Source organism: Equus asinus, chromosome 2, assembly GCF_041296235.1.
Source record: "Equus asinus isolate D_3611 breed Donkey chromosome 2, EquAss-T2T_v2, whole genome shotgun sequence".
NCBI classification, from domain to species: Eukaryota; Metazoa; Chordata; class Mammalia; order Perissodactyla; family Equidae; genus Equus; species Equus asinus.
This window is the reverse complement of record NC_091791.1, coordinates 181,086,377-182,239,809: the sequence shown is the minus strand read 5'-3', so window position 1 is coordinate 182,239,809 and position 1,153,433 is coordinate 181,086,377. Positions and strand designations below refer to the sequence as shown.

The 1,153,433-nt window shown below is 38.9% G+C and overlaps 5 protein-coding genes and 3 long non-coding RNA genes across 27 annotated transcripts; 3 read left to right on the top strand and 5 right to left on the bottom strand.

Moving 5' to 3' along the window:
• Nucleotides 1-95,952: 95,952 nt before the first annotated feature.
• Nucleotides 95,953-279,369, bottom strand: TTC6 (tetratricopeptide repeat domain 6). The gene is made up of 33 exons (XM_070520038.1): nucleotides 278,436-279,369; nucleotides 278,090-278,105; nucleotides 277,872-277,976; nucleotides 277,207-277,356; nucleotides 223,567-223,779; nucleotides 218,184-218,317; nucleotides 213,792-213,986; nucleotides 200,793-200,934; nucleotides 190,103-190,207; nucleotides 182,495-182,587; nucleotides 179,777-179,851; nucleotides 174,312-174,685; nucleotides 168,037-168,499; nucleotides 167,596-167,725; nucleotides 166,536-166,708; nucleotides 164,754-164,890; nucleotides 142,117-142,286; nucleotides 139,504-139,624; nucleotides 137,944-138,094; nucleotides 134,944-135,026; nucleotides 133,927-134,003; nucleotides 133,338-133,498; nucleotides 130,291-130,425; nucleotides 128,659-128,808; nucleotides 127,684-127,824; nucleotides 126,292-126,405; nucleotides 123,115-123,234; nucleotides 117,728-117,801; nucleotides 110,041-110,251; nucleotides 107,042-107,194; nucleotides 106,016-106,186; nucleotides 96,955-97,180; nucleotides 95,953-96,509 (listed from the first exon to the last, which is right to left on the bottom strand). Exons 1-33 carry the CDS (start codon nucleotides 279,362-279,364, stop codon nucleotides 96,373-96,375), a joined length of 5,829 nt encoding a protein of 1,942 aa, XP_070376139.1. The 5' UTR covers nucleotides 279,365-279,369; the 3' UTR covers nucleotides 95,953-96,372.
• A 25,119-nt stretch (nucleotides 279,370-304,488) lies between these two features.
• FOXA1 (forkhead box A1) lies at nucleotides 304,489-309,899 on the top strand. Its single transcript, XM_044765517.2, has 2 exons — nucleotides 304,489-304,796; nucleotides 307,128-309,899. Exons 1-2 carry the CDS (start codon nucleotides 304,725-304,727, stop codon nucleotides 308,457-308,459), a joined length of 1,404 nt encoding a protein of 467 aa, XP_044621452.1. The 5' UTR covers nucleotides 304,489-304,724; the 3' UTR covers nucleotides 308,460-309,899.
• Nucleotides 309,900-317,959: 8,060 nt separating this feature from the next.
• Nucleotides 317,960-333,443, bottom strand: LOC106833073 (uncharacterized). Its single transcript, XR_006523598.2, has 3 exons — nucleotides 333,259-333,443; nucleotides 320,981-321,175; nucleotides 317,960-319,959 (listed from the first exon to the last, which is right to left on the bottom strand). It is a non-coding gene; the product is annotated as an uncharacterized lncRNA (long non-coding RNA).
• LOC139044557 (uncharacterized) lies at nucleotides 330,431-381,658 on the top strand. Its single transcript, XR_011501569.1, has 3 exons — nucleotides 330,431-330,615; nucleotides 353,405-353,494; nucleotides 381,518-381,658. It is a non-coding gene; the product is annotated as an uncharacterized lncRNA (long non-coding RNA).
• On the bottom strand, nucleotides 347,092-650,624 carry MIPOL1 (mirror-image polydactyly 1). Of its 13 annotated transcripts, none has more exons than XM_070504273.1 (16): nucleotides 650,348-650,619; nucleotides 647,766-647,867; nucleotides 604,027-604,332; nucleotides 596,818-596,944; nucleotides 595,006-595,143; nucleotides 594,331-594,424; nucleotides 575,849-576,080; nucleotides 574,296-574,431; nucleotides 572,920-573,025; nucleotides 556,798-556,927; nucleotides 545,288-545,321; nucleotides 544,858-545,028; nucleotides 502,872-502,979; nucleotides 446,315-446,409; nucleotides 390,083-390,313; nucleotides 348,655-349,834 (listed from the first exon to the last, which is right to left on the bottom strand). In XM_070504273.1, the coding sequence occupies exons 6-16, from the start codon at nucleotides 594,362-594,364 to the stop codon at nucleotides 349,768-349,770; spliced, it is 1,344 nt and encodes a 447-aa protein (XP_070360374.1). In that variant the 5' UTR covers nucleotides 594,365-594,424; nucleotides 595,006-595,143; nucleotides 596,818-596,944; nucleotides 604,027-604,332; nucleotides 647,766-647,867; nucleotides 650,348-650,619; the 3' UTR covers nucleotides 348,655-349,767. The 13 variants fall into 13 exon arrangements, with proteins under 13 accessions (XP_044621460.1, XP_070360374.1, XP_070360377.1 ...); XM_070504276.1 differs by having other exon boundaries at nucleotides 604,027-604,336; nucleotides 650,348-650,554; XM_070504270.1 differs by lacking the exon at nucleotides 348,655-349,834 and adding an exon at nucleotides 378,108-379,699 and having other exon boundaries at nucleotides 604,027-604,336; nucleotides 650,348-650,552.
• A 16,903-nt stretch (nucleotides 650,625-667,527) lies between these two features.
• On the top strand, nucleotides 667,528-1,106,670 carry SLC25A21 (solute carrier family 25 member 21). Of its 6 annotated transcripts, none has more exons than XM_070504262.1 (12): nucleotides 667,782-667,921; nucleotides 871,716-871,780; nucleotides 890,526-891,348; nucleotides 927,626-927,674; nucleotides 983,777-983,860; nucleotides 1,057,337-1,057,403; nucleotides 1,064,440-1,064,499; nucleotides 1,067,768-1,067,875; nucleotides 1,080,535-1,080,699; nucleotides 1,102,135-1,102,316; nucleotides 1,103,461-1,103,513; nucleotides 1,106,533-1,106,670. In XM_070504262.1, the coding sequence occupies exons 4-12, from the start codon at nucleotides 927,646-927,648 to the stop codon at nucleotides 1,106,592-1,106,594; spliced, it is 810 nt and encodes a 269-aa protein (XP_070360363.1). In that variant the 5' UTR covers nucleotides 667,782-667,921; nucleotides 871,716-871,780; nucleotides 890,526-891,348; nucleotides 927,626-927,645; the 3' UTR covers nucleotides 1,106,595-1,106,670. The 6 variants fall into 6 exon arrangements, with proteins under 6 accessions (XP_070360367.1, XP_014708575.1, XP_070360365.1 ...); XM_070504263.1 differs by lacking the exon at nucleotides 871,716-871,780 and adding an exon at nucleotides 884,542-884,646 and having other exon boundaries at nucleotides 667,801-667,921; XM_070504264.1 differs by lacking the exons at nucleotides 871,716-871,780; nucleotides 890,526-891,348 and adding an exon at nucleotides 717,091-717,154 and having other exon boundaries at nucleotides 667,561-667,921.
• On the bottom strand, nucleotides 989,569-992,292 carry LOC139046371 (uncharacterized). Its single transcript, XR_011506347.1, has 3 exons — nucleotides 992,226-992,292; nucleotides 991,442-991,563; nucleotides 989,569-990,251 (listed from the first exon to the last, which is right to left on the bottom strand). It is a non-coding gene; the product is annotated as an uncharacterized lncRNA (long non-coding RNA).
• PAX9 (paired box 9) lies at nucleotides 1,074,547-1,128,954 on the bottom strand. Of its 3 annotated transcripts, none has more exons than XM_070504261.1 (5): nucleotides 1,128,595-1,128,954; nucleotides 1,124,391-1,124,783; nucleotides 1,123,022-1,123,648; nucleotides 1,119,967-1,120,109; nucleotides 1,074,547-1,079,096 (listed from the first exon to the last, which is right to left on the bottom strand). In XM_070504261.1, exons 2-5 carry the CDS (start codon nucleotides 1,124,392-1,124,394, stop codon nucleotides 1,079,040-1,079,042), a joined length of 831 nt encoding a protein of 276 aa, XP_070360362.1. In that variant the 5' UTR covers nucleotides 1,124,395-1,124,783; nucleotides 1,128,595-1,128,954; the 3' UTR covers nucleotides 1,074,547-1,079,039. The 3 variants fall into 3 exon arrangements, with proteins under 3 accessions (XP_070360362.1, XP_070360361.1, XP_014708574.1); XM_070504260.1 differs by lacking the exon at nucleotides 1,074,547-1,079,096 and adding an exon at nucleotides 1,110,773-1,111,034 and having other exon boundaries at nucleotides 1,128,595-1,128,950; XM_014853088.3 differs by lacking the exon at nucleotides 1,074,547-1,079,096 and adding an exon at nucleotides 1,110,773-1,111,034 and having other exon boundaries at nucleotides 1,119,967-1,120,106; nucleotides 1,128,595-1,128,950.
• Nucleotides 1,128,955-1,153,433: the final 24,479 nt, after the last annotated feature.

Genomic DNA, 1,153,433 nt, shown 5'->3' with positions numbered 1-1,153,433 from the left:
CCTTGGTTCAAAATCAATTTTAGGGAAAATTCTGTTTCAGTGAAGATAGCTCCATTCCCTTGGGATGTTCCGCTAACACAAAATCCGATATCAAAAGACGCACTTAGTTAACCATAGTAAGTAGTGCTCTTGTAAAGTATGGTTCTTAGGAAAAGGATTTTATTTATTTTGATTTATTTATGGTAGTAATAATCTATTTCTAATTTTATACTAATTGCTAAAGTAAAAGATATATACTTGAAAGGAGGGATTTTTAATTTAATAATAACAATCTTAGCCTCAAATTCCATATGATATTCATGAAGATGGAGAAGTTAGTATACGAAAAATTAAAGCGGAGGAGGGCATAAACATGTCTTAAATAACTATTTCATAGGCTGCTGTCAAATATAGACTGAAAAATTATTTTGAAAATCTAAAGATAGCCACTAGTAGAATGATGTATAACTTCCAAATAACTAGAGAGATTATAGTAAATAAGTCATAGTTTGTATAGAAATTTGTTTGGGAAAACTATTTGGAAATATTAAATATTGTAGAAAATATCTAGAAATAAATTTCATACCATGATCCAGCAACTTTATTTCTAGGAAACCAGCTAAGAAAAGAATTACTGATGCACAATTGTTGGAGAAGATTGGGAAAAAATTGATCCATATGATGGATTATCTTGCAGCCTTAACGTGGGGACCACGAGAATGTGCCTCAGAGACCTTCAACAACAGGAAATATAATCGTGCAGGGGCCCACCTGACTGCTGCATTTTGAAATCCATAGTCCAGCTTGCCCTCAGGCCACACTTCCCAAGGCCAGCTCCCAGCTAATGACAAAGGAGACAAGGTGTAGGGCAGACCCATTCCTGGTCAGACGTGCACAGCCATGTGATGGCTATCCCAGCCTTGTCTGACTCCCTTCCTGTTTTCTCTCCTACAGGCACTTCTAATAAAATTCTTGCAGGTTTAATCACATCTTGGCATCTGTCCCTTGGAGGACCCAGACTAAGACACATAAAAAAGGTTAATCTCAGACCCTAATTTTACATTAAATGCTCATGAAATATTACGTTTTTAAAAAGCAAGATGCAAACTCTATGCCCAAAAGTAGCTATAGATTGTGGGAAAATAAAAGAAAAAGGCATATTCACATGAAGATACGCAGCTAACAGAATGGACAGAAATAGGCTAAAGTGTTAAATGTGGATATCTTTGGGTAGTGATTTTATAGATTGTTTTAATTTTCTTTTATATATTTTTCTGAATATCATTGTTATCTAAAATGAGATTATTCTGTTTTTAAATTTAAAACGATATCAGTTTCATAATTTAACAAAATATAGATTTTATAGAAAAATAGACAAAATGCAATTTGGCTGCTTATAGACTGAATATTTGTGTCCCACCAAAATTCATATGTGGAAACCTAATCCTCAATGTGATGGTGTTTAGAGGCAGGGCCTCTGGGAGGTGATTAGGTCGAGAGGGCAGAGCCCTCATGAGTGGGATTAGTGCCCTTATAAAAGAGATCCCAGAGAGCTCCCTCATGCCGTCTGCCACATGAGCACACAGCAGGAAGACGACCACCTATGAACCAGGAAGCGGGCCCTCACCAGACAGTGAATCTGCCCGTGCCTTGATCATGGGCTTCTCACTCTTGGAACTGTGCGAAATAAATTTCTGTTGTTCAAGCCACCCAGTCGGTGGTATTTTTTGTTATAGCCGCCAGAATGGACTAAGACGTTGGCTAAGCATTAAAAATGGTTAAATTGAGACCACGATGCTTTTCTAAAATAATTTAGAGTTTTCTTGTTTGTTGGTTTATTTTAAATGGGAACTTCAAAGAGAAAGGTAGACTTCTTGATTCCTCAGTACTTTGATGAATTTGAATATATGGGTTGAAATCATTGTCTTCTTAACAATAGATAGATATAAACTATCTTTGCATGTTTATGAACAAAAGCGCCACTAGTGGGAGAATCTCAAGAAAAGACATGGAGTCCCATGCTTCCTTTTAAGAACAAGGAAACCTTGCTCATTATTTAAATTATGGCAAAATGGGACCTTCTACCAAGACTTTACCTCATCGTGAGTTGTGTGGACCACTTGTTTCTAAAAACCTGAGGAGCCAGAGGAGGGAGGGAGAGTGTGTGTACGTGACAGGGAGGGGTGCTTTGTGGTTGGTGTGGGGCAGGTATGGCAGATGCGATTTCATTCTCAAGCCAACTCTGGTAGATTGGTAGTGACTGCCTTTGTTGAAAAGGATTCTGAGGCAGCATCTGATTTACTTGGGAAGAGTGTATGATCGATGAACGATGTCCTACGTGTAGAAAGGAAGGTATTTGTCAACTCTTAGGGTAATATCACAGACAATGTACCATTAATCTAGTAGTTTTTTTGTCGATACATTATGTGACTTCTGTGAAAACTGTATTTAAGTTCTGTCAGCCTATTATCAATCAAAAGCATTATGCTCTCATGTTTTATTGAAAGTCTGTTGATTGTGAGGTTGGTTTGTAATCCAGACTAATGTAGTTGAGGGGTTGGTGATATAAAGTAAGAGATTGTTGGTTGTAGCCCAAAACTAACGTGAGAATCATGAACATTTGGATGCCAATGAGCTGTTTTGGTAATTGATCATTTTTATGGGGCAGGGGGGAGTAGTTTGTATACTAGTAAATTTTAGTAAAACATTTTTTCAGTATTTGCATGTCACACTAAAACTATTTATTGTAATGTAAATTGTCTTCTGCCATTGAACCATTTGAATTTTTAAATATAATTCATGTTTTGTTTTGTTTACTTTTAAGCTAAATGTGTTGATGTATTGTGATTTGACAAGAACACTACCCAGGGACACAGAATGAGGGTATTTTATAAATTACTCTTATTCAGAATGTGATCTAGAAGTATTAGCACGCAAGTCAAAGTTAAGATGGGATCTCCAGCATTTCAGAGTGTGGAGCACGGAACAGCTAATCAGAATCCGATGGAAAACTTCTTCATAATTCAGCTTCCTGGTCTCCACTCTCTACCTTCTCAATCAACATCACCAGGGGCTAGCTTCTAGAAGTCTACGTTTTTAACAAGCACATCTAATGATTCTTATGCATGCCAATTTGAGAACCACTGATCATTCCCGGGCACTCTCCCTACCGCTTCCCACCACCAGCACCCTCATCTAAAAACACCAGCGGCACCTAGATTATTCTCTATTCCAAACCTAATTCTCTAGGTCAACTTCTGAGAAACGAGTATACTTACTCCTAACCCTAACTATCAACAGTCCTCCCAGAAGAGGCTGGCAACACACTCCAAAAAACTTGGAAAAATGCTGCTGGCAGCTATACCTAAAATTAGGGGTTCCTCTACTCTTGTGCTCTTACCAGGATGACCTATACTCTTGGAAAGTGAGGCATCTTTCACAATAAATGTAAAAATGGCCTCCGGAGCACTTGCATTATTATGGATGTGAACTACTACAGGTACTTTTTATGACTGATTTGAAAAGCAGCAGCAGCGGGAGGAGCAGGAGCGCTGGTAGATAGCCAGTCACTGTACTGAATGCTTTCCTCTCTCAAGTCCTCTGGACCTTATACCTAACATCCTTGGACTTGCATTGTGTGTGTCTGGCTGGGTAGTTACATTTAGGCTTTCTTGAGGCTTAAACCACTTCTCTCACGTAGTGCTTTACCCCAGGCAAACGCTGTTCCTTCACATCTTGCCCCTCACTCTAACTCCCAGGCTGCAGAATATGGATTGGAAGGAAGCCTTCCTTTTTACGCAGTCTCCATTGAAATATAATGAATTTTAAATGACACCGTAATAGCAAATCCAAAGGAAAAGGATGTGTCATCCAAGATGATTTATGGCATTGATTATTCTCAGCTGAAGGAGGGGAACACATGAAACAAGAAAGGCTGACCCAGTGCAGTTGCCATAACAGCACACACACAGGATCCAGCCTGAGCCAAGACCCTTCCTCCACTGCGAACCCCGTGAATTTCCTACCAGCCACTACAGTAGGTGATGTTTGGGTCCTTTGACACAGATAAAAATTTTATTTAAAGTTTTGAACATATATTAGCTCTGGTAAAAAAAAAAAAAAAAAACAGATGGCTCCATAAAATATGCAATAAAAGCAATCTCTTGGGTCTTTTGAAAGTTAAAAAAATGTGAGAAATCATTGTGGTGCCGTTTGGCCCCTGAGGTTGTGAGTCTGTCAGTATTTCATTTCCTAAGTTCTGCTTTTTTCTTGTTCTATTTGGGCAACACCAGTGTCCCACATCATTAGAAAGTAAAGTTATGTCCTGAAAACTGCCTTTTACAAAAAATAAAAATGATTGTATTCATCTGGGGATCACAAAAAAAGTTTTGTTTTATCTCTTAAGTAAGATAAAATGCTTCTCCTAAAATCCTTTATTTATTTTTTCACCTTTAAAATTGTGTGTGTGTTTTGGAAGGGACACTGTATTTAGCATATTCATTTTAATCAGGAAAACACCTCACTAACCCCATATTTGTTTCTAGCAACTCTGGCAAACAAGTTTTTAACTCCCTTGAGAAAAAGTGTTCATTAGAGCTTACACGGAGTTTTCAGGCCAGAAGATAGAACTGGAAATGGAGTCAGGATCTGGAATGAGAACTAAGCCAGTAGTACAGGTACAGACTGGGAATCAAGAATTACGTGTTCTAGGGGCTGGCCCTGTGGCCGAGTGGTTAAGTTCACGTGCTCTGCTTCTGCTGCCCAGGGTTTCCCCGGTTTGAAACCTGGGTGCAGACACGACACTGCTCAAGAAGCCATGCTGAGGCAGCGTCCCACATGCCACAACTAGGAGGACCCACCACTAAAAATACACAACTATGTACCAGGGGGCTTTGGGGAGAAAAAGGAAAAAATGAAATCTTTAAAAAAAAAAAAGAATTATGTGTTCTGACCCTGACATTAACAAGCCATGGATCCTAGGCAAGACCATGGATCACTCCAACTAAAATCTCTCCCAGCTTTCTGGAGGCAGAATACTGCTGTGGAAACACATACCACCAAATGGCATTATCATAAAACGCTCAGTCTCGATCCTCACCAGTGTCCAGCAATGTTTAACTACCATAAAGAGTTAAATATTTAAGAGCCCAAATTAAGAGAGAAAGAAGGATATATGGGTTATAAAAGTGAATGAGGTGTCAAAGAAGGGCTTGGTCAGAGAACATGGCATTCATTACTCTGATGCATGAAGTTTACAGCCTTCTGTCATCAATCCTGAGGACTATTGCATTCCTGGTGAGAAATTTCAACTTGAGAGACTCCACAAACAGGCATCAGGTGGCTGTGCATCCCCTTAAATTCTATGGAAAATTGTTCATGTACCTTTTCTTGGGGAGGGATCACTGAATGCTTCCTTAAGATTTCCATACAGGTTCAAGACCAGAATTATTTTTATGTACTAAATAAAGAAAGGAAAGTGACACATTGTCCATACCAGCCTGGAAGACGGTCTATTCATCGCTGATTCTACAGTTCTGCGCATATGATATACCTACTATGTGATAGACACTCAAAAAGGGTTTCATGAATGAATGAGTGGATTAATGAATGAAAGAACAAATGCACAAACTCCATTTGGGAATAAGTTGCTGGGCCCTGAGAAGCACCCTGACTGTCTCAAATAACACAGCTAATCAGAGCATAGGTTCCTCAAATGAGCCATGATATCTGCTTCCCCATAGCCATTTGTGAACAATAGCCCTGTGCTTTTCTTTTGACTAGATACAGTGCTTAGTATTATTGCCCATGGCCAATTAACTTCAATGGAAAAATGAAATCCATCATAATATTCATTTTTCTAATGGAAAAGTTAGAAGCAATCATCTCTGAAATAGAGATGCATGATAAAAGACTTACTGGAATAGAGTTGAAAACGAGAGCACTATTCTTGGGCCACCATATTAGGGTTATGGGAGCTAGAACTAAGCCAGGGACACTGGTCCATCAGGCCACAAGCCAGGCCCTTGGGTCTCAAGTCTTCCCACTTATTTGAGAGCCCATTAAACTGTGACTACTTTGATTCCCGCTCATAACCAAGAATACAGGTGTCTTTTGTTTATTTACTGCACTTGTTCTCACTCTGATCCCTTTCCATCCAGGAGCTGTCTTTTCCATGCTTCTATTACTGATGCTCTGAACCCTGTCTGTTCCAGGCAGGCTCCACTGATAGAGCTCTCAGAGCTGCTTGGATATATTTCTGCCTCTCCATGTTCTCCAAAGAGTCTTGATGCTTATTATGCACAGGAAAGCCAAGCTGCTGCCTCCGTCTTCCTACCCCCAACCCAAGACCACTGTTGGAGTCCCATCCAGGAACAGGAAGGCTCATGCTCCTTCTGTGAGGATGCCATGAAACTTGTGCTGCAGGATGGCTGTGGAGAATCTACAAAGCACTTAGACTTCTCTTCCGTGACTTCTTCTCTGTATACGCTGTCTTTAAAATTTTAAAGTTCTGTCTTCCAGGGTAGTTGTGCCTAAAAGATGAGCCCTGGGCAGGAGTGTTCCCTCACTCCAACGACCTGAGACAGGCCCGAAGGTATATAGCTGTTTGAGGACCCACTCATGGTCAAGAATCAGAGGTTCTAGCCATAGGACTCACACCAGACTTTCACGGCTCTGATGAAGAGGATCTTTTACTCCCTATGACTTTCAAGGATACTCACCTCACATAGGCTAATACATTTGGGCGGGGTGTCTATCTACTGACCTCAGCTCAGCTTAGTCCACCATCAAGTACCTATTTTATGCCTATATTATGTTAGGCATTAGGAATAAAAGTCCAAGAACTTTACAGTTTAACAAGACAGTGAGGTTGCTATGGTTAAAAAAAAAAAAGTCTATTGCAAGAAAATGTGTTCTATTAGTTAATATTGTTCTAAAAAAGATTGGCCATTTTCATTAGGCAAGAGAAATAAATGAGGCAAAAAATAGAAAGGAAAGGCAAAATTATCATTATTTGAAAATGATATGGTTATATAACCATAAACTCAAGAGAGACGACTAAAAAACTATTAGACACGAAGAGATAATTCAGTAAAATATCTGGTGACAAAATTAACTTCCCCAAATCAATTGCTTTCCTCTATATACAAATAACTGCTAAGACAATATAATGAAAAGATACAATAGCTAAAACAAATGCAAGAAGTGTGTTGAATCTATGTGAAAAAAACTTTTTAAAATTCTAGTAAGGGATAAAATGCAAGATGAATAATAAAAAGACATCTGTTCTTAGGCAAAATAAATATTATAAAGGCATCAGTTATTCTTAAAATAATCTATATAATTAAAGCATTACTATTTTTAAAATACCATGTTTCTTAGTAACTTGCCAAGCTTCGAAAATAAGAAAAAATTGGTACTGGCACAGGAGTAAACTGACAGATCAATGAAACTGTGGGGGACTGGTATTGGCCACCCCAAGATATGCCTCTTTGGCGTGAGGATTATTTGGGGCTGGTTACTTTTAAAAACTGCAGAGAGGAAAGAAACTCTGAAAAGTAGAATTTACTTACCCTTTGTTAAGATACATTTACATTTGTAAAGGAAATCTCCATCTGTAAAGGTGTCTCCCTCTCTGTACCAGGAAGAAGAGGGGATGACCTTATCTCTAGAAACTCTCATCAATATGGAAGGCAAGGACTCAAGTCTGCATAATAACCTTATTCTTGTTTACTGTACTTGTGTGGTCATCTCCCGTAACTGACTCCCTGACCCCCAACATCTTCCTTTGTCTTTAGCTGAAGATCATATTTAAGGTGGGGGCTTCCGCCATTTTGGTGAGTTGCTCAGTTTGCCTGAGCCTCTCCCATGTAAACATGTCATAAAGCTTTGTTTAATTTTCTCCTGTTATTCTGTCTCATGTGAATTTAATTTGTTGTTCAGCCAGCAGAACCCAGAGCGGGTAGAGGAAATGTCTTCCTCCCCTACAAAACAAATTTGAGAGTTCAGAAATAGATCAAATATATCCTTTAATTTAGTATACAAAAAAATATTTTATATCAGTGGGGAAAAGATAGATTTATGCAAAAAATGGCCTGGTATTTGGGCAAAAACAAAAATGGTTGGCTACCTCACTCCTTCCACCAAAATAAATTCAAGATGAATCAAAGATTTAATTAAGACAAAGCTGTAAAACTACTAGATACTAAAAACAAAGAAAGAAATTTCTCACCGAGGTCTGCCAGGGACAAGTACAGTGTGTGTACCTGGGGTGGTAGGGAGCTGAGAGTGAGGAGAGAAAGAGTGGATAAAACATGGAAAGACGTGTCAGGCCCGTTAAGAAGCAATAGATTAGAGGTTAATAAAATAAAATAAAAAGGTCATTAAAAATGTACTTACAGTATCAGTAATGACATGTAAAGAGCATGGAACTCTTCACCCCATCCTTACAACAAGAAAAAGCTGAACAAACTAAAAACCAATGATTTTTCTTGGACCCATGAAAGAACAGAGTTTGCAGGGCAAACCACCACTCCCAAATCTGAAGGAACAGGCAAATACAGAGAGTCAGGGCCCAAATCTGCCTATCTGTGGCAGAAGGCCCTGGAGCTGTAAACTGTAAGAACACTTAAATGGTAATTTTGAAGAACTGGAAAGACCCCCTTCTGTCTCTGGAAGGGAGAAGGGAAGAAGAACCCTTGTGAAATATGCCAGATTTTTCTGTGTAATAAAGGCCTACCCTCCAGAAGAAAAGACTTTACCAGAGCTTGTTGCAGAACCCTGGGACTCCAGCCCTGACTGGCCTTGCTGTCTCACTTTAAGGAGGTGGAGGAAAGAGAAGAAGCTGTTTGAAAAAAAAACGCTTGTGAAAATCTCAGGCCACAGACACAGGCCCACTAAATATCACCACACTGATGAGACTTCAGAACGATAACAGAGGTTGACAGCTGAAAGAATGTTGAGACACAGATTCTCTCTGAGGAAAAGTACTTAGGAAAACACAAAGTCAGAGAGGAGACAAAAACAAGGGCACCAGAGGAGTCGAAAGTGTCTGGCACCTTTAACAACAGCAAGTATAGCCCAACCCCACAGTAACATAAATCCTCACAGTGGAGGCCTATTTCCCTTGGTTCTTATCCTCCAATAAAACATGTACAACTTCTGATAAAAAACTCCAAGGCACACCAAAAGTCAAGAAAAAATAGTCTGAGGAGATAAAGCAAATATCAGATATGATACTGATCTAAAGAAAATAGAAGCAGAGGGACTATTTCTTAATTCATTCTATGAGGCCAGCAGTACTTTAACAGTAAAAGTAGGTCAAGTGTGACAAGAAACAAAAACTACAGACCAATATCTATCATGAAGATAGATGCAAAAATCCTCAACAAAATATTAACAAATTGAATCTGACAATATATAAAAAGAATTATACACCATGACCAAGTGGTCTTTGCTGGTTCAACACTGGAAAATCAACCAATATAATCTGTCAAATCAAGAGGCTACAGAAGGAAAATCAGATGATCATGTCAGCTGACACAGAAAAAGCATTTGACAAAATCCAACACCCATTCATGCTAAATAGAACATTCAGCAAACTAGGAGTAAAGGGGAACTTCCTCAACTGATAACATCTACAAAAACATAAGTCAACATAATATTTAACGGTGAGTTAAATAATCATAACTTGTCCCTCAAGACTGGAAACAGGCAAGGATTTGTCTCTCACTGGTCCAAGGCAGTGTTGTACTATAAGTACTAGCTAGTTAAATTAAACAAGAAAAGCAAATAAAAGGTACACAGATTGGAAAGAAAGAAGTAAAACTGCCTCTATTCACAGATAATAAGATTATCTATGTAGAAAATCTCAAAAGTCACCAAAAAACTTTCTGGAACTAACAAGCAAGTATAGCCAAGTCACGGGATACAAAGTCAATCATTAAAGTCCATCACTTTCCTACATACATGCCAGCAATAAACAATTGGAATTTTAAATTAATAAGACAATACCATTTACTATAGCATCCTCCCAAATGAAATACTTAGTTTTAAATCTAACAAAATATGTGCAGGACCTGTATATAGAAAAGCATAAAACAGTGATTAAAAAAAGAAGAAGATCTAAATAAATGGAGCAGTATTCCATGTTCGTGGATTTGAAGACTTAATATCGTTAATTAAGATGTCAGTATGTCAGTTCTTCCCAACTTGATCTAAAGACTTAATGCAATCCCAATTAAAACACCAGAAAACTGTTTTGTATATATCAACAAAATGATTCTCAATTTATATGAAAAGGCAAGAGACCTAGAACAGCCCGCACAAGACTGAAGAAGACAATGATGACAATGAGGAAAACAACATTGGAGGACTAACACTACTCCATTCCAAGACTTATTGTAAGGCTACAGTAATCAAAACAACGTGGTCTTGGCGCAATGAGGCATCGAACAATAGAACAGAATAAAGAATCCAGACTAGACCCACACAAATATAGTCAACTGAACTTTGACAAAGGAGCAAAGACTAATCAATAGAAAAAGAATAGTCTTTTCAACAAATGGTGACAGAACAACTGGATGTCCCCATTCAAAAAGATAAATAAACAGGGGCCAGCCCGGTGGCGTAGTGGTTAAGTTCATGCGCTCCACTTTGGTGGCCCGGGGTTCGCTGGTTCAGATCCCAGGTGCAGACATATACACTGCTTATCAAGCCATGCTATGGCAGGTGTCCCACATATAAAATACAGGAAGATGGGCACGGATGTTAGCTCAGGGACAATCTTCCTCAGCAAAAAGAGGAGGATTGGCAGCCGATGTTAGCCCAGGGCTAATCTTGCTAAAAAAAAAAAAAAAAAAAAATGAAAGGAATAAATAAATAAATAAACCTAGACACAGATCTTACACTTTAGACAAAAATTAACTCAAAATGTGTAGCAAACCTAAATGTAAAATGCAAACTATGAAACTTCTTGAAGAAAACATAGGGGAAACTCTGCATTACGTTACATTCAGTGGTGAATTTTTAAACATAACATCAATAGCAAGATTACAAAAGAAAAAGTTGATAAACTGGGCTTCATTAAAATTAAAAGCTTGTTCCACTGGGAAAGGCACTCTTAAGAGAAGAAAAGACAAGCCACAGAGAGAAAATATCTGCAAAACACATATTTGATTAAGGACTTGTATCCAAAAGATACAAAAAACTCTTAAAAGTCAACAACAAACAAACACCTCAATGAAAAAACGGGCAAGAGATCTGAACAGATATATCCCCAAAGAAAATACACAGATGGCAAATAAGCATATGAAAAGACTCTTAACATCATTTGTCATTAGAGAATTCCAAATTAAAACAACAGTGTGATACCACTAAACACCTATTAGGATGACTAAGACCAAAAACTGATAATACCAATACCAAGGACCGGGGAGGACATGGAGCAACAGGATCTTTCACGTCTTGTTGATGGGAATGCAAAATGGTGCAGTGACTTTGGAAGACAGTTTTGTGGTTTCTTACAAAACTAAACATAGTCTTATCATACAATTCAGCAATCGCACTTCTAGGGATTTTCCCAAATGATTTGAAAGCTTATGCCCGTGCAAAAACTGCCTGTGAACGTTAATAGTAGCTTTACTAATAATCAACAAAAACTGGAAGCAACCAAGACGCCTTCCATTAGAACAGATAAATAAAGTGCAGTGTGTGCATAAAATGGAATATTATTCAGCAACAAAAAGAACTATTGAACCACAAAGACATGGATGAATCTTAGATGCATATTGATAAGTGAAAAAAGCCAGTCTGAAAAAGCTATATATTCATGATTCCAATTATACGACAGCCTGGAGAAGGCAAAATTATAGAAACAGTAAACAGATCAGTCATCGCAAGGACTTGGGGAGGAGGGGGTTATTAAATAGGTGAAACACAGAGGATTGTTTGTTAGAACAGCAGAACTATTTTCTATGATATGTAATGGTGAATACAAGACACTGAGCATTTGACAAAACCCATAGAACTTTACAGCACAAAGAGCAAACTTCAATGCATGTAAATTTTTTTAAAAACCAATTTAGGAGGTTGTAGGATCCCCACAGAGAATGCAGGATGTGACAAGAGAATCTAAATGTGTTACAAATGTATGAAGCAACCTCACTGATGTGGGAATCTGGTGCTGACCTAAGTAACTTTGGAAACGAATGGAGTCTGTAAAACAAATGGGAATAGGAGCTGTCCATAAGCAGTGCACTCTAGTTGATAAAGGTTTTCTCCCATTGGAGTATGGGTTAACAATTCTGAAAGCACTGTACGTGTTTACCAGAATTGGACAACGAAATAAATGGATGGCTGGTGGTGGGAGTGGGACATCACAGATAAGTAAGAGGAGAAAACTAGAGTAATCCATGCGGTAATGAATTAGAGTTGGAAACCTCAGTATGGACTGTATCCTATAGATACAATTGCTTACACCTAGAAGTATCTTTAGATAAGAGTATATACATAGGTTAGAATACACATATATATCTTCTTGTTCTTTCTGCTGAGAGAGCACAGTACCAAGGAGCACATTCAGTGCCTGGATCTTGGCTTTAAAAACCATCGTTCAACAAAAGGAACCAGGGCTCCTGGAAAAAGTGATTGATTCTAGGAGTGAGCTGGGAAATATACAAGATGAGCCTGGAGCACTTGTAATATCAGAAAGTAGGAAGGTGCTTGAAAAAAACAAAAAGAACAATGACGAAGGTATGTCAAAGGGATCCAGTAGCCAACCGAAAGAGCTCCTAGTGGAACTCTGAGCAACAAAGCTGAAACAACTTGAGCAACAAAATTAATAACATAATATTGAGGTATAACTCAAAGTATAAAATAAATACGTATGAGTACTCATTAATCTATACTGATGTAAGTGATTGAATAAATAAGTTAGGAAGAATAGACAACTTTCCCCAGAAGAAGAATTCCAAATAATTTGTGCATGTACTCCACAGTCAGTGAGGTGGAGCCAACACCGACCCCTTAAGTGTAGGCTGAGCATAGTGATTTCCTTCCTTCCCTGCTTTCCACAGTATATGGAAAGTGGGGAAAGAGTAACTTTCCAGTGGAGAACTCTGCAAAACACTACATCAGTCCTATGATCAAGGTTAATATCAACAGTGATAAGTCATGTTGACAGTATGTTCTTTGGATTTGATGTGATAAAAATGGCACTTTATCTCAGTGGTCTTCCTCCAAAAATTGCATAACCTCAATCTAGGCATGAGAAAAGCATCAGGCAAAGCCCAACTGAGGGACATTATGCCAAATACCTTAGCAGTACTTCTCAAAACTGGCAAAGTTCCTGGAAGAAGGAAAATCTGAAAAACCAATACAGGCAAGAGCAGCCTAAGGAGACTAAATATAATGTGGTATGGGATCCTGGAACCAAAAAGGACATTAGGTTAAAAGGAAGGAAATTGAATAGCAATGTGTCAATATTGGTTCATTAATTTTAATAAGTGTACCATACTAATATAAGATATTTATAACAGAGGAAACTTGCTCTACTGTCGTCACAACTTTTCTGTAAATCTAAAATTGTTCTAGAATAAAAAGTCTAATTTTTAAAAAAACAAAAATAAAGCAAAAGAAGATAGTGTCATTAATCATTAGGGAAATGGAAATTAAAACCACAAGCTACGACTACACACCTATTTGAATGGCTAAAATTTAAAAGACTGACCATACCAAGAGTTAGTAAGGACGTGAGCAACGGGAACTTCACACGCTCCTGGTGAGAATGGAAAATGGCACAACCACTTTGGAAAACTGGCAGTTTTCTAAAATGTCAAATGTTATCTACCACTTGATCTAGCCAAACACTTCTAGGTATTTATCCAAGATAAAAGGAAAAATATGTCTGTGCAAAGACTTGTACACAAATGTTCATAGAAGCTTTATTTGTAACAGCTAAAAATCAGAAACAACTCAAATGTCCTTCAATGGGTGAATGATAAATAAATTGTAGTAATATCAATACCACGTAAAACTGTCCACTTATCACAAGGAATGAACCACTGATAGAAGGAATAACATGGACGAATCTCAAAATATTAATGCTGATGGAAGAAGCCAAATGAAAAAGAGTGTATACTGTATGACTATATTTATGTGAAACTTTACAAAATGCAAAACTAAGATATGGTAACAGAAAGCAGACCAGTGTTTGCCTGGGACAGAGCGGGAGTCAGGGAGGATGAGAAGGAAGAGTTTACAAAGGGGCATGAGCAAATTTCCTGGGGACGGGGCAATATATATACTCACCATCTTGATTCTGGTGATGGTTTCATGGGTATATACATATGTCAAAATTTATCAAATTGTACACTGTAAATATGTGCCAGTTATAGTAAATATATACGGACTATACCATTTACATGAATAATGAAAAGTAACTATACAGTTAAAACTAAAAGAGCTTCAAGTTTGCTAAGAGAAAAAGGAAATATCATCTACGATATGATACTTCTCAGGATCCGCAAGAAAATCTCTAAAATTCATTTTAAAAAGCTACAGCTGGCTATGACTTTTTCCAACATACCTTTTCTGGATTTTACCTTTCATGTCTTTGAAAAGTAGAAAACATCTCTGAGCTTCTAAAAATGCTTTTCTAAAGAGAGAAACAAAATATGCAAAACATAGCCACCTCTCCCACTGCCCCCACAGTCTCTTAATACCCAACCACACCCACAGAACAGTTGCAAACCCTAAAAAAATGATCAACACCATGTGTCTCTAGATTTACCGCCAAGTAGTGAACAAGAAGGACAAAATCAAATTGGTCAAGCAAGAAGTACACTAAGTAAAAATTCCTCCCTGGCTTAAAAGAAAAGAACAATTTCATTTTAATACTTTTTCTTTCCTGAAAGAAAAAAAATTAAATTAGATGTATCGGATCCCATGAGCTTCTCTGTAAAGAAAGTACATAATTTATTCAGCATGTTATAAAATGAAAATCTTAATGGATTGAAATATTCAGAATTATATATTTATCTTGGGAAACAGAAAGCCAGAATAAGTTAGCAAATGTATATCACTGGTGTGCTTTTCCTTTGTTGGATCAGTTACATGATTAGGATGAAATTTTCCATGAATTTTTATGACTTCCTATGGACAGACACACCATTTAGTGTTGAAATTGTTACCCAGGTAGAATTTTAGTTCTTTCTAGGGAATGACTCCAATTGAGCCAGCGAGAGATCCAAACATATTGGAAGGGAAGATACTAAGAGAATACTAAGGGAGGCCAAGAGGTAATTTCTCCTTCATATCCTGCTTTCAGATTCTGTTTTCAGAGCTCTAGCTCACTCCCATTTGCTGAGACCAGTGCCCTCAGACTAAAATATAAAACCTACTCTCAGAGAAGGGCAGTGTAGTAATAATAACAGTTATTTTAGCTGATATTTCTTGAACACTTAGTAGAAGCCAGGCAATACTGTAAACTTATTTAAACTGATATCAGCCTTGTGATGTAAGTATTATTGTCCCCATTTTACATCTGAAGAATGGAGAAGCAGAGAGGTTAAGTGAGTGGTCTAAGGTCGCACAGCTAGTGAGTGTGGATTTGAGCTCAGGCAACCCAGCTCCAGAACCATACTCCTGTCCCTCCAACGCATACCTGTCCAGGCATTGTGGTCAGCCAGACCCGGACCTGGCTTCTCATTCTGCCACTCTCTGTTTAACCACTCAGAACTTCTCTCCCTCTGGCTCTTCAATGAGCCCACTGCTGTCTACCCCTCAGGCTGGGATGAGAATTCAAAGAGATCAGATGAGTCCCCCACCACAGATCCAGGTCACCAGGAGGCATCTGATTATGGTTAGACAGGCACCAGAGATTGAAGATGCTTAAGACAGGAGCCCTGTCCTTGAGGAGCTCACCTTGGGGAGCAGAAGAGGACCTGCAGGATTCCTTCACTGAGGACACATGGAATTGTCTTTGAATCCTTTCCACAACTGTGTGCACCCTGGATCCATCCCTCCGAGTGACCGTTGCTTCGTTTTGTGACTTCCTCATGAGGTAGGATGCAACTCTGGATCATTGACCTCCAGGCTTATTCTTCTGCCTCCTGCCAGCTACACAGTTGGTGACAGCCTCCTAATCTGGTGAAAACATGCCATTATTGCACAGTACTTTAGAAGGCCAAAGGATATTGACCATGAAGTGAACATAAAGACAGCTGGGCTCATCAACTCCAGTTCTCAGATTTAATGGTGTTATACAGTGTTAAAAAACAAGACAACAAGGGGTCCGCCCTGTGGCCTAATGGTTAAGTTTGGCACGCTCCACTCCAGCAGCCTGGGTTCAGTTCCCGGGCACAGACCTGCATCATTTGTTGGTGGCCATCCTGTAGCAGGTGTCCCACATATAAAACAGAGGAAGATTGGCATAGATGCTAGCTCAGGGCAAATCTTCCTCAACAACAACAACAAAAACAAGACAACAGACTCAAAATGGAGTTGCTTATGCTAGGCCCCATTCAGCAAACCAAGACTTAGTTACAGTTTCTGCTCTCCCAGAAATGGAATCAAACCAGTGAATCAGGACTCACCTGGTCGGCAGGAGGTAGGCCATCTGCCTGAGAGACCTCTGCTGCCTTTTAAAGGAAAGCAACCTTGCAATTACCAAGTCATTTTTTTGCCTAGAATAACTTCCTTGTTCCCGCTCCCTTCTGCCTATAAAAGTCTTTCATCTTGTGCAGCATCTCAGAGCTCCTTTCTATCTGCCATCTGCTAGATTTGATGCTGCCTGATTCAAATCAATTTTTGTTCAAATAAACTCTCAAAATTTTTACATGCCTAGGTTTATCTTTTAACAACAAGGAAGCTCATTATGTCACACAATGAGGAATCCATTCCCAACAAGGACTCTTAGGAAGGACTTTAACATGTCCCTCCCACCACTTGAAAAACTGAACACCAACTGGGCCCGAAAGAGAGCTGGCCCCCACAGAGGTACACAAATACATACAGAACAGTCAGGACGGGAAGACCTCAACTTCATAAAAGCAAGAGCCAGTACTGTGCAGAACACATTGAAGTAAATCGAATTTTACATATACGTTAACTGTCACCACAAAGGGCAGTAATTCATCTTTGGTATCCTATAGATTGGATTTTCAGAGTGTTCACCCCCCCCCCCCCCGTTTATTAAGCCCAGTGTCTTCATACTAAAATATGAAAGGGGGCAGTGTAACAATAATCATAGTGATGGTTATTTAAGAGATATTTATTGGGTCCTTAGTAAGTGTCAGGCAATATTGTAAACTCATTTAAGCTGACAGCAGCCCTACGAGGTAAGGATTATTGTCATTCCCGTTTTACATCTTAGGAATGGAGATGCAGGGGAATCTAGTGCATCAACCACATAAACCAGAGCAGGATCTTCGGATGAGGTTTCAGGGATGTGACATGATGTTACAAGGAGGTGCAAAGAGGCTTTCAAAGCGAGTCACTCAGTGAACGATCATGTTTTCTTTTGGCTGGGTAGCATTGATCAGAAGAGCAATCTGTAATGTTAAAGGATGGATACTAGGGTTAGTTAATAAAAATACAATGGTTTTGCACAGTTGGCAAGACTTTAGGGGGAAACAAACCAATAAAAAGGGGGAGACTGCAGAGCACTTGTGGTCTTGGGCTCTTGGGCTGAAAGGAGGCTGATCTAATGGAGAGAGGATTCCAGAGGAACTGAATCCAGACAATGGCACTCTTGCTCATGCTAACGTATTAAAATTAGAAGATACAAATGTAAATGAAGTAATTAGGAATCAGGGCAGAGCCTCTAATGCCACTTTGGCAAAAGACCAGGGCATGATTTGGGATGGCTTATGCTCAACGCAAAGTCTGAGATCACAGCGGGTAGTCTAGGTGTACAAATAAACAGAACTGGGCAGTGCCAGTATATTCAGAACTTCGTAGGTAGTGCCGACCTTTGTTTCTTTTGTGAGTAGGTCAAAATCAGTGTGAGTAAACGTGAAATAATAGAAAATACATATACTGGTCTCTGCCTCCAGTTCCTGACACAGAGCTCCTAAGACCTTTGTAATTTCCTGCATGATAGGAGCATCTGACACCAAGCTCCTAAATCCTTTGGAATTTCCTTGGCGATGGGAACGTCTTTTGTTCTAGTGGCGACTCTTGCTGGACTCCTGGGTGGAGGTTGGTTACCAGAAAGAGCAAGCTATGACTAAAAGCTTGGAACTTTCAGCCTCACCCTTCTATTCTCCAGAGAGAGGCTGGAAATGGAGTTAATAATCAATCATGCCTACTTGATGAAGCCTCGGTAAAAATCCCAGTGGCACAGGATTTGGGGAGCTTCCAGGTTGGTGAACACATCTACATACCACAAGGGTATGGCACACCCCAACTCCAAAGGGATAGAGGCTCCTGTGCTTGGAACTCTTGTAGAACTTGCCTTATGCAACTCTTCATCTGGCTAATCATCTGTATCCTTTATTATATAATAAACCAGTAAATGTAAGTGTTCCCCCTGGTTCTGTGAGCTGTTCTAGCAAAGGATCAAATCTAAAGAGAGGTCATGGGAACTTCCAACTTGTGGTCAAAGTGGACAGAAGTTGTAGGTAACCTCGGGACCTACTACTTGCAACTGGCATCTGAAGTGAGAACAGTATTGTGGGACTGAGCCCTAACTTGTGGGATCTGCACTAACCAGCATTGAGTGGAATAGCAGGACACCCAGCTAGTGTCAGAGACTTGGTCAGTGTGGGGAAAAAAACCACACTTCTGGTGTCAGAAGTATTCTATGAGTAGAAGAGAAACACAGGGAGTTTTTCCAGACAATAAACTAAATGTTAGCGCATCGACTCTGCCCCTTCTGTCTCTCCGGGGGACTGGGAAGGAAACCTTAGAAGGCACAGGGTAGGTTATGAAACAATTCTCAGGATGACTGCTTTGCTCTTAGAAGACTTCAGATTCAAACAAAATAAATGTCCAACATTCAGTATTGGTTAAATAAATTATTGCAGATCCAAATAACAGAATGCTGTAGAGACTTTAAAATCATATTATAGAAAAATATTTAATCACATAGGGAAATGGTCACAATATAGTGTTAAGTAAAAAATAATTTTTGAAATATATAGCATGACACTGAGGATACAATAACGAATAAAGCTGACACAAACCTACCTATAGAGAGTTTACATTCTATGAGCACAACAAAATGTGAATATTATAGCACATGTTCTGTATTGTCTCTTTAGCATCTTTTTGGAAACCAATCCTGCTCCACTCTGATTCTAATAATTTTCTTCAGTTCTTGATACTTAACTGGGGGCCTGATCCTGTCTCTACCCTCTTCCTGTGGAGCAGGCGGCCAACACAGCTGTAATCAGTATCCAAAACAGCTGTGGCCAATCAGAGTAATCAATCCTCCAGCTAGAGCGTTCATTAGCTAAGAAGCACATGACCTAAACCAGGACAATCAGAATCTTTACTAAGACTTTTATCAGAGCCGATGTCAAGAGAACTTTCCTTCTCCTGCTGTAATTACTAAGCTTTTTACGGTGAGAATCGTAGGCTACCCATGGTCATCGTGCCAGCTACTTCAAGAGAATCCAAGTAAGAAATGGAAGGAGGAAACCATGAAAACCTCTTTTTTTTTAATACTTAAAGTCATTTGAGTGAAGTTTCCTTCCACTGCAAACTAAAGTCCTAGCAACAACACACGTATCATGGGGATCTCAGCTTGAGCCTGGAATATGGCAGCAGATCTGATTGGATTGGTGGGGCCAGCAGTTCGCACATATTGTTATGCAGAGAGAAGAATGTCCTGCTAGATAGAGAGGGGTAGAAACTGGGGGTGCAGAAACCAGCGTGGTATTGTTCCCCAGACCCCGTACATTTGTGTTTGAGCCGTAAGATATAAGCAGATGCTGATAAAGGGAGAGGTTTTTGTGAAACACTCTATTTCTATTTCTATTGGGCATGAAAGCCGAGCACCTCTGCTTGGGGGCCTAGGAAAGTAACACAGCAGACAGGACATGGAACACAGTGTGACTCTGCTACAGGGCGGAACTCAGGGCATTTGGTCTGTTTTGGTAGCTGAGAGTTTTGCAAATTAGGGAGCAACTGAAGACAATTCTCCTGGCATTTATCAAGGAAGATAAAGACATCAAGGCAGCTGAAGGGTTGTCTTCCGAGTGGTTTTGCAGGTGACCTTGGAGTGTAGAAGACCCGCTTGTTTGAGAAGCCATAGGAGTCACTCCTGGCCATGCCCAAAAGAACATAGTGTGGTACTGAAGATGGCTCGGGCTTTTCATCGGTGGGAGGGAGCACAGGCGAGTGAAGCTCATGATAATTACTGCTGCTTCACCTCACTTATCCCTTTAGAATGATGATGTCTGGAAATTTTTAAACTATATATCTGGAAGGACGGGTACCAAAATGTTAATAATGGCAGTTTCTAGATGATAGGATTATGATTGACTTATTTTTGTCTTTGACCTTTTTTTAATTCCCCCAAAAGTTCCGTAATTAAATTGTATATTGTAATATGATCAGCAAACAAACACACAATGTTATTCTTGGACCTTCAGGCAGTGCCATTCAAATGCACCCAGGAGCTGCGAAACCTCAAGAAACAATCTGGCAACTTCAAATTCAGAGCAGAATGAGGAAAATCTAAGAACTTGGAGAAGTGTTGGAGGACAATTCTTCCCAGGAAAATCCACTTTTCTTTGTTTATCACCAAAATTATCAGCCACATCAGCAAATATCTCGGAAAGTCATCTGAAGATCAAAGAAATTGGGATTCATTGTATTGAATTCATGAGTTTTTTTAAGTTTTAGATATGTGAAATATAACTTGTAGCCCATTTGACGTGCTATTGTTTGAGCGACTGTAAATATGCAGATGCAGATGGTATATATTATAATTACAGGACGTAAACGTGGGCACCAAGTAGACATAGGCTCTGGTGTGGGCATTCCAGGTGATTCTAGGCTTCCAGAATCACACTCGAGAGCCATTCCTATCTTCTCCAGTTTATACTCTTTGGTTGCTCAACTCAAACTTATCCTGTCCCAGAAGTTCTCAGAATTCTGATCATAATTGTCAGGGAGGAATTATTACAGTCCAGTCCCTAGGAAACTTTCCATTTCATTTCCTTTTATGCTTCTTATGAACTAGATTCATAATAGAACAGTGGTGAGCAGAGTTCAGGAAGATTTAAAAAAAGATATAAATTTTATTTAAAACACCAAAGATTTGCAGCCGAATAAATAGCTGAAAAAAAACTATTAAATACATTGCATATTATATTTAGCAATTTAGATAATAAATTTAAGATAACTAGTTAATTTTCCTACTTTAAAAAATCTGCAATTTAAAAATACATCAGCAAATGAGATTTAATAATAAAATTTTATTTGCAAATGAATTTTGTGGACCACACATTACATTAAAAATCACCTATTATCTCACAGTTTAATATATAATGCGTTGTTCTTGCTCTCTGCATATATTATTTATATAAGAAATAGCTATAGATTAATTCCATAACTCATAAGGAAAAGTAGTCCCAGTCAACATCAATAGTCAAAACTTTTGTACAATTCCTAAAAGATAATATATATTTATGAATTATATTACATATAAATATTTATTTATTTAAACAAAATGCCACATACACCCAAATATGCTGTTCTTCTCAAGTTCAACTGCACATCACCTGCAAAAAAAGAAACGGATTTTAGATACATGCACTCTACACAATGATGTCACTACAATCCCAGGACAAAGAAAATCCTAGGACAACTGCATGTCACAAGCCTGGGGCATCAGTTACACAGCAACCCTGGGCAAAGGCCACGTGAAAATTGTATAGAAATGGGTAGCAATTGTTTCCTAAAGGATAGAACAGAAGAAGCAGCGTAGCCTCCAGTTCAACCCCTGGAGACACTGTTTTCCCCTCTTCCCGTCGCTGGCTGCTTATTTTGTGTCTCATTATCTAATTGACCATTTTCTCTGGTCTTTAATAAGATTCCACTCTGTTTCTGGCGAATCATCTGTGCTAATAATTTCCCGCTCAAGTTCTCTCTGTAGCCTCATAGGAATGATGACTTGTTGCTTTGCTGAGAGCTTGTTTGCTGGACTGTAATTTTGGTTCATGAAGAATTCACATTTTGTAGAACAGATGGTGGATAGTAATTCGTTACACCTTGAAAGTTTCGACGCTTCTGTTTCTACTGCTGGAATGAAGGCCAGGTTCATTTGACAGGTGTTCCATTGCCAGTTGCTATTGTTTGAGGTGATAGAAAACTTCACTCTCCTACATGGCGTGAATTGTTTGCAAAATTTGTGATATCCAAAAGGCTCTGTGACTGGGGGACAGCGTGTTCTTGCAGGGCAAGCATTTCTGTGTGAATGTAAAAAAAATGCAGTCCCTGGGCACACTAACCACTTCTTTGGTTAGAGAGAGAATTACATAATTTTTGATAACTTTTTTATATATTCCTTTTGCCAATCAAATCTAAAGCTTAAAAACACATTTCTAAAGCAGCCATTCTGACTCAGCAACTAAGGACAAGACTGAAAATTTTATTTTTAAAAAGACCGACCAAATCACCTTTCCTACTCCGAAAGTTGTTTGCAAATTCAAACCCTCCCAGCAGTCACACTGCCTTGCTGTAAGCAGACTCCCGGTATGCGGAAATGTGACCTCAAGGCTACGTTTTGAAGATCTGTTCTCTGATCCATCCCAGGTACTGTGCACAGTCCACAGTGCAGACAGGGCTGGACTAAGGGTTCTCAGGCAGGGGTGCATGTGAAGAGGCAAATCCAGGAGGAGGGCTTCCTTCAGAATGATGCATAAAAAGTGGTAGGCTAGAAGCTTCCAGTGTTATCACAGAAAAAAGTATGAGAATATATACAATTTGATTTGTTTTTATCCATAATAAGTCCTTTCCATGTTGACTTTGGAAATCAAAAATGAAGATTGAGAGGTGGATCTCAGAGAAGTGAAAAGGAAACACTAACATGCAAGCCGTGCATTCCACAGACACACACAAGGACAGAATTCTTGGCGGAAATAAAGGAACATCTGTGGTGAAAAGACAGCGCTCCTCCTCCAGCTCCCTCCTCAAGGGGCGTTCTGAACACGTTCTATATTGTCCCCAAGGGCTCCCGTGACACTGTGCTCAGCTGCCCACAGCGGTGAACTGATCAGAACTCGCCCTGTATTTGCTTCCTTCCCTTCCCCATCCCACATCTTCATTCCCTTATCAGCCCTTCCCTGGATCATCTCCAAAGAACCTGCTTACACACAAATCCTTATCTCAGTGTCTGCATCTGAGGAAACCCAGCCCAAGACAATGTGTGTGCCCGCAAGTCCCTCTGAACTGCAAGAACACCCTATTTCTCCACTTTCTACTGTGATGGGCAGTATAGAATAAGCAGCAGTGTAAAATCAGTCTGAGAATAGAAAAGTACTCTAGACCTCCCGAGAAAGGGCTGTTAGTATAGATGGAGATCAACGCAATACACAGTGAGTGTTAGTTTTCGAGGGCTGCCATGACAAATAACCACAAGCTTGGTGGTTTAAAACAACAAAAATTTATTTCCTCCCAGTTCTGAAGCCTGGCTGTCCAAAATTAAGAGGTCGGCAGGGCCAGGCTCGCTCCGAAGACTCTAGGCAAGGGTCCTGTCTCGTCTCTTCCGGCTTCTGGTGGTTCCCGACAATCCTCGGCTTTCCTTGGCTTGCAGCTCATCACGCAGTCTCTGCCTCTGTCTTCACACAGTGTTCTTCCTTGTGCGTGTCTCTGCGTCTTTATGTGGCATTCTCATAAGGACACCAGTCATCGAATTTAGCACCCCCCGAATCTAGTATGACCTCATCTTAACTTTGTTACATCTGCAAAGACCCTACTTCCCAATAAGATCACATTCACAGGTAGCAGGGGTGTGGATATGAACATATCTTTTGGGGGGACACAATTTAACCCTCATGTAGCAACCTGTTAGATCTACCAGCTTGACAGAAAAATCAAGTCAAATAGCCCTCTAAATACTGTCTGATGATAGTGATGATGATGATGATGATCATTTTAAAAATCTGTTCCAGCCAGGAATATAGCTTTTAGTACAGCTAGGATAAACAGAAAACCCCTGGCCGATGCTTCCTACTTATATCTACTTCTGATTTTTCTCTCTGGGTTAGTTATAGTCCATGGTATTTTTGCTCTAAGAATTCAGTAACTGCCTTTGATCTCTATTCCTCTCTCTCCTGAGAACAGCAAGAGCAATTTTGGCATGACAGTGCCTTCCCTGGATGAGGTGAGAGCCAAAAGCAGCAGTTCATCAACCCCTCACGGTCCCTGACCTTAGCTGAATCCTGTTTCGGTCACTCTGACAAACACAGACGGCAGGAAGAAAGCAACCACATGAGATTTTCACCATCAGCCCCTGGTGTTGAGTGCATCCCTTGTTAAAGGCAATCCCTCTCTCGTCTTCACAGGCACGCTTGGTTTCCAAGCTAAATACTCTCAGGTTCTTGAGTAATTCACAAACCAGTCATGGCATTTGAGCCATATAAATGTATATTCAGCTTCTCTGATGCAGCTTCTCTTCTGATTACTAATGAGAGGCATTGAAAAGCAAAGGGAAGATTATTGAACAGCCAGAGCCAAATGTCTACCGCTAATTATCTGAAAGCTCAGAGATGCAGCATCCCGATTAGCACAGGCCTGGAAGAAGCACAGAGGGAAAAAGTGGACATTTATTCTTCAATTAGAGAGCAGAATAATTACTGTCTTCCAGATATCCCGGGGAGCAACACTTCAACTTCATCACTCCTCCAGCAGAAAAGTAATTTAAAACACAAAGAAGTGCCCATTTAGGGTCTTTGAACAGAGCATCAAAACACTCTAGTGTGGAAGGAAAACCTGACTTTTCTCAGCTTTTCTCTCTTAATCAAATTAGTCTCCTGCTGAGGTAAAAACAAAGAGTAATTCACAAAATTATATATGCAGTGCTAGCTCACCATTTAAAAATGGACACAACACTTTTAGAAGGAAAGAAAACATTTTAGAAGAAAACACAACAAATTACCGACTGCAGTAATTTTTGAGGATGCAATTATGTGTTTTATTATTTTCTTTTCAAGATTTTTGTTTCCTAGAGTGAGTATATGTTGTTGGTAGTTTATCATTAACAGTTTAATATGTGTTGGATGCTTATAATGTATATGACACTAAGCCAAGAAAATTGTGCATATTTTCTCATTTAATCCTGACCAAAGGAAGAAAAGAACCTATATAGGAAGTGTTAGCTCCCTTAGGTAATTTGCCTAATGTCACTTAGCTGACGTACGGCAGAGACAGGACTCAAACCGAAGTCTACTTCTTTTCATTCTGTCTCCCATATATTGTTTCCATGATCAGAGAAAAGGAGCTATTCTAAAAATTGTATCTGAGATAGTAAAAAATAGTGGAATCAACTTGTATGAAACAAACTTCCTAAAATGCGAATAAAAATAATACCCCTAGAGAAGATCAAACTCCGTAAAGAAGGTCAAACCTTGTGAAAATAGCATCTCTCAGGTTTACCCAGTGTCAATTACCAGCTGTTCAATGGTCTCTCGGTACGAACATGCATATCACCAGCCACACGCCTGATACAGCACCTGGAAATCAGAGGTCACGCTCTGTGAGGAGGGACAGCGCAGCCACCTGAGTGGACCTCCACCACTTACAAAGCAGTAGGACCTCAGTCAGTGTGCTTGTTCTTGCTGAGATTCCGTTTTCATGTGTTCATTCATCTACCCATTAATTCAACAACTATTTCTTGGGTGCCTAACACGCCAGGCATTACGCCAGGCCCCAGAGTGAGCGCACGGTCTCTGTACTCAGGGAGAGTCTCCATCCTCTGTCCTCAGTGCCTCACCTATAACTAAAGATAATAATACTTGTTTCCATCGGGGTTGTTTGTAGGACTGCATGAAATAAAGTAAAACACCTGACACAGCACTTGACATGGGGAAGGCGCTCAATAAATTTTACTGCTGGTAAAATCTCAGTTTTCCCAGCTATAAAATGGAATTTATCTTATCCCACTGGGCTGGTGAGAGCACTGATTTCTGTACTCCTTCCATGGTTATCTGCTCCAGTCCAGAAAACACCTTGATTTTTAAAAGACGCTTCAGATTCGGAGAACAGGGGATCAGAGCACAACATGAGAATTTTGAATTTTATTCTAGGTTTGCAATAGATTAAATTCCACTTGCTTTTCAAATTTTTTTTTTGTTTTAACTATCAAAATTCCCAATGCCATATTTAAAACCCCGAATAAAAATTGATAATTCACTAGGAAAACTCTAGGAGTATTTAAGTAGACAAATTCTTATGATCTTAGCTTTCATGATATAAGAAGTTAAGGAAAAAGTTTGATAAGAACTATGTTAAGCAAGTTCCTACTTTTTAAAAACTTTCAGATAGATAACCTGAGATCTAGGTCAAAGTAAGCTCCTTCACTAACCAGAAATGTATTTGTGCTCGTGTGTCAAATGATACATACTTCCCATAATGGATATTCAATATCTTGGGAGTACAACATTTGAGAATATACCAAGGGATTTACACAGATTTTCTCTAATACTCCCAACACTCCTTCTAGTAAAGTTAGACATCTCTTCCATCAGCAACTGAAGCTAAAAGATGTTAGGCAGTTCACCAAGTTATATTAGTGAGTGTCAAGGCCTGAATGTGAACCCCGTTGTCTGACTTCACAACTTTGTCTTTTTGATAACACCACGTCCATGCTCCACAACCAGAAATACATTACTTCCCAAAGCAGCTCATTTCTTCTGTTAAAAACTCTTAGAATTCACAGAGTTCCTTCTGCCATTGAGCTTAAGTTTACTCGCTTCTAGCAGTCACCGTTCGGTCGTTTCCCTTCAGTTAAATGAGTTAATCTAATTCCTCCTCTGCATGAAATCTCTTCAAATATTCAGAAACACCTTTCATTTCACCCCTTCTCCTTCTCTATCAAGTTCTCCTTTCTGCAAAACTAAATAGTCCCGTTTTCCCACTGCTCTTTAGATTACGTTGTTTTGAGTCCCTACCCTCTTCCTACTCAGTTCCAATAATCATAGTCTCGTCTGTTTATCTCACTTTTAAAATGTGATACATAGAACTAAAACAATACCACAGGTGTGATCTGAAGAGCACAGACTTGAATTTCATTATTGCCATCCCTGTCTTGGATATTATACTTCCATTTATGTAGCTCAATAGCAAATTAGCTATTTTATCCCACTACTTCATGCTGCTGACTCACATAGTATTTGCTGTGATTATAATAAAGCTTCTAGATCATTTTACATGTGCATCTATGAATCCACATTTTCAACATCTTATTCCTGTGCCTTCCTACATGACTTTTTCCATGGTAAGCTACACCTCTTCGATTGGGAAGGCTGAAATGATGGACCAAGGCTTTTTGATTTGTTTCTGTCATTCGTGGAGCTTCTTCACAGCTCCATTTCATCACCAACACGACCTCCCAAAATATTAAGTAAAATTACTTACCACAAGTCAAGAGAATAGGGTTTGAAATTCTGCCTCTCACCCTATAGATTTCTTTCTGGGTTGACCTGAATGCATGCATTAGCAGCTTATAGACAGGGCCAATTTATCCACTTGGGGATTCACCTAATGGTGTTGGTCTCCAGCCTATGTGTTTCTCCTGGATTCCTCCTCCAGGGTTCTAGGAAAGACCATGACGTATTCTTTGCTGATCCAGACATTCCTTGTCTATTGCATGCCCCACCCCCTCAGGATGGTAATCCGGTACTCTAAGCCATCTTCTGTTATAGGACATACAAGCCCCTTGATTTCTTTCTTTATCCCAAAGGAATCACTCTCACCAAATGCTCATCTTAATGCTGCTAAAATTCTAGACTACTGCTTTCTTGACAAGGCAGGCTTCATGGGCACACTACATGTATGCAGAGCCCCTCACTCAGATGGACCCCTACTCAGCTTAATGCTCTCCTGGCATCATCTTGAAATTCTTAATAATTTTATTTATTTATTAAATTTTTAATTTATCTAAATGTAGAATGATACAAATAGTAAGTAAAAAATACCACAACAAGTCCAGATAGAGGCCACAGAAGAAAGGAAAAAGCTGTATCTTTTAGCACGTTTAACAGTGCCATTTTCCTGAATTTTTGAACAAGGGGCTCATATTTTCATTTTGCACTGGGCCCACAAATAATATAACTAGCCCTGTTTCCAGGGTGGATATTCAAAATATTTAACCACAAGCACAGCTTGGGTCCCACCCAGCTGGACAGGTACCTAACCAATCGGAAACTGGTGCTAACCGGTAAGCAGAACTGCAGGAGACCGTTGAACATTGGCCTTGCTGCTTTCTGTTGGGTTGACATAGGATCCTGGAGAAGCAGGTTGCAGAATGGAATCCCCTGACATACGTAAAAATATGTTATTTCCGAAGGAATCTTAAAGGAATCTATTAGAAGCTTGCAAAAGTTGTGGAAATCATCAGCTGATTTCCCATTGAGACCACACCAACGTCAGACCTGCTGCATTTTCATTCCTCAACTTCATGTCTCGAAGGATTTCTGGTGCAATAACCTCCAGGCCCCGGAGGCCTTTCTAAAGACAAGGGGAAAGGGTGATAGTTATAAACTTATTCGTCTATCAGTCCTCTGATGAAGGTCACAGAGCTTTGCTTCCAAATGCACTGATTGCTATTGGTGTTCTTGCGTATGTAGATTTAGGGACATTCAACTGAAATGCAATCATAATAAGGAAATTCTCTGATTCTTTTTCTTTCTGAAGTGAGGGAAAACCATTTCTTTCAGGGCTCATCCCCAGCAGAGGGAAGTATAATTTCAGACTCGGTGCCATTTCCTCACTTACAGATAAGCACTCAGTCACACCAAAGCCCTGATTCCATCCTGGTCCTACCCAGGTGTTAGACTGTGGTCACACTGAAAAGTCTGATTACCATCACTCTTCACTTATATCCTTATCTGTGACATTTCCTCAAACTAATATCTCTCTTCCTAAAATATCCACCCCTCTTTCTTCTTCTACATGTCTCATATATCTTTAAGATTTTAGCTGAAGTTCCATTTCTCTGTGAAATTTTCCTCCTTGTTACTACAAAGTCTCCTGCATTACTGTTGTCAGTCTTTCCACTTTAAGGCCATACATCTCAATGTCTTAATAAGATCAATTTATCTGTTTCACATCTAGAGAGCACTCATGGTTCAAGGGCAGCGAAGCCTGATTAGAAAATTTCTACTCACATTTATGAAAGATTGAAATCTAATCAATGTGAAAGAAAGAACACTGGCTGGGAGTTCAAATTCTGCTTTTCTTGCTTTCTGGTATGTGATCTTTGAAAATCCCTTTACCTTTATGAACCTAGATGTTTATTTGTGAAATGATAATAAAAAGGGAAGAGGGTCATAGGTGTGAAATTCTCCTTTAATATATGACAATCAACTAGTCCAATACCTGGCACAGAGCAAGCACTTACTGAATAAAAGCTATCCGTTTAGAACGCTCTCCACCACTGCTTGCCCGATTACTCATCATTTCAAACCAAGGCAGTCCTAACAAGAGCTAGTCTTCTACCACCAATCAATCTTGCAGAAACAAAAAGAAACATATAGTTTTTGATGCCTGGGAAGGCTGTTGAAGAGAATAATATTTGTTATGGAGACAGAGAACATGTTGGTGAGAACTAAAACAAAAACGACTGCTCAGGAGATGAGAAGCGGATGTGTGGGTGTGTTAAGCAGAGTCCAATATGTGCTAGGGTATCAAGAATGCCCTCATGGTTCTTGGTCCCTGAGGCAAGAAAGATATAAAAAAATTTACATTTCCTCTGAGGATCCTTTGAGGAATATCCTGACTGCCCCATTCCCGTTGCCCGGGTGTGTTAAATCCCCACTGACCCGGAGCAGATTAAAAATCAGAGGACACAGATGAGATTTATGTGACAGCCTCATGCATCATTTTTCTCACCTCAGTGACCTTAGTCCCCGGAATGCCATTTTTTTGTAAAGTGCATCAACGCTAGAGAATTTAACAGGTTGTCTCCATTTTGCTTATTTCTCCAAAATACTGCTCTACAAACTTTTTGGCCTTTCAGCTGCAGAAATTATTTCTCAGGGATACATAAAAGTGTCAGTGTTACCAGGCGATCTGATGATGTATGGAGCAAAGGCAATGGAGAAGGTACTGCTTTGAATCAAACTCTGACACGGGGCCAAAACTCATGGCATGTAATACATCCTCCAATGGAATGGCTTACCAATGGGCCGGGAGCTGTGGTGATGCATGCATGAGATGCACACCACGCATCAGGAGCGCCAAGCCGAGCTTTAAGATGAGAACTTGACGAATCTCTCAGAATTGTTTTCGTGCTAGCTAAACTAGAATTTTGAACTAAAACACATTGCGTAAATGTTTGAGGCACTTACAGGCAGGAATAAGGGAACATGCTCCTTCTTCATTTGGCTAATTCCTATTTATCCTTCAGAGCTCAACCCAGCAATTACCTACTTCAAGGAACTTTCTGTGATCCCCACTGCATCTATCAACACCACCACCCACCACGGCCACAGCTGCCATCCCACCGCCATGGTTGTTGCCTCTGCCACAAGCAGCCACCACCACCACTACCACCACTGCAGCCCAATCTACTTAGGCAACCCTGTGCAAGTCGCTCACCAGGCAATATCCCACTATAGTTAATTGTCACTTGCTACTCTCTCACTAGACTTACTTTTTGGTGTCATGGAGTGCTATTGTTCATCTCATCTGCCTAAGAAAGAGCCTACCTATAGTAGGTACTCAACAAATGTATGGTGAATGAATGAACAAACCTAAAAACAGAATTACTGTTCAAAAGTACTTGCAATATGGGGTGTCTTCTTTTTAACAAATTATAGCCGGATTCTCACAGTGCAGAAATTATCTAGTAACTTCATTAATTCTTTCCGGTCACTAAGGAACACTAAAGAAGCAATTTACTGAATGACACTCCAGCGACCATAAAGAGGTAATGTGGCTAATTCCAAAAGTAATTTTCCACGCAGTTTACCCACAGAAAAAACAGGGCTAAATACTTCTTAAGACCATAGACTGGAGAACAGTCAATTAATTCAGCCGGCTGTGTCTTTACAGATTCTGAGAATCTGGATTCACCGATGGTGAATGGTCGGTGTCACCTGTTGGAAGCTAGTTTTAAAAATCTACTGTAAAAAAATCTCACTCATCCATTACCTTTATTGGTGACATAGATGGATTTCTATACATGGAAATTCATGCTGAACTCTACCACCGATTGTCAAATTGCTCACCAATGACCCTCGAACAGTAAGAGGGAAAACCTGAAGTTATTTTGTTCATTTCTAAAGGTGGTTCCTGTTCTTTGTGAGACTTGCACATATTTTAAAGACAATGGAAGGAACAGAAAAAAAGGGAAGAGAGGCAGAGAAAGATAGGAAGAGTGAAATGGAAAAGTTTTAACATATATATATGTATAAACCCATCACGTCAGTCATTACTCTCAAAACCAAAATAACTTTGCAGTTCATAACTTCTAGTAACATGGAACTCACTTGCTCTGTCTGGTTCTAATTCTGCCACTAATAACCTGATGTCAAGCATGTGACTTCGACCTTCTGTTCCTTTTCTATAAGTTTGGGGGGTCAGTGTTGTTTACCCAAAGGTGCCTTCATGGTCTATGATTTTATAAACTTCTACGGATAGGTACCAGTTATTCCCTGTTTTCTCGTCTCTCTGCCTCTCTCTCAATTAGAAAACCAAAGGTACATGTCAAGGAGAAGAGCAGGACAAAGGAGCCCCATCCAGGGGACTCAGAGGTTGTTGTCTGTTTTTAACTCACACAGTGAAAGAGAATTTGCTTTGTTCTGCTGCCAAGCTCAAGGAGAGTTATAGGCACAATAACTATGTTTGAATTCTAAGTCCTTTATCACTCAGACTCCCCCAGGGATTAGTGTCGATCTCATTCCGATAATTCAATACCTTACAACAGAAAGAAAGACAGGCAGACAGAGTTACATGGCTCTCCTCACGGCTGTTGTCACCTATGCCTTGAGTCAGTGTGTTCCCAGAGAAGGGATAAATATAGTCCAGGAAATAAAATATATGCAATAATAAAAAATAACCAAATGTGGGCAAGTCTCACCTATCCGTTTATTGCCATCCAGCCTTCATCGAGGAGGGAGGATCTAACCAATCTTCACTCCAGCTCTTTCCCCAAATCAGAACAAAGATACAGGAAAAAGGTGAGGGGAAAGGTGACAAAGAGGAAAGCACAGGGTGATTTCGGTTTTTCATTAAGAATTATCAACAACGTATTACCTTGGTTTTGTATTCTATTTATTTACTTCATTTTTGCTTTTCTAATTAACGTTACTAGGAAAAGTTTGGTGTTTTTTAAAGTTCCAACCTGTTTCAACTGACAGATCTTGCCCTCACTGAAGAACCAGGAGCAGCAGTGTATTCCAGAAGTCGGGAGCAGAGGGACCGTCTCAGGAAGCTGAGCCAAAGGCCTGCAGGTCTGGGATGGGAAGTGAAGTCAGCCCCTGAAACGGGGCCATGGGCACACGTGACCACGGCTCCCTTCCCACTTGGCTGTTCCCTTAATGTATTTGCCCCTTCAAAGTCGACTTTCTGAGATATATTAAATAACATGAAACTCCTAAATGTAGAATTTTTTAATGCATTCAGTTCACCAATTTAAAACTTTATCAATAGCAGAGTAAGTAATGGAATTAGAAAAATATCTACCAGAGATGTGAGATTTCATAATTTCTCCTGTTGGTACATGTACCATTCTGCATAACAACTGTTTTGTGAGGAAAAAATATAAATGCACCTCTGATAATAACGGGGCTTTAAATTTTTCATCATCTCAAAAAGGGGACGTTTTCATCCTTATTTCCCAGTATGAGCAAAGGACTCCTTGAGGATCCCACATGAAATGAACCCAGCAATAAACCAGTGGCATGCTGGTTCACCAGCTCTGCGAATAAAAAAGCCCTGATTTGTATTATTTGCCAGTTTCCATGCTGTGACTACTCCTACCACGGTCAACTTAAAGCTATCAATATTTTAACAAACAGCTTGCAAAATGTTTGATAGTTTGAACGTAGGCTCTGGGAGCCGGTGTGTGCTGATACAAGCCAGCTCCAGCACATCAGCAACACATAATTAAACAATCCAAGAATTCTTTTCAGAAAGTAAACTTCTTTATTTAAATAACTTAGTAAGTCATTCAGAGTCCACAGTTTCTTCCTTCTAGATTGTCAAATACTGGCTCCCTGAAAATGCCACCAAAATGACTGTTGAAAACTGTTGCCACAACTAGAAGGACCCACAACTAGAATATACAACTATGTACTGGGGGGATTTGGGGAGAAAAAGCAGAAAGGAAAAAAAAGGAAGATTGGCAACTGTTGTTAGCCCAGGTGCCAATCTTTAAAAAAAAAAAAAAAGCAACATTGAGTATGTTGCTTACTGCAGGAAGGGAGATCACTTCCTGGAGATTCTTAACAGCATTGCAGAGGGAGGAGAGCAAAGACAGGTTTGGGGGGTCTGGTTTAGGCAGGTTTGTAAACAAGTGGAAAGAGGGGAGCTTCCATAAGATACATCAAGTTTTTGACGTAATAGGTTAAGGTTGGTGGACACAGCAAGGCAAGCGTTTCAACGTAAATCTTGAAGAATAAATAGTCATTTGACATTATCTATCATCCTGAAAAGAGATATTTATTCTGATGAGGGTAAATTGAGTAGTCTAGTATTCGGATCAATGGGTTTGGGGAACGTTCCTGAAACAAACAATAAAGTTATTTGCAGCTTCATCTTCCTGGGCAAGAGTTTCCTGGAATCTTAAAAATCATGCTAATGAGGTCAGTCAAACAGGAAAATTATTTTAATGAGCACAGCCAAATAATAAAGCTCTGTGCGGTTGGACCAGGTCTGGATTCCCAGAACTGCAGATCCACAAACCCGGAGGCTTCTCTGCAGGCAACTGGTGATTTTTCTGTCAAGATTAGGAAGTGGCCACTGATGGTTTTTTCCCCCAAGTCATGGGGATATTCCCAGCTGATGAATATTTGATGACACCTGCAGAAGGCTGACAAGTATTCTGGAGCTCCAAAATGTAGAAAGAATAGCAAGGTACAGGAAGGGTAGGCACTTGCCAGGCTGCTATAATCGGAGCATTCACAAGTGGTCCTTCCACAGAAATGCTGCAAGAGATCTAGCACTGCCCCTTGTCGTCTTTGTCATACAGACCAGTCTCCTTTAAAATACAGATTTCTCAACAGAGTCCTATCAACACATCATCTCTAATATTTTAGTGTGAATGAATCATTATTTCATTCATTGATTCAATCTAAAAGTAAAATGCCCATTAACTTTCAGAATGTAGTAAGCATGCAGTCACCAAGATGGTCACAGTTGTTTTAAGTATATTCAACTAAAAGGGAAAAACAAGGGTGCAGAACATTACTGTCATTGGTTACAGAATCTCCACTACTCGTAAATTTCCAATTTAACATTTTTTTATATGTATAAAAGAAGCAAAAGCATGTCGACCTTGCCCGCCCTTAAACAGTAGTCTTGTACTTTTATTTCAGTAGAGGATATTGCATTATTCATTAGCCTAAGGTGTATTAGTCTAGATATGTTGTTACCGTGAGAGCATTGAAGAACATTATCAGCCCTATCATATTCTATAAGCACATGAGCAGTGAAAGTGACTTTAAAAACTCTTGTAAGAAGAGGCATAAAATTACAATAGAAATGAAAAGATGCACATATGGGTGTCTTTGTGTATGTGCACACAAACCTCGTGTAGTACAGTAGTCCCCCCCTTATTTGAGGTTTCGCTTTCTGCTGTTTCAGTTACCCTCGGTCAACCGCCATTTGAAAATATTCAATGGAAGATTTTCTACATCACAATGCCTACGTCATTCACTCCACTTCATCTCATCAGGCAGGCATTGCGTCATCTCGCATCATCATCACAAGAAGAGTGAGGACTGTACAAAGAGATATTTTGAGAGGAGAAAGCACATTCACATAACTTTTATTACAGCATATTGTTATAATTGTTCTATTTTATTATTAGTTGTTGTAAATCTCTTACTGTGCCTAATTTATAAATCAAACTTTATCATATGTGTCTGTATAGGAAACAACATAGTATCTATAGGGTTTTGTACTATCTGTGATTTCAGGCATCCACTAGGCATCTTGGAACATCTTCCCTGTGGATAAGGGAGGACTACTGTATTTTTGGTTTTTTTAGTATTTTTTATTTGGAAGTGATGAGAAAATGGAGAATATCATGCTTGAGCTTGAACAATTTATTCAACAAAAGCAAAGTTTCTGATAGAAAAGGAGCAAATCATGCAACCTGTGAAAAGTTCCTGTGAATCAACAATAAACATGAAGAGAAAAGAAAAATGACTAAGAAAATGCTATTAGTCTATAGCTTATAGAATAGCCTTCAGGCAAATGTCAAACGGAAGTTGGAACTTGTTCAATAATGAAACTGAATGACTGCAGTCAACTTATTACAGTGACTAATAGTCTCAGAATGGAGGAAAATAATATTCTCTAATGGGATACGTTATCTAACTATTGCATAAGGGTTTGATCAATGTTTTTCCTGAGAATAAGAATAATGAGAGCACTGATAAATCTCAAGGGCTTTTTCATAAAATGTACAATAAATGAAATATTTATATTAATAACATTTTACCTCTACAAACTTAACAAGGGAAGATAGAGCATGTCTCCTGATTTGACAGTTCTCTCATATAGTTCTTAAAATAGTGTCAGGCTAATTATGAAATATGAAACATACCAAACACTCCCAATTATTTCTATCATTCTTCTTTATAAGAATAAAGGTGGAATAATAAATAAGGTGAAATAATAAATCTTTTTGATTTTCCAGGACCCTCTGGTAACTCTCAAAGATAGTTTTAGGTATAAAAGACATACCAATTTTATTTTTCTAATTTAGGGTCTGAACTTAGGGAGGCTAAATCAAAAGGCTTATTAGAGGAAATTTGCCTTCTTGATTAAGATGCATCATGGATGCTGACAACTAGTAGTTGGTTATCTATTTAATCAAAGTGTCAATAAAGTATTTTAAAATAACATCAAACAATGTAATATGATTGTAAGGAATTTTATCTCTTTCACAAAAGAGGAAGCTTTGTTCTTTGTTTTGCATCTAAAAAAAGTAATTAAGGACATTAAAAAAGCCAATGCATAACAGAGAAAATTATTCTGAGAGATATGGAGTCTCCGCTATCTTAACAGATTTCACAGAAGATGCAGAATAACATTTTGCTACCCCTTATTAAGATTTCTAATACTAATTTATCATTTTAACAGAGAGAAAGCTAAATTCTAGTTTTTCATTAATATGATATTTGGCAGTAAAAGACTTACAAGCTCCTTTTTGTTCCTTAAATTATCTGGTGAATAAATTATTCAAAATCAAAGAAACTTTGCCATAATATTAATACATTTCATAGCTTCTTTTCAGACTCAGTTATTATAAAATAAAGCAAATAAAATTCACTTGCCTAAAACCTCTACAACTTGTTATACATACTCAGATTTTGTCTTTCACTGTGCTCACTTATATTCTGGATCAAACTGATGCTTTAATTTAGGATTAAATCACTTTCCCCTTTTCTTGAAAAACACAAGTACATACAGAGTTGTATTTCTCTCTCGCTGTGACTCCTACTATAGCCTCTAGCACTCACATTAATTATAACTTTGAGCTAAAACAATAACTTCTATTTTGCAGAGCAAAACTAGAACATAGAAATTTGAGAAATGTATCATACTTGAAGATTTTATTGGTCTAACAAAACTCATGAATACAGATAACAAAACTTTCTCCAGCTACAAACATTTCTTTCCACGTTCATAAAGTGGCAAAAATAAAACACTCATTAACATTAATATCCTAAAGATACAGCCACCTTAAAGTGTATTAAAATCAGATGCAAAAGTGTATGAACTTAAAATGATGCTTAGTGATCAATGTTTCAGTATCCATAGTACTTATAAATTATCTGATTATGCTTTGATTAATGTAGTTTTTTAAATTCCAAGGTTTTAAGTTGCCTTCAGATCTTAGAAATGATGTTCAAACTGACACACTACAAAAATAATTACCGCTATAAAAGTTTGTTATAATTATGAAGACAAATTCACATTTTTATAATCTTAAGCATTATTTATCTGCAATGTTAGTTTTATTTGATCAGTAGGCCAAAGTTTAGGACATTTGTGTTAAACTAGTCTCCTCATGAGAAAACATACCAAAATCATACACTGATAAATCAAAGAAAATTATTAAACCCATATAAATTGGTTCAAAGATTCACCTTAATTATGTGAACTTGGATTCTTGAGATCTTCCTAAGCTAGCACTTTCTGTAAGAGGATTATTTTTCCTCAAAAACCTAGTGCATTTAAAGCAGTAAAAGATTAGTTTATTTTCTGTGAATTCTGGGAATACTTAACTTATATAAGCACTTGTTTATCTCTAAAACTAATCAGAACGGAGTTCTTTTAATTTAATAGACGTAGTAATCTAATTTACTTGTACCCTCTAGAAGTAAGAAAATATTTCACATTCACACAAAAGAGGTAGTGGTTTTTCTGAATTACAAACACGCAGCTTTTAGCCCAGTTGTACAACTTGCTGCAGATCAAAAGGAAATCCAGAAACACAGACTCACCAACCTAGATCTCAAGAGTTGTTGCCCTTCCCAGTTGTCACAAAGCATTTTTCAATCGACTGGAGCTCACAAGTAGGAGAACAGAAAAAGATTAACAAACCAAATTCTGTCATCTCTCACCCTTCAGAGACTAGATCCCCAGCATCCATTTGACAGGAGGTCATCAATGATCAGACCCTCAAACCAAATTCCCAACCCTGGCTGCCACCAATGGGGATGAATTTATTGACCGTGCAGGAACCAGAAAAAGCAAAAACAAAAGAACAAGGGAGAAAGCGAGAGAAAGAAAAGAATCTGAAGAAACAGAGCATCAGCAAAGTTAAACTTCTATTGCTGCTTGGAATTTAGTCCAGGGGCCAAGAAAAGACGTGCTTGAGCATAAGCAGCTCCTGAGGTGACTTCTCCAGAAAAGCAGCTGGTCAAGTGGGTGCATTTCAATGGACGGTCTCCAAAAGCGTTACAAGAATCACTTTCAAAAAGGTAAAACCGTGATTCTTATGCAATATGGTACAAGCACCTGTTAATGATTGTTCTATCTCATTGAATAATGAAAAAACCAGTAAAATGTTAAAAAAAAAAAAAGAAAAGAGAGAGATTCAAAGAGGATTTGAGAAGGCAGATATATATATATATATATATATATATAGGTAAGCTAATAAAGGAATGTTAAGGTAAAATTGTTGGGTCAGATACAAAACTGCTGAACGTCTTACAGAGCCATAACTGTATCCTTTGGGCTTATCTATTCCACCAAACAGAAATTATTTTCATCTCTACCAGACAAAAATCTACAGGTTAACCTCAGCCACTACGGACTTATAAAATAGGTCAGTCAATAGAAAGGCAAGCCCAGTCCCGCACAGAAAAAGCACCCAGCAATCTTTTCTAGCTACTCCAACTTTTGGATTATTTTTTTCCAACAGAGCTCAAGAATTTTTACCAAGCACCCATTATATCTTTTTTTATGCACTTTACTGGAATCTGATGAGTCCTGTTCTTGTGTAGATTAGATCTTTTTTTCAAATCAGGGATACGTTCTGCTACTATTTAATTATTGACTTTTCAGAGAGAGTGTCTCTTTCTCCTTCTGGAACTCCTACAATTCATATAGTGGGTCCTATGGAGTGAGTCTTATCTTCTCCCTGATGATTTTCATCTCTTGATACTTTTCCACAAATTTCTATATCAAAAGTGACCTGCTTCTCCAAATCAGCCACTGAATTCATCAGCTGGAAAATGGAGATTCTTAACTACAGAGAGTCTTATTAGTGCTATACTTGAATCTCCTTAAATGGTCTGATTATTTTTTTGCTTAGGTCACCTTTGGCCTCCTCCTACAACTCTATTTTGTCAAGCACGTGTTCTATCTGTACCGACTACTCACCTTTCGGCTGCTGGGTCCTTTAGATCAGTTGTTATTTTGTTGTTGTTGTTGTTGTTATTGTTGTTGTCTGTTGGAGTCATTTTGAATTGTTTTTGTCTCTTTCTCATGTTGGAACTGCTGCAATAAAATGGGCTTGGGGCCGCCTCGCAATGGGAAGGTCCCCAGCCTGGAAAGGCTCAGGTGTGGCTGCCCTAGACGGGCGCTTCTCCAGGTCTTGGAACAAAGCCTTCTCCTCTCTGACTTCAGTATAGTCTCACAGGCTGTCTTTTCTTTCCTCTTTCACCCAGTGAGTGGGGGAATCCAGACAGGTGATTAGTGTGTGGGCCTGGGGGACGGACACCAGAGAGGGCTCTTGGCTATTTTTAGCAGTGGTTGTGGTTTTTAGCGTGTTTCTTAAGGTTTATCTCAACCACTTAGGTCTTACTGCTCTAGATTAAAAACATTTTTGTAACATATTGTGGTAGAGCTCAGCTCCCAAGGAGACTAAATTTAAGTTAAATCTCCAGCTCTTTCCAATCTGTCTGTCCCTGAATTTGTCTGTCACATATCACCTTTGTGATCTGGTGCAGAGTTGGGAGACTGATGGCTAATGATACTCTGCCTAAGATGATGGGCTTGGTTTTGTAAAGGTGGGGAATGACGCATCCTTTAGGATTACATGAGGCAGCTCTAATGGCCCGAAGAAGATTTTATGGCTTCATAGAGAACAGACAAACTTGATGCATTGTCAATATGATTAGAACCTTGAAACGGGTTCCGAGATTTTCCTGTCTTGTTCCCATTGATGTCCATAATTATTCACAGATGCAATAAGAAAACAAACCCAGCTGAATATTTGAACCGTAGATCGATTCCGCTTTTCTTCCTTTATGAATGGAAAACTTCGCTTACTTTTACTTTAACTTTCAGTGTTAATATCCTTTTGCTGTTTATAAAAACACAAAAATGAAAGGAAAAATATAAAAATCATCTATGGTCTCAATAACTAGAGGCAATTTTTGTTAGCATTTTGCTGAATTCACTTTCAGTGTTATACATACATATATCTAATGAATTCAATCACATCTATATATTCATTTTATTTGATAATTTGGACAATGTGGAGCTAGTTTTTAATGAATATAATCTATTTTTTCAAAATCATATTTGAACTTATATTTTTCTAATTAGGAAATCCAATAGTGGTAGAAATATTAGTTTAATAGTCTTTGACTTCCCAATCCTTGCCAGCACAACCCAGAATATGCACCTAAAGTACCACTGAATTGTTTTTCATTGTCTTCTCTTTAATGTTATATTCTTGTATTTCTTTTGGGTACCAATTTAAAATAATTACTTAGGCTTTGCTCTGCGTAGATGTCTGGCACCAATGCTCTCACCGTAGTCCTTCAGGACCAACCTAATTTTTCGATCCTTGCAAGTAACCTGTTTGTTTTTCTTGCTTGAATATTTTAAATTGTTTTTATACAGAAGATTCACATTTTCGTTACTATATTCCTAGAACTCCTCATTTTGCCTAGAATATTTTCCTCAATCTATAGTCTCAGGTATTTTTTTTTCAGATCCAGAAACGTTTCTTTATATATCTTTGACTACACACTAATTATAGTTTCTACTTTATTCATTTAGTCTCATTCTCAAGAGTACTAATTATTCATAGCTTCATATTCTATCCCCTAAATCTATCACTTTCTTTCTTACAATTTTTTTCCTGCATTATATAAAAGATTTGGCATTAATTATCCCCAATGCGGATTTTAATTCTGCAATGCAGTTTTAATTTCTATGGCTTCTTTTCTCAACACAGTCAGTTCTTTTCTGAGCTTTATCAACTCTGCCTTTGAATACTCTTTCATAGACATCTTTTTGCCTTTTAATAACTGAAAGCAGGTGCATTCTAAATTTTCTTCTTTTACGAGAATAATCTTTCACACATACTTTTTTAATAGTACTTTGTAGCAGTGAGTACTTTCTATGCTATATAGGGCTTTTAAAAAGATTCTGTCTGGTGTTTTTGCCCCTTATTTGTACATCTTTGAATGAGGAGAAATTTTAACCATGTCTGGTGGTGACCGAGAAGCCGCTCAGTCTTCTCTTTGTTCCCGCTGATGTTCCCAGCTCTGACGGCGTCCCCCTCTCAGGCCTTCCCCTGAATATGGATGAGCACAGTATTCCACTGTATGAATCTACTACGACTTATTTACCTCACCTTCTATGGATATACATTCGAGTTGTTTCCAGTTTAGAGCTAGAAATATGTCTTCTAGGGTACATATGCTTAGCCATAAACTATATGTATATGCAGCTTTTGCAGATCCTGTCAAATAGTTTTATAAGCAATGTATGAGTGTTTCAGTTTCTCCAAATCCTTTCTAATTTTTAGTATTGTCAACTTATTTTCTATTTTATCCATTCTTACAGGTGCATAGTGATATTTCACTATTTCATTTGCTTATTGGCCATTTAAATATCCTCTTTTGTGAAGTATCTGCTCAAGGACTTCCCTGTTTTCAATTGGATTGCTTGTCTTTTTCTCATTGATTTGTAGATGCTCTTTATATATTAAGGATACTAGTCCATTGTCAGATATATTTATTGCAAATTTTCCCACTGCAGAGCTTATTTTTTTTTTTGCTCTCTTATTGGAGATTTAAAAAATTTTTTGTATTGAAATAATTTCAGATTCAAAAAAATGGCAAAAATAGTAGAGAGCTTCTGTATACTCTTCCTCCAGCATCCCCTAATATTAACATTAATATTTAAATAGTTCAATTATTGAAACCAGAAAATTGACATTTAGACAATACTACTAACTAATCACAAACTTTTATTAAAGTTTACCAATTGTTCCACTAATGTCGTCTTCTGTTCTAGGATCCATTGCAGAAATGAACATTGTAGTTGGCTGCCATGTCTCCTTAGTCTTCCCCAATCTGAAGCAGTTCCTCAGTCTGTTTCTGTCTTTCATGACTTTGAAACTTTTGGGGAGAGTACTGCTAGTTGTTTTGTTGAACTTTCCTCAATCTGGGTTTGTCTGATGATTTCTAACAATTAGATTAAGAGTATGCATTTTTGGCAAGAATACCACAGAAATCATGTTGTGGCCTCTCCGAGAATCATATCAGGAGGTACAGAATGTTACTATCTTGTCACTGATGATGTTAACTTGATCACTCAGTTAAGGAGGTGCTTGCCAGATTATTCCTTTATAAAGTTATTACTTCCCACTCTGTAATTAACAAGTATCTTCTGGAGAGATACTTTGAAACTATACAAATATCTTGTTTTGCGTCATACTTTCACTCATTAATTTTAGCACTCATCATTATTCTTTTCTGCAACAATTATTATTGTATTGTATGCCTAATAGTGATTTTCTGTTTCTATCATTCCTTTTTCACTACTAATTGAATTTCTATAGTAGTGAAGAGCTGTCTTTTCTCCCCATTTACTTACTTATCCAATTATTTATTGATATAACTATGGTTCATTGGTATTTACTTTATTCTATGAGCTCTAATCCATTACTATCATACTATTTGCTTCTCAACGTGTCCCGGATTTGACCATTGGAAGATCCTTTTGACATGTCTTCATCTTCTTTTTAGCACTTCATTTACTTTTGGTGCCATAAGATGTTCCAAGTTCTTTTTGTATTTTTCTTGCCCTAGAACCAGAACCAACAATTTCTCCAAAAAGCCCTATCCCCTTTTTATTGAATAATGGTATTTAGAAACCAATATCTGGGTCCTAGGTATGCTCATTGCTATGGGATTGCACTGGTTCTAGGCGCTCTCTGAAGACAAAGCTAGAAAATACACATATATACACATTCACACATCTATATTTATTTCTGGATTTGTCTGAATTTATGTGTACACATATATATTAAAAATCGTTAAGTTCATATTAATACCTCAGTCCACAATCTCTTTAGCTCTCTCAGATAGGCGTGTGGCACAGCCCTCTCCCTGAGTGGTCCCCTTGAAGAGCCCTCATTAGGACTGGGTTTAGAAGATGGCAAAGTGCCCACCCATCCCAGATTAGGGCAGGAATTTATACCATTCTTACACACTACTTCAGACAAAACTTCAGTACTCTCCTTGCAAAATCTTCTCTGAGGCGTCCAGGAGATGCGGAACTCCTTCTTAGGTCCACTTCCCTTGAAAACCTGCCTCTGAAGAGGCTCCCTCTCACATTTCCTGTCAGTGTCTGGCATATTGGCACATAATCCAAACTGAGGAACATAAAGCCATGGACTAGCGGTTTATATACATGCTATAGATTTTCTCAAGGATCTGGTTGGGGACAAAGAAGTAGCTTCGGCTAAATTAGAAAGCACTTGTGGTCCAGGATGGGAGGAATCTCCTGACTCTGGTAACTGGTTAAGATGGGACATACCAACGGGCACCGGCGGTTAGCTTTCCTACAGCTTCCCAGTTGGTGATGCACAGATCAAGCTTCTTGATCCCCACACAACAGTCAGAGGCAGTTCTTCCACTGTTGGCAAATCAGAAAATCATTTCTGCATTTCCCTGACACAGCCTCTGCAATTGCATGTACTTTGACGAATATCTCAATGGAGAGGTTACGGGGTAAATTAGATGTAATGAGTTGGTCATCATCACACATTAGAAATTTCTGTATGTGTTTGGGTTTTTTTAAGATTGTTTTAGGTCATTTTTTAGAAACATCTTCAAGATGGAGGAGTATAAAGGGAGATGAAAATAATATCGGAAGCATGCATAATTAGTTAAATTTTAGTCTCTCTTGGGTAATTTCTCAATCAAAATGTATAGCTGTTCAAACTCTATAAGTGGTTTCTTGTAATTTTTAGAATAAGAATAATAGCCGGTTCACTCAATACTGCACGGGAAGTTAGTGGACAAGTCCCATTGAGCATGGGCAGTCAGTTCTTCAACGTTTGGGGCTGTCAGTAGTCATAGAATTTCTGCTTACGGGGACGGTTTACCAACCTTTGGGCTGTGACTGAATAAGCCCCTTCCCCATAAGCAATGAGACAGGGTGGCAGCTGAGGTTTCCAATAATGATGACAAAGGCCAACCGTGATGGGAACAACTGCTGTCGATGCAGCTTGATGTTCACCTTTCCCTGGCAGAGTGGGTTGCTAAAGGATGAGCTGGAACTTCTGTCTCCTTAATTTTTACCTTGATAGGCTTTCCATCTTCCCCCTAAGCATCCCATCTCTCATTCCATCATGAATATGGTGGATGAAGGAAAAACATTTCCTAAATTGAATATAGACAGAGTGCATCCATATTTCTAACTGTATACTTGCTTACACACAAGAGCATGGCTAACAAGCAGGAAGTTCTAAATAGAGATGCTGAGGCATCAATGAGCTGTTTACTTTCTCATGTCATCAATTATCGTGGCCAATAAATCAATTGTTCTGATTGGCTCCCTACAGCACTGTGTAGGACACATTTCTTCATACATTGATATACTGCCATTTATCATTACTCTTTAATTATCATCGTAGGGCCAGTTTCCAGTACCCAGTGAAATGCCAGTGCTTCCGAAGTCAACTAGAACCAAATCTTCCTGTATCCATATTTTATTAGCAATTCATTCACTTAACTAACATCACTACCATTTACTAACTTTTATTCTAAGCACCATTCTAGGTTTTGTAGTGATTATATTATAGTCCTTGCTTTCATAATAATACAGGAATAATTATTATTTGAGCTAGCATTTACAAAATACTGCACAAGAAGCACAATAAAATGGCACAGAGATACAGAAGTAGGAACAAGTGCTTCCATCTGAGAAGATGAGATTGGGAGATGAAAGAAGGTCACTCCTAGTAAATGGAATAGCATAGAAAAATACATGAATATCCAAAGAATGGCAAGTAGCACAATTTGAGTGATGGGTGGGGCATTTAACACTTAGAAGAAGATGCAATTTTGGAAATGTAAGTTTGAAATAAATCAGGGGAAGCTTTGAATACCAGCCTAAAAGGTATGAATTTTCTTTTGAAATCTCTGCAGTAAATAAACTTCGAAATTTTATTTACTTAAAAAATACTGACCAAAGATTTCTCAATTATTCTCTATGAAAGAATTTCTTATTTGCAAAAACGAAATTGTTTTCAAAATCTACAGAGTTAATTTCCTGTAATATCAATTGGGTGACTTTAAATACATTGAAATCTTTCATTGTCAGTAAGTACATTATGTGTTAGACAGCGACACCTAATGGTAGTATGCTATTTTACAGCCAATTCTATGACTTGGGAAGAACGCAGACAAAAGGTGAAGAATAGTGTTAGGAGAGGCTTCCGGGCAGGGAGCCTGCCCAGGACTGCGGAAAGCGGCGCGATGGACTTAGCCGAGGGCGGTGAGAAGAGATGGCAGGTGATGGGGAAGGGCCCAAATTTCCTGAATTACTAAGTTCCAACACAGCACCAAGTATCAGTCAGCATTTGGGGCCCTCCATATCCATGTTCCCTGCATCTGCCAGCTGACAAGTCTAAAGTATTTCTAACTAAGGATAGTATGAGTGTAAATGCACGTCTCTCTAATATTAGGTTCTTCCAGGTCCCCAGGTATGAATGCAGGCGCACCAACCCAACAAACCCCAAATGTCCAAACATTGTCCACCACCACACATAAACAATGAGAATTTATAAGAACTATTTTACATTCTACTACTGAGAAAAGAGACAATATGACAAAGCGTTATCAAATGTTTTGCCACCTCCAGTTCAAAGGCCACTGCAGTACCTGCCTACAGAGGTCGCGGCTTTGTGCTGGAGGATCTTGTCTTCTGATGACATCTTGTGACTACAGCGGGGGAGGATCCCTGCTGGGATAACCGTCCCGAGCACAGGTCGGGACAATCTCAACCTACTAGAAAGGACGAGAGTCTCTGTAGACTCACACAGTGACCAAGATAATGTTCAAAGTCCACATTCTCCTGGCCGCCCTCTGACACCGGCAAACTCAGAAAGAAACCGTGCAGTCATTCGAACGATAGGAGCTTAGTTCTCACTCCTCTCTGCCCGCGTGTAGTATGAAGACCTGCCATTCCTCCAACTGGCTGGACTCCAGGCTGCTATCCAGTGTCTCCTGGACTTGAGGAGAAAAAGTAAAAGTTCATGCAAAAAGCCTGGGTCATTTTAGGTTCTCAGTTTGTCAACAGCACAGCTTTCCACTCACATCTTCAAGTCCTACAAAAAAGCAAAAGAATTAATCCTATGTGCTTAGATGATTCTAAGTGGGTACACTTCATTTCAGCTTTGAGCTCAGGTTTTACAATTTTAGCTCACATGATGACTTTGAATTTTATTTCTATTGAGATACAAGTTTGTGGATATAATTCATTTTCCTAAATGGCATTAATTTAATGGCATATATTGAATATCTGTTATGTGCCACCACAGAGTTAGGTAAAAGGAAAAGGCTGACAAAGTCCAAGTATTCTTTGTTTCCAACACCAAGTGTTTGTTTTTCCTCTACATTTGCATCCTAGGAAAGTACTCATGTGCACATCACATTAAATCTATTAGCTTGACATGCTAGATTCACACTATAAAATGGCTAAAATATACTTCCAAATCTTTCAATTCCTATTCCTGAATATATGAAAGCAAGGGAAACATCAGAGGGAGAGAAGGACGTTCAAATATACAGGCATTATCCTAAGACATGTGGCCTGATCATTGACCGGCAATGCAAACAGAAATATTATTGTTGGATCTGGAGGGATCTGATGAGAGCAATCAGGGTATATGGGCCTCAACTGCTTTTCGCAGGCCCCAGAGGGACGGAACTAGGTAGAGGGAAAGACTTGATGTTTCCCAAGGTGGCCCTGCCTGCTAATGGCCCTGCCAGGACAAGCTCCTTGGTGGGTTGTACAGAGAATGGCAGGCGGGATCAGTGCTCCCAAGAGGATGCCTACCAGCCACCCCACCACAGGGTTCCTTCCAGCTGGTCAGAAGCCTACCTCCTCCCTGACACCACATATCCTAAAGGGACTGATTCTCCCTCCATCTCTCCTGCTCCCTGACCTCCAGCAGAATAATGTTCCCAGGGAGAGTCACAGAAAGATAGTGATACCTTTGTTCACAAGTTTGTTAATTTCCTTTAGCGTGAACCCCAAGCCCAATTTGCCTTCTTCTCTACAACCACAGCTTGACAATATCCCTTATAAAATTAGATAATAAACAGCCACATGAAGTCCATACCACATGACTATCACACATCAACAAGAACTTTTCAACCTTTCTCGGCCACTTTGTAGTGCATGAATTTCTTACGAAAGACATATAGTATGTTTCTAAACGCAATCTGTATTTTTCTGTCCTTTGACTATGAATTTAGCCCATTTGCATCTTACATGAAGGGAAATATACATACCTAGACCCTTTTGACTAGTTTTAGGCTTACTATTTATTATTCTTTATTATTGTAGATCCATCTGTCTATGGAGCCTTCCAGACACACTCACTCTAGACCAGCACCATCCAATGGAACATTCTGTGATGATGAAAATGTTCTCTATCTGTGCCTCCCGATTCAAGAGCCCCTAACCACAATGGCTATTGAGCACTTGAAATGTGGCTGGTGCAACTGAGGAACTGGAATTTTTATTTTATTTATTCTTAATTTGAATTTAAATGGTCACGCTACCACATTGGAAGAGTACCTAGAAGCTTTTGTCCAGCTGGGCTACTGGGAGAGGAGGGGCCCCACTTGAGAGGCAGAGGCCAGGAGCCTGGGGCTGCCACGACTAAGTCCAGCCTGCTTTGCGACCAGCCAGCGAGCAGAGGAGGCTCCAGGTGGCAGGGAGGAGAAGAGAGCTGCCAGTTCGAGTGGGCTCTGGGCCAGCTCTCCAAGTGTCTTTTGCCTCTTTGCAGATTCCTGGCATCAAGAGCTTTGAAATGCCTCATCTCCAAGACTCTGAAGGTTTCCACAGCACCGAGAGTCCTCTCAGGTTTCTTGGGATCCCGACTTGATGTCCTATTGCAGATCATGGGGAGCCAGCCCCCTCCCTCATGCATCCTGGGCTTCCTGCTCTGGCTCCTGGCCTTAAACTCGAGCTGTGGCTCTCAAATTTCAGGAGACAGTAGAATCAGGCCATTCATCAGAACCACACATGGCAAGTAGACAGGCGAGCTCCTTTTCAAGAGGATCCAGACGCTTCCACTGGCTGGCCCTGAAGAAGCCACAAAACCCTGTGATCTCACCCCAGGCTTCGAGGAGAGAGAGCCCTCTCCATTTCTCAGTTGCTCAGCTCTTGCCCAGCACCACGGGGGACGGCAGCCTTGGGCGCTCTTCCGAGGTTCTTCCTTTAGTTGTTAGGATGTTCCGGAGGAAGTGGGAATGGGGGCAGTCAAGCCTGTTGTATTCCAAGAACCACCTCCAGCAAATTCTCTGAGAAACTGTCGCATTGTAGCCCTAACTGCCTGCCCAGGGAATGACTCAGGGTACTAAACGAAACACTGGGCCGTTTAGCCTGGGTTCCGGTGCCTGTTCACCCAGTTGGGAAGGGACCCTTCTGAAACTTTGCTTTTCTTACATTCCACTTACGGCCATCTTCTCAGCTCTAAGGACAGAACCACAGGGGACCTTACTCTGCCCCTCTGGCAGCTCCCTTTCTGCCCTTCTTCGTTTTATCTTTTGGAATATGCCCTGTTTCTGATTAACGTTTTAGAACCACAAGGAGGAGAAAGATCTTCTAGTCCTGGGAAAAAGAATCCCAGGACGGACAAATAGAAGCCGGGCGTGCTGCCGCTCTCCCATCCCACATGGCACAGAGCACTAATCAATGAAAGAAATCTTGTCAACTGAACCTGGACGTGGCCTTAAAATCTTTCTCGACAGAATGCTTCAGGCAGCCTCTTCACATTCAATCATAAACACGGTTGGTGTCACACCTTAAGCTTGTTTGCTGATCCAACGTTAAATGATGTCAAAGTAATTTGTGGCAAAACTAAAACTGAGACCTGAACTCACGTCCCCTGTTTCTCAGGCCATTGACCTTTCCCCTACGTCACAGTGCTGTGTTTATGTTCAAATGTCATGCTTTACCTTTTCCCAACAAATATCCCATTTGGGTTAAGTTTTCCAAAAAACATCTAATCATATTTTTGTCTTCTAACCTTTTTTTTCTTGAATAATACATTTACAGGGTTTCAAAATAAAGCAATATAAAGTTATACCCTGAGAAGTCACGCTCCCACCCAGTCCCCAGCCACGCCATCCCTCCACTTTTATTAGTTTCTTGTTTATCCTTCCAGGGTTTCTTTGTGCAAATACAAGCAAATCAAATATATATTTTCATTTTCTTGTCCTGGTTCCACACAAAAGGTAGCATATTATATACAATTTTAGCACCATGCTTTTTTTTTTAATCTTAATAATATATTCTGGAAATGGATCTTCCTTACTTTTCAGCAGGTACATAACCACATTACCTTTGACATTCAGGTCACTCAAATAAGACCCACTCTGTATGACATGTTTTCTTCAACCCTGCATTTGTCCTCGAAGAGATTTGATGCCAGATTAGAAGGCTCCCATTTTTTGATGTCCTGCCCCCACAGTGAGGAGTGTACTAGTTTTTAATTCATGTTGATTCCTGTAAGCCACTGACTGTCTCCATCAAGTATTTCCCCCAGAACTTTTTCAGAAAGCAAATCTCATTTGGCTGATATTTTCTTCGTGACTCCAGGCTGCTTGATTTATTGGACAGAGATAGTAATTTATTTTGAAAATAAAGTGATAGAATGGGGAAATTTATAGAGCTAAATATCACATATTTTGTTTTTCATACAAGTTTGAAGTGCAAATCCGTGGAAATTCCATTTGTAGGACTAAACCAACAAGCCCAACATAACATTGTACAAGAACTCTTATGATGATGGTATTTTGATTAAAGTGCACTGGAAGATGGAAGAAAATGGTAGATGAAAAAAAAGATGGGCAGTTCACATCTAAGTGGCCCTTTTTGCATAAATTTAAAGATCATCATGATCCTCCTCAGAATGTAGGTGAAGTTTTTCTATTACCCAGCAGATATGGCCAACATTGTTATTTAGAAATAAATCTTATTAAAACCAGCACTCTTTTGAGAAACATTTTTTTTAAAGCACAGAAATACATAGAAAGTATCCTAATGGCCTTGAGAAAAGATTGATATTTTGCAGTTGCCAAGTACAAACCTGAAGGCTTCAGAAGCGATTTTAAGGCCGGAGCCTGGTAATTAGCAGACACACATCTGCTCCTGAAAGTGCTGTCGGTTCCACTGTTAGAACCCGAGGATGTTCTTGCCTTTAGGGGCTTGTTGGAGCCCCTTTGGATCTGCTCCTGAGTTGACCCACTGGACCTGGCTCTGATGGGATGGACCCGAAGTGCCCGCCCTTACTCTTCTATCAATTGCCGTGAGTGGGCGTGCCTGGTCCATCACAGGGAAGGGTGGAGTCTTTGGTCCAGGCAGCATCCTGGCACTTTCTGATCTTCATTCTCTTCTATACAGGTACCAAGTACTGCTGCATTTTTCAGCTCCTTTCCATTGCCCTGATAATAAACAATGCCCTTCTCTCTAAGAAAGCCAGCATCCGCATGTGAAAAGAAAGACTGCGGACATTATACAAAGCAAAGAAACAGATATATATCCTATTTCCTTCACAAGACATCTTTAGATGGCCATTTTCTTAGAAGAAAGGCTAACAAACCCCACCGAGACACAGTGTGGATGCAGAGAAAGAATAGCAAGGCCTTATAGCTTAGATTATTGATGCCAGAGAAGTGGAGACACCACAGGGAGATTATTTTTGCCTCCTTCCTGTCACTGCTCCCCAGAGAGAGACAGCTGGGCCCCTGAGAGGAAACACAGCAGGCAGTGCAGCTGTGTTTGCCCCTGCAGGGCCCCGGAAAGGGCGGAAACCAGTCAGTCACTCTAAATGCTAGCCAAGAATATTAGCCTTAACAGCACTGATCGGTCATTTATTCTTCCTCATGTACCTGAGCGCTTAGTGATCTGAACCTTGGGAGGGAGCTGAGTAACAGTTCACTGCTGGACCACCCATCTTGACTTTCGAAGTTGCTATTGTTCTTACATTACCTTCAAGTGTTGTCATTAGGTTGTGAGCAAAACCAGTTTTCTTAATCATCGCCAATCTCCCCAACCCTTCTTCACTAGAATAAGATCATCAACAGGCTGCCCAAATTGGCCATCTGAGATTTAGTTGAATTAACAACACCTCAAAGATCATTTATGGCTGCAGCAGTCAGCCTCCAATTTCATCTAATTAGAAAGCGAGATTATTTCCCTAAATCCTCACTAATATTCCGAGTTGACAAACAATGAAGCAATCCTGATAAGGAGAAGAAATGAGTCTCATAAAGCCACCACTTTTTTGCGCCCCCTTCAATAATCTGACCACTATGCCCCGCGTGCAGATTTGAGTGTCAAGAACAGAATACATAAGCATCCATCACAACAGTCATTAGCCAAGAAACTCCCCTTAATCTTCTGAAGCATCTTAACTCTGGGGCCACCATCGACCAGGAACATTGCTACGCTTTTATGCTGGAATTCTTAAACACTCAGGAACAGAGACAAATCCTGCTTGGTCGCTTACCATGAGAGTACTTAAGTGTTTATTAAAGTTAATTTCTCCCAATAAATTATAGCTGACTTCCCAAAGATGGTATTTCTCAAAGACAGCTACGAAGCATTCAAAAAGAGCAATCAATAAGATTTCACAGGGAAACGGCAATCTGACTAAGCCCGCTCTAGCTTGGTAACTGGCAACTCTTTTCATCCCTGACATCTGTAGATATGCCTATTTTGAGCACACACAAGGATATTAAAATAAACGTAAAATGGTGGACACAACGTTGTCAAGTGTGCTACACAAGAAACAGGATGGGAAAAGACATGTATAAGAAATGCACAGACCATGGGGTAAAGAATGGAGACAAAAATTGAGTGAAAAGAAGAGAGGGAAATGAATAGAAAGAAGTCAGAAACGAGGAGGAAGTTTAAAGGGGGAGAGAAACCCTGATGGGGCGGCTTCACAAATGGTGTGTGACCACTTATATACTCCACGAGGGGCCCTAGGAAGTGATTGATGGACTTTTGTCCCAAAGCTCTTACACCCAGGGACCCTGGCAAGGCCATTCTACACTTCGACTTACTTGGCAGGATTATTCTGGAAGGGAAAGGGAAAGGCCCTATTGGGGAAGCAATAAGAAAAGTGATGTCCAGTGGGATATTGGGAAGTTCTGGGCTTCCTCTCCCTCAACAGAAGAAGTGCAGGTAAGGTCCCTTAACATTTGTCCTCAGCAAAATTAAATGTGTCACCCTCTCCTGCTGTTTGCAATGAAAGGAGTACAATGGGAAGAGTTTGCAGGCTGCTTTCTGGAAACTTAAAAGTGTCTAGCAATTTATTTTAAAGTTAATTACTCACTTTGAGGTGTGCAAACATACATTTTCTAGAAATCTAGGAGAACAGCTAAACCCTTGATTCTCTCAGGACATATAGTACAACTTACTAAGGCAAATGTCAGCAAAGCACAGAGGGCCTGTCTGCTGTTTTCCCTCTCTCCAGAGTGCAAAGGGCACCCCAGCAGGGGTGTGGAGACCTGTTTATTTTTCAGCTAACACAGGTGAAGCTATCCGGGGTGGGGTCAGATCTGAGCTCCACTGTATATGATCCACTGTGGCCCACACCTGTTTCCTGTCCTCTAACCTCACGTCAGGCAGGCGTTTGTGCTCTAATTACCAAACGTGCATTTGTCAACTTTGCCAGACACCTGAGAAGAGCCCCAAGATGCTAAAGAGCAGGTCAAGGGGCCCACCTTGTGCTGGGGGGCAGCCCGCCTTGTGAGGAGCCATCCCTAACTTGCCAGAACTGAGGACCTTTTTCATAGCCGACGGTGATTAAGCACTCCACGTGCCAGGGTTCTGAACGCTGCATGTGTATCAACTCGTTTATTTCTGACAACTGCTCTGAGAAGTAGTTACCCATTTTACAGGTGACGAAATGGACCCCCAGAGAGGTTAGGTGGCCCCAGGCCTCACCACAAGTGGGTGAGGGGTGCGGTGTGTGAACCATGGCTCCAAACTGGGCTTCCCTCTGTGACACTGAGCTACCATCTGCCTGCCTCTCTCTCTCCTTTTTGAAGCCTGCTGGTATTTTTCCTTAAGGTTGTCCCCCAAGGGCTTGGTTAAAAAAATGTTTTAATATGTTTTACCATTGTCATCTTCTACTAAACTTGTAACTTTTCCAAATGTTTTTGTGTCTTTCCAGTATTTTGCTTTTTACTTAAAAAAAAGTACTCAGGTAGTAACTATATAGTCCCCCTCCTTCCTGCCTCAGCCTGTGCAATCAGACTTAATTCCAGAAAGAACCAGGGGTAAAAGTTTGGGGGGTGGGGGTGTGTCTGTGTGTACCCTTCACAGACACACACACACATCCCTTTATAACATAAAGGCGTTAAGTCCAAGATCTTGCTATTTTCAAGAAATAATACGTCTGGAAGCTCTTTCAACACCTACGCAGACGGACACGGACGTCATTCTTTTAAGTGATGCAAATAGTCAGAGCTCACCTTATCTGAGGGCGTCCCTGGCCTTCCCAGATATAACAGCACCCCCTCCAGGCTTGGCCCTAACTTTGCTCTATTTCCTTCCTTCTCAGCCTTTCTCAACCCCAGGCGTATACTTATTTGTTTATTGTATATCATCCACCACTAAAAGCTAAGCTCTAGGAGAGCAGAATTGTGTTTCTTCACGGGTATATTCCCAGCCCATAGAGCAGTGCTGGCCCTCAAGACTCCATTTTTGAATGACTGCTGTGACATTACCCTTCAAAGAGACTTTATATAATCACAACAGTATATGCGTGCCCATTGACCCACATCCTTGCTGAGGTTTTGTGTTCTAAGACTTTCACATTTTTGTTAATCCAGTAGCTCATTTTAATCAACGTTCCCTGAAAACTTCCTGAGTAAATTAGCAGTTCAAATACTTTCTCCTTTGGCAATTGGATTTGATTTCTCCTCACCTATATGAAGGAGCTCTTCATAAATGCTGGGCGTCAATCCTTGGTATCTTCTTATGTGCTGAAAACTTCTTGTCCTACTTTGTGCCTTGGCTGCCACTGGTTAGGCACGGAAGCTTTGGCTGGTCCTCAGGGAGCCCCGCTCCTGGGTGGAGACCAGAATTCTATGGACTCAACGTCACACAAACTGTCTTGTTCTGGATGACCTGGGCCTTCCCCAACCACTCACTGACCCACCCTCAATAAGGAGGACTCCCAGGACTGTGCCTCCTCCAAGGCCTTGCGAGAGCCCCATGCTGAATTAGCTGCTGGCCAGCACCAGTCAAGTCAAGAGAAAACATTGAAGGAATATTGGAGGACAGGCTGCCCAGCCGCCCTTTAAATATTCTATCCAGCCTCATTCCCCAAGAGCTGCTTTCTCCACCTCTGCTCTCTCAGAGTCGCACGAGCTGACCCGCACTTATCCACCTTGCTGGTTAACAGATGTTGCCCGTGCCCTTGGCCAATGCACCAAGAAAGCCCCTGGCCCACTGAGTGTCAGCAGCTAGCAAATCTGGGCATTTCTCTCTCCCTAGTTGTGAGCTTGCCAAGACTCAATTGCGTTTTTTTCTCAAATCTATTTATACTAGTTAATTTTGTTATTATAATTTATAATTTGGTTAAATATTATATGAAGTGATCAAAATGCGGGTGAAAAGAGATTAGCTGCTTCTGTGGAAATTTAGTTGATTGCTTTGGATACGCTCAGTAAATTAGATGCTAAAATTGCTGTCACACTAGATTTATATTAGACAACTGTAAAAAATTGGGAAATTTCCAAAAATGCAGAAATTTAGAATCATTTCTCATTCAGAAGGCATTAAAAAGAAAAGGCCCTGGCTCTACATCAAAAGATAGCTAAATGACTGCCCCTTTAGTTATAATAAAATGAATATCGCATGCATCATTTTTTAATGATTTCCTGCTTTAATGCACTTTTCTAGTAGCTGACCCTACTCAAATTATACTCTGCAGACGGCAGCCGCAGCAGCAGGGGAAGCAAGGTATCAGGCCCGCCCCAGACCTACTGACTCAGGATCTGCATTTTAACAAGCTCCTCAGGTGACTGCGTGCACATGGCACTTTGAAAAGAACCAATCTACAGTGTTTTCCTCTGTTTTGATGAGGGACATTAAATAAATCTGTGTGGTTGAGGCATTTTCTGCATATTACTCAGCCCATGTCAAAAATTTCTTTTCAACTTTGTATTAAGAAGAGCTTTGCTTTTTAAATTGACCATTCTTTTTCACCATTCACCAAAATAAACTCAAAATGGATTAAAGACCTAAAGGTGAGACCTGAAACCATAAGGCTTCTGGAAGAAAACGTAGGCAGTACACTCTTTGACATCAGCATTAAAAGGATCTTTTCGGACACCATGCCTTCTCAGAGAAGGAAAACAATAGAAAGAATAAACAAATGGGACTTCATCAGATTAAAGAGCTTCTTCAAGGCAAATGAAAACAGGATTGAAACAAAAACACAACCCACTAACTGGGAAAAAATATTTGCAAGTCATATATCTGACAAAGGCTTAATATCCTTAATATATAAAGAACTCTCGCAACTCAACAACAAAACATCAAACAACCCAATCAAAAAATGGGCTGGAGACATGAACAGACATTTCTCCAAAGAAGATATACTGATGGCCAATAGGCACATGAAAAGATGCTCATCATCGCTGATCATCAGGGAAATGCAAATCAAAACTACACTAAGATATCACCTTACACCCGTTAGAATGACAAAAATATCTAAAACTAATAGCAACAAATGTTGGAGAGCTTGCGGAGAAAAAGGAACCCTCATACACTGCTGGTGGGAATGCAAACTGGTGCAGCCACTATGGAAAACAGTATGGAGATTCCTCAAAAAACTAAAAATAGAACTACCGTAGGATCCAGCCATCCCACTACTGGGTATTTATCCAAAGAGCTTGAAGTCAGCAATCCCAAAAGTCCTGTGCACCCCAATGTTTATTGCAGCACTGTTTACAATAGCCAAGACATGGAAGCAACCTAAGTGTCCAGCAACAGACGAATGGATAAAGAAGATGTGGTACATATATACAATGGAATACTACTCAGCTGCAAAACAGAACAAAATCATTCCATTTGCAATAACATGGATGGACCTTGAGAGAATTATGTTAAGTGAAATAAGCCAGCGAGAGAAAGATAATCTGTATATGACTCCACTCATATGAGGAATTTAAAATTATGGACTAAGAACAGTTTAGTGGATACCAGGGGAAAGGTGGGGTGGGAGGTGGGCACAAAGGGTGAATTGGTGCACCTACAACATGACTGACAAACATTAATGTACAATTGAAATTTCACAAGATTGTAACCTATCAATAACTCAATAAAAAAAAAAAGAAAAGCTTTGCTTTTTAGAACTGATAGTACTAATTATCATGGACAGTAATAATTATCATAATTATCATATCAATCTTACTTTCCTTTTTGATTTGGCCACAAGGAAGCTCATAAACAGAGTTTTTACTTGGCTGGGTCATCTATCCTTGTCTTCCTATTTTAATTTGTATTTTCCCTAGAGTGATAGTAGTTTTTATTTGTTTTATTATTTCATTGTATATGTTTATGTTTCGTGAAATTTACTTACTTTGTTATTTTCCCTAACATGGAGTATGGAGAAGAGCAGGGAGATGAAGAGACAGACACTTCTCAGCCTAGCACTGAAAATTGAACTGAATGTGATCCCACCCGCCTTCCTGAGCTCAGCTCCTGCCCCCCGCCCCCATCTACAAACATCATATTCTAGCCTGACTTCCATCACCCAAACATCCTCTTCCTTTTTTCTTGAACTCTCTTTGATCTCTGAAAGTTCAGTCCAAATTAGACCTCCTTTTTTAAAGGTTTTCCCTGGTCATCCCAAAGCAAAGGTTCTCTCCCCTCTAAACTCCAGAAAGCACTGTGTTGGTGCTCCTGGAATACAAATCCACATTTAGCCAAATATTGTGTCCAGTTGCATACGTGGCTTGAAGTGTACTTTGAGGGGCGGGAACACATACCATTTGGGTACCCTGAAGTGCCTACTGAACAGTAAATGCTCTATTAATGAGTGAATAAATAAGTGGGTAATAAAATGAATTAAGTACATATGATGAGAGTTTCATTTGGCTTAAATTGTAAACAAAAACACAATTGACGCAGGTCACCAGTCTGGTCAGTAAAACAGCCCGCTATTTTTACATTTTCTGCTTTACTTATCATTCAAAGGAATTCCTAACCCAGGATTTGCTTGGGCATCTGAAAACTTTACTTTAAATCTATCAGACAACAAGCATGGATGAGGTGAACTTTCAGCCAAGCCAAGGGGGTGCTGGGATGTACGGCAGGGTGGCTCAGGTGTCTGTAGATAGCATTTGCACAGGCGATAGAAGATATCTCCATTTTTACCCAAACCACACTGCTCAGCTGGGGCTTCTGGAACCATTTCTCAAGACCCACAAGCCTTTAGCCAAGACTTTTAGGGTCAAAAGCTCCCCACAGACTGTCTCACAGGAATCTGCAGGGGGACAAGGTGACACTGACTTTGGTGGCTGAGAGATGGTGCAGCACAGAAGCAGACAGACAGCCTGGCACACAGCCAGCCAAGAAAATGGGACATCTGTGTGTGAGCCAAAACGTCCTGCTGACCTTGAGCTGGAGGGACGACCTTCTGGAAGAGACCATTAAAGGGCTCAGACTCCCTAAGCAGAGAAGGAACTTCACATCCAAGTGCAGCAGAGGGGCCCATGCCAGTCACCAGCCTGGGACGCAGCAGGAATTAACAAAGTCAACTTTGTGAATTAGGGACACCGAGGACAATAAAGTTCATCAATTCTCTTACCTCCTATTGAGATCAATACTGTCTGACAGAAATATAATGCAAGCTACAATTGTAATTTTAAATTTTCCAATAATCACATAAAAAAGTTAAAAAGAAACAGGTAAAATTAATTTTAATAATATGCTTAAAATAATAATACTAAGCAGCTATATTTAATCCAATATACCTAAACTATTAGCATTTCAATATGTAATCAATATCTTAAAAATCATTAAGATATGTTACACCCATTTGACCCACTAAGTCTTTGAAATCCACGTCTCAGTTGGACTAGCCACACTTCAAGTGCTCAGTAGGCACACCTGGCCTGGTCACCATATTGGACAGTGCAGACTTTTAATAGTGAAAATATGAAAGTGGTAAATTAAGCATCTATAAATAATAGGAATGGTGCTGGCTTTGTAGACCAGGGCATCCCACCTGTATTTCTCCTCCTTGGCTAGCTCCTCACTAGGAAAATGTTGGTAAGTAGTCTCCATCTTACAAGTGTGTTGGGATGAATGTATGCAGTTCCTAGCATGACATGGGGCCCGCAGGACACTCAATAGGCGACAACGTACTGATACCATGCCGGAGAGAGGAAGGACCCCAGTGCCAGCTGCAGTGAGAGAGACACCCGCTGAAGGGAATCAGATCCTCTCACTTTTCCTGGTTTAAAGTCACAATAATAGAAGACAAAGAAGACAGTTTCATTCTGATTTTCTCTAACCTTACATGATGTTATTCCATTAGCTTGTATTCCTTTTATGAAAATACACTGATGAGAGGAATCCATATGTCACGTTATCATCTTCAAATCAAGGAGTCCAAACATTTTGAGCGTGCACCAAATCAATATTTGGAGAAGGCGGAGGATAAATACCTTTCACTGAGGAATGTTTCGCCTCATACGCCCACGCACAAAATGATGTCATGATCAAGAAATTTAAAAGAAAGTGGCTCGTGTCAAAGAGCTGAATAGAATACTGGCAAAAGTTCAGGCTTCTTGGGGCCAGGTCGCTACTGAATTTAACATCTCGAGTCCTTAAGTGTCCTTTTCTCTTCTGTCATTGGTGGGTGTAGCTGGGTTCTTGGGAATCCAATCCACATTTTTGCTGTATTAAAAAGTAGTACTGGAAAATGAGATTAGGCATTCAGGAAGCAGGAAGTTGTTCTAGAAGCAGAGAGTTGCTTTACATAAATTTTAAAAGATTGGCAACAGATGTTAGCTCAGGTGCCAATCTTTTTTTTTTTTCAAGATTTTATTTTTCCTTTTTCTCCCCAAAGGCCCCACCCACCCGGTACATAGTTGTGTATTTTTAGTTGTGGGTCCTTCTAGTTGTGGCATGTGGGACACGACCTCAGAATGGCTTGATGAGTGGTGCCATGTCGGTGCCCAGGATTCAAACTGGAGAAACCCTGGGCCACTGAAGCAGAGTGCTCAAACTCAACCACTCGGCCATTGGGCCGGCCCTGCTTTACGTCAATTTTAATGAAAAAAAAAAAAAAAGAACAAAACCAAATTGTCAAGAGATGATTGTGAAGAGAAATTTCCTGGCCTTAAGCAAAAGGAGAATGGAATCAATTAGATCAGTGAAAGTGGGTTTTGGGAAATATAGGAATTCACTGTCCTCCAGACAAAAATCTAACTCAAAACAATTACTAGAGAGCCTGGGGAAGCATTTACATTATGAAGTAAAGACACAGGATGCAGGGGGGCAATTTCTCAAATCACTGTGCTAGAAGGAAAAGGGAATGGGTTTCAACGCACAAGCAGAGCAGGAAGGTAAGAGTATGAAACTGGAGAGGAGATACCAGAATGTCTTCCTGGAGGACAAAATTGATTAGAAGACAACAATAATCTCTCCTTTCGGAACAGCAATGTAACTTTGGGGATGCACCAATAAGAAGCTGGTGGAAGTCACCACAGTCCTCAGAGAGGTCAGATGTGAACTATGGCTAACTGCCTGCATATGGATCGAGGAAGAAGGGCTGGAGGATGCTGGAGGATGCTGGAGGCTGAAGGAACAGAATGATGCCCTCCGTGGTAGAGAGCAAAGAGGAATCTCACTTACGGAAACATTTAGGACAGGATTCTTTTTGGGTTGACCTTGTTAACTGGTAATTATTAAACATCTTTCACATTCCCTTCTCCAACTTTCCACCTTTCACCTTTTCTTTTTTCTCTCATGGTTGCCGTTGACAACAATTCAAGAAGAACCAGCTCTTGCATCCTAAGAATGAGGAAATTCTACAGACCCAACATGTCAAATGGTTAGAAGGTGTAGCTGGTGGGGGAAAAAAGACACTTTGGGAAAAATTCCTTCTATTTAGCAAAATTAAAAATAATGTTTCTGTAAGAATGATTATTTCCTACATGTTGTTTTTTCTTTAGGAATTTCTGAACTGACACGAATTTTCCAAAAGACTTGTAAAAGTTGTTAGCCAGGTTTACAACAAGTTTCACCACATGGCTCCTTGAGGTCAAAAGCAGTAAAACAGAGCTCTTACAGAGGAACTGCTCTCCCCTCATGTTGTTTGGCACAGCCACAGTTTTGTGCCTCTGCAGCCCCACAGGATAAAGCCGAGATGGACTCCCCAGACAATCTCAGTTTCCCATGGTTTATCATTTACACCTACTACAATGTCATGCATTTCAAAAATGCTCTGGATCTTGCTGGCAAGTTATCATATCGGGACATCTGGAATTAGTAGGGGAAGTCATTCCCTAAAGCAATAGCTTTTAAACCTTTTTTTAACTTCCGTCTACAATGCAAAATAGCTTTTATATTGTGACCCCGCACACACATATATAAAATACAAGAGAATCATGAAATAATACTTTATTACTTTATTACTCCAGATGCATGCTGAAATTTCAATCGCAGCTCTATTTCGTTAAAAAATGAATAAAGCAAACTTGTTGCTGCCCACGATATGGGTCACTGCCCATTAATGGGTCATAACCCCGTTTGAAAAAACACTGGCCTAAATGCTGTGATTTCACTTCCCAAGCTGCTCTCATGACATGTCTATTTGCAAGGCTTCCACCATCTCGTCTCATCTCCCTATCTTGTGTGAGTTCCCACCTCTCCTAATATAGCTTTCAAAATAATATAACAGCTTCCTTTTATTGGGCACCTACAATGCAACAGTTTCCGCACTAGAGACTACATGTATAGTATCTCTTACTAACAACCCTGTGATGAGAGTATTGATTTCCTCCCAATGGACAGATGAAGAAACCGAGGCTCTGGGCAGCTGATCCAGTGAGTAAGTGACTGAGCTAGAACTTGAACTAAAATGGGTCTGACCCTGGAGCCCTTTCTCTTTCCACTGGAACACACTGGCCTCCAAGTGGGCGTGTCTCCTTACTGCCCCTCCACTCATTCTGCCTGAAGCCCGTCCCTGTCCACACTGTTCCCCCACCTGGAAGTCTCTTCCGGCCTCTTCTCCCAACAGTTCACATCTGTCTACTTGTATCTCTGGCCCCAACTCAAACCCTGCTTTTTCCAAGAAATCACCCAGGCGATGTTGGCCCTTGTTCTCCTCGCTTTTAACTCTGGGAGGCAGTAAATCTCAGAGGTTAAGCTCGAGCACTGGAACCAGACTGCCAGTTCTGATGCCAGTTCAGCCACACAGAGTCTGGGGATGGTGTTTACCTTCTGCGCCTCCACTTCCTCTTCTGCAAATGGAGACAATAATTGCTCTCATCCCATTGGATTATTGTCAGGATAAGTGAGTTAATGGGCATAGAGTGATTACACAGAAGCTGTACATAGTAGGTGCTTAATAAATATTACTATTATTCAGTTGTACCACAATGAGACTTCCTTATACCCTGTCCTATCCCTTGATTATTTGCTCAATATGTATAGATCGTATTTCTTTAACTAGAATGTAAGCTTTTCCTGGACAGGGCTGCACCACATTTATATTACCGCTGTGCCCCAGAGTTACATAGGACCAGGCATGGCATATGCATTTAGCAAATAATCAGATTTAGGCACCACAAAACTGGCCAATGCCAGATGAAGAAGTTCTGCTTTTTGGCAAAGGAACGGCCGGTGAGGACCTGTTGGCCTTCATATTTCTGAAGGTAACCACCGGTCACCTGTGGAGATGGTTTCCCTAGGAAGACTCACCAGGTCGGTTTTAAGCTCCACGCGGCCACGTGCTCTTGGGGAACTCTGCGGTGCGGATGCTGCCCTGCGCTCTGTTCGGTGACTGAGCTGATATAAAAGTCACAGATTATGTACTGAGACTCGGATGTGCAAAAATTAACATCTCTTTGTTTTTCCAAATCCGATGTTATTTTAGCTCTTGAGCCTTCATTTCCACTTAAGTTTACTCAATCTCTTCAGATTTAAAGCTTTCGTTCTAAAGGCGATTCTCTCCGCTCACTTCCTTTCCTCTCTTTCTTCACCAGGTTCCTGCGCCCGGAGCCGGGCAAAGATGGAAAGAGAAACAGGCCGATAAACTCCGGACGCTTCTTGCAGCTCCGGGCTTTTAATGAGCCCTTGAACGTGGCTCTCAGAGGTTGGTTTGTTGTATGGGCAGAAACTAGGACGTTTTAAACTCACTCCATGTAGCCACTTTCTTTACTCCTGGCTTTCTTTTTTAGCTTCACCTGGTTTTGTTCATTCTGCAAACCCCTGCCCCCACAAGGAGCACCTTCCTGTAAAGACGTGCCGGTCCCCCGCCTGCCTGACTTCGGCCACCCATCCTAGTGGAAACACATTTTTCTTTTCTTGTACACAGACACACAAAATAGCATACACAAAAAGACACAAAGAGAAATCTCAGAGGGAGAAGCACCCAGAACATCTGAAGAAAATCACATATTTTACTGGATTTATTACCTTTTCTGAGAAGTGGAAGTGTGAGATGTCTGAGCTATCTGCCGGCAGGGGACATGTTTCTGTTCCACCAGGAATGCCCTTACTGACTTTGATGGCACCCAAATGCTGGCCTCTCTTCTAGAATTTCACCTGTTAAATGCTGAGCCTCAGAACGAGGTTCTGCTGTCTTGCTCCCGTATTTGCTAATCTGGAAGGAAAATTGGCGGGAAAGAGGAAATATGGAGAGAAATGACTGCTCCCTGGGGAGCAGCAATTTTTTATTTAGAAAGTGACTTGAACAGGCTTCAGCTGAGGGATAAATCATCCTCACACACTACCTGCCCTATTGACAGCTCACAGAAAGTTCTGGAAAAGACTGGACCCTCACTGGTTGCTAAGAATTCTTGGAATTACAACCTGTCATTGTGTGATTTCATTCCAGAATCCCTCAGTGTGTTATATGGCATGTGCTTATTTGGCACAAATAGAAATGTATGAATCAGTGGACAATCAGCCAGGTCTGAGGATTTCACAGCATCCTTGGAAATATTGGTAGCAGGCTAAAATTGCCAAATCAGACTCCTGGCTTTAGCCCAAAGCAATAGGTACTGGTGTGGTCAAGGTAGTGCTAAATACGAATGCTTTTAGGAACTACACACCCACTTTGGGTTTTGTCCTGAGACTGGTTCTCCCCGGCTTCTTGAGACATCTCTGAAGACCATATCTTACCTCCAGCCACGAACTCAAGTGGCCAATCAGTGTGGCTCATTGCAGCCGGGGCTTGGCTGTCCACAGGGCTTATGACAAAGACAGACGTTTAAGTACCACATGTCAGTGTTATTAATGTCAAATAAATAGTTACATATGTTAAGAAATCTTAAATAATGTACTTCTCTAAATTAACAACTTTTCAGTAATAACAGAATACAGAATCAAAGAAAATAAAACTTAGGTACAGAGTAAAATCTTTCTGACTCATACCAATTTTATTTGCCTCCTCTCTCTCACAGTCTCTGCAAAGTATTTTAGAAGCAAATTCCATTTCTAATAATAGATTAATATTCTTTCTTCCATTCTGCTGAAAGTTAGAGAATTACAAATGCCTGCTAGTCAATTTTCAGAGTTTCTAAATAATCCACCTGCTACTTCTAGAATAGTGTGAGTACTTCCTCCTGAAGTAAATCTCTTTTTTTTTTTTTTTAAGATTTTATTTTTTCCTTTTTCTCCCCAAAGCCCCCCAGTACATAGTTGTATATTCTTCGTTGTGGGTCCTTCTAGTTGTGGCATGTGGGACGCTGCCTCAGCGTGGTCTGATGAGCAGTGCCATGTCCGCGCCCAGGATTCGAACCAACGAAACACTGGGCCGCCTGCAGCGGAGCGCGCGAACTTAACCACTCGGCCACGGGGCCAGCCCCTGAAGTAAATCTCTTTTGAGCAAAATCATACTTTTGAGATCCTTCTTGTCAAGACAGAACTCTCCCTATGAACTTCCCTTCCCAGTAATTCTATCCATGGTTGAACCGGCACCAGTGTCTGCTTTAAGCCAAGAGAAAACTATGCTTAACCTTTATATACCAGAGGCTTCTTTTCAAAGAATAAGCATCATTTGACAGGGAGTCAGAATACCTTATGGGAAAAACTTCAGAGAGACTACATCAAATCCATTCGCTGAAGCTTTGGAGCAGGGAACTGGCTGTGGGGACAAAAGGACCTATTCCAGGGAATTGTCACAATATGGGTGGCCACAGTCTGCAGTCCTGTGCTGATGAGGGTGGTGAAGGATGAGAACTGGGTGTCTTCCCATCTCACTGGGTGCAGCAGCATGCAGTCGGTCCCAGAACCTGGGTCTGAGCAGTCGAGCTCCCGAGAGAGGTCACCACTGAGATGAGGAGAAGGAAAGAGCGAGAGAGGGATGAGGCACCCCAAGGGCTCAGAGCCAACACTCGAACCACACACATACTCCCCAAAATGCTGCCAGGCCAGGAGACTCAGGGTCAGCTTCAACCTGCACAAACAGCGTGCTGGTGAGAATGAAAAGATCGGTTCACCTCATTCCCCTGCGTTTAACTCTCCGGCGGCTCCCGTGGTTCTTATGATAAATCACCAAGACGGTCCAAGTCCTATTAAACCCACAGATTTGACCTTGACATACCTCCCAGGCCCCACTCATGGACTCTCTCTCTTCACCTTTGCGCTGCACCCACGGTCACCTGCCTGGTCCTCCCACTCAGCGCCTGCTCCTCTCTGGACCCTCTCTACCTAAAATGCTCTTCCCCCCACAATTCCCCAACTCCGATATCCTTTAAGCATCATTTCTTTGTGGAAGACAACCTGCTCTTCCATAACCCTACACGTCCTCTTTAGGCGCCCGATACAACGGTTATTAAGTCAGAGTCTGTTTAATGGCTGTCTTCCGCATTGGACAGGAAGATCAATCAAAGCAGGAGCCACATCCGCCCTGAATTCCCAGCACCTGTGCCCGGCTCATAGTGGGTGCTCAGTAAACCTTTGCTGACCGACTGCCTGAGAATGAATGAAGTCATGCAGAAAACATGGGGGACACTTCGGTTAGTGATATATTCCATTTCTAGCAAACCCCAGACTAATGTTTCCTAAGCACTCATTGTAGTTATATATAGAGATTTTCAACAAATTAGATCTTTTAAACAAAACAGATCTTTTAAAAACTTATAGAATAATTTTAGTCTATCTTTGAAGCCAAAATATGACATTTCTATTAATAATTATAGGAGGAAAAGAGAAAATATGCAGAAGGATTAAAATACTGTCACACAATTTATGTGCTCTGCCTTCCCCCCACTTAGTTTAGTGGACGAAGTTAATGTTAATTGTGAATTTTTTTAATTTGGAATTCCGTGTGTGCTACTTCCTTCTCTCTGTTATTGTAGGCAGCCGTCCTGGCACAAAGGGAGCAGCATAAAGCATCTGGGCCAGAATTCGTCATTCCCAGGTGACAGGGCTGGACAGGTATTCGAGAGATCAGAGACAATTATCAAGTGGACGAGATTGATCTGGATTCTTTCCTGACGTGTATTTGAATTTGATCTAGAGCAGCGCTTCTCCAACCTTCATGTGCCTATGAATCACTCGGGGGCCTGGTTGAATTGCAGATTCTGGTTCAGTAAATGCAGAGTGAGGCCCAAGATTCTGCACTTCTAACAACCTCCCCAGTAAAGTCTATACTGAGGCTTCAAGGATCACAGTTTAAGTGGCAAGCAAGAGCCTAGAACAAACAGGACTAGACAACACAGATTGGCACAGGTCAGAGGGCGATCATGTCTTGAAGCAAAGAATTTTTTTCACTGAGAGAGAGTGTCAAAAGTGCCAAACGTAACATATGTTAGTGGCTGGTGGGGCCAGGACCTGAAGGGTAAACAGCAAAGACCATCTGTTGCCAGCAGAGGGCAGCAGAGGGCAGGGTAAATTGCACAGGACTTCCCCCACCCCAACCCCTCCCCCCCACCACCACCACAGGTCAAACACCCTGGTGGCAATTACAATAAAGCTCAAAATAGAGTGCGGGTAAGAGGGCAGCTGGAAAAGCAGGACCCTGGAAGGAGATGTTCACACGAACTCACAGGAGGGAGCACTTTGTAGGAGAGGAAAGAACCACTCATGGAGTTAGGAGACCCAAGATCTAAAACGCTGAAACCAATGAGCAGAGCCTCTGGGCCAGCCACTCACCTGCCATCAGCCTTGATTCCTGCACCAGTAAAACCGGAAGTGCAAAGGGCGATCTCTGATGGGCCTTTCCAACCTTCGCATTCTGTGATCAGTGCTTCTTGTTCAGGCTTTGAGGAAACTGGAAGGGTCCCTGTCCTACAGGCAAAGGATGGGGAGTCTGAGAGAGGATGGAGGCCATGGAGAGGTGGCCGGTCACCAGGAGAGGCTCCGGGGCACGTGGACGGGCAGTGACTCAGTTTGGCCTGAAAGCCAGGCTCTGTGGAGGCTTTGGGTTTTTCTCCTTGTTGTTTATTTTTTATTTTTATTTATCAAAGATTACATACAACTTGCAAAGAAGACTAAGAGGCTTGCAACCGGAACAGTCCCCCTTGTCTTCCTCATCCTTTTCCCCAGAAGCAACGTCTCTCATCTCTTTTACTGTTTCTTCTCCGTATTGGCCTCCACATTTCCAAATAATATGTACATTGCAATCCTATACTCAAATCATTAGCTATTGCCTTTTTTGACTATGGTGATTAGGACATTATTGCAATTATACCATCTCTTCCTCTTCTTTATTTTCCAAATATAGCTTATTTGGGGAGTCATATCTATATTCACTATTTCCATTATTATGACTATAGAAATATCATTCAAGTAACACACTATGTCAAGCAGTGTACTGTGACTGTATTCAATCTCCTATACAACTTTTGTTTATCCTGGAATTAATAATTGTCTTGTCTTTGTATTTGCTTAGTTCACTTTGACCGTCTGACTAAATTTCCCGCACCCTCCAATACCCCTGTACAATGTCTCTTCCGAGGACAGCTTTTCACGTAGAGGAATTTGTCAGATTATTCTCAGCTTCACATTTTTTGTGTTGGATCCCATGTTTCCTGGATCCCACCCTTCCTCCTCGCTTTTTCCCTCATTTGAGTGGAGCGAGTCCTTCAGTGACGCCCACCAACCCTTCTACCGGGGCCTCTCCCATCGTTGTGGTTCGGCGGCGCGCTCTCTAGTACCGTCCTCCAGTTCTTCCCTCGGGAAGAACTCATGGGACCAATGCTTCCTAGGTTTTGGCATGATCCTGACAGCGGGTCTGAACTCTTTGTATCTGGAGGTAAGGTTGGCTAAACTGCTTAGCTTTAATTTTCTTTCCTTGTTTATCTTAATTACGTTATTCTGTTGTTTTCTGGCAATACTCATTTTTCTTGAATGGTCTGATGAAAATCGATTTCCTTTCCCTGACACATGAATTGTGATTTAGCCTGGATACCCCCCCGGGATTTTTTTTCTTTCTCTCTTTCAAGTCCAATATGCTTACTAGACTGTGTCTCAGTGTTGACCTTTTTTGGATCAGTTTTACCAAGTATTTTCCCTTTTAATCTGAAGATTGAAATCTTCTTTTATTTCAGGAAAGTTCTCCTGAATTGTAGATTTCAGCATTTGTCGTGCTCCATTTATTTGGTTTTCTTCTTTGGGGATTCCTGTCATGTGTATCTTGGATGTTCTTTGCTTATCCATGTGTCCATCCCTTTCTCTCAACTCCTGTTTCTCTCCTTCATTTCTTATTGATTTTTAAAATTTTTCCTTTTTCACTCTTGTATTTCTTTAAAGCAATATCCACTGTGTTTAATTTGCTTTTGTTTTCCTCCTGGTTTTGTCATTTCCGAAATTTTTTTGTGAATTCTGCTATTTCTCATTTAAATGCTCCTTTTCTCCAATTGTCTTATTTCTGAGTTTTCCTAATTCTGTTGTTCTCTCAAGGTATCTATAAATTTCTCTTAGCTTGTTTTGAAGTATCAGTTTACAATTGTATCTGCTTTGTGGGTACATTTTTCTGGAATCTTTCATTAAGTGGGGACATTATTCTACTTCTTAGTCGCCTTTTTTGAATAACTTTGTGTTGATCCGCTCACAATCCTTTCGTGTTGCTCATTTTTCCAACAGATGAATTTCCTGTTCTTTTAAAGAAGGAAGGATGAGTTGGCTCTTCCAGTTTCAAAGCACTAGAATCCCCTTTTCTATTATTTTTGAAGAGAGAAATATATGTCCTTGAGCTTTCTGCAATGTGCCTCCTCCGTTCCCCTCTCCTGTTTTCCAGAACTTCTCATTCCTTTGCCATTATTATTTCTACTCTCAGCAGTTTCCCCTCAAGGCAGAACTTTGCCTCTGAAGGGAGCTTTGGGTTTTTAGTTTCTAGAGTTGGTAGAACCCCGACTACCCCAGACAGTCTCCCGTTAATTGTGATCTCCAGCTCAAGTCACCGTGCAACTCAGACTCTGGTACGGGAACTCCAAACACTGTGGTCTCCGCACCGCATCTTGCCATAAGCCCGGAAAGCGTGGAGCTGGCTTCACACTAATTGTCTCACCTGCCGCTCCCAGGGTTTCTGGAGAATGTCTCACTTTCAGGGGCCAAGTCAGAAAGGATTCAGGGAGACTGACAATAGCATGATTTATAAAGCTCCTTGACTTTCCCTCCACGCAATAACTGACAGAATAACTTGAGTTTTTAAGTTTTTGCCAGTATTATTTCAATAGTTTGCCACTCGTCAGATCTGTGGTTTTGGCTTTGCTCTCCTAGCTGTTCTGTCAGAGTACCTGGGTTTGCGGTGTGTCTGTTATCTTACATAATCCACTCTTCCACCATTTGTAAATAGGGTAAAGAATAACACCACAGAGTTATCAAAATGATGAGGTGATGTGGACAGTGAAACTAATGAAATTCCTATGACTTAACTTGATATGTAAAAAATTTATAGACTGTAAAATGATATGCCATTGTTAGTTATTTCAAAATAGATTTATGAAATAGGTGAAAACCTATAATTTTATGTTTAGTGGCATTGTTTTCACCTAATATGCTATTTTTTTTCTGTCTTTTCCCACCAGGATGTAAACTTTATAAGAGCAAAGACTTCTCCCTCGCCGTACCTTCACCGCCCGTACAGTGCCTGGCTGACCGTAGGCGCTCAGTGAGCACTTGATGAATGAATGAATGATTTGTGCTAACTTTGCCTTAAAGCGTATTATGCAAAGGATAAAACAAATGTGCAAAAATTAAATTATGAGGCCATTGTTGAATTGGGCCCGTGTAACATGCCCTGCCAACCCATTTCCTCCAGCATTTCAGTTTGCTTTGCATTGATGCCTAAAAATGACATTGGCTCCCTGACGGTAGGGTAGGGAGTCGGCAGCACAGTGCCAGCAGCGGCGGCGGCAGCATTGCACTCCACGTCTCCACCCGCCAGTCCAAACTAGAAAGGGCTTGAAACAACGTGGAGAAGAGCTGGGCCGAGAACAAGGAGCCGCACTGTCCTTCTCTCGCCGGTGTTTATAGAAGCCTGGAGGTCTGTTTTTAAGTAAATAGACTTGCTTTAATGGAGCAATCTGTCAAAATAAGCCAGGCTGCTCGGAGGGGGCTGAGAAGGCACAGGAGGGCTCCCCTCTCCCGTGGGAGCTATTTATTTGAGGAGGATGACAAATGAGAGCAAGGCAGAGGCTGCGGTAATGACCCTCAAAGCGAGAAAAATAATAGCGTGTGGCTTAGGATGGGCTCATCTTCACTCAATGTCTGGATGGGTTTTGTGTGTTTAAATAGCCACCCTTTCCATTTGCATCTCAAACGCTCTCGAGAAGGAGCAGACAAATGCAGAACCCTCACCAGGTGGCTTCTCCTTAGTGGGTTTTGCAAGAGCAGGGGAGCTGCGATTAACAGATTAAAGAGCAAAAGTTTAGTCTCTACAGGTTTTCTCCCTCCTAACTAATGGAGGGGTGGCAAAAACCACCAATTTGCTTCTTCACCACACCAGTGCTTGATAAATGAGTAACGTTTTTACATGGTGAGGAAGATGGGGTGGGGCGCGGGTGTAGAGAGGCGTGGGGGAGAAATTAGCAAATACTCACAGAAGACTCATATTTTGGACTCTACTCATGATATTTGCTGCTTGTGAAACTACACAATGAAGGACCAGGTGTAGTTGGACCCTTTTAGTTGATGCCAGAACCTTGAATTCTTTGGAAAGAAGAAAAGGATTTAGCGTCAACTACAAACGCTTTAATCAAGTGGCTTTCTTCACATACCATGAAAGCATTTTGAAACAGTCAAGTAAAAAAAAAAATCCTTATTTTCTGAAAATATAACCTGTTAAACACCAAGGACGCTGCCAGACCAAGTCCCATCAAGTAACAAGGCACAATAAGAAGCTTAAAAAGGGTAAGGATTAAGTTACGTTTGTACAAATAAGCTCATTTCTGTTGTTCGGGTCTCAACCCTTAAGTGATCCTACCTCGTGCAGTGCAGGGAAGGTGTCCCCTCATTCAATTATACGTTTAAATTCTCAGTGTGGGTCCCAGTGGGACCCGGAATGTTCCCAGGGCTCACCACCCTTGGGAGACAAACAGCAATACAAAGTTTGCCCGCCCATTGTCCCCACCTGCAGGGACTCCCTCACCCCACCAGCTGCTCCTGAGCCACCCTGGACCGGCTCCCACATGCAGATGAGAAGGCTGCACCTGCTCCCTCTGCATGAGCACAGGTCCTGCCCCGCTGCTGGCGCCTTCTGAAGGATGCCATTGCCAAATGCCACTCTTGCCCCCGTGCTATCCCCAGGCTTCAAATCTGCAAAACACACCAGTGGCCAAAAGATGCACATCCCCTTCCAGCCTCAAGGTGAGAGCCATGCTAGTTCTACACCAGAAGAGGCAAGAGGGCCTCCTTCCAGCACAGGGCCCACATTGTTTCTGGAGCCTCAAAGCAGCCTGGCTTGTGCCCCACATCGCACAAAATCTCTCGTGGAAACATCTGCATCCGCTTCTGCCTTCTGCTCCTCTCTCTGCCCATCTCAGATCTAGACTGAGACCCCAGGAATGGAATAAACCCCCCTCCTCCATCACCCAAAGGGTACAGATACCCTTCTTCCAAGAAAACTTAAAGTCCCCATGCAAATGAACTCCTCTGTGTCTTCCCTCCCATTTGACAGACATGCCAAGATAGACCTGCGTCTTAACGGGAGAGTGTCTATCCTGCCTCACCCTGACTCTCACACCCAAGTCACCCAAGTGCCAGGTCCTGTACATTTTTCCTTCGTAAAACGTCACCCTGACCCTTCCTTTCCTGCATCATCTGCCACGGTCTTCATTCAAGCTTCTTATCTCTCTGATCCTGGCTTGCCTCGGAAGTTCACCAATTAGAATCATTGCTCTGCTAATTCATCCTGAAAACTGCCGCCCAAACAACGACCCTTCACTATTGCCTTGCACACATAGGCTTTTTGCTGTAGTTTCTGTCGATTGGCAGTATGAATCAGGAATATTAAGCGGAGAGAACGCTGGGCTTGGAATCGGTCGCCTTGGGTTCAAATCATAGCTCTATGCTTGAATAGCTTTTGTAACTTTAGTCAATCACTTAATTACTTTGAGCCTAGATTTCATCATCTGTAAAATGTGACATTAATATCTGCATCATAGGGCTATTATAAGGAAAAATTAAATAATGAGTATGAAGTGTTTTTTTAAATGTGAAAATACAAATATGAAGAATAAGGTTACGGAAATCCAGACACTTCCCTTGGGAACCAGCGTCCTCCCCAAGCTTTTCCGACCTTTTCTCCAGTTCCTCCCATTTCCGGCCCTCCTCCTGAGCTCATCGATCTGTTTCTTGCCCTTTAAATGTGTCTTTCACTTCCAGATAATGCTAGTTGCTGGAATAGATAAACCAAAATGTCAGTGGCTTAACGCAAGAGAAGTTTATGTCTCACTCACTTAAAATCCCAAACAGGTGTTCCTACTTGCGAGGTAGTTCTCCTCCAAGTGAGGATTCAGGGACCCAGGATCTTCCATCTGGTTGTTATGGGCCAGGCCTGGGGGTAGCACATGTCAGAGCTGAGTCACACGACAGCTCAATAGAGTCCAATAGAGTCCAGGGGAGCGTCCAGCAGAGGGTCCAGTAAGAAGAGGACACAGGTTTGGTGAACAGCCATTTACTGTGTGCCACCACCCCCAGACACACAATTAGAATCTATTTCCCAGAATTTATTCTCCAGATACATCCTCAAAGACCAGCTCAGGCCTTGCTTGGTTCATGAAGTCCTTTTGGAGCAAACTAGCTGATGATCTTCTTCTCTAAACTCAAACTCCTTGCAAATATTAATTACACTATCCTTTGACTCATTAGCCTCATTTTTGTTAAATCACAAAGACTTGTATTGGATCTCTTTGTTCTCAAACCATTTAAATCTGACAGCACCCTGTCTGATGAAATACTTCCCTCCATCGATAGCCATGATTTCGGACTTTCGCCTGCCTACCCAGCTCTATTGCTGGCAGAGGTTTTTTCCCCTGAATAACTGTGAGGGTCCCCCGGAGGAGAAGGATTCTTCTGGGGAAAGTGGCTGGGAGGCTTCAGTCAGGGCTCAAACCTCAAGGCCAGGGTGCACTGGCTGGGGAAGAAGGCAGCCTCAGCCCTGAGGTGTCCCGAGTAACTGAAGCCTCTTCAGCTGTTAATTTAGACACAAAACTTAATAGAGTTTATACTTGTTCGTGGCCAATGATCCATGGTAGGAAGTGGTAGTATTGGCTATAGAAATAGTAGTAATAATGAATAGTAGTAATAATAGCAATTAAATATTTAAAGCACTAAGGTTGGGAATAGTGGAGGATGTAAAAAATGTCTCTGTTCACTTTTTATAGTGTTCATTACTTCATGTAATCTGTTTTCTCCCTAAAAGTGGCAACATGTATAGTATTCACTCATCTGTTCTTCATTGCTGTGGGGAACAAATGAGACTCTGTGAGATGAAAATAAGAGTATAATTTGGAGATGAAAGAAAATTAAGAAACTGAATTCAGCAGTAATTGCTTACAGAATTGCTTACAGAAATTCAAAATATGAAAAAAATTTACCAGAATTCAGAAAACCCAACTGCAATTGTAAAATAGCCCCCTTTCCCTTTCCTCTCCTTTCCTCCACCCTGGAGCTTCTCAGAAGCCTGGCTGTCACAGGACAGTTTGGAAATCCCTGCTTTGAAATCTCTAGAGAAGCCCAGGGGGTCATTGCAGCCAGGTAGAGAAGCATGCCTGTGCTCCAGGCAGAGAAGCTGGCTCAGCCCATCCTTTTGAAGAGGCACCAACCTCCCTTCTCGTTCCGCTGCTGACAGCATGGAACAGTGTAAACAAGAGGCTCCTTCACACGTATTCATGCGGCTCAGCCGCTGCCGTGCTGACGTTCCTCAGCAGATGTGCAAGTGCCCGGAGACAATTAACCGATGAGTCACGCTCCACGCCTCCTGCTAAGGCAGGCTGCCTGGATGTGCGTGAAAACATATTTTAGAGGTAGCTGATCTTCCCCTTTGGTTGAGGACCAAGTCAGAAGAGGCATGGCTTTGAAGTGCTTTCTGTCTCAGTGGATTAGAGGTATCAAAAGCAGCAGCTCCACAAACCTTTTAACAAATATTTACAATGCTGCACTAAATAGCCTCCACCGTACCTTAACCTTTGCAGTCTTGTGAAATGCTTGCCAACCTCCCTGCCAAACTCAGGCACTTGCCAGCGTGGGAGAGAGGGCAGCAGCTCAAAGGAAATAAGGTACAAAACAGGCAGGCAACCACGCTCTCGGCTGGGAAGGAGAACAAGGCCTTTTCTGCTGACCCACCTGCGGCCAGGGACTCCTTCTCCAGTCCCCAGGCCACCGAGGGGCACCTGAGGGATAGTCCACTTTCTCAACTGGGGTGTTGGAAGGACGTGTTCTATATGCACCACAGTGAAGTCGTGGGACTGCACTGAAGCCAACGTTTCCAAATGTGCCCACAAGTGGCCGTGGCCAGCACGGGAAGGACACAAAACAATAGGCTAAACTGCAGAGGAGAGTGGCTTACGAGGCTGTCGGTATTTTCCTCGGAAGACTGTGACACTTGCGTGGTTTACGATAAGCCTCCCTCATTGGAATTCTTTGGTTGCTTCTAAAATGTATGTTTAATAGATGACACTGATGTATTTTTTATTTTTAAGACTTCTCACTGTGAGCACAAAGATCTCATAACACAAATAGAGAAGAAAAGGATAAATGAAAGAAGCCTGCCCAAGGGATACCATGGTGATGCAGCCCCTGGGTTCTCTCCGTCCCAACTTCTCCGGGCTGTTGCACCTCACCTGTCGAGTCAAGCCCAAAGGAGATAGAAAGGACACTCAGAGCAGGGGTCAGCTTTGGCGAGCTGCCCCTGGTGGCTTTCATCAGCAACAGAGGCCTCCAGCAGAGAAGTTACCAAAGGAACAGATGACACGGCCATTTGTTCATGAAGCCCCATGACATCGTACCTAGGGACCCCCAGAACTTACTGTGAGACTCTGAGGGGACCTAGACGGAAGCCCCCACAGCAGTGATAGAGGCAAGAGTCCAAAGGATGTGCTAGACCGTTCACGGGACCACCAGCTGTTACCTCCAGCTGCCGTGGCTCAGGATTTCAAGGCACTGGGTTAAGTACTTTGCAAAAGAAAATAAGTTCCGCATAGGTCTTGCCATTTGAAAGCTTGCACTAATCCCTCTATAAGTACACAAATATCTATACTATGGGTTAGAAATGGGTCATTACATAGTCACAGATAAAGTCTGCATTGGCTCCGGTGGTGGAGAGAGACGATCTCTGTACAGTATTGGGGGAATTAGGAAGGATTTGTGTAGGAGCTAAGGGGTAGGGTAAAATTAGTGCATGCGAAGATGGTGTGGAATGTTCTCAAGGAGAACAGTGTGAGCGCTGGTATTGAGAAGGGAAAGTTTGCACATGCTTAAAAATAAAAGCAGGCAGTTCCATTTGACTGGGCAATGGTGTATAGGAAAAGAAATAGTGTGAAACATGGAAGAGAAGCGGGATAGTCAGGAAACGGAGGGCTCAGTGTGCAGCCCGAGGAGTCTGATTCTCAGTATAAAGTAATGGGAAGTTGAAACCGAGGATGAAGCACTTGAAGATTCCCTGGGTTAGGATGAAACCATGCCTGTAGCCACAAGGTTAACGTGGGAAATAAGGTAACCAAAGTTTCTGAGCTTGCCCTGCAGAACAGCAGAGGGACCGCTGCTAAGAAAGTAGCTTGAGGACAGCCCCCGCCTGACTAAGCATCACGCAGGAGCACTGAGAAGCTAAAATGACCACCTGTAAGCTTCACGGCATAAAGATCCACCACATGCAACACGTAGACCCCCCCCCCCCCCCAGAGTTTGCGCGTGCGGCCCATGAAGACATATGAAAGACAATCACCACCGCGCAGAGGACTCAGAACTTCAGCTCCCAAGGCCACATGTTCTCCTCCCCGTCTTATTCTGATGATATGCTTTGGAAAAACGCTTAGAACTACATGTAGGCAAGCTAATCTGTAACCGGTAGAAAGAAGGACTTGTGAGCAGAAAATTTTTGTCCTCTGCCCAAACTGCTCCTTCTGTCCCAGATAAGGAAGTAACTGAGGGTTTCTTACATTCCTCAGGAATGTCTCCTTCAGCAGATCCACTACAGAGAGGCGCCCAGCGTTCTGTGGTCATCCATCTCCTGACGCTCCTGAGCCCCCTCCCCAGCCCCGTTTGCCTTATATAAGTCATTTCCAAATCAGTTCCCTTAAGGTGGGATTTTTAGGGTAACAGTGCACCATCTTCTGATTTGCTAGCTTATTGCTTATTAAAGTTCTTTCTCCAGCGCCGCCTGCTTGGCCTTTTATCTTGCAGCAAGCAGATCCAGCCCTTGCTCCGTAGCAAAGGCACTCAAGATTCCTTAGCAGAAGAGTGACTTGATAAGATGGTTCCTTCAGGAAGATTTATCTTTGTTTAATAGCCAAAAAAACTCTTGTCTACAGGGCCAGGTTCATGACCACACTTTATAGTAGCTCCTGTTACAATAATATTCAGTAGCATGAACAAGCAAGAAGATAGTTTTTAATCCCAAACTTATGTCTTCCTACTACCCAGAACACTCTCTCAAGCTACTGGCGTTTCTGTGTGCTCAGGGAGTGAAAACTAACATAAACAACAGCCTATGTCAATCACAATTAGGAAGGTGTGCCCACTGGAGGGAGGGGCAGATCAGAACACACCAATAGCTAATTGCGATATATAAAATGATTCCCACCCAGGCTTACCAACAAGGGGGACATCCTCCGGGAGGCTTTTGTGGATGCCCCACATCCTCTCCTCACCTCAGATGGATGAGGGGGCCTTCTTCCATAGTCCACAACCCCTGGGCGTATATTCTTAACTTACTCAAACAACTTACAAAGGCATCAATGCACAACCTCATTCCTGAAAATATCTTTTTCTACAGGGGCATTTTTCTTGCTAAATATATAAAAATAATAGTAATAGCACATAGACATTGTGAGTCTTATTTTAAGGCCATAAATATATGATAAACTCAATATACTTTATTTCATACATTCTAAGATAATGAAATGGAAACAATGGCCCTCATTCTGTGAAATCTAGCCAAAACCTGTTAGTTGTACTCAAAGATAATAATCTCTATTTAAAGAAAATGCTCCCATGACTCCTACGGCAGTTCATGAATATTTGTTTGTAATTTCAGACTTACTTTATAGTTTAAAAATAAAAAGGACTTAAAAGTTAAATGTAAAGTTGTTTCTCTTTTCAGAAAAATAGAAAATACACCTTTATTTTAGCAAAATTAGAAAAAATATATAAGCAAAGCAAAGAAAAATCTTTAATCCCGTAATCCCACCATTCAAAGATAATGACTATTCATACATACTGTACGAATTCTCTTAGATACATATGGAAACAATAGCATACTTGCACATTATTTTGTAGTTATATTTTGAACAATATATTGCGAACATTGTTCTATGGAAATATATTTAGCTACTATATACAGTACTTTTTATAGAGAAGTAACATTTTACTGTATAAATATAACATGATTCATTTAACCTATGTTTTTGTACGTTTAGGTTGTTTCCGGTTTTTCCACTTTCAAAGCAGAACTTTTATGTGCATGCTGTCTAAATATTTGCTTACATTTGTAATCATTTCCTTAGAACAAATTTAAAGAAGTCTAATTTCTAGGTCAAAAGATAGGTATTTTTTAAAGGGTTTTGGTGAGTATTGACGAATCTTTTAGAAATCTTAGACCAATTTAATTTTTCTTCTGCAACGACTGAAAGTGGCCATTTTCTTGAATGCTGTATATTATGATTATATTTCATTATTTGCTTATTTGAACATATTGTAATGCATACTATGCATATGATTTATTCCTATTTGTGTTATGTTCTTCGCCCATTTTAAAATTTGTATATTTAGGATTTTTCATGCTTACGTTTAACAACGCTTCATATTATTTTACCATTTTTGTGCTGTTTTTGATATAGAGTAGTTTAAATTTGTACATGGCCAAATTTATACATCATTCTCTTTTGATGATTTGTGGATTTGTTGTCAGGTTTAGAAAATCTAGCACACTCAGAATTATACAAATATTCATAAAAATTTTTTGTACTATTCTTAAAACTTTTTGACATTTAAATTTCTTTAGTCCATTTTATTTTGGCATGTGGTGGCGAAGTAGTGGTTTGTGACTATGTGTTTTGCACGTGGATAGCCAGTTGTTCCAACACTATTTGATAAAGATTCCATCCCTTTTCACCATTGCCTCCCCGTTATTTTTACCACCCATAGACTAATTACCATCCATCACCACACACGTGCCCCAATCACCCCTATCACCCTCCTCCCTCCCTGCTTCCCTTTGGTAACCATGAATCTAATCTCGTCTCTATGTGTTTGTTTGTTTGTTGTCATTTTTATCCTCCACTTATGAGTGTGTGGAATATAGTATTTGACTTTCTCCATCTGACTTATTTTGCTTAGCATAATACCCTCAAGTTCCATCCATGTTGTCACAAACAACAAGAGTTCATCTTTTTTATGGCTGAGTAGTATTCCATTGTGTGTATATACCACATCTTCCTTATCCATTCATCCCTTAATGGGCACTTTAATTACATACCAAATTTTTATAGATAAATTGGCCAGTTTGAGGATTTTCTATTTTTTCTTTTAACCAATATTCCATTCCTCAGGCAACACTATGCACTTTATTTTAGCTTTATAATTCCTTGTAATATTTAGTATGGTATGGTGAGGTCCTTGTGATTGGTTTGTTTTGTTTTGTTCAAATAGAAATTGTGCTAATCTCACCCATTTATCCTTTAACATTTTTCAGTAAGTTATGAAATTTGCAACCATTTAAAAAGGCACATAGAATAATAAAATACCCACGTACCCACCATGCCTGTTAAGGTTCTTTTGAATTTATTTATACCCTAACTATGTATGTAAATATATACACTTATGCAGCATTTTTTTAACTTTTAATAAAAATTATGCTTTGAATATCATGTTACTATTTTTTGTTGATGTTGTTCAATATTATGTTTGTGAAGCTTGTGCAACTAACACATGTAGCTCCAGTCTTTCTTTTTCATTGCTTCATAATATTCCATTGTATGAATGGAATGTATCATTTAAATTATCTATCCATTGCCTTGTAGATGAAGTTTTATGTAGTTTCTTTTGCTGTGAACGTTCTTGTCCCTGTCTCTGTATATATGCATAGGAATTTCTGAAGGAGATATACTTATGAGTAGAATTGCTGAGTTGTGGGATGTACACCTCTTCAACTTTATTCTAGGGGTTGTCCCAGTGCTCCCCAGGGTGGTTGTACATTTACTTTGCTACTATTGGTGTATAAGAGTTTCGTCACTCCACAGCCTCACCAGAGTTTAATGTTTTCAAGCTTTTAAACTTTCGCCAATCTAATCAATTTATTCTTCCAGATGAACTTTAGAATTGTGCTGTCAGTTTCAAAAAAAAAATAACTCATTGAGATTTTTAATAGAATTTGTAACTTCATATATTTATTTGGGAAAATTTGCACCTATGTATATAATATGAACCCTTCCCATCTCAGAACATGATTTTTCTTTCCAATGTTTTCTTTTGCCTCTTTCTAAAGTTTTGTGCTTTTTCATAGTTGTTAACATTGTTTAAGTTAATTCATATGCATTGCATATTTTGCCACTATTGTGAATGAACTCCTTTTTCCAAAAGTTGATCTTTTAAAAGCCAAAAATTTACTTTATTCTTTTATTGACTTTGAATTTAAGTAGATTAGTGCCCCTAAAAGATGGAAAATATGTTAAGAACAAATAGCTGAGCATATCCATAGCATTATCTAAAATGTCAAATAAAAGGTCAGCGCTGAAATTAAATTTCAATACTATTAGAAACACTGCTAGTCCCCTTCATTTGATCTGCCCCACTCTCCAGAAACCCTATTATTTTTTTAAGTCACTTTCAATGGCTCCTCCTCCTAACAGGCTGGTAACCTCAAGTGATCTAGAATTCATCACATGGAGGGGTGTGCAGAGGGTGGGCTATTCCTTTGGGAGCCTCCTCTCTGGGGCACTTTGCACCGTCTCGCAACACCTTACTGAGTTTCCCTAGCAGTTGTAAGGGCAGCTTAATCCTTAGGTTTAACCATATGCTCAAAACTCAAGGATATAAGAGAGAGTAGGAGTGAGAATGGAATCTCCTACATCAAATTTCCTCCCTTTCTCTCTGAGCATCCACCTCTTCACCAATAGGAGTTATCTAGCACTTACTATGGACCAAGGGCTTGATCCAATACTGTTGGGCTAAAGGAGAGAATATGGAAAGAGCCCAAGACATGCTTCCTATCCTCAAGGATCATGCAGTTTAGCTGGCAAGAAGACAAATGTGCATGCAGAATTAGAGAACAAGTCAGTACCTCTGAAGGGTACTCTTATTTTTTCTGTACTACTCTTAGCTGCATCCAGTTATAGATAGATAGGCAGACAGATGATAGATAGATAGATAGATACATAGATACATAGATACATAGATAAATGAGATAGAGATATATAAAATATTTGGGGTATTTTAGTTTCTGTGTCACTCTGTGAATTGGAGCAATGTAAAATATTCTTCTAATACCACAACTGGATAGAGAACCTAATTTAAGGCTGCTGTGTCTCATAGCCAGTACAAAGGACGCCATGATTCCCTTTGGGTTCTGAGTGTGTTGCTCCTGTCATCGCCACACACTGGCCCTCAGCTGTGGGCGGTTCTGGACTACAGCACATTCCTCCCCGGAGATATTATGTTGAGTCCCCAGCTCTGTTTAAGCAATCTCTGGTGTGAAACAGTAAACTAACCAGCTTTTCAGAACTTTGAAAGGAGTAGGAAAAAAAGTCCAGAACCCTGTGTACCTGGGATTAATTTTACCTCTGTTTAAAAAAAAAAAATTCTTCCCTCCAGCCCATTGCTTTAGAATGACACTTGGAGTAGCATCTAGTGAGAGAGAGATTAGCCTGTTCATTCGTCTTGCATTGTGGTGTACATCATTAAAGATCTAAATACAAAAGACATATACACAGTCTTGAAGATTAAAAGTAAATTGCAAGCGATTTTGCTTCTTCAGAGGGAGTTAATAGTATCACATTCCTTAATCTTTTGTAGAGGATTTACAAAGTAGTTTCATAAATATGATCTCCGTTAATTCCCACAACAACCCAGTCGGGTAGGCTGAGCAGGTAATATTATTCCATCAAATCCATCAATCTTAAGGCTAGAAGGGGGGGCCTTGAAGACCAATGCTGCAGATAAGAACACAAGTTCACATCAGCTGAGTTAACACAACTGGTAGAGTTGGGACTAGAAAACCTAGTGCTGACAACCAGACCCACTGACTTTCTACTCACCATGATGCCTCATCTGTCTCAAGTAGGGAAAGCTGAAAGTGGTCATTTAGTCTGCAGATGACCACAAGGGAAGGAAAGAGGGTGAGGTGCTCGAGGGTTTTAATGGTAGAACGTCTCTGTTTCATGACCACATCAACTGAGACCTCCACGTTCGAGGTACAGAACCTCTTAAACTTGCTGTGCCTCACATGCCAATGTTACAGCTGACAGAAGCGATAAGCCCCACCTTCAGCCTCTCTAGCTCCAAGGGAACATCGTCTCCCAGTCAATGCATCCTACCTGGCTTTCTCGGGGGAATCCCTAGGTCTGGAATTTCAGAATCTCTGAGAAGGAAGGTCATTTCTAAGACTGACTGTGAAGCATAGGAACCAAACTTAGTCCGAAATCTTGAAACCCCATTAAATCAAATGCCACCTAGAATGGGACCAAATTTTACAGTATTCCCCCAGAATCAAAGCCAGGGAATATCTCCACAGGAAGGATAAGTTTCCAGCCCCTGCCTCCTTGGACTAACCCTTGTGTAAGCCCATAGATGTACTAACAAGACTAGACAAGATGACAACCAAGCAGGGAAGGGGGTGAGAGACACTTTATTTTATCAAGAGACCTCTGTGTCTACCTTCACGTTAAACAGCTGACCTGAGAAACGCGAAGGTGAGAGGTTGCCCAAGGACTGTCCCACAGCCTCCCTCCCGCCATGAGGCGGGGGACTGCGTGGCTGCCTAGCTAAGCTCTTTACCTGGCAAGTCATCAGGCATCTGGGACAGACAACTGGGTCACCATGCCCCCGTGACATCAACACTGTTCAGACACCAGAGCAAGTAAGACAGGAATTTGATCCAAAGATTGGTTTTGGAGAACCATACTCAGACTGGAAGGCTGAGCCCCTGAAAAAGATCTGTCTCGCCAGCTGGCCAAAATAAATACGTGCAAAAATAAAAGAAAGGGGGAGAAAAGCAGATTATGAATAGTTTTTCCAGACATGCAATTCTAACCCTAAGTCCAGATATGCACTTTAGAAAAAAAAAAAAAAAACTACCCTAGTCATTTGAACTATTTCATCTCTGGGAACAGCTTTATTTTACTTTAAATTTGCTTTGATTCAGAAAACTGATGCAGAGTGAGATCAAGGAACTTATATGCATTTATGGTGAAGTTTATTATTCTGCACACTGAAGTACATTAATGCCAGACTGAAGGGCATGGCGTCTGATCATTACCGATAGCAAACACGCAGACAGCCTTCTGCATCCCAGCAGTTAGCGCTGACGTTTTATTGTGAATTACTGAGATCCATGCTCACATTTTAAATTCTGTTTCTTGTTTGAGAGGTCAAATATTTTTACCCAAATATTAAGTTTAGTTGTTTCAACAAACACGCATCAAATGCCTACTCTGTGCTGTACAATCCATTACCGAATCCAGGACTTCGTGGTTTTTACGTTGAGAGGAAGAAGAGGAAGAAAGTGAAATTCCCCATGTAAAAATAAAGCTTATAAGAGACTTAACTGTTTACGTGCTAATCTTCATGTAACTCAGAAAAGTGCATATCGAATTCAGAAAGGTTTTAATCCTCCCATTAAGAAGAGATGGGTATTATTTTATTTCTGTTCATAATGAACACGGCTATCTTATTGTATTTTGAAATGGTAGCATGCATTGGTTGTTTTCAATCCCACAGTCTCAAATAAAGGCAACATCAGTGAAACAAAATTATTATGAATAATGTATTATTATGTGCTAGAAGTTTAACAGAAATGGTATAACTGGTAAGTAGACCATTTAAAAGTAAAGTCTTCAACAGTAAAGAAATAATTCACCCAAATACTATAATGTTATGTAAAATGGAAAAAGATATTCTCATAATTAACTGCTCTAGTCCCTTGTTCTAATACTCCCTGGCATCAGAGAGCAGAATGTTTACAACTGATGCTACCATCTGTATCCTAAATAGCCTTTTAATGACACTGTTCTTCTTTGGTTAAATTATGTCACATAAAACCTCCCAAAGAAATGACAAAGGGCACAGTAACGAACAAGACACATTAAGTTCCCAAACTCCTTCCATAGCCTCGCTGACACCCTCCTCCATTACTGAGCACACTCTTAAAGCAGCCACTCTGACCTTTCTAATGAACATCTTTTGAGAACCATAACAGTCATGAAAGGAAAGAGATCTTATTAACCAAGAAAGTTCAGATCCCATGTAAGCCTCACACATTAAATATTGCATAATCCATTCACTAGGGAGCAAGATAGGTCAATATTCTAAGTACGGTAATCTCACATAAGCTTAAATGAATGTTTTTCTATTTGAATAATCATGACATACTTTGAACCCTAAATTATGAGTAAATACTTTAATACAAAGCACATAAATACTTTCCCTTATCTTTGACACTTTATTTAAAACTATTAACTATGCCTTTGATGCCTGACCCATTTACACATGTTCTATTATACACGAAATTGAAGAAGAGACGCCTTCACTCAGGTACCACAGAGCATAACTAATTTTCTGTATCAAAGGATATTTATTCTCCTTCTTTACAAATTGAGATAGATTGGCAAGGAACTCAGGAATATCAGTCTTTATACAACCTGCCCAGTTTAATACCAAATTTCTGTATTTAAAGAGCCAAAAATATCTTGTTTTGAAAAGTCTCAAATCAAAGAAATGTGGATTATATGGGGTGAATAATAACAAAAACTTTGAAAAACAAAGCCACTCATGTTGTATTGATGTTGCATCCATATACTTCATGTGTTTAATTATGTCTTAATACATGCTTTACACACATCAGTGATGTCTGGTTTTGTGGTAAAGCTCAGATTCATTATGTTTCTTTAATAGTGTCAAGCACAAAATGATGCTGATTTAGTAGGAGCCTTTGATGATGGTTGCAAACACACAGCAGAACTCTCAGTTACCACAAGAGCATCTTGCAAAAAAAATTTTTTTAACAAAATAAGCACCAATAACAAAGATTTCAGCGGTGACTTGTCACTATTTTTAAGAACTATTTCAGTCAGAAGGAAACTCTTCTGAGTAATGCAGTACTTCTCAAACTTGAGTGCACGGACAAAGCACCTGCAGATTCTAACTCTGGTTCTAGGGTGAGGCCCAAGATTCCATGTTTCTAACATTATACCCAGGTGAGCCAGTGCTGTGGGTCCAGGAACCACACTTGGTGTAGCCAGAGGAGAGAATTATTTCTAAGAAACCAGTAAAAAGCCTCAGCACCTTACTGGAGTGTTTCTTGGATTTTAATAAGTTTTACTCTAGAGATAGTCGTCCCAGACTCTACCTACCCTGTCAGCTAGATTAAAGAATGACCATCATTGCTGTGAAGACAGATCCTTCAAATGGAAAATACAAAGCAGTAACAGGCTAGCTCTAATTTAAGGGAATTAAATTCATCCTTCTCCCGCGGAAACATTCATTCATTAATCAGACACCTGCTGAGCATCAGTGAGGCGCCACTGTCAGACTAGACAGAATGAAAAAGGACACGAACCTGGTATTTAAAGAGTTTGCAGTATGGTAGAAAAGATGAAACATCTTCCCTCAAACACAAATAACTGTCCCTGGATGTAGAAAGGGATCCTGTCCTAGGGCGAGCGAGAAGCAGGGCTGCTGGGAGGGCAGGAGGGGAGACCCACGGTTGTGTGAATCAAGGCTTCCTCTGGAGGAAGAGCTCAGTTGTATATGCAGAAATGGAGAGGGAGGAATGGTCCACGCAGGTACAGAGAGAAATTTTGGTGTTTTGATTAACATTTTTATTTCTACAACCAAAATGTTTAACATTTAACATTTTGGGGCATGTTTTATTGAAAAGTCATTCAGGACTTCAAAGATCAGAGATTCTCAAAGCTCTAGGGTTCTCAAAGTGGGGTTTCTGAACCAGCAGCATTAGCATCACCCAGAAACTCCCTAGAAATGCAAGTTCTTGGTCCCCATCCAGGACCTACTGAATCAGAAACTGGACCAGGGCCTAGAATTCTGTTGAAACAAGCCTTCCACAAGGAAATTGGAAAATCACTAGACCAGACCTTCTCTGCTTCAGCATAGACAGGAATCTCCCTGGGAGCTAATTGAAATGCAGAGTCCTGGGCTCCACCCAAGAGAATCTGATTTAGTACAGTTAAGGTAAGGCCTGAAACATGCCTTGGTTTTTTGTTTTTTGGTTTTTTTTTTTTTTTTTTTGCTGAGGAAGATTGGCTCTGAGCTAACATCTGTTGCCAATCTTCCTCTTTTTGGTTGAGGAAAATTCACTCTGAGCTAACATCTGTGCCAATCTTTCTCTATTTTGTATGTGGGTTGCCACCACAGCATGGCCACCAACAGGTGGTGTAGGTCTGTGCCTGGGAACTGAACCTGGACTGCCAAAGGGAAGCAGGCAGAACTTAGCCACCAGGCCATGGGGCCAGACCCATGAAGCATGCATTTTTAATAAGCATCCCAGCCTATTCTGACACAGGTGGAGCACAGACCCCATTTTGAGAAACAGAGTTAGAATATAGTTTCAGGGGGGTGAAGGAAAGAAAAAAGGATGTGAAGAGAGAGTCAACCAAAACAGGAAGGAAAGGAAGAAAGAGAAAGTAAAACAGCTTTATGTGGATCACTATGAAATCAGCCAGTAAGGAAAGAGTTGGATTCTAAACGCTCTGGAAAGAAAATTAGATCCAGAAAGCTGATACGGAAATAAGTCACACATTTCATAAGTTTGATGGACAGTTCTGTGAAGGGTTTTCAATAGCAGTAAACAATTCCTCTTTCATAACAGAGGTCTCTGAGTATGACTCCTCTTGACATTACAAGTGTAGAGAAATCACTTGACTTCTCCCCCGCTTGATGCCCAAGAATTTGATAAGCCATCATCATTTCTAAAAGACTGTCACTTATGGGTTGTGGGTCACAGGAGAGACAAATGGCAGAAATTACTCTTAAAGCCTGGTCCTGTTTAGAGAGCTGGGTCAGCATTAGCCATTTCCTCTCAGAGGGTCTTTTCTCTTTCCTATAAACTTTCAGGGATAAATCTCAGAGAGACCTAGTATCCAGAAAATAAAATTCTGGCTCAGTAGAAGCTATAACTCTATAGTATAGTGAGGTTAATTGCTGGGTTTTAGGGTTGAGTTTTATCCTCTAAGCTTCCTCATTTTTAAAACAAAAGTGAATCACCGATTTTGTCTAGGTTATTCCAAACAGAAGAGAAAACGTGGAGTTCCTGAAATTCTCAAGGAACCGTATAATTCCTGGGATGCCAAGAGAGAGAGTCTCCAGGGCACAGACCTCTCTGGACCTGAAGGCTGCAGACAGCAGCTCTCCTGCAGGACGGGGCCGCGGGGTCTGTCCCCCATTAGGCAGCTTAGAATCGGGGTAAAGAGCAAAGGCCCTGCAGCCAGATGGCCCAACTCCTTAATTCATGTGTGACTTTCAGCAGACAACATAATCTCTCTCTGCTTCAGTGTTCTCATCTACAAAATGGGCATGAGGGTCATAAGTTCATGGTCTGTTTGCAATAATCAAAGAGATGATGCATATAAAGCATTTAGAAAAGGTCTTGACACTTAGTTAATGTTTTTATTGACACAGCTTAATGTTGACACTTAGCTTAAATGTTCTTATTTCACATATTTGATGCATAGAATGGATTTAAGTAGACATGAAGATGGCATTTAAAATATTAAATAAAAACACATGTATCATTGAAAGTACTTTGAGAAATGAATTATTTTATGCCTAGTTAGTCAAAATGTGTCAGATCAGAATCCAAAAGAACCTCAGAGAGAGAGGCTTCAGCCTTTTTTATCCAGCTTTGTTGATATTTCCATCCCAAAGTATTCCTGAAACAATGAGTTTCTCAGACTTCTCGGGTAGCCTGGGTTTGTAATATGGCTCCTCCATTAAATGTGGGACTTCAGTAGCCACCTACTCTCTCTGGACCCAATTTTCCACCTCTGTAAGATGGGCTCATGAGCACCTGCTGTGGACGGAGCCTCCGGAGCAATGATGCTGCGGTGGTGGAGGCCACTGCCATCTCATGGTACCCGGCCACGGAGGAGAGAGAACGCCGGCCCCTGTGGATGGTGGCACATCCCAAAGCAGCCAACCAAAAGGGAGAGAAGTGGCCAAGTCTTGCGTATTTCCATTAAGATTCCTGCGAATTTTTAAAATTTTATTCCATGACACAGCTGTCTTTTTATGTAAAAATGTTTAAATTGCTTTCCAGTTAAATTACTTAAATTTCTCCCTCCTCTGCCCCTCTAACACTCGTCAAGTAAAACTGACACTCCTTGGCTACCCACTTCTTTCCCTCGTGATAAGGACATCCCAGGTTCAGAAAGGCAAGAGGAAAGTTCTATTCAAAAATCACATCTTCACAATCAAGCTACAGTGAGAAATCCAGCGTGTTAAGCTATTTTCTGGATTGCCAAGGATTTCCATTTCTCATACATTCTTCCCTCACCTTGTCTCTTCATCACCAAAGAGCCAATATAGTAAATACAAGGCATAGGAATGGAAAGCAGGAGAAGCAATATGAGGGAAGGCAGGCTTCCGCGGAGAGGAGAATGCGCTGCAGGGCTATTACACAACTCATCCATTATTCAGGGTAAATGACACCCAGAAAAACTGTGTGGAGATGTCTCCCACACTTCAAAGGCACAGAGCTGCACTACAGAATTTGTAAATTTTCTGAATAGGACTCTAAGACTTTAATAAAGTCATTGCTCTAGAATTTTTAAGGAAAAGAGAGCTCATCTCTAGTTTTTGTGTAATAAAGCACCTTAACTTAGACACTAAAATTCTTATTTTGGTCTTCAAATTCAAAGGAGAGATTTGTTCCTACCTGATAAAGCAAACATACCTAGGTGGCTGTCTCCCAGTCTAATGAAATCAGAAGATTGTGATTTATATCAAGCTTTTTTAAAAAACTTACAATTGTCTAACAGTCATAATGCCATAAATATTAAGTTAAATTCCCAATTACTTTTTCTTTATTTAAATGTAAGTCGAGCTAAGTTGATTTATAGGCTTATGTGGGTCTCCTATAGGAAGGTTATAGAAAAAAAGAAATGTTTCATGCAACATAATTAGGGACCCATTCCTTAGGTCTTAGAACCATGTAAGTAAAAATAATAAAGTGCCAAATAACAAAATATATATATAGTAACAATAAATGGAATTTAACCTGTGAACCAATTGAGGTGAGATGAAAGAGTATTTTTCTATTTGGAATGTAAATGATGCTTTTTCCACTTAGTGATTGGTTTCTTTTAAGCGATGGTTACAAAATTGCAACCATTCTCAGCATAAACCAGTAGTCTCTTAAGATTCCTTTCTCCGTTAAAATCTGTGTCATAAAGTTGGTAGACCCGTTGAGGCCGAGTTTTCGCTGATTAACTTTGTTTCTTTTCCTCAGGCTTCGCAGAGCTTTCCTCTTCCAGAGCTGTACAGCACAGCAGAATCACCACACGAGTGCATGCAAGTGAATACCTTCTCCTTCTGCAAATCAATTAAAATTGTAGTGCTGGGAAGATAAAAGGTCTCAATTGGTTCACAGGTTTAGACAGCAAATTTTATATTTTCCTTGGAAATTTAAGCGACTATGATCGTTACTCTACGTATTTTAGAGATTTGTTTAAGGCTAAGTTTTTTCAAAGAGATGGTTGTGATGCAGACATGGACCTGGGATGCTTTGTGGGCAGGACCTGCCTGAACCAGCTGGGCCTCTGAAGGGGCCTGTTGGCCAGCTCTAGCTCAGAGTCCACTGGAGGCGCCCGGGGGAAAGGGCACCGTGCACCTTTTATGGTCTTAAATGTTGCCTCCAATAAGCTACTTAACTTAGGGGGCAGGAGACATAAGTGTATATTTTTCCTGTTATAAAACCAAGACAGGGGCCAGCCCCATGGCCAAGTGGTTAAGTTCACGTGCTCCACTTTGGTGGCCCAGGGTTTCACCGGTTCGGATCCTGGGTGCAGACATGGCCCTGCTCATTAGGCCACGCTGAGGTGGCGTCCCACATGCCACAACTAGAAGGACCCACAACTAAGAACACACAACTATGTACCGGGGGGCTTTGGGGAGAAAAAGCAGGAAAAAAAAAAGATTGGCAACAGTTTGTTAGCTCAGATGCCAATCTTTCAAAATAAAAACCAAAACATGCTCGATGATTAGAAAATAAAGAAATCAGAGACTGCAGAAATGTCAAAAGTCAAAAATCCAACTGAGGTTCTCTTAAACGTCTCACACCCTCTCTACTAACAAACTCTACGCCAGCAATCCCATCCTCCACAGGTGTTCACAGTTAAAGGCTGGTGTATAAACATCACTTAAGACTTTTTATGAAATATAATAAGTATATTCTACATATGCATAGTTTTAGCATAAAATGGAATTATACCATAAATATTGTTCTATATGTCCATATGGAAAGCCAAACTACCACTAGAAGGTGTCTTCGCTAGAATAGAGTCAGAAGGAAAAGAAGTACACAGAGTTGAATTGCCTTAATGGTTTAGCAGATTGAAGCTAAGACAATGGGATGCTCCATTTACTCTACGGGAATTTGCCAACTAATAAGAAGTCAAAAGATCAAAATGTTCTTGTCTACTCTTTAAACCACCAGTTCTGCAGACAGAGCCAGGAACGTGCATGTAAATGTTTGCATTCTGACCATTCCCTATCCCCATTCTGGGTTCAGGACACACTATGCCCCCTGGATTAGTGCAAACTTTCTTAGTAAAAGGTAGTAATTAAAAATTTGTTATAGTCTCTTATTCAGTCTACTTGATTGGGTTATAGCTTGATGATGTCATCGCATCATCCGTTTATACAAATTACAATGATTAGCTTGAGAGGTTGATGCATCACGACCGCAGACATTACCCCTCGTCACCTTGACAGAGTTGTTTTTCAGCCACCTTCTTGTTGTTTTTACAAGCAGGCTGATCTCATTCATTACATCTTGATTTTTCCTAATTTCATTTTCTAAGGTTATTCATCTTATCTTGTAGTCCTAAGGGTGCCCTGTGTGTGTGTGCCTATGTGTATGTGTGTTTGTGTGTGTGTGTGTGTGTGTGTGTTAGGCATTGTGAAATTCAAAGAGGATACTGAGGCCTCTCTACCCACAGGAAATGTTGAATAAAAACAGCACTGACAGTGCATGTTGTTATTGCTTTGACCTTAGAAGATTCTGGGCTTGCCTAGAATCTCACAGGATCCTCACTTTATCATAGAAATGAATAGTAAAACATACATCTGTAGTGTGTCTGGTCATAATGTCCGGCATTATGCATGTCCAGACCTGCATTTTGTTTAAGTAAATTCATCAAATATTTATGAAGTACCTGCTACGTGCCAGGAGCTGTTACAAGCATTAGTGATACAACGGTGAACAAGACACACCTAATCCTTGCCTTCGTTGAGTTTCTGGTCTAGTGGGGAAGACAGCGGTTAAACAAGGCTATATAGATGTAAAGGGTGTTCCAACAGAGCAGGCAGCAGTGCTGAGGAAGCGGAAAGCAGACGGATCTAGCCACCCTCCCGGTTAGGGAAGGAGTTTCTTCCCGAGAATAGATTAGCCAGGCAAAGATGGGTGAGGAGAAGAAGAGTTGGTGAACATCAGGATCTCATACTAGATGGTCATCAGTGACTGTTATTTTTGGAAATCAATGGTTCTCAGAGATTGACTAACAAAATATTTTTTATGCCATTGGAGAACTTCTGGGAGCAAGATCTTGCTACAACAGGCTATGAATGTAGACTGAGGCTCTCAAAACAAGACTGCTACTTCTGGCTCTGACGTGCCCAGCCAGGCAACAGCCAACCTCTGCTTCTTGCTCATTCGCTCTCCCTCGCCCGTCTCAACAGGTGTGACGTGATTTCCTCTCCCTCACTCTGATTGCTCTTCCAGCTGCACCCATCGAGCAACAACACCATGGAGCAAAATGTTTCCCAAAGTGTAATACGAGTAACACTGGCATAAAAAGAGATTAATTTAGGTAGAACAAGGACAAACTCTTTAACAGTTATACATTTATTTTTACAAATTCCTTCTTTTTAAATAAATTCAATTCAATTTTATTTAAACTCAAATTTAAATAAATTCACTAGTCAATTTAAAGGAACATATTGAGTAAATAAAAGTGAAACAAAGTTTGGGTAACATCATTATACTAAGGGTGCTCTAAACTGATCCTTTCACCTTGCTGTACCTCACATTTTTCTTCTGCAAAATGGGAATAGTAAGACGTGCCTCACCGACAGCGGTGAAATGAAAATACCCTTAAGCCATAGCTGCATTTCTGGTCATGGTAGATTTTTAACAAATGACAATTGCCTCTTTCTTCCCTTTTTAACTGCCTACATACTGACCTTTTTACTGTCATTCCTATCTGGCCTTTACTATTAAAGATAAAATGTAGGATATTGTACACTGACTGCACTTCAAATGAAAAGCTCAAGATAATCTACTTCTATTAAGCGTTCATCTAAGGCAAGGTTAGATACGTAGATACGTGGACATAGACATAGACATAAATTGCACATATATATGCCAGAACAAAAGAAGTGTTAAAGACTGGAAATCCTTTTTCTGCCCTAATGATCATCAGGCAGACAAAGAGCTTTAATGTCATCATGGTAAAGCTTGTTTAGTAGTCTATGAGTTTATCTTGTTTTAATTTTCTCTAGGTGAAAAGGAGCAGCAGGAGCAGAGGCTTTTAAATAGAAAGAGGGTTGATTCTCAGCCCGTTTACTAGCTGTGTGACCCTGACCATACAACTCGATCCTCTTCAGACTCAGTTTCCTCACCTAATGACCCCTACTGTTACAGGCTGTTGAGAAAGTAGAGACAATGGACGTGAAGCATGGGACACTCTGCCTTGATTAAAGTACGTGCTAAAAATCATGATTATCACAGTTCTTATTTTCAAGTTTATCTACTGCCCATGACCAAACACATAAATAGCTCATTGCAGAAAAGATGCTATTACTCTTACTCCATTCATGAGAGAAGAAAACCCCTGATTTTTTTTTTCAATGTTGGAAATACTATCATTCAGAGTTCAATTCTAGATAACAGAAGCCATGCTTGTAATTTTAAGCAGAAAGAGATTTCACGTAAAGAAAGGGGTGCTCACATCATCGTTGGGAGGTCTAGAGCAGTGGGTTCTAGATGGGGCCATCAGAACAGCAACGCAAAAATGGCCAAACCTGGGGAGACGCTGCTCTGCCATTAAAAGGAAGGTGGGAAATCAAGAAATGGGCACGGAAGCTACAGGCTCCAGGAAAATGTACAATCCATCCAGGGTCAGGAAGACAGGCCGTGACGGTCAGCTGCAGAGTGGGGTTGCTAGACGCAACAAAGGACGCCCATTTAAATTTGAATTTCAGATCAACAACAGAATTTCTGTTATAAGTGTGTTGTATACAATAGACAGGACACACTTGTTCTAAAAAAATTGTTGTTGATCTGAAATTAAAATTTAACTGGGTGCCATGTGTTTAACTAGGAGTCATGAATTACTCCTCCTTTATCTCAAATTCAAATTTAACCAGGTGTCCTGTATTTTATTTGCTAAATCTGACAGCTCTACTCTGGAGCCACCCAGCCTACCAGCAGAAGGCACACAAGGAGCCGGAAGGAACATGAGACGGGCAATCACTCTACCACGATAGCTACAGAATAACATTGATTCATCACAGTGGAAACTTGGTTGATATTTAACAAATACATCTTGAGCATCTGTTATTTGCCAGGCAGTATAGGCACTGGGGATACGGCACTGAACAAAAAAGACAAAGTCCCTGTCCTCATAGAGCTTATGATCTAGCAGAGAAAAAAATACAATTAACAAAAAGCCCTGCGCATTACGGAAACCCATAAAATTGAAAGCAAAGACCATCTATAATCCTAGCACTCTTCTTCTGTCTTGACGTGGAAAAAAAAGTCTCCCTATCCTTTCTCCCTCCAGTTTTACCTCCCAGAGATAACCATCAGTAAGCCGCGTGTGCGCCTGTACGTGTATTGTAAATAAACAAAGCCTGATCACCAAGTCCTGCAGTGTTGGAAGGATAGAGGCTCGGGCATCTGCCTAAGGGGTCCCACCGTGCAAATTAGAAAAGGACGGAATCCAGACCCCTCACTCCTCTTCCCTCAGGTCCACAGTCCCTGATTCAGCTCCCATGACCTTCCGGAAGTCACTTTCTCCCTTGATCTCCATCCTGCTGTTTCTCCCTCACCTGCCTTGGATCTTCTCAGTCAGAGAAGAAGTGACTCAATCGGAATCAGAGTGGAGCACATACAGGGCAGAGGAACCTCTCTCTGGAGAGTATTGATCAGTTTTCATACGCACAACTTTTATTTGGTGATACGAGAACACCCCAAGTCCACTGATGTGAGGATGGAGGGAGACAAAGGGAGTGAAGGGGATACGCTCCCTGCCCCACCCCTACTTTCCCTCACACACACAGTTAAGTCGTAACTCCTTATGTTGTGTTTTAACTCCTTTAGCCAGCATTAAGAATTCTCCATGTCTGACTCTGACTACGTGACCATGTTTTCCTCCCACCATTTCCTCAAGACAACTCTGCTCCAGCCACTCTCCAAACCTGCTTTTTTGTCTTCCCACTTTTGCATCTCTGTCCTGACATTGCATCTGTACGAAGGACCTTACTATTCCACGCCTCTGCCCGTGAGCACTTACCCCACAGGGATCCAGCTTCAGCCCCTCCTCTTTGGTGATGCTGTTTCAGACTCTGTTCCTCCAGAAGCAGATCTTGAGACAGGGATTTGAGTGCAAGGGCTTTATATGGGAGGAGGTCCCAGCAAGCTGGTGTCGGGGAGGAAGAAGTAAGGCAGGGAAGGGAAAAGCTAACAAACGGTGTGTATCGAGGAGGTTATATGGTGGGCAACTGGGGGGCTCAGCCGACCAGGAAAGTCAGGGACAGGTATCCCCCAAAAGTCAAGAAAGCTGAAGTGTTTGCCCTCCAGGTCCCACCTGTCACTTGCTGAAGGCTGCTCCTGTGACTGGAACTCCCCTGCAGTTCTGGCTTGGCCCACGTGTGGACTGAGAAACACCTCCGGTGGAAAACAGCAGGTGCACGCAGTAGGATGCTGTCAGTGCACACAGAACCTGGGGGTGCCCAGGACACACGGACCTGGGACACATAGCATTTGGCAAGTTAGACGTGGTTTGCTCCATTATGCTCTCACCACCCTTGGTTTGTATCGTTCCTGCCTCACGTTATAAGCATTTGTGTGTAATCAGAAAAAAATATTAAATTTCTCAGTGTCTCAGCCTAGGTTGCCCCAGAAAGCAGAGCCAGAGGCAAGTGCTTCTGTGCTAGGACTTTATCAAGAAGTGCAACCCAGGAGGGCAGGAGAGGTGACAAAAGGGAGTGAGGCAGGGAAGACAGAAGCGCCCATACAGGTTCAGGGACAGCTACGTTTTGTAGTGGGCCACCAGTAAGTGCACCCTGACGGCTTTCTCTCCCAGGACCGCCCTCCAGGATGCTGTGGGAACTGAGTGTCTAGGACACTCCACCAAGCAATGGAGGGGCGAAGAATCCATCTCCCAGTTCCTTTCTCCCATCGTCGCAGGTTCACTGGACTGGGACTTAGGTCCTGCATATCTGCGGTGCATGGGTAGGGGGTGCACTGAGGGAATCCCACGGCCCCCAGCGCCTCAGCATTAACAGAGACGCCCCAGGGTGGTGGGCAGGTGACGTGCAGCTGTGGCAGGAGGCAAGGGGCTGTCTGTGGGTGCATGAGGTTAGTCTGAATCTCATCAGCGGCTGGAGCTGGGACTAAATGGTCTGCAGACAAGTGAAGGCAAGAGGATCTGAAGTGGCTTATTAAATGTGGCTGACTCCCAGCTGAAATAACTCACTAGGGAGGACCCAGTCCTCACGTGGACCCACATAGCATGTCAAGAAAATTATGCTGAAAGAACGTGAAGCATCCTCATAGCAGCCTACAAATTACAATCAACTTCCTATTGCGAAAATCTGGTGCAGCAAACTAAAAACAAAGAAGCAGAGTGGACAGAGGTCTTCTTTCCAAAATGTCCGATCGTGGTGTAAAGAGGTCTCTGAGGAGCTGGAGATGGAAGGAAGAGCGAAAGAAAGAAGGAAAATAAACCTAGTGGAGCAAATTGTGTGAAACCTCATTGTTCTCAGTGAGATAAAGGAACGGAGTTTTGCTGTTCACCTAAGGATCCATCAGAGACATTCTGTGAAGAATTTTTAGCTGTTTTATTTTTACTTGCTAACTTCTACGAAGCACTAATTTTAAGTGTGTACAGATTTTTTATATATGTTTATGAAATTTGCATTGAAGCGGCGGAGGGAACTATCTCAAGGAAACGGGATGCTCGAAATGTTCCTGGATGCTGTCCTGGAAGGGAGGCACCACGTGAAAATGGCACGTTTATCTGATGGAAGAATACAGGCCTGTAGAGACATTGTTTAAAGGAAGAGAGAGGAAATGTACTTGACTTCGATCTTTCTATAGCCATGGGCTCCATATTTATTGTTTTTAATCTGGAGACTGTTAAATATGTTATGAGTAGGTATCGATGAAAAGGTCGATGCCACATCTTCTACAACCATGCAGTAGTATTTCAAAAGGAGTTATTTTACTTTAAAGAAAATGTTTAAAGTGTTGATATTCCTTAAGAAATACTCACTTAAATTCTGCAGCTTATGAAGAAATTCATTTTTTAGTTATTCAAAATATGCAGAAAATGATCTGAAAGTTTTATAATTTATATAGAACATAAATGTATTGTTAAAATGTATTAAAGGGTTACACAGATAACAAATATAATGAATACGACAATGAAGATAGTGTCATCTTTTAAACAACAAATGAGTCTTGATTTCTGGAAGAAGAGCTGTGTGAACCACGCCAGAAGCCAGTCTATGCAATCATATCACTGAGCCATATTCTTGCAGATCGAGCGCTCGGTTATAGTCAGCCATAGCGTCCTCGATCAGCCCGATTTTGCCACGAACTTCTGCTCTAAGATTATACACCAGAGCATCGTTAGGCTTCAAAGACAGGGCTGTAAAAGAAAAATATTTCAAGACATGTTTTATGCTGGCACTGGAAAACAGTCTCATTTTTTAAAAAATAAAATTTCGTAAGAACTTTAGTATTACTTATTTGAAAACATCTTTCTTCAAATGTGCATAATTATTTAGTCAAATTAAATACATCGAATCTAAGAAAACTAAGTTGGGGAAACACAACACAACGTCTTTCTTTGAAAGGCTGGCATTGTTTGTGGATGGTTTCCCCAATAATTTTTCATATCTCAGCTCACCCATGCTTTAAGTTATGGCATAAAGGAATTTATATTGATTACATTAAAGATATGATCTATAAAAACATTAATTCCTATGTAAGTTTATCCAGACCAATAGACCTGATCATTTTCATCTTTTGTTATCTAAAATAAGCCCCTCAAGCACTGTAATCCTACCCAAACAATTACAAAAAGCACACACCTTCAGTTAGGTCTCCCTCAGCCAGCTCGTACTGCTTTAAGCAACAGTGCAAGTGTGCTCGGTTAAAATATACTGCAGCCCAAGAGGGGCAGTTTTTAACTACATTTGCAAAATCTTCTTCTGCTTCTTTGTATTTCTTTAATATTGTATTTGCAATAGCTCGATTCATGGTAGCATATTCATTTTCTGGATCAAATTTTAAAGCCTTTGAGAAGTAGTCACTGGCCTGTAAATGTGAAGATAAGATAATTTGAATGTATTTTAATTGGCAGCTGTATAGCAATTTGAAGTACTTTTACTCTTAATTTAAAATTAAGGCCAGCGAGGTATCAAGGGGGCGGCGGAAGCATGTCATCCGGCAAATGACAACAAGGAGGCGCGTTGTCTGTAGAGAACGCAAAATATGATATTAAAACTTGCCAAGAGTTGGTCTGCTTTTCGTTATCACCGTGTGTCAGCAAATCTAGATACTGTGAGTGATAGGGCGCTCCTCCCTGCTGCGGTGACACGCTCCACTCCCCGCCCCTCCAATCCCACATCCCGCACTGCACCAGAAAAAGGTAGAATATGGATTAGAAAAGCTCCCAACAAGAAGATAAAATATGCTAGAAAATTAATTTTTTTTCATGTAAAAGCAGAGTATCTAAGTGCTAGCAAGAGAAATAAATTTTAAAAATAAGGTTCTAAACAATACCGAAAAGGGATAAAAACTCAGTTACACTATGAAAAGTTATGAAGAAGGAAGAGAGAGAAAAAAAATAGCTTGTCAAGAAGACCAAAGACTCTAGATTATTCGTTACTCATCACTGAGCTGGAAGGGACCCTTCAAAGTGTGGTCTGTAGACCAGTACTGGGGTCTTGGTTGGAGAATCATTTGCTTACAGGTCAGCCCAGAGGTAAGTACAGAAACTGAGAGTGAACTATCAGTAACTTCTACAGCATTTTGACGTGGCTGTGACATGGCAGCACATGAACATACTTCTAGTAACTCATTTTTATTGTTTTAGCAATGTATTAATCAACAACTTATCGGAAATTTTTTTTAAAAAACTGACCCTTCACCGCAAACAGCAGCAGATGCTGATTCAACATCTACTACTCAAGGCAGCAATCTCTCCTCTAACTCCACGATGGATGAAAATTTGGCTCCTACTTTAAAACTTACCTTAAAGGAAAGGTCATTTTTAATAATATGGCTTGTTCTCTCCAAGTCCCTCCCACTCGGTTTTTTCCAACACACCACAGTGTTGCTTCCACCCGCCTCCCCCTGTTCTGTGAGTTCTGCTCTTGTTAGGTCTGCAGATGTCATCAAGCCCCGTGGACATTTTCTAGTTCTTTTCTTTCATGACGTCTCTGTGGCATGGACACTCTTGATCTCTCCTTCCTTTTTAAAACTCTCTCTGTTCTTGGGACAGGGTGTCTCCCTGGCTTTTCTCCGACCTCTCTGATCATTTTCTCTCGGTCTCCTCCACTGAACTACTTTTCTCTATGTTTCCCAGGGATTTGCCTTCAATTCACTTCCATCATGGGTGAAATGAAACACAGATAGCATGGTGGCCAGGAGCCCAGACCAAGAAGCCAGATTTCCGGGTTCAAATCCTGGCTCTACCACTTAATATCTGTCTTTAGGTGAGTAACTAAAGCTCCTTTTGCCTCAGTTTTCTCATCTGTAGAATGGAGGTAACAAATAGAACTCTACTTCCAGTGTTGCTTTGAGGACAAGTGAGGTAATATGTAAAGTACTGAGAACGATATCCAGAATACAGGACTCAATCAATTATTATTGATAAGTCATTCTTTCTCAGTGTCTACAGATGAAGACACAACATAGCCCCCAGTTAACACTCCATGAACTTTGCTGCCTCTGCCTTTTGAGAGGCAATTAGATCAAGATTGTATAACCCATCTCTCCCCTGATAGAACTACTCTATGCTGCAGATAAGCGCAGTTTAAGGATCTGTTAAGACGGCAGCAGAATTGACATCCTTCTGTGAAGAGCTCAAAGAGAATTTACTCCTGAACAGAAGGCTGGACTCACAATCGTCAGAAATGAGGCAAGGGAGTAACTCCAAGCAGGGCCAAGGCTTTCTTCAAAAAGTAATTTAGGCTTCATTTTAATTCGCCAATAAATGATCGATCAATAAAGGCCACACTATTCTACATCAGAGAAGCATGACTTCAATCAGGTAGGAGCAAATGCGTGCTTCAGCTAAGAGAAGAGCACTCAGTGAAACACAATAATGTGCTTAACTCTGAACATTCACTGTCTATTATAGCTTCCAAAGCACGTGACTTAGAAGATGAACGCCTATAAATGTAACGGGATTCCTTGCAGTATAGGAGTATTAATGGTGACGCGATTAGAGGCCAGAGACACCTGCCACAATGGAGGGCCCTGATTTTTTAACACTTGATCTAATACTCTCATATCCATACTTAATTAGAAAGCAGATCCAGTTATTTTTTAAAAGTCACCTGTAGTTCAAGATGCATGCACGTAGCCCGTCCAAAGGTGGTTAAAAATCATTAAGTCACTAACTAACGCTATAAGAAGCCAGAACACATACATGTTTTCACCCTCTAGAGATTACGGGATCTGCTGAGGGACCCTAGAGCACCCTCACACAGGTGAATGACTGTTCTCGAAGTCTGCTTGTCTCTGGAGGGAGGGTGCTCTGTGAATCCTACACATCCAGGATATCAAGACAGAGGACTGGACACTTTTTAGGTAAAATATTTGCCCAGCTTATGTGTCCCCAGTTTGGAGGAAATAGAGCCATACTAAAAAAAAAAAATTAAAGATCAAACTACCTTTGGATCTAACCAAAAAGTTTTGCACACGATGCCCACAGAGTTATTAAAGACAAGTTTAGAAGGCGAGGGTCTCCCCCTCATGAGGATCTCAGACATTCATGGAAACAGAAAATTGCCCTGGGCATTGCATTTGTCTTAATCTCATTAACTAACTCTGTGATGTGGAGAAACCTTGCTAGGACCTAGCCAGAGAGTGCTCTGAGCTTGATGAAGTTGGAGGCAATAGACCCAATTGTCAGCCTGGGAAAATAGTAACCTCCCAGCTGTTCACTGAGATCTGAGCTACGACAATCTCCTTCACGCCTAACAGAATCAAACCTTTGATAACTCTCTGTCCCGCCATCTAGCTTCACCACTGAAGTCAACCAGGCTCATCACAGGGGTCAGCAAGCTGTTAGGGTTATGATCTGACTTTGGGAAGAAAAAAGCCAAGCCAAGGCAACAGCAGTAGAAACAGAATAGAGCGGACATATTTGAGAAAAAATGAAGAAGCAAAACTGATAAGATGAGATGACGGATTAGATGAAGGAGGGTGATGAAGAGAAAGTTATAGCTGACACTGATTTTTTACTCAGGTGACTTTATGGAAGATGACATCTTGAATTGGGGAAGGGTTTATACCAAGAAGAGCTGGACTAGGGGTAGAGGTTATAAAGATCAACTCAGTTTGGGCTCTAATGCACTTATAAAATATCCAATTTTAGTGACTGGTGGTATACATGAGTTACGAGCTCAGAAGAAAGGTGCAGGCTGACATGGAGTAAGCCATGGGTATAGTTGGGTGTTCTGAGTAAGGAAATGTAGGGAGAAGAAGGAAGAGCATAACTCCTGGCCCTAAAGAGCTTACAGTCTCATTGGAGTGAGGAGATAAGAGATCGACACAGAGAAACAGTTGTAGAGCGACCCAAGGCAGTACTCAACCGGTAGGGAAAGAATTATGCGCAAAGCAGCATAGAGTCAAGATCTCACTTTAAATTCCTACCCACAAACCTAAAATGAGAACTTAATGCTGTCTGGTAATCCTACGACCCTTCCCTAGTGTGTTCACCCTACCACTCTCTAAAAACATTGTTTCACATTTTCTCTTTTCTCTTCAAAACTCCTAGCCACCCTGTCCCCCTTTTCAACTGCCCACGCTCACTCTTAACTGATAACTGATACTTGTTTGCCATGGAGAAAATATGTCCATAGCAAAGCCCACCATCAAAATCTACCAATCTCCATACGATTGTGCCCCAAGTCTCTGCCTTCCCTCGTGACATAATGGACAGAGTGTCCTGCTCCCTGCAGAGGCCACCCCTGCAACTTCCACACTTCAACCTCATCAAACTCTCAGAGATCTTGATCCTAATTATCCCCGCCACTCTCTCCTACACCAACAATTTCTCTCTTTCTTCTAGATCCTTTCATTAACACAGGAGTATGAATCAATATTCCTCATATTTAAAAAAATAAAAAATAAGAACTTCTTACCTCACTCTGGCTATTACTCCCATTTCACTAATTCTCTTCACAGAAGAATTTGTTTTTTGTTTTTTGTTTTTTTTAAAGATTGGCCCTGAGCTAACAGCTGTTGCCAATCTTCCTCTTTTTTCTTTTCTTCTCCCCAAACCTCCCCAGTACATAGTTGCATATTCTAGGTCCCTCTGGTTGTGCTATGTGGGACGCCGTCTCAGCATGGCCTGATGAGCGGAGCCATGTCCTTGCCCAGGATCCGAACCAGCAAAACCCTGGGCCACTGAAGTGGAGCATGCAAATTTAACCACTCGGCCACAGGCCCGCCCCTGAAGAATTTCTTGAAACATTTGAACAGTCCAATTCTTTGCCTCACATTTTCTCCACAACCCTTTCCCTTCAAAGCTCTGCCTCCACTGCTACTCCAACGATGTTCCTGCCAGAGTCATCAACGACCTCCTCCCCACTCCTCTTCCTCGCCTTCTCAGCAGCATTTGACACAGGACACTTTTCCCCCCTTAGAGCCCTTATTTTGGAGGTGAAACCATTCTCTCCTGCTTTCCTTCCCATCATCCAGGCTATATGCTCCCTTCTCAGTCTACGTTCTGGGGCCTCCTCTCTGCTTCACTTCTGAACATCAGCCTTACCTCTGGGCTCACTCCTTAAACCCCTTCTCTCCACCTGTACCATCCCTCAGGTGATCTCACATGGTCCCACACAGATGCTAATCCTGAGATAATCGTGCTTCCATGAGACTGTATTAGACGTTTATCACTACTACTATTTTCTTGTTCATTTCCTATTTCTTCCTCCAATAAAATGTGACTCACATCAGAAAAGGAGCCTTCCTTATCTCGTTCAGCTCTGTATCCTCAGGGTCTTTGGTACTGCCTAGCACTTAGCAGGGATATCACAAACATGTAGAGATTGAAAGAAGGATGAGCTAAGACGAATCAGGAAAGGTTTGTGGAACTTTTCCAGCAAAATATGGACAAGAAACATAGCCTCTTGGCACATAAAGGTGCCCCAAAGATCATTTTATTAAGGGGTGTGGTGACATCATTGGGTGATAGAGAAGAATACAGAGGGGACAGGTCTCAGAAAACACAAGCGACAGAAACAACTTTGTAAAATGAGTACGTTGTCTTGGAGGCAAGGGCTGTGAAAAGTTCTGAGAAAGACAGAGGCTGCGGGAGAGGCCTTCCCGAAGCAGGCTAAGCTGGAGGAGATACACTGTAAAGTCCTTTGCTACAGCAACAGAGGGAGCCCAACTTGGAAGGCTACCACGGCATGTCCTCCCCGTTCCCGCAGGACTCTCTGCTATCTGTCCAGCAAAAAATTTATCTCATACAGACGTGAGTAACAGAAAAGTAATTTGCCTGCTTTCATTGTAAAAACAAGGATGAAAAATAACAGCTTAATTTCTAGAAAGATTATAAAAATTCCCCCAGGAAAAACTATTGCCACAATGTAGATTAAAAATTATTACATAACATTTCAAAATGAACTAGGAAAAAAAATGTTGGGGAAGCAATTGCATTTAAGAAAACAATAAGTCAGAATTAAAGGATCTCAGAAAAGAGATGGCCAGGAAGATACGACATGGAAATAGATAGAACTGAAAAAAAAAAAATTAAAAAGAAACCTGAATTATAAAGTCCATGAGGGGATAAAAGATATCTCAGAAAACACAGTAAAGATTTAGAAGAGACTTGAGGAAAAGGCAAAGAAAATGAAACAGAAATCAAGAGATAAAAGCATTTGAGAAAAAATATTTGGTATACAGAACTCAAAGGACATCCAATATATATAGTAATTGGTATTTATTCCCAATGAAGAAAATCAAAACAATGAAACAGAAAAGAATTTTTACACTGAATTCAACAAAAATTTTCTGAAATCTATATATTGCAAATGTACACTGTGTACTTTATAACTTTGATCCCAAATGGTCAACTCTAAGGCATACCTTAGCAAAACTTTTTGTTTAAAAAAAAAAAATCTGTGTTATCTTGACAAAAAGAAGTCACTGATAAAGGAAAAAAATCAGGTTTGCATGAGGCTTTTTGACCCCTACATACAACAGCAGAAAATAGTGAAAAAATACCTATAAGACACTCCAGGAAAGAAAAAGTGAGGCAAGGATTTTAAACCCAGCCATGCTGTTACAAGATGTAAAGGACACAGGCAAACTGCTATGAACATGAAAACATTCACAGACCATTGTTCTCATGAGCCCTTTCTCTGGACTCTACTAGGGGACTAATTTCAGACAACCAAGAAGTGACTGGCTGGGAGGGAAACTGGCAAAAAGCCTGGTGATGAGGATTGAATATACTTAACTGGAGAACTAAGACAAAAATGTGAAATAAGACTAACAAAATAGTAGGCAAATATTCAATCCTCTGGCAGTGTAGGAATCATGAAACTCACAACAAAATGGGAGAAGAGAGACAGTAGGAAGTAAGCAGACACAGTAAGCTCAAGCATATTTAAGAATAGAAATATAAACATTTTTTTAAAAGAGAATTCTATTAACTAAAATTGCGTAAGAGATGAGAGGGAGGAGCAATGGAGGAAGAGATTAAAAGGTAACTTTATTGTTGTTCATAGTAAATTAAAGAAGAAATTAAAGAAATAAGGAACTAAGGGTATAGTTATTTTTATAAAGGTAATCACTAGAGCAAAACTCTAAACTTTCCTAAATATCAGAAAAACTGAAAAAAATTAAATAAAATAGACCACAGGATAAAATATTTTAAATACATATAAACAGGAAATATGACATAAAACAACAGAACTGAGACCAAACATATTGATCATGCCAAAATGTAAATGGGCTTAACCCAGCTATTAAAAGGTGAATGTTCTTAAATCAGCATCTAAAGCAAAACCCAACTCTATGCCATATAAAAAGAAGACCTAAAACAAAGGATTCTCAACACGAAAATAAAAGGAAGAGCAAGGGAAGATCAGCACAAGCAAACCTGTGAAAGCAGAGGACTTATCAGATAAAGCAGGACCTCTGCCAAAGAACGCTGAAAGAAACCGAGAAGGGCATTTGTAAGGCTGAAGGCTACAGTTCACACTGCGTATGCAATATGTATGAATATCTATATATGAAATAATGTAGCAGCAATTTTCATAAAGCAGAAATTACAAGAGATGTAAAGAAAACAATATAGGGCCACACTAATTCTGGGATACTAGAATAAAGCTTTCCCAGACCAAGATAAACCAAGTGGATAAAAAGTATGGATATAGGCTAATTAAAAACATAATTAAGGGGTGGCCTGGTGTCATAGAGGGTAAGTTCATGAGTGCCACTTCAGTGGCTTGGGGTTCATGGGTTCAGATCCCAGGTGTGGACCTACATACTGCTCATCAAGCCAGGCTGTGGCAGCATCCCACATATAAAGTAGAGGAAGACTGGCACAGATGTTAGCTCAGGGACAATCTTCCTCGAGCAAAAAGAGGAAGATTGGCAACAGATGTTAGCTCAGGGCCAGCCTTCCTCACCAAAAAAAGAAATAATAATAAGGTAGATTTTAGACATATACTTTTAACTCTACAGCCTGATAGTAGAAACACTTCTTTGGAAAGGCCCCTAGAATATTAAAAAAAAAGTTGCCATGTATTAGATCACATTAAAATTCAATAACTCCCCAAATTAGAAAAAATAAAAGCCCTTCCATCTGGACATTTTAAATACCCTAACACTTTTTATTCTTTAGTCAAAGGGAAATAAAATTTCAGGTGCAACATTTTGGGATAGCAAACAAAAATAAAATCATTACAGACCAAAATATGTGGGATATTGCTAACAGCACCACTTGGGAAAATGCATGACTTCAACAACTTATCACCAGACATGAAAGGGAGAAATAAATGAATTAAGCTTCGTACTCAAAAAGATAGACCAAAGAAAAGCTAAATTGAAGAAAAAGAACAAAAGAGTGACCATAGATAAAAAAATGAAAATTCAACTTAAAGTTTGAATTCTGTAAATGTATTACATGTTATTGTTCAAATAAAATAAATTCAAAATATTTTTTTAAAAATCTAATAACCCCCAACTTTTATTTCAGACATTATGAATTGAGGTCCAGAGAGATTAAGAAGTCACAAAACCAGAACATCCGTATCTCCTTAGTCCCAAACAAGTGCTCACAGGACTGAAATTTAGAAAAGGGAGAAACTGAGACGAGTTAGATAATCACATCATGAAAGAGGGTCCTGAAGGAAGTCTGAGATTTGGCTAAATGGCGGCAAAGAGCAGAGGATTCCAGGCGGGGGCTGGCGAAGATGGATAAGAAGGCAATTGCTGACTTTGGGGGATGTCCCAAACAACGTTACCTGGACAAGTGTTGAATGGTTGGTGATAATGAGGAGAATAAATCCAAAGAGGTATAAACATTTTTATGAAAGGAACATTTTTTTTTGGAAAAAAAAAGAAGAACTAGGGGCTGGCCCAGTGGTGTCATGGTTAAGTTCGTGCACTCAGCTTCAGCAGCCCAGGGTTTGCAGGTTCGGGTCCCGGGTGCTGTGATACACACGGCTCATCAAGCCATGCTGTGGCCACATCCCATACACAAAATAGAGGAAGATTGGCATAGACGTTAGCTCAGGGCCAATCTTCCTCACAAAAATAAATTAATTAATTAATTTAATTAAATAAAAAGAAGAGCTAATGAATGATTAGCCTGAGATGTAAGGATTGCATTTTGAAACTATATATGACAAAGAAAGCATTTAGTGTCAAAAAGAAACTCTTAAGGGAAACTCACATTACCTGGGAAAACTGCCTGTGATGAAAGTAGATATTTCCTGCGTTAAAGTAAGCCAGCGAGTACTCAGGGTTTAGAGAAATTGCCGCTTGATAGTCTTTCATTGCGTTCTGTTGTTGACCCATAAACTGATGAATCACACCACGGTTTGTTAAGAATTCTGCCGTTGTATTGATCTGCAGTATAATAGTAGGAGTATTTAGCATCTGGGAATAGTATTTATCTCCGATTTCATGTCTGCAAAAATGAACGTTATGAAATCTACTTGTGGGAAACTAGTAATTTTATAGTGCAGGTGAAACCCCATTAGAACAAATATTTTGAGAAAGGACTTGATATGAAGTTGGTTTAGTGTCAACACTTTGTTGAGTTGGTTGCAATAAAACAAACAGGCTTAGTGCTTTACTCAGCTCCTTTCCAACGCACAGACACAGAGAGAAAAGCTTTACTGTTTAGCTCTGTTAAGCTGGAGGAGAAATTAAGTAACTAACATGTTTATCTGTCCTATGTAATAGCAGTTATCTTTCAGTTCTTTCCTTTTTCTTGTCTCAAAGATTACAATATCTACGCAAATCTACAGAAACAAAACCCAAAATCTAGGGAAAAAAAAAAAAAAAGGAAGATTTTCTATCACTGTAAACAAACCCTAAGATTTTTATTTGCCATTTCACTACAAAATAATCTTGGGATATACTTTATTCTTTTTTCAGTTCCTTCAAACACAGAATATTATGTATTGCATTCTTTTTTTATTACAAAATAATATTGATGTCCCATGAAACTACAAATGGCATTTAGTGAGAGGAATCAACATTTATCAGGAATTTATTTTTTGAATTTTAAATACATTTAGGTTATAAAATTGGCAAGCCATAACTCTACTCCAGGAACCTCCTGGAAAAAAAAAAAAATAGAAGTATTATATTCTCTACAAGTCACTTGAAAAAAGTATCAGAGAACATCTCACTTGAAGTAAGCCATTGATGGTGTTAATTTATGCTAACGACACTAGAATCTAAGTGGATGTTTACCTTTATGGCAGCATTAATATCCTGAATTGCAGCAGAATTGTCGCCCATCTGAAGACAGACCACAGCTCTCCCTTCATAGGCCAGGTGGCTCTTTGGATCAACTTCTATGGCAACGGTAAAGTGGTTCCAAGCTTTCTGGAATTTTTCTTGGGCCTAAAATAATTTTCCATTTACATGAAGCAGCAAATAGTCCGTAACATGACAAGTGTCTATAATTCTAACTTAATCAAATAAAACCTTTACTAAAGATATATAGTGCTATATCTAAGATACGCTAAACAAGGAAGTAGGCAGTTCTGCGAAGTACATTCAATTGACCTCTGAATAATTTAAGCTGAATTTTAATTAATTAAAAGAAATCTAATTGTCAGAGTCATCTCTTATACCAATCTTGGACAACATAAACTCACAGCCACCATGTGAAACACCAGTGCTTCTGACAATCATCACAAAACGTACATTGAGCTCCACACGCACAGGCAAGGATTGTATTTACTTGCTTGGCATTGAATCTCCAATTACACATAATGAATACATAATAAAACAAATATGTGTTCAATCAATAGATGAATAAACAAATGGTGTTATATCTATTTTGATAAATTATACAAGCGTCTGGAATTTTAGGATCACTATACATATTCCATGGAAAATGCATGTAAATCTACCAGGCATCCATTTATACCAACCTTAGCACCAACCAGAAAACCAGACAAAAGGTCAGAAGAGGGAGACTGTTCATCGAACGATGTCAGAGTGTTTCCTAGAGAAGACCAGTTGGTGACCAAATACCTCGTCACAGAACGGCAGCACGTTGATAAACTCAGCCCGGTCCAGGGTCCGTCCTTTACTCTCGTGGGCTCAAAATCTCAACCTGTCAGAATCTCAGAAGCTGACTCACATAAACCAAGCTGAGCCCAGTAACTTTTGCAAAAACTAATAAGCAATGTAACTAATAAGATAACTAGACACAGTTCTTTAGCCAGCAAATCTTCTCCCTCAGGGTAAATTACCTGGAACTCAACATTGTGATCACGAATTCGTTTGATAAACAAGGAACCAGGCAAATTGAGATTAGGTTGTTACACTATTAAACAGCAAACAGCCTCACAATAAGATTTCTGTCGTCTCTTCCTGACGACGTCTGTTTGGCTCACTTCTAGATCCCGAGTGCTAGACACATGGTGGGGGAATCCGTACGTATTTGTTGAACAAATCGTCACTCCTTCCCCTGAACAGGGCTTGGATGGGCCCTCTAACTCAGCTTTTCCAGGCTTTCCCTTCCTGATTCCACCCTTCCTCATACTGCTGTGCTTTTCGATCCTCCTTCAGGTTGCTATCTACCTGGTGAGATCTTCATAAAAACACAAATCCGATGTCACTGCTCTTGTGAATGATATTCACATTTTTAACTGGCCTGCAAGGCCTTCACCTCTAGTCATTGTTCAATTCTCTAGCCTTATCCCACATCACTCTCCCCCTGTGCATAGCGCTCCATCCACTTGGGCCCTCTGTCTCTTTCTCAGAAGAGTTTCTGGTGGGCTGTTCCCTCTGTCTGGAACTCTGTGTCCTAGCCCCAACTCCTGTCTCTGACCAATGACTAGTCTTTCAAACCTCAATTGGAACGTTAATTTCTCAAAAAGCCTTCCCTTACCCCTTAAACAAAGCTAGGTTTCCTTGTTACATGTTATCCTAAAACCCATCCTTTTCCTCTGTTGCACGTATCACGAGCAGTTAAATAATTATTCACATGGTTGCTTGACGTTCATCTCTCCACCAAATGAACCAAGTACATTCTGTTCACTGCTGTATCCCCAGGCCTGCGGCGGTTCCTGTCCTATATTAGGCGTTCAGTGTGCCTTCGGAATGCAATGAATGCTGAAGTTAACGCATTTTATTGGATTGCAAGCCCTGGCTGCTTTGGGAGTCATCATCCTGTCTCTTTAAATTGACTTTGCAAATTTCTACGGCATTCCAACAATGGCTAATAATTTTATGTTTAACTCTCAGAAGGCAATCTTATTTCCCTTATTAATAAGTTCTTGGGCATACCTCACTGCAACCACCAATCCCAAAAATCACCTCCAATGTTATTAGTCTCAGATGAGCCAAACTCACTTATTTTTAAATGAAAAAAAACAAAAATCAACTTTAATGGCAAATTATTAACAGGAATTTCTGCAAGTTACAAAAATTCAAACATACTTTTTGCCCATTGTTTAACATTTTGGGTATTAAAGGAAGATTTAAGATTACTCAGTTCCTTTTCATGAGTATAGCACTTTAAGCACTTTATTCCAAAAATGTCACTACATCTTTTATTAGTGTAAATTAGTGTGAATAGGTTGGTGGGTGCATGGGTCCCGTCAGAGTGTCCCAGAAATCACTCAGAGACTGACTTGGCCCTGCAGAGAGGGCCACGCTTGCATCTTGCTGGGAGGACAAATGCTGGTTGGTCTCCTGCCCTCCCAGTGTGTTCTAATTCACTGCCTTTTGGGAAGATGAGCTGAATTCAGAAGTCCCCATACAGTGCTTGTCTGACCCATCACATGGCTGGAGTCCACTTCAAAACTTTCATACATTGTTTATTCTCTCTAGCTTTTCACTAATTCGACAGGACAAAACCTAGGGAGCGCAGGTGAAGCTAGTGAAACAAAGGTTAGCCAGATTCTTGTAAGTGAAACTCATCAGGCAAATTCAACAGTTGTCTGTAAGAGTCAGGGGGAAGGAAGGAGGGGTTCAGGCATTAAGGAAACAGGTTCCAAGATCCTTATCTCACTACACAGCAGGGCCCCAGGCCTGCTCCCCAGGGAGGCTCCTGTACCCAGGAATGAGACCCCTGCTTCCCGCTGCTGCTCTGGATACTCACAGTAGGGGAAAGGTCAAGTGTTCATAACCAAAGGGATAACACTACCCCCATCGCCAGTGAGGGCCAAATCCATTCTTTCTCTTGTCCAAAAGGTGCTTTCACGGCCCAGAATCAAACTATATAATATTACCTGCAAGTTATAGCCTAAACTAATTCTGGCTTTTGTGTACGCTGGATTGAAATGCAACACTTTCAGGAAGTCCTTCTGTGCTTGTTTGGTGGCTTCATCACGGCCATACTCCATGTAAGAATTTCCCCGTCCAACGTAAGCATCCAGAAAATGTGGATTAATTTTAAGAGCCCAAGTGAAGAAATCGACAGCTTCTTCAAATTCTTTATTCCTGAAAATACATGAGAATATCGATGCTTTCGGGTGAGTTTTCTAAGTGCTTTCCTGTAGATAACTTTTTCATAAAGATTTGCATTGACCCTAATAAAAAACCTTTCCTTTTTCTTGTCCATCATAGGAAGGAAGTATGTAAGTCCATGTGACGTAAGGAAGTCTGATAGGGTCTCTGAAGATTTTAGTAAAAGGGGAGAGGAGGGTAAGAGCCGTTTTTATAGCAGAATATGCTGGGATGATAGTCTGGAGTTCTTTTTTCAGAATTACAAAAGTCTGAATGGCAATCCTGAACCAGTTTTTTACAGCTATCAGTGGCCAATGTAGAAAAACGTGCTCTTATTGACAAAATACACTACTTAAATCAGACTAAAATAAATTTATTGATGTGTATTTAATATTGCCCTATGCAATGAAAGGAGCCAAATTTTCCTTACATGGAAGTCCTTACTTCAGATTTCTGTGAAAGCAGGCCCTTTCTTTGTGGAGAGGAGGGAGAAAAAGAAGTAAGATGCATTTTATTTATTAACTTGTGAATACATCCGACTAAATGATAACTCTGCCTCTCCCCTAATGACTCTCTTGTGGTGGGGTGAGGGCTGTTGAAGAGATCAAACATTCGTCCATGGGCAGAGAGTTGCATTTCCATCTCACATGCTTATTTAACAATTATAGTTAATCTCAATTAACATGGAGAAAGTCGAGACATTTTTTAAAAAACAGAATGCAGGAGCTAACATCGAGAAACTTGCCAGGTACTGTGCTAAGTGCTACGTAAATATGCTGTTCCACTGAATCCTTCCAACGACTCTAAGCTAGCTGTAATTTTCTACATTTTATAGATTAAAAGAAAATGGCTCAGAAAAGTCTGCACCTAGTAAAGAATATAGTAAAGAGCATGCTAAGGTTGCACAGAGTAAATGTCTGGGATTCAAACTCCGGTAAACCCTCCTCCAAACGCCGTGCTTTTCCGCACGGTCGTCTCTACGGCACCTTCCTCCCTTTAACGACACCTGCAGCTGGCGCACGAGCGCTGGCATCTCAGCAGAGAGGCCGGAGGAAGGCTCGGAGTCAGACCTAATCCTGAACATGCAAGTTAATACTGAGCTTTCTAGGCTGTCACGAGGACCCAATGCGAGCATCTGAAAGACACGTAGCACAGAGACCTGCACCCAGTAAAGATGATTATCTTCCTTCCATTCCTTTCATTCCTTCTCCAGAAGATTTCAAAATCTAACAAGATGCATCACTTCTTCACCAATTTTTCTTTTACAAAACACATGGAACCCAAGATAACTGTTCTAGAAACTATCACTTCCTGGCTATTACCCAGCAGTATCTCTTGAAATACGTTTCCCAAACTTCAGCCCCTCCTTCGTGGCAGTGGCTCCACCTACAGTATCATTTACTGAACATTTTTCTTTAAGTCAAATCACTGTTTTATTTAACTAAATCTGTTTTAAGAGACAACTTAATTTCAATACCATAAATAAAAATCAGTGCCTCATGCCATAAATAGAAGGCAGTCACAAAAATAAATAAATTTTGGAGCTGGATACTGTAGTCTGCAGAACACTGAACCTGAGGGCTGCCCCATCTATCACCGTGTTGGAAAGATGTTTAAGACTAGCTCTTAGCTAAGGCTTTCTCCTTGATGTATTCAGAAGGTTTGTGAAGGAATTCAGTTTGAAACTGAAAAGCAATTAAGTTTCTCACGATGTAACTTAGTGTTTTTTAATGCTGTCAAGTGAGAGAGAGGAAGGATTAACTAACGATCATGGAACAACTGACAACTGGCATTCACAAAGAAATAAAGTTGGATTCTCACCTTACTCTTTACAAATTCCGGATGGATCCAAAAATTTATTTTTTTTTTTTTTTTTGGTGAGGAAGATTGGCCCTGAGCTAACATCTGTTACCAATCCTCCTCTTTTTTGCTTGAGGAAGATTGTTGCTGAGCTAACATTTGTGCCAATCTTCCTCAATTTTGTATGTGGGACACTGCCACAGCAAGGCTTGATGAGTGGTATGCAGGTCTATGCCCGGGATCCAAACCTCCAAACCCCAGGCCGATAAAGCCAAGTGAGTGAACTTAACCACTATGCCACTGGGCCGGCCCCGCAAAATTTTAACGTAAAAAATAAAACCATAAAAGTATCAGAAGAAAACATGCGTTTATGGGGGGAGAAGGCCTTGATTTTTACAGAGTCAAATGTATCAATATTTTCCTTTATGCCTTCTGGAGTTCATGATTAATTTGACTTAAAGCAAAAGTAAGAAATCCTGTAGGTTTAAAAAAGGAGTTACACCACAAACAAAACCAAACGCAAAGGACAACTGAGGAAGCACCACATAAGGGAGAATGACTAAGTTCCCAGCTTTGGGAAGAGGCCATGCAAATCAGTAGGAAGGAATGACAAGTGGCCCAACCAAACAGGACATTTTCCAGGAAGGAAGGAAAGGTCACATAGTCAGCAAGTACAGTAGTCCCCCCTTATCTGAGGTTTCATTTTCCATGGTTTCAGTTACCTGTGGTCATTAGCAGTCCAAAAATATTAAATGGAAAACTCCAGAAATAATTCATAAGTTTAAAATATATATATATTTTTTAATGCTTGTGCACACCATGAAAAATAATTGAGGTACTCATGATATTTGCTCCATATTTTGGCAAACACTGCTCAAAAGTGGGGCATCAAGTGCTCTCATCACACAGGAATCAACAGGAAAGCTTGGCTTCCAACGTCCCAGACAGGCGAAGGTTAACATTCACATACATGAGCCAGGTGGTAACTTCTGTGTTCTCTCTGTGGATTCTCACTAAGAAAACAGAAGCTCACTTCCCTCAAGTAGTTTACGAGACAATTGTGCTTCTCTCCTGATAACTGGCACCATTTCAGAAGTAAAAGTTCACTGAATATTGGGTCGCAATGCCTGTAGCTGCCTTCTCACTGTATTACAGAAATAATGCTAACATAGACAACAAACTCTTATCAAGAATAATTAAACAGGCCAAAGCAATGCTGGGAAAAAAGAACAAAGCTGGAGCTATCACACTCCCTGATTTCAAAATACACTACAAAGTTACAGTAACCAAAACAGCATGGGACTGACAAAAAAACGGACACATGCATTAATGGAACAGAATTGAAACCCCAGAAATAAACCCACACATCTATGGACAGCTTCCCTTTGGCAAAGGAGCCAAGAACATACAATGGAGAAAGGAAAGTCTCTTTGATAACCCTTGTTGGGAAAACTGGACAGCCACATGCAAAAGAATAAGAGTAGACCATTATCTTACACTATCCACAAAAAATTTAACTCAAAATGAATCAAAGACTTGAATGTAAGATCTGAAACCATAAAACTCCTTTAGGAAAATATACGCAGTACACTCTTCGACATCAGTCTTAGCAGGATTGTTTTGAATATCGTGTCTCCCCAGGCAAGGGAAACAAAAGAAAAAATAAACAAATGGGACTACGTCAAACTAAAAAGCTTCTGCACAGCTTTTTTGGAAAAAAAGCTGGATAGAAAAGATGGAAAGGAAGTCATCCACAAAAGAAAAAGACAAGCCATCAACTGGGGAAAAATATTTCTAAATCATATATCTGATAAGGGGTTAATATCCAAAATACATAAATATATAAAGAACTTATACAACTTAACAACATAAAAACAAACAACCTGATCAAAACATGGGCAGAGGATACAAACAGACATTTTTCCAAAGAAGATATTCAGATGGTCAACAGGCACATGAAAAGATACTCAACATCACTAATTGTTAGGAAAATGAAAATCAAAATTACAATGAGATATCACCTCACATCCATCAGAATGGCTATAATTAATAAGACAGGAAATAACAAGTGTTGCAGAGGATGTGGAGAAAAAGGAACCCTTATACCCTACTGGTGGGAATGCAAATTGGCACAGCCATTATGGAAAACAGTATGGAAATTTCTCAAAAAATTAAAAGTAGAAAAACCATATGATCCAACTATCCCACTTCTGGGTATTTATCCAAAGAACATGAAAACACTAATTCGAAAAGATATATGCATCCCTATGCTCATCGCAGCATTATACACAATAGCCAAGACTTGGAAGCAACCTAACTGCCCACAAAAGGATGAATGGATAAAGAAGATATGGTCTATATATATATATATATACAGTAGAATACTACTCAGCCATAAAAAAGATGAAATCTTGCCATCTGCAACAACATGGATGGACCTTGAGGGTATTATGCTAAGCAAAATAAGTCAGACAGAGAAAGACAATTACTGTATGACTTCACTCATACGTGGAAGATAAACAAACACACACATAGATAAGAAGGACAGATTTGTGGTTACCAGAGGGGGACAGGGTGGGGAAAGGGTGAAAGGAGTAAAAAGGCATGTGTGTATGGCTACAGATGGCAACTAGACTTTTCGTGGTGAACAGGACGCAGTCCATACAGAAGCCAAATATAATGATGCATGTCTGAAATTTGTATAATGTCATAAACCAACATCACTTCAATAAAAAGAAATAATAATTAGACTAGTAATTCTGTATAAAATGCATTTATTTGATGTTTTGTTGTGCTCAGGATTTCTATCTATGAGTAGTGAATTATTTACTTACGATGCATACCTATGGTGACCATGTAAACCTAAATTTCCATGGCAGTCCCAGTTCTCGCATTTTTCCCATAAATCATTGAAATGCTCTTAGTATACTGACATCCAAATTGCATTAGATACACTGAAACCTCTTGCCCATAGGGAAATTAAAAATCCTTTGTGAGTACATATGCCAATATACAGTTTATAAAATATAATCTCACCCTTTGTATAGACTAACCAATTTAAAAAGAAAAAAAATGAGGCAATGAATTGAAGCTATTTTTCTATACCTATCTAGTTATCAGCACTAATGTTTAATGAGCTAGTCTGTTCAGAGTAAGTGAATAATCATTAAACCTTAAATCTGGAAAGGGACCTTGAAAGCCACCTTGCAAGCTCTTCAAAGCTGATAATGACTGAAAATGAAGACGTGTGTATCACAAACTATCCTATAGGCTGAGGCTCTTGTTAATAATCACATGGTGCTTGGACAGTGGAAAAACATGGCAGAATATCTGTGTTGTATCTGGATACATGTTCACGGAGATAAATTGTTAAGCATCAACTCCACAAATATAAAAGTCTATCAAAATAGTTTTTCTAAAATAAAATGTGTTTGTATAAATCTAAAATAACGTAATCACTGACGGAAAGGGTGTGGTTCTCATTTCAGTGTCCGTTAACTCCACATCGTGTGCTGCGCCCGCAGGTGAGGCCACAGGCACAAAGGCCCACCGCATTTTCCACATTAACCACATACGCGACCAGATGTGCTCTACCGAGTTGTACAAATAAATCATAAATACCTCCCAAAACTAAAGAATGTAGCTTGCAGAGTCAAAGATTCAAAAGTATTTTATGCAAATGTAAGAACAGTAAAATAAACGTGCTGAAGTAAAAAGTGGGGTATATGTAACTGAGTCATCAGGCTCTCCTCTGTGACATATTTTAAATCTGAAGGTGGCTTTCTCAAAGATCTAAAATTTAACTCTAGCAGAACACTCTCAATGACCAAACTGGGCAACAAGCGGGATATTCAGCCTAAGGAATGTTGTCTCCTAGCAACCACAAGAGTGAGAACCAGAGATACACAAAGGCATCCTTCAAAAGTCTGCAACCCCATGAGTTCAAAGATCAAAGTCCTAAAATTTAAAGATTCCTTCTTTTAAAAGAATTTTCCAAATGGGAAAATCTTTACTTTCTCCACTCTAAGACGCCAATAGTGAATCTCAAAACTTACAGACCACGCCGCTGCGGTGTAAGCACATTACAGTTTACCTTGAAAAGCAAAAATATTTTCCTGAAATACATATAAGCAATCCCTGAACATTCCTTACTGTTAAATTCAGATTTAAACTCTACTTTTATTAAAGGACAATAGAGATTCCAGTTGGCTGATGGAAGTTGGTTATTTGGAATTGCAAAGCAGTATCAGCTTAAGGAGGCTCTGCCATATATACCCAGTGATTACATTTCATAAAAGAGACCGGAAACCGGCACACAGAGAAATTTACTGACTCTAATAGCTGCTAAACACAGGACCGAGGTTGAGAGAAATTCTGGAATCTGTTTTCAGTTTTAAGAGAATGCAATGACCTCAGACATTTTCGGTCTGCACTCACCCACCAAAACAAACACATTAGTCATCATTATTGCATCTCTTTTTAAGAATGACGGTGACATAAAGACATGGATTGTACACAGGTTGCTGGTTTAAAATGGACAGTGGTGTGACTAGGTTTTGCTGTCTGTGCAAAATTAAAGGTCCGAGGGCAGTTTAGGCCTTAAAACCCAAAGACAACTTCACAAATTCCAGTTATTATATTACTATGTTCATAAAATTAAAAAATCTAACTGTCGTAGGGAAATATAGCTGTACTATCTATGCCTTAAAACAGGGAAAAAAGAATGTCAATTTCCTAAATAATTCAAGCGATGTCCTATTGTCTAAATTGGATACTCACACAGCCTAGTCTCCCGTCCTAATTTCCTCCTCCAATTAACCACTATTGCTCCTCTCACGAAAACTAGTGCTGTAAAATATCACTTAACCAAATACATTTTATCCCACATTAAAACCATCACATGCTGGATCTCTGTGCTTTTAAAGGTAAAATGACCAGAAATTAATATTTAGATGTCAGATGTACATGCAGAAATATAAACATTACCGTTATCCAAATGAATCTCCCGTACTCTAATCTCATCTCAGAGCAACTTTTAAACTGGTCACCTTCAGTGCCCAGCCTTACGTAACTGTCCTTTCTCCCTTCTACAACTTACCTATTTTTACAGTAATCCCAAAAACAGGTAATAATGTTTTAAGTAATATGTCTTTGTAGATTTTTGTGTACTATGTAGATATTTACTGGCATTGTTTTAAATGGTTTTAGCTTTAGAATATCTTCTAAAGACAAAATTTTCTCGGAAATAAAGTATTTTTTGAGACCACCCTCTCTTCCAGGAAACAAACTTTTTAAAAGTTAGTTCCACTTTATGAACAAAATAAATTACTTGATTTTATTTGTGTATATTTCAAGCTATGTGTGATTTTATTCTGTATATTACCAAGGTCCTTTCCCAGTCAGTGGCCTTGAATCAGATGGACACCGCAGTGCCGGGATGCAGATGTTTACGAGCTGACTTGGCTAAAACAGTTTATTAGAAGATAGAAGGGTGCTGATGACACACTTGGGTGTGCCCCCACTCCTATACAGGGATTCTTTCTGTTTCTCCCCATGTTTTGTACTCTGTCACTTCCACAGCATTTTCCTCTGTTTTTCCTGTTCTTCTATGATAATTGTCAATTTGACGGTCCCGCTTGCTTTCACTTGAACATAAACTGCACTCCATACCTGTGATGGCATATGGCAGTGGCTTGACAAAGGCTCACACTAGTCTTGCTTATCAGTGCAGCTTGCTTGAAATCCTGAAACAGTTTTATAAACTTTTGTTAATTTTGCAACATTATCTTTGGTGCTTTCTTAAACTTCCTTCTAACTTTGAGTCTGCCATGAATATACTTAACACAAGCATTAAAACATACATGTTCCTAAAACTTTATTTTTTCCCTTTAGTATCACATCCAGTAAGAATGGATGGATCAGAGGAAACCCATAACTGGAAACTCACGCAGAATTGTGTGCTACTGGTCTCCACTTTTCCTGAGGTTTTGCCTGCTATGTGCAACAAGGTACTTCATTTAATTTCTTTTTATTGTTTTTTTTTTCCAATCACCACCACCGGAGACTTCCCTATCCAGATGGAAATGGAAATTCACCTGGAGAGAACCTTTGGCGTGATATGACTAGAGGACAAATAGGTACCCTGGACCCAGGGAAAGGGCATAACTGGGCCTTTCGAGTGGATTAGCTAAGGCTGCTCCAACAATTGGAATCCATGCTTCCCAGGAAAAGTCCATCATTTTGTCCAGGGATCCCAGAGACCTCCTAAGACGGAGTAATGGAAAGAAACTCTGACCCCCAGATTTAAAGTTAGGGAGGTCACCTGGGATGGACTCGAACGCCCCTGGGGAAGAGGTTACTTAAGAGTATTAAAAGTGCTAAGTCTGCAAGAGTTCTTGCCTCTGTGGCTCTGAACACTGTCCTCTGTTAGGCACCAGAGACACACAGTCCGAAGCTCATAAGCTTTTCAAAGCCCTACAAAAATATTTGGAAACCTGAAGCAAAATAAGAACATCACTAGGCTGAAATTAATACAATATTTAAATAAATATCTACATATCAAAATGTCATGTCAACTGCAATGGTTCTGCTTTTTCCCAGAAGACAGCTTCGGCAGGAATATTCAGGGGTCATTTTGGCTGTAACCTCACTTGACCAAGCTAAACAGGGGGGAGCACTGTAACCTCCTCTGCAGGGGCAAAGGAAATCCCTCCAGACGCCCTTCCTGGAGGCTGGGACATTGGCACTCTACAGCCTTAAAGGGCAAGTGGCAGAGTTCTGCTTTCTACCCAACTGGAGAGGAGCTGACCATGCGAGCCAGTCTCCCTTTCCCTCCCCCAACCTCCTCCTTCCCCTCCTTGCTCCTTCCACAGACCTTCCCAGTTCTATCAGAGGGAGGAAGCTGGCTTTTTACGGGGTAGAACGAGTTTTCTGCAAATACTAGGGGTGGCCGAAGGAATAGTGGGGTCAAACTGAGAGCTCTGGCATCCTATGGAGGAGGAAGGTGTCAGTCACAAACCGATCTGTGAACGTGGACTCCCCACTTAGATTCCTGAAGCATATATTGATACTAAATGCAACTATTTGGAAGAAAATAAGAAACTTATTGCCTAATAAATATAATCTAATCAAACATGCTACCAGATAACTCCTTTAAGAGGATTGTTTAGCTAAAATGGAAGCAAACCGACGAGTATACGTGAGATTTATGACAAACGTTCCCATTAATTTCGGGAGTTGCGAGGAGTGATCACTAACTTAAAGGCCAAGAATTCAAGCTTAGTTTTGTCATCAGATACTTACAAAAGTCAACTTGTCTCTACACACATAGTCATTACTATACCACATGGTAATTAAGCCTTAATTATCAACAATAGACATAAATGATGACGATTAGCACTACTTAGAATAAAGCTAACCATAATTTTTATGATTTTTCTCTTCTGCATTAATTTTTCTCTAATATGAGGATCATAAATAACCACACAATGTTGCTCATATACAAAGCAAATTCCCTCCGCTGTCATTTCCTCAGCTGATGAGTTTACTTGTGAGGACCTCACCCACACTGTCTGCCTTTCTGTGTCAGAGCGTGGGCCCTTGACAGCATTGCTTCCCATCCCCTCAGGAAACTCGTTCCATCATATTCCTGCTGTCTTCTGTGTCTTGTCTCACTGCCCGAACTAAGATGCCTTCCCTCAACCCTCCCTGCCTGCAAACCACACATGGCCATGTCTTTCTAGTGCCTGTCACCACCAATCTCGCGGAAAGCATGGTTAACACGCACTGTCTCCAAGTGCCCAAATTCCATCAACTTCTTATTCTTGTTTAATAAGGCCAGCTTTATTTTGTAATTTGTAAACTGCCTCTAAAGAAAATATTTCTTCTTATTATTATTAAAGTTTAACTCATATATATGGTGTATATGTTCTAATAAAACGAGAAAACTTACAGTGCTTAGAGTGATCCCTGCTCCACCTTTTCTTTCTCCCGAGTCCCACTCCCCAAACGCAATTGCTTTTACATCTTCTTGTTATTTCTTCTGCTATTTACCTTCAAATTTCTAAATAACATGAGTATTATATTATGTTTAACTTCCAACATAGGAGAGCGTTTAGCTATCTAACACCATCACTCGACACACTTCCCCTCTTCCCACCATCCCTGCATATCTATGACAATTTGTTTGTTTTAGTTTCTGTTTTACCTTCCTCAAGGACAGGATCCTTGGCTACCCATTCATATTTAAGTTTGAGGCATTAAAATCTGGAAAGGTAGTTTTGAGCACCTGAACAGCTCTTCTCCACTATCTTTGACCTTGTGGAATTACATCTTTTTTATTCCTTTACTATCTTCCGGGTAGTTTTCCAAAAGGACAAAGAGATAAACAAATGTTCTCAATCCAACGAGCTTAACCATTAACTTTGTGACCAACGCCAGTCTAAATGCTGCACTCTGCTTCCTAGTCAAGGTGTTCCTATGAAGGTCAGACAGCTGTCACTTAAGACACGAACTAAGATGTTTTCAGCTCGCAGCCTACTTGACCTCTCTGTTAATCAATCATTCCCACTAAAAAGTCTTCCGTGGGCGAGTTTGAAGACCCTGCCCTCTCTTGGTTCTTCCTTTAGCTCTCTTACTATTCAGTCTTAGATTCCTTCATTAGTTCCTCCTCAGCTTGCATCTTTTTTTGTTCAATTTTTCAAATTAATTTTTTTACTTTACATAGAGAAAATTTCATTTTTTGGCTTTTAATTAGTGTTTGTAGGGCATATGTTTTTCCAGCCTTTTACTTTTACCTCTCTACATCATTATATTTAAAGCGCATTTCTTGTAGCCAGAATATAGTTGGGGCTTTTTAAAAATCCCAATCTGACATTCTCATTATCTTAATTGGCATATTTTGACCATTTCATTAAATGTAACTACTGATATGGTTGGATTTAGGTCTACCATTTGTTTATTTATTTTCTGCTGGTCTCCTCTGTTTTCTGCAGCTTTGTTTTCCCTTCCCAGATTTATTTTGGATTATTGTAAAATTTTTTGTTCCATTTTAATTAATCCACCATCTTTTTGACTGAAGAAGGCACATTTGAGCAGGCATCTGAAATGAAAGGAGGACATGAGCCACACACAGATCAGTAGGAAGAGTGTTCTATGCATAGGGGATAGCTCGTGTGAGGACCCTGCGGCAGGAAGGAAGCCTGGCATTTCCGAGCAATAGCAAAAGGGCAGAGTGGAGTGACCTGAGAGGAGAAAAGAAGAACATTTGATGGTGAAGTCAGATCAGTGAGCAGGAGTCAGATCACGGAGGGTCGTGATTGGCCACAGTCAAGAGCTCAGATTTTATTCTAAGAGTGATGGAAAGTCACTGGAGGGTTCTGAGCAGAGGAATGACTTGATCTGCTCTGTGTTTTGGAGAGGGCTCTGGCTGCTGTGTGGAGAACAGCATGTAGAGGGACAAAAGCAGAGGCCAGCGAGGAAGCTCCTGCTGTCGTCCAGGGAAGAGGTGGTGGAGGCTTGAACTAGGAGGACAGTCGTGGCGAAAACGAGAAATGACTGAATTCAGAATGTGCTTTGAGGGTAGAGCTGACTGGACTTGCTCATGAGTTAGATGTGAGGCGTGAGCAAAGAGAGGGCTCAAGAATGATTCCCGTTAGACCATGAGCTCCTCGAGGACTGGAAATCTGGCATATTTATCTTCACATCTTCAGTGCCAGTACCTTGCCTTGTCTGAAAGAACACAGGATTTGGAATCAAGTGAGACCTGAGTTCCAATATTGCCAGTACTTTCTGGCTGAAAGACTATTTAACCTCTTTTGAATGTCAGCATCCTCTTCTATAAGTTACAATCATAAATCACTCAGCATTGTTGAGAATATGGTAGGTAGCAACTGTGCAACAAATAGAGTTAATGTTGTTGTGAAGGACTCAGGAAGTACTTACTTGGTAGATAACACAGGTCTCACATTTAGCTCTCCAGCGGCTGAGGTCCTTTGTTCCCAGTCCCGATTTCCTCCCTTTCTCCACCCCAACACCGGTGCCCAGAGTGCCATAGCTTTCTTGCCTACTCCAAACAAAGTCCTTTAGCCCCCCTAGCAGAGGAAATTCCGAATGGTGTATCTCAAAATCAAAACCTAAAGAAGTGCAACTCTTGAAATTACCTTTCAGCAGAGTGCAAACTGCCTAGAATAAAGTTTCTCAGGCACTCCTTAATAATAAGTCATTCTGTAGGGCAGAATTGCAAAAGAGGACTCCAGAAGCAGAAAATTCATACATGCCATCTTTGAAGGTGAGGAAAATAGGAAACACTCCATGACATAATGTTCTGCTGTGGCTCCTCAGAAACAACGAAGCCCAGCTACCATTATTTCACTGCAAACTTCAAAATGCTATTTAATTTTTGTCTTGTATTTCTTAACCTTAATTCCAAAGTTAACTTTAAAAAGACAATACAAATAAGATAAAATTAAATGAGAATGCAAATTTTGCTTAATTATTCTATAAAGAAATACTTTTTAAGCCACATGTTTCTTTTTGATATATTACAGATGCTGTCTTCTACCGCAATTCTGAGTGCCCGTTCCTACTAACTTAAAAATCTATTCTGAGGAGCCTATTGTGAGCAGCTATTTTCTGCCCTGTGCAAAAAAAAATACATTTATTTTGATATATTTTTAATGAGTAATGAGGAAAATTGTGAATGAGAAAGACCACCGGCCAGCTACATAAATTGATTTATTTGCCAAATAATAGAATTTTGTGTGTAAACAAGATACTCCCCTGGGGAGGTATAGTCTTGATATTTCATCAAATCAGACACATTTATTTTTTTTTTTTTTACTTATTGGCTATTTATCTGTAATCAAAACAGTAAAAATACACATTTTTTGCAAAGATTCTAGTAGTCGTTCAAAGTATTTCGATACAATTCTTGCTGAAGTTGAGTTATTGCTCATTAATATTGACATTTGATATCGAGAAAAACTTGCTCACTATTTTCAGCAGTGAACCTGCAAAATCAGGTGGGTTCATTTTTACAAGGAAACAGGAAGTATTACCTCTAACGCGAAACTGTACTGCTCGAGCTCTACGTAGATGAGTCCACGATTAATGAAGGTATTTAATGTCACCGTTTCTCCAGCATCAAGAAGCAGCACAATTCCATAATCCGTTAATGCCTAAAAATAAAATAATCACTGACAACCTAGATTCAACCCCTTATAGCCTTACTGTATTGGCCATAGACAAATGTGTTTATGCCCAAACTAGGACCTCATAGCTAGTTCTTTAATTTGACTTCTAACTTATGGCCAAAAATCATCATTTGTTACCTTTCAGGCATCCCCTTAACTAAACATTATGGATACTGCCGCGTTCTATTAAGTGGCGCGGACGGTGACTGCGCTTGCGCCTCACGTGTTATTTGTGACTCCTCCTAAGTATTTTCATTGTCTGTGGGTGGGAAGAGGGGACGTGACAACTTCCTCCACTCAGCGGTTTCACCAAATGACTGTCGACATTAACAGAGAGCACTTGTTACATTTTGAAATTTAATTTCTTTTTAGTGTTTTACTGTTTTCCTCACTGAAACCTGAGTTCTACGGCGGCAGAGCCTGCCCGTTTTGTGCTCCACGGGAGAGCCAGTCACGAGCACCGGGCCTGCGCATAACAGGCGGTCCGTAACCTTTTGTTCAGTGAATAGATCGTGAATAGATGAAAATGAATCTTAGCAAAACTAACAAATAAGCTCTTGCTTGAAAATTACTTCAAAATATTTTGATAGGTATACTTTTTTTTTAAGCCATTAGTCTAAGCTGAGAATGAATCAACGAAGAGGATCTTTCTCTATTATTCTCAGCTTTTTTCTTCCTTCAGTGAATAAACAAGTTTTTACTGGTCATCTACTCTGCACCAAGTACTAGGAGCACCCCGAATCTGAGTTGGAGCTGAATCTCTTAACTGGTTTTCCCACTGAACATTTTGTCCAAAAATGCCACATGGTTTCATCAGAAAAGGGCCAAATCTTACATGCCTATAACTCATGATAACTGAAAACGCAAATAAAGAGTATTTTACTGTACGCTCATTGGTCCTGCTCTAGTGTTTCATGATTAGGCACTCAAGTGTCTAAAAGAATTGTACAATTAAAGATCCTATAACGTACACTGTGGCCTAACTATCAATAAACATTGCCAGGGCTGCGAAAATAACTCATAATACCTGTAAAAACAGAACAAAACTAGGATTTGGGTACTTTTTCTTTCACAGAATCACAGAATGTAAAACCTCTAAGATGCTTTAAAGATCCACTAAGCAGCTGAATAGTGACACAAGAGGAAACAGAAGCCGGGAAATGAGACTCCATGAAGGTCAGCGAGCAGGATTTCTTCATGCCTCTGCTGTTATTACTAGCTTTTCAGTCTTGGGAAAGTTACTTAACACTAAGCCTCAATTTCCTCATCGGCAAAATTGGGATATTAACAACTCATCATACTGTTGTAAAGGTCCACTTAAAGATATTTAGATGGTATGTTGGTAAAACATTCAGCCCCAGTGCCTATCACACAATAGCCCTAAGTAAGTGGCAATTGTTATTGTTTTTATTAATATAGGGTGGTAAGAATCAGAATTCACCTTTTCTTAATTTTTGTGAAGCCAGATCTTGGAAGAACGCCTAGGTTCCTTTTCTGCAGAAAGTTACTTGGGTTCTCAGTCTAATGATGGCAGGAATGCTGAGAAACAGGTGGAAGTAGATAAACAGGGAGGAGGCGACGCTGTTAAATGGCATCCGGTCCCCATGCTGGATGTCGGTTGGTTTTACAAAGTCACCTACAGACTGTTAACTAGAAGCAAACCAACCTGTGAACACCAATACACTCTCTACGCCCTGTGTGAAGTGGATGCGTTTCTAACCTCTCCCTACTTCCGTTTCCTCATCTGTAAAATGAGTTGTTTGGATGAAATGCGTTGAGTACGCAGCAGCTCTGAAATAGTAATACAGAATTATTCTACTCAGGTCTCTAACTAGAGAGGTAGTTGAGGTAGTTTTTCATTTTCCTTATTCATAGAGCACTGGCTCTGTTACATATCAGAGATAACAAAAATGGGAGTTCCCTGCCCCCACCAGCCCATTGTTTGCGGCCTCCAGTTACCCAGAAAAGGCAGGAGTGGGTGTGGGGAGGGAGTGGTCAAAGACACCTGCTGAGCAGGTTACTCTGATAAACGGTCCTTTAATTAGCTCCTAGAATCTTAACAACTCCTTTGTTAAAAACTAGTTATTCATTTGTCAGCATTTCTGGAGGAAACCTGATAGTCTGGTTACTAGGAATTCTACATCCTCTTAGGCAGAAACAGTGTTTCTCAACTTCTCTTCCATAGCAAATAAATGTCTAAATCTCTGAATGTCTTAAACAGACTGAACTGTGCCAGTTTCAAGGAGACCGAGGGAGTGCGTCCACACGGAAAGCGGGGACACGGTGTGCTGTTTGAAAGGAAGGCTTCATTGACTCCACGTGGACAGAAACGAGGAGGGGAGGCAAGTGGACAGCTGAGAAAGAGAGCAGGCCAGGGCACTGGGACCACGGGGCAACTGGCCAGTGAGCAGTCTTGACTGGAAAAGGACCAAACCATCATGGGGAGGGGAGAGAGGGGCGAGATTAGCAAATAAAAAAGAGGCTTGCACAGGGAGAAGCTGGACGAGGACAAATAGAGAAAAAGGTGTGCTGCGGCCGTCCGTTAGGGCTTCGAGATGCACAGGCAATCCTGGTCCCTGGTCCTGGAGGTGGAAACCATCATTCAAACACCCTGCTGTGTCTGTGGTCTGAGCACTGTACAAAAAATACCTCAATAAACTGTTCGAGCTCATGTTGAGATTTTGCTGGGGATCACTGCTGAAAAATTCTGCAGGAGTGGGTATCAGCAGGAACGTTTACTCAAATGAGAATTATGTCATCTACTTTTATTTATATATGCCTCCAAATATTCCTATAAGCATTGCAAAATTAATTTTTCATTTGACATTGCAGGCATTGTTTAAGAAAATTTAGTGAGCACTAACAAAGAAATTAAGTATTCTTTGAAATGGTTCTTTGGTTTCTCAAGTTTTTTGTGTGTCTGTAATTCCACAGGGGTTATTTTTCAAAACTATAACAGAAATAGTAAGAAAATACTTTACACGTGCTTTACAAGTGTTTACAAATGCTTGAACGTGTTATTTACCAAAACGGTCATCTTACCATTTGAAGTTCACCTATCCTGGTGTAACATAACGCTCTGTTATAAAATGCTACATAACTGTTCTTGTCCATGTTGATGGCTGTAGTTAAATCTGTAATCGCCAGCTTGTAAGTCTACAAAGAAAAAAATAATTACGTGAGAAAGGTTAATGAGGGACTGAAATTCAAATGTAAAATAAATTCTTGATTCTCAGAGAGTTTTTGCCCACTCATTTAACCATTCTGTGTATCATCCATGAAATTAAGATAATCAAGCTAATTCTTCAGAGTTAATTAAGATCTCTTGGTAGGAATTACTATTAGAGTTTCTCTTACCTGTAAATAAAATTCAATATATAAACAGCTTTAATTTCGACGATTGTATCATTGCCAATGTTGCTGTACAGCAAGGAGAAAATTATACGTGCTATTGGTAATGGAGCAGCAAGCCACATTCACCCAGCACACATTCACCAGCGCTTACTTGCTTCTGTCACTCGTCCTGTCACATCACATAATCGTCATGTTTTCTACCCACGTTCTCCTCTGCTTCCTCTCTGATGCTCCTCTGATACCCTAGATCATCCATTTCTATAGATAGTAATTTTCATGGAATTAACATGTAATGCAAGGACTTACCTTTGCTTTAAGGTATTATTTGCAAAATATTTCATATGAAATAGCTACAAAGAAAGGTCAGAAAAGAAAAGTAGAGAGAAACAAAGTATTCCAGGAAGTATCAGATATCAATGGCGCTCCTCACACCCTTGGATCCAGTCAGTTCTGTTTAGGAATCAATCATAAACTCAAGCAATGATTTTGTTCTCAGTGTGTATAACCGTATTATTTAAAATAGTAAAGAATTTAAAAGAACTCAAATGTCCAACAATAAGGTAGTTAAAAATAAACTATGGTGAATATTATGCAGTCATTAAAACTGGTATCTTCAAATATTAAGTGTGAGAAGCAAGGCACGACAGAAATTATTTAAGTAGCATAACCCCAATTTTGGAAAATACGTATCATATATTCTTAGAAGGAAAAAAAAAGACTGAATGCAAATGCACCAAAATGCTCTCAGGAATTGTCATTTGAGGGTGGCATGTGATTTTAATCTTCTTCTTTATTCCCCTCTGTATTTTCCAGATTCCCTACAATGAATATATACTACTTTCTTAATAGAAATAAATTGTGTTATTTAAAATGTACATGTCAAAAATAAATATCACTATGTTGTGAGAAACTATGCGCTGAAATCCCTTGCAATGCGACAGTGCCAAGCAGCGTCTATAGCTCAGCCATTCACACCCTGGTGATTCCCCTCAGAGAGAAGAAAAGGAAGGGAGTCCCCACTTGGCATCTGAGCACCTGCCCACTCACAGACTTCAGGAAACAGGCAGGACGTCGCCCCACCTTGTTGTAGTATTTCAGAACTCCTCGGGAGATATAGGCACGCACGCTCTGGGGATAAATCCTGATGGCTTCGTTACAGTTCAAGATTGCTTTGGAGTATCTGCCTTTCAAACCATAGAAGGCTACTCGGCTTAAATATGCCTTTTCAGAGAGAGAGAGGAGGGAAGCAGGAAAGGATGTTTTAGTAAAAGCATCAATTCTACCAAAATACATGGTAGTCTGAACAGATCTATGCCACCCAAAGACGGTTTAAAATACAGTCTTTTTTTCCACTCTCTTTTATTAGAAAAAATTTCAAACATACAGAATAATTGAAAGAATAGTACAGTGAAGGTCCATATGCCTACCACCTGGATCTAGTCATTATTAACATTTGGCAATATTTGCTGTATCTATTTTTTTCTGAACTATTTGAAAATAAGTTGTAGACATCACTATACCTCACACCAGGTTTTCCAGTATGCATCCCCTGTGAATAAGACATTCTCCTACACAACCACACTACCACTACATAGCTAAGAGAATTAACTGTATTTCCCTAAAATCATCTAATATTTAGTCCATGTTCAACTTTCATAGACTTTTAAAATTGGGATCCAATCAAGCTTCACCCATTGAATTTTGTGTTGTCTCCACAGTCTCTTATAAGGCAGGAATAAACGTGTTAGCAAAACAAGAAATAAATAAATCAATAATGGTATATAAAATTATAATTACTAATAGGTTCATTAAAATATTAACAATATTTTAGATATATCACAATTCATAAAGCACTTTTACATATGTTAATATCCCTGCTGGAAATAATATTTTTAGTTCAAGGGGAAATACAGATATATGGATTATCATAGTTAGCTGAAAAGTAGGTATAAGTAATCAATTATCTCTAACTAATAACAGTGACATATAAAGGATGTAACAGCTGTAGCAAATTGAACTCACTCTCCAAATCACTGCAACTGTTCATTTAGATACCTGGTAATGTTTGGGATCGAGGGTAATTGCACGATTAAAATCCAGAATCGAGTTATCCTTGTGGAGTTTTACCTTACAAAGCCCACGTTGATAAAAGCATTCTGCAAAATCAGGATTTGCTTTCACAGCTTTAGTAAACGAATCTAAAGCCTAGAAGAGTATATTGTTAAAAAGTAAATCATTTAGTGAGTAGGGCATATTCATTTAAAATGTTAATAAATTACCGTACATAACTATTGTTGCAAAGTTTTCACTCATTTTTGGTCATTTAAAATACGTTTCTCCCAGTGACACTTGTAGAGCAAAGAAAAGTTATATTTATGCACAAATCAGGGTTATTATTAAAAATTTACAAGTCCTCTTACTCCCAGACTAATGTCTATATAATCCATGTTGTTAGATTACAATACTTTTGGAGGTGTAATTTTAATTGTTATTCTTCATATTGTATTTCTTCAAAGAAATCGCAACCAGGATATTTATTTTCCATGAGAGTCTAAGCACCATAGCAGGTACTATGAAATTTCAGAACAACAGAACTCGAGAATTTTTCCCAACATTGTAAAGCAAAACTGGGTTTGCTCTGTTCATCTAAAAGGGCTAAAAACATGAAAAGATTTGTAATTAATCTTATATTTATTGGAATTTCTTAATGGAACAACTAATCAAATGTAACTCTTTTTTTTCCTCTGATGAGGAAGATTGGCCCTTAGTTAACATCTTTTGCCAATCTTCTTCTTTTTGCTTGAGGAAAATTGGCCCTCAGCTAACATTTGTGCCAACCTTCCTCTAATTTGTATGTGGGACGCTGCCACAGCATGGCTTGATGAGCAATATGTGGGTCTGCAGGCAGGATCCAAACCCCATGAACCCTGGGCCACTGAAGTGGAGCATGAGAACCCAACCACTCCACCACCAGGCCAGCCCCTCTTTTTTCAAGGCTATGGAGATGCAAGTGTTGGAACCTTTCCACCTCTAGACTCTAGGACTATAAGGACTGGAATGGTGTGTGTGTGTGTGTGTGTGTGCGTGTGTGTGTGTGTAGAGATGGCACTGTGGAATACTCAACATGAGCCATTGGAAAATATCAGTTATTTTACATATTTATCATACCATCCACAATTTTGAAGTGGAGAATTGTGTAAGATAGCCTAATATTGGATAAATACATGACAATTGAATCAAGCGGTTTTCAATGGATCTGGCCATCTTAATAATTAATTTCAATCTGATTTGAATTGTTCAGTTGTCAATAGGAGAACTCAGTGTCCTAATCATTTTCCGTTTATTCTACGTTACATTGAATGACTCAGTTTAAAGTACTTACAATTTAATAAGTAAATTCATATTAATGTGATGGAATTATTTTGCTATAATAATTTCCTACAGTTAGATTTATTGTTTAGGTAGGAAATACGTATTAGTGTTTAGAATGTTGTTAACAAACAAGCATCGAATAAAATGTGTTGAATAAATAAAACAACGTAGTAGATATTGCAGTGTGCAGATTGACTGTAATAAGCCAAGCTTTGCAAGAAGCTTGGGTCTAGTCATTCACTGTATAGAAAAAGACCTGAATACAAGCAATTTCTAAAATCACAAATAACCTATGTTCTTAAATAGAAAAAATACCATTTGTAAGTTGCCTTCGTCCATGTAACAAAGACCCAAGTTATACAGACAGTCTGCTGAAGCCGCTACGGCATTTGGTCCTTTATCTGAATGAGAAAAAACTTCCAACGCCTTTTTAAGCATTCTCATGGCTTCCTATAATGGTTAAAAAAAAAGGGGGGGGAAGAGAATGTTTCTTTTTCATATTTATTTAACACGGCAGCCTTAAATGTTGAAAGGAATCCTGAGCACGCTGCCCGACTCTCATTTCTCACGAGGGCACAGGCACAGATCTTGTGAGGGCACCGGGAGACGGGGACCCGGATGTGGAGTCTGACCGCAGCGAGTCGCACAGCGGGGCCCACCCTACAAGATAGTACCTAAGCAGGCTTACACAGGTGGACCTCTGGAACTGTAATTTCTAAATTCTAAAGGCTATTTTCTTATAGTCTTAAATCAGACAAATTTATAGACTCGTTTATGACCAATTTCCTAGTAATTTCCTGAAGGGAACACTGGGCAGCTATTAGTAAAAGATCTTCAATGACAACGTCTGATGGGGTTTTAATCAACCTTTATTGTCCTGCTGTGCTCCTAATGGGATTCCACTGACACTAGAAGATAAACTAACATCAAAAGTCACCCATTTAGGGGCCGCCCGGTGGCCGAGTGGTTAAGTTCGCATGCTCCGCTTTGGCAGCCCAGGGTTTTGCCAGTTCTGATGCCGGGCGCGGACAGGGCACCGCTGGTCAGGCCACGTTGAGGCAGCGTCCCACATGCCACAACTGGAAGGACCTGCAACTAAGATATACAACTATGGGGGCGGGGGTGGGGGGGCGTTGGGGAGATAAAGCAGGGGGGGAAAGATGTCTCTTCATAAAAAAAAAAAAAAAGTCACCCATTTAGACTACTTAGTCAAAACAGTTGAAACTCATTAATAAAAAAAAATTCAATTTTCCAGATAGAAATGTCTTTTCATAATTAATCAATGTATATATCTATATGGAAATACAAATACTTGTGACTCTTTAGCCCATTTTCTTAATCATATCAAATTGCTAGAGAAAGAATGCGATTTAGCCTGGATATGTTGTGTCCTCTGTGCATTTACTCCGCATGTTTACAGCCCACCTCAGCACCCATCCTTCCATCCTCACTCTCAGCACATGACCTTGCCATAAAAAAAACCATCACCTTCTCACTTTTCCTTTTTACCTTTCAATGGGTCTCTGTCTTCCTCCATTTCCATCTTTTTCTCTCCTGTCTTTAAATGGTCCCCTTTCTTCTCCTGTTCAGAGCTAACTCCTCAAGCTCTGTCCTTCACCCCAGCTCCTTCTGCCTCCCTGAGCACAACCTGTTATTTCCTTCCTTTTTTGGCTCTCTGTCCCTGTGCTGAAGTCCATAAAGTCTTCTGTCTCATTTAAAGTAAAATGAACACATCTTCACTTCCTCCTCTAGGGGATCTCCCACCTCCCTCTCAGGAGGGTCTGGAGGGTCTTCAGGTAAGGCAGGTATACATTCTGAAAACAGTACTGTGGCTGCTGTGTAGATAAAGGCTTGGAAGAGTGCAACATTGTTCTGGACTAGGATAACGACCACAGCAACAGAGAAAGGAAGTGGATTTGAGAGACATTTAGAAAGTAGAACCAAGAGAACATCACTACTGATTGGGTGGAAGGGGACAATCAAAGGAGACCCCAAGTTTCTAGCAGAGCAACGGGGGCGCGGGGGAAGATTAAGGTAAATATAAGAGTATTCTTAGAAGGAATGCACTATCAGAAAGGTGTCAGTTCTCCCTAAAATAATCTAGGGATTCAATACAATTCAATCACAATTCCAATAGGGTTTTTAATGGATCCTGACAAGCTGAATTTAAAATGTATATGGAAGAGTAAAGGCCCAAGACGAATCAGGAATTTCCTGGAGAAGAATATGGTGCAGGGACTTGCTCTACAAGATACCAAGAACCACGATAAAGCCAGAGTAATTAAGACATGGTGCCACTGGGCCATGGATAGAAAAATTGACCAAAGGAACAGGATAGAGTGCCCACAATCAGATCCACACATACATGAAAACTTATGGTATGATAGATGTGACACTTCAAATCTTTGGGTTAAGGAGAACATTTCAATAAATGATGCTGGAACATCTGAATATCCATATGGGAAGAATTGAAATTTTATTGTCACACTCCAAAAAAACCAATTTAAAATAGAGCAAGTTCTTAAATGGAAAAAGTAAAACTTTAAAACCTTTAGAAAAAAATATGGGAGAATATCTTTATGACCTTGGCTAGGGAAGGGCTTCTTAAACAAGAATTTTTTTTAAAATTTTATGACAATAAAACAAAATGAGATATATTTGACTACATTAAAATTAAGAACCTCTGTTCATCAAAAGACACCATAAAGAACATTAAAAGACCAGCCACAAATTGCAAGAAGATACATGGCACACACATCACCCACCAAGGATTAATGTACAGAATTTATTTTTTTAATGCCTAAAATTGATAAGAAGAAAACAAATAAAAATGTGTACGGGAAATTTATAGAACAGGAAATATGAGTGGCTAACAAACATATAAAAATATGTACTCAAACTGAGACATGTGAATTAAGACCACGATGACACATCAGTTTTTACCCACCAAATTGACAAAAATAAAGTCTGACAACACCAATTATTGTAGAGGATCCAGATCAATAGGAACACTCACACACTGCAAGTGGGAGAATAAATTGGTGCAACCCAATGGAACAATGCGTCATTCTGTTGAAAATTCAAATTCACATTCTCTACATACCAGCAATTCTACTCCTAGGAATCTATCCTGGAAAACTACTCTCCATGTAAACAAAAGACATGAAAAAGAATATTTATAGCAGCCCTACTCTCAAGAAGAAAAAATAAATAAAAGGAAACAACCCAAATGTTAATTAACAGAAAAATCAATCAATAAATGTTATAATTTAGTTTTGTAAAAAAAAAATGTAAGCAGTGATTCTAACACAAAATAAAATTTCCATTAAGTGGCTTAGTAAATGTTACTCAAGACTTCTCACCTTTCTTCTCTTGGCCTTCATTTGGGTTTTTGCTAAGAGAGTGTACATGGTGATATCCGGCCTGTTCAAGATGAGCCCATCCAAGACCTGGATGGCCTTGTCGTGGTTCTCACAAAACGAATAAACGAGCGCTTGCTGTATAGGGCTCAACTTAATGAGACCTAGAAGGAAAGGAAACTCTATCAATACCTTTGCCAAGGATCTAGGATTTAGAATAGAATTATTTTAAGGAAGTCAAGGAATTCAATAATCTATATTTATAGTATGAATTAACAAAGCAATATGACACTAAAATCTATTTGCTATCAACAGATAATAAGACTTCCCAATTACAAACAAAAAAAGTCAAAATGTAAACCTGGTGTTTCTGATAATAATCCCCCTCACAAAATTCACTGTGTTATGGAGCATTTTACTAACTGATTATGTACATGTGCAACTGAAATTTTACAGTTTCAGAATCTAACTTTGAATTTCAAGTGACCCCTTAACCTCATCTGTACACAGCTATCACAACAAGTATCAAAGTTTTAAAGAGGTATTACTTTTTAAACTAAGACAATTATAATTTTGCATTAATTATATTTACCTTTGTTCATTTCTGCTACTTGATAAATAGTGAACTTGGCAAGATCATAGCATTTCATCATAAGGAGATATTGTCCTCTGGAAGAAATAATACTTTTTAATTCTAAGTAGTTAAAAGTAATTTTTCTAAAATAAAGTTTCCTATAACCAGTTACTTAAAATTTTACAATTATAGTACATTCATTCATACTTACGTATGTATGATATAAACAATGTGAAAATTATATGCATTTTATAGAGTATAAATAGACCAATTAGCATGGAGATGTGATCAGAAAACAATTTAGGAAATGTGAAGCTGAAAGGAAAATACTAAAATCTTTTTGCAATGATCTGTATTTAAAATGTTTTACTCTGTTGCTGAGAAATTATTAAAAGATAAACATAGTTCAAGGAACATAACAGGGGGAAGTATTCACCTAAATTGATAACATATGACTCAAGAGTTAAAAGACAAAGCAAGCCCTTCTCAGACAGCATTGTTCCAGTGCATTTTTCCATGTCTGTGAGTCTGTTTCTCATGTTAGAGACTAGAACGTTTTTGGGTAGTGATAACTCATAACTCGCAATGGGTTCCTTTACAGCAAGCTAGACTGCATTTGAAACACAATTCAATGTGTCATTTTTCTTTCACTGAATTAGCTGAGGTTTATGTTTGATACCTCTGTGGACACAGTCAAACAACTGTTCAAAACATGTTACCTTACTTTCATGAGCTATGTGATAGCTATATAACCAGTAGTCTAAAACAGCCACAAAGAACTGAAAAACGAATCCATTGTGTTTTGATACATGGATAGAGCAAAAGGAAAGACCTGGTTATCTTATATTATAAATTATCTTAAAGTTTAACAAAAACAATTACTACATCTAACTTGATGGTTGGGAGATGGCCATTGCTGGGAGATTAAATATAAAATGAGGAGACTGGAAAGACCAAGAGAGAACTAAAGATCCCAACAGCTAGCTCAGAGGCTGAGTTATCCAAGGAGAATTCTATCTATTTCTATGCTCATACCTGATTATGTATAATTGGATTCCATCTGGGTGAAGGTGGATCGCACGAGATAACTCTCTTACTGCCTTTTTCAGTTTATGCAGCTGTTGAGTGATAAACAGAAACTTAACTCATAATAATACTGCTTGCTTCCTTTCTGAGGTTTATCCCTTCCCATCTTTCAATACAGAAATTTTGCAGGAATATCTCCTAATACACATGCTTTTCTTAAGAATCATCAGAGCAAATGGAATTCAGAGAAGTTAAAAAAAAAAAGTTGGCGATGCAAAGTCTTTCGGTTTTTTAAAACCATTTATCTTTAATTTTGAAGAATAATTACATATACCCACATATATATTATTTTACGTAAATGTGATTATATCATACATTCTAGTTTGTTTTCCTTTTTTGTTTAGCTTTTCAGTTTTTCTCTCTCGACCATAACACCTTTTTCACCAAACTTTATCCAGGTTAATAAACTAGCAAAGGAGGGTAAAATAAAAAGGAAACAATTCCACTTAAAAATAAAGAAAGTAAAACAAGCTTGCACTTAAATTAATAAGTAAATGAATGAATAAAACAAATACAGGATTGATGAAAAAACAGATCTGTTTAAAATCAATATATAATGAAAAGTAAACATTGATTCTTTCCTTAACACTGTCACAGAAGTACAATCTGGATTTGTACAAATTTGGGAACAAAAATCTATTATCATTCGGGATAGTACAAAAGGAGGACTACTCAGATCCCAGCAAAATGAACCTGGGGCAACAAGGACTCCTCTTCGTATGCTGACATGGTGACACAAAGAGGAGAAGGCACGAAACTAATGGGTGCAAGGAAGTAGGCAGTATCTGTTGAAATGGTACAAACTGTTTAGAGAAAATAGTGGATGAAGTCAAAAGACAGAACCCAAAAGGAGAGAGTCTGAGACGTGTTTAAATAAATTTGAGAATTTCTGGGGAACTTCAGGTCTGCTCTTCTCAAACTGACCTGCTCAGGTTGGTGTAATTAACAAACCCTCTAGTCATATGTCAGCACTGCTCCACCTGTTCCAGCTATACATATCTGTGCATTGAGGAAATCTTGGTTGGGAAAGATGGAGGCTCACTCTCTGATCTTTACAAGCTGTCCTGGGGTTGGACTTCTCCAGGTGGCCTTAGATTGGGTTCACTATGAAGGCTGAACCCACACAGTAGGCATATGTATTCTTCTCTATATATACAGAGGGTTTCATTTGTAATTGTCTTATTTACATGGGATCATATTGTACACACGTTATACTCTTCTGAATCTTGCTTTTCTTACTCAACAATATCTCATGGAAATCCCTCTAAGCCAGCTGGTATAATTCTAATCACTCTTTTTATTGATTACATAATAGTCTGTGGTGTGAACACAACACAATTTATTCAACCATTATTGTGTAGAGATTTTTGCCTCTCAGAACAATGAGTCTTTGAATATATGTCCTTACATTCTGATATTATGCTGGTGCTTTGCTTCCTAAGTATGCTCAGAGGAAATTCTAACTTCCACAGGAGGCCTCAACTCCATCAACAAGGAGTTAAGCAAAAGGACCACACATCCTTCCCATCCCTTCCCCAACAGAGGTAAAGAGCAAATTTTCATTGGGGACAATACTAAACCTTCCCTGAATCTTCTACCACCATCATCAGGAAGGTAAGGATTTTGAATGGGACTCTGGTCACACTGGGTCCCGAGATGTAGACAATGGAGAACAGAGCCTCCAGCCAACTCTCGGTGGACATGCAGCGTTTGCAGGAAATAACCTCTGTTATTTTAAGATGGTGATTTTAAAGTTTTGTTTGTTGTTGTTGTTTTTCCACAGCATAACCTAGCCTATTCTGGCTGAAACCAGTGTGAGTAAAGGACGGTAGGAGAAGAGGGCAGAAAGGTGAGGAGGAGCCAGTTCACGTGGGCTCTAGGAGACCTCGGGATTTTGTAGGATTTAGCTTTTATTCTGAGCGCAAAAGGAAGCTGTTGAAAGGTTTGGGTCAAAGAAGTGAAATAATCTGACATGTTTTTAACAAGATCACTATGGCTGCTTTTTTGAAAATCCATCCAAAAGGAGTGAAAACAGAAGCAAGAAGACCAGGAGGTCACCAACATAATCCTTGTGAGAATGACAGTGTCCTGGAAGGGGTTGTTAGCGGTGGCGTCGTGGAAAGGAACAGCTCTTTTGAAAGGTGGAGACAGCAGTTAACAGTGTCTGTCTCTGGAGAGTCAGATTTGGTTGGAGTCAGGAAGACCTTTTACTATTCATTGTATTCATTTGACTTTGTTAGACTAAGGATATATTACATTTTTTTACTTAAATAAGTTGTAAAATTTGAACAAAATTTAAAGGAAAGTATGAATGAGTAGGATCCCATTCTATGCAAGGATCCCGTTTTATGAGCCCACCCACTTACACACGCACACACACATATACACAAACACAAACAAAAACCAACACAGTCCAAAACGTTAATAGTAGTTCTCTCTAGAGAATGAAATTATGGATCACTTTTAATTTATTCTTATTTGCATACATATATTACATGCAATAAGTATATATTGCTTTTGTAATAAGGAAAAAACAGGTATTACTTAAAAAAATGAAAGGGCCAGCCCCATGGCGTAGTGGTTAAGTTCACGCACTCTGCTCCAGTGGCCTGGAGTTCACAGATTGATATCCCGGGTGCAGACATACACACCACTCATCAAACCATGCTGTGGTGGCATCCTACATACAAAGTAGAGGAATATTGGCAACAGATGTTAGCTCAGGGACAATCTTCCTCACCAAAAAATAAAAAAGACAAAACTTCACACCTCATCATAGAGGCTTCATAAGCGGATAATTATAGTTAACTATATCTACTTGATATTTATTGCTTACAAATGCATTAGCCTGTGTAATTAGCTGAAAAAGAATACATTAATATATTTTAAATTGTATTGAACAAATATCTAGAAAATTAAAACCTTTAAAAAAAATCAAACTTTAAATACCTTATGATAGGTTTCTGCTCGACAAATATAGCTTTGAATATATAAAGGATCAAGTTTAATAGCCTCAGAAAAATGCCAAATGGCTTCAATGTAGTTATCCAAGTGTAGCAGATATATGAGGCCAATATTTATATAAGCCAAACTAACAGTTCTAAAAAAACAAGAAAGCAAAATCTTGTTAGACATTTTAATTATTCCACATGTTCTCCAATTACAAATGAACCTCATGAAATATATACATCAATATATATCAGGGTTTTTTTTTAATGTTTTACTAAAGCAAAGTAAAACTCTCTCTATTAAAAATGATAAACACCTTTATAAAATCCTTAGGAGGGAATCAACATTTGCAGAGTTTGTGCTAGGAAGAGAATTCCTGAAGTCTCCTAGACTCTCAGCTATACTCCTCCTTGACTTAATCTGGACTTATCCTGAATTACAAACATAGTTTCCCTTAACTCAAAAGTCTTCGCCTCAGGCTATGTTAAATTCACCATGAGTAACAGTGAGAAACAGTAATATTCTCAGGCTTGGGGTTAAAAATCCTCTCCACATAGGTATTAACCCAGTCTCTTTTCTATATCAAATAAATGCTGTTTTTCTCTCTCAAAATCAAACAATTTTCAATACAGAAATGGCCTTAGAAATTACTTTGTTCCATGCCTCTATTTCAAAATACACGTCGTACAGCCTGACTTGATCGGAGCCCAGACCCTGTGCCTCAAAGACAGCAAAGTTCCTACTACCCATTTTTTGGATTTTTTGTAACTGAAACTCTTTTTTTTCCCTTCCTAGCTCAAAAATACCCGAAAGAAAACCACTGTGGCCATTATGGAGCCATGCTCCATGACTTTCCTGAGCCATGCGCGAAGTTTACCTTAGATAAGCTTAGTAAACAGTAGGCTGCTTGGCATGGAATTGGCATGGTTTGTTATTCTTTCTGACACCTTCCGTTTTAAGGAATGCTTCATGGAAAAGAAGGGGAATTATTTAATTAAATTCCGTGTTTTACAGCTTAGCTTTCTGACTAGCGTGTGTAAATTTCAGTCAGGGTTTCTTCCTGAACCTGCGTTCTAATGTTACTGGCTTTTTTCTTTTGCTTTACTAAGCAAAATGCAGTCAGATGATCTAAATAGAAGGTTCCCTCCTCTTGAGCCATAGGCTGTGCACAGCAGTGATATATCCAAGCAGAAGAGTCTGCCATTTTAAAACTGGAAGACAGTTTTGCATAAAGTTAACTTCCAAAAGCTCTAACCTGGGCATCCCCGAGCTGCTCTTAACAACTTGCTGATTCTGTTATTCACAGACTTAACTCCTCTCAAGCCCAGTCAATGTGTAAAATTTGCAAAAGCATCTGAGGCAAACAGATGTTGAGAACAGGTCTTATTTTAGAAGCAACCTTGCTCTTAGAAGCAGTATTCCACTTCTGGGATGACGTTATAATTGTCTCATTTTTACAAGGTTATTCATAATGAGAAGGAAAAGCATTTTCCTTTCATTCTGTTTTTTTCTTAATTTTATCCAAAAGTGAAACGAGTAAGGATGAAAAGAAAAACGTACCTGTCTAGAGAAATAACAGTTTCGAAGTCACAAATTGCCAGCAACCAAAGTTTTTGATCAGCATAGAGTATGCCCCGATGCAGAAAACAACTCAGATTCTCATAGCTGTCATTTATGAGAGCTTAAAAATAGAAGGGTATCTCTTAGTCAGGTTCTGAATGAACATATCTGAGTTATGTTTTAGTAAATACCCTTCCTACTGCTTATTCTTATTTTTTTAACATTACATAAAATAAAACATCTACAATGAATGTGCTTACTTGGAAAGTGAAAAACAGTATTCACATACAAATGTATTTGTTTATAAGTAACAACGTGGCTATTGTGGTCCACAAAGTCATTAGAACTGGAAGCCATGCGGGTGGTAATCGAGGACAGTCCACTCACTTTACAGATGAAGACACTAAGGTCCGAAGTGGCTGGGTACATTGACCATGGTGGTGCTGCAAGTCAACGGAAAGATGGGCCTAGAAACTTCTGACTCACTTCCGTGAATTGCAGTCAGAAGGGCCCCAGAAAGACAGGAAGGCATTGCTGCTACTGGCCAAAGAACAGGCTCTGGTACAAGGCCAGATGGGCAGACGGCAGAGGTCAGGTTTACACAGACAAACCAGGACAGGCAGCCCAAGGAGGCCACGCCAAGACAAGCAGAACTTGGAGTTAAGGCAGGTAGCTTGACTATGCATGTTCCGACTAACAGAAGCACGGGGCAAAAAGAAGCTCCCCTCAGTACTCCAGGTGTGTAGCTCTCGTCAGCAACCAGTCTAGAATCATCTAATGTCTCCTCGCTTACCCATTCCCCCTTCGCTTTCAAGAACGTGCCAGTGGCTTAGATGGGCTTTCCACAACATTTGATCCATGCCTTCTAAGCTTCTGAAGCCCATTCTGGCTAAGAAGGGAAAGTTTTGCCAAAAATATGCATAATGCTCACAGTCTGGCACACAAATAGTCACAGCACTAGATGTGGGGAAGTTTCTCTAGTAGAAGCAATAATCATACAGATTAGGTAAATAATCACGTGAAGGCAGTCTGACTGCTCAGTTCACAGTAAACTATTAGAATTACTTAAACTCTCTGTGACTCAGTTTTCTCATCAGTAAAATGGGGATGATAATAGCACCTACTTCATAACATTATTCTGAACCTTAATTGAGACACTCCATATATAGCATTTCGAATAGTGCTTGGCAAGTAGTAAAATGCCCAATAAATGTTAGATGTTAATCTTAGCTTAGAAAAACATCAAAGGTCCTTTTTGATCGTGGAAGGTAAAACTCCTTGGGCTACCCTACGGGAAAAGATTGAAGCCAAAATCCAGCTGGTCTGCTCCGAATAATTAAATAACTGGGATTTTGTATTATTGTGATAGCCTAGAAAAGACGGGGTGAGGAGCCCAAAACGTGGAGAAGAGGGAACTAGGAGAAAGAGGCCCTTAGAGAAGACCAGGGAACAAGGCGTTCAGCCAGATGGCAGATGGACAGAGCTAACAGAGTGAGATATGCTTCCAGAAATAAGGTGTGTGACCTTCAATTTTAAATTGTCTGTGCTCACTTTACCCTTTGAACCCTAAATCGTTCAGTAATGGACAGGAGCCACAAGAAGTGAGTGGGTGAGCAAAAGTGGAGAGGCCATCAGAAAGCAAAAATTAGATGCAAAGATTGCAAGAGAACTCAACAGGAATCCTCAGCTTTCTCCTCCAAGACTCCTTGGAAATAGAAGGGAGGGCACTAGACTCTTCTGGGCACAAACGATAGGATTTGAGTGATTTTATTTGAAAATTCATGGGAAGGGGACTTCAGACGGCAAGTGGACTTAGAGATAAGTCACAGTCATCTTGGATCCCTCCCTGCGGAGCGACGCATTCTCTCTGGAGAGTCTGATTGTCCCCTAACTCTAGATATTGTCTTGTCCAGAATGAGGAAGTGCTAGTACTTTGCTCCCAGGTGAATACAGCTCTGTTGGAGCGTTGGGCTCTGGCTGGAATTTGCCAGTCCGAATGGGCTAATTTATTCAGCTGAGGACTGTTTACTGAGCACTTACTCTATGCCCACAATTGTGCTGTGCATATTCATATGCCAGGAATGCACCGATAGAAGGTCAAGCGGAAATGGCCACTTTCAGCTGTTGGCGTCCTCTATCTACTGAGGATTCTCAAAGTCTATTTTCAGTTTAAGGGTTAAAAAATTCTGAATTCGACTAATCCATGGGCTGGGCCTATGGAGTAGGACACAGCCCACCAGGACAATTTATTGCCATTTTAGCAAGCTGACTAGGAAATAGATGTGGATTTCCAGAAATATCCTCCGAACTCAATATATGGAGATTTCATTGATATTATATTCTCCCTTTGCCACAGTTACACACACATGTAAATACGCACACTCACACACACTAAAAGCATGTATTCGAAACACTTAGCTAAACCATTGTTGCTTATAAGTATATATGCATATATGTACTATATAAACAGATATTAATATATAAGAATATATATTTACTATATAATAATACACATATTACATTAGTCATCCCACGTTAATATTCCACTCCCTGGAAGTGAGGTGCTGAAACTCAGATCAAATTCCCATCTCTGTGCAGTCGAAGGGAAAGCACCTGAAACGCTGAAATCCTGGAGGGCTCTGAAAGGGTTGCACTTTCTCAATAAGCAGGCCCTGTTGTAGAAGGCTACCCAGTTGTTAGGATCCAAGTGAATGGCAACAGAAAGATCCTGAATTGCTTGCTTATATAAGCGCCGTTTAAAATACGCTCTCCCTCGGCATGTCCTAGAAAAAGAAAAAAACTCATTTTAACAGGTATTGCAAAAAACATGTATTTTCTTTTTTTGGCAAACATATACAACTAGTCTTATATTTGAATAACAATTTGTGATTATTTCTCCTTGCTTCCCAAGAGTGTTTGGTCATGATGTTAATAGCAAAAAGGATATGAACTTTTTATAAATAAATCAATTATACTTTATCATATATATAATTATATGTTTATTAGTTATATGCTTACTAATTTTATTATGTTTCTTACTTTTACCTTACAATAAAATAGAGATGAGATTTATTTTTACTTGTTGAGTACCCAAAATGTTAGACTGTAATTTATAGAAGATTGTTCTCTAGAAAAAACAGATAATCCATTTTGAAGGAAACGGGCCTCAGCGAGTAGAGTTCTTATGGGATTTTTCTCTGGCACTGAAGATCCACCCAAATAAACAGGAGGCTGCTCTATTATGGATAAAACTATTGTATCAGTTGTGTGAATTGGATTCTGTCTCCATTAACTTCTGACTTCAATTTTGAAATTATCATTGACCTATATAAATTCCTGGAAATCTCATTTTTAATCATTTAATAATGGAAAGGAAATTAGCTTTTAGAAATAAAATAAAGAAGACATTTAAGAAAAAAAACAAGAAGAATAAGCTAGTAGGTTGCCTGCTCTGAAGAAGTTAAAATAAATCCAGGAGAAGGATAAATAGAGGTTCAAGAAAGTTAGATTATGAAAGCAATGGTAATCTGGAGAAAAGCATGCAGCCAGTATGTTAGCAGACAGGTAACAGTCTTTCAAAAGCACTAAGCATCCTGAGACCCAGGATATTTTATCCTGGAGCAAAATATTTTTTACCCTATTATTTTTTTTTTTAAAGATTGGCACCTGAACTAACATCTGTCGCTAATCTTCTTTTCTTTGTTGGTTTTTTCCCCTTCTTCTTCTTCTCCCCAAAGCCCCCCAGCACATAGTTGTATATTCTAGTTGTGGGTCCTTCTGGTTATGCTATGTGAGATGCTGCCTCAACATGGCTTGATGAGCAGTGCCATGTCCATACCCAGGATCCAAACCGGCGAAACCCTAGGCCACTGAAGTGGAGCATGCGAGCTTTACGACTCTGCCATGGGGCTGGCCCCTACCCTATCTTTAAGAAATGTCTTATGTATTTTCTATTGAATACGAGAAATTTATATTTATTTTTAATTATTTCTGATTGCTAAAGAATATTACTAATTATTTTTCAGCATATATATGATTCTGAACTTAATATCTTACAGAATAAACCTTTAGTAATATTTAGTAATAACCTTTAGTAATTGACCATTAAAGTCATGGCAATTCTTCAAACACACTGACTTTTGCATCTGTTCCTTCTCTCATTTCTACTGCTTTCATACTTCCCTCTCATCAACTCACACCTGGGCTAGTAGTTTTACTCCATTCCTAGCTGTAGAGTGATCAGATTTGATCACCACATAATAAAGATCTTTTTTCTTTATTGAGTTATTGATAGGTTACAATCTTGTGAAATTTCAATTGTACATTAATGTTTGTCAGTCATGTTGTAGGTGCACCACTTCACCCTTTGTGCCCACCCCCCACCCCACCTTTCCCCTGGTATCCACTAAACTGTTCTTAGTCCATAATTTTAAATTCCTCATATGAGTGGAGTCATACACAGATTATCTCTCTCTCGCTGGCTTATTTCACTTAACATAATTCTCTCAAGGTCCATCCATGTTATTGCAAATGGAATGATTTTGTTCTGTTTTGCAGCTGAGTAGTATTCCATTGTATATATGTACCACATCTTCTTTATCCATTCGCCTGTTGATGGGCACTTAGGTTGCTTCCACGTCTTGGCTATTGTAAACAGTGCTGCAATAAACATTGGGGTGCACAGGACTTTTGGGATTGCTGACTTCAGGCTCTTTGGATAAATACCCAGTAGTGGGATGGCTGGATCGTATGGTAGTTCTATTTTTAGTTTTTTGAGGAATCTCCATACTGTTTTCCATAGTGGCTGCACCAGTTTGCATTCCCACCAGCAGTGTATGAGGGTTCCTTTTTCTCCGCAAGCTCTCCAACATTTGTTGCTATTAGTTTTAGATATTTTTGTCATTCTAACGGGTGTAAGGTGATATCTTAGTGTAGTTTTGATTTACATTTCCCTGATGATCAGCGATGATGAGCATCTTTTCATGTGCCTATTGGCCATCAGTATATCTTCTTTGGAGAAATGTCTCTTCATGTCTCCAGCCCATTTTTTGATTGGGTTGTTTGATGTTTTGTGATTGAGTTGTGAGAGTTCTTTATATATTAAGGATATTAAGCCTTTGTCAGATATATGACTTGCAAATATTTTTTCCCAGTTAGTGGGTTGTTTTTTTGTTTCAATCCTGTTTTCATTTGCCTTGAAGAAGCTCTTTAATCTGATGAAGTCCCATTTGTTTATTCTTTCTATTGTTTCCCTTCTCTGAGAAGACATGGTGTCCGAAAAGATCCTTTTAATACTGATGTCAAAGAGTGTACTGCCTACGTTTTCTTCCAGAAGACTTATGGTTTCAGGTCTCACCTTTAGGTCTTTAATCCATTTTGAGTTTATTTTGGTGAATGGTGAAAAAGAATGGTCAATTTTCATTCTTTTACACGTGGCTTTCCAGTTTTCCCAGCACCATTTGTTGAAAAGACTTTCTTTTCTCCATTGTATGCCCTCAGCTCCTTTGTCGAAGATAAGCTGTCCATAGATGTGTGGTTTTATTTCTGGGCTTTCAATTCTGTTCCATTGATCTGTGCACCTGTTTTTGTACCAGTTCCATGCTGTTTTGATTACTGTAGCTTTGTAGTATGTTTTGAAGTCAGGGATTGTGATGCCTCCCGTTTTGTTCTTTTTTCTCAGGATTGCTTTAGCAATTCGGGGTCTTTTGTTGCCCCATATGAATTTTAGGATTCTTTGTTCTAATTCTGTAAAGAATGTCATTGGGATTCTGATTGGGATGGCGTTGAATCTGTAGATTGCTTTAGGTAGAATAGACACTTTAACTATGTTTATTCTTCCAATCCATGTACATGGAATGTCTTTCCATCTCCTTATGTCGTCATCCAGTTCTCTCAGAAAGACCTTGTAATTTTCATTATATAAGTCCTTCACTTCCTTAGTTAAATTTACCCCAAGGTATTTTATTCTTTTTGTTGCGATTGTGAATGGTATTGTATTCTTGAGTTCTTTTTCTGTTGGTTCATTACTGGAGTATAGAAATGCTACTGATTTATGCAAATTGATTTTATATCCTGCAACTTTGCTGTAGTTGTTGATTACTTCTAACAGTTTTCCAATGGATTCTTTGGGGTTTTCTATATATAAGATCATGTCGTCTGCAAACAGCGAGAGTTTCACTTCTTCCTTCCCTATTTGGATTCCTTTTATTCCTTTTTCTTGCCTGATTGCTCTGGCCAGGACCTCCAGTACTATGTTAAATAAGAGTGGTGATAGAGGGCATCCTTGTCTTGTTCCTGTTTTCAGGGGGATGGGGTTCAGTTTTTGCCCATTGAGTATGATGTTGGCGATGGGTTTGTCGTATATGGCCTTTATTATGTTGAGGTAGTTTCCTTCTATGCCCATTTTGTTCAGAGTTTTTATCATAAATGGCTGTTGGATCTTGTCAAATACCTTCTCTGCATCTATTGAGATGATCATGTGGTTTTTATTCCTCAGTTTGTTGATGTGGTGTATCACATTGATTGATTTGCGGATGGTGAATAAAGATCTTTTTTCTCAAAAACTTTCAGCAGCCCCTATTGACAATGGGATAAGGTCAAATTCTTTAAAATGGCACATAAGGCCCTCCATAAGATAGCACTGTCTTATAATACCTTGAATTGACCTTTTTGCTCTTCTTCAATTAATTCGATGCCTTCCTACCTAAAGGTAATGACCCTTTAACTCAAGAAGACGTAGACAACCAGAATAGAGCAACAACTAGGAAAGAATTTTGAGCGTTTCAAAAAAGTTTGCCTTCCCTTCAAAAGGCTACAAGCTGGGATAATTTTAGAAGTAAGTTATTTTAAACTTTCAAAGAACAAAAATTATCCAATCCTAAAGGACATATTTCTAAGAAAAGAAATAAATGGAAGGGTTAATTTATCTTGAGAAAGTAGTGAAATCCTAAAATCAAAATGTGACTACAAAACTAGTGAACACTCTTACAATGAATATAGATGAAGATTCTTAAAGAAAGTAAAGACAGAGAATTCAGTATAGTTCAATAATATTCCATCTAAACATATATGATGGCCAAGAGGCATTTACCCTTCAAAATTAGAAAGCCTATAAACATGAGCATCTTATAAGTAGATCACAAGAAAAAATTAAATAAGAAAAGGATAAAAGGATACTCCCTTGAAATAATTAAAAAATGAATGGCTCCAAAATTACAACTATTATATTTTCTGGTAAAAAAACAAAAGCATTTTCATTAAATTCAAAAGATGAAGATTCCTATTATCACTAACATTATTTTTAAGTTAAAGTCAAGGCAACGATAAATTGAGTTGAGAGATTAGGGCAGAGCAAAAATGGTAGAGAACTCCAGAACTCCATCCTTCCACAAAAGCAATGAATAAGCTGGCAAAAACTGTCATAATCAACTTTTTTGGAACTCTGAAGTCTAACTAAAAACTTACAACAACCAGGGGAATGTTTAATAAAGGGGAAAGAACTGCTGAATTTTGGTAAGAGAGCTCTATAGTGTTCTAACTTACACTATTACCCTCCCCCACTTCCCAGCTCCATGGTGGCCTTGAGGATGGCAAACTGCATTCCTGGTGCAGGTTGCTAGTACAAAAGGGAGCAATACAAATCTCATTCTCAAAGAACTGTGGTTACGTGTTTTGACCTGTCTGGTGGATCACTGAAAGCCTGGTTCAATGGTTTCCCTCTGTTTTGTCTGCCTTGGAGCTTCCTTGATGATATTGATCAAAAGCATTTAAAGGTAAATGTATTGACTGCTGCCACCTGGGGCACAGGATAACAGCTGGGGCAAGCAATAGACAGACCAAAAAGCCTGGGAAGGAAGAAGCTAAAGAAGGAGATACCTGGGGGAATGAGGGTTTTGGAAAGTTTCCACATATTCCAGGGACTCTAGAAGGCCACCTGCAAGCCCAAGGCTGGAAGCATGCACAGAAAAGACCTAAGAAGAATGTAAGCTCTCACCTGAATCTGGCTGATTCAGACTCCATGAAAGCAGGAAATGAAAGCTAAGGCATTCAAGTTGTAACTGCCTGGGTAAACACTGAAGGAGTGCCCCAACACAAAGTCAATCTGCAAAGACTGAGAGAAGCATTGTTGTTGTTGTCTGGCTACAGGAGTTTAAGGAAATCTCGGTCAAATCACTAGTTGACAAGTAAGCTAATAGAACAGAGACTTCAGTGGCCACACATTGCAAAGAATATTGACTTTACAAAATCAGTTCAGAAAAGTCACTAAACAAACAACATGAATGACAAGAAGCAGTGACAACAAATCCTGGAAGGGGAGAGGGTGAATCCAATATCCCAAGTCACCACATTATAATATTCAAAGTGTCTACTTTTCAACAAAAAATTACAAGTAATGCAAAGGACCAAGAAAGTATGGCACATTCACAGGACAAAAAGAAATTAATAGAAACTGTCCCTGCGGAAGCCCAGACATTGGACGTACTAAACAAAGACTTTAAATTAACTGTCTCAAATATGCTCAAAGAGCTAAAGACAACCATAGACAAAGAACTAAAGGAAACTAAGAGAATGATATCTTAACACATAGAAAACATCAATAAAGATAGGGATAGATAGAAATTGAATGATAGATAAGCTATAAAAAAAAGGAACCAAATTGAAATTCTGGAGTTGAAAAGCACAAAAACTGAAATGAAAAATTCACTATCAAGTTTGAACAACAGATTTGAGTAGGCAAAAAAAGACTCAGTGAACTTGAAGTAGGTCAATTCAGATTGTCCAGTCAAAGAAGTAAAAAGAGTGAAAAAGTAAATAAACAAGGCCTGGGGGACCTAAGGAACACCATCAAACATACGAACACATGCATATGTTGCAAGTTGCAGAGGAAAAGGAGATAGTAAAAGGCTCAGAAATAACATTTTAAAAAGTAATGAGTGAAAACTTCCTAAATTTGATGAAACAAATAAGTCTATGCATCCAAGAAGCTCAAAGATTCCATGTAGGATAAACTCTGAAAGATTCACACAAAGATGCCTTATAATTAACTTGTCAAAAGACAAAGACAAAAAGAGAATCTTAAAGCAAGAGAAAAGCAACTCATCATGTACCCATGATCCTCAATAAGATTAACAGTTGATTTCTCATCAGAAATCTTGGAGGCCAGAAGACAGTGGGATGGCATATTCAAAGTGCTTAAAGAAAAAACTACCAACCAAGAATTCCACATCTGGCAAGCTATCCCTCAAAACTGAAGAATTTAAAACATTCCCAAATAAATAAAAACTGAGGGAGTTCATTGCTGGTAGACCTGCATTACTAGAAATGCTAAAAGGAGTCCCTAAGCCTGAAATGAAAGACATCAGGCAATAACTTGAAACCATAAGAAGAAATAAAGAACACCAGTAAAGGTAACAAAGAGGTAAATACAAAAGCCAGTATTATAATATTTTTTGTTTTTAACTCCTCCTTTTTTCCTATGTTACTTAAAAAGCAAATGCATATAGCAATGATTAGAAATCTATGTCAAGGTATATACAATGTATAAAGATGTAATTCATGACAATAACAACATGAAGCTGGTGGTGGAGCTACATATAGGACAGTAACATTTTAGTATACAATTGAAACCAAATTGCTATTAAATTCTAACTAGATTGTTATAAATTATCATTTTAATTGTAATCTCAGGGTAACCACTAAGAAAATAGCAATAATATAGAATAAATAAAAGAAGTGAGAAGGGACTCAAAATGGTACACTAGAAAAAAAATGAATTAAACACCAAAAAAGGCAGTAATAAAGAAATTGAGGAACAAAAACTATACAAAACATACAGAAAACATATAGCAAAATATGGCATATAGCAGTTAGTTTTTCCTTACCAGTAATGACATTAAATGTAAATGTATTAAACTCTCCAATTAAAAGGTAGATATCACCAGAATGGATTTTTAAAATAACATAATCAGACACAATAGGTTGAAAATGAAAGGATGGAAAAAGGTATTCCATATAAATAGTAAACAAAAGAGAGCAGGAGAGGCATTACTCTGATACCAAAGCCAGACAAAGACATCACAAGAAAAGAAACCCACAGACAAATATCTCTTGTGAATACAGATACAAAATCCTCAACAAAATACTGGTAAACTGAATGCAAAAGCATATTAAAAGGACTATATACTATGACCAAGTGGAATTTATCCTAGTAACAGAAGGGTGATTCAACCTATGTAAATAAATCAATGTAATACACTACATAAATAGAATGAAGGGGGGAAAGAACCACATGATAAAGGACATTTTTGGAAAACTCACAGTTAACATCATACTCAGTGGTGAAAGACTGAAAGATTTTTCCCTAAGATCAGGAATAAGACAAAGATATCCGCTTTCCCAACTTTTATTCAACATTGTACTGGAAGCTTTAGAAAAGAGTAATTAAGCAAGAAAAATAAATAAATAAAAGGCCCCCAAATTAGAAGATGAGAAGTGAAACTATCTCTATTCATAGATGATATAATCTTACATATAAAACTCCTAAAGAACTCACAAAAAAACTATTAAAGTTAATAAATGAATTCAGTAAAATTGCAAGATACAAGATCAACATATAAAAATCAGGTGTAATTAAATGAAACTAAGAAAACAGTTGCATTTACAATAGCATCAAAAAGAATTAAATATTTAGGAATAAATTTATCCAAAGAGGGATAGGACTTGTACACTGAAAAATGTAAAACATTGCTGAAAGAAATTAAAGGTGACATAAAAAAAGACACCTCACGTTCATGAATGGAAGACTTAATGTTGTTAAGATGGCAACGGTCCCCAAAGTGATTTATAGAGTCAAAAATGTAATTCCCATCAAAACCCCAACTGCCCTTTTTGAACAATGGAAAAACTGAGACTAAAATTCATAGCAAATTCATAGGAATTGCAAAGAATGCCAAATAGCCAAAACAATCCTGAAAGGAAACTAAGTTTAAGGACTCACACGCCCCAATTTCAAAATTTAGTACAAAACTACTAAAATCAAAACAATGTGGTACTGGCACAAGGATAGACATACAGGTCAATGGAATAGAATTGAGAGTCCAGAAATAAACCTATCCATCTATGATCAATTGATTTCCACAAAGGTGCCAAGACCATACAATGGAAAAAGAATAATCTCTTCAACAAATGCTTCTGGGACAACCATGTAGAAGAATGAAGTTGGACATTTACCTCACAACATATACAGAAATTAACTCAAAATGCACCAAGGTACTAAATGTAAAAGCTGGAACTACAAAACTCTTAGAAGAAAACTAAGGGCAAATCTTCACAACCTTAGATTTGGCAATGCTTTCTTAGATATGACACCAAAAAGCACAAGCAACAAAAGAAAAAAATAGATAAATTGGACTTCATCAAAATTTTAAGCTTTTGAGCATCAAGAAAATTAAAAGACAATCCACTGAATGGAAGAAAATATTTGCAAATGATATCTCTGATAAGAGTCTAGTGTCCAGAATATATAAAGAACTCTTACAACTTAACAGCAAAAGGCCAAACAACTCAATTCAAAAAATGGACAAAGGAATTGAATAGACATTTCTCCAAAGAAGATACACAAATGACCAATAAGCACATGAAAAAATGTTTAACATAATTATTAGGAAAATGTAAATCAAACCCACAATGAGATACCACTTTATACCCACTAGGGTGGTTATATTCAGAAAAATGGGAAATAACAAATGTTGATTAGAATGTGGAGAACTGGAACCCTCATACATTCCTGGTGATAATGTAAAACAGTGCAGCCAGACACTTTGGAAAACAACCTGGTAGTTCCTCAAAAAATTAAACATAGAATTACCATATGACCCACCATTCCACTGCTGAGTATATACCCAAGAGAATTGAAAACAGGTATTCAAATAAAAATTTGTACAGCTATGTTCATCACAGCATTATTCACAATTACCAAAAGGTGGAAACAATACAAATTTCCATCAACTAATGAATAGATAAACAAAATGTGAAATATGCATATAATGGAATATTATTCAGCCATAAAAAATGAAGTACTGATTCATGCTACAGCATGAACGAGCTTTAAAAACATCATGCTAAGTGAAAGAATTCAGACACAAAAGGTCATATATTATATGATTCCATTTATATGAAATATCCATAATAGGCAAATCCAGAAAAACTGAAAGTGAGTTAGTATTGCCAGGGGCTGGGCAGAGGGAGTTATAGGAGTGACTATTTAAATGAGTAGGAAGTCTCCTTTTGGGGAGATGAACATATCCTGTAACTAGGTGCAAGAAAAGCATTTGACAAAATCCAGTACCCACTCATGATAAAAACTCAGTAAACTAGGAGTAGAGGGGAACTTTCTCAATTTCATAGACTATCTATAAAAAACCTAGAGCTAACACATTTAACAGAGATAAATTCAAAGCTTTCCCATGAAGATCAGGTACAAGACAAGTGAGTCCCCTCACACTTTCAACATCATACTGTAGAAGTCTTTGCTAATGCAATAAGGCAGGTAAAGAAAATAAAATGTACACAGATTGGAAAGGAAGACATAAAATTGTCTTTGTTCACAGATGACATGATTATCTATGTAGAAATTCCAAAAGATTCAACAAAAAACTCCTGAAGCTAATAACTTATAGCAATGTTGCAGGATACAAGGTTAATATAGAAAAGTCAATTGCTTTCGTATGTACCAACAACAAACAAGTGGAAATTGAAATTAGAAACACCATATCATGTATATTAGCACATTATACATAGGTATAAATCTAACAAAATATGTACAAGATTATGTACAAGATCTATATGAGGAAAGCTACAAAACTCTGATGAATGAAAACAAAAAATTAAATAAATGGAGAAATATTCCATATTCATAAATAGGAAGACTCAATATCATCAAGATGTCAGTTCTTCCCAACTTGATCTATAAATTTGTCACCAGTCATGGATTCTGAACTATTTCTCTTGTCTTGTCTGACCTATTTCTCTTGTCTCACTGAAAAGTGCATGAGTTTCTTTCTCTAATGCCCTTGAGGTTGTTGGTTTCAGCTATGTTCCAGGAAGAAGATCTGAACACCAACTGCCCTGAACTGGTTCAAACTCCAAACATAAGAGTGATGCCTGTGCAGATGGGCAAAATGCACAAGAGTAGCCACGGCTTTGTGAAATTATTCCCTGTGGTCTCCTTTGGTTGCTGCATGCTGCAAATAAAATTTTACTTTGTGTGACAACTAATTCTGGTGAAGACTATGATTTCAACTCACCAAGAAGCAGACCCACTCTGGTCCTTAAACAGATTCGATGCAATCCAAATAAAAATTCAGAAGTTATTTTATGGATATTGACAGACTTATTCTAAAATTTATATGGAGAAGCAAAAGAACCAGAATAATCAACACAATATTGAATGAGAAGAACAAAGTTGGAGGACTGATTCTGCCCTACTTCAAGAATTACTATAAAGCTACAGTAATCATGACACTGTGGTACTGGTGAAAGAAAAGATCTATACAAATAGATCAATGAAACAGAACAGAGAGCCCAGAAATAGACCCACATAAACATAGTCAACTGATCTTTGACAAAGGAACAAAGACGATACAATGGAGCAAAGATAGTCTCTTCAACATATGGTGCTAGAACAAACAGACATTCATGTGCAAAAACATTTAATCTAGATAGACTTTATATTCTTCACGAAAATTAACTAAAATGGATAATAGCTCTAAATGAAAAATACAAAACTATAAAACTCCTAGAAGATAACCTCTTCTTGATGACCTTGGGCAGGGTGATGCCTTATTAGATATAACACCAAGGACACAACTCATGAAAGAAATAATTGATAAGCTGGAATTCATTAAAATTAAAAACTTCTGCTTCATGATAGACAACATCAGGAGAATTAGGAGACAAGCCACAGAATTGGAGAAAATCTTTGCAAAAAAAAATATGATGCAGGACTGTTACTGAAAACATACAAAGAACACTTAAAACTCAAGAATAAGAAAACAAACAACTAGGTTAAGAAATAGGTCAAAGACATTGACAGACACCTAACCAAAGAAGATAACAAATAGCAAATAAGCAAAGATGGCGTACATCATATGTAATCAGGGAAATGCAAATTAAAACAACAATGAGATCTCACTATATACCTATTAGGATGGCCAAAATCTAGAACTTTGACAACACCAAATGCTGGTGAGGATGTGGAGAAACAAGAACTCTCATACATTGCTGATGGGAATGCAAAATGGTACAGCCACTTTGGTGGTTTCTGACAAAACTAAACATAGTCTTACCACACAATCCAGCAATCACACTCTTTTGGTATTTACCCAAAGGAGGTGAAATTTATGTTCACACAAAAACTTGCACACAAATGTTTATAGCAGCTTTACCGATACTTGACAAAACTTGGAAGCAACCAAGACGTAGGTGAATGAATAAATAAACTGTGGTACATCCAGACAACGGATTATTCAGTGTTAAAACTAAATGAGCTATAAAGCCATGAAAAGACATGGAGGAAACTTAAATGCATATTACTAAGTAAAAGAAGCCAATATGAGAAGGCTACATACTGGATGATTCCAATTATATGACATTCTGGAAAAGCCAAAACTCTGGAAAATAAAAAGATCAGTAGTTGCCAAAGATGGCAGTGGTGGAGGAGACAGAGGAAAAAGCAGAGCACAGAGGATTTTTAGGGCAGTGAAAATACTCTGTGTGATATTATAATGATGGATATATGTCATTATACATTTGTCCTAACCCAAAGAATATACAACACCAAGAGTGAACCCTTAGGTAAACTATGGATGATGGGTGATTATGATGTATCAATGTAGGTTCATCTTTGGTAAAAAGTGTGACATTCTGTTAAATGATGTTGATAATGGGAGAGGCTACGCACATATAGAGCCAGGGGATATCTGGGAAATCTTTCTACCTTCCTCTAAATTTTGTCTTAAACCTAAAACTGCTCGAAAAAATTAAGTCTAAAGAAAGAAAGAACAAAAATATTCTGGAATGAGATACAATATGTTGTAAGTGTACCAATAGCCACTGAGTTGTACACTTTTAAATGGCAAGTTGTGAATTTTACTTCAAAATAAAAAGTTTAGAAGTATAAATTTTGAAATTTCAGAGACAAAATTAACAGTACTTGAATTTAATTGGCTTGTCTACATATAAAATCTATTAGTATCAGCAAAAAATATTTCAGCACAGATAAGGGAGTTAATTAAGGTGGTCAATTACAATTCAAGATTCAAAAAAGCATTACTCTCTTAATTAACAGAAATAAGTACTTATAAAATGCTACGAAAAACTACCTCATTCATACAAGAAAAAATATATTTAAAAAACTGGGACTGAAATTTACTCTAAAATGTACTGGACCTATATGAACAAAACCACTAAAGTTTATTGTAAATTTATAAATATTTGGTTGAAATTTTTTTAATGTTTTAAAATATTTTTAAGAAAGTGATTCTAAAGTTCACCTGGAAGGGAAAGAAATATACGTAATCCAGGAAAATATAGACAAAAAAAGAATAATGAAGGTACATTCCCTGAAACAACAATTAAAATGATATATTAATATAAGAATAGGAAGATAGATCAATGGAAAAGAAAAATATATCACCATATATGTATGCAATTAATGTGAAAAATTAGCATGTCCAATCAATAGTGAAAGGATTGTGCAACAAATAATATTGGATAATTGATTCTCTATTTGGAAAAAAGTTATCCCTACCTCACAATATATATAAAACAAAGTGTATATGGATTAAAGTTTGAAATTTTTTAAAATTAAACTTTTATATAATTAGATACAACTGTAGGTGAACTGTTATCTGATCCCAAAATAGAGAATGAATTTCTAAACATAAGAGCAAAGGAAGAAACTGATAGAAAAAGACTAATAAATTTGGCTAAACACAATTTTTAAATTCTTTATATTAAAAACAATATACAAATTTTAATGAGGCAAATGACAAACACTGTACACAGAAAAACGCACACATAAAGTGCACAATTTGATGATATCTAAATTTAAAAAATATATAGACAAGACTAATAAAGGAAAAATTATTCAAAATGTCAATAAATATATTTTTGGTTCAGCCTTACAGAAACGTAAATAGTGAAATATTATTTTAATTATCAGACTGGCTGAAACTTTAAATGATTATAAAAATAGAACACTCAGTATTGGTGAAGGTATTGGGAAATGGACCTCCTCCTTAACGATAGTGACAGTGTAGATGGGGACATTTCAGATGTCAACTTGGTAATAATTATTAAGAATATTAAAAATATCCATACCCTTTAACTCAGTAATTCTAAAGCTAAGAACTTAATCTAAAGAAGTAATCAATGACATAGATGAAAGTTTATGACCAGATGATCATCAATACATTATTTCTATCAGGAATAAATGCAAGCGATCTAAATATCTGGCAGTGATGAAATAAATTATGGTGCACCCACAAGAAAAAATCATAAATCCATTAGAATCATAGTCTGAAGCATATTTAATGCCTTGAGAAAATTCTCACAATATATGATAAGTGAAAAATTTATATTAAAATATGTGATGTGACTTTAGTTTTGCAGAAAGACAGTATGTTTTGTATGTCATGCGTATATAACTACTTAAATATTAACATTAAGAGAAAATTGTGATTTTTTTATTTCTTCTTTATATTTTCACATTTTTTTTCAAACATTCCCCATGGAAATGTGTTGTTTCTATAATAAAAAATTAACTTCTTGTTAAAAAAGAGTTAAAAGACAAATAAATTGAATCATTAAGTTTTCCCAACTCTGAGTAGAAATAATTGAGTTTATTACTGGAGCAATAGAAAATATTAAAAGTGAAGATTTCTGCTACCAATAATGAAAGACCAGGTAATTCAAACCAACTTTCCTACTGATGACAACTAGAAAAGATGTGCTAAATGTGAAAAAATACATGGTAGAAAATATTGGAGAGCTGCAAGAAAGTAAAAATTACCAGGAAAGGATGTGGAAGAGGATGGAGTGCAAAGGAGATTAGGCTGGCTTTTGAAGCTGCTTTTCCAACGAGGCTATTTGCCTGTCTTGAAGGGGGAAAATAACAGGTTGGTGGTACTGAGAGTTTCACAGGGCTACTGGCTAGGCACTGCAGTCTAGGACTCATCAAGAAGGACAGGCCTTGAGGAACCTCCACTCCTTGTAGGTTGCAGCCACAAAGAGCAACATGTAAAGTGTAAAGAGCCACTGGAAACAGACAGGTCCTTATGGAGCTGCAGCTCATCTTGGAATCCTCTCGATCCATGAAAATGGACTAAGGAGAGATGCTGGATTGCTAGCGCCCTTTGGCTCCTGTGGAAAGCAAGCGTGAATCCTCCCTAGAGGAAGATAACATCATTCTGGGCCTTTGGGGTTTTTCCAAAAAAACAATTTTTCAAATGTAATGATATATGTACAGTAAAACATAACCAGGCATACAAGGAGGAAAAAACTACAAGAATAAAATCCAGCAAAGATGAGAGAGAATACAAATGAAACTAGACCACTCTCTTACACCATACACAAAAACTAACTCAAAGTGGAATGAAGACGAATGTAACACCTGAAACCGTAAAACTCCTAGAAGAAAACATAGGCAGGAGGCTCCTTGACAAAGGTCTTGGCAATGAATTTTTGGTTCTGACTCCAAAAGCAAAGGCAACAAAAGCAAAACTAAACAAGCGGAACTACATCCGACTAAAAAGCTTCTTTCTGCACAGCTCAGGAAATCATCAGCAAAATGAAAAGACCAACCCACTGGATGGAAGAAAATATTTACAAATCATGTATCTGATAAGGAGTTAATATCCAAAGTATGTAAGGAACTCATACAACTCAATAGCAAAAAAAAAAAAAATCCAACAAAAAATGGGCAGAGGATCTGAATAGACATTTTCCCAAAGACACACAGATGCCAACAGGCACATGGAAAGATCCTCAACATCACTAATCATCAGGGAACTGCAAATCAAAACCACAGTGAGATATCACCTTGTGCCCATCAGAATGACTGTTATCAAAAAGACAAGAAATAATAAGTCTCGGTAAGATGTGGAGAAAAGGGAACCCTCATGCACTGTTGGTGAGAATGTAAATTGGTGCATCCAGTATGGAAAACAGTACGGAGTTTTCTCAAAAAATTAAACATAGGGGGCCAGCCCAGTGGCTTAGTGGTTAAGTTTGCATGCTCCACTTCAGCAGCCCAGGGCTCACAGGTTCAGGTCCCAGGTGCAGACCTACACATAGCACATCAAGTATACATAGCACAAGGATGTGGTGGCATTCCACATACAAAATAGAGGCAGACTGGCACAGACGTTAGCTCAGCAACAATCTTCCTCAAGCAAAAATAGAGGAAGATTGGCAACAGATGTTAGCTCAGGGCCAATCTTCCTCACACACACACACACACACAAATTAAAAATAGAATTACCATACGATTTAGCACTTCCACTTCTGGGTATTTATCTGAAGAAAACAAAAGCACTAATTTGAAAAGATATATGAATGCTATGTTCATTGCAGTGTTATTTACAGTAGCCAAGATCTGGAAACAACCTAAGTGTCTATCAATGGATAAATGGATAAAAAAGATGTGGTATATATACAATGGAATACTACTCAGCCATAAAAAAGGATGAAGTCTTGCCATTTGCAACAACATGGTTGGAACTTGAGGGAATTATGCTAAGGAAAATAAGTCAGACAGAGAAAGATAAATACCATATGATTTGACTTACATGTGGAATCTATAAAACAAAACAAATGAACAAACAAAACCAAAATCATAGATACAGAGAACAGAACAGTGGTTGCCAGAGGGGAAGGAGCTTGGGGACTGGGTAAAATGGGTAAAGTGGGTCAAGAGACACAAACTTTCACTTATAAAATAAACAAGTCATGGGACTATAATGTACAGCTTGGTGACTGTAGTCAATAACATTGTAGAGCATCCTTGAAGCTTGCCAATAGAGTAAATCCTGAAAGCTAACTTTGTATGATGATGGACGGTAACTAGACTATTTGAGGGATTGTTTCTCAATGTATACAGATATCAAGTCATTATGTCATACACCTGAAGCCAATATAATGTTCCATGTCAATTATTCCTCAATAAAAAATTTTTTTTAAAAAATGAGAGATAATAGAAATAAGCCTATTGGAGCCATAGATATGTAGGAGTTGCCACACACATTTTTAAATAACTGCACCTATAATGTTCAAGAACATACAAGACAAAATTGAGAATTTTGGCCAAGAACGGGAACCTTTAAAAAAGAACAAAATGAAAAACCTAGAACCGAAAAGTATGACTGGAATTAAGAAACTAATGGAGGAGCTAAATCACATATTAGACACAGCTGGAGAGAATTAGTGACCTAGAAGAGAGGTCAGAAGAAAATATCCAAAATGAATCAGAAAGAGACCAAAAAAAATGGAAGATACAGAAGGGATGGTATGAAACCAAAGGATATAGTGAGAAGGCTTGACACACATATAATTAGAATCACAGAAGAAAAGGAAAGAATGTGTCAGAAGCAATATTAGACAAGACAATGGCTGAGAATTTTTTAATACTCCTGAAGATTTTAAACCACAAATTCATGAAATTCTATGAACCATAAACACAGTAAGAAAAAAGAAAAGCACTCCTATGCACAACACAGCAAAACTGTTGAAACCCAAAGATAATGAGGAAAGTTTAGAAGCAACCAAGGAAAAAGATACACGACCTTCAAAGGCACTGATTGACCACTGATTTCTTCACTAAAAAAAATCTCGATGACACTGAATTGAAATGCATTTAAAGTGCTAAAAGAAAATAACTGCCAATCTAGGATTCCATACTGAGCAGAAAGGCAGAGACAATCTTTAAGAACAAAGGTAATAGGGGCCGGCCCCGTGGCCGAGTGGTTAAGTTTTCACACTCCGCTGCAGGCAGCCCAGGGTTTAGTCGGTTCGAATCCTGGGTGCGGACATGGCACCACTCATGGAGCCACGCTGGGGCGGTGTCCCACATGCCACAACTGGGAGGACCCACAACTGAGAATATACAACTATGAACCGGGGGGCTTTGGGGAGAAAAAGGAAAAAAATAAAATCTTTAAAAAAAAAAAAGAACAAAGGTAATAAAGATATTTTCAAACAAAAGTTCAAATAACAATAAACTAACAGAAAAAGAACTCAAGAACTCTATCCCATTCACAATCGAAACGAAAAGAATAAAATACCTTGGGATAAACTTAACCAAGGAAGTGAAGGATCTATACAATGAAAACTACAAGACTTTCTTGAAAGAAATTGACGATGACATAAAGAGATGGAAAGACATTCCTTGCACATGGATTGGAAGAATAAACATAGTTAAAATGTCCATACTACCTAAAGCAATATACAGATTCAATGCTATCCCAATCAGAATCCCAAGAACATTCTTCACAGAAATTGAACAAACAATCCTAAAATTCATATGGGGCAACAAAAGACCGCGAATTGCTAAAGCAATCCTGAGCAAGAAAAACAAAGCCGGCGGAATCACAATCCCCGATTTCAAAACATACTACAAAGCTACAGTGATCAAAACAGCATGGTACTGGTACAAAAACAGGTCCACAGATCAATGGAACAGAATTGAAAGCCCAGAGATAAAACCACACATCTATGGACAGCTAATCTTCGACAAAGGAGCAGAGGGCCTACAATGGAGAAAAGAAAGTCTCTTCAACAAATGGTGCTGGGAAAACTGGTCAGCCACATGCAAAAGATTGAAAATCGACCATTCTTTTTCACCACACACCAAAATAAACTCAAAATGGATCAAAGACCTAAAGATTAGGCCTGAGACAATAAGTCTTTTGGAAGAGAATATAGGCAGTACACTCTTTGACATCAGTTTCAAAAGAATCTTTTCGGACACTGTAACTCCTCAGTTGAGGGAAACAATAGAAAGAATAAACAAATGGGACTTCATCAGACTAAAGAGCTTCTTCAAGGCAAGGGAAAACAGAATTGAAACAAAAAAACAGCTCACTAATTGGGAAAAAATATTTACAAGCCACTTATCCGACAAAGGGTTAATCTCCATAATATACAAAGAACTCACACGGCTTAACAACAAAAAAACAAACAACCCGATCAAAAAATGGGCAGAGGACATGAACAGACATTTCTCAAAAGAAGATATGAATATGGCCAATAGACACATGAAAAGATGTTCATCATCGCTAATCATCAGGGAAATGCAAATCAAAACTACACTAAGATATCACCTTACCCCCGTTAGATTGGCAAAAACACCCAAAACCAAGAACGACAAATGTTGGAGAGGTTGTGGAGAAAGAGGAACCCTCATACACTGTTGGTGGGAATGCAAACTGGTACAGCCACTATGGAAAACAGTATGGAGATTTCTCAAAAAGTTAAAAATAGAAATACCCTATGACCCAGCCATCCCATTACTGGGTATCTATCCTAAGAACCTGATATCAGATATCTCAAGAGTCCGTTGCACCCCTATGTTCATCGCAGCATTATTTACAATAGCCAAGACGTGGAACCAGCCTACATGCCCAGAAACTGATGATTGGATAAAGAAGATGTGGTATATATACACAATGGAATACTACTCAGCCATAAGAAAAGACGAAATTGGCCCATTCACAACAACGTGGATGGACCTCGAGGGCATTATGTTAAGCGAAATAAGTCAGTCAGAGAAAGACGAACTCTATATGACTCCACTCATAGGTGGAAATTAGTATATTGAGAAGGAGATCTGATCGGTGGTTACCAGGGAAAAGGGGGGGTGGGGGGAGGGTACGGAGGGGGAAGTGGTGTACCCACAACATGACTAACAAAAATGTACAACTGAAATCTCAAAAGGTTGTAATCTATCATAACATTAATAAAAAAATAAATTAAAAAAAAAAAAAAAGAACAAAGGTAATAAAGATATTTTCAAACAAAAGTTCAAATGACTTGTTACTAGAAGATTGGCCCTAAAGTAAAGGGAAATACGGGAGGAAAATTCTTCTAGATAGAAGATGATAGATGCAGGGGAAAATACAAATGGACCAAACACGACAAACATTGTCGACCTGGTTAAAAAACAAGATTCCATTACATACCGTCTTCCAGAGACATTTTTAAAACAAAAGTAATACAAAAAGTTTAAAAATAAAAGATTGAAGAAACATATAACATGCATATATTAGCCATAATATCTGAGAGTAAAATGTTGACATCTTTCCCTTTGAGACTGGGAACAAGACAAGGATGCCTCCTATCAAATTTCTGTTCAAGAATATGATAAGGAAAGAATGGGGTGGAAGGTGTAAAAGGTATAAAGATTGGAAAATAAAACTAGTCTGTTTTACAGATGATATGTTTGCATATGGAGCAAATCCAACAGAATCTACAGATAAATTATTAGACTTCATAAGTTTAACAAGAATGCTATATATGTTACAAGGTCAATATACCTTTATCAATTGTATTTCTATATATCAGCAACAAAAAGTTACAAATAAAATTAAACTAAATTAGTACCTAAAATAACACTGAGCAATACCAAATATCCAGGAACAAATCAAGCAAAAGATGTATATAAGTCTTCTTTACAGAAACTATGAAATATTATTGAGTAAAAGGACTTAAGATCTAAAGAAATGGAAGGATGTACCACATGCATAGATGAAAAGACTCAGTATTGTTAGGATGTCAATTTTCCACTGTAGGTCTATAAATTCACTGCAACCCCAATCAAAACACAAAGGAGTTAACATGGAAGTTGACATGCTGATTCTATTGGGTTAAACCATATGAAATTGTGAAATTTGACTATTTTGATCTATAAAGAAGTCAATTTTCATATATTTCAACCCAAACCAATATATTTGGAAATGGAAAAAGTCAAGGAAATCTCTGACAATTTTCAAAGATCAAAAGAATTGTTCTACTGGACTTCAAGACGTATTATGAAACTATAGTATTTAAGACAATATAGTACTGATGCAAGGATAGACAAAAAGGCAAAAAAGTGGAAAAAGGGACTCAGAAACAGATGCGTCCATATGTGGATCCTCATTTCTTACAAAGTTAATGCTGCAAAGTAATGAGGAAGGGATAGCCTTTCTATTAAATGTTTCTGGGAAAATCAGATATGCAAATGGAAAAAATGAAATCTGGTCCCTGCTTCACAGTATATACAAAAATTGACTCCAGGTATATTGTAAATCTAATTTTAAAAACAAACAATAAACCTTCTGGAAGATCAGATAGAACATCTACATGACATAGGAGTAGGAAAAAACTTTCTTATAGAATACAAAGAGCACTAACCTTAAAGAAAAACATTGATAAATCAGACTATATTACATTTAAGAACTCTGTTGACCAAAGACAATATTTAAGGAGTGTAATAACAGAATGGGGGGGGGGGGGAAATTGCCGCAAATATAACCAACAAAGGGCCCATATCAAGAATATATAAGAATTCATGTAAATTAATAAGAAAAAAAAGACAGAAACCCAAGAGACCTGAATGACAAAAAAGGAAATCCAAATGGTTAATAAATACATGAAGAAGGCACAATCATGTTAGTAACTAGGAAAATGAAAATTCAAACAATGAGATAATACTACACTCCCACTAGCATGCTAAAATTTGAGTCATAATAATACCTAGTGCTGTGTGGAACCCACACACACTGCTGTTAGTACAATCACTTTGGAAAATTAGTTTGGCCCTACTGCTGAACACTCGCATCCCCTATGAACCAGACATTCCACTCCTAGTTGTACATCCAACAGAAACAAATATGTGTGTTTACCAAGAGATAGGTACAAGAATGTTGAAGGAAACAGTATTCATAATCACCAAAAACTAGAAACACTCAAATGTCCATCAACAGTAGCCTGGATAAGCAAATTGTAACATGTTCATGTAACTGATTATACAAAATATAAAATGAGCAAACTAGAGCCAAATGTAATAGGATGTAATATTCAGTGAAAGAAGCTAGAAGTGAAAGAATACTACCGTATGATTCTATTTACAGAAAGTTCAAAAAAACAGGCAAAACTAAACTATTAAGGTTTAGGGACACATACTTATGTGAAGAAACCACAGAGAACTACAGGGAAGTGGTTAAAATAAAAGTCAGGGGGTCGGCCCGGTGGCACAGCAGTTAAGTGCATATGTTCCGCTTCTCGGCAGCCCGGGGTTCGCTGGTTTGGATCCCGAGTAAGGACATGGCACTGCTTGGCATGCCATGGTGTGGTAGGCGTCCCACATATAAAGTGGAGGAAGATGGGCACGTATGTTAGCTCAGGGCCAGGCTTCCTCAGCAAAAAAAAGAGGAGGACTGGCAGTAGTTAACTCAGGGCTAATCTTCCTCAAAAAAAAAAAACAAAAAGAGAGAGAGAGGAAATAAATAAAATAAAATAAAAGTCAGGACAGTGGCTACCATCGGTGGGGAGGCAAAGGCACAAGGGGCTCTCCAGGGGGCTAGAAACGTTTCCTGACCTGGTGATGGTTACACGGGTATTTGCATTGTCCTAAGTCATTAATCTGTACATTTGTATTTTGTACACTTTTCTTGATGCATGCTTTATTTTACTATAAAAATTTTAACACTGAACAAAACTTGTGAGTGAAAAGAAGAGCAAGTATGAATACACATCCATTTTTAAACTTCTTCGAAACAAAACTTAGATTAAAAGAAAAGCAACAAAATAAGAGTTTTAGCATGCACAATAAGGGTGGAAGAATAAAGTTTACCATCCAAGTTACAACAAGATGTCACAGAACCCTATGTGAACAGCTCTTGGTACTCAATGAATACAAAGAATATGAAAAAGAAATTCAAGAAAAACATACAGGCCAATAGTTTAAAAATTGATAATGTAACTAATATTCAGGAAATGCAAATGAAACAACTCTAAATTGTCATTTTATGCCTATTAAATTAAATTACCCACTACTGTTAGGGTGTAGGTAAAGGTTTTCACTCACAGGTTGCACTAAAATTAATTCACTATTTTTCAAGGGCTGTCTGATGTATTTCAAGCAATATTCTTTCCTGAGAATGTATTTCAAAAAAAATAATAATTTCAAAAACTACATCTAACATAATTCTCACCTTGCTTGAGAATTTTGGGGATCTATATCTAACAAGGCTGTGAAATCCTGTGTGGCTGCAATCCAGTTTTCATTTTCATAGTAAAACATCCCACGTTTCATTAAGGCATCTGTTCTTTTGGGATCATAAAAAATACACTACATGGGGTGTGAGGGTAGAGGGGAGACACAAAAACATATCACACAATGAAAAAAAACCCATAAAGTATATAATCCCATAGCAAATTAAGTGTACTACAACCACATTTTTAACTTCAGATTACAAAAGAGCAAACTACTTTAGGATACCAAAACTTTCAGATTTGTATTTAAAGACCATGTCTTTAGAAAGTCTATTATCATCAAATTCTAGAAAGGGGAGGTTTTCTGAAAGAAAAAAACCGAACAGCATATACAAGAAGCCAAGGCTTTGCCCACTAAAATTTTTACTGATAAAACTTCATAAGCAAATTGTTCAACTAGAGTAGGGTTACGTTGGATCTATCACAGCATTTTATCCCAATTAAAGATGATACATATTAGACCACATCACAGCTGAGTCAATCAAATCAAATATGGATTAACCTAGTCCCCAAAACGTGGAAAGAAAGAATTGGTGTTGGCATGGTTCATTCATTGCACATTGACGTACAGGGCAACAGAGTGAACACGTTAAATCCCTGTTTACGCAGTTGTAAAGCTCCGTGCCTTTTGATAGCGGGGGGAAAAATTGAAGCACAAAGATTACCAAATATTTTAAAACAGGAAAAAAAAAAAGCTTGTTTGACCTCAAGTTGCTGCATTAATTTTAAACCATTAGTGCCAGATGGAGGAAATGAACAGAATAGATAATCTAAAATTTCAATATCTTCAAAAGAGATTTTTGGCCACTTTTAGACCAGAAGTTACCAAAACTTAAAATATTCTCTGGAACCAAAAGAATGTCAAGTATGTGGCTATCACAGATTAAGAAACAGGGTGGCTAGTAACATGGAAAGCTAAATTATTTAAATAACTTCTAAATTCTCAATTGTGCTAAGAATTTAGAGCTAAAAGGCAAGAGATCAAGGTTACTGTTCTGCTGCAATGAGGGGAATATTTTGCCTGACTCTAGCTTCCAAGTACAATTTAGCTATAAATTCACCTCCCCAAGGGAATTCCCTGATATCACCCAACCAAATATAAATTACCTCCCCCATCATCTTTATCTCCTTCATAGCACTCATCATAATTTGTAATTATATATTTATGTATGTATTTCTTTCTTAAATATCAGTCCTTTAAACTATAGCCTCCACGTAAGCAGGAAACATGTCTGTTTTATTCACCAAGATTTATCCACTACAGTATACAGTGTCTTAGTCAAGAAATATTTGTGAATGAATGAATGAATGAACGAGCCAGTGAGCACAGCTCTTTGAGAGCAGACAGTTCGCTGCAGAAGAGAATCAGCTATATCTCAAGAGTCAAGAAGTGGAAAATCATTTTCTCTATTGTTTGAAGGGAAGAAACAATTTTCAAAGGTTTCTTTAACCACTGTTTCATTGTTCAAGAGGAGACAGCTGAGTTGTCTTGACGCTCCCACACCCAACCCTTTGACATAAATCCATTCATCCACTAATAATAAAAAACATCATTGACATGGTGTTAATATCAATTCCAGTAAGGAATGCTGTAGGTCATAATCTATAGTAAATTAACTTTGATTATATAACCTATATGAAAGAATCAACAATTTCTGTATTAAGATGAGAATCTTATGATTTAAAATACATCGATGGTAGCTTTATGTAATACAGCTTACTTTAGAAAAGTCATCAATGGCCAACACTTTGTTTGCTATTTCATGCATCTCACCCCTCCTGAAATACATATCAGCATCCATGGGCTTACACTTAATTGCCTGGGTATAGTTTAGAATTGCCAAAGTAATGTCTTCTTTTCTCCTGAAAATTTCTGCCTTTGACAAATATGCCCCTAATAAAAATTAAAAAGGTAAAATTTAGTGTCACAGTCCTTCCATTACCTACAATAATTTTAAAAGATTAATCCCTCTCTCTCCAAAAATGTAGTCTTAGGATAATCTTTATCTATTATACTTTCTTAATCATTTAAGATTTTTTTTTTAATTTCAACGATGCAAAATTTATTCTCAAGGGCAAGATAAATACTCATTTATTGTTAGAAGCACTTTCAATTTCAATTTGAAGTGACAAAAATTACCTGTTACCTTTTCGTATGTCTGAAACATTTCATAATCTTTTAATGTTCACAATAAAAAGTAAGATTTTGATACCACAAAATTTTATGGACTTTTACAGAGATCAGCATAGATCAAAAAACATTTATTAAGTTCATGTTATATTCTAGGGGTATGTTTGGGGTGCTGGGGACAAAAAGATGACTATGACATTTTCTCATTCCCCAAAAGTTCCATGTTCAGTCGTTCAAGTCGGTGAGAGGACGGTACATCAGGGTAAATGTATAGATTTCAACCAACTGAGAAGTCTTAGGAACACTACAACTCTAATTCAGAGATTCATGGTCAGGAAAAGCTTTGTGAATCACTTCTATAACTAAAATTTTTAAGTTCGTATTCTTCTTGTAGGATGAGCAGTAAAGAACCAATTTACTGTAATGTATACCAAGTACATTAGCATTTCAAATCATGATGAATATTTTGAAAACGATATAGGATCATAGAAGTCCTAAGTTTACAATATCAAGAATACAGTTAACTTAGGAAACTCACAACCATTTTTGGAGACTTATATCTATTGATTTATGTATCTTTATAATATCACTAAATGGTCAAAGCTTAAGTAAAGATGTAAGTAATAAAACCATCTGCAAAGATAACCCACCTGCATTATTTTTATTATGTTTGTTTATATAATTCAAGTCATCCAAAGCATCATTAATTTTGTCTTGGAAAAGATAAATGAAATGTCGGTGCCAATAGGCATTGAGAAACAATGGCTCCAAGAGTATAGCCTAGAAAATATATGTATAAATTCAACTAAAGTTGATTTATTAAAGGAAGATATTCTATCAAATAAATTTTTCAAACACTATTGATCCCAAAGTCTTTGTGTGTGTATAGCATAAAATAGTAACTCCCAATCTGACAAACAAAATCTAGGGTTTCTAACATAAATTATTTGAAAATGCCAATAATTATAATTTCACAATCCCCACATGTATACTACAAGTATTTATTGTTCAAAATTCTAGTAAAAATTATCTATATAACTATAAGGAAGCATAAATTGTTAATATTGTTATTTTGATTAAATAAAACTTACTGCCTGTAGATCATTCATGGCACTCTGTAACTTTCCCAGTTTCCTGTAAATAGCTCCACGCCTACAATATGAAAATGCAGGATATTTTGTCTTATCATTTATTTCTTTAGTCAAGATCTCCACTTCGGATTCGTAATGTTTAATGACCTCTAGAGGAAGATCAGACTTCAAAGAATCGCTCAATTCTAGTTTCAGTGGTCCTTTCACTCCTTCAGCTAGCTCCTTATGAGCAGATATTTTAACAGCTTTCTCTGCGGTAGTTGTCTTCTGACGTTTATGCTGAGAGAACATCCCAAGAGCCCATGTTCGAGGGTTGCTATTTTCTGGAATTCCTCCCTTACTTTGGGCAAATTTGTCAAAACTTAAACACATAGGTAGGCTGGGACACTGATACAGACGTTCATGTACTGGGACTTTGAGCGAATGTTTCTTCTGTCCAGGAAGGACTCCATGAGACATTGATCTAGGTTTTAAGAGAGTGATTTTTAAATTACAGAAATATAATTATTTTTATAATCAATAAATCAACTCACCCACAAACAAAAGCACTATATTCCTGTTATTGAAATAAAATTACATGCTACTTTTATGCAACCCAAGTACTCCTGTTCATTTATTAAAATTGTAACACCATATGAAGAATCTCCGTAGAGTCTACGGAAGCAAAGACTGTTACTAAGGATGAATTCTCCCTAGAGTACCGAAACAAGGGATCAGAACTCCTTTCGAGGTTAATTTACACCCGCACCCCCAACCAGAGGAATTACAATGGAGAATGCAGGAGATAAAACTCAATATGAGAAAGGAAACACCATCCAAGAGGTTGGATAGGACATGAAGTTGAGGAAGCAAGAAGGAAAGATTGAACTCCACAGCAGCCTACCAAGAGAACATCCCAGCCTTCACCCTTCTTTAGCAGGCTATCAAATTAGACTACACGTAATATGCTTTCAAATGCTACATTTCTAGGATTATCCTCCTCAAATTCTCCATTTCCCACACAGATTTCATTCAGTAACATTTACCATATGACCGGTACTGTACTAGACACAGGAGATAGAATAAACACATTCTTTTGGAAGAAAACAAATGTAAACCCCATCGTTTCAATAATATTTACTGAGTGTGTATTATAAGAAAGACCTAGTGCTAAACAGTCAGAGAATAAAAGTGAGAAAAGTCAGCATCCTTCTCTTCCCTAACTTTATGACACTCTCCACTCCTCCCCACATTCTAGTGCAAGCTGCCATCTCTCTTCTGCCTAGAGTACAATAACTTCTTAATTCCCCGCTTCTGCTCCTGTTCGTCGTCTCATCCATCCTCGACACGGCAGCCGGCATGTTTTTGCTTTTAGCAACTGTAAATCAGATCATGTCACTCCCTCTAAAAATGCAAATCAAGCTTTTCTCCATGGTCTAAAAGACTCTACATGATGTGGCCACAGCATATATCTCTGGTAACACTACTCTCCTCTCCTAGTTTTCCAGCCATATCATCCAAGAGTAAGCCTCAAGGCTATTGCACCTTCCAGCTCTTGTGACTGGCTGGCTCCTTCTCATGGCTCCTTCTCAATACATATTTCTGATTAAACATCACTTTAGAAAAGGTTTTTATGCCAGATACATTTTGTTTCCACTTCCACATTCATCTCTACCCTTCTCTGCCTCGCTCTCTGCCCTGGGGCACTAATCTGTACAGACTATGTCCACAGGATTGCTCGCTCTCTGTCTTCTAAGTATGTCCAATCAGGAACCCTGAAGAGGGAAGGAGGAGAGTGATGTCAAGGTATTTATTCCTCTGGCTCCTTGCTGACGGGTTGCTTCAAACTGGCTATGATCTTTGACCAAAGACCAAGTGACCAAAGATCACTGCTTCTTGCAAGGAAACCCTTTCTACACAACTCTTTTCTTGCGGAGTCGAGTAATCACTCCCTCTTTTTGTCCTCTCAGACTTAGGGGTAGAAAATGGCTCTATTGTTTCTAGCCCCAGGATACTACATTATCATTTGTGGTTTTCCTGTGCCCTGCCATCTTCATAAATTGCCCCTTTATTATGCTTTCTTAGAATTATCCTAAATTGAGAGTACTATCTGCTTACTAACCAGACCCTGACTGATCAAGTAGTTGGTACCAGAGGTGGACCCAAGAAATACACACACAAAAGGAGCCTGGGATAAACTTCTTGCTGGGATGAAACAGGACACAAGTAATCCATGGTATGTTGTGGTATCAAAACTTCTCAAATTATCACCAGTGTTAGCAGGTGATGTTCAGGTGGAGGGCAAGGCAGCGGGAGATCAAGCAGCTACCACTTAGTCACTAGGACAACATTAATGATTATAAAAATTGTGGACTCATTTGACTTCTTTCAGACCAAAAGAGAAGGTCCAGTACCTACTAAATTCCCAAATCTCCCAAATTTTGAGCACCCAGGTAATGAAGCTACTAGGAAAGGAAGAGGAAACTGAAATAGGGGAAGCCAACATTTGAGCAGGGACGAACGAGGCTGAGAATTTTGAATCTCCAAATTCCACTCATCTTCCCTTGACAGAGGAGACTGGCTGAGATACTGTGAGCTTCCCGAGTCTGAGAAACTCAACTCTCTCCTGCATAAATATCCTTCAATGACGACACTGTGACATTGCCGCATACGCTGCATCAGATCTGATTGAAGCACTTCCCCAAATCACTCAGCTGTGACTTCCTGAACCCTCTCATGGAGCTACATCCACTAGAGTCCCTCACTCTCCCACATACCTCCTCCGTGAAGCTGGCCTTGGATCGGTGGCTGCCAGCCCTTGCCAGCGCAGCCTTGGCTAGAACTTCCCTGGCATACTCTGAGTGATTCTCAAACTTTAGCAAGCATCAGAGTCACCTGGAAGACTTGTTAAACACAGATTTCTGGTGTATCAGCTGGATATGGTAGACACAATTACCACACTAAACCACAGGGACAGAATGCTAATCAGAGAATTTTAACCCACAGGGATCTGTGGCAATAACTAAATGACTACAGGTCCTTGGACATGAGCTAGATGGGCAGCCTGCTAAGGTGTTCTTTGACTTACATAGGTGAAAAACTTCTAGGTCTGGGCGTAAGCCTAACCAGCTATAGTGGGGGTTCACAACCTCCTACTCAGCTCTCAGACCTAAGCCAGTTCACAGCCCCAAATCTCTCACTTGACAGGAAGGCCAGGCCTGGTCCCACTGAGAAAAGATCCTGCAACATGGCGTGGCGTATTCAGTGAATTTTTCCCAAAACCTTCCAAAGGTCTGGGAAGGAGGAAATGCCCAAATCTTCTGGGGGGTACTAGATACTGACTCTAAACTTATGCTGATCCACAGATAGCCACTGTGGATGCCACTGAAGTCCATCAATCAAATCAGGGAATTATGAAGGTCAAGTGAAATAAATAATTCTGACCTGAAACCATCTAAGAGTGGATCTAGTGAGACATGGACTTATCCCACAATAATTTCCCTAGTCCAAGACTGTGTGATGGGAATGAATCCACTTAACAACATAAATTATATGGTGAAGGAGAGAATGGCAGTAAGGGTCAAGTGGAAATCTCTGGCACTGCCTCCATTCCATTCGATACCACCACCCATCAAGACAGTACACCAGAAAGACCATCAGGGAAATTACAGATGAGTGGCACTAAAGAAAGGATGTAACCTCCTGCTTGGGAGAAAATAAATTCTGCCTCTCTTGGAAATGTAGTGGCAGAAAAACGGGCCAAGAAAACCAGGACTGAGACCATAGATTTGTTTTCAGGAGTTGGTTGAATTTGGAAGTTTTGATAGTGGAAGTTAGGACTAAGGTCAGTTATTCTAGAAAAGGGCCCAAGGAGACGCATTCACAGGGATGGACAGCCATTCGCAAAAGGGCTAGCCTGGATCTCAGAGCAGGCATGCTACTCAGTCCTGGAAGGCAGGATGCTTGCAGAGATCCAAGAGTCCAGCAATTCACAGAAGTCCAGGTAAGAGAGAAGGCAGTGGGTATAAGGGAGCCAAGGCGGGCCAGGAGCCACCAATAAGCACGGCTTCCTGCTGCGTCACTGAGCTGCTGAGGAAGGTCTCCAACAGTCCCTCACTGGCTGGTCCATCAGTATTGGGCTCAGAGACCAAAGCCAAGGGAAACTTCCAGAGAAACGGTGAAGCTGCAAAGTTGTTGCAGACACATGGCATCCTGCTATGACCTAGCTGAGGGGAGAGGCAGGAGGGGTAACCTATTGTAAAGGGACTGAAGGGAAGTGTATGGGTCTGAGTCTTGAACCAGCCCAAAGGGCCTGCACCGGGACTTACTTTCCACAGTCAAGATTTGACTTGATATATGAGTATGTACACCGTCTGCTCCTAACCAGGAAAGGGAGCCAGCCAGAATGAGTGTGATTAAACAAGCTTAAAGGTGGGATAGATAATGGTAAAAAGGATATTTCTGTGTGAACCAAGTTAAGATTCGTGAAAAAAGATCTCACACTGTAGGAATAAAACCATTTTTAAAGTTGCTCCATAAACTTGTTTTAAAATAGCAATTATTTCATAGCTACATTTTCGTGGTAAATTAATTTAAGTTCAGATTTTTGAAAAAAAGGAGTTAGGAATGCCGTACTAACGTGTTATCTTAGATAAATACTCCCACAGTTTGTTTTACTTTCTCCACCAGAAGTCTCATCCTAGGCCCCTGTTCCACCTGTTGGCAGTATATACAAATTTCAAATTCAGTTATCAAAAGGCAAAAGCCTCTTTAAATGGTGAAACTGCATGATCAAAATGATAAAGGGTGAGAAAGCAGTAAAAGACCCCACCAAAGTACTGTTTCATTTGCTTACATCCTTTCTAGAGATAGAAGCCACTTTAGTCATGGCCAAAAATGGTGCTCTGGGATGGTGAAGATGCATAGTACTTTGAAGTCAGAAAATGTATCGAAACTGTATAAGCAACCTTCTAGTTCTGATCTGAAACATTTGTCAACTTAGAAAAACCTACCCCAAGTCTTCTAAAGACAAGCTAACAAAAAAGGTTTTAGATATTACATTTGTTGCAGGGGAAACAAGCACAAGTAGAGCGCAGAGAATTCAGGACTTGCATGGCATCCCCACTAGGGCTGGTCTCTGTTCTACTCTGTCACTCACACTTACATAGAGTTATTCCCCAGTCTTTCAAGGGACAGTGTCACCCCACCAAAATACAATTAACCCTTTTTCAGAATCAGTAAATCTTTATAACAATAAAGAGAACAACACATTTATGATTCTCATCACCAGCAAAGTCTTTACTTTTCAAAAGGGCTTGAGTTTAATAAAATGTTTTGTCATCTGAGGATATCTAAAAAGAAATAAAGCCCAGAGCTTTTTGGAAACTGTTTTGCACCACACTTGGGTTATAAGAAATTTATGTTCTGAACACTTAAATATGAACCTTTCTGGAATTTCAGTTATTGTTATTTTAGGTACTCCACATTTTTAAACATGCTAGAAACGATTACCTCCAAGTAAGGAGAAAAACTATTTCTGTATGTTGAACCCTCAGTAAGGGCTCATAACATACAAAAAACAGTTTGTCTATCTAGATTTATTACTCAATTCAATAGTTTAAAATATGAAAACAGTTACATTCCAACAATTCATTTCAACTTTTGAATGGGTGGTATTTGTTTGGAGCAGCAGTTTGCTCTTTGGTGCCAAATCCCTTCAGAAAAATAACTTGGTAGTTTTTTTCTTTTTTCTTTTCTTTTCTTTTCTTTTCTATGGTGAGGAAGATTGGCCCTGAGCTAAAAAATCTGTTGCCAATCATCCTCTTTTTGCTTGAGGAAGATTGTCGCTCAGCTGACATCTGTACCAATCTTCCTCTACTTTGTATGTGGGATGCCACCACAGCATGGATTGATGAGTGGTGTGTAGATCCGCACCCCGGATCTGAACCCACAAACTCCAGACTGCCAAAGCGGAGCATGTGAACTTAACTGCTGTGCCCCAGGCCAGCTCCAGGTAGATTTTATTTCTTCCCATTGAAAGATTTCATTTAGCCATCAAATTAACTTAGTCTCACTTCATGTCCTTAAATCAGCCCCACTTCTAAATTATAGTTTGAATCATTCACATATTTATATTATTAAATATCTATATATCGAGATATAAGGAGTTGTCCTTTAAGAATTCGGCATATTTTCAGTGCAGAATAAAATAATAACTCAAATGGGTGAAATTATAAAGTTAAGGTGAAAACCATGACGTATTTCTTAAACTAAAACAATTACTGATGAAACGAGACCTTGTAATAGTTTTTGGAGGCTTGGACAACTCATCATACACCATCGTAAGTTTACTGAGTTTCAATCCTTTCTTCTGTTTCAACTTCTTTTTCTTGGGATAAACAATGTAAGTAATGCCAGCTTTCCTAGATGCTTCAATGAGAGAGTGAGAGAGCTCTTTCACACTGCGCTTGGTCTGCAGGTTGTCTAAGATGGTATCTATATTTTCTTTCACAGAGGTGCGTTCCTCAGTCTCACTGTGCACAGTCATCTGACGCTCCAGCTCCCTTGCTTTCTGAAACATCACCTGCTTTATATTGCTCTGCATGTCATCCTTAATCTCTAACGGGGCTATGGTCTCCTCCTTCCTCAGTTCAACTGCTGACTTTACTCTCTTATTAACGAGGATACAAAGAGGCAGAAAAAACACAAAATCAATTCAGTTGCTACATTTAAAATAATCTAGTTTTGATTACTATTAACGTAGTTTAGTCACTATTGAAAAATTTAAAATCACGTATCCCTGAAATTTTTCAAAAGTCAGCTTATAAACAATACTGGGTTAGTTAAAGCAAAGTACAATAATTTGATTGGTCATATGACATTTTGTTAGCTACATAAAAATAATAGTATAAAGTAGACATGCATTAATTGTGATTTTATATATTCTTAATTAAAAGAGAATGCTTCTTACATATCCAAATAAAGTACAGGCTCTGCTTTTACTCAATGCAAAAAAAAAATGGATAGAATGGGCAAAAATTATCAAAATGCCTTATCCTATAAAATCAATTTGTGAGTCTACTTTCAAAAGCTCTTTAACAACATTGAATTTATATATTATAGTATTCAAAGATTCTTTACAATAATTTTCAAATCAATATTTACAAGTTTAAGTAACAGAATTCCAGCCTAATATTTATTTTATCTAGTCATTAGAGAATCAACTTAATTTTAATAATGATATTAATAGTATGATACATTAGTAACTGTTAATAGTTTGCAATAATTATGCATTAGCACTTGAAACTCTAACAACACTCATTACTAATAAAAGAGAGACTAGTTCCAATCTTTTGATACAGCATATCCTGACTACAGAGCCATTATCAATAAATTAACAGCATTGAATTTTGCTAATAAATAATCTGTTATAGAGATGTTTTTCTTTATAGCGACTTCAGGTCCAAATTCCAAACATAACAACTTCATACAAGCTAGTTATATACTTTAAGATTTACTAAAGTACAATAGACATATTGACCCTTCGTGACTTACGGTCCTTTCCTCTATCTCAAGAAACTATATGTAACTCAATATGTAATTAGAATAGAGAATAGAGAGATACATAGACTACATACTATATGTATGTGTGTATGTCAAGAGATATAAACACATATTATATGTCAAAAAAACATGTGCCTGAAAGAAAGTAGAACATAAGACACTCATTCCCCACTTGCTGACTAGATATGGATTACGCAGAGAGGCTATATGCAGCTCTGTGGAATACTTGGGAAGGAATCGTTGACAAAATCTACAACTCTAAAGCAGGGCTGCCAGAATGAGTTTGGGTTTTTTCCCAGCTTTATTGAGATATTATTGACACATAACATACGTCAGTTTGAGATGTACAATGTGATGATATGACACACGTATGTATTGTGAAATGACTACCACAGTAAGGTTAGTTAACACCTCCATCCTCTCACATAATTACCATTGTTCCTGTGTGGTGATGACATTTATGATCTACTCTCTTAACAACTTTCAAGTATATTTTACAGTATTGTCAATTATAGTCACCATGCTGTACATTAGATCCCCATAATTTACCTCATAACAGGAAGTTTGTACCCTTTGACTAACATCTCCACATTCCTCCCCTCCCCCACCAGCCCTAGCAACCACTATTCTATACTCTATGTTTCTATAAGTTCAGCTTCTCTAGATTCCTCATATAAGTGAGAACAGACAGTGTTTATCTTTCTCTGTCACTTAGCATAATGCTGCAAGTTCCATCCATCTTGTCACAAAAGGCAAGACTTCCTTCTTTTTTACAGTTACTAGAAGAAAAGAAAGAAGAAAAGAAAACTACAGGCCAATATCCCTGATGAATATAGATGCAAAAATTCTCAAGACAATACTAGCAAACTGAATTCAACAGCACATTAAAAGGAGCATCCAACATGATCGTGGGGGTTTAGCCCTTGGATGCAAGGATGGTTCAACATACACAAAGCAATAAATCTGATATATCACATTAATAGAATGAAAGATAAAGATGATCTGATTACCTCAATAGATGCAGAAAAAGCATCTGACAAAATTCAATATCCTTTCATGATAAAAACTCAATAGATTTGGTATAGAAGGAATGTACCTCAACATAATAAAGGTCATGTTAACAATTACATTGAAAGGTTGAAAGCTATCCTCCTAAGATCAAGAATAAGACAAGAGTGTTTACTCTTCCACTTTTATTCAACATAATGCTGGAAGTCCTAGCCAAAGCAATTAGAAAACAAAAAGGAAGAACAGCATTCAAATCAGAAAGGAAGAAGTAAAACTGTCTCTGTTTACAGAAGATATGATCTTATAAAGAGAAAACTCTAAAGATTACACCAAAAAACTGTTAGAGCTAATCAATGAATTCAGTAAAATTTTATGATATATAAATCAACATACAAAAATCAGTTGTTTCTTTACGCTAACAATGAAGTATCTGAAAAATAAATAAAAAGTAATCCCATTTACAATAGCATCAAAAAAAGTAAAATACTTAGGAATAAACTTAATCAAGAAGGTGAAGTATTTGTACACTGAAAATTACATTGATGAAAGAAATTGAAGACATAAATAAATGGAAAGATATCTCATAGTCATGAGTTAGAAGAATTAATATTTTAAAATGTGCATTCTACCCAAAGACATCTATAGATTTGATACAATCCCTATCAAAATTCCAATGGTATTTTTCACAGAAACAGAAAAAACAATCCTAAAATTTGTAGGGAACCATGAAAGACCCCAAATAGTCAAAGCAATCCTGAGAAAGAAAAACAAAGGTGGAGGCATCACAATTCCTGATTTCAAGCTTTATTTTGAAGCTATAATAATCAAAACAGCATGGTACTGGCATAAAAACAGACACATAGACCAACAAAACAGAATCAAGAGCACAGAAATTATCCCATGCATACATGGTCAACTAATATTCGACAAGAGAGCCAAGAATATTCAATGCAGAAAGGATAGTTTCTTCAATAAATTGTGCTGGGAAAACTGAATATTCACATGCAAAAGAAGGAAATTGAGCCCCTATCTTACACTACTCACAAAACTAACTTGAAATGGATTAAATGAAAGGCCTGAAACTGTAAAACTACTAGAAGAAAACATAGAGAAAACCTCCTTGATATTTGTTTTGGTGATGAACTTCTGGATATGACACAAACAGTGCAAGCAACAAAAGCAAAAACAGACAAGTGGGACTACATCAAACTAAAAAGCTCTGCACAGCAAAATAAACAGTCAGTGAAACAAAAAGGCAACCTATGGAATGGCAGAAAACATTTGCAAACCATCTATTTGATAAAGGGTTAGTATTCAAAATATATAAGGAACTCTTACAACTCAATAGCAAAAAAACAAACAAACAATATGATTTAAAAATGGGCAGAGGACCTGAATAGAGATTTTTCCAAAGAAGAAATACAAATGGCCAACAGATTCATGAAAAATATTCAACATCACTAATCACCAGGAAAATGCAAATCAAAACCACAATGAGGTATCACCTCACATCTGTTAGAATGGCTATCACCAAAAAGACAAGAGACATCACATGTTGGCAACGCTGTGGAGAAAAGGGAACCCTTGTGCATTGTTGATGGGTATGTAAATTGGTGCAGCCATTATGGAAAACAGTATGGAGGATCCTCAAAAAAGTAAAAAATGAAAAATAGAACTACCATATGATCAATCAATCTTACATCTGAGTATATATACAGAGGAAATGAAATAAGGATCTCAAAGAGATATCTGCACCCCTATGTTCATTGCAGCATTATTCACAATAGCCAAGATATGGAAACCACCTAAGTGCCCATCAATGGATGAATGGATAAAGAAAATGTGATATATATTGACATATATATATGTCACACAATGTTACATACACACACACAATGTTACATATATAAGTTATATATATACACAATGTTATATATGTTATGTGTACACAATGTTATATATATGCTATATATGTGTGTTGTATATATACATACATACACAATGTTATACACACACACACACACACATATATAACAATGGAATATTATTCAGTCATGAAAAAGAAGGAAATCCTGCCATTTGTGACAACATGGATGGGCTTTGAGAACATTATTCTAAGTGAAATAAATAATTCAGACAGAGAAAGACAAACAGATTTGTGGTTGCTAGAGGTGGGGGGTGGGGGATGGGTGAAATTGGTGATGTGGTCAAAAGACACAAACTTCCAGTTATAAAATAAATAAGTCCTGGGGATGCAATGTGCAGCATGATGACTATAACTAAAATAGTTTATTGTATATTTGAAAGTTGCTAAAAGAATAGATCTTAGAAGTTCTCATCACAAGACACAAAATGTGTAACTATTTGTGGTGATGGATGTTAACTAGAATTATTGTGGTGATCATTTCACAATCTATACAAATATCGAATTATTATGTTGTACACCTGAAGCTAATATAATGTTATTTGTCAATTATATGTTAATAAAAAAGATCTTAAGGATAGTGTCAATGCACAGGGATACAAAACAGAGGAATCAAAAAGTCGATAAGAAAGGAGAATGTCAGAAATGAAATAGGAAGCAGGCTAAAGTTAAGCTAGTTAAAAGCAAGTTAGAAGCAAGTAATATGGAGAATCAAGGAAGTTGTCATATTTCAGAGGGAAAAACAAAACCTGGGAGCTAGAAGATAAGAACCAGCCCTTCAAGAAGGCCTATGGATTCTTGGTGCAGAGGAAAGTCCTTGCATTTGCTAGGAGGAGGTGCGGGTTTAGGTTCCAGCTCTGCCATTTATCACTTTCTGACCTTTGCTTTTTCATGTATAAAACAAGGATAATAAGATTGTGAAGCTCAAGACCAAACTGGAATAGTGTCCATGAAAATGCTTTAGAACTGCTAGCCCGATGCAAATGCAGGTCAATATCATAAGCGACTTCCTTTAAAACATACCAGGTAAAGTCAAACGATGAATAGGAGACACCTTCAAGAGCAACTGGAAATCTTAAATTGGCACCACAACCACAACTTTACAGGGTCTACCAAATACCCACTCCAACCCAAACTTTCAATCAACTCTGGATGAATCAACTGACTGCGTGATTTCAGGAAAGCCAACAAAAAAACACAGGTGGTGCTTGTTGCCAGAAATATGAACATTTCTTTTGAATAACAAAAACTGAAAATTTATCCTACCTTTAATTGTGGAGATCGTGTGTCGAAACACTTTTGGATATTTTCAAATGATGCAGATTTTGTTAGGGAAAAAAACTGAAATAATCAAATGATAAGTATCCATTGACTATAGATACTATTTGATAAACTAAAATATCACATGACAGTTGGCTAATGATAACTGTTTAGGTAAATTACTGAAATGCAGAAATACTAATTAAAGTACAGGTTCTTACTCATTTCGCTGACTTGACAGAGAGGAACAGAACTTAAAATCCATCAATTAATTTAGAAAAGTGTATAATAATCGAAACCTTTTTTTCAAAATTTGGAAACTTATAGCTTCTAAAGCTTAAATTTTTAACTTTTTTTTGGGAAGATTTGCCCTGAGCTAACATCTGTTGCCAATATTCCTCTCTTTCTTTTTTTCTCCCCAAAGCCTCCCAGTACATAGTTGCATATCTTAGTTGTGAGTCCTTCTGGTTGTGCTATGTGGGACGCTGCCTCAGCACAGCCTGATGAGCAGTGACGTATCCACATCCAGGATCTGAACCAGTGAAACCCTGGGCCGCAGAAGCGGGATGCATGAACTTAACCACTCAGCCACGGGGCCGGCCCTGAAACTCTTATTTTTAAAAATGCAGCTTGATATAACAAACACTTACCAAAGCTTTCCGGTTGGTGCAAGTGGTGTGTGTGAACATGCCGTAGATATGCTGAGCCATTACTCTCCTAGCCCTGGGGCTGCACCAGTGGGAGCAGCTCCTCTCCCCTGAATAGTCACCTCTAATCATGAGCCACCTCAACTTTTTCAATGGGACCACACCAATATTATCATATCACTTATTATGAGAGCTATTAAATTAAAAGAGTTGGGAGGTACTACTATCTACTAGATAGAGTAGAAAGTACAAAAAAAAAATGACATGTTCTATGTCCTCCACCAGTATAATGGTGGAAACAGACATAAAGAAATAACTATAATCCAAAGCAGCTGTGATGACGACTAAAGGCGACGTGAATCAGGCATAAAGGGAGCACGGAGAGGGAGAGGGCAGCTCTGAATGGGAAGGAAGCTGGACAGACAGGCTTGACAAGGCAGCATCAGGACTGGCTGAGAAGGGGTTGAGAACACCCCAGGCCGACGGAAGAGCCTAAGCAAGACCAGGGAAGTGTCCAAGTGCAGGGGATTTTAGCCCCCAGTACTCTGGTGCAGGCAAAGAACAGGGTATGTGGAGGTTGCATGGAAGCAGAGGTATAATGGGAGGTAAGATAGAAAATATAGTTGAGGCCAGGTTATGAGGCTTAGTTAAGCTCTCTGACTTTATTTGGTAGGTGGAGTTCATTTTGTTGAGCCATGAGTGCCATCATTCTCATGTTTTAAGAATACAGCAGGAGGTGGTAAGGAGGATGGATTGGAAGAAGCAGGTACTAAAAATGGGACTATCTGGGGCCGGCCCTGTGGCTGAGTGGTTAAGTTCGTGCGCTCGGCTTCAGTGGCCCAGGGTTTCCCCTGCTCAGATCCTAGATGTGGACATGGCACTGCTCGTCAGGCCATGCTGAGGTGGCATCCCACATAGCACAACCAGAGGCACTCACAACTAGAATATACAACTAGGTACTGAGGGGCTTTGGGGAGAAGAAAAAAAAGAAGACGAAGATTGACAACAGTTGTTAGCTCAGGTGTCAATCTTTAAAAAAAAAAAAGGGACTATCTGACAGGTAGGTGTAAATAGTGCTAATACAATAGTCTGGAAAGTGCGAATGGCATTCCAAAGTAGAAAGTGCCACTCGTTGGTTCAGTTATGTTTATAGGATGCTCACTGCTCTAGCTGCTATGGATAAAACGGTGAACCAGAAGGACATGACCCCAGGCTGGTAAGGAATAAAAAGATGAAACTTACATAAGGACAAACATTTAGTACGTGCTACAAGAAAAATAGAAAAGAGTGATCTAGATGAAATAGAAACATTATCCTCTCCAAAAAAGAAAAAGGTTTCACCTCACTGTATGGGGTACAAGAGAGGGGGCATGGACACATATTTAATCTAATTAACTGACTAGAACAGGGATTCAATTGTCCCAAAGCACTGAGACTCTACTGTCTGGCACTCAGCATCCCAAGACATCAAGGGAAGTAGAGGGCTGAAGGCACTAAGGGGAGAAAAATAAACTGTTGCTTGTTTGTCTCCCATAAAGTTCAGGGCCTTTAGTAAAGCACTTTTATATGAATTTCATACCTTTCTTCTTGTCTCAATCACTATCTCTTTTCTCTCTGATTGTGTTTATTGTTTAAGCAGCTTATTTGGATACACTGCAGTGATAATAAAGTCATGAGCATGAGATAATCACCATTTAGAGAATTCTGTGTTACGATGCTTCATGACCATAAACAATTTCCCTATTTGGTCAAAAGATTCATTAGCATGTTCCTTTGATCATTTAAGACCTAAGCAAGAAGTGATAAATGAGTGCAAAACCAGAAATTTTAGAAATTTCAGGAAAACTCACAGTAGATATCCTGCTACTGATTAGTAAATAACATCTTCTGAACGTCATAAAGACAAAATATTTGAAAAAAAGGATGTGTCCTCAGCAAAGACACCAGGGAGCATCTTGAGGTACTTCCCGGAATGAGGAAGCACCAAGAAATTATTTCCAGAATTACTAGAAACAGTATTTGAGCTGTAGGCAGATAAAGCAACCAACCCATAATTCAGAATAAAAATTATACATACCCTGGAACTTTTGCTATACTGATCTAAAATAATGACATTTTCCTTGTTTTCAGATGAAAATTTCTCAGTTAAAATTCTGCTTGCTTGAACACTCTGCGATAAAAAGATAACAGTTTTAAATTGTATAGTGGAATACTTTAAAAATTCTATTATCACTGTGGCTTCATAGTACAATATTATTACCAAAAGAGAACTGTATGGAAAGGTAGAACTGCAGAAAACCAGAGATGCATCAAAGTCCAGCTACAGCCTTAGTATTTGGTTAACACCCACAATTTGCCTTCAGAGTTGGCCTTTAGCCAAATGGATGCTTCCACATTATTTCTGGCATCCCGAATCTTAGGAGCAGTCAACGATCTGTGATCTCATAGGTTAGCATTGAATCTATTTAGCATATAAACATCAGGATTACAAATAAGGCATATCGTTTGGATTTATTATCAATACATGACTATTCACTACCAATTATAGGTAAGCATTCTAAATGTTAATTGGAATGTAAATCTCCTTAAGTGATTTATAATTCAAACTGTATCAGTCAATTAAGTTATATGTGTATATTTATTGTTGTAAGGGTAAACTGCTGCAATGATTAGGATTATTATTAAATGTGCTACTTCTCTATCTTGTATTCAGTGATTTGGGTATGTGGAAACAACTAGAAGATCTAAGTTTGACAGCCTGGTGGATTCATGATGTATTCAGTCATACCACTGCTTCGTTTGCTGAAATTTTCAGGTCTCAAGCAACTAATAGTTCAAATTCAAAAAATATTTATTCAATAGGAAATCAGATTCTAAAAGTATCATGTAATTATCACTGAGAATGGAACAGATACAGAGAAGCCTATGGGTAATTTAGGAATCACCAACACTGAATTTTTGTTCTTCCTCTTCTGTTGTAGTTTTATAAAGTAGCTACAGCACAATGTAAGGTAAGAGATTTACTGCTCATAGCAGAAAGACACTTGGTCACTTTCACCATTATTCTTCAGACAAACTATGTGATACACAAGAGATTTTGGAACTATTTTTTCATATGCCTACACAAAACATTCAAATATGATGGAATAGCAGCTGTTAAAAATTTAAAAGAACGCTTTTAACAACAACAAGGATAAAAACCTTAATACTGTATTTTACAGATATCAAAACAGGAGAACTTACTAACAATCAATGGTTGTTTTTTAAAAAAAGAACATGATTCATATGTTGGAACCTGCCAAGATCTTGCCCAAACTAATGTGCCTTGAAAGGGCAAGTATCGCTTACACGATATCTAAAGTAAAAATCCTCCTTCTCTTCTCCAGGGATTTTGCTGAAACTGGTATGCGTGCAATAAAAGCTGCAATGCAGATGGAACTGGAAACAGTTTTGCTACTTTAAAAGTCAATTAAATTAAAACTTCTGCTTCTAATTATGGCAGGCTAAGTAATTCTGCTGAGGACAACTAAGAAAACCACATGTGATATGAAAAACATAATCTTCAAAGCATCAAAGAGCTAACAAGACGATGAAGAGATATTGGGCCAAAATCTAAGAAAAGGCAAGAACCTGGAAAGGTAAGCCCAGTATTCAAAGATGCTTTTGTTCTCAAGATGTTTGCCAAAGCAGCTGCAAAACTGAGCTGCAGATTGGCAACTTCTTGGAGCAAGGGTGATAGAATTTGAAGCCCAGAATCTACCTGAGTTGTGTAGCCTGATTTATTTATTTACATACATAATATTGTATATGTACAAAATACAAGTATCCAAGTCTACAGGATGCTACACACTCAGGGCTGCAGCCTCAGATTAAGAGTGAACAGAAGTAAATCAACCTTTGGGTAAACTTTCAGCCTTAGATTAAGGCTGCCTCTGAGTGGTAAAGAAACCAGGTTCAGACAAAAAAATTTCTCTGGAGAAAGGAACTGTCATTCTAGGTCTCAAATGTTTGATAATAATAATGTTTTCCTAATAATGTTTTAAATACAATGATAAACATTTAAAGACAGACAGGTACGCAAAGAAATAAAACACCAGAATGTAATAGATTAGGGAGAAAAAAATAGAAATTCTAAAAAGAAAAATACAAAAGCAAATTTAAAAATACAGTGAGCAAGTTTAACAGTGTATTAGACACAACTGAAGAAAGAATTTCTGAACCTGAACTACAAGAAGAATCGAAAGAAATTGTCCTGAATCCAGTTTCAAGAGAAAAAAGAAACACATGTGATTAAAGTCCCAGAAAACAAAAGAGAGAATGGACAGAGGCAAAATTTGAAGAGATAATGACTAAAAATTTTCTATAGCTGATGAAAGACATTAAACCACAGATGCAAAACTCCCAGTGATTCCAAAGCATGATCAATTAAAAGCAACCTGCAAATAGACACATAGTGAAACTGTAGCAAAGAAAGAGAAAAATTTCAAAGTAGCCAGCTTGAAGGGAAGCAGAGAATTAACTAACTTCAAAGGATTCACACTTAAGACACACTTCTCAGCAGCAATAGTGGACACCAGAAAATAGTGGAACATCATTAGTATGCTAAAAGAAAATATTTACAATATATATTACACCCAGGTAAAATATTCCTCAAGAATGAGGTAACATAAAGATATTTGTAACAAAGAAAACCCAGGGTTTTCACAAATTACAGACCTCCTGCTTCCCTTAAAGAAAATTCTAAAGGATATACTTTAGGCAAAGGGTAAAACGATTTCAGACAAAAAGGTCTGAAATGCTAAAATAAAAAAGGAGAGGGAGAGATAAATACATGGGTACAATATAAGGAATATTTCATAAAATGGTAATAATGTTCTGGGGTTTTAAAATATAAGAATCCAAAAATATATCTAAGTAAGAACACATTAAATCAAGAAGGGGTAAATGGAATTAAAAGATTTTAAAGTCATTGCATTTTCCTAGAAGAGTATAAAAGTATTGATTATCATTGGATATTGATTAAAGATATTGATTGAAGTTAAAGGTGAATATTCTAGGGAAACCAACATAGGAATAAGAACCAACATAATAACTTCCAAAATAGAGATAATAAAACACAATTTATCCAGATAGTTGAAAAAATAAAAATAAAATCATAATATTTTCTATCCAGACCACTGAATATTTTTAAAAAGGAACAACAAAAAATATATATTTAAGAAAAGGAATAAAAAGAGAATATAAAACAAACAAAAGGCAGAGTCTATAAAAACATAAATTAAATGGCAAGATAAAACAAAAAATATCAACAATCATATATAAATAGGTTAAAATTGCTTTTAAAAAATGGGATACACAGATCTTTGTATCTAAATACCAATTCCCATTCAAAGGAACCAGGAGTCTTTGAACAAAGGTCTGATTCCAGTTCTGGTGCACGGGAAGTGTCCTGAGCCCTCTTTTTGTGCCAGAAAATCCTGTTGGATCCTTTTTCGTCTGTTCATTGGGTACTGATTTAATTTGGAACACCTTTCTAATGGGTTACTCCATCATCGCCAGTTCTAACCAATCCTTCTTATTCTTGCATTCAGACTTTTGTTCAGACAGCTCTGCCCACTCTCAATTCCCCATATTCACACTTTCCTATATACAAAGATAGAAAAATACATACCCATACTTTATAAACATATACAGTAGTTTGGAAAACATTGCACTCATACTATGGACTCCCCTACTGTGTCAGTTCAGTTAGAAGCAGATGCATAAAAAAGAGGCAGCAGTAGGCAGAGGGAGCCTTCAGACCATGATCCAGGTCTGACACCTGTGAAAGGGGAAGAGAAAGGAAGGAGTGGGTAGGAAGAGCTTCAGACTACAGAGCAGTTCTGAGAAAGAGTCAGTGAGGCAGATGGAAAGTCTCTAACCAAAGCTGCCTGTTAAAACAAACCCACATCAAGCAGGAATGGGTCACGTCTAGCAAGCCCCCTGTGCTCAGGCACTGGCTGGGAGCAGCCCAGAGGAAGAATGGCCTTGGAGTGAATGCCATGGTGGAGCTACAGGACAGCGGTTGGAGGCTAGTAGTCAAGTATGCTCCTCTCAGCATATTCTCTTGAAGGAGATGTGAGCATCACAATTTCATGGGTGCTATACTTACACAAATTAATAGTCACCAATCTTTTACATTAGGGCAATCTTTTTATATACCTTATGTTATCAACCTTCTCATTTTAGCTCATGGTATCTTTTTCTAAAAAGATAATTATTATTTTCTCAAGTAAATGAAAAATCTAGACTACACTAAAAAAAAAAAACAAATATATGCAATAATCTTCCAAGATTTAAATTACACATGTACTTTGGCCAGGAATTCCAAATAGAAAAATACACATATGTATGCAAAGATATATGTTCAAGTACATTTTAAGGGGAAAAAATCAAGATGCAGAACAACGTAGATTACATGATTCCACGTATGTAAAAACATTAATTTGCGTACACCTATATTACATAAATGAAAATGAAAATGTCTGAAAGGTTACACACAACGCATTTAACAATGGTCAACTTCAGGGAGAAGAGAACAGGGGAAGGGCAGCATTCAAGGTGGGGCGCACTCTTTATGCTATACATGTCTTTGTTGTTTGAATTTTTTCCACAAGAAAGCATTCATACACTACTTGTGCAAGTTCTTAAGCAATTTTAATAGACCTTGCCACTCTGAAAACAGCACAGACAATAATATTGCTAAAGAAAATAATGGTGGTTTAACAAAAGACAGAATAGAAAGAAAATTTTTAAAAGATAGAAACCACAAAATAAAATAATATGAGTAAGACCAAATTAACCATATGCTACTCATACGGCTTTTCTAAAACAAACAAACAAAAAACACAACAAAGAAAGGACTAAAATGAAAATATCCCTGAACACAAACAGAAAAGCACACAGGGTTGGCCATATTAGAGCAGAATTCTAGCATTAAATAGGCCAAAGTAGGTCATCTAAAATTGCTAAGAGACAGAATTCATAACAAAGACGAAACAGGACTGAATTCATAATAAAGATGAAACAGCTCCTGCTCACATAAAGAAAGAACTATCAGTAACACCAGGAAAAATGGACAAAACGTAACTGCACCGAAAAATCCCAAACGATGTTTTTTAGATCAAAGGAAAGAAATACGCCACAGAAGAATGGAATATAACGATACAACAGCTATATCTATTGTTAATTGAGCACCTACCATTCATCTGGCAAAACATTACGTCGTCTCTCATAACACCCACTCTACACAAAAAAACTGAGACTGCCAGTGCCTAGTACAAGGTTATCTGCGAAGTAAGTGGGATTCAAGTCCAAGAGTGCATAATGCAAAGCCTATGCTCTCCTTGGTGCTGCCACAATGTAAAAATGGTCACTACATATAATACCATTGAATTAATAAAGACTGTTGGGACATCCAGGACACCACAAAACAAATATCAATAAATTCCAAGAAACTGGTATTCTAAAGGAAGTATTTTCTTATGTTAATAAAGGTTAAGAATAAAATTTAAACAAAATAATTCCAACAAGTCAAAAAAGTTTTAAAAAACTTTCCCATATAAGGCGTATATGAAAAAGATAACGAAAACTACAATAGAAATTATTTAGAAATAAATGAACACACTATAAAAACGTATGAAATAAGATTAAAGGCTTACAAAGAAGAAAATTCATGAAGTACTTATATTACTTAAAAAGAACAAAGATAAAGAAATTAATTAAATTTTCAACACAAGAAATTAGAAAAATACCAAATATAAATGTCAACCTTTTATGGAATGCAGGAAGCCAGTAAACAAAAATTTTCAAAGACAAAAACAACAAAAACTCAGAGGGGCAAAAACTGAGTTAATAACTAATCTGAAAGTTTTTTGGTCAAAGACATTTTTCCATTTTTCTGGCTGACTGGCCATAATCTCAAAAGCTAGGGATCCTAACTTTGCTAAAAGTAATTAAAGGGATGGTTTTATACTGGTGTGAAAATAGTAGTTTGACAAGCAGAGACTAAAGCATTGTAATTGAAAACAAATGAGAAAAGACAAAAAAATTAAACCAATTTCTAAAAAATGTATTCCAGGGAAGGAAAAAAAATTTCAAAAATATCATTAGAAATGGGAAAGAAAATGACTTAATATTAGAAATGGAGTTTAAAACTGAAGAGAGAATATATACAAACTCTGCGTGTAACAGACATTTCAATTGAATAGATGGTTTTCTGTTAAGAATACATGTTACCAATTAACTCAAGAAAAAAATGCTAAATATGAATAACCCAAGAATTAGATAGGAAAAATTTTTAACTGTCAAACAATTACCTTTCCAAATGGCTCAGAGGTTTCCAGTGATTTCTTCCAAATTTTCAAGATTATTCCTATGCTATGTCAATTCCAGAATATTCAAAAAGATGAAATGCTACTCAATTAATTTTATGAAGCAAGAATACCCCTGAGAGCGGAGTCCAACAGAGGGATAAAAAATACTACATACATAGTTCACCATGAGTATATATTAAAAATAAAAATAAAATATTGCCTATCAGAATTCAACATGCTATTGAAGAACAATACATCATGATCAAGCAATCCAAGAAATATAAAGATTTTTCAATATTCACATTCTAAACATGTGGCATCAGTAGGTCAAATATGAATGTGATTCCATCCCTATCTTGGTTGCAGGGAAGCCAAAAGGTAAATTAATGACCCCGTTTCAAGCAACAGCATATATATGGACAGAATTTCTTCGATTTAATCTTATCTCTGAGTTTATTAGGTTATTTCCCTTGTTATGTTTTTCCCATGATTTCTTTAACTTTTTTGTTTTATCCTTTTCTGATATATGTGTTTTAGTAAGCTGCCTAAAATTCTGTGCAAATAAAATAATCCTAAATATCATTAAAAATTTATGCACAATGATGTTCATCACAGAATTATTTCAAGAAGAAAAAAATGACAAGGAAGAAGAAATGGGGGGAGGGAGAAAATAAGAGAAGGAGGAGGAAGAAGAATTTTAAGAATGAAAGAAAATGGACAAAAAAGTGGACCATAATTGTCTTGAAAGAGAAGAAGAATAGATGATTTGGGTTTTCTTCTCTTGATCTTTCTCATTTTTAAAATAATCAGTATAACATAAAATGAGAGCAAGTAAACCTTTTTAAGGGAAAAAGAAAAAAGATTAATAATTGTATTGGGTAGTGTTAAACTTTTTTAAACATTAAATTAACTAAAAGTACACTTTTAAAAGCAAATGAAAATACCGTGAAGATCTTCTAAGCAACCTAAGTAGCTTCATATCTTGGAAACTCAGTCAAATAAAATATCCTTTCAAAACTAAAACAGAATATTCTTCTTGACTGGCTAAAGTAACATGGATAAGTACAACATTTTTTAGAAATATATACAATATATAAGTACATGTACATAAGATTGGGCATATAAGTATACGTGTATATACGTACATACATATAATAGACACATATAATAATTATTTATTATATATATAATTTCTATAGTGCCATCCACTCATTCTTAATGATGGCAATAGTTGTCTGACAATTTACATAACTGTCCAGTAAAATTTAAAGTCATAATCAAATATTTAGTTATTAGCAACAACAACAGAGAAAAGTCACTCAGTATGTTACCTCATATTTTGGATACAGGGTTTCCCTCATGACAGATACCGGAACAGAGAACTTGGGTGAAGTGAGATTCCAAAACAATTTCGTAAATCCTGGGTAAGCAGACACCTTTGAAAACAACATAAAACGCTATTAGAAACTAACAAGTGGTCCCTAGGGTAAAAAACCCAAGCTCCTGTCAAAATTGTTTCTAGCTGCCCAGAAAGTGAGATGATTGGTTCCAAAGCCTCTGAAAGTCTTGGAAAGACAAATTTCATACCCATCAGATTAGCAAAAATGTAAAGTTGGCAATTCCAAGTGATGCCAAGGATGTGGGGAAATTAGTTGAACCACACTGGAGGCAACTTGGCCATTTTTAGTAAAATAGAAAATGTGCCTGCCACATGATCCATCAATTTCACTTCCTGCTGTATGGTCTAAAGAAATTCTTACACACATGCATGAAGAGATATGTACAAGGATGTTCATACAGCACATGAAATAGCAAAAAACAAAGCCCAATCTAAACGTCCATTGATAGAGAAACAGATGAAGAAAATGTAGTATATTCATATAACGAAACACTGTAAAGCCATTCAAGCACGAAAGCTACATACCATAGACGGATCTTAGAAGCACAGCCCTGACAGCAAAATGAGCAAGTTTTACAAAGGTGCATACAAAATAGTGTCATTTACATAAATGTGTCTATAGTATTTATTGTTTAAGGTGACAAATACATCTAGTAAACCATAAAATCATGGACTAGAAAGACCACGGTTTTAACAGCAACTGCCCTTGGGTAAGGAGGAAGAGAAATGGAATTAGGAAGAAGTACAAGAAGGCGTAATTAAATTACTTTTAAATTTTCTTTTACTTTAAAAAATCTGAAACAAGTATGACAAAACGTTAACACATAAATTCTTGACATTTCCTCAAGTGTTGGTTAGTTTCTCTATTTATTTGTTTCTTTAAACTTTTTCCAAATGAAAATTAATCAGGCATAAGGGAATTTTTAGGGAGATGAAACTATTCTCCCTAAATTGTGGAATTGTGGCTATATGACATTAAGCATTTGTCAAAACCTATCGAACTTTACAGCACAAAGAGTGAACCTTAATGCATGCAAATTTTTAAAAATCACTTAGGAGATCAAGAGGAATCCCAGGATGGAATGCAGAATGTAACAAAACAATCTAACTGTATTATAATTGTATGAAACAACCTCACTGAAGGGAGTGGGGGAAAAGTTGTTGACCTTAGGAACTTTGGAAATGAATGGAGTATACAAAAAGAAACTGTACACAGCACTGAACTTTAGTTACGAAAGTTGTATCCCACTGGAATATAGGCTAATAATTCTGATACTTCTATGCATGTATACCTCTATACTGGAATTGAACAATTCAGTAAATGAATGGAGGACGGTAGGAGCCAGGTTTGTCACTGGTAGAGCGGGAGTTTAAAAATAAGCAAAGGAGGAGGCTAGAATGATGCACGTGGTAATGGATTAGAGTTGAAGACATCAAAGGGAACTCATGCTTAGATTAATTTAGACCCAGATGGTTACATATAGAATATTTTTAAATATGTGTAAATGCAGGAGTTAATATACACACGTAAATTTCCTTGCTGTGTCAGCTGAGAAGACCCCAGTAGCAACTAGCACACCTAAATGCCCAGATCTTGGTTTCTAGTTACATTTTCTAGTAAAGGGAACCAGGGCTTCTTGTAGAAATGGCTGATTCTATGGACTAGGGCAGGAAATACACAAGATGAGTCTGGAACATCTTATAGTGCCAGAAATTAAGAAAGTCTTTGGAAAACTCCCACAATGATGGGGTATGTCAAAGGGACATAGGAGCCAACTGAAGGAGCTCTCAATGACCAAAGGTCAAACAGTTTTAGAAAAATAATAATAATAATAATAATAAAATACTATTGGATTACAACTCAAAGTATAACATAAATATCCATGAGTCACATTGATACAAATAAGTAATAAATAAATGGGAAGAATAGACAAATCTCCTGCACAGACGAATTCAAATTAATTTTTGTATATACTCTAGCCTCAAGGAGGTGGAGCATAACTCCACATTCCCTAAGTGTAAGCTTCACACTTAGTGACTTCCTTCCAAAGAGAGGAGTACGGAAAGGGAGGAAAAAAGAGTAACTTTGCAAAGAAGAAACCTGGCAAACACTGCCTTAGCCAGGTGATCAAGATTAACATCAACAGTGATAAGTCATATTGAGAAGATGTGCCCTTGATACATGTGATGAAAACGGTAGTCTTCCTCCCGAAACCACATCAGGTAAATCCCAATAGGGGGACATTCTACAAAATAGCTGACCAGTATTCCCCAAAACTGTCCAGGCCATCTAAAGCAAGGAAAGTCTCAGAGACTGTCACAGCCAAGAGAAGCCTAAGGAGACAACAAAATGCCATGTGATATCTAGGATGGGATCCTGGAACAGAAAATGGACGTTACACAAAAACTAAGGAAATCTGAATAAAGTACGGACCTTCGTTAATAATGATGTATAAATATGGGTTCATTGCTTTTTACAAACGTACCATACAACTGTAAGATGTATTCACTTCCTAGGGCTGCCATAACAAATTACCACTGTGTGGCCTGGAACAACAGAAATGTGTTCTTTCACAGTCCTGAAGACTAGAAGTCCAAAATCAAGCTGGAGGGGGGTCCATTCTCCCTCTGAAGGCTCTAGCTAAGAATCCTTCCTTGCCTTTGCCTAGCTTCTAGTGATTGCCAGCTATCCTTTGCCTTCCTTGGCTTGCAGCTGCATCATTCCCATCTCTGTCTCCATTGTCACATGGCCTTCTTCCTTGTGAGTCTGTGTGCTCACGTGGCATTCTCCTCTTAAAAGGACACCAGTCCTATTGGATTTAGGGCCCACCCCAAGATTCTTAATTACATCTGCAGAATGTCTGCTTCCAAATAAGGTCACATTCTCAGGTACTGTGGACTAGGATTTGAACACATCTTTTTGGGGCTACTATTCAACCTACTATTACATTAGAAACAGGGGAAACAGAGTGTGAGATATATGGAAAACCTCCACACTGTCTTTGCAATTTTTCTGTAAGTTTAAAACTATTCTAAAAAATGAACTTTATTTCAACAAAATAGTAGTAACAATAAAAAAGCAAACAATAAAAGAAAAATAATTTTTAAAAATAGTTGGAGGCAAAAGATTAATCAGGCACTCATGACAAGATCTTGAAGACAATGTAGTAAGATTTTTAAAATAATAACTGTTTGAATCCATGGTATTATTAGCAATTATATTTTCTTTAATATTTTCATTGACTTTTAATAATATTTAATTGGACTACGCATTTTCCCCCAAAAAGATTTCTTTCACCAGAAAAATGAGCTCAAATGATTTTAGAGCATTAGCTTGCAAGTATTATTCTAGCATTAACTATGAAACCTTAACAGTGACACCTCCTGGAGTGTGGGTGTTACACAGACTTTTGACAGTAAATACAAAGACCCAAACCAATAAATAAAGGTTCACTATTATAAGGTGACACTGAGTCTTGACCACTTTTATTTCTAGTCCAATATACTTCGACTATTCCATACACTTGATCATGTTTTTCCCATCTACCAGCAGGGTATTTAGAGAAAGGCAGATTTTGCAGTTGCCAGGTTAATTTGTCCAACACAGGAATTCAAAATTACGTTTCCTTCTCACTCGTCCTCTGTTTTGCTGGGCACACTGCATCCCTTTGTGCTGTAAGGACCTAGAGCCAAGAAGTCCTTGCTAAAAGATGAATAAACTCTTCCAAAATCAGCTGACAACTCTTCTTCCAAAGATCACCTGGAAATTAAGAAGATTTCAGGTATTCAAATGATATGTCACACACAACACAATAATTCCTTCCGTGTAGTAGCTAGACTTCCAGCAGCTTAAGCATCTGGAATAAAATCATTCCCCTGGAAGCAAGCAGGATACAAGCCTCCACGTGGGAAGAGAGGAAAGTCTATCACTAAACAACAGTGCTTTTCTCTCAAGGAGAAACATAGATGCACCTTTAGGAGAGAATTTATCAAATTAAACTAGTGAATAAACACTCCTCATGGTAAATTGCTTCCCCAGCAATGCTCAGAAGTTTCGAAGAGGAGACCGAGGAAAATGGTTAGAAACAGCAGGGTTGGCGCCTGCTAGAACCTGACAGGAGGGTAGAGACTCCACAGCAAAATGAATTGGTCACTATAAAGCAAACTTGGTTAATTTAGTATAATGGCACCTGCACAGTCCCTGCAGTTACTATGTGTATTACAACCCAATATAATAACTCAAGTTCAGACTGAAGACCAAGGTCAGAATATTCTGTTCACTAAAGGAGAGAGACACACAAATTAGTTTCAGGGGTAAGTTAAGCTTCATAGAAATGAAACATAAGGATGAACAATAGTTTTTAACATGTGGTCTGAGACTCTGGAGAGCCTCAAGACTTTTCAAGGGTCTTTCTGAGACCTTTCTACCCTTGAAAACTATTTCTTTAATAATGCTAAGAGGTTATTTACCGTTCTCATTGTGTTCAAATTTGCATTGATAGTGTAAAAAAAAAATATGAGGTAAAACTGATTTTGCCTCAGCATGAATCAAGGCAACGGCATTTTAAAACTGGCCACCAGGAAGCAATAAAAATTGTTAATTTTATTAAATCCCAACTTTTAAGTACACATCTTGTTAATATTCAATGTGACTAAGTGAGGAGTACACATAAAGTACTGTGGCGACAGTGAGGTAGGCTGGTGGTTCTGAGGGAAAACATGGTGCTATTGTTTGAGTTGTGAACTGAATTAGCCACCATTTTCATGTGAAAGGACAAACATCAAACTGTGGTTATTCAGACTTGGGTACATGGCAAGCATTTTCTTGAAAAATGAATGAAGCAAACTTGTCATTTCAAATAAAACACTCAAGAGCATTTGTGGCAATGAAAAGATTTAAGCTTTTAGCAAAAATTAGAATTTTGGAAATTTTGTGGCCCTCATCATCACCTAGTCAGGTTCCCAATGCTAAAACATTATTCTAATAATATTAAAAATAAGATATTTTGATATTATATATATACTGAAATGTGTCAACATTTGAAGATCTACATAACTTGATGAACAATATTTCCAAATAACCAAGGCATAATGTTACAAAATCATGAATGGGTAAAAAATCCATTCAAAGTGTAAAATAAACCAATAGATTTTAATGTATTCAGGTGTGAAAAAGTCATTGATATGGTTTCAGATTTCCACTACGACAAGCATCTTTAGCTGTACAAATCATCCTTTAAGAATTCTCTTTTAGCTATACAAATTATCATTTAACATTCTCTTTTTAACTAAGTTTAATTTCTCATTTTCTCTTTTTTTTTTATTTGGTCCAATGACCACAATTTTTCATTCAACTTTTTATTTTGAGATAATTGTAGATTCACGTGCAGTGTTAGGAAATAATACAAAGAGAGCCCATCTATCCTTTACTAGTTTACCTCAAAGGTAACATTTTGCCAAATTATAGTAAAATATCACAAACAAAATATTGATATTGATACAGTCAAGAGAACAATTCCAACACCACAAGGATCCCTCAGACTGTCCTTTTACACTCATTCCCACCCCCATCCTGAAACCCTAGAAACTACTCATCTGTTTTCCATTTCTATAATTTTGTCATTTTAAGCACGTTGTATAATGAAATCATATAGTATGTAATCTTTTAGAATTGGCTTTTTTCAGCATAATTCTCTGAAGATTCACCCTTGTAAGTGGCATGTATCAATAGTTCATTCTTTTTTTTATTGATGAGTAGTAGTCACATGTTCAGTTTAAAAAATAAATAAAAAGCAAGTAAACCTGCCAAACTGCCTTCCAGAGGGCTGAGAGGAGGTTTTTAAATTAAGAATTCAATTTCTGGGGCTGGCCTGGTGCTGTAGTGGTTAAGTTCACGCCCTCCGCTTAGGCAGCCCAGGGTTTGCATGTTTGGATCCCAGGTGTGGACCTACACACCATTCATCAAGCCATGCTGTGGCAGCATGCCACATACAAAATAGAGGAAGATTGGAACAGATGTTAGCTCAGCAACAACCTTCGTCAAGCAAAAAGAGGAAGATTGGCAACAGATATTAGCTAAGGCCAATCTTCCTCACCAAAAAAAAAAAAAAAAAGAGCTCAATTTCTTTAATAGTTATAGGGCTATTCAAATATCTATTTCATATTGAGTTAGTTGTGGTAGTCAGTGTTCTTTGAGGAACTGCTCCATTTCATCTAAGTTGTCCAGTTTGCATGTGTAAAGCTGTTCATAGGATTCCTTATTATCCTTTTGATGTCTGCAGAATCTGTGGTGACAGCTCCTGTTTCATTTCTAATATTGGTAACTCGGGTCTTTTTAAATCCTTTTCAGTCTTGCTAGAGATCAATTTTATTAATCTTTTCAAAGAACTATCTCTTTGTTTCATTGATTTTCTCTACTGTTTTTCTGTTTTCAATGTCATTGATTTCTGCTCTTTATTATTCTTTCCTTCTGCTTGCTTTGGGTTTATTTTGCTCTTCTTTTTCTAGCTTCCTGAGGTGGGGGCTCAAATTATTGATTTGATACTTTCTCTTTTCTACTATAAGAATTTAGTGCCATCAACTTCCCTCTCAGCACTGCCTTAGCTGGGTTCCACAAATTTGGATACGTTGTATTTCTATTTTAATTCCATTGTAATCCATTTTAATTCAAATGGATTTAAAATTGAAATCCATTTTCAACTCAGTTTTTAAAAATCCTTTGAGATTTCCTTTTTAACCCATGGATTACTTATAACTGTATGGTTTTGACTCCAATCATATGGAGATTTTTCTATCTTTGATATTGAACTCTAATTTGATTTCATTATGAATTTGCTCTATCTTGGCATATATCCTGTGGGAACTTGAAAAGAATGTGTATTCTCCTCTTGTTGGCTGTAGCGTTCTATAAATTGCAATTAAATTCTGTTGGTTGATGGAGTTGTTGACTTCTCCTATATCCTTGCTCATTTTCTAAGTGTTCTATCAATTACTTAGAGACAGGGGTTAAAGTCTCTGACTCTAATTGTAAAGTTGCCTATTTCTCCTTTCAGTTCTATCAGTTTTTGCTTCAGATATTTTGTAGTTCTATTGTTTGGTGCACACACTTTTTAACATTGTTATTTCTTCCTGGTGGATTGACATTTTTATCATAATTTAATGCCCCTTTCTGTCTCTGACAACTTTCTTTGCTTGGAAGTCTACTTTATCTGATATTAATATAGCCACTCCTGCTTTTCTTTGATTAATGTTTGCATAACTTTTTTTTACCCTTTTACTTTCAGCATCCCTATATCATTACATTTGGAGTCAGTTTCTTGTACACACTATATAGTTAGGTGATGTCTTTTAATCCACTCTGCAATCTCTGGTATACATAGACCATTTACATCTAAGTCAGAGATTCAGTCTGCCATTTCATTTTTTGTTTGTTGTTTATTCCCTCTGGTTTGTTCTGTTTCTCTGTTTTCTTTTTCCTGTCTTCCCGTTACCTGGACATATTTTAGAATTCCACTTTTATTTATCTATGATGTTTTTGAGTGTATCTCTTCATATAGATTTTTAGTTTTGCTCTAGGTATTACATTCTATAAACATAACTTATCAAAGTCTACTGATGTCATCATTTTACCAGTTCAAGTGACGTGTAGATATCTTACCTCCCTTTATGTCTCTCTACTCTTCTCCATTTATAATATAATTGTCTTAAACATTTCCTCAACTACATTTAACAGTATGATAATTTTTGCTTCAGTTGACAAACAAAACTTAGAAAACTCAAAAGGAGAAGGAAACGCTAATGCATTTACCCGTATTTTTGCTTTACCTGTTTTCATTCCTTCTAGATATTCCAAAATGTCTTCTTTCATCATTTTATTCCTGTTTAGAGAATCCTGTAGCCATTCTTTTAGGGTAGGTCTGCTGGAGACAAATTCACTTAGTTTCCTTTCATCTGACAATGTCTTGATTCCCCTTCATTCCTAAAGGATATTTTCTCTGGATATAGGACTCTGAGCTCACAGTTCTTTTCTTTCAGCACTTGAAAAATGTCCTGCCACTGACTTCTGGCTTCCACAGTTTCTGATGAGAAATCTACTGCCATTCAAATTGTTTTTCTCCTATAGGTAACAGATTGTTTCTCTCTTGCTGCTTTCAAGGTTTTTTCTCTGGCATTAGTTTTCAGAAGTTTGACTATTCTGTAGCTTGGTACAGATTTCTTTGGGTTTTTCCTGCGTGGGGTTTGCTCAACTTCCTGAATATGTTTAAGTCTTTTGCTTAATTGGGGACGTTTTCAGCCATTATTTCTTCCAATATTTTTTCAGTCACTCCCCTTCTTTTTCCTCTCCTTCTGGGATTGCAATACCAAAAATGTTAGACCTTTTGTTATACTCCCACACATCCTTGAGGCTCTGTTAATTTTCATTTTAGTCTTTTTGTCTTTGTTGTTCAGACTGGATAAATTCTATTGTTCTATCTTCAAGTTCACGGATTCTTTCCTGTCTCTTCCATTCTCCTTTTGAGCCCATTCATTGAGCTTTTTATTTCAGTTACTATATTTTTCAATTCTAAAATTTCTTCTCTATATCTTAAATTTCTTTAAGACTTTCTATTTCCTTTCTGAATATTTTTTTAATTTGTTTCAAGCGTGTTCCTAATTTCTCATTGAAGCATTTCTATGACGGCGGCTTTAAAGTCTTTGTCAGATAATTCTCACATCTCTGTCATCTCAACGTTGGCGTCTGTTGATTGTCCTTTTACATTCAGTTTGAGATTTTCCTAGTTCTTGATCTGATTAGTGATTTTCAATTGAAAGTTGGATATTTAGGGTATTAGTCTGTGAGACTCTGGATCTTATTTAAACTTGTTTTAGCTGACACTCCAGTAGGCCTCCTCTGGTACCACCAGAGCGGGGAGTAGCTCACTACTACCAGGTGGGAATGGAAATCCAGGATCCCCAGATGGTCTCGGCTGACACCGTGGAGGGGAAATCTCATTACCAACCTGTTAAGATGAAGACCCAGCTCCACACTCAGCCTTCTTTGCCACCACCCTGGCAGATGTGTTAGGGTGCCTTGTTACACTCTGGGAAGAGTAAAAGTCTAGATTTCCCACTCGGCCTGTACTAGTGGAGGTGAGTGGGGGCACAGTTTTTTCTGTGGTATTTGTCTAGAGCAGAGCGGTTATTGTCTAAAAGTTTTCTGTCTTACTAGGCTGCCTCTTCCCTGGTTCTTCGGCTAGAGAGAACAGGCTTTAATTGGGACTTTGATTTTTTTTTGGCTTTACCTATTTTTGTTTCTAGGTTACCAGTTTTTTCAGCTCCAAGTCTAAGTTATATGAAACAGAAAAGAAAACCGAAGGAACTAACTCACCACCCTGTCATTTCCTGGGTCCCAAAGTTCCTAGTTAGTGTGCCTCCTTCTCGCCTCCTTTCAGAGTCTTCTGATGTTTATAATGCCCAGGGGTTAGTTGTACTTAGCAGGAAGAATAGGGGAAAGTACTTCTACTCCATCTTCCCCAGAAGTGGAAGTCTGTACAGAGTTCACTGACCTCCCCACCTTCCAGGGACACTGGGATCTGGGGCCTATGTGAAAGAATGTGTCTGGGCTCGGAGCCGGAGATGGCCACTTCGACCTTGACCCCAAGGCACAAGTTACTAAGACAACGTCCTGCATCATGTTCCTTGTCTGGGCTGGCCACCTCGACGGGCACCTGACCAGACTATAGAAACATCCCATCCATGAGAACTAGAAGATAAAAACATCCCCTCTGTGGAACAAGAAGAAATACTCAAAGTATCCAATTGTCTAAAACCCCAAGTTAGAGCTTAGATAACCTCAAAGTAAAAGGAAGTCACAAGCATAGGACATTTGGGAGTCTCACTGAGGAAAGGACGCTTTGCTTCAGACCCGGACAATCAATACTCCTGCCCGCCGTACAAACTATTGGGACTTCCCGGCTGATTGTGGTGTGGATGTTGTAAGTACTGATTTGTTGTTCCCCTTTATCCTTGCTCCTCGTTCTGTTTCCCTTTCTCAATAAACTTCGATTGCTTAAACAACCAAGTAGCCTTGGCGGTCCCTGCCATTCCTTGCCCTTCACAGCTGTGGACAACAAAGTCTCCCAACTAACTTTCAAGAAACTACCACTGGTTGAGTTTTGGTATATTATCAGAGAATATCCATAATTACGTTAAAAGGCTATTAAAATAATCTTTCCTTTTCCAACTACATATTTGTGTGAGACCAGAATTTTCCTTATGTATTTCAACCAAAACAACCCACCACAAAATAGAATGCAGAAGCAGAAATAAGAATCTAGCTGCCACTAAAAAGATTTGTAAAAAAAGAGATCCTAGTTTTCACATCAAATTTTTTGTTTAAAAAAATAATTTTTTACAAAAATACATTATGTATGTTAACATATATGACTATTAATTTTAAAATTAAAAATAAATATCTCGGCATTTTCTCAGTTTTAATTTTCAAAATTGTAAATGTCAATACATATAACCCACATAAATAATTATTGAGGTCCTCAATAATTTTTAAGAGTGTAAAAAGTGTCCTGAAACCAAAAGTTTTGAGAACTTGTGAGGTAGAGAAAACTAATACAGGAAATTCTTACTTCCTCTCCCAAGAGTTGTAGGTCTGGTTTGTGAGCGCGCTGTCTAGTTCCTGGTGCCAATTCAGGTCGAACCCCTGATGCTGTTGGAAGGACAGCAACATATTCTTGATTATTTTCCATAACAGGAACTCCTTGCAGGATTCTGCAGTGTGATAAAAACAATAAATTTGTTTTTTAAGTCATTGATAAAGCAAAAGATGTTTGTTCTCATTTCATATCTCTGCCCAAATAAACATATTGACGTTTGATATCTGTACCAAACAGAGATTGTGCAGAAGTCAGATAATCCAAAATGGGAAATAATTCAAAAATAATTTATGTTTGGTTCTGAAGACATTTTAGTAGTAAGCTTTTTGATGGTTTTGGTTTTGTTTTATGATATTGGAATCATAAATTCACTCTATGGAAGCTTGATTATGAAACAGGTAAAAGTTCTCTCCCTTCTGATCACTGACCCGCCCCCGGCTCCAAGCTCACAGGAAATGGTTTCACGTCTTAGACTGAGGAAAGCGGAACTGCCTCCTCACATGAGCGTTTTCTCTCCCGGATTTGTATCTTGCCAGGGGGAGCGGAGAACTGCTACGGCCTCAGGTCTTCCCTTCTAGGCTACAAACTACATATACGCCAGGATAGACACAGAAGGTTCAAAGCTTAGCAACATAAGCTTTAATTAAACCAAGGAGATGAGGTAAATCAAAATTCGGAGGTAAAATGTGTCATTAATGACTGACTTACAGACTGTTGAAAATACATTAACTTTTGTGCTGCAGCACTTTCTATAAACGAAATATAAATGAGTATGAAGAGGGCTCACACAGACTATACAGCTGTATCAGCTTCACACGGAAGTATGTAGAGCCACTGTTCCCTCCACCTTTTTAGTATACCGTTACATAAGCAGACAATCACTTTATGAGCCACCAAATGTGGAGACTAAGCACACACAAACCCAACTGATTTCAGCTACTTAATAATATGCTGAAACCCACAGATCCCGTCATACAAGCTCTTAAAAAATCAGGCCCACCCAGAGCTCAGTTGGAGAAGGTAAGGTTGTGCCAAAGCAGAGTCATGGAAAAAAGCCCCCTATCTTATCCTGTCAAATATTTGAATTCAAGGAGAAGACAAAGCTCAACTCCCAGCTCAGTGAATATAGTGGACTGCTGCTCAAAATACTATCCATCCTCCTTCTAACGTGCTTTCCTGAACTGCTGAGGATGGAGACGTAAAACTCTCCTGCAGCCAGTGTCCTCAATGTGATTTAGGATCCAGTAAGCAGATGCACTCACAGACAATCTGGAAGGAAGAAGGTTATGATGTTTCTGTTGGCAAGCAGTCACAGCAATGTTGAGTTCTTCTGTAGCAATGTAGCTCCAGAGTCAAAAGCTGTGACAGTAGAGGCCACGTGATCCCTGAATCTCAGCTAAGGTGCTATGTTGCCAATGTTGGGTTCCAGAATTCCTGTCAGAAGCAGCAGCAACCTCGGCAGCCAGTTAAGCATGCTGCATGAGTCATCTCTATGAGCCCTCCCTGCCTAGAGCCCAATCTTCCTACTGACTTTATAAGCATTCAGTTCCCATTACTAAATTCCCATTACCTTTTTCCCTAAAATAGCCCAAAATATTTCTGTTTTCTGCAACTGAATCTTGACTGATATATCCAGGAAAAACAAAAGAACAGGGTAAAGTTTATCGGCTAGAACAAGAAGCCAGGAGAGTATATACATCAAGGTCAGTAAAGTATTTCCAAAATCAGAGAGGACAGAGGGACTTAAGAAGCTACCTTGAGGCACTGTTATATTTTTACCTGACCCTAAGCCAAAAACAAGGTAGTAACAGTCATTCACATCTTATTATCTTTTGCCCTTTCATGTTCCAAAAGCTCACTAGAGAAACAGGAATTGTGGTTGGTTGGAGGGAAAGTGAAAGGAGTCACTGGACATTTTAGAGCACATAGCTCTGATAAACATAAATGGGGGACCCCAGTGGGAAGTCTCCCCAACGGTAGCAACTGTTCCTTCATGACAAAGATGAGTCAATGACTTTGACATTTTTCTCCAGATTTTTATTTCCAGAGAAAAGAACCAAACCTTTCTAGAGTTATCCCCTTTGGAAACACCACCATCTCAGTAGTTTAGACTGAAATCTCTTCATCTCCAGCCTCTCTCTGACTCCCGACAATAATCTCTAGTCCTGTTCCTTCTGCCTCCAAAATGTCTCTCCTGTCCATTGCATTTTCTCTCATCTGAGTCCCATGATGACATCTTTGCTCATCCCTTACCTCCAGGCTCTCCCTCCTCCAATCCATCCTATATACCCCTGCCAGAGTTGTCATCAGTCACCCCCTCTCCAAATACTTTAATGTCTACACACACTGTATAAAACCCAAGCGCCTGAGCCTGGCAGTCAGGGGCCTCCACAGTCTGGGCACCATCTACATTACCACTCCTACTTCCTTCCCCTAATACCCAGTCCAACCTATATTCATTTTGCAAAAGGTGCCCTAGGTGCTGAGATTACTAAGGGGCAATAGGAGAGACAGACAAACCAAGTTACAGTACAGTGCGACTACAGAAGTGATAAAAACAGGCTTTCGGATCTCAACTCCTCCATGAGACCTTTACAAATACCCCTCTGCCCGGTCAAAATCCATCTTTGCCTCCCTAGTTTTCCTGCCGCTTTTGATCGGTTCTTTCATTATAAAATATACTATATTTTATTCTATCTTTTCCATAGTAGATCATAGGCTAGTTTAGGGAGAAAAGTGATTCTTATTCATTTTCTGTCTCCCATGGGTCCAAATGTAGTAGGTACTGACTAAGTATTGTTGAGCTTTGGCTGACAGAGAAAAGTACCACAACTAAAGCTAGTCCCAGACCCATCCTGAGGGACTGAGAACATAGGGTCAGCAAGATGTACTGCATTTGTTCTTAAAGCATGTTCCCTAACCAGCATCATCAGCACCACACAGGAACTTGCTGGAAACGCAGGTTCTTGAGCCCCATCACACCTGATGAATCAGAACCTCTGGCAGTAGAGCCCAGCTCCACCTGTGTTTTACGCAGCCCTGCAGGTGATTCAGATGCACGCTGAAGTTCCAGAATCACTGAGGTACTACAATGTTTCCTAAAACAGCCTGATCATAAGAATATCCTGGGTTGCTCGTCAAATCTACAGCTTTCCAGATCCCTCCTCTGGAGATTCTAATTCTGTAGGTTCTGAGAATTGATACACTTATCAAACACTCCAGGTGGTCCTTAGCCTCTGGGGAAGCCTGGAAATCACTGATATATGGGAAGAGCTAGTTGTTGGAATGAAGTTAAAAACCCCAGTTGGACTTTAGCCCCAGTTTGGCCAATTGGTGTGCTATGTTGGGCAGGTCACTTTTGCCTCCTAAGGCTCAGTTTCCTCATCTATAAATGGCAACAATGATTGGGTCTTTCAGGGTCTATTGCTTAGGAATAATATACGTGAAGAGCTTGAACATAGTACATGCCCAGTAAGTTGCTGATATTACAATCACTATTGTTATTATCACTGAGGGGACTGAATAAGGAAACAAGCCACCTCACTCCTAGTGACTCAAACATCCTTCCCAGTCAACATCCGTCTCCCATGGGGCCAGAGATATAAAATGTACTTCTTCTTGTAGGTTGCCATCAAAGAAGTTTGGAAAGCCTTTGCTCTAAGCTGTGAACACTCATAAAAAATCTCTGCACACATCTTCTGTGAGTTCCACAAAAGTGCCCATGAGCTCCACACTGAGAAGCGTGGAGAAGGGCTCTCCCTCCTTCGTGTGACTCTAACGGAGAACCTTCCCCCATCACATCTCCCCATCTCTTCCTTAGCAAAGCTATCTTGCTCCTTGGGGTACAAAACCTGGGTGCAGCTTCACAGGGAAATTTTAAGAGTGCTCATGTATAAAAGTTTCACCAAAGTAATACTATTCCGGACATTTTCTTTTAGATTTTTTTTTTAATTTTTCCTTTTTCTCCCCAAAGCCCCCTGGTAAATAGTTGTATATTTTTAGTTGTGGGTCCTTCTAGTCATGGCATGTGGGATGCCTCCTCAGCATGGCTTGATGAGCGGTGCCATATCCACATCCAGTATCCGAACTGGCGAAACCCTGGGCCGCTGAAGCGGAGTGCGCAAACTTAACCACTCGGCCACGGCCACGGGGCCGGCCCCCAGACATTTCTTTGAAGAGTTTGCAGCAAGCTACTAAATTGATTTCACAACCCACTTACTGGGTCACAATCCACAATTTAGAAAACAGTAACTTACAAAAACTGTTGTTTGGAAAGCGAACTCCTAAGTCTAGAAAAGACTTTAGAAGCTCATCTTCTTGAAGAAGCTAATCTACAAATAATTTTCTTTAGTATAATCTTTAAAAACCTGCAGCAGAGGTAAAGAATACTTTCAAAAATTCAGGGAACACAGTCTTAATAAAATAATAAATCTAAAGGAGAATAAGAGTATAACTATATAGAAATTTTTCTTACAAAACATGATTAGGGAGGGGGGAGTTTTATATTTAATCATTGTAACTCCACTGCTACATGCAAACAGTGACATCTGGTGGAATGACATTGCTTTGCTTTACAAAAAATATTCCAGCTTTCATATATTGGCAGTTATGAAATCAGACAAATTTCCAAATAATTCCTTTCTGGGTATTTCCATATAAAAATAAAAATGCACTAATCTAATATCTTAGCAAACGTTGCTGGTGCATACTGAAATAGTTTTTTGTCATTCCAATCTGTATTTTTTAAAATATGCTTAAGTCTTACTTAGGTATAGGGGCTACTTGCTGAAAATAGATGTAATAGAAATCTAATTGAGGGTGCTACTGATTCTAGTTCTAACTCTGCCACCAAGTGTGATTTGGGGTGCAAAGTTTTGCCTCAGTTTCCTCCTCCATAATGTGAGAGGGCTAGCCTAGGGGAAGGTTGAGGCCTCGTACAGCTCTAACCCACATGCTTCTGTCACACCTATCACCAGCCAGACCTCAAACAGGGATTAAGTCTTTGGCTCTTTGGCATAATGTCTTGGGTCATTGCCTGGATTATGCAGCAAGGAACAAGGCCAAGTAAGGGATGGGAGTGGGGCTAGGATTAGACTTGACCATGGAGGAATGGCACACAATGCAGGAGATGGGGATGGTGGAGGCAAGTCAGTCCCAGATACCCACCCTGCAAGGGAATGTAGACAAGAAGACAGAACATGATATTTCAAATGCAGGTAGTGGTGCACTGCACGTGGCATCAGAAAGGTCTAGCATGGGACAACGGCACATTCTAGTGGGGGCAACCAGTGATGGGGAATACAAAACCATGCAGTATTCAGCAAAAGCTTTCAATAGTTAAGTAATTAACACCAGGAAAGTCTTCCACAGGCCCCAGGCAAGGCCCTAGACCTGGCTGAGGACTCAGAAACAGGATTTCAATTTCTAAAAGGGAACAAGCAATATAAAATAGAACCCCCACCTTAATAGAAGTAGAAACTCTGCTTCCAAAACTGGGTCACAATGGATCAAATATGAACCACCAAGGGTGAGGAAAATGTGCTTATCTCAGATTATTCAACTAGAGCTCCTCAGCTACTTCCTAGTTTAAATCAGGATTGGTTCTGAAAATAAAATGAGAATGAGTATTCAGAATAAAGCATAAAGAGAAAAAAATGAGAGGGTCCTTTACAAGGTCACGAAACAGTGGGATATAATGGAAACCACATTAAGAATCAGAGAGAGCTGGGCTGAATCCCAGCTTTTACCAGCTGTACATATATGGACTTCTGTAAGGACTACTCACTTAATCTCTGAACTGCATATTCTTCATTTGGGGAATTGGGAAGATTTTATCTACTACATAGAGTTGTTTTTAATGCTAAATTATACAATAAATGCACCTCAATGCATTTTCTACTAGGTAATTTTCTGTTTTCCTATTCAAATATCACTATTCTATTTGGAGAATTTGGATAAAATCTTTCCAAAAAAGCACACCTTATATAGTTGATTTGCAAACTATAAGTAGTAGAGATAGTAAGTCAAAACAATTACTCATGTGCCTGTCTTCCAGTTAAAAAAAATCCTTACAGGAATGTCAACTGTCAAAACAATATCTTTAATGTCATTTTGTAAGATGTATGCATATGTAATATATGTGCATGCACAGAAGAAAAGCCTATAATAATCTTTATCATGTAGAAAACCAATAGGAAAAGATCAGCCTCTAGTACAATAGTTCTAATAATCATGGATAAAAATTGTAGAGACAAAATGTTTGGATCTTACCCCATCCCACTCCCAACACCTTTCAGGATTCTGAATAACTAAATTAGTAATATAAACCTTCATCCTCTGGTTCTCCAACTTAAGACCTAAAAGTAGTATTATAATCCCTCCAAGATGGTCAAGAAATGCCAGGTAAATCTATTTGATATTAGCTTTGGGCAGCCAGAAATGACCTATCTTCATTCAAAGATGAGTACACAGAAAAATCCAATATGAGTTCTATGAAGAGTCTGAAAAGTATAAGAAAAATATATAGCATTCAAAAAATAATATGAAGAACATCCTTCTGAAAAAGATTTATCATAGAAATAAAAAAATATTTTAGAAAGGATTTGCTTTGTTTTGTCAAGAAAATTTTTTAAATACTTTCATAAAACAGGTAACAAAAGTTCAGATAAGACAAAAGACTTACATTTTTCTTAAGAGAGTGATAGAATTGAGAAGGAATAAGAAAAATGCCACAGTAGGATTAAAATTGCAATCAGAAGGAATTTTTAAAATTTAAACCTCAGAAGAAAAAACACACTGATGTGGAACAGAGGTTTGAGAGAGAAATATAACCAAAGAGATGATAAATGTAGAGGATAGATAATGAAGATCCAACACATGGCTAATTGATATTCCTGAAGATATGCACCAATAAATAGAATGGAAACACAACTCAAAATAAAACAGAAAAAGTGATGTCAGATAAAGATACAACCAAACAAAAAAGACAGACAAATGTTGACAAATATGTCAGATTACAGGTAATAGAATAGCAAAGGAGCAAAAAAGTGAAAAAGAATACAAAATAAGATGACAAGAATAATACCAAGTACATCTGACAGGACATGAAATGACTATGGGGTGATCCACCCTGTTACGAGAAAATAAATTTCTAATAGGCTTAAAAAATATTCAAGTCTATGCAATCTACAAGGGACACAACTAAGAAAGATTAAAAATAAAAGAAACCTTTGGGACTGGCCTGGTGGCCCAGTAGTTAAGTTCGTGCACCCGGCTTCAGGGGCCTGGGGTTTGCAGGTTCGGATCCTCGTGGTGGACCTAGCACCACTCGTCAAGCCATGCTGTGGCAGCATCCCAATAAAATAAAGGAAAATTGGCACAGATGTTAGCTCAGTGACAATCTTTCCCAAGCAAAACGGGGAGGATTGGCCACGGATGTTAACTCAGGGCCAATCTTCCTCACAAAAAATAAAGAAAGAAAGAAAGAAAGAAAAGGGCAAACGTATACCATATAAATAAAGCAAAAAGTAAGACAAAGTAGAGTTTCACTTTTTATGGATTTAATATACAATCTACAATGAAAACAGACCACAGTTAACAGTTTCTTGAATTTCTTTCCACATACAAAAAAATTTGTTTGTATATAGTCACATACCTATTTATATATTTAGTTCTACCTCCTTTTACACAGAGCTCTACTCATTCTTTACCTTGATTGCAATGCATCCCGTCATTGGATGCCCCATAAAATGCCTTCCATTGATGGACACTTGTTTCTAGTTTATAGTTATTATGCAAAGTGACACAATGGACATCCTTATGCGTTTCTCTTAGTAAATGATAGTCACCAGCACATAGATGGTATTTAAAGCCATGGTCCTGGATTAGATCACCTTGAGAGTATAGGTAGGGAGCAAAGCAGTCCCAGGACAAGCCCTGGGAACTCCAATGTTTTGAAATCAAAAGATGAGAAGACACCAGTAAGGGAGACTGAGAAGGAATAGGTTGCGAGGCAGGAAGAGAACCGACAGAGTGAGGTCCCGAAACACAAGGGTAAAAGTGTTTTAAGGAAAAGCCAGTGATCGACTGAGTTAAATGCGACTGAGAAGTCAAGATGAGGACTGTGATATTGTAAAGCAAATCTGCTTATGTCCTTCGTCCTCATAAAACCCTGTCAGTGGCTTCCCAATACACTGTGAAGAGGAATCTCTCCCCCAACCTCACACGCACGCCCTCACGTACACATTGCAGGGCACCTGTGAAATCCTACATGATGTGACTCTTGCCTCCTCTCCAGCCTCAACTGTATCACTGCTCCTGCTACTCTCTTACGCTGGACTTCTTTCCAATTCTCAGATGGGGTCCAACTGTCCCCAGGAGGGAGTCTCAATCTTCAACGTGCGTACAAATCATCTGCCTTTCTAAAACATTCCCAGCTGAAGCTGACATTGCTAGTCTGTGGAACATACTTTTGAGCAGCAAGAACCTAAAAAATATTTCTTTCCCCTCCTCCTCACTATCTTCCATTCATTCTTCAGGTTTCAATTTAAAGGTGAGTGCCTTAAACCGCCCCAGATAATCAGGAACTCTTCTTACATGTTTCCACAGCACCTTGCACATCTCCATATTAATCGTCACATTCACAATAATTAATTCACCACCTTTCTTCTCTGCTAGACTCCAAGTTCCCTGAGGGTAGGGATTATGTTTCTCTTGTTTGCAGATGCTTCCTGGTGCCTAATTCTACACCTGCCACATAGTAGGTACACAAAAAATATTTGTTCATTGATTTAAGTAATTATTCAGATCTGTATTTCTTGACATGGAAAGATATTTACGACATAATGAGTTTTAAAAATAGGGTTACAAAACAATACGTACATAGCATTATCTCAGTTTCATTCTTTATGATTTATTTACATACTGAAAAGTCTGGAATAGTAAATTTAAGAGTAGAAACAATATTATCTCTGGATGGCAAGATTTTGAGTAATTGAGGGGTTTCTGGCATTTTTTTTTTGCATTTTTGCTGAAATAATGTAGTTTTACTATTATTTTGTAACAAAATAAAACATGAAGTTAAACACTGAATTCTGACACTTAAGCTTTGGTTTTCCAATTGTTGTTGTTGTAGTTGCTGCTGTTTTAATGTATAGAACTAAAAGTCTGTCCACGTTTTTTTAAAAATGTGACTAGAAATTTCCCTCGTCGTTTGAAGCCGAGTTGAGGGTTAGGTGTAAACCTATAGCTTAAGCACCGCTCACCACCAGGAAGCCAGCCATCAGGGGCATCTGACTTGAGAAGGGCAGCAAGGTTTGTAGGCTAGTATTTTTGCCAACCCTCTCTTTATAGATGGTAGATCAACAAAATACACAAGCAGTTTTACTAAGACAAATCAGGGAAATAGAATATAAGTTCATAAATAGACTCAGTAACACACTGGAATTTAAGGTATGAAAAGCTGGCATTTCAAATTAGTGATGAAAAGAGCATTTATTGAATAAATGATACTGTGCAACTGGCTAGTCATTTAGGGGAAAAAAACAGTGCTTAATCTTCTTATTAAATTAATTACAGGTGAGTCAAAGATTTGTTCTTTTAAAAGAAAGCCATAAAGTTACCAGAAGAAAATATGAGAAAATACATTTAAATTTAAATGTAGAAAAGTCCACTCTAAGAATGACACCAAGACTAGAATACACGAAGAAAATGATTGCTAGTTTTTACTACATAAAATTAAAACTTCTGTATGGCACAAAAACACCATAAACAAAACTGAAAAGCAAGCAGCAAGGTAAAAAAAAAAGTCTACAATATATATTACACATAATTAAAATCTTTAATATAAAAACATCACTTATAAATCAAAAAAAAAGATAAATGATGACACAGAATATGAATTGGTAATTCTCAAAAGGAGAAAAACAGATAGCCAAGAGATATCCAAAAATATGCTCAATCCTACTAGAAACGAATAAAAAACAATAACATAAAGATATTTTCCTCATAAGATTAGAAAAAAATCAAGAAGATTGACAATTAGTAGTTTGGCAAGGGTGAAAGGAAATGAACAGTGCCATAAATTGTTGATATGAGCATAAGTTGATATAATTTTTATGGAGATAAATCCAGGAATACGTATCAAAATTTTTAAGCCTGAAAGTTTAATAATTCCACACCTAGGAATTTTCTTACATTGCAGCTTGGTTAAGTTAGTGAATATTATGAAATGATTTAAATGTTCACACATAACCTTGACTGAAAAGTTCGGTCTATAGAACGCCACACCTCGTTCAAAGACATGTGTATACGAGAGATGTTCAGACAGCTGTTCACAACTTTCAGCATTAATCTAAGCATTTAAACACTTTCAATGATTTTTCTTATTTTAGAAACCCAAAATCTAAAATTCCATGCTAAGAATTCTGACTAAATGTCTATAAACTTCTCTTTACAACACAGGAATTTTAAAACTATGATCATATGGAATATTTGTGTAGTTCTCATCAAAACTGCCGTTTAGCAAAATAAACATAAGTTTGAGCAGTACATTGCTATTTTAAATAAACTTGAGTATGTACCCATGCTATTCTACCAAAATATCCATGGTGTTTGGCACAAATAACAATTACTATACACAGAATTAGGAAAGCATTAAACTAATAACCACAAGTATTACTATGCTTTGTAGGTAACTGTTCATTGCAGAGAAAAACCAAAAAGCTGCCAAGAAAAAGGGTATTCATTTTGTGTTTACAATTACTTTTCTTGAGAACACTTATTAGAGAAGAAAGAATTATACGTTTCTCCAAACTTGAAGGCTCAGCAGACAGATATATTTTGCAAAGGTTACGCTATGTTTAGCAAGGCAATCCTCAAGAGACGGATGCTGGGGAAGTAAATATTCAGTGCTTAAATGAACTTCTTATTTAGTACTTAAGAACAAATTGCCAAGACTTATCACCATTGAATAGAATATTTATTGACTCTCTTGGAAAAAGAAAGTGAGATCCACTTGAAGAAAAAAAAAATTTAGAATTGGAAGGAAAACCGTATTTTTTAACACTTTGCATGAATAATAGAAGCTGGGAGTCCTCAAAATGATGCGTGGCTTGCAGAGTGCTAATGGAAATGACTCAGAATAGTAGTTTCATGACTACTAGATTATGTTTGTCTTAATTTTCCACTCTCAGCTTTAGGCTTTTAAAAGACATTCCAAAGAACGTCACACGGAACTGCTATTTTCTACCAGAGATACTGCAACAGTTTTGAAATTTCTAACATTCTTCATGCATAATTTTTTTCAAAAACTTAGCAAACATTGACTTGATAAATTAAAACTAAAGTCTTAGATGTATAAAGTCTTAGACGAATAACAAACCCTAAAAAAATCCTTTTGCCTAAGTGGAAAATAAACATGAAAATGACCTTCTTTTACGGATTCAAACTGAATCTCATTGTGATTACTGAACACAGGGAAATCAGATGGTTTTTTTGTTTTTTTGGTGAGGAAGATTGGCCCTGAGCTAACATCTGTAGCCAATCTTCCTCTATTTTCTGTGTGGGATGCCGCCACAGCATGGCTGGATGAGCAGTGTGTAGATCCACACCCAGGATCCAAACCCCAGCACCCTGGGCTACTGAAGCACAGCATGGGAACTTAACCACCAGGCTACCAGGTGGGTTCCAGAAACCACATGATTTTAAACCGTGAAAGAATGCAGTCAAGTATTAGAAATTTTACTAAAAGTCAAGTTTGAGGAAATGGGCTCAAAATATGCCATGAAAAGAATGGTAATTTACTAATAATTTTTGACAGCATAAGTAAATGTGATCTTTTAAAATATTATCCTCATATATCTAGAATAGTTAAAAGAAAATACTGAAAATATTTCCATTTAAATTTAACTTAATATTTAACACTTTTAATATTCTTAAAATGCGTAGTAGATGGTTTTTCAGGATTTTCACCAGCTCTGCTGAAAGGCAGGAGACTTTAGAGTATACCTTCTCGCTGGGCGGGTGATATTACCCCCAGGGGGCTGAAAATTGGTGCCTTGGGGGCAGCAATAAAAGCTTAGACTTTTTATGTAGAAAGCACAGATACAGTGCCATAAACAGATATGCAGTATATCTGGGGTATTACAATTTAATGGGGAGGGTGATTAGGAAAAAAAAAGTCTAAAAAAGACTTCCTAAAGGGGGTGATAATGAAAAAAGTTTGAGAAAAACTAAGACAGACACATCTGGATTCCAATCACTATTCAGAGATAAGAACTTGAGCAGGTATCCTAATATTATGGAGCCTAAGTTTCTTCATGAACATAATAAATAGAAATTATGACTTCTCCCTTACAGTTGAAGATTTAAATAAGAAAGATGCAAAGCTCACTTCTACATAAATGTTAGCGCCTTCCTTTTTCTCCTCTCTTTTGAGGACACTATAAATTATATACCCTCCACAAAAGAATACTCAGATTTCAAAGGAAAGTGAGACATGAGGAGAAATGGAAGAAATTCCACAGGCACTGACTTTTGTACATGATCACTGGACCCAAGTATGCCCAATGGTGGTGAAATCTAAAAGATGGGCTCCAACTCCCAAATCTGTAATTTCCTTAGTTGTATAAGCCTGGTGAAGTTGCTTGATTTTTATGAGCCTCAATTTCCACATCTGTACTCCACAGTGCTGTTCTGAAGAACAAACGAGATAATGTATGTGACACTCTTTGGAAACCATAAACCGGCAAACTAAAGTTACCTTATGACAGGGCATTGTTCCTGTTATAATGGCAGGAAATGAAGACACTGACTTGGACTGTGTCCGTCCTGGGAAGGGGTGGAAAAGGACAAAAACCGCTCCTCTTTAGTGTCCAAGAACAGAATCAAGTCTCCAAAATCTAAACCTCAAAGGCAGAACGTCTCTCACAGTTTAAGTCAAGTTTAAAACAAAATTACCAGTGGAACTCTTACCTGTCTCTTTGCTCTTCATCTGTCGAGGGATCACCTGAGAAAGAGGTTCCAAATAGCCCCAGCAGAGGACTGTGGCCTTTCTTGCTGGCTGTATGATACACTCGAGAAGCCAGGCGCAGGTCAATGGGCAGCTCCCGGGCTGGGACAGTGGCGCACAGATCGTGAAGGGTAGGAGTGGAGTAGTCTGGTGGAATTCTGCAACAGAGAAAAGAGGGCTTCTTTTAACATTTTGGAGTCTTTAGATATAAAATACCAGTTACCATTGAGAGTTGAGTTCAGGCTCTAAAAAGGAGTAGAAATGTAGGAGAATAGATTTAAAACTGTAATAATCTTTTATAACAAATTTAATATCACAATTTCAGACCACTGGCCAGATCTTCAAAGTCATATATCCACCTGCCTGCTGAGGAGCTCAACCTACATGTCTTAGAATCAACAGGTCTAAAAGCAAACTCATTATCATTCCACCCCAAATCTCTCCTCTCCTGAGTTCTGTAACTCAGCAAGAGACACCATATCCAGCCGTCATGCATTACTGCTCTGCTACTCTGCTCACATGCTAATGTTCCTGAGGAAGGAGAACAATACGGTGCATCATCCAATAACTAGCATCAGTGGAACTCTGGATCTCTCTAAGTTAATGTGGCATCTTCCTTCCCACTGTACTAGAACTTGCCTCTCTTCTGCCTTTCCAAACTAGAGAAGAGAGCATGAAGATCTGCTTTCCTAATCCCCAGTGTCACTTGCCATCCAACCAACAAAGACTAACTGAGAACCTACTATGTACCAGACTCTGGCTAGGTGATTTATACACATTTTCTCTGACTCCCACAATAAACCTACATGAGGGGTATTCTTATCCTTATTTTGGAGAGGACTTATTTTGGATATGTTGCAAAATTAGTGAGTGGCTACTAGGATCTAAACACAACACTCCCGACTGTAAGCCAAATTGTTTTCCTATTAATGCCTATTGATGACCCCTGAGGTGGAACTGGCCCTTATCCAGCACTACTCTGCCCCCACCTCCCTACTAAAGTTACACTCTTACACCAACCTCATGATGACCTTCTCATCAAATCAAATCAAATCAACTTTAGCTCCTGTTCTCTCTGACCTCCAACCCACAGCTGACAGTATTGATGATCCTTATTGAAATCGCTCTTTCCATGAGCTTATTTAAGTCCGCACTACTCCAGTTCTCCATTAACCTCTCAAATTCCTCAGAGTTTGACTTAGTCACTGTCTTTTCCTTATCTTCCAAACTGAGTATAGCTTCCAAGGGTCGAACTTCTCTTTCCACACAGAAAAACCATCTTCAGCGTTTCAGCTAGTTCCTCTGTGCTGAGCTGCCAAATCTCATCTCAGGTATCACTATCTCACCTAGATTCTTCATCTTCAAGATACAGAACACTGGAGCCATCTTCAACTCCTCTTTCCTTCCCCTGCATGTCCAGTGGAAAACAGAGCTTCTCGCCCTCACGGAGTTGTTCAGGTGTGCTCCTTCTCCCGCCTCACTTCCAACCCACTCCAGTCAAGGTCTTCAGCACCTCAGCCTGCACTAGCAAGGGTTTGCCACTTGGGTTGACCCTGTGTGTCCTCCGTTCTTCATGACATTCCTGTAGAAATCTACCACACTGATCTTCTTTAAACACTCCTTTACCCAGCACAACGGTTCTTTGTTGCTTGCTGCATCTTCCTAACTTGCTCTCTCCTAAGTTCCTAGGCTCCTGTCATCTGGCCCTACTTCTAGCAGAGTGGTTCAGAGTGTAGAATCTGGAGTCAGACTGCCTATGTTCCAATTCTGTTTAAAATGATCACTTGGTCATCAGCAAGTCAATCTCTCCATGCCTCAGTAAGTTGGGAATAACAACATTTGTGCATCCTGGATAAAGTTGCTTTAAGAAAGAGAGGACTGAGTGAGTTTAGAACAGTTTCTTTGACATGGCAGATGTTAGGTATTATCAGTCTCCAGGAAAAATCACAGGGCCAGCAAAACCTGTCCGTTCCTTCAGTTATGGATAGAATGATGCCTATCTTTTTGTTCTTTTGTCCATGTCTAAACATCCTTCAAACAATAGCTCCAGAACAAACTTCCCTGCAAAATTTACTTCTTTTTTCTTTTTTACAAATATCTCCTTTTATACAATGTGCTATTCTTGTGCCACCCATTCTGACTCTTTATCTAAGGGGTTAATGCAAGTCTCTACTGACTGCTCCATGTGTCTGAAGAGTAGCATTACATAAAGAGTATAGACTTCGGAATTGGCTGGGCCTGGATCAGAATCTCAATTCTAACTCTTGCAAATTGTATCATGGCATCTCTGAAGGTCTTCTGTAAAATAAGAATAGAAATCCCTAACTCTTGCATTTGTAAGAATTGATCACAATAACAGTTCCTGGTCTGTAGGACTCTCAAGAAATGCTTGTTTTAATTTTATTACTGTTGTTACTAATTTGCTCTGCACAGCAGCTAACCGATTGCTAGGTATGATATGTACATTATTGAATCACTAATAGAGAACAGTTTATGTCATTTCCAAAACAAGACCAGGACATGAAATTTGTATGTGTTTGAGTGGGGAAAGAAAAGAGAAGTAAATCTAAAGAATCTGGAAATGCTTGAGACAGAGAACTAACTGGAGGAGAGAAAATGGGTGTCCAGAAAGCCAGCGAGCCCAGGCACTCTGGATTCCTAAGAAAGGACTGAAAAAAGAGGGGAGAAAAAGGTGAGCTCTGATGTCAAGCTCACCTACATCATCATTCTGTCTGGAACAGGTCCTGGCTAGTGGAATGTACTGGAGATTACATTACAGGGGTTTTTTTTCCCTTAAAAAAAGCATTACAACTGATCTGAATTCCTATGCTCCCATCATTCTCTAATAACATAGATCTGCAAGTGACTATCCCTTGGTTATTGAGCTAAATAAGACTACATTTTCAAGAGATGGCTCAATTCCCAAGAAAATAATTTAATTTGGGGGCTAGTCACTGGTGAGAAAAGTTAGGCAAAAAATTGATTAAGGAAAAAGGAGCAGTGAACAAAAGATTTCAGACACATTTTTCCAAAATTCTCTTTTACTATACAATTTTTTTAAATATCAGATTTTTATTCCTCTGTGTCTCATTCTTATTTCTCTCTAATGGAAATTTCTGACTTCAGTTTTAATGAATTAACACAGTACTATACATATCAAAAAGATCTACAGATATTTTTGGCATGCTTAGGAAAGCTGTGTGTTTTTATAGCACACTCTCCTTAAACAGAACTATCTGTCATCCTTTGAAACTCTAAGACATAAAAAAGAAAAGACTCTGACTCTGTGTGTGGCCACGCTACTTTGCTTAATGCACTGAATGCAAGGTTTTTAGAAAAAAAAAATCAAGAAGTTTCTGCTTCATTGATAATCTGACAGTAACTATTTATTGAAGGTAAAATACTTGTTGTCTGCTGTCACTATTTGTTTTAATACATAATCTTGCTAACTAAATGAGCTTAAAGCAATGCAGATAAGCAATGGCATGTACAGGGTCACTTAAATGCCAATTTGACTCTTTCATAAACTTTGGAATTCTTTTCCCATGAGTCTATTCTCAGCTACTAAATTGTGAGTAATATCCATTTACAAAGTTTAGGCTGGCCATAAAAAGGTTGTCTTCCGTGTCCAGCACACCTTTCAGTGCCCTAAGCAACAACAAAAGCTAATAATTAAAGCTTCTTTAAGGCCCCATAAAGAGTAAAATGAAGGAGAATCTAGAATAAACCAACCCATAAAAACCTAGTGGTGAAATAAGGAGAAAATCAGTTTCAACAAGGTGAATGGCAAAAGATAAACCATAAATCTAAATTGCACTTACACACCATTATTCAAAATTGTGGTTGTACCCCTGTGTAATAAGAAACCCTATTAAAAATATGGGCGGGGGATGAAACATAATACGATAGTAGAGAAAAATAAGGCCATCTAAATTACCAAATCAATTGGCCTATGGACATTTTGTGTTGAGTTGTCTTTTATTTTATTTTATCATAGCAAAATTAAGCAATATAAGAAAGAGTTAATCCAAACTAGTCATTACAATGACCAAAAATGTCAAATCTAACATGTTAACTTTTAATTTTCTTTTGTCTCACAAAGAGCTATTTTTATTCTAGGTATTGTTATATCATTAAGCTAGTACATTTCAAAGACAAGACTGGAAAGAAGTGTAGAGTATAGCATGTACATCCTACAGCACTATCTGCCACCAACTCTTCCTGTGAGATTTAACTTAGATCTCATACACAAATTTCTAAAACACTTGATTTTCCTTTAAAAATGCATTTTCAGGTATCAATGCTACTGAATAAGTTCTCTTCAGACAGTAAATTTGTAAAGTTAAGGAAGTTACTTTTGTTTAGGTAGTTTTTGATCCCTCGGGAGTTTTGAAGACTTTTTTTGTCTCTGTTGTGGAAGTCCTAATATACTTTTTCGTGTTCGCTTAACTTCTTTTCCTCTGATTTGCAACAATTCTGATGATTTCACCTTTAAAAAAATATAAAATGTGCTGTTAAGGGAAGTTGTAACAACGAGTTAGAGCTTTCTCCCATTTTTAATGGTCCGTCTTATGTTCAAACTCCTAATTTCTATATATATTTTTAAACAGAATAGAAATCCTAAAGGTGAGTTGATATTTTCCTCTAAATTCATTCCTAAACTTTTACATATACACGTTCATGGCAATAAAAATATTTGTACCATATTTACTTATAAATTTTATTTATTGCCTTAAAACTATGAAGAAGAAATATAAGATTTTGTCCTTCCATAAATCTACTCTTCTTGATTGGCATTTTTAATAGAACTTACCCTTAGTCTCTTAAAATTTGCCATGACTAGTGGTTGCAAGCACAAGCCGAAATGAACTTTAATGCTTTATGTAAGCACCCTCAGCAACGTTCATCCGTTTGTACTTCTTACGGTTGTACTGTTTTCTATTTCTACTGCTTGGGAAAGATAAATGCATTCCTGGTCTCTTAAATAATTGCCTTTCAATCATAGACTTTGGGAGTATTGTTTTCCTAGATTTCTTAGAAAATTTGCAGTATTCACGGCAATAGTTCATCCAAAGATGCTTTTCTCTGTGCATTGCTCTGCATTTTTTTGAGACTGGATTTAAGGAAGAAAGCAGAGAGGCTTTCCTTGGGGAAAGCAGAGAGATTGGTTGAATAAGTAAAAGGAGGCCAGATAAAGAGAGGTTCCTATAAATTTAGGCAGAGCGTTTGGACTAGGTGCAGTAGTAAGGAGAGGGTTACTGCGACGTCCTGGGTAAGGAAGTGACGACAAATAAGGAAAGCTCAGAGTACAGAGCATTCCATCTCAGCATCCAGTTAACGTTTGAATTTCCTCTACACTATCTCCATCAAATTGTCATCCATCCTGACATGAACAAGACCAGGAACGGAGGACTTGGATACATCCAAAGGCAGCCACTTTCTCTTTGAAACTCTTCCAGTTGTTAGAATTTTTGTTTGTTTTTTTCTTTATTATTGAACCTAACAACTTTCATCCACTAATCTCAGTTCAAACCTCAGGATCATAAAGGCACAATATGGCTCTCTCCCATTTGACAGACAAATATTTGAATATACTTGACTCCCTTGGGCCTGCTTTTCCCCCCATATAAACATCCCCAGTTCCTTCAACTCTACCTTACATGACACTGTTTTGAAGTACTGTGCTTTGTCACCTTGAATGCTCTCCTCCAAACAGTCTCCAATTTGTCAGTGCCTCTTCTGGGTTTGGACACCCACATCTGAACACAGCATTTGAGGTGTGATATGATCAGATCAAGCAGGAGAAAGATGATCCTCTCTTATGGTATTTGTCAATCAACACAAACTATGATTGCACTTGTCTTCTTATTGCAAAACTAAACTGTAGCCTAAAACCCTGAAGTCTTTTTCACATTTGCTCTAAGTCATGTCATGCCCTATCTATGCACTTAGTTTGTGGACCCAAGGGCCATGCGTACATTTATCCCAATTAAGTTTCATCTGAGGTTTGACAAACCAACCCTTACTAGTCACATTTGGATGTTATCTGCAAATCTAATCAGCAAATCTTCCATATTCTCATCCAAATTATTAGGAAATCTGCCAAACCGGGCACAGTCCTATTGCAGTCCACTAGAGACTGTCATGATTAATTGTGCATCCTTTGCATAACTAATTAAAAATCCATCTAGCTGTTACCCTGACCACAATCTTGTCTACAAAACTGTCATTGGGAGGCTTCCATAAATGGATTGCTGAAACCCAAAGGATAATAACAATACCTAAAGTTTATTGAGTTTTCTTGTATGCTGGGCTCTTCACCATGGTACTCTTGTGTTGAACTCCGTGTCTAACACTTTTCTAATGTTCAATATAGTGATTCAAAAAAAACGAACAAGGTTGGTCTTCCATGGCCTGTCCTTAGGGAACTCTGCTGGTTCCAAGTGATTTCTGCTTCCTCTTATAAAGGTTCAAACAAAATTCTTTTAACAATTCATTTAATCATTGAGGAGTTTTGTCCAAGACCAATGCATAGATTACAGAAACCATAACCCTTACCCTTAAAAGAAATAAAATTCAGATTTGCAGTTGCTAGCCTCTGGGCTTCTAGCACCTCTCCCACTGCAGCAGCTCCTCAAAGCTGCTGCTGACAGGGGCACAACCAGGCTGAAACCCATCTATCCAAGCCAATGGGATGGGGCATCTTTTACCAATCTTGGGCTTCAAGTTTCTTTTATCAATTCTTTTTTTCTTCTTTCGAAACTGAAGCTCATTCTCCTTGTCAGATTTGAGAGAAGAAAAGTATGAGTTTATCAGCTTCCTTTTCTCTTTGTCATCTTTCTATTTAAAACCTGAACATTTTTCCAAAAGTAAATTAAGGCCACTCTGTCATCTGTTGTCATCACACTCTTCATCCATAAAGACAGGGTTATCCTTTCTTTTTTCTCTCTTTGCTCCAAAACTAACCTGAAAAAAATACTTTTTTATTCTTAGCATTATTCACAGACCTCAACCCATTCTGGATGTTAACCTTCTTGGTATAATTTTTATAGCCACATGCAACTTTTATATTTATCTATGGATATGTATTTCTTCTTTCATCTTTTGTATATTTTTAAAACTCTGAATGCGATAGATCACTCATAATTGTTTTGTGAAAATTTGAGGGAATTTAGGGCACCCCACATTTCTTAAACTTCTTTCCATTTAGAATCTCAGGACACATGATATCTATATTTTTTACACACTTTTGAGCGTTAGCCCTCCTAAGATGCTCAACAATCTGCTCATGGGCTCTTGTGTCAGTCATTTCTTCATAGAGTCACCATTATCTAATTTCTCTTCTTTTTGGTCATGACTTAGACTAAAGTCCTAATAACATTTATTATACTAATGGGCTTCTAAGAGTAGAAATGGTCAGTAAAGTAAGGATTGATCAAATTCTCTACTTTTTTGCTGAATGAGACTTTCTGGCACATATCTGAGCAGTGGAAGTCCCGCATTGCTCCTTTATCACACCTCTGTGCTAGCCCTATTAGCTATGTCAAAAGCGGTCTTCTTGTCCCCCCAGTCTGGCCTGGCTTGCTGGAGTATATTGTTCCTCATTCCTGTGCCAGAGATGCTAGAGACTAACTTTATGGCCTCAAATATCCAAACACGGTAAAGTTCATGGATAATAACTGATCTTAAGATGTTAACACAATAAGTAAATACAAAATACTTGGTGAAGACTTGGTGGGATGAGTCACAGGGGACACTTCCAGTGCTGTTTTCTACGGCATTTCTGATGTGTTCCACAGCATCCCACAACAATAAACCATAAAGTCTTATTAGGCATTCTCTTCTCCACCACTAGAAACACTCTGGTTTCAGTTTAGAATTTAGAACCCTCTTAACCCATTCTCCAAGTCTCTCTCATCAAACCATCCCTCCTAGTTTTGTGAGGGACACTCCCTCCCTAGGCATTTTTTTCAGCCTATCTTTGCATATCTTCTCTATGACTCAGTTTTTTCAACTATAAAATGAGGGTGATAATAGGGTTGTTATTAGGAAAAAATAAGATTACATGCAAAACACTTAGCAAAGTGGCTGGTACATGGTAAACACTCAATATATTCTAGCTACCTTAGGAAAGGACTGCCTCTTTTTACCAAAAATAAATAATTTTGCATAACTTCTTAGTAATATTTAATAGCTGCCATACAAACCAAAAGAATTAACATTATGGGACTTTTCTAATGTGGGATTTAAGTTTCTGACAGGCCGTGGTGGTTAAACCCCTGTCCAGAAAGTCCGTTTCATTCGTTGACACATTTAGTACCCAACCATTTGTCTCTCATGCACACATTTTATTTCCATAATTCCAATGTTTATGTAGAAGAATAGATTAAAACCCTACCTGTGCCCACTAGCCTAACAATTTCTCATCAAGATGCCATAGTCTTTAAAGATGCTTTCTAAGGTGTCTACATCCATAAGGTGTCGGCTTAACACACAGGATTCACCTAGAGTAGTTAGCAATGAGAGGATTCACTTAGCCTTGACGTACTTCACTTCCCCAAGTTCATGCCTTAGAAAGACAACAGGAGTTCTGAAAAGTTGATCACCAATCACGGCATAAGTCCTTTCTCCCTGATGGCAGTGGTGGATTTTCTCTGAACAACTATGACTTGCAGATCTTCCTTTTTACCTATTATCTTCAGAAGATCAATATGCTAGTGCCATGCAAGATGAGCCTAAGAAAGTAGGGCTTGAGAAATGAAGAAAAACCAGGAGCCAACTTCACTAATACAGACATAATGTCACCAGGACCCAGACTATGATGGGGACAACTGGAAAAGAGAAGAGAAAAATTACAAGCAATAATGTTTAGGAGGAATCTAGGCCTTGGAGACTGATTATATGTAGAAGGCAAGGGAAGAGGAAGGCCACAGATAAATGCAAGCTTTCAGATTGGAGAGTTTGGGGCAAAAGTTGAAGAACTGGTAACGGCCAGTTGACCTGGGTGAAGCACAGTAGGAATATGGTCACTGGTGGGGAGAGGGGGACCCAAAAGGAGAGGGACCGACCAGGAAGGTTGTCTAGGCAAGAAGTGGTATCCATGTGAATCAGTCAGAGGCAAAGATCCCTGGTGATAATCAGGATAATATGTTGTATTTCAGGGGAAAATGGCTTTTTTAAAATCCTAATAATAATGTGCCTATTTTTAAATAAACTCATTTAAATCAAAAGGTGACTCAAATTAAAGAAAAGTACTAGGCAAATAGTAATCAGGTGATACGCAAATATGGTAAAAATTATTTAAATGATACATAAGTAAAATGAACCTGGGAAACATTCTCAGCATAGGAAAAGACCCAGGGGTTAGGATAAACCCAAATCGGGCCGAGTTCTAAAAACTACAAGGTTCACTGCGTCCTGGTCCCTGGACTGCAGTTCCCGATTCCCTCAACGCTAACGGGAAAACTCTTGGGTCAATTTCTGAAAGCACTGAGGTTCCATCCCTCTTTAAGAAGCTGTCTTCTCACCCCAGAGTTGCGAATAGGTTTGCGACTAAAAGCCCTCACAAAAAAAAAAAAGGATGTCCCCTTTTGCCAAATAAGCAATTGGCATATTAAGGTCCTTTCCAGGGTGAACCCCCACCCCCACCCCCTGCATCGGCCCTTGCCTGACCCACTTCTTCACACCTGCGCATCCTCAACTCTCATAACTCCGTTTCCAACATAAATAGTGTTTTACCTTTAAAGATACCCGTTTGGCTGCTTTTGAGTCACCTGCAGGCGCCTCATCTTCCAAAGGTTTACTTGATTCATCTGCTGGCTGGACTTCCAAAGTTTCCTGAGGTTTAAATAGCAGGCTTTCTGCTTCTGAGACTCCCCATTCAAATATATCCTCTTGTTCAATCTGCAAAACACTTGGTACACCCTCAGGAAGTTCCTCAAGCACCTTCTGCTGGAAAACGTAAAGGTACAAGAATGCTCTTGTTATTGGTCCTTCCAAAGTTTTTAAGACATACAGCATTTTCTGACAACAAAATGATTACCAAAATGCATGACTGAAATTAAGCAGAGGTAGGAAGTTTCCTCAGAAGATTGAGAAAAAGTAACTCAAACTGACTTAAGAAAAATGCAACGACTGGCAAATTATCTTCCTCAGCCCTTGTCTTGGAAAATATAGCCACCCCACAGTTATCATGCACCAACTCTGAAGAAATAACAAAACTCCAGTCTGACCCTGACTCCATTCCACATTCACAGAGCCAAGGCCGACGGAAACGGCTGACCCTGCCCCACCTGAGGTTCTTCGGTCCTGAGAAACAGACTCCTGCTGGCCAGATGCTCTTCCAGGAGCCTGCCTTCAGGTCCTCAGAGAAGAGCTGACCCAGAAGCCTCAAGAAGACTTCCCAGACAACCCCAGCTCCATCCCAAACCCAAATGAAAATTCTGACAAAATATCACTCTTACACCTGTTTCGTGTTCCTTAAAAATGTCTCACTGATTTAATCTATATCTCACCAAGTCTTAAAGAAAGTATGTTTACAGCCATATTTGGATATTATTCATTTTTAAACCAAGATTATTTGGGATTATGGAGCATGGCAGGGAGAACTTCACTGCCTCAAATTAGTGGGTGATAAAACCAGTCTGACTAATAAAACCAGCTTGACTTCCATAAAAGTCTGAATTCTAGAAAACGACTTGAAAATGCAGTTGTATCACTTTGTTCTTCGATACACTTACTTGCTAATAAGTAAAATAAAGGGTAAAGATGGCACACAGTACCAAATACTATGTTTCTTTGTTCACAACAGAGAAGGGAGGGCCAAAGCAAGAAATTTAAGTTTGTAAAACAAAACTTTAATCTGGAGCTGACGCTTTTATAAAGCTACTGGATGGTGCTGGGGAAAGAGTAAGAGCTTTGTAATCAAATAGGACTTAATTCAAATCCTGGATCTCTCAATTAATAGACGTCTGATCTTGGTCAATGTACTTAGCCCTTTTTAGCCTTATTTTCCTCATTGGTTAAAAGGGGTTAATGAAATCCTTTTCATAAAATGGCAGAATAGATCCACTGGGGTAATGTGTGTTATGAGCCCTATACTGTCCACCTATGACAAACTCATTCATTTTACATTCCATAGCTTTGGGCACTGTTAGTCCCTCTCTTTCTTCTGAATTTCTCTGCTCCCGGCTTCCTCAACACACTCTCCCAGGGTTCTGGTTTGGGAGATTCAATAGATGAAGGTACCACCCTCCAAAATAGAAAATGGAGGAAGAAAAGCTTAAGGATAGGGAAATGTAGTCCTCCAGCTGCAAATGATCCTCTTCAGGACTCTGCCCAGCCTCACCTCCTCCACAAAGCCTTCTCTGATCCTGTCACTATTCTGTGCCTGCCTCTATTTTAGCATAGATCACACTATATTACAATTGTCTAAGTAATCATTATCATAATCATAATCATTAACATATATGAGCATTATCTCATCTAATTTTAATCTTCATCACAACTCCATGAAGTAGGAACTGTTTGTAGCCCCATATTATGAATGAAGAAGCTGAAGCTTGGAGATATTAAGCAACCTGTGCGAGGTCACACTGAAAGTAGCAGAGCTGTGTTTGAACCTGCTGCCCTCCTCCTCCTCCATTCAATAGACTAGCGGTCCTCAAAGTGTAGTCCGCGAACTCTGACAGTCTTCAAGAACTTCTCAGGGGATCTGCAACATACAAAACTATTTTCCTAATAGTACTAAGGCTTATTTGCCCTTTTCACTGTGTTGACATTTGCACTGATGATGGAAAAGTAGTGCTGGGTAAAACAGTGAACTAATACTTTTCAAATGATTAATGCATGAGATTACAAAATCATGCAGGAGTAAAAGATCCATTCAAAGAACAAGGCAGATGAATGAATTTTAATGTAATAATATACAATAAATTTATTTATCTGGTTTTAGATTCCCCATCACCACCAATCTTTAAGAAACTACCAGTTGTGGACTTTTGCTGTATTAACAAAGAAGAAAAAGTATCCCTAACAATGTAAAAAGCCTACTAAAATATGAGTCTTTCTCTAATCTGTATGAGACAAGACTTCAATCAAAAGAGCACATACAATAGATTGGATGCAGAGCAGATATGAGAATCTAGCTCTCTATTAAACCAGATATTAAAGAGATTTGCAAAAAATGTAAGATAATCCTACCCTTCTCACTAAATTCTTTTGTTGTGGATACTATTTTTTCCCTAAAAAAAGTTTTATGTTAACATGTAATTGGCTTATTATTATTTTAATGAATGAATATTATATTTTTATATATTTCATATTTTTCTCAGTTTTAATTTTTAGCATGGTAAACATTGGTTGATATAATCCACACAAACAAAAGCTCCTTTGGGTCCTTAAAATATTTTTTAAGAGTTTAAAGGCATTCTGAGACCAAAAAGTTTGAGTACCTTAATACTTTAAAGTGAAAAAACAAATTGTGCCCCACCTATCTTGTATATCTCAAGCACTTAGTGCATTGTAGATGCTCTGCAATTATTTGTGAATGAATAAATAAATGAAAAGAAATCATATCAATGTTTTCTCTACTATGTAATTAGTCTCCATTAGAATATTTATTAAACAGTATTGTACTTTGTCTCTTTATATAGTGGCCTGTTCCATACAATAAGCTCCTCACGGGCAAGAACTGCCTTTTCTGTCTGTGCCAACCACATCTAAAACAATGCCTGCCACATAATAGGAAAAACAATGAATGAATTCCTTGATTTTTTTGATAAGTATGTGAGGAAATAATCCTCTGTGATATTCAAAAACTATTACATTTAAAATGGTGGGTATCCAAGAAGAAAAGTCATTCCACTAAGAATGCTCTTTTTAAAAAAGAAAATAAATTGCATCAAAGAACTAAGAGACCTCTGGCATGTGGCATTGAGATGTTCACAACTGAAGCCCCCACCATCTGTGGGTAGGGTGCCGGTGCCGCTTAGAAAGAGCCGGCCCTCTTGGAATGGGAGCATGCTGGCCAGTACCACCCAGACAAATCTCAGCCCAGGAAGCTTCTAGAAGTCTAAGGAATGGGTAGGATGGAAAGATAGAGTTCTAATCTCTGGCACAGAGTAGGCACCCAAAAACATGTGTCTGGAATGAAAGATACACGGAGGAGCCTTTCTACCACCACCACACATCAAGTTAACAGGTTCTTCACCTCTAAAAGAGCTGTAAGCTTCCTCACCAAAAGCCAGTGGCCAGAAGAGGTCCAGTGATTGCTCGCAAATGTCAAAGCTGAGGCTGTGCTTCCCACAGAATGACAAAGAAATCAATATTTTTGTTTAAATTTTTATTTTAAATAATTACGATGATATCTAAGCTAGGTACCTGATAATTGGCATTTTTCATAGTTTCCTTCAACATGGTATCTTTACTTATACTTTACATGAATATGTAGTGAATGGTATTAAGTCAAATTTATTCTATTAATGAAAATTTTTATTTATCTAAAACTAACTGATCTTGTATTTGTTTACTATACCTCTCAGAAGCTTAGAGGCCAGAGGTTTTGATATCTATCTGTAAATGGTGTCAACTAGACACAGCTACCCTAGATGTCAGCTTTAAGCCCATAGGGTATGTGGTAAGGCTTCAAAATTGATTTATCCACTACCTTTACCGAATGGCTATTAGTGCCATGCCTGCTGGGTCCTGAAGCGGGTGATAAGAATGCAAAGGGGAAAAAGACATGGCCTCAACACAGAAGCATCCAAAACTCTGGTAGTTCAAATGTTTGTAGTAACTCTAAAGGATCTGTGGCTTTTGTGAAAAGAAAAGATTCTGTATGTTTTCTAACCATAATATGTTATCCTTAAAATGAAGTATGATCTGAATTTTTACGTATGTGGCATCATATTTTCAGGAACTAAAGAAGCTTGCTATTTAATGATATCATTTTACAAGTTCTTAGTAAAGGAATTGATCATCGTGCCATCATTTGTTTTACATAAGCGTAGATTTATATACAGGCAGACACGTCCCATCCCCAGGGACAATGTTCCAGATTGCTTTGAATCCCACAAGTATTTTGCCAATGATGGATGAAAAGGAAGCTTTCTTTCTGAAACAAACTTCTGTCACCCATTGTCCATGTTTCTCTACAAAATTCTCCCCTTGTCAATGCTTTTCACAATTCTTCTAGCTAAATAAAGAATAAGGTGATGCTTTCTTATAAACTCATAACTATTAATAATTCTCCAACTACCTTCTAGATCTGAATGTCTCTGGACCAGAAGAATTGTTAAAATCTTTCCCTTCTGAAAAGAGTTTCAGACCTTAGCTCAGAAGGTCTATGATAGGCAGCAACGGTGAGCCAAAATAGCCAAGACTACCAATGTGGTAGTCAATTAGATGTGCTTACAGCCAAACACATCTCTAGAATAAATCAGAGGAGATTTTTTTTGACTCTCCAGATAAAGATTCAAGCAACAGGAGGCAGACTATTACTTCAATATAAGCAAGGAGGATTTCTGTTAAAGATTATCATTTGAGGTTCCTGAATACTTATCTGTAATCCTTGATCTGCTTGCGCTTGAGATGCTTTATGCCAGTGCATTTTTCCCGTTGAAGAAATTTCCTTGAAAGAGGAAAAGAAAAAATTAGAACCATGACAATTTAAAAAATCATTGAGGCATATTATTCAATGCAGTAAAATGTAAGTCAATATAAGGCAGTAAATGAGGAATATTTGAATGGGAAAAATAAGCTTTTCAATATTGTGCAATAAATAAGAAATACAGAAAAAATATACAATAAAAATATTTCATCTATTATTCCAATTTCATGGTTTTTTAAATTATCAATCTCTATAGATATATCATCAGATTTAATAGGACAATTAGGTAAAATTAAATCAGATGTAAAACACTGCTATTCATGATGCACAAGAAAGATAAAATCAAAACTAAAATTTAGTTTAAGAGCAAGAAGAAATATGAATATACTTAAATTTTTAATGGGTGTAACTGTTGGTGTCATTTTTATCATTGCTAATGCTAACTGCTATGATACACTCTCTTCTCAGCTGAAGTGGCAAGAAGATAGCACAATGCAATGTCTAACAACGGATAGGAATAAAGAGACTCAGGTTCTGCCCAACCTGTAAAGTCACAGACCAGGCTTCAACAGGCAAGTTATTCTGCTTCCCTTCACCTCAGTTTTATCATCCTTGAAACAGGCATTCAGCTACATGACTCTTTGGGGCTCTTTCTCCTCTAGCCTGTAAGTAATGTCTGCAGCAAGATATGAACATTCATTGTGCTTTCAAACTCTGCTTTTCTACCTTTTCTTTGCTTCATTAAAAAGATCCAACTGAGGCCACTGACTTCTACATTTGTCCTCTTGTCATAAATAATGAGAAAACTGAACAAAATATAAGAACAACTCTTTTAGGATTGGATAACAGGTAGTGCAAGGATATAATGACTAAGAGAATGGGGGGGAAAGAAAAGTTAAGAGCTAAATCTCCCCAGATTTCTGCCTCACAGAATTTCCAGACCACAACACAAAGAGGGGGAAACCACACAGAGCCCGGGAATCTCACTAGTTGAAGAGAGAGAATTCAGAGCGAGGAGAAACCAAAGATTTTGTAAGGCACACTATAGAGAAGAGAGAGCCGATTAGAGAAAGCTCCAGAAATCTGCATTGGGTTCTTGAGTCTTTGGCTGAATACCGATTGGCTCCAGCAATGATGAAACCCATGAGGCCAGACAAACAAAAACTGCCAGAGAAAAAAATTACCAAATTGTGGTAAGCCACAATTCCCAGAGCTCAGACATACTGGGAGTCATTAGATCTCCCACCAGACATGCTGAATACATTCATTATAAACCTCAAAAAGATCACACATTAGTAGTAGTGCTAAACCAGCCTTGGAGTAGAGGCTTCTCTGAACTTTAACACCACTTTAAAACAATACTTGAAAAGATCAAGCTGATCTATTAGGAAAAACTCCAAAACTTTTTAAAGAAAGACAACAAAATCAAGTACTCTACAATGTAAAATCCACATTGCTCAGCACCCAGTCAAAAGTTACTAGTCATATGAAGAAGCATGAATATGTGACACGTAACCAGGAGAAAAATCAATAGAAAAAGACCCAGAAATGACAGAGATGCTGGAATCAGCAGAGAAAGATCTTGAAACTTCTAATAGAAGTATTATAAATGTTCAAAGATGTAAACATAATCAGGAGCAAATGTAAAATATAAAAACAGAATCAAATGGGACATCTAGATAGGATATACATTATGGAGCTCCATTCATGATGGCGAGGTAGGAACATCCTGAACTCGCCTCCACCCTTGGATAAACCAAGTCTACAGCTGTGTACCAAACAATTTCCTCTGAAACAAACCTAAACAGTGGCAGAGTGACCCCTTGGCGCTGTGGGAAACCACACTGGACTAAGAAGGAAAGGCTGAGACACAATCTCGCCACAAACCCTACCCCGTGCTCAGAGGCCCAGCACTGCGAGGGCATTCAAAACCTAGGGCTTCCCCCTGAGGAGGGAAGGGTTTATACTCCACATTGGGCACCCCGACTTTTAAGACCAGCACCTAAGAGACAAGCCCCCCAAACATCTGACTTTGAGGACCAATGCAGTTCATGCCCACAAGACCGCTGGGGGCTGTTGGGCTCTTAAAGGGCTGGCACTCAGACTCACCTGCCCTTGGGCCCAGCACAGAGGCAGCCCTTTGAAAAGCGCCCGGACTTTAAGTGAAAGAAACTCATTACCTAATTTGGGCAGAGGGCAGCGGTCTGCCGGGATACTCTGTAAGGATGCAGGTGGTGGGCACCATCTTTTTTGTTTTTTAATTTCTTTTCTTTTTCTTTTTCTTCTTTTTATTTTTTCAGCCAGAGCCATCTGTGCACTCCCCCTCTGCCTCAAGCCAGCCAGTGGGTGCCATCTTCGTGCTCTCCCTCAGCCATTCTCCAGAGTGGCAGTATCTCCCAGAGGGGAGCTTCTACATGCATCTGGTGCTCTGGTTTTTCTGTCTGGTGACCCAGTTTTTGCAGCTGCCACCCAGGGGATGCCCCTAGATTGCCTGGCACTGGAGGCCAGAGGGCTCACGTTCCTGGGTCCTGTGGGACTGTCACAACAGAGAGACAGTTCTTGGCAGACTGCCACCCCCAGGGCACTGCACAGACAACAGACTGAAACACACCCCAGTCTTCCTAGGAAACAGGCCTATTTGCTTGTCCAGGAGCTTCGGCCTGAGGGGCAGGCTTCTGGTTTGGCACACTTATAGAGGTCTATGGACAGAGGCGCTCTCAGGGAGCAGAGACTTGTCGACACAGTTTTTGCTCTCTCTCTCTGCCTCACTCCAGCTGGCTGGTATTTTCCAGAAATGAACTCATACCTTTGTCTGGTGCCCAGATACCTCTACACTGCCTGGCTCTTGTGGCCAGTGGGGCTTACGCTTGTGGTCCCACAGGACTGTGTACATTTGCATTATTTAAAAGCTACTGCCCGAGGGTCTGTCTTCCAATCAGCCTGAATCTAGGTGCTGACTGAGATCCTCTCCTTTGGACAATGACTGGTCTTGGCCCACCCCCAAATACCGGGAGCTATTAAAAATAAAACAGGCTGCTTGGACAGTCACAAAAGCATGAGAGACAACCAAGAGCTGGAGGAGGGTTGAACAACAAGGTTCATCTCCTACATGAGGCCATTCCCTCAAGTTTGGGAGAGGCGGCTGTTTTACCTAATGCATAGAAACCAACAGAGAGAGTCAAGCAAAATGAAGAAACAGAGGAACATGTTCCAAACAAAAGAACAAGGTAAAACCTCAGATAAAACATACATTATCTGAGGGGCTGGCCCCATGGCTGAGTGGTTAAGTTCACGCACTCCGCTGCAGGTGGCCCAGTGTTTTGTTGGTTTGAATCCTGGGTGCGGACATGGCACTGCTCATCAAGCCACGCTGAGGCGGCGTCCCACATGCCACAACTAGAAGGACCCACAATGAAGAATATACAACTATGTACTGGGGGGTTTTGGGGAGAAAAAAGGAAAAAAAAATCTTTAAAACATCCTTTTAAAAAAAAAACATTCATTATCTGAAATAAAAATTTCACCGAGTGGGATTAATAGTAGAGAAGACACTGCAGAAGAAAATACCAGTTAACTTGAAGACATAGCAGTAGAAACCATACAAAATGAATCACAGAGAGAAATAAAAACTGAAACAAAATGAACAAATACTCAATCTATTTTTTTTTAATTTTTTTTTTTTTTAGGAAGATTAGCCCTGAGCTAACTACTGCCAATCCTCCTCTTTTTGCTGAGGAAGACTGGCCATGAGCTAACATCCATGCCCATCTTCCTCTATTTTACGCATGGGACCACAGCATGGCTTTTGCCAAGCGGTGCCATGTCCGCACCCACGATCTGAACCGGCGAACCCCAGGCCTCAGAGAAGCGAAACATGTGAACTTAACTGCTGCACCACCAAGCCGGCCCTAATATATATTTAATTAGAGTCCCAGAAAGCGGGGTATGGAGGAAGCAGAAAATATCTGTACAAAAAAATGGCCAAAAATGTTCCAAATTTCATGACAACTATAGGAACCCTGATGCAAGAAGCTCCATGAACTACAAGCAACAAAGGACAGTGTGCCAAGTACATTATAACTGAAATAATAAAAACCAGTAACAAAGGAAAAATCTTATAAGCATTCAGAGAAACATCAAGCACAAAGAAACAAAGAACTACTGGTGACTAATTACCACAAACTAATACTGCAGGCTTCTTGCCAGAACTAAGCAAGCGAGAAGACAATGAAGCAACATATTTAGTGTATCTGTGCTGAAAGAAAACAACTGTCCACAGAGAATTCTATATCCAGCAAAAATATCTTTCAAAATCAAAGGTGAAATACTGTTTCAGCAAACAAAAGGTGAAAAAAATTCATTGCTATCAAATCTGCATCACAAGAAATGTTAAAGGAAATTCTTCAAGAAGAAGGAAATGATATAAAAACATGATAATAATGAACACCAAATTCAAGATATTGGTCACATTGGAGGAGGGAGGGAATTATTGGAAAGAGGTACTAAGGAGGCCTCTACTTTAATTGTAACTTTTCATTTATTTAAACAGTCTTAAGTGAATATGACAAAATATTAAATTTTGAAAAATCTGAGTGGTGAGTACTTGTTCTATAATTGAAATATTTCATAATAAAAATACCTTAAAGAAATTTCTCAATACACTTTGTGTGGGTAAGGAAACAATGTCAAGGGTGAATAAAAATATCTCAGTAAAGAAACCTATAGTTTACCTCACTTGAACATAAATGCAAGAATCCCAATTAAAATATTTGCAAATGAAATTACTCAGCCTATTTAGAAACAATACATCTTGACCACAGAAATTTTTCCCAAAACTGCATGGATAATTCATTGCTAGTTTATGAGATTAACAGATTAAAATGGAGATTCATATGATCATGTAAATAACTGCTGAGGAAAATCATCAATAAAATTCAACACTTAGGGGGCCAGTTAAGTTCATACATTCCTCTTTGGAGGCCCAGGGTTTCGCCGGTTTGGATCCTGGGCGCAGACATGGCACCACTCATCAGGCCATGCTGAGGTGGCATCCCACATGCCACAACTAGGAGGACCCGCAACTAAAATATACAACTATGTACTGGGGGGATTTGGGGAGAAAAACCAGAAAAAATATATTGGCAACAGTTGTTAGCTCAGGGGCCAATCGTTAAAAAAAAAAATTCAACACTTATTTCTAAGTAAAAGGTAACTAGAAATAGAAGAAAATTTACTCAACCCCACAAGAGATATTTGCAGATTCCTGCACCAAATATTGTATTTCATAATAAAACATTAAACAGGTCAGACTCAATGCAACAAGAAAAAAATAATAAGTTGTAAAAGTAACATAAGAGAGAAGACAAAAATGTCAGTATTAATAGAGTACATGACCACATATTGGAGGAAGAAAGAAAACAACTGAGAGTCAGCCTGGTGGCCCAGTGGTTTTCACATTCTGCTTCGGTGGCCCGGGGTTCACTGGTTCAGATCCCAGGTGTGGACCTACACACTGCTTGTGAAGCTATGCTGTGGCAGGCATCCCACATACAAAGTAGAGGAAGATGAGCATGAATGTTAGCTCAGGGCCAGTCTTCCTCAGCAAAAACAGAAGGATTGGCAGCAGATGTTAGCTCAGGGCTAATCTTCCTCAAAAAAAAAAAAAAGAAAAGAAAAGAAAACAGCTGAAAAAGTATCAGACCAAAATAGAAGTAATAAATATATCTAACAAATTCAATAAATAAAATTTCACACCAGCAATAATCAGTTAAGATCCCATTCTTGGGGGCCAGCCCAGTGGCTGAGTCTGAGTGGTTAAGTTCACGCACTCCACTTTGGCAGCTCAGAGTTTCACCAGTTCGGATCCTGGGCACGGACCTAGCAGCACTCATCAAGCCATGCTGAGGTGGCGTCCCACATAGCAGAACTAGAAGAACCTACAGCTAGAGTATGCAACTATATGCTAGGGGGCTTTGCAGAGAAAGAGAAGGAAAAAAAAGATTGGCAACGGATGTTAGCTCAAGTGCCAATCTTTAAAAAAAAAAAGATCCCATTCTCAAAATGAAAATGAGCTGCTAATATAAGCAATGAAATGAATGAATCTCAAAAACATTATGTTGAACAGAAAAAGTCAATAAAATGGCATCAGAATAGCCAAAAACAGACCCTCTAACCCACCCAATAAGACAAGTATACAGACAAAAGTATATGAAAACTTTAAGTGTTTGTAATCTAGTAAGTCCAATGCCTAGGCTTCTTCAAGGACAGTTTCATTTAATTGCTTTTTTTCTGTGTATGGGCCAAATTTTCCTGTTTATTTTCACGTCTCATATTGTTGAAAAGTTTATAGCAAGCCAGGGAGCACTTATTCAATAAAGACTAATGGATCTCAGTAGGAAGAGTGAGTACTTTAGTGTTTTAACTTGCCCTACCCCCATGTTCTGCTGTCTAGCTAAGCAGTAGCCTTGAAAAATAAAGGTGAAAATAAAATAAATATTTTAGTGACTTTAAGGCCTGTGAATGTGTAGACTGATTGTTTTGGGTTAATCTCAGCCTACCAAGTAATACTGTCAGCCAGAAATGTCTGTGGGCATTCACCTGGGCCCATACTATTTGCGGCAAGCCCCCACAGACATTTCCCCAACCAGAGCCAGTGTTGTGGCTGGGCTAGCCCTTGTGGTTCTTATTATGATTACAAGATACACCTCAGCAACAACAATCAGGGAACTTTGAAAAGACAAAGTTTATTACTTACAAGTCCTAGAGGGTACATGGCATGCCCTGGGCCACACAGCAAGGTTGCAGGGAGACACAGAGAATGAGAGAGAGATAAAGAGCACAGACCCAGAATTCTGCTTCTATTGGGGTTGAGAAGGTGGGCCAGGTTCACTATTGGTGAATTTAAAAAATAAGAGCAGGAATTAAAGTGCAGGAAGGGAAAAGCAAGCAGTCATTCAAACAGTCAGGTATCCAGGTCAAACAAAGCTTTCCAAAAGGAGGAACTTCATGAGTGGGGCAGCCTAGATCTTTATCTAGTTTGTAGCTGGCAATGCATTTATTCAAGATGGATGTGTGCAAAGTGGATACCTCAGCAATCAAAAGCTTAATGTCAGGCACTTACATTAAAATCAAAAAAGCTAACTGTCAGGTGCTTACAATACATTGATGTGCATGCCAAAGGCTGTGGAATGCTCAGAAAAGACCTAGAAACTCTAAGTTTTCACCTCTAGCTCACCTTGAGGGTCTAGGCAGTCTAAAAGTGAGGGCTAACACAGAATGGTAAACTGCCTGCCTGAGCACTGAAGGTGTGCCCCAACACACAAAAGAACTCCTCAGCAAAAGCTGAGCGACATTGGTTGCAGGCATTCAAGGAAATCTATGTTCAGTCATTACCTGAACACTAAGCTAACCAAGTAGAGACTTCAGAGGCCACACACAACAAAGAATATAGACTTTACAAAATTGATTCTAGCAAGTCACTAAATTTTTGTAAAAGACAACAAGAACAGCAACAACAAACAGCAATAATAACAAGCCCTGGGGGAAAAGGAGCCTCTGATTTCCACAAATATCACATTATATTATTTTATATGTCCAGTTTACAACAAAAAAGTATATAAGACATGCAAAGAAACAAGAAAGTATGGTTCAACACAGGAAACAATGCAATCAATAGAAACGATCCTTGAGGAAGCCCTAACATTGGATCTACTACTTTAAATTTCCTATTTTAAATATGTCCAAAGAGGTAAAGGAAACCATGTCTAAACAACTGAAGGAAAGTATGATAATAATGCCTCTTTAAATATATAATATCAATAAAGAAATAGAAATTATAAAAACAAACCAAATAGATATTCTGGAGTTGAAAAATACATTAGCTGAAATGAAAAATTCAATAAAGGTGCTCAGTAGCAAGTTTGAACAGACTTTGAAGAAAGAATCAGTGAACTTGAAGATAGTTCAATTAAGATTATTCAGCCTGAGGAACTAAAAGAGAAAAGAATAAAGAAAATTGAACAGAGCCTTAGAGATCTATGGGACACCATCAAGCAAAATGGGAGTCCCAGGAGTGGGGAGGACAGAAAGGATATTGGAAGAAATAATGGCAGGAAACTCCCCAAAGTTTATGAAATATATTAATCTACATATCCTAGAAGCTAACTACACCATAAGCAAACTGTCAAACTATTGAAAAACAAAGAATCTTGAAAGTAGCAAGAGAAAAGGAGCTCATCACACACAAGGGATCCTCAATAAGAGTAACAACTCATTTCTCATCAGAAACCATGGAGGCCAAAAGGCAGTGGGATGACATATTCAGAATATTAAAAGAAAAAAACATCAACTAATAATTCTTAAATCCAGCAAAACTATCCTTCAAAAATGAAGGAGGAATTAAGACATTACCAGATAAACAAAACTAAAAGATTTTGTCACTAGCATAATTGCCTTACAAGAAATACTAAACGGAGTCCTTCATACCAAAATGAAAGAACACTAGACAATAACACAAATACACATGAAAAATAAAGAACATTGGTAAAAGTAACTAGATAGGTAAATATAAAATATTAATGAATTTTTGTTTATAACTCTTTTTTCTCCTATCTGATTTAAAAGACAAATGCATAAAGTAATAATTATAAATATGTCGATGGATACATAATGTATAAACATGTAATTTGTATGACAATAGAATCACAAAGAGAGGGGAAACAGAGCTACACAGGAGCAAAATTTTTGTCCATTATTGAAATTAAGTTGATATGAATCTGTACCAGATTGTTATGTTAAGATGTTAATTGTAATCCCAAAGGTAGTCACTAAGAAAATAAGTAAAAAATATATAGTAAAATAAATAAGGGAATCAAAATGGTACAAAAAGAAACCTACAGCTTTTCATGCTTTTCATTAGTTCAACATTTCTGAGAAACACGCCATGGCTGTTGAAGAAGATTCCACCACAGTGAAATTGAGATTCCATGGTGAAAGCTCGCTGGAAGCAGGGAATAAGACTCAGAGCTAGACAGGTCAACCCACCCAATAGATGGGGCTCCAGGAAACAGCACAGGGTAAAAGGTGTCCACAAACACATTCAGTTCATAAACATCTAGACTTTACAGAACATACTCAGCTCATGAATAAGGAGAAAAAGGCAACTGAAGGCCTACGAGAAAACCATTGAAAGGTAAGGAAAAGGAAACAACACCTGAAATCTCAAAGGAATTAGTTTTAAATAAATTATGTGATGTGCTCAAAAGATCCAAGAAGATATGAATTCTATCGAAACATGCAGAAATGTATGTAAAGAGAATGAGTTGAAAAAGCAGCAAGATGAAAATAAAACTTAGAATGAAATAAGAAGATTTAAAGGAAAATAAACAATAATAGTATTGAAATTTTAAATATATATTAAAAAGCAGAGTTTAACATTTTTTAATGAAGGAAATTAAATCATAAGGTAGAGGACAAATGATTAGATTTTCCAAAATGTAGAGGAAAATGACCAAAGGGGAGGGGGAATGCAATGTCAAGATAGTGACAAAATCAGAGAGAGAAAATTGAGACACACATGGGGAGAATTGATGTTCCTGAAGACAAAAGTAAATGAAATACAAGCAAAAGTCAGTAGCTTGATAGAAAAAGATTTAACTGATTCCAAAGAGTGTGGGGTGGGGGGCTGTGTAGGTAGTTAAAAAGGTTTGTATTGTCATGTTCCAGGAAAAAAATCAGTGAAAATAAAAGCACACCTAAACATATTTTGTAAAATACTAGAAATATAGTAGACGTCTGAGTGTGTAACCAAAAAAACAGTATTCTGACATATTCCAGAAGCAAATGATGACCTGCTGGGCAGAGCTCCCAAATGGCCAATTTGGGCAGGAAATACAGAGAGCGTTTCGGACAACAGTGGGAAGGTGGGCTGGATTAGGAAGACAGTGGAATCTGTCTCAGACACTGGCCCTTGGTCCTAAGATGTTGCTACAGGCAAGAGCTGAAGGAACACTTTTCACAGGTGACTCTAGGAGGCTGAGAGACACAAAGAACTCCTTGACAATGAGGCTACACCAAGTAGAGACAGGGACATCCTCCCTTCTTGGCTCAGAACTCTGCATGTCTCCTTTTCAGTGGGGATCACAGATATACTCAGCTCAGAAAACACCACACATGAACTGAACTTTTGGAAAAATTATTTGAAGATGCAGTTATAGTCAAACACTGCATAACGAGGTTTCGGTCAACATGAAACCACATATATGACAGTGGTCCCATAAGATAAGTACCATATAGCCTAGGTGTGTAGTAGGCTATACCATCTAGGTTGTGTAAGTATTGTAGGAGAGGAAGAAATTTTTCTCTACTCTTCTACGTTCTTCTGGCTGGTCTAAGAATTAAATTGACATAAAACAGATGAACAGGAGAAAAACAAACAAAAGTTTAATAACCTGTATACACAGGAGAAACCCAGGAAAACTGAGTAACTCACCAAAATGGATGAAGCCCTCACTTTAAAAGTCATCCTTAGTTAGACAAATATGACGTTTGGGGGAGGGGGGAGTTGGGCAATTCAAGAGAAGGAAGGCAATTCCTAAGTATGTGAAAAGGAGCAAATGTTTGGAAAACAGTATTTGGCCACACAGAAACAGAAGAACACAGAAAGGAGCCCAGCAAACAGGCTTTTCTAGGTTTCTCCCTGTCTACCACCTAGTTCATGTTATGCTAAGGTGATATCTTGCTTCCTGAGACAGGGTTTTTAATCCAAATTCTTTTAGACAGTTAAGGAGGAGGTAACAAAAAAGACTTTCAGAGTCTTTTGTTTCTTAAAAGTAATCATCCTAAAATAATCCTCACGTTAAAGAAACACATTTTGGGGTGGCAAATTTTGTTCCCCTTGAGTACATCTATGATGTTCACACAACAACCAAATTGCCTCATGATGCATTTCTCAAAACACATCCCCATCAATAAGCAATACATGACTGTAAGGGCTCAAAAATGGGAAGCTAAAGTATAAAAAGAGATAAGTAACAGTGGTATGCAATGAAACCATTTATTTGTTTTTGTTTCTGTTTCTGTTTTTTTTTTTTTTTTTTTAGGAAGATTAGCCCTGAGCCAACATCTGCTGCCAATCCTCCTGTTTTTGCTAAGGAAGATTGACCCTGAGCTAACATCTTTGCCCATCTTCCTCTACTTTATATGTGGGACGCCTGCCACAGCATGGCTTGATAAGTGGTGCGTGGGTCCATGCCTGAGATCTGAACTGGCGAACCCCGGGCCACCAAAGTGGAGCACGTGAACTTACCCACTGTGCCACTGGCCTGGGCCCTGTTTTTGTTTTTTATTTAAAGCTTTTCTTTTCTTTTCTTTGCTTTTCTTTTTAGTAAGATTGGCCCTGAGCTAACATCTTTTGCCAAACTCCCTCTTTTTTTTTCTTTTCTCCTCAAACCCCCAGTACATAGTTGTATAGCCTAGCTGTAGTCATTCTAGTGCATCTATGTAAGATGCTGCCACAGCATGGCCTGATTAGCAGTGCTAGATCTGTGCCCAGGATCCAAACCAGCAAACCCCAGGCTGCCAGAGCAGAACACACAAACTTAACCACTCAACCACAGCAATAGCCCCTGAGACCACTTAAATATAAGTAATAGTCTAAAAATTTTAAAATGGCTCACAAAACTGAGTATAAATGTCAGGAATTACATTTTGAAAGATATGTAGGGGCCAGCCCCATGGTCAAGTGGTTAAGTTCACACGCTCTGCTTAGGCAGCCCAGGGCTTTGCTGGTTCAGATCCTGGGCCCAGAAATGGCACCACTCATCAAACCATGCTGAGGCAGCATCCCACACAGCACAACCAGAAGGACCTACAACTGGAATATACAACTATGTACTCGGGGGCTTTGGAGAGAAGAAGAAAAGAAAAGGTCGGCAACAGAAGTTAGCCCAAGTGCCAACCTTAAAAAAAAATTTAATTAATTAAATTAAATTAAAGACATGTAAACTACTAAAACTGACCCAAGAAAAAAACAGAAAAATTGATCAGACCTATAATAAACAAATAGATTGAATCAGCAATCAAAAACATCTCAACAAAGAAAAGTCTAAGACTAGATAAATGGCTTCAAAGGTGAATTCTACCAAACATTTAAAGAGGAATTAACATTAATCTCTCTCAAACTTTTCCAAAAAATAGAAGAGAAGGGAACACTCCCTAACTCATTCTGTGAGGCCAGCATAACTCTGATAACAAAGCCAGATAAAGACATTACAAGAAAAGATAACTATAGACTATTTTCCTTATAAATATAGATGCAAAAATCCTCAAAAAATTACTAACAAACTGAACCAGCAGCAAATTATAATGATTATAGGACACAATCAAACAGGATTTATCCCAGGAATGCAAGGATGGTTTAATATACAAAAATCAATCAGTGTAATACACCCCATTAATAGAATGAAGAGGAAAAAAACAACATGATCATCTCAATAGATGCAGAAAAAGGATTTAAGAAAATCTAATACCCTTTCATGATTTAAAAACAAAAACTCAAAAAACTAGGACTAGAAGGGAACTTCCTCAACCTGATAAAGGATATTGATGGGAAACCCCGAGCAAACACTATACTCAATGTTGAAAGACTGAAAGCCTTCTCCCAAAATTAAGAATAAGACAAGGACGCCAGATTTCACCACTTCTATTCAACATAGTACTGAAAGTTGTAGTTAGAACAATTAGGCAAAAAAAATGCCATCCAAATTGGAAAAGAAGAAGTAGAATTATCTTTATTCACAGATGATATGATCTTATCTACAGAAAACCACAAAGAATACCAAAAAATTTTTTTTTCTTAAAGATCGGCACCTGAGCTAACAACTGTTGCCAATCTTGTTTTCTTTTTTTTCCTGCTTTATCTCCCCAATCCCCCCGGTACATAGTTGTATATCCTAGATGTAGGTCCTTCTAGTTGTGGCATGTGGGACCCGCCTCAACTTGGCATGACCAGCGGTGCCGTGTCCGCGCCCAGGATCTGAACCAGTGAAACCCCAGGCCGCCGTAGCAGAGCGCCAAACTTAACCACTCAGTCACCGGGCCAGCCCCCCCAAAATTTTTTTAAAACTGTCAGAGCTAATAAGCAAATCCACCAAAGTTGCAAGTACAAGATAAATATATGTTTTAAAGTACTGAATTTCTAACCACTATCAATGAACAATCTAAAAATGAAATTAAGAAGACAATTTCATTTACAATAGCATCAAGGAGAATAAAATAGTGAATTAAAAAACTTAACCAAGGAGGTACAAGACTTGTACAAAACTGTGCTGAAAGAAATTAATGAAGATGCAAATAAAAGGAAAGAAATTCCATGCTCGTAGATTAGAAGACTTAATCTTGTTGAGGTGGCAAGGCTCTCCAAAGGAATCTACAAATTTGATGCAATCCCTATCAAAATCCGAAAGGCCTTTTTTTTTTTTCAGAAATAGAAAAGCTGATCCTAAAAGTCATATGGAATTGAAAGGGAACCTGAATGGGCAAAACAATATTGACAGGGGCTGGCCCAGTGGCACAGTGGTTAAGTGCGCATGTTCCGCTTTGGCGGCCCAGGGTTCGTCAGTTCGGATCCCAGGTGCGGACATGGCACTGCTTGGCATGCCATGCTGTGGTAGCCATCCCACATATAAAGTAGAGGAAGATGAGCACGGATGTTAGCTCAGGGCCAGTCTTCCTCAGCAAAAAGAGGAGGATTGGCAGCAGTTAGCCCAGGGTTAATCTTCCTCAAAAATATAGACATATATATTGATGAAGAAAAACAAAGTTGGCAGACTCCCACCTCCCTATTTCAAAATTTACTATATTTAGCTACAGTAATCAAAACTTTGATTCTATCATAAGGATAGACATCTAAATCAATGGAACAGAATTGAAAGTCCTGAAATAAACTCACCCAACTATGGTCGATTGATTTTTTGACAAAGGTGCCAAGATCATTCCATAAAGAATAAATAAATAGTCTCTTTAAATAGTGCTTAGGACAACTGGACATGAAAATGCAAAAAATTAAATTAGCCCCCTATCTCACATGATTTACAAAAATTAATTCAAAATAGATCAAACACCTAAATATAAGAGCTATAAAACTCTTAGAAGAAAACATAAGGGTAAATCTTCATGACCTTGAATTTGTCAATAGATTTTCATAAGTGACACCATAAGTATGGGCAACAAAAGAAAAAATAGATAAGTTGTACTTCATCAAGGTTAAAAATTTTTGTGCATCAGAAAGTGAAAAGGCAACCTATAGAATGTGAGAAAATATTTGCAAATCATTTATCTGATAAGGGTTTAGCATCCAGAATACAAAAAGAACTCTTAGAACTCAACAAAAACAAACAACTCAAAAAATGAACAAAGGACTCCTGACTTTGAAGCTAATAATACTCTTCCTCAACAACACTAGTAGTTTTTAAGGTGGGAAAAGCAGGAGGAGGGGATCAAGGAAGCTGTCGTGGTTATTCAGTTTCAGACTCTCCCTCCCTCCCTCTTCCTACCCGTTGTAACTGTCTTAACCACCCCAGTCTCTCGGACCTCGACCCTGTTACCAATCATTGTTTAGTGTCAATGACTTCAGCACTTTTCAAACAAGCATGTGTTTCCTCTCAGAATCATTTGTTCATCATTAACGTCACCACGCAATGGAGAATTGTCTAGTACTCTTTCCTTCGGCACAGCTTTGACAGTAACATGCAACAAGAATATTCTGGGAGTTGCAGCACTCTCTGCTTTGGAAAACTCTGTGATTTACTTGGTGAAAGTGAGACGGGAATCACAGGGGAGAAAATAGACAATAAATTTTCATTTCTACACAGTCTGAAAAAAATGGGCAAAGGACTTGAATAGACATTTCTCCACAGAAGATATGCAAATAGCCAACAAGCACATGGAAAGATGTGCAACATCTTTAGTCCTTAGGGAAACACAAATCAAAATCACAATGAAACACCACTTCACACCCACTAGGATGGCTATAATAGAAAATTAACAGACAAAAACCAGAGTTAACAAGGATGTGGAGAAATTGGAACCCTTGTATATTGCTGATGGGAAGGTAAATGGTGCGGCGACTGGGGAAAAGTTTGGTGGTTACTCAAAAACTTAGACATAGAATTACCATATGACCCAGCATCTCCACTTTTAGGAATATGCCTAAAAAGAACTGAAAGCAGGTATTCAAACAGATATTTGTACATTGATGTTCATAGTAACACTATTCACAATAGCCAAAAGGTGGAAACAACCCAAATGTCCATCAGTTGATGAGTGGATAAACAAAATGTGGCAAACACATACAACGGAATATTATTTGGCCAAAAAGAGAGATAAAGTATTGATACATGCTACAACATGGATGAACCTCAAAAACATTATGCTAATTGAAAGAAGTCAGACACAAAATGTCATATATTGCATGATTACATTTATATGAAACATCCAGAATAGGTAAATCCATAGAGAAAGAAAGTCAACTAGTGGTTTCCAGGGGCTGGAGCAGGGGTGGTGGATGAGGAGTGACTGCTTAATGTGTATGGGGTCTCCTTTTGGGGTGAGGAAATCACTTTGGAACCAGATGGAGGTGATGGTTGGTCACCATTGCAAATGTACTAGATGCCACTGAATTGTGCACTTTAAGATGGTTAATTTTACGTTATACGAATTCTACCTCAATGTAAAAAAAGAAAGTGATTAGATGTGATGAGCACTTGGAAATATTTCCTGTTCTTTTGACATTTTCACTAAAATAGCAGTAAAATTTATACTTGATAGTTATAAGTCATTGCCCAATAACAAAAGGACTTATTTTTGTTTGTCTGTAGTCTAGAAAATTCATAGAAATAAAAATTTACATTTGACATTTAAAAAAGACATGTAATGTAAAAAATAATGATTTGTTGACAATAATTTTGTTAGCGTTGAAGCTAAATTTTAGTAACAAAGACACATAAATGGATGTGGAGGTAACAGGTAAGAGTTAAAAAAAATGCTTCATCTAACACTAGGAAATTCACTAATTTATCAGTCAAATAAAAAAACATAGACTTGGGGGCTGGCCCCGTGGCCGAGTGGTTAAGTTCTCGTGCTCTGCTGCAGGCGGCCCAGTGTTTCCTCGGTTCGAATCCTGGGCGCGGACACGGCACTGCTCATCAAACCACGCTGTGGCAGCGTCCCACATGCCACAACTAGAAGGACCCACAATGAAGAATATACAACTATGTACCGGGGGGCTTTGGGGAGAAAAAGGAAAAAATAAAATCTTTAAAAAAAAAAAACAAAAACGTAGACTCATCTCCATGGTAGTCTCAAGTGAAAGTCACAAGGAAGGCAGTGTGATAAATCTGTTGAGCGCACACTCTATAGTCGGACTGCTTGGATTCCAGTCTTGACTCAGTCACTTTAGGGCAGACTTGAACAAGCTACTTAATCTCTCTGGACCTCAGTTTTGGAAAATGGGGATAATAATAGTATATACTTCATATATTTATTGTGAGGAATAAATGAGATAATACATGAAAACAGAAAATATATATAATAATAGCTATTACTATTCACATTAAAATAAAAAGCAAAATAAGGATGCCTATTGTCACCATCATCATTTTACATTATACTGGGAAGTCTAGATATGAAACAGAAATAAAACATATAATTATAAGAAACGATTTAACCAAATGAAAGAGGCTATGATTATATGCCTGGAAAACCCAAAATAACCTATCTCAAAAGTATTAGAAATAAGTTTATTTAGACAGAAAATCAATTCACAAAAACCAAATTTAAAGGAATAAAATTACAAAAGCGACAAAAAATGTAATTTACCAAAACAGTGCCTTAAGAAATGTGAGGAAGACTAAAAGACTTTACTGAGATATAAAAATTACCTTGGATCGGAAATCTTGGATTTGAGACTAAGAAGAAAATCAAAGAGAATTTTTTTAAAGAAATACAAGTAATATTTTGCCTAACAGGTATTAATTCTATCTTGTCTCCCTAACTGAGTCAGAAACTGTAATGAGTAGAATTTCTGCACCTTTCACAGCATCTGGCACAGTGTTGAACAAATTTTTAAATACTTGAAAATGTCTAAAGCCGTGAGCAGTTCAGCTTCACAATCCTGGAGACGTTCTTCGTGTGTCCCACAGGGCAGTCTCTACCCGTAGCATCTAACGTAGAATCCAAAATGTCAGAGCTGGAAGGAACTTGAAAAATCCATAAATTCTGAAGGAAGCCCAAATTTCATAGACACTGAAACCAAAGCTTTGAGCCCCAAAGTGTGCTGTGCAGTATTCAAAACAAACAGAGTCTATGGACTTTCCCCTCAATGCCTTCAAGCAGATGGACCAGCAAGGGAAGCAGCAGGGTTCCTCTGGCCTGCTAGGCAGGCCCAGTATTTTTTCAATCATCTTTAACAGAAGAAGTTGGGAAAGCAACTTTCCCTCACTGTTCCTCACGCAATCCACGTTCTCCCCAAACGACGCTGGCTGTGAAGGTGAGACCCAAACAGGATTTCTAACACGCCTCCTGTTATGGTTTCAGTAGCACTTATTCAAGGGGCACTGCCTTTAAATAACTGACTATGAAGTTCAAGTTTCAGAAAGAAGGAAAGAAAAGACATTTTTACGGCCCTAAACAAATACTTGTCCACACAGGTTGCTTCTTGGGAAACTGCCCTGATTTGCCTTGACTTTCTCTTGCTTCCTGCAGGCAAAACCCTGCTGGCATTGGCCTGTAGAGTCCTGCCTAGAGGCACAAGAATGTGCCAGGGCTGCTTTGCATTCATTCTTAACCACATTTGACCTTTTTCTAAATTAAACATTTTATATGTTGTTCTGGATGGCTGGACCTTGTATTCAGTAAACTGTCTGTTCTAAAAACTACAATTTAAAAAAAAAGAGAACTTAAATGGCTGCCATAGAAATTTAAACATCAAAATTGCTACAGACGTTATCTATAACTAAATATGAAAGGTACCTTTTCCACAAAGTCCTAACAGAATATAGTCCATCATTTAAGCCTGTTCAAAAAAATCAAAGTATTTCCAGAATCACTGTATTTCAAGTAGATTTCCTCTTTTTATACCACTTTTCTGATAAGTGCCCTATACTGTAAAACTATGTAGTGCTTTTAGAAAAAAATGATGGAAGCATTCATGAAAAACTTGTTTAATCCAGGTCATCTAAAACAGATGCAATCAGAAAAATATTTCCAGAATATGATCAGGCCTATGGTCAGACAATGCACTACCCTTTACTCCTTGACATTTATACCAGAGAAGACAACACAAAATTTGGGCTTTTCTTTTCAGAAGCCTATGGGTAAATTTGAGTTAATATGCCTGCTTCTAGGTTATAGTATCTGCCATATCTTTACGCACATATACGAATGGATATGGCATTCCTTTGAAGTAAGCACCAACTATTTAGTGAGTTATGACCAGCTACGTGAGCACACCGTGCTACAGCACTTCAGGGCTAGGAACCCAAGAGAAATATAAGGCAAAATTCTTTTCCTCAAGAAGTTTACAATCTAGTTAGAGAGACAAAAGCAACAGACTAGAAATATTGTTTTTTCAACGCAAAGCAATGTATTCAATTAAGAATAGTTATTAGGGACAGGCTCTGAGTTCAATAGGAATTCAGTTTACATAGAGAGATGAGGATAAGAGTATAAATATCAGAAAATGCACCAGTTCCAATTATGCCATTGAAAAATAAATTTGTGTAAGAGCTGGGTTCTTGGCCTGGGGGGCAGGAGAGAGGGAAGAGAGAATGGTGGCTCTCGTTTCGTATCTTACTATAGACCACTGAACATCATTATGTGCTTGAGTCGATTCATTTAGAAAGTTCTTATATCTCTTTTGTTTATTTAGTCAACAGGAATCTATAAAACTAAAACTTTTCAGACACAAATGGAAGAAGGGTGAAAACATATTTGTTATGGTTTCTCAAATGACAATAAATCTAAAAAACTCTTTCAGGCGTTGCTGTCCATAAATCAAATAAGAAGTTCAATTAATTTTCTTAAATGTTTCCTATAGTAAAATCATTCAAAAAATTTTAGCTAAAATAAAACTCAGCATGTTAATACACAGCTAACCTATCCTAATATTCAGCAAAAATATTCGTAGTGCCATTTGCAGATCTTATACAAAAAGGCTCTGGTAGCCAATGTCCCAGATGATCCCCAGTGATTTCCACCTCCTGGTATTCATAGCCCTGAGTATGAATTCACCGAGTCCCCTCCTCAGAATAGGGCTGACCTGTGTAATCAATAAAATATAGTGGAAATCACAGTATGTGGCTATGTTATAAAACATACTGAGGCGTCTACCTTGCTCTCTCTTAGATCCCTCACTCCATGAGAAGCCACTCAACATGTCATGACTCTCAAGCAGTCCTATGGAGAGGTCCACATGGTAAGGAATTGAGGTCTCCTAGCAACAGTCTAAATTGCCAGTCTTGTGATTGAGGTATCCTGGAAGCAGATCCTCCAGTCCCAATCAAGTCTTCAAATAACAGCAGCCCCCGAGCCAGCCCTGATGGCCTAGTGGTTAAAGCTCCATGCTTTAACCCACTTCTGCAGCTGGGGTGCACTTCCTGAGCATGTAATACCACTCGTCCATCAGTAGCCATGCTGTGGCAGTGGCTCACATAGGAGAACCAGAAGAACTTACAACCATACACAACTACGTAGGTACTGAGGCTCTGTGGGAGGGAGAAGGAGGAAGACTGGCAACAGATGTCAGGTTAGGGAGAATCTTCCCCTGCAAAAAAAAATAATAATAATAATAACAGTATCCCCTGACAAGATCTTGACCACAGTCCCATGAGAGACCTCAAGCTAGAATCATACAGCTAAGCTGCTCCAGCATTCCTGACCCTCAGAAAATACGTGGAGTCATAAATGTTCACTGTTTTAAACTGCTAAGTTTTGGGGCGATTTGTCACAAAGAAATAAACAACTAAAAGAGACTCTGAAGGTAAAACTCGAGCTCTTCAGATATTTCATGGCATTTCCTAGAGAACCTATCATCTCAAAATCACATAATTATTATTTATTTAGGTAAGTATGTTCTCTTTCTTATTACCTAACAGTACATAATTTTCTTAGCCTTTTTAAAAGATATAATTGTTTAAGAAAATCAATTAAAAAGTGAAGTATTTTGTGCCAGATCTCTAAGCAAAACAAAAGTGTGTTAGCACTATATATTGAGTGATACTTAAGATACCCTTCTTTGTCTCATACAGTTATCCCATACATCATGAAATATTATCATCTCACATTTCATTACATATGTCAGCAAGCTTAAAAGACACATCCCATGCACCATTGCTACAGCTTTTGTGAAAACTACAGAATCACAAGGAATTAAAGAGCTTACTAGAAGCAGGACATGTTATAAACCCACACCCAGAACATGATTCTTTTTCCTATTATTCAAGCCAGTGAGGGAAATTCTCTAAGTCTCCTGAGTAACACAAATCTGTAAATAACAACATCTAATCTATGTTTATATTTTAGGCAATGTATACACCTTCCTTAGTTAAGATGAAGAATGATTGATTAATAGCATCCATAAAGGAGCATTAATAATCAGCTTTCAGTTGTCTCTTCTCCAGACTAAATTCTAGCTCCTCCAAACTTTTCTTTTCTGGATCTTGGAGTGGAAACGATAAATTTGCAGAAGAATCCACACGACTAGTCTTGAAGCTCCCAATCTCATACTTGATTTGTTGACATAAATAAATACTTCAATAATAAAATTCAGATCTCCAAGAGTAAGCATACTTTTATTTACATCATTCAACAAATATTTACTTATAGAGTGACTACTAAATCCAAGGACTTAAGCGGGATGATGCAAGGGATAAAAAGGCAAAAGATAAATAATCTTGCCTCCAGGTAGTTTATGGTCTGATAAGACTGATTCAGCATTCATTTGATCCATCCTACTAAAAACAGAAAGATGAGTAAGACTCAATTCTGATCACTTATGTATTCTCAGCCTACACAAACATATATATTGGTGTGTACATAAACAACAACAATACATGTCATAAGAGAGGCAGAAAGTAAACTTGTAGCACAGAGTTGGGGCAAAGAGGGGTCAGATTAAATAGATTTAGAATAGAACGCAGTATTCCTTAAAATGGGCCATAAGAGAAAGGTAGAAACTAAATGTATCTGATGGATACAAACAGGACTCCAAGTGGAGAAAGCTTCCTTGAGATTTTCAGGTCCTGTCTCTTCCCTGGGGCAGACGCACACACTCCGCTTACTACAGATAGCAGGGTGAGGATGGAAGGTATCTTCATGTTGGCTCCCTACCCCCAGGTCTATTTCCAAGGGTTCGAGATAAACGTTATGGTTGTATGTGCTTATTGGATTCTATAAAATGACTTTGCTGACAGTTAAGTTCCAATTCAAAAGAAAAATCACTTATTAATTTGGTTCATATGAAGTTGTGAGAACTTGTACCACATTATCTATGTCTTTCATTTCCCTCCTACTTTGCTGACTTCTGAAGCAAAAATGTTCATCTCTGGGCAGAAGCAAGGTGCTTATTCAAGTCATCAAGGTATTCAATCAAGGTTCTCAGCTGAGAGCATCAGAAACGGACGCTTTTCATGTAGGAGGCATTGAAAGGCTGGCAAGACACATAATCAGTGGGAGAGAGACCAAAGGGGTCACAGGATCAAGAAGCAAGAAGCATCATAATAGTGTTTTAGCAAGAACAGACTTTCCAGTCTTCCTCATGACAATGGCTCAGAATGAATCCTTACCATCCCTTTCCTAAGCAGACATGGTGTGTTCAGGAAGTGTTAAAAGTACAGTGGATGGCTGGGGTGGTAAATCACATTAATGGCCTCAATTCTTTACCCCTCATTTTATCCACACCTTTTGCTATATGACCTTTCAGTTTTCCCATCAAGAGGCAAAGCATATTTTCCTACCTCTTGCTCTTGATTCACCTATGTGACGTGTTTTGAGGCAGGAGTAATCATGTGCCAATTCCAAGCCTAGGGCTCAAGAGGTCTTGCATGTTGCTCTCTTGAGCTTCTGCTGTCACCATGAGAAAGGCATGCCTGGTCAAACCATTGGTTCCAGCATAAAAACATGCATGGATATGCCTGGTTTAGATGTTGGTCCCAGAGGTGAGACACATGGAGCAGAGCTAAAGTCTTCAGCTGATTCACTGATGCATGGAAAAGCCAACTGATCCACAGACACATGTGCAAGCCCACCGTTGAGCAGCTGACTCCAGCCAATCCACAGATGTAAGAGCTATAGTATTTTTTTAAGCCACAGGGTTTAGGGAGTTGTTTGTTACACAGCATAAGCTGATTGACACAACTGGTGAATGATATTAGATGGCAAGAGAAAAGTATGAAGCTAGTAAGTTCAAATCATGAAGGACAGTCTATGCTATCCATGCTTTGGAGTTGGACTCCCTCCTGTGGTCAGTAAGGGTCCAGACAAATTTTTAGTGAGAAAATAACATAATATACGTGTCTGGAGAATAAACTCTAGTGGGGTAAAAACTGGAAGTTGGTCCTGAAGCTGTTACAAGGATCCAGGTGGAAGTGCTGATGAGGGCCTAACTTAAGGCAGAGTCAGTGGAAATAGGACAAGGTTTAAAAGAATATTCACTATTAATTCTCACTCTCCATTCCTACTCTTATAGATCAAAGGAAAAGATTAATAAAAATAACCCTCAAGTTTTCGAAATATAGGGGGAGCCCCAAATTGAGTCTAAATGGGATTCAGATATGTGTGGGCATGTCTGGCATAGCCTGATGGGACAGACTTCTGAAAATCTCATTTGCATGAATATGGAGAGTCACTTGGAAAAAAAAAACCCAAAGAATGAAGGAGCTAGGCATGATGCGCAGAACCCCATAAGAAAGCCTTGGTCTTCTGAGAGAGGTGTCAGTTCTGTCTCTCAGATTTGTCCCAGTGGGACTCATGTCTGATACACCGTAGGCATGTGACCAGGGGGAGAGGGATGGGAACCCACAACAGAAAACACGGATGGGTGCTATAAGTAAACAATGAGAGAGTTAACACTGTCCCACTAGGAGATGAAGAGCCCCCTTCCCCCAACCCAGTCCCCCTGCCCTGAGCAGAGTTGACTGATCCAGTAGACTCAGCAGGTTCAGCACCTGGGGTCCATGATACCTTAAGGACCTACAAAAATGCTTCCATTTTAATTTCTTTTAAAATCAGAAGAAAAAAATAAATATAATAACAATGAACACGTAATAATGACTCCAGCCTGGATGACATTTATCTTTATACAAACACAGTCATAAAATATAATTTTTTAATATTTTTTATGGCAAAAGGGGCCCCAAGAGCAAAAGTGCCTAGGCCCTTGAAAGTCATAATGCAGCCCAGGTGCCACCACCGTGTACCTTTGAACCCCGAGAGCCGTGAGCTGCGGTGGACGATTCCAGCACAGGGGCTGGGTCCCAGCCTTCCCCTACACCCCTCAGAAGATAGAAGTGGTAAACTACAAGGCCTGCAGTGGGGAGGGGATTTATCAGATTGAGAACAAGCAAGTTTTGGGGGTGTCTTTCCTTCCTTCCTCTCCTCTTCCCTCCTAAGGGAGCCGCTGCCCCCTAACAAGGCATCTCAAGAGCAGTATGACAAAAGAGCCACCGCCTAACAGAAGCAAGAAGTCTCCCCAGGGGCCTGAACAGGCACTCTGCCCGCACTGCTGGAGAAAACTGCTATATGTGGTCAGGGGCACTGGAGAATTAAGAGTATTGGAAATAAACTGTAAATCAGTGGTTTTCAACTTTTTTTACTTAGGATCCTTTTTTCAAACAGATTCATACTTGGAAGCCCACCATATAAAGCAGATCAACAGAGAAAGCTGAAGTTAGGTGAGGGCTGATGGAGAGTGCTGGAAGGGCCAGGGCCCTGCCCACTCATTCCTCTACCAACCTCTGCAGGACCCGAGGACCCTCTGGGACACTGGAAACCACTGCTCTTGTTAAGTTACAGTAGAATATAGATGGGCCAATCTAAAAACAAATTTGCATTTAGAATTCATTTGATTTGTGAATTGCTTTGTAATCATACATTCATTTATCTACCATAGATCCAACTATATATGCTGGGAGTAGGGGAAGTAACCTATTTAAATTGAGGCTCCAGTGTGTGCACAAGATGACAAGCTTGACTCGGCCGCTGCCTAGGTCAGTCCCAGCTCCTGGTGTAGCCTCGGAGTATGAGCATCTCACCAAAGGAGTGTGATTCTGGCTTTAAGGAGATGTACAGCCCCAGGACATTAACAGCCAGTCATCTTGGGCTCAGCCCTGCTCCCCTGGACTTTCCAGAAGACTGCAATCCATCTCATATGGCCCCTTTTCCTTCGAGATGTTCAAGGGTAATTTTGACTGTTCTCCATTTTCAATCTAAGTGCTGACTTGGGAAGCTGACCCCTCATAAGGTAAAACTCCACGTTAAATTTTATCATGGCAATTCTCTGATTTTTCAGACAGTCAACAGTGGCACAAATGCCACTGTTTTCTCAAACCTTTATCTATGTTAATACCAGAAACATCATGTCTGAAATAACTGGCATGACTAATAAAGTAAAAAAGTTTCGATATGATAACACAAGTAAGAGAAATAAGGATTCAGATTAACACTTGAAATCAACCTATACTTATTGGTAATTAATCATCATATAATTTATATTTCAAAGAAAAATAGACTCTGTGCCACACAATGACTACAGTTTTCTGAGACCCGGATCTAAATTTTAGAGTGGAAGCATAGACATACTCTCAAAACGTCATGAGTTTCCATAATCATTTCATTTTACATACGTTTCAAAAGCGAGGGTGAAATAAAGACTTTTTCAGACATTTACTTATTCAGGGATTTTTCTAAAAACAGACTAGACAAAAATGCCCCCACCAGAGGGCCCCCCACACACCCACTTTCAAGTTAACAATGGCCAATGTCCTCACCTTCTCTCTTTTGTGCAAAAGAGGAAACCATGATTACACAGAATGACTGACAAGCTCTTTCACAACATAAGACAAATCAAGAGTTGGCAAAGGACGGCCCATTGACCAAATGGAGCCAGCCACCTGCTTCTCTTGGGCCCTTGACCTAAGAATGGCTTTTACATTTTTAAATGGTTAAAAAAAACAACAGAAGAAAAATATTTCATGACAAGTGAAAATCAGATTAATTCAAATATCAGTGTCCATTAATAATATTGCAAATTTCATCAATAAATATTTGTGGAAATTTGTTTCCTCTCATTATATAAGTATCTACATACTACCTTTGATTTTGCCTCTTGGCCCACCAAGCTAAAACGATTTATTATCTGATCCTTTACAGAAAAGTTTGGTGACCCCTGATGTAAATGACCAATAGGTAATAAGAAATCACCACACTGTAGGAAAAATGCATCTGTAAAGAGGACCAAAGGAATGAATTTTTCACTCTGGAATTTCAGACAAAACAAATACTGTTAAGAGTTGGTACATGTCAAAAAAAGAAATCACACTATCTCCTTGTGTAGAGTTACACGGGTTACAGATTTTTATCAACTCATTACATACCATATTGTCTGAAAAACAAGATAAATCAGGATCTCCCCTCAAAATTAACGTCACCCAGAGTGTGAGCCTGAGAATTAAGCAGCCACTCTACTTTTCCCTTCCCCTTTAACTTGACAAGATTTTTATTAATCAAAATAATACTTTACAAAATTCATATCTGTGAAAAAATCTACTTAATGACAATGTATTAAATAATTTTCAATTCATGAAGTATATCAATAAACTTTTTATTTTTCTTTATAGATCATTCAAACCATTCATACTGAAATACTTAGTTCCCCAGATTTACTGGGTCCTTTCTTGGCTCAGCATCCTAGCTTATGCTTGTCCCTCGGACAGAAATTCTCTTCCCAAATACCCGCCTGCAGTGGTTTCTTCCAGGTAGCATAAGTAGATAAGTAAGATATTTGAGGGGGCTTGAGGGGAGAAAAGGGGGTTTCTTTTTTTATTAGAAAGCTTCCAAACCTTTTGAAAACAATTTTTTTTATTGAAATGCCTCTCCTCTTTGAACATTCACTCAGAATTCATTGTTCTCACAACATGTTGTTTGTACTTCTATTTAGCATTTATGTCATTCTTTCCAATTAGAAGGTGATTTTTATAATCAACCACCTCTGGTTCTTTACAGCTGTCAAGAAGCTGATTGTCTTCTAGTTTTCCTTATCTCCAGAATGCACACCGAGGTGCAAATGCCAGAAAGGAGGAGCCATACTTGACATCTGTCCTCTCCCTTACCTCTCAAATCCATTTATCACCAAGTCATTAAATTGCTGCCTACGTGTCTCGGGAATGCCCACTGTAATTTCTTCACACACAACCAATCTAACTACCCCCCACCACAGCCATTCCTCCCTCACACTACGGTCAGGGTAATCCTCTCAAATCAAGCCGCATCAATATGCTCACACACTGACATCCCTGACTAGTTCATCAACCGGGGCACAGGCGATCAGCACCATGCGGATTGCAAAACTGTGTTGCAGTTTGAAGCAGTCTCTCCCCTCAGATCAGAAGGGCAGGGACTGCATCACAGCACCTGGCATACAGAAGCTGCTCAAAGATGTTTCACGATTAGATTAACGCTGGGCAACATCTCAGTCTTCTTTGATTCCTTGAGGTGGCCAACTTCTCTAAAGGAGTCCATTTTGGAAGTTCTATACATACTTCTGTAATTTTTGGAACTGCCTCCAGAGACAGTTTGCCATCCACAAAAAAAAAAAAAAAATTGTTTTTTTCTTTATTGCTACACCTGGATTTTTGACACAGAGTGGCTTTACTCCAGTCAAAGTGTTCACCCAATGCCACCAAGATATTGCTTTAAATGGTATTTGGTTGTTGCCAAAAAACCCAACACACCCCCGAAGACTACATACTTGACAAGACATGAGCAAGAGACTGTGCATGGACAATTACCAAGCGCTAACAGTGTGCCCGGCATTGCCGAACACTTTACAAACATTATTTCATCTAGTTCTCACCACACACTCATGTGGTAGTTGCTATTATCATTCCAACTTTACAGATTTTAAAAGACCAACAAGCCGAAGTCAAGAAAGGTGGTTAAGGGTCTGAAGATGTCCAGCCTTCAACTGTGGCCCCCAAGAGGAATGATTTTGTAGCAAAGTCCCTTATGAATGCCCGTGAATGAAATATTCAGTGGTGGTAGTATCAGATTAATGTTTGTCTTTGCATTTCCTGGGAAACTGTCTTATTTCATTACTTCATTATCTTTTGTTGGTCCCTGTTCAAATGCTTGGGGCCCCTTCACGGTGCTGAGTCATGCTGAACAAGCCTGGGAGGAGCTGTGAGGAAAATAAGTCTAGAACAGGAATATCACATGCCTTCATTACAGATACAGCAAAAAGTTCAAGGGAAAGGAAAGTTCCTTCCAACTGACACAAAGGTAGTTCTGGAAGGTAGTTCTCTACCAAGTCAAGATATCATGACTCATATTAGAAGCACGTAGCTAAGTAGCAATATAGAAATTGAAACATGAGGTTTTATTTTAAAACTGTTGGAAACAGCTTAAAATGCAGAAAGTTAAAGTGAAAATAGAAGAATTAATATGAAAAGCCATTTTGTACTTTGCCTTTTTTTCTCTTTTAGTCTTTGCACTTCTGGGTATCATTCAGTTTCTCTATTTAGATAAATACATTTGTCAATTTATATTTTATCATAAATATTCATCTTTACATATCAAAATTCAAGGGTGATATTTTTCCATGATTCTTGCTTTTTCCACTCTTTATGTTAAAACCTTTGGGCCTGCTACACTAGACAAGTAAGTGGTTTAAGAGCTGAGGGGACGGAGGGGAGATTCAGTGGCAGTAACTGTAACATACACCCTAAGAGGAGCCAAAACAGCTCACCCACAGCCTTCCCAAGCCCATCACAGGGTAATGAAGTCGTACACTTCGTATAAATTTGGGAATTACTTAAGGAACAATTGGTAAATGGGATAGTATAATCTCCAGATTAACATTAGTTGATTACAGTCAACTATAAAATCTAGCATCATTCCTTATGGATTAGAAAACAAAGTTTTCCAATGACTCAAGTACCTGACTTACCCATATTTCTGAGAGTACTATTATTTAAACCACCATAACTTTGGCCAGATACCAACTATATATTTTCTCTTAAATTCACGAGACTAAATAAAAAGGAGAAAAATTATTTATCCCTGAGCTGCTTTACTCTTTGAGTGACAGTTCTGTAGCTCTATTTTCTTAAAGTTGTATTTAAAATCTTCTTAAAAATAAGAGGATTTGGGCCAGCCCAGTGGCTGAGTGGCTAAAGTGGCCCAGGATTCATGGGTCGGATCAAGGGTGCAGACCTACCCCACTCATCAGCCAAGGTGTGGAGGCATCCCACATACAAAATAGAGGAGGATCGGCACAGGTGTTAGCTCAGGACTAATCTTCCTCAAACAAAAAAAAAGAGGAAGACTGGCAATGGGTGTTAGCTCAGTGAGACTCTTCCTCACCAAAAAAAAAAGAGGATTTCTAAAAAGCATCTACAGAAAGAATTGTCTTAGACAAACTTTAACTATAAGAAGACACTGCTTTCAGGCCGGCCCCGTGGTGCGGCAGTTAAGTTCACGAGTTCTGCTTTGGAGGACCAGGGTATGCTAGTTCGGATCCCAGATGAGGACCTATGCACCACTTGGCAAGCCATGCTGTGGCAGGCATCCCACATATCAAGTAGAGGAAGATGGGCACAGATGTTAGCTCAGGGCCCGTCTTCCTTAGCGAAAAAGAGGAGGATTGGTGGCAGATGTTAGTTCAGGGCTAACCGTCGTCAAAAAAAAAAAAGGCACTGCTCTAAATAAACATTCTTCTAATTGGGAACAAATATATTAAAGGCAGTTTACTTTGGACATGACTTGATAGACAGTAAGAACCTCAAAATGTGTTCTGCAAGACAGTTATTTATTCTTGTGCTTTATTACTGTAATGCATAGAGCAAGTTGCCAGTATATAAACAAATAAATAAAGGTGCACATTAAAAACAATAGACATTGATAAGCTGACAAAGACTGTCTTATAAATATTTTCCTATTATTTTATCAAAAACTCTCCATGAAATGTAACTACATTTTACAAAAATGCAAGCCCAGAAGCAGAACAAGTCACACTATAGAACCTCACAAAGATTTAGGAAATTGGGGTACCAACCTCCAAAAGTGAGGGTGCAGTGGGGCTGAAAACAGGCTCCCTCGATCCCCCTCCGTGATGTCAGATAACTCCCTCTCCCAAACCAGAGCAGAAGACAGAAAGCGCTGAAAATAAAATCTGCTGGCAGGAAGGAATACTTGAATACAAAGAAAGAAGCTAAAATTGAGTAAATTCTCCCAGAACAAAGAGGAGACAATAAGGAGGAAAATGGGAGAGAAATATACAAAAATAAGAGAACCACTCCAGGGGACCAACAGCCAAATAACAGGCATTCCAGGAAGAGAGAATTAAGAAAGCAGAGGGGAAGATATTTTGAAAGAAATAGTAAAGGGGAATTTCGCAGAACTGGAAGATGTGAGTTCTTAGGATGAAAGTGCTGCTGAGGGCCCACCACAAATGAATGAAAAAGAACCACATGGAGTCATTTCATTGTGAAATTCCAGAAAACCTGGAGCAAAAAGCTTTCAGAGAGGGAAAAGAAGGGTCACTAAAACAGAACAGAAATGAGAACATCATTGGATTTCACACCTGCAACCAGAGGTTAGAAGAAGATGGAATGAGGCTTCCAAAATTCTGACTAAAATGGTCTCCAAGCTAGTATTCTACGACCAGCCAAACTATTATTTTAAGTGAAGGTAAAATAAAAAAATTTTCAGAGGTGAAATCTTAAAAAAAAGTATGTCCCATGTATCCTTTCCTGAGTTAATAAATCAAGAAAGAGGAAAATACGGGATCCAATCAACAGATGATGAAGGCAAATGCCAGGGCCACAAAAAAGTAGTGGCCCAGAGAGCAACTGACCCTTACGGTCCCAGGAAATCAAAGAGCTCCAAGAAGTTCTCGGAAGAAGAACATGAGAGATTATCCGATGTGTCTGAACGTGTCAGGAGGACATTTACGCTTGTATCAAAGAGCTTAAGGATAAATTAATGACATCTACATAGAAAATTTAGTAATTGGGGAGAAAAATAAAACTTTGTGATCATCAATTCTAGGAAAAACCAGTTACTCAAGAAAGGAAATGTTACCTGTGATATCTCCCTAAATATAATATTGCAAACATCAAAAATTATGATTGACTATATTGAGAAGGTAGGAAAGGAAAGTGTATGTAACGTCGGTGGGGGTGAGTGGTAGTAAAAGCACTAAATGGTCACATTCCATAGTAGGAAATCAAGAGATGCTATCTAATATGGAGAAAAACCAGAAACTAGCAGCATTAAAATATGATTCAAGAATATACAGATATATATAAGATGATACAGCTAAAAGGTTGTAAAGTGGTTGTCTCTTGGGAGGAGGGGGGGCAGTTATGGAGAGGTTGACAAGGAAATGTTGTTATAAGACTAGTAGTACTATATGACTTTTTAAATTGTTGATGTATTACTTTGAGCAAAATAAAAATTAAAAATAAAACAAAAAATAAAGCAATGAAATAAACAATAATAACATTAAATCCATATTTTCTTGTATCTTCAATCTCTCTCTCTCCCCCTGTTCTTTCCCCTCTGTATATAAACACCCTTTCGAAGAAAATCCTTACATAACCTCTTACTATAGTTGTAGCCCAATTAATTTCTTTTCTTTCTATCACAGCCAATCTTACCGCAAATCATTTTTTAACCAGGTCCTGACCACCCCTCCTCAATCTGCTGCAATGGATTAAATTGAATTGAACCATATGAAATTGCTGATTTGATCATTTTTTACCTGGAAAAATATCAATTTCATACGGTTCAACCTAATGGCCTACTGTCATCACCACCGACAACTTCTGAGTCTGTCACCTGACTATCTCTTGCTGTCTGTTTCATTTGTGCCTTGCTTTCCAGCCACTCTGCCCTGCTTTAATTCACTCTTCATTTCTTTCTGGATTAAGGCTTCAGCCTCCTAACTCTTGCTGCCCACCAATCCATGTTGGCACTGCCACCAGAATGATCTTTCTAAAACATTCATTGTATCACACCATTACCCTACTTAAAATCCTTCAGTGGTAACCCTGTGCCGTCAGAATCAAACATAAATTCCTTCCTATGGCCACAAGCTGACCTCTCCAGCTTCATCTCGCTCCAGTCTCTGCGTCCACCCTAGCGTGACCCCAACCTTGCACTCTATACTTGAGTCATACTAAACAAGTCACACACGGAAATATTCCTTTTATGCTTATATATTTATATAAATATATATATATATATATATACTTAATATTTGGTGCCTTGAAGTCACTTGATAAATATTTATGAAAGGAAAATTGGGTATTTTCATAAATGACCCAAAAATGAATCATGGATGAAAAAATATATAAAGATTCAATTTCTTCTACGGGCCAAAGTGAATATTGAAAAGGCTGACTATATTAACTTAAATGTTCAAACACATACTGACAGGAAATGAAGAATTTATAAATTGTCTTGAGTAGGGGAGAGAATGCAGGAAAGAATGAGGAGGATAAAGGAAAGAGGAGCATGGAAAGGAGAGAGGAGAGGAGTCTAGAAAAAATAGCTTCACCTCAAGTTTACAAAGAAACTACTACGTGAAGAAAATCTGTAAATATGACAATTAGTCTGTGGGCAGGAAATTCTACTCTTTCCAGAAAGCGATAAAACTAAGACTTCATGGTTAGCCTTAAAGAATATACTAAGCATTAGGACTTCTATGTGTTTTCTGGTGAAGAAGTACATCTCAAGTCTTAAAAGCTGTCCAACCAGTTCTCAAACTAGCGCCCCATCCAACAAAAGTTTAATTAGGTTTGGAGTTTTGTTTAAACTGACAGCCGAGGTTCAAAAAGCCCTGAAGGTCAGCGGGATAGTTTGCATCTTAAATAATCAAATTGCCCAAAGGTAGTCTGTGGTTCTATGTTTGTTATTTTTTATTCTGATTTGCAACATACCTACTTAATAGCGCTATGCTAAGCATACGGCTTATTCAAATGCAAAATATTTCTACGGTATCTCTGAATCAATAAAAAAAGGGGAGATAAAAAGCAGTTATTTGTCATCCATTCAATGTGCAGACATCCTGCAACCTCACGGATCTAGCCAAGACAGGAAGCAGGATGTAAGCGAAAAAGGCCTTAGCGCAGGCAAAGATGTCAGCAGAGCCGGGCAGAGGGAGCTCACACGCTTTCCCATAGGAAAGCTTCTGGGCCCTCCCCCAAAGGCTATTTACTCTCACTTTACAAACAATATTACCAGGCTTATTTATCCAGTTTCGAAGCCTAGGGCAGAATAGAAATAAGATATTAGGAAGAGAGCTGTGGGAGAGGGGCTCCTTACTGCCCACTGAAACATTGACTGCACAACAGAGACAGCTGTCAGCCCAATGGGAAGGAGGAAGCAAAATTAGAAAAAGAAAACAAAAGAGCTCAGAGCACGGCTGAATCTAGGGTGTGGGGCAAGCACTTCACCACCCAATAAGACCTTGAGCATCACTATATTATACCAGGGTATGAGGAACCGACAACCAAAACGCGTCCTTTGTCCTCAAGAAAAGGATCGACTTAGCGCCTCTGCCAGGGCATATCCGAGCTAGGTATGGGAATGCAAGGAGCAACAAGTCACACCAGCTTTTACAAAGAGGAAAAAGTATAACAGATTTTAGAAAATGTTTCTACTGAAAGAGTAAACATTAAAAAGGGCACATTTGTCCTTAAAGGACTGTACCCATACTTATTAAGAAAATTCAGCATCTAAAATGATTCATTTGCTAAGAGACTCTCTTGATGGCAGTTACAATGTATTTAAAAATTGAGGTGAAATATACATTGGGTTGTAGAACCTAAACTCCGTGTGTGTTTCAAATAACTGTTAGGCAATACATAACTCAGAGAACACGAGTAGCAAGCACAGCATTTGAAGTCTGGTCTCTCTGCCCCAACCTCACTGCACGTGGCCTCGGCAAATCAGTTGCTTCTCTGAGACTCTCTCTCCTCATCTGTCAAATGAAGGGTCTGAAGAGAGAGTTTTGAAGTATCCACTGATGTTTCCCTCCAACCCACCAATATTCTCCCTTTACTCAGCTTGGCCATTCCAGGCCCATTGCCTCAGGTAAATGGTGCTAGCACAGAACATAAAGTAATAAAACAAGAGTCTTTTTCTGGTTTTCAAGTTTCAAAAATCTTGGAATCTTGTGGAACAGAAGAACATAGGACGATTTGGGAGAAAACAAGGTGAGTTTGTTTGAGTAATATTTCCTCTCTCTGCAGCTATAAAAGAATAGAATTCCTGGGCCTGAGGACATTGGTGGGGAGGTGATGAAAACATAGATGCTGCTGGGTCCCTGGGATAGGTGCTTGCTCCCAGCTCCCCAGGGCTAAGCCCAAAGAAAACAAGAGGGAGACGTGTTTGTAGATATGGAGAGCAAAACTGATCTGGGACTTCTTCCCATGGAGAATCCAAGAAGCAGCAAGATCCCAGAGAAGAAATGGCCATGTGGGAATGTTGAGGCAGATGGAGCATTATATAATCTCGCAGATTTTACCAGGCCCCAGCATGGCTTGAGAACTCCAAAATGACTTCTGTATGCCTAAGAGCTGCAAACATGATGAGAGAGCTGGGGAAACTGAAGGAGCCTGAGAGATGGGAACAAGGGGCAACTCAGCAGGGACCTGTGTGGACTGACAACGCAGGGGAGACGTGTCAAGCAAGTGGCATCTGTTGCCTACCACAAGTAGTAGAAGTCCAAACACTTCTGCCCTCTGCATCTTGGTATTGGAGTCACCAACGAAAACACAACACAGTCAAGCACTGGATGGAACAATTTTATATAAAGAAGAGAAAGATCAGAAAGAAGAGCGAGATCAGCTTCAGTAGTGGCCATCGGTCCACTGTGGCCATTGGTTCACCATGGCCAGCGGGTCCCTCCAGACAGCTGACACAGCACCATTGGCCTTCACACACCCCTCTTCTGCTGCAGAATGAAGGACCCTGTCCCCTCCCTGCAGGGGACAGATATAGTAGTGGGGTTGGCCAGGTGCCATATGACACACACGCACAAGCAGAACAAGGAAGCACACAGTGAGTCTGAAACAGGTAAAGATATTCCCACACAAGGCTACAAGCCCAGCACAAGGTGTGAGCAAGTGGGGGTCAAACACGGCATGCACGAGACTCCCTTTCCCAACAAGACCTAAGTGGACCACCAGACAGACATACGGATGTCTCAGCAGAGGTCAGCAAGGCACGTGACCTTAAGGAACTCTGTAAATATCCCAGAGATGGGGAGGGGAAACCCCAAATTGCCTAAGACTAAATTTCTGTGGTCCTGATGGAAAGGGAACTCCAAATGAAGACTAAATTGAGTTCTAGAGAAATAAACATTTTTCTTGCACATCTGTGTTTGGAGACTGAGATTCCTACCCACTACATGCTGAGATAGACTCCACAGCTATAAAATCAAAAGACTAAGCCTCAGAATAAGAAGAAATAATCTATGAATAACTTCATGCCAATAAATGCAAGGAAACTTGGATAAAAAGAATTATTGTCTAGAAATAAAATGTCACAAAATTGACCTAGGGGGAGGAAGGGAAATGAAAGCCTGAATAAATTAATAATCATTAAAGAAACTGAGATAATAAAAAAAAAAATCTCTCCTTACCCAAGACTCCAGCCTAGATAACTTTACAGGTGAAAATTACCAAACTTTCCAGGAACAAATAATCCCTCTCTTATACAAACTGTTTTTAGAGAAAAGAAAAAGATAAAAAGCATCCAACTTATGCAGCTAGTACAACCTTTATACCAAAAATAAACAAGAACAGTCTAAGAAAAAAAAATTGTACACCAATCTCACATGAACACAAATGCAAAAACCCTAACAGAAATCCACTGTGTATTAAAACTTATTGTAACATAACCAAGAACGTTTTTCCCAGAATGGAAGGATAGTTCAGAAGGACTAATACATCATGATAATAGATTAAGGAGAAAAACTATGATAATCTCCATAGAAGCAGAAAAAGTAGTCAACAAAATTCAGCACTCTTTCATGATTAAAATTCTTAGCAAACTGAGAAAGGAAGTGAATTTAATCAAGAATATCTATCAAAAAACTACTGCAAAAATCATACTTTGTGGTGAAGCTAAGAACCAAGGCTTTGCTTTAAAGTCAGGGATAAAAAGCAATGCTCACTATCACTAGTTTCATTAAACATCAATTTTATTAAACAAGAAATTCTACAGGTAAACTATTAGAACCAATAAGAGAGTTCAGAGAGGCTATGGGATACATGATCAATATATTAAAACCAATACGGTAATAAACAATTGGAAAATTTAAATAGAAAAGACATCCCATTCACCAGAGCAATAAAATCTGTAAGGTAGGTATTGTGTATGTTAAATGTTATAGTTACGACGTTACGGTTAAAGCTTACAGTCTTCGTCTTGTTTGACTTAGCAGGATTTGACGGAGCTATTGCATCCTTCTGGAAATACTTTCTTCACTTGGTTTCCAAGACACCACACACCTTCTCCTGCTTTGCCTCCTGCATCTGGCTCTCCTCAGTTTCTTTCGTTCTTTCTAACCTCTTCTCTCTGCCTCTAAACAATAACGTGCCCCCAGGCTCTTAGTTCTCAGGTTTCTTCTCCTTTCCAGCTATACTCTTCCCCTTGGTCGTCTCTTCCAGTTTAATGAATTTAGATACCATCTGATCACTGACGATTCCCAACCTTTCTAACCCTAACCTCCCCCAGAACCCTAAAATTATAACTAACTGTCTATTCACATCTCTACTTGGAAGTACATTAGGCACTTCAAACTTAGTATGTCCAAAATCAGCCCCCCACCTGGCTCACTGTTGGTCTTCACCATCTCAAAAAATTAAAACCATATTCTACCAGTTAGCTTCACCCACCAAAAATCATGGAGTCCTCCTTGACTCTTCTGTCTCCACACATTCAACCCATAAGCAACCTTCAAAATGTATGCTAAATCAGACCATTTCTCACCTCCTTTCCACCACTATCACCATAGCTGGCCCAAGCCACCATCATCTCTCATCTGGGTTACTGCAATAGGCACCTTATGGGTGTTCCTTCCTCCTCTGTTCCTCCCCCTATAATCTACTGTCCACAGAGTAGTCCCATCATCATTTTAAAACAAGGCCAAATCATGTCATACCCTGTTCAAAACTGCCCAATGCCGTCCCATGTTGCTCAGAGTGAAATCCCAAATTCTTAGCTTGGCCTACAAGACTCTGCACATCAGCGATTCTCAGCAGGGACGGTACGGCTCCCGAGGGGACGTTTATAAGTTGCATGAGAGGTGGGGACAGCATTTTTGGTTGTCACAACGGGAAAGTGCTATTGGCATGTAGTGGGCAAGGAAGGACGAGGGATATAGTAGACATCTTTCAATTCACAGGACAGTCCCACAAAACAAAGAAATGTCCCACATCCTGCATAAATATCAAATATCTGGAAGGGCTTTCATGTGGGTGAAAACATTTTATAAATTTCTAAGACCAGAATCTAACTCCATTTTATACATCTAAACACAAAATATTCCCCTCATTTAACCCACACTATATTTTCCAGGAATGCAACTACTGTGTAAATCTATGAAGGAAGATCGTACCTTGTTTTCTCAGGAACTTCAACAAAAGTTCCTTACAATTTTAGAATATCAGGTCAACTAAAGGCAGCCCTGCCTGTAGGAGTTTATTGACCAAACAACACACCTGTTTCATTCTTCATTGGCAGCAGGTGCATACAAATACGTGCAGGGGTTATATGAAGTTCACATCGTAAACTTAGAACCAAACATAATTAATTTAGCAAAGATGTGTGAAACATAGAAATAACAAATGTTTATCTAATCAAGGCAAGGTTTTAAGTACAGATATTATTGCCAATTTATATAATTTTTAAATACTTTTAGCAAAATAATAAATTTGTCATGAAAATTACACTTTGAAGTTATGTATTTGCTTTTTGAATGCCCTGTTATTTTTGTTTTACTCTCAAACTGTCCACAGAGGCTCTTTCTCCATGCTTTCTTGTATTTCTCTTTCTTTTTTCCAGTCCATCCTGTAGTCTCATCATCTATCAAAAGAGACGGCTTCTAGGGTCTTTTTAAGTTCCAGAGACTGAATGTGTCCTGACATATGTTGAGATTACAAGTTGGGAGACATGGGGCGGGGGGGTTGACACTTTGTCACTTTGTCCCATGTCACAACAGGGATTTATTCTGACACTACACTTATAAAGAGGCCTAGCACGTTTTCTCCATTTCAGAAGTCTTTAATTGGTCGTAGCAGACATCCCTACTTCGCTTAAGGTTGCTTCCCATTTTCTCTCATCCTATACGCTTCAGTCTAGTCTGCTGTTATTTATCTTAGCATGTATTCTAGCGCCCCCTGTACTGCTTTTGCATTTTCTGGTCATTCGTTTACATGATGGCTGCTCAGTCATTATCTGTAGGCAAAAGCAGCTACAACTTCATGATGTCTTCTGGTGTAGTCATTTACAATTATAATTTAACTATAAATTACTCTCACTTTTCCTTTACGTTAAAATAGGGCATTATATTAATTTTTGACATTGTATGGATAGGCAGATGATAATTATCTATTAATTTTATTTCAGGATTGTAAAAGGGGCAATGTATATGCAATAAGAAGGGAGCGCTGGGTCTGATCATATTGAGAACACCTGCCGTGCTGGTCTGGCTCTTGGCTCCCTCTCTGACTCTATCGCCTACCATACTCCCCATTCAAAGCCCCCCACCTTGCTCTTCCTCAAACACCACAGGAACATTCCTGCTTTGGAGGTTTGCAATGTTTCTTCCCTCTGCGTGGAATGATCTTCCCCCATACATGAACTGCAGGGCTTGCTCCATTCCTTCCTGCAAATCTCTGTTCAAATGCCATGCTCTCCTCCTACAATCCTTTCTGACCATCTGATTTAAATATCTCTCCACCACATCGTGCTCTCTCTCTCTTGTCCTGCGTTATTCTTCTTTAGTCACTTATTGCAACCCGAGACACTGCTGATTTGTTTTCTTTTGCCTCCTCTCTCTAGAACGTAAGCCCCAAGAAAGCAGAGACTTCATTTGTTCGTTGCTGTTTCCCAGTGTCTGGTACAGTGCCAGACACAATGGGCAACCAATAAAACTGAATGGATAGATTAATGTCTTAAAGGCCAAAGGAAGTGCTGGTAGGAGCCTGAATCCAGCAGGCAGCTTCCAGGTCCCTCATTCCCAACTCAGACAGTGCTGCCATGCTATTAAATGTTTGGGATATTGAACATTCATTGAATATTTCTTTTGAAGATAGGTTTCCACAACTGAAAAGTATTGGTGAGGATGTAGGAAAACAGATTTGCACTCACTATTCGTGAGAATGTAGGTGGTTCAGCTTTACTGGGGGGCAATGTGGAAGTATGTGCTAAGAGCCTTTAAAAAATGCGGTATATTTGACACGTGTTACTTTGCTTAAGATCATTTTACTCTCACGTAATTGTAAGGTAAATATTATTAACTCCCCTGCACAGATCAACAAAGTGAGGCACCAACAATTTTAAGGAACAAATAAATTACAAGTCAAGGACCCATATCTAGGTTGTCATATGCAATCCTAGGGCTTTCTCCACCATTTTCCATTGTCTGCTATTTCTGTGTTATGTTACCTAACTCTGTAAAGCTAAAAATTGTGTGACATACAAAATCTTTCAATTCTTAGTGCCTAGTACAATGATAAATATTGCAGGTGCTCAATAAACCTTTGCTAGAAGAGGGAATAACTCTCTGAGCCACGAAAGTCTCCATAGATGGTGCATGACCCATGGAGACAATGACAGAAACTGCCCCAGTATCTCTTCTGCCATGTTCCATAGTAATAGAAGGTGAACCTTGGCACTCAGCTGCCCAGAATAGTGACTTTCTTTTCATCCTCTTTTATAGCTAGATGCGGTCACATGACTAAATTCCAGCTCATGAAATCCAAGCAGAAGTGGTGGGCAAGTTCAGACACATGCTTTTCTTGTTTAGAGCCTTCCTGCTGGCTGGAATACAGATGTGATAGCCGGACCAGTCATACTAGACCTTGAGATGACCTTGGTAATGAGTGTCACAGTCAATGAAGCAATAAGATGGCAGGATCCTGGATTCCTAACTCTGCAAAACACCCTATCAGTCCTGCACTACTTTTTACATGACCTTTGTACAAAAGGAAAATAAACTTCCATCTCGTCTAAGTCTCAGTTATTTTGGGTTTTCTGATTATCTGCACCCATTAGCTACCCAGAACTAGTTCTATTAGGGCTGTCACTTACTCTCATTTCCTTGTTACCTGATATTTGGTTAAACCGATTTGGCATTGTACTAGTGACAGCCTATATGAATTATGCATTCCATCTGGCATTTTTAAAGATTCTTTTGTAAATGGATATTTAATAAGCTTTTTCACTTAACCCTAAAGAGCAATAGAACAGAGTCATGCATAAAAAGCCATAATTCAGTGAACTGTTTAATAATCACTTTCCAGAGTAATAACTGATTGTCAAAGACTGTACATCTAAGCAGGTCTCAACAGCATAATGAAATCAGAACAATGACAGTGTCTCAGCTGTCTCAATCTTTCATTTCTTCTGAACTCTATTTCTGATGATTAAGAGATGAAGAGCTTGAGTTGGAGATGTTCTTAAGGGGAAATCTGGCTGAAATGATGAGGTCTGGATTTATTATAATCTTCTCCTGTGTGCCTAATAAATTTTTGTAAGCCAAGCAAAGGACAGGAATTTTATTTACTGTATTATCTGTGAGATCTGAAGAGAAGACAGACTACCAATCTAAAAGGTGAGGAAGGAGAAGGAGATGCAGAGGATGTTACTTATGATCAAGACTGGTCAAACTGGATGACTAGTAGGCTGATTAACAGTTAACCACGTGATCGTGGCAATCCTGCAGACTGACTTAGATAATATCCAAAACATTGGCTCTTCCTCGTGGCTTTTGGGAATTCTTGATAAGGCCACCGACACACTATTCTCTCAAGTCAAGGATTCTCAACAGGACCCCAACCCACCATAGATAATACAATTTCAAGCATGTCAAAAGTAGCTCCTCTTCCCCAAAAGGATGGGGACTCATAACCCTTATGTGTTGGGCTAAGAAGAGAAAGTACTTGTGGGTATTTCTTCACTTTGAGAATAGCTCAAAGATTTCAGAATAAAATAAAACTAATAAGGTGAAGTAGAACTGGGTCAGTCTGTTATTCTGCCTTTATTTGACGTGAGAGATGGCAGATAATGGAGATTTTATCTTTAATTCATATTAACAGCAACCTAAGTTGGCAGAATCAGTGATACGTGGCTGAATGTAACTGGTTAGTGATCATATAACCAACTCCTAATATCATCACTACCTATAATTCGTCTCACCTGCATCCTTTCACTTTATGACACAATGTGGTATCTTAGGTGCCCAGCCCGGGTCCCATTCCACACCCACCATTTCTACCGCCACCACCGGGCTCTGTGAGCAGCAACTTCCTGTTTCTTGCTGACTTTCCCCAGGCCTAAGTGTGCCAGGCTCAGAAGTCATCATCAAGAGGTCATGGGTGGCCATTCCAGGACAGACAGTGTGATGGTCCTCCCACTATTGCAGAGTCATCACAGAGATCTGAGAGGGGAGAAGTCACAGTGAGAAATAATTCTGGATACCTTGGGTCTAGATCTTAAGACAGTGAGGGAAAAAAGGAAGGGAAGATGGGGGGAAAGAGAGAGAAAGTGCCACCAACATGACGTAATAACAAGAGAAACACTTCTCATCTGGCTTCCAGAAGAACTAAATGGGTTCTGGTCCCAACTACACTAATTAGCTGAATGGCCTCACAAGAGTCACTTTCTCTCACTAGGTCTCCGTTTTGTTATCTATAATACAAAGTTAGTTAGGTTACCTCCCAGCTCCAGAAACTATTTTAATGAAAAGTGAGGGTGAGAAAATGCTACAGGAAAATTCATCACCAGGACTCTGAAAGTTCTCTTCCGTATAATAAGAACACAAAGTAAAATATGTCAAAGAAAATTTATTAAATGAGAATTTATTATTTTTAGTTTTAATGCAATAGCCTAAGAATTTAACCTTTTTTCTACCATGCTCATAAAAACTCATAAAGATAATAAATACAGCTGATTTTGTCAAGCCATCATCCCTTGCCACCAAGGTGAGACCAAGATTCAATGCACTTTGCAGTGGACTAAGGACACCGGGTACTTGTAAAAGAATATTACCCCAAAATGAAATATATATCCAGCACAACTAGAAAATGTGCTGCACAGTCTATTAGACTGCTTTTGTTTGGATGAGAGATGCTCAAACATGATTGTGGTTGGCTTGTTCTCAAGATTTTGATTTTACTGTCAAAACTGTTTATCTATCCATCCTTAAAACCCACATGTTTACCTATTATGCTTTAAAACAAGCATTGTAAAGAATACAGCTGCCTAGCTTCGGGCTGTTTACAGCTACAGAATGAATGACTTAAACTGCAACCAAATACTGTTCTTTGCAGTAATAAAAAATAAACAGCTTCTCGTGTACAATAAGTCACCGTGTAACCTAACTGGGATATTCAGTTGGTTCAATATGCTGTCAAGGTAGCCATATTATTCTGAGCCCCAATACCAACTTTACATTTTAAGAAACTCTTTTAAATTGGATGCACTCTTTCCTCTCATTTTACACAAAATAGATGAAAATCATGGCTTGAAGATATTACAAAAATTACCCTTAACGTGGACTAAAACTCTACGATGTGAAGTTGGCAATTAGTGCTGGATTTTAAATATCCAGTTTATCAGCCAGTGCCTACCTCACTCCCAGTGAGGGAGATTCTAAGCCCTTACACTAGTCCTGAAAATTTAAAAGCATGAAAAAGGTCTACATTAGGAAATCAAAGCTGAAATTGAGTTATGTATCGAAATAACAATCCAGGGAGAGGAAATGCTTTTATTCTAAAATCCCAATAATTGTACCTGAAGTAGCCAGAAAAAGCATTTATTTTGCTAACATTTAAAAACTCTTCACTTTACCTCACATGTACTTAAAGCCCCGGTATATGTGAAAATGTATCACTTTCAAGATCCAAATGCATTTGTCCTTTACAGTCCAAATTAAGGGACTTTATTACACAAACAGGCAAAAGAAAAAAAAAATCATTGCTGGGCAGCATCTGTGCTAAGAATCAGAAAAAAAATACATCTGAATTCTATAATAAATTAGCATTTCATTTTTTAAGTATCTCTGTATTTCAATCTTGAAAAAAAAAATTCTCATGGAAAACAAATTGCACTTGTATCCAACAAAGAATGCTTATTTTGAAGGAACAATCTCTAGCTTGGTTCAAAATCATCACTACAATCAAATCAGCTAAAGGAATAGGAATTTTCCTTCAAGAACTAATACAAAAATCTTATTTTCCACCTTTTAAAAATGAATGAAACCTAAATACATAAACATTTTGTATTTGTTGAAAGCATCCAAATGTTGTCTGAGAGATTTTAAAATTTCACAGAAGGGGCTGGCCCCGTGGCCGAGTGGTTAAGTTCGCGCGCTCGGCTTTGGGGGCCCAGCGTTTCTCGGGTTCGGATCCTGGTGCAGACGTGGCACCGTTCATCAGGCCATGTTGAGGCGCCGTCTCACATGCCACAATTAGAAGGACCCACAACTAAAGAATATACAACTATGAACTGGGGGGATTTGGGGAGAAAAAGCAGGGGAAAAAAAAACTTGACAGAAAAGAAAACTAAATCCAGTAACTTCTTAACCATTACATCTTTTGTACTAGCTGAAGCACTTATGTCTATGAGGACAATAAAGTACCGTACAAAAGGAATTTGTGAGAGAAAAGTGTAATAAAGGTGTCTCTCATTTTCTCTAGAAAAGATTTGCCCAAACTAGTCCCTCCCAATTATACTGGTGTCACTCAAACGACAGAGATTGCTTGTCTTCGCCCAGATCCTGGTGGGTTCCCTGATTTAGACCTCTAATGAGCAAAACTTTGTTCCTAGGACAGAGAAAGGTGAAATTTGAAAAGCTAAAAGCCAAGGAAATGTTTAAATACTATGGAATAATATGCAGCTATTTCAAAGAATAAATTAGAAGTCATAAATATTGATACATGCCCATGGATATGTGTCAAAAAGTTGCAGAGTAATGTGTACCATATGTTCTTATTTTTGTAAAGAAAAAAACCCTATGGATGTGTGTACATATGTGTACACATTTGCACTAAAGAAATAAGATAAGTGTAGAAGGATAAACAACAACAAGTACAGATTACTGTTGGCGAGTTAAGGAGGCTTTCATTGTCGGTGCCATCAAGTGGATTCCGACTCCTAGCAACCCTGTGGACAGCAGAGTGGAACCCTGCCGGGTCTTTGTGTGCCATCCTCTCCCCTTCTGGTGCTCTGCCAGACAATGCCCACCGCTATTCATCCAAGTTATTGCAGGTATCAGCACTTCATTTCTTTTTATTGCTGAGTAAGATATCAATTTACCCTTTGAAGGACATCTGGGTTGTTTCCCGTTTTTGGTTATTAAGTAATAAAAGCTGCTATGAACATTCGTCTCAGGGTTTTGTTTGAACATAAATTTTCATTTCTCTAGGATAAATTCACTGCCTTACCTGTGTCCTATAAATTTTGACATATTGTATTTTTATTTTAATTTAGTTCAATTTTTTTATTTCCCTGAGACCTCCTCATTGACCCGTGAATTATTTAGAACTGTATTGTTTAGTTTCCAAATGTTTGGAGATTTTCCTATAATTGTTCTGTTATTAATTTCTAGTTTGATTTTATTATGATCAGAGAACACATTCTCTATGATTTTCTCTTAGATTTATTGAAGTCCTTTTTATGACACAGATATGGTCTTAGTATATATTCCATGGACAGCTGACAAGAATGTGTATTCTGTTCTGGTTCAGTGCAGTGTTCCAGAAATGTAGATTAGACCTTGACGGTTGATGGTGTTGTTGAGTTCTATATCCTGGGGGAATTTCTGTCCAGTTTTCTATCAATTATTGAAAGAAGGGTGTTGAAGTCTTCAATTTAAATTGTAGATGTGTCTATTTCTCCTTTCAGTTTTTATTTCGCATACTCTCCAGCTCTGTTGTTTGGTGCACACACATTTAGGATTGCTTTGTCTTCTTGGTGGATTGACCCTTTCATCCTGTTATAATGCCCTCTCTGTCTCTGGTAATTTTCTTTGTTCTGAAGTCCACTTTATCTGAAATTAATATAGCCACTCCTGCTTTCTTTTGATTAATGTATGCCTGCTATATTTTTTCATCCTGTACTTTCAACCTGCCCATATCATTATATTAGAAGTAACTTTCTTCCAATATATATAATATATATATAATTGGGTTACATATATATAACCCAATTGGGTTATACATTTAATCTGTTTGCCAATCTCTTTTGATTGGTATATTTAGACCACTTACATTTAATATAGTTATTGATATGTTAGCGTTTGAGGGTGTCACTTTATTTTTTGTTTTCTTTTTGTTCTCTCTTTTTTGTTTCTCTGTTTACTTTCACCTGTCTTCCTATGGGTTACATAATGCTTTTTAGAATTCTACTTTGACTCATCTGTAGTATTTTTTGAGTGAATCTCTTTGTATGCTTTCTTAGTCATCACTCCAAGTATTACATTATATACACATAACTTATCACAGTCAACCGGTATTATCATTTTTCAATTATAGTGAAGCATAGAAACCTTACCCCCTTTTATGTCTGTTTACCTTCCCCTATCTATAATTGTCTTAAATATTTCTTCCACGTACATTTAGAATAACATCAGACAGTGTCATAATTTTAGCATCAACCATCAAACACAATTTAGAAAGCTCAAGAGGAGAAAGGAAGTCTACTGTATTTAGCCATAGTTTTTGTTTATTGTGTTCTTTCTTCCTTCCCAGTGTTCCAAGAGTCCTTTTCCCAATTGTTCCTTTCTGTTTAGAGAACTTCCTTTAGCCATCCTTTTAGGGTAGGACTGTGAGTGACAGATTCTCTTAGCTTTCCTTTATCTGAGGATGTCTTGATTTCCCCTTCATTCCTGAAGAATAATTTCACTGAGTATAGAATTCTGGAAGGACAGTTCTTTTCTTTCAGCACTTGAAAACCATTGTGCCCTTCTTTCTGGCCTCTCTGCTTTCTGACAAGAAAGCCACGTCATTCAAGTTGTTCTCCCCTGTAGTCAACATATTGTTTCTCTCTCACTGTTCTCTAGATTTTTTATTTTTATTTAGTTTTCAAAAGTTTGACTATTATGTGTTTTGGTGTGGGTTTCTTTGGGTTTCCTTGGTTTGGGGTTCCCTCAGTTTCCAGGACTTCGATGACATGAAGGTTAGATCTTTTGTTATAGTCCCATAAGTCCCTGAGGCTCTATCCATTTTTTTCCCTGTCTATTGTCTCTCTGTTGTACAGATTGAGTAAGTTGCATTGTTCCATCTTCAAGTTCACTGATTCTTTCCACTGTCCTCTCCATTCAGCTGTTGAGCCATCCATTGAGATTTTTGTGTGTGTGAGGAAGATTGGCCCTGAGCTAACATCCGTGCCAATCTTCCTCCATTTTACATGGAATGCCACCACAGTGTGGCTTGATGAACAGTGCTGGGTCCACACCCAGGATCCAAAACTGCAAATCCCGGGCTGCAGAAGCAGACCATGCGAACGTAACCATTATGCACCAGGCAAGCCCCCATCCACTGAGTTTTTTTTAAGTTACTGTATTTTTCAGTTCTAAAAATTTCCATTATTTCTCTTTATATGTTTTGTTTCTTTACTGAGACTATTTCTCTGCTAAGACTTTCATTGTTTCAAGTGTGCCCATTGAAGCTTTTTTTTTTTTTTTGAGGGCCACTTTAAAATCCTTGTCAGATAATTTTAACACCTCTGTCCTCTCAATGTTGGTATCGATTGTCCTTTTTTCTTTCAAGTCTAAGTGTTCTGGTTCTTGGTATGACAATTGATTTATTATTGAAACCTGGACATTTTGGGTTGTATGTTATGAGAGCCTGGATCTCATTTAAACTTCCTGTTTTAGCTGGCTTTCTCTGATGCTGCTCCAGTAGGGGTAGTACAGGGAGGGCAGGAGCTGCCTTATTATCACCAGCTAGGGGTAGTAGTTTGAGTTCCCAACTCAGTTGCTGTTGACACCAGGGGTGGGGGCCTCTTTATTATTTCTGGGTGGGAATAGGAATTCTGGCTCCCACTAGGCCTCTACTGATGCCATCCTGGTTAGGAGGGATACGAGTGTCTCATTGCTCTTCCCCATATGGCCTCCAGTGACACCACAGAGACACCACCAAAGCTTCTTTGCTGCTGGGCAGTGTTGAAAAGTCCTGACTCTCCACTGATACCACCTCAGTGGGGAGGGGATTGGGGTACCTTGTTACAGCCTAGTGAGATTAGAAATCTAGGCTTCTCACTCAGCCTTGGCTGGTGGGGGTGGGGATAGGGCCATAGATTTTTCTTCCATGTTCGACTAGAACAGTGCAGTTATTGTCCAAAAGTTTTGTCTCGCTAGGCTGCCCCTTTCTTGATCCTTTGGCTAAAGAGAGCAGGTTTTTCTTGGGACTTTTTCTGTCTGCAACCATTGCATTCTTAGGTTTCCAGCTTCGTTAGCTCCAAGTCTGGGACATATGAGGCAAAAAGAAAACCTGAGGACTCATCACTGTGTGCATCCTTGGATTCTGAAGTCCCTAGCCAGTCTGTCTTCTTCTCTCCACCTTTTGGAATCTTCTCATCTTTGTCTTATATATAATGTCCAGGGTTTGTACTTTGTTGTAGTTAGCAGGAAGAACAGAGAAAAGTACATCTATTTCATCTTCCCTGAAGTGGAAGTAGGTATAAGTCTTATGATGTAACATTTTCTAGTGAGCTAAACATTATTTGTTTATAAGAGACCTTGGAACATGAATTTCCTCTTACCCAGGTCATGTCAAGCCATTTTTCTTTTGAGCTGTATGGCCAAAAACAACTATACATGAAAGAGTAAGGATGGGCTGGCTCCTTAATTCTCAGTTAACATCTGGAAGGTAGTCTCTGTGCTCCAGTCTCATGTAATTAGGATATATTTTGTGATGGATAATACTGAACTCCTCAGTAAAACAAACATAGGACCTTATAACATTTCTACCCTTCCTGCCATGGTGTATGCATTCTGTTTAGGCCAGTGGTTCTCAGCTGGTGGAGGGTAGTGGGTGGAGCGATTTGGCCCTTCTCCCCAGGGTCTCATTTGGAAACATCTAGAGATATTTTGATTGTCATGACTTAGGATCGGGGGGAGGTGAGAAAATCATGCTACTGACATCTAGTGGGTAGAGGCCAAGGATAATTCTAAACATCCTACGATTCACAGGACAGCTACCCACAACAAAGAATTAGCCAACCCAAAGTGTCAACAGTGCCAAGGCTGGGAAACCCTGGTTTCAATGGTTGACCTACATCTGATAGCTAAATTTAATCCTCAGATATTCTGTGCACCCATTGGCCTGTGTAATGGAACTCTAAACGGCGGGTCTGGAATGGCCTTGTCCAAGCTCTAAACAGAGGCAACACTCCCTGACGAGACTGTCTTATCCTTTGCCTTTCCCTGTAGGGACTGCTGTGTGGCTCCAGGTTAAGATGTCTAAAGTGAAGTATTTCTTGCTCATCCTGGAGAGAATGTTGTTTATATAAAAGGTTTAAAACAAACATCCTTATTCCATTCTTAAGAATTTTTAAAATCATAATTTAGACACCACTTTTACACTTGCATTTTATTGTGCTCTCTCACCTATCCAGCCACCTATCTCACCTATCCAGCTATTTAAACAAATTCTCCATTGTTCCCTAATAAAACTTCTGAAACCACTTTTCTTCAAAATAATGCAAAGCTCTGTCTTCTGGAATTTTTGGAGCAGGGGGAGGCAAAATTTAAAGAGCAAGAACAAAATCTAGGCTGCACCAAACATCAATATCACGTAAGGCAGGGATGGGACTGAAGCATTTGGTACCTGCCAAGTCTTATAACACAGGGCTAGGCCCCCTGGCTCCTGACTCAGATGCTCCAGGCCGCTCTCCTACATAAAACAATTCAGGTCACCAAAAAAGGATACACAAGAGAAATGGAATGCCAGAAAGAACAGAATTCACTGTCCCAGTGTTCATTGTCATTTGATACGCTCCCTTCTTATATCCTACTCTATTTGAACTCCTCATAATGTACTCTCCCTTCTGGGCCTTTGCTCTGAAAATGTGACTTCCCCCAAATGTATGGGACCTCAGAGTTGGTTTCTAATACAGTTGCCTCTTCATGTCAAGTACCTGACTATGTCATCGAGTTCCTTCTCACAGGGGCAGACACCGAGGCCTTTGTTCTGTTAAGGCTCTCCAACGCGCGTCCTGATTCCTTTTTGTATTAGACCCAGAGACCTAATTAGAAATACCCATTTTGAAACGGCCCGAGCAGTCACACTGATCTTGTTCAGTAACTGTGGGGAGGTGTGGGTCTTAACTGAAAACATCTGTCCTACTCCACTGACAAACGTTAGGTCAAAGGCGACACTGGGGACTCTTGTCCTTACATGTTTTTGTTTCTGTAATGGGTTTTATGATCACATTCCTTAAATCACAGCCAAGAGTGTATTCTGGGGTTGAAACTATTTTAAAGACATAATGTGGCAGCAGTATTCTGTGTAGTAACAAGAGGTTTGGCGCTGCAGCCAAGAACAGTAACAGAATCTTTTTCCCCCTGTCATTCTCATTGCCATTCTCAAAAAAGACTCTGTCACTTTTTTTCTCTTTCTCTCTCTCTCTCTTTCTGTACAGGACTCAGATTCCCTTCTTATTATTTTTGTTTTGAATGTCCCCGCCAGAGCAAAGTCTATATAATGGACAAAATATCTTAAACTATGATCCTATGCAGTTTTGCTTGCTGCCAGGGACATATCACAATCAACAGAGGGACGGTCCTGGCAAGGGTCCAGTCATCTCTGGGGTGTGAACGCCTGGGGGGAATCCCAGATCTGCCTTGCCTTCATTGTGGGACACTGAGCCAACCCCTTAACCTCAGTGAAGCTAGAGAGCCTCCTATGTCAAATGGGGCTCTTACAGGTATCCACCTGATGGGATTGTCCTTGGGACAAAAATGCACATAAACTGTGTCCATGGCTCTTGGTACATAAGCATCACTTATAATCTCTATAATTGGGAATATCTAGGAAGTAAATTTTTTAAAAATATTTTAAGAGAATGGTTTTCACTGAAAATAGAACTCTTTCAACTTCTTGATAGTAACACATTGATCTTCTTCTTAAGATATAAATTTACTGTTAATAATGCTAAGCTGTAACAGAAAAAGACAGTTTTTCATATGAAACATCTGTTATTTCGATACTAAATAATCACAAAGACTTTGAAAGGAAAGGTTACCAGTGATGTATTACTCAGGTCTGCAACTAATGTTCTTTGAACGAGTTTTTGAAATAACTTCTTGATTTCTTTCACTTTGAAAAGAGGATACAGCCCCTCGATGGAATACTCAGTAATTCAAATTCAAAAGTCAAAGGACTCGAATAACGCCCCAGTGTTTTGTCTAGCTCATCACACACCAGAGGCACGGAAATGTCTTACGCTACGTCTCCTAAAGGTGCATTTACCCAGGAGCAGTTATTACTCTCCTTCTGGTTCACCTACTTCCGTCTTAAGGTCGTAGTTGGGCCCGAGGACGCTCTGGATGAGCTCTCTGACGGTCTGGTCGGAGGCCAGCTGGGCCTCGGACTCCAGGGAGGCGATGACCTCCTCGATGGTGGTGGGCATGGCCCGCGAGGGCCGCGGGGTCCGCAGGCCGGCCTCCCGCGCCGCGCCGGACAGCGCCCTCTCGCGGAAGCCCTCGCGGACCGTTCTGCAGGTCGAGGCGGCCGAGCCCTCGCGCAGGAAGCGCCTGCGAATCCACATTCTCTGCGGCCAGCCCGCCGCCTCCACGCCGCTCTCCTCGCTGGCAATCGAGCTGCCCAGCCTCCCGGCCTCTGCGGGCGGGGCCGCCTCCTGAGTCGCGCGGTGGCCGCGGGCCGAGTCGAAAGCCGGCTTGGAGCCCGCGGGCAGGGGGCTCCGCGGGCCCGGGCGCGCCCTGGACGTGACCCTGTCCGCGTGCGGCGGCGGCGGTGGCCTCAGGACCACCGGCCTGGACGTGCCGGCCCCGGAGGCGATGGCCGGCGGCCTGTGGGGGGGACGCGGCCGCAGGAACGCTGAGCTCCGCAGGTAGAAGGCCTGGGGCCGAAAGGGCCGCGTCCTCCCGGGAGCCGCCGCCTGGCTCGGGCTCGGGGGGCGCGCCCGCTGCAGGGGGGCCGCAGCGCCTTTAGCCCGAGGGGACCCCGATGGCTTTTGGGGTCCAGCCTGAGCAGCGCCGCCCTGCGCCCCAGGCCGGGCCGGGCCGGGCGCCTGGAAGCCGCAGACGGGGCCTCCATCCACGGCCGCCTTGGAGACCAAATTCTGCTTGAATCGGAGGAAATCCTTTCTAGTCTCCTGGCGAACCTTCTCAAGCTCTTTAAAGATGTACGATTCTTCTTTGTATTTCAGTCCAAAGTGCTTCGAAATCGTGGACATCTCGACTAATTTGTCCTGTGAAATAACAGCAATATATTAATATGTATATATTTAAAACAAAACTGTTAATAAATAAAATTCCAGCTCCAAAAAAGCTTCTCAGGGTAGAATGCTCCCCGTGCTTCCTGAGGGAGGAGTGGGAGGATTAGTTTATAGAAAGCATTTTAAATCCAACCATTGGCCTTTTCTGCCAGCCCTTGTGGTCAGCGGTTAAGAGCCAGCGCTCTCACCAGGGTGCCTCGGGCTCATTTCCTGGTCAGGGACCCACACCACCTGTCTGTCAGTTGTCACACTGTGGCAAGGCTGCATGTTACTGTGATGCTGAAAGCTATGCGACGGCATTTCAAATACTAGCAGGGTCACCCATGGTGGGCAGTTTTCAGCAGAGCTTCTAGGCTAAGACAGACTAGGAAGAAGGACCTGTCCACCCTCTTCTGAAACAATTTGCCGTGAAAACCCTATGAATAGCATTCACTGATAGAGCACCAGAAGGTGAGAGGATGGTGGAAAAGACCAGTTCCACTCTGCCGTCCACAGGGTCCTAGGAGTTGAAATCCACTGATGGCACTAACAACAACTGGCCGTTTCACAGGAACCTTGGAAACCCTTTAAAGCAGTTTACAGTAGGAACTTCCAAAACTCCTACTGGCTTTATTTTAACGTTTCTTTAGACTATAATGTAGTGTCCCACTTCCAGGCAAGAGAGACCACAGAACGCACAGGCATAGAAAATCTAAAGTCACCCTGTTATGAGAGAATAGAGGTCATCAGCTGTGACCTGGATCCAGCCCACAAAGATATCTTTCAATTGCTTCGTTTTTCAAAAGTATTAATTCATACCCAACAATTTTAAATTGAGATATTTTCACATAAAAATCCAAATTTAAAGTTTCTCTGGAAAAAAATAAGTGAGGGCTCTGACAATGCAAGGGCCGAATCCCTGCTCTTATAGGAGGGTAGCAGTTTCCCCTTCCGTCTCCAGCTGGTCCTGGGCCCTCCATCCCTCACCCAGCCCACTGCCCTCAACGTGTCACCTGAGCTAGAGCAGAATGTATGAAGGGAGAGAGGTGATCAGCCACAGGGTGGGCCACAGCGAGACCATGAGGCCTTGAATGCCGTGTTTGTACTTTTTCTGTGGGCTACTGGAAAGCACTTAAAAACTTTTAACAGAAAAGTGAATTGATAAGATCTGGTGTTTGGAGGAGATTAATACTGAGTGGGAGAAAGAATAAAGGGGTGGGGGGCAAATAAGAGTCTCTGCCCTTGGTAACAAAGCAGAGTGAAAATATAGACAGAACAAGGTAAAAGTGATAGGATCTGGCCAATGATTAGGAATAAATGGGAGCAATTAATGCCCCCTCATAAAATAGGAACTTTGAATCACCCTGATGAAGTCTTGGTCATAACCAAGTGCATCACAAAGCTATTCACTGAACTGTACAGTTAAAAATGGTTAAGATGGTACATTTTATGTGTATTATCACAATTTAAAAAAAAAACAAACTCCTGCCTTTCATCAGGGCCAGCTATGATCATAAGTGGATTCTGAGATCTTGAGAGCTCTAAGGTCACTACCAAAAGCCAGGCTAACAGGAGATATAAACAGAGAAGGGCCAATGACAGATCCTTTGGCTCCTCAAGTGTGGGAGGTGGGAGAAGCAAGAACAATCAGAGTGTTCGGGAAAAGAGAACAGAGTTCCAGAGAACCCAAGAAGAGGACAGTTTCAAGAAATAAGGGTAAAACAATGAAAATAAACCAGAAAATAATAAATTAGAACAACTAATTTATTTTTTAGAAAACCCAAGGCCAAGATTCTCTGAAAATAAAATGAAATAATAAAGCAGAAACATCTCTGGAATATCATCATTATTTGCAAATATGATTATCTACCCAAAAAACATAAGCACTAAAGAACTATTTAGAATTATAATAGTGTTCTACAAGGCATTTAAGTTAAAAAAAATGTATACAAAAAAGTAACTTCCTTTACACAAACATGATCCATTGAAAAGCATAATGGTAAAATTCCAGTTATAATTTATTTAAAAGAGTATCTAGGAATAAACGTAACAAGAAATGTGCTGAAACCACAAGAATAAAATTTATTAATTTTACTGAAGGAGATAAAAAGAAGACTCAACTAAATAGAGAGACAGTTAATGTTTTTTGGTGAGAAAACCAAATATTTTAATTATATCAGGTCTTCCCAAAATATTGTATTGGTTTAATGTCATTATAATCAAAATCTAAAAATGATATTTTGGACTTTGAAAAATAATTCTGAATTCATTTGAAATAACAAACAAGGTAGATTAGCCAAAATTTTGAAAAAGGGAAACAAAGAAGCATTTGTCCTGTGAGAAAATTAAAACTTACACAGATATAAGAACTAAAACTGAACACTGCTGCTAGAATCACTGGGTAGACTGAGTGAGAGAAAGAATTAAGAATAATATGGGTTATATTACAAAGACAACATTAAATTGATGATAAAAGAATTATTCAATAAGTTGTGCTGAGGCAATTGGTGGACTATTTGGGGGGAAATCACACCTCATTTTATGCCATGCACCAAAATATGATGGATTTAAGACAAATGTGGAAAATATTTTCTTATTTTACTTTGCATTTCTTTGCTTATCACCTATTCACATTTCTTTATTGTGTTGAATTTCTTTATATCAACTCATAAAAGAGTTATTTTAACAATCACATTTCTTCATCTATCATGTAATATGAGCAATAAGAAGAAAATATCCTTTTTAGCCTGTAAATATACATAGTCACATTGCTTTTAATCTCTAAAATATCCACTGCTGGTTCTCAAACCCAAGAGCCTGCTACCTGGCAACTCTCACCTGAGAACCGATAGGCTTTCTTTCTCTCCCCAGCTCTACCAATGACTAGACCTCGGACAATTCAGTTCTATCCATAACAAGATTTCATATTAAAAAGTGAAAATAATAATCCATTGCCTCTTTTCCAGGCCAGAGTATATGAACATTAGAAATGATTTCTAAAGCCCTTAAGGAAGTTTTCCTGTTTAAAAAATGCTGTCTAATCCTCCTCCTAGTGTTGTGGCCGTTATTGTTTGCACAGGTGGTAATATGTTCTTACTGACACCGTCTGCACGTCTTCCTACAGAAGGCTGAAAGGTAGTGACTGGGACAGAGCCCGGACCAGAAACACACTGATACCTGAGGAGAACCTGACTTGATTCTCCCAACTGCCTTCCCTTTGTTGCTTAGTTCCCGCTTGGTGTTCCCTTCCCAACTTCCCCCAGACCCTTGCTTTGCTATTGCAGTTTAACAAGCGTTCGTTGTTTAACGTTTCTCAGTACATTCCTCTGAGTTCTTCACAGGAAAGTTGTTCCTTACATGTAAAAATAAACCAAAAGAAAATAGAACTTCTAAATTTCACGGGAACTTCTATTGTGTTTTTCAAAGTAGGTGGTATCCCAATGCTAAATGGGCCAGTCCATCAAAGCTTGGTGCCTTTATAGCCCCCACCCACCCCTCAACGCTACAAAATATGTAAAATGATTTTTAAATATCCAGTCTCATGGGAAAATAATATGTTCTCTTTTTCTTAGTAGCAATTTATTAAAAGAAAGAGACTAGTTCTGGCTTGGAGATACTCAAGGGAAAACAATGTAGCTGTCCTGAAAGGGGAAAGTATTAATCTACATAAGAGGTCAAGCCTGCTGCTCACAAGCTAGGTTGATTAGCTTTACCCTACACTTTAAAATAGGACAGAAGGTGCTTGAAATCTTTGCAACCCAAGCAGTAATTTCACTCTTCTCTTCTTTCCCAGTTATTGGAACTCTGCCTCTTCCTTCCTCCTCTACCAAGAGGCTCAGTGCCTGAGCAGTGAGGTAGTCCCACAGGCCAAGAGCCAGCCTTCTCTCCTCTCCCACAAGGTCTGGGCAGACCTAAGGAGGAAGCTTTGCCAAAAACGGTTAAAGCCCCAGGAGGGTTGCTTGTGTGAATTCTCTAGACTCTGGAATAGGTTGCTCTCCGCTTCATGCAGTTCTGGCTGCTCCCCCTATTGGAACAGAAGATCAGAAACTCTGCTCTAGATTCTAACTAAAGTAGAAATAAATAGAGCAGACCACCAGATGACTTAGTTCCAAGCTACATGAACACCTCACAGAGGGAAAGGAGTTCTTCATGTCAGGCCTAGCCCATCAGAGTATTACACTGGGAATGGACCCAAAGCCCCAGCTGGTTCTACGGATTACCTGGCCTTGACCTCCTCCTGTATATTGTCCCCTCAGTGGGAAGGGTGACCCATTGCGTTCTCTTGGGTCCATCGCCAAATATCACCTCAATCCACTTCCTAAATTTCACACCACATCAACTTCCAATACACAACACTAAAGTTCCAAAAGAAACACCAAAGCCCAAGGACAGTCCATCTCATCACATAAAATCTTTAGCACTGCAAGGAAAGTGAAAATATTCTGGAAAGCAATATTTGCTTCTGAAATATCAGCAGTAGAAAGGAGATCTATTGTGCACTGATTATAATTTATGAGAAAGTCTGAAAGGAAATATACAAACATTTTAACAATTTTGCTAAGAAAATGGAAGAATAGTAATTTTTTCTATTTTTCCACACTTTCTATAATACTTGTTTTTGCTGCCTTTAATCCTAGTAATATCAATAATAGTAACTAACATTTATATTGTGCTGGTTAAAAATGATATAGAAAATAGAGAAAAGCTATTTTCAAGCTCAGAAAAGACTTTTTTCTAAACTATTCAGAAGCCCATAGAAATTTCAATGACTGCAAAAACTTAACTTATTCAACTCTTTATAACCAGTACCTAGAGTATGCACATATCTCTTGTGAATATACCTACACACATACAAAAATACATACATACTTGCAAACATAATGGGTAGTGGAACAACAAAACATTTTCCCTGCCTTTTTCTTTTTCCCATGTTCTATTTTTCCTTCTTGGACTTTCTTCATCTAAGTGCTTAAACAGCCAAAATAGGAAAATGAAAGAATTTTTTTAAATTATTAACATCATGCTTTTGAGATGTTAAATGTTGCATGCTCTCAATTTCAAAAGCAATTTGTTGTATTCCACATCTTACAGATTAATCCCCCACTAATAACAATTTATAAACTCTAGATAAAACATAAAAAACAACTACCTGATGATTCTTAGAAATAAACAAAAGCAGGCAGATTGTGAAAGAGAGTCAAAATTTATGGAAACCCTATCCTGGAGGTGAGTTTCCAGGCTTATTGTGGCTTTTCCCTAAATGCCATCCATACTGCAGAACGGCATAGTGCAAGTAGCAAAAACTTTAATAGAAAGCCCTTCATCATTCCAGTCAGAGAAAAGAACGAAGGCAACTACCACCACTGAGGCATGAGAGAGAAACCCCAGAGGCGAGGGAGCAGAGAAAGTAATCCCCTAGTTCTGTGTCTAAACCCCCACACAAGTCTAGACTGACCTCTGAAGCATGAAGATGTGGAAGAAACTCAAGGCAACACAGCAAAGGCTTAAAAGAGCTGAACAGAGATTTAGCTGGACTTAACCTCCAACCACAGACAGTGAGACAGAGCTTAATGTGAGTCAAACCTGGTGAATTGCCTGCTGAATGAAAAAAATCAATATTCTTCAGAGGGATATAATAGAACCCAGAGTCTACACAGCAAATCATTCACAATGTCCAGGAAATAACCAAAATACACTTGGCATTAAAAGAGCTGGGAAATGTGACCCATTCTCAAGGGCAAAGACAATTAATAGGTGCCCGTCGAGAGATGACCTAGATGTTGAAATTATTAAACAAGGACTTTACGGCAGCTATTATAACTATGCTCAATGAAGTAAAAGAAAATAAGCTAAAGATGAATAAAAAATAGAAAATCTTAGCAGAGAAATAAAAAATAAACAGAAATTTTACATCTGAAAAAACAGTATTTTAAATAAAAATTGACTAGCAGAATGGAGATATCAGAGAAAAGAGTCAGTGAACTGGAAGATAAATCAACAAAAATTACACAATATTTAAAAGAGAGAGCAAAAATCTTTAAGAAATAAAAAGAAGCTTCAGAGTCCTGTGAGACAATATCAAAAGCTCTCACATATGGGTGATCGGAAGCACAAAAGGAGAGGGGAGAATGGAGTGGAAAAAATATTTGAACAAATGATATCTGAGAACATTCCAAATTTAGAGAAATACATAAATTTATAGATTCAAAAAGCTCAGTACATTTCAAGCAGGATAAAGTCAAAGGAAATCCCATGTAAGCTGCTGGAAACCAAAGACAAAGATAAAATACTGAAAGCAGACAGAGAAAAACAACACATTATTTATAGTATAACAATTCAAATGACCACAGACTTCCCATCAAACACCACTGAGGCCAAAAGACAGTAAAACAAGATTTGTAATGTGCTAAAGGACAAAAAACTGTCAACACAGAATTCTATATCAAGCAAGCATATTCTTTAAGAAAAGTGAAGGGAAAATGAAGACATATTCAGGGGCTGGCCCCGTGGCCGAGTGGTTAAGTTCTCGTGTTCCGCTGCAGGTGGCCCAGTGTTTCGTTGGTTCGAATCCTAGGCGCAGACATGGCACTGCTCATCAAACCACGCTGAGGCAGCGTCCCACATGCCACAACTAGAAGGACCCACAATGAAGAATATACAACTATGTACCGGGGGGCTTTGGGGAGAAAAAGGAAAAAATAAAATCTTTAAAAAAGAAAAATGAAGACATATTCAGATACAAGAAAACTAAGAGAAGGACTAAAATCAATAAATGAATTTTCCACGTTGCGAATCTAGAAAAAGAGGAGTTAAGTATACCCAGAGTAAATAGAAGGAGGTAAGTATAAGGACATGAATCAATTCATAGAAAACAGACAAACAATTGAGAAAATTAACAAAGCCAAGAGCTGGTTCTTTAAAAAAAAAATCAACAAGTTTCTAAAAAGTCCTAGCTAGACTGTTAAGAATAAAAGAGAAAGAACAAAAATCACCTCTATCAAGAATAAAAAGAGGATTTTCACGAGAGATCCTAAAGATATTAAAGGATAATAAAAGAATATGATAAATAACTTTATGCCAACAAATCCAACAATTCAGACAAACTGGGAAACTCTCTGAAAATTTCAACTTACCAAAGTTAACAGAAGAAACAGAAAATCTGAATAGTTCTATATTAAATAAACTTATTTATTACCATAAATCTTACCACAAAGAAACTTCCAGGCCCAGATGGTTCTCTCAAACACTCAAGAAAGAAATAAGATCAATCTTACAGATTGGTTTCAGACAATAGTGGAGGAAGGAACTCATTTTCTGAGACTCGCACACCCTAATACCAAACCTGAGAAAATCATTTTTTTAAAAGAGAAAATTTATGCATCAATATCTCTCATGAACATAGATGCAAAAATCTTTAATAAAATATTAGCACATCAAATCCAAAAATATATTTTTAAAAAGGATAATATATCCTGATCATATAGAGTTTATCCCAGGGTTGAAAAATTCATTTAGCATTTGAAAATTAATATAATTCACAATATAAACAGAATATAGTGGGGGAAAAAATGATCATTTCAATAGTGGACAATCATTTGACAAAATCTAATACCCATTCATGATAAAAATAAATAAATACATCTGGGCATACTATGACTCATAGAGAACATCCTCAATCTGATTAAGAGAACTTACAAAGAAACTTACAGGTAACATTATATTTTTGCTTTCCCCCTAAAAGTGACAACTAGGCAAAAATGTCTCAGCTCTTACCACATCTATTCAACATTGTACTAGAGGTCCTGGCCATTGCAATATAGCAAGGAAAAGAAATAAGAGGGATAAAGATTGAAAAGGAAAAAGTAAAACTATCCCCATTTGCAGATGACATAAATTTTAGGTTAAAAATTCCAAGGAATCTGCAAAACAATTACTAGTGCTGAGTGAATTATCAAGGTTATACAACACAAGGTTAACATACAAAATCAAGTGTATTTTTATACACTAGCATCAAACAATTGGAAAATAATGCCCCCCCCCAAAAGAACATAAAATATTTAGGAATTAATCCAACAAAAGATGTCCAAAATCTCCACACTGAAAATTACAAAATATTGCTAAGAGAAATGGAATACCACCATAAATTTATGAACCATTTTTGTAAACTCGATGACTCAATATTGTTAAAATGACAATTCTCCACAAATAGATCTATAGATTCTATACAATCCCAAACAAAATTCCAGCAAGCTTTTCTATAGAAATTACAAACTGATTCTAAAATGTATACACAAATTCGATTGACTTAAAGTAGCTAAAGTGACTTTTTTTTTTTAGGAAGATTAGCCCTGAGCTAACATCTGTTGCCAATCCTCCTCTTTTTTGCTGAGGAAGACTTGCCCTGAGCTAACATCTGTGCCCATCTTCCTCTACTTTATATGTGGGATGCCTACCACAGCATGGCGTGCCAAGCGGTGCCATGTCCGCACCTGGGATCCGAGCCAGCCAACCCTGGGCTGCCGAAGTGGAACTTGAGAACTTAACCGCTGCACCACTGCCGGCCCCTAAAGTGCCTTTTTAAAAGAAAAAAAAAAAAAAAAGCTAGAGGACTCACACTACCCTATTTCCAAACATACTATAAAGCTACAGCAATGGAGACAAAGGTCCTAGCCAAACACAATGCTGAATAAAGGAAGCCAGACACAGAAGAGTATATATTGCATGCTTCCACTTATATAAAATTCTAGAAAATACAACCTATTCTATAGTGTCACTCAACAGATCAGTAGTTGGTCCAGCGCCTGAGAAGCGGGTGGACAGCGAAGGGGGCAGAGGAATTCTCCTGATTGCAGTAACTCTTTTAAAGGTGTATACGTCTGTCAACACTCAAGTTGTACACCAGTACGTTATACAAACCGGACATTCTGTGCAGTTCATTGAATAGAAATTACATCTCTCTAACGTTGTAAATAGGAAAAAACAATTCGTTACACTTTTATATTTGCATGCTAAAAATAAGAACTCTTGAACTTTAAACTCCTGCAGTGGTAGTCCCCAGTCCTTTCATTGTGGGTCTGTGGCCTCCAAGGGCAAATACTCCTAGCCCTAAGCCTGCAGGGTCCCACTGCCCACCAAAGGGCTGTAGGGCCGCTCTCAAGAAACAGCGTCCGATTCTGAAATTAGACACACTGACGGTGCGGGGGGGGGGGGGGGGGGGGGGGGGAGGGGGGGGACACGACACACGACGATGGTGAGTGGGGGAGGGGCACCTAGTGGTGTTTAAGGTTTGCCCCAAACAACCAGCCCCTGACAAGGGAGAGCAGAAAAGGTCAGCGAGTTGGAAATTAAATTCCCTCCACCGTGACCTTTCACCCTCCCCACAACCGCCTGATTCCTCGCCCTCTTTGGCCTTCCTAACGCCTTCTCCCTTCCCCACAGCCCGGTCGTCACAGTCTACCTGTCCTTCCCTTCCACCAGCTTTTCACTCCTCCCCGCTCCGCGTCACCCGGGCTCTCCAGCCGCAATCCCAAAGCAGCCCAGCCCCTACTTCAGCCCCAATCCCTTCTCCACCCCCAGCCCTACGTTGCCCCCTGACTTTCGCGGAGATCGGAGCGGGTTAGAGAGGTGGCACGAGGCGACCACAGCTCCGCCCCAATATCGCAGCCTCTCCTTCCCACGCCTCCCAGACGAAGTCACCGCGCCCGGGCAGCATCCTCCTCTCACCCTCCTCCGGGGACGGCCCTGCTCCCATTCAGGCGGCGGGAAGGTTGGCACCGCCGCCGCCCGGCAGAGTACCCAACCGGCCTTTCGGGGGCGGAGCGGCCGGGTGGGCTCGGACCCGGTGGGTGGGAAGGAAGAACGCGCTTCGTTGCCCAGCAACAAGCCGCGCCCGCCCCCTGCTCCCGCGGATCCCTCCGCGCAGTGGGCGCCCACCCCGCGCGTGCCCACCCCGCGCGTGTCCGCGCCGCGGAAGCAGCTCCGGGGCGGCCTCGGACTGGGGGCGCAAACCCAGGGGGAGCGGGCTCCGCTCTCTCGGCGGTGACGACGCTGGTCCCAAAGAGCCTCTTGCGCTGGAGACCCCTAGATCCGCCGCTTTTGCCCAACTTGACCAATTGCTTACTTGGCATTCTTGTTCTTTCTGCATTTAAACGAATAATGCTGGACCAAGAGATTTAAAGCCTTTTTTTTGGAGGAGGAGTATGTTTTTAAACTATATGTCTGCACTACATGCCAATTAAAGGTACATTTCATAAAGAGAATCTTGAGATCAAAGGCATGAGATTCACTTCTGGAGAGTTTCTGTTAGAATCCCGGATTCGGCCATATTCAGAGTTTTTGACGTCTGAGGTAAGAAAGGTTATAAAAAGCAATAATTGGCAATATCTATTCAAGTTGAATATACACACTCTATGCCCCAGTGATTGCACTCCCAATAGAAATGCATACACACATGCACTGAGAAACATGTACCCCAATATTGATAGCTTCATAATAGCTAAAAAGTGGTAACAATCCAAATGTCCATGAAAAGTAGGATGCATAAATTAATTGTGGTATATTCATGAAATGAAATATTATACATGAAGGAAATGAGGAAACTTCATCTGTGGAGAACATAGACGAATCTCTCACAATTGTAACGTTGAGCTGAGAAACCAGACACAAAGGAGTACATGCTGTACTTTAAAACCCAAGCCAGCAAAAACTATAGTGCTTATGAGCGCATGCTCAGCTGAAGTACTACAAAGAAACACAAGAGAGTAATCACCGTAAGAGTCGGATGGTAGTCCTCTTGGGAGGGGAAGGTGATGGTGAGTGGGTGACCACTACGGAGTCTTAGGGTGCTAGCACTGTTCCATTTTTTAACCTTGGTGATGGCTGCTTGAGTTTTTCCTTTGTGATAAGCCATTGTTTTCTGTTTTGTTCATTTTCCTGTGTTATCTTTCACCGCTGTTTAAAAGGGCAAAAAAGAAAACCAATTAGACAAAATCGTGCAGATGGCAATGCTTTGCTCAGTGCCCAGTACTTAGCAGGACCTCAAACATCTAGTTTATATGCCTCTACTCTCCACCAACCTCTCTCTCTCCGAATAGTCAGGCAACTAATCAATGAGATCAGGGAAGTGGCAGATAAAACCTTCTAGAAGTCCTCCATGAGACTCCAGATGCTGGAAGGGGCAACATGCGTCCCAGAAGCTCAAGATGAAAGGATGCTCCTGTGCTGGGCCTCCAAGCAGCCCACCTGTGGAGGCGGAGGTACTCAGGCACCCTCAGGCATCTGTGAGGAAAGCCCCCACTGTAAAGGCACATAGCCAGGTAGGGACATCTAAAGTTGCCACTTGGGCAAGTGGCTTCCCTCTCTGTGTTTCTGCAACCTCACCTGTAAAGTGGAGATACTACTCTTACCTCGAAGGTTTGTTGCTTTGCTCCCTAACATAATGAATTCAAAGATGGTTGCTGAGTGCGCACAAGATGAGAAAGACCTGCCATCTCTGAGGTTTCATTGCACCCACATCACATCCCACTGCCCAGGGGGTGCTCCATGAGGGGGCTTTACTGTAAGCATGGGAGTAACCTGCTCAGACAATAAGTAAATTACTTTTCTTTGCTAATTAAAATAAGCAAATAATCAAAGTGCTTAGGAAGTGACTAATTGTTCTTGGTACCATCCTGGACACTGCACAAAGGTAACATATAGACCATGTTCCCGAAATGGAAAAATTTAAAAATTAATGTACCCTTGAAATATGTCTATAATATGGTAAGGAAACAGTTTAAATGATAAATAAATATTGTTCCCTAATACTTTTTATAATCAAAAACAGTAGCTAAGTATTCAGATATCCGTATCATAGTGTAATACAATCCACGAGCTAGATACTGTTAACTTCATTTTATAGATAAGGTACTGATGGTCAAAGAGATTAAGGATTTACTTTGGGTCTCCAAGGTGGAAATTAATACTGTGTTAGGAACTCTATTCTAGGCCTACTGGAAAGGAAGGAAGGAAAGAAGGGAGGGAGTGGGGGAAGAAGGGAGAGAGAGAGAAAGAAAGAGAGAGAGAGAGAAAGGAAGGAAGGAAGAGGGAAAGAAAGAAATAGGGATGGAGGGAAAGGAAGGAAAGAAGAAAGGAAGAAGAAGGAAGAGGAGGAGGAATAGTAGTTATTGATCTAAAGGCATTTCAAATTCATTGTTAATATTGTAATGCCTTCATATGACAATGTTAACACTTTTGGTGCCATCTTAAAGAAAAGGGAATTAGACTCAAAGAGAAGCATAAAATTACTCCAGCGATAATTGAAACACTACCACTTCATCTAGTTTTTTCACTCTCCAACCACCACCTGCCAGTCCTCTTGTCGTCTAGTTTTGGAGCCCCCTATTGGCTCACCTCACAGCAAGTAAAGGAAGACCCAAGGTAACTCTAGCTTCCATACCTCCAGAGCATCCTCACAGAACAAATTCCAACAAAATTCTCCGAAGAGAATTCAAGGCCCCTCCCAATTAGGGCCTGCCCAAAGGTCTAACTATTTGGAAAATAAATAATTAAAGTTATAGCTTCACTTCACATTATGCACCAAAATAAATTCCAGCTGCATGAAAGATTTTGTTATACAAGAGTAGCAGGTATAGATAAGACTTGTAAACATTAAACCACAAAAGGCAAAAATTATAAATAAAAATATTAATGAATTTTTTAAACCTATGCATTTAAAAATAAACAAAATTATAATGCAAATGGAAACCGGTGAAAAACTGACAATATTTATGGCAGAATAGCATCAATATTCTTTAGATGAAAAATAGATAAGCCCTCAAAAATTTTAACTGGCTAAAGAATGTGTGAACAGGCAGTTTCCAAAAGAAGAAATATTTATGGCCAATAGAAATATAAAAATATTCAACTTCAGTAGTAATCTCAGAAACGCAAATTAAAACAATGGTATACAATTGTTGCCAATTAAATTACAAGGTTGGCAATGGAATCCATGCATGGGAGTGAGGGAATAGGGCCACTCATGGATTTCTGTTGCCACTTTGCTAGATATTATGTAGCAAAATGTCCCAAAAGCCTTAAACACTTGCATGTTTTTTGACTTAGAAGTTCCACTTTTGCTAACTTTTCCTAATTATAGGGGTATGCAAAATTTAACAATAATGATATCAAAGCATTGTTTTAATAGTTGGAAGGTAAGCATCTTGGCTCAAATTTAGTGTCTTCTGTGTTTAGCACCATGCCTGGCACATAGAGAGAGCTCACTGATGTACACACAAATGATGTCACTGGTGTAGTTATCAGTCAAGGCTGAGTTGTTGCCACAACACAGGTATGGAGAGAACTGTGCTCTCGACTTAATGTTCTAGAGATGAGGAAGCCAAAGATGGTCAGGCCTTGGGGAATGCACAGGAACATCTCCCAGGAGACCCTTGGTCACTGGACAAACTTCAGTGCCTGGTTATATTAACACAATTCACCACTAACAAAAGTCTCAGTCCTTGGTTTATAGCAAATGTCAGTTTACAGGAGGTCAGAAAAAACCTCGGATACTATCACTATTTGGTTTTAACATCAATTACCTTAACAATGATATCAAATGCAAATAAGCAAATTAAAGTGGCAAACTCGGAGTTTGCTCCCGTGCTAGACCCAAAGGCAGCCTTGCCTACAGAAAACTAGCCACCTCAGAAACCCTAGAGCCTTCACAGCTGCACTCCAGGGCGGTGACAGGAAGGAGTAGAGCCTTTCGGTGAATTATAGCTTGAAGATGACACTGGAAAGAATTGAAGACACCATATTTCACTTCCATGAGTCTTCATGCCTCTCCTCATCAGTCAGGTCCCCATGGGAAACAGATGACACCACTCAAAAGGGTCTAACTGGGGGACGGGGAGGAAACCAGAGAGAATTCAAGAACTATTTACATGGGTATGGGTGGGGTTAAAGAGAACTGACATTCAAGGTCTTGCAGCAGCAGGAAGGTGTTACCATCTTTGATCTGAAGGGGAAGAGGGAAAAAAGGAGGTATTCGCAGAGCCTATTGAGAGTTGAAGCTGGGAAGAGGGGCTGCCGGACAGGAGCTGCAGGCACAGACAGGCAGGAAAGGACAAAGCCCCAGTGAGGGGAGAAAGCAGGAGGAGTGAGTCCTCCTGCCCTCCACACCTGCACCATTGCCCCTACATTGGCCAAACCTAATTGGAAGCCGAAAAGCAAGGAAAACTGGGTGATGTGGCCCATAGAGATTGGCCTCTGGGTCAGAGAACAGGGCAGAGGAGGGAGCTCAGAAACATAACAGAATAACCAGCAGAGTCCACCACCAACGTTCCCTCTACTGCTTTAATCCACAGAAACAAATGTACTGAGACAGCTTCCTCTGCCTTAAGGTCCTCCCCTGGCATTGCTTAAAGCCAGCCTGCTCACCGGACTTCCCCCGTGCTGATCTAACTAACACACGCCAGGCTTCCCTCCGGACCGTGAGGGAACGCTAATGTGATTCTAACATAGGAGCCTACGGAATTCTAGTCACCACCCGTCCCGGGGGTGCCTCAGAAGTCTGGCGCCTGGCCTGGTCTCAGGGTTTTTAAGGTAAGATAAAAATAGCAAGCACTGAGCAGAAAAAAACTCTGTGAGTAAAACTATCCGTTTGAAAAGAAAAGATACAAATAACACTAATAATCCTATCCAAAGCAGGTGTATCTGGCTGAGAATTAAGGATTTATTTTTCTTGGGGGTAGTGGCTGGTGCTTAGCATTCCAGGTACTCTGCACAATTCCAAAGAGATTTGCTTAGGTGTTCTCCGAGTATGGTAATGCACTCGAGATTTTGCTGAGTTTGAGGTCGGAACCATTCCTTTTCTGAAGGTAAGCATGTACGACGGGTGGATGTGCTTTGTAGCCTAAACATTGAGCTTAAAGAACCAATGCCCGGTTTATGCTTAGAAAAACTAACAGCTCTCCCTCAGTAAGCTGTAAAAACAGAAGCTGCATTTAGCCAGAGATCCCTCCCTGCCTGAGACTTCTGTGTACCATCCCACTTGCCGTGAATGTACCTCCCCCCGTACCGATCCAAGGAAAATGAGCAAGTTTTGATGATGTGTTGTTTTCCTATTCTCCAGTGAAGGAAATGCTTTATTTTATCCACCTGGTTCTGACTACCAAGTGAAGCAGAATTCGAAAACTTGTTAGAGCCGGGTACCCAGGACTTTCTTTGGGCATCGAAGCCCTCTCTGAAATTTGTAGGTAGTTGTTCTTGTGAACCCCAGGGATTCACCCCAAAACTCCAGCTCTTCCAAGCCTCCTCAGTAGAAGAGGTTAATTAAGTCATGAATCTTCTCCTCAGCAGATGGATCTACATTTGGGGAAACCCTTTTGTGATTTGGTGTTCTCATATACTGTATTGCTTGTCTTCATTAAGCCTTGGCACCCCATTAAGCTTTCTTGTATCTGCAAGGTAACATTTAGGGTCTTTAATACCGAAGGATCCACCATAAGCCCAGCATGCTTGCTTCATCTCAGATGGACCTAGACTCCCAGGAAGAAACACTGTTCTAGGGAATCTATATTAAATAATTCTAAAAGACAGCAACTAAAGCTTCTTTGTGGTAATATTGTCTTGGGTTTTGAGGATTTTAGAAAATCTCTTAAGTAATACTTCTCCAAATGAGCCCTAAGTGGTTTCTTCTAACTCTGTCCAGGAAAGAGGAAGCTGAGAAGGGGATCCGAGGGCGAAAGGAGAAAGTGTCTGGGGAATCAGGGGTCCAGCTTTCTCATCTGTGTTCCCCAGGTTCAGGCACTGAGCGGAGAACGACCTCCTGCAAGCTCAGACTCTCTCCTTTCACCTCTCCTACAGGGACGCTTCCTGCATCCAGGCCCCGGGGGTGGCCTGAGGTCGCCACAGCCAGGGCGATGGTGCAAGTCCGCCTAGTGCGCCTGGGCCTGATCGACTGTCTTGGGCGCCCCTGGGGAGCCACACACGGACCTCCCTTCTCTCACGGAAGGGTAAGGGATGGACAATTTGTCTTGCTGCCCTGGGCGGGTGATGCGCAGCCTGGGGGCACGAGACGTCTTATCTCTTCGCTTTTTGAGCCTCCTCCTCCCAGAAGGTCCTTAACGTGTGACTGACGCTGTTCTTCTGCCTTCTCCGACTCCCCAGAGAGCAGCCCCGCGAGTCGGGGAGATTGAGAGGATTCCAGGCAGGGTCCCGATGGACGCAGAGAGGCGGCGCAGCCAGCCTCCACGCGCACAGTCCCCACCCGGGAGCTCCCTCCCTCTCGCCTACCGCGAGGTCCAGGGTGCTGGGCTGCTGACCAACTGCAAAAGACCTGTAAAGCAGGGGGAGGGAGGGCAGGGCTCCTAGATTGTTGGGCCGGGTTACCTGCCACTACTTGTTCCAGCATCCAGCACCGCCCGGTCTTCCAGAGTTCCGCGAAGGCTGTCTTTGCTACCATTTATTGCACCTCCGCCGCACTCCACTGGTGTGAGGTAGGTACTAACGTGCCCATTTTACAGTTGAGAAACGGAAGCTCAGAGACAGCAAGTCTCTGGCAGAGTACAGATTGGAAGCCAGGTCCGATTGCAAATCCTGTGTTCTTAAAGATAAACCCTATTGTCCTCGTCAGTTGCATGAACGAGCCAGGCTGGAACTTGTATCAGGAGAGAGACTAAGGCTTAGAGCCCCTCAGCCTCAGCGGGGCCAGCGCTGCCCAGGAGAGTGTGCCGAGCGCTGAGCCGCCTGGTAGCCTGGAGGCTTTGCCTGGGCTGGGAAATTGGAAGACACGCTCTGGTTTCTCTCCTGCTGTTTGCTGTCTTTGGAGATGCTGGAAAGTGAAAAATGGCAAGTCTTTTGCCCAAAATTGACCATGAAACATATGCCACAAAACGAGAGCAAAAGGGTGGAGACTCTGCTTCGCGGTACCTATTCTCCCAGCGTCTTCGACCCCTCATGGAGAAATGCTTCGCTGCTCCCGGAGCTGAGCCGCCCCCTCACCACCATCACCATAACGCTTCCCCTCCTAGGTTCACACAGGTCCTGGTTCCCCTGGGCGGAGTCCTCAGGCCTCACTGCCGCCCCAGGCAATCCAGGCTTCGTTCCTACAACTGACGACTGCCCGGACCTGAGCATGGAGTCCAAGCTCCTCGTTTGGAAAAGGAAGAAACTGAGGCCGGAAGGCCTAAGGTTCCCCAGCAAATTCGAGGTCGGTTGGACCGCGGCCAAGCTTCTGATCATGCCCCGCATCCCCTCCAACACCCTGTCCGCGTCTTCTCACATCCTCTCTAGTCCTGCTTCCTCCCTCTCGCATCTCTTGGGACCACAGCCTGGGTTATCCCCATTCCAGCACCTGCAGGGGTTTTAGAAGCTTCTGCCCCAGTGTAAACTGACCTTCAACCCGAGCCCTGTGCTTTATTTATTGAAACCACTTCTCTTGGCGGGGTGTGAGGGGAGGGTCATGAGGAGGTCAGAGGAGACCAGAGATTCACAATGGAAGGCATTTTGGCGGGAGGAGGCCGCTGGGCTGAGGAGAGCGGGATCTACCCCGCTGCCTGCATCACCGAAAGCATTTGAAAGAAAACAAACCTCCCCCAGATCTGCTAGAACCCTTAGTCTCCAAGGCGGATCAGGCTCAACCCGAGTTCTGAGCTCCTCTCCCCGGCCTCAGGGACGGGATTCCTGGTGGGGAGCCGCCGTGGTAAGAAAGCGTGGTCTGAAAGCAGGGAGTTTGCGGCGCAGATTCCTGACGGCGTCCGAGCCACGGCCCAAGCCCCGCATCGTCCGGTGCGGGTGGGGGTTAGGGGCATGGGACGTCAAGGACACCAGATGCAGCTGCGGTATTGCGCTGCCTGGTGGCTTCCCGAGTGACAGCAGCCCAGAAGAGAAGATGGACGTGTTCCTCTCTCAAGGATTCCCACGCATGCTTTTATAACAAATGAACCTTCAGGAGGAAAAGATGACACGAGGGGTCTCCCGTTAAGACCTGGAAACAACATGGCGGGTTCTGAGAGGTTTGGTGGTCTTTCCTTTAAGAAAACCATTGCATCACACGGGGAAGGCGTGTGGAATAAAAAGCTTTGGATCCGAAAGACAGGGAGGCTATTAAAGAAAAGGTTTGATAAGTTGGAGCGCGCTGCCACCTCCATGGCTCGCCGAGAAGCCAGCCCCTGGGAGGATCGTGCCTGCGACTCTAGTTGCGCAAACCCAGCCCAGCTGGCGCCCAGAGCCCGAGGCGCCCCCCAGCGCCAGGGCGGGAACGCAGAGCGCCTCGTGCTGGAGGCCCGCGCGCGCGCGCGACCCTGGGCTAACAAGAGAGCTCGGCCCCAAGGCTTTTCCTTCTCACTGCGTGGGCTCAGCTTCATCTGTTTGCCAATTTCAACATGTTATTTAAACACGGACGTTTCCTTTACAGCTCTGAGTGAAACGTTTTGCTTGATGGAAACTTGATGGGGTTCTTTAACTTTTAATCAATAATTGCTATAAAGGCGCGGCTGCCGCCTTTTCACAGCGGGGATAAGTGTAATATTTGCCTTGGGTCACGCGTTGACGACCCTAAATGGGCAAGAGCGGCCGCTGATCCTGCCCAAGTTCAGCTACCGCTGAGGTATGGGCATTTCCGATTTGATCATGTAACCCTGATGATTTTGATGAAAATCAAGCATCGATGCCAGGGGAAGGGTCATGCCCACTGGGCCTGGAAACCCAGTGATCCCAGGGCTCTGAGACCCTGGCCATTCTGCCAGAAGCGTCCGTGTATCAGTCTGTTCACTCCACAAGCCCACCGTGCTGAGCCGCGTCCTCTTGCTGCTTGGAGACTTTGGCATTGGTCGATACGGTTTCTAGCCTCCAGCCATCCTTTCCCGCCCAACGCCAGCCTGGCCAATCTCTGGATTGGCACAGTTAATTGACTGAGTCAACAAATCCTTCTTGAAACTCTACCATGCTCTAGGCTCTGCTCTGGCAGAGGGGATCACTGTGGTCCCCACCCTCAGAGAACTTCCAATCCAGAGGGGAAGACAAAACAAATGAAAAAGATGCAAATGGAATTTGCTGTCAGGGAGTGATAGTGCCTGGCAGGAATCTAGAGCCAGGTGGACCTAGGGAGGGCAGGGCTCAGTGGATTGGGGAGGTCTACGAAGTCCTCACCACACACCCAGGGAAGGCTGCCCTGGACTTGCCACCAGAGGTAATGCCCAATGTTGGCAGCTGCATTTTCTTTGATCCATTGGTAGTAGGCAACCAGGCCGGCAGCATTCAGATGGTGGCCAAAGGTCCTGCAAATCTTGCTAGGATCCCAGTGAAAGGGAAAGCTGCCAAGGAGGCCTCTTCCTAGTGTTTCTGTTTGGAAGCAAGCTCACTGCAATGTGAGTTAAGTCCTGGTTTTGCTCTGTGGCCCACAGGACACGGAAAATCAAACAACTTCAAACAAATGCACTACTTTTAAAACAAAACCTTCCTCTGATGTTAGCTCTGGGATAGCTGCTGGAAGTCCCAGAAGCAGCCACTCAATAGTGTCCTCTAGTCAAATTTTAATTTTAAATAATGAATGCGACCTCCCTCCAGGCATACCAATAAATTAGTCTTTTTGCCAGTCCAAAGCTCAATTTCAAAATTAGGGAAATTTAGGGGGGTAAAAACAGGAAGTCAATAGAATGGAAAAAAATCTGGCTGAAAAGCACTTTTACCTTTTTTCCCCCATGTGTAGGAGATGATTTATATGATTGTTAGAAAAGCATCTGTTAAAGGGAACTATGTAAATTTGGGTAATCATATTTGAATAGCCAAAATTAAACTATCAGGGCCGCCTGAGGGGCCGTGGGAAAGCTTCTGTTTGTGTTGGGTGGGGGCGTGGGGAGGGAGGGGGTGGTTCAGGGACTGCGAAGCTAAATACTCGTCGACGTTCAGGAAGGATTTAGGTTTAAGCTGGCAGCCTCGAGGGAAGAGATGACATTCGCTGAGCTTTCTGAGGCCCTCAGTTTCCATCACTGCTCCCCATTAGCGCGAGCTTCTGCCCTGGGAGGAATGGAGGTTCTGACCCACCCTCGCACAGGCTTCCAACCTCCCAGAGCAGCAGGTGGGGGGACGCTGGGATCTCAAGGCGCCCTGCCTGGTCTGTGGCACACAGTCGGGCCTCAGCCGCTCTAGGCCCTTTCTGCTCTCAGATCTAAAGTTTGTCACGTTTCTCACTAATTTTCCAGCTCCGTGTCTGAAGCGTGCATTTCCAGTCCCTCCCCTAGGACCGCAACCCTCGTAGTTTTCAAGTAGCCAGAGGAAAGTGGGGGCACCACTGAGCAGAGACAGCGCTCCAGGGCGCGCGGGGGCGGGGAGAGACTGGCTGGCACGGGGCGCTTCGCCAAGCTGCCTGCTGACCATTGTGAACGAGGCAGTCGGTAACTGGGGAACGCAGCTGCCTGGAGACGCGCGACGGCCGCGGGGACCCAGGCGGCGACCGTGGGGGGGCGCGGGGTGGGGGCTGCCAGGTCCGCTGCCCAGGCCACGAGGGAGAGAGGCTCCTGTTCTCTGTGGGACCGACTTTTTCCTTCGTTCCAAGGCTAGTGATTTCCCAGGAGGGCCGGTCGCCCTTCCCAACCTTTCTCATTTGAATACATGAAAATGCGAGTTGATTTTGGCAAGGCGATGCTCTCGCTCACGGCCAGACGGACAGTTTCGTCGCTCGCGGGCGAGGCCGGGCGGGGAGCAGCTCCGGCTCCGACATCCGGCTGCGGGCGAGCCAGGCCTGCGCCCTGGGCAGCTCAGAAACCCGGCGGCGGCCCCAGGAGCAGTAGGGAAAGGAACAAACCCAGTGTTGAAGAATTGGGATTAAAATGTTACATTAACGTTTTTCCAGTAGAATGAAAGCCCTGGATGTGTCTCTGTGCTGGCCCACCCACGGGTGCGGCCGGGAACCTTAGACTTCTCCGCACCGAGCTGCCCCGCCAGGCCGGTTGGGTGGTCCCAGGGCCCTACCTACTGCTGCTTGTGAGTCGTGAATTAATTTAACTAATGACTTAATGACAGAAGGAATGGCGGAGGAAGGAAGGTCTGAGTTTCAGTGCTTCTCCTCTCCCGGCCCCCTGCGCCCCAGACTGGTGGGAAAGCTGGGGCCCCGAGGGCCTGGCCGCCGCCTCCCGCTGTTGAGGACCGGGGGCTGCTGCGGGAAGGCGCCGGCCCTTCCCCTGCTCGGGCACACACCTCGGCTGGCTAAGGCCAGGCACAAGCAAGTGCAGACAGTTGCTTCCAGCGTCCCAGGCCTTCCTCGGTCCTAAACCGATCTGCGTCCCAGTCCGGGTCGGCTTTGAACCGGTCTCAGTCTCCTTGCTTCTGGTTCTCCCCGCAGGCTGAGGGTTTAAGCTTCTTCTCTGGGTGGCGGGTGGGGGCCTGCGGAGGGGCTCGGACTAGCCTGCCTGGAGCGTGGCTGGGCCCGGGGCAGCCAAGACCTGGCCACAGCCCCGTCGGGGGTATGGTCAGCGGGGGCAGGGGACAGACTAGGGAGAACTAGAGACAGAGAAGTCGTCAGGAGGCTCCAGGGTCACCGGAGATGCCCGGCACCCCGGGCCCTGCTCTCTGCCCGCCCTGCGGTCCCGCTAAACGCGAAGGACTCCAGCGCCGCCTCAGGCAGCCTGCTGGGACCGAGGCATGAGCCCTTGGCCTTTCCTTCCGTCTCTTGCCGTCCTCACCCTTTGCTTCTTCTAGTCCCAGTGAAGAAGGGCTGAAGGGGCTTGCAGCCAGGTAATGCCGGGAAAGGGAAGTGGAGGTGGCCGAGATGGCCCCGTGGGCCGTGGGCCGTGGGCCGCCCGCTCCCGCGGAAAGCTTCTGGGAAGGGCGGGGACGCTTCCAAGGCCCTCTGCCCCCTGGGGTACTCGCGCACCCCACCATCCTGACCGCCCCGGCTTCCTCCAGAGGAGCCTGTCCGCCCCGCTACCTGGGCTTCCCCAGGCTCGTGCAGACCTGTCCTCCCCGGGCCAGTTTGGCACGGGACGCCCCAGAAGCTGCCACGTGGCGGCCCTCGTGGCTCCCCTGCCTCGAGTCCACCCAGCCTCCCCGAGGCTGAAGATGGGTCAGTTCCCCAGAAGGCACAGCACCACCTTCCCAAACCGTCAAGACAGGGCCAGTTTGGGAGAAGAGGTTGGAAACCGGCAGGCTGCAGCAGCCAGGCACGTCACCTGGCTGCCTGCTGGCCAGCAACCCGGGGGTAGCAGCTTTGTTTTATTTATTTGTTGTTTATTTTCAAAATCAAAGATCCTGCATGGCCCTGATGATTCGCTTTTAAACCTCGGGGAAATGACCGGCTGGCATCTGGGTACACCAGAACTTCACCTCCGAAATTTCTTAGGTGTCTTGGAACGTCATTGCCACCGAGATGGAGAGAGGCTGGGAGCTGACGGAGCTGCCACTTTTCCTTCCTCTTGGCCTCTGGCGGTCACCTCTCTGAACCCAAATCTCTGGCTGAGCGAGGCATGGGGAGTTCTAGGCTCGCCTGGCGTTGCTCGCCGGGGGCGCCTGTGGGCGGACTCAACATTCCCTCCCCACGACAGGAGGCGCTGTGCTCACAGGAACTCCTGGGGCCGCGGACCCGGGACCCCCCAAGCTGGGTCGAGGCTAAAGCTGGCAGAGTCCACTCTTCACTACCGGTCTTGGACTTTGAAGAAGCCGTGGAGAAACTTCGCTTTGGCCATTCCGCTATGAACATGGGCTTTCTTTTTTTCAAGTTGACTTTTTTTTTTTCTTAAGATGAGGCCTAGTAGGTTTGGGAAGTGGGCTAAAAGAGGAAGAATATTTGATTTTTTAATTGATCCCCTTTAAAGTGAAAGCAGGTTTTCCCCCCTTAAGGCACCGGCTTTTTGTGCACCATAAAAGCGATTTCTAAGTTGCTACTACCCATAGAAAATACCCTAGTCATGCTCGACGTTGTTGAAGAGCCAAGAGGGCGTTGGAGAATCACTGCGGGAAGGAACAAGGAAGCTCATTAGCACTGAAATTCTCCCCCACGCACCCCCCCCCACCCCCCCACTCAGGCTGAGGAAGCTAAGCATCCGTGTACTTCACAAGTGGAACTAAGGTCCTGCAGCTGATGGGAACTTTGCACAGAAGAATTAGTTTCTGACTGTCGCCCGAGAAATATGTGCAGACCTACACAGTTGCAGGTACAGTTACACAAACTGAGGGGACTAACTGGCGGTCACCGGGGCAGGCGGGGGAGGAGCGTGCCTGTGCACTGAGTTCCAGGTGGGTTTAACTTCCCCCTCATTCCTTTCCTTACAATGTGACATTCCCCAGCCCCCTTTTTGTTAAAAAAAAAAAAAAAAGGAATTGTAATCCAATGCTTTTATCTTTTTTATTTCCTTAACTGCACATCTTCACTCTCCCGTGCTCCCCTGCTGATTTGAGAGATTTGTTTGGTTCAAGGATTTAACGTGATTCTGTTGCCAGATTTCAAGGAAGAAAGATTTAAAAGAACAAAGCACAGGGAGAAAAAAAAAAGGTATCTGGAAGACAAGTTAAAACGTATTTCGTAAAATGAGATTAATAATATTTTTAAAACTTTGCCAAACAAGAACATTTTGCGATTCTTAGTCATTTTAGAAAGATATTTTATTGCTACTTAAAGAACCTCGTGGTTTCACAGGGAGGACAACACACACACGGGCGCACACACACTCAGAAACACATGGTCACACTCACGCACACACTCAGAAACACACACGCACCTTCGTGCAACCACCAACTCAGTGTCTATTACGCAGTCACTTCAGTTGGTCCTCCCCAGGACATGTGGGCAATTCACTACCCACCGCCTCATAGGAGTCGAGAGGCTTGGCTTGGGGAAGAACTTCCCACCGATGCCCAGGACCGAACAGAAACCCAGCGAGCGCCTAGGGTCCTAGCCCGGCCCCTCTAGGTCAGAGATGGGACCACGCACCGCCGGAGACCACCTCTGGCTTCGCCCTGGCACCTCTCTAGCCGAGGAAATGCATTCCCGCGCCCGCTCCAAGGCTCTCCCAGCTAACGCGCGTATTTAGGGAGATGTCCCCTCCCCCTGACCTTTCCCTATCGGAAACCAGACGGTTGCCTCTAGCTCAGTCCCCGAGGCTGCGGAAGGGGGGCAGGAGGAGGAGCCGGGCAGAGGGAGGACGGCCCGACTCGGTCCGCCTGCCCTATCACACAGACATCTGTTCTCAGTTTCTTCCTCTTTATGATCGCTACAGATGACAAGGGGAGTAGAGCGGACCGAGGCGGAAAAAAAAAAAAAGTTATGTCATAAAGATATAAAACGGTGCCGTGACTCACCTGCTCTTAGCCGCAGGTATGGGTTTCGTGGCAGCGTCTCCACTCTGCTAGCCAGGAGCCCGGATCGGCCTAACGTCACTCGGCTCGGCTGACTCAGATGGCCGAGTTTCTAGTGACGGGGCAAAAGTGGGGCTTTTTCCTTTTTCAAGCCTGAAGTCAGGAGAGGGGCGAGGCGGGGGGGGGGGGGGGGGGGAGTTATGGGGAGGATCCGTATACTCCAGTCTCCCGGGGTTGAACTTTAGGTCAGGAATCAGGAGGGTGGGGGCTGGAAGCGGCCAGAACAGAAGGAGGGGTGCGGGCCGAACCCGCAGCCCGGGCCTCGGGAGGGCGGTGGGTCCCCCTGGGGAGAGACGCTGGGGTCATTCAGCCGGCACTGCCCCGCGAGCCGGGCTCCAACACCACCGCCCCTAGCCCTTCTCCGGCTGCGCGGTTCCCATCCAGAACCCTCGCCAGCCCGCCAGGCCCCGCCTATTTTTCTTTTTTCCTCTTCCAAAGGGGGTTACACGCCCCCCACCCCATTTCCCTCTTCCCCCAACCTCCGGGCTTAAACCAATTACGCTGCTTTACAAACAGAGTGAGGGCCGGGTCTGGGGGAGGGGGCGCAGCGGGAGGGGCGCGGGGGGCGCGCGCGGCGGCGGGGCGGGAGGCGCGGCGGCGGCACTGGCGGGCGGCCGCCTCGCAGGTGCACCTCGGGCTTTGTAGGTGCGAGCGTCTTTGTGCGGCGGACAAATGGGGAGAGGACGAGGAGGTGGGCACTCGAGCGACGTAAGATCCACATCAGCTCAACTGCACTCGCCTCGCAGAGGCCGTCCGCTCACTTCCCGCGGAGGCGCTCCCGGGCGCCGCGCTCCGCGGCCGCCGCCTGCCCCCGCCCGCCGCGCCCCCGCCGCCGCCGCCGCGCACGCCGCGCCCCGCAGCGCCCGGCTTCCTCCTCGCTAGGGTGGCGTTGGGGCGGCGCGGGTGCTCGGTGACTCCGGCGGCCCGGCTCCCCTCCCCGCCCCGCGCCGCGGGCCGCCCGTCGCTCCGCACAGGGCTGGATGGTTGCATCGGGCAGGGTGGCTCCAGGATGTTAGGGACTGTGAAGATGGAAGGGCATGAGAGCAGCGACTGGAACAGCTACTACGCGGACACACAGGAGGTAAGAGGCGGGCAGCGGGCGGGACGTTCCCGGAGCCCGTGCCTGGGGAGGCCAGGCGAGGCGGGCGCCGGGCAGGGCGGGAGGCTGGCGGGCTGGGGGCGCCTCCTCGGTGCCACCGCTGCCCGCCCTCCCGCTGTGGCCCCGTCCCGGCCTTGGCCCGGCCTCGGAGCCGGATCTGCTGCCCCGGGGGGAGACTGGGTCCCGGCGCTCGCGCTCGGGCCGGCGAGAGGGTGTTAGGAAACTCTGGGCTTGCAAAGGACCGGCTCTGGGAAGCAGTCGCCTCTTGCCTGCGGAGAGCGGGAGCCGGGGCCGGGCCGGGGCCGGGTGTCGGGTTGGCGGGCGGGCGCCAGCACCAGTTGGAGGCAACTCTAAGAAAGCCACAGTTCGCCGCAGAGAGAGCGGCCCCTTCCTCCCGCGGTTGAATTTGCAGATGTCTTCTGATGAAAGCGCGCTGCAGCTAAGTTGAGCGTGTTAATAATGAAAGATTCCGAAATTTTATAAAACTTCTTCAAAAGCCATGTTTAGGGAGAAGGGTGCTCATTCTTCTCTAGAACCGCTGGGTGGCGCTGGTGCGAGCTGACTTTTCCTCCAGCACTCTGGGCGGAGAACCTGTTTCTCTTCATTGTCCCCTTGGTGGCACGTTCATGTGGTTTATTTTACAATGTGCACAAAGGGATTGCGAGGACAGCCAGGTACAGGCAGGACCACCACCTACTAAAAGTACTTCTCTAGAAACGGCTGGCGATTACCCCCCAAAAGTTTACCATTATAGACAATGCTTGTTGAAACTGCCTTGGATAATCTTGGGGAAAGAAAAAAAAAAAGTAAAAATACTTTAAGACATTAATTTAAGATATAGAAATTTAGAATCAGGAAATATTTTCATGGTAATTTATTTAGATTTGTGTATATATATCTCTCCACAAACTTACCTCGAGTTTATTTGCACACCATAGCAGAGTGTGTGCCTAGTTAAATCTTTGTTCATCTTTTATGTTTTCAAGTGAAATATTTGCTGATGAAAATAAATGTAAGGATATCATTTTTATTAAATTATCAGAGAGATAGTCTTTATATTTCTGGACTCTGCGTTTTTAACATAGCCAGTGCATTCCCAAATTGCCGTTGATAAGGCTTTTCTCTTACTGCTGATTTTAAAAGGAGCTCAGAACTCGCCCTCAGGTTTAGTTCAGATGCAGTCGTCTCTCCCCACTCGTCAGTTAAGCCCCCTATGGAAAGAGCTTCCTCACATGTTACAGCTGAGAAATAGGGAGGAGAATAGCATTAAGGGAAAGTAGGTAGACTTTGATTTTGGAATTTTAAAGTACTTGAAACTATTCATGTAGTTTCAAAAGCCAGGCTTTGAAATGATCAGTGTCTACTTATCAGTGTGGGGAAAAAATAGAGATTTTTATCTACAAATTGTGTTACCAAAATTTTCAAACGTTAGGGGGCTGGAACTAGGCAATGAAACTAGTGCAAGTTTCTGAGTGGCTTAAAGAGGTTACATGTTAGTTAACTGTATGCAGTGTGTTGATATTATAATGCGCTCTTCCCAGCCCCTTCTCCTGTGGTAGATCTGTTTTTAATTTTTTTCCAAAACATTTAACTTCTGAGTTTCTTTCCCTCTTAATATTACAGTTGCTACAAGTAGATGGAAAACACTACTTCTAAATAAAATAAACAACAAAAAATCACCATTGAGCGAAAACTGCTAAGACAGTGAAGCCAGTTGTTGGGAAATGGCTGGTCACATAGCCATGAATGCTTTGCTCTGTCAGGGAGAGGGGAACAGCCGCCCCGCACAGCCGAGGCCGCTCCGCCGTCAGCAGGGCCTAGCAGGCTTAGGCGAGATGGACTCAGAGCTGGTCCCTGTTGCCCGCCCTGGGGGGGCTGCACCAGGGAACCCACCTCACCCTTAAGGTAGAGTGAATAAGCAGAGAGTCAGAGATTAATTCTATTTTCGGAGTTTCAACTCCTTTCAACCAAAAGGGCGCTTTGCCGAGGCCCGCCTGGGGTGGAGAGCCGGGTGCCGCCTGGCATGGATGGAGGCGGCAATGGAGGGTCCCAGAAGCCGGCCCGAGCCTGGCGTGTGGGGCGATTACGCGGTCTTCCCGGGGGCATGTTTTCTGCAGCGCTCGTCTTTCCTGCCCGCCGCGCTAGCGGTTTGCGCCCGCCTGCGAGCCCTCTCTGAGCGCGCGTCCCGGGGAGGGCGCTGCCGCTTTGCCGGGCGGGGTCCTGGGTTTGCAGAGGTGCTCGCCGCCGTGGCCGGGCCGCCCGCGCCCTGCTAACCCTCCCTTCGGGGCCTCTCCCCTCGCTGTCTCGCTGCAGGCCTACTCCTCGGTCCCGGGCGGCAACATGAACTCGGGCCTGGGCGCCATGAACTCCATGAACAGCTACATGACCATGAACACCATGACCACGAGCGGCAACATGACCCCCGCCTCGTTCAACATGTCCTACGCCAACCCGGGCCTGGGCGCTGGCCTGAGCCCTGGCGCCGTGGCCGGCATGCCGGGCGGCTCGGCGGGCGCCATGAACAGCATGACGGCGGCGGGCGTGACGGCCATGGGGACGACGCTGAGCCCGGGCGGCATGGGCGGCATGGGCGCGCAGCCGGCGGCCTCCATGAACGGCCTGGGCCCCTACGCGGCCGCCATGAACCCGTGCATGAGCCCCATGGCGTACGCGCCGTCCAACCTGGGCCGCAGCCGGGCTGCGGGCGGCGGCGACGCCAAGACTTTCAAGCGCAGCTACCCGCACGCCAAACCGCCCTACTCGTACATCTCGCTCATCACCATGGCCATCCAGCAGGCGCCCAGCAAGATGCTGACGCTGAGCGAGATCTACCAGTGGATCATGGACCTCTTCCCCTACTACCGGCAGAACCAGCAGCGCTGGCAGAACTCCATCCGCCACTCGCTCTCCTTCAACGACTGCTTCGTCAAGGTGGCGCGCTCCCCGGACAAGCCGGGCAAGGGCTCCTACTGGACGCTGCACCCGGACTCCGGCAACATGTTCGAGAACGGCTGTTACTTGCGCCGCCAGAAGCGCTTCAAGTGCGAGAAGCAGCCGGGAACCGGGACCGGGGGCGGCGGCGGTGCCAAGGGCGGCCCCGAGAGCCGCAAGGACCCCTCGAGTGCGGCCACCGCCGGCGCCGACTCGCCCCTCCACCGGGGCGTGCACGGTAAGGCGGGCCAGCTAGAGGGCGCGCCGGCCCCCGGGCCCGCCGCCAGCCCCCAGACTCTGGACCACAGCGGGGCGACGGCGACAGGGGGCGCCTCGGAGTTGAAGACTCCAGCATCCTCGGCTGCACCCCCGATCAGCTCCGGGCCTGGGGCGCTGGTATCTGTGCCCCCCTCCCACCCGGCGCATGGCCTGGCGCCCCACGAGTCCCAGCTGCACTTGAAAGGGGACCCCCACTACTCCTTCAACCACCCCTTCTCCATCAACAACCTCATGTCCTCCTCGGAGCAGCAGCACAAGCTGGACTTCAAAGCCTACGAGCAGGCGCTACAGTACTCGCCCTACGGCGCCGCGTTGCCCGCCAGCCTGCCGCTCGGCAGCGCCTCGGTGGCCACTAGGAGCCCCATCGAGCCCTCAGCCCTGGAGCCGGCCTACTACCAAGGTGTGTATTCCAGACCCGTCCTAAATACTTCCTAGCTCCCGGGACTGGGGGTTTGTCTGGCATGGGCCATGCTGGTAATAGGAGAGAGAGAGAAAAAAAAAAATCAACAGCAACCAAACCACACATATCAACCTGACAAAAGCATAATAAAATCCCCAATTATTTTTATTTCTTTTTTTGTGCACAATCTTTTCCCCAGTACAAAGGACTGTTACTTTGTTATTGTTATTCATAACGCCTTGTGTATATTATTACAAAGAAAACCAACCCCAAACCGACAAAAATTTTTTTTCCTGCAAAGTTTTAATGATCCACAAGTGTGTATATAAAGTCCCCCTACTTCCTTGTCCCTGTCCCTTTCTTCCCTCTTTCCCCTCCAGACACATTCTGGTCTGTGCAGGGTTTATTTAAAGAAAAAGGAAAGTTGGTCAAGCTTGTAAAATATTCGTTTGTGCTCCCCCACCCCCCAACTCCCCTCCCACCCCTGTACCTGACCCCCAACACCCGCCACGAGTTTACAGGTCTATGGCAGTACTCTAAACCATAAGAACTGAAAGGCTGAAGAAACAAGTAGACACTAGGGGCTGTTAACAGTACGAGGGACAACACCGCTGTGATGCAGCAAAACAAACAGATTATAAACACCAGAGCCATTTGTTTTCCAGCTTACATTCCCCATACATTCAGACAGCAGATGTCTTAAAATGAAACACATATATATTATGTATGGACTTATTTATGCACATGCTCAAATATGTAGACATCCTCCATATATTTATGTGACATACAGAGGTAACAGATAAGTGACATACATCTACATTTTCGAGAGTTGCCTGACCGAGAAGTTACAAAGACACCCCCCCACCACCACCACCTTGTCCTCTCCACCCACATACAGCCCTGGGAATCAATTCCTCAAAATTGCCCTCCTCAGTAACTCTGCTCCTTGCCTTGCAGAGTGCCATGGTCATGTTATTCTGAGGTCACATAACGTGTAAAATTAGCTTCTATGTTATCTATACCATTTAAAGAATTTTTTTTCCAGAAAAAAGGGAATATTACAGTGTTGGAGGAGAGATAAGTCATAGGGAGCTGTATTTCAAAATTTGGTCCAAGATTCCAAAATCCAATTGATTTAGGCCATTTTAATTATTGCCATCGTGTGCTTGTTTCATTCAGTGTTAATGCACTTTTCACAGTTGGACATGGTGTTAGTATAGCCAGACGGGTTTCATTATTATTCCTCTTTGCTTTCTCAATGTTAATTTATTGCATGGTTTATTTTTTTTTTCTTTACAGCTGAAATTGCTTTAAATGATGGTTAAAATTACAAATTAAAATGTTAATTTTTATCAATGTGATTGTAATTAAAATATTTTGATTTAAATAACAAAAATGATAAACTTTAAGCCGTGGAATATGTTCTTGATCAATTGCAGTTAAGGACTTTAAATAAATCAAATGTTAACAAAAAAGATTTCTGTTATTTTCCTTAATTAAATCCAAAATAGATATTCTGAATGTGATATTTTTCAAAGTCCTGGCACTGAATATAAATGACAAAAAGGAAAATAATCTAAAACAGAATTGTTTTGTTTATGTTTAATATATGAACATGTAGCTAGTAAAAAGCAGTTAAAGAAATTCAATAAAAGTAGGTAGATAAATTGATTTCATATCCCAAGAATTGAGATTTTGAAGACTGTTTTTTCCCAGCAATATTTACTTCAATTTTTTGATAGGAGCTTAAGTTCTCTGTGTTTCCTTTGAATCTTCCCACAATGAAATCAAATATTAATTTAACCACCTTCCCCAATGTATCATTTTCCTTTTTCTGAGAAGTATTCGAGTGAGAATAAAGTATCAGATGTGGCTGATAAAATTAAGTTGTCTACAACAGAGAATCCTGAACCCTCTTTTCATGAAAAGGGAAACAAAATGTAACCATCACAGTAGCTTTGGAGGCGACCGGGGGAGGCAAGTTAATTCACTCCGGCAGGGGAAGTTTTGCGCCGCCAGGACATTTCAGGATAGCTGCTGTTTTATATTTTGTGAAGATATTTTTTAAAACATTGTTTCTAAAAGTATTTTTTCCTGAGAACGCAAAGCTGGCGATTTGTTTGCCTTCTAAGAAGCTTTTAAATGCAACTTCACACCCCCACGGTTGCTTGAGATCACAAAATCATTAATCTCCTTTGATAGTAGGCTCACTTTCCAGTCCACCTATTTCTTTGTAAGTCTTGTTCGGATTGACATCAACAATAAGAACACCAGCCCCAGCAAAGGCTGGCCTGCCTGAGCCCTTGGGTGTGAACTCCATCCTCGCCAGCGCTTGAACTTGGACAGCCGTTACTTTGATCGCCCCACTCCACGCCGCGGACAAGATACAAAGGGCTGTGTGAGTCCCTTAATGATCGCGTAATTGCCTCCCCAGATGAGAGAAGGGGTGCCATGCAGCCCTTGAGAGAAATCCAGAAATCCCAAACTCCCGCTCTCACTTCGGCTAGTGAAAGAGAGGGGAATGACTGGTTTGAGTAATTTCAAAACCTAATTTGGAGGCCTCGAAGGACGTTAGCGTGCCAAAGAGAGGAAAAAGCGTCCAATCCCAACAGTTATTTATATTTGTATAGCGGGTAAACAAACGTCGGCAAATTCGAATTCTGAATGTAACGTAAAGGCGTGAGCTCAGGGCCTCGGAATTTTCCCCGGCCCCACTCAACCTAAATCGTCTAACTTTCGTGTGTTTCCCTCCGTGATGTCCCCGTCCCTCTCTTTAAAAATGTTGACAGTATCGATGTCTTGCCTTCACCCATCAGGCTGAAGTTGGCCTTAGCTCTTGCTCTCTTACTTGGTGGCAGAGACTTTTTCTGGGCTTCCGGCCGCGGCCCCTTTGGAGACCTGCCTGGGCAGCTAGAATGGGGTTTGGGCGAGCCGGGCCGGCCTCGTGGGCTTCGCCCGCGATTTTCTGACAGCGCCTCTGCCACCTCTGGGCGCGCGATCTGCGCCAGGGAGGCCGGTTGCCGGGAAGGCGGGCAGAGCAAGGACCGCCAGAATCTCGAGGTGACAAGTGCAGTTAGTTCTTCATTGTTCGGGCATTTTCCCCTCCCAGCGAATAAATCTGTTGAGCCCGAGACCTAAAAGTCAACAAAGAAGGCCAGGCGCCTCGTCACCGCTCCTGCGGCCCCCAAGGCCCGCGCGGCGCGGCTGCTCCTGCTGCGTAATCCCTTCCTCGGAAACCCCGACACACAAACGCACGGGCGCCCGGGGCCGGGGCGCCGCGCCCGGGGCCAGGAGGAAAACAGCTGTAGGTCGCAGGGCTGCCGGACCCTCCTGGAGCGCGCCGCCTTCCCGAGGCGCCCCCTCCCCCCCCGCCCCCGCCCCCCTTTGCATCTCTGAGTTTCTAAATTTCTTCACCTCGGATGCTCCTGCAGACAGGGGCCGGAAAGGGGATGCTGACCGCCCAGCCGCGGTCCACCGGGCTCGCTTTATTTAGGAATTTCGCCCGAGGTGGGGGAGGGGTCTCCGGAGGGGGAGGGAGGGAGCGAGAAGGGAAAACCTTCCTACAGACCCGAGCGTGCAAAGCTCTGGAGGCCCTCCGATCCACTGACGACGCCACCGAGCAAAAATTTTACAAAAAAAGAAAAATGTGTCGGGAGTGAGTATAGCGCTGGGAAGCAGAACTTCAAATGTTACTTTTACCTTGTTCCAGGCCTGAAACATTTTTAAAACTGATAAAAAGAGAAGACAATTAAACATAGGAAAGAAGAAAAGCTCGCTAGTTCTACTCAGCAGAAACTATACAACTTAGAAGTGTTCCCAACTAGAAAGCAGCTCAGTGTTTTCCACGCGGTGGATAATATAGTATTTAAACCCAAAGATAAAATTTAATTTGCATTGTCCCTTGGCGTTCCCCTCATAGCAGAATAAATGGGTGAGAATTATTATGGGAGGAGGGATTAAACAAACAAAATCCTATTAAAGTTCTTAACTTCTGTTTCTATTTTCTGAAGGCTAGATACCCGATTGATTTCACCGAAAGTATAAAAAACATTATTTTTTTCTCAGGAGTCTGACAGATTTGAATGAACCGAAGAGGGAAAGAATTCCTGGAGTGATAAAATTTAAAAACCTCCTTGCTTTGGCAGTATAAAAAATTGATCTCAATTCCACGAAAATGCTTATTAAATTTCTTCTCAAAAAAACTTTGCAAAAAACGATCAATACAAATTCCTTTCAATGCAGACTAAAGAAGGAGACCTGTGGTCCAAATTAATTAACCTTTCGTCAAGATCAATTGGTTTTCTGTCGATTTAGCAGTAATATTGTAGAACATTTAGCTATAACGTATTTTAATGTGATACCTCAATATGTCAAGAGGAAAAACTCGATGAACAGATAAAATTGCTTACATTATTTAACAGATGTTTAATACATTTGTAAAAATATTTTACTTTCAAAGATTAAATTTTAGTTGCTTATTTGAATTGTAATGTATTTTGCAACTAAATGGAATTAAGATAATGTCTAATTACATCAAGATAAATGTGTGCAAAAAGATGATTATTTGTAAGCTACCTTGGGCTAAATAGGTAATTAAATTATGCTGAAATTTAGAAATAGGGTTTTCCCAAGCTGTGAAAGAATCATTGGCATCAATAGAAACCCATGAAAGTAAGAATGTAATAAAATGAAACAACTTGGAAGATTTTACAACCTTCCTATTTAGAAATAGAATCCATTTGGGGAGATGGAAGGTTTTTTAACAGTAGTCATTTATCAAGTTTTATTTTCTACCGATGATCCTATTTGGTGTATCCAAGCTACATTTAATTACAGGGTACTTCAAATATTGGGCTTTTTCTTTCAAACAGTTAAATTTGAGGCCATGTGGTTCCACTGGGGTTTCTCTTTTTTAGCTCTGGGTCTAGTTCTGTTCACTGAACTTTGGACAGCTCAGACTGCAGTCCTCACCTGTTTTTTTCTCCAGCCATCACTCTGGCAAGCAATATGGGGCTGGAAAATACCCATGCAGTTCAACTTTAACTTGCAAGACACATGCGTTTTCCTGCTGTAAACGTAAAGAATCTGACAAGGGGGAAATCCTCACTTGCTACCTTCCTTTTTCTATCCTACTTCTTCATTTCTCCAATTATGTTAGCTGTGGCAACACAGTGTAAGCTCAAGGTGAGTGTGAGCTCCCCTCTGCAGCCCCGGAAAGTGAGGAACATCCTTCCTTTAGATGCCACGTCCTGATATTTTCTAGTCAGTTTAGAGTATAAAAGCAGAATATTCTCCCTCAAAATCCAGGAAGGAAAGGGCTGAAATGGCACGAGTGCTAGAGGACCTGAGAACGCAGGTGCGATGCTGGTCAAGTCACATGGAGATCAAGTTGAGAACCTGGCCAGTGCCACGGCAGGCCTGACTCAGAGTTCTAATCACCAGGCTGCCTGCGGTTGACTTCCTACTTCTCTGCTCAACTCCTCTCAAGGTTACACATCAGGGGCTTTTTTTCCCCCCTAATTCCTGAAACCAAGAAAAACCACCTGGAAATACCCCCCAAAGCATTGCCTGGAAATAGGGAACAATGCATTCAACTGGAAACCTCCTTAGTTGCTTTGCCCTCTCTCCCATGAAATTTTAGCTACTCCTTTGCTTGTCTAATCATGTCCCAGGTCAGTTTTTTTTCTCTCACACCAAGGAGTTGTTATTTTAAAACACAAGCAATTTAATGAGAAGAATGTCAGGGGCTTTGTGGTGGTTTGTTTCGTTTACATAATTTTAAGGACCCATTATGTACGAGGGAGGAAGGAGGCTGCAGTCCTGGAGAGCTGATTTTCTTCGGGTGATTCAGGTGACTGGGAGCGTTTTGGGAACGTTCGCCTAGCTCTGAGTCCCACCTGGCAGCCTCTTGTTTCACTCAGCTACAAACGCCTAACCCAACAGCTGCTGAACGCCGAGCGCCAGCTCCCGCCACGTTCTCGCCGGCTCTTTCCTTGGGGGAGGCGGCTTCGCGAGCTCAGACTGCAGCGAGCCGTGCTGCAGCGCAGGGCACCGGCCAGGTTTCCTCGCCTCTCCCTGGAGTCGCACTGCCTTCTGCTGACACGCGCTTCCTTTGTGTCATGCCTGGCTAATATATTAATGGGGCGGATAACCCGGATCCTTTGAGGAGGGGTGGAGGGGTTGGAGACGGAGAAGGGAGGGAAGGGAACCAAGCAGCTCTAGCTTCTGACCCTTGGGCCAAAGAGTTCAGAGGCAGGGGGGCGGATGGGGTGGGGGTGAGGGTGGGGGCGGGGAAGCGGGGCGCGGGAGGAGAATCCAGGTGGGGAAAGTTCACATTGAGGGCGCTGAAAGCTAACTGAGATGCCTGCAACAAGTTTTTGGAACAGGTGATCGGATGCTCAAGTGCTGTCCTGGTTCAGAAGCGCGAGGCCAGGGCCAGATGCCGCGGACGCTGGAGAAACTGTCCCACTAGCCGCGCGGGCCGCGCGTCGGCTGCCCGGCCTGCCCACCCGGCCCCGGCCCCGGCCCTGCCGCCGCCCGGGGCCTGGTGGCGCTGCGCTGTGTCCTCGAGTCCGCGGTGAAAATCCTCACTGCGTGTCGTGCGGATGCCCATCCCCGAGGGGTACACCTTCGCAGACTCATCAGGCTCTAGCTAAGCCGACCACCTTGGACTCTGGGTCCCAATGGTTAAAAATAAAGGCTTCCAATCGCCCTGGCCCGCGGCTCTCCTCGAGACCCCAGCTTCCCCCACCCCCACCTCTCAAGGAGGCGGAGTGGGGGGGGGGGGCTGGCCTGTCTTTGGAGGGCCCAACAGATTAAGCACGGGGGCAGCCCTTGCGCTCCGCCACGCAGCGGGCGGGAGGACCCGCCACCCCGGGCCGCTGCCGCTGGGTGCGGGCCTTGCCTGCTGTCCGGGCCCCGGCCGAGCGCGGGCCGAGCCCTCCAGCCAGGCCTGCGGCTCCGCCCGCCAGCCGGTGCTCGGGCGCCCCGGACCCATGCTGCCCGCAGGCCGCGCGGCCCGGCGTGGCGCTCATTGCCGAGGCTGTTCTCAGCGCATCAAAAGCCCGGGCTTTCTTCGGCCGTATGGGCCGCGAGGTGAACAACAATGCCCGGGCCCCTTCACTTCAAAAGCGGCGATCAGGGGAAAGGCTCCCCCAGTGAATTTTTTTTTCCTCCGCCTTTCATTCCTGGTTTAAAAAAAAAAAAAGGCATCAGCGACTCCAGGGCCCGGGCGAGCCTAATGCCCTTTGATGGGGATTGAATTCATTATCTCCAATAACACAATTGTGCTTGGCCAACGAAAAGAGCAAAGCAGGCTCTCTCCCGCCCGAGGGGCGGGCGGGCGGGCGAGGGCGCTCCGGGACCCGATCGCGGCGCAGTCCCGGCCCGCCGGCCACGGCGGCGGCTACCCCTGGACGCGGGGGCTCGGGGCCGCCCCGGCTGCTGGACCCGGGCGCCGGCGCCGAGGCCTCCGGGGAGGGCGGGGCGGCGCGCTCGTGGGGTTTATTTTCCGTGTCTCCCTTTGCAACCATTCCCCGAGGGCACCCGCGCAGGCTGGGTGTTTACTCTCCTCCCTCCCGGGCTCCAGCTGCCACGGAGGCCGCGCCGCCCAGCCCCGCGCCCTCGGCCTGGAGCCGGCTTGACTCGCAGCCCAGCACCGATGCACGCGGCTTCCAACCGTCCCTGCCCTGGACCCCTCGGCTCAGGCTCCCCGACTCGCTTTCACGCCGGCCCTCCGCCCTGATCGCCCCACGGCGCGCGCTCCGGGAGCCTGGGCGGCACCGGCCGGGCCCCACGTCCCGCACCCAGGAACGGGCCCCTGGCGCCGGGCGTGCAGCGCCGCCCCCTTCGCTTCCCCGGCCTCGGGGACCCGGCCGGGACCGCGACCTCCACGCGAGCGCCTGCTCCCGAGTCCCACTGCCATCCCCGCCCTTTCAGCATCCTCCAGCCCCCGCTTCTTCACTCTCCCGAGTGTACGGAGGTGGAAACAGACAAACGGGCACTATCACGTGCCCTCACCTCGTGTGTATGTGTGTGAGAGAGACAGAGACAGAGAGACAGAAAAGAGAGAGAAAAATTCCCTAAGATTCACGACCAAAGAAGACTTTATAGCTTGGTGTGTAAAACAGGAGTTTAAGTCGTTTCATCACTGGGCATACTTCTTACACAACACTATTTTTCCCCTTACCCAGTGCTGAAGAAAGCATGTATTGCAGTTTTATTTCAATCATAAAAAGAGTAATCGTAAACAGAATTAAAGTACTTTTTTTGCAAGAACACTTACAGAATGCTCTATGGTAGTAACCATGGGTTAGAATTAGTCGTTCCCTACCAGTTAGTCATGACTATCCCAATCAGCAAGCTCTCCAGTCTTCCCCTTTTTCTTCAGGGAATTAGAGCCAGCACTCAGGCACTATGGGATATATGTACATATATTATATATATATCACAGATATACACCAGCGTGCACATACTTTGGGATTGTCTGTGTGTGTACACACACACAATTAGATATGCTGACTTAGAGGAGCATCCACAAGACCTTCTCATCCACAAGGCTGTCCTCAAAGCAGAAAACAATAAATTAAGTAATCTGCTGATTTAGGGTAAACCAAGTAAAGCATTTCAGATTTAAGACTTCCGGCTAGGCATTCTTCTCATCATGAGATATGGGAAGTCAGTTCGTTAATTCCCTCCAGCATTAAGTGGAGCAACCTTTACAAATTCAGCCTCTGGAGCTCTGTCCACTCCCTTCAATTCTGAGGCCTAGGCACTTGTGGGAGGGGGAGGAGACAAAATTCCATGGTGATAGGTAAGATTAAAAACAAGATTTCAGTTCTTTCTTCCTTCCTTTTTCTTTTCTTTTTCCTTTCTTTTTGTCTTATAGAACAGCATCCTGAATATAACTTTCATTAAAGCATACATTTACTTTTGTGAAGCCTTTATGGTTTTCCTTTACACCAAAAAAGATGTAAAACATTTACCTTGCAGATATCTGAGTCTCTAGTAAAGAAGCCTATGGAAATGCTATTCTTTAGATGAGTTATTAAACTCCAAATACTTATTACAAGTTATCAAAGAATGAGTGACTTCTCTTCTGGACCCTTACCCCACTTTTTATTAACTTACTAAAGAATAAGTTTGAATTATGGTGACTGGTACATTGACAGTGTGGTGTCACTTCAGTCACCTTTTACAAAACTCTTTTTGTAACATCAAGTGAAGGTGTAATCTTCATCCTCAGTTTGACTCACTGTCCCACACCTGGGGGACTGCTGGGCTTCCTTAGCCTACACATCATCATACGTTTAGAGATCCTGGGGAGAGAAAGGCATTTTTACAGGGTGAAGATGGCAGTGACTTAAATTCTACAGATTCACAATTTGAGTAAGAGTTTAACATAACCTGTATGACCCGAATAAGTGATATGTAGGTACAGCTATTTGGGAATTAATTTGGATGATATTTTGAGGATTTCAGAGGAATCAAATTCTGAACTCAGAGTAAGAATCATTCCATGAATAACAATACATTCAAAACAACTACCAAAAAAGCTTTAATTCTGATATATATCCACCAGAGCACAGAAGCTACAGGAGAGTCCTGTGGTTTATCACACAAACAATTTGCCTAGTGCCAGAGCACGCATAAAGGATATGTGACTTCATGTGAGCAGGGCACCATAGGATGGATGAATTACTAAAGAAAAGATACCCTAATGTTCACGTGGATGTGTTTGGCCATGAAACAAAATTAGGAGGGGAGAAAATGTAAAGTATTTAACTAGAAATGAAAATTCAGTGTTATCTAAAGTGCAACCCCAAAGCACACTTCAGCTGTGAGAGTCACTGAATCATGGGACCATAGACTATCGTGATGGAAGAGGCTTTATTATGTTTTCTAGTCCACTAACCTGCAAGATGACTCCCCTCAGAGTTTTCCCAAGGCAGGTCCAGAATAGATTTAAATGTCAAGAATTGGAGGACTCCCACTTCTTGAGTTTATCAGTGTAATAGAGAAATACTATATTCGCAGTGGAAAACGTTTACCAATGGAATATTTTCTCTGATATTTAGGTAAAATCAACTTACATTTTAAGTATGTCTCTTCGAGGATCCATTTTTATTAGGTCTCAAACCTGTTTCAGATAACTGAATGCCTGTCTAACTATTTATTTAGCCAACCTATACATATTTACTTTCTTTAGTTCCCACCTAAGATTGATCCAAATAAAGTGCCCCACGTGGGAAAACACCTCTAACGTGTATAAGCATTTGACTTTCCATTCTCAATACTTAGAGGGGAAAAATAAAGTTAAACCTCAACAATTCCTTTGAATTACACCAGCATTATAAACAGGAGACTTGCTCCATTTGTGAGACGTCACCTAAACACTAGATCACGCAACCTCTTCACCATTTAAGTATGACTATGGTAAGAAGTCAAAAGAATTCAGCTTCTTAAAATGTGGTAAGTTCTTAAATTATAAGAACAGGAACCTAGAAACCAACCTAGGGTTTGGTTCATTTAGAAGAAATACTGTTCCTCATACTAGAGAGAATTTAGAGTATTTGTTAACTGTGGTCCATTGATTTACATGTGGCCTATCAAGAAAATATTATGTTCGAGTTTTATATAGTAAAGAGTTCGAGGAAGTTCATTATAAAATTTCTAAAGAGAAGTTCAACTTTTAAATTTCAACTGCACAGATGCAGCAGCTAGAGCTTCAGAGCTGCATTATGGTTTGGCACCTCAGACTCAAAAAACCAGACTCTGGGCTCCCAGGGCTCCAAAGGATTCACCCACTTTCTCTGTGGTGACCACTGGGCCATGCTATGCCAAGGATTAACACTCCAGACTACACCTGTCTCTTAAGTTACAACATCTTTGCTGAGTCAGGCAATTAGAAAGGAGATGCTTATTGAGTCTGACAAATAATTCACATTGGAAGTATAATCATCGTAAGAGTAGACTATGAGTTAAGTAGGGAGAACAAACGAGAAATGAGAAATGATCTCCATTGCATTTCACTCAGCTTGTAAAATAGACTAGGTGAAAAGGAAAATTGGAATTGTAATTAAAATGAAAGGTTGTAAGGCCCCTGATGACTCAAAGGGTAGCACTAAGAAGTTGCGTAATAATATTATAGTCTATATAAATGCATTGAATACAAGATTGCAAAGATATCCTCTTTTCCCAGGTTGGCTGTAGGATTCTGAGATGAGCAGGTTCTCCCCAATTCTTGTTTCACAGGGCAGAACAAATGATACTGTTGGGTTACTATTTAATTCTCTGTATAATGAATACAACTTTAAAAATATTCAAAAAGCCCTCTTAAATGAAGTGCGGTGTGCACTTTTTCAGGACTTATTTTCAAGTCTCACATTCACTTACAGTTATTACCAGATGATACTGTTGGGAATAACCTGGGATTTTAACAATAGGCACAAATGAACTTTAACGGACTAAAACATGGCCTTTTTTGTTTTAGCCTTATCTTCGGCAACAGAAGGAGTCGTGTAGCCAGTGTTCAACCTGAAAAATAAAAATGTAAAACATAGTGAGATCCTTCTGGACTACGCTCAAGACCCCTAAAAATGGAGTTATTGTGAGGGGTAATAAACAACGATTACCAGGCTGTGACTAAAAAAAGAAAAAAAAAAATTTCTTTCGTCTTTTCAACTTAGAGGGGTAAACTTGTTTTCAAAAGAAACAAGAAAATACAGAAGGCCGAGGAGATGTGAGGGCTGAAAAGACGAGGGGAAGGGAAGAAGAGGTACCATAGCAGAAAAAGCAGAAAGCACAGTATTGGGTCTTATATATAGACTCACAGTCCAGGGGACTGAGGGAGCGAGAGATGGGACGGGGGCAGATTAATGGCTGGAGAGAGCCAGACAGCGCGCGCTGAGGAAGGGCCGGCGTGAAAAGATTTGGCGTCGTCATGGCAACGGGCTCAGCCCTGCTCCCCCTGAAGCCCATTCAGCTCTGAGCTGCCGGAACACGTTTTTAATTAAAGCGTATAAAAGTTGTTTTGTAAGGACTTCTCCTCATCCGATAGATTTCCAAATGGTTAATCAGGCTTCATCTCCTTTTGATGCTCACAAGAGCATGGGCTACTGCTGCACAGAAACCGCCGCCGCTGCTGCAGCCGAGTGAGTTATCTCTCAATCACATCTAAGAGCGGGAAGGAGCGGGGGCGTCTCGTTGTGTAGACACATATAAACAGAGAACTCAAGCAGGAGTGCGGGCTCCGTTCTTATGACTGTAAGTGCAAGCGTTCATTCTCTTTGCTCTAGATACTGTGGAATTCGTCCTTCTAGATGGCTATTGTCTCTGGTTGATGTTCTATTCAGCCTTTGAAAACAGCAAGGTTTTTTTTTTTTTTTTTCCTTTGAGAGACATAGCCCAAAAGCCAAAATAAAAGATAGACGTTATTTGTTCCAAACAGTATTTAATCTAGCCTAAGTACCCCAAGAAAAAGATTTGCACTACTCATGTAAAAAGATGGCAACCCATCCCCCCCCCTTTTTTTGAGAGAGAGTAAAAGGGATCTCACTCCTAAATCCTTGTAAATTCACTGCATACAGCAACAGTTGCATTTTCTTCTTTAATAAAATGGATAACTTAATAGAAAATGGCAGTTTTTTGTCGAGTCACTAAACAACTTCATGACAGATGACCGGAACCTTCTCCAGGCTTTTTCATCTCCTTTCTCCTAAATCTTGACAGATGATCTTCGTTTCTAACTTCACTGAAAAAGAAACCAAAAAAAAAAAAAAAAGGATTGTACCTGCTATCCATCCCTTCTTCTACTCCATATTCCAACTCCACATTTCCGTTTCTGAGCCAATACCTCCTCTCCTAGGGCCAGGAGGAGGGGTCCTGCCTCCCCCCAGGGCAAACATACCCACTGAAGTTTGAGTCCCAGATGCTCTTTTCTGGATTTCACTGCCTCACCAGCATCTTTACTGTTTTTGTTCCCAATGGCTTCTTCTCCTCAGCTTTAAACACATAATGGCCATCTCTATTTTAGGGGGAAAAATTCCTTAAACTGGTTTCACAAAATCATCTAGTTAACTTTCCCTTGCCCTCCTTTTCACCGCTAAACTTTTCAAATGCATGGTGTTCCCCCACGGGCCCTGCAGTCTGATCTGTGGCCCCTAAACCCTCTTTCTTGAAGATCATCTGTGATCCCTTGGTTCAATGATGTTTTTACTCTATTTTTTTTTTTTCCTGAGTCTTAAATAGTCCTAACAGTTCTGAATATTCTTAGCGACGTCGAACACTTTCCCACCAAGGACCCCCTGGTGCCAGCCCGTCTTCATTCTCTGCCTCTTCTTGACTGCTTCTCTGTCTCTATAACTGTCTTCCCCGTCTAGTCCAACCTCCACCATAGCTCGCCAAGGCCAAGTCCATTGGCTTGAGAGAGAAAAAAATAGCCCCTCGCCTTCAGAAACTGGCTTGACACTCCAGCGAGGCTGTGGTGTATTAGGAATTGGTCTGACACTCACAGTTAGGCCAAGGTGTTTTCCTGTCAAACACAAACAATTCTTCTGAACACTAAACAAGCCCAATCTATAACGATAGAGAAGCGACACAAATGCAGGACCACTTTGTGTGTGTGTTTTACAAATTACAGCTTTAGCTTTGTTCTGGCCTTCCCTCCTCCTAGATAAGATTTCTTAACATACCCACCTAATCACAGAATTACGCCCACATCCCGACAGCATCCAATCCAAAGTCCCACTTTCTTGAACCCTCCCCCAAATCACCTCACACAAGCCCCGATCCTATAAGTCCTTTCTAACACCCTCTTCCTGAAATGCCATACAGTTCCCTAAGATGCATGGTCTCCCTTATTTGCAACAAGCAGTAAATCCAATGTGTTCAACTACAGATATGTCCCTGATGGTCTTTGGCTAGAGGACATTGATAGGTCCTTTGTTCCTTTGTTTCATGGCCTGAGCTGTCACGTATGCTAAGCTAAAAGTCCATCCCAGTCCTCCCACAAAACTCCCATCTTATTTCTATACCTGTCTATAAGGTATTTCTGCGAATTTTCAATAAACTTAACTTACAGCAACACAGTTCTCTCAGTAACAAGGCATGACTCCTGACTTCCATATTTTTCTCATTCTTTTAGTCACTCAGGCTTGAAAAGCCATAGTTGTCATTGACTCACCCCTCTTAGTGCCCATACACCTGCAATTAATTAATGTGCCTTATCAATATCCCCATTACCCAAAGCTTTCTTTCCTTGAGATTCCAAAGGTCATAATTTTAGTCCATACTACTTTCTACCATCTGTTGAAATAGCCTCCAGAATCTTTTTAGCCAATTCTTGTCTGTACACCATTTCTAGCCTAATATTCCTGATCAATAGGTTTCAGTGAACACAAATAAGTCCTAACCTCTTGAGGCCAGAGTTTTCACAGAGGTAAAATTAGGAATTACATATGAATAAATAGTATGATTTGCCCCCCTTATAAAAGATAAATGTCATTGCTGCACACATGGAATGGGGAGAGCAAGAATGCCCCGGTCACCACAGGACTGGGTTCATGTGTTGGGATCTATTCTTTGAGAAATATAGAGAAAGTGAGGTGCATTTAGAAGATTCTGGATATAGATAAGAACTGAACATGCCTCCCGAAGGATGGTTTAGCCTGGGGGTGTTTGGCCATAGAATAAAAGATTTCTGTTACATTTGAAGGACATTACAGTTATTTCAAGCATGTGTGAGAAAGATTAGGATAATTTATGGCACGTGGTTGCAGAGGGCAGAATTAGGGCCAGAAGTAGAAACTGGAGAGGATTACAGCTCCACATAAGGCCATTTGCAGCAGTATAGACAGAGTAGGCCATCTCAGCAAAGAGTGAGCTTCCCAGCATTGAGCATTCCAGTGTAGACTAGATGACCACTTGGGTATACGTTTCCCTTGAATTTGTGCTTTATTTATTTAGCTGTGATTTTTAGACTTTCAACTACAATAGATTTGTTTCTTTCGAACAAGATAAACTATTTATTTCATGTATTTTATTTTCCCTTAAATGGTCACTATTCACTGATCTCATCTCACATATTGACCTTTTCTGGTACTCTCACTCTTTCCTCTGTGATCACATTCCATTTGCCTAATCAACTCCCCTTAGTGTAGTTCTGCTTGTGATATCTTCTCATGTTTTGCTGGGCATTTAACTCTAGGTTGTTGACTTTTTTACTTTTAGTACTTTAAAAATGCTATTTCATTTTATTCTGGTTTCTGTCTCTCTCAGAAGTCAATCGCCAGTCTTATTGTTACTATTTAGAAAGTAATATGTCTTTTTTTCTCTTTTTAAAGTCTCTGTCTGGTAATTTCAACACTTGGGTCATCTCTGGGTCTGATTCTGTTAACTATTTTGTCTTTTCATATGGGTGTTTTTTCTTTCTTTTTAATGTGTCTTGTATTTTCTTAAAAACTAAATGCCAGATATTGTGTACAAAAGAACAGTAAAGGGGCCGGCCTCATGGTGCAGTGGTTAAGTTTGCACATTCTGCTTTGGCAGCCCAGGGTTCACTGGTTCGGATCCTAGGTGTGGACTTACACATCGCTTATCAAGCCATGTTGTGGCAGGCATCCCACATATAAAGTAGAGGAAGATGGGCATGGATGTTAGCTCAGGGCCAATCTTCCTCAGCAAAAAAAGAGGAGGATTGGCATCAGATGTTAGCTCAGGGCTAATCTTCCTCCAAAAAAAAAAAAAAAAAGGAACAGTAGAAACTGAGGTAATGTCCAAAATGGGAATACCTCTGTCAGGCTGTTAGTTTGGGGATCTGAGTGAATTTAGTCAGCCTTCAAGGTGAGTTGGGTTTGTGGTTGCTGTGGTTGTCTTTAGTGGACCCACACACTTCAAATTCCTCCAGGGGTGGGCTTGACTGCCACGACCTTGTAGTTTGTGTGAGGTCTGGAGCTCTCAGTCTCTCTGCTCCACCCTCAGATTTCAGCAGGTGCTCTATGCCTGAGCGTGGAGGGAGCTATTTCCATGGTTTTGCTCCTCCTCCAGCAGTACAGGGCTGTTAGCTGTACTAGATTCAAGGCTCCCCGTGGGGCAGGGGAGGGGTTTCTCAGCTCTCCTGCTCCCGTCTGAGTCTTAGGCAGGCCCTGTGCACCTGTTCCAGTGGCAGACAGTCTCTGCCTCCTGCTCAGTGCAGGGTCTAGAGCACAGGCAGGTTCCATGTCCCTTTCTCCAAATTCTGCTTGTGTTGGTGGGTGTCTTAGATGTGAGCGAGTTTGGGAAGATCACCTTGGTCTTACGAAGCCAGTCTATTTACAATTTTTCCTTACTCCATGGCACAGCTTCCCAGGATCTGAATCAAAAGCTGAGTCTCTCCTTTTTGGTGAGACTTGCAGTACAATTTTTGTCTTCCCAGCATCACGGGACTGGCAAATTCTCTCTTAGCTTTTCGTCTTCTTGTGTTTTTTACTCAGTTTCTCTGTTTCTTGTCCTGAAGCTAATCTCTTAGAAATCAGAAAATGCCTTTAGGGAAAATTATATATAGACCATTGGTCTCAGCTATCTATAGTTTTTTTCTCTTGATCTTGGCCCCTCATATCATAGCTGCTTAATTGAGCCCTGAACTCCATTTTTTGTTTCCCCAGCCCAGTTAAACTGCCACAAGCTCAAGAATGCTGCTTTGAACGTTCTCTTGAATCAGTGAATGCCCCAAGGGAAGAACACAGCTGCGAATGCAGGACTCCCCTCCACCCATCTCCTTCTCTCCAAGATCTTGGCCCTCGAGTCCTGGTTGCACTGTTCTTCCCCAGTGCCTTCAGATTTTGTTTTGTTTTCCTTAGTATTTCGTTCAGGTTTTATAGTTATTCTCAGTGACTGAATTAATCTCCTTCTAGCACCTCTGTTACGGCCAGAAGACAACGTTGCCTTATTATAGTCTAAACCCGAGCCCCTAAGCATCAAGTCTTGGTGATTCTTATAAAATCCTCTTAATTACCTTGTGTTCAAGCCTCATATTCACTCTCTTCCCATAGTTTATGTATTGGCATATAATTGAGATCATGTTATGGTAGCATTTATTTTTCCATAAACTTTGGTTGATTTGTCAATAAAGATCATCTGGTTATATATTATAATTTATAGAAGAGTTGAATATTTTGATACTACTTAGTTCAGTATGTTTTTTTCTTTGCCTAAGAGGAGGAAAACTACAGATTAACATCATCATGAAGAGTAAACCTTCACACTTAGAAGACAGATCAGTGTACAGGATTTGTATTGGAGTTTACATAGTTTTGATTAGATAATGTCCTTAACAGAGGAATCTGATAGAGAGGCAAGTTGGATAAGTATATATTCGATTCAAATTAATATAGTAATTGAACAATACATAGAAAATAAATACCGTGATACATGAACTTAGGTTAAGCAAGTTAATCAAAAAATTCTCTTGCAAATGGATTTTAACCTGAGTTCTAGCTAGCTGGAGTGATAGTAAACTGTGCTGGTGGAAGTGAAGAGGTAAAATGTTCTAGAAGTGAAGGACATTTTTAAGCTAAAGATTGTTGATAAATAGCAAGAAGATGGAAGTTTAGGGAAGAAATGGAAATACATTAGTATTAAACAGTTTTATAATATCTACAGAAAGGGGAGAAATTTGAAAAGGAATATAATCTGAGCTCATATTGAAAGCTAACACACGTAGGACTGGTTGAAAGAAGGAAGTGACTGGAGTTGAGTGATCCTTTTAAGAAGGAAGCTGTAGTATGGCCACCATCAGACTGAGGTAGCAATGAAGGTAAAGTGGAAGGATTTGATTAATACTATAACTTGCAGCATCTTTTGGTGGAATGAATGGAGATGAAGACAGGGGAGAGTTTAAGAGAATAAATACAAGGAAGCCAGATACCATTTTTTTCTCAATGTCATTTTAAGAAAGTTAAGCTGAGGAAGTGACAAATCGTATTCTTGCAGATCGTGGCAGGAGGGAACGTCACGGCAGGGAGGATAAAAGTTTTGGGTGCTGTCTTTGTCTAATTTAATTTCAGGAGATGAATCTCCATTTGAGATTAATTTATTCATTATTGCAATCAACACATTTGTTGAACAATTCCTACGTGTAAAGCATTATAATAGATACTTACAGATGATTCTTGATCTCAAAGAATTTACAGTCTGATAGGAGTGATGAGATAAAACAATTATTTAACTCTGGGGAAAAGTAGAAAATGGCAGTTTCAGTTCCTGGCTCAAGAAAGGTTTGTTGAATGAAAGAATGAAGGGCAGAGAGCCACACATAAAATACTAAGAGTTGAGACGAGAAGTTATTTATTCATGAGAAGATCAAGAGAGGCTTTCATAAGGAATATGACAACTGAGCAAGACCATAAATGTCAGATAGGACTTAGATGTGAGACTGCAGGGAGCGGGTAATGCCAAGTGGAGGTAACAGTGTCCGGAAGTGAAAGTTAGAAAGTTCAGGGTGCATAGAAGAAAAGGTGAAGTTGAAGCGTGAAAGAGGATCCTCAGCGAGATCCAGCTGAGGAAGTAGGCTGGAACAAAAATCTGGAGGGCCCTGGATGCTCTAAGGAATGTGGAGTTTATTCAGAAAGTAATATTTAGCATTAGAAAGATAATGTATGGATAACAAAATATTTGAATCACTTGTGGATGTACAATTAGAAGTCTAAAGAGAAAGGAGGAACAGAAGAGTTGGGGCTCAAAGTCATTCATAATGCAAACGTGCAGATCCATCCCTCCTTCCAGTGCTCAGGCTCTTGTTCAAAGGATTCGTGTTACTGAGCTCATACAGGTAGAGTGCAATTCATTCACTAGCACTCAGCCAAAAAAACTCCTTACTGTCATTAGCACTTAATTATGCTATGTGATGTGAAATTCCTTATTAAATCTTTTCAGAGGCAGCAAGTAAGAAGAGTTAGGAAGCAATTTCCTAGGAAAAGTAGTTTATATTTACTGTCTCCATTTCTACATTTTTCATTCACTGCAATCTGGATTTTGTCTCTCATTATAATAGAAACTGCTCTCATTAAAGTCACCATGGACTCCTGAATCGCCAATCCCAATGGCACTTTGCTCAAATGCCGCCTCCTCTAAGAAGGTTTCCTTAATCTCATAGACAGGGAAGATGCCCTTTCACCCGTTACGCCCAAGCCCTCTGAGCCCACCTCTGTGATGGTACCTATCGAACTGTATTACAATTATTGACAGCCGTTTCATTCCCTCTGGACTGTGACTTCCATGAGGGCAGAAAGTGTGTCGTATTCAACTTTGTATTCCCAGCACCTGGTATGATGTTGTCTGAATTATTGATAAATGCAAACAATAAACTCCCCTCTATTACCCCTCTCAATTCTCTCCTCAAGATACACTTTTAGAAAAATACTGAAGACTTCCAAATATAATCAGAATAGAAACTGTCCTGAAGACTTCCCAATGTCACTAGAACAGAAACATTTCCTCTGAGAACACTACTTTCACCTTCATTTGTACTGTGAATTATCTGTCATTAAATGATTAATATAGTAATAAAGCTTAGATGATTCACAATTGAGTCTCTTGCCCTCTAACCCTCATCCACTGTTACAGTCTCTTATCCACACTTCTTGTGACTCTATCGTGTTGGGGTTTCCTTGGGTAAGGACTATTTAGATTTAGCTAAATATTTTTAAATATCTGCTGTGCTCAATGTGTTCTAGTTAGTGCTGGAGATTCAAAGATAAATAATAACTAATAAAAATAAACACCTATGAAATTTATGGTATTGTTTATTATTTCTAATTTCATCTGACATAGTTTTTTCTAGTAATAAAGCTCATGGTCAATAAACATCTCAGTATTTTATTATTCTGATTGATTGTTTTGCTACATCCCTAGATCTTTGAAATTTAGTATGCGAAGACCACTCTTGTCCACATTTTTATAAACACATACACACACACAACCTCTTTTATGCAATTTTGCAAATACTTTGGGATTTACCAACATTGATACATCTGGCAACTTGGAATTCTCTTATCTTTGGTTTTCTCTCTCTCTTTTGCTCCTTTGTTTCAGTTTTTGCTAAATTGTCTCTTCCCATCATCTACAAAGTCCACACTTTTCATTCTTTTCTTTGATTCTGGTTACTATCTCCCTTTTCAATCTTCTACTTAACTATCATCACTTCTCCCATTATCTTGTTATCTATTATGTTGATCATTTTACTCCTAGGAAAGATCTTCCTAGGGCTATCTTATGGTAGGACCATGAATGAATGATATAACTATATAGGCATCTATATATGCCATGAAAGTAGTCATCCAAAATCATCCTTGGAAAAATTTGGAAAATGTGGGGGCAGCATTTAGCAAGGGAACAGAAGTATAAGGCAGCTATCTTTTAAGAAAGTTAGTATCATATTGGTATCTAATACAGTGCAAAGTCCAAGAGAACGAAGGAATTGAGTCTGAGAGGTAAATTAAAGTTTTTCAATTGTCAACTCGTTATTGTTCCATGTGAGTTTATAATTTCCATGAAAAAATGATACATATTATGAATTAAATATCAATAACAGCATATTATCAAGTGTTAACAAGTGGTAGAGACTAAGCTTCAATGATTGTCATGTGAGGGTTGGGTGAGGTGGAACCAATAAATGTAGGCGGGGCTGAGGTGGAGAACAGTGATGCCCTGATTTGATATCCCTTGTGATAAATATCCTAGTGTCCTAAATGTATGGTGTATATAGTCCATATTTTTAAAAAACATATCTATCCAACTAATTTCAACATTACAATGTATATGAAATATACTATGTGATAAGGAAATGTGTGACCAAAGGAATCTGTAAATGTTTTGCTATGGTTTTTTTTTGTTCTGCTAAGAAATTTTCAATTTAATAATACTGAAGATATTTTATAAAAATACTGAAGTTATTTTGAGCAGAGTAGTTGAGTACACCTCTATTTAAAGATCATATTCATATTTTTTAAAATAAATGAATATCTAAGCTTGTATTCAAATTTAGTTTGTGGTTTTTCCTCAGTGTAACAAAAGTCAATTTTGGATAATTACGAGTTTGTTGGTAGATGCTATTAAAGAAATTTTAAGTGTTCATATAACCACTACTTTTTTAAATGTCAACTTAAAAAATGTTTTTGGAAATACTTTCCTCAATGCTTGTAAACACCTGGTCTGTATGACGGGGTAGGGGAGCAGCAGTGGAGTTTTGCTTTCGCTTTTAGAAAGAAACTTTGGAGCATCTGTGGATTTAGATCCATTGAAAGCATTACAAAGACTTTGAAAACAGACTGAAAGAAAGCAGAGGTCCAAAATCCGTCTTTCTAATATACCGCAACATCATTCCTGACGTAAACTTTTCTTACTTCTAATTATTCTTTACTTCTAATAAAGTATAAACTATGCATACATGACAAGGTTTGCTTGTAAGAGAATCTTAGAGCAGATTTTCAGGAAATAAAATTTTCAGGAAATGAAATATTTTTTACAATGTACTATTTGTTCAAACAACATAATGAACAATAAGATATATTGGTATAAGTTGGCTATACATTTATTTAATTTTAAAGATATCAGAATTAATATATTACATAAAACCACTCCTCCTTGAAGCAAAGCGTAACTGTTTGTCACAATTATTTTAATATACTTCTCTTCTAAGGTCTATTTTAAACTCAGGGAAGCAAGGTTTGGAATGGGAAGAGTTAAAAAGCACGAAGCAACAGTAACCCCATTTAGATAAGGGGATAGATGGGCGGAGCAAGGGAACAATACACTAAAGTGCTTTTTGCTCACAGATCTTGGTTCAAATTAAGGTTAAATTCCAAAGAAGGATGTGTTTTCCCCATGTGGACTCTTAAAGGACATGCCTTTGTTTCCAGCTTCCCAGAGAAGATATATGTTAACACAAACAAACCATTTCATAATAAATTTACCTTTTATAGAGTGACTAATGCCCTGTGGAGATAAGGTGGACTCTCAGTCACCTGTGTTTAATCCAGGCTGAAGAAATTGTGCCAAGGGCACACTGACGAAACTTTATTCCTTTGGAGAGGATGGCAGGAACTTGGTAGAGAGAGGAAAGGGTCTTGGTTTTAAAAGTCTCATTGGGATGACTCTGCCGTCCCCACTGTGAACACAGTTCAGCATTTATGTACTTTGGAAGGACAAAGAGGTGAGGTAAGACTGCCAAAATTTGACCTGTGTTTCTGGGAACCTGTTAGTAGGTCAACTGTTACAAATGGAAGAGAAATGCAAAGGAGCAGTGGGTCCTAGAAATTTGGGAGCTGGACTACAAATAGTTTTATTAAAGTCTGCATACTGTCTCTTCTAGATCTCAAGGGAGGTGACATGATATTTAAAACGCCACAGAGGATCACTATTATTCAACCAAATCAGGCTTTGGTGTGGAGTAGGGGTGGGACATGGAACAGCATAGAGAGAGATAACCCTTTTCTGCTAGAAATATTTACTTTACAGTTAACAGATAGAAAAAGATATTTTTGGAATTTTACCTGGGGTCTTTGTGAAACAACAGTTTATCAATCTCTTCCTTCTAAGACAGATTATTTCTATAAATAGTGTTTTTCTGTCCTTTCCCCTTTCTTTATCTTTATATTATTCTTTATTAACTAGAGGCCTAATTCTTAAGTTTCTATTCTTGCAAAATGTCTCTGAATCTGCGGCTGGGTAATTCACTCATTGAACATATAAATCCCTTTTCCATGTGCAAATCCTATTGACTTCAATTGAAGATGTAAAAATTAGTCGTGAGGCATGTGAAGGAATTCCTTTTTGAGAGAGGGAAATAAAACCCACTCATGTCAATTGTATCAGACATATCTAATTATACAGAATACAAGGTTTAGTTTATTTCTTATATTTATGAATTTATCCATGAGGGAAGGCTTAGGAAATCTATTTAAAATAGAAATAAAATAGAATAGCATCCTGCCCTCCTCCCCCACTCACTAAAAAAGGAGACGCTGACATAGAAGAAACTTGATTTTAAGTTGCCGTATGAGAATTTTTGAAACATCTCTAGTTTATCAATCTGCAGGTCACTAATATTGATTCTAGACAAAATGAAGTATCATGACTTATCCTGTGCTACTCATTTCTTTATAGTGCCAAATTTCCTTCTTGTGCTGTGAATTAAATAAAAAAAAAAAAATACTCCTTCCATGTTTTTATGTTAGCCAGTGACTAACAGGAGAAAACTCTCCTGACCCTAGACTGCTGGACAAGAGAGACGAGGTTTCTCTTCTCAGGCTTTGTAATAGCAAATCCAAATTTCAGAAATCCATTACCTATTCCGAGAGGAACACCACAAGGGGGCAGGTGAATCCAGGCAAGGTCCCAGGTGAGAGGGTCCCCATATTGGGATTTCTGGTCAAAGGAGGGGAGATGAAATGAAAGTAGAAACCACTCTAAGGATAATATTTCTTCATGAGCATAAGCATTAGATCTGGATCGTCCACGTGAAATCCTATTTAGAGTATATCCAAAGACATCATTAAATATACAAAGAAAATAAAGGAAAGAAACCAAATCAATGTAGTCACACACTGAAAGTGTGCGCTATATTTACAAAAGCCGATAGTATTGTTTTACCGAGAAGAGAAAGACTCCAGCTGAGCAGAAATGCAAAATTTACTACAGAGCAACTAAGGTGTGCTTTGAAAATAAATTACAACCAGATAGGCAGAGTACCAAATAATTAAAAAGACGTGTGAGAAGTCACCTGTGCTTCAAAGTGATCTCAATAACCAACAACTTCCTAACAGAAGAATAAACTTTGAATAATAGAGCTCAAACAGTTTTTTCTCCCTAACACCAAAAGTGAGAAATTTATTTCAGGCCTTGTAGGAAAGATAAAAGTTGCTGCTTAAAAAGGTAATTTGAAGAGTCTGCTTTGATTTTTACTAGAAATTAAACTTAGCCTAACAATAGGAGGCAGAAATTGATATTAAAAAATTAGTTCTTCTAAACAAATATTTTAAAATTGACACCAGGCATCCCCTGTGAGAATGTCAATGGCAGTATCTTCAATGGCCAACATACATACATACCTCCTATGCAAAGGAGCCAGGATTAATTCTCTCTGACAAAGCTGGAAATTATTGCCAGGGTCCCTTTTATATCTCACGAAGGAAACACATTTAAATATTTGATGTGAGTAGATAGTATATTATTTCATCTTTTATAGATTTATAAAATGAAATGCATATACTATTATAGCACAATATAGTATAATATATATAGTATAAAATAGTATAGTACAACAAAAATAGTATACGATATAATACAGTATAATAAAGTGTGCAAGTTTTATTTCTTTCTGGTAGCTTTTGTTTAGTTTCTAATAATAATTAGAATTTTCAAAATGAGCTTTTAAGTGGCTTCTCTTATTTATGATAAAATTAATTTCTTTTTGGGCCCCTGTAACAATTTTCTATAGCAGTGACGTAGAAGTCCCTTCTTCTATTATAAATCTATTGATTGATGAGGTCTCTCATAGACTTCAGGGCAAGCTAGGTGTTAGAAGTTGGGGTGCCAAGATGAGTAATCCTTCTGTTCCAACATGACATATTTTGGTTTCACGGTGCCACAGGAGTCAACACTAGCCAAACTATTAAGCCTATTTTTAAAACAAAGCTCTGGACTCAAATGTAAATACTCATTCTTATGTCACCTTAACAAAGTCTATTTTTCTCAAATTCACCCATTCTTCGTGTGTATATGTGTATGTAAATATACAGACACATACATAATATACACTCATACACGTAAACTTATATACACATATATACACATACTTACATACAGGATGCAATCCATCGGTGACATTTTAGGTTATTCTTTCTCCTGTTTTCAGTCTGTGAGTGAGCTTTCTCTTCCTTATCTTTCTTTATCCCAAGTAATTGCAGGGTCCTCATAAGCTTTGTCCCCTATAGGACATGGAGGCAGTTTCTGCAATGCTTGAGATAATAATGCTTTGATTTGTCAAAGTGAAAAGTTGGATGGCTTTTAAAAGCTGACCAGTCCAGGGTTATTTGCACATAGTAGACATTCAATAAATATTTGTTGATTTGATTTATTCTAGGGTAAAGAACTGGGTAACAACCTTTGTTTTTCCTTCACTGATGTGCTATGGTTGATCCTGTGTACAAATGCATTTGGGAGTAAATATTAACGGTCATGGTCATTGAAGACATTTTAGAGAAAAAAACTAGATCTACCGGCTGTTAGGAACAGTACGGACAACTACTCTAAGTAGTTATAAAATAATAGACAGCAAACACCATAAAATAGGGTCTAACTGAAGAGCATTCTGATAAATTATTCCGAAACAAAGTGCCTACCCCATAGTTTTTGAATCAATCACATGTTGAGAGCTTAAACTTTTGACTGTATATGTTGAGGCAAAGGACGTTTTCATGCAAAAAAATTAGGGATAATATTTTGGTTATAAAATTTATACATAAGCCACATAATATTTCCCTTGGTGTAGTTTCCCTTGTGATAGTCACAAAAGTGTTTATGTATGTTTTATTGACAAGTGAGAAGCTTTGACCATACAAAAAGAATTTCTCCTAAATTTCAAGTAATAGGTAACCTTGAAAGAGTTAAACTCTATGCTCTATCATTCAAAAGAGCATAATTGATTTATTTCCTTTTCTGGTCCCTAACAGTAAAAACTGTCTCTGAGCTTACAACATGTTAAATTTTGGCTCAAGGCAAATTTACAACAGCAAGGTTTATGATAAAATCTGTCAAAACATTAACCACGATGGCACAAGTTTTAGCTCTTAGCAGAAACAGACAGGGATGCAGGAGCTAAGGAATGGACACACATTTGTACTTCCAGCTCTGAAAATGCCTGCTCATGTCACATATAAAAGTTATTCAATTTCTTTGTTTTCATTTTACTCAAATGTGAAAGTTCTATAAGGTGACTATGTGTTTTAATTACCTGGTTTCAAAGAGATGGGAGAGCCTAGGCTTAAAGACATAATTCTAAGTAAAAAATTACTAGCTAAGAGATCTTCAGATGTTCAAGACAAAAGCTAAGAAACTATAGCATTTTCATTTCTTGTCTGATGACTTTCAAGAAAAATTGTCTTAACATAGGTAGTGTCTTAACCTTTTTGCTGCTTTAAGACAAAGATGATTCATTTTGGCCATGTGCCAGCATTCGAGCACTATTCGTTAAGGTGATTTTAATCTTTTAATATGGCAAACAATGTTGGTAGTTTTGGTTTACTGTTGCTTGATGAGTAAAGAAGCTATATTTCCTAGGAAATTACAAACAAAATACTATTATCGAGAGTGAATCACTCTTCTGGCAATCAGTTATAACCAAGATACTAGAAACAATTTCAGAGAAGGACATACTATCTTAAAAAACAAAATTTGATTAGACACAGGCAGGACAGATCCATGAGAAGAAACTCTTTACGGAACTGAAAAGTTTTCGATGTGTTAATGTCATGGTCATACAAGTAAAATACAGTGAATATTCTATGCCTGAGTGTTTCAAAAAGGCTTCAATATAATTGACCTATTTATTGGAAGAATCATATGCATTTTTTAAGCTTTAGGATCTTCATTCAACAAGTTACATGATGAAAATTGGTGGAGACTAAAATAGAGATAAAATTAGTACCTAAATATTAATTTTTGAAGCTGTAGCTTGGTGGGTAATGCTCACGCACAATTTGTTTTTGCACTTGAATACATTAAAATATGGCTCAGGCATTGAAAGAATAATAAATAACCAGAAAGTAAAACCTTGTGAAAGTTTATGAAAATAATCAGAATTCAGAACACTTCAGTTACTTTTAGGAAATGAGGAATCACTAAATTTGAAATCGTGATTCCAAGTAGATCACAGCAATGTCAGAAGGCATCCGGACAGACCACATGGGCTCATTCATTGCTTGCCTTCTCGCTCTTTGCCTGAATTTTGACACACTTGGTTCCAGAAAGCAATTTAGTTCTTACTGTTGTTCAATAAAGATTTAAATAGTCTATTTTGTGGTCTGGAGATTTTGTATAAACTTTCCAAGACAACGAAACCGTGTCTTCGCTTTATCATAGAATGGAATTTCAAACTTTGGACTGTCTGGGACCAAAATTTAACAGCTACACGAGAAATTCTGAGTAACAAACCAAATCTAACCATCAACTCCCCCCCCCCCCCGCCAAAAACCGAAAATCCCAAACTCTTCACTTTAAATGGATTATGGTTATAAGTCACAGTCCTCAGGTAAGCAGAATATTTCATCTGGTAATGTGCCAGGTGCTAGATTATTTGACATAATAGTATACATGTTTTAATACTGCTATTTTAAGAAAGGATACTCAAATATTAATCTTTTACTGTCATACGTTTTTCAGAAAGACAGGTCACACAAATGTTTATAAAACAAAAATATAGTTTGAAAACTTAGGTTTCATCATTGGCAAGAATGACTACTCATCAAGTATTTACCTGTGCAAAGAAATATGAACAAGACTGAGTCTCTGATCTCCAGAAGCCGCTTTCTAATGGGAGACAGTACAGGAATACTGGAACATGAGAAACTTAATAACTGCCCTAATAGAGATGAAGTAAGAGCGATAAGGCATACAGAAGAGAGATTAACTACGACTTGGCAGTGGGATGGGGGTGGGGAGCTGGGGAAGCCCCCTGTAGGGGTGGCATAGAAGTGTTCTTGAAGGATGAATTGGCTTTAAACACGTGAAGGTGGATTGGACTGAGTGGGGGGTTAAAAATGGCAAACGAATTAAACAATGAGAGTACGAGGTCGGAACTGGAATGGAGAGTCCAATTGGAGCACAGGGTCTAAGGTATTAGTGTGAATGAAAGTGACTTTTATTAATTTTCTTGCCATCCACATGAAAACAAAATAACGTGCCAGAAATTAGATGTATGATTTGGGCAAGTGGTTCTTTAGAGAAATCCAATAGGGGCCCAGAAAACTTTCGTAAAATCTAAAAAAAAAAGTACACACACACACACACACACATTTTATTCTTTGATTCTAGAAATGATAAAGCCACGGTTTGTCTTACCCCAACTTAACAGCAATAACACCTACGGTGTGTAAACTTGCAGCCCACAGTGTGGCTATCTTGCCTGCAAAGGCTGCAATTGTAAAAGCAGAAGTAAAGTGGTTATTTTGAGATGGTTGAGGCTTTAATCAAAAGGCCATTTCTGATTTCAAAAGTTTTTCCTCACTTCTAGAGGACAAACAAGGTTATAATTCACATTCCTCTATGTCACCGAAATAAAAGTATACAACTGCTCTTTATAACGTGACCATAGTTTAAGAAAATAAGATGCAAAAAGCAGATCTAATTTTGCCAAGGGACAAGACTATGATTTAAGACATTAGTAATCAGTGTACACGTTCAAGTAAGGAGTAATTCTTCAAAGCAATAACGCTGAGGAATTTTACGTCAAGTTATTCTATCAATGTTCAAACTATATTTGATTTTTCTCCTCCAGAATTATCTTGAGAACTGGTTTATGAGTTGGAAAAGAAATTCAATCTCCTCTCTTTTAGTCACCTGGTTTTTGTTTCAAAACAGTATGTTTAGAAGCAAAATGAAGCTTAGAGATTTAAAATCAAAATTTGTCTTTAGCAAGCCAATGTGTACATAATCTATATGGGTCCGAGAAGCATTCCTTGTGATGTTATCAGAAGGAGATCCCTAAGAAACAAAGGCCGATGGAATGGAAGAAAAAGGCCGTGAGACAAATTACACTTGACTGGCGCATGTGGCAGCTCTCACCTTTCCAAATATTACGTAATTTTGGTTTGTCTATTTTGGGCAAAGTTCCTAAGTTTGAAAACAGGTATGCATTTTGAAGTTTCTGCCACAGTAGCTGTGATTGTGAAATAAAAGTCACTCAGTTTAAGCTTTCTTAGGGGCGCCTTGGTATATTTTCTTATTTTCCATATGTATTATGAATGCTAATTTTCGGGGCGCAGTTGCGCTAGACAGGCAAGAGCATCTTACTTGCCTAAAGACACACAAATCATACGGTTTGGATTATAAAACCAGAAAGGTTGATTGCTGTTTTCTAAGGCTTGCTTTACGTGGAGCCAGTGTTAAAAGTTCGTTAGCTAGAGCTTAACGACACAATGACTGAAGGAATGGGGTTACCACACAAGTGTTTAAATTCCATGCTGGATCCCTAGCTACAACGGAGAAGAAAGTTCAAACAACAAAAACAGAGTTGCAAGGTCTGACCTTGTGAGTCATGGACACCTCTCACTCATTGCCAGGCAGCTCTGACTCGGGGCAACCAGGCCCTCCCAAGCAACGTGGCTAATTGAAGGAGGATTCTGAAGCTCTTGGCTGCAGATAAACCAAAGTGGCACATGGCTCATAACTCAAACATTTCATTTTAGGCAGCTGTTAGTTTTCTCGCACGGGCTAATTTGGATTATTCAATCATTTTCTTTTCTTTAATGAAAAACTGCTTGTAGTTACTGGTGGGGACAAAGAGCTGCAATTATGGATCTTGGAAGGTAAATTTATTATCTACTCATTCTAGTTATGTATACAAGTGATACCAAATTCAGAACATTTTATTAGCAGCACAATTATATAGCTCTGTGTGTATGAATTTAATAACATTCAGCCCTGACTACTGTTTCTATGAGGGACCTGGAACCTCTCTCAGTGAGTAACGAAAAATGCTGGATAGAAAATGACAAACATCTTAGATGCAGCAATATGTTGGCTAGTTGGTAAGGAGTATTCAGAGGCCAAAACCTCCGTAAAACTGGGAACCCTGAATGGTAAGGGAAGCACAGAAGGCAGTTTTTACCTTGAAAGCATTGTCTTAAGATAGGGGTGAAGTTGAGCTTTCACGGTCTTTTAGTGGAGCAGGGAACAGAGGACAAAGTCCAGGCCCCACCCAAGGAGAGAAATCTTGAACTCAGGCTATGAATGGAGGATAAAAGAAATACCTCCTGTAGGAATTTTTTTTTTTCCTTTTAGATTTCACATATGAGTGCGAACATATGGGATTTGTCTCTTTCTGTCTGACTTATTTCACTTAGCATAATGCCTTCAAAGTCCATCCATGTTGTCACAAATGGCAGGATTTCCTCATTTATTTAATTTATTTATTTGAGGAAGATTAGCCCTGAGCTAACTGCCACCAATCCTCCTCTTTTTGCTGAGGAAGGCTGGCCCTGAGCTAACATCCATGCCCATCTTCCTCTACTTTATATGTGGGGCCCCTACCACAGCATGGCGTGCCAAGTGGTGCCATGTCCACACCTGGGATCCAAACCGGTGAACCCCTGTCACCGAAGTGGAACGCGTGCACTTAACCGCTGCACCACCAGGCCGGACCCTCCTCATTTTTTTATGGCTAACAATATTCCATTGTATGTGTGCATATATATATGTTTAGGTGTATACACAGCTTCTTTATCCATTAATCCATCAATGGACGCTTGGTTGTTTCCACGCCTTGGCTATTGTAAATAATGTTGCTATGAACATGGGGGTGTAGATATCTTCTGGAGTTAGTGTTTTCATTTCCTTTGGATATATTCCTGGAAGTGGAAATGCTGGGTCATGTAGCAATTCTATTTTTAATTTTTTTGAGGATCCTTTATACTGTTTTCCACAGTGGCTGTACCAGTTTACAATCCCAGCAACAATGTACAAGGGTTCCCTTTTCTCAACATCCACACAAGCATTTGTTATCTCTTGTCCTTTTGATGATGGCCATCCTAACAGGTGAGAGGTGATATCTCATTGTGTTTTTTTTTTTTTTGTGGTTGTTCCTCTTTTTTTTTTTATTGAGTTATTGATAGGTTACAATCATGTGAAATTTCAATTGTACATTAATGTTTGTCAGTCATGTTGTAGGTGCACCACTTCACCCTTTGTGCCCACCCCCCACCCCACCTTTCCCCTGGTATCCACTAAATTGTTCTTGGTCCATAGTTTTAAATTCCTCATATGAGTGGAGTCATACACAGATTATCTTTCTCTTGCTGGCTTATTTCACTTAACATAATTCTCTCAAGGTCCATCCATGTTATTGCAAATGGAATGATTTTGTTCTGTTTTGCAGCTGAGTAGTATTCCATTGTATATATGTACCACATCTTCTTTATCCATTCGCCTGTTGATGGGCACTTAGGTTGCTTCCACGTCTTGGCTATTGTAAACAGTGCTGCAATAAACATCGGGGTGCACAGGACTTTTGGGATTGCTGACTTCAGGCTCTTTGGATAAATACCCAGTAGTGGGATGGCTGGATCGTATGGTAGTTCTATTTTTAGTTTTTTGAGGAATCTCCATACTGTTTTCCATAGTGGCTGCACCAGTTTGCATTCCCACCAGCAGTGTATGAGGGTTCCTTTTTCTCCGCAACCTCTCCAACATTTGTTGCTATTAGTTTTAGATATTTTTGTCATTCTAACGGGTGTAAGGTGATATCTTAGTGTAGTTTTGATTTGCATTTCCCTGATGACTAGTGATGTTGAGCATCTTTTCATGTACCTGTTGGCCTTTTATACATCTTCTTTGGAAAAATGCCTATTCAGATCTTTTGCCCATTTTTTTTTTTTTGAGGAAGATTAGCCCTGAACTAACTACTGCCAGTCCTCCTCTTTTTGCTGAGGAAGCCTGGCTCTGAGCTAACATCCGTGCCCATCTTCCTCTAGTTTACACGTGGGACGCCTACCACAGCATGGCTGCCAAGCAGTGCCATGTCCGCACCCGGGATCCGAACCAGCGAACCCCGGGCCGCCAAGAAGCGGAACGTGGGAACTTAACCGCTGCGCCACCGGGCCGGCCCCTCTTTTGCCCATTTTTAAATTAGATTCTTTTTTGTTATTGAGTTGTATGAGTTGTTTATATATTTTGGATATTAACCCCTTACCAGATTTATGGTTTGCAAGTATTTTTTCTCATTCCCAAGGTAGGATTCACTTTATTGACGATTTCTTTTGCTGTGCAGAGCTTTTGTTTGATATAGTCCCACTTTATTGTTTATTTTTGATTTTGCTGCCTGTAGTTCAGGTGTCATACACACAAAATCATTGCCAAGACCCAGGTCAAGGAGATTTTTTCTTGTTTTTCCTAGGAGTTTCATGGTTTCAGGTCTTATGTTTAAGTCTTTAATCCATTTCAAGTTAATTTTTGTGAGTGGTGCAAGACAGGGGTCTAGTTTCATTCTTTTACATGTGAATATCCAATTTTCCTGCACCACTTATTGAGACTGTCTTTTCTCCATTGGATATTCTTGGCTCCCTTGCCAAATATCAGTTGACTGTATATTCTTGGGTTTATTTCTTGGCTTTTGATTTAGCTCCATTGACCTATTTGTCTGTTTTCATGCCAGTGCCACACTATTTTGATTCCTATGGCTTTATAGTATAGCTTGAAATCAGGAAATGTGATGCCTCCTGCTTTGCTCTTCTTTCTCAGGATTGCTTTGGCTATTGAGTCTTTGTGGTTCCATATAAATTTTAGGATTGTTCTTTCTACTTCTGTTAAAAATGCTTTTGATAGGGATTGCGCTGAATTTATAGATGGCTTTTGGTAGTACGGACATTTTAACAATATTAGTTCTTCCAATTCATAAAAACAGGATCTGCTATGAATTTTATAACCATAGACTAGCTCTCATGTGGGTTTTAAGCCCAAACTATCATTATTTCAGTGGTCCAATAAAATTCAGATTTAGATTTTAAAGTGTTCTAAGGCCTGCCCATGTTCCCAGGTGGCTGGCAGAAGCAAATGCAAAGCCTCTACTGAGAAGCCTGCCTGCAACCCAGCCCCTGACCAGTGACACGGACGTTAATTCTAAGAAATATAAGCTCAGAGTCATGAGTCACCAAACATCTAAAGAAATAAGGCAACACAAATACACCTAGCAGGATAATAGAGAGTAAAATTGGAGCAGTAGATACTTGAGATGTCAAAATCATCAGAAATTAAATATAGAATAAGCATGTTTAAAATGTCTAAGAATATAACAAAGGATTGAAAATATGAGACAGGAACAAGAGACCATAAAAATGACCAAATGGGTTTTGGAATGAACAGAATATAATCTCCAGACATGAAAAACAGAGTAAGAGAAATTAAAAGCTCACTGGAATTCTGCTTCTAGACAGAACTGAGTAGTTTGTGGCAGATCAATGCTCCTGCCAAGAACAACTACGAAAGCTGAAGAGAACAAAGTATTTGCTTAAAAGTGTCAGAGAGGGACTGAAACAAAGACAACTAGAGGGACTAAGATTCCAGAGAAAGGAGAACAGAGAGGTAAACTGATGATCTGCAGTCGCTCTTCCCATGGAGGCATTTGCTGGTTCTGGGGGAAGGAGAGAGAATGATAATCTGGGCTTTGTCCCAGCAGAAGACTGTGCTGGGGACAGAGAAACCAGCAGTGCTTTTGACAATCTTGCAGGGCTGGCATGACAGACTTGGAGAGCCAAAGGGCCTGAAACACACTCCTAGTTGCCCCTTCAAAATACTTGGCAAAGCTGAGCTGTCCTAAGTGGGAGGTTAAAAAATCTCAGATGAGAACATCTAAAAGGGCCCCAGTGAAGATATCACTTAAGTTCTAGTGAGGTATGCTGTAGGAAGAGAAGCAAACCAGAGAAAATGGAGCCTTGCTCAAACTGCAGCCCAGCTTCCACTCAGCACAGCATCTGAATGGATTAAGGTAATTAGCTCCATCAATCTTCCCAGTAGAGGAAAAGCTCAGCCCTGTCTGAGGGAAGACAAAATCATCTGCAGGCTCAGGATGTCTTACATTAGTCAACAACTAACAGGCATGCAAGAGACAGGACCACGCATCTAGAAACCAAGAAACAAAACAGACAATAAAGACCCACAGGTGATTCAGATATTGGAGTTTGTAGACATGGATTTTTAAGTAACCATGACTACTATGTTCAAGAAAATAGAGGCAGAGAGGGAGATAATATACTCAGAAAGATGAGTATTTTTCACTAGAGAATTGGAATGTACCAAAGAAATCAAGAGGAAACTGTATAATTGAAAAATACAGAATCTGAAATTAAGAACTGAATAGACGGCTCTAGCAGCAGAAGACAGTATTCATGAAATGAAAGACAGGTGATTCTGAAAATTCAAAACTAAGGTACATAGAAGAGAAAAGGAGAAAAATACACAAGAAGGTGGAAGAGATGTGGGAACACAGTGAAAAAAATTAAAATGTGTATAATCAGAGCCTCAGAACAAGGGGAAAAACATATTGACCAAAAATTTCCTAAAATTGACAAAAGATATCAAGGTAGAAATTTAAAAAGGTCTATGAACTCAAGCAAGAAATATACAAAGAAGACTCCATCTAGGCACAAAAATAAGGCTGCCAAAAAACAAAGAAAAAAATGTAAAAAGCAATCATAAAAAGCAGAGACTTTACTTTTAGGAGAACATTGAGACTGACAGGTGATTCCTCAGCAGAGAAGAGGGAAGCTAGACATCAAGAGGATGACATTTGAAAAGAGTTATAGGAAATCTTATGCTCTAGGCCACAATACAGACCACATTTACCCTCCCACCTTAAAACAGCCAGAAAACAAAAAACCACCCACCAAAACAAAAAAATAATAACAACAGAAAACAACAGTGAAAATACGTGGATCAATGTTTTCAGACTTTGGACAGCAGGCAGCACAGGGCAGTGATCCCTGAGTGCCCAGCTTACTGTCTGGAGAGTTTACAGAGCACAGTGCAACAGTGCAGGGACGGGGAACAAAAACAGAGCCTGGCAGCCTCCCTGAGCTGAGAATACAGAGTTGAGAACTGGGGGAGGTCAAGACGGTCAGAGTACTGGAGAGGAGAGATTTGCATGGAGTGGAGAATGCCGCAGAGAAAGAGAGAGGGAGAGAGTGAACGGGCTCTGGAGGGCTACAGAGCATGCCTTGAGTCTTCCTCTGAGTGTCAACCAGCTTATGTGTGTGAGTAAAGTACCGAAGCCAGGCTAAGAATTGCCAGCAACGAGGCAGAACAACCACCAAAGCTCACACATGGTTGTGACCAGTCAGAGTAGAGAAACCTCCTAGGACCCAGGGCATTAGTTACTGGATTCAGAAGGGGATTGCCTAAATTGTGGGGAAAAATCAGCCCTGGATTAAAGGTGCTCTGTTCCTGCCTACTGAAGCTGAAAATAGCCTTATAAGGATCAAACTGTTTCCAAGTAATGTAACTGCATCCCTGAACAAAGCTCAAAAAATTTTAATGAAAAACAAAAATATCCAATACCTAACAAGATAAAATTAACAATGATGGCATCCAAGAAAAGTTACCAAGCATGCAAACCAGGAAAATACAACTTATGATAAGGGAAAAAAAAAATCAATGGGAAGAGACCTGGAAATAGAACAGATGATAGAATTAACAGACAAGGACATTAAAACAGTTCTTATAACTGTATTTTTTTATGTTACAGAAGGTAATGGAACGCATCAAAAAATAAAGGAGAGATATGAAAGAAATCAAAAAGACTCAACTTTAACCTTCAGAGATGAAAAATATGTCACAAAGAAAAAGGCCCCAGATGGGCTTAAGAGCTCATGAGACACTGCCAAAGAAAAGATTAGCAAATTTGAAGACAAAGCAACAGAACTATCCAAAATGAAACACACAGAAGAAAGAGACTGAAAAATGAACAAAGCATGAATGGCCGTAGGACAACTTCAAGTAGCCTGATATATATCAAATAGTACTTTCAAGGAAGAGGAAAAAAGAGTTATGGGACAAAAAATATTGGAAAAAATAATGGCTGCAACTTAAAAAACTTGATAAACTATAAACCCACAATTGAAGAAGTTCAACAAACCACAAGCACAGAAGCATGCAGAAGTCTACGTCATAATCAAATTGGTTAAAACAAGCAACAAAGGGAAAAATATTCAAAGCAGTCAGAGGATATATTACAGAGGAAAAAAAAAAGAATGACAGCAGGAGCAAAGCAAGCCAGAGACGACAGATCAACATCCTGAAAATACTGAAAACAAAAAAGTTAATATCCAGTGACAAACTTCTTTTCACAAAATGAAGGTCCCCTCACCCAAAAAAGGGAGACATTTTCAGATACACAAAAGCTGAAAGAATTCATCACCCATGGCCCTGAATTAGTATAAATGATAAATACCTCAGGAAGAAGGAAAACGGTAACAGGTGGAAATTGGGATCCACACAAAGAACATTGGAAATGGTAAATATAATGTTCTTATTCTTCAACTCTCCTAAGAAAACTGTTGATCGTTTAAAGCAAAAGTAATAACAATCTTATGATTTTGTACATGTGTAGGAGCAAAATGTAAGACAACAGTATCACAAAGGCATACAAATGCTGAGACAATTCTTTTACACAGTAATAGGACAGTTTAGAAATTACCAGTTTAAAAAGTCTTTGTCCCAAACATTCCTACTGCCCACCTAACCTTGGTCCTCTTTTAGCCATGTAGCTTAAGATTTAAATTCTAAGTTTGCTACAGGTGACAGTGTGTTACATAGTCTGTTTATATTTACCTTGTGTTGATCGAATAATCAAACACAACAGAGGCAGTGTTTTTACATTTCAGCTATCGGTTACAGCAAAATTCCACATACAAATCCCAAAATTAGGAGAGGTGCTTTGTAGTAGATTTCAATCAGTCTGATATTTTCTAATTAAGAGACTTTGATCTCCCTTCTTAGGTTCTTTCTAACCATATTTACCTGAAATAATGTTTCTCTTTAATATTTTATCCATATTTTATTACTGTAATTTTATTTTATACCTAAATAGTTTTGAAAGGTCCCTAAACAATTTGTTCATATCAACTTTTATCTTTATTAACCTTAAGGAAGTCACACAGTTTGACAGTGAACCTAATCTGTTCCCTTACTGCAAGACATTTTATAGGCATACCCAGTACAGTGTCTTCAGGACGGTACACTTATAAATTTGATTAAGATCAATGTCTAAGAATCGCATTGGAATGTGTAGGATTTGCAATAGGTAATTTTATGTGAACAAAAAGAAAATATATTTTAGATACTTGAGTTTGTGCATTAAATGCACACCTTTGCTAATAATCAGCTAGTCAAGAAACTGGCAGTTTCCCAATTACTATCATATTCCAAAACCATATTTAGAAAACAATAAAGTAAAGATAAACATATTAAGATTTCTGCAAAGAAGTAGCAAGGGTATACAATATTTTAACGATTCTCAAAAATACACATTTATCATTGTCCAATTCTATTTATGAAATCCTACTTAAAAAATAATAACTTCAGCCTTTAAAAACTTAAAGCACATAATAACAAGGAAAAGAAAACCTTTTCAAAAAAGGTTATTCTAGTAAAAGGATTACAAAAAGTTCGGTAACCTGAGATGCTATCCTGGAACGTATGCTACTAGTTCAAGTGTGCAAGCTCCAACTTAGCAAATGTTTAAAATATTTGAGTTTTTAAAACAGTGCCAAAATAAACCACATCTTTTTTAGAGATGACATATTTAGCTAAGCACGAGCAACATAAATCTTTCAACCATTCCACATATTTGTTTAAAAGCCTCAGAAACCATGTGCATTTCTAATAAAACATGAACAAAATGCTGAAATCACTGGAGTGGAACAGTTGGCTTCTAAGTCAATTTTTTAAAAAGGCGAACGTATCTGTGTGTGTCTGCGTGTGTTTGTGTGTGTCTGCGTGTATATATCTATATAGAGAGCAGATAGATTAGTTGTAAATAGTAGTTATCAATAACACACTAATGTCTTGTGAAAAATTTTGGCTCCATACAAATCATATGTGAGAAGAAAAAATGTGTGAGCCAACGGCTATTTCATCATTATAATGCCTCATTAATCAGGAGTATTTGAAAATAGAAATTTTAAAAATAATTATGATCTTTAAAAATGCCACATATAAAAATGCCCTCCTATGCAACTATATCCACTATCAAAACTACACATTTTTAATATTCTAACTTTTTATGAACTGAACTAATTCTACCAGTAAGTGACCCGATAAGAAGATTCTTCAGTTTATTTGAATAAGGAAATATACAAAGGATCAACTTTCTCATTGAAAAAAAGGGAAATATTTTATTAGGCAAAATATTTTAAATAATTTTAGCATAATGGCTTATTTATAAAAGTAGAATTATAAAAGTAAAGCTTCTCATAGATTAGTAACAAACTAATCATTTTGCTATAACTGCTTATACCTTGCCTATTACCAATAGCCTTGCTTATAACTGGTTTTATCCGCAGCAGTTGCTCTGGGAGGTAGAGCGAGCCTTGAAGTGCAGACTACCATTTGATAACATTGTCAGGCTTTAGCATCAGGCCAAATTACAAACAGTACAAGGCAACTCAAGGTTGTCTGTTATTAACAACGAATTGTCACAGTATTCCTAATGAGTGAAGCTAAGGCAAAGATGCTCCTAGCCTGACGCTAGAGAGGCAGTAATAATGCTGTGCCATTTATGCACGCAGTTCACGTTATTGTACTTGATCGAAAGACATGCACACAATCTCCACTGTTAGACGATCCATATGAATGTGTATGAAAGTGATGGCACAATAACAACAGAAATTGCAAGAGTTAAAATATTTAATTTTTAATTTTTTTCTTATATAGATTTGGAGACCCACTGTTGTGTGGAGTTTAGGCATAAGACCTTAGCTGTAAGTGCTAATGAGTCCTTGACAAATTCCTAGCCTCTCTGAGGCTGTTTCCTTATGTGTAAAACATAATAATAATAATAACAATAACACTAAAATTATCATTATGTGATTGACATATACGTATATAATTTATTATTATTATATAGTGTGGATAAGATCAAATAAAAAATGCAGATGTGAAAAGACTGAAAATCATCAAGAGCTACCCATGTTTGTATGATCTTTTCTGCTTTTCCTCTGAACTACTTATTTTTACAAGGAGAAGTGAATTTTCATATTACTATAGGAATTAGACAACGTTTAAAGCCAACTCAAGCAATCTGTCTGGGCAGCATGAATGTGTAGAGAACTGATCTTTGGTGACGAGGTTATTCTTTCGTATGAAAAGAATAAAGACTATTTAAAACATTGTTGGTGGACATTTTTAAGTGCAAGAAATCAATTAATGATAATATTGGTTAAAATATTTGACATTTGTAATTTTGTAGACAACTCATTTTCAAAGTGATGTGACATTTTGGGGAGATTACCAACATTGAACAGTAGCAGATGTTAGAATTATTTTGTAAATTTAAGTTTAGAATATCAAATTCTATAAAAGTTCTGGATATTGATTACAGGAACCGGTTTCTCTAATCTGATCGTTTAGGTATAGAAAGAGATGTCTGGAAACTGTAAAATGTCTTTATGCTACACTTTGTGTTTTATAAAACCTCAAGCAAAATAATTCAAAAAAAGTTTGTCTGATCTTCAGGACTAAACTGAAAATTCAAGTTACTTGTGATTTATCAGAAGAGGAGTCAGGAATGGACTATTTTGTGACAAGAACTGTTTCTCTCTACTTACCTGCATGACTAGAAAGGCGCCGTTCCCTCCCACAGGGCGCTGTTCCCTGTTTCCCTTAGAGCCGAGAGAAGACTCCATGCCTGACCAGACGACTTCAGATTTCAGTATTTCTATAGTCACCGGCCTACGAGAGGCTATCATTCTCTTTAGGACCATAGAGTAAATCCAGTTAGTTTATTTTTGACCCCTGTTGTTCCTTATTTTTAATTCTCATAGTTTCAAAACGTAATTATAAGCAGGAAACTTGAGTAAATTCTAATTTGAACTCAATGGGATTATTATAACTGCCAGTTAATCTAATGGATTTAATAAGGAAGAAATTGAGCGTGTTAGCATTATGATTCTTTTGTCACCCTATGATTAAGCACCTTATATTTTCCTGCAGAGTTAAAAAAATTCAAACGGATAATCTTCCATGGTGTATGAAAGAATGGTGCAAGAAATTATTCTGTACTTGTCCTGAAAATAGGCAATGGTAGATGATTTAGCTCAATCTTAAAGCTAAATTAAAAAAATTGTATGGACTTAGAAAAATTTTCACTTGCTTACAAAATTTTCACTAATTCAGTCTCTACTTGTCTATTTCATCCTGTCCCAGTCACAGTGGTTTTCTATTGGTCTCTCATCTATTCCATCTAAAAATAATGAAGAGATTTTTCCTATAGCCAAATACTTAGTTTTATTCGTAATTTCATACGATTACAAGTGACTGCTATGCTGTGACCATTTTAAGTTCTCTCTTAAATAAAAGAAAGAGTAGGTAACCTGAACCAAATGGTAGATTCACCTTTTTTCCAAGTCTTTAGATTTTTACATTATAACTTTACTGTGTATTATATATTGGATTCCCTTCCTCTATAACAAAAATTCAAATGATAATCTAAATAAAGATAATTGAAAAGAACACTGAAGATGTCTGATGGCCTCTCGTCTTTGAGAGTCATGCTGGCCCAGCTAATTTTCAAGCTGAACGTCTCCCAGCCTATTAGACACACTTGGCAATTTCTACAGCTTAAATAGAGTTTAGATGATTATTCATTAAAAACATTAATTAAAGACCAACGTTAAAAATATTGACAATGAGTTTATAAGTACACATTAACGACATTCTCTTTTTATTGAAAATACTCTGCATTATTTGTAGTGAAACAAAAATCATACCTTGATTAACGTAATTTTAATGTACCAAACTCTTACAAAAGCAAATTATACATTTAATTCTTAGTATGTATACTTAATATTCTTTAATTCTAACAAAGATTACACGCATTCATTGAAGGAAGACTACATATTCTTATATCTGAGCTTCTCTCATCAGTTAAGAAATAAGATCTATATTGAAAAATGCATGTATTTGAAGTTTTGACCTAACACAGTGGATTAAGGTTTAGACAATATTTACTTTGCTGCATTTTGGTTCAGAAAGGACCAAATGTGAAGATATGATCCTGACCAACTTTACTATGCTTCCATAACAGTCTCTCAGTAAAAAACCTTACATTGAACACAGTGAGATATAAAATAGTTAAAAAATAAGCTGCAACTTTATAGCCACCCATTGGTAAAAGTCTGTAGTTAATACATTCGGATAATAACTCAGGTCAGCAGCAAAGTGGTTAAACATTTGTGATTTGATTTTATCTCGGCTTGGAATGTGGCTGGAGTGTCCCACTTCTAACAACTGTTTGCTAAGTTAAGGCTTCAGTGTTTACACAGCATTGAATGAAGCAGCCTGGTCACCAGATGTGACTGCTTCCCCAGACTGTCGTTCCCTCAGTCAGATCACTGTCCTCATGGTCCCTGTTCCAACCTTCTTCCTCAGGACGTCCACCAGCCTTTCCAACCTAAGTTGGGGGCAAGGGAGTGGGAAGGGAAAAAAAATATATAAAAAGTGCAATTATTGTCAGGAATGTTTTGGCTGAAAAACGACAGTATTTGCCTACGACCAAGCAGTCCTGGCAGTCATGTTAAGGAACAAAGCATTTCTGTAAGTGAGAGACTGCTGCAGAGTGCCAAGTATCTGAGGTTAAAAAAACAGCAACACACAAACTTTAACCCAGATCTTCAGATTATGTCAGCTTTAGATGCTACATGAAAAATACAAGATGCTCATTTCAAGACATTTACCCACTTGCATCAGGTTGTGAATGAATCATTTACTATGCAATGACAAGATGGCATATTAAATGGAGAGCAGTTTCAAATTGATTTTTACCTAGGAAGTACATATTTCAACACAGAAACGCTATCAATCTTACACCTGTTAACTTAGCTAAGTAAGAGACACATTGGTATACTGTACTGTTCTTATGCATTAAATTTCTTTCTTCTTCATAGAGTCAGCTGATGAAAATAAAGCCAGGAATTAGGTGGCTAGGTGGGAAAAACTTCATGTCTCAGTGCCATGAAAATAATTTAAATATATACAAACGATCTGATGCTAATAAAACCACTTTTTGTACTACACTTAAAAAGAAGTTTCTATTCCTGAGTAATATAAACAGGCTAGCAATGACTCTACATGCTTTTTAGTCAAAGTTAAGTGATTTTTTAACTTGATTAAAAACTCACCGATTATACTGAAAAAAGAGTCAAAAGCTCAGAAGTTCATTCTGTAGTGTTCTTAGGCTACTCTCTGGGAGGGAGATCACATTCATGGGGATCAGTGAGAGTTTTACTTGACAAAAGACGTTGAAATCAGACCATTAATTGTTTTTTTCCCTTTTCTTTCCTGAAAGCATAAAACCTCAACCCAAAATCTTGCTTGACGCTACACACACAGAAATCTTCCTTATAAGTGAAAATCACACCCAGCAGTTTTCATATACACAATCTCCCCTCAAAGACTGGGGAGCAACACAGTCTAGTCTGCTCCAGCTTGCCTCATTTACATGGATCCATGCATGAGGGTCCTCTGCAAATAAACACAGCACGGGGCTAGACACTAAAGGAATGAGGGTATTCTGAGTGTCCTACACACTGGTTTAAATGGACTGATCAGCTGCATGCAACACTGAAAACTAGCTCCAGTTTACTGGATGATTCTGCAAATATCCACAGTTCTGTTAACGGAAAACAGGAATATGAAACAAAAAAAATTCAGTGCATCAAAAATCTTTGCTTTGAGATAATGTAGTAACGATCTTAGAGCAAAAAGGCAAATCTTGCCTAAGTTTGTTAATACAAATTTCTCAAAAGTAAATTATACATAAGTATTATACACCCACTAAAACAGCTTCAAACTAGCAACACAAATACCTGAACTAAGAGATTCACTGGCCAATTCACTGTATTCCCAGATCACTCTGTATTAGCTGGACCTTCCCTAGTGGTAAAAACCAGTGAATAAACTACTCTGAATATTACGATTAATAGGATTACAAAAATCCTTTAAGACAAAGTGCCACTAACTTGAATTTTGGAGGAGGGAGAAGAAAAATGTAAGTATGAAACTTTAAATGTATTGTTAAAATACAATAATAACTTGAATTAACTGTTAACAAATGGCTCCCAGTGGAAATCTTGGCAAGCCATTAATAGCATTTCTCGGCATATAGTGTAAAAAGTCAGAAAATATTACTTTCAAGTTGGTTAGGTACACCCCTCTCCCACAATATCATTTACATTACTATTAAAAAAAACTTCCTCATGATGTAAAAACGAGCTCTACTCCGCACAGTTACTCTTATCACTACGAACTCAGAATCAACGGAATCCCGCATTTCTGAGCTGAATCTGTGTTGTGCTTCTTTCGGCCTCTCTTTTACATTCAGGCTCATCTCACTGCAGTTTCCCTTCTCATACATTAGAATGTCTTTCCATTTAGGAGTCTTCTATCTTGCTAAGGTAAGAGTTTAGGAGGAAATACATAAATATCATGTTTTGCAATGTCTTTACCATATTTCAACAATTGCCAGATCAACCGCATTCTCAGTTTATCCAGGTTGAATGGTTTATGAAAATTTGATCTCAGAAATGAGAAAAATGTCAATTCCTTAGTTTTGTGAAAGCTTATTGACTTCTGAAACACAATGAAGCACCTATTCCTTCCTGTAAGGAATGGACACCACCTGCCAAACAAGGGCTGTGCCAACAGGGAGGCAGGCATGCACGTCTGTGGAAGCACCTTGCAGGATCTGCCTGCAGGCTGCTCTTTGCTGTCCAAATCAATCATATCCTTTAAAAAATGATGTCGCTTACTGAAACAGGCTCCAACTGCTTTACATGTTACTCAATGATAGCTTCCCAAGGGCTTCAAGAAATAGGAAAAGGGTTAGAGCCAGGATTAGGATTTCTCCATTTTAAATAAGAAGACACTGAAGCGCAGACAAGTAAACCCTTCTACAAGGTCCTGAGGTAACAACTGGCAAATCTGGGCCTGGCTTCCTTGTTCTTGGTTCAAATCTACTTCCACTAGGATTTCAGTTACCAGAGAGCTGCAGATTTCAGACTATAGGTTGATGGATTATTTGTCTTAATAACTTCATTAAACATTTTCATCAAGTTCTTAGTTTAGTCAAATTGGGAAAGTATTTGCTGGTGTATTTCATCTGCTATTTAGTAACACATTGTAAGAAAGTAAATTGATAACATTGCACATAATTAGGAAATAACAGTTACAATCTATTATCGGCTATAATACAATTTCTATGCAGACTTGAAAAATATATTTACAGCTATATTTTAGACAGAAATCCTATTTTTTCAATTAACATTATTTTTTTATTTTCTGTGTATTGATAGTACATATGTATTACAATGGAATACACAGTTTTCCATCAAGTGGAGAACCATAAGCTATTTACCAATTTTCCTAATTGGTTTACTTCTATTTTTCACTCTAATGAATACTGTGATATATTTTAAAAGGCAAATAATACTTTATGAATACTGACTGTGTTGGGAACTATGAGAAGTAATTTATGCACATATTTAGTTTCCATTATAACTCCATGGAGTAGATGTCATCCTCAGATGACAAAACCAAAGCATATGGAGGCTACTTTGACCAGAGCCACCCTGCTAGTGAGTTTGGGGCTGGGACATGATGCTAGGTCTAATTACCACATTTCTGATGTCTCTTACATGCTACACTGCTTCCAAAATTGCTGTGACTTTCCAGGCTTATTTCTGAGTTTCTGTGGGTTGAGTTACTCTTACTGACTAATTTTTTTTTTTTTGCAAAATGAGAGAAAGGAGTGAAAATAGAAGAAATTCCTCAACATCAGTTGAATTGTACCGAAGTAAAAATCTCACTATAAATGCCATTTTTGAGTCATTTTTGTATCTGTCAATGTGAGAGCAGAATTCTTATTGGCTTGACAATTTTCTCCCCCAAAAAGTATTCCTACTCTTTAGGCAATGAAGTTACGCCATCAAACATATTTGGCTTTTTATTGTTCTTTTTTTCCAAGGAGAAAGAACCAGGGAACCCAACAGAGATGGACAACAATCATCCTTCCAGCAGAGGAGACAGAAAAGCCAGTAGAAATGCTGCACTGAAGGTGTGCCTTAGTATCAAGACCTTGCTTCTTTCAACCATGGCAGCAGGCAGAGAAGACTTTAGATGCAGTTTTTTTTCTTTGACTATTATGGCTGTTCTTCCTCTGCTGGTCTTTTTAATGTTGATTTCTTTTATCATCTTTTCTTTATACTTTTTATACTTTCTGAAAAAGATGTTATTTGCTCCCTTGATTCCACTTAAATGCTATGACTTCCAAATACAGACCCCCATCCCAAAACCCTCTTCTGAGATTCAGACTCACATATCTGACTGCCTGCAAGACATCACCTCTTGCTTATCCCACACGCATATGATACACAGCATATCTAAAACAAAACTTATTTCACCTCCCAAGCATGTTTCAGTATTTCTTATCTTGATTAATGTTGCCATTCATTAATTCACTCAACCTTTAAGTTGAAAAAATTTAGGAAAAGATTAGGCAAGATAGGGTGGGCAAGAAGGATGACTCCCAGTGTCTGGCTTTGGTGACTAGATCAATGATGATACACGAACCAAGACAGTGGAAGGAAGAACTGCAGGTTTTTGTTGGGGAGTATGTATGTGTGTGACAGGATGGTTCAGTTTAGTCCGTACAAATTTGAGGTGTGTGTGGGACATATAAGTGGGGACGTTAAAGTAGACAGTTGGATATAAGAGTTTGTGTTAAAGAGAGAATTCTAGGTTTGTGATATAGATTTCAGTTCAGTCGATAAGCATTTGTTCGCTAATTCCTATGTACTAGATATTGTTCTAGGCACTGATTATTCAAAGAACAGGATGTGATCCCTGCTCATAAGAAGCAAGAAAGTGGGAAAGTAGGTCTTTATACGGATAATTTCAATAAGTTGTTGGTAAAATGCTGTAAAAAAAGGATAAGCACAGGTATTAAACAGAATGTGGCTTGGGCGGGCAAGGAGAGGAAGGGCCTGGAAAGGCCTCCTGGTGATGCCTGAGTTACGTACTGAAGGATAAGAAGGAAATGGTCACTTCAAGAGGGTGGGAATGGAGAGGGGAAGAAGGGCATTTGAGGCGGAAGAAACAGTATGTGTGAGGGCACAGAGGTATGGAAGGCATGACGGGCATCAAGTCTCAGCAGTAGTGTGGTTTCTCAGGATCATAAAGTAGGAGGTGGAGAACATCAGGAAATGAGGCTGGAGAGGTGGGCCATGAGGAGGTCTTGCTCTAGGTTGCAATTGAAGGCATGTGGGTGGATGGAAATGCTTAGAGAGGGAAATAAAAAAAGGAGAAGAGGAATGGAAAGAGGATAGAACCAAAATGAAAACAAATATTTAAAGTAAAGGGATTGGAGGAAAAAAAAAGAAGATTGGCAGGGGCCAGCCCCATGGCCAAGTGGTTAAGTTCGCCCGCTCCGCTTTGGCGGCCCAGGGTTTTGCAGGTTTGGATCCTGGATGCAGACATGGCACCGCTCATCAGGCCATGCTGAGGAGGCGTCCTACATGCCACAACTAGAAGGACCGACAACTAAAATATATAACTACGTACTGGGGGGCTTTGGGGAGAAGAAGAAGAAGAAAAAAAGAAGATTGGCAACAGATGTTAGCTCAGGTGCCAATCTTTAAAAAAAAAGATGCTGAAAAAAAATAAAGGGATTGGTAAAAGAATTTGAGAAAATAGTCAGGGAAGTAAAAAATGGATCAAGGGTAGGTGCTGTCACAGAATCCAGAGAAGAGAATTTCAAGGAGTGATCTACAAGGTTAAGAATTTAACAAGATCAAAGTGAAAAGTGCCCATTTGACTTGGCAATTAGGAAATGACAATCGTTTCAGTTCAGTTTTAAAGGCATGATGGAAGTAGGATGAAGCCTGAACGGAATGTGAAAAAGTGAAGACTAAGTATAGGCTGTTTTATAGGAGCTTGGCTCGAAGGAAAAGAGAATTGCAGTTATGGGGGCTGTATGGCTGAGGAAGTTTTTAAAGATGTGGACGGCAGGTGAACATGTTTATGGACTATGAGAGAGAAGACTATAGGAAGACACCAAAGTATAAGGGAGGAAAAGATATCTTCATAAGCAGAGTCTCAGAGGATGGGATCATAAGCACGACTTGAAGTATTATTAAAAATACAACTGGACAACTTTTCCTTGGAGATTAAAGGGAAAGAGGTGGGAGAACACAGTTGCGGATAATTTTGTAGGTGTGGAGGATGTTAACTGACAGAACTCATGCCTGCTAGATTCAATTTTCCCCACAGAGTAGGAGGCAAAGTTCTCTGCTGAAAGCACAAGGTAAAGAGAAAGGCTAGAGAAGGGTGAAGGTTTTATAGGACAAGAAAGGGAGGTGACCTGGGACACGTAAAAAGAATGTTAGGTGGGACAGATGACCCAGCTATAGCTAGAGACTACAAATTTGCAGGAGACATTGACCATCACAGCATTACGACCTTTTTTTTCCCTCCTCATCAGCTCTATACTTTGGGAGTAGGTATGGGGAGGGCAAACTATAGTAGTAATTGAGAGTTTATGATTTATAGAGAAAGACAAGGGTATAAGGAGATTGTGTCTTCGGGAGAAAGTGATTAAACAAAGAATTCAGACTGGGTAGAAAAAAAAGCAAGTCTATGCTGTTAGTTCAAGGAAAAAGGGAGGGAGAAAGGGACAGCATGTCTTGATTTGTGTTGAGGCTAAAAAGCAAGAGTAGCTGGAATAAGCCTATTGTTATTGTCAGGGAGGCAACTTTGATCTTGGATTTCAGATTTAGAAAAGTTCTGAGTGACGACAACATCCATTGTAGCTGAAATGAATAAGAGGTAAAACTCATCAGCATTCAGGAGACAAAAGAATACGACAGATTTTTGACGCTGATATTGAAGTTTCTTAGCATGAATGCAGAAGGTGGGGTAGAGAGGAAGACACTGAACCAGGTGCCTGAAACTCACATTAAGGAATGGCACTGATCAGGAGACCGGCAGACAGCACAGAAGAGGAGAGACAGAGAGTGATAAAGCTGGATGGCGTAAACCTCAAAGGAGGAGGGGTTTTTACAGGGATGCAAAAAGTATGAAAGTAGCAAAGAGGAACCAGAAGAACTCTCCTTCCTAGTATATAGGGTATACAAAACAGACTAGTGTCCCGGGGGCTACTAGGAAAAAGTGTCCTTGATAAATTCAAGCTTCAGGTAGAACATATGCGTGAAACATTCAGTACAGACGTTGTGGATAGATGCAAGGTAGTAACAATGGAAAGAAGGTTCCACAAGGCAGACTGAAAAGAGCTGAGATGAGAGGAATAATGGGAAAGAGGGAAAGATGGGGAAGAAGAACAGAGGTATAAGGAAGAGGATAGATAACTGATGGAGTGTACCCACCCTCCCATGCATAAATTGTAACTAATGAGTTCTTGCTCAGTTTTAGCCACAATATGTAAATGAAAGATGCAGACTAAGATACGTACAGATGCATATAAAAATGTACATATACACACATATTTATGACTATATAGAGACATGGCCATATAAATATGAACTCACACAGATATTCTCACAAAAGTGCATGTAATAAATATGGGAATATCAAATGAGAAAAAAATGAAGCTGAGAACAGAAAAGAAGAAAGACTTTATATTTGAAACAGAATGGAGAGTTTGTAAGTGAAAAGGTGAAGGTAGATACAGATGGGAGAGTGGGTTGAAAAGTCTAGAAAGCAGTAAGAATGGGGAAATGAATAATAATTGCATGGTCAAAAATTATGCCTTATTTTAACAGGAAATCTGCCTCCTTGGATCTTCCACTCATCTGCCTAGACTACCCTTTAAATCACTATCCTACTTGCTTTCCTACATGAGGTGTTGTCAAAATGTTAAGAAAGCTGTCATATCTTTACTGTTTTACTTTTTCCTAGGCTAACACTTCCAACCTTTAAATGGCTTTACACATTAAAGATAACAGATTGCTCACCAATACTCGTTGCTCTCCAGCAAGTCTAGTGTCTTTAAAAATATTGAACGTTGTATAGTAATGCAGTCTAGTCGTTATAAAGGAAAGCGGGACTGGAATCTCCCTTGATGTGGACAGTTACCTGTTTCAATGCTGCCATGTTTCCCCCCTGGCTTCCACTGAGCTTTGGGGCAAATGAGTCTACCCACTAATACTCTATAGCCTGCTTTGCCACCAAGCTAATCTAAGTCTCTCCTATTTTTGACATATACAATTAATATTGCTGTATCACTTATTTATCCCTGCATAATAAACCACCCAACGCTTAGTGCCTGGAAACTACCTACTATATTTAATCACATCAATTTTGGGTGTGGCGCAGCTGGGCAGCTCTTCTGCTGGCCTTGCCTGCAATCACTCATGCAACTGCAGTCAGCTGGGGTTGGGTGGTCATACACCTGCCAGTTGGTGCTGACTTATGGCTAGGATCCTCTCTTTGAGTTTCTCATTCTCAAGTAGGCCAGTGCAGACTTATGCACACGGTGAACACAAGTTAGCAGGAGGGTAACACTGGCAATACTCTTGAGGCCTTGTCCAGAAGTTGAACAACATTACTTGGTTTACCTTACTGGTCAAAGGGGGTCACAGGCCAGCCTGGATTCAAAGGGTGGGAGGACAGATTCTACCTTTTGACAGGAGGCTGCAAAAAATTTGTGGCCATTTTTTATTCCACAACATTGATTCTAAATGCAAGACTTTATCTTTATCTATGTCAGATTTCATCTTAGTAAATTTAGTCCATTTTTCCAGCAATTAGTATCTTGTGGCATTCCTGCATTTGTCTATCATTTCATGTACTTATTATAAGCCTACCTTTTGTTTTTAACTTAGTTACTTAAAGATGTTGAACAGAAAGAACCAAGGCTAAACTACTGAGACAAACTCTCAGAGACAATCCTACAAGGTCATAACATGTATTCCTATTCAATTAGCTCTGAATTCTCGGAACTGTGCAATCATTTCTTGATCTTGTCCACAAAGACATTTTGAGATAGTCTGTCAAATGACTGTTGAAATCAAGATATATTAGAGTCCTTCCTCCTTCCTTACCAGTTACAGAGGTTAATTCCTGAGATGCAGCTAGACCTGCAAGGCCCCAAATACGGTAACTAGTATCAGCCTGGCTGCCGGAGCATACTTAGTCCTTAGTGGGTAGATCAGTGAGTGACTGGGATGTGAACTACGGTAACTGAACTGACTGTGGGCGCCCTCTAAAAGCACCGTTGACTGTCTCAATTAGAGTACCCAAAGGGCTCAATCTGGGTGTTTACAGATCTACGAAGGTCTAATCTGAAGATCTGTGGCATGGAAACAAGAATTTCTAGGCTGTGATGATACTTGGCAAACACGGTGCATTGCTGGCTGAAGTTGATATCATGTCTAGTATGGGTCACAGAACACAGCACTCTATTTTTAAATTTAATTTTAATGGTTCGTCTGTGTTTCAACATTCAAGATTTATTTAATGAAAAACTTCACCAAGAAGTCGATGAGTTACTCTTTATCAAAATAAAATAATAAATTCCAAAATATTTTCAACCTAACAATACTATGATGGCATCATACATTTTGTCTTACCAAAAAAGACGTCTTTTTTTTTTGTTGGACAGGCTCACTATTGAATGGATAGGGACTTACAAATAGATCTTGTTTTTATAAAATTTTAAGCCTAAAACATTTCTGTAATTCTTGTTAGCAAGTTCAGTATTAATAATAAATTGTGGTTGATTCGGACATGGGCATACTTTATTTATCTAGAATTGGACATTATAACAATACTAGTTAAAATAAGATTTCAATTGGATTTTATACAAGAGAAAATGAGGAAAAAATTGATATGAGCAGGAATGTAGGAAGCCAAAGCAATTATGATGAGGCGAATTCACTGAAGGAAAAAGGGGATATATGAGTTTTTACTATATAAATTTATATATTTTGAAAAGGACACCGCAAATATTTCATTATAAGTAGATAATAAATAGGAACTATAGATGAACACCAACTTTAAGATTTTTACTATAGAACAGATTTTAAAGATATTTGTCTATTTCTTAGAAAATATTATCAATGCAAATGGCTAGGGAAATTTTTAAAAATGTTTTCCTTGACAAAAGATTATGTTAAAAATCTTAACCTAGTTAATATGTCATTGACAGCTTACGTGGATAAACTATAACAATTAGAATCAAGCATTCATCTCCCTGTTAGTCCTCATATCAAGATCTTTGAGATTAAGCAGAACCCAAAGAATACATGTAAAAGGCTCTCTTACTACCTACTTGATCCACTGTGTTCAGTTCTCGCCAATATTTTATGACTGTTATGAGAATTTCCATCAGTACTGAAATGTTGGTGCTTACAGCCCACGTAGGCTGAAGCACACTACATGCCTAAGTTTCACTTAAATACATTCAGTAAAAAGCCTACCTTCAGGAAAAGTGTTGCTTGTGTTTTTGACCTAAAAATAATAGCTTTCAAATCAATACCGTAAATTAAGTATACCAAGTTCTCACAACTCCCACCATCCCAAACACTAGATGATACTCAGGAAATAAAACTTACAAAAATCTTGAAACGATTTCAGGCCACATCTCCCCTACACCTCATATGACATGGTCCCAGTAACATATGTTTTGTTTGGGGCAGTCACGGGGCAGAACTGTGAAAGTGGAAAAGTTTGTATTTTTCAAAGAACTATGCCTAAAATAGTTTGGTAATGATAATTACTAAAAAGGAATTCCAACAGTGATAGAGATATCTAGAGAGAGAGGAAAAAACAAAAAATAAAAACTAACGCTGAGCAGAAATGTATCCAATGGCACTTCTCTCACTTCCCATCAAGAATCTAGTCCCCTCATATTCTCCTCCCACTGACTCTTAACACTAGCCTTAAAAAATAGTTATAATGCTTTTTGATAATAATGTTATGTGAATGAAAAAAAAAGCTACCAAGTAAATCTGCAATTCATTATAAAACAAAGCTTTAACCCAAATCTGTGACTCTCTGATGGAGGAATTTCAGTAGCAACTGATAGGTATCAAAAGGATATATTTTGGGAAATGCATTCTCTCTTAAATGACACCAGGGCTCTGACTATCATCTCTGTCCACAAATAAGGTTGTCCCTATTAACTGTCAGCTGGTATTTTTGGCTGGATCTACATTTATTCAAAAAAAGAAGAAAACAAAAAATTGGGTACATGCAGTCAACAATATTTAGTTTTAAAGCATCATTACTATTCATTTACTAATTAGTTTGTTGATTTCTACTATAACTTTCAAGTTAATCAAATCTAATTCAATCCTTTCCCCAAAATCATTTTGCTGTACAAAAAGATAGTTTAAGTTACTAGAATAAGGGATACAAAGAAATAATATAGATAGATTAGCTCCTCAAATATGTCATTATATAAAGTATTATCGTTCATTCATTCAGAAATTAAGCAATAAAGTTGACTTTAGCTTTGAGATTAGATAGAACATAGAACAAATTTAACACATGTATATTCAATTTTGCCTAGATTAGATATATGACATCCCTTATTCCAGGTCACTAATACTTACGGTAGACAAGGCACTGAAAAGTTGTTTATATTTTTTAGCTAACATTTAGATAACCTAAAAAATGTTAGACTAACATTTGCTAAAATGAGGCTCATCAGTCAACCACAATATCACAAGTATCAATTTAGATGACTAATAAAAATAAAAGTTAGATACATAAAAATCAAAATATGTAAAACTTTGCATTCTTTTGTTTCATTCCATTTACAAATTAGAGCATGGGGAAGGAGTAAAGCTCTACTCCCTTCTTTATAGTATCTCTAAGGTAATTTTATTTCAAGTTTTGAATTTTAAAGTAATGACCTTGGTATAATTTTACTCAGGCTTTAATTAAGACTTTGTTAGTAAATTAGACATCCAGACAGCCTGCTGGATCCAGTTAGTCTACACAGCACTAGTGCAGTGGATGATGCTATTAGGAAAGTAGTTACCGAAGGTAATGGAGTTATTTTGCTTAAGCCCCTAATTTAACATCAGAAAGTGACTGAGATACTAAGATGAATTAAGATCAAGTGACAATTTTATTGGGCTCTTTCACTTCGCCTACCAGAGGATATTCACAAATCATATGCAAGATTCCCAAAAAAACTCACCAGCAAGAAGCCCATGAGACTCCATGAGGGCAGGGACATGTGGATTTGGTTCATCACCATATACTTGATAACTAGCAGAACTGGCTCTCACAAATCAATAGGATATTGTTTGTTTGTTTATGAATAAATATCACACATACACACACTTGGAATAAGGAGTAATTTCATGTACATTCTCAATTCTACAGTAATGGACTGAATTTTTTCTTAAAGATTGGCACCTGAGCTAACATCTGTTGCCAATCTTTCTTTTATTTTCTTCTCTTATAAGCACCCCCAGTACATAGTTGTATATTCTAGTTGTTGGTCCTTCTAGTTCTGCTAAGTTGCACGGCGCCTCCGCGTGGCTTGATGAGTGGCGTTAGGTCTGCACTCAGCATCTGAACTGGTGAAACCCTGGGCTGCCAAAGTGGAGTGTGTGCACTTAACCACTCGGCCATGGGGCCGGCCCCTGGATTGAAATTTTGATGATGACCTGACGACTCCTAAAAGTAGGTTTCAAGAATAAAGAAAGAAAATTACTCCATGTGAAAATTTTTAGTCAATATTTTATTTGGTCAAGGGCCTTTGCAGAAGCGCGTTAATTAATAAAGCAGTTATCTGAAAAGAATAGGCTTTTTTTCCACTTAAATGGAGGGAATTTGAGGTCTTGGTGGGAAAGATGCTAAATGAAATTTCATCCTAAGTGAGAACTAAGCTAGGGTTGTCCATTCTGTATCAGGAGGAATTTAGTTAATGTGATAACAATGAATTACTGATTCTGAAAACCAGCATCTTCAGTTCTTCTTTTAAGTTCATAATTTATCAAGAGAAATAAATTAAGCTTACAAAGGAATGAAATTGCCATGAATGTGAATTACTTATGCATCTTCTACGGGAGAAGCATCAGAGTCAAAAATAAGCAGACACAAGACACAAAGTTGGAAAAAACAAATTGATAACAAGGTCAACCATTTTAACTATTCTATTCAAAACCTTTTGATTTCTTAAGAACCGAAATAGGTACTTTAACAAAGGATGTGGTTTAGTGGGAAAGTTCCTCTTCTTTTTCTTCTGGTTTTTGTGTGTTGCCCTGCTCCCCAGCTTGCAGGACAAGCCATGTGAACATTTGCTTAAGCGACATCTGAAGGTACACAGAAGACCTTTATTTCTTTCAGATTGAAATTGGTTTTATCATTGTCCTATTTAAAATAACACAGTTTCACTACTTTTAGAGTGTCTTTTGTTAAAAATTAAGAGTGATGAGTATTTCCTTCTTAAATGTTGTTTTGAAAACTGCTCAATTAGATTTTCCTAAAAGTTTTTTCCTGTGGAGAATTGATCCTTGGCTTTAAGATAAGGATACAGTAAATAGAAGTTTGAAGTTTAATCTCATTCATGATATTATCGGACGGTTAGGTAGTCACTGCTTCGTTCTGGCAGTTTAAAATTGTATGTTACTGGACTACTATTTTATACAGAGTCCTAAATTTTTTATATGAATAAGAGAAATTACCCTTTCTAAAATAATCAAAATTTAGCTAAGTAATATAAGCACGAAAAGGCAGATTTCTCTGAAAACTTTATGACCCATACTAGTCATAGAACATATATTATTTAATCAGAATTATAAAGGTCTATACCACATATGTAAAAGAAAGAAACAGGTTTATATTTTCATCTATCTCAAAAATAGTATGTTTTCCAAACATACACATTGCTTGTGTTTTACAGATGGGGAAATCTGGATTCACAGAAAGACGAGCATTTCTGATTTCCATTTCTTTTTGATTTCTGATTTTTACAGGCCGCTTGTAAATGTAATTTTCATTCTTTAACATCCGTTCACTCCACAGTTAATACTTCTCTAGCACCACAGAAGACTTGAAATTAAACCACACATCTTTCTCTGATGTGTTAAAGTGTTGGCATTAAGGATTAAAGGGCTTTATTCTCAGTATCTAGATTACTCATTGGTGCTAAGTTAGTGACATGGGGATATATCAACTCTTGGGAGCTGACAGGACACTATTTAGTAAATTGCATCGGGGCTGAGCTGCAATGATCTTAAATGCGAATTATACTTAGGTTCAAATTTATTTACAGTGAGTAATTTATTCATGGAGACAGATTTTTCATATGATTGCCTTTAGAGTTACAGTATTTGCACTGTTAACAATACATATAGATTTTTATATTCTAGAAAGTACCTTAAATTTGGCTGCAAAGATAATAAGGCCTCAAATATTTATAATGATTCTGATTTACAGAGTACTAGAGAGCAACTTGTAAGGCCAATGAAAATTATTCTTTTATCTTCATTGGTAGAGCAATTCCCACCTCGGTGTGAAGAGCAGAACCCCAAACCTGCCTCCTAGTAAAACTGATAAAATCTTAAAGGTCTTTCAAATATTCTATATAGCATGATACATGAAAACTGTAATTTATTATAATCTTTCCTTAGATTAGTTTAGGTTTGGGCAACATGGTAGCGTTTGCATCTTCTGGTGTGTGTTTTGTTTCTACCAAATTTCTCCCTAAATTTGGTAGAAATATTTCTTTTGAGTAAATAACCTAGATGATATTAATGAATAATTACTGTAAACCTTTGCTAATAGCCTGTCCTCATCAGATGCCTTTTAGAACAAAATAATTCTAGAAATCCTTTCTACATGCTGCTCTCAGCTGCTTATATCTGGACTTTTAAATATTCACCCACCAGCCTGGTTCAGAACATTGTTCTGCTGTTTGCAGGATGAGGAGACGAGTCCCACATTGCCTTTTGCGGAATGATATTTCAGACCACAGCCTTGACATCTGGCCTGTCTTTGAATGGCTTGAGATACAGCTCTTAAGAATAATCTTTATCATTCAGAATAACTCTGGACATTCTGACTTTTAGCACTAACCTCCACAGAAAGAGTTTACTTATGTGGAAATAGGGTTATATAATCTAAATTAACATCATTCCAAAGACACTCCCCTGGGCATTTCTATTATTCGCAGAGAAGAGGCCTTAGAAGCCCTTCCCTTCTTTTGCTCTTCAGTTTCTGGAAGTCAATTTTGATGAGTTTTGTATCTGCCATCTGACAGTACTGTTCTCAAACTCAACTTAATATTTTTTCTCATAAGTTTATAAGTTAGAGTTACACAAAAAGAAAATGAAATTAGTTCTTAGCACTGAACTAAAGACATTCTATTAATGGCACTGTGTTGTTCCTAACTCTTAAGCAGAAAATCTTAAAATATCAGCTATTTCTTTACCATTCACACCTCTTTAGTCACTAAATCATAGTTTTTTTCTATAGTGTTTCTGATATGAATTCCTTCCTCCCATTCTCACTGCCATCAGCCCACACCAGCACGCCAGTAATCTACTATTACTATACTATATAATTCTGATTGCTTCTTAGCTGGTACCCTTACCTCCAACACCAACCTGCTTCAATTAATCTTCTATGATGCTGAGTGAGTCTGATAATCCTAAAATGCTATTTCTATCAAGTAACCTCCACTGCTTTCAAAACTCCACAATGGCTTCTTATTCTCTATCACATGAACTCTACATGCCTTCGCACACTCTTAAAAGCTCTCAGTAATTCAGCCTAGCCTCAGTTATCTGATGTCATCCCACAGGAACCTCTGCTCCTGCAGGCTGACCTCTGTACCGTATCCCCACATATATTATTATATTCACTCTTTCACCTCTGCTTCATTTATGTGTTTCTCTCCTCTTCTACCCTCTCTTCTTTCCTCTCCGCTTATTCGTATCCCACTATTCTCCAGGGCCAACTTCAATTTCCTTGAGGCCTTCCTTTCTCCTGTATTACCTGCTCTGAACAATTAACAGGTTATTCAGTAGCATTCTATTCTACAAGATAATAAAAACCAGGCAAAATATATATTAATCTATGCCTAGCATTATATGCAAATACAAGATGCCTGATACTCTTTAACTCAACAATTCCCCTTCCAGGAATTTGCGCCCTCTTTAAACATTTAGCTACAAGCATGTCCACGGCAGGGGTATTTGGAAACAACTAAATGCCAACGCTCTAAACTTCTTGTGGGCAAGAGCCACACAGCATAGTTTGTATTTACTCCACTATGTTTAACGGCGTGCTAAGTACATGACACATATCTTTGTGTGAGTTATCTTTCTCTATATCTCGTAATAATAGTAAGAGAGCTAAAAATAAAATCCAAATTTTCTGCTTTTTCCCCCTACTCTGATCCATATTTCTCATTAAAACCCTTTATTTTTCCAAGAAGAGAGAAAATATTTTTAATTCCATATAGCACGTAGTCAGACTAACAAGAAACTTTTTGAGTTACTGCTTACAGTGAAACGGCTGGGACAAAAGGTATTGCCGGCTGTAAAGGAACAAGTTGAAAGAGTTCATCTTACTCATAATTACTACCTTTTTGCCAAAAGTTTCCATAGGCAGTGTGCTTCTAATGCTATGTACATACACTCAAAGTCTTAAGTCATTCATATTAACCTGCCAAAAGTGCTGGTTCACTATTGTGACATGCTTACTGAGAGCAGCGATGACTTACCATCCTCAAAGCTAGCTACTGACTCCTCCTAAACCTCGCTCCATCCGAACGACTGCAGGGCAGCTCCTCGATGGGACGCACGCTCTGCTTGCTCAGCTTCATATCACTCTGCTCTATTATGTGCCAGTGTCTTTGAAGGCCATAAAAAAGCCGTACTAACAATGTATAGAAATTCTGAATAGTAAGTTTCTCAGTTCTTGTACCATACAAAGTATATCCAAGTTAAATTCTAGCTATCACTATATGACCTTATATATACAGCTTTTACAGTTTAGGTCATTCTTATCATAAGAACTATTGATGATAATATATTTTATAATGAAAGGGCAAGATGAAATATTATCTATCCACTATATAAAACCCAGCATTATATTTCTCTCTTTTCCATATACCTGAAGAGATTTAAAATCTGCAGTTCTTCAATGGTCTCTCTATAAAAAGCCTAATTGTTTTTCTAATTAATAAAAACCTTTCCCAACAATTCTAAATACTTTTTAACTCAACAATTACACTTCCAGGAATTTGAGTCCCCTGCAATAATGCAAATATGTGCAAATATTTACCTGCAAGTATGTTCATTGCAGCAGAATTATAAAATAACTCAACAGTAACAATAAAGAATTAGGTAAATGAATTATGGTACAACCATACAATAGATTTAAAGCCATTTAAATTATTTAGTAAAAGATTCTGTATAATGACATAGGAAGTTATTCATAATATATAAGTGAATCAGGTTATAAAATTGTATATACTTTATGAAAACACAGTAAAAATGCCAAGTGGCTTAGTGATCTTTTAAAAGTTTTCTAAAATTAATGTATATCACTTTTGTAATTTGCAAAAATATATGCTGTTGTTAAAAAGTAATTTAAAAATGTCTGGTCTATCTAAACAATATTATTTAATATATCTCTTGATAAAGATAAACACACGGACGTAACTACTAGAATCACCACAGGGCATTAAAAGACAAAAATGCAACCTCTTTCTTTCTCTCCCATTCTCACTTATTTTTTGCTGAACTTTCCACAGGTTTGGGGATCCCACGAGGCTGACAGCTTAAAAGTTACATGTGGCTATAAAGTATTTATATTCAGCGTGTATATTCTGTGGGTTTTATAATTTTACTTTTTTTTTTTTTAAAGATTGGCACCTGGGCTAACAACTGTTGCCAATCTTTTTATTTTATTTTATTTATTTATTTATTTCAGGGATTGGCACCTGGGCTAACAACTGTTGCCAATCTTTTTTTTTTTTTTTTTCCTCTGCTTTATCTCCCCAAACCCCCCCGTACACAGTTGTATATCTTAGTTGCAGGTCCTTCTAGTTGTGGGATGTGGGATGCTGCCTCAACGTGGCCTGACGAGTGGTGCCATGTCCGTGCCCAGGATCCGAACCCTGGGCCGCCAATTATATAATTTTACTTCTTAATAGCTAGAAATTTCCCAGAAAAATAAATTAAGGGGACATATGGTTCACTATTTACTTCATTGTTTTTTAACATCATAAATCAAGGCCGTACAATTTTGCTAATTAAGTATTTACAATTTTCTAAAAACCATTTGAATTGAAAGAGAGACTTCCTTACAGAGCCAAGGTGATCCCAGGTACCGCATTTTCCTTTCATCTCCACACCCAGATGCAGCCAATCCAGCAGCAAGAGTTCAAACCTCTCACTGTGTTTTCATCCTGTTTGTTCTATCTTTGCAGGATATTTGCTTTGGAAGAGGAGATTTATGGCTATGACTAAGAACTATGACTAAATAGCTTATTTGCTAAAATAAACCAAACTGAATTAGCATTAAGGTATTAAAAACTATTACCTACTGGACTACTAATTAATAAAAACAACCTTTTGTTTAAAAGAAAAAAAGTACACAAAGATCAAGTTTATAAACACTTCTACTGCTTTTTCTAGGCACATAATCACAAACTAGAATAATAATAAAAAACCTCAAGCAATTCAAGAGAAGGCAAGTTGCCTTAGTTATCACAAAACACCACAATTTAACATATAAACCTGACACTGTAGAAGAAAAAAAACTTCTCTGTCAAAAAAAAAAAAACAACATAAGCAAAATTTTAAACAGGGAAAAACGTTCACAGTAAATATAATAAAAAGCTAATTTATTCACTACCTAAAGAGTTCTTACAAATCAGTGAAAATGGATTACCAGTTCAATACAAAAATGGGAAAAGGTCATGAACAGGTAGCTCACATAAAAAGAAAATTATATTGCAAATAAAAATATAAAAAATTGCTTAACTTTATTTCTATTAAAGTAAGGCATATTAAAGTGAGATAGAATTTTTCATCTTTCAGATTGGAAGGTTAAAAACTTTGATAATACTAAATAGTGGTGAAGCTTGGGAAAACAAGCATCCTCACAGATTTTAGTTGTTGATATAACTTTTTATTTATTTCCTCTTTTGTTTTTTCTGAGTAAGATTTGCCCTGAGCTAACATCCGTTGCCAATCCTCCTCTTTTTTTGTTTGAGAAAGATCAGCTTTGAGCTAACATATGTGCCAATCTTCCTCTATTTTGTATGTGGGTTGCCACCACAGCATGGCTGATGAGTGGTGTGGGTCCACACCCAGGATCTGAATCTGCGAACCCGGGCCACCGAAGTGGAGCATGCCAATCTAACCACTACACCATGGGGCTGGCCCCATTATAAAGAACAATTTGGAAATACTTAGAATTCAAAAGGCACACATTTGCTGAACCTTAAATTTTGTGTTTCTAAGCATGCATTCTATAGACCTATTAAAAGAACTAGACAAAAATGTCTTTAAGGAAGGCTGTTTACTTGTAGCATTGTTTGTAAGAGCAAATAAAAAAAAAAACCCAAAAAAGCAAATCCAAATTCTTTTCTCACAGAACATGCACTCTTGTCTACAAAAGATATATGTATAAAGTAACTTTTGAAGATTCAAATGATAATTTTACGATGTTTTGTATTGGCTAGAAATTAACAATCAGCTAATTTTTTTAGCACTATCAAGAAACACTCATTTGCTTTACCCTTCGTGGGGACATCAGTATAAATTCTTATTCATGAGTAGGCAAAATGCTTCGCTTGAAACAGGAATCATATTCACAGAACTGCGAGGAAAGGTTTTAAGAAGAAGGCCAAAACAGCTCACATTTGGGCTCCGATGAGAAATTGATGCTCTAAAATAATTTTAATTGTTTCTATAGTTTCTCCTCTCCTTTAGTGGCCCATCCCTCAACAGCTAGCTGAAGCCTGTAATAAAGGGGCATCTTACCCAGAGAAAACCACAAATCCCTCTTTAAAAAAATCTTTCATGTGTGGCTTTGACTTTTTCTTTTTACTTAACCCACCTAATAGGTGGTTATGCATCTCACTAAACGTAAAACTTAACTGACTTATGAGATTCCAGAAAAAAACTTTAACAACAATGGAATAAAGTTTGGGGAAAAATGATGAAAGATAAAAAGCTCCCACTTGTGACAAATACCTCATAATAAATTCAGCCTAGGCCATTAAGTTACCACATCACCTGGTATTATAAAGCAGCATATACACAGCTACTCTGACCAAAGGCTTGACAGAAATATTAGCTTGGAGAGGCTAAGATTTAACAAAGTTATCAGAAATTCTATTTAAAAATATCACTCTTTTGTGATTCTTCTGTCCCTAAAACATAAAGAACTTTCGATATGTCATAATCTTTCAGAGATACTATGGTAAAGAAGCCATTAGGAACATTCTCTACTATTTTCCCACTGATCCTCTCCATCAATGAGGGATAGTCAACACACCATCACAGAGGAAAGAGTGAGATCTTTCCCCTAAGTCTCAACAACGGATACAATAGGCACAAAAATAATGTCAAGTCTTCTTTGGGTATCCCTCTGTTAATTTATCAGGTCCAATTACCTTCTTATGGCAAAGGAGGCTATTTTCATAAGCCTCTAACGTACAGCTTCAAAATTTAGAAAGCTCTGAAAAACCAAAAGTATTTTTATAAGTTTGCTGCAAACTCATCTAGCAGCAAAACCTGATCTAGGGGGATCAGATTTTCATATATTTGTGCTTCTCTAGAGTAAATGAAGTTGTTATGTAATAAAGAGAATATACATCGTATTACCTTTACAAAATTTGAAAAATTCTAAATTCTGAAACACATATAGCCCAAGGGCTTTAAATGGAGGATATGGATCTGATTAGGTTCTGTGTTATTTCCTTAACAGGCGAATATTGTACATATGCTATAGAGTATTCAACATTTTAAAATCTTATGGGGGGGGGTTGAATCTGCAACTTTTAGATCATTTTTCTCCAGCATACCCTAACAGGCAATCAAAACTCTGAGCAACATAACCCACAGAGTTAATGGAACACACATGCTTTTCACAACTATGAAACCTCCGTTGACTGACCCAAGTCTGCGAGAGGCATCCTTCCTGAGAGCTCCCACAGTAGCACACACTTCTCCTATTATGGCTGCTGTTTACTTATCAATACCCCTTGTTGACTGTAAGTTCAGCGACAGCAGGTGCTGCTGTCTTTAATTTTATCTACCAGTGATTCCCAGTGGCTAATTCAATGCTTGGTGAATAGTACATACTTGATTAAAATAATCATTGAATTGGAGAGCAGAAGAAATAAGTTTCAGAGAATTTTCTAAGTACCTTAAAATAATTCAAGGTACTTAGATATGGGCAGGCACTACTCTCCTTCGACTTTCATCTTTTCATTATTTAAAGCTCTTTTTAGTCTTATTTTACCAAAATATTTAAACAGCTGTCCATTCACTGACATTTCTCTTGTGGCAATAATCACATTTATTATTATTTCAACACATGTTTTTTAATGTTTCAGATTAATTATTACAATTCTTTGTCCTTTTAAAATAAGATTCAGTGTTTAAATACTTAGATTTGATAACATATTTTTTCTTAATTTTCATTGCTACTGAATGTTTTTAAAAAAATTATGCTTATCATCATTAACAGTATCAATACAAACAACCAGCAGAATTGAAGTACCAATAAAACTGTTATACTTTAGCATAATTCAAGTAATATTGATTACCTTTCTAATTCACCACAGCCGAGCACTTTTCTCTTTCATTATTTTATTTTCTCATTTTTACTAGTAGGGCTGGCTTAAATCTTGACTCAGATTCTCTGTATTCATCTTGATTTGAAAGAGGTAAAAACAGAAGCCCTCCTTCCTTGTTTCTTAAACTAGCTAGCGGCACTTTGATTTTTAAAATTCAAATTTCTAAGTAGGAAGCTGGCCAAACTGAGAGCAATACAGCCAGAGCCTGCTAACTGCCCTGTCCACGATCTATTAGTTTCTGAATATGCATGATTCTTGCTACTTAATTTTGGCTCAGGCTTTGGTTTCTTTAGAAGTTTTGACCCTGTCATGACCTTTGGTTTCTTTAGACAGGATCTTGTAGATTTTCAGAGTATTGTGATGGTATCCTAAAGGTCAGATTGTGGTTGTGCATTTTCCCACAAGTGTCACTGCTCATGAAGCAATATGATTAACTGAAGGTCTTACAGACCACCAATTTTCAGCTACCTAAGGCCCAATAAAAGTAACAACTTTTAAAAAACTTTGTGAGAGGCAGTTTCTGACATGGCTCCCAGTGATTCCCGCCTCCTGGTACTCAGACCATTGTGTAGTCCACCCTCCAGTGGTGTGGACTGGACCTAGTGACTTGCTTCTAATGAACAGAATATGGCAAAAGTGATGGGACGTCACCTCTGTGATTAGGTGACAAAAGGCTGTGATTTCCATTCTGCTAACTTACTTTCTTGCCCTCTTGCTTGTTCATTCCAATGAAGTTACCTGCCATGTTGTGAGATGCTGTATGGAGAGGCCCACAAAGCAAAGAACCAAAGAAGGCCGTGAGGCCTTGAGTGTGAGAGGAACTGAGGCCTTAGTCTAACCGCTCGGTAGAACTGAATCCTGACAACCATCATGGGAGTCATCTGGAAAGTACATTCTTAGTCAGATCTTGAGAGAGACCCAGAACCAGAGGTCCCAGCTAAGGTGCACTGAGATTTCCTGACTGCAGAAACTGTGAAATTATTATTATTGTTTTAAGTCACTAAATTTGGGGGTAATTTGTTACACAGCAATAGATAACTAAACTAATATGAACCTCAGAAGCAAACATTTTTTTGTCTTGGAATAAAATATAACATAAAATTATGGTTTCAAATTATAGACGTGTCGAGTTAATATGCATCCATTATATCTTTTAATATGATACAAGTTCATTACTAGCAGGAAATAGATATAGCACAGAAGAGTTCTGGCACAAAATATTGACACATATGTGTGAATGACTGAGTTTTAAAACCTAAACTGATTGTTGGCAAGATGGTTCAATGAAAACTTTTAGGAAAAATGATCTAATCTATTAGAAGGAAAAATATACTAACTAAATAGTGTTCTTAGGTCATGCCTGGTACTGTAGTCATCAAACACTTCATAGGATGTTATCTGGCCTCCTCATATAGCCTAACGGTAAGGTTATTATGAAAGAGAACCGTAGGTTATCTTCTTTTCATTAGAATTTTTTACAATAAGTATAAGTAATACAAATCCCATATATTTCCTTAAAAGGATCTATGAACAATTTGAAGGATTACCTACTATAAGTGTAAGTCCTTCTTTGAGAAACTAAGATATTAATAAGGATATCTACTTGGATGTCTTGTATACTACTCAAATTAAACTTGTTAAAAATGTCTTTCCATTTCAGCTCTGTTCTTCTAGTCTTCCCAATCTCAATAAATGGTATTTCCATCTATCAGGTTGCTCAAGACAAAAATTTGGGAGTTCTCCTTGATACCCCTTATCCCACCCAGGAAGTCTGCTGCCTGGATGCCACGTAGATCTCAAGTCCCACTATTCTTCTCCATCTCCAAAGACTCTCCCCTGGTCCACGTCACAATTTCTCACCAGTGCTCCTCCTTCCTGAAGAGTCTCTTCACTTCTAGTTTTGTCTCATTCCAGTTTATCCTCCACACAGCAGTCAGAGTTAATCTTTTGAAAATGCAAATCAGAACATGTCCCCTGATTAAAATCTATCAACGACTTCCGCAGCTTGTAAGATAAAGTTAAAAAATGGAAACTAACAAACAAAAACCTTAACAAGGCTTCCAAGGTTCTTCAAGATCTGACTCTGTGTACCACTCCACCCTCCTTTCTTGTTCCAAGCTGTCCTCTGGCCGCAGGATCTTCCTTCAGTTTCTCCAGTGTGCCAAGTTCTCTGCTTTGGCTTCCCCATGGAAGGCTTTTTCCCCTGGCTGATTCCTATTTATATTTCTGGTCCCAGACTCTTCCCTTAATGCAAATCTAAATTAGATCTCCCTGTTATTTTCTCTTATAGCTCGTAGGAATTTTTTCTCACTGCATCAAACACAATTTGTGTGAATATTTGATACTTGTCTCTCCTGAAAGAACGTTTGCTTCATGAGGTCAAGGCACAGTTTGATGTTGTTCCCCAGTGCCTGACATAGTGCCTGAACAAAGACATGAATAAAATCGCTTAAGATCCTGCTTGTTGTAATTACAGTTGGGAAAATATTTAAATCATGGCTTTTCATCCATTGGGAATTATCTCTTTCATCTTTTTTATTTAGAATGAAACATATTTGCTTCTGAGATCTGAAAAAAAGTCTCATATTTATATTTGGCATGGCTATTATAACTCATCTATGTACTTCCTCAACCAACCCAACTGTAATGATTTATACTTAGTTTTTCACTTTACAACAACTAATTAGGACATCTACATCAACCAATTATAAATACAACCAACCACTTTCCACCATTCAAAAAGGTTATTTCTGAAAATGATAAAATCTATCAGGAAAACAGTTTTCACAGCTATGTTTTATCATGGAAGTACAGTCTCATTAAAGAATTAGGGAGCCAGACAGGTTAGCTATTTAAGACTTGGTCAAATGGTTTTTTTTTTTTTGAGGAAGATTAGCCCTGAGCTAACTGCTGCCAATCCTCCTCTTTTTGCTGAGAAAGACTGGCCCTGAGCTAACATCGTGCCCATCTTCTTCTTCTTTATATGTGGGACGCCTACCACAGCATGGCGTGCCAAGCGGTGCCATGTCTGCACCCGGGATCTGAACCGGCGAACCCTGGGGCTGCCGGGCTGGCCCCAGACTTGGTCAAATCTTAATAAGTAACAAAACTTTACATAAAGCAAGAATCATTTTAAAATGAGCAAGATGCCATGATCGTTAAAGTGAATTCTTTGATGCATTCAGCTTATTCCCTCCTAAACACATTTCCTTAATCAATGTAGAGTTTATTGTGTTTAAATTGTTAATAAATGTTATTTAAAAGTTTTTAATTCATCTTTGCTATCTATTATGATATAGAAAATGTATGAAACCGATATAAAATTCAATTACTAAGGATAAAGATTTTATTTATAGGCCCCAGTTTTATACCCTAAAAAAGAATATGATTTATATCTATTAATTTGCTCAAAGATATCACTACTGTGTAACTCTTCAGAATAATTACTTAAAATGTATTCCTAGGATATAAACATTTTTACTGTTTTACTATTCACTGGATTTATTATTCAAAAATTATGAGCAATATTACAACCAATTTATACCACACAATAAATGATGTATTAAATGAAAATCAAATGTTTTCAGAATCAATATAATCATAACATACTTTTTTTGGACTCGTGTGTTCACTTACAGTTTGCTTGTAACTGCTTCACAAAGATGGGAGTTTGTACATTACAAAAACGTTTTATTGATTTCCTTCTTACAGATTATAGCCAGCTATTCAGTAAACTGGTAAAGCTAGCTCTGGGGCTGGTATCACATAACAGCAAGTCGTAGAATACTTCAGAGCAAAATCGGAGTGTTAGCACAGGAAAGATAAATGGTATCAACTGGACTAGCACAGACTAATACTTAGTAAGGCCACCAACACAAACAAATCGAGTCTTCAAGAGGTACACTTTGCTCAGGATGAGAAAAATATTTATTTCGTATTTTAAAGCATACAGTCAGTTATTCTATAATAAACTATTAAATTTCCATTTTTTGGAAAAATGTTCTCTTATTTGAAGATTTGTAAAGAAACCATTAATATTTATTTAATATGCTGCAACACATACTTTTTCCAGCAAATGATTCTTTTCTTTCAATTACTTATATCCTAATTTAACCAATTCAGGCAATTTATTTGACTTTAATATGTATTTATGGGGGGAGGTTGCTAATAAACAATGAAAGCAGTTTAAAGTGTTTTCGAGGAAATAAATGCTTCCTTAAACAATATAAAAACGTGTTAAAATTGACAAAAGGAGTAAAAAGGGTGCACAAAACTATATAATGAAATTCTCTAAAGTATCTTTTTTTCATTTTGTCTTTTAGAAATTCACAGGAAATTATGTAACCAAAGGTGGTAATGTCTGTTCTGAGTTCTACTTTTGAAGTCGAAGCATAAAAGTATTACTAAATATTTTTGCCTTTAACTTATTTATTTAGCCTTTTAAAGTGGGCTAGTTTTAGAACTTCCGAATGCATATGAATGAGCTACGGTAGGTTAACTGAAGACCAGAACCTCATGTTCAAGACTCAGTCCCTTAGCTGATTTATCATTCAGCTGAACATAGCTGCTCAACACGTTTTTTAGCATAATTATTTTTCTTTCTCAGTTGTAAACTGTTTAATTTCCACCCCTAATGGACCAGTGAATACTTAGAGGAAGCAGAAAGAACACTGATGTTGAAATATAAATTAATGACAGGCATGAAAATAAATCTAAATTTACCTCGATTCTCTTCCCCAGATCTCTAAATTGCATTCATTTGATCAAACTACTCACATCGCCTATTTAGTAGCTGTTACTTAAAAAACAAAGTTCAAGAGAGAAAATTTTGGAATAACAGTAATGTTTAATTTAGCTTCACATATATTGAAGTAGGGACCAAAAACCTAATGTGCTACTGGTGGAAATATTCCAGCAAATGGAGGTTTGCTGCATAATAATAAACCTCTATTGTTTCATTTTAAAAGTAAAATGTTAAGCATTCCAAATCTCAGCTCACGAGCAGTTATTTAAGGTCATTTGCAGGTTACTAAATTTTAACCTACTTTCTTCTATGTATTTGGTCCCTAAACCACACTTAAAATACCATTATAAAACAATAAATTATGCTTTTTTATTATATAGCTGAAGTAAGTCAAACACCATGTGATGTTACATATTGTTAACATTAAAGGTTGTATTAAAATACAGTTTATAAAACAATCAATGCAAATTAACTTCTTTATCTTATACCAATGCAAAAAGGATGCTTCAAACTCTCCCTAGAGAGTCTGTTTTACTATTAAAGGGATTCAACAGTCAAGAAAGATTGGGAAACGTTGCTGTAACATTGCTGAGGTTTTTGATCATTTTAAACCCAGAAAAGTTTCAATTAATGATAGAGGAAGTGAGTCACTGATTTTTATATTGCCAAGTGAAATGCAGCAAGCTAGAATAACTGGTTAGTTTTATTAAGGTATCTTATTAAGATGGCTTATTAAGCTACTCACTATTGTTTTCATAGGGCTTTAGGCTGAGACTAAACTTTAAAATGTAGGATTCTTTCCTTCCTAACTTTCATAAAAGTCATATATAATTAGCACTGAATGAAATTTTCTAATGTCAACATTTCAAATTTTGATTAACAGGGAATACAAATCAACCTTATTCAAGTTTAATTCAAAAGACTGACAACATCCTTTGGGAGACTAGTAGAGATAATATATCAATGCACCTTCAAACTTCAGACTAAGCCAGGGGCCTACAAAGTGAAAGTAATATTCAACTTATTATGCTGGCATTGTCACAGTAATTTTCTCTATCTGGTTTATCTCTGATTCATAAAAACCACACGTTCTCAAATGGAAATCAACATTTAGGGTCTAGAATGCAATCGGAACCATGATGGTTGATCTACACAGATGAGTGAAATGAAGACAAAGCAACAGTTTATCAAAAAAGTGGTACAGGTAATGACCATGAAGAAAGACACAGACATTCAGGCAGTGGTAGACTTTCTGGACAGGAGATAATCAAAACCCTGGATGAGTCCCACAGGGCGGGAAGAGCCACAGGTGCGCAGCTCCATCACACCACTGTCATGCCCCAACGCAAAACACCATTCAGAAGAAATCATACAAGTTAGGGTAACTTATCATCATTATTATTTTTTGAATGAGGATAGAGTAGGGTGTTTTTTTCCTCTAGCGGTGTCCTTTTCATCTTTTATAGAGCATTCAGGGCTAGAACTCAGGTAAGGTAAAGAGGCACAAAATTCAGGTTTAAAGTTTAAGGGGTGTAAAAAAACCTCAGTAACCAAGATAAATAATATTTTAATGCAATAGTTTAAAAAATCAAAATTAACACAAAAATTCCATGATAAACAAAATATCAAAGTTTAACTAAGGAAAGGATTAGTACCTACTCTGATATTGATAAAGTCTCTAAGGCAAAATTTCTTTACATTGTAGTGAGCTTCTTTCAAAGATGAATTTTGATAAAAGGTTGACTGCTTTAGGTCTATCTGCTTCATTTACATAAGCACAGAATATTTGAGTAAGAAAAATTTCCAAAGTAAACTTGAATAATAAATCCCTAAATATTGTTCGAAGGCACCTGACATCCTAAATCCCCATGGGTAAGCCCTCTCTGATTTTTGAGCTCTAAACTCCTTGGTATATGCTAAGTAAGTTTCCCCAAACTAGACTGACGGATTCTACTGCCAAAGTAGCTTTTTTTAACTCGTTGGATGGCTGATGGACGGTCTGCTTGAATTAATCACACTAGGGGTCGCAAGGTGGTGATTCTCTCATTCTGTTTTCATCTATTAACTGCCATTCTTCTGTACAAGAGCTTCTTCCTTTTCATCCTCCATCTTTTTTTTAGTATCTTTACAGACAATGAGATGCAAAAATTAAATATTTGATAATCAAATATAGTTCTTTTTTTTTTTCGATGCACAAATGTCCCAATTTGGTCAGTGGGAACCTTTTCAAGCTGGCTTCTGTGTCCTTTTGACATGACCTTATTAGTCTTTGAGTATCTTCTTGCTTTCGGGCACAAAAAGATAGTCTAAACTCACTCTACTTTCCCCACTCCAGACTTGGACTTTGGTACCCTTTAATGGGAAATATATTTTCCATTAAACTAAAATCTGGGTGTCAGGTGTGTCCATTGCTTCTAAGGGCTTTTCAGTGGCTAGAGCTAAGAAAAAAAAATATTTTTAAAATCATGAGTTCATACTGATATTTTCAATTCAAATGTAATACTATAGTTTCTTTTTCCTAATGCCATTTATTTTACAGTGAAAATCCTGACTCCTAACAATATTTACTTATTTGCTCAATCCAACAATATACATAAAATACTTTCAAAATGTTAATAACCATTAGTACAACTAAGTATGAATATGCTAAGCAAAGTTGAAGATTTTTTGGATTTCTTTTCGTCCTTAGAATAAATGCCGCTAAGTATGTGCAGCCCGAGTACGATGATCAGAAGATATTTGAATTAATTATTTTCTCTCTGTATCTTATCATTTTGATAAGTTAGGTATATTTATTTCTATTTGTATTCACTTTCAGGGTTTGCTTTTTATATTTTTAAATTTGATTTTAATTTCTGAATATGTGAAACATACACTTGGTTCAAAAGTCAAAACTATACAAAAAGGCATAATTGGAAAACCTGCACTCCCATCCTATGCCTGCATCTTTTTCCCATCTACCTCCAATGGCAACCAGTTCCATTAGTTTCTGGTTTATCCTTCCTGTGCTTTTTATTCTTATTTTTCACATAAAAGGTAGCATATTATTAGTACTTGATTTTTTGTTAGCAATATGTCCTGAAATCATCCACTGTCAGTTTATAGCCATCTTCCTTACTCTTTGTCTTTTAATAGTTGCATCGTATTCCACTGTGTCAATGTACTATAGTTTATTCAACTATTCTCCTACTTGGGTCGTTTCCGTTTGCTGTTAAAAATACTACTGTAATTCTTGTGTTGTTTAATATTCACAGAGGTATAGATTCAGGACGGATTCCTAGAAGTGATTTTCCTTAGTCAGAGTTAATGCACACGTAATTTTGTTAGATATCATCAAATTCTCCTCCACAGGGCTTTTTACCATTTTGCATTCTCACCACTAACGTACTGAGAATGTAAAGAGTCCTCTTCACTTCCAGTTTCCAAGGTCTATGTGAAGAATCTCCTTCTCAAGCTTACATGGCATTTACCTTATGTCTCTGAGCTAAAATACTATTTTTCTCACTTACTATCTCTGGTTCAAAAAAGGTGATTATAACTTTTTATTTAAAATGTATATTATAAGTAGAAGACATTCTTCAGTCAATGGCTTACATTTATAGAGTATATCATACTTTTCTAAGTGCTTTTATGCACATGCATCTTATTTGATCCTCACAGCCATGTTTTGAAGTAGACAGGGCAAGTACACCAGCTCCATCTTCCAGATGAGGAAACTGAGAAGAAACACAATTTGATGATTTGTACATAGCCAGTTAGTTCACTGATATTTCTACTAGATACGAAGTTGCCTTCCCTTTATCTTTCAATTGTAGTATTTTAATTTATTATATGTTAGTGTCTCTTACTAGAGAAAAGTATTAGGAATAGACACTTATGATATTTACTTCACAAATAGTAGAAACATGAAAGCTGGTAACAAGCCATTTTGAGTTCATATGTTAAGCTTATTTTGGATAACAGAGGTTAATTTGTTTGGTGTTAGCTCAAGAATTTTACATACTATAAAGTGCTAACCAAATCTAACAATAAAATTTATTCTGGAAAGAGACATAATATTTTAACTTAAAGTAATATTTAGCTACGTAAACCTAAGTAACAAGTTACGCGCAGTGAATCACCTTTTAATATACGAACAATTATTATGAATTTCCAAAATCTCAGAAAATCAAATGCAAAGTAGCAAAAATATAATTTCAAGACTGCACTGAAGTTCAAGGGCTTCCTTTGTACTAAAAAACGTATCTTTGCATTCTCTGGAAAGGTAAGAAAAAAAGTTCTATTCCAAGTGTAAAATATTTTGGCCTAAATTTTTAATTAGATTGATTCATCCTTGAGAATCACAACATATATTTATCCTATCAAGTGAGCTTCAAGAAAATATTAAAGAATGACATTAACAAACATTATAAATTAAGAGTCCTCCAACAGAAGCAATGAAATCAATGAGAGTATATATAAACCCTGATTTTGGTCTCTTTTTCATAATGTAAACTGTTTTCCATAAATCAATCTGTACGTTAAAGATGTCATTTATTTTTGAAGTTGAAAAATAACAAAAAGACTTTAGACCCACATATAAAAGGTACTCTTTTTATCCTTTTCTGAGACAGTGACCTGTATACTCATTTAAAAATGAACACCACATCTTTATGTTATTAAATCTTTGTTTTGATCTATTAGTATTCACCAAAGTGCCATTTTATAAACCTCACACTGAACAGACGAGGCCGGAGGTGGCCATCTGCAGCTTTAGCGTCTGCGTTTGAATTGATGAAAAGAGCTTTGTGTTTTCATTGCCAAGTTTGATTCTTCCAGTCATTAGGCATTCCCCTCAGATCGCATCAATGAAGCCGTACTCTCTTACGCCCATGTGTTAAATTCTCTGCTCCTCATGGTTTCCTTTGCCAGCTCTACTCAAGAATGACTATGGGGTCTTAGCCACATTCTTCTCACAGCTGTGTTAAAAAAGAGCATCAGAAAGTCTTCCTAAAACCCATATGTGTATCTGGTCAGTCCTCTGTCAGAGGGTCACCTCACATTGTGGTGCGATTATACAGGGATTCATTCTTGTTCTTGAACTGGGCTACTCTCCCATCATTCTGGGAAGGATTAGGCCCTCCGGTCAGCAGTAGAGAACTTCTTGGAAGGATGATGTGAAATACACATAGCTCAGAAGGCAGATTAGTTTAATTTAAGGAAAATGTTTCAAGATTTTAAATGTTTACATATTATTTTTACCATTATATAGCTTGCCAAATGGCAAAATAAAGAGGAGCAACACGCCCTGAGGATACTGTTGTACGCAGCAAAGGAAAAAGTCAGGTGATGATGATGTTCCAACAACTATTAGTTTGAATGGTATAATTGCCAATGCAATTAAAAAATTAAAGTTAGTAAGTTAATAAGTTCCAAAATACTGTTTACTATGTAGTTTTTGGAGTCTGATTTTTCACGTTTACTTAATCTTTCTACAGATAACACCTAATGAAGTAATCCACAGTAGTGTTAACTATTTTTTTCTTTATATATAGGTTAAGAACTGAAGAAAAAAACCTTTCTGTTGAGTTGCTCAAGAGTATATAACAATAAAAGGAAGACAGAGGATGCACTTCAGCTGCTACTATATCCTACATTGTTATAGAATCATCTTTTCTCTTTAAAAGTAAATGATCAAGAACGAAGTTTATGTCTGGACAATGTTTATGATTTCACCATCAAACAAAGTTACACTGAAATAGGCAAAGATTCTTTCATTCTATATTTATCAAGGGCCAAATGTTCACGTGGGCAAATCCCTGAGTTTGTGGGGAGAAATAATCAAACAGGGCATCTTAGAATCCAAGTGAAATTTGTATTTCTATTTGCTCTTGGATTCAATTTAGTTTTTTTCTAATTATATTTTGGGAATAAAACCTATAATTAGTAAGGAATTGTACATCAGATTTTAGATGAGTAAACCGAGGCTCTATTAAAAGAAAACCAGGGGCCGGCTCCGTGGCCAAGCGGTTAAGTTCGCGAGCTCCGCTGCGGCGGCCCAGGGTTCGGATCCTGGGTGCGGACACGGCACTGATCGTCAGGCCACGTTGAGGCAGCGTCCCACATCCTACAACTAGAAGGACCTGCAACTAAGATATACAACTGTGTACAGGGTGGGTTTGGGGAGACAAAGCAGGGAAAAAAAAAAAAAAAAGATTGGCAACAGTTGTTAGCCCAGGTGCCAATCTTAAAAAAGAAAACCAGACCCTGATTTATATAAAAATGTCGACATTTTCTATGTGAACAGATAGACACATTAGATCCAGTCTCCTGTGTGTTTAAAAATAGAAAAAGCAAAAGAGGAAGTTCTGAGTGAGTTATCAAGTATAATAAGATTGAGCAACATCCAAGCAGGAATGGCAAAAACTTCAAAAATCTAATTTCTACAATAGCTTCCTTTTCCCCTTTACTACAACAAAAGTATTCTAAAGTACTCTAGTGGTTAGTCTTAAGTTACCTCGCCAAGGAAGCTCAAATCACTTTATATGTCTTATTTTTATCAATTCTAAACTATTCTCAGATAAGATGGGTGAGTTCTCCTATCTTCATGGAGGAACCCAGGAGCTATGTAGCGTGTAAGGGGTTAAACAGTAAGAACACTTTCAACTGGAGCCAAGAACAGAACCAAGGAAAGGACACTTACTAGACGTCTGGCCACTCTAAGGAACTTACATCCATATTTATGTGTGAAAATCACATCTGAATGTCGCTGAGGTGTAAGAACTCCTGTCGAATTTTTTTTAGCCTCTCAAGTTCTAGTTAAAATGTACATGATTATTGTTAAGTGGATCCTATAATTTCTCTAAAATACTAGGAATTCTATCTCTGACTTCTCCTTACTCTAACACTTGAGTTAAAGAAAAACAACAAAAATTCCTGCATTTTATTTAGTCTTAAACCGAAACAGTAGGGGTCTGTGTCATATTTTACTCTTTTTCTCTCCTTTCTCCCCATTGTGCTCATCTGAAACATGTTTTACCTGTCCTGGTAGGCAGCCCAGCTCTGGGCCACCTACTGGGAGAGAGGTTCTGAAGTGAAGAAGCAGATCACGTGCAAGGTGCCGTGCTGCAGTGCGATTTCTCAGTCCCTTCCCTCACGCTCTTTATGAGCTACGCCATAAAGTTAACTCTAAAAGGGAACTTATCCCCGGAAGTGCAGATTCTTAGGGTTAGAGAATTCCTTTTCTTCTTTAGCCTGGATCCTTCACTTTCCACTTCATTGGAATTTCTCAAATTTTGGGCTAGGCTCCAATTTTAATAATCCTATATCAATCTTTCCCTGGTAGAAAGGAATGATCTAGACAATGAAAACTATGTTTCTTTTTCATGTCAAAGTGAGACATTCCCTAAAGATCAAGGTGTAAGCCCAAATTCTTTGGTTTTGATAAAGAAATGAATACAATTATATATCTATCAAACATCTCTAATAAAAGTACCTCTAAAGAAACCTCTTTATGCACTCAATGGACGAGAAAGGTGATGTACCACACAAATATATAATGGATTTAAATTGTTTATAAAATACATACTTGTTTGATAGAGTGCAAGACTTGTATTTCATAAGTTAAATATGTATTTAAAAACATGTGTTATGATTTACAAATCCAGAATATTAAATTCTTAAAAAGCACATCATGTGTTCAAGCATAAAAATTAAGCATGTTTGATGCTGTACATGTTACAATCATTGCTGACTCAACCTGAGTCTGTGATCTATATTCAAGTGACAATAAAGCTATATCTAATTAGATCTAGATTTAGAAGGCGCCTTTCAAAGCTGAGTGGGGTGTTCAACCGTACACAAACTATCACAAATAAATTAACTATTTGACTTATTATTTGCTGAGATGTGTAACATATCTCACCAGAGCTTTTAGGTCTCAAACACAAAGAAACATTTCGATGAGCAATTTCCAGAAAAGTTTTAAATCCTCCCATTTATTAATAATACTAATAAATCAAAGTCAACTTTCAACATTATATTAAATATTGATTTAAACCTTGTGTTGAGTTGGGAATTTATGAAACGTCTTCTTTGACTCAATCAACAAGTATTTACAAAGTGTTCACACATGTCTAATATTGCCTTGCAACTTACAGCCCAACCAAGAATTTATAGGGAAAAATCACAGGTAAAGTTGGCAAGAAGCAGAATAATTTTAATGAAAAGACAGTGCAATTATAAGAAATTCACTAATGCCTTTCATATTAAACTATGTAAGAATATTTTAGCACAATTATTTTTCATTATGGGTAAAATCAGATTCTGGAGCCAACAACAAAACTAAAAAGTTTATTGAAGTCTTTTGATGAAAATCGCAGGCTTTTTTCTTCTTTTAAATAAGAAAAGCGGGCTTTTTCTTTTTTCTAAGTCAAGAAACTGTGGAAATGCTCTGTTCCCCTTCCCAGCACCCAGAGTCATCTACCCTCTTTCAGAATTCAACCTGCAAACAGATTAAGCAGCTGAGTTTGTGCAAAGTGTGTTTGCTTTACGCTAAGAACCCTTGTGTGACACTATGGCGACTCCCCTGACACCTCGAAGGGAACTACAGTTCTTACTCATCAGCAGGGAAACCAGGCTGAGAATTCACAATTTCTTTGTAACCTCAACTTCTTCATAGAAATCAGTATTTGACCAAGAGGCAGGAAAGGCTTTGCTGGCTTTACATGTTCTTCTATTTTTTTTTCTGTCAATACCACTCAAAAGACTCAGGATGCCCTATATTTCAAAAGGAAATGTTTTACACTGATCTTTGATATTTTAATTATGCAATTAAAAATTAGTAGGACACATGCAAATTTTAAGTAATTGATTTTTAAGAAAAGCACAGAAAAAGAAAACTCTAGTTGATTTTTTTTTGTTGAAAATATGTTTAAAAGTCTACAATTTTCTCCTGCATCTTTTTGTCTCATCTATTCATCATATAGTTATAGTTTATGAGAGAATTTGGATCACATCAGTGTAAATCTGGCCCACAGTGAAGATGTGACAAAAGTGACTTCACTGTAAAAGAGAGATCTTCTAACCTTATCAGCCTGCTTGTAAACACTTTCATTTTAAGTAACCATGTGTTGCTTAGGCATGCTAAGTATAGTAAGATATATTTTAAAAATCCTTTGGAAAACTTTTGTTCTAGGCCACAAGAAGCATATCTGTAGATGGAAAGACATATGAAAAATAAAATAAAGCATAAAGAACCATAGAATTTTAAATCTCTCATGATGATAAAAACATCCTTTAATGGATTGGTGTGTCAGTTTTATCTTTAATAAATGAGAATTAAGGATGGTCCTTGGCAAAATGATTAAGAGACACTTTTTTACAAAGTTCCTGTGCTCTTAGCCTGCTCTTTAGTTTCTTCTGCCTCCACATGACTCTAAAACCCAGTGCACCAGCAAAAGAGCGATTTAAAAGCTAAGTCACAATATGCTCTTCTTGCACAAACCTACACATTTTTCAAGAGAAGTGCAGAAGGAGAGTAATGCTTAACCCAAGGGAATGGATTTCCACTGGTGAAATTCTAGGCTTTATGACACCTGGGCCAAGCAGCTATTTTTGGGCAATGATGTCTGGCACTCATTACAATTTACCCTGTAAGTGATTATCTGCCTATAAATATTGGCAGGCTTACGGATGATAATTCTGGACAGCATTCCTTTCCAGGAATACTCCTATACATTAAAATATTTAAGAAATTAGTTTTGACTCTGAAAGAAATTAAAATATAAATTTAAAATTCAATGGTTATTAGAAATAGTACATGGTCGCTCTACACCATTACTGATTTCAGCTCTCTTAAACATAATTAAACTTGAATATAATTAAACGTAATTAAAGTTGGTGGTTGTTAGAACAAGGCTTAAAGCTGATCACTGGGAAGTAAGAGATCCCAACTCTAAGGAGAGAGAAAGGAGTGGTGGTGCCAGTGAGGGGAGGTGGGCAGGACCAGCCAGAAAGGTCATCCCTTTCTGTGAAACTGGTAAGCTCTGGGTACTGGGTGGGGATACAAATTTTTCTCTAGGGCCTAAAGCAGATCAGAGCACATCTGAAATCTTCCTGTGTATGCCTGACCCAATCTGCTTATAAACTGTCATTTTATCAAACTATTAAATTGTCCTAGTTCACTTGTTCGTAAGCACTGATGGAGCACCTACGTCACGGCAGGCAGCTGGGCGAGAGCACTGGCAGGAGATGGGGACACAGAGATGAACAGAACACTGTCCACGGCCTGGGAAAGCTCAGTGATGGGGAATTTTGCAGGAAGTGGAGTAGACATGAAACAGATCTGCAGAACAATGATAACACCTAGAGGATTAAGGCCTCTAATAAAGGTATGGACTAAGTACTATGGAAACCATAAAGAATGAAAAAATAAAGGGCTATGAAATAAAATAAATCACAGGATCAACATTTAGACTGGACTTCAAGGAGTAATAAAAATTTGGCCAGGTACTAAAAGGGAGGAATATGTTCTAAAAAGAAGAAATAGCATGCGCAGAGATATTGTGGGAGGAAATGACACCAGAAAAATCGGAGAAGGCCAGTGATGGATCTCATACGTCATGCTAAGTTCTTTATACTTTAACTTGTAGGGGATGAAGGGCCCTCAGATTTAAATAGGGAAGGACTATAAGCTGATTTACGTTTGTTTTTTTTTGGTGAGGAAGATTGGCCCTGAGCTAACATCTGTTGCCAATCCTCTTTTTCCGTGAGGACGACTGTCCCTGAGCTAACGTCTGTGTCAATCTTCCTCTAGTTTGTATGTGGGACACTGCCACAGCATGGCTTGATGAGCGGTGTGTAGGTCTGTGCCTGGGATCTGAACCAGTGAGCCCCAGGCCTCTGAAGCAGAGTGCATGAACTTAATCACTATGCCACTGGGCCAGCCCTGATTTATGTTTTAGAAAAATTAACTCTGGCGGTAGGGAGGAAGACACACTTGAGAGACCTAGAGGCAGGTAAGTCAGTTTTCTGGTTATTTCAGTAGTCTAGAGGAGGGATGATGAGGGCCTGAATTGATGTGATTAACAAGTGAGGACGGGGTGGAGGGAATCGGCAGCAGACAAAAGAGGGATCGAGGGGTAAAGCGAATGTGACCAGTAAGGAAGAGTGAGGGAACAGGACAGTGCTGAGATTGCTGAGGACATTAACTGAGACAGGAAACACAGGAGAATGGGAGGGCTTTATTTTCAGGGGAGTAATTTTAACACTATGACAACACACAGAAGAGGGTGATTTAACTTTCCAGGAAGTTGGAGAAGACTTTGTAGAGAAGGGGCAATTGACCTAGTCTTGCTAGTTTGATGAATATGATACTAATAATATAATCTATTCAATGCTTATAATAAAGTGACTGGCAGTGAACTAGGCATTTTACACGCTACCCAGTTTATTCCTTACATCGACCCTGCCTGTGAAGCCAGTATTACAGTCCGAATTTTTTAACTGAGGAACTTTTGCTTCCAGGGGTTAGGCAATTTGCCCCACACCTCATAGGTAATAAGTGGAAATGCAGGGATTCAAACACAGGTCTGTCGGACTGGAGTACAAAGCCTGCCCCATCCTCCACGCTGCACTGAACCTCATGGGATGAATAAGCGCCTCAGGGGAGAAGGGGGCAAAAGGCTCCAAGCAGGAGGACCGACATTTAGAAAGGCATTTAGTCTTGAAAAGGCAGAGCCCTTCTGAAGGATGAGACAGCACAGTGGGCAGTAAAATGACAAGAGAAGAAGGGACTATACCACATGCATTGTTCTAAAAGCATTACCTGTATCATCTCACCTAATTCTTAGAACATTATAAGGTAGGAGTATTATTGCCCATAACAGCACAGTACTTTAAAATACAATGTCCAAGTTCACCTACTTATGCATTCTGAATACAGAGTCTGAGATGTAAATCACTATGCTATATTGCTGAGGATATATGAGCATCTTTGCCTATGTTTTTTACCATGATCATGTATTAGTTTTATAATAAAAATATAATTAGGAATGGGCCATTGAATTTAATACTTAGGAAATGGCTGGTAATCTTAAGAAGAGCTAGCCATAGTGTACTGAGTAGCAGAGGAGTAAATGGGAACTGAAAAATTAGAGACAGTGAATATACATCAGTTATTCAATAAATTTGGCTGTGAAAGGAAAAGGGGAAGTTTGTACCATTTTAGTTGAAACTGTAATTATTGCCTAGAATACTGACATATTCACAAAAGCTCTTCAAAAATAATTGCTAATAAAAGTAATTTCAGATTATATGGAGAATACTAATACCATCTAACAAAGTCTTATAAGTTGGTTTCTTAGAAGGTTATCCTCTGAAACCCAATAAGATAGGATGATGTCCAAGTTAACTGCAATGAAGATACACTGCTCAATTGAGGGCAATTAAAAATGAAATATAGTGGATTGAACATGAAGAGGAAAGCCCGACAATATTTCACCTGGGTCTTATTGCTGGAAATCAGAATAAAAGATTTAACATTAAAATTAAAATTTAACATTTAACTTGCAAATGACACACTGTTGCACTCCCATGGATTGGCGCCTTTCCATTAAAAAGTTTTCAGTTGTCTGTGGTTTCATGTGAAGAATAGGTACAATACAGCGAGCTTTTCTAAAGGTTAAACTTATTCAATTTAAAGCATTATCTGAGAGGATATTATTTCTACTTCTTGGTATTCAGACTTATTTCTTTTAGAAAATGATAATGATAGTTGATGAGATCGACAAATAAAAAGTTGACAACATTTCCAAAGATTTTCTTGGAAATCTAATTGGTCTCTGGGAAACATTACGCTTAGGGAATTTTAGTCATGTATAGAAATTAAAGGAGTGCATGTAAAGAAAACTTTGAAATTTTTAATTATTTGTAGACTTGAAGCAAATGGAGCTAAATCAGATCCTGACTGTCAAAAGTGACTGATTTGTTATTTACAACGAATGAAATTTACCTATATATCTTGATATTCTTAGAATGTTAATGTACATTGTGAATAACTGGATACAGTTTCTGACTGAACAAAAACCTAAACTTTAAACCTACAAAAAACAAAATACTTACCATAAATCACAAGTTTCAAGGTACACTGATAGTAGAGATTAATATGTATAATTCTTAACCGTTTTAAAGTGATCTTGATTACAGATTTACCTGACCTCAGCCTATTAATCAAAATATAATTTTAGGGATGTTGGGGAAATGGTTGAGATGACTTATTTTCACAAAAAGGAATGAGAAGTAAGAAATCTTCAAGTTAGCCCTACTTCATACTGTGAAACTGAAAAAAAAATTAAGGAAAAAGGTGCGTCTTAGAAATTGAAGGCAATTAGGCATGTGAATGATGTGATGTAATGCTATTAACAATACATGAAGAAGGGCTCAGTTAAAACAAGTTCTATTACATTACAGCCACTGTAGGAAATTCTGCTACAATGTTCCAGTCCCATAAGTTAACAAGTAACTTCTTTGTCTGATGAGTTACTTGTTAACATTATGCTAGCTATCATAAGGACTGATTATGCAGCTTTATTTAAATTTTAATAAAAATGCAAAGATCACTGAAAACAAATATAATTATGCATTGTGAAAATGTGCATTGAATACTTCAGAAGAACAACACATGAATAGTAATTTCACTCTCCCAGCGTCTATGTGCCTAGAGGTCTCAGACTGTAAGATCAAGTATGATCTCAGTTCAGGCAGCATTATCAGGAAGCTAAATAAGTGAAGTTGGTAACTTGACTGCCTCTTCCCCTTGTTAATAACTTTACCTATTACTTATGAAGCGATTTTAATAGTATGGCCTCCTTGAACTGAGGAAGATAGTACATAAAAATGGTTTGCCCTAAATAGTAACCATAATTCCCAATTAATGACTTTTTGATCCCAAATGTGGAGATGAGAGGCAAACTAAAAAAGTTCATTTGGTTCAATCTACTTTTGTCTTAAACTATTAACAGAATAAATAATAAATAATATATTATCTAGTTGCTAAAAGAAAGTGGTTTTGTTTTGTCTAGTTTCCTGCTTTTGAAATAACCCCGGATCACTTTACTTACTTCTGAGCCCTGTCCCCGGCCGCCCGGGAGGCCTCCGTGGCACGCCGCAGCTCTAACTCCATGCTTGCTCGCTCCGTCAGAGCTCGCTGCAGTTGGGCAGCCAGTTCCTCATTTTGTTGCTGAGTGATGGAAACAACGTTCTCTCTATTTTTTAAAGCTTTTTCGTAGGTGCTAAGGGTATGCTTAAACTGATCCTTCAGATTTTCTTCTTGGGATAAGGATTTGTGCAAACTGAGAAAATACAAAAATAAATAATTTAAACATAAATATGCAGGCGGAGTGACCAATAAGCTATTTCACAAAAATCTCCAGTTGGAAATATCCATTTCTAAAAAGCAATAAAGACATACTTAAATGGGTAAATTAAAATAATTTTTATATTACAACGTTATACTTGATAATTATTCCTTTTCTCTGCTTCTAGGCTCAAAGCTACCCAGACAAATGATTATCTATGCTACCAAAACATGCAAAAAGATGCTGCAAGATGTTAATTTAATTATAGCAGTGTAAATGTCACATCCAATTCTCTTTAAAAGGAACAACAGAAAATTGGAAAATACAGTATCTCTAGGTAAATAAAAGAATATAATGAGCTGACTGCAAAGAAGTGAGAAGTAAGAGAATGGGCATCAGTTTCGTGGATCCAGAGTCTTCGGCTGACCACTTGATGAGAAGGAATGAGGTCTGTACAAAGCCTGATCAACCACACACATGGCATTTCTACTTGTCACAGTTGAGATATAAATGAAGTTCAAACCACTAGTCAGACTGCACAGAAATAATATGTATTCAGATATATTTTCTTTTTGTTAATGAATCTTATGCCAAATATCTCCACTCATTAAGTCATACAGAGAAATAGCATATAAATTAAGACTAAATGAATGCAGAAGAAAATGCAGACAAACAGAATCCTAAAATGGTAAAGGTCAAATCTTTGATATGTCATTACACCTACCACCTGAGGTTATTCTGAAATGGCACCAAGCACCTCACTCAATTAAATAAAGACATTTTGAAAATATAAATATTTAATAAGGGAAATTTAAAATCCACACAGGAGATGTTCTTTTTTTATTAAATAAAATCATTTCAGTATATGCATACAAAAGAAATGTCGATGGGAGACTCGAGGTAAAACAACCTAACTATATAATACAGATTGATAATGTGAAAGAAAGTAATATAATTCTTAAAGCTGCAAAAAGCGAGTCAGTGAACTTTAGCACTGGCCGAATATCTAGTCTGATACTTTATTTGAAACTGTTCAGACTAAAGTAATTATAACTGTCTTCTTTTTGTTTAAGTAACCCATAAGGCTCTCCAGTGTGCTCTCTTTGGAGAAGTGTCACACAGAAACAGCACGCACATGAATCAAGGACAGTTAGCATATGCATCAGCAGAAGTCATTGCAGGATCCATGTCAGCCCCCGAGAAGACAGACGGCTGCTACACTGCGGTCAGCCGATTACTACATTTGAAACAAGAGTGGTGTACAGCGCCACCCTGTAGAGAGCCAAAAAGGGTCTTTCTTCATGGTTTTCCCCTTGTTATTTACCTAACCCTTAGCTCATTTCTTCTCGGTTCTTTCCACCAATCCACACGCCTAGAGACTCCTGTCTCTGTCCCTCTTCCTACTCTTTCTGTGGCCTCTCACCCTTTCTGCATCCCTCCTGGTCCCAGGTCCAGTTTCCCTCAGTCCACCCTGTCTGTCTGCTTGAAAGATCCAAGAAAAAAAAAAATCAAAAACAAACACAAAACCTTTAAAAACTTAAGACTGTCTATGTTCTTTACATTTTAAACATTGTTACTTGCCTTTTAATTGTTACATTTTAAATTACATAAAGTGCACAAATCTAAAATATCCAGCTTGACAAAACGTAAAGCACAAAATACAAAACAAACCCAGAAGACTCGCCCCTCCTCCCAGTTGCTCCCCTCTCCCAAGGCAGTCACTATGGCCTGATTTTGACATGTTTTTCTGGCTTATTTCGCTTATCATAAGGTTTATGAGATTCACCTGGTTGCTGCATGTGGTTCACTGTTTTTTATCGCTCTGAAGTATTCCGCTACATAAATATGCCACAAGTTACTTAAGCATTCCCCTGGTGGGGTGGTGAATATTCCCATGTGTCTTTGATGGACCTAAATGCTCGTTTCTCTTTTTGTTTGTTTTTGTTTTTTCCAGCTTTATTGAGATATAACTGACATAAGTACTCATTTCGGGAGAATTGCTCCATAGGGTGTATGTATGTTTACCTTGAACCACTCTAACAGGGGAGCAGTGATATTTCACTCTCTCAATGTTCTTTTGATGAATGTAAGTTCTTAATTTTAATGACATCCAATTTATCATTTTTTTAACGACAGTGCTTCTTGTGTCCTATTTAAAAAATCTTGCCTACCCCATTCCTTTATATTTTAATCTTGTGTGTATGGTCTCATTTAAAACTCAGTTTGTCTATGATGTCTAAAACACTATTCATTATACACTAACCAACTAAACACTAAGAATCAATGATTTAATTTTTAAAATCTCATCCTTATTAAGATCATGGTATCCCAATTTAATTCCCAAATCGTTCATCACTTCCTAATCTTCTATCATTTAATCTTTGTTTGGTCAAATTTATACCTGACTTTGATTTTTCTCTCAGATGGACATGTGACTGGGACCCTTTACTATCATTCCTGATGTCTTGGAAACCTTTAAATTCCCATCAAATGTTTCTCAAACAGAAGCAATAGCTGGAGTGATCTTTTAAAAAGACAAATTAGATAATGTCACTTAAAATCTTGTAGTAGAATCTCATTGTATTCAGAATAAATCTCTAAAAATAACAACAAATTACACACATTTTTTCTTTTGGTGAGGGAGATTTTTTTGGTGAGGAAGCTGACATCTGTTGCCAATCTTCCTCTTTTTGCTTGAGGAAGATTGTTGCTAAGCTAACATCTGTGCCAGTCTTCCTCTATTTTATATGTGGGACGCTGTCCCAGCATGGCTTGATTAGCAGTGTGTAGGTCCAAGCCCAGGATCTGAACCCACAAACCGGCAGCCACTGAAGTGGAGCATGCAAACTTAACCACTATGCCACTGGGCTGGACCCGACAAACTACATATTTTAACTCACCAAACCTCACAACAACTTATGAGAGAAGTCCTATCAATATTACATTTTTACTGATGAAGAAATTGCAACAAAGAAAAGTAAATCAATTAATCTCAACACCTAGCACAGCCAGAATCTGAACCCTCCCAGTCTTTCTCCCTCGGCTGGTCCACTCCCCCTACTTGCCATGGTACAAAGCTTGCATCAGCTGGTCTCTCTACTTCCTCATCTTTCAGCCAGACACTGGGTTTCTCAAGTACATCCAGCTTCTTCCTGCTGAGGCTTTTGCTCGGAATGCCCTCCTTCCTCTGTCTGACAAAGTCCTACTCGCCCACTGGGCCTCAGCACAAAGGCTGCTTTCTCAGACAAACCTTTTATGACTCTGCAATTGAAATTTTGTTGTTCTGTCTCATGATGCTACTCTTTTCCTTCTCAGAACTTAGAATAATTTATAGGTTTTTTTCAGTTTCATCTTGTGATTTCCTTCCCAATTCCAACATATTAATACTCCATTTACATAGCGCAATTTTCTTCAGTGGGAAGAATGCATTCCTTAAGAAGATCAATAAATCAAAATCTTTGTAATTCTAAGGAGATTGTCTTACAGGAAGAAGGTGAAGCAGAGGGCCGTAATCCCAGCATTTAGGAATCTGTAAGCATTGAAGCACGTTCGGTTTTAGCACCATTCTCCCTCAGAATGCTCTTCCCTAACCTGACCACGGGGCCACGTGGTTTAGCTCTCTTCACAGAGTCATAGCACCTTCAACCTCTTTTCAAACTTACTGATATTCAAAGCATTTTCCAGCAGCATCACAATTTATTAGTGCTTAAATGACACTCTATGGGAAAATATTTTGAGTTATAGTAAGAATAAACGATAAAAACAACAGCAGAAGAGCCATTAAATCACTCTCAGAAGTCCAAAAGCATGTACCCAATAGTGTGCCCCACACGCCAGTGACACAGGGTGGTAACTATTCCTGTTTATCACAGGGTTAATGAGGTGACACCGCAAGCAAAGCTTCAATTCACTCTTCCAGTTTGGAAATTACATAATTCTTAATGAATTAAATTTTTCTAATTTAGTATAAAAAGTATCATTTAAAAATACTTTTACTTAATAATCTTTCATATTATTATAATTGTAATCCATATCAAATGAGACTGCACATTATCTCCTATGCTGCTCCCCACATTGAGTCCAACAGCAAAGAGCCAAGGTAGAAAATGCCCTTCGATGGGCGTTATACCAGCAGGTAGCATGCAGCAGGTTTCCCTTCTCTAGTGGTTTCTTAGTTTCAGTGTCTCCCGGTCTATTCCCTCATGTCTGTGGGTCTGATTAGTTTCCTGGTCCCTGACTCTCTCTACAGCCTCAGTTTAAAATATCTTGGAACTCTCGGGTTTATGACTCACTTTTATGCTTTGCTGGGAGATATTTCTGTTCTCCTCACTTGTCTGCTTACCTGCTTGTTGAACTCTCTCTCAGTTGTAACGTCACACGCGGATGCAGCTTACTCTTGCACTTGGTACTTTTCCACTAATATCAAGTTTTGATGCTACTTTTCTTGGCTTCCCCTCTTGCCTCCACAATCGGGTATATTACTTAAGTCCTTCCAGGAGATCACATTGCTCACCATCCCACAATAAGTACTTACTCTTCCGCTTACACTTCATTTATTTTCAGCAACTGCTCAATCACTCGTGTGTTCTATATACACTGTTTATTTTAATTGGATAAATATTTTCCATTAAAAATTTACAGGTGAGTTACCACAGTATAGACCAATGGTTCTTAACTATGAGTAATTTTGTCCCTCAGGAGATATTTTCAGTCTGGAGACAATTTTGGTTGTCACAAGTGGAGGGGGCGTGCCAGTGGCATTTAGTGGGCAGAAGCCAGAGATGCTGTTAAACATCCCACATTGCAGGGGACAGAATCCCACAACAAAGAATTATCCAGTCGAACATGTCAAGAATGCCAAACCTGGTACAGATGAAAATAAATGTCAGTTTGGACTTTGAAGAAGCAGATTCAAATTCAGTCTTGTCATTCACTCTGTATGACCCTGGGAAAAATACCCCTTTGAATATTAATTTTCTCAACTCTACAACATTGAGAAAAATTTCATGGAGTTCATATGAGAACAAAATGAGGTGATCTATCTACATGAAAATATCTTGCGCAATACCTGGCAAAGAAGAGGCCTTCATACATGCATAATTTTTAAAAGAATTTATTTCTAATTAACTTTGTCTAAAATCTTAGGCGATACTTTTTTTTGAGGAAGATTATATTAGCCCTGAGCTAACTACTGCCAGTCCTCCTCTTTTTTCTCAGGAAGCCTGGCCCTGAGCTAACATCTGTGCCCATCTTCCTCTAATTTATATGTGGGACGCCTACCACAGCATGGCGTGCCAAGCGGTGCCACGTCCGCACCCGGGATCCAAACTGGTGAACCAGGGGCTGCCGAGAAGTGGGAATGTGTGCACTTAACTGCTGCACCACTGGGCCGGCCCCACAATACTCAAACATTTTATAAATACTTTGATGAAAAACAATTGCCTGTTTCTACAGGTTTTTCATGAATTGGGAGAAGTAAACTAGTTTTCCTAATCTTTATCACTTACTGATAACATTCTCAAATCATTCTGGAAAAAAAAAAAAGAGGCAGGTTTGGCTTGTTTTACTGAATTAAAATAAATAAAGACAAAGTAAGAATAAAAGGCAGAAGCATGTGCTACTTGTTGTAAGTATATATTTTCTGAGAGCAAAGGTTTGTTTTTACTTCCTGATTTACTGCATCAATTAATTCCATCTGAGTTTCTGACCGACATGATTTCCCTTTTCTCTAAAGAACTTCTTTTTAACATTTCCTGCAAGGCAGGTGGACTGGTAACAAACACCCTCAGATTCTGTTTGTGTGAGAAAGACTTTATTTCTCCTTCACTTTTGGAGGATGATTTCACTGGATACAGAATTCTAGGGTGATGTCCCAAGTTCTGACACTCAAGGTGCTCCAAAAGTCTGTTCTTTTCTTTTCAGACTTCTTCCTACCTACTCTACCAAAATCTTTTATGCTAGGCAAATGGAAATACAAGCTGTTCTTTGAAAATGCCCTCACGCTTTTCACTTCAGATTACTGCTCCCACTGTCGCCTCCCCTTGGAACGCTCTTTCCCTGTCCCTCCACGGGCCCTATCACTGCCCTTCAAGATCCAGATGCGTTGCCACAACATGAGGTCACACTCCGTACCCTGCCCAAGGAGATCCTCCTTCCTCTCAGCTCCCACTCCCTCTGCATATCCCTTAGATGATATCCATCCCTTTCTACTACCCTTTATAGCTATTGTGTACTTGTTTTATCATCCCTACTGGAGTCTAATACTCTTGAAAGAGGGGACCATGTCTATTCTTCTTTGTTTCCTCCTAGGGCCTAACATGGTGCCGTCTCTATAAGAGGCACAAAAAATGTATTTATTAAACACTGTTGTTTCAATGCTCCATTTGAACAAGTGGGCTCTAGCTTTATAAAAGAATCATATCAATTTTATTCCCTTTCTTTTCTCCTTATCTTTTTTCTTTTAAAGATTGGCACCTGAGCTAACAACCGTTGCCAATCTTTTTTTCCTCTGCTTTTTCTCCCCAAATCTCCCAAGTAGATAGTTGCATATTTTAGTTGTGGGTCTTTCTAGTTGTGGCATCTCCTTATCTTAATGTGCAGCCCCATATGCTCCACCGCTTTCCCTCACCCACATTCCACTTCATTACATTTTTTGAATATTCTTAAAATAAACTTTTTGCTTTGAGATTATTGTAGATTCATATGCAGTTGCAACAAGCAATACACTGGTGTCCTTTGATCACTGGTGTCTTTACCCACTTTGCCCCAATGGTAAGGTTTTGTAAAATGATGGTAAATAGCACCAACAAGATATTGACATTGATATAGTCAAGATACAAAACAGTTACATCCCCACAAGGATTCCTCACGGTTCCCTACCATCCCATCCCCCCATTAAACCCTAACAATCAATAATTTGTTTCCCATTTCTATAATGTCAAATGTTATATAAATGAAAAGGTTACTTTTGGGATTGTCTTTTTTCACTCAGCATAATTCTCTGGGGATCCATCCAGGTTGTTGCATGTACCAATAATTAGGTTTTTCTGAGGAAATGGTCCATAACTTCTGTGTTGCCTTTTTTATGTGTGTAGAGTTGTTCATAATAATCCCTTATCCTTTTTATGTCTGCAAAGGCTACATCCTCTGTTTCCTTCCTGATACTGGTAATGTGTCTTCTCTCTGCCCTTAGGTGCTTCTTTCTGTTCTTATCTTTATTTTTTCTTCCTTATGTTTGCTTTGCATTTATTTTTCTGTTCTCCTTCTGGATTCTTGAGGTAGGAGCTTAGCTTGTTGATTTGATATATTTCTAATTTTCCTACTGTACACATTTGGTGCTATAAATTTCCCCCTCAGCACGGCTTTAGCCATGTTTCACAAATTTTGGTATGTTGTATTTTTATTTTCATTCACTTCCATGTATTTTTTAAAACTTTCCCTTGAGAGTTCTTCTCTGACTCATGGATTATTTAGAAACGTGTTGCTTAGTTTCCAAGTGTTTGGAGATTTGCCTTTAATTTTCCTGTTACTGATTTCTGTTCTGATTCTATTGTGGTCAGAGAACATAATCTGTATGATTTCAATTATTTTAAATTAACTGAGGTCTGTTTTATGACTCAGAATATGATCTGTGTTGGTATATGTTATGCAGGCATTTAAAAAGAATATGCTGTTGTTGTATGGAATGTCTAAAAATACTGATTAGATCTGGCTGGTTGATGGTCATGTTGAATTCTTCTGTATCCTTGCATTTTCTTCTGTCAAGTGAGAGAAAGGTGCTGAAATCTCCAATTTATAATTGTGGATTTGTCTATTTCTCTTTTCAACTCTATCAGTTTTCGCTTCATATATTTTCAGTTTTGTTGTTTGGTGCAAATACATTTAAGATTGGTATGTCTTCTTGGTGGATTGACTCTTTTATCATAACCTAATGCCCCTGGTAACCTTCTTTGCTCTAAAGTTTACTTATCTGATACTAGTATAGTCACTCCTGCTTTCCTTCGATTAATGTTTTCACGGTTTATCTTCTACTCTTTTACTTTAATTTGCCTGTATCATTATATTTGCCATGAGTTTCTTATAGATGGCATATATTTGGGGCATGATTTTTAATCCACTCTGTCAATATCTGTCTTTTAACTGTTATATTTAGACCACTGAGATTTAAGTTAGGGCTTATGCCAGCCACTTTATTTTTAATTTTCTGCTTGTTGTTCCTGAGGTTTTGTTGTTGTTGTTTGGTTTCTCTGTTTTCTTTTTCCTGTGTCCCTGTGGGTTATTTGAACATATTTTGGAATTCCATTTTTATATATCTACAGTGTTTTCTTAGTGTGTCTCCTTGTATAGCTTTTAAAATTGTTGCTCTAAGTATAACATTATATATACATAAGTTATTGTAGTCTGTTGATGTCATTAATTTACCAGCTCCAGTGGAATACAGAAACCTTGCCCATCTTTACAATCCTTTGCCTTCCCTTATTTATAACATAATTATTTAAAATATATCTCTACATACGTTTAGAACCAAATCAGAGTGTCATAATTTTTTCTTCAACCATGAAACATGATTTAAAAACTCAGAGGGCCTATTATAATTCTCCATATTTTGCTCAGTGTTCTTTATTCCTTCCTGACATTCCAAGGCTTGTTCTTTTATCGTTTACTTTCTCTCTAGATAAATTCCATTAGATATTCTTTTAGGATAGATCTCATGAGAAAGTCTCTTAGTTTTCCTTCATCTGAGAATATCTTGACTTCTGCCTTCATTCTTGAAGTACATTTCACTGGGTCTAGGATTCTGAATTTACAGTTCTTTTCTTTCAGCCTTTGAACAATATTGTGCCACTTGTTTCTGGCCTCTAGTTTCTGATTAGAAACCTGCTGTAATTTCAGTTGTTTTCCCACTATAGTTAAAGTGTTGTTCTCTGGGTGCATTCAAGATTTTGTCTTTGTCTTTAGTTTTCAGTTTAACTGTGATGTATCTTGGTGTGTGTTTCTTTGGGTTTCCCTCTTTGGAGTTCTCTCAGCTTCCTGTAGGTTTATGTCTCTTGCCACATTTGAAAAACTTTCAGCCATTATTTTTTTGTGTAATTTTTCAGCTCCATCCTCTTTCTTTTCTCCTTCCATGCCTCCAATGACACAAATGTTAGATATTTTATTATAGTCCTCAGGTCCCTGAGGCTCTGATCATTTTTTTTTTTCAGTCTATGTCTCTGTTCTTCAGATTGGGTCATTTTTATTGTCCTTTCTTCCAGTTCACTAATTCTCTGCTCTGCCCTCTCAATTCTGTCATGGAGCCCATCCACTGGGCTTTTCATTTCAGTTATTGTGTTTCTCAGTTCCAAAATTTCCATTTGAAAAATAAAAAAATAAAGTTTCCATTTCTTTCTTCAATACATCTTCTATTTCTCAGAAGCAGAATTCTCTCTTCCATTAAACTTGAAGGTACACTTCTTTTCATTTCATTTCTAGCCATGATTGCTATTTCATAGTTTTAGTGATGCTCCTAACATCATATTTATATATTACATGATAAAATTTAAGATAGATCTTTTTGGCCTATGTTCTATATAGTGGTACATAAATACGAATGGTTTTGTGAGCACAGCCCCCTATTACTTTGCTTCCCAGGTCACCAAATTCATGAAGCATATAATCCACTCTTGGATAATCAGGAACTGATCCTACACCAATTTCAAGTGCTATAGTACATTTGATAATTAAATATTTTTTAATGGATCTTTCAAGTTAGTAGTATGATTGTTACATTTCTTTTCTAGTCAATGAATTCAACAAATATTTGGTGACCACCAGATTGTATCATAAAATCCAGTATCCAGGAGCTTTTCAATAAATATTAATACACTGATCACTACATCCACTTTAAAACTCATGAAATTTTAAGTTCAGAATTAATTGATTTACTTTATAATAAGGAAATTATTTTGTCTCTGAAATAACTTTAACAAGTTATTTCATTAAATGAAACCAACTAAGGCAACAGACGTAGCAAATCAGTGGAATCTCTTCACTGTCTGATTTACATTAAATCTCCTCAACCGCATTCTTAACTGTACTGAATGTGTTTCCCTACAGCTGTATGTCATTCAGAATTAAGGCCTATTATACTGAGCATAAGCTGATTTCCTCAAAAACAAGCAGGAGAAGTCAACTATTATTTGCTTGAAAGAGCCTTAGCAAATTACCTGATAGCTGGAAAATCCCAAAATATGTGAGATCAAACAACACACTTCTAAATAACACGAGTCAAAGACAAAGTCTCAAGAGAGAGTGAAAAATACTTAGAACTAAATGAAAATGAAAATACAACTTCTCAAAGTTTGTGGGTTTCAGCAAAAACAGTGCTTAGAGGAAAATTTATAGCACTGAATAGATACATTAGAAAAGACCTAAAACCAATAACACAAGCTTCTACATTAGAAAACTAGACCAGGAAGAGTAAAGTAAACCTAGAGAAAGCAGAAGAAAAGAAATGAAATTTAGAGCAGAAATCAATGAAACTTAAAACAGGAAATCAATGGAGAAAATCATCAAAATGAAAAGCTGATTCTTTCAAGAGATAACGTGTGAGTTTCACAGGGCTGCCATAATAAAGTACCACAGATTGGTGGCTCTGAATGCTTCTGGCAGGTTCAGCATTCTTTCCCTGAGGCTGCATGGCTCTAATCTCTTCACAGGGCTTTCTCCTCTATGCATCTCTCTCTCAAAACTCCTTGTGCCCCCTCTTACAGGAAGACGTGATTGCATTGAGCACCTACCCTGGTAACCCAGAATAAGCTCCTCCTCTCTAGTTCCTGAACTTAATCACATCTTTTGCCAGGTAAGGTAACACTCAACGGTTCCAGTGATTTAATACAAACATCTTTTGGGGTGTCATTTTTGGCCTACCATAATCAATAAAATTGATGAACCTCTAGCCAGGCTTCCCAAGAAAAAGCAGAGAGCAGATACAAATTACTAATATCAGAAATGAAGGAGGGATCATCACTACTGATCCCAGGGACATTAAAAGGATAAGAAAGGAATGTTAGGAACAACTCTGTGTCCACAAATTTAATAGCTTACATGAAATGGACCAAATTCCTTGCAAGATACAAACAACCAAAACTCACACACAGAGAAATAGATAATCTGAATAAGCCTTCATCTATTAAAGAAACTGAATCAATAATCAATAACATTCCAAAAAAGAAAGCGCCAGGCCCAGATGGGTTCATCAAACACTTAAGGAAGAAATGAGAGCAACTCTCTACAATCTCTTCCAGACAGTAGAAACAGAGGAAACCCTTCCTAACTCAATCTGTGAGGCCAGCATTACTCTAATGCCAAAACCAGATAAAGACATTACAAGAAAGGAAAACTTACAGACTAATCTCTTTCATAAATATACAGGCAAAAAATCCTTAGCAAAATATTAGCAAGTCAAACCCGACAGAGCAGATAAAGAATCACGCACTATGACCAAGTAGGATTTATTCCTGGGATGCAAGGCTGGTTCCACATTAGAAAATCAATTGATACAACCCAGCACAAAACAGTCTAAAGAAGAAAAACCATTTGATCATATCAATAAATGAAGAAGATGGGTTTGACAAAACCCAATACCCATTCATGACATTAAAAAAGAAAAACCTCTCAGCAAACTAGGAATAGAGAAGAAATATCTCAACCTGACACAGAACATCTACAAAAAACCTGCAGCTAACACTGAGAGATTCGATGCCTGACACACAGCTACTGTTAGAATTAAGTGGGTTCACTGGATTGTTGAATATAGGGCTCAGTCAGTACATGCATGTTGGAAGCATGTGCTTTGTTTTACTTGGAATTGGGTGGCTGCATGGTGACACTTCAGGCCCTGCTTCCCTTCTTCGCATCAACAAATGACAACTGTGTGCTGGGCACTTTGTTAGGGCTAAAGATAGAATCATGACTGAACACACATTTCAAATTATTATAAACACCGTAAAGGAAGGGATGTGCCATTTGAGTTGATGTAAAGATAAGAGTAGGTGTAAAGTAGAGTAAGGGCGGAAGCAGAACTTGTGCAAAGGCCTCATCCTAGGAGGGACGACGGCTGAGGACAGCCAGGTGAAGCCCAGTTCTGCTAGTGTTAGTGGCTGGCCTTTTTGGAACATGAGAAGGATTTCGGTCTTTGTCTTCAGGCAAATGAGAAGCTACTGAGGGATTTTAAAGAGAGGGTAACAAGATTTGTCTTTTTGAAAAACTGCTCCAGCTAGCAGGTGTTTGTGTGTCTCTATTATTCAAGAGGACCACCAGCCTCTAACTGCTAAGACTCGCCTTGTTCCTTCTCTGAGTGGGATAGCTCTGGAATTTCAAGAGAACATAGAACTATACCGAGGCTCAAATCTAGGAAATACAATAGAGCTCTAGGACTCACCTTTTAGTTACCTGGGCCAGATATACTACTTCTGAAGATTTCTTGTTTGGTTTGGTTTTCTGCCAGGAATTCTGATTCACTAAGTTCTAAAAGTATTCCAGTCTGGTCTAAAAGATGGGATTTCTCTTGGACCTTGTGTGGGATCATCTCACAGCTGACCAAATTGTCTGTGCTTGCTGTCTTCACCTTCTCAACCTCTAGTCAGGGCTCTGCAATCTGCTCTGTCCACAAGTGCGCCAAGGATCTTGTTGCTAAATAGAAAAGACACTTTGACCCATCTGAAGCCAATCCTTTCTGGAAATACTTGCTTTCACTGCTTTCCATGAAAATACACTTATGGTTTTCTGCTTGGTCAAAAGTATTTCTTGATGCTTTGCAATCTCCTTTGGGGGCTTCTTTTCTTTTACTGAACTTTTAACTGTTGGTGCCTTCTCTTCTCATTTTACCCACTCTCTCTTGATTTCAACCCACTCCCATGGCTTCACTCAATCATTTATATAGCTAATGACTCCTAACTCTGAAGTATTTCTCTCCAGCTCAGATTTCTATCCTGAGTACCAGATCTGCATAATCACCTAGTAGACATCTCCACTTGGCCACCCTGCAAATATCTACAACTCACTATGTCTAAAACAGAACTCAGATCTCATTTTATACCCCTCTCTAAATCAGCCCTCACTCTTCCTTCCCTCTCAGTGAGCACCTCTCTCTCCTCAGTGTTCAAGACCAAAACCTATGCATCATCCTTGACATCCATCTCTCACCACACAATCTAATCTGTCCTTTTGGTTTAAACTTAAATCTCCCTTGCATCTTTTCTATTTCTTTCCAGCTCCATTACCATTATCTGAATTTAGAGTGCCTGCTTTTATTTTCTTGAGTGGATTACTGCAATAGTCTTTTCACTTGTTCCTGTCCCTGAGTGAGTTTTCTTAAAGCACAAATATGAAGGCATCACTCTTGGATGAAACACTGACCCTATCCTCTTCTACTTAGCTAACTCCTACTCATCCTTTAGATCTCAGCTTGGAAGCTTGGATAGGAGTTTCTCCAAGAAATCTGACCTGTTGTCCAGTTTGTTGATCCTCTCATGTGATCTCATAGTATTCTGACCTTTCAATTGGATGGATATTAAGCAATTGGGTTTTTTTTCACCACTTGATCTCTAGCGTCTAGAAAAGGACTTAGTAAATATTTGTGGAATTGATTAATTAATTACTGGTTCCTTAGGTCTGCTTCATGTGGTTCTTAATTTTTTATGTTTTAATGGCTGACTAGAATCTTTGTGACTGGTATGTGTCCTGCAGAATATAAGCTGTGGACATTTAGCACTGGTCTGTAGTTAACCAATGTGGCTGACATACTGATTGCTTTGCGAACACTAAGAGTAATAAAAAGCCTATGATTTGAAAGGAAATGAAAGAAAAAAAAGTAAGTGAAAATAACTTTGATGAGTTATTCTCTTCTGGAGGGATTTTAAACGGACTCTCCTGACTATAGCATCATTGTGGCTGTCAGCAGTTTCCTGCAGTACTACTAGAAACACGTGCTCCTGGAGGCCCCCCTGGTGGCCAAGTGAACATTTGCTTGTAGTGAAATAATCCCTGAAGGGGGCCATTCATTCAATAGACCTTTATTGAGCAACTATATGTACAGAGTGCCAGGTGTGTAGTAAATGCTTGGGGGCACAAGAGCGACCACAGCAGATAAAAATGTCTGATCCTACAGAGGTTTTGCTCACCATTTTATCTTTACTGCCTGGAAGAGCTGCTTAATAAATATTTGTGAATTAATTAATTCCTGTTTCTTAAGGCCTGCTTCTAATCTGAATCATTCTGCACTTCCTTACATCTTGACGGCCTTCCATTCTAGACGTGGTGTTGCACGGCAGACCCAGAGATAAGGAAGGAGGAGGGCTGTGATGGGATTCTGCTGAGGGTAACCTCTACATCGCTCCCATTTTCCTTTATTTCTCTATTTTACCATAATTTTGTGTAATTACCAAGAAATGTTAGCTTGTGAAATTTAAAGCAGGTCTCTTTGTAGTGAATAGAGTTACAAGAAATTATCTTTTATCATAATTTTGTCAACGATTTTGGCTATGGTAATCACAGAGAAATATTATTGACATATACCAGGACCATGCCTTAATTTTAGCAAATTACACATGTGCTCTATACACCTTATTTAAAAGGAAATCCATTTGTTTTTATTTTGTTTTACTTTTTTTAGCAGTTTCTCTGTACAATAAGTGAAAATTGAAGACTTGCATATATCAGCCCAAGGTTCTGTCTGCTGCTTTATCTACCTGTTCTAGGGATTATCAAGATAAAAGTAAGGTTATTGTTTCTTTGAGAGCTAAAGTACTCAGTCAAGCATTCATTCAGGTTTCTTCAAAGGGGAATACTTGGTTTATCGGCAGTCTGATAACACTATAACATGCCTTATATCGCATTTATAGGCATCACAATTCTTTAAAAAAATGTAGCTAATAATCAGGATGAATGTCATTTACTTTTGTTTTGGTCTCCGGGGAATGCTGTTTACTTTGCTTTAAAATTTATGTGAGTCATTTTGGTTATATGCCTTTTTTAATTAGCTTGAAGGAAGCAATCACTGAGGAGAGAGCGGAAATCAATTCTGATCCGATATTGATAGCTACTGTGCTGTAAACTGTGTGTCCTTTCTAATTAAATGTAAACACGTTCGGTTCTAAAGTCCAGCAGCAATGACAACAGTCACTAGGAAAGATTGCCCAAGCGCTGCTCAACGGCTCTGCCGGCCTCCCCTCCTTCCACAGTTGTGCTTGCGCAATCATTGTTGGGCGAATGCTGGTTGTAACTGACTTTTTTTAGGTAGTTTTCAGAGAAAAGGTTCGACAAGAATGTAGAGTGCTCGGTAATACTTAAAAGTTACTTATTAACTATGTCCCTCTGATAGCTAATCAATGGCATTGCAGAGAGTCAAATTTGTTGCCCTAAACTGCCCCCTGCCTACAGCCAAATCTTGGTAAATATTTAAAGGCAGTAAAGGTGTTTTGCTGGTTATCAAACTGATATGTTAAAGGACTCTTAAAAGCAACTTTATCTTGCCTTCTTTTCCATAAATAATTTGCCCAGCAATATAGTGTGTAGGTGTAAAAGCATTCGGATTTCATTTTATTGAGTATCTTGCTCAGAAAAAGACCACGATGAGAATTAATATTTAAAAATGTTCATTTTAATCAGTACTACCTCACCTAAACATAAAAGGGAAAAACAAACCACCACCGAACTTCTCTCCTTGGTCAAATGCCAGCGCCAAGCATGAAGCAGCCCGGCCCTGTCACCTCGCTAAACACAACAGCAGACTCGTCCAAAACCTGTTGTACAGCTGCTCTCAGAAGGAAATGCTATAAAGTTTCTGTTGCTACAGAGTTGCCAGTGCTCTGTAAAATTCAGAAGACATTTGGATTTTTGCTTTTTATTCCACACAGTAAGGCCGGGTTTTACATCTTTACCTTTTGAATTCTCTCTCGAGTTTGAGGCCCCCTGGTTTTCTCTCCCCTAACTCCTGGCTCACCGAAAAAAAGGAAAGCCTTATTTTTTAAATAAGGAAGGGATCTTCTCAGACTTAAGTTTTATTAGAACAGTTGAGAAATGCTTAGGACCTTTCTAGAAATGAGGCTGATTTCTTTACATTTTACACTTATTTCATGCTTTTAGATTTTAAAGGAAGTCAACACATTCTTTTTTATTCTGGCAAGTATTTCAGTCTAAACATTTAACATTAAATATAATACTAAATACTGACTGACTCATGAGGTATGAATTTTAATAGCCTAACAGTAGAAAGTCACCACTTACTTTCCTAAGTATGAAATCAGCGCTGGTGGCTCACAGCTCTGTATTGTGTCAATGACCCTGCAGGGTGCACCCTACATCAAAAGAGTTAAAAGTGAAAATAAGGAAACACGTGTGGGAGTAAAAAGGTTAAAGTTAAGTTTTCAGAATGGAAAATATTACAAACGTGCCAGATCTGAGGTGGAAATACTGGATTTCACAATATGGGGATGCTCTGTTTATTTTACTTTGTCGGGGTCTGAAAGGAATGTTTCGATTTTTTTGCCTGACGCGGCTGGTGTGTGGAAGACAAAGAGCCTCCCACTATCAGTGACATATGAAGTTTATTTTTAAGGTATTACTGATGGTCCAACTGCTCTGAAGGCAAAGTTTCTGAACTTTTCCTAAAATCCCGTCTAAGAGTAATTTGCTAAGATGGTGGTGTACCCTTGGCCAGAGCAAGGTACCATACTCTAAAAGGAGTTTCATTTTGTAGGTTGCCGACCTTAGTATATCAAAGTTTGGAGAGGTGGCACAGAATATGTATGTTTTTAAGTTTGTACTTCTGGTTTACGTCTCTGAAGACATGTCTATATTGATTTTGATCTCTGAAATGTTATGTGACATAATGATGATATTTCCCTACTTCTCAAATTTGGCCAGGGACCCAGGTCAGACTAGAATTGTAGTACATTGAGGCCGGCAGGTACTTGTCTGGGGTCTCAATTTAAAATGGTCAGAAAAATCTCTCTAGACTCATGTTACACAGGTAACCAATTACTCATGTAAATGGAAAAACCTAAATTGGGTTACTGCTGCTGAAATAGATAGGTACCTCAACTGGAAATTTAAAGCAATTTTTTTTTCTGGCTCTGACACACAATTTCATATTATCAGGTACAATGACAAATCACAGCAACTATACTTTACCAGCCAGCTAACTTCTGAAACCAAATAATATCTAGAGTGATACCAGGTGATTTAGTTCTAAACCATTTAATACGTTTCTTCAGAACCTGTCTGGTTTGGAAAATTGCAGAAGACAAGCAGAAGAAGCCATGGGAGTGGACAGTAGGGGTGCCAAACCCAGACTGAGTGAAGGATCTGGGGTGAGGGAGTTTCTTGGAAAACATGACGTCTAAGCTGCGTCCTGGAAAACGAGGAGAGTTGCTCAATCAAACAAGGGTAAATAAAGGGGGTTCCAGCGAGAGAAGGTAGTGTATCAGCGTGGTGGCAGGAGAAAAGCTTTGCTGAAAATATTTAACTCACTGTGGGCCTGTAACTACGGCTAGTCCTAAACAGAAACCTTCCGATCTCTGCAAAGTAGGAGAGGGAGAGGAGATTATCTTAAGAGGGCAAGAGAATGTTCTACTTCCAAATATTTTCTGAACAACTGATGCCCTGATGGCTGGGAGGCCAATGTGTGCAAACTCTTGGGTCTGGTTGAGAATATATTCATTTTCACTGTCATCACTCATTCATTTGAAAAATATTTCCAGAACACCTACTTTGTGCCAGACACTATTATAGGCACTAGGGATAGAGCAATGAATGAAAGAGACCGAGACCCCTACTCTTGTGGAACTTTGAGAATGTAGCTTACCCAGCTTTAGCAAAGACCCATTTGGCAGGTCAGATCCGTCTCTGGAGACCACACCTACAGCCCTAGTCCAAGAAGCTCTTAACTCTCACCTATTTTCCACCCTATCTTATACCAGATACCAATTCTCTAATTTTTATAACTCTTTATTTTACATTTTATATTTTCATGCTAAGTCTTCTTTTTATACTATACGTATCTCTGGAACATGTATTTCTATAGATGCATGTATTTCTGTCAACAAAATATATACTGCTGTAATATGTCCTTTTTAATAGTAAGGATATATCAGAACATTATGCAAATACCAAAAAAATATTAGGTATAATCTTTAAGAAGTATTCAATTGTAAAAACAACTCCTTTAAGGTAGCCTGTAAAGTGAGTTTTCTTGAGAATATCTAGGCTTATTTTCCAAAAGACTTGATATTCTTATGAGAAAAAACATTAGGATAAACTGAAATATTTTGATATTAAGAAAAGGTGTGAAATCACAAACACCAGATTTTGTATACTTCAACATCTCTATCTATATTCTGGTATCACTGCCTATAAGAGGCTTACTTTGGGCAGTGACAAATACAATACTAGATATCTTTGAAGCAAGTAAATCACCAAAAGAAACAAGCCAACCAATCCAACAAACTACCAGCTAAATGATAGAGCAGGGACATTTTTTTTGTCCTTATAGTCTAATATTCAGCCAGCCTTGGATTGAAATAGTGGATTAGGGCAAGATGACACTGCTGCTGAACTTACTGTAACAAAGAATGTTAAGCTCCTTCTAAAAAGCAAGATTGTATTTCCTTCATCTGAAAGACTCATAGCTGCAACATGCTTGTTTTTCATTTAATAAGTTCCTATTATGGGCATGTATAGGACTTATCCATAATACAAGTATAAACATGGCCCTAACTAGAATTTGTTCTTCACTCTGGGGTATACTGTAGACAAATATCATTTAGTTATATTTATTTAGGTTGGGGAATACATACCTGATCTTGTTTACCACTCAGGAAAATATCTGCTAATTGAAAGACAGCTTCAACTAGAAAAAAATGTAAACGAAGACTGATTTGGATGGGTAAAGGACTGAAAGTTGGTCTTCAGTTTGTTTATTTTATTGTTTGTTCCTGCTATGCATGTGATGAATCCACAAATAAAAGTCACCAATATCAATATCATGTAGAAGAAACCTACATTTTCATCTACATGACATTAATGAACAGGGCTTCTGCAATAATATTGTCAGCATATACTATTTTTTTTAATTTGTTGAAACACACTGCAAAACAGAATACATAAGAAATGATTATTTTAGTGAGAATATGACATATAAATGGAATAAATCCAACTTGGTAAACATGAATTTACCAAATTTGAGCTATTAAGGAGATCACTGACCTCACGATGAAATAAATTGTAAAGATTAAAAACATGTAGTTTTCACAAATAAGACAATTTCTAAAAGTGCATGCAATTCAAAAATATCTGAGTGTTCATAATGTACCAAACACACTGCCGGCCCTGGTGTTATAAACTGAGAAGAGCATCCCTGCGCTTAAGAAATTCATATGCAGGTGAGAAGAGTGACCATTATAATCTAAACAGAGGGGAGGGCAGTCCACCTAACTTGGCTGGTGAATGGGAGGTGAGGGTGGCGGTAGGTTATTTAGAAGAGAACAATTCCTAAAAAGAAGCAGGGGCAGCATAAGCAAAAGCATAGTGGTGAGAGAAAGAAGAGCATCAGGACAACCAGAAGCAGGATGGTGCGGGTGGGCCTCAAGTACATGACAGGGAAAAGGCAAAAGATGAAGCCGAAGGAGCAGTCTTGAGGTAGAGCAGGAAGAGCCATAAAAACTCTGACACTGTCTTGTGGAAATGGAGGACGATGCCTGGAAGGTGTTCGGAAGGGAAACAGCAGTCAGGAGTGGGGAAGGGATCTGAAGACGACACAGCAGCTGTAGCGAAATTATTTAGGAGGCTATTTCAGTAGCTCGGGTAACATATAATGAGCATCTGAATAGGGTCTTGGTCACCACAATAGAAAAGAGAAGAGAGATTCAGGAAATATTTAAGAAGTGAAATAGATGGAACATGTTGACTCAGACATTCAGAGGGAAGAGCAAGTTTTTTTGTTTTTTTTTTGTTTTTTTAAAAGATTTTATTTTTTCCTTTTTCTCCCCAAAGCCCCCCGGTACATAGTTGTGTATTCTTCGTTGTAGGTTCTTCTAGTTGTGGCATGTGGGACGCTGCCTCAGCGTGGTCTGATGAGCAGTACCATGTCCGCGCCCAGGATTCGAACTAACGAAACACTGGGCCGCCTGCAGCGGGGCGCGCGAACTTAACCACTCGGCCATGGGGCCAGCCCCGGGAAGAGCAAGTTTTTAAAGGAAGTTGCTGCCTTCAGTTTTAGACATTCTGAGTTGGGGTACCCCTGAAGTATCATGTGGAAATGTCCAGCAGATACTTTTCATCTATAAACTGAAATTAAGGAGAAAGGTCTGGGCTGCATATCTGCATTTGGGAGTTATTAGCACGTAGGCGGGGGTTAAAAATCACAGGAATAAGTGGAGGCAGTCCAGAGAAAGACTTACAGAATAATTATTATCACAATGAAAAAAATTGCTAAGAGATAGTTACAATAAAATCATAGTAAGACTTTTTCTTTTTTCTAGATGAGACATTGACTTTTTCTGCTATTCTAAAAGAAATAATCAATGAAAAATATTTATCAGCTACCTCCCATGTGCTCAGTATTGAGAGAAATAAGAGAAATGTATGACTTGTCTCCTAGTTAACACTTTGACAATACTTTATTGCTCACAGGGATTTATATATAGATGCTTCTTCCTGGCAGCTGCCACAGCACAGCACGGCACTTTAACTATATAGCTCCATTCTGTTTTCATCTTAGGACACTTTTGTTATCACTTCTCAGCAACAGGATTACAGGCGGTGATGGAGGGGTGAAAAAAGCATGGGGTTTGTGGTCAAAGGACCTGGGTCCTTCCGTTTACTTTCTGTATGACTTTGGGCAAATTACTTAACTGAATTTTAGATTCCTCAATTGTAAGACAGATAATACTGCTTACTTCACACAGCTGTTCTGAGGATCAACTTAGATTATGATTATGAAAGAACTCTGCCAAAAGTAAAGCTCCATATAAGTATTAGCTAACACTATCGCTACACCTTCTGTGGTGGACTACCTCGACAGCACGGGAAGTGACGTTGGCAGATCCACACCAAGGCTGGCAAAGAAAACTGGCCCCAGAGAAGGCCATACTTGGGGAGCACCCTGAAGCCCATAATCCAGTAGAAGTAAGGGATCTGGAGCTATGACCACAGTTCAGGTCAGAGAGCACGTGGAGTCATGAATAGAGCCAGAAGACAGAAGAGAAGGTTCCGTGGATCAGCAGATATGTGTACCGGGCAATTGTGTGACCTTGTACGGAAATGTCTTAAGTTATTTATTCTAGGTCATGGCTAACTAGACCCACTTTGCAGATTCTGATAAGCGGCTGGTGAAAAACCCCTCTTGATTATAACGCAGTTTGATAGTGTCTCTTTAAAAATAACAGGATCCTTTGAATCACACATACATGAAAAAAATTTGCAATTTTGGCCTAAATGATAGACAAGTCTTAAATTTTGGGGACAGAAAAAGAAAGTGATGATATTATTGAGTACTGTGAGTTTCCACCAACGAATAATTCTGGCTAAATAGCCTAGACAATTTCAATAATTAAGAGAGAACACTGCACATGCAAAGAACACTGGATGTGGTCAGGACACCCGGGTTCTAATTCCATCCCCCCACTAACAAGCCGTGCTACCTTGGCTGATCCTGTATGACCTCTCTGGGTCTGATCCCAAATCTGTAGGTGGTAATAAAAACAATGTCTATTGTTTTACTGAGTGCTTTCAATGTTTTAGGCACTCACTTGGGCACTTTACATTCATTATATCGAATGTGTACAAGAACCCTAAGGTAGTTATCATTTCCACTTAAAATGAGAAAATGGAGGTTAAAGAGGCTAGGTAATTTATCCAAGCACGTAAATGGATGAGTCAGGACTCCAGTCACGATATACTTTCTTCCAAAAATTATGTCATTTTTATTTTTTAAAATATGATTTTCTTGGGACTCTCTCAGCCTTAAAATTTTATAAGATCAGTGTTTGATCAAGTACAATGAATACAAGGACACATTCTAAATTCTATTATATAGTATATCAAAGATTGTTATGGGATCCTAAGAAAGCCAGTAAGGCTCTCCCTGTTTCGCAAGAAGTGGGAAATAAAAAGTTTTAGGACCTTGACACGGAAGGCACAAAGAATATTATAATCGCCCATCATATGTTTAAGCAAGCTTTTGAAATTTCTTAAAATTAACAAAAAAATCATAGTTTTAGTGCTCTCTGCATGACTTAATCACAAGGGTTATCAGATGGGAATTGAAGGAAATTTCTTCCCATGGTAAATAAAATACACAACTAATATCATTCATTTTCCAAACCATTACTGCTGCTTCTTAATACGACTGCCTGGTTTCTGAAAGGCAATTCCTTGGAAGGTCGTTTAAGCAAAAATACCTAAGGAATAAAGCTTAAGGAAGAAAGAAAGAACATCCTGCTCCTTGACATTAATCACGTTAACTCAAGAGGACCTAACAGACAGCTATGGCGTTACTCCTAACTGGAAGACAGTGAATTAAAGCACAGGGCTCTCAAGTCAACGGGAGTTACACACTGAAACACTGTATGTCAACTTGAGAATATGCCCCTAAGTTATTGTTCATGGACAGTGCCATTCCTCTGCTTAATCAAGAGTTAAAGCGTGTGCAGTAATTCCCTATTTTCACAATATTCTCTCTGACAATTAAGATAACAAACTATGAGAACAGATTTTACCTGGCTAAACCTGATGTACTGGTTTTGTTAATAAAAAATTCATGACAATTAATGAAATGGATCCACTAAGACAGTCCCCCAAAGTAGCACAGCTGCCCCACCCACAGATGAACTTCTCGTGACCTATATTATTCAGAAAGAACTGTAGTAACTTGCTCTGAAAATTGTTACATACAAAAGGCTCAGACAAAATCAAAGCATTACTCAGAAGCTGGCAAGATACCTCAAGTGAAGAATGTCTGATATGGCCACCTTTAATCAAATTTTCATTTGCTGTTCATATTCAGAAGACTATTTCTGTAATTCATGCTTTTCCACCACATTAAATTTTAATAAATGCAAATCTACATTTAAAAATCATTTTAAGATAATAATAACTAACACTTGGCTTAGTTCCAGATTTTATACTTTGTTATTCCAACTGCACTGAAAAGAAAGACTGTTGAGTAGCCATATCTTTTTCTTTTCATCTCAAGTCCTTAGTGGTCAAGTGCTAGGCAAAGAGAACAGACAAAAGAAGTTTAAGGTTCAGAATGATGTTTGATATGCTTCAACAAATAACTCAGCAGAGCATTTATTTTACACGGTTTCCCCCGTAAAAATAATCCTTTGCTTTAAGCCATGCTTGGATTTTTAAAATCAATCAGATGTCAATTCTTTTTCTACCATAAATGCACATACGTATATATATATATATTTTTTCATTAAAGAATCCTATCAAGCGACATAATTAACTCCACTTCCATAGAAAAAAATCAGAGCCTACACAGGACAGCCTATTCTTCAAGAATGACAGACCTGCACAAAAAGGCAGGTGAATGTGTTGCCAATGATGAGGATACGGAAAACTTATGATATACAATCTTTTCTAACCCAAAGAAATCCCACCATATTTAAATCTATCTTTAATTTAGGGAATAAAAATTATTTTTAAGAAATCTCAAATATACACAAGCAGAAGAAACATTGGCTTCTAAGACACTTGGGCTATCTCAGTAACAATTCACAAATGTTAGGCGAGCACCTACATTGTGTGTAAGACACTGGAGATAAGGTACAGAGATAAATAAGATACCATCAAGGAGTTTAAGTTTAGTAGGTGACACAAATGTGAATAAGGAAGAATAATTGTTTATATGTGTTGTGATAAGAGTGCAGGGCACAATGGCACTGTGTACAAAGCAGCTAATATTACTCCAGAGAAGCAGGGTCAAGAAGAGCTCCATAGAAAACGTCCATCTTGGTGACTAATACATGTGATGTAGAGTTTAAAAATAAAATTTTTTAGTGTAGTTTGAGTGGAGGAAACAAATCAGTATTTCTATCTAAAAACTGTAACCCGGAGATGATGTGGAGAAAAGGAAAACTTTGTACACTGCTGGTAGGAACGTAAGCTGGTGTAGCCACTATGAAGAACAGTAGGGAGATTCCTCAAAAAATTAAGAATAGAACCACCATGTGATCCAGCTATCACACTTTGGGGTATTTATCCAAAGAATAAAAAAACACTAATTCGAAAAGATATATGCACCCCTACGTTCATTGAAGCATTATTTCCAGTGTAGTCAAGATATGGAAACATCTGTCCATCGATGGATGAATGGACAAAGAAGACGTGATATATTCACACATACAATAGAAAACTACTCAGCCATGAAAAAGAATGAAGTCTCACCATTTGTGACAACATGAATGAAGCTTGAGGGTATTATGTTGAGTGAAATAAGTCAGATGGAGAAAGACAAATACTGTATGATTTCACTCGTGTGGAAACTAAAAAAACAAAACAACTGAACAAACAACAAAAACAAAAATAAACTCATAGATACAGAGAACAGATTGGTGGTTGCCAGAGGGGAAGGGGGCTGTGGGGTGGGAGAAATGGGTGGAGGGAGTCAACTGCACAGTGATGGATAGAAATCAGACTTTTGGTGGTGATCACTTTGTAGTGTATACAGATGTCGAACTACATTGTTGTATGCTCAAAACTTATATAATGCTATACACCAATTTTACCTCAAAAAACCCCCTGTAATCTTATCACTGAATTAACCTTATAGACACAGTTGTAAATCCATTTTGTTAAATTTTTAAATGGGTACAGATTTTTTCACATATTAGGGTATAAAGCTTCTTAACAAACTGAGGTATTGAAAAACGTTTACATTCAAATCAAATATATGTAAAATGTATTCAAATGTCTATAGAGTGGAAAAATATATGAATATGTTTTAATTTTTAAATCAGTTGGATTATGGATGATATCTACGTTTTTTTGTTGTCTTTTTCCATTATTTAAAAAGAAAAAATTTCAGGGGCTGGCCCTGTGGCTGAGTGGTTAGGTTTGCATGTTCTGTTTCGGTGGCCTGGGGTTCATGGGTTCAGATCCCAGGCGTGGACCTATGCACTGCTCATCAAGCCATGCTGTGGCAGCACCCCACATAGAAGAACTAGAATGACTTACAACTAGGATATACAACTATATACTGGGGCTTTAGGGGGAGGAAAATAAAAGAGGAAGATTGGCAACAGATGTTAGATCAGGGTCAATCTTCCTCACCAAAAAGAAAAAAAAAAGCAATAGAGTCCATCTGTACCTGTAGAAATATGTGGCTAATTTGACAGTGTAGAGAATATGAATTACCTCTCCACGTCACTAGTTTATTCCTTGGAACTAAAACATGTATATCAGAACATGTATTTACATCCCATAACTCCTGAGATCACACTGATATAAAAGCATCACAGTCTAAAAAGAAATTAACTCATAAAAGGGAAGAGAAGAGAGGTGGGAATGGAGGTGGTGATTACCCCTAACGAGAAATTTTAATATATTATGGAAGACAGAAAGTTGGTAAGTGTGTCAACAGATGAAACACGCAGAGAAAGAAGCATTCTAGAACAACCTCCCAGGAACTCAAGAGAAGGAGGTGTTATGGCTCTGGGCTAACAGGGAACTGGTATGAAGGAGGGCAGGAGTGAGTGATGGGGCCTTAAAACAGGACTGTTAATGGAAAGTCTCTAGAAGGAGACCTTTACTGTGAGCACACAGGGACGGCACCTTGATGTTTACCAACAGGCAAAGAGTCTGTCATTCTGTCTCTAAAGAAGTTCACTGAACTGTTTAGGAAAATGAATTCCCTGCAGGAAGCTAATCTGGATATGCATCCCCAAGTCAAATATTCCTCATTTTCGCACCTGTAGTATTACTTACTCACTAGATTAAAATTAAAATGAATCCCACCAGTTTATGTTCTTTATTCTACCCCATACAGTACTCTCCAGCAGAATTCCCACACGGGAGAAACAGGCCTACTTACAGACTAGCTAATGAAGTCCATACCAGACACTTGGCCTTCTTTTTTAACCCTGAAAAGACAAGATGAGAACTACAGGAAGAAAGGAAAGAACAAGGTAAATAAACAGAAAACCTGGTCCCCCAAAGAAACAGTTTAAAGAACAAAAGTAAGAAAAAATTATAACTTAGAGAGATAAGAGACGACATCATGTTGATTATACAAGATCAGGATGCCATGAAAAAAGAATAAAAAATAAGAAAGCATTTTTAGAGAAAAATACCATTGACTAAATTAAATGTTAATAGAAGGACTTGATTGCACAACAATGTGAATGTACTTAATATGCCACTGAACTCCACACTTAACAATGGTTAAAATGATAAATTTTGTTATATACATTTACCACAATTTTAAAAAATGACTGTGGGAACTTTCATGTAACTTGCAAAATGGGAAAGTATTTCCCAGAAAAGCTCCTCTTAGCCAACAGCAGTGGTAAAAATTTTTTATCTACAGACAATCTATTTTTACTCTTGAAGATGGAAAGGTACTTGAAAGCAACAATGAGGAAGCAGATGCCATATTTATATTTATACAAATAAATATTTCAAATCCATTGACCGAAAAAAAGAACTTGAAATAAAGTTGAGGAAATTTCTAAAACCATGTTAAGTTAATCAGAAGGTTAAAGATTTAGAAAATATAAATAAAAATATGAAAGAATCAGTCTAGGAGGTACAACATCTGGCAATTAGGAAACCAGGAAGAGACATCAGAAAGAAAGAAAAAAAGAGGGGAGAAAACTATCAAATAAACGTAAGGAGCATTTGTCAGAGATGAAAGACAAGAATCTTGAAATCGAAAGCATCCATAAGTACGAAGCACAATAAATGAAAGGAGAGCATTCTTAGACACCTCCTTATGTGATTTCAGAACACCAAGGTGAAAAGTACTTTTAGCATCTTCCATGAGAAAAAGTCTACTAAGGAAAACTGATTTGAATCATTCTGGAATCTGTTACTGGAAGCAAAAAAAAGAGAAGAGTAGTATCTTGAAAGTTTTGAATGGATGTAATTTACAAATTTGAACTACCATTTACCTTTTGTTTGGAAGTTAGTTGAAGAGGGAATAAAGCAAGAAAGAAGACATGGACTCCTAGAAACAGTGAAACCAACCCAGTAGGGCAGTGAAGAGAAATCCTACGACGACAGCTGTGCAGCAACCTAGAGAGCACCCAACAGGTCCGGATTACAGCAGAGGATGGCGGGCTCTGGTGAGAAAGGGAACCACATAAAACAGAAAGGAAGAGTGACAAGATGGAAAAAGCTGAAATAATAAAGCATGAGATCCAAGAAAAAGAAAGGTAATTAGAAATTTCAGACAGGATGAAACAACTGTACAAGAAAGTCATGGCTGAAGAAAGAAAGAAACACAAAATATGGTATGATTTTAAGTACTTGAGGGAGTAAAAAAAATCCTTTTGTCTTGATCCAAAGAACATTCTCCTTTGGCAGAGGGACTGACAAAAATGCAATCCAAAGGAAAGGAACTATAATTCTTGAATACCTCATGGCCAGCATAGTCAATAACGCTGCTTCCTATTTTTCAAATAGGAAAAATTGAAAATCTGAACATCAATCTGTATATGAAGCAATGAAGAATTTCACTGTTAATTCCATGTGGATTAGGACAGGTGGAGAAAAGAAGAGAAAATAAAATACAAATTCTTCACCTTCATTCAACTTGTTGAATACTTCTTAGGACAATTAGGACAATAAGAGTTCTTTACAGATCTATATATTTGCTATTTCAATGTTTTCTAGAAGTCTACATTTTGTCAGTGTTTATACTGATAAATATAATTATCTAAAAAATAATCTGTGTATGTATGCCTTATTTGAGTATTTTGACAATTGTTTTTGGATTATCTTTGCTAAAGATTTCTGCCATTTTTTACATTGATAATATCAATTGCAGAACCCATAAACAGGGAAATTAAAAGAAAATGGAATAGAGCTGTTGATTCTTAGAAATGACTTTGACATGGCAAAAATTCAGCAACCTGTCCAATCAAGTACCATGTACGGAATGTGAAAACAGTCCTCAGGTGACAGGAGGAAGAATGTGATCTTGCTGCCATTCCCTTCTTTGTCGGCATAAACCAGAAATTATTTTAAGGTGATCTTTCAGAACGTCTGTGGAGTCATATATGAGTTAAAAATTTTTGAAGAGTTATATAAAAATTAATACCTACAGAACTTAAACATGAAGACACAAAGAAACATATCTGTCATGGAATTTGTTAATATTTATGAACAAACACTGATGAATGCAAAAACTACGAGTGATCTTCACACACATGAAAGAGCCAGCAGAATACTGATTGTGAAATTTGAGATCCTGTGGTTCTTGTAGTATAATTAACAGTGTAAAGGAAGACTTTGAGTTCTCTAAGATCCCTTTAGGAAGTTTTTCTCCCCTTGCACGCTCTGGTTTAACTCCACCCCACTGATTTTAAAAGGCAACAGCACAGCAAACAATATTCACTTCCTTGTAAAGATTTTAAGACCATTTAATATGTAAGGAATAAAGTGAGCAACAGAGACTTTGAAAGCTACTAATGATTTTGCCAGTTGTTTTAACAAGTATTTACTGGAAAATCAAACAATCCTTTTAGAAAAAAAGTCAATATGGTTTAGTCAAATAAAAAGAATTTTGCTCTATATTAGAACTTACTTATAGTAACATTAAAACAAAAAATAATTTCCTGCCAGTGACACTGTGTGTTCTTTATAAATAAACTACTATAATACTAGAACTTAGAAAGACCAGTTTCAAACGAAGCAGCATATGCGGGACACCCTGACGCACATTCTCGTTTCAGAATACAGTGCTGCCTTCTGCAAGGATGCTTCCCCAGTCCTCTATCAACCCACGCTGGCTCTCACTGCTATTGCTGTAGTACAGAGACTGTCCCCCTTAAAAGGAAGATGAGCAAGTACTGAAGAGTTATAAAGGAGACTAGAACCTAACTGGGGTTTTCTCTCTGGTGGACTGATTTTGTAATATCACGAAATGCAGCTCTGAAGAGAAGCATTTTGTTTTCTGTTGGTCAGACATTTTTGTTTTGTTTTTAATTTAGGAGCATATCCAGTTTGTAGCATGTGATGAGGGAGGTACGTTTTAACACAGTCTACTTCTTTAAGGACTGCTTTAGAAAATCAGCCATCAGGAGTCCTGAACTTTGCCTCCAATCTTGCTCTTCTCTGTTGATGGTCAAGTCATCTTACCTCTTTAGTTCATCTACCAACATTAATCACTGTCTATCCACCCAGACACTGAAAAGATAGGTACCACTATCCTTTAACTTCTTTGAGCAAAATGAAGTCACATGAAATTTATATTATTAAAAAAAGAGAGCTCACTGGAATCAAACACTAGGATAAATGAATATGTCATGTTGACTCTAGCTGCCAGTGGGAGTCAAATGCAAATCAGTAGCATCAACAAATAGTACTGAATTATCCACAGGCACATATCATCATGCTGCCTCTTGGTACTCTATTTAAGTTTAATAAGCTTTTATTCTTGTAGCTTCTAATATATACAATTTCAGTGACACAAAGAAATATCTGTAAAACTATTAAGCGTTTCAGTGCCAGGTGAGTGTATCTGGAAGCTATGATTGGAAAGCTACCCAGATTGACACGGTGAAATGATGGACTAGAATCTGTCTAATTAGGTTATATCTTATTGAAGCTAAAACATAACGTTTGTATAGCCTCTAAGTGTGATGAGCATCTCTTATTGAGATGAGAGCCAGAAACCAGGAGAACTAGAGTCTAATTACTTATTCATTATACAAACAATTATTTAGCACTTACGGTCAGCCGGACAGTATACTAGGTGTTGGAATAAAAATTCAAATAAGATAAAGTCCTTGCTAAAGATAATTTTTATGAATGATGGGAGGTAAGGGTTAATGCTAATTTTTTACATATATTTATCTAGTTGTTCTATACTATTTGTTGAATAGACTTTCCTTTTCTCCATAAATTGCCTTGTCTTCATTGTTGAAAATAAATAGACCACATATATGTGGGACTCTGTATTCTATTCCAATGATCTACCCCATACTTCTATCCTTTCACCAGTACCAGTGTCTTCATGTCTGTGACTTTATAGAATATATTTTGAAATCAGTAGTATAAATCCTCCAAACGTTTCTTCCATAAAGTTGCTTTGGCAATTCTAAATCAATTGCATTTTCATATAAATTTTGGAAGTAGCTTGTCAACATCTACAATAAAGAGTGATGTAATTTTATCAGGTGGTGTTAAATCTACAGATCAATTTGGAAAGAATGACTACGCAATATTTAAGACTTAAAGAAGTCTTCCCATTTATGAACACTTTGTATTTCTCCATTTACTCAGGGCTTCCATAATTACTTTCAGTAATCTTTTGTAGTTTTCAGAGTACATTGTTAAATTCATCCTTAAATTTTTCATAATTTTGGATGTGATTATAAAAGAAACTGAATTTTTAATTTCATTTTCCAATTGTCCATTGCTAGTAGATCAAAATACAGCTGAATTTTGTATATTAACCTGAATTTGAGGATTCCTTATTTTCTCTGTATACAAGGATATTGTCTGTGAATAAAGGCAGCTTTATTTCTTTACAATTTTCAATGATTATAACTTCCTAGACAGTTGAATTGAAGTGGTGAGTAGACATCCTTGCCTCGTTCCTGATCTTTCACAGAAAGCATTGAGTCTTTATCACTAAATATGCTAGCTGTAAGTTTCTCCCTAGACGTTATTTATTAGTCAGATTGAGTAAATGAATGGGTTTTGAATTTTATCACATGCTTTTTCTGTAACCATAGAGACAACTGTTTTTTCTCCTTTATGTTGTTAACACGGTGAATTACACTGATTTTGAAATGTTAAAGCAAACTTTCATTGCCACCTGGTCATAAAGCAGTTTCCCTTTATACATTGTTGGATTTGATTTCCTAGTTTTTGGAGGATTTTCTGAGTCTATGTTCATGAGGGACAACAGCCTGTAGTTTTGTTTCTTGTGATGCCTTCACCTAGTTCTCATATCAATGTAAAATTAATGTCATCAACTAAGTTGGGAAGTATTCACTCTTCTATATTCTTTTTTTTTTCCTGAGGAAGATTAACCCTGAGCTAACATCTGCCACCAATCCTCCTCTTTTTGCTGAGGAAGACTGGCCCTGAGCTAACATCCCTGCCCATCTTCCTCTACTTTATATGTGGGGCACCTGCCACAGCATGGCTTGATAAGCGGTGCATCGGTCTGCACCTGGGATCCAAACTGGTGAACCCCAGGCTGCCCAAGTGGAAGGTGAGAACTTAACTGCTGTGCCAGTGGACAGGCCCTCCTCCTCCTCTATATTCTGAAAGAGTTTGTGTTAGAATTGTCATTGTCTTCCTTAAATGGTTGACAAAATTCACCATGAAGACACCTGGGCCTGGAGTTTCTTTGGGGAATGTTTTAAATTATGAATTCAATTTCTTTATAGATATAGGGCTATTCAGAGCTTCCATTACTTCTTATGTCAGGTATGGCTTTATTTCTAGACTCTGAATTCTATTCCATTTACCTAGATGTCTGTCCTTCTGCTAGTACCACACTGTTTTGACTAGTGTAGCTTTGTAGTAAGTCTTGAAATCAGGAAGTGTGAGTCTGCCTTCTTTCTTCTTTTTCAAGACTATTTTTGCTATTCTGGGTGCCTTGCAACTCCATGTAGAATTTGGAAAGGCTACAAAGATATCAGCTGCAATTCTGACAGGAATTATGTTAAATACATAGATCAATTTGGGAAGTCTTGCCTTGTTAACAATATAGTCTTATGATCCATGAACATGGGATGCTTTCCCATTTATTTAGATCTTCTTTAATTTCTTTTAACAATGTCTTGCAGTTTTCAAAGTGTAAGTTTTGCACTTATTTTAAAAAATTTATTCCTAAGTATGTTTCCCTTCTTGATGTTACTGTAAATGTTGTTTATTTGATTTCATTTTTGGATTGCTCGTTGTAAGTGTATAGAAATACAACCGATCTTTGCATATTGATTTTGTATCCTGCAATCTTACCAAATTTACCAGTTCTAACAGGCTTTTACTGAATTCCATAGGATTTCCTATAAACAGTCATGCATTGCTTAATGACAGGGATACATTCCGAGAAATGTGTTGTTAGGCAATTTCGTCACTGTGCAAACATCACAGAGTGTACTCACACACTAGATGGCATAGCCTACTACACACCTAGGATATATGGTATTGATCTTATGGGACCACCATCATATATATTAGTCCATTGTTGACCAAAACATTGCTATGTGGTACATGACTGTATATGATCATGTCCTCTGTGAATAGAGAGTTTTACTGTTTTCAATCCAGTAGCCTCTTATTTCATCTTCTTGCCTAACTGCCCTTGCTACAACTTCCAGTACAATGTTAAACAGAAATTCTGAGAGTGGACATCCTTGTCTTGTTTGTAATCTTAGGAGAAAACTATCCAGCCTTTCATTAAGTATGAGGTTACCTGTGAGTTTTCATAAATGCTCTTCTTCAGCTTGAGAATAGTCCCTTCTATTCCTAGTCCATTAAGGGTTTTTTCTTTTTCTTTTCTTTTTTTTTTTTTATCATGAAAGGTTGTTGGATATCACCAAATGCTTTTTCTGCATCTACTGAGTTGATCACATGGGTTTTGGTTTCCATTCATTTTCTATAATTTCATTTATATTTAGTTTTATTTTAATATTCATGTATGTGATGGTTCATTGCATGTGTCAGCTTGGCTGGGCCACAATGCTCAGATATTTGGTCAAACATCATACTGGATGTTTCTGTGAGAGTTGTTTTAGGATGAGATTAACATTTAAGTTGGTGGAGTCTGAGTAAAGCAGATTTCCCTCTATAGTGTGGGTAGACCTCACTCAATCGGTTGAAGGCCTTAAAAGAACAAAGACTGACCTCTCCTAAGCAAGAAGGAATTCTGGCAGCAGACTGCCTTTGGAACCAAATTGCAACCCTGGCTCTTCCCTGGATCTCCAGACTGCTGGTCCACCCTGACAATCTGGACTTGCCAGCCTCCATAATCACATGAGCTGATTCCTTAAACTAAATCTCTTTCTCTCTCCTATACACACCCCAATGGTTCTGTTTTTCTGGAGAACTCTAACTAATAGAGATTTTGGTACCAGGAGTGGAGAGCTGCTGTAACAAATATCTAAAACTGTGGAACTGGGTAAAGGAGAGAGGCTGGAAGAGTTTTGAGGTGCATGTTAGAAAAAGCCTATATTGCCTTAAAGAGACTGTTGGTCGAAATACAGATGTTAAAGGTGATTCTGGTGAGGTCTCAGATGGAAACCTGGAACACGTCTTTTGGAAACTGGAGGAAAGTGATTCTTGTTTTAAAGAGGCAAACGACGTGGCTGAACTGTTTTCTAGTATTTTGTGGAAAATAGAAGTTCTAAGTGATGAACTTGGATATTTAATTGAAGAGATTTCTAATAGGAAAAGTATTGAAGGTGTGGCCTCATTTCTCCTTGCTATTTATAGTAAAATGTGAGAAAAGAAAGATAAATAGAAGGAATTATTAAGCAAAAAGTAACCAGCACTTGAAGACTTGGAAGATTCTCAGCCTATCCATATTGTAAAGCCTGAGAAAAGTGCATTCTTGAGAGAACGTGAAGATGAGACAGCCACTCCATACAGAGATTATGGATGTGACCTATGTATCTAATCAGTCACCTCAGCAGCACCTAGGGACCACCATGGGGTTACACAGGAGAAACAAAGTCAGAATGGACTAAGACAGAGACAAGACAAAATGAAGGAAGGCTGTTGGAATTATGGGATTCTACAGGATGAGACAGTAGGGATATCCATCCTGCTGCACACATGCACCATCCTTTAAGAAAGAGAAGAATGACCCTGAAGGTGGTTCAGAGATCAGCACAGCTGCCACTCTCACCACAGGCCCAGCGGGTGAGGCTGTCTTCTCCTTGGCTTCAGGGTGCCAGGCTGCCATTCCAGCCTTGGGGGTAGGTCTGATGCCCAGAGATGTGAGGGCAATGCTGACACCCAGGGCCAAGAAGTGACACTACCAACATTGTGGGCCTGGAAGGTGGGGCTTCGCCCTCAATGGGCCAGGAGGACAGAGCATCAAGCCAAAGAGAATTATTCTAGAGCCTTCAAATCTAATGGCTTCTGCCCTGATAGATTTTGGACTTGACTGGGACCTGTGACCCCTTTCTTCTCTCCAATTTCTTCTTTTTGGAATAGGAATGTCTATCCTATGACTGTCCCACCACTGTATTTGAGAAGCAGATAAACTGTCTGGTTTCACAGTTTCACAGCTTGAGAGGAATGTTGTCTTGGGATGAATCATACCTCAAATTTTCCTATACTTGATTTGGATGAGATATATCTATATTAGAAGTTTAAAAAAAGGTAAGTTGAAAAGTTCATTCAATGTTAGCTACCTCATGAGAATGCAATGAGCAAAATTCTCACTGAAAACTACAGATCAAAAACCAGTTTTCAACAAATAAATTGGAAAAAAAAAGCGGAGTGGAAATATATAGATGAAAAAATATGTATGGACCAAATGCAATGTGTAGACCTTCTTTAAATCCTGATTAAAACAAATTAATAAGATATTATGACATTAATGAGACAACTGAAAGTCTGAACTCTGACCTGGATACTTAATGATATTAAGAAACTACTGTTGAAGTGACATTATCATCATGGCGGAGTGAGTTGTTTCCTTAGTCTCTCCACCTAAAGTTATAACTAAACGGACATTCATTCATTAACCAACAGAGGATTCCCTACAAAGCACAACAGGAGGTCTGCGAGATCCACACAGCCATACATTTGAAGTTGGGGGTACGAGATCCCCAGGAAGTCGTTGAAGGAGTGAGTGGATCTCTCTCCACCCCTAGTGACAGCAATCTAGGTCATGGGTCCTTAACATAGCAGCCAGAGCATGACTGTAAGAGGCGGCGGCAGGGTGGGTAGGCAGGCCTGTGCACAAATGCTTTCACTTTCAGAGTTGCAGCCTGGCCCATGGGAGTGCCTACTACACCCCAGTGGCTATGCCTGTGGGAACATGCCACACTGACTGACATGGTTCAGCTCCCATGAAGAAGCCCCCACCAAGTCCAGCAGCTCAGATGAATGGCCTGTGGGTGCAGAGTGGGTCCACATGCATGAAAGGAAGTGCCCCTCCCCTCCTGCCTAGTTTGCTAGCTCAGCCAGTCCTCGGCCAAGGCAGTGGTCCCGCACCAGAGCGCCTGTGCATGCGTGTGTGACTCATTAAACAACTGCGGCCGGCAGGCAAAGGCAGAGAAGCCCTACTGGCACAACTTCCAGCAGATGCAGCAGGTTCAGAAAACACAGTCCTACTCCACTCCCACCCCCAAGAGGTGCAGGTGGAATCTGCAACCTGATACTACTACAAATGCTTTGGCAAAGGATCAGTTCATCAAATACCATGAAAAACTACAGTAACAGTTCAAAGCAGAAAAAAATGACAAGTCTCCAGAAACCAATCCTGAAGTCACAAAAATCTACAATCTAAATGACAGAGAATTCAAAACAGTTGTCATGAAGAAACTCAACGAGTTACAAGACAACTCAGAAATACAGTTCAATGAGCTCAGGAATAAAGTTAATGAGCAGAAGGAATATTTCAAGAAAGAGATTGAAACTATATAAAAAAAAACCAAATAGAAATTCTGGAGACGAAGAACACAATGAATGAGATAAAAAACAATCTAGAATGCTTAAAAAACAGAGCTGATATTATGGAGGAAAGAATTAGTGATTTAGAGGACAGAAATATAGAAACACTTCAGATGGAGGAGGAGAGACAACTAAGTCTTAAAAGAAATGGAGAAATTCTCTGAGAAATGTGAGGCAATTAGGAAATGCAAATAAGGATTATAGGTAATCCAGAGGAAGAAGAGAGGGAGAAAGAAGCAGAGAGTTTGTTCAAAGAAATAATAGCTGAGAACTTCCCACATCTGGGGAAGTAACCAGACATACAAATACATGAAGTCAATAGAACTCCTAATTACATCAATGTAACAAGACTTTCTCCAAGGCGTATAGTTGTAAAACTGGCAAAAATCAACGACAAAGAAAAACTATTAAGGGCAGCCAGGCAGAAGAGAATAATCTACAAAGGAAACCCTATCATGCTTTCAGTGGATTTCTCAACAGACATGTTATAGGATAGGAGAGAATGGAATGATATATTCAAAATACAGAAAGTCAAAAACTTTCAGCCAAGAATACTCTATCAATGGATAAATAAAAGCTTTCTCAGATAAACAAAAGCTGAGGAGTTCATCGTTATCAGACCTCCCTTACAAGAAATGATCAAGGATGCCCTCATACCTGAAACAAAAATGTTAAATTTACAAAGCCGTGAGCAAGGAGATAGACAAAATAGAAAAATTGCAGCTCTCTATCTGAACAGGTTAGCAAACATTTAATTATAACATAAAAGATAAAGAAAAAGCAAGCGTCAAAAATAACTATAAACACTTCAATTTAGTCACTAATGTACAGCACAAAACAGAATAATTTGTGACAACAATATTATTGGGATAATAACTCAGAAGGGGAAGAGGAAAGGAATGGAACTTTCTCAGGCTAACGGAGATAAGAGGCTCCCAGAAAATGGACTATCTCAATCTATGAGATCTTTTACAAAAACCTCATTGTAACAACTAGAAAAAATCAGAGCAGAGACACAAAGCATAAATCAACAGGAAACTGAGAAAACCATCACAGAAAACCACCAAACTGAAATGGCAGTCAGAAATACAAGGGAAGAGAAAATGGAAGTATAGAACAATGAGAAAACAAGAGATAAAATGGCAGTATTAAGCCCTTATATATCAATAATCACCCTAGATGTAAATAGATTGAATATCCCAATCAAAAGACACAGAGTGGCTGGATGGATTAAGAAACAAGACCCAGGGGCTGGCCCTGTGGCCGAGTGGTTAAATTTGCACACTCTGCTTCAGTGGCAAGGAGTTTTGCCAGCTCAGATCCTGGGCGTGGATATGGCACTGCTCATCAGGCCACACTGAGGTGGTGTCCCACATCGCACAGCCAGAGGCACTCACGAGCAGAATATACAACTATGTTCTGGGGTGCTCTGGGGAGAATAAAAAGGAAAAAAAAACAAAAAAAAGATTGGCAACAGATGTTAGCTCAGGTGCAATCTTAAAAAAAAAAAAAGAAACAAGACTCAACAATATGTTAACTTCAGGAAACACATCTCAGCTCTAACGAGAAACACAGGCTCAGAGTGAGTGGATGGAAGACAATACTCCAAGCAAAAGGCAAGCAAGAGAAAGCAGGTGTTGCCATACTAATACCAGACAAAGTAGACTTCAAGATAAAAAAGGCAATGAGGTACAAAGAGGGGAAGTATATAGTGATAAAAGGCACATACTACAAAGAGGACATAACACTTATGAATATATATGCACCTAAAACAGGAGCACCAAAGTACATAAAACAACTATTAACAGACCTAAAGGGAGAAAAGAGCACCAACACAATAACAGGAGGGGACCTCAACATTCCACTTACATCAATGGATAAATCAATCAGAGAGAAAGTCAACAAGAAATAGTGGACTTAAATGAAACACTAGACCATGTGGACTTAATAGATATATATAGAACATTCCATCCCAAAACAGCAGAATACACATTCTTCTCAAGTGCACATGCAATTTTCTCAGACAGAACACATAGTGGGAAACAAAGCAAGCCTCAATAAATTCAAGGAGACTGAAATCATATCAATCATTTTTTTCTGACCACAATGCTATGAAACTAGAAATCGACTACAAGAAAAAGCTGGAAAAGTCACAAATATATGGACACTAAACAATAAGCTACTGAACAACCATTGGGTCAATGAAGAAATCAAAGGAGAAATTGAAAAAAATACCAGAGACAAATGAAAATAAAAATACAACATACCAATTCTTATCAGATGCAGCAAAAGCAGTCCGAAGAGGGAAATTCACAGAAATACAAGCCCACCTCAACAAACAAGAAAAATCTCAAGTAATCTTAAACTACACCTAATAGAACTAGAAAAGAACAAACAAGGCCCAAAATCAGCAGAAAGAGGGAAATAATAAAAATTAGAGCTGAAAATAAATGAAATAGAGACCAAAAAACCCCCAAAAAGCCCAAAAACAAAACAGTAGAAAGGAAAAATGAAACTAAGAGCTGGTTCTTTGAGAAGATAAACAAAACCGACAACCCCTTAGCCAGACTCACTGATAAAAAAAGAAAGCATGCTCAAATAAATAAAATTAGAAATGAAAGAGGAGAAATTATAACAGATACCACGGAAATACAAAGGAGTATAAGAGAATAGTATGAAAACCTTTATGTCAACAAATTGGATAACCTAGAAGAAATGGATAAATTCTTAGACTCATACAACCTCCCGAAACTGAACCAAGAATAGAGAATCTGAATAGACCAATGATAAGTAAAGAGATTGCAACAGTAACCAAAAACCTCCCAAAAAGCAACAGTCCAGGACCAGATGGCTTCTCTGGAGAATTCTACCAAACATTCAAAGATTTCATACCTATCCTTCTCAAACTATCCCCCCAAAATTGAAGATGACAGAACACTTCACAACTCATTTTATGAGGCCCACATCTCCTTGATACCAAAACCAGCCAAAGACAACACAAACAAGGAAAATTACAGGTTAATATCGCTGATGAATATAGATATAAAAATCCTCAAGAAAATATTGGCAAACCAAACACACCAATACATTAAAAGGATAATACACTATGATCAAGTGGGATTTATACCAGGGATGCATGGATGGTTCAACATCTGCAAATCAATCAATATGATACACCACATTAACAAAATGAGGTATAAAAATCACATGATCATCTCAAAAGATGCAGAGAAAGCATTTAACAAGATCCAACATCCATTAATGATAAGAACTCTCAACAAAATGGGTATAGAAGGATAGTACCTCAACATAATGAAGCCCATATATGACAAATCCACAGCCAATATCATACTTAATGGTGAAAAACTAAAACCCATCCCTCTGAGAACAGGAAGAAGACAGTGTGCCCACTCTTGCCACTCTCAACCAAAATAGTACCAGAGGTGATTTTTTTTTGAGGAAGATTAACCCTGAGCTAACATCTGCTGCCAATATTCCTCTTTTTGCTGAGGAAGATTGGCCCTGAGCTAACATCCATGCCCATCTTCCTCTATTTTATATGTGGGATGCCTGCCACAGCATGGCTCAATAAGCAGTGTGTAGGTCCATGCCTGGGATCCAAACTGGCGAACTCTGGGCTGCCGAAGCGGAACGTGTGAACTTAACCGCTAAGCCACCAGGCTGGCTCCCGGAGGCTTTGGCCACAGCAATTAGGCAAGAAAAACAAATAAAAGGTATCCAAATTGGAAAGGAAGAAGTGAAACTCTCGCTGTTTGTAGATGACATGATTCTATACATAGAAAATCCTAAAGAATACACCAAAAAACTACTAGAAATAGTCAACAACTACAGCAAAGTTGCCCGGTAACAAGTCAACTTACAAAAGTCATTTGCATTTCTATACACTAATAACGGACTAGCAGAAAGAGAAGTCAAGAAAACAATCCCATTTACAATCATAACAATAAGAATCAAATATCTAGGAATAAACTTAATCAAGGAAGTGAAAGACCTATACACTGAAAACTAGAAGATATTATTGAAAGAAATCGAAGATGACGTAAAGAAATGGAAAGATATTCCTGTTCATGGATTGGGAAAACAAACATAATTAAAATGTTGATACTACCAAAAGCAATCTATAGATTTAATGCAATCCCAATCAGAATCCCAATAACATTCTTCATGGAAATAGAACAAAGAATGCTAAAATTCATATGTAACAAGAAAAGACCTCAAATGGCCAAAGCAATCCTGAGAAAAAAGAACAAAGCTGGAGGCATCACAATCCCTGACTTCAAAACATAGTACAAACCTGTAGTAATCAATACAGCATGGTACTGGTACAAAAAGAGACACACATATTAATGAACAGAATTGAAAGCCCAGAAGTAAAACCACACACCTGTGGACAGCTAATCTTTGACACAGGAGTCAAGAACATACAATGGAGAAAGAAAGTCTCCTCAATAAATGGTGTTGGGAGAAAGAATGAAAGCAGAGCACTATCTTACACCATACACGAAAATTAACTCAAAATGGATTAAAGATTTGACTATAAGACCTGAAACCATAGAAATCCTAGAAGAAAATATAGGCAGTACACTATTTGGTCGTAGCAGCATCTTTTCAAATACCATGTCTACTCAGGCAAGGGAAACAAAAGAAAAAATAAATGGGACTACATAAGACCGAAAAGCCTCTGCAAGGCAAAGGAAACCATGAACAAAACAAAAAGACAACCCACCAACTGAGAGAAAATATTTGCAAATTATGTATCTGACATGGGGTTAATTTCCAAAATATATAAAGATCTTATAACTCAACAACAGAAAGACAAGCTGATCAAAAAAGTAGGCAGAGGATATGAACAGACATTTTTCCAAAGAACATAGACAGATGGCCAAGAGGCACAAGAAAAGATGTTTGACATCACTAATTATTAGGGAGACGCAGATCAAAACTACAATGAGATGTCACTTTACTCCTGTCAGAATGGCTATAATTACCAAGACAAAAAATAACAAATGTTGGAGAGAAGAGCACCCTCGTACACTGCTGGTGAGAATGCAAACTGGTACAGCCACTATGGAAAACAGTATGGAGATTTCTCAAAAAATTAAAAATAGAAATACCATATGATCTAGCTATCCCTCTACTGGGTATTTATCTGAAGAACTTGAAATCAACAATTTGAAGAGATTTATGCACCCCTATGTTCATTGCAGCATTATTCACAATAGCCAAGACATGAAAGCAATCCAAGTACCCATCGAATGATGAATGGATAAAGATGATGTGGTATATACATACAATGGAATACTACTCAGCCATAAAAAAAGACCAAATTGTCCCATTTGCAACAACATGGATGGACTTCGAGGGTATTATGTTAAGTGAAATAAGCCAGACAGGGGAAGAAACACTGCATGATTTCACTCATATGTGGAAGATAACACATGGATAAAGAGAACAGATTGGTGGTTGCCAGAGGGGATGACAATGAGGGAGTAAGAAGGCACATATATAAGGTGATGGACAGAAATTGGACTGTTGGTGGTGAGCATGATGGAGTCTATACAGAAACTGATAAATCTAATTTACACTTGAAATTACACAATGTTATAAACCATTATGACCAGAATAAAATAAATGAAAAAAAAAAAGAAATTCTGTTAAATTCTTTTTAAGTGTGCTAATAGAATTATGGTTATGCTAAAATAGGAGTTCTTATTTTTTAGAGATACATACCAAAACATATATACATAGATGAAATTACATGGCATATGGGATTTACTTTAAAATAATACCAGAGTGTAGGTATCTGATGAGGGAGGTGGATGGAACTGGACTGGTTTTGGGGATAAGTGATGGAAACACGTGGAGTGCATTCTGTCTACTTTTGTATATATTCAAAATTTAAAAATTCACTTAAGCCTTTAAAAGTTTTTAAATTTTATGTGAATTACAGAAAGTATATTTCTTTGACTATAACTTGTATTTTTAATGTTTTTAAGAAAAAGTTCTGGATTCCCAAGGCTCTGTATCCCTAGAGAATATAGAATCAAAACCAAATGCACGTCAGCATTCAAATTCCTGCAGCTTTCTCTCAATTCCATAATGTGACACAACATGCTCACTGAAACTTCTTCACTTCGGCTTATACTGTTCTTCCAGACTAGAATGCTCTTCTACCTTCCCCCCTCTTTCTATCAGAATCCTATTTGTTCCTATTTCAATTGCCAAGCATTCCATAAAACTGTTTACAATAATTTCTCCCTTCTGTGACTTTCTATGTCGGTGTCAAATTATTTTATTTAACAGCATAGTCTTACATGCTCATTTTGAATATATTTTTTCTTCCTACTTAATTATAATTTATTTGATGGTAGCAGTTGCATCTTATCTTTTGTTACTCCATTTTCCAGAGGTGACTGCACGGTCCTTAGTATATCGTAGGCTCTTAATAAATTCATACAGATGTGGAAGTGGCTATTTGGTTAACGATTACTTCTAAATCTGGTTAACACTGTGTTACTGATGGTGCTAGAGCACTGAAGGCAACACCATCAACACCACAACATACAAATACAAACAAATGCTCGTGTGGACAAAATTACTTTCAGTCACAGCATTTCCCTTTTGTAGTCTGACATATGATATAATGCTAGAGCTTAAAGTTTCGAAAAAAAATAATTCAGAGGTAGCCTATTTATAAATCTAGACACTGACTGCGGTTCTAATTCATATAGTTTGGTTGAACACAGACAAAGACCAGCAAACTCCAGAGCAGGTCAGATTCTTTTACTGTTTGAACATGTCTTCATCGTGGTCTCAGCGGTGTGCTTTATCTAATAAATATATTGAGCACATCCAAATCAGGAAAATAACGCTAAAGGGCCAGTTTTGCCTCAGCAGTGTTTCTGAGAGAGGCGAGGAGGTGGGGAAAAGCCCATGGATCAGACGGCTTAGGTCATGCTCCTACTTCTGGCACTGGCCCCGCCGTGACTGGGGGCAAGTTCCTTCACAGCTCTGCATCTGTTTCCTCATCTGTACAAAGGGATCAGACCTCACCAGGACGTTGAAGGGATTAAAGAAGATAAACGTGTGTCCCAATGCCAAGATACAAGATAGAAAGAATTAGAAGCACAGCTTTCAAATTGCATCTGTATTATTTTCTGGGGTAGATGTTTTAATAGAAAACTTTGGGAGAGACTGCATATTTTGAAGGTGTAGTCTACAAGAAATATATTTTTAATAAGATAGAAGGGAAAAATGAAAAAATTGTTAAATTTCTAACTCACGCTAGACTTCTGAACATTAAAATGTTCCCGTGTGAATAAATAACTCCCCAAAATAAACTGTTAACCAAAAAGGGCCAAATGTTAGTTCAAGCACATCATTCGGACTAAACATTCCTTTAAAGTCTCCTACAACAAGAGAAAAAGAAACCCTCCAATTCCAGTGAAAACTTGCTCCCAAAGAAAAATCAAACGATTCCATATTGCAGTCACAATATTGTATTTTGAGCCAAAAACGATTAGAAAAATAATTGAAATGTATTAGCAGAATCTCAAAGAAAAGCAAAAGACAACTCAATATAGACTCAGCACACGGATGATAATAAAAATGGTTTAGATGAATTAAATACCCAAGTCCACACACAGGTACTGCATAAACCACTTGACATGCATTATTTCACTTGACTTTTCTCAAAAATAATACGAGGCAGGTATTACTACAATTCCAATTTTAGAGGTCAGGAAATTAAGGCTTAGGGCGGTTAATTCCCTATCAAAGGTCACCTCAGCTAGGAAGTCAGAGTCTATACCACCTGTCTGACTGCGGCGTCAGCTCTGAATTAAAACAGTACATGGTACCAAAAGAATGAAGACAAAATAAAAATTTTACAAATAAAAAGATAAACAAAGACTCAATTAAATCAGCTATAGAAATAAACAAAATTTTCTTTATATGAATTATAAGTCTATTTATGTCACCTTTTAGTCAGATTACTAATTATAAACCAAAAAGAAATATCTACTAAAAATCAAGTCAAGACACACAAGACCACCACTTGACTCCTTCGTTTCACCTTAGGTTTCCGGTAACAGACAAGAATAACTGGATAAGCGGTTATTTTAATTCTGAACCATATACAACAAAACAAACAAACAAAACCCAAATGGAACCAAACTAAACGATCAGAAAAAGCATACAGTGCAATTATGGGCCAAAAGTGTGTCCACTGTCCTAGAACGAAGTCTCAATTCTCCTATGTTTTCATGTAATTGACGTTTTAGAAATTTTTCATTTTTTACAGTTCAGAACAGCTAACCAAGCTTGAGAGGACAACTAAACTTTCCATGGGTTAAAGTAAATTAAAATATTTATCAGATCAATAATATCTAATGAAACGAAACTAAAAACATCCTTAGGCTTTTGAATTTCTTGATTGTTTCATGTAGTAACTGAATACTGTTTATTTCTAATCTAATCAGAACCAGTTATTTGGGGAATAACTGGAACTATATTAATAGAATACTGATAGTCATAAACTCTTGAAAGCCCAAAGGGAACGAGATATACTATACAGCAACATTTAAAATTTAGCTAGACAGAATAAACCCAACTAGACAGAAATTAAACCCTAATAAACTCGAAGCTTCATAAATATCTTACGTTTGGAATAGTAAGAGGCACAATATATTTTTATGGAGACCTGAGTTTACAAAACAAATTTCTGTTTGGAATTAGGGGAAAAACATTCAATTAAGCCTATTTTGACCTTTGCAAGCTTTTGGAACATCAACTTAAACTTCAGAGACCAACTACTTCATGATTTAAAGAGTGAAAACTCTAGCTACTTCATATATAATTGAGACTGGAATATTTACACATTTAAATGCCTAACTGCAGGTAAACATTTGTCCTTTTGGGAGAGGCCCAGGAGGAAGGGCCCTGTGGCAAAATGACAACGTTAAGTCCCGGATATCTGACTGTACTGCCAGTGCCACCCAGTCTTAAAAATATCCCTAGATCATCATCATCCTCAGTCAATATTTACTAAGCTCTTTATGACAGCAGTGGCATTAGAAAGTTTATAGAAATCAAGAGTAGCTCAAACTTATCGTTTTTTGCAATTAATAAATCAGAATGTTTCTGAACAAAGGTCTTTAATTATTAGCTATTATTTTCATTTGTCAAATATTTTAAACTAGTTTAGATTCAATAAAACTTTAATGCATTTAATTACATATATGTCATATATGGAAAGGAAAGAAAAAACATTTATAATTCAAATATGCTAAACAGATCTAACTGTATAAGTCTCTTGAAATATGAAGGCATTCTCTCCTTTCATTGTCATTTCCGGCCAAACCTAGGTCTTACCATACTGAACTTTTAAAAAGGCTGCCTTTCCTCGCTACCCTGTCATGGAGCCCTGCTTCTACCAAGTGGCAGAAGAATTGTGAATGTTTATACTTCTTTTAAAGTTAGTGAATTGGTCTTAACATTTTATTTTTTAGTAAAGAGCTTGAATTTCTGCAAGGTACAGTGCTTTAAAAACAGTTTAAAATATTCGGGAAACTTAAAACATAAGTGGGGTTATCAATAACAGGTAATCTACTCCACAATGTAGGTGAATCTATTGTGGACTGTCATGCCCTTATCCATCTCGTCTTTTTGTACGGCACAACACTAATAAACTCTGTTAAAGAAAATGAACTTCATTATCACCTCTATCTATCAATACACACAAACATACACACGTATATAGGCATTACAGATCTATTTTTCACAGATGCTTATTTATTTCTAGGCATCAAATTTATTTTGTGCAGATTATTATGAATAAACCTGTCTTTAAAAATTACAAACTCATTTTTATATAAAAGTAATGCACGCACAAAAAAATTTCACACACTTTATTAAAGTATGAAAATGCAAGCTAAAAACTTCCTCTCCTCTTACTTACCACACTGACAATAAACCTAACTGCTAGACTCAGCCCCACTTCCCAGATAACCTCCTGCTAAACTTCTGCTGTATCACAATATTTAAGCATACATGCAGAACTTCAGGAAACACTTATTGATGATTACAGATGTGCCAGGCACTGATTTAGGTGTAAGATGAGGGGGTAAACAAAGAAAACCCTGTCCTTGCAGAATTTAATTTCCAGAGGACAAGCCATAAATACAGTAAAGTGTCATGTAGGCATGTCTCTGATGAAGAAAAACAACAGAGGGTAACATAGAGTGATGTGGGGTGGGGGCTTAGGCTGTTTTAGATGGTGTGGTCAGGGACATTTAAGCAGAAAGCTGAACAAAGCGAAGGAGCAGACTTATGACGTTTGGAGGGTAGATCAGTCCAGGCAGAGAAAAAAAGTCAAGGCCCTGAGATGGAAGCATTCTCAGAATGTCTGAGACAATAAGGGAGCTACCGTGGCTGGAGGGAAGCAAGGGTAGAAACGTGTTAAGAAATGAGGGTATACAGGTGGTCAGGGACTAGCGCATATGTATATGTGTACAAATACTCCTTTTACAATTAAGACATACTTTTATAATTATGTGACATACATCTAGGGTCACAAACTTAAATGCCTATATGACTGAGGCAGATAATTTTAAATGCATGAGGTAGGCAGGATGGAAAATGTGGTAAAATGGAGAGTGCATGCCCCTTTTAGAGAAAGTGGCTTCTACTTAGGCCCAGCTAACTGTCGAAATACACATGTGTGATGGTTAATTTTATGTGTCCACTTGGCAAGGCTATGGTACCCAGACATCTGGTCAGACACCAGTCCAGACGTTGCTGTAAAGGTAGTTGTTGGATGTGATTAATATTTAGATCAGTGTACTTTGAAGAAAGCCGACCACTCTCCATAACATGGGTGGGCCTCATCTAACCAATTGAAGGCTTTCAGAAAAAGACTGTGACCCTTAGGAAGAAGGGATTCTGCATCTCAGGACTCATGACTGCACCCTCAACTCTTCCTTGCTTCTCCAGCCAGCTGGCTTGCCCTGCAGCTGTTAGGCTTGCCAGCCCCCACAACTGCATGAGCTAATTCCTTAAAACAAATCTCTCTCCTTGTATAGATACAGTCTACTGGCTCTGTTCCTCTGGAGAACCACGTCATAATCCTTAAGGGTCCCATGTCGGCAGATCCTGCAGTTTATGACAATTAATATTTTTAAACAATATGTTGACTAAACAAAATATCCATGGGGAAGATTCTAATTTATTTTTTCACTATGAGAAACAATACTGCAATGAACATGGGATAATGATATTGTTTCCTAAGTTGATTGGTGGTTTTTTAATTCTAAGTTTCAAGAAAGGTAAAATCCGAACACATGTTTCTGATAATGGTTCTCAAATGTGAACACTGCTGTCCTGGAAAAAAAATAAACTTTGTTGGTAGGTGATATAGTTGCTTTATTCTTTGAAGACCTCACTTCGCCCCACGGCCCTGCAAATGGCTAACTAAGATGCTGGGCCACTCCAGGTTGTCTCCAGTCACTGCCTTCACCATGGAGCTCTTAGATGGACGACCGCTCTGCAGAAGAAACTTTCAAGCTGAGGAAACTTTCCATGTGGTGTTAGATTTTATTGTTTATTCATTTGTTTGGCAATTATTTACTGAAGGCCTGCCATATATAAAAAATAGAAGCCCTAGTAGAGGAATTAAGAGAAATATTCATATACAGAGAAGTATGAGGTGTGCAGCGTGAGAGAGCCACTGTGAAGAGCTAGAGCAGTTAATTTTAGGTAGAATGACATCACTGCTGGTTGAGAAGATCACAAAAAGATTAACGGGTTAGTATTTAACTTGTGTTCTGAAGGCTCAGTAACAATCTGAGAGGCAGAGATGGAGTATTCCAGGAGGAATATCAGAGTGGGAAATTGTGGAGAGTGCCCAGGCAGCAGTGAACAATTCATTTTGGGAGTGCAGATAATAGTCAATTCACTATAACAAATATTTGTTGAGTGTCTACTATGTGTGAGGCAGTGTGCTGGTACCAGTGACACAAATATGAATGGAACCGGAAGGCAAAAAAGATAACTGGTGAAATATTAAATCAGAAATAGAGGCAGCAGCAATATCAAGGGTTCCTGAACGTTAGGTCAAAGAGTTTGGAATTTATTGTCCAGGTAATGGGGTATCATTAAATACTGCTGATGGCTGAGTAAGAGGTTGAAAATAATGTTTCAGGAATCTCAAGAGGAGTAAGGAATGGAGACAAGCAGGTGAAGAAGTAAGAAAAGCCTGGGCATTGAATTATACACGTCTGGTCTAAGGTAGGAACTCTGCAAAATAAGACGGCAAATGCAACAGCCACTGCAAGGAAAAATCTAGCAAAATTTGGTTACGGATTAAATTTGCAAAAAGGGAAAATCAAGGATTACCCATGTGGGAGGTCATGGGCACCTGTGGAACTATAATAATGTTCTGAGAGCCATGACCAAGGAGAACACTTTACTTTTTTGTCTAACCAAATATAAAATTAAATTATTCTCAAGCTGATAGAAATATCGTTAATAGATGGCAAGCCCCAGGACCTATAACTGGCAAGCCCAGTCTAACTCTGGGCTTTCTGCTAACCATGATGATTAAACTGCAAAGCATTTTGTTAACTGCTCCTAAAAGAGGAGACGGAGTCACTTTATAGAATAACAAGGAGCAGGTGAGAGCCATACATGTTGGATTTTAGTTTTATTCTTATAACTTACTTTAGTCTTATAACTTCAGAATAAGAGAAAATAGTGAAACCTGATAATGCAAAACCTGTCCTTCTGGATACAAAGTCAGAAGATAGAAAAATTTTTTGGTAGAAAAAGACTCTTTACTAACTTAGTTTTTGTCTTGTATCTTAAGAAAGCAAAACTTTTATGGTGATTTTTATCAATAATACTATTAACATATTTCCTTTGCACAATGCTTTACAGTTTTCAGAAAACATCCAAATTTTTTGATTTTCATAGTAAGTAGGCCAGATTTTCTCTCTTCACAGGTAAAGTATCTGACATTCAGAAGTTAAGTAACTTATTAATGTGACACTCCTTAAGTTGAGAAGAGGACAGAAAGAATCTTTAATAAGTATATTGCAATTCATTGGACACACAGAAAATGCAAACTTTAAGGTTTTTTCTTTTGTTTTTTAAACCTCGTTTTAATTTTCTTTTTGTGTTGCATGCCACAGCCATCGATAAATACATATGATGACTTGAATAGTAAAGGTGAAGTCAGCTGTACATTAAAAAGGCCTTGAAAATGGGTGCCACTTAATAGCATAACAAGACGGTTCTTGATTCTCAATAGCGCTAAACAAAAATTTAATCTACCTCATATGAAAGAGTGACAAATTTCACAAAATGTTGGAACTAGAAAATGCCGTCTTATTTTGCACAGTTCCCTAGTGTCAAAGTTAAAAAAACTGAAACCTAGAAAGCTTGGAGCTTGCCTACGTTAAAAAAAACTCTGATTAATGGCAAAGATGGAAGAATTCTGGTCTTCTTTTGTTCTTTTTATTACTGCTTTATAGTATGGTACCATACTCCATGGACAGCTCATTCCTATAGAAAATATAGATGTGACAAAATTTTTAAGTCATTGGGTAGTTGAACTAGCACAACTGATTAGAACACAGAATGAATGAGGTCAGGTTGGAGTGTTACCCCTCTCAATGAGAGATTTGCATCAAGAAAAATGTAGCTTTACGGCTAGAGTTGGCATGCTATCATCGCTGCTGTCTTATCAATACACAGTTCTGACTGAGAGACCATATGGTTCAATGAAAAATGATCACCACCATAAAAAAAAAAACACACATAACAACCAGATCCTAGTGACACTAACATTTTTGATTGCTAAGGACAGCATATATACACATAAAAAGTAAAAGACATACTAAAGTTTATAAAAGGAATGTAAAACAATTAAGAATTTCACTCTCTTTTTGAGTATATTTTACATGCCCTCTATCTTTACGGCTTCTATGACTGAAATGTATATTAGGAACCCAGTAAGCAGGGTTCACGTGTGTGCAGTTTTCACTACGTCAAACACATAGGCATCCTATTTAAGTATTTAAAAAACACTAGCACAGTCATAGGAAACATACAACCTTAAAATATGGAGGATTTTATTCAATATTTTTGGTCTAAAATGTGAAATTTATTGTGTTCTGAAAGACATCCCAACTTCCTATGTGGAATCACACAAAATATAATAAAACTTTAAAACAAACTGCTGCTATTTTAAGTACATTAAACTCTAGTCTAGTGGCACTAAGCAACAGGATCTAATTCTCACCTACACACTTTATACTTTCTTTAAGCTAAAGGAAATATAAGGAAGCACTCTAAAATCAGCAAACATTGAATCTGAAGCGTTCTCTCGATTAGAAGAGTTTGTTATTATTATGCCTCCTGAACCCAGGAATGCAGCACTACAGGTTTACAACAACAGGAAAAAAATCATTGCTAAATACAAGTCTAACCCTCAAAGTTTAAGATTCTTTCCTGATGAAACTGTTTAGCTTTAGACTAAGGAAGCTGTTGCAAATGAACTCAGCCTTCAGCACAGCAATAAAGAGGCGCTAATACTTTGCTAATAGCGCTTTTGTAATAAAGGAAATTTATTTTAAATCTTCATATTGTTACTCCTCTCCTGCTCTCCCTTCTGCCTGAATGTGAACGAGCTGTCAGCTCCACGGTAAGTTTCATATCCCACCCACCTCGCTTGCCCTGTCCCTAACTCTGCCAAAGGAAACACAGACCAGGAGTTCCTCTTCTTAGTACTCAAGTCTTGTAAAACTCAAAGGAAACTGACAGAAGAGAGAAACCCAGAAAAACATATTTCCGTATTCCTTATTTCCACAGAGGGAAATGGACTGCTTACATAACAATAGCTTTGAGCGTAACCCAGCAAGAGAAAACGATTTTAGGAAAAAAAATGGAAAAGAATAAGGTCAATATCACTCACTGGTAGAATTAAAGGCAAGATAAGTGAAAGTCATCAGCATATTTTAATCTGCCCCTAAAACTAATAACCGATCATACATTCTCCTCTGCTCCAGCTGCTGGGAAGCTGAGAGCCAGACTCAGGGCTCATTCTTTTGGGGTTTCATGGTATACACGCAAGCTGTGTCCTGACTCGCTCCTGCTCTGGCTTACTGTCCTATTCCTATATTGTTCTTAATTATTGGTAGATACCTTTCTTTAATATGACAATATATGTTTGTATATGTAAGTGTAAAACTGATTCAAATAACTGAATACATTTTTTATTAAACTTTGCTAAACAAAATCGATTATCTATAAATTCTTTACACACACACACAACCACACACACACACATGAAAATTACAAAATTAGTCTTAGTTTTCTTCACAGAAAAATGGAATTTTTCCTTGTCCTCTATGACATAGCAAATTTTGAGGAAAAAAATCCTAATATTTCTATGAATTAGTTGTGTTTCATGTATGGATTTATAACCACCATCAATTCAGGTGTGTAACAAATTTTGTTTACTTTCACTTAAATCAGTTTAAGTCAGAATATGAGCTTCCAGGAAATTTAAGCTTTGTTGTTTCTGGTAATTGCCTCTCCGCTTCTAGAGTTTTATACCCCAGGGATCTTACCCCTATTCCATTTAAAATAAATTTCTGTATATCCCCACAGAATGTTCTCTGTACCTTTTAAAAAAAATGTGGCAAAATAACACAAAATGTACCATTTTAACCATTTTTAAGTGTACAATTAAGTGGCATAAGGTACAATCACAATGTTGCTCAGCCATCAGCACTATCCATTTTCAGAACTTTTTCACCACCCCAAATAGAAACTCGGTACCCATTAAACAATGACTCCCCTCTCTCTCCACACCCCAGCCCCTAGCCACTCCCCATTCCTCCCTTTCCCATGTCCCACACATTCTTCCGCACATCACACATCAAATGGGTTTCTCCTTTTGATACATCCAGCTACATGTCACTTTATTTCAACATGTAGCTTTTATCTGTCCATTTTGGGGTCATTTTCTATTATGGCACTTACAGTGAATATCCCAAAATAGGCCAATATTTTCAGAGACAATATCTAAATTGGCATTCAGTTCTTTAGTTTCCTAAGTTTTGACTTCTTCACATCTAGTGACTCTCATCTCCTCCCAATTTCAACTACCCACTCTCAGGCAAGGCCTTCAACGTTGTCATTGCTCAGAACCGAGGGCTTCACCTCTGAGATCTTAAATAGCAACGTTCTACTTTCTGACTACAGCCTGCAATCCTTTCAGCTGTTGAATTTTCTTATTCTCCCTAGATTCACCCTATGATCTCCTCCAGATTTATGGTTTCTTGATTCCTCCTTTTTCTCTCAGCACGTCCCTTCAATTTTATTTCCTGCCCTGTTTAGCGTAGACTATCAGTCATCATTTAACAACTCTTTTGCTAGTATGCCCTCAACCACTCTCCTCTCCACCATTTTAGTCCTGCAAATTCGTAATCCTGAATCATTTTGATCCTTTGCCTTCTGTGATGCTATACAAGGGCCGTGGAATGTGTTAAATTACACAACTGTACAAATTAGAGTTCATACAAATTTATGGCATCCACCCCCAGCTGAGACTTCAGGATCGCTAGACTTTGTTCTTCTCGCCCTTATGCAGCTCTCTCTCCCATCCCCTTCAGTAGAAACCCTTGGTTATTCCTTTCAAAGCCTCCTGCCCTCTCACTTCAGAAGCCCATGGCGACCTTTACTTTGCAGGAAAAAACATGGAGCCATTAATTGTGAGCTGAAATTTATTCACATTCACAGCTAATCTTATCCCCCTCACTCTGTCTCTGAGCATAGGGTGACCACTTTCCTGTTCAAGGCAAACTCTTCTGCAGACTGAATTTCACCTCTTCCTACTTTTCTAGGAATCTTTTTCCATAACAATTCTATTTGCTCCTTCCAATTAATCATAAACATGCTCAACTATCTGTCATTTTTCAAAAACAAAAGCAAAATCCTTAACCCACCTTTCCTCCTTCTCAATTATCATTAACATCTTTCTTATTCAAGACCACTGAACAAGGTCTTCAAGGACCACAGTACTGTTCAAACTGCCACGCTTCTTTGCTTCTTAATCACTCTTTAATTCACGGAAAACTGGCTTCTATTTCGAATACTCTATTAAAACTTCTCTTGTGGAGGTCACTAATGACTACCTCATTTCAAACAAAAAGAATACTTTTTGTCCTTATTTTAACTATTTAGCAACATTTGACCCTTCTTTTTGGAACTTTCCTTCCCAGTATATCGTTAGTGGTATTACAGTTTTTGATCCTGCTCCTACCTCATGGACTTCTTGCTGTAAAAAGAAATTTATCTTAACATTGGTTGAGCACTAACAACCAGCCAAATACTGTGCTAAGGACTGATATGCTTACAACACCTCTACGAGGTAGGTACTATAATTCTCATCTTACAAAGAGGAAGTGGTCTCGGAGAGGTTCATTTCTATAAGCTCACACACGGCAGGGCTGTCTAAGCCCGGCAGCTTTACTACACTACCAGCAAATTTTATTTAAAAAGTAGCAGTGAGAGGGGTACTTCTGAAGTATAGCTTTGGGCCAATAATTAACTCTTTATTTAAAGGAGATTATTTAATTCTGTTAGATTCATAGATTTAAAAAAGTCTTTGAAAAACAAATATTTTAGTTTTTCAATTTTTAAAAACCTTTCAATAATCTCCTACAATTCAGCAAAGAGAAGGAGGTCAAGAACTGGCATCAAGGTTTGTTTTTCAGGAAGTAATATCAATTCATGCGAGATTATCACACACCTCCAGGAATTCTAGGACAGTCACTATATCAACAGAGCGCGTGTAGTCCTACCTGACAAAGACGGCAGAAGGTTTCATAAAAACTCTCCCTATCAATGGGGTGAAGCTACTACGTACCACGCTGCAACATACAAGGTCTGGGCTCAAATCACACAGTACTCGGAAGTCTTAGTAAACGGTTTCATATGTGCCTCTGTATTCTACCCAGAAGAGACCCTCATTTAATGCAGCTAACTGAAGTGTGCAAGTAAGGCAGTGACTCTCAAACTTGCTGCACATGGGAATTTCTGGGAGCTTTACAACACATTGACAGGTGAGTCCTACCCCAAGAGACGCTGATGTAATGGGCCTGGGATGAGATGGGATGGGATGGGGATCAGGATTCTCAGAGGCTCCTCAGGGGCTTCTAATACACAGCCTCAGGTGAGAACAACTAGCCTAAAATACAGAGGAAAGACTGTCATATTCACTCGATACTGGAAAAAAAAGGGTAGGTGGATGGATGTCTTCATCCACCATCCGGGTTCTGCTTACTTACATGCTGGCACACAGACACTGATTCTAACTGCAAGCAAATGCTTCCCCACAGTCCATCATCAACCAAACATAGTTGGCATCTGACAACTGTATTCACTTCCTAGGGCTGCTGTAACAAAGCACCACAAACTAGGGGCTTAAGACAACACAAATGTGTTGCCACACAGTTCTGGAGGCTACACGTCCAAAATCAAGGTGTCCCTTTGACGGCTGTAAAGGAGAATCCTCCCACCCCTCTTCCAGCTCTTGGTTTGCTCCGATCCTTGGCTTTCTTGGGCTTGTAGATGCATCACTCCAGGCACAAGGTTGACTTCTCCATGTGTCTTCATAAAGTCTACCCTCTACGCATGTGTCTCTGTGTCCAAATTTCCACTTTTCATAAGCACATTGTCATATTGGGTTAGAGCCCATGCTAATGACCTCATTTTAACTTGGTTACCTCCGTAAAGACCCTATTTCCAAGAAAGTCACATCCTGAAGTACTAGGGGGTTAGGACTTGAACATACCTTTTTTGAGGGACCCAATTCAAACTATGACAATAACCAACTACTGTGTCAGTAACACTGCTCCAAAACAAGGGTTCTTAACTTGGTGATGGGAAAAAAATTCATCTTTGTTATTCACTAACTCTCATGTAAATACAGCACTTCCTGCAATTATGAACATAGGAACAAACTACAGTGGTATTATTAGTGGCCCTTGAGAGTCTGTGCCCACAGAAACCACTGGCACTTTCATGTCACATCTCACTGTTTGCACTTATCCCCAAAAATACCATTTAAAATCATCTACTTCGACTACTTTGAAGTTACAGTTGTTAGTAGATTGGCTGTTAGATCTAGTTATTTAATGTATTAATAACGACTCATGTATACAGCAATATCATGACGTGATACTTTCATAATTGCATTTCAATAAAACTGATTTTGTTATAATTGCATTTTACGCACTTAACAATATTATCCTGAGAAGAGGGGTCAAATTAAGAAAAAAAATCTTTCAATAACCTACAGCCCTCAGTTAAGTGAATTCTTACATTTCAGACTTCAGTTTTTTTAAATCTTAGTAAGTATCAAAGAATATACAGGGCCTTGTACATCATTTTCCAAACCCCCCTTTTTCTTCACCATGATCCACTGTGAGAATACATATTTTACACATAGCACAGTAAAATCTTATCTCTCTCTCACACAACACAAAACTGAAACAAAAGTATCACAAAACAATCTTTACCCTCACTGCAGGAAATGCACACTGACATTTTCTATTCTATTTCGTTCGTTAAAAAATACTAGTGTGACCTACTGAATTAATTTCACAACTACTCTTGAAGCATAAATTAAATAAGTCTTAAAAATCTTTAGTGGCATTCCTTTAGAAACATCTCATATTCTACAATAATAGGTGAAAGGCTGTTATCACTGCTATTCAGCTACTATTTTAAAAACACTTTCATCACTTTAGAGGTGGCATGTAGATGAGCAAATAGTTCAATGGCTAATCAGGCTTCATTTAGACAACTGGTGATGAGTTACGTAAATTTTGTAATTCTGATGGGAGTCTAAACTTAAACTTCACCAAATGCAGGAAAGAAAAGATGTAGAATAATGAATATTTTATGCCTGAATTATTTTAAAAGGAAAAAAATGTTTTCAGTGCATAATGTTTCATTTCATAGAGGTGTTTCTTCATCTGCCACTGTAAAATCAGGCAGAAACGTTTCCCAAACTGATGGCAATCCTTGAAGCCCGGGCGGAAAGAATCTTACCTGTAGTAAACCCGAAGTGTCTGGATTTCTTCTTCCAGTTGTTTGTACTGTTGAACTGCAGTTTCCCTGGCTTGTTGCATAGCTACCAACTTTGCCTACAAGTAATTAATATTTTAAGAAATTTAATATTAGTTTGGTACATTGAAATAGAGTACTATAGTATGAACAGGAGTTTTAAATTTCTGGTAGTTTACAACCTATCAGTATTTTTAGCAGTGTTTCGTAATTTCCCACAAAATAATCCAATTATATTAATAATAGAAACGCTCAAGACATGAACATATTAAATTCACCAACTTTGCTCAGTACTGAACTTCAACCTTATTCATCTGTATCATCAGATATACGCCCTTCTGCAATGTTTAACTTTATACACAGAATTCAGAATGTGGAACAGGGGTTCAGAGCACTATCTAGAGTAGAGATAAGCACAATGGGTATTTCACATACAAATTTAATGTGGCTCCACTGCCGATCACACTAGATTTTCCTTTAACTTTATTAATAGTAAAACTCAGAAAATTCTAAATATGTTGTTAAGCCATCTTTGATATTTAACATAAAAAAAATACACGACTACAACCCGATTCTTAGATATGATTTAACCTTTCAATTCCTTTTCTGCAAGAAAAAAAATCTCTAAAAGGAAAAGGGCAGCTATCCTGGATGTTAGAAATATTTTATTCAAGGGATGTTACTGTTCCTCTCTGCCTACAATATTCAAATTTTACAGGGCCTGCAAGTGGCTTTTCAATAGGTTCAAACTAGTAATTTAAAAAGAATTGCCACCATCCAATCATCACTCCCATTGGATTTCAGGCATAGATCAAAAGAGTTTTCAACATAACTTTTAAAAAATATGGTCCTGATAAGTCAGGTTTCAGTTTTGTTTATTTAAAGTATAATTCGCACGAATAGGTTGTCTTCCACTTAAATGGTGTCTGATAGATAATAAAGACTAAATTGCTAGCACACCTCACAAACTACACTAATGGCAATAATTAAAAAGCAATTGAAAGTCTGAAGACAGAAGTTTACTAATTTTGCTGAATTCATGATTTCACTGGAATTATTTTCTTGCATAAGAATGAAGTCACAGATCGTGAAATCTTGATCATAGGAAAATAAGTTAGTGTAATACAAGTGAACACTAGACAGTGCCACTTTTCTATTTTAACAGTGGTAAATTATAAAAACATGCAGCAGTTTGGATCTTTGTATATAAATTTAGGCACTAAATTAATTTGTTCTCTATCTGGGCTAGCAAATTCTAACAAAGAGCTACTTTTTAATTAATTTAAGATGTTTGAGTGCTTGAACATGCTATATTCTAGAATTATTGTTGAAACATTCTCAAAAATTATTAAAAAGCATTTAAAATAAAAATAGGTGGCTGGCTCTTGATGTCAATAATTAACAGCTTTGCCAATTTTCAGTATGCTATAAAATGTGGTTGAAATGGTAACTTGGAAGACGCAGATGCACACTGTGACGAATGGCAAGTCAAAAAAAATCACAAAAATAGGACATACCACTTTCAACTTACAAAACATAGGATATCCTATTGCATGTATTTAAAGAATATCAAATATTGGGCAGGTAATAGAGAATTTGCTAAACAAATATGTGACAATGCTAAATACCTTAGATGAGTATTTTGAAGTTTTTTTCCTGCAAACAAAAAAAAAACCAAAACAAAATACCCCAAAACCAAAAACCAAAACCAACAATGTCCTAGCAGGAAAATGCCATAACGAAGATTCCGCCTAAGAAATTTCTGCAGTGAAAATGAGGTCATGAAAACTTCAAATTCCTGCGCTTCAGGTAATATTGTACATTTCACTTTTCCTTCCACAGTCTGGTGGCTGGCACGAAATTTACCAACTCTAATTAATATAACTTAGTCAAACATTTGCTTATGGTTGGCTATGAAGATTTGGTGTTGCTTAACAATCCACTTCATTTATTAATTCCAAATGCCTTATCTTCTGTCGAGGCCCTGCTGACTATGTTCAGAGCCATTATAACCCTTCTGGCTCGACAACCTCCTTCCCCTACTTTATCAGATATATTCTTATCTGTCCAGCAGCTCCTTTTTGGGGAAATAGTCTTACCCTCTGTCACAGTGATCCTGTTCAGTCCTGGTGGCTAGGATGAACTTCCTTCGCCACCGCCTCAGGTATACATGACCCAGGTTGCTCAAACAGAATACTCCATCCCACTGGCCCCAGAGGAAAACCGAATCCTGATGACATCATTTGCACTCCTGGATCTCGGTATGCCAGACACATTCAGATCCATTCTTGGACTTTCTGGGTACATAAATCCTTTTTTTGTTGGCTTAGGCTGGTTTGAGTCGGATTTATATTACACGTAACGTAATAAAACTAATTTAAACGTGCGGTTTACTTCTACTGCATTTCCTAGTTTCATCATTAATATACAATTCCATCACACTGCAAGTCAAAAATAAATTTCATATCGCAAACATTAAGGAAATTAGCAAACAAGATGTTATTCCTGGTTTTTGGGAATATTAGTTCCATATTCCTGGCAATTAGTTCTATAAAAACTGGACTCATTCATTTATGTGTATGCTCACATAAAAAAATACATGCATTAAAAAATGACGAAATTCAAAGAGTGTAAGAAAACATACAACATAAAGTAAGTCTCGCTCCCACCTCCAACCTCAGTACCACAGATCCCCTCTCCTGAGATCACCAGTTACCTGTTTGTGCATCGTTCCAGAGACAATCTACACATATGGAAGCATGTGTGAACACTTGCAAATAAATACACCTATTTATGAAATTGACGGCATTCTTTACACACTGCAATAAATCTTGTTTTAAACTAAAAAAATAGTTTGCTATTTTGCTTCTTATTAAAACAAGAATCCTCCACCCCAATCTATGTGTCACACTCACTAGTCACATTTCCTTCCTTCCCTCCCACCTCCAAAGGGAAACACTTCCATGAATTTGGGCTTATTTTCAAGAATATTTTATACTTTTACTATATAGTTATGTACTTATAAATAATACTCCATGCTATTTATAGGTTATCAAACTCTATATAAATGATATTCTACATATGTCACAGACAATTGTTTTCTTGGTCAGTATTTTACTCTTGGCTCATTCATATTGATGTATGTATGTATTTTGACAATACTTACATCATACATTGTGAAGGTGTGCATTACATTGTGATTTTTTCTTTACTTTTGTTTTTTTCTCTACTTAGAGTAGATTAAATTTTCTATATTCTCCTTTTTACTGTACTGTTTAGAAACTATATATTTATATTCCACCTTGAAATTTTGCTTAAAATACTTAAAAAAAAATATTTTTGAGCAAAGCCTACAGTGAGTCAGAATTTCTATATATAATCATAATTTTAGGTAAACATTTTACACAAGTATAATACTTTTTCTACTTATAGTTATGCTTTGAGGTAAAATTAAAACATGTATGACATATCATCTAAGTATATCCATTGATGAAATTTTTAGGGTCAGGCTTATTGAGTTATAATTTACACAAAGTAAAAATTCACCCATTTTGATGCACATTTGTGTAAATTTTGACAACTTTATATAGTCGTGTAATAACCAAGATATAGAATATTTCCATCACCCCAAAATGCTCCCTTGTGTACCACTGCAGTCCATGCCCTCCCTTTTACACCCCGCCCCTGGCAACCACTTACGTGATTTTTATTCCTATAGTTTTGCCTTTTCTAGAATGTCATAAAAATGGAATCATATAGTAGACAGGCTTTTGAATTTGGCTTCTTTCACTTACTCTAACGCTTTTGGGATTCATTCATATTATTACATGTATCAGTGGTTCATTCCTTTATATCACTCAGTAGTATTCCCTTGTATGGATGTGCCAAATGCACAGCCATTCACCAGTTGAACAATTGAGTAGTTTCTAATTTTTGGCCATTATTAATAAAGCAGGTATAAACACTTGCATATAGGTCATTTTGTGGAAATATACCTTCATTTCTCTTAGGTAAATACCAAGGAGGGGTATTTTTGGGTCTTATCATAAGCGTGTATGTGTTTATACATATATATGTGTATATATATATTACAAAGTTATATATATTATGAGGAAACTGCCAAACTTGCTGCCTAAATTGATAAAACTTTAAAGCATCTGTGCTTAACTACAATAGCAACACCACTTGTGAATTCCTACTATGAGCTGCGCGTTGTACCAAGTGCTTGAAGTAAATTACTATAGTCTATCCTCGCAACCAACCTGTGAGCTAATTCCTATTATTCCTATTTTACAGGTGATAATAGTGACTGATAGGACTCAAATACAAATTCAGGCCTGTTTGGTACAAAACACCTATTTCCCTCTTACACCACACTATACAACATTCTGGGAGATTATATATATGCGTTAAATCGATCGATACTCTATCGTCAAGAACATATGCCAGACCACAAAAGTACTTATTCAGGAATTTGAAAAACAATACAAATGTATGGGCTCATAAGCGCTTGGTTAATTTGTAAAGGTCACAGCCATACTTGCAGGAGAAAGGACAAGCAGAGATGTACCAGATCCTTCTGAGCATGCCGCCTTTTACACATCACTCAAACCTTTCCACATGTAATTGTACTTTTTGTTCTTTAGTCTGACTCCTCAAAAACTTCATTCCAGTCTCCCTCCATACTCCACCCAAACTCAGCCCAAGGTAACAATGCAAGAAACTTGTTGCAGTCTTTCTGATAATTATGTGCATTATTTGTATTCAGTTCGGATCCGGAGAATGTTATTGGCACGAAGGAGCCTTGTAACTGGGAGTCGTCCGTGGATTTAGTCTCAGTAATGGGAACAACTGGGAGTCACGACTGTATTTAACCTTAGCTGCATCTTCTGCTTCTCTAAGGAACGTTCAAACTGTGTTGCTGCCTCACGTCTCCCCAACAGTCGTAGGACTTAAACATTCCGCTGCTTATTCCACCAAAATTTGCCTATAAAAACATTTGTCTTCTTGACTAAGACCTGCTCTTCTAAATCCACTAATTTTACTACTGTAACAAAAAATATTCTAAGCATCTATAGTCACAATTATATTTTCAAAACTCCCTAAACAAATTTTATAAACTTGTCACCAGATTTCACTGATGCTAAGATACTACTGATTTTAAAACACACCATAATTTTATGTAGAAAAATTGTACCAATTATACTTCTAAGACACCACCTATTTTAACAAGCATAAAGAAACCTTAAAAATGTGAAATGATTCTCAACCTAATATAGTTCCCTCCAAAACAGTAACACTCCCTTCCGAGAAATACCAAAATATCTTTTCCTGCCTGTAGCATGTGTTTTAAAATTTTTCACATCTCCTCACCCCACTCACACACAAAACCCATACCTTGTCCTTCCCTCTTGACTAGTGTTCTCTGTCAAACGAAGAGAACGGCAGCATTTGTGATGCTTTCTTTTGTTTTCTACGTAGGGAAAACCTTGAAGGATTGATTGCAATTTCCAATGGTGTACTCTCCAGTTTTTTCTCCTTCAGTTATGTGTCCTTTCATACTTACTTCCCAACCTGTAAAAAGTGTTGCTGAAAACAGCTGTAAGGAGCAGCTAAACTAGTCCCAGGTGAAACAATGGAATCAAATAATCATTTGATAACATCTATTGATAATAATAGAAGTTTACAGAATAATCAGTGCGTGTTTTACATCTTCAGTATCCTCTCACCGTACCTTAAAAAAAGTGTTTTCTTCTTGTGCTGTTATCTTTTCTTTTTGTTTCCAGTTTCATTAAGATGGAACTGACATATAACATTGTATCAGTTTTAGGTGTACAACACGATGATCTGACGTATGTATATATTGAGAAATGATTAGCACAATAATATTAGTCAATATCCATCACCTCACATAGTTACAATTTTTTTCTTGTGATATTAAGCTTTACTCTCCTAGAAACTTTCAAATATAGGGTATAGTATTTTAACTTTAGTTACTATGCTGTACATTACATCCCCAGAACTTTATTTACCTTAAGTGAATGAAAAAAAGGTTGGTTAACTAATATGAGGTTAGTCTGATAATTAAATATCTCTTGTTCTTAAACTCTCTCTTGAGCAATGCCATCTAAATAGGACAACTATTTGTACTGCTACTGTCTTAGAGATGAACTACATTGTTTCCTCAGAGTTTTATCTAGTAATTTAGAATGATGGACAATAAAGACTACACTGCTCACATCACCGAGCATTATTTGTTATGGATATTGTGGAGAAACTACTTTTATCTTATTTTAAAATCTTGTTATGTTTGGTTTGAATGTGTTTTTAATAGTAATAGTCTGATATAGTTAAGCCTTCCTTTGGCAACTCCAAGACCATTAATGGAAATCTGTTTTTATCAGAGAACAGAGGCATTTGATCTTATGCATGATATCTGCTAAATAAAGAAACATACAGTACAAATTAAATCACAGAACCAAATATGTCAGATATGAAAAGGATCTTAGAGGTAATATAGTCCCCTGTTTTTATAGGTGAGGAAATTATTCCTAATACAACTGTTTAGGGAACCATTTGGAAATTGTCCAAAGTTTCATAGCTGGTTAGAAGGAAAGTTGGAATTTGAATACAAGTATCCAGAAAACATTGCTTATTCTACTATACAGACTGCATTTTAATATGGTATAATTTAGTGTGTGTGTTAATTGTTTTAACAGAATTGTTTTACAGAGCAACCAAAAATATATAGACTGTGTTACACTATTGAACACATCTGGAAGATATTTAATTTGATATTTTCAAACAATAGGTTTAATTAGACAATTGCTCAAAGAATATGACTATAGCCATCCTAGTATTTGACTTTTAAACCTCAGAAGCAGTTTAAGAATCTAGTAAAGTTAACTAAATATCTTGCAAAAAGGTATCCAAAACAATTTAAAGCTATTATTAGGAGGATTAAAATGACCAGATTTCAATCACACCTCCCCTTCATAGGAAGATATGGATTGCTTACCACAGCATATTGCCACAGTGCACTGTTCTTTAAAGGTGATTCTTTAGAGGTTCTGTTTTGTCCTAAGGTAAAGCCTCTGAGACCAGGGATGATCAGACTCCTGACTCAGAAGCAGAAATATATGCACTGTCTACTGATCTGTGGTCTGACATGAGAGAGGGAAGAAAGCAGTTCATAATAGAAGCAGAAATCAAAGGCAGAAAATGATCCATGTACAGGGAGCAGACTCCACGAAGCAGAGAAAGGGAGAGTAGACTGAGGTTCACCAGAAAGAGGGCCGCACAGTGATGAAGAGCAAACTTGGGTTTGGCTAGCAGCCATTAGCTCCACAACCCTCAACAGGGTAGGGTGTCTGAACTTCAATTTTATTATTGGTAAATGGGGGCGATAATACCCATCTCACAGGATTATTATGCAATTATAAAATGAGATAACTAAATATATGATATAGCCATATCAAAGTGAACAAATATGTAAGCTATTTTTAATAGATTCAACTGAGCCTCTGATGTGAAGTTACTGTGGCAATAAGTGATGTCACTAAGAAGAGCACTGTACCAAGTAACACGTGAATAAGGTAGAAGGCATTGGGGTTAAAGTGCAAGTTCAAGCCATGTGGTGGTCTAGAGCAGGGTCATAGTGTCCAGATATGAAATATTTTAGACTTGTGGGCCATACGGTTTCTGTTGCAACTACTCAACTTTTCTTGCAGCATAAAGCAGCCATAGACGATATGTAAATGAACAGGGATGGCTATGTTCCAACAGAACTTTATTTACAAAAACAAGCAGCTGGTCCAGAGGCTATGGTTTGCAGACTATGGACCTGGAGGGTCAGAGACTACAGGTTTGCACAGAGCCCAGAATATCTGCCAGTCTTTATAAGTTTCTGGTTAGTTGTCAGGTACCAGAAAAAGTGAAAAAAGGGAAATGCTAACCACGTTTTCAATACACGTGTTTTGTCTAGAATGAACATGTTTCTGGGGGCAGTTTAAACACCTGAAATTCACACTGTTCCAGAACAGGTTCTTCAGGGCACATTATAATAAAAACGAAAAAAGGAGTTAATGCTTAGTTGTATGGTAACCATGTGCTTGCGTGGTAACATTGCATTGTGACAGGAAATCATCTTGCTGGGGAGGCATGATTTCATCTATTATACACAAAGCAAAACAAACAAATAAAAAAACGTTGTAGTTTTACATTGTTAACTTAGTTTTAGTTAATTTGATGTTAATATAGTTTCAACAGCATTCTCTTTATTAGTGTTTGCACGGCATATCTTTTGTATATCTTTTTAATTTCAATCTTTTTTATATGCCTAGGTTTAGATGTGATTATTATAAATAGCGTATATTATTTTTTATAGTCTAATAATCTTTGTCTTCTAACTGGAACATTTGATCCTCTTACATTTAATGTAACTACCAATAAATTTCAGCTTAAATCTATAACTTACTATGTGCTTTCCATTTGTCCCACTAGTGCCATTACTTTTTTCTTTTTAAATTACCTTTTCCTGTTATCTTTTAGATTGATTCTTTTCTTATAATACTATTTCCCCCTCTTTAATTTTGAATGTAATATATTCCTTTGTATTCTTTTAATGGTTATCCCAGAAACTACAAGATATAAGATTGACTTATCAAAAATCTAATATTAATACTTCTGGACAAAGAAAGTACCTTAAAACTGTTTAACTCTATTTACTCCTCTCTCAACTTATTTGTTACTCTTTTTTTAAATGCATTCTAATTCACTTTATTTAGGTTTAAACCTCAAAGAACATTATTAATATTATTTTGTTGAATCAATGTACACATATTTGTCACTTTCCTCTTTTGCTTTTTTCCTTCCTGACTCGGAGGCTCCCTATGGAATCATCTTCATTCTGTTTAAACAACAGCTCTTGAAAGTTTCTTTAACACAAAGCTGAAAATGAGTAACTCAATTTTTAGTTGTCTGAAAATGTTTCTATTTCATATTCATTCTCAGAGGATATTCACGCTGGGTATGTAATTCTAAACTGGCAATTATTTTCTTTCAGAACACTGAAAGCATTATTCCAATGTCTCCTGACTTCCATTACTCTGTTGAGCAGACCTTTGTAACTTTAATTGTTGCTCATTTGAAACTAATCTGTCTTTTTCCTTTGGCTGGCTACTTTTATAATTATCTCTTTGATGTCAGAATTCTTCTATTTCATTATGATGTGATTAGGTTATAAGATTCTTATCTTACTATGGATGGATATCTTTCATCAGTTTTAGAAAAATCTCAGTTGTTTTCTGTTCTGATAACGCTTTTCCTGGATTGTCTGTATTCTCTCCTTTTGGGAGTCCAATTAAATGTTTGTTGGGCTATCTTACTCTAAATCTCCTAATTTTTGTTTCCTCTATCAGTGTTGTATCATAGGCAAATTTTCAGATATATTCCAATTCATGTCTTCTGGCACACTAATTCTTTCTTCAGTTGTATATAATCTGATGTTTAAGTTCTCCTAGAGTATTTTACATCAAAATTTTGTCTTTTACTTTTTTGAACTTGCATGTGATTCTTTTTCAGATTTGCCTGGTGTTTCCCAGAAAATGCTTGTGGTTTATTCATGGATGTGATTCAAACTCTATTTATTTAAATATTGGTTAAAGCATTTCATACTTAGCTACTCTATGTTCTTTAGATGACTTTATTGTATGGGGTGTGTGTGTGTGTGTGTTTTGGGCCTGTTATATCTGTTGACTGTCATTCATGATGGTTTTCTTCCTCATGTGTTTGACTGATCTTTGTTTGTAAATTCATATTTTCCTGATAATCATCTATGGAAATCCTGCAGGACTAAATTTGGGATGCCTTCTTCTGAAGATGGTTTGTGTCTGCTTCATCAAGGAGCCAGGGGAGACGATTCCTAGATAAAGTTCGAGAAGCCTGGATTAATGTTGGAGTTTCTGGCTCGGCTCCCTAGCCTTGCTGCTGGTCTAAGGATTGGGATCCCAAATGAAGATCAAAGTACTTCTATACGTGTTTGCCTTTGGTGCAGCTGTGGACCCTCTGTTTGTTTACTATTGGGGAAGAAGGTGGCTCTGGTTCAACTCCCTCCCAATTTTTTGATGAAGTAGAATCTTTGGAAGATTTCCTCGATTTTTTGTGAGTCTAGCAATGCATGAAAATTACATTTTGTCTGGGACCTGGCAGGGTAGCAGCACAAAGGTTCCCACAGTATCTTCTTGCCACAGTGCAGGAAGGAGAAGTCTATATTGAAATTTAACACACATCACACTATCAGAAATAGACCAAACCTTTTCTAATTTAACATTTAGAATTCTTACATTTGGTATATTAATTGGGTTATTCATTTCAATAATTTTCCTGAATTGTTTTTAAATAGAAAAGATCCCCGTGAAGGTTTCAGATTGCCATTTGCAAGCCCTTCTCTGAAAACAATCCACTGTGGGGCTGTCTAGTCTAAAATGCAAATATATGAAAAAGTAAAGTAAAATTTTGGATACAGTCATCCTAATGATATTTTTCTCTTTTAACATTGTTTGATGGAACTACTGGAGATAAAAAGATTGGCTACATAAGAATTTTGATCAGATGGTGAAGAGCATCATGGGATAAATTTCCAGTATCATCACTTTTAAGCCCTGTATTAACTAGTGTGACGTTAGTGTTTCTTTTGCTTCCTGTCTTTAAACCACAATCTCTCTCGTTCTACAATAAACAATATAAATTAAGAATTAAAACTATTTAAAACAGTGTCATGGTCAGAATCACTATAGCAGCTGGCACGGTTCAGACGAATGACAAACTGTGTCCTAAGCTTGTCCTGTGTCCAAAATCCAATAACTGCTACCCATTCTCTTTTTTTTTTTTTGCTGAGGAAGACTGGCCCTGAGCTAACATCCATGCCCATCTTCTGCTACTTTATATGTGGGACACCTACCACAGCATGGCATGTCAAGTGGCGCCATGTCTGCACCTGGGTCTGAACTGGCGAACCCCGGGCCGTCAAAGCGGAACGTGCACACTTAACCACTGCGCCATTGGGCCGGCCCCCGCATATTTTAATTTAACATTAGAAGTTTTCATAGTCTCACTTTTTTATAAAAGGGAAGATATAATAAGTAATTATCTAATTGATACAATATTGAAAAGTAGAAATTGAAACATTACCCACAATTGCCTTTAACAATTGTGAATCCTTTAGGAAAAAATTCCATGAGGTGAGAGAACCACTTGTTAGGAAACGATTTAATTAAACCCTCTCAGTTTTTAAGGTTATAAGTAAAAGTTAATGTCAGGAACAGAATCTAAGCCCAGAACTCTTGACTACCAGTTTAGCAAATAATCTGAGTCTGTGCATTAACTACTTTGCCAACCTCTTCTCCAACTTTAAACATGTCAATTCATCCTATTGTGATGACTCCAGAGGTGACACTGTTTACTCTTAATTTCTAGCTCTTTTTCCATTCACTGTCATTTACTTTGAAGTCTTCTTTTTACTTTTTAGTTTTATGATATCATAAAATATTTGTATGATATTATTTTTAAGCCATAAGTAATTTAATATATTTGTTTTTGAACCATTTCCTTGTCCGTTAATTCAGACTGTGGAGGCTTTATCTTTCTGTTGAATGAACCCTATCTCAGAAGATACTACCATGATCTTACATTTGTTGCTAGGTAGATCCAGGTGATCTCTGGCCCCTGAGACTTGTGGATTATACCTCTGCAAGTCATTCCTACTGACAGGTACAAAACCACTGACCACCTCATTGGCTTCACTAATAACCTCCTCCATCACTTAATGAGATTTGCCTCTTCTAACATCTAGAAAAGTTAATCATGCAGTATTTATAGTCCTTAGAGAATATCTATTAAATTACTGAATTTCTGTCTACAACATCACTTGTTCTCAAGGTCATTTCCTCAGGAAAAAAAAAATTATGTGCAAGAAAACACTTAAATCATCAGCTGGAATGTGAGTTCCCCAAAAAGTCCATTCTCCTTTCTCATGGCATGATACATTCCTTTCCCTAAGCTTGCCTTCTCTGGAACTACCTAAGAACATGAGCACACAGAGAAAATTAAATTCTTACTTAAACTCAAGAAGCAAACATTTCCCAAAATGACAAGATTCCCCTCCTTTCCACTTGAGTCGTAAACATTTCTCTACATGCCAGTGCCCTTCTATTTAGCTAGAATTTTAGTCAGCAGTATTTTGTTTATTTGTTTAGGATCGTGTATGTTTTTTCACTACATCTATGATACTTCATCACCTGAACACCTGCTGAACCAAACTTGTCTTGCCAGCAAAAAATTTTGAAATTATGCAATCTGCAATTCAGTCCATGGCAAGCACTTGGGTAGAATTTCTTCTATACCTTTCAACATACCTAACAACAATTAAAGAACAGCCTGCATAGAAATATCACCAACTGGAAAGTTAGTGAAGCGAGTTTAATCAGGTGAACTTGACTAACATTTTAGCTAAGGGCTTTTCAGAGACTCATACTAAATAAGTACCATAATCATTTTCTATCAAATTAATCTTAACATTAATAGAAAATTTTATGAATATATTAAAAGGAAAAGCAGTATGATTATGTGATCTCAATTAATAAAAATAACTTTTTCACTTATCACAAAGTTCTCATATATATATATAGGCTATAAAGACAATGTAAAAGACTATTGAAAGGGCTACTGAACAATCAGCCATGATAACTGGAAAAATATATTCTTGAAGAAAGGAAAACAACATCTCAGTAAGTTATGTTTTACACAGAAAATTTTAAAATAGGAAACAAGTATATTTTCAAACATGTAAACACTAATATATAACTAGCAAAAATCTGTAATAAAAAATAAATATAAAGCTTTATAACCAGGCTATATGAAAGATTTTTACTGAAACAGTTCATAATTAAATATAAGTACTGAAAGAATTCAAGTAAGTGAAATGTTAAAGTATAAAACTCTCATTTGTGAAACAGTTTTACTCAGGTTTCTAAGACTAAGCCAGTTAACTTCCTATTCATCATAAAAATCAACAAGAAATAACTGAAGTTATCTGAATTAAAAGCACATCTTTAAAAAGATCAAAACACATTTTAAAGAAAAACAGACCATAAATAAATTAAATAATTTATTCATAAATAAGTTAGAAGTTTTCTCAAATACTTTAAGTTGATACATAGGTATTAAAAACAGCAACTAAAGTTTTTAAGAGATGAGTTTAGCTTTCCAGCCAAGGAAGACGGATTGTTAAACCTGACTTCATTTCTGTTAATCAACATATATAACTTAAACAACAATTCTGTGTCTGAATGTGGACATTATGTAAGAGTTGTGTCTAAGGATGTGAAAAGCATAAAAAAAGAGAATTCCCTGTTTCCTTTTGGATGCTGCAGACAACAGCAACACAGCCTAGGGCACACTGCTGCGGATTTTAACTGTTGTATGGAACTACTCAAAATGCTTTTGATCCATTTTATCTTGCAAGTTAGCAAAGAAATGTTGCAATAAGAAACACCAACAAAGATCTGAAAAAGTTAAGCTCTGGATTACCATATTGTGTTCTCCTGCCATTCAATGCTTCATACAAAGGCAGTGGTGTTCAAAGTAAGGGGGAAAAAAAGTGGAGGGAGAGAGAAAAAAGAGAAACTGGTCTCAGAAAGCGCAAAGCACAAAGTCAATAATATTCCTCTACATCCCTTCTTTTTCACAGATTGGATGTTAAAAGAGTTGCAGCAATTAGGCTTTTGTTAATTACCAGCTGTTGAAACAGATGTGTGGACTATCCTTATTAGTCAACAGCTGGGTGAGAAGAACAATTGATGCTCCCTAAAACCAACAGCCAGCTGCTCTGCAGTAATTATCTCCAATTAATAATACAGGTGATAAAGGCAAAAAGCTCCTATCCCTCTGTTTCAATAACTTGGGCAGTTTCAATAACAACGGCTTTATCATTACACAGTGATAGAGAATACATTTATGACGGCAAGTAAGGTTGTGTATCAGAGCCGCGTTAAGTCTATGGTAGTTTCCATTATGCAACTCCTGGAGAAGGAATCAGACAAGTGCTAAAAGTAGAAGCAAACATTCTGTGGGCTTTTATTTATCACATTTCAAATGTCACTGCCGACTTCCTTCTCTAGTACTGACAATAACAGCTAAGCACTTAAGTTCCTTGAAAAAGAGAAGCATAACTAAAATTTGCTCTTTTTGATTTCCAGGTGTTTTCGCTGATCACGTTTTATATGCAGTTCACTGCCTAAAGACCAGTGTCTTGTTCCCTAGCTTACATTTCCTAGGTGACGGGTAGAAGCAATTTTACCAAACCGAAAAAGAATTTATTTCATAGCAGTACACATTCTTTCATGTGTAAAGAGACATCAGCAGAACAAACAAGAAAACAAAAAATAAAACCGAATCTCATTTTGTAGACACCATCTTATGATATCACATATTCAAGTTTCTAATTATCATAACGTTAAAAAAGAAATATCACAATGGAGCATACTAATAAAATAGCAATAATTACATGTTTAAAAATTACTTTTGCTATTTTCTATTGTTAAATGTTCATATTACGATTTCACTTAAAAGAAATGTAAAACAAAGATTTAAACATGCCAGGCATCCATCTCTATCCTACAAAAGAGGTGTCCACAAGAATGTACAACCATATCTATTCACTAATTAGAGAACACTTAAAGACACTGCCTTTCTGAAAACCAGGATTAGAGCTGGATGAATACACCCCTTTCACAAACCTTCCTCACGTCTCTGTTGGGTCATCATAAGCAGCTTGTTCTTCCAGCAGTAAATAGAAAAGCCTACCGATTATCAGTTCTGGACGCCTCCGTCAGGCATCAGGACAATTAATAGGGACAGAAACTTTCAACAACATGCAAATAAATCATTTCATCAAAAGAGATTCTAATGAAAAAATGAAGAAAAACAAACTTCCTAAAGCATTATTACTTATGTTGTCACTTGGGCACTATGGCTTTCTGATATGAAAAATATTAGCCACGAAAAACTCTCACCACCTTCTATGCAGTTATGGTTCCTAAAATAGGAATTCCAACATTTATATCATTACAAACAAGAGAATTAAGCACATTACCCCCCCCAAAAGATTATCCATTTCTATGAAACTAACTTCCTGAGAGAATCTGTAGTATTTCAAATTCTATAATTTATAGGAAATCTCTTGATATATGGAAGCCAACAAAATGTGTAGATAGTGGAACAAACTGTTAGCTTTCACATTTGAAAATCTTTATCAGGCCACAGAATTTATTCTGTGATTTCTCAATTCTAAGAAAAGACTTAATTTCTCAGCATGGTAGTAGTGAGAGCAAATATCTTCTGTCCTGACACCGGAGCAGCCCTGTTTTCCCTCTGACTACCCAGGAATATTGGAAAAGTACACAAGAGATACAGCAGCTGATCACGCTTTTCTCTTCTCTGTGGAAATGAACAGGTTGTGATTACCATCTAACAAGCCCATCACGTTTTATTAACCATGAAGGGCAGCCTTGGCTACTTCTGAAGCAAGAGGGCTGTCCTCTCATTGTATCTGAGGTGATCTAAACAGAGAAGGCAGAACTGAAACCTATTTTGAAGCAACGGTTCCTAAGCTCCATGCTGTTTAAAAATAAGCCAAGGAATTTATATCCTCTCCCCTCTGCAGAAAAAGTAATGGCAATATGTAGCGAACATCTGATTGTTGTACACAATTCCTCTAAACGCTGCCTTTTTTGAAGTGTAAAAATAGCCAGGCGTAACCCAGAACAGTACTCAAGGATTCAGAGCTGCTTTCAATAGGGGGCACTGGAGAGATCTCCTTTTCACACCAATTTGGATGCATCTCAATTTAAGAATTTTTTGTATGATTTAGTTACCTGGGATAAACACCTGCATCAACTCATCTATAACGTCTGTTCTCTCTGGTAAGCGTGCCTTCCTACCTGACTCATGGCGGACTCATAAACTTCCTGCCCCTTAAGCCTTTCACAGCTCTCCCCAAAGACAGTTCTTCCTTGGCTTCACTTCAGCCTGTGTCTATATCTGTGAGAGCATTCATCTAACTACATCTGCAGTTTTTGGTACATTTATCTCCCCAATAGATGGCAAATTTCTTTTCCTTTTTGTATTCAAAGCATGTAGTATATAAGCTCTCACTTAACATTTTCAGTGAACATAGTACTAAAGAGTAACAAAGATATTTGTCTAGTAATTGTTCAAAAAGTAAATTTTTATAAATATAAATGTCCTATAAAGATACAGTTAAGCTAGGTTGACCTACCATGCACATCCCCATGAATAGGAAAATCTATCCCCTTAACTGAAATAATCAACTAGGCTTTACTGAATCTCAGATTCAAGACACTAATTCCAGTTTTATATCACCTCATAATGGATATACCTAATAAATAAAGGGAAAACTTCTAAAGCAAAAAGATGATTTTTTAAAACCTCCTCTATCCACACCTAGAGTTTACTCGTAATAGTTTAAAACTATAGTTTCATGCCATATTTTAGATTTCTCTTGTTGAATGTAACATATTTTGAGAATCTTTTCTCAACACATATTCCAATTAAAATTCTTATCATTGCTTTAAGTTTACAAATTTTAAGACATACTAGCTTCCACTGATTCTTATACATCATCCTTCCCTCTTTTGAGATGTTTTCTTTTTTTGTTTTTTTTTTCTCTAAAGATTGGAACCTGAGCTAACAACTGTTGCCAACCTTCTTCTTCTTTTTTTTTTTTCCTGCTTTCTCTCCTCAAATCACCCCAGGACACAGTTGCATATTTTTTAGTTGTGGGTCCTGCTGGCTGTGACATGTGGGATGCCGCCTCAGCATGGCCGGATGAGCTGTGACATATGCACCCAGGATCCGAACTGGTGAAACTCTGGGCCTCCCAAGCGGAGCGTGCAAACCTAACCACTTGGCCACGGGGCTGGTCCCTGTTTTACTTTTCCTTAGCTAAAATACTACTTCAAGTAATTCCCCCAGAAAGGATAAATAGGTACTTTCTGAGCCTTACTTGTTAAAAAATAAGTCTTTGTTTTGGCCTCTTGTATAAATGATATTTTGGCTAGATATAGCATTCTTAAATTGTAGTCTTTTCCTGTAAGATTTATAAGCATAGTTATACCTTCTAGTTTTGCAGGTGAAAAGTTTAATGCCAGTATGATGCTCTTTATCTTGGAAATAATTTTATACTGGAAAGGTGTACCACTTTCTCTTTATCATTAGAGCACAGATATTTTACCCAGATATGTCTATCTACTTAACATATGTATATAAATTTACATATATAAGTATGTAATTGAAGAAAATTATTCTATCCAGTTATGCACTTTCAATTTGATGACTTGAGTTTTCCTTCACTTCAAGAGTTTTCTTCTAACATTTCTTTGGATATGGTTTCTCTTAATCTACTCCTTTCACTTCTACAGTTATCCTCCTGTTTTTCACATATTAGGTTTTATTTGTTGATCATTTCACTCCATTTCTCTGTATTTTTGCTTAGTGTTCCTCCCTTTTTTCTCCCAGATAACTAATTAGACTTTTGTCCCTGATCATTCTCATATTCAAGTCACCTGTTATATCTTCTTTTAAATGTTGGTTTATTTTGATCACTCCTTCAAAATATCTCTTTGACTCTCCATAACAAGTCATTTCAATTTTTAAAATTTTCTTCTTGCAATAAAATAGCCTCAATCAGAGCCAACTTTGTGGTAGAACAGGGTCTATCTCCATGAAACAATCAAATTCCCTGAATTATACATGGACTCACAAACCTATTCATATCAGCTAGTATGGGTTCCCTAAACACATTTGAAAACTGGCACATTTGGAATAGTGATGATGAGCAAGTGCGAGTAATAAGTAGTTTCTCCATTACGCAGATTGGCAAGTTTCCATCAGGGCATAATCATTAACTGGACAGAGATGGCTTCTTTCCAAGATATGGGGACCTACTGGAGCTCAGGTAGTCAGGTGAAAAACAACCTTTATTCCATCACTTCTTTCCATATTATTCATTCAAACTTTTTAAAGTCATATTTGTTTTCCTTTTGTGTAAGTGGTGAATAGTCCTCCTTCTGGATCATACAGTTGACTCCATACAGAGTTAGTACTGGCCCTGCAAAGTGTTCACCGAACTCTGTCCTATCCTTACCAATGAACTCCAGTCCTGGTATTTTCAACTACCAACTGCACATCTACCTCAAGCACTTCATTCATGAAACACTCTAACAGCCTCCAGGTCCATCTCGTCTGCCTTCCTGTGCCTGCCTTAATTAATCCCACTGAAATCTGTGAGATTTCTTTGTCCAACTCTGATATTATCAAATCACACATGTACCACTTCTTCTGGAAAAAAATTTCAGAGCTTGCCTAATTTCCACTTAACTAAGTAAAATCTCCTCTGTTTCAGTTTCAAGAGCCCACTCTACAACTTCTGAGTTGTCCATAGGGTGACCGACTGTTCTCAAAAACCGTTTCATGGGATGTAAAAAGTCCTGGTCTTCAGTAACAGGTGCAGAAGGTTGGAGGGAAAGTACAAACTCATACGGTGGACCAAAAACCAGGGCTAAAAGCAATACTCGTTTTAGTGTCTGATGGATACAGCATAGATTATCCTGCAGTTGTTTTTTCCCCTGGCCACTAATGTTAGCAACCATGATTTGTGGTTCACAATCATGGATCTTCCATTATTGCGTCACTCCTGGTGATGCAACTTTAGTTCAACCTAAGCACTCTGTCAATGTGAGAGTTTACAGTTCATCCCTGACTTCTCTGTGCATTAAATGTTGTGCTCTGTATCAAGATAGTGCTAGTTTAATTTTTAACTTTATGAATATTATCACCATGTTTTCTAAGAGTTCAGATAATGACAATGAGAATGATGACAATACCAATGCCGGTATGACCCAGACATCACCGAAAATGAAGTGCTAAATGGAAGGACAAATAGAACTGGATTAGGGAGATAAGTAACCAAAACAGAATATGCTGCAAAATATACAGAGAAAAATTTGGGATTGGGCATGCTGGAGGAGGGGACGTAAAGCACAAATGGAAACTGAACCTCACAAGTCTGGGATGAGATAGGCAAGTATTTCTAAATCAATGAAAAATTTTTTTGTCTCCCAAAATCACACCAATGATAGCAGCTGCTGAATTAGCCTGTGCATACTATGTGGAGTATATTATTATATTGTTTCCTTGGTTGGTCTATGAAACGGAGTAAAATTTCATATAATGGATCAAAATCACATAGATCAGTGGTTCCCATAACTGGCTACATATGAGAATCACCTGGAGAACTTTAAAAAAATATAGATTCTCAAACTCCATCACAGACCCACTGACTCAGACCCTCTGAGGGAGGGCTTTGGAATCTGTATTTAAAAAAAACTCCACAGGTGATTTTGAGACACAGCTGATCCACAGACTACCATTTGGAAACGACTGTCATGACAGGAGAATATAGGACTGAGAGCAAGGCAGATGGCAGGGCCCTGAAAAGAAGGAGGGACAGCATCTCCTCTAAGACAGTAGGAAAGCAAACAAGGATGAGGTTGACAGTTCATACTTACTAGACCCATTTTCTCTGTGAAGTAAAAAACGAATCTATCTTTTCAAAGTGACAGAGGGGAGAATACTAGAATAAGAGCTCCAAAAAGAAGAATGGAGGTTAGAAACGGCTAGTGTAGAGATGCTGCTGAAAGAATTGCTAAGGAGCACTGAAGATGAAACTGAGGTTGAAAATAAAGCCAGTCTTAGCAACTGGCTCAACTGGCTAATCATATTTTACAGCAGTTTAGGATTAAGAATAGACAAGAAAGGGGCAGGCCCCATGGCACAGTGGCTAAGTTTGGCATGCTCCACTTCGGTGGCCTGGGTTCACAGGTTTGGATCCTGGGTGCAGACCTACACCACTTGTCAGCCATGCTGTGGCAGTGACCCATATATAAAGTGTAGGAAGACTGGCACAGATGTTAGCTCAGGGCTAATCTTCCTCAAACAAAAAAAAGAGGAAGATGGCAACAGATGTTAGATAGGGTTAATCTTCCTCAGCCAAAAAAAAAAAAAAAGAAAAAACCGAATAGAGAAGAAATTGTACTATATATATGCTGACATCACTTGAACAATATAGCGGTGATAAATCTGTGATGGATCTATAATTCAGACCACATCTGAACCTCCCTTATGCCTCAGTTTCCCAAACTGAGTAATAGGAAACTAGTAACAGGAGATATTAACTTGTGCTAAGGGAATGAAGCGTTCCCTGGTCATCTAAGTGTCCCTGATGTCCTTTAAATCTCTTTTAGAGATGCACAAATAACATTAGAATATTAAAGACTAAGAAATCCCACAAAGAAACTTGTTTAATTTTGCTTAACAAGTATGCAAACATTTTCAGGGAAAGACACCTATTAGCAATCTCTCACTATGATATTCCCAGTTTTGGAAACTGCAAAATATCTATTTATCACATTACTTTTGATCTATTTCATGCAAGACACTCAAGTAAAAATCCCAAGATTCTGAAAGTTTTCAAATAGTCACAAGAGAGTTACTAGGTGTAAAAACATCTATAATTAACTAAACTTATACTTTTACGTAGATTTTTGATGTATTTCTAACAATAGACTAAGCACTAGGACATCCTGCATACCTAAAAAACCATTCTTCTTAAATTACAATGCCTGGGAACAAAACCAACAGGAAACTCCCTTACGACAAAGAATTATAGTCTCAATGTCCAACTGTTACTGTATATTTTGGCATAAAGCAGGTCCATCTTAATCTACTTCCGGTGAATTTTATTAGATTTTTGTAGATAATAAACAGTTAAAGACAGGAAATGAGTGAAGAAAATGAGATTGTAGATTTTTCTTTCTGGCAACGCATCCTTGGGGGAAATAAAGGTGAATAAGGTCACTAATCTGCCTCTCTATTTTACTGGAGGGATGGGGGTGAGGCCTTAGAACGGTGAGGCCTACAGAGCTGGGAAGAAGGTTTGATATGTCTTAGGTGGTCTGGCATAAGCTTACCACGGGCAGAGCTAAGGATATATGCCTTATGTATTAAAATGAGAGGATAAAAAATAGTCTTCGATATTGTCTCTATTTTCGCACTTCATTCATTTATTCATTCAATAAACTGGGGTTTGCTTCCACCGGACTATGAAAAGTTAGGGTGAGAACACCACTCAAACTAGTTACGTGTATGAATATAAATCCCTCATACACTGTATTCTTAATGTATTTCAGATTTATCTTCCTTTAACATGATTCCCTTAAACTACCACGCCTTTTCTCTAATTACCTCCACAGCAAACTGACCTCCGTTTCTCTCTCTACTTCCTCATGACATATTCTCTCTTCAGCTTACTCAGAGTCTCTATATCCACTCCTCCACTGAAAATGATCCTACTGATGTCACCAGATAAATCTCCGCATAGTCAAATCCAAAGAAAAGTATTTCATTTCATTTCACTAGATGATTATATAGCAATTGAAAGAGTTGGCCACATCCTCTCTCTGACTTGAAACTTTCCTTGACTTCTGAGCTACTCCATTCTCCTGTTTCTTTCTACCTCTCCTTTGCTGGTTCCTCTCCTCTCTTTGACCTCAGTATCTTGGAATTACACAGGGCTTCATCCTGATCCTCTTTTCTATCCATATTCTTCCCTTAAATACTCTAATCTAGACCCATGGCCTATAAACAATATACATAGATGATTCTAAAAATGCATATCCCCTGCCTTAGTCTCATCTCTGAGAACTCCAAATTTGTGTACCTAACTGCTAGCATATGTTCACTTAGGTGTCTAATGTTAAAACTAATGTAGCCAAATGAAAAATTTGAGTTCTACCCTATCCTTCCCATCTTTCCAGTCTCAATTATAATACCACCATTTGCCCAGCCTAAAGCCAAAATATTCATTCTTGATTCTTCTCTTTCCCTTAAGTTACTCCCCCAAGCCTTCAATAAACACTGTCACCATCACTATGATATCCAAACACACAATGCAATCATACAAGGACTTTGAGCTGTTGATGAGAGATCTTGAACCCAGCTGCTTCTCTCTGTACTTTCAGCATCCTAACCTAAGCCACCATCATCTCTTATCTAAACTAATATATAGTCTCCTAATGCTTCTCCTTGTTTCTATCTCTATCCCTTTACACACTCTTTTCTACATAGTAGCCAGAGTGATCTTCTTAAGCCTTAAATTATGTCTCTCATTTGCTATTAAACATCACTGAGTTACACATATCATAGAATCCAAACTCTTTATCAATGCAAAGGGCACTCTAAAACCATAATAAAACTCCAGCTTGTCTTTTTCCTTTTCCCATTTTTTCAAATGATGGCAAAATATACATAATATAAAATTTATCATCTTAACTATTTTTAAGTGTACAGTTCAGTGGTATAAATACATTCATAATGTTGTGCAACCATCACCACCATCCATCAGCATAATTCTTTCATCCTGTAAAACTGAAAGTCTATACCCATTAAATAATAACTGCCTATTCCTCCAGTTTCTGGCCCCTGGAAACTACCATTCTATTTTGTCTCTATGATTTTGACCACTCTAAGTATCTCACATAAGTGGAATCATACAGTATTTGTCTTTTTGTGACTGGCTTACTTCACTTAGCATAGTGTCCCCAAGGTTCATCCATGTTGTAGCATGTGTCAGAATTTCCTTCCTTTTCAGGGCTGAACAATATTCAATTGTATGTATATACATTTTACCTATCCATGGACACTCGGGTTGCTTCCACATTTTAGCTATTGTGAATAACGCTGCTAAGAACAAGAGTGTAAAAATATCTCTTCGAGACCCTGCTTTCAATTCTTTGGGGTATACACCCAGAATTGGAATTGGTGGATCATATGGCAATTCTATATTGAATTTTTTGAGGAATGCATTTCCCATAGCAGCGTGCACCATTTCACATTCCTACTAACAGTGCAACATGGGTTCCAATTTCTCCATGTCATCACCAACACTTATCATTTTCCAGGTTTTTTTGGTAGTAGCCATCCTACTGGGGGTGAGGTGGTATCTCACTGAAGTTTTGACTTGCATTTCCTTAATGATTAATGATGCTGAGTATCTTTTCATATGCTTACTGGTTATTCATATATCTCCTTTAGAGAAATGTCTATTCAAGTCCTTGGCTTATTTTTGAATATAGTTGTTTCATTTTTGCATCTGAGTTTTAGGAGTTCTCTATATATTCTGGATGTTAATCCATTATTAATTTTAGATATATGATTTGCAAATATTTTCTCCCATTCTGTGGGTTGCCTTTTTACTCTGTTGGTATTGTCTTTTGATGCACAAAATTTTTCCATTTGCATGAAGTCCAACTATCTACTTTTTCTTTGGTTGTCTGTGCTTTTAGCGTCATATCCAAGAAACCATTGCCAAATCCAATGTCATGAAGCTTTTGCCCTATACTTTCTTCTAGGAGTTTTATGGTTTTAGCTGTTATATTTAGGTTTCCTGACCCATTTTGAGTTAATTTTTATATACAGTGTTAGGTAAGGGTCCAACTTCATTCTTTTGGTGTGAATATCCAGTTTTCCTAGTACCGTTTGTTGAAAAGACTGTCCTTTCCCCATTGAACAGTCTTCCCTTGTCAAAAATCATTTGACTATGCATTTCAGGGTTTATTTTTGGGCTCTCTATTCTATTCCATTGGTCTATGTGTCTGTCTTTATGCCAGAAGCACACTGTTTTGATTAGTGTAGCTCTGTAGTAAGTTTCAAAATCAGGAAGTGTGAGTCTTCCAGCTTTGTTCTTTTTCATGAATGTTTTAGCTATTCAGGGTCCCTGGAGGTTATGAATTTTAGGATGGGTTTTTCTTTCTGCAAGAAATGTTATTTGGATTTTGATAGGAATTGCATTGGATCTGTACATTGCTCTGGATAGCACTGACATCTTAACAATATTAAGTCTCAGAATTCTGCTATTTTGCTGAATTCATTTATTAATTCTAAGTTTTTTTGTGGAATCTTTAGGGTTTTCTACATATAAGATCATATTGTCTGCAGAGATCTCAGCTCACCTTTTACATGTAATTTTATACATCTATTCCCCCATCGTTCACTGTGTTCCAGCCATATTGGACTTCTTCCCATTTGCTCAAAATATCACATATATTCATGCCTCAGAGTGCTTATTTTATCTATCCCCTCTCCTTGGAATGCTCTTTCCATGGGTCCTTGTCTGCCAGGTTCATTACTGTCATTCAACTGTTCTTATTCTAGCTTCTTGAGATAGAATCTTAGCAGCAACTTTCACCCTTTTTGCTTTACTAACATAGAGTCATGTGCCACATAATGACATTTAGGTCAACGACAGACCACATATATGACAGTGGTCCCATAAGACTAGTACCATATAGCCTAGATGTGTAGTAGGCCACACCACCTAGGTTTGTACAAGTGCGTTCTATGAACGTTCACACACTGACAAAATCACCTAACGACACAGTTCTCAGAAAGTATCCCCATCATTAAGCAACACATGACCATATACATTTTAAGTATATCTTTTTCCTTCTATGGGCTACTTGAGCTGCATTCGTGTGTTAAGCCAAACTCAATTATCATTTGGATCAAAGCAGTTTTTTAATTTCCACTGTGATTTCTTCATTGACCCATGGCTTATTCAGAAGTGTACTGTGTATTTTCCAAATAGTTGGGAATTTCTATGTTACTTCTATTGTTATCAGAGAACATATTTTAAATTATTTCAGTTTTTTTTTAAGTTTACTGTGGCTTGCTTTATGGCCCAACATGTGATTTATTTTAATAAAATTCCACATGTATTTGAAAAGAATGTTGAATGCAAGGTTCCCCGTCTCTTTGCTTCTCTCTGTGTTTCCCTCTCTCTCTCTACGTGTGCGTGAATTAGGCCCTTAACTGTACTATTCAGATCTTCTATATCCTTTCTGATCTTGATTTGTTTGTTCTATCAATTACTGAGAAACATTTATTAAAATATACATGATTGTAAATTTGTCTATTTCTCCTTTCTGTTCCATCAATTTTTGCTTTATACATTCTGAAGCTACTATTGGGTGCATACAGATTCAGTATTGTTACATCTTCCTGATGTTTATCAGTGTTAGATATCCTTTATTTCTAATAATGCATCTTGACTTAAAGTCTACTTTGTTTGCTATGAGAATAAATATCTCAGCTTTCTTTTAACATCTGCATAGTGTTTCTTTTTCCATCCTTGACTTTCAACCTTTTGTGCCGTAATAATTTAAGTGCACTTCTTGTAAGCAGCATATGGTTGGGTTTTGTATTGTTATGTAGTCTCACAATTTTTGCTTTTTAGATGGAACATTTAGTTCTTCTGATTAAACACATTAACTATACCTTTACAATTAGGTTTACTATTTGAATCTTGCTTTCTATCTGACCCACGCTTTTTATGTTCTTTTTTTCTATTACTTTCTTTTGGATTATTCAAGTATCTTCTATTCTAACACTAATCCCTCTTTTAGTTCCTAAGTATACATTGTGTAACATCCTTTTCATGATTACGTTAGAGATTGTGTTTTCCTGACTTATAACTAGTATGAACAGCCACTTTTATCACTTCCATAGCAATGCTAAGAATATTTTGAGTCCATGAATCACTTCCAAGTGTTAGGGTTATTTTTGCTATGCATTTTAATTTTCATATATACATTTACATCTCAGAAGACACTATTACTATTGGTTTGAATATGCTACACTAAGCTAATATTCTACGGTCTGCCAATAGATTTATACTTCTGGTTGCTCTTCAATCCTTCCTACACGTCTGTGTTTATGTTTGGTATCATTTTCCATTTGCCTGAAGAACTCCATTTACTATTTTTTTCAATGCACATCTGCAAGCGACTAATTCTCTCAGTTTTTTTGTTTTGTTTTAATTTAAGGAAGATTAGTCCCGAGCTAACATCTGCCACCAATCCTCCTGTTTTTGCTGAGGGAGACTGGCTCTGAGCTAACATCCGTGCCCATCTTGCTTCACTTTATGTGTGGGACACCTGCCACAGCATGGCTTGATGAGTGGTGCATAGGTCCGTGCCCAGGATCCGAACTGGTGAATCCCGGGCCGCGGAAGGGGAGCACATGAGCTTAACCTCTATGCCACCGGGCCAGCCCCTAATTTTCTCAGTTTTGTTTGCCTGTAATATGTTTATATTTCACTGTTTACTTTGAACAATACTAAACCGGGCATAGAATTCTACACTGGCAATTCTTTTCCAGAGCTTTAATGATGTCATTCTACTCTCTTCTGGCCTCCATTATTCTATTGAGAATGCAGCAGTCTTACTGTTGTTCTTGGAACAACCTTTTCTCCTTATCTCTGAAGTTCATTACTTTTACTATGTTGTGTCTATGTGTGGTTTTCCTTTATCCTGCTTGGAGTTCTTAGGACTTCCTGAATTTGTGGTTTGAAAGCCCCAGCGATTTTGGAAAAATCTTAGCTGTTATCTCTTTAACTGCTGCTTCTGTCTCATTGTCTTCCTCATCTCCTACAAGGACTCCAATTACACATACATTGGACAATTTAAATTCCACCTGTTTCTTCAGCTGTGTTTTAACCCCACCAAAATTCATTTTTATTTCTGTGCTTCAATTTAAAAACTTACTGGCAACTGGTTATCTAGTTTACTACTTCTGTCTTCTGCAGTTAAACCTATCTCGTGAGTTTGTAATTTCAGATATTGTGTTCTTCAGTTCTAGAATTTCATTTGATTCTTTTATAAAGATTCCAATTTTCTGGTGAAGTGGTTAATCTGTTTATCCACTTTCTCTTTCATTTCCCCTACCTTTTTGAACATTTTAACTATAGCTATTATAAAGTCCTTGTGCATCTAACTCTAATATTTGGATCAACTTTGAGTTGGTTTATAAAATGTACATTTCTCTTGGTTTTAGTTTCGTGGTCTTATCTTTTTGCATGCCTAGTAATTTTCAACTAAACGCCTCCATTGTGTGAAAAATAATGGTAGAGATTCAGATATTATTTATTCTGGAGGATTCAGCCTTACCCAGACCACGCAGATGGTGTTGGGGCCGATCACTTTAATTTAAACAAGAACTATGCCAGTTGGTAGCCTGTGGTTCTCATAAACAGTTGGAAAGTCCAGCCTGCTTTTCAGAGACTTTTGGTTTATGTTTTTAATCTCCTAACCTATGCAGCCCCAGATGTCCTGAAGGCACTACTGGATGTGAGCTTGATGCTCCCTCCCCTCAACATCAGCACCAAAAATCTGCTGGTTTTTCTGTCTCCTAGGAGTGACCCTCCATGAAGATAAAGCTGGAATTTTCAGATTTCTGCCTGCAGATAATCAAGAAATGCCTACAGGGTAAAAGTGGCTGCAGAAATCAGGTCCCCTTTCAGGTTTTTTTGCTTCCACTGTCGTGGCCACTCTAGTTCTCATTTCCTCAATAGCTCTCCAATGCCTTTGAAAAAACGATTTTTCTTAGTTATTCTTGAAAGGAGTGCTGGAGTGTTCAGACCACTGTATCTCATCCTGAAGCAGAAGCTAAAGCCTTTTATTAAAAATTTTGTGTGTGTGAATAAAGGATTCTCAAGAATGAAAAGCAAATCAAAGCTCAGAAGACAGGACATAGAATATATATACCATAAAAATAGATGAGGGGGAAAAAAAAAAAGACTGGATCACCAGACTACTAAGGAATCCAGTTTGAAAAACACAGATATATTCCATGTAAACAATGTGATTAGCCACAATATGTACGTATGTATATATATTTACATAAATACATGAATGTAGACACACATATACATATGCAAAATTTGTTATTATCTTTCTTTCTTTAAGAGTTGCAAAGGTAAGAAATAGAAACTAAATTCAGCTTTACTACAGACCAGCATAAATATTTTTTTCATGTATTATTATAGTGGAAATCTGTTTTTAGTTTCTTTTACCATCCTTCATTCTTCCCTAGTTCTTCTAGTAAAATAAGATTTCAGATTTCTTTTGGAAAACCATTTGTATCAGTCAGGGTCCTCCAAAGAAACAGAACCAATAGGGTCTGACTAAGAAGTCCCATGATCTACCCTCTGTAAGTTGGACAGCCAAGAAACTTGATGATATAGCTCAGTCTGAGTCTAGAGGGCTGAGAACTAGGGGACTCAGTGTTCTAAGTCCTAGCCAGAGTCTGAGGGCCTAAAAACGACGAGAGCTGATAGTGCAAACATCAGTCCAAGTGGAGGAGAAGACCAATGTCCTAGCTCAAACAGCTAGGCAGAGCAGGAACAAATTCTCCCTTCCTCTGTTTTTTGTTCTGTTTAGATCCTCAATGGATGGATGATGCTCAGCCACATTGGGGAGGGCAATGTGCTCTACTGAGTTCACTGATCCATATGTTAATCTCATCTGGAAACAGTGTCACAGATACATTCAGAAATAACGTTTAGCCAAATCTCTTGGTACCCTGTGACTCAAATTGATACATAAAATTAACCATCATACCATCCTTCCTCACTCACAATCTAACTTAACTAGACTGTCCTAAGGCAGTCAGTATATTTCATTCCTCTGGTCACAGCACTTATTTCAGAGATAAGTGAATAAGTACGTGATGCCTAGTAGTCCAATCCAAGTTAACAAGACCCAATTCCGGGATTTCTATTTTTGAGAATTTGTTTTTTCCTTCTAGACTTCAGCGGGGAAGCACACAGGCTGAAGTTTCTACCTCCATATAAACTGAAAATTAAACCAATACATAGAAGAAAACAAACAAAATCCAGAGATAGAACAAAATCTCTTGTGTCCTAAGCAAGACTCTCCTGAAGTTAAAAAAGGAATAAACTACTGATATACAAAACATGGATGAATCTCAAAATTATTAGGCTGAAAGAAGCCAGACACAGAAGCATATGTTACATGATTCCATTAGTACGACATTCCAGAAAACGCAAATAAATTTAGGATGACAAAGAGCAGATCAAGGGTTACCTGTGGCCAGGGGTGGAGAGATGGATAGATTGGAAAGTAGGACTAATGGGCTGACTGAAATGCTCTATATCATTATGGTGCACCATTTACTGTCAAAATGAATTGAACTGTACACCTATGATGGATGCGATTTATCATATGTAAATTATACCTCAATCAAGTTGACTGAAATAAAATTTAACAAATGAACAAAAAGTAATCTCTGGAAGTTAGTCCTATCCTTGGTCTTTCAGTTATGTGAACAATAAGTTTTATTTTTGTTTAAGCAGTTTTGGGTGTGGTTTTCTGACCCTTGAAACAAGCAAACTCTATCTGATACAATTACATTAGGTTTACAAAATTTACTATGGTAAGCAAATCTATTAAGACATTTTTGAAAGATAGTCAATAACAGTTGAACAAAGAGGTTTACAGGTGCTTAATGACTCAGCTTTCTTTTAAACAAAAACCATGATTCTCCAATAATGCTGATTAACTCAAGTTTTATTTTTAATCCTTTCTAAAAGGAGTCCAACAAAGTTTCTTAAGCTGTTACGTGGTTTAGGAATTATTACTTAATGATTTTCCTGATTATTGATCTAGTATTTTTCTGTTCACATTTACTTCAAATTGGACATGCAATAATAAATAATTCTCTAAGTAATATTACCATACATTTGTATAGTTATAAACCACATCTTTGGCTTTCTCTCTTCTTAGTTCAATTACCTTAATTTTTATCATGTCTTATTTAATTTTTAGAATACCTTTTGGATCTTAAAGTTTTCCAATTTCCCTTTTATAATGACATAGAGAAATACTAGTTTTAGAGAAATATGAATTTTAAAACACCCAATACTTTATAAGAAATATATTCTAAGGCTGATAGTTCAAGAGACAGAAAATCTGTCGTACCTGAATGGAGAACTATGGTCTTATCACTAGGGAAGTTGGAAGTGTGCTTGAGACACATTAGATCTTTGTTAAGGAATTATAAATCTTATATAACACAATAAACTGACTACACATGAATGACACTGAAACTTAGGTCGCAGATAAAAATCTACTCTATCTAATGAGAACTGCCACCAGGACAAAACTGACACACCCAATGGAGATCCTGGATCAGGTTTCACGATTTACGTTAAGCAATCTGATAGTTTCTGGAAACAATTGTACTAACAGCATTAATAGGATCTTTTCTCCCTTTTACTTCCTCATCAGTAGTCATAAAGAATGAAAATGGAAAACTTAAAAATTTTGTTTTCTCAGTAGTTTCAGCTGACCCAAACAGTTCTTCTGATTCATGTTAAACTATATACGATATAGTATCATTATAAATCCTTGTTAAAATATTTTAGTTGTCATATAACTTATGCCACAAAATGATTTTACTGCTCTTTTCTCTGTTTAAAACACTTTTATTGTCTTTTCCTGAATGCTTTTATATTTTAAAAACTGAATTATTACAGTTATTTTCCTCAAGTTTTCATTATCTTCCAGGTGATACACACTATTATTACATATAATTCCTTTAGGGTGCTGTCTGCAGCTGAGCATTATCCACCCAGATGAATGCCTACACCAAAACAATTCAGTTTTGGAAGTGGAATATCATTTTTTTTGCAGCTTTTATGTAGTAAGACTAGTTGAACTTACTTTTTAATAATATTATGGGTCCATAGAAAAATGAGATAATTATAATTTGTACTTCAAATCCATTGAGGTGCTAGCATTAGGACACTGACACATGTATAGCCATCAGAGGATACAAAGTATACTGTTAAAATACTATTTATATTTAAAGTTGGTAAAATCAATTATTGCTTTATGTTGTTCAATGCCTAACATGGTGATCTGTACTAACTAAGCATTTAATACTCTATGTGGCTCAGTGATTCTCTGCGATATACTAGGTTAACAACTGTCTAAACAACTACCGAAAAAATGAACAACTACCTAAAGAAAATAAGACCTAGAAAAAGGATTCTTAACCGGGGGCATATGGAAGGGCTTGGGAGGGGAATAAACTCCCTGAAACTATACAAATTTCTGTGTATGTGTGTTTTTCTAGAGAGAATGTTCCAAATTTGCACTGCCTTCTCAAAAGGGTTTCAATACACGAAATGTTAAATACCAGTTATATGGAGAAATGAAGAACCAACCTGTTATCTGTAGAATAAACAGAAACTTCATTAAATTGGAGTCGGGAGGCCCCAAGGGGGAGCTCTCACCCTCTAGTCACAGCAGAGCCCAACAGGAAGAAAAGTTCCTCTTTGTGACCAGCCAGCAGCTCAGCCAACAGGAGACTCTCATGACTCAGCCAATGAGAGGCCTCTACACCTGGAACTCTCTGTTACCACAGCCCTCCCAACTTTCTCTTCCTCTCTATAAAAGTTTCGCATCCCTTGCTGTTGGGGGACTTGCATGTGGCTTGCCATGGTTCCAGACCCCAAATTGCAATTCTTTGCTGATCTCAAATAAATCTATTTTTGCTGGAGAAGGAACTGGCTGTCTATTTGTTTAAGGTCAACATCAAAAGATAGAATTATTCCTTTTATGAATCAATCAGGCTTGATATTAACTGTAATCTCACAGAAACGTCTTGCTACTATTATCAAGAACTTGAAGGTAAAAGGAACGCATCACGAGTCTACGACATCTGGCTTCTGTCTACTGTAATAAAGAACTAAGATCTGAAAACAAAAAAATACTGAAACACATACATCAGTATAAACTAAATTTCATTAAACTAAACTGTCATAGTTAAGCATATCTCAATTTTGAGAATAATAAAGTGTATATAATATGTAGGTTTCATATGAATATTATAAAATAATACGAAATGTGCAAAATAATTATTTAAAAAGCACAAATCTATAAATTGGAAACACTGACCAGCTAGCTAAGCAATGATAGTTAAGTTGACATATCGACCTATATCCAAACCACTAATGAAGACATAAATTAACCTAACGGGAAAATTACATTTGTAGATTTATAAAAATGTTTAAAAAAATCCATATAAAACAAAAAATATAAAAAGAAGGATTGACAAATTCCTACTAGGGGACAATAAATTAACCAAATAATATAATATGTTAGGCCATATTTATTTCTCTTCAAGAAGGTAACTGAATTTTCATTTTTATTTTTTCACAAACTTCTTTAAATTATGAATGAAAATACATTTGTACAATAAAATGTAACAGTTTTTCATAGTTAGTGAACAAAAAGCAAAACATAGCTATAAAAATGAATGGCTTTGTTATATTATAATCTATACATGATATAAATCATGCCTTATCTTATTCACACATGTAGTATATGAAGAGATAAAATGTATAAAAAAAAGAGAAGTAAATGCTTGCAACAGAAAACTGACGTATAAAGTTTAGCGCTTTTTCTCTATTATAGAAAACCCAGCCATCATGAAGGCCTGTGCCATTCTTGGGCCATTTTCAGGCAGATTCTGAAAAGCTGGAAAGTAAACACAGGTGTTTTAAAACTAGAGCTGCTGTCACGGACAACCACAAACACCCTTAATTCTGAAGTGGCAACGCCTCTTCCCCGCCCTCTGTTTTTTAAAGCAATGCCCGAAAAGAAAATGTCAAATGTTTCACCTTTCAACACCTCAAAATAAGTAAGAGCTTAAAGTATTGTTCCACAAATCTCTAGCAAATAGAACATCTTTTCACTACTTTTAAATGTAGCTAATTAAATATTAATTGCATAAAAATAGACTTTCTTAAAGAATTACCACCACCCCCAACCTTACACCCACTCTTCCACCATATTTTGTAGCAGCTACTAAGAGAAAAATCTTTTGTTTGACCACATTGGGAAAGTCTATTCTGTCATATAATTTTTACAGAGAGTATCTGATCTGTTCCTATAAAGTTTAACATACAAATCAGAAACAAGAACACTAAAAAAAAAAAGTAGTCAAGGACCTTTGGTTACCACGCAAGGAAAGACTTGGACTTAGAAAAATTCAAAACTTGAAAATATGTAATTCTCTTTTAGAAAACTGTGCCCTAATGGATGCCTATAGGGGTAGAAATCATCGTTCACAGAAGAAAACAGAAAGCTAAAGAACTTCCAAATTGCTACAGACACGGAACTCCTATTCATAAATGGAACCAATTCTCTAATACTGAAATATCATTTAGTTCCTATAATTATATACAACAGCCACCAGAAGCAAGGATAAAATTCATTGACAGTTGATGAGTTACTACCTAACTAATGACTATAAAAATAGTGAGTGAATTATTTACATTTTACCACAATCATCAAGAAACAGGTGTTGCTAAGAGACTGGCCAAGTCTCTATTGGTTCCCAAGCTAACCTTGGGAACTGATATTTTGGGAGGGTTACAGAATTCCTCAGAATTCCACATACACATTGCATGAAGAAGTGGTCTGTGGAATCCTACTTGTGCATTTGATTATTCATAGTGAAACACCAGTAGTTTCTAATTGTTCTAAGTTTTTTATAAAGAGTGTTATCTGCCTTTCAAAATGATAAAACAAAAATTAATCAACAGGATTAAAACTTAAGACTGAATAATATTTTATATCAATATATACATTTTTCCAAAAATTTCCTCAGATATTTTATAATTTTCTTTTGTATTACACCTTTTCTCAAAATGTAGAGACTATGAGAGCTGCATGATATTGGCTACTCAGAGGCAATCAACTGTGAATCAGAGAAAAGCAAATAAACTTTTACCATCTTTTTCAGATCCACCCATGCATTGCTTCATCTCACATGTGAAGGACATTATATAGCATTAAGGGACAAAATAATAATGCTAAGTTGTGACATAAGCCAACAAAGTAAAGAAATTTAGAATCAGGTTTGACAGATCCTAACTGAGTCCTGTTCTTTGGTATTACAACACATACATGATCCCTGCAGGCACAAAGGAGCAAGGAAAGGGCAGTGTGTCAGCCTTAGAAGTTAATTTCCTTGCTTTTGTTGGTTTATATTACCATCTAATATTACGTAAACAATCCGTTTCTAGGCAATTTATTTTTTCCTCTGCCATCATGAGCTGAGTGCATTTGGACGCGAAATATCTTTCAGCATATAAAAATCCAGTTTAACAGCAACAGCAGTAAAAGCCGGAAAGGAATGCCATTTAAAATTCAAATTTACAAAAATATAAGATATGCAACATTTCCTTAACTGGAAAGAATACTATTACTTATATTTTACAACCTCTCAAAAGGTGAAGGTAGTTAACACAACAATTAATTAAAAACAAATGGTTTTACCTCAGAATATTCAGGGCTTATTAGAAATTCTTTCTTGGTCTTTCTAAAAGTAAAGTGATTATCCGAAAACTTAGAGATCTAGATAAAAATCAACATAAGTGACTAAAACAAGTTAGATTCCAGAAACTATTGAGAAAAACAAATTAATTTTTGAAGAGGCACCTTGGAGTTAAAAAGTGATCATCATATAATGGAGCAAAAATATAGTGGACACGTGTACTTTTTGATCACTTTGATCATGACAATTTCATTATCCTCCTCTTCTAGTAAAAACAAATAGTCATTCTAGTATTTAAAATGACTAATTTATGTGATAAAATTCCACTTAAAAATTGGCACCTTTAGAAAGAAGGACAGAAATGCTCATATATCTTGGGGGTAGAAGGCACAAAAATGATTCTGGACTTGAAATACCAAGTATCAAAAGGAAGTGAAGATTTAACAGAATAACCATAAAATACATATAATACTGGAAACAAGATATTGGATTATACTGGAAACACTTCCATGGAATATATAAAACTATACTGCAAGGTTTTGTGAAATTATTAAGGAAATAGAAATGTAAGATAATATAAACGTCATTTAGATGCAGTTATGGTTGTGCAAGATTCAAAGTCAACATTTTCTAAAGAAAGGGTTACCAGTTATCAAAAGTCTCAAGGGTGCTATTCATCTGAAAATACTCAGAGTTCTTTTAAGGCTATGAAATATATTCTAAAATATATATTATTATTAATAGAGTAAAAATGTTGGTGATACGCTTTTTGTATTGAACTTTAAATACTAAGCAATAAATTATAGAATCTTTAAAAATGTGCCTATGAGTCACTAGGCAAGAGTGATTTTTTTCAAGATGGCTTTTTTGTTTCAGTTAAAATTAAAATCCATGCTGTCTAATCCTTGGAGTCAATTTGTAATTAAGGGGATTTGATGAGAGACCAGGCGCTGAATTAATGATAAAATTTAATATCTGTTTTAATGCATCAACATAACAGAAAAACTAACCAACACAATAAAGTCATTTTGGTATAGACGGCATAACATAGCTACATCAATTTGTGAATGTTAGTTTTTTTGATAATAAGTGTACTTGCTAAAGTTCTGTAGATGCACACTAAAAACTGTATGTCTGAAAAAACACTCATCGAAAATGCTACTAGAATAAGGGTTTGCTTGGTACAGAAAACTACATTGTTAAATAGTCACTTTTATTGAGAATTTTATGTAATCTCTAATGAAGGACTTAACTGCATCATCTGTCTCAAATCCGAAATATTTTTACTTAGTAGCCGAAGCAAATGAATTGTACTTGATAATCTAAAATTTGTTTTTTTAAGTACATATTTTTAGTTTAGAAAGAACATGCAATTTTTAAAAATCCATCAGATCACATTTCACAGTATTTTACATAACCACCTGAATTTTTTGCACTACACTTTTCACAGTGTTATTATCTGCAACTCACAAGAGAATTTAATATGTCACTTATTCCAATTTACTCTTAGGTACAACCTTATGTAGAATTTGGTTACTGGAAATGCTAAAAATGAAAGAGAAAAATTTTATTTGACCAGAAATCTCTAGGTAGCCTAATCCGGCTTACCCCTAAAATACCAAGAAAGCACTTTAAAAAAGACATAAAACTGATAATGCCACCAAAATACTGCCATCAGCCCAATATGGATATCAAGTAGAAAATTAAACAGAACTAAAATTAAAAAGCACAATTGGGAGAAAACAAAAGTATTATTTTCAGAAACAAAAAATCCATAGGCCTAAAAGAAGGTTGGGGAAATATTTTGTCCCTATTTTACATCCAAACACAGTCTATGTCAGCAAGCTTCCAAATTCAGTGTAGGATATTCCAATTCAGTATGCTTTGGGTCAGGCCAAGATTTGTTATTCTGAAAACACTCTCTTGATGATTCTAATACATGCCTCTATTGAGAAACAATAACTTATACTCATTACCTAACAACCAATCCAGAGGACCTTCACTGCTTTTAAAGGTACCCAGGGCATTGTTTCCAACAATGTATCATGCACATCTGCTATTTCACCTCTTCCTGGTCACTGTAAGACCAAGATCAATCCATCAGGAAAAAAAGGGAGGAGACAATGAGGTGAGAGCAGAAGGAAGGGGAAAGTAGCACCAAGGGTGCTGCTGATGTGGGCAGAGGCCAGGAGAGTTTCTGACATTCCCCATTTCTTTCAGATCAGTGCTCACTTTGTTATTAAAACAATTTCTACCAACCAAATCCCTCTCCAGTTTGCTCACAGACAAGAGGACTGTGGCCAATCTGAAGACAGGATGGGCAAAGGATGTGGGGCGATACGTAATGTAGGGCCTTTCAGTCAGAGGAATACCAGGTCCAAAGACCAGGGGGTACCAAGACTGGAGAAAGCTTCCAGGATCTAGCTAAAGCCAGCACACGTGATGAATCGGCCTGGTGTGCCAAAATTCAGTCTCCTACTGAAAGTTCACGTCTTCATTCAAGTACTTATTTTGGTTAATTTTTTTGCCTATTGCAAACTGTATAAGACAGGGAAGCATGCAATGTAATTTTATATTTTATCACATTTATAAAAATAAAATATCAAGTTCCTAAAACATTATGAAACTCAAAATTACGAAAACACTAGTAATCAATGTTAGGAGCAATTAAATGCAAGTATTCACCAGTACTACCTGTGTGGTTTGCCATTGGTAATCTCCACAGAAGTTTCCCACAGTAATTCAGTATCCTTCCGTGTAAGAGGTTAGAGTTCAAAGTTGTTTCATCCAAACCCCACCACTTTTTATTGTGTCTTGATGGACTAGATGAATTTACCGAGGCTTTAATGATTTCACTATACCTGGTGCTGTAATCCACAGAGCCACTCTTCAGTGTAATTGTTCATTTCAGAGAGCCTACAAGGAGTGCTGTTATAGAAATTCCCCGTTTGGTATGCAAAGACCATAAACCTGGTCTGGCTGAGAGTGCTTCTTGTAAAGAAAGACACTTTCTCAAGAAAAAATTTACTGTGTGGAAGATAAAGCCTGGCATGCGAACAGAATGCCATTAGGAACGAGGGCAGCATCTCTCTCCATCTCCCTTGCTCAGATTTTTGTGTTTTTTTTTTTTTTTTTGTTAACACATGGGCTCCAACTTTTCCAACTGGCTGCTTCATAACTTGAGACTCTACACGGCCCACAGCAGCCGACCTGGCCCTAAGCCTACCTCAGGATGGCCTGGCTCAGCACCCAAAGCTGACTGGCCCGTTCCCTCTCCGTTTCCCAATTCCAAATTATTAAAGGAGGTCCTGACCCACCAGTCTTTTTGTACCGGGCCACACAGGTTGTCACTAGCCAGCTTTGGCTTACACAGCTACACATCAGATTTCTTATAAAAGGAAGATGGTTGAGAAAATGTTCGCTACACTCTCGTAAATCTTCACAATGCTACCTTCCCATTACACTCTCACCATAAAAGAGCTCCTCCAAAAATAACCTACATTTTTTTCCACTTTTGAACTTTCCATTTAATGTGCAATTTACTAGATTCAAGGCTTCCACCATAACCACTGACCTGAAACTGCAATGACAAAGCCACCACTGCCTTCCTAATCGCCAAATCAAAGGGACACTTTTGATCTTGACTTTTCTGTAGGATTTGAGACTGTGAACCACCTGCTTCATGGGATTTTACTTTACTCTGAATTCTGATAACACCATCTTGTGGTCACCCTCTTATCTTTCTGACTGGTCCTTCTCAGTCTCCTTTGTGAACCATTTATTTTTGTGCACCACTCAAATGCTGGAATTCACTATTGTTCCATTTATTGTTCTCTCATTTTCTTCTAAATCTGACCTCTGAATCCTCCTATGCAGTTCAGTGATTTGAACTATAATCATTCTCTCACTTCTCAAACTAATTTCCTGCCACTATACTTTCCACCGTATGGTCATTTATGCACCAAGGCAAAGATGTACACACAAAAGTACTTATCAAAGTTTTGCTTATGATACGGAAAAGCTGGAACCAGAGTGTTGTAAAATAGGAGAGAGAGAAAATAAAATGTTATGTCTCAAACACTAGGATCTACAGAGCTAATGAATGGATGGAGCAGATCTATATTTATGGATACAGAAAGAGTTTCATGACATACTGGTAAGTTACTCTAATTTTGTTTAAAATATATTCCTAACAATATAGAGAAAAAAGCCTGGAATCATTGGCTTCAAACGGTACATGTGCCTGTTTCTGAAAAAATTGCTGTGGCCAAGGGAGTAGGACATTCTGATTTGTCAGGCCTGAGACCACAGTGGTAGCACCTCCAACCAAACCACATCTGAGGATGGAGGAAAGCTGGTTTTTTACAGGACAACCACGGTTACAAAAATCAGGTGAAAGATGAAAAAGCCAAGTGGTAAAATTACTGCTGAGCAGCACTGCTACAATAGGTAAATATAAAAGAAAGGAAAAGAAAAGAAAACAAAGTAATTACTATGGTCTGAATGTTTTTATCACCAGAAATACGTTAAAACACTGCCTGCAAAGATGATGGCATTAGGGGGTGGGGCCTCTGGGAGGTGCTTAGGTCATGAGGGTGGAGGCTTCACGAGGAGCAGGATTAGTATTATAAAAGAGACCCCACAGAGCTCCCTCACCCCTTCGACCGCGTGAGGGCACAGGGAGAAGGTCCTGGCTATGAATCAGGAAGAGGGCCCTCACCAAAACATTACCATGCTGGTGCCTTAATCTCGAATATCCCAGCCTCCAGAATTGTGAGAAATTTCTGTTGTTTATAAGCTACCCAGTCTACAGTATTTTGTTATAGAGCCTGAACAAACTATGACAGTAATGCTGATATACGTATCAAAAAATGCAGACTTAAAGGTATGAAGCTTCAAACAGTCCAAAGAGGAATATTACATAATGATGGAGTGTGTACGTACAGCCCAAGAAGACAGAATAGTCATAAACATCTACGTAACAAAGAATAGAGCAGACAAATGCATAAAGCCAGAAATTCCTAGAAATATGAGAAAATTATAAAAATGCAACTATACTGGGAAGCTTAGATATAGGGGACTGGAATAATGTGAGAATTGAGTTCAAGTGAATATATATTGAACTTCATGGTCTGTGAACAGAGACTGTAATTTGTTTATTTAGTCAACGAAACAAAGTTGATTATTTACTTGTCAAGAAAGAAAATATTAATACATTTTAAAATAAGAATTTAAATTATGTTTTCTAAATTACCCTGAATCAAACAAAAAAATCAAAATAGAAACAAACTAGGAAAAAAAAATTAACATTTGATTCTCCAAAAAACTGAGAGACACAGTTGGAAGTATAGTCAGAGTCAAACGTGTAGCCTTAGATTTTATTACTAAAAAAAACGAAAGACTGGGGTGAGCTAATTAATTTCTAAAAATTAGAATAAGAAGAGAGTATAAAGGTAAACAGAAATGGAAAATTTAACAAGTTGAAAGGATAAATAAAGCCAAAAAACGTATTGTTAAAAGAAAATATGGGGCTGGTCCCATGGCCTAGTGGTTAAGTTTGGCATGTTCCACTTTGGTGACCCGGGTTCAGTTCCCGGACATGGACCTATAGCACTCATCGATGGCCATGCTGTGTTGGTAACCCACATACAAAATAAAGGAAGACTGGCACAGATGTTAGCTCAGGGTGAATCAGCCCCAGAAAAAAAGAAAAGAAAAGAAAATAGATAAACCCCAGGGAAGACTGAATAAGAAAAAAAAAGAGAGAGAGAGAGAGAAAGCAAATATATGCCATAATACAGATGAGATGATAATATACAGAAGTAGAAGAGATTCAAAAATTAAGAGAATTATATATAACTCTATGACACCAAATCTGGTAAGTTAGAGAAAATGGAGTGCTTTCCTAGCAATATATACAAACCATCAAAATTGACTTAAGAAATGGAAAAACTAGATGGATATATTGAAACAACTGAAAAGATAGTTAAAAATTCACTGTCATAAAAAGGCATCAAGACCATATGGTTTTAAAACTGGATTTTATTTATTACTTAAGGTAAGATCATTCCAATGTAATTTAAGCTTCTCAAGACCACAGTTAAAGGTAGAAGTTTATGTCATTTGTTAAGCTAGTAACATTAACATCAAAACTGATACAGCCAAAGCAATCTTGAAAACGAAGAACAGTTATTGGACTCATAGGTCTTGACGTCACGCCCTCCACAAAGCCAGAGCAATCTGTATAGTGGGGTACCGACATTAAGGATAGACACATCAGATCAATGGAATAGAACTAAGAATCGAGAATTAAACCGTGATACTTATGGTCAACTGACTTTTGAGAAGGGTGTCAAGACAATTCAATGAGGAAATAATACTCTTTTCAACAAGCGGTGCAGACACAACTGTGAAAGAAAGCATTTGGACCCTTACATTACACAATACCCAAAAATTAACTCAAAATCTTTTCATACATCTAAATGTTAAAGCCAAAACTATAAAACTCCTAGAAGAAAGCACAGATGTAAATCTTTGGGAGTTTGAGTTAGGTAAAGCTTTCTTAAATCAGAACGAAAAGCATAAGCTACAAAAGAAAAAAATAGATAAATTGATGTTAAAATGTAAAACTTTTGTTTGCTAAAGGTGCCATCAAAAAAGCGAAAAGAACCCACAGGATGGGAAAATTATCTGCAAATCATATATCTGACAAGGGACTTGTATCCAGAATATACAAAGTAATCTTCTAACTCAGCAATGAAAAGACAAATAACCCAATTCAAAAACAGGCAAAATGCCTGAATAGAACACCCCAAAAAACATGTACAAATGTCCAATAAGCATATGAAAAGATGGTCAACATGACTAGTCATTAGGGAAACGCAAATCAAAACCACAATGCAATACCACCTCACATCCACTAGGAAGGCTATAATACAAAAGACATAGTGTTGGCGAGGATCTGCCAAATTCGGAACCCTTACACAGGGCTGGGGAGAATGTAAAGGGTGCAGCCACTCTGCAAAACAGTTTGGCAATTCTTCAAACTGCTAAACATAGCTTTATCATACAACCCAGCAATTCCACTCTTTGGTATATAGCTAAGAGAAGTGAACACATATATCCAAACAAAAAAGTATATATGAATGTTCACAGCAGCCTTACTCACTCACAATAGCCAAAAAGTAGAAACAACCTAACTGTTTATCAGCTAATGAACTGATAAACAGAATATAGCAATATCTGTATAATGAATACTATGTATCAGTAAAAAGGAATAAAGTACAGTCAGCCCTCTATATTCGTGGAAGCCATGGATATGGAGGGCTGACTAAGGCTTGAGCATCCATGGATTTTGGCATCCGCAGGGGCTCTGGAACCAATCCTCCACGGATACCTCAGGACGACTGTGCTGAGAGATCCTATAGAATGAAGGAAGCTTAGAAATATTATGCTAAGTGAAAGAAGCCAGTCACCAAGGACCACATATTCTATGATTTCCTTCATATGAAATATCCAGATTAGACAAATTAAAAGAGATAGAAAGTAGATTAGTGGTTGCCTGGGACTAGGGGAAGGGTGTTGGGGTGAGCGGGGAATGACAGTCAAAGTGTATGGGATGCTTTTGGTGGGTGATGAAAATGTGTTAAAGTTAGATTGTGATGAAGGTTGAACAACTCTGAATATACTAAAAAACACTGAAATGTATACTTTAAATAAGCAAATTTTATGGTATATGAAATATATATCAATAAGCTGTAAAATGCAAAAGAAAAAAAATACTGAGGAACAAAGGACCAAGAGAAAGCAAACAAAAACAAACAGAAAAAAATGAGGAAAAAAACATGAACAAATACATATATTTATTTATATTTACACACACACACACATCCCTTGAACATATGAAAAAAAATTCAAACTCATTCTTAAAACTAGGAACAGCTGTGTCACCTATCTCATAGGATCACTTTCAGGTTTAAATACCTTCATATATGCAAAGCACTAGGAACAGTGCCTGGCACTCAGTATATATGAGCTATACGAGGGTAGACTACCACAAATATAATTTTCAACTTTTCAGGAAAACAATGACAAATCAAATCCAACAGTTTATTCAAGGAATTGTTTAACATCAATAACTCAAATTTCTTATATCTACTGATAAAAACTTAAAAAACAATTCTAGAAAGAAACTACTTATGACAAAACAATATCAAAATCCAATAGTAGATGTAATGATTATGCCTAGGATGCAGAAAGCTGGAACAAGTATCACTCCACGTTAACAATAAGAAAAGCTGTTAAATAAGCAAAAGTCATAACGTTTTTTGAGCTCACTAGAGAGCTAAGCTCACAGGGCAACCAAAGTCTTAATTTCAAGGAGGGACCAGCTGCTAAGGAGAAATGAGATGCACGGATTAGCTCATCTGGGGCAGACCATGGGAAGAACAGTAAGCTACCAGGCAGAACCCTTGGAAATCCCTCACAAAAGGGGGTTTGCACTTCCTGGTAAGTTCTTTCCCACAGATCTTTACTAGGTGCTCATGAGAACTATCAAGGGCAGGGTAGGAGACCAGAGATTGCTTCCCTTGGTGATGCAAGCATGCAGGAGGTACGGGGGAGGGGATCTGCTGCTGCTACGGACAGGAGCAAAATCCCCCAGCCCCACTCCCTACCTCTTGCCCAGACCCTTCTGTGAATAGAGCAAAAGCATTATATAGCTGAGAGAGGGGCAGCAAAACCCTTAGGGCACAGGAAAAACCCACTGCTTGTGAATGGCAGAAGGTAAAACTCCCTCTATCCCTGGGTGAGTGGCAGGAAACAGATCTGAGTCCACGATTCTATACTACCATTAGATGCAGAGTTTGGCTTCCATGGAAAGTGATTCTGAGAAAGCCCCACCTCAAAGCCCAATCACAATGGGACTGCCTAAGATTCAAGGGGAGAACTCTCAGTGCCCCAACACCAGACTATAAAACATTTTACTGCTGGGAGAAGGGTAAGAGTATAGAGTGAGATGCCCTCTGAAGTGCAAGCATACTGGGTCAACTGAAAACCAAGGGTGGAGCATGAACACTGAGGGAAATCCTCCAGCACTGAGCTTCCATCCTGAGCATAAGGAACAGGAATCTGTTACTACAGCAGTTTGTCACCTATGATGCACTGACAGTAACCACAGCAAAGACAAAACCAAATCCAGCTCAACTCTTGAGTAGATCAACTCAGTGCTCATACTACTGGCCTGACAGAAGAACCACTGTTCTACTCACAATGTCTAGCATGCAATAAAAACTTATGAGACATATAAAAAGGAAAAGCAAAGCAAAATAAAACAAAGAGAAAACATCAAGAGACAAAGCAATCACAAAACCAGACTCAGAGATGACCCATATATTAGAACTATGCCACTGAGACTTTAAATTATGAAGGAAAATATAAAATTCCATGGTAAATATCAACCTAATTGGTGCAAATCCATTCATTCCCACTAAAATTAGGTAAAAGACAGGGATAGACACTATTGTAATTCCAAGTCAAGATTAATTTGGCAGGTCTACAAACTGTGAGAGGGGAAAGAGGATATTATTGAAGTTTTCTATGCATCTTTGCATTTTTTTCACTGGCTGTGGTGAACACGTATAATTTTTTTTTTTAGGAAGATTAGCCTTGAGCTAACTACTGTCAATCCTCCTCTTTCTGCTGAGGAAGACTGGCCCTGGGCTAACATCCATGCCCATCCTCCTCTACTCTGTGTGTGGGATGCCTACCACAGCACGGCTTTTGTGAAGCGGTGCCATGTCCACACCTGGGATCTGAACCGGCGAACCCCAGGCCACCAAGAAGCGGAATGTGCGCACTTAACCGCTGCGCCACCGGGCTGGCCCCAAACATGTATAATTTTTTAATAACTTCTTTTGAAATCATTCAAGACCTATGAGAACTTGCAAAGAGTACAGAGAGTTCCTGTGTAGCGTTCATCTAGCTTCTCCTGATGATATATCAGATATCACAGTACACTGTCAAAACCAGGAAACTGACATTGGTACAAGGCTATTAACTCAGATATAGACCTTATTTGGATTTCACCTGTTTTAACATCCTCCCTCCCTCCCTTCCTTTCTGGTACATAATTCTATGACATTTTAATACTACAAAGTCGGAATACAGAACTGTTACATCACCACAAAGAAACTCCCTGTTACCCTTTAACTGTCATACTCTGCTCCTCAATCTAACTCCAAGAAACCACTGATCTGCCCTCTGTCGCAATGATTCTGTCACTTTGGGACTGTTATATAAATGGAATCATATGCATATAACCCTTTGAGATTGGCTTTTCTCGTTCAACATACTGCCCTTGGGACCCACCCAAATTGTTGCATGTATCAATAAGTTATTCCTTTTAATTGCTGAGAAACAGTCTATTGTGCAGACGTTTACCCACTGACTCACTGAAGGATATATGGCTTCCTTCTCATTTTGGGCAACTACAAATAAAGCTGCTATGCACATTGTATGCATGATTTTGTGGACATGAATTTTCACTTTCTGGGATAAGACCCAGGAGTGCAATAGCTAGGCTGTATGGTAAGTATATGTTTAACTTTACAAGAAACTGGCAAACTGTTTCCCAGAGTGGCTGTATAATTTGACATTTCCACCAGCAGTATCTGAGAGATTCAGTTTCTCCACATCCTGTTAATACTTGGTATTGTGAGTGTTTTTTTATTTAGCCATTTCATTAGCCGTCACATGGCATCTCAATGTGGTTTTAACGAACATGTAAATTTTTAAAAAGAAATTTAATTTTAAAAAGTTTTTAAAATAATAAAATTAAAGTGCAAGATTTCTGGGTCCTGTTGTCAAATATTTGGTTTCAGTAATCCTGGAGTTGAGTCCAGGAATCTGAATTTAAATGTCTGTACTGTTATTCAAGTGCTCTGCTTCTGGAAATCTATCCTGAAGAAATAATATATAGTCTCGAAACATTTACCTCTCACGTATGTATCCTTTCTCAGGAAACTATTAGAGAATGTGCTCCATCAAAATCAAAGTAGGACAAAGTAATGCAAGTAGGACAAATGGGATCCAGGAAACCAGCGGCCCAACAAAGGAGAAACTAAAGGAATCCACGGAACGGCACTGAAGGCAGGTTCCAGGCCCGGGACGTCCTGTGGACAATCAGTTCAGATCCTCCACAGAAAAGGGTCACGTTTTTAGGTCACCTGATACACCTGAATGTATTCACAAGAGATTTATACGTCTAGTAGAGAGTACACGGATGTATTAGTGATAGATACACAGTATAAAAACAAACTAAAAATCCAGACAATAATTCTGAGGAAGACAAATATTGAAAAACACAGGAAATGTGGTTTTTCAAGAACTGTGAAGGGTCTGAGATTTGTATCCTACTTGCAAACTAACAAATTAGCCTGCCGGTTTCGTGCATGTGGCACAAGACACAAGAATTCTGGGTCACAGACAGAGAAGTCACTTACTTCAAATAAATAAGCAGCACAAACAACACAAGCTTCCTGTCTGCATTGGCTGCCCTTGCCCCCCATCTCCCACAGGGGACCAGGTGGCACACACAGTGGGACTGTGTCACGGCTGAAAAACTCTGAGCTTAGGGAAGCCAAATCTTTTATAATATGCTGCAGGCACACCTGCCGATCTTTGCTTCAGAGAGAGGCAGTGTCTGCCTTATACTGGACAGTGAGCAAATCTGCCCTCTGCTTCAGAGGGAGATGCTCTAACTTCAAGGCTGCTCACTAAACAAGTATCTTTTAAAACATAGCTCAGAAGAAAGGCCATTAGTGCCTCTGCCCAAAAGACCTGCAGAAACACGAAGAACCCATGGGAGATCTGTCTTCCAGCACGGCTAACTTAGAGGGTCACAGCCAGCATGAGTCAAACAAATTAAGCAGAAAAGAATTTAAAATGTCTGAGTGCAAATACGTCATTAGAGTATATATTATTTCCTTACATTTTGCTTTAGTTTTATATTCATATGTTTGCATATTAACTGGTCATGATATACAATGTACTTCTTCCTGGATGTCTGAAAAATACTTTATTTTACGGTCTGCTATGAATATTACAATAATGTTAATACTAAACATTGACCTAACAAAAAGATGAGAAAGCTACACCTTCAACTTCACAGTAGGAAGTCAATAATCACTAAAGATGAAAAAAATAAAAAAAATGGTATAAGCTTTTCATTGAGAAATATAGTGCAGATACAGAAGAAATTGCTAAAAGAGTTGAAAGTGATTTCTTCTGTGGAGCACAAATCAGGAGAAGTAAGATGAAGAAGCCAACCGCTATCCTTTATTACAACCCTTAAAGAACCATTCGGCTTTCAAAACTCTGTGCTTTATTAAAAATAAAAATTTGAAAACAATCAAATTTGTTTGCTAAAGGTGGTTAAATATTTACACAAAAATATTTTTCACAGCAGTGTTTGTAAGAGGGCAAAATCGCAAGAAACCTAAATATTCAACATTAAGGGAAGAGTTAAGAAAGTGATGGGCATCTGGGCATTGCCAAGTATGTGGTAATATGAAGGTGATATTTATAGAGCAGGAGTACTGGAGAACGCTTCTCAAGTGCTAAGCAGGGAAAGCAGGACACTAAATTGCATGCGTGACATTAATTCACTCAACAGATATTTATTTGATGGCTTTTATGTGTATTTGTAGGAGATAAAGCCAGAGCTGGTCTTCAGCTGGTATGCACAGGTACAGCCATACAAAATGTTAACAGCTGCCATCTGTTATGATTGGTCAGTATCTCTGACTTACTGTCAAATATTTTTATTATCACCAGTAGGTACAGAAGTATACAAAGTAAACAAAAATCCTGACCTCAGGGAGCATTCACTCCTACCAGGAAAACAGGCAATAAATATAATAAATAAGTAGAATATATAGTTTTTAGATGATGAAGTACTTTGGAGAAAAAGCAGGGAGGGTGACAGAGACAATGCTTGTAAGGGTGTGGGCTGAGATTTATAATAGGTTGGTCAGAGGAGGCCTCACTGAGAAGGTGGCATCTGAATAGACTTGAAGGAGATAATATTGTGGGCTGTGTGAATATCTGGGGACAGTGTTCCTTGGAAGTAGGAACAGGAAGTGCAAAGGCGTTGAGATGAAAGCATGCCTGGTGGGTTTGAGGACCAGCAAGAGAGGAGTGTGACTAAAGCGAAGCATGACGCCAAGGAGGAAAGTGAGGGCCAGATCAAGAGGTCTTGCAGGCTTATGCCCTGAGTAAAGTGGCAGGCCACTGAAAGGTTCCTAGCAGGGAGTAATGTCATCCAACTTATGTATATATTTTTTTTAAAGATTTTGTTTTTTTCCTTTTTCTCCCCAAAGCCCCCCGGTACATAGTTGTGTATTCTTCGTTGTGGGTTCTTCTAGTTGTGGCATGTGGGACGCTGCCTCAGCGTGGTCTGACGAGCAGTGCCATGTCCGCGCCCAGGATTCGAACCGACGAAACACTGGGCCGCCTGCAGCGGAGCGCGCGAATGTAACCACTCGGCCACGGGGCCAGCCCCCCAACTTATATTTTAGTAGGATCATTCTTGAGGCTGTGTTGAGAATAGAGGAGGGCAAGGATAGAAACATTATTTTGCAATAATCCAGGCAAGAGATGATGGAAGCTTGAAGGATAGCAGTAGCAGAGGAAGTGGTGAGAGGTGGCTTATGTGCACTTTGTGTGTGTATGTGTGTGTGCGCCCGTGTAGTTATATGCAATGTTAGCTCATGTAGATTGATGTAACCACCACCATAGTCAAGATCCAGAACTGTTCCATCACCACAAGGGTCCCTGTGACATCCTTTTATAGCTATGATCCTGTTATTTTGGTATAATTATTGATCATTTACCTTTTGCTCTCAAAAATGTCTTAAAGATAAATTATATGGTCATCCTATAGATGACCATACTAGCTTGAAACTGACTACTCTTCCCTTATTTCAGAATCTATGTGGGCCTGAATTCAGACCATCTCATAAACATATATTGTTTAATAAATGAGTAAAACTCTGATACGACACTGCAAATTCATAAAAATCACATTTTGTAGTTTACATGACTTTGAATGTTATTCAACCTCCTCAGTTTGAAGATATAAAATGATTTGACAAAGATCATATAGTTTGTTCACAGCAGAGCAAGGACAAGAAAAGAGGTATGTGACACCTACCCTAACGTTCTTTCTACTACCACACCATATGGAATATAGGCATAATGCATCATACTTTATAAAGAGATTGTCGATACATTGTAGCAATTGTAACAGTGTCTCTGCTCTCATTATCTTACAAGTCTGGGAGCCAAAACTCAGAGAAGTTAATCTACTTTCCCAATGCTATACAGCTAGTAAGTGGGAGATTCAGGATTTTTAAATTCTAAATTCTAACTAGAGTTATCCACTAGAAAACCATCCAAAGCCATATCCCACTGACTGGAGAAGGGTGGTATGATCTGGGCATATCAAAGACAGTACATTTTAATAGCTGATATAGGAAAATGACTAACAACACTTCTCAATAGACGATTTCATGATAAGAAATTATATTATTATTTACTATCAAGTGCAATGAATAGTACTTGCTTTTAAAAAAGTCTTTTAAAAGAGCTTATTCTGCAGTGAACTCTAAACAGCAAAGGGCAAAATGAACAAACAGAAACTCTTCTATCAATGTTTTTAAGCCAACAGTAAAAAAACTAGAATTCCTGATACTGTATTATTCAATCCATGAATGAAGCAACTTTAGCACAAAATAGAAATCCTTCTAGAGAGTTTTAGTTGGGCACAGTTAGTGATTATGAATCTTACACCAGCATAGTTCCATGTCCTCCATGCCTTGAACTTAGTAAATAATCAATAAACGTGTTGACTTCAACTACAATTGATTAAAACTCATTTTTGATTTAAAAAATTACTGACTGTGTAATATGAGCTCAACAACATGCTAACTTCCAAGAGAAGAGCAAAATGAAAAGACTAAGATCCCTTATGCTCAAGAAGTTTTTGCTTAAGGGAAGACGACACGTAAGCAATCAACTACCATTCGAGACAGAATTAAAATAGAGTCATAACAGAAGTAAAGAGCAGAGGAAATTAAAATACATGACACATTTAGGAAACCCTAAGTAGCGGGGGGATGGTTGGGGTTTACCAAGACTATAGGGAGAGAAATGGTTCCAAAAATTAAAAAGAAAGAAAGAAAGAAAGAAAGAAGCAGGGCAAAACTACAATGTGGAGTCCTAAATTCCACACTTACGAGGTTTGGATTATATTCCAGAGACTATTAATAGAAAAGAACTGAAGTTTTTAATTTATCTATTATTTCATTCTTGTTTATAACAGTTATTTCCTCTCTCTATATTTAAGGAATTATTCCCCTTGTTGTCTCAGTTTATTTAAGATATCGTTCCATTATTACTGTTGAGAAGTCACTGAGTCTAACTGCCATTCTTTCAGAAATGTGTCTTTTCTAAAGGTTGTTTTTTTTTTTTTTTTTTAAAGATTTTATTTTTCCTTTTTCTCCCCAAAGCCCCCCAGTACATAGTTGTATATTCTTCGTTGTGGGTCCTTCTAGTTGTGGCATGTGGGACGCTGCCTCAGCGTGGTTTGATGAGCAGTGCCATGTCTGCGCCCAGGATTCGAACCAACGAAACACTGGGCCGCCTGCAGCAGAGCGCGCAAACTTAACCACTCGGCCACGGGGCCAGCCCCTCTAAAGGTTGTTTTTAATAGCTTTTCTTTAACTTTGGTTTTCTGCAGTTTTTTCTAATTTATCGATACTTGAAATTCATTTGGTATTCCTAGATCTGAGGTTTGGGTCTTTTGACAATTCTGGAAGATTATCAGTCATTATTTCTTTGTACCTTGCCTTTTCCCTGTTACCTATGTCATCTCCTCTAGAAATCCAAATAGATTTATTTTAGGTATTTTCACTCTTTTGTGTCTTTTAATATCTCTTTTATATTTTTCATTTCTCATCTCTCTGGCTTCCATTTCCATACTTGGTTCGGATTTATCTTCCAGTTCACTAACAGTTTCTTAAACTGTGTGTAATCTGCTATTCAACCTATGTGCTGTTTAATTATTTTTTAAAAATTTCTGTAAATTCAATCTAGCTTTTTCCCAAATCCACTTGATCATTTTTAGTCACTTTCCTTGCTCTTATTTTCCAGCATCTGTTTCAGATATTACTTGAAGATCTATGTTATAGTCTGTAACTGATAATTAGAATTTCAGAACCATTTGTTGAAGTGTATGATTCTGCTGCTTATGTTTTTACTGACTTTCATGAGAAGTGCTTTTTTCTCTTATGTGTGTTTTGATAGTTCAGGGTCTTTGAAATTTTATCTATACGAAATCTTAGAGGCCTAATATGAAGGTAACTTGCTTTCGCTGTTGTCCTTGGGCCCCTCTTACTTCAGATTCGATCCTCAGCCTTTAGAACTACACAGATAATAAGAATTCAGGCATCCTGTGTGGCTCTAGACCTGCCTGAACGCTGGCTGTGGAGCATGGATTCTCAAAGATGTTTTTCCCCCTTCATAGTCAAGAAAGTCAAGTTCCTTAGCTGTTTCATTTTGTTCGAAGGGCTTGACTCCTGTTCACCTAAACACTAACGGCGCTGCCATCTAACATACCAGATTGAGGAGAGGCCCTCCCATTACCTTCTCTGGGTTACATCGGCTCTGGGCTCTCTCTCCCGCATGCCTTGCCCTTGCAGCCATTAAAATGGAAGCTTAAATTCACCAAGGTTTGACAAACGCACTGAGGCTGAAAGGCTTCAGGCACTTATTTCCCATGTTTCTTTTTTCCATTTCCACTTTGTTTCAGGCCTTTTCAGATTCCTTATCTTCCTTCTTTCTCAGAACTGTTGTTGTACAATATTCTTACAATATAAATTGTAGCCATCTTTTTCCATTTTTTTTACCAGGAGGGTTATTTGGGATATCTCTATTTTCTTACACTGCTGAAAATGCAAGACTTAGTGAAGGTTTTTCACTGAAGTGTCACCTGTGTTTTAGAATGACTACTAATGGAAGTGTGACAACTGATGAGAGAGGTGAGAAACTGAGGACAGAAAACTTAGTTAGGAGGGTACTATTATTATCTACGTCATGAATTTGACACAGGGTAGAAGTAGGATAACAAAAAAGAGAGAAAAACATAAAAGAAGTCACCATTGCAGAATTGCCAAGACCAGATGCTGAACTGTTTTGAGGTGGGTGAGAGGTTGAAAGGATATGACGATAATGTCAATTATATTAGCCTACATGTCTAGGAGTATGGTAGTACCGTTAATTGATTAATCTGTAAGTGAATAACAGAAAACTGTTAAGACGACTTAAAACACAGCACACCATTTCAGTCACCGGAAAAAGAAGTCAGGGTAAAGGTACTTAACGTTCTCAAAGCGGCTCGCTGGCTAAGGGGCTCAATGACGTCACAGGCCAGCTTCTCGCGGTGTTTTCTTCCTGGCCATAAAATGGCTGCTGCAGTTCCAGGCAGCAAGTGCGTGCTCAGGGTAGTAAGAGAGGAAGGAATGGTGCCTGCAGCATCTGTCCTATGTCAGGAAAACAAAATCTTCTCAGAGACACTCCAGTTTCTCCTCCCACCCCTGCTACAGACTTCCCCTATGTCTCATTGGCAAAAAGAAAGGCTGAGAAAGTGTTTAACTTTTCCAGCTTCTATAGTAAAGGCAAACAAAGGAGAATATAACTGAGAATAAATGGTAAGTTATACAGTCAATGGTGTTTGACTCAGGTCCTGACCTCTTCCCAGAGAGGAGAGAAGGCTGAGGGAGTCAAATTAGGGATTTGGTTTCAGACTTTCAGAGGTCAAGGAGACATTAGATATCCAAGTGGAAGGGCAGAGAAGGCACTCATTAGGACATAAATGATAGGTGATGTCATAGGAATGGATGAAATTAGAAGAGATAAGCCTACAATAAACGAAACACCAAATGCGGGCGAGGACGTGGAGCAACAGAAATGCTAATTACCGGTGGGAATGCAGAATGGTACAGACACTCTGGAAAACAGTTTGGCAGTTTCTTATAAAACTAAACATACTCTTACTACATGATCCACCAATCACAGTCCTTGGTATTTAGCCAAAGAAGTTGAAAAACTTATGTCCACACAAAAACTTGTATATGGATGTCTACAGCAGCTTTGTTCATAATTGCCAAAAATTGGAAGCAACCAAGATGTCCTTCAGTAGATGAGTGGATAAATAAACTGTGGTACCTTTGGACAACGGAATATCTTCAACACTAAAAATAAATGAGCCATACAGCCATCAGAAGATACGGAAGAACTTTAAATGCATATTACTAAGTGAAAGAAGCCAATCTGAAAAGGCTACGTTCTGTATGACTCCAACTACATGACATTCTGGAAAAGGCAAAACTATGGACACAATATAAAGATTAATGGTTGGCAGGTGCTGGGGGGAGGGAGGGATAAATAGGTGGAGCACAGAGGACTTTTAGAGTGAAGCTCTTTTATATGGGATAAATAGGTGGAACACAGAGGATTTTTAGAGTGAAGCTCTTTTATATGATACTATAATGGTAGACACATGTCATTTACATTTATCAAAACCCATAGAATGTACAACACAAAGAGTGAACCCTAATGTAAACTATGGACTTTGGCTTCTACTTATACCAACGTAGGTTCTTGCACCCTGACAAATGTACCACTCTTGCGCTGGATGCTGGGGGCTTGTGCATGTGTTGGGGCAGAGGGTATGTGGGGACTCGACTTTCTGCTCAATTTTGCTGTGAACCTAAAACTGCTCTAAAAAATAAAGTTTGGATTTTCTTTAGAAAGAATAAGAAACTAATCACATAACCCAGGAGAACATTTATACTTTAGGAATATGTGGAAAAAGAGGTACCAACCAAAGGAGAGCAATGAAAGAAAAGAAAAATGGTGAGGATATAGCATAGCAACAGAGAACCACAGTAAAGTACTTCAAGAGAGTGGGGCCAAGAAGATTGACATGATAGGAATATTGGGTAGGATAAAAGATGGTAAGTTTCACAGGTTTAACCATCAGAGGTCACATAATCTAAGAAAGAATGCCTTTCAATGGAATTATAGTGGAGAAGCCCAACTGTAGGAGGTTAAGATGTGTGATAAGGAATGTAAATAAATAAAATGCAAGAGGGAAGAAAGACAGTATACATGACATTTCTTATAAAGTCTGATGTTTGCATATTTATAGCTAATCTAAATTTATTTTAAACTCATTAAATGTCCAAAATTATGTTCTTCAAAAAACCAATTTCTTAACATAAGTGGATAAAATTTATTTTAAATGAGAAAATATGCTGTCTTTTTTTAAAGTGACTCTCAGGGTATAGATTAGTATCAGCATAAATTCAGTCTATCACCCTATATGTACCACTGTGTTTTACTCATTATTAGAGAAAACTGCAAATGTTATAAAAGTAGGGAAATAGTGTCATGCTAGCAAATTTAGCTAGTATAATTCCATGCTACTTCAAAAATAATGCTTATAGATGATCAGCAAAGTCTAATTCTATGCTCTATCATGAAACGTAATTGAGGAAGAATTTTCTGATTATGAGAATAAACAAAAGCATTATTATTTAAATAGCACTAGATTATTAAAAAGTATTTCCTTGTATGATAAGCGTGTATTTGCCATAATCATCACTTTGAAAAGTTCTATGTAATGTATGACCATTAACTTAGATTTTTCCCAAACATATCTCTAGGACTATTTCCTTTAGGAATTTCAGCCTAATACAATGAAATAAAACAAGAGTTTTTCAGCTCTCATTCTATTCAAGTTTACCTTAATTAGCGATATTAATAATAGTACTATTATGATAAAGTACTAGAAATATTATTGGCAGACTGAAAGGTCCTGGAGACAATCAATCTTTTAAAAATTCCTCCTAAAGCTCATCTAGATACTAAATATTATATCAGTTAACAAAAAAGTGACACTTGTAAATGGATTGTAAAAGATAAGCACACTGCTCACAGCGGAAACAGTTTATTCACCAGATAGCTTGGTAATAAACTGCTTATTATTCACAACTTCCAGGCGACTCGATGATACGGAGTGCAATCAAAGCACCAAACAAAGAACAAAGTCCCTGAAAAGTAAGAATTTTAGAAAAAGGATTCAGAATACAGCATGCACATTATAAATAACCTAATTTTCACAATAAATTTAAGGTTTCTCATGAGGAATTCTGGCATAAAATAGCTAAAAAATGATTCAAAGTCAGTGTTATGCAAGACGGACATTTTAAAAAGAGCTAAAATGAACACAGGGACTTTAAAAAGACTGAACTGATAAGAGAGTTTTTAAAAATTGATTCTTCCTCCCATCCTTACGCTACAAAAAGTTTAAGTTGGCTTAGTTAATGGATAAAGTTTTGAAGAACTAAAAGACAACAGAACATCTGACACTTTTGCACAAAAAGACGAGCAACTAGAAAAGATTTTAATGTAGTATATTTGTCAGGGGTAATAAGGTAGCTTTGTTTATATATTACTTTCAATTACACAGTCCACAGTTTACAGAAATTTCTATTTTATGAGGGTTTAGTTTTTGTTTTGTTTTGAACTTCCAGGTCTCTTTGGGTCTACATTTTGCCTTCTAATTTTAATAACCTCTTAGAAATGTGCATCTATTTCTCTCCATAAATACCAGCTGCCATTTAATTCAATTTAACATAAATACACAACCAAAAATGCCAGAATAAAGAGTATGCAATCATTATCTACTTATTAAGTACTAATACCTACGAACCAGAATTTCTAGTTTAGGTTCTGTTTTAATTGGAAATAGCCATCTCACAGAAAACACATGAAATCTGTCCCCTAATGCTGGTAATAAATTAGCACACATAAGGGAAGCTGTCTTTAAAACAACGTTACTTTTGATTTGCAAGGATATATTAAAAAAATTTATTATACTTAATTTTACTCTTTAAATAGTAAATTCCTTGGGGTAATTAAGAAATAACCACAGCAATCTACAATTCCTTTCTTTCCCATTTATTGTTCTGATCTACAAATTCAAGAGAAAAGGAGAGAAAGTGCATTAAACAATAACACAGTATATCCACTACTAACAGAATTTCAAAATGAAACTACATTTTGTAGAAAAATCTGACTTCAAGCAAACCTCACACTTTATGAACAGAGTAAAAATATTTTCCACATCGAAACATCACCATTTTTCTCAATACTGGTAGATGATTCTGGCTTGGTGAGTTACACTGCTAATGACATGATATTCTTTTGTAATCTGTAGCAAAAAATGAACTTAAGACAACAAAGTACGAAACAGTCCTCTTGAGAGCCTATCTTTTTTTTTTTACTGCACAATAGCAACAATGATGAATCTTTTCTGTTTCCTGTCGATACGTTTTGTTTTTACTTTTAACCATCAATGAGAATGGAAGCACCCTGAGGGCAGGGACCACTATTATGTCGCAGGCACTATGCTAGGAACTGGGGCAAAGACAAAAAGGAGAACGGAAAATATCTTAAGAAAAAAATATAATTAGTAGAATTGAAACAGTGTTCTTTCTCATGATTACTGGATCTATATTACAACACAACAGAACTTTTTGTCATGAAATGTACGTTTCACTTGTTTCAAGTTCTGGTAGAATATATCTTCTTTTTCTTTTTGTTCTAAGTAACATTTGAGTAATCTTTCAATTCCCAAACATATTCACATACCCTTGAGGGAGTGTCAGTTCGGTGTGTTACTGATATTATAAGTTATTTAAAACATTGTTGTAATAAATAGTGATGCGAAGAAAAGGCTCATGATTTACATCTTTTTTCTTTTAGTGTGGTCACTTTTTATTAACTACGAAAGGTAACAATATATTATAAAATCAAAAACAGAATGAACATCAACCGAAAGTTATTAATATACCACCACTCAAAACTCAGAAAATATGTTGTTTTCACATACACATACACGAAATAAACTAACGCGATAACAGAAGGGTGCTGTCTCCGTGTTTGAAGAAGGGGTTGTTGGCAAACACCACAGCTCACTTCTGCTGAAATGTACACAAGTGAAATGTGCAGCCCAGAAAGCTGGCACCAAGGGCTTACAACCTTAATTTGCCTGCAAGAAGGAGTGGAGATTTACCTTCAGAGCACGTTCTTGATTGTTTTCAGCAGTCAGATGTCTCATGTTGTTTGCTGAAGTCTGGTTCTGCTCTTTCAGATGATGAAGCTCCTGCTCCAGCCGTTTGCACTGCCACAGGGGAAGAATCCCATTAAGTAAAGGAGTTATAGCATTTTTTTTTCACCAAGCCACATAAATTAATGTAAATAATACCACTGTATTCTCTAAAAGACAAGGTATCTTGTGCAACAAGAATAGTAAGTTAAAAGTAATGTTGAATATGAACAAAAGAATATAGTACTCCTGCAATTCAACTGCAATTTTCAGCATGACTTTCATTAATCTAAATATTACCAGATGAATTAGAAAAATACATATTTTTTATAAAATTAAGACCAAACTAGATTTAAAATTATTTTCTTCATTAACCAAATGCTTTTCATTATATATCTGCTGGCTGAATAAAAGCGTGCTTCTAAACACCACAATAAGTTCTAAATAAACTACAATATGATATTCTGTGATAAATTTTTAACAAATAAAAATTACTATAAATATATATATATTAAGAGATTTTTCAAATTTTTAGAAATATCTAAAGAAACAGTTGTGTAGGAAAAAAAGTAACAGCCATAGAGGGGCTACAGGACTTAGAAACAACTAAGGAAACAAGTGTTTTAAATTTCTATTTTGACTAAACCTTACTTTTTAAATGAAACAAGTGAACACAAACATGTGAAATGACAATTTGACCTACTGGGACTATATGAGGATATAAGTAAAAAAGAACTTATAAATAAAAGCATAAATGGTCTAAAATAAGCATCTATGTTAAAAAAATCAGCAAAATCTTCATGTCATTTGAATAGAAGATTTTAATATAAATCTATCAAAAATTTTACACAATAATTATACAGGCTATAAGCTGATACACTGCAAATCGGGACCATGTGTAGATACATGAAGGATTTGCAAAGGAATTAAGTACTAAGTGTATCTTTCAGGAAAAAGTTACAAATCACTCCTTAATATATCTATTTTTAAATTTGGATATTTAAATAACAACTAATAAATACACATATTGACTCAAGATCTAGACAAAGTTACTTCTAGATTATTTGATAAATGGCTAGTTGTCATAATGAATTAAAAATCATTATTATGACACAATCAAGATGCAGTCATAATCCAAATGGGTGTTTCTTCCTACTCTAACATTGATTTCTTTTGCCTCTGACCATTATAATATTCTGTAGTCTATATCAGCATTTCCTAACCTTGAGTAATATACAAATCCTTTTAAAAGAAAAAGTCTTACCAGACTCCTGATATTGACTTAAATTATATTATACAGTATATTATATATATTATTATATACAAATACAAAATTAGGTACACATGCCTCATGCATATGTAATACAATCAAAGAACCAAAATACATTTATAAATTAAATTAAAAAATCACAAAATCAGGTCTTTTAAAGTTAATATTAATTTAGCAGATAAAGTTTTGTTGAAGCTGAGCTCTGCAAAGATGATATAGTCCTGACTGATACGGTGGCAGGTCCTTTCACATTGCCATGTCTATTCCAACATGTGCGTGTGACAACTTAATTCTCCTATCACATTTTTAAAAATTATGAGTGAAACCTTTGTGACATGATATCATTTGGCCTTTATTTGGAGGGGACACATGATTTACATATTAAACTCTGTATATGGCTCTTTTTAGCCTGAAACAATTAAAATATTTGATCACAAACGCAATCAAAATACAAATCTGTTGAGTGAAGAAATGAACTATGAGGCATGAAGATGAGTAAGATATAGAAGTAAGCATCACAATCTAGTAGCAATATTCTCTACTAGAACTATCCTTTACATTTTCAACAATCTTAATATAAAATTCTTACATATTAAGCACTAAAGTGGAATGAGTAAATATGACCTGTGAGGTTACAAAGGTGGGGTAGGTAATTTTGGCTATGGGGTGAAAGCACGTTTCATGGAGCAGATGACATCGAGCTGGGTTTGTTTTGAGGACATGATTTTATCAGCTGAAAGAGGAGAAAGAGGAAGAATGTAAGAGAAAAGGAGTGGACGTAGAACCATCAGGGTCTTTCTAGAGAAAGTGAGACAGCACAGTCACAGAGCTGTCTGACCACCTGCATTTGTGTTCTCAAGTAAATTAGAAACGACCCAAGGACAGAGACTTCTTCCCTATCCACATGAGTCACAAAAAGAATTCACTCACTCCTGTTCAAGAAATAACTGGTAAATTTATTTTCCTTTCTTCATGAGGTTTAAATTTAACACTGACCTTGGAATGAAACTGCGGTGAGCCAACACTAACTTTGAACTGAATAAAAACATAGATAAATGCTCTTGTTAAATACACGTTTGTGATTTATATTTAACTATATTTAAGACTTCTTTAGATTTACTCAATCCTATATTATTTCTCCATTTGATGTTATACTTGGAGACTCTAACATACTCCCAAAATTGCCTATTCAGGTATAAGTTCTTCTAGTTATTTCCTTTCTTTTCTTTACTAAACTCTAACTTTGAAATTTATTTTGAAGTAAAAAGATTTAACTGTTTTTTCATTACCAAGTGCTACACTATATTAATTATTGTCACTTTATGATTTTGTATAATATTTATAAAGTCAATAAAAATCCTGTTCTGTAATTTACATCTCAAATTTTCTTCACATTGTCACCAATTGAGTCTCTATACATGTTTATTTTTAAGTTTTGAATTGCCAGTTAAAACATACAGAAAGAGACAGGGAACAATATAACAGAAACTGTTGTACCCATCACCAATATTTACCAAATGAAAACAAATTTGCTATAATTCTTTCAAATTTTTATAAGATAAAGCATTAGAACTTTAACACATTTCTCCATTCCCCAATCTCATTGCCATCCCTTCTCCCCGATGAACCCCTATTTCAAAGTACATTTTCATTAAACCAATACAGTAATACGCCACATAATGACATTTTGGTTAACAACCACAAACCACAAATATGATGGTGGTCTCATAAGATCAGTACCATATAGCCTAGGTGTGTCGTAGGCTATGCCATCCAGGTTTGTATAAGTGCACTCTGTGATGGTCGCACAACAACGAAACCACCTAACGATGCATTTCTCAGAATGCATCCCTATCATTAAGCAACACATGACTGTCTTCACTAAGCACTTATCCTGTGCCAAGCACAGTTACAGATGGTGGGGGTTACAGCATTTGACAAAGTCCATAAAAATCCCTGCCCCCATGGAACTCACATTCTGGTTGGGAAAAGAGACAATAAAATACATAAATGAAATACACAGTATGATAGAAGGTGAAAATGTTATGGAGTAAAACAGATTAGAAATATAGGGAGTACCAAAAGAGTAGATAAGGAAATCTTTTGCAATCTTTATAGGAAAGACACAATTGAGAAAAAGATATTTGAATAAAGACTCTAAGAAGACAAAGCAGTAAATCTTCAGATCTTTGCAGGGAGTGGTTCAAGCAGAGGAACAGCAGGAGCAAAGGCCTGATGTGGAAGCTTGTCTGGCATGTCTGAGTGACCACAGGAAGAACGTGGCAGGAATGAAGGAAGCGAGGGGGAGACACTGGGAGAGTCTGGAGAGCCCTGAAGTCCTTATAGAGACCATGACTTTTAGTCTGAGTGACAGGGAAAGTTGCTGGAGGATTTTGAAGAAAGAAGGACCAGGATTTGTCTTACATTAACATGGGTTCACACTCCTGCTCTGTTAAGAATAGACTCCAGGGAAGACTCGAGGGAAGAAGCAGGAAGTCTGGTTGGGAGGTTATTGCGAGTCCAGGAGAGATGAGGTGGCTCAGGCTAGGATGGCAGCAGCGGAGCTGTAGTCAGACTCTGAATATATTTTAGAAGATACTGACAAAAAAACTTCCTTTCAGTGGTGGTCATTCTTGTCCTCTTGTTCCTGAGCTTACAAGGAATGTTTCCGCCATATAATCATTAACATGCATTTTGGTAGATTCCTTAATCACATTAAGGACATTATTTTTTATTTCCTAGTTTGCTAAAAGGTCCCACTTCCCTTCCATAAAAATTTACAGGATGTGTTTAATTTTACTGAATGCTTTTTCCATATGTGTTGTATTAATATGATTAGTTTATCTCAATTTTCTAATGCATAATAACTATTTGATCACTGATGAGCCATAACTGATCATCACATTGGTTACATTCATTTGTAGATGTATACGTGCGTAGGAAAAATAGCTACCTTAATTTGGTGTACAAATGCTTTCCATCAGATTGCTGGTATGTTCCTAAGTGAAACCGACATGTAATGTTCCTTTCTTGGACTATCGTTTTCAGTTTTGTTATCAAGGTTGGATTAGCCTCATAAAAAGGTTTGTCACTTTATTCTCTGAAACAGTGTATGTAAAATTATCTGCTCTTTCAAGAACTGCTATATAGCCCCCACCAAGCCATCTCAGCTTTGCTTCTGGGTCCAAGTTCCCATTTTCCGACGCACAGCTTTTCCGAGGTCTTTCAGTGATCCATTCTGCCTCACACTCTTTCCTGGATCTCACCGCTATGGTGAAAGCTACTCCCCGGCACTCTGAACATGCTACTCCATCGCAGCCTGGCAGCTATTGTTGCTAATGTGAAGTCACTATTAGTCTAGCAATCATTCCTGCGGAGGTTAATCTGTCTCCTCTCCAAGGCTGCTTTAACATCCTCTGCAGCGCCTTTCGAGCTGTACAGTTCTACAGCGACAAGCGGTGGATTTAACCTAGATACTTTTTGTGATTCTCCAATCTGGAATATTCACGGCTATTATCTCTTGGAGTGCTACCTAGCTTTCATTTTGAAACTCATATTAGTCTTATATAGATCTATTCTTTTTTTCTTTCATGTCTTTTAATCTCTATTTCATATTTTAAATTTCTGTCTATGGGGGTAAATCTGAGCATCTATCATTAGTGACTCTCGAGTCTATCTTCAGCTGTGTCTACTCTTCCTCTGTTCACGTGCCTTTTAATTTCAGTGACTAGATGTTTTCTTGTATTCTATTTCAATTCTGTCCATCTTTTTGTTTGTAGTTTTTTTTCTTTTTGAGAAAGATTAGCCATGAGCTAACATCTGCTGCCAATCCTCTTTTTGCTGAGGAAGACTGGCCCTGAGCTAACATCTGTACCCATCTTCCTCTGATTTATACGTGGGATGCCTGCCACAGCATGGCTTGATGGGCAGTGTGTAGGTCTGCACCCGGGATCCGAACCAGCGAACCCTGGGCCACGGAAGCAGAACGTGTGACCTTCACTGCTGTGCCACCTGGCTAGCCCCTGTAGTGCTCTTTTTTATATGTCTATTTAATGATTTCCCTGTTTAAATACACATATTTTATATTCTTTCATGTTTCCCTATTATATCAAATTGTTGATGGCCTAATTTTTTAAATTATCCTTCATGGTGGGCTTTTTTCTCATGTGGTGTGTAGAAAGGTAGAGAATCCTCCTCTGCCAGAAGTTCTGTATTAACCTGTGTGGGGAAGAACTGTTAGACTGCTTTTGCATTTGTTTCTGCTGGGTGACCCAAAGTTTTTACTCATCCAGGACAGGCTTTTATGTTAATGTCTTAGTTTGTGGGTTCTCACCATGATGGTTATGGAATTTGGTGTCCATACTCCCACATGGAGTGGGTCTAGCTGTTCAATTTCTCAGGATAATTCTTTCTCCTTTTGCTCAGTCGTGACCAGAAACAAACTTCCCTGTCGCTTTCCTGAGCCAGTGAGTTGTCTATTTTTTCTAGATTCCCTTACACTAAAGAGGTGCTCTTTCTTTGGTTCTGGGTATATGTGTAACGGTCTCCACTCAGTTCCCACTTCGGGCAGTCCTATCATCGCTCCTTGGGAGGGCAACACAATCCAACGTCCTTCTGTTGGGATCTTGATCTGCTTTTATAGCCCCAGTTAACTAGCACATTTGTAACCCCTTAGGTTTCCTTTTAATTTTTACTCCTTACAGACTTTCTCTTTCATTCTTTTTGAAAACATGAGGGGAGAAGGGTACTCCCAGGTCAATTTTTATATGAAATAAGAATAGTTTAAGAACAATAAAGCTACTTTTGTGCTGAGGGCATTATCTACCTTCTATACTTGGGCTCAGTTTTCATGGCCATGCAGTACAAGAGGCATAGAAGACAAGGCTCAGGGACCACCCAAAGTGGCGAGTGTCCTAAAGGGCTACACTTTCAGGTGTTTAATGATCCTCCCCACTTTAATGAAGGAAAAGAAACAAAAAAATGCTAGAGAAGATGTATGTCCCTAAGTCAAGGAACATATAATTTCTTCTATGATTTTAGACAGCTTCATTTTGAACTGACACAATTAAAAATAACATAGTATCTTCCCTGTTCATATTCTGCCAAATATGAATGTTCTTAAAAATTCTAATGCATGAATTAAGACCTAGTAGTTTCATTACACCTTTTTTAGTTAAAAAAATTTTTAATACTCAAATTGAACTTAAGTAAATGCTATCTGTATATGGCCACAGTGTCCTTGAGAACTAGGATTCTCACCAAAAGAGACAAAAGATACAGATGAAAGATAAAATAAGTAAAAACCCGTTAGGTCAGAATTTGAATTGGAAGTATCAGTATGAAAATATAAAGAGTTTTATCTTTAAAAAATATATTAAAAAATACGTGTGTGTTTGTGTATTTCCTAGTTCTGCCCGTTGAAAAAAGCTAGAAACAACAGGAAATCCAGTAGCACTGAGTACTCCTAGCACTTAGTCTGTGGGTTCCAAGTCCCATTTCTTACCAAATAAAGGACTCCATGGATACACAGCTGTATCTCGGTCTGGGACAAGAAATGTACAATACAACCCAGGAACACCTGTTCTTGGCAGAAGTTTTGTGTTAACTCTCAAAACTGAGGAACTAAAAAGGGACTCAAAAAGGACTCAGACGCCAACTCGAAAAGCTCCCCACTAGCTAAAGACAATTTGAACATCAATAAGGACAGCAACTGCAGAATATGAAAACATAAAATATGTTTAAATTATTGAGCTTATAATGATACTAAAAATTTTTAAAACTAATTGTCATTGTTGGCAAATACTAGTAAGCCAAGAATTCATCCACCCTTTCTTATATAAACTTTAACGCTAGGTAATCAAATGATGAAAATATGACTATAGAAATATTCAAGCTAATAAAGAAAAAGGGGAATGTAGGAATATCATGATTTTGAAATCATTAATATACTAAGAGACGTAGGCATTGAGATCTGCTAACAACACAGTTCTTTCACAGCCTGACATGTGTTTCCAGATGAAACACAAAAACCACCTGTGAAGTAGTCCTGCTAATAAAAACTCATCTGAATCTCATCAAACACAATTCTTATAGAACAGAGAAACATTAAATGACACTATAGGGATGCAATGAATAAACCGGGAAACTCTGCAAGAAAATTGACTCAGTTTGTTTAAAAAGTAAATCCCAAGGGGAAAAAGAGATAGAAAGGGAATCTATAAATTTTAAAAAGTGTTTAGAGTCAATTCAATCGTTTGCAATGTGTGATTCTTATTGAGACACAGATTCAAAACACAGAGGAAAAGTTATATTTATGAAATCACTGGAATTTGAAAACTAATCAGATGTTTCACAATATTTTCGGTGTGATAATGGTACTGTGGTTACGTTTTAAACAGTAGTCCTTATCTTTTAGAGATAAACAATAAAAGTTGTAGATAAAAAAGGATATTATGTCAGGGATTTCCTTCAAAATAGTATGAGAAGAAGTAATTGAGTGGGGGATATAGATTAAGAAGATGGATGATTGTAGCAGGGTGAAATACCACAGGGGTTCATGATCCTATGCTCTCTAAGCTCACTGATAAGAAGAAAAGGATTAAATGTGCCTCTGTAAACAAACAAAACTAACTCTACAATGTGAGTGAACTAAACATATAAAACACAAAAATCGATGGCAAATTTTTATAAAATTAATTTGGCCCCTATCTACTACAAGATCTGTTTTCACCAGTAATTTCCTTCTACTCATTATCGTGAATTCTGAAGAATTATATCAAGCAGAAATACATTGGTATGATTCTGTTTTACTTCATGTTTACTTTCTGAAAGGTTATCACGCCTTAAGTTTTTAACAAAAAGTTCTCTAAGATCGTCTAAATTTTTAACAGCTGCTGGGTCTCCTCCTGTACAATCTGCCTTCGGTCACAAATCATTCTGATTGCATTACAATCAAACATCTTCCCACTTGGATGCTATACAACCCTTTCCTTTGCAGACAAAAAATAATACCAGACTCTTCCAGTCAAAACAGAGACGGAACTTTGGTGTCAACGTGAATCATGTACTCCGAACTGCAGATGTTTGGAAGCCCTTAGCATTATATAAATAAGTTTTTATTCCTCTTCATTTAGAAGAATTTTTCAAATCACTGTATTTTAGATTTAAAAATAATAACTTGAATGCTTTTCTCACATTACAATAACGTGGAATAAAGAGATTTCAAATTCAAAAAGTTAACTTGTTTCTTCAAAGCCCTGGCAGAATATCAACAACTTGGTTTAAACGAATATTTATACAACACTCACAGGTTTAAAAATACCAAAGATTAAAAAAGAAAAACAATAATTATGTGACCGAGTCTCTGAAACCACATATGCTGCAGCTGATATACGTGTGTGTATATATATATGTTTACTGAATAATTTATGGTTTTTTATATTTTATATACTTATTATATATCTCTCTCTACATAATACATATAATATATAAATTATTCAGTAAATATTCATTGAGCATCCATCAGGCAACATGCTAGGCAATGACGTGTTTCTACATATTTAAATATATGTATCCTTCATATAAACATTTCAAAAACACCATACAAAAGTAAATAACTAACATTTTAATAACAAATACAGTAATTTACACTCATTTTAAACTATTAAACTAGTCCAAAGAGATTAAAGAAACATTTAAAATCACAAAGTAAAAGGATTAGTAATTATTTAAAAAGGTATCAACATGTATACAGGTATTTATTTAGTATGCTATGCTATTAAAATATTTTTGTAATACTGTTTAACATTAAGTTATCTGTACTCATAAAAAGCAGTTCATTTGAAAAACTGTGGTTTGCATCTCTATTTCAGAATAAAGGGTAACGCATATATTATTAATGACGGCCAATCAACTCTTAGTGAGAAATTAGTATGTGGCAGGCGCTCTTCTAAACACTTTACGTGTATTAAATCAGTAAATCTTCATGTGGACCCTATGAGTTAGATACTATTATTCCATTTTGCAGAGAAGGATAAATAACTTCAGAGGCAGAGAGTAATAAATAACTTCTTCAAAGCCATGCAACTAAAAAGAAGTAAAATTCAAATTCAGGCAGTATAACTCAGTTTATCAACAAAATTTAGTGTGCCCATATATGTACAATAACAAAAGGAATGGAAAGAACTAGAACTACAGAAAAAGTTGATGATGACATTTTAAAATGTGAACTTTGAACAACTAGAGATACAGATAATTTTTTAAGTAGTACATTGAGCTGATATAAGAAAATACTCAACGTAGATCAGAATGGAATATGGACTAGCTAGTATATAGAATTATCACCTTTTAACTCAGTTCATTCATACTGAACAAAGTCTACACAAAATTAATGAAAACCACTTAGGCAATTATTTCTTACTTTTTAATTGCAAATTCTAAGGATAACACAGTATCTAAAATCATAATGCTCTTTTTAGGAGTATAAAACAAAAAAAAAGCTATTCTTTTACCACCATTGAAAGTGTTTTCTTTCAGACTAAGTTCTTAAAAAAGCCACATATGTGTTTGCGTATTTATATATATTTTACACATATATACACTTATATACCCATATTAGTATATTAACATATATATTTATGCATGCACAAAACACACACACTTTGTATAAAATTGAAATCATCAGATGTTCACATGAGAATGTCAAAAATATCTATTTCTCCTTTGTATAAACTGCAAACTTTAAGACAGTAGAGTCCAGTGTGTCTATCCACTGCTAAAGAGTCAGCAAGGTCCCTAAAACATGGGTAGTATTAAATATCTATTATGGTTTTACTGTATTCCCTCCTTATAAATGGAATTTATTCAGTCATCCCTGCTAAACTTGAAAATTATCTTAAGCTCGCTCCCATCTTTATCCTAAAATTGGACGAAGTCCTATTCCTTCAACATGCTTTATTCTCTATCCACACTGTCATACCATTTATTCAGCTTCTAAGTTTCTCACTAACTGGCAAGAGTCATGCCTCCAGTCTCCAGCCTTTCCAAATTATCCTCTATTCTAGTAGTTCCCAAAGCTGGCTGCAAATCAAAATCAACAGGGGAGCTTAAAAAAAGAACCTGTTTATCTATGTGCACGTGTTTTCAGGCTGCATCTCAGAGCTAATAAATATTCCCAAGAGCTATTTCTAAAACACAGCTCTGACTGATCACACTAACTCCTACCTGCTCTATCTGGATAGCCTTTATTGGCTCTTGCATTGCTTACAGAATTAAAACCAAGTTTTGGAGAATGACAGTGGCTTTTCATGAACCAGACCTATTTCATATTTTCTCTTTCCTCCCCAACTGCACACTTTGTAGTTCAGACATGCTAAATTATCCACAGTTCTCAAAACATGAACATTCCTTATAACTTTCACGCTTTTGCAGAAGTGTTTACACGTGTCTGATTTATTTACACAGGACCAGACCCCATCTTTTCACTGGGAAGCCCTCGGGAGGAATACGATGGCCTCCTTGCTTCTCTGGATTCACTGCCCTTCCTGTATGTGCTCATGGCAACCGTCCACTTGGCCTTCTCCCTCACATCCACCTACGATCCCAGGGCTGAACCTAGGACCTGGCTCACTGAAGCTACCTAACGCACGTTTACTAAATAAACCATGTGAATTTCCTTTAAAGAAATCTTATTTTTTCCATACTAACTTCCTTCTAAAGTTAAAGGCATATGCCACTAAACAATATTTAGGCAATCATATGCCTATAGACATAAATACAGCTAAGAATATAAAATCTGAAAAAAGTATATGAAAACTAATTTTTAAAATATAGAAATACACAAAATAATAGTATTACTTATGTTTCCTGAAAGATCATAAATGTAAACAAGGACTATTTAATGATATGCCTTTCAATTGACTCCCAATTAAGAAGCATAAGTCTAAATCTCTAAAAGCTTGCGATAGAGCAGCAAAACAATAATGCAAGTGGGGCCATAGAAGGAAAAAAAAAAGTAGTAAGACAAAGATTCTTCCATTAATGAAACAAGAGAGGGTCTTGTTTCCAACATTCTAGCTTGTCTAGGAGCTGCCCAAGGGACTTGTTTCTGCCTTGTCTGACTTAGAGTACTGATGGGGATGACAGCATGGTTTGGATATCAGGTTGGAGGTTGCTGAAAGCTGTAGTGAACACACAGCAAGCGGGAACTACAGAACCATAGAGCCACAGGTGTCCACAGTCAAGACATTATTAGCAGAGGACTACAACAGATATCCAAGATCCTGCAAAGCAGCAAGTGTGAGACTCTAAGGGAAATGAAGACATTTAAAAACAGCCAAGCATACAGAAAAATTGGGAAAAAAGCACACACAGGCCTAGGGGAGACTTATCTCCAGAAAAGGCCCAAGAAGACCTTGAATCATCTCATCAGGCTGATTACTGAAAGTATTCTCCTGCACAGAGCCAGTCCACAAAACGGGAGGTGTGGCTATTTCTTCAAATGTCTGATTTTCAACAAAAAATCAGAAGGCATACAAAGAAATAGGGAAACATGGTCTATTTGAAAGAACAAAATAAATACCGAGAAACGAACCTTAAAGAAACACAGATCTCCAACTTAATGGACAAAAACTTTAAACCGCTGTCTTAAGTATGCTCAATGAGCTAAAGGAGAACATGAACAGAAAACTAAACAGTATCATAAAATGATATATGAACAAAAATGAGGATATCAATAACATAAGAGAATTATTTTTAAAAAAGAACCAAACAGAAATTCTGGGGCTGAAAAAACACAATACTTGAATTGAAGAATTCACGAGAGGGGTTTCAACAGCAGACTCCAACAGGCAGAAGAAAGAATCAGTGAACGTGAATAAAGGTAATAAAGATAGTTTGAAATTATTGTGTCTGAGGAGTAAAAAGAAAAAATAATTAAAAAAAAGTGAATAGAACCTAAGGGATTTAGGGTTCCATCAAGTGGACCAATATATACATTACGGGATTCAAAGAAAGTAAAGAGAGAGAAAGGGGGAGGACGGCTTATTTGAAGAAATAATGTCTGAAAACTTCCCAAATTTCAGGAAACATAGGAAATAAGAATGCAAAAAACTCAACACACTTGGATTTATTGCAAGTAGAATAAATCTAAAGAGACCCACACCAAGATACATTATAATCAGACTGTTCAAAGTCAAAGACAGAATCTTGAAAGCAGCAAGAGAAAAGCAATTCTTCATGTTCAAGGGATCCTCAATATGATTATCAGCGAATTTCTCAGGAGAAACCTGGCAGGCCAGAAAGCAGTGGGATGATATATTTAAACTGCTGAATGGGAAAACAAACAAACAAAAAACAATACCCTGTTGAATGAGAATTCTATATCTGGCAAAAATGTCCTTCAAAAATGAGGGTGGAATTAAGACATTCTCAGATAAACAAAAACTGAATGAGTTCATTAACATTAAACTTGCCCAACAAGAAAGGCTACAGGAAGTCCTTCAAGTTGAAATGAAAGAACACTAGACAGTAACTCAAAGCCATATAAAAATTTAAAGTTCTCCAGTAAAGTCAAATATAAAAATCTGTATTACTGTAATTTTGGTTTGTAACCCTACCTTACATTCTTTTACAGGATTTAAAGACAAAAGCATAAAATAATTATAAAGCTATGTGAGTACAGAATATATAAACATGTCATTTGTGACAATAACATAAAACAGGGAGGCAGAGCTGTACAGAAGTATAGTTTTTTTTATGTGATGGAAGTTATCAATTTACAATAGATTGTTATAACTTTTAGGATATTTTATGTACTCTTCATGGCAACCACAAATAAAATATCTACAGAATATACACAAAAAGAAATGAGAAGGGGATCAATGCATATCACTATAAAAAATCAACTGAAGACAAAGGAAGGCAGTAAGAGAGGAAACGAGGGACAAAGAAGCTATAAGATGAACAGAAAAAATGAACAAAATGGCAATAGAAGGTCCTTCTCTATCAGTAATTACTTTAAATGTTACCGGACTAAATTCCTCAATCAAAAGACATACATTGGCAGAATGGATTAAAAACACAGGATCCAACTATATGCTGTCTATCAGAGAGTCACTTTAGATCTAAGGACATCTATAAGTTGAAAATGAAAGAACAGAAAAAGATACTCCATGCAAACAAGACAGAGCCCAAAAGAGAGCTGGGCTGGTTATACTAATATCAGGCAAAACAGACCGTAACAAAAGACAAAACTGTTACAAAAGACAAAAAAAGGACATTACATAATGATAAAAGGGTTAATTCACCAAGATACAGCAACAGTAAGGAGGTTTTACACTCTCTGATTTCAAAACTTATCATAAAGCTACAATAATCAAAACGTGTCATGCTGGCATAAAGACAGACATGTAGACCAATGGAACAGAATAGAAAGCCCAGAAACAAACCCTTGTATATATGGTCAAATAATTTTTCACAAACGTGCCAAGACCACTCAGTGGAGGCAAGGACAGTCTTTTCAAGAAACAGTGCTGGGAAAACTGGATATTCACATGCAAAATAATGAAATTGGACCCTTAACACTGTAAACAAAAATTAACTCAAAATGGATCAGGAAACCATCTACAAACATTAACTCAAAATGGACTGAAGATAAATAAAAGTAAAAGTTAAAACTATACAGCTCTTAGAAAAAAATATAAGGGAAACACTTCATGACACTTGATTTGGAAATGACTTCTTGGATATGGCACCAAAAGCACAGGCAACAAAAGTCAAAATAGATAAACCTGACTACATCAAAATAAAAAACTTTTGTGTATCAAAGAACACAATCAACAGACTGAAAAGGCATCATGGAATGAATGAAAATATCTGTAAATCATATATATGTAAAGGGGCTAATATCTAGAATATATAAAGAACTCCTGCAACTCAAAACAGTAACAAAAAACCCTGATTAAAAAATGGGCAAAGATCTTGAATAGACATTTCCCCAAAGAAGGAATACAAATGGCCAATAAACATACAAAAGATGTTCACAGTCATCACAGAAATGCAAATCAAAGCCACAATGAGACACCTACCTCACACCCATTAGGATGGCTATTATCAAACAAACAAAAAACAGAAAATAACAAGCGTTGGTGAGGATGTGGAGAAACTGAAAGTCTTGTGCACTGTTGGTGGGAACGTAAAATGTTGCAGATGCTATGGTTAACAGTATGGCAGTTTCTCAAAACTAAAAATAGAATTACCATGATTCAGCAATTTCACTTCTGAGTATTTACACAAAAGAACTGAAAGCAGGGTCTTAAGATATATTTATGCATCCATGTTCACAGTAGCATTATTCACAATAGTCAAAAGGTAGAGGCAACCCGAGTGTGAATGAATGAATAGATAAAACACAATGTGGTAGATACTCACAACGGAAGACTATTGAGCCTCAAAAAGGAAGGAAATTCTGACACCATCTACGACATTGAGGACATTATACTTAGTAAAATAAGCCAGTCACAGAAAGACAAATATGGTAGTTCATCAAAATGTTAAAAACAGAGTTACCATATGACCTAGAAATTCCACTCATAGGTATATATCCAAGAGAAATAAAAATATACGTCCACACAAAAACTTGTAAACAAATGTTCATAGCAGCTTTACTCAAACACAAAGTAGAAACAACTCAGATGTCCATCAACTGATGATTGAATAAACAAAATGTGGTATATCCATAAAATTATTATTTGGCAATTTAAAAAGGATTAATTATAAATAAAAGTACTAATACATGCTACCATATGAACTTCAAATACATTATGCAAAGTAAAAGTCATCACAAAAGGCCACATATTATATGATTCCATTACATAAAATGTCCAGAATAGGCAAATCTGTAGACAGTAGACTGGTGGTTGCGTAGGGCTGGTGGACGGGTATTTTGAGAGGAATGAATGGGAGTGACTAACAAGGGGAACAGAGTTTCTTTTGGAGATGACAAAAATATTCTAAAATTGTGGGAATGCACAACTCTGGGAATAAAAAATACTGAACTGTACACTCAAATATGTGAAAAGCATGTGAATCGCAATAAAGCTACTAAAAATGTAAAAAAAAATTGACTATACATCAATAGATCTATTTCTAGGCTCTGTACACTGTTCCCCTGATTTGTGTACGCCCAAGGCACAGTCTTGATTATTATAAGTTTTAGAGTAAATCTTGAAATCAGGTAGCATGAGTGCCCCATTTTCACTCTTTCACAAGAATTCTTTGAGTATTCTATGTCGTTTATACTTTCATAACATCTTAAAAATTGGTTTGCCAATTTTTTTTAAGTCTCATAAGCTAGATGAAATGGGTATTTAAAATACAACCTTTCAAAACTTACACAAGAAATAGAAAATCTAAATAGTTGTGGTAAACTGTTTCTTAACAAACCTGTCCATTTCATCTAACTTATCAAATTCACTAGCATGAGGTTGTCCATATTATTGTTATCATTTAATGAACGTAGGTTTTGTACTCATATCATTTCATTCATTTCTGAATATTGGTAGTTTGTGTTTTCTTTTCTTGTTCAGTTTTATTAGGGATTGTAAATCTAATTAATCTTCATAAAGAACCCACTTTTGGCTTATTATTTTTCTCTATTGTTCCTGTTTTCTATTTCATTTATTTCTGCTCTTTATATTTTGTTGTTCTACTTATTTTGTGTTTAGTTTGCTTATCTTTTCCTTAAGACGGAAGCTTAAATCATTGATTTTTGGTGTTTCTTATTCCTAATATAAACATTTAAAACTATGTATATTTCTCTAGAAGTACCACTTTAGCTATATCTCACAAATTTTGATACGTTTTACCTCATAATCTTAAATTTGTAATATTTTTCTAATTCCCCTTTCTCTACTTACATTGACCCTTGGATTATTTAAAAGGGTACTGTTTAATTTCCAAATATTTAGGGATATTCTAGATATCTAATTCTTAACTTCTCATTTAGTTCCCTTGTGAACAAAAAATATACTCATGATTTCAATCTTTTCAAATTTACTGTGACATTTCTTCAGGTCTAGCATATAGTCTTTTTTATTGCTCCATGTGAAACTGAGGAGAATGGGTATTCTTCTCCACGTGTTTTACTCAGTTAAGTCAAAGAGAATGGGAAGTCAAGCCTTCCACAATGGTAATGATTTTGTCTAGATCTTCTACCAATTACAGAGATAACAGGTTTATATCTCAACTAGGATTGCTGGATAGTGTATTCCTCACTTCATTTTTGTCACTTCCTGTTTCCTGTATTTTGAAGACGCTATTACGTATACAAACATTTAACATTGTTATGTCTTCTTGATGAAATGTCCCTCTTTACCTCTGGTAATAATACGCTTTTAAGCCGACTTTGTTTAATGTTAATAAAGCCACAACACCTTTTTTATGCTTACAGCTCACATATTATACCTTTCCAATCCCTTTACTTTCAACTTATCTGTGTCTTATTATTTCAAGTAGATTTCTCACAATTTGTATAAAATTGAATTCTGACCTTTTACTGCCTTTAATGTGTCAAAGTATTTACCTTTAATTGGGAGTACTATTTTCTCCTAATGTAATTATTTATAGGATTGGGTTATTACTATTTTGTTATTTAATTGTTTCATCTGTTGTTGTCTCCCTCCTTTCCTACCTTCTTTGGGTTAACTGAATATACTTCTAGTATTCCATTTTAATTCTTATATTGCTTTTTCAGCCATGATAGTTTATACTTTCTTGTGATTTTTCCAAAAATTAAAACATATGTCCTCAATTTATTATAATATTCTTAGAATAATGCTTTACCACTTTATTTAAAATGTAAGAACCAACAGAAAAATTCCATTTACCCTGCTCTTTCTTGTCATATATTTTACATCTCTTCTATTTGGAACAATCTGTTGCATATCTAAGAAAGTAAGAGAATACAAAGGAACAGCTTTTATATTTACCAAACTATTTCCCACTTTCGGGGCTCTTCACTCATTCCTGTGGATTAAACTTTCTATTTGGTGTCATTTACCTCGAGTTAAAGAACTCACTTCAGCACTGTGTTTAGGTAATACACATCTACTAGAGTTCCGTTTTCTCAGCTTTCATTTATCTAAAATAGTTTTACTTCATCTTAATTTTTGAAGGACATTTTCATTATATATACAACTTTAGGTTGACAGTTGTTTCTCTTTTTCATTTTACTCCTTCAAAGATTTTGGCCACTGTCTTCTCACTTCCATTGTTTCTGATGAGAAGTCAGCCATCAATCACAGAAATGTTCCAGTATCTATCTGTCTCCATCCCATTGGCTGCTCTCAAGATTTTCTCTGTGTACCTGGTTTTCATTAGTTTGACTCTGATGAGCCTAGGTGGGATTTTCTTTGTCTTTATTCTTCCTGGTGTTCACTGACGTTCTTATCTACAAGCTTGTTTTTACCAAATTTGAAAAGCTTTCAGGCATTATTTTTTCAAATATTTATTCTGCCTCATTTTTTCTATCTTATTCAGGAACTCCAGTCGCACACTTGTTAGACTGCCTGATATTGTTCCACAGATCACTGAGGTTGTGTTCTTTTATTTTCATTTTTTTCTTCTCTTCAGGTCAAATAATTCCTATTGATCTGTCTTCAAGTTCATTTATCTTTTATTGTACAGTCTCTACATTGCTAAGTTTGTCCACTGAACTTTCCAATTCATATATCACAATTTCAGTTTTACAGTTAGGTTTTTTCTAGAGTTTTAGTTTTCTTGTTCATATTTTCCCATCAGTTCACTCATTAGGATCATCTTTCCTTGAAGTCTTTGAAGGAACTTAGCATGGCTACTTTAAAGTACATTTCTGCAGTTTCTGACATATTGAATTATGTCAAGATTTGTTTCCATGGACGACACTTTTTCTGGATTGTGGGTCACATTTTCCTGCTTATAGGATCTTCAATTATACACTAGACATTGTGGATGGCTCACTGTAAGGTGCCTAAATATGCTGTCTTTCTTCAGAGTTGGGACTTTTCCTCTAATAGACAGCTAAAGTTATTGCTGGATTCCTTTGGACCTATCAGACTTAGTTTTATAATTTATTTGAGTAGGTGTATTCCAGTTTTAAAGTTAATCCTAGGGCCTGACCCTTACTCTAGAGCTGTTCTTTCTGATATGCTAGCCACAGGAAACATGTGGCTATTAAAATTTAACTGTATATTAACTAAAATTAAAGTTTAAAATACATTATTCTTTTGCCTTAGTCACATTTCAAGTGCTCAAGAACCACATGTGTTCATGGCTACCATACTGAACAATGCAGAAAACATTTCCACTACTGTTGAATGTTCTGTTGAACAGCACTGCATCAGGACCTTGTCCTTATCTTAAGGAAGAATTAACTGAGTGCCCATGGTACTCAGCAAGGTCTCTCCACTCTGGTTAGACCAGAACTCCAGCTTCTCCATTTAACTTTTGGCACTGTGGCAGTGCTTCCAACCCACCTGCATGCAGACCCTGTGCATGAATAGCATAACTCTTGGGAAAGGACTGACGGTAAATTACCACACAGGTATCTGGTGCTCCCCCTCCAGTCCCCCTCAAACATATGCACGTAGTATCCTTATTAAATAACATCTCCTGCAAACTCCAACTGCTTCAAACACCCAGACTTAAATTTCTCCTTCTTAGTGCAGCAAGACCGCTGCTCTGCCCGGGCTCTACCTTCCTGAGGCAGCAAGAGCGTCTCCAGACATAAAGCTGGGGGAATCACTGAGCTCACCTCTGTGCTTTCCTGTGCGGCTTGTTCACACATTTTTTCCCAATTCTACAACTGTTTTTTGAGGGATAAGATAAGTAATAATTAGTCTGCCGTGGCAAGAATCCTCTCTTGTTTTTCCAGGGACCAGAAACAATTTTCCCCTATCAAGAAAAAGGTTCCTGCAGTACAGAAACTGACTGACTGGTGTGACAAGTTTTCATTTGTTTTAAACTGACTGAACACCCAATGAAAACTTTTTCCCTTCTAATTTCCTATAACTTTCAAGATGTCTTTTCTTAATATCTGTAAGGCTGGTGATTTTTCTAAAATAGTTAACAGGAAATCAAATTATGTATGTAAATTCCTATATACTTCTTTAGTAGTGAAATTTTTTCCCAGGGTTTGCAACAATATATAAATGACAATAATTACAAAATTATGTGTAAATTAGTACTGGTCTTTATTTACTTAGCATCTAATAGCTAGCAACTGCCAACCTATCAAATGTGGCTACTGAGTTTAAGAAAGTGGAGAGTTACGAAATCATCTTTTCTGGACTTTAAATAGAACACATTTAAAAATGATTCCTAACATTTGAGCTGGTAATAACATAAGAAACTAAAAGAGATTTATAACTTCAATATATCCCAGATGTCTTTATTTAGCCCTTTAAATGCATCTAACATTTCCCTGAACACAAAAGTCAGCCAAAACTAACTTACTCCTTGTCTGTTGAACCCACCTCTATGATCTCTCCTCCCTAGCATCCTAATGCTCCAGTTTTCTATTTTAACTGGCTATGTATTATGGCACCTTATTCAGGAGGCAAAAGAAGGGATGGGTAGGATGATAAATTTGAGGAAGTAATCTAAACAGGTTGCCAAAAAAATGAAGGAGGGCTGAAAATTAAAGCCACATAGTCCCTTGATTTCAGTATTATCTGCTGTTACAGAAGAGGTACCCCTTCCACCACGCCCACAGCTTTCCAAGATCTCAATCTGCTGGGACAGCCCTCAGGTCTAACAAGAGAATGGCAATCTAAACACTAATGCTATTACATATCATATATAATGTATGATTTGTTAGTTAAATTGCTAATTATTAATTACATGGATTCATAATTATACTTAAATGCATTAAAGTTGAATTAGAAATACGTTTGTATAAAATTTAAGAATATTTGGTCGGTACTTTCTAGAGGTTTAGGATGGTCACCTGAGATCTTAAACAGATTCGCGACTACAATTCTAGTAGTTTAATTAAAAGTTATAATTCATTAACAACACTTCCTCTTCAACTTCAATAATAAAAATTCCAGAACTGTTCTGAATTTTTGTTTTGATATGAGTTATATCAAACTACTGCATTTCTGTAGTTTAATATGAATAACCAGAAAGTAATTAAAATGTGTAACAACATTTTACAACTGAAGTAATTATAATAAAGATAATTATAAAACTACTACACAAAAGAGGTCTGATCTAGATTATTCATTTTCTATAATCTCTTCAGTGCTGCCAAGGCCTTTATTTCTAAGATGACGACTTTACTTCTCTGGCTAATGTCACTACTAGGATGTGGAATTTTGATCCTTTTTGTACAGCTATAACCTTGTAATGCTGAACCCTATAGTTAGCTAATGGTCAGGAAAACAAAATTCAGTAAATAACACCATTGTAATGAGTTGGTTCTTAAGTAAACTTCAATGGATTTTCTAAAATCCATAAACAAACAACAGTATAACCTAAATGTTAAGTTGGCAGTTATTGCACAAAAGGTCAGAGATGCTTCTTAGACTATTGTAAAACACAAAGCAGAGTTCAGGAAATAGTATTAGTACTCACTGGATAATAGCCACAGTTTAATAGTTTATTAAGCTCTTTTTCAGTTATTGTATTCCTGGAATCACAGATGCCCCCTCTCGGATTGCAAACTTTGCTTGCTATTATAAATGCCGTAATCTCAATAGAGCTGTCAATTACTTAAGTGCTCATACCTAATTTTCTTATTGTATAATGTGTTGCCCAAACATCATTAAATCCTAACAGAAGCCACTCTAAATTCCAAGATTACAACAGGAGAAAAACTAAAAGACTGTATGACAAATCGAAGTATCAACAAGTTGAATCTTATATAAGTCATTCTTTTTGAGAGATAAGACTGATTATCTTTGATTATGTAAATATGGTAAGCAGTGCTTTCCACAGGAAATCAGGAAATACTTGTGGGCTGATTTACTGACCACAGTAACAAAAGCTTTGGAGACTTGGGACATTTCCCAGGACGCTTCCTAGTTTTTCAATGAAGTCAATCACTTAGACATTATTTTTTCCAAATGTTCTTGAAATTGTTTTATTAATTTGTATATGTAAGGCCAGGAATATCATTGAAACCATTCAACAGGGATTAACTTAAGAGCAATCTCAGTGAAAAACAGTCTACATTACATTCAACTCCCTAAAGTCAACTAAAACTCTAATTTTCTCCTTGCTTATCTCTTTCTCTTACCTATCCTCCTTGTACTTCTGTCATCTGTAGCCTTCACAAGTACCTTTTCATGGCCAAGACAATTCGATATGTTCTTAAACTTAATCCTTTTATTTCTTCAGGTCAGTAAAAAACCCACCTTACTCCCAGTGACACTTCTCTCTGAATCCCCTAAACTAGAGCATACTCTTTTCACATACTGTTACTTCAGAGGCAGAAAAAAAGGACTTGAGTTTTCCTGGTTCCCAACTCTCATTTCCAGCCCACTAATCTTTCACTTCTGAAGTTTCTGTCATCCATTTAGAGTCTGTGGTCCAACGGCTACTACGGGTCCAAAACTGACATGGAATAAAGTTAGTACTAAATTCAAAGGAAATAATTAAACATTTTATAGAAATTTCACATAGAAATTTTATGGCAATTGAACCCAATAACAACAATAAAAAAATGTATGCTTGAATTTTTCATGTCTATAGACTTTTTCATTCATTTTCATTTTTATTCTATGTTATAGAAGTAGGGGTCCATAACACATTGGAAAAGTATTTTTGTTTTTTCCAATTTTATTTATTTTTAATTGCAGTAACATTGGGTTATAACATTATATAGCTTTTGGATGCACATCACAATATATTTTGAATTCTGTGTAGATTACATCATGTTTGCCACCCAAATACTAATTATAGTCCATCCCCTCACATGTGAGCCTAATCACCTCTTTTGCCCTTCCCCGCTTCCACCATGGTAACCACCAATCCATTCTCCGTTGCTATGCGTTTGTTTGTTGTTGCTTTTATCTTCTACTTATGAGTGAGATCATATGGTATTTGACTTTCTCCCTCTGACTTGTTTCACTCAGCATAATACCCTCAAGGTCCATCCATGTTGTCACAAATAGCCAGATTTCATCATTTCTTATGGCTGAGTAGTAACTGTGTATAATGCTGCAATGAACATAGGGGTGCAAGTATCTTTATGCCTTTGCATTTCCAAGTTCTCTGGATAAATACCTGGATAAATATCCAGGGATAGCTGGATCATATGGTAGATCTATTCTTAATTTTCTGAGGATACTCCATACGGCTTTCCATAGTGGCTGCACCAGTTTGCACTCCCACCAGCAGTGTACAAGGTTTCCCATCTCTCCACATCCTCTCCAACATTTGTTTCCTGTCTTGTTAATCACAGCCATTGTGACCGGAGTGAGGTGATACCTCATGGCAGTTTTGATTTGCATTTCCCTGATAGCTAATGATGTTGAGCATCTTTTCATATGCCTGACAACCACCCATATTTCTTTGGAGAAATCTCTGTTCAGATCTTTTGACCATTTTTTAATTGGGTTGTTGGTTTTCTTGTTATTGAGCTGTGTGGGTCCTTTTATAATTTGAATATTAACCCCTTATCTGATATATACTTTGCAAATTATCTTCTCCCAATTGTTAGGTTGTCTTTTCGTTTTGTTGATGGTTTCCTTTGCTGTGCAGAAGATTTGAGTTTGATGTAGTACCATTTGTTCATTTTTTCTTTTGTTTCCCTTGCCCGGTCAGACACGTACTTGAAAATATGCTGCTCAGACTGATATCAAAGAGCAAACTGCCTATGTTTTCTTCTAGGAGCTTCATGGTTTCGGGTCTTACATTCAAGTCTTTAATCCACTTTGAGATGATTTTTGTGCATGGTGTAAGGTAATGGTTGATTTTCATTCTTCTGCATGTGGCTGTCCAGTTTACCCAATACCATTTATTGAAGAGACTCTCCTTTCTCCATCGCATGCTCTCGGCTCCCTTGTCAAATATTAGCTGTCCATAAATGTGTGGGTTTATTTCTGGGCTCTCGATTCTGTTCCATTGATCTGTGTGTCTGTTTTTGTGCCAGTACCACGCTGTTTTGGTTACTATGTAACCAAACAGTAGTATATTTTGTAGTATATTTTGAAATCAGGGAGTGTGATACCTCCAGCTTTGTTCTTTCTTCTCAGGAATCCTTTTGCTATTCGTTGTTGTTCCATATAGATTTTAGGATTCTTTGTTCTATTTCTGTGAAAAATGTTGTTGGAACTTTGAATAGGGATTGCATTGAATCTATAGATTGCTTTAGGAAGTATGGACATTTTAATGATGTTAATTCTTCCAATCCCAGAGCATGGAATATCTTTCCATTTCTTTGTGTCTTCTTCGATTTCTTTCAATGTTTCATAGTTTTCGGTGTACAGATCTTTCACCTCTTTGGTTAAGTTTATTCCTAGGTATTTTATTCTTTTTGTTGCAATTGTAAATGGTATTGTATTCTTAATTTCTCTTTCTGTGACTTCATTGTTACTGTATAGAAATGCAACCGATTTTTGTACGTTGATTTTGTATCCCATGACTTGACTGTATTCCTTTATTGTTTCTAAAAGTTTTTTAGTGGATTCTTTATGGTTTTCCAGATATAAAATCATGTCGTCTGCAAAGAGTGACAGTTTGAGTTCTTCTTTTCCAATGTGGATACCTTTTATTTCTTTTTCTTGCCTGATTGTTCTGTCCAGGACTTCCAATACTTTGTTAAATAAGAGTGGTGACAGTGGGCACCCTTGTCTGGTTCCCGTTCTTAAAGGGATAGTTTTCAGTTCTTCTCCATTAAGAATGGTATTAGCTGTGGATTTGTCATATATGACCTCTATTATGTGGAGGTACTTTCCTTCTATACCCATTTTACTCGGCAGTTTTATCATAAATGGATGCTGTATCTTGTCAAATGCTTTCTCTGCATCTATTGAGATGATCATGTGGTTTTTATTCTTCATTTTGTTAATGTGGTGTATCACGTTGATAGATTTGCGGATGTTGAACCATCCCTGCACCCCTGGAATGAAACACTTGATCATGATGTATGATCTTTTCAATGTATTGTTGTATTCGATTTGCTTGTATTTTGTTGAGGATTTCTGCATCGATGCTCATCAGTGATATTGGCCTATAATTTTCTTTATTTGCATTGTCCTTGTCTGGTTTTGGTATCAGGATAATGTTGGCTTTGTAGAATGAGTTAGGAAGCCTCCCCTCCTTTTCAATTTTTTGGAAGAGTTTGAGAAGGACAGGTATTAAGTCTTCTTTGAATGTTTGGTAGAATTCACCAGGAAAGCCATCTGGTCCCGGACTTTTATTTTTTGGGAGGTTTTTGATTGCTGTTTCAATCTCCTTACTGGTGATGGGTCTATTCGAATTTTCTACTTCTTCTTGGTCCAGTTTTGGAAGGTGATATGTTTCTAAGAATTTATCTATTTCTTTTAGATTACCCAATCTGTTGTCGTATAGCTTTTTATAGTATTCTATTATCTTTTCTATTTCTGAGGTGTCCATTGTAATCTCTCCTCTTTCATTTCTGATTGTATTTATTTGAGTCTTCTCTCTTTTTTCTTGGTGAGTCTAGCTAAGGGTTTGTCAATTTTGTTTATCTTTTCAAAGAACCAGCTCTTGGTTTCATTAATTTTTTGTATTTTTTTTAGTCTCTGTATTGCTTATTTATGCTCTGAATTTTTTTAATTTCCTTCCTTCTGCTGATTTTGGGCTTTGTTTGTTGTTCTTTTTCCAGTACCGTTAGGTGCACTTTTAGAGTGTCTACTTGGGATTTTTTCTTCTTTGTTGAGGTAGGCCTGAATTGCTATGAACTTTCCTCTTAGAACCGCTTTTGCTGTATCCCACAGATTTTGGAATGTCGTATTTTCATGTCTCCAGGAATTTTTTGATTTCTCCTTTGATTTCTTCATTGACCCAATCGTTCAGTAGCATTTTGCTTAATCTCCACATTTTTGTGGCTTTTCTGGTTTTCTTCCTGTAGTTGATTTCTAGTTTCATTCCTTTGTTGTCAGAAAAGATGCATTGTATTATTTCAATCTTCTTAAATTTACTGAGACTTGTTTTGTGGCCTAACATGTGATCAACCCTGGAGAATGTTCCATGTGCATTTGAAAAGAACATGTATTCTGTGGTTTTTGGATAGAATGCTCTATCTATCCATTGGTGTAAGTGGAGTGTTAAAGTCCCCTACTATTATTGTGTTGCTGTCTATTTCTCCTTTTATGTCTGTTAATAATTGCTTTATATATTTGGGTGCTTCTATGTTGGGTGCATAGATATTTACAAGTGTTATATTTTCTTGTTGGATTGTTCCCTTTATCATTATATAGTGCCCATCTTTGTCTCTTGTTACAGTTTTTGTTTTAAAGTCTATTTTGTCTGATATAAGTATTGCTACCCCTGCTTTATTTTCTTTGCCATTTGCATGGAATATCTTTTTCCACCCTTTCACTTTTAGTTTGTGAGTGTCTTTCAGTCCAAAGTGTGTCTCTAGTGTGCAGCACATACACGGGTCTTGTTTTTTTATCCAATTGGCCACCCTATGGCATTTGATTGGAGCATTTAGTCCGTTGACTTTTAAAGCAGCTATTGATAGAAATGTATTTATTGCCATTTTTTTACTTTGTTTTTCTTCTGGTTGTTTTAGTAGTTCTTCTCTGTTCCTGTCTTTTTCTCTTGCTCTCTTCCCTTGTGGTTTGATGGCTATCTTTACTAATATGTTCAATGTCTTCTGTCTTACTTTCTTGCTTGCTTATTATAGGTTTCTGATTTGTGATTACCATGAGGATCCTATTTAATATACTATGCATATAACAGTCTATATTGAGTTGATAGACTCTTTAGCTTCACCTCTTTGTAAAAGCTCTACTTTTCACTCCCCTCCTCCCACATTTTGTTTTCAAATCATATATAGTCTCTTGTTTAGTGTGTGTCCATCCATTACCCTCTTATCATTGAAATAGGTGATTTTACTACATTTGTCTTTTAACTTTCATATTATCTTCACAAGTAGTTGATCTGCTACCTTTACTATATTTTTACCTTTACAAGTGATTTTATTGTGTGGTTTTTTGTTGTTGTTTTGTTTTTTTGATATTTTTTTTAATCTCTATTTGTGGTCATTGCTTTCCCACTTAAATAAGTCCCTTCAGCATGTCTTGTAGAACTGGTTTCTTCGTGATAAACTCCTTTAATTTTTGCTTGTCTGGGAAGCTCTTTCTCTCTCTTTCCAATCTGAATGACAGCCTTGATGGATAGAGTATTCTTGGCTGTAGGTTTTTTCCTTTTAGCAATTTAAACATGTCATGCCATTCTCTTCTCGCCTGTAGGGTCTCGGCTGAGAAGTCCGCTGCTAACCTTATGGGCTTTCCTTTGTATGTCACTTGTGGCCATTCTCTTGCTACTTTTAGGATTCTCTGTCTTTAATTTTGGACATTTTAATTATAATATGTCTTGGTGTAGGCCTCTTTGGGCTTATCTTGTTTGGAGCTCTCTGTGCCTCCTGAACTTGGATGTCTGCTTCCTTCCTCAGATTAGGAAAATTTTCCTCTATTATTCCTTCACATAAATTTTCTGCCCCTTTGTCTAGGACACCTGTAATCCAAATGTTAGCACGCTTGATATTGTCCCAGAGTTCCCTTAGACAGTTTTCATTCTGTTTCTTTTTTCTGTTCTGCTTGGGTCATTTCCTCCAGTCTTTCATCTAGCTCGCTGATCCGTTCTTCTGCATCCTCTACTCTGCTATTGAGTCCCTCTGGTGAATTTCTCATTTCCAGTCTTGTATTCTTCATTTCTGATTGGTTCTTTTTTACATCTTCCAATTCTTTGCTGATGTGCTCACTGTGTTCATCCATTCTTCTCCCCAGATCTGAGCATCCTCATGATATTTTGTTTGAACTCTCTGTCGAGCAGGTCGCTTGTTTCTGTTTCATTTAGTCCTTTTTCTGGGGTTTTGTCCTGTTCCCTTGCTTGGAAAGTATTCCTTTGTCTCATTATGCCTCTTTCTCTGTGCTTATTTCTATCTATTAGGTGAGTTGGCTATGTCTCCTGATCTTAGAGAAGTGGCCTTACGTATGAGATGCCTTATGAGGACCAGCAGTGTGCTTCCCTCTCATCACCAGTCCCGAAGATCCAGGAGTGACCCCTTTGTGGGCTACTTGTGTCCTTCTGCTGTGGCAGGGTTGCTCCCACTGCAGGAACCCAGGGAATCTAGTCTTTCATTCCCTGGCCAGCTGTTTGTAAATCCAGTTTGGGGAGCCTCAGCACCATTGGCTACAAAGTTTATCAGCACACTCCTATTGCAGTTTTCCTCTTCATTGGGTTGGTACCCAGTGTAGCTGGTTGCTAGGCTCAGGGGCTTACAGTTGTGATAGGCCTCAGGCCTACAAGGCTGTTGTCAGTTCTCTGAGGAGTGCAGCTGAGTGGGGCTGGCCCTAGGCATGGGAGCACTCAATTGTTTCAGGCTTTGAAAGGTGGGGCTGATTCTTTTTATAGCTATTTCTGAAGCACAGGTCTTCTGCCCAGAGAAGCCCTATCCGCCCCCAGGACCACACATGCTGTCAACACAGTCCTGGTCCCTGCACACTTCTCAACCCTCTGGAGCGTACCCCAATGCCGTACTGCAGAGGCCCCCACCTCTCCACCAATGGCCCCTACAGTTCACCTGGTCCTCGCACAGGGCCTGCCCCTCAGAAGCAGACACCATTGCCTGCCTGTAGAGGATCAAAGCACTCAGTCAATGCAGGCTGAAAAGCAGCCTGAGGGCTAGCTGTTAGGTGGGGCCAGTCCCTGGGGGGGGGGTTGCCTGCCCTGGTTGAACTGGATTAAACCTGTGCTCTAGTGGGCGTGGCAGACCCCTGGGCTAACAGGCCAAAGGATGAACCTCAATGGCACCCACTGGGGTCTGTGTCAGCACGCCTGGACCCATTCAGAACAACAGCCCCCACCAATGTCTCAGTCTCTGAAGAGGCCCCTCCTCTCACCAAGATGCTCCCAGAACCCACCAGGTGAGTTTCATTTCACCAAAGGACTGTCAGTCTCCTCTCTGGTGATTTTAGGTTGCTGCAATGAGTAAGTTTGTGTGCGCCCTTTAAGACCCAGGTCTTTTCGGCTTTCGGCCGATAGCTTTTCTGGGGTATCCTCACTGCAGTGAACAGCCAGCAAAGCCAGATAGTAAGACCCCGTCTCAGCTGGGCTGAGTCTGAAGGATGCTTATAGCAGTATCAGCCCCTTCTCCGGTCCTCACTCCTCCAGGGAGGGCTGGTACCTTAGGGTGGCTCCCGCCTGGCCAGCTGAGAAGCTCCACTGCTCCCAAAGGTGGCTTTTTTCTTCTCCAGCAGGAATTTCTGGCTCTTCCTCCTTAGTCAGGGCTGTCCCTTGTTGTGGGGGTTCTTTTTATCCAGTTTTCAGTTTTCTCTCCAGGGTAATTTTTCCAAAAATAGTTGTAACCTGGTTGTGTTCGTGGGAGGAGATGAGTTCAGTCTGCTTACGCCGCCATCTTGACGAGATCTTTAGATTCAGTCTCAATACTCTGCAACCTAGGGCAAGTTACTTAACCTCTCTAAGTTGCAGTTTCCTCATCTATAAAATTAGTAATATGAAAAAGTTTTTTTTTTTTTTTTTTTAAACTGGTCCTTCACCACAGACAGTTTGAGAAGCACTGATTTGGATGACTTGCGTCTCATCTGTGCCACGGTGATCTAACAAGAAAGGTTACTTTCTCACATTTTCAAAGACAATGTCTTGCCAATATTCTAGACAAAAGCAAGAGTTACTCATGCAACACTCTAGCCTCACAATTCTTAACTCGCTTATTCTAATAAAATTTACCTTCAAACAATACCCACAACCAGTATTTTGTTCTTAGTTCTCTGGAATCCTTAACTCTTGACACTCTACTTTTGGATCACAAACTTCTATTCTTCTACCTTCTTTATAAAACTGTTCTGTTCTTACTGGAATAAACACTGCCTCTGGATATGTATTTGCCTTCCCTGAATGCAATGCTTAGGCAAAGATAACCATCCATGGACTTACAGAATGCCTATGTACCACCATGGGGATTCCACACAGCATGTTCTGATTAAAGAACTCACTTCACAGCAAATGAAGTGTACAATGGGCCCATGCTCATGGAACTCACTGATCATACCACGTTCCCCATCATCCTGATGCGGCTGGCTTGATAAAACAGTGGGAATGGAGTTTCGAAGACTTGGCTATAGTGCCAGTTAGGTGGCAATACTTTGTGGGGACAGGGCAAGGTTCTCTATGACAAGGCATATGCTCTAAATCAAAGTTCCATATGTATGTGGTGCTTTTTCATCCATAGCCAGTACTCACGTGTCCAGGAATCAAGTGGTAGAAATGTAGCTTCATTCACTATTATCCCCTTGTGCTCCACTAGCAAAATTTTTGCTTCCCTCCTCTGCAAACTGAGGTTCTGCTAATCTACAGGTGTTCCAAAGGGAGAAAAACTTCCACTTGGAAATAAAACAAAAACTCCATTAAACTGAAAGTTGAAACTGTCACCCGGCTACATAGGCCTCCTCATGCCTCTGCATCAATATGTAAGGAAGGTTACCTTACTGGCGGCAATAACCGATCCTAAGTGCCAAGGGGAAATTGAGGGTAAGGAGGAATATATCTGGAATACAGGAGATCCCTTAGGGCATCTGTTATATCCATATTATATATATACATCTATTTCTAGTGAATATATCCCTAAAAAATGATGGTGAAATAAAGACATATTCAGATAAATGAGAGCTGAACTCAACTACAGCAGGTGTGTACTAGAAGAGAAAGAAAGAGAGGGAGGGAGAGAGAGAAAGAGAGGGAACGAGAAAGAAAAGATAGAAAGACAGGAAGAAAGACAAAGCTAAAAGATGATATTGAAGTTAAGGAAAATAACAAAGTGAAAATTCATTCCAACATGAAGAAATAAAAAGTACCTAAAGTGATAAATGTACAACCAAACATAAGAGAATATTTTTACTTATCTAACTTCTTTGAAAGACAATTTATTATTTGAATCGAAATAAATATAAAAATACATGTCAATATATCAAAAGGATGAAGGCAAATGGAACTTTACTGTTTTAAGATTTTTACAATTTAAACCATGTGGGGCATTTATTAATACTAAGAAGATTGTGAGAAATACCATAGATATTGAAAAACAAAAACTTGTTAAGCTGTCAAGCCCCCTCCACTCTAATGATTTGTAGATTCAAAAAGATCCAATCATAATCCCACCAGGCTTTATATGGAAAGTAAAAATATGATTTTAATATTTATAGGAAAATGCAAAAAACCTATAATAACTAAAACAACCTTAAAAGGAACAAAGTTGGAAGACTTTCAATGCCTAACATCAAAATTTGCAGCAATCAATACAGTGTGGTATTGGCATAGAGACAAAGAGATTATTACAATAGAACATCATGTCCATAACCAGACACATACGACCAATTAATTTTCAAAAAATGGCACCAAAGCCACTCAAAGGAGAAAAAACCTTTTCAACAAATATTGCTGGAACAAGTGAATATTAACTTGCTAAGAAAATGAACCAGAATCTGTATCTTACAGCATACACAATAGTTAACTCAAAGTACATCACAGATTAAAAGTAAAAACTAAAACAATAAAGCTTGTAGAGGAAAACACAGGACAGTATCTCTGTGATCTTGAGTTGAGGAAAGATTCTTAGACAAGGTACCTTAAAAAGTTGATATATTAGATTTCATCCAAATTTGAAACCTTTGCCCATCAAAATATAGAATTAAGAAAATGAATACGCAAGAAACAGACTGGCAGAAAATATTTTTAATACATGTGTCTGACAACAGACTTTACCTAGAATATATAAAGAACTCATACAAATCCATAATAAAAAGTTCAATCACCATCAGATCAATTTAAAAGATAAGCAAAAGACTTGAACAGATGTTCAAAAAGGAAGAGGTATGAATGGCTAAGAAGCCCATGAAAATGTGTCCAACATCATTAGTCAGACGCAAATGAAAACCACAAGGATATACCACTACACACCTGCTACAACAGCTATAATTAAAAATACTGACAGCACCAATTGTTGGTGAGTGTATGGAGCAATCGGAACTTCCATAAACCTCTGCTGAGAGTGTAAAATCACAGAACAAACAATTCGCTAATTTCTTTTAAAAATAAATATTTACCAACCTTATCACTCAGCAATTCTACTCTTAGGTATTTAACTAAGAGAATAAAAACAAATGTCCGCAAAAAACTTGCACAAGAATTCTCATAGTACTAGTCTTAATCAGACACAAAAACTGGACAAATCCAAATGTACATCAAAAGGAGAATGAATAAGAAACGTAATACTATACAACCGAATATCACTTATCAATAAAAGGAACAAACTACTGGTATAAAGAACAACACAAATGAATGTTACAAATATTGTGCTGTCACTGTATGATTCCACTTGTATGAAGTTCTAGAATAAGCAGAATAAATCTGTGGTTAAAAACATCAGAAAAGTTGTTGGGTGGGGCAGGGATGGCTGGGAGGGAAGGGAAATAAATGCGGGGACTTTCTTGGATTATAGAAATGTCCTGTATCTTTACAGGGATGTAGTCACATGGGTGTAGTTATTTGTCAAAATCCATCAAATTGTCAATTTAATATTTATGTATTTCATGTGTGCGTGTAAATTTTATCTGAAATCAAAATTGTGAACAAATAAAAAGCAAACATATCACCAGTGAAAAACTCTCAATTTTCCATGATCACTAAATCAAAATATCCCACTTACGAAAATCTATAATACACTCATGATTTATATATACACTTACTGGGAAGTTTCCAGATAATTTAAAAGCATATTTTATTACATATTTTAACATACTTACAAGATTATTACAGGGTTTTTTTTTTACAACAGGATAAGTAATATTAATGATGAATTAATATGTAACTTTGGAATTTTTTTCAAGGGATTATACTACTGAAACAAGCTACTAGTTACAATAAAAACCACCTTCCCCTGAATCTTTTCAAGGTATCGACATTAAATATTTAAATTAATTCTAGGAGGTGGTTTGGGAATCTGATCTTTTGTGATCCCAGAGCTTAGTATTACGATAGATGAGTCAAGTAGCAATTAATCAAACAAACCTGTATGCAAATGCACAAGCACAGCCACAGAGTCATTTTCAAAAGAAGAATGAAAGCCTTGATATACTATGTGGAGAATTCAAGTTTTATTTTAAAGTGTCCTGACACCTTGGACTAAACACAAATACTTTCCTGTGAATGATATTCAGACATCTTTACATTCCTCCCGCAATATTTGTGTAAGCATGGCAGATAATCTTACTAGCCATTTGGTTGGATGTACTTTTGCTTTTGAAGATAAAATTGAGCATAACTATAACCCAGTAAGATGTTAAACTGAAAGATTTCCTTATGAAATCAGAGATGTATTGAAGAAAAAAAACCATAGCAATTTGAATTTTTGTGCCCAAATGACAGTTTATCAAACCAAGTATCAAGTAGTTTTCTAAGAATGCTACTACAAAATTTAGTTCCCTGTAAAAGGTGACACGTTTAGAATAAAGAGGTTTTCATGCCAAAAAGTATAATAAGTTCCCCAATACTTAGAGACTTCTAATAATTATCAAGTGTGCTCATGAGTTCATGGCTTAAATTCACACTTTTTGCAGTCTTGCTACTGGAAGAACACTGCTTTTTCTGGGAAATCAGGATGGAGTTACTACCACACTAAATAACATATTGACAAAAATGTTTTATGTACTTAATATAGTCTATTATATTTTAAACAGTGTTAGCTGTAATGCTGGTGAAGATTAACTTTTAGGGAAATAATTTCAGTTTTTGAGATCTTAAGACAGCAAAAGCACAGGTAGAGCTCTAGAAGTGATACACTGATACTCCATCAGCATCATTCCAACCAAAGACCTACGGGAATTAGTACAAAAGAAGAATAACAGAAATCCTAGATCCTACTTCAAAAACATTTAAAAAAATTTAAGTAAAAAAAAATCAGTCCTTAAGAGATAGATAAAAGCTTAGAAAGAGACATTGCTTACCTGCACAGGAATAGAACACAAATAAATGTAATCATCTTAGAGATACTGTGATCTCAAACATGTGACTTTCTGGAAAAAGTAAAACTAATTAATGATTAAAAATATCAGATCAATGATTGCTGCTGGGGAGTGGGAACACGGATTAACCAGAAAGAGCATGAGAGAACTTTCTGGGGTGATTGTACTGTTCGACATCTTGATCGTGGTGTTAGTTACGCAGCTGTGTGCATTTGTCAAAACTTAGAGAATGCACACTTAATATTGGTACATTTTGGGATATGTAAGTTTCAAATCACAAGAGAAAAACCATAAAAATATTGAACTCTAGCTAATGATATACTTTGCTGAAGAATTTAGGTGCCAATGCACTGATGCTTGCATCTACCTGAAATCCATCAACCAGGTGAGAAGAATTAATGGATGGAAGGAAGGATGGATAAGTGCAGAGATAATATAATAAATCAAATTTAGCAATATATTAACAATAGATTCCAGGTGGTGTGTAAATAAATGTTCACTGCAAACTACTTACAACTTTGCCATATGTTGTAAATATTTCATAATAAAATGATGGAGAAAAAAAGTGGGAAATACGGATGGAAAAGAATATGACATTCAGATACTTAAGGAGACTTTAAGGCAAGAAGTATTACAAAAGAGATAAAAATGGGCTTTTCATAATAATAAAATAGTCTATTGAATAGGAAGATAAAATAATTCTAAAGATTTAAATATCTAATAACCTGGTTTCAAAATAAACAAGATAAAAGTTGACAGAATTAAAATGAGAAAAATTCATCATAACTCAGAAAATGATACAACAAGCAACAACTTATGAATAAAGAATTGAAAACATAATTAGCCCACTTGGACTAAATGACATACAGAGAATACCACTATATCCGGTAACTGCGAAATACACGATATTTTAAAGAATACATGGATCATCTAACAAATAGGGCCTGTCTCGGGTCTTAATGTAAGTATCAACAAATTTGTGTTTTCTCACCACCAGGAAATTAAATTCTAACTCAGCTACAGAAAGATACCCTCAAATCTCCTAACGTTTAAATATTAAGCAACACAGTTCTAAATGAGTCACAGGTGAAAGAGGAAATCACAATTAGAAACTAAAAATATTCTGAGTGACATGATAGTGAGACACAACATATGGAAAACTTGTGGGATGTACCAAAAGCAGTGTATAAAGGAAAATTAATTGTTTTCATGAAAAGATCAATGATTTGGAAGACTCAATATTGGTAAGATGCCGATTGTCCTTTAATTGATCTTTAGAGGCTGTGAAATTTCCATCAAAATATCAGATTTTTTAAAATGGAAAATGACAAGCTGAACAAATGACCTAGGATAGAAAAAGAAATACTGAAGAACAACAAAGCTGGATCCTTACACTATCACAAACAAAACCAAGACTTACTCTAATGCTACAGGAATTAAGACATAGTATGGTATTAGTACAGGGATAGAAAAGCACACCAACAGAACAAAACAGAGACCAGAAACAAACCCCCACATATATAGCCACCTAATTTACCACAGTTCACTGGGGATGGGAGGGAAGGACATGATTTTTCTAATACAAGACGCTAGGTCTAGTCAAGTGGGTATCCACATGAAGAAAATGACGTACCTTGACTACACAAAAATTAATTTGAAACAGATCAAGACCTAAATGTGAAAGCTAAAATAATCCAGCGTCTACAAGCATCACAGAATGTGTTCATTATTGTGGGAACAACAAGGGTTCCTTAAACAGAACACAAAATGCATTAACTAGAGGGGGAAAAATGATAATTTTGACTTCATTAAAATTAAGAACTTTTGCTATCAAAAGGCACCACTAAGAGAATAAAAATGTAAGCCACAGACTATATAAGTATCTGTATCCAAATTACATAAATCAATAAGTAAAAAATCAGACAACCAAATTGAACACCAGACAAAAGCCTTGAATAGACACTTGACATAGGAGAATATCAAAATGGCCAACAGATACACGAAAAGTTGCTCAATATTACTCGTTACTAGGGAAATACAAATTAAAGCCTCAATACAATATGACTACATATCTATCAAAATAACGGAAATTAAAATGAATAATGATACCAAGTCTGACCTCACAACGGGGCAGCTCTCTTACATCCCTGGTGTAAACTGGTATACTTTGGAAAAATGTCTCGAATTACCTACTAAAGCTAAACCTCGGACAGCTATTCTGTGTATATACCTGTATATGCACCAAAAGAAATGAATGCTTATGCCACCAAAAGATATGTACGAGAACACCCATAGTTCTTTATTCATAATAGGTCAAAACCAGAAAAACCTGTATTTCTATTACCTGTTGAATATGTAAATAAATCATGGAATAGTCATACAATGGGACATAACACTGCAATGAAAAAGATCAACTACTGATAACTGTAACAATACAGATCAACAACATGGGTGAAAAAAACCAGACACGAAAGAGCACATAGCATGATTCTTTTTATACGGAAGTTTAAGAATATGCAAAATGACCGATGATGTTAGAAGTAACAACAGTGATTACCCTTGGTAAGGAATTCTGACTGGGAAAAGACATGAAGGAGCCTTCTGGAGGGCTACAAATGTTCTCTATCTTGAACTGGGTGCTGCCTACGTGGGTACACACATACGTAAAAATTCATCAAATCTTTCCCTTAAGATCTGTGCACTTTACCATAACTTACACTTCCATTAAAAAAATACACAATCTTTGACTTCCACAGCTTTCCCATCTATTCTTCTCTCATTTCTCTCGTTTAGACTTCCATCATCTCCTGCTTAGTTATTATAACAGAGTCTCAGCTGTCTCCTCAGCCTTGGACTTACACTACCAAAGCCACTTTATGCAGTGCTGTCCAGGAATCTTCTTCAAGGACAGTACTTTCTATATTACCAGAAAACTTAAAAACCTTGGAAGCTCCACACTGCCTGAGAGTGAAGTCTAAATTCCTTAACATTTTATTCATTTGAAGCCCTTTTGAGTGAAATCCCAAATAACATTTCTGGGTACAACTTTTCTAAGAAGGCAATTTGAAAATATATACTTATTTTAAAATGTTTATATCCTTTGATTCAGTATTTCTGCTTCTAGGAATTTTCCCTAAGGAAATAAACATGAATGCCCAAAAATTTAGGTATAAAAATGTTCATTCCATCAAAACATAGAAAAAATATACAAACACCCTCCCAAATGGCAAATGAGTTCAACGCATCTTAATATATCCATGTTATAAAATTATAAGAATATCTTATATAAACTCAAACGGAAAATCAGGTTACCAAGCAATATGTATGATATAACATGCATTGAAGAAAAGACAAAGAACCTGTATATGATTATTTCAAGGAAATAAGTTTATGAGCAAATTTTCCCTTCTTCTTGTTTACCTGTACTTTCCAAAGTTACCTATAATTTCAAAAAGTTATAAAAATTTCATAATAAAAAAGAAAACTTATTAGATTAGATTAAATACCAACACTATATTTTTAGCAAGATGGACTGCGGAAAAAAACACACAGGCAAATAATTGTATGATAGACAAGAAAGCAAATTAACAAACTGACAGGGGAAAAAAATTAATAAAAATTTTACAGTCACTATAATAAAGAATGTTAAACTTGTTTCCTACTTCTAAAAAATGAAACTCTAAATGTTATGATTTATTTTCAAGTATGAGCTTTTTGTCAAGCTTCTAATAACTTATCAAATAATTATTTTGCATCTATTGTACGCTGGGCACCATGTGAGTTACAAGGGACCCAAAGTGAAGGCAACACTAACCCCAGAGAGGCTAAGAAATGAGGTTCTCTCTCCCCCTGCTGACGTGGAAGGTTAACTTTGATGGTGACGTCACTAGCCAGATGTTGGTTTGCTCTTCAAGTGGATTTGTTACCCTGTGTTACACTTCCGATCTCGATCTGTCTTTCACAGTGACTTTACTGTGGCCTACAGGACCTTACAGATTTGTCTGCTTGCCTCTCACTTCTACCTCATCACTTACCACTATCTTCCTTGTTCCTGCACTTAATCACATTTAAGCTTGGTAATTTTGCATCAGTGCCCTAAATACACCAAGCTTGTTTCCTGTCTCTGGGCGTTGTCGATCTATTCTTTTCTGATGGAATGCTCTTTCCAAAGATCTTTCCATGGCTGGATCCTCCTCCTCTTTCAAGTATTAATTCAACTATTTACCTTGGCAAATGGGCCTGCTGTGATCACCCTATTTAAAGTGACAACCCCACTACTAACTGTAGTCACTCTCTCATTCCTTTTTATTTTCATTATATTGCTACCTAAAAGTACTTTATTCATTCGTTTGTTCACTATCTGTATGTCCAAACTAAAACGTAAGTTCCGTAAGAGTAGGAACCTTTTCTATTTGGATCATTGCTGAGTTCCCAACACAAGGTCAATAATAGGTACTCAATAAAATGTGAATAAATGAATAGTATTTCACTAACTTCTTTTAGTTCAGTCTATCTTGAAATGGATGTAATGTAGTTCAGTTCATCAGTTCATTAATTCAACAAACATAGAGTAAGTGCCCATACTGTCCCAAGGACTGTGATCGACACAGCTAAAAAAGAAGAGTGCCTATCTTCAAGCTAGGAGGGAAGACAGGCATAATCAATTAACTGTAAAGCAGTGTGGAAGTACTGGAAGAGGACCCAAGGTAAGATGGAGGCACGAAGAGGAGATTTATCAATATCGCTTCATGTGAGAGACCTTCACGGAAGATCAGATATTTAAATTAGCCTTGAAGTAGCAGGCTGACAAGTGAACAAGTAGAGAGGAGGTACGTTCAGTGAGAGGCGAAACCTGCTAATAGGGAGAGTCATCCACCAACAGACCAGCTGTACTTTCTGTACAAGGCCCAGCTGTCTTCCGAGAATTTTCTGCATTATGTTACTGGATTGGATTCGGGTCTTCCTCTTATTTGGTTTACTTTTCATTGTGTTGGAGCTGGAGTTTAGTGCTTGGTATAGCTTGCAGGCTATAGAGAAGGGGGAATCTGACTAGTGACATGTTTAGCTGAATCTCTTTAATTAGCCTGATGAACCTCCTGGTCCTTCCATGCTTTTTGTATTTGTCAACACTGGGCATAAAGGGGCTCAGGAGCTATAGTTTTCACTATAGCACTTGACAAAAATGAAGTGACTAAATTGTCCAAAAAAAGGTGCTAATTATATTCTGTTTAAAGGAGGCACATAAATGTTTTAGGAATATTTTCAACAAAAACAAAAACAATAAACAGAAGTGCACAAATTGACAGGGTTGATGTTGAATTTAGATATTTGGAATGCCTCATTTCCAGAAAACAGTGGCAAGTTAAGATTCTCTGCATGGTGTTCAGGTAATAGATTTGCGAGCACGCATTCAGCCTTGATAGACCAAAAGGGGAAACTAACATCCAGAAAACAAGAGAGTAAAAGGAAACCCAGGGAGAGGCTGAAGGATGCTGGGATGTTTAACGTGGGAAAGAAAGCAGTGCTGGTTTCTGCTCCTGCCTGCCTGTGCTCTGATTCTAAAAGTGTTTACCTTGCAAGCTCCTTTTCACATTGTTCCTGAACTAATCATGATCAGGCCTGACAATACAATCAAAGCCCCATTCTTATCACTATATGGGAATGACATTAGTTCAAGAACCATAAGCATACTATCCATGATGCCTGGAGTAGATTCCAAAAACACCCATGTACATAAAGAATTGACCATTTTCTTCCTTCGTCTCTGCTGCATTCCAAGTCTTTATAACAAAGCCTTTGCTTTGGTGTTTTGAATATATTGTATTTTACCAATCCCCCTGGCCCATGTGGCTAAAGCCCATATTCCAAGTGATGGAAAGTATCTATTTATAAATAAAGTCATGTTGGTAAATATTACTAAATGTTGATTTTTTTATACCATAAAGGCAGTGGGCAAAGGAAAGAGAGGAAGAAGGAATGGGTGGCAGTCAATATTTAATTATGCTCCATGTGTTTATTTTTAGTTAACTTAAGAAAATAAATGATAAAAAAATCAAATGTTTAAGTTTATATGATAATTATTTCCAAGCGCATAAAAATAGTTTTGCCTATCTCTTCAACAATGTATCGAATGATCCAAGATTGAAAACACGTGAAAGGACACAAAATAGTACAAACAGTTGCCCAATTTAAAAGTTTATGGGCTTTTTCCCATTCTAATCTGAAGATAAATGTCAGATGTCCACATCCAGATAGGGTGGGATCATTTGTGGCAGAACAATGCTCCAGGCAAGACCAAGAAAAGTCAGATTAAAGCAAGAATCACCTGTTCAAAGGCAGCAGAGGGCTGCTGGTACGACAGGGACTGAGTGGCTACGATTCTGGAGAGGGGTCAACTGGAGAGAGGTGATTTGAAGATCTGCAGTCATTTTTTTCCCCCTGAGTTTTAAAGATTCAAGGCATGAGCGAGGGGGCTAAGAAATCACGCTGTGGCCACACAGAGGGCCCCTTTTGGAGGACAGAGAAATGATCTAAGCTTCTGGCAGTCACGCAAGGCTAACGTGACGAACGCAGGAACTTGAGACTTGTTTCCACCTCATACCATGTGCTAAATCCCAAACCCGTACAAGGCTTGAAGTTAAAAAGCTAAGACCTAAAACCTCAGGAAAGAATAGTGGAGTTTTCCACAGTCTTACAATGCTGAGGAGACAAACACCAGCACACAGGATCCGCCAGGAGTAGGGCCCTTGTGAACACTGCAGCCCTCAGTCTGGGAAGCCTCATCAAAAGGCCAGGGTGAGGCACAAGCAGACCAAGACTCACAGAACATCCACTCAGCCTCTGTGGGAGGGAGCAAAGCACTTTAGACAGTGACAGAAATGAACTAATAGGAAATATTTCATGAAGTAGGAGAGAAAAGGGATAGTTGGTTCAGTGATCACCTTAAGCAGGCGAGAAAAGATGTGAACTAGTGTAGGAATAGAGAGGCTGTCCTTAAACAGAAGCATGCAGCAGAAAAGAAACAAAGTAGAGAGGGCAGAGCATGCGGCTGCAAATGCTGGTAGGCTGGTGGATGACATGGTGGGGACAAACAGAAGTTCTTGTTTCGACCGGGGAGGAGTGGTTGGATATCTGAGGAAAAAGGAGAAGAGATAAAATAGTCTTCTAGAGGGGAGAGTGAATAGATGAACAAAAGGCAAGAAGAGTGACGGGTAAGACCAAGGGCCTACTTGAAGACAGTAGTCATGAATTTAATGTAAGTTCAGTTGGCAAATCTGTTTGATTTTCTCCTGCCATATAAAGCCGTGAAGGTGCAGAACAGGCAGAAAGTTAAGCTGATAAGGCTTAGGTTTTGGGAGGTGAGTAGGACAAAAGGAAGAGAATGCCAGGAGAAGAGAGGTTATACTATTCGCAAGTTGGTGATAATTATGGTGGGTCATGAATATAAGCTGGGTAGAGAGGGAAGTGAGGACATGAAGGGTTTAAGGGATAGGAAAAGAGGAACTGAGGTCAATAGAAATAGGTGCAAATGGAGTGGAAAAATTGCTAGTCAGAGTTCTAGACTAAGTGAGATGGAAAGACAGTAAGTGGTGGTCAGAAAGTGGGATGCTTGAAACTGACGTTGATAATGACCAAGAATAGGATATGACCATAGTGTGCATGGCAGAAGTAGTGTGGAGCACGTGATGACTGGAGGAGAGAAATTCAAAGAGATGAGAGGCCAAGATATTGAAAGGATCATCCACGCAGATATGTAAATCGAGAATTATGACAGGCACAGGCTGAAGAAAGTGACAGTGAAACAGATCCAAACATCTTTAAGAAATGAGGGAAGTGACATAGGAGTGCGTACGTGCCTGCAGCAGGACTGGGTGGTACAGTCTGAGCCATAAGCTTCAAAGCTGGAGGTGTTTGGAGAGGAAAAAAGGAACAGTGATGTACAAACACTGGTGAGGAACAAGCCTCGGAGTGCAGAGGCGTAACTGCTGTGGAGGGAATACCACCACCCGAGAGGACGGCAACGGAGGGGGGACCCTCAGGGAGGGAATAGGGTTTCCAGCAGAGCTGGCCGGTGGAAGTCACCTTCAGAAAAGAACACACTAATTATGTGATTCATTTACCAGTGTTTACTAAGAGGCGCTGAATTAGGCATGGGGAATAAAATAGTAATAAAGACACAATCGCAGCCCTCACAAAACTGCAACTCAAGTGAGAAGTCTCGTATAAAAATTATTAATTTAAAGAATATAACTAAATTCTTCTAACAAGCTAACGGTTTTATTAATAAATGAGGATGCATGTCTTTGAAGGGTCTAACTACGTGATTCTTTTAATATATCTAATCATTGCAGTATTAATTATATGCTAAAAACTAACATGAATTAAGACTATGTGGGGAGAAGTCCTTTTGTAATGATAAAGAAAGGGGAGGAAAAGGTAAGCGTACGCTTTCACAGATGCACGCAGTTACCTGAGACAAAGCAGCGTCACGCTCCTCCATCACGGCATTCATTTCTTCGGCAGTTATTCTCTTTTTACATTCCTTGGTCTTGTAGATTCTATCCACAATTACAGCTCCATTCTTCTGAATAGCTATCCCTGTGTCTGCATTGTTTATTCTGTTCAGTAATTCCTGTAATGTCTACCAACACCATTATATGTTAGTCAGACATGAAGTTTTAATATACTTTATTTAATATAGGGTTTTAATTAATAGGCACATGTGAATTGTAAATTGACTGAGTGAAGTTATTGAATTTTCATATTGCAGCAAAGATGTACATTATTAGTGTGTCAATTCTTCTTTTTCCCACATCTTAGTTCTTGAAACCCACTCAATTGAACTTAAGCCTCTAAGATATAAGACTGACATCAAGAAATCTCCTCAGAGAATGGCTTACCATGTCATTTTCTTCAGGGTTAATATTTTCTAGCCTAGAAAAAAGGGACACAGAAAGCCTGATCAGTAGCATTTCCTTAGAGCAGCAAAATGAGTTCGCTTTTTAAATCTTTAGAACCTCAAGTAATTTCATTCGACTAGTCTTTAGAGTCAACCATGACACTGAACATATTAAAGTGCCACCTGCTCGACTCCATCTTTCAATAATGCTCCATATCTTCTGCACTGACTTCAGACTGTTAAGTTATTAATGTTTACTGCTATATATGACTACGAGGATCAATTGTTCATATGTGCTTAGATGAAGAAAGTTCCCTAGCGATAGAAGCACTCATTCTCATCATTGTATTTATTCCCGGACTCTCACTTCTTACCAGAAACTGTGTTTCCTCTCTTTTTTTGGACACCATCACAAATAAAAGATGGAAAGTATTTTTATTACAAAGTTTAACTATGTTTCCTCAAAAGCAATGACAAACAATTACCACTAAATTTGACCTGAAAATCTCCTGCTGCAACCTATTTGTTAAAACAAATATACTATAAAGAAAGGGTGACCAAAATTGGACCATATTTTCAGATGTCTAATGTTATTTTCTCTTTTTCATTACATATATAGAACTATTCAATTTAAAGACAAAGAAAGTAAACTGGTTCCCCTCATAAATGCATTTTGTCTTATGGGAGCCACAGTGCTTACTGAAATGTTTGTTGATGTCGGTGAATTGAAGAAATGCCGTAAAGGTAAAGAAAGAAGTTCTAAATGACATATCTTGGAAAACGTCTATAATATTCTTTAGGAAACCATTAAATTGGATTAAGTTAACTGAAAAGCCACAAAGAGTAACAGTGAAATGATGCAGATTTTAGAAATGGTCTCAATGATGTTAAAATTTTACTAAAAAGTTTAGATATCCAAGTTCCCATTTTCTCAAGCTTTTCCCCCTCTTCTGTGCTCCTGTGATTTACCACTGACCACACACACACAGAAAAAGCGAAAGATACTAGGAAACCACAACAGAAGACACAATAAATCTGTTACAAAATTGTTCCAAACTCCACAGTTCAATGAAATTGCTATACTCATGGAAAGAAAGTATAAATTTTAGAACACTGCATTTTAACAGAAAAAAAAAACGTATATCAAAAAACTAGCTCTACACAACTTAAATAGTACACGTTAACAGGAAGGTGTAGTAATTTTGAATTATATACACTTAATGTATCTCAAACTATTAATGTCCACTTGGATTCACGTTTCAATAAGGGCAAACACTCTCATCTTTTATCTTTTTCTCTTATAATAACAGTTTTCAAATATCCTACTTCATAAAAGCTTGTTCCACAAGAATTGTTAAGATAACCACTTCTTTTTTCCGCAGTTAAAAAATACATGGAAAAGTATACAAGGACAAAATTCTTACACTTATTCAGGATCATGTAAAAGTCTCTGAAGAACTATCAGTTAACTATCAGTTACTGGTTGGCTGAACATGATTTTTAAGGAAGCCATATGTGGTGCAGAATATTTACCTTAATGTTATTCTTTTTAGATGAAATCAGACTAAGAGCGGATTATGGCAGTTTCTAAAGAAGATTCAATTTAAATTTTTATAAACTTCACAATTAATTTATTAAACGATCATTTAAAATGTGAAAAGAGACATGAAACATTTAGATTGGTGGATTACTGGGAACTTTTGCAAAAAAAATTTAGTTCTCAAGCTATAAATATCTCTTTTTTATTTCAAAGAATTACATATGATCAGGAAGAAAACAACAGTTTAGGTAGGTTCCCTAATTTATATATTCCAAATAATCAACACAACAAAAAGTGTATGGAATTCCTATGTAGTACTTAGGTTTTTCTAGGTACCGCAATATGAAGAGGTATTACTTTAAGGAGTGGCAAATAAAGAGTTTAAATGTTTTAAATTAACGTCTTTCAAGAGAGTATAGTTAAGATAATGGCATTTGGTCTAATATTAAAATTCCCCGAGAACACTAAAATTACTAAAAAATTAAAGTCAAATTTTCTTTCCAAAGGTTATACTAGATCCTTTGCATATGAATTTAGCATTCCAACTATAATTTATGTGATTGCCCTTAAAAGTACATAATATACAATGATTTATCACTTTCCTGAGGAATGAATTTTAATCATGTTTCAGTAAGTGTGCCAGATCTGACATGCAGGGCATGAGTGAGCCAAGTCAACCACTTGGCATCTGGATCTCAATTTTGCTTTATTATGATCCTAATTGATGTAAGCACATGACAAATGGTCATTAAGACAAAAATAAAACTTTAATAAAAATGAACAAATGGTTAATTTGAGATTTGAAAGTTTACATAGAAACAAGTAACTTTCAATATAAACATGAATCTGGAAAGAGAAAAAGCCAATATTTATATTTCTCTATTTGTATTTCTTTAAAAGTCTCAGGAAGCACTAGTCACAGATATCAAAGATCAACTACATCTTAATTTAGTCACAACTAGATTTTATAGAGCAGGGATCAGTAAACTTTTTCTGTAAAAGGTCAAATAGTATTTTAGGCTTTCCTATAAGTTCTCTGTTGCAGTCACTAACTTCTGCCTTTGTAGTGCAAAAATATGCATAGACAATATGTAAACAAATGGTGTGGTTGTGTTCCAATAAAACTTTATTTACAAAAACAGGTGGAAGTCTGGAATTGCACCACAGGTCCTTACTTTGTTGATCCCTGATACAGAGTATTGAAAAATGAGACCAAATCTTTGATGTTAATACACTGTAAATGCCAATTAAGTATGCTTGGCATATTTTTCTGAGCTGGATCACTGAAAATCTAGTTAAAGATTAATCATCAAAAAAGCGGTTTTCAGAAAATTAAATTCAGTCCTACAATAAGTACATCACTTCCTGTATCATTTAAGAAAACAAAAAAATTAGACAAACAACATACCTTTAGAAAAAAGAAAACAATTTGAAACAGCTATACAAGGCATTCAATTTTCCATATAAAATGACTTTTTAGGTTTAAGGTTTATTAGCAGCATATACAACATATAAAGCTTTACCAGTTTAATAAAGACTTAAAATAATAGTTGCTATATGAAATATAGCAAACTATAAATTATATATCAATATGAGATCTACAATTATGCAAAAGAATCTCAACCTTTCATAAACTCTAAATTATGCCTATAACAGCCTAGCCAGACATAACCATGACAATTAGTAAGAATTTTGCTGAAGTAAATGTCCATGGGCTCAAGTTTCAATTGATTTCCTATACCATGCAAATTCTGACTGACAACCTTGCACTCAAGTGAAAAGACTCATGCATGAAATGTCACATTTCTTGATTTATCCCTAAATCAGTCAATGTCACCTCTTCCCTTTCTGAACCTATAGTCATTCACCTTGTTCAGTGGGAAGAAGCTAAACTTTAACCTCGAATGATAAAAATCAAATCAAAAGAGATTAGCGATCGGCTAATCAGAAAACTCTGAATTGTTTGTTTTTATTCTCTAAGTCTCATTTTTACACAGTGCCACACCTAGTATGTTAAAAAATACACCAACACTAACAAAGAGACTGAAAAAAGATATCATGATCTCAAAAATTGGAATATACATACACAAACACGTCTATCTTAGTAAGTGTATATGTCATTTTAACATGAATCTTTAAATTTTTTCCTAGTTTTGGATAAAAGTGAAAAAAAAACCATGAAAGATTCAAGGGGTAAGAGAAGGCAGAGAAGTGGCAGAATAATTAGACAAAACAGATATTATAACAGAAAGATGCAAAGTAGATCAAAGTGGCAAAGAAGATGAGAGAAAAAAAGAAGGAATTTGGAAGATTATACAGGAAGCAAGAAATAGGGGTCAAAACAAAAAGAGATATGAAATAATGTATATAATTTCAACCTATACTCAATGCCTCCCAATATGCCTTTCAGTGAAGCATAGCTCAGTGATAAAGTGGTTCTACCTTAACAAGAATTTAGCATAAAATGCACTGTTGAGAGTTCAGAACTGTGGACTTCAGCTGAGTGGAAAGGAGCCTCCACAGTGCCGTTTAAAACTATGCAGACATACTATTCCTCTCTGTTGCTGTTCTAGCTTTTTATGTATGGTTGTTCCTGATCCCCCTGCAACCCTAGACTATAATACAGTAGGAACTGACTACAAACTATTCCTAGGAACAAATAATTCTTCATATCAATTACTATTATTGTAAGTATTTACATAATTATTTACTTAATGTCTATCTTCTTAACTAAACTGGGACCTAGTGCTGTGTTCTGAGCAAATAGCACTGTACCTGACACATAGTACATATTCAATAAATATTTATTGAATGGATTAATTAATTAAAAGCAAAGGCTTGCGATTGAGAGTTTTCTTTTCCTTCCTTCCCCATTTCTCCCTTAATACAAGTGCTACAAAAAACAAAATGAAAAAGGCTCTACCTCACGCAACCCTAATTTTAACATATTGTAATAAAAACTCTAACAAATATATGTATACATTAAAGTAGACAGACAATGGAGGGTTAAAAGAGTAGGGAAGAAGGACAGGCTCCATTTAATCCTTATCAATTAAAGAGAGAGAGCAGACAAAACTAAGGGACCAATTTAACAGGGTTTCTGAGGAAGAAGTTTGGTTTGGATACGTGGGGAGATGGCTGCGCCACTGATCAGGATAAGGGATTAAGGAGGATCAGGTTTTAAGAATGAATTAATAAATCCCATTTTGGATATTCTACATTTGAGCTGCCTGTGTAAGTCTGAGATAGACAAGTCCTACAATGTGTAACTGATGGACTGCGACCCTTTAGACAAGTAGTCAACCACTTAACGTCTTTTCACCTACAAAGCATGAATAGGACCTACCTCAAGGAGCCGTGACATTGCATAAAAAAACGATTTGTTATCTTTTGGGAGTGAATTTGATTTTTGAAAAGCAATAGTATCTACACAGAAGGAAATTTCATGAATAAAATTGGTGATCAATCTAGGTAACAAGATTCATGGTCATAAATTACATGTACATAAAGCACTGTGCAGTAGCTGATAAACTGAATCTAGCTGTACTTGCAAATCCCCAAACAAGAGTTTAAAAGTTATAACGCAAGCATTACCGAAATAAGAAAAACGCTATCTACTTTGAAAAGTATGTTTAAAAACCTTTGGCCCCAGGAAGCATTTTTGTAGATATAAACAAATTGATTCTACAAAGTATATGGAAAGATAATGGTACTAGAAGAGCCAAAATAATTCTATAATAAAGGAACACAGTTGGAGAGTTGACGTTATCTGAATTCAAGACTTACTGCAAAGATTCAGTAACCAAGACTGTGTGGTATTGGCAAAGGGATAGACACATAGATCAACGGAACAGAACAGAAAGTCCAGAAATTAACGCACACAAAAATAGTCAACAGGTTTTTGACAAAAGTGCAAAGGAAATTTAATGGAGAAATGATAGCCTTTTCAAGAAAAGGTGTTGTAATAAATGAATGCCCATATGCAAAAAAAACCCTCCACAAGTACCACGTACCTTACACAAAAATTAGCTCAAAATAGATCACAGTCCTAAATGCAAAACATGAAATTTATAACTTCTAGAAGAAAACACAGGAGAAAAATCTGTGTGACCTTACATATGGCAACGAGTTTTACATTCAATACCAAAAGTACAATCTATGAAAGAAAAAATCAATAAATTGGATTTTATCAAAATTTAAAACTTATGTTCTGCTAAACACACTATTAAGAGGACAGACAAACAAACCATGGACTGGAAGAAAATATTTGAAAACCACATACCTGCTAAAGGACTTATATCCAGAATATATAGGGAAATCTTAAAAGTAACAAGAAGAAAACAAACAACCCAATTTGAAAAACTGGTCAAATATCTAAACAGACACTTTATCAAAGAAGATATACAGATGGCCAATAAACACATAAAGAGATGCTTAATATCAATTGTCATTAGAGATGGCTAACAACTGAAACAAGAAAGACAATTCCAAATGCTGGTTAGGATGGAGAAGAACAGAAACTCTTATTCATTGCTGGTGGGAATGCAAAATGGTACAGGCACTTTGGAAGAGAGATTGGCAGTTTCTTCTAAAGTTACCATAGATTTAACATGTCCCAGTAATCATGCTACTAGGTTTAGCCAACTGATTTGAAAACATATGTCCACATAAAAACCTGTATGTGAATGCTTATAGCAACCTTATTCAAATTCGCCAAAAATTAGAGAAAAAGTAAACGCCAGGAGGCCAGAGGATCCTAGCACAGTATGTAGACTATGAAAAGAGGTCTGATTACATTACAAATGCATGGCATAACCTCACTTAAAAAGAGACAATCTAAGTAACTTTGGAAAGTGGTATTTTGATTGAAAACTATAAGACTAAAGGAGCTATAAATCGACAGAGTACTCTAGTTGGTAAAGCTGTTTCTCATGGCAGTATGGGTTAATGAGTCTGAAAGTGTTATGATGGATACTAGGGTAGAACAAATAAGTAAATGGATGGTGGGGGTTGGGAGCTGGGTTTCCTACTGTTGGAGAGGGAAATCATACATAAGAGAAAGGGGAAAGTTAGAATGAATTACGTGGTACTGGATTAGAATCAGGGACAGCAGTATGAATTCAGGTTTAGCTTAATAAAGATACAGATGGATAGATATCTAAATAATTACAGATATGTGTGTATACATCAGTTAGTATACACACATATATTTCCTGGCTCTTTCCATTGATTGCGCCAAGAAGTAGTCACACCCAGCAACATGGTGAGCACATGTTGCAACCAGATCTTGGTTTCTAATACCATTTTCCACTAAAAGGAACCAGGGTTCTTTGAGGAATGGTTGATTCTAGGGGTGGGGCACATCCCTACTTATCCCTATAAAATATGACCCTGGAGCATCTTGTCGTGCCAGAAAGTATTCAAAAATCCAAAGGATAGAGACATGTCGAAGGGAAATAGGAGGCAACCTGAAAGAGCTTCCAATGGCCAAAGCTGGAACACTACAAGCAATAAAATAGTAAACAACACAGTATTTGATTATAACTCAAAGTATTAAATAACTATCAATGAATCCATGCTGACATAAATAAATAACAAAATAAATAAATAGAGGGGGAAGAGACAAATCTCCTGTCCTGAAGAAATACAAATAATTTATGAAGATATTCTCCCCTGTGGGAAGCCGAGCTCAATTAACCTCCCAGCCCACACCCCCACTCCTCATCCTTGAGTATGGGCTGCACTTATGCGATTTGCTTCAAAGAGGAGCTACGAAAGGGGAATGTGGGTAAGTAAATTACAGTAGAGAAACATGGCAAGCACTACCTGGCCAGCTGAATAAGATTAAGATCACTAGTGGTAAGTCATGTTGATAACATATAACTTTGAAATGATGTGATGGGAATGGCACTTTACTCCTGTAGTCTTTGTCCCAAAAAACCAATACCTCAGCCTAATCATGAAAAAAACTTGAGAAAGATTCAAAGTGAGAGACATTCTATAAAATATATGACCAGTACTCCTGAAAACTGTGAAGGTCATCAAAAACAAGGAAAGTCTGAGAAAATGTCACAGACCAGAGTAGGCAAAGGAGACACAGTGACTAAATGTATATGGAATCCTGGATAGGATCTTGGAACATAAAAAGGACACTAGGGAAAAATTGGTAAAATCTGAATAAAGTGTGGAGTTTAGTTACTAGTTATGTAACAATGTTGCTTTCTCCCCCATGACATACGTGCCATAGTAAGGGAAGATATACACAATAAGGGAAACTGAGTGAGGGTTATACGGGAACTCTCTGTACTATCTTCACGACTTTTCTGTAAATCTAAAACTATTCTAAAATAAAAAGTTTATTTGAAAAAAAACAAAGGAAGTCCAAGTACAGATGGTGGAGTGAAACTTGAACACAGAAATCTATTTATTCCATCATATAACCACGTGAACAGAAGATAAAAATTATTTAAACAGTGAAGGAAGTAGGACATCACACAGGAATTTTTAAAAAGAGGGACAGAGTAGAGTGCAGAGACGAAGATTTTGACCAGGTTCATCTAACTTTTCCTTTTACACGTGAAATAGGTATTGAGAAAAGACAGTGAATTCACCAAATCCTAAGAATTTTTAGTAATACCACACAGTTTGGAAATAACACGAGAGATCAATGAGTTGAGTAGATAACCCAGAGAAAAGTAAAGGAAGCCCTGAGTAGAAGCCTGCATTACCCTTACGGAGGAAACACAATTCATCAGGGCTGGCCATTTTCTACGACACTGGTGGAACAAATAAAGCCTAAAAGCAATACTCCAAGAAACCAAAACACACAAGACGACCAAATAGAATGAACCCTCAGTGCAAGACACCAAACAAAATCCCCTAAGTAGAGGACAGAATCTCCAACAGAAGGGGCCTACATGCTCAGGGAGGTCTTCCCAGCCTCCATCCCCACGCCACTGCCCCTAGGCCTAGGGCTGTACAGGAAGGTGGCCAAAAAGTACCATGGGCAAGAAACTGCAGCTCACAGGTGAAGGCAAATAGGTTTCAAATAATAAGAAATGTTTATCAAGAAAATTCACTTGCATTGTGTCAAAACAAAGAAAAGTTCCTGACAATTTATGCATGAGCAAGACGAAGAGAAATGATGTCAACAAGAATACACCACAAACAGATGACAAAACATCATGCAAAAGGGGTAAAGATCATAATATAAAAGACAACATAAACCAAGCGAAAGAAGAAAATTTTCCTACCAGCATTTTTTTCTCCCATCAATAGCATTTTACAGTAACATAATAAGAACATGAATTCAATGAAACCAAGTTCAACGAGAAGATGCCAAAACAAAAGAGTGAATGAAAAGGGAAATTGAAAACTTAAGGAAACAAGTTAAGAACCATGAATAAATAAATAAACAAACAAAATGAACTAAAAAGAACATGGACGGGAATAGTGACCACTGGAATTACTAATAGAAAGGAAAGGTTTGAGATTATCACAGTGAATGCAGAGAAAAAGACAGGGATTAAAATAATTATTGAACAAATAGATAAGTACAAAAGTGCCCCAAAATAAGAATAACTGCAGTCTCTAAAATGGAAAACGTAAAAAGTAGAATAAAAAATTCACAAATTAAAATTTCTTTTAAATAAAAGAAGAATCAAACAGTTCCTAGAAAGGTGTGCTGTGCCCAAAAATGTTATTACAGAATAATCAACACAAACACCCCGATTAAGTTCTTCTACTTCAAGAATAAAGGAAGAACCCTTCAGGTATCCAGGTGTGAAAAAAGCAAAAGACCTCTAAGCGAGGGAAAAAACACCTCTGACTGACCTTAGACTTCTTTTCAGCCAAACTCAACGTCCAAAGACAAAAGAGTAACATGTTTACAGTGTTTATAACAAAATACTTGATCCAAGAACTTTATTCATAACCAATTTGAATATAAGAATAACACACAGCCAGTCTGGAGCATGTTATATCAGAGAATAAAGTATTTCTGAGCCTTTCCTCAAAAAACTGTTTGAAAATGAAATTAGGTTACCCAGGGATTCCCCACAACTAAGAACTCAAGCATAAAAATGCCACGTACGATGGAAGTTCCAGTAATGATCATTCGATCCTTTTAAATATAAAGATTACAGGGGGACACTTCGACTACAGAATCTAACACAAATTTTACAAATATTTTAAAAGTAGAATTTATAGGGGCTGGCCCCGTGGCCGAGTGGTTAAGTTCGCGCGCTCCGCTGCAGGCGGCCCAGTGTTTCGTTGGTTCGAATCCTGGGCGCGGACATGACACTGCTCATCAAACCACGCTGAGGCAGCGTCACACATGCCACAACTAGAAGGACCCACAACAAAGAATATACAACTATGTACCAGGGGGCTTTGGGGAGAAAAAGGAAAAAATAAAAAAAATCTTTAAAAAAAAAAAAAAGTAGAATTCATAAAGAAAAAGAAAAAAGGAGGAGTTTAAAACTGTTTATTTCATAGCTGAGAGTCAAACGATATTCAATGTGTTTTACTAAAACTGCATTAAAAAACTTGATGATTCCAACACTTTAATGTTTTTCATGGCCTCTTAAATTTGGAAGGGTCTTCAGGGAATTAACATATCTTATTGAGAGAAAGCATTGCATGAAGTTCAAGTTCTTCAGTTTCACTTCAATTGATTATTACTCTTAAGTTCAAGTAACACTTATATGGCACTTGCTACAAACCAGGTACTTTTCAATACTTATTAAATCCTTAAGCCCTCACAACAACTTATTAAAGCAGGCACTATTTACCCATTTTGTAGACAAGAAACTGGGTCCCAGAGACCCTGAGTAATTTGTTCATGGCTGTCCAGCCAGGAAGTGACAGAGCCAAGACTCAAAGGCAGATGCCTAGGTCTGGAATCTGTGCTCTTGACTACTACACTATAAGGCCTCTCCAATAAAACAGCATGCAGAGAACGATTTGGTTGTCATCAAATTAATTCTGTGCATGCATCCCTTCAAGCACCAACCACCCATCCTTCCAGATAAAGTGCTTAAGTATATAAGCAAAGAGAAACACTTGGAATAATGTCTCCCTATTGACAAAGATAGTTATTTGGGAGAAGTCAGTGTGGAATATAGGTACATTTTTTTGCTTATTTTTATTCTTCAATGAGTTTAATGCTTTATAGTGAGTCTCTATAAGTCTTCAAAAAAAAAAAAACAAGAAGCCATTAACCTAAACACAAAACAAATCACATTATCTAATCACAAATTCAATACTGTCATGTAATTATTTGATGTTTTTTCTCTCTAATGAGCCATGTTGTAATTAGTACTTTACTGTGATGCCCCAAAGAGCCCAGCACAACGTGGGGCAGAACAAACACACATTAAGTACACTGATCACCATAAAACATTACAATTACTACATTCTATCTGTCTTACAAGTAGCATATTTCTAGGGCCTTTTCCCCTAAAGCAAACTCCTTAGACTAGCATGACTTGTATCATCTAGGAGCTTGAAAAAAGGGAGAAGTTCAGGTTCTACTCTATTGCAGGTGTCACTCAGGTTTAAGAGCCACAGCTAAAGAAGTAAAAAGTAGTGAAGAACAAGATGAGTATCTTAAGCAGAGAGCAGTGAAAGAACCCAGAGAGCTGAAATAAATCAAGAAAGTGATCACAAGACAGGGAAGAAAAGAGGAGTGACAAAGGAAGGTGGAGTAAGGACATCAACAACAGAACCATGAAGAAGTGAAGAAAGTAACTGTACCGAGAGTGTTGTGCATTTCTTTTCCTTTTTCAGTGACTATTATCCCTGACATGAAAACTACTAGCATGCCAGATTTTTTAAAAAGACTGTGGAGATGCGGAATTACCAGTGTAACATACAAGAATCGGTAATATATTTGAATATGTAACTACCACATAATGGATGCACTTTATAAATGCTCCCAATATTATATGTAGTTTTAAATATGTACATACACTTTTAGAGACATTTCCAAATGCTTGGCTCGTGCAATTGCTTCATCTCTCTCCTCATTGGCTAATTGCAGTCGAGACATAATAGCTTCATCACGTTCCTTCTGTGCAAAATATACTTCTTCAACCAGAGCTACCAAAATACATAATCCATAATTAATTGGAGAAAATAAAGGAGAAATGCATACTTTTAGCAAAAATTATTTTATTTTATTCAACTGAATTATCAATCACCTGAGAAAAGAGTATTTTAAAAAGCTACTGCAAACTTGAGATAACACTTCACACCCAGAAAAGCAAAAATTAAAATGCCAAATAATAACAAATATTGTGAGCTTGCAAAATAAAGGAAACTCTCACATGTACTGCAGATAGGCATGTACGTTTCTAAGACCATCCGAAGAGCAATCTGGCACTGTTTATTACAGTTGAAGACGTGCCTGGCCTATTAAACTGGCCAATCTCCTCCTTAGTGTGCACTTAGAGAAATTCCTGCACATTTGCACAAGGAAACATATATAAAAATGCTTACCGCAGCATTATATAATAGCAAAAATTTAGAAATAATCCAATTGTCCAGTAACAGAAGGAGGAATAAATAACTACACATTCAAAATGGAATGCTACCCAGCATTTAAGATCAATTAACTATAGACAAAAGGACAAATCTCAAAAATAAAATTGTGGCAAAAATAGCAAGTTGCAAAGTAAAACTTCACTACATTTATGGATATACATAATAAGTAAAAATAATAAACTGAGCATGGAAATGATAAACACCAAATTCAGGAGAGCAGTTACCTCAGTAGGATGGTGGAAGGGGAGGAAAGGAAAAGGGATGAGGGGAGTACACAGGCAGCACTGTGCTGGTGTGGGAGCACCATTTAGATAGATTATAATGCAAACAGCATCATCTAGGTTTGCAGAGACTGTATAGGCAGCTTTGATGTTATCTGAAATTATCATTTCTCAAGCATGATTTCTACTTGAAATCCCATATAACTTTTAAAATATCACTGCAATGCTAGACGAAAAGGGGCTCAAATACCCAAATAACTGAACCAAATTTTATTTATACTGTCAAACCACAAAATAAGCTTAGGAAAGACGTTTGAAATGTTCTTTTAGTTCATGAAACAATGGCTTTCTGCTAAGGTTTGTGACAGATTAATACACAGATAATCAGGATAGTTATTTTTGTATTACTTAAATTATAAGGGGTAGAAAAGAAACAAGCTCTGAAAATAAATCAACTATATCGTTCCATAATAAAGCATAAAATGGAAAATGCAATGGCAAAGCAAAGGCCAAAACCACTTTCAAGAAGCTGAGCCTGAGGGAAGAGAAATATATTCATTCATTCATTCGGCAAGCTCCTGTGGCAGCCATTCATCCACCTTTAAGGAATGGGAATACAGTGGTCTAAAGAGTCCCCGCCATCCTGGAGAATACACTCCATAACAGGTGAATAGAAAACAGAGAGAAAAACAGGCCAAAAATTGGGTAGGCGGATAGACAGATCAACAGACAGACAGACTGACTGACAGACAAAGACAGTAGTAAAAGTTTTGAAGCAAAACAAGGCTGCGTGAGAGAAAAGAGTGATTTATCTGATGGGGAACAGAGCAGACTATTTTAGAAAGGATGGTCAGAAAATGCCTTTTTAAATAAGTGACATTTTAGCACAATCAACTCAAGGAAGAGAAGCCATATATATATTTGACAGCAGACTAAGCAGAAGAAAAAATAGTGCAAAGGTCCCAGAAGACTTAGGGGCGTCGCAGCAAGGGCAATGTGGCTAGGGTGCAGTGATAGAGCCTAAGGACCTGGGAGCTCACCCTAGGCCTTGTAAGCCACAGCAAGGATTTCAGACGTCATCTGAGAGTAGCCATCAGAGGCTTCTGAGCAAGGAAATGACAGCATCACGTTGATATTTGAAAAGGAATTCTGGTTTCTGGGTGAGAAATAGTCCAGAGGCGGGCAAGCATGGAAGCAGAGGCCAGTTAGGAGACTAGAGAGGTAGTCTACCCAAGAATTCACATCAATAGCCTAAATAAATGACCCATTCCTTGGAACTTTAAGCTACTGAGAAATATACACACACATATATATATATACACACACACACATCATCCTGGAGTTTGTATATTATACTAAAGGACTTCTGGGATAGGAACAACTCGATCAGATCTGTGTTTTAGAAGGAAACTCCCTCAGATTGGCATACAGAGTGTGCGCAGAAGAGGCAGGTGTCAGATGAAAGCTACAGGTTGGACTGTACATGCCCCTCAACCGAACGTGAGATAGAATACTGTCATAATCCAGGGGAGAGACAACGAAACCCTGAACCAAGGCAAGGGCAACACAAATGAAAAAGAAAATGGATTCAATTCATAACCAAAAGGGTAAAATGAGAGAACCTAAGAGTTATGCATGTACTGAATTTTAAAGAGAAAGATAGGGCAAATGACCTACTAATCACTCCCTTAACCCATCCATAGTGTGACCTTCGTAAAACTGAAGATAAACAGGTTACTCCTCTCCTCGCTGTTGCCACACAGATTCCAAAGGAAAAAAAGTCCTAACCTGGCATTCAAGGAAAACTAGAGTCTAGTTGTAGCCTACTTTCCCAGCATCATTTATCACTATATTCCCTCTAGGACAATGTTTCCCAAAATAGAGGTTGTGAGACATATTTTTTAATAGTTACGTATTTTAATGTACATTAGAAAAACCTAATTAGTACAGTTGTCCCCCGGTGTCCACGGGGGATTGTCCTAGATTTGGTATCTAGGATCCCCTTACATAAAATGGCATAGTATTTGCATATAACCTATGCCCATCCTCCCATATACTTTAAATCACCTCCAGATTACTTACAATACCTAATACAATGTAAATACCATGTAAATAGTTGTTATACTGGATTGTTTAGGGAATAATGACAGAAAAAAGGTCTGTACCTGTTCAGTACACACGCAACCATCGCAGGCCTTTCCATCAGGGGTTGGTTGAACCCGTGGTTATGGAGGGCTGACTGTACATTAGATCTAAAATTTCTCCTAGTGGCATTTAATTTAATGTCCAACTAAATTTTAAATTTCTCTAAGTTATCCAGATGTATTGTTGAGCCAGATGCCATAAAAAGATAATTTTTTATGATTTCATTTATTTAAAATTCAAAAACATAAAAAAGAATGACCTAGTTATTAAACTTAGCATAATGGTTACCTTTTGGAGGTAGTACTGGAAGGGAGGATGAGGGACACTTGGGGCATATTGGTGACATTTGGTTTCTGGATCTAGGTGCCGGTTACACAAGCGCCTTCACTTTCTGAGGTTCATGAAACTGCACAGTTATTTGTGTACTTCTTGTGTTTATATGTTAAAACTAAATAAAGAGGATTACATAAAAGTAATATGTTTATCTAGCTAAAAAGGTGAGTTGATGTAAAGAAAAATTCAGTGAATAGTAGAAAAAAGTTAGCATAAATGTTAAAATTTTTGAAGGTATATGTTGGGATTAGATTTTAAGTAACAGAGACTTGTCCTTCTGGTCAAGATGGACTAACAGGATCTGGATTTATCCTCTCATTTTTAACAATTTTTTAAAAGGGACAAAATACATGGGATGGCAGCTTTCAAGACTATAAGGAAGGAAAGAACAGTGACCTGAGACAGGAAAACAAAGAGCTGAGCATGACGATGGGCTCAGCTTAAAATACTGAGAGTTTCCAGAACAGAGCACAGAAAGTGAAGACGCAGGAGGAGCCCGGCTGATCGCACAATTTGAGGAGACAGAGAGAAGAGGGAAGGGACACCAAAGCAGCTAGATTTCACAAGACAGACCATTAGACAAAAAACAGCTGCAAAGAGAGAAAACTTCAGAGACATGCCGAGGGTCTTCCTCGAGAAGTCAACTGAGTACTGCGCACAAGCAAGTGCATCAACTAAGCCTTGCAGGGGAAAGAACGATCTGAAAGGAGTAGAGGCAACACGTCCTGAGCTCCACAAAACCAGAAATAGTGCAAGTTTCCCGCAGCCAGACTGGAAAACCTAACGATTCATGAAGTACTGGATGGTGTACACAGAAGGGTCCTGCCTCAGCAGTGGGGATTGACTAACCCTAGACTAAACACTGCTCTGGCAACATCTACATATCTTTAAAGCATGATCCAAAAGGAGCAACCTGTGTCCAAGAAACATAAGTACATCTCAGAACAAAGCTCAAGAATATTTTATAAGAATACAAAAATAGCCAGCTCCCAAAATGGTAAAATTCATCATGGCATCCACTTACCAGGGATGCAAACAATCAAAGTTAGAACCCATAATAAGAGAAAAACTAACCAACTGAAACTGACCAACATTTCTGTCAACTAATATATAACCTTGTTTTATGTTTGTTTCTGCTTGAAGACACTTTATTTAATATATACTGTTGATTTGTTAACACTGAATTCACGGCCAAAAGCACTATAACTAATGGCTGAATAAAGCTTATCTAATGCACATCTTTTCTCCATAAGGCACATCACAGCCTTCTTGAGCTTAGGGAACACCAGACTGCATTTCAGCACTATACTTGGGGATGTTTTAAACAGCGAAATCACCGATAAAAGGCACAAAAATGCAATAAATGTGAATTAAATAAGCTGCAAAGAAGCTATTTGTTTAGAATATAAGAGCTGAAATATGAAAGCAGAGTGGGACTTGAGATGATCATGTTGTTGTTCTTTTCTTGGTTTGTTATCTTGGTAATTTTGATTAATTTTTTAATGGTAAACCAACCTTACATTCCACAAAGGGAATCACAATCCCAAATGCAAAACCTAAAAATATAAATCTTCCAGAAGAAAACCTCTGTGACTTTAGGTAGGTAAAGATTTCTTAACTATAATACCAAAGCATAATTCACTTTAAAAAATTGATAAATTGGACTTCAACTTAATTCAATTAAAAATTTGCATTCTTCAAAAGACACTGATAAGAAAATGAAAAGACAAGCCACAGACTGGAAGGAAATAACTGCAAAGAATATATATGATAAAAAGACTTGCATCCAGACATAATTTTAAAAGCTCTTAAAGTTCAATAATAAGGAAACAAAAACCAAATTTAAAAATGGGCAGAAAACTCAAATAGACACTTTATCAAAGAAGATACACTGATGGTAAATAACCACAAGAAAAGGTACTCAATATCTTGAGTCACTAGAAGTGAAAGAAGCTACAAGATTACCACCACACGTCTGTTACAATGGCTAAAATGAAAGACTGATTAAAGATGCTGGCAAGGATGGAGAGCAACTGGAACTCTCATACATTGCTGGCAGGAAGGTAAGACAGTACAATTGCAGTTTGTCAGCTTCTTAAAAAAATTACACATACACCTACTGTAAGATTCAGCTATTCCACTCAGAGGTATTTATCCAAGAGAAATGAAAGCACATGCTCATACACAGACTTAAAAACAAACATTCATAGCACTTTTATTTATAATAACCCAAAGCTAGAAACAATACAAATTTCTATCAACAGAAGAATGAATAAACAAACTATATGACAAATTGAGCTGGGGCAAATGGAAACTACTTGTATAAAATGAAGTGCTTTTAATCAACAGTTAAGATAAAGTGAAGACATTCTTGCTATCAACACAGCTTTTGGAAGAACCGTACTTTTCAGCACAATTTCCAGTTTTCTTTTCAAGGCAGTATCATTGCTGCTATGTGGGTGTCTGTGCCTGTACTATTCTGCTACCATGTATAATGCATCTCGCTGTTTCGAAAGAAACTTCTGCCCATGATGCAGGACACAATAATGAGCTTTATTTTCCCCTCTAATTGTATACAATCTCCTTCCAGGAAGGATAATCGTAACAGCTTAGAGAAAGCAACACGGTGTATTAGGAAGAATATGGGCTTTGATTCAGATCCAAGGTGTTATCATACTCAAGTCAGGTCACTTGTTTTTGCAGATTTTTAAAATTATTTTACTCACAGTTTAGGTGTATAAAATGGATGTACCACAATCATTTGTGGCTGTTAGGAAAAAAGTAGAGATAATATATGAAAGCTCTAAGACAAATAAAGTGGACTCTCAATAAACATTAGTTCTGTGCCACCACTAATGTCTCCACCTTCAATCCAGACTCACAATGTGGCTTTATTTCTAGACTATTAAAAATATGATTTTAATTCGGATCATTTATATATATAAAAAAGACTATTCAAAATTCCTCACTTTTTAGCCTTTTTCGTTAGCATGAAAAAATTTATAAACAGGAACTCAAAGAAAAATTATTCAGAACCCATTCTATATTGTACACTGCATACTATAAGGATAATAGTTTGTAAAAAATATCATGATATTCTAAGATACTTTTAAATACTTATAAAACACTTCTAACTTGTAGGTCAGATAGGATGGACAAAATGATGCTAAACACTCATCTAAGTACAGATTAACAGGTATATCATACCGCCCTGAAATATTATGGCATATTGAAAGATTAAAATACTAACTACTAAACTTTAAATGCCAACAGGCTTCCTGTCACTTCTGTAGTGTGTGAGATCTTTATAAAGTGACATTTATTGTAAGCTGTGTTCCACTTTACATACACTAACACTTGATAAAAGACGTAAGGCTGGCAATATCAAGGGCTTTAATACTAAGTGTAGTTATCTCTATGCTTAAATGTAAATGCCTTACATCAAGGGCTTATTTGGTCCTGTGTGATCAAGAGAAAACATTTTTTCCTCTATAATGCTCTATCAACTCTAAAGACTTAAATAATGTGTGTACTTAAAGGAGACTGCCTTCTGAGTATTCTAAGGTTAAATTTTAAAATGCCATAAAACACACACATAAAATCTGATTATACATTTTATAAGTACTAAGAAATTCTTCAAAAATAAAGGTATTACTGAATGATAATTATTAACACCTATTAGGTTACATGCGAAATTTGATTATGAAAAATCTGATTCTCTCTAGAATTCAGTACTTTTGAAGGATCAATATGCAACTCTCAAACATTTTTAGTAAAGAAAACTTAATTGTAAACACTGAGCTTTTCCAAGGTAGATGACTATTACAAAGTTCACCAGAAAATCAATATAGCATTTTAGTTGGAATTTGCTCATTAAACACCCACAGCTCTAATGCAAATTATGATGGAATGAATAAAGCAAATACGCATGCTTCTTTCTTTTTATTAAATGTAAAATCTACTGTTAATTGCATCTCGTATGTCATACAAACTTTTCTCCTTAACTATTAAATAGAAGCTTTAACAAAAGTCATTAGAGATTCTCTTTCTTTGACTTGAATAAATTTAAATATTTGTTCAGTAAAGGTTCACAGCAGTTAAATTACATTAACAAATATTATTAGCTACTATGTAAGCCAACCAAGTAAAATACTTATATGGTAGGTAAAACAAATCATTGGGTGTTTACAATAATATTTGGATATCTCCATTTTTAAACATGGTTATCAAATATCCTATAATTCCTAGTCAAATGAGAAAGATTCAGAGAGGATCACGTCCCTCCCCAAATACTCAAATTTGTTTAGTAAGCTAATTGTTTTCTAATATGGGCAAGAGTAAATATGAAGAAGCTGAACCATACTAAGTATGAGTTTATTGAGTCAAGACAGAGTACATATTTTCTTAGTAGAACCCAAGTCTATTGACAAACCCACATTCTACACTTCTCAAACCACTTTTAAAATACAGTAGAAGTGAGACAGTATATTGGAAAACATTCTAGTTTAAACACTGGATCATGAGTCTCTAAATAATATAATTTGGAGGATAGACATTTCCCAGGAAAAATAATCCATGTGTTAACATCCTCAAGGTAGTTATGTAAACAGAAAAGGCTGAAGAGAGGGAAGAAGAAATCATTAAGATATGAATTTGAAATATATAATCACTGACTACAATTCACGTTCCAGAATTCTAAGCAACAAGTATAACATAGATAATAGTTTCCTAAGACAAGTCTTTACTATATATGAAAGAATTTCAGATTGTCTGAATATCTACTATTATTGCTTTATTTGATGTTAAAGGGATTCCTTGCAAATATGAAAATGTTTTATGAGACCACCACATATCCATTCCAGAACTATAAACATTATGTCACCTTTTAATTTCCTTAAAAATTTTAATTTCTCTTTCCTTGCATAAATTGGTTATTGAAAATTTAAACATAGGTGGTATGCGCCCTACATCAGTAGAAAATCAACCAACCTACTCCAAGGAGTTTGATGCTTCTATTTTTGGCATCAACTTATTACTTCAGAACTTCTTTTACAGATCAGACTATTATGTTTTTTCTAAAAGCAGATTTGAATATTCAACATTTTATATGATTATTTTGTAAAAAAATTTTTCTGATTAAAAATACAAGCTCAATGCAAAACATGGAGACAGAAACATTTTACATAGTTTTGTAACTTTCTGTGGTATATTTCAAATAAACAGACTATGTTCCTATATTCTTTCGTATTCTTCAAAATTATAAAATAGTGCATGGAATTTTATCATTTGGCTATGCCATATTTGATTGAACTAAGATGCTCCTAATATTAGATTTTACAATTATTCACTATATAAACAACACTGTAATGAACATCTTTGTACGCAGACGTTTATGTATATACATAACTAATTACTTAGGAAAACTCCTGGAAGTATGATTACTGCATTAAACGTCAGTTTTTTAAGCTCTTAATACACGTTTTAAAATTTTCCTCTGTAAAGGTGCTATAAATTCATACTTACCAACAGAATAGAAATTGCTAAAAATTAGAAAATCATATAAAATAGCAAGCTTAAGTAGCAAAACCTTAAAACAAAAACGTTTTTTGCAAAACTCAATTATTCTATACACGTATTTAATACAGATAACTCTGACTATATAAGAACACTTTCTAAAAATATGCTATTTACATTTAATATATCTGATATTAGAGCTACAATTTTTAATGTGAGATACATTTATCCCTGAAGTATTAAAATCAATACCAATTATTTTATGCACTTTTCTTTGTGAGGAAGATTGACCCTGAGCTAACAGCTGTGCCCGTCTTCCTCTATTTTTATATGAGATGCCACCACAGCATCACTTGGTGAGCAATACACAGGTCTGCATCAGGGATTCGAATCTGTAAACCCTGGGCCTTCAAAGCCAAGCATGTGAACCCAACTACCACGCCACTGGGCCAGCCCCTTATTCTATGCAATTTTGAAAACCCATTTTAAGAAGCATTTAACTTATTTTCTGCACAGCTATCGACCTTAAATTTTAATAAATACCAATATGAAAATTTTGTGAAATATAACTGCTACCTAAACTTTTTCCAAGATAATTTCCTTTTTAGAGTTAAACATGTGGAAAAAGTCAATCATTTTCTAAAAAGTTTTCTGTTATTTTTATGTTTTAAATACCCTAATTACATGATATGCTCTCAAATGCCTGATCATGCTAAATTCCACAGTATGCCATACCTAATAAAATATTTCCAATTGTTGGTTACTACAATGCATAACGGTTTCTCTGTTTACGCAATGTTTATTTTGTTTTTTCCAGAAAAATACAAAGTTTTCTAGGAGAGAGCTTACAAAATTGGCCATAGTCTACCCTCAAGCATTATTTGACCCGGCAGTTGTCATAGTTAATCCTGATCCAAACCCATGGGATTCTGCAGTCAAAGATAATAATATAAGCAACATTCTACCTATCAATATTTCTAACTGCTGTATTTCCCAGAGACGGGGCTTTCTGTTTTTATCTGAAATGACTGGTCATATTCTTAAAATCTCTTTTCCTTCCAAAGTAAAATACATAGATAGATAGGTATATAGATAACGCCCAATTATAATTTAATACTGTTAAGGCATTTAAGTGTTAGATTAAAGGCTATTATATTTTATTAGTGTTCATTATATATACAGAAAGATGGAATTCCAACGTGTATTATTTCTTAAAAGTAAATAGTATGTCATTTTCTATTCTTCTGATACATAGAACTCACTCACTCCTGTTCTTAATCATTAGATGGTCGACACCATCTGAGATACGATCTATGGTAACAAATAATATTTTATAAGAGAACATTGTAAATATTTTCCATTACACAACAAGTCTTCTTTTCTCATGTTAATTAGTTTGGATGTCTTAATATATTTGCTCTAATGGTAGATCACATATCTCTACTTTCCACATTTACATATTAACCTGAAGGGAAACAGGTTGTAAGCTTCAGGGATTCTATGTCCAGATGCTTTGGACAATCACAATCGAACTCCTCTCCCCTCTACCAAAACAAATTAACATTCTCTGTAATAAGAAGAGCTTGACAGTATTTTTTTATTTACAAAATAGTCTAAATTAGAGTGAACAGAAAAGAATCTATGTTTAAAGAGAAAAAGCAGATAAAATGCTCACAGAATCAGTACGGTAAGCTAAGCAAATTACGTAACCACTGAATTATATGTAAACTCAGATAGACAGATAGACAGATAGACAGACAGACAGACAGATTTATAAACACGAGACTTAAGACACTAAGGAGTTCTTTTGGCTACAACCCAATATTGGCCTTATTTCAGTTTAATTGGAAGAGGATCTCAAATTCATCTTCTCCATGAGACATCAGGAACCTGGATTTCTCTTTGTACCAAAGGTTAATAAGAAATGTGTCTGCAAAAGTCAAACAGCATTAAATACCAAAAACTGATTATTATTCTACAGGAGTTGTTCTGTCATTCATAATCTCTCCATGCTCCAACCTTCCACAGCTAATCTTTAATGGATGACATGTAAGAAGGAAAAATAACTAACATAGAAAGCAGAGACTCTAAACTGAGCGTTTAAGAAATAGAAAAATAAGACTTTTAAAGAAATATAAATATTTTAAATATCACAAAAAATAACATTAAAAAACTATTTAAATAAAGACTCTTTTCTGCAAAATTTAAACATTATCTGTACACTGCAAATGTAACAGACTAATAAAATAGGAGACTACACTAGACAACGCCCACTGAGACTGTTTAGGAAGAATGAAAGGTTTAACTGAACAAGTTATTTTTAAAAGTTATAACCACATCACTCACCTAAGAGTAAATTAATGGATGTAAATCAGGCTGTACAATACTATTTCTCACTGCCAAATTCAACTTAAGTGAAACAAATCATCAGGCGTTTGTGGTTTAATCATTTTCTTTAGATGAGAAGAGATACTTACCCAGAAGACAAAGAGAGTCAACATTTCTGCTGTCCTTCTCTAAAGTATCCCCTCATATTTGAAGGTCATATGTGCCAATAATTTTCAAATAATATTATACACATGTATAATTTAATGAGTTAAAACACAGTAAAAAGTCCTAAACAGTTACTATGAGATAAATTTTTTCCACTGTTAACACATACGTGATAAGCTGGTCATTTCAGCTTTTCCTAAATAAATAAGACCTAGTTAACATATATTTTTCCTTTCTTTTCTCTTTTGTAGAGACTAAAAAAATAATTTTCATATTTTCAAACTTTCTAAATAAGGTTAAATCTGAAAATCAAGGAAAACTAAGAACTGTGGGGATAAAATGAAATAATAAAAATACAAACTAGTTCTAAAAAAGAAATACATAACAATTCTTTGTGAAACAAAACTATATATAAATAGTGATGGGATAGTTATTTACATTAGGTACACTTTGAATATGCCTACTATTAGATCAAGAAGTCTTGAGAAAACAAGATGGTGGCATCACTCATCTTATCATCATAACTACCACTGACTGAATGTCTTCTATGGATTAAGCACTTCATAAACATTATCTCACTTACACGTCACAAAAACCTATAAAGTAGGTTTTAAGAAAAGCTTAGTGAGGCTGTCAATTACACATGATAAGTGATAAAAAGATTAGAACAAAGGTCTGAATCCAAAGTCTGAGCATTTAACCACCACCTACTACAATGGTGTCTTATGAATGAGAAGTGACTGCAGATGAAACGTTTCAAATCCCAATTTCTGTCTTATTTGCTGATGTATATTCAGTGTCTAACAGTGTCTAGTACATAATGGCCCTTCAATAAATATTTCTTGCTTGAGTTTTAAAGATGTTAGCACAGTTCCTATAAAGTGCCTAATAAAAACAGCATCAATGGTGATGATGGTGACAGTGACGTCAAAAAAGGAGGGGAAGGGAAAAGGGTCAACCATTGGAGATTTTATCATGATACAGGACACAGCTGAGTTCCAAATTCATGAGATCACGCCAAAATGACATGTTTTACATTTACATTATGTAAAAACCAACAGAGAAGCAAAGGAAACAGGCTTGAAGCTATTATGACAGTCTACATGACGGTTTATCACACGTATACATTAGATTAAAGCCCAAATCCTTTGTATCCCATTTCTTTTATTTCAGATTCACATTTAAGTAAAAGGTATTAGTGCTAATAAATATATATATGTCAACAGTAATTTTCCTCATCATCCAATACTTTGTTTCCAAACTTTTTCTTTCACTTTTCTGTTTATTTTCCTTTTAAAAATCTATTAACACTGAGCCACTAACTTTAATTAAAAGCTAAACAGAACAAAAATCTTTTCGTGACTTCTGACATTATCAAAGGTTTAAGAATTTCATAAAGATAAAAATAATCAAATATTAATAGCAGCTACAACTTACTGAGTACCAGTTATATGCTAGGTGCTTTTATACCTTATCTCTGATCCCTACAATAATCTGGTAAATTAGTTAATATTCACATCTTACATGGGAGAAAGTAAACATGGAAAGGCTAATCAGTAACTTGCCAAAGGCACAGAGTCGTAGGAAGCGTCACAGCTGCAGTCTGAACTGGGGTCAGTCTGATTCCAAGGAGTCTAGTCTTCCCGTTGCTTCAACCAGCCTCAGAGAGAACTGGGCACCTTTTGTTTCATGTGGTTTTCACAAAACCAGACTCTTATTCTTATAAATTACACAATCAGCTGGGAAGACAAGATGGACTAATATATACATAAGTTACATAATCCACATAAGACATAAAAATAAATAAGGTAGAAATCTGAAAGATAAGAACAATAGCATGGGTAAAATGGCAAGATTTGATCACAGCCGGCTCATGAATTTCATAAAACTTCAGTTTATGTGGTTTTTATATGTCAAACCTATCATAGGAAATTATTTTAAGATGAGAGAGCAAGTAACTTTTTTAAAAAAAATCACATTTTTTAAAAGTAACACTTCACTTTTTCTAATACTAAATTTAATCCATGTTCATTGCAAAAAACTTGAAAAGGGAGAAACTTTTCATTGAAACATTAACACATCTATTAATAATACTAACAAAATTTGCCTCTCTTTTTATATAATATACATGTATATATACTTTTTTTTAACAAAATTATTTCATAAATACAGTTTTCCCCCTATTTCTTTCACTTCACATTGAGTCATGAAGATGTTCTCATTATCAAGTATTCTTCAGAAATAGTTTCTAATTATTGCATGTCTCACAGCATAAATGTACCTTAAGTTATTGAACTATTCTCTTACTGCTTGACTGACTGTAATTCTCTCGCTATCATAACTAACACCAATAGGAATATCCTTATATATAAATCCTTATATTTTATATACTCAAAGGAAATGGTTCCTATTTCCTTAGTGTATCTCATATTTTAATGAAAATTTTATTTGAAAATCTATAGACATATATTTTTGTATCCTATTTGCAATTTCCAATGTTTAGTTCAGATGTTTTTGCACGTATTTCTTTAACAGTGGAATATTTTGACTTTTTAAACATTTATATTCTGCTTAAGCCCACCATAATACTTAAATATGTGTGCATATTTATAATATACTTTACCAAATACATTTTATTTTGAACATAAAAATGAGCAGTGATAGAAACAAACATCCTTGATTATGGGGATTATTTGTACTTTCATATGACAATAAATACAACATTTATCACATGTAATCATAGTCCTATAAGGTTCCTTTTTCTATTAAGGTACAAACACAGTTGTTTAGTTACTGTGTTTTGCTTTTTGACTGCACTTCCGACTGATCAAGCAGAAGATAAGCTCACTTAAGACTGCAGGTACGAGGAGAAAAGACGAGCAAGTTCAAGAGTCTATCAAGGGTCAGTGGATGAATTTCTTGCAGTTTTAAGCCAATAGATTTCTTAAGCAATTCAGGTTTTTTATTTTCATGTTACAATAATAATAATTCTAATTTTAAACCATCTTAAATCTTTTTTTAATAAGACAAAACTGAAACATCAAAAAGTAAAGATTCATTTTGAAAATTTATACTTTAAAAAAAACCATACAGGATTTTCATTTTGTGTCATTTTTGTAACTAAGTTGATTGGACATATCTCTTTCAACTAGATTGCTCTGTTTCAGAGGAACTACATGGCACTGTTATTTTCATCAATTTAGGAAGCTATAAAACCATACTAAATATCTCAGCACTTAATATTTACTAAAAATGACATTTTGTCATTAATGAGAAATATTTGATTAACAAGAATCATAAAGCAATCAAATTCTTCCCACTTCATGCATTCATGATTCATACTGTTTGGTCAAAGGGAACCCCTAAATATATACCAATAAATAAATATTTGAAGTATATGATTACTAAATTATACAAAAGTTTAAAGGGTAAATAAGATTGCACAATGAGTTTTCTCCTCCAGGAGATAATGAGCTATGTAGACATGTTAATTCATGATTTTCAATAAGTCACAATGACCTAAATCTTATTAAATTACTTCTGTAAGACACATGCAAAGTTAAATTATAATACAAACATCTTTAAACAAATGTACTTTGTGTAATACCATCCTAGCAATCAGTACACATATTTGACTATAAAAAGCCAAGAACTTCCGAGTTGTTCTAAATTTATATTTGAATTACTCATTTTTAACATACTGTTAATTTTCCTTAAATTATATTACTCTCATATTTCCCCATTAAAAAAGAAACAGAAAAAAATCACAGTAGTTTAACATTAACAGAAAAGCAACCATCTGGTATTCAGCTGGAGCATTTATTTATGGTCATTTTGGTTATATTCCCACAGTGATGTTTAGTTCTACTTTGCACAGTAGCATTTTGATGACACGCTATATCTGCTAATCATGTTTCTGACATAAAATACCAGAACTCTTTCAAATATGCAACCAAGTTAAGTGGCTTATAAAGTATGATATCAAACTGCAAACTAATCACAAAATACATTTCTTAAATCCATTCCAATTGATATACAATGTCAAAATAAGTGATCTCTAAAATGCGTCTGAATGCTAATTTCTATTATTCTGTCAAATTTCTCTTTAACACACTAAACACTGTGAGGAAGAGAGTCACAGTGACATATATATATATATATACATGTATCACAGACTACAGAGAATCATCTGATCATATCTGTAACATATCACAGATATATTTAAAAATTTTCTTCTTGCAAAGACCTGTGAATAAAGTCTAACGCCAAAACCTATTTAAGGCAGACATTCATAATCTTAAACTTTGGCAATCTTTCTAACTTTAACCTTCTCAGAGAAAACATTATCTCCACCATCATCCACGTCATGAGATGAAAATTTATTAACAGCACCAAACAGATCTTTTAATCAAATGTAGGTTTCCATTGGCAATGAATGTATGACTATCTTCATACAAAGGAGAAGTATTTCCTCTCACGAGCTAAAACAATGAGTGGTATTTGAACTGCTGGTTGAAAGGTAGAGGCACTGGTAATCATTATTTCCCCTTGTTTGTTCAGGCCCTTCCAACAAAACAAACAACCTTTTTGTGATTGGATTGACATGGTGTTAACAATGCATTTAATGCCCAAATCAGTATGAATACAGGTAAAGCTCTCACTAATACCAGTACCAGGATGTTAAAGCCACCTATTTTCTAAGCAGCCAAAAAAAAAAAAAAAAAAAAAAGCCAGAGCTTCCCCTCCTTTGGCAAATAAGCTAATGCGACTATCACCAAGCCACATCATATACTAACTTCGCTATGGTTCCTAATGCCACATAATAACACTCATCTACTATACCTGCTGTCTTTTCGGCAATCTGAGCTTCTGTTGCTTTCTCTTGAAGTTCCAGCTTGAGCTTTAGTTTTCTCTGTTCTTTATCTTCTTTAGTCAGTTTTTCTTGAAGCTAAAACACATTGAAAAAAACAGATTCTTATCTGACAAATTTCTTGCTTTCTAAACCCTTATATAATATTACATTTAATAACTCTAGGGAAAAAAAGAATATTTAAGGTTTGAAGATATTTTACAAAGTAATAATTACCAGTAATAATATAGAAATTATAAAAACATTTTAATTTATGTGTGTACTGGCAAATGAAATTAAAGATGGAATATTATTAATAAAAATAACTACTGCAGAAAACAATCTGATCTATTCTTTTGTCTTAAAGCAAAAGACTTGGAAGGAACTATCATAATAAAATAATGGACAGTACACCTTTATAGCTTCTGTTAGTAATTCCAATATTTTGAAACAAAATTAATTAAGATACTTACCTTAATATCCGATACAAATCTCTCTTTGAGAATGCTATTCTATCATGCTGTATTTAAATTGGCACTGGCACCTGGTTCATAATTGGCATGTAATAAATAACTGCTAAATGAAAGTACAGAAAATATCTCATGCTCTCATATGGATCCCTCCAAATGTTTTTTTTTTTTTTTAATTTCTACTTCAGCTTTTGTCATTTGTGTTGTTTTCCATCAGACATGATGAACATTCCTAACATCACACTTCATTTTGATTAGGTCAAACAACAAGAATATTAAAATCAGAAAGTACGTAGAGGTTGAAAAAAAAGAAGGCATAGAAAATAAACATTATTTAGTAACATTATTTAATGTTCAAAGGAATGTAACTAGAAAAAGAGTCAGAAAAGTTAAAACATGACATGACAAACTGGATTAGACAAAATGCAGCAGTACAAGATAACACCAGCTAAATTATGACATTGCCTAGCTATTTTAATGTTTAATTACAAATGTTATTGAGGTGAAATACAGGGAACAGATACTAATAAAAAAGAAAAAACATTAAGAAAGTAACATGAAACCAGTGCATTCTATTTCTCATTCTCCATAATACTGAAGTAAAGTTTTACGATAGTAAAACTTGAATGAATCTCTTTTAGGTACCTACGCAAGGAACCACAAATTTATGAAAGAGGAAGTGGTATCGCAGGGCAGCAAGGCAGGAAACCAAAGAAATTGCTTTTCATAGTCAATCTTGCAACTCAATCATACCCTGATGGCATGGCATGGCAACAACATAAAGCTACTGTTAAAGGATTAAAGTACACAATAAAACTGAATCACGATGGACGACAAGGCAAACTTAGAAGGTCAACAGCTAAAAGCACTGTACAATTACCAGACTTTCTACATTGTACCTTTTTATTGCTTGCTCTGAGAATGTCCAATTCTTTTAGAAGAAATGCTATTGCCTTCTCTTTGTTTAAGTCTGAAGTAACTTGACAAGGAATCATATGTTCATAATGCAAGTCATTGCTTCTATGTTCCATAATGCTGTAATAAAGAAAGCTATTAAACAATATACGCATACGATTTCTACTATACAGGATCTATAAATTCTACAGTTCAAATGGGGGAAACAAATCTAATTTTAACAATAAATATGTAAAGTTACTTAATTTTAAATTTCTCATTATGTACTGTTAAGAAAATACTATGGATGAAAAATTAAACATCAATTTTACAGAGGTGCTAATCTATCAACTGAGAGCTAAATCTATGGAAAGCATTTAGTAACGTCTATAGAGACTCATGGTTCAGTATACTTGAAGAATTCAGGTTTATGGGGCTGTAAATATTAACACAATTTGCACTTTTGGTCAGGATTCTAGATACATTTCTCACTTTTCTGAAAAGAGGAACGATAAACTTTTTTTTTTCAATTTGGTTGACAGATACCATATTTTCATTACTAAATTCAAAACATTAAAAATGAAAACCTATTTCTGTAACATTTAAGGATAAGGAAAAAATGTTTTTGACATTCTGTATGCTATTTGAGAACAGTATCAACTTGTTAGCAAGTAGTATAAAGGAAGAGAAGAGAAAAGAGACGGCTTTAGCCCAATCTCTACTACTGATTTTTCCCATGTGGTTATAAACGTTTATCACCGCTTCACTCATCCCTATTCCCCATCCCCCAAATGTACTCCAATCTGCACTTTCGTAAGAACATAACTGATTGCTAAGAGGTAGGAACATATTCATATATCTAGTGAATAATTTTTAAGTAAATAAAAACAGCTGTTTCTATGCAAAACTGTTAAAATAATATTCTATAAAATACGATTTTGTCTAGACAAAATATATTAGTCATTGACTTTTTTTTAATTTAGCAGTACTTTCATTGTACATGATTAATTGTCAAAGTACCTTAATCTCACAGGTAAAAGTCACAAGTGTCACAAATTCAAAGCCCTTCAGGGATGGGGAGGGAAGGCGGATGGGACAGGCCGCAGAAGGCAAATGGGAGAGTACAAGGCCCTTCTAAAAGCATTCAAACTCAGTGAAATGAAAAATAGTGCCAACCCAAACCGAAACATATCTTTTGGCTTATTTTGTCCTAGAGCTGCCAGTTTTGGGCTCTGATGTATAATATCCCATTTACATCATCTCAACAGCTATTTCCACATCCCTAACGAAAGGTCACAGAAAATAATATCCAACAAAAAGGAATTAAAAAACCTCATAGCCTTCATTCAAAGCACCTGGTGCTTTTTCACTTAGCATTCTAGATACACTGTATCAACGTAACAGAAACAGTAGAAAACTCTGGTAGATTCTCCAAATTCTAGTAAGTTAATGATATGTCAAATTTAGCCCAACCCAAAAAGAAGGGAGGGAGGACAGACGGAGGGAGGGAGAGTTCTCCCAATTTCTGCTTTCTAAGCCCAAGGCTGCCAGCACTCACTTGGGTTTTTCAGTAGTGCAGTAAGCTGTCTCATCGCCCGGACAAGGGCTGGTGGCCTGAAAATGCCTGGGTCTCTGCTCTGGCAGTTCTGTGTCCTCACGTGTAGCTTCATTAACTAATTCATTGGATTTCTGATCCATGCGTCCCTCAGAATTCACAGTCAGCTGCCCATCTGGCTGTGGACTTTTATTTCTCCCTGTAGCCTCTTGTTCAAGATAACTATGGGCTGTATCTGTATTTAAAACAAACAAAAAAAACCCACATGGTATATGAAACACCATAGCCAAATCCATCAAATTAATGTTTCTGTGTAAATAAGTGTTAGAGCTGTAAACATGCACTTACCAGTCTTACTCCTTTTGTAGTTTGATAAGCATGTGGTTTTGTAATTACTATTTCCATTCCCACAGTCAGTGGGCATTTCGGACAGTGGTTTACAACCTTGGCTGTATGTTCGTTGAGGAGTTCCTAAAAAATCCTCAACGCCAGGCCATACCTTATACAAATTAAAGTGAAATCTCTGGGAGTGAGCAGATGATTCCAGCATACAATCAAGGCTGGGAACCATTGACTTAGAGATATTATTTTCAACATTTCTTGATTCCGACTCCTAGTAACCCTGTGGACAGCAGAGTGGAACCCTGCCCGGTCTTTGCGCCATACTCTCACCTTCCAGCATTCTACCACACAATGCTCTGCTGCTATTCACAGGGTTTTCCTGGCCAATTTTTCTGAAGTGGGTGGCCAGGTCCTTCTTCCTAGTCTGTGTTAGTCTAGAAGCTCTGCTGAAACCTGTCCACCAGTGATGCCCCTGCTGGTATTTGAAATACCGGCGGCAGAGCTTTCAGCATCACAGCAACACGCAGCCGTCACAGAATGACAACCCATAGATGGGTGGTGTGGGTCCCTGACCTGGAAATGGACCTGGGCCATAGTGATGACACCGCCAAATATTAACCACTAGACCACCAGGATGTTTTCTAGATTTCAAAAAACAGGAAATAGTAAGTTGATTATAGTGAAGTGATAATGTACATACCACTCTGGCATCAAAGTGCCTGAGCTGGAATTCCAGCTTTACCAAGTTCATAACTTTGGGCAAGTTACTTTACCCATGCATGCCTCAGTTTCTTGTTTGTAAAATGGGAACATAATAGCACTGACTTGAATTGTTGCAAGGATTAATTGAATTAATGAATGCAAAGTACATGGCCTTGTGTCTGGCACATCAACAAATGTTAGCTATTATTTTTGTAATCATCATCAATATTAAAATGGATACAATATAAGGAGAATTATTTTTAACTTCTATTTTATCAGATATGTATTATACAACAGAAAGTCTATTTTGTAGTGCTTGGCTATCTCATAAAAGTTATTTTAAGCTGTAACTAGTAAACAATAGTTGTTTCAGGGGCCCGCCCGGGAGCCGAGTAGTTAAGTTCATGCACTCCGCTGCGGCAGCCCAGGGCTTCGCCAGTTCGGATCCTGGGTGCGGACCTGGAACTGCTCATCAGGCTATGTTGAGGCTGTGTCCCACATGCCACACCTAGAAGGACCCACAACTAGGTACTGGGTGGATTTCGGGAGAAAATGCAAAAAAAAAAAAAAAGATTGGCAACAGTTGTTACCTCAGGTGCCAATCTTCAAATAGTTATCTCAAAGAAACAGTGTATATTTGATGTTATAAGTAAAAGTTCTGGGAGAAAATGACACACACACATATGCACAAAATGAACTCTTTCACTGGTAAATCAGATCAACAGGCACAATACTGATTGTAACTAGTACTTTATTATTTCCAGCAGAAATAATCCTTGCACTTTAAAAAGCAGGTGTATCTCATCTGCTTGTTGACGATGCTTCTCCAACCTGGCAAACTGAAAATCCTTTTAAGTCAGAAGAGAGTAGTTTTAGAATAAAAACAAAATAGGGCACTTATAAATAAGGTACCTCTCATAAAGTATTCATTCTTTAAGGAGAAATTCTTTGCATGTACATATATTGAAATTAGGTATAGCCAGTTAGAAACTCCAAGTTCTGGACATTACCTTATTGGTGGCTGAAAGTTAGATCAGAAACCATTGGTTTTGGTAAATTACTCTGGATTTCACTTTGTTTGAAGGAACAAATTGGGAGAACATGCTATTATAATTACATACTATGACATATCTACAAAATTCCAACATTACATTCTGTTTTGATTTAAACTGTAACAATTTTAAGTATCTGAAGATTATTTACTGGTTCTTGATATTTCAAAACACTTACTTGGTTTGCATTAGATGCTCATCCTGCTACTTCTCTAGAATAGACTGGTATTAGTAGAACGGAACCCCCCAAATCTGAATGAGGGAATGTTATAAATGGACACTAACGAATACTACACTATAGTTAACAGACCATGCTTTCTAACACTAACAGATCACTTTATATGTAATTCAACTGAAAGAAAATTATAAACACTTACTGAAAACAACATCAAAATAACAAACATTGTCTCCAGGGACATATCAAAAGGGAACTATTAGGGCCTATACTAGTCTCCAGTTTATGAGGCACAAGGATTCTTCAAAAGGTAAAAGGATGAGCCATGAATTGCTGCCCGCTACAGAAAGCCCCAAGTTCCCCATGACAACACCACACCAATTGCTTCAGAATATTGTCCACTCTTTGACCTGTTTTTGAGACCAAACTTACCAATATCTGCAACTTGTCCCAGGTTTTTACCTCTGTATTTCTGGGTCTAGTTTAGCATCTTTCCCCTTTCCGTTTTTTATCCCTCAACCTCCAAGTGTCTACTTTACCCCATCCCTGATATCTATACTTGCTATGTGCTTACTATATTCATAGCTCTCTTTCTTACTTCGGCTTACCTAATGTCAAATTTCGTGATCCTTGAACTCTTGATAAATCACTGCCTTTTCACCTGGGATTGTGCTATCTTGTCCAAACTCAGAGCAGATGTGGGAGCTCCCCAATAAGAAGACTCTTTCCTGATCCCTCCTGAATCTTAGTAATTATAACCCCTTGTAGTATTATTTAAATAAACTCATCAAGTTCTAACACACTTCTGGATTTTAATTGTAAGTGTTTAATATTTTTGAACAACCTGTACTCTGTAGTTTGGCTCAGATTATTCCCACATCTTTCTAATCTTGCTCTGTAGAAAAAGCTTTTAGACTCCTAACTATAACTATTCATCAGACATTTGGAGCCTGCTCTGCAAATCAGACTATCCGTATTCTTCTATGGAGAATTTAATTTTACTTTAGAGTAAACAAGGCTGATTTATCAAATTTTCCTTCCTGTCTGCCTTCTTTTTTTTGACCAACTATTTTAGCAAATATTGCTCAAATCCTCTGAATGCTCTCAATGCTTTTCTACTCTGCCATAATGCATTATCTTATACCAGAATCCAATTATTTGTATAGAAAGTTTGATCCCCCCAATTAATTTTATTCATTAGTTTAATAATAGTTCATGGAAAAGGTACAGTGTGATACGTCCTGTGATAAGTACTGGGAAAACAAAGACAAGTAAGAAAAAGACTCTCCCTTCAAGGATTCTATAGTACAATAGGAAGGAAAACCAATCTCATAATTTGAATACATCGCTGCATAGTGACATTTCAGTCAATGACGAACCGCATATACAATGGTGGTCCCATAAGATTAGTACCATGTGGCCTAGCTGTGTAGTAGGCTATCCCATCTAGATTTGTGTAAGTGCACTCTATGATGTTTGCACAATGACAAAATCGCCTAACGATGCGTTTCTCAGACTGTATCCCTGTCTTTAAGTGACGCATGACTGTAGAATGTAATAAGGAGTATGCTAGGGCTATAGAGACCAAATACAAAATACGCTAGACATACTGAAGCTCAAGTGGAAGACTCTGAGATTTCACAAAGACATCCACTGCAAAAAGGGACAAATAGGAATACGCAAAGTAATGAACTGCCATAGGGTTTGAGTTAGGTGAAGTAAAGAAAAAACTCACAGACCATAAGAATAAGAAGAAAACAAGAAGAATAGGAATGGGTTCAGAGGAGAAACAATAGCATTAGGAAAAACACAACGATATTTTTTGTATTGAAATGACAAGATGTTACAGTCAGGGAATGAAAATTTCTAAAATGAGTAACATGTAAAGACAAAGTCCAAGATGTGGTTCATCCGAGAATGGGTTGAAGAAATAGATTAATGGCAAAGGTTCTTGGAGAGGAGGAAATCAAGGAATCAGGTACTGAAAGTGTCAGCTTTGAAGACAATGAAGTCATCCAGAGAACTGCCAAGAAATAAAGAGAAAGGAGAGCCAAATGCAAAAGGCTTCGCTGACCACATACACATGCTACAGAAGACAAAGACAGGTGAGAAAGCTGACCAGAAGTGATGGCAGATCACAGTCATTTCTTTTTACCTTTTTATTATGAAATAATTCGAGTCTTACAAAAAAGGTGTAAAAATAATACAAAGAATTCCTATATGCCCTTCAGCCAGATTCCCCAAATGCTAACCTCTTCCCATACTTGCTTCATTATTCATTCTATCTACTTAGCAATCATTTATCTATCCACATCATTTGAGAATTTCAAGCATGATATACTTTGACTTTTCAAGTCAAATTTTAAGATACTCCTCTATCATACTGCAGTTTGCCAAACTTTCTTTACCTTACTCAAAGCCCAACTTAAAGTTCAATTTCTGAGTTAGTACTTTCTCCAACTAAGAGAAGATGACAGCACTTAGGGACTCTAACTCAGTCTTCAATTATTTTTTCTAAACTCTCCAGTCCAAGAGAAAGAGCTATATGAAGTGATAATAGCATGAAGCTTTTAAAAGCTTTAGTTGAGCTGTTTATATTGCCCTGTTACTTGAAAAAGAATTGCATATAGAAATATAAACACACAAATCAATAAAATGCAACAAAAATTTATAAGTCTGTATTGCACACTATTCTATTAGAAAGATACATGTTTAAAAGAAAAACATACTTCTGACTCAAACTTTTATCGCTAGGCAGATGAAAGCTTAAAACTAAAACTATTCTGTTGATCCCTCTCTCTCTCATACGGTTTGAAATGGAAACTCTACAACCTTCTTAAGGAATTTGCTTCAGTGTTTAATCACTGTCATTGTCAACAGTTCCATCATCATGAGTAACAGAATTAAGACTATTTTAATTCATTTCTCCATATGGACTTAGAGAATAATTATCAATTTCTTCTTCATAATTTGTAAGTTTATGAAGTCTAACTTTCTTTTCTCAGAGTTAAACAACAGGAAATTTTTTTTTTTTCCTGCTTTATATCCCCAAATCCCCCCGGTACATAGTTGTATATCTTAGTTGCAGGTCCTTCTAGTTGTGGCACAACAGGAAATTTTTTATGATGACTATCAATCCATTTATTTATTTGCTCTTCTGTGGGCACACTGTATTATATGGACATAAGAATTTGGCCACTTTGAAACCAAATATATTTCCCAATTTTTGCTATTAGTATCTAACACTATCCTGCCATATAAACTTACCCTGTGACCATTTGAAAATGATGTTATGGAAGACAACTACTAGGTATTCCTCAAAGGCCACCTACTGCTATTGCTAAAGACAGTTTATTCACCTGGGCAAAATGGGTAGATTTAGGCAAGATTTTCTTTGGAATCTTAGTACTGAATATATGTGCCTAGGCCAGCTGTATTATATGCTTTGAAGACCCTGTGTCTCCTTAGTGACTTTCACATTGTTTCCAATGAGCCATTTTCATGGTCTAATGAATTCTCTCTTTACTTCTGGAAGTATCAGTATTGCCAATTATCTCAATACTAGCTTTGCTATTAAATTCTCAATTCCGTAGTCTAGAAAATTGACACTATTTTACCATTTCCTATCCTAGGAAAGAGAGCTTCAGGATGCCCTTTGAGTTCAATTCTCCAGATAATTATACATTAGCTAATGTATAATATACTTAGTTAAATTGATGCTACCCAAGAAATCATGACTCATAGCCAAAAATAACTGTTATTTCACAACTACTATACAGAAGTGAGGAGGTGGCTAGAATCAAATCGGGATTCTTAGAGGGTGGGAAATTCTGCTCTGTCTGGCTTTGTAAATAGTTTGTGACAACTGGTATCTGTGTAAACGGATTTGATGGTCCCCTGGGGGGTCAATACTGTTTACAGAGCTGTTTCTTCAGAGTGGCTGAGCTAGAATTGTCTCTAGGGATCCCACTGGGGTTACTCAGAATAGCAACATCCCAGCTACCTGAGAGCTCAGGGGCAGAAAAGAGAAAGGGGAATAGAAGTACTATAGGCAAGTACATTAAAATAAATGGATCTCTTGCTCCTTAAGATGCAGGTGCTTCTTAGGGGCATTTGTATCTAAAAGGAACCAGGAAGGAGGCAATTCCTTAATGTGCTCTCTGACACTTGCTAACACAATTGGTCGCGACTTCTTTAAATTCTTTTTTTTTTTGGAAAGGTTATTACTTCTACCATAGCATCTGATTTTATAAATATAAAAAGAACAAAACCTCATGTTTATTGCTTCTTTCTTTTGTATATTGTCTATCACCACATTATATAAGAATATCAAAATGATGTGACGTATTTTTTGCTATTAAAGTGTAAATTTGATTTCACGATGAAATTACTATAGTAGTCCCACATTTTAAACAAAAGATGTTGTCTTTTTTCAGCGGTTAAGGATTTTTCTAAAAGAACATTAGTTTCAACATAATTAGAACAACAATATCAGTTGGTGGCTTCGAATAACTTCCACTATCTCCTTAAGTAAGTAAAATGTGGGGTATCTATCGGTACATGTGTACAAATACTACTTATTTCCTTTACCAAATATTGACGACTATTTGTTTCCCTTTTTGGTGGGACAAAGGGTTCGTTTCCTACATAGATACATAGATGGGCTTCCCCCTGCCCCAAACACAATAGAAAAGACATCAGAAAGTTCTACCATATATCAGATATCATAGTGGTCCCACCTAATGTAAGTGTTCACAAGAGACAAGTTCAGACCTTCCAAGCCGAACCACAGTGCATGGGTTCTGAAGACAGACAGCAAGGTTTGAATTCTGGCTTCACCACATAGCTGTATATGACCTTTAGCAAATTACTTAACCTCTCATCAATAAAAAGTACATAATAATAGCATCTACCTCAAAAGGTTATGAGGATTAAATTATTTAAATTATATGATCTCTTGAAAAAGTGTCAAACACAGGATACACACTCAATAAATGCTAGGTATTGTTATCTGCAAAAATCTGCTTTGCTAAAAGCAAAAGATTTTATTAAAATATAATAAGAATAAAAATAAAATGTAAGAAAAATGTGCTTATTAAAATATCAGAAGACATGGAAATGGAAAATAATCCTCATTCAATGAGAAACATAACTAAGCAAAAAATACTTAAGGTTAAAACTTGCAATTAATACATAATGGTTTAATAAAGTTTATATCAGATTATAAAATTAATCAACTAGAGAAGTAATAAGGACTTCAAAATTTACAAATCCTGACATTAGAAAAAGATCTTGAAAGAAAATTCAATCCCATAGCAAGAAAATTAATAGTTTATTTCTGTAAATTCAATCCCATGGCAGGAAAGTAGATTTAAGTAGCATGTTTCTGTAACACAATTTGAGCGCTCACTTTGTTGGCACATGATATCACAGACAGTCAGGATCATAGCCAGTAGATCACAGGCACTTATCCTTCAGAGATTCTAATTTAAGAGTCACAGAAAATCAGGTAACTTTTGGATCCCTGGCTTAACAAATGCAAACTTGTGACTTGGATACTGTATACTCCCTCAGGGATTTTTAAAATTTCTTTTTGTTTTTTTTTTTTTGCTTGAACAGCCATAAGAAGAAGAAGAAGAAGAAAAAAAAGAACTATAATTTTCACTTTCATTGGTCTGTACACTCATGGCACGTATTTCAAGTGCTCAAAGTCGCAGGAGGCCAGTGGCTACCATGCTGGAAAGCCTCTGCTTTCTTACAGTCTTATGTAGTTCTAATAAGGTATATTATATCTATCAAGGGGAAATAAAAGATATATGGGGGAGGGGCTGGATGTAGCTATAAGATATTGAGGTAAGGGTTTATAAAGTTACAAAATCATGAAACCTGTCAATATCACATAATTTGTTCATTTGGACGTGAGGGTTAGAAAATCAAAGTAACTACATCCTTTACATTCCTATACATGGTTGTACATCTAGATAAAAATGTCCAAAAAAAATAGTGAGGTTATCTTTAACTAAGATAATTCAGTGAGTTAGCATATCATGTTTCAAATTATCCATTAGCTAGTCGTGGAAATTACTTCACTGGAAATTTGTTATTTATTATAAAAAAGCTATTTAAAGTTGTGGCACTATACCAAAACTTTTAAAAGCTTTGTTCGTTTCATCAAGTGTGAAACAGTCATGAACACACCAATATTATTGGGAAAAAGGTCACATTTCTGTGTAAGAACTAGGTTATATCATAATGTTTCAGTTTCTAATTTTAACAGCCTTCACCATATGCAGCCCATGGACATGGTAGAATAGTGTAATATCCTTAAGCTCAGCCTGCCTAATTAACTCATGAACATATCACATAAACTAAAGCTTTGTAAAATTTAGTATCACCCTATTTAAACCAATACAAATATTATTTAGGCTGAAACGATTGTGAAAACTATCCTAAAATTTGATTAGCTAAAATAATAGTAATCTTCATTCTTTTTTTCCCCCCAGTGATACAAACTATTTGGCTACTTACTATTTATTTCTAACCTTTTCAGCGTTCCTCAATTTTTCTTGTTATAAGACTAATCTATATAAAGTAATTAAAATTATGAATCAACTAGGTAAGTCTTACATTTCTATAACTGCTAGTAAAATAGATTTCAGAATTAAATATTTTCTAAGTATAAATACACATATCGACTGTCCACGAATTCAACAATTTCATCACTCATTCATGGAAGGTAACTTTTCCAAAAACAAGTGTGAAGAGAAAGAACAGATTTTCTTTACATGTGCCTTTCATTTTATGGAACAGCATTTTTACATTTGAAAAACAAAACAGAAGAATCACCAGTCAGATACTAAGTGGAAATCACTGAAATACAATGTTAGTTCTAATGGACGGATGATTGTGTTTGGTCTTTTGAAACTTTGAAGTATAGGTAAGTCTTGATCACACAAATTAATAAATCCTAAAGCTGGAGTTAACAATAACCATTACACCCAAATTCTGCAGCTTAGCCCAGCCAATTTTTCGAAAGGTCAGGTTGTGAACTGGAGAAGATCAGGGAGGCCCACCGCATGGCTTTGTTGCCAGGCATCTCTCGTCTGGATTGTTGCAGGCATTTATTAGTATTCGTCAGCAGACTCAACAGAGCAAACAAGAAATTCAAGCACGAATAATAAAATGAAATGCTGCTATATAACCCTTTGTCATTCAGCAAATATGGGACTTTTTAGCTACATTGTTCCTAAACCTGGGTTACTACTTTAATTTTTCTCCACAGTGCTGACTGAATGAGTATGCATGTGTGTTAAATGCAGAGCTCCCCTAACAACTGCAGGACTGCCATTTAATCTGTTGGTAGATGGACCATTTCCTGTGGGAACCCTAGCTATGATTTCCAGATCCACCAAATAAATCTCAGATTAAGATTCCAAATGAAACCTGCCTTTGGCAGATAAAAAATGTCAAGATGGATATAAACAGTAAAATTATAAATTATCTAGGTGTTGCATGACAAACCAATGCTCAATTTTTTTTGTTGACATGTGCCCAGATATCAAAACTATATGAGACATTCATCAAATGTCACACTTTCATAATATTGCAGGCATCATTAAAACTGTTTGACTAAGGACCTTAAAGTGTTTAAGCAGTAGCTCAAAAGTATATTTGTGCAAAGTAGAAGAATAAATTTACATATCAGCAGCAGCTCATAAGAGATGGGTAAATATTCTGTTTATCTCTCATTGTAATTCAGGTTACTTTAAATACAAGGTTTTAGGAAATCATTATCCTCTATATGGCATCATTACATAACTTTCTATGCAAATAATGTATATTTTATTTAAATTCACTATTTGTTTCTCCGGGGAAAAAAACAGAGGCATAAAAGGAAAAGGTAAGGACTCCCATTTCCTTACTCAACGGTGACTACTATACCAGTGACTTGTTAGTTGCATTGCAGCATCATCAGCTCCTTGTTAAAGTTGGCATTTTTGACTTAAAAAGAAAACAAAAAACATAAAATACCCGAGAGAAAAAAAGCCTGAGAAAAGTAAATTTGTTTCTTTTATAATATGTTCATTTCAAATGACTTGGGGGAGGGGCAGAGAATTTAAAAAAAGAAAAAGGTAATAAAGAACCAATACAGAACATCTTAGAGAGCAAATGGCCTATTAAAAATGCAGAGGAAGTCTCCGTGCTGGTCTCCACTGCGTTCTCAGGAGATCAAGGACTGCTTTTTTAATGAAAATTTTTGTTTTGTCTTTGCTCTTCTTACCTGGACCACTGCAGCCTTGTCCTGGTCTTAAATTCTGCACTGGTTGATTATAAAATATAGGCAATGAAGGTTTCCAAAAGGAAACAATCAGATTTGCTGAACTGAAATCATTACTTTTTTTAACTTTCAACTCTTAAAAGCAATTGAGTAAAAGGCTTCAGTGACTCCAAATTTTGCAACATTTATTTTTTTGATAAAGATTCAAAAACTATCTAATCTACATAAAATAGAAATCTTTCAAACTATAAATTCTTTACACTTATATTAATCTGTGTAAAGGACAGAGAATACTCTATACTCCATATTCCAAATGTTGGAATTTATATACAAGCCTGAATCCTTAAGGACGACATATTTGTTCTGTCTTTCCTATCATCTCTCCTCCAATACACGTTCTTGAGTCAAGAACTAATGCTAAATAAACCATACCTATGTGAATCTGTTAGGGATCTGAATATTAATGTGAAAATTCTGAATAGCAGGGGGAAAATAAGAAAAGAGGATATTAATTAAAGAAGGAAATAAGGGTCCTAGTGCTTAACTTTGATTATATTTCTATGCTAAAAATGCTCAAAAATCAATGAACATTACTATGTTTTAGAGTATATCAAATTATCTTAGGTACAGCCAGTGAAACTGTATTAAAAAGGGGGACTTAATTTTTAACTTAAAAAAATTTAATCAGCAAAAACTAACATATTTAGTGTCTATACAAGAAGTACAATTTTATCAATATGAACTGACACTTTTAACTTTTTACCCACTAGCATACCGATTTTAAGTTACCAAAGAGTTTTGATACGTGACGACTAGAATCGCTCAAAAAATAAAAACGAAAGAAAAAATAGTATTTTCTAAAATAATTACTTTTAAGCCTACATCTTGTCAGCACAATTTTACCATTTGGCAAAGGATTATCAATTTTACCCAAAAGCTACAGATTAGAATATTTTTAATTCAATCATTTAGACTATGAAATATCTAAGGCAACCAATTTCAAAATTTTGTGGCCTGATTTGTTCTAAGTTTGCTTTTTCATATTCCTCAAGAAAAAATAAAAACATAAAAGGCAAAATACAAAGAAAAACTTATCTGGAACTTCTCCCTGAAGATAATAAGGTCCTACATGATAGGTTGTTTTGATTAAAGCACACACACTAAAAGTTGGAGTACTTGGTGATTCCCACCCAAATATTTATTCAACTACCAGATTTATTTATAACCAAAAGTAGTGAGTAAATGTAGTAGATGCAGTCACATCAATCCTTCCCTACAAAGAGCCAGTCAATCTGGACCAACTGTGTAAATGGCCATAAATTCAGTCTATAAACCAATGTATATTGATTCTGATCTCCAAAATCAACAAAATGCCAGTGCACGCTCAGGACTTTATAGTAATCATACTAAAGGTAACAAATATAGCCACTATGGAGACCACAACAGTCATCTTAAATGTGATAAAGTAAAATTCTAACTTCTGGGAAATTAAAGATTTACTAATATTATATTAAGATTTGTGTTGTAAATATGTGTTCCAGGATGTGCCCCAGCATGAAAGGGCCATAACCAGAAATGAATGAGCATTTTTATCACAGAGATCAGAATCCTAAGGGTGGAGAATTTAAAACGAAGCAAAAAACTTTTGAAAAATTCAAGTAGCTTTCTATTTCAAAAAAAGTATAGTCAGATTTTCATGGCCACAAATAAAACTGAAAGATCTTGAATATTCAAAGTAGAGCTGGATTTCCTTAAATCAAAGAAATTGTCACAAGTGGTACAAAGAGAGGATCACACCAATAGTTCAGAAATGGGGGAGAAGGGGTCCTATTAAAAAAAGAAATTTACCTCTTTTCATGTTCTTCTTAGTAATTATCATTTTTATAAAATGAAGGACCAAGGATGTAGTAGGAACTCCAACATGAAGAATAAAGCCTGAACTGACTTAAAACACTCTAAATTTAGTAAAAACAAAGGAAGAAATAAAGACAGCCACCTATTATCTCATAAACTTTTCTCTTATTAAGGATTTATGGGTGGTTTCAGGGATTGCAGCAAACGTACCACTGTAGCGCGGGACGCTGATAGTGGGGGAGGCTGCGCATGCGTGGGGTTAGGGAGTAGGAGGTCTGATAGGAACTATGGACTTTCTGTGCAATTTTGCCGTGAACCGAAAAACTGCTCTACAAAATGAAGTTTATTTAAAAAAAGTGCTAAAAAATAAAAGTAAAAAATATATAATTTATATATACATAAGTATATATAATTATTCATATCACAAATGATGAATCTCAAAACACAGTTCGTAAGAAATTTTATCACCACTTAGAAAATCATGTTGCCCTGGTAATCAATTTTTTTTCACATTCTGTTTTTCTACTGGAGGCCAAGAGTAGTAAGAGAATCGTTTCTATCAAGTTTAAAAAATAAAGACACCCAGAATCCTTTTTAATAAATTTATTTAAAATAAGAGAAATTTATTTTTTTTCATAAAAGAGTAGAACCTCAATCATTTTTTCAGGAGTAGCCTTAGCATTTCCTCTGGAAAGGAATCAATCCTTGCTGGCGAGCTGCCAGTAGTCCTAAAACCACTCTCTCAAATATTCTAGATGGTCATGTGTAAGAAGCTACCAGAACTCTATTAAGTGAGGTCCTATGGAGATAAACAGTAAATTTAATCAGTCTTTTAAATCCCTCTACAGCAGATAGAAATAAAAAATGCATTCTTAAATTCACACTTGACAACAGGAAAAAGCACACTGTGTGATGCCCCTAGTCTGAAGGTTTTTATTTCAATTGGGTTTTCAATACAGACAGAATTAGATTTTATCCTAAATTAATATTATTGATGCTACATTACATTCTATCAAATATATGCTACAATACTTTGAAAAAAATCAAGTTTCTAATGATATTGGTAACATTATATTTGAAAAGAATAGAGTGCTTACAAAACTAATAATCATTTCAAACACTATTATTTATGTTTCTTAATACTTTTGAAACTTTTTTATAGACCTATGTTTCACAGCTAGATGGAATAACAATGACAACAACGACCACCATTTACTCAGGCCCTGTAAAATATGTCAATCTTTTTTTTGTTTTAGCATCTGTAAAAATCATTACCACCAGCACACTAGTGAAAATCACTACTCTGGTATGTGAAGTACATCATGGGCTCATTTCCTGTTTCAGGTACTACAGTAGGACTCTTACAAACACAGTCTCTAATCTTCACAAAAGTCCTAAATGAATTCTCTCCCTATTCCACACAAGAAAATCCAGGCTTAAAAATAATTATGAAATTTGCACGTGAGTCCAGGCAGGTGTAAGTGATAGATTAAAAAATTGAAACCCGGGTCTATCTAGCTCCAAAAACCTGTGTTCTTCCTACCAAAAAATTTTATTGAAATTATTAAATGCACTGGTTCTCCAGTGCAATTTACCTTCTGCTTTAAAAGAAACAAAACACCAAACCGCACTTCTTATTTAGGGAAAATATAACATTACTTACTAGAAAGCCAATTATTAAATACAATTCAAGTCCTGTAATTTAACACAGAATGATTAATTATCTAGCTAGTTTCAAAACCTTGAATTTCCAGAAGTGTCTGATGATAATGCTTAAGGAATCTTTTTTTTTCTACCAGCCATGTTGCTGGTAGAAATGGATGTCCATTCTATGCAACTTGCCATTTCCTTCCTCTATGCTTTAAACATAAAATAGCTTATGAAAATGATACGATATTCTACAATTATATTTTAGTCATAGTGATCAAAGACATTTTAAAAGCATCATAAATGTTTTTCTATAGTGTTTCTAATAGATGTCTACTCTTACAAAATGCTTGCAAATCATGCAGTAGTTTTACATATAATCCAATTACAGAACAACAGATGGACAAAGGTAAAAAGAATACATACTTTGTAAAAAGAGAGAAAGAGAAATGAACTAATAATGAAAGAGGTTGATGGTGGCAGACAGGTTCCAAATGCCAAGCAATAATAAATAGTATTCTGACTCAATAAGAAACCAACAACCCACCTCCGAGTTACCTTTTGCTAGGTTTCAGTCCCAAATAATTGTTTTGTTCGTAGAAAAACCATAAGAATCATGGCTACAAAAAGAGAATTGCTAGTCCAATTCTAAAATAAAGAAGACAGCTGCTTTTTACTTAAATCCAGCATGAAAAGATTTTTTATATATTTGCTAGCCTCCAAGAAATTGCACCACGTAAGGACCCCGTAACATCAGCAGTTCTAGAAGTGCTTTTTCATCTCAAGTTTCAAACCATGCTCACTTTTTACGCTTAAAAGAAAATGGTTTAAAAACGTATGATTCATATCCAAATTGAGATAATACATACAAGAAAATAACTACTCTGTGTATAAAATACATATTAATTACAATCTCCTAAAATAACAAACCTAAAAATAATACTGAAGAAACTCATGAAATTGAAAGTTTTTTGTCTAAAGCCTCTTCAAGCTCTGTAATTCTTAGCATTTCTAACCTTCAATTGGTAAGAAATATTTAAAAGATAGCAGACAATATTTAATTGGGGTAGGCACAGTAACCTTTTTTAACCTTTCTTAGGGAACACTGACCCCTAAAGGTTCTAAATTTAAGTAAGTTTCAGTATCTTCTCTATTTAACTGGCATCCAGACTTCATTTTTCCTTACATTACTGTAGGTATGTCGAGTCACGGGGGACACAGTTATTCATAAATAATACATAAACTACTTCCAGCCGACTGTTGTGCACCGTAAAACAACTAAACCCTTTCTGCTAATTTAATAAAAATCACCAAAATTTAATATAAGAAATATCCAGAAATTTACCATACTATTCCAAATAATTACTCAGGAGAGATCTCTGACCTCCATGCCTTTTTTTCTTACATAATGAAGCAAATAATAAGCAAATGCTAAAAAGGGCCGAACAACCAATAACACAACAACTCATTCTTTCCAAGGGCTGACTCAACAAATGTCCTTTGATTATGACATTTCACTTTTTTCTTAACAATCAGAAAAAAAAGAACCTTGAAAAACAGAAAGTTTTCACAAAAGGGCAAAACACCTTTTACTTCTCAAGAAGCAGAAGATGTTATCAATGCCCACTTGGCAACACGCGTTTATTCTCTCACATATTGCTTGCATCAACTTAAACATTTCATTCATTCAGGGTTGTTTTTTAACTACTTAAAGAACCCTGGACACAGTTTGTAAATGTCTTCACCCTTTCCACCTACCAACCTTAGCTTCACATGTTCCAAACTGTCTATAATGACAAAAACAAAGAAAAATGTAAATGGTTGTATCTGTTTCATTATATACGTCATCAACTCTTTGACTTCAAATATTTCAGCAGTCTTTCTACAATAAAGCCAGGAAACAAGAAGCCACATCAGCTTCTTTATGATGGAATGTTTAAGACAATGCAAAAGCCTATCTGTGTAATACAAGTTTTAATTAGCTCAATTTCTTAAATAAGTAAAATAATATTAAATAAAATAATTATTTATTAGAGCAGACTCTGAACACTAGTGCCAGAGAGAGCTTTAAAGCAAAATGTACTCTGATAAATCCCATGAACCAGGACATCCGGCAGACGGCATGTGAGATTTTACTGTTTAAACATATCACTTATCACAAAACCCAAAAGAGACTACATTTACCTGTTTAATTTTATTTCTTAATAATGTTTCATTAACAGGCCTTCTATATAAAAGAATGTCTTAGTCCTATTTCCAATGTCAAAAAAATGCCTGTAAAAATGCAAATTTTCTTAATGATGTTTCAGTCACGTCTATTGTGGTCTGTGCCTCCTGCAAACTATTTATGCATCTATGTCATTAGCCCTGAAACCTTCCTTTCCGTAAGTGTCCTAGAGCTTCAGCAGCTTCCCTTCCTTAACATCTTTCCTGGTTATTTTACATTTTTGAGAAGTATTTCCTCCACAGCCTCTAGCGCTTTGGATACTAAAAATAATTCTTTTGGCTCCTTAAAGATCCTTTTCTCTATAATTTGAATAACATGACTTTCACAGTGAATGTGACCTCTGAATAGGGAACATAAGCAACAGGGGCATCATCATTTACTTCCTCTTGTCTTATTTTGTACATAAATTGAATAAAACTGCTCTGAGATCTTCAAAAGAATGTTTGTTTGCTTATTTGCATATATGAGTTAAAAAAGCTACAAGTTAGTTCCCAGCTTCAGACCAATACCTACTTATCACAAACTTGAATATAAAGACAGTGGATCAAAGTGTCACAAAGTCCATTCACTAAAACTATTAACTTTGCATTAAAAATCTTTACTTATCTTACTCAGATATTACTTGCTACTACTTTGTACACAATTCAATCAGTTACTTGGATTCTAAACTCTTAACAAGCAGCCTAGAGTCACAAATAAGCAGAGAAAGGTTGCTAACAGTGGACAAAAACTGCAAGAAAATTTGTAACAATATGGAAATCAAAAACAAATACAGAAATCAAAAAAAAGGTATACTCAGAAAGCATAGCATTTTTTTATACCCCAAAAGAATGCATAGCTATTAACTTCTTTAGTACAATGATGATAGAACAGTCCCCCAAAATGGCCTTTAACCTTCTGAAAAATGTAACAGTGTGGTTGACATACGGCAAAAAAGGAGCCCCACTGGGGTAGAGGGAATCAAAACAGGGAGAGATGTGTGCAATGTTTTGGTAATAATCCTATTTTTAAAATTATAAAATTTAGAGGAAATAAAAACAGTGTACAAAAAGTTTAAGCCAACTAAATGCACTACTATACTCAGAATGATTCATTTCCTAAGGATTCCAGATTTGCAACATTTTACTGCAAGAGACCTCCACTTAAAACCTAACATTTTTAAACCTCTTTCCATTTGGCTCCTTCTATCTTGCTCTATGGATGGATGCGCTCTATCTAGCTCTCTATCCTCTCTCTCTCAAGGATCTATCCATCCATCCATCCATCCATGTCTCATCTCTCTCTCTCTCTCTCTCTCCCCCTTTGAGGTGGTCTTAGTCTTTCAAAGTGTTCTCTGACTTTCCCCCCCTCCACCTGTGCATATCTGTGTGTATCTTTTTCTCTTTTTCTCTCTCTCCCCCCTTGTCTCTGACTCTGTCTTCATGGCTCTCTGTCTGTCTGGGAGCATCTTTCTCTGTCTGCATCTGCACATCCCTGCATGTCTGTGCTGCTCTGACTCTCTGGTCCCCTGTGACTCCCTCTCTCTGTGGGTGTGTCTTTTGGCGTGCACGTGTCTCTACATGTATCTCTGTATCCATATGTCTCCCTCTCCGTGTGTGTGTGTGTCTCTCTCTGTATACGTGTATATCTTTCACTGTGTGTCTCTTTTCTGAGTGTGTCTGGGTGTATGCCTGTGCCTCTCTCTCTCTGTCTCTCTTTTTCCCCTGTCTCTCTCACTGTATGTCTCTCTCTCTTTCTTGCAGTGTTTTTCTTACTCTGGTATTTCTCTGAGTACTGATGTGTGTATCTTTCTGTGTATGTCTATACATGTGTGTCTTTCTCTCTATGTGTGCCTCCATATGTGTGTCTGTGTCTCCCTCTTTGAGTACAGCATCTCCCTTCCTGTGTCTGTAGCTCTCTTTCCGTTCGTGTTTCTTTCTCTGAGTGGACTGCTCTGTATGTATCTCTCTCTCATTCTCTCTATCTCCTCTCTCTACCACTTTGTGTCTATGTGTGTTTCTTTCTCTCTCCCAGTCTGTTTCCCGCTTCCTCTTTCAAGATCTCTTCCTCTGTGTGTCTTTCTTTGTGTCTCTTTGGCAGTATGGGGGCCTCTCTGTGTGTGCCTCCTTCTGTGTGTGCCTGTCCACCTCTGTCTACTATGTTGGACAGAACAAACACACTTCATTCAGTGCGTGGAACTAGCACAACACCTGGGTTTGGTATCGATACCTGAAAAGTCCTTGCCGTCTGACCGGTCCTCCATTGGTACTTCTGTTCTTGTTTGCTCTGGCAAAGTCTCTGGTTTTTCCTCCAAGATTTGAAGCTAAAATAAAGCAAACTCTAGATAAATAAACTTAAAACAATGCATCAGAACACACCTAAACCTTACCTTTGTTTAAGAGAGAATTTACAGGATAAATGGTTTTCTAAAATGTTTACAATGAGACAATTAACCACGTATTTCAACAGGTAAAATTAAATCTTTTTTTCTCAGAAAAAGCTTTTTTCCTTCACACTTATATTTTAGTAAATACAGTTTAAGTTAAGCTTTCTAGACATTTTTGCTCCTTTGGCTGGAGAACCATTTAATTTATTTAAGTCTTCTCCAACTATAACTTCAACAATTTAAGAAAAATAAAATTTTTACTCTATTTGTCATAAACTTTATATCAAAAAACTTAAAGTTTATTGATTTGAATTTATAATGTATATTTTCACATAAAACATTTTACACTTGTAAAAGTAATTTAAGAAAGCTATTCTAATTTTTTTAAACATAAAGACTAGCATTAACTTATGGAATTATTGCTATTTCTTTCTTGCATTTGTTTTCACAATAAACATGATAAAAGGTATGCAAGTTTTTTTTTGGCATGCTTTTAAGGAGAATAAAATTAGATTTACCTCACAGCTAGAACTCTGCGTTCTTTAAAAAGTCCTCAAATAAAGCTGTAGTCAGCTTCTCCTTTTCCAATTTTCTCTAAATATGTTGATCTGGAGTTGGCAATCTTTTTCTAAGTTCCTCATTTACTTTTGGATTAGCTGAAAATATAGGAAGTTATTAATATCAAAGAAATATGTTCTAGTCAATGAAGCCATTTCCCTACATATTGCCCAAAAAGGTTAATAATAATTGCAGTCTTTTAATAAGAGATTCATATAGCAAGACATGTAGAAAATACAGTCTTTAATAACCTCTGGAGTATTTTAAAACATGTCTTACAGGCCTTAATGTGCTTAGTAATATACTATTTAAAACCATAATTTTATCCCTCTGCAATATACAATCACTCTTCCTCATCATTTACCCAGCTAATGAATGCCAGCAATTAGCAAAATGTAATCCCATTGCACAATCATTTTAATGCTTTTAGCACTCAGAAAAGTAAACACCAAATTAATACGGCTCAAGCCATATCAGATCCTAGTTGGAAGCAAGCAATTATAGTTCAGCTCCTCAGGTGTAATTAAATGATTGGAATGATTTAGTTCCATAAATGCAAGTTAATTCATAAGCAAGCAACAAATATACTGGGAGTAATTACAAGAAACATTGACAGTCTAACAGGGCTAATTCTTCCACGAGCCTGACACAGTAAAATGCTGCCCTCTCCCGGGCATGTGAGTGAATATCTCAGAGGAGAAAACAACAAAAAACGCCCCCAAAACCTAACTTTTAAAAAGCCACTAGAAAAAATAACAAGAACCAATCTATCAATTTTATTTTATTCCTTATACAAAAAATTTTAATATATGGCTTACATGTGATAATTTCTACACACCCTGGTAATTAATGCTTTTTCCGATCAATATGAATATGAGTCCCAAAACCCACCATGCAATTCTCATATGGTTTAATGAAACTAAACCATTCATATATGACGCTGACAGACTGTAGGTGAAACTGAGAGTACCCCCGGAACACCAGGCCAACGCCTATATTCTCGCACAGGTAAACCCTAACTGGACTGTTACAGCAAATAACTAAACTATGCTATTCTAAGTCCTAAAAATTTGCAAGAAAAATAATCTCTGGAAAGCGTAAAACAAAATACTCAGTATTACTGTGACTATACATAATGGTCTGAAAGTAACTGTTTTTAGTGAACTTTAAAAATAAAAACTAGAGCACTGATAGAATGTCATTATAAGCACATTTTAAAACATAAAGAGTAACAGATAGTACAGAAAATAAAATGCAACCTGATTTTACTTAAGCCATTGCTAACTTCTTACTTCCTTAGGCTAAAATTCAGAACAAACTGACCTGTATCCTACTCAGATGGTTCTTAACTAAACCTTCAGAAGCTTATTTATTATACATTTAAATTGTGCTATAATCAGTAAGTCTGTGTTAACACATATGTATTTGAAGCAACTAAACCCAATCAGAATTATCCCTTTGACTTTCTTCAAAATTGAGCACAGTCTCAAATATTACCAAAAGCACAACAAATGTTTAAATCTCCAATAAATGCCAACGATACTTGCAGAGGATAATGTTTAACACTATCAACACTTTGGGGGAGTGAAGGAGCATCATCGCCCTTCTAACATGCTTTCAAATGCATTAAAATAACCATATTCTAAGTCATATCTTCTGCAAACTATAAAAATAAAATGAATCAAAATATTAAAAAGTCCTGCCACTAAGTTTAAAATGTACAGCACATTTGCTTTGCCCTTGATGTCACAGTCTTATTTTTCAATTCATACCTTGTACACTGTAAGTTAATTGCTTCTGGAAAGTACTTATTATTCATGTAAAAATTAATGTGCCAATGTGTTTAAATCCTCTTAAATGACCATTCATGCATCTTTCTTCTTTAAGTACCAATGAAATCTGTCAAAAGACATCAATGCAAAATGGTCTTAAAAAAAGTTCTAATAGAGATTTTTTTTCTGCTAACACAAGATTTTCATATTCACCAACTTTACTTAAATTCCATTAATTTTTTAAGCTACTTTTAATAAATTCACCAAGTAAAATTTTTAGGCCCCACAGTCTGTCATTTGTGTTCCAGCTGACATTATGAATATTAATAACAGTGTTATCCTGATTAAATAGGCTTCATATGAAATCCCTGTGAATCCTATAGCTCAGACATCTCATTTTTCCAACTCTTTATGAATTTGGATTCAGACATTAAACTGGAAAAATCTTAAAAAACAGATTTAATGGCACATTTGCATATTGTCAAGCAAAAATTAGATGTTCTAATGATTCAAATGATTATAACATATATCTACATATTGTAATAAGGATAGGAGATTTCAGTAAACATGCAACACATTTTACACTTCTATTCATTTTAGGACAAAGGATTAAGACCAATAAAATACTGATTCCTTTCCTTAGACTCACTTTAAAGATTTGATATCAATCAAAATTGTTTCAATCAAAAATTATATATTCAAGTTAAAACTAGTGGGATGATTTTATAGTAGACATCAGATAAAGTAGACTTCTTAATCAAAATGCTAATTTAGTACATCATAGACAAAACATAAGTTAATTGCTTTATCATTACTAATGTATACCAGGTCCAAGTAGCAAAATAAAATTGATTTCCAACTAAAGTTTGTTTATAAGTTGTGCTGGAAAGAATTACCCATGTTAAAAAAGAAAAACAAAATCTTTACTATAATGGACAGAACATACTATATTAGTATCTGTTCAATTAAATTCTTCTCCATCACCGATTCCTAAAGTCACTCCTCCCAAGTTGTTTTTAATTCTCAAAGGAAGTGAGTCTTATTATGTAGAAGAAAGGAAAAATACATAATAATTAGGAAAACGTATGCCCCCTTCTCTCTATAGTTACACGGGAATCTAAATAGATCTGCCAAAATTTCCTAACTTCACCTTATCAAAAAATGTAGATGGAAAAAATTTAAACAAACATCTCTATGTTCTCAAACCTGACTTGACTCTCCTTATTTATTCAGCACTAAAACACTTTATGAAAGAAAATTTGTTCTTTGACCAGTCTAAATTTTCTAATCTGCCTAAAAAACTATAAGTAATTCTGACATTCATCCTTTAAAATCAAACAATGGCTTTTTGATAGAGAGACATTAAAAAATGGGATTTCATATGCCAATGCAACAACATCCAAGATTTTTTAAACCTTATTTTAAATAGAAGATGCCCTTCTTACCTTGCACATTATGGCAAAGGCTTTTGGCTGACTTTGGTTAATCGCATTTTTTTCCCTAATCCCTCCTTAGTTAAATCAGAAATTTGTGTAAACTGAATCCAATAGTGTCAAACTAGAAATCATTCATAACACTGCCTCATACCCAAGTATGACTCCAAAAAACTCCAAATTTTGCATTTCCTAGACTGAGAAATGTTGATAATTTCTGCATTCAAATGGTTTCATTAAAAGGCCAAAGGAGAGCAGTATATTTCTGAGAGCCAAATACTTTATCGCATAAGTCAACATATACAATATATGCATACGTTCTACAGCTGGATTTTTATCTTATTAGACAAAAGTCTCTCAAACATTCACAGTCCCTGGCACATTCTCTCTCAAAAAGAATTCCTTTCACTCACGTTTCTCACATCACAGCCCACTCCCTACCAAGCTCCAGACAACTCCAGTTCCTCAGAGCCAGGGGAAGCGAGAAGTGGTTTAGGGAGAAAGGATAAGGGATAAGGGTGGCCCCACACCACAGCTATCAAAATTTAAAATGCATATTCCATTTGACTCCTCAGTTCCACCACTAAAAGTATTTAGAAAATTATCTAAAACATGTTTGTATGCACACGGATACTCACTGAAGCAGTACTCCTGTGTAAGAGAAGATACGCTCGAGTCATGGACTTCTTTCTGTTCCTTGGCTTCACCAAGCTTATTCCTGCCTCAGAACTTCTATCCTTACTATTCCCTCTGCCTAGAATCTTCTTCTCTAGCTCTCTAAACCATTTTTCTCATCATTAGGGCTTGCTCAAAAGTCATCTCTTCAAAAACGTTTTGCCTGGCCTTCCTATCTAAGGTAGAAACTCCTCTCTCATCACATCCTTTATATGCTGCTGCCTTCATGAAACTCATTTATTTAGGTCTCATTTCATTGTTTTTGATATATCTCAGCCAATTATGTATATACAAGTTACACGTAAGCAAGGCCCTGGATCTTCTCCTTTATCTGATCCTTAGAAGGGTGTCTGACAAACAGTAAGTACTCAGTATATTTTTGATGGGCAGACAGGTGGATGAATGGATGGATAACTAGTAGTAAAACAGACCTAACATAAACGTTCATCAATAGAAAACTAGTAAATAAAATGCAGTACAACCACAGAGCAAATCTATATGATTTGTCTCTAGAAGGACAGACAGGAAACTACTACCCGTGGTTACTCTGAAGAAAGGGCCTAAGAGTTGAGGTGGGGAGAGAGAAGGAAGGGAAAGAAGTATTTTTATTTCATTTTATATCTATCCGTATAATTTGATTTTTTAAACCATGTATATGTGCTATTAACCTAATAACTAAATATTAATTAATAATATTGAAATCGGACAGCATACTTTGAAGGAAGCCACGTTACGTCTGAGCAATCCAAAATGATTAGAAAGGAACGAACCTTGATGACTGCCTTGAGACTTTGAGAAAACTATTCTTGCCTAATTAACCTTTCATATCTATACTTTGTTATGGTTGTTTGCTTGCTTACTTAATTTAAGTAGAGTGAAAAGTGCAAATTAATATATGATAGAAATCTTTTGGAATAGCAAGGCTTAAAATGAATAAGAGTTTCCTGAGAATTAAGCAAATATTTCTTAAAATAATCAGATTTCTTTGTTCAATTAGGGACTATTTACAATAGTCTTAGTGTTCAAGATTCTAAAACTTAAAAAGTTTCTAATAAACATTAAATTGTTCTATATTACGACTACTGTATGTTTGTCACAGATAGTTCCCCTGTGTTATATGCTTTAGTGATCAAGAAATTACTATCAAAAAAGTTGAACTACTTCCCATCACTGAAGGTCACAGAAGGACATTAAATTAAGAGGAAATAAATATATGGTGTTTAAAACATATGACTGTCATGGGGCCGGCCCAGTGGCATAGTGGTTAAGTTCGTGTGCTCCACTTCGGCGGCCCAGGGTTCATGGGTTCGGATCCCAGGCGCCGATCTAGCTCCACTTGGCAAGCCACACTGTGGCAGCATCCCACATAAAATAAAAGAAGATGGCACAGATGTTAGCTCAGTGACAATCTTCTTTAAGCAAAAAGAGGAAGATGGGCAAGAGATGGTAGCTCAAGGCCAATCTTCCTCACACTCACACACACACACACACTTACATGTGTATATATGGCTTTCATGTTTTCAAAACTTGGAGGGCAAAATAATATAGCACTTGGAACACTGCAATAGTTTTCAGTGCCTGTTGCAAATGACACTTTGAGAATGGGTAAGGCATTGCATAGCCTACTGATAAAAATTTTTAAAACCAAAACTTTAAAACTAGCATTATTTTCAGAGAGTTCATCAGATACAGGATTTTCTAAAATATCCTGAAACGTTTTGCCCTAGGTCAAACTAAACTAAATCACTTAATCTAGCACAGAACAGAATATAAAAACAAAGTCAGCTTATAGAATAGTTTCTCTAGGGAACAAACAGCCTGTTTTCTTAAGATTCACGCAGGTGCCAAGTTCTGATGCAATGACACGCTCCTTCACACAAAGGCTTGAATTTCCACACAACCAATGGAAGTTCTTGGCAAATCAAAGGTAAAAAGTATTAGAGCAAGTTAAATCGATCTATAATGGAAACTAGAATGAGCAGTCACTTGAAATCAAATAAAACTACAGCTATCAGAAAATGTTGTTCTATAATAAAGTAAAAATAATAAGGTCTTAATTAATTCATCATACATCATATTGCTTACTAATAGATTTTATCAAAAAGCAATTTAATAATTCTCTATAGCTTATATAGTTTAATAATAAGTACTAACAGAGATATTAACAAATAGAGGCATATATATGAGAATCAATATACTCTAATAACAACACTTTTGCTTTGTGGACAATTAATAGCAATTCATACACTGTATAATTAATACAATGTTGATTTATGCAATTTGCTAAATTTACAGAACCTGATCATTCCCAATGGACAGTGCTGCGTGCAAACTATGCTTCTGCCTTTTAAAAGATAACTTCTAGGTTGCAAAACACAATTACTAGAAACAAAATCTTTAAAGAGGGTAAAATAAATGGTAGGCTTACAGCTCTAATTTTTTTGTTCAATTTCAAGAAAATAACAGCCATCAGCTTCACTTCCCTGAGGAACTATAAAAAGCTCATGTATTTCTTAAGAGTCATTCTTAATAAAGGTTTTCATTAATGAAAAGTATGTAATCAGAATGTAGTCCTAAAATAAATATTCCATAGTTAATGTAAAATAAAAACATAGTAGAAAAAGGAAAAAGATAAGAAGCCAAACTACATGGACATTTCCTTCAATAAACACTTTTATTCTTCTTGCATTTAAAATTATAAGATAGTTTCAACTATAAATTATATATAAGTATTGTACTAGCTCTTTTGTTCATCATACTATAAAGGCTTTCTTAGGATCTAGAATTATATGTTCACTAAAAATATGTTTCAGAAAACACATTTTTTTAAAAAATCCTCAAATGGCAAACCGACTGAATTGAAAATATTACTTATAAAATTAATAGTAATACAATTGTACAGTGTTCCAAAGTATTAAATAAATTAAGCAATGTGTGCTGTTCATTTTTTAAGACATTTTCCAAAAAACACTGATGATCTTTCATTTTAAAAGATAAGAATTTTACTTCTTCCAAGAAAATTGCATCTCTATGATGTGTTGATTTATACAATACAACCACAACTACTGCCAAATGGCTTTATGAATAACTTGACATTTTATACTAATTGTGTAAGAAAACCTTTTATAAACTGTGAAGAAAAAGAAGAGAAACCGAAAACTGAATCTTACGCTGTCATAAATATTAAAACTACTACAAAACAGCAATCACACATTCTAAGCCTCCTAGTGGGAGTACGTAACACTAATTAATATGTCATCCTGGGTGGGAGTGGTGGGTAGAGATGGCGGGGAGAGGGGAGCAGGATTCACAAAGCAGGCAGGACATTGGGGTGTAGATGAAACAAGATTAACACGAGCCATGAAGGATAAATAATTGGTGAAGCTGGGTAATGTGTACACAGGGGTTCATTATGCTGTTTCTCTACTCTTGGACGTTTGCAATTTTCCATAATAAGCAGTTTAAAATACATATTGTAAAATAAAAGAGAATATACAGCATTATTTACTTTCTAGCAAAAGTCATCAGATAATCTTTTACAGAACCAGCAAGAAGTATTCCATTTCATATTAGAATGTTATCAAAACGCCATCAATCTCATGCCTGATATATATACAAACACGATATATCATGCAACTAATACTGTGCAACATCTTTCACAAATACATAAACACACACACCTCACATGGATTCTATTCTGCATGTCATCTAGAAAAAAGCCTACAAATTTTGTCTTAGCATGCAGGAATCAAAAAGGAAATATTATCAGCTGAGGGAAATGTACTTTATTTATTGAAATGCTTTGGAATTACTCCCTGACCTTAAATTTAACAACTTCCGGAAGCTAAGACCTTATGTTACCAATGATCTAGTGCATATGGGAAACAGGGTAGGTACACTCTGTCACCTTTAGCAAACATTTTCCTCACCAAGCTGCTTAGAGGCCACCTGCTACACCCTGAAGCAACAGCCTAGTTAGTTACTGATCTGACTTGCAACGTAAGTAACCAAGTTTATCATTTGTTGGAATCATAACTACACGAACCTGAAATATTCCCTAATTTTATTTTAAAAAACATTTATATTCATTTCTGGGAACGTTTCCCATTTGTAGAACAGTTATATTTCTTTGTATACGCACAATAATATTCTTTAACTAACAAAGATGGTGACTTATGCAGAAGAATCGTAAGCAGAAATAGTGAGAACGACTATATCAGCATGTCTCAAAATTTCAACACCTTGCACCATGTACTATGTGTTAATCTACACTTGAACGAACAAATTCAGGTAAAGTTTATATTTGATTATACTGTTTAAAATAAAATTATTTCAATAGATAATAGCTTCATATCAATGAAAGAAATAAGTATGCCTATAATCTTTCACTAACGCAAAATGATAATTTGCCACAGGCCAGGTCCTGCATTCAGTTTGATTCTTTTTTGACTATTTTGAGAAACTGCAAACTCAAATCTCATTTTGCCTGAAAGAATTAAGCATTTGCTGAATTGCCTCCTGATACCTACCATTCCAAACTTTGAAATACTGACTGAAATACTTTAAAATATATTTTGTAAAACACAGATAAGCTCAAAAGGGAGGGAAACATTCAGGTGTCAAAATCAAACCATCACAGTTAGAGAGCGGGACTTGAAGCCAGGCAGTCCATGAGAATGTGGAGACCCAAGAGCCTTAAAGGTTAGAGTTCAACTACGCAGACTCTTCCTTCGTTAAATAGCAATCAGATCATCACCAACCACCTGCTCAACTTCTTAGCCAGACATAAGGTACCCAATGAATTAGGTGGAAAAGTTAACTACCCAAGACCAAAACCAAAAGCCTTTGCAACAGTGGGCAAGGAATCCAATTTTGTACTAGAGACAATCAACTAACGTAAAACTGGTTAGCAACCTCAGACCACACAGTCCAGCTAGAAATTTTAAAAGGAAAAAAAAAAGTAGGTCATGACCCACATTCCTTTTCAAGATAATTTCTTCTGAAAATAAGCTCATAGCCATAAAAAACTATAAGACATACGAAAGAATCTGATGTAAGGAAAAATATTACAGACACAAAAAAGAGAGGTAGGGATTCATACCTGAACGAGTTAAAGCAATCTTGAAAATAGGTATAATTTTTAAATTGCCGAATAAAGCAATACAACCAATCAATAAAAGCAGGCAGGGGCTGGCCCGGTGGCGCAGTGGTTAAGTTCGCACGTTCTGCTTCTTGGTGGCCCAGGGTTCGCTGGTTCGGATCCCGGGTGCAGACATGGCACTGCTTGGCACGCCATGCTGTGGTAGGCGTCCCATGTATAAAGCAGAGGAAGGTGGGCACAGATGTTAGCTCTTTTTTTTCCTCAGCAAAAAAGAGGAGGACTGGCAGTAGTTAGCTCAGGGCTAATCTTCCTCAAAAAAAAAAAAAAAGAGCAGGCAGTTATTAAGTAAGAATAGATATAAAAAATAACCAAGTAGAAACCATAAAAATCAGAAGTACGTTCACTGAAGTTGAAACTCTACAGATGAAGAAAATACTAGAGAACAACGGAAAAAAGAATTAATGACATAGACGCAGAAGGGAGGAAATTCCTCAGAATGCAGCACAGAGTAACAGGAAAATATGAAAAAGAAGTTAAGAAACACAGGAGATAAATAAAAAGCTCTAACGTATGTCTAATAACGGTTAGAGAAGGGGAGAACAGAAAAAAGAAAGGAAAAGCAAAATAATTTACTCTGGTATAGAAAATGTTTCCCTGGAAAAAAGTAACTGAATTAGAGTTACACAGTAGCGACACCACCTAATTCCTATGGAGATGCATTCCCAGCATCATTCTTGTAATGATCTCTCATTTTCTTCAAATTCCCTGAAATTATGGCACATCCACATTGTTTTGTTATCCACAAATCAGAGCGATGCGTTTGATACCCTTCATAACGTCAAGAGACATTTGACAACGCTAAGCCTGCAGGTTTTCAGCCTCTGTTTCCCCAACCTTTACATGAAGGCACAGGGAGTCACCAACATAACAGCATGTTAACATCCAGTATGCACTATTTCTTTATTTCCTATAGTCCATCACTATCACTTGCACATCTCCTGTCACAAACTTAGTCAAAACTGTTTGCCAAAAGTCAAATGGCAGAATGCAAAGCCACACTTACAGGTGGAGAGCATACAGAACAGTCTGCAGTCTTAGTTCTCACTGGCTAGGAGCATACGACAGCACTCAGAGCATAGGAAAAATACATATTAGCAATATTCTATAAAGTATTTCTTTCTTTATACAGAAACAAATATGACAAAAAAAAAAACACCTTCCCCCATCCCTACCTTCTTTCTCAGGAAGCTGGCAGAGAATGTGCTCCACTGAAAGAAGGGAGTAAACCACTAAAGAGAAGACCCTAGTTGGTAAACAGGTCTACCACAGAAGAGGTCCATCTGTGTCTGGCATGTAATAGCTATACACCAGACACAGAGGGAGATCGTTCCAAGTTGACGGCATTAAGGAAACTTCAGGAGTAATTTGTTCAAGAAAGAAGAGTTTGAGAAGAGATTCAAATAAACGACAAAGAATTTGGTGTTGATTCAATAGTAAATAAAAATTTAAGCAACAAAATAAGTAAGATAGCAAAAAGCTGAGCAGGGGAGGGGGAAGGGAAAATAATCAAAACATACTACATGTATTAGTTGTGAACAGCATCTACAGAACCAGAACAACGCAAACAGTATATATTTGTGTAAACAACGTTACCATATAACAATACTGGAAGGATGCGAAAACAGAATATGTTCGTGTGTACTGACAGCAGAGGCGTCAAAGACACCTATATCCTTGCAGCTACTTTCTCCCACCTTTCACTCTTCTTTCTATTTGGAAGAGGTGAACAGCTAAAAATCACACTTCTCAGTCTCTGGTCTGAATGTAAAAAGGGTTCTACCAAGTACATGTAGTCCAGCAAGATACAGAAGAAGAAAGCAAGGCAGAGGTCACCTGTCTGCTATCAGCATGTAAGGTCAGACAGACGCGAGTGTTTCTGGTGACAAGGACTCTGCAGTCTAATGTCTAGCACGAGCCTCCTGGACATGACAGTCACTTGTGGTGGCAGCAATAACAGCTTTCTGACCTCTAGATTGCAACAATATCACGACCCCGAATCATGGTCTAGAAATAGTCCCTGACATCTCTCCCAGCACTTGGAATAATTTTGTAAGCTGTTAATCCCCTATACAAAGGCCCTTTCTACTTGAAATACCTAGAGTTGTTGTTTTTCCTTCCTATGACATGACTGATATCCATCTTCCGCATCTTTGACAGCAGAAAGTCAACGAATTATAAAACTGGGGCGGGGGCATCAAGAAGCAGTAATATAAGCATGCTATATAGAAAGATGGAGGGACATTTCAAAAGAATTCAAAGATTTCATAACAAATCTTATAGAAATTTGACTCTTTAAGAAAAAGACAAATAAAACATTCTGGAAATGGATAGTGGTGATGGTTGTACAACAATGTGAATGTACTTAATGCCACTGAACTGTACACTCACAAGTGGTTAAAATGGTAAGTTTTACGTTATGTATATTTTTCTACAATAAAAAAACTGAAAAATACTTTTTAAGATACAAGAGTTTTATTGCTTCATGCCACTATATGATAAAGTTTTATAACATACAAATAAAAATATAAATAGATCATTTTAATAAAAAAACAAATTTCAGATAGTAATCATGATTCTTTACACTGTCACTTTCTTTTCAGCTGCTTGAATAAAGTCATGCAAACAACATAATGTGATCCAACCCATATAGTTCCACATTTCGTATTTACACTACAGTCCTGTTCATAACTTACAGTTAAAAACTGTAAGTTGCAGTAAACACTAATATGTTCGCTGGTACACTTATGATTCAACTAAACCATTTTTTATTTTCTTGACTTTTACAAACAACGATGAGATATAATTTACATCATGTAAAATGCATCCATTTTAAGCGTACATTTGATGAGTTTGTATAACAAAGACTCCGGGTAAAAAGCTGCCTCGAGCCCCTCTGCAGTAAGTCTACCCCACTCCCCAATCCCAGGCAACCGCTAAGCTCCTTTACTACATAAACTGGATTCTACTTCTAGAGTTCTCTAGAAATGGGCTCATACAATGTATACTTGAGGAGTTCAGCTCCTGGCCAAAAACCTATGTGTAATTTTTCAGACCCAAACATAGGCAATTGCCGAGGCTTTACCTGGCAGGCCTCACAGGAGGGAGCTGCCTCCCTCCCTACACTAGACTTTGTACAACCAACACACTGCAGTCTCTAGACGGAGCTGCTGTCAAGGACTCAGGCTGCCCTGGCTGGCCATGCTCTTGGGCTTATCTGCAGTCCTAGCCCTTCAGAAGTCTCTTTATCTGGAGCCCCCTCAAGAGACCTCCTTAAAGGGTGGGGGAGGGGGGCCACTTCTCCACTCTGACTCAATGACAGTCCTTTTCCATTCCTAGACATTCACTCTCTCCTCCCCCCTGCACCCCACCCCCCGAACGTGGGTCCATAAAACTGCAAGAGCTTTCCGTTCAGGGCTCCCTAAGCAGTGAGATGACCTCCATGTTTGTGCTGATCCACCCGACCCCCAACCAGGTGCATCATTCCACGGGAAGAAATGGAATAACAGTGTTTTCTCCAGTTTACCCTCTTGATTACACTATCATAGTAAGTGATTAAAGGCTTGACTGTTAATTTCATTTCTGCTACTCTGACATCTGGCCGATCAGCTCTCTCCAGCTCAGCAGAACCCCTGACAATACTCTTTTGTATCTGAAGTCTTTGATTTAGCACAAAGCTTTTGAGATTCACTCACGTTGCTGTAAAAAACAGTAGTTTGTTTCCTTCTATTGCGCAATAATATTTCATTGTATTTTATGAACACACTGCAATTTGGTCCTCCATTCATCTGTTAATGGATATTTGTGTTGTTTATAGTTGTTGGCTATTATGAATAAAACAGTAATGAATGCACTGGTACAACGCTTTCTGCAGATATATGTTTTCAATTCTGTTGGATAAATATCCAGAATGGAATTTCTGGATCATATTAACTTTATAAGAAACTGTCAAATTGTTTCCTAAAGTGGTTGCACCATTTCACACATCTGTTAGCCATGTGAGAATTCCAGATGCTCCACAGTCACACTAACACTTGCTATGGACCGTCTTTTTATACATATAAATATATAAATGTATATACATCTTTTACTATTCATTGTAGCTAATATACTACAACCTGGAACAGACAAAACAGAGAATGTATTTTTGCTTTACCAGTTTTTTTATTGAGATATAACTGACATAAAATTACATTAGTTCCAGGTGTACAATATGATTCCATATTTGTACATATTGTGAAATGAGCACCACAATAAGTCTAGTTAAGATCTGATCCATCACCACAGTTATAAAATTGTTTTTCTTGCGATGAGAACTCTTAAGAGCTCTTCTCAACTTCCAAATATACAATCCAGTGTTATTAACTATAATCACCATGCTAAACATTACATCCCCATGACATTTCATTCTTTTTAATCATTTTTTTGTATATGCAGTAGTATCTCATGATTTGAATTTGCATAACCTGTTGAATGATGATATGCATCTTGTCAAATGCTTATTGGCCATTCACAGATCTTCTTGTGTGAAGGGCTTGTTCATCTCTTTTGCCCATCTTTTTTATTAAGTTGCTTGTCCGATTACTAAGTGGTAAGAGTTCTTCATATATTCTGAAAACAAGTCCTCTGCCAGATATACGTATTGTAAATATTTTCTTCCAGTCTGGGCTTGTCTATTCATTTAGTTAATGGTATTATTTGATGAAATATTTTTATTTTAATGAAGTCTAATTTATCCTCTTTTTTTCTTTTGAGATTAGTATTCTTTGTGTTCTAAGAAACATTTATCAACCCTAAGGTCACAGTAATTTTCTTTTATGTTTCCTCCTATGTTTTATAGTTTTAGGCTTTACATTAAGGTCAATCATTCATTTCAAATTTTGTATATGATCATGAGGCAAGGGTCAAGGTTCACTTTTTCCCATTCAGATACATAGTTATTCCAGCATAATTTGTTGAAAAGACTACCTTTTCTCAGTTGAGTTACCTTGGCACCTATATTGAAAATCAGTTACTATATATGTGTGGGTCTATGTTTGGACTCTTCTTGTGTTCATGTCTATCCTTTCACTAATACCAAACTGCCTTCAATACCTGAGCTTTGCAGTAAGTCTTGATATTAGGTAGCGTAAGTCCTACAACTTTGTTATTCTTTTTAAATATTACTTGCTTAGGCCCTGAGCACTTCCATATAAATATTGGGATGGGCTTGTAAATATCTCTTAAAGAGCATGCTGGAATTTTGATGAAGATAGATGAATTAAGAAAAAATTAAAACTTTCACCATCCAGTCCATGAACATGGTACACCTCTTAATTTATCTGTCTTCTTTGATTTCTGTCAGCAATGTTTTATAGTTTGGAAGATAAAGGGCTTGCACATATTTTATAAAGTTTACCCCAAGTATTTAATGTTTTTTGATGCTGCTGTAAATGTATTACTTCATTTTTCTAATGTTCTTTGCTATATAGAGAAATACAGTTGATTTTTATATGTGGACTTTCAATCTTAAACCTCACTAAATTTACTTGTAAGTTCTGCTCATTTTGTTATATAGGCTTCAAGATTTCCTACATATAGGATTATGTTATTTGCTAATAAAGACATTTTTACTTCTTCCTTCCCAGTCCACATGCCTTTATTTCTATGAAGCCAAGTATTTGAGACAATGTGATAGTGGTGCAAAAATACAGAAAGAGACCAATGGGATAAAGAGTCCAGAAACAGACCCTGCCACACACACACACCCCCATGCATATACAAACACACACGTACACACCTGATTTATGGTAGATGATCCACTGCAGTGAGGAAAAGCTGGTCTTTTCAGTAAGTGATGCAGGGTCAACTGGATATCCATACAGAAAAAAATTACGCTCAATTCCTACTTCATATCATACTGAAAAATTAATCTGAGCTAGATCATAGATGAAAAAGCAGAATTAAAGCAATCAAGCTTTCTAAAAGGAAACAAGAGAGAATATCTTACTGACTTTGGGATGGGCAAAGATTTCTTAAAAAGGATACATAAGACACTAATTATATGAGATTGACATATTGGATTTCCTTAAAATTAAGATTGTCTGTTTATCAAAAAAGGCCATTATGAGAACGAGAAAGCAAGTAGCCTGGAAGAAGATATCGGCAACACATTTAACTGACAAAAGACTCATATTCAAAATATATTTTTAAAAGCTCCTACAAATCTATACAAGAAAGACACAGCTTCCTTTTGTTGCTGAGGAAGATTCGCCCTGAGCTAACACTTGTGTCGATCTTCCTCTCTGTCATATGTGAGTTGCTGTCACAGTACAGCCACTAATAGATGAGTCGGGCAGGTCCACACCCGGGAACCAAACCTGGGCCACTGAGGCAGAGCACAGAGAACTTAACCACTAGGCCACCGGGGCTGGCCCCTCAGACACAACTTTTTTTAACGGGCAAATAAACAGAACTTCAATTTGACAAAAGCATTAAAAAAAAAAGGCTAATAAACAAGTGACAGAGTTCCCAGAATCACTGGTCATCAGAGGAGTATAAATTAAAGCTACAATGAGGTGTCACACATCACACATCTGCCAGTGTGGCTATAACTAAAAGCTCTGACAAGGCAAACTGGTGGAGAAGATGAGAAATAACAGGAACACTTCTGCTTTCCATCTGACTCACGCCACATAAAAGTTGGCTAATGAAACTAACTAAAACTCAAGGCCTGGTGCAATCTGGGAAACTTTTGGGAATAATGTGTGCCACAAACACCAAGGACACCTTAATCTTTGAAAAATAATCTAGTATTCCTTACGACCTCTCCTCCTAGACAGACAGCCCAGACTAGTGGTACTCTTTGGGTTGTGTGTCTTCCACCTAAGGACGCTGCTAAGCCTATTAATAAAGTCAGGAGAAAGAAATCTGAATCTGATAGTGCCCTAAGCCAAAATAATCAATAAAAGATTTACAAAGGATTGTCTCCCAGGCAGTGTCTTGAGGTCTAAAGTCTAGGACATTATGACCCCAACGCTCAAATTATTTAAAAAGTGTCTTCAATGCTGACACAGGAAGGAAGACAGGAGCCTTCGGCAGAAACCAATTATTACACCTCAGTGGACTCCCAGGAGATCATTAGAGATTGGAACGGTGCCTGATGTAAGTGTTAAAGACTACAGCTAACTTGTGATTGGGTACTGGTAAAAACTGCAACTATCATCAAAGGTCATCAAATAATCCTGAGGTAAGAAAGAACCATCACATTCTAGAGGCTGTCAAAGAATCATTCAATAAAAGGCCATTCAGGAGAGCTCACTGATAAGATAGAAATGTCACTTGCAAGAAAGTACTCCAGGGCAAAGTCCAGGAGGAGCTCCCTGCATTGCTCACAGACTAATTCACCACCCTGGAAGCCACTGAAAGAAATGCTCTCTCAGGCCCTCCCAGTCTGGATTGCTGTATGACACGGACTCTCTGATTCTTAGCCACTTGTTTTACAATGGGAGTTCCCTAACTGTAGTGGAGTGCTAAAGCCGGCCTGCAAGAGCCAAATGTGTCTCTTTCCAACTCCCAGATCAGTGGTGCCATGTTTTTAGCTTGAAATCAGCTATAGTGGCAGTATTTACAGAACAAAAAACAACAAATGGGACAAAAAAGGGCTTGCTTTTTTTTTGGGCAGAAAGTCAATCCTTACCATTTACCAGCATACCGCTGACTACTTGAGAGTTGTGATCTTTCTGAAAACCAGCCATATACAGCCTGCAGACAGTAATACCATGGTAGAAGGTGGTGGAGGTAAATCTGCAAAATGGGCCTTTGGGGAAAGATCCAGATATTCACAAAACCTTAGGTCTTTCTACAGTCTGGCAAAAAGCCCTGGATGACTGGGCAAAAAACCCCACTCCCTTATGGAGGATCTAGCTATGGAAATCCCTGTGAAAATTTATCAAAAATATTAAAGTTCAGGTTTAGAGCAGGGCTGCAATGCTGAGGCAAATGTCCTCAACCTCTAGAACTAGCCTCCTGAGGTCACGAAATGAATGAGCACTGGGTCACACAATCAACACAAGGATGGACTATATGATGACATATATGCCTTGCACTGAATAAAACTGTATTAAAAATCACTAGGGGGAATGTCAGCAAAATGGTAGACTAGAAAGCTCCAAGCTCTCATTACCCTAGAGAAACATCAAAAAAGAAACAAGCAGGGACTGTCTGAACCAAGTTTGTTGGAGCTCTGGAAAACAGTGAAAAGTTAACAGCAACAAGCAAACACTCAATCAAGAAAAAGCCATCTTGAAAATGGTAGCAGAGCTTCCCTCGCTGTCCCCCGACCCCGTCCCTGGTGCAATGGTGCTCTTGTTCTTGAAGCAGCAGCAGACTGGTTCCAAGTTGCCTCCTTCTACCACAGGAAGCAGAGCAGAACTGATATGCAAATTATTGTGCATGTCTGTTCCAACCTGTTCTACACCTGAAGGACTGATGCAAGGTGCCTGCCTCTGTATCATCTCAGAACTCAGGTGGGAAAGGGGCAGGTACTGCTTGTAGAAGCTGCAAGGCAACTTCAGATCCACAAACACCCAGGGCAAGAAAAGCAGAGACATACAATAGACCCTTATCTAAGGTCACCTAAGGAAGAGAGGCTGGGGAAAACTGGGAAATTAAGACATACAAAAGCAGCTAAGTATATGGGTATTTAGAAAGCCACCTCCAAGCTCAGAAAAGACCTGACAATATCTAAGGTTTCAACTTGGGCTGATCACTAGGTTCAGAGCAAACCTGGCTAAGGGGTGAAGGAGTGCCTAAGCACAGGCGCAAGCTGCAAAGACTGGAAGAGCTCTTGGCATTCAAGGACATCTCATGTCAATACATGAGTCAAAACGTGAGCTAAAGGAACAGATACTTCAGTGATCACACTCAAGAAACAGTGTGCAAAATATGGAAAAGTCTCAGAACAAGCAGACCACTACAGTTTTCAGCAGTAAAAATAAAAATAGGAGAAAGGACTTGAATAGATATTTCATCAACGAAGATATACAAATGGCCAATAAACACGTGAAAGGATGCTCAATATCACTATCCATTAGGAAAATCCAAATCAAAACCACTTCACACCCAACAGGATGGCTATTACCAAAAACTGAAAATACCAAGTGTTGACAAGGATGTGGAGGAATTGGAATCCTTTAGCATTGCTGGGAGGAATGTGAAATGATGCAGTGGCTGTAGAAAACAGTTTGGCGGTTCCTCAAAAAGTTAAACATAGATAATTTATCTGTGGCCCAGCAATCCCATTGCTAGGTATACACCCAAAAGAACTGACAGCAGGGACTCAAACAGATACTTGTAAATGAATGTTAAAAGCAGCATTATTCACAACAGCCAAAAGGTGGAAACAACACAGCAATTCCACTGCTAGGTATACACTCAAAAGAATTGACAGCACGGACTCAAACAGATACATGTAAATGAATGTTTATAGCAGCATTATTCACAACAGCCAAAAGATGGAAACAACCCAAGCGTCTTTCAACAGATGAATGGATAAACAAAATGTGTTATATACAATGGAATGTTGGTTCCGTAGCATAGTGGTTATGATGTTCACTTCACAAAGGATTGTTATCCAACCTTAAAAAGAAGGAAATTCTGACACATGCTACATGGATGAATCTGGAAGGCATTATGCTGAAGTGAAATAAGCCAGACACAAGGGGACAAATATTGACACAAAAGTCAATATTAATGGCTTGAAGATGGCCTTAGATATGCTGTTCCCAAATTGTGTGCCAAGGTATCCCCAAACATTAGCTGCAGACACTGAGGGGTGCCACAGATAACTTCAATTTTCAAAGTAAACAGCAATACCTGTGGAATAACAGGTGAACTACCAGTTCACAGAGATTCATTGATAGAGCATCAGATCTCACTACATTCTTTCCAATGATTTCATATCTTTGCATTACTTGGCTAAAAAGTAAGGACCGTGCAGAAATCAATGTGGAACAAGAGAGGAGGGCAGCTTAGAAGCACCATGAAAATACTACTAAGACACTAAGGGCATCATGAGAAACAGTTGGGGAACTTCTGCTTTAAGAACTTAGAAAATGGGGGGCCGGTGATGTGGCCTAGTGGTTAAGTTCAGCACTCTCCACTTTGGCAGCCTGGGTTCAGTTCCTGGACGCTTGTCGGTGGCCAGGCTGTGGCAGTGACTCACATACAAAAAAGAGGGAGATTGGCAACAGATATTAGCTCAGGGCCAATCTTCCTCAGCAAGAAAAAAGAAAAAAAGAATTCAGCAAGTGAACCATATTTGAACTCCACCAGGACTGCAAGGACCTACAAATGAGTAGTGACTGCAATTGACACCTATCGTGTTGTAGCCTTTGCTTATATTTTAATAAAAGCAGCTGCCAAGAGTTCAATTAAAGGTCTAGAAGAGAGAATCACTTACCAATTTGGACCACCTAGATATGTTCTCTCTTACTGCTACCTATGTACAAAAATGGGCAAAGAAATAAAATATTACACAGACAAAGCACATTATCATCATCCACAAAGCAATGATCTCCTTAAAAACTGGAAGGGGCCATTAAACATTTGTTACTTAAAATGATGGGAGATGGGGGCCTGGCCCCGTGGCCAAGTGGTTAAGTTCGTGTGCTCCGCTGCAGGCGGCCCAGGGTTTCGTTGGTTTGGGTCTTGGGCGCGGACATGGCACTGCTTGTCGAGCCACGCTGAGGCAGCGTCCCACATGCCACAACTAGAAGGACCCACAATGAAGAATATATACAACTATGTACTGGGGAGCTTTGGGGAGAAAAAGGAAAAAAAATAAAATCTTTAAAAACAAAAATAATAATGGGAGATGAGGGCATCAAGGGCTGGCACGCTCAACTGGGCCACTGTGTTCTAAAACTAAATATGAGGGGAAGTAAGAGGGCACCCCGACAGGAAAGCTTCTGGGAACTGGAAATGGTTGTGAGGTGACGTAATTCACCATTTTATATCTTTGCCACCTCAAAGTTTTCTCTCATCTTACCAGACTCAGCAGGGCCACGGTCAGACAGCAGTGCCGGCAGAGGGAGATATTGCTGCATGAGGCACAGTATCCATAACACACAATTTGACTGTACATATTCCTAAGGGAACTTGAGAGAAGCTCCTGACTTCACCTCATGTAGCTACGTTGAAATTCACTGTAAGTGCTGCTTCATTACAAGCAAGAGACAGTCCTATCATTCTTTTACCTGTCAAATCATACAAAGTTTCCTGGGAACAAACAAAAGCAGAGGTCCTAGAAGGCTGCTGTGACTGCCTGCCGTACGGCCAAATCAGAGCACTCCACTGGGGACAAAGTACAAGTTAAAATGGGCAATAAACGGAAACAGAAATAAATAGTGTCCAATAGCAAGACAGCAGAGAAATAGCCTATGACACAAGGAAGAAGGCACTTACTCTTTTTCTATGAGAACTGCTCAGAGCAAGAAAGCAAGAACCACTGAGGCTGGGAGAAAGCAGTTGACCCATTATCTCCGGAGTATGAAAACTGAACCAACACTGACTCATGACAACTACCTGTAGTGATCTGGAGAAAAGATATCAAAGAAAATGCCCCTGATGACTCATCTAAATGGCAGTAAATTAGAGCCATGACTTGAGTGGCATTTTTGCTGGTTGTGTTTACACTGGCTCCTTTGTAGTGCGTAACAAAGATTCCAGCTCTGAATCAGGCGGGGTGAACTGTAACAGGCAGCAGACAACTGGTGTGTTCTAGTGCTGTCTATCAGGATCACTCCCTCCTGAGAAAGCTACTTGGGTGCGAGGGCGAAAATACTGCTGTAGCTGACTCACCGGGTCAAAAGCCTGCTCCTTTGTTCCTTGGCTCATAAGAGGCATGAATGCAAATGCAACACCATCACGACAGCACTCATGGGATTCCGGTGGCCTCTAAAAGAGTGAACCTGATACAACACGGTAGCTACACCTCACTCACAGATTCACCCCTGGAATTCAGAAAAGGGCTACTGTACTAAACCATGTGGCTGATGCAGACTGAACTTTACCTGAAAGTGAAATACACCTAATGGCTATTTCTTGGGACATAAAATATAATGTACACATTATATTCAAATCACACTCAGACCACAAGTGCCCAAAGCTAACAGGACTTGTGGTGGCTAAGTCAACACTGGCCCCAACAATCAAGGAGCAAGTGGGGAGCCTTAGGGATGGACTTGGCTTATTGAACTAAGCCCAAACAGAGTTTCCAGAAGCACTTCACCACCATGAATTATACTTGTTACCCCATACAGGGACACCAGAGGGTGCCCTCTTCCAGAAGACGGGTCAAGACTGGCAGTCAGTTTAGAAAGATGAAGCTACACATGAGTGGACGGGATGCCTCACTCAACTAGTACAAGTGTACCCCCTGCCACACCCTCACCCAGGAAGGACGACTGAATATGTTAATCACCGTGGAATGCTGCAGTTTTAATCTTTCTGCCGTGGTAGTAAGATGTAACAACGGAATTGTAGGTTCATTAACAGAATTAAACGAAAATCAAATATATTTGATCTCCAGGATTAAAAAATATTTTGGGAGGCTGATTTAAAGTCCTCAACTGATATGATATTTATGGAAAATGGACCCAAAAAAAGGGAATTTGGCCTTAGAAAAATTATACACGCAAGTAAATGCCTTCACCATCACATAAAAAAGTACAAGTACCTGTTGATGGAGGAAGAAAAAGAACAGTCAAAATGGTAAGAGTCTATTAAAAGATTTGTGAAAGGATGTAGCAGCAAATAACATATCTTGTAGAGGAAATTCTCATTTCCCATTGGATGGCCAAGTCCTGGGGATATCAAGATATTAGTATGTTTCTCCCTTTATATAAAACATTGCATCCTGTAAGGCAAATTACGAAAAGACGACTGAGAAATAGGTAGCAAGGAGATACTAATAACGGACAGGTGGCAGACAGTGAATGAATGCCCTTAACCAGAACGCCTTATAAACCATGATTGATGGGATTTATTGGCTGAAAGATAACTCTTTAATTGCTAAGTAACTTTTTCTTTCAACCATTTTATTTTCTAAGTATTATTTGCTTTCATGATTTATCTTTGACTATATCACTATATATTACATAACAGTACACATTAGGTACACTGTACAAGGAACACATAATTATATTTCAAATTATTACATATCCACTACTGAGTTCATTAAGAACTATATAATCAGTTAATGATATTTTAAATGCCATAGTATGACAACAACTATATACAATTATACAGATGGGGAAGAATATTTTACTGCTATTTGGGGAATATCTGGTTAGGGTTAGGGGCTGAGCTTGCAACACATTATTACTTTTCCCACTTAACACAATGGAACACAGGCTCTCCCGCTATCAGAAAATTCACTGTTTAATACATTTTCACGATGGGAATATATTTCCATAATAAAGATTCCTGTATTTATTATACCATAAGAAAAATCTCCAGGGGCCGGCCCAGTGGTGCAGTGGTTAAGTTCGCACGTTCCACTTCTCGGTGGCCCGGGTTCACCGGTTTGGATCCTGGCTGCAGACACGGCATCGCTTGGCATGCCATGCTGTGGTAGGCGTCCCACATACAAAGGAGAGGAAGATGGGCACGGACGTTAGCTCAGGGCTAGACTTCCTCAGCAAAAAAGAGGAGGACTGGCAGTAGTTAGCTCAGGGCTAACCTTCCTCAAAAAAAAAGTCTCTGTATCTCCTCCAATTTCTGGTCTATTTGCACATTTGTTTTTTCATCTATTCTATATCATATATAGTATATACATATACACAGAGAGAGATACATATAGAGATATATTCTATGTGTTTATATCTATTCCAAATGCCTTTTTAAATCTTATATTACAAAGTTTCTCAGAACTTTATAGAGCTAGAAAGGATCTCAAAAATGATGTATTAATACTCCATCTCACAGAGGAAGAAACGATGGTCTAGGAAGATAAAGCAATATCCCCCAAAGTCAGAGAAACAAAGTCAAAGGCACATGAGACATCTTGAGTTAAAGGTCAGCCCTCCTCGAACCACGTCAACTCCTGGCACACATGTAAGATTCATCTACAGCAAACCTTTTCCGTGAAGAGTCGGAGTCAGTGTTTTAGGCTTTGTGGGCCGTACGGTCTCTGCTGCAACTACATAAGAAAGTAGCCATAAATGATACATAAATAAATGGGCATGGCTGTGTTACAGTAAAATTTTATTTACAAAAACAGGCAGAGGCCAGTTTTGGCCCATGGACCATAGTTTGCCAATTCCTGATTAAAGACTTGACTCAGGCACTAAAAAGTAAGGCTCCTAGTAAAATGGCATAGTAAATTTGGAAATAAGCAAGATTGTCCATACTGTAATCCTCCTAGAAAAGTTTTAAGATCTTTGAGAAAATAAATCTGTTGACTCCTAACAATTATATTTATGAAATTATTATTATTATTTCAAAAGGTCCTTCATTTACTAATAATTTATCTAAAAATCATGAGACCTGTGATTTTAAAAAGTTATCCTAAAGGAAATATCCTAAAAGAAAAGATAAAGATTAGATTGGAAAGCTAGAAACTAGCTAAAAGTCACTCTGTAAGTAAGTGGCTAAATAAAGTTTGGTACATCCAGACCATATAGTTATAATAATATTAACAGTGCAACCATGGCCAATATTTTCTGAGTGCCTGCTAAATGTGAGGGTAATGTACTAACGTAAATCATATTTAAAAAGCAGTTCACTAAATGAGGTAGATCAATATGTACTGACACAAAAAGATAACTACAATATGGTAAAAATGAAAGAAACATCAGAAAAATATGTACAGCATGACTGCATTTATATTTTTCAAAAACTAAAAACTATGCATGTATATTGATATTTGAATGTGTGTTTGTATAAATGGATACATAGAAATAGGTCTGGGAAAATACAAAGCTACTTTTAATAGTGGTTAACACAGAAAAGAATAATGAGATTGAAAGTGGGGTAAAAACGAAAACATTTAAGATCTGACAAATCTGGGTAGCTCAATACAGACATATTATTCTCCATCCTTTTCTGGATACTTGATATATTTCGTAACACAAAATAAGACGCTATCAGCAGTGAGACATAAATGTAATGCATAATCAAAAACCGATAATTAACTGCGAAAGATGAGGTGAAAGTTTCTCAGGTGCTTAAAGTTCTCTGGCCAGAAAAATGTCTGCTGATACCTTCGCTTTACCCCCTACCCGACATGAAATCTCAGAGGCCAAGACTGGGTAAAACGGAATTAGGAGCAATATCGCTAAAGAAAGCAAAGGTTTAAAAATTACACATTATAACTGGTGGCATAACTACATGTTAGAGAGACAAGCTATTGGGTTCTTGGTTGCTTAGCAAGAAAAGGCATAATCTTGAATGAAAATATACACTTTAGAGAACTTGATGACTGACACTTGCTAAATCTGACAGGCTATCAGTTCCTGCAAACAAGAGCTTATTTAGAATGTTGTGATAGTGGGTTTTCCATTACTTTAAACATGCTAAATTTTTTCTAATTCACTACGACAATGATCCAGCTTACACCATTTTCATAGTAAAAGAGCTAAAGTAAAATATTGCTGATTCTGTTTAATAAATGGATTTCTTTTTTATTGAATAAATTTGACAAATAACACTGTGTAAATTTATGGAGTACAAAATGTTACTTTACACATTTATAGATTGTAATATGACTGCTGCTGTAGCGATGCTCATCACATAATTATTCCACAATATTGTTGTCTGTATTCATTACACTGTACATTAGATCTCTATGGCTTATTTACTACTCGTTGCAAGTTTGTACCTTAGACAACATCAATCTTACCCCTGCACTCTCCAGCCCGTGGTAACCACTATTTTACTCTCTGTTTTTTATGAGTCTGACTTTTTAGATTCCACATATATGTGATATCATACAGTATTTGCCTTTCTGTCTGACTTATCTCACTTAGAATAACGTGCTCAAGGTCCATCCATGTTGTCACAAACGGCAGGATATCCTCACTTCTCATGACTGAATAATATTCCATTGTGTATATATACCACATCTTTTTTATCCATTCATCTGTTGATGGGCATTTGGGTTGTTTGCATATCTTGGCTATAAAGCTGCAATAAACATGGGAGTATATATATCTTTTCAAAATCCTGTTTCCATTTCCTTTGGAAATACACTTAGAAGTAGAATTGCTGAATCGGATGGTGGATCTATTTTAACTTTTTGAGAAAATTACATATGGTTTTCCACAGTGGTTGGACCAATCTGCATTCCCGTCAACAGTGTATAAGGGTTCTCTTTGCACCACAGCCTCACCAGCACCTGCTGTCTCAGCTTCTTGAAGATAGTCATTCTAACAGGTGTGAGTTGATATCTCATTGTGGGTTTGATTTGCATTTCCCTGATGATTAGTGATGTTGAGCTCATGTGCCTGCTGGCCATTTTGATGTCCTCTTTGGAAAAATGTCCATTTAGTTCTTTTTTAATTGGATTATGTGTTTTTTTGTTATTAAGTTGTATGAGTGCTTTCTATATTTTGGATATTAACCCCTTAACCAATATATGGTTTGCAAAAATGTCCTCCCATTCTGTAGGTTGTCTTCTCATTTTGCTAATTGTTTCTTTGCTGTGCATTTCACTCTGCTGTAGTCCCATTTATTGATTTTTGCTTTTGTTGTTTGTGCTTTTGGCATAATGTCCAAAAGATCACTGGCAAGACCAATAACAAGGACTTTCTTCCCTGTGTTTTCTTCTAGAAGTTTTACATTATCAGGTCATATGCTTATGTCTTTGATCCAATTCAGGTTAATTTTTGTGAGTGGTGTGAGAGGGGTCACATTTCACTGTTCTGCATGTGTTTCTCCAGTTTCCCCAGGACCATTTGTTGAAGAGACTGTTCTTTCCCCGTTGGGTGATCTTGGCTCCCTTATGAAATATTAGCTAACTATATATCCTGAGATTTAATTCCAGGCTCTCTATTCTCTTCAATTGGTCTATGTGTCTATTTTTGTGCCAGTACATACTGTTTTTATTACTATGGCTTTGTAGTTTAAAATCGAAAGTGTGATACCTCTGGCCTTGTTCTTTTTTCTCAGGATTGCTTTGGCTATTTTGGGTCTTTTGTGGTTCCACACAAATTTTAGGATTGTTTCTTCTATTTCCATTTATTTTGATAGGGATTGCATCGAATCTGTAGATGGCTTTGAGTAGTATGGACATTTTATTAATATTAATTCTCCTGATCCATGAACATGGCACATCATTCCATTTGACTGTGTCTTCTTCAATTTCTTTCAGCAAAGTCTTTTAGTTTTTACTGTACAGATCTTTCACTTCTTTGGTTAAATTTATCTGTATTTTATTGTTTTTGATGCTACTGTGAATGAGACAGTTTTCTTTATTTCTTTTTCAGATGTTGCATCATTAGTGTAAAGGAATGCAACTGATTTCTGCATGTTGATTTTGTGTTGCAACTTACTGAAATTGTTGATTAGTTCCAACAGTTTTTTTGATTGACTCTTTGGGATTTTATATGTACAAAATCATATCATCAGTAAATAGCAACAATTTTACTTTTTCTTTTCTGATTTGGATGTCTTTCATTTATTTCTCTTGTCTAATTGCTCTAGCCAGGATTTAGTACTATTTTGAATAGGAGTGATAAAACTGGGCATCCTTGTCTTGTTCTGGATCTTAGACGAAAAGCTTTCAATTTTTCTCCTTTGAGTATAATGTTAGCTGTGGGTCTGTCATAGATGGGCTTTATTATGTTGAGGTGTATTCTTTCTACACCCAATCTGTTAAGAGTTTTTATCATGAAAGGATGTTCTATTTTTTCAAATGCTTTTTCTGCATCTATTGAGATCATGTGATTTTTATCTTTCATTTTACTGATCTATTACATTTATTGATTTGTGTAAGGTGAACCATCCTTGCATGCCAGAGATAAATCCCACTTGGTTAAGGTGCATAATCCTTTTAATGTGTTCTTGATCTCAGTTTGCAAATATTTTGCTGAGAATTTTTGCATCTATATTCATCAGGGGTATTGGTCTATATTTTCTTTTCTAGTGGTATCCTTATCTGGTTTTGGTATCAAGTAATGCTGGTGGCTTTGTAGAATGAGTTTGGAAGTTTTCCTTCCTCCTCGATATTTTGAAGACTTTGAGGAGAACTCATGTTAATTCTTCTTTACGTGTTTGGTAGAATTCACAGTGAAGTCATCTGGTCTTAGAGTTTTCTGTTTTGGGAGTTTTAAAATTACCGATTCAATCTCTTTACTCATTATTGGTCTGTTCAGATTTTCTCTCTCCCTTTCAGTCTTAGTAGGTTGTTTCTAGAAATGCATCCAATTCTAGGTTATTTAATTTGTTGGCATATAATTGTTCATAAGTCTCTTATGATCATATGTATTTCTATACTATCAGTTATGTCTCCTGTTTCATTTCTAATTTTATTTATTTGAGTCTTATTTTTGCCTTAGTCAAGCAAAAGCTTTGTCAATTTTGTTTATCCTTGCGGAGAACCAGTTCTTAGTTTCACTGATCCTTTCTATTGTTTTTCTCGTCTCTATTTCATTAAATTCTACTCTGATCTTTAGTATTTCCTTTCTTTCACTACTTGAAGCTTAATTTGTTCTTCTTTTGCTAGTTCCATGAGGCGAAGAGCTAGGTTGTTTACTTGAAATCTTTCTAATTTCTTAATATGCACATTTATTGCTATACATTTTCCTCTCAGAACTTCTTTTGCTGCATCCCACGAGATATGATGCACTGTATTTCCATTTTCATTTGTTTCAAAATAATTTTTTATTTCCCTTTTGATTTCTTCTTTGACCCATTTGTTGTTTAGAAGTGTGTTGTTTAGTTTCCATATATTTGTAGATCTTCTCACTTTCCTCTTGTTGATTTCTAGCTTCATACCACTATGGTCAGAAAAGGGAGCTGGTTATGATTTCAATCTTCTTAAATTTGCTAAGATTTGTTTTGTGTCCTGTCATATGATCTATCCTGGAGAACGTTCCATGTGTACTTGAGAGGAATGTGTATTCAGCTGCTGTTGGATGGAATGTTCTGTATGTGTCTGCTAAGTCCATTTGATCTAAAGTATGGCTTGATTCCAACATTTCCTTGTTGATTTTCTGTCTGGATATTCTATCCATTGCTGACAGTTGTGTATTAAATTCACCTACTAATATTGTAGTGCTGTGAATTTCTCCCTTAAGATCTGTTAGTGTTTGCTGAATATATTTCAGTGCTCAGATGTTGGGAGCAAATGTACTTATGATTGTTATGTCCTCTTGACACATTAACTGCTTTATCATTATAGAACGGCCTTCTTTGCTTCTTATTACCATTTTTGACTTGAAGTCTCTTTTGTCTGATACAAGTATGGCTATGCCCACTTTCTTCGGGTTTCTACTTGCTTGGACTATCATCTTCCATCCCTTTACCTTAAGCCTATGTATATCTTTAGAACAGACATGAGTCTCCTGTAGTCAGCATATAGTTAGGTCTTGTTTCTTTTTTTATCCATTCAGCCACTCTGTGCCTTTTGACTGTGAGTTTGATTCATTTACCTTTAGGGTGATTATTGATTTATAAAGACACTAGTGCCATTTCATCTTTTGCCTTCTGGTTATTTTGTCTCTCCACTGTTTCTTTTTCCTTCTGTTTCTATTTACTTTTTTAAGTTGGTGGTTTTCCACGGTGATTTGCTCAGTCTCCCCTTTTTCGCTGTTTTGTGTCTCTGCTCTAGATCTTTGCCTTGTGGTTACCATGAGGTTTACATAAAACATCTCATAGATAAAACAGTTCTTTTTCTGCTGATAGCAATTTATCTTCATTCACCTATAAAGGTTCCATCCTTTTATTGCTCTCCTTTTATGTTTTTGATGTCACAAATGATCTCTTTTTATGCTATGAATTAATTACCAAATTGTAGTAGCTTTATTTTCAATGCTCTTTTCCTTTAACTTTTATGCTATAATTGTTTAATATACTATTCTAAAATAGAGTTACAGTTTTCTAATTCTGACTACCTATCATCTCAATCAGTTTTGTGTGTTTTTGTCTTTTCATTCAGCTTGAAGAGCTGCTTTCAACATTTCTTGTAAGGCTTGTCTAGTGGAGGTGAACTCCCTCAGCTTTTTTTTTGTCAGGGAAAGCCTTTATTTCTCCTTCACATCCAAAGGATAACTTTGCTGGATGGAGTATTCTTAGCTGGAAATCTTTAATCTTTCAATACTTTGAATATGTCACTCTACTCTCTTCTGGTCTGTAGAGTTTCTGCTGAGAAACCTGCTGATAGTCTAATGGGGTTCCTCTGGAAGTTACTATCTTGTTCTCCTGGGTTGCCTTTAAAATTCTTTTGTCATTATTGACTTTTGACAGTCTCATTATAACGTGTCTTGGAGAAAATCTTTTTGTATTAAGATAACAATGTATTCTATTAACTTCATGGAATTGTATATCTGGTTCCTTCCCCGGGTTTGGGTAGTTCTCAGCTATTATTTCTTTAAGTAAATTGTCTGTCCCTTTCTATCTATCTTCTCCTTCTGGTTGAACCATTAATCTCATGTTGACTTTTCTAATGGAGTCTAACAATTCTTGTAGGATTTCCCCACTTTCTAAAAATCTTAGTTCCCTCTCCTCTTTCACATGAATCATTTCTAAATTCCTATCCTCCAGCTTGCCTCTTCTCTTTTCCATTTGACCTGCTCTATTTCCAATGTTTTCTAACACTTTCTTCATCTCGTTTATTGCGTTCTTCAGCTCAAAAATTTCTATTTGGCTCTTTTTTAGAACTTCAATCTCTTTGGTAAAGTAATCCTCTTCATTAATTTTATTCTTGAGTTCACTGAATTGCCTTTCTGAGTATTCTTGTAGCTTGTTGAATTTCTTCGAAACAACTATTTTTAATTCTTTATCAGATTGCAATACTCCGTGTCCTTGGGTTTAGTTGCTGGAGTGCTGTCGTTTTCTTTTTGTGATACCACATTACCACGATTTTTCATAGTGTTAGATAAAATGTGCCTCTGTCACAGCATTTGAAGTAGTGAACACCATTCTTATTTACGGAAGGCTTTGCTGACTTTGATTTTAACAGTTCAACAAGTTAGCAATTATAAGCCTTCCTTTTGTTTTCCAGAAGGTGTTGCTATAGCACAAAGTTTTGGCTTCTCTTATTGGAGCTGACCTGTGGCTAAAGCTGGGAGCACGCACATAAATAACATGCCATGAAAAGGCAGAGTCGAGTAGGGGGAAATGCATGCTTAGCACTTGGAGCTTTGGATGTGCCCACAGCCTCATAGGAGGATCCTTGAGCAATGGAGTCCCAGAGGTGTGTGGGCAGATCTCTTACCGGAATCCTGGAGCAGACAGCAGGAAATGTGTTCCTTCAGTTGTTTTTGTCTGCCGTCCACCCTTTCCTTTCCCTCCCCCTAAGTCATGGAGGTCTCTCCTCAGAAACATAGGTGTTGCTGAAGAGCAAGAGGATTCTCCAGCTGCAGCCCATGCGGCTGGGCAGACTCTCACTCACCCCTCTTGCTTTCCACTTCCTCTGCTGCTCCCAGTGTGCCTCTGCCAGTGCCACTACTGCCAGCATAACTCCCCTGGCTCCAGAGCCTCCTCCAGGGTCCAATCCACCCAATTTCAGGTACACGGATTGACCTCTTGGGTGTCCTGGTGTGCTGTGCATAGGGCACTTTGGTTTGGATACAGATGTCCAACTAGTTGTAAATCAAAGAGGAGAGAAAAAAGGAATGACTCTCGCCACCATGACATTGACATACTTGTTGAGAATTTCTTAATAATTTGTCATTTTACAAAAATTACACTATTGAGTTTCTTCCTAAATTACCATACTATTTCTCTAGATCATTTCACAAGAATCTGAGTGATCATTAAGAGAAACAAAGAAGAGGGGCTGGCCCGAGGCCGAGTGGTTAAGTTCGCACGCCCCACTTCGGGCAGCCCAGGGTTTCACTGGTTTGGATCCTGGACGCGGACGTGGCACCACTCATCAAACTGTGCTGAGGTGGCATCTCACATGCCACAACTAGAAGGACCCACAAGTAAAATATACAACTATGTACTGGGGGGGATTTGGAGAGAACAAAGCATAAAAAAAAAGATTGGCAATAGTTGTTAGCTTAGGTATCAATCTTTAAAAAACAAGAGAGAGAAACAAAGAAGAAAAAGTTTAAGTCAAAGAATTAACAGTTGGGGCCGGGACCATGGCCGAGTGGTTAAGTTCACGTGCTCCACTGTGGGGGCCCAGGGTTTCACTGGTTCAGATCCTGGGCACGGACATGGCACTGTTCATCAGGCCACAGTGAGGAGGTGTCCCACATGCCACAACCAGAAGGATCCACAACTAAAACATACAACTATGTACTGGGGGGGTTTGGGGGAAAAAAGCAGAAAGAAAAAACAAAAAAGAATTAATGGTAAAGTGGAATCTATTAAAAGAGTTCTATCTCATTTCACAATGTATATGTATATTCAGTCATCATGTTGTACACCTTAAAAAAGAAAAAACCTTCACCTTGAACAGTCTAAATATATACAATTTTTATTAGTCAATCATATATCAAAAAAGCTGGGAAAAAAATAAATGGAATTTAAAACACAATAAAGCAAAGGTGAAAAAAGTGCTATCAAGTAAAAAGTTAATATGAGTTATTCCAAATAATATGACAAATCAGGTTATTTGTACAACCCTTCCAGAAAACAATAACAACAGGAAAAATATTGGATATCAAATAAATAAAAGAGTCTATGACCTGAAAAGATAGTAATAAATTATATGGCTAATAAACAGCTAAAGCAAAACCTAGAGGGGAAGCTACAGTGGATACTGTGGTATACAATCCAGACCTCTTTTAGTACCAAGGATGTAATTCCCACAGCTGCTAGGAGTGTGACTGCTGATGGCTCTCAGCTAAGTGCTCTACCAGGAGCACCCCTCAGACAAACAGAGCCACTGAGGGAGGATCATGCCTCCTCTCTCAGAGCAGCCTGCATTTGACATGGGAGATCTACTTAGAGGTATAAAAGCCAATCCCTTATCCCAAGATGAGATATCTCTAAAGGGCTATATGGAAAGTTCAATATTGTCCAGATACCAGTTCTTCCCAACTTGATCTATAAATTCAACGGAATCCCATAAAAACCCAAGCAAGTTTTATTGCAGATCCTGATAAACTGTTTCTAAACTTTATATGGAGAAGCAAAAGACCCAGAATAGGCAACACAACATTGAAGGTAAAGAACAAAGTCAGAAGATTGACATTATCCAACTTCTAGACTTACTATAAACGTACTATAATCAAGACAGTCTCGCTTTACTAAGAAAACAGACAAATAGGTCAATGGAACAGAACAGAAACCCTAGAAATAGATCCATACAAATAGAGTTAAGTAACCTTTGACAAAGGAGCAAAGGCAATTCAATGGCAAAGGACAGTCTTTTCAATAGAAGGTGCTAGAACAACTGGACATCCATATGGGAAAAAAAAATCTAGGCACAGACTGTAAACCTTTAATAAAAATTAAAATGGATCACAGACTAAATGTAAAACACAAAGTGACAAAACTCCTAGAATATAACATAAGTAAAAACCCAGATGACCTTGAGTTTGGTAATGGTTCTTTAGATACAACATCAAAAGCACAGTCATGAAAGAAAAAACTGGGAAGTTGGATTTCATGAAAATTAAAAACTTCTGCTCTGTCAAGGACTTCTGCTGTGCTGAGAAAGAAAAGACAAGCCACAGAATGGGAGAAAATATTTGCAAAACACATCTGACAATGGACCGATACCCAAAATATGCAAAAAACTCTTAAATTTCAACAATAAGAAAGCAAACAATCAACTTAAAAATGGGCAAAAGATATGATGACACACTTCACCAAGAAGACACACAAACGGCAAATAAGTATATGAAAAGATGCTGAACACGATATGTCATTAGGTAACTGCAAACTAACAATGAGATACCACTACACACTATTACAATAGCTAAAATCCAATATCCTGAAACACCAAATGCTGACAAGGATGTGGAGAAAAAAGAATTCTCATTTACTACTGGTGTGAACATAAAATAGTATAGCCACTTTGAAAGTAAGTGTGGAAGTTTCTTACAAAACTAAACATATTCTTACATGCTATCCAGCAATCACACTCCATCATATTTACCCAGATGAGCTGAAAACATATGTCCACACAAACACCTATAGTCAATTGTTTATAGCAGCTTAATTCATAATTGCCAAAATCTGGGACATCAGCATCATGGCAGAGTGAATTGTTCCCTTAATCTCTCCCCACTAAGTTACAACAAAACAGACATTCATTAATCAACAGAGGAAACCCTACAAAGCACAAAAGGACGTCTGAGAGATCCACAAAGCCATACATCTGAAAGTAGGGGGACTGGATCACCAGGAAGCAGTGGAATGAGGTGAGTGGATCCCTTCTCCTTCCCTAGCAGCAGTGATTAAGGTCGTGGGTCCTCACACAGCAGCCAGCATGCAACTGTAAGAGCAGGTGGGAGGAAGGCAGACCTGTGGGCAAATGCTTGCACTTTTGGAGCTGAAGCCCAGCCTGAGGAAACCTCCACACCAAGTGGTGTGGCTGAAACACTGCATGGCCACCCCACCAAGTGCAGCAACCCCGGTGAACTGCCCATGAGTGTGGAGCAAGCACATGCACACGAAAGGAAGTGCTCCTGCCCTCCCGACTAGCACACCAGCTTGGCCAGTGGCCGGCCAAGGCAGCAGTTCCGCACCAGACAAACTAGGAATCCGTGTGTGACCTGTCAAGCAGCTGTGGCCAGCAGGCAAACACAGACAGCCTTCCAGCAGACGTGGTGGTGCAGAAAACACAGCTCCTGCCCCTCCCAGAGGCAGCAGTTGGAATCTGAGACCTGGTACTACTACAAATGCCTCAGCAAAGTATCAGTTCATCACACACCAGGCAAAACCACAGCAACAATTCACAGCAGAAGGAAAATGACAAATCTCCAGAAACTAACTGTAAAATCACAGAAATTTACAACCAAATCAAACAGAATTCAAAATAGTTGCCATGAAGAAACTCAATGAGTTACAAGAAAACACAGAAAAACAGTTCAATGAACTTAGGAATACAATTAATGAGGAGAAGGAATGCTTCACCAAAGAGATTGAAACTCTAAAAAAAAACACAAAACAGAAATTTCTGGAGATGATGAATACACTGAATTAGATTAAAAAACAACGTAGAAACCTTAAAAACAGAGCTGATGTTATGGAGGACAGAACTAGTGACTAAGAGGACAGAAATATAGAAATGATTCTGGTGGAGGAGGAGAGAGAACTAAGACTTAAAAAAATGAAGAAATTCTTCAATAAATACCTCACCCAAACAGGAAATGTAACATAAGGATTACAGGTACTCCAGAGGGCGACGAGAGGGAGAAAGGAACGAAGAGCTTGTTCAAAGAAATAATAGGTGAGAACTTCCCAAACCAAGGGAAGAAACTGGACTTAGAAATAGATGAAGCCAATAGAACTCCTAAATACATCAATGCAAAAAGATCTTCTCCAAGGCATATAGTAGTAAAACTGGCAAAAGCCAATGACAAAGAAAACATATTAAGAGCAGAAAGGCAGAAGAGAATAATCAACAAAGGAACCTCTATCAGGCTTTCAGCAAATTTCTCAGCAGAAACCTTAAAGGCAAGGAGAGAATGGAACAATATAGTCAAAATACAAACAGACAAAAACTTTCAGCAGCCAAGAGAACTCTATCCAGCAAAACTATACTTCAGATATGATGGATAAATAAAAGATTTCCCTGATAAAAAAGGCTGAGGGAGTTCATCACCACCAGAGTTTCCTAACAAGAAGTGATCAAGGATGTACTCACACCTGAAGCGAAAAGGCAAAGGTTTACAAAGACTTGAGCAAGGAGATAGACAGACAAAATCTGAAAATTGCAGCTATCAAAACAGGTTAGGAAGCAATTATAACATAAAAGATAAGGGAAGGAAAGCATCGAAAATAACTATAAACACTTCAAATTAGTCAAAAATTCACAAATCAAAACAGAATAATTTGTGACAACAATAACTTAGAAGAGAAAGAGGAAAGAGATTGAACCTGTTTAGGCTAATGGAGATAAGAGGCTATCAGAAAATGGACTATTTCCTCTACGAAATCTTTTATAGAAAATTCATGGTAACCACTAAACAAAAAATCAGAGCAGAGCCACAAATCATAAATAAAGAGAAAACTGAGAAAACCAACATAGAGAAACACCAAACTGAAATGCCAGTCAGAAATACAAGGGAAGAGAAACAATGGAAATAAAGAACAGCCGGAAAACAAGAGATAAAATGGCAGTAGTAACCCTCATATATGAATAATCACTCTATATGCAAATTAAATTCTCCAATCAAAAGACACAAAGTAGCTGGATGGATTAAAAAACAAGACACAATATTCTGCCTCCAGGAAACACATCTCAGCTCTAAAGACAAACACAAGCACAAAATAAAGGGATGGAAGACAATACTCCAAGCAAATGGCTAGCAAAAGAAAGCAGGTGTTGCCATACTTATATCAGACACACGAGACTTCAAGATAAAACAGGAAATGAGAGACAAAGAGGGGAAGTATAATGTGATAAAAGGGACATTCCACAAAGAAGACATAACACTTATGTATACATATGTACCTAACACAGGAGCACCAAAGTATATAAAGCAACTATGAACAGACCTAAAAGTAAAAATGAACAGCAACACAATAGGAGGGGACCTCAACATTCCACTTACATCAATGGATAGATCATCCAGACAAAGTCAACAAGGAAATAGTGGATTTAAATGAAAAACAAGACAAGATGGATTTAATAGGTACACATAGAACATTCCATCCAAAAAGAGCAGGATACACATTCTTCTCAGGTGCACATACAACATTCTCAAAGACGAACTATAGTTGGGAAATAAGCTAAGCCCTAATAAGTTTAAGAAGATTCAAATGATATCAAGCATCTTTTCTAACCACAATACTATGAAACTAGAAATAAACTACAAGAAAAAAGATGACAAAGTCACAAATATGTGGAGACTAAACAACATGCTACTGAACAACCACTGGATCAATGAAGGAATCAAAGGAAAAATCAAAAAATACCTGGAGACAAATGAAAATGAAAATACATCATACCAACTCTTATGAGATGCAGCAAAGCAGTTCTAAGAGGGAAATTCATAGCAATACAGGCCCAGCCAACAAACAGGAAAAATCTCAAACAAGTAATCTTAAACTACATGTCTCAAATAAGTAATCTTAAACTAAACCACAGAACTAGAAAAAGAAGAACAAACAAAGCCCAAAGTGAGCACAAGGAGGAAAATAATAACAATTAGAGAAGAAATAAATGAAATAGAGCCTAAAAAAACAGTAGAAGGGATCAATGAAATAGCTGGCTCTTTGCCAAGATAAACAAAATTGACAAACCCTTACCCAGACTAAGAAAAAAAGGAGAGAAGTCTCAAATGAACAAAATGAGAAATGAAAGAGGAGAGATTACAATGGATACCACAGAAATACAAAGGATTATAAGAGAATACTATGAAAAGCTGTACTCCAACAAATTGGATAACCTAGAAGAAATGGATAAATTCTTAGGCTCATACAACCTCCCCAAACTGAATCAAGAAGTAGTAGAGAATCTGAATAGACCAATCACCAGTAAGGAGATTGAAACAGTAATAAAAAGCCTGCCAAAAACTAAAAGTCCAGAATCAGACAGCTTCTCTGGTGAATTCTCCCAAACATTCAAAGAAGACTTAATACTTATCCTTCTCAAACTCTTCCAAAAAACTGAAGAGGAGGCAAAGCTCCCCAACTCATTCTATGAAGCCAGCATTACCCTGATACCAAACCAGACAAGGAAAACACAGAAAAAGAACATTACAGGTCACTATCACTAATGAACATCGATGCAAAAATCCTCAACAAAATACTGGCAAATCGAATACAACAATACATTAAAAAGATCATACACCATGATCAAGTGGGATTTATTCCAGGGATACAGGGATGGTTCGACATCTGCAAATCAACATGATACACCACATTAACAAAAAGAATAAAAATCACATGATCATCTCAATAGATGCAGAGAAAGCATTTGACAAGATACAGCATCCATTTATGATAAAACTGCCAAATAAAATGGGTATAGAAGGAAAGTACTTCAACATAATAAATGTCATATCTGACAAATCCATAGCTAATACCATTCTCAATGGAGAAAAACTGAAAACTATCCCTCTAAAAACAGGAACCTGACAAAGATGCCCACTTTCACCACTCTTATTTAACATAGTATTAGAAGTCCTAGCCAGAGCAATCAGGCAAGAAAAAGAAATAAAATGGATCCAAATTGGAAAGGAAGAAGTGAAACTGTCACTATTTGCAGATGATATGATTTTATATATAGAAAAGACTAAAGAATCCACCAAGAAACTTTTAGAAATAATAAATGAATATGGTAAAGTTGCAGGATACAAAATCAACATACAAAAATCAGTTGCATTTCTATACACTAACAATGAAGCAGCAGAAAGAGAATTTAAGAATACAATCCCATTTGTAACTGCATTTATGACAAAAAGAATAAAATACCCAGGAACAAACTTAACCAAAGAGGTGAAAGACCTGTACACTGAAAACTATAAAACATTGTTGGAAGAAATTGAGGAAGACACAAAGAAATGGAAAGCTATTCTGTGCTCTCAGATTGGAAGAATTAACATCATTAAAATGTCCACACTATAGATTCAATGCAATCTCTATCAAAGTTCCAATGACATTTTTCACAGAGATAGAACAAAGAATCCTAAAATTTATATGGAACAACAAAAGACCACGAATAGCCAAAGGATTCCTGAGAAAAAAGAATGAAGCTGGAGGTATCACACTCCCTGATTTCAAAATATACTACAAAGCCATAGTAACCAAAACAGCACGGTACTGGCACAAAAGCAGACACGCAGATCAATGGACCAGAATCCAGGGCCCAGAAATAAAACCACATATGTATGGACAACTAATTTTTGACAAGGGAGATAAGAACATACAATGGAGTAAGGAAAGTCTCTTCAATAAATGGTGCTGGGAAAACTGGACAGCCACATGCAAAAGAATGAAAGTAGACAATTATCTTACACCATACACAAAAATTCACTCAAAATGGATTAAAGACTTGAATGTAAGACCTGAAACCATGAACATCTACAAGAAAACATAGGCAGTACACTCTTCGACATCAGTCTCAGCAGCATATTTTCAAGTACCATGTCTGACCCGGGAAGAGAAACAATAGGTAAAATAAACAAATGGGACTACATCAAACTAAAAAGCTTCTGCACAGCAAAGGAAACCATCAACAAGACAAAAAGACAACCCAGCAGCTAGGAGAAGATATTTGCAAACTATATATCTGATAAGGGGTTAATATCTAAAATATATAAAGAATTCATACATCTTAACAACAAGAAAACCTAACAACCCAATTAAAAAATGGGCAAAAGATCTAAACACACATTTCTCTAAAGAACAAATACAGATAGGCAACAGACACATGAAAAGATGTCCAACATCACTAATTATCAGAGAAATGCAAATCAAAACTACAAGGAGATACCACATCACTCCCATCAGAATGGCTATAACTAACAAGACAGGAAATAACAAGTGTTGGAGAGGATGTGGAGAGAAGGGAACTCTCATAGAGTGCTGGTGAGAGTGCAAACAAGTGCAGCCACTCTGGCAAACAGTACAGAGATTCCTCAAAAAATTAAGAATAGAACTACTATACGATCCAGCTATCCCACTGCTGGGTATTTATCCAAAGAGCATGAAAACACAAATGTGTAAAGTTATATGCACCCCTATGTTCAGTGCAGCATTATCCACAATAGTCAAGAATTGTCAGGAACCAAGGTCCCCATCAAGGGATGAATGGATAAAGAAGACGTGGTATATATGCACAATGGAACACTTCTCAGCCATAAAAAAGGATAAAATCTGGCCATTGCTGACAACATGGATAGATCTTGAGGGTATTAAGCTAGGCAAAATAAGTAAGAAGGAGAAAGTCAAATACTGTATGCGCTCACTCATAAGTAGAAGATAAAAACAATGACAAACACACACAGAGACAGACTGGATTGGTGGTTACCACAGGGGAAGGGGGGAGGGAGGAGGATGAAAGGGATAATTAGGCACATGGGCGTGGTGGTGGATTGTGATTAGTCTTTGCATGGTGAACATGATGTAATCTACTCAGAAATTCAAATATAATGATGTATATCTGAAATTTATATAATTTTATAAACCAATGTTACAATAAAAATAAATAAATAAATCAAAACTTGACAGAGCACCTTCTCTAACCACAATGAGAAGTTAAAAACTGATTTAAAAAAAGGAAAATCCTATGCTCAGAAATTAAATTCCCATATTTTGAGAAATTAATAAAGTTCCCATATGTTTAGAAATTAAGAAATAAGTCAATGAAAAAAATCATAATGACAGAAAATACTTTGAACTCTACAATAACAAATTCCACAGAGCAAAACTTGTGAGATGAAGCTAAAACACTACTGAGGTAAATTTATATCCTTAAATATATATATTAGGAAAGGAGACTGAAAATTACTGAGCTAAGCATCCACCAAAAGAAATCAGAACCAAAGCAAAATAAGCCCAAAGAGATCAGCAGAAAAAAATGGAGAGCATAAACTAATTAAATAGGAAATAAATATACCACTGAGAAGATCAATAAAGCCAAAAGTTGGTTCTTTGAATAGGCTAAAAAGCCGACAAACTCTGTAAAACTAATCAAGAAGAGAAGAGAGAATACACAGATAAACAATATCAAGAATAATAAGAGATTATTAACATGTTAATGGCAATATATTTGAAAATTTAGATGCGATAGACAAATTTCAAGAGAAAAATAACTTACCAAGATTGACTCAGTAGATACAGAAAGCTTGAGTAATCCTATAACTTTCAAAGAAATTAATCAGGAATGGAAACTATTCCTGGGAAGTGGCATATTCCAAAAATTATTATTATTTCAAACTTATTTGGAATTATTCCAATCTTACTTAAAAATGTCCAAAGAGTAGAAGATAACAGCAAAATCTTTATGAGGATAGGAAAAGTTGGGATACCAAATCCACAGAAGAATAGTGTAAGAAACAAAAGAGGTGTATCTCATTAACGAACACAGATATAAAAATCATAAACAAAAATATTACCAAACAGAAATCGGCAATATAGGAAAAGTAATAATGTACCGTGTCTAAGCTGCGCTTATCCCATTATGGATTTATTCAATATTTTTAAAATATTAATACTAACTAACATTAAAGAAAAAGAAATCAAAGGATATGCAAAAATCTATAGATAAAGATGAAGTATCTGATAAAATTTAATATGTACATCTTTAAAAAAAAATTTTAAGGGCCAGCCCCATGGCATAGTGGTTACGTCTGGTGGCCAGTTCATGGGTTCAGATCCTGCGCAGGGACCTACACCACTTATCAAGCCATGCTGTGGTGGGAACCCACACACAAAATAGAGGAAGACTGGCACAGGTGTTATCTCAGGGCTAATCTTTGTGCAGCAAAAAAAAAAGAGGAAGAGTGGCAACAGATGTTAGCTAAGATTGAACCTGCCTCAACCAAATAAAAAAGTAAATAAATAAATAAAAATTCCTAGCATTCTAAAAATACAATAATCTGATAAGCAAAATCCTCTAAGAATGGTGAAACATTAAAAACTGTTCCCTTGATACTGGAACGAATCAAGAATCTTGCCTATTCACACTTCTTTCAACATGTACACTTAAGATCTTTGCCACTACAACACTGTAAAACCCCCTGGGGAGAAAATAATACAACTTTATTAAGAGACATAAAAGAAAACCTAAAGAAATGGCGATATTTACCATGGCCACGGACTGGAAAATTCAAAATTATAAAGTGTCAGTTCTGTTCAAACTGAATGCAGGCAAGTCAATCAAGATTCAGGGGCAGAGTGGGTGGGTAAAGGCATCTATGAGGGTCACTGAAACAGCAGTGGAATAAATTAGAAGGACAGGGCCAGTTAACCAAGGCTTCCATACGTTACTTTCTATTTAATTGGAAATTTTTAAACATTCCTCAAAAATATCTACTACACATGTAGTTGCACTCAGTTAAAATTCAGAAAACAATCCATGGCCTTTTTCTGATGACTTACAGTATTATCTAATTTTGAAACTCATAAATATGCTTCCCAAGAAACTCATATAGTTCAGAAGTGAAACAAAGAACTATAGAAAACTGAAAAATGTTTTGCAAAATCTTTTTCAGAAATGTTTTTTTCCTTCAACTAATGGAAAGAAAATTAGTCATTTAATGTTTCTGTATAATAATTTTAGGATCATAAAATCAGTGTCTCCCTACTCCCACTAAGAAATGCTTGACCAATGTTTACAGGTTTAGAGGGGCTGCCCACTGTCTCTATGTGAACACACCGCCATCAGAGCGCTTGTCACAGTGCGTATTAACCATTTACTTATCTGTTCCTCCCAGTTAAGCACTCTGAAGGCCGGTGGCTCATATTTCTCATTGTTGTGCTTGACTGGTAACACTCAAGAAATGTGTTTTGAATTAATAAAAGCTCATTTTATAGATAAGACTCTAAGAGAGGTTAATTTACCAGGTTATAATCTCACAACTACTAAGTAGCAAAGCTATTCATTCATTAATTTATTCAGCAAGTACTTATTGTTCTGGGTCCTAGATTTTAGGACTAAAACCTAGACCTTCTGACTCCTACTGCAGTGCTGTTTTCATAAAAGTAGAAAAAGAAATCTCACTTTTTTTCTTTTTTTTTTTTTTTAAGTAATGAAGTTGCTCTCCTAGGACTACGGTGGGGAAGGAGAAACTCCTGTTAGAGAACTCACTACTGAACCAAAACTGCCTGTCCTGCTAGTTAAACATGAAGAGACCAGAGAACCTAGGGATCAAATTCCAAATCTTTTGGCTAAAAACAATTCAGCAACAAATCAAAAAATCTGGAATAATATAAAACTCAAAATTATTACATTTACTCAAAATCAAGACTAAAAAAGCTCTGTGATTTGCTAAACTGTATATCTGGAGCCTTTGATAAAGTAGCACAGTTTCATTTTCTTCTATGTAAATACCTTTTTTATTTTATTTAGATGTTCTCTAAATAATAATCAGTTAAGCACGTAAAGCTATAGCAAGACAGTAACACTAAGAGAGAAACGAATTTTAAAACTACTAAGAACTTAAGTAAATTCTCTAACTTTAAAATGTTTCACCCAGGACATTCACCACTTTCAAATAAAATTTCTTGGAGAGTTATTTCTCAGTGATAAGAACCAAAATGTGAAACTGGCACATTTGCAATCACACCGTAAAATAAAAACATTTTTTGTACAGAACTTATGGAATTCTAAGCACTTCCTGCTCCATAAAAAAGTGCAAAATCTAGTTATTTTCACAGCTTTCTCACTCACCTAATTTGACAGTAACTTTTTTAGCAATTCACCCTGACTGAGTGATCCAAAAAATTCACCTTAGTTTTCATGGGAAAAACACTTTTTGTAATATTTCCATTAGCTTCTTTAGATTTAATTTAAATTAATTATGATCACTGATACAACTAAAATAAAGAGGTTTTGGGACAAACACAAGTGACGCTTGGTAAGTATATAAATCAACTGAACTAGGAGGTGCAGAAGCATCTACAAGGGATCAATCCACTAGCCTGAGCATTATGCATACCACAGGTATCAGTCATTCTATTTACACCAAAGGGAATGCACAACTTTAGTTATTCTGGCAAATCATTAAGTGGAAGTCATTTAAGATAATCTCAACTATATATAGAAAATCTTTTTACATTTTTGGCCATAGGGTACTGACAAAGTAGAAGGATAGACCAACAGAAACTTAGCAACCCTATGAAAGAAACCAACTATAGACATTCCTCACAGGTGACCGGGACATATTTTTATACATAAGGAATAAAATTATATTTTACATGTGGTTATATAACCAATAAGCCACTTATTTAACTGTATTAGTATCTGGGTTACTTAATTTAACTTTAGGATTATCTCACCAGACACATGCCCTGGTATGCGACGAAGCAATAACACTGGCATATAGCTCCATCTAGTGGAGAAACAGACGTTGCCAGAGCTTATGCTTCCGCCCTTTTAATTAATTTCACAGTAAACTTAACAAAACTGGTCTACATATAAATACACCTGAAAACGAAATTAACTACATTGAATAAATTCAGAGAACTGAACACATGAAGAGACTATAAAGTGTAAACTGGTCACGTCCTTGGAGAAATTCACCATCAGATTTGAATGGTGGGCACCTTCTGGCAGCATTAAAAGGCAAGAAAACAGAGCCTCCCTTAGACTGGACAGAGGAACACAGCCCTACTCACATCTCCACTTTGGTCCAGGGGGACCCATTTCAGATTTCTGACCTGCAGAACTGTAAGATCCTGAACTTGTGTGACGTCACTAAATTTGCAGTGATCAGTTACAGCGATTACAGCAGCAACAGGAGACTAAGACACACGCCTCGTGAGTTTCCAGCTCTCACACCACCTACTATGTTCAGAGACATTTTCAGCTTCTCTTATGGAACAAATTTACAATAGAAGACGGATGACAGTCATGAACCAACTGGAAAGAAACTGAAGTCTCGATGATCAGAAGCCTGACAAGAGGCCTATCTCCACTCCCGCTGGAGGGGTTATTTCTGTTTTTTTTTTTTTTTTTTGAGGAAGATCAGCCCTGAGCTAACATCTGCTGCCAATCCTCCTCTTTTTGCTGAGGAAGACTGGCCCTGAGCTAACAGCCATGCCCATCTTCCTCTACTTTAAATGTGGGATGCCTATCACAGCATGGCGTGCCAAGCTGTGCCACGTCCACACCCGGGATTTGAACTGGCAAACCCTGGACCGCCGAAGCGGACTGTGTGCAATTGACCGCTGCGCCAGCGGGCCGGCCCCTGGAGGGGTTATTTCTCATACCACCCAGAAGAGAGTCCTAACCCAGCACAGCCATGTGTTAGCTGAAATGTAAAACACCTTCTGAACAGAGCTCCCTCTCACTCAGGTACTCCCTACAACTAGTTCAGGCTGACTACTGTGGAATCATAAAGTGAATATTTGGACAAGGTGCTTCCAGTTATTAACTCTGTAGCCTCTGGCAAATCATATATCAGGGGGATATCAAGGGGTTAATGGTCACTAAAATTTCAGATTAGACAAATAAAATTTCCAAAACAAAAATCGCTGCTAGGTTTTCATTTTATACAGTAAGGACTTAAAAAAATTGAAGCAACTATCTTCTATGATCTTGAAATAAAGAACATTTTAGCAGAGCATACCTTCAAAAAGGACAAGCCTTTAAATTGAATAACTGACTCTTAAAAAGCCAGGAGGATTCCAAGAAGACTCTAGTAGAAGTAGCATAATTTTTGAATCTCCCCAAATATCTCCATACAGATAAAGCGAGTGACCAGGATAGCAAAACCAAACCCATAAACAAAACATCTACCACAAAAGTAGGTACCAAAACACAACACCAACAAGCATGAGATCCGCATGACCTCAGAAACTGCGCAAGAAGAAGGAGACGGAAACAACTGGAGCAAAGCGCTTGCTCTCTGAGCGCCAGGAGCATCCCTAAGGCAGCAGGGACGCTCCCAGGAAGCCATGAGAGCGCAGAGGTCTTGGTCAGGTCTCAGGGAAGGCGCTGGAGCATCAAAGCCTTGGAACCTTCAGAACACTTGGACCCTGAGGAGACACTGGAAACAGTCTAAATTCAGTGGGAAAGGCACAACAGGCACAGGGACGGAGTGAAAGGGAAGTCCCCGTGAGAGCTGGGAAAGGGAAGGCCCGGGAGGTGACACAGCCAGGGGATCTCAGAAAGTAACTGACAATTTTTAAAACTTCTGAAAAACAACAAGAAACATTTTTCTAAATACTTACTTTTCAATCTTTTGACAACTCATTTAGAAGATTTCAAAGGGCTTAAAAATCATATTCCTTAGAACAAAAACAATGGTTACACTCTAACTATAATCACTGGGAAAAGTCAGAGGTGACCCAATATTAAGGACAAATGATGCTGAATTCTTGATTTTGTAGAAATCACAGACAACAGACAAAAATATTAGATACAAATTCAAAGCTCTGACCAAATGACCATATCCTATAGAAAATAGTCCGGAATACACTAAAACAAAAGTAGAAAGAAGCAAAAAAGATCACCCCTCACATAACCACCAAAATATAAAATACTCTTAAAATCTTAGTGCGTTCCCTTCATCATTTCTGTTTTCCAGATTTATATGTGTGTAATCAATGTCTACACATATTTGATTTTTTCACAATATTATATCACATGCATTTTTATTCAAATCACTTCAACGGTTGTTTAATATTCCACTGGATGGCAAGATCATATGATGAACAGCACTAGAGGAAACATGTCTGGCAGCTTTTTAGAATCTCATTAACATCAAATGTGGCAATGTTGAACAGAAGTCTAAATTTTTATCCACTGATAGGCAAATAATACAATCTTTTGTTTTTCAAAGTAATTAGTAAAATTAAGAATATATTTTAGAAGAAAAACTATTCCAAAAGACTTTGTGAAGATAATAATCATTTTCTTTAATTTTTCACGTATATTTATATGTAGACCAAACATGAGCTTCCAGAACCAACCAGTTACTAATCATCTAAGGAAATATTTTAAAGGAGTTTTTAATTCTAAAATGGTAACAAACAAAAATATAGGCATTTTAAAGATGTGCAGGTAGATTTTAATTTAAACTAAGCTGAAAATTAATCACCTGCATGAAATAAAGGCAATAGGAATTAAGCCGCTGAAATCCTAACCCAAGTTTCTTACCAGTAAAGAATCACAAAGAAACTCAGTGAGTTTTTGTGTACGAACCTCCTAAGTTACAGTTCACTTACCCAAATGAATTAGAATAATCTTGCCCACTGTGCCAGCTCATGCCACTGAATAAAATGTTCTACTTTGGGACAGCATAAGCTACATCACACACTATCTGCAGCTCCCATGCTGGCAATAAGCTGTTTGACATAAATTAAGGAAATGGCTTCAATTCACATTAAATTTAAAAGATAATAAAAGTAATACAGTACTAATTAGTTTCCAGACATGCTGCTTAAAAAAGAGGTCTGTCATACTTCAGAAAACACTTTATTAAAAAGAACGAATATAAACGTTTAAATTTTCTTCAGTTTATACGTATATGGTTGAGACTTAACGCAAAATAGCATTTCAACACCCAACTGCAAACAGGATCTGTAAGAAATTACCATTCAAATTCCAAAAATTTTTCTAATTACGTGATGAATACTTATATCCTTGTACCTTAACATAAAATTACATGATCTGAGGTCATACTTGATAAGACGTTACTTCCTAAAATCAAAACATTATTTACAATAAATAAATACATAAATAACAAAATGCACATTGTAGGGAAGGAAAAACTTCATCCTCTTTGGATCCCTGGCTGGGCCTTCTGGCAGCATCCTTCCATCTTTGGAGATGAGGATGCTCCTTTCAGTAGAAGGAGGGCACCTCTCACATGAAGCTCTTAGGACCTGCTCCAGGGGAGCAGGGGGAGGTCAGAGGGTCCAGCCTGCACCTGCTGTTTCTCAAATTCCTTCAGTTTAAAATATTCATCATGCCAAGGTGCCATACTATGGGGTAGCGTGTTCTGAACCCTGTCAACACAAAATGAAAATATGCTACAAATTACCCTTTCCTAACTCTATTTTATTTTATTTATATATATTATTTATGTATTTATTTATATTGTATTTAGGATTATAGAGCACAGTGAACAAATAACGCAAATACTAATCAAAAGTAAGCAGGACTGGCTATATAATATATATACTTCATTGACTGTTGACCAGCCTTGAGTTTTGGGGTTGAAAACTGGATATGCTTTTCAATACCCTTCAAAACTGAAATCATTGTGACGCTGTGTTCTAATCAGCAGCTAATATGGCTGGTTAAGAAGACTGATGCTGATGCTGGCATATTCAATTCTTTTCTCTTTTTAAGAAGCCTATTTCTGTTTTCTCTCTCGAAACCTTTCAGGATATTTTTTCATTCTTAGTGTTGTGAAATTTCACAACCATTTGCCTACGTGTAGGCTTTTTTTCCCTTAATCTTGAGCATTCTTAGGAACAGAAACAGAATGCTGGACACGCAGTTTTTAATGGTTGGGGTTAGAGAATTTAGGATAATGTTTTGCTGTCATCTTTTTCTTTATTTATGTTGCCTGAAAGAGTTTATAACGAGCACATATCGTTTTTGTAAAAACTATGCCATTAAAAAATAACAAGAATGCCCCACAATGTACGTTAAAGTTTTCAATGTGCAAACTCAGATTCCACAATTCTACTTCTAGAAATCTGTGCTCTAGCAAAGGGTGCAAACATACACAAACAGGAATATCAATTGCAGTGCTGTTTATAGTATTTAAATTAGTAATTAAAAAATTAAACAAACTATGGTACATACACACTTTAAACACTACGCAGACATATACTGACATCAGAAGATGAATAAAATATTAAGGGACTGCCCTGGTGGGCTAGTGATTAAGCATGCCTGCTCTGCTTTGGTGGCCCAAGGTTTGCAGGTTCGGATCCTGGGCACAGACCTACACACTAGTCATCAAGCCATGCTATGGCGGCATCCCACATACAAAATAGAGGAAGACTGGCACAGATATTAGCTCAGGGACAATCTTCTTCAAGCAAAAACAGGCAGATTGGCAACGGATGTTAGCTCAGGGCCAATTTTCCTCACCAAAAGGAAAAAAAAAATTGAATTAGAAGGGGTAGTTTTAAAATTGTAAAGTATAACTTCTGTTATATTAAGAAAATTAGGGGCCAGCCCCATGGCCGAGTGGTTAAGTTCACACGTTCTGCTTTGGCAGCCCAGGGTTTTGCGGGTTTGGATCCCAGGTGCATGCTGAGGCAGCATCCCACATGGCACAACCAGAAGGACCACAACCACAACGTACAACTATGTACTGAAAGGGCTTTGAGGAGAAGAAGGAGGAAAAAAAAATTAAAAAGCAAACAAACCAAAAGGATATGTCTGGATACATATACACATGTAAGGAAATGCATAAAGAAAGGTCTGAAAGGATACATTCCAGGACGCATGCAGCCTCTACGGTAACCACTATAAGAATGGTAAAGTAGATGCAATTTCCAAAATAAAAAGTGAAATAATACAAAATAGGAATGGATGAAATGATCCAATTACCAAACACTCCAATTGAAAGACAATGATGTCCCAGTTTAAAACTCTAGTTCTATGATGCACACATTAACCAAAAGAAGACTGACACAGCTATACCGAAATCAGAAAGAGGTCACAGATTGCAGAAGACTCAGGAAACATAACTAAATACAACTTGAGACCTGGACTGGGTCCCAGAACAGAAAATGAACATTAGTGAAAAAACTAGTGATGTCTGATAAAGTGTATAGCTTAGTGAACAGTATTGCAACAACATTAATTTCTTAGTTTTGATAACTGTACTATGATCATGCGTTGTGTTAACATTAGACGTGAAGGTTTTACAGGAACTCCCTGTACTATTTTTGCAACTTTTGGGTAAGAAAAATTATTTCAAAATAGAAAGTTTAAAAAAACAGACTAGACTTTAAAACAAAAAGCATTACTAAAGATAAAAAGGGACACTTCTTAATGGGCAAAATGGTTCAATTCATAGAAAGACAGACCAACTGTAAAATTATACACTTCTAATAACATGACCTCAAAATAAATCAAAAATTGACTTCTACTAGGGAGAAACAGAATCCAGAATTACGGAGAGAGATTTAACACACAGTAAACTGTCAGTAAAGGTCAATCAAGCACACACACACGCAAATCAGTAAGGAAAGAGATTTTAATAACAGCATTAACAAACTTCACCTCATAGACACACATTGTACCCATCAACTGTAGAATTCACATTGCACACACTCACACTCACACATTTTTTTTTTAAAAAAACAACCAAATACAAAGCAAGTACTTACAGGTTTCAATGATTATTCAATTCAAAATATTTTGATGGTAGCTATATGGGTGTTAATTTTTTATCATCCATTAAACTGTTTACATATACGTTATATACTTTACGTGTGTTACATTTCACAATAAAGTTATTAAAAAGTTAACTGATCTATGTCATTTATCTACGTACTTATTTGTTTTTATAGTTTTTCAAAACTTGTTCCACAGCAGCAAAATCCTCAAAATAAAACTATGAAGATGGGAAGGTGGTATGCTTCAAGAGAAAATAAAACAAGATTCAGGATTAAGGGTTCTAGTATAATGATCCCTGTTGTATTCTAGTAGCTTCCAAAACCCATAAATCCAAGGATACGAAAGGCAATTCTCAAAATAATATTTATATATAATCAAATCACCCTAATGCAGATCTATGGATAAAAAAGAGTGGACTACCAGGCTATATACATCCCAAACAGAATAAAATCTAATTAAAAATGCCTTCAGGGGGGCTGGCCTCGTGGCTGAGTGGTTGGGTTCATGCGCTCTGCTTCGGCAGCTCAGGTTCACTGTTTCAGATCCCTGGGCGCAGACCTATGCACCACTAGTCGGTCTATGCTGTGGCAGCATCCCACATACAAGAACTAGAATGACTTACAACTATGTACTGGGGATTTGAGGAGAAAAAAAAAAAAAAAAGAGGAAGATTGACAACAGATGTTACCTCAGGGCCAATCTTCCTCACCAAAAAAAGCCTTCAATCCTTCAATACAGACAATACCTGATATCATGCCAAACTCATGCCAACTGCCAAAAGCAGTTCTAGGGTAAATTTGTTCCATTGGTCATCCATTTTAATGAAACCCAAACCAAACTCAACATCAAAGTAATCATCTCTTTATGTTGCCAGTTTTGAGAGAAAACAAATACCTAGCGATTAAGTTACAGTCAAAAGAAATACAGAATTTATAGATAAATGGTTATTTTATTTTTCAAAAAGTAAAAATAACATATTCTCAAATATATTTAAGATGATAAAAACAGAACAAAGTTATGTTCACAAAAACTACAATGGACTACTTCTTTTCTTAAAAATTTTCTGAAATTAATAAGAGCAGTTTATTAGTCATCTATTGCTGCCCAACAAGTGACCCCAAAACTTAGCAGCTTAAAACAACACATGCCTGTTATCCCAGTTTCTGAGGGTTAGGAATCAGGTGATGCTTAGCCAGGCCCTCTGGCTCAGGGGCTCCCCCGAGGTTGTAATCGAGGTGTCAGCCAGGACTACAGTTATCTCCAGGTTACCTGGGACCAGATCTTCCAACTTCACTCAGTGGTTGTTGGCAGGATTCAGATCCTAGCGGGTTAGTGGACTGTGACCTTAGTTCTTTGCAGGCTGTTGGCCAAGGGCCACCCTCAATTCCTTGACAGGTGGGTCTTTCTATAGGTCAGCTCATAACATAGCAGCTGGCTTTATCAAAGGAGCAAGCAAGAGAGGGCAGCAAAAAGGAAGCCGTAGTCTTTGGTGACTTAATCTCAGAAGCGACATCCCACCACTTCTGCCATGTGCTACCAGAAGTCAGCCTCCAGGTTTAGTCTCCCCAAAGGGGAAGGATTACACAAGAGTGTGAATCCCAGGGGTACCTTAGAGGGTTCCTATCACAAAGAGCATAACGGAAAGTCACTGGAATAAAAGTCAGGAGAACTGGATTCTAGTAACTAGCTGACTAAATACAATCTCAAATTCTCAGTTTTCACTGAAAAAACTGAGAGGGTAGCCTAAATGACCTCTAGAGTCATTTAAATTCTAAATTCTGTCCTTCTCTACTGTATCTTTTGGAAAAGATTACCAAAGATTACAGATACTTGGTCAAAATGCCTCATTTTGCAAAACAAAGTCGAGTCCCAGGAAGGTTAACACAAACAGGCAGTGAGCTGCAACCATTCTGCTCTTACGCCCAGCGCTCTTCGCACTATAGCGCACTGCCTTTGCAGTCAATGCCCTAAAACAGCCCTATCCTCTCTTTAAAGTAGTCTTAAAGTCCAACAAACTCAAAAGAAAGAGAATAATAATACAGTGCTAACAATAGCAGCAGGAGTTGATTAATGTTGTGCATTATCTCTTTTTCTCCCATCAACCCTCCAGTTATCTCTGTAGGCGGCAGGTGCTTATAAGAAAGTGAGCTAGCCTCAGCCCATCCCCAGTCCCAGGTATCTGAACATATTAGTGATAAGATCATGTGCTGGAAGTAAAGAACAAAAGCAACAGATCATAGATCACAGCAGAGAAACACAGCCACCTTAAACGAAGCAAATCAGATTAAATATAACCTCAATGAAGTATCTAAAAATACAAACTGCAACAGAAAAGACAATGTTTGTCGCCACTGGAATCCTGCAAAACAGAGTTCCAGACCTCAACAATAGCAATGTGATGCAGGCACTGTCCAGGGGAGTAGGTACTGTAGGAAGCTAATGACGACAACCGGACTGACAGATAGATCCTTATTAATACAGAAACATCAGTCAGGAGGTGGTACCATTAGACATTTGTACTACCTAGATACCCTATTGGCTACTGTATGAGATCAGGAGCCAAGGCGGGGGGGCGGGGGGGGCACCTGTCAGAGAATCCCCTCCACCAGCACATACCCTTTACCAGCCTTAATAATTTGTAATGACTCCAACTTTGATTCAAGAAGAGCAGAGAAAACACTGTATATGAGTACAATTGTTTTGTGTGGGAACTACAAAGTAGGAATGTATTTGTATTACTCAAAATATATGTATATATACACGTATATAAATGCATAACTGTATCTGAAATTTCTATATAGGAAAGACTTGGGGAGAGCAGTGGGTTGGTGGTGGAAGTTGGGCCTAGTGGTTTATCTTGCATAACAATCAAGTAAGACTGAAAAAAAAACTCAATTATCCATACCCCAAGCCTCTCATTAGCAATATATATCTAAATATATACCTAAATTCACTTCTATAAACCACCTAAAAATAAGAAAGTTTTAGCTAAAAATGTTAACATAGGCTGAAAAAATATTCAAGGAAAGTTTTTGATGGTACTGAGCAAAAGGCAGGGGGCCCAAAGTAAGAGTAAACGAACCGGAGAGCCCAATGGGGCATACAAGGAAGAGAGGACTGACATCCTGGGCACGGGTGCCACAGTTGAGGTTCATGGCCGAAGCGACAGCCCAAACTTTATTTCCAACATTAGGAGTATACTCTATCAGGTAGATATAAATTTCAATCAAGCCATCCTAAGATGGAACAGCTCAAAAGACAATATCCATTTCAAAGTATTGCAAAAAATATTTTATGCTTCTTTATACTTTTTTACTCAAAGTATCCAGAACTGTCTGGATACTCATCCCTCTTTTCTTTTCTCACTTCTTACCTCTCTCTTGTTCCTCAGCTTTAAAGGGATGGGAGAAAGCAGGAACAAGAAGGACAGTTCCGAGAAGTCTCAAACAGGTCTCCAACTAGTCTTGAGGTAAAACTGGTAAAAAGCAAAGAAAGTGGGTTTAGAGATTTGAAATTTAAACCCAAAACACTAGAGCACACTCTACTTAATACCACTATGTATTTATACTTCTCCAGATAGCCCATGTCAGTTAATGACTTCACCACCACCAATGGGCAAAAGATTGAATGGTCATTTTTGAACAGTCATTTTTCAAGATAGCAGGGGTTAGCAAACTATGAAAAAAGAACGAACAAAAGAAAGGAAGGAGAGAGGAGGAAAGAAGGAAGGAAAGAAGGAAAGGAAGGAAGAAAATACAGTCGGCCCTCTGTTATCTGTGGTTCCCTTTCGGCAGATTCAACCAACACCCAGTGGAAAGGCCTACAACAGTCGCATCTGTACTGAACACGTACAGACTTTTTTTCTCATCATTATTCCCTAAAAAACACAGTATAACAACTATTTACATAATATTTATATTGTATTAGGTATTATAAGTAATCTAGGATGATCTAAAGTATATGGGAGCATGCATGTAGGTTATATGCAATTATTATGCTATTTTACACATGGGACTTGAGCATCCGCAGATTTTGGAATCCGCAGGGGTCCTGGAACCAATGCCTGGACACTGAGGGAGGACTGCACAACAGAGACTGTACACGGCCTGCAAAGCCTAAAACGCAGACACTCTCGCCTTCACACAGCACTGTGTCAACCGAAAACCTACAACGCAAGGAATGCCTATGTTTACTATCTGGCCCTTTACAGAAAATATGGTGACCCCTGCTATAGAGTCCACCCAAATGGCTAATAAACAGATGAAGAGGTGTTAAATATCCTTAGTTATTCAGGAAATTAGGGGAAAAACTCAATGTGCTATCACCATATACCCACCAGAATGGCTAAAATGAAAAAGACAAGGGTAAGTGTTGCAAGTCTTTGGAGGAGCCAGAATTCTAAAACACTGCTAACAAGAGTGTTAAGTGACACAACTAATTTGAAAAACGTTTTGGTACTGTATACCAGAAATACCAATCTGCATATCCTATAATATAGCCATTTCACTAGCAGATATACATCCAACAGAAATGTGCACACATCTTCACCAAAATACTTACAAAAATGTTCACAGAAGCCCTATTGGTAATAGCCCAAACCAGATCATTACTATGCAGTGTGAGTACAAACTACTGCTACATAAGTCATATAAACTTCACAAACACAGTATTAAGCAAACATGAGACACACAGAACTACATACTGTCTGATTCCATTTATATAAAATCAATAATAGGTAAATTCAGATCATGTTAGAAATCGAGAAGTGGTTACCTCTGGAAAGGGAGCACAAAATGGGACTTCTGGGATGCAAATAATGCTCTTTCTTGATCTAGGGACCGGATACATGGGTATGCACATTTTGTGAAAATTCACTGAGCTGTACACTTATGATTGACAGGCTTTTCTGTATGTCTACTTTAAAAACTAACATACTAAAAGGATTTCTATAAACACTTTGCCTTTGAAGGAAAATCGTGTATATCTCCCATTCACTTTTTTAATTTGCCATCATTACCTCTCACCAATGAGCTATCTTAATTCCTATTACCTTATATAGAAAAGTCACCTTTGTTTTAATTTATATTCTTGGTATACACTTGCATAGGATACCCAAATGATCATATAACTGTCATTTTAGCTTAGTTCCACACTCGATCCCAAGGAGAAACTCCGAAAAGCCACTAACTTGTGAGAGTATGTTAAAGTTACCTGGGGAAAAAAAAAAACCCTCCTAGAACTGGAGTTTTGTTTAGGCTTAGCTTTGACTACTACCACTGTGATTTAATCTGCATAAAACGTTCAAAGGAGCTTTTCAAAAAGCCTGTTCTTGTGGAAAGTTGTCTCTTTCCACCATCCTAATAACGCTGCTATCTTGTGTTTATCCAGTTCCTTCCATCCATGGAGCTTAAAGTACTTCATAAGTACTGTCGGGGGGGTGGCAACTTCTAGTTAGAAAATCTGCGGCCCAAGACATAGTGAACCAAAAGAATTCTAAGCGTGTTTTTCTACAGCATGGCTCAGCGTGCCGCCGAAACTTACACATGTGAGAACTGAAATACAAGACGCTAAGTGACCCTCAAGGGCAGGGAGTCAATCACAGGTTGAGCCAGGACCTGAATCCTCTAACTCACCGAGACTTAAGGGAAAAACAAACAAAACCCCACACCCTTGAATAATGTCCAGCTACTGAACTCTTGCAGTAGGAAACAGGGCAAGATGCCCAAATCATGGCCAGAAAGAGGACCTGACAACCCCACGACGCTGACCTTCGACTGCGCCCCATCACTCCCGGCCGCGCGGGGCCAGTATTCCCGGGGCGCAGAGTCCGCGCGGCCCTGCACCAGCCCCTTCTCCTCCTCCCTCTCCTGGGAGGCTGCGGCCGGAAACTCCGGGCCGGGGTAAGCCCACCCCCGCTTTTCCGCGGGCGCCCGAGCCTCCCACCCACCCGTTTACCTGCGATGCGCCGGCCCCGCCCCGGGACCCGACTCTGCGCGCTTGCCCCGAGTTTCTCAGGCCCCACGCGCAGCCACCACGTCAGCCAATCGCCGCTCGCTCGGGGCCTCCGGGGCTCGGGCTCACCCCGCCAGGCGCGCGCGTCCGCCAACGAGCAGACGTGCGCAGCGGGGCGGGAGCCAGCCGCACGCGGCGCACGGGGCCCACGGGGAGCGGAGGCGGGGCGGGCGCGGCACGGGGCAGGCGGCGCGCACGGGGCATGCGCCTGCCGCGCCGCTCGGGCCGCGGGGCGGGGTCTGGGGCGCGCGAGCGAGTTGGAAGTCGTAGCAGGAGTTTGGAGAAGAAGGAAGGCGGTCCTTGACTAACCGGGCGGCTCTGGCAGGGCGGAGCGCTCATCCGAGAGGAAGGGCGCGTGCTCCGAGAGCAAAATACGGTCCGGACGAGACCCAGTCTGCTTAGAGGAGGGAAAACGCGCGGTTAGCAACGCGTCTTGTGGCTCAGGGTTAGCGTCGTCGAGTCCCCGCGGAGCTGGCGGAATGGTGGTTTCCTGTGTTGTGTGGTTTGGGGTGAGAGGCACAGGGGGGATGCGACCCGGGGGAGAGGACAGCGGGGCGTGTTGCGAAGTGATGGTTGCACGGGAGGGGCTGACGTTGCGCTCCAGCTGGATGAACAGAAAGCAATGCCTAGCTTCTGGCCCAAGAGCGAGGGTTTCAGACTGAAACTTGGAGGCGGTGACCTTTTTGACTTAAGTACTAGGAAGAGATCGGGATCTTTCCTATATGGATTCTTTAAGACACAATGTTGAACGTTCCAGAATTAAACAAAAAAAAAATTAAGTCCTCAATTCGTGCGCCTCCGTGTTGAAACAAGAAAGGACTGGCATAGTTAACTGTGATGTCCTTGTTCCACAGATCAGCATTGCTTTTATAAGTGTCACGTTAACTCCTTCAGACACCAAATATTTATTGAGCACATGCTATGTGCCAGGTACTGTTCTGGGTGTTGGATAATAAGCAATAATAACGGTTTTTTTTACACGTTCCCAGAGATTAGGCATAATATGAACTGTTGACAGTTCCCCAAGTTGATGGTTAAAGTTAATGAACTTACATTTAGTAAGTGAAAAAAAGAGTGAAAAAAAAGACATGAAAAAATTGGATGTCAGTTAGTTGGAACAAAATAGATTATAATAGTTACAAAATTATTATTACTGTAAACGGGCAGTGCTCTGAAGAGGTTTGTTACAGATTCAGCTTTGAAGTGCATTTTTTCTTCAGTCAAGATCTGAAGCAGATATTTATGGACAGGAGGTACCATAAAAATATATGAGACAAAAAGAAGAGTGGAATAGTTTTGTCAGAGTAGGGGAAGGGCAATCCAATCAGGAAGAATGATTTTGGAAAGGTTTAGAGCCAACTCAAATTCTGTGTAAAAGAAAGGAGGGAAAATTGCTTTTCTTATCGAAGGAATAGCAGGACATAAGGGGGGATGGTGACCACTACATTGAGATAATTCAAACCAAATAATAAATTCATAGGTTAAATTTGGAGAAAGTCATTATACTATTTTCCTGTGGATAGACATACATTAACTCTAGTTGTTTAAAGCTCATTATCTGGGTGCTGAGAGTCTCCAGGGTAAAGAGAAAACCTGTGTTTTCTTTCCTTTCAGTAACCTGTTTTTTTTCTTCCACCTTTTTTACTCAACAAGCTCAAACATTAGGCTTTTTCTCCCTAGTCCTTCTTCCACCTTTCCTGAAGTATTTCTTTAATGCCCTTTACCAGAAATTTTCAGACCACAACAGCTGATTTTTTTCCAGCCCCCATCCACCACCACCATCACTCACACACACATTTCTTCCTTCTCTGTCCTGCTAACAGTTGCTAGTCTACAAGAAGTGAAAGAGACGGGTTAGAGCTTTCTTTCCTCTTAAGCGAATTATCAAAAATGTAGTCTATGCCCTCATCCCTCATATAAGTTGGGCTTTGACAGAAATACGGATAAAGAATGAGAGGGAAAAGAAAATGAACCCCTTTTCATTACAGGGAGCAAAAGAATGTAAGATGGTGAATACTCTCATGTCTACATATAGTGTTAGCCTCGCACAATGTGCCTGCCACTCCAATTAGTTCTAGAAATAAAGTAATGAAGAAAAGTTATGCATATAAGTAGCTGAGAATGCCATGTGTATTAGTTGGGGTTCTCCAGAGAAACAGAAACAACAAGATCTATATATAAACAGAGATTTTTATTCTAAGGGGTGTCTTGTTTTAATTTGCAATTCCCTGGTGATATATGATGTTGAGCATCTTTTCATATGCTTATTTGCCTCTGTATATCTTCATTGATATGACGTCTGTTCAGATCTTTGCCTATTTTTTACTTTTGGTCCGTAATTGGGTTGTTTGTGTTCTTATTATTAAGTTTTAAGATTTCTTGGTATTTTGGGGATGCATATCCTTTATTGGATATGTGTTTTGCAGTTATTGTCTCCAAGTCTGTGGCTAGTCTTTTCATTTTCTTAATAGTGTCTTTAAAAGAGCAGAAATTTTTAGTATTAATCAAGTCGAACTTCGCAATTTTTTCCTTCATGGATTGTACTTTTGATGCATCTAAAAAGTCATCACCAAATCTAGAGTCACCTAGATTTTCCCCTATGTTATTTTATAGCAGATTAATCTTGTTGCATTTTACGTTTAGGTCTGTGATCCATTTTGAGTTAATTTTTGTGTATGGTGTACAGTAAGTGCCTAGATTTATTTTTTGCATGTGGATGTCCAGTTATTATAGCACCATCTGATGAAAAGACTGTGCTTTCTCCATTGAATTGCCTTTACTCCTTTGTCAAAGATAACTTGACTATATTTGTGTGGGGTCTGTATCTGGGCTTTTATTCTGTTTAGCTCTCCTTTCACCAGTACCACACTGTCTTGATTATTATAGCTTTATAATAAGTCTTAAAGTTGGGTAGTGTCAGTCCTCTGACTTTGTTCTTCTCCTTCAACATTGTGTTGGCTATTTGGTCTTTTGCCTCTCCGTATAAACTTTAGAATCAGTATATCAATATCATCAAAATAAAACCTTGCTTTGATTTTGATTGGGAGTGCATTGAATCTATAGATCAAGTTGGGAAGAATTGATATCTTGACAATATTGAGGCTTCTTTTCCATATACATGCAATGTCTCTCCATTTATTGACATCTTCTTTGATATTTTTCATCAGAGTTTTGTAGTTTTCCTCATATAGCTCTTGTCCATATTTAGTTAGAGTTATCCCTAAGTATTTTGGGGGCACGGGTCTAATGTAAATGGTATTGTATTTTTAATTTCAGATTCCAGTGGTTCATTGCTGGTATATAGGGAAGTAGTTGACTTTGTACATTAACCTTGTCTCCTGCAACTTTGCTATAATCACTTATTAATTCCAGAAGGAGGTTTTCTTGTTGATTTTTTTTTTTTTTGGATTTTTGTTATAAACAATCGTGATCTGTGGACAAAGACATTTTATTTCTTCCTTCTCAATCTGTATACTTTCATGATTCATTTTCAGTTATCATATATGTAATTTTCTTAAAAATCAAGCTCAGTTCTCTCCTGATCTCAGTGTCCATTCCTCTGTCCTCCACTATTCTATTTCTTATGCATCTAATAGCAGAACTTCAAAATACATAAAGCAAAATGTGTTACAATTGCAGAGAGAAATCCACAATTAATATAAAAGTATAGTCAGAGATTTCAAACTCAACTCTCAATAATTGATGGAACAAGCAAACAGAAAATTAGTAGGGATATATAAGACTTGAACAACAGTATCGACTGAATTACCTAATTGACATTTATAGAACACTCCACCTATCAAGAACAGAATACAAATTCTTTTCATATCTGCATGGAATACTTACCAAGACAGACCATAATCTACACAATAAAACAAATATAAATTCATTTAACAGGATTCCAATCCAGAGTGACATCAGCAAGATGGCAGAATAGGCAGCCCTGTACCCTCCTTCTCCCATGGAGACACAAATTTAACAACAATATATGGACCAATTGTTTTTGTGAGAAATCCGGAAACCAGTTAAATAGTTCTTGCACTACTTACTTGCACTTGTACCCAAGCCAAGTGTGACACCAGCTGCATCAAAGCCCAGTAGGAAAATTCAAGGCACTCGCTTGCAAGTGACCCACTCCCCAGCATGATGTGATTAGGAGGAAACCCTCAAATCCCAACTTCTCCCTGGGAAGAGAAAGAAGTGGAATATGTGTCCAATGTTCTGACTTTTCAGGGGTTTTCCTGAGGGACTGGTTTCTGTCTTCCCTGAATCTAAGCACTGATGGGAACAGGTGGCCCCTTTGCTGCTGAGAACAAAGGCCATCAATGTGCACCAGAGTCCACACTACCCACAGACAACAAGGTGGGGGTCCAGTACCACTGCAGGATGTCCTGTAGGACCACGACAGGACACTTCTTACTACAGGACCACAGCAGCTGCAGTGTTGCCTACAGATGCCAGGGGGAGATCCTGGGTAGAAACTGGCAAGCCTGTTCACTTGTTAGATTACAGGCACAAGCCCAAAGAGGTCACATCCCTAGATAAGGCTTAAGAGGTGTTCAGAATCTTTAGCTGGACTCATTGGAGAAAGTCCTCACTATACAAAACCAGACCACAAAAAGTGGGAGAGGTAGCTGATTTTTCAAATGCTGAAGTCCCAACAGAAGATAAGACATACAAAGAAAGAGGGAAACCTGGCCCATTGAAGAGAACATATTAAGTCCCCTGATACCTACCCTAAAGAAATGGAGATATATGAATTACCAAAGAATTCAAAATAACCATCATATGGATGCTTAATGAATTAAAAGAGAACACAGATAAACAACTAACAAAATCAGGGAAACAATGCGTTAACAAATGACAACATTAGCAAAGAGATAGAAACTATGAAGAAGACCCAAACAGAAATCCTGAAACTGAAGAATACAATAACTGAATTGAAAAATTCACTAGAGGAACTAAACATCAGACTTGACCAGAGAGAAGAAAGAATCAGTAAACTTGAAGACAGGACTTTCAAAATTACTGAGGCAGAGGAGCGAAAAGGAAAAAGAATGAAAAAAAAAAAATGAAGAGGCTAAGGGACATCACATGGAAAAACATACAGATTATGAGAGTCCAAGAAGGAGAAGAAAAAGAGAGAGGAGCAGAGAGCCTATTTCAAGAAATAATGACTGCAAACTCACCAAACCCAAGAAGAGAAGTGGACGTACAAACTCAAGAGGCTCAAAGAACTCACCTAGAATAAATGTAGAGCCCTACACGAAGATGCATCATAATCTATCAAAAGTCAGAAAGAGAGAATCTTAAAAGCAGCAAGAGAAAAGCAACTTGTCATGTACAAAGGAGCTCCTATTAGATTATCACCAGATTTCTCAACCGAAACCTTGTAGGCTAGAAGGGAGTGGAATGATATTCAAAGTAGTGAAAGAAAAAACTGCTGATTAAGAGCACTATATTCTGTAAAACTGTCCTTCAGTAAGAAAGGAGAAATTAAGACTTTCCCAGATAAATAAAAGCTGAAGTATTTCATCACCACTAGACTTGTTCTACAAGAAGTGCTAGCAGGAACTCATCAAGTTGAAGAGAAAGTATGATAAACAGGAACATAAAACCCTATGAAAATATAAAGCTCCCTGGTAAAAGTAAATATGTAGACAAATATAGAATCCTGTACTATTGTAATGTAGGTGCATAAATTAGTTTCAAATGTGGTATAGAATTTAAAAAAACACAAGCATAAACATTAATTACAAATCTATGTTAATGGATATTCAATACAAGAAGAAGTAATTTGTGTCATCAGTAGCATAAAGGGTGGACAGAGATGTAAAGGAATAGAGTTTTCATATGTGATTGAACTTAAGTTGTTAATAGGTTAAAATAGATTATTATAGCTTTAAGATGCTTTATGTAATTGCAATAGTAACCACAAAGAAAATATATAGAGAATACACAATAGGAAATGAGAAGGGAATCAAAACATGTCACTATAAAAATCAGTGAAACACAAAAAATGGCAACAACAAAGGAAAGGATGGGGAAAAAAGCTACAAGATATATAGGAAGAAATTAACAAAATGGCAATAGTAAGTCCTTCCCTACCAGTAATTACTTTAAATGTAAATGCATTAAATACCCCAATTGAAATACATGGATTGGCTGAATGGATGAGAAAACAAGGTCCAGCTATATGCTGCCTACAAAAGACTCACTTTAGATTTAAGGAAACACATAGGCTAAAAGTGAAAGGATGGGAAAGGATATTCTATGCAAACAGGAACCTAAAGAGAGCAGATAGCCATACTTACATCAAACAAAAGAGACTTTAAGACAAAATCTGTCACAAGAGACAAAGAAGGACTTTATATAATGATAAAAGGCTCAATTTACCAGCAAGATATAACAATTATAAATATGATGAACCTAGCATTAAAGCTACCAAAGATATATGAAGTAAACATTAACAGAACTAAGGAAGAAATAGATTGTAATACAATAATAGGAGACTTTAATATCCAACTTTCAATTATGGATAGAACAACAAGAGAGGATCAATAAAGAAACAAAAGAACAACACTATAGATCAGTTTGACCTAACAGACATAAAAAGAACGCTAAACCCAATAGTAGCAGAATACACATTCTTCTCAAGCATACGTGGAACATTCTCCAAGATATGTTGGGCTTCAAAACAAGGGTGAACAAATTTAAAAAGATTGAAATAAAGTATCTTCTCTGACCACAATGAAATGAAACTAGAAATCAATAGCAGAAGGAAAATAGGAAAATCCACAAATATATGGAAATTAAACAACTCCTTCTTAAACAACCAATAGATCAAAGAAAAAATCACAAGTGAATTTAGAACATATCTGGAGACAAATGAAAATAAAAACACAACATATCATAAATATGTGATGCAGCAAAAGGAATACTAAGAGGGGAATTTATGGCAGTAAAACTTACGTTAAAAGGAAGGAAGACTTCAAGTCAACAGCCTAACTTTGCATCTCAGGGAACTAGGAAAAGAACAAATTAAACCCACAGTTACAAGAAGGGAGGAAATAATAAAGATTAGATCACAGATAAAAGACATAAGAGAAAAACAATGGGAAAAAAATCAATGAAATCAAAAATTGTTTTTTTAAAAGATCAACAAAATTGACAGACCCTTAGCTAGACTAACTAAGAAAAAAAAGAGAGAAGACTCAAATAATTAAAATTGGAAATAAAAGAGGGTACATTACCACTGATGTCACAGAATTAAAAAGGATCATAAGAGACTATTATGAGCAATTATGTGCCAACAAATTGGATAACCTGGAAGAAACTGATAAATTCCTAGAAACATACAACCTACCAAGATTGAATCATGAAGAAATAAAAAATCTCTATAGGACAGACCTATAACTAGAAAGGCGATTGCAGCCATAATCAAAAACCTCCCAACAGGGGCTGGCCCCATGGCCTAGTGGTTAAGTTTGGCATGCTCTGCTTTGGTGGCCTGGGTTTGCTTTCTGAGCGTAGATCTATACTATGCCTTGGTGGCCATGCTGTGGCAGTTACCCACATACGAAATAGAGGAAGATTGGCACAGATGATAGCTTAGTGTGAATCTTCCTCAAGCAAAAAGAAGAAGATTAGTAACAGATGTTAGCTCAGGGCAAATCTTCCTCAGTAAAAAAATAAACAAACAGACGAAAACCTCCCAACAAAGAGAAGTCCAGGTCCAGATGGCTTCATTGGAGGATTCAAATAGATATTTAAATAACAACATCAATCCTCCTCAAACTCTTCCAAAGAATTGAAGAGGAAAGACCATTTTCAAACTTATTCAATGAGGCCAGCATACTCTGATCCCAAAACCAGACAAAGACACAAAATGAATGCTACAGACTAATATCCCTGATGAATATTGATGAAAAAAATCCTCAACAGAATACTAGCAAATTGAGTTCAACAGCATATTAAAATGATTATAAACCATGACCAAGTGGAGTTTTTACCTGGAATGGAAGGATTGTTCAACATATGAAAATCAACTGATATAACACACCACTTTAACAAACCAATGGACAAAAACCACATGATCATCTCCACTGATAGAGAGAAAGCATTTGATAAAAACACTCTTTCATGATTAAAAAAAAAAAACCAACACTCAAAAAAACTAAGAGTAGACGTAAACTATCTTAACATAATAAAACCTCATATGAAAAGCCCACAGTAAACATGATGCTCAGTTACAAAAGACTGAAAGCTTTTCTTCTAAGATCAGGAACAAGGCAAGGATGCCCTCTCTCATTTCTATTTGACATAGTACTGGAAATCCTAGCTAGACCAATCAGACATGAAAAACTAATAAAGGTATCCAAATTGCAAACAAAGTAGAATTATCCCTGTTCACTGATGGCATTATCTTATATGTAGAAAATTCTAAAGATCCCACAATAAAACTATTACAACTAATAAACAACTAAAGCAAAGTTTCAGGAAACAAAGTCAATACACAGAAATCAACTGTGTTTGTATACACTAACAATGACCAAGCCAAAAAGGAAATTAAGAAAACCATCCCATTTATTATAGCATCAAAAAGGATAAAATATTTAGCAACAAACTTAGGAGGTAAAAGACCTGTACACTGAAAACTATAAAACGTCGATAAAAGAAATCAAAGAAGATACAAATGAATGGAAGGACATCTCATGTTTGTGAATTGGAAGACAATATTGTTACAATGTCCATACTACCCAAAGTAATCTACAGACTCAATGCAACTCCTTTCAAAATCCCAATGGCATTTCTTTCAGAAATAGAAAAAGAAGTACTAAAACTCATATGGAACCGCAGAAGACCCCAAATAGCCAAAGCAATCTTGAGAAAGAAGAATAAAGTGGAGGCCTCACACTTCCTGATTTCAAAACATACTACAAGACAACAGTAATCAAGTAGCATTTTCTGTGTCTCTTCACATAGTCTTCCCACTGTGAATGTCTGTCTCTGTGTCCAAATTTTCCCTTTTTTATAAGGATACAATCATGTTGGATTAGGGTCACCCTAATGACCTCATTTTAATTTGATTACTTTGTAAAAGACCCTATTTCAAAATAAGGTCATATTCTGAGATACTGGGGGCTAGGACTCAAACATATCTTTTTTGGGGGGACACAGCTCAATCCATAACAATACCTTGAGAAAGATGAAAATGAAAGCACAACATACCAAAAGTTATGAGATGCGTCAAGATCAGTGCTAAGAGGGAAATTCGTAGCTGTAGATGACTTTATTAAAAAAGAAATCTCAAATCAGCAACTTAACTTTACATCTTAAGGAACCTGAAAAAGGAGAGCAATCTAAACCAAAAACCAGCAGAAGGAAGGAAATAATAAATATTACAGCAGAGATCAATGAAGTGAACAATAGGAAAAAAATACTATCAACTAAATCAAAAGCTGGTTTTTTTGAATATATTAAAAAATTCCTGGGGCTGGCCCTGTCTTGTAGTGGTTAAGTTCATGTGCCCCCCTTCGGTAGCCCACGGTTTGTCAGTTCAGATCCTGGGTGCAGACCTACACATCGCTCATCAAGCCATGCTGTGGCCTCATCCCACATAGAAGAACTAGAAGGACTTAAACTAGGATATACAACCATGAACTGGGACTTTGGGGAGGAAAAAAAGAGGAAGATTGGCAACAGTTGTTAGCTCAGGGCCAATCTTCCTCACCAAAAAGCATACCTTAAAAAAATTTCCCAAAACTTTAGCGAGATTGACTAAGAAAAAAGAGATGTAAATAAAATCTGAAATGAAAGTGGGGACATTACTACCAACCTTACAGGAATTAAGAGAATTTTAAGAGAATCTTATGAACAGGCATGTGTGAACAAATTAAATAATTTAGATGAAATGGACAAATTCCTAGAAACACACACATTACCAAAAATTACTCTAGAAGAAATAGAAAATCTCAACAGATCAACAACTAGTAAAGAGATTGACTTGTTATTAAAAACATCCCAATAAAACCAATTCCAGGACCAAATGACTTCACTGGTGAATTCTAACATTTAAAGAAGAATTAACAATAATTCTACTCAAACTTTTTCAAAAAATAGAAAGGGAGGAAATACTTCCTAATACATTCTATGAGACTAGCATTACCCTGATACTAAAGCCAGACAAAGATATCACAAGAAAACTACAGACCAATATCCCTTATGATGCAAAAATCCTCAATAGTGTACTAGCAAACGAAATTCAAAAGCACATTAAAAGCATTAAATATCACGAACAAGTGGGATTTATCCCAAGAATACAAGGATGATTCAAAGCAAGAGACTCAATCCAAGTAATACATCATTTATATAACAAAGGAAAAATACCTACATGGTCATCTCAGATGTGGAAAAAGCCTTTGACAAAATTCAACCTCCTTTCATGATTAAAACACTCAGCAAAATAGGAGTAGAAGGGAACTTCCTTAATATGATAAAAAGCATTTGTGAAAAATCCACAGGTAACATCACAGTCAACAATGAGAGACTGAAAGCTTTCCCCCTAAGGTCAGGAGCAAGACAAGGATGCCTGATTTCATCACTGCTGCTCAGCATTGTACTGGAAGTTCTAGAGAGAGCAATTATGCAAGAAAAAGAAATAAAAGACACCACATTGGAAGGGAAGAAGTAAAACTATCCCTATTTGCAATGACATGATTCTATATGGAGAAAACCCCAAAGAATCCACCAAAAAATTAATACATGAATTCAGCAGGGTTGCAGTTGACAATATTAATATACAAAAATCAATTGTGTTTCTATACACCAGCAATGAATAATCTGAAAAGGAAATTAAGAAAGCAATTCATTTACTAAAACATCCAAAAGAATAAAATATGTAGAAATAAGTTTAACCAAGGAGGTGAAAGATTTATACATTAAAAACTATAAAACAATGCTAAAAGAAATTAAAGACGTAAGTAAATGGAAAGGTGTCCCCTATTCATGGATTAGAAGACTTAATATTGTTAACATGGCACTACTCTCCAAAGTGACCTACAGATTCAGTGCAATCCCTATAAAAATTCCAATGGCCCTTCTTGCATAAATCAACAAGCTGATCCTCAAGTTCATATGGAATTACAAGGGGCCCCAAATAGCCAAGACAATTTTGTAAAAGAAAAACAAAGTTGGAGGATTCATGTGTTCTGATTTCAAAACTTACTACGAAGCTACATTAATCAAAGTAGTGAGGTCCAGGCATAAGTGTAGACATAAAGACAATGGAAAAAATAGAGAACACAGAAAGAAACCCAGAGATCCATGGCCAATTGATTTTCGACAAGGGTGCCAAGACCATTCAATGGGGAAAGAATAGTCTCTTCAACAAATGGTGCTGGGACATCTGGATAACCATATGCAAAAGAATGAATTTGTATGCCTACTTCACTCTGTGTAAAAAAATTAACTGAAAATTGATCAATGACCTAAATAAAGAGCTAAAACTATAAAACTATTACAAGAAAATATAGGAGTAAATCTTCATTACATTGGATTTAGCAGTGGAGTCTTAGTTTGACACCAAAAGTATGAGCAACAAAAGAACAAATAGATGAATCAGACTTCATCAAAATTAAAAATTTTTGTGCATCAAAGGATATTATCAAGAAAGTAAAGACATCTCACAGAATGGGAGAAACATTTGCAAATCATATAACTGATAAGAGTTGAATATGCAGAATATAGAAAGGAATCTTACAACTCAATAACAAAAAGTCAAACAGCCCAATTAAAAGATGAGCAAAGGACTTGAATAGATATTTTTCCAAAGAATATATACAAATGGCCAACAAGCACATGAAAAGATGTCCAACTTCATTGGTCATTGAGGAAATGCAAATCAAAGCCACAATGTGATACCACTTCACATCCTCACACCAACTAGGATGGCTTTAATAAAAAAAATGGAAACACATTTTGGGAGGAATGTGGAGGAGTGGGAAGGCTTGCACATTGCTGTGGAAATGTAAAATGGTACAGCCACTGTGGAAAACAGTTGATAGTTCCTCAAAAAGTTAAACTTAGAATTACTACATGACTCGGTAATTCCACTCCTATGTCTCTACCCAAGAGAAATGAAAATATATGTTCACATGGAAACTAGTACATAAATGTTTATAGCAGCATGATTCGTAATAGCCTAAAGGTGGAAACAATCCAAATGTCTATCAGCAAGTGAATGAATAAACAAATTGTGGAACATACAATGGAATATTATTCAGCCATAAAAAGGAATGAAGTACTGATACATCCTACAACTGAAATTAAAGTGAGACCATAAAAACAACATAGTTGGTGATTCAGAAAGAGTCTCCTAAATTATACTTAATTGGGTTCAAATAATACCTCAGTCAAATACTCAATGTGACTTCAGGCAAGTTACTTAACCTCTGTGCCAGTTTCCCCATTTGTAAGATGAGGACAAGAATCTCTCTGTAATAGGGATATTGTGAATGAGATAATGGGTTACAAAATGCTTAGCCCAGAGCCTGGCATGAGGTAAGCATTAAATGAATGTTGTAATTATTATAATTTGCTAGGAAGGCTTAATATGGCCTGAAGGTTGCAGATTGCTCTTCACTTTTCTAGAAGCTTCCTGATTTCCCCCTTCCCTATTCTCTTTTAATGCGTTCTTTCCAATCCACTGTGAAACCAAGGTGCTAGTTATCCACCCTACCAACCTTTTTAGAAATGGGTCTAAAGTTAGTTCTAAGTGAAGGCCTGGGAAGCTCCTAGGAGGAAAGTGTGTGGATTTCTGCATCTTGACTGCTCAGAGGCCTTAATTCCTCGATTCCCAGCTATGTCCCAAATAACAGAACTCTGTCACATAAATGTCTCTAAGTGTTGTTCCTATGATATCACAATAAAATATTGAAAAAGTTTTCTGAGTGCAGATCTTCCTCATCTTACAGTGGGTTACGTGCTGATAAACCCATCATAAGTTGAAAATATCGCTAAGTCGAAAATGCATTTAATACACCTAACCTACTGAACATCATAGCTTGGCCTAGCCTACCTTAAATGTGCTCAGGACACTTTCCTTAGCCTACAATTGCACAAAATCATCTAATACAAAGCTTATTTTATAGTAAAGTGCTGAATAGCTCATGTAATTTATTGAAGACTATACTGAGAGTGAAAAACAGAATGGTTGGATGGGTACAGAACGGTTGTAAGGGTATGGGTTGTTTGCTCTCTTGACCCCAGGGCTGACTGGCAGCTGCAGCTCACTTCTGCTGCCCCACATCACAAGAGAGCATCATACCACGTATTACTAGCTTGGGAAAACGTCAAAATTCAAAATCCAAAGTGCGGTTTCTACTCAATACATATCCCTTTCACACCATTGTAAAGTCAGAAACTCATAAGTCAAACAGTTGTAAGTTGAGACCGTCTGTAATTATTTTGCTCACGCTGCCCAGAAAAGTCCCTAGGAATTTAGAAATGCTCTATTAGGTGATAGGATAATCTAATGTACCAGAACCAGGATCTGTCCTAAATAATAACATAATGCCTTGGTATTTCTAAGCCACAGAGATATTAGAGCAGTAATACACAGGCCCATAGATTTTAAAGCACATAAGAGTCCGACACTTGAAAAAGCATTTCTTTAATATGTCTAATACGTCTGCATAAGAATATTATAAGTAATAGGCCTTTTGAATAGTCCAAGAGTTAATGATCTCTTCTTTTGGTCAAGATCATAATCTGGTGTCCCTCGACCACTCTTCTCAGCTTCCCACCCTATTCCATGGATGGGCTCCAAATGCTGCATTGGTATGTCTGTGTGTGTGTGTAGAGAGTGTGTTTTGACATCTAAAGAAAAGAGCCTCTGGGCCTACAATGGTTACGTATCTTTCAGTGAATGGTATTTTAAAATGTGGTTCCCGTCATAGTACAGTGGGTACCATGGGATTATACTGCATTTTCTAGTTAGATACAGATGAAGATAAACTGTAGACTTGAGGAAAACAAAATCTTTCAAAATGAGCACATGCTGTCATTTTAAAGCATAGCTCTTCATTCCTAAACTTTTCCCCAAACCATGGCAGACACTGCTAGTTGTTTTCCAATATGTTTTCCCCTTCTTCCATAGAGATTTTTTTTTTTTTTTTTGGCTGGGCACATTGCCACCCAGCAAAATACTACCTTTCCCAAAGTCCCTTCTACCTAGGTACAGCCCTTGTGGTCAAATTCTGACCAATGAGATTTGTGTCATTTCCAGGGCTTTCTTTACCCTTCTTACCTTTCTCCCTCTCTGCTGGCTAGAGCCTTATTCATGGCTCACAACTGGGTTATTACATGGCAGGGGGGAGAAATATATTTCTATCTTATTTAAGCCACTATTATTTTGGTCTTGAACAGTAGCTGATCCAATGGCCCAATACAAAAACTTTACTCCAAAAATACATTGAGGAAATTGTGAGATATTTAAGTTCAGTGAACATTTTAAGGTTCCTGAAGGTTTAGTTTGCAGCCACTCTGCAAAGTGATTGATAAATCAATAATTTACTTACGTAGTTCTGAACCAAAATCAGTTAAATAAGTCAATAATTTAAAAATATAAGCTTGATGCTTTAGCAGTTTTGCTGTAATATCAGGACATTACAGCATTATGTAAAATAATAATAGAAAGAGTAATGTGATGGATTAAGTCTAGGGAATCTGAAATAGTAGGTAATGTGAATTTTACCATTTTTTCCCCCAGTGTTAAACCTCTGAGCATGCCAATACTGGTCACAGCAAATTGGCTGCAGATAAGAGAGATATTCCATAATCAGAGCTCATGGCATAGTGGGTTTTTGACTCTGGGTTGACACTGGCTGACTCTCAAGCTCCAGAATGTTTTTATACCTAGGTCCTATCTCCTCAACTATTCTACAGGCGTAGGACTGGATTAAATGTGATATCAGAACTTGCTTTTTTTACTCGAAGAAATCTGTTCTAGTTCAGAGGACTTAAAAAGAGTTAGCAATTTTCTAACAGTATTTGGAAGGATGCCTGGGAGAGTCTTCTGACTGAATCTATAGGGGTCTTGAGAGACTGAGGTCTTAGTGAGACCACAAACCTGCACCCACCTCCTCAGGATAAGACAGTTAGAGATTAACGGACCCATGGAAATGATGATGTCAAAAGGCTGTCTTTGAATCTTGAGCTGGGAGTCTTGCTGTATTTCCTGCAATAATCTAGGGAAGGCAAAATTTTACTTACATTGCAAGATGGTAGACTCTCCTCATTAGATGATACACTCCTCTAGGGATTTTAACTATCACATTGACAAGGTCTAAGAAAGCGTGACACTTAGCAAGCTCTCGATGAATGTAGAATTTGGTTCAGTGTGTGCCTTGGGCTTTAATAGTTGTGACAATTTTTTTAACTTAAAAAATTCTCTACTTAAATATGAATAAATGAAATTAATTTTAGGGGGCGTTTAATTATTTTAGCTTTCTGTGTGACAGAATGTAGTTGGGCCTGTGGTTAATATTTAAATCCACATTCCCATTGCTATTAGAAGGTAGAATCCTGGAATCAAATCCCAGCCATACTGTTAACTAGTGGTATGATCTTAGGAAACTCAGTTTCCTCACTGGAAAATTAAGAAAGTGTTTTCTATGAGCTCTGAAAGTTTGATTTTAGGGCTTAGTATATAATAGGTTCTGAATATTTGTTAAATGAATAGGGGATTCTGTATTGCACTCAAGACTTCATATTTAATTAGTAAAAGACTGAAACTTTGCTCAAAAGCTCTGGGCTCCAGGAGGGACCTAGGAAGAGAAAAGACTCACCGATGGAGTTGGGTTGGCTGACGGCCAACTTTATTGAGAAACTTTGTTTTTGCATCTCTGATCCCATAAGCAGGAAGTATCCCCAATTCCTTAAACACTTTAAATAATTTTGCCAAATATCACTATTAATAGCTTTTAATACCTCAGCCTAAGAAATAAAGACAAAGTATGAAACCAATTATTGTATTTAGTACATTTAATTGGAAAGCATATATATTAAGTTGAACCATATTACACTGCTTACATTGAACGGTTTTTGGCCTTCAAAAATGGCAGTTTTAGGGCCGCCTGGTAGAGAGTGGTTAAGTTGTTAAGTTCCCCAGCTCCACTTGGGGGTGGAGAGGGGAGCGCCAGGATTTCGCTGGTTCGGATCCTGGGCGTGGACATGGCACGGCTCATCAGGCCACGCTGAGGCGGCGTCCCACATGCCACAACTAGAAGGACCCACAACTAAAATATACAACTATGTATTGGGGGGATTTGGGGAGAAAAAGCAGGAAAAAAAAAGATTGGCAACAGTTAGCTCAGGCACCAATCTTTTAAAAAAAACAGTTTTATATGGTTCAAACTGAATATATTTAGTGTGAAACACCGTGTTTAGGAAATAATATGACAATAGGAGTTCTAAACCTCTCATTCTCCCTTTTACTCCTGTCATCTCCTGCCTGTTAGGGGTGTATCAGGTATTTTTTTTTTTTTAATTTCACAATCTCGTCTCTCTCCTACATATCATTTGAAACTTGTGGTTTAAAGATATTTCCGTTTTGCCGACTATCCTAAAGGGCTAGTATGCATAATGAAAGGTTTTATAGAGAGAATATACTGGTCGTTCCGTAATGTTCCTTGATTTTTTGGGTCAGTGGTTCCCAAACTTTAACGTTCACAACCATCACTCAGAACTTACTAAGCGCAGGTGTCTGGGCCCCATGCGGAGACCCCGATTCAGGAGGGGACTGGGGCGCTTTCTTACAAACTCCCGCAGACACTGACGCTGCTGGGTTCCAAGATCAGACTTTGGGTACTACTGACCTGGCCTAGCGAAGAGCCTTATTTGTAATAAGGCCTCTTCCCTTTTTTGGGGTCTTTCGGCAAATAAAACTTGCAGTTGAGGTAGGAGATGGATTCCCTTCCTTGGGAGAGGACCGCATTAGCTCAGTTGGAAGGTAACCGTCAGTCGGCTTCGCTGTGCCTTCGTGGCACCGGCCCACGTTTTCAGGCCGCCTAGCTCCGCGGAATGTGTCCGCCTGACCCTTTGGAACGGCCCCGGGCCCGGGCCTGCGGGAAGGGCAAGGGTCGCGCGGCCCGCCCGACTCAGCCGGCACCCAGTCCCGCGTTATCGCGCCGCGCGGCCGCCGGGCGAGCGGCAGGAGGCTCCCGATAGGGGAGCGCCGGGCGCCAATCTAGGAGACCAAACCCGCCCGGCCGCCACCCCTCGGCGAGCCGGTCCTCCACTGGGGGCCCTCCGGGAGCCGCCGCCCCCCGCGCCCTCGCCCGCGGCCCGCCCGGCCCTCTCGCTCGGGAGGGGCTCTGCAGGCCGTCCTCCAGGCCCGGCGCTCGGCCGCCTCGCTCCGCCCGCTCCGCGCCCGCAGGCGGCCGAAGATGTCAGCCAAGCCTGCCGTCGGCTTCGCGAGCGAGGCGTCTCGGCAGATCGTGGCTGGCGGCTCCGCTGGTAAGGCCGCCCCGCCGGGGCCGGGGGCTCCCCCGTCGCGGTCCCCAGCGCGTCCCTGGGGCGGGGCTCCCAGCCCAGCTCCCGTCTCCCTCCCATTCCTCCCGCGCCCGGCCGACAGCCCGGCCCGCCGAGCGCGAGCCCCGGGGTGTCCCAGCGGAAGCGCCGCGCGGGCGCCCGGGTCCGGCCTCCTCGGCTCCTAGGCTGGAAGGCAGGCAGGCAGGCAGCCCACTACCGGCGACTTGGAGCCCTTCGTGCCTGACCCGCTATCTTCCTGGACAACGGTGCGGCTTCTGTGAGCCTTAGCTTTGCTATCACTTGTAGCCTCTTCCTCCCCGAGCCCCTCCGAGCTCCCGGAACTCCCGCCTCCCCCGGCCTCCGCGGGCTCCCGGTGCGGGCCGGGCGCGCCTGGGGCCGCGGGCGCCCTACCGAGGCGCGGGGAGAGCGAGCGCAGGTGTAACACGGATGCACACCCGCGGTAGAATGGGCTCACAGTGATTTACGGAGAGTTACGCCGTGGGAAAAAACTTTAGGAAAAAATCTCAAAACTCATCTTGGAAATAATTACTGTTAAATGTGGCTGGAGAGGTACTAACCCAAGAGATGATGTTATGTGCACGTATTTTAAAACATAAATTACAAGTTGGTTTAAAATTTACCTTTACATACTGTGATGCATTTTTATTGTAAATAGGTAAAATAATTACAGTCGTCCCTCGGTATCTGCGGGGAATGGGTTCCAGGACCCCCGCGGATACCAAAATCCGCGGATACTCGAGTCCCTTATAGAAAAAGGTGTAATGTAACTTGTGCACAATCCTCCCATATACTTTGGTTCATCTCTAGATTACGTATAATACCTAATATAGTGTAAATGCTATGGAAATAGTTGTTATACTGCATTGTTTAGGAAATAATGGCAAGAAAGTCTGTACATGTGCAGTACAGACACAACCATCTGAGGCCTTTACATAGGGTGTTGGTTGAATCCACCGATACCTGGGTCTGACTGTACTATAATTTACTCATAATAAAACATTTTTATAAATGGAGATGTTCTCTTAATAAATATAGTATGGTAACTCTACTAAATCATGTTAAGACAATGACTAGATGTCCAATGTTTAGCTTTGAGTAGTAAAATTTATTTTCACATTTAGACTTTTTATAAGGGACTACTATAAATTATGACTAGTTATCATTATGTCATGAACTACTTGCATCTCAGGGGTACCACAAGCAGCCAGATATATCACTTACAACTTGTTAACTTTCTTCAGATGATATGTCATTACTATGGCAATCGAGGCATTCATTTCTTAGGTCCATGATTATGATGTCCGTGGCCCCACTGTCTACTTCTGTAGTTGTTTACCAATAATGATGATGAATTCACACCAATTCACTATTTTGGTCAAATTCTGCAATGTCCAACACTCTGCCAGCTGTCCCTGACTCACTTGATTCAGAGTCCACTACTGTGATCAGAGAAAACTCGCTGGCCTAATAGGGAAGTGAGGCTAGTTGATGAACAGCCCCGCCTATGACTAATGATTCATAAGCATCTGTATGTTGGCTTAGATGGTCATTCTCTGCGTTAGAACCAAACACAAGGGATGTTAAAAGATAAATTAAACAGCATAGTTGAGTTATATATTCAGTACTATGGAATTATTGATAAATGATGAGTAATTTATACTGTCATCATCATAAAAGTTCTGTTTTCTTCCACTTGGCCAATAACATTTTCATAAAACTTTATACTTATCAAACTTTAATAAGGGAAAGCTAATCATATTACATATACTAGGTCAAGGGCCAAAAAGAAATCAATATACACGAGAGGCAGAATTTTAATAAATACAGAAAATGCATTTGAATCTCTAGCTTTGGAGTTCTGATTGCTGATACTGCTGTCATCAAATGTAACAGCTGTGTGTGTGTGTATTATATGACCTTTTGATGGTAAAGGTTAAAAATACATGCTGACTTTTCTAGGGGGAAAAAAAGAACCTGGGGAGGTTTGTTGGGGAAATTCTAGGATGTCTCCTGGAATTCAAGGTCTAGGATGCATTCCTGGAACTGGAATCAAGAGCTGGTGTGCTGTGGAGAACCCAGGAAGTGAACTCTTGCCGTCTCTTACTTGTCTCTTTGTCAAACGGTTAAGCATTCCCCTGGCAGCAGGATGGTGGCTAATAATAGGATCACAACTAATGCTCCTACAGCTGTTAGGATGGCTTGCCATACTTCCACAGTTTTGCCCGGTAAGGAGTAAACGTGCCCAAGTGGATTCAGACAGTCAGTTGGTTACGCAAGACAGCAAAGACAAGTCATTATGGTTTCACTTCACTGTATCCCTGGTTCCACAGACAATACCAAACTACAGAGGCCAGATGATAGATGGTATGAGTAGTGGGTCACTCTGCTGTGGAGGAGCCACCTCCAAACCACAGCCAAGCAGGCAGTTTTACAGACTTACGCTGAAGTTTGCAGGTTTACCCTAAGTGGGAGTGAGGTGGAAAGTTCTGTGCTCAACTGAAAATGGGAGATAGCTGAGAAATGGCCTTGTGGCAGTCTTCCACAAGATAAAGGGAGAAACTGCCTCTCCGCAGCTCCTCACCAGGCTGCTTATCTTTCCTTAGGCTAGGAGAAATCACAGGGCATTTTGCCAAAACTCAGGTCAGACTGTGGTCAAGCCTGCCTCCATGCCCACGTGGAAATGTGCAGGGTTTTCAGGGTCTACACTTGCAAGTTTTAGAAGCACTGTGTTAGAAGACCTTGGAGAAAAGAGATTTCTGAGTGGGAGCCAGATTGCAGAGGGTTGCAAGTTAGATCTTGCTTGATTTTCACTGCTGAGGAGAGAGAGAGAGAAGAATGAATTCTGCATGCCTTATTCTGTGCTCTCAGTTTAGCTCTCAGGCTTGTTTGCCATTCCTCTCCTCCACATGCCATTCAGTTTCTGCCAAATAGATGTGCTCACCACGCTTGAGTGGGGCCTGGCACTTTCCACCTTGATTCCCAGTGCCTAGAACGTCTTTGCCTTATTTTCTCTACCTATTGAAATCCTATCCATTTTCCAAGGCCCAGCTGGAAAGCTATTTTCTGCATAAATATTTCCCAGATAACCTCTATGGCCCCATCCAGCTTTAATGTTGTCATTAACATGTGAATGGTACAAATAATAAAAATACCTAACACTTGTGGAGTGAATACTGAATGCCAGGCCCGGTTCTAAGCTTTACATGTATCAACATTTTTAAGCTTCACCACAACTCCAGGATGAAGAGACTGATGATGCACAGAGGGCCTAATTAACTTGCCTATGGTTGCACAGGCATGCAACCATTTCTATAGGCAGTCAGGCTGGGAGGGACCAGGACACTATTCTCCCCATTGACAGACACTTGCAGAAGTTGGGAGGGGTCAGGTCAAGTCTACTACCTCTTGTTATCTCTATATTTCTTATTAGTTTACATCCTTTAAAAGAACTCTTTTATCTACAAATACAATCTTTACAGTCTTTCTGCTAAATAGGATCTAACTCTCTCCATATAGTTTCATGTATGTAGGCACAATCTTAGGTTTTATCCAAAAGAAAATTCTCAGTCTATCCAGGGCCTCTACATGCAGTTGGGCAGATTGTGGACTGAAAATGCGTTCTGGCCACTGGAGCAAGTGGGAGCTGGAATCTAGCCCATGCTCCCATTCATGATCTGTGCGTCCTGGAGCTGAGATGTGTCCACCTAGGGGAGAGGAGACATCTTTTTCTGTTTCTCACAAAGACACTGAATAGATTGGCAGCAAACCTGACAGCAGCACCAACAGAATTCCCCAAACTTGCTAGAGCTCCCAAGGTCCCTGGGCGTCAGCATCCCGCAGGTCCCACATCATACACTGTCTGCTCACCAGCAGGGCTCCCTGAGGTTGCCCCTTTATGCACAGCTCTTCCTTGGAGCCAGGAGCATGACTTCACTTCAGACCCTCCCATTCTCCTAATGACCAGTCTGGGCTCTTCTGTGTGTTTCCAACGCTCATGGGGTTGTTCTTATTGCCCACATCATGTAGGAGCCTTTTGGGCCCACTCAGGTGGGTATTCTCCCCAAGCTCACATAGGGCTTTTGCACCCAACTTCAGAATCTCCTAGGCCCCTGACGAAGCTGGCTTTGGCCTCCGAGAGCACTGCTCTTGCCAGGGCCTGTCAGGCTCCCTTCTGAGGGCATGCCCAGGCCCTGTCCACACTGAATTCCCTTCCACAGTGGCATGCCAAGGACCCTCCTCCTCAAGGACTCATATTCCTCAAAATCTGCAAGTCCCCAGAATGCTAGAATGCTAGAGCATTTCCCCTCCATATATCACTCATATGATCACCATGCTGGCAGGACACGGATTTATTTTCCAAAATTTCCAGGCTTCTGGTTTCTGCTTTCTAGCCCCTTCCTAGCCCCCTGTATCTTGTAGGCACACACCCCGCTACATCTTCTGCAATCACTGTTTTTATTTTGTGCATTTCCCTGGAGATGTTTTAGTCAAATTGTTTAGTAAAGCTATTCTGGAAATAAGTTTTCTAATTTTGCACTAGGCACAGTCCAAGTACTTTGTGATGCATCTTCATTTTCACAAGATTTCTACCTTTTCTTACCCTAACCCATAATCGTTAAAATACAGTTAAAAGAAATGCCTTAATAGGCAGTATGTACACTAGTGGTCCTCTGGATTTCAATTTGGAGTAGGTAATAAAAGCGCTGATGCACCAGGGGGTAATCAAGGTTAAAATTTTGATCAAGGAAAATTCTTTTTCAGAATAGGTGCAAAGGAGACACACATGTGATTTAGATAAATGGCACCTTTGGAAATTCAGGATTTGGAAAACTGCAATTGTTTGATAATAAATAGCAGGTTGTAGTGAAACAGGTGAGCCTTTATGACACATCAAAGAGAGGCTGGGACCCATTACCCAGGTAATTAGGGAGGGAAAACTCCCCTAATTTCAGCCACGTAAGAGGAAGCAACTCTACGGCTCAAATTAATTATAAAATACCTTTAAGGGAGGTGTGTTAATTAAAATGGAGTCTTGTCTTCCTTAAAGAAAATCTAGTTCTCAAAAATATGAAATTAAGAACAAATAAAATATGAATTACATAACCACATTTCAAAGGATTTCTTATTTTACTGTGCCTCACTGAAAAACATTTGGAAAGTGTAAGTATAGTATGTAGGTACATGATTCAATTGACAAAAAACCTAAAACAACGTTTCTATGGCATTTTAGGAACACCTTGTTAAACCAGCCCTTCCCCCGCCCTGCCTACAGCATCTCAGAGCCCTGAGAACCTGGTGGTTCAGTGTCACACAGCAGGTGCTCAGAAATGTTTGTGGACTGTATTAATGAATAACTATCAGTAGTCCAAGCCACAGAATATTACCTAGTCCTACTCAGAAAAGAAAAAGTATTCAGGGGTTCTAGTCCTCGGTCAGCTGATGCTTGCAACAATACTTCCATCATTATTTCCTTTCATTCAATCATTCAGTATTTTATTTCAATCATTCAGTAAACAAAGTGGAAAAAACCACGTTCAGGTCCAAAATTTCTGCCACCTTTCGAGAGGCCCAGGATACTCTTTTTATTTCCATGTCATCTTTCATTCCAAGACTCCACACTGAAAAGAGATGCACACATCATTTTCAAACATCCTTATGATTTAAGTAGGTGGTATCTTAAAACGGCATTGAATGACACCAGGCTAAGGGACTTCTACAGGATACTTTACAATTGTTCTAGATTTTAACTGATTTCTGTTATCAATTTCCTTTTGCTTTTAAACTATTATTTTTGTGTCAATTATTCCCATACTTTGATGTGATCATGTATTATACACATTGTAAATATTCTATTAGGTCTGTATCTTTTGGTTGTTATTGGTAGCCCTGCTATTTGTTTGCTAGAGCTGTCTGAACAAGGTACCACAAACACGGGGGCTTAAAACAACGGGAATTCATTTTCTCTCAGTTCTGGAGGCTAGAAGTCTGAAATCAAAGTGTGAGCAGGGCTGCTTCCTCCTGGAGGCATTGAGGGAGTCTCTCCATGCCTCCCTCCTAGCTTCTGGTAGCTGCCAACAATCCTTGTGTTCTTTGGCTGTCGTTACCTGGCTTTCTCTCCCTGTCTGTGTCTCTGTCTGTCCAAATTCCCCTCTTGTAGGACACCGCTGACTAGATTTGGGCCTACCCCAATCCAGTATGACTTCATCTTAACTTGATTACATCTGTAAAGACCCTGCTTCCAAATAAGGTCACATTCTCAGGTAGCAGGGGTTATGACTTGAACATATACTTTTGGGGGGGGGGGCGGGCACAATTTAACCCACAACAGGCATTCAGTTGTATTGTTGTATTTTTCTCTTCATGTTGTGTTTCTCAAATTCACGTCCCATATCTCAAGCTATGGTCCTATGTTTCTCTTTCTTTCATGGTCAACCTTTGTGAAAAGTTGCTCGCTCAATTTTCAACCTACGATCATTGGCATATCATGTCCATCTTTACCTTTCTGCTGAAACTAACTACTGGTTTTCATTCCCAATTTTACCTAATCTTTGTGGAACTTCACATCTCTGACCAATTTTTTTCTGTCAAGTTGTCTCTGCTGTTGATTTTCTCCCCCAGCTTCATATCTGATCACTCTTTCACTGTCTCCTTTGCTGGTTTCTCTTCTTTCCCTTTCCCCAAAAACTGATGTTCTGCGGGGTTCTGAGTTCCCTGCTCCACACACTCTATTGTCTCTCTGAACAAGCCCATCTTCCCACTGGCGTCTGGATTATCCATTTATAGCACCTCCCCAGTCTATATTTCCAACTTCTCTGTGTCCGGCAGACTCAAATTTCTAACTTATCCAGTAAAAAATAACATGGAATCAAGAGTCATGTGGACACCAGTGATTGTCAAAATGTTTCAGAGGTAAATTTTGAAACTGATATTGGACCTTCAAATACCATTTCTCTTTGTATAGTTGTACTCATCCGCATTTTGAGTTCAGTCTTTCTCATTCATTCTTTTGGTTATGTTAAGAAGTTACAAAGGAACTTCTCTGGGTGTTTCTTTGGGTTAGATGGATCCTAGCTAATTATCTAGTCAATAATTAGGGTAAGACAAACAGGAAACGGTAAGATAAATCTTAAGCGCTGATATTTATTGAATAATTGCTATATGCAAAGCACCTTACTTTGCTAACTCATCAATATTAATGTATAATTTCTTGAGGATGAGGAAAGTGAAGCTCAGAGAGATTAAGTAACTTGCTCAAGATCAGTGACAGATCATAGACTCAAACTCTGTTCTCTTTGCTTTCAAAGCTTGTGCAATCGTCCCTCGGTATCCACGGGAGATTGGGTCCAGGACCTACGGCGGATACCAAAATCCGTGGATGCTCAAGTCTCTTAGTCGCGCCTCCCCTCCCCCCCGCGCCCCGAACCCCATCCCGTCCGCGGATTCAACCAACCGCGGATCCCGTATATACCATGTTTACAATCTGCGTTTGGTTGAATCCGTGAACGCAAAACCCGGTGGGTACTGAGGGCCGACTGTTCTCCTACTCACTACCCCACCTGCCTCGTAGTGTGCAGTGAGAAATCAGGTTAGCAGCCCCATGCAGAATATTGCCTTCATAAGGCCTCTTTTCTTTCTGGTTGGGTTAAATGTCGTAGCTGCTCTGGGAACTTGAGTATTGATGAACAGAGTCTGTCCTTGGTGCAACTAGCCGTTTCTAGTTTATGTCAGTTCATTTAATGCCAGCCATAGCGCCGGTTTGATATTCTCCATATTACCCAGCATGGGGCTCTGTCAGCATCAACAGGGCTACCTCTTTTTGGCTGGCCCTTACAGGCCAGTGATGAGAAGGGAGCTGAGCCTCAATCCTCAGGTAATTGTTAATTGAGCCCTTATACAAATACATAAGACAGGAGAATGACGCACTGAAGTGAAAGCAATCCCAGAGCAGACTGGACGAGTCTCTCTGTGAAAAAGGAGGAAATTAAAGTTGCATAAAACAGGTTTGTCTTCAACCTTTTCATTTGCATGAATCTGGTAATTTTAAGTTAGATGCAAAGGTCAATTTAGTTGAATGTCTGTGGAAAGCAGAACGGACTATTGCAGAGTGAAGATACACCTTTGGCGAAAGAATAATGAAACACATGTTTCAATAGAATTGGATGACACCTAAAATAGAATTGTGGCCAAAAAGAGTATTGCATTATGAGAGAGAGAGAGAGAGAGCAAGCATTCCAATGTGCTACTATTTCTTGAAAAGGTACCGATATTTATGAATCATCAAGAGTACCAAAATCAGTCATACAGACGTGGGAGACGTTGCTTTTATTCTTGTTACTGCGACTGTGGTTGTTTTTATTATCATTATAATTTTGGAGAATGATTGTAGAGATAGACTAAAACACTAGGGAATAAACTGCAGGATCCTCTCCAGAGGTTCAAGAATAGGCAGGGTTATTTTGTGGCTCCCTTGTAAAGCAGTGCATTTGGTTGGCCACTGGGTCACAATGGGCAGCCACATGTGAACCTAAGAACACCATTCCGTACTTGTGCAGGCCTAGAGATGGCGCTCTCTTCCCATAATTTTGGCGATTTGCTTAACAAAAAAAAAAAAAAAAGCTTTCTGCAGACAGAGTTACATGTAGAAGTGTGTTAACTTTTAACTAGATTCCACCATTGTAAAACGTTTGAAATAGGTGCCTTGCATAGCTCATAGAGGATTTTACACTTGGAAAATGTAGAGGACTATACAATATTTATTTTCTTTGTGGTGGTCCTGCTTTTGGATTTAAAGTAGACTCCTGGATCAAACAAAAATTGTTGATAAACTTAGCATAACTATCATATTAATTGTTTATAAGTCTTGGAGATTAATTTGTAAAAGTGAAACTCCTAGATTCCATAATTTTGCTTCTTTAAATTCTTAGGGTTAGAGTGTGTATTATGCTAATATTAAATTATAAGCTTCTGTGAGCAGGAGCTAGAGTGCCAGATGCGTAGTTGTTTTTACTTGTCTATCTCTGGTAGCCACTCACAATACCATTTCTTGTTTTAATCTAGTGGCCTTTAACATGAGAAAGTGAGAGAGACGTGTGAATAAGATATTTTTCTTAAACATAACTTCCAAAGAGGGGATAATTTTTTAGATGAATGTATGCTGTGTTATGGAGTTAGTTAATGAGAAATACCAGACGTCCTTGCTACTGTCAATGAACTTTTAACCACAAGATGGCAGTATAACTTTCCTGTGTCTTTTAAAACATTTTTTTAGTTACATGATTGGTAAACTAAATGAAATATTTCTTCCTCTCTTAATGAGAAATGTATACAGCTATGAAATTTTAGGAAAATTATAAAGAAGATGAATATTGAAAGTACTTTAACATAAGAACCACTAAAGACTCTTTAACAATTTTTTTGGATGGAGTAGTTATTTACATTAAGCAAACATTTATTAAAGTTGAAAGTAGGACTGTCATATCAAAAATGCATGGCATATCAGCAGCTTTCCTTTACAGAGAAATATAGTCTTGTGTTTACCTGACCAAGCATCCAGAAATGATAAGGCTTTTTTCTGTTTCCTTCATGTTTTCTTGAAGATCTGCATTAGCCTCTACCTTTTGTTCTTTTGAGCACACACATGCTGGAGATAAGACAGTCAGCAGAGAAGCAAAGGGAGAGAAAAGAGAGAAATGTAGAGACACTGGTACCTAAGTTCAAAAACAAAAAAGCAGTGGTGATGATATGTCCGTGACCCTTGTTGGATTTATACATTTCATAGTTAAGAAATGTCTCATCTGTCCATTCAATGTGGGCATTTAAATTGCCATCACCCAGCATTGTCTGTATCTATAATGCTTTGATTGGTGTGCCTACACGCTATGGACTATCATGTTTCATTCTACGCGGACACTTTTCACAATTATTTTAATTTTATTTCATTATTTGTGATTAAAAGATTATGCTGGATCTATTTCTTGTTTTTTTAAGTCTGGTGAAGAGTGAGCCCCTTTGATGTAGACACCAAGTCTTATTTGTTTTGTATCTCTAGGCCTAGCACAGTGCTTAGAATATAGTGGCTGCTCGATAAATCTGTTTTTATTCAAATATGTTTGCCACGAAGCAATACAATTCCGTTGAGACCTATTTTGCTTCTGTGCCTCTGCCGAACCACGCTTAGACGTGGCAGAGGTGAAGAAAATACCTTCTGGTTTAGAAATCAAGTCCTTTGAACTCTTTCGTTGCATCTTACTTGGCTGAAAGTAGAGAGGATGTTCCTTGTAGGAGTGCTAGTTTCTCAGAGAAGCACTGAAAATAAAACTTTTGTTGTTTGACCGAAGGTGTATCTGAATGAAAATGGGCCTATGCTAAACAGGAGGATTTGTTTTTGATAATGGTTATTTGACATATAGTCAATATAAGAGGCGCAGTTGCTGCTTGTGTGCAACTATAGCCAGATATATTTTATATTGTAAACTCGAATAGGAAGTTTATTACTTTACATTATTTACGTAAGTTAGAAATGGACGGCAAGTTTTTTGTGGGCAAGTTAAAACAGAAAAAAGACTCACAGTTACCATGGATAGGAAAAACATATACGACAAATGTATAAGAAAAAAATAAGACGTGCAGTTACCATGTGTGAGAAAAGGTATTTTTTCATGTGATGCCCTAAATGTGTAGGTCACGTCCCAAAAATCTGTAGTTTTAGGTTAGTTGTTTGAAATCAGAGTGCATTTCTCCCAGAACAATGTTATGTAATTTGGGGCATTTAGGACTTTTAAGCCTAAATGCATGGTCCTGTGCCCCTCCCTGGAAGTTTCAAGGGCTGTAAGCAGCAAGGAGATTGAGATACTCATATGTGGAGATAGCCTGATGGCTTATCCTTGGCAATGAAATAGGAATATGCCAGCAGCCAAGAGGGAAATGGTGCCAGCCGGACCAGGAGGGCCATGTGAATGGGGCCTCGCATTTGCAGAGGGCCTCATAAATTTAAACTTTTGACATTCTGTCAAACAAAGCTAGACATAAAGTCATTGCCTTTGTCTTGCAATTGTATGCGTTTAAAGTATTCATATGTGAAATGTGAGCATTTAAAATAAACTACATTTTAATAACTCTGTTAGTTGGCATTTCTTTACTTTTTAATATACCTCAAAAAATAGAAGGATCTTAGGTAGGTCTCTTTCAATCTCTGAGAGACTCTGGTCCTAAGGGACAAGGGTAAATGGGTTCCAGAGGTTCTCACTCCAGTGCCTCCTGGCACGTATTTGTGCCATGAATAGATGGATGGATGGATGGTGAGCATTCATTCAGATAGCCGAGGACGATGAAAGGGGAAGTGAGAACCAAAGAACTGTGATAAAGGAGGCATCAAGGTTGGAGAAAATGGGGGTTGCAGCGGTCCTTTATATGTATAGGTTGTTAGCAAATTAACTATTTCTAGATTGGAAAATGTCTGCATTTTTTATGATTTGTGCAGTTTATATGAATTTATGGATTCTTGCATTTGAATAAACATGAGGGAAGTCAAACTTTTAATATATGTTTCATTAACATTGCATACCTGAGAAAATGGCCATGTATTAAATTAAAAGAAAATATCTTTTAATATTTTATATTTTATTGACTTGTAAGTAACACTGACATTTTTATTTAAATGTAAGAATGCATAATATTAATTGTTAGGTGAACTTGATGTAGGATAGCAGCAGATTTTAAAGTACCCTCTTCGTATTTCTATCAGTAGACGATAAGCTCCCTGGAGGTAAGGACTTTGGTCTGTTGGTTCTCTGCTGTATCCCCAGTGCCTGAAACAGAACCTGGCACAATATAGGTACTCAGTAAACATTTGTAGAATGAATGAATGTCAAATTTGTTTCGGTTCTCAATTTTGAATGTTCCTTAATTAGAAAAATTCTAAACTTTTCTTCAAGATCCTAGAGGACATACTGCTTCCGAAATGATCTGAAGGAGTCAATGTGGTTCCTCCCATGCCCGGGCATGTCACTGGTGGTGAGGAGCATCATTGCTGCTCCCCTGCCACCAATTCAGATGTTACCCCAGGAGCCATGCGCTGTCTGAGGTGCTCTATTCCATTTTATTCCTAATAGCTGCAAAGGAAGAGAAAGGAAATCCAGAGGGTCCTAGTTTTCCTGCCCTGATTGCTCTGAGTGAGAGTCAATCTTGGAGGGACTGTAGCCCGAGGTACTGAAAGTCCCACTGATGCTGCAAACCTGGCTGTGTCTCTTCCTGGATCTTGACTGCACATGGATGTAGACCTCTTTCTTCCCAACCCCTGGCTTCCCAGGAATGGTTGTAAGAAGTATAAACTATCTGATTGTTGAGTTGCTGACTATTGAGAGAGAGGTTTCTTTTCTCAACCCCAAAGCTGTTATGTTAATTGTATTTTTTCCCATTCAATCTTTCTTCTTGTCCCACCCTCCCTCAGGTATAGTGAAGTCACTCCTACATATGTTGCAGAAACAGAAAGAAGCATGTAGTCACATGACAGGGCACTTCTTCAGTGGGGTCATAGTGACCTAATCTTATTTTTCTGTTCTAGTCTGTTAAATTCTTAGCGTGGTGTCCCAAAGAGTTACTTAGCTCATATGTGTGTGTGTGTCTGTGTATGAAACATATATATATATATGAAAACATTGATCTACCTCATTTTTATTCTCGGATCTTTTGTTTCAGAATTACATAGTTTCCAAACAGTCACATATATGCAAATGTTTGAGTATGCTGTGGGAAATAGGAACAACTGAGATCAATGGAAAAGAAGAAGATAGCGTACCCCATCAAGAGGCCTCCATGTTTTAAGAGAGTAGAGATGATCTAGGGAGGTGGTGTCCTGTGGGGATTCTGATGCTTTCCTGCCTGAGATTAGGTCCCAAATCTGACACTCGCTAGCTGTGTTAGTTTGGGCAGGTAGTTTAACATTTCTGTGCTTGATCCGTATATGGGGATACATTGAAATCTACTTCATAAGGTTGTTGGAAGGATCAGATGGGTTGATACAGCTAAAGTGCTTATAATAGTGCCTAGCACTGAATAAGCACTCAGTAAGTTTTAGTTATTATTAGTGGAGAGGGAAACATAAAAGTATTTAGGCATATTCCCAACACTTCATTCCAAAAATCTTCATAGATGAGTGACACATTCTTTGAATATAGGCTAACTGTAATTCTGTTCTACAATTTATAATGTAAACTATATTTTTCTTTTTACCTTCTAGAAACCTAGTCTTATTTTTGCTTAACTCTACTGATTTAGGGTGGTAAAGTTTTGTTTTTGTTCTCAAATCTGGATGTCATTACCATAATCTTATTTTTCACCAGATGAAGTGATCTTCTTATTCTCCAAATGGAGTCATTAGGTGGCTTCTGGAAATTTCCTTTTCCGTATTCCATTGTGGGCCTATATGGGAGTGATTCTCAATTCACATCCCAGTGGTCACTCTATCAAATACCATGGGTCACTCCCTTCCCCCAAAACCTACTTTTTTAAAAAAGAAGAACATTGATATTTTTGTAGGTACTCTATCATATTTATCATTCCTAACTTTGGGGATGTTAAATTTGCATAGTATTATTAGGAGCAAATTTTATTGAGCATTATTAATCAAGACAAGTAACAAAGAACTGTCTTTAGTGTAGTTCTCTCCATGTCCCACCCCCGTGATAAAGAGACCACATGATTGACAGCTACTGATTTATAAATTAACTAGGGTCTGTCAGTGCTTTTCCCAGGATTTGAAGGCTAAATTATTACCTGAGTTTGTAATTCACTGTCTCTCCTTTTCTCACTAGTTTCTGTATTTTTTTTTCAATCCCTCCACCCCAAGGTTCAGTGCTCCCACTCAGGGTGTGTTCAGGGCTTCCCACCGAGGCACCCCAGGCATCCCTGACCATCAGCCATAGCTTCCCAGTCTGACTTTTTAAAACCCTAATTTTATTCTAGTAGCCAAACTGGTAAACTTAATTAATAGCACTTTGTTCATTGGGATAGGCTTTGCCCCAGAAAAAGTTGGTTATGGTGGGCCAATCAGCAAAAAGGTTTGGAGCCACCTACAAAAGAACCTGGCCCCATCTGCTTCATTGCCCCGAATGTTGGAGAAAGCATGACGGGTATCTTCCCTGGAACCCCGAGTGTCTGGTCCCTGCTGCTGATGGTTCTGGAATTATCAGTCAAAGGCCTTCTCCTCTTTTCATTCTGGTTTCCCCAAACAAAAAACACACACACACGCACACAGAGAGGCACGCACGCGCAAACACACACATGCACAAGCAAATAAACATACACATCAAACTCCTTTCTAGATGGGCTTGAAGCACCTGTCCTATTATTTACATGCTGACATTGTTATGTTACTATGTATACAATCTGCTTTTCAAAAACATTTTTTGAATTAGTTCTCCCAAATGTCTGTGAATTCATTCAGAAAACACGTCTCAAGCGTCTTGTATATGCCCGGCCCTGATAACAGGTACGTGTGGCTGCTCTGAGTTTAACCAGGAGGAATGTGCTGCATAGAAACGGTGGTAACAGCTGAGCCTGTTTGCCAGAAGGCGTGTGCTTAGTTCACCAGGCTTCACTAAAATTTGATATTTTGCTTTTGCAAGCTGGCTAGAAGCATTGCATTAAAATACTGCCAAACTTTGTCCCTTTTTTGTCCAAACTTTTTTAACTTGAAAAAGGAATTTCAGTGTGTAAAACTTTCCATTATCAGGCCACCTGTAAACCTAAAACAGTCAAACTGTTTTTTCAGCTGCCTGCAGCTCTGTTTCTCAACTGAGCAATGCTGACAGATAAAGATGGCTTTCCCCTGAGGAGAACTGTTGTGCTTGTGCTTATTCCGTCCCTACCAGGAGGGACAGCTCCCCTGATCCCTAGGGAACGCAGAGATGCACTTTACAGACAGAATCATATGCTGACTAGCAACTAAAAAATAATAGTCAAATAGTGATCTCATCGTTCCTTCCTGTGTCCATGACAACGGAGAGGCATGTGGCTAGACCAGGACTCTGCCTGCAAGTGTTCTTTGCCTCAGAGGCTACTCTCGAGAAAGCTTACAATCTACGCTGATAATCAGGCTAAGGAGAAAAATGGTCATCTCCAATATCTTGCTAATTGTAGTGTTTTTGTGTGCCTGATAGTAATTCCTCTGTCACTTATTTTATTTATTAGCACTCTGACTTGCTCCTTTTTAAAACATCTGGCTTGTGACGTCGTTTCTACCATGATGGCAGTCAGTGATGAAGGGGTGCCCCTCTGGAGCTGGACGGGGCTGTGTTTGAGTTCTCTCTCAGCCAATTGTCAGTGGTGGGACCTTGGAAGAGTTTCTTAATATTTCTAAGCTTCATGTCCTTATTCATAAAATAGGAATAGTAACAGAATCTTTCCCGATAAGGCTGCTGTGAGTTAAATGACGTAGCGCACGTAACGTGCTTGGCACAAGTCAGCACGCCACAGATTGGCGGTTTGTTGCTGTTATTAGCAATCTACCCTAGAAGACCATAAGCTTCCAGAGCAGTGGCTGTCAGCCTTGATAGCACGTTAGAACCGCTGAGTAACTCTCAAAGATGCTGATGCCAGGGCTACACCGCAGACTGACTAAATCAGACTCTCTAGGGGTTGGACTCAGGACTCAGAATTTTTTAAATTGCTCTAGCTGATTCCAACGTGCAGCCAAATTGAGAAATACTGTCCCTGAAGGTGGGGCCTGTATCGTGTTAAAGCACCCGGACGAACGTATATGAAAAGCTTGCTAAAGTGGATATTTGGAAAAGTCAAAGTCAGTATGATCTAAAAAAAGCAAAAGTGACTCACAGTACCTTGCGTATGTTGTTGCAGATATTTTGAGTAACTGAATAGGGAAAAGCCAAATGAAGTGATTTTTCAAGAGATCACTTACTATCAATATCATAGTAAAGGAAATCTACTAAGAAAGAAATGGAAAATTATGAAATATACGGAACCCAAAGTCTGAATGTGAGAAAGTTGCAGAAATGGAAACTATACTAAAGCAAAATTATTTTTATATTTTAGTGGTTTTTAAAAAAACCTGAGTTGTTTAATTGACAGAAATAATCATAAAGACAAATCTGTTCTATTTTAACACAAAGATCAGTATAAATTCGAACATTTCCCACTTAGGTCATATCTGTGTTTGTTTAAATTATAGGGAAAAATACTGGTGACCCAAGAATATATGCTTTTATATTGCTTAGGCTGAATCAGCACCTTCAGCTGTCTACTATAGTATTAAACCTTTTGGAATAGCAAGGCTAACATCCGAGATTAACTCAATTGTATTAATTATATAAAAAAGCTTGAATTTCTTCCTGGTAATCCAAAAGACATTAATTATTAAGTTTCTAAGATCTTATAAAGTTGAAGAAAAATGAGACCTTAAGACTTAACTTCTCCGAGGGGATTTCTTAGCCCCTAGTTCTTGAACTGTATTTTCAAAAGAGAATTTCTCTGTATTTCAATGTATCACATTATTTTGCTAAGCAAGTTATTTCAATTTTAAGCTTCTTCAAAAGAATGTTTTTTAAGTAAATACTCCATCTCGCATTCAGTCTATGTTTCTCTGCACATACAATGTGTAGCCTGCATGTATTATTGATGATCATCATCATAGGCACCTTGGTTTACTATTGCTGATTCCAGTTATTTTTGTGTATATGTTCTCATTCATTTCTCAGGATACCTCAGTGAGGGGGCAGGTCAAGAATTAGCTTCAGGGGCTGGCCTGTGGCCGAGTGGTTAAGTTTGCGCACTCGGCTTCGGTGGCCCAGGGTTTGGCCAGTTCTGATCCTGGGCCCGGACCTATCACTGCTCATCAGGCCATGCTGAGGCGGCGTCCCACATAGCAGAACTGGAAGGACCTGCAAGTAGAATATACAACTGTGTTCTGCGGGACTTTGGGGAGAAGAAGAAGAAAAAGTAAGATTGGCAACAGATGTTAGCTCAGGGCCAGACTTTGAAAAAAAACAAGAGCCTTGTTTTATGGGTGGCAACACTAAGGCAGTCTATTACTAGGTAGTTTCAACAGAACCAGGGCAAATAGTCTTGGTTTTTAGTCAGATGTTCCTTTCGTGAACTCATTTATGCATTTACCAAGCTTTATCAAGCTGCACGTATGTGTGAGATGCAGTTCTGGGCAATGGGCATCCAAGATGAGTAAGAAGTGGTTCTTGCCTTTGAGTTCCATACACAGTGCTGTGATGCATTTTGAAGTTCTTAGTCCATATCTACAAAGGCAGAATACATGACCAGAAATGGCCATGGCCAAAGCTATCAACTCTTCCGAGACATAGGCAGGAAGAAGCAAGGAATTGAGGTGGTTCAGAAACCCATAACTACCACCTTTACGGTTATATTTTGTGACAGCCTGCTAGCTGCATGATCAGCATGGACACTGATATTTCTTGCAGCTGGATTTGCTGGTGATTTCTGCAGCATTAGGGAATCCTATGATGTTATTCTAAGAATGTATTATTCAGCGATGCTTTAATTTTTTTTTCCTCCAGGTTTTTGACTGCTAATGTTCATTTTAGTTTCGGCAGAAACTGTTTTGAAGATTAAGCTTTTTGGTTTATTTTTAATGCTAATTCATCTCAAGTATTGAGCTGGTTTTTGAAGTAATCCTGTTGCTAAATTAAAATACTGGTACTTACTAGACAAATTTTACAGTAAGGTGTAAAGTTTAAGTTTAGTTGAACTCTCTTTAAAATACATCTACATTTTTACTGATTGTAGATTCTTGGAGTGAAGTCCTTGCCTTGACTATCTTTTATAATTTGCCATATTCATTTTATTTTAAAGTATAAAGCAGGAGTCAATTTAATGGATAGAACTAGTTTAGTTCTCGTCAAGTTGCCCTAAAGGAAAGAAAGTTCAGAAAAAATATTATTAGTTTTTCAGTTACTGAGTGGAAACATTTTATGTCTGGAAAATTTTCCTTGAATATTTTGTAATTAAAAATATGTAGAGATAAAGGAATAGAGTGTAATGTAGAAAAGTTAAAATATAAGTATCATTAAGCAGGAAATAAATGAAATATATTTCTTACTCTTGTATGAAACAATTTTAACTTAATGTCAATAAAGTTTAAATTAGTTCAGACTTTGCTTATTAGAATAAATGTTTCCTTTTAAAATGCATGATAATCATAATCAAGACAAAATTTGTCCTGTTATTTATTTTCAAAATGATTGTACATGTTTAGCAGACTTTTGATTTAAATCCCCAGTGATATATTGGAGACAGATGTTTAGATGACCTCATGTTTAAAGTAATGTTATATTTGGACACAAGATTAAATTTTCCTTAAAATCTTTCCTTATACGTTAAACTGTATGGTAGTATACAAAAACTAATCAATGATTTGCAGTGGATTAATGCAATTCCTGTATTTTAAATAAAATTTTCTATATTTTATGGAATTCCACATAGTACAAAAGAGCTGATTATGAAACAGCTGTTTACAAGTGAAAATATTGTTTTTGGCTGGCAAGCTAAATGGGAAACAGATTTGAAAAGTTCCATGAATTTGAATGCAAATTTACCATATCATTTATACCGAACCAAAGAACATTGGTAAAAGACTGCAACATAGTTTACCAAAAAAATTCAGTTGAAGACTGTTTTTGTAGGATAGAGTATAAACATTTAAAATAGTTTTTCCCTTTTCAAAAACTAAATTTTTTCTTATGAAAATCAATGTAACTATAACATGTAGTTAGTATATTTGGAAGGTTTTTTAAGGAGCTCATATACAATATTTAACATTTCAATGAAGATTTTAGCAGATGGAACTATTAGAAATGTATAGGCAATTGAGTAGAGTGAAGTAGACAAAGGATAAGAGATGTTGCTCAAAGACAATAAATTGATGGATGTGACAAATGTGCTTAAAGCAGAGCTATATAGGTATTAGCATAGTGTCATTTTCATCAGCAGGTAGAATGTTATACTGGAAATCACATTGCTATGGAATTTATAATTTTAAAACATGGTCTGCAATGAAAACCTTCACATTTTCTTCAAAATTTTAAACAGTTATTAAGAATTATTTATTTTGGAAATTATTTTACATCAAAATAAATAAGATTTAAAGCCTTATTTTATGAATTTTGAATATGACTCCATTGAATGCCAAAGTACATAATTGAGGTAGTTTATGCATTAAAACTTCTAGAACTATTGTTTTTTGTTTCTTTTTCTTTTTCTTTATTTCTTCTATCTTTCTCCTTGTCTGTTTTCTGAAAGTGGGATCATGTTTCATCAGTAGCTTTTTAAAAACCCCCTAAGGAAGAAATGCCTTTTGTGGGTGGGATGTTACATCTGGTTCTGTTGTCACCATAACAGAGGGACTGTTAAGTCTCTAAGTGGTTGGTAATCACTTAAGAGAGAAGCAAGTGGAATATGTGCAAAATATTTTAAGAAACAAATTTTGGGGCAAAAGGAAGACAAAGAAGAATCTAGGAGGGCTGGCCCCGTGGCCGAGTGGTTAAGTTCGCGCGCTCCGCTGCAGGCGGCCCAGTGTTTCGTTGGTTCGAATCCTGGGCGCGGACATGGCACTGCTCATCAGACCACGCTGAGGCAGCGTCCCACATACCACAACTAGAAGAACCCACAACGAAGAATATACAACTATGTACCAGGGGGCTTTGGGGAGAAAAAGGAAATAATAAAATCTTTAAAAAAAAAAAAAAAATCTAGGAATGCAAGAAACATAAGTAAAAGCACTTTAAAATAGGATACTATTTTATTGCCATGGATGAATGTGTCCTTAATGGGTGATCCACCTTTAGCATATTTGAATTGTTTTCTACGTATCTACTGAGTGTCAGCAGTTAATGGATACCTGTAAAACTAATTCTTCGACAGACAGACATGTTAAATGGTAGGAGACTATAAATTTTAAAGAAGGGTTGATCCCTCATGGCTCCTGTAATGAGTTGTGCTTTACTTTTGAGAATAGCGGCGATAATTGTCACTTCCCAGATGAGGCCCACTGCTTAGTCGTGATGGCTTGTGCCACATCATCCCAATCTCCTTAGCTTTACTTGTGATCCTGTAAGTTCCGATGTATAAAAATCAGGCAGCTGGCACAAATGAGGATGAAACTGAGAGTCTCTAAAAGAGGTTTTCTTATTTACTTATATTTCAGCCTAATATAGTCACATACTTGACGTAAACAATAGAAAGTTTTAAAGAAAATCGGCTGATGTCTATGCTTCTAACAAGGAACTAAAATTGGGATTTTTGCATATGGGCACAATTAAATTTTGGAAAGAAATGTAATTGGCACAAATGACTAAATACTAATACTTAAATATGTACATAGCATTTTAATACTAGTATTTAAAAATAAGTGCCACACGGATTTTGCCCAATGGGTAATTTCATGTATCCACCATTACAGAATCATATGGAATAGTTTCACTGCCCTAAAAAATCCCTTGTGCTCCACCTATTCATCTCCCCTCGTCCACCCTTGACAACCATTGATCTTTTTACTGTCTCTATACTCCTTTACCAGAGGTCATATAGTTGGAATCATATAGTATGTAGCCTTTTCAGACTGGCTTCTTTCACTAAGCAATATGCATTTAAGGCTCCCCAGTGCTTTTCAGAGCTTGATAGCTCATTTCTTTTTATTGCTGAATAACATTCCATTGTATGGGATATACCACAATTTGTTTATTGATTTACCTATTGAAGGACATCTTGGTTGTTTTCAAATTTTGGCAATTATGAATGAGGCTGCTATAAACATTTGTGTGCAGATTTTTGTGCGGATGTAAGTTTTCAATTCATTTGGGTAAATACCTAGGAATGTGATTGCTGGATCGTTGAAATATTTTTAAATGAACTTAATTGTAACACTGTTTCTGGTATATAGGAATATTAATAGTAGGTGAGGCAAAAGTTTGTTTCCTGGATTCATGGAATTGAATTCTGGATAAATAAATGTAACTTTTTGTTTCCTCCTCTGTTCACAGTCATACAAAGGTATAAGACTTTTCAAACTCATGCTTTTCCACTGTTTATTCTTAATGAGATTTCAAGGTGAGATAAACTCATAATTTGATAAGACTGTTACTATTAATAGTTGAGATGGGCTGTCTTAAAGACAGTGGAGGACATAGCATGCAATAAGACGACTTCTAGAGTAGAGTCAGGAGATGGGAGTGTCTCCCTAGGTTGCTGAAGTTCTTTTTCCAAGTTAGTTCTAATATAATTTAGTTCTGCCCTAGGTATTGTTCAAAACCTTTGCTTAAGATGTACATCCTTCTACCCCCCTGAACCACCAATGAATGTACAAGCTAGGACAGATCACGTTAATACAGATATTCAAGATGGACTAGTCCCTGAGCTATCACAACTATATAATGATAATGATGATAATAGTTATTATCATAATGCCTAACATTTATGAGCCCTTACTATGTGCCAGGTTCTGTTCTAAGAGTAGAGCAGAACCAGGTTTTGCGGGACCTATTAATAACTTCATTTTACAAATAAGGAAACTGAGGAAGAGAGAAGTTAAGTAACTCTTGCTCATGTTTTAAGTGGCAGCACTGGGATTCAAACCCAGAAAGACTAGCTCCAGAGCCCTCACCCACAATCACAAAACTCTATTTCACCTACTAAGCCAAATTATTAAATTATGTGCAGAAAGAGTTAGGTATCTTTTTGGGTCAATGAAGAGGGTGCTATAGGATTCAAACTTAGAGAATACTTGCAAGTGGGATGGAGGAGATCCAGTAAAAATGACGTGGAGTAAATTTGCCAAGGGACAAAGAGGCAGGAATTGTGGAAAAGACAGAATATTAAGCTTGATTATGAATCTCACTTTCAAAGGAATTCATCTTGGTAACTCCCTATCTCTAGATATTTTTTTCAGGAATATTCAGTTTTCAAGTCTAGGACATGAAATCTAATCTAAAGATTCAGCATATGACAGTCAAAAAACTTCTGAATGCCAGGACACTTGGTTTTTAGTAATAGTTCTGCCATTAAGGACCTCACAAAAATTATTTCACCTAAGGGCTCTCTTAATTCTAGAATTACTTGAAATTTTTTTCACATAGATTAAAGTTGGGTTTGGTATAAAAGGATCTATCACAGAGTATAATAAAGTTTATTTCATTTTCTTAATTCTCCAACACTACCCGTGAACCATCAACCTTCAGATTTCCCAAGCACCAAAGCATAGGGTTATTCTGATCCTTACTCTGTTCTGTGTGCATCAAAACTGTGACTGATCTCTCTGCCCTACCTCTTTCTATTTTGACCATCAATGTTTTGGTTTCTTGTAGCTTCTTGACTAGATGACCTCAATAACTATTTAGCTTCCTGGCTCAAGTTTCTCAGTCTTTTGTTTAATAAACATTGAGTGTATTGAGTGTCTACTAGGTGCTAGGTGCAGAGCTTGGGCATGAGAAGACAACATGTAGTAAGGTGGGTCCTGGGTCTGGAGGAGCCCACCAGCATTGTAAGACCTAGAAGAGGGAGGCAAGAACAATTGTACTGAGGAAGTAAATAATTGTGTTGGGTATTGAAGGGTGAGGAGTTTTCTGACTGAACAAGGACATTCTAGGTAGAGAGAGTGGCACTTGAGTGACATGGAAGTATGAAAGCTTATGGTTAGCTCATAGAAGGATGAGAGGTTTAGTGTGACTGAAGTTCAGGGACTGGAGGAGGTGGAAGAGAGGCAGGGAGTGGTGAGAGATGAAGTCTAGAGGTGGATTGGGGCAGCTGTTGGTTTATGCTACATGAGGTTTTTGCATTTATCCTTTAGGCAACAAGGAGGTCTGAAGGTATGTACAGACCATTGCTCTAAACTAGTTATGTACAGATTCTACTGAGAAATAAATTGGGGATGATGCAGAGGTTGAATTAGTGTAAGGGGACTAGTTAGAAGATTGTTGCCATTATTCAGAGGAGAGAGGATGAAAACTTAGGGCAGTGGCAGTGGGAAAGAGAAGGAGGACTGGATTTAGAGAAGAATCAGTTGGATTTGGTGGTGGACTGGCCTTGGGAAGTTGAGTGGGAAAGAGCCTCACAGAGAGGCTGCGTGAAGCTGACGTCTGATGCCGTTACGCAAGGTAGGGAATATCAGAAGAGGCGCTGGGGAGAGGTGAGCTACGTTTTATGTATGTGAGATTTGAATTATTCAGTAGGTGGCTGGGAAATAGGCGGGCTGTCCATGAAGGTTGGAGAGTCATCGGCATATTTATCAGTGATTCTCACATTGTATTTGTGTTGGATGGGTTGTGTGTATCAGGATCCCCTGAGGGGACTTTACAAAGTACATCCCTGCCTGGGATACTTAAACATTCCCCCCTCCACACCCTCCACAGCCCTGTTAAGAGTCATAGCTATTAGGGAAACCAGAGGGCAGAAGAGGCTGCCAACTGAAGTCCCAACCTGAGCATTGGTTCTCACCCTTGGCTGCACATTAGAATCATCTGGAGAGTTAAAAAAAAAAAAAAAATCCTGTGGCCAGGTCACGTCCCACACTCATTAAGTCAGAATCACTGGAGGTGGAACTCAAGCATCAGTGCTTTTCAAAGCTCCCCAGGTGATTCCACTGAGCAGCCAAGGTTAAGACCATTGCTCTCAACTAGTTACCCATTCCTGGAGATCGTCTTTGGTTAAAGTAATCTAGATGGTTAGTCATTATCCCTTTAGCACTTACAATCTTAGTGTGAATTGTATTATTTTATACTTGCTGATATGTTACTTATGGGAAAAAAAGAAGTCATTTTTATTTCACTGTGAGCAGACGACCTCTCTCGCCACGCTGGCCAGTGCAGACAGTGCCGTGCTTCTACGAGGTCCTCCACATATGTCTGCTGGCTGACAACTGCACTGGTTAGGACCAAACAGTCAAACGTAAACCATCTTGTTGAGGATGCACCAATGAGCTGGGACTAACACCACACCAGAATGTTCACAAAGGGACCTCATAAGTTGAACCCCCACAATATGTGTCTGACTCAATGACATGCCCTAGTGTTACACTAAACAAGTTCCTTTTTGTTGCTTCTTTCATAGAAACCCACAAAGATTCTGAGGTTAGTCTGTATGACTCTCACTTGGCGGGGGGGGGGGGGGGGGTGGAGCGGGAGGGTGTTTAACTTCTTTACATTTAAAAAAATGTAAGTGTAACATAGACATAAAAATACACAAATTTTAAGTGTAGAGCTTGACAAATTACTGAAAGTGTACAGATTTGTGTGCCACCACCCCAGTCAAGAAGTAGAATATTACCAGCAGCCCAACCCCACCGTGTTCCTCCCTCCCAATCATTACCTTCTTGCTCCCTTCCAAAGGTAGGGCATTTAACTTTGACTTTTCTTTTTAGCGGCCAGATCCCCTCAGACTTCTTTTACAATGAGATGTATTTTGCTTGCCCATTAGGAGAACCCTTTTACAATCTGGCCAAAACCAACAGCTCCTTTTCTGTGGTTATTTTCCCCATAGGTTTGGAATTCACATCCACATTGTCTTGTTGCCTCGTCTAATCAAGCAAGGGAATGTCTCAAGAGTATGTGCTCCATAAACTACTTAATTTTCTGAACTACTCACTGCCAGGGGCTTAATGAGAAACCATCAAATCTTCTTTGGCTGAAAGTCTTCTTTCAGGGCCTGTGTTTCTCAAAAGAGCCATGCCATGCATATGAGCTGCTGTGAATTTTTAAAAGTAATTTGTTTTAATTTCTGCTTAGGTCAGAGTTTCTACTGTATTTGTAGTTGTAGTAATGCACTTTATTATTTTTTCTTTAGATTTATGCTTTAAGCATCATAACATGTTGCATATGCTTGTTGTAAATAGAAAGATTAAAAATAGTCAGAGGATAGGTCTTGGTTGTGTATTAATGCAGAGCAAACAGTCTGCTGTTATCTGGGGGGTCTATGTCGTGATATCTCTCTGGACTCAAACCAGCCATTGCTTTCTCTAGTGGGGACAATCTGTGACAAAATGCATCCAGGCTGCCTTAATAGCAGGACTCCGCATTATTTTTATTCTTCATCATCCTTATAAGAGACTATGGATACTGAGTCCTTGTTTTAAAAACAGTCTTTTAGAAGTTTTTGATAATGGCAAAGACATTGGTCTTCAGAAAATTGATTAAAATAATTCTCAAGTGTATTTGGAGACTTTAATTCAGGAAGGAAATAAATATAGATTCCTTAATTTTGTTTATGAGAACTTTGAAACCCTACAATATAATTAGAAAGACTCTAGTCCTATTTTGAGAGCTGTAGGCACACTATGGAATGTTGATTGTCTGCCTTCTGGGTGGACTGTTTTAAGCACTCTGATTTAAAATGTATTTAATACAGTGTTTCTATCTCAGTGATAGAATATTGGACCTGGGGAGATGCATAGCTTTCCCCTGTCCAGGATCAATCCTTTTATTATCTTGAGGGCTTATTATGGTTTTTGAAAAGTGCATGACTGTGAAATGTGCTTCATAGTCACTTAGGAACAATTCTGAAAGTAGCACTGGCTAAGTCTGGTTCCTAGCTGAAAGGAGAGCATCATGTTTTCCATTTTCTCACCCCATCTGTGTTCTAACCCAGACAAATGGGACTGTACAAGATAACTCTTGCCAACAGAAAGGTCAGAACAAATAACATCTCCAAACTAGATGCTGACCTGCCACTGTGCATAAGAAGTGCCAGTTGTTAGGTTTCTTTAGGTTGTAAATCCAAGAAAGTGATGTTTGTGGAACTGTGGCTGTCATTATATGAGTGTTGTGAAGTCAGTGTTGGATGAGAAGCTGGGGATTTCTTTAAATATAAACAGTGGTTGTAGCAGCGGTTCTCTCCTCTATATCTCATCCTTCTAGACCATCACTTTCCAGTAGATCTTTCTGCATAGATGGAAATGCTCTGTATCTGTGCTGTCCCATACAGTAGCTACTAGCTATATGTGGCTGTTGAGCGCTTGAAATGGGGCCAATGGGATTGAGGAAATTAATTTTTAATATTATTTAATTATAATGCATTTAAATTTAAATAGCCACATGTGGCTAGTAGCTATTGTGTGGGACAGCACCATTTAGATTATGCATTTGTGCAAACCAAGAAATAATGTTTAAAATGTGAATAATGGTCCATATTGACGTGTATATTTACTTTGGGGTGGAGGGATTCCTTTGTGTTAACACAACAAAATAACATAATTCAATCTAACTTATGCTTCACTTCAAGAGATAGAATTCTTGCTAAACAACATAATTTTGGAGGGCTTAAAACCACAGATATTTATTGTCTCACAGTTCTGGGAGGCTAGAAGTCCAAAATCAACGTGTTGGCAGGGTTGGTTCCTTCTGGAGGCGCTGAGGGAGCATCTGGTCCATGCCTCTCTCTCCCAGCTTTTGGTGGTTCCTGGTGATGCTAGGCATTCCTTGGCTTAAACAACGTAATATTTTTAAATCATTGTAGTGTGGGTATTTCTTAAAGATGAATGCTTATTGACCTGAAAGTAAGCAGATGCAGGACCAGCATCTCTGTTTTTATAGGAATGGCTGTATTTAGCACACAATAGACAGGAAAACTAGCTTCCCACTGTTAAATATAGATGGTAACATAACTCTTCTCTTGGTAAGTTTGCTTGTTGGATTGTTAGGTCCCTTATCTTAGAATTGCACTCCCATTGCTTTTTGTCTGGTAGCAAAACATTTGGTGTCTCCTCGTCCTTAAAAATTTTAATAGCCTTTTCTCCTTATGACAACTTGATATGGCCATTTACTGAGTGTCAATCTATCCCATCTTTACGAAAATAATTCCACTGCCATTTAAAACTGGAACAAGAAATTATGTTGGTTTTAGTTCACTTCCAGCCTTCTGACCAGATTTTGAGTCTTGAGTTTTCCATGTGCCTGTGTGTGTTATTGAGACAAGACGATTGGCTGTGGCAGTCAGCTAGAGAACCGCTCTCCGTGCTCTTGAAACTTTGCCTTGCATTTGATCAATGAAGATATTGGATTTGAGGTTTATAGAAGTAAAAACGAACAATTTGAGACCCATTCTGACGCTATGCCAGCAGTTAGTAGTTGCCACACACTCTTTCAAACTTTCTCCAATGAGGGAAAAAAAAGGCAAAAAAGCACTAGAAGTCAAAGAAAAGGATCCAGCTACAAAGGAGATAAAAACTGAGAGGGTGCAGGAAATGCATTGTGCAGCATTAAAGTGCAAGTCAAAGAAACTTGTTCTGGCCAAATGGTGGTATCCATGGAGGTGTATAGTGGTATCTCTCAATAGAGGCAGCTGATGAGCAGGAATTCCTGCTGTTTGGAGTAACACATTCCTGGATTTGAATCCTGGTTCTGCCACTCAGTGCTGTGTGACCTTGGGCAAATTTCCTGAGCCCTTTGAGCCTCAGTTTCTTCATTTGTAGATCGAGGGTAAAAGTTCTCACTTTGCAGGGTTCATAGGATAATATTTGTAACATGCTTGGGACTTGGTTAACACTCAATAAATGGTAGTTATTATTATTAGTCCTGCCTAACCTAGGGCTGTGTTATAACAGGTGCTGCCTCTGTCAGTCTCTGGTTTTTCTGTTTTGTTTTACCTTAGTGGGTCCCAGTGTTCTCAGAACAGGGGTTGGCAAGCAATATCCCCTTAATCTTAGCATCTTAGAAACTTGTGTTTCAGTAGTTTCCAGTAGACGCTGGCTATTTTCTTTCCAATCAGATCAATTCCATGGTCCTCTTTCCAAACACAGGCCTGTAGCAAAACTGTAATTTGTTAACTTCAATCAAAACCTCCTTCTGGGAACTCCATTAAAGAAAAAAAAGAACTATTAATTTTCTAGGATTTTCTTTATAAGGGAGACTAAAATGTCCTTGTAAGCTCCTTGAGGGTAGGGAGGTGATTAACACATGCTGAATGTCCCTTTGTGCCCTGTACCAAGCAGCCGCTTTGTAAATGCTTGTTAAATTGGATCAGACTGACATGTTCATGTAAACTTTCTGCTGTAATTAAACTATACACGGTAAGTTTATGGAAATCAATGTGGTGACAAAGAGCCCCTTATTTTTATGTTGCATTGCCTGTGTTGTGTAATTTTTTTTTAATTTAATTTTATTTTTTTTTTAAAGATTTTATTTTTTTCTTTTTCTCCCCAAAGACCCCCGGTACATAGTTGTGTATTCTTCGTTGTGGGTTCTTCTAGTTGTGGCATGTGGGATGCTGCCTCAGCGTGGTCTGATGAGCAGTGCCATGTCCACGCCCAGGATTCGAACTAATGAAACACTGGGCCACCTGCAGCAGAGCGCGCGAACTTAACCACTCGGCCACGGGGCCAGCCCCGTGTGTTGTGTAATTTTGCCAAAAATATAAAATTATACACATGTATATTCTTCCTTGCCATAATTTCTTTTCAGTGACTTAATAACTTGTAATATGAAATGTACAGTTGCCATGGCAATCTGGCATCACAAACAGAAAGTGAAGGATACTATACGTATAATTAAATAAGTTCTAATGAATTTCCTCCCTTAATTTAGGTATATAATGATAAGGGCATCGATATAGTCAAATTCCATCTCAGTGGCTCCGGTAAAGTAGCAATGCTGTCAAGCCTTGACTGATGGTTTTGTAGTTGTGTCTTGTTGATCCAGTGTTCGTGAACTGCCACTTCTGTGACAGTCAGCACAACTAATGCTCATTCCAGTCCTTATCAATGACGCAGCTATTGAACCCCTGATTGTAGTATACACAGAGCTCGTGTGCAGGGAGGCAAGCCTTCTGCCAGGCCACAGTGAAGCAATGCCCTGACTTATGATTAAAATAAAAATGTAGACACTATTTTTAACTTAAGTTGTGTGTAGGATAAAAAGAGATATGATGAAAGACTTTGGGTCCACATCTTTACATATTCTCCATATTTTCGGAAATTATGATATCATTTGTGAGACTATAGGTCATAAAACATAATTGCTTCTAATTTATATGAGCAAAGAATAGTTCTTTTGAATTGTTAGGTACCTTGAGTTCCGTTGACACTTAGTCAATACAATGAGATCTTGCCACAACATTTGGACAGCCTTCAAAGTAACTGAAATGCTATATCCCAGTTGACTCCTTCTCATTGTGCTAGACCATAAACATAAGGGATGTTTAATAGGTCCATGGACTTGGAGACTTTTGAAACAGAAAGGAAAGGGATTTCTGAATGCTAGAATCCTCCACTGAAGACTGCCTGCTCCTAGTCCATCCTCTTTCATATAGAACAACAGTAATCATAACTCATAAAGTAAGTATTTATTAAGTGCTTTCTAGTTGCCAAAAAGTGCTAGATGGTTCCACCTTCTGGAGCTAATTATTATATGTAAAGTAATGGGCAGCATTTGGATAACTGATTTTCTGCCTCTTAACCTAGTCATAATTGTTCTGTTTTGGCTTTTTTAAATAATTGCTATCCTGCCATCAACTGGAATGCAGGGATTACCCTCACTTATTTCTCCACCAAATAACACAATTAAAGAAAATCTAACCCAGGGTAAAAACAAGGAAGTCAGAGAATTTCACGTTTACTTCAATCCTTTTTTACCTTGATTCCCTTTCTCCTCTCTAGACTCATATTTGAATTCCAAATCATAGAATTTAGAGGTAGGATGGAACTCAGAGATCATCTAGTCTACCCACTTTGCTTTATAGTGGCCTAAGGAGATCAAATGATTTTCAGAAAGTCATACAGCCAGCTAGTGGCAGACCAGAGGCTGGTAGATTATAGATTCTGGACCCTTGGAGACTCTTTTCATAGCTGTTTGTATTGCCCTGCGTATCACCCATTCTATATGTTACTCTCCAATATTTATGCCTTTGCAGCCCTCTTATCCGCGGAGTCCTTCCTTGGACAGATAAATTGTCCAATTCTCCTTTTACACATGTGGAAACTGACTCTACGAATTTGTGACTTGTCCAAGGTCACACAGGCTTTTAGTAGCAGGACCAGGACTAGAGCCTTGGTGGCCTGACTTGTAGCTAGTGCACAGCTCTTTCTGTTGCGTGGCCATCCATCCAGGTCCCATTCACGGTTTACTCTACGTCTGCACATAGGTGACATCTGTGGCCAAAAGCGGTCTTACTGATATTTTTAGCCTTGGAAATCAAACCCTCCAGCTTAAGAAAGGAATCACTACAGCACAGTCATATGCACAGGAATAGATTTTTACCTTTGCTACAGGTAACAAGAATATATTGGGAAAACCTGCTTAGTATTGTATATGCCCCAGGATGTAAACCTAAGTGTTAATCTCAGGTCTACAGTCTTTAAACTGGATCCTCTATTTATAGGACTATTGACAGATGTCCTTGGGCAAAGGTGATATGAAATAGAAAATGCTGTTAATATTCAGTGTGCTGAATCAGTACCCCCTGAAGGAAAAATAGAATGAGAAGTAAGCACCTTAAAGAGGATATTATTTTTTCTTTCTTTTAAAACCAATACAACTTAACTTGAGTAATTTGGAAAATATACAAAAGAATAATGACAAAAATTAAAATCACTAATAATTCCACCACCCAGTGATAATCATGGTTATTTTGCTATATTTCCTTCTAGTCTTTGTGTGTTTATAACTGTGTTTGTAGGATTGTCATGACACATTTTACAAAATTTCATATTTTTAAATTACATTATAGGGATATTTCTGTTGTTTTATATTGTAATATGAGTGTAAACACCACTTTTTAATGAAAATATTCCGTGATTTATTTAATCAATCCCTTGTTGTGGGGTATATTGTTCTTTCCAGTTTTTCACTATTTACAACAACATGTCAGTGTGTTAAATGGGAAATTTCAAAAGCCCAGTGAGAGGGAGCATCCTTGTGGAGCAGACGGCGTCAGGTGACATGTTGGTTCACAGCGTTTTTTTGTTTCTATTTTTTCAATTTTAAAAATTGCTCCATAACAAGGAAAATCACATTCGTTACTTTCTCTAGACCTGAACATTCTTATCTTGTCAGTTATACGTGCTTGTTTTCATTTAGTTGTTGATAATTGAAATTGAGGAATTGGAAGGACAATTAGTCCAAAGCAGGCTCACCAAGCCTGGCTGCATTTCAATGTCACTCCTTTTTACCTCCTTCCCCTGAGCCCCCCAGATCAAATTAGTCTAAGAAATCACTTAGGGTATTTAGCAATAATCTGGAAGTCTTGAAGTCTTTTCTTTGTCCAAATGCTGAAGTTTTTCAGATACTAAAATGCTTCATAAAACAAGCAGTTTACATTTTTAATATTATTCTCACTCATAATATTATATAAGTAAGTTCCCATTATCTGTGAATATAGACCCTGAGAGTTCATAGTGCACATGCTTTACCACAAAATTATTCTCTAGAGAAGCGAGTGTCTATGTGATATTGGATTTTAAATGCTGAAGACATAGTAGCAAATTGTTGTCAGCTATATGGACCCGTGTACATAAGTGTTCAAATTGTTTGGTAAAAAGAGCATTTTTGAGCAATTCTGAGGTTAACGATACTTTCATTTATGGTATTTTAGGAAATAAGTTTTCAGTCATTGGGGGACAAGAAAGACAAAAAAACATTCGGACCACTTTTAGTGATCAGGGCAAAGAGAAGGAGGGTGCAGCCCTTCCTTGGTGAAATGTTCCCTGATAGACTCAAATGGAATTACATTTCCTTGTGGGAGGACTCTAAATTTTGTTTAGGATTCAAGTGTTGTATTTATACTACTTTCGCACTCATTCTGTTAGAGCACTCATCATCCTATCGTACTGTCATATTATATCTTCGCATGTCTCCATTCAGAGCTTCTACCTGAGGCTCCTCTGACGGTGCACACAGTGTGCAGCGTGAGTCACGCCTCTGGAGATGTGCCGTGTGTACCTCTGTCTACTTCCTGTACAAAGCAGTCAGCGCCTTGACAGGAGGAATTGGGTTATGGCCGTTTTTGCCTCATACTTAGCACAGAGTCTGCTCGTGGTAGCTGTTCGTTACTTTCTTTTGAATGAATAAACAAAAGAAGGAGCTACCGTGAAGTCACCTTCCTCTCTGCTCCCCAGACTATATTTAGGTGGTTGGTTTCCCCAAGTTAAGAGTTTGGTTATGAAAGTTCACATGCGCAAGCACCTTTGGGTAGATTCACCACTGATTAAACAACTGTACTGAAAAAAATTCTAAAGAGTTGTTCTTAATCGAGTGCAGCGTCTTCCAAAATGTGGTCTGTGGAACCCAAGTCCTACAAGAAGCACTTAGAAAAAAGTGTTTCTGGTTAAATAAGTTTGGGAAACATGGCATGTTACCTCCCTCTGTTGGAGATTAGCAATGTGAATTAGCATTTTAAAGGTTCTGAGAAATCGAGGAGGAGTTACCTGTTTCTTTCTGTAACTTGAGTTTTCCAACTTTATGTGACCACATATACTTTTTAATTTTCTGTCTGTCTACCTACTTACCTACCTACCTGTTTATTTTTTAAGAGTAAGAAATATAGTGTCAGGTTTAAAAGCTTGGGCTTTGGAACCAGATACACCTGGGTGGAGTCCTAGCTCTGCCATTTACTTACTGTGTAACTTCTAGCAAATGATTTTTTTTTTAAAGATTTTATTTTTTCCTTTTTCTCCCCAAAGACCCCCAGTACATAGTTGTATATTTTTTGTTGTGGGTCCTTCTAGTTGTGGCATGTGGGACGCTGCCTCAGCATGGTTTGATGAGCAGTGCCATGTCCCGTGCCCAGGATTCGAACCAACAAAACACTGGGCTGCCTGCAGCGGAGCGCGCGAACTTGATCACTTGGCCACGGGGCCAGCCCTGCAAATGATTTTTTTAAGCTGCAGTTTCCTCACCTGTAAATTGATGTAATGATAATATCTACCTTAAAGGATTATAGTGAGGATTAAATGACCTAATATGTAAAAACTGCATGCACAATGCCTGGTAGTTGCTATATGCTCAATTCACATTGGCTGTTATTAGTGTCGTTTACTATTTGCTATACACCTTGGAAAACAGTGACGCACAGATAGGTGTTCGAGGGGGTGCAATAAGATTCTCTGACTTTGGTTTAGTCTTATTCAATTATTTCACTGATTATTAATTAATGAGTTCTCAAGCCAGATAATTGTTCCTTCCTCTGTGCTTCTGTGGTATTTTGTTATTTCACATATGTGTTGTTATCCTCTTCTTAATTTCTCATATATATCCTTCTTTCCTGTTTCTAATGGGAAGATTTTAAGGATATTGATTAAATGGTAGATATATTTAAATGGATAACAAATATGGTGAAGAATCTAGAAGCCATTGCTTATGGGGGGTGTTTAGTCTGGAAAGTAAAACATAATGAAGGATCATACCATGAAAGCTAGATTAGATTTCTGTGTAACTCTAGAATGCATAATTTGAATGAGAAAGAGTTATGAAGTGATTTAACATAAGGAAGGGCTTATAAACAATTAGAGGAATTAAACAAGAAAAAAAGAATTATTTCTCATCACAAGAGACATTCTCAGAATGTCAGGAAGGAGTTTGAAGACCTGTTAGGGCAAGGCATCATCCTAGTTGTTCTGGAGGTAATCAAGATGGTTAAGTTCTTCAAGAAAGAAAAGTGTTCTCTTAAGAAAAAAAATTGTAGCTATGTGGGGTGATGGATGCTAACTAAACTTACTGTGGTAAAAATCATTTCATAATTTATACATACATCAAACTTTTATGTTGTACACCTTAAACTAATACAATGTTACATGTCAACTATATCTCAATAAAACTGGGAAAAAAACCAGAAAATGTAAGATAGAACATGGTAAGGGGGATAGAGAAACTATTGTCAGTAGAGATCAGAAGAGTTTACTTCTGTCTCTGGGCGTTAGGGGACACTGATGAAGGATATGTCTTTCTTTTGACCTGGTTCTTGAAAGAGAGAAAGATTGGAGCATGAGATGGGATGGGGTCTAAGGAAGGGAGTCAGTTTCTCCAGCTTGAATCTCCCACTTATGATAGTTAATGAAGTCAGCACTTAGTTAAAACAGATTACATGTTGGTATCTGTATGTTGCTAAGTTGTTATGTGCCTCTGTCACTCTTTTTACATTTCCCTCCTCTCGTTGCATTTACACGCCATTTTATTCCCACCCAATAGGTCAGTGAGATTAGGAACGTTACATTAATTGAGCTCATGTTCACACAACGTACCTCAGGGGAAAAATCATGTCCCGCTCCACCCCTCCCCCATCATGTAGCCAAAAGAAAGGACCACAAATGATTGAAGACAAATTATTCCACGAGGGTATCATGAAAATCAGGGCTAATCTTTTTAGTAATTTTTGTGAGCTGTATCATGAGCAAGTGGGGTTGTGAAACTTTTTGCCCAGCACAAGTGGTCCTGAGTTCTGAAAAAGATTGAAAAGTCACTTTTAAAGGGTGCATGGTCACCCTCACTATACCCTTTGGGTGTTTCCTGAAGTCACAAAGGTTAAAAGGCCTTGGCCATGATACTTTTTGCAAATAAATGTTTATTTGGTCCTTTTATTAGCTTCAGACTGTTCCTGTTCCCATTTAGCAAGTGACCTCAGTTCTGTAACACCCACAGCAGCTCTTTCTATTATTTCCCCTTAGGGGAAATAATAGAAGGATGAGGCTGGCAGTGCTTATACCACTTAGAACATTTTCACTCTTCAAGATGCAGAATATATTTTTTCTACTGACTTACATATGGAGAAACTTCTGCAGTGTTCCTGCATTGCTGGACCTGTCAATGGGAATGCTGCCACTTACTAACACCAAGAAGAGGGCACTGGAGAAAACAGCCCAGCTTTGAATGTTTTCCCTTGACAGTTTTTTTCCCCACAGTTGAGCCAACATGCCTGGTAATGAAACTTGAGGAGTGGCAGACATATTGTAGTGCGCAGCGTCTTTTTATTCAAGGGACCAAGGTGAAGTCGTCAGATCTGGTGCTCCTTCTGTTGCATCAGCAGCCTCATCCATGTCCTCTGCATTGCAGAGATGGGCAGCTGTGCTTGGTGTCCTTTGTTTCTAACTCTGGATGAAGTACAGAGAGGGCTGAATTAAATTGGCATTGCTTTCTCAGAGAACTGAAGGCAGTATTGATGAACAGTCCCCTTTGGTCATTGAAAAACATTTGTCATTTTTACTTTTTGTAGCACATTTTATAATAACTTTTCAAGATATATTCTTTCAAATAACATTAAATGCACATAAAGCATTTTCAAATAATCTCATTGAAAAGTCTAAAGCCCAAAAGTTTAAAACACAGATTGATTAAACTTGGAGGTGGTGGGCGAGGAGATAATTTGCTCCAGTAACTTTTATATAAAAATTCCTGGTTATTAGAGGAAGGGGAAACTTCTCTTAAGTCTGATTCATTTCATAGTCAGCATTCTTAAATAAAAACTTTCTTGAAGTTGTGAATTATTGAGTTTAGAAAGTATAAAAGCGTTATATTAATATATTTTTGTGGTTAAATTTTAATATAATTCTCGTAGCTTAAATGAAGTGTGTTCTTCATTTGATAGATTCACAGAAATGTTTCTTATTTTCTATTTCTAAAGTCTGAACAGTGAATCGCCCTCTACCACTTCTGTTGTTAGAGCATTGGTCCTTTGTGATTACCCCTTTGGTAATAGTGAGCACATCGTCTTATTCCCCCTTGGGTCAATGGCCCTTCTTGAGCTTGAACCCCGCCTTTAATGATGTGGGCTTCTTGTGTATCAGCCAGAGCAACAGAGCTGTTCTGTCAATGAGTAACCTCTCCAACAGCTAATACAACGGCAACTTTCCTTGTTCCTTCTAGGCATCTCTCATGGATCTCAATGTACCAGGGGAGCAAAGGTGCATATGGTGGAACAATGCCTCCCCCAGCCTCTGATTCTCTCAGGCTGATTCTGAACGTATTCCTCTTTGCTTTGGATCTGAGAAATGGCTGCAGTAGTAGTAATTTATTCACTTTGGGAATGAGAGATTGCAAATTAGCAGTTTAGTTTTTTGGGAAAAGATAAATTGCTCAAGAACTGAGTGATAAAACAAATCTAGTGCTTTAATATATTTATTTTAGCTAAATACATTTTTTTACAATTGTCAGTTTAGATTGTGTTGTGTTTCATACTATGTGGGTTTTGCCCCTTAAGCCCTATAAATGTAATACTAAATAGTCCCGAGAAGCCCCCATGCCCTCCACCTTCGCATTCTATTTCTTGCTCTTCCCCTGCTCCCTTTGCTGGTGGCCTACTATTTGCCACAGCAGCTCCTCTCTTATGCTAAATCCTACCCTCGAGATGAACCTAAGACTAGGAGAATAGTATAGTGTATCAAGATTGATAAAGCAGAGTTTTTACGAATTATTCTGGGACAAGAGGCATCATCTGGCACTGTCGAGGAACTTATTGTCACCCTACCAGAGAACAATGCGCGATAACATTACAAAGTTACCTCTCAGTGAGCTATTGCATAGCAGAGCTCAAAGCTTTAAGTTTTAAAAAGGCATTCTAATGGTGGATTTTCAGGTATCGACTACTAGGTAAGGTAACTATTAAAGTCAGAGAATGAATAGAAGAGCCCTAAAATAAAGATGGTTCAGTGAATTACTCGGCCTAAGTTTAAGGCTAGCTTTATTGACTCCCTTTGTAGTTGCCTCAATCTTTAAATATTTTTAAAATAATAAAAATAAATTGGAGTATTAAGAAAAGTAGGATGAATAAGTTAGCTGTATATTTTTCCTTTTCGAGGAGGAAGGACTGTAAAAAAAGATGTTAGTCATTTGTAGTTAAAAATATTTGTTAATTTAATAAAGCGTGTATACTATCTTTAGTGATTGGACCTTCCTTCTAAAATGCCAAACATAAAAATTATGTAGTTGGTGAATTTTATGTGTCCAGTATCTGCTTGTTTTTGCTTTGTTATCCTGTATTTTTGTCCTGACCTTGCTCCTTGTATTTCAGCATTTAAGAAGGAGATGGCAGTATTGAGCCTCGGCTCTGACTTGACACTTTGAAGGAGCTTAAAATTCTTCATAAAGAAGTATCACTTTAGCTAAATTCAGTTTCATCTCTTGGGATTTCATTTTTCTACCCCCACTAGGCTTTGTAATCCCATATGGAGAATGAAAAAGTGCTCTAATAAATGTTATATTAGATCTGTCATACAGAGATACTATTAAATTACTGATTCTCATTTCTGCACATCTAAGAACGCCGATTTATGGGACACATCGAAACAACCTTCTTCTAAAATAAAATGAGGGCCAGCTCTCCATACAGGAGTGTGTTTACGATGTGCCTGTTTTCCTAAGGCTTTGACAGGAAGAATTAACTTTACATGTGCAGAACACAAAACACTTTACTGAGCCACATCTTATGGTAAATAAACTGCTCTCTGGGAGGAAATTTTTCACCATTTCTTTTTTTAGGGCAATAGGCTACTGCTAAGAAAATGTCTTTTTCCAGGGCTGATGCCCTGAAAAAAAGTTTAGATCATGAGAGGAATTATTTACTTAGTCTCCATTCACATCCACTGTTTTGCGTGCATTCCAGGTTTCAAAAGGATGATTCATGTACCTTTTAGCTCTACGTTGAAAAATAAAATGAGTAGCAGTGCCCTTTGTCAATATCAAAAGCAATTTAACAGTGCATTTTTTAGGTTATGAACTATGAGAGAGATAGAATGCTACCACGTAAAGTTGTAGTAAGTTGTTTTTAAAAGTATAAGCCAAGATTAGCAAACTAAGCTGCTGTGTCAAAGGATCTGAACCGGCGGTTGGAATGGCACCCAATACTACAAGTTATGTTTTGAAAAGCTGTACTGCCATGCTTAAAATATGTAAAAGCAATATTTTAACACATGAGATTATGTGGTTTTCTCTGAAATCTGGGCAATTAAATCACATGCAAAAAGACGTGTAATTGTTTAGTTTGATTATCATTGATAGTGGGATTTTCTTTTGTACCTGAATTTTTGTGTTTAAAATTATTGTTGAAATGTTATGTGACGGATAATTTATGGATTTAACTAAGCCAGCAAGCCTATTTGGTTTCCATTATAAGTGAAGGACCCAACAACAACATCTTCGTTTCATATTGTTCCGATAAATTTAATGACATTACTTTTTTTTTTTGAACCAAAAGGAAATTTCTTCTCAGCTGGATTCTTTCACTGTAGGTTTTAATCGCAAACTTTGAAAATGAGAACATAGCTATTATTTTTTATTAAAAGGATATGTTTTGGTTAGTTTGGAAAGGTCTGCCTAGCAAGGGCTTCCAATAGCGTGTCTAAGGACTTACAATGTAATGCTGAAGTTAGAGAACGTAACATATGCCTTTAGTACCAGTGTATCTAGTATGTTGTAAGATGCACATGAGGTGAATGTATGGGCGTTGTAAGGCAGTTCTTACTGCTCTCAATCTCCAATTAAGAGTAGGCTCCTTAAAGATTAGATACCAAGGGCAGGACATAGGTCGACACATTCAGTACTAAGCTTATCCTGCGAGGCAGGTAGAAGTGAGAGGTTATATGCTGTGCACCGTGGTACTTGAAACACAGTGTCTTACACAGAACTCATGCTCACCTAATGTCTGCTGGCTGATTTAAGTTTTATGACTATCCTTGCTCAGTAATTTCCACCTTTTTAAAAATAGCTCATCCTTTAAAAATCTTTTTGAGCTCTTTTATCCTTTGTGTTAGAGTAGGATATTTCTTCTAGGCAAGTTCTACTTTACGTAAATAAGTCTATAATGTGAATTTCTTTAAAATGTGTTTTTCTTACATGTGTTTTTATCTTTTAATTCTTAATGTACTTTTTAAGTAGAAGAAACATTTGAAATCTTTAAATATTTTAGTTGAAGTGCTGAATAATTACAATTTTAGTACTGAAGGAGTCATTGGTTTTTAGCTCAATTAGAACGTGCTTAAGACTTGCTAGATATGAAATCTTACACTGCTATAGGATGAAGCAATTCATTAGACTTGATGTTTCCAACATGCTTTAGTGGTTTCACCAGTATTTTAACCTTTTAAATATCTTTGAGGCTGAAGGCTGTCATCAGCAGAATCTCCTTAACTCTTTTCCCAGCAGCTTGAACAGGCAGGATACCAAATCCAATACACTCTCCTAACCCTAGATGGATTTCGAGGAGGAACAACTAGCGTTGGGAAAATGCTGTGCACTTGAATTGTTAGTGTTTCTACGTAAAGGGAATAAGCCCTGAGGAGAGCCTTTGAGTCCTTTGGAGTTGTGCAGTATTGAGACTAAAAAATGAGCGTGTTTCTCCCTTTCCTACTGGTTCTTCCTGTGTCTTCCACACAGGGGCAGGCCTTATATACTTTTGCTAGTGATGTGTGACCCTTATGGAAAAAAAATTTGTCTTGATGTTTATTCATTCAAATGTTTGTCCTGTCCTGTTTTCACTACTCTGTAGCATCAGTTCTTGGCAGACATCAGTGGGGCCTTGGCAGTGCTGCCCTCCTGGACCTGTGCTTCATTATGGTGTGTAAAGAGCCACCTCTCTTAGCCAGGCTTGTCAGGATATGGCCCAGGGGAGAAGACGCCGGAGAGTCTAGGATACTTGGTCTTAAAGAAACTCTCCTTGATTGAGTGGTCAGGGTACAGATATTTGCCAAAGACTTGATGATACGCTGGTCTCTGGCCATCCCGCATTTGGAGCAGGATATTATTCTGGATAGAAACGTCATTATTTCAATCTCTTTGGAGCCAGAACAATTGTTATCTTCAGCTGAAGTGCCTATTGTGTCTAGATATGTACCCAAAAGAACTCACGACATAATTTTACCTAAATTTTCTCAGAATACCATATAAACTTGATTTGAATATGAAAGAGAAAGCATCAAGATTCATCTTTTCTGAAAAACAAAAATGGAAACCAACCATACCCCCCCCCAATAAAAGGACATTCTGTTTAAGTTGTCCCACACTTCCTCACAGCTACTTCCTTCCATATGCTGCTAATTAGAATGAAACTCTCTATGATATATTGATAATGTGAAATTAAGCAGATTGTTTACTCACTCTTAAAAATAGCCTGTTTTATTAGAATAACCTCAGAGGGCCATTAAAGAAAATGATTTAAGTATTGCGCAGCAACAAATAATAGTGTCTAGTAAAATTGGATTTTTTTTTTTGCCTCCGAAGTTTCTAATATACTTGCTCTATTTAGAAAACAAATGCATTTAATTGTTTCCATCTCTTAAATATGTCTAGTGAGTTCAGTTTTTAGTTGCTCTACAAATAAATTGGTCCTAGTTGCATTGCTTTCTTTCAAACATCATTTCAAATTAGGGCTTAATGTGGTTTGAACATTTTGCCAGAATAGTCATCCTACTTTTGTCTGAGGGTGGTTGATTACATCTATCTTTTCCAGCTTACAAATGCCAATATATTTAGAAGAATGCAAACCCAACCCTGAGACCATTTGTCATCACACATTGATTGTAATTTTATGTTTTATTATGGTACGTAGGAGGAAAAGCAAACAATTAAAAGTCTGAAGAAAAATGGAATGTCAGGACATGCTAAACATTTTTATTACATCACCATGTTTAACCTATTTTTCTCTACCACTTTTATTGCTTAATTACTTGGATTATTAAAATATATATAAATACTTTTTTATTTTGGACTAAAAAATAGCTTTCAAGTATCCTAGTAGGAAATATATAAACAGATATAAAATATACTGAATGGAAGAGAGTTTAGTGTTATTATTTCAAGGCGGAAGTTTTAATAATTGTATATGCTATTTTCCAAACAACTGGAAAAAAGGCTCTGAGGAAATAAGGCAATCGCAGTGGTAAAAGAAAATGTAATTGGTTTGTGCCCACATATATACTGTGTACTGTGTCTGTATTTGCCCAGTTTGTGTTCACAACCTTTGTAATCTACTCCATCAGTCTCGATTTTATTGTCATGATGAATGGAATTAAAGAGACTAGAAATATTTCATCAATTCTACCTCAAATCCATCCCTCTAAACAAAATGGCAAAGTAGAGGTGTTTGTGTGATAGGAAAAAGAAGGTGTATTTTTAAGCTCCATGTAATAGGAAACTAGTGGCCATAGCTAACATCTGAGTATGGTGAATGACTTCAGCCTCCTGCTGGAATTGCTTTTGGCCTGTTGAAATCTGACCCACCTGAAGTGTCTATGGAAACCCTCAGAATCACTTTATGAAGCTTTCTTAGTGTGACTCGATACTCTAAGAACTGAGCTAGAGTTAAGAGTCTCTGGGGATTTTAGCCCTCATAACAGTGAGGCAGAGGTACGGATTGGGTGTTGTCTCTGTATATCTAGCCCTATATTTTTGTTTCCATTTTTTAATCATTAATAAGATAGAAGGAATTTATGTTAATTAGAGTCCAGTGTAAGACACTGTAACAAAGAGACCCTAAAATACAGTGACTCAAAAAAAGAATGAAGGCATACAGGAGTGCTCTTGCAATGGTCTAGGAATGTAAATTACTTCCATTTTCCCTGATTTCCCTAGAACATGATCCCCATCTACATAGTAGAAGCTGGGCGACCACCACTATGTCCGCATCCCAGCCTGAATTGGTGGTGGGGTGGTCATAGGTAAGGAGGGAAGCAATTTCTTTAATAAAGGTATGACCTGAAATTGCTTACATTACTTCCTTTCACATCCCATTGGCTGGAGCTTAGTCCTATGGCCACACCTGGCTGCAAAGGACTCTAGGAAGTGTAGGTGGGAATCGGCAATTTTGTGTCCAGCTAAAAGTAAGTGGTCATGGCGGGGTGTTCTATTACCAAAAGGAAGGAGAGGAGAGTGAATATTGGAGGACAGTTAGTGATCTCTGCTAGAGCAGTCTCTGACAATTGTGGTCTTCTCTAATTCAAATTTCAGATCTCCTTATTTCCTCTCCCCTTTTCTCTTCTTTGTCCCTCTTCCTTCTTACTCTTATTTGCTTATTGCTTCCTCTCCCTTATTCTAAACTATAGCAATGAGAATGCCAATATTCAACCTAAATAGCTAGTGTTCACCCTGGCCTGTGCCGTACAAGAGTCTGTAGTCTTTCTTTGGGCCTGAAAACTATAGGTAAACTTTTTAATTCTGTGGAATATGTTGCTTTCATTACCTTTAATCCTTTCTGGAACAAAGTGAAGTATAGGAAAGGGAGGGAAGGAGAGAAGGAGAAAGAGAGAGAGGAAGGAAGAGAGGAACAAAGACAAAGGAAGGAAATGAAAGGAGAATATAAGATTTATGAAGGCAGGAGTTTTTGTCTGTTTTGTTTACAGCTGTATCTCCAACATCTGGAATATTTCCCAGCTCATTGTTGGTACTCAGATAATATTTGTTAAATGAGTGAATGAATGAGTCACTATTTGTCCTTAAGTTTGTTTCAAACTTCCAGCTTATCTAATATACTAGTTTTCCATTAGAAAAAATCTTTTCTAAATGCAAAATAATAGGAATTTGCTATCTGAAAATTCAGCTTAATACTGTCTCAAACTGCCTCATAATAACAGACAATTTTGTTTTAGTTTGGATTTCATCTTTGAATAAGATCATAATTAGTTGTTTCTTTAAGGGATGTTTGACATAGAATTATTATGTACAAGAGAAAATGTACAGGAGGCAACCTGTACCTGAAACATCATGTGGTTCCCCTTTGAGGAGAGTGAACTGGTACAGATAAGAAATATGACGTTCATTACCAAAAAATTATTCTTTCTAATTGACTCTATTATTTGACTGCCTTGGCTTTTCAAATGGAAATGAGGAACAGCAGTAGAAAAGGAGTTCTCTAAGACAAGGCCCTCAGTAGCCAGAATCTAGAACCACTGAAGACAGCCATCAATTCCTTCCCTCTTTATCTGTCTCTTAAATTCTCTTCCAGAGCCTCAGACAGCTCACTCTCAGTCTTTAAAAACTAACAACTGCTTTACTTACTCTCCTTGTCACCCACTGTAGAGTCACAGAGGCGACCTTAGAGATTCTAAAGCTTAGTGGTTTCCATTGAATTGGGGGAAAAGACAAGAAGGTGACTGGTGAAGCTTGGGTTTCCTGCTCTCTTTTCAACCAGAGCAGCTTCACTCTTATCATTTTAACAGGTTGGGTTCATTAGCAAATTTTGTTGAAAAAAAGGTTCTTATTCTAACAAAAGTTTAGGAAGTTTCCATTGAACCCAATTTCCTTAATTTATAGATGAAAATACTGAGGCGTAGAGAGAAGTAATTTTTCAACGATTTCAAAGGCAGAGCCAGGTCCAGAATTCACATCTCCTCACGTCTGGGCTGGATGTCTTCCCACTACTCTGTGTATGCACGCGCTGGCTCCAAAACATCCTTATATCAACAATTTGTTGTTGTTGTTCAAAAAATGATTAGTTTTCTTTTTTGGGATCATATAGTGAAGTTTGGCATAAAACAGGAAACCATGTTCTTTCAATAGTTTATAGTCTCTTAAAAACCAAGTAACATGTACAATAAGCGTTGGTTCCAACAGGCTGTTGCTCGGTTGTGAATATTATAAATTATTGATAAGCAGTTGTTTCAGAGTGAAATATTTTCTTTTCCATGGATTTAACTAACAATGATTGAACACAATATGCTGGGGTCTTTTATATAACTGAATCATGGTGCTGGGGGGATTGCATGTGTGGAGTTGACGCTGACCCAGCACAGGGACTGCCCTGAAGAGAGATGGGTTAGGATTGACCCCATCACCCTTTCTTCTGCACTCTTCAACTCAAGGAGGCCGTGGCTTCCTTGTATCTTTATCATAACTTGTGTCTGTACTTGCTTTGTTTTTGGTTCTGAGAAATAAAAAATGAAGATTCCTTCATGCTTAGAAGAGCCTGTGTATGCCATGTTTCAAGTGGATGTGCTTGATACTCCAGAATCGAATGATGCTTACCTGTTCTCTGTAAGCCTATTAGGTAATTTTGGTAAATGTGAAAGTTACCTTCATCTTGCTCTTTAGTATCTTATTTTGCATTTAATAACGAAGCAAGTTCTCTAGGGACTAGTTTTCTGGCTAACTAATGCCTTTGCAAACCAATATAACCTCTTAACATAAAACATAAGTAATAGAAGTTTAGAGGAAATGAGCTCTTGGATTCCCTAGAGCATGGTTAGAAAGTCTAAAGTAGTGCTCACAAACTATTGTTTTACAGCAATTAGACAATTTTTTTTCACGAGTATGAAAACGTTCTTCATGGAAAGCACAGGTCAACTTAAAGTCAGAAGCTCTGGTTCTTGGAATACTATGATGTTATAAAGAATACTCATAAAATAGTTTAATAATATTGTAATGGTTTGCTTTCATTATACACATTTAAACTGTTTTGGTTTTAGACTTGCAATATTAGTAATTTTCACATCTCTGTGAGAAATCTAATTGGCAAAATATTATTAAATTTCTGTTGTAATTTTCTTTCATAAAGTCCTCAGATTACCCACAGAAAACAATTAGTCAACTCTATGGCAGCTTTGCAATGTGAAAAAGTTGCAAAGGACTGAAGGTATGATCCTTCCCGTTATTTTCTATTCTGAGAGATGCCTCAGGAACAGGGACAAACCCAGGCCTGTAAAAACCAAGTGACTTGCTTGCTCTTGGACAGTTAATTAGAGGTAGGGCTAAGGCTAGCACGTGGGCCTGCTGACTGCACACCGTTTACTTTCACAGCCACTCTTCATGACAGGTGAAGATAAAAAGATTTTTCAAAAAGCCAAACTTGCCTGTATATATCCTGGCCTTGTATTTCCCATTCTAGATCAGATTTCACTAGAGCAAGAAATTGAGGGAATGCCACAAATCTGACGCTTATGTTTTTATATACCAAAAGGTTTTTTCCCTCCCTGCTATCCTCCCTTCCTCTCCCTTGGTCCATTCTTTTTCTGTTTGCCAAAGATTTATTGCTTAATTGAAGCAGAGTTAGTTGCTACAGTAATTTTTTCCCCCAAAGTGAGGTAGGATCATTCGCACCATCATAATCTCTATCCTCCTCTCAGTCTAAAGTATTTATTAAGCTCCCCCTGTTTATATGATATATTGTGATCTGCAAAGCTGTGAGTTTCATGGGGATTAACTGATGGAAACTTCTCAATTTATAGGTGAGGAAACCGTGACCCAAACTCTGCTTTTGCAAACTCTGCTTTTAAGATAAAATTTAAGAAAACAAATAAACACAATGAATATACTTAGATTTCTTCCCTTATTTTCAATCAAAGATATGAGTACATTTAACAAGATGATAAATTAAAGAGGAGTAAATGAAGTGATGGCCTGTGAGGTAATGGCCAGTATGTTAGAAATTAAGAGTGTCGGGAAGTGAATGGATGGAAATCAGGAAACAAAAGTTGAAAACTGAGGAAATATATAAAAAGATTAAAGGATATAATACTTTTATCCATTTTAGGTGTTCTTCCTTTTTCTATTTCTGTGAATTTCCATACCAAAAAGCTAAGGGATTCACACACACACCCCCACAGATACACCTCATGATAGAGCTTACACCTTTTAATTCCCAATATGTAGTCAATTTTCCTGATTTTCAACTCATTGCTGTAGCAGCAAGTTCACAGTAGACTTTTTCTTTTGTAAAGTGAATCTATAGCGTTTCTTTCTGATGAATTACTTTGCAGTACTAGCCTTTTAAACTGTATTTTTAATAGCAAAACAGTTTACTCTTTTTATTCTGCTCATTTGTCTTGCTTATGTGGAAATAATGAGTCAACCATAAAGTGGATATTATATAATGAAATTAGCAAAGCTTCCTTTTCAAGTTTCTTGACATAGTTTCTGGTTCAGTAATAATGTTAAGAGTGACTTAATGATTTGTTTGTTTGTACTCTATCCTGACACCAAGGTTTCTATCACAAATGTTTGTTTTGTAGGAATAAAAATGGCTTATGTACTCATGGATGATGAGTCCGCTAACAAATGTAAAGCATTCACCTTCATGCGCTGCTCGTGTTTCATGACGGGCGCTCAGCAGCTGTAGAAGTTCCCTATACAGCTCTCTGGCATTTGTAACACTCAAATATCTTACATATATGTTCTTCTGCATGATGCCACAACAGTATCATCTTGGGAGGCAGAAAGGGAGCAAACATTATCATTCCCGTTTTCCAGATGAGGAAATTATGGATAACAAAGCTTAAGAGCCTTACCCATGGTAGTCGAATAGGGCCTTTCTAACAGGTCAACACTATAATTTATAGCCAAATTTGGACACCATTGAAAGTGACAAGGGATAATATTAGTAATTACACTGGGACAATAGGTATGAACTTGGACGGTCCCAGGGAAATTGAGACCTATTGTGACTTTTGCTAGAATCTACAACTGATTCGCACGTATTTATTTTCATTTCTTTCTGGTTCTCAGACTTCCCCTGTGTTCTTGCGAAGTATATACAATTACATATAATACTTATAGGAGAGGGAATGGCTGGGTTTGAATCCTGGAAACTTCACTTCTTTGCAGAGGTCTTTGGCAGACGTCAAGCGCTTTAATCTCTCTGTTTCGGTCTCTTTCTCCATGAAATGGAATGATAATAATAATACATGAGAGGCAAGTTATGTGGATGGAATGAGTAAAATTCTTGGAATAATGTCTAGCACTTAGTAGGCACTATATGTGCTTGATAAATAAAAATACAGATATTGACCTTGATTACTTTTTTTTAATTAAAGATTGGTACCTGAACTAACAACTGTTGCCAATCTTTTTTTTTTCCTTCTCCCGAAATCCCCCAGTACATAATTATATATTTTAGTTACCTTCTAGTTGTAGCATGTGAGGTGCCTCCTCAGCACGGCCTGATGAGCAGTGCCATGTCCATGCCAAGGATTCCAACAGGTGAAATCCCAAGCCCCCAAAAAGGAGCCCACGAACTTAACCACTCAGCCACGGGCCGGCCCCTGATAACTACTTTTTTAAGGAAAAGTTAGAAGCTGTTTAGCTAAGAACATTCTTTCTATGTCCAGAGCACATTTTCTGAATCAATTCTTGGAAATGGTCTATTTTTTGGTGTACTTTGAATATCTATACCTGAAATTACTAATGTCTGGCTGCTATTGAGTGACATGATCTTATCGTTTTAGTGTGTAGCACTATTAACACGTCCGTGGTGAGACAGCATTAGCAGAGCTGACTCTCAACCTGGAGCATTTTGGATTTGTGATGAAATGAGACTCATAATAACCTACCATTTTTTGAATCCTGCTAATAGAATTCTATTAATTCTATTCTAATAATAGACCTCCTTGTCTTTCTTTATGATAAGTAACCTGTGTTACCCTTGAGATCACTTGGTTTCTTCTTTTCAATAACTCAGAATATCTCTTTTTCCTTTGGAATAGGTAGCTTTGATTTATCCCCACACTGACTCTCCTTTTTCTTTCTTAAAATTAAAAACAAAAGACAAGCAGCATCTATGATGGGAAACACATAGATTGGTGTTTCCTGCCAGCCCCACTGGGACACCCTGGGCTTCTCTTTTGTGTTCAGGATGGGAGCCCTCATTACCTTTAGCCCTTTAGGCTTGCACCTTTTCAGTGAGGCCACCTCTGACTAAAGTTATCGCTGGTTTCATGTCCAGAACACCGAGATGTTCATTATCTGTTTTACTTGGTGCCTGAGTGATTCCAAATGTAACTCTTTCCTATGCTTCAGAGTTTGGCTTCACTCTCCGTTATTTGGCTAAAATGGTGGCATCTAGTTCGAAGTTTTTATTTGATCCCTTTTCTATCTCTTACCTTAAACTATCACCCTCTTTAATATTTCCTTGGCTCCCTCGTGATAACAATGCCACAGGTGGGGGAGGGAAAGGAGAGGAAATCTAGGGAACTAGGCAAAGTCCCAGAAGGAGCCACACAGGTATTATATATTTTTTACACTTTTTAAACAAACAAAGTAAATGTTCCAGTCCTAACTGCTGTAATTCATACATATAATAAAGTTATACTGTTTGCCAATAATTTAATATTTAAACACTACTTTTAAAATTCATCATTTATTTTTATGTCTATCTCATCTGACATGTTATAATACTTGTGAAACAGATAATCTCATTGTCCTGATTTCACAGATGAGGAAACTGAAATGTGAGGAAATTCACACAAGGCGTTTAAATTTAACACAGTCAATAAAAGCCAAAACTGAAACTATTAATGATAAAGAAGAAAATAAGACTCACCCATCGTCCATTTCACTACCCAAATATAACCACTGCTGACATTTTAGTGCAGTGTCTTTCTTTTGCTTTTTCTATACATTTATGGGTGTCTGTGTAAACATATTTAAATGTGTAATTTAATGTAATTAAATATATTTGTGTATTCTGCTTTTTCATCATTATATTGTAATGTCACTTAAAAATCTTTGCAAACCGTCATTTAAAATCCATTGCATGACTATAAAATTTATTAGACCATTCTCCCATTATTGAACATTTACTTTTTTCGAATTTTTGATGATTAAAAACAATATTATGATAAATGACTTTGCATGTGAATAGTTTCCCTTTACCTAGCTATTACATTTTAATAGATAGCCAAGGTTTTTAAAGCATAGGGTGGTATCCTCACCCACTGGCCTCTCTTGTGATAAATGATTTTCATTAGTAACAGTGGCCAAGATTCGGGGTATATTTGCAGCCATCAAACAGGGCATAATCTGACCTGCACAGGGAGCGAGTTTGTGACCTTGGCCTCATCAACATTTGTGTGTTCACACAGGGTCAGACAAGCAGACTTAGAAGAAATAGGAAAGGAGAAAATTAAAAGAAGAATATCGAGTTCAAGTAGTGGCAGTTTTAAAGGTGGAAAAGAAGAGATATCTGTGTTGGGAGAAATTACAGAAGTGAGAGGAAGTCTGGTTAATTAAAATGGTGCTCTGTTTAAAATTTTCATACCAGATTGGTCAAGGCATTTTTAGATAGGATTAATATATTACTTTGCAATACACAATAAAAACCTTTCACAAAGATAGTACGTTTGTGAAATAGTCATATTAGATCACTTTATTTAATTTTTTAGTTTATAATGGTGAATTAAGTTGGCTAGCAGTGAAAGAGGAACAAATGGGCTGAGCAATACAGAGAATTTTAATAGTAGCTAATATTTTATGAACTCTATGTTTCAGGCACTATTCTAAGTTTCCATGTGATGTCTACAATATAAATCGTGTTCTGCAGCCACCCAATCAGGTAGGGACTTTATTTTCCTCATTCCATTCACGTGGAAACTGAGCTTGAGTCAGTTGCCCAAAGTCAGGCGGGCTGACTCCAGAGTCCATTCTCTTGACTACTGTGTTATGCTGTCTCCAGGGTACAGCTGTACTCTACTGATCTGTGCTCCAAAGAGAACATACAGACACAGTCAACAGCGGGTGGAGAAGTAGGCTCCTGACCCAAGTGGTGGTTGGTGGAGGAGGTGATCTGCTTGCTTTGACTTGCCATATCTCCAGTGCCTAGAATGAGTAATGAATCAATGAATGACATTTCCACCTCAATCTTAAGTAAGAGATATCCAATTCAACAGACATCCATTAAGCATCTATTCTGGGTTGGGCTCTGGGAACACAAAGATGAATAAGATATAAGCCTGAATTTAAGAAGCTCATAGTCTAAAAGGAAAATGGACATGATAAATATGATTATATTACAGTGTGGTGTGACAAAGAAGGATGTATAAGACAGCAAAGAAGAGTGAAGCCTTCAGAGAGGCAGTGACATTTGCACTGGGATGAGTAAACATTGCCAGCGAGACAAGTGTGAGGGCCCACTGGCAAAGCCTCTGGCTGTGGAAGCTGGGACACCAGCTCTTGTTTATTTTTAATTTAATTTAGAGAGAGCACGTGCTGTATTTGGACTGGTCACACCTAGGTTCTAATCAGCTGTGTGATTTTTAGGCCAATTACCTAATCCCTCAGAGCTTTGGGTTCTGAATCCGGAAAAGGAGAGAAAAAAATTCTGCTTATCTCAAGGTGAAAGTTAAAGAAGATACATATAAGTTCCTAGTACAGAACCTGTCATTGTTGCTGCCTGGCAAGTTGTAATTATTGACACCCTGATTATGTAACTAAAAGAGGGTAAAAAGTGTCTTAGAACAAAGACTTTCTTACCTAGGGGGTGGGGGAGGGAAAGCCTGGCAAGTTGTACCATATAATAAGTGAGGAATAATACGGATAAAGAACTATCCCAGAGTTCAGATTCCATTTACGACTGCTAAACTGAGCCAGCTAAGAATAAAAGGCCTTAAAAAGGCTCAGGAGGATTCTTGGGACAACAAATAACTGTTAAAACTGAATATTTTGATGTGTTAAGTGTAAATTACTCAGAAGCATATGGATTAAATTTCCTTTCAGCAATGCATGGGTTTAAATGTTAAGGGGAGAGACGTGAGAACAGGGCCCTACTGGGTCAGAAACTCTCTGATGTCTGTCCCAGGAGGGTTTTAGGCAGACTCACAGAGAAAAGGCTGAGGCGTGCTCCCTGGGGAAGGTAGGGAGGAGTAAGAGCAGGGAAAGGGCATCTTACCCTCAGCCCCAACTCTGGGGATCTCCACATTATTACGACTCAATGTGGCCTCAACGCCAAAGGTTCAAAAATATTGTGAGCCCTTTTAGAAGACAGGTAATAGTTCATCAGCCCAGAAAATGGTAAATCACTTTTTCTCCATGTGAATGATAAAATTCAAAAGAACTCTTCCTGTTAAAGGCGATAACAGCCTGGAAAACCAAACTTCTTTTGCAGCAAAAATGGGCTTGAGTAGAAATCATGGTTGAGTTCTCTCATTTTATAGTTGAGAGACTTGAGGCCCAGGGAGGTGAAATGACCTGCCTAACAGTCCCCAGTGAGTTTGTGACAGAAGCGCAGGTCGTCTAAGGAATTCTACACTCAAGGAAATTACTTGACTTGGTCAAGACCACATCCTGAGTAAAGTGGGCACTGGCGGGATTTCAGCCAATGTCTGTCTGACTCCAGAGGCCACACACTTTCTACTCCACACTCCTGCTTTAGAGTTAATTAGGCATTCTCGTTACAAAGGTAGCATACGTTCATGTTAAATTTTGACAGTGTAGAAAGATATTAAATGAAACCCAAGAGTCCCTCTCCCTCTCAGTGATCCTGTCACCCACCCTCCTCAAAAAGCCCTTTAATCCCATTACCTAGAGGTAAATACTGTGGACGTTTTTTTGTATTTACTTCCAGAAATTGTGTGTGTGTGTGTGTGTCTATGTGTGTATTTATCTTTTTAAGAAGTTCTTATTTGGGAAAAAGCTCAAACTTACAAAAAAGTTGCAAGCATTATAGAAAGAAACTTTTACCCAGATTCACTGCTGTTGACATTTTGCCCCATTTGCTTTATCGTTTGTTCTCTATGGCTGTCTACCTGTCTTTCCATCCATCCACACATCGATTGCTATTATTTTTGTCTGAACCAATCGAAAGTAAATTACAAACATTGTGGCCCTTTAATTTCCGTCTTAGACCATTCAGGCTGCTGTGACAGACCACCACAGACCGGGTGGCTTATAAACAGCAGAAATTTATTTCTCACGATTCTGGAGGCTGGGAAGTCCAAGATCAAGGCACCAGCAGATTCGGCGTCTGGTGAGGGCCTGCTTCCTGGTTCATAAAGGGCCCTCTCTCTTCTCAATGTGTCCTCACACAGTGGAAGGGGTGAAGGAGCTATCCGGATCTCTTCTTAAAAGGGCACTGATCCCATTCATGAGAGCTCCATCCTGAGGGCCTAATCATCTCCCAAAGGCCCCACCTCAAAATACCATCACATTGGGCATCGGGATTTAACATAGGAATTTTGGGGAGACATACTCATTGTCTGTAGCAACCCCTAAATATTTCAGTGTGTATTTCCTTAGAAAGAGGATACTCATAAGCACCATACAGTCATCGACATCCATAAAACTTCAATAAATTTGTCATTGATACCATACTTTCATAAGATTGATCCAACAGTGTATTTTATAGTATTTTTTTCCCCTTCAGCATCAGGTCTAGTTTAGGATCTGTATTACACTTCGTTGTTACATCTCATTAGTCCCTGTTAATCTGGAACAATTCTTGAGGTATTCTTTATTATTGGTAACACTGACATTTTTGAAGAATTTAATAGAGTACTTCTCATTTTGGGTTTGTCTGATGTCTCTTCATGATTGGCTACTGGCTATATGTTCTTGGGTGGAACACTACATAGTGATGTTGTGTTCTTCTCGGCTATCACAACCAGAGGCACACGTTTGTAACGCTAATTTTGAACACCTAGTCAAGTTGTTGTTCATAGATATCTTTTTTATTTGTGCCCTATTTGCAATGTACAGCATAGTTATTTCAGTTCAACAATATTTATTGAGTAAATATGTGCCAAACACTGTTCTAGATTCTGGTGGTACAACAGTGATCAAGACAAGTAAAATTCCTGCTCTCATAGAGCGTATATTCTATCTTGGATGTGTAGTTTATGTTCCCACATGTAGAACTATTTCATTTTTTAAAAAACTGGATACTACTATTCTACTTCATTGCATTTATGTACCATCCTTTGTTCAACCAGTCACTACCGATGACTTTTAGCTTGTTTCCACTTTTTTTTTTTTGACTGTTACCAACCATGCTGCAATAAGCACCCTGCAATGTAGTATATTCATCCAGATGCGTGTGTGTCTGTGTATCTATATATATCTGGGGATGTTTGTGTGTGATTGTGTGTATTCATTTGTCTGCGTGAATGTTTGTTTGTGTGTGTGTACAAACTTGTTTATCTGTAGTATAATTCCTTAGAAGAGAAATTTATGGGTCAAACAAATTTGGTTTTTACATTCTGATAGATGCTACCATTTCTCTCTAATTTTTGTTCTCAGCAGTGTATTTTGTTCTCAGTACAGTGCTTATATCTCTGCATTCTCACCAAACTGGACACTGTCAAATGTTTTCATCTTTTCCGTACTAGCAGCCATTGTCTTGCCAGATGGTAATGGAGAGTCCAGATTTTTCCAAGTCTGGTGTGTAATATACCTGTTTGTGTTTGATGCTGCAATGCTACCAATTGTGTCCTCCAAGGGACCTACCTCTGGTGAACAGAGAGACTGATAGGAAAATTGCATAATTCTTTTATTCCTTCCAGCTTTATTGAGATATAATTGAAAAATAAAAATTGTATGTATTTAAGATGTCCAATATAATGTTTGATAATTACATGTATGCATTGTGAAATGGTTACCACAATCAAGCTAATTAACATATCTATCATCTCACAGTTACCTCTTTTGGTGTGTGAGAACAGTTAAGATCTCTCCTAGCAAATTTCAAGTGTACGATACAATATTGTTAATGATAGTCACCATATTGTACATTAGATCTCCAAAACTTGTTCATTCTGCATATCTGAAGCTTTGCACCTTTTGACTAACATTTCCCCGTCCCCATTTCCCCCATCCCACAGCCCCTGGTAACCACCATTCTACTCTCTGTTTCTAAGAGTTTGACTTTTTTAGATTCCACATGTAAGTGAAAACATGCAGTATTTATCTTTCTGTATCTGGCTTATTTCACTTAGCATAATGTTCTCCAGGTTTATCCATGTGTCGCAAACTACAGGATTCCCTCATTTTTAAGGCTGAATAATATTCTGTTGTATTTATATAGACACCACATTTTCTTTATCCATTCGTTCGTCAGCAAACACTTAGGTTGTTTCCACATCTTAGCTATTGTGAATAATGCTTCAATGAATATGGGAGTTCACATATTTCTTCGAGATCCTGATTTCATTTCCTTTGGATACATACCCAGAAATGGGATTGCTGGATTGTATAGTAGTTCTATTTTTAATTTTTTTGAGGAACTTCCATACTGTTTTCCATAGAGGCTGCACCATTTTACATTCTTACCAACAGTGTACAAGGGCTCCAATTTCATTACAACCTCTCTAACACTTATCTTTTGTTTTTTGGATCATGGCCGTCCTAACAAGTGGGAGGTGATATTTCATTGTGGTTTTAATTTGCATTTCCCTGTTAATTAGTGATGTTGAGTACCTTTTCATATACCTGTATATCTTCGTTTGAGAAATGTCCCTTCAGGTCTTTTGCCCATTTTTTATATTGGTTTATTTGTTTTCTTGCTGTTGAGTTATTTGAGTTCCTCATGCATTTTGGGTATTAACTCCTTATCAGATGGTTTGCAAATATTTTCTCCATTCTGTGGGCTGTGTCTTCACTCTGTTGATTGTTTCCTTTGCAATGCAGAAGCTTTTTAGTTTGATGCAGTCCCATTTGTCTATTTTTGTTTTTGTTGCCTGTGCTTTTAGGTTCATATCCAAAAGAATCATTGCCTAGACCAAAGTAAAGAAGTTTTTTCCCTACTTTTTTTTATAATAGTTTTACAGTTTCATGTCTTAAATTTAAATCTTTAATCCGTTTTGAATTGATTTTTGTATATGTTGTGAGATAAGGGTTCAATTTCATTCTTCTGCATTCGGATATTCAGTTTTCTCAACACCATTTATTGAAGAGACTGTCCTTTCCCCTGTGTGTGTTCTTGGCACCTTTGTCAAAGATCAGGTGACTGTAAATGTGTAGATTTATTTCTCGAGTCTCTATTCTGTTCCATTGGTGTATGTATCATTTTTTATGCCAGTACCATACTGTTCTGTTTACTATAGCTTTGCAGTATACTTTGAAATCAAGCGGTGTGGTGCCTCCACCATTGTTCTTCTTGCTCAAGATTGCTTTGGCTACAGAGGGTCTTTGTGGTCCCATATGAATTTTAGCACTGATTTTTCTGTTTTTGTAAAAAATGTCATTGGAATTTTGATAGGGATTGCATTGAATCTATAGGTCACTTGGGTAGTATGGATATTTTAATGCCTAATTCTCTATTGAAGTCTGTTATGGAAAGAAATCTTTAAAATCAAAATTCTACACTTGACCACATTGCTATAATGTAGGAAATTTATCTAGGGCTTATAGACGAGACATTTTAGCAGGACCCTAATGAAATAGTATAATCATAGATAAATAACTCAAAAAATATACATTTAGACACAACTCTTTAATGCTGTTTGCTATATACTATGAAGAATGGGGTAAAATAGAGTCACCAAAAAGTGCTAAAGGCTCCCTCAAACAATTCTGAAACACACAATAAACTAAAGAGAAAATATTTGTTCACAGCAGGTGAACTTAGAATTATTTAAAATGTTTAGCTAGATGGCCTGATCTCTCTTTAAGGTTGTTAGTGAGGTTTTTTTCTTTGGTGGGGGGCGGTTAGGTAGAATTCCACCACCTTGGAAGGCAGATTCAGATTAAATCGTTTGTTTGTTGAAGAAACCATTAATTTTTCCATTTACCCCTTATGCCTTCATCCCTTCCCCCATTTTTCCTGTGAGTCTTCTCCTCTCCATTCATCCTCCAAAAAGGAGGTATGGATATTTTGAAAAGGAAGCCTCTTTCTTACACGCAATGAATTTTGCCCACAATGGGCTAATTGCCAAAGCAGTTGGCCACCTGTGGGAATAATTAGTCACTTGTCAGTTGCTCTGAGGTTACTCAGTTGCAGTTGCAATTTATTATATACACAGTTTTGCATCCACAAATAACCATGGCTGTTAAAACCACCCAGAGAGAAAGAAAAGGCTGGGCAGAAACTCTAAAAAGTTGGCATATTGCTTTACATTTCTGAACGAGGGGCTTGGGTAACATTCAGCTCTATTCATTTTATCCCAATCCAGACAAACCGAAGAAAAAGTATTCCAAAGTTATCCTGCTTAGAGGGATGGGCAGGAGACAAGATGGAGTTATCTTTGTATTTTTACTTCATAAAGTAAAAAACAACTTGATCACTTATATTAAGATTTTAGTCTTCTATGGGACAGGTGTGTGTAATGTAGACTAAGTCACTCTATATTTAAGGTAATCATAACAAGAACTTTGTTCTCATGAGTGAGCAGCAATGTGCTAAGAGCCATCTTGATTAACCATTCTGTGGTTAAGGCGGTATACTGTTTATGATCACATCCATGGAAGGTATTCTCCAGTCTACTAATTAAATTCAATATATTTATCAGTGGCTGCTATTATCAGTCATGATGCCAGGAAGTAAAGAGTATATAAGAAGATGAACAAAAGATAATTCAGGGAATTAATGTTTGTTTCAGTGTATGTCTGTGTGTGTGTGTGTGGTAGGAGCAGGAGGATAAAACTAGCATGTAAACATATCAGAATTCTCTTGAGTACAAGAAAAACAGAACCTCACTCAAATTGCAAACAGTGAAGGCTATTTATTAGTTTTTGAATTGGAAAATAAAAAATAGGGTAGGATAAATGTGAGACTTTTTCCAGTAGCTCAACCAGATCACTAAGGACCCAGTATTTTACATTTTTCTGCTCTGCTTTCCGTAGCATCTGCTTCATCCTGAGGCTGGTTCCCACCATGGCTCTCACAGAGAGGAACCATTTTTCCCAGAAGTGCTCAGCAAATATCTCCTTGTGTGTCATTAGCCCAGATTGAGTCATGTGCTCATCCGTAAAGGAATCACTGTGGCTAAGGGGATGGCATGCACTAATTGGCTTAAAGGCCAATAGCCTACTAACCTAGAGACAGCCCTACTTAAACAGCATTGGTGGGAAATCTGAGAGCTAGGTAGGCAGGGGGAGGGAGGAGATGGATGCTAGCAACAACTATCCACTACAGCAAATAATGGTAATTCAAGTGCTGTGATAAAGTAGGGATGCAGTACACAGTACCATGTAGGGTGGGCTGGGTTGGGTTGATTCTATTACTGCAGTAGTTATATGTGCCATCTTATGTTCCTAGAATGCTAAAGAACAAACATATTTGAACGGCTTGTAGCTTATCATGTTACTAGGCAGTCTGTGGCCACTTACATCATCAGTTAGCTCGTGAAGGCTTTGCTTGACTTTCACGCTGACGCTTGCTCCCTGAGAGAAAAAACTCAAAGACCTTCAGTGGGAAATCTGAAGGGAGAAAATATGTATGTGTGTATATACAGTTGATCCTCATTATTTGCAGATTTAGTATTTGTGAATTTGCCTACTTGCTAAAATTTCTTTGTAACCTCAAAATCAATACTCGTGGTGCTTTCACGGTCATTCAAGGACATGTGCAGAGTGGTGAAAAATTTGAGTCGTCTGAAGCGCACATTCCCAGCTGAGGTTGAACAAGATGACGCTCTGCCTCCTGTTTCAGCTCTCATGCTGTAAACAAGTATCCCTTTCATGGACTGTTTAGTTAATGCCACGTTGTTTTCACGTTTTTGTGCTTCTTTGTTGGTGATTTTCCTGTTTAAAATGGCCCCCAAGCATAGTGCTGAGGTGCTACCCAGTGTTTCTAAACACAAGAAGGCTGTGATGTGCCTTCTGAGGAAATACATGGGTTAGATAAGCTTTGCTCAACATGAGTTATAGTGCTGTTTGTTATGAGTTCAATGTTAATAAATCAACAATATATATTAAATAAGGTGTCTTTAAACAGAAACACACATAAAATAAGGTTGTGTATTGATTGGTTGTTGAAAAGGTTGTGACCAGAGGCTCACAGGAACTTAACCTTGTATTTCCCTTAGGAGCAGTGGGTTCAGCATTCACTAATTCAGTGTTCACGGTGACTTTGTAGAGCATAACTACTGCAAATAATGAAAATCGACTGTGTGTATGTGACTGCATTTAAACAAATGAAGAAAATATTATCTTGGTCCAATATCCAGGTAGAGTTTAACCACAGAGTTCTAGTATGTAAAGGGGTGAACAATTTTTTTATTCTTGTTAGTTAAAAGGAAAGAGTTCAGAGTTTCTAAGTAGTTCGTTGAAGGGGACATACCCAATCTATCTGTAAGCTACATTTCTCTCTGCCTGGACCTTCCAACTGTCTCCTCTCTACCTTGTCTGAGATGACAGGCCATGAATTACAGACTTCAACTGAATATTGAAAGCTAAGTAACATCAGCCTCATAGGATGTAATGAAAAATAACACATGATGAAATCCTCCGTCTTGTCAAAGACCCCCTTTGTTACCTGCCTCTCCCTATTGTTCCAGAACCCAACGCAGCAAACCTTTGAGCTCACACAGATCACGAGAGTTGAGACCCACTAACTACATCGTGGTGGTTAGAGTGAGGTGTCTTCTGCATCTAGGGCTCTGCTTGCATCATTCCATTTGACTTTAGTTTCGCTCAAGCTTGGGGCTGTGTTGCCAACAGCGAGTATGCTGACTGAAAACTGTCACAACAGCAATCTTTACAATCCAGGAGTTGAGTTTGACTGGAACATATGTCTTCAATTTTAATAGCTCAGCTTCCCAGATGCCCTAAAGGAGAATATTGCCTGAGAAGGAGCTTTTCATGTAAGAATAATTTGTGTTAAGTAGCTCAGTGATCTGTTTGTTAGGTTAGAGCTGACAGTTTGTTTATATTTCTAAAGGGGTATGATGAATGGGGGAGAAGTTGATGCTAATTAGCCTAAATTGTTCCTAAGAATGTAGAGGACTTTGCCAGTTTCATTGTTTCTGTTTCTTTGCACATTTTAAATAATTGAATGGAGCTCAGACCATTCATCATAATTTCAGGCAAGATGGAAATAAATGAATTTAGCACGGGTCTGCATGTGTGATGGAAGATGTCACTTTAAAGGGCAATTAGATAAGACATCAACTTGGGGCTAATGCAGACTATTCTAATCCATTTGCATAAAAATATCAAACATAAACGTTTTCATTTACTCCATTAATTATCTCTGTCATCATAGGAGGATACAGCCCTTCTTTCTGAAAACCCACCTATCTCAATTAAAGAAGTAGTGCTGTAGTGTAAAATTTGGGCCCACGGCTTCTGGACAAAAGGTCTGTAGCCATGTTCTCTAAGAAAGATCCTTCTCCTCCCCAAGGGCCTCTAAAGAACCTGTTAGGATGGGCTCAGCGCCTGGCCAGGTAGATAATGGAAAAGGTAGCAGAGAAACATTTTGGAGGGTTGAGAATGATATGATGGCGTGAATTCTGCAGTAAAAGCTAATGTACCAGTGAGGGCATATTTTAGTTATTTCTCAAGAGTTCTCATATATTTATTTCTCATATATACTGGGTCACATAGTGACATGATGCTAAGCCTTCGCTGTAACTTCCTGTCTGAGTCGATCCAGCATTTCCTCTAGGTAATAAGGTTAACATGAATGGATTATTTTATAAGAGTGTAGGAAAATATATATGTTTTGTTAACACACATATTTTGAGAGTTAAAACAAGAAAAACGAAACTAAATTTAGAAAGTCTATGATTTTTTTTCAACCTTTTAATCCTCATTGGAGGCCATTCTTTTTTAATTTATGCACATAAAATACCACAGGAAGAGATGGTATAAATTTGTGGACTGTGGAGAATGAGTGAACATTTTTGAATCAGGATCTTTAAAAGGGGTGAAATTTGAGTATGATTAAGTTAGGAAAAAGCCTCGCTTACGGCGGAAGTCGGAGACTCTGTATACATTATGGGCATGTCATGGCTTTTAAAAAGTTATGTTAGACTTCTATACAAATTGTGAAGGAATTTGTATAACCCCAAACAAAATTCTGTGTGGTTCTGAACTTTTCCAAAGCTGAAAAAAGAGAGAGCGAAATCCTGCTGGTTAGTATTCGGATCAGGAGCAAACCTTCCTGTCGGGTGGGCTAGTTGCCTGCACTGCCTGGGTGTTTTCTTGGTCACTAGCTTTCTTGGGAGGAAATGATCCTATGGCTTATGCCAGCCACTTTTGTGCATATATGCCTATAATTGGCATTTATTAAGGAGACCTTCAGTTTGATGGATGACTGTCAGAGCTGAGCCTGCTGGCTTTGAAGAGAGTTGACTTTGCTCGTTTTGTTACATTAACTCATTAGAACTCTGCACTGCTTCAAACTGCTCTTTGTTTACTTTCTTATAATTAAGATTTTGAACAATCGATTTTCAGAGACTTGGCAGGGGCCCATTCCCGTCCTGGAGACTTTGCCTGACAGAAAAGTATGCAACAGAACAAATATTCACAGTAAGAACCTGTGAGTATTAAAACTAAGGTTTCTGTACTCTCTTTAGTTAGCTGCCCAGTTAATTAATTGCTTTCAAACATAAAATGGTTTATTAATTATCTTTACTTTATATCATTAGCTGCCTTATTCCTCAACTTTTTTAAAAAAGTGAATCCTGCAAAAGCAATAACTGTAGAAATATTTTCAGATCGAGATATTTAAAATTAGAGCTTGTGTTGTGATATATTAGAAACAACGTAAGCAAATAATTAGGAAAATGAAAGACCATCTGAAACTAAAGATACGTTTTCAAGAGAAAAAAGTGCATTACATATGCATTTCGGTATTTGATTATGAATAACTAGTAAATCCCAATTGTGTTTGTAATTTTATAATATGAAACTCCTCAAAGCTATCGGGACACATTTAAAGTTAAAACTGATATTTCACTTTCTGTTTTGAAACCCCAAAGAAAGTGCACATGAAAATGGGGACAATGAGGATCTTTTCCAATCCACGCTGATGAGACGCACCATATTTTTGTTAGCTTCAGGAACCTCTCACACACTACGCGGAGAGCACAGAATGGTGATGTTGTGTGTTTTGAAATATTTTTGGTTGATATCTACAAAATCTAAATGCTTGAGGAGAAAGGATGTGCTTTTACTAAAAGCAAACACAGTTGGAGAGTGTTTGCCCTAAGATTACAGACTCACTCCTGGTTGTTGCTTTTCTGACTTGTTGTAACTGGTTGATGAGTTGAAGATCTGTGATGTCTATTTACCAAAGATGCTGGCTTGGTGAGCGGATGCGTTCATCACATCGTCCCAATATCTAGGTGAATGAGAAAGGAGAATAAAGAAGAAGTGAGGAAGGCAACATAAACAGCATTTGTTTATGAAAATGAATACTGTGCTGGGTCATAATTTACAGTCAGTGCTCTAACGAGTTCTTAAAGTGATTTTATGGGGCAGGCTACTGTAGAAACAGTACTAGGTCGCTTGACTAGCCTTTCTTTACAAAGGGAAAGGGAACCTGAAGCTTAGTCGTTTTCAGGTCACAGAGAATTCAGCTTTCCTTACTCTCTAAAAGGAACTTGAGTTAGCAGAACAATATTTAGACTCCTTTGCCATTGAAGACAACTTTTTTAAGTTTAGTGATGAAGTCGATGCATTCGTATTTCATTCAGATGATAAAATACAACTAATTGGCTCCTTATTTGGTCCTCAATGCTCAGTGAATGTATTCAAAGTTATTACTAGATTAAAAGAATGAATTCACGGGTCAAAACTTCTTTTATTGTGGGGGAAACTGGCAGTCATCAAAAAGGCCATTAAAAAACAGTTTAATGAAGAAATATGTGACTGTTTAAGAACAGCGTCTAGTCTAAGCTTAGCGGGAGGGCCATGGATCCTTATTCTACCAGGCTGCAACAGTATAAGAAAATAATCTCAAATCTTTTAGGCTTCTGCATAAATTTTCACTTCAGAAAGCCATCGCTTTAGCTGCACAAATAAAACATAATCATACATGGAAAGCCTGAAGCTAAAATAAAGTCTCCCTACTAATTTTATATTAAAATGTGTGAGATTGTCTCTTTTGATTTTTAATTGATATACATATTAGTGGTAACTAAGACTTTAATTTTAAATGTCCTTTTCCTTTCAACCTGGAAACAATGGCTGCTGAGTATTGATAAAGTGTCCTGTGAAACAAACACAGTTCTAAGTGGTCAACGTGGATTAATGTGTTGAACCATCACAACCCCTTGAGGTGGCCACTGTTATTATCTTCACTTTAAAGCTTATAAAACTGGGGTATAGAGAGGATGAGTAACTTGTTGTAGGTCCTCCAGCTAGTACGTGGTAGATTGGGGATTTGAACATAGGCGTTCTGACTCTATCCAGAGCTCTTAAGCATTCTGCAATGCAGGCTTTAGTTTGGTTAAGTAGCCGAGGATCCATACACAAACATCTAAATCTACCGAATCTGTTATTCAAAAGACTTTTGAGAACGGTATTCCAAAGAATATTTCCTTATGTTTAGAAGCCTTTTCTAGAAGGAATACCATGTTAACATACCTAGACAAACAGTAATATCCTTTTTTCTTAAGTTTCATATCCCAGCACATGACTAACAAAAGGGTTATAAGTTAATAGTATGGTCAACTTTATACTAGGTGTGGTTGGCATATTTTGGGAGGAGCAGAATTTGACCTATGGCCTGCCCAAACAGTTGTAATATTGAACGGTAACAGAGTTCTGCTTTGCTTTAAAAATACAACTATTATTTTTAAAAGGAGATAAAGCAACAACAGGAAAAATATCCAGGCTCCAAGAAGGGAGTTTCTATAAAAATTTGTCAAGTTTTCAGAAGTAAGTGTTTTGAAGTCTGTTTAACAAAGTCCAGCAATATTTAGATTCAATAAAGGAGGCTGGTTTTTCTCATTAGACTGGAGTAATGAATTCTGGGATAATCTAAGCTGATTAACCTTAAAAATTATGTTTTTTTGGTAACTTTAAGAAAGAGACATTGTGGAGTGAATTACCGCTCATAATCCTTGCTGAAGATAATGCAAAGGTGTAAAACTCCAGGCACAATTTTTTGGATTTTGAAGTCCTGGATGAAGGGCTTTGGATTGTCCGGATCTCTCTCGAGTCTATCGTAGAAGACAGTGTCCATCCAGGAAATACTCTGCTGAGGAGAAGGGGGAAAATCATTGTTTTCATCTCAACATAAAAAAAACAGAAATTGTGCACAAAGATAAAACTATCTTTTTAAATCTTTTATGTGAAGAAATTTAAGCAGTAGGTATAATTTTTAGTGTTTATTTATTCACCAAAAATTAATTGAATATGTGCTATTCATTGGGGATACGGAAGTGAGCAAGACAGACAGCTCTTTAATGCACTAACATTCTAGTAAAGGAGACAGGGATAAACAAATAAATAATATAATATCAGATAATTGTAAGAGTTAGGAAGAAAATAAAGCTGAGTAAAGGGTAGAAAGTCATGTCATTTGGGGAAGTGGAGTGGCGTCTATTTTAAATAGAGTGGTTAGGGAAGGCTCGTCTGAGATGCTGACATTTGAGCAAAAATCTAAATAAGAATAATGAGCAACAGTAGCATTTTTAGTATATTTGACACCTAGGATAAATAATTTTTTAACATTGCTCTCCTCTTAAGACAAATTATTTTTAGTAATAATCATGCAATGAAAAGAATGATAATAATGGTCCAAAAACCCCACAATGAAAAAAGTTATTGAACTTCCTGTATTAACATACCAGTAACAAAGTTAATTTAAAAAATAAAAATAAAATAAGCATGACTGTACAGATAAAACGGAAAAAAGTAATGGATTAGTAAATTGCATCATTGTATTTTTTTAATAAAAAAGGGAAAAATAACACAGCTACGTAGTTTATTGTTTGCACCATGGTTCACTGTTTTAAATCTTTTTCTAGGGGAACAGCTTTAGTGAGATACGCATACCATATAATACACCTATTTAAATTGTATAATTTGATAATTTTTAGTAGACACATAGAGTTGTGGAATTATCGTCACAATCAATTTTAGAATATTTTCATTACCCCCAAAAGAGAAACTCTGTACTCTTTATCAATCACCCCTTGTTTTCCCATACCACCACCCCTCCCCTCAAGCCCTAGGAAACCACTAATCTACTTTCTAGGGCTATAGATTTGCTTATTTTGGAAGTTTTGTATAAATGGAATCAAATAATATATTGTCATTTGCGACCTGCTTCTCCCACTTAGCATCATGTTTTTAATGTTCCTCTTTGTTGTAGCATGTATCAATACCTCATTGTTTTTTTTGCTGAATAATATTCTATTCTATGAATATGCCATATTTTATTTATCTATTCATCAGTAAATGAACTTTAGATTGTTTCCACTTTTTTGCTGTTATGAATAATGCTGCTATGAACATTTCTGTACAAGTTTTTGTGTGGACCTGTGTTTTCATTTTGGGGGGTATATACATAGGAGTGGAATTGTGGGGTCATGTGACAACGCTATGTTTAATCTTTTGAGAAACTGCCAGACTGTTTTTCAAAGTGGCTGCACCATGTTACTTCCCTGCCAGCAGTGTATGAGGGTTCTAACTTCTCCATGTCCTTGCCAACACTTGTTGCTATCTGACTTTTTGATTCTATCCATCCTAGTGGGTGTGAAGTAGTAGTTTATTGTGACTTTCATTTGCAATTCTTTGATGGTTAATGATATTGAACATCTTTTCATTTCCTCAGTGACCATTTATATACCTTCTTTGTCCATTTTTAATTGTATTATTTGTCTTTTTATTATTGAGCTGTAAAAATTCTTTATATATTCTAGATTCAAGTTCCTTCTCAGATATATGATTTGCAAATATTTCCTCACATTCATTCTATGGATTGTCTTTCCATTTTTTTTGATGATGTCCAATTGCCATTTTTCTTTTGTTGTTTGTGCTGTTGGTGTCGTATCTAAGAAACTATGACCTAAGCCAAGGTCACAAATATTTACACCTATGTTTTTTTCTAAAAGTTTTAAAGTTTTAGCTCTTGCATTTAAGTCTTTGGTCCATTTTCAGTTGATGTGAGATAAGGGCCCAACTTCATTCTTTTGCATATGGATATCCAGTTGGCCCAGCACCACGTGTTGAAAAGACTTTCCCCTGTTGAATTATTTTGGCACTTTTGTTGAAAACTAATTGATTGTAAATGTGAAGATTTACTTCTGGACTTTGAACTCTATTCCATTGACCTATGTGACTGTCCTTAAGCCAGTACCACACTGTCTTGGTTACTGTAGCTTTGTGATGAGCTTTCAAACTGAGAAGTGTGAATCCTCCAACTTAGTTCTTTTTGAAGACTGTTTTTGACTATTCTGGCTCCCTTGGATTTCCCTATGTTTTAGATCTTAAATACAAATCAAAATTCCAAGAAGTCAAATAAGATGACAGAATTGAAGTAACTCAAGTTCTATTTCTTCATCTTTTCAATCACGGTGCTACCACAATTTATTTCAAATCTATTGTTTAAACTCAGGAATATGTAATAACACAGGGGTTGGAGACACAAACTACCCAAAATAAGCTACAACTATTCTGAATCTATTAGGAATTTACTCTTGAGATGAATGCAAGTATCTATCCCTGTGCTGCTGGGGGCCACCTATGTACCTGGGAGTTCTCCAAACCAACTCGCATGTAGAATACGATGTTTAGTAAAGGACAAGTAACAAAATATTTTTTTGAAGGGAGCAGTTTTTTATCATTAACATTATTTAAAATTGCAGGTGCATGTTGATAAATATAAAGTAGACTGACTTTTAGTTGGTTTTACTATTGTTTTAAAGTTCTCTATTTATAGTACATCTCAAAATTGCCCCTATGCAGGACAGACTGCTCCTACCAGCCAACCTTTGGGATGCCACTGAGGAGGAGCAAATCATTCTGATCTAGAGGAAGAGCCTCCCAGGAAGAGGGAACAGAAGTGTTAAGCCCTTGCATCACAAGTGAGTTTGAGATTTTTAAGGAACCAGAAGAAGGCCATTATTGTAGCTAGATCATAGAAGTAGGGAGTGAGTGGTAGGACACGAGGTTGGAGAGACAGGCAGCCAGGGCAAGTAGTGCCTTATAGCTAGGGCCACCATATGATCTATGATCCAAACTCTGGCACTTCTGAGAGTGAAAGAGGCCACCAGGTTTAATGGGACTGTCCCAGAAGAATTAGGATGAATAGTCCCCCTACTTATGGGATATGGCACAGAGTTGTATTTTAACCACCTGTAGAATCCAACCTAAAAGGACAACTGTGATGAAGGCTAAAAATTCTTAAATGCAAATGAGTAGTAATCTACTCCCACCCCATTAGTAATTTGTGAATTAGGGAGACTGAGTGGTACATACAGTGCAGTGGTTTGGAGCCATGCTTATCAAACCCTAGCATGCCTAAGAATCACATGGAAGGCTTTTCAGGACATGTGGCTGGGCCCCACTCCCCAAAATTATGATTCTTTAGGTTCTGTATCTCTAACAAATCCCCAGGTGCTGCTGATACTGCCGGCCCATGGAGGGCCAGACTTTGAGTAGCACTGGTTTAGACTTTAGAGAATTGACTCTAGAGTCATACAGACTTGGTTTGAATGTCAGCTTTCTTGGTTACCAACTGGGTAGTCTTGGGCAAGTTAACTGTTCTTTCCACAGCTCTTTTCTTCGTCTGGTAAAATGGGGATTATAATAATCCCAATCCCACTTATATAAATGTTGTGAAGAGTAAATGGGATAAAGTACTTAGCACGTGTTGTTCTTATTGTTATAATTATTGTTAATATAGTTAGGAAGAAGAATAATCATGGTAGATAATACTCATTAGATAAAACTATGAACCTGTTTCAGACACTGTGTTGTACATCAGCTCTAGAAGCACGTAGATGCAACTACATCCCCCAGAACAGTGTGTCTCAGTGCCTGGCAGGTAGCAGGCTCTTAATACTTGTTGACTGATAAACAAATTTGTGAATTCACTTCATAGTACTGTGTGGATTGAAAGAATTGATTCCCATTCTATTAGACCTCCTTTACTCTCAGAGTGTACTTTACCTGCTGATGTTCAAAATAAACTAGAGCATAAGAAAATCTTGCCTCTCAGCTGCAAACAATTTGTTGTGTTCAGCCAGTTAGGATAGATTTAAATGTGAAATTGATGAGACGGTTACATGGAGAGTTTCCTGGTGTTTGGGTATACAATGAACTTATCTACTTTAAAATTAGTTCTATTTAGGTTGCTGTACTGAATTATAGCTGTGTTAAACACAAAGTTAAAAATGCTCCTTACTTATTATTATAGAAGAAATACTTAAAAAAACAACAACCGTAATGTCTCTAGGAAAAATAATGGACCAAACTACTGTGAAGGGGAACCTGCAGAATGGGACCTGCTAATATCAGATCTGAACGGTTTTTGGTTTCCCTTTTGTCCAGTGGCTGTGTGACTCCCACATGGTAACGTAGGTACTTGAGGTTGGTTGGGGAAAGGGAGAAGGAAGGGAACAATATTTTTTGAATACCTACTGTGGGCTGGGTGCCTCACCTGTGTACTAACTACATAGTGTACTAACTAATTCAGTGCTCACAGCTATCGTGTGAGATAGAGGTCATCACTCCCTTTTCATTTCTGAGGACTAAACCTTTAAGGAGACAGAGGTGGAACCGTTTCTAATCCAGGTGTACCTATAAAGCCCACTCTTACTACTACCTTTGGAAAGGGCACTTCTATAGAGAGTCACTCTCCGGTTTCCCAGCAATGTGGTAGAGTTGCTGCATTGTCGTAGTTTCCTAGCTTTTATTGAAGACAACTTAGTTATTGAGGAGAAAGTCTACTGTGGTAACTGAATATGACTTTTTTTTCTTTTGTTTTTTTTTGGTGAGGAAGATTGGCTCTGAGCTAACAAGCTAACATCTGTTGCCAATCTTCCTCTTTTTTGCTTGAGGAAGATTGGCCCTGAACTAACATCTGTTCCAATCTTCCTCTATTTTATATGTGGGATGCTGCCCCAGCATGGCTTGATGAGCAGTGTGTAGGTCCACGCCTGGTATCTGAAACTGCAAACTCTGGGCTACCGAAGCAGAGTGTGCAAACTTAACCACTACACCACCAGGCCAGCCTGAATATGATTTTCTTGCTGAGACTTTATGTTTATCCAGAGCTGATCTGATTTATTCCATAGTTTTTTCTTCTATGCAGCATCTTACTTTATAATTTCCAGTGCTGAAATTTGAAGCATAAGTAGTTGAAGTGCAGAATTAAAGAAAACACTTAAAATGTTTTAGTTCCTAATTACTACTATATTTTAGAACCCTAAGCGGTTTAGAGAAACAAAACTGTTAAGCCAATAATAATTTTTGGCTTAAAACTGTAGCTGTATATTAGTAAGTCTAAAGCGTAAATAAGGCAATGAGAAATTCCTGTTTAATGTAACACTCTTTGGGGACAGTGACCAGTGACCATTTGGAGGTGGTCATATTCTGATGGACAGCAGCGAGGAACAGAACATTATAAGTGGACTGAGTGCTGGTCATTAGGTGAGACCATTTCAGGTGGCATGGCTTTTGTTTGAATCATATCTTGTGACCCAACTTTGACACAGATGAGCCATTTTCCACGGTCAATCACTAACATTGCATCTTTTGTCAGTTACAGCTATCTGAAGAGTTTACGTCTAACACTGGGAGGAAACATACCCCAGGGTCAGAGAGAGTTAAAATAGGTTATTTTATTTTAACCTTCTAACCAACTTAGGTGTCATTGTAATGCCTATATAAACCCATGATTTTTCTCATGTTCTCAAATAAAGTTGTGAAAGTTCACAAGAGCACTTTGCTGGCAACGTGATCAGGGTCTAAGAGTGTCATTGGTAGTAACTATCCTTAGAATTAGACTCAGGGGATGGGTAAAATATTCCTCCAGCTTAATAGCATCTATAACGACCCCCTACTTTTCTCCAAGCGAGATGACAGGATCAAGAAGAATAGATAAAGGTAGTAAATAACCGTTTAACAACTTTATTTATCCTACCCGTAACTTCAGATTAGCCAAAGGCAAGGATGTCTTTGGCCTGGCCAAGCTTAGTTGATCCTGTTACCATCCTGTTAACTAGGCAGAATTTTGGGAAAATGATGCCTATAAATTGTATGAGATGTCTTGATTATCGAGCATCCTGAGTCTTACTTTCTACCTGGGATGGCTCACACTTCCTCCGTGCTGAAGGAGCCAGTTGCCAGTAAGTCTACAGGAGATCACATGGCCTGCTGCACTGGTAAAGGAAGAAACATATAAATAAATACATTCATTTGTTCAATCACTGTTTATTAAATACCTTCCAAGTACTAGGTGTGAGTAGTAGTTAATGAAACAAACGTGGTCCCTACCCTCATGGAGCTTGCGGTAAAGTGAAGGAGACAGCACACAATTACAACAGTATGTGATGAGTGATACACTAGATGTTGGGTGTTTTACACGCATAGCTGGGACTTTGATCTAGTTTAGGATAAAGAAAGACATCCCTAAGAAACTGACATTTGGATTGGAAACAGGCAGTGAGAACAGCATGTCCTAACTGAAAGTAGAGTGAGTTCTTGGGACTAAAAGATGCTCAGAGTGACTGGAAGGGAAGTGAAACCTCAGCAGTGCAGAAGTAGGTAGGCATGGACTAAATAATAAGAGTCTTTTAAGTTAGTTAAGGTGTTTAGACTTGATTATAAGGATAATGAAACATTACTGATGGGTTTTAAGCTGGAGTGTCATGATCAGACTTGGGTTTTATGAGGATCACTTGAAGAAGGATTTCTTCAAGGGCTGTGTGGAGGGTAAATGGATTGGAAAGGAGGAAGATTATGACAAGGCAGCTGTTTCAGAAAAATTTGTCAAAGATAACGATGACTTAGAGTGACAGTGGAGTTGGAGATAAGTGGATATTCAAGTGATATTGAGAAGGCAGATTGACAGGACTTGGTCATCAATTGGATGAGACCAAGGAGTCAAAGAGATCTTTGGATTAATGTTTTGGGCTACAGGTAGACTCTGTAAACAATGAACATGGGGAAGAGCTAGGATGGAGGGCGAAATAAGGAAGAAGGACATGAGTTACTTCTGAATGTGATGCCTTGGAGGGCTTATGAGACATCAAGTAGGCTGTTCTCTAGGCAGTTAGAAAAGCAAGTCCAAAAAGCAGCAGATGTGGACTGGAGATGAAAATATGAGGGTGAGCAGTACATAGATGCTAACTGAAGCTCTGCAAGTCAGTGCAGCTACCTGAAGTGCCTAGAATGAGAAAAACAGAAGGCCTATGACTGAGCCCTCAGAGAAGCTTTGACATTTAAAGGATCTTTCTCAAAGTGATGATTTAAGGATAATATTAGATGAGAACATCTTTAAAATGTTTTTAAGGAAAAGAGGAAGGCTTGTGAGCCTGAGAGTTTCCTTTCTTTTTCAGAAGTGATTTCCCTTTTATTTCCACCTCCAGTGAAGTAATAGAGATTCCACATCAATCTCTTCTGTTGTGGTTAAATTGATTCTTGAACACAAACTGTTTTAAAACATTCTATGAAAAAAGTGGAGAATAAAGGAAAATCAAACATCAAATTATTCATGGCTGAAAGTTTTTGAATTTAGCGGATAATCAAAGCAACCATAAAAGCCAGTGGTGCCAACATTTAATGGTGGCCAAACAAGGACCTTATATCTTTTCCCTCTTTTACCTCGCCAACTTCCGATATCTTTCCATTTTTAAAATCCTTTAGAGATATGGATCTCTTTGTATTGTTGCTCCTATCTTGATCTCACAGGTGTGTGGCAGGAACCAAGAATAATGACTCCGAACTTGCTCTTTAACTGCTTGTAAAGGACATTTGACTAAATGGCAAAGCCACTCTTCTTTTTTATGTGGACAAACGCATGTCCACAAAACCTTGATTTTTGATATGATTGCAATGAAACTCTTCCTCCTTAAACACATTGGTGGGCCTATTCCTTATCCTGACGTATCATCCAACTGTGTTTCTGTTTTCCCCTCTGGGGAAGATAATGTGGTTTACATTCTTGTAGAAGTCTTGGACACCAAGAATGTTGAGGTCAGCCCAACTGGGGAAGTGAAGGAAAGAATGTCAGCTAACCCAGCAGTGAAACCTCAGGAGTGTGCTCCGTAAAGGCCATTTTTCTCCCTGTTTTTCTTTTTTGCCTTTTGTATATTAACCACAAATAACCCACAGCCTTTAAATCAGCTTCACAAGAAGCCACCAACAAATGTTTAACATCTCAACAAGATTTCCAAGGAAGTTTTGCATAGAGTTGTATTTGTATGATGACCAGTGTATCAACTTTCTTTTTTTTTTTTTTTTACCTATGCTGTCTCCTGTTTATCCAAGGTTTACTGAAATCTCGAATTTTAAGAAATCAGAAAATGTAGCAGAAGGAATGGTTGTATTTCTCTAAGGTAACTTATTTTAAAGGAAATAAATGAAGGGTTAGTCAGACAGGAAAAGGTCAAGGAATGAGAGACTTCCATGCCCTCCAAAGTAATTGGACATTAGTGTATTTGGGGCAACTCTCACAAAGTATAGAGAAATATTTTTCTTTTAAAAATTTAGAAAACACTTCTAAAATATCTTTGGATTTAAATTCTTTTGATTTGAGAAGAAGGACAGCAAAAGCCCAAGGGAGTACATTAACATTGGGGATGTTGTTCCCAGCAGATTTTAGTGGCTTTTTTTCTTTTTGATCAAAACCTGGGGATTTACTGAACGTTATATTAATACTCTCATTTGGATTTGGGCAAAACACACAAACATACTCACACATACACACAGATGTAAAAGTCCTTTCTTTCTCTTGAGGAAATATTTTTAATACTATCCAGCAAAGATTGTGAATGACATGTGATTAACCAGTGTTGGATGGTCTGAGAAATAATGATTCAGGGTTTTGAGTATTTTTATAGAGGGTCTGCTCCTTACACACCTGGTCTTTCTTTTGAGGCATATTTCCATGTACCATGTCACATGTCCTAAAATTCCTTTGTTATTCATGCCATAGAGATTTCCATGGGTTCATAGATCGTGCCTGGGTGTATAACTTAGTGTGAAGATAGTCAAGTAAAGGAATAGACAAAGGGAAAGCGAAGTAATTCACTTGAAATCCAGAGACCTTTACAATGCTGCAAAGTAAGTAAAAGCAGATGTTGTAAAGTTTAGAAAATCAAGACATTATTTTCCTGTTTCCATTGAATTTTTTCTAAACACATTATAAATAAGCTTTGAAGTAATACAAAGTCCTCTGTTTGTTTTTCTGATAGCATCTTTTGTAAAAAACTTTATCAATGCTTGTTTAAGTTAGAGACTAAATGATATCTCGGTGAAAGAACTGACTGTATCTGCTGGCAAACACAATGCTGCGATGCTGAAATTACTTACAATGTCTGAATCACTTAGATATCTGTTTGGTTAGATCTTTGGAGTTTAATGTTAAACAGCTCAGATATTTTATGGTATAGGAATACAAACATGGAACCCCAATATTTCATTATTGACACACTACATTTAATTTTATATTTTATGGAGACTTTATTTTATTCTGCAATAGAGAGAACCTGCTTTATTAAACTTTGGAATTATTCTGAAGAGGATGGCCTAGGAGTTTGAAAATAAGACTGTCTATGCTGCACCCTTCCCTTCTCTTCATATATTTGCTTCTAAAACTTAATACCCAAAAGAGCCCAGGGTAGGGTTCATTGCTGGAGCTAGGTGTTTGCTGGCTCAGGGAAGCTCCAGGACAGGTGCCCATCCTCACGCGCTCCCGCTGGCCCTCATCATTTGGAGTCACTGAATGTCTTCCAGCTGTTAGAGAACGTCCCAGCCTCAAAACGGCATCCCTGCTGAGGTTATTTTCAGAGTCCAAGCCAATTCTGGAAATGACTGGCTGCTAAATACGGAACGAGGGAAATCAGCTCATATCAACGACATAAACCATCATCTGTCTGCTATTACATTCATTCAGCTGGGTCACATATGACTCAATAATCAAATTACCACCCTATATGTCTTAAATCTCTATGTTCATTTAACCACCATGTGGACACAGGAAAACAAAGACAATCTAGGCTGTCTTCTCTTTGTTTTGTTTCTTTTAAATGTCTTTTTCCTGTATGTATAAGTAAAATGCTTGTAGAATTTTGAAAATTATGTAATATAGAAGCCTAAAGGCCCCCAGTGGCAGCCTCTCCACCTCCCCATCACTTGATGTATATTGTTAACAGTTTGGTGTGTATCAATTACTTCTTAATCATTAATGGATTTTTCTCTTGTTAATACTGTACTAATACAATCATGGCTTTAAAAAATTAACTTAAGTGAAAAATTAGCTAGATCTATAATAAAAACTTTCAAAGGTAGATAAAATTTAAGTAGGGAAAATAAAGTAATCTATTTTTTTGTTATTTATGCTTCTACTTCTTTCAAGGAGCATTTGAAACAGCTTATAATAAAAAGCAATGAAGAGGAAAATATGGCCAAGAACCCATTCATAAAGTGTAAATGAGAGAAAGAAAGGGGGACAGATTTGGAGAAGAGGGGAACTGTTAAGTCAAGAAGTGATGGAAAGCTACACCATTTGATATAAAACATTGCACAACGTTTCAAAGAAGTGTTTGCAGTTCTTATTGGGGTACAAAAGGAAACCAGTTCCTTCGACAAGAATTTGCATAGGAAACCTTCACTTGTAGTCAAAATATGACCTCACAGGGTCCTTGTAATTAACAGTGCTGCTTTCAGGCAGTGACAGTGCCCCACACAACTTTGTATTTCCAAGACCTGGTGCCATGCTGTCCAATAGCAGGCCCTAAACACGTTTGATTGAACAATAAATGAAGGAAGCAGTGAGTGAAGCAGTGAGAGAGTGGCCGATGTCTTCATTAGCACATACCCACCTGTGATTATTTATTATTGCCTCATCACCCATTAAATTCAAGAGCATAATGTTCAGTTCGTTCATTTTTTTTTTAACAAATATTATTTAGTGGCACAGTTTTAGGTGCTATAAATACTAAGGTGTGTAAGACAGTTTGTGCCCTCGTAAGGCTTATAATCTCGTGGAGCAGATAGATAAGTGAAAAACCAGTATACCGTGGAAAGACAAATAGACAAGGTCAGGGTGCTGTGAGAGCCCAGAGGAGGAGTAGCTAACACAGACCAGGAAAATGGGAGTTGCAGTCCTTTACAGGCAAAGCAGCTCTCCACAGTGTGTACAGAAAGACACAGCTGAGGTGTGTAGCTTTCTTGTGGTCTGGCCAAAAGCAAAGATGACACTTGGGCTCTTGAAGAGAGAGTGGTTGACATATGTGATTATCTTGACTATCAGATGTTTCAGGCAGGATTTGACAATAGCAGAATGGATAAAGTTCTTTTAATTCTTGAAAACTGAGGTTATTAGCAAGTATCTGAGAAAGAGGTATCCTTAGCTTTAGACTAAAGAGAAGATCCTCAGTAAGATTAGATGGCGGGTATTATTGTCAAATCTGCCGTATCAATCAGATCTCAGCAGGAAATGGCACATTGAAAAGGTATAATTGAAGAGAGATTAATGGGAGAAATGTTGACAAGGTTGGGCAGATTTAAGGAACCAACAAGGGAGAGGGCAGCACCCAGGGGCTGGCGACAACGGGGAATGGAACCAGCCCTGCCATAGCTGAATAAGAGGAGAAGGCTGCCTCCTAGGAGCTGTGGCCTTCACGAGAGGGAGACAATTCTGCTGTGCCTCTCTCTCCTCCTTTGAATTCTTGTAGGTCCCTCCCTTGGTCGAACCCAACTGGAAGCCCCAAGCCAAAAGGGAGTACAGTTGACAAAGGCCTTAGAAATCAGCCTCCCGGGAAGAGAGCCAGGTTGAAAGAAGAGTGGATCTGGAGGGGCAAATGAAGAATATCTAGAATAACTGGGGATCCTGATTTCTAATTCCATCAATGGAGAGCTGTTCCATTTTCTTTCAATAATGGATATAAGTTGTATGCTATGAAATATAGAAAACATCAGTTTCAACCCTAGAAAAGAGTCCCAAGTCATTAGAGACAAGCTTCTTTGTTGTAGGAAGACACAAATTTTCTTGTTACCACATTTAAGATATTTTATTGTTGGCATCACTTCAGAATGGGTTAAAGATTTATCCATTTGTATCAAGTTGTGTGCCTGGAGACAGTTCTTTCTCCCTTACTTATTTTCTAAAGTAAGATGCTACCTGACCAATTTGGACAGAGATGAACATCATTCCTAGGGAGATGAGGCAACTGGTTCCAGAGAAGATTTAAGGGTTGGATTTTTGGGTCTCTTTCTAGAGCTTCTAGGGATTTTGTATCTCAGATGCATGCAGGGATTTTTTTGGTCTTTTTTGCAGGGGAAGATTCACCCTAAGTTAACGTGTTGCCAATCTTCCTCCTTTTTCCTTCCTTCCCACCCCCTCAAAGCCCCAGTACATAGTTGTGTATAGTTTTAAGTTCTTCTGGTTCTTCTGTGTGAGCTGCTGCCACAGCATGGCTACTGACAGACGAGTGGTGTGGTTCTGTGCCCTGGAACTGAACTTGGGCTGCCCAAACAGAGCATGCTGAACTTTAACCCCTAGGCAATCAGGACTGGCTTGATTTTTTTTTTAATGTGGAAGAAAGTCAAGAGGTGATTTGGACATTACAGATGTGTTCCAAGAGTACAGAAGTCTGGAGAAATTATTAAGTTCCATGGTCAACAAGGAGCAATGGGATCCCAGGAGGCCACCCTGGGTTATGCCCAAATAAGACAGGTTAGCATTTTATCTTGAACTGATGCCAGAGGGCGTGGTGGCAGAGCATTTAACTTGGATCCTAGGAGAGAGCCTGCTAGCTTCAGGAATGATGCTAGGAGAGAGCCTGTGTAGGAGAGCTAGGTTGTCCTGGATGAACCTGGGAACCAAGCTCAAGGGTGACACCTTGTCCCAGGACTAATGTGTTACATAAGTGAATGTGATTTTTATTATTATTTTTGGTACTTAAAGATGATGCATCTGATGGTGACTATGCTATCTACACATGCGCTGTGGCTGAAAGGGCTACTTTACAAGCAGTGGTTCTTTTGAGCCTGCTAGACAGTGTCCTGATGTCTTGTTTTAAGTGATAATTCCAGAAACTTCTTCTTATAACTCTTTCTCTTTGGTTTGTAGTCAACCAGAAGCCTTACCTCAAATAAAACCCTGCTTGGCCCCTACTTCTGACTGAGTGTGGGCGGTTTCTGACAGTGAGGCAACTTCCCGAACTTCACTAATTTGAAGCTGCCTTTAGGACAGCCTGAGAACATGTGGAAATCAGACCATGGATGCCTGGATGAAGAGTGCTATCAAAATTTGGGATCTATCTGAGAAACATATAGTGAGAATGAAAATACTATATTTCACAGATTTCAAGGTACATTTCCCCAAACACTTCAACATCTCTGAAATCAGGCTGTATTTTGCGGTTGCTATAGCCTTACCAATAATTAGCAGAAGTTTTCTTCCCTAGTGGCACGTAAAAACAATGGTACATGTGCTGGTTGATGGCATCTTAGAGCAGTTAAAAAAAAACTGAACTTTGTAAGGATGTTTGTACATATAATTTGGGTATCCCTGTATCTGGAGTGACCAGAATGTATTTCTGGAACTAGAACATAACCCAAGAAAGCTGAAACTTACTTAATTACTAGTTAACGTAGTTATAATTTTGTAATGGTTACAAAAAATACTGTGTTAAGAAACATTGTGAAGCTGAATTCTGTCTCAGGGCTTGTTCCATTTATAAGGTATGTAATGGGTAGAGGAATAGAAAAATGGTTGCACACGAGCCAGGAATTTGTCTTCTTTCCTATAAAGTAATTGAAAAGGAATTGTCTACATGGAGTTTATGTAAAAAAGGGAATTGTCAATTGATAACTTGTAACTGTTTATCTAGCATTGCCCAGGTCTCTGAAAAATAGTATCTGATGGATACAAGTTGTCTGGTAATGACACTGATGTATTGTATTCTCCAGTAGGATTAATTTAGCATGTTTTTTCATTTTCATCAATACCATGTAAACATCTTTGCTTTTCTTCTATCTTGCCAAGAAACCTTCTGAATTAGCTTTCCGGGGGATTTATGCCCTTGAAGATCTATTGGATGTTTTATAAATGGGTAATCAGTTTGGAATGTGGCTTAATATGAGCACAAATGGACAGATATCCTAGTGTGTTTCTCCTTTTCCTTTTGTAGGATCACTGTACTTCAGCTTGTCTTGCAAAATTATTTGACAATTTTCCTTTCAGAGAAGCTCTTGATATTTCTGAGACTTGTGTGAAGAGGCCTTCCCCTGGAAAAACTAAAGTGACAGCTTGTCCAGTGAGGAAGGCAGCCGGGGTTAAGCGGAGGGGAAACTGACAAGGGCAGCTTGCTTCTCACCTCTGTGCCCTGTCTTCACTGACAAGCACCATTTCACCCAAAGCCCTTCTTGATTCCAGTGTATGTGGTGATTCCACAAGTATCTTAATCATTTCCAGGCTTGCTTATAAATTGTTTTAGAATAAACAGTCTCTCTTTGTACCTCATTATGCACTGCACCAGGAACATGGTGTGCAGTTCTGGTCAGCAGCCCTCAATGAAGACATGATTAAAGTGAGAGCGTCCAGGGAAGTTAACTAACATGGGTAAAAAAATAGGCTTCTATAGCATTTAATTAGCTTAAATTGGTGAATTTATTCATTATTTTTTTCTTAGTATAGCATAAAAGGAAGAGGGCTCTATTTACAAAGGAAGAAGGCTGAGAAAGGGGATATGATTAAAAATCTATAAAATTATGACAATGTTGCTTTCTTATTTATTGAATCCTACTTTACTAGAACTTGGCACTCTCAGAAGCTTAAAAGAGGTCTACAATGAGCAGAAATTTGTGGAATGCATTATCACAGGATGTGGTGCAGATTGAAAATATAAATAGATTTATTAAAAGTTTAGATAAGCTCATGAATAGCAGATTGGGGAAACAATGACACTTTGGGGTATGTCCACAATACTTGAAGGAGATCAGACATACTCTTCCATCAGATGTCCTTTGGTGTGCCCTTCAAAGAAGGAATACCATGATGAATGGGCCATGGGGAGGATGTGTATTAGAGTCTGATTAGGCAGGTAAGACAGCTGCCAAAATGTGGAAAAAACTGGAAGCGTGGAATTACTCAGGTTCCAAAGACATGTAAATAAAATAACTGCATGCCAATCCTAGGGCATTGGTGGTGCAAAGCCTCTGTGAAATGGGACCTTGCACACCAGGAGCATCTGATCTTTGTTATCAGAGGAGCATAAAATAACGTGCCTCTTGGACACAGGCAGAGTTAGGGATCATGTAACCTTCTGTTTCATAAACCACCATGTTGTTTGTGTCAAGCCTTTTTTGTGCAGAGAACCAAAGTTTTGTCTGCAATTAATGTGTAATAAATGAGACCCAGCCATATATATAAAAAAAGAAATAAAAGTTTCCTTTAAGCTATATCCTTTAAAAATGTTCCTGGAAAAGGGCCTCTCTTCTTTTATTTAAAACAAAACTGGAAATGTGGTAGAAATATTTTTGTAGTAATTTTTTTTTACAAATAAATTTTATTGGCATTCTTTGTTGTCTCTCCCAGTATGAATTAGTTCCTTACATGATTTACTTCTGTTTTCAGCGAAGAAGGCTGAAACTGATTTAAATTAAAATAGCCTGCAGTCCTATTAGCATGCATGTGGTACCGTTTCTCACCTTCTATCTTCATGGATGATAATAATATATTTTTTTCTTTCACCAATTTGCTGGCATATTTTAAAAGGACATCCCCACATGTGTTCATAAGCACATATTTGTGCACACATGAGGGACAGAGGCATATAAAAATTATGAGGGCATAATCTGTTATTGCCATAGATGCTCTATAATATATCACAACCAAGCTGTGCTCTCAGCACTTTTTCTTATGAGATGGTAGATTCAGATGGGTGCTCTTGAAAACTATATCTCTAAATCTGAAAAAGGATCAACTAACAAGATCATACATTTAAGTATCATAAATAGTAATACGAGAAGTACCTAAGTGTTTTTTTATTTAGTGCCTAATGTTTTGGGAATCTCAAGAATTATAAGAAAATATAAGATTGTGCTTACAGATCTTTTTGTGCCATATTGTTTCTTTATGGCCTTCTTACGCCTTTTACATGGGCTGTGTATATTAGGTGTTAATAAGTCAGTGCCTGTACAATGCATTCTTCAACTGGGGACCACCTTTTTGTAACTGAACAGGCAAATGAATTACACTGGATATTAGCATCTGGAAGCATTTTTCCAGGGAAATGACTAAAATGGGTTTAATTCAATTAACACAATTAAATCACATCTAAAATCTGTGCTAAATGATTTCAATATAGCTATGTGAGATAATTATACAAGATGTATTAATGTCAAAGAATGCAACCAAAACTGAGATAGCCAAACATATGTAACTCTTTCTGTTATTCATTCAGTGAAAATCTACTTCAAGTCAAATCATCATACCTTAATTTGTTATAGTGCTTTTAGAGTTTAAGAAGCACTTTATTACACATTATTTCATTTGACCCAAGGAAGAACATGGTGTGAATTTCCACTCCTGCTTTATAGACAAGGAAACTGGTTTCAGAGAAAGCACTTTAATCAACGTCACAAAAAAATCTAATCGGCCTCCCACTCCTCAGGCTTCTCTCCTCTGCACAGCTGCCAGGGTGACCTTTCTGCTGCTTAAAGTCCTTCACAGACTCCCCATTGCCTGTGTGTTCATGTCCACAATGTGGTGACTTACTAGTCCTTTACCCTCTTGTCCCTCCCCATGTTCAAGTCCAGGGGTTGGCAAACTTTTTCTATAAGGCAACAAATAGCAGATATTTTAGACTTCCTGGGCTCTACATCTCTGCCAGGGCTACGCAACTGTTGTTGTAACGTGAAAGCAGTTGTAGATTTGTAAACAAATGAGCGTGACTGTTCCAATAAGACTTTATTTGCAAAAACCAGTGGGAGGCTAGATTTGGCCTGCAGGCCAGTTTGCTAACCCTTGGTTGTACAATACAATCCCTTAGAATATGGGAAGAAAATAACAGAAGTTCTATTTTTATTTTGTTTTTAATTTTGTTTTATTTTGTTTTAATCTTCTGAATTTTAATTTTTTGTGTATATTTCACAATATATGTAATATATTCATTAAGAATCTGCATGTATTTAGAGCATATGCTTCATTTTACTTTTTGCTCATAAGATTTGTATCTGATAAAGTTGAGAGACTAATTTCTGCTCCACCAACCCAAGCTGCTGGCAATTCTCTGGACTCACCAGCCTATTTTCTGCCTTTATGCCTTTATTCATGCTGTTTTTTCATATATTTAGCACTTTTTTTGCTTGTTATTCCTTCTTGCATCTCAGACTTTCCATCTGGGATCCCATTCCTTGTGCTTGAAGTATATCATCTTGAAATTCCTTTAGTTAGGGTCTGCTAGAAGAAAAATCTCTTTTTTTTTGCCGAAAACATCTTGATAATAAAGATACTTTTGCTGGGTGTAGAACTCTAGGTTGGTGTTTCTCTCTCAGTATGTTGAAGAAGTAATTCCACTGTCTTTTGGCTTTCACTCTTATGTTTGTGAAATCGGCTGTCAAACCACTGCTCTTTTGGATGTATAGTCACACACCACGTAACCGTGTTTTGGAAGGTGATGGACCGTATGTACATTGATGGTCCCATAATATTAGTACCGTTTAGCCTAGGTGTGTACTAGACTACACCGTCTGGGTTTGTGCAAGTGCATTCTATGGTGTTCGTACAATGACGAAATCACCTAATGATGCATTTCTCAGACCACATCCCTGTTACTAAGTGGTGCATGACTGTAATCTGTCCTTTTTTCTCTGGCTGCTTTCACTTTGTCTTTGGTATAATGCAGTTTTACTCTGACGCTTCTTCATTTTGTTTGCCTGCTCAGGATTCATTGTGATTCATGAATCTGGATTGGTCTCTTTTATCAGTTTTAAAAAATTGTTAATCATTATTCACATTTTATCCTGCTCCTGCCTCATTATTTTTTCTCCTCTCCTTCTGGAACATATGTTAGTGCTCATTCCTTTGCTCACGTATCTTAACCTCTCTTTCAATATTTCCGAATTTTTTCCACTGTGCTGCATTCTGAATAATTTCTTCTGCTGTGTTTCCTAATGTATTAATTTTTCCCTTATCTATGTCTAGATGGCTGTTGAATCCATTCATTGAGGTTCTTTTTTAACCTTTTAATTTTGAAATAACTTCAAATATTTAAAACTTATAAGTTGCAAAAATAAAAACAATACAAAGAGTACCTATAAACACTTTACCCAGATACACCTATTATCAAGATTGTACTCCATTGCTTTATCTTTTGTGCTCTGTCTCTCTATGTATAATTTTATATATTATATAAAGTATATGTAGTAATTTATATAGAGATATTTGTATATACATATATGTACGTGTGTATATAATAATTTTTTCTGAAGCATTTGTGGGTGAGTTACATATATCATGGCCCTTATCCCTGAGTGCTTTAGTTTATTTCTGAAGAAAGAGGATATTTTCATGTAACTACGGTAAAGTTGTCAATGTCAATAAATTTTTACATGGTAAATTTAAATTTAACCATTAAAAAGTATTGGCACAGTCCTTTTATCTAATCTACTGCCATATTCCATTTTTTCAGTTGACTCATTAATGTCCTTTTATGGCAATTTTTTTCCCTCCAGTACAGCATCCAGTCTAGAGTCAGGTATTGCATTCAGTTGTCATTGTCTCTTAAGCCTTTTTAAATCTGGAACATTTCCTTAGCCTTTCTTTGTCTTTGACATTTACACTTTGGGAGACCACAGCCCCCATGCTCACCTTTTAAAAGTAGAATATTCATAATTTGGGGTTTGTCTGAGGTTCCCTCATGATTAGATTCAGGTTATGCATTCTTGGCAAAACTATTACCTCAGCACAATCCCCAGGGCCTAGTATTGTACTTGGCATATAACCAGTGATACTGTGTCTTTCTCAAGGTATCACACCTGGAGATGGTGATATTAATTTTGATCAATCATTCAATTTCTCCAATTTCTCCAATGTATAATTGCTTTTTTCCTCCCTCTCTTACAACTAATAAGCAGTTTCTGTGATAATACTTTAAGATCATAAAAATATCCTGCTCCTGGGAGGGAGAAATGGGGAGTTGCTGTTCAACAGGTATAAAGTTTCAGTTATGCAAGACAAATAAGTTCTCGAGTTCTCTGTACAACATTGTGCCTACAGTTAACAATACTGTATTGGACACTTAAAAATCTGGTAAGAGGGTAGATCGCATGTTGTGTTCTTACCATAATTAAAAACAAAATAAAGCCTATGTCAGGAGAAGATAATAAAATCAAGTAAATAAATTAACTGTGCATGCAAAAACAAACAAAACTAGCAAACCCAAATATCCTGTTCCTTGTAAAAATCTCACCCTAGATTTAGCATCCACTGATGATTCTTGCCTGAGCTGATCTTTACTACAGTTGTTGCAAAAATCATCCAATTTAAATTAATTTTATTTCTCAAGACTAAAAGATCTGCTCAATTCATTTTAAATTTCCTAGGGCACATTTTGATATTTTCCTTTTCTTTTCAGATTTTATCCCTCTTTTTCTTTATTTCTTTAAATTTTATAATGTATGTCCAATGATTCAACACTTGAAGTCTTTGAAGATCTGTTTCTGCATTTTACTGTTTCTGCTGGTTCTTGCTCAAAGTACTTTTTTTAAGTGCTGTGAATTTGGTCTTCAGATTTACTCAAAGGCCATCATATGGTTACAACTTCTCAAGGACTTTCCATCCAATCTGCTTGGCAATAGACAAATTTCCTTAGTCCCTTGGGGTTGAGGAGGCGATAGGGTGAGTTTACTTCTAGTTCCCTGAGGGTGTAGCCCTTTGGGGAAACAGTTTAATGCGGGCCTCTCCCCACTTTGCAGGACCTGAGCTTTGACTTCTGTTTCCCCTCACCCTGAGAAGTCTACAAAGGCAAACTCAAAGTCACCTAGCTGACAAATGTCCCGGAGCAGAAGCAACTGGACAGCCCTGCTCACCTCCCTGAGCTCCTGCCTCACTTAGATTTTAGCCCGGTTGTTCCATCGTTTCTTGTCAGCTTTTTAATGGTTTTAAGAAGATGTTTTTATACATTATCCAATATTGGTGTTTTCAGTGGGAAGGCTGGTTTGAATCTCCTAAGCCACCATATTCTCCCATGCTATAATCTCTACCTTGAGCATTTTTCTGCCTCTCAAACATCTCCTTAGCTTTCAGATCTCAGTTCGTGTCACGTCCTCCATAAAGACTTTCCTGAACAAATCCCTCCCCCCACAAGGTACAGTAGATTATTCTCTTACCGCAGTTTGCCCCAGCATATATATTGCTTTATTATGTAGTTTGTTTGTTTTGCCTTCCTATCTGTCCCTTCCAAATAGACCATAAGTTCTTCTAGAGCAGGTACTGAATCTTATACATTTTTGTATCCCTAGGGCCTATATGTAATAGGCCCTTAAAAATGTCAAATGAGGGGCCGGCTGGTGGCACAGCAGTTAATTTCACACGTTGCGCTTTGGTGGCCTGGGGATCACCGGTTCGGATCCCGGGTGCAGACATGGTGCTGCTTGTCAGGCCATACTGTGGCAGGCATCCCACATATAAAGTAGAGGAAGATGTACATGGATGTTAGCTCAGGGCCAGTCTTACTCAGCAAAAAGTGAAGGATTGGCAGCAGATGTTAGCTCAGGGCTAATCTTCCTCAAAAAAAAAAAAAAAAGTCAAATGAGTGAATGAAAGTAGATCCAACTTCCCTATGGACTGTTCTCTTTCAGAACTGGTGTCTTATTTGTCTTTGTGCCCTTAGTGTTTAGTACAGTGTCTGTCACGTAGTAGGTAGCTAATAACTATTTGTTGACAAAACTTTTTTGTCAATGTGGAGTTGAGATAGGCTAAGGGACAGAATGAATAGTGCAGTATACTTGCCAGGGCACATGAGCAGGTTAATTCAGAGAATGGGGTATTGGCAATGGTGGTAGAATTACTGCGAGTCCTGAAGGGACACAATCTGGTTCGTCTCGTCAAGCAGAAGCAAATTGGCATGTCTGGGAATCTGTAATGCACAGTTGTTCAGAGATCCGGGCTAGGGAAGAGGATCCAGATAGAAGAAATGGTTGAACCAACTCCAGAACTAGAAAAAGTACATGGTGACACTCAATGGCACAAGGGAGGTGGTTCAGGAACGGTCATCTTTGGCTTGCATTCTGGTCTTAAGATTTCACTGTTGTGTGGGGCTTTTGTGTGTGTTGACTAACGCATGACGCATGGGCTGCTCCTTAGGGCCAGGCAAACTTCTTTTGGATTAGCTGTGGCACTGAGGGCTAAATTCCCTGGAGAGAGATTTTACTTCTACTAGGCCTGCTTTTAAGAGTTTAGAACTTGGCTCCTTCTAGCCTGCTCCGCCTGACTTCCCCTTTCCCATAAGCACCAGGCAAGCTGAAATGTCCACAAATCCATGGTAATTGTTGCTCCTGTCCCTCCCTCTGCAATGTTTTCCCCAATTTGTACCTTTGCTGTAATGTTTTCCCATTCTGCTATGCCTTTGTCTTTGTCTGTGTCTGCTCAGGCTTAGGCCCAAATAAATTCTCTCTCTGCTAAGATACTGTCTCTGTTACCCTAATCTATTGACCAAACTTCTATAGCTTATCTGAACCCTCAACATTCTGTATTTAATTATATTCACTTTTGTTCTGCTTCTTAATTATTTCCCAAGAGTCACTCCTCTTTCCCTATCTTGATTGTTGGCTCCTTGAAGACCATTGTATTCACCCTGGCGCACCATTGATCTAGTTGTGTTACTGGTTATGCACACAAGAAATATTTGTCAACCTGTTGAGTACAGACAGAAAGCCTCCCCACACCTCTCAAATCATCCTCTCCCATGTGTGATAAAATCTCAGAGTATTCTAAGAGTTGGATTGAATAGAGGGTCTTTTTTGTTTTGTTTTACAATCTTTGTTTTACAAATGTATGAGAGGAGATCACGTGGTTTGCCCAGCTTCAGGCATTTGGAGATTTAAGTCTGGGAATGACACAGCCAGAGTTACAATCCAAGCATGATGACTGTAGTTTAGGACTTACTCTTCTCATGACTTGTCGGTGAGAACACAGGCACAGCATCGTCTGCCCTATGATAGGTAATGCACCATGGGGATGTGGTGTTGTGTTCCTTCCCTGACTTCCAGCGCCTACAGAATTTGGTTTAAATCAACACATTGGCGAAATTTATACCAACTGGATTTGTTTAATTCATATGCAGTTAAAATTAAAGAATCACCAAAACAAAGTATTTCATTACTTCTGTTCTGTTTACAGGTTCTTTTCAGTGTTGTATTTAGACTGTCACAGCTACTCTGTACATAGCAAAACCTATCAGTGGATTTTTGTACATAGGTTTCTGCAGGGGGCCATGCTGTTCTCACCATTCCCCAGGGAGAGCTCTGCCAGCCCTACAGTGCCCTGGTGCTTTAAGTCTCCTGTTGGAGGTGGCCTCCCCTTAGGCGGTCATTCTGAAGAGCCTTTCAAGAACCTGAAATGTTGCCATTGGAGCGTTTCCCAGAAGGAAATTGAACCACAATTTTTTGAAGTGCAGGGAACTCTCTAGCAGGAGTATGTCATGTGTCTAGACATATTCTGATGTGTTTTTCATTACAATAATGCAATAACTTGGGCTGCACCAAATGATAGGGTAAATTCATTAAGACTGTTTTCTTGTCCGCTTCTTTCACAGCACACAGCGGAAAGGACACCATGAACTGTGAACTACCTGTGTGTAGTGTCTGCCTTCTTTGTTTCTTCTCCCTTCTTATCTTTGTACTGAGTTTTTTCTTTCCCTGTTTTTTCGTACCTCATTTTCCTCTAAGTCGAGTAGAAAAGTAAAAGTTTATCGATTCTACTATATTTCTCAGCTGATTGGGGAGAGAGAAAGAAAGCCTCCTAAGCTGACTAATAGAGAGCCAGGGAATTACAAATAAATCAGCAGTTGCATGAGAGAGGGAATGAGATTTAACTAAGGAAATTGGGATCTCTGCTGCCATGAGGAAAATAAATGAGACAGTGTAGAATTGTTACAAGAAGACTGGGTGGTCTACAAGAGAGAGGGCAGACTGTGCAAACTGACATTTAAGGAATCAGCCTGATTGTTGTTGCTTGGGACCGGTGCTGTTCGTTGGTGTCATAGCAAAATGTGCTTTATTTGTGGAACACTTGAGAGACCCTGGCAGACAAGGGAGGCTCTGAAATATAGGAGGGCTTAACCTCCTTGTCTCTGAGGTGTGCTTCCTACTTAGAATGGAAGGTTCAGCTCTTACCGTAAGGATCTCCCTGGATTCCCAGCTGGCCTGCCCCTGCTCTAGCCAGGGATCAGAGCACACCTGCAGGGAGAGGACTCTCTCTTCCAACCACCTGCATGCACATCCTTGCGCATACTGTGGGTCCAGGGATGGCCACTACCCACTGCCAGCTTCAGCTTCCAGGGAGAAGTAATGGCTCTATTGGGCAAAACAGCCCCTGGCTCAGGCTGCTGTCTGTGGTTTGGATTTCTGGTACCATTGTCTTAACCCACTGAACTTCCTGGCTTCTGGGCTGTCTCCTGCTTTTATCTCCAGGATCCCTTTACTTCTCTTCACCTTGTCTAACTTGCTGAATTCTACTCTCTGTTTTTGTTTCTGACCGCAAGTAACCATGTTTGCCTGTGTAGTTGTTTCCTGTGTTCTAAATGTTGGGGAATTTGGAGCCTGTATTCCAAGGTTGTGTGCTGGTGGGCTGTGGGCCAAATCTGACGTGCAGTTATGTTTTGTTCACCACGTCTAGTGTTTATTTGCATTGTGTGTGGGTTTTCATTGAATCAATTGCTAGTATTTTAAAAATTGGAAGATTTTGCATTAAAATCTGAATTCCTGTTGTACCATGAAAAACTGAAAGATTTGGTAGCCAATGCCTGGAATGCTGTGCCAGTTTCTCCCTTTGGTTCACCATAGTTCCCACCAAACCTTATTTTTCTCATTTTGTTAAATATAGTAAAGTTAGGAGAGAGATGAAATATTCCTTTTATTCCAGTCCTTGTAAATGTTTTCCTAGAAAGATATCCTTCAATCTTGTTAGCTGCCTGATCGCCTTAAAAGCACTTGAATTTGGGACCACTGCTTAGACCTTGCCAGTGTGGAACTTGCCAGGTGTTGGCCCCGGGTTTGGATGTAGAACTATTGCTTGGTGCTCCTCTAGTTTTGACTACACCCCCTCTGCCAGTGCCCTCACCTGGCCATCCCGGACTAGCTAATGGCCATACCTTGGGGTGGCATTGTTGGAAGATGGCATTTCAGATGACAGATTCCAGGTGCACCGGACCCTGTTTATACTTGTCAACTCTATGAAGACTTCTGTTAAAGAAGATGACGCTTGCAGATGTGTCTTTGTGGCCTTTTCTCCCAGTGGTAAACACCAAAAAATCTATACCTCATGTTTTACTTTTTGATTATTTGCTTGTTTTCATTAGCTTCTCCCTAATGCAATTATAGCTATTTTTAAAAATACAATTCTACTTCATATAACTCCATGGATCATCTGGAGGTCCAGCCTATAAACAACATGCCTTGTCTCAGAGGGTGCGAAAGAACAATTTGGTATATCACAATAAAATATTGGAAGGTGCTATCACATAATAATTAACCACTACATAATAGTGAATGGTGCCAACTCTGGAGCCAGACTCTTTGGGTTCGTATTCTTACTCTGTCACTGTCTAGCTGAGTATAACCATGGACAAGTTACTTGACCTTCTGACTCAGTCTCTTCATCTGTAAAATGCTGATGATAGTAAGAGTATATACTTCATAGAGTTGGTGTAAGGGTCAAAAGCTGATATTTGTTAAGTGCCTGCCACGTAGTAAATACTCTGTAAATCTTGGCTATTACTTGTATTTGAACAAGTATTGTGGTAGGCTTCTGCATTAGATACAAAGATAAGTAAGACATGATGCTTACCCTGAAAAAGCTCATGGTTTAATATGCAAGAAGATACTTAAATAATGATAATATAGTATGAGCGTAACCACATATGCATTCAAGTTAGAATGGTGACTAGGGAGGAAAGGACCCTTATCTGGAGAGGCCATGGAAACCTTTGAGAAGACATTTAACCCTTCTTGAGAGAAGAATTTGTGAGGAAAGAATTTGAGGGCGAGGGGAGGGGTAGCCACCACTGTTCACATTCATCTGATCTTAGAGTGCAAGGCCAAGAAAGGCTCTCAGGAGCAGACCAACAACTGGTGCCAGGTTATACATTCCTCCGAATGAAAAAGGACGGTCTCCCACACCCAATGTCAGCTTCTGCAAAACTTAGCCCACAAATGTGACAGGCCCTCAAAAGATCTTGCTGTGACGTTCAAACCTTAATGTCCCCAAATTCAATCAGTATTTCAGATATTGTTACAATGCGTCTCAGAGCAGCATCTGTCTAGACCAGATAATGCTCCATCTTACCAGTGACGGGACAGAGTCCATGTACCCTAAAACTAGAAGAGGCCTTAGGCATCCTCTGGTCCAATCTCTTCATCTTACAGCTGAGAACGTTGAAACTTGCGGAGGAAAAGTAACTTTTATACAATGATTGATTACCATATCTGACAGGTCTGGACCCAAAGGAAATACTGAGATTTTTATTATGATTTGTTATTTCGTGGAAGTGGTGTAAAGCAAAGATCGCCAGTGAAGGTCTCCTTTAACAGTTGCATACACAGGTTGGTCCAATGAGTTTTGTCTTTACTAACTTCAGTCTCCTAAAAGAGAGAAACACCCCAACAATAGTAGGGATGTGAGGGCTCTGTTAGGTAGTATGGACTGTGGTTTTCATCATTAAATTTCTGGCATTTAATAAATGTTTGCCAAGTTGATTTCAACAGATGTGGGAATTGTATGAATGTTTTAGTGAAAGTGGAAAGTAATTTGCTATTGATATGCTTCATTCATTTTTCAAATTATTTAATAAAATTTTGAAAGTTTTGGATAAATAGACTGTATTTCTACTGTGATTTGAGTCTGGGAAAGTTCTGGCTATGGGATCTCATGAACACATTCCAAATTCCAAATTGCATGGATGTGATCGTTGCTGCTTGGGTAGAAAGCTGTTTATATGCCAAACATAAAAATGCAAACCGCTCCAGGCTCTAGGAGGTTTGGGCTGAAGGTTCATCTGCGCAATCTGTGTGGGTATCTGAGTTTTCAACATTAACTTGTTAAGGTGTTAGTGTTCTAGATCTTAATATGCATATGTTGTTAAAATGGAAAATGCAGTCAAAATACTGAAGGAAGTATCCATGACAAGATACAGCTAAAAATCCAGGAATAAAATATTTTACCAAAGGAAGGATTTTCCTTGTGTTAAAATAAATAAAATGTGACAACAATCTAATTCATCGGTAGAGAGGAAAAAAGGAGAACAAGATTGGGTTTACTTCCAATTCTACCTAAATATTCACTGGAATCAGTCGATGCTGCGAGCCTTTTATTTTTAAAGCGTTGTTATATTTTATCTTATTGTTGCTAAATGTTTGTTGATTTAACTGGGAGAATTTCACAAGATTTTCAGATCCAGTAACTTTTTGGCTGAGCGTATGAAAAAAGAGCTAGAAAAAATTTTTTAAAAGCTCAGCTCACTATGAAAATCCCCCATTTATAACATTTTTGTAGCTGAACTTGCTAAAATTTTCCTAACTTAAATTTGTCATAAAGTTGATTGGCCAAAGGAAAATAATACTGTACAAAGGACAAGGAACTCAGGACCCACCTGGAATACTGCTTTAGGTCCCAACTGTCATTGTATCACAGATGAAAGCAAAACAAAATTGTTTCAAAAAAATGAGCTGGGGTGAGGAATGTCAAGACTGCAAAAGCTAAAAATAGTTACGGAGCCCGTGACTAAAGAGAGGTTACTGTAGCCATGTACACATATTTGAAAGTTTTAAGTCCAAAGGGAAGAAAATGGTACTGCATTACTTTAGATATAATGGTAAAAATTTAGAGGAGGATTTATATTAAATTTCAAATAAAGAAAATAAGAAATTTGTGAAATCTATCTAAAATGGTCTTTGGCTTTCTCTTGAGATGTGGTTTAAAAAAAAATTGCAACTCCCAGAGTGTGGAAATTTATTTAAATGCTTCCAGGGTGGGGAATGAGAATATTTTTACGTATTTCTAGTCTTTATGAATGCAAGGTTAAAACCAATACCACAGCTAGATAAAGATTTTAGGAAGTTTGTATGGGAGAAAGAAAAGCCTGATGGTTTGGAAAGGTGTGATGGATATGGATGAATGCTTGCCCCTGTATGTAAAAATAAATTATCCTTCAGTGTGGACTTGGTTACAGACTCCGTGTCTGTAGTTGGAGGTCAGTGCACAGCAGGTGGCCAGAATGTAAGGAGAAAACTGTGGCGGGCCTATTGTGTGTGGACCTGTTGGGAAGGATGTGAATCATTTCACAGACTCAGAGAAGGTGTAAATTATGGAGATGTGCGTGTGTCATTTTAGGGATGTACAGACTGAGTATGTTATTCTGTAGAATTTATAATGCTTGTGAAGTTTCATACTGTCTTCATTTAGGTCGTTACCTAATCTGTTAAAGAACAGAGTGAGATAGGAATCTTTATCTCCAGTCTACAATTCTGGACGGTCATTCACATGTCTGGTGCCTTGATGGGGATGGTTGAAAGTCTAGGCTCATCTAGGACTGTCACCTCGAGAGCCTACCCCTTGCCTCTCCAGCAGAAAGGTCTTAGAATAGTTGGATCTCCATGTATTGCAAGATCAGATCTACCAGAAAGAATGTTTTGAAAGGGCCAGGTGGAAGCTTCAAGTCTTCTTGAAGTCATAAGAACTCCTAAACTCATAAGAAATCCTAAGATGTCACTCCTGTGGCATTCTTGGGTCAAGCAAGCCAGTAAAGCCAGCCCAGATTCAAGGAGAAGGAAATGAGATTCCACCTTTCAGTGGGAGGAATAGTGAAGAATTTGTGACTACATATAATCTACTTTAGGCTGCCTTCTGTATAGAATATTTACATTCCTACCAAATGTAAAATATAGTTATCTCCTTCCCACTTCCCCCAAGCTCTCATCTCATTATGGCATCTTCTTGAAGTCTAATACTCATTATCTTTTATGGACTGAATGTATGTGTTCCCCCCAAAATTCATATGTTGAAATTCTAACCCCCAGTGTGGTGGTATTAGGAGGTGGGGCCTTTGGGAGGTAATTAGGTCATGAGGGTGGAGCCCTCATGAATGGAATTAGTGACTTTATGAGAAGAGACACTAGAGAGCTTGCTTCCTCATGTGATGACACAGCTAGAAGATGCAATCTGTAAACCAGGAAGTGTGCTCTCACCAGAACTGAATCTGCCAGCATCTTGATCTTGGACTTCCTAGCCTCCAGAACTGTGAGAAATAAATGTTTGTTGTTTAAGCCGCCCTGTCTATGGTAATTTGTTGTAACAGCCTGAACTAAGACACCATCTAAATCAAATCCAGATGCTAATGAAGTTCCCTGGATGTGATTTCTCGGGTGTAGCATTCTCCAGCATAGTTCCTTTTGCTCTGAAGGTCTGTGAATTAGAGACAAGTTTATCTATCCCACCCCACTACCCCATATACCTAACATATGATGGTGACAAAGACATAAAATATCTACAATATACATTTCCATTCACAAAGGGGTAAAACAGGAGGCACATAGCCATGAAGGTCTATAGCAATTCTGAATTCCAGCTGGGCAGATATCACCAATTCCTTGATTAGGGCCCAGTCCTTCTCTCTGGAAATGATTCCCTGTGGCTCTTGGCATTGCCCTCTGGACTTTTGTTTTCACACTCTGAGTCGTTCTTCCTTTTCTTTTCTATGTTTGCGAAGGAATAACCTTCCCAGTCTGATTCCTGCCAAAAGAAGTTTGAGAATCAATTTCCTCTTCCTTTTCGATTGTCTTTGTGCCTTTTAGTCAAAGCTGATGCAATTTCTTTAAAAAATTTGTGGGCTTCCTGTGTATCAAACTATAATACACTTAATTAGACAAAAGCCACATCCACATTTTATTCCAAAAACTTGCCCTTCTCAACCTTGAGCTGAGTGTCTGGGTACTGTGGGACAATGACTTTAAAATTCTTGGAAGTGTATGGGGCTGGCCCCGTGGCCGAGTGGTTAAGTTCGCGCGCTCCGCTGCAGGCGGCCCAGTGTTTCGTTAGTTCGAATCCTGGGCGCGGACATGGCACTGCTCATCAGACCACGCTGAGGCAGCATCCCACATGCCACAACTAGAAGAACCCACAACGAAGAATACACAACTATGTACTGGGGGGCTTTGGGGAGAAAAAGGAAAAAATAAAATCTTTAAAAAAAAAAAATTCTTGGAAGTGTATTATCTAGTTGAAAAGGTTTATGGAAGCACACACTTAAGGTTGTTGGAGGCTTGATTTTATAGGAGAGAGGGTCTAAGATGCATACCTGTATGATACTTAGAGACTCCACCAGGCACACCCATAAATGTTTTAGAGATCTCCCCAAAGGGTTTTAGAGCTGCACTTGACATCGTTACTCTGAGGTCACGCTTTATTTGTAGGGCTCTAGATTTGATCTTTGCCCTGAAGTCATTTCTAACTTGAGAATATTTTGCTGGGAGAGATGAAAGATGAGAAACAGTTTTATTTAAACAAAGAAAGTCCTAGATCTTTTTTTTCCCCTCTACATTCTTCTAAAAACTGAACAATTCTTTTTTTTAGTCCATCTCTCTTCTATTTTCTAAATTACTGAAGGCCACAGTCTTGTCAAACTTTCCACCACTATAAAGGTCCCCCTTTCTCCAAACTTCATTAGCATTCTTCTCACTACCCTTCAAGTCATCACCAACAGTCTCCTCAGACTCTTTATCTGTCACTACTAGTCTCCTTGAGGCTCTTTCAGCTTCTGCCCACCACCTAGTCCCAAAACCAGTGTCATGTGTTTTAGGTTTTTGTTACTGCAGAACTCTATTTCCAGGCATAAAAATCTGTTCCAGTTATCTATTGATGTACAACAAGCTATTCCAAAACTTAGTAGCTTAAAACAAGACCCTTATGATTATATCATATGATTTTGTAAGTCAGGAATTTGGGCAGGGCTTGGTTGGGTGATTCTTTTGTTCCATGTGGCATTGACTGAGGTCCTTTGGTGATATTCAGTTTGCAGACGAGCTAGTTTGAGAGATCCAAGATGGTGTTACTCATGCGTCTGGTGACTTGGTGAGGATGGCTGGGAGGCTAGCTCAGCTGGGACTGTCAACTAGAACTGTCTTATCATGACAACTCAGGTCTCCCAGAGAGAATGTTCTAAGAAGACCAGATGGAAGTTGCAAGACTTATTATGATTTAGGCTTTGAAGTCCCAGAATGTTACTTCTACTGCATTCTATTGCTCAGGCAAGTCCCTAAAGCCAGCCTGTATCAGGGGAGGGGAATTAGATTTCACGTCTCAATGGGAAGAATTTGTGGTTATTACCACATTTATTATTCTAACGTGACCTTCTTTTAAAAAAGGATCATTATAGCTTCATGGATTTAAAAATATTTGATGTACTTCAGTCCATTTCAGCTATTATTTTTTATCGATGCTCAGATTGTCTTATCTTTGGCTAATACGAGCCTCTTCGAGTGGACTTCTGAATTCTTTCACCCTGACCTTAATAGTATTTGATAACTTCCTTGTCATCTGGTATGACGAAATGTTTCACGCTTATCTTGCACATCTCTTCCCTAAACCTAGAGCCAGCCATTTATCCAAGAAATCTTGGTATCTCTTAGTGGGAAATAGTATTTTAAGAGCACAAATTGGATTTTCTCACTGAAAAGATTGTGAAAACAGTTAAGAAAATTATTTTTGCGTGTGCTTTTCTCATTTTCTTTATTTTTAGAAATAGTTGTACTGCATCTACATTGTCACAGTGTATAGCCATTACACACATTCTAACTTCCCCTTTCGATCCTTATTTGGTCTTAGTTCTAAAAATAACTTTATATTTAATGCCATGGGAGGAGGCGAGTTTAGGAGTCTCTATGTTGCCATCTTGGATCAGAACTCCCAGAAGTCTTTTATTAAATGTTTATGTTTATTAATGATTGTATTGATTTTTAAATGAAATTTGAATAACAAATAGTCTCCAATGAATACTTAATTTAAAACAGCACAAAAACAAGTAAGGAAAAATAAAAACAGTTTTAAAAGAACCAAGATACTTAGATTCGAAAGGGAAATTCTAAAACCTTGGTTCCAAAATCTGTGTTGTCATCCCTCTGCCCCGTCCCCTGGGGAGTCGGAGCCAGAGGGGTAGAGTGGGTGGATCTGAGAATCTTTAGTTTTAAAACACTCTTCAGGGGATTTTGATGCATTGCCATGTTTAGAACCACTGGCCTAAGGTTCATAGTATCAATTCTTCAGTGTTCTCCAACTCCATCTCTGTATCAAGTTATATGATCAAAACCACATTTCTTTACTTCTTCATTTAAATGAAATGCTTTAACAGAACTATAATGCTGTGGATTCAGTTTTTATCACATTAAGGGAAATTTGTTAAGTATATAACTTGCCCTTTTGGATGTAGTGACAACAATTTTATGTTTAAATAATTCACATGATAGTTTTTAACCTAAGAGTTGAAATACAAAGTGATGTACAACAAGCCTCCCTTTTGCATTTCACAGGGTATGCTGGGTTACCCTTCCGATCCACTCTTCACTGCTTTCCAACTTGGGGGCCAGCCTCGGGACTACTTGGTGGGCTCCCTAGTCCTCTGGCTTCCAGTTGAGTTTAACCAATGGGAGGCCCTGGTGGGAGATCAGGCAGGTAGAAGCAACGAGGTCAGGGTATTTATCCACTGTGTCTCTCCCTACCTGGTCACCATGGTTGGCTGTGTCCCTTGGACAAAGACCAGAGCTCCTGTCAGGCAGCCTTTCCATGCAGCTATCCTCTCAGGATCTGGCCCTCCCTTGCCCTTCTAGGTTCAGTGGTGGGAATGGCTTCACTTATCCCAAGGTACTGAAGTATCCATTGTTCATTTCCTTAAAACCCTTCCCACATATTTATAAATAGTCTCTTTTTAAACTCTTCAAGTTACCCAGTTTTTATTTGCCATTTGTTTCCTACCTATCCTGACTGAATCACAGGTCTTCATGGCCCAGGAGGTCCGTCTAGGTGAATAAGGAAAAGCCTTTTGTAAATGTTGGGCCGTTTCTAGTATTGCTTTCTAGCTGGGAAATGAGTTCTTCCTTCTCCTTCCACTGAAGCCAGAGCATTCATCAATCACGTTTTCTATTTGTAGTTCCCAGAACCAGCCATGCTATTCCAAGTCCCCGTGCCATCACACATGGTACTCCTGCTGCCCCATCTTCCTCCAGTGGTCTTTGGAAGTGGACATTTGAGATTACGAACCGTGGAGTATTTCTTCAAAAAGTTATTTTAAATAATATTTGTGGAGCACCTAGATTTATGGAGTGGGAGTAAAGCAGTGAATGATAAACCAAGTTCCTTTCCTCATGGAGCTTATATGCTACTGAAGGTCCCCGATATTAAAGAGGTGAACAAATACATGAAGGTAATTAAGATAGTGCTACATCTAATGAAAGGAGATCGAGTAGGGAAAATTGATAGGTAGTAACTGGGGTGGAGGAGGTAGTTCTTTTAGATGGAGAAACCCGAAGAGTAGATAGTCTGTGCTCTTGTCTGAAATAAGATCAATGTAGTTTGGAAACCAGCCGCATAGATGGCAAACCTGACTTTTTGTTAGAAAAACTAAAATTTTGATTTGCCTTGTGCACAGAGAGTGGAACACTCAAACTTTTTACTAATAGAGGCTGCAAGTTATATTTTCATAGGAGGCAACCTTGGATCTAAGAACTACTTGATTTCCACTTCAGTTTTGCATTATTGAGTACAGTCATGCATTGCGTAACGACAGAATAGATTCTGGGAGATGTGTCATTAGGCGATTTCACTGTTGTGAAAACATCATAGAGTGTACTTACACAAACCTAGATTGTGTAGCCTGCGTACACACCTAGGCTATATGGTACTAATCTTATGGGACCAGCGTCATATACGCAGTCTGTCAACCAAAATGTCCTTATGTGGCATGTGACTATATTAGCAAGGAAGAGATGACTTTAGCTTGAAAGATGAGGGGGATGGGTCAAATTTGTCATCCACTTCTACCCAAATGAAAGAATTCTAATAAAGCTACTTCTGCTTCCAAGACTCAGGACAACCACTAGAATATATGGTCCTGTTTGGTTATATTAAGAAAAAGGTTCCCCTCTAGGTTGATGTATTAGAAGAATCCAAGACACCTCTCCCACTTGGTAAGCAGAGAGAGAGAGCTGGCTTTCAGCTACTACTTGCCCTCTTTGTTGGGAATCTTTGTGCAGTGCAAAACTTACTCAACTCTATGTACTACATCCCCAGATAATTACACAGAGTTACTTAGTGTACATGTGAATATACATGAAAGATGCCTGATTTCCTAGGAGAAGCAATATTTCTAAAGGACATTATTTTTGAATAACTTCATTCAAGGTACACTTTATTTTTCTCCCCTTCTTATTATATATTTTTGCACTCATATTATAAATCATTTTGAATACTCTTTATAGGCAAAGTAATCTTGCCCAGCAGTCCTTGGAACTACTCGTTGACTTTATTATTTCATATGACAGCCAATTCACATTGCTGTCATACATGTATGAAAAATTATGTTAGTGTAATGTTTTTAGGCTTTGTGAAAGGAGTTATGTCACATACTGTGTTTACAGCTCCAGGTCTATGTGTTAGAGTCTAGAGCTGTGCTGTCCCATACAGTAGCCACTGAGCGTTGGAAATCTTGCTTGTACAAATTGAGCTATGCTGTAAGTATAAGACAAACATCAGATTTTAAAGACTGTGCCAAAAAAACGTAAAATATGTCTTTAATAATTTTCATGGTGATTACTTGTTGAAATGATAATATTTTTGATTATTGTGTTAAATAAGATGTATTGTTAAAATTAATTTCCCCTTTTTTTTTCAGTGTGGCTACTAGAAAATTAGAAATTACACGTGACTCACAATTGTGGCTCATTGTATATCTATTGTACAACATCAGTCTAAAATGTGTACCTTTTAATTATTATTTTAATAATTCTTGGATCCTTTGTTATCTGTGATGGCTGTCAATCTTTTTTCATTCATAATTTTTTTTTTTTTTTGGCAAGATTTTACCGACTTGATTTATTCAGTTACTACTGTGGGAACACTGGAATTTCAAGAACATTTGGCAGGTTGTGTTAGTAGTTCTTAACCTTGGTTGCTTTATAACCTGTGTGGAGATTAAAAATAAATAAAGATTACCTTAACCCTACCCCTGCAGTTGCTGATCCAGAAGCTTTCTGGGTGGGTGGGAAGAGTGGGCCAGCATGTGTTTTAAAAAACAAAAATAAAAACAACACCCCTACAAGTGAGTCAGAGTTGAAAATAACCCGTTTATGAGGCCACAACAGGACACACTACCTGAAGTGAAGGGTGCTAGCATAAAACTAGAAGGTTTAGCTGCTCTAGTTATTGGTCTGAGTGGTTAAACCCAGGTTCCCACCAAGATTCAAGCCTGTCAAAGTCAGGGTGCTTACCGTACATGAGCTCCCTCCATCCTCTCAAGAACTCTGAGGCAGACATGCTCACCCACGTGTCACAGACGAGGAAGCCAAGACTCAGAGTTTAGATAAGTATATTCTCATTTGAGTAATACCAGAGTGAAATTTTGAACCTTTCTGCAGCTATTTATAATTAGGTACCTCTCAGCTGTGAGATATCATAGGCAAATAGCCAATGACATCTCTCAGTTATAGACAAGCTTTGCATTTTTGAGTCTGTTGAATAGTGTAAATCTATTTAGGTGGTGCCACCTTCTTGCTGGAGTGCAGAGGTACACTTTTGACTGCAAAACCAAGAAGATGTAGGAATTTAGTAGGGCTTCCTCCCCTTCCCCATCCTGAAGCTTTCCTTGGGTAGTAGCTGATTGAGACACATGACCGAGTTTATGATGACAGTGGTCCCTACCTGTGTGTTATTAGAAAATGGTGGTTAGCGTATGAAAAATGACATGGCCACTGGGAGAAATATGTATTTGTATGATTTGCCTTAATCTTTCAAAATCTAAATGTGTTACTGTTCTCATGAGTTCTCAGGAGACAACATTTTTCCTGAAGGTTTCCTTGGCTTCCTTTCAGATATTATGTTGAGGGAGGAGTGGAAGTAGTGGTCATTTTTCAAAAGAGCCTACATAGGTACACAAACATTGTAAACGATTGAAGAACTCTGTGAATGGATCTGGAAAGAACTTTCTAAACAATAATTTTCTGTCTGAAATATGAAAAGAGTCTCCATTCTTTGGGTAATTGTGGTGAGTCCCACATTAATTTTAAAATTTGCTTTTTTTCTAAAAATATGGCCAAACCAAAAAAGTCTGTGTGTGTGTCTATGTGTGTGCGTGTGTATTCCTTTTTAGGAATGGTGTGAAGTCCAACACCTACAATTCTGTGCTATTAATATATTCTTATTGTTTTCCCTGATAAGCCTGATAAAGATAACTTGAAGCCTGGCAAAGTGTGGGTGATACATTGAAAACCACATCTACTTTGCATGAAATTCAAGAAAGGTTTTGTTTTTTGTCACCACATATGGATATTGATAAAACACTTTTGTTTTCTAAGAGCAAAGCAAATCAAAAGCATGAGATTGCATTTTGGTTTTTAGTCAATGTGAACTTATTTACTGCCCCTTTTCAGAACTCTGCTGGGACTGATTTAATAGTTCATGTTATGTTACATATTTTCTGTGTTTCTGGAATGATCGTGCTGTTTGATAAATAATTACTCAGCATTCATTCATTTATTTTTGCATTGCCATCTGGGTTTGGTGAGACCCAGAGCCTCCTGCTTTTGCCTCTTAGCAAAGTTCCAGCAATGGACCATGATCTGCTCTTTGCTACATTGCCACTTTAGGTCATGTTTTTCTTATTGCTCTCATACTTCTGACTTTGTTCTGGTTTCACAGCAGTTGATTAGTATCAGTCATCCTTGTGTTAGTGCACAAAATGTACACTTCAAAACATGTCTTAGTTGCCTGGACGAAGTGGCTTATTTGCATGTTCCAAGGGTCTGGACTTGACACCCAGGCTTCAGTTCCTCTAGCCTTCAGCGTGCTCTTCATAATCTCACGTGAATTGATTTCCAGATTGGTTTTGGGTTAATACAACCCCACCAGTGTGCGTTTCCTTAGCCCCAGTGCCTTTCCAAATCCTTGACTCTCTGTGACTTTGAGAAGTTATTGAAGTCTTGGAAGGAAGACTCTAGTTAAATTATTTCATAGTTCCTGTACGGGAGATTTCTTTGTGATTAGTGCAACTCGGTAGTTGCTTAGAGGCTTTTGAACTGCAATGTCTTAAAACAAACCACAATGAGGCCAAATGCTCCAAATACCATTGTCCCATTTGGCTCCTATTTAAGACAGATACAGAGAATCTTTGGGGAGTGGGAACCAGGGGCACTATGTGGGGCAGAAAGAGTTCAACATTTGCAGCCGCATTCCACAGCTCAATCCACTGGCAATTGTTTTCTTGTTTCTGCCGAGACCTAGGAATGCCCTCACCTGTGCTATCTGATGATGGAGCTTCTGATTAGTGGGGAAGGAAAAGAAGAGTAGAGGCAGAGCCCAATCACGAACGTACACAGCCTTTAAGAAATCAGTCCAACATCTGCTTCATAGAAACTTGATCAGAGAAAGCTCTGCAACAGGTTTCACTTTACGGGCTGTTATCTTGTTGGCACTTGGATATTAACTGCAAAGTGTCTCTAACAGAAAGTTCAGGATTGGCCATTATTATTAAAATGATTGTAAGGAGTAATATTTAACAAAATTTTCAAATCCTTTTCTATTCTAAGTACATGTGTATTGACAGAGAGTCCAATTCAGTTTAAAAAGCCGTTTTAGAGCTACTTAAGCCTCCCCCTCCCCCAACTACCTGCATCCTGCAAAGCAGTAACATCCTTCCTTAGGGGCAAAAATGAATAAGGCCGATGTATGTCATAGACTATGATTGTGTGGGTGCAAACCCAGCTAATCTGATGAGACGGGCAATTAAAAGATCTCATATGCTCTAGCCTTCCTGTCCACAGCACCAGATCTGGGAAAACCTGGCGCTTCTGTGGAGCAGTGCACATCATGACGAAGAGGAAGGACTCTGGAGCCAGACTGCCTCACAGGACCTCTGGCTTTGCCACTTACTAGCCGTGTGACTTTATGCAAGTTATGCAACTTCTTTATAATTCTGCTGCCTCATTTGCAAAATGAGGGTTATAATATACCTAACTAATAGGGTTGTTGTGAGGATTAAGCAAGTTAATTTATGCAAAGCACTTGGAACAGGTCCTGGCACAAAATAATCCCTCACAAAGGTGAAAACTGTTGTTGTTTTTAGGTACTGAAATGAAAAACATTGGTAATAAAGAGTCAGCATGACTATCTTTAGCATATTTCCGAGTACTGGGAGACAGCATATCCCTGTGATTCCTCTGTCATCCAGAGGGGAAAGATCATTTCACAGGTACTCTAGAGTGGAGAAACTGTGCCTCTTCAAAAACCCCAGAGTGAGTCAATCACAGAATCAGATGGAGAACCCAGGTTTCCTAATTCCTAGTCAGGTGCTGGACCACGATCAGGAGGAGTGATGTTGAACAATGGCTTTGCTGTTCAGAGCCTGACCTTCCAGGTCCAAATGGAGACTCCAAAACAAACAAACATGAGTTCTTGTTTTTGTTACCCTGGGGTGGAAACTGCTTGGGACTTTGGGGAGTTAAACTCATTACTTTGAGTCTCTCAGTGTCTTGGGGTTTCTTCAGACTGAGTTCCCGTCATTATTGTGTGGTTCTCGATGAAACCCAGTATTTTCAGTTTCCAATTTTGAAATATTAGTGAGGTTTTTTCCAGCAGTTTGTCTTTTCATTCAACTATACAAGCTCTCACAGACTCCCTTGAATGATGGAAAGTGAGAGAGTAAAAAAATAGTTACAGAAACATTATAGAATCCATTAATTTTATGATAATGACTCCCAGAGATCTCTCGTTCATAACTGTAAGTAATTTAAAACGCACCTATATTATAACACACGCTTCCATATTCCCTAGAAAGTCCCACTATAGAGATTCGTTATTTAGCCTCTCTTCTCTTGATAACTGCATACACAGAAATGTATGTGAATTTTAGGATCACGTAACTTCAGATTTGAAAGGGGTCTTCGGAGATCTCACAGACAAGTGGTTTTAAAGCAATGCTCCATGGAATTCTTGGCACTTTAGAAGCAGCATGCTGTGGGGAAAAGGGAATGGAGAATGAGTGTCTCCCATTTTAATTTCACCCAACAGTTTTTTTTTTAATGTTTTATATGTTGGTCGTTTCCATAATATTTATTTCAAAGAAAGAAAAGTTTTTTTCAGTTGAAATAGTATTTGGGAAGCATGAGTCTAGGCCAGTTTTCCAACTTGAACAGACGGAAACAAATAGCAAGTAAATACCTTAATCTTCAGGTTTGAGGATCTTGCCACAAATTTTGTAACCAAAAATGTCAGAGGTTACTCCTTAATTTAAGTCAAGACAGGGTTAGGAGAACACTCTTCATTGTGTGGTTTCAAAATTTACTTTTCCTTTCTTCACAAGCTTGGAGTATGCCTTGGTTTTTAGTGCTCATGACTGTACCCTACCTTAAGAAAACTCAATACTGTACATAGAAATTCAAGTTTCTGTAACTAGAGAGAATGACTTTACACAAAGCCAGTGTTCCTATACATGATGAAGCAAAAGTTCTAATGGTAAATTCAAAATTGATAGTATTTCTAAAATCTGCTTACCTCTGATCTTTCAGGGTCTCCTTTATGTTATATATCAAAGTATACTTGCATTGAAATTTCTGTGAATAGATAAGTGTATCTTTAGTTTAAAGTAATAGTCTACTGTTAGTTTTCATAAGAAGAAACATGCTTAAGTTTGTGTTTAAATAAATAAGACAAAGGACATATTTTGTATTTTTGTTATTTTTTTAATACATTGGGAATCTAAAAACATAAGGTTATAAAAAAGGAAAGCCAAACGCATTAAGAGTTAAGAATATCATTAATAACAAAATGGGAAAAATTGCGTTTAATCCTTGGCTTTTGTTTATTTACACACTTCTATTCATTCCTCTAACAGCTGAGTGTCTACTCTGTGCTAGGCTTTGTTTTTGGCACTGGGGGCATAACAGAAAGAAAGGCCATCCCTGCCCTCAGGAAGCTTGTGGTCTAGAGGAGACAGGTAAGTGAAGAGGCAATTACCTTAAGGGGTGATAAGTGCTATAGGCTGGGTAGGGACAGGGAGCTTCTAGAACATGTTGGAAGTGTGTTGCCTTCTATAGTCAGCGAAGCTTCCAGCAAAGGTAATATCCTGAAATGAGGCATCAAAGAGAAGTAAGCAAAGCCAATTGGGAAATAGTTTAAGAGGGCCGCAGATTCATCTTAAGCCAAACAGATGAAGGGACAGTGAGGGGGCATACAGGGGACTGCAGGTACCCTTCTATGGTTGGCTCAGACTGTAATGTGGCGAGGAGTGGAAAGAGGCATCAATTGAAGGGTCTTTTATGCCATGCTAAGGAGTTAGGCTTTATCTTGGGAAATCCTTTAAGAATTTAGGCAGGAATGATTTACTTAGATTTGCAGTTTTAAAAGATCATTGGCTGTGGTATGGGGAATGGATTAGAAAATGTGCAACTAGATAGCTGGCTGTGCATTTGTACAAGGGGAGTAGAGTCGATCTGAACCAACATGAAAAATGGAGAGGGGAGAGAGTGGATGAATTTAAGTAAAGTTAAGAAGGTGGAAACAACAGGACTTGAGTTGTATCTGTGGTCAAAGATGGGGAGGATTTGAGAAGGTCGCCACGGTCCCGACTTGGGCTGCTGGTTCAGCAGTTTCCTGAGATAAGGCATTGGAAGGGAGTCAGGGTTTGGGAGATGGTGTGGTCCTGTCAGTTGTGAATGCATTGGCTTTGGATTTCCATGGGTTAAACAAGTGGAGATGTCTCACAAGGAGTTTAATATATGAGTAGGGAGGGCAGGAAAAATATCTGACCTGGTGGTACAGAGTTGGGAAGCTTTGGCATGTTAAGAAGAACTCAAATATTTAAAGGGAAACAGAAGAGAATGATAGCCTGAGTATCATAGACCCATTGTTGTAAAAAAGTATTCTTCACACATGTCTTGGTTTACACAATAAATATCTTTCCCCAAAGGCCATGTAAGCAAACCTTTTATAAATTAATTTTTTTAAGTTCATTGAAGAGATTAGTATATTAATAAATCTTGAAATGTGAAGAATGCTTTTTTAATACAATTAATATCCTCCTAATTTATCTTCTGAAGAAAGATTTTACATATTAAATTTTCTTCAATCACATTATATCTAAACAATTTTTCTGTAAAGAGTTAGGAAATTACCTAGAACTCAAAATACATTGTTGTTTCTGTTTTGGAAAGAAACTTCAAAAAAATGAGAGTCTAAGAAATGCCTCTGAAAATTGTTAGACATCCTTTGGAGACAGTTAAGATTAACTTTGCTGTTTTTATTTCATTTGTAAGGTTCTCCACCTAGAAGAAATTGGAGGGTATTTTGGAAACAACAGTTTGATGATATCAAGAATAAGAATTTTTCTCCCTCAACATAACTTAATATTTTTGCTGTTCTTGGAAATCAGAATAGACAGTTGGCTATGTCCTGCAGCTTCCAGCTAGCCATGTGGCAGTTGAAACAAAAAATTTCACATTCTGCACTCTATTTGCTTGCCAGCTTTAAAAACATATCAACAAACTGAGAGTATCGAATTCACATGTCTGTTTTTCTATGGCAAGTAAAGGTTACGCCTTAAGGTATTGTGGGGGAGAGATCATGGAAGAAAAAAGTGACACGGGAAGCACTTTCCTGAGCAGAAATTGCTTAAATCACAGCTTCTCCACTTGATGTGGTGAGAAAAATGAGGATTGATTCACTGAAGTTTTCCTGACCTCCTTACACTCATTTACCTCAAGTTAATCTAGTTTAAAGATAGAATAATATTTACAATCTTTAGCTTTAATTTGGATTAGGAAGGCTTTCCTAGTTTTGGTGGGGGTGCTGTTGAGAGAATTGGAATTCTTAATCATTTAAGCAAAAATGTATGCAAGTAGTCACCTGCGAAGTTCTGCATGATGTGAAAAAAATGGCAAGATTGATGTCCATGTGCTGTTTGAACTTTTGTTTAGCTTTATATTTAAGCTCACTGCTGGACTTGACTGTCATGGATTCTGATGAAGTTACATTACTGGGTTTGAAACTGAGCACTTTTCCCTTTTATGTATTTAGTTAAATATCAGAAAATTCTGTAACTAGCAGTTGTTACCCCTACTCAACAGTAGATCACATCCATGTTGTGGTGATAACTCACGTCCTAGCCCTCACAACCAATTGTTTCAGCATTTTAGCATGCCACGTGGATCGATTTCTCAGAGACAGCTCATTCCAGACCCAGATTGACAGTATTTCCAATTTGCAAATATGCAAATAGTGAATTAGTTTTGAATCCCTTCTCTGTCAGAGGCACTGAGTTACCAAAAAGTTTAATTCAAAGCTCCTTCCTTCAGGAATTTACCAACTAATTAAGAAGCAACAATAAATATATAAGATACATGAGCTAATTTTTCCCTGCAAAGGCAATGTCTCCAAGAACTGCATTTTACGCCGTTTGCTCTTTTTCATGCTCAATCCTCTTCGTCCTTTAACTCTCTAAATATGAGGAAAAGTACGTCTCCATCTCCAAACCCCTGCACAGTCTAAACCCATATTTGTGTCCATCTAAGTTCTGGACTTCTCCCTTTGAATCTTCCCAACCTTGAATTCCAAATGTTGGAATGAATTTATCATCTTCCCCAACCCTACGTTGACTTCTTAATCCACTGTCTATTTACCTAGTTGCTCAAGCTTTAAATATGGGAATCTACTTGACTCTTCCCTGCATATTTAATCAATCAACGAATACTTAGAATTCTATTTCCTCTGTCTCTATCACTTTCTTTTTGGTCTATCTACTTCCTCCAGCCTCTACATCCCCCGTCCGAGCCTAAGCCTCCATCCCCTCTCGTCTGGGCTACTTTGATAGTCTCTTAATTGGTCTTCCTGTCTTGTCTCTGGTCTTGTCTTCTTTCAATTTGTTCTACACAGTAAAAAGTAAAATTAATTATGGTCCTTCTTACTGGCTTCATCTGCCCCAACCATGCCAGGCATATGACGAGCTACTTGTAGCTCTTTGACCTCTCCCTGTAACAAATTCCTGCATATCCACCGAAACCCGCCTCAAGCACTAGTTCCTCCAAGAGGCTTTGCTAAACTTCCTTCCATGTCTGGTTTACATGGTCTTTGCTGAGGCTCCAAAAGCCCTGTGTTTACATCCCCTACAGCATAGATCAAACTTCACTATAATCGTCAAGTTACTTATCTGTCACTATATTAGACACCAAATTAGATCCTTGAGGGCTAGGACCTAGCATTTAATGACTGTAGTGGCTAGCGTAGTACCTGCCACATAGAAGAGGCTCGATAAATACCTCCCAGATAGGCACATGCCTACAATAGAAGGCTCCTCAGCAATAAAAATAAACACATTAGTGATACATACAACAACATGGATGAATCTCCAAATAATTATGCTGAGTGAAAGAAGCCAGACAAAAAAGAGCACATACTATATGATTCCACTTATGTAAAATTGCAGAAAATACAAATTAAGCTATTGTGACCGAAAACAGATCAGTGGTTGCCCGGGGAGAGGCAAGAATGGGAGGGAGGGATAACAAGGAGGGGGTGAGGACACTTTTGAGGGTGATGAATATGTTCATTAGTATCTTGAATTGTGGTAGTGGTTTCACAGGTGTATATAGATGTCAAAAATTATCAGGTTGTACATTTAAAATATATGTGTCTTATTGCATGGCAATTACACCTCAGTTAAAAATAATGCCAAGAAGACGGAGGAATGAATGTGTCAGTTAATACCTTTAATCTTTATTGGCATATGCTGTCAGGGACTCAGGCAAAGAGGCAAGACCATATCTGCTAGTAACTGTGGTGCTTTGACGGTGGCATCCCCCCGCCTTACTATCGTTGTACCTCACCCAATGGCTGCTTAGCAACTGTTCCCTGCTTCTAAGGCAGTGTCAGATTCAGTTGTTTGGGTGGGGGTGGGGGAGGTGCATGAATAGCAGTGATGCTAGGAGACCCAGGCCAGGTTGGGGGCAGAGGACCCCTGGCTTCTGTGAATCTTGGGCCACAGGATCTTTGTGTTAAGGAAAATCGAAATGCCGATACTCTACTAGTCTCTCGCTAAGGAAAGTACCCCAAACAACTAAAGGGAGTTCACTCTACAGTCTGTAAAACCAGAATTAAATGCAGCGTGATCTGAAGGCCAAGAAGACTCTATTCTGCACCCTCCTCCCCCAAAACGTTCTTCTCACTTCCTGAATGTTCTCTAAACTCCTCTCTCGGGAGATACTTTTATTCCATGATAGGAAATGAGGCTTAAAATTGAAAATTCTTAATAGAGTGAATATATTTGTGATAATTAAATTCAGATAAAGTATAAATGATATCATATCTTGCTATTTTTATTTGCAAATGTTAGAAATTAAGAAGCCACATAATACCTGAGTTTGGGAAAGGAGAGAGGACTCACAGATGCGTTTTAGAGGCAAAAAGACAAAGTTTTCAGATGTTATAATTTTGTCATCTAATATCTATTATTCTTTATTTTTGTACTGACAAATAGGATGTCACCTCAGAAATTTTGAGTCCAATGGATGTGGCTAATGTGCCTAGATGATAGCAGAGGACGGTAAACGATCATTGACGATATGCTTAGTTATCACAGACCAAAGAGCATGACAGCCGGAAAAGCAATTTCAGACTTCGCTTCCGTCAGGTAGCCACATTTCTTGATTTTCCTCCAATAATATAGTAAGCACTGAACTGAGAACTCTAGAAACACACACAAGGTATTGGATTCTAAGATCATTTCATACTGACAAGGAGCTTTAAGTTTAAATAGGGACAAGACAATATATGCAAATGAAATAACCAAAGAACGGAAGCACAAGAATCATAGGAAAAATATAAACATGTGCAGAGTACAGAAACATCTTCCTAAGTGATTTCTCCTGTCGGTATGCAGACGGCGTTGTTGGAGTGACTCAGTTGAGCAGAGCCATCTGGGGTTAGTTTAGGAGCTGGCTCCTGGTAGCCTTCTGAGGGAAGAGGGACATGGTTTGACATGGATGATCTGTGAAGGCTTCTGGGCTGGGGGGATGCAGAGATAGGAGCAAGACACTTTAAACTTCTCCTGAAATGTGAAATATGACAAGAATCAGACACTGCGGAAATGTAAGCTAGAAATGTATCTGGAGGATAGGGTCAGAACAGAAGCAAGAACAAAAGGAAGAGATCACCAAAGTCTTCACTGCAGTTTGGTGAAAAAATTGAAGTAATAAGACAAAATAAAAAGATGAATGAAGGAGCATGGGAAAGGGAGAAAAAAAAGAGAGAGAACCCTAGGCTTAGTTGATAACGTGTCAAGTAATGGCTTCTTCCATAAGGAAGCAATGCTGGAGATTTTAGGCTCTTTTTGTGTCAAGGATTCGGATAAAACTCAGAATCAAGTTAACTGCTTTTTTAAAAAAGACTGATCATTAGAAGCAAAAGTAAGATCATGGAGATGGTTCAGGGAACTCAGTCCTGGATGCTAAAGGGGATCTTCTGCAAAATTTGTTACAGTGGAAGAATAACCAGAACTTAGAAATCCTGCCAAAGAAGGGGACTAGGAAGGGAGTGTGTGCCAGGCTAAAGAGCAAAATGACTTAGCTCTTGAAAACTTAAAACAATTTTGTTTCACCAAGAACTCTAAAGCAAAGTTCCTCACTGATCCCCCCACCCCAACACTCAACTCCTCATCCACTCCATCGCCGCCCTGACCCCCACCACCCTCACCTCTGCTTTGAGATTGTCTGGCTTCCAACCTGTCATGATGCATGTACCAGGGCACATTGTAAAATAATTTGATGCTCATTTATGGAGAGAGAAAACATTCCCTAAATCTTCTTTCCAGGCCACCTGTAAACCAGTGACAGGGCTCGCTAAGTAAACAGGAAAGCCAGCATCGTCTGCTACAGAAACCAAACACTTGCACAAGGACCGATTCTCTGGGTAGGTGGGTTGGTCGGGTCTGAACATCTGCTTTTCTCAGCCTTTCCTCTCCTCTCCCCTCCCTTGATGTATAAAGTCCTTAATGTTCTTTATTCTTGTGAAAAAAAAAGTTCCCTTTATTAATAAGGGAATGGAAGCAGATTTGGATGGTTTGAGCTTTAAAATATTGGAAAGTAAGGGGAAGAGGTAGAAAAAGAAACCAACAAGATCCATTGATTAAAGAACATGCAAAAGAATACATTTTAAAGAGAGAGGCATTTTGGAATTTTTTTAAACTGAGGAAATCTTTCATCTTGTTGCTAAACGTGGGGTACGTATGATAAAGTTATTAACAGAGCAGGTGTATTTTAAAACTGCCTGTAGGAATCAGAAAGGAAGGAAGAAATCCACATATCGTTGTGTGGGAAGAATCGGCTTGAACCCCTGCGTTTACTCCATATTCCTGATCTGCAGTTACTTTGTGATTATAGCACAGCCTTGGCAGAAGAATCCAACTTGCTAAAAGTGTTCAAAAAAAAAAAAATCTCTGGCATTTCCTGTTGGTTGGAAGCTGTTTGGCTTTCTGCATTACTATTTAGTGTTATCATTGGCCAAACACCTTTGCTGGGTAGAAAAATACCGGTGCAAATTTTACTGGCAAAGTGGGAATAGAAGCCATAAAAATTCTCAATTTCCCTTTTAAAAACTTAACTCATTTGTCCAAGAGGAATGAATACAGAAGGACGAGAGATTTTAAACTTCCCGTACATCTGGGTACAGCAGTGTATTTTGACTCCAAGCACAATAAAACAACCTTACTTGCTGGTGGTATATGACATAATGACCCAAATATGTTTTTAAAAAATCATTTATTGCTGTACATAAACAGCGAAGTTAGCGCAAGGGATGATAAAATAACACGGGTAATTCTTCCTTTAGCTGGGAACCATTGGCGGCCCATTAGGATTCCAGATGTAGCTGTGTGTGCTTTTCCATTTGTTTTCCAATGTCTAGTGCTTATGCCCTTGGTACCTTGACGGTGCTTGTCAGGCATGTTGGCTTTTCAGCTTGAGGTCTTCCTTGGAGAAACACACTGATCGGGCTCTGGGCTATAAAGCACACTATTGTCTTGGGCCCAGTTTGTTGAGAATATAAGACCCAGGGCAGCCTCCTGCCAAAGGTCAAATACCAGCTTGACCAAAGTTCCTCAAGTCAACACTGGACCTCCCCAGACAAGAGACACTTCAACTCTTCCTGGAGAAAAAGTGTTTTATATTTTTATCACTCTGTAATAATGGATTTCATTATAGTACAAACAAGCTGAAATGCATTTTGATAAATGATTTATTATATATAATTTCTCTGCTGAAAGACAGCTCACAGGGCCAGAAGCTTATATAGATAAATAAAAAATAAAATTTATTCCAATGTTTTGGGCATTTAAAAAAGAAACAACCTTCTAGTCCAAAAGGAAGTCTAATAAGCAGTAGTGACGGGCATAGTTGTAAAATGGTACAGATAGAATCATTGTATTTTAGGCAGAGAAAGAAAGCAGCTAAAAATAGAACCATAGCTAATTTAGCAAGTGCCCTGACTGCCAAAAAATGCATGTCTGAAATCAGGTGGGTGTTTCTTTATGAGTCACTGAGCCAAATGTAAAATTTATAGCCCAGTCTTGTACAGATTCTAGCAAAGATTCAGAGCATCACTTTATTACAGGGCTACTATTAAGGATGCTTAAAATTCCCCAGCTTTACACTCCTCACCCCAGGGGGCTAGCCTTAGCTAGCTATGATTGGGCCTGGCCCAAATGCTCCTATTAGACAGGGATTTCAGTCTTCAACAATACAGCTAGGCCCTTTCTGTGGAGTTGAATGTTCTTCCTTCTGGGAAGCTCAACTCACCCCTCCTGTGTCCAACAACAGCAACTTCCCTTTGCTTCTTACCACTTTTCACCTGTGCCCTGGCTTAGCCAAATGAAGGAAATAATGCTTAAAGAAAACAAAATAAATAGCAGATGGTTGAGTATACTCGGGGATGAATAAATTATGGCTGCGAAGGGGAAAAGTGAGTCAGTGGATGCACACTGCTGTATTTGTCGCTGACAAACAGGATGCTCAGCACGCTGACCTCAACATGTACCAGGCCCACTACCATTAATCACTCCACATAGTCCAAGCCAGAAATTTAATGAGCCCGAGGGATCGGTGACCCCTTGGAGTGGGAGCTGAGAAAGTGAACTAGAGGCAAAATACAAAATACAAAAGTCGCTCCAGGTAAGATGGCAGTGGCTTCTCGGTGCCCAAGAAACTCAGGTGATTTCGGAGGGACTTTATCCCATGTGGAATCAGATGGAGTACAGTCACCTTAAGAGCGACATCCTCTGTGGCAGGTTCATTCTCTCTAATAAATAGTAAAAATTATTATCCCCACATGACATCGCAGTGCCATTCGTGAAACTTTTCTAAGTTTCTAAATGGAACACAGTGCTCAGCCTTTTAGAAATCAAATACCTGTAACACCAAGTTTGATGAATTTCGGATTTAAATGGAATTTTTATTAATGAAAAATTTTTTGAATCTGAAAAATTTGGCACTCTTCCAATCTTTATTCATCCATTCATGGTACCATCTTCTCAGTCAAGCTACATCTCTTACAGCTATATCCCTAGACTAAGGGAATAAGAATGTATTTGTATCCGTCAGTATCCTTTGAATAGCTGCATCAAGAAAGGCTACCAAAATAAGAGGGGGTTACAAAAGTAGATAAATAATAAATTTAGTTTCTTGTAGACCCCCTGACTCATTTCCATTAGGCAGGCCCAGTTTCTTGCATGCCTTGGAGTGATGAATATCAGGTGGATGGACTTGGTTCCAGTTGTTGCATGTCCATTCTCTCTCCTTGCTGCTTAGTTGAGTTTTTCTCGCAACATCTTTTATTTAAGTTTCCTCAGAAAATATATTAAAATGAAGACTTTGAGGTGGAAGTAACCCAGATGTCCATGAACGGAGGAGCGAACAACAAAAAAATGTAGCATCTACGTATAATGGAATGTTATTTAGCCTGAAAAAGGAAGAAAATCCTGTCACATGCTGCAACATGGATGAACCTTGATGACATCATGTTAAGTGAAATAAGCCCATCACAAAAAGATAAATACTGTTTGATTCCACTTACACGAGATATCTAAAGTCGTCAGATTCATAGAAACAGAAGATAGTGGTTGCCAGGGGCTGAGGGAAGGGAAATGGGAAGTTGTTGTTTAACGGGTATAGAGTTCTAGTTTTGCAGGATGAAAAAGTTCTGAAGATCCATTGCACAACAATGTGAATATACCTAACCCTATTGGGCTGGTTGCTTAAAAATGGTTAAGATGGTTAATTTCATGGTATGAGGTTTTTTCTTTTACAGAAATAAAAGACAAGATGAAGACTTTGGTTGCATTCTCCTTTACCTTTTTCCTATTCATTATAACAGTCCAGTGGCACACGTTGGACTTGGTAACTGTTTAAGTTCTTCCAAAATGCAGTACGTGGATTGATTTTTAAAACAAATATCATGAACAATTTGAAATATTCACTGAATAGAATAGTATAATAAATCACATAGATCCATTACCATTTATAATTTTATAACAATTATAATTAAATTATAATTTTGCCACTTGTCTTTCATCTCTTTCTCCACCTTTTTTTTTTCTGGAGTATTTTAAAACAATGAATGGATTAGTTTTTAATTATAGACTTGGCACTTATTTCAGAAACTCAGAATGCATTGTTTTAAGATATTGTCACATAAAAATAATATTTGTGACTTAGATGTAATATTTTCTGTAGTACCTTAATTTCTTCAAACTTAAAGTTTGCATAGCTATATAGGAAAGACTACGGGGAAAGTCTGTGATTAAAGGAATAGGAATGTTGCATGGGAATGATCAAACCCTCATACTGAATTTGGTATTACTTAGGAAATGCTAAAGAGTAGAGGACTAAAATGTTTAATTTTAAGAATTAGGAATTCTTTAAAGAGAACATGTTTGTCTCTTCCTGACACAGTATGAGGTAAAATCGTTTTTAAAATGTGGTTGTTTTCCTGAAGAAGAAGGAGCTAGTCTGGGCTGATCCATCAACCAGCCATGTGACCTTGGAGGAGTTGCTTCATCTTTCAGGACCTTAATATCCTCAGAGATAAATGATGGCTTCAGGAAGGATAGTTGCTAAGGTCATTGCCAATTCTAGAATCCTATGATTTGAGAATAGGAGTATTTTGCTACAGAAGACCTCAGTAGATTAAATTCCTGGCTAAATTTACTCTAGTAAAGGCCCTAGCTTTTGATATGGTTGCCACCATTCACAGGTTATGAAAGTTGAGACATCATCTCATATATCAGCCAACATCAAGTGAAGAAATAGCTATGATGCAACATAACCTCTAAGTTAGTGTAGAATAGTTGCCAAAACATGTTTGTAAGGTTTTCTATTAAAGTTTTAGAAAAGTTGATGTAATAAAAAATATTTTATATTCTATACCCATTTTATATTCTAAATTTTAAAACAAAATAAAAACAATATACAATGAAATAATTTGAACTAAGGAGTTATTTGGTTACTTTGAACAAAGAACTCTCTTTTTTGGTGAGGAAGATTGGCCCCAAGCTACATCTGTTGCCAATTTTTCTCTTTTTTGCTTGAGGAAGATTGTCACTGAGCTAACATGAGTGCCAATCTTCCTCTATTTTGTATGTAGGATGCTGCCGCCACATGGCTTGATGAGCAGTGTGTAGATCCGTGCCTGGGGTCCAAACTTGTGAAGCCTGGACCGCCTAAGTGGAACATGGGAACTTAACCACTATGCCATTGGGCCAGCCCTCCCAAGGGCTTTTTTTGTAAAATTTTATTTTTTCCTTTTTTCTCCCCAAAGCCCCCTGGTACATAGTTGTATATTCTTCGTTGTGGGTCCTTCTAGTTGTGGCATGTGGGATGCTGCCTCAGCATGGCTTGATGAGCAGTGCCATGTCTGCGCCCAGGATTCGAACCAACGAAACACTGGGCCGCCTGCAGCGGAGCGCGTGAACTTAACCACTCGGCCACGGGGCCAGCCCCTCAAGGGCTTTTTTAAGAGAGGAATTTCTTCACTAGAAAATTTAAGAGGAAAAGGGAAAATGTGTGGGAAATACACTTTGAAATGGTTAGCTACCAGGGTGTAAACTGTGATTGTAAGAAACACTGTTCACCTTTCCAGTGCAAATGTTCTTTGGGGTAGTCTGCGTCTTCCTTCTATCTGAGCTCATCTTGTCTCTCTATATAGTGTCATACTTTTCTGTGATAAACATGTGCAGAAAGGCTTCCTGCCTTGAGGGCTCTGGGTTGTTGGAAAGTGGCTCTGTGTTAGAGTCCTAAGGAAAACAGGGAGGAAAGTGAAGGAGAAACTTAAAGAACTCCAATATTTGGAAAATTCATTTCCCTTCAACAGTGTCTTGCTCATCCTCAGGGTAAACATAAGTAATCAAGGGAACAAAGGAAGTAGAAAGGTACTATTTGGAGTGGAGTATGCTTCCCAACAGAGAGCTCCCTGGTTGAATAAATTCTTCGAAACAAAGTGGGATCAGATTCCCAATCTCTAGGTACCCATGCTGAAATGTTGGATGGTTGATGCTGACTACTTTGGGTCACCTGGTGCCAAATTTGACCCCTGGGATTTAGAGACTCTTGACCAAACCTAGAAAATCTGGGACCTTGACATGTATTTAACTTAATCAAGTAGGAATTTCTGTGGAACATTTATATAGGAACATTTATCAATAAATATGCACTGAAGTTATGAGGCCCTCAGTCTGTCACATCAGTCACCATGGGTATCCATTTTCTCCCTGCTTGATATGAGTCCTTTCTGAAGTTGAGCACTAGGTCAGAAACATAATATTCTAAACCAACAAATTCATCATTGGTACTAATTTCTTAGATTCTACTAGATTTATGCCTGGAATCCTGCCAAGAAGAGATAGGAAAATAGTAATATCTTAGGAGACTAATCCAGAAAAAATAGAGAAAAAAAATATAGGGCAAGACTTTTTCAGTGTGGATTCAGAAAACATTTGTTCCCAAGATGGAACTCATGAAGATGTGACAAACTGAAGGATTATTCAAGGGGTGATATCCCAGATGGAGGAGTATCAGGAGTAACAGAGGGCTAGGGAGAGATCAGGGGCTCAAGAGAAGTATTTGAAAGTAAGATAAGTGATTTTCAGGGAGGGAGATTCTCCTTTCCCCATAGAGATTCTCTCTGGAAGTACTGCTCTGACAATACTTATGGGAGTATGTTTACAGATAACTGAATGGAGTTTGACCTTATATTTTGAGTCAGCAGTTAAAGATGCACCATTTAAGTGGCTCTGACGATGCCCCATTTTCTTTATAAATTTGAGTTAATGACATTTGCCTATTCACTAAGATTTCTGCAGTAACAACAGCAGGCTTTGTGTTTCTTGCAAGGAAAACACTGACTATGCAAAGTAGTGGGAACATTCCTCCATGTTACCCTCCTTGGATCGCAGCCAGCTAAGAATGTAGACTGCCTTCTTGTGCCCTATCATTTTTGAAGATCTCAGCGATTAGAATTTACATTAACTGTCTGAAAGGGAAAAATTAACCCTTCCCTTTAAATATGGCTTTTCACTGAGTTCCTCTCTAATCCTTAGGTAAATTGTACACTGTTGATCTAGTTCCACAATACAGTTTCTGAATGGAAACCTCAAACGTGATATATTCTTCTATTTAAGGAATATTGACCCTAAAGAAGGATCATAATGCAGAAACATTTTGGAGAAATAACACACCTAACTCTCTTGTTTCTGTTATCCTGATGTACTGGCAAGCACTAGTTAGAATAATTGGCAAAGACTAGCAAGAAATACTGTTTAGACTTAGGAAAGCTACAAGACTATCCCACTGGAAAGGTAAATATGTCGTGTTGTGTGTCCAGCAATAGTAATTGTAACAAGAATATCTGAGACTTTTCTCTAGGTTTTAAACCACCTAAGTAATTTTCTTCAAAATATTAGTTTTCTGATGCAATCTTTTCTCTTTCTCCCTCTCCCTCTTTCCTTCTCTCCCTTGTTTTTGTTGGGAACCAAGCCGAATGCACCTAAGTGAATTAAAATGCTCTACACTTGTCACTTTATTGAAGAAATGTTATCCTGTAATTTAAATAGTTGTTAGTGTTAGAAAATATTTTAATATTATTGTTTATCCATACATTTAAGTGTCCATGCAGTGATTTAATGGAGATTGATTTAAAAATTAACAGTGGGCAAGACTTTCAGTCTTTGTTTTCTTCAAGAACTTAACATCTTGCATTAGATAATATTTAAAAAAAAAATTTTAACCATTTAAAAATAATTACTTGAGCATTATTTTAAAAAATCGCCAACAACCTACCATTAATTTGTCCTTTATTATCATAGGCAAGCTGAAGCAGAAATAAAGTGCTTATGTAAGAGAGAAATAGCACTAAAGATGGTGATAGAGGAATGAACAGCAGAAGTCCACAAACAAGAAATGGAATTTGAAGTGACTTGAGTAATTTTACCCTGAGTGGTGTTAAACACAGAAACTTCTTCCTCAAGAATATTCTTTTGGGCGCCAGCCCCGTGGACGAGTGGTTAAGTTCGCGCACTCCACTTTGGTGGCCTGGGGTTTCTCTGGTTTGCAGCCTGGGCGCCAACATGGCACTGCTTGTGAGGCCGTGCTGAGGCGGTGTCCCACATGCCACAACTAGAAGTACCTACAACTAAAATATGCAACTATGTACTGGGGTTTTGGGGGAGAAAAAGCAGAAAAAAAAAAAGAAGATTGGCAACAGTTGTTAGCTCAGATGCCAATCTTTAAGGAAAAAAAGAATATTCTTTTGATGTGATTTTTCACTATAATTCTTTTTCTTCTTAACCACTGTTGGTATGCCAAGGTTAAATTTAAAAACTAGAAGATTTACACTATTTAAATAGACTTTTGGGGGCTCTAGAAGTAGCTATTCATTGGTTACTCTTCATAAGAAAATCTCTGCCCAAGAAATGATCTTTGCAGTTATTTGGGAATTGGGATATAATATATCACTTCAGTAAAACTTGAAAGACTTAGTTTTTTAAAGTTAAAATATTAAAATATTTTCTCAGCATGGATACTAAAGGTTATTACTATAATGTAATTAGGTATTGTGTAATTATGTCTTGGAAGATTTAATCAATTGGTATTTGAAAAGGTTTATAGGTAAAGTTTTTAGAAGATTACGTTTCTGGAATTTTTTATACAGTGGAATTTCTGATGCTACAGTAAATTAAAAAGTTGGATGATTTTCATGTGATATCCTATTTCACTAATACAGAACAACCTTGAACCACACTAGAGCAATAATTACTTAACCTAAATCAGAGACCAAGCCAGGCCAAACAGCTGTTTTCATTTTGTTAGGAGATCCATTTGATTTACTCTTTTAGTCAGCTTTCATTACTGTAGAAGACAAAACTTCACTTGAGTTTTTAACCCTGAATTCTCTGCCTTGTTTGCTGCCTGCTATAAAATTGCATGGTTGAGCTGCCACAGCCGCTGAACACGCTCCGGAGCTACTGTGGTATTGTGGGAGGCTCCGCGTCAGCTCGGGACGAGGGGAGCTTCATGAAAAGAGAGAAAATCTAGGTCCTTCCCACTGCCCTTTAAAAACACAAAACAAAACAAAACTGGTCACCGTTATTCTGATTATAAGAAAAGACTTCTGGAGTGAAAACCCGATTGGAGTTCCTATAGGAGCAGAAACAATCATCTTACTGATGTCATCAGCTGGGTCCTAGCTCAACCATCTTGGAACCTAGGGAAAGGAATGTCAGAGATGCAGAGATAGGAAATTTGAATTCAAATATGAGTTACTGGTAGCTAGATACAGATGTATTAGGTATTATTGTCATTGCCCCTAAAATCTCTCTTACTTGCAGTAGTTTGTCCTCTTAAATTGTGAAACCAGTTTTCCTAGAATTGCTCGAAATGAGGATGCACCAATATTTTGTGGTTTTTATCATGGCTCTTGTATTTCTATAAATGTGTTGTCTCTGCTCTACCCAATGAAAGTAAAGTAGAATGATATTAAGATCTTGTGACTTCATGGAAAAGGTAGCTTAAACCATTTCTTAAGACTGCTGTCACTTGGAAAAGAGTCCTTAGAATTGTTGGTGCTGATTAAATCTGTTTTTCTCTTCCCTCAAAGCAATCTGTATCTACTCCTTAAAGAAATAGAACCTGGCAAGACATAAGGTTCTCTGTGGCTACTTGGATTGGCATGAGTAGAATCAGCCACACAAAGACAACTATTAGATGGTAATGATGAACTCTTTGAGATATTTCTGCCATATTACAGACCTGCATTTCTTAACCACATCTCTTCTATATTTTTGTAAAGCTTCCTGAAAAAGAGTTTCATGGTCAAATACATTTTGTAAACACTTTCTTAGAATATCACATGATAGCATATTGTCGCTCTGGGAAATCCAGCAGCAAAGAAATCTAGAAATTAAACGTTGTTTAATTCACTGTTTCCTAAACTTATTTGAATATGAAACACCTTTTTTTTTCACATGACACTATAATATCCCACAGAATAGTTTTACTTTGGACGCTAGTTTGGGTTGGAGCATATGCTGTGTAGATATTATCCGATCTAATTATTTCCTCAAATGCAAAAATATGTAGCATTTAAAGTTGGTGGGGGCAAGGAGCTCCTTTTGGTACCTCTTTTTTTTAACAACAAAATAATTCAGGAGTCTTGCTGCTGCTAGCTAAGAAAGACACTTGGGAAATTACCAGTTTGGCCAAGATTCTTCATGAATACCTTTATTACAGGGTAATCATTTTGACAAAACCCAGGAACGACAGTGACGCCTCTACCTTTTCCTAGCCAACTCATAATGGTTCGTGTTGGGGAAGCGTCTTATTGCAAATAATTGAGAACTAATGATGTATAGAAGAACAGAGATTATTTCCTGTGTGCAACCGAATCTTTACAAAGAGCCATGCACTGCATCTTGGATGTCAGCAATCCACAAAGAGGGAAGGCTATTTGAAGATTGCTTCTTTATTTAGGAAGACTAGTCTTCAGGAAGATGGCTGGTATCCTCTGGGTGCTCTCCTGTGACCTTGGACACAGTGGATTATGTCTAGGGCAGCTCTTGACCCCCACGGTGAAGTGTAACTGACCGCATGCCTGATCTAGAGATGCTTGCCTTTGCTGCAGGTTCTGCTCTTTACCACCTGCTTTTGTCCACACCAGTTTGAATTTATGCACTGGTCTCTTTATCTCACCTCTTTTTTCGATTTCTTTCTCTTTTTTCTTTTCTTTCTTTCTTATTTATTTATTTTTTATGAAGCTTGAGCAGGAGTTGCTAAAATTGCACCTGCAACAAGGAAATCGAGGAAGCCTAGGGCTGAAGATCTCTGTCTGAAGTTCACCCTTTTCACACTCAATTGAATAAAATATGATTGACATTTGCTAGCAAGTGTGTCCTGCCAGAGCGAGGAGGCAGCCAGATGAGACGAGGATTCTGTAGTTAGAACTATGAACTGTGGTCTTTTTCTGGCAGAGCTGTATAGTATGTGTGTTTGTTATTCTCTATTTAAACTAATACAAGTTGTTTTTCACTTGGTGTTGATGCAAATATTCCAGCCTTGCAGATGGTTGAATTTGAACAAAAATTAACTTGCTGCTATTATAATTGCATTAACCAACAGCAGAGCATTAGTGATGCATCTTCTGGCAAACACTGCCCTCACCACCATCAATATCCACATGCCAAAATTATAGTAATACTGTCTTTATCTTGTATAGCTTTTCATAGCTTCAAAATTACTTTCATTTGTGTTATCTCATGTTCTTCTCAAAACAACCTCAAGAATTAGATAATGGTGGAACTATTATTTCTATTTTAGAAATGAGCAAAGTTAAGTTCAGAAAGTTTCTCTGACTTGCCCAGTGTCACAAAGTTCATGACTGGCGAAGGTGAGATTCAAACTAAGATTTTTTATCTCCAGGTTCTTTCTAGTTCTCTATACTATCTAAAGTAGTGTCGTTCTGACTGTCTCGTTATACTTTTCATTACATATTGTATCTGCCACTAATTTTTTTAAAAATACTCATCCCGCTTTTAAGCCTTTATGGTGTAAAACAAAATCCTATAAGTTCGACAGTGTTGATTTTGAATATAGTTATGTATTCAGTGTTGGGTTTTTTTTTCAGTTATTTGCAAACTAAATAACTGCTTATAAACTGAAAGATTTACATTTACAAATGCAAAGTGTTTCTAAAAATTATGCTTCCTCATGAAACACAATAAAAACTTTTTTCCCACTTCTAAGCGAGACCTATTACGTAAGGAAATTAATTACAGTCACAGAATGACTAAAGATTAAAAGTCAACTATTTAAATTTCTAATCTGTTGCTTAGTTGTTTCAGTAACTTTGCTTTTCCTGCTTAGATCAAGTACAAATGAGCCGGAAAATGCCAACAAATATAGACACTATAAATAACAAAGCTGTTGGTCTGTTTAAAAAGCAACATTATTTTCTTCCTCTAATAATCCTTAAAATCCAGGAAAGAATGATCCTTATCCGAAAGGGTAAATGTATTGAGAGACTCGCCTCGCTTTTTGTCTGCAGGATTACGCAGATTTCATTTGGAGAAACCATGTGCTAAAGGTTGAATTAGTTATGCAACTTGCTGATTTTGGTACATAAAGAAGATACCAGTGACTCACTATGCTAGTGGGGTGTGGTCTTTACAATGTGGGCCCAGTCATGGGTTTCACAGAACCATCTACACACTGCCCTCAACTGACCCAGCCTGGAACCAACGGCACTCCCAGGAGACAGTTGACAGGGATTAGGATGCGATTTCTGTCCTGTGCACAAGAGGTGTAGGGTCTGTTCAGCATCAGTGTTAAACGCATGACTCAGTTGTAACACAAAGCATGGGAGAGAATACGACTGCCCCACAGAGGTCAGATTTCTGTGAGCGAAGCTAAGTATTGCAATGAAATGATGGATTAGCCCGGTTAGGCAAAATCTTGCTTACTCACATTGCCCAAATTAGCCCTTTTTTTGTCCTCAGTGATCTGGATAATTACTTCATTTCACTGCTGTCCTCTGTTTGTGGAGGCCTGGCCTTAGCCAGCAACTAACGTGGCCTGAATCACAATTCGTCAGTCCAATTCAATTCAGCAAATAGATTTATGGAGCACCTAGTCTATGTTAATTACTATGCTGTGTTTTGAAATTCAAAGGTGAATAAAACGTGGCCCTTGTCTCTCGGGAGCTCACAGACTGAGCGGGCAGGGAGGAAGCAGACTCTTAGCACCTCTGTAATACACTGTTCTGCAGTGTGTGTGACGGGGAGGGATGTGCAGGGAGGCTGCTCCATGAGAACACGCAGCAGAGAGCTGTTCATCAGAAGTCAAGGGAGAGCTGTTTGGAGTAAGTGTAAGCAGGAGTAGAGAACATTTCGAAGGGCGTGCTGGAGTTCAGCGTTCATTATTTACATTTGAGGTTGTAAATGCCAAATACCCTGAGAGTTAAGGCTCTTGCGTACAAAGGCAAAGATCGTTTTAGAAGAAAGTTAAGTTACTGATGAATCAAAAGATGGAGAAAAGGGAATCCATTGGTTTTAAATTTCTTTGTTCTTCCTAAGGTAACTTAGTGCTCCTTCTACCAGAGGAAGGAACTGTGAATTCTTGACCAAAGATGCAGGGAAATCGGATCTTTTTAAACACTGATTTTTTTTTTAAGGTCCCTCTTGAACTTTAGAGATGGAGCACCAATTTAAAACAAACAGACCATTCTTAAAGCAGCACATGGGTGCCCAGTTGTGCCCTCAGGCTTTTTCTTCCATTTAAAACTTCAGTCTGAAGTTTCCTGGCAGCACAGAAAAGTCCCTACATAATAATCCATGCTAAGGAAAAGGTTAACTTTTGGAATAAAGATTGACAGTGAGATCCCTTCCAGAAAACCAACTGCAGCAAAGATTATTACAGAATGTCACTCAGGTTTTCACCAGAGGACCAAGGCCATCCCAGAGGTGCCTTCAGGCTGTTGGTAATCACAGTATCAGAGGCAATGTTTGAGAGTTGGGCTGGTGGCTTGGAGAAGTGATCTGGAAAAGGACTCTATAGGAAATTACCTTAAATTGATAATCTGGCCTGCATCAAGAGTTCCATTACTTTATCCTCTAAAACCTCTTCTGATTTAATAATTATATGCTATTGTTTTTACACTAAGAGGGAAATGTTGACTAACAAAATCATTTGCTTGGAGTATTTTGTCCAGAAGAAGTGATTTGTCCCAATCCATTAATTTTCTCATTCCTCTACAGATGACATTAGTTTTCAGAATATTTAGGCATAGTCAAAGGTTATTCCCTGAGATCATAGAACTAAGTGAACGCAAGTATCTCAGATTCCCGATTTTATTAGCTCATGATTAGAGTAATGTTTTAGGAGGATTAATTGGAAATGTGTGCATAGGCTGAAGGTTTGGGAAATACTCGAAGCAAAAAGTTTAGACAAAATGAAATAGTAGTAATCCAGGGTCGGGGTGATGAGCCTTGGTACTAGGATGACAGTAGTAGAAAAAAAGTAAAAAAAATAAGAAATACGAAAGGAAGGATGGACAAAATTAAGTCACAATTGAAAGTAAGTGAAATCAGGTATAGAGCAGAGTTGGAGTGCTGGTCGCGGAAACAGCCAAGGGGAAAAGTTAAAAAGTGAAAATACTTTGAGGTAAAAAGAGAAGAAAAAGAAGTGTTGGTTTAGGAGCAGTTGGGACAAGATTTGCTAAGAGACTGAGAGAGAGGGAGAGGGGGCAGAGAGACAGAGATCTATCTTAGGTATTGATACTAACAATAAAAGTATGGTCTGTTAAACTCAAGTGATGGGGTCTTACCTGGAATTGACCCTCAGGAACAATTTGGTTGGGGAGCTTGAACTGCCTGCTCTGTCCCTATTCTCACTATTCTGTTTCAATAAACATATGGTTCAACTTGAACGTAGTGTTATTTTTTTTATGAGGAACATTTAAAACTACATATGTTGGATTTTTAATAATGGAAATATGCAAGAGTCTATTTCCTAATGTGATCAGTGTTGGCATAATATGTGTAAAATATTCTTATTACAAAATAAGTTTTTATATAATTAGCTATGCTTTACATCCTAGTTCTTATCATTATGAACCATTATTTTAAGTGAGACCTGCACTATACAAAAAATAATGGCAATCTCTCAAATTTTCTCTACGTCATCAATGCATTTCTAGAGGATTTTAAATTTTTTGAGTAGTAAAGGCATATGAAGCCCTGTAGGAAAGTAAATTCCCTATGAATCCATCTAATTCTCAGAAGTTTAAGAAATAATCTTCACCACACCTTTATCATACAACTTTACTCTATCTTTTTAAGGTGCTCTAGTCCATTTAGAAACCTTATCACCAAGGAGACTTTAGTCCAGCCTACTTTATGCTTCTCATACACTCTGCTGGGCTCATTAGAATCCCTTGGGAATGTTCTTCTGGGGAGAGAATCTTCTTTGGATGTACTTTTTCGATCCCTGCTATTTCTGGACCTCCCCTGTTCTGTATCAAGACAATAGTTCCTGGAGAAAGTTAACAAAAACACAAATTGTGTTATAAGCTCTTTCCTGGAACTTATTCTGGTACCAAACTCTTCTTCCTTCCCCCCGCTTCCGGCCCCACCAATTTGCGAGTTGTCCCAGCCTAACTCAAGCAAGGATTTAAAATCTGTTAGAGAGCTCAGCCTGTTGATTTACAGAGCTGAAGTCTGCACAGAGGAATCATCTGTAATGGGATTCTTTGCTCCCTGGAGAGACATTACATAGCAGAGCTGTAAATTATTGAAGAAATACAGGAGGAGGAAGAGGAGGGAGGGGGAGTATGCTCAGGAAAAATAGGATATACTATTGATCAGAGCATTGCTTCTTAACTTTTTATTTTCACCATAAAATTAAGTGGTTGCTCTGAGAAAAAGAAGAGTGGATATTTAAGAAATTGAGTGTACTGTGTTCATTGTCTCATTTACTTAGTATAAGATGTTTTGATTTGTTTGGTTTACCAGTTGTCTCATAGCAAATTCTTTTTTTCCGCCAGGGATTTGTTTTTAAGGCATTAGTTTTCTTTAAGTCTATGTGGCAGTGTATTTGGATCTGATTTGCAGCCAGAGTCATCACAATCCTTTCCTCTCTCTGCATTATCCCTGAATCAAGCTACAATATTGGCTTTTTCAGGATAATGTACAAGGTGTAGTAATGTAAAGTTCTAAGTGAAAATGTCCTAAATACATTGCCAGTGCAATGAGACTGGCCAACAGAGAAATAGATGACCTCAGGAAATGTCTGGCTTAACAAATGTATATCTTTAAATTGGAAATCTAATTATTTGCCTTAGATTTGCACTGCTGGGAACCTAATGCAAGACCATGTTAAATAAACTTATTATTTCCGTTTTTCATTTAACCTGTGGGTTGTAGTATGACCAATCTGTTTTATATCCTCAATCAACAGATGATTGTATTTGGTAATAATTTATCAAGAATAAAAATCTGTTTTTGAAACTAATCACCTCATGTTAGGTCTGCCCTTTTTCAAATCCACCATCTGATATTCATTTTGTCTGCAAGACAAACATACTGATGAAAATGCATATACCACAGGATACAGCCAGTGGAATAAAGCATTTCCACTCTTTGTATATATTTAGAACATTTTCTGTTTTCCCAACAGATGGACCAAATTTTAGTATTAAAGAAAAAAATCAATTTTACATAGTATAAACAAATTGAACAAGTACATTGTGTATTTCTAATTACTTTGTAACCAAATGTCCAGTGGAATTTGGGGTCAAATCAGGTCAAAGCCAAACTTTGTGATTTGAAAAAAGTGACTTTTTCCTATTTACTGGGATTTTCTTCCAGATTATTGGATGAATGTCTAAATGGGAAATACTGTTTCATGTATTTTCCAAGTCTTTAAAATTATTTTCTAATTTAATGACTTCCGTTTATGTATAAGTATCTTCAAATGTTTTTGTTTGTTTTTCTGTAAGTCCAGCAACCTTACTATGTATGTTTTACCAAACGGATACATAGATTATAATCCTCAAAAGTTTTCTTCTTTTATTATTTAGGACAAATAATTCTGCTACTGTTCCTATTATCTAGCTCCATTGACTGACTTTTATCTAGCACAGTTTTGGCATTAGTTCCTTTGGAAAATTAGCTGACATTTCCAAACTACATTATTAAAAAAAAGTTAACTTTTTCAAATGTATTTGAGTTTATACTAAATACTTACATGTATTTTTTCCTATATATTCAACTTTAAGTATCGCATATCTTTATTTTATTAATGAGAAGAGTTGGGGCTATAGATTTGTCTTTTAGAAGATGGTCTCTAGTCTTTTCTCCTCTTGCTCAATCTAAATCGTATATCTAGTATTTCATTCTCCTTCTGTGGCTCCCCAGGGTTTATAGGACAAGAAAAGTCTCCTTAGTCCTTCCGCATCTGGTTGCACCTATCTTTCCAACCTCAATGCCTCCCTCCAGCATCCATGACCCCTTTCTCACTTCTCTCCCTAGTCTTCTAGAATTTGACATTCTCTTACATGCTCTTTTTCCAGCTTCACCAACTGACCCCCTGACCTGGAACGACCTTCCTTATTTTCTTTCCTAGCACATTGCCTTAAGTTCAGGACTTAATGTTATATTCTAAGAGGTCTTCCTGACTCTGTGGGCATGACTCATAGCTCTCACTACCGGTGCCTCTGTTATGGCTGTGTTGCACAGAACTTCCAGAGTATTGGTGAGACGGATGACGATCAAGAAAACAAACAGCGTCAACTTGTGTCCAGTGATATAAAGGAAATGAGAATGATGCAGTGAGAAAGAAAAGTAGGAGTAGGCTACTTACTGGTCAAGGAAGGATGCTAAAAAAGTGACATTTAAGCTGAGACCGAAAATATAAGAAGGAGCCAGCCACATAAAACATGGAAGGAAAAATGTTTCAGGCAGAGAGGCACATACAGAACTCCAAGATGCAGAAGAAATTGGTATATTTGAGCAACTGAGAAAAGGCTACTCAGCTCAGTATAGTAATCAAGGGGACAATGGCATGAGATAAGGTTGGAGAGCTAGATGGGACCAGATCAGGTTGATCTACACTACTGAAGGCTTTTAAGCAAAGGAATGTCATGAATATATGAGCTCTCTTGATGCTGTGTGGTGAAGAGATCGGAGGGGGATGAGACTCAGGGATATCTATAAGGAGGCTATTGCACAGGCCTGGGCAAGAGATGACTTTCAACCAGTTGATCCTGGGATAAACCCACTGCTATCTTCAGAGTAATTACTAGTAGTTGTATCTCTGAACCAGTTCTTTTGAGACCTAAGTGAAGAAATATTTGACAGTATTATCATTGCTGTTAGAATAACAATGCCATTGGCTGGAGAAGTAGTCAGTGTTGAGATAAGGCAGGTGGTGTAGGTCAAGGAAAGGAGAGAAAATTTTTCTCTAAGCACAAAGTGATGCCATGGAGGGTTTTCAGCATGGAGTGACATGATTCAAATTATGTTTTTAAAAGGAGTATAAAAAGTGAATTAGAAAATTGCAAGAGTGGAAGACAACAAATAAAATAGGAGGCTATTGTAAAACTCAGGTGAAATATGATGGAGACTGAGAGTAATGGCAATGGAGATAGTGAGGAGTAGACAGATTTGAAATGTGTTTAGGATTGAATTGGATTTGGGGCATATGAAAGAGGACGATGTCCCTGATTTCTTGAATGAGCAAGTGAGTGGACAGAGGTGTCTTTTAGTAAGATAGGGAACAGTGTTGGGGAAAGATCAGTGGTTGAATTTTGGAGACATTAAATTTGAGACATTTGTGCCTAGAGATTTTTTGAGTAGACAGCTAAATAAAGGGATCTGAAAATACATACACATATATGTATTTGTAAATTAAAGAAATGCCATACTGTAAATATTATAATGCTGTTTGCTCTTTTTCATTAAAAACAAATTATGGGAATTATTCCATTCTGTAATACAGATTTACTTCATTATTTTTTAAAGTTGCATGATAGTATAGTTATACCATAGTTTAATCAACAATTTCCATTTGTGGTCATTATAATGTATATCATTATGTAGTTTTACAAGTATTTCTGTAGGACAGATTTCAAAAAGTGGAATTGCTGGATCGAAAGGTATGCAGATTTCGAATTTGTATAGAAACTGCCACCCTCGAGAGGAAATGCGCCATTATGTATTAGAGTGCCAATTTCCTTAACATTGGATTCTATCAGTTTATATTACGTTTTCCAATCTGAAAGGGGAAAATGTTATCTCAGTGTTATTTTACTTTACCTTCCCTTGATCTGTGATGTTGAACATCTTTTCACATGCTTATTTGCTATTCCATTTTTTGATTTTATGTGAAAAAGATGTGAAATGATTCTAGAAATGAAAAAGCAAAATAAAATTCGGATATTTAAGAGAAGGAGAATGAGAAGTTAAAAAGTGAAGGAAGGAAGATAATAGGAAAGAATAAAGGAAAGAAATGGCGGCCTACTTACTATTTTTTTGTTTGTTGTTGGATGACATGAGAATGTTGGAGAGTGCTAAATATTTTACAAAAATCATCAGGTACTCTTTTGCTTGCAGAAATTGTACAATAACAAAATATTAGAGGTAGTTTTTGGAAGGCATTTCAGAAAGCAATGTTTTAATGTTCATTTTTGTTAGCTATATATTAAGGGAACTTTGAAAACAAATCTGCAAATGCTCAAGAAACTTTGATGGTTAAAATAGAGAAAGTTAACAAGGAGCCTGATGAAGTATTTTTTCCCGTAGAGCAGCCCAGTGGACTTCACAGAGCAGCTGGACTTTGCAGGCTGCTCCAACCATCACAGCAAACCCAGTGAGAGGTCGCCCACAGCCATGTGTATCCTGTTCTATTAATAAAGGAAATGTCGACTAGGACACTGGGGATTAGACACAACTAATTTTCTAAAATGCCATTGAGTTGATCTTTATCTGTAAAGCCAACACAGACATATGAATAGTTAAAACAAGCTCCTTCCATCTCAGATTTCAGGGGGATAAAACCTGGTGTTTTATTTCACACCCGTAGAACAGCAGCTCTGAATGGCAAGAAGTTTTTACAAATCATATTTGTTGAAGCTACTATTTTTGAATACTGCTACCATTATTAGGGTTCTTGGCATGTATATTTTTTAATTAAAGAGCAGTTTAACTTTTGTTTTATCTAGGGTCTGAGCTCCACATTCCACCACTGTCCTCCCAAGAAGTCTGGTACTGTGCCCTTGGAGTTCCAAGCTCACAGGGGCTGGACCAAGTTGGCATGTCCCCAAAGCACACTGGCTTCTTTGGAGACTAGTTATGATCAAATCAGTTTTGTCATTCCGACAGCAGGAATGACAAGTTCAACACAGCCCAGCACTGTGCTGACCCTTCTACTTTCAGAGCTGTTGTTTCACACTGAATGTCCTAAGTGGTCTGTTATAAAAATTGAGTCCTTTAATCCGAATCACTATTATTAAAATTGGGAAATTTAGCTATCACACTTAGGCAGACACTGTTCTCAAAATGTTGTGTGTATTAAATGATGGAGTCATGAAATAATGAGTCAGAATTTGATTAAAATTTATCAAAACTCCCAGAAAATAGTACTTTTTTTTCTTTCGATGCCTTGAAGCTGAGGTTAACTTTTCTGTGATAATTGGGAATTATTTACTGCTTTCTTCACGTACAGATTATACTATTTGTGGGCATGTTACACTCAGACGTATAATTTAGCTTCTAATTTCCTAATCAGCTCATTTTAAGGGTGGTAGAGACAGAAGTTGCAGTGTTAAATTTTTCTTATAATAGGTTAATTGCAAGTGTGATGAAATACGCAAAATACTTGTAGAAAGTACACCTTTGATGCATTGACATAAAAAATTTTTTTAATTTTAATTTTTTAAATTTTAATTAAAAAAAATTTTTTTTTGAGGAAGATTAGCCCTGAGCTAACACCTGCCACCAATCCTTCACTTTTTGCTGAGGAAGACTGGCCCTGAGCTAACATCTGTGCCCATCTTCCTCTACTTTATATGTGGGACACCTGCCTCAGCATGGCTTGCCAAGCAATGCGTAGGTCCACACCCGGGGTTCCCAACTGGCAAAGCCCGGGCCACCGAAGCAGAATGTGCAAACTTAACCGCTGCGCCACTGGGCCAGCCCGAAAAAAGAAATTTGATAGCAGTGTCTTTTAAGCTTTATTCCTAAATATCACAGCCATGTTCTCATTATGTAGACTATACATCATGCTGTCTTCTAAATTCAGTGATCGTGTACAATAACAGAGCTTTGGGTTTAATATCCTTGATTTCACTCTTCATATGTGGTCCCAAAGTCCTGACAGGTACTAATTTGTCATTCTGCTGAAGCATGGGTTTGAATTGCTTGTACTGGACCGGAGCAAATCACTGTAGTCAGAGAGGGCGCCCAGCTGACTACTCGGCAAGAACTTCCCAGGGCAATGTGCTTGTTCCAATCTGGTCATCACTATATTATAACTCTTGTGAAGAGTAAAAATTTGGTTTATTTGTGAAAAGTAGTCCAGAGAAGAAAGCTGAGAGCTATCTGGTGAGTGTGATATGATGTGAGAATGCAACAGCCTATGAAAGGTGGTGTTTATTTCACCATGATGTAGGTGTCTGAAGGTGATGTGGGTGGATGAACCTATTATATGCTCCACAGAGAAATAAGAAGCAGTTTGTAAATTTGTGCTGGGGATGCTCTAGCCAGTGTAAAAATTGCTTGTCAAGTAAGAAATTTTTAGCAAAATTGAAAAGGTCACTGACTCTTGGTATGAGAACATGTTCTTTATTGGGACTAACTGGGTTCCTGTCTGTTAAGGGCTTGCAGCAGGATTTAGCACGTAAACACTATACAAGTATTAGCTGCTGTGATGATGGTGATGATGGTGATGATGATGATGATGTGATTCTGAATGGAACTGTGGTTTTTCTGTATACCACATATCAATGGTCTGCTGTGTTGTCTCCCAATTAATAACAAGAATGTAAAAGTAGAATATTTGATGTGGTTTTGTCAATTTATTCCCATCAGGGCTTATTCCTATAGAAGTTCTTGTGAATCTCAAAAGACATAACTATCTCTGTTACTTTTATTATCTCAATTAAAATCACTGGGGAAAAACAGGTGCAATTATGATTGTTGTAATATGGACATATAATCCATATGAATTTCGAATTCAGGCACAGCCAAAAAAGAGCATTTGAAACATTTAGAAATATTTTAGAGTTTGGATATCTTTCTTCAGGTTCTGTCTGGAAAACCTCCCCTCCCTGTCTCATGCCTGGCAGATTCCTTCTCGATCCCTAAGCCTGAGTCCAAGTCCTGCTTCTTGCCACAGCCTCCCAGCTCCTTCCGGCTCGTGTTCTCCTCTTCTCCCCCTGCTGCCACTGTACCAACGGGCTAACTTGTTGTGGCAATTACACCTGGGTTGTAATAATTTGCATTCTCTCTACTGCGAGACTGCGAGCCTCAGGAAGAAAGTAGGTCCTCAATAAACATACGCATGAACCTTAAGTCATTTCACATATGACAACTGGAGATAAGAGAGACCTAATATTTCAAGCAATGCAGATGTCAGGCAATGGCCAGATCAGAAAGAATATAAGTTTGTTTCTCCTCCAAAAAAGATTTTGTTATGAGTTGATAGCACACAACTGCAGTGGAAGCAAGTTGGGTTTTGTAAAATATTTTTGTTGAGTATATACTGCGTTTCAGGTACTATGCTATTAGGTTTCACATGTTTCATCGTGTTATTCCTCATGACAATGCTGTCATGTATGTACTTGGATATTCCCAGTTTTCAGATAAGGAAATTAAGGTCAAGAGAGTCAGTATGTCCACGGTCACAGGTAATAAATGGCAGAGTAAAATTTGAACCAGATTTTCTGACTCTAGGTTGAGTTTTCTCCCCACCATTCTGTTCAAACCAAATATCTAATTCTTATTCCAGCTAGACTAGACAATTATTTGAGCTCTAGAGACACTTTTAACACTATGTCAAAGTTTCTGAAGTTGTTGAAGCCTACAAAGCTATGATATAGCTCCCAAACCATGTCTCTCCCCTGTCCGTAATGTGGATTGATGGTGGATTTTGCCCGTCCTATCCTGTCTTGTAAACATTAACGCCTGAACTAGTTGGACTGCTGAGAGGATAATGTCGAGACTTCAGTCTACCTGTAACATTCGTTGACTGTTCTCTGGCTAGGCTGTTGCTTACTGGGGGAGAAAGCTTGCTTAGAGGGCCTCAAATAAGTCAGGATTTCATTATATTTAGACACCACACCAATTCAGAGATGTCACCAATGATGGTAAGATAACATTTAGGGATGAATGGAAGCCTCCTTCTTTTCTTTCTTCTCTTCTCCAGATCTCCCTGAATTAAGATTTTTCTCACAAACCCACACTATCTAGGTTCTTTATTCCTTTATTCTGAGGAAAAGCACTAATCTGGTTGTTGAGGTACATGAACATATTGGCTCTGAGCAGCTGATGGAGTGAGATTGAGAAAGAGGAAAGAGAGAAACAAGAGCAGGGTGCAGGAGGGGAGGAAAGAACTAGGAGAAGGCTTGTGTTTGCCCACTGAGCCTGTGCCTTCACCTGGGCCCCGGATTCCTCCGCATGTTGTAGCTCCATACACTCCCTTCTCTGAAGGATTACTTTCCTGGACTAAGATTGTCTTCTGTTTCAGTTTGTCGTTGGCTGGATTTCTTTCTTCACACAGAACAGACGTTGTATTAGAAGCAGTATTTGCAGGCTTTTGATATAAAATTATTTTTTGTTGTAAACATCCTTTATCTAGCTTCAGCACAAAATAATGGAGACATAAAACTTTGAGGAAAAATCTTTAAAGAAGGAAAAAAAATTCACGTTTAATCAAAGCATCTCTCCTTTCTTCTTCAGCATCATCTCCTAGCTGACGATGCGCTGTACTTCTTTGTAAGGCCACATTACACCAGGTGGTTAAAATTATGGGGTGCTGCTTTAGCAGGCGGATTAGGTGGTTGTGGTGAGTCATCATAAGATGTAGTTAAATATCAATGGCAGAGCAGGGGCCTCTATATTGGTGTGGTTCCAGTTGCTGCAGTAGACTATGTGAGCTTCGGGGTGCCACATCCTCCAATGCAATGGCCGATCCCCCACCCCAACCTCATTTGTCAGGTTCTGTAGAGTCAGAACAGCATTAAGACTGTATATCTAACCTGGAGATTTTTCACGCAAATCTGGATAAAGATAGTTGACGCACATATCTAGAATCCTGTTCAGTAATTCAGCACAATCAACTCTTGTTCTGGAGCAAAGAATACATGCAGTGCTATTTGCAACAAAGAGAAGCCTTGCAGATTGGTTTGATAGTGTCTTCCAGCTTTTAGGCAATCTGAAAAACTGTGCAGTCCTTTTAGCCTGATGGTTTACTCGAGGGTGGTGAGTGAGAAATGATGTTGGAAGTTTGAGTAGCAATGATAGAGACAAATTTTTAAAAAGAATCAGAAGTAAATGCAGAATCCTTGAGATGGTAGGGGTTCTAAATGGAATTTGGTATATTTTCAAATGTGCCTATCATGCTTTTGTTGAAAAGATGAATGAATATATAAGTGAATTAACTACTAATAATTTCTTCCCTTAAAGTGTGCTAGTAAAATCAAGATAGATGAACAAGGTTTTTTTCTTACCAAGAGAAATAGATTTCGTGGGCAAGTTATGTGGAGTGGCCTGAAAATTCTGGCTTTTTAATGCCAAAATAAGTTCCAGGGCATCAGAGGGAACTTTTAGCCAAGGCTTTTGCATGAATAGTTTCTGGAAGTGTTGCATGTCATTCAGCCGAGCTAATGTAATGGCCGGTTCTTGGAATAACACTGTGTCATCTCATAAGAGAGCCCCTCTACAACAGAATGTGTACTGTCAATTTGGCAACTAACCTCATGATATTTTCAGTAAGTTTTAGTCTCTATTATTTGTCTTTCTAATCTCTAAATCACTCCCTGATGTCTTCACATTGGTAAGTGATAAGATGACATGGCATTAGTTGCCACTGTAGAAAAAAAATCTGTTCAAAAAAATTGATTGGTTCCAGGATTGTGCCATTTCTTTGTTTTAGGAACTTGTAAGGGCTCCACTTTGGGTAGGGTGAATAGTAACCTTAGCAAGTATTGCTGGAAGAAATGGCAAATCAAAAAGCACTTAATTTAGAGTTCCCCTTGATGAGTAATACTGTATTTACTATAGTCTGTGATCCTAAATCTCTATCACTTGTCAGATCTGACAGCAATTTAGTATAGCTCTTTTTTTTTTTAAAGAGGAACTAACATAAAATGTCTGTATTCTTTGTAAAATAATCCCAACTTTAGAAACATTATAATGTGGGGGAAAATAGGAATTAGAGAAATTAAGGAAATTACGTTTGTCTGAGGTTCTGGAGTAGCATTTTAGGAAATTAGCTGTTGGTAAACTTAGACAATATAAATTTTTCTCTTTCCCAGCCAGGACAGCAAAGAGTTGAATGGCTGTGTGAGAGGTTCCCTTCTTAGCAGTCTTGGTTTTGCACAATTTTTATTTTCACAGAGCCCTTTCTTTAGCAAGTTGTTTAATGAATATATAATATGCATCCTGTTCTACGCATATAAACTATTTTAGTATTGGCATAGAATTTGAGGTAAAGAGAAAACAATAGGGCTATTATACTTCAAAATCAAATGCTGAAACTAATATATGAAATTTTCATTGAACATTTGAAAATGCTATAAGAAGGGGAGAAAACGAAGCCAGTGACTGCTCTTTATCATTAATGAGATAACAATGGAGAAAGCCCACATTTCACAACTGTGGTCCTATCTTTATGTATTCAGATATTTAAATGAACACATGTTTGAACAATTTACATTGTATTTCATGTAATGGTGTTTATTTTTTATTAAATATCTTTGGAATAGTTGCTGGGCTGAAGCCAAGACACAATAAATTTACCATTACCTTGCAAATTCTTTTTAAGAAAACTGCATCATTATTTGCTCAACAAGTGGATAATGGGTTTTCTTTTTTAAGAAGGAAAGAGGAAGAAAATATTCCAGGGGTACCATAAACCTACACCTGGTTTTACACAGGCAAGGTACACGCTCTCTCTGTTTTATGCTATAGTTCTTTTCATTTTGTGTGTAATGTGCTCTAATTCCACATGCACTGATTTTATATGTATAGCTTTGAAAAATCTTAACTTTGAATCACATCATGTGTGTATGTATGTATGTCGACATGAAAGGTCTGCAATATATTGATTCATAAGGGAATGTAAATTGCAAAATACACATAAAACAAATCTAATCCATAAGTGCAGTATTTAAAAACTAAAATGTATGATAACTAGGTAAGTGAACTCAATTCTTAACAGATGCTGTATTATGTTTCACGGTTTGTAACAAACTTCTTTTTTCAACTTTTGTGTATCACTGTACTATCCAATCATGGCTATTTAATAAAGTATAATGGGTGGATATTGACATAGTTTTTAGAGAATAAATAAGAGAAACCAAACAAGATACCACATTGGCTACAGATGGGAGCTAAGAACCAAAAACAAGAGGTTAATTTTGAAGAGCTGTCTGAGCTTCCTGTGGAAGTAAGACAAATGACACTGAACGGAACGGGAAGACTTCTTCTCTCACCTTTGCTGTCTCCGGAATTCTTTTTGTCCTGGCGTGTGTGCGCATGCGGGACAGATGTGTGAAGGACAGCTACTTAGATGGAATAATTTGGAAGGTAACATTCTGGAGAGCAGTATCCTTAGGGGATTTGGTGATTCCACATACACGTGTCACCCGGATCCCTGCCTCCCATGGAGTGGCTGCCTGGGACCCAGAGTAGCAATCTGAAGGGATGAGCATGGCTCATAATGAATGCATTGGTGTTTCCCAGGTTCTTATTCCTCTTTTTAGAAAGAGGGCAATAAAGGTGTTTTAAAATTAGGAAGCAGTAGAGTGTAATAGTTAGGAGATTGGGCCTTGGAATGAGCAAACTTCCTTTGAGTCCTGGCTCTGCCTCACACCAGTTTCTCCACAGCAGGTGCCTCTGACTAATGAGCTATTTACTGGGCCCTCAAGAGTGGGAGGGAGAACGTGACCTCCCAGGGGTTCTGCAGCTGGTCCTTCTTCTCGAGGAGCCCTCAGCAGGCTAATGGCTGCTCATGCCAGAGGCAAGAGGTGGTCAGAGAATGGCTGGAACAATTTTGGATTTTGTTTTTCTCAAAGGTGTTCACCTGATCATTAGCCGTTTGGTGGCACAGAAAATGTTCAATCCATCCATCTTCCTGTCTAGTGGCTTTTTCAGTTACCCCATGAATTACGCATTTTCACTGACTTAAAACGTAACGTCGGCCCAGGTGCCCTCACGTGCAGCGCTAACACGAAATGCATGTGTTGACTCTGCAGCCATTTTTATTTCTGTCTGAGACAGGTTTCAGGTTAGTAGATAAAACACTCTTGACATCTTTAATACCCTTTATAGGGTCTTTTATAAATAACAGTTGTCAGTTGATAGTTTTTTCCCCAAGCATTGATGACATTTCAAAATAGAATTGGGTGGGTGTCTGCAGGTTGTTTCCAGAAAGTAGAGACGAGCTGTTTACTTGCTTTACCATAAAATGCCTCTTTCATTATTTTGCCATTTTAAAAATGTTGTCTTAATGCCCCACAGAACTTGTGGCACCAATGAGCTAATCGTAGTCAAAGAAAATATTGATTCTGAGAGTGGTTTACAGCAATACTCTCCACTGGCATTTTGCTTACAGAAGGAAAGATTATTACAGCTTAAATTTGGTGGGTTTTCAGAGTCCTTGTTGTTGGGCGGAGTGACACACAAAGCTAAGAAACATGTGCCCTGGGTGTTGGGACAGTGAAGAGGACTACAACAGTTTGACAGGCAGTGTTTTATTTAAAAATAACATACATTAAGAAGAGTACATATCTTAAGTGTACAGTTTGGTGAATTTTTACCAAGTGCACATGCCCACCTGACTAGAGCTTGGAGCAAGAAACAGATCTTACCAGCATCCCAGAAGCCCCCCCTTGTAACTCCTTCTAATTACTGCAACCCCTAAGAAACCACTATCCTAACTCCTAACATCGTAGATTAGTTTTGCTGTTTTTGACCATTATTTAGATAGTCATAAAATGTGTACTCCTTTGTATCTGGCTGCCTTGCTCAACACTGTGCCTGTGACATTCATCCATGTTATTGCATGCACGTTCATTATAATTGCTGTCTAGTGTCAAGTGAATATACGACAATTTATGTTGATGAGTATTAAGGTTGTTTCCAGTTCTTACCTCTTACGAATAGTGCTGTTATTAATATTCTTATAAAAGTCTGTTGGTGAACGTATGAATGTTTCTGTTGGGTATATAATGAGGGGAGGGAATTACTGAGAACTATAGAAATGTTCAGCTTTAGTAGGTACTGCCAGACAGTTTTTCATCATATCTATTACCTTTTAAAAATGCAGATAATCACTGAAGCTCTGTTGCTACCCCATAGTTTTTGAATGGTAGACATAATGGAAAGACTGCAGCAGAATACCATGGACTAACCCTTAGCTCTAATAAGGACACATGGTTGTTGTATATAGTATATACTGTATTCACTATTTACACTATACTCACTAGCGCTATTATGTATAGTTTGTAATAGTTTCACCTGAATGTTATTGCATTTTATCTGATTAACTGCTCTCAGTTTTCTTCTTGCTTTTTTGTCATCTTTGTACCCTCAGCACCTATCAGGATGCTGTAGATACACCTATTAACTCCGTTTTACAGAGGGGGTACAGAGAAGTTAAGTAACTTGCTCAGTTACACAGGTAGGAAGTAGGGAAGAATGTGTGCTCCTTCTTTCCATGTAAATCTTTTGTTGTTAGTGCCATCGAGTGGATGCTGACTCCTGGCGACCATGCGGACAGCTGAGTGCAATCCTACTTGGTCTTTTTGCACTGTCCTCTCACCTTCTGGTGCTCTATCGGGCAATGCAGCACTGCTATTCCTAGGGTTTTGGAAGTGGGTGGCCAGGTCTTTCTTCCTAGTCTGCCTTAGTCTAGAAGCTTCACTGAAACCTGTGCACCAAAGGTGACCCTGCTGTTGTTTGAAATACCAATGGCATAGCTTTCAGCATCACAGCAACATGTAGCCACCACATCATGACAACCGATGGACGTGTGGTGTGAGTCCCTGACCAGGAAACAATGCGAGCTGCAGCCGTGAGAGCGCTGGATCTTAACGACTGGCCAGCAGGGCTGGCTGTGTAAGTCATATAAGATCTTTAAAAGTCTGATCAGGGTATAACCCTGAAGACCAGACCTGTATGCAGAGAAAGCTCATAGGTTTGAGAGAGCTCTTAACAATTCCACAAAAAATAAAGCATTTGGATAGTTTACATCAAAATGTCTGAGAACTTTCTACTTTATAGTATTACCAGTGCTAAATTCACATAGCTCGGTGAGCAGGGTGGAGAAGCATGGCTCAGAGGAAAGCCCTGGAGCTGGGCTGTCTACATTTAAATCTCCATCATCCCACCCAGAGGACCCAATTCTCTGCAGGAAACACATCAGACCCTGTACTTTCCTTATGATGCTTCTCGGGGTCATGCCCTGCAGTAATTTCTTCTGTGTCCCCCAGCCTGACTATGAACACACCGAGGCGTAGTTGCCGTGTGACAGCCATTCTTAATTTCTCACGGGGACTAGAGCTGTGCCTTGATGATAAATATCAATAAGTATTTGTTTAAGGAACAATGAAATACTTAATATTTTATGTCATTTACTTTTTACATCACATCTCCTTTCCAAAGAGCCAGAAACAACTTGCAAGAAAAAAAAAATATGGCATTTACATGTTTTGGGGCAATTGAGACAAGCAGATTTAGACAATGACTTTGACTAAAATTTCTTACTGTTTAATTCAAGGTGGAAAATAAAAATACATTGAGTAAAATAATTCCCATTTTCTACAAGAGAAAATAAATACCTATCTTGGAATTATTTTTTTCTGGGTCTGCTTTCCCCTCTGTACAGGGCAGCTCTTTATGAGTGGGGAATGTGTCTTGTTTAAATTTGCATCGCCAGCACCAGTCACAGGGCTTAGCATGTGGGCCCAGTTATGTGGGTTCCTGACCAAGGGACAAAAGGAAGAAAGAGGAAGGAAAGTAGGGAGAAGATACACTTCCTGGAACTATCATGAAGACAAGAATATTAGAATGACTGATACGTGTTCTCCAGAGCAATGTAAGTAGAATGTGGAGCACAGAGGTTCAGAGCCAGAGTTGGTCTACTTGGGTTTAAATCCGGATTCCTTTACTTGCTGCACGTGTGCCCTTGAGCAAGTTACTTAACTTCTCTGGGCATGAATTTCTTCAACTGTAAAATGGGTTAATAATACTAACTGCCTCTTAAAGTTCACGTGAAATGACGCACTTAAAGGTCCTGGCATATAATAAGCACTTGATAAATGTTAGCAATTCTCTCATTTAGCACATTTTCTCAGAGGCTATAGTGTGCCAGGCACTGTTCTGTGTGCTGAAGCTACAGCTTAGCAAAACAAAGTCTCCAGTTTTATGGAGCTTGCATTCTAGTGAGGTATAGAGACAGAAAACAAACAAATAGCCGTATAAAAATCAGAGAGGGGGGGCTGGCCCCATGGCCGAGTGGTTAAGTTCGTGCGCTCTGCTGCAGGTGGCCCAGTGTTTCGTTGGTTCGAATCCTGGGCGCGGACATGGCACTGCTCATCAAGCCATGCTGAGGCAGCGTCCCACATGCCACAACTAGAAGGACCCACAACGAAGAATATACAACTATGTACCGGGGGGCTTTGGGGAGAAAAACGAAAAAAAAAAATAAAATCTTTAAAAAAAAAAAATCGGAGAGGGGTAGGTGCTGTGAAAAAAAGTAAAAGGCTGGAGTGAGTCGTGGTGGTGAGGCTGCTCTTTTCCACAGTGTGGTCAGAGGAGGTCTTGGGCAAGGTGGCATCTGAGCGGAGCCCTGAAGTAAGGAGGGAATAGGCTATGGATCTCTGGGGGAAGAGAGCCCCGGACGGCAGGGAGTCCAGTGAGCCTGGAGTACAGTGACTGAGAGGGACACAGGGGAGCTGAGGCTGCAACGAGAGCAGGGCAGGGCTAGGTCACGGCCTTGTAAGGACTTCCGGTTTAATTCTGAGTGTGATGGAAAGCCATTGGAGGGTTTTGGACATGGGAGTAATGGAACCTGATTTATAACTGAAAAAGATAATTCTGGCTGCTGTGTGAAGAAGAGAGAGTGGCAGGGTGTGAGAGAGGAAATGGAGAATAATTAGGAGCCTATTGAAATAGGCCAGGTAAGAGCTGGCGGTGGTTTAGATGAGGGTGGCAGCACTGGGGGTGGGAAGAAGAGATCAGAATTGGGATACTTATGAATGTGGGCTTGATTCGGTTTGCCATTTGATTGGAGGAGAGTGTGAGAGAAAGAGGAGTGAAGGTAATCTTCCGAGTTTTCGGGCTGAGGAACGAGGTCAACTGGAGTTGTCATTAACTAAGATGGAAAATGTGGGGAAGATTTGTTCTGGGTGGGTGGGGGTGAGTGGGAGGGAGGAGAGATCAAAGATTCTGACTTGAGTATGTTGGGTTTCTTTCATTCATTCACTGTTTATTGATCTCCTACTCTGTACCAGGTGCTATTCTCCACTCAGGGTAGATCAGTGGGGAAAAAAAATAACAAAAATCTCTGTCCTTTAGAAGTTTTAACTCAAGTGGGGGAAGACAATGAATAATAACACAAGTATTACAAATAAGATATTCGTGAATTTGCCATTACCTCCTCCCTCCCCTTGTGAACTCTGAAGCCATCTGCTTCGACAGGTGTTAGACCACAACCTTTTCAGTTTTCCCTGATGACACTTTCTTTCCAGTTTGAATATTTCCCCTCAGCCATGTTCAGATGTAATAAATAGGCTCTTCTTTGGCACACAGTTCACACCAAATGCTACCTGTAGACGTTAGTTATATCTGAATTCTCCATAATGAAGTATACACGCCCATCCTTATCCAGACTTAGTGTTGCCTAGATGTTTACAGAGATGCGATGGTATAGTTTAGGCACACCAGCTCTTTTCTGCCTAACGGCAAGGTGTTCTAGGTGGATAATTTATTCCAGAATCATCTTATCATAACTTTTCTACCTCAAAATTCTATTTCTCTGTCCATACTCAAAACCTGTCCAGCTTTTTGCTCACCTCAGTGCACACTGGTGCAGCATTTTTCACATATTCCGTATTATTCTAAGTCCAAGAGACAGTCCATGAAAAAAGGGTTCTGTGATCAAATAAGTTTAAGAAAAGCCATATTCCATGTACCCTACTTGGAAATTCACGTTGTACTTGATCATTTTTGAGGCTCTGAGAAGTCTCAGTAAGATACTTGTTTCTCTCTGCTCACCCGGCACTTCCAAGACATATTTTACCATAAAATAGAAACTTACTAACAGTCTACAGAACTAGTGTTCCCGAACTCACACTTTAGGAAAATGCTGAGTGGGCCCACAGCATCGTAGACAAGAATCCAGAGAAATGGGTTCCGCAATTGAAGCCGGCTTTGTTTGTGTAACCGTAGGCAAGGCTGTTAACCTCTCTGTTCCCTAGATTTCTCGTTTGTAAAATGGGGATAAGAGCAGGCTCTCCTAAGGTTGCTTTAGGCTTCAGTCAGTGCCTTAAAGTGTATAAAACATGAATGAAAGCACTTTACGCAAGTTTAAATAATATAGTTTTAAATCGTACTTTGTGTCTCTTCAATCAAGTGTTTAATTTCCATTTCATGCGTATTTTGAAGTAATATTTATATTTATTTTGCATAGTAATTTTATTGCCAAGTTCGGTTTCACTTACGAACTGTCTAACTTGTCCTTGTTATCCACAGCTAAGTGTAAACTAGCTCTTCCTACCAGAAGTCCTCCTCAGTTTGGCCTCCTCTCCCCACCAACTTTTACTCTTTTGCTCACTGCTTTAGGAAGGCTGCCTCTCCTCTGGTATGTAGCTCTGCAAGGTTACAGACCACGTCTCAGGGCCTGGCACCTCGCAGGGTTCAGTTAATATCAAGCTGAATCCTATATAGTTCCATTTCTACAAATTACATCATCCTGTTTTCAATTTTGGTACCCACAGTATTAGGGGAGGGGAGCTCTCCTTCATCTTGAGCGTGTTTATCATCAGGGTTCCCACAACGTAATCCTTCACTGACTTTGCTTTGGTTCCAGTTCTGAGAACAAATTGTCCTGTGGTTCAGGGTACCGCCCGCTTTCCTACCGAGCTCGGGGCGTCTCTTCCCTCTCATTCCTTCCTTTTGCCTTAGTGAAGTCACACACTCCTCAGTGGAAGTAGAAACAACTCCAAGGCTCCATTCTTTCTCCTTTCTTTTAAGTTAATTGGTCCTCATTTTGAACCTCATTTTTCCTTCATTTCATGTACTCTGTAATATTTGTCATCACATTCCTGTGTGAAGACACTTTGAGGAGACAGAGCCCCTGGACCTGTCACTTCACCTGTGAGTCTAAGCAAATGCTGACTGCCTGGCTGACTGATTTCTGGGACCACTCTCCCTCTTCATCCCATTGTTTTCTCCTTTATTCCTTTACCTGATTGTTTTGGCTTCACTGCTTATAAGTTCTCTGTGAGGCCATTTCCTCATACAGGCAGCAACTTGTGAGAACTTAATGAGAGAGAGTAACATTCAAACAGTATAAAGGAGAACAAACAGGATTAATCAGTAATTTGCATTTGCTGGTCACAACAATGTGTTTTTATCCCTATTTTGCAGATGAGGAAACAGAGTCACAAAAAGGTTAAGTAATTTGCCTAAGTTAGAAAGTAGAGAATCTGGGCTTTGAAACCTGGGCCTCTGGCTCCAGAGGCTCTTTTTCTCACCACTGTTTTATACTATAACAAATTCAGTAGGACGTCATTAGTATCTGATGCTGAGCGTCTGTGAAGACCTGATCAAGGCAGGCTAACATGACTTCAAATTAGGATCGAGTGAAGCACAGAGGACCAGGACAATGAAGATTCAGTGGACCAGGAGATGGAAGTTAGCTGAATAGAAAAGGTAGATACAAAGATTTCTGGTGTTAATGAAGACATTAACCAAGAGAAGTCACAGGAGTGTGATAGAGTGTGAAGGCAGGGAGAGTGGAAGCCAGCTATGGTAATGATAGAAACAAAGAGTAGTTGGAGAGGTTGTGTAGTAGAATGGTTAAGAACTTGGAGATGTGGGTTGGAAACCAGGCTCTGCCAGTTTTAGCTGACTTTGTAGGTGGCTCACCTACAATAATGCTCAAAATGCAGCAGGTGACTATTCCAAGATCTGAACAACACGTTGACTATCATACTGCTTTCTTAAAGATTTTCCCGTGTTTAGATTCTCTATGCAATTTTCTGATAAACTGGGCAAGTTTGGGACAAGATCATCAGCTAATAAAGCATCTTTGTTCCTGAGGAGGAGACAAAAGGTTTGGCATGATTCATAGTAGCTGGCATGGATCCCACATAAAATTAAGTGTCCTATCTTCCTGTTAGTATTCCTGTCCCAGGCAATGCCAAATAGTCTCAAAATATGATATTTTAAGACATATTCTTCCTGTAGACTTCAACTCAATAAATGCAAGTCTTTTAATAATACTATATATAATACTATATATAATACTATGTATATATATGGTTCTAGTTTTCCTTTGGCCTGAGTTTTCTCGCTCAAAGAGACGTATGAGTTCTCTCCATATCTAAACCTCTGAGATAAATTACAGATAAAGAGAAAAACCTGAAACAGATGTTTTAAAATTTCACAGTGCACTTATCATGTGGGAGCCATCATTTCACCCCTACTTGTTGCCTCAAATTATAAAAAGGAAATGGACTTAAAGGAAAACTTGTTGTATAATATCAAGGCTGGATGAAGAGCGGGGCAGTGAGGTAGCTAGCCAGGGCACCAACACATTACACAAAAGGTGACCTGTATGGATGAGTTGCTTAGGGTGGGACTGCCAAAGGTAAAGGACAATAGCAACGGATGATGGCTGCTTCCAAGGACAGTGGGTCCTGTTACCTGAAGGCCTTTGGTGGACAAATGGGGACGTGGTGGCCCTCCTCCTCCCAGTGCTTAGTTCACATGAGTGGTAGGTGAATATTTAAATAACATCAGTTTGAAGGGGCCAAATTATTAGCATGCTTGGGCTGCCTGGGGAATCCAATGCTCTGGTCAGAGCTGTGCACTCTCTAAGGGAATATATTTAACTGAAAAATGTTAATCTATTAAATTGATATTGCAAAAATGCAAAATCTAACAACATGGCTATTTGTGATGACAAACTCCGAGAGGCAGCATTGCACAGACAAGGAAATACGATGAACAGTCAAGAGACTCAAGTTCCTGTCAAGAGCCTGTCTTGAACCAACCAGGATTTGGGCTAATCATTTGAACACTCCAGCAACTGCATTTTTCATTTCCATCTTCTTATCTCACTTCTAATGCCTTAATTAGTCCTAAAGACAGGAGTACTAAGCAACTCAGTTTCTTTGGAAAACCCTGAAAAGACACACATTTCCAGGTAGAATATACACTGAGGAAGAATCTATGATAATGTAATAAAAACTCACAGACTCGACTAAAGCAGATGTTTTTCACGAATTCAAAGCATTTTGTTGCTGAAAGGGATCACAGAGAGTACATAGGCTCCAACTTCTCAGGACACTGAGGCCTAGAGAGGTTGCTAAAGGCCACGTAGTTTTGCCCTGATATTTAAAATTGCCAAACATTTGGAAAACACCTTCTCAAAAAGTAATTGCGCTTGGACTTGCAAAGGGGAGCAGAGGGAGGGCGTTTTAGTCCTTTCCTCTAAGTAGCTCTGTAGCTGTTTCCAGCTCCTTTTCTTTAAATATGAAATGAAGGAATGTGTTTGTGAGTTTTACTGCCTGAATTTTGTCTTGGTGTTTATTTCAAGTAAAATGCAACCACAACTATAATTCTCACTACTTTATTTATTTATTTTTGGTGAGGAAGACTGTCGCTGAGCTAAAATCTGTGCCCATCTTCCTCTACTTTGTATGTAGGACACCCCCACAGCATGGCTTGATGAGTGATGTGTAGGTGCACCCAGGATCTGAACCAGTGAACCCCGAACTGCCAAAGCAGAGTGCACAACCTCAACCACTATGCCACCGGGCCAGCCCCTCGCTACATATTTTTTTTTCCAGTGAGCTTGGCTCAAAAACTCATCCTGCTTCTTAAACATTATATATTGTTTGTTTTAGAAAAGGGAAACCTCAAAATTGAAAAAACTAGCTTGAATCAATAAAAATAATTTAAAAACTGTACCAGAGGCTTGGAAGGGCCAAATGAAACTCGGTGTGGCTTCCACTCACTTGATCACAGTCAGGTGTGATGCCCAGAGGAGCTCATTTTGGAGGAACTGTACTAGAATGTTCTCTTCATCAGGGTCCTCCAAGCGCACGCCACACTGGGATTAGACATGCAGGATTTTACTGGAACATCCCAGGGCCAGTCTCAGGGGCGAGCTGCCTGTGCAGGCACACAAGGCCCTGCATTTGGAACACTTGGTTTAACACTCTGCTATCCCTATCCTGAAATTCCTAGTGATTTTTGGGCAAAGGGCCCATATTTTAATTTTGTACTCAAATTATGTAGCTGATCCTGGAGGAAACTCCTGTGGAAGAAAATGGGGAGGCAACCAGGAGAGGGGGGAGGGTTGTCTGACCCCTGTGCAAATCTGCCCTTGAGGGGAGGTGAGAGGAAGAGAAGGTGGGGTGGAAGGTCCTAGATGGCAGTGCAGTCTCAGGAAGGGTCGGCCCGGCTACCACCAAGTGGAGTCCTCTGGCCCAAGCAGCAGTCAGAGGAGCTCAGGGCTCCCAGGGACCTGCCTGCCTCAGCGATGCCACTGGCTCAGGTGTTAGCTGGGAGAAGCTGTAGCAGGCACGGTCTCTGCACAAACACCCAGATGGAGTTCAGGGCAGCACTGAGGCCCTAGGTCATTCATGCTCCCTGTGGTTGGAGGTCAGCGAGGTGCATCTTATGACTCCACTTAACCTTCCCTAGACCCCTACCTCTGCCTGATGATTCTGGAGATTCAAAATTAACATCAGTATCTGTACTAGTGTCTGATTGCTGCCGTAACAAACTGCCACAAACTTGGTGGTTTAAAATGACACAAATTTTTATCTAATAGTTCTGTAGTTCAGAAGTTCAACGTGGGTCTCCCCGGGCCCAGCTGAAGGTGTCAGCAGACCTGTGTTCTTTCAGGCATGTCCAGGAAAGAACATGTTTCCTTGTCATTTTCCAGCTTCTGGAGACCTCCTGCATTCCTTGGCTCATGGCTTCATTCCTCCATCTTCAAACGCAGCAACGTTGCATCTCTCTGTGCCTTTATTCTGTAGTCGGGACTTCCTCTGACCACAGTTGGGAAATATTCTTATTTTAAGGATCCCTGTGATTACATTGGGCCCACCTGGATAATCCAGGATACTATTCCCATCTCAGGCCCTTAATTTAATCACTTCTGCAAAATTCTTTGTACCACATACAGAAATATATTTACAGGCTCGAGGGCTTAAGATAGGACATCTTTGGGGGCTGTTATTTTGCCTACCGCACTATTTTTCTCTCCAAACTAGCTTTTCTTCCCAAATTTCTCTCTTTTTTCTTTTTTTGCAAGAAGACGTTTTCTTTGTTTTTGGGACCAATCAGGTAATGAAAGACGTGGCATTTTGTGGCCTATACAGTGGACATAAATGATATTGATGTCAAATGAATGAATGACTGGAACACTTTCACCTCAAACTAATGGTAGGGCACTGGAAGGAAAAATTTCAGATCCATTAGTTGTGCATGTGTGTGTTTGTATCCTTTCGTCCTAAAGCAGTGGTCCTCCCCCTTGGACGTACATTAGAATCACCTGGGGAGTGTTTTAAAGGCCTGATACCCAGGCACACCATATATCAGTTAAATCAGAATCTCTTGGGCTGGGACCCATCAGTGTTTTTAAAATGCTTCCAGGTAATTCCAACATGTAGCCAGGGTTATAATGTTTTATGCGCCGTAAACTGTATGACATATTTTTAACCTGGGCAATGACAAGTGAAAAGCTTTTAACATTAGACTTGTCCATGTAGGTGCTCTTTGTTTTGAATAACTTTGATTTGTAAGATCTTAATACACGGATGAAAAGCAAATAGTTTCATTTATCAGAGGCAGCCCATGACTGATAGTCAGAGACTAAAAGGCACTAATATTTAATTTGCATTTTTAGAATAAAAGAGAAGTTATGATTTTGTACATGTTCTCTCTGCCAAAGCCTTGACTATTATAAAAACCTGAAAAGCATTCTCATTATAGGCAAAATAACAGACCAATCAGATATAAAAATTGCACAAAATAGAAAAGTAATTCACAAATGGAAAATTGAGAATAAACATATTTGGAGAATTCACAATTGTAATTAAGAAACTGTGGGATATTTACTTTTTTATAGTGCTAAAAGTCTATGATCCTAAGATTTGCTAGCCAGTATTACTTTAAATTGGATCAAACAGCACCCCTTCAACACACTTTGGGAAGTATAATGGGACATCATACAAATAATCCCAATAGAAGACTCTGGCCAGACATGCAAGGTTATCGTTTCAGACAAACTTGAGGAGCCATTTGACCCAGCATCAGGCAAACCGGAAAGAGAACTTCAGTCATTTGCTTATTTAACTATTTTTAAAGACATAATTAGTTCTATTGAATTATGCAGCGGAGGAAGAACAGAAATACGAGAACCAGCGCAAAGTAAGAAGGGAAATAAAGGCAATGGTAACTCAACTTGAACATTTCAAGAGCGAAATCGTGTTGGAAACAAGGACCACGTTGGTTTAATGGCTTGTTTCCTTTTGTTTGTTGCTGGCGCTAAGCAGGGGGTTGGTGGGCCTGTGTGTGGAGAAGTGTTGTGGATTGAGTGGACCTGCCGCTCGCTGAATCTCGTGCTGCTCAGGGTTGACTGAGAGCAGGTCTAGATGGATGGGCGAGAGCGCTGGTCTCTGTGTTGTTCTCAGATGATGGTCGGTTCACCCAATACCCCAGGCTCCTGCTCTGCCTACTGTAAAGTGGATTTACTTTAGTTCCTCTCTAGAGTGTCTAAAACTGCTTAGAGAAAGAGCAGCGGGGATGAATCAGAATGTTGAGACTTACGTGTCCTTTTCAGTCAGCAGTCACATGAAGAAACAAAATCCATTTCCAGCCGTTTTATTGAATACACTTCACGAACTTCCAAGTTCCTGAATAAGGACCAGGAAAGGGAAGTGTCTGATTACTTTAATCTCCTTCTCGCAAAGAAATTGGCTCCTCTCCTTTTCTCTGCCTTTTGTCCTTGCCCTCCTCTCCCGAAGGGAATAAACAGAGCAGAGTGCAGAATTTTGGGGGCCACCTTTAAGATATAATGCATTTTCTTTTTCTAGACATCTTTCCAAAACCGTGAAGCAGATAGCATAACAGGTTTGGGGCACATCTCCCCTACCCCCAATGTCTGGCCACTCGGGCTAATTTTATTAAACAGTCATCACTCAGAGGATACTTGAGAGAAATCAGTTGTTAGGAAGTGCAGTGTCTTCTTTGGAGAGGACTGGCTGTCTCTGAGCTTACTAATACTGTCCGTGGCTCATTCAGCATTACATGTAAGTGAAGAAAAGCTCTTCTCTTTACCAACATAATGCATAAACTCTCATCTCCTTCCAGTAAATGGAATGTTTTCCTTCTAGACTTATTTTTCTCTTGTTGAGTGTAGTGATTTTCTGGCTTTATCGTAAACTTGGGTGAGAGATCGTCAGGTGGCCACATTTAGGGGATTGATGAAGTGTTCCTTTCTCTCCTTATAAATTCACCCTGAAGTAGGCAAGTTTTCTGGGGATCTTTTTCCACACAGAGAGCTGTATTAGTCCCACGTTAGTTAACATTTATGATGAAAACAACAATGAAATTTATTGTCTGGAAATGAAAATATCAATCTCTCATACCCAATTTGTCCGTTGTGCTTTGGTACAACCTCAATCAAAATTGAGTTAATCAGGAGTGACCTCATAGGGTCACTAACTCTAAAATTAATTCTGGTTTTAATGATATATGTCTCTAATTTATACCTAAAAAGTGTGGACCACCTGTGTTGTTGACTGGTTGTGATCATCTTGAGACCCAAGGGATTTGTATCAACAGAAAATCCAGACATACAGGATACATGTTTCTTTAAAGCGATGCTATAAAAATTATTTTCTCAATTAAATCTGTTATTCACTTTTTATTTCGTAAAGCCATAAAGCTCATGGCTTTGAAATGATTGAATATATGTTTGTGATTTGTTTTCACTAGCCTCTTTCCTTATTACCCTTCTCCAATGACACCATTCATGTAGCGTGACCACAAGTCTTTTAAAACATATTTCATAGACAGGGTTACCTTTGGCGCAGGGCTGTAACTTTTTACAGTGATACAATTTTATAGAAAATAGCAGTATTAATTAGATATATGCTGGTGAGCTAGAAGTAAATGTTTATGATTACTGTCTAAAGCCAAACAGGAAAATGTAAAAGCAATAATAAATATGTTCTCTCTCATTCCAATATACCAGCTTAGGCAAATTTTTGGCTGGAAAAGCATAAGTGAGTAATTAGATAATTGCTGCCTTGATTGAGCTTAATAGGAAACATTTCAATTAGGCTAAAACTACACAGAAAGGAAGTGGGTTTTTTACAAAGGGAAACATTCCTTGTCATGCAACTGTCAGCTTGTGCCCACACTAAGAGATGGGATTAAGTGGATCTCTGCAAAGGAAACAAAAAAGCAATGATTGCCGTAATTAGACCTGGACTTAAACATTGTGTCTTCTGATAGAATTTCTTGATGATTCTAGCTTCGATAACGCAGCCCCTATAAATGTCTTGCCTGTAACAAATTACTGCCTTAAATCTGTGGCAAAACAAGTTCCTGGAAAAAAAAGTTATGATTTTCTCATACTACAAAAACTAACATTCTAGAATTGCAGTCCTCTTCTCCAAGCCACCTGCATGCTCGCAAATAATCAGAAAGGCCATTTGGGGCTAGTTTGCATGGTTAATAGTTTCTCCTTAGCGTACCTTGAGTGTATGTATCGAGTTGCTGACTCAGGGCCTGAGCCAGATGTAAAAAGGCTCGTTTCTCAGAATAATGTCCAAGCAACAGTGCTATTCGTACTATCCTGGGGGTCGAGGGAGTGATATGACCTCTCTGACCTGTCAACATAGGGGTTTTATCCACTGGGGGGCACATGGTTCCACCCACAGGTGGTTAAGTTCGTGGAGATGATATAACTACTGATGCCATTTCATGGCCCCAGCAAGCTGTCAAGTGCCCAGCCCAAGGCCTCACACATTTAGACACTCAATAAATCATTAGTGTTGTTTTGATATTGCTTTATATGAAAAAAAGAATAGCTTGAGCCCTTGTGAAATGAGAAATGGAGACCACTGATAGAACACCCAACTACTCCACCACCTCTGCAGAAATGCGGTGTGTCACCCAAATCTCACAAGGATCTTGTCAAGACAAATGTGGGTCCCGTTTAAGGTAGGCTAAGTCCAAGGCACTGACGTTAATGAGAAAACCCCAAAACAGTTGTTTCCTTCTGTGTCTTTTGGGTGGGCATCCTTCTCCCTCGGTGTATCTGCCATACAGGGGGAGCAGCCTGAACAGCCCAGGTTAGGAGAAGAGACCACTGAAGAGCAGCACTGAAGAGACCATTAACTTGCTGTGTCATGTAGTGGTTAAGGGCATGAACTTTGGAATCAGGTGGGCCTGGTTTTAAATTTGGGCTCTGCTACTAGCTGTGTGATTTCTGGCCAGTTACTTAAATTTTTCAAACCTCAGTTTCTTCATCTGTAAAATGAGATTAATAATATTACCTCCCTCCTAGGGTTATTGTGAGGAATTAATGATGTAATGCTGGTAAGGCCTTAGCAAAATTAAGCACTGAAAAGTTCTTGGCTCCTATTATTACTAGAGGGCGGGAGTTCTCATAATAGAACAAAGTGCTTAAGAAATGCTTTTTGAAGTCAGTGGTGCCAAGGGTTTGCTTCCACGTGCCTTTCACTAGCCAGCAGCCAATTTCCTAAGTTATGAATGCCGCGTGCCAGGGCCACATCTTGTCTGCTTCAGTCTGGCATAATGTAAAGCTGGTGTGAAGCTTGAGGAGCCAAAACTGAGATGGGCTGCAACCTCGCATCAAGTGGTCCCTGCTAACAGTCCTCCCACTTCTGGCCAGTGTTAGTCAGGAATCTGGCAGATGGGCGTTCTCCATTGTGCTCAAGCTTTGTACAGAAAGCAGCCCTCCTTGCTCATACCAGGTGAGGCAGTCAGTGTGTGATGTTCTTTCAGTGCTAATGACTAAAAATGCTCCATTTGACTATTTACATTATTAGGGCTTTAACATAAAACAGGCTTCAGTTGGAGTTAACTTTTTAGAGTCCATTTGAAGGGAAAACTGTAAGCTGTTGAATGGAATGATTTGCACTGATTTGTTTTCCAGCACATGCGGGTAGGAACACGCCTATGACCATAAAGTTAAAGAGCTCGGGACGTGGCTGATTTTAGATTCTTAGAATTAGATTCTATAGTAGGCACGGTAGTGAAAGTTTCTTTGGGGGATAAATTTATAAGCATTTCATGCAACTCATACAGAATTAATTCTATTTCTTTTTTCTTTCTCCTGAAAGCCAACTATGGTAAGTTAAACAAAAAAGAATTTCAGACTCTCATTTAGTGCATAAACCTTAGTTTGAGGTGGACTACTAAATGAGAAAGTGGAAGAGGACCTACAGAGCAGTTCCGTGAAGAGAGCTCGGGACAGTTCCATGGAGAGAGCTGGGGACAGTTCCATAGAGTGAGCTTGGGACTGTTCCATGGGGGGAGCTGGGGAGAGTTCCATGGAGAGAGCTGGGATGAGTTCCATGGAGAGAACTGGGGACACTTCCATGGAAAGAGCTGAGGACAGTTCCATAGACATAGCTGGGGACAGTTCCATGAAGAGAGTTGGGGACAGTTCCATGGAGAAAGCTGGGAACAGTTCCATGGAGAGAGCTGAGGACAGTTCCATGGAGAGAGTTAGGGACAGTTCCATGGAGAGAGCTGAGGACAGTGCTGTTGGGGGATGTGAGGGCTTGTATGGCTTGACAGGCCTTTGCTTTTCATGAAGAGCTGATGGAGATTTTCACATCCACTGTCCCCATTGGCCCTTAGACTGTTTATGACCAATTTTCCTGTGGGGAAATGTGAGCCTGGAATCTCAGGTGGCAGATCCCGCTTTTGTGGCAAGACTCAGGGTTGTGTGTGCCCTAGAGGACAGAAAATGCTGGTCTTTTCTATTGTCCTCTTTCTTATGTGGTTCTACATTCCGTGCTGTGTCCTTTCTGCAGGAACCGCTTTTACTGATAGTTCTACTTTATGACAGCAGCTTGACTTGCTGCCAGAGAAGCTGGAAATGAAGGAAGTTTAAGATAAATATCAATGGTGATTTTTTTTTTCTTGGTCATTCTTTCTTGCTTTCTGTCTTTTTTAAAAGGAAAGTCATATACTCATATCCTAACTTGTCCCAATAGAGGGTCAATTACAACCAGTTGGCTGTAAATCCAATCCAAGAAAAACACTGAGAGAAGGAACTTCAGCGCTGCATACCAAGGGTCTCTAGAATCACTGTAAATGTTAAGAACGTGTCAGCTGTGAACTACGGGCCTTTAAGCGATATTTTAGGACCCAGCGCTTCCCAACAGGGCCCCAAATGAATAAAAATTAGCCAGGCATTTTTGTATGGTTAGGTATCTTTTTCTGGAAACCTGTAAAAGTTCAAACAAAGTTGTAGTTAAGACTTCATAAATAATGTGATTAAAAGTTCATTAGCAGGCTGTCCATAGTCAAAATTAAACTGTAAAAAATTGGTTTAGTTAAGTCCTTTTCCCAGTCAAGGTCTTTAATACCATCATACCTCTACTTTTGCGTACCTAAGCAACTGTCAACATTCACCACCTTCCCCCCAACATCTAAAGAAGAAACAGTATATGTCAAGAAACGGGGTCTTCACAAAGTTCATGGCAATGATAATAATTCCATTTTGGAAATTAAAAAGAGTTTTGGAGGTGGCAGCCGAGGGAGAACCTTCCTGACATCTACACCTCGATCACTGCACATTCAAACAGGTTTGAAGACCAAAAAGGTTAAGAGGACTTAATACACTGAGGAGAACAAAGATTCTGTGTTACAGTCACTCACTTCCTGGGGGAGGGCAAATGGCAAAGCTAGCATTTTTGGGCCCTTCATCCAAGTGAGGACTGGGATCCAATTTCTTCATCCTGCGTATACATACAATATGAAATATGATGATTTAAAAACAAGAGCAGTAAAGACCCGTTGCCAAACGATGGTAATTGCTTTCAAAAATTGATTTTCACATTCTATGAGATGTTTGTCTTCCATTTAATAAGCTTCTTGAAGACATTCTGGCAATGTGCTAGAATTCTAGGTTTTTGTCCTGTTATTAGCAAACTGTGTGATGTTTAGCAAGTAATTGAATCTCTGTAGGCCTTAGTTCCTAATCTATAAATCAAAGGTGTTTAATTAAAGGTTTAGTTGACCATTTCCAGCTCTTACATTCCAGAATCTATGAACCACGTTATCCATTAAAACCTCAAGCTTGGCAGTGAATTGGAATCAGCTGGGGAGTTTTAAAACTTACAGATACCTGGATCCCACCTCACAGAGGTTCCAAATCAGTAGGTCCGGGTAAAACTTTTAGAAACTTTTAAAAAGTAGGTGTACAACCAGGGGCGATATTGTAATAAACAGTTAATTCCTTGCCAGGCACTTCTGTGTTCCCTAGGTAGAGCAGCCTGATCTAATCAATTGAAACGTGATGAAATGTCTTATGAAACCTTCCCATTTTGGCTTCTGTATCCTGGATGCCCTCTTCCCCAGGCCAGTCCTTTGAAAGCCCCGTGCTTTTAAGCTGCTACATTACAGACATGTAAACATCCAATGTATCAGCTCACCAGTCAGATAAATGGGAAGAGGGTATGTATATTAACTGTGGCCTATGGATCCTAACTGTGACCTGTGCAAGAAGTATATCCTGTTTTATTTAGCTCATGAAATTGTCTTGTGTAGATATTCAAGTTTGATAGGAAAGACTAGTTAGGGGATAAAGAATATCAGACAATTTTACATTTAATCCTTACAACCAGATAGGCATCGATATTCCATTTTACAGATAAGAATAATAAGTCTCAAGGAGGCTTACCTCTGTTACCCCAGATCACACAGGCAATAGGTGGACGGGTATGTCTGATTGCAAAGCTTGCTGTCTCCCCACAAGGCCATCTTGCTGCAGGGAAGGGCAGAAGGGCCATTTTGTATAAATAGGGCTTTTCAGGCGCTCTTATGGTCATCCTTACACAGGTGTATGTAGCTGGAGGACTATCCACAGTGTCCCCAGCCTCCATGCCATCATTTAAGAGCCCTATAACTCAAGACTTCAGGAAAATAATGACAGGGAATACTTGAGAATGGGCATACCCATATGCAAGAGCCATGCTGAGGACGTGATGTCACCAGCTCTCTTGAACCCACTGGAAGTAGCATAAATGGGTACTCTCTTTCTGGAAAGTAATCTGGCAGTACATCTCCGAAATCTTAATTACATTCGCATCCTTCGACCTAGTTCATCTACTTCTAGGAATCTGTTTTTAGTGAATAATCATTAGTGTGGGCTAACATTGAATAAAAACAATATTCTTTAGAACACTATGTATAATAGGAAAAAAGGAGACAATCTAAATATTTAGCGAAGGTGAATAGTTCACTGTACTTAAGTACATCCATATGATGAAATATTATGTAGCATCAAAAATAATGCTTATGAAGAGATTTTAATGAGGTGAGGAAATATTAATGATATTATGTGAAAAAAGATACAAAACTATATGGTATGATCTCAGCTATGAAAATAAAGGATGTAAGCATTAAAAACTCCAAAATGTTAACAGTCGTTATCTCCAGGTAGTAGGATTATAAATAAAATTTATTTTCTTCATGCTTTTTTATTCATTTAGAATGTTTTCTAAAATGATCATGTATTGTTTTAAAAGGTGGGAAACATTAAAATATACTTATGAAAAAAAGAATCATAGAGTTTGGTTAGAAAAAGAAGATTGGACAGAAATAAATTAGGTATAGTAGACCAGAGCCCTGAGTTCTAAGTAAATGTAAGCAAGCCCACCAAAGTGCCATTTACTTTGGTAGAAATCCTTCCTCTCTGGGTTGTGTTTTCTTTTTTTTTTTTTTTTAAGAAGATTATCCCTGAGCTAACTGTTGCCAATCCTCCTCTTTTTGCTGAGGAAGACTGGCCCTGAGCTAACATCCATGCCCATATTCCTCTACTTTATATGTGGGACGCCTACCACAGCATGGCTTGCCAAGCGGTGCCATGTCCGCACCAGGGTTCCGAACTGGAGAACCCCAGGCTGCTGAAGCAGAACATGCACACTTAACCGCTGTGCCACCAGGCTGGCCCCATGGGCTGTGTTTTCCCCATGTATCAAATTAGGGGACTGGATCAAAGGAATGTTAATAACCTTTTTATCTTTAAGATTAAAAAAAGATTTATCATGATCCTGCTGTAAAGAGTCTCTGTTTTCTGATAAGAACAAAATAGAAGTGTTACCCAATAATTTCTCTAGTTTCGCTTTTTTTTTCTGTCTTGAAACAGTAACCAGGCTGTAGCAGAGATTCCCATGGTGTTTGAAGGGCGTTAATAGTTTTGTGACATATGGAAAAATCAATGCAGATAAGCATGTAGACACGTAAAGATAAAGTAGGGCTGATTAGATACTTTCATAAGGGCTCCACTACTTTGCACAACTGAATCTGGATAAATTAGAAGCCTAACTTTCAAAGCATTTCTGAGATTGCAAGAAGCCAAGGAAAGTCTTTAAGAGCATAAACAAAGAAATAAACAAATAACATCCAAACAAAAAATAAATAATACAAAAAAATAAAACAAAAAGCAAAGAACACCCCACCCTCCAAAAAAACCCCTCCTGCAAACACCAAAGAACTGAAATCATAAAGGAGAGGAGTAAATAATGGGATCAGGAGACTCCGACTGAGGCTTGCTGGAATATGAAATTGCTAACCTGAAACTTTTGGAGTAACCAGCATCCTCTGTAGGGAAGTTTATATGATCTCACACTGCTTGTGCCCTAGGCTGCAGGTGGAAGGAAATCCAAATCCTCTTTATAGGAAAGCAACCTCATTCTAGGCCTTTAGGATTCCCACAGATTAAATCCATTTAAATATGAATTGATAAGGATCAGGCAAGCAGCCAAGTCGGGTGGAGGCCCAGCAGGGTCAGGATGTTGGTTACATACAGGGCGATTGAGCAAATAAGTGAATGGATTGAGGACAATGGAATAAAATTTCTCACATTTGCAGATGGACGTTACTAATATGAAAAGGGAGAATACAGAATGTACTCTGTGGCATTGGAGTGGAATTGCAGATGCTAGTGTGAACTCATGACTTTCAATATAGACAGATATTGAAATAAATATAAATGTAAAAATGTGTGTGTATATGCATATGTGTGTATGCATGTGCACACATGTATTTTGTTGTTCTGTACACTTGAGAGTGCCTGAGAGGTCTCAGTAGCAAAGAATACACCTGACACCTAGATCTTGGTTTCTAAAGACCATTCTCTACTAAAAGGAACTAGGGCTCCATGGAGAAATGGCTGATTTCAGGGTTGAGGCAGGGATAGTATCAGATAAGCTTGAAAGGTCTTGTACCAGAAAGTAAAGACATACTCAAAGAAGGATGGGAACGTGAAAAGGGCATATGAAACTGTTTGAAGGGACTCTCGCTGGCCAAATCTGGGATAATTTGTGCATTAAAATAACGATATTAATGGATTCTATCACACTGAATAAAATTGGAATCCAGAGTCCTCACTGATATCAATAAATAAGTGAATAAATACATAGAGATAAGAGAAAGTTCTTTTTTATAGTAGAATGCTGACTATTAAATGTAGAAGTAATATATTAGAAAATTATAACAACTATTATAATAATAATAAACTCAGTCAAGAAACATCAATATATGCCAAAATTTGACATCATGTGCCTCCTGATATGTTGCCCTGAGGTAACAACATAATAGAATTTTAGAATCTGAATCTTATCGTGAAGAAACATCATAGAAACACAAATTAAGAAGCATTCTACAAAGTCACTGACCAGTAATCTTAAAAAATAATAATATCATGAAGGTCCAGGAAGGACTAAAGAACTATTTGGGATTGAAGGAGACTGGAGAGACGTAAGAACTAAGCGCAGTGTGTGATCCTGGATTCTAATCTTTGCTATTGAAAGTATATAATTGGGACACTTGGAGAAACTCTTGGGATTTCTGGGTGAAGAGTGTAAGGAAATTCTTTGTATTTTTATTGTAATTCTTCTTTAGATTTGAATTTATTTCAAAGTAAAACATTTTAAAAAATCATTGCACAATTTTGAAAACATCACCAAATAAGGAATGAGTCAGTAGAAACAAAAAGCAAAAGACTTAAACCTACAAAGATTTTAGATATTTGAATTATAAGATAAAAATATTAAAGTACTTTTATAAAACATTTAAAGAAATGTAAGATGAAATTTAAGAAGTGTACAAGGAACAGGAGACTTCAGAAAACAAGTAGGCAGGTTAGGAAATGAACTAAATTTAACTTGTAAAAATGAAAAAAAATTATTGATGTTAAAAATTCAATGTACAGGCTAAGCTGAAGAGCAAAGAGTTGAAAAGAATATTAGTAAACTGGAAGAAAGAAATGATCAGAATGTGGCTGAAAGAGACAAAGAAGATCAAAAGTAGAATTGAGAGGTTAAGAGACATTGAGAACGCAATGCAAAAGTCCACTATACATCGAATAGAATGTCCAGATGATACAAGAAGGAGAATAGAGGAGCGGCAATAATAATAATAATAAAAAGCTGATGTTTAAAGCAGAGGAAATATGTTACTCCACAAATAAAGGTAGCACCACTGTATACCAATCAGAAGTTTTAAGAAAAGTTTATACATAAACATATCATAATAAAACTGCAGAACTCCGGAGACAAAGAGAAAAACTTGAAAACAGCCAAAGAGAAAAGACAAATCATCTAAGAAAAAATGAAAGTTGGATAACAGCAGATTTCTCAACAGCAACAATGGAAGCCAGGAAACAGTGGAATAACATTGTTGCATTGTTGTTAATCTAGACTTTTGTAACTAACAAAACTGTATTTTAATAATGAGAGAGAAATAAAGGTGTTTTCATATGAAAATAGGGTTTACCTCTAGTAGTGTTATAGACTGACTTGTGCACCCCCAAGATTCATGTGTTCAACCGCTAACCCCAGTACCTTAGAACGTGACTGTATTTGGAGATAGGGCTTTTAAAGAGGTAATTAAGTTAAAATGAGGCCATTAGGGTGGGCCGTACTCCAAAGTGTCTGGTGTTTTTATAAGAAGAAGAGATTAAGACATACAAAGAGAAACATAGGGGTGCATGTGTGTACAGAGAGACAGCCACATGAGGAACAAAACAGCCAATAAGTGGCCATCTGCAAGCCAAGGAAAGAGTCTTCAGGAGAAATCAACTCTGCAAGTACCTTGATCTTGGACTTCCAGCCTCCAGAACTATGAGAAAATAAATTTCTGTGGTTTAAGTCACCCATTCTTGGGCATTTTGTTATGGCAACTCCAACAAACTAATACAAGTAGATCTTTCCATTTACCAGAATAACTTTAAGAAACACATTTTATACTTCAAGAAGGAAAATGACCTCATCAAGAAGGTTTGAGATGAAAGAAAGAATGGCGAGCAAAGAAATTGTAAACATTTAAGTAAACATTGTATAAAAGAACTGTAGGAATGGGTTCTGAACACTTGGGCTGGCAAACCAAGACTTGAAAACCAGATTATCTACTTGTTTTATTCTATTTCCTTGTCTCTCTGGTCTACCTTTGCTACAATGCAGAGTATTAAGGATGTATTTCTGAGCCCATCTTTTCTCTGAGTACTAAGGGGACTACAGTACCTCTGTGGCCATGTAACGTTGGTAGTGCTATTTAGCAAGTCACTCATGAGTCAGGACCATTCAGTGGGACAAGAATCAGGTGTCTGGGTCAGTTTCTCCTCCCCAAGGGAAGAGTTTCTCTTCATTGACAGTCTTGGAGACTCTGGGTCTGATTTTCTTGAGTGAATCTACTTTTGCTGTTATATCCTTCTACACTATGTCAACTGTTGACTTGGTCAGCTTTGTCTCAAGTTATAATGACACAAGAGCTGATAAACAAATTAAATGATAAAAATATTGTCCTTTTTTCACTTTTTTTTTTTTTTTTTTTATATAGGGAACATCAAGCTATGCCAGGCTTTACTCTTTCTCTCACCATTCTTAAGCTTGACCTATAGGTAAATGGGATCATTTCCACTGGACAGCTCCCAAGTGGGTGCAGGCAAGTGGAGTTTCTGTGAGTATATAAGGACCATTATCCTTGTTTGAACTATAGATTCATCATTTGTCTGTGTAGGTGTTAAAAAGCCTCGACAGCCTCAATAAGAACCAGGAGAGGAAAGGAGATTCTAAAATGTCACAATATCCCCTTTTGGGGGCACGTTATTTCATACTTTTTCCCTTAGTCTCTGTCTTGCAAAAAATATCATAAGCAGTTTCACATAATAACAGAGTCATTGTAATTCTCTGTTTATGACATTGTTCCTTAAACAGGCTTGATGGAGCAAATGAAAGGAGAGATGATAGATTATACAGAATCCAATTGATTTTGCCACTAATCTAGAGATACTTGAAATTTGTTGCTCTTAAATACATTGGGTAAGAAAGGCAGAGGTAATATATACTTATGAGGACAGAGTGTTTTGTCTGTTTTGTTTCCTGTGCCAATGTCTGGTATATACTAAGCACCCAGAAAATATATGTGAAATAAATAAATCAGAACGATACCAGTGAGACTACATTTGTTTCTCCCATATCCAATTTTAGATTAAAAGTAAGGGAGAGAAAGATGCAAAGCTATGAAAGTGGACCCAGCAATATATGCTATTCTCCGAAAATGCTCTCAATACCCATATGCTAGCTAGAAGACCTTTTTGCCATGTTCCAGAGTCTTGTATTCAGGACTCTTGAATGTCAAGTGAAGAGCAAAATAACTTTATTTTTAAAAACTATAGGTGTTAAAGTCTAAGGATATTTAATATCAGATGAAAGACCAAATATTTATTTTGGAGCATTTTTCAGTCATACTTTATGCTGGTTATTAGCCATTCCCTTGGTGTATTTTGAAAAATGCTCAAAGGAAATTAGTGTCTTTAATGTAGACTTGGAAAAGGAAGTAGCACAAACAAGTGCATTCCCTTAAATGAGGGGAATATTATTTAGTGAACTATGTCTGCATTAGCCAATTTAGAAAATCAATCTACAGAAAAATCTACTAAAATCTTTGATGGTTAAAATTTCTATTATTCATACATTCCTGTGCTCCTTTTTTTAACATTTTTTTCCTTGTTTCATATATGCAAGCCCAACAGGATGAAAATAAGGTTACTGTGTTATGAGTTTTGAGTTTCATTTTACTATTTTTGTACACCGTGAGTTTATTCATTAAGGAGTGTTCACACTAAGAATGATAGTATGAATAATATACAATGAATAATGTTAGTTCTTAAATGAGTCACACTCTCTGTGATGGTATATTTTAAAACAACTTCCTCATGGCATACGTTCTTTAAAAATCAGTTTAAAAGGTTCTAAAATCAGCTATAAAGTTTAGTTTGGTGCTCAACTTTTACTATTGCCTATAAGCACCAAGATCACATAATGTTGAAAGTCATAGACATTCTCCATGTTTTGTAAGCACTTTCCAGAATATTTGACTATATAGGATTGCTGGAGTCGTACTCTAAAGGGCAGAAAATCATAGGTATGCCCAAGAGAAAACTTAGAGTGTTGCTTGCATGACACCAAACAATCATTCAGTTCAGTAAAACTGCAAGGAGTAAATCCAGTTAATAAATCAGCCTATTGGCTATCACTTGGAGCAAATATTCAGTTCAGTGTTTTTTAAATAGTTGTTTATCATTGTATATCCCCAGCCTGTCTTTAGTAAGCAAATAGACAATAAAGAACAACGTCTTCTGTAATGGTCTCATCCCATAAGCCAGAAAGAGTTGTCAGTGACCATAGGGCTGCCCGATAGGTAACTACTGTTGGTTAAAGCACTGGACTAGGCCTGAGATGCACTCAGAGAATGCACTGTCGCTGTCCTCCAGAGTTTGATACGGGCTATCATTTTAAGGAAATTTCACCGTTTAATTGAGAAAGAATTACCTTCCAGGCAACAGGTTAGGAATTTTTGTTTTTTCTTACTTTGAGTCTCTACGGCCTTTGAGCTTGCTGGATTACAGGTCTGCACATCCTTTGCCCTACATAGCATTCTCCTCTCTCTGTACAGAAAGTCAAAAATGAAGATGTTAGTACCTATTTGATTTATACACAAAAAAATCTAAGTTGGGTTTTGAGGGCCTGGGTTTTTCTCCGTGACCAGTTATTTATTTAGTTTTAAACAATGTCAGCAAGTTTTAAAAAGTACTACCTCGGCTGGTTGTTTAGATTAGCTCACAGTCTTGTATACTAATTTTTACTGAAATTTTCGGCTGCCTTGTTTTCCGGGACAGTAATATAAGCTGGAGGGGGAAGACTATTCTAGTCTATTTGTTGGAGTACCTCAGAGAACCAAGTCCTCAGCAAATACTTGGGTTTCCCAAGTCCTAGCATCAGGACGTCTAACCTGTTACAGCGTATTGTTGTCTTATGGGAAACCATCTTTTAAAGACTAAGAAGAGCTGCTTGATAGCAGTGACCCCAGTAAGTTAGCCAACAATGCAATGATCGTGGCCCTGTGCCTCATTTACAGTCAATGAATGGCTCACGCACTGACATCGTCTAACTCTCTGGGGAAAGGACGTTTACTTCCAATCTAGTTGAGAGCAACTAAGTCTAAATAGGAGATGCTGTACAATGTGCAAAACTTAGTCTTCCAAGCCAGGTCATTGTAGTATTCTAGAGCATACTAAAAGTATGTGGGTATTATATTTTTAAATTTTATATTAGAGTAGATCTTATCCTTTACCTTGAGGCACAAATATCACATGAAAGAGAATTTATTTATTTACACGTATATACAATTATTATTGATATACACATAAGTGTTATCCCATCAAAATTTCCACCTTAAAATTGTTGCAGCAGTTTTGCTACTGCTCAAAACATTTTTGTTATTCCCTTAGAGCCAGTTTGAGTCACAGAAGAAAACTGCTAATCACTCATATAATACTTAATAATCACATCTTGATTTTAACCAAATGGGATCCAGCTTGATCATGTTATTGCCTGTGGTTGACTCCAAATGACATTTGGATATTTACAAAATTCAAATTAATTCTCAAAAGAAAAGCTTTATGACCACTGAGGGGAGTAGGGAAAAAAGAAAATGGAGAAGAATAGAAAACCTCTAAGGGGGCTGGCCCCGTGGCCTAGTGGTTAAGTTCGCCCACTCCACTTCAGCAGCTCAGGGTTTCGCTGGTTCGGATCCTGGGCGCGGACATGGCACCGCTCATCAGGCCATGCTGAGGTGGTGTCCCACATGCCACAACTAAAAGGAGCCACAACTAAAATATGTAACTATGTACTGGGGAGATTTGGTGAGGAAAAGCAGAAAAAAAAAAACACGATTGACAACAGTTGTGAGCTCGGGTGTCAATCTTCAAAAAAAAAAAGAAAAAGAAAAAACTCTAAGGGCATATCCAAAAGAAGAATTCCTGAAGTGCCATGTGCAGAGAATGCAATGATATGCATTTGTCCTAACAAGACCACAACTCTGAAGGAGACAGAATCTGTTTCAGTTTTGAAAATTTAAGTAATATCTTTATCTTTTAAGTAATATCTTCTCTCTCTTTGGGAATGATGTGTGGTATAAACAATACTGTCGTATATTGTGCTATATAATTGATAGAGTCTCAGAAAACAAACTTTATTAGGAGACCCTATTTGCATCAGAATATACAGAAAATTATGGTGTTGTAATGTTTTCCTCCAAAGGCTGTCTTGCTGTGAGAGAGGAGAGGTATCAACAACCAGTCTGTTTCCCCCAAGAGCTTGGGACGAGACGGTGGCAGCTCCCCACTGGTGTTTGTGTTTCATTTTTAGGGAGAATCTATATTATTTCTGGTAGTTTTATGAGGTACCAGACATTTTCAGTAAGACCTCTCCTGAAAGTCTTTTTTTATTTATTAAAACACTTGAGCATTTACGATGTGCCTGTGGGTCTGCAAAGCAAAGAAAATAAGACCATGGCCTCCCTGTTGGATCAGTAAAAAATGCCTCATTCATATCAGGAAAAGGAAGGAAGTGTTCATTTAAAAATGAGCCAAATCTCCTCCCCTCCAAGTTACAAAAACAAAACCAAAACTATTGAGGACAGATTAGGCAATAGATCCCTAGATCAGAAAAAAAAGCTAAAGAAGGAGAATGGACCAAATAATTAAATGAAGTTATTAAAAAAATTAGTGCCTTGAAAGCCAACTCCTAAATAGAAAAGTATAACATGTTTAAGAGGAAATACAGGTCATGTAAACATTTTGTTCTCCATGTGCGCAAAGGGAAAACTTATGATTTTGAAAAATTCTCAGTAACATTTACACCCGAGTACATGTGTTCTGGCTGAGAAAATGACTTAAGAGGCTGGGGTGATGATTAGCTGGTGGGAACTGGGACCTAAGGACTTGCATCCAGCAGGGAGGCAGGAAGAGATGACTAGCGCTTTTCACATGCGACTCTCAAAGCAAGAGGATGAACTCGCATAGGGTGGCAGGTGTGGCAACAAAGCAAAGGGAGCAAATTTTGCCTGAGGTGCAAATCCTAAATGAAACTTGGTTCCTTTCGAGGCCCGCCTGGTGCCTGGCAAGTGAGTCAGCAATTTCCAAGAGCCCCAGCTTGCATCGGCCTCGCCCTGGGGGTGAGGTCCTCCTGGAGGCTGGGGTAGCTGGAGAGGTCAGATGCAATCCTCTCACCATGTCCTGACCCACGCTGCACAGGCGCTTTGCATCTGAGTTTGTTTCATCTACAGGCCATGGCTTGTTCTTAAGGAACCGCTAATCATTTAACTTCAGTGATGCCTAAAATATGGGCTAAACAAAATCAAATGATATTATAGGCGACAGAGAAGTCTGAGAAGCGAATGTGTAGCTATGAGCCTTGTGAAGATATTTGCAGTAGGTTAGGGTTTGCCTACTGAAATAACTCAGGTCCATGGGGGACAGCATTGTGACCATCCCTTGCCCAATACTGATCTCACCTTTCTATGTTCCCATATGACATGCACACACGAGGGGGCCCCCACTACTTGTTGGGGACCAGCCTACAATCATTTCGTGGGCTCACGGCATGTTCCTTCCCTCTCGTGCTGCGTGATTGGTGGTCTCCTGTACACTGTGCAGATGTTCTCCTGTGCTATTTCATGATTATTTTTCAAGTGGCCTCTTAGTCAAGGGATGGCAGGTCAGCACATGGAAACATCTGCTCTCACCATTTTTCTAAGCAAACAGCAGATGGCATTGCTGCTGTCCTTTTGATCTGGAGCAAAAATTCCCATGGCTGAGGTGTTGGTTTACACTGAGGCTGCCTGGCAAGGGACTGCCTGAGGGTTTGCCTCCCCCAACAGTAGCACCGCTTACACATGTTTTCTCTGCAACTCTCGTTTTTAGTTTATTTGTTCCTGTGACTCTACTTCTGCAGGGTGCCTTGAACTTTGATTCTTTCTCCTCTGACTGTTGCTTGATTGCCTCACTGAGATCAACCATGGTCCCCAGGTTTCTTCCCATTTGTCACTTGTTGGGGTTCTCCTAGTGTTGTCAAAGAGGAGACAGGAGCACTATCTGTCTGGGTCACCTCAGGATTTGGACACTGGATATGTATGCACCATGGACTAAACAAGATTATCTGGTAAATAGCTGAACCACCCAGCTTTTTCTAGATGTTTCCTCAGCCAAACCAGACTATCTTAAAATTACGTTTTTAACTATTGGATTTGAAAAACTTTAATGCATGTGTTCTTTTGAGTTTGTGTTTATTAGTCAACTGTTATCTTTACAAACAGACATACAAAAGAAATTTCTTCTTCAACTTTGTTTTCTGCATGGAGTGTTAACGTGTTAGAAGAAAAAGAGTATCTTCTGTACATTTTCCTTGATTTATATTGGATTTTCAATGTGTGTTTCACTGTAAAGTAACCTTTAGTCATCTGCCGTGCTTCCTCGTTCCCCAGCATCTTTCTTTGGTAGTTGTTTCTTCTCTGATGTCATCAGTCAAGTTCTTTATGGATATCTTTACTTCTTCTGCCTAGTCTTGTATATCCTGTCTAGAGTTCCAGGAAGCTTCAATTTCCTCATCTTTAAAATGGGATAATTAAGGTATTTTCCTTATAGGATTGTTGTGAGGATTAAATGAGATAATGTGTGCCTAGAAAGTGCTTTTAAAATGGCGGTCACCATCGTCATCTTTATCATCATCATCCTTGCATCATTAGCAGGTCAAGGAGTCAGAGGACCCAACTTGATCATTTCCTTTTTGAAATGTCAGGCACTATTATACTTTCTTCTTTCTCACCATAGGTCCAAGTTTGATTGCCTTTTATTATATTACTTGGTTTCTTGTTTTATATAGTCAATTTTTCTGCAGTAATTTTTTATATCCTTAGAGAACTATACTCAGATTCCGTTCTTGAACTTTTTTTTGTTGTACTTGGTATAAATATTAGAGCTTTTTGGTTCAAAAATCCCCAAGTTCATACTTGTAACTTTAACATGGTATAGTAATTATCACCTTTAAAGATTTATTCTAATCTTTGCCTTTGGTTCTTGGCAAATGGGGGAAAAAAAAAATACAGCCATATTGTTAAACCCTCACAGAGAGACTGAAATACGTTGGAGCATGCTGTGGAGAGTCCCATGCCTTTCCATATATTCCTAATTTGCTCAGTCTCTCCTCAGGGTTCCACCCCCTCTGATCTGCGCAGCTGGTGATGATACAAAATGGCAGGCATGCATGCACACTGGATTGCTTCTTATGTATCAAATGGCCAGGTTACAGTAGCTCTGTTCAGCTTAAGTTTTATGCAACTACTGATGTGTGTTTACTAGATTCTTGCAAAATTAGACTTCGAAATGGTCCAATTTTTTAGGGTAGGTAATTTTTCATAGCAAAGTATTTGGGGGCTCAGGAAATATAAGCTTTCAGAATATTCGGCAGCTGCCTGAAGTGATTAGAAAAAGAGAAATAATACATGTGCCTACTGTTTTTTAAGACGAGTTCGCAAATGTAGAAGAGTTGTCAAAATGAAGTCTTGGTACATGCCGCTCTTTCAGAATTATATTAGCAAATAAAAAGGGAGGAGTGGAGGGGATATTTAAGAGAAAGTGTGACTCATGCTTCTAACAAGAAAAGGCAGTCACTGACTTTGTGTGGAAACAATGCAGGAGTGCGTCTGTTAACATCTAAGTCATTCTAGAAGTTGGGATTACCAAGAGTCAGTAAACTTTAAATACTGGTGATTAGTTTACGTAACACTGGAAAAACAAATCTCCTTCTATCTTTCAAACAAATATTTCTGGTGAGCCCATCCCAGTGCCCTTTTATTTCACTTCCACTCGACTCTTTTGGAGTTTGTCAAATCCTCTTATTAAAATGTTGCTCTTTTTCCCCCTCCTAAGTAGCTTTAGGAATAAGGCTGTCCCAGTCTTACCCATTCTTAGCTGACTTCTGTCTTAATTGAGCACCACATTTGACTTTGCCCTTGCAATTTTTCATTTGAAAATCTGATTTGCCACACTTCCTTTTCCTTCAGTCCCAGCTGGGCTCCCAATCTTCATCCTTTAAATGAATTCTACTGTGCTGTTTCCTTTCCTCTGTGAGCTTTCAGCTCATTTCTCCATTTACCTTGTTTCCTTTGATCTTTAAAACTTATTTTATGATCCAGTTGGATCCATGTAACTACATGTTAGAATTTATTGTACTTTAACTTAGTGAAAACCTTTCCTGTTATTAGTTATGTAATATTTTTGAATAGTAAATCGATCAGTTTTCAACTCTAGGAGGTTGACTCTAAAATTGGCTCTGGCCTCTCTCCTGAATCCAAATCTGTCTTCCTCATCCCCTGCTGAACATCTCAACATCAGCGTCCCACCAGCACTATAAACTCGTCATGTCCCGATGTTTGGTAATGGAATCACTCAGTCATCCTAGCCTGCAAATTTGGCATTTTCTTTACCTTATGCCTCTTCTTCTTGTTCCACATTCAACTAGTCATCACATCCATTAAGTCAGCCTCTGGTGTGTTTCTCACATCGATTTGCTCAGTTCCATGTTCATGTCACTGCACTCATTGAGCCGTGCTCACCACTTTTCTCCTCCTCCACTGTTACTGACATTTAACTCATCTCCCTGCCATTACCCTCAACCCCACCACATGTACCACCCTCAGCTTCCCTGCCTCCTGCTGCTTCCAGTCTATCCTACACATAGCTGCCAGACTTTTCTTCTTAAAATGTGGCTCTAATAGTTGTTTATTTCTGCCTCAAATCTTTCAGTGTGTCTCTGCAGTATACAGAACAAATCTGACTCCTTCCTTAATGGTTAAGACCGTCTACATTTTATCCCCAACTTATTCTCCAATCCTTCTCCTCTGTGTCCTCTATACCGCATATACTCTGGGCATTTTTGCATTTCTCTGAACTTGCTCTGCCCTTTAGCTTCTCCCTATTGCATTTTTCTCATGTTCCTTTTGCTTTGGACTCTCTAAGCCTCCCTCCGCGATCACTACCTGCCAGGCTATGGTCACTAATCAAGGCCTGCTCAAATACCATCTTCCATCAAGCCGTCCTTGATTCTATGTTGCCTCCCAAGCCTGCTGGCCAGTCTTCACTTTACTTGTTCCTCTTTCCTAGTCTCAACCTTTACCTCCCCTTATAACTTGTGTATTTCTTTCTTTCTTTTTGGCCAGAATTTAAGGTCCATGAAGGTGAGGACCATTGTCTTAGTTATTCTTGTATTTTCCATTTTGCCTAGCAGAATGCCTTATACACACTTGGTACTTGATAAATATGTATATATTGAAACATATATATATATGTATATATATGTAAAATTGAAAACTAATCTCCAATATTCCCATTTGTTTCCTTTTTTTTTTTTTTTTTTTAACACAATATTCCCATCCGGTCTTTCTTTACTTTCACAATACTCCAAGATGGATGACCTCTCTCTCCTAACCAGGACGGGTACTTTGAAGAAGAAAGTGGGAAAGAGTCCCTCAAAAGCCTGTAGTATTGTCACTTCTGGGTGAAGGGGGAGGTGCTGAAGGAACTGGGAAAGTTCATTTCAGTTGGCCTCGCCCAGGGAGCTGACATATTTACCCGAACTTTAAAAATCTTGAAGAGCTTTATCTGCTTATGTATCTGTCTCCTCTGCTAAGAAGGCTTTGAGTCTCTATGGGCAGGAACTGATTGAATATACTCAGTGTGTGAATGTTGAATGTACGAATGAATATATAAGGGTAGATTGTATAAATGTGAAGAAGCTGGAAATTTTAACGTAATTTCTTTTAAGATCTCTTAAAAGAAATTCTTTTAAGAATCTTAAAAGATTCCTTTAATTTCTTAAGATCTCAGTGAGTGACATATGAGTAATCTGCCTCAACTGTAGTAATTTGTCACTTTTGCTTTTAGTTCAGCACAAGGATCCCTACATGAAAATATCAGGTTGAGCCATGTGAAACTGATGATGTTTGAGCATTTTAACAAAAACAGCAATTTCACAAGGCTCAACCTGTATAGGCATTGAGTGGGATCAGTCTTGAATCTCTCTAACTGGAAGTTAGCACTGAGGATCTGTGTGCATCTGGTCCTTTCTTCACCCTAAACTGGTTTGTTAGTTTCTTTGACTCAGCCTCTGGAGATAGAGCGCTAATTAGTAATGCTGTCCATTAGTCATTACTGGTAATTACTGGCTTAATTCTCTGCTAGATATTGGTTCATATTAGTTCATAATTAGTTGAGTATATTATACTAGTAATTAAACTATAAAATAAATTGGGTATTTCCTTTACTTTGAAGTTGGCCTAAAGGTACAAACACGCCGTGTTGTGACCCTGACTCAGTAATTTCCTTGTGTGTTGGTGAATTGTGCTCTTAGGCGCATCCATTTACTCATGATTGCATCAGCAAGTGTTCTTGAGCACCTACTCTGGGCACACCGTCTCCGACAACATAGGGGTCCTGACCTCAAGAGGAGAAGGTGTGAAAAGTGCCTGTGAAAAGTGCCTGGCCTGTGATCTTCCCTCGACTGATGATGGTCCCTGTGATAATCCAATCGTTATTATGATGATGGCCACAATCCGAACTGATCCTTAGCTATATTTTAAGAATTTCTCTTGATAAAAAAAAACCATTGATACATCATTGTTTTTCCTTCTGAGATTTTTCAATGACTAAGGAGAATGAGAAGAATCCAAAGGAGATGGCTTCGTTAAGTAAATGCTCAATCGTGACAACTTTATAGAAATTTACTTAAACATTTGCCCAAGGTAAGCAGAGACAATGGAGTCTGCAGCCTGGCCCTCTTTCTGCTCTTCCCTGTCCTGAGGCTCCAAAGCACCTGAGAAGCATTTCACCTGGGAGACCATGGCTCAAAGCCATACCACCAAACCTCTCCTGCTTACGTCAGCCTCTGTTGCCTGCTTGAATAATTGAAGCATAAAGTGAGTGTCTAGGGCTTCCTTGGGTCCTAATACCTAGCTCACTTGGCAATAATAAAGACAAGAATGTGATTTCAGGCCCCCAAGTGTCGAGTAGATTCACTGTGGTCAGCCCCTTGTTTCATGAAGGCCTTCCACAGCCACAGGGGACCCGGCCTGTAAGATAGGATGGCAAGAGGTAAACAGTCCTATTCTCACTCCTGGAGAAGCAGCTCAGCCCACAGCTCTATCCGCAGGGCCTGGAACATTGACCTTGGGCAACTAAGGCCGTATATTTATTGACTTAATTAATTTGTGCCTTTGTATGTAAGAATCATATTTCCCAAAATTTAATTGGAATCTGTATGAAAATTATTCAAAAGAAGAAAAAGCTGAATTTTTGGATGTATTCTCTTAATTTCCACGCTACTTTTTTTTCTGAAACCATCTTTGATTTTTATGTCTTTGCAACTTCATAATTAAAAAAAAACCTCAAGCCTGAATGAATGCTAAAGGCCTTTATTCTTATCAGACTTATTAATTCTGCTTTCTTGAGAAGACTTGACCCCTTGGCTGCACTGTCTTGGGATTGGGCTATGTTTCACTGTATTTTCTTTGATATATGTACAATAAAATACCAGACCCTAAAATAAAATCCCTCTCTGGGCTTCTTCTCCCTGGGAAAGAATACACTTTATGGCCAGATGGAATGGCATCATGTCTCACTGTTGGGGTAGCGGAGAAAAGATAACATCACTGAACGCTTTCCATTCTCATACGGCGAAGGCGCCTTAGTTTTGTCAGGTGCTGCAACTTGGACCCAACACTGAGCTGCAGCTCAGGAGACAAAACAGTTGGAAAACTTGGGGAAAGGCTCTAAGGGTCAGTGAAATTTACTGTGGGCAGCTGCTGCTTCAAAGCCACTCTCTGTGCAGAAGCCTATTAAGAAGTAGTAGGTTATGTTCCTGCCGTTTCCCCCAGCATGATGGATGATGCTCTGAAAAGAGAAAAGACTTCCTGTTCCATGGCGGTGGCTTTCCTCTCGGCTGCCTCACCGCGTTTCTCAGGCTCTCTCCGTTCCGTTTCAACCATTGAATTCACTGCTCCACTACATCTAATAATAACCTGGGTTTGTCAGGAATGACTGACTGTGACTTACCAGTGACTGCTTGTCAATCAGCAGGACCTCCCACTCTCAGACAGGGCTTAGCTGCACTGTCGGTGCAGGGAGACTGGCTGTCAGGGAAAAGAAGCGGGTTGCCTGCGGGTGAACAACAGAAGTGGCTTCAGAGTTTGCTTGACCTTTTTTGCCCTCAGCAACATTTTCACTTTACCTCATGTTAAGAAGTTCTTCCTCCATGGCCTTCTTTTAGGCCCAGGTACTTTCCAAGCTCACTCCTACTACAGACATGCTGTTCCCTGGGATATGCATGCTCTTCCCTCCTTGCTTTGCCTTCTTAGCTGCTCCTCATCTTTCCATTCTCAGTTTACGGTGAAGACCCCAGCCTTCTTGCTTAGGTCTGAGCTCCCAGCTCCAGGTGCTCATAGGACAATGTCTCTTCCTTGATAGCGCGGTTTGGGTGACCATTCGGCGGATGTCTTCCTCACACTCTTCGTTATGGAAGACTGTGTCACATACGCACACACAGACACACACACCTTTACACAGTGACTGTCCTCGCCGCCCCAACTGCAGGTTCCTCAAGGGCAGGGACAATGGCTGTCAGTCCTCATCATTGTACCCCCAGCGCCTACTACTCAATGTGCATTTGTTGCTGCTGGATACAGTTGACATTTCATTCATACATCTCTAGGAAAGCAGAAACTTGTTATTATATTCTTCTACAGGCATAAATAGGTCCACAACATTCATAGTATGAGGTACCTTTTAAGAGCAAGGCCAAGTTGCTTGCTTAGAACAAACGTAGCAACCCCTCCTTTAGTGTATGGGGAGAGGTTGTTCATGATTAATGGACAAAAAACATCTTCATATTTTCAGGTCAAATGAATATACATACTTTAGACAATGTTCTTTCTTATTGGCCCTATCAAACAGTGGTCCCCAGTTGCTGTTGGGTGTTTAGGATGTTGTGTTGAGATGACTCACAGACAAGATCCCTGCCCTCCTGAAGCTTATCACCTGACAAGGGACCATCAGATAAAGGCCAGGGAAAAAGGTGTTCACTTGTGGGAATGTGGGACAATCACAAATACAAAGGAGAGGAAGGTCTGCTTCTCTCCCCTCCTAGAGGGGCAGATCTGTGGAATCAGGAAGGATAAAAATGTAACTGGCATCAGTTACTGGTGATTTATATAGATCTACAACCCATAAATCTTGTGATTTCATTAAAAATCTAGATTCCTTACAAGTTTTGGGGTGGCAGCAGGTGCATCTTGTAGGGTTTAGATGGAGCTAAGGAGTTAAGTATTTAGGGAAATAAAAATTCACACAGAGGTCTCCTCTTGCTGTCTAATTTAGAGGTTTTTCATTCCCTGTGAAATGTCTGCAGGGACTTCTGAAGGAGATGTCAGGCAAGGAGGAACTCAAGGAATAAAAGTCTGGTCTCCCCATCCTCCAACAAGAAGGGCACCAGGTTGAAACCTTTGTTTTAGAATTTTAGAAACTCATTGGAAGAAAGAGTTCTGCTGCCATGATTTGCTAACTTTCATTTAACTGCAGACTTCAAGAATTCTTGGGGAGGGCAGATGACGGTTGTTAGTCAGTTTGAATGTTGGAGGAGCAGAGCATTAGTAAGCTGGGAGGTATGAGTATAGTGGGAAGACAAGGAGAGAAGCAGTGACATTTCCAGTGAGACAGGCAAGGAATTGATACGATATTGACACTGGTCCCCTGATCAGTTGGAACATGAGCTCAGGTTGTGCGGAATCTACTCCAGGACACATGAAGGTTCTTCTTTGAGGTACCTGAGTTGAGTAGAAAAAAAGGGTCAAACAGTTCCTTTGATGAACTCAGTAGTTTCCTCTAATGTGCCTCCATCTTGATTGGAGGTCCATTCTTTGTGGTGGACATAGTGGGGAGCTGGAATGTCTGCGAGGTCGTAGATCACTGTGTTGATGGGCAACTCCCCTCCTTTTTTGGACACTTTTTTGAAATGTTTCTTTGGGGTAGCAAATGAGGCGGAAGAGCAGAGGGAGGAGAGAAACCACCTTGAAAATGGAGATTCAGCTGTTACTCATGACTGTGAGGCTTCCGAGCCGTCCACTTTCTCATGTTCTATGTAGTTCTTATCCCAAATCAGAAGTATGTTTACAAATTGTTGACAGATGATTAGGGTTCTCTTATAGCATGTGATTTATTTTTATTTTAAAAAAATTGTGTGAAAATATTATATTAAATGAAAATGTAATATTTTCATAAGAATATGAAAATTATTTGTCGTAATTTAACGAGACTGTATCAGAGTGAGAAAGTAGGGGATAAACCAAGAAGGAAAATATTTCTGGTCTAGTGTGCTCTAAGAAATGTTTAACTTGCTCCAGAATATTCTACTTTTACTTCTGATAGGAATAAACAGGAATGCTACAGTTCTTATTTAGAAAGTTCGTCTATATATAGTTCGTGTGTATTTATATACCTAAGCAAAAATGAGAATATTCAAACATTGGAATGTTAGAGACTGTAAAATTCTCTGTGAATACCACTATCTCATGGGATCTTTGCTCTTGTTAAAAATTAAGAAATTTAAATGTCTATTGGCAATCCCTAAAATATTAAAAATCTGAATTTTGAACTATCAAAAATCATAACCAAGATTCACTCATCTGACTAAGAGGAAATTTATTTTAAAAAGAATATAGCTTAAGATTTTAAATTTAGTGGACGGACAATAGCTGTGGAATTGTGAATTTATGATGTTTATGTGAAAATTCGTGGTGATTGTGATATGACAAATGATGTCCTTTGATAAAAGTATAACTCTTCCACAGGTCAGGATCAAAAGGGAGCATTTTCAGTTTACCGTCAGTTTGATCAATTCTGGGGATTCCAAAAAGGGAGCAAAGCTAACAAATATTTGCAAAAAGAATCAAATTAGCACATCTGCCAGCCAATTGATCCACATCCTTTGAAAGTAACCACAAACATTTAAAACTGAACGTGGAGTAGATAATTGGAAGACAACGTCAGAGCCCAATCAGAACCATTCCTTTAAGTAAGTTAGAAAAGGCTTTTCTCAGTTTCTAGAAACATCCACATGGATAGAAAAAACAAACTAAACTAATAAAGCAAATCAGAACTAAACTGATGAGAGAGATGTAAGAAAATCGTCACCCACCCCATCACAGGCAAGCTTGTAATTCTGATATAGTAAAGCTGGGTAGGTTTGTCCATGTCGAATAGTTTACCTTCTTGAAATCCATAACTAAATTATAGTTCTGGGTGAGCACACTGAGTGGGATTATGTGATTATACTGCAGGCACTGATTCTACTTGTATTTATATTCACTTTTGCTTCATACCTAAGCATATTGTTTGAGTGTTGACAAGGTACCAATAATAATACTTTGTCCTTTTACTGCACCTCTCATGAGAGGATCTTTAAGAGCTTTACTCACATTAATGTGTTATTCCCAGGATTATCCTTCCTGTTTTATAACTGAGGAAACCGTTTCTCATGGATATAAGTAACTTGTTCAAAGGCTGCAAACTCAGTCTTTAATGTGGCTACAAAGCCACTCCTGATTCCAGGGCTTGACTGTTCCACCCTTGAGATTAACACTTGACGGAGGCATTCTGCGATGGCTGTCACCCAGAGAATGGTCATGTGGACCCCATTAAATAAGAATTTTGTGAACATACGTGAGGCATCCACTTTGTAAAATCCATACAGAAAGAGTTTGCTGAGCAAATGAAGTAATACAAACATAGGGAAAAATGGTTAACTTGCTGCTTAGAAAGGTTGCCGAGCGTCCGTCTGCGTTGGGTTGCCCTCCGTCTGCTGATTATAAGCAGGCTATTGATTCACAAATTAGGATGCATAGACTTACAAACATTTTATTGGTATTTGGTTTGAGTCCATGATAATTAGTATTTTTGAGAAAGTAATAAAACTATATTCATTTAAAAATATATTTACCTATTTTGGTTTTTCAAGGATTTAGACTAGGAAATTATATGTGTGCATAAGAAGTCTTGGAAAATGAAAGCACTAAATAGCTTTTGCAAATATAGCAAAAATGCAATGTCAAGAAAAGGTTTCAAGGAGAGATGGAGAAGAGTACTATGGAACTGTGAATGCAGCGAGCCTGGTAGCTGGGAAAAGCCATTCCTCATCCAGAATTTCGAGTGTCCCTCCACTTCAGCTAGCAACTTTCTTCACCAACAAAAAACAATGACGTTCCACCTATGATTCCTTTGGGTTGTGCCATGTAGTGAGGGATCACCAGGTGCTCCTGGCTCTCTTCGAGCATGCTTGCGAAGTTGGAGCAAGCCTGGCCTGGCCCGGAATGAGGGGCACTTATCTGCATGAACCTTTGGCAGCTCATTTTGCAGGCAGGGATAAAGGTCGTAGCAGCCCCATTTTCCACCAGCCAAGAGTCAAAACGTGTCTTCTACATAGAGAGTGCAGAATGCAGGAGGAGTGGCCTACATGGCCATGTACATTGACTCAACTGCCTATTGTGATCACAACCCAATGCGTGGCCTTATATCTCTTTGTGCTGAAGGCAGATAGAGCTATTATGGTCCCTGCACAATGATCTATTATTTTAAAATATAATTTTCCCATTACTCTGTCAGCCATAAATACCTTCTTTGCTAACATGCTGTTCAGAATCACCATAATCTGGGAAGGGCCATTTTATATCCTCTGTTCACATGATCTAAGCAGCATTTTTGCATGACTTTGGGGAATAAAACAGGAAAAAGGGGGAAATTTTTAAAAATAGAATAAGCTTAATGGCTTTTTCACTTATTGTTTCTTTAACCGATTTAATATACTATGGGGGGATATGTACTAACCTTTGGTGGAAAGGGGGGCCTATTTTGTAACTAAAAGACAGTGGAAAATATTTCTGGAACATTTTGACTTTTTTTCAACCTCTTAAATGACTCCAAAAAGTGGAATAATAAAATAAAAACTCGAAGGCCGCCAACTCAGGTCTCACAATCACTTTTCTGCCAAAAACTAAAATTACTGCTGTTCATATTACCCCACTACCAAAAAGAAAATTTCTGGCTCAGTCAAAACAACATATCTGCTACCTCTGCGTCAAATTCTAGAATCAAGGGAAGCAGTAAAATTATAAATTATTAAAAGTGACCTTCATTCCATTTGGTACATCTAACCCCTAAAAGAAATTGTTATCCCTAGAGGCAAGAAAGGCTGGATGGTTGCGTGGCATTCTATTATCTTTAATCAAACTGGGGAATAATTTCTAGATTCCTTTCTGGATAAAAAATACAATACTGCTACCTTTTTCTGGTTATTTTCCAGATATTTCAGCTACTGATTTAAATTTGATGCCTGGAGCCTAGTAGACAGCATGGAGCCTAGTAGACAGAAACAAGGATATTAACACTAATAAACAATTTACATGTGAGAAAAATAACTTTGGTAGCCGACTAGAGAAAGGATAGCGGTAGGAGAGAATGGAGGCAGCAAGCCACCTTGAAAGTTTCTGTGATTGTCCTGACAAAACATGAGGAGATCTCAGATGGGGACTGTGGAGATGGACTTGAAATACTTCCGAGAGGTGGCATCTTTCATAGGCTGGCCTGGGGCTCTAACTCTTCTATCATTATGTATCTGGGAAATTACGTTTTAAGACATACAAGAAGGGGGAATGTGTCTCAGAGATAGCTCTCCCAACTGCCTCGGCATCTGGTGGGTTCAAGGAGTTTAGAGTAGGGGGTTCAGGGAGTGCTTCTTATCTCCCCAACTCTAGGGAGGGGAGTGCCTCTCCACTTTGGGTGAGGCATTCCTGTGCAAGAGGCTTTTGTAAGGCACTGTTTCATCACGCTGGAAGGGCTCGTATTTTCCTTGCTCTTCCTCTGTATAGAAGATAGCTTTGGGTCTCAACTGGAGAGCCCAGCTACCATCTACCTCTCTATACCATCAATGGAGCATGGATGGCAGGAAGGGAAAGGCCCCAGAGCCTGTGGGACAACACTGAAACTGAGGACAGTGAGGGGGTCAGCACCAGGCCTGGGACCAAAGTGACTCCCTTGGGTCCATGCCCTCTTAGATCTTCCAGGCCTTGTATAGTAGAGGCCACTTTCTAAGCAAACACTTAGAGCAGTGTTTTCCAAAGTGTGGCCCTTGGACATCCTTTATCAGAAGAACCTGAAGAAGACGTGCTAAAGCTATAAATTCCCAGATCTTATCCCAGGCCTTCAGGATCAGACTCTGAGGGTGGGTTTTACAAGCTCACTCAGAAATTCTACACGTGAAAGTTTAAGAACTACAGACTTAAACCTCCCCACCTGGTACCAGATTGTGATTAGTTTAAAGACTAGTGCAGTGACTACTGTGTCTTTGAGTCAGAATTCCATACGAGCAGTGAGGCTGCTGTGTTCTATTGTGTGTGTGAACCGTCCTTTTTCTGATGATTGGCAAAAAGCAAGAGTTACATATAATGGGAGTTGCTCCATGCTTGGGGTGGCTTCCAAAGTGGAGTCACCAGTGCTGTTTAGATAGGTGTTCCCATGGACTTTCTTGCTTGTTTTGGCTGTAACTGTGTTTGGTGCTGCTGAGCAGGGCTGTGCGTGTAACTGCAACCCATAGCTTTACGTTTCTTGCTCTAGAGGGATTTTCTGTAATGGTACAGACCAGAAAAGAAGCTGGAGAATAATAGTGAGGCTGTCTTCAGGGAGAGTAAGGGGTCAGAGAAGGGAGGGAAGGAAAGGACTGAGGAGACAGGTTGGGGCAAGAGGATAAAGTACAAAAGAGAAGAGATGCTGGAGAATGACATCAGCACAGAGTCTACTTCATGAGGTAGGAAATTTGTATAAAAAAGACACTCGAGAAATAAGAATAATTATTAGTATTATTACGATTTGAAAACCATCGGAAGTTATCTAGTATTATCTCTACCTATCCTCCTCTTCTCTCTTCACTCCTCATCACTAGCCCCAAACATAGAAATCTCGTTCTGTTTGATGAAAGCAAATTTTCTCAATCCTGGCTTGTTCTCCATTGTTATCCTTGAAATTCCAGATAGCTTTCTCAGCCACAAACACATGTCTGTGTATGGTTAAGTGGTCAAACCACTGAAATGAAAAAGGTATAATTAGATAAGAATAGGATTCACAAGGCTAAAAATAGGAATGACATAAATTGGCCAGTGAAAATAAGTTATGGTTCTATAAACACCTAACCATATTTTGGATTAAATGACTAGGTTCCAATTTTCCCTTCTAAATTAAAAAAAACAGAAAAGACACACCCATACACCTCTCGACCTTAGGCTTTTGTGGTTTTCACACTCACCTCATCTCGTTTGATGCTCAGATAGTCCTGCAGAGAAGCAGGGAGTGTATTCTTGTCCTCATTGGTCAGATGGGGAACCTAACAGCCAGAGATCTTAAGTGACCTGCTGGACATTTTGTCAGCAGCAAGTGGTAGACAGATTCTACTCCATTTCTTCTGGCTCTGAGTTCAATGATCTTTTCTCCAATGTGCTGCCTTTTCTCTGTCTTAATGTTCCAGGGGAAGATAGATGTTCAAACTGCTTCTTGGTCACTGATTATATTAGTATTAAGTAGATACTGGAACATCCATCATGTTTTGGTCTGTTTACTGGAACCTGACAAAGGAATTGTGGTCTAAACTGTGGAATCTACATTCAGGAAATTCAAACAAATATCTGAAGATGAAATGAGCAAAAAATTGGCTTACCCTTCCTCCCTTTCATTTCTTTCTATAGGTGTCTGAGTCAGTTAGTGGCACATGCCCTATCTTCTCCATCTCTTTGGCATTGTGGACAGCTTACCCTTTCTAAGGGCCCTGAGGCCCTGGGAAACACCAGCAAAGACTGGGCGTCCCCAGGTTCAGAAACCTTATTTCTCAGGTTGTAAAACCAGGTGAAGCATCACCTCCTCAATCTGCAGTCAGTGGGGGATTACAGGGGATTACAGTATTTCAAGACATTTATTGGGGTTTGTTTTTAGAAACAGTGGAGAGGAGAATGTCCTGATTTGAGTGAGCAGGATCAGATACAAAGGACTTGGGATCTAGCAGTCAAAGCAGTCAACTCCACTTGCCGTCACTCCATCATAGGATTCCTGGTAGAGAGGAGGAAGGGGGGAGAGTGGGGGTAGTTGGAGGAGGAATCACTGAGCCAGCTGCCCTCATTCAGTGTACTGTGGAAGACTGGGGCACACTTATTGTGGCAGCAACACCCACTGAAAGCAAAAATGGGCCTTGAATTCATGCCACATACTCTGGACCCCCCGTAAGACATTTTCAACTGATATCCAAAGCAACCACAAGAAACACATGACAGAGTTTTCCTCGCTGCATGTTTGTGTATGGTAGAGTCATTTATTTACTGGGCAGCTAAAAAGATAAGAGTTTGTGGAGTCAATATGCACAGTCTAGCAAGACAGTTGAAACAAACAGGCCTGAAGAAGTATGTTAATCTCCCAAGAAGCTGGTTACGGAAGACAATTTTGGAGCATGGTCTTGTTTCTAGAGGCTTCCTTCAGGTGGTTTGGCTCTTTCTACTCTGTTCTGATTCATCTGTATGGCAGCCTTGTGTATGCTCTTGAAAACCAAGTGGCCTCACTCAGTGTCCTCCTCCTTCTGGCTCCTTTGCACGTGTGTATTTGTGTGTGTGGCAGGGGAGGTCTGCACACACGTGTGTGTGAGCCTGAGGTGTAACGTAGGAGGAGACTGTCAGTCTCCCATATCTGGGTAAGGCCTCAACACCTGGGGACACAGCTAGCTTTCACAAGGCACAGTTAATAGCTCTTAATATCTCTGTGATGTCAGGGAGGTTCTTTCTGAGCTAGTGCTTGGCGTTCATTGCGTAAAGGACCATAATGAAACACACACCTGCAGGAAAACTTCAAAAGAGTTTAATCTGTGAGATTCCTGAAAGCACAATTTCATAAATGATTTCTCAATTATGAAACTCTGTTCAGACTCACTCGACTCTTCTTTATGTGAAATAAATGTGTACACTGAATGCGTAAGGCAAACTATGAAATTGAATGTTGCTGGAGCTGTAGTTGTCTGTTTTTCTGAGTGATATTGTCTGTCTTAGGATGGCCCAGGGAGCTGGGCATGGTTACTTGTTTGTGCCATATGGCACACAGGCAGTTAGGCAAGGTGAGATGATGGAGGCAGTAGTAGGCATTTTGGCAGTTTGGCTGTCTGGGCAAACACACATGGAAATGGCCTGGTTGAATTCTCCTCAGTAGCTGTTTACTTGTATGTTAAAGGCCTAATGGCTGAGTAAAAAAGCGAGCCTTAAAAAAGTACTTTCTGATTGGTCAGTTCAAGATGGTGGCATAGAAAGATCCTGAACTAACCTCCTCCCACGGACACAACAAATCTACGACTACATATGGAATAATTTTCTCTGAAAACTGGATGAACACAGCCTCCACAACAAAGGATAAGAGGGCAGCATTGAGATGAGTAGGAGCCACAAAGGCACAGTCTCACCAAAAAACCCCACCCCAGGCACAGCAATCCGCCATCAGGAGGGATCTCAAAATACAGAACTTTTCCTGCAGAAGCAAGTGTTTGTGCTCCATATCCGGTACTCCAAGCCTTATATCCTGCAAAGGAGAGCCGAGCCCCCAAAATACCTGGTTTTGAAAACCAGTGGAGACTACATCCAGGAAAACCAAAGAACTGCAGTAAATAGAGAACCCGCTCTTTAGTGCTCACGCACAGGCTCACTTGCCCTGGGACCCAGTGCAGACACACCACTTTGAAAAGCGCCTAGACCAAGTGTGAAGGAGACCCACTTATTAATCTTGAAGCGTCTGCCAGAGAGGCAGGAAGCTCTTACGATGCTCTCTAGGGATGGAGACGCAGGTGGTCACCATTTTTGTAATCTCACTGTACTTGTTAATGCCTGTGCTGGTGAGTACCATTTTGGAACTCTCTATTTCATATGCTAGAGCCGGTGTGGGTGCCCTGCTGAGAGCCTCACCCACCCCACAACACTGCTGTGGCACCACCACAGCAGGCAGGCACAAGCAGCCCACACAAGGGACACTCCTCCAGCATCTAGCTCTGGTGGCCAGGAGGATTGTCCTTCTGGATCCATGGGATATCTCCTACACAAGGTCACTTCTTCAAGACTGGGAGAGGTAGTTGATTTGCCTAATACATAGAAACAAACACAGAGAGTCAGGTAAAATGAGGAGACAGAAGAATATGTTCCTAATGAAAGAACAAGACAAACTTCAGAAAAAGAGCCTAACGAAATGGAGATAAGCACTCTATCTGATAAAGGGTTCAAAGTAATGGTGATAAAGTTGCTCACTGAACTTGGGAGAAGAATGGATGAACACTGTGAGATCTTCAACAAAAGGAAAATACAAGAAAATTCTGAGCAGACGTTACAGAACTGAAGAATACAATAACTGAACTAGAAAATATACAAGAGGGTTTCAGTAGCAGACTGGATAAAACAGAAGAGTGATCAGTGAGCTGGAAGACAAAGCAACAGAACTCACTCGGACAGAGCAGCAAAAAGAAAAAAGAATTTGAAAAAGTGAGGCTAACTTGAGGGACCTTTGGGACAACATCAAGCAGAACAGCATTCACATTTTAGGGGTCCTGGAAGGAGAGAAGAGAGAGAAATGTCTAGAAAACTTATTTGAAGTAATAATGGGTGAAACTTTTCCTAATCTAGGGAAAGGAAACAGACATCCAGGTCCAGGAAGCTCAGAGAATTCCAAATAAGATGAACCCAAAGAGCCCCAGTCAGTTTTCTCAGACCATTTGTCAAAGAAACTCTCCTTTCTCCATCGTATGTTCTTGGCTCCTTTGTCATAAATTAATTGTCCATATATGTGTGAGTTTATTTCTGGGCTCTCAATTCTGTCCAACTGATCTGTGTGTTTGTTTTTATGACAATAGCAGACTGTTTTGATTACGATAGCTTTGTAGTATGGTTTGAAGTCAGGGAGTGTGATGCCCCCAGCTTTGTTCTTCTTTCTCAAGATTGCTTTGGTTATTCAGGATCTTTTGTGGTTCCATCCAGAAAAATGAAGAGGAGGGGAAGCTTCCTAACTCGTTCTATGAGGCCAACATTACCCTGATACCAAAACCAGACAAGGACAGCACAAAAAAAGAAAATTACAGGCCAATATCCTTAATGAATGTAGATGCAAAAATCCTCAAGAATATATTAGCAAATCAAATTGAACAATACATTAAAAGGATCATACACCACAATCAAGTCAGGTTTATTCCATGGATGCAAGATGGCTCAACACTCACAAATCAATGAACGTGTTATGCCATATTAACAAAATGAAAGATAAAAATCATATGATAGTCTCAATAGATGCAGAAAAAGCATTTAACAAAATTCAACATCCATTTATGATTAAAAAAACTGTCAACATCCATTTATGATAAAAACTCTCAACAAATGATAGAGGGAACATACCTCAAAATAATAAAGGCCATGTATGACAAACCCACAGCAAACATCATACTCAATGGTGAAAAGATGAAAGCTTTTCCTCTAAGATCAGGAACAAGACAAGGATGCCCACTTTTGCCACTTTATTCAACATAGTATTGGAAGTCCTAGCCACAGCAATTAGGCAAGAAAAAGAAATAAAAGTCATCCAAATAGGAAAGAAAGTAGTAAAATTCTCACTCTTGCAGATGACATACTATATGTAGAAACTCTAAAAACTCCACCAAAAAACTGTTAGAACTAATAAATGAATTCAGTAAAGTCACAGGATACAAAATTAATATACAGAAGTCTGTGGCATTTGAATGAACTACAAAACTGGACACCGCACACACAAATTAACTCAAAATGGGTTAAAGACTTGAATGTAAGACCTGAAACCATAAAATCCCAAGAAGAAAACATAGGTGGTAAGCTCCTTAACATTGATCTTAGTGATGTTTTATGGATCTAAGTCCAAAGTAAAAGCAAACAAAAGCAGAAATAAACAAATAGGAATGCACCATACTAAAAGCTTCTGCACAGCAACAGAAACCATCGTCAAAATGAAAAAGTAACCTACTGACTGGAAGAAGATATTTGCAAATCATATATCTGACAATGGGTTAATATCCAAACTAGATAAAGAACTCATACAACTTAACAACAACAAAAAAAACCCCAGTCAAAAAATGGGCAGAGGACCCCAATAGACATTTTTCCAAAGAAGGCATACAGATGACCAACAGGCACATGAAAAGATGTTCAGCATCACTAATTATTAGGGAAATGCAAATCAAAACCACAATGAGATATCACCTCACACTTGTTAAAATTACTCTTATCAGAAAGATAAGAAATAACGAGTGTTGGAGAGGATATGGAGAGAAGGGAACACTCGTATGCCGTTGGTGGGAATGGAAATTAGTGCAGGTACTATGGAAAACAGTATGGAAATTCCTCAAAAAATGAAGAATAGAACTACCATATGATCCTGGCTATTCCACTTCTGGGTATTTATCTGAAGAATAAAAAATACTAATTTGCATGCTATGTTCATTGCAGCATTATTTACAATAGCTAAGATATGGAAACAGCCTAAATGTCTGTCAATAGATGAATGGATAGAGAAGATGATATATATACACACGCACACAATGGAATACTACTCAGCTGTAAAAAAGAGTGAAATGTTGCTATTTGTGACAACATGGATGTGCCCTGAATGTATTATGCTAAGTGAAATAAGTCAGACGGGGAAAGATAAATACCTTATGATTTCACTCATATGTGGAAATTTAAAAAGCAAAACAAACGCACAAACAAAACAAAAAAACAAACTAATAAATACAGAGAACAGATTGGTGGTTAGAAGAGGGGAAGGGGGTTGAGAAATGGAGAAAATGGATGAGGGGAGTCAATTGTACAGTGATGGATGGTAACTAGACTTCTGGTGGTGACCACTTTGTAGTATATACAGATGTTGAACTATAATGTGGTACATCTGAAACTTATATAATGATATATACCAATTTTACCTCAATTAAAAAAAAGTAATTCTGAAGACATTCTTCCTTTATTCTCTGCTAATGTGTAACCCAGCCATGTCCAACGTTACATATGTTCAAATTAATCAACATTGTATTTTCTCACTTCCAAAGAAAAGATCAGACTTTTGCTCAGAGTTATTGAGGAGAGAAAGATATATATATATATATAACAATAAAATATATGCAAAATTCTGTATAAATGAATATCATTATATGAATAAGTTCGATGTAATAAAACTATTTTCATGACCTGGCCAGAGGCCTACACTAACACTAATTGTTAAGGTGGACATAATAAATTGCCTTGAAAAGAAATCATTTAGCAGGCACGTTTTTCTCATCAGAAATATTGCTGTCTCAATGTGATATTTTTACCGGCAGCTGCATTTGAAATCCTAATCAAAGTTAAATTTTGTTCAGGCAACGTGAATGATTTCTCAAATTTGGGGACTTTATGTCATTTTAGTTGTGGCTGACGACAGATGCTTTCTGACTGTTGGTGCTTGTCTAGGGTGGGGCTTTCAGGTCATAGAGCTGTGCAACAGGAAGAATCTGTAGAGATTACCTGTGGTACCCCCTCAACCAACTTATGTTACAAGTGAGGAAATTAAAATTCAGAGAGGTGGGGTCCCTTATCAGGGTCACATAGCACGTTGTGAGCGAGCCAGAAGGGGAACTCAGGGTTCCAGCTGTGGTCAGCCTGGTTCACCTCTGGCATGAGCTTTGAACATTTCCCAGTGGCATCCTGGTGAACACTGAGGAAGGCACCTGTTTCTCCCTGGGACCTCTGTGAGTAGTGGTGCCCCTGCTTTGAGTTTCTGCATCTTTGCCAGCAGCAGCACCCGGCCCAAGAATGAGGGGGAAGCAGGAAGTAAAAGAAGAAAGGAGAGAGGGTGATGACCGTGGAAGAGTGCCATGTGTCTCTAAAGCAGTGAGGTGGACTTTCTCCTGTGACCTACAAAGGTTCTCTGAGGCCATTTCAAAGGCCCAAAAATGCTTTGAGCAGCAGCTGGTATCATTTAGATAGGCATTCAGCCTTTCAGTGTGGCACTTTTGAAAAACAATACAAATTTAGTTGAAAATCTCAGATTGCCTTCCTGTTTGTATGCATACAGAGACGTAAACTTGGGAGTACTTAAGAATCTTGGCCTTTTTCAGATATTATTTGTATATGCTGCTTATGTCACCATGGCCAGGCCACATGACAATATGTAAATCAAGGTATCTATTTTTGCCACTCTAAAAACTAATTGTTACTTGATAAGGCATTTAGCACAAAATTTCCTAGAACCAAGTTCCAGGGTTTTTCCTTTCAGCTTCCATGGATATCCCCGTGATTAGGGAGTTATTTCTGCTGAGACGCTTTAGGGAACTCAGAATTATTGATAAAAATGGTTTGAGGTTCCATAGATCGAAATATGAACATAATTCCTCTCCAGCTACATAAAGTAGATATGTGATAAATATTGTATTGATTGAAAGAATAACTGAATGAATGAGTGAATGAGGGAATGCTGGGGAGTTAAAAGTGGCTAACTAAATTAACAGAGGTTGGGCTGCTTTAAAAAATAAACATTCAACAACATTAGCCTCATGTTATTGGGAGACACAGTAAGGTACAGTATGCATTACTAACCTCATTAAGTTCCAAATAAAACTCTATACTTTACACCATTTCTACAAGAGGTTTTATTAGATTTTCTTAACTGGTGTCATATTTTTCGGCCAGGGCATTTTTAACCAGCTTCACATAAATAAAGTTCTATTTTGTCACCATGTCATAGTAAAATAAACTGCTTGTACTATACATCCCTGCCAAGGCCAGAGCAGACGGGGAAAGGATATAAATGTGTCAGTATTCGGGGAGAGAAAACACATAAATGCACACGGCGACTCTCTTAACTCTGAGGCTCAGCGTGATACTAATTCATTTGGGTGACATTTAGAAAGCTACTCCCAACATAAATAATATGTATATGGTGGGGGGTATCTCTGACAGACACAAAGTTGAAAAAAATGGCCCCAAAGAATGCACATCAGATTTTACAGGTGCTCAGAACATTAAGGTATAGTGATGGATGACCTTTTTTCTGAAGGTTGACATAATGTTGAATGGAATGTTTTGTTTATATCTGGTACCGAGTTTATTGACCAGCACCAAAGGGTAGGACCAAGCTGGGATTTGAACAGTCTCTACTTTTTTCTTTTTGTGGAAGCTGTTTTCTATGTCCCACCATCTCACAGGCAGCAGTTCTTAAGTTATTTCACAGATATCATTCCACAAGATGAATTACTCTCTTAAAAAGAAAAAAATCTTAGGCCTAAGTATTCATTACCAGAGTTGCAATTTTTGATAGGCAAATATGAAAAATTAAGCAGAGAAGGTTTTTACCACATTTGTCATACATCTTTAATCTTGGCCCGTCATCTCTAATGTGTCTACAGTTAAAATGCCCATGATTAATGGTGAGTTGCTATTGAGAGTGCCTGTAGATAAAATCACAGAATCCAGAAATAAAAGAGACCAACAAGTCAGCCAGGCCATCTGAATGACAGCATAGACTTGTCCCTGTGGTACCCTTTTCCATATGTATGGAAACAGAGTTATAATGAGAAATAGGAAAAACTTTTAGCATCAACCCAAGTGATAATTTCCTTTCATCACTAAGTAGGAAATTATCACTATACAAAAGTAATCCCTTTGGGAGAATTTTCCAAGTACTTAGCATAAATTATTTCTTTCATGATGTCAGCCATTACGCCTAGTTATTATAACCTCTTGAGCAATGCTGTACATTCTTCTTTCTTACATCTTTCAAGTTAATTTTACCGTGTCCATCTTTAGTCACTTTGAGTTTGTTTGCTCATTTGTTCATCCTTTCATTTAGTCCTTCATTCAATAAGTATTTTTTGAATGCCTACATGGTGCCAGGTTTTGAGTAGGATAGAAAGATGCATCAGAGAAAGAACTTTCAAGTGGCTTAAAAAGTAGAATAAATAAAACCGGTATAAAAATGCCCCCAATATAAAGTAGAATGTGATACATGTCCTTAGAAAGTTACAGACAGAGGTGGGAGGTGAAGATGCAGAAATAATCATTGTTCTTGCTGGAGGACTCTGGAAAATCTTCCTAGAAGTGGCAATATTGGAAGTGGGCCTTAAAGGATACCGAGAATTTGCACTTTCAGAGAACAGGGTGAAGCGGGGGAAAGACATTGCAGGCACAAGGAAAATGAAGAAAGACACGGAGGAAGGGAAGGAAGGGAGAAGTGAAGGAATCAGAAAATAATGGAAAACAGGAGTTGGGGCCAAATCAGCAAGGACCTCGAGAGGCCGAGCTAAAGATTTCAGGCCTCTTCCTTGGTCGGTAGAGAGGAATTGAAGCTCCTTAGCAGAAAAAGACTTTATCAGAACTGTGCTACAGAAGAGCTCTCCAGGATGGGGTGGAGGATAAAGAGACCAAAGGTGAGGAGCCCAGTTGGGAGGCCTTGATGGGAGGGAGAGGGTTCCTGTAAAAGAAGAAAGAGGAGCAAGAGCGGGGCAGTGGAGTGAAAACGTAAAGCAGAGGTCACATCAGAAGATCAGAGGCATGTTTTACTGGGGACGATGCATCAAGATCGACCTTCAGGTTTCAGCTGAGTGACTGGGAGAGTCAATAAAATTGCAAACAGGTTTAGAAGGGATGGAAAGGCAAGTTGAGTTCTGGAGACCAGTATGATAATCTGGTTCTACAGAATCATGTTGGATACGTCTTTGAATCCCCAATTTCTAACAAAGTGTGGATGCTGAAGAAAGTCAGAATGTTATTTAACAACCAAGTTACCCCATGTGAAGATGTCCAGGAGGCAGCTGGAAAATCAAGCAATTCATAATTTATTTTCTCTCTTCACAGTGTCTGATACATGGTATACACTTAAGCACATATTAAATATCTAATGTTTTATTTCTTAACCATAAGAATGGTTAAAATGCATAAATGGTAAACATTTTTGAGTAAATTCCTCTGTTATTGTGATAATTTCTAAAGTGATAGATTTATACCCCATCTTCTCAGTTAGTACAGAACACAATATTTGAAATATATGGTCTTGTGCTGAGAACATTTTTATACCAGAAAACTTTGTGCCACAATTACTTTCTGCCAGGAAGAAAATACTAACTTTCAGCCATTTGTTTGCAGTATGAAATAAAGTTAGCTAAAAGTTTTTGCCTCTCTTAGTTTTGCCATCTTATTGAAGGTCAATTTGAGTAGGCATAGATTCACATTTTTCAGTTTGGAGCTAACCACTTACAAACTTTTATATCCTGTTTTGACTTTTCCTTTGTATTCCACATTCCTGACTTTATATGTGCTTTAAGATTTGTGACTTGATTTTATCAGTTGTTTATGCCATATTCGTGTTATGAACAATGTGAATCTTATGAATTACAAAATAGACATATTAATACAATCTTTGCTATTTAGCCCAGCCTGCCCTTTACACAAAGTAGCCCAAAAATATCCTGCTGCATTTGTATAAAATTCAAAAGTTGGTGATTAAGAAACACCTTAAAGTTCAAGCACGTTGCTGATTCGTAATAGCTTTAGTACATCTTATCATTAACCAAATATTTTCTGACATTCAACCCCTGATAACCAAAAGGAGTGCTTAGACATGGACGGTAATACAGGCAGTTGATACGTGAAAACTAAATAGGCAGACGTAGAGATAGAATAGCGAAATGTTAAAAATCAAATTCCACAACACCGCTGAAGGCTTCAGAGAACACTGGGTAGCCACAGCTTGATGATAGATGAGTAACCAGATCTAAACGTTCTGTAAATACCCAGTCATTTCAGAGAAGCCTCCTTGAATATCCTGTTCTTTATACCTGAAACATGACAACTTGAAGACTGAGCCCAAACCATAGGAGGTGTAGTCTTTTTGCTCAAGACCACACTCTTGTGGACTGGAAAAAAATGGGATTTATTTGTATTGTTACTGTGATATATTGTTATGATGTTAAGGAATCACTGTTTTTTGTTTGGTTTTCACTCTTAATTATTGTAGCACAGAATTTTCAAGAATTGTCAGTTTGAACTCCAAATATCTGAGAAATGGTGGGACTTTTTGAAGTTTAGACTTCTTTGGTCTACAATTTGCTTCTAATCCTGATGTCACTTCTGCTTGCTGAACATGACAATTCCATCATTTATTTAGTAAACATTGGCATGAGATAATACTATAACAAAATTAAGAAAAGAATTCCACCTTTTAATAAACTTATCCACAGTAACAAAAAGAATCTTTAAGAACATCAGATAATAGATGACCCCCCTCCAAGTTGATACTCTGTTTCTTGCTTTAATATCTATACTGCTGAGAACTGAAAGGAAGAAGATAATCGTTCATTCCACTGTGATTCCCTTTTATTGGTTCAGGTTTACCTTGCATTCATTGTGCCTGAAGCAAGACTACCTGAAGCATAGGAAAAAGGAAGCCATTGCAGAATTCCCCTACTTAGGATGTATGTAACCAGTGAATCATTTTGTGGGATTCCCAGAATGCAGAGATCTTAGCTGGTGAGATCTCCGGATAACTCAAAGACCTGTAATCAGAAGCTCTGAATTGATTCCATGTTTGTGTATAGAACTGTGCGGTATATCCACAATGGCAGACGGAGATTGATCCCTCAGCCATGTACTCCCTTTGTAGGAAATATCAGGCTGTCTCAGCCATCTGTTGCCACAGTAGGGAAAAACAGGCTAACCCATGGAATTGAGTGAATGTGTTTAGTGTGCCTGGGTTTCATTCATCCATTTGTTTATTCCTTCACTGATTTATTCTCTCTTTCATTCACTCACTCACTCATTCATAAAAAGATATCCAGAACGTATTATGTTAGGCACTGAAGTCAGAAGATGATTAAGATAATCCTTATCCTTATCTACTGGGACACATACAAATTAACTACTCTATGATACAACATAATTACTTCTATATAGAACTAATATGAACAAAATGTTAAAGGGAATGGAGAGAGAAAATACCCTTAGGGGGTGGGAGTAGCGAAAGGCTTTACGGTGGGCATCAGTGATTCCCAAATGTTGTTCCCTAAACCCATCCCTATGCATAATGAAGTCTCCACTGGTTTGGGTGAAATAAGAATAAAGAATACATCTTTATAAAATTTATTTTAATCCGTTTAAAGAACCTTCATTTTTAAGATTCTATCCTTTCTACTTCTGTGCTATTAACAATTCCCTTTCTTTCGTGAAAGAATGGTGAGAGTAGATAATGGTAATTTGAAAAGTTTTCTTGTTTGGCAAAAAAAAAGTTGGCAACTCTGTGTTATTCTTCAAGATTAAAAAAAATTTACTGACCAGTAAAATCTGTTAGTTTGGGAACCGTGTCGATGATATTTGAGATGGGCCTTTGCTTGAGTCTACCCATTTTCCAAATCCTGACAACATCTGGAAACTAGTACATCCAGGCAGCTTACTTTTTCAAAAGGTAAGACAATCTGAAATATAATTAGGTTTAAAGAGGATAAAGTGTCCTCACGGACAGTTCTTAAGAGGCAAAGCCATCAGTGAATAGACTTTTGGCAGATATTCCTTTTCTTGTCCTCTTTACGAATTCATGGTGGTCAACCATGCTTTACCACAGAATTGACCCTAGTTCAACCTCAGAGACAGAAAAGTTTCTGCGTGGACTAATGTCTGCTTCAGTGAGATATATTTCTGTAATAAGTAGATTTGTTTGTGCTTCCATCTAATCGTAGAAAACTCCGAATTCATCTGTCTCATTGATAAAGAACCACTGAACTAGCTGAGGTTTCCTAACACCCACCATACATCTGAAAAGCAAGAATTTTCCTCACTGTGATCTGCACCCATGGCTGAACTCTGGACGTAACCAGATGGTGATGAGTCTCACATCAAGGGACCTGGTGTATGTGGGTAGTGAGTGCCCACACGGAAGGGCCAGACCCCACAGCCCCACTTCCTCTGGGTCCTGGGCATGTTCAGTTAGAACAGGGATTAAGAGCAATAAATATGTCCTGAAGGGAACAATTTTACTCTGGATTGATACCAAAATGCCAGTTCTTACCCAATCACAAGGTAGAGTATTTGCAAACAATGTGAGCATGTACAGTGATGTTTAAAAACATATTTAACTGATTTATACAAACACACACATAGTTAGTTTATTTGTATGAATCTCAGGCTCATTCTTTTCAAGAGACTGACCTTGTCTCTATTTCTAGACAGAAAATAGTAGCACACAGTTGGCATGATTTTGCTTTTTCTTGCTATTTAAGTAAAAACCACCACTCAACTGGATAGTTTTGCAATGGCTAAAATTTAAGTAGAACTAGCCTATTTTCTTAGTGTGTCATGATTTGCCTAAAATTTAGAATTGCAAAATATAAGAGGGAATGGAGTTTTGAAGATAGCTTTACAGTCAACTTAAGTGTCAAGAAATAATTTTTTATTAATCATGGAATTTTGGGATATTTTAGAAACCAAATAAACTTTCTTCTTCACTTTGAGTTTGAGGAAATTGAGGCTCAGAGAAAGTAACAACCTTTTCAAGAAGACATAGACAAATCTATACTGTCTTAATGGCAATTACATTGTTTTAATATTACTATATTTTAATTATTGATGCTTCTTGAAAACAATTCTTTGCAAAAAAAAAATGTTTCTTGCACAAATATTTGGACAAAATAAATGACTCTATTGAACAGACAGGTCCGTGGATAAGGAAAGCCCTATTCTTTTCTTTGCTCCAGTGATGTGGATAGAGTAATTGGTAGGGTCCATGCAGTGGTTAGTGGGGAGTTTGGTGTTTGAGTTGCAGGGAGTTGCAATGATTCAGAGACAGTGTTGTGGAGAAAGTAATCGAGATAATATAACTAATCAGCAGTCCCCAAATTCCCTAAGTTATATTATTTTTGAATGTTGTCACTCTATTTTAAGTTATTATATTGCTTAAACCCTATTTCTGAACACAGTTATTGTTTGCTTAAAAGTAGGCTATTTGTTTTGGTAATAGCTTTTTTTTTTTGTAATGGTGAGAGAGAAGTCAAATTATTGCTCTTTTTGTGTAATTTTAATGGAGGGCGAAATAGTTCATGGTGTGGCTTGGTCATCAAAACATTGTCTCCGAGACAAAGAAGGCTGCCTCCAGTAGATGGAGTTGACTTCAGATTGCTCCTTTTTTCCCTTGGAGACTCAAGGAGCAAAGAGTGCTCATAGTGTGGTTTCAGCAACCAGAGCAGAGGAAATCTTGGAGTTGAGATATGGAGTCTTGCCTTTGGGCTCCCGGAAAGCTGTTGTAGAGGGGAGCATGGAGTGTCTGTTCCTCACTGCCTGGTTGGAATATCCTTCCACACTGTATGACAAGGGTGAAGAGATGCAGGCTTTGATTCCTGGGACTCCAGGTTTTCCCAGAAAATGAGAGAAGCAAAAGGTCCAATTGGCCCATTTCTTCAAGTAAGAATTTACAGAACAAATTATGTGATTATCCCCTGCAAAGGGAATGTAAATGGAGGTCAGGCTGTGGGGTAAGTTGTTGCTGACCCTAAGTCAAGTAATTGATTTGTCTAACACCAGAAAGTTACTCAGTGTTTCCCACACTGCCCTTGAACGAGAATGTAGACTCCTGGTGGCCAGGGACTGTGTCTGTTTACCATTTGCAGCCCCTAAAACATGATAAGAGCTCTATATTACTCCACTGGGATGTCAATAACAAAGTACCACAGACTGAGTGGCTTAAACAGTGGAAATTTATTTTCTACAGTTTTAGAGGCCAGAAGCCCAAGATCAAGGTGCCAACAGAATTGCTTTCCGGTGAGACCTCTCTTCCCGGCTTGTACACAGCTGCCTTCTCGCTGTGACCTCACATGGCCTTTGGAGAGAGAGAGAGAAATCTCTGTTGTTGCTTCTTCTTACGGGGGTGTCAGTCCTGTCAGATTAGGGCCTCACCCTATGACCTCATTTAACTTTAATTACCTCCTTCTCCAAAGAAAATCTCATTGGAGTTAGGGCTTCAGCACAAGAATCTTAGGGGGACACAGTTCAGTCCATAATAAGCTAATAAAGGTTTATTGGGTAAATGACTGAAGAAAATAAATGGTATTATTCAGCATTCAAAGGTGAAGGGTGACGTGATTTTATAAAGTTATCTTGCAGCAAATTCCATGGTCCAGGGTTTCCACAGATGTGTTGTAGGGATACTAGTCTCTCAAGATGCTCTGTGAGAACAGGATTTACATGGTTAAATATGTTTGTAGAAGTCTGCATACTCCATCCCTTTCTTGGAGAGTCAGATTATACATGTTAGCATATTAAAGTTTCTGAGAGGTGCGTCACAAAGGGAAGCTGTTTAACTGTACTTAACCCAGAGTTTCCTCCCATGTATTGGTTAGAGAACCTTCCTTCCACTTTTTTTTTTTTTTGGAGAAACCTATTTGCAGTCTATTTGCCCACTTTGGAAGATGCTTCAACTCCTGCTGAAGGGTAACATACTCAGGGTTGGCGGGTTGGGGGGCAGGTGGAGATCTCTCGTTTATCCTGTTTTCCATTTAGCATCTCAGCTCAACTTTAGACTCTCAGAAAATAGGAATCTAGAAATGAGCATTAATATATAAACTTAAACTTGGTATCATGGCAATAAGAACAAAAATAAAAGGTAAAAGTTGTTCTTAAAGAAAAAAAATTTATCCCATAGATTTGGAAATGACTGTAGAAAAGAGAAGCCCTTTGCCTGGAGCCTGGAGGGGTGAGGGGTGGAAGGGGGAAGGGCAGAGGGAAAAAATTCCTGGGAAAGAAAACTGGAGCTCATGTGAAAGATGACTTAACCTTTATTGTGCTTTAAAGACAAGTTTAAAGCTTATTTTAAATTGGTTTGGTTTACAAACTTGTTCACTTTCTAATTAGTGCATGACAGGAATTAAAAATCTCCATCGAAATACATACAATTTTAGCAGTACACGAAAGTCGTGTCTTGGGGTGAGTTTCCACCACCAGCATCAAGAAGAGAATGAAGACGATTGCGTAGGTGACTGGAAGTCAACAGCAAAAGTTCTTACATTGTGTCTCCAGAGAGGAGAAAGGGCTTTGAAACAGTACTTCTGATTGTGGTGATTGCGAGAAGTTATCATCTCTCCTTCGTGATATGTCATGGAAAGAAAGCTGGATTGATAGACACTGGCCTCTGAAGGACACTGTGTTTTGTGTGTCACATCCACAGCTAATTCTGGGCTTAACCAGAACCCATCGCTTCATCTATTTAAGCCTCAATTTGCACGTTCATAAAATGGGAGTTGGGGGGCAGGGGTTGGACAAGGTGATTTGTAAGTTCTCAACCAGTTTTAACATTCTGCGACTTTATCCTTTAGATCAAATGTTGTCAAACAGATATAGAATGCAAACCACATATGTCAGTTCAAACTTTTGAGTAGCCACCTTAAAAAAAGTAGAAAGAAACAGGTGAAATTGATCACATTTTCTAATTTAATGCAATTAACTCAAAATATTAACAGGTAATCAATTAAAAACATTAATGAGATAGCTTACATTCTGTTCTTAATACTGAGTCTTTGACGTCTGAATATGTTTTACACCTATGGTACATCTCACTTCAGACTAGCCATATTTCACGTGTCAGTTGCCACTTAGGGCTAGTGGCTGTCTTATTTAGCTGCACAGCTTTAGCCCCAAGCATGAGAAAGCCAAACTTTTCGTCACTAAATCTATACGTCAGCTAACTTTAAAAATTTATTGTTTTCTAACTTGTATTAGCCAGCTAATTAGGGTAACAAATTTTAAAAATTGGAGCCTTTGGCTTTATATACATATTCTGCACACTTAGTTATGTCCTACGTAAGGCAGTACCTCTAGCTGTGTATATAGTTGAATGTATGCATGATATAGATTTGAAGTCATAATTGCACACTTAGAAACTGAGATTTCTAAACTAATGTGTCCTAACTTCCATCACAATTAAAGCTCCTTCTTATTAATACTATATATTTTTCAGTGCTCTTCTAAAATATTCATACTTTGGAGTAATGATGGTCCCTTCTTAGAGGAAAAATAAATATCTAGTTACTAATCCAACATTCTCTGAGAAGCTTTCACTATTTATTCCCACATACATATCATTTAAAATAGAGTAATGCTTAAAATGTGTTTTGGGTGCAATACTTCCAAGTCTTAAAAACAGTCCCTTCTAAGAGGAAAAATGAATATCAGGTTACTAACCTAATAAAACCTGAGATGCTTTTGCAGAATATGTTCAGATATATATAGTTTAAAGTAAAGTACCCCCCTAAAATGTGTTTTGAGTGTCACATTTGAGAGGGAAAATGTGTGCAGGTGACCAAAACTCTCTGGTTTTAGTGGTACAAAAGTAAATCAGACCTAAAATATCATCAGATGTGTGTGTCTGTGTATGAGAGAGACCATTTGGAACAGTCTGTGTCATGCATTTTGGAGCAGACATGGTAAATCATCGTGAGCTGAGGACCACCACTGTGTTTGTGGAGCAAAATCCCAGCCTTTCTTTGCTGGATAATAAATGATTGCAGGGCTGGAAAGGAGTCATATGTTTCAGACTGGCCAAAGACAAACTATCTTTGAGCCCAGTCTTCTTAATTCACCTGTACACATCCCACATTATTACTCAGGTGCTAAGCAGGAGTGCGTTTTGTCTTCAAGGCTGAAAGACCCTTTAGTTTAAATTATGAACCTTCTCTGGTTTTCTTTGAGAAAGTAAAATAAATGCTGTAGTGGTTGCTAGTTGTAAAAAGTTGTTAAAATACACAAGTTCTGCCCCATTTCCAGTGAAATGCTGTGACTTAAGAATGCCTGTTTATTGTTACTTGGTGTGCAGCTGAGCTGTGCAGGTAGATGTAATTGGATTCTCTTTCTCTTCCCTTTATGCATTTCATTATCACTTATGGACTGTTTCCAAAGGCGAGAGTTGAAACAACCTAAGAGTGAAGTACTAAATAACTTTTAGAAACTTTTGCTGAGCCAGTGGGGTGGAGTGAGGAGGGTTGGAGGATATGGAATTAAGCAACTTCTCAGCATTTTAATAAAATTATTACAAAAAAGAAATAGTTTCCAGAATGGGGTTGCTGTAAAATGGAAAAAAATTGTAATATTGTGCCAAATAAATACATATAAAATATTAAAACATGGTCTGGGCACAGGTTGGTTTGTGTTAATAGCTCGTTTCCATTATCTGTCAGGTTAGATTTCATGCTCAGACCGTGACGCGCTGACAGCCTAGAGGCATTATTAAGATTACAGGGGTGGCCATCTTTCATTGGACTGCGAGGCTGGACAGTTGTTGAGCAAAACCAACTGTTCCTTGGATTTTAATTAATTGGACATTTGAGAATTGTGACAACATGTTTGAAGTAATGATTTATGGAAGAAAAATTTCACCTACTCAGTATTTAGCAGGTCTTTTTCTTAATGCTGATTCTATGAGGCAGGCAGATGCATGTAAAAAATAGAAATTTGAGGGGGCACATGTTAATGTCATTGAAAGATTTGAAAACACACTAAGCTTTTGTTGGAATTACTACGCTAAGATTTACCTATGGAGTTATATATTTATTGGCATTAACAACTGATAAAATATGTTCATTTATGGTACACTTAATTAAACTTAATGAATTATATTTAAAGTAACCTCACATGCTTTCTCCCTTCTACATTGATAATGGCTAGTGGCTAGCCAATACAGAAATTATTTAGAGGCAAGAGGTCTTAATCCTTGAATGTGTCTATAGTTTGTGAGATCCCAGACACTATTTACAGCTTTTAACTTTGTATTTTAATAGCAAACTTTTTACTATATTAGTACAGTGTGAAAAGAAGCAAATTTGCATTTGCAAACTTGTTTCATATATTATTTATAATTGATAACATCATTCTGCTTGTTTCTTGTTCTGAATCTAATATGATTTTTATATTCACAGCATCCGTGAAGTATCATTAATTTATCTGATGGTTTTATCTTGTACTAACAAATGCATGAGCATCATTCACATCACAGGTACATCATAGGGCTAGAGGTTACATTGCTAGCTTGCTTATGTTCATATGTTCAAACTCCTATTCTAGATTTTGAATGGTGAAATTTGTTTTTTCCAAATTTCTTTCTTGAATAGTATTAGATATGTGTTTTGTTGTGATAAAATACATGTAATATAAAATTTACCATCTTAACCATGTCTAACTGTACAGTTCAGTGGCATTAAGTACATTCACGTTGCTTTATAATCATCACCACCATCCACCTCCAGAATTCTTTACATCTTGTAAACTGAAACTCTGTACCCAGTAAACAGTAGCTCTCCATTTCCCCTCCTCCCAGCCCCAGGCAACCACCTGTCTCTATGAATTTGATTACTGTACCTCATAGAAGTGGAATCATACTGTATTTGTCCTTTTGTGACTGGCATGTTTCATTTAGCACAATGTCCTCAAGGTTCATCTATGTTGTAGCATGTGTAGAATTTCCTCCCTTTTTAAGGTTGAATAATATACCATTGAATGGATAGACCACATTTTTTTAAAATCCATTCATCTGTTGATGAACTCTTGGGTTGCTTCCACCTTTTGTGAATATTGAACATTGTGAATATTGGACATTGATGTACGAGTATCTCTTTTGGTCCCGGTTTTCAGTTCTTTTGAGTATATGCCCAGAAGTGGATTTGCTGGATCATATGGTTACAATTTGTCTTAAATAGGCTAAAAATGAGATATATCACATGATACATGGTATCGATTCACATTTATACCTCCTTTTGTAGCAATATTCTTAACTCAATCTCTCACTTTATTCATTAAATGAAGATAACTCCCCTCATTACTCAGTAGTTTGAAACAATTATGGGAGCATTTTAGAAGGAGAAAAAATAACCACCTCTGCTTACACTCACGAATAGTCCCAAAGAAATAAAAATAATCGTCTGGGTCAGAGGAAAGAAGAGTTTCTGTTTGGTTGGGTTTCGGTTTGGGTTTAGACTGTCCTCATAAGGTTAACTGGTAAGGATACTCACTCCTAGAGAAATGAACTGGGAGAAACAAACAGGATTTGACATGTTCTTTGCAATTATTCTGGGGGTATTATGAAAAGGACAAAATGATGTTAAAGCATAATATATTTCAATTGGAAAATTAGAATTGATTTACACAACAAAAATACGCTGCCATGGGATGAATCAGCCTCAGGCAGTGGACCTAATTTTAGAGCACTCAGTCTTGGTTCTCTGTTCTGTTGGTTTGGCTTCTGAAGTAATGCTTGTCGTCCTTGAAAAATGACAGGAGATGGAATGGTCTGGGAGGAAGAGAGAAACATGGAATTTATTATTGCTAATGAGGCCACAGGTAAATTCTGTGGGCTGAGAAATACTTTACAAATGCACAGTGGTTTTCTTGTGTATTAAATAGGGCAGTCATAGTTACTTGTTCATAACAATGCCTGAGCTGGCCACTCAGAGTCCCACCCTTCTGCTGGAGCAGATGTCTTTCTCCTGAGGCTGTCTGGCTGAGGGGGAAAGGAGAGCCTGTCACCATCTGCAGTGTTTCCTCGTACACAGTTTGCTCTTCTCCCATCGTGGTTTCCCAAGTTCTAACCATGTCTCAAGGCCCAGCTTCCTCCTTCTGATACCATCATCACCACCTTGACACCTGAGCTGACGGCAATTGCCTTCCTGTGAATTGCCATAACAGTCTATCTGAGCCCCCTGTGGCTATCGCTTTTTTTCTGCTACTTGTCCACATGTTTTCCTCCTCCCACTAATGGCAGGCTCTGGCTCTGGTTCATCCTTGTTCTTGTCCCACAGCATGCTGGGCCAGCGTCCCACATGTGGACAAGTTTCAGAACATGATCCTGACAACTGGCCTGTGGGGAGCAGAATTCTTTACCCCTGGTGACTCTCCAGCATGGTCACTTGCAGAAGTACAGAGGTGGACACAAGACTATTTCTCTGTGATGTAGTTGGAGTGGGATTAGGGGAGAGGTTGTATTTATATAAATTTGGGATTTCAGAAAGAATTGGGGTATCTCTTGAAGGAAGCCTTTTCTTGCCACTGAACTCTGACCCATCAGTTAATTTTTTCCTCTTTTATTTCTTCTCTTATAAATTTAGTAGTGGTAACTTCAAACAATATAAAAAGTCGGTTAGTATATCTTTCCTCAATCAATTAATCAAACTTGCTACTAGGAGGTTTCCTAGTCAGCCAAAGATTCTTGCTAACTGGAAGGCATGGTCAGGTGTCTAGGATGTGAATCCTGTTCTGTTTCTAAGTTTTGAGGAACTGTTCTGACCTGACATGGTAGAGCTTTCAGGGGAGGTACTGTGTAAGCTGTGTGGAGCCCAGAGGGTTATGCTGCTGTGAGCGTGAGTTCTCTCACAGTTCTCTGCAGTTTCACAAGAACCAAAGTCACAAGGGGCAGTTGATCTCGTTCTCTCACATTGCAGCACAGCGGGAACCTAAAGGGGCAGAAACAGCCCTCCAATAGTGTGATACTTGGAACAGTTCATTCACATGCTCTGAAATGAACTTCCACATATCTAAAATGTGATATGAAACAAACCCAATGATATTAGCTAAAATGCTGGTTTTTAAAGTTGAGCATCAGTAAAGCACATGATTAGTGTGAGAGATGAGGTTAATATGAAAGGATGAAAACAGCTTGCTCTCCATGATTAAAGACAAGGAAAAGGTTATTAATAGGAAAAAATGTGTATATGAACCTCTCTCGTCATGTATTAAAAATTAAACCAGATAGCTAAACAATGTGGTTGCCTGATAAAGCAGAGCAGACCTAGAGTAAATATGGGGTACTTGCATTTTAGTAACCGAAGTCAGCATGTGTTTATGGAAAACTTGACTCCTAACTTACCACGGGGACATCTTGGTCTTGGTTTGGTCCTAGGCATGATTTTCCCCTTCTGTGTCTCCATCATAAAATAGTCACCAACTGTAGATGTACTCCTTAGAGCACTCACAGCGACAGTGAACTAAAATCCATTTCCTAATGTAGAAAAATATAATAAAAGCTTTTCTTCAGGAAATCATAGAATCCCACAATTGGAAGAGACCCTTGAGGTCCCTTGGGGAACTGAACTGAGGTTTGACTCAAGGAGTAGTAATTCTGCCTTTGCTCGATCTCATCGAATTGGGGACTCGTTGCCTTCTGAGGGAGGGTCCCTCCACCAGGACCACACCTGTCCCCACTCCCCAGAGGTGGGGAGGCAGGGCTCATTTAAATTTGTCCTTCTACTAAAAATGCTGTGAAGGAAAAATGACTATACCTCTGCGCATAATATTGACATGTGAAAATTCCAAATTTAATGTTAAGAGGTGTGTGTAAGTAGTATTTGGTGACTTATGTCCCAGATACAGACAGAACCTCACAAACAGCCTGTCAGTTGATTTCATAAAAATTCTTTGCTTGATGGAGAATAGACTAGTGTGACCAGGTTTGGCAGAACATACCAAGGGAAAAGAAAATTGCACAATCCTTGTTTTTACTATGTTATATTTTTCACCACACCTGGTCTCGTTCCCCTCCAACACCCATACCCCCTCCAAATTTTCTTTGTGTCCTTGCAGAAAATTAGAATCATAACATTTGGTTGCATACTTAGGATGAATTACCCCACATACTTTTCATCTGTCTTTTCAGATGTGTTGATAGAAAGCATAGATTACAATAATTAAAATGTGTTCTTTTCCCCAAATGCCTTTGCAATCCAAGGTAAATGACTCTCCTACGACCTTCTCCACTAGGTGCCAGCACAGCTCTGCTCCCTGCTTTTGTTCATTTCTTTAGTTGGTTGTTTCAGCTAATCTTCGGCCTCTTTAATAACATGGATTTTGCACGTATGTGTATTTTTGTTTGTTTGGTTGGTTTGGTTTGGTAATTTTGATTAAATTTAACCAAAAAAGATTTGCCTTAGGCTGGCTTTCTAATCACTAAGAATTTCATTTTCAAAAACTATTCAAGGTACGATGAATTTAGGTCATTACAAGCGGCAAGGTCTTTTATTTTTAGTCCGAACTCTTGCTTATAAAGTTCAGCATTAATTGTGAAAGAATGAATGGTAGTCAAAATAATAGAAAATTAAACAACTGTGTAATATAAATAAATTTAAAGTGGAGTGGTCTATTTCTAAAGTTAAAAGAGCAAAATTTTCGATGTTTACCAGTTTTGTTTTTTAAGAATTAGTTTTTAAACTTGATACAGTTACTCCTCCTTCAGTGTAGCTTGGTGTATCATTCGTTTCACTTCGTCTAACTACATTTAAAATTTATTTAAAAATATTCTTATATATTTCAAAATGAAGGTAATACTACCATATTTGCACTGTCTTTTACTTGTTATAGTAGTCTGGGTGTTAACAATTTCCCAAAATTGTGTATTTAAGTACTCTTTTGTTCATCTACTCTCAAAGGTTTCATTTTTTACATTTATTTTTTAATAACTTGAATTTTTCAATCATTAGCAGTTAATATTTTGAATACTAATGAAGAATAAGACATAAAATTAGTCTGTGAACAAAAGCATAGTTATATTTAATTTTGAATATCCTAAGCTGTATAAGAAAACACAACAAAAATATTCCGTGCCATAACTAAATACATACCAGAGACCTTCTACCTAGAAAATACCATCAAAATGCAATCTAATATGATAAAAGTACCTATTTAAGGAGTGGTAACGTTATGACTCAAGATTTATGTTCAAATCGCCTGACTTTTGAATTTATTTGATGCTGTTATCTCGATGATGGAAGTTAAAGCAACAGGCAGCAGTGTTGCTGCCGTCGCTCCTAAGTTTTTAAATGTCAGATGTACAGTCAAAATATTCTCTGTACAATTTTGTGCAGTATGATGTTTGAAAATGATGAAAGCCATGCAGTGTTGACTATATATTTAGGCTAATGGGATAGCTCGATTTCTAAAACTGTGAGGCAATTTCTTTCCTGTTTTATGGTCTCTTCTGGGGTAGGATCGCTGCTGTTTCTGATCACACGCATTGTGGGAAGACCACCGTGTGCTCCCCGAGTTTGATTTGATACTTCTTAGTGTCAATATTTTGAGTAAATCTTGGATTATTCAAATTTCAGGAATCTTCTGGACCTACGTAGATATAATTCATACTGTATAATTCTGTTACTTCCGTTCTGATTGTTTTTTGTTAATCTGTAGAAGTATTTTTGTGTTAAGAGAAAAAGAAAAAGGAAAGCAATGAAGTGCTGCTTAATCCGAAACAGAGGTTTTTAAGTTTAGTCTCAGAAGCAAGATCAAATGACCTATCCAGTCATACTCTTATCTCTAATTCCTTCACAGTACCTCTCTCGAGTTTCCCAGATCAGCCCAAACGCTGGCTGGAATAGTGTATTCCGTACTTGGTCCTTTTTCAGTATCAGACAATCAGAGTATGGCCAGGGTTCCATCCAACTTCAAAGATGGTCATCTGTAAATTTGAAATTCTTTGTTGCTGTATCGTTCAATAAAAACGATTTCAGTGTTGAATTCAACCCAGACCACAGAATGATTAAATTCATTGTTTTTGATATGTTGCATGGGAAGATATTATGTAATTGACTTGCTTGCATCTTTGTAATTTATTTTCGGGGGGAAAAAGAAGGTCAGGCTATTAACTATATATGGCGATTAAAGGAAAGTGCACTCAATGTCCTGGCAACATGTCACTTTTCTCTGTGTTTGATTTAGGCATCCGTAAAAGGACACCACTCATGCCTTTATAGTTAAAATGCTGTCATTTCCATCATAAACTCCTATTTTTAGGAGTTTTGGTTTCTAACTCAACCGTTTAGAAAAATCCCAACCTACATTCAGATTAGTAAATTTCTCTTTTTAATCTGAGAGAAAATTTTACTAAAAACTTAAAATCAACGTAGTTTTTCATTCCTTTAAATTTGGAAAAAACCAAATGAAAAAAATGTCAGTGGTTTCAAATGCATTTTTGTTCTTTTTCAACTTCAAACTAGCTTAGTCATGTGGGAAAATAACATTTTAACATTTTAATTCCAAGAGAATGCAGATAGTAGTTTTAACGTTGGTTGAATTAAAGTATAATTATGAAACTTTTGCAATAATCATTTTCAAGTATACATTTAAAAATTCAGTGTTAGATTCCCTTTCTCTAAAACTATGTGGGAAACTGGGTGTGTAGGTAGCTAAGGTGGTTTTTGAAACCCACTTCAGTAGACTGCGCAGAGGCCGTGGGGACACAGATCTCTTCAGGAAAGTCTGAAGTGAACAGGGACCCTGAGTGTAAAATACAAACGCAAAATAATCAGAAACTGGATTTCCTTGTTCCTTACAGTTCACATTCTTAGTGACTAAAATTGTCCATGTTTTCTATTCATTCATTTAAGATTTTTGCTAATGGTGCCGATTCTTTAAAGTTCCCCGTGTCTTCTGAATCCATTTTGTTCCCTTTTGTGAGATTACTGAAACATCAGTAGAACGGTATGTATACAACTTATTTACATATGTATGTAAATATTGAAGACTTTCCCCTCAAAGAATCCATTTATCTATTTGATATAAAATACGTTAAAAAAAAAAAAAGGTTGCTTCTTTACGTAGGACAGCAAGAGGCAGATTGTTGTGAAAGTGTGAGAAAGGAGAGGGCCTGGATTCTGGGAGATGTGACAAAGATCCGGGTAACCTGGAGAGAGTGTGTCAGAAAGATTTAGGTGGACAACAAGATTATGGGTACTAGGAAGAGGGACATAAATCATGTTTACTTGACTTTAACTTTACTTTGACATTTAAGAAAATGCCGTCTTAGGCAATGCACGTGAGTATATTCTTTTCAATCATGTTTAGTCAAACTCCTCACAAAAGGTGCTATGCGTGACAGAGAACTCATATTTACATTTCCCCCTTCTGGTTCCAACTTACCAGATTAGGAAAAAACAAGCTGTCCCCTCTCACTTCTTTTAAACAGAGAAACATGGCTTTCATGCATTTTTCCATAAATGAGTCTGACTACAAATTTAAGTTTACTAAAAATTGTTACAGATTATCTGGGAAGCACAGAATTTTGCAACAAAACCTCACTCTTAAGCAAAACCTGGTATATGAAATTCCAGCTCTACACCAGAGACATGTTTGAGGGGAATTCATTGGTTATAAACAGATTCATAATTTAAGCAGTAACTTCTGTTAATGTATTTAAAATAGGATTTGATTTGCAAAAATTTGATTTATGTAAAACTTTTCAGAAACAGAAGCTGAAAGTAGTGAGAGACTCTCCTATCTAAGCACGAGAGAGTTAAATCTGAATACATTACAGTTTGATCTATTTCAATGATGCAATGAGAAAAATAGATTTCTGGTGTGGTTTTTATAAATTTGTGTTTTACTCATCATATAAGCCATACCTATATATACACATCGCAACTTGACTGTGTTTCATCAGGTTCTTGTTTAGAAGTTTATGAGATTAACTGATTGCTGAAGAGCCAAAATTTCTTCACGGTTGATCCTGTTTGGTCATTCAAATGAGTAAAATAACCAGATGTGATCTTGGTGATCAAATTGAATTGGCTGTGCAGTGATCCAATTGATTGTTTGGCAATTGTTTATTATGATGTATTGAAAAATCAAAATCAATCAGGCAGAAGAAAGGCTGTTTGATCCCGCATGTAGACAAAAGCTTAATCAATGAAGATTTAGAAGGAATGACCAGAGATGCCAAGGATTCCACCCTGCTGTGCCTCTAACACTGTCCAGAGCTTGATAGTCTCTGAGGGTACCTTGCCCTGACACACAAGCAAGGTGGTCTTTCCCTTGTGAAGAGCTTTGTCATCCGGCATCAAGTAAACTTGCCTAATTAGCATCCTAGATCAGTAGCTGCCTGGGGAGTCTTTCTCCATCAAAGCCCTGGGTGCAGTCCACTCTATGCATGGGGATCTGTGTGGTTGCCATCCCCGGTCAGTTTAAGTCAACATCTAGCTGATGCTGGGAGAAGGCTTCTCTAGGAAAGATAAAGTCAGAAAAGTTTCAAGAGTGGACCTGAGGTAGCTTAACAACATGCTTTCGGGGGGTATGTTTCAGAAAATCATCTAAATCAAGAGTAAAAGTGTGAACCTCTCAGGCCTCTGTCACAGCATTTTCCTGAGCACTCAAAGGACAGATTAAGCCAAATGTTATATTTAGCCCCTGCAAAAAAACAAAAAGAATAATAAAGTCGTCTTCTCTCTCTCCAGAAAATGTCTGAAGTAAGAGATTGATTTAAAAAGTAAATACATTTAGTTAACCTCTTCTGTACTTGTTATTATATGCTATTGTTTTTCTGTTTCTTAGCTGTCCATAGAAACTCAATCATCAAAACAGCAAAGCAACAAAACCCCTTTGCCTCGGTGCTGTGAGTGAGTGAGGATTTTCTGTTCCTTCTTCCCCCATGGCTTGCCTTTGCTGTGCTCTCTGCTTGGACTGCTCTTCTGGCTCCTCGCGTGGCTGGTTCTTTTTGCATGTGACAGACTATCGTATCTGTAATTGCCTCTCCTCTCTCTGCCCCTTCACTCTAGCCCATCATTTTTTTTTGTTTCCTTCATAATCCAAAATTATGTTGACATGGTTTCCTTTATTGCTTCCTCCTCTCCACCACTGCCCTGCCTTCATCTTGAGCAGTGCCAGGCACATAGTAGGTGTTGAAGGAGAGTCAGAGGAGTGAGTGCTGCCCCCTAAAATTTCCACATCACCTGCTTACTACCAGTGGGCAGCCCGTGTCCAAAGGAAACCAATGTCACTTCCTACTCTGCTGCCCCAAGTCTGTTCCAGTCATTGGTTTTTGAATATGGTTAAACAAAACCATTTTTGGTTTTCTCTTTGTATTATTTGTCTGGTGTCCTCTGGAAGGAAAAGGTCAGTCAGGGAACACCTGTCCGCTCCAAATTAACCTAAGTGAGAACAATACTTCTGGGGGTTCTTCATTGGTCGTGTTCTTTCTAGGCACCCAAGACACTGTGGGACAGTGTGGGACACCGTGCCTTCAGCATCACTGCAGTTTCGTCAGACACAGCGGGGTTTTGTTCAGCGACAGGCATTCAGTCAACCAGCAAAAGAAAACTTCGCAGTGCTCTGAAAGGAAGCAAATATTTAGCAAACTCTCCTGCCTTTGTATTTTCTTTTTGTCTCTCGAGCTGAAATGTAATATCTATCTGTCCTTGTACCATAGAAAGAGTTCTGGCTGTGTCCTTGCCCCTCCAGTTACATTTTTATAAATGAATGTCGAGCAGCATGAACATATATGCAGCAGGGTGAAGGGAAAGCATTGTGCTCCGATCGCCCCCTGTATAAGCATTTGTTACACTTCTAAAGCAAAACCAAAGTTTGTAATTCTTCTAGGATATCAGTTTAAGAAATTAGATGATTTTCTTTCAGATAATCTGAAAGGAGAAAGTGAAACAAATAAAATTCATTTTAAAACTGTCATATTGAAACCGAAAGAGTCCCCTAGTATGTACACCTATAGTACTGTCCTTGCTACTCCTGCTGATTAAACAACAGTGAAATAGATCTTGCCTTGCAGTTCACACCGCTTTGGACAGATCTGTGGCTGAAATGCTTAGGAAGAGGTTCCCAGAGAGCCTTTGGGGGATTTCCATTTTTTCGGAGAAGTTCTGGTCTGTGATTTAGTTATCGCTTTACATTGTCAACACTTTTATCACCAATCAGTTACCAAACATGGAAAAATTGTCAGGGGCTTTGAAAGCTGATGCAAGGTGGTAGTAATCATTTAAAGAGCTTATCTGTCTGCCTTGAGCAGCACAGAAACTGAGAAAAGGCAAACAGTGCAAATGGTGGCCAGGGAACGGGACACGGAGAGGGGATGTGGGAGGGAGCTCATGAAAAGCATTCCAGTCTGTTTGGGTCCTTCACAAATCCTGGTGAGATAATAGCTCAACCCGTCAAGCCCATTCCTTCCTTTCAGGAAGCGCCACACAGGTAAATGAAGAAATTATTTGAAGAGGGATCATGACGGGTGTGCACTGTTTGTGATTCAGCTTGGAAGAAACGCAGATGCGAGTTTCTTTGGCCTGACGAGGATTGATTTCCCCTGCCGGGGTTCTCTCAACTTGTGTGATTGTTGGCCTGAGGTTCGCAAAACTGATGGTACTGATAGGTAAAAACCCAGGCCCAGTAGCTGAAGGAAATGTGGAATAACTTACCCCAGAATAACAGATCGTTTCTTCCTTGGCATCCAAACCACACAGAATTCTACTGTTTAAACTTTTAGGACACTATAACAGGGCCCTTTTTAAAATAGAGGATCCAAATACATTAAAAATATGTTAATTTACAGACACTGAAATTTAAAATAGAGAAGTTGAAAAATCTGTGACTGTACATACATTTCTTTTGGCAGAATCTTAGAATTAGATATAAACAACATTTATCACGACAGTGCTTGAAGGGGGCCCCACCCCCACTTCTGGGTTTCTTTGCTAGATTTGCAAACAGGATTTATTTTGTTTCGAATATGCTATGGTCTGATACGTTCGAGGAGATGGCAGCCAGCAAGACTTGGAGTTAAACCATCTAGTTAATCAGATGTTAAACAATGACAGTAATGAAATAATGTGGATCAATTCCACTACAAAGTCATGATGAATGTAGCTATCAGGTGGCTCCCGTATGAACCTGTTTTCTCCTAAAAAATAATTTAGTTCTCAGGGCTAACTTAGAAAGAGAAATCATAGTGTGCCGTGACATTGTGTTTCATGTGGTACAGGTGAGAGAATTCTTTCAAAACAGTTACCGTATTAGAATTGGGGTTGGGGAACAAGAGGACCTTTCAAGTCAAGCTCTGGGTTGGTCCCCTGCCTGGTCACAGCTTGGTCCATGCCGGGATAAGTTGAAATGGAAAGATGTGAGGGATGAAGAAATGTAATTATGATTCAAAATTATCCTATTAGGAGATTCCTGTGGAACATTAAGGGGCTTAGCCAGAACAGCATTCTGACTGTTGTGTGGGCACTTAGAAAATCTACGCCAGCCCCAGGGTTTAGGATCTTGAACAGTTGTTTGCGGTGGCAGTGGCAAAATATGGCAAAAAAAAAAAAAAGAAAAAAAAGGATTGAGAGCTTTCTGGGATCTCTTGAATTATTTTCCCCATTTAAAATATGCTGATAAGATTATTGAGCATCCTGGTAACAGCCCTCCGGAGAAAGATGAGGAACCATGAGGTTTTAGCTGCGGAATATTTACTTATTTATTCATGCATTTATTTGGCAGGAGTCCTGGTGGGTAGGTTGTTTGAAGTATCTTGTGGAATGAAACTCATAAAAGTGAAAAAGCAAGGCTACTAAGATGGAAATAGTACCTAAAAAACAAAATAGGTGCTTAAAAAATGCTAATAAATGTATCTTGAACAAAGTTTTGAGAATAAAAGACACTAAGCATATAAAAAGTTTCAAAATCTCAGCTCCTGTACTCTGTGTGTACGTGTGTGTGCATGTGTGCAAAATCTAATTAGAGAGCAAGAGTGAGAATTTTAACAACTATATTTTATAAACTAAAAGCAGACTTCTACCACCTTCTTTTCACTCCATAAGTCCTAGAGCATTGGAAGTGGCATAGGAACTAGGATCATTAATTTCAGTCAGTGGTTGGCGTCTGCGTGATTTATAGGTTTAATATAAATGAAGAGCTAATTCCCAAGGGATGCCATACTTTTAATTTTTTTTTATCTCCCAAGATAAGATAGGTACAGATTTGGCATAAGGGAGAATTTAGTCTAAGAATTTTAAGACTCTGGAACGTGTTGCTCAGAAAGTTGTATAACTTACTAGAATTTGTAGGCTTGCGTTTGCTTAGATACTTTAATTTTACAGATTCACCTTTCTAAAGAGAGTTAGTCACCTTTCAAAAAAAGCGTGTGAGGTCCCCTGGATCACACTCAACATTAAAAGCATGTGCTCTGCTTGAGATTCAGACAGCACTTCTCTACTCAAGTCCTAGAACTTTAATAATAATGTAATTTCCATTTGTTATCCAAATAAGCCTCTTTTTAAAAACCATTTGGATTTAACCAAATATGGATTTTAAAAACACTATTTTGGTACTTAAAAATCTAGATGAAGTTTGGTATTTTCTAACCAATCTCCTTTTCCTCTGTCCACACTCCCTGAATGCTAGCTTGTAGTCAAAAGCTGTTTCTGAAGATTTGCTTTCAGCTTTCAGCCATATTTAGCACCAAGGACCTTATAGTGCTAAATTCCTGGACCATCTCTACTGTTCATTCTCTCTTTTGTAACTAAGTGAGAGTGTGGTGAGTAAGGTGAAAAGAAAAAGGAATCCCCACTCTGCTCTGTTTTATCCTCTTATCTACAGTGCAGGAGCAGAAAGAGAAAGAAATATGATGATATTGCTAAGTCTGTTATTTCCCTGATCAGGAAGCTTTCCATCCTGGGACTCATGGAGGCGACTAAAGTTTCCTGATGGCTCTTGCTGAGCTTAGGGATAGTTCTAATGGGGAGCTGGGTAGAGGTTTATTAATTTAGTTTCTCTGTTTGGCATTAGTGTCTGCATTAGCTTTGAGTATGTTAGCAAGAAAAATTTCATGAGAAATTATCTTCTTCGAGGGCCTGGATATTTTATAACAGAACGTTTGAACAAAACCTAGGGAAAGTTTTTGCACAGAGACAAAGGAATTTCATTACAGTTGACCTCTCAAGATTAGCAAATGGTTCTGCCGTTGAAGCTGACCTGCATCAAATACCCTGGGGTGGAAATGTCCGTGGTTTGGCACTGGAGAGTTGGTGACATAACCTGCAGTGGAGGCATGATCCCCGCCAATTAGGAGTTTCTTTCTGAAAGCTGCAACCAGATGAAGATTCATTTTTAAAATTGAAGAGTAGTCGACCAAGGTGGGGCTCATGCTCACCTTCCCAACTTTATAGATACAAACTAGACATCTTGTAAGTTCTGTCCTGTATGAGGAACCATCTTTCAGTCATGCAGCTAATTCCTAGGTTAATTCCTAACCAGATCTGATTAAGGGTGTGTCCTGATTTTAGTTGTTCAACTCACCCTGCTTTCATCTTGGGATTTAAACTTCCATTAGAATAACTACAGTAGGCTTTTGACTTTCATGTGACTTTATATGATGCTACCAAACAACAATGCTTAATATTTATTTAGTGCTTCTTTTTAAATCTCGAAGTATTTAGTGTGCTTTTACTTATTTAATCCTTATAATATCCTGTGAGGAATACTAGAAGTAGGCTTATTATCTCCATTTTATAGGTAAATGGAGTCACAAAGTAGTCAGGGAGTTTGTGAATGTTCTGTGAGTTCCAAGTTTACTCATGATGATTTTTCAGGTTTCCTGCCTTCCCTTCTCAAGGGACTCTGTTGCCTTGCTCTATACTTTAAATACGTTATACCATGTATAGTTTTACTATTCTCAGGCCCATCAAGTTTAATGGGTTAGCCTGGCATGGCTCCTAGAGCAGGATCATGTACATGATAAATATTACTGTGTAAGATGATGTATTTTGATTTGAAGATGGTTTACAGTTAAAAAATGCAACAAAAGGGAGCCTGTCTCATTTAATTTTGTTTCTCTAACCCCTAATGTGGTTGCCTGGCCCATAGTAGACACTCAATAAATACTTGTTAAGCAACTGAAAACACCTCATTAAAAAGTAGCACAATAAAGAACTGAAGACTATTAAGACAAATAAAAGGAAGTCCTACTTCACTCAGCAGGAAGCGCGTAAGTAGGACAACCTACCTCCATCGTAAATTCCTTGGTTCTTGTTGAGGATCAACCACTGATCTGGGTAGTCTGTATCTCCAACCAAGGGTTCTGACTTATGGAGTTATTGATCTTTACAGCTGAAAGGGCCATTTGAAATCATTTAAGCCTTCTCCTTTTTAAATTTTTCTTAATAGAGGAAGAAATTGAGATTGTATTTCATCTTGCCTTTAGGAAACAGAAATTACCACACAGACAACTTGAGTTTTGAATTGCTTCATTGAATTACCTGGGAGGCATACATTTTTTCTTATTCGTATGGAAGAATTTGCAAGACTGAGGTGCAGAAAGATTAAATGGCTCTTTGGGATCACACAGAGAATCTAATGGCTTAATCTGAAAGAATCGTATTTCACGACTATTTCGGAGTGAATGGACACCAGTATCAGAATCATCTCTTTCAAAACTTCACACCCCTTGTCTTACAAAACGTCTCTAATTAGCTCAAAATACATGATTAAATTCTCAAAAATCCTTGAAAATTAATTTAACTTTATTTTAATTGGGTATCACCATCCATAAAAGGATGCAGAGCAAAATTCTGAGAGACATTCTAGTCACCCCTCCCTTAGGTCCAGTTAACAAATCCTGTCAATTCTAATTCCACATCTTTTGAATTTACCTGAATTACTACATTAGACTCCTAACTGTTTCTCTCTGCTTTCTATTCCTCCTTTAATCAATTTTTCACACTAAAGATTTCTAACATGTGACCCCAGTGTTTCTCTTCTGCTTAAAATCTTTTAATGGTTCCCTATTGCCTGCACAATAAAATATAGTGTCCTGCTCAGAGCCTCCCGTCTTCCAGCTTCTGCACACCATACCTACCGCACCTTCTGCTCTTCAGCTTGTGGAGCATTTGCCACACTCATCTGTTTATGCTTCCTGAACTCTCTCCTTTTGCTCTCACCTCTACACCTTTGCAAAGACTTCTCTTTCTGCTAGGAACTTCCTGCTCTCCACTCTGTCTGGCAAGCTATCCTCATCTTTGCTAAGGTGACCTCCTCTGAGAATCTTCTCATTCACCTCTAATTTGAATTGCATGCCCCTCCTAAGAGAAACAATTTCCTATTCACAGTTGGAAGTGGTATTTATGATTTTTCACTGCATAAATGAAAATATCATGACTTTCAATAATCCATTTATTCTTTCAAGGAATGTTTATTGAAGGCCTAATATTTGTCAGGCATGATCCCAGCCTCCCTTACTTTAAATAAGGAAGGCAGGAAATTAACTCAAGGTGCACTGAACTAATAAGTGGAAAAGCAAATGAGTCCAATGGACCCCAGACGAGAGGTGTCAAAATTAGATGGACCCCTTCAGGAAGGCCTTCCTAGAAGAGGAGATTTTTGGCTTCATTTTGAAAAATGAATAGGAGTTAGATGAAAAAGCAGAGGGATGGGTGTTGTAGGCGGAATACAGAGCGTTTGGGAAAGCTGCTACTGAGGTACCTGGCTCACTCAGATGCTACAAGAAGTTAGGTGGACATAGAGGGAGGAGAATGGTGGTGGATGCGGCTGGAGCAGCAGGAGGATGCTAGGTCCTGAAGGCCCTCGTGTGTCAGATTGAGGAATTTAACCTTCAGTGTAACAATTATTGAGAGTCATTGAAGGATTTTAAGTAGAAAGACAAGAAGCTCAAATTTACTGTGAAAAGACTGTTATGGTAGTGGGGTGAAGAATAGATACAGGGTTGGGTTATAGATAATAGAGTGGGGGTTTGAAAGGAGGTTTAGATGGTCTGAAGGAAGGAATGCTAGTTGTGTAATTTAAACAGGAAGTTCACATTTGATGTAAGGCAGTGGCGACATGGATGAGGGGAGTAGATAGAATCAAGCGATACTAAGAATGTAGACTGCAGAGAACTTGGTTATTGATTGGATGAGGGGACCAAAAGAAAGGGGGAGAGTTTAAGGTAACTCTCAGTTTTCTGATATTAGCAACTTGTGAAATAGTGAACATTAGTCAGTTTTCTACCTTGTATTATTCTAAAGTCTCCCTGGTTTTAAAAACGTTCATCAATAGAAGAATGTTAAACATTATTCTGAAAACCTGACTAATGTTGATTTTGTGTGGTGTTCTTTAGCTTTCCAAAACTTAGTGGCATAAAACAACAATTTATGAATGTGTTTCCTGTTTCTGGGGGCTGACAGGCTCAGCAAGACACTTCTCACTGGGGGTGCAGCTAGATGCAGGTGACCCTAGGGCCATCTGAAGGCTTCTTATCGCTCATGTCTGATGCCAGCCTGTAATGACTGGTTGGACATTTCTCTCTCAAGAGGCCCCTTCACATGGCTGTCTTGGGTTCCTCACAGCATGGCCTTCTCAGAGTAGCTGGACTTCTTACCTGGTGGTTGGCTTCCCCCATAGTGAGTGTCCCAAGACACCAGGTGGAAGCTACAAGTCTTCTTGTAACCTAATCTTAGAAGTCAAAGGTGGCATATCCTCTTGATTAAAGCAGTTATAGACCAGCCCAGCTTCAAGAGCATGAGAGAATAGACTGCAGCTCTCAGTGGAGGAATGGTGCACATACCTGGAAGCAAACTATTGATGTCAGCCACCTTGGAGAAAAGCTATATTACAACCTTTTGTCACAGTTCCTCTTAAGGGAAACAAGGTGACTTTCACCTTTTCTCCTTAAATATTTTTTTCTGTATTCTAATGGTAAAAGAATTATAGAGACACTTTTTATTTAAAAACACATGATGTTTTTTAACATCCAATATTTACGTGATGTTTATTCTAACCTTATAGCCAAGCCTGCTACTTCTAAACCTATACAATTCCTATCACTTTTCCATTATCACACTAAAAAATCTTCTTTTTATCTACTATTCTCTAATTGGAAACAAACATCTTTTTTTTCCCCTCCCCAAAGCCCCCGTACATAGTCATATGTCCTAATTGTAAGACCTTCTAGTTCTTCTATGTGGGACGCCACCACAGCATGGCTTGATGAGCAGTGTGTAGGTCAACGCCAAGGATGTAAAGCAGTGAACCTCAGGCTGCTGAAGCGGGGCGCACAAACTTAACCACTATCCCACCAGGCCAGCCCTCAGGACTTATCTTTTAAGAAGAAAAAAAAAATTATGATGTTTACTTTTCCACTTCTTCTCCAAGTCAGGGATAGCCGATGAACCGAAGCAATGAAAAACACATTAAAAATATTATTAACCCAAATAGAATATCTCTGTAAAAGCCCTGTTAAAAGCCACTTAAGGTGGGACTCTAATTCTTTAACTTTTTGTTAGGAAAAAAATCCCATGAACTGTGAGTAGGATGTTCCAGTATTCATTTAACAAATATTTATTACAGACCACTGTGTCCCAGGCATCAGGCTAGGTAGAGTAGTTTATCTTTATCGAGGAACCTCAGTATTTGTTTTCTTACTTAGAGCAGATTTTTTTTCCAGTTTATTTTTTATAGAGGCCTTGCAATGGTGTTAGGTACTAAATTACCAATTACCTTGAATTTTCTATAAAACATGATGATATTAATGTAGCTGTTCCCTGTATGTCAGTAGGATCATATGAGATTGTTTTATGGTGACTTGAAGTTTTCAAAGAATGCTCCAAAATAATAAATTCAACAGTTGCATTTTCTATGTGCAGTTATTTCTAACAAGCCTACCATTATTGCAGAATGAGCGAATTCTTTCTTCACTTCCCTTTAAGTGCTATTGATATTTATAGTGTTAGTTTTTCCTGCAAATAAACTCCTTGAACAACTAAGCGAACTGTTCACGTTTCTCCAGAATGATTCTTAGCCAGGAAAATGGGGTGCATTTTAGGAAGAGGATTTTCTTTGTGGGGATTTTGTTCTGATTGAATAACCAGATGGAGAGTCACGGATTTGAAAATGTTTAGCTGAGCAGTTCGGCATTCTCTACTGGGTTCCACAGTAGGATGCCAAATAAAAATCACAATTTAAGCTGTTATGAATTAATGAGAGTCTGCAATACACATACCTACTTATTCTAACCCAGACCTGAATGTGCATGCATTGTGGATAAATACGTCTGAGGACAAACAGAGATCCATAATGTACAGCACTAACCTCCCATTAGTTAACCATGGTAAAGTTTGGAAAAGTGCTTCCATTATTCAAAAAAAAAAAAAAAAGAACAACACTCTACTTAGAAGCTTAATCCTGCCATAAAAATTGATTGAAATCTGGCAAAAAACAAAATAAATAGTAATCAAATTAACCACACTTTATTTAAAAGCAAAACTATCACATTTAATGTTTCTGGCATTATTCCTTAAGTAAATTAGTGCTCTTTGGAATACCTGTTTATTTTTCACGTGTGACTATTATAAATTCTTACATCGTGACTATTGCTGGGACGTATGAATTATTCTGAGTTGTTTTAAAGATAAGGGCATCAACCCAATGTTGTTGTAATGAGCCGGACTACATCAGGAGGGAAAACCTCTCCCTGGGAAAGATTAGATGATTCAGGAAGTCAGCATTAATGCTTCTGGGCCTCTGAGGTGTCATTAAGAAATCAGTTTTAGAGCTTCCCTCACCTCAAGTTCATGCTTGGTACCAAGAATTCTAATGAAGGCTGGTTTATACACAATAAAGGGAAAAGGAAGACTTTTTTCCAAGTAGTCGCTCATACTCTCCTGCAGAGGCTGTTAGCTGTTGGAGCTGTGATTTCAGACACCACAGAGCAGATATGTCATTATTCGTGTTTTGGGGGACCTGTACAATGCTAAATTCCAGTCAGTGTTGGTTGCTATTTCCATGCTTGGATTAGGTGGGGGCACTGTGGAGATAATGAGTTTGCTTTAAAAGATAAAGTTTCTCTCACAGAAACTAAATATGAGGCTGGCTCTCCGTATTAGAGGAGCTGCCTATTTCCTGGTCCTCCACATAGAGGTAACATCAGAATCTATACTGAGTAAAATAGGGACACAGTCACAAATTTGAAATGCATGTTATTGCTACGGACTGCCATGGAAACAGCTTAGCCCTGCTGCAGACTGTCAGTACCCTTAGTGTTCGCTAGGAAGTCAAAAAAGAAGGGAAGCCCCTGTCCCTTCACCTTTTCATCTTTAGAACTCCAAGCATAGAGGTGACCCTTGGGGGCCAGCCCAGTGGCACAGTGATTAAGTTCGCCCTTTCCGCTTGGTGGCCTGGGGTTCACTGGCCCGGATCCCGGGTGCAGACCTATGTACCGCTTGTCAAGCCATGCTACGGCAGGTGTCCCACATATAAAGTAGAGGAAGATGGGCAGGGATGTTAGCTCAGGGCAAGTCTTCCTCAGCAAAAAAGAGGAGGATCGGCAGCAGATGTTAGCTCAGGGCTAATCTTCCTCAAAACAAACAAACAAACTGGAAGTGACCCTTGGAAGAGAGAAGAAGTGATAAAGAATAGGTCCAGGCTATCTCTGTGTTGAAAGAGCTAAAGCTTTATTGAAAATGTTCAGATGTGTTCAAATGTCTAAAATATTGTTTTATGAATTCAATAATTGGACTCTTTTTTTATCAGCAGGGGCATCAATACAATCTAGGAAATAGCTCTAATGTGCCAAAATGAAGAAATGAGACACTTTCTACAAGGGCTTGGTTATTGTAACTCTTCAGTGATAGAGAATTACTACATACATGCCCTCTCTAGATTTAGTTGGAAACAGAACAGATAGTTTTTACAATTCATTCTTGGGGATGGGGGACAGCATACAAAGATTAAGAATGTATTCCAAAATATTTAATCTGCAAGCACCAATGTACAAAGTTAAATACCCAGACCAGTGTAGGGGCCAATGTTCTAAGTCATGATCTCTTCCAAACGCACTGAGTTGGTTCTTACCCACCTGCTCTTTCAAGTACTAATTTTAGTGACTTTCATTACTTGTGTCGCCCTCTCTACTTTCTCTTTTACCTGACTTCTTAGTTTTGATATTTGGCATCTTCAGATAATTGTCACTCCCCCGTATCCTTAGATAGTTCTGAGAAGTTCCCTCCTAGTGCTCACCTTTCCTCTGCTGACTTATCTTTCTTCTTCCTCTTCCAAGATTCTGCCTCCTCTGCTCTCTCTCAAACATGTTTGTTTAAATTTATCTCCTTTTTTTCTTCTTCTTTGGTTAATACTTTTTGTGTCCTAGCTAAGAAATTGTTGCCTACCCCAAGGTCAAATTTGGATACATTTCGTTTTCATTATCATTCAGCTAAAAATATTTTCTGATATCTGTTGTGATTTTTTCTTTGTGACATGAGTTACTCTGAATTGTGTTCTTTAATTTCCAAATAATTGGGAATTTTCCAGATATTTCTCCATTATTGATTTTTTTAATTTAATGCAGTTATGGTCAGAGAACATCCTCTTTCTGATTTCAAATTCATCAAATCTGTTAAACCTGGTTTTATGGCCCAGCATATGGTCTATTATGATAAATGTTCCACGTACACTTGGAAGAGGGTGTATTCTGCAGAGTTGAGTGGAGGATATCGAAAATGTCAGTATGGTCAAGTTGGTTGACGATGTTCAACTCTGCTACGTCCTTACTGATTTTCTATCTTCAATTGACAGCTATATTTCTGAGTTTGTCTTCTTCTATCTTCAGTTATGTCTGTTACTGCTTTGTGTATTTTGAAGCTCTGTCATTAGGTAAACACACATTTAGCATTATTGGGGTTTTTTTATGAATTGACCCTTTTATCACTATAAAGTGTCTCTATTTCTGATAATATTCTTTATTCTGAAGTCTACATTGTCTAATATCAATGTAACCATTTCTTGTTTTTTTTACTAATGAGTTTTTGCACAAGATATCTTTTTTGTCCTTTTAGACTATCAATGTTTTTTATTTAAAATGGATTTCTACTAGACAGCATATAATTGGGGCTTACTTGTTTGTTTAATCTAGTTGGTCAATCTCTGCCAGGTAATGGTTTAAACCTTTTACATTTAAGGTAATTATTGATATAGTTGGGTTGAAGATTACTATTCTGCTGATTTTTTTCTTTTTGTTCCACTTGTTTTTATTTTTCAGTCTTTTTTTTTATGAGGACGATTGGCCCTCAGCTAAATCTATTGCCAATCTTCCTCTTTTTGCTTGAGGAAGATTTTTGCTGAGCTAACATCTGTGCCAATCTCCCTCTGTGTTGTATGTGGGACAGCACCACAGCATGGCTTGATGAGTGGTGTGTAGGTCTGTGCTCAGGATCTGAACACGCAAACCCAGGCCGCCAAAGTGGAGCACACAGACTTAACCACTGCACCATTGGGCTGGCCCTTATTCCACTTTTATTTGTTCCTTCTCTCTCTCTTCTTGCATTGTTTTGGATTATTTTTTACTATTGCATTTTATCATCTTTCTCACCTCATTAGCTATACATCTTTGTTTTATTTTTTATAGCTTTCTTCAATTTTGATTGAAATATGAAAAACCACATATTTAATGTATACGATTTGATGAGTTTGGAGATGTACATACACCCATGATACTGTTACCACAGTCAAGGTAATAAACACATCCATCATCTCCAAAAATTTCCTTGCATCATTTTGCTTTTGTGTGTGTTTGTGTGTGTGTGGTAAGAACACTTAACAAGAGATCTACACTCTTAACAAATTTCTAAGTGCTCACTACCATGCTGTTAGTTATAGGCACTATGTTATACTAGCAGATTTCTAGAATTTATTCATCTAGTGTAACTGAAACTTTATACCCACTGAACAACTCCTCATTTCCCCTTTCCCCCATTCCCTGGTAACCACTAATCTATTTTCTGCTTCTTTAAGTTTGATTATTTTAGATCTCTCATATAAGGGGATCATGCAGTATTTCTCCTTCTGTGACTGACATTTCACTTAGCATGATGTCTTCCAGGTACATGCATGTTCTCAAAATGGTAGATTTCCTTCTTTTTTAAGACTGAATAGTATTCCATTGTATGTATATACCATATTTTCTTTATTCATCCGTCTATTGATGAACATTTGGGTTGTTTACATATCTTGGCTATTGTGAATAACGGTGCAGTAAATACGGGAGTGCGGATATCTCTTCAAGGTCCTGATTTCAATTCTTTTGGATAAATACTCAGAAGTGGAATTGCTGGATAACGTGGTAGTTCTATTTTCAACTTTTTGAGGAATCTCCATACTGTGTTCCATAGCTGCTGCACCATTTTAGATTCCCAGCAACAGTGTATAAAGGATCCAATTTCTCCAAACCTTGCCAACACTTGTTATCTTTTGGGTTTTTTTTTTTTTGATGATAGCCATTTTAACAGGTGGGAGGTGATATCTTGTCATGATTTTGATTTGCATTTCCCTGATGCTGCTGATGTTGAGCACATTTTCGTATACCTGTTGGTCATTTTAAGTTTTCTTGGGATAAACATATATTCAGAGTCCTTGCTCTTTTTTTATTTGCGTTATTATTATTAATTTTTGCTGTTGAATTTTAGGAGTTCCTTATATATTTTGGAAATTAACCTCTTATCAGATAGATGGTTTACAAATATTTCTCCCCTCTTCTGCAGGTTGCCTTTTCACTCTGTTGAGGGTTTCCTTAGTTGTGCAGAAGCTTTTTAGTTTGATCTAGTCCCACTTGTCCATTTTTGCTTTTGTTGCCTGTGCTTTTGGTGTCACATCCATGAAATCATTGCCAAGCCAACGTCATGAAGTTTTCCACTATATTTTCTTCTAGGAGTTTTATGGTCTCAAGTCTTAGATTTAAGTCTTTAATCCATTTGAGTTTATTTTTGTGTATGGTATAAGTGTTCTATTTTATTCTTTTGCATTTGGATATCCAGTTTTCTCAACACCATTTGTTGAAGACACTATCCTTTACCCATGTCTATTCTTTTTTTTTCCCTTCTTCTCCCCAAAATCCCCCAATACGTAGTTGTATATTCTAGTTGTGGTCCTTCTAGTTCTGCTATGTAGAATGCTATCTCAGCTTGGTTTGATGAGCGGTGCTAGGTCCGTGCCCAGGGTCTGAACCAGCAAAACCCTGGGCCACCAAATCAGAGCGCATGAACTTAAGCGCTCGGCAATGAGGCCAGCCCCTCCCCAGGTGTATTCTTGGCACCCTTGTTGAAGATTAGTTGACCATGTATGCATGGGTTTATTTCTGGGCCCTCTCTTCTGTTCCATCTCCCAGTATGTCTGTCTTTATGCCACTACCATACTGTTTTAATTACTATAACTTTATAATATATTTTGAAATCAAAATGTGTGACACTTTAACTTTGTTCTTTCTAAAGACCACTTTGGCAATTCTGGGTCTTTTTTTGTTCTGTATGAATTTTACAATTGTTTTTTCTGTTTTCATAAAAAAACGCCACAGGGATTTTGATGGGAGTAACATTGAATCTGTAGATCTGTAGACTGCTTTAGTTACTATGGACATTTACTATGCTTTAGTTACTATGGACATTAAAAATATTAAGTCTTCCAATTCATGAATATGGGATGTCTGTCCATTTATTTATGTCTTCTTTAATTTCTTTCATCAATTCAAAACCAGACAAAGACAGCACAACAAAAGGAAATTACAGGCCAATATTCTTGATGAACATAAATGTAAGAATCCTCAACAAAATACTAACAAAGCAAATTCAACAGAACATTAAAGTGTCCTGCATCATGATCAAGAAGGATTTATCCCTTGGATGCAATGATAGTTCAACATACACGAATCAATAAATGTGATGCACCACATTAACAGAATGAAGGATCAAAATCATATGATCATCTCAATAGATGCAGAAAAACCATTTTACAAAATTCAATGTCCTTTCTTGATAAAAATTTTGAATAAACTAAGTATGGAAGGAATGTCCCTTAATATAATTGAGGTCATATATGACACACCCTCAGCTAACATGATACTAAATGGTGGAAAGCTGAAAGCTTTTCCTCTAAATCAGGAACAGGACAAGGATGCCCATTCTTGCCAGTTCTATTCCAAAATAGAATTGGATGTTCTAGCCAGAGAAATTAGGTAAGAAAAAGAAAGAAAAGGCATCCAAATCTGAAAGGTAGAGGTAAAATTGTCTCTGTTTGCAGTTGACGTGATCTTATACACAGCAAACCCTAAAGATTTCACCAAAAAACTGTTCAAACTAATAAAAAAATTCAGTAAAATTGCAGGACATGAAATCAACATACAAAAATTAGTTGCATTTCTACATACTAACAATGAACTACCTGAAAAGGAAATTAAGAAAACAATTCCACTTACAACAGCCTCAAGAAGAATAAAAAATTTAGGAATAAACTTAAGCAATGAAGTGAAAGACTTGCTTACTGAAAACTACAATACATTGATGAAAGAAATTAAAAACACAAATAAATGGAAAGCTATCCTGTGTTCATGAATTTGCTTTATTTTTTAAGTGCTTGCTTAAGGGTTTACAATATGTATTTTCACCTTAATTTAATCTACCTTCAACTAGTATTGTACCACATTTTGTATTGTGTAAGAACCTCACCACAGAATATTTCCATTTTTCACATCTCATCCTATGTGCTATTGTGATCACCTACCTTAATTCTGTATATATTATAAACCCCACAATGCATTGTTACTATTTTTTGCTTCAAGCACTCTATTTTTGTTTAAATAAATTTAAAAATAAGAAAAAATATTTTATATTTACTAACACTTATCATTTCTGATACTCTTCATTTCCTTGTATAGAGCATCTGGTATCATTTTCCTTCTGCCTGTAAGACTTCCTTTGATACTTCTTATAGTACAGTGGGGTACAGGCGATGAATGCTTTCAAGTTTTGGGTGGAAAGAAATCTTTACTTTGCTTTTGTTTTTTAAAGATATTTCTCTCTGGATATAGAAATCTAGGTTGTCCTGTTTTTTCTATCAGTACTTTAAGGATGTTTGTCTATTGCTTTTGGCTTATAAATTTCTGATAAGAATTCAACAGTCATTTTTATCTTTGTTCTTCTGTATAGAGCGTCTTCTTTTGGTGGATGCATTTAAGATTTTCTCTTTATTGTCACTTTACAGCAATTTGAATATAATTTGCCCTTGAATGGTTTTATTTTTCTTTATTCTACTTAGGGTTTTTTATGCTTCTAAAAAACATGATTTATACTTTTCCTTTAAACACTTGATCATAATTACTACAGCTGCTGTAAAGTCCTTGTCTGCTAATTTCATCATCTCTGTCATTTCTGGGTCTGTTTTTGTGGACTGATTTTTCTCTTGGGTATGGGTCATGTTTTCCAGCATCTTTGTTATTTTTGATTGGATGCTGGAGATTGTAAATGTTACATTGTTGAGTGTCTGAATTTCACTGCTCTCCTTTAAAGTGTTTTTAGTTTGTTTTTCAGGCAGTTAATTTAGTTGTGGATCATCTTGACTCTTTTAAAGCTTGTTTTTAATTTTTTTGGATGAGTCTAAAGTATCTCTTACTGTAGTGTTAGTTTAGCCCTGCTACAAAGGTGTTACCCTTCTGGAGCCTACTGAATGCTCCATTTTTCAATGACATCTCTCTACTCTGGCTATTTAAAATAATAAACATCTCTAGCCCTTTGTGAGCTGCCTTGGCCTTCCTTAACTCTAATCTCTGCCTTCTCAATTCAACAAGACCACTGTACTTTGATTGGGTTGCCCCTTCCTGCACTGCAGTCTAGAAATTGTTTCCAGGAGGAATGCAGAGACGATCATAGAGATAACTTCAGTTCCTTCTTTTAGAGAAAACAGCCCTGCACTGCTGGTTATCCATTTTCTGAAAACAGCTGCTCCATATTTTGTCCAGTCATCTAGTTGTTTTTGGTGGGAGGGCAAGTTTAGTTGTTTATAGTGAAAGAGCAAATCATGGCCAAAATTGGAAGTGTCCATACTGTATTTTTCTAAGTGACTTTTAATAAAAGTATAGCACACATACAGAAAAGTGCACAAATCACAAATGTTCAGCCTAACATATTTTCACCATGTGAACACACCTGTCTAAGCCAGCATCCCAGAAGTTCCCATTTGTCCTCTGCAAGTTATGACTTCCTCTCCAGGAAGGATAACCACAATCCCAATATCTACTACCTTAGATGAGTTTTGCCTTCTTTTGAACTTTATTGAAATGTAATCATATAGTATGTCCTTTTGGGTCTGTCTTCTTTAATTCAATATTATATTTATGAGATTTATCCATTTTGTTTTACGTAGTTGTAGTTCATTCATTTTCATTGAAGTATAGTATTACAGTGTAAATTAACTTATTCACTCTACTTCTCATGGTCTAGTTTGAGGATATTAAATTTATGAGCATTCTTATACGTGTCTTTTGGTGAATATATATACCTCTTTCTATTAGGTATATTTCTAGAATGGAACTGTTATGTCCAAAGATGTGTGTATATTCAGCCATAGCAGATCCTGACAAACAGTTTTTCAAAGTAGTTTTAACAATTTATAGTCCAGCAATATGTGAATTTCAGTTTTTCCACCTCCTCACTAACACTTGGTAATTGCATGTGTGTGTGTTTTCATTTTAGCCATTCTGATGGATGTATTGTGATATTGCATTGTGGGTTTAATTTGCATTTTCATGATAGCTAACAAATTGGATATTTTTTCATATGTTTGCTTATATGAAATGACTGTCAGGTCTTCTACTCTTTTTTTTCCCTAACTTTTTCTTATTGATTTGTAAGGGTCATTTACATGTTCAGGATAGGAGTCATTTGTCAATATACACATTGCAAATTTCTTCTCCCACCTTGTAGTTTTCCTTTTCACTGTCTTAATTGTTCTTTTGGTGAAAAATTTAAAAAATGTTAATGTAATTTTATTTATCATTTTTTATTTTATGTAGCACTTTCTGTGACCTGTGTAATAAATCTTTGTCTCCCCAAAATTTATGAAGATTGTCTTCTATGGTTTTTCTTTAAAGTTTTATTGTTTTACTTTTGATGTTTAGATATACGATCCATCTGGACTTGATTTTTGTATATAGTCTGGTATAAGAATCAAGATTCATTTTTGTCTCTATAGATAGCCAATTGTCCCAGTACCATTTATTGAAAAAATCTTCCTTTCTGTGCTGTTCTTCAGTGGCACGTTAGTAAAAAATCATGTGATCCTATGTGCATAGATTTATTTGTGAATTTTTAAATTCTATTCCATTGGTCTGTTTGTTTATCCTTATGCCAATTTCACATTGTCTTAATTATTATAGCTTTATCATACATCTCGCTAGATGGTAGTGTCAGTCCTCTAACTTTGTTCCGTATGATTGCCTTAGCTATTCTTGGCTTTTGCATTTCCATGACAAAAATTAGCTTGTCAATTTCCATAAACATATTGTAATTTTTTTCTATTATATTTTAATTTCATTGAAGGTAAAGAACTCTATTTTTGCTTCTCTAGGAACCAGTATGTGCCTCGCATATGGAAAGTTCTTGAAATGAACAAATAAAATATTGTACTCTTTAAACCATAAAACTCCTAGAAGAAAATACAGGCAGTACACCCTTTGGCATTGGTCTTAGCAGTATTCTTTTGAATACTGTGTCTCCTCAGGCAAAGGAAACAAAAGAAAAAATAAACAAATGGGACTACATCAGACTAAAAAGCTTCTGCAAGGCAAAGAAAACCATGAATAAAATGAAAAGACAGCCCACAACTGGTAGAAAATATTTGCAAATCATATATCCAACAAGGAGTTAATTTCAAAAATATATAAAGAACTCATATAACTCAACAACAAAAAAAGAAACAACCGAATCAAAAAATGGGCAGAGGATATGAACAGATGTTTTTTCCAAAGAAGATATACAGATGACCACTAGGCACATGAAAAGATGTTCACCATCACTAATTATTATGGAAATACAAATTAAAACTACAATGAGGTTTCATCTTATACCTGTAAGAGTGGCTATAATTACCAAGACAAAAATAACAAATGTTGGAGAGGCTGTGGAGAAAAAGGAACTCTCATTCACTGTTGGTGGAAATGCAAACTGGTGTAGCCACCATGGAAAACAGTATAGAGAGTTCTCAAAAAATTAAAAATAGAAATAACATATGATCCAGCTATCCCACTACTGGGTATTTACCCAAAGAAGATGAAATCAACAGTTCCAAGATATTTATGCATCCCTATGTTCATCACAGCAATATGCACAATAGCGGAGACGTGGAAGCAACACAAGTACCCATCAATAGACGAACGGATGAAGAAGATGTGGTATGTATATATACAATGGAATACTACTCAGCAAGAGAAAAGACAAAATCATGCCATTTGCAACAACATGGCTGGACCTGGAGGGTATTATGCTAAGTGAAATCAGCCAGACAGAGAAAGACAAACACCATATGATTTCACTCATATGTGAAAGATGCACAAACACATGGATAAGGAGAACAGATTAGTAGTTACCAGAGGGGAAGGGGGTTGGGAGAGGGTGAAAGGGGTAAAGGGCCACATATGTATGGTGACGAATAAAAACTAGACTGTTGGTGGTGAATGCAATGCAGTCTATACAGAAACTGACAGATAATAATGTACACCTGGAATTTACAGTGTTATAAGCCAATATGACCTCAACAAAATGATTTCTTTTAAAAAGTAAATATTTTACTCTTTAATGGAAAAGTCGTTGGTACTACTGTTATCTCCTTTGAGTATGAAACAGAATATGACTAGCTGAAGTTCATGAAAGACAAGGTCAATTCACTATCAGTCGCTGGCAAAGTTCATTGGGCCACAATTTCTAGCTCGTATGTTAGGAGAAGAGGTGGTTAAACAACTTCAAAAAGAAGACTCGATTTTTAAGAGTTCAGTAGACCTAAAAATCTTCAAGCTATTTTATGGAACAGTTGAAAACAAATGGATCCACTTTCCTGTATAATTGATTGTAAGTCATGAATCATTAATTATTAGCGTCCCTTATTTTCCTAGTACATAGGTAGTATGTGACCAATATTTATTAAACAAAAAATGATGAGTAGATTAACTTTGATTAATTTTGGAGTTTCTTTTGGAGTGAGTGCTGTAACATTTCCCGTAAGATCTGTGGAATGCCAGTGCTCCTCCTTCTCTATTATTGCAGCTTTTATCTACTGTAATTGTCTGTGAAACCCAAAGTGGCAGAGTGGAGGTAAAAAGGATTAAAATTTTCATTCACTGTGGCATCACTGTACAAAGCACGTTTGTCTTCCCTCTCCTCTGGCCCTTTTCCCAGGGACGTTTAAAGAGGTGATGGAAAGTCTCTGCTTGGGAATGGCCCAGTTTTTTTAAGATACCAGGTACCTTCTCAACATGTGGAGTCTCTCAAATTATATTTACATGAGTTTCTTTAGAGACTCTGTTAGAGTAACTGTCCTGAATAAAAGATATTTAACTTGCCATGATTTTAAAATGATATAAATATAAACATAGTTAAACTGACTTGAATTCCTATTTTAAAAAATTAACTCACTTTCCCACCACCTGTATGTGAACATAAAATTTCAAAGGGAGCTCGTTTTAGAATTCTAAATTTTCTATGGAAATAAAACTTTAATTGATAACCAAAAGTTATTTTACCTGAATCAATAGTTTTTTCATGCATGTCTCTGTGATAGGATAGGTATGTTGTTTAAAGAACATTTTGCCCTACCATAAATGTAACTAGAAAAAAAGAAGTTCTTAAAATTAACACAGTATCTGGAAGGAACGTTAACTGGTTTACTTCCCCAAGACAGCAAAACTTCAAAACTTGCTTATTTAGCCACACTTTGTGTGTTTGTGTTTACCTGGTTGATTTCCAGAGTTGAAATTAGCAATCAGAAAAGAAAAGTTTGGAGAACTGACAAAACAAAATATCTTCAGGACATCCATACAGAATAAGAGGTTTTATGGTAGTGTAATTTCACTTAGAATAAAATTCATTGGCAACATCTTTACTTTCATGCATCACTTTACTTGTCTTTTTGTCTCTAAGTATGTGATATAGTAATGTGGTCTGTGATCTTTAGTAAGGAAACATTTTGATTGCAAATTGAGTGAGTATATATCTCCGATTCAATCAAAATTCCTGCTGTCTGTTCTTTGGCCTCCTGAATAACTACCAAAAATTCAGCCTTTGGATATTTTAAGTCTTTGGGCTGATATATACGTATGTATGTATGTATATATTTCTCCCATTCCATGGAAGACATATCTAGGAGAAATTTTAAAGTTTCAGGATATAGAGAAATTGCTTTGGACATAGGAAGTGTCATTATGAAATCCTGACTTTGGAGTAATATGTTATCCCAATGTCAGTTTGCTATACCTCTTAGCAGGTGTTCATACAAAGGTTAAAATGCACTTAGAACTGATTCATTGCTTCTAAAGATGGATTAGGAGTTTTTACTCAAAATGATGATTCCATAAACAAATCGTGTTCAAACATAAATAAAAAAACCTAATGAAGATATAACCTAATAGGCAATTCCCTAATTTCTAACATGGAAATAGCTGTTCAAATCTCACAGTGAAGCAGTTTAAAACAAAGTATTATATCTAATGCCAAAGTGGATTTGGTAAAGAATTTTGGTTTAAAAGGATTTAGAGAAGACTATAGCATCTGAGGTTATAAGAAGATAATTTATCTTATTTATCTTTTTGAGATAAATATTTCTAGGAGCAATGGGAAGAACATGGACTCTGTTTTGGTCTCTATGCCTGGACTCTACCTCTTTTTACTGTTTTCCTCTGTTTTAGTTACTATCTAGACTGATCACATAAAACCTTTTTTCACAGAGGAGGGTTGTTAAAAAAAGAGAGAGACCGAAAAATTTATGTTGTCTTACACTTAAAAGGATCTTTTGGGCTTTTCTTTTTACAGCTTCTCTCTTTTTTCCCCATTTGGGGTTCATGTGTGTGTGTGTGTGTGTGTGCGTGTGTGTGTGAATGTTTTTCATTAGTTATTTTTAAAGGTAATAAAGATGTGTGACAAAGTTATAGCTTCTGCATTTTTTTCTACTTTCACAGTTGTGTTTGTTTCTGATTATTTACCATGAGAAAGTATGATATTTATTTATATTAAATCCAAGGTGATTTCTGAAAATGACTCTAGATTGGCACAATTATTGTGAACAGTCTTTCCCTGCCTTTGGTGAGATCTCTTTAAAGCCTTCTGTGTTGGGCTTTCTCATCCTGCAATTCTGAAAAGAATTCTGATTCAAGTCCAGCCAATTCCCTAGGTCCAGATAGGGAGGCTGTAGTAAATTTTGTTTTTCAGGAAGGATTTGAATCAACTTGAGGATGAGAGCCTTTCAGTAAGTTATTTAGGAAACTTGAGGTGTTTGAGAAATACTTGCTTATCATGTTGAGTTTGGCATTTTGGAGGAAAACCATAGCATCTCACAATCGTCCCTTCATCTCTGTAAAGACGTGTGATTCTGAGGTGGGTGACCCGTGGGTCTGACTCAGTGTAGCCAGGCTATTTGTGGACATCTGGAGCTCAAAGTATGTCTAACATCTGCTATACTGATGTTAACATTTTTTGCAACTTTGTCAGCCCAATCGTTATAGTAAATCTTATGCAGCAGGAAAGCTGGCCTTAGCTCGAGCACTTATGGGGCTTTCCATTCTATATTCCTTGTTAGAGACTGCACTTCTGCATCGCAGTCACGTAAGAAGCCTGTGTCTCTTCCCCGAGGTCTAGTGCCTTGAACACTGTGATATTTATATGCAAAAAGTGATGCTAAACCACACACCTCAGACCCTGAAAACACTTAGAATCATGAAATAGCAAAAAGTAATTGGCTTATGAAGCCAGTTTCAGTTTTTCAGAGGAGAACATTTAATTTGCCCTTACTTAGGTTTGAACTGATTGAGAATAAAATCTGCGTTTCCTGGAACTTTACCTTTATCTGTAAATATTTTAAGTATTTTCTACTACTGGTACAATACAAACGTAAGGTATCTCCTGGCTTTTTATATAGTTAGCATGATGTTTCTTAGGAACTTTAATTTTCTTCCTTATAAATAATATTTCACTAATGTTTGATTAGGAACTATTCAAACCACAGATGCCATCAGTTTTCCTCTATTGTTTCTATCTTATTTACATACCTTTGAATCCAAGAATTGAAGCATCTTTCCATGCTTTATTGGTTCATTTGGTTTTTTATCTGTTCGACATTATGAAATTGCCTCCTATGCATCATGCGTTGTGAGAGCTGGTGAGACAGAAATAGGGACGGCACATGGATTCTGTTTTTTGAGGAGCTCTCAGTTTGGTGGGAATTGGAATAGATATGTACAAAATTATTATAAGAAACAAGATTTAAACATTGTGGGGAAGGGGCTCCACTCTTTTTGGAGGTGCCAGGGGGCATTCAGAAGGAAGACCAGGAACACGGAGCATTCCCATCCCTGGTGTCCAGAGGGCCAGGGTCGAACAGAACTCGTAGGTACTTTTCTATGGCCAGAAGCGGGAGGCCCATTGAGGAGAGGGAGATGAAGATTGGAGGTGAAGGCTTAGACAGAGATCAGGTTTGGAGGAATCTGTCCTGTGAGTGGTGGACAACTCCCGAGGTGATGGAACAGCAGTGCCAGGTGTGCATGAAGAGTGACGAGAAACTTGAAGCAGAAAGAACCGTGGCAGAGGGTATTGTTAAAGTCCGGTCATGAAATAATGAAGGCCTGCCATTTGAGAAAGACAGTAGAAATGGAGGGAAGAGATTTGAGAGAAATCAAGGGTTAGAAATCCCAGGTTTTAAGAACTATTTGGATGTGAGGGCTGAGGGCATCTGGGATAAAGTCCAGGTTTCTGATTTGAATTACTGCATGTAGAATGTATGGAGAGAGCCAAAGGAGGAGCAGGTTGGTGGTGGGGCTGGGGAGAGAGATGAGAGATTCAGGGGCCCAAGAGACATCCAGGTGGAGCTGTCCAGGAGGCAGTTTAAAAGCTGAGTCTGGGCATTAGAGAGATCAAATCTAGGTGTATAGATCTGAAAGTCAGCGTTCAAAGGCAGGAGTTATAAGCTGGTTGCCTTAATGATTGCTATAACTCCGCCAGGGTCTCTGCCCATTCTTTCAAAATTAATTGAACTTTAAATTTATGTTATTTAACCAAATCAACACTTTATGACATTATGGCCTACAATTAGATAGCAGCTTTGTATGTGTTTCAGTAGACCCCACCAGCACATTCACATTATCCATAGTTGTTAAATAGTGGATTTAAATGCAGCCCCACCAAAACTATGTTGGAAGTACATTGTGTTTTGTTTGTTTTGCACTAGAACAATATGAGTACCTTTGAATATATATGCACAAGAAAGAATAAGGAATATTTATTCTCCCTGATGGTAGGGTATAAAATAAATTAATTTTTGAGAGGACAAAGGATAAATGGCCTACAGGAGAAGTCATCTCCTCAAGAGACAACATCTGAGCTCTTTTTCATGTCATTTTATGGTCCCCAGGACACCATTAGCATCGTCAGAGGCCACTTGTATTGACAGCGGTCCAGATCTTTAGATCTCTGTTCTTTCCTCAGTGAAATGTTCTCATATTGCTGAAAATCCAGGAAATGCTTTAATGCATTTTTTTTAAAATCTGAAAAAACCACTTTTTACTTCTTTGTTTTCTCAAATCTTACCAAAAGTTTTGAACATTTCGTTTTTATTTCTGTAGTCTTTACACAGAAATCCTTATGGATCCACTTCTTGTCTGAGAAGAGTTTCAGGTATGTAGGCAGCAGTGTCCCTCCAGTGTCTGACTCTCAACTTGACTCTGACAAATTATTTAAAGATGCTGATTATGTTACATGAGGGCCATGACCTTCAGGGTCTTTGCTGATTTGTCCTGTGGTTACCGGTCCTTTTTCAAGGTCAACAGACATGGGGCAGTGCTAAGAGAAGCCATCATATGGTGTGTAACTTGGCTTGAGATAGAATGTTGACCTCTTGTCATTAAAGGGGCCCCGGGGCAGATCACAGCCAAGGCTGATGCCTGAAAGTGTGATGATACCTCTAGGATGTCACAGCAGGAACCTCCATAGCTGTTCAATTAAAGTCAGATGTTCCACAGAGGAAGGGACATGGCGTGCATCCCCATAAACTGAAGGGCATGATCCTTTCACTCTGGAGGAATAGAGAGTCTCACTCAGATGGCCATGTGGTTCTTAATTACAAAAGTTTGTTCTCTGGCAAGACACACAGTATTATTTTCTAGTTCCATAGTAAAATGTTCCTGGGGGATTTCGTGTGATTATCCTATCTCTGGGTTATAGAATTGTCTCTAGTATCTCCTGATCCACCCCTTTTGCTGTGCCTCTGCTGTAATTAAATTTTGAGAGAGAAGGGAGAGTGTGAGGGTTTGCCCTTGCTAAAGACAGGTTAATTCTAGACATGGCTTTACATGTTGACATTTCCCAGTTAGCTCACAGCTCATAGTAGAATTCTGTTGAAACTGTGCCATGATATACTGCCAGCAAGTGGGAGTGGTGAAAAATACTAGGAAGGCTAGTGACGGCTAAAATAACACAAAATAGTACTGCTGTCATCACCTGTTTCGACAACACAGACCTTACTAAAAGTGCAACAAGAAGACCCCTACATATTTGATGGTATTTTAAGGAGGAATAGTTAGCGTGCATTATTCTGATCATTTTTAGGGTAAAAAAGTAGTAAGTTTTTTTTTTTTAAAAAAAGGAAACTAAATCATCTTCTTCTATTAAACAAGCTGGCCACTCGATGATTTCCCTACCCCCGTTATTTATTTTTATTTAAAATACTTTGTCTCTATTATTCCTTGCTGTTTGAAATCAACCTTCAGTTTCTTTCCTTCAGGGAAAAGACAATCATTTAGTCCTTTAAAGTACTTGCTTTGTGTAATAGCCAAATTTTAGGGAAATATAAATTAAAACCACTTGCAGTGATTAAATATGAAGCTAACAAATACTTCCATGCATGCAACATAACCACTTTTTTTCCTGACATGATTATTTGGTGTAAGATACCCTATTTGTAAAATGTTTGCATTTGGCTCATCATAAAAGGTGTTTTCTCTTTTTTTCTCTGAAAAATACCAATTAGCCCTGATTACGTGTTGTCACTCACTTTATGTTCTTTTTCCAATGCAAAGAAAAAATAAACAAAACACAGAAGTTGGTCTTAAATATCAAAGATCAAACAAGATGAAGAAAAAAATGCATTACCCTGTGGACTCTTGGAAATTAAAATATAAAAGTCTCCTGAAATAGCACTGCTTTATGTAATGTTGCTGTGAAGCACAGGCAAAAGCCTGTTTATATTAATCATCCTTGCCTGTAGCTTCCACTGGCAATCAACGGCTGCATTTCAGCTGTAAGAGCTTACCTTACCAATGTTTTCTGTCACTGGGTAGTACTGGAAAATGTTTTTGTAAACCTCGAATATGCCAGATGGAGACTATCCCATCTCCTAAAGCACTGACAAATCATTTATTAATTTTCATTATGGTGATTAAAACCAGTCAGGTATAAGGGAATCTGGAAGCAAATTAAACACGTATTTATTCTCAGCTGGAAGATCTCCTTAAAGTCTTTCTGATTTTTAGGAAGTTTATGTTAATGTGTTCGTGTTCACCTTCCACAGATGTCAATGTATTTGGCATTGAGCTTTTAAGGAGAAGATCTGCTTTGGAAAAGTTACTTGTTAAGGGATATCCTTACATAATTGCAGTTGTACCATATTATTATGACTTATTATTACATGACTTAGTATTATTCTGCGTGATCATATATTGTAAAAGCCTAATATTTCTCTGAGTCTTTTTTTTTCTTTTGGTGAGGAGGATTAGCCCTGAGCTAACATCTGTTGCCAATCTTCCCCTTTTTTCCCTTGACAAAGATTAGCCCTGAGCTACCATCTGTGCCAGTCTTCCTCTACTTTATGTGTGGGTTGCCGCCACAGCATGGCTGATGAGTGATGTAGGTCTGCGCCCGGGATCCGAACCTGCAAACCTGGGCCGCCGAAGTGGAGCGTGCTGAACTTCACCACTACACCACAGGGCCAGCCCCTCTTGAAGTCTTTTGATCCTTTTTAGAATACTCCTCAAGTGTTACTTTATCCTGATAATTCAGAATATCCTGATTTATCTGATTCTGAATTACCGTGTCTATCAAAGACATAGCCATGTGGCACTTTCCATTCATGTTTAAATATTTAAATTGGTATTTAAGATCATTAATATTTGCTATGATTAATTTACTCTGATGACAATTAAATGACCCTTAAAAGGTCCTTTTGACAACACGTGATATACCATGGATTAAGAAATCTCTTCGCTCAGACTTCCTAACCCCTGTTTTTCTACCATTAGTGGTAGAAAGGATTGTAAACATCTACTCAAACCACTCATTCTTATCCTTCAAAACTCCATTCAGACATGGCTCCTTCTACCTCTACCGTAAGGTGTTTTTTCTTCCCGAGATATGTTTTGGATTTTAATTATCTAAATAATATAGAGGCTTACACAGTAGCCTTTGTGTTAGGAGTTTCCCTTTTTATATCAGTTTCTGATCCTTAAACCCATACTGTATAAGTTAAAAGTCTTTTGAAATGAAAACGATAAAGTGACTTCAAAATAATGAAAACTAAAGTTTCATGATTACTGAAAGTTACGTTATTGCTGCTATCTCTCAATAGAACAAACAGATTTCCCCAGCCAGTGGCAGATGGAAGGGCAACCCAGGTGGGTGGCTGCTGAGGAGAGGAAGGAGAATTGTTGCAGGGAGGCCTCCTTCTACATCCAAAGATTCTACAACAACAGAGATTTTTAAAAAATATTTCTTGTTCTCCAAGTCCTCTCAGTTCAGTGCAGGTGGGGAGAGAAGGAGGAGGTGTTTGGTGAATAGAGCATTGAATTCCCTGTGATACATTATATGAGAGAGAAGGTGCGCACATGCCTTGATTGGGATAGTCCAAGTTTGGTCAATTGCCTAAGGAGAGGATTAAGCTAATAATTTAAGCATTCAAGTTAGCCAGGCAGGGGCTTAAAATCTTTGCACACTAACACGTGGGCAAACTTTCTCCCACAGAAAATAATTTTATGCATTAAACAGTAATTTGTGTTTGTGTAGTAATTTAAAAATAATCTATAGATTTATCTTAAATTGCAGACTATATGAATTCAAACTGAAACTAGGAGTAGTCACTTTTGAATACCTTTATAATGAGACTAGATATTCAGCAATGCTTTCAGTCAGATTCTAGGGCCTTCCTTGTCAGAGGATTTGTCCACTGGGATTTGATTAGCCCCTGTTGCTTACATGGCAGCACCCAGTGCAGCGAATTGTGGGGCAAGAACTGGGACTCCAAAGTCAGATGGACTTGAGCCTGGACTCAGGCTCTGCCACTTACCAGCTGGGACCTCAGGCATGACTCCTGGTACCTCCCCATTCCCTGCACAACCTTGTGGTTGTGAGGAGCAAGCATGTGTAGACTGCTTAGCATGGTCACTGGCATGAAGTATTTGCTCGATAAATGTTAACTATTCGTTGAATAAGTGAGTGAACATTATTGTTATAAATTCTTAGCGGAGTTGGTGGAATAGATCTAATCCTTTCTACAAATTTGTTCATGTGGTAAAACTGAACTTTCTTGGCAATGGATAGGCAGTTTCTTAGTTTTTAATTCCCAGGATACATTTTGGATTTAAGGGAGAAATTTATAATAATAAGTAATATAGTATAGCACACAAAGAAGGAAAACTTTGTAAATATAGATTTAAAATAGTAAGTAGTTACAATAAGTACACAGTAAATAAATACTCAATAAGTTATATATTTTTTTATGGTATATGTATATATTTTATGGTTATTTAGGAAGGTAACTTCAGCTCAGGATAACAGACAGGTTAAGAGCATAGACTTTGGAGCCAAATGGATTGGGTTTTGTTTTGTGTTTCTACTGCTGTAAAACAAATCACTTCAAAATTGAGTAGCTTTAAGCAACCACCATTGTTAGCGTCTCTCCCGATTCTGTGGTTGCTTGGACTCACATGGCAGTTCTTCTGCTGGTCTCGAGTGGAGTCTTGCAGGCAGTTACAGTCATGTGGTGGCTGAGGCTGCAGTGGCCGAGAGGACTCGCTTGCATCAGTGGCAGTTGGTGCAGGCAGTTGGCTGGGACTGGAGGGCCTCAGTTCTCCCCCGTGTGGCCTCTCCATTTGGTTTGGGCTTTTCAGCACATGGCAGTTGGATCCCGAAAAGAAGTGTCCCAGCTGAGCAAACACCAGTGTGCTAGTGGCTTGTCAAACCTCTGCTTGCATAACACATACTAATGTCTCTTTGTTCAAAGCAAGTCACGTGGTCAAACTCGGATGAGGTGAGAGGGCATTCCACCAGAGCAGGAATGCCGAGAGATGTGGTTTATTGGTGACTACCAGAGTAACAGTCTGCAGCAGGATTGGATCCCAGCTCAGCCCTTGAATAGCTGAGTAACCTTGGGCAAGTTCTTTCTCCTCTCTGTGCCTTAATCTTCTCATTAATCAGATAGGGAAAATAGTGGTAGTCTCTTGAGAGTGACGTTCTGAACATTGTTAAGTCAGCAATGAGTTAATGAGTCAACACACATGAAATAAGTGCAACAGTTTCTGGTACATAAAGGCACTTAATAAAGTAAGCCAGTTTTAGGAGCGATGGTGATGTATGTTTTAGTAAGAGTAATGGTAAAATTATTAGCAGTAGCATTAATAGGAATAATAGAAGAAATATCATCTTAGGAATAGAGTAGAGCTTCCCGGCAACTGCTGATTTAGTTTCACTCGAGCTTTTAAAATCTATGGTATGTTGATTCTTAGAAAAGTATGGGTTGAGTTCAGTTTCCCTTTGATCGCATTAAAAACTAATAAAATTTTCTGTACAGTCCAGAGAATAGAAAATGCACACTGAAAGATGGGGACAATTCATTTAGAAAAGCAAATCAGAATTTACAAAATACAATAGAAGGATCTTTGATTTACAGAATTATTTTAAAGAGCTCTTCCGGGTTCAGTTAAGAGTTTTACAGATCATTAACTACTTGACAGGGCTGTTCAGTGAAGAAATGACTGTAATCCCAAAAGAAGCCACTAATGAATGCTTAGCTCTTGCACGATACTTCTAGGAGAGTACCACAAATGGAGGCTAAGAAATAATATCTTCAGAGACATCTCCTGGGATCAAAAACAGCTACGCAATCCCCCCAGGGAATAACCTCAGAATTATTACTCAGTTCCCATATTGACTTCTAAGTATCTTTCTCATTAATCCCTCTCTCTCCATCCCCACTACCACTTCCCAATTTCAGGCACTAATCTTTTTTTCATCAAGTTAATGTAAAAGCCCCGTAACTGGGCTCAGGAATCCAGCCTCTTTGCACCCTGATTCTGCTGCCAGTGTTCTCTCTCCAAAAACAGAGATCTTCTCACTACCACACCGTATCTCATCTCCCAACACTTTGAAGCCTTCTTTTTTCATACTTGCAAAGTCCAAACTGCTTAACATGATCCTCCAAATCCTCTATACTTTGATACGTAGTAAATGCTTAATAAAAGGTTGTTAAACGAAAGAATGACCCAACACAGGGTCCATCTTAACCTATTTATGCAAAAATGTCTGTTGGGTTCTTGAAATACGAATGATCCATAATGGTCCCTAGACTTACACTTGCATTGCCTGCTAGTTTTTATGAATATTTAAGGTGCAATAAGTAATATCTCAGTTAATTTATTAGCCAGGCTTCCCCAAAGAAGAGCATTTGACAGTGTGATACCCCAAAATACTTGAGAGCAGCACTTCCATTCCTTTACCATGCGTGATCATGAGCTTTATGTAGGAGCAACGGCATCCTCCATTAAGGCTCTGATTTGCATAGTAGAAACTGTTGATAAAGCACAGTAAACTAGAATTCCCCCAATGGTATCATCATTGTTTGTATTTAGCTAGAAGAGTTTGTATTATGCTTCCGCTTTTTGTTTAAAATCAATATATTCCCTTGTTTCATGATGTGATTGGTTGCTGGTAGTTTATTTGACAGCTCGTCAGCTGTGGGAAGGGCACTGGACATTTCTTTGATAATAAATTCAAAGGAGAGAGAAACACTTGTGAATTGTTTTTTGATGACTGTGCTCTTATTAACTTCTTTTAAAATGTGCCTCCCTAATATAGTCTCTGTCACCAGTAAAATTGTTTTTGCATCAGAGTTCACTCTGTTTTAGCTGAAATTGTGTCCTGAATGGAAAAAAACTGAATTTAGAATAATACTTTTCATATGTCAGTGTGTCCTGAAAGTGAAGGTGGGGTGGAAGAGAATCCCAAATACTTGCCTGTTGAGAGAGACCTGTGGGGTGCTCAACTGTGAGCTTGGGGTCTTTATGTAAAACACAGTGAGTGCAGGTTAATATGGCTGCTACAATATGCAGGAATGAGTATGAAACTAGCTTAAAAACAGAAGAATCATGTCCGTGTATTGGCGTTCTTCAGGGTGTCCCAGGTCCTCTTCCTCTCATTTTCAGACTTGCCTTGGATGGTCCCATCCCCTCCTGTGGCTTCAGTGGCCATCCATATGTGCATGGCTCCCAAATGTGTATCATCCAATTTGGGTGCCTAGTGGATCCCTCATACGCAGTAAGTCCCTGACTGGACTCCTTGTCTCCTCAGACCTGTTCTTCAGTGTATGGCACTACCATCTATCATTCTCAAGCCTCGTCTACCCATCCCTCCTACCTCCCTTGTTCCTAACATCCAATCCATCCTTTCCTCTTCCTCCTAGGTGTCCACAAGTCCCCTGATTTCTACCCTTTGGGTCATGGCATCTCTTGCCTGGATTGTCCGATACCTTTTTCCCTGGTATCCCTGTCTCTAGGTAAAAATCATCCCAACCCTAATCCATTCTTTTCACTGCAGCCTGAGACCAAAAAGCAGAGAAATTGATCATGTTAGTTACTCTCCCTCTTAAATCTTGTCATTGGCTTCTCGTGTTCCTTGGGATAAATTTAATGCTTCTTTATATAGCTGGAAGATCCTCCAGTATCTATCTCTCTCCTATATTACTCTCCATCCCTATTTCACAGGACCCCAACTCCATGCTCTATCCTGCACTATCCAATATGCTATCTGCTACCCACATATGGCTATTGAGATTTAAATTAATTAAAAGTAAGTAAAAACAAATATCATTTCTTCAATCAAACTAGCCATGTCTCATGTGCTCAGAAGCCACATAAGTCTAGTGGCTACCATATTGGACAGTACAGATTATCAAATATTTCCATCATTGCAGAAAGTTCTGTTGGATAGCACTGTGCATACTGAAATCCTTCTATTTCCTGGAACTTTGCCTTCTTCTCTCATTTATAGTCTTTTATCCTTTGCTTGGAATGCTTCTAATGCTTCTTCCCTCCTATTCCCCATCAATGCCTCATGTTTTCCCACTATCATTTTTGTTTTTCCAAATAGACTTTATTTTTTAGAGTATAAACAAGGATAAGGTACAGAGGGTTCCTATATACCCTCTGCCTCTACACACACAATACCTCCCACTATCAACATCCCACACCAGAGTGTTACATTTGTTACAATCAACGAGGCTACATTGACACATCATTATCACCCAAAGTCCACAGTTTACATTAGGGTTCACTCTTGGTACATTCTGTGGGTTTGGACAAATGTATAGTGACATGTATCCACATTATAGTATCATAAGGAATAGTTTTACTGCCCTAAAAGTCCTCTGCTCCAGCATCATTTTTTATACATCATCCTACATCCCTGAAATTCTCTCTTTATCTGCTCTCCCAACCATATCTTGTCTATCCTTCAACAACAAATCAAATCCAAACTAGACTGTAAAGCTTTCCCATATCTCCCTCCTCTGAAGTCCTGTGCAATCACAAAGTGTGAATAGAAGGTAAGCAGTACTTTTCTTAATGAAGGAGAAAGCAGAATCCCTCCACTTGATTGAATATTGCCCTTTTAACTAGCACTTTATTTCAAGACATTCCCTTAATCAAAATATTTTTTGGACACTCACTCTTGGAATACTCTTCAAAAATAATTGTTCTTGTATCCAATGATCAGTTTCATTACTCTGTTGCCATATTTCTTTCCATATTTAAGGTGGTATGATCCCATCTGATCAGCCCCTGTATTCACCACTCTTGGTTCCATCTGATGCTTGGTGCTTTCCAGAAACTGAATCTGTCTTCTAAATTACCACTTTAGGTTTTTAAAAATTGCATACTACAGGCTCAAGGGAATACCAGAAAGTCCAACAACATTTTAAACGGTGATGATACCTTTTTAATATGTTTGTAGATGGTAAAATGAAGGTGCCAACCTTGAAAAGGACAGCACTCACTGCTGTTGGTTAGTTCTGATATGTTTGCTTAGGAACCAATAAGCCACTCCTGGGCACTGAGTCTCTAATAAGCTTCCCAACTAGACAACGTTGCACATGTGTTGTGACAGTTTGTTGCTGGAGGAATTAAGCACGTCCTGTGTGACTCCCCTTGGAAGCTAGATGCTCGTTTCCCCAGGTCTTCGCCCCACCTGCCTGTTCCTTTGCTGATTTTCCTTCGTAGCCTTTTGCTGTAATTAACCTCAGCTGTGAGTGCAACTTTACGCTGAATTCTGTGAGTCCTTCTAGCAAATCACCGAATCTGGGACCCCAGCACAACTCCTATGGCCTCTTGTTTACATCATTCCTAGCCTCTACTGTCCAGCTCGTAAAGCCCTTCATAACCTGCCCTCGCCAACCCTACTCCAAGCGCGCCCCCTGCTTCAGTTAGACCCCCACTGGTGCAGTAGGGGTAGCAGTTTGGAGGAGGAGAGTTCTTGGCCCAGAGTGAAGAAACCTGGCTTCTGTTCTCAGTTCCCTCCTTTCTGCTGTTTCCTGTTTAATTCGGAGTAATTCACACAACCTCTCTAGGTCTCAATATCCTTACACATAAAACGTGAATAAAACTACAGGTATACAAATAAATAAACAAACAAACACCTATACTATGCTGGATCATCCCTTCTCAGGCTTTTACAGTTAATTTAATAATTACCTGGCCCCTGCTTGCATACAATGCAACAGTTGAACTCATTTTCAAATTTTAATTAACTTTCTGTTTGTTTATATATGGTACCTCCTTGTACATGGTAAAGCTCTTTGAAGGTAAGTCCTCATTCATTTTTAGTGTCCTGCACAGCACCTCAATTACTACTAATAATAGTTAATCAATAATTAATGCTTTGCAAGTTCCAAAACATCCCTAGAGATGTGATCCCCTATTTCCTTACACAATCCTGGGAAACAGACATTTTCCCGATGATCCCTGGTCTCCAGGCTAGAGGAAGTGGGAATCAGGGCCTGCAGCCTACCATTCTGGGCCCATCCCAACTAGGCTAACAGGCAGACAGAAACTATCCAGTTGCTTTGGGGATTAGAGAGAATGCAGTGACTTTTCTTCTATCCATGCTAGGGGTGTAGTTTTAAGGGGCCAGTGCAGACCCTGATAGCCATCTTCCTGGTGCTGGTAGAGCTTAACCACTGGTGCCAGAACCCAGCTCTTTCGCTCCATTATCCGTGCTTCGTAGTCATCCTGGCCGTCTACAAACACAGGCACTGTGCAGTCTCACTGGTTTTCTAGGTAGTACGTACTCAAAATTTGTCTCTTGATTTAAATACAAATCTTAACGGAAATCTCTCAGGGGCTGGTTTTTGGGGAATTTTATTTTCTTTCTTACATGTCCCTGGGATTTTACAAGTATTTAGCGTGAACATGTGTTACTTTTAAAGTTAGAAAAAGTTATTGTTTTTACTTAAGTGATTTTAATAGCATTTTAAAAAATAGGAACAATTGTAAATTTTTTAAAAATTCAAATAGTGGATCCTGTAAGAGTATTCTTAGTTGATTTTCTTTCAAATCCTAGCAGAATAAGTATTGCATTTCACCTCTCAAGTGTTACCTTTTACCATCTGATTATCTCCTAGATCTTTATAACAAACCGCTCTATCTGCAACGTGGGAAAGACTCAGTGCTTTACGGTGGAAACTCCTGGTGGCTTCGGCACGTCCCAGGTCACTCCACTGTCCTTGTGTTCTTGTCCCACATCACCTCCTCTTTCTTAAGCCACACCCTGAACAGTCCTCCCTTTTCCATTCGTGTATAACTTGAGACGTATCCATTTCTCAGGTTTGGCGACAGTTCAGGAGCAAGGGACAAGGTCACAGAGATTATAGACTGTTGAATGTGTGACAAGGCGGCTCATAAAGAATCTGGTCAGATGTCCTTCATTTGCCTTTAATTAACTACAGCTGCTTTTTATGTTGCGAGCTGATCTTTGATCTGCTTTCCCCTTTAGACCTCTGTGCACAAGGTAGTTAAAAACAAACTAGGAGGCCAATTTTAAAGACAAAAATAAAAGAAAAAAGAAAGAAAAGAAATCCCTCCGGGGTAATCCAGTGACAGTCGAAGCAGCCATAAGCTGTTAGCTTTATTCATTAGAGAACTTTAAACATGTCAAGAAATAGAATAATGTCCCTGCTGTTAGATCAATCTCAACAATGGAGATTACAACAGCTTTGGGATGAGTGAATGGGCAAACTTCTTGTGAAAACAAGTTTATTGAGGGGCATTTGACTACAGTGGCACAGAATCTAGCCTACACAGTTTCATGGCAGGAATATTGGTTCAATATGCATTGAGAAAGTTGGCCCTCTAAGAATGGCAGATTTACAGTGCCACCTCGCTCCAACCCAAATGGCCCCTGCAATTAGCGTTAGAAAAACTTCCTATAGGCTATGTGCTCAAATGGATGGCCTCTGTTACACCACATTGCTTTGCTGAAGCATTTACTAAAATGCATGATCCAGCATAAATTTCAGCTTTGTAATGACTGTGTAATTCTTGAAATCTTTCACAGTTCTGGGTAATTGATAGAGTCTTCTTTTGAATTAAAATTTCAACGCCAATATCACCAATTTTAGAACAATAAAGAGTGTCCTTTAGAGAAAATAATCTTGGACTAAAGTTTAAGAACTGTTTGGAAGGGAGTCCATTCTAACCATGTCTAAGTGGACTTCTTTGTGTCATTTTTTTCTTTATTATAATCCATAGCAGCCTACTCATTATTTGGAGGTCCTTAGTAACATGAGAGAATATTTGATTTAAAATAAAGATCAAGAACATCCAAATCCTTAATTTTTTTTACAATGAACTTTCAATTTTCATGGTGGCTCTTCCTCCTCCTAAGTTCCGGAGAAAAGACAGCCTTCTGAAATCTCTTATACCCTATGAAATTTAAGGGAAACTAACGCCATTCTATTTTTCACAATTTTTTTGTCCTTAAAAGTGACGTTTTTGCTTTGAACAAAAATTGGAGGCCCTTTGATTTGCTGATTCATTTCAAGTTCTCTCAAATGGCACGTTAGCAACCTACTTATTTCTGCATACCTATTGACTTGTGCATGGTCAAACTATGAGTCAGGGTCAGGACTTCCCATTGGCCAAACCTGTGGCTTTTCCCCAGTCACATCACTTGCCTCTTTCTCAGATCTTATAATCATATTGTGGGTCTTGCCCTTCAATATTCCTGTTAGAGGATGTTCTTTCAAAGGGCAAGAATTCACTGACAGGAAAAGCAATCTATGTGGAAAATATAAATACTGTGTCCTCAATTGCCTAAATGTTTATTCTAACCATTCTATATTTGAAGTTTGGAAGAACTGTCTAAGAACAAAAAGAGGGATAGGTGACACTTTATATATTTTCAGAGCAGAGTAGTTATACTCAGTTAAGGTTTAGAATTAACATCTATAGGCTAGGGACACTTACCTGGCCAGTAAGTCAAGGGAGGGAAGCAGGAGAGGCCAGATTCGACTTTCGGTGGCAAGAGTGAGGGCGTATGTCCCTGTACTCAGTTCCAGCCAGTTGTTGCCTTGCAGGAAGGTGACTTGGAGATACCAGATATTTCAGTTTTTCAAGTAGCCTGGAAATCTGACTTTTTCGATGTGAACACTGGTGATTTCTAAATGTTGACAACCAATTCATTTTCAAAAGAACACTGTGTGAACTGAACAAAACACATCTGTAGGCAATTTTCTGGACGTAGCGCTTCAATCTTCTTTTCAATGCTTACTGCTTAAGCAAGCTATGACATGGCTTTCAAAGAGTAGATAGAAGATTTTGAGTTCCTTGTTGATGACACTTTGTAATCAGAAATGTTCACACAAACTGATACAAAGATAATGGCAGCCAGGTTAGGGCTATCAAATGCTTATATAGTTATGGCCTACGGTGTGCTTTCACACTCTATTTAAATGGGTCCTCAGGACAACCCTGTAGGCCAGTAGGACTAGTATTTTTATCCCCATTTTGTAGAGGAGGAAATTGAAGCACAGTGAACGGTTTTTGATTATTTTAAGGGCACAGAATCTTTGGAGAAATTGTTGAAAGTCATGGACTCCTCTAGCCATAGAAATGAATGCTAAAAAAATTAGCATATAATTTCTAGGAGTTCATGAACAACTTCCTCTTTCCAGAGTCCAACCACAGGTTGAGAACCCTTGGAATAAGTGATCTGTGAAACTTGTTAAGAACTCCAACTGAGGTTTTCAGAACCCTGGGGTGTGTGTGTGTGTGTGTGTGTATGTGTGTCTTTTTCTACTACACGATGCTTCCCTCCCTAGAGAACGGCTCAGTTGAGACAGCAGCCAGTGGAGTCATGCCTGACAGGCTGAAGAGTCATCTGCAGTCCTGTGCCGCCACCACTGGGATGGCTGGACTCTGAGATGAGGCTGGGACGGGGGAGGATGACCTCAGCCTTACAGCTGGGACCCTCATCACCATCGTCTCTGGAAAGCTTCTCAGAGTTGTCTGAGAAGTCTCAGAGTCACAGATACTATTAGCAATAATAAGAGTGGCCACTGTTTATCCCCTACTTATAATATGCCAGGCATTGTGCTGAGTGCTGAAGTCAGGACGATTTTTTCCCTCTATCACACAGAAGAGGAAACTGCTAAACCAAGATTAACATCCTGATTTTGCATCTGACACTGTTATCCACTCTGTTGCTGTGCTTTTCATTTTAGAGTGAGCATATGGGGGGAGGGGAAGTACAGAGGAGGGTCCTTTATTCTGCCATTATTCTTAAGATATATGGTGGTAAAACAATTCCTGAAACCAAGTCTGCTTTTTCCTTCTAAGACACAATGATTTTTTTTCAGATACCATGAATTAAAAATAGAAAATACTGTGCATTTAAGAAGGTAACAGAAAAACTTTAATAGTACCCAGTCTAGTAGGAATTTTCCTATAAAAAAATCAGTCATTGCTAAAGTCTTTTTAATCTCCCCAAATCAGTGATAATCTGTGTAATCTTCAATGTCCTGTAAAGGCCAGTCATACTAAATTCATCTACAACCCAAGTGAGTATCTGGTATTTCCAAGCATTTGGGGAAATAATACATTATGGATTTAATTTCTTCACTTTTCATGCATAGTGTTATATGTGTTATGTAAAGATGAGATACCTGCCACATTAAAATGAGCAGGCCAGACATGAATAACTTACACAAGGTACAGAGTTAGTCATATTTTTATGAGGAAAACTCCAGTACTCAGGAGGATAGCCCCTTAAAAGAAGTGCATAACTTTTAATGAATTATGTAACCCCTTGTTACGTGGATTATCTTGGAGTTTATGGAACTTGAGTAATGTTCGTTATGCACACAGTTATAGAAGACTAATTTGCTATGTGGATGATACTTGAAATAGAAACTGAACTTCAAATGAACATCAAAATGGAGAATTTGAATTTTAAAAAATATTTTACTGTTATTTGAATGGCAAAAAACCTAAATAAAGAGTCAAACATTTGTCCTTCTGTATTCTTGGGAGTAATTTCAACTTAAAAAATTTTATTTGGGATTAAAAGCAGGATTTTATACTAGAGATCCAGTGTAGGTACACCAGACCCTCTGTTGCCATTTATTAAATACAATGCCTATTAACTGGTACTTCCAGGACTCAAAAATAAAATAAAAGTTGATATTTTATGGTTTCTTAAAACCAGGCGAGATTCTAAAAGTATGTGACGTAGTTGGTTTGTCTTAGTGTTAAGTACACTTTATAAAATTCTATTTTTAAATGCGTAATTCCTGTATAGTGTTTATGTTTGTGAAGTTAACTTTCACAGTACATCTCATCGTCTAACCTTTCTAGATAATAATATACCATAATTCAGGTTAACTCAAAGAATACATCATTTCATTGCTTTTATTTCGTATTTTTTGAGATTACTAATCCTGTGTAATTATACCACTACCCTGAAAGTTTATCAGCCTTCATGTCGTACATTTTCTGTTTATTTAACTTCTGCTACAACTCCTTTGGATCATGTAAAAGATTGTCTCACTCTCAACTTTTTCCAGGGAAAAAGTGTGTGCTGTATCTTTAACTTATCACAGATCCGTTTCTAAACCTTGCAAATTAACATGTTTCATTTCTTATCAGTCTTTCCTCTTGCCTTCTCTTTCTTGCCCTAGTGGTCCATGCCTCCTAAGTTCTCCTTTGGATTTTCATCTTATGACCTAATGCCTTAGGTTTTCTTGTTTTTTTTTTTTTTCCATGAGGCAATGTTTGCGCACAGCTGTTCTGTAATGTATAGCATATATTGGCTTGAGCATGGAAATTTCACTTCTGTAAAGTGGTTTGGGATACGCTTTTGTGCAAGATGCTATGCCAGACTGAGTTGTGGGTTGCAACACGCAGCCAAAGTTACCTCTGCTTGCCCCTCCAGGAAGCAGTTTACAGTGTTAATAATCATGATGCCATGTTGCAATGGCTTCCAGAGTTATTATGTAAACCTTTCAAGCAGGGCTCATGTCTTCCCTATTTCTGCACACCTTTCCTGATACAATAAATACTTTATAAATGACAAGTTTAGGTGAGCCAGGGCCTTATCCACAAGTTAACATAACATCTTATGCAGTACGTATATATTTAAAACTTGAGCCATTTCATTTCCTTTCCAAGTTTGCTAATCTCACAGGAATATAGAATAACCAAACCATAAAGTAGAGCTCCTTATAGGAAAGGGTTTTTTTTGAGATGAAGTACAACTAATTAGTCCCAGTACCACTGTCATTGGATGGTTAACAGCATGGAAAAGGAGTCAGTTAATTAGGATTAAAACCTAATTATCTAGAGAAAGAAGCAGCAAGAGTACTATTTAAATATTCCAAACCCAGTCTTATTTTCCAAATTACAAAGAAAAAGATGTTGCAAAGATATTGAAAACTCTGAAATTCTCTTTTCTGTAGCCTTCCATCCAGGGGTACACATGTGACCAAAACCCCACCAATCAGATAGCCACAACTTGCTGCCCACAGCCATTGGCCCAGGGATTCACATGTGACCAAAGTGAGGCCAATCAAAGCCCTTCCAGGGGTTTTTCTGTTGGAGCCAGCAGAGAAGAGTCCTGCTTGCCCCTTGCATCTGAAAGATGACAAGTTGGGAAATGGAGGCTGTCAAGGCAGTATACCTCTCTGTGTTAGGAAAGCTCTGTGGCAGGAGTGAGTGAGGACAAGCAGAGACAAGCAGATGAGGGAAGGAGAGAGAAAGTCTTGGAGCTAAGCGTCCCTGCCATTTCCGTCATTTGAATTATGAGCCAACAAATTCCCCTTTTGTGTTTAAGCTGATTTGTGTTGAATTTTGTCTCAAACAACCAAAGGAGGCCTGACAAATTATTTTTGTTGGAGTTGATTTACCTGCATGAATAAGAAAGCATTGTTTCTCTCACACAAATTCCTCCAGCTTTTCACTAGTCAGGTAAAACAGAAAACGTGGAATATGTGTTCACCCTGGAAAACGCCATTTTAAAACACAAATGGCTCCTTTTAGGAGTATCTTTCAAGCTATGTGAAACAAATACTGAATAAATTACACTCTGCAATGGAGGAAACCATATTGTTTCTTTTTTTTTTTAGGTTGGCACCTGAGCAAACATCTGTTGCCAATATTCTTTTTTTCTTCTTCTTCTCCCTAAAGGCCCCCAGTACGTAGTTGTACATTCTAGTTGTGGGTCCTTCTGGTTGTGCTACGTGGGCCACCACCTCAGTGTGGCCTGATGAGCGATGCCATGTCTGTGCCCAGGATCTGAACCAGTGAAACCCTGGGCTACCAAAGCAGAGCACGTGAACCTAACCACTTGGCCATCGGGCCAGCCCCTTGTTTCATTTTTTAGACAATAGCATTTTAGATTCTTTGCTCATTTTAATAATTGTATTATGGCCCAACATGAGCCATATCAAGTTTAAATCTCTTATTCTTAAATTCAATTTTCAATTACTAGTGCTCCAAAACCCATTCCAAGGCAAGACAAGCCTTAGGTATGGCTTGAGTGAAGCCAGTGTAACCTCACAGCCTGGCCTCGGCACACTTCCTGGTGTCCCTCTTCTTCCTTTTAGGAGAGAGGGGAATCCTCTTTTTTCCTTGGTAGTAAGTTGAATTTTGTTCAGAAAAGGTACCATTTGTGAATTCAGCATGCAGTTAGCAACTGTGTGATAGTGCTGTTTGATTTGGCATTTGTACGTGTCAGAGTAAAGTTTAACAGCTATATCAAAGAGACTCAACAATAGAGTGGCTTAAAGAACAAAAAGTTTATTTCTCTTTCCTGTATCAATCCTGATGGTACTAGTTTGGTTAAGCCCAGAATCTCTGCTCCTCATGCTCACTCTGGGACACAGGTGCCTTCCATCATTCCTTGGTGCAGTGTTTTGTCATCTGTGAGGTATAACTTGAACCACACTGAAGTTCTAGTTAGTGGGAAGAGGAAATTAGGCATGAAAGAGGTATGCTCATAGTCTCAGGCTCTCTGGTTCTCACATGCTATGGATAAGAACTTAGTCACATGGCCACACACAAGTGAAACACTATCTTTCTGAAATATCATGGACCATGGAAGAAAGAGAAAATAGATTTTGGTGGAGCTCCAGTATTGTTCCCAGGATTATAGATTCCTTTTTGGTTTCCACCATTGTTTCACATGTCCCCTACATTACTTTAGTGTGTAAGAGAAAAATGAAGAAATCAATCCTTGTAGCGTCAAAATAGCACATGAAGAAATTAAAGTTATAACAGAAATATTGCTTTTCACTTTTTATTCATTCAAAAATTATCTGGTAGCTAAATCTAGTCCTGGAGGGAATGTAGAAGTTACACCTCTCCTTTGAAGTCATCAACAGAGTAGTTAAGAGTCTGGTAAATAGATAATATTGATTTGTCTTTTTTAAGGACTGACAATGCCGTTTACGACCTTGTTAGTCTGTGTTTTCAGACTTCGTAGACACCCTGTAGAATTCCAGAGGAGATTGTCATAGTTTTAATCTTCATCCATCAAGAGAGTCTTCTAGGAGGACACATTTCAAGTTGCTGGGCAAAAAGTTAGAGCTGCCTTCCCTAGAAAAGATGATTAAGTCTTCTAAAATATGTGTTTCATTAATTACTATCTAACCTTGCCTCAGGATATGACTATGAATATGTCCATTTATTTTTTAAGACTTAATACTGTGCATTCCAAACCTTTCAGGATAGTTTTGTTTTGGTTCTTAGATAACCCATCTTTGGAGGCTTGTATTTGTTTGTATAAGTGTTTTATTCAATGTCTCAAATTTTCTACATTTCTATATGATGCACGTTGGCTATTAAATATATTAACTTCTTAAGGTGTACACATACTAATCATTATAGAATCTTGGTTAAATATTTGTCAAACCGCAAACCCAGAGGAACCAACGTGCCACTGCTCTTGCCACCATATCCTCATCCCTGCTGTGTCCTCACTTCCCGCCCTCCTAGCTTAAGTTGCACAGTCAACCATTATAATCACTTTCTGGCACACATTCTTTCCTTTGCCCTCTCACTTCTCATATTCATTTATCAAAACCGCATCCCAGTTAAATCTTACTCTGCCTACTCTGCCTGCACCCACACAGCTGAATGTGGCTACAGAAAATGACCCTTTAAGCTCACAATTGCTGGTCTCCAGTGGACCCTCCATGCTCCCCAGTAATCTTACTGTATTTGCCTGGATCCATTCCTTCCCTCGCTCCCACAGATGACTGTTTCATACTTTCTCTCTGCTCTCTCCAACATCCCTTCCCTCATCCTCACTCCCAGTTGATGACCTTACTTCCTATTCCCCTGAGAAAATGGAAGCAAGCAGAAAAAAACCAGCATCTAGAACTGTGCTGGGAAAGCTATGCACGCAATAGGCACTTGAAAAATATTTGGTGAATGAAAACTCTCCTGGATGTGTACTTGTCCAGTACCTAGAAATTGAGATAAAGCACACTTACTGCTGTACAGTAGCAAACAAATGCCCCACGATGCTCATCGGGATGGGAGCCATGGAGGCAAATATTGTTTCTAGTGAATTAGTAATTTAAGATATTTACTGAAATCAAACATTGATTATTATTTAGATAATGTTTCTATGAGTAGTAATATATTCAATGCTATTACAACTAAATATTTGTGTTATGAAATCTATCCACCTTTGTGTTTATGTAATGTCATATACACTTTAGTATCCAAATATTATTTTTTAGCTGGTACTTATTTTACGTGAAGTGCACTCACTTTCATTCTTGCAAGTTTTTTCATGTGGAAATAAAGATTAGCTTAATCCACACTTGGTAGAAATCCTGTGTGATTAAACTGTATGGATGCCTACATAACTGAAAAAGGAGTCCCTGGAATAGAGTCAACTTTCTTCTTTTTTCCCCCACAAACCAGATCTTGATAACGAACGTGATATATGAGATTTACCCAAAAATACGTGACTCAGTAAGCTGGAGTTCGGGAGCCTGGCACAGAGGCTAGTGTGGAATAGCAGCTCAAAAAGAAGAATTTATGTAGTTATAGTTCTAGGTCATTCAGCAAATATAAAATTAAGAGCTCACATTTAAAGGCAAGTATTTAATCAGTGTGATTAAATGCAGAAAACTTGGCTATATATTAATTTAGACAGTGTTGGAAAATATTTTAAAAGTCGTAAGTCTTGCTCCATCAAGATAAGTAATATGATTGTGGGAAATACTAATTAGCATAGGGAGAAAAGCATTATAATTTCATTCTGCTTTTTCTTTGATGGTAATTGGTATTAGTGACTTATAGAAAAGAAAGAGCTAGCTACTTGTGACCTAAAAATCTGAATTCTTCACTTAGCAAGATGCTGTATTTGCCTGAGGCCTTCTTTCTGTTTCTGGACTCTGTCTGATGACTAAGGGTTGCTCTCATTACCAAATCTCTATGTGGTGGAGATAATAGAAACATCTGCCTGGCAGCATGGCAAGTCATAGGCGTGGTCGGTAGTTTGGTGGGTTGGTTGGTTTCTTGGATATCTATTCCTAAGGATCTCTTAAAAGTTCTGACGTAGGATCATAATTCTTATTATTAAATTGTAGTGAACAGAGATATAAGCTAAAGAATAACTTTATGTCACCTTTGGAAATTTGTGACCAGCGGAGTTAAAGAATGACTGGAAATTAAAAATTCTCCATATACTATACTTTTAAAATTATTTGAACCTAACAAGCTAGACAGCAGAATTTGTGGTTAGATTTGGACAGTGTTGTGCCGGTAAATGTTTAACATCTGGCTCTCTGGAAAGCGAACAAACAAACAAAAACTCTGATTTGTAGCATTTGCCGTTTTCCTTGGTGTCAATACTCCCACCATGGCCAATTTCAAGTTACCAACACGATGCCACTGAACACGAATTTGGGCAGAGAGGCATACCATCTGGCCTGGGAGAGCCAGCTCCGGCACGTGACTGGAGGGGTAGGCAGGGAGGGACTGAATTCTGTTCCTGACTCTTGTGACAAATAGAAGGCTCCTTCTTTCTAATCAAGTCAATAAAAGAAGAGAGGAAGACCAGTGCTGTAGACGTTATCAAACTTTCGGAGAGACGAACTTAATTATTCCAACCACTAAAAAGAAAGGATGATTATGTAATGTCACAAAGGTGCTAATTATTGCTACAATGGCAATCACATTACAATATTATGTAAATATATGAAATAAACATGTCATATACCTTAAATATGCACAATGTTCTATGTCAAATATATTTCGATTTTTAAAAAAGGAAGAAATCCTGAGGCAGAGCAAAATGTTTTTATCTTTCTGGCTGATAGAGAAGCAGAAAGAAGTCAGAGTCCTCTGCAGAGTGGAAGAGAGGTGCTGGCACTCGCCTGGCCACCCTCTCTGTGCCATCGAGTCCTTACCCTCTGCAGTTTTGTAAACTTCCGGTGTAGAAATGCTGGGCAGCTGGAACATTCTTTTCACGTCAGATAAACAAAATACAATGCAAACTTTTCCTGAATGTCTATATATTATATGCACATGTAATCAGTAAAGCAAGTGATACCTCTATTTCTTTCTCTTGTATTCACATTTCCTTCTCCTTAAAGATATTTTATACCCTTCTAAAGGTATTTTACTGTCTGCCAACCTAATCCACAGCTTATTTTTCCCCTGGTGTTTCTCCTTGCATTACTGATTGCACTAAGGCCCATATAAAGCAGTTAACTTTCCGTAAAAGGCCAACATATCTGAAAATTGGGCCACTTACTCAAGTGCACTTGGAGCTAGCTTGGGGTCAAGTGTAGAGTTTAAGAACAAAAAAGAAAAATTAAAGGATAACTTCCATTGAATTAAAGTACCAAACAATAATTTTTAAAGATACTACATTGAGTTGAAATTGAGTAAAAAGAAATTAGTATAAAAACTTTGTTTAAAAGTAAGATTTTCATTAGTTTAATAACTTTCAATCTTTTTGTCTTTACATTCAAAGTGTGATTTACAAAACTCACTTATTTTTAAACTCTGCCTCAACTTTTCTTCCTCTCTTGTACATGCTCTGTCTACCATGATTTCTAGACCACACGTCTGCATATGTTTATACCTCTGAAATATGTTTTCCAAAATGCTTAAGCCAGTTAAATAATAAACTCTATGAGAGCAAGGAACATGCACCCAGGAAATGTCAGCACTTCCTTCAGCTCCCTGCTAACATCCGTTGCTTAGTGTTAGTTTCTTTATAAAAATACATGCTAATAGTAAACTTCTTCAGGTTTTTCAAGGAAGGCTGTGACTTGCCCCAAAGCGTAACTTTTAACAACATTTTTCAAACCTGCCAAATTGCATTGCCTATTTAGCCAATTCTGTGTGCATAATATTAATTTACTGCGCCACAAAGGTAGTGTGTCTTAACTGTTACTAGGGGAAAGCGTAATATATTTGATTTCCCTTTATGAGTCTCACATTGCTTATAATTCAGGAGGGCTACCACATTTTCTGGGCAGGCTATCAAATAGGATGTTGTAATGATTTGCTTGACTAGTCAAGTAGATGAAAAAAATATCAGTTCTGTCTGTAGCTGTTCTATTTTTGAATTTCAAATTTGCACAGTTTGAAACCATTTATGCCTCTGTGGTTCTCTTTAAAATATAAAAGAATCTTTTATATTTCACACAAAATCAGTTAAGGTAGTGGTTAGAACAGCATGAATTTCAGAGAACAAAAGAGAAGTCTTAGATTTAATTTGAAAATGCCAAGGAAGGAGGCTATAGTATAAGGCAAATGTGTTTGGCGTGATAAAAGGAAAACAGGTTTTACTTGTAACTGACATCTTGGGGATGCTTGAGTGCCTCGATTCTTTGTCTGCACTGTCCTTTTGCAGTTCATGGAGATGCTGAGATGATCTGCTTCATAAAATGTTCTTAGCAAAATTATCTTTGGAATAACCCATTCTACCTAGAGGATGAGCAAGGACTCAGAACCTATCAGTAGACTTACTTCCTGTTTTTAACATTATCGTGGATTCCTGGAATGACTGAGTGAGCTTTCCTTCAGTACACTAAATTCTTAAAACATCATTTTCTACATGCCACTGACAAGGAATCCCATCACTGCAGCAGGTTTATTGTTTTGTATAATCCAGTTTCTTCTTTCAACAAATGTGTATTGAGGAACTAGTAGGTGTCGGGCATGTTCTGGGTACTTAGTGCATAGCAAGATCTGTGCCCTGGCGAAGCTTATATCCTACTGGGAGACACAATCAGGAAACAATAAATAAGTAGGTAATGTAGTGTGTTAGAAGTTGATAAGTACTATGGGAAAAGGAAAAAGCAGAGCAACATGAGGAGGTTTATCTGCTGGCGTAAGGAGGGGAGGCCTCTGTGTTAAAGTGGTCAGGGTTACTCACTAACACGTGCGGGAAGTTGGCCAAGTAGATCTAGGGGAGAGCGTTCCAGGTGGAGGGACTGAAAGCTGAAGTAGTGCTGGCAAGTTTGGGAAACAGCAAAGAGGCAGTATGGCCAGAAGAATGAATGAGAGGGAAAGTAGTAAGAGAGTTGCTGAGAGAAGTAATGCAGGCCTGGATTACCTGTGGCTTTTCTCGGAGTGAAATGGAGAGCCATTGCTGACCAGAGGAATGATACGAAACGGTGAATATTTTAAAAGGTTCACTCAGGATGCTGGAAGAGGTGGAAGGTGGATGGAGAGAGACACATCAGTGAGGTGCTGGCAGCTGAGAAATGATGATCATGATTTGGACCAGAGGAGGCAGTAGAAGAAGTGAGAGATGGTAGAAGTCTGGATGTGTTTTGAAGTAGAGCCAGTGGGATTTCCTGATAGGTTGGAAGAGGGTTTTGAGAGAAAGAGGAGTCCAGTGTGATTCTAAGGTTGAACAGGTTGGTTTTTGTTTTGTTTTTTGAATGGGCGGGAGGGTCAGGAGTCCACTTTTAGACCTGTGAATTTTGAGATGGCTTGTTACATATTCAACCAGAGATGTCAAATAGCAATCAGATATTTAAGTCTAGACTTTGAAAGAGAAGTCTGGACTGGGAATGTAACTAGGCAAGTTGTTAGCATATAGATGGTAATTAAAACGATGGGGTGGATTGAGGTCACAGAGAGAGAGAATGTAGAGAACTTCTTGAGTGAATTGCATGTATTTGACATTGTTTACTCAGTGGGCCTATAAAGTTAAATTCTCCCTCTTCTCAAAGAACTCATGGTTTGTATTTGACTGCATGTTTTCACAAGTCCAAGAGATGCCATTCCCATAGACTATAATGTCTGGAGATGAATACTGCAATGGCCAGCGGGGGCGGGAGGAGCCGTGGGGAGACACAAACAGTTACATATTTCTGTTTATTACTAGCTATAGTATAGTATGATAAATGTTATTCTTGATATATGTAATGGAATTGTCATGTAATGTAATATAATTGGTAATGTAAAATGTAATATATGATTGGTATATGTAATGGAATTGTAGAGAAAGGAACAGCGAATTGACTTAGTGATAAGAAGGCAGAGTAAATTTAGAATACTCTGTTCTCAAATAATGTATCTTAGAACGGATGATGTATAATGACATTGCCCATAGTTAAAATCAAAATTAAGACCTTAACTGAAGGATCACTTGACATTGTCCTCTAACAATCTATGTTCAAGTCTACTTTGGGGCACCCAGTTTGTCTTCCACATTCCCCCATGCAATTTCTGAAAAGCTCACTGAAGTCCACTGCAACACTGTTCATGGGGGAAGGCAGAGGTGGCTGGGAAGGGAGGCACGGGAATGACGACAGCATTCCAGGCTTCTATGGGTAGGGCTCCATTAAGAGTTAGCAGGGGTGGAGTATGTCCCAGAGTCAGTCAGTCCACCACCATGGTAGTGCACTCTCCATTGCCTCCTTTCTGTGGCCCAGGTTGTAAAGGGATGGGTAAGAAATGGGTCTTCTGCTTTATGTTGTAAGCATTTTAAGTCTCCAAAATGAAAAGAACCATCCCATCCTTTCTGGGAAGTGATGCCTTTAATGTGACTTCCTAGTCCCAGCTCTAAGGAAAAAGGATATCATTGAGTTGTGAGATATCTACCAGGCTCACTGGCAAAGTAGGTGAAAATTGTGGAAACTGCCTCCTGGTGAGATGCATATATATGTATTTGTGTATGTATATATGTATACATACAAATTAAAAAAAATTTTATGTGGTCTTGACCTCAAAGAAATCAGCCTTGTTGGTCTAGGACAAGTAGTTTTAAATATAAAAGCACACCCAGACCAAAGATGAATTAAAATTTTACTTGAAATTTTTTAATATGTCTTTATTGCCATTCTTTTATGAGAACCATGACATAGTTCCTTAAAGACTGTTGACAATTAGGATAAAAGGAAACAGTTATGCAAGACTAGAATTGATGCAGAATATAAATAGTAACATTTCACTCTGTAAATACCAACTCTAAATCCCTGGGCCTGAAACACAGTTTTGTGCTTATTGCTATTCTCTGCTCGTGGCTTCCCATGCCATAGAAGGCCGTTCTCAAAGTGTCACTTCCGTGCCCACCTTTGAAATCTTTCAGCCTTTCAGGCACCCTTGAACCCTATGCCCCCAGCACCCAGCACAAAACCCTGTGTGCACACAGCTCTCAAGAATCATTTGTCAGTCTGTTCAGTGCTGCTTGGTTGGGTGCTTTCTTACATTTGCATAGCAACTGAATATCTAGATCTGTGATTAACAATATTGCGGTTCTGTATTTAAGTACTTCCAGTGCTTTATTTCATATAATTTTACCAATATTTCTCTGTCCTCACTTGCTTATTTGTATAATGCTCAAACTAATGAAATAAATGCAGAATAAATAGTTGCCAGTTCAGTTTATCTTGAGAATTAGCTGACCTAATGGCATGTCCAGTAACCTTAATCAGCATTAATTTATTTTTTCAACAAATTTTTATTGAGCTTACTGAGTGCCAGCCATTGTGCAAAGTGGTGGGGATGCAAAGGCAAATAATGCAGGTGCACTCTCTGTCCTCTTGGAGCTTTTAGACAAGAAAACAGACAGTTGCAGTGCCATGTAATAACACGAGTCCAGGGTACTGTGGGAGCCCACATCAGTTAGAACTAGGTTCAGATACAAGTGGCAGAAAACCCAAATAGCAGTAGTTTAAAGGAAATAGAAATTTTTCTCCAACGTGAATGTCTGGAGGTAGACATACCAGAACTCCATGATGTCAGGAACTGCTCCTGTTCTTGTTGCTGTGCTGTGTGTGGCCTCCATGCCCAAAGTCACCTCACTGTCCAAGATGGCTGCTCCAACGCTAGGTCCACATTCCTGCAGCAGAAAGGAGGGGAGCAGACTCCCTATCTTTAAAAGACTTCCCAGAATCACTTTTACTTACATCTGTTTGGCCAGAACTTGGTCACACGGTAATGCCTAGCGGCAAGAGAGTCTGGGAAATGCAATATTTATTTTGGGCAGCCAGGAAGAAGAGAGGACAAATATTAGGGGACAATTAACGATCCCTGCCCCAGGATTTCTGGGAAAATGGTTGCCCAAATTGAGATCTGAAAGTCAGTAGGATGCTCAGAAGAAGTGTATGTGTGTGTGTGTCCTCACAGGAGGACAATACTCCAGAGAAAAGGAAAAGCCCAGGGAACTGAACACTGAGAAGAAACTGTCGTTTCACCAATCATGATTAATCATTGCATGATTGTGTTTGTACTCTCCTTAGGAAAAGAGGTGTGGCTCAGCTCGTATCAGAGGACAGGGATGGGGTTGATGTTCAGTCCACTTTTATGGTTAAACAAGCCAAGAGGCCTTCTCAGAAAAGAGGGAAGCTGGGAGAAGGTTTGCAACAGAGTGGTGTTAGTCCTTTCCCAGCAATATTGGCTCAGGTGAAGGCATGTACTTGAGCCACTTCACAGAAGGGAGCATACAGGGGATATCTCAAGATATAGTTTCAGAGGCTAGCCCATGCCTTTCTGTACCCATGGTAGTATCACATTAGCAGCTTTGTTTGAATCTTACAGAAATGGTCATGCTCACTGAAGGGGTATGAATCTAGGAACAATGAAAACGTTTACAATGTGATAAATACACAGTTTCAATCTGCTTTGGGCTTTCTTAATTTTCATAAGGTCCAGCCTTATAAAATTAGTCTTTTGTGTAATTTAAATAAATCTAATAGCAAATCTTGCTTGCTTGTTATAGTGATAAACTATAGCCTCAAATGAAAATAACAAATGGAACATTTTGAACTTCCTCATACGTAGCATGTTTTTTGGGAAAATGTACTTTTTAATATCTTTTTCTGATTATTTTCATACCGTATTTGGTTAAATTTTAATTCTGCTTTTAGCCACAAAATGAATGGAAGATACAAATAGTCTAACCCATTTAAAAATAAGGATATCTAGAAGATATTTTACCTCTAAAGTGTCCATTGTTCTGGTTTTAAGATCAAACACCAAATTTAAATTTAAAAACAGCCAGAAAGAGTTTATTAGAAAAACACTAGTTAAATCTATAATTATTTAGGATCTCATGAATATATTTTCGTATTCCTTTTCAAGTACTGTAAAGTTATAAGTTTTTTTTTAGGAAAGTGGTCCGATGGTTGATGGTTGGCAATACAATTTTTGTATTGTGCATACGCGAGACTAAACCACTTTATTTTCTGTCCATTTGTGGCTGGTGAGTTTAATAAATGCCAACTTGGTGAGAGCAAAGCTGCTGGGTCTTGTTTGTCTTGAGATTAATGTGTCTTGAGTTGGCAGTTAGGATGAATTATTAAACGGACCTTGAAATTTCAAAGTCATCTTCTTTCTTCTGTTAGACTTTCCATTTTATGAGAAAAGAGAAATTATTAAAATCTGTACCCTCTAACCCATTATTTAGCTTGTGACTTCATTCTAGGTAATAGAATTCCCCAAAAGTACACAGTACAATTCAGTTTCTTGACGTCACTTCTAGGCCTATGGCGACACCATTCATCTGATTCTACTTTTATGGTTATCTCCATAAGTAATCGTCAGAGTCTCCCAGTCCTCACCATCCAGTAGAGGTCAATGAGCAGCCGTTCCCCCCTTGAGTGAATCCTGATTGAACTCTGAATTCTGATTTAAAATCAAACATCTCTGTATCATTTCCAGCATATCTATTCTCTCTGGTTATGACATATTTTCTTGCTAACCTGAAGTCTACAAAATTGCTTGTTTTGATTAAAAACAACAATGAATGAATGATCAAGGGATTCTAGACCAAACACATTACATTTGGGTGTTTACGTCATGTTTCCTATTGGCCAAGTCACAATTTGGCGGGTGGTTTCATAGATGGGCATTGACTCCTTCAGACTTAGAGGTGCTTAGGATCCCTGGACATCTGTGCTGGGATGACAGACGGTGCTTTTACTGCTAATCAAAGGGGAGAAGGTTGGAGCATCAGTGCTCAGGTGTTTGCGCATGAATAAATGTGATTGGGAGCAGTGGGACAACGAATGGACAGATGATTAGATTCTTGGGAGAACACGCTATCAAGGTTAATATCCCCCCTCTGCTTAAAATTTCTCAAAATGTCTTCAGTGAACGTGGAATACATTAGTAATAAGAAAAAACAACCCAGGAGCTATTTTAAAAAATAGCCTTCACTGGTTCTTCATGGCCTGTGGGATGAAGTACCAGTGCCTGAGCATGAACTTGATCTTGACCTATTCACTTCCAGCCTCATCTCTTGTTGCCATGTCCTGCCTTCCACCCTTGGCTACAGCAATGCTCAGCTGCTCCTTTCCTCTTTCCTTCTTTTTCTGTGCAGCGTCCTTCCTCCATGCCTTATGCTCATGCTGTCCTCTTTCTGCCTCAAATCCCTTTCCCACCCCTCATCCAACCCCAGGCTAGATCAAGAGCCTCTCTCTGCTGTGCTCCCATAAACTCTGAGCATTGCACCTCCTCCCATGCATTATTTGTTCTCATGTGTCTGTTCCCCTCACTAGACTCTATCCTCAATGCTGAACAAATAAAAGACAACCAATGTTAAGTCCACTGAATAAAATGAATGTTTCAGTGCATGCTAGAGGTTAGAAAATAATTTTAAGTAACCAGAAAACTGTAATGATCTGACTAGTATCTACTTACTACCAGAAATACCCATTAACACAAAGGAAACTAGAACAATTTTGCAAATAGGCAAATAGGTAGAAATAAATGTGAACAGAGTCTCCATGTTCTGCTGTCAGTTTTAATAGCTGTTGGGATGGTTGGTTCTTTTAGTAAACTTTTTAGGAGATATACAACTAGTGCTGTTTGGGCTTTAATATTTTGCTTCTTTTCCAATGCAAGTCAGTGGGAGAACCTTTTGTACTTGCTTTGGTAAACTGATTCTCAGTGTCTTGCTCCTTCGTGCTCATGAGATGCACAGAAATGCACTTAATAGACACCTGCTGCAGTGCTGGGTAAGAATGTTATTTTATATGTCTGAGTTTCCAGAATAAATCTTATTTATAGGTTTAGCGCTTTATCTTCTTCTAGCTAATATTATAAAGCTTAAATTAGAATAAGTAAAGAAAATATATATCAGAATCAGCTTCAAGAACAAAGAAACAAATATCGAATATTAAACTTCAAAGATACTATTACCTTTCCCTTTACAGATAAGGAACTGGTGCCCCCAGGGGTCAATTCTCATTCCCTGAGGGCACCAGGACAAGAACTCTGGTCACCTGATTGTTACTTCAAAGGGAATGTGAATTTTCAAGCCAGAGGAAGTGTATTGAGAGCTGACTGGTTGTGAGGAAGAAATCCCCCAGGTATTCTGGACCAACAGGTCTTGTTCACAAAGGTCAACAGCGGCCCAGAGCTTGGCCTTCCCACCCAGCGTCAGTTGCCTCTGCTCTCCTGTGCCTCTCTCCTCGTCAGTAGGCGCTGAGACTCCGGCTGGGTCCTTGACTTGGCTACCAACCCTTGAAGAGCATTCCTGATGGAAGCCTTTGGCACGGGCATTCAAATTGGGTCCTGTTGTTTCAGCCAGTAAGACAGTTTTCTTGGGTCAATACAGGGACTCTGTAAACTTTGGGAGGCTTCTGCAGGCAGCACTTTCTAAAGCTTTTGTGGAAGCAAAGCAGACCTTCAGGTAGGTGCAGGCCCTTGACCTTCCTGGACCTGATCGGCACAGGGAGGAAAAGACATTTATGTTTATTAGCGCGGTTGGGGCAGATGCACTAAATCACAGCAAAGCTCACCTGGAGTTAGTCCGCAGGCGGAAAGAGGGGTAGGTGCTCTGCCCTTAAGAAGCTACCCTCAGGGCTGGCCTGGTGGCACAGCGGTTAAGTGCGCACGTTCCGCTTCGGCAGCCCGGGGTTCACCGGTTCAGATCCCAGATGCAGACATGGCACCGCTTGGCAAGCCATGCTGTGGTAGGCGTCCCACATATAAGGCGGAGGAAGGTGGGCATCGATGTTAGCTCAGGGCCAGTCTTCCTCAGCAAACAAAAAGAGGAGGATTGGCAGCAGATGTTAGCTCAGGGCTAATCTTCCTCAAAAAAGAAAAAAAAAGAAGCAGCAGCAGCTACCCTTGAATACTGTTGTGGGGCAGCTTTTGGGCAAACCAGATAACACTCTGAACCTCAGTTTGCTTCTCTTCAAGTGAAGCTGATGGTAACACTTCCCTTGCCCAGGAGTTGTGCGTGCCGGGGATCATGTATGCTACAGCCATCACTGTGTGGGTGCTGTGGGTGAGGTAGCTGTTCAGATTATTACTGTTACAATACTACAACTACTTCTATAATTATTTTTGTTACTGCTAGTACCTAAAAAACTTTGCTGCTACTATTGCTGCATGCCAGTAGTTTGTCACTGGGCAGTCCTCTCTGGAAGGAGGGAGGCAGGAGGGCTCTGCAATTGATTTTCGAGAAGCTGTAGAAATTTTTATTCACTGTGCAGTGGTTAAGATCGTGGCCTTTGTGGGATTAAGACTACTTACTTCCTGGCTGTGAGATCTTAGACAAGTCATTTAACTTTGTGGGCTTTAGTTATCTCATCTATAAAACGGGGGGGTCATAACACCACCTATCACAAAGAGCTCCTGTGGGGATTAAATGAGATAATCTAAGCACTGCTTAGGACGATGCCCAGCATACAATAAACACTTAATACGTGTTCTCTATTAAGCTATGAATGTATTAATGTGTGTTGCATCCTCATAACTACCTGGTGAGATAAGAGGCATCCTTATCTCTATTTCATGAACACTGAAACTGAGGCTCATGGTCTGCCATGTTAGTGAGTGATGATAGGGGGGAGGGAGCTTTCTCTTCTCACCTTTCCTCCCTTCCTTCTACATCTATTTATTTATTTATTGGACTAGATTGGAGAATAATGCCTACCTAGTTGATTGGGATTTAGGACACCTGATTCCTTTTTCAATTTCTTCCCCCCACAGCCCCACCTCCCTGGGCCAGAGCACTTACAAGAAAGTACTCACTCACATATCTTGCTGCCATTGAAATGACATCGTATTTTTCTTTTGTTTTTTGCTACTAGCCTCTAGCTGTCATGTCCAAAGTCCCAAGTTTTTTATCTGAATCTTCAGACTTGAGAAATCAACAAGGTCAAGGAAATAAGAGCCAGCGTTTACATAAGTGTTTATTGGACTTTTCTTTATCATCTTTCAGGTCTTGTAGAAATCTGCCTGATGCACCCCCTCGATGTGGTGAAAACCAGGTAAGGTTCTGCATGAACAAGTTTTATTGACTTTGGCTGATATCCAAATTAAGATCTGTCAGAACACTAAATGCTAGAACTTGTCCTAGGCTGGTAGCTTCTCCCAATAATGGCATTTATATTTACTTCGTAAAGAAAATACTATTTGACAGATAAAATGTGAACAGTGAAAAGCATTTCTGGATAGAGGTCACCTGAAGGTACATAATATTTTACTGCGTTCACATGACAGCCATAAGATATGATGTGTGGCTAAACTGGTAAGTGAGGTAAATTTATCAAAATGATGTAAAAACTGAACTTTATCCAGTGAATCATGACAGCAGACTTTCATTCCTCATTGCATATAACAGATTGCTATTTAAGAGTCAGCATTTTGGTGTGAGACTCCAAAATTTCAGGTAAACTTCTTAAATGGTGCTTAAGGAATTTTTTCCTACAACTGTTTTGCCAATGCAAAATGCCATATTCGCTCTTAAAGGGAGATACAAATCAGGGCAATGTGTTAAATTTATTTCCCAAGTGAAAAAAAATCTTGCGGTTTTATTATGATCTGCAGCCTTTTTAAAAGTTAAACTTGTGACTGAATTAATGGACTCTCCATTTTTTTCAAATTAGAAGCTCTTAGAGTGTAGTGAAAGTTTTCATTTCTCTGTGTTGTGTAAAACCTGAGAACACCATACCTAGGTTGGAGCGTATTAGCAGACGGTGCCCTGCAACAACGTGGCCAAACAAACCCTCCATGCCGTGGTTAGGAAATACTTGGTGAGCCAGGCTGGTCACTGAGTGGATATGCTGCTTCATTTACCTAAAAGGGCTGCAGAATCTTAGGCTGGTTGCTGAAAGAAAGGGAAGGTGACCATGATATGCAAATAATATTACATTTCTAATAGAGGTAGAGAAGATGAGAATTTGGCCTCTGTCTTAGCTCAGGCTGCCATAACAAAATACCATAGACTGGGTGGTTCGTGCAACAGACACTTATTTCTCACAAGATCAAGGTACCAGTCAGTTCTGTCCTCAGTGAGGGCCCTCTTCCTTACTTGTAGACAGTCACTTTCTTGCTGTATCCTCACTGACAGAGACAGGAAGCTCTGCTATCTCTTCCTCTTCTTATAAGGGTACTAATGACATCCTGGGGCCTCCATCCTCATGACCTCATCTAAACCTAATCACCTCCCATAGGCCCCACCTCCAAATGCCGTCACATTGGAGGTTAGGGCTTCAATATATGAATTAGAGGGGACACGGAACATTCAGTCCATAAAAGCCTCAAGTCTCCAAACTCAAACAGAGAAAGAAGAAAACCACAAATTATATCAAATATAAGATTTGTCCACTCCCTGGACCATCTTTTTGTAGGGTTCACAAACAGAAGGCAAAACTCGCTGACATTTCCATCTTAGACTCCGTTAACCTTCTTTGAAAAGCCAGACTATTGTTGCCAGCCTCACTGAGGAATAAGTTATCATTTTCACTTAAGGGTAACTTCCTAAATCAGTGAAGTGTTCAAATGAGCATAAAGGAGAAGTAAGAATGATTTAAACAAGAAGTGATATTGAAATTATGGTTACTTATTCATTCCCTCCATCCTTCCTTCATCCATCTAGCAAACATGTATTGAGCGCTTAGTGTGTGTAGGTTCCAGACTAGCTCTACCCTCAAAGAGCTCACAATCTGATAAGTTAATGGGAATCTCATCACAATGAATTTCAAACACTATCATTTCATGCTACTGGATTTGAATAAAATATTTCTTGAAATGTATGTGCCAAGTAACTGGGGATTTATATCTTCTTTGTTATGCAGATATTTTCATGAAAATGGCATTCATTGGTTGGCATTAGTCACGTGCCCTTGCCTAACTTTAAGGGGGAGGGAAAATACAATCCTTCCAGGTGCACTGAAGGAGACGGGAACTGGATACTGGGTGGCATTTGACTGACATAAAAATAAAAAGTATACTGAATAAAGACCCAGAATCATAAGGTAAACTGAAAGCCCAGTGCATGTGCCACTGACTTTGCAACAGAAGGAGGATATGCAAGATTGGTAGCATTTATCACTGGGCACTAACAACAGGTGATAGGGAGCGGACAGGACGGACTAAATTCTATTGCATGGGAGATGGTTTCTAAATGAGATAAACTGTAAACTGTAAGGATACTACATGTAACCATGTAGACTTTCCTTAATGATGTCCAAGGGCGCTGGATTCGAAGCCGTCTCAGGCTTTGTCAAAGTGGGGCATGGGACACAGCAGGCCAAACCGCGCTTGTTTCATAGATTTTTTGTGGGCTGTTTTTGCCTCTCCTTGGACATTATCACTCGAAGCATGGTACACTGAATTAATCTGAGTGTGGAAATGGCTCATTTTCCACAATATCTCATGTGCTAAAGTGTGGCAATGTAAATGTGTTTATTTCTTGAAGTCTGCTCTTTTCTTCTTGGGTTTTATTTGTGCCTAATCCTTTTCTATATTGAATAAAAGATAACAGATTTTAAAAATATATTTCCAAATTCTTCCTGCACGGGAATTTTTTTATTATTTTTTTCATTCTGTAAATGATTGATTCTGTTACCCCAGGCTGGAGGGACAAAAGGAAGGGGTGGCGTTACCAGGGCCCAGGGGCCAGGGTTACCTGGTGGAAGCAGGAGCCCAAGGAGATCTGTCTAGTGGCAGCTGGAGTCCCAGAGGAGCCCAGCCACAGCCAGATGCACTGCCTGAGGCAGACAGCGAGGGGGAGAAATCCTCTGGTTTCTCCCTTCTCCCGAGTCTTCAGTCTCACCCCAGTGCTCCTGTTTGCTGAACCCATGGAAGCATGGGAAGCCCAGCCTTGCAGAGGGCAGTCCCTTTGCATAATAGAGCAGATCCGAACAAAGGAAGAGCGAGAAACAGCTCTGAAGACAAACAGAACCAGGACTGACACACCATCATTTTAGATTTGGAGAAAGAACTGACATAAACCTGCATTATCTTTTTTTTTTTTAATTGAGATATAATTGACATACAACATTTTATTAGTTTCAGGGATACAACACAATGATTTGATATTTGTATGTATTGCAAAATGATCACCACAATAAGTCTAGTTAACATCCATCACCACACAGAGTTACAAATTTCTTTCTAGTGATGAGAACTTTTAAGATCTACTCTCTTAGCATCTTTCAAATATACAATACGGTATTATTAACTGTAGTCAGCATGCCATGACTTACATATCCCCAGGACTCATTTATTTTATAACTGCAAGTTTGTGCCTTTTGACTCCTTTCGCCTGCTTTACCCACCCCCACTCCCAGGCCCTGGCAATCGCCGGTCTGTTCTTTGTATCCATGAATTTGGTTGTTTTGTTTGTTTGTTTGTTTTAGATCTCATATATAAGTGTGATCACAGGGTATTTGTCTTTCTCTGTCTGACTTCTTTCACTCAGCATAATGCCCTCAAGGTCCATCCACGTTGTCACAAATGGCAAGATTTCCTTCTTTTTTATGGCTGAATAATATTCTGTTTTATATATACCACATTTCCTTTATCCATTCATCCATCAATGGACACTTAGGTTGCAAGCATACATTTTCAATTCAGAATGTTTAACAGGAACTCACTTGGCTTTTAAAAAGGTGAGTAGAAGTTATTACAGGTAAACCTTTTATGGAGAGATTATAGGCACTGGGGCACTTGGCATTATATAGGAAATAGCTTATCCTGTTCCACGTAAGTGTAGCTCCAGGGATAGACCTAATGTAAGCATAGGCTGGCCACGTGACGACTGCCTTGTTCTGTGTCCCCACCTGATTTTAGCAGAGGCCATTTGGCTAAGATGCTGTATACATTGCAGTTAGGTACGATCAAGGTCTCCTTTGAGATTCTCTCCAGAGACGTGCAGCTACACTGTTTTATAGTTCTGTTTATATACAAAGGACTTTGTGTACAGTTATGGGTGGACCCTGTGTTTGAGAACCCATAGCTACAAATAACAAAAGACCCTATTCACTTGTATATCTAGGAAGACTACAGGTAGTTTCTGGCTTTGTATTCTCCAGGGATTCAAATAAAATCATGAGTACTATCTCCTCTCTCTCTCATATTATTTCTCATTCTCTCAGATTCTCTCTCTGTCTCTCTCTTTGTTTCTCTTCCTCTCTCTCTCCTTCTCTTCGGCTTTTCTCCCCCCTATATAGGCTTCCTTTTGGGGTGGCTTCTCACTTGGTACCAGATGGCCCCAGCTGCTTCAAGCTTACGTGGTCCCTGGTGTTTGTACTCTCTCTGAGACAGGCTAGCCTCCTAGTTAAGAACTCTGACCCTAGAGTTAGGCTGCCTGGGTTCAAATCCTGCTTCTTTGCTTATTATCTGTGTAACCTCAGGTAAGTTACTGAACTTCTCTGTGCCTCAGTTTCTTCATCTTTAAATGGGAACAATATTGGTATTTACATTACTGTGAGAAATAAATGACTGTGTGTCCATATATGTATATATAATATATATGAGCACCAGCTGAATACTGTGTCAGCAAAGGAGAGGGACCTACGAAGATAAATGGAGTTTATGAGGTAGTCAGGGAAACGAGAGGGAGAACACGAAGTGTGGGAGAGAGGAAGTGTTTAACATGGAGTCAGGTGGTTTCAAGTTTCCAAGTGGGAAGACTTGTGTTATGTGAGCCCTGCGTTTAAATCCTTTCTCAGAAGGGCGTTTGCAAGTCGAGAGTCCTTCTGGGTCTGAGGGCAGGAGAGCGTCAGTTTAGTCTGTGTTCCTGTTGACTTCATTCCACACATCACTTTAGGGCTGTGTGCTGACATCCTCAGGGAACCCCCATGGCTAGCACAGTGCCCGGCCTCCAAGGAGGTGCCCGGTGAATGCTGCTGAACAATCGAGTATTTGGTAACAATCAGAAATAGTAGCCCTATGAGTTCTGTGGCCAAACTGGAACGTCTAGAAAATGAATAATACACAGCTGTGTTGTCTTCATTAAAAAGAGTAAGGTTTCAGGAAAGAGATGGGAAGAATCTGTTGAAATAAAAATGGAGAATTTACTTGATGGGATGGTGGGCAAAGACAGCTCAAGCTTGGGGAGGGTTTTCAGAGACCAGACTGAGGAAGAGTGAGGTGAGAGGGTATCCAGTAGATGTGCCAGGATGAAAAGGGGGTGGACTGAACCGCCACGTGGGATTGAAGGTGCCAAGGGAGCCTGTGTGGCAGGCTTTGAGATGCAAAGCAAGATGGACTTCATCTGGGACAGTGCTGGCAAATCGAAGTAAAATACAGGACATGGGGGGCTGGCCCTGTGGCCAAATGGTTAAGTTCGCACGCTCCCCTTCGGCGGCCAGGGTTTTGCCAGTTTGAATCCTGGGCGCAGACGTGGCACCACTCATCAAGCCACGCTGAGGCAGCATCCCACATGCCACAACTAGAAGGACCCACAACTAAAAATACACAACTATGTACCCAGGGGCCTTTGGGAGAAAAAGGAAAATTAAATCTTTAAAAAAAAAAAATACAAGACATGTATGTAATTTTAAGTTTTCTAAGAGCCAGATTTTAAAATGTAACAAGAGGCATGTAAAATTAATTTTAACAGTATATCTTATTTAACCTCATACCTCCAAAACATTGTCATTGCAACATGTTAATCAATACAAAAATTATTAACGAGATATTTTACATTCTTTTTTTAATACTCAGTCCTTGAAATCTGGTGCATATTTTGCACTTAGAGCACATTTCAGTACTGACAAGTCGGTCACTTTTCAAATACTCAGTAGCCACATGTGGCCAGTGGTTTCCATGTGAGACAGCACAGGCCTGGAGGGAAATGGAAAAGAGAGGTTCCAGTGGTTCCTTAGTAAGAAGAATACTCTTGCTGGCAGTGGGTTGGCAGTTGCAGATAAGCAGGGCCCTAGTGGGAGGGAATTTTACGACATCTGCATTTGGAGGTTGGTAGCTGTGTAGAGAAAGTGGCATCCAAAGGCCCAAAGATTTATTGAAGTCACAGTCCAAGGGGGTTGTCCTTACGTCCCTTTCACACTTTTATTCCCAGGCAGGGAAGTGGCTCATTGTTCTTCAGGAAGAGGTAATTACTGAGGTGTTCGTTCTGTTTCATCCTCAGTCATTTTTCATCATTTTTGTTTTGTTTCATGTTTGAATGGGGCATAAATCAGATGCAAACTAAGTAAATTACTGATCCTGCAAGGACTGATCTTTTAAAAGCGCATCCTGTCAAAGAGCTGCCAGGCATGTTTTCTGGTGGGTGCTGGGGAAGGCGAGAAGGAGAGAGGTGTTCTCCCGTCCTCTGGTGGACACAGAGGCCGCTGGGGAGTGGACAGGCCAGTACATACTGTGGCTTTTAGCATTCCTCCCATCAGGACTTAACTTGCACTGAAAAGTCTCATCATACTTCTCTCGAATGTATTAATCACTGTGTGAATTCTAAAGGCTCATGTAGGTTGAAGACTTGGCAACCACGTGTTGTTATATATGTGCTTATGGGGCTTTTACTCAAGCCGTTCAGACTGATTTACAGTCTCCATCCGTCGCTTCCAAACCCCAGACCTGCCGAATCCAAAACTCTAGGGGTGGGGCCCACCAATATTTATGTTGAACACCCTCCTGGGTGAATCTTAAGCAGCGAGCCCAGACTGGTCACTGGGTCAGCCTTTGGGAACCACTGCTGAATACTCTATAGGCATTTCTGTAAAAAGTCTTCGTGGAAAGAATTCCTTTTGTGTGCGTGTGCGTGTGTCTGTGCACGTGTGTGTGTTAGACATCCCATTAACCGGTGATCCTCATTGGTTTCATTTACGTAAACTGCTTTGTTAGCAATGAATGAAAGCGGAGGGCAGCGGTTTCCTTGCAGAGCTCCTTCTGTGGTGTGTGAGACTGACATGGGAATCTATTACCTACGGCCAGAAAAAACACATTTTGTCCCACTGAGTGAGGTTACAGGGGCAAAAATCAGAGCCAGGAGATGAGAGAAGAGTGAGCATTGGTTTTTACGGAGGGAAGGTAAATGGCTCTGTTGGGTAAAAATGATTTAGAGGCATAAGCCCACCACAAACTTTATTAAAAAGGGAAATCTGAGGACGGGCTACGGTGAGAGGCTGCTTTGTGGGGAGCCCAGCAGAGAGCAAGGAGCCGAGGGCTGGGGAGCATCCACAGCCTCCCTTCGCGGGGGGAGAGTCGGAACAGCCATGAAGTTGAAAACGAACACTTAATTTAGAAGTTGGAGAGGGGACATTGAGCAGGCATTCGGGCCAACAGAGCAGCAGGGTAGAAACAAGGAACAAAGAATGTTTTTCCCCAACAGATCCTTTTTTTTTAAGAAAAAGAAAGGAATCTTTTTTAAATGGGGAGAAAACAGCGGGAAAGGTTAGGAGGGAGTATAGAGTGGAGGCTGTGGAGTCTATAGGATTAAAAAAAAATTACAGAGCCTCAGAGAGGGTTATCTCCATATGTTAATGATTTGTCGGTGGTACAAAACATTAAGATCATGTCAGGGTTAGACCATGGTTATGCCTGATTTCTCTCCGTGCATAGAAGTTCAGGGCTAGACCACTGTCATGGCTTATTTCTAACCATGGAGAAAATGTGTCTGAAGTAAAGCAAGCAACGAGTCGAACCGCATTTTTATAAACTATACTTTTATTGGGACTTCATCATGTAGCTAAATCAATCAACAGCAACATCTAATGGTATGAAATGGTTACAGGATCCCCGAATACTGTGAGTGGAACTTCGACTCTGCTTTTGAAGTTGCGTGCTCATATTAGGGTTTCCCTGGGACCTGTTTTATTTAACTGAAATGTTTTCGTGTAGTTACTGAGCCAAAGAAAGGAAGTGCGGGGTGGGGGGCGCCCTGCGATTCTGCTTTGATTATGTCATTCTTTTCCATGCAGTCATCATTAAAGATTTTATTTATTAACACAATCAAATAAAAACGGTGCACAAGATGGATAATGTATTTGGAAGGGGTAGAGGTGACAGCAGACTACGCTCTGCTTGGCACATCGTGGGGCTGCAGTGAATACGTGTTAAGTGAATAAACGTGTGCTTTAAACTACCATTCACTCCCACCTAAGTGCTTTGTTACATGTTAAGTTCATCATTGCCAGTGAGTACATGGCAGACTTTAAAAGGTCCTACATTTGCATAGTGATTTAATGAAAAAGATGAATATAAGCTAAGCATGCCTAAAACTAGGGGAAAGGATCCTATTCCATGCACTGTTAAGAATGCTGCGTGTCTACATTCTACGTAGGACTTTCAGAGTTTGGGGATGAGAGACCATGACCCCATGAAGAGATTTCATTACTATTACTTCCGGGATTTTTACCTTGACGATGTTCTGCCTCTCTTTGGGATAACAAGGGTTGTATTAGAACTAGGGAGAACTCAGAAGGGTCCACAGTAGAAAGTCTTGTGCCTCGCTCACTTCCAGTGGTCCTTCCCACCAAAGGTAAAGCCGGGCCCTGAGCTGGGTTGGCTACAATAGTTTCCTTACCCAGGCGGAGTGCTTCAGGCCTATCAGCCTTTACTGCTTTGGGCCTTTGTGGCCCTATAACAATGAGGAGGAGACGGAATGAGAGGACACCTAAACACCTGTTGCTCTGAGGCATTGGGGGAAAAATTGGTCCCGAAGATCTTGTGCAGAATAATCTTGCTACCCTACCATAGGCTAAAATTATTTTTCAGATTTATTAATAAGGAGAAAATCCTTTCTTTTAAAAAGATCCGCTCAGTTCCCCCCCACATAAAATAACCGAGTTCTATTATGCTAAATCAACTGTAACTCACTTTATAATCTCCAACTCTTGTTTCTAATTTTTTTTCCTTCTTTTTTTTGTAAATGGAATTCTTTTTTAAATCACTCCCTGGAGGAACATGCTATTTTTATGACTCACATTGTGAAACCTTTGTAAAGTGTTTAATCTCTCCTTAATTTGTGCTTTTGTCTAAATTTTTTAAATAAAGATAGGATGTTTATTTAAAGTGCAGTAGTTATTATTCCTCAACTAATTAAATGGGCTTAGAAGGTTCCCCCTTAGCTGACAACGTAAGGGGCGTGCTGTTTTGATCTCTCTCTCTCTATTCCTTCTGCTTACCTGCAAAGACTTCTCCTTCTGTGACAATCGTAGTCCAGAGGACGATCAGGAAAATCGCCCATGCATTCTTCATGCCTGTCAATGGGCTTCTCCAGACATCTTTTTTTTCTTTTTTAAGCTGAAAGGTAAATAATTCTTAAATGGCTTTCTTATCTTTGTCATGGGAAAGTGAATTGCTTCTAAAATCACCATCAACATGGAGACTATTTCCTCTGTTCCTCCCCTCACCCCCATCCCAGGCCCATCCAGGATTTCATCCCAATTGCTTTTCAGTTTTCAGCAACTTCGTGAAGCTACTTGTTTACCCAGTGCCCCTCACAGGTTCCCCAATAATGAGATATTTTGTCTTAGCCTTGGCTTAGATTCCAATTTGGGGTTATTAGAATTTAATATGACTATAAAATATAAGAATAAAATAAACCGATTTGGCATCATTTTGGATTAAAAACAAATGGTATATTTTTCTACACAAGCTTAGAACCCCAGGTCATGCCTGTGGGAGAGCTGCTCTGATTGAGCAGATAGTGAGAATCCAGCCTAATGAAATCTAAGTTGTTGCGAGTATAGCATGGCTGAAAACTATGGTTATCATGGCTACTCTAGAAGATTGTTTTTCTTTTTTGTGAAGCAAAAATAAAAATCATAAATTTCTTTAGACAAACATACATTCAAGGCTGATAAGGTAATATCATTAACTGTGAACCTTGACCAGAAATTGATAAAATTGTTTAACATTCCTGGAAAATCAATTACTTCTTGAACTATTCTTGTCAAGATGGCTAAAATAGCCTGTGTTGCCTTTGCTTTGCAGTCGGGGCACAGCTGAGATTTAGTTTTGACATGATGAAGAAGTTTGCGGGATGACAAATAGGGCTGTATATTCTCTGGATACAGTGCTACGTACTCTGGGCCAAGTTCCTACAGAATAAAATTTTCCCATTTGGGGGTTATTTAATAATATTTTCTCCAGTGAAACTTTTGTGAGTACCTAATAGGTTACATACTTCCCTTCTACAGCAAAAACAATCCAAAATTAAACTGAATATCCTCAATTTTGGGTCTTCAGAATCTATCTGGGATATGCATTTCTCTTTATTATGAAAAAGCACAACATATCATGGTAAACGTCTCACTATCCGATCTAATTCAATACTGCTAAATACTCAAAGAAAAAAGAGGCTTTAGAATTTAATTTGTCCCTGTACATGTACACGTAAGAAAAAGGTATTGATTTTTTTTAGGTATTCTAATGTGGGAACTGGTTAGAATTCTGACTCATTTCCATTCCGAAAGGAGAGGTGAGCAGAGATGATCCCTTTGTGGCCAGGCTTTCAGTGTCAAGGGAGAATGTGCTTAACACACATCGACTCAGAGAGGCAACAGATCATGCAGGAAAACGAAGACAGGAGACCAGCGTTCTAATTCAACGCTGTCTGCCCTCGCGGTGTGAGTCAACAGAGTTGCTCTGCGCCTTGATTCCTCACCTGGAAATTAAGGGCATACCCCTAGATGATCTTGGAGGCTTCCTTCAATTTGATGTTCTGTGTTTCCAAACCCATGTTTTCATTGCTTACATGGTCTTGGTGCATATCCAGCGGCGGGATTTCTCTATTCCTTGAACATGCTGCGCTCTCTCCTGGGGCAGGCCCCATGTGCTGGGCATCCCTGCTTCCTGGAGTAACTGGCTCCTTCTCAACCTTCATCCCTCAGCTCATTTGTCATCTCCTCTGAGACTCTCCCCTGGCCACCCATCAAAAGTGGGCTCCCGGGTTCCCCTCTTTCTCCTTACCCTATTTATTTTCGCTCTAGACTTCTGATCTCTTCAAGTTGATTCGTGTCCTCCTTAACTGTTTGTCCACCTCCACCAGAAGGTGGGCTTCTAAAAGCAAGGGCCTGCCCTTCCCTTGTTCACTGATGTATGTGTGCAATGTCTAGAAGAGGGTTGGCACAGAGCAGATGCTCAATAAATACTTAGTGAAGGCATGTAGTTTAAAAATTAACTCAACATGTGTGTTTTCAAGTTGTATACTTGGAAAAATCAAACACAAACAAAAACACTAAGTTACTGACTTTGCTCTGATCATGAGCCCGGCTTCACACAAGGGCAATTTATATACCTTTATGGAATTCACACATCTCTTTGGCTACAGAATCTAGCCATTTTATACGGCGTAAGTTATATTTTCTTCAGTGCCTCACTTGTGGTGTATAGTTTCATACCACAGAGAATTAGAGATGATGTTCATATATTCACTCTGTGTCAATGAATTTTCCAGAAACTCTGCACCAGCTGCTCCTTTACTAATCCTGACACAAAGAAATTGTCTTGTGGACCGGGGATAGTTGAGACTCTCTCAATCCTGTGCGTTCTCTTCTGCAAAAGTTCAAGCCTCTTTCTTCCAGTCCAATGCATCGATGACCCACCCGCCAGCCTAGGGCTCACTCCCCTGGGTGATGGGTGATGATGCGTGGACTGTGGGCCTGATGCTGGTGACAGGTGGGGCTTCATGAGGCCAGCCTGGACGCTCCTTAAGGGAATGTTTTCGGTGCACAGAATTTCTTATTTTTACTTAAACCACTCACGAGGCTGGTTGTTTTGTTTTGTTTTTCTAATGAATAGTGCCAGATGGAGTAGGCAGAGCCTGTCGCATTTCTCAAGGTAGCTCCTTTTGTTAGCTCTGTAATTGGCCTAACTCTTATTGAATCAAAAGGTGTAGAAATCTCTCTTTTAAATCACGATTTGTTGCGTCTTAAGCTTTTTCTTTTGCAAAGACAACCAGGATTGGTAGAGTAGTCACACCAAGCAGGACTCTCACTTTATTTCAAAACAAAAATAATGCATGACTTCCAAAAGTAATACTTTCTAGTCTCTTCTCCTGGAATGTGAGACAGAGAGAAAGAGGGAAGGGGAAAGAGAGAGATTTATTGAGAAAATGTTAACCACTGCTTCTGAAGCAATGATCTTGGAATAATTTTTGGATTTTTGCTGATGTTTGGTCCTAAAGAATTCCAAATTAGCATTTCTATTTCCTTGTTACATACTGAAAACTTAAGTAGGTTATGTATTTGGTTTCTTTTAATACTAAAACAGGGAAGCTTTTAGGTTTAAAAAGAAAAAAGAAAAAGAAGTAACCCTGAAATCTGTCCTCAGGTTGAAGAATTGGAAAAGAACAATTGTTTTACATTTTGATTTCCCAGAGTGTGAGAAAACTGTCCCTGTGCAGACGCTTGCCAAGTGCTGAGAGAACATTCAGGAGTGTTTTTTGGGTAGCACAAGGAGATAGTCAGGGTCTTGTGTGCGGGTGTTCCAGGTTTCAAACTGTAACAAGGGAATGGGAGAAAAGAGAGAAGCGTTCCCAAATCAAACATAACTCTCAGGAAATGAGCCAGAACACCTGTGAGAGGTCAGGGGTCAGAAAATACTAACTCAGCGTTCGATATTTTGATCACGTTACATAAAAGAAAATAGTCACAGAGAGTGGGCAGAAGAAAGTCTGGAATTTTGTGGAGAAGTTAGGAAGTAAGGATTCTGTCATTGTAAAACGCCTCTCTCCCATGACTCTGTGATGTTTCAGAAAATATTTTCAGGATTGACACTGAAACTGTCTGGTGGTCTCTTGTTGCTTCAGCATCAGATTGAGAAGTGATTTATCTCTTTCTCTTAACTCCCAGAGGTTCACTTCTGGGAACCTTCTGAGTCGGATTCTTTGGCCAGTGCTTACAAGACTCTGGGGTGGGGGTTGTCCAGCAGTCAGAGATGGAGAGACATCACAGCCCCGAATCCCTGGCCGTTCACGTCTATGGAGAGAGAAGCGGTTTGCAAACGTTACTTCATGGGACCTCCTAGGGAAAAAGGGTGTTTTTTTCCATCTCATTTCCCAGCTCTAAGTTCTCTGAAATTCGCTTGATTTTTGCCAGGTGTCAAATTATAACCCTCCTTGTCAACCACAAATGACTAATGATTAGCCTAATGACTATGCAAAGTTCGAAACACATTCACATTTTAACTTACTGGCTATGTTATGTTTTCATAAATTGTAGAAAAAAAAAATTTTCCTCAAAAAGCCAATAAAAACAAAGTTTTAGAGGCTTAATTGCAATGTTCACTTGCAGTTGTTGACCCCGTAGGTGCTCAAGGAGAAACAAAATGGGAGCTGCAGCCGGCCCATCTTTAGGCCTGTGGCCGCCCAGCCCAGCAAATGTGGCCGGTGTCCCTCCCGTGGGGAGAGTTAAGTGATGTCAGCACCGCCGGGGGGAGCCATATTTGACCCTTCAACTGCTTCAGATCCAAGCAGCTGTTCTCCTCTTTTCCCCATTCCCTGAAGGAAGCGGAAGGGCTGAAATAGCCAATACTCTTGTTCATCCCCCTAGATAAAGTAAATTTAAGACTTGACTTGAAGGATGACCACTTCGCTCACTGACCATTTACCGATAGGTCGTCGTTCTCAAAAAACCTCTGCAGAATTTTCTTTTCTTTACATCAAGGAGCAAGGTCTCAGCGAGCGTTCTCCATCTTTGTGCCTGACCCCCCATGTGTGCCTTGAGAGCTCATAAAACAAATCTGCCTCTACACCGGGCAGTCGGTAATGGGATCTGGAGCCCCTCTCGGCAAGGTCACCTGTTTAAATAAAGGCGCCCGTGGCGCTGCCTGAAAGGTGTTTCCATCCAAGGGCCTCTCACTTTCTGGCTCGGTGTCTTTTAGGAAGTGAGCTTCCAGCGTGGGTCCTGTTCACCAGAGGAGTCTTCATCTGCCCGTCTCCACTGCAGTTGAGAGACCCAAACCCAGGCAGATCCAGACCGCAGGCACAAGGCAAAGCACGCCTTAGACATTAAATGCAAAGAATTTCCTAACATGAAAGTAGAACTGTATTCCATTTGGCTACTGGAGTGCATTATAGAGTCATCAAACAGTGGTAAATGCCAAAAGACCCCATGGAAATGTGAGGGCTGTAAAAATCATTGAGTAAAAGATGCCAAGAGTTGTTCACAGGAATTAAATGTTCTTTTGCACCAGCAGTGAACTTCCTGGGGCAGTAGAGTGGACAAGCCTCCCCCAGATTACATGAAAAAAAAGCCAGATATTTGTGACTCTCACTTGTTCTTTCCATCTGAGTCTACGTTTTCTGTGGGGGACATGCTTTCAGTGTCCAGCTTCCAGTCTCCATAGATCTGTCTCCTTCCCATCCCTCTACCCCACAATAAAGCCCAGTTCCTGCGTCCTTCAGATTCTAGCTGAATTCACTCAATGAATAGCCCTGTGTGCCTGCCTCTGCTGTGCCAGCAACGTGCCAGGTCCACGTATCAGTCAACCCCTGTGTCTGGTGCAGCCCTCACTAGCTGCAGATCGCTCCAAAGTGGTGCCAGTGGCCCCCTTTCCACTGGATTCTCCCAGTTTAAGGAGGGAGGGTATCTTGACTTCAGCATTTGAGTGAGGTTGTCTGCCCAGCGCCCACTACCAGAACTAGCAGTCTCTCAAATCCCCCCTCTCTTCTTACAAGCCATGTCTGAGCAGCCAAGACTCAAGGCTTAGCTTGAGCTCCAGATCAGGACTGGCCTGACTGCTTTGGAATCAAAGAATGAAGTCAGGGTAGAAACAATATACAGAAAGACAAGCTCAAGAGAGGGAGAGCAGACAAAGCCAGCAGTTCCTGGTTAGGGTCATAAAGCTCCGACTTCCTTTACGGACCAACAATAAACAGAGTCAGTCACCACTCAGTAAACATTCCTCCCCACACGAGTGGGGATTTGTGTTCAAAGACACCACATTGGATGCCGACTTCCCCACCTTGCTTTTCCCTTCCCCCAGCTTCATGGGACTCCTAAAGAAACCTCTTTCTTTGTAAGGTTAACCAGGGTTTCTCAACCTCGGCTCTATTGACACTCTGGGCTGGTTAATTCTTTGTTGTGGGGGGTCTGTCCTGTAGAACATTTTAGGAGCATCTGTGGTCTCTACTGACTAGATACCAGTAGCATCTTTTTCCCAGCATGACAAGCGAAAATTCTTCAGACATTGCCAAATACCCCATGGGGGCCAAAATCACCCTCCACCTCCATTGAGAATCGGTGGGCTAAATAAAGGAACGAATCCACGTGTCTCAGGAATAATAGGCATAAATATAAGTATTGATATGTGATAAATGTCACACATACCAGTGAGGCATCAGAATATGATATCACAACCCAGAAGACGTAGTATTTATGCCTTTGCATTTGGGGAGTTGCTCTGCAGACAGAGAAATATGTGATTCTCAAACTTTAGCATGTGTCCGAATCACCTGGAGGGCAGGTTAAAACACAAATGCCTGGGCTGCATCCCAGAGTTACTGATTCAGCCAGTCTGGGTTGGGACCAATGATCTGCATTTCTGACAATGTGATTCTGATGTTGGTCTTCCTGAAAAATCACTGGGCTGGACCTTTCTGGATTGGCACTTGGCCTACGGAATAGGCAGCTATATTGTTTTCAGCCTTCTCTGTGTCTGTGTCTTCCTCATCAGGCCCGCCGTCCCGTGTGATTTGGCCTCTTTTTCCCAGGATCTCCTTGTTGATGCCTTCCCCTCTGACCTCTTCTCCTTGGAAGATACCCCAAACTTTTCCTTTCCCCTTGGTCCCACTAGAACTTTCTGTCTGGCTGTTTGCTCCTCAGGCCCACTTCCTGCTCCTGAATTAACCCATGCCTAAGTGTCAGGAAGTACTAATGGGAACCCAGCTTCTGGGTCCTTGTTAATCCTTCTCAGATTTCACAAAACAAACTCCTAAGCTTTGGTATACCGAGGGGGCCGCTTGCCCAGCAGGGAGGAACACATTTTATCACTGATAGTGTTCAAAATTGCAAGGGCATGGTGATAATAAAAAAGAAGCCAAGGTCTATTATTTAAAAAAAAATTCTCCACAGATAATGCACCCCCTTAGTGTTTGCACCTCGGACAAACTGCCTCCATCTCTCCCCCTGATAGTTCCCAAGGATGGCAAAATGCCTCCCCTGCCTCATGCCCTAGAAAATGCAAAAGACACCGATTACCCTCCTACGTGGCAGGTTTCTGTATGATGTAGGTTTCTTAGCAGGTGCTTGACTGAACTGTAGACCATCTATGGTTCCCTTTGTTGATGACATTAAGTCCAGATTCCTTAGCGTGACATACGAAGCCTTTCCCAGAGGACCCGCCTACCTTTCTCAGAATCCACTGTATCTGCTGACTGGGATGCACATACATGCTGTCTGCACCAGGCTGTCATTTATTACTTCCCAAACATGACCTGTAAGCACATGTAATAGTGATAATAATAATAAAAATCGTTAGCAACTCCTTATCGAGCATTTACTATGTACTATGTGTTGTTCTTTACCAGGTTGTCTGTTTCGGTCCTTCCAACAAGTCCGTGAAAGAAGCGCTGTTATCCTCATTTTACAGATGAGGAACCTGGAACTTAGAGAAGTCCAGGAATGAGCTCAGGAGAGAGCCAGGATTCGAAACCAGGCACTCTGACTCTATACATTGGGCCTTTCTGGATTGGTATTTGACTTACCAACAGTGAGGCAGCTACAGATGAAGAAGCTATTTGTTTTAAGGCTTCCTTCTCCCATCTTAAATTTTCTGTGTTCAGTACTACAGACACCATTTGTATTCACAATGATTACTCTCATGCAGCTTCTCCTTGGGGAAATTCTCTCATCTTTCAAGCCTCAACTCAAATATAACTACTTCTGAGAATCCATTTCTACATCTCCAGGTGGAATGAACCATTCCTTTCTCTGACACTGGATAAAACTCTGTGTGTGCACGTGTGCATATGTGCATGTGTGTGCCTATAATGTATATAATGTGCATGTTTCACATCATATTATTACCTTTTTGTAGTCTCCTCTGTTAAAATATGGTATTATGTCACATTTATCTTTGTACTTCTAACATCTAGCACTGTGCCTGGTCCCAAAGAGATATAAGATATATAAGTGCTAACTGAAGGAATGAGTAAGTAAAGGCATGATACATCCCAACTTTAAATATTGCTTTAAATGTACACAGGCCACATCACACCCCACCAGTTGTCAAACCTGAGTTGAAATGAACATTTAAACATAACTTCTGGTTTCTATAGTTTAAAAGATTTTCACCCCACCTACTTTTGTATAAAAGAGGGAAAAAAATAAGACAATATATGGACTGTGCTCTCTAATCCAAGTGGAACAAAAGCACTAGATGCATAATGCAGCAGTGTTTGTTGGAGGGTCTCAGAGGACACCTAAGACCTCTGAAAAATAGGGTGTTGGCTGATGAAAGTCCCAGGGATCAGACCATTAAAAAGCTGTGGCATTTGTCACTGGTCCAGCAGAGCCAAGAGTAGCCAAGCTGGAGCAACTGCCGCCGTCAAAGCGCATTTCCCCGTATAACCAATTATTTCGGGGAGTAAGTGCATGCTTGCTTGTCCAAATGGGCCAAGGAGGAGCCAGATAGCAGCCAGGCCCTGCGCAGGAACTGGCTGCTGATGACCTGCGCTGGGAGCAGGAGTCCTGGGAGGTGAGGGACTCGAGCTGGTCCTGGGGCTGCTTAGAAAATGAGGAAATGATTTCTAGAAGTTAAAATGAATGCTCGGATATAAAAAAACAGTGTGTGCTAGCCACACCGTACTTCAGAGAGGGCTGAGTGTTTGTTTATAAGAGGTCAATAAATTGAAAGGGTGTAGCGTTCTGCTGAGCAGTGTCCAGACAAGCTGCTGTGAAACGCTTCACTTGAGTGCAACATCCACTCGGACAGCCTCTCAGATTCTGCAATTCTAGGATTGTCTCTGGGAGATTTTAATGGCGGTAGAGCACTGCCAAACATTTGTCTGGAATATGTGATTCATATCTTATCATTACAGTTTTCAAACAAATAATTTAATTATACTATTTCCCCTTGAACAGTTGTTGTTTTGGTTTCAGTGCCAAATTCCTCTGTAATATTCTATTTTATTTTGGCTAGTGAGACCGTCTTCCAGTGTAAGTGCTCTGCTGAGCCACTCCTGGTTTTCACAATAAGAATGTCACAATTTATTACCAGGGATATGTGTTCTAACAGATTTACAATTTTCCTTTTTCAGTACATGGAAGCAATTTGATCCCATTTCATGTTTATGATATTCATTATATTCAAATTCAGTATATTTGGTTTCCATGTAAAATTTTAAGAGTGTTTCCTGTATGGTTTTTTAATATATATATAGAAAGCTGAATATGGCTAGCGGGGTGTTTGTCTTGGAAATATTAGAGTGACAATTTTCTTGTCCAAAATTTCCATGTTTTATGCTAACACATGGTGGTAGACTCCCAAAGAATATTATGACCATGCTCTAAAAACACAAACAAAAATGCTAATCGGAGTTTGTAAGTTTATGTGAAGACATACTTCTGTTTTTCTAGTTTTTATAATCTTATGAAAGTTACGTTTTTCATGTAATGTATGAATTTTTAGCACTCTAAATGAGTCAAGTCCGGTTACATAATGCTAGGAACTCTAATTGTGCTTTCAGCTGTTATGGCTACATAATGCACAGGAATTGCATTGACATTTTAATATGCTGTCACTTTAAGATACACCATGAAGTGTGAACAGAGCGCAGGGCACTTTAAGCAGGTGTGTCTAATTGTTAGGTTTTTTTTTTTTCTAAATAGCAACAGTATAGTTAAGAAAAGATGTAGAATCCAGGAAGAGTGTTTTGATGCTAAAGCAAACTAACCAGGTTCCATTCTGCTGGCTCGTGGGAGTGGATTGAACCTTATCACCGTTTTGTTAGGGTTCTGCGTGTAGGTGTTTTTGCTGGGTAGGCCCTTCCTGCTCCGTGCAATAAAGGAAAGGATACGTAGCATGCTCATTTGGATAGCAATGAAAGTGCTTCCAGTACTTTTTGGCTTTGAGTTAAAGTCTGCAACTGCAAAAATAATCATAAGGTTGGGGGGAGGTAGATCTATTTTATTATTAAAAAAATATGTAACTCTTTTCACTAACTCTTCCAAATGTTTAATATGCTTGGTATCCTTCCAGAGCACCATGTTCATTATTCAGGAATTGGGGGAACCTCCTTAAGGTAGCCGGTCTGTCCCAGGAAAAGACTGGTTTTTGGACATGGTCAGCATGTTGGCAAGCGAGTGAGCAAGCGTCAGCACAGGTAAAGCAACCCTGCGTGGGGCTCTGGGGAATTAACAACTCAGAGAAGATCTTAGCTGCTCATTTGGAGAACACACATTAAAATGTAAGTCTCTTTTTTTATAGGAGACACAACATTCTGAATACCCAGGTATCAGACATTGAGAGTCTTAATTTCCGTAATTTTCCTAGTCCAGGTTTCTTTCTAGTTTGTCAGCTTATTTTATAATCAGTACCAGTCAACTGATTAATTCTCTGAATAGAGCATTTTGTTACCTAGAAAATTATGTTTTTCATAAAAAAATAACCTGCCTCATTCCAAGCTAACAGGTGTCCCTGCTCCTTAAAATGACGCAAGTTAGAACTATTGAATATTCCAAGGTGACTTGCCTTTCTGGGTTCTTAAATTCTTGCTGCTTGGTTATAGAAACTCATGGCTATCAACTTGTTAGCCAGGCTCCAGTTAAGGTAAAGGAATTCTGATCAATTTGCTCAGAATTGTCTCCAGCTGTGCAGGTTTCCGTCCTCGGTTGAACAGAAGCTGACCAAACTCTCCCTTAATTGCTTGCCTCTTTTTCTTCTGGAATTAGGTGTGATTGGGCCCTAACAAATCATGTGACACATATGGCTCCCAGGTTATCTTACATACTTTATTTTGTGCATGGTAAAGACTATGTTTAATAAACTGTTAATGACACCAGCATCTATTAGCTTGTTCATAGTAAGAATATTTTCCGGTAAATAGAGATACCAAGCAATTCCCTACACAGAGCATATGCTGCACTTTAAAATCTTAAATTGTATCTCCTATTTAAAAAGGACTGTAGAATGTTATAATTTTTAATCACCATTTCCACTCCTAACATTTTTAGTAGAGGGGAAGAATAGGTAGAAAACAGGATTCTCTGTCACCCGCATGGTCCCTCTGTGTACTCCCTGTGTTACGCATTAAGTTGGAATTTCTAGTTGTGAGTGAAGGAGTCCCATGGAGCATAATCAAGGCCAAAATATTGCTTCCTAAATAGATGCTGAATCCCTGCTCTCCTTTTTGGCTGAATGGTGCTAAAACCCATTCAGAGGTTTGAGGAGGCTTTTGTGCCCTGTGCTGCGGCTCCATGAGATGCCTGGAGAGTACAGGCAATGAGGAGAAAGTAGGACGTTCTAACAAAGCAATGAACTACCAGTCAGCTTTCCAGGGTGGTTACAAGGTAGCCTGGTGAACATCATTTTTGACAGATTGAAAGAAAATTTGAGTTCTGATTAAGCAGCTTTTTGTGATCATAAGCCTTTTTCTTAACAGAGACTGCAGGCAGGACCTTCCTTTCATCTTCATCTGCTGCTTTCTGTGGCTGGCAAGCTAAGGGGTGGAAAGAATTGGAGGTTTAGATCAAGACAGGCCTGGGTTCGAATCCTGACTCTACAACTTAGTAACAGCGTGACTTGACCAATTACTAAACTGATCCCCAGTTTTCAAATCTGTAAAATTGAGGTCATGATATCCAACTAATGGAATAGTTGTATTTGATACTACGATATATGTAAAATGCCATGCGATTTCTGGCAAAAGTCAGTCATTGGCAGCAATCATTACTTCTCTGCAAATATGGATCGGTGTGATTGGAAGCGTGTATGAATATCTTGCTTGCGTTCTGAGCCAGGGAGTCAGGATAACGTCTGTTTAGATAAAGTTCAGACTCCACTCCTATCTTTGGGGCTCATATCCCCCTTATCCTCAGGATAAAGCCCACACTCCTCAGCTCTGTTCATAGGGCTGTCACATCTGGCTATTCTCCCTCCTGAACTCTGTGCCAAACACCACTCTCTGGTTTCCCTCTGCCTTTGCCCATGCTGGCTCTTCTGTCTAGAACCTTTTTTTCCCTCCACTTCATTCCTTTCCCCTTCCCCTGGCTAACTCCTCATCTTTTCCATCTGTGTTTACACATGACTTCCTCTGGAAGGCCTTCTCCCCTCACATGCAAGGTCAAGTACCCACCTGTCACTGTGGGCCTCCCCTAACTTTCCCTCCTCACAACGCTTCGTACAGGACGTATTGCCAGTTACCTGTCCACTCGCCTGTATCCACACAAGACTGGAACTTCTGTGGCTGTAGGAGCTATACCTCATTCACTCGATCCCCAGAGACAGGCATGTAGCTGGAGAACAATAAAGATTTGAACTCATGGGTAGACTAATTAATTAACCAGTGAATTAACAAGTAACTGGAAGTAAGTTTCTTAGTTCAACTTTTCAAAAGAAGTTCAACTTTTAAAAAAACCTAAGCCATTGATTCTGAAAAATTACCTGAGCGTGATAACAGATGCTAATGCGTCCATTACAGTTCTGCATGAGTTTGAGCGGAAATAAGCTCTGGGTAACGATTTTCAAGATCTACCAGAGATAGGGACAGACTGTCCCAAATATTAGCATAGCCTAGAGCATCAGAAATGCCATTTCTATCTTACTTTGCTTTGTATCACTTAGTTATTAGCTGAGTGGTTTTTATGTGATAGGCAATATAGAAACCTTTATTTCATTGAATTGATATGAAAAGAACCAAGTTCTTACTTCTCCTTTTAGAATGGTATTGATAAAATAATTTATGTCAACTGGAGTTAGATTGTTTTGAATTATTCTCAGACTAGTATTGATAGTTTATGCTGATTATGAAACATATATATATATATATATAAGCCCATTTTATTAGTGTTATTTCCTTAACATCAGATTTGTTGAATTGGGATGTCATTTCAAAAATGTGTCATTCATCTCTCTGCTGTCCAAAAGAGCCACACTTTAAAAATAAAAGTACTTATTATGGCAATGTCTCATAAAATTATTCCCCAAAGTCCTCTCCATATCAAGTGACAGGGGAACAAATACAGCTGGGCAGATGGGGAGAGAGAGGAGTGAGAGGACTACTGTCCAGGGATGGACCTGAGGAATTCACAGCAAACTCAGGCTCCCATATTTTATCTTTAGGGTTTGTTTTAATGTTATATACATTGTACAAGATAATATATCAATTTTAGTATTTATCCCAAATCTTAGAATAAATTAGACGCTGCAAGATTATTCACCACATAGATTTTACAACTTTGCAAATCCCCTGTCTTCCTCAGTTGGAAGAGCACAGAATTAAGAGAATATTCTAGGGGGTTTGCTATGATCAGCTGGGCCTGAACCAACAGGGTGAGAAATGAAAAGTGAGAATTTGATCAGGTTAAAAAGATAGCCCCTCAAAAACCCTAAACTCAGATGAAAAGAATGGAGTGGATTTGAGCACGTGAAATTCCAGAAAGCCTGATTCAGTTCAGTTCCACAATTGTTTATTGATCTCTTAATATGTGAGAAAGAAACGAGATTCCACTTGAACCAACTATGTCCTGATCAACTCGTAAGGAAGCCATTACCAAAATAAGAAACATAATTTGAAATAGATAACTGATTTTCTCAGGCAAAGCACTGGTATTGATTCCATTCACAGGTATCTTTTGTAAGAAAAAGAAATCCGTTGACCATTTGGGGATAAGAATGGCTTACTGCATTTCTACCAAGAGTAGATGAGACCCTGTTGTGAGCCAAGTTCCGTTTTGAGGAATTGCATTCCACAAACCTAAATGCTGCAAGGAGCCCCATGGAGATTCCGCATCCTCCCTCTTGTTCTGTCTCCGTTGCAGAGTGCTGCTGACAGCTGTTGGACAGCTGAGGCCATTCACCTCCAGAGTTGCATAATTTGGAAAGTGCTTTGGGATCCATTTGGTTGAAAGGTTGTTAATTATGATGATTTATGACACTGGAAACAAATCTGGGCCTTGACAGTATGGAGAATATACTAATGTCTAATTCTTTTGCTTGTCCCACTGGAAAGTCCCTAAGTACAAGAAAGAAATGTCTAACCTTACTGTACATTATGTATAGAGTCCAAAGTTGTGTAAAACAGAATATTATTGCCCCTTTAGAGGTAGAGTGATAACTTAAAAAGGGGAACATCTGGGAACTGATGGATAATATTTAGCAACACCTGATGATTTTCTCCGTTTAGGGACTTTTTCTCCATCTGGTTCTCCCCACCTACCTTCCAGGTTAGACACTCCGACTCCTCCCTCTGCCTCACTGCACACATCCATTGGTCACCACACCCTTTGAGGTCTGCCTTGGAAATGTCTCTTAAATCCTCCCCTTCCGCCCCCACAGCCTTTGCCCCACTTCAGCCTTTACCACCCCTTCCCGCAGGCCTGCCTTCTATTCTTGGTCCCTCTTCAAACCTAACCTTTGTACTGCTTCCACAGTAAGCTTCCTGGAACAATAAATGAAACAAAGCAAAAAGCTGAGTATTTCACTCACCCTCATGCCTGAAAACATCCTATAAAAATCCTGTAAGCTCCTTTGCAAAGCCACAGACAGGCCCTCTAATGGCTCCAGTGTTTTCTACCTCATAGCTATTTACCCCCGCGCACCGTCGCTACCACCACGGTGACCTTCTCACCTTTTCTTCAAACATGCCGTGCCCGTCTCAAATTCTGTGAGCCTTTGAACATAGAAATCTACCTCCTGGAGGGCCCTCTCTCACCTTCTCCGCCTGGCAAACACCTACTCATCTTTCAATGCTCCTCAAATGTCACCTCCTCTGCCCAGTTCTCCTGGGCAGAATAAGGTGATTGTGGCATTTATCACAGTGTGGGACATTCTTCTGTTTTCATATCTATTTCCCCTATTAGACTGTAGTTTACAAAGATGACGACTATGCCTTATTCATTTTAGTCTCCTTAGTAGTCAGAGTAGGTACCAATAAATGAACCAGTGAACATTAGAGCCAGTAACCTGGGTTTAGGTTGCAGACATTACAAAATGTATAAATTTACTGATGGCTGAGTATTTCAATGGAATTAGCAGATTCACCTGAAAAGAAATAATTCTAAACATCTATTTATTCATCCATGCATCTATTCATTCCCTTCTGATGTTACGGTATACAGATCTAAATTCCTTAACCAAAACTTTCGTATACTGTTGGTGGGAATGAAAATAATGCTATGTTTTCCACTATGGAAAACAGTATGGAGGCTCCCCCCAAAATTAAAACTAGAACAACCATGTGATCTGCCAATCCCATTTCTCAGCATGTATTCAAAAGAATTGAAATCAGGACCTTGAAGAGATATCTGCACTCCCGTGTTCATTGCAGCATTATTCACAATTGCCAAGATATGGAAACAACCCAAATGTCCACCAACAGATGAATGGATAAAGACAATGTGGCATATACATGCGATGGAATGTTATTCAGCATTAAAAAAGGAAATCCTGCCATTTGCAACAACATGCATGAACCCAAAGAATATTATGCTAAATGAAATAAGCCAGTCACAGAAGGACAAATACTGCATGAATCCACTTATATGAGGTATCTAAAATAGATTCACAGAAGCCGAGAAGACAGTAGTGGTTGCAGGGTTTGGGGGTGGGGAGGAATGGAGAGTTGCCGTTCAGTGAATATAAAGTTTCAGTTACACTAGATGAATAGTGTTAGAGATCTGCTGTGCAATATGGTGCCTATAGTTAGCAATAACAGTATTGTGCATTTCAAAATTTAAGAAGGTAGATATCTTGTGTTCTTACCACAAAAACAAAAACAGAAGGACACAAGGAAACTCTGAGAGGTATTGGGTATGTCCATTGCCGTGATCGTTCTGATGGTATCACGGGTGTTTACGTATGTCCAAATTCATCAAATTGTATACATTAAATAGGTACAGTTCTTTGTATATCAATTATACCTCAATAAAACTGTTTTTAAAAAAACCTCTTGGGACAGATATGTTTCAGAATTCAGAAAGTTTTGTATTTTATAAAAGTGATATGGTACACTTACTTATCATGTGTATTACACACAGCCCAGGAGGGTCTGGGGCAGCACTTCATAATCAAATGTAGTAATTCTGCAGCTAAACATATACACACCCACACTAAATGGAAGACTTCAGAGAACCTCACTTTGTTTCAGTAAAGATTTGCCACCAAATGAATTTGCCACAAACTTAGGGGGAAAACGTGGTTTTCAGATGTGTTGAGCATCTGGATTTGGGAGTTGTGGAAAGGGATCAAGGATCTGCTTATTTGTTTATCGTTAATCTCCCTGCCTGGAATGTGAACTCATCGGGGCCACAGACTTTCTTTTCTCACTCACATGTCACTAGCATTAGAACTGTGCTGACACTTAGTATGTGCTCAATACATTTTTGTTGAATGATGAGATGGATAGATAGCTACATGAATTAAACAAAAGTCTGGCTTGAGGTAGAGATAATCCGAATAATGGAGACTATCATGTGTTTCTAAGCATTACTTTTTTTTCACTGACTGTAAGTTCTTATGGTTCAGAGTTCTTTGTTTTGATAACATCTTGCTCTGTGGTGCTTTTTATAGAGGTAATGCTGTCTACATGCAAGGAATTATAAATTCCTTTCACAACTCGAAAGTAGTAGTTTGAATTTTTCAAGAAAATTTAAATTCCTTCTAGAAAGTTTCACAGCAGAGTAATGCAGTTTGGGGGTTTAAAAGTAAACACTATCAGTCACTCTTCACTGGAGCCCTGGGTATAAAGGAGCAAATAAATATCCTAATCACTGTGTTTTAGAAATATATTGCCTTACTCTCCATTTTACTATCCATGTCCAGTGCTCGACTATAAACTTTTATTTCCCTCAAACCAACCCCTAAACATTTATCGCATTAAAAATGAATCATTTCTTATGCTCCAACCATAAACTGAATAATAAACAGAGGCAGGAATTATGATCTCTGGAAAACTGGAGAAGCGCTAGTGTGTGATCACAATATTCCACCTCATAAATCTTCAAATCTAGATTTACATTGAATTCCCAGACTTGCCTGTCAAGAGAATGTCTAAAATCCTAGCTAATTGTCTTACAAGAATAGCTGGAAGCCAATAGCTACTCCTGTTTGTTGAAAAAGGAGTTTGCGGCAAATATGATCATTTGGCCATCAGTTGTATCATATTCTTCTACAGAAGTTTTATTTGAAATAGTTCAACTCGAGCTTTTTTAAAAAGGTGGAAAAGTTCTCTGCATTCCTGAAAATCCCAGTGCCTCTTACATGGTTTGGCACATTTTAGACTTCTGCTGTGTGTAAGCAAGAACATTTTCAGAATATGATTTGACTTATGGCATATCTAAGTCCATGTACTAGGTAACTGGAGTATAATTTCTACTATATTTTAAAATGAATCTCAAGGATATAAAGTTTGTATCCATCTGCAAAAAGTAGCATTTGATCATTACATTTTTCTATATGGCTTTTCATGCAGTCTGAAAATGGTACATACTTTTTGCGGAAAGCCATCCATTTCTATGTTGCTCTTCTAAGCAATTAGGATAGTCAGATTTTAAAATTAATGTAAAATAAATCCATGTTTGATTGGCTGGGAGATGTGAATTTTTCCAGGGTCAGTTTTAGTTAGATTGTTCGCCTGCCTTACATGGATGTGCCCCTAGAAAGATGGAGAAGCTACTTTGCTGCCTGGCTTTATACAATGTTACATGATTGCAATAGGTCAAATCTGACACGGCGTTGAAAGAAAGTTCCTTTTGCAGATAATTAATGAAATGTGGCACAAAGCACGCCATCACCTAATAAAAACATCAGCTTGTGAGAAATGTTTACTGCCCTTTTCAAAAACTTCCCCTTGGATTTGGGCATGTGGAATAGCACATTTCACGTACGACTCCGGCTTCCTATGCAGCTTTCAAGTACTTGCTATGTCCCGGCTAAAGAAGAGATGCTGTAAGGAAACTATTAGCCCTTGGCCAGTCTCTCAGGCTCATGATTCAAAATGACCAGCATTCATTAAACTTTATTACTGAGCCGCGTGAAGTTTCTTTGGATTAGGAGACAGCCTGACCCTCTGTCCAGATTTTGGAATGGTGCTGAAGCTTTTCATTAACCTGGAAGCCTTCTATTTACATGGTTCACAGCCTGGTCTCAGCTCACTTGGAGGTAACAAAGGGTGTCGGGACAGGAGGGCAGTGGGGGTCCCGCTCCTCGAAGGCGTCCATCTGACTCTGATCAGGTCAACATTTTAACTCCTGCCTCATTAGGTAAGATGAAATGGAAACTATTGAGTACCCAAGGACTGTATTTCAGATTTAGCTTCGTCTCTTCCTCACACCTTCTCTGCACAGTGCAGTTTTATGTGATTGGTTTGCTGGGGCCTTCCCTTGTGCGCTGCTGGCGTTGCTGGTACTCACCTGCACCCAGTTTCTAGCAAGGGCACATGGAAGCCAACAGTGAGTGATGCTGTGTCCGCACATTGTCTGGAGCAGGAGCAATTCTCCTTAACAGAAAACTTGTCAGAAATAAGAAAATACTCTTATTTCTCTAACAGAAAGGGAATTGTAAATTAGAAAAGATGTGTTCTTAAGGTGTGACAAGAAAATGAATGCTGAGTAAATTGTTACCAACTCGGTTAGTGCTGGATCTGCCTGCTAATAAGTTAGATGCCTTTGAAATAGCTGATTTCTTTAATACTGTTAAGCACTAAAATCTGGAGCTTTGCCCACTTGTAAGGGGACAAACTGACATTGTGTGCCTCCTGATGTGACGTATGAAAAGGACACAATATCAGCTATTTAGTATTTTTCATCAAAAATGTTTATCTTTAACCTAAAAACTCTAAGGAACCAATCAGTCAGTCCAATTCCAATTGTGGGACATTCTACAAACAGCTGGTCTACATTCTTCAAAAAGGTCAAGGTCTTGAAAGACCCAAAAAAAGGTCAGGGAACTCTCTTAGATTAAGGGATACTAAAGAGACATGACAATTGAAAGTAATATGTGGTACTGGATGCAGCAAATAAACTACAAAGGATGTTATTGGGACAACTGGGGAAATTTGCATGTGTTCTGAATATTAGATATTATTATTGTACCAATGCTAAATTTTGGGAATGAAATGATGGCATTTGGTTATGTTGGAGAATGTCCTTGTTCTTAGGAGATATATTCTGAAGTATTTGGAGGTGAAATGTCATGATGTCTTCAACTTCATATCAAGTGATTCAGCAAAATCTTCATGTTGTGTATCTATATCTATTGATACGCACACACAAATTTGGAGTGGGGGGGAGAAAAAAACGTGTGGCAAAATGTTAAAACTGGTGGCTCTAGATGAGTTTTACAAAGGAGATTTATAATATTTACCTCATAGGATTGTTTTAATAACTAAATAAAAATTATGTAGGCAAAGCGCATTGCACACTGATGGGCAAAATGAGTGGCCTCTGCTGCTCTGTCAGTGGTGTGAACAGGGAAGTCCTGAGAGCCTTGCCTTCCTTACATCAGCCCTGGAGCTTTCAGCATGCAATATCCCACCTGACAGGATGCTCACACTGAGCTGATAGCTGTTATGATTGTCATCACTTGACATAAGAATTTTTTAACTAAGTATTTCTTTATAGTATTAGCCAGGCCCCCACCCATATGGTGCCAAACATGTCACCTAGCAGTTTCTTTCCTCTTAATATCTAGGGTCAGCCCCCTGAGAATAATGGATCCTGATGCATCGGTCCCCCAACCCCACATCTTCCTGCTTCCCCCAGCCCAAATTTCTACTTCTGTAGCACTGGGATGGGATTGCCAGGTGGCTGTGCCCCTTGATACATCATGTCTTTCTACTCAATTTTTAAAGCTTTCATACTTTATTCTTTTCCTGCTTATACCAAGGATTGTGATTTTCTCCTCACTTTATGCTACCATATACCCAAGCCTCTTTCTCCTTTATTGGCACCAATATAAGTTAGCAATTGCATTTAGCTGTAAGTAATAGGCAGCCCTCTTTCCCAAATAAATCAGGAGTGTAGTCCTACAGTATCATCTGGGACCCAAGCTCCTCTGTCTTATGGCTTCTCTGTCCTTTGTCTGTGCCTTCCATCCTTTGCAAAGTCAGTGCAAAATGGCTGCCAGAACTCCACTGTACATCCAGCTTCCAAGCAAAAAGAACATGCTTCCCAGGTGAGTCAGGCACCTTGAAAGTAGTCTCCGGGGAGCCTCACCTGATAGTTTCTGCCAGCACCTCACCGAGTGGCATGAAAGGTTAAGAAGTGTAGTCTTTCCCCTGGGCACACTGTTGCCCCAAATAAAATCAGAGAATTTATACAGAAGAAGAGGAGAAAGAAGGCTGGCTAGGCAACCAGCAATCCGGTGCTCCAGCAGCTGTTCTATCACTGAGTCAGGTGTTTGAGTATAGATTCTGGGCTGAGGGGGTGCATAAAAAATAGGACACATCTCCCGCACCACCTGATCCCCTAGGAGCTTACAGTTTATTTAGGGAGGTAAAATGTGTGGAAAAATTAAAAGAAAATTTGGTGCTAATCTAAATGGACCTCAGAGAAGAGAGAGAGCTCCCAGGTCTTCAGGCAAGGTTTCTGGCTTTGTGTAAGATTTAGATAAGAGACATGGTAAGAGAATTTTCCAAGAAGACGGAGCACAGAGACAGCACAAAGGGAGGGATGGCAGAGCAGTCGGGGGTCAGTGCCTCCGCCTCTCTCACCTGGACAGACGAGATGGTTTGGAGAAAAGCAGAAACTAGAATGACAGGTGTGATGGCAATGGATTATGGACGATATTGAACCCAAGACACACATGTTTGGTCCTGATGGACTAGGCAAGGAGGAGCCATCATAAGTTCTTGAGCAGGGTATTAATTAGGTGAAAGTGGTATTTTAGGAAGACTGTTAGTTGCAAATAAAAGCAAGTAAAGAGACTGGAGTCAATAAATGCGTATGGTTCTGAGTTAGGATAGACCTTGTGTTAAGAAATCAATGGAAATGGAGAGGAAAGACAAACCTGAAAGATATTTGAATGAAAAATTGAGGGAAAGTGACGATCAGGGAATGGAAGGAAAGCGAAAAAAATACAGCATGATTCTGAGATTACAACCTGAGAGACCAGAGAAGCCTCCAGCCAAAGGGGACAGCTGGGAATTCTGGAGGACTTTGTCCATTTGAGGCAGGACTGTCAAGAATGGATAGAAGAGGTATAATAAAACTCATTAAGTAATTCTTATAGAATTTCAAGCCCTAAAGTTACTTCTGCCGAGATAATTGAGACCTGAGCTGTGCTTTTGTGTTTAGCTCTGTGTATTTTCCGGTTAGAACGTACCCAGTAGTTTTTGTTTTTGTTTTTGTTTTTTTTAAGAAGGGTAATGTCTTCATGAGAGAGACAACTGATATTTTTGAAATCCTCATGTAGCACATATAGTAGACAAATCAAGGAGATGTTGATACTTCGATTATACTTCAAGAAATTCAAGCCTTACTATGTTAGTTCTTCATAAAAAGAGAAAAGGAAATCTCATTTACTCAAAGTTCCTAAAAGGAAAAGAATGAACATTTAATTCATGCCATAATAATAATAAACTAAAATATAAAATTTAACATAATTCCATACATAATTTCATTTCATGCTCCAATATTCTTAGTTTTAGACCCAGCACAGGTAAGTGCTGTCGTTGGTTACGTAGCTTAGTGGTGGAACTAGCATTCCAACCCCAAAATACTCAGGTCAAATGGCCTCTCTTTCATGCTATCCTACTTGTCTTCTTAGTTCTTCCTACCGTCTTTCTGGCTCAGCAGATGTCGTATCGATTGAAAAATTATTTATCTACAATTTTTGGAAGTCACAGCTTATTGAAATTCAGAAAGACTTTGAGAAGCTTGTGTGTTGCATAATGCTATTTTATAATATTAAGTGGGAAAACTTTTGGATAGCAACATTTGGCTGTTCAAAGCCTATTCTAACGAAATCGATGTCATCAAGTCATCTGAAGGACAATACATTTCCAGAAAGTTTATATGAGTAAAGTCTGTCCAAAACAAACTGATTTTTCTGTTCCCCTAAGTGAGGCTAGTAAGGAAATTGCTCAGGTTACCCATTTGGAAAACTTTTCTTTAAATGATGTTTAGAGCACTGAAATATTTGGTAGATAAAAGATAATTCTAAGTCAGAATAGCGTAACAGTTATTTTGCTTCAGAAATTCAAAAGATAAAGACAAACAAGTATACTTGTGTTGGAAATAAACTCTTCCTTTCATTATTCATTAGAAAAGTTTCTTGTCTCTAATCACAGAGGATTGAGTCTCGTGGGTTTTCCCCCATGACTTCTTGGACAGTAATATTTAAAAACTCTTGTTCTTATTCTTGACCATGAATTCAGTTCTGCTCTGACATGTGGCAATGAAGCCGATCGCAGAAATGTTCTTGTGGAGTTAGCGCCATGAGCCCAGTTTCCCTCTGGAAGGTCACCGCTGTGGTGCTGCTGCGGGGACAGTCAGGGCTGGAGTCATCTTCTTCCCCTCAAGTCACAGTCCACTTCTCACCCACTTTTGACCATCTCCCAGAAGTGAACTAGATCCTCTGCGTCTCTAGAAGACATTTCTTTTGCATAGGAGCTTTTTGTCCCAGTTGTATTTGTGATTGTTTGACTGGATTCAAGGGCAAATGGGGAAAATCGTTTCAGATATGTCGAATTAACTCTTCAGAGCGAGGGGGTGTCATTGACTGTTACAGTGTGGCCTTTTGCTACACTGGGCCGTAGGAAAGTTAATTTAGTTCCCTTTGGCTGGTTCCGTATAAGCCATGGAGATGATTTAGCAGCCAAAATACAGTCATTATTTAGAGGAAAGCGGTTCTTTGCATTCCCAGTTCTCTGTTCCCTGGGAAAAATAGCAGCCTCATAGTAAAGACTCATTGCATGCTTATTATGTTCTCCCTCGTACATACAAATGGTAATCCTGTCTGTTTTTGTAACTTGGTTTGAGAGATGAGTTAATGTGTTAAGACCATGGGGATTTATAATAAAATTAGTCAATATAATTTGAATGAGAGCCTCTCACGGTTGACTGTAAATGCACCTTTAATTAAGGTTTAATAACCTTCATATGGAAAATGGAAAATTATTGTAAGTGATCTTGGATAAAGTCCAGTGACTCATTTAAAAGAAACATCAAATAAAAATATAGTAAATATATTTTATATAGTAATTATGTAGATTAAGAACTTTATTCAGTTGAATGCTTTTTGGCAAATGGTGGAATGCACACTCCATAGCAAGTGAGATGTTGAAAACGGTACTATCCTTGTAACAACTTGAAATTTTCATTAAGAGACTAGCAGATGTACTGGTATAATGTACTTAACCAACTAAAATGCTTATTAAAAGGGAAAGGTGTGTTTCTTCTGGCAACTGCTGACTACTAACAAATGAGTAAGACTTCCCACTCAATAACTCTGAATATGAGCATCGCTGGTTCACGCTACCACGAACAGGAATGCTGGCTAACGTGCCAAATAGTATCTCCATGATACTGTAGCCTAGAATGTCAATCCGAGTAATATACGTTGCTTTGAACAATGATCTTTTCCCATCTTCCAGCCTTTCTGAAATTTACTTTTTCCTGACTCTATAAAACTGATTTTCTGCAGACCAGACCATCTTTCCAGGGTGTCAGGCTTATGATATCGCCTCCTGTTCTTTACTCCCCAGCCACATTATCTCAAGTAGGCTACGACTGGCAGGAGGAGACCATGCAGTCATGCTCTGTAAGTCTCTATCACATTCCTGATTTATTTGGCAAAACTACACAATCTTAGTAGAAGCTAGGTGGCACTGAGAGGAGGTGCAGGTGCAGGTGCAGTGCCCCAATGTGGCTTCCCAAAAGCCCCCGAAGGACTGTGCAGCTGCAGGTACTGGCGTTTGAGAAGGTGCTGTTGAGCTGTACTACAGCTCTTTTATCATTTGCACTTATTTCACTCTTCTGAAAGAAGGTAGGAAATCTCACAGACGTCTGGGCTCCTCTGTTTTCCAGTTGAACTCATCAGCAAGCCCACACCCCACCCAGAGGAGAAAGCTGAGAGAGGGCCCTGACAATATTGAGTATTTTGCCCGCCTCTGGCCATCTCCAAGGACAAGATAGCAGCACGTCAAAGTTTGAAATGACGATAGTGGAGGTCTTCCAGTGTGATGAAGTCAAGCCGTAGCTGTATGAGTGCATCATGGGAGTGTAGTATGGAGACAGAGGTCCCTGGAGCTGAGAGAACCAAGGAACTGCAATGCCAGTGTGTCCACTTCCTGCCTCATGCTTGCTGATCCCAGGCCAGGTCAGCCCTAGGTCTCTCTAAACTGACTCCACCCCTAGCTCTTGCTCACCAACCCCCTCCATCTTCTCATCGGACATCTCATCCTCTCTTTCTGTCCCTTTCCCTGACTCTCATAGTCCTCACAACCCTCCAGAGGAAGCTGCTACTCCTCCTTTCTCAGTTCACTCTAGGGTCTGGCACATTCCTCTCTTGCCTTTGTCATTGTTCTTAACCCTCACTCAACATCTTTCTCTTTCATCCCTTGGTCATTTACCAACTGCCTGGACATGGCCCCATAACTCTCCAGGGCTCCAGAGCCTGTTCTCTGATGGCATCAACGGGCTTTCAACCTCAGTGTTATCAAGCATCTAACCTCTTGTCCTCACAGTTCCTGTAACCGCCACTGGCCTTCCTCTCCATGCAGGATGGTGACTGGAGACTCATCTCCCTAATGTCAGATCTGAAATTCCCCCTTTTCTTGCTCTCCCAGTGTTCGGCTCTTTTATGTGCTCCGTACCTGCTCTTCATCTTGTTCAGGACCATTGTCCTTCAACTCCTCCTCTTTCTCCTCATCCTTCACTCCCTCTGACTTCACCTGGCTCTCAGTCTAGATGCCCATAGTCAGCCATGTCAGTCACATGTAATCCCAGTTCCATGTTCTCTGGTCCCGCTACAACTTGGCAATACTTCTAATTAATTTCCTTTGAGCACCCATGTCACTCCCCCAGCGACCTCTCTAAGCTCCTTCCCACTCCACAAGCCTCTAATCTCGCAGTTTCCATCACGCTCTGCAGATCAACTTGCTTGCCTTCCTACTGTGGACATTGACGACATCTGACGTGATTTCCTTCAAAATTCCCCTACTCTGGCTTAAGCCTGTGTTGCTTCCCTTGTCTTTATTCTTGTTTCTCAGGAGAGTGTAGCTGGTCTCTGCTCTAAGGATAGTCCCTCCCGAGTCCCCTCCTCTAGGACTTACTCTAGCCCTCCTTTCTTTCCCTTCTTCGGTTTTCCCCTCTAACCCGATACTCCTCTCTAACTACAAATATGCTAGTCTCTGCTGCCCTTTAAAGAAAACGTACTATTAATTCCTCTTGTTATTGTCCTTTCTCTCCTTTTCTTAACCACCAAAGTTTTTGAGGAAGGATACTGCAGTGACTGTCTACACCTACTTTCTCTGCCACCTACTTGTTTCCTTACCTCAGTGCCTTGGTGCCTACCTCCACCATTCTCCCGAAACTGCCTTCTCAAACCTGGGCGATGTAGTGCTTCAGTCTAGGAGAGCTCAGAGGGCAAAGCTTGGATCCCTCCATCGTCATTACATAACGCTTCCATGTTAGTGTTCGAAACCTCAGTGTGTGAGAGCTGCATACTCCATTAGTCTGAGAAAATACATGAATTGCAGCGATATCATTATGGGCCCAACTCTAAAGCCTTCAAGTTTGCCAAAAACAATGTGAATTTATAGAAACATTATCTACTGTTCACAAGACTATATTTTGAACAGAGTACCTTAATACAGTGTAAGAAAACTGTATCGTGCTTTCCCATAAGAATCATGGTTTGAACCAAGTTGGGTTGTAGCAAATGCCGATGGATGTTCTAAACATACCACATTTTCTCCTCCTGCTGCTTATTAGCAAGTTACAGAGGTAGCAGGTCTCACTTTGGTAGCAGTTGGTCCATTCAATGCCAGGAAAAGTTCTTAAAAAGAGCACCCTTATACAAAACACTCCTAAATTATGACTTCGTAGATAACAGGAACCATATGTTCTGCATATACATTAGATTTTCTTTGCTCCAAACATTGTACAATGGAATCAGGATATGGTTGAATGTAGAGACTGATTAGATTCAATTTTGCCAATAGTAGCTGGGTGTCCACTTTGGGAAGATATTAGGTCAGACTCTGGAGGGGATGCAAAGGTAAGGTAAGATGAACTCCCTGCCCTCAGAGAGCTTACAGCCAAGTAGTAGAAACAAGACACGTACCTGGAGACCACAATTGAGGGAGACAATGGTGAGTGCCATTCAGAGGAAGGAGGGACCACTCCACAAGCCAGGGGGGGGGGGGGGGAGGGGGGGTGCTCCACTCTAACCCCCAGCAGAAGTATGATCCTCTGAGAATGAAGACTGAGAAAAAGCCAGCAAATCTGACGTCTATGAATATACCTGTTATTTAAGAAAGGCTCTGTTGAGATAGGAGATTTTCATCTGAAAAATCAGAAATTTCTCTGAACACGTATTTTAACAAATGCTAAGCCATTGTATTCTTATTTAGAAGGTATTAGGTCCTTGTGAGTTTGTCAAAAATGCATTGTGTCATTTGTGTTTTCTGGAGAGGGTCTTTTCTGTGAACTAAATGTTTGTGTTAAGACGTCCCCACCTCTTGGCATAGTGTCCATTTAGAGGCCTTATGACCAAAGAAGGGTTTCTGCAGTGGAGGCAGATAAAATGCCTTGTGTTTCCCTGCAGGAGGTCCAGCTCTCTCAGACGAGTTTAATAGCCATTCATGCACTTCGAAGATCTTATCTTGTGTCCTATTGGTTCAGGGTCACTTGCTGGCTCACATTATATTGAAATGTGGGCAGAGAGAGGGAGTAATTTGTTAATGTCATGTAGGATGAACTTGGTTAGAAAGGGAAGTGTACCCGCTTTATAATAACACAAGTGTTTCCTTGCTAATCCCTTGGCAGGTTCATTATCTGTGCAGCCCCGGGCAATGGTTAGCCTATCGTGAAGGTGAAATTTAACCCTCAGCATGAAATTAATCCTCAAAGACTTAGGTCTGCTCAGTCTAGGAATAATACATTCTAAGTGATTTTGTAATCCCTGACTCTTTATGCATAGGTGCTAAATTGTTATCAAGATGTTATAGAGTATACAAGGAAATTGATTTTTGTTTACTTGAGACAACTGGGCAAATCTATAAGAACAAAGAGCCTCATTTCCCAGTTCAAGGATGCTGTTGTCAACTGATGTGATGGGATGGCTGTTTTTTAACCATTAATAGGGTTACAATTTGTTGGTGATCATACTCACATTTGTGCTGCATTTTGTAGGAATAAAGAATTCTTTTAAAGAATCTCGCTTGACAAGGAGGCTCTTTCGTTCAACTTATTGACAATTGACATGGAAAAACTGGGAAACACGTGAGAATGCCAAGTGAGTGTGAATGGTTCCTTGTAGAGTCAGGAAACCTTTAACGAGGGTTTAAGAGTAAAAGGAAGCGAGGCTGTGTCCCTTTTCCTGTTTCACAAGACAGGGCTTTATTCTTAGCCTTTCGTATATCTTTCTTTCTAAGGTATATGGGCAGTTACGGAGAGAGAAGGGAGGTTAGCATTTAAAAGTGGTGGAAGGGAGCCAATATTTACTGAGAAATATACGTACCAAGCATTTTCCACACATTGTCTTATTTAATCCCCACTGCAAATGGCAAGGGAGAGATCACTTTTCCAGATAAAGAAACAGAAAGGCTTAAATTTCCTGTCCACGTTCGTGCAGCGGGTAAGTGGCATATTCAGAGTTTGAACTCAGGTCCCTCTGACTCCAAAGACTTTCTATTTCTGCTGTATCACAGAACCTGATCCTAAGAAAAGGTAAAAGATTTTTACAAATCACTGAAACGTTCCCTGATTGAAATTCCGTCTTTTTTTCCCCTCAAAATAAAGAGATCCTGGCAGTTTATCTAGTTGCAGTTTAGACTATTAATATTCCTCTGGGCTAATTTGTGTTTTCTTTTTATGCAACATGATGACTTATTTTTACCATATTCTTAGGTTGCTTGTAGTTCCATATACTGCATTATTACAAAAGTAATCCATACCTTCCCTCATAGCACTCTGGAAGATGATTGTGAGAACAATGTGCAAAAGACCGAAGAGTGGGCGATAAGTGCACACTTGAATTTGCAGAATTCTTTATTCCTAGATATTTCAAAGAAATCGAGGGTCTCCTGAATTTAGGAAAGATATCTGATTTGCTATTTTAATCCAGCAAACGCACAGCTACTGCTTTGGTATCTACCTCACACAATTTTAAATGATTTTTGCATAGAGAAAGTAGACTTTTGGAAGAATGACAGCTGTACCTGCGTGGATCACGTGGATCTCTTACCTTGCCAAACTCCTTATCAACTTTGCATTCCAGACTCTGGTTCTCTCATGCCTGGCCTATTTTAACATCCTTTTTCACTATTGCTTCCTTTTGGTTGACATTGCCTGTCACTCTTCTGTGGGAGGAAATTAAATTGGTCTGGCACAATTTTCCTTTCACAGAGCCAAGTTCGTGGAAGCCAATGCCCTTTCCTAAGTGGATACAAATCAACTCTTTGATAATTTACTCTCATTTCTGCCTATTGTTTAGGTACTTACTTCTTTTTGAGTCTCCATGTACCTTTTTTCTAAACTTCTAGAACATTCTTCCTAAGCTTTCAAAAATTGTAAGTTTAGTTCTTAGGAAAAGGTTACAAGCCCTTACTGATGTACACTTATCTCCTTTTAAAACTCTCTAACAAGGCTCTTTTCTGTGCTGGTTTAGCTTCCCATCCACCCTCGAAAACACTCTGCTCGCTGCCCCAGAACCATCCTTCCTGACATCACAAGTTAACTGCTTCAAATAAGTGTTCTCCATTTAACTCCATCTATCTCCAATCCATCAACTCAATTTGTATATCCTATCTCCTCTGTTTATTTACTTTCTGCGAGTGTATATAAAATTTATTTTAATAGTATTGTATATTTACTTTGAATTTTCTTCTCATTGACTCTGATTTTTAAACATCCTTGTATCTCATCTTTTTTGGTATCTTTATGCCTGGTCTAGTTTGCTATGTACTTTCTGGGTAGATTGAAAGGTTAACTTTAATGGACTTATGTGGAAGTTTCACGTTTTAGTGAAGTTAGTATTTTTTCTAATTTTAAGCAAAGTAAAATTATTCAAACACTGGTAACTGATGAACATTTATTTTACTGAAGTAAAAATAGATTCTGGTAAAATGCTTCTTGTTTAATCACACAAGAAAAGGTGGCATCCGCTTTGTTTTCTGAGATTTGTGTGGTCATTGTAGAGTGCCACAAGACATTCCTTTGAAGTGATAATTTTCACAAGCATAGAAACAGCCATTTATAGTGTTTTAAAAAAATAATCTTAAAAAGGCATAAAGCTGCAAACAGGCAGTAAAAATTTGTTGCAAAGTAGATTTTTTTGAATATCTAAGAATGCCTTCCTGTTGGCATTTGTTTATAATTTTGTTTTTCTAAAACTACTTCCAAATTGTCAGCCTGCAGAAAAGCATGAAAAAGTGTAATAATCACATTTCAGATCCGTTAAGTTAATACAGAATATTATGGAAAATTGTTTTAACTCTTGAAAATCCCTCTACTGCTATAAAAGTGCAAATGAGATTGTCCCTGCTGTTTTAGCCAGGCCAGGGAGCCTCAAAGCAATAGAATATTTATAAGAAAATTCCAGACATAGCAGTGCTGCCATGATCCATATGACCCAAACTTTCCAGTTTTTGTCTCCTATCCTGTCTAAGGAGAAACAAAGAGGCATAAAATTGGAATTGGAAGATATCAACTCATTGTTATGACTCATTGTAATGAAGATGTGTGTATTATTTTATAGAGCCATTAGACTGATTTGGAAGACAAAAGCACTTTTTAATTTTCATTACACTGTGGTGATTTTCAAGTCACTATCTCTTCACAAACATCTCCAGCTTCTCCCTCACACTCTCCTGAGACACTGCTTATTTCTGTTTTCCAGTGAGGGATTTCATTTCCTTTAAGACTATACTGATAATCCCTTATGTTTGGAAGGTTGTATTTAATGTTTTATCAAACTAGCAGAGACACAGGCATGGAAATGACTTGAGCATATCTATGTCTTGATCTTTCTCAGATTTTATACTTGGAAAACACTGCACTAGTATCTTCAGTTGCAACTCAAATAGCTTGAAGGAAAAGAACGTTGTGTATTTAAGAGTCTTTTCAATGTTCCTAATTTGGTTTGGAATTTAATCCAGTAGATTCCATTTTGGATTTCTCAGAAAATATTTTGTCAGCCTTGTAGGCACTGTGGCTTCCTTCTAAAGGTTGATGCATCTCAAAAAAGATTGTTCAAGGTACACCAAGGAGGCATTTTCATCTTTAATCTCTTCAATGCTGACCTAATAAAATTATCTTGTGGTGGAAACTTATTTTGTTTAAAACCTGTCTAAACAACTGAAGTAATGAGGGACTATGCACTAAGGAACTATAAGCTTAGAAGAGGAGAACTTAATTTGAAATTCAGAACATTTTCCTAGATTTTGTACCTACTCTATGTACTAGAATTGTTGCCCCGCAAACTTTGAGAATACTACATAATTTAGGGTATAGCTGTGTGCAAAAAAAGTATCATTTTAACTTTAAACCTCAGCTTTTAAGCCAGAGATTTCCAGTGGAAACATAATGTAGGCCATATGTATTTTAAATTTGCCACTAGCCACATCTTCCAGAGTAAACTGTGATTCTTACTATACTACATGTAATGAGATGCAATGATTAAAGTGTAGTCCTAGTAAAATGATGAAGTTATGTTTAATGGGAAATTATTTTATACATCTTTAGCTCTTAGATTTAAATCTAAGTTAATTAAAATAAAATTAATTCATTCCCTCAGTTGCACTAGGCACATTTCGACTGTTCAACAGCCTCATGTGACTACCGACTACCATATTGGACAGTGCAATTTTAAGCCTTTGTGGATTTTACTCAAAGCTCTAGTGCTATGTTAATGGTCTTTTTGTACATAGTTATTGTTTGGAAGAAACATGATAAAGCAAAGATAAATCACTTTCTACAGATCCACTAGAAATCAGCATAAATAAAATGCTTTTGTGCTGGACTGATTGCCAAGCACACTTATTTCCCATTATTTTAGTTATGCATGTGTGTGTGCTCAGAGGCTTGTGGGAGTCCTTTGCTCAATCTGTGACTTTTGAAACCAGATAACCATGTCCTTCTTTGAACCTATCAGAAGTTCTAGTCAACTGAAGCCTTTGCATATATCCCAAGTCATGACATTGGTGATGTAGGATATTGAGGAGGGGAAGGTGGCAGCTTTCCTATGTACGCTGAAGGGCCATGGTAATATTCCTTAAGAATATATTAATTTGTAAAAATTACTATTTTTCAATATTAACCTTTTTTTCAGCTTATATAAAACATGAAACTTTAAAACTAAGAAGAATGAAAATATATTTTTTTTTCCCATCTTGTCTTCTCCCAGGAGAGGAATGTGACTGCTCGCTGGTTCCCTTTTTCCTGAAATAAGACAAAGGAGACAACTCTTATCACCAAAGACTTACTAGTACGCTAGATTAAAATATTTAGAGAAAAATAAACACTTAAAATGGAATGTTTGGATTCTGTACCTGGATATTCACACAAACAATGTTCATAATGCCTTAAGTTAGGCACTTTACTGAAGCTGCCTGGCCCTCCATGTGTGAAGCACTTCACACTGAATGGAAGCGGTGGGATGTTTGCTGTTATGATAATTTCTCATTCAGTTGGGTGCTTATGTAGCATCTTTTGCTGGGAACTAGTAACAGTGAAAGGAACGTGAGTGATAGTGAAAAAAAGTGAAAGAGAACACTGTGATTAGTTCTTTGGATGCAAATACTATATGACATATCTGTGATACTTCCAGGTTGGCAAAAAGATGTTGTTCCCCCTAAAATAACATGGAAAACCATGATTCTGTGGTTATTTCCACTTTTTCTCCTTTTTTGTTTTTCTGAACATTTCCATTTTTAAATGTAAAGAATTGGATGCTAAATGATGTACTAGGCATATGCACTATTCACAGTGCACAATCCTGTTAAAAGCAAAAATGTGCTGTCTCAGGGGTGAAACAATCTACCAAGAAAGAAAAATGAACCAGCGGCTGATGGCCATCATGTAGCTGAAGAGGAGCGAAAAGAAGGGAAACTTTCACCAGAAGAAATGAAGGTGCACTATTTGGTAGACATGTTTTGAGGTGCCTGCAAACTTCCTCCTTCTCTGCAAGTTGTCATCACTCAAAAGCTCAGCTGAAGGGGTGGGCTTGATGGCCAAGTTTACATAATAACTCCATCCCCTGGACATGACTAAGTGAGCCAGTGGTAGATAGCTACTCCTTAGAGAATTTTAACTGTGATATGATTTTACAGGGAGAGAACCAACAGGAAACAGATAGCATTCCTAAAGTAGGATAATTTGAAGAGGGTTTATAAATGTGTTCATTACAAAAGTATAGGCAGGGTGTAAGGAAATCACAAGGACAAAGTCAGGATCCTGGGGCCAGCAGCAGCAGGAGGTAAAGCTGTTGCTTCCTCTAAACTCAAAGGCATTCGTGAAGGGAAAGTTACCAAAACTTGAAAGGTGAAAGTCAAGAAGAGAGGGCTCCTTGAGAGGAGCAGTGAACTTCTGTTGATAGAGACAAGCCTGAGGAAGCCCCACAGGAAGGAATGAGACAAATAAATATCCCAAACTCATTTTCCTCCCTTCCTCCTGTCACCTGCCAAGGCTTCTCATTGACCAAATCCAACTGAAAGGCAAAGAACATAGGAGTCTTTTGACTCCTCTCAGGGGAGTGAACAGGGTAGAAAGGGTAAAGAGTGGATCTGGGGAAGCAAATGAAAGATATTTGGCACATGTGGTGGCAGAAAGGAGTAAGTGATGGTGGGCACTTTGTTAGCGCCATGGAGTGGATTCTAACTCCTAGTGACTCTGTGAACAACAGAGCGGAACCCTGCCTGGTCTTTGTGTGCCATCTTCTCGCCTTCTGGTGCTGTATCAGACAATGCTCAGCTGCTATTCATAGGGTTTTTGTAGCCAATGTTTTGCAAGTGGGTGACCAGTTCCTACCTCCTGGTCTGTCTTAGTCTGGAAACTCCCTGTCCACCATGGGTGACCCTGCTGCTATATGAAATAGTGATGGCATAGCTTTCAGCATCACAGCAACATGTAGCTGCCCTAGTATGGCACCAACAGGCAGGTGGTATGGTTCCTCGGCCAAGAAATGACCCTGGGCCATAGTGGTGAGAGCCCTGAATCTTAACCACTAGACCACCAGGGTGGGCTCAGAGGGTACTAAGTTTGTGTCATATTACACCAAGGCTGGGGTTGTTCTGTCAAAGTCAGTGATGTGGAGGAACAGGAAGCATGAGTAACCAAAAGGAACTGATCTACAGAGAGGACATGGAGAGAGGCAGAGACACAGTATAATGTTGATCTTGGATCAGTCAAAGCTAATCTAGCTGCAGTAACAAATAAAACCCCTAAATTTCATTGGTTTATGCCAATAAAGTAGACTAATATAATAGACCAATGTGAGTGTTACTAGATGGCAGGAGATTTTCCCCACTGTGTGATCTAGGGATCCAGGCTCCTACCATCTTGTGGCTCTTCACCCACTTGAGCTTTAGAGTCCACTGCCTCCTTCTTGCTGGTATGCAGATTTGATGTCAGATGTAGCTAATCTTGATGTAAGACATCTTTCGCAAAGTACATCTTGCAAGTGAAACAAGAGAGGGAATGAAGAAGCCCCACTCACATCTTAGAAGTCTCAGCCTGGAATTGACATGCATCACTTCACTTAGATTACATTGAAAATAACTAGCCACATTACCTACACCTGGATGTGTAGAGGGGCTGGGGATATATTCACTATCTGGTCATGTTGGTACCATCCAGCATCAACTTGATGCAATGAAACAGGGAGCAAGAGGTTTCTGTGGACAGCTTATCACTTCTGCTACAGTCCCTGATGGATTCTCATGTCCCGGTTCCAGTTCCCAGGAAACCTCATTATGCCTCCTTGTCACACATGGTATCTGAATAAGCACGGCCCTCAATGTGAGTTACCTTGAGACACGTCAGTTTTAGCAACCGAAGCCCCAGGTGAAGCTATGCAATTTTGGATAGGTATTGCAGTGTAACAAAAGAGTCACCTATTTATGCTTCAAATTTCTAGAATGTTTACATTTGTGATATTTAAGAAAATTTTCTTTATCTTATTTGTATCTAAAAGTATTGTATCTTCAATTGTATACTTGTTTACTGGTGGTAAAATTTTTCTCAAGTCATAAAAACTTTCAGAAATTGTACAACTTTTTAATTCTCTTGATAACTAACTGAAACTCAAACTGAAACAAGTAATATTACTAAAAATATATATTTATATTTGAACCAGTCTTCATTGCAGAAAGTTTTCTTGGCATCACATATTTAAAGTTGTGAATATACTGCTTCACCATTGAAAACATACATTTCTCCCCTTCCTTTATTCCAAAAGTTGTCTACATTCAAGGGAATGAAAAAAAAATAAGAGAATACCTGCCAACTATTCTATAAATTATATCAAGTCTTTTTTAAAGAGATATTTCAAAGCATGGAATTGCAGCTGTCCCATGATTTCTGCCAGAATTTGACCTAACACACATGAGTAAGAGCGGGCTTAGCAGTTCCAAAAGTATTTGTACTGAGAAGTAGAATCCTTTGCAGTGGTTCTCTCTCTTTCTCTTTTTTCCCCCAAAAGGGATAGTGCAATACCACCAGAGCTGAGAGAAAACCACAGTGATTTGGTCAGAATTCTGAAAATATATAAGTTTTTCAAAAGGCGTTTTCATATTTTTCTCAAATTTTCAAACTAAACATGCATTTATGAGGATCTAAATAACAGACCCTTACCACATAGTCCATAATGCAGACGTGGAAAACAAACACAAAAAAAAAAACATGGAAGGGTATTTTATTTGAAGAAACAAACTGAAACAGAATCCAAAAAACAGACAGGGGGACAGAATGAAGGAGTTGTTATGTCTGGTGTCGCTGTGCTCTGTGTCCTCATCATCATCCTCATCACAAAGTACAAATTAGCTCTTGTTTGGCTTCCTGGAGTGACAGGAACTCTTTGTTAAGCCTTCAGAGAGGACGTCTGAAGGAATAGGAGCGCATGGCAGCAGGACCATCCTCCCACCAGGAGGAAAGACTGCACCCATCAGAGGTGTCCTACCTGAGCCTGACCACAGCGCCTAGGGGAGAACACGAGAGGAAAATGGCGGCTGTCTGCCCCTTCCCTCCTCTCAGGACAGTGCATTCTCAGGGAAAGTTCCAACTCAGCCAGAGGCCACTTATCTCAGAACCTCAACTCTGGCACAGAACTGAGAAACAAAACACATGCGAAAATGATCTCTGGACGGCCAAAGTCAATGTTGCAAAGGCTGGACACTGATGTTCGTGGACCTGACTCATAGTATGGCCCCTGAGGCCCTCACTAACAGCCATGACCAAGCTGGGTTATCTGGTCCTTAGTTCATTGCTGGTTTTAAGTGGTGAATTAAAGGTCATAGGAAGAATGCAGGGGAGAAAGAGTGGGAGGAGGAGAGGGGAGCAGGGAGAGTGGCTTAGAGGCAGACACACTGATGTGCAATAATGATAGCTCATTGCCTGGCAATAAGGGATAGAACAAACCATACAAGGAAAACTGAGCGCTAGAAAAGCAGTGTGAGTCCATTAGTGTAGGGACTGGCTTGCCCAAGCCTTGTGAGGCCTGAGGAGATCATTGTGGAACAGCACAGGAAGGCAATTCCCATGCAGAAGGTCCCCACCAACCCCAGGCACTATGAAAACGCTGTGTTGCCTTCCCTGGGTACTGTTTAAGGAGGCAAGCAAGAATATGACAAATCTGGGAAGACCTGCCTGTTATTAATGTTTTAATGCTACATCTTGTCTCCTATTAGAATGCCAACTTCTGTAAGAGGGTCGCTATCTTAGTGAAGCAGAGTCTAAAACCTAAGTGCCCAGTACAGAGTAAGCACTCAATAAATGTAAGTTGGCTTGGATTCTCTGTAAATTTCACTGTTTCAGGACATTTTTTTATGTATTCACTGTAGGTTTAACTCTTATGTATTCACTGTGGGTTTCTCACTTGGGTCTCATTTTAAATGAATGTCTTATGATTAGTCTTTAAAATTAACCAAGGATACTTCGATTAACCAAGATATCCAATTATCTGGATCTCAATTTGTAGAACGGAGAGTTATTTTTTTTAAAGATAATTGTTTTAAAATGCAAAGTGACATTTATGTAAAAGCTGCCAGTCGGAATAAGATCAGCATTTTATAAAATTAAATGACTTGAACTGTCTTGTGCTTTGCTACCCGCCAAAGTACCCACTTATAATTCTGCCAAAAATATGAGTTGTCTTTTATGAAGCATTTGGTTTATTAGCGAAGCACAGTTTCCTGTACAAGTTCTGTGGACAAGTCAGGCCTTCTGGGTGGGAGTAATTCATGCATTTCTTCTCTTGCCGGTGTTCGAAGTGATTTTTATTTATTTTTAGCATATTATTTGTTGATAACAATGAAACTGCACCCTTTCACTAGGGATCTCTAGAGCATCAGTTCATGACTTAATGGAATATTCACTATTAAAAGCATCTAGTTGAGAGAGACAGAGGGAGGGAAGGAGAGAGAGAGAGAGAGAGAGAGAGAAGTTACAGAGCTCATTAGTTGATATTGGACTTGACGATATTCCCTAGGCACACAGTAGGCACATAAACACCTGGAAATAAATGAATGTCATAGAATAGATGCTAGATAAATATAGAAAGATAGAGAAGCTTTTTGGTCCAGAATGTATCAATTCAATTGTCTACAATGAGAGAGCTGAAAGGAATCGCATGATGTCTTTTGCTCTTCAAATAGGACTGCCTCTAAACTCTTCTACAGAGATGTCTCCCCCACTTCCCCATGAAGAGATCTCTCTCCATCCACAGTGTATACTCCTGCCAGTGAGGAATCAACTTAAATTAACACAATTGATGTGTCTCTGAAGCCCAGCTCTCCACAGCACAGTTAATTCAAGGATATTTCTTTAGAGTTCCAGAGGTAAACCTCAAAGGCAGTTGGGTGATGTGCAAGTAACATTATTCCTTTTTTAACAAATGAAAAAGCTTGGGTTCAGAGAAGCAGTTTTACTGGTCCTTCACTGAACTTGAGACATGAATTTACTGTACACCTGAGAGACGTCGGGGAAACTTATTCCATCTAGTCTGATGCTTTTTAGCTCCAAGATGATACTTTTCCTTTTTCAAGTGATTTTTTAACCCTACACATATAAGGAACTGTGAAACTAAGGGGCCCCCTGAGATGAGATCATATCTGTAAAGGTGCTCTCAAAGTTAGAAGTGATTTATAAGTAAGCAGTACAGTTACCATTTAATGGTCATTTTGGGGTCCTGTCCACTTATGAAATGCTTTTGAAAGCTGTGTCCCCATTTGGAACTGATAACAACTGATCCAAATCTTGGTAACACATGAGGTCAATCTTGATGTAAAAATAAAAACTCCCCTTGAATATTTCCTCAACTGTGATAAGCATGAGTATGTTTTCTTCCTTATTAGCCAAGTTGATTATCTCTGTTCCCCAAATGTCTTTCTAGCATAAGCATTTGTGCTTATGAATGCGAGGAAACCACCCTCTCTTTTAATCTTTCTTCTTTTGACATTACAGAACAGCACCCTTCCTTATCAGTACTAAATAAACCATAAAATAGGCACATTTGATCAGTTAAAATAAAACGGAGTGGTATATTAGCTCTCCAGAGACTCTATATCTCTGACATTTTCTCTCACCAGGACCCTGGCTTATGGTCTCTAGTGCATAATTAGTTCCTGTAAAGTGGCTCAGTTCCCAGTGCCGGTAAGAGGGTTCTGGTAAATTTGACTGCATTTGAATTCCCTGTTCTGGAAATCTTTTATGGAGGCCAGAAACCAAGAACTTCAATCTCATCCTGAGCAATGAGCCGAGGTTCAACAGGTAAGAATGATGTCGTGTGGCTCTCTGTCGCCAGGCAGTAGGTGGAATTGGTGAACACTGGGAAAACTGGTGGACCCAAGGAGGTAGCTGGGGAGGATCAGGGAGAGGAAGAACATAGCAAACTTTTTTTTGAGGGAGAGGTCAAATTTTTAAAAAGTATAATTACTTTGGATATAGAGGAAAACTATGATACTTGTCATGACTCTGGTAATTTTAGTATTTGATTGCTGAAGTTGATGTAGCCCTGTCTACTCTCGTTTCATTGATAATGGGTTTTATTTCCAATCTGTGATCCATCCTTCGCTCATTTCCCAAGTACGAGTTGGTTTTATGCTAATTAAACCCGTAATGGCCAGCCTAGGTCAATGAACTTGGGAAAATGTAGGTAGGTGCATCTAGGTGTGAGGTCATTTGTTGGCATTAAATATGAAGTTTAATTAAATGTATGTCTGCATACACACATATGTATATTCAAAGAGTGGCAGCACTATAATCTGATATTCAGCATGGTTTTATGATGTGAGATGCATTCTACAAGGCAAAGTGACTGAAAGTCATGCTGATCAAGCTTTTGTTTAATTGACACCAGTTTATGCTTGGAGCACTGTAATTACACAGCTATGTCAATTAGCCTAGTTTATTACTTGTGGTTTAACATTATTAGATTTACATTGTAATCTCTCACGATCACTTGTCTCTGACTTAACTAGCGTATTGTCATTAAAATAAATTTTAGAATTATGTTGTCAGTATACTTAGTTATTATCCCATAAATAATATAAACAACTGGAAGAACTTGTGCCAGTTGGTAGAGTAAATGCTGTTATCATGATTCATTTTACAATGTCAAATTTTACACAGATTCTAAATACTGAAAATCCCATATGTCTTATAATTGTGTAAGATGTACAGAACTAGACGTAGTTCATCATGATAATCAGGGACACCTAGGTAAATGTTTTTGTAACAAAATTTGTGGTTGGCAGAATGATGAACCATTTGTAGGATATTTAAGTGTACTGTTAAAGTGTGAATTGTAAAATGTACGGTCACAGAATATCAGACCTTAAATCTCCTTGGCTTGTGAAAGGAGACTGCAATTAGATGTGTCTAGGATCACAGGAAATTACTTAAAGTATAATCAGGCTATCTGGGTTGATCTGATATTTCAGAGAGATAGTATTTTTGAGGCTCTGTTCAAAAACGTGTTCAAAATTACACGGCACAGAAGATTTCCCGTGCTTTTGTGGCCTTGCCAAGATGTTGTTGCCTTATCTGTAGTAATTATCTAGGCTGACTGAGTACTCCAGGTTACATATTTCTTCAAATTATAAGCTGTTTTATAATAACATAGAGAAATTTATTGGTCTTCTTTGAAATATCTTAAAAGCTAAGCCGAAGCATAGCCCAGCCCACATAGACCTAATAAAGACATTCAGACTTTAAACAGGCAGGGACATCTTCATTTTTACCAGGTATAGGTTTCTATTTCTGTTATAAAGAGATTCTCCTAGGGAAATGACTGGGCAACAATCAGGAAAAGTATCGTTCTTTTCCCTGAATTTTTAGAATAATTTGATAAGCAGCCAAATATGTGCAAGTACAGCTTTTGAATTTCTGTCAGTGATCGCTGCTCCGGCAGAGCCAGCCTCATGCCCCTTGCGGATTTGTTAGCATTATTTCAGGGTGTTAATTGATGCCAGGCCCAGTCTGTGAACCCAGCAAGCAAAGGCAATGCTGAAATCACAGATGAGCCAAGTTCCTAGAGTCTCTACTTAACGCTTGTATTCGGCCTTATTTTATAATTAATTATGAACATCTCCCTGACCCCCATGTCTTTGTTCCGCTCTAGAGGGCAAGATCTGTGGTTCATTCGTCTTTGGGTCCCCAGAGCTCTTAACCTTGCCCCTAGTGCAGATGGGGATTGAGGAAATGTTGAGACAGAAATCTGTGTCTAGAATTGTAAACCACCCCCTTCCGACGTGATCAGAGGGCTCCTGTGCTCACCATGGCTGAGGCAATGTCATGTGGATAGCTGTTCTACTCAATCTGAAGTAAAACAAAATACCCACAGCCTTACTTTTTTCAAAAAGTTAGCATTCACAATCACCAGGTACTTCAAACTGGAACAATAAAGCTATGGACACAGAGAAATTTTAGAAGGAAATCTTTCTCCCCAGCACTTGCTAAAGAAAACTGTCAGAATCTTCTCCTAAATCAACAGCCTCATCTCCCCACCATCTGATGTGGTCTGTCTGTGGGTTGACACGTGCAGAGGCCCCATTCCCCCTCAGTTCAGGGATTAGCTTTGCATGCGAAGAGGGTATTTCTTCTCTTGGGGCAGCCTCAGTGGAAGGTGACTTTTCAGAGTACAGGAAACAAATATACACGGTGGGAATTTTTCTAACGATGTGACTTCTAGGGCCTTTTCCCAAAGTTTATAAGGTGGGTGTGTACGCCTAAATTTCGAAGCCTCAGACGTGTCTTTGCGTGCTCAGTCTGACTTTATCGTGCTCAACCAACCAGTAAGAAAGCAAACATACTCTGTAGGAGCAACATCTTATTTCAGTAAGATAGGCTAATTACAGTGAATTAAAATCTTTATTTAATCTTCCTACAGTTATCCTTTTAATGTGTTCTGTAATTGCTAACCTTTAGTCTGTTAATCTCTGATTCATTAGTGGGCTTCTCAAGTGTTTATTAAGGAGCACGTGTAACATTCTGGTAATTACTAATAATCTTTGTTCATAGCACATTTACAAAGATCTCTGCGGGGAGTTTCATTCAGTTCATCACCACTTACTGTCAGAGTACAGTTTTTATTAGCAGTCTCCCACTCTTATAAAATACAGAATTTGGGGCTTTACAGAACAAAAGGAAATGTCTCTTCTGTCTTACGGCTAACAAACTCAAATATTAAGCCTGTGTGTTGCTGTCCCGTCAAAATCAAAGTGTCTAATGTCTGCTGTCCCATTTTACTGCTGAGGAGAAAGGTAAAGTGGGAATAAAGGACGAATCTTCCCAGGTTATACTATTTATTGGGGCCACACTGGAATCGTAACTGGTGGCTCCTAGTCTGTATCTCAATTCCCCAATGTGCCTCCCCTCCTTTAACACAAAGGTGTAATTTTTGTCATCTAGTGCATTATGGTAGCATAAACTCCACTCAGGAAAAAAGGTACCACATAGGGCTGTCTTTGGCGGTAAAGGTACCGTGCATCCCCACTCGAAACCAACCTAAACCTTCCTTTGTCCTCCTTGGTAGCTGATATCCCTTTAACGGGGACAAGTTCTGAGAGACAGCATATCAAATTAAAAGCCATAATAAGGGTAAATAATTGATGTGAATACTTTTCTGAGAGCAAGGTTGAATAGAGGAAGGGAAGAGAGAACACAAGAATACTATTGAACTGGAAAATGATCTGGACATGATGCTAGAAATCAACTCCACCTATCTCACTGCTTCACTTAGCTTTAGTGGCAGAGCCAAAGGGATGGCTTGGAACGGCTTTTGCCTCCCCTCCCAAATCTCCATCAGTTCCCTACCCTACCCTAAAGCACCACCAATAATCACGTGATCTAACCAACAAACAGAGTGTGTGCTATGCAAATATAGCTTCAGGACAAATCTCATCACCTACCCCAATCTGATTCTTTGCAACTCACTTGCTGCCCTTCATATAAGTATATAAGTTGTATGTACATATACACACATATATAGATGTATCTGTGTATGTGTGTATGTCCCGAAGCTTCCACTCCCCAGAATAGACTCTATCAGCCATCAGTAATTTTTAAGAAGATGATAGAAGTAAAATTACTTTGGAGATAAAAGAACTGCATGAATTTGAGGTTTGGGAAGTCTCAAACAACTTCATCTGCCAGCTTTTAAGGCAGCAAAGCCATTTTGTTTCTTACAGACGTATCCTCCTCCAGGCCGTATCTTAAGAGGGGCGCAGACAAGCTGAATGTCTTAAGTGGCCTAATTGTGCTGAGAATCAACAACAGACTAATTTAAAATTTAGTGTCACTGACTGGGCACACAATCAGGTCAGTGGGAAAAGCTTCAGTCTTGGTTCTTGACGAGTTCAGAGAAAAATATTTTAGTGAGTGAGAACATTCTTTGGCTTTCAAAAATATGCTTGTGCATTTGTTTGTGAACTCTGAGCAGCCCTTCTGGCCCTACTGGTTACCATAGTGTCTCGCTTCATGTCGACCTGAGGCAGGTGGTAGGGCTCTTCCTTCCCACTTGTAGGCGTGTGCAGTCCTATGTTCCCGGGCACCATGGCAGAGGGGATTGCTGGCTCCTGGGCAATGGAACGTAAGGTTTGAGCCACACTCACCCCCTTATGTTTCACCCTGACTAGATGTCAGGCACTGGATAGTTCTCAATTGTTACCCCATTGTCCAATTTGCCAGTTTGGCAGCAAGTTCCATTCTAATAAAAGAGGTTACTCAGATGGAGATTCCAGATGTGTCTAAGCTGCTTTATTACAACAAGGGAAAGGTCCAACCTTTTCTTCTAAATACAATCAGGAGTAGTATGGCTTTGCCTTTGTAATTTTACAAAAAGTTGTGTTACGTAACTGGAAAATTGTCTCCTCGAGCATAGAGAGCATTTGCTAGCACAGAATGCTGCTTGGAAAATGCCGACGTAAAGATTCAATCCAAGAGAGAAACCTTTTAAGTTGCTGAAATGTAGTGGAGAGGAAAAAGGAAATTGCTGTTTTACATGATTGACCAAAGTGCACTATAATTATATTGACTTGAAACAGATTCCTTAGAAGAGCTGATAACTCTGTGATCAGAATAAGTCGTGTGTATTGGAACTGAATGCTGCATGTACTTTCTCTGCAAAGTGTGGACACGCCAGATGTGAGATGCGCAGTAGAAGAGACAACTGTACCTGCCTTAGCCTCTCTCTTGGGGCCTCCGGCCACTTTAGCAGAGTAAGGAAAGGTGGGGAGGCTTTACCAAGCATGCCTATCCTTTGCCATCCCTGTACAAAACAGCTTCTAGACTCTCCTCATGTAATGTCATTTTGATGTTGCTGCGCCTGTTTGTAATTAACACAGCGTCGCTCATCAGACAGTCAGCTTCTAAATGGAACACTCCTCGAGAATTCCACTGACTGTCCTTTTTGCCCGTTCTAAAGTGTGTGGGTAAAGTTTAATCACGGATATTTAGCCCAAAGATATCCTTCCCGTTTTCTCTCTTCCCTCCAATATCTCTGCATAGTACTATTTTCTATCAGTCACAGTCCACCCGTAAATAGGAGATCATCTCCAATGAGAGTGACACTGGTGCTCCTTCAGTGCCAGTAAAACTGGCTGGCTGACATCTGATACTCCCAAGCACTATACCTAAACATTATTACTTGCATACGGTAATCATCTATTTGTGCACCTCCTTCACCTTACTACAAGCTTCTAAACGGCAGGATTATGTCTTATTTCTTTGTAAGCCCCCAAATAGTGGAGTACCTAATACACAGTAAGTGTTCAAGAACTCTTATTAACTGAATGAATAGCAGATTAGAAATATTATCTGTTGGATTCTGAAAAAAGAAAGAAATTGCAACAAGTGAGGAAAGTGCCTAGACTTCCAATAGCCAGATTAGATAACCAGTTAAGTGTGAAATGGCTGTACTCTGTATTCATCTCTGCATAAGCTGACGGAAGACCCGCCTTGGTGTTGCCGGAGCATGCAGACATTATAGACAAAGCTGACGTCTCTAACCCCAGCAGTAACAGAGGGGCTAAGGTCGGTTTTCTAAACATTGGGATTTTCTAGATATTCAGCTGAGGAGCAGAAAAAAGTCAAATGTCTATATTAGGCTTTGACTTTATCATGCAAATACTGTCCTCTAACCTGCTCAGGCCCGCACCCACCCTGAGCAGCTACATGCTGCCAGCCGAGTGCCAGAGCATCTGTCAGGAGGGAAAAGCCAAACAGGTTGCTATGGTGGGGATCTTTTCCCTGGCTTCTCTTGAAATGACGACCTTCCCTCACGGCCTTTGTTTCTCTCATTTCCCCACCTAGAATGCTTCCTTCTAGCTGACTTTTTTTGCCTCTCTGAATCCTATGAGAACCAGCTAAATCCCTTCTCCTTCCTGAAATCCTTGCGGACCCCCCGCAGAAAGCGGTAATTGCTCCCCCGATGAACACCTGGGCCACTTGGTACCGAAGCTGCTTGACATTTTGGATATTTTTTCTTGTATTGTTAATTATTTTTTCTCATTTGTTTATTTATTGTGCTTCTTGAGAGTGGAGATAATGCCCTGTGTTTTTGTAAAACTTGTAGCATCTTATTTCTTCTGGCAAATATTTTTAAAATACTTGGTAATTGGGGAGAAAACATCTAGAAAAGAATTTGATGGAGGAAATGAACTTAATGAAAATTATCACAGATATTATGAAAAAAATCTATGAGCATGTAATACTTTTATAATAGATAAAACTGTTTTAAATAATTTTCTTAAAAATTTTCTGAAATGGGGCCAGCCCAGTGGCGCAGCGGTTAAGTGCGCACATTCCGCTTTGGCGGCCCAGGGGTTCGCTGGTTCGGATCCTGTGTGCAGACATAGCACCGCTTGGTAAGCCATGCTGTGGTAGGCGTCCCACATATAAAGTAGAGGAAGATGGGCACGGATGTTAGCTCAGGGCCAGTCTTCCTCAGCAAAAAGAGGAGGATTGGCAGCAGATGTTAGCTCAGGGCTGATCTTCCTCAAAAAAAATAAGTAAATAAATAAATAAAAAATTTTTTTCTGAACCATTGAAGAGTCTTGGATTTCCTAACTAGACATAAGAAAATGTTTCATACTCAGCAATAAATATAGGTTGCAAATATGCAAATGCAGAGATGGAAATTTCTTTTTTCCACTGGAATCAAAGTCATAGTTTGGAAATCGCTATGTTCCAGAGCTGTTTGTTGTATAGACCTCCATATACTTCTCCCATTGTATGATTTTGTGTTTAGTATTGATTCATTTGTATCCAGGGTACCCAGTTATTTCATCTACATGCAGTAGTCCTGAAATACCGAACATGGTCTGTCTACCTGACCATCAAATCTCGTTCTTGATTCTCTATAAACCGCTTACTGAGTCTCTGGGCCAGTAGTTAGACACAGACCAAGTGCACCTCTGGATCCAGAACAGTTTAAATCAGCTAACTCTACTGGTCCATGATCTTCTGATAGGCTCCAGGCAATTTAAATGTAAGACATACAGTTCTTGTCCAGAAACTTACCTTCTAAAAATGATCCTGCTAAGTAAGGTGTGAGTTTGACAAGCAAAACCATTATGAAGATGAATATTTAGGACATTTTAAACTTTGGCATTAGTAGATCTGGAACTGTGGAATATTACTTGCTGGGTTGAAGAGGATCAAGAGGGAGTCATGTTGAAAGTATCATAAAAAAAGTTATTTAAAGAGAAAAAGGACCATCCAAGAAGCTCACTCCTTCATTCCATTTCCGTTGCCTTCATTCATATTCTGCGTTATGTTCTTCACCCAGGCTATCGATTACCCTCGTGGTTGCTCTGCCCTCCCTACTCCCATTCTAAGCCACCCAGTCAGGCAAGAAATATCTTTTTAGAGATTTGTCCATGCCAGGCACTCTGCTGGAAGGCTCAGCTCCCTCATCTTAGAGCAGATACTGTCCTGCACAGTCACCCTTGGCAACTTTCCTCTTTACAAAATCAAATGTAATCCAGCCTCACTTTCCAGTCTTATCATATGCTCATTCTGTTCATATTCCCAACTGCTTCAGTCAAAGCAAAATATTCACTCTTTTCTGTGATATATGTGTTAGTTTCCAGCATAACTCCCTAGGACCTAGAACTATAAAATATATCATTCTTAGAGGTAGAAATTGTGTTCCTATCGTAAATCCAACAATCTGAGAAAAGCATCTTAAAGTACACCGTATTAGAGGTGCTTTTGAAAAGTTCTTTTAAAAAATGCTTGGTAAAATTGTGGGGGGAAGAGCAGAAGAGAGAAGGGCCTTAACTCAGAATTAGTACAAGGAAGTTAAACACAAGGAGTAGGCAGGCTAAAGAAACCAGAAAATGGAGAACAGCGGGGAAATGAGAGTGCCGGTCATAAATCTCTAGAAACAAACCTCAGGGCAAAATACGAAATAAAAAGTTCAGACTCTCATACTGGAAACGCCCACATTTTGAAGGTTAGAGTTCTGAGATGCCCAAAAAGAATTTAGCTCTCTAAAATGGGACACATTTTTATTGAGAACCAACTATATGCAAAGCACTGTGCTTCTTTGAAGATCCAGGTAGCCTGAACTACCCCTAATGACAGACTCTGTTCCATCTCGAAGCAGCGATGGTAAAGCGTACAGCTAATACAGCACAGGCTCTTGTCTGCCAGAGGGAATCCCAAATCCACAATCAGGATCAAAGTTAGGCCATATCAGCTGCTGTATCGTTAACCTTTGTATTAAATTACCATCAAGAAGCACTAATTAAGATAAGAAATAGAGCTACATATTTCTTTCATATGCATCTTCAGATTTCTGAATTATACATTAAAACAATCTATGACATCTGTGTATGCTTTTCACAAAAGAAAAAAGCATAAATGCCTCAGGGTGCATCTGCCTGGCTAAGAAACAGATGAAAAAAACCTCTTTCTACAGTTTCTATTAAAGTACAAAGAAATATCGTAATTTTAAAGGCTACGAAAGAAGGTAAAGGTTATAGAAGGCAAACAAATCAATAAAATCTTTAGCAAGTACAAGAATATTTCAGATTAATCTGAAAAGGCTGAGTTTCCTAAGACTTTGAAAAATGAGAAAAGCCATTTGGCAAAATCCTTAACTGGGATTTTTTTTGTTTGTTTGATTTTGTTTCTAGGTTCCAGATTCAGAGATGTGCAACTGATCCAAACAGTTATAAAAGCCTAGGGGACAGCTTTCGGGTGATTTTCCGAACAGAAGGGTATGTATGTTTCTTCAAATATAGACTCTGTGTTGATATAGACGTTTTAATGTATTTCTACATAACATGTTTTCTCATTTTGAATGGCTTATTTTCCTAGTCTTATTAGGGAAAAAATATTTAAAAAGGTGCCGTTCTACTTTTTTGTGTTTTTTCCGATAGTATGATTAAAAACTAAATATGTATACAATGGAAACTACCACAAGAAGGATATTAATAATCAGTTTAATGACTACAGGACAATGTATAATTTGTGCCACTAAGACTTCTTAAAGTTTTCATAACTGAGGCTATCTGAATATAATAGTTCTTTATTTTGATGCTTTTATAATGCCCAAATGTGTTCCTTGTTTGTATAGTGGTTTATGAATATTCAATCAAAACAGATCTATGTCAAAAATTGATGCATCAAATTCATTATCCCAGGTATTAGATGATCAAAGGAATAGAATATTTCGGTTACATAGATAAAATTGTCTGTGACATATAGATTCAATTAGACTCTCTCCAGCATAATTTTCCAAAGGTTTCGATTTGCTTTTGGAAGCGATTTTCATAAAAGAATTGGTTGAAAATAATAATTATTCAAAACTGGTAACAGTAATAATAGTAACTAGTACATATTTAGCCTCTACTGTGTACTGGGAAATCTCATAACTGCGAGGCAGGTATTATTAGGCTCCATTCCAGTTGGACAGATGAAGAAACCAAGACTCAGAAAAGTTAGTAACTCTCACATATCTGATAAGTAGTGGAGCTGGGACTCAAATTCAGGGCTGCTTGACCCCAAAGCCCGTGTTCCTAACCTCTGTGGATCACTACCTCTGTTAGCAGATTATACTCTGGATACTATTCTGCTAACTGTTTATTTCAATTAAAATATATCATTGATATCTTTCCATGGCAGTATAGTCTTTTTAACAACAGCATAGTATTTTTTTCCCTACATGCTGCAATTTATTAAATTAATCCTTTTGATGGACCATTAGGTTGTTTCCAGATTTTCACTATAATAAACAACAGAGCAATAAATATTCTTGTACTATTTTTGCATTGTGTGCGTATATATATATATATTTCTATAAAATAAGCTCCTAGGTTTGTACTTACAGGATCAAATGATATGTACATTTTAAATCATAGGTGTTGCCAAATTATCTTCCAAAAAGTATGTACCAATTTTATGCCTTAGTATGTGAGAGTTCTCCTTTCTCCACACCTTTTCAAACACAGCCTTATCAAGCATTATTTGGTATATCTGTCACTCACATGCATCTGCTGTTTATAATCTCATAATTGAAAAGTAAAACTGTCTTAATAGTATGCCTTTGATTGTAACTGGCATTGAGCATGCTTTTATATCATTGTGTCATTTCTTTTATGAATTCCTTATTTGTGTGCATTGCCCATTTCTCTTAGATTTTTTTTTATTGATTTGTAGGAGCTCAGTATGTATTATAGGTATTAATCCTTTGACTATTACATAGGTTGCAAATATTTTTCCCAACTTGTCATTTGTCTTGCAACCTTCAGAATTTTATGATTTTTGAAGATTGTGATTTGATGATTATGTCTATCTTTTCCCTTTTGATATCTACCCTTGATGTCACATTAAAAAAGAAAGACATGCTCTAACTCCAAGATTATAAACATTTTCTTCTAGCACTTTTTACATTTAAATCTTTAATCCATCTGATAATTTTTTTAATGTGCAGTGTGGTATATAGGAATTAACTTTCTTTTTCAAATGGTTAGTCAGTTTTCCAAACACCACTTGTTGAAAAATCCATCCTTTACTCACTAATTGGAAATGCTAGCTTTTGTATATATCAAACTTCTGCATACACATCATCTAAATTTTCCATTCTGTTCCTCCATTTCCTATTCTGTTTCATTAATTCATCTATGCCAGTATCATACTGTTTTAATTATTTTATCTTTAGAGTATTTGGGGAATATGTAAAAATAGGCCCTGCAGTATAAAGTCTAAACTCCTTATCATGGTTTACAGAGCCCTTCCCAGCATGGCCCTCTCTTCTTCTCCAGGCTCATTCCCCATACACACATCTGCTCTAGGAATAGCAAATGTTTGCAGTTTGCTGATCTCTCACACCCTCATGGCTTTGCATGCTAGTCCCTATTCCTGGAGGACTCAACCTCCTATTCCACCCAAGAAACTACCCATCTTCATTCCAGGGTGCCCTCAACTTTCACCCTCCCTGACCATCTTTTCTCTACCACGTGCTTTCTTTCCCAGTCTTTCTTTCTTTACATACGTGTGCTATATAAAATATAGCATGCAGGGGCTGGCCCGGTGGCGCAGCGGTTAAGTTCGCACGTTCCGCTTCTCGGCGGCCCGGGGTTTGCCGGTTCGGATCCCGGGTGCGGACATGGCACTGCTTGGCAGCCATGCTGTGGCAGGCGTCCCACGTATAAACTAGAGGAAGATGGGCACGGATGTTAGCTCAGAGCCAGGCTTCCTCAGCAAAAAGAGGAGGACTGGCAGTAGTTAGCTGAGGGCTAATCTTCCTCCAAAAAAACAAAACAAACAAACAAACAAACAAACAAAAATATAGCATGCAGCACCCTGAGTTACTGTGCTCATTTTCTGTCCGTCTCCTCTCTCCCACCCCAAGTGTATATTTTCCTAAGGGCCACGTTGCTTTTAGCTCTGTATTCCCAATACTGGGTTTGGCTCCGAGTAGAGATACACAGTAAATGCATGCTGAACAAATGAATGAAAGTCATCTCAGCGACATCGTAATGATGCAAAATGAAACAGAGATGGTAATTCTTGCTATAGACCACCCCCTCTAAACTTGTGATGATGATCACGATGTCTGATTAAATATTTTGAGGTTGCCTAGTGACATAGGATCAACAAATTCTTGCTATTACTCTGGAGATGTGATACCTAAGTGCTATACATTGATAATATACCTGCATTTACGACAGCTGGGATCAAAATCATGTTCCTTTTTTCAAAATTTATATAAAGTTAAAGACATCATAGTGTATTTTAGAGTTAATAAAAGTGTCCTTTTCCAGTAAAACAGTAGTGTCAGCATTGCCAAGTTCTGTAAGCTGTAACAGATACCTCTGAATTGGATGTGGGAGTTCCTTAGCCGGGCTCTTCATTTCATGTGTGTTTTAGGAAGAATTTGATGTTTCTGCTTTGATATCAAGTAATATAACAAACATACAGTATGTGTGGTCCTTGCATAGTAAAATTGGCCTTTTGCTAGACTGTATGTATAATTGCTTCTAGAGCAAATTGACATTCTTTCTGTAATGCCTTTAGATCTGGACATGTTGTTAGCCAAAAGCCAGAGAGCTCTAGTCTTAGAGAAGGAAATATTTGTAAAAATACAAAAGAAAAGACTGCCTGTTATTTTTGATACAGAACAAGAGCATTGCACAGCCTTAGGTTAAAAAAAAGAAGAAAGGAAACCTTTTAACACATGCTGTGTTGAATCTTTTTTTCCTAGTAAAAGCAGTTCCTTTTGATTTTCTTATTTAGCTTTTAGAATACACTCTGCTTTCAAAAATGTTTTTCTCGTTCGGGGGCATAGAGGCCAGCTTGGTCTGTGGCCTCTGGGAAGATAGCTCTAGTCAATTTAACTGTTAGCATAATTAGAATTCATCTCTGCTGGGTTTTCCCATCTCTTCTAGTTAAAGGTTTTAAAAGCTAGTCCTTTTCTGTTGTTAAAACATTAAAGTCCGTTAATACACTTAGAATGTGCGCAGATCTCCCATTTCCCGGCTCTGAGAGAGTGAAGTGGTACTCATCACCAGTCTGAAGAGACGCGATTCCCCACCTCCCTGCCCAGAATTCACATTTCCAAGCGATAATAGCTCAATCGCATGGGTCCAGATCCCTTTACTGTTTCTAAGATTCTTTTTCTTCTTAAAAGCATAGATACGTTGTGCTTTTATTAAAGACAGTTTTTCAACCCAGCTTTACAGAGGTGAAATTAAGTTAAAAAAAAAAAAAAGAAAAGGCCTTCCAAATTCTAAGGATTTCTATTGTATGGAGTTATCCTATTTAGTTAGCTTTTTACCAGAGAAGCCATCACTGTTTTCTTTAACGGAGAAGAGAGAAAACAGAGGGAAGAAATTTGTCGCTGTTGAGAGTCCCTCCATCGTTTTTCCATTACACGATATCACCTTTCACTAAACACCAAATTTTGTTATTTATTGAATGAAAAGAAGACAATGTGGAAGTAGTGGCTATAAACCCTTAATTTTAAAATAGCTGTTCTAAAACCGTTGGTATTCCTACCCTCAAATCACACAGCAATTTAAAGCAGCTTTTATCTCATCCTTCAAGTACAGTATGAAAGCTCTAAGAGACCCGTGTATGTTCAGTCAACCAAATCTTGTCAATTCTGAGGCAGCACCACAAACCTCTGACAACTCAAGACTCTTAATCCAGACGTTGCCCCATCCCTTGCAGACAACTTTGTATCTGTGATAAGTTCATGGTTTTCCGTCAGTCGGCTTTCATTCTGCATGTTTCTTAGTTTTCTTATGAGAAAAATTCTTGGGCATTGGTTTGCCCAAGGCAAATAACTAGGAAACAACTAGGTCAGATTAAACTTAGTTTCAAATGAGAAACATGTTGATTGCTGGTGCCTTCAGAAATATGGTATTCTTCAGAAAGTATTACTGTAGAAAATATGTGGTTGCATTTGGGGGGCATTTGAACTGTGTTTTGTTTTGTGATTTGTTTTCTGTAACCACTGATGCTGCCCCAAGTATCATCTTACAATCAGACCACTTGGTGATTATAATATTTTCTAGTTAAATGACATTTAAGGCCTCGTTTTATGAGCTCCAGCATAATTGGCTAATTTGGTAAACTCCAGATGTGTGAGATAATGTGCCACTCGTTTAAGTGCCTTTCAGACGGCATAAATGGCACAGCCCCAGGGGGTATAATCGCTCCCTCTTGTTTTCATTAAGAAGGGGAATGAGTGGCTTGTGACACAGACAAAGGAAGTAGGGCGTCTACAACTCAAAAGCAACAACAACCCAGTAAGATTTGGACATTTTCTTTTTACACGTGAAGTTACTCCAAGATCTTTGGCTTAATTTGGTGTCTTAGTGGGTCTACTTTTTGAAAAGTGGTTTACATAATCTAACATGAAAAGACCTCTGGAAAGAGAAAGACTTGCCCCTATAGAAAACCCCAGAGTATAGCAGTCTCTGGAAACTGTCCCTCACTCTCACGTGGAAGTGAGGGGCAGCATTGTGTTTGAAGAGACAATGGAGAAGCTAATTCTTCCCACAGTCAGGAATCTTAGTTATCTGAGCAATCAGCATCCTCACCACCTGAACTCAAGTTCCGACTTCACAAGGCCCTGTAGTTGCTGCTGCTTTTTCTCTTCTCTCGACCCCCTTAATAATCCAGCAGAAACCAACTCATCCACCCGGGATTGCCAAGCTGGAGTGGGGCAGGTGGTTCTTGGCATCACTGTTCCCTGGATCCTGGGGCTGGTCGCCTTTATCTGACTGTCAGTCCAGTGGAGTTCACATACAGCTGAGTCGTGGTTCACTGTGGACTCACTGCCATTACCCAATGCAGAGTTTTCACTCAGATTAATTACAGACTGTACCCCAGAGCCCTAAGCAGATAATCCACAGTGCAAGTCACTTGTGTGTTGATCACTGGGTATTGACTGGGTTTGCAAGCCTGGTTTGCCCAAGTGAATTCATTCTTTGGCGGGTGCCAGATATGCACCATGACTTCTCATGCCTTGATACCTTCTCTCCTTTCCTTTTTATTTTACCAAAGAGGCCCTTCCTAGTACCCACTGGACCTCCCTTGAGTGCTCCCTTGTTTTGTTTTGTTTCCATCTTTATTGAGATATAATTGACATATAACATTGTGTAAGCTGAAGATGTATGACGTGATGATTTGATACACATATATATTGAGAAATGATTACCACAATAAGGTTAGTTAAACACCTCCATCACCTCACATAATTACCATTTTTTTGTGTATAGTGAGAACATTTAAGATCTACTCTCCTAACACCTTTCAAGTATATGATACAGTATTGTTAACTCTAGTCACCATGCTGTCCCTTACATCCCTGCTCCTTTGTTTTCATGCGATGAGGAGAGGGGAAGGAGAAAATCCCAGCTGCTCTTGCTTCCACACTACAGAGGTGCAGCCCTGGCCTGCCCAGGGTTCTTAATGATGACAAAGGTGTCCTCTTTAGCTAGGACAAAAAGAGAAACCAGAAAAAAAAATAACACAGCAGGTGGGGGTTTGGAGAATAAACTATGGCAGATCTATCTGGCAGGTGTTACCAATGGTGGACCCACATCCAGAATATGGCACCCAGTAGACTGAAGTTGTTTTCTTCTTCCAAGTCTTCTCCTGTTTTGGAAAGAAAGAAAAGAGATGATCTCAATTCAGGCATGGGCCTACTATTATTCTTCTTGAATGATCTGTGTTCTTTTTAAAAATGGTTTATCTTGCTTTAGTACAGCATACTCACAAATTTTCAGTAATAAAATATATGTCATCACTTTTCACAAAAAGCTTATGCTATGTTGCTAACAAACTTTAAACTCTGATTATTTAGCAAGTCAAGGTTGAAAATGAAAGGATGAAGGGTAAAGAGAAAGAATACTGAAGAAGAATCAACAGTAGCTTATTTCAATATTAAAAAAAAAAACAGGTAATTGAGCCATGAATACATTATTTGGCATTTCTGTTTTACCAGATTATTTTTACACCACTGCTAAGGCGAATAGTTGTTAATTTAAGCTGTATTCAGTTGTAAAGTAGTCTTTACAATCAGGGAGTGGATAATGAATTTTCATAGTGCTCAGATAGCAGCATCCTAAGTGCTTGATGTCCCAGAGTTCTGTTTCCTTTTCTAAATCAGAGGTCTTTTGTTCTGCCCACAGAGTGACCTTTAGAATGGTTTCAGCTCCTCGATCTCCCTCCTGTCATCACCACAGATTGCTAGCTGACAGTCACAGTCCAGCTCCCCCAGCCTCTCACTAACGATGCTTTCTGACTTACTGACTGGCCTTTGGCAAGGATTTAACTGTTGCCAAAGAGTAAGTGAAAACGTTTGCAGTGATGTCAGCCCGTCAGCAAGGCCTGATTAAGAGACCAAACACAGCCTCTCTCAGCATGCAGTGCTGACAAGAAGGAAAGGAGGACCAGTTGTTTGGGTGGAAGTAATTGTCTTTTGGGAAGGTTGGTGTCTCAATCCAGAGCCTGACCAGATATTCCTATGTTTTATAGAGTGTTAATGGGAGCTGAGGGGATTCCGTAGTCAATGGGAGACGTCCCATTGGAAATATTTTTAAGTCTTTATTTTAACTTATTCTGGATTTCTGATGGGCTAGAAGCATAGTCACCTTGGGGAAAAAAATATGTCTTTACCAAAAACAAAATCCTTTTTCTAGTGGTTATTAAACTGAACATTTTCATATAAGAATGACAAAGAAAATCTCCTAGAAATTCTTCTACCTCTGTCTGATTCTCTTATTGTAGAAAATAACTTAGATGTGATTTGATGTAGACAAAGTTAAAGAAGTTAATATTTTTACCTTCATCATTGATTTCATCTGGTGTCTCTGATTTTGTGGAATTACATCATTCAATATACTATCTTTTTGGTAGGAAGTCTTTTGTCCCTGGCTATATGCAAATTTGATCTCATTTTATTTTCCTTGGGAAGAAAAAGATCACATAAGAAATTTATAAGCATTGGCGAGATACGTACAGATGTGCACACATACACACATACATGTATTTAAACTCTAATTAGATTGCTTATAGTTTAGATTGCTCTATTTTCTCTGTAAATCCCATGAGTCAAATGCCATTGGAGAATCCATGTGTGTTAATTATGATCAGCTTCCACCCAATTCCTGCTTAGGAATCCGTTTAGTCACCTAATTACGTTGCTCTTAACATCGGTCTATAACTTTTTTGTCTGGTCTCATGACTTCAGATTTGCCTTTCCTCCAGGTCCTTCAGGTAGTTTGAAACTGGAGGAAAGGAGAAAATTCAGACACTATTTCTATAACAGTGATTATATTCTAAACTGTCGTAACCATTTTGGCCCTTTACCATTTGTGAATTGTGTCCACATGTATTACCTCACTTCTTGCTCACAGGAATGCTGACAGGTAGGAAGGTGGGGAGGATGATCTCTAGTTTTCTGGACAGGAAACTGATAGAATGTTAAGGGACCTGCCCATCATCCCACAGCTGGTATTTGTTGGGGTGGAGATTCGTCCAAGGTCTTCCGAATCCTGTATCACGCTCCCTACTCTGTCAATAACAGTAGTGGTACTAGTAATAATAGAAGCAACACCTCAGACTTACACTGTTCCCGTTATGGGTTCAGAGCATTGTCACATGTCTCATCTCGCTTGGCTGAACAACACCTGGGGAAGGTAGAGAAGAGACAGTGTAGTTGGTTACATTCTGCAAATCAGAAAACTTCAACAGAAAGGAGTTTAATGAGATTCCCAGAACAATAGATTGGATCCCAAGATCAGCACTCAAAGAATACAAAGATCTAATTTTTTTTTTTAAGTGACATCTTGGACAAATTAAATTGGACTATAAATGTACTCTGAAGTGTGGCACCATCATCCCGTGAGACCAAGATAGAGGCACATGATCCTTAGGACAGAGCCCTCTCCAAAGGGAAGTTACAGGGTGCAGTTTAAGGTTAAGGCTTAGTGCATGAGCTTAACTCAGTTATTTGACCTGTCAGTGCCTTTGGCTAACTCAACTTGAGTATTGGGTAATAACCAGGAAAACCTCATGAAACACGAGATAAGGCATTTAACCAAAGTTCCTTGGATGAATTGTGAGAAGGGGTGAAAATCATCATATGATTGCATTATATGTTGAAATATGTGGTCACCAAAACCTAGAACAGATGCCGGCCCTATGCAGTGGCCTCGTTCTCCTGCTGATAAACACTGTGTTCATAGTTCTCCTTGTCTGCCCACAGAGAACTCATAGGAAAACAAAGCCCTGGGTACCAGGAAATCTAATGTAGACAGTCTCAGCGGTAACAAAAAATGAGATAGTGTGAGATGAGCTTTGGAAACTCTTAAAGAGAGTTTGTAAGTTTGTGTTAGACGAATGAATTTTTTTTTATTTCTTTACATAAAGCCCTTCCTAAATTAGAAGAATCAAGACCCAAAATGAGAGAAAAGGACACACTCTGGTGTCATTACCATTTTGTATCCTGTAAGTTTTCAGTGAACAAGTCAAAGCATTTCAAAAGTCAAATAATGAAATTCCCAGAAGTTGGCACTGTTTATAAAAGAAGCAAAATTAAAAGGATGTTGCAATGTAATCCATTAAGCGATAGGACATGCCAGTAACTACAGATCTGACTTCATGTGTAAAATAAAATATGTGTTAATAACAGAAATGTTTCTTAACCTCTTGTTCACTCCTTAATCCCCATAATCTGGCTTCTGTCTATACCCATGTTTGCAAACTGCTCTCTCAGAAGCCACCACAAACCTCCCATCCTTTTCCATAGAATCTGAGACATTGAAGATTGTAAGATGTGCCTTTATTTTATATACCGTTAGAAAGAAAAAATGCTGACAATTAAACTCCTTGGAATGGTTTAACAATAGATATGGGTGTTCAGGGAGAAGGAGAAATTTTGAATGACATTCTAGTTTGGGGCATGGATGACTGGTGATGGCCAAATTATATCACTTGCACATTCAGAAATTTTTCATGATTTCCCATTGATCCCTGTGGTAAACCACCACCAAGATGGCCCCAAGTATCTCTGCCTCCTTGTATTTATGCCTTTATATAATCCCCTCCTTTGAAATGGACTAGGCTTGCTGACTCTCTTCCAATGAAGAGAATATGGCAGAAGTGATAAGATGTTATTTTTGAGATTAGTATATCAAAGACTGGCTTCCATCTTGGTGGCCTTTTCTTAATCTCCTTGCTCTTTTGGTTTCTTGCTTCTCCATTGATTTGAAGTAAGGTGCCCTACAGAGAAGCCCATGTGGCAAGGAACTGAAGGTAGCTCTGGCCAATAGCCAATGAGGAACTGAGGCCCTCAGTCCAACAACAACTTGGAAGGCACTGAATCCTACCAACAACGACATGAGTGACCTTGGAAGTAAATCCTCTACCAGTCAAGCCTTCAAATAAGACCTCAGGCCCAGCTGACAGTTTGACTGCAATCTCATGAGAGATCTGGAGTCAGGGGCACATGCTAAGCCATGCCCAGGTTCATGACCCATATAAATTGTGTGATAATAACATGTTGCCACCAAGTGTTTGGGAAATTTGTTACACAGAAGTGGTTAACTAATATAATTCACAAAAGCAAATCTGAAACCCTTGACATATTTATTTGGGACCCTACATTTCTAGTTCAAATCTTTCAAGCTTTACCCTACCTAGGGTCATCACATGCATCTTTATTTTCAGGCCTTTCTGGATCAATTATGGCTTCTCAAAACAATTTTTCTGTGCTTTTTCTTATGCACATGCACATTCATCAGCCAAGAATGATATTTTCCCTTTGTCCAGCTATGGAAATTCTGTTCATCCATAAATACCCAACTGATATACTACCTTCTCTTTGGTGCTTTCTTTCATTATCCAAAATGGAAATAATTTTCTCCATCTGTTCTCTTACAGCACTTTCTTCCTCCATGCCATGACTCATTTCTCTTTGGAGTCAGAGAGACCTGGATTAAAATCCCACATATAAATTTTGGGACCTTGGGCAAATTACTTAACCTCATTGTATTCCGTTTCTTCATTTGTAACACAAAGTTAATAGTACCTTGTAGAGGAGGAAGACATTTCCTCTACCCTCTCTGGGTTCGTCTGGCCAGAGAATGAATTAAATTCACATGAGACAGAATAATAGGAGAAAATTAAAGAAAGCTTTATAACATGTATACATGGGAGAGGCTCAGGCAAGCTGAGCAACTCACCAAAATGGCTGAAGCCACCACCTTAAATATCATATTCAGCTAAAGACAAAGGAGGATGTTGGGGGTGGGGGGAGTCAGTTACAGGAGGTTACCAGACAAGCACAATAAACAGGAATAAGATTATTATGCAGATTTAAGTCCGTGCATTCTGTATTGATAGGAGTTTCTAGAGATAAGGTCATCCCCCTTCTTCCTGGTACAAAGAGGGGGGACAGCTGGAGATTTCCCTTACAAATGTAAATGTTTCTTAACAAAGGGTAAGCAAGTTCCACTCCTCAGAGCCTCGTTTCCAGTCCCAGTTTATTAAAAGTAACCAGCCCCAAATAATCTTCCTGCCAAAGAGACATATCTTGGGGTGGCCAATGCCAGTCCCTCACAACCTACTTTACTGTATTGCTATCACTCAGTGTAATACATGGTATATAAATATACACACAATAGTTGTTAGCTAGTCCCATTATTAGTACCTTATATTGTAGCTAATTATTTGTAACTATTTAGAATTATTTAAATATGTGGAACTGATGAAATCACCTTTGGGGCTCCTAAAGTATATCACACAGTTCTTTGTGTATAATCATCACCCAATTTATGTTTATTGAATTTAATTGAATGATTGCTGGTTTCATATATTCAGCTATTCTGGCCACATTAATATAGAAAATAAATATAGTCAAATAAAAAAATACGAAGAAAAATTTATTATTCCCATGATATCATTAAGAACAAGAATCTTAAGATGATAATTTGTCTCTATCTCCAGAAAAATAGCATTTTTGTAACAGTCTCTGAAAGGCAGTAGAAGACTGTTAATAGGCACGCGGGTGTCTAAAGGAGGGGTGGGATTTGGCGTGTAGCCTTTAGATTCAGAGGACCTACTGTTGGCAAGTGTTGCTGGGTGGTATTGGGGGGCGGTGTTTAGTTAGGGAAACTGGAAGGGCTGATGATGATCCAACAGAGGGGCAAACAGTCCACGCCCATTGCTTAGAACGTGTCTGTCTTCACTACTGTACTTACGACACTGCCTGCCAAGGGTTTAATAGACACAGGGACCCAAAACAGTATAAATAAAAACCAAATATTCTAGTCAATAAGAAGATGAAAGAAGGTAAAAGCAAAAGAGTGTTTAAAACAGAATCAGAGGCAAATCAAGAGTTAGAATTTTAAAAGACTATATTAACAGACTTCTGGTTCCAGCAGCCACAGAGTAGCTTTTATCAGAACAACCCTCCTGCTGAAAACAACTGTAAACGTTGGACAGAATACACAAACTACTTTCTGAAAGCATGAGAGAGCCACCAGAGCAGGCAGAAATTGCAAAGGGCTATGAAACCCAAAAGAAGGAAACCCTCCTCAGTGAGGTCCACATTCACCCAGCCTCTTTCCCTGAAAGCTTTGCCAAGTCTTGTGAAGAAGGTGGGAGGAAGGAGTTGAGACCAAGTCTTAGTTGGAGAGGAGTTGGAGGTTGGCGTTCAGAACTACCAAATGGCCAGGACCGAAGGAGCAAAAATCTCAGAGAGGAGGGAAACTGAAGAGAAGTGAACCCACAGATCTACATGCAATTGACTCTTGAGATATTTGCCAACTCCTAAGCTGTGTGTGAGCATGAAGAAACTCCAAGAAACCCAGCAAAAAAAACCCCCAAAAACCCAGAAGTTGAGGAGCTATAGAGATGCACAGAAATTCCGGCAGCCCCATGATGCTGAGGAGACAAAGGTTGGAGCTCAAGCCCAGCCAGGTGGAAGACTTGGAGAAACACTCCAGGTTTTCAGCTGAGACCCAGAATGTCCACTCCCAAGAGTAAGGGCTCTGCTCTAGAAATCAGGGCTAAACTTAAACACATTGTCCCTAACAAAGCCTACATCCAACCCTCAGCAAGATGAAGGCAACCTGCTGTGCTCCATCTGTTTGCTCAGAGAAAATGTATGCCTCTTTGAAGGAAGGTACCATCATCCCCAGGCTCTTTGATCTTTCCATGCACAATGTCCTGCGTTCAATAAAAAATTATGGGGACTACAGGAAAAAAAGACCAGACAACAGATATCAAGAGAAAGGGACAATAAGTGATTTAAATTTTGTAATTATCAGATGGGGATATTTTAATTATTTTGTTGTGGTAAAATATACATAACATGAAATTCACCGTTTTGACCATGCGTAAGTGTACAGTTCAGTGGCAGTAAGTACGTTCACTTTGTTGTGGATCTGTGACCACCATCCAGCTCCAGAATTTTTTCACCTTCCCAAATTGAACTCTGTACTCATTAAACAATAACTCCCCATTCCTCCCTCTCCCTGGCCTGTGACAACCACCATTCTACTCTCTGTGTCTATGAATTTGACTACTCTAGGTGCTTCATGTAAGTGGAATCATACAGTATTTGTCTTTTTTGTGACTGGGTTATTTCACTTAGCATAATTTCTTCAAATTTCATCCATGCCGTAGTATGTCAGAATTTCCTTCCTTTTAAGGCTGAATAATATCCCATTGTGTGTACATACCACATTTTGTTTATCCATTCATATGTCAATGGTCACTTGGGTTATTTTCACCTTTTGGCTATTGTGAACAATGCTGTATGAACATAGATGTACAAATATTTCTTCAAATCTCTACTTTCAATTCTTTGGGGTATATACACAGAAACGAAATTGCTGGATCATATGCTAATTCTATGTCTAACAGAGAGGGATTTTTTTAAAAAGGTCTAATAAATATGTTCAAGAAAGTAGAAGAAAAGATGGAGAATTTCACCAGAGATCTGAAATCTGTTTAAAAAAAAGAACTTAAATGTAAATCTTGAAAAATACTATAACTGAAAATAAGAATTCAATAGGTGCATTTTCCACCCACATGTTATATTGTCAGCATGTAACTTGTTAATTGTTTTGTAAGTTCTTAAATATTAGGGACTATGTTTTATCCTGCTAGTTTGCAGTAGTAGCTACTCAGTATTGTAATTAGTTGATTAAGGACAGGAATAGTAATAATAATAATACACATATTTTTGATGAGAGATATCATAAAATTTTTAAAAACTCGCTTTAAGCAACTAAAATAGTAATAATTGACCAGGTGCCAGGCACTTTACTAAGTACTTCACATGCATTAACTCAGTTCTCACACAGCCTGTGGGAGAGGGACCGTCATTCTTCCTGTTCTATCGATGAGTCAACGAAGGACAAAAAGTTTATGTAACTTGTCTAATGTTCCATAAGAATTTGAAGCAAGGTGATCTGGCTCCAGATCTTTACTTCTACATTATTTAAGAAGGAATACTTTTCTAAGAAACATATTGTTTAGCTTTGGCTGACTGGCTGGTTGCAAATTTTAGAAAATAAATGGAAAATTGAGAAACCAAATTGCTTGGTGACATGTGTTAGGGCACTAAAGTCTTCTTGTACTGTGACCTTTATGTTTTTTCAGATGTTCCTCCTGGACAATGGGGCACTACTTAATATATTTTGGCAAGAGCTTTATTATGCGTGTTTGACATATAAGAAATGCCACCACTATGAACAGAATGTCCTGTCTTTCTCCTTAAACTCCAAATTGCTCAGGGCCACGAGATACAAACCACGGGTTTAAAGTTGACACTGTCAATTTCCTCCTTTCGTGTTTGTGGATCTCATTTTCAGGATGCTGACCTTTTACCTTTTCTGCATCCCTGTCTTCTCTCCTTCCTCTACCCATCATCTGTCTTCAATGTTTAATCTTTCCGCCACACCTTCTCAGAACATGATGGCTTTTGATGGCATAGCTCTTCTCCAGTGATGGGACATTCCTTGGGGAAATCCATTTTCTTTCAGCCTTGGCAGGGAAGATCACACGTTGTTACGTCGAACAAAAGGAGTATTCATCAGGACCTTCAGATGCCCAATGCTTTTGCCTTCAGCTCTCTTCTCCTCGAACTCTTTGTTCACAGGTTACACTTCTGTGTGCACCACATCCTATTTTAATCTCTTATTTTGGACCCTCCAATATAAAAGACTCTTTCTTTCTTTCTTTCTTTCTAGAAAAAAAAAAAGAGCTACTCATTTCAGACAGAATCAAAGTGAAAAAAAAAACAGCTCCTTTTGTGATATTGGACAATCACATTATTAAGTATTCCTTGATTTGTCTCTGTTATGAGACCCAATTCCCTAAATTTTACAAAGCTTTTGATATAGGAGAAGAAGGGCAAACAGCCGATTATTTATGTCTTTTCTATATTTATGCTGTTTCTTTACCAGCCTTAGAAGAACGGTTATAACTCAGCAAGCAAACAGTATTTGGTGGCTACCCACATGTACATGGCCCTCTGTTCCACAGCACACAGAATACATAAAAATGACACAATTTTCGCCTTCTAAAAGCTTAATTCTGCAATGAAATGACTATATATGAGCAAAAGTTATTGTTTCAGTCACGTGATTCTATTAGCCTTTGTGGAAAAATCCTTCCGAAAACAACTGCAAAAATGGTCGAGGTCTGACCAGTTGGAAAATAGATCGGCATTTTGAGTACCTCCATAGCGCTTCACATTTCTTATGTAACCTTCTCAATCACAGGAAAGAAAACCCACAAAAGCTATGAAGGGACTTTCCAGACAGAAGTAAACTGTCCCCATAGGAAATAAAAATCTTCAAAGTGTCCCTTTCATTGAACTTGTTTCTTTTCCTGCGACAAATGGACACATCACACATAAAATTTAATTGAGACACACTAAACTAAGAGTCTGGCTTACCTGAACAGGAGAGGTGACAGCATTCCATCAAAGGGACAGCAAGGCTCTAACAACACATTGACTACTTTATATCTCAGCATATTGAACTTCTAATCACCATCGACTATTGGGACCCTCATTTATTTAGGATTTCAACAGCCTCCCGTTAAACTCTGCTGTGTGATTCTATTTTACATTTCTTTTCCCCTCTGTTTGTTTTAATTTAAGAGACAGTATGCATATTGACAATTCTTTGACAGCAAAAGTAAAACCGCCAGGAGTGTATCTGTTTATTGAGGACTGACAGCTTTATAGCTGACATAAAAATAATCTAATGTTTATTGGGGCAAATGTTTGGACTGAGGATTAAGTGAAACTACTGAATAGAGAAAATCTTTTCATCCTATTCAGACTTTTCAAATAAGGTTTGGGATCAAGTACATTAAAACTTTTTGTGTGGATTTCTTTAACGCTCTTTCCTTAATTTATCCCACTCCTCACTCCCCTCCACTTGGCTACCTCAAATTATGTTTTACAACGGGGGTTTTGAAGTAAGTAAAACCTTGAAAAGAAAGATGCTACTGTGCAGAGATTTGCTGCTACAGAATTTACATGGGCCATGCAAGCTTTCTAGATAACAGTAAAGCTAAGCCTAGACCACATTGCTCAGAATATAATGTGTCTTTTTCAATTGTTTCTTATAACTAATGGATAGTAAGAGCTCTTAAATTGTTTTTGTTTTTGTTTTTGTTATTTTTGGTCATTGCTGGTGGGGAAAGGGAGCAGAAATTGCTTTAAACTATTTTAAAACTGGCTTTAAACTGTTAAGGAGTTGTTTGTTTTCGGTTTCGCCTTTCGACAAGTATCAACAGCAGTAGATTGTTGTCTTTATTTTAAATGAGACATTTGAAAGTTTTAAAAAAATAAGCTATTCTTTCTATAAGTGGAAATAATGCCCATTTGGAAATAACCTATTGGATTAAAAATAATTCCTCAAGCTATTATTAGGTTAACAATGCTTGACTTTAGTTTTTTTAACTTGATATTAGTTAAAATTACTACTAATATCTCTTTTCCTAGCATCTTTCCTCCAAAAAAAAAAAGAATTCAGTATTCATCTAACTCATCCCGGCGGTGTTCAGGATGAGTAAAGGTGGGCTCCTACTGCTCTTCCCTTACCACAGCCCACCCCCACCACTCTCCTGATCCTAGTCTGCATTGAGTAAAATAAATGGGAGAAAACATTAGGCAACTTGTTAAAGGTCGCTCAGTGGCTGCGGAGCTAGAAATGGAAACCAGGTTTCCTAGCCTAGTCCAGCGCCCCGAGGCAGTTAAGAAAAGTGCTTTGGCTCTTTCCCTTTGGAAGAACTGTGTACAGGTATCTCCTGACAAAACAGATATGTGAACACTGGAAGAGCTCAGTTTTCATTTTCATCACTGGAACTAAATGTCCCCGTGGATATCGGTAGGTTTGTGTGTGAGTGTGCTGCGTATCACACCTGCGAATAGATCAAAGAGAGTCTGGGAACATCAGAATCTTGCAGCTGCTGAGAGGTAGTTTTTTCAAGGAGTCTTATACAAAATGTGCATCTAAAGCTACCTGGGAAGTCACCACCACGCAGTAGTGAGCCATTCAAAGGTCAGGATCCTATTGCGCCCATTTTGGTGTCCCTGGGACCCAACGTAGTGCCCGAATAATACAAGGAATTCAATAAATGCTTGTTGAACTCAACTAAACTATATTAGAATTGTTAACTCTATTTAAAGATAGATTTGGTCCTTTTTAAAGAAAATAATACACTATTTTTTTTATTTACTAAGTTGGACACAATTTATTTTTCAGTAGATCTAATTTATTCTTAATTCCTTTCTGCGTCATGTCCATGGTGGTGATGATTGCCTACATTTTAAAGTGTTACAATGTCTTGTCATGCAGAGATTGCTAGTAAATTGGTAGTTATGGTGTCTATGGAATTTTCATATTGTTCCCAGTGCATCCACTTGTTAGCTCTTCCTGAGAGCTGACTCAAAGGCTCGTGGGCCCTTCTTCTGATTTACATGGTGCAACACTTCACCCTCCTCATAAATGACGGAAGGCATACTTTCCCTTGATCAGACACCACAGTTGTTCTTTTTCATATTTCCCTTGACTCTGAGGCACTGGAACAACTCCTTGGCATTTAGGTTATTCTTGTTCTGAGGGGGTTATGTACATGCTGTGTTGCATATGCTGAATTCTGCTCCTCTTCCCCATGCCCTCCAAGTCAGTCTGCATGGACTGCCTGTTAGTTTTCACGCACAGCTCGTGGTACTGCCATGGCTTTCTGACTCATGCTGTGAGTTTAGCTCCTGGTTCCTCGTCTGAGGTGGTGATAGGAATCTCAGCACGGCAAACAGCCAGCTACTTCTCTCTGTCCCGAGAAGGACTGACGGGCTTCATTAGGGCATGCGAGGCACACTGCACAGACACTTTGCAGATCCACACTGTCAGTCTCAGATCCACACCAGCCCCAGTCTTAGAAATAAAGTCTTCCTCAGTCTTGGGCTCCTGAGATTGGAATTCTAGAGATAACAGGTAACATCCTGTAAATCCATCCTTCCTTTAGAACCAAAAGTAAAAACCTCAATCGACATGCTAAGTCTAAGTGATTCACATTTTATTTTACAATATCTTTAAGACATCTGGACCTTTGTTAGAATCTGTTGAGAAGCAGAATTGTGGTGCCAGGTATGCTACACTCTCGTCTCAAGAAACCGGGCTTCCGAAATTGACCTAAGCGAGCGCGTAGCACAGCAGAACTCTGCCCGAGCAAAGCGTGCTCAGAGGGGATTGGTTCACTCGTAACTTAAATTGACCAAACTGACCACTTTGTTTATGATCCTTAGGACTTAATCACAAAGTAAAAATCATTTTCTACGCTATATACCACTCAGCAGCATTTTAAAATCATGTTCTCATTTTGTTTTGTAAGAAAAGCAGTTTCCCCAAAAGTCCCTGTAACAAAAAAGAGCAATTTAAATCTATTAATTTTTTTTATTGTCTCTGTAAGGTTATTATAATAAGCTGCCGTCATATAGTGTGGCCTCACTTCCCCTTGGTTCATAAAGTCGTAATAAATAAAGTTTTCACCAGAATTGTATAATGGCCTCCAATAATATAAGCATGGTGTATGGTAAAAACTAAGCACAGTAAATGCATAAATTCATCTTGTGGGGAAAATTTGGATTATTTGAAATTTATGAGATTTTTATGTTGTTGATTTCTGAGTCAATTTTATGCACTGAGCATTGACATAAACAAACCTTAGTTTTTACTAGTGGGACAAGCGTCTTATTTTACTAGGCTGTTTATATACATCATGAGTAAGCAGCAGTACAATTAAATTTTTGATTCATTATATAATCATATTTTCTAGTCCAGTTTCAATCTGAAACAAGCATATTACATATTGGTGTTCTATGTCTGTTAAAAGACTCATTGCAATTCATTTTAATAAACTTTATTAAAGGTGAGGGTTAATTTTTTCCTCCATTCTTCTTGAGGAAATAAGATCACTCTTGGAGAGAAATGAAAAAGTGAACATCACTAACTAGGAAACAACTTCTTGCTCATTGCTACTCCCCTCTTAACACTCTGTGCACCTGCCCTGACCGTCTGCGGGCACTGCCTGTGTGGCATTTGTCTACGCCAGCCTTGGCCACAGACCATGTTTGTATGTGTTTGCCTTGAGGCTTGCTGATTGACACCGTCCTCTCTATTAACTATTTATTTCCCTTTGAGGTTATATCATATCCACTTTCCAAGTCTGTATTTTTTTCATAGCCCAATAAAATAAATGTGTTTCATGAACTTCTTTGATTTTCTTCTTCTTGCCAAGTTTTTTCTACTTCTTTGCTGATCTCCACAATGAGTATTTTGCGCTGGGTTTCTTGAAGGTGTGTGTGAATTGATGAAGTTCCATTGTATAAATAAAACCAAGCCAAAACTTGCCATTCAAAAGATAAAGGCAGGAGAGAATAAAGGCCATATGTCAATACGGAAAAGAGACTGACTGCAGCTCTTTTTCCCTGCTTGCTGTTTATAGTTATCTCTATGGAAACTGCACGTGGATTTCTGAGGATTGGATTTGACCCTGGGGATGTACACAAGTCACTCTGAAAACATTTGCTTCATTAACTATGGGTTCATCATACACTTATGCTTGTCCTTCTTGTTAACTCCTAACTGCAAATAACATGACACGTATAAGACCGTGATGGCATTCATGCTGGGAGATTTTTTATGTGTCTTTGGGGTGGGGGAGGGGGCGGAAAGGAAAGCTGTGTGGGAAAAGGCTTCTCCTTCAGGACGATTGGGAGGTACAAAATGGCGTGTTAAATTCCTCGCTGCTTAGAAGTGTCAACCTGAGGTGCTTCCACTTGTCCTATTTAATCAGATTTTCCTATTAGTGACTTTGCCGGGACCAGAAGCAATTTGCCTATCTATCTCTTCTATCCCCATTCCCTCCACTCCCTACTTGTATTTTTCCCTCAGTAAATAGCTGATTAGGAGATTTCAAATTATGAGGAAATTCTCCTTTTGCATTCCCCACTCAGTGTAGAGAGGCGATCAGATCACAATATCGTTGCCTGAATGTTGCCTGTTTGCATCCAGACCTTTTAGTTTTGTTTTAGCTAAACTACGTATGTGTCCGTATGTGTACACTTAAAAGTAATATTTTTATTTTACTCAGATTTGAAAAAAGAAAGCCAAAAATCAAGCCAGTTTCGGATCCCACGTCAAAGGATAAGGGCACTACAGGAAGGCAAGGATTAGCAAATAAGAACCTGAAAGAGGAGTTTCATGGAGAGAGAACTATAGGGGCCTGCCTGGAAGACGCGGTAGGATCTGTGATAGCGGCAAGAATATTTTTCTGGATGGAAGTCCTGGTGTTGTTGTGCAACTAGGTACTATTTCAGAATGCATGATACCAAAAATTAACCCTATACATTGTTGCTAATATTTTTAATGAGAGAAGAAATATTATACTGAGAAAATGGAAGTAGCAATCATTTTTGTGCTGATGGATTGAACGTTAGAGTTTTAAACACCAGAATTCACAGAGCAAATGTACAAATTAAGCTTTTGCTACGTAAAGATATCGAGTTAACATGTCGAGTTCTAGATTTTTCTGGGGGTCATTAGCTGAATGGTGTTCTCTGCTTGCCCTGCACTTGCCTACACTTCGGATATTTCACAGTTTATTAGCAACTCAAACACAGACCAATTTTTCTATTTATTTAATACTTGGGCCCCTATTTTGATGGGGGAGGGGTATTTTCCAGCTCTTGACTGTGAGTTTTCAATTACCCATGTGGCCTGCCGCTCGTTAACAGGAGTAATTGGGAACTGGATGTGCAGAATACAGACTTACAGCCATTGAAAACTTCTGCTGGAAACATGAATTTTACAGGTCTGTGTTAAAGTGTCTTCAAAAGGATCATGTTTTTGTGGAGATCTCCGATACATGACACACTCTTTCTCTCTCGCAGGTATTTCTCCCTCCTAAAATCTAAAATATTACCCTGTTCTCTGCGCCTTCAGGGCTAGCATGGGACTCATCACGTGAGCCACTGGCATAATTTTTAGTCCTCTCGTAATACTGTTCTATGGGGGCGTAGCTGATGGTCCAGTTATACCTCAGGATGTTTATAAGTACTTATCTATTACACTAAAATTTTTTCATACTATCATTTTAAAAGACAATATGTAATCTCTTTTTAAAAGTTTTCATTAAAGTATAGTATAATACAGAAAGTCCACATAAGCGTATCGTTTCGGTAAATTTTCACAAGCGAGATACCCATGTATCCAGCACTCAAATCAAAAACCAGACTATTTCAGTTCCCAGAAGCCTCCTGGTGCCTCCCTCCACTCACGATTGTACCCCAGCCCCACCGAAGGTGAGGACCATCCTGATGTTGACTCTTTGATTTTCAAATATCACATAGTTTTCTCACCAGGTTTATTGGCTGATTTTTGTGGGAGAGCAAAGGGGGTTGCCTAATCCCCTATAGCTGACTTCTTTGCGTTGTGGGATTTTCCTAGCCGTTAATTATTAACTTTTCCTTAAAATAAAACTTCCATTGTGTAAGGAGAAAAACTCCATGAGCACAGTACATGTGATATAAATCACTTTTATGTCTGTGAAACAGCTGAGTTTACATTTTTATTACATTGTTTGAAAAAGTATCTTTTCATCTGGAAAGAATCAGCTTAAAATGTGATTGTCAACACAACTAAACCAGTTTTCTGTTTAAAATGGCTGCTGGTGGAGCTAAGAACTATAATTAAGCCAGGTTTTTTGTCATAGACGTTAGTTACTAAAATCTAGAGGTTTTCACTGAGATTTGTAAAAGAAATTTCTAGACTTTAAAAGGCATGTGAAATGTTTTTATTTAGATGGAGAAAGTAAATAAGTAATGAACAAGAATATTATTATCAAGGGCAGAATGGTTCCCCATGAAAGGTGATTTAGTGTGTAGTTTTAAGTTAAATTCAAAGTAATATATGCATTTATAAATTGTTTGCCTAATAGGAATACTTTAGTTTGAAAAAGATACTTACTTGTTGATTAGCAACTTAAAGCATAATTTTTCTCTAAAAATTTTTAGATTTAAATAATTCCGAGAGTGTCGTCTTAGAAATATACTACAGTCATTAGAGTAACCATCCTAACAGAAGCAGAAACAGTAGTTTTAAAGCCTGTAGCTATTTGCTTATGCTCACAAATTTCTTGCTTTTTATTTTGAAATTTCAGAAAAGGAAGGACAGGTCTTTTGGTGATATTTCTTCCTGCATTTAATTGTGAACTCTATTATTAAATGAAAATTGATATAGGGCACGTTCCTTTTATTACTGAAATACTATCTTTGGAGACGTGATAGAGATTTTGGCTATACACATCCCCTCGTTTCCAGTACCATGATGCTGTGATATACATAGTTTTATAATAGAGTCCCAGCTTCCTAAATTCCTGCTTTGAAAAACTTATTTTTCAAAATGTAGGGCAGTCATCACTGTACAATTGTGTGTGCTACCTAACCTTTCATCTTAAACTAGATTTCCCAAATCTCATTATTTTGTGGCTTTTCTAACAGAGGACTTATTTTTACACCCTCAAAAGTGTTGCAGGCTTTTTAGAAAACAAAAATCCTCAATAATCCATAGTTGAGTGAACTATCTGTTTAAATAGGAGCAGAACAGAGACCACTGTGAATATTCAATGGAGGTTCATGTGCAAAAGAATTTTGTGAATTCACAATGTTGAATCGATAGTTTTTTTAAGGAGCTAAAGCAGAACAAATTCAGCATTTTACCTGGCAAGAGCAGATGTGGCAGAACTTCAAAGGCAGAAGGAGAGATATAGACAATTTACACATTTAAATGGAGTGATGCACTAACCCTCAAAAATTAAGTTTAGAAAAATTTTTACACAGATCTGAAACTTTAATGCTAATGATTTATTTTGGTTTGGACATTTCCTTTGAGCTAGTTAATAATTATTACTCTGCTTATTGCTTGTGAATTATCACTGTAGATATACTTATATCCTAAGATGCCACCGCCTTTCGGAGATAAAATTTAAACTTAACAGAAGCATTTCTAGATGCTGGCGCTGATAGTTATGAAACGCCACTCCGTGAAGCTGTGGGTCTCATCTTGAAATCTCCTAGACAGTACCTCGTACATACCTTTCTCTTTTGATCAACTCTTGAGTTAGCTGGGCTACTCTTCTCCACTAGGAAAAATATATAAAATCTAACTATAGTAAGAAGGTGAATTTTTATATAGGTAAGATGAACATTTTTTTCCCTGCTTTTAGTTTTCTGTATACTTTCTTAAACATTTTATTTTTATTCAACCCTGCCTACAGTTGTGTTTGTGCTGAGTGACAGGTGTAGGGCATAGTGAATGCTGCCTGGTTTCTTGGATAAGGATTGATAGAATTAATTTTTTTGGGAGGAAAAGTGCTAGCAAAATCAAATTCCTAATGGATGTCTTTAAAAGAAATTTCGCGTTCTTCCTTCACTTCAATCCTAGTAATTTATTCCCTGATGACACTTACTGGCCCTTCCCTCCCCAAAAAACTATGAAATACTTTAAGGAAAACAGATTATCAGTAGCAGAACTTCAAACATCAAAGGACTTCTATTCATTTCACTGAATTTAACTATTTATGAGAGATTATCATGGTAATGCAATGTCAGTTCTAACTTCAAATAATTCAACTTCCTGTAAAGTTTTTAAATTTTTGTTATAAAGTTAATATTTTTTATTTCTGTCATAAAGTTAATATTTGTATGTATTATACTTATCAACTTATAAATGAAATTAAGTGGACATTAACAAGTCAAATGTTAATGCATAATTGAAATAAAATACATGTACATAAACAACAAGGAAACAGGTAAATATCTTTTTCTGGGAAATCTGTAGATATTTTATTTGGTCGCAGACACAGTAAAATGAGTAAAACCAAATCTACAAAAATCCTGTTTTCACCTGGAATTTATACATTTGACAAGTCCATTAAGCCATAAACCCTTATGGTTGGAAAACTGATCTTTTCTAGGTAAGTAAAATAACTAGAAAGAAAGCGATGACTTACTTTTCATGAGGGCCAAACCAGTAGGACAAGTTTAGTTCTCAGGCGTATGAGGTCCTCTTAGGAAAGGAGAAGAAAGATAGATGACAGCAAAGCACGTACTTTCAATATTGATAGAATCCAAAGATTTCCATCAGATTTTTAAACATATGCACAAACACATTCCTTACTTGGTTGTGAAATTAAAGATGCGGTTTAGATGCTAAATATTTTATAGGATGACAAGAGAATGCTTGGAGCCTTTTTTTCAGCACATACAGATGTGGGATGCCTGTCCTCAGTTGCTGTGGTCATCCACGATTAAAGGATGGTGTGGTGCTTGGGCTCAGGTGATCCATAAAGGGGGCAGGCGATGGAGAGGCGGCATCCCCCGCCGCCTGCCTCGGTGGCTCAGCCTTCCATGACGGCCGCTCTTTGTTGAGGATTGTTGGCAGTGGCAGCAATTTGCAGCTTCAGATAAGAGCCACAGTTCTCAGGTAATGCCCTCGATCAGAGCCCTGATGACAGACTGTGGAGCGCAAGTTTTTTCAGGTGTGCTGTTTACTCAGTAATCCTTCAGTGCCAGTCTCCTCCAAAGAGGGAACAGGACCCATCGGTAATGGACATCAGCCATTAAGCTCATAATATTTGTCATATATCAGGTTACTGCTTTGTTATTCTCAAGTGATGAATGGATGCTGCTATGCTTTAAGAAAATAAAGCAATGCTGTAAATATGTCCAAACTTATAAAGTGGCTGCTTTATTTCTTCTATTTCTGGAGAAATAAACCCAGAGTGCCCCAGAAATGCTAGTCTTTTCCTTTCGAAGTACGGACAGTGATGTGTTTTAAGTTAGGGTTTGTAGTTGCTTAGGGTCCACATCAAACAAATTACTCTCCAGTTGTCTACACTGTGTTTCGCCTTAGTTTGATACAGCTGAGTTTATGCATTGCACAAGCATTCTGATTAAAACAGGCATGCTTGCAAAGAACTATTCAAAGAAACCATTTGTTCCTTCATGAAATTTAGGTGTTAAAAATAGCATGAGGCCAAAGCAATTCTCCATCTTAGTTATTCCTGTGTTAACTAGACACATTTCTGCATCACAGGAAGAAGTAATCATTTTTAAAGACTTCTTGATATATTTTAGTAAGAAAAAGCTTTTAGAAAACGATATTGTATTCAATATTACTTTGTACACAACATTGGTGTCTGGTTTGTTAACATATTTTTACTTTTATTTGGAATAATATTGCTTCCATTTAGTGTAAAATGAGCTATGTGTTCGCTCATTTCAGCTTTTCTAAATTAATGTCAATTTCAGCATGAATTTTTGAATTTCTTCAAGAAAGTTTGTCCTTTTTGAAAACATCCAGAAATTCACTTCTAGAATTGGTATGCTAAGTATGTTATAAAACCCTTTGAGTTTTCCTCTATTGTTTTTGTAATTTTTTTAAATTTGTGTCACTGGCCCCTTTGTAAAGAAAAGGAAAATTAGCGGCGACAGTCCTGAGGTGATAATAAATGAGAAACCCCGCGAAGCTTAGAATAAATGACTGCTCCCCACCCCAGCCCCCCATGGTTTTCACGGCTTCTCGGGATATTCTGAGCAGAGTCTGTTTGAAGAGCCATTCCATTGGCTCCATCTTGATGGCCTCTCTCCTCCATTCCTCCTCTTCTCTTCTCTTACCAACTACCGCAAAACTCCTTCAAGTCACCGAGTGCAGGTGTCTCATGTTATGTGTGAATCCAGCTCATCAGGGGCCACAGAGCAAATGTTAAAGAACACCACCCCACTTCCTGCCCCGACACCCTAGCTTTTATTATGAAGGCACTTGGTGTTAATTCTGCAACTGTCAAACAAGAAAACTTCTGGAGTACAGTGGCTGCGTGGCTGCGTGTGTTTATTTTATTGCCACAGGCTCATAATTGCCAGAGAAGTGAGGGGCCTCACCTCCGTCAGCTCGAATTGCTGTGAAAGTCTGTGGGCCTCTATGGAGGCCGCAGCGTGGCCCCGGAGCATTTCCTGTATGGAGGCTGGGGCCTGGGGTGCAGGGCCATACACCAAACTCTTGCAAAATTTCCCCCCCCCCTCACCCCACCTCCATTTCTGTACCATTTTTTCCGTCCTTTTCTAGATGGCCCTTAAAAGGCATTTTAAAGTACAGGAACACTCAATAAGAAGAAGGGAGCAGTAAATTATACAGGACCTCTGTGCCCCAAGAGAAAAGAATTAGAATGACCTCAGAATTCAGAGGAAGAACTTTGCAGAGACACCGTTGGAGGGATTAAACTGTCTAAGAATAAACTCTGCCTGCAGAATGATATCCCTGGGAATTTAGACCCTTAGGAATACTCTGGAATGCGCTCCATGGCTGTTCTAATGAGCCTGTTCTAAATGGGCCTGTCCAATTGCAGAATGTCTTTTTTAGTGAGCTACCTATAGAAAAGAAAATCACCTCTGGGTTGCCCAACATTTAAATTTAGTATTCAAAAGTAGGGGGGGTTTTTTGCATGCTAGCATTATCAATTGTATTTGAAGAACAATATAGATGCTTCAAACATGCCAAACATCAGGGAACAGGAATAATCTTTAAAGAGGACCTTCTCTGGTGCTGGGTTCTTTATGCACATTTCATTATGTGATCTTCACAACAACCTTTGAGGTAGATGTTATTGTCCCCGTTTTTATGGCTAGAAACCAAGGTGCCTGAGGCCCCAGGCATGTCTGACTCCAGAGCCCATGTTCTTGCCTGTGCTCCAGGGTGCTTCTCAAGGATCAAACCCTGGGCAGGGTCTTAAATGACTAGAAATATCATATTTGTCCCCAAGAAAGAATGTGCATTGATACCGCAGTTTTAGTTTCTATCAAAATGCTTCGCTTATCAAAGCAAAATTTCAGTATCTGTTTCTAGCTGATCTCAGGTCACACACTCTGTACATTAAGCACTTAATAAAGCTTTGTGAGAGTCCCCCCAACTCCACCACAGTGGGACTGTGTAACATAAACACCCATTACAGAAATGTGGCTCAAACATCCACTTTCCACAGGTGTTACCTCTGCATGTCTGTTCTTGCACCTTCGTTATTCTTCTTACAGCATGACTACATCTGGCCCCTTGAATATGCTTTCATGCAAAGAATGCTGTAATATAGGACCCAAGCATGCAAAGACAACCAACTTCAAACTGATCTTAAGCTATGCAGGATGCTGACACACTGATCTATAGACCCTGCTTTTCATATTGTAGTTTTAAACCATGTAACAATGGTAATGCTAATAATAATTTGTATTCCAGTAGCACCTTTTGCTAAGAAGCTCAAATAGCTTTATGGCTATTGTCTCAGTAATCCTTTCACCATCCCTCCGGGGTAGATGAGGGAAAATATACACATCTCCACTTCTCATATGCGGAAAGTCAGGCACAGCAAGGATACTTCCTAGATGACTGGCAGGTGGATGGGTCGGACTATTAAATACATGTTGATGAATCCAACAAACATATTTTTTGGTTGTTTATTTGGTAGTTGGTTTGGTCTAGTTTGGTTTTGTGGTCAAACTCGAGATCCAAACAGAATCAGAATTCTATGGGAAAGAACGAAGCAGCCCGAGAGCATGTGATGCTGTTCATGAGCAGAGTTTATGCCAGAGAGGAATAGTCCTGTCTTAAATGGATCTCCACGATCGGTTCCTATAGGAGGACTGACCTTGTGTTCTTGAGCCAATGTTGTACCCCATGAGGATACAGTAACTCATTGAAACACTGTGTTGGACCATCTTTCCCTGGCTGCCACCCTTCCTGAGAATCACACAGGCCAACGAATAGTAACCATAGATGACATTCACAGAGCATCTAATAATGCATTTTAGCTATCGGTTCCGATCTCGCACCACTTTGCTTCCTACACAAAACACTTTCAAAAAGCAAGCAACCAAATGTATATAGAATAATAAATGTCCAGAGCCCCAGAACTCTGTTCCATATCTCCAAAATGGGAATCATGATGGCTGGCTCATGGGGTAAGATAGCAAGAGCCACATGGTAAATGCACAGGCAGTGTTTCCGTTCCCGCCTCTCCTCCACTCCCTGGGGGGGAGAGACAACAAAGCTGAGCCCATCCAGCTTGGCCCCTTGCTTCTGCTCCTTCTATTCCTGTTTCTAGAAGTTGTCTGGTTGACCTCAGCTTATAGGTCTATTTCTAAGAGGAAGGAATGTGTGCTCCCATTGTGGGACACCTGATGTCACTGCCCCTAACCCAGCCTTGCTCTCTCAAACCCTGAGAGAGACTGTGGTTGGCCTTAAAGCCAAGTGGGGAAGGGAGGTTAGCTCTAGAAAAGACAGAACGCTGCTCAGAAGAGCTCCCAGGCCACTCACGTGGAACCTTTGGCACCGACGAGCTAACTCAAGATCTTTCCAGACCAAATAATAAGAACAATCAGGACCAACATTCTGATAGCACGTGGGTCATCCAGATTGCTTGATGTAAGCTCCTGTCAGGAAATATTGAACTGCATACATAGCACGCCTGATTTAAAACACTCTCTCTCGTGCTAATAGTCATGGAAATCAAATGTGTCTACTGAATTCTGTACTGGAAAATGCCCCAAACCACAGCTTCATTTAAACATTCTTCAAAGCTGCCATTCAGAGCTCATCTATGGTGCCTGAGCTCCTCTGCTAAAGACTCCTAACTTTCAGCAACAAAGCATCTGATAACCTGAGGAATCATTTTTGGCCGTACAGGGAGACTCAAAAAAGGTGAAAAGAATGTCAAAGCCTTGAAACTTTCTTTCATATTTTGACTGCTTTTTTTAATGTTTAAAAGTTAACTCACCCCAGAAGCACAGTACAAGTTTGGGCAGTGTGCCTCCCCGACTAGTGAAGGCTCTGGGGGTGGGAGGTGGGGAACAGGACCCAGTGTGTAGTCCCCATTGCCATTAATTCACACTGACTCCTCCAGCCTACGGCTGGTCCCAGGCGCCCTTGGGTCTCTGTCCTAATGGTAAGCCTGCACCTCCTCCAACCTGGTTGGAATGTGTCTTTATTGAATCTGGTCTTCCTCTGAACAATTAGAACTCACTGTTTTAATTTACAAAGCGATGATGAGTTGCTCTCCCCACCAGCCCCCGCCCCAAATTTAAGTTCATGCCATATTTAACTTAAAATGGTTGAGCACAATGGAGAAAGTTTCAGACACTGAAGTAGTTTGTATCATCCCAGCATCAATAAACTTAACTAATCACTTAGTCTCAACTTCCAACTGTTACCAGGCACACATACACACAGCTCGGTGCTGGAGGGCAATTTTGATGTGCGTGGGGAACCTGGGTGAGCAATGCTGCTGCTGCTGCTTCAACACGATTTTGTGCCTATGCAAAGGCTTGTGACAAGTGACTGTCTCCTGTGAGAGCATCCTTAGATGCACGTGCACCCTCAGATGATGCCAAGATCGGAACCCCTGGGCATGCCTTCGTTAGACCGTGAAGTGGAGCTATGTGAAGCCAACAGAAATGCTAGTGGGCGTTATTAATGCTGCTCTGGTAGAGAATGCCTTAGGCAGCAGAATGAGGACGTGACTGACGATTAGATGCTGTTGCATTAAAAGCAGGTTCCACGCAGGGCACCATGTGCTCCCTAGAATAGATGGTTCTCTGGGATGTTTTCAATGTGGGCATTTTAATGTTCATCCTGGAAACATTACTCATGTATTTATTTCACTTAATAGAATTTGGTAGAACTGACTGCAGGTTTTCTGGGAAGCATATTGGGTGCATACATACACTGGCATCTGGTTTAGACTAAGTTGATAAAGGGGACATCTGTGCTGGTTTTCGTCTGGCGCATGGCACACCGTCCTGTGAGGAAGGTACCACCCGTGGTTTTGCCCCCTGCTTCACTGCCCTGCCAATCTCCCAGGCTTCTTCCAACTCTGGATCCCTTATTCCATCCTTCACCAGATCCTGGTTCTTCTTCTGGAACATTCCTCCAGTTCTTCTCTGCCTCTCCATTCCCACTGCTACCATCAAAGCTGCTTTAACCAGCCTTTCTGCTTCCTGCCCGCCTCTCTTCTCTTCTCTGTCCACTTGTTTGAACGTCACTATCATCACGTGTTTCCTCTGCTTAGAAACTCATACAGGCTCCTCATTGCCCTCTGTGCCAAGTCAGATTTGATACGACCTTACACTCCTACCTCCTTGGCGCTCCTGTCCAGCCTGCTCTTACAGCTCTTCAAGTGGCTCACCTTGATGCCTTCCACGCCGTGCCCGCATTCATGCGCTTTCCCCTGCTTTGAATACTCTTTTCCCTGCCCTCCTTCTTTAATCCTACCCCTACCTGAAAATCTAGATCCAGCCCCACCTTAGTCAAGCCCTGCCAGACGACTTCTGCCCTCACGAACCTTCATGCACAAAGTGGCTTTTCAGTGACATTCACCAGGGCTGAGAGCAGGAAGTGGGGTGCACATTTGCTGGCTGTCCAGCCTCGTGATCAGTGCCCAGAGAGCAGGGGTCTTAACTTAGGGGTCATAAACCTCTGGCAGTATGGAGCTGTCAGCCAATTTTTTTGTATACGTGTGTTGTTCCTGGGAGAGTCCATTGTCTTCATTGGATTCTCAAAAGAGTGCTTGATAGTAAGGGAAAAAAATGTCAGAACCACTCTTGCCATTGGGAAGCATAAAGGAAAGGTGAGGGTGCAGCTGCTGCCCTCAGTGCTACTGGAATCTTCATGAGAACTAAACAGCCAACCCCACATGGAAGAATCCAACAGAGTTTGAATTAAGTGCTTGATCGGGTGGGGCTCGAAGCAGACCTACAGATCTGGAAGCTTTTGCAGCAAGCCCAGGGAGAGGTCGGGTGGGCTGTGGTGGCGGCAGGTGCCTGGGGAATGAAGGGGACAGCCTGATGGAGGAGAACCGGGAGGGAAGAAACTGGGAGGTGGGGGTGAGTATTAGGGATGAAGTGATAAAAGACAGAAGCGAATCAGCTGTGTGCTGCCAAGGGCTTCTGGGGTGGTGAGCTGAGAGATGTTGGCATCTGAGAGCAAAGAAAGCTCTTGGGAGAGAGGGGTGTTGGACTGAGTAGGAGGGAGTAGGAGGTGTCAAAGGGGACATGTGCCCTGGGTCATCAGAAACTCAGAACAGGAAATTGAGGGAGTGATTAGGGCAGTGCCCGCGCAGTCTAGTTCAGGCATTTTAGTCATGCCCCTACAGCTAATTTCTAAGGTCTTGGAGGACAGACACTTCTGCTTTTCTTGTTCCTGAGCGTTGGGTTCAGGCAGTCCAGGTTTAAAGCAGGGTTGTGCCACTGTGTGTGACCAAAAGCATGTTATTCTCTCTAGGCCTCCATCTCTCCCTCTCTGAAAATGGGGGTACCTATCTTATCCGGTGACTGTGAGCATCAAATTGGACAGTATACGTGTATTAAACTGCTTGAGCCGCCATAACAAAATATCACAGATTATACGGCTTAAACAATAGAAGTTTTATTTCTCACTGTTCTGGAGGCTGTAAGTCTGAGATCAAGGTGCCAGCATGGTCGGTTTCTGGTGAGAGCTCGCCTCCTGGCTTGCAGGTGGCCGCCTTCTCACTGTGTCCTCACCTGGCCTTTCCTCTGTACACAAGCAGAGACTGAGCCCCCTGGTGTTTCCTCCTTCTCTTATAAGGACACCAGTCTGATAGATTAGGGCCCCACCTTTATGACCTCATTTAACCTTAATTACCTCCCTCAAGACCCTGTCTCTGAATATGAGCACATTGCGGGTTAAGGCTGCAACGTACGAACTTAGGGGGACACCAACATTCAGTCCATAACAGTTTGTAAAAACATTAGCTCAGTTCCTGGCATAAAGTAAGTGCTCAAAATATGGCAGGTCCCTCACTGCCCCATTCATTCATTCCACTGTGGTTTTTTGTTTTTAATTACTTTATTGAGGTCATATTGGTTTATAACATTGCATAATTTCAGGTGTACATTATTATATATCTCTTTCTGCATCATGCCTACCACCAATAGTCTAATAATATTATTAATGTTTTTTGGTGAAGAAGATTTTCCCTGAGCTAACATCTGTTGCCAATCTTCCTCTCTTTGCTTGAGGAAGATTGTCCCTGAGCTGACATCTGTGCCAATCTTCCTCTGTTTTGTACGTGGACCCTGCCACAGCATGGCTTGATGAGCAGTGCATAGGTTTGCACCTGGGATCCAAACCCACAAACCCCGGGGCGCCAAAGCAGAGTGTGCAAACTTAACCACCATGCCATCCTGCTGGCCTCACCAACAGTCTAATTTTTATCCATCACCATATGTATGTGCTCCTTTACCCCATTTGTCCACCCTCCACCCCCTTTCCCTCTGGTAACCACTAATCTGTTCTCCTTATCCATGTGTTTGTTTATCTTCCATCTGTGAAAGAAATCATACGGTTTGTCTTTCTCTGTCTGGCTTATTTCACTTAGCATAATACCCTCAAGATCCATCCACGTTATTACAAATGGGATGATTTTGTCTTTTTTATGGCTGACTAGTATTCCATTGTGTATATTTATACCACATCTTCTTTATCCATTCATCAGTTGATGGGCACTTGGGTTGCTATCACGTCTTGGCTATTGTGAATAATGCTGCAATGAACATAGAGTTGCACAAATCTCTTTGTATTGTTGATTTCATGTTCTTTGGATAAATACCCAGTAGTGGGATAGCCGGATGTATGGTATTTCTATTTTTAATTTTTTGAGAAATCTCCATATTCTTTTCCATAGTGGCTGCACCAGTTTGCATTCCCACCAGCAATGTATGAGGGTTCCCTTTTCTCCACATCCTCTCTGACATTTGCTATTTCTTGTCTTGTTAGTTATGGCCATTCTGATGAGTGTAAGGTGATATCTTATTGTAGTTTTGATTTGCATTTCTCTGACAATTAGTGATGTTGAACATCTTTTCATGTGCTTATTGGCCGTCTGTGTATCTTCTTTGGAAAAGTGTGTGTTGAGATCCTCTGCCCATTTTTTGATCAGGTTGTTTGTTTTTCTGTTGTTGAGTTGTATGAGTTCTTTATGTATTTTGGGAATTAAACCCTTGTCAGAAATATGATTTGCAAATATTTTCTCCCAGTTAGTGAGTAGTCTTTTTGTTTTGTTCATAGTTTCCTTTGCCTTGCAGAAGCTTTTTAATCTGTTGCAGTGCTATTTATTTATTTTTTCCTTTGTTTCCCTTGCCTGAGTAGACATGGTATTTTAAAAAATGCTGCTAAGACTCATGTCAAAGAGTGTACTGCCTATATTTTCTTCCAGAAGTTTTATGGTTTCAGTTCTTACCTTCGTCTTTAATCCATTTTGACTTAATTTTTGTGTATGGTGTAAGCTAATGGTCTACTTTCATTCTTTTGCATGTGGCTGTCCAGTTTTTCCCAACACCATTTATCAAAGAGACTTTCCTTGCTCCGTTGTATGTTCTTGACTACCTTGTTGAAGATGAGGTGTCCATACATGTGTTGTTTTATTTCTGGGCTTTCAATTCTGTTCCATTGGTCTGTGTGTCTGTTTTTGTGCCAGCACCATGCTGCTTTGATTACTATAGCTTTGTAGTATATTTTGAAGTCAGGGATTGTGATGCCTCCAGCTTTGTTCATTTTTCTCTGGATTGCTTTGATTATTTGGGGTCTTTTGTTATTCCATATGAATTTTAAGATTCTTTGTTCTTTTTCCATGAAAAATGTCATTGGGATTCTGATTGAGGTTGCGTTGAATCTGTAGATTGCTTTAGGTAATATGACTGTTTAACTATGTTTATGCTTCCAATCCATGAGCATGGAATATCTTTTCATTTCTTTATGTATTTTTCAAATTTCTTTCAATAATGTCTTATAGTTTTCCTTGTATAAGTCTTTCACCTCTTTGGTTAAATTTATTCCTAGATATTTTATTCTTTTTGTTCTTATTATAAATGAGATTGTATTCTTGACTTCTCTTTCTACTCATTTTATGGTGTTTTAATGAGAGTCTGCTATATGTCTGGTACTATGTTAAGTGCTGGGATAAAAATGTAAATCTGGCAGTCGTTCACTTTTAATCAATTCCCAGTCTAGTCAGGAGGAAAGTCCATTCATTGATGATTAGTGCTGAGGCTAGCATAGATGTGTCCACAGGGTGGGAAGGTGGGTAAAGAGTTAGGGAGTAGATGACACCTGAGCTGGGTCTTGACCAGATATTAGGAACAGCCAGGCAAGAAGAGGACAAAGAGTGATCTAGGTAGAAGGGACTCCACATGCAAAGGTATAAAGGTGTGATATATGAGAGAACATGGCATGTTCCGGGACGGACATCTGATGTGTGCAGATGACAGGATGTATGTGGGGGGTCAAAGTGGGGAAAGGAGACAGGGGACGATGATCAAATAAATAGCTCACACTCTAATCCAGAATGTCTTGGGGAGCCACTGAGGAGTTTAAGGCAGGAGAGTGACACATTCAGATTTATATTCAAACCCCACCCACTTCTCTGGTTCAAATCCTGGCTCCATCACTTACTGTCTTTGAGACTCATGAGTTACTTAACCTCTTTGTGTCTCATTTTCCCATCTGTTAAAGAGAGATAATAGATAATAACACCTACCTCAGAGGGTTGCTGTGATGTGGTAAAGTTGTTCGGTGTGGAAAGCACTCAGTCTGATACATTTGATATGTTCTATAAGTGTTATCTATTATTATTTTAACGAGACCACTCTGTCAACAATAGGAAGATTTCCAAGTGGAAAGAGACCAGCAAGGACAGCTCCTTTAGGAAGCAATTACAATCATCCATGTGAAAGACTGTGGCCTTCCGTGTTCCCTGTGCTCCAGACACAGTAGCCTCCTTTCTATTCCCAGCCCAGCTAGGCTCACTCCTACCTTATTCCTTTGCACTTGCAGTTCCCTCTACCCAGAATGTTCTTTCTCCAGCTCTTTGCAGGCTCACCTTCTCATCATTCAGTATTCAGCTCACAGGTAGCTTTTTCAGAGAGAGATCCCTGGCCAGCATAGCTAAGGTACCCCGCTTCCTGGTCATTCTCTACTACATCTGCCTATTTGTTTTTCCTTATAGAACTCATCGCTGTCTGAAATGCTCTTTTGTGTTTATGTGTTTATTTTCTTTTTCTTTAACTAGAATGTAAGCTACCTTGTCTGTCTTGTGTACCTTGAACAGGCCTGTTCATGGCTGTGCTCAATAAATATTTCTGGCATAAATGAATGAATAAACACTTGAACTAAGGGGAAGGAACTAATATATGTTGAGTAGTCATTGTATTACGTACTTTTCATGTCTTTGGTGCAGCCCTATAAGTTGATGGCCTCGTCGTAACATAGAGGAAGAAACTGAAACTCAGAGAGATTTGTAAGTATTAGTCTTTCTACACACCATCCTCCTCTGACTACAGTATTATAGGAATGGGGAAGAAAGATTAGATGTGAGATATGTGTAGGAGATGGAGTCAAAATGGCTTAGAGAGTGAGAAGAGAGCCAAGGAAGAAGTCTGGGTACCCTGAAATTTAAGACAGAAAGGAGAGAAGTGAGTCCACTGAAGGGACTTTGAAGGAGCAACAAAAGAAGTAGGATGTACCTCAGGGGAGGGAGATATCATGGAAGCCAAGGGAGAAGAGAATTGTAAAGAAGGAGGGAGGGTCAACAGTGTGGGATGCAGCAGAGAGCTCTGCGAGGTAAGGACTGGGAGTTCCCATTCGATGTGGCTGTGGGAAGATAATGACTTTGGGGAGCATACTTTCAGCATCACAGTCAGGGTAAGACACAGAGTATAATGAGTAAAGACTCTTCTTTTAGAAGAGAAGAAAAAGAATGATATCATTGAGAAGTAGAGAGGCTTGGGGAATGGCAAGTGTATTCGTGTATTCATTTCCTAGTATTGCTTTAACAAATCACCATAAACCACATGGCTGAAAACAACAGAAATGTCTTCGCCCACAGGCTGGGAGCCAGAAGTCCAAAATCAAGGTGTCTGCAGAGTTGGTTCCTTCTCGAGGCTCTGAGGGAGAATCCATTCCATGCCTCTCTCCTAGCTCCTGGTGGCTGCTGGCCATCCATGACATTCCTTGGCTTATAGCAACATAACTCTAGTCTCCGTCTCCATCTTCACGTATCCTTCTCTGTGTGTCTTCTCCTTTTCTGTCTTTTGTAAGAAGACCCATCGTTGGATTTGGGGCCCTCTCTAATCCAGGATGATCTCATCTTGAGATCCTTAATTATATCTGCAAAGACCCTATTTCCAAATAAGGTCACATTCATTGGTACTGGGGGCCAGGACTTGGACATATCTTTTTGGGACCACCATTCACCCCACTACAGAGTTCAGGTTTGTTGTTGTTTTTTAAGATGACAGGGACTTAAGCCAGGTTCTATGTGAGAAAGGAGTTAATTGACAGATCAAAACCTCTGAGGGGGCTTGACCCAACAATGTCGGTGGAGAAATACACTCTAACAGAAGGAGGTATCTCTAGTTTTTTGAGACAGTATGTGTGAAGGTAAATAGATTTGAAGGTGGGGAGCTGGATGTTGACAGATATCCTCCCTGATAGCCACTATTTACTCTGTGAAATAGAAGACGAGAATATCTGCTGAGAGTGAAGAGGGAACTTGAGAAAAGTGGTACGAGGGTTAGAAATAGCACCTGTGAGAACAGGAAAGAGAAAAGACCAGGAACTCATAGCAAGATTGTCAAGAGCCATTGACCTCTCAGTTGACACTGGGCACCATACACTGGGCACATACAATGTCACCATGGTGACATTGGGGTGGCACCAATCTTCAGTCATGTTATATTCCCCAGTGATACTAGAACCTGAGGATAGGAGCAAAGAAAGCTCCTATTTTTAAGAATTGATGGATCTTTTAAAGAAAATTAAAGAATTTTTAAGAATTGGTGGATTGAGTGTAATTGCAAAAAATAAAAGAATATACGAAGAATAAGGAAAAAAGAGAAGCCAAGAGAAGTTCTAGACTAGGATGAGTGGGAGAGATGAAAGGAGCAGGTCCAGATGAGGTTGAAAGGCAGGTATTATTGCACCAAAGCAGTGGAAGGGACAGGGCAAGGATAGAAAAATGGGCTGGTGGCATTTAGTGTTGCTAAATTGGGGTGGTGGTAAAAAATTTTGAAATTAAGAAGTCAAAGAAATATTAGGCTAGCGTGTTTGGGTGGGGATGGGAGGGCTGTTAAATATGATGGCTAGTACTAATGAGTGCAACGTAGAACACGAATCCTCACTAAATTGAGCGACTGGCACAAAGCTCCCTCTCAGCCCTGAACAGTGGGAGAAAGCAGAGGGAGCACCCCACTGCTTGGGGGCAGTCAAGAAATAGTTATTTATTGGTTGCTTGGTTATGAAATATAGAAGGTTCTTTCCCTTTTGCTGGGTTTTACGCACATCCAGTCTTCCAAACCTTGCTTCCAACATCTATTCCAGTGACTTCCGAAGTGGGAAACCCCTTGCTTAGCTTTTTTCCCCTTTCCCCACAGCCCAACACTGAAATCAGTACTTCTTTTTCCACACCCAGGGTTGCCTGTGTTTGACCTGTGAAGCCCTTAAATATTTGTCAGTTTGTGAAATTATATAAATTAGCTGGGAAAAGATCTTTTCTAGAAGGCTGCACAGACTTCACATCCTGGTCACTTTAAATTGTTCTTATGTGTAGCTCCGAGGGGTAAATCTATCTAAGTATTTTAGGAACCGAACTTAAACAGAGGACTGAGTTTCCACCCTTCCCCTTTTCCGCTGTTGATTTCCTGAGTGGCAATCATTTACTTTTCACTAAAGCTGACGTACTTCTTTTTACAAGTCCTACGGGAATTAATTTCTGCCCAAACAGTTCTCTGGAAATGAGCAATTACAGAATGCTCCGTATGCAACTCTTGAGTGAGGGGAGTAAAATCTTGTGAATGATAAGAATGAAACGTGATTGCTGTTGTTATATTTATTAATATCATGCTGGAAGGGTGATTAAAAAAATATTGCACCTCAGTACCTTTTGGATCAATTTTAAATTATTTTAAATTTTCATTAAAATATTTTAAACAGTGGTTATTTCTAAGATAAAAACATCAGCTTTTTACTTTAATTTCTAACAATCTGTTTAAATAAATGACAGGATAGTGGGCACAATTATATTGCTAAGGAAAGAAAGGTTTCTAGACTTAGTCAGTGTCTTCACAGGCCAACAAATAATCTGAGTTCTTATTGTACACTTTTGTTTTTCATTCAAAACTAGTCTCTAAAATAACTCAATTTGTCTTAATAAGATGGATATGGATCCTCTGTTCACCTTAGAATTTGGAGTGTAGAATATATTGTTATCAAAATCTAGCAAACTATCAATTCTTTTCCTTTGACTGGCTTTACCTGAAGTTAAGTCAGGAAAAATACTGAGAAATACATTTTATTTTTGTCTGATTGTAAAATATTTTCTCCAGTGTCCCATGGAATGATATCTGCTAAAATGTAAGCCAAACCAAATCCTTTTCGTTCAAGATCTTATAGTCTAGTAGAGAATTATAATAACTACATAAGTCAGTACAATAAATGGCAAAAGGTGACATGTGCTGTTAGAGGAGTACAAAAAAGCACTTCTAGAAGTTCCTTCCACAGAGGAAATAAGGGATGTGGCATTTGAACTGATAGCTGGCCATCCCCCCCATCTGCTCAGCAGAGGTAGACATATTAACCCAAGACATCTGCAAATGTCCTTCAGATGGACATTTTAGTAAAACTCCTGTTTATTCATTACTTAAAGGGTCAGTGAATACCATTGAAACTTCCCCTTGCTACAATTCTGTTTTTCCCCGTTGTCATGTGTTGATGTGTTTATGTGTGTACATAAATAGATATGTGCATATGATATATAACAATTAAAAGCGTGTGCTTTGGAATCATAGAGACCTGGTTAGGTAAGTTATTTAACTTCTCTAAGCCTCAGTTTTCTCATCTATTACCTGTTGAAAACCTTCGAACTCTCCACATCAGGTTCTCATGGGGATTAAATGAAATTGCACAGTGGCAGGCATCTGGGGAGCAGTCAATACATATCACTCTTGTATTTACTATTAGTGTGCTGCTTCTTGTCCACACAACAGGATTTTGAGCTCCTTTAGGAAAGGGACCATTTATTTTTCTTCTTTTATAACGTATTCAAAACACAGTTCTAGATTTTGAATAAATACTTAAAAGATGTATGTTGCTTTGACTTTTAAACTTTTGAACGTATTCCGTCTGAGACTGATGAAATCTGAGTCTGAGCCAAGCACAGAGTCTTTTTCCATCACATATTCTATTTCTGACTTAAGTGTCACTTATATCCCCATTAGGGGTTTTTCCAGATGAACATCAACTGATATGGCCATTGGTGGCCGTTAGATGTTGAGCCTTGTATCAGAGCAGCCTCTGGGGGGGACCGACTCCGTCACTCACAGCTGAGAAGACACAAACATTCCACAATGTTGTTTAGCCACCCAGTGGCTGGTAGGTGATTTTTTTCCTTCTCCAAATCTGTCATCATGCATGTGACCAGGCAAGCCATTTTAAGTTTATTTTGAAAGAACATGAAATCCTCAGGAATGTTGGTAAATGTGAGATATTTTCTTCTTTAGCCTGGTACCTCGGCAATAAAGAGACCTTTAACCAGTTTTTTCTCTCGAACGATGTTCAGCGATCTCCCAATTTCTTAATTCATAAAATCCATTTACCGCCACACCAGTGCTAGTGAGAACAAGAGAAATTCATGTAGGCAGTTGGTTTGTTAGCTTTTTAAACTATTTTTTGCTTTTGTTTTATTGTGCTTTAAATTGCAACAAAGGAAGATGTAGTTAGTGATTGTTTCCATTCCCAACAGCAGCCTGGGTTTCTCACCCCAAATTATGTAACACTGAACTGCCAGAGAACTATGCAGGAGACCCTTGGTATTCACAGATTTAACACTCTAGGTTTTGAATATTTGCAATCGACCATGAAGGTTTGTGATGTGTTAATTGGCAGTTTTGCTGAGGTTCAAATTTGAATCACATGTACTTTGAAGCCAGCATCAGCGAGTGCCGGAGGAGCTAGTGAATTCGCCCAGTTGCCGCTCAGCACCCCTCTCCAATCAGATTTCTTTGGTCTCTGCTCCTGACCCAGTCAGCAACTCCTAGGGTGATTAAAAACTTGGTTTCTGTGAAAAAGAAAAATAGTCATCATATAAAAAATGGAATAAGTAAATCTTTCAAAAGGAATTTGCTTGGTTTGGGAAGATGATATGGTTTGGAAATACACATCTCGAAAAAGAACTAATTCTTTAAAAAATGAGGAGCCTGTGCAGGTATCTCTGTATTCACAGATTTGGAGATTTTTTCATGTCTCAGGACTTATCCCTTGCAAATATCCAGGATTTCCAAAAATGTAATTCTGGATGAAATTTGAAAATACTAAAAAAATTTCCCTTGCTTTGCTTCTGAAACAGTTGAAATCTGGCTGCTGAGTGCCAGATTACCTCTCTTTCCCCCTCTCATGAAGGCTCTCAGTGACATGACTTGATCCTGAAGGAGCCCATGTGGCCTGTGAGCAGTGCTTTGTGGCCAAGCTGTGGCCTCGAAGTGGCACATTCTGGGAATGTGAGATCTTAGGGTTTGGCAAGCTCTCTTGTCACTTGGCCCTGAGGAAAATGGTACCCCACCTGCTGCTGCTTGTGAGCTCAGACCTCTGTATGTTGGTAATCAGCACTTATCAGACAGGGACAAGGGCAGTGGGCCAAACACCATGCTGTGTGTGACAAAGTGTTCTCTGGTACACTGCAAAATAGGCAGACAGACATTTTGTTTGTTTATTGGTTGGTTGGTGGAGATGATTGTTGCTGAGCTAACATCTGTTGCCATTCTTCCTTTGCTTTTCGTATGTGGGACGCCACTTCAGCATGGCTTGATGAGAAGTGTGTAGGTCTGCACCCAGGATCCAAACCTGTGAACCCCGAGCCACTGAAGAGGAGCATGCAAACTTAACCACTATGCCACCAGCCGGCCCCACGACAGAGTTTTTATAAAGCTTAAATGTGTTCAATTTAAAAGGATGTTCTTTACTGTTACTTTTTTGTTAAAATGTCTTTTTTAACACAATGATCAGATAGTAGATGATTGGAGTTTGGGTTTTTTTAATGCTTCTTACTTGGCAAGATTAAAAGTTGGCAACTTTGTTTAAGTCCCCTCAATTTTTTGAAATTTTGCTTATTTGGGAAATCCAAAAGACTATATCTAAGGTTCTAAGTTTTAGCAAGGGAGAAACTTCTCTAGAGAGCACATTTTTGCTCCCAATCAGGAATAGACACAGTGTGGCCTCTGGGCTTTTTGCACAAGAGCGTCTGAGTCCTTGGGTCACACCTGAACCCAGCTCTTCTGTGGCAGGGTGTTCATTGCCACTCAAGCTATTGGGCCAGCTGTGTTTACATATCTTGAGCCATTCAAAGTAAGTGATCTTTGTTCTGATAACAATGGAGGGAGTTGTACTCTGCATTCATAAGCTGCGTCAAAAAAATCCATTCTTGGCTCTCATCCAAAAATGACAATTGCAAAAATAATCAGTGATTTATTTTGTATCTTTTAGTTGTAGTATTTCTGTTTTGGGAAGACATACAGTACTTGAGGAATGCTGAGATTTACAAATTAAGGGACATCTTAGGCAATAATGTTTTTAAAACATTAAAGATTTAAATATAGGAATCAGATTGAAAACCAGATGCACTGTCAGATAACAAAACTTGAACTAACAAGAGATTGTTCTTGAAAACCTACATCTTCACCTGTTGTTTATCACGGTGGAATGTTGACATATCAGTTACTGCGCTGTGGAGTCAGAATGCAGCAGCTTAGACCCAATCCCCAGGAAGGGCCTTTAAATTTAGACTTCCTTGATAAGGACAGGAAGTGGACTAGTATTACATGTGAGTGTAAGGTGGACATCAGAGTGAAAGTTAAGCAACATCTGAATAATACAGAGTTGCAGAAAGTCAAGAGGGTTACAAGAGTAATAGAATATAGCCCACAACTTTTAAAAGCTGATTACACGTATAATATAACTACATATGGCAAAATGAAATACAGGCAGCCTCCAACTCTACCTACATTCCCAGTAAAGGTAACATTAAGTAAGAAAGACATAAGTCAAATCTGATCTCCTCATAGAAACAGTTATAATAGGGGATTATATGCCTCACCAAGAGCTTGATGCCTAACGTTTCTAGAAATCAGCAGAAATCATAAATAATCAACAACAAATGCCGTGTATACATAGAGTAATGCTTTCTGAAATAGATATAAACCAAGCAGGGTTTATATCTCATAAAAATCCTTCAGGTCCCAGTCTTAAAGACAAACTCTGTCTAGATTGGAGCCCCTTGACTTGGAGGGAGAAGGATTGTAGACAGCTCTCTAAAGACGAGTGGCCCCTGCCTTCAAAGACACCAAAGTCTCTGACCTGACAGGAAATGTAGGTTTTTCCCTCCTCAAACAAGGCCCCATGCCAGGCCCTGTGAGGATGCAACACTAAATAAGGTTGTCAACAAGGGTTGCCCCAGAAGAAGCAGAAGAGTAAGAAGTCTTCATTAAAGAAATGTAAAAATAGAGATGACTCAACCATTTAAGTATTTCAGTGCCACTTGAGGTTTCATATTCAGAGAGATGTCTTCAATTTCCTTGTCATGCATTCTATTTTTGTAGGAAAAACATGGGTCTACATATTTTAAAAAGAATTTTAAGCAACTAAGGAAAGTTAAAATATCCTAATCTGCCCTTGGGACAAGAAATATGTAAACATGGGCCATCCAAAGATAAATTGCCATCCTTCTTAAGCATTTGAATACTAAGGAAATAATGCAATGAAAGTAGATTCTCCGTGGGATTTATAGAAATTTACCTCTACTTTGTAATCATTAGTATTTTATTTTAAAATCCTTTTCTAATGCTGATAGGTGAAAAATTTCTAAATTATGAATGACCTTCAAAACTTATACAATTTGAAAAACAGTAATACTTGAAGAACTTTTGAAAACGTCTTAAAAAAATAATAATAATGAAAAATAAAGAGGGCTGGAGGAAACTTTTGGAGGTGATGGATGTGTTTATGGCATAGATTGTGGTGATAGTTTCACAGGGGTATACTTATCTCCAAACTCATCCAGTTGCCTACATCAAATATGTACAGCTTTCTGTATGTCAATGATACCTCAATAAAGTGGTTTAAAAGAAGAAAAGAAGACTCCTTCCAAACAAGCCCTTCCATTTGTGAGAATATTGGAGAGGGAGAGCATATGCCTGCCCTGACGATTCCTGGAGGGAGGAAAAATTCGTCATTGTTAGAAATATGATAGAAATGTTCAAAAAAACCAAGATAGAAAATAAAGAAAAAGAAAAACAAAGAAACTTGACTTGCACTATCTAGAGAAGAGCCTATTCACTATTACACTTTCAGATAAATCTGCGTTATCCACAGACATTTTAGCAATGCCCTGTCACCTGTATTCCCCTTACCTCAGCAGCAACCCCACCAGGCGACGTTGCATCAAGCGACATCATATTGCTTTGTGAAGGAAGTATAGAAGAGAGGCAATTTAGCACGGGGATTTTTATCACCTCGAGTAATTACAATAGTAGCTGTCATATATTGGGTACTTAGCCAGGCATTGTGCTAGCCTTATACGTGCATTACTCATTTTATCTTCCAAACATCCCACAATCTGGCTCCTGTTACTATCACGTTTTAAAGACGTGGAAGCTGAGATTTAGAGCACTTAAGTCACCTTCCCAATGTCAGAGACTCTGGAGAGATGGGAACCCAGTTCCGTCTGAAAGCAACTTTCGGTCAGCTAGAAGCGATTTGTGTCCTCTTGCCCCAGCCGGGGGGATGACCGATGGAGTAGGGCTGCTGCAGCCACAACTGGAAAGCCTGGGGAAGTCAGAACAGGTGCCAGTGGAGTCGGAATAAGAGAGACATACAGTGCTACTGTGAAAAACAGGGGGGCCATTAGAGTAATTTTAATAATTATTTTGTTAAAAATAAATTAATTGATAGTTAAACCCAAGTCACCATCAGTTTACTGATCTGGGTTTCTCTTTGTGTTTTAAGGCTCTCAGCACTAATGGAAAGTGACGCAATTGCTTCTCTCCTTGTTCATTTTGATGCTGACACTGATAGTAGGTGCATCCCTCTTGCTGGCTGGTTCTCGAACTGTGGCTGGCTCCCTTCCACCACCTTCTCTAGGTCAACAAGTCACGGGGCCTCTCCTTCTCTGATACAGCACTTGCAACAGGAAGCCCATCCCAAATGCACTGAAGTCATAAACAAAGGCTATTGCCAGTGGGTGGTTCCAGGGCCACAGAAATGTGAAAAGCCAACTGGAATCCTGAAGATTCCTAGAGCGGAGCTCTGCAGGCAGCTACTTGTTTTTCCACTGCAAAATTCAATGAAACGGGCCACAGGAGTGGGCCCAGATGTGTCAGGATTACAACGCCTCGTCACAGCAGTATGTGTAGCACCACATGTCCAGTAAAAAAGGGTTAAAGCCTCAGCTCTGAAGCCTGTTTTGCCACCTCCTCCCAGTGCCCTCGTGAGACAATCCCCTGTGATTACCTCATTATTCATCACCTCCCAGCAGATACCGGCTGGATTTGCTGGGCTAGAAATCCGTTTGGGTGTCATGTGTCAGCTAAGCAGGCTTAGTTACAATAGAGGCTGATGAGTTCTCACCTTGGCCTCATAAATGTGGCATGTGTATTAGCATAATGGATTAGGAGGAAAAGAGCATTCACTACAAGAAGCGAGTAAGTGCAGTCCTGGGATTTACACATTTGATCTTTGGTATATTTGACTCCCTCCAGCTTTTCAAGATTTGAAGGCTCCTTTTTCCCCTAAAATAACTAGTTTCAGATTCTTGCTCTTTACTTTAATACTGACTTTTCCAAAGTACTGCACAGAATTTATAGACTTGGTCTTCAGAGCCTCTCTCTAGGGCAAATCGTAATATCCCAATCTACGTTCCACTCTAAGAAGATACACTCGTGGATACAGACTTTAAGTTATATACATGCAACCATCCTGGGAGTTCAGTACAAAATCAGAATAAAAAGTCAGGATTCACTCTCAGTTGGTTTACGCAGGGTCCACGGACGTAGAACTTTCTCTGGCTAGAATACAGTGCAGTAGCCTTTCTGCTTACAATTCCATTCCATTTTTTTAGCACTTCCTGTTTAAAAGCCATTTCATTAAGCACTAGGAGAGACACCAGATGGATTTTTTTTTAAATCCATAATCTGAGAGTATTAAGTCCACTAAAAGATTAACAAGCGCCAGAATCACTGAATATAAAATTAGAAAGAAAGCTTGGAGTAAGGTAGAAGAAGGAACTAATATTTGTGTGTCTTCAACATGCCTGATATTACATCATAATTGTTTATACTTATAACAATATTAAGTAGTAGCTGTGTCATTATGAACATAAATATCATCACACAGAATTAGTATGTTGGGGGCACCGGCTTCCATTCATAGATACCTGCTGGGTGCCACACATTGTGTTGAATGCATTATGTGCATTATTTCATGTGATCCTCATGCCAGTCCTGCAAGGTCCCAAGAGATAAGGAAATTCAGTCTCAAGATTATATAATTTGTCCATAAAGTAAGTGACAGAGCCTGGAGTCAATTTCTGGTTGGTATGATGCCAAGGCCTGGCCTCTAGGTTGGATCTTGTGAAGACAGTAGGAGAGAAGCTAGAAAGGGGATCAGGCCGAGTCAGGAAGGTCGCGGAACCCCAAGTGAGATGGGCACGTCCTCTGGTCAACAATAGTAAGCCGTCAAAGGCATTGGGGCAGGACAGCAATATGACCAGAACTATACTTTAGGAACAGTAGTCAGACAGGAATGTACAGGTCAGAGCAGTGTTTTCCCACCTTTCTTCGATCACAAACCACAGTAGGAAATACATTTTCCATTGCAGCCTGGTACCTAACATTTTTAAAACATATTTTTAATCGAACCAAAAATTGTATAAGATAAATACCTTTACTGTATGAAAAATACTGATACTTTCTAGTCTGTTTTATTCTATTTCTATTTCTTTCTTCTTTTTTTTTAACTGCACTGGTTGTAATTGATTTTCATAACTGACTTATGGCTTGCAACCCATGATAAGAAAAATACTGGTTTAGATCATAGTTGGGAGGGATAGGACAAGGTGAGAAAACCAGTTATAGGCTATTGCAGGAGTCAAGGCTAGAACTAGGGAGATGAGAGGAGCATGTAAAAAAGATATTTCAGAAGGGAATGATTTGGCAATTCAAGAGGTTCCAGGGCTAATGATCATTAACAGAAGTTGGAAAGATGGGTGAAGAAATTGGCTTTCTGTGGGAAGAGAGTTTGATTTTGGGCATACTGAGTTTCAAGTTCCAAAAGACAGTTTCAGTTTCCAAGAGATATCAAGCAGGCAGTTGAGAGTAAGAACCTATAGGCCAGGATAGACTTTGGAGCTAGAGGGTTGTGTATTGAGAGTTGTATATTGAGTGTTCTGTGTTGAGGGTTGTGTATTGAGGGTTGTGAACTGAGGGTTGTCTATTGAGGGTTGTGTTTTGAAGGTTGTATATTGAGTGTTCTGTATTCAGGGTTGTGTATTGAGGGTTGTGTACTGAGTGTTCCATATTGAGGTTTGTGTATTGAGTGATCTGTATTGAGGGCTGTGTAGTGAGGGTTGTGTTTTGAGTGTTCTGTATTGAGCGTTGTGTATTGAGGGTTGTGGACTGAGCGTTACGTACTGAGGGTTGTCTATTGAGGGTTGTGTGTTGAGGGTTGTGTACTGAGCGTTCTGTATTGAGGGTTCTGTATTGAGGTTTGTGTATTGAGGGTTGTGTATTGAGGGTTGTGTATTGTCGTCTTAATAGAGGAGTAGTTGAAGTTGAAGAGAGTAATTAATGTCCACATGAGAGAAGGGAGAAGTCCAAGGACAGATCCTTTTGACCACATATGTTTGGGGGGTAACAGAGGAAAAGGATACACAGGAGGAGCCAGAAAAACAAAAACACAGGAGGAAAACCCAAACAGTACAGCGTGTACCTTCTTTTTCCTGTTTTAATTTTTCATCATTTCTATATAGTCTGAGTTTCCCCCAGGCCACAGCAGACTGGAAGCCAAACAGTAAACAATGACAAACAGTGTTGGCTTCTACACACCCGTCAGCTACATCACTGGTACCTGTACCTTCCCCTCAGACCTCCGGTTCTGGTCATCTTCTGCTGTGTAGCAAACCACCCCCAAATAGCGGGTCTGGAAACAAACAGGTTGTCTTGTTCACCCTTTTGTGGGTCAGGAATTGGGAGGGGCTGGTGGGGGGCTTCCTTTCTGCTCCACTGCTCCTCTGGGCCAGCTGGAGATAGACTGACCTTTCCACAGTGGATTCCTCACTCACACGTCTGGTGCCTCATCCTCCAGCACCTCCTCAGGAGGCCTGGGCTTCTCAGAGCATGGCGGCCACAGGTAGTCAGACTTCTTATGTGGCTGCTCAGGGCACCAAGAGTAAGCATTTCAAAATACAGGAAGAGAAGCTCCTAGTTGCAAAGGCCTGGGCCCAAAAACTGGCCCAGCATCACTTTTACCATATTCAATCGGTCAAAGTAGTCACAGAGCCCACTCAGATTTAAAGAGAAGGGACAAGCCCTCCTACTCAACTAGTTCCATGAATCTGCACAAAGGATCCCAAAGGTGCTCAAGAGCAAGATGGCCAGTTATCTCATGGTCCACCGTGTTCTTCCTCCGGATTCAGGCCCCCTGTGCAGAAGGGCTCCTGCCCCCCGGGAAGCCATGTGGGATGCCTTATCACAGACTCTGCTGGAGGTCCTGCCATCAAAGCCACACTTCAGGGGCATTGTCTCCCATGACTTGAATGCTGTGGCCACTGCCTCCCCTCCTGATGGAGTGCTTCACTTGGGGCCGCCACCTGAACTGTCAGAGCAAAAATACATCAAACCCATGCTGGGTCCGGTGCCAGAGGGTGTGTGTGTGTGTGTGTGTGTGGGCATTGGAGTGTGAGTCTGGAACCCCTTTTGTACTATTACCTTGGTCTCTAAGCAATGCAGCTTGTGCTTTAGTGTCTCATGGAGCTTGCATATGAAAACCACTCTTCCTGGACTGACTTTTTCCTCCCTTGTTTCTGTTTTCAGTCGGAGTCCCCAGGACTCAGACCCAGCATCTCCTGGGGTCTGGGCCAGGGAAGCAATCTCAGTGAGAGGTAACCCTCTGATCCAGGGCTGGGGCATTGTTGTTGGACTGAGCGAAGGTTCCTAGCCAGCTTCTCCCTTGGGACACATTTCGTCCTGGGATACTGCAGTATCCATGGCAATGGATTGGCTGGGGCTGCTTTTTCTGGTCTTCTCAAGGTGGTCCACTATGTCCGGCTCTTATACGAGCACCACTTTGAATCAAGCAGGGACCATACCCAACAGTGAACATCTATTTCAGGCCCCCCACTCCCACCCAAATACCTGAGGCCATCCAGCGAGCATTTCTTATCCAACACAAGCAGCTCAGAGTTCTTCCTGGTCTTACCTCCAGTAGTGGAGTGACTTAGAGACACGTAGTTCTCCTTGAAAGCATTCATCACCTTTGTAATTAATCAGTTATTTGTTAATAGTGTAATATCCTCTTCCTCCCCAATAGACAGTAAACAATACAAGGATGAGGAAAAAGCTTGTGTGATTCACCTCAGTATCTCCAGCACCACCCAAGGACAGCTTAGCAACACTCAAAATATTTGTTACCTGAGCGAAAAAGAATGAGTGAATCAATGAACAGACAAAGGAATGTCCTCTCTGTCCGAAACCCAGGTCTGGGCTCTGTGGTACTAATTCAACCCCAGCCCGGAATCAGTGTATCCATTTTTTATTTGGTGTTCGGAAGTCTACACTAAATATAATTTAATTAGTGTGTTCCACTTGTTTTATAAAATTATAATGTTACTTTTTGAAATTCTAAGATCTAATCTCTTTGCTTTGCATGGTATAATGCAAGAGGAAGATAATTATGGCATGATGTTCACCTTACAGTAGTTGTAAGCTCACATCCACGTAACTACTAAGGTCTGTATAATTTAGGTAATGGGTTTATTTTTGCTAAATTGTCTGAGTAGGTATCTTGGATTAATTCAATGACATATTCTTAAACTCTATGCTACAGAGATGCAATAAGACATTTATTGAGGGCTTACTATGCACCGGGCACAAGTGTAAACTCTTTACAAATATTATCTCAGTCTCCTTACCAGCTCAAAGAGACCAGAATAACATCCCATTTTACAGATTAAGAAACTTCAGTTTAGGGAGATCCATAGCCAAGGTTACACAGCTACTGACTGGCAGAGCCAGGATTTGAACTAGATTCCAATTCCAGATTAAGTGCTTGATAACCACATTGTTCTAGAATTGATTACAGTTTATCTTTTCAAACTCAGATGAATTTTCAATACTCAAGGAAGTCTGAGCTTTCTAAATATCCCATGATTCTGGTAGTACACAATTAGTTTCAAGTTCTTGTTATCTATGTGACTTTGGACAAGTCTCACAGCTGCCTTTCCCAGCACCCAGACACAGCTTCCACCGACAGCTGTGCCAGGAGAGCAAGCTGGGCGCAAGGCAGCCCTCTCACCACGGCTGCCTCTCCCCTCTGCTGGCACCGTCAGTGACCTCAGCTTCCTCACATGAAAAAAATGGAATTAGGAAAATCTGCCTCAGGATTATCATGAGAATGAGAGAAAATAACACATATAAAATAAGTAACTCAGGACCTAATGTGTAACGAGCACCCCAACGCCAATTGGTATTGATGTGACCATTCTTACTGTCGAGATAACAGTTTTCCGAATTCATGACGGATCTTTTCTGTGTCAGCACTAGAGCTCAGAGCACCTCTGTCCCTTAAGAGGTCTAGCCAGCACTGATGATGTCTTCACCAAGTTTATCATTGCATGGTACCCTCTTACCTACACAAATATGGCTGTTATTGAAATCCACCTATTATCTCTCGTGACTAAACATTTTTTGAAAGATTTTGACAGGATAAAATTGAGCACATTTGAGCTATGCACTCTCTCCTGTCTTGTCTATACTCCACTTTTATGCAGTAGCATAAACAGTGATCTGGCAGCAAGAAGGAAAAAAGAACAAAAACTAAAATTAACCCCAGATATTGTCCATGTAACATGAATAATTAGCAGCTGATAACTAGAGTTAACTATGTCCTAGAAGTCACCCAGTCTATTATGCATCGATTTGCATATCCTTACAGTCAGTTTGATAATTTGGACAAACTTTTCTAAATGCCGTAATAGTCCATATTTTTATGTATCAGTTTTTTATTCCTACAAACTGATCTCATGTTAATTCTTAAGTTGCTAGATTCTATGCAAGTAATATCCCAATGTGAGCAGACCAGAATTGTGGATTCCCAAACTGAGCAATGAAGCTGGCTCTTTTCCAGCTTGCTGTGTGGCCTCTGAGAAGTCAGTTAAGATTACTGCTTTGTTACTTTATCTACAAAATGCAGTTTATGATCCTCCATGAAAATTTGTGCAGATTAACTGACTTTCAGTAATTGTTGCAAATCATTTAAAAATGCTCGTTAGCAGGCTCTGCAACTTGATTGGGTCAGCTTTAAAGTGAGCCAACTCTATAAAGAGAGAAGCAAATATTTTCCTGGTGTATATCTTTTGAGAGAGAGGAGCATAGTTGTTGCCCCTTTCAGGAAGTTGTCTGGAGTGAATGCCGTCGTGAAGACAGATCTGGCAGAGAGCAGGACACTAATGTGATAAGTGCTCAAGAGGGAACAAAAAAAGGACAAGGGAGAGTCACAGTCACGCCCCATGAGCTGGCCGTGCCAACCTAAGCAGCAGAAGAGTGCTTCAAGGCTTCTGTTTGGGTGCACAAACTGAATGGCAATGTGCACGTATAACCTTTCCAGAGACAATGGTGAGGGCCAGAGCCGAGCCCCATGAAGGCCAGAGATGAAAGGGAACAGGAACATCTCCGTGACTGTCATTAAAGAGATGCCTTTAAGCCTGGTCTAGACATCCAGTTGGTTTTCGAGGAACAGTCTCTATAAACTATAAGAATCTGCCAGGCAGCTTTGGCAAGAATGAAAAATAATAATGAGGGAAACCACTTCATATCCTTTTTCTTTTTATTTTCCTTTCTTTCCTTTTTCTCTCTTTCCCTTCCTTCCTTCCTTTCTTTTTTCCTTCCATTCTCTTCTCTTGGAACCCTTTCCTCCCCTCCTTATTCCTTCTCTCTTTGGGAAGGAGCCATGGCACTCTCCTGCAAGATATTCTCCTAAGCACACATGCTGCCATTCCATGGCATCCGCAGACATGGAAATGAGTGAGGGGGTTAGACAGGAGGTGAAAACATCTTTAAAAATTATGTGTGAGGTCACTTCTTGCTCTCAGACATCTCTACTAAGCCATTCCCTTTAGCACAGAAAACTCTTGGGTGCTTAGACAAACTCTGGGTGTGCAGTGTGGAGCTACAGTTCTTTCTCTGTGACACACGGGGAATGGTACTTAGTTCTGTGTTTAATTATAATCTTTCACTCCCACTAAACCTGAGAGCCGTCGGTTGGTAGGGATCTAGCTTCTCTTGCCTACATAAAACGATGCAAGAAAAATATTGTAGTCTCTTCTCCAGATATTATCATCTCCAAGGTCATTTTCTTCTTTCCTAGCTGCATAAATCAACATGGTAATAATGTCACACTAATCATTTAGTCATGCCTGGTAGAATGTGACTTGGCTGGGCTTTACACAGCCTGTGACAACACGGAAAAAAAGCAGTGCAAAGGCTCTATCACAGGGGAGGCAGCCCTTGCTGCCCCTGGAATTGTAGTGTCCATATCTCCTGGGCACATCCCGGGAGCACAAGTTCTCAGTAAGCTGCCAGCAAGCAGTCAGGTTCTCTCCTCTCTTGCAGAGGAAGCATGCACAGGAAGATGCACACCGAATCATTTCCTGAGATAATGTAAGGAAAAATTGCCCAGGGACTTAGCCGTGGACTTTTGTCACTGCTTCAGTCATTATCATTTAAAGAAGAGAGCAGTGTGCTGTGAGGGGGCCATGAGCCATCTTTCTCTGCCCGTATTAACTGAGTTGTTCTGTGATCCTGGCCTTTCTCCTTTTGGGACACGGTTTTCTCCTCCGCAGGACATAAATGAGGTCATCTGAGGCCAAACAGCAGTGAGAGACCACGAGGGCTATGCGAGCTCCCTGTGACCAAGGGATTGTGTCGGCCACACAAGACACTTAGAGCCTGTCTGCGGGGAGTGTAACGTCAGGCAGTTCAAAGACAGGAGTAAGCATCTCCACGTCAGCAAATGTCCCTCTGAGAACTTTGAAATAGAGACAATGTTTACAAGGAAAGGGTCTCCTGGTTTTCTGAGCAGGAAACTAGATACGCATTTAAGAATACTTACCCCAGATTTAGAGGGCAACTTTACTTTCACATAAAATAGGCTGAGTAGAAAGGGTGCCCACTCAAAAGAGCATATTCAGAAGGGAAAGAAAACATTTCTGAAGAGACGTGTAAGGCAGGCCTGCTGGGGCAGGTTTCTGCTCAAAGGGCTCTTTGCAGGATTTAAAAAAAATCCCGTAGGTGCTGCTCCCCAGGGGCTGGCAGGTCAGTGAGGAAATGCCGAGCCCTGAGTCCTCTCCTGGTGCGGGCAATGCTGGGACTCAGGAAGCATCTCAGAGCCCAGGCCTGGCATGAGACTTGTGATGAAAGTGCCCACATGTCTCTGGGTGGTTTGCCCAGATGTCTCTTGAACCTCCTTTGACGTGGATAATGCCTGCTCCAGAAGGGAGGCTAAGCCAGCCCTTGATGAAACGTGTCCACTCTCCGTGTAACTCGAACTTGGTTGTTGGCCTGGGTGCTTCTCCTAGGGGCTGCTCTCTTCAGGACTGCTTGGAGTTTTAGCAAGGCCAAAGAATTAGCTTCTCAGTATGTGTCTACTTCTCACACAAGAGGTTTTCAGGTCCTTATGAGCCTTTGGGATATCCGAGATTATTTCTCTTCTCGACTGAAAATGCAGAAGGGAGCTTATCGCTACTTTTCCCCCATCTGGTCAACCAAACCCAAGTAGGTGAACTTCATGGTACAAACCTAGAACCTCTTTTTCCTTTTGACCTGGCTAACCCACTAGAAAGGAAAACTCGTCTTTCTGCTTGAGCAGTTTTGCCTTCAACACAAAATCCTTTCCAGGATTTCTGCCCAGAGACCTGACATAATTGGCTGCGTTGGAGACATCTGAAATAGAAACATCAGAAACACTACACCCCTCTCCTGGGTCATGCCCTGTGCCTGGAGCGACACTGCTGGGGCCAAATGCGCAGGTTCTTCTTGACTAGACCTGCCTGCCTGGGAGTGGAGTATGCTTTACACCCACAGAGCTAACTGCTCCCACAATGGGCCCGTTGAAGCCGTAGCAGTGATGTGAACAACCGTGCGGGTAAGTCATCATGTAGAGCCCCAAATTCACTTCTTCAGCAAAAATACTGCGAGAGAGGAATTGAGCACTAAGCTGAGGTTAGTCACCAGGCTGACCTCCCCTTCGTGCACGCTCTCTAGTAGGGTCTGAGTCCCCAAGATAAGAAAGAGCTCACCATTCATTAAGTGGCCATGGCGTGCGGGACCCCCAAGGCAGCCTGATTCATTGTTGCACCTTCACTTTTCTCCCACTTAATGGAAAAGGCAAAGCCTGTCCATTAAAGTCTCTATCCTCACCATCCCACTGTGGGTACCCAACACTCCCCTCTGGAGGAAGGCATGCTTTGTACTGTGCATGGTGACAAATGCTTATTCCAATCACGCCACCACCAGGGTGGCTCTCAGCGACGTCAACAAGCTGGTTTGAAGGAAAAGAACCTTTGCACTGCGAAAAATTTTGCTTGTGCTCACAAAGCAGAAATTCTAACAAGTGCTAGTGGTGCCTTCAGCAAAAGGTGTATAGAAGTAATCCCAGTCCATTTCTGTAGATCATGCCGTCAAATTTTGACTTTAAGCAAAATCTAGAAACCATTTGCATACTCGTAAATGTTGGGACCAGTTTAAAAAAAATGTAGCACAGTCATACTATGGAATGCCAGGCAGCCACAAAAAAGGATGAGGTACATCTTTAAGGGCTAATGTGAAAGATGTCAAAGTATATTAAGTACAAAAGGCAAGTCATAGACCAGTACATAGAGTATGATTCCTCTTAAATTAAAAAAAAAACATATCTATATGTTAATATGTTTGATAGGCATAAAAATTTTTGAAAATCTCCAGAAGAAAATGAATGGTCAATGTGTGGTCCACAATAAGTACAGAATTTGAGAGTTGCAATTTGATGTTGCCACTACATCCAAGTGTGTGATCTGTTGAACTTAAAATTTTTTAAAATGAGTTTGTATTTTGTATGCCTTTGGGTGCTCTTTTGTAATTGTTCTAGTAATTTATCTTTATTGTATTTTACAAAAGTATTCATCCATGAGGATTGGAAATAAGGAAAAGTTATTCCTTTACCACAGATCATTTGAGAAGCACTGTCGCAGGGATGCGAGCAAAGAATCCTATTTACACTTCTACTTCACATTTTCCATCCTTCTGTATTGCTTGAATTTTTACCTTGAATATATGCTACTTTTGTGATTAAACATGTGGAAATATTTGGAAATTAGCCCAGGTTGATGGTTTTATCTAATACATCCTTCCTTGATTCATTTGTTCTAAAGCCTCAATCACAGCATCTCTTGAGTTTCCTCATGCTGAGAAAGTGCCCTAGTTTCAAAAAGAAGCATTTCTTTGGGAAGAAGACCAAAGGGTGCCATGAGAAATGGGCAGGCTGTGACCAATCAAGAAAGACTGCCCCGATTCTGCAAAAAAGCTTCCTCCATCCTTGAGCACAGCTGGAGTGAGATCCTCCCTCACAGATGAGAGCACTAGGCTCATGTCTCATTAAAATCTCCTCACTGGATTACAGATCCAAAATCCTCTGGGGAGCCTTGTGAAGCACGTCATGTTTCTCGCTTTGCATCTTCAATTATGCATCTTTGATTTAGCTGACAGATGTGAAGCAGCGTGCATAGCCAAGCAATCCCTTGGTGGCCACACATGTGTGGAGGGAGGCGGCAGAGCACCGTCTTCCAGCTCCATCTGGCACCAGCCTCCAATCACTCAGAACCTTTCTTCTCCATCCACCTTCCCTCAGCCCCCACCCTCCCTCCATCCAAGGCCTGGCATGGATTGGATGCCACACCCACTTTTACCCAAGCCCCTCTTCCCTTTGGAGGGACTCCCAAGGCAAATGGGAACGGTGTGCCAATCTGAGAGACCGCCTCTTTTATTATGGGATGGCACCACCCCAGCATTCCATCAAGCTTTTCAGTGTAGAAATCAGGCCAAATTCTGGCTCTATCCCAGGCCATGGCTGCCAGGACCATATAGAGAAACATCTGGCTGAACAGTTGGAAGCGCTTGGCTCGGCCGTGCAGGAAATCCACTTTCAGCCCTGAATCCCAGGCTTTCATTTGCCGTCCTGGTAGAGACGCCAGACCTCTGCACAGAATCCACTTGGCCTCCAGCAAGAGAGGGACAGCTCAGAGGCCATCACTAGGACCATCAACTGGTGGCTCTGTAGCACGGATGTGTTTCCAAGCCCGACTGGAGTGTGAGTCTCATAGGGATCAATGACTGCCACCACAGGGCATTGACAGAGATGGAGGGACAAAGCCACGTGTATGTGAGTGTGCCTGTGTGTGCACACACGTGATTCATAGGATTGTTCTATGTGCAAAATGCCCACTTTCTGAATACAGTGTAGGTTTTTCATGGTGGGTGGTAACTGCGAATTCTTTTCAGGTATCACACCGTTCCTTCTTCAAAGAGTAGGGAAACTCTATGCCAACGGCTGGATGAAAACTGTTCGGTGTCAGATTTTTCTAAAATGTGATCAGATAGCAGATTTGTCCCTATTCATTACTATTTAATATAAATGAGGATGTAGTTTGGACCACAATTTTTACTAAATGGACTTTATTTCCTTTTCTCTCTTTATTTTGGAATTGTACATAGGAGTTTATATTATTTTAATTCAAAATTTTTATTTTCCTACACTATTCCCCACACTTACAATTTTCATGAGAAATATCAATTTTAAAGTTACCAGTCATGATTATTGAGTGCTTATTGGATTTTTTTAAATTCCATTTCTTTACCCATTAGCTCACCTGAAACACATATAATTATTCTTCCTTTGCCTCACATTCTGGTATTGCTGGTAAGAATTTTTCTATGAAAATTCTTGAATTCTGCAAGAAGGTATGAAAAGAACAAGTAGATGGATTAATAATACCTTCGCTATAAAATTTGATTTTTTTCTTGTATCATAGTTTTCTCTGCTTTTTTTCCTCCTTTGGGTACCATCTTTCTCTCATGTTTCTATGTCATCACCTTATATTACTCTGGAAATTATTTTAAGTGCCCACAGTACGTATGCTGTGTGGTGTGGGGCAGGCGACAGGCTTTGGGATCAGAGAGGCCCGGGCTTCAACTCATCCTGATTACTTCCTTACTATGTCAACGTGGATAAGTTACTTAGGCTCCAAGAGTCTTTATTTCCACGTTGTAAATAAAGGTGAAATAAGATTATGGATGTTAAGCAACTCTCGTTGAATCTTATTTCCCTCCTCTTTAATGAACTTGGAACATATTTATCTCTACCCATGCCCCTTTCCTTCTATCACAGCCTTAAGGAAGTAGAGGAGTGATTGGCTTATAGCAGCAGGTTGTACATACGTGCGTGTGTGTGTGTGTTACACACACACACAACAGAATGGCGTGAATGAAACAAAGCTAAATTGGTCTTTGGCTACGTGACTAGAAGTATAAAATTTAGAACAAGGAGGTAATGGGCTTGCTCTCCGGTGCCCAGATCAGCCCACACTCAGTGTGGATTTTGGTCGAGGGACTCTGAGGTGGACTGATGAGAGATCTAGGGCCCTGTCATATGAGCAGCTGAGGTTTTTAGCTTGTGGAAGAGAGGCATCAGGGTGCTCAATAACCATCTTCAAATATTTTGCAGTTCCTTAAGGGGACTGGAATTAGACTTATTCCATATTGCCTGATGTATCAGTCAGGGTTCTCCAGAGAAACAGAACCAATAGGAAGGAAGGATGGATGGATAGATAGATAGATAGATAGATAGATAGATAGATTCATTATAAAGAATTGGCTTATGGATTATGAAGGCTGGCAAGTCCAGAATCTGCAGAGCCACTGTCCTACTTCAGGTCCAACAGCTAAAACCAGGAAGAGCTGATATCCCAGTTCAAAGACTGTCAGGCTGGAAAAGGCAGTGTTCCAGTCAAAGGCCATCAGGCAGAAGAATTCTCTCTTAATTGGGGGAGGGTCAGCCTTTTGTTGGATTGAGGCCTGGAACTGGCTGGTTGATGCCCACGCACGTTATAGAGGGCAATCTGCTTTACACAGTCTTCTGATTTCAATGTTAATCTCATCCACAGACACCCTCACAGAAACACCTAGAATAATGTTTGACCAAATTCGTGGCTCAGTCAAGTTGACACATAAAATTAACCATCACAGCCTGAGTAGAATCAGGTGAAAGTCACCTGAAAATGGAACTGAGCTCAAGCCAGGAAGGTCTCTCTCTCCAACAGCAGTCATCCAGGATTGGATTGACACTCTGAAAGGACATGGGATCCTGGCATCCAGAGGTGCCTGATGAAAAGCCTATGACCACTTAGCAGGGACATTGGAGAGGGAAATCAAGCTTCAGAAGAGAGGACTAAGGACTTTGAAGGGCCCTTCTTGTCCAGAGACGCTGTGGTTCTATAATTCTATATTTAATATTGGCTTTGCTTCTGGTGGGTCTTACAAAATGATTTGGTTTTAAATCTTCAGTGTCATTGCAATGTGCAATTGCTATGTGTTAAGTTCCCTGTAGGGAGAAGAATGAACCTTAAGAGCATGAACTATTTTAAAAATTAATTTGTAGATAATCCCAAGAGACTACCTTGGACCTCATGCTTTCTCCATCCTCCTTATGTTAAGAGCAAAACAAAAGCTCATATACTGCTGCCTTGGATTCTCCCAAGGTGTAGGGGTTTTTCCCTAAAGCTCTCCACTTCGGAATTTTCTCTCCTCTTCCAGTAGTTTGGACCTCTTCTAAACACAAGTCCTCAGCTCAGCAGGTGTCTTTTCAATGAGGCCTTCCCTGGAGGCCCAATCAAAATTAACAGGCTCCTTCATCCCCAGAGCAGCCAGTTAGCCTCCTGTTTTCTTTCTTCCTCTGGCATATTTTTTTATTGTAATAAAATATACATAACATAAGATTTACCTTTTTTAGTTTTTTGGGGGGAAGATTAACCCTGAGCTGACATCCGCCAAACCTCCTCTTTTTGGTGAGGAAGATTGGCCCTGAGCTAACATCTGTGCTCATCTTCCTCTGTTTTCTATGTGGGACGCCTACCACAGCGTGACTTTATAAATGGTGCTAGGTCCACACCCGGGATCTGAACCAGTGAGCCCTGGGCCACAGAAGCAGAGCACGCGAACTTAACCACTATGCCTCTGGGCTGACCCCTAAAATTTACCATTTTAACTAGGTTTAAGTGTACAATTCAATGGCATTAAGTACATTCACATTGTTGTACAACTGTCTAGAGCAAAAAGCTCTAGAACGTTTTTCATCTTGCAAAACTGAAACCCATGAAATACTAACTTCCCATCCTCCCTCCCCCAGCCCCTGGCCCCCATTCTTCTCCTTTCTGCGTCTATGAATTTGACTACTGTAGGTACCTCATTTAAGTAGAATCATCCAATATTTGTTCTTTTGTGTCAGGCTTACTTCACTTAACATAATAATGTCTTCAAGATTTAGCCATATTGTCACATCTATCAGAATTTCCTTTCTTTTCAAGGCTGAATAGTATTCCAGTGTAGGTGTATGCTACATTTTGTTTATTCATTCATCCATTGATAGATATTTGGGTTATTTTCACCTTTGAGCTATTGTGGATAATACTGCTATGAACATTAGTGTATAAATATCTATTTGAGTCCCTACGTTCAATTGTTCTGGGTATATATCCAGAAGTGAAATTGCTGGATCATATGGTAAATCTATGTTTAGTTTTTGGAGGAAACTCCTTGCTGTTTTCCACAGCAGCTACACCCTTTACCTTCCCGCCAGCAGTGTGCAAGCGTTCCGGTTACTCCCCATCCTCTCTCACTCTTGTTGTTTTCTGTTTGCTTTTTTTAATAATAGCCATCCTATTAGTTCTGCGTTTTTGTTTGCATCTCCCCAATGATTAGTGATGTTGATCTGGCATCATTTCCTGCATTTATTTGTCACCTATTCATTGTCTGGCTCCCCCAACAGCTTGTGGGCTCTGTGAGTGTGGGAAATGTGTATGACCTATTCACTGCTTCATCTCTATCCCAGAGAGCATGACTGGCACAGAGCAGAAATTCAGTTATTTGTTGAATGAATGGATGAATGAATTTACTGGAGAGGAAAATCCAGACTCCAAATATGGAATCCAAATTACTCTTCAGGTGCTCATTTTTTTGCCTGAGATAATAAATAAATGTAACCTTTCCATTACTCAGGAGTTGCCTGAAAAATAGGAGAAAAATATGCTTGTGCCTTTTCTGCCTCATGGGCAAACTACACAGATTAATGACCAACAGTACATCTAATTTGGTCATTGAAATAGCAAAGATGCTATAATTTTGTTAATTATCAAGTCCATAAGCTAGAGCAATCCAGCCACAATGTTCTATTAATCTGTTCATTAGTACCAGGCATATAGTAGGTACTCAAGAAAACTTGCTGATAAAAAAGTGAATGATCCTGAAAATGGTAACTAACTGGTAAATAAAAATACAGACTTTATGTGAGGGACATGAAACTCCTTAAGACATGGAGCCCCAGACAGTTAGTGGTTTTGGTTGGGAAGTATAAACACCAAGATTAGTGGATAATTCACAGGTCTTTTTTCTTCAAATAAATGATCAGTTGAGAAGCTAAAGCTGTAGCCGCACTCCCCATACAGCGTTGCTTCCCGAGAAATCAACCATCTGCAGAGCCTTCTTCATGGCTTCATTCCACGAGGCACAAGGAAAGTGTTTTCCTGCATTCTTCAGCTCAAACAGCCGGAGGTGTGGTCCTGCTTGCTGTACAGCAGGGGCCACTTCCTGTTGTACCTGTTCTGCAAAGTGCAGGACTCGTAGCAGAACGAGAGAAAAGGACCTTCATTTAAATTTTGTTCTAGTGTTTAAACAGTGAAAACAGGTTTTATGCCAACCAAGATTTCTGCTAGTCTTGAAAGACAGAGATAGAGCGAAATATTAATCTCTTTTGAAAAAATGTGGGCAAGGTAATAACCTGCTTTTAGCATGTCTCAGTGTTGTTCCTAAAGACACCAAAGAGGAAACCGAGAAGCAGCCTCAGATGATCAAAGCCCCTCCCACCAGCGGGTCTGGGGGGATGTGACCTGGTGCCCCATTCAGCACTGGCGGGCGGTAAGAATATCTGTAGCTTTCTGGTCTCACAGGCCAGGGATGGCCATACCAGCATGGAGCACACCTGCAATTAGCAGTCTTTGGCTCAAAAAAGTGAGTACACCCTGGACTAGAAAGTGGAGGGAAGTGAGGATGATTTCATGGAGCTTCTGGGGACTTACCGATAATGGTACTGAGTACGCTGGTCTGCTTCCTAGCAGATAGACATCTGGGTAAGAGCAGCTCTCGGTCATTAACTTGATAGGAGCATTTTTTTCTAGGTCAGACCTACCAAATCCAGAACTCTGGAGATAAGGCATGAGAATCCTATTTTGTAGGAGGGAAAAAACCTCTCTCAAAAGCCCCCTCAAATTTCACTGGCTAGAATTAAGTCACATGCTCATGTCTCATACAATTACAAGCCAGGGGAATGAGACCAGGCGATTAAATCAGTCATGCCAAGGCTGGAGAAAGTTCTTCCCTGAGCACATGGCCTCAAGGGTGTGAACACTAGAATTAGGCTCTACCTGCGTGGAGAAGAGATGCGGCTGATCAGGTGGGTAGAAATGGCATTTGCTACCACAGCTTTGTAGCTGATGAGAGATCGTAACTCACATGGAGTCTAGGCTTCCTCGGTTGCCGTTTCCTGAAGTCTACTCTTGTTCACCAGATCAAATGCCCAGAGCTTTCCTCATTGATAGCCATTTTGGTGAAGTCTATGTGATTCCAAAACCTAGGAAGAATTGACACTTGGTAGGAAAGTGAAAGAGATTGATCTTGGAATAGTTCAAAATGCCAGATAGAATTTTGCATCCATCATACCATCAGTCTGGGCCAGTGGGGTTATACCGCATTTATTCTTTCACTCAACAGATATTGGCCAAGACCTATTCTATGTCAGGCCCAGGGATCATCACTAAATAAAATAGACGAAGCCCTGCCCTGTCGTCACGGAGCTGACGTCCCAGCGGGAGCTGCAAAGGATAGATAAACAAGTGGGCAAACCGTAAAGGAGGTTTGAAGGGGATAAGTCCTATAAAGAAGGATAAAGCAGGCAGAAAGGAAGGTGGTAGCCAGGTAAGGGTGCTGCTGTTTTAAAGAGGAGAGAGGTGAGGTCAGGCCTCACTGAGAAAGTCGCGTGGGTACAGAGGGTAAGGAGGTGAGTAGTGAGCCATGGGGGTATGTGGGAGAGAGGATCTCAGACGAGATGCAGCCAGTGTAAAGGCTCTGGGGTGGGAGTGTGCCTGGTCCCAGGAACAAGAAGGTCAGTGGGGCTGGAGGGGAGCGAAGCAAGGAGAGGGGACAGGAGATGAGGCGGAAGGTGTAATGCAGTGTGGTGGAAGCAGACTGCCTGGGGCCTCTGGAGGGACTTGAGTTTTGCTCTGAGGGAGATGGCAGAACATGGAAAGGTTGGGAACAGAGAGGTGCCACGATCTGCCTTTTATTTTAATAGGACTATTCTGTCACTGCTTTGAGAATAGAGTGTAGGGAAACTACTTCTGAAGTTATCACAAGTGAGCAGGATCAGGGCTGGGACCAGAGTAATAGAGAAGGATAAGAGAAAGAGAGAATGCAGGTATATGCTTTCAACATTGCTGGCCTGAGTGACTGGAGAGATGGAACTGCCGTTAACTGATCTGGAGAATATTGTGGGGGGAGGAAGTTTGTGGAGGGAGAATCAGGAGTTCATTTTGGACATGCTGATTATGGCATGCCAGTTAGACATCCAAGTGGAGGCGCTGGGTTGGCGACTGGCTGAACTGGAGACGTATGACTGTTAGCAGTGGATGGCTGATAATTAAAGTAAGAAGACCGGACGAAATCACCAGGGAGAGATAGATGAGGTCCAGTTACCAAGCCTTAGTGCTGTCTTCTGCATTGTCTTTCAAATGTCTTGAATTCAACGTAACTTATCCCACTTGTAGTTTTCTAGGACATCGACTGCAGGAGTTAGGTAGGAAAATAGTTAACCCTTAATTATTCATTGATAATAACACGGTATGAAGGAAACAATTTTTCACGCTCATCTGGAAGAGTGTGCTCATCCAGAAGTCCACAAAGTACATAGAGACTGACATCAAACCCAGAAAGCTCAGTGCAACTTGTGTTTTAGTCAGTTAAATACGAACTCAGACACTTAAAAAACTGGTGCTGTGGATGACCAAAGGAGATACAAACCCAGGCCCAGCTGTTCTTCCATTCAAAAGCCAGCGTTTTAGCCCCTCCCAGAAACCAAGCAGAGCCTGGGGCCTGAGCACTTAGAGACACGTCCAAGAAGGAGCACCAGGACCAGGAGGTGGAGTGAACTTTCCCTGTGGGCTTGACTCTGACTCTCTCCCTGAGAACATGGGAATCAAGCACAGCCTTCAAGAGTGGAGGTTTTGGAGTCAAGCAGACCTGTGTTTTTATCCCAGCTCCACCACCTAACAGCTGTCTGAGTAGTAGAAAAGTTGCTTAACTTCTCTGAGTGTCTGCGTCCTTGTCTATAAAATGGAAAGAGAATCTATTTCATGTACAAATTGAATGGGATAATAGTGGTAAAGCATTTAGCCCAAGGATTGTTTTTGTTTCTAAAGTTTCCCTCAGTCGTCTCAATTCCGTTAAAAGTCCAAGCTGTTATTCTGCTGTTCCTTTGGAACCTAATTTAGTGAACTGAATGTCTGCTAAATCAGACTGGAATTTGTAACCTACAAAATGCCCTGGTCCATGGCTTTGTTCTTTGGTAGGGCTGGGACAATTGTTGAGTTGCATTTAACTCTGGTACCACTAGGGGGCACCTCAAGAAGTTAATTTTGGAACCTACTGTAACAACTGGCGACCCTAAAGAGTTAATGCGTTTCCAAATGTGACTTAAGACTTCGAGAGTAGCCTGCTCAGTGCACTTACTGCACAACATCTCTGGCCTCAAACATGTATGAATTGGTTGTAGCAGAATTCCACAACAGGGTGTGAATTCCTAAGGCACTGGGTCACGCACTGAGGTAAGGTTCCCCTTATGAAGGACATCTCTAAATTCTGAGGCTTTCTGCCCCAGCTGTGGTCATATATAGCTCTGCAGCTAGGTCAAGCTATTAAATCAGGCTACTTACGACAATGTACTAACTCATTTCCATAAACACTTGTAGAGAGAGCTGGCATAAAAAACATCACTATTCTGGCAGTAATGCTTTGGAATTAATTTGCTCACCTTTTGTGCCAATGGTTTTTCATGCTGGGTAAACAGCTAACACAAGGTTGAGCCAGAATTCAAACCCAAGGAATGTGGCTGCAGAGCCCACACTCCTGCCCACTACATCATATTGCCTTTTCTCACAGGTAACAGCGAATTAATGCTAAATGCCAGAGGATGGTGATAAAGAACAGAAGTGGCCATTGTGGAGCAATTTATAACCTGAATTAAATATGACAAGCATGTGAAGAACACATACTCTATTCAATTAAAAATGTACAAGTCATTCAGACTATTAATATAAATACTGTCATGTCTGTGTGTATGGATCTATATGCATACATGTGTATGTATATGTATAGATGTCTATGCATAAGGAAGTACATTTTTTTCAATAGAAGAATATTAAATATAACATTATCTGCTATGTGCTAAGCATAATGTAATATGAAAGGCAGCAACTTGGTCAAGTATTGCAGGCAGGTGCAATATCAAGGTTTTGCCTACCACCTCTGAGAAAGCTTCTTGGAGAAAATTGAGGTCTTAGTTGATCTGGGGACAATGGAACTGCTGTATCAACATTTGATCTTAGAATAAGGTGTTTAGCCTAGTGCTTGGAAAAAAGTATATTGAATGAATGAGAGAGTGAATAAATGCATGATAGTTACTCCATGAATGTGGAAGACAGAAATTAGAAACAGAGGAGGTAAGACAAAGGGGATTGGTGAGAGGGTGGGGTGACGAGATGGAGCAAGGAATTTCTTCAGCGGGACTTGTTTAGCAGAGAGCTGGCTGGGAGCTGGCTGGTGAAGGACTTTTTGACTCCACAATCAGGTCCTCTTTCCTGGCTTTCAGTCCCGGTCCAAGAAATACAGTTGTTTGCTTGGTTCTTTTTTTTTCTTTTTGTAGTCCTTTTCTTCGTAGTTGCCATTGACATGAGTGAAAGACTGCTCTTAAATGATCTTATTTCCCAATGGAAATGTGTTCATCCTTATAAGCAAGGTAATCTGCTGTCACTGAAAATTAATATACTTTTTGCATAGTCGGTTCTAAATAAGTCTCTTCACTTAAAGATTAATGAAACAATTAACACTACATTCTACCCATGTTATTTACCACGTTAGTTGCTTTTCAGTTGTCTTTTTTCTTTTTTCTTTCCTGATCGTTTTCCATCAGGGTTCTGGTTCTTATATCACGCTAATGCCTTCCTTGGGCTGAACTGTGCAACATGTGCAGTGCATCGAGCGCCCTGCCAACTTTCCAGGGAACGGAGCCACGGACCTACCTCCTAAATGATACTGACAGCTAAACTAATTTCTTTTGTATCTTAGAAAATCAAAGTTGTAGTTTATTTTAGACACGTCAACAAAGTTTGTCGCGGTAAAATCATGCTGAAAGTTCAGTGAAAACGCATGTTCAGGAAAACTTTCAAGAATTCCTCCATATGGCATATAACAAAAGTGCTATGGTTTGGGGTAACAGATATATCCAAGGACCATATGCAGAAACTTAATTCAATTAATTCTCTATAATGAAAAGTAATAAGAATATAGTTTGTGCCTGAAGATCTGATAGGAGTTGGGAAGCCAGAAAACTTTCCTTAGTTTTATGATAGACTATTAGCTAAAGTTTTCGTTCTGTCACAATTCCCTGAAGTTCAGTTGCTGCTTTTAAAAGAAGAATCTGTGTCACTTACTCCTTTCGAGCTTTTTTTCCTCTCCTTTGAAGGATACATAGTTTCCCTTCTCTCCTTTGCCTAAATGAAAATGGCCCCAAGATGCATGCAATTTTGAGAACTTCAGATTGCAGATTCCACATAATTCAAATAACAGAGCCATGAAACCCCACTCTTTCATTTGGATTCTGTGAACCACTGAGACTTGCAGAGTGTAAATGATGTCAGAATAATGCCCTAAAGGTGCAGTGTCAGGGCCAGGATTCTGCATGGGATCCACGACCATCGAGCGCAGGAAGCCGTGCGCTCAGAACCCGGAGCAGAGTGCCGCCCTCATTGCTTTAATTACAGAGCTGCAGAATGTGGGTAAGAAACTTGGATCTGACAACAGCAGAAGAAAGAGGATATTGTATGCCTTCAATCAGCTTTGTATTAGGAGATCCTTAAAGGGAAAATTATGTGAAAGAAAGAAGGAGGAAGAAAACAAACTAGCAAGATCCCTATTTCAATATAATTTGGAGAAAATGACTGATTTGGGTTGGTCATGTTGCCAGAACAGATGACTCAAGGCTTCCAAACAAGAAATGGAAATCAGGAGGATGCCTGAAGCCTGAAAGAAGAACAAATTGTGAAGATGTGATTGACTGTAAGGCTTCAAAATCAACTGTACCAAAGATGAGCTTGGATCAGTGCCCAGAACAGGACTGAATGGTGGTGTTCATTTAGGTCCTGACGATGGAAACAAAATAAAATGTAGTAATTGTGCTCTGTTAGGTACACAGACGTGTTAACGCTTTCCAATTTCCCCAACTGGGGATCTGGTGTCACTTTCCCTGGCGCTCCTATTTCATGCTTCACCGGTGAGTGTTATTGCTGCTCTGGATGCTTGCTGAATGCCAGGTTTTTGGCAAAGAAGCGGGATCCAGGTGAAAGCATCCTTCTTGTTGCTGCGTGTGAATGTGCTGCAGGTGGCTTTGAAAATGACTTTCCCACTTGGAAATCATTTCTTTAATTGGCCTTTTCAGATTCAGGTGATGTGTACCTCCATCATGGCATTCAGTGTGATGGTTGCTGGACCGAAGTTATGAATCTGAGCAGTTGGGGCCCCAAACCCCTTCATCTCTGACAACCAGGGAAAGCCTCGGTTTCCATGGGCAGCACATTTGTACATTGATCGTTTCCTTTCTTAGGCGGGAAGAGAATTTATTCCGGTTTTCTTATACTCATTTCTCAGGAATCTCTCAGTTGCGTTTTGTGATAACATTTCTGATGGACAGCAGGGTTTGACTCCCTCTAAAGGTCAGTCGTGAAGCAGCTACACTGGTTCCTTTTCTCCTTGGAGACTGCAAAGAAGAGAGGATCCCGTGTTGTTGCTCCTGACACCCAAATCCTGCTCACCAGCCTAGCAACTTCGGGAATTTCCCAGCCTGCTTGTAGGAGCAGTCCAACTCCATGGTACAAATGGCTTCCAAACAAACATTTTCTACATACTAAATTAGAAAAATAACAGCAACCCCAACAAGGAGGTGACTCAGAGGAAAAAAAGAGGGACCGACAAGACGTGATGTTTCTGCTTCTTTTTGCTTTCTTTACTTGAGTCAATTTTTTTTTCTTTCTTTCCTTCTTTCTTTCTTTCCTTCTTTCTTTCTTTCTTTCTTTCTTTCTTTCTTTCTTTCTTTCTTTCCTTCCTTCCTTCCTTCCTTCCTTCCTTCCTTCCCTCCCTCCCTCCCTCTTTCTTTCTTTCTTTCTTTCTTTCTTTTCTTTTTTTTCTTGCCAAGGAATATTCACCCTGAGCTAACATCTGTGCCAATCTTCCTCTATTTCGTACGTGGGTCACTGCCACAACATGGCCCCTGATGAGTTGTGTAGGTCCTCATCCAGGAACCAAACCCAGGCCACCAGCGAAGCAGAGTGTGCCGAACTTAATCACTAAGCCAGAGGGCCAGCTCCCTGAGTCAAATTTTAAGAATGTTAAGCCCTCTCCTGTCTACCCACTATTTACCACAAAGTCTTCTGATTTCAATAGCTGACTTAAACCAAGTAACTTTTTTTCAGCCATCCAGATGGACTAAAGATGTTGTCAGGTACAAGATGTTTAATTAAGGATCCGTCTGGTCTCAATGGGCATCTAAAGTTTGCACCTTAATCAAGGTAACCTAAAATTGGACCCTACTAATGAGAGCCAGCAGGATGGCTTCTTGCAGGATTTGACTCGCTATAAATGAACCACCCAGATAGGACACAAACTGGAGATCACAGGAAATTCCACATTTCCTTGCTTGATACAGTCAGCATCTTTTCATTGGTTGCCACTTTGGAGCCACCCAATATGTTAAATAGCTTCACACTTAAAAAATGGTGGTAGGGAAATGAGGGGTAAAATTATTTCGTGGGGTTTGGCACAAATCTGTATTTCAAATAAGCAATGGGTGAGCCATGTGTTTGAGAAGAACACATGCAATGCAGTCTTGATCTTCATTTTATAGATGTACATAAGTAATACAAGGTCTGTTTTGATTATACAATTAAAAACAAATGTGATACAATATTGTAGTACTCTGTGTCTACTTATGTTCCTGAGCAAAACCTCCCATTAGTATATGAACCCTCAGGATCTAATGGCTTTGGAAACCTGGAGCCCCATCCTCATACTCACTTATGAGCTTCTGCACATTCCATCTGCGATATGGGATCCTCTCACAGGTAGTCACCCTAATGGGATAGGGTTTCACGCGTGATGGCCTCCTGAAAGAAATAACCTAAAATGATTTTTTAAATGGTTTTCACAGTCTCCTAAATGCTTTGCTTAACATTTAACAACTATCTTCACCATGATTATGATTTAAGAATTACAATTTAAGACTTTTTCAGAAATAGAGGTGTTAAAGGCTTTTTGTATCAGAATGCCTTTAGCTGTAGGTTAACAGAGGACGTGGTTGAAAGCAGCTCAATTATTAAAATTTGTTTTTAATTTCACATAGCCAAAAATCCGGAGATAGGGTGCCAGGATTGGTTAATTCAGCAACCCAACAATGACATCAAGGTCCAAGGCCTTTCTGTATTTCTGCTTGCTATCCTCAGCTTGCGGGCAATGATATCTCACTTGGCTGCAGTATACAGGCATCTCATGCTGCTAGGACAACAGCTAGCAAAGAAGAGAGACTTTTTTTCCCCATGTGCCTCTTTTCCTTAGGCTGGGAATCTGAGACTTCCAGCATACATCCCTCCCCACCACTGGTCTCATGGGCTGGGTTTCGGTCATATGTCCACGTGTATGATAGAATTCACTAATAAGGGAATGGGACCACCATGACTGGCTTGAAGAATTCTGTTTCATCCCCTAGAGTGGAGAAGGGCTTTCTTCCCTGAGCAAAGGGGATGGTGCATACCTGCACCCCAGGAACAAGGAGGGGTGAGGTGGGTATCTGTTGGGTGGGCAACCAACAGAACTCCCCACTGACTGTGTGGATAATAACAGTTTTTATTTTAATATTTAGTATTAGTATTTCAGTATTTTATCATATTACCAAAAGAGCATTGTCTTTCTCCCACCCTGACAGAATTATCCTGCTGTGTCTCTTAAGGGCAAAAAGTTTCGAGGTGAGGGGGAGGTTACCCTAGGGCCTACTGTTTTTTCTCATTCTGACCCAACTAGAAAATATTTAATCAACAACCCAAAACCTTTCACAAAAAGTATTCTCGTTCATCTCAGCCCAGATCTGTCAGTTATGCAGATAGCGTTTCATGTTACTTGAAAACAATTGAGTGGGAAAGGGAATAGAAACCTAATTTTTAATTATCGTTTCTGCCTCCTAAAATAAGAAGTGAGAAGACACTTTTGCAACAGAAATAACTAAATTTTTAAAAAGTGTTTGTAAAAATAGTCTTATTTCCAGGAAAACCGCAGTACAGTATGCCCAGTGGTCAACAATATGAACTGTGAGGACAAGGGAAGTTGGTCTGAGTACCTTATTTGGCAGTGATGTGATAATAAGCCTCACTTGCAAAGTGAAGAAAATAATCAGACCTATTTCAAAGGATGGTTGGAGAGTTGACTGAGATTAAAATATGTCCATATGCCTGCATATATTTATTCTTTGAGTGGTCACTACTTAGTAAGCATTCAACAAATTTTGACTATTTTTCCTCATAACCATATCAACAAAAATCCATGAAAATCTAAGTTAACATTTTCCTACACAGGATGGTGAAACTCACAACTTTTAGAAGTAACAACTTTGAGAAACAAAATATGAGGGCTGCCCTATAGTTCACACTACACACCACTAATTTCACGGGAGGTCCTGCATTGTTCCTTGTGCATTTCCAGTTGGCTTGATGTGGGTCAAACTTAAAACCAGGGGAATGGCTTTACTGTCTTTTCAGGGAAAAGCACCGCCGTTAATGCTACATCAACATTAGAATCTCACTTTCCATTTCTCCCGGGAGTAGACTGAATGTGTGTCTGCTTCTTGAGAAGTACGAGGATAGAGCATGTTGGTATGGGTGTCAGAGACCTCTTAACTTCCCTGGTTATTGTCCTGGGAAGCTACATGCTCTGTATTTCAAGCCAAAACTACACAAAGGCAGAAAAATTTTGCAGAATACACAGTGCGTGTGGGTATAAACATCTGTTTTTTAGCAGAAAAAAAAGTGTCTTCATAAAACATTGTGATTCCTTTTTGTGTTTTAGAATCTGTATATTATACTTTATGTTTGGAAAACTTTCAGTGATTATCTAATCAAGTCTGAAAAATAGCTCCTCAGCTTGAGCCCTTGCCTACATTCTCTTGCTCAAATTTTGGCTGTGACTATTCTGCTTGGCCCCAGTGTCCATCTCAACTGTCATGTGAGAGGGCATGGCGGTACTGCAACAGCCTCTTTGGCTGTAGGGACCATGAGGCTTACTTTCTGGATTCAAGACTTTGGGTTGTAAGTAGTAAACCCAACTCAAACTTATTTAAGTAAAAAAAACAAAAGGAATTTATTATAAATGTTAGTGGATATCTTGACGAATCAAAAGCAAAGGGAAATGCTAAGATTCAAGAGGGATGGAGATGTAACTAGGCTTAAAGAAATCCTAGCGCAGGGTCACCCTCCCAGGAGCCGGACTTCTCTTCTCTATCTTGCTTCTGTGTTTCCCTCACTGGCAGCGTCCTTCTTTTTTACCGCTGCAGATTGACTTTCTCCAAATGACAGAAAACATGGCTGCTGTTGATATCCTAGCTTTATATCTTAGAGCTTCAGCCACACAGAGCGAGACTGACCTTTTCAGTTCCAATTCCAAAATCCTGGAGAAAAACTCTGCTAGGTCTAGCTTAGATCAAATAAACTGGGGCCAAGAGACAGAATACCGTTTGGATCCATCTGGTGAGGTGCCCAATCCACCGCTGCCTACAAGCAGTATGATGTACTAATATGTTGGTTCCAGTGGGTGGGGCACTTCTCAGCAGAAGAGATACCAGCCTAACTATTCTGCAGATGTCCACTATTGCCTGGATATACTGTGAAAACAATGCAAGGAAGCAGATAGATCTAGCTTCCCATTTGCTAGCAAAGGCTGCCTATGGTCCTTGAGAATTTCCCGTTAAAGCTGTTCATTCACTGTTAGAAAGTTGAGGATGGTGGGATGGCTGGAGGCGGTGAGGGGAGGATGGCGGGGGTTGAGGGGGTGATGATTGCACATGAAAGGAAATGAGCAGAGAGAAGGGAAGGAGGACTCATCAAGGAGGAATCGCCAACATGAAGCAGAAGGTTCTGGACCTCCCAGCTCTTTTCAGATGAAATCTTTGTGGTTCTGCCAGCTGCCTCTCTCCTCTCCTGCCTTCCACCTCTTTTTAGTATTTTCTCCCATAATTTTTAAAATGAAGACCTTCTGTGTTACTTACAAGACTTCATTCCTCCTCCAGAGAAGCAGCCCTCTTCTTTAGGCAAAAGTTTGGAGTAAGGCAAAATTTGTCTCTTCAGAAAAGCGCTTTCCTTTGTCCTCTTGTTCTTTTTCTCAGAATAACAAAATCTGAGGGTTGGAGTAGACCAACCCTGAGGGCCATCAAGTACACCCATTGCTGTGTACGTCTCTGGCATCCATGACAAGTGGCCATTCGGACTTCTTGACCATCTACCATAAAGGGGAACCCACCACTTTTCAGGAGAGCCCATCTCTAGATAGTTCTCTTAGGAGTACTTCCTTATATTAAGCTCCTACTGGGCCAAAAATGTGTCTTTCCTTGTTGCTTCTACTTCTTGGTCCTAGTTCTACCACCTGGAAACAAACAGAAAAGTCTAATCTCTTTCCTGCATGCTCACCTTTCAAGGGATCCATCATGGTATCATATTTCTCCCTAGGATCTTTCTTCTCCAGGCTGAGCAACTATTCTTCTTATAACTGTTCTCTGTTGTATGGGATTTCAAATATGTCTATTAACCAGGACAGTCTGTTCTAGAAGCTCTACTTACTTAAGTGTTCTTCTTAATTTTTCCCCCCATAACCAGGGATAATCTTCTAGATGTGGAAAAATCAGCACAGAAAGAACAGAACTAATGTAAATTATATTAATTATATAAATTACACAGCAGAATTATATTAACAGAACCTTTCACTATAAAGGTAGAGCTTCTATTTCCATTAAGTCAAAAATAGTGGGCAGAGTAAGCCCATATTAGGGGATCATTTGATTCCTTTCTTCTTCTTCATGAAATCTGTATGCTTAACAAATATTTGTGTCCTGCTTACACACACACACACACAAAGATTCTAGGTTAAGCACTCTAAGACACACACAGCCCTCAAGGCTCTAACAATTTAGAAGCTGTAAGACAAGCCCTTTGCACCCCTCACTGAAGGGTGCATAATATATATATATATATATATATATATATATATATATATATATATATATTCAGGGCATATAAATTTAAAATTTTGAATCTTAATATCTAATATGAAATAAGTGGTATATATAAAAATAAGACATTTTATAAATCTTATATGCATTTTGCACTCATTCTTGGGGGTTTTCTTCTTGGATTTTATTTTTCTAAAAATGTCTGAATATGTGACAAGTCCCTCAACATTGGCAACAATAGTTGTCCCAGGCCCTGTGAGATTGCATATCAACAAGGAAGTTTGACATTTCTTCTGTCAGCAACATATGTCCCTGACCTTCTTCCATCTCCATCAAGGAAGTAAAAAATTATGACTAATTCAGGACAGGGCTGGGAGCCCTAGTTGCACAGCCAAAGAGCTTGTCAGTTCCCTTGTGTTAGCAAAGCTAAGATGGAGGACTTCCCCACATTGTTAGCCTCTGAAAGTTTGAGTCTAGTGGGCTCAGGTATAACCCTAACCTCATTTGGTTACCACAAGGGAGGAAACGCAGGACTGTAGAGCATGAAGGCATCCACCACGCAACTGAGAAAATAGATTCGAGAATCCCTAGAGTGAGGAGGGTCATCTTCATCTTTAAAGTACTACTCATGGTTGTGTTTAGCAACTTACCTAAGGGATTCCAGTCTCGTGTCATTTATTGTTCTTCTGAATATCATTGTGCTAATAAACGTACAATTCATAATCTCTCCACTTTGGAATTAAAACAAAGGAAGCCTTCGTGATTGGTGTGCTACTTTGAAGAATTGGAAATACTTTAAGATTAGTTGCTTTATCTATCAACAAAGGCTGAAGTACCTGTTTCTTAATTCCCTTACTTATATAAAATCTCTTATTTCTCCAATAGGTTGTTCGGTTTTTACAAGGGAATTCTGCCACCCATCTTGGCTGAAACACCAAAAAGAGCAGTGAAGGTAAGCATTGTATTCCTTCCCACCAAGCAAAACTAGAGTACAGGGACAGCTTCCGCATTAAAACATCCCACAACGAACTATGGGACATTCATGTGAGTCAAATATAAGACACTGAAATCTTAATGCTGAAATTATAGCACAATTTTTATTATAATTAGGCTTGGTCAATCTCTCAAATATTATGGATTCTCTTTTTCAGGTAAAGTCACTCCCTTATAATGGAGAAAGCATACAAAAAGTACAGTGGTGAATGAAATTCGTGTGATCAAACCACAGTAGCCACAAAATAGCTTGGACTTTTCCTCAAGGCAATTTATAAATTTTCCTTTGGAGCAATAATTATTAATGAAAGGGAGAGGGAGAGGAGAGGAGAGGTAGAAAAAGCTTTTTCCCTACACAGTTCCCATTTTATGAACAGAGTAAACTAATACACTATATTTCTTTGTATATGATTCTCATGTAGCACATTTATTTTGCATGCTAACTTCCTTTTCTCCCTGGTCTCCTCTGTTAAAATTCTCTATACTGGTTTTCACAAAATTATTACTTCCACTATGCTGATTTCCATTCTTTAACCACAAAACTATGGAGGTTTATGTTCTACTTGCTGGTTCAGAATCTGGATAGGAGCGCGGAGATCTGACAAGACCTCCGGGGGAGAAAGAACTGAATCTGATCACTCTTTTATGTTCTCTCAGAACAAAAGTCCTGATCCCAGTGACTCTGACTGGCACTGTCCCCACCCCCACACCACTGACATCACCAAATATGGCTTTGTCTTTCCATAATAAGAATAACAAAAACTTAGACTGAAAGACTTCTTTTCCAACTCATGACGTCAAGCTTTTTTCACATGCCTCACTCAATTTGTATTCCCAATATTCCTGAAGGGTAGGAAGGGGCAGCTTACATACTTTTACTCGGTAAGTTAAGAGGGTGACTAGGTTAAAATTTATGAGAAAATAACAGACATATATACACGGACACCAAACTTATACGTTATGTCAGAATAGTAATTTAGTAGGATTTAATTCAGGCCTACAATTCAGAAAACAAAGCTTTAAAACATACTTTAAAACCCATCCTCTTTGTTGCCATAGTTTTTGTGATCTTATGTTATTACTTCAATACAAATTTCATTATAAGGATCTGAGTCGGAGTAGAGAATCTGGAAAAAGTTCCCCAGAGTACACAAGAGGGCTGAAGTGAATTATGAAATGGCTTCACTTGATAAAAGATTGCCCAAGTAAACAAACAGAGCAGAGTTCCTGTTCAAAAGGAAAGTCACTTTGTCTCCATGGAGTAATATATTCATTTGTTCAGTGTTTTACATATATAAATAAAGCAAATTATAATTAAAGATTTTCCTTGAAATATTTTTCCTTAATACTATACACTGGAGACAATTTAAACTTTAAGAGCATTAAGGTTTATCAAAGTTGAACAGCCTTTTATGGAAGAAAAAAAAATGTTGAGCTTTACAAAACTGAGTTAGTCTCTACTTACAAAAAGCAATGCTCCCTGCCAGAACAATGGTTAACAGATGAACTTTTGGGCAACTCGATACGGTGCATGTGTCCCAGACATCTTGTTTCAAGTAGATTTTACCTTAAAATTATTGAGACATATGGTAAGTACGCTGGCTCTTTAAGTATAACTTGAGTTAAGTGTATCTTTGCCAGATGGATAGCACTAGTTTTTCAACACAATTTGTGCAAACATTCATTTTATAGATCTTTATCTTAGGATTTGTGAGGAAAGCGATCTGATTTTAATGATTTCATACATCATAAACTGCTTCATTGTATGTCATCAAAGTTACTTCTGAACAAATATTCAGAAGCCATATCTATGCATACACATACACACATACATACATATACACGTATATGGCCTGTGAGTAGTTTTTATATATGTGTATATCTTCCTTGGTACTGACACTTCAGTTACTACAATGAGAAACAGAGAATGTTAACTTTTTTCTGTGCTTTATTCTTTGAAATGAGATTCATTATTAAAGTAATAAGACTCATTGATGCTAAATTAACGAAACTTCCCCTTTCACAAATTAAGACATAATTAGTATTACAGTTAGCAAAAGGAAATGAAGACCTCAGAAAGAGACCAACTGGTCCCTCAAGAGTGGGAGGTACCACATTCCAGGTTCCAGGGTCTAGTCTCGAGCTTCACAGGTCCAGAAGCACTGGTTTTCCATGATCAGACTCTCGAGGACTGCCTAATGCTCACCAGACTCACGAGAGATTGCGAATGGTAAGGGCTATTTGTTCACCGCTGTATCCCTACACCTGTCGGAGTGTCTGCACACAGTAGATGGTCAGTCGAGATTCGATGAATAAGTGAAACATATGTAGAGAAAAACAGAAAGTTTATTAATTTATAACAGGAGACATTCCTGTGCTGTTCCCCCAAATTCCCACATCTACTATTCAGAGTTTTGGGAAGGCCAAGACTTCCATTTCCAGCCAAGCAGGAGTAACAGGGACCAGATTTACTCTCCTGCCTGAAACAGCAGTAACAAAAAATGAACAAAATATCTGAAATCTTAGTTTTCAAGACACTGGACATCAGACAAGGAAGGAGAACACTACCTGAGAGATGGGAAACAAAGGAGATGGGCCCTATGGATTGCCCCAGCACAATGCCTGGAGAGATTTGCCAGGCCCAGCAGCAGGCAGGGGAAATCGGGGCAGAGTCCAGTGGTCTCCCTGGGCTGAGAGGGAGCTGAGAGCTTGGGGAGAGCAAGGCAGCTGGAGTTCACAGGACACAGTAGCAGAGCAGGGAGAGCTGCCCAGAGACAGCTCCTGAGATCTGCAGATTGTCGCCCCGGATCTTCAGCTGAGAAGGAACCAGCCACTTGTGGGAGGGAACTAGCAAGGCCTGGGACAGAGCCGTGCAAAGGATCAGAGGAACAGTGCTCGGCAGTCACATGAGGCCGTGAGGAGCGCCTGTTCTCCCAACCAAACCGGAAGGCCTCAAGATTCACAGGGTGTTGAGAGGCGCCCTCAGAAGGGTGTGCCTCTGTAGTGTGGAATAATCAGCCATGGTCTGAGCGCTGCTCTGCTCCCACTTGTTAAAAGCAAGAGCCAAGTGGATCAAACTGTTTCCCTGTGATTTAACTGCATCCCAGGGCAGGGCATCTGGGAGGTCAGGCTAGTCATCAGATTGCTTAGCGAGCATGGATGAAAACAAAGGAAAAGTGCCATCTGGAGGCTGGGCACCCAGGCCCACTGTCCCTTCCTCCCTGCCCGGCCACAATATGACCCTTCTCCAGGGGCCACATGGCCTGTCCTCCAGGGGTGCCCCTCTCCCTGGGTGAGACTGCCAATTTCTCAATTCCAGTATAGAAGTTCTATATTGCACAATTAATTTGGATTCCAGATTTTATATTGAAAGTTCCCAAAATCTTGAATGAATATGAATGTTTTCAAAACTCTAGTCACACATTTATATGACTTTGTGGAGGTAAGTTTATTACATATTGACCCTCCTAATTTCATCTTTAGAGTGTCACCTCATATCTTATATGATAGAGTACTTTTATCACATCTGTGCATTAATTAATGTTGTGGATGAGAAATTCTGAGAAATACTATGAAAGCCGTAAAGGAGGAGTGTTGTGTTTGTTGTTAGTGCCATCGAATCGATTCCGACTCCTAGCAACCCTGTGGGCAGCAGAGTGGAGCCCTACCTTGATTTTGCACCATCCTCTCCTCTTGCAGTGCTCTATCAGACAAAGCTCCACTACTATTCATAGGGTTCTCCTGGCCAATTTTTTGGAAGGGGGTGGCCGGGTCCTTCTTTCTAGTCACTCCTAGGAGCTCCGCTGAGCCCTGGCCACCATGACTGCCCCTGCTGGTATTTGAAATAGTGGTGGCATAGCTTTCAGCATCACAGCAACACGCAGCTGCCACAGTATGATGGCTGACAGGTGGGTAGTGTGGTTCTCTGACTGGGAAACAAACATGGGCTGATGAGGTGACAGCACTGAATCCTAACCACTAGACCACCAGGGCTGGCCAGTGCTGTATCGAGGGGAATTGAAATAACAGCTGACGTACTAGCTCTTAAGAATGTAGTTCTGGTATAATGTCTTCTAAGCTTTGAACATGAGAGATGTGCAATAAAGATACATTGAATGAATGAATGAATATTTTTAGTAAATATTGGTTTCAAAGTATAATGATATTTCCATTATTTTACTATTGTTGAAAATTCATTTTAAAAGATTTTAGCTTTTCCTTTCTTGAGATATTATTTTATTTTATTTTCAATAAATTAGATTTTGGTTGCAAAGGTAGAAATTAAAACAAGATTTTTTTTTTAGTTTGAAGCACTATTTTCATATTAGAATATGTGGTGATATATTGTTCGGTACTTTTGAATTTGGTAGCACAATAGCATCATCACCGTGACCTGGAGAGCTTCTTTATTCCCAGGAACCTGAATCATTTCATCCTTGCCATTCACCTAAAGCTTCCAGCAAGACTGCTGCTGAGCACCAGTCAGCTAGCAATAGTTTGTTTTCTTAACAATTTGGGAGATGGGGAAATGAAGAGCCGAGAACTGCCCCAAGGTATAGACTTGGAGTTAATTCTCTGTGAGAATTGCTAGAGTGACAGGCTGAGTTGATTTCCCCTGACCTCTCCCTTGAGATCCCAGTTTGGTCCTTGATCCCTTGTAATGACAGAAAGTCAGAAAGAAAGAAAGAAACAAGGCATCCTCACAGTGGAAGGGAACAAGAGAGGGAGAACTTTCTCGAAGTCCTTCATCTCCCAGAGCTTCCCAGAACCAGTGTGGAGCAGTGTTTCCAAAGTGGAGGTCATGACCCGTGAGTCATGAAATCAATTTAGTGGGTCACTGGATGTAATGACCCACTACCCACATGACCAGAATTTTTTTTCGTGAAATAGAATAGAAACAGTCTGCATTGCACATAGTAAGGGGGTAGATATTGTTTTATAGCCATGTTTAGTTTCAGTTATGAGTGCACACTGCATTCGTGCGCATGTGTGTGTAGGGTAAAAAATGTTTGAAATCTTCTGCCTTGAGGGTCTCTGGGCTTCGAGGGTCAGGGAAGGCTGGAAGACCTCAGCGACAAGAAAGCTCTAGGTCAGAGAGTCTCTTCCCAAACCACTACAAATCATGGCTCAGCAGTGAGTAAGCACAGCATCATGGTTTAGAGCATACACAGGCTTTGGAGTTAGACTCGGGGAAATTTCAATTTTGTATGGCTTAAACGCAATAGCACAGCAAAGGCCTCACCGTGTTTCCTGGACCACAGCAGGCTGTCATAAGCGATACAAAGAACTAAGGCATCTATGGTTCCTTTAGTAGCCAAAGCAAAGAAAGGGAATGGGAATTAAGATTTTCTGAAAGTCTCCTACATGGTAGGCATGTCAAGAAATCTTGCTAAATTCCCTTATTTAAGGACTACTCTAGAAGGTAAGTTTTGCGTTCTTGAGGATTAGAAAGGTCAAGCCACTTGCCCATGCTTGCACAGCTAAGGAGAGAGCCAGGAGTGAGTCACCGTCAAAACCCAGCAAGGCAATTGTCAAAGAACAGTGGTGATGATGACCAGAAAAAGGAAGAAAAAATAACTTAGCTTTAAAGCCTAAGACTATAACACTTTTCTCTCCATGGTTAATGGTTTCTAGTGCATCTCTCCTCAAAACAGTGGCGGCCCAGGGTGATATTATTTTAACACCAGGATAGCTTCAGGGTTATCACCACCCACTAGGACGTGAGATCAAGAATGCAGGGGCTTCTCTTTGTTTACTGCGACATCCCCAGTGCCTAGAACATAGGAGGCATTCGATAAATATTTGTTGAATGAGTGAGTGAATAAATCCCTGTACAAGAAAAGTCTACATCCATAGTTGATCTGAAGGACCACAGCACAAAAGTAGTTCCTAGGTCTTTAAAAGACTCAGAATCTCTCTGGTCGTGTAATGACTCTTGGGCTGCCCAAAGACTCATTAGACCCATGTGCACATGGAACTACCTCTTTCAAACAACAGAGTATTATTTGGCCCCCAAATCTACATTTATTTCTTGCTCTATTTTACTTTATAAAGTAATAGAGTAGAAGACATTTGAGACCATAAAATACCCATGCCATCTCTGGGGTCTTGAGAATCAGACCCTAGCAGGACCTAAGAGTGTGCCTCATCAGTGATGTTGGCAGCTGCCTAACAGATACCCAGAAGCAAATCATCATGTTTAAGCAGAGTCGTTGCCCAAAATGTGGAATATATAAAAAAAGAGGAGAAAAACTGTATTTGGGGCATATTATGCAGAAATGATTGATTAGATTTGCCTCCATAGAAATTCACTTGCAGAGAAAATTATATTAAACATCATCTACTGAAGGAACCAACAAAATCTTCAATCATCATCAAATTTGAAAAGAAATAAGCAGCTCTTCTTCGTTCATGTTGAGGGCAGTCGTGCTTTAAGGGACGGTGGACTAGACGACCTCATTGGCTCCTTCGCTAGTTTATCATGGCATCTTCATCATCATTGAGCGTTTAGAAATTCTGTGGAACAGTAAAGATACACAGCGATATAAATGCAGGTTAAAGCTGAGAAATGGGTGTCTTACAAGTGGGTTAGAAAATTGGGCGTTCACTGGGAAAGCAGTTCATAGAGAAAACATAGGAGACCGAAGATTTCAGGTCTCTGTGCCTGTAATTTTGAATCACTGCCATAAAAAAGAAGTCTATTGATGTCTGGGGAAACTGAAAATGGTCATGGTAAATGGAAGCTGTATGGTTCATTTACTGCTATAAAGGGTTCCATCAGCTCTTCTGTCGGTTATTATAGCTGCGTTTGAAAATGTGCATGTTAAAGTAAGACCCAATAGCAACTCCCCGAGACCGGATTAAAAGCTGTGTCGATGGTTTATCATTTTTTAAAATGCTAGTTAATATAATGATTTACTAAAGAAATTTGAGTCAATTAAAGGGTTTGTTGCAGGAAATTGTTATAAATCTCTGGGTTTGGTTTTGTTTCACAGTTTTTCACCTTTGAGCAGTACAAGAAATTGCTAGGATATGTGTCACTGTCACCAGCATTGGTAAGTGAGAGTATTTATTATACTTAAGTGTGTGTGTTATTTCATAAAGCAAATCTGGAAACAAAACCCCTTTTGATTCCCCAATCCCAGCTACTAAAATATGAATTCGAGTTATTCAATGTTCAGCTACTTGTTGAAAGCCATCTTCCTAATAACTCACAATTTGGCTATTTTATAGCTCCCAGTGATGAATTTATGATAATAATGATATGTGTGGAAAGGCCTGTATGAGATATGGTCAAGAATATAAAATAAAGAGTACATTTGTCAAAGACTCTTTTAAAGCCAAACATGAGTCTATTTACACACATACTGCACAGATCTGTTTATGCGAAAGTCAATATGCCTAAAATTATTTCCCAACAGGTCACTTTTCCAGCTTTTGCTCAGGCTGTAGTCAATATAGGACTTGAGGTCACTCTGTGGTCAGCTGCAGACTGAAGGGCCTTTTATAGTTGGGGAGAATAGTGATCTTACAATGACACATCTCAACTATGACAGGAAAATCATCAGGCAATTTGAACATCTCCCGACTCCACTCAACTCCTTCTTGATGACTTTGCCACCACTTTTCACAAAACAAGTTAAATTATATTGATCAGCTGGGTTCTACAAATATGTGTGCAAAGAGAGCCCCAGAGAGAGCAAATGCACTAATTTCTCCCTCCAAATCTGCAAAATGAAACAAAATCTGCATTGGCCCCCCAGTTGGGACTGTACCTTCCATGCTCTAGGAAAATACCCCAGTTTACCTGCTGAAAAGTACCCCCAAACTCAACCAGAGAGGCAGCATTCCAAGGTTTGGCTCTTTCATTGCTTTCCTTGTCAGGGTCCACTTCAGAGTATTTACTCGCCAAACAGACTGTCCAAGAAGAAGTATCTGATATTTTTAAAACCACACATGCTCCTTTTCTAGGAAGGGTCCTTTAAGAAACCTCTGGTTCAGCCTCCTGCCTAAACAAGGTGGCTGTGAAGTAGCTTTGTATGGAAGAAGTGTTAGCATGAGTCCAAAATTAGCTAAGATTTTTTTTTTAATTCTTGAGTGTCTTCCCTTAATGTTGCTCTTAACTTTGAAAACATCTTGGTAAAGAGAGAATTAAAAACTTCTTAGCAAGAGACAATAAAATATGGTCTCCAGAGCGTCTGAGGGTTGTCTTTGTGTCGAGCATCGGTACCACGTGAGAGCTCTTTCAACCTCTTGAGAATTGAAACCGAAAAGTTTTTGGCACTCCAGCTACTACAACCAAGTGCATGCAAACTGTGGACAGTTTTTCTCTTTTCTTGAACTCATGTATTCCAGTTTCTTTTTGATACAGCTAGAAACAAACAGCTGTTAAATGTCCCCTGGTGCTCGCACATGAGAAGCCTGGGAGTCTGGGGACTGGAAAATGACCGCTGGTCTCTGAAATAATCTCGGTAACACGGTCCTCTGATAGCTGATCAATTCTTTTGACAAGAGACTGCTGGACACTAGTTCTGACAGCAAATGTAGCTGAGTTTTATAGAAGAACAAAAAAGCAAATTACTTGGAAGATTGCATATAGTAAGTAATAAAAACCTGAACATCTGGATTTTAGCTTTCTCAGAAGAGTTTGCAACTAGTATTTTTTTCCCACTTTTGGCTTCCATGATGGAAGTCTGAGATAAATGAATAAAATGTTTGGTCTGTTACCCTACACAAATATGTTTAAAATCGTAATGAAGGGGCATGAAAGGAATACATCATTATTTATTCCCTCTCTCCTTGAATCTGTATGCAATCCCATTTTTCCTCTCCATTTTTATGTGCAACTAGAACAGTGGTTTTTGTGTAGCACTTCACACAGCACTTTCACACATTATTTTGACCCTCACAATAACCTTATGAGGTAGGGAGACTAGATATTATCATCTCCATTTTACCGATGAGAAAACCATGGCTTATAAAAGGCGCAGTGACAGACACGGAGCCGCAGCTAGCACAGACGCTGCCTTTGCGTGAATTAAGAAAGGTGCCCCTTTCTGCTGACTGATGCCTCTCCAGGGCTCCAGCTCGGCACGGGGCTGCAGCAGGATTCCAGCCTACAGGCACACCTTCATCCGTGCATGAACTACTATGCATGGCAGCTCTGGTCACGCAGCCAATAAGTGACAGAACCAGGACCTAAACCCAGACCTCCTGGCTCTGGATCCCTTCTTGTTCCTCCTTCTTGCCTCCCCTTCTAAGGTTATAGAACATTCCTCTCTGTTCTCTTTCAATCTCCTCCTTTGAGGAAACTAGTGACTCCCAATAAGAGTTATTTGTTCTTTACTCTTCACTGACTTTTTTCTCCTCTTAGTCATATATAGTACTGTCTCTTCTCCTGGAATTAGAACTTTGGCAATAAAGAATTATTTTTTTTCAGTATCCGTTTTGGAGTTTTGAGGCTTTGTTTCATTTTGTTTTTCTGGTGTGTACATGTGTGTTAAATGTTGTGGTTACTTTTGATAAAGATTTTCTGAAAAATCCTTAAGCATTCTACTCAGAGGAAAATTCTAGAGAGTTATTCTTTCCTATTGCAGAAACTCTTAACAGATAGCAAATAAGAACCTGACATGCAGCCATCCTTTGATAAATGTCCTGGATTTTAGTTGAGCCCTTCAGAACAACCTCACCACTTCTGATCTCAGCTTTTATTCCTCAGCTTCTAGGTTTGGAAGAATAGGACAACTATCAGTTAAAAAAAATAGAGCAAGGATGAATAAAAAATCACTTTTTGTTCGTTAATTGCCTAGAATAGTGGCTCTAAGGGCATGGCTCATACATCTACATGTTTTCAGCTAGCTCTGGTTCCCTGAATTTTAGGTTTTTATAAACATTTTACTTGTGGTTCTGCTCCTTGAATTTTTTCATATGCTCAATAAATGTATTTAAGTAGATATTTAAAAATGAAGCTCTCCTTTTACAAGTCAAACTCTCTTTTAATTGTTCCATGTGCACATGTTTTGGTAGCCACCTTAATCAGTAAAACAACCTTTCTTTTCATTAAAGGAAAAAGTCGTTGTTGATGGGGCTTTGACGTCTTATTTTGAATTGTTAGGATGTGGTTTGTGGCTTCTGTAATTTCTTCTTCATGAATTGTCAGCATCTAATCAAGAACTAAAGCTGTTTGGTAATGGAATATGGTGCATTTATGTAAGTTTCTCCATTCTCATCATAACATTCAGCTGTACAGTGTAATGAGTAGGATGCTTAACCCAGTACACATGATAACTTGTTTTAAAGTATTGATTGATTTAATTTTTCTAGACATTTGCCATTGCTGGATTGGGATCTGGACTAACGGAAGCCATCGTGGTGAACCCTTTTGAGGTAGTAAAAGTTGGCTTGCAAGCCAATCGGAACAAATTCACAGAGGTAATCATTTAATGTTTTCCTATTGGTGAGGGAATGTAAAAAAATATTTTTAAATATATATATAAAATTTGGAGCCCAACTCTTATCCCCTTGTTAAAGCCGTAGTAAATTATTAAGGAAGTAGCATAAGAAAAAGTCAACTTTCTTCCACAAAGAAAGCGTTAACAAAAATGCACTACAGTCTGATGGACAAACACACGTTTGCACATTTTTATTTTAGGGTTGTAACGTAATCTATAGTGATTTATTTGGAAATGTTTTCTCTACTTTTGCCAAAACTTCTATTTCACGTTCCACTAAAATACACTGTACGACAAACACTGAGGTGATAATATTGTGCTTTCAAAAAAAATTATGAAGTCATTTTTAAAAATTACCTCACTCCTTTCCCCACCTCATCCACCACCCTCCCCCAAAGATTCTACTAATCTGTCAAGCTTGTCTTTTGGTTAAATCTGAATGAGCAAGTTACTAAGGCTGTGTAGACGTCACCACTTGGACAATGATGGATCTTGACATTTAATCACTGGTACATGACGTTCCCTGAAGACAACCTCCCTTGGTGCGTGCTGCCTTCACTTCCTTCCTGTTGCCTAACAATTTCCTTTAAACCACCAAGTCCAACTATCCCTGTTTTATTCTTTTGGGTTCCAAGCACAAGGTAGGGAAAAAACAAGGGGACTGGCATTCCAGGTCCTTTCTCAGCACTTTAATTTAATTCCACAACTGGGTAGCATGTGGTATAAATTGGTTTGGAGTATCTGCTGAACCGATTTCTCCGTAGACATAGACGAGTTCCCCTGCCTTCTACTTAAGCAGCTGCTAATGGGTGGAGACCCCCCTGGCTCCCACCCCACTTCCTGCCGCTGATACTGCCTGAGAGCTCCCTGGCAGCTTCTTGACTCGGACTGTGGGAAAGGAGAGGGGGCCCGACTCACCTGGAGCTGCCAAGACCTGCCAAGACCGAGGAGGCAAGGTTGGGCTGCTACAGCAGATGGTGTCTACTCAGGTGAAGTCAATCCTAATTAAGGGAGAAGTTTCTTTTTTTAGGTTTCAAAAGGTTATCTTAATTGCTGTGATATATAGCACTTCAGAAAAGCTTGAAAATCCCTGTATTACCGTAGTCTTTGTTTCTGTTTTTTCTTTCTATTCTTCTTTGAATGAAGGGAAAAGGTGGTGAGGAATAGGAAGAACAGAAAAGAAACACTTCAAATGTCCTAGTGATATGGAGCGCTCAAAACAGCCCCCATGGAATCTGCTCAAGGAAAATCTGATTTGTTAAACCGGGATAATTACCAGCTAGAAGAAAATTTTGGAGCTCCTCATCCCGTGCCTCATTTTACTCATTGGGAAGCTGGTCTTGGGGCAGCAAGGAGCAGGCGAAAGAATAAACAGGCCTCCAACTGCAGTGCAGTGTCAAGGCAGCAGATAAGCAGAGGGAATGCAAATGAGACAGGATGCCCCGGAGCATCATGGGATGAAAGTCCTGAGTTACCACAGCACCCTCTGCTCAGGCCCAATGTGCTGTTCCCCTCCTCTGCCCTCAAGGAGGTTCTACACGGAGGCCAAGTAAGATCTGCCGATGGTTTGCATGTGCTAAGGCCTTGCTAGAACCTTCCAGCCCAACCCAAGAATGCTGCATGTGCACAGGCCCCAGTTCCTTTACACAAGCACCGTCTGTGTAAATCGTTTATGTCTATGCAAGAATTTTTTAAGTGGGAGAGAAAGGGGGGCTTTTGTGGGGTCATTTCTTTTTCAGAATCCACAGAGTTGGATTTATTATGTATTTGCTTAGACAAAATAAAATCCACTGGGTACATTATAAAATGTTTGCGATATTACTTCAACTGGTCAGACCTTAGCAAAGTAGGGATCACATCGGTCACATAGTCCAGCATTTATTTCCAGCAAGTACCAGGATTCAACAGCTGAATGGAGGGGACACTTTGTAGGCAATATTGATCACACTGAAAAGCACTTAGTAGTACATGGGCACCCAATGTAAAGTAATGGGACCATGCCTATTGCAAAAAACATCTGAGGGGGCCAGCCCCCGTGGCCTAGTGGTTAAGTTCGGGGGGCTCCACTTAGGGGTGCTCCTCTTTGGCATCCCCAGGTTTGGTCCCCAGGCGTGGACATAATCACTCTGTTAACAGCCATGCTGTGCTAGCAGCCCACATACTAAAAAGAAGTAGAAGATTGGCACACTAACGTTCAGGGCAAATCTTCCTGAGCACAAAAAAAAAATCTGAAAGAGATGACATGATAAGAATAGCAAATTTGTATGTAGTTATTTAAAAATAACTACCAGCCATTTCTGGCAAATGTAGCAACTTCCTCTCTCTTTTGTCTAGGACCCCATTAACTCCAAAGCCTTCCTCCATTGGCTAGCACTGTCTTTTATCCAACAAGGGGGTACCCTTTTGTTAATCTGTACACGTGCTGAATTAATCCAGATATTGGGTGTGCTCCCTTCAGCATTTGTGTAGCCAAGAATAATTATTGCTTTCTTCACTCTGAGGCTTTGTGTGTCCTCAAGAAGTATGGTGAGGGGAGGAAGAGGAAGAGAAAGAAAGGAATTAATTTAATGCGCAATACATTTAAAGATTATACTTCTCTTTTCAAAGCAAAAAAGTTTTAATCCAAGTACAAAAGTAATGCATATTTATGTTAGAGAACACCAAAAACTATATATTTCTGTACATACATGTAAGTTGTGAATGTATTAACAACGATCTAGACTCCAGAGTAGTGCTGGCCAATGGAAATGTATTATGAGCCACATTTTCTAATACCTATATTAAGAAAGGTAAAAAGAAACATGAAGTTAATTTAATATTATATTTTATTTAACCCAATATCTCCAAAATATTATTTCAACATGTAATAATATAAAAATTATATGAGGTATTTTACTTTCTTTTTTCCTTCTAGGTCTTTAAATCTCACATGTATTTTATGCTTCCAAGCACATTTCCATTTGAACTAGGACACTTTAAGTGTTCGATTGCTGCACACGTCGGTAGTGACTTCCTCTGAGGACACTGCGGGGCTAGAGCAATTCCTACAAACTCCTAAGCCGTGGTTACCTCTGGGAGGGAGACAGGCATAGAGGAGTGAAGGGAGGAGCTTAAGGGCAGGGCTTTGTGTAGTTGAATGTTTAACATGAGAATGTATTCAGAATTATCTGTGAACATTCATTTTAAAAGGTAACATTTGCTCATTGTAGAAAATTTAGAAAATACAGAACAGTATAAAGAAAAGTATATAATCCAAAAGAGACGTTCTACTGGCTCTGCCAGGGTCAAGCCCACCACTGATTTGGGTGGGAATGACTTGCTGGCCCATCTGAGGGCTCAGTCTTGCTTACTTCAGGTTCTATTACTTCATTTATAGCAGCAGAAATCCTCATTTTTTCCTGCTGTATAATTTCTAAAAAAGTTTAAGGCTTATTTGCAAATTATTGAAGAACGTATATAAACAGAGCTGTCTAGAGCAGGAAGGCAATTGGTGAACCGGCAAAGCAGGCCAGGGTTTGGGGAGAGATACACCCATCATGCTCTCCACCATTTCCTAAGAGTATGGCCGTAAACAAATGACTTACAGTTCCCTTGATCGTTAAGTGATGGTGATCAATCCAACTATCTCATGGCCAGGCATTTCTGTGACATGGTTAGAAGCACAAGCCCGGAGGAAGGTCCCAGTTATTGACCATGTGACTGCCTCATGTTTCCTACTCTGACTATAGCTCAGTTTCCTCTTTTGTTAGGGAAGAACAATAATATACCACATCAAATGGTGTAATGAGACCTAATTGAGACATGTATGTAAGGCTGTCAATACGGTCTGTCATGTAGTGATGGTTTAATGTGTTCATAGTTATTATTTATAACATACTTTTTATGAGAATTTAAATATAGTAATATATGCAAACGTCTTAGAGTCGCGTACATGGTACCAATGATAAGTATTTCTAGATACAAGTTGGCCTTATAAAACCTTAAATTTAAGTAGAGTCAGATTCATCTTGAGATAATGCCTCAATTAATGTTAACAGCCACAGCTGACCCCAGCTGTGGGCGTGAAAACAGCTTCTGGAGCAACGGTTAGTCTTCTCCCTCAGGCCACTTGAGGTCATTCTCAGCTGCCAGTACCATCCACTCAGCCTGAAATCTTTATCAAGGTTTAAGGGCTGGCAGCCTAGTTCCAGTGCCTATTGACAAGGTATGTAAACTCAGATGCAGGTCTACATTCGTAACAGTAGCAGCTGGATATCTGTTTGCTGTAAATAACTAGCATATGGCAGCAGAAGTTAGAGATGAAACTAAAACATTTGAAGCCACCTTGGAAAGAATTCTTCCATAATCAAGATAATTCTTCCTCTGGAGTGGTCATATAAAGGTAACGTGGATTCTTGATCAAACCTTCTTAGTCACTTCACATGGATGTTGTGAATGAAGCTCATTTTCAGCCTTTTCAGTCAATTACAGCCACCAGTGTTGGTGGAACACTAAATGGATGGGCTGCATGTGGAATGGCCAAATGGCTTGACGACACCTTTTAGAAAAACAGAGCAGTTTCCCCAGAGGCTTATTCTGCAGGGAGATAACTCTTGTTCTGCCAATAGTGTGAGTTTCTCAGCAGCATGTCTACTGCTCAGCCTTTCTACCCTCATGTCTTAGATACTAACCACCATGGGTTCCTACACAGTAATTGTGGATTTTCCTATTTCGTCATCCTGAAGAGGTGAGTCCACACCATCTTTTAAACACGAAAATTTCTGAAGAAGTTGCTGCAGCTGAGAGGGGCTCGGCAGTGGAAGACAGCCTAGGGCAACAGTGGTCAACATTATTCTCAATATTACACTTAAAGTCTTGTAGACAATAGTAGAGTGATAAAGATGGAGCAAAAGGACTGCCATGGTCCCAGGTGCACAGAGCATGGCCTAGAGGAGGTTGTGAGATGGAGGTAGATGTCCCCCTGGCCCTGTGCAGAGGGAATGGCTGGCAATGGGGCAGAATGGGGCCCTCTGAAGGATAGGGTCTAGGACAGGGGCCTTTCTAGCTGCGGTCCAAGGGCAGTGGTGGCTGAGAGCAGAGGCTGCATCTGTTATGTTCTTGAAACTGAGTGCAATTCCCATCAGGATTTCCCATGAATGGCAGGTACTCTGCTGGCTTCAGCTGCCTAGGTTCTCTCCTCTGTGGTCTCGGACTGATTCTCTAGCCAGTCAGAAGTATGTTACCCATAAAATATGCCTTCCCACCCAGTACAGCCATAAACTATTCTGGAAATTTAAAGGAAACTGTGGTTAATTTGGTTTCTGATACTTCCCTCATACCCCTCCAGCTTCTGTATAAAGTATTTCAATAGGTGTGCTTGTCTCGCCTTCACTTTTTAAATTACCACTATATCAGTCAAAGACTATAATCCCTGCCACACTTCCTCCCATTCCAATACCAGAATCTTGGCCAGCATCTTAAAATTCACAGTGAATAAAGAAAACCGGTCTCTAATTTAAATATGCTTGACCTTCTGTGGGGAGCAAAGTAATCACAGCTTTGTCATGCTCTGGTTTGGTTCAGTGGGTGTAAAAACATGTTTAGATAAAATCAGGATAGACCCAAATTTCCCCCCGTCCTTCAAACTAACCCCAAGCAAAGTGTTGTTCTGGTTTGTAGTCCCTTTGACTTAGTACTAGGCTTGCCCGAAGATTTTTCTATTGGCGATGGTTTGCACATCCAGCCTTGCCAGAAGTGTGAATTTGTAGCTTGTTGTCCTTTTAGGACCTTTCTCCCCTCTAAGTAGGTGCATCGTTTTTTTATCTGTATACTTGTAAGAACTAGAAGTCCCCTATCAATTCTGCTAAGCCAAATAGTGTTTGACTGGCATGCCCTCTGCTAGCCTGGAAAATGTGAATTTCTCCCCAGGAGCAAAATCTTGTATGAATTGTTTCCCAGTTTCTCTCTCCACTTTGAAATCTACTTCAAAGTTATAATTTGGCTAACGGGTTATGTTTTCCTTCCCTTGAGGTCTATAGGATTTGCCTCTGATGTGTGGATGGGGCACAGGTTTCCCTTTCACTCTGTCATTTTTATCTACATTACATATGAACATAATCATTCTCACCCTCAAAAATGAAAATAAACCTTTAGGAAATTGCAAAAGTCTATTTCACCCTCTATTTAGTCTTGAAAGATGTTCAGCCCAAGAAAGGAATAATTAGTCTTCTATCTATGCTCTATGATTATACTGTTAAGGATCAATGAAGAGATAGCAAATGTGTCATTGATGATAGAATCTTTAAAAATCAGGTTTTTAAAAAATTAATTCAGGTTTTGATTCTGGTTTTGGGTAACACCACTAAATACAGTTCAACACACTTTGTCTTGGGAACTTAATAAATCTAATAGAGACCAATTAGATAGATCATATATGATGTCACAAAGCTTAGTGATTATTTTCTCTATAGGTACTTAACAAATGTTTCAACTTAGTTCCATTCCGTGGAGTCAACATAAAGTGAGTGGAAGGACTGCATTTTGTGATCATCTCTTTCAAGAAAGAGAGAAGTTGAGTTATCTAGAGAGTGAGCGTGTGGCTCTGTTTATAGATAGTGTGAGAGGCCAGCTTCAAGGGCATGTCAACCTTCATGATGATGTAGTGAGGTAAGTTCAAATTTTTCCTGCATTACTATGTGAAACCCTGCCTGGAAACTGTTCAGTACATAAATTATTTCTTTCCAGTCTGTGATTCTTCTGGGCAGAAAAGTGAATTATGTGTATGAATCCATTCCTATGGTTATCTTTCAACAATGCCTAAGGCAGCAGCCAAGCTGCTTCTCTATCATCATTTACAGAAAATCGACTTCAGTCTTCCTTCAGCTGAGCCAGGAACTCTAGATTTTTGCTTTTAGAACTGAGACTTTGAAGTAATGATAATAGCTACCATTTACAGCACATCTACTATAGGCCAGATATTGTGCAAAATGCCTTACATGCTTTTTTCCTTTATTTGACTTTTTAAATAATTTATATAATTTTGTAAATTACGAAAGTAATACATGGCAGGTTTTTTTCACAAATCAAGTAATACAGAGCGATATAAAGCAAAAATAATGGATGATTTCTGCCGACACCTCCCTCTAATCCCATGGCTCTGGTAGCTACTGCACATCCTTCCCCTTTTTCTAGTGCTCGCGCAGGCTTGATATTTCACATGCTCCCATTATCCCTATAAGGTGGGTGGCTTATCTCTCTTCTATAGATAGGGGAAAATAAAGCCTAATGAAGTTAGTAGCTTTAAGGAACTTGGTGTTAACATAAAGGTCTCTTTTGAATCAACCACACTTCTTTCATTGGGATAAAGAAATGTGGGTAATTAAGAAGCTTAAAGGACAATCTAAAGTGTTTCAGGAACCATGGAAAAGCAAAGGCTCCTTCAATGTTGCCAGTCTCCTCTGATCAGTCACTGTCCTTCATGCTCTGCCAACAGTGCAGGGGCAAGGCACAGTGTCAGCCTCTTGTCACCTGGAGGGCCCCATGTCCCTCCAGGGGCAGTAACTGGGCAGCACTTTGTGTTGACATAGCTCTGTGGCTCAGCGTCTGGGAGGGTGTATTACAGCAAATTATTCTCCACTCACAGAATGGTTTAAAATAGGTCTGTTCATCAAACATAAACTCTTATAGAATATAATTACATTTTGGGTCTTTCTGTCCGTAATCAGGCCTTATTCAAATAAACTGTAATGATGAATTAGGGAAATACCTAAGCTAAAGGTAAAGTGTGACTGTGGAATTTTGAGCCTGATTCCTCCTTTTTCACTTATGTTTTGTTCTCAAATAAAAGGCAGGTTTTTCTTTGCTTTTTTTTTTTTTCAAATTTATGAAAATGCTTCAAGACTTCATTTGAGTAAAGAAAAGCATAAGTTATCTTCTGTCTCCTGAAGAGCAAAGCTATTTTCCTACCTAAATGTAGCAACTGGGTCTCCTCTTTTTTAACAACGTAGTCTTTTCCTGAAGGCCCAGGTGTGGACACTTACTCCATTGTATAAAGGTCTCACCTGGTTTGCTTTCCAGCCATGTGATAAAACTAGCTCAACACCCTTATTCCATTGGCTCTAAAATGCAACAAAGTTCACCTTGCCTTAGGAAGCAAGTAAACAAACGTATGTGGAGCGTGCTCCCTTTTGACAGGATGTGCCTAGAGCTCTTCTCGGGCTTTCCAGATGGAGGAAATCCACTGACACACAACCCATGCCTGTACCTGTTGGCCATACTCCGATAGCTATTTACCCAGGGAACAATGCCTGCTGCCTAAAACCTCTATCTGTGATCTCACAAGGCTAATCAGAGCCAGCTACGGTCAGTAGTTGGATGGAAGAACTCCAGAAAAAATAGCTCAGGCTGCCGTAATCATCTCAGTGATTTGTTGGTAATACTAGGCTCTCAGAGAGTAAGTAATCAGTGCCCCAGAGTGATGCCTGGGAGCATGTGTAAGCAAAGGATCTTCTCTTTTAATTAAGCCTTTAAGGACTTTCAAAACAGAAATTTAATTCCATATTTCATAACCATCGGGGAATGTTCTCATGCGTAGATATAAAAATTAGCATATCCCTCCAAATAAAAATTGAAGTGAAAATATTTGTTAAGTTTCTAGAATACGAGCAAAGTACTGTACTAGACATTTAGCACAGTGGATGGCACCTAGGAGGCACTTGATACATACTTGTTGAATAAATGAATGTGTGAAAGAACAGGGAGTTCCCAGAATTAGCAGTTGGCAATAACTGAAATCAAAATTAAAGAAGACTTTCACTTCCTTCAAATGGAAACACTTCTGGCTGGTACCGGTGAACTGAGTATTTCTATAAACAAATGAAGAGAGCAGTGTGATATGACATTATTAGCTTCATTCTGATCCACATATTCTTCCATGCTTGCAGCTCTGGTGCAGTCAATGAAAGTATATCTAGGAAAGTTAGAAGGCAATTTGGCCCACAATTGGTAACTAAATATGAAAATTGGAGTGAATCTAAATATTGGAAGGAAACCGAACTGGTGGGTGACCTGCTGGGTTGGATAGTATCAGAATCGTTTGGTTGATGATGCTAATCAGTCACCATTTTGTTTGGAAATGGAAGCCCAGTAATCAAATAAGTTTAGTAAAATTCCTTGTGTTTACAGAGATCTAGTCAAAATGATTCTGTATTTTCCTATTTAAGCATCCTAGTGGAAGTCATGTTTTGCCTTTCTAATTAAGGATTTGCTTACATTTGTGTGATACAAAGTCGCTGAATGAAGCAAAAACCACACTTCAAATTTTAATGGGAATTAGAGTTCAGGTTTTTCTTTAGCTCAAGGCCCCAAGTCAGAAAACTATATTTGTGTTAGTAATGTGTGTCACCTGTATCAGCTGGATCATCAAACTCTGAAAATCTTGCTTCACGTGTATAACAAGAATGAGTCTACAAGAATGAGAACAACACTGGATTAGATGCAGAATTGTGGTTAGGCCATTTATCAGTGTTTTTGCCTTAGGAATACTTACTTAACAATCCTTAGTTTCCTCACCTGCAAAATGAAGGTATACCTTCCGCCACCTTACAGGGTTGCTGAGAGAAGCAGTTAGATAAATTAGGATGGCAGAACCAGACAGAGCATAAAAATATGAACTTGGAGTCTGAGCAGCCTCAGATTGAGCTCTGGCACTACCACGTACTCTGTGATCTTGGGCAAGTAACCTAACCTCAGTTTCCTCATCTGTCAAATGGGGGTAATAATAATATCTATCTCGCACAGTTGTTGAGAGGATTAAATAAGATGATCTATGTAAACTACCGAGGATCTGTGGTAGTGGCTAACATCAGTGAGCATTCGCTGTGTTCCAGGTACCTGGTAACATACGTACGTGCTCTCTAGGCTGTAAACTGTGTGAGGTGGAGGCCCAGTTAGTGTGCTTCTCCATTCCCAGCTTTTGCTCCAGTGTGACCATGCTTCTACAGTCCATAGACTCATCAAGTGGAGAGTTCTTACCAAGGATGCTTACCAAGGGATAGGGAAGAGGCCAATTTACAGGATCTACCGCTCCCGAGAAAAGAGGCCCTGGGGCGAGTAACTATCCCAGGAAGGACATCTTTCTCCCAGGGGTTGGATTTGATTGGGCCTCAGAGAAAGCAGACCTATGATCTTGTATTCTGGATACATTTCTCTTGGACTTTGTCACAAGGATCCAGGGCTCTGGGAAAAGGAAAAGACAGCCAGAGGAGTGAGAAGAAAGAGACTAGTTGTGTACGTCCTTCCTCTCCCTCCAATCATCCTCCACCTTTTGATTGTCATTGCCTTCAACTAACAAAGAAATTACCTGCTATTTTATTCTTATCAGCATAATTGCCATTATTATTAACAGCTACTATATAGTGAATCCTACAGAGGATGCAGTTCATTGACTTATCATCACAACAATCCTATGAGGAAGAGTCTATCATTATCCTTATTTTACAAATGAGTAAAGTGAGGATAAATCAGAGGATAAAATACTTGCCCAAGCCAGCAAGTGGTATTGCTGAGACGCAAACCTGGGGCAGCCTGGCTGTGAGCCCCTATTTCTAACTACATGCTACCCTCTGATTTATGTAATTATTCACAAGTAGAGTTCAAACTCAGCAAAGCACTTGAGTTCAAAATCCATGCATTACACTTCTTTGTACTCACCTAACCCCCAAGCCAGGGAACATCCGGCAGTAGGCCCTCAGTAAATGTCATTTGAATATTTGTTGATCCTCACCAAGGGCTAGTAGAAGTCCTCTCTTTTAATTCTGATGATTTAGCACACTAGGATTTTTAAACAATAGAAACTCTTTAGATGTGCTTTATTAAGGGAAAGCCATGTTAATCTGCACTTTGATTTGAAGCTGTTGGTTCCTCCACTGCTGTAGAATCTAGATGGCCTCTGAATTCCCTGTCCCTCTTGCCCTCAGGGCCTCAGAGCAGGTGAGAACAAAGAGAGAGCTTGGGCTGGTGCAGGAGGTACCGATGGTGGTCGCCCTGGACCTGGCAGCCGCACTGCTGCCTGTCCTTCCATCCCTGGAAGGAATGCCACCTCCTCTCCATTCCTCTGCCCTCCAGGCTGCCTTCCCCAGCAAGAGAGCAGCACCCAGGCAGTTTGCTCAGCACTTCCAGAGTCTTCCCAGCAGAAACGAACTTCTGCTCAAGCAGTCTTGAGTCTATTTTGAAAACCAAAAATAAATAATTTGGATTGATAGTCAATGTGCCAGAACACAAACAAAAACATCTCATTTGTAGAACAGAGTGAACTTGAACCTTCTGAGAATTTTTGCTGTTCCTATATGAAATGTCTTTTACTGTTTTAAGATAAGTTCTCGCATGTTTTTTTCGTGTTACAAAAAAGGGTTTCCTTAAGCTTAATACAATTTATTATAATTAATCCTCTTCAATGAAACGATGAAGTTGAGTGTAAAATTGTAGCTAGAGTTTTAAAACGTTTATCAGCAAAAACTATAGGATTTACTGTATAAACAAGTTCATTTAAATGTATCATGTTAATTACATAGCTATAAATACAGTTGGATGAAAGCCTTGATTGGATTTGTTCTATTCTGTTCTGCTGACGCAGCCCTAATTGCACATGATAAAACACTTTGACTCAGAAAGCACATCTGACCGCCATGACCACTCCAGCAACCTGCTCCTGTGAAATGCCAAACAAGAGTCATGTCAGTGCTTGCCTCTGTGGGGACAAAAACATTAAATACTAAACATTTCCCCCTGTTTACTATTCAGTCAAAAATTAAGAGGGAGAGATATCCTTTATGCTGTACCTCCAAAAAGGAAATAATCACTCAACCTTTTTTAAAAACCCTCGTGAATTGTTGTAATTGTATTGTAATGAATTATGAACCTCAGAGCAAACTACAGTGAGCTCTTTAGCATGTTTCAAAAGTAGCAACAGACTGGATTCCAGCAGTCAAGGTTTTTCAACCTTGGGTAATCAATCAGAGGATTGGAAAGGAACAAAGTAAACGTAACCCAGTACTCCCAACACTGATTTATCGTTTATCACAGCAAGTGATACGCATACTGATTGCCCACCTTCTTGAGGACGTCCACAAGCAGCTGCTATTTATCCATGGCTAATTTCCAACCTAGCACCAGTTTAAACTATTGAGGCAATGGAATCAACACTAGTTGTAACAGTCACTTTAGAAAAACATAATTGAGTCTGTAAATGTGCCGGATTCAGGAGCCAAATATAAATTCCTTTTGGATTATGCTCAGTTATGGATTACCAGCTTATCTATATGGCTAATCCTCTCCATTAGTGTGGCTTACCCAGAATTGGATACAACTATTTACATGTTGAAAGTGGTGATAGTTATTACATGACATTAGTTTCACTGATTCCACCAAAGATGTTTTTCCTTTGCCAACAAGCTTCCCTTTAAGGCCCATTGTTATGCATGCGATTTTGTTTACTTTTTGGGTTTTCTAATTTTAAAAAGCACGGATGTGGGCATGATTATTCATGTTTGGGGGAAAAAAAAGTCCCTAATAATTTTGGCTTGAAGGAAAGTTAAAACGGCGATTTGCTCTGTTTCACAGTCGCAAAGATGATCTCTCTGGCTCTGCTTCTCTCTCCTGCAGCAACCATCTACCATGAGTTATGCAAGACACATCATTAAGAAGGAAGGCTTGGGGCTCCAGGGCCTCAACAAAGGATTTACAGCGACTTTGGGACGTCATGGGGTTTTCAACATGGTTTATTTTGGCTTCTACCACAATGTCAAAAACATTCTTCCTGTCAATAAGGTAACTATTTAATAGATTAAGATCCTGGAGGAAAAGTCTTATCGATGATAACTATGCTTGTAGAGTGGTTAGCATGTCCCGGTCACTGTGCTGAACACTTACATCTGTTATCTAATTTGATCCTCACATCAGCCTTATGCACTGAGTTTTGTTATCCCTATTTAAATTTGGAAACTGAGGCTTAGGAAGATCAAGAAAATTGTCACATAGTTAATAGCAAAGTAGAGACTTGAACCCAAATCTGACACCGAAATGTATCTTCTTGAAATACACAACATTACACCTGCATGCTTCCCGTTGATCACTAATAGGAATTTCTAGAAACTATATTATCACTTAATTTTATCTTAGAAGCATAACTTTCTCCAAAAAGTTGTATTCTGAATAAGTTTTGAGCTCATGGGGAAAAATTGTCAGCCTAAAACTTAAATTTTACCTAGATATTAATTTTTTAATTTACCTATGTTAATTACGGTAAGTAGTAAATCAACTCTTCTAGGATCATTTGCTTTTAGTGCAAAATAATAATTATATGTATATTTTTTAATGGTAGCTTACAGATATTAGCAGCCTTTCAACTTCTACAAGATAAAAGTAGCACATGATATGCTTTAAAATGATCATCTTTCAAGCTATAGCATCACAGAATTTTCCCCCACCATCATATTGCTTGCTTGCAATGAAAATTGCAATCCTGGAAGCACCAGCTCGGGAAACATTTTTCACATGCAGACGGTTTCCCATAGGGGTTCAGTTCTTCATTTTGCTTGGTACAAAAGTATTGAAGGACTTTCTATAAATCATAAAAATATTCCTAATGTGGATTACCAGACTCTTCAGTAAAGTCACTTTTATCTGCCTTTGCCCAGCTATCTCCCATACTCTCGGCCAGGGTTTATCTCAAGTAACAGCTAAATCCACGACATGTTCCACATTAACCATCTGTCGGCATTGCCTCGTTGACTGGCCAAAGTTGTTAATCAGTTTTCACTGCATTTGGAAATCTCATTTATTGAGTAGAGCTTATGTTTTGTTGTCCTGAAATCTATGATTGGCCGCAGTCTCTATAGCTCCTCCCATTGACTGGCAGTTCTGACTTTGGTTGTCCTCAGAGCTCTCCTTCTGCCGAGTTCATGAAATACAGAAATAGGGTGCAATGAACACTTTGGTCCTCGATGACGTGAGAGTTCAACTCTTAATACTTTGAGATTCTTTTTAGCAGGAATGGGCTAAATAATTTGTGGGGCCCAGGGAAAAATGAAAATGTGAGGACACTTGTTCAAAAATCACGAATTTCAAGACTGAAACAGTAGAGCAATAAACCAAGCATGGGGCTCTTCTAAGTGCAGGCCCTGGGTGACTGCACAAGTCACACGCCCATGAAGCTGACCCTGTTTTGTAGACTCTGAGATGAGTAATCCCTACACCATGGGGGAGTGTCCGTGCCTCCATTCCTCCAGCCATCCAAGGGCTTGAGACAGAAATTACACACCGTGAAAGGAGTTCTAAAATTGTATAAATAGTATATGTTTTATTACATATATTTGTGCATGGATTTTAATTCAAAAGTTATTTTGATAAAATCAATTCAGTTATATTTAAGAAAGAAATTCAGAAAGACTTATATATGGTCATATGTTACTCACGCTTAAAAATACCCGCAAGTGCAAACTTCATTCTACAATTAATCAATGCATTTAAGCTATTAAATGTTATGCATTATTTAAAAACTCAGAAGCTTAAATATTCATTTATTTTTTAAAAGGCATCATGGTATCCTGAAACTATGGAAAGAGCTCATTTCTCTTGCCAGTTTACAGGGATCAGATCATACTGGCCCTTTATAGGCCACACGAAGGATTCTTATCTTTATCTGAAGAGCACTGGGAAGCCAACAAAACATTGTAAGCAGAGGAATTACCTGATCACTCTGGCTGCAGAGTGGAGAATGCATGGAGTGGGCGTGGTAAGGGAAGGCAGAGAGTAACATGGAAATGATTTCGATGTGAGATGCTGGGGTCTTGGACTACAGTGTTCATGGTGGAGACAAGGAGAAGTGGACAGATTTGAGAAACCTTCAGAAGGCAAAATCTATAGGATGTGGTGATGGAGTATGAACGCATGTGGAGAAAAGGGGTGGTGAGTAGTGATGATGTCTAGATTTTGCACTTGAACAATGGAAAGGATCATGGTGCCACTCACAGAGAGAGAAAACCACTGAAAGAGAAACAAGTTTATGGGAGAATATTATGGGCTCAGCCTGGAAACAGAGTTTAACCGCATTGGAACTCTAAAGTGCAGGTGCTGGGTCAGTGACCGGATGTGGGTCCTGGAGCTTGAGAGAGGGATCTGGGTTGGATAGACGTTGAGAAGTCATCGGTAGACCTGGGCGAGTATGCCTGCACTGGGTGAATGATCTTGAGCCAATCACCTCACTGCTCTAAGCTTCAGTGTTTTTTATCTGTAAATTGAAAAGCTAAGACTGTTCTTTCTACCTGACAAACTTGTTTTGAGGATTAAAGCAAATAATGTGTGACGTTGTTGGTGAGTTTTAAGGTGCCATAGAAGTGTTCAGTGGGATGGTGCTGCTGGTGACAGCGCTGGGGGAAGGAGTAGAGGCGCCGAGGAGGGCAGTAGAAATAGTGAGCATGTAGAACTACATGAAGAATTTTTCCCCAGGACTGCTCCTTTTGCGCTTAAATGAAGACTGGTTTTTTTCTTGCCTAGAACAAAGTCATTGATTTTGTGTGTTCTGTAATCTAAGCTTGATTCAAAACTGGAAAACCAGTTTCTTTAAATCTAAACCATAATAAATCAATCCTTTGTGAAGGGGAAGGTATGATAATCATTAAAACATGTTGAAAAACGTCATCAAGTTGGTAAACACGAGGAGGAGGTGGTGTTCTTGAAGGCTCCCTTCCATCTTTGCTGTAGGCTGTCTCTGACCGTGCGCTTTGGACAGTTTGTTTACAGCGTTCCTGTTTGAGTTCCCTTACCCAGCAATTGGTCAGTCTGTTGTTCTGAGGGAGTTTGAGATTTCACCCACTCTGACTGGCATGGAATAATTCTAGGTTCTTCTTTAATTTAATGTATTTTTTTAAATCCATAAATTGTTTTGCAATGTTTTCCATTTTCAAAGTATTTGTTTTACAACAGACTGTCCATAGTGGTTATCTCTGGGGAGTGGAAATGGGGAGTCCTCTGTGTGTGTGTGTGTGTGAGAGAGAGAGAGACAGAGAGAGAGAGAGAGAGAGAGGGAGAGAGGTGGGGCGGAGGGAGAGGGAGAGCAGGCGGTAGCGCGCAGCACGGGAGGCAGTGGAGGGAAGTACTTCTTTGTGCCGTTCTAAGCTGTGGGCAGCTTCTACATTAAGCACGTATTAATTTTACAGTAGGAAATAAGTCAGTGAAACATTGAACAGAACCTCATAAAATAGAATACCTAGTTACCTTTTTTACATTTTACTCAACTCTAGGGCTATGTGAACAGAGGCAAAATAAGAACTTGAAACAGTAAGCCCAGATAACCCAGGTCAGATATCCGCCCCTAAAGTTTTTAACTTTAACTCTTCAGATTGGTGACCTCTGATAGATATATTTTTCAAGTTGTCACAGAAATATCCTGACTTTCTGCACCATTTCATACTATTAAAAGCATTTTTGTAGACTCCATGATTTTGCCTGGTCCTTATCACAATAACTGTCATTTTCAGATAAGGAAACCAAACGGAAAGTTAAGGCCCCGAGCTGAAAGTTACCAAAGTAATTTATCTGAGGTCATACAGCAGGGGAGGGAAAAGGCCAGAGGCTGGGACTCTCTCCTCCGTACTCTGTAATGCTGTAACTCTACATTTTACCTTGTATCTTGTCATACATAAGTTATCTCTTAGAAATGGTTCCTAAAATTTAAATAAGTGAAATAGCTAGAATATCCAGATAATCAGATTCCTCATCTGCCTCATTCAGGCCTGAAACCTGGACCTCCCTTTTCACATCCTTCATCTAAAATCCATAAAAACACAGGATTATAAGGCACAGCCCTGGAAAAACTAGGAATTACCAGTTTGAAAATGTTGCCCTATGTTATATTTTTTCCAGCTTTATTTTTAAGATCTAGTTGTTCCAATTGAATGGAAAATAAGTGGCTACTATAGAGAAAAGACTGCTTTGGATATTAACTGACCATGGAATTCATTTAATGGAGGCATTCATTTACATCTTGCAGTAAATGGAATGGAATGTCAGTATAAAGAATTATCCCTTCTCCCTAGAAAGAGGCCATCACTTCTCAAAGTAAAGCCCACTGGAAACAGATATTGATTAACTTAAATGCTGACATCTTTTTCAAATATCCGTGGGAGTAAGCTTTCATTGCAAAAACAATTTCTTTTATTCCCATTCCAAGCTGGGGATGTGCGGAGCATATTATTTGCAATGTTGACACACAAATGAGAATCATAAGATTAAAATGCTACATGTCTTTAATAACTTTGTCTTCTAGTTCCATATTTACTGCTTTTCATATGTTTCCCTAAGTAAAATAATAATAATAGTAGAAATCGTTATCTAAAGCTCATGGCTGTCAACAGTATTAAACTGTGCTTTCAGCTTGCATCCTAATTAAGCATGTTTGCAGGTTATTTTGCCAAACACAATAGAACTTTTGTGTTGAATTTTGCCATGATATAAATTACATGTGTGGGTTAGAAATATTCGGGGAGAGAATAATTTTTCATATGTTCAATCTTTCTTACTTAATAAACCATTTGGACCTGTCCCTGTGGTCATTTTACTACAGACAGCATTAAGTCAAACATATTATATTTTCTCCTGAGGTAGTGTTTCTAAAAGATTGCCTTTTAGAAATGCAAATGTTTTTCTTTTTCTTTAGATTTTTAATATTTTCTTTATCTTGTAAATTCTGCAGAAAGTCAGAGGGTGGTACCAGATGCACTTCAGTTTATCAGAAGAAATGTGGAAATTAGTTAGTTGCATGATTTAGAGCTATAACTTTCCCTAAGGTGTGTGCTGAGCTGAATGAAAAATGCACCTTTGGGTTCGAGTGGAGAACTTAGACAGAGATGTTTGTATTTTGAAAAGAAGAATCTCAGTAGAATTAGATCATAGTAGGATTTAATTTATGACCATTTGTTTTTCTGATTCTCTCTTACTCGATCATTATTCTTACCAATCATCCGGTAATGGGAAGGGCAAGAGCATTAAAGTTTCATTAAGAACAACTCTCCTTTCTGGTAACCACTGGGGTAAAACTAGAAGTATATATTATCTATAAAATTCCAGGATATGTGACAAGATTCTGCGGTAAAAAGCAGTATCTTTTATTGGCAGTTTTCACAGACTCTCTGGGGTGTGTGTGTTGGGGAGGAAGAGGGCACGGGGGAGGGCAGAGAGAAAGGCGTTAGGGGTTCAGACACTTTTCTTAAATAAACTTCAGGCCAAAATTTTCCAGTCAGGCACCACCCAAGTGGATGGAAATGAGGTGCAAGTAGCTTTAGATTCTCAGTGGGCTCCTTCTATTCGTTCATTCCAAAAGTGCTCATGGCCCTACTGCCATGTGCCGGGCACCATCTCGCTAAGTGTCAGCGCTGCTCCTGCCTTAATGGGGTTTACCGTCTAGTAGAGGAGACAGACAACAAACAAGTCATTACACAGGGAACTGAATCACGGCAATTGTCTAAGTGCCATGAAAGACAACTCTCAAGCTGTGGGAATTTATAACCAAGGATCCTAATCTAGACCCAGGGTGGGTCAGGATGAGAATATAGGAAAGGCATTCTTTCAAAAATGATGCTTAGGCTGGAGCTCAAGGATGAGGATTAGCCAGGCCAAGATGAAAACGATGAGTGGAGACAGACAGACAGAACAGGATGTGTGACTGTCCTGAAGGAGAAGGAGGCACGGGGACCTGGGAGAGGATGAAGAACAAGGGTAGCTGGTGTCCGGGAAACCAAGGGAGAAAGCAGGCAGTGCAGGCTGCAGAGGCTAACTGGGCCACAAAGTTTTAGGCATGTGCTAGTAGGGCAGCTGACTCCCTGTAGATGACCGAACTGAGGGAGCACATTGAACAAACATATTACATAAGTGGACTAAATGGGCATGGGAACGTTTCATTTATAGAGGTCCAGAAGTAGCATCTCACGAAATAAACTTGGTTCAAAGACTTCTTCTTCTTCTTGATCATCTGCCTACCTCCATATCAAAGCATCTCAGTTTGTCCTTGCCTTGACTTCTCAACCTTTAGAATTTTGTTTTGGGAACCTGGTTTGTTAGTTTTCCTTGGGGTCAGTGCCTTTATTGAGGCAAGGAATAGACTGAACACACCAAAACAGAAAAATCCTACAGGGTTCCCAAGGAAATACGTTAATATGTTCCTGCATTTTGTATAATATTCAGTGATATAATTGACTCTCAGATGGTATTATCCTGTATATATATATAGAGAGAGAGAGAGAGGGTGAGAGACAGACGTGTGTGCGTGCATGTGTGTGTGTGTATATATATATATATATGAAATAATCAAATGATAACTATTATGCTTAAACCCTAACCCATTTTGACATTGTATGTATTTTATAATTTGAGCTAAGTGAGTAAGGCCTTTAAAATTATTTTACATTTCACAACACTTTAAAGAACGGATAGCTTAGGGGGAAAAAAGGAATTTTCATGGCTATTTTCTGAATGGCTACATTTAGATGCTGAGCTTTTAACAAGACTTTGATTTCCTTCCAAAGCCCAGAGCCCTGCAAGGACAGGATCTTGGGAATACTCCACGTTCTTGAAGAATGCTTATCAACTAAACCATCTCATTTTAGTTAGTGACCTTCTGTGGAGTGAGAAGCTAGCATTTCCCCAAATTATCTCACATGAAGAGAAAACAAACACTGTAAGAGATTCTCTGATAGCTGTGAAGTGGAAACAACTGTATTTTTTAATTAAGCTTCAATAGAAGGTATTTTCATTGGGGGACAATATATCACAATGCCACGACATCAGGAGAAAAAATGCTTCTGTCGAAGTTTATGAACAAAACAACAAAAGAGAGCCAAGATGAAGGAAAATGAAAGCTGTATACTGAGAGGTGACTCTACTCTGAGTTGACTTGGACCCACTAAAACTCATAATATCTAAAATGTAAATTTCTTCCTTAAAAAAAAAATGCACTTGACTCTCACTCAAGCTGCCTCCTTGTTCAGCTACCAGGAGGCAACTATGATTTCAACTCACTAGATCATTTTCATGATGCCCGTCGCCAGCTGTGGGGAGGACAAGGCTGAGATGCTGTTATTTGCCTCGTGGTTTTTACCAGGTGCTTAACCAGTGTGCGTATCCCCCTCCTTTGTAATTTGCTTCTGAGGCCTTGGTTCTTTGTGTATTATGTCTTTATAAAGGAGAAACAAGGCATTTATTAAACACCTATGATGTGTCGAGGTCAGTATACATACAAAGATGAATGTGCCATGGCCCCGTCCTTTCCTTTAAGAGGCTTTGAAGGAAGCTTCACAAAACATCAGTTTGGTGCCCATCTCTGCTAGATCCCATCAAAGACTGAACCCAAAGACTGAGCCAGAGCCCATGCTCTTAATCGTTGTTCTGTACTAATGTATGGACACGTAAGCCTTTGAGTCTTTCTTTCTTCGGGATATAGCCACAGTCCCTTAACCCCTCTTCAAATGACATGGTTTCAGGCCCTCTGTGTGGTCTATCTCTCCCGCTGTAGCTGCATCAGCTTTGTCAATGGCAGTGTCAGAACTACACACTACTGCAGTTTTGAGTTGATCAATTCAGATACACAAGGATCAACCCTTCCTGTGATCTGAACACACCCCTTTCTTAAGGCAGCCAAAGATTGCACAGAGATGAATTCTTGGGGGATTTGTCATGGGTGAGGAGGGGGGAGAATGGATGTTGCTTTTACATCAAGATGTCGGTATGTATAAATCTTCACGGTCAATTAAAATCCCCAGATTACATGAACTGCAGTCAAATCTAGTGTCTCTCATCTCAAATTTGTGCAGTTTGTAATCACTATGCTTAAACTTAATCCTGTGGGTTCAGTCCAGTGCTAGAGCCTGTGATGATCATTTTTAATGTGGAGTTCCTCATCTGTCCTTCTAGTTTCCCCTCCCAGTCTGTGTCATCAGCAGATCCAATGACACGCCTTCCACATCTTCACCCATGGTCATCCAGCTCCTCTTCAGGCTGTTGTATGGACACATCTTTCACTGAAGAACTATTTTATTTAGCCAGATGAGGGATCTCCAGCTATACTCTCATCCATCTTCCATTCAGTGTCTTATTAATTTGATGTGTTATTAATCAAGATAACATGGAAGAGTTTTTCAAGTGGTTTTCTGAAATCAAGGTGTGCAGAGTGATTCAAAAGGAAATGAAACTCTCAAAAATGTATTACTACAGTGAGTTTTCTGCAGTTTCCTCCTGTGGGGATACGTCACAAACATCATGTTTGTATCACCTCTTGCAGCCTTTAGGAAATGAAAGGCCACATCACTACCACCCTTTTGACTATTGGTGGTGATGCGCTACAAAGGGGCTGGAATGAATTAAAGTAGAGAATTGATGTGTGCTCTTAGCACAAACTGACCATTTGTAAGATGATGGAAATAATTGTGATATATCTTATTATAATTTGTTTGACCATATGGTGACATATAATCTAATTACTAGGTCATAGATTTATTAAAATGTTCAATTCTTTTTGAATCACCCTGTTATGGTTTTGACATTCTTGTCTTCAATTTGCTCACTCTCTGGGGGAGGAAGAAGCAGAATAAAAGAGTTCTGCAAAGAAGTGCTTCATGATACCCTGAAAATCATGTGACTTCTCAGAGGACTTCCATTCTGTCTTTAATTTTCTTATCCAAAGCATTTTATGGCCATCTCTTTCAGTCACTTCTCAGCAATAATTTTAGTTCTTCAAATGGCAAACATATTTTAGCAATTTCTGACAAGCAATGCTAAATCTGCTCCAGGATCATCCAAGGCCAATCCTGAACAGAGATCATTCCTCTCAGTGTGCTCATTGTAAATCTGTCTGAAGAAGCAGGGTATCTTGACTTCATTTTAGGTGGTTAGGAACACTGTTAAAATGACTCAAAGCTAAGCTCAGAGAGGATCTCAGATCTGGTATGGTACCAGGAGGAATTAAAGGGTGAGTGAATTGCAAGGAGCAAAGGAAATGTGGTTGGGGCTGCCCTGAGGCAGGAAGATTCTAAGACCAGACTTGGGTGTGTATACTCATGCTGAGCTCCCTTAAAGGAAAAGCCTGTCCACTGCGCTCAGCTCAACTTGCCTTGTGGGGGCAGCAGGCTTCCTGGCCAGTCCCCCTCACCACCCCTAGTCTTCACTAGCTAGCAAATCCTGCTTCCCCCATCTTCCTTAACCCCCACCTTCTGGCATGTCTCCGTGTGGAATGTCTTCTTAAAGACACCAGACCCAAATCACAAAGGCCTGCAAGGTGGGCGAAGGTTCTCTGTTTATCAAGCTGGCAGCCAGCTGGCCAGTCACTTAACAAGGCATCAGAGCTCATGCCAGGGAAGGTAAAAGGGGAGGCATAAGCTTCTTTTATCAAGATATTTTGCCTCTGCATATTAACTCCTCAACCACCATTGCCCTAAATTACTGGTGCTGTCTTTAGCTGCTGGCTATATAGTTTGGATTAGATGGTTAAATCAGTTACAAATATGTAGCGTGTTGATTGTTAACTATTTTGAGTCATATGATCCCATTTCTGATTATTTGGTGACTTTTGTAGAATTTTTAGAGGTTGTGGAACCTCACGGCCGCCAACGTTTGGGATCACTTATTAGTGTCTCTTGCTAAGCTGTAGACAGTCTAGAAATAATATGTCCTGTCAGGGAACTCAATGATCTTCCTGAAGAGAAGCTGGTAAAACATCTCTTCAGCTCTGGGCTCACGCAAAGATTGCAGTGTGATGGAAACAGCCAGGGAGTTCTAGTAAGAGACCTGGTGTTAATTCCCAGTTCTGGTGCTTACTAGTTAGCCATATCTCTGGCAAGTTATAACTTCGCTCTGTCTCAGTTTTCTCATTTGTGAAATGGAATGTTAACATCAGCCTTAAAATGTTTGCAGGGGAATTAAATAATTTTTAAAAACTATGGATATTGGATTTTGTATTGCTATCTCAAAATAAGGTCAATGCATGTAATATTCATTATTTCAGGCTATTCAACACCAGCTTAGTTATAAATCTCATATTTTATGAGGAAAATAGGAAAATATTTAGAGGAAAAGAATAAAACTCATCTGTAGATGGAGACATCATATACAATACTTATAAATAAATATTTAAAAGGAAGTGTGTATTTTAAACATGAGGAAGAAAAGGTTAGTTCAGTAACAGTTTTTTTGTCGTGATGAATTACATCAAGAATGGTGACAGTTGATTGCTCCTGCAATTGAGCAAAAGATTGGAATACAATAGTTTAGGCTTACGTGTGAGGAATGTGGGTTAGGAACAAAGGAACTGATTGATGACAATTGGAGGAAATTGTGGAAGTGAGTTGGAAATTTTTAATAACAGAACAGATTTTCATCAGCGTTAATATCCATTAACATAATTAAGGTGTAACCCATCCTAAGTATTTTACTTAGACTAGGTGACATTTTATTTTTTAATCAATTTTTTTTCTATTTTTATTTTATTGTGGCAAAAACAATGTGAGATCTACTCCCAACGCATTTTTAAGTATATAATACATTATTTTTGACTTTAGGTGCAATGTTGTACAGCAGATCTCTACAACTTATTCATCTTGCTTAGCTGAACTTTATGCCCACTGATTAATAACTCCCCATTTCCCACTCCCCTTAGCCCCTGGTAACCACCATTCCACTCTTTGACTCTATGAATTTGCCTATTTTGGATACCTCATATAAGTGGAATCATGCAGAATTTGTCTCTCTGTGACTGGCTTATTTCACTTACTATAGTATCCTCAAGATTTATCTATGTTGTCACATATTGCAGAATTTCCTTCTTTTTAAAGGTAAATAGTGTTCCATTGTATGTATACACCACATTTTCTTTATCCATTCATCTGTCAATGGACCTTTAAGTTGTTTCCACATCTTAGCTATTGTGAATAGTGCTGCAATGAACATACGAGTGCTAATATCTCTTCAAAATCCTGATTTCAACTCTTTTGGATAAATACCCAGATGTGGGATTGCTAGATCATATAATAGTTCTATTTTTAATTGTTAAGGAACCTCCATACTGTTTTCCATAGAGGCTACATCGTTTTGCATTCCCACCAATAGTGTACGAGAGTTTCAATTTCTCTACATCCTTGCCAACACTTGTTGTCTTTTGTTTTTTGATAATAGCCATCCTGACAGATATGAAGTAATATTTCATTCTGGTTTTGATTTACATTTCCCAGATGATTAGTGATGTTGAGCCTTTTTTCATATACCTGTTGGCCATTTGTATGTCTTCTTTGAGAAGTGTCTATTCTAGTCCTTTGCCTATTTTTTAATCAGGTTATTAGTTTTCCTGGTATTGAGTTGTAGGTGTTCCTTATATATTTTATATATTAACCCCTTATCAGATATATGGTTTGCAAATATGTTCTCTTATTCCATAGATTGCCTTCTTACTCATTTGTTTCCTTTGCTATTCAGAAGCTTTTTAGTTTGATATATTCTCACTTGTCTATTTTTGTTTTTGTTACCTGTGCTTTTGGTGTCATATCCATGAAATCATTGCCAAGATTAACATCATGAAGATTTTCCCATAAGTTTTCTTCCAGGAGTTTTATGGTTCCATGTCTTACATTTAAGTCTTTAATTCATTTTGAGTTGATTTTTGTGTATGGCGTAATGTAAGGGTTCAATTATATTCCTTTGTGTGTGGATATCCAGTTTTCCTAACGCCATTTGTTGTAGACTGTCCTTTTCCCGTTATGTATTCTTGGCACACTTATTGAAGATTAATTGACCATATATGCTTGGGTTTGTTTCTGGGCTCAGTATTCTGTTCCATTGGTCTATATGTCTGTCTTTATGCTGGTACCATAATGTTCTGATTACTGTAGCTTTGTAATATATTTTGAAATCAGGAAACGTGATGCCTCCAACGTTACCCTTCTTTCTCAAGATTGATTTAGCTATTTGTGGTCTTTTGTGATTCCATATGAATTTTAGTATTTTTTCCCATGTATGTGAAAAATGGCATTGTGATCTTATAGGGATTGCATTAAATCTGTAGATCACCTTGGGTAGTATGAAAATTTTAACAATACTCTAAGTCTTCCAATCTATGAACATAGGATGTCCTTGCTTTTGTTAATCTTCTTTAATTTCCTTCACCAATGTTTTGTAGTTTTCATTATACACGTCTTTCATCTCCTTTGTTAAGTTTATTCCTAAGTATTTTATTCTTTTGGAGCTACTGTAAGTGGGATTCATTTTCCTAATTTCCTTTTCAGATAGTTCAGTTTTAGTGCATAGAAAGATGAGCGATTTTTTGTATGTTGATTTTGTATCCTGCAACTTACTGAATGTGTTTATTAGTTCTAAACTTTTTTTTATTGAGTCTTTAGATTTTTCTGTATATAAGACCATGTCATCTGTAACAGAGACAATTTTACTTCTGATTTGGATGCCTTTATTTCTTTTTCTTGTGTAATTGCTCAGACTAGGACTTCCAGTACTTTGTTGAATAAAAGTGGTAAGAGCAGGCATCCTTGCCTTGTTACTGGTCTTAGAAGAAAAGCTTTCAGTTTTTCACCATTGAATATGAGGTTAACTGTGGGATTTTCACATAAAGAGCTTCTCATGTTGAGGTACTTTCTTTCTCTTCCTACTTTGTTGAGGGTGTTTATCATGAAAGCATGTTGAATTTTGTCAAGTGCAATTTCTATATCTATTGAGAAGATCATGTGATTTTTATCCTTAGTTCTGTTGATGTGGTGTATCACATTAATTGATTTTTGTATATTGAACCATTGTTGCATCCCAGAGATAAATCCCACTTCATCTTGCTGTATGATCCTTTTAATGTGCTGTTAGATCTGATTTGCTAGTGGTTTTTTTTGAGGATTTTTACATCTATATTCATCAGGGATATTGGCCTATAGTTTTCTTTTCTTGTGGTGTCTTTGTCTGGCTTTGGTATCAGGGTAATGCTGGCCTCATAAAATGAGTTAGAAGTCCCTCCTCTTCAATTTTTTGGAAGAGTTTGAGAAGAATTTGTATTAGTTTTTCTTTAAATGTTTGGTAGAATTCAGCAGTGAAGCTGTCTGGCTTTCCTTTGTTGGGAGGTTTTTGATTGCTGACTCATTCTCCAAACTATTTATAAGCCTGTTTAAACTATCTATTTCTTCATGATTTAGTCTTGTTAGGTCATATAAGTCTAGGAATTTGTTCATTTCTTCTAGGTTATCCAGTTTGTTGGCATATGGTTGTTAAAAGTAGCCTCTTATGATCCTTTTTAGTTCTATGTCATCAGTCATAATGTCTCTTCTTTCATTTATGATTTTATTTATTTGGGTCCTCTCTCTTTTTTTCTTAATCAGTCCTGCTATGGGTTTGTAAATTTTATTTTTTCAAAAGACCAACTCAGTTTCATTGATTTTTTCCTATTGTTTTTCCAGTCTCTATTTTGTTTATTTCTGCTCTAATCTTTATCATTTCCTTCCTTCTGCTAACTTTGGGCTTAGCTTGTTCTACTTTTTCTAGCTCCTTGAGCTATAAAATTAGGTTGTTTATTTGAGATTTTTCTCCTTTTTTAATGTAGGTGTTTATCACTATGAACTTGCCTTTTAGTACTTCTTTTGCTGTATCCTGTAAGTTTTGGTATGTTATGTTTTCATTTTCCTTTGTCTCAAGGTATTTTCTAATTTTCTTTTCAATTTCTTCTTTAACCCAATGGTTGTTCAAGAGTGTGTTGTTTAATTTCCACATATTTGTGAATTTTCTCATTTACCTTCTGCTATTAACTTCTAGTTTAATTCCATTGTGGTTAGAAAAGGTACTTGATATGATTTCAGCTTTCTTAAATTTATCAAGAATTGTTTTGTGACCAACATGTGATCTGTCCTGGATAAAGATCCATGTATGCTTGAGAAGAATATGTAACCTGAGGTTTTGGGGTAGAATGTTGTGTATATGTCTCTTAGATCCTTTTGGTCTATAGTGTTGTTCAAGTCCTCTGTTTCCTTATTGATCTCTGTCTGGGTATTCTATCCGTTATTGAAAGTAGAGTATTAAGGTCTCCTACTATCATTGTATTGCTATCTATTTCTCCCTTTAGTTTTGTCAATCTTTGTTTTTTGTATTTAGGTGCTCTGATGTTGGGTGCGTATGTATTTATAATTGTTATATTTTCCTGGTTGACTCACCCTTTTATCATTGTATAATGTCCTTCTTAGTCTCTCTTGACAGTTTTGACTTAAAGTCTATTTGTCTGAAGTAACTATAGCCACTTCTGCTCTCTTTTGGTTATCATTTGCATGGAATATCTTTTTCCATCCCTTCACTTTCAGCCTATGTGTGTCCTTAAATCTAAAGTGAGTTTCTTGTAGATAGCATGTAGCTGGGTTTTTTTAAGAGATCCACTCAGCCACCCTATGTCTTTTTGTAAAAATTATTTTATTGAGGTCATAATAGTTTATAACATTGTGAAATTTCAGGTGTGCATTTTCACTTGTCAATCACCATCTATATGTGCCCTTTTACCCCTTATGCCCTCCCCTCACCTCTCTTCCCCTCTGATAACCATTAATCTGTTCTCTTTGTCCATGTGTTTGTTTATCTTCCACAAATGAGTGAAATCATGTGGTGTTTATCTTTCTCTGACAGCCGGTCTATGTCATTTGATTGGGGAATTTAATCCATTTATATTTAAAGTAATTATTGATAGGGAAGAATTTATTATTTTCATTTAGGTAATTGTTTTTTGTTAGTGTTGCAGTTCTTTTTCTATCTTTTCCTCTCTTGCTGTCTTCCTTTGTATTTTATTGATATTTTTGTGTTGATATGCTTTGATTCCTTTGTTTATTTCTTGTGCATAACTTCTATAGGAACTTTTTATGTGGTACTTACATAAAATATCTTATAGTTTTAACAGTCTTTTAAGCTGATAAACTTAAGTTTGATTGCATACAAAAACTGTACACTTTAACTTCTCCCCCCGACACTTTCTGTTATTGGTGTCACAATTTGCCTCTATTCATACTGTGTATCTTTTAACCTCTTTTTTTATTTATAGTTAGTTTTAATACTTTTGTCTTTTAACTTTTATCCTAGATTTAAAAGTGATTTATCCACCACCATTACAGTGATAAAATATTCTGTATTTTTCTATGTTTACCTTTACCAATGAGTTTCATTCTTTCTTATGTTATCCTGTTGCTGTTTAACATCCTTTTGTTTCAACCTGAAGAACTTCCGTTAGACTTTCTTGTAAGGCAGGTCCAGTAGTGATGAACTCCATCAGCTTTTGTTTGTCCAGGACGTCTTTATGTTCCCTTCATTTTCGAAGGAAAGTTTTTCTGGGTATAGTATTATTGGTTAGCAGTTTTTCCTTTCAGCACTTCAAATATATCATCCCATTCTCTTCTAGCCTGAAATATTTCTGTGGAAAATTTTGCTGATATTTTTATGGGGATTCCCCTGTATGTGACAAGTAACTTTTCTCTGAATGCTGTCAAAATTCTCTGTTGTCTTTGACTTTTGACAATTTGATTATAAGGTTTCTCAGTGTGGATTCCTATGGATCCATCTTTTACAGTATCCTTTGGGCTTCTTGGATCTGGATGTCCATTTTCTCCCCCAGATCTGGGAAGGTTTTAGCCATTATTTCTTTGAATAAGCTTTCTGGTCATTTCTCCCTCTCTTTTCATTCTGGGACTCTCATAATGCTTATTTTGATCTACTTGATAGTGTCTCATAGTCCCTTAAACTATCTTTACTCTTTTTCATTTTTTGCTCCTCTGACTCAATTATTTCTAATGATCTGTCTTTGAGTACGCTGATCCTTTCTTCTGTTTGATCTAGTCTGTTGAATCTCTCTAGTGAATTTTCCAGTTTAATTGTTGTATTCTTCAGCTCCATGATTTTTGTTTAGTGATTTTTTTATATTTTCTGTCTTTTCATTGAAATTCTCACTTTGTTCCCTTAAACTCAATGAGCATCTTTATACAGTTATTTTTAATTCTCTATTAACTAAATCATATAACTCTGTTTCTGGAGATTTATCTTGTTCCTTTGTGTGGAACATCCTTGCTCGATTCTTCATTTTCCTTGACTTTTTATGCTGTTGTTTGTACAAGACAAGGGAGCACCTTTCCCAGTCTTCATAGACTGGCCTCAAATAGAAGAATACCTGCACAGTTCAGTCTGACTAGAGACTCCAGGGACCTCTACCAACTCTTTCCCTCCCAAGGGGGAAGCAGGCAGCTATTGTTTTTGTCTGCTCACTCTGTGCTGAGCAAGGGGAGAGCTATGACATCTATCAGTTCAAACCTCCATCTCAGGTCTCCTTCAGGTGGCTAGACTGTACTGGGCCTATTAGAACTCCAAGACTGGCAAGAAAGATGCCAGTTCTTCGGGAAGCTCCAGAGAAGTTGGGGTGTTGAGTACACACATCAACTCTTTGCCTCCCCAGTGGGAAGCTGAGAGCTGGAGTTTCTCATCCACTCACTCAGTGTTGAACTGTGGGGAGGATCGTATCCTCCATCCGCCAGCCCATGTTACTGTCTCCATTCTCCCTCAGGTAGGTAGACTGTGCCAGACCCATCAGAACTCCAAGCCTGGCAATACAGACTCCAGTCCTCTGGGGAATCCCCTCAGAAAAGTTGGTGTGCTGGACATGTAACCCAATCCTTTCCCTCCCCTAGGAGAAACTGGAAGCTAAGGAGTCTTCTTGATTGTTTGGCACTACACTGGGACAGGAGCTCTAGTGAGAGGGTGTTCTGAACCAACCTACTAGCTTCTTTGAGTCTAGTTTCATGTTCATCCAGGGGGCAGGAAACTTTTCATTAATTTCTAGATTTCTACAAGAGAACTTGTCCATGAACTGTTGCTGAATCAGTCTGTGGGAGGAAGGAGGGTCCAAGGCTTCCTACTCTGCCATCTTGCACACTTTGAGAACCCCTGAGTTCATAGATATGGTTGAGATATGCTCTGACTCCAGAGCAAGAATGTGTATGGAAATCTTTCCACTAAGGTGAATTTCCTGATAACCCCCATGAAAACGAGGGCTTCCTGTTTTAAGCCTCCGTGTTTCAACACTGCACTGCCCTTTTCTTACTTTATAAATTTATTTGTAGGGGAAATGGTTTCATGAAGTTCTTTTTAAGCTTTTATGAGCCTGATAAAATCTATCAACACTCTCTTCAGAAGAGCCCATATACACATACACAGAAGCATTGCTTATAATTTCAGGAGGTTATTGGACACCTCCCCGACTAGCCCACCCACTGACCCTAGGAGTCTCAGTAGAAAAACTGCCCTAAGGCAAAGTCTTGTGTTCACTTGGATGTAACAAAAATTCCCTTCTTATACTTAACCTTTGTGTTAACTTATTTGTAAAATAGGAATAATAATAGTTATTACCTCAAAAATTGTGAAGATTAACAGATGTAATACATGGAAGAGCCTAATTTGAAAACCAAAAACACTAAATATTATCTTTTTCTCTCTCTTTTTAGTCTTGCTAAAACAATCCTCATTCTTGAGGCAGTTGGATGCCTCTCCCTACTAGGGGAAAGATCAGGAAGTATAAGAAACAAGAGCCTAAAGAGTAATATTTCAAGGCCTTACTTTATGCCCATTTAATTCTTTTGCTAAAATCTGGTCACAGGCTTCCATATCATGGTTCTCTCTCTGAGTCACTGAGCAATGGCATCTAGCAAGCCTAGGCCTGCCTCTGTGACCTGGGAGTTACAATTCATTTGCCATGAAATACTCCACTTTGCAAATGTCCAATGCCTTGTCATATCCCCATGTTAATGCCTCTTGGCAGAAAGGAAGAAATGTAAAGTTCTAATAGGGGTTCATTTCCAGGCTAGAAGACACTGAGTCCTGCGAAATAGTGATTAAGGGTTAAGTCTGATTCTCATTGTTTCTACAAAAATAAATAAATAAGTACATTGATAGGCCAAGAAGCAGACATTTATTTAGCAACTACTGTATACACTGCACAATAGGTGACACAAAGAGGAGTAACACATGCTCCTATGCTGTGCTGACTCACAGTCCAGCAAGGGAGATGGATACACACAAAAATAAACCAAACACAAAGTGAACCATGGCTCACAAAGGCAATGATTGTGGCTCAGACAGTATTTCAGGAGTATAAGAGAGGGAGAAATCGATTTTGATGGAGATCCATAAAAGTCTTTTGAGCAAGATGGGATTTAAGCTGGACCCTAAAGGAAGAGTGAAACTGCTGTGGGTAAATATGATGGGAAACGACATTCTAGGCTATGGGAGTAGTGTGAAGAAAAGCATGGAGTTAGAAAAGTGCTTGGTATGTATTTGGACAATTATGATTTAACCAATGTGACTATAGTATAGGTTGGGGGCTAGAGGTGTAGAACTTGAGGCTAGGAAGATAAGTTCGAAGCATATTGTGGGAAAGAAACCAAAGGCTGAGTGAGGAGCTTTGGCTTTAGTCTCCATGCAGTGGGGAAGGATTGAGGATCGTTGAGTACACAGATACCAGAAGGAGATCTGTTTTTATAAGAAGAGAATCCTGTTGCCTCTGCGAAGAATAGATGATAGAAGGCAAGAAGAAAGCAGGACCTGGTGAAGGTAAGGGGAGCTGAACTAAAGTTAAGAGAAGCAGGAGTAGCCAGAAGAAGATGAAGGGGAGAGGCATTTGAGAGGCTGCACTCACTTGAGGATGGTTGACGACACACAGCAAAGAAAGCAGAGACTAGCTGAGAGGGCCTCCTTGGCACAGCCAATCCCAAGCCGGGTTGCTGTGTAAAACAGACCATGGGCTCAGAGGAAGTGACTGGCTAGGGGCCCAGAGGCCATGTGGTGAAGGATACCTCTTGGCCATCCCAAGAAGACTTTTCTCCTCTCTAGAATTCCCAGAGGGATAGCAACTGACCATCTGCTTTGCCTGCATGGAATATCAAAATCACTCATTCCTGGGCATGGGTCCTCAGCCTGGCAGCTTCAGAAATCCTAAAGATCCTTTAAAACAACTGTCAGGCAGTTTCCCAGGTGATTCTGATCTGGCAACCTGAGATGGGTCTGAGGTGGGGACAAGCATCCATATTTTGTAAAGCTTCCAGGTGATTCTGATGCACAACTGAATTTGGGAACTACTGTGGGACCTTACTGTTGGGCTGGGAAAGGTATAGAAAACATGGGTTCAAAACATGCTGGTGAACACTGGGATGCCTTGAAGACCTCAGATTTTTGTCTCCAACCATATCTCAAGCATAATGACCTTCACTGAGTGTCTTAGCTTACCCTCCATCCCCAACTCTAATCCTCAGCAAACACATCTAGAGATGGGAGAGGCTGCGTGCTTGACAGGGTCCCCTGAACTTCCCAAAAGGACAATGTGCATACAAGTCGTCATTTTCACCCTTGTCTTCAATTGAAAAAGGAGAGCTTGGCTGTGTCACAGGGGAACCGTGAGAAAGTCTTATTACAGGGTGCTTTGGGTCTTTGAAAACAGGCTACATAATACTACTCATTTTCTGCCGGAATTTTACAACATTCATAGCACTTTTACTGCTGTTATTGTTTTATCTCTCAGAAAACTCATACAGTACAAAGGCAAGGCAGGTATTAAAAATGTCGCACTGGGCTCTGTGTGATTCAGTGACTCATGCAAGGTCAGACAACCAGAGCTGGTCCTGAACCCACCGTCCTCCGGAGCTCCAGTTCTGCTTCTGTGCCATAAGGGAAAGGGTAACATAAAGGCATTTTTCTCTTCTTGTAAAAGAGAAAAAAGGGGGGAAGGGGAATTGTTTAAACACACCTCCCTCGTTCTGCAGTCACTGCATTGTTTTTCCTGTTGAAACACCCTGTTGGTTTGTAAATCCCTTTAACCCTCCCCAGCACCTGTATGGCCCAGATCCAAGAATTACCACCGAACCCCTCACTTTTTACACTTAGCCACATAGGCGTTTCTGTGACGGCTCTTGGTTCAGCTGAAAATTTCAGAGCTTCCAGAAGTTTTCTCCTTCCAGAGAAGCTATAGAAGCATGTAATGCTCAGACTTGATTTTTTTTTTTTTTAAATGAAGCAGAATATGTTTCTCCCCTTTAGTTCTCCTGCCGCATAAAATAGTGCGATGGTCCGGCCCTGTGTCATTCCTCTGTGAAGGTCCTTCTGAAATAGGGACCAAAAGCCAGGGCAGGGCAAGGATGGGGGTGTCTCCATCAGAAGCTTATGGCCTGGGGTATGACCTCTCTTTAGGGTAAGAACTGAGGCTGAAAACATAATGAGAACTTCCCAGCAAATTCATTATAACAAAGCATAATGTGAGCTCACTAGGCACAAAAATAGGCTGAAGGAAAGTGACTCCCACATAAGACCTAATTAAATACTTTGATGTCAGAAAACAGAGCAGGGAGGGGTGGAAAATCAAAGCAGACCAATGCGAAGGACCTAAATTTGAATAGAAAGAAGACATGTTTTTTTTCTCTCTCTCTCTCTTTCTCTCTCTCTTCTTCTCTCCCTCTGTGTCTCTGTCTCTCTCCCCTTTTCCTCCTTTGCCATGAAGGAAGAATAAGATTCAGGAACAATGGGTTGCAAATTCTTCAGCCAATTAGTCCAGTGACTTACTACTGTTTATAATGCACAGAATGTCACAGGCTGTTTTGCAGCCTCCCCAAGTTGGTTTGTTAATAACAGGAAGCTAGCACTTCTCAGTACAGTGGATCAGCTACACGTGAAAATAAATGCAAAAAACCTGGAGGGGAATAGCGGCAGACCGAGAGTAGCCTTGATTTAATTTAACATTTGGGGGTCCACACACAAATGAGCATTTTAGTAGGCTTCATGGTGGAAGTTGCTGTCATTTGTAAAATATTCTGGCCAATTAGCTAATAGTGTGCTTGGATTTCTCCTGTTTTGATACAGTAATACTAAGTACATTGTGAAGCCCAATTATACAAATCATCCCCATATGCCATACCAGTCTTTCTTTATGAACTGTGTTTATAAATCCTGTGTGAGGAAATGTGTACTTCAGCAATTTAGACCATGTGTAAAAACATAGCCAATGGGATTGTCAAGAAAACAAGTTCCAGCCTAGGAAATCCTAATGTGTTCCGCTGGAATAACAGGAGGGTGCCGGGGAGTGCATTGCTCTGCTTAAATACATACTGCTTTCTAGTGTTTAACCAAGTGAGGGGCTTCCGCTTCCCTTTCTGTTATTTTATTCTTCTTTTCTTTTAGGATCCAACCTTGGAGTTTTTGAGAAAATTTGGGATTGGTCTTCTCTCGGGTACAATAGCCTCAGTCATTAACATCCCTTTTGATGTTGCCAAAAGTAGGATTCAAGGGCCTCAGCCGGTTCCCGGAGAGATCAAGTACAGAACCTGTTTTAAAACAATGGCAACAGTCTATCAAGAAGAAGGGTAATGCATTCTTATTTTAATAAATGTACAAGACTCAAGTATGGTTAAAACCATATTGGACTTCCATTTTGATGAGAGCCATTGAGCCCTCCTAAATCGGGTGTGTCTGAGGAGCTCTAGGGAATAGCTGACAGGCTTTTTGAGATAATACAATAATGAGATGTTGGCAAATGTTCTCACACCATCAAGAAGCCTGAGCCACAGTCATAGAGTTCCCTGCATGTTTGTCTTAGAATGCGAAGATAAACGTTTTGCTTGTCAGTTTGCATAATATGCTATTGTATTTAATATGCCCTGTTAACATATGGGCAGGCGCTTGATTGTCTTCTGACTGTAAATCTCATCAAAATGTCAATTATATTCACCTGGGAGAATTAAACATGAGAGTTCTGTGAAAGTAGTTTTCTTTTAAAAATTTAAAGTATGTGCCCTTTTCTGGTGGTCTTTTTTTTTTCTTTTTAAGACTGTTTTTTTTTCCTTTTTCTCCCCAAAGCCCCCCGGTACATAGTTGTACATTCTTAGTTGTGGGTCCTTGCAGTTGTGGCACGTGGGACACCGCCTCAGTGTGGCTCGATGAGCAGTGCCATGTCCACGCCCAGGATTCGAACCAACAAAACACTGGGCCGCCTGCAGCGGAGCGCAGGAACTTAACCACTCGGCCACAGGGCCGGCCTCTGGTCTTTTTTTTTTTTAAGTCTTATTTTTGTTTCTTCATCCGTCACCCAGGTCTTATTTTCAAGTAAACAAGTAACATTTTATTATTTTGATCTAAACTGCATCATATTTCCTTATGTGAGGACTGAGTTTATAGGCTTTTAAATTCAATTACAAAAGTCATTTTGTCCATATACACAGCTGTCTCAAAAGTAAGATCTGTCTTGAAAGCAAAAACCATCTCGCTGATGAAAGTCATATTTCTGATTGGACAAGACTAGCGTAGCTTGGGTAATAAAGAATTGATTAACTCTTTCCCCTTGTCCATTTGCTGCAGAGAATACTTAGCCGGATACTGTCTGGTTTGCAATGTGTGTAATTTTAAATATTTTTTTTTTGGTAAATGCTATATCACCATCTCAATCAAGCTGAGGTACAACTCCATTTTATTTTCAGAATAAGAATGTTGCTCTTTCTCTTCTGGTTATAGGATTTTAGCTTTGTACAAAGGCCTGCTTCCCAAGATTATGAGGCTTGGACCAGGTAATGATGCTTTTATTACTTATATCCTTCCTTCTTTCTTTTCTTGTTTGTGTCTATCAGCAACACTGTGATAAAAAGTTTATCACACTATAAAAGATGGAAACCTTGAAGATATAAAGTTGTCTATGAGCATTCAAGATACTGAACGCATCCATTAGAAATGTTCTAGCTTTGTTTATAAGGTATTATTTACGGCCTTGCTGGAGGCTGATGGAAGCCAAAGCTCAGCTTAAGTCAATAGGAAAGGATCCACAGCCAGTGGGAGGCTGAGTGAGCACAGAGTTACATACATGGTGGCTTCTGGCTGAAGGGCAGGATTTTCACTGAGTGAGGGACCAGCCTAATAAAACTTTTCCTGGTGCTCCCTGTTCATTCTTGCTCCTGTCTCAACTTCATTTCAAAAAGAGAAAAAGAGGACAACTTGCCTCCACAAACAGCAAGAGCCACTGGTCTTCACAGTCACCTCTGGGGCATGGTGAAGCTGCAGCCTGGCTCTTGCCTTCCTGGCCTCTATCACCGTGATGGTGGAGGCTCCTGGCTCAGGGCCTTCCCTCAGGACACCACCCACAAAAAAACTGCCATTCCCACAGGGAGAGTCAGCTGCCTCTATGTAAATAGATAGGAAAATAACTGCTGCAGACCCAACCGCCTGGGCAAATAGTCTTGGATTATAAGCAACCTGATGAATAAGTACAGAAGTATGTGCTAGACCACACATATATTTTTTTACCAGGTCACACTCACCTACTTCGACATCCTGGAAATCTTCTCCTACTCCTCTTCCCTCTCCCTTTCCCATTCCCCTCTTTTCACCCAATGTCTAAGTCCCCTGCCTCACTCACACACAGGCACATTCACCTTTAGCTCTCAATCCAATGAACCAGCATTTCTACCAACCTCAGATATAGACCTACAGTCTGTAAATGGAAGCTGGTGAACTGTTCACACTTTCATGTATTTAGAAAACACCTCCACAATTCCCGATCCATCTGTCCCAACCTTTCTAGGCTTTTAAGCATGGATTTTGCTTCGCCTTTGAGATTCAGACCTGCCTTCTGCTAGTCATTGGCCCATGTGTAAAAACGAACCCAATAATAAAGAATATTGGTGATTTTGTGCAACTCTCTCTGCAAGTATGTGGTGTTTTTCCTTCACCACACAGTAAAAACCTGCTAGTAGACTAGTATTAGAGAAAATCATAGGATTGGCCCTAACCCAGCTTTCTCATGACGGGATAGGCCTGAAAAGAGTGGTGGCCAGAGAGAGTTGAGGTAAAACAGTAATTGACTGGAACCTTAATCCAAAACTCTTAAATAATCTGACCCCAAGTTTTGTTAGAGGCTTGCAAATGTTTGGTTGGCTTTTTAAATGTTTTTGCATGAGGTGTCCTGAGTTGCTGTGGTGTCAAATCCAATGGAAAGTGTTGTTGTGGACACACTGTCCAGATTAAACAAAACTGTGAACAACTGGAAATCTCCTTCAAGGACCTGGCCTCCACTCTCATTCCAAACGTGCAAGTCCTAAGTAACTTCAAAGGAAAGACTTTTGAGTTAAGGCTAAGAATTTTTTTTTTTTTTTAAAGAGAGAGACAGTAAAAAAGAAAAGAAAGGTGAACCTGGAATTTTCATCCTTTGTTCTAGAGAAGGATCCCATCTTATTTTCATAACAGCCTTAGCAGCTCGCTGTGCCTAACGATCAGTTACCTCCCATGAAAGGAGAATCTCGAAGACTGTAGTTTAAACTCCAAATATGTCTAGGCTGAAAACTAACCCAAATCTGTGTGTTCTTGTCTTACGTTGTGAACAGCTAATAAGGGTAAACAGAGTAATTACATACATATTCACAGGCAGCTGTCGTGAGTCCTTTTCGTTCACAGAGTACCGAGAGGGCTACAGCAGCTGAGAGGGGTCTGATAGAGTATCTTCATGGGTTAAAAATGAAAATTACAGGCAGATAATTATCTTTGGTATACGGTTACACAAACATGTGCAGCCTGTAGATTAAAAAAAAAGCACATGGCAGTATGTACAAAATAACTAAGATCAAAATCAAGTCCTATTTCTTTCTGTTAGACATCAATCTTCTGCTTATGCAGCCAAGTCTTCTCTAAGTTGTGCTCAGGATATTTGTCCACAGTTTGATTTTATAATATTTTTCAGACAGACATGAGAGGACAAATAGAGGTTGTTGTAAAGGGCACAGGACATGTGCCCTCTACTGCATCAGATAGAACACAAAATCATCCACATACAAATGCTTCTCCCAATGTGTAGATATTCAGCAGCCTTGGTGCTTGTTTTCCTGTATCACATTCCTGTTGATGTTTTACATAGAAAGCCTCTTTGCAGCCAGTTATATAACTCTTCTCTTCCTTGAAAAATGGTGGTCTTATGACACCCAACCCCTACTACCAAATTTTCAAGTGCAATCCATATATATCTGAGGTAGATAGAAGAAATGACAACAAAAGGAGGGTGAAAGCCAGCTAAGTTTTGCAGTACAGAGTTTTAAAATATTCAGAAGCTATTTTTCACATTGCAATCCAGTTTGAAAGCTGTAAGAGAAAAACAGACTCATCCATTAAGCACCATCTTAGAGATTTCCTTCTTGAATGCAATCCGATAATGCTAATTATGGACTGAAAAAGATAAATCCTTTGCCTACATATGAAGAATCTGGAAGTTTCTGTTTGCAGGAAAGTCACATGCCCTTACATGACTAAATGTGTCTATATTTATTTACTTTTAAAAATTAAAAGTGCCTGAAAAAGAATCTGATGAGGAATGATGAAAGTTACAGAAACTCATGGGGAAAAAACGTATTTGGAGATTCAACATGGTCTTGATTTTGCTCTATTTTCCACAATAGTTTTATATCTCTGTATTGTTGCTCAAGAACTGATGATTCCAACCAGCCCCTGCCCAATAGGTTGCATGACTTCACGGATTCAGAAACCTAGTGGGAAAGATGATACTTTTTCACAGGGTTTGCCATTAAAACCAGCTCTTTTCTTTTCTAGGTGGTGCAGTCATGCTGCTGGTTTATGAATATTCCTACTCATGGCTTCAGGAGAACTGGTGATTGCCTAGGAAGTGTTTCCCCCCTTGAAATAATGGATATTTCCTATACAGCACCATGAGAAGGAGAGGCTATCAATCAGCTAAGCTGATGCAATTATTAATTATAATTACACCATTATATACAATTCTAAAGGGGAAAACAGTTTGTTCAAGAATAAAACCTATTTTGATACTTCCAAACTTATCTCTAAGTAATTTTAGATTGTAGTTTTAGCCATGTCCACAAAACTGTGAGAAGAAAAATCATATGAAGCAATGAGATATGTAAACTGAATATAGAATAGCATAGAATCAGGTATATTTCATAAAAGCAATATAAATTTTGTGACCTATGTTCCTCTTAAACCACTTCACAGTGAAAATTCACTGTATTGATCATTATTTTTTCCCAAAAGGCCAAGAAATGCTTAAAGTAAAAAAAAAAAAAAATTTAAAGGGTTTTTATAAGGAATTAAATTCTTCCATAAATAATATTTAAAGGGGACGGGAAAATACTTTTAAAGTGCACTAAAATAGCCTTTTAAGAATGTTAGGTTTTATGTAAAAATGTAAATCTGTTGGTTTTCTTTAGTAATAATATACATCTCAGCTATATTTTCCTAAAGCTACTTTATATTTTTCACTGTTGTTTAAAGCAGGTCCTATTTTAAAATCATGATTTAGAGTCTTTTATGAAAAATAGAAAATATGAAATTGTATCAAACTACTTTCCTTCACATAGGTCCATTTGAAAACGAGTTTTTTGCTGAAATATTTTCATGTCAAATCACAAATTGGAAGCCCTCCTTGGGCCATTTTGTGCTGTCTACATTTGCATCCCAATATCTTTGTTCAGAACTCTTACCTAGGCCGTTCTTAAAAAAAATGTTTAGAGTAAAACTGCATTTCCAGGTTACTAGTTTTAAGCGGCAGCTTCAGGTGTGAAACCTGCTGCTGCAGAGTTCAAATATGTCTCATGAAGGGAAAAATGTTTCCAAGCAGAAGTACATTCTTAGCATTTCCAAAGATCCCTGTACTAACATGCACGTCAAAAAAATATCTTGTTGGCCTTTATATAACCAAACTTGATTTTCTATCTGCATCTTGAAATGATGCTCCTTCAGCAGCTAAAATCAACAAAAAGATCTGCACGTTCTAGATGACACCTGTTCTTACCTACTCCTATGGGATATTTCTACCATGAGGCTATGTCACCAAAGCATTTGAAAAATAAAAAATAAAAGATAACATGGTAATTATTACTTTTTATTAATTTAGAGCATTTGAAGTATAAAAATAAAGGCTTTTTGACATACTGTATATACATACACAGCCTTCAGTTGTACATCCTTTCCAACATGTTTTTTAACTTATATTTCAGCCCAATATTCAATAAAAGGGTCATTAAAAGTAGGAAAAAAACAAGAGAAATAAGAATGTGTCTGCTGTGCAACTGCATTGTATCTTGCAGGTAATGCTCTTGTATCCTAGGAAGGAGAGGACGGCCTGCATAGAGGCCCTGACGTTGACCCTTTACCTCTCCATGTGCATGGGGTGGAAAAGGATCTCTGAAGAGTGCATTTGCCAGTTTAAAAACAACACTTTTACCCCCTAAGAAACAGAGGAAATATGTCAACATTAACCAATAATAATAATGTTTAAAAATCAAACAATCCCAACCCCATATCCTATCCCATTTTTCTTCTCTCATTTTTAAAAGTAGCTTTAAATCATAATTTGCTTTGAATAGCAAATTGTATTTGGGCTTTCTGTAGTCTTTTTTAGTTTACTCCATGTGAATTTACTGTTGCTAAGAAAAGACTTGGGGAAAAGAAGAAAAGTAAAAGAAGAAAACTTTGATACTGTTAACTTTAGACTTTTAAAAATACAAGAACCAGAAAAAAATTATAAATAGCATAATAACAAGAGATTTCTTAACTTAGATAAAGAACATAACATTTAGTTGTGTTTCCTTACAAATGATTGATATTTTTTTTTAAAGACTCCTAATAGCCACCTACAAACATTTGATAAGGAATAATTCTGTACCTTATGTCAGTTTTTCTGGACGGCAGGAGAGTCCCTGTATGGTATGGTTTTAAAGTCTCCACTAAGGTATTGGACTGGTACCTTTGTTCCATTCGGTTTATAGTCTATTTTCTCACCAGACTGGGAACTCCAGATGTCAATAAGAGTTTTACAACATCAAAGGAAGACTGTGGCCCTGAGAGTTCATCTGCTCCTTCTGCTTATTCTTCTCCTGAAGTTATAATCCTCTGTTTGTAGCACTGAATTTCGGGTCGCTTTAGAAATAAATGCAGCTCAAAGCTCTCTACAAGCTATCTGCTGCTTGAAAAAAGCAGCTTCTCGAACATAACTTGTATGTCAGAAATCCGCTTACTGTTTATATCCTAGAGATTTGAAAGCTTAGCTGATCTAGCCATCTGAGTTGTAAATGAAGCCATGAAACCGATGAGACGGAACTGAAGTGCCATGTAGCCTGTGCACAGCACAGACAGGAAGACATCAAAATCACTCAGCGAGTGGGTCTTTAACGTCCATATCTAGTGATGTGCCCTTTTAGTTATTGCACAGAATTAATACCAAAAAACTCGCAATATATTAATTTTCCAATAGATGAGTTATACCAATGTTTTAAAAACGTATTTTCAAGCCTATATCGCCAAGCAGAGAGAAATTTCTAAACAAAAGAGATAAAAAAAAACTGTAGAATTTTACCCAGGAAAATCAGTTGTTTTAAAATACAACACATAATCACACGCTCATACACACATATACCCCACAGCTCCATTATTAACTTTAAAGTGAAAAACAAATTGGTCTAGAAAGATTTATCAGTTAAACTATGTCCTGTAACTCCAAAAATTGAATAAAGGGAATTTTTAAAAATTAAATAGCATTTGTATTTCTAATCCCACCACCAGTTTACCTATATGTGAAACACGCTTCTGTACAACCATGTAAACTTCACAGCAAGCCATTTTTACATTCATTAGAGCAGAATTTTCCATTTTCTTTAAATTACAACATAATTTTGGGCTGAGATTGCTGAACACACAGGTAAGCCAACAATAACAGTACAATTTAGTTTCACAGTGGTTTTCTTAACGTAAAGTTCATTTTAAATGTCTTTGCAAAGCGTTTCACATTAAACTTAAGTTTCTAAGTGACTTCCTTTAGAGCCTTCTTGGTCAGATATTTTCCACCCTCTTGTCTTTATACGCTTGGCATGTGTGTTGTTTGATTAGGATACAAAATGGGAGACTGGCTTGTTTTATGTTTTTTTGAGTTCTCTGCTGCAGAAAGAATATGTCCTTCATGAGATGCTGAAGCCTTCACTGCACACACAAAATTTGGGGCAAGTCCAGGTCCAGGAGCCCGAGCAGCCCACCACCAAACAGAGACAAAGACGTTGCCAGAAAGTCACCTTTGCAAAAAGAAAGAAAAAAAGAGAGAAGTGGGGGGGGTGGGGGGGATGTCCCATGGGATGAAAACACAAATGCACCATCCAGAGTCCATATTTACAAACTAATAGAAAATATAAACATTATCGTATTTGGAACCAAGTCAAAACACGAGGAGGAGCTAAATTCAGATATTGCTTGTGTTATACATATATTTTCCAACAAAATCAGTCATCTCTTAAAAATGAACAAAGGATCACTCAAACAAGTCAATTATTGATTGGTTTCCTAATGATGAAGTAAGGCTTATTTGGTCACCTTATTTGATTAGAGGGTGTAGCATAACTTTTTTCTATATGTATTTTCCTTTATTGATTTTGCAAAATCTCAACAATTGCACGTTTCAAAAGTTCAGGTTGATTTAGAATAAATATACACATGTGGTTTCACCAAAGACTAGTTTAAAAAGTTTCTTAAGCCCTTTGAGGGGTGCAGGTTTCTTCACTACGTTACAACAGTGTGTGGGCAACACAAATGTCTCATTCAATCCTTAGCATTGCTTTTGTTTTTAAACCCTAAAGTCATGTCAGGTTTTCTGTGAGAGAGAGAAGTTATGGCAAGAAGTACTTAAGTGTCATCAGCACAAAGGATGTGAGTCCGGAAAGCCAGCTTTCGAGGCAGTAGGGTTGGCGGGCAGGAGGGGTGGGATCCGAGACCAGGGAAGGGGGCGGGGGCGTGCTGAGAGGGGGACCCGGTGAAGCTGCTGCAGATGGAATTTCCCATCAGAGTGCGGAAGCCGCGACAGAGTGACTACCTTCTCTGGCTGCCTGCATTCCCTTGAACGCCAGCGACGCGGGAATGTCACAGTTGTGGGGGGAAAGTGGGGTGCCGCTGGCATGTTGCCACCCATGTCCAGCAACATAACCAGAAGGAGCAGCACTGTAGGTCATGTAAGGCGACACTTGGGCCGGGGGAGGATAAGGAGCCATGCTGGATGCTGACACAAAACTGCTCACAGCTGGGAGACCATTTGGTGCCTATGAGGAGCAGGAAAAGAGAAGAGGTGAAAATCATCACATTATAGCAGTTGACATTTCACGGGTTCTTAGAAAGAAGCAGAATGTAAGTACTGAGTAGGAGAAGCCAGCAATATTCTGACTCTGCTTTCTGATGTTTTTTAGATTTGACCTTAATTGTATTCTAAATGCACTCACAGTCTTTGTACTTAAACAAACATAATGCCAAAAGACGGGATGTGATTCTTTCCACAAAAGTTTTGAGGAGGCTGAACCCAGAAAATTCACAGTATTTGCTTTTGCTAGTGGAATTACAGGATGGAAATGCAAGGGGAGGAAAGGGCTAGTGTGATTAAATACTCTCAGATCTGCTGAGCTCTCCGCATGCCGCTGTCAACCTTCCCCAGACGTGGGTTTTGTTTGGCTCTTTTGTTGAGGCGTCTGTGAAGGGCCTGGCTGGGGTAGCTTTCATTTTCAGTAAAGAGGGGCACGGACCATGGGCCATCACTTTAGAAACTCCAAATGAGCACAACCTTTGTTAAATAAAACATGGGCCATATTTTAAAACATCAAGTTGAAAATGACTGTTGGACAAAGGACATGCAAAATCGGGCATTTTGCCTTGTAAGGGTTTTTAAGTGAAGATTGGGGGCATTTTTTCCAGAGCTATTTTGTCAAAAAAGAGACTGTCTGTTTGAATATAAAACAACTGCATATACATGGTTTTGAAATTGGAAAATCGGCTCGCAAAGTTTTGGGGCCCTGTGATGTGAACTTTTAAAAGCTACATGGATAAATCTTTTGAAATGAATTTAAATGTAAAATCATAGTTTGCAAACAAAATGTAGCTGCTCTGGCAGGCAAGTCTGCCTAGAAACCAGTGCTCTCTTGGCACCCAATAAATTATTGTTGGTATCGTTACTATTAACAACACCAAAAACACCCTGATTTCTAATCCTGATTCTGGCATGAACACTCAGCATCCTTCTGAGGAGCATTTTTTCCCCTCAACTTCTACATTATTTAGAAATAAAGAGTAAATCCTGTTTCCTGGTAGTGATGTGAATGAATTAATGTATCAACATGTGTCCTAGTGAAAGTATAATGTAAATAATAGAATTATTAGTAGTAAAACCAATTTAATTCTTAGAGGTAAGAAAAGTGGACATATGTTAATTAGATACTTTTTCCGATTCAACTGCAACATAGAAATTCTTTTCTAGTTTAGTTAACTGGGTTGTTATCTTCACTTCCACATCTTTGAGAATGTGATGATGAGGTCTCAAAAATGACCTTCTCAATTTAGAGTAATCCATGGAGAATGGATTTCTGACAAAATAAGAATAAAAGTAGAGGGGTTAACCTTGTGTCCTCGGTTTATAAGAACACACATTTCATGTTCTGTGTGTCAGAGTGCCCGTTCTTTGAAAAATGGGCAAGGGGAAAGGAACCTAAGTTTTCTTGAATATGTCCTATGTCTCAAGCACCAAGAAATATCCAACACATTTTATCAAATAAAGAGGACTGATGAATTGTAGCTCATTATAACCTATTGAGCTTATACTAATTACAAGATAATATATCATGAGTACAACACAATGTTCAATTGAAATTAAAATGTCCCAAAGGGTGATGCTATATTTTTTTAACAAAGAATTCATTGCACATCGGTGTTTAATATAAATGAAATCTTATCCTCTTTTCATACACAAGAATATAGATTAAGGAATTTAGCCATTTACGCTAGGCCAATTAGCAAGTCAATGCCATGTGTTAAAAGAAGTTATCACCCCTGTCTGATGCAGGATCCTCTGTAGCAAATCATGCTACTTTTCCTGGACAATTAAAAGATAGGTGCAATTTAAGCTCAAATTAGAGCATCTTTTCTAGTAAAAGATTCTTTACTCTTCTAGAACCAATTTTCAGTCTTAAATTTTCATTCTCTTTCTTAACTTCTAAAAGAAGCCTTTTCTCCCCCTTTATGAGAACGGCTCATTAGAGAATGGCTCAAAAGAGACACACTTTAAGGCTGTCAGCAGATGGAACGAAGATAGAGAGTTATCAAATTGCAGAAGAAATCTAGCATTGCATAGAGATTATAGTTCTGGTCACGTTTATTTAGCATTTTCCCAATAACCTACGAGAAATTCCTTTTGAAAGATACCGATTCAGTTATGGGAAAGTGTTCGCATCTTTATTTGACCTATTCCCTTCTAGCTTTAATTAATATTTTAAACTGTTGATGCCAATATGTTGATGTCAATATACCAATAATCATAAAATAAGAATGTTATTATTAAAATGTTAAGGTCAAAATTACTTTAAAAATAATAAAAACTTTTGCTTAATGTTTTACAAGTACATAAGGTTAGACTACTGAATATTATACGTGACAGAAACTATGTTCTAGTTAGCATAAAAAATGTGCTGGTGAGTTCTATTTTTCATCACAGCTAAATTTTCCTACCCATTCTCTTTTCTCTGTATTTGTTCTATCATCCAAAATTACAGTGCTCTCTGAAATGCTTGCTTTGTCATCTTCCCTTTCCTCCCCTTGCACCCTTGCCCGTGGAACCATTGCTCTTTGATGAGACCCCTTTACTCTGGGCTCTTCAGCTGTTGAAGTAAACGTTCAATGCCTACAGTCCCCTTACATGGACCCACTTCGTTCTGCCCAGAGATGTTCCCGCTGAGGAACCCGGCTGGATTGGACTCTTTTCTTAGATAATGCTCCCGGGACGCAGGCCAGGCAGGACATTGGATTTAGGCCCAAGTTACCTTCAGGTGTCTTACTTATTCCATGACTACATTTGTTTGTCAAGTGTAAAAAACACTACTGATTTTTTTCCATATTTGTCCAGTTTCTCATACTTAAGGCACCAAGCTTGCTTTTATGTTATTATTCCTATTAGTATTACATCTTTCAAAGTTCAGTAAAATCCACAACATATTTAGGCTCATGTTAGTGATGCAGTCCCCGCCATATTACAGAAAGGAAGGGTAGGAAGGGAAGCGGGGAGAGGTTTGACCTCCTCAGCTTGTAGAAAAAGGCAAGGGGAGTGTTTGCTTAAAAAAAAAGGAAGATAGAAATCTTTAAACTTAAACAGTATAAAAATAGCTCTTAGCTTTCCCTCGGGTTAAATTATGACCTGGATTTGGAGTGAAAAAGTTTTGTATTAATTCTCCTTTTTACTTTTAAAGTTCAGATTTAGAAATTTAGAAAAAAATGGAATAAGAAGATGAGAACTAAACCTGCTTTAAAACGTACCTGCCACCTTCGCTATCCCTTCCTTCTGGTGACTCAATAAACACATCAATTTTCTCACTATTAATTTTGAAACATGACATTAGTAAAAGATATAAATCTCTACCGGGTAAAGTAATTGTTATTTATGAAGCAATCACTGAAAGAGTAAAATTTTCCACCGCAAAGGAAAACCAACTGTAGGTAGCACTGATGTTTGTTTATTCTGTCCAGTGAAAGAGTACATGACTTAAACTCTCCAAATCTGTTTAACGTTTTCAGTGAAGGGCATGTAATTAATCTGAGAAGCTAGTTAGGCTGAGTAGAGACTACCAAATGCACACCATAAATATAGTGGGAGCAAACATGCTAAATTACTCTATTTAATTGGATTGTAAATATGATTTATAAATCAACCAACATATGGAAACCCCAGGGAAGAGTAAACAAATTTTCCAAATGAAACCCCAGCAATGGGCATGTAATGGAAATCTCATTTTTGAAAATGACTTTACCTAAAGATTCCATAAATAAGATTTCAACCCATCAACCCCTTTTTCATGTGGTTCTTCCATGAAAGTCATGAGAATCCTTTCCTCTAAGGGACGTACAAGGGTCTTCCCTGAAGCAAACTCTCTTCCACCTAACTTTGAGAACAAGATTTACTAAGACAAAGTAAAATAGACTAAATTGCATATCCTGGAAGAAGTAAGTTACTTGCTTTGTTGAATATTTTTAGAAAAAGACAGATTTTATCTCATTGACATTAAAGGAGATAGTCCAGAAAAAATACGCAAGATGCAATGTAGTCTAGTTAAGGTTATCGCAAGAAAGAATGGAAGTATGAGTTTTCATTTCACTTGTTCTAAAATGTCAGAACTGTACATTTACCAGTTTTAAAAAATATGTTTTTAAATGAATATGTTGAGAAGCTGTATTGACAGCGAGACTGTAAACAGTTTGAGGACAGGGACTAGCCTTAGTCATCTCATATCCCCACAAAACAGGACACGTCATAGGCATTTCATCGTCACTTGTTGGTGCAGCCTTTTGAAAGCAAAAGATGTGATACTCTTGCTTTAAAAACAAAACAAAAAACCTAGGCACGCTTTATCACAGAACAAGCATTACACTGTAAGCAAAATGAATAAAGCTGTTGGAAAAGGTTAATAAAAGTTCTAGCTTAGCCATTTCATTATTTGATTTATGGTTGTTCCACTTATTACCCCCCACACCCACACCCCCAAGAGAAAAAAGAAATGCATTAGTATCCAAACACTTGTGACCACGAAAAAAACTGGCGTGACAACTGTCTGGCGATTAGAGGTTATAGACTGGTTTTCACATTCTGGGAATTGTCTACCCAACATTTTCTGTCTTGAAGAAAATGCAAATAGCAGTGCCAAGTCCTCTACCCACAATCTTTCATTCACTTCTCAGTTCTATCTGGTCCTCCTCTTATGATAAAAGGAGTTTACCTTGGCTTATAATAAAGTAGAGTTAGCCACAAATAGAGACGTGCGTCACCTAGAATTTCAACCTTGACATCCGAAGCAAGAAAAAGGTTCAGATATGAAAATAAACAAGATTTTTTCTCTTTTTTTGGTGAAATGACTTTTCTGACTTTGGTTCTACCCTTCTCAATGCATTACGCAATGACCTAGTAAAACAAATCTGACAGAGGAAGTGACGGTTGTAAATATGGTTTCAACATCCATTCAAAAGGATCTTAATTATGCTTAGTTATCACACTGCAGATCTAAATATCTCTAGGTAATGAAAAGCGGCTATTTAAATTTTTTTCTAAATTTTATGTTTCCAAATGTTTTTAAAATTGATGTAGCCTTGAAAAAATTTTAAATCACTTTTTTGGTATTTTATATGACACATTTTACTGATACATAATCATAAATTTTGTTTTAAAATACTAATAGTTAAAATCTAACCAGATTAAAGAATGTTTTTAATAATAGATAACATTATGAATTTCAAAGACTATTGGTATTTGCCTAAGATTGCATTCTCTACAAAATTATAAAATTTCTAACACAAAATTAATTTATTTGCTATGAAGAAAAACCCAGTGCATCTTCATTTATATTTTTACAAGAACAGTATGTCTGCAAGGACGGCCAGTTTCAAAAATAATGCACTGGAAAATTATACGCAGGATTCTGAAGTACTATCTTTATTTCAAATACAATGTACAAATGAATGTTCCATAAGAATTTCAGATTAATTTATGTCTCAAAATTCAACTATTTTCACAACTTGTTTAACTCTGAACTTTTTCTTAAGTTCAAGTATTTATAGACTATTCTCCATTTCTGACATCTTAATTTGTAGCTAATGTTCTATTAAACTTGCTGTCTGAGTTAATATACACTATCCAAAAATGAAGATACTCAAGGCTTATAAATCTACCATTCAGATCACTTTAATTAGAATACCAAATATGCACATTTTTTTCTGAGAAAGTATACCCAAGTGTAGAAAATTTTTCAAGAACTATCCAACAGTTTATAAACTGTTTAAATAAAACGAGGCATTGATTCACTAAGTACCACATATAAGGGTAGATATATTCCCACCCCATGTTTTCCTATATGCTTTTTTGCCATGCAATTGCATTCAATAGAGGTTTAATGCTTTCAGCAGAAGACAACCAGTTCTTAGGAACCAGGGAGCATTGTTACCATTCAAAACACAAGAGATTAAAGAGTTCTAGCCCAATATTAAATGCGGGAGAAAAAAAGCCAAAATAAATAAGTATTCTTTTTCTTCTAACCTCAGAGGTAGACAATAAGAACTCCCGAAGGCACCATATAACATTGATTGCAGTGTAACATTAATGTGTAAGACAAGTTTGAATATTCTAAACTAGATATTTTAAGAACAAAAGATAGGTGTGTGTATAGCTGAAATGTGCATAAGGTTCTAATTACTAGCAAGCAGACATCTTTCTTTGCAGTTTAAGCTGAAAGTAGAAACTCCAAATTACAGTAATCAATAGTACCTATAATCAGTTGTCAATTCAGCCCTTTTGGTAATTTTACAGGTGTCTTCTGGGAAAAGATTATTCTGTAAGTCCTACGATTCTGAATTCTCAATTTCTTCCTTTATATACTAAAATAAAACTAGGATCATACAATATGGCGCTATTTGATAACAACTGTAAATGCCCTGAAAGCACTATGTGCAAAAACTTTTAGAATTTTTTTTTTTGCTGAAGACTTTCAAATTTTGTTCATAATACAAATAGAGAAAAATTGTTACCTGAGTTTACATTTTGGTTGTAAAAATGTACATATGCTTACAACATTTTGAAAAGTAACTTGTAAAAATAAAGCTGCCCTTTGAATATTGGTATGAGAAATGCACATATACATATACAACACAACTTATCTTTGATGTTCATGAGCAAGTATTAATGTATAATTTTACCCTCATGGAAAACAATGTCTAAATTCCAAAACTGCTCACAAAATGACACAGCCTAAGTTTGTGTCCACTTAGCACACTTTCAGCATTAAGCACTATTTTGATAACAAGAGAGTAGCTACCAATTTCATTGTGCTTAAACTTTTCAGGTTTGGAAATTTTATATCATTTGAATTATTTTATTACATGGCAATGCAGAAGATTAGCATATTGCAATTAAGAACTTTCCAAATTTAAGTTTGATTCAAATATCTTCTTCTAGAAAAAAATTTAACTTGTTCTAAGTATTTAAAACAATCCTTATTTGAACACATTTAAGTTACTTGCTCTTATAAATCTGATAATTTAGTGGTTTAATATTCAGTGTATAAAATGTAATAGATTTTTAATCTTCAGAATACACAGAGTAGATTATTTGAAAGTGTCCTATTTTTATTTTAAATTGATCAGTTTAGGTTTGAGGTGTATATATAAATTAACCATTTCTAAACAAGCTTAAATGCTAAGTCTATAATTCAAGAGAGTAAAAATAAAAATAATCATAGAGATTTTGGGATTATGACATTGCTTTGTTTTTAAACTGGGTTCATCAACGATATCTGGGAATTACAGACTATTTCTCAACTCTATACTTCACGATGTTATTCCAGGAAATGATGACCCAATAAAACCTACTGAGCACCTATAAATGCTAGCTACTATGAATACTAGGCACTTTATATACACTCTTTCTATTGTTTGTAACGAAATGCCTTGATTCTTTTTGACAATGAGCTCTCTGAACAAAGTATTCTCTTAAAAAAGAAGTTTGTTTTTAAAAGTCAATCTCTGACCGACATTTGTAAGCACAGGTAATATTTAATGAATGTTCAGTGTGTGCCATATGGTTGCATTATCTCATTGACTCTTGTCAACATCTCTTGAGGTTGGGACTATTTCTCCGTTTTACAGATGAAGAAATGAAGGCTCTAAAAGGTTAAATAACTTGCCTAAGCGGTGGTGGTGCCTGAAGATGAAAGCTCCTAACCATTGTACATACTGCCTGTTCCTTACCAATTACAGGCCCTTTTGTCGAAGAAAACGACAAGCTTTCTTATAATTTCTCATTGACATTCTAGAAACAGACTCAGGAAAGGGACTCTCCTTGCTGCTGTTTTCTGGGATGTTTGTCATAGGAGAGCTACTAATACGTATCTGACTATTTTAACAAAATAAGGGAGGGAAGAGGACGTGGAAATGGAGTTTGTCAGAGAAAATAACGAGTAGGATTTTTTCCCAAGCGAATAAAAGTAACAAGTTCCATTCCACTTAAAGAGCTGATTTTAACAGATAAGAAAACATTAAAAGTTTTAAGACTTCAAAATAATAAAACGAAAACTGGGTATTTTGAGGCTTTAGAATTGGAGTTTGGTATTAGGAAATTCGCAAACCTACTCAGGTCTGCTCAAAGAAAGCTTTCGCTGCTTTAAGGTCTGCGGCTTTGGGTGGGGAGGGGCTTCTGAGAGCTTGGAGCTCCTGACTCCAGCGTGGTGATGAATTTAGACTCAAAACTCTTGGATTTTTGTTGGTGTGGTTGCGTAGTTTTTCTCAGGAAAAAAAAAAACCACGGGTGTTTTAATTTTTTTTTTTTTTTTGAGAGTTGGGGGAGGGACAGAGGGAAAGAGAAATTAAACGGTCCACAGCCAGGCCGTATAATTTGAGGTTTTCTCACTAACCTCCCCTGGGAGATGCCGACGTGACCTTTTCTGGGGCAATGGTAACTTTACTGCGTTTATCAGCTTGCCCTCCTCTCGCTGTCGCAGGACCGGCCCGCTGGCTTGTGTTCAGGGAGCCAGGGCGCGCAACAGCTCCGAGCGTGGGCCCCGCGGCCTCGTGCGCACGGCCCAACCTCGGCAGGCGCTCGGCGGGGAGGAGGCCGCTGGCCCGGCCCTCCCGGAGCGCTTGCCCGTCCCTGCAGCGCCGGCGAGCAGAGCGGCAGGAAGGCTCCGGAGCGGCCTCCCCGCTCCACCGGCCCCAGAGGCCTGCAGGGGCCTCCAGGCCGCGCCCGGGGAGCCGCCTCCCAGGCCCCCGGCCCGGCGCGGGGCGAGGCCTCCACAGCGCCCTCGAGGGTCGGGCCTCTGTCCCGCGCCGGGCAACCGGGCATCGGGCTCGTGGCCGCGACGGGTCCTCTGCCTGGGCTGCCCCTCGGTCGAGGTCCAGAAAGGGGCCTGGGGTCCTGCAGCGCCCAACCCCGCCGCCCGCGGCCGCCGGCGGCCCGCGCCTGCTCACCTGCCCGTACTTGGCCTCCTGCTCCAAGGCTCCCTTCTCCAGCCCGTTCACCGCGTGCGGGGCGGCGGCGGGGAAGCTGGCGCGGCCCAGGCTGCTCCACTCCTCCACCTTGGGGCTGTGGTAGGGGGAGCTGTCGCTCACTGCTGGGAGGAGGAGAAGGAGTCAGCCGGAGCTCCGACCCTGCGCCCCCGCCTGAGACGCGACCCGAACGCGCCCCCCGCGAGCACCCGCGCCCGGACCTCGGCGGCCCCTGCCCTCGGCCTCCCGGGGAGCTAGGCCCGGGCGCCGCCTCTCCGCTCCCGGCCCGGGCTGGTGGAGCGGACTCGCCTCGGGTAGGCCTTTCCCAGCTCTCTCACCCACGCCTGCCAGGAGGCCGCTTTTTCTTTTTCAACCGGCCTTTGAGTTCCTCCTCCCTCCTCGCTTCCCGGGGAAATGAGTGGAAGGGGCCTGAAAGTTGCCCCCCAGTATTCCCAAATCTGGGAAAGAATCCGTGAAGTCGGATGCGTGGTTCTCCCCACCCTGACCCAGGGCCGACTGGGGCTTGACAAGAGTCTGGGACTGAAAATGGAGAGAGGAGTGTCCTGGCCTCACCGCGCCTGTGCTGGTGCTCAAAGACATTCAGAAAAGTCCTCACTTTTTTATGTCAACAGATGGAACAAAAGACTTGCAAAGTCCTTTGCAAACAAATAACTAAATGATGCCTGCAATACATATGCAAAATATAAGTGCGTAGGTTTTCTGCCTTGTGTATGTGTGTACTGTGCGGGTCAAACCCTTGATGCTCTATCTCTACACACTAAATATGTGAGGTTATGTGCATATGACTCAAAAAACAAATACTACAGTTACCGCTGTAAATGCCACCTATGTCAGTGGTAAGGTTAGAGAGGTTTTTGTGTGTGTGTGTGTTTTTAATGAAACAGACGATTAAGAAAATGAAAGTAGGATTAAGTGTTTTGAAAGAGGAGTAAGTAAAATCATCAGTTATCCTTTATGTTCTTAACAGAGATGCGAAGAAAATTATATGCTGTAAAGTGATTACCACAATACTTAGGGTTGTGCATATTGAATCACTGGCATCTTTAAGTGACAAAGTGCCATTTTAAAAGGAAGATACTTAAAGACTGGAAGCAATGTGTTTTGTCTTTGGGACCTATGGGTGTAGGACCTAAATTTGACAAAGCCACTACAACTTGATTTTAAACATTTGCATCTGACACAGTGCTTCCACGGGGTGATCATATAATCATTTTAGATTCACAGATTTGTCAGAAAACAGGTTGTTTAAAGCTGGCATGCAGAATCAACAACATCTAGAATGAAAAGTTGCTCCTCTCCATAAGCCAATACTTTTCCAACTGACATTTGGTCTGATTGTAGGATCCCTAGGGAAGGAAAGTTTTCTTTTCAACTCTGTCAGTCTTTTTTCATTATTCCTCCCCCTCTCCAAAGAATTAGATTGTGTTCTAATTTGCACCAGGAAACAGTGTTTTGGTGCTGAACTGCCAGTCTCTCTTTGCCTTCCCAGACAAAAGGCAATCGGTGGGCACAAGCCTGAAGTTATCTTAAGAAATTGAGATCCCCCTGCGAGCCCCCTTTTCTGCTGATCTCACACTTTCCCATGCGCAGGGCCTTCCTTTAAATGTCAGTGAGGTCAGTTTATCCTATAAATCAAGGGCAAACTCTCTCCAGCTAAAGCTCCAACCAGTTCAGAATAAGACAAAACTGATCTCTTAGAAGGATCTTGTAAATTCGCAGTCAGAAAACAAGAAGATGAGAAATCAGCGTTCTGCTTTAATTACTTAAAAAGATAATTGTGCCAGCGTGGTGGCAACCGAGAAAGGCAGGAAATAATTAAAAGAACTATTTCCCCCGTCTCTATTTCATTTTCCCTCTGTGCTTTTTAGGCTTTTGGCTGAGAAATTAGAAGGTAGGCTCTGTATCTCTGCCTTATTTAAATTCAGCGTCTAGGGCAGTTTGACTTTTTTTTCCCTACCGAGAAAGAAGTTAACGCCGTGTTTTGTTTTAACAACGCAGTAAAAGAAAACAAACGGGGGTCTCCTGCGGAAGCCCGACTGAGCAGGACGGCTGGGGGAACGGTTCTCACCAAGCAGAAAAGACACTCACGACACCCCAAGGTCAAGGATGAGAAAGGAAAGGAACAGCGGGGTGGCACCCCTGAAAACATGCCGGGACTAGACTTCCACTTGCCTTCCCTGGGACCCGCGTACCCCAAAGGGAAGTGGCAGTCGTGGGGGAGACGGGAAAGAACGGAAGACAGGACAGCACGGAATCGCCATACATTTTGGCTCCATCACAGCGGTGGTTGGTGCCACTTCCTAAGATATATATATATAGTGAAGACTGTTAAGATAAAAGGGGGAGGGGAGGGAGAGAGAGAGAGAGAGAAATAAAGCAGAAAATTAGTCCCAGAATGAGCAATGCAGTAACATGCAGGTTACTAGTAGTAACTTCGGGACCTCGGTTTCCGAGGAAAATGAAGTGAAGCATAAGAATGAAACCAATTAGGTGACATTTGAACTTCCTGCCTGAGCAAATTTGGCCTGATTGCCAGAATCCAAGAATACTGCAATTTCCACAGGGTGCCCGACTCCTCGCGGCCGCATCTGATCCCCGAACAAGCCGCCCGCAGCGGTGTCTGCAGCCGGCAGCCCCACGCCGGCTCGGGCCTCCCGGGCTGCGCCCCAAGTCCGGCCCCGGCCGCGGCTCTCCAAGTGAGTGAGCCGGTCTGAGGCTGCGGTGGCGCGAGAGGCGGGGGAGGGTGGAAAATGCGAACCATGTGTTAGGGATGGGGGGATGTTATGGGTCTGGTAGTTTGAGATGAGGCAGGAGACTGTGTGTGGCAAGGAAACGAAGGGCATGAATTTCAAGTTAATGAGATCAGGACACCCCCTGGGAGGACTGCTTACATTTCCAAAGGAAAAGGCCTCCAGTGGTGGGACGGACGGGGGCCCGGAGGCCTCAGATAGAGAAACCCCAGCTAGGGTGCTGAGGGAGGCTCTGCACATCCACTCATCGGCCCTCGAGCCCTTACCTTGGTCGGTGATGGAGCGAATGCCCAGGATGTCGGTGACGGAATGGGAGGAAGGCCAGGTGCGCGGCATGGCCACTGAGCCAGGGATGGCGGGCACCCCGGGTGGCGTGGGCACCTTAGCGGTGGCCGCAGTGATGGGGCTGGGGTACGAGTAGATGTGATTATAGGGCAGCGCCGGCTGCGGCGCCGGCTGGTGCTGTTTGAATGAGTCGTAATGGCCCTGTTGGGCCAAGTTGCCGATCTTGTTACGCAGGATGCGGCTGATGGAGCTCACCGAGGGTACGTTATATTTGTCGCACACGCCGTCTGCCAGCAGGCGATCCCGGATCTCCCAGGCGAAGATGCCGGGGTCCCTCTGCTTGTAGGTCCGGATGTGCTTCACCACGGTAGGGGTGGTGACCCGGGGCTTGCTGCCCCCAATGGCTCCTGGCAAGATCGAGCCTGTCTCGTTGTAGCGCGCCAGGATCTTGCTGACGCAGCCGTGTGAGACCCGTAGCTGGCGGCTGATGTCACACGGTCGGATGCCCAGTTGGGCCAGTTCCACGATGCGAAGCCGGATGGCGTTGGGCAGCGGCCTCCCGTTCACGAATACTCCTCCCAGCTGGTTCACCTCCCCAAAGGCTGGCTCTGCAAAATGAACACACGGCACGCGGGAACGCGCACCCGCAGTTTGGGACAGCCGCTTGCCACTCGGCCTCCGCGCCCATCAGGGGGCAGGGCGGTTGCACCCGCCCCGGACTAAGGACCCCGGCTTTCCCCAAATCATTCGGTCCTTGAGCCCAGCCAAACGACCCCAAACCATCGCACTAGAGTCAGACCACCACCTCCCGCATTCTGGTGATGCCTATGGCCGCTAATAAAATAGACGCAGGGCCGCTCCGAGCGTTCAAAAGTCTCCGAAGCAGGCGGGGAAATCGGTCCTGATGCCAGCGACCGGCCCCTTCTCGCCTGGTCGTCACTAAAGTCTTTGGGCCGCTGCCCCTTGATCCCCAGCGCCCCGCCCGGGGACCTGCGCGATTAGACAAGGGCCAGGGAAAACCACAGGTTTTTTTTCTGTTTTGTTTGCGTGTGTGTGTGTATTGAAACAAAACTTGGTCCGCCTCTAGGGCTGGAGGGCTTGCCGATGCCACCCCTCTATTCTCTTAAAATCAGAAAATGGCATGAACAGCAACCCAGGAGCCAGCGTTCAGACTGAACTGCTGTGCGACGCCGACCCTTAGCGGGTCCTACAACTTGTATGAACACGAGCAAAGTCAATAAGGAGAGTGCGAGCGCTCAGTAGTGCGCGCCCTCGCGCTCCCTCCCTCCCTCGCCCGCTCGCTCCCTCCCTCCCTTGCCGGCTCTGACAGCGTCCCCCGCCGCCACTCACCCATTGCTCCGAGCAGTACACCGACCGGGCCCCAGTTCCGCACTCCCAGAGAGAAACTTTTCTCACGGCCTCAGTGGCCCGGCCTGTCGCTGCCCCGGGCCGCCGGTGCCTCCGCTTCTCCCCAGGAGGAGGCGGCGAGAGTGCAAAAGGAAGGAGTAAAAGGAAGTCTGTGCCCCGATGAAAGAGGCTTGAGTTCTGCATTTCAATCTAAGCAGCAACGTGGGCTGGGCTGAGCGGGGCCGGGCGACTCCGTCTATCACTCATTAGGGTCACGCCCCCAAAGAGGAGGGTCCGAGGACAAGCAGCGTGGTGATTGGTGCGGGCCAGTGAGCGACAGTGCGGTCCGGTAAGTCCTTCCGCTGACTCTTTCAAGCCTGCTCGGCACCTGGGTGACTAAATACAATGAAAATGGGTGTTTGACACCTTCTCAGGGGCAGCACAAACAGACAGCAAAATCAGGCTCATAAAAATGCTGAATAAGCAAATGAAAGCGTTTGGTCCGCTTATGAGATACTCGAAGGGGGAAGGGGACCGAGGAGACTTATTTGGGGGGGGTGGGGGGGGAACGGACATCTCAGAACTGAAGTTAAAACTCTGGGTGGGAGGTGGGCGCCACCGTCATTGGAAGGGGGCTTCTTAGAATAGTCTGTCCTGCAGGGCTCCGGGGGGCTGCAAGGAGAGGAATGTTGTTGCCGGCCCATCCTACCTCACTCCAGCCTAGCCAGGTGGCGAGAGCGCAGATATGAGAAGGTAGGCCCCCTCGGAGGGACGAGGAGGTTTAGGGGAGACCCAGCCAGAGATGGAGGCCACTGTTACCGCCAGGTGGAGACCCCTCTCCTGCCCCCGCACCTAGCTCCCCACAGCAGTCTCTAGGGGGTTCATGCAGGAGCGTGGAGCCAAAGCTTAGCCACGCATCCTCGACGCGCGGGCCACACCGTGTGCAGAGAGTGTAACCACACGCGGCCAAAGCGAGCGCACGGCCATCGGTGCGTGGAACACCGTGCGCTCAGCCAGCGAGCCGGCCGCTGGTCCTCTATGCCAACGTTTGCCGGTTTCCCCGCTACCATTGAACGGCTGCAAAGGAGTTTTGTCTAAATATGAAAGAGACTTGGTCTCAAGAAGGTGAACCTCCATCCCGCACGTGTATGTAACTCCCGCGTCTGCCATTTGGCTACCAGAGGCCTCGCGGTTAAGTCTGCTTCTGAATTTTCACTTTCGTTCACTCTAAGTCTAATCTAAAGAGTACAGTACTCTTTTTGGTGGCCAAAGTTATTGACGTTTTGAGTATGGATTATGGAGAACGTTAAAATTAAAAACAATATGGGGAACATGTTAATAAAGTAGGGAGTTTGTACTGCTTCGGATCAAGGATGCTGATACTGCTACTTAGTCACAACGCTCTTTCTGTGTACACAGGATTCCCGCGGATCCTCCCACAGTCCAGAGAGATGTGTGTGGTTCTGGTCTACACACAGGGAAGCTGACTGGGCCCAGATCCACAGACAGTAAGTGACAAGAACCCAGGAAAAACTCATGATGATCTGTGCTTTTTGAAAGGAACAGTAATGTCCAGAGCCTCACGCTTCTATGGGGGAGGGGGATGCATTGATATGTTCAAATTTACAGTATGAAGGATTTGAAAGATAAAGATGAATTCAAACACCCTTAATTCTTGACAACTGGGTTCTTGTGAAAAAGCCCACAAATGGAAACAGTCGAACTTGTCTGCCTCTTTGGATTGTTGTTTCACCTGTTTAAAATCTCGAAGTTTGACTTGATAGCGATTTCACCGTGGTCTGACCCCCAATACCTGTTGTGTGGCACCACCTGGCGCTTTACAACGCGGAGGTCCTTTGGGAATCCAAGACTTTAAAAGCAGCGGCTCCTTCTTGGGGATGGGGTGCAAATTAGTTGAGACTGCGCTATCCGAGGGGAGTTAACAACTTTGCCTTAGGCTTAGGCTTAGGAATGAACTCGCTGGGCATCTTGATCAAGAATCCCCCTTCCCCTCCCCCTACAGACACCTAGCGAGTAGCGACCTCTGCACTGACACTGTGCTCAGCTCGTGCGTGCCCAGCTCCGTCGACTCTGCGGGGCTGCGATGTCGGTAAAAGGCTGTTCCCCCTCCGCGCTGGCAAGACCCAGTGCCACCGTGTGTGTCTGCGCTCTGTGAGGGCTTTAGGGTTCTACAATACCAGCCCGGAGTGGTCCAGAGACTCGCATTCTTTAGGACCTATCTAACACACAACTCCCTCTCCTTCGCCCCCACTCCTTCAGCTGCCTCACATCTCTCGCGCTCTCGAGCAGGTCCGCTGCTGTCTCTCCATTTCCACCTGCTGGACTTGGCGGTGGCCGCGCGTGGTCTCAGCTGCTGTGGACCCCGGCTGCGCGCCCCTCGGAGCGCGGCAGGCCCTCGTCACGCAGGCAGGCGCGGGCGCTCGGCGCTCTCGGCTCAGCGCATTCCCAGGAGCGCGCGAAGAGTCTGGGATGTTTGGGGACATTAACTAGGCGCAGCAAGCTGACGCCGGGGCTCTGGGGGCAAGAGGAGTCGAAGCTTCAAGGGACAGAGCGCGGGATCCTAGAGGAAGAAGTGACGCTGAAAACTCCCGGATATCTAGCCGTGGCTAGGTAGCCGGCGACCCAATAAGCCCCAACGAGAGACAAGTGACCTGAAGGAGATAAAGAGGGAGAGAGAAACACTAAGGGCCGGTAAACCTCAACGGTGGGCATAAGGATGCAGGACTTAGCGAAAGAACAAGGGTCAGCTGGGGTCAGCGCCCCCCTGGTTACTGCCTGGTCTGGACCCGGGAGATCACACAGAGAAGGGAAGAATTTTGACTAAAAGAAATTTAAGACCAAAACCAAAACACGACCGTAAGGCCTGCAGCTGACACAGGCCGGGGAGAAGCCAAAAGCCCTTCCCGGACGCTGTCGAGGCCTCCTCCGAGGGGCGACCCGTTCTCTGGGTAAATATTTACTCAGTGGGAGACTGGAAGCTGGCCGGGCGGAGGGTGTGAAGGAGGGGGCGACAGGGGGTAGAGAGCCCCTCCGCTGCGCGCTGGCAGGGCGGCCTTGCACACCGGCGGAGGACAGCCGGCCGGGGCTCCGGAGGCGGCCAGGCCGGGCACGCGGCTGCGGGAGCTGGAGCCGCCGCCCGCCTCTCTGGCAGGACTCCTACCCTGCCCCTGCGGGCCCAGGCCAGATGCTAAGTCTTCATAAATCTGTCAGCGGTCCCAGGGCCGCCGGCGGTCACCTGCGGCGCCCCCCTCCCGGGTCCGAGGAGAGGAGCCGAGAAAGAACAGGAATCCGGCTCCTTCCGAGGCCCCCTCGCGCGGCCTGGCAGACGGCGCCCCGGGACTGCCAATGTCGGACCGGGCGCTACCGGCGGCGCAGGAGCGGGGAGCCCTAGCCTGGATCTGCGGTCCTGGCCGACGCCCCGGGTCCCTCCGCCGGGCGCCTGCTTCCGGGACCTGCAGGTCAGCGACGGCGGATGAGGGTACAGCGAGGGGGGGCGTGTGGATGCACGGGAGAGGGTCCTGCTGTTCCCAATGGCGGTTTTGAAGAGCAGAGTTGGCAAAGGAGACTATTAAGAAGCAGATTCCTCCAACTCGCCCCCCTGCCAGCAACACGGGACCCCGGGAGAGGCCCAGGCTGCGGTCCCCGCCTCTCGCCCTGCCCGGGGAGTTCCGAGGATCGGAGCAGCCCGAGCCTGAGCTCCGGGCCGAGTTTTCGGAGCACAGTGACTTCTTCCAGCCGTCCGAGGGGGAATGCCGTAGAGGCAAGGTCTCGGATCCGGCTCCCCGGCGGGAGCTCCTCTTCCAGAGTAAGTGAAGGATTGCGCGCGGCGTGGAGAGAAAGAGGCCGGGCTTCTCCAGTCCGAGCCAAAGCGCGCTCCGAAGCTCGGGCCGCGGTGCCAATCCGGATCGGCCCGCTGCTGTGTCCCGGCCTCGCAGGTGAGCGGCCGCTCCTCCGCCCACTCGACCTCTTGGCGACCGCGGCCGCACGTGGCAGCCTGAAGCGCACCCCGTGCCCAAGGCCAGGGAGGGTCCACCCTGAGCTGCGGGCCGGCCGGACCTGCGCGGGGAGCCACGGGCGGGGACGGGGGCGGCGGCCAAGGAAAGAGCCTTGGGATGGGGGAGAGGCTGCCCGCGGGGCCCTCAGCCCCAGCCAGGCCCTGAGGGATGGGGGATGCCCACACACTGACCTTCCGGGCTGGACGTCGCCGGGATGCGGACGCGGCTGAACCAACCAGCCCACGTAGAGGCCGCAGGGGCCCTCAAAAAGAGCCCAGAAGATTCTCCGAGAGTCGCCAAGGCCTCCCCGCCTTCCCGCCGACGATGCTCACGGCTCAAGACCCTTTCCCCAGAGGCGAGCAGCCGGCGGGTCGGGCCGGAGCGCAGAGATCCCGCTGCGGGCTGTGGGATGGGCCCGCGGCGGCAAGCGCGCCTCGCCCGCTTTCTCCTTCCGAGGGCAGGGGAGGGGCCTGTTGCCGCTCGAAACCCGCTTTCAATTCTCCGCCTGCCTGTTTCCGATCACCCGGGGTTGGTTTTTCTGTTTGCTCACTCCTTCTGTTACAATAAAAACAATCGACATTTCTTTTCAGTTTCCCCGTATTAGCGTCACTCAGTAATTGTTCTCCAGCCCCTCCCCCCCGCGATGAAGGCGAGCGGGATTGCTGGTACCCTCGCATTGGAAGGTTTCCGAGTACATAAGCAAATCTTCCCTAAAGAGTTTAAAGTAAAAATAAATAACGGCCCGGGAAATTGCCGTGACCCTAACATCACTTTCTGAAAGCAAATTACACCCATTTTTCAGTTTTCAACAGCGGAATTGCTTTCAGAAGGACGGCGCGGAGCCCCATGTGATGGTTACATTTGTTTATTAAATCCGCAAATGAAAGAGAACACATTTCTGTGCAAAACTCGTGGCTTAGGGATGGCAAGTGCAATCGAGGGTCGGATCCAGGCTGGGGGCAGGGGCCGGGAAGATCCCTACGGGGAGGCCAGACCGAGCCTCAAGCCCGCGGGAGGGGGGACTTCGCTCTGCCTGGGTTCAAGCATCTGTAGAAGCCGCGCGGCTGAGCGGTGACGAGTGGACACCGTCCGCGGTCATTCTACAGCCTTCAGCTGCGGAGACTCAAGAGACTTGCAACTAACTGCTTGTGGGCAAGGCAGGATTTCGGGGTTCTTCAAGACCCTGCCCTCAGGGTCCGTGCGAGGGCAGTGGGGATGCCTCCTTGCGAAGACTCCGATTGGCCCAAAGGGTGTCTGGAAAAGATGAACGTGAACCAGGCTGCGCCTCTAAGCTTTGGTTTCTGCTCTCAAGCAAATGCAAAGCCCTTCGGGCCCCCCGCCGTGGTCCAGGTTACGTTGAACGCAGTTTTATTGCAAGGTTGGGGTTGCCTGCAGGCTTCGAGGAGCGGGAATCAACCTGCGGGGCCAACGTCTCCGAGCTAAGCGGAGCGTTCCTCCCATTTTCAGAGATGCAGAGAACCCAGGCTCTCTCCCTTCGCGGTCCCCTCGGACTGCGGGCGGGACGACGCCCCCGAGAACGCCCCGGGTCCTGCGCCGCCCGCGAGTCCCCACGCTGGGGCGGTGGAGAGTGGTGGCGCGGCGCGGGCGAGGCGCGGGATTTCCCACCTGCCGCCTTCTCCGGACTAATGTCACCCCCCAACCAGCCCCGCGCTGACCCAGAGAGCGGAGACTCATGCTGCACTATCCTCGCTGTCCCTCCGAAAACGTGAAGCGGAGGCTGGGAGCTGAGAGTCGGGGCCGAGTCACGTAAAATTTCCCGCGGTCTTCTTTCCCGGCCGAGTCACCTCGTCATTGCGCCACCTACAGGTCAGAGTTGATCGCGCTCCCACAGTAATTTTTGCCAAGGTTGGGAAAGGCCTTTGAAAATCCACAGAATTTCGATGGCCCGAAATTTTTAGTTCCCCCTTGCAATGCCTCCCCCACAGTCAACTCTGCACTGGGATCCAGATCCTCCTACCTTTCTCCACCACGTTCCAAGGAAAACCAGAGCCTCAGTCTTTTCATGATTCGCTGAAAGCCCATATTCCACAGGACGCCGGGCTGGATCCTCTCGCGGTCCCCAGGGCCTCCTCACCGGCCCTGCCTGTGAGTTATCTCTGCGCTGCGGCGGGAAAGCCGGAAACTGCCAAGAGGTTCTGGGCCAGGAAAGCTCATCCTACCATTTGCCACAATAACTTTACAAAGGAGATATTATTATCTTCCCCGTTTCACTACAGATAAAAGAGAGACAGAGTAAAGAAGAGCACACAAGACGTTTAGATTAAATGAGATCACACGATTAATAAGTAGACGGGGGTGTCAATCCCACTATGCCCCCCAATGTCATTGATCTCGCCATTTCCCTATTCTGCAGGAACAGCTGGTGCTAAAGCCCCAAGAGAAGCCCCCTTACCACAGGTATCTGCACGGCAAGTGGACACCCCCTTTCCCACCTCCACGACTTAGAGGAGAGAAACCCGCCTAAGGCGGCACTCGAGCTGGGGCAGAGGGCCTGCACCCTACGCATCCACACCATGCGCGAGGACTCCTTGCCGAGGAGGTCAGGACTGACCGGGCGAGGGCTGCATGCACCATGCACTATCTCCTGGCCAGGCTACCCCAGGCCAGGGAGGCGCCGGCAGCAGCTACTGAATAGCTCTACAGCGTCCCCAGGGAGCGCCGCGGTCGACCGGCAGGGACAGGGGTACGGCGAGGACCGGGAAGAATTGGGAAGGCGCTGCTCTCCGCTGAGATTTATTCCCGACTGCCGGGACATGCCCATCTGGCTCCCTGTGCGCTCTCAGCTTATCGACCGACAGGCAGAGAAATCCACCTTTGTCTTTCCCGGGAATTCATTCTGGTGTGTGCCTGTGGGTGCTTCTTTTTAAGACCGCTATAGTGGGGACAAACCAGGAGGAGCCGAGATGCCATAAAATTAGAACCCGTAATTCATACAGCTAGCAGGGCCCAAGCGGCTCCGAAGTACACGTGGTTGCTAGCCATGCTCGCTCCCCCGAGTCTGGGCTACGGTAGTTACGTTTGCTTTGCTGTGGGGTGCAGAGCTCGGCTCAAGCCTTTTCGTTATCCTGAATACAGCGGAGAAATAAAATCACTTCATTAAAAAATCTATAATGATAAAGGGATTTCAGCGCACCCTGGGAAAGGTGTTAGCCAGGAGAAAATAAAGCCGCGAAATTGTTGGGAGCAGGAGTCACTTTTATTAGCTTGGGAAAATGCTCTTTAGCCGTGGTCCACGCAGAATTCGCTCGATCGTTGTCCCTTGAGCAAGGATGGGCGGGGGGGCACCTCCCAGTCGGGACCGAGGACCTGGATGGGGAAATCCCAAGCTGATATTTTCAGGTTTCGGGCAGAAACCGCGATCCACACCAGGATCTGGCCGCCGGCCTCCTGGCTGGGGTCACCAGGGCTCTGAAGGCCAGGAGGAGCCTGACTGTATTCTTGCAGCAAGGTTCCGTGTTCCAGCAATCAGCAGCGGGGGGCGCAGGGGTCTACGCCGGGAGTCTTCTTCCTGGCTGGCTGGGCCCTCGGGGACTGGATAGGCTGAGGTAGGGTCCTCTGCTCGCAGGCGTGGGCCCCAAGAGGTCCACTTGCAGAATCCGGGCGCCGTCTCTCCTCCCTCTGCCAACACAGCGCCCTGTCAGTCTAAAATATCTACCCTCACTGAGACCGGTGAAAGAGCTGGCCTCCCACCTCCTCCGCGGGGGCAATGGCATTGAGACAAGCTGGGTGTCGAACCAGTGGGAACACAGAACGTGACCACTGCTCCGCGGACGCGACTGGAGGATGGTTCTGAGGACATTGCCGAGGGACCCAACAATGTGGTTTTCAGTGGGTACATAGAAGCTAAGGAAGAGAAAGGTAAAAAAGAAAAACGCAGCCTCTCAAAAGCTTCTAACTCTTTTCTAAGCCAAGAGAGATAAAACAAGGTACATCCTAGCAGACTAAACGAATTTCAAATTGTTTTTTCTGAGGAAAAACAGAGGGAAAAAAATTACTGTCTTTATAGGATTCACTTTCTTTTTCAGACAAATGAAATGTTTTAAAATTGAAATTAATTAGCCCAAATTTTTTTCAGGAAAATCCAAGTAAGTGTTATTGGTTTTGTTCAGTACATATATGCCCTTTGCACTGATGTGAGAAAATAATTTTTAGGTTTGTTCATACCGTAAGGTAATTTGCACATCTAAAAGCTACTCACACATTTAAAAGTGTGTACAAAGATGTTTACTTGCATACCTTAATTACGTAGATCGACTTTGGTAGTGGATTTAATAAAAATCATTTTTTGCTACAGCATTTAACAAAAATTATTGTACTTAGTAAGGATGGGCATAGTGGAAACGAAGGAGAAAGAAATTTCTTGAGGGGAGAATTTAGGAAAATAAAGAAGGATTTTTAGCCAATATCAAGCATTTGTATTTTATTCCAATTCCTAAAGTTCTGTGTTATTTCAGTTCTTACATATTAAGGCATTACGATTGTGGTTCTGTTGCTGCGTCATATCCAGCCTGTAGGTTTAACGGCTACAGGAGGGAGAGAGGATTGCAACAACCAGAGATTAGCACCAGAAATGCTGGGCCGGGGTCTTATGTATGAAGTGGAGGCTAGCACAGTGTGGCTGCCATTCTTGTCAGACTCCCAGGGTAGACAGAGGATTGGAAGAACAAGGCTGGTTCCCTTTCTGGCAGGATCAAGATGCCAGCCCATGACTGTGGCTGACCAGTGAGCCACTTCTTAGAAAGATAGAAAGCCAAGCTCATGGCCACAGGGGACCTTTAAAAAGCCCCCAGTACCTTTGGGCAGGACCAGAGGTGTGAATCTGATGTTCTGGCAAGCTGACAACACAAATTCCCTTAGCAGATTTTATTGCCTGAGTGATTCCTATACAATTCTCTTTGGGATTACATTCTGCCTAGCCACATGGTTCTGTTCTTGGAGACTCCCCCTTCAGTGGGGGGAGAAATAATGATCCCATTACTCAAAGTAAAAACCCTTCAATAATGCCAGTTTAAGGCTAAAAATTTAAACCTCTGAAAGTCAGGAAATAGAAAAGTTAAAATTCTTTTAGTTGGGTTAGGTCACCCTCGCTGCCCAGGCTGTATAATACAGGGTACATTTACAAGCCTCCCCAGCAAGGCCATTCCAGCAACCAAGCGCTGCCGCTGATGTGTAGCGCCCCTCCACTGGGTAGATTTTCCATTTGCAGTTTGGATGTTTCGCCGCCAGTAGATTTCAGCGACTACTTGCTAGGTGAAAGTATTACAATGCCTGTGTTGGTAAATAGGCTTAGAGTTTAAAGAAAGCAAATTAAGTTGGAAGTAAATTTTTTTTTAAAGCTCAAAACAAGATAGAGCCAAGCTGTAAATGTTTGCATACCTCTCAGACCTTTCAGATACTAAATCCAGGGAGTTTTGTCATTCAAAACTAGCTCTATGCATTTCTTCAATTCTGGCATAAAATGAAGTCCTTAAACGGTAATTGATCTAAGTAGGTATATTTTCCTTATCATTCCCTCAATTTTTATTTTAGAACTAAATGCGTGTATCCATCCATAGTCTTCCCAAACAATGCAGAAAGACGTGTTATTTAATTTCTGCTGCTGGAACTTCAGACATTGCTAAGTTACGTCTGAATTATCACTTTCAGAGTCTCTTCCAAATTGTCCTCTTTCAATGAAAGGACAGACAAAAAGTGTGCATGAGTTTTCCTTTGGAATCAGACTTACCTATATTTTAGCCATGAAACAAAATCACCTTAAGATTTTCTGTTTCTCAATGGCTCCAAATGTCAAAGGGGACAGAAAAAAAAAGGGCAAACAGAAACTAGAGGGTTAAACTTGCAGAGTTGTGTGTAAGATGAACTGCAACTTCTGGCCACACATGCACATGATCTGTGTGTCTCATCATGGAACTGCTAAGTCACAAGAGGATATTTTGGGATAAAGGTATCAGGTGCCGCGGAGGCATTATTATTTCTATTAGAGCAAATTAGTCTCATTGGGGAAAATATACCCTTGGGGCAAAATATGTATTAAACTATATAGAAGGAATAAATAACACTTGGATGATGCTACACAAAATCTGCCGGTTTTTTCCTCATAAGGGAAGTTTCTTGTGTCAACAGAAATGATGAGGGCAAAGCTTTGCAGTCTGCACAGGTCATCCGTACAGAACTAAAGGCGTTATTTGGGATTTCACAACTCTATCTCCCAGCGGTCCAAAAAACTTTCAAACAAATATATTTGTAAGCCCCCTCCCCCCAAGACCTACTCTCATCATGTAGCTAAGCCTTAAGGAAGCAGATTGCCCAGGAAAGCAAGTGTGGATGAAACTTGACGGAGCACGTAGTGTCTTGGGAACATTTTCCAAAGCTCTGCACATATCCAAACAGAGAATATAAGAATAAGAAGTGTGTGCATGATGTGCTGTCCTTTTACAATTTTTTTTGACATGAAACTATCTTTTAAATCCACTTAGGTAATTTCCACGCCTTTCCCAGAATACGGTATAAGGCAGAGCTCGGAAAGGTGAATCCTAATGGATGCCGCTTTGGTAACCAAGCCTTCCTGGTAAATACGCTGACATAGAACCGAATGGAGATCATTCACATGAATGTGAAGATAGTGACAATCAGTATAGAGAGTCTAAATGACCTTTTGGGGGTTAAAAATAGTTATTTTGAGAAGGAAGATGGAAGAAGAGTGAAATATTTTTGTCACTGATTAAAATAAGACACTTTTCTACTTATCTCACCCCCTTAAGGCATCTAGGAAAAGCAAAATAAATTATGGAGTTAATAGTGGAGGGATACAAACATTATAAATTAAAAATCACTCCTGTTGTTGCTACAACACAAATTGCCAATACATTTGCTATGTGTGTATCTCAGATAAATTTAATGAACTCAATTATAGGAACAATTGCCTACTTATCTCTGATAAGTTATTTCTTATAACTGCGTGAGCTTTCCAAAGATGTCCTAAGCTCAAAGGGTTGAATTTAGATTCTTTATTTGCTTATAAGTGCAATAAGGAGCTCATGGATGCTCTGTAGGTCCACAAGCCCCTTTCCCCCCTCCTTCCTGAAAGGCAGTGCTAAACTGGGGAAATACAGAATCTTTCTTTTGATGCATGGCATCACTCTGCCTACGAACCTGGGAGTATGAAGTGGTAACTCAAATTACCGCAACTTGTACCCACTAACTAGGGTAAGCCATGGACACCAGGAGAGTTTGCCCTTTAATTAGTTCTGCACCCATACTTCTTTCTTCCTGTAGCTCCATCTCTGCCCCTTTCTCTTTCTCAAACACACACACACACACACACACAGCCCTACATACTCCCTAGAAGAAAGCAACATTTTACATAAGATTTTGATTTTTAAAATGTTCTTTTCTAGTTAAAATTCCATGAAATCCCTGACATATTTTAAGGCACACCAGGAAACTAAGCATAACATTACCAAGATGAGTTGCAGTGAGGTCATAAAGGAGTTAGCGTTCTTCACATTAGATTCCTAAACCACCATAAATGCATCTATGCCTGGATCTATCTTGAAGCTTATATTTTAAACAATCCGTGAAAAGTATATCCAGACCTTTACATGTTTGGGAGAAATTAGCATGCAGCTAACACAAGGTCAACCTTTGCCATCTGTACTTGTTCACAAATCCCTTTGCCCTAAAAGCAGGTAGATTGGCTCCAGTTACGCAGCATTAGGGGAACATGGGCTTCAGTCAGTCCAGAGTGGAATTTGGGGAGATGAGAACCTACTCAGAATTATCAGCGTTTTGTGTCTGGTTCCTTCTCCGGTTAGTGGTGGAAGTCCACACATACAATTGTACCAGAAACAATGATGATTTTGATGGAGCTCGGGCTAATTATCTCCTGGAGCCTTCTTGGAACACCAGTTTAGGGTCTTTTCTGCACTACAATTCTAAGAGCTTGATCTCAGTTAGGGTGGCTGCGTTCCTTTAAGCTCACCATTGGAGGAGGGGGAGAGGATTGATTATTTATCTGACCCCTTAATAGCTCTAAATACCAACTGAATATCTTAAACAATTAACTTCTCAGGTCTCATGCCAGATAACACGTGGCTATTTGCTTCTTAGACTTCATGTGCATAGCTTAGGGAACAAACACTCTTGAACAACAGGAAAGGTATCTCACAAGATCTTGCAAAGAGGAACAGCTCTCCTTCCAAATTTGAACCCAGGGTATGTGCTAAAGATGGTTGGTTGGACCAAAACCATTGCTATTCTTATTATCTTTCCTACAATATTTACAGAAGAGAACAGAAATGTGAATTTCACTGATTTATTTGCAGGGATGAAGGTCAGAGTGTCAAACTGCAGATCTTGGGTCCTCAATAATGGGCCACTGTGTCTAACCTCCTCCACTGCTTTTCCCCACTTATAAGGAAGGAACAAAATAAAATGTTTTGTGGAAGTTTATATTGAAATGAGGTCATGTAAACTAATGACTGCTTGGTATTTTATGACAAGTTTTATAACCTTGGAGTTGCCGTAACTTTCAAATGATCATCAATAAAGTTTTATTGCGAAAGGGTCGCCATGTGTCTGAATGCTTTTGCACATAGTAAAGGCCTGCTGCCCCATTGGCTTAACCCACCAGCTCCTTTTCACCCCAGTCATAAAGTTCTCTTTTTATTGAAGGTTGAAAAGTCCTGAAGGCTGTTCTCCTTCATCAGGTTGACAACTCGGGGACTACATGGATGTTATTTATTTGTGATTAAATAATGTATATGACTAAATTTGAACGAATATGTAATAAGACTTCTAAATTTAGATTTTAAATGGACTCAAAAAAACCCAAATGATGGTCTTGGGGGGGGGGGAGTGCCTGACAATAGTTTACTCCGGAAACTCCTGTTTGAATGCTAGGCTACCTATATCTGTAGACCCCAGAGGGCAGCCATTAAATAATCAGGCACTTAGGGATGGAGAATTGTCTCAAAGACCAAACAACAAGTTACTTAAGACTCTTCCGGCAGACCAGAGGACCTTGAGGATGGAGGAGACCTCTCGTCCTATCTTGAATTGTTCCAAAGGACGGAAGGAGGACTGGATCCGGGCTCTGGCTTGCCTCATTGCCCCCAAACACATTCCCAGAAACGCTCCCCAGGGCCGAACCAAGAACTCAAGTGTCTAACCCACAGCGCCAGCTCTCAGGTTCAAGTTCAAGTCCTCCGGCGTACATCGGGGCTTCCTTGTCTGCTGTTAAATTTTATGTGGAAATGAAGCCGAAAATAATGTCCTGAGATGTGGATGAAGAGTGCTGTAACGAAACATTGTACCAAAACGAAGCCTGTGCTGTACGCGCCCCTCAGACAACTACTCTCCTGCAGGCGAGGATTGTCACCCGGGGGAGTGTGGCAGGAGTGCCGTCACAGTGGCAGAAGGAGAAGGAGAGAGAAAACGAAACCTGGGAAATTGGCCGCGCTCACTTTTTCTCCTCCCCGGACCTGAGTTCAAGAGCCTGTCTCGGAGTCGGGCAGTCTCCGGTTGGGAAGGCCCTCGATCATGACTTTTTCGTCCCGACCTGTGCAGATCCCCCACCTCTACCCATCTCCAGCTGACACGTTTGCTCTGAGAAGGGATTGGTGAATATCGCCCTCTCCCGGATCTCCGGAAATTCTCCCCAGCGCGCTGCATCCGCTTCTTCCCAAGCTCGGAGCGCCGCACACGCAGCGGGGCGGGACCTTCAGCTCAGGGCGACGGTGTCCTCGGTCCCCTCCCCGAGGGCCGAGGCCTCCAGAGCCCCAGATCCGGGACCCAGGCACTGAGCCGGATCTGAGGAGCGCACTGGGCCCGAGCCCCTGCTGGAGCCCGGAGCTCGGCCGGGGAGAGAGCTCAGCCACACGCGCCCCCGGCTATGGCCCGGACCCCGCTCGGCTCTGCCGCTGAGTCCGCGCGCGGGGGAAAGCCCGCAGACCTTCCAGGACTTGCGGATTGCCAGCCCCGAATCCCTAAAGAGCTCGGCCCCGAGAGTCTCCTGGTGGTGTTTGGTGGCCGCCGCGAGCGGGCTTGGCGTCCCCCACGGCAGAGGGGAGGTCGAGGGGGAACTGGTTCCCGGTTCACCCTTCATCTCCTACCAGTCACCAGCCGAGGCCCTGTCCCGTGCTCGCATGGAGGCACCGAGATAGCCCTGGCCCAGCAAATGGCTCCTGGGTCGTCCTGGCGGGAGCGGGCCCAGGGCGAGGCGCGCAGGTGAGGTGCCAGGCTCGGGGCGCCCAGCCAGCGGCGCTTGGGGGCACCGGCTCGCTCCACCTGGCGTCCGCGCGGCCGGAGTGCCGCTGCGGCAGGCGGGCAGCGGCGGCGCAGCGACGGGCTGTGGCGCCACCTCCCGAGAAGACCTAGCAGGAAGCGCGGCTCCGCAGGTGGCCCGCGGCGCGCGCCTTCCGGGTGGCCGGAGTGCCCCTCGGCCAGCGATTTGCCCTCTCAACGCCCCGAAACACCTCCAGAAATGCCTGTGGCAGCAATTACTACGCCGATGGTCGCTGTCCTCCCCAAGTGATGAAAGGGAGGTCCTAGCACCCCGGGAAGATCTGCACACACTCTTGTGCCCCTGCCTGGGGAAGGCGAAAAGGCTGCAGCGGCCCTGGGACGCGATGGCCTTGTGTCGGCTATCAAGGGATCTCGGACCCCCCTCATGTACATGAAAACCGGTCCCCAAGAGTCCAGCAAGGAGAAGTAGGAGGAGGTGACTGGAGGGGAGAGGTGTTTGTGGCCCCCAAGGTAGGCTCCAGGTTGCAGTGGAGTCAAGCCGTCGGCAAGGGATCCAGCTCTGCTCCTCATACTCGAGCAGAGCAGCCTGTCTGCGGCCACCTCCATTCCCTCTCCGAGGACGCACCCGGCCGCTCTCTGCACCACCGCGGGCGATAGAAAGATTGTCCCCTCCGTTCCTGCCAACCAGGTTAGAAGTTTTTGGTGAAAGTAACATTTTAAAAAAGAAATGAAGTCACCGGGTGGGAACAAAACATTCAGAAATATAGAAAGAAAGAACAGTTTTCAGAGTTAGGTTTCTGGGGCTAATTACAGTCCATCAACACCTCTTCCTCCTTTCTGGAGCTCACTATTCCTGAGCCCTTTCCTCTGGTTTCATCTTTGCCTCATTTTGAAAACTTGGGCTTTTTGGTTAGTGAGCGCTGTTCACTTGAGTGAAACAATAACAGTATAGTAGGTAATTTCTCTTTACACCTTAACAACTACTGTAAGCCCACCTTGTGTAAATCAGCCACGGACAGTGAATGCAGGCACTGGATCTTCCCTACAAGCTATCCCTGGTGAACTGCTCTGGGTCATCTTCTTGCTGTAGTTACTGCATCACTGCCATCTTGATTTTGGCTCAGGGAGGTGTTGCTGCCCTTTTAAAGCTCTGGCCAGGGGGCCATAGGTACCAATTCTCATTTGTGAGGAATGGCACACTCTCATATGCAACACATAATTTATTGAGCACCTGCCATGTGTCAGGCCCTGTGCTAGGTGCTGGGGGTGTGATGACAAAGAAGGAAGACATGGCCTCATGAACAAGCTGGACCATTTGGCTGATAAAATATGGCTCTCAGCTTGGGGTTCTCTATAGGGCTCACTGTTTCCTCCTGGCAAAGGCAAATTTTCTCTTCCATCCTCAAGTGTCCTCAAATACAATTAGCCTCCTTAGAAGTTACGGAGAGGGAGGCCACAAGACAAGTGGATTCTCCAGCCAAGCTGAAACCATCTCTGTGCCCTTCAATGTGAAATTTGGAAAACGCCCAAGAAGCAAGGCCCGGATGCCAGGCATCAGCTCTCCCTCGGAGCTCTCCTCCACAGGGAGCTGGAGGGTTGTGGTGGATTTGGCTCCAGGCTTCATCCCTTGAACCTTTCCTGCCACTCTTTTCAGAGGCCTCACTTCCTGGGCCTAAGTGGAAGCCACAAACCATAAGCTCTTGCAAGGTCAGTAAACATGATTTCCCTTTTTGATCAGGCTGCTAGAACCAGGGAAGGCTTACATCTTACGTTTGTACGTTTTGCAGTTTTGTGAAACACTTTTACACATATTACTCCATTTATTAGTCATGATAAACTTTGACAGTCCACCTATGGGGAATCGGAGGCGTGGAGAAATAGTGACTTTTATCTAAAATGGAAAGAAAATGAAAGGTAGCAGAGTTGATACAGCTATAGATTAGTATTTCAATAAGGCATTTGACAAAGCTCTTTATGGCAGCCTTGGGGCCAAGATAGAGAAATATGGCCTGGGTGATGGAATTGGTTGAATGGCTCATTCACTCATTCATTCTTCAAAATAACAGTTTTTATTTTAAGCGTATTCTATGTGCCAGGAGCTGGGCTCAGTACTGGAGATATAAACATAGATAAGTCACTGTCCTTAGGGAGCTCACAGTTGAGTGAGGACAGAGACGTGTAAAAACATAACAGTAGTAAGACATGAAGATAATGTTATATTGGAGTCAGACACAGAATGCTGTAAGAATGCAAGGAGGCCCCAAACGTGGTCTTCAGGCTGATGAGAACCTGTTGGCATGTTCTCATGTTTGTAGGAAATATGACACTTAGAAAGGATAAGAAATGTGAAAGAGGACACCATCAGTATACAAAAATATCTTAAATAGACGGGATAATTGGCCATAACTAACCCTAATCAATATATGGTAAGTGTAAAATTCTACATTCAGATACAAAATAATTGCACAAACGTCTGAAGGGACTGTCAGAGATAGCAGTATAGGTAAACTCAAGGCCTCCAGTTGATTGCAAGCTCAACATGAGCCCGTAATGTTAATGTTCTTAGTGTGTGCTAAAGATGTAGAGTGTCCAACATAAGGATGGTTATTTTCTCCACTAGCCTTGGAACGTGTCTCAGTTCCTGTCTCCACGCCTTTAAGAGGGAGGTTGACAACAAGAGTGTATGTGCAAAGGGATGTCACTATAATGGTGAAAGATCCTAAACCATCAGTGGCTGATATAACTGGGATTATTGATAGACTGGAAGACTCAGGAAGGACAGCATAACTGTCCTCAAATACTTGAAAGGCTCCCATATAGAAAAGATGTTGAACTTATTCTGTTCAAGTAGTACAGTCAAGGTTTTCTCAGCCTTTAATTCAGAGTTTGATACGGCAAGCCATCCTGTATGAGCTCAACTGTCCTTTGCCGGTAGATGCTCCATGAATGTAGGGGCCAAGTCTGTCTTGTTCACTCAGTGACTCCAGTCTTTGCTCATAGAAGGCAGTCAATGAAATTCTGTTGTAGGAATGAATAAATGAATTATTCTATGTGGCTCCAAAGGACAGAACTGAGACTCAAGGCCAAAATGTAAAGTTGAACGACAAATAAAGTCAATTAATTTGGCTATTAATTAGGATCATTGATGTAAGTAAAGATGCATGGTACAGATTTTTAATTTCAATCATCACTCACCTATTTGGCAAGGAATTTTTATTATCCTTAAATTTTTTCTTCCCTGAGGGATGTTAATTAAAGAGACGGTAAATGGGCTTTAATGGACCTTGGTTGGCATTCGGCTCCTTGATAACTGGAGGACACACTATCACATAGGTTCTCCTTGACAGTGGGAGGAACATAGGGAAGGAGGGCCTAGATAAGATCTTATTTGATCTTAGCTGCAATTTAGACCTGTCGGTGGTGGTCTCAAGAATATCTAGGTCGATTAGGGAAAAGGTTGTTTCTGTTTGGCTTTGTTCTTTTTTAGTTTAGTGGGTTTCAAACTTTTTTCAAAGGGACCGCTTGCATGTTGTGTAAAAAAGATAGCAATAAACCCTGGTTGTGGAACCTAGAAGAACGGAGTAGCCCTAGGGTTCCAGAGAATTCAGTCTCTAAACCACTGATCTATTTTATTCCAGATGAAATGGCCACACGCCCTGACCAAACTGGAGTATCAAATTCAGTTTGGATAGAATGACTTCTAGCTCTTATCAGCTGTTGATTTTTCACTCATCAGTTATACTTTGCTGCTTTCTCTCTACTGGTCTTTATTCAGAGTTTTAGCAAGCAGCATCTCCCTTAAACTAGATCTGTTGCAGTTGGTCAGCAGATCGTGGAGGCTTGCTAGTTCTTATAGCTTGTGCAGATGAGAGGTGATGAGGAATGTCATTCAGTGGCCAAGGGATGCCAGCTCCTGGCCTTCAGAATGCTCACTTACTTTCTCTGTCATACCAACGTAAAGAAAGATGTCAGATGTCAGTTCCTCCCTTGTCTGTTCCCTAAAGCAGTAACGTTTTCTTGTTATGGAGCATCTCAAAATACTTGTGGATTAACATTGGAATTGAGGGAGATAAAGAAAAGATAACAGCCCCACTTTGCTGGGGAGGAAATACAGTGTTGTCCTCTCCCTCCCATCTCCTCCCATGCACAGAATCAGTTATTGGAACAATTGCTTAAACGCTGCATGTAATTATCTCAATGACAAGACACCTAGTGATAATAATAACAATAGCTAATATTTATTTGTCTGTCCTCTGTGCTGGGCATTGTGCTAAGCACATAACATCTTATTTAATCCTCACAACAATGCCGTGAGGGAGGGGCTATTATGATCCTTGTTCTATAGATGTGGAAACCCCAGTGCAGGACAGTTAACTAACTTGCTTGAGGTCACATAGGTGTTACGTGGTCATCTAATAATTCAGAGCATCTTCATTGCCAGGTCAAGATACCTAATTTCTTACTCTTGTCTAATGCTAGAATCATAGAGGGATGGAAAGCAAGGGAGTGAAACTTGTTTTTGAGCCATCACTTTATTTTTATTTAAAAATTTGTTGTTAAAAGACATTTTTGCGTAGTAGAGTTCATATTTTATTTGCATTGGTTTCCGTTATTCAGATTTCTTGGTGATCCAGCTGCCTCGAGAAGCCACATTCTCTGATATGTAATTCTGTCCCAAAAGTGTTGGGCATGCTCAAGTAATATCCACTTGAGTCTCATTTTATAGCTACTTCCTTTGAAACTGGTCCTGTCTGAGCCGTCACCATAGAGTTTGAAGGGTCTTAAGACAGCCAAACTGCCCTTAGTCTTCTGAATCCTGAAAATGGTACCTTTGACTTACTAATAAGAAGAATTCTGGCAATCAGAGGTAGCACTTAGACACTGCTTATCTTATGCTGGCACAGTCTAAGCACCGCATGCATTTAATCCTCACAAAACCCCTATGAAGTAGATATTATTAGTCCCATTTTATCAGTGAGCAAACAGAAGAAAGAAAGATCAAATAGCTGGTCCAAGTTCACATAAGACATGTATTAGCACTTTGGGGTAGACCCCATCGCGTGCTGTAGGCTTGAGAGAGTCAGTTATTAAATTTTTAGGAATTCAGTGAGCCAATTATTAAATTCAGCCATTGCTAACACTAAATTACTATATAAATTTACAATTAAATTATTTTTAAAACAAGGTAATAAATATTTAAAATTCATTACTTCCTTATTATATTATTACATTTTACTATTATCTGTGTCCTTGAGGTTATTTATATCTCCTGTGTGCATATGGTGGAAATACCATGTAATAACTGGTATTAATAAAATGGTGAGCTACTGTGTACCTCCTTCCGACTCCGTGTTCAGCGACGTCACGACGGTAGATTTAAATTTGCTGTGGTGGAGGATTTACACCACAGAAATAGGCAATTGCTCCAAACGTGGCTTTTTCCCCCCAGAGAGCCCATTTCTAAATACTGACTAGCACACCACGACACAGACCTCTAGGCCCAACACTGTTAAGCACAGAACCTGAAGAACCTAAGAAGGGAGGAAATGAGAAAATATGTTAGAAGTGTGGTTAGGAAGCTTGGTTTCTGGAGGCAGACTGGCTGAGTTGAATCACAGCTCGGTCACTTCCTGGCTATAGGGAAAGCTAATACATTGCCTCAGCATTTCAAGCTGTTATTCTTTGCTAAACATCAGGCAAAGTAAAAGTTAAATTGGGATAGTTTTAAAAACGTTTTACGATCCACATGTTAGAAAAGACTCTCAAGTGACAATTAGCTGCACCATACATATTTTTTTAGTGCCAGTAGTTGCAAAATCTTTACTAAATCTTACGTATTTTAGGAATATTTAGTGGCAAAAACTTAAGGTTCTAAACTGGAGTTTTGTATAATGTAATTCATTGCTGACCACAACAGATTATCTCCTTGAGAGGGAGCGGAAAACCATCCAAAAAAGGTGACTGTTTCCGTTTACTCATTGGTCTCATCCATTCACTCTTTCTGCCATGTGCAGGGTGTGAGAGGGTAAAGAGATTATCTAACAGATGCCCGCTATCCAAGTTCTCACAACACAGGGGAAGAAATAGCCACACAAACAGCTAATCACAAGTAATGTGACAGATTATTTGATGAGTGCAAACTTTTGGGAGAATAAAGAATGCAGTGATTATCTTGAAGAGATAAACAATATGCTAAATGTTTATGTAAGACGAGGTAGGAAGACATTAATCTTGACAGGCTAAAGTCAAGGGCTTCTGTCCATTAATCTAAGGATGTGCTCAGGTTTAAACATTTGTTGGTTACAGATCATTTTAGCAGAGTCTTATGACTATTCTTAAGGCAAGGGTGTGGGGGGGGGGCTCGTTCTCAGGATTTTTGTTTTGTTTTGCATTGCTTTACTGAGAAGGGAACTAAATCAAGCACAGTGTAAGATACCCCACCTGTAAGTGATCATGAAGCGTGTGGGGTTCATTGGAAATAGCTCTGGACTTGGGATGTAAGAGAACTGGGTTCAGGTCTAGCTTTTGCCCCCAATTACTTTGGGAAGCTGTCTTCTCTCTCTGGATCATCTATAGAATCTGGGGCTTAAATAAATGATCCATGAGCACCCTTCAAGCTCTAATCCCCTGAGACTGTCTTGGGAGAAAGGTAGGGGAAAAGGAAGATCTGCATTGAGAGACATTTCTGTCTTGTAAGGTCTCTAGACTTGACTACTTATGTTGAGAATGGATAAAAAGATGGAGATATTGGAGATCAGGGTTACCGTCCATACTGTGGATGAACTGTCCTGTCAGTCTTTCCTGGATCTAGCTGCAAGAGCCTGGCTCAGGATACACCTGAACTGTGGTAAGACAAGTGATGCTATAAAAGAATCCAGGGTTAACTATTTCAATTAGGTCTAAATTCTTTGGAACTGTACGTTACATTTGCAAAGGAGGGCTATGATGTGGGAGTTCGTCTCTAAATGTGAGGATTTGATAAACCTGTCTATTAAGTGCTTCTCTTACTATCACTCTCATATGGAATGCCTATTTTCACTTAGACCTGAATTTTCTTAAAATTCATTCTTACCTCTCTATCCCTTCCAGCCCCTCACCACCCAGGCCACATCTCCCCGGACTTACTATGTGTTGCTGCTTCCAGCTATGTGACTTTACTCACACTAATTCCCAGAAGACCAAGCATTCGTACGGATAACATGAAAGGTTACTGATTAATTTTTGTGATGTTTTTTCCGTGTCTTTTTCTCCCCATGTGGAACTCTCATTGGTTTCAAAGAGTTATAAATACATGCTTGTTCTTTGTGTCTTTTGTGAATACCTGGGAAAGAACTGTCTCAAAAAAGCGCACCTTTAACATCCCTGGTGTTGGAAATGCTTAGGGGTCAGAGTCAAGTGTGGGTGCACATGTGCGGCTCACATTGTGAGGTCAGAGGGGCCTCCTGCTAAGTCTCACATGTCGTTTAGAACTAGTGTTACTTTCTCCGACAGAGGAAGCCTTAAGGTTTCGATCAGCTATTTGTCAGCAATAGCGCAAGAGATGTTAAAGTCCATCTTAACTGGGGTGCATTGTTATGATCCGAAGAATGAATGTGCTATGTCTTGACCCTCGGATATTCATGCATCTCCCATGGTGAGGCTGAGAAATTAAAAACATAAGGTGTGCACATGAAGTCTGACTCTACCTAGACCGGGGTGAATCTTGGAAGACTCTCAGTGTATGACTCACCAGCCTTAGTTACCCAGGTTACTTATTTATACAGGCTCTCTATTTCCAAGAGGAAAATATTGACTGAGTGGAGAGAAAATATTGATGGAGAGGAGGACCCGTTCTGTTGTTCATGGGTTAGATGTTAATAGAGGAGGAAGGGATCCGAAATCCAGGCAAAGGACATAGAGACTGGAGTTCATACAGCCAAGTCTCAGGGGGATTTCACGGCCTTTTATTATTACAAAGCAGTACATATGGCAGCAAATTAGAAAATAAAAACAAACATACAGTCAAAGCATTAAAACATATTCCTACCGACAGAAGACAACCGCTGTCAATTTTTAGTGTGTATTCTTCCAGATCTTTTTCTGTGTGTGTGTGTTTGCTAAATGATATCATACGGTACTTGATTGTATTTTATCAACAATCTCTACCATTCTATGTTTTCAGTCTTCATCCCATAAAATAACTAGATCAATTTCAAATTGATTGGTGATTCCAAAGCGCCCTTTACAGAATCTAACTCAGGACCACTCCGGCACCTAGTTGTGTCCCTCAGGTCTAGGTATGACTTTAGCATAGCTGACTGAAGAGGCTAAGCCAGTTGTCCCCAGTCGGTCATACTTTCTGGTGTGTTTGGCTGTTTCCTCGTACTCTTGTTTGCCCACTCCGCTACCTCTCATGTATCCTTTAAATTGGAACTTTGGCTTTTGATTGGAAGGTTTTGAGTGGGAGACAATAAGTACCTGAAGATTTTATGAAGATCAAGAAATGATTGTCATTAAAAATGATGTGCAAGAATACATCACGTGCCAAGAAACAGGGGAGAAAGCACACATTAAAGGGATCGTGCTGGCTGGAGCTGAAAGAGTTGCCTATGGTCATTTGGGAATTCCCAGAAATAATAGGGAAATACTAAGCGGGAGATAAGTTCCCAAACGGGCAAATGAAATTCAGACCATTACAGTTTGGGCATAAATATAAATATGATCTCAATTATATTCAGAGGCTTGTAACATTTGGGTTACACCTGGCAGGATGTTCAAGATACATAACTATACAGGTAATGCATGCACATGGTTAAAAAATCACCCCGAATAGGGATATGTGAAATAAAACGTAAATTCTCCCTTTCCTTGATCCCCACCATCCCCTCACTCTCCTAATAGTTTCTGTTCTGCTTATGTTGTAACAGTTATCATTGCAACTTTTAAAAGATATAATATTGTTATGTTTCTATTTCTTATTTTCATTGAATTTAGGCATTATACATTAGCCTCCAGGTACAAAATATGAGGAATCTGGATCTTGAATGGCTTCTCGTCTCTCCTTCTGCTTAACTCCTTTTTTTTTTTAATTGCATTGGTATTTATAGTGATTACAAGCTTCCTAAACCAGAGTCTTCTCTCCTTTGTCTATAGGCTGGTTATAATAATTAAAAACCAATGTGAAACGTTCATAAAATTATTATCACATGAATACAAATATCTCTAGAGAAGAAAATGTCATCTTCAATCTTGAACATTTTCTCACTCAAACAGTAATCTTCCACACACTCCTGTCTAAGGATTGCCTTTAAATTTCTTTTTCACTGCTATAAATCTTCCTGGGTCATATCGGGTAGCTGCAGCTTCTTATATCTCATGTTTTCTTCTTTCTTGGCTTATTTTTAGATTTTGCTGGATTACTTCAGACGTAATATTTTCTTATTGAGTGTGTCGTTACTCAACTTACCGAATTCTTATGTGTCTGCAAGTGCCTTTCTTTAGCCCTCACACCTGAAATGTGGCTGGGTCTAGAAAACTAGGTTCAAAACAGATTCTCCTCAGAACTTTGCAGACACTGCTCCCTTGTCTTTTGATGCTCCGTGATGCCAATGCGAGGCTGCTGTCAGGCTGGGGGTCCTCAACAGTTGCCAAAGTCAGGAGAGCTTTTCTCCGAGGTGAAGATCTTCAGGGTTATCCACTCCTGGGTGGCTGAGCCTATTTTCCTGAGCTGTTATGGGAGTCCAGATATATCTTAAGCTTGGCTCTGCTTTTTTAGCTTGCAACTTGTTCACCAGCAGTCCTCCCAGACATAGTTCCTAGAGTCCTTTGGAAGACAGAAGCTTCCTCACTAGTCATCTATTTACAGAGAGAGAGAGAGAGAGCCCCTCTCATCCCAACTGTCCCAAGTGTAATTCTTCAACATTTCAGACTAATTTGTAAATTCTGAGCTGGAATCCGCTGGGGCGCTCCCCTGCAAAAGTTAGCCTTGATCTTTGGAGGGGAGGAGCTTTGCTGTAACTTCTCTGCTTAACCAGATACCTTTTTTTTCCTATTGATTAGAATTCTTCAAATTTTCTGACTCACTGAAGACCCTTAGTCTTGTTTTTTGCTGCTGTCATGGTTTGAATTTAAAAACTAACCTTTTTTTATCATTTCAATGGGAACTTTGGAGACAGAGTGGGAAGATATGTGCAGAAATGCAAGACACATTGTTAACCAAAAAGTACAAAAATGTATGCACACATACACACACATACAGAGAAATATTGGAATGGTAGTGCGGCTAAAACTTAGCATTGGTTATCCTGGGTGGTAGGAAAATGCTTATTTGTGTTCACTAAATTTTTTTACAATGAGCATGTTTTGCTTTTGTAATGATAAAGACAACAAGGGGTGTGTGCGTGTGTGTTAAAGAAGGAAATGACGGCCAGATAGGGAGCAAGAGTATAAACCTCCACAGGAATAGAGGTTTCCAGTTGGTCTGTACCTGTCCTCCTCCTGCCCCATGGTGCAAACCATTTACATGCACACTAACCTTACATGAGCCCCTCAGCAAAATCAGATCGAGAACGCGAAATGTTTACTGAGCACTTACTATGTGCAGTGCTAGGCAATGCAGCATGAGAGCGCTGCTCCAGATGAGGGTAGAACTCAGGAGGGGAGAGTAGCAAAAGGCCAGCTCTGAGTTAGATCCATCCAATGAGGTCCGGTCAGCTGTGTACTGGAGGGTCCCTCAAGAGACAAGTAAATTCTGGCCTCCTTCCAAGTGTTCTAATCTTTGAGACTATAAATGTCACGTTACCCATTTAACGGGATTCCAAGAGGGCTTCTTGGCAGAAAAATATGGGAACTACTGTGGCAGATCAACTACAAAGACAAACCAGTTTATTGGTCCAGGCTTCAGAAGAAACACTAGATGAAACTAAAATTTGCTGTAAGAAAAATGTGATAAATCTAGCATTACTTAAAAGCTTCTGAAGCAATGGAGAATAATGATAATAATAAGTTGCATACTTCTTCCACGTGCACAACTTCTGCCCTGTGACTTCAAAGAAAGTTCTTCAAGTCCAGAGGGAGATGCACAACTCTGTCAAGCAGATATTTATGGGGCTGTTATGGCACCTAGGATGTTCCTGTTATACTCACCATTTGAATTTCCAGATTTCCAGGACCACAGAAAACAAAAGCCTGGAGGCATTTTTAAAGGGGATGCGCTTTTTCCTAAAACACAAATGATCAGATTTGCCTTGTTATCGTTCAATTTTGAACTCTTGGTGTTAACTCTACTTATATAAGCTTCACCCATTTTAATATGGGGGAACAGAACTGTGAAAGTCCTTCAAGCAGCCTTAAGTGGAGTAGAGAGCTGGTAGCTATATGGTTAATTTAATAAATGTCACCAGACAAAGAATAACACGTAGACCTCGCACAATGGGGCTTAACAGAATAAGTGAAATCTGATGACCTGGTTTGGCGCAGAGCGGGCCATCCCTTTAATACTTAAGTCTGGGGCACTGCCACAGCCATGCCACACTCTTTGGCAGAAGGTCAGGGAGGGGCTGTGCTGCTGAGAGGAGTAATCTGAAGAATGCCCAGAGGTGGCGGGAGAGGGAGAAAGCGGTGACGGTGGCGGAGCCAGTGTTGGACGGGGGTATCATCGCTGAGCGCCTGACAAAGCCAGCCCCGTCTCCTCCTTTGCAGGCTCTCAGGCTGTGATAGCGCGGGGAAGAAAATCCCTAAGAAACACAATTCTGACCTCTGGAGAGTGTAAGAGTCATTAGGAAAGGCTGAATAAATCAAGAGCAGGATATTTTAAGGATACTTCTGGGGAAATTCCAAGTTTCAAAGAGATAAGTCTTCGAGAGACTATCAGTGCTGTTATCTTGTAACTTCAAATTCTCAGAGGAGTCAGTGACTTCTGACATTAAAAGAAAAAAAGAAGCCTGGGGGGGAAGTAACTAACACTGAGGTGGTTTGATGTCCATGAGGCTAGTAGACCACAGACGGCAGCTATGTCTGCAAATTTAGGTGGATGATTAGGGGAAATTGTGTGTGTAAGGCAAACTCTTTCACTGTGTGACTGTTGAACAGCAATGAATTATCCTGTTGCAAGTTGCTTCATTTCTCCTTGCATTCACACAAATAATAATAATGATACGGTTCTTTGTAGTTATTCTTTTTTGATGCTTATCTAAGCCTCAGATTCTCAAACTTTAATGACCATCTAATTCAACTAGGACTCTTGTTAAAATGTAGATTCTGACTCAGTAAGTCTGGGGCGGGCTCAGACCCACTGCATTTCTAACAAGCTCCCAGGTGGTGCCCATATTGTTGGTCTGAGGACTATACTTTGAGTAGTGAGGGTTTAAGACACTGCAACCTACACGTTACTCTATTTCAGCAGTCGGTCTGTCCAAGGTGGGCAGAGACATATGCCTCGTCTAAATAGGCAAACTCAAAGAATGCCTTCCTGATTTAGGTCTCCTGAGTCTGGCGGCATCAACTCATCTGTGGCAGGGCTTGACTGCCTTTACCCCTCTCCTCCTGCTCATCCTCCTCCACCAACTTTGCAACCACGCAAAAGCCAGGCACAGTGCCAGGCACACGCACGTTTCCTCAATCATCCAGTTCGAGTCTAGCATCCATGAACTTAATGAAATCTTATCACAGAGAAATAAGTTTGGAAGCTTCTTTTCCTATGCTCTTTCCCCAACCCAAAATGAACTCAAGTAATTAGGAAAAACGTCACTTCAGAGAGTCTTGTAACCTATTTTGTGTATCAGAGGAGAGAAAGAAATGGGTAATTAATGCTGGCTTCAAGATATGACTGTAAGACGTGTCCATATATGCACACGTTTCAGATCAATTTTCCTGTGGTCTATTTTGCAGTAGTTTTTCAATTTATCAGATATAGAATAAGGGCACCTACTTGCTTATCTTAAGAGAAATGCTTCGAAGCACATGGAACCTGCACCAGCCCAGACTTACTGATGGAAAAACAGGGGGACTAAGACTTTGAGTGATGTGCTTAGGAAGATCTGAACCTGAATTCTCATCTCCTAATTTCTTTTTTTTTCCCAAAGATTGGCACCTGAGCTAACATCTGTTGCCAATCTTCTTTTCTTCTTCTTCTTCTTCTTCTTCTTGTTCTTCTCCTCAAAGCCCCCCAGTACATAGTTGTATATTCTGGTTGTAGGTCTTTCCATTTCTGCTATGTAGGACACCACCTCAGCATGGCCTGATGAGTGGTGCCATGTCCGCGCCCAGGATCCGAACTGGCAAAACCCTGGGGCGCTGAAGCAGAGTGCATGAACTTAACCACTTGGCCACGGGCCGGCCCCTCATCTCCTAATTTTTCATCTAGTTATTTTTCTACTAAATTTTCTTGACTGTGCTTTCTTGTTAAAGAGTAAGTATGTTAGAACGCAGTAAATATATGTGGTTTCAAAAAGTGTGCTTACCTAATTTCACTTTGCAGGTCATTTGTTAACAAACTTGACTATAAATTCCATGAGGACCGTGTCAGGTCTCTCTTATGCACCACAGTGTTCCTAGGGTGTGGCAGAGCCTGGTGTAGTTTAGCGCTCAAGGAATGTTTGTTGAATGAATGAATGAATGAACATGTGTTGTGTTTCACCAAAGTGTGACAAAGTCTTGAGTTTGAATAGTGCCTCACCCTCTACAAGTCTCCAGTGTATTGTCTCTCATTTCATCGTGCCACAAGCACGTAAGGCAAATATTGCAATTCCCATTTAACAGATAGAGAAACGAGATGGAAGGCATTTCTCAAGCATGTGTTAGGCATGAATAAAAATGAGAACAGGGTGACAAGCCCCAGTGGCCTAGTGGTTAAGTTCAGTGTTCCGGGCTACAATGGCCTGGGGTCAGATCCCGGGTGCGGACCTAAACCACTTGTCAGTGGCCATGCCGTGGTGGTGACCCACATACAAAAAACAGAGGAAGACTAGCAACAGATGTTAGCTCTGGGCGAATCTTCCTCAGCAAAAAAAAAAAAAAAGAGAGATCAGGTTCCAGGGGTGTTTTCATTTCACCAGCTGTCTAACTCTTCATACAAGTTCACCCACTCTGATAAGGCAGAGGTGCATGATACTTTACAACTTGCAAAGCCTCTTAGCTCCCTAGGTTTCTTCAGCAACCATCCAAGGCAGGAGTGATTACCTCAACTTTGTAGATGAGGAAACCAAGCTCAAGCCATGTGACCACTACTAGCAGAAGCCTCACTTGACCCCAGGTTTTCTGACTTCAAATACTTTGGTTTCTGCTACACAACTGGTTACACCCCTCCCGTCTGTCCCTGCCTTATTCCACTGTCAGACACAAGTCGTTCATCTTTCCCACTTCCCTGTATGTTACTATCCATACCTCTCTCAGTGCCATGGTGGGTTATAGAATGTTCATATATTGTCTTCCTCCCACTTCCATCACACCAACCAGTTTCCTATCAGGGCCCGATTCCCTCCCTTGATGCAGAAGCAGAGTTTTCTCCTTCATGGACCTAACTCTATCTTTTTAAGTAGATGAGGCCCCACAGATGATGTTGATGGACAGGGCATCTAAGTGGTCAGTATTTTGGATGCCCCTTATTTCTAACAGGAATCCAGAAATGAATGAACTAGGGAATTGTTCTATCTGGGATAAATTGTTATACATCTAAGGGGAGTAGCTGTTTGAGAGGCTGATATAAAATAATTTATATTTCCAAAACCAAAGAGGAAAAAAACAGTATTAGCAAATGGTTGGAGAAGTGGTCATTGCACAGATGTTA

Bases quoted from the DNA above. Each gene is read 5' to 3' on its own strand.
- TTC6 (XM_070520038.1), bottom strand. From the start codon at position 279,364: ATGTCCACGATTTCGAAGCACTTTGGACTGAAATACAAAGAAGAATCG. The intron at 200,935-213,791 runs GTAAGAGTTCCA...ATCACACTGCAG, and splicing joins GATGAAGAGCAAAGAGACAG to AATCCTGCAAGGAGTTCCTG. The intron at 168,500-174,311 runs GTCTCGTTTCAT...CTTAAAACCTAG, and splicing joins CCTCCAAAAACTATTACAAG to ATCAATGTCTCATGGAGTCC.
- FOXA1 (XM_044765517.2), top strand. From the start codon at position 304,725: ATGTTAGGGACTGTGAAGATGGAAGGGCATGAGAGCAGCGACTGGAAC. The intron at 304,797-307,127 runs GTAAGAGGCGGG...GTCTCGCTGCAG, and splicing joins ACTACGCGGACACACAGGAG to GCCTACTCCTCGGTCCCGGG.
- MIPOL1 (XM_070504267.1), bottom strand. From the start codon at position 594,364: ATGGAGGACCGGTCAGACGGCAAGGACTTTTCAG. The intron at 574,432-575,848 runs GTGAGTGCTGGC...TCTTTATTACAG, and splicing joins TGCACTACTGAAAAACCCAA to CATTATGGAACATAGAAGCA. The intron at 446,410-502,871 runs GTAAATCTCCAC...AATTACTTGTAG, and splicing joins ATCAAGAACGTGCTCTGAAG to GCAAAGTTGGTAGCTATGCA.
- SLC25A21 (XM_014853089.3), top strand. From the start codon at position 667,852: ATGTCAGCCAAGCCTGCCGTCGGCTTCGCGAGCGAGGCGTCTCGGCAG. The intron at 1,057,404-1,064,439 runs GTAAGCATTGTA...TTTGTTTCACAG, and splicing joins CACCAAAAAGAGCAGTGAAG to TTTTTCACCTTTGAGCAGTA. The intron at 1,080,700-1,102,134 runs GTAACTATTTAA...CTTTTCTTTTAG, and splicing joins ACATTCTTCCTGTCAATAAG to GATCCAACCTTGGAGTTTTT.
- PAX9 (XM_070504260.1), bottom strand. The intron at 1,120,110-1,123,021 runs GTAAGGGCTCGA...TCCTCCTCCCAG, and splicing joins TCGCTCCATCACCGACCAAG to CAGTGAGCGACAGCTCCCCC. The intron at 1,111,035-1,119,966 runs GTGAGCAGGCGC...TGCTCCTCATAG, and splicing joins AGGAGGCCAAGTACGGGCAG to GCACCAAATGGTCTCCCAGC.